Here is a 1,153,433-nt window from a genome sequence, read left to right on the forward strand (position 1 = left end):
ACCACTCTATCATAGGCCTTTTCTAGATCCACGAACACGCAATAGACCTTCTTGTTTTTAGCCAAAAACTTTTCGGCTATGCACCGCAAGGAAAAGACCTAATCCGTACATCCCATTCACTTTCTAAATCCCGCTTGTGCATCCCATACTTTTTGGTCTGTTTCATTTACAGCTCTTTCAATCACACTTTCGCATTCAATTTACTGATGACGCTGAGAAGGCTTATACCGCGGTAATTTCTGCAGTCCTGCCGTGACCTTTTTCCCTTATACAATGGCACGATTACAGCTTTGCACCAGTCTCCAGGTACTTGCCCTTTACGCCAGCACAAATTGAAGAGACGGTACAGCTGGCTAGCCACTATGCCCTGTCCAGCCCTCAGCATCTCGACGGTAATCCTGTCATACCCTGCAGCCTTACCTAATCTCATACTTTTCAATGCTTTCACTATTTCATACATGCTTATCTCACTTTCATCAACATTTATATTAGTTTCGATAGAAGTTGCCGGATGTTGTTCATGCACTTCCTCTATTTCAAACAAACTTTCAAAATACTCTTTCCATCTCTTTAGCACACTTCTTCTCCTCTTATAATGCTCCCTTCTTGACTCCTGATTATACTGAGCTCCGAGGTAGAAGTTTTGCCTCTGGCTGTTTTGATGGATTTCCAGAAGAACTTGATGTTTGACTGGAAATCTTCAGTGAGCTTCCTATCAAAATCATCCTTTCGTTCTACTTTCTTTCTAGACACAACTTCTTTCGCTGCTGATTTCAATCTTTTATACTTCGTTCTTGCTTCCTTTATGTCGCCATCCGTTGCCTTTTGAACTTTTTGGTTAGCATTTGTTTCTAACCAATCCAACCACGCTATCTTCTTTTCTTGCACCGAAATTTGTACCTCTTTATCCATCCACACATTATAGTTCTTTCTTCCTTTCCTTCTTTTAGATACCCCGCATACCTCAACAGCAACATTCACGACCCCTTTCTGCCACAAATCTTCAATCACACCTATCTCTTCTATGCCTTTAAAACTTTCTTTCAGTTTCTTTACATACTTGTCTTTCCTTTCTTTTTCTTGTTCATTGTTAATAGCGAAGAGAATTTAAACACTACGTTCGTTAATAGATATTTCATAAATTTGTGTATATGAAATACATTTTTAATGATATACACTTGTAATTGAATTTTTTAAAGTTTTTGATGTAATTTTGAAATTCATGTCATTTGGAAGTTTTTTCTTGATAATAGATTACAATGATAATGATATCATATCTGGAATATAAGAAATTGATGAAACTGACGATTTAGCGTGGTAGAAAAAATATATTTTTTTAATTAAAGTTAGTATGTAAATCTAATACAAAAATACGATATATATATAATATATTTATTTTTATTTTATTTCCACCCTAAAAGCCCTTTTCAATACTTGACTATGGTCTACCTTAAGAAATAGCTAAATTGTGGTGACACTTGCGCAAAAGCCACACTATAGAAAGAATATGCGTCAGCAGGCGTCAGCTGTGATCCTAGTCAATGAAATATTACAATGTCACATTGTACAAGTGTACAGCTGTCAGCTACAGTATGCTACATTTCAACGTCAAGTTCCAATTTAATAATTTAATATCGTGATTCTTCCTACGTTGGAACAACGTGTCTACTGTCTTGATTGTTTTGTGTGGATTAAACTATATTGGTCTATAAATAATAAATATATTTTAATATCTAACCATGAAGCTTATTTGTAATAAAAGTAATCCACCTCTAGGTAAATAATTTTTATACACGAATTTGTCATGTATTTTTAATACTTTGTGTATAAATAGCCTCACTCTTTCAGGTGGTCTACTTGCTGTTGAAATGTATAGGTCCTCTGCCGGAAAAGTTGAGTTTGAATGGGGTGGAGATTCATTTATTACACTGCCTCCATCCTCAAAGCCACAATCCTTTGGAACAAGCAATGACTTAATTAGGATTCTTGAAAATACATATAATAAATCAGTGGGGCCTCTTCAAAGAGTGACTATGAACCATTGGCTTTCTTTTAGTTTAATTCTTGAAGATGAAATACCTAAGTCATTAGAATACTTGGACAAAACACTTGCTCCATTAACATATTTAGTTGGAGAATCTCTATCAGTGTCAGATTTAGCAGTCTTCAGTATTCTACATGGTAATTATTTAATTAACTTAATTGGACATAGTTCCTGAAAAACATTCCAAGCCACAAACATCACATTTTATGGAATTCATGTTTAAAGTTTAATAAATATTAGTGTATTCCATACATTAGGGTTGGGCTATTAAGTCATTATGTCATTTAAAGAGTGACAGTAGGGCTTCTATATTTTGTCAGTCCGTTAATATTATACATAAGTATCCTGTGACCAGTTTTGTGTTCTTAACTCATTTTGGACATGATTGTGGTTTGGAACGTTTTTCTGTAATTACGTCCAATTATATGATTTAATAAGTAAGAAAACACTAAAAAATACATTATTTCAGTTTCAAATAAATTTAAAGAAGCATCAAAGACCAACACTTATAACAATATAAGTAGATGGATGAAATTAATACAGGCTCAAGAACCTGTAGTAAAAGCTTTAAAGGATCTGCCTTCAGATGTTCTGGAAAATCTATCTAAGATAACAACTAGGTTTGTATTCCGATGCTTAATTATCAGCTTATATATAGACTGTGTTTATTTATAACAACCTAATGTAATAAATATTGTTTGTATAAATTTTTATTGATAAAATTGCCAAGCTTTAACTTCTTTCACCTTATATTAGGTTGGTGAGTTAGTGTCTATTGTATTTTCTGAGGAAATCAAAAAAATTATAGGTCCATTAAAGAAATATTAACCTTATGTCTAAGAAACTAAAGTCCAGTTTGATATAACTTGCTGTTACATAAAATAAAACTTGTTTACTTCTCTTCTTTATTTTTAAAAATCCTTTAGGGGTATAAAATATGTAGGTGAGGCCAACCATATTATTTCGTTAGTGATTTATTATGATATAGTATTATTCTAGTTATTTTAACACTTCACTGTTTTGATATCAAACTTTATGATTATTAAAGATCATATTTAGTAACAAACTACTGTAATAATAGAATTTAAAACATTTTAATCGACCACCCCATACCAGTGCTACAACTTGAATGCTTGTATTAGTGGTCTCTATTTTACATTTTAATAGATTATTACAATTCAACAATAAGATATATAGATTATAAAATCATAAATCATGCTAATTAAATAAAATCAACCAAATATAGAAGTTTAAATGATTTAAAATTATAAATATGTCTATCCAAATTCATCTGGACATGTAGCTGTATGTTTGTCTGATCATCCATTATTACAGTATTTCAACAATAAGTAACTTGCTTTGTGCCTCGCTTAATGAAACAAATAATAATTATAACAATTATATTTTTTTTATTAAAAGGTAATGTTATAGAATTGGTATGTTTTCTTATATAACATTACTTGTAGGAAATCCCCACCAGCAAATAAAGATGCAACTACAGGCCGACAGCAGGAGGGTAAATTTATTGAGCTTCCACATGCAGAAATGGGCAAGGTTGTTGTTCGCTTTCCACCAGAAGCGTCAGGGTATGATTGTTATTTACTTGCTATAATATAAAACTTTGTGGCCAATAATTAATAATGATGTTTAAAAAATACAATTTGAGAGTTGACACTAACAAAGAAGATAAAGCCATTAATAAGAGGTGGGTTATATTATATTTAAAAACGCCAGCGACAGCCTACCATGCCTACGCAAGCATGGCTAAACTACGATGTCATATTGTGGGGTCACATTGTAGATTTGTTTTTTAATGAAAATTAAGGGACGAGACGAGCAGGACGTTCAGCTGATGGTAATTGATACGCCCTACCCATTACAATGCAGTGCCGTTTATGATTCTTGAAAAACCCAAAAATTCTGACTGGCACTACAATTGCGCTCGTCACCTTGAGACATACGATGTTAAGTCTCATTTGCCCAGTAATTTCACTAGCTACGGCACCCTTCAGACCGAAACACAGTAATGTTTACAATCTTTTTATTTTACAGAAAAAATGTATTTGTGTACTTGCAAATATTAAACAAAGAGTATGCTGCCAACCTCATTTTTAAAACCTGAACTTCCTAACATTACCTTGCTTATAAAATACCCCAATTACTATACCAAAAATATAGACGCACCCTGGCAGAACATATTTCACTATAAAAATATTTTTTGCAAACTCAATCTAAATTAACATTACACAGTTCAGGTCCTTACTCAATGTCATTCGAAATTGATAACAAGTTAGCTGTAGCTAATATTAAAATTTTAATCTCTTTGAAAAAGTTGCCTTTGGAAAAATAGTACATTACTATACAAGTGCGCGAAGTAGGTCGTTTCCGCACGAACGAAGCGAGTGCAGGATGACCTCCGTGCGCACGAGTATCGCATACTATTTTTCCTATTAAGTTGCGCAAAGTTCGACCACTATAATAATTATTTTCGAACATTCCCGAACGCTCACCACATTCCCGCACGCTCTTGTCAACGTGTGGGAAAGTGGTACTTTGCGAACGCAAATGCATACGCAAAATCGAACTTTGCGCACGATAATAGGCAAAAGTTACATAAAGTTATATTTAAAGGATGAAATTTTTTGAATGTCTCTCAATGCTATGTCTTACGAGGTGCATGTTATAATTTAGAACTTTAATTATTTGTTTAGTAACTAAGTCAAATGTTATACAAATTATGAATAAATAAATAAATATTTTGTTTGTATTTTATTAGATATTTGCACATTGGTCATGCTAAAGCAGCACTTCTCAATCAATACTACCAGCAAGCTTTTGATGGCAAACTCATCATGAGGTTTGATGACACCAATCCGGCCAAAGAGAATGCTGATTTTGAGAAGGTATTTGAAAACAATTATCTTGATATTAATGTCGCCAATCATTATGTAACTAATTAAATTTAAAAACGATGCGGGAATCAAACCCATGACCTCTCGCGTTCCGTGCGAGCGCTCTTCCGCTGAGCCAACCGTTCGAGTGACATCACCTTCATAAATCTTGTGTCTCGTTCAACTCTAAGGTGTTGGCTCAGGATCTACTTTACAACTTCCTTGATAACCTGCTGATAATTTGTGTAATAAATCCCAGAGGTGAGGGTTATCACTATAAAAAATGTAACTAATGCATTATTTTGGTTTTTTTTTTATGGAAAATAGACAAAGAGCATACATTATTTTTACCTGATGGAAAGTAATTTCAGCAGCCCTTACTCTCTTATAACGCCAGAGAAATCACAAGAGTGCTTCCAATCTTATGAAGCATTGAATAAATGCACATGAATTCGAAAACTAAAAACACATTGATATGGATAGGATTTTGGGATGCTGTGGTGAAAGTAAATGATTATACTTAGTACTTTTTCTGTGATTGTTTATAAAATTATTTATTTTAGGTAATTTTGGAAGATGTAGAGATGTTGGAAATAAAACCGGACATGTTCACACACACATCCCAGTACTTTGACCTCATGCTGCAGTACTGTGAGAAGCTCATCAAAGAAGGCAAGGCCTTTGTAGATGACACACCAGCCGAGCAGATGAAGACTGAGAGGGAACAGAAAGTAGACAGCAAAAATAGGAATAATTGTATGAATTTTCTTATAGAAGTAATGAGACTCTGAACTTGACTGATTTATAGATAAAGAAGAAAATGATAGCTTTTACCAGATCTTTGGTGGCTTAGTGGCTTATTGACTGCCCCAATGTCTATAATATGTCCTTCGAGACAGTTTTGCAAAAATCTGAGCTATTTCGGTAACTTTGGTTCTCCTACAGATCATTGCTGATGTGATTTCACAGAGATATTGCAAGATTTGCCCTTACCATTGCCCTTTGAGCAACCGTGACAGTTGTCATAAGACTCATAGTGATTTTACGTATGTATGTAATAAAGGAAGATGTTTTGAAAGTAGAGAAATGCTATTTTCCAGAATTGTTTTTTGTTCTAGCTGTAGAGAAGAACCTCAAACTTTGGGAAGAGATGAAGAAAGGCAGTAAGATTGGCATTCAGAATTGTGTTCGCGCCAAGATCGACATGCAGTCTATGAACGGCTGCATGAGAGACCCGACGATATATAGATGCAAGCCCGAAGAACATCCGCGCACTGGAACACAATACAAGTAGGGTTTTTATATTTATTTTATAACTGGGCAAGAAATAAAAATTCAACTGTTTTGTTCAAAAATTTATAATAATAAGCAATTTATTACATAAACTTTTTTTTTACATTCATATGTTGTTAGTAATATGATGTGCTTAAAATGTAGTGTTAGTTTAATTAAAGTGACCAAATTAATTATTTTTTCCTATTTAATTTTGGTAATTGATCCCTTTTTGGGAGCATAGGACTCCCCCAACTTTTTCCACTTTTCCCTATCCTTGCCCGGATTGATCCAGCTTCTCCCCACATCTAGCACAATTTCAACTGCCCATCGCTGCTTTGGTCTCTTATCAAACCAAGTGCTGTAACTTTCCTATCCTCTAATAAAACGCAATTGCTTTTATTACGAAGTTCCAACTACAAAAAATTGTCAGTGATATGAAATGTAATGCTGTGTCTAAGGCTTACATAGACTAAAAAACCTTGCTGAATTAATAATTATTATACTTAACAAAGTTTGTTTACCATGTAATGAACTTATTCTATATGTTTTTATTAGGCCTAAGTACCCACAAAACAATACCTAAAACCACGATACTGTACTACTAGGATCTACCTACACTGGTTTTTTACATAACTTAATTTACTTGATAATAAAGATATTTTGAAATTGAATTGAATTGATCCAGCTTCTCCCTACATCTAGCACAATTTCAACTGCCCATCGCTGCTTTGGTCTACGGGTGTGTCTATTGCCTGGGGGTCCATTCCATTTGTTGGTCCACCTTCTGTCTATGTCGTTAGCTGCGACTTAAAAGTGCAGGCATACTTTACTGGGAAAAATTTCTACCTGGGACCTATATAATTTATAATTTTTTTCAGAGTGTACCCAACGTACGACTTCGCGTGTCCGATCGTGGACTCAGTGGAGGGGGTGACGCACGTGTTGCGGACAATGGAATATCACGACCGAGACCCGCAGTTCTACTGGTTTATAGACGCGCTGGGCTTACGGAAGCCCTACATCTGGGAGTACAGCAGGTAACCCTGATAGTTATTTTTTCATGAAAGAGTAGTTACTTTTAATTATTTTTTTTTTATGAAAAATGTGACTTTAGAAGTGAAGTTAAAAGCAGTGTTATCCCTGATGGTGAAGTGATACAATAAATGCAGTGTCGCTCGGTATTCTTGCCTAATATACTGAGCAGCATCGTTCGTCACTTTAGAGTCATGATGAAGAAAACGGTACACTTCAAACCGAAACATAATAATGCTTCCGCATTATTTCTTGTCGGTGGAAAAGGGCCATTGCCACCTACATGTGCCCAAAAAAAAATTACGCGCAATCTTGTCAGTTTTAGCTAAGACTCTCATAATTATTATAATTTAGATAATAGTCTGACGGCCTTGTACAAATAAACTTGGAATAAAGTTATACTTACCTGAGAATAAACCAAGAACAACAACAAGATCCCAGAAAATGTTCAAAACAAAAGTATTACGTTATTCAAAAGAATTGTTAAAAAACGTTTGTGTGGTAAAGATTACTACAACATAAATGACTTTCTTAATGATACTACAAATTGGGAATGGAGTGACCGCCCTCAGGCTATTAAATAATAAGTTTATTTGTACAATGTTACTTTGTAAACATATTTTTTTGATGAAATAAAACCCGCTGAGTTTGTTGCGCCCGTTCTTCTCAGGCCTGAAGCATTCATTTTGGAATGGGTGGTAGTTTTTTTTGACTTTCAATAAGTGATGTCACATCCTATTTTGAATAAAAATATTTGAATTTGAAATGCAAAACGTTGTATATATAGCTGGCAACACTGGCAATATAATGATAATTCTAAATAAACGCGGGAAACGTTATACATCCGAATAAACCATTCATAAGCTAAATGTCTATTTGCAGACACTACATATGTATGAAGTAATTAAGTTATATGATTTTGCAGGCTAAGCATGACAAACACAGTGTTGTCCAAAAGAAAATTAACTTGGTTCGTTGAACAAGGTCACGTCGATGGTTGGTGAGTGGAATTCTTTATAATTATTATAGCTTGTATTCTTGATTTTAAAAAAATACATAGGTATGTATATACGACACTTCGATTTTTTTTTAAAATTAACTGCTAACGTGTGAAATCTATGCAAAATAGCAGTGTCTTTGTACTGTGTTCCTTTAAGGGCTCAGGTCGACGGGCGCAGATTGATGTTATTGGAGTGGGATCGATGTAGTGTCATTTTTACGAATATTGCCGCTCGATGAATCGATAGTGCCGCTGTTAGTCTGACACATCACATGTAACTAATCTTTCTTCTTTAGTTTTTTTTAATGAAAATAAAAGATGAGACGAGCAGGACGTTCAGCTGATGGTAATTGATACGCCCTACCCAGTACAATGCAGTGCCGCTCAGGATTCTTGAAAAACCCATAAATTCTGAGCAGCACTACAATTGCGCTAGTCACCTTGAGACATAAGATGTTACGTCTTATTTGCCCAGTAATTTCACTGGCTACGGCGCCCTTCAGACCGAAACACAATAATGTTTACACATTACTGCTTCAAGGCTGAAATAGGCGCCGTTGTGGTAGTGGCGTACAAAATGACATACTAGTTATAAAATCAGTCATAAAATATTTATTTATTTATAATATTCAACACTATAAGTAATTATGTATTCTTTGGTTCATTACCTACTTATAATTACGGAGATCAATCATCTGAGTACAAAAACAATATAATAAACATTCAGGTATCCTTAAGGATATGTCCGGGTGTCTACGTCGAAACCTAGCCAACCATTCTTTGCTTGCCATTCTTTTTTCGTTATTAAAATTATGAGGAATGTTATTAACTTCTGCAAATTGGTAGGCCAATTCTAAAACTTCCTTCCTCGTGAATCCAAATAATCTCGATTCTAGTAATTTAATATGCTCCACCAGTTCTCGTTCCATCTCTCTACAGGCCATTGCGCGAACTAATATTTGTTTCATTTAAGAAATATGTGCCATATTACCTGCCTATGCTATTTTGTACTCCTCTCCCTTACCCATAATCTAGCCGGCTTCCTGTGCAAAGGAGCCTCCCACTGGTAATATAGTTCCGATGAGGTGTTCGACCCCCAAATGAAGTTATCATACCGGTGTATGCTACCATCACACACCTCACAAACTAAAATATCTATCGATTTGGTAATCTCTCGATAGTACCTTCTAGTATTTCGATACTAGGTGAGGTATTATGAAAAGTATTGCGGAACAGCGGTGTCAAGACAAATGAGGTTTCTTTAACGCGCAACCTTCTTTTTATTGGGGGTTAAACTAAACATGCAATCTGGACTAGGGAGGCCTTGATGGAAGATACAACCATTCTTCAGGCACTAGGTAGATGATTTCCTGAGAGAGATCTGCTTGGACTGTGTATACTGCATCTCCTGTATTTTCATCTGGACGCATCAAACAAAATATCATTGATATGCAGTAGAAACTAGAAACACTATAGGTTCCTGCACGGTGTGGACTCAGTTCCCGTACAACTATGCATAGACTTCACGGTGCGATGCTTCCAGGACGAAACGAATTGGGTTTATTCGAAAAAACGCTTAATCTAAAGGGCCGCCAGTACCATTTGACTGATATTGTCACAGAACCAAGGCGGTGGTGATCATTTATCATCAGGTGCCCCATACATTCGTTTGACCTCTACCATAAAAATGTGATTTAATTGATTTTTTTTTTGTTTTAGTTGACTAAGGTTATTGAACGATTTGTTCATAAGGAGTTTTATTCTGTTTTCCATGTTTTAATATAAATAATTCCATATTTGAGGATTTTAACAATATTTTCTTCTCATATTTCCATAGGTACAAATAGAGTATCTGGTTTATATTTTTTTATTAGAGCGCTATTAATTATCTCGTTATCTTTAACTTGTAGTTGTTTGCAATTCCTAATAAAGGAAAAACAATATTACAATGTAAATATGTTGTAGGGATGACCCACGCATGCCGACAGTGCGTGGCGTGTTGCGCAGAGGAATGACAGTGGAAGGCTTGAGACAGTTCATCCAAGCCCAGGGTTCCAGCCGCTCTGTGGTCTTCATGGAGTGGGACAAAATATGGGCTATCAACAAGAAGGTAATATTACACTATATCTCTTACACGGATTGCTTTAAGTTCTTTTTTATTATTTATGACCCATTAAGTAGATAAAATAATTGTGAGAACTAATCTATAAGTCATACAATTTGGTATTTTTTTTTATGGAATATATATACAAATGAGCGTACGGGTCACCTGGTGTTAAGTGATCACCGCCGCCCACATTCTCTTGCAACACCAGAGGAATCACATGAGCGTTGCCGGCCTTTATGAAAATAAGGGACGAGACGAGTTGGACGTTCAGCTGCTGGTACTTGAAACGCCCTTCGCATGACAATGCAGTGCCGCTTAGGATTCTTAAAAAGCCCAAAAATTCAGAGTGGCACTACAATTGCGCTCGTCACCTAGACACATAAGATGTTAAGTCACATTTGCCCAGTAAATTAACTAGCTGCGGCGCCCTTCAGACCGAAACACAGTAATGTTTACACATTAATGCTTCACGGCCGAAATAGACGCCTAGAGCTATAATCTAGCCGGCTTCCTGTGCAAAGGAGCCTCCCACTAGTGAGAGATTCTTTTACGCTGGTGTACCGACTTTATAAAATCGTTATTTTTTCGTAATAAACAATCCCAATACCAAAGCTTTCTCAAAAAACTTACTGTAATGTTATTATTAACTTGTTCATATTTATTTTTAGGTTATAGATCCCGTAGCTCCCCGCTATACAGCATTAGAAAGTAATCCAGTGCCTGTGATACTCAAGGGAGTGACAACAGACAGTTCGTTCAATGTTCCCTTACATCCGAAGAATGCTGATGTTGGCACAAAGACAGTGTGGGTGTCGCCGCGACTGTTGGTCGATCAGGTTGATGCTCAAGCCCTGAAGGAGGGGGAGAATACTACGTTTATCAATTATGGCAATGTTATGATCGATAAAGTTCACAGGTAATTATATAAATCTAGTTGTGATTTAATATTTGTTCAATTTCTTTTTCGAATTGTTAGTTAGTTTAGGAGAGCAGGAAATTTCGAGGCGCATTTTCGAACCTTTACGGCTACTTACCAATATGATATTCCGAATGACTTTAATGGAAATCATCTGTAACATTCACACACTTGCGAAGAAATTTCATGTACGATGCAATAGCATCACAATCAGGCTCAAAAAGTGTACCAAATGAAAGTCTTGTCAGCAGGTCGTCGATAGAGCAGAGTTTTTATATAGTCAACATTGCTATGACGTAATGACCTGGAGTAGTTTAAACTTCGTATGACAAGTGCGTGCGTTCGATTTTGCACTTTAACTATGATGATATTACAGTCTAAAATAGAGTGGATCGTATACTTGAATGCAACAATAATTTGTATGCTTGATAATATTTATAAAGATTAAGTTTATTCGTGTGGAAACTAACCATTGCTCATTGAATAAAAACAGCATATTAGGTATACGAAAAATCTTGCAGAGGATTACGATTTTAACCTCATTTTGAGTTAGGTTAGGAAATATTTAAATTATTTGAGATATGAAGGGAAAATGTGTATTAAATAGGCTTGTTAGTGATAATTAATTTCTTTTTTTTTAATGTAAAGGAGGAAAAACCTGGTGTTAAGTGATCACCGCCACCCACATTCTCTTGCAACATCAGAGGAATCGCAGGAGGGTTGCCGGCCGTTAAGGAAGGTGTACGCGCCTTTTTTGAAGGTCCATGTCGTATCGTCCCGGAAACGCCGCACAAGGAAGCTCATTCCACAGCTTAGTAGTACGTGGAAGAAAGTTCCTTGAAAACCGCTTCTTTGATTCATATGAGTTTATTTTGAGTAAAAGCTGTTATGGGAGCTTTGATGGAACTAATTTTTCCCAGTTGTGTGTAGGTTTCCGATTAATGAGGTTCTACATATTGTAGATATCTTATCTAGTTTGAAAAGTTTACCAGTGGGAGGCCCCTTTGCACAGGAAGTCGTGAAGCAGTAATTTATACACATTACTGTATTTCCGTCTGAAGGGGGCCGTAGCTAGTGAAATTACTGGGCAAGTGAAGCGCAATTGTAGTGCCGCTCAGAATTTTTCCGATTTTTCTGAATCCTGAGCGGCTCTGCATTGTACTGGGTAGGGTGTATCAATTACCATAAACGTCCTACTGATCTCGTTCCTTATTTTCATAAAAAAGTGCCCTTTCCATCATACATAATTCGATAAATTACAGTAAAAAAATAATTTTAAATTAACAAATAAAATATTGGAAACTATTACCCTCACAGTATGTTTTAATAATTTAAAATTAATATAAAATTCTAATTCCTAAACCTTTGTTTACATATTATATTAATATAAATAAACTTTAAGTAATAAACTTAGCTTTTCTCAAGTTAAACAATTTCAATATCATACAGTTCAACTAATACAGGGTGGCGCAATAGAACGTGCATATTGCATCATCTTTTTTCGCGGGGTAGAAATTGCGCGGGCGGGGGGAGTCTGCATCGTTGGGTAGGCAGAGGATTACGATTTTAACCTCATTTTGAGTTAGGTTAGGAAATATTTAAATTATTTGAGATATGAAGGGAAAATGTGTATTAAATAGGCTTGTTAGTGATAATTAATTTCTTTTTTTTTAATGTAAAGGAGGAAAAACCTGGTGTTAAGTGATCACCGCCACCCACATTCTCTTGCAACATCAGAGGAATCGCAGGAGGGTTGCCGGCCGTTAAGGAAGGTGTACGCGCCTTTTTTGAAGGTCCATGTCGTATCGTCCCGGAAACGCCGCACAAGGAAGCTCATTCCACAGCTTAGTAGTACGTGGAAGAAAGTTCCTTGAAAACCGCTTCTTTGATTCATATGAGTTTATTTTGAGTAAAAGCTGTTATGGGAGCTTTGATGGAACTAATTTTTCCCAGTTGTGTGTAGGTTTCCGATTAATGAGGTTCTACATATTGTAGATATCTTATCTAGTTTGAAAAGTTTACCAGTGGGAGGCCCCTTTGCACAGGAAGTCGTGAAGCAGTAATTTATACACATTACTGTATTTCCGTCTGAAGGGGGCCGTAGCTAGTGAAATTACTGGGCAAGTGAAGCGCAATTGTAGTGCCGCTCAGAATTTTTCCGATTTTTCTGAATCCTGAGCGGCTCTGCATTGTACTGGGTAGGGTGTATCAATTACCATAAACGTCCTACTGATCTCGTTCCTTATTTTCATAAAAAAGTGCCCTTTCCATCATACATAATTCGATAAATTACAGTAAAAAAATAATTTTAAATTAACAAATAAAATATTGGAAACTATTACCCTCACAGTATGTTTTAATAATTTAAAATTAATATAAAATTCTAATTCCTAAACCTTTGTTTACATATTATATTAATATAAATAAACTTTAAGTAATAAACTTAGCTTTTCTCAAGTTAAACAATTTCAATATCATACAGTTCAACTAATACAGGGTGGCGCAATAGAACGTGCATATTGCATCATCTTTTTTCGCGGGGTAGAAATTGCGCGGGCGGGGGGAGTCTGCATCGTTGGGTAGGCGGGCTCATGGAGTTTTAGTCACTATGAGTCACTTTGACGGGAAGCGTCGCGCATTTTGCGTGCGCGCATTTTACGAGAACTCTCGTTCATACATCGTTACAAGGCGTTTATATTGTTCTGAATATGGACTACGGCAAATTAGTGAAGCTCCGAGTGCTAATTTAATTAAAATATGGGTACAGCGTTTTGAAGAGACTGGTTCAACGTTTAAACCACAAGCAAAAGGTCGTCTAAGAACATCTAGGACCGACGACAATATTGAGAGAGTTATGCAGTCTGTACGAGGAGATCCACAAATGTCTACTCGCAAGAGATCGTCTGTCTTACACTTATCGAGACGAAGTTTGCAACGAATTTTAAACTTGGATCTTAAACTGCATCCTTACAAGCTGCAGTTAACACAAGAATTGAAAGAGTCTGACTTCGGAGCAAGGCTTGCATTTGCTAATGAAATGCTTAATCGATTTTCCAATTTTGACAATATCCTTTTCTCAGATGAGGCCCACTTCCATATCAATGGGTTCGTAAACCGTCAAAATTGTCGTTACTGGAACAGTGAGAATCCCAAACTCAAGCACCAGAAACCACTGCATAATCCTAAAGTGACAGTATGGGCAGCAATTTCTGGTAGAGGAATATTTGGACCGTTTTTCTTTGAAAATGCGCGGGGGCAAAACGACACTGTTAATACCGAACGCTATGTTGCGATGTTGGAAGGTTTTTTGGCTCCAGAGCTTGAAAATTCAAGAATAGTGAATTCTAGGACTTGGTTTCAACAAGACGGAGCTACCTGTCACACATCAAATGACTCCATGGCGGTTGTGAAACAGATGTTCCCTGGCAGACTGATTTCGAAAAGAGGTGATATCCCATGGCCCCCACGTAGTCCAGACGTGACGCCTCCTGACTTTTTTTGTGGGGATACCTCAAGAACAAAGTCTACAGCAATAATCCGAAAAACATCGATCAGCTCAAGGAGAATATCCGTGGTGAAATGGCAGCAATTACACCAGCATTACTGAAGAAAGTTTTCAATAACTTCCGTTTGCGATTAGAGGAGTGTCGTCGTAGAGAGGGTCATCATTTAGACGATGTTATTCTTAAAAAATAAACTTCAGTTATTTTTTAATAATACCTCAGTTTTATTTTAACTATACCTTTTGTATTTATTTTTTAATAAATATTTTAAATATGCACGTTCTATTGCGCCACCCTGTATTAGTTTAAGTTATCACTTGTGTCGGGCCCTGAGACGCACACTCTTTTTTTACGAGCTTTAAGCTAAACTTTAAATTTGAATACAGATCCGCTGATGGTAAGGTGAGCAGCGTGGAAGGTACTCCAAACTTGGACAATAAGGACTACAAGAAGACGTTGAAGGTGACCTGGCTGGCGGACACGGCCAAGTCTCCTCAACAGAAAGTGTATTGCGTGTACTTCGACCATATCATATCGAAGCCCCTGCTTGGCAAGGATGAAGACTTCAAACAGTACATCGGACATCAAACTAGGGTACATATGCATTCTTTTAAACTTAGTACTTTTTTTAGGTATGTAAGGATAAATACCACCTCCTTTGCATAGGATGCCAACTAGATTATGGGTACCACAACGGCGCCTATTTCTGCCGTGAAGCAGTAATGTGTAAGCATTAGTGTGTTTCGGTCTGAAGGGCGCCGTAGCTAGTGATATTACTGGGCAAATGAGACATAACATCTTATGTCTCAAGGAGATTAGAATTTTTGTGTTTTTCAAGAATCCTGAGCAGCACTGCATTGTAATGGGCAGGGCGTATCAATTACCATCAACTGAACATCCTGCTCATCTTGTCCCTTATTTTCATAAAAAAAGAGTTTACTTACGTAAAACTCGGCTGCGTATAATAAAATGTGAACTTGACTTTTGCATTGGGCTGTCTTAGCTTAACCTTAGTATAACTACAGCTGTCAAATGACCAACACCCCAATAAAAACGATATCAAAGATTATGCTATGCTTACACACAGCAAAGTTTTACATAAGTGAAGTCTAAGCAAAGTCTAAGTACACTCTATAGATGTCAGCCTAAGTACTTGTATTTGGATAAATATAGGTAACTATAGCAATAACAAACATGTTAACGTACCGGTTAAGCAAAAAATGAGATAATATTTCTATGATGTCATAACTTTAACTATTAACCGTAACCGTCAAATTTTCGCCGGTTAAAGCTATTGTTAATGTTAAATAGCTAAATAGCGACCTGTGTATAGTTTCAAATAAATATTCGACATTGACTTGATTTTTCTCTTAAAATAGGCCAAGGAATACGATGTTGCAACACATTCGACAGTCTATGTTAAAGTTAGCGTTACTGTTAATGTTAAATTTGACTCCAACCTTAACTATAACAGCTAATATGATGCAATCTAGCCTTATACTATTAATTACCGCAAGATACAGTCAGCAATGTTTGTACACTAGTTAAGTGATCGTAAATATGTATTACTATCTTTTTTACTGGACAGTATATAGTAAGTAGTTTCTCAAATTCTGATCAAAATTATGGACATAATACCCACTAACAACATAATAAAAATGCTACGTGTCGGTTATATAAAGGAAAGCGGCTAGAAACACGATGTTTGAGTAGTTTTTTTTATGAAAATAAGGGGTGAGACGAGCAGAAAGTTCAGCTGATTGTAATTGATACGCCCTGCCCATTACAATGCAGTGCTGCTCAGCATTATTGAAAAACCCAAATATTCTGAGCGGCACTACAACTGCGCTCATCACCTTGAGACTTAAGATGTCAAGTGTCATTTGCCCAGTAATTTCACTAGCTACGGTGCCCTTCAGACTGAAACACAGTAATGCTTACACATTACTGCTTCACGGCAGAAATAAGCGCCGTTGCAAAGGAGCCTCCCCCTGGAGCGGTTAATGAATTACCATTTGAATTATGCATACTTTCGTTTTACATTAAAAAAAATATATTGAGCAACCGATAGTATATTTGATTACCATTTATTAAATACTGATAGTAAAATACAAAAATATCGTCACAGTGGGAAGTTGAGATGCTGGGCGAGCCAGAGTTGAGCAAAGCCCGCGTGGGGCAAATTATACAGCTGCAGCGACGAGGGTTCTTCCGAGTGGACGTGGCGGCGGCACCTGCCTCCCCTCACACCAGCCGCTCCACACCTCTCGTGCTGTTCCACGTGCCGGACGGACACACCAAGGAGATGCCGGGCCAGGTGAGTCCACAGTCACGTACTAGGCGCGCATGTTTTGACAGATGTGTGTAACAGGGTGGTTTGGAATGGAGGAATGAACTAGTTGTGCCTCTTAAAAGGCTATAGATGTTTCGAAAGAGTACACACTACATGGCAATAACTATGTACAGTAATACCTACTTATCTGTGAAGTGGCAATGATAGTATAGATCTTGTAACTAATTCTAGTAGGCTTCATAAGATACATAATGGCTTTAAGGGTAAATGTATACACTTCTACAATAAAGTCCCAGCCACTGTTCAGGCATTATCTATTAATAAATTTAAATGTTTTATAAAAAAATGGCTCTGTCGTAAATCCTATTACTCCACTGCTGAATATCTAAATGATCGGACAGCCTGGGACTAGATTGTGATTATTTTATAGCGATAGAAATGACTACAATATTGTATATTTTTATTGAAAAGAGCGCAAAAAAAAGAATGCTGGGAGAGTTTCTTGCGCCGCTTTTTATGCCTTTATAGGAACTACGGTCGCCATATTGAAATGTAATTCGACTGTCCACTACTACTTTCGAGTGTTCTGTGTGTTTTATTGCGATACTTCTGAATTTTAGGCGTTATATATATACTATACTAGCTGACCCAGCAAATGTTATATTGCCATCATAGTAGCATCTTCAACTGTAGTTAATCTATCAACTATAGGAAGCTAAAATTAAGTTTGTTTTTTTAACTCCTGAGAAAGTTAGACAGATACAAAGATTCTAATTAGATATTCATTTTAAATTATTCTTTCAATTTCATTTCTGAACGACGGGGGTCACATCAAAGGAAAAACAAAATTGTTTTTTTTTTTAAATTCCGAACATTTTCATATTTATTCACCTTTTAAACCTTCTCTGGACTTCCACAAATAATTCAAGACCAAAATTAGCCAAATCGGTCCAGCCGTTCTCGAGTTTTAGCGCGACTAACGAACAGCAATTCATTTTTATATATATAGATATATAACAAAATAATAATATAATTAGCAACACTATTCACAGAGAAGTTGGTGACACAGTGCAATAAAATTCCTGACGACTATAAAAGCAGTACTTTTAATCAGTTTAAAAGGAGAACTCACGAGTTGCTTATAAACAGATGCTATTATAATATTTCTGATTTATTTAGTGACAATCTTATCTTAAATTAAGTAATATTAAACTTATCCTAACCTAACGGTTAAGGATATTTTAAAGTTATTGACAGTAATTCGTTTTTGACTTTTATTATGTTGACATTTTAATCACTATTTTTATTTTATTTTATGCTTTGTTTGTATAATTTTTATATATAACTTAATTTTTTAATCCTATCTTGTATCTTTTTCTTTATTTAATTAAATTTAAAGTAATATTCAAATACACTGGTAAAATTATACATTTTCGGCTCGTTAGAAATTATTTTCAACTTACTGTACCTGCATTTTGTTGAATAAATAAATCATTCATTCATTGGATGAACGGTAGTGGATAGAATAACACAGTAGTCAATAGGGAAAAGAATCTAAAATGGCGGCATATATATGCTTGCAGTTAGAGCAGCACAGCTATAGAATAAAAATCTAGATCTCAAATAGCTCTTCAATGTACCCAAATTTTTTTTGTCATTAACTGCACGACGCCACAAACTGTGATATACATCCCATCTCCAAAGAGCGGTTTTCAAGGAACTTTCTTCCACGTACGTACCAACAGTTTTCAGGACTATAAGACACGTATACGCTCAAAAAATGCGTACACCTTCCTAAAAGCCCGGCTATCTCTCTCGGCTTCTGTGATTCCTCTGGTGTTGCAGGAGGTTGTGGAGGCACTTAAGGCGAAGAGTAAGCAGAAAATACGCAAACATGGTGTTTTTAGACAAGTTTTGTGGTGAAAGTTTAGCATTTCGAGCTATGAACACTTACTTAATCCTGTTACACATATCCTTAAGTCTTATTTGAAGGTTGCTAATGCTTGCTGTTGGTCATTGTTAACACTGCCGAGCCTTTTTGAACTACCACTTTTCTTTGAACTTAAACAAGTTTTTTGGCATGGCGTTACGCATTTTTTTTGGTACTTCTCTCAGAAAAGTTATTCTTATAGCTTGTACTTTTTTGTGTAGGTTCATTTATTCAGATTAGTAGTGAATAACGAGGATTGTAACCATATAAACTGTTTTCTACGCAAGAATTTTGAAAATATTGGCTTTGTTACATAGATGGCGAGCCGGTAGCCGTGAACTCATATCGCTCAAGGTCGCTGGCATTTAGTGTCGCCTTAAGATCAGGTGACGTAAGCTCGTTTGTCCTCTTCTTCTATAAAAGACGCAATTTAAGATTCTCTTCTCTATTAACTCAAATATACCTATCGGTTTAGCCTGATAATTATTAGAGATTTCATGTCAGTATAGCGAACTCCAAGCCAATCTGCTAATAATAATGATAATCGTATTTTTATACGATGATAGCATAGGTACAGATTTTCATCATTTATAGCGAGTAACCTAAATTACGATTTTTACGTCTCTAACTTCAAAAACATAGGACTTTTATACAACCTTCCAACCCCCATTTCCCCCCGTTTGGGGTGGGGGATTTTCATAGCATACTTTTTTCTTGCACTTGCCGTCTATAAAGAACCTGCTTCAAATTTCAAGTTGAAATAACTATAGTTTCAACTTTTCTATACAAATTTTACCCCCTATATTACTACCTACCCTTAAAAGGGGATTTCCCAAAATGACTTACACAGATTTATATTATTTTAACCTAATAACCTAGGACTTTAATACAACCTTCGATCCCCCCTTTAACCCCCTTAGAGGAGGAGTTTCTCAAATCCGTTTCTTAGCTGACTCCTCTTGACTGACTGACTCTTTCTTAGGACGTACCTAGAAAGAACCTACCTTCCAAATTCCAAGTTTGTAGGCTTTGTAGTTTCTGAGGTTTCGTGATAAGTCAATTACCGGTGGAAATCTCTTTTATATAATATATAGATTAGATTGTATAAAAATACGCAATAATTATTTTACTTTTTAGTGCATATTATATCTATTGTTTTGAAATAGTGCTTTTGAAGTCGTTTTTTTTGTTATATTTTTTTTTTACTTTTAGTGAACCTGAAGTACACTAACTAATAATTTGTCTAAATATGTGTAGATCTACTAAATTTTGCAATGCAGCAATGAACGTAATTCTGCCACAGATCGCACCCTTACTGTTTGTCGTTAAGGAGTTCCATTGATCATCATATTCGACTACGACAATTACTTGACCATAACGACGTTACGGTAGGTGACTCAAATATCCGGATAGAGTAAAAAAGATACGGCCGAGTATACATACATTGCTCATAAGAATTGAAGAGTTCTAGTACTTTGTCATAGATCCCATGATTAGAACCTCGCCAAACTACCTTTGAAATATATCCTTTAAAATAAAAAAAAGAATCATCGAAATCGGTTGGCGCGATATTGAGTAAATTTGTCGCGCACCTACTTATAGTAAATTTAAGACTTATGGTTTTCTTATGAATACCATTGTCAGATTTGGACCAAATTGGTTGTCTTTGTTGGTTGTGGCTTAGTTAGTTTTTGAAGTAAGAAGACAGGTCCCAAAATCGTAACTATTATCAATAGTAACAATTTCATTTCGGCGTATATATCTACTAAAATATATGGTACCTATATATTTAAGTAGACAAGTATTCGCTGCATAGTCTCGTCTCTGTCTGGAGTGCGGTATAGTTTTTATTCGGTATAAGTATTCTTAATTTGTAATAGATGCATATTCCGAATTTTGCTGACAGTGCTAGCTTAATGACTTATACTACAACATTAGCCGTACGTCTAAACATAATATCTCATTGCCTCGATATGCTAGGACAACATGAAACGGTAGTAGTCGAGGCATAGCTATGCCACAAGGTAAGCTACACACACACACACACACACACACACACACACACACACACACACACACACACACACACACACACTGAACCAGTCAGTCTTAAACACAAGCACCTTTTGGTAGTTAATAACCACAATAATGAGGAATATACTTAATTGCAGTCGAGTCATAGTTACGGCACGAGGTGTAGCTGTAGTCTATACCAGTCAGACTTAAACTCAAGTACCTTGTGGCAGTTAATAACCACGACAATGAGGTACATAATAAAATGTAGTCGAGTAATAGCTACGGCACGAGGTGTCACAGCAGACTAGACAAGTCAGACTTAAACTCAAGTACCTTGTGGCAGTTAATAACCACGACAATGAGGTACATAATAAAATGTAGTCGAGTAATAGCTACGGCACGAGGTGTCACAGCAGACTAGACCAGTCAGACTTAAACTCAAGTACATTGTGGCAGTTAATAACACGACAAGCAGGAACATAATAAAATGCAGTCGAGTCATAGCTACGGCACGAGGTGTCACAGCAGACTAGACCAGTCAGACTTAAACTCAAGTACCTCTTGGCAGTTAATAACCACGACAGTCAGGAACATTATAAAATGCAGTCGAGTCATAGCTACGGCACGAGGTGTCACAGCAGACTAGACCAGTCAGACTTAAGCACAAGCACCTTTTGGCAGTTAATAACCACAATTATCATTGCAGTCGGGTCATAGGTACAGCACAAGGTGTCACTGCTACACACACACTAGACTAGTCTTATATAACCACAAAAATCAAAACCATACATCCGTGACATCTGGTAAACTAGAAATACCCAGAGTTGCAAATGATTAAATAGTATATATCTATATTTAAAGGGAGTCAGAACAGTTTTGCAGGGTTTTTGTTATCCTGTGAATGTTTATTAAGTTTATAAATAAATGAAAAAGAGCTTGTCGATCGAGAAGAGGACGAATCATGAACACGCGGACATCTTTTATGATGATTGGAAGCTAGTTATTATCTTTCCTGAACTAGATTAAAAGGTTTTAAATGGTATGAGTAATAATAGCTTTCTTAGGATTGCGTTTATTTCTCGTCAATTGTGTCAAGTATTAGTGTGTCTTCGGAATGGAGCGATGTGTCCGAAATGGGGTCAAAGTATGGCTCAGTGCTGGGTTGTAGTACTGGAGTGGGCTGCTCGTGGAACAACCAGGCCTTCATTCGCTGCAATAAAAAAATATAGAATGTAGGTAAAGTGAAATCATATTCAATTATTATTATAAAAAATGGCTCTGTCGTAAATCCTATTACACCACTGCTGAATATCTAAATGATCGGACAGCCTGGGACTAGATTGTGATTATTTTATAGCGATGGAAATGATTGTACAATATTGTACATTTTTAGTGAAAAGGGCGCAAAAAAAGAATGCTGGGAGAGTTTCTTGCGCCACTTCTTCTCTCTCAGAGCGCCATGTGTTTCCGAAGCGGTAGAAGTATCTAGTAGTTATTAGAAATGACATCAAAAAGAATTCTAAAGGAATCAATTTTGAGAAAATAAATGCCTTTTATGCCTTTTAATTGTAAATTGTTAATATCCAATCGGTTATTGAAATGCCTAAAGCAGGGAATTTGGTAAGATATTAATGTTGGATCGCCGATTTACGATTATGATGAAGCAGTAATAAGCAAGCATTATTATGTTTTAGTTTGAAGTGCGCCGTACTTAGATTCTGGTCTAATGCTACGAGTAACATCTTAGGGGCTATCCATAAATTACGTCACTCGATTTTTTTGATTTTTTTACTTTTTTTTATATATTCCTTGATAGCTATGTAGGTAGTTTGGTAGTTTAGTGTTGTTTTACTTGGAATAAAATGTAATACGTTGAAAAAATGTGATGTCACAAAATTTGGGACCCCTCCCGGCCTCACTCCCTGTCACACAATCTCACGCTTAGTTGACTCGCTCCCTCCCCCTTAACGTGTGACGTTATGGATTGCCCCTTATGTCTCAAGTGACGAGCGCAGTTGTGATGCCACTCGGAAATTTGGGTTTATCAAGAATCCTGAGCGGCAATTGTAATTGACAGACCGTATCACTTACAATCAGGTGGATAATCTTGATTGTCTACTCATTTTTACCCATAAAAAATTTTTATAGTATAGAAATAATAAACGCGGCCGTAGCAGCTAGGCTCGTCAAAAATGAAGTGCGATGGAACTTATTCCGGGACCAAATGTACTTAAATGAAGATCATTCGTACTTTTATTAAGTCGCATTTATTATTCCTTACATAGTGGAACAAAGACGGATTTGAAATTTAAACGAAATTACGTTTTTGACGCAGGATAACAATATATAGTTTAATCTACTTTGCAAATTATTTAAATTATTCTATTTTATTTAAATAATTTCCGTCCGTTACAAATAGGATCCAAAACTAAAAAGTGCCTTGTTTGTCCAGGTCTTTATACTATATACCATTTTTCCAATTTCACTAAAATCTTTTCCCTCACATGAGTCACAAATGGAGGTATATAAACCACATTTGTGAAACACACCTAAAATATATTATATTTGTGCGGAATAAGCGAAGGTCAGATTGATTTATTTACCTTTCTAGTTGCATCTATAAGCCTATCCATTTCTTCTTCGTCTGTAGAACTTACATCCTGGCATTTAAGTGATGAATCGCTGTCACTTATTACAATCACCTGCGTCATTTTCTCTGGTACTTTAACCTGTCCATAAACAAAGTACATTTGCAGTATTTATAGACGTTGCTTACAATATCAGGGGAAATGTCTCTTACGTGGTACTTAATGGTACGAGAAGATATATTGTTAAGAACGTCGAATGATCACTTTAGCGCAGGGGTGCTCAAGCTTGAACTGCTGGCGATCTACCTCAAAATTGCTAGAATACAATCGATCGACTATAAGATACTTCAAGCCGGCCTACATTCTAGCGCTCTACAAAGCGCAGGTCCGGCCACACATGGAGTATTGCTGTCATCTCTGGTCTGGCGCACCCCAGTATCAGCTCGATCCATTTGACTGCGTCCAACACAGAGCAGCTCGAATTGTCGGGGACCCAGTACTCTATGAACGGCTGGATCACTTGGCGTTGCGTAGAGACGTCGCTTCATTGTGTGTCTTCTACCGCATTTATCACGGGTAGTGTTCCGAAGAGCTGTTTAACCTGATTCCTGCCGCCGAATTCCACCTTCGCACGACACGCCACAAGTTAGGATATCATCCCCACCATCTGGATGTGGTGATACTACAAAGCTGTGGAATGAACTTCCCTGTGCGGTGTTTCCGGGACGATACGACATGGGTACCTTCAAAAAAAGCGCGTACACCTTCCTTAAAGGCCGGCAACACTCCTGTGATTCCTCTGGTGCAAGAGAATGTGGGCGGCGGTGGTCACTTAACACCAGGTGACCCGTACGATCGTTTGTCCTCCTATTCCATAAAATAATGTGTAATGAAGGATTGTCGTCTAGATAGAGTGTCACATAGTTATTAGTTTTGCGCACAATAATAAAATTTTTTTTGGTCAAGGTAAGTGTAGGTCAGCTCTAAAATATCAATGAAAAAACTCATAATTATTCAAAATTGCGTGTTTATTGGTTTTTACAAAACAAACGCGTTCTAGTGTCTAAAGTTCTAAACTTAACTACAGAGTGACTTTGGATGTTGATTCTGAATGACACTGCATGTCCTGAGCATACTTTTCATAAGATGGTACGTAATTACTGATCTTAGTTACCTAAAACAAAATCTGTGAATAGTTCTATATCGGATTTTTTATTTCCGAGCTCGACTCAAAAAGCACTTGCGATCGACCGTTTGAGCACCCCTGCTACAACGTAATTGGCGTTAAAATAAATTATTGCATATTTTTTTTTAATCTCTCCTTAAATTAAGGACATAATACTCACAAACAAAATAAATATACTAACTACGTGCTGTTTATTAATGTAAGTGTAGGAATCAATTTAGCCAATATTTACAGTTTTTGGTTATTTAAATTCAATATAGTTTCATTGAATAACCGTTTTCGAATAAATTTTTCCATTGCTTGATAAAACTAAATGGCAGAATCATTGTGTGTCTTCTGGCGCAATTCCCTGACCTGATTCATATCAGCCGGAACACGTCCACAGCTGGACAAAGGCCTCCCACAAAAAATCTCCACGACGATCGGTCTTGCGCTGCTCTCATTCACGTAATAATTCGTTGCCATATCATCACTGCGTCTTCCGGTATGTGGTCGCCATTCGAGGACTTTGCTGCCCAAACGTACATCGAACGATGTGCCCTACCACTGCCACTTCAGTTATCCGGGCAATGTCGGAGACTTTCCTACTGATCTCTTCATTCTGATTCGATATCGCAGGGAAACTCCGAACATGGCCCTCTCTATTGCCCTCTGAGCGACCACGAGCTTTCTCATCAGGCTTGGCCTGATTTCTCCCACTTTCTTCAATCTACGCACGACGCGCTACAAACTCGGATATCATCCTCTACAGTATGGTTTTTAAGGAATTATCTTCTAGAAACTATGGAATGAGATTGCAGCTTTTCAAGGACGACATGACCTCAGCCTCGACCTTAAAAAAGGCAGATATACTATTCTAAAAGAGTACTGTGATTTCTCTAATGGTGTAGGTAGTCAAAAAAATCTTTTAATAAACTACACAACAATACCTTTAAAAGAATTTGATTAAAAAAAAACGATTAAAAGATGCTTTTATTACATTGTAAGGTTAATTAACAGTTTCCTTTAATACTGATATTAAAGGTAAGATAAAACTATTTTATAATAAGGAAACCAAAACTTAACGGTTACATCCTGTAGATATAACATGCCTTTCAACAAGATCTCAGAAAATGTTCAAAACAAAAGTATTACGTTATTCAAAAGAATTGTTAAAAAACGTTTGTTTGGTAAAGATTACTATAACATAAATGACTTTCTTAATGATACCACAAATTGGGAATGGAGCGACCGCCCTCAGGCTATTAAATAATAAGTTTAATTGTACAATGTTACTTTGTAAACATATTTTTTGATGAAAAAAAAAGCCCGTTGAGTTTGTTGCGCCCGTTCTTCTCAGGCCTGAGGCATTCATTTTGGAATGGGTGGTAGTTTTTTTTGACTTTCAATAAGTGATGTCACATCCTATCTATATATATAAAAATGAATTGCTGTTCGTTAGTCTCGCTAAAACTCGAGAACGGCTGGACCGATTCGGCTAATTTTGGTCTTGAATTATTTGTGGAAGTCCAGTGAAGGTTTAAAAGGTGAATAAATAGGAAAATGCTGCTAAATTAAATAAAAACAACAAATTTGTTTTTCCTTTGATGTGTCCATACAAAATTTCTATGAGAGAATTTACTGACGCACAGTTTGAGAGTTCTGCTGTGAAACAATTTCATTACGACAGCAGGGTGCATATATTACGAAGTAATTTTATATGTTATGATATATTATTGACAAATTCATATAATAACATTATTTTATTTATTATATACAGAACAATGTCTGTCGGGTTAGCTAGTTTTGAATAAAAATATTTGAATTTGAATAACTCATGTTACCATGTTAATGATTCAACACGGTGTTAGTAACGCGCCAATTTATACGCTTAAGAATGTTTACATAGCCGAGCCTGACAGGTCACTCTCATTCAATAACAATAGTTATACAAATCGCGAGTGTAAGACGTAGCTTGTCACGCACACTAATGTAATAAACCTGGTCTGTTTTCATCGGTTGTCTAGCAGCAAGAGACTCGTATGCATAAATTATCTAAGGCTATTAGGTATATTTGTTAGTGTTCCAATGCACCCACATGTGTATATATTATACAAAACATTTATGAAAAACGTACCAATTTAACATATCTCTAATATATAAAATTCTCGTGTCATGGTGTAAAGCATTGAACTTCTCCGAAACGGCTTGACCGATTCTCATGAATGTTTTGAGTGCATATTGGGTAGGTCTGAGAATCGGACAACATCTATTTTGCATCCCCCTAAATGTTAAGGGTGGTCCACACGAATTATTTTTAAATTTTTTTGATATTTTTTTATATTTGTTTGATTATGAGTCAGCATTAAAAAATACATACAACTTAAAATTTTCACCCATCTACGATCAACAGTTACTTTTGTATCGCGATTTTAATATCGGCAATACAACGTTTGCTGGGTCAGCTAGTATTATACCTATAACATAGTATTGAATAAGAGCTAGGTACTTGAGATCTAAAATGATAATTAGAATTATTAATTTATTTATGTTTTGACTTTCATTTATATTATTATTCTATTGGTAATATAATTATTATCGAAATTGGTTCATTAGATCCATAAATTACACCTAAACCTCACAAACTTTACCTCTTTATAATCTTAATATACGTTAGATGGTTTGTATAGAATATCATAACGTCACTTACTTTTCTCTTTCTTCGACACTTCCTTTTAACATCGTAATTATATCCACTCACAAAATAATTGTGTCTTCGAAAGCAGCACGGCACAATTCTTTCACTCGACGGCCTATCATTCATGAAACGCCTCCTATTCTTCTTATTTCGAACTGCATGAGTCGCCAGCGATTCGCCATTCATGTTCGATTCCAATTTCAAAAATAATTTAACTACAAACGTTGGTGCAGAACTAATTGTCTATTCCCTTGATGTTTTTAAACCGTTATTTTTAATCTAGTTCGTATTTGAATGCAGTTCATGAAGCATATTATAAAAGTATCAATTTTCGTTATCGTCAGCCTTTCGATTATACAGTGAAAGAATGAATGAATTTGTTTATGTCAGGTTCGTTGGAATCTCGCACTGATAATTTTGCGTGTACCCGCATTTTTTTATTTATTTTGTTTTACTTACCTGCTTTATTTATTCTTAACTATTTGACCCGACAGACGTTGTTCTGTAGGTATTAAAAAAACTGTTTTTATAGGAATTTGCCAATAATATTTGAAAACATCAAGAATTATTTCGTAAAAAATGCTCCCTGTTGTTATAATGAAATTATTGTTTCATAGTAGAAGTGTCAAACCGTACGTCAATAAATGCTCTCACAGAAAATATGTCCATACAAAACAAATATTGGAAATTAAAATAATTATAGGTCCCAAATCGAAATAAAAACTATGCTATCTCTCAAGTTGCACTGAACTGCACTCCTTGAAGTAATTCCCATTTAAATCCGTTCATTAGTTTAGAAGTCCATCGCGGACAAACAACGTGTCACGTAATTTATATATTTATTAAGATTTATCGACTTCGGTTTCGTATTTCTTATAGCTAATACCGTTTTCGCAAATTTTAGTAGTACTTGTATTTTGACAAAATTATAATTGCCACATTATGTTGGGTAAGTGCAGACTGCTAAATGCTAGTTAAGTCTGATGTTTTTACGAACAAATTTACAGACTTCGATATATATTTATGCTTACATCAATATTTATATATACTTAGTTTATTTACATTTGATACGTGTATACAAGATAAAGAAGTAAAATATAAAACATGCATATATATACGAATGAAGGATCATTGGTCTATTACGTGAACTTCATTGTATGTAATATGATTGTATCTATTTATGAAAATTGTACTCATTATCATTTGAACTATGTGTTTAAATCACATTATATACATCATTCTTTAAATAGGGTTATTAAGCAGTTATTCAAATAAAATTTGAGAACAAAATTTTATGAACAATGCGGGACTCGAACCCAAAACCTCTGGCGTTCCGAGCCAGTGCTGACCCAACTGAGCTAACCGTTCGAGTGACGCATCGTCATAAAATCTTGTACGCTTTGTTCAACTCTCAGGTTGTGGCTTCGTGGAACGCCAGAAGGTGGTTTATTTTGTTTTAAAGTTTTATTTGTGTATTCATCCTAGAAGTGAGGGTTATCACTTTAAAAAACCTAAGCAATTATTGTCCAAAACAAAATCTAACTGGAACATACGAATAATTTCAATATTATTGATTCGCATTTTAATAAAGTTTATCGTTGTTTTAAAACATTGTTAATGTTGCACACGCGAGAATCATGTTACATATTGATATGCTTCAAGAATTATAATTGCTCTACCAGCTGTGAGGGGATTTTATGTTTGAAATATTATGTGTATCATACATGTCGTGGTGATACAAATGTATTTGTTGGATAATCTATACATAAAAAATGAATTGCTGTTCGTTAGTCTCGCTAAAACTCCAGAACGGCTGGACCGATTTGGCTAATTTTGGTCTTGAAATATTTGTGGAGGTCCAGAGAAGGTTTAAAAGGTGAATAAATAGGAAAATGCTGCTAAATCAAATAAAAACAACAGATTTGTTTTTCCTTTGATGTGTCCATACATAATTTCTATTAGAGAATTTATTGACGCACGGTTTGACAGTTCTGCTGTGAAACAATTTCATTACGACAGCAGGGTGCATATTTTACGAAGTAATTTTTGATGTTATGATATATTATCGACAAATTCATATAAAAACATTATTTTATTTATTATATACAGTACAACGTCTGTCGGGTCAGCTAGTCTAATATATAAAATACTCGTGTCACGGTGTGCGGGACCGAACTCCTCCGAAACGGCTCGACCGATTCTCATGAAATTTTGAGTGCATATTGGGTAGGTCTGAGAATCGGACATCTATTTTTCATCCTCCTAATTGTTAAGGGTGGTCCACAAGATTTTTTTTTTAAATTTGTTTGATTATGAGTCAGCATTAGAAAATACATACAACTTCAAATTTTCGCCCATCTACGATCAACAGTTACTTTTGTATCGCGATTTTAATACCGGCAATACAACGTTTGCTGGGTCAGCTAGTGTGTATATAACAGTCAATGAATAGCACAGCTTTTTATTGTATCGTAGACACGAAGGAAGTGAAAGGAAGCCACGTGTTGATGCGTTGTGCTTACTGTTAGTAACAGCTGATGCTTTGGTGTGGTGTGATTTGTGAATAGTTCGTTTATATTAACGTTGTTGAAAGTGTAAGTAAAAATTGTTTTATTGTTAACAAGGTTTTAGATCAGACAGGTTTAAATTATTTTGGAACAGGCAGTAGTTCAAATGTTTGGACTAACTAAATAGGTTCGGCATTGTGTTTTGTAGTAAATAAGCCGATATTATAATATTGACAATAATATTAATATTGACACACTTTTTACACAAATTATCTTGCCCCAAATTAAGCATATATAGCTTGTGTTATGGGTTGCAAGACAATGATATATTTAATACAATATACTTACCTAAACATACATAAATACATTTAAACATCCATGACTCGGAAACAAACATCCATATTCATCATATAAATGCTTGCACCTACCGGGATTCGAACCCGGGACCTCTAGCTTAGTAGGTAGGATCGCTAACCACTCGGCTATACAGGTCGTCTATATATTATATTTAAATAACCTAACAAACTCCAAGCCTATAAGTTTTGGGTGGATTTATATACAATTATATTTATGCGGGCATTCGAGTATGTTAATAACGAAATATTTTATTTAAGTAATGTATAATATAATAATGTAGAAGAATTATTATTTTAATAATATCTTAAAACGCTTTTTGTACAATAAAATATATTCTTTTTACACTATTTTCAATTTAAATTTATTTTATATTTTTTAGTTGAATTATATGTAATTTAATATCAGCTGAACGTCCTGCTCGTCTCGTTCCTTATTGTCATTTAAAATAAAACACCTCAAAAGCCTGGGAATGAAAGGAAATGTGTCCTGAGCACACACAGCGAGGCACAAAGCCTCTAATACTTCGATTTAAGAGTGCTACAAACCCCAAACACACTGATTAATATACCAACCGGAAAAGTCTATAAGCTTTAAATTCCTTTCAGCCTAAGGCAACACAAGCTCAAGCCAAGAAAAGCGCAGTGGCCCCGGCGACTGACGCGTCAAAGCTAAACGAAGAGATCACAAAACAGGGAGACTTGGTGAGATCACTCAAGACTGCGAAAGCAGACAAAGCGAAAGTGGATGAGGCGGTCAAATCGCTGCTCGATTTGAAGGCTAGATACAAAGCTGCCACTGGACAGGTTAGTGATTGACCCATATTTATTAATACAAATCATAATTTGGTAAGGGAATATGATGCACATGTAGGGGTCACAATAGAACCTAGGATTTCAAACACATTACTATCACTGTTACCATATTTATGTTCTCCTGGTGCCTATGTAGTAAAACGTCGAGCGCATGACAACAGAATATATTAAGCTATACTCGCGGTGTATTTAAGACAACCTCTTCTTCTACTATGATCGCCTAGTACCATGCTACATGTCTCATTCGCTCACCAGCTGAATCCTATACATTACCTGTATGTGTCTTTATTGTCTCGCTTTTTCGTTTCATCGAGTTTCAAATCACAACTCAAGGCGAAAGTGGATGAGGCTGTCAAAAGGCTTAATACAAAGCTGCCACTGGACAGGTTATGATTGATTCATATTTTATTCGTATTTTAATCCACGTTACATTTAAATGTTTATAACAATATTATTTAAGGATTGGAAACCAGATGCAGCTCCTACTAAGCCCTCTCCTTCTGGTGACGCGGCGAGTATAGACCAGGAGATCAACAAACAGGGAGAGCTTGTGCGGTCGCTCAAGGCCGCCAAAGCGGATAAGGTTCAAATAGACGGTGCCGTCAAACTACTGCTAGAATTGAAGGCTAAATACAAGGCAGCTACAGGCCAGGTGGGTAGAATAATTCAAAAGGCAAGAAGTCGTATTAATTGTAAAAAAAATATTAACGATTCGAGCTCAATTACTATAAAAGTTTTGAACTCTGCTTTGTTTTTGTAATAAAAAATAAATCTATAATAGGTAATAATAATAGATATTGATTTTCAAATAGGTTTAATTAAATTTACCTTTGGTTTAGTATCTCAATAACTACAAATATCGTGGTCGACAAACTATCGTTTTGTTCTTAAACTCTAATAATATACATATTTTTAAATATCATAAATACACATTAAAATTAAACAATAATTTAAAATGTTATAAATATTATTTAAGGATTGGAAAGCAGGAGCAGCTCCTAGTAAACCCTCTCCGTCTGGTGACGCGGCGAGTATAGACCAGGAGATTAACAAGCAGGGAGATCTCGTGAGGTCGCTCAAAGCCGCCAAAGCTGATAAGGCTCAAATAGACGGCGCTGTCAAACTACTCCTGGAATTGAAGGCTAAATACAAGGCAGCTATAGGACAGGTAATATTATATTGTTTTTTTTTTTTTAATCTAATTTATAACGGAAAACAGACCAATCTGGATGTCCTAACCTCTTGATACACTGAAGTCTTTACTGTTTTTTTTTTCAAAAAAAAAAGCTTCAAGACACTTTCATAACACCATATCAGACGCAGGATGTTGACAACCTTGTACTTTGTACGTTCACTTTGTGATTTTCCTTGTTGTCTCTCTTCTTAGTCGTTCCCTCACTGCTTGATTGACTCACATTCAATTGGTCAACGAGCTGTCTCCATGGGTTTCGTTCCTTTCCCTGGTGAAGTGCTGCGCTTATAGGCATCTTCAGATTTTCGGAGATTTAATTTAACCACCGTTTAGGACTACGGGCTCTAGGTGTTTTACCCTCTACTTTCCCCGTCACCATCAAACGCTTAAGGTTGTCCGCTCCTCTGCGTGCAACATGGCCAAAGTGTCATACTTTGCGGTGTGAGCAGACTGTATAAGCTGAGCACCGTCTACCTTGAGCTGTTTTAAGATGCAGATGTCTGTGGGACGGCCGTCAATGGTATTCGGAGCATATCAAATCATTTTATGTCGTAGGTAAGTCACATTATATTTGAAATATGTCATACGACGCCAACACCACATTTCAAGGACACAAGTTGTAATAATATTATAGCTAGACTAGCTATAACTTTTTTTTTTCAATTCAGTGCCAAGTGTCATATCATTATCCTTCAAAATGTTTATTGACTGAATATTTATGGGTACATTATAATTTTTTTCCAAAGGATTGGAAACCAGGTGCAGCTCCTAGTAAATCATCTCCGTCTGGTGACGCGGCGAGTATAGACCAGGAGATCAGCAAACAGGGAGATCTCGTGCGGTCACTAAAGGCCTCCAAAGCTGATAAGGCTCAAATAGACGGCGCCGTCAAACAACTGCTGGAATTGAAAGCTAAATACAAGGCAGCTACAGGCCAGGTGGGTAGAATAATTTAAAGGGCAAGAAGTCGTATAGGGGTAGTAATTCAAATAGAATTCATTAAGTTTTTTAATAAATTTTTGGCTTTTTTAAGGTTTTTGACAAAAAAAAATGAATTTTTTTTTTTTAGTAAATTAAATAAAACTTGTTATTATTAAATTCAGTCAGTACATACCTAGTCTATAATGATATATTGAATTTTCCCAATTGATAATTTAAATTATTTGGCGAGAATATAACTTTGAGTTCTGTCATTTGATATTGTCACCGCAAATTAGGTTTACTTTAGGGCACTTACATGAGAACATAATATGATGTAATAATTTGTTCGCCGTTCTTTACATGTCTCAGTTCATACATATCTAGGTACTTAGTATATTCTTCTTCACAAAATTTATAATTATACAATTTAAATTAATGATATTAACCCATTTATAATACATAAAACTGATCTTCATAAAAACTTTAACTTTGTCAATTCTCTTGTTGGCAATATTCTTAAAAAAGTACTAATAGTTTAGTAGTGTTTCTGCAAGATTTGTTAGTTACTGAATAAGTAGATTTAATTGTGTTCTTGAGTTTACAAAAAAAAAAATTATGTAGGACTGGAAGCCGGGTTCCTCTCCTGCCGCACCAGCATCGAAGTGCGACGAAGCTGAACTGAGCATCATCCTATGCAAGATATCCGCTCAGGGTGAAAAGGTGCGGAATCTGAAGGCGCAGAAGGCAGACAAGGCGACTGTAGACGTTGAGGTGAGGTCAGACAAACATACCCAGAGAATAGCTTTGGAGACGACGTAAATATTTAACTTACAGACGCTTAAACAGATTTTACCTAATTGAGTTATAAAGGTGAAATGATTTTAAAACCCTCCAGTTATATACATACATACATAAAATCAGGCCTCTTTCCCGTAGGGGTAGGCAGAGACCACTTCTTTCCACTTGCTACGATCCTTACATACTTGTTTCGCTTCGTCCACTTTCATTATTCCTTTCATACATATTTATATATATTTGTCACAATATATATGATTGCATAGAACTAAACAATAAACTTAATTACGCAGTTCCACGCATAGCATATAGGCGGGCGGTGCGCACGCAGCGGCTATTTCACACGCCGCGCTAGCGCACGCACGCGGGCGGTAGCGCCACACTACACAGATTAGTCGACACACATGACAGACTTTTTAATGACCTTGACATTTTCTTTTCAACAAAACCAAAATTTAAAAAGCAAGTTAATGATATTTTAAGTGAACTGGATTAATATATATATAGTTTTTTTTATATATATAAAATCGCATTAGGTAACTCTTTTGTTTAAATATAAAGTAAATTTTGTAAATAACTTAGTTTTAAGACATCTAATTTTATATTTCTTTCCTCTTTATGTTTGTACATATTTCTTTAATTAATGTTAAACTTTGTTATTCATCATGTAAGATACCAGTAACTATAAAATTAACCTGTGGATAACGGTGTGGGTTCTCACTAAAATTAATTTAATATCTACTTTAATTTGAAATTGTAAAATGTATTGTGTGAACTGTTTGTTGTCTCTAAGAAATAAAATAAAATAAAAAATACATGCTCTCCGGTTTAGGGTACTCTTGACCTGGCCTTTTTTCAAGACGTCCCTGATTTGATCTTGAAACGTCCGCCTAGGTCTACCCCGTCCAACACTTTCATTCACACTGGCCTTATACACTTTCTTCGTCAATCGTTCTTCATTCATTCTCTCGACATGTCCAAACCATCTCAGATCATCCATCATCCATGCTGAGATGGTTTGGACATGTCCAGTTATATAGCGATTGTATAAAACTGACTTGTTAGAAATCACTGTGTTTCCTCGGGGGCAAAGAATAGTAGGGAAGTTCCAGGCCCAAGGGTGTCGTAAGTGGCGACTTAGGGCATTTACCAATGGGACGATTCATTGCACAGGATGCCGGCTAGATTATGGGTACCACAACGGCGCCTTTTTCTGCCGTAAAGCAGTAATGTGTAAGCATTACTGTGTGTTTCGGTGTGAAGGGCGCCGTAGCTAGTGAAACTACTGGGCAAATTAGAATTGACTTCTTATGTCTCAAGGTGACGAGTTATTGTGGTGCCCCTCAGAATTTTTGGGTTTTTCAAGAATCCTGAGCGGTATTGCATTGTATTGGTCAGGGTGTATCAATCACCATCTGCTGAACGTCCTGTTCGTCTCGTCAGTTACGTCTTGGACTTAAAGAGTTGTGAAGGTGTTATGGCATCGCGAGCAGGGAGCGGATACTATTTATTAAGATTTGGACATTTTCGACATATTAGAGTGCGACATAAAGAATTCGTTCGACTGTATTATCAAAACAAGCTTAGTTATTCGTGTATAATATTGTGTTTAGGTGAAGAATCTTCTCAACCTGAAAGCACAGTACAAGTCCATTACCGGTACAGACTGGTCTCCAAGCGCGGCAGCTGCGCCTGTCACGAGTAAACCGGCGGAACAAGTGAGTATTCTACGCTGTTGAAGTCCATTATTCTCAAAGTGAAGCACTTAGGCACAATACAGTAATGGAACAGTATTTTAACTTCATACTAGAGCGCTCCAATCGACGCACGCACACATACACACGCCCGCTAAGCAATCTTGGGAAGACAAAACTATTGAGTAGCAACTAGCTTGATTACTTACCATCAGATGACCCGTAGGCACATCCAAGTAAAAAAAAAACAATCAACATAGTTTGCATATTTTTTTTTATTTGTAAGCCTTGTTATACATATAAAAGCGTTACTTGTTTCAATTCAGCCTATTTCACAGAAGAGCACAATGAACGGCGCGAATGAGGACATTGCAGCCAGTATCACGGCGGAGATTACCAAACAAGGGGATGTTGTGAGGGAACTGAAAACGAAGAAAGCTGACAAGGTAAAGTATGCGCTATTGCATCGCATTTAGGCTCATAATCCAAGATATCAACAACGTTTGCGTTTTACTTTACTATTAACACTAGTGCGGTATTCGTGTTTTATGTTATTCCGATTCTGTTGCCTTGGTAACACGTAGCATGGAATACTTATTATGTAGATGAAATATTATTATTTAACACTAACAAAGTTTTCTATGTATGCACTCAGTGCAGTTTTACAGGATGTTAAAAAAATCCTGTACTATATCTTGAGGCGTATATTGGTATTAAGTAATGAGTACAAATAAATATTGACTTTCAGGAAAAAAGTACATTAAAAAAAAGTAAAATAGTATATTATCAACGTACACAATTATAAAAGTTTGTACACCTCTGCCTGCGGCCATTTTAATTTTTCCCTGCCCACACACCCATTTTATTCATGAACACTGCAAAGGTCGTGCGGGTGGTGGCAAGAACGAAAGTTTTGTTTTAATAATAAACATCGCTCGCCTTATTCATTTGAGCCGCCACGCCTAGCTATACGCCATTGGACCCAGGCCAGGGCGATGACCTTAGTTTACAGATTCAATAAATAAGTTTGGATTTCTCAAGGTTTTTGAAAACATTTAATTTGAAAATATATTCTATTGTAGCATTTAATCTAAGTGTTTTTTATTTTATTTTTAGGGGTGTCTCCACATTCTACTTCATATCCGTGTCAATTTCCGTACAGGGATTTTTTAACATCGTGTATATTAAAAGTATGCGTACCTACTTCTTAAACACATTTACTGGAAATAAAAATCCTTAAATATCATATCATACTGTGATAATATTTTCATTTAACGTTTTATATACGTAAACTATTCGTTATTCCATTCAAGTGTTTTTTTTTATGGAATAGCAGGACAAACGAGCTTACCTGTTGTTAAGTGATCACCGCCGCCCACAATCTCTTGCAACACCAGAGGAATCACAGGAGCGTTGCCGGCCTTTAAGGAAGGTGTACGCGCTTTTTTTGAAGGTACCCATGTCGTATCGTCCCGGAAACACCGCACAAGGAAGCTCATTCCACAGCTTTGTAGTACGTGGAAGAAAGCTCCTTGAAAACCGCACTGTGGAGGACCGCCACACATCCAGGTGGTGAGTATGATATCCTAACTTGTGGCGTGTCGTGCGATGGTGGAATTCGGCGGCAGGAATCAGGTTAAACAGCTCTTCGGAACACTCCCAGTGATAAATGCAGTAGAAGACACACACTGAAGCGACTTCTCTACGCAATGCCAAGTGATCCAGCCGTTCACAGAGCACTGGGTCCCCGACAATTCGAGCTGCTCTGCTTTACACGCGGTCAAATGGATCGAGCTGATACTGGGGTGCGCCAGACCAGAGATGACAGCAATACTCCATGTGTGGCCGGACCTGTGTTTTGAGAAATGTCGTATGAAATGCGTGTAATGACCATGACACTCTTGGTTTCTTATTGCATAATACCAATTCGAGCGTAATGATAGCACACTAGAGTCATTATGTATTTATATGTTTATGTCTACATCCACGCTATAAATACTCTATAAAAAATATAAAATCTGTTTAATCATCCGATATGAAAATGAAAAGAAATTTGCTATGAACAAAAATGTAATGCCAAGTTTGAATTTCTTACATTATTGAAGTCCAACAAAACTGGACGGAATCAACATTAAATATATTAATTAATTACATTAAATAATATATTGAATTAAATTTTATTTAAAAAAATTAAATAACTATAAATATTCGAGGTTTTTCATCGCCATAACAGACAATTTGATATTCAGGCAACAATCGATGCAGAAGTGAAGAAGCTTCTAGAACTGAAGGCGAAGTATCAAGAAGCGACGGGCACTGCATTCGTCGCGGCAGCGACTCCTCGAGACACCAAGTCGAAGGAGAAGAAACCGAAAGAAGCCAAGGAACAAAAGGCCAAAGAGGCCAAAGAACAAAAGGTCAAAGAAAGCAAGCCAAAAGAACAGGTGATTTTTATACAAATATTAATAATATCACCGTTCCGTGTGATGATAACCTTGTGAAAGCTGAAATAGACAAATTGTCGACAAATTGACAACAATCATTGTCTCAATAGTCGTTTCCGTAAACGGTTTTATAGAAAAGAGCCTCGACCATCATCTCAAGAGGCTCTCGCTTAATAATTGTATTAAGGGTTAGTTACAGAAAGCAGCTGTTTTGGGAACGGCACGCATCGTGCGGAAGTTCCTCAGTCTGTCAACCCTAACCACCGGCGAAATTATCGTGAACCAACGCCGGCGGGACTCTATTTTTTATATTTATATTTGTAATATTGTTTTTTATAAATATTTTATATATATAAATGTATAAATAAGATGAAATTGTAATAAAGAGAATAATAATAACAACTTTATTTCCCAAATATTACAATAAATAATAGTATTACAAGTTAAAAATATGTTTATAAATTATATTACTAATTATTTACATACAAAACAGGCACCAAAGACAGCTAAACTAGTATGAACTGTGTTTCAGCTGTCGGTGACTTCTCGGTACCAGACATAATTACCTACATAGTCAAATCAAATTATCAAAATCTGATAAAATTAAATAAAAATACAATCTAAATACAAAAGTGCAATTAAAATTAACATAAAGTATAACTTCTAAGAATGTGTGTGTATGTGTTTGTGTGGGTATGTATGTAAATGATCGGCAAGCGGGCTTCAGCAGTTCTATTCTAAACTATTTGGGCAAGTTATGGTCATTTGGGCTCAATATTCAATTTGAAATATCGTAATTTCGATTATTTCACTATACTCCAGGAACGGTTCAACTAATCTGTCTATAATGTGCCCTGTCAGTCTCTTATAACGTTATCTAGTCAACAGATATCGAAAATTCGGTAGTGGTCAAAAAATGTTTTTTTTTTTGCTTAATAACCGTTTTAACCGTAAGTTTTGTGTGTTACTAAGGCATATCTCCATATAACCAAATGCGGGCAATTATCTGCAAAGTTATAGAGCTGTTTTTGTAATAAAGTTTTCAAAGTGCAATGAACGCGTTGATCTTTTTATATTCGACGGAGTTAGAGGACATGCTTGATGAGGCATATAAATGGGTATAAACCTTCAGTGAAAAAAACTTTAAATAAACCAGTGGGAGGCTCCTTTGCACAGGATGCCGGCTAGATTATGGGTACCACAACGGTGCCTATTTCTGCCATGAAGCAGTAATTTGTAAACATTACTGTGTTTCGGCCTGGAGGGCGCCGAAGCTCATTAAATTGCAGGGCAAATGAGACTTAACATCTTATGACTCAAGGTGACGAGCGCAATTGTTGTGCCGCTCAGAATTTTTGGGCTTTTCAAGAATCCTGAACGGCACTGCATTGAAATGGGCAGGGCGTATCCAATAACTATCAGCTGAACGTCCTGCTCGTCTCATCCCTTATTTTCATTAAAAAAAAATCTACATGGATTTAAAATTTACATAAAAAGTGTTGTTTAAATAGTTCTTCACGTTATTCGCGTGATCATCGCGCCTGATCTCTCTGAATAATAAATGCATAGAGCAGACTACACGAAAAAAATTGAAGTCTTAATTTATCTAAGTATCACTTCGAAACGGCTTGACCGATTCTCATCAAATTTTGAGTGCATATTGGGTAGGTCTGAGAATCGGACAACATCTATTTTTCATCCCCCTAAATGTTAAGGGTGGTCCACACGATTTTTTTTTAATTTTTTTGACATTGTCTTAAATTTGTTTGATTGTGAGTCAGCATTAAAAAATACATACAATTTCAAATTTTCACCCATCTACGATCAACACTTACTTTTTGTATCGCGATTTTAATATTATTCTAATCCATGCACAGACACGCAATAGAGTTGCAATATGGCAATCGAATATAATGATTATTGTAGTACCATAAATTTTATGCACGATATTTTTGGTAGGTCTGAGAATCGGTCGTCATCTATTTTTATACCCTAAAAATATTAATTATTGAATTTTTTTATTACTTTATATGGCAATACAACGTTTGCTGGGCCAGCTAGTAATAATATATATTTTGTGATAGTCACCGAAGCCAGCGAAGGACGAATCTTCTGGCGGTTTGAAGAAAATCACTCGACTTGGCTTAGAAGCTAACAAGGAGACAGAACTATCCGACTGGTATACGCAAGTCATTACTAAAGGTATGTCGTAAATATTGATTCTTACAATAATTTGTTATGTTTTAAAGTGATAACCCTCACTTCTCGGATTAATTACACAAATAAAATTTGAAAACAAAATTTTATGATCGATGCGGGACTCGAACCCGCGACTGCAATCTGCCGTTCCGTGGGATTGCTCTTCCAACTGAGCCAACCGTTTGAGTGACGTATCGTTGATAAAATCTTGTATGCTTTGTTCAACTCTCAGGTTGTGGCTTCATCTACAGGATCTACTTTACAGTTGATAACCCGCTCAACCCCAATATTTGCATATTAGGAAATTCGCTCTTGTAAATCTAAACAATTTTTTTTTGTTTTAAAGTGATAACCCTTACTTCTGGGATTAATTACACAAATAAAATTTGAAATCAAAATTTTATGAACGACGCGGGACTCGGAACCCGCGACTGCAATCTGGCGTTCCGTGGGATTGCTCTTCCAACTGAGCCAACCGTTTGAGTGACGTATCGTTGATAAAATCTTGTTTGCTTTGTTCAATTCTCAGGTTGTGGCTTCATCTACAGGATCTACTTTACAGTTGATAACCTGCTCAATCCCAATATTTGCATATTAGGAAATTCGCTCTTGTAAATCTAAACAATTTGTTATGTTTTAAAGTGATAACCTTCACTTCGGGGATTAATTACAAAAAAAAATTTGAAAAGGAAAGGGTTGAGGGTTGAGAATTTTATGAACGATGCTCTCAGGTTGGCTCAGTTGGAAGAGCACTCGCACGGAACGCAGGTCGCGGGTTCGAGTACCGCATCTTTCATAAAATTTTGTTTTCAAATTTTATTTGTGTGATTCTCACAATATTATAACTAAAACATTTTTACAACGCACAACGGAGCAATTCGGCAATTTTTGTCGCTTTTCGTCTCGCCTTGCACGTTCTGTATCTGATGAAACGCGCATGAACCGCCATTTTGTTTGTAGAGGTCACTTGACCGCTGCACGGTTCAAGGTAAAAGCTTACCAGCCGAGTTTTTGTAGGTCTTGCTCCTTAAATATCTTTTATTATACATATCAGGAGTCTACTAAGTTATAAGGTTGATGACATCATTCTTTTTAATTTTGTTCAGGTGATGGAAATTGATACGCCCTGCCCACTGCAATGCAGTGCCACTCAGGATTCTTAAAAAAACCCAAAAAAATCTGAGCGGCACTATAATTGCATTCGTCACCTTGAGACATAAGATGTTTGTTTAAGTCTAATTAGCCCAGTAATTTCACTAGTGAACTAGTTACGGCGTCCTTCAGACCGAAACGCAGTAATGCTTACAGTCACTGTTACTGTTTCATGGCAGAAATAGGCGCCGTTGTGGTAACCATAATCTAGCCGGCATCCTGTGCAAAGGAGCCTCCCACTGGTTCTTCTAGTAAGGTGACTAGTGAGTCACAACTACCAGACACAGAGCGTTATTCTCATTCAAATATTTTTATTCAAAATAGGATTTAGAATCACTTATTGAACGTCAAAAACTACCACCCATTCAAAAGAGACTGCCTCAGACCTGAGAAGAATGGGCGCAAGAAACTCAGCGGGCTTTTTTTTAATATAAAATATGGATTACAATGTGATATCGTACAATAAACATTTATAATTATAGAGCCTGAGGGTGTTCGCTTTATTCCCAGTCCGTGGTGTCATTAAGAAAATCGTTTATGCTATAATAACCTTTCCCACACAAACGTTTTTTAACAATTCTTTTAAATTTCGTAACACATATTGACAATGTTTGTTCTCTCAGCCGAGATGATCGACTACTACGACATATCGGGGTGCTACATCCTACGACCCTGGTCCTTCTGCATCTGGGAGAATATACGGGAGTTCTTCAGCGCGGAGATCAAGAAGCTCGGCGTCAAAGACGTGTACTTCCCCATATTTGTGTCCAAGGTAACCAGCATATTTTTTGATAATATAGGGATTTGCTAGTTAAAAAATTACAAAGTGAATGTCTATCTACAAGTCAGCAGTTAAAATTGAGCAGCCAACGAAATATTTAAGTCATGAAAAATACTTAAATGAGAAAGACTAGAGAAAGGCCTCCCCCAAAGATCTCCGCAACGATCGGTCCTGCGCTGCCCTCATCCAACGTATTCCAGCGATCTTGACCAGCTCGTCGGTCCACCTTGTGGGGGGCCTACCAACACTACGTACGGTAAGTGGTGGACATTCGAGGACTTTTCTGCCCCAGCGGCCATCTGTCCGTCGAACTAAGTGCTCTGCCACTTTAGTTTCGCAATAATTTGGGCTATTTCCATGAATTTGATTTTTATACAGATCGCCTTATTTCTGATCACGCAGGGAGACTCCGAGCATAGCCCTCTCCATTGCCCTCTTAGCGACAACGAGCTTTCTCAAAAGGCCCATAGTTAGCGACCATGTCTGCGTTCCGTACGAAGACGAAGGATTTTAACCACTGGCAACAGACACTAGTTAAAAACCTTCGTCTTCAAATACTATGGAATTTTAGCGAGAAGATTTTACGGAGCTTCCCGAACGCTGCCCATCCGAGTTGGATTCCACGAGTGACCTCTTTCCCGAAATTGGACCTGCCCAATTGGATTATTTGTCCAAGGTAGACGAACTCATTAACAGTGTTGCTTTAGACATGATCTTCGTCTTGTCCATGTTCATTTTGAGACCTTTTCCTTGGGAGGCCACTAGTATTAGAATATATAAAGCAGTAAACCTTCCCGCAGACCGTACTAGAACGTGAAAAGACCCATATTGCGGACTTCGCGCCGGAGGTCGCTTGGGTGACACATTCAGGATCCAGTGAGCTGGCAGAACACATCGCGATCCGGCCCACCTCCGAGACAGTCATGTACCCCGCGTACAGCCGCTGGATACAGAGCCACCGGGACCTGCCGCTCAAGCTGAACCAGTGGAACAACGTCGTGGTAAGTTGTGCTGCCTGTTGGTACTAGAGGGCGTTTTCGATCACCAGCGTTCGTAAGTTCCATGTATGCAGAAGAAAAGCCACACGTTATTCTCCAATTTAAAGCATAATTCATTCTATTTGTGGGAAGATTCTTTGCCCAGGACGCCAGCTTACCATACCACAGCGGCGTCTTTTTCTGTCGTGAAGCAGTAATGTGCAACTATTTTTGTTTTTGGTTTTGAAGGGCTCGTGAATAACTGGGATAATGAGATAACATCGTAAGAATGTCTCAAAATGATGAGCGCGATTGCGATGCCGCTCAGAATTTTGGGTTCAATCAAGAATGCTTAGCTTAGTCTTTTTCTCATTAAAAAAACTGCCTGCCTGGGGAACATAAATTGACACGCTTTGGCACAAGGATTTTTGCGTGGAGATACTTAGCTCATCTAAATTACGTTCGTTCAATCAATCGTGGTTTGAAGAGAGTTCTGGTTTTGAACCGCAGAATAAATAAACACACACAAACCTAAGTGGCACTGCAAAGAAAGCTTCTTTGGAACTTAAATACGAATTATAGCGATTTTAGGTGAAATATTTCCTGAATACCTCCCGTTTAATCTGGTCGTTATCCATCATGTAGTGGATCACTGATCATCTGGTGCCCCGTTCACAAATACAAAAAGATGTGGAGCAGTTCATTTTTATCCCTAAAAATGCAAGACAATATGCTGGCGTATAGACAACCAAAGCATGTGTTATTAAAGAAGTGTTATTAAAGAAGTGTTATTTTTCTTGTTCAGATTTAATAAGTTTTCATTTGCTAGTCGATAAGAGATGGCGCTAGTTGTATTTTAAATCGCACAAACAATATTTGCATAGATTTCGTATATTATGATGAATTGTAACACTCCCTTTCTTCCCCTAACTTTTTGTGATCTCATTCTTAAATTACCTTAGTACCTAGTTTAAAATTACCTGCAAGTCCTTCAATTTTGTATGCCAATAGGCAGAATGTACTGAGATTGAAATTTGAATATATTTTAAACTATGACAGTATGTGTACCTGCATTGTATACAAATAAAGAAATTATTATTATTTTAGAGAAGAAGATCTCTAACGGAGATACAGCAAGATCGAATGGAAATTAAATCAATTGTAACAGGTTTCGATTGAAAGTTCGTTAATAGTCAGCCACGCTTGACTTACCCTCTTAATATTTTCAATATTAAACCACTATCCAAATGATTTGAGTTTTTTACTTTAGTGTTAATTCCGCCAATATTTGTCTTTAAACAATTCGACACGTGTTTTGCCTCTACACGAGGCATCCTCAGTACGTGTTGTCTCGCCAAAATCTGGCACTAGACTGACTGCAGTCTCGTGCCAGTATTGGTGGAATTAACACTAAAGCAAATCATTTGGATAATTATGGATTTCCGCAAAGTAACGCCTACTTCAATAAACTTTATTAAACCACTAGCAAAAGCACACATTGATAAATCGATCACGCATTATCTACCTGGCTGTGATGTTAAAACACATTTGAGATATTTTATTGCATCACTTTGAATATACAGGATTCTTGATAAACCTAATTATCTGAGCGGCACTACATTTGCGTTCGTCACCTTGAGACATAAGATTTTAAGTCTCATTTTCCTAGTAATTTCACTACCTACGACGCCCTTCAGACAGAAATACAATAATGCTTACACATTACTGCTTCACGGCAGAAATAGGCGCCGTTGTGGTACCCATTATATACCTAGACGGCATCTTGTGCAAAGAAGGCTCTCAATAGTAAATTCCCTCAGTTGCCTTTTACGATATCCTTGGGCTTGGGACTAACATATTATTTTAATGCCCAGGGGAAGCACCGGGCAAAAAAATATTTTTTATTTTATGAAAATAAGGGACGAGACGAGCAGGATGTTTAGCTGATGGTAATTGATACGCCCTGCCCATTACAATGCAGTGCCGTTCAGGTTTCTTGAAAAACCCAAAAATTCTGAGCGATACTGCATTTGCGTTCGTCACCTTGAGACATAGGATGTTAAGTCTCATTTGCCCAGTAATTTCACTAGCTACGGCGCCCTTCACACCGAAACACAGTAATGTTTACACATTACTGTTTCACGGCAGAAATAGGCGCCGATGTGGTACCCATAATCTAGCCGGCTTCCTGTGCCTCCCACTGGTAAAAAAGTACCTTGCTTCTTCTTATTAAATCTTCCTAAACTAAATAAAATGTCACTTGATTCCATTGGTACTGTTTTTTTACACTATTCTGGAGAGCAAAAGTAAAAAAAAATTTTTGTCTGGTGCAGCGCTGGGAGTTCAAACAACCCCAGCCATTCCTTAGAACGCGCGAGTTCCTCTGGCAAGAAGGACACACGGCGTACAGGTACAAAGAAGAGGCGGATGAAGAAGTTCTCGTTATTCTAGGTAACTGTTTAACTTATTGTGAAATTGCTTGGTATTTAACTTGAAAGTACTGGAGACACTTACTAAGACCGTAATTAGCACAGCGCACTTCAATGCTCATATAAGGGCAGTTGGGCTTATTCCGTTTCCGAATTCATTCACTATACATTCTTACAACCCAATAAAATATAATGCAGATTTAAACTCGATGTCCATAAAAATATTTATTTTCAATTAGGCCACATAGAGTGACTTCTAACGTATGTTTGCAATGTATCATTCGAGCTGTTGGCTCAAGTGTGCTCCATATCTTCTCATAATGTCAGACGTAGAGTTTCATTAATTTAACTAAGTTATTGATATTTGTAATTGTCGATAAATAAAAGGAATTTTTCGTTGTCCCATTGCATTTTACTTTATTTTATATTAATACGGCTTTACTCACGTTTTTGTCCGTGGCGATACCGACTAGTTTCGGATCATTCGGAGGTCCTTCATCAGGGTGAGTGTGGTGGGTTCGCGGTAACGTCCCACCTCTTACTGTGGACTTGATCTCGTAGTGCGCGACTGGACAGGGCGGGGGGTGCGGAGGGCCCCGGTGATTACGAGCAGTACGAAGTGGGACGTTTACGCAAACCCACCACACTCACCTTGATTAAGGACCTCCGAATGGTCCGAAACTAGTCGGTACCGACACCGACAAAAACGTGAGTAAAGCTGTATTAATAGATAATTTAATAATGACTCTCGAAAGTTTTAATAATTTAATTGCATTGTACTTATTGAAAGTAGTGAGTGAAAAATGAGTTTGATTTGCGCGTGCGACTAGCTCTCGCGAATCGTGATGACGCGACGTGCACTGACTGACTTTTAATGTAACACTCAAAGAGATTCGCTAAAATTGTGATGTAACACGCATTTATCACGGGGAGTGTTCCGAAGAGCTGTTTAACCTGATTCCTGCCGCCGAATTCCACCTTCGCACGACACGCCACAAGTTAGGATATCGTCCCCACCACCTGGATGTGTGGCGGTCCTCCACAGTGTGGTTTACAAGAAGCTTTCTCCCTCGTACTACAAAGCTGTGGAATGAGCTTCCTTGTGCGGTGTTTCCGGGACGATACGACATGAGTACCTTCAAAAAAAGCGCGTACACCTTCCTTAAAGGCCGTCAACGCTCCTGCGATTCCTCTGGTGTTACAAGAGAATGTGGGCGGCGATGATCACTTAACACCAGGTGACCCGTACGCTCGTTTGTCCTCCTATTCCATAAAAAAAAAAGGGTTTGGCTAAAAAACCGACAGTCGAGTGGAGCACGCGGTGCTCGCTGCGAAGGATATATTACAAACTAACATTACAATTCAGTCTTTGGTTTCTGTTACAAATACTCGATACAAATACACAAAATATTACAAGTATATCCCCACCTTAAAATGTACACCCTGTGTGATATATTGCCTTCTGTATTATGACTTCCATTCCTCAGAACTGTACAGGCGTGTGTACGAGGAGCTGCTAGCCGTTCCGGTCATAAAAGGCAGGAAGACTGAAAAGGAGAAATTCGCTGGTGGCGATTATACCACCACTGTGGAGGGATACATTGCCGCTAGCGGCCGGGGCATACAGGTGGTTTATCAAATAGACACAAATAAAATTTTAAAAACAAAATTTTATGAACGATGCGGGATTCGAACCCACGACCTCCAGCGTTTATTTGTGTATTAATCCTAGAAGTGAGTGTTATCACTTTAAAAACATAACATATTGTATCAAATAGATTTTTTTTTATATGAGAGGGGGGCAAGCGGGCAATAGGCTCACGGGATGATAAGAGGTGAGGCAACCGCCCATGGACATCCGCAACAATAGGTGTGTCAAGAAATGCGTTGCCGACCTTTAAGGTATGAGTATGCTTTTTTCTTGAAGGTCACTAAGTCGTATCTGTTCGGGAAGACCGCCGCCGGTGAAATTAGTTAGATAACTATTATAATGGACCGACGATTTTCCGGAATACGTTGGATGAGAACCGATCGTCGTGGAGATCTTTGGGGGAGGCAGTGTCCAGCAGTGGACGTCTTCCGGCTGATGTACAACTTATTCACATCAATAAATTAAACTAATAATTGTAATATTCATAATATGAATCCATTATATTTTCCACATTTGCCAATACCGCGGTCGCCTGGAAGGCAAATCTACTAACGGAAATCGAGACAATATTTTAAGGCTGCCCATTTTTTATTTCTTTCTTATTAAAAAATTAGGTAACAAAATTATTGTACATACATAAACTCATTCGAGTTTTACCGTGTACAATAAGGTCGTCAGAATACATGTAATATTATTTAAATTAAAAGTTTAATACTTAATATAATCATTTCAAAAGAAAAAGGAAACAACTTCAAACTACATACAAATATTAATTATACAGAAAAAAACAAAACAAAACCACAAACATTTAGGTGCTAAGAAATTTTATGAACAACATTACAAACTAAATAATTTACAAATACCCTCAATTGTGTTTGGGGCGATCTGCGCAGAGTCTTATTTATTTTAAATAAACGGGCGAAATTTTTTTTAAAAATTACAATAGTGAAAGTAATACAATATTTAAGTAACTAACTAATAATAATAATTAAGTAACTTATCATCACATATTAGTTTCTAACTATAAACAAACATGGTTTAGTGTGTGGAATGAAAAGTCACTCTCAAGTTTAATATTTCTTCTACCCGTCATGTAATTCTGTAGTGACAAAGGTAAGATAATGACAAAAAGTTTTAAATTTGAAATATATTTAATTCGGACTGATTAATAACATTTAACGTCTCGAAACGAACTGTGAAGTAGTTAGGAAAACTGCCAGAACCAACGGGACTAAAACAAGGCCCGGATTAGGTGTCGCCAGCAGTGTAGGCTTCATCACGTCAGTTCATAATTGCACCCTCTCATACAGTCCACTTTTTCGCAAGAAGTCCACTGACATACTTATTACTACGATTACTCGGCCGACAGTGGTCTTCAGAGGGTTAAAAATAAAGGAGAAAAGAATGTTTGTATGGAAAAATGGCCACTAATATCTAACATCATAGGATTTCTATTCTACTTCAATTTCTTACTGTGTTTCTTCCTACCAGGCAGCCACTAGTCACCACTTGGGACAGAACTTCTCCAAGATGTTCGAGATCGTATACGACGACCCTGACACACAGGAGAAGAAATTCGTCTTCCAGAACTCTTGGGGAATTACCACCAGGACTATCGGTATGTGTCGTCTTCATATTTTATTATACTATTGTGTATGTCAGTCTATCTTAGTATTTTTATCCCTTTATGCTGATCTAGAAACACGTCCAATATCAGCGGTCGATTGAGATTGTTGATGATTTCCTATATTTGGTCTTAACGGAGAACTGGCTACATAAGAGGAATGACTCTGTTACGAAATTTACCTTTTTACCAACAGAGCAAATTAAAAAAAGCGTCGTGAGTTACTCTCACATTGGAACCTCCGTATATGTATTTTCTTGTTTTTGCATTCATATGTGCGTTTACATTCAGCGATTACAGCGCGACGTGAATTATAATATCCTAACCACATATTCGGATTTGGATGGATACGACCGGCCCATTGGATCCGGTGGGCGTGGTTGGGCGCCTCGCACCAATTGGTCCGGCTTTGTTCTCGGTACAGTCCGGGCGGTAATAATAATAATTTTGTGCGATGGACAATGCAACATACCATCAAATATGGTCCGCTACCGGACCTTGTCCGATCGTTCGGCCGTACCTAATCCGATCATGCTTATAGGCTATTACGAAACGTCGAATGTTGCAGTAATAAAACCCTTTGATGCGCGCCCGTTTACCGACAGTGCCGTGATGTGCAATCGTCTGTAGTGAAGGCCGAGCATCAGGATGAGTGGACTGGGTTTGCGAAAACGTCCCATCTCATACTGCGTATTTGCGCTCGTAGTGCGCGGCTTGAATGGCAGGGGGTGCGCCGATGGTGTTAAAGTTAAATCAATTTGTTTTCACCAGGTGTAATGGTGCTGGTTCATGGCGACAACCGAGGGTTAGTCCTGCCGCCGCGAGTGGCCCAGATACAAGCGATCGTCGTGCCGTGCGGTATTACTGCGTCGTCCACCGACGACGAGCGCAAGGCTCTCGTTGACTCTTGCAGGCTGCTTGAAGACGAGCTGAGGCAGGCCGGCATCAGGACAGATGGTGACTACAGGGATAACTACTCGCCTGGGTGGAAGTTCAACCATTGGGAGCTCAAGGTAACTAGGACGTGTCTAACCATCAATTATCAACACCTGTAAAACGATGAAGTTTTTAGTAGTACCAAGTATTTATGCTTAAAGTTCTAAGGAAGCTTCTCAATTAGTCGACAGAGTGCAACGTGGGCTCTATCCGACTTCAGTGATGGTTTGGTGGGGTATTAGCTATGAAGGAGTGACTGAGTCATACTTTTGTGAAAGAGGTATCAAAACATCGGCACAAGTGTATCAAGATACCATTCTTAAGAAGGTAGTGAAGCCCCTCAACAACACCATGTTCAATAACCAAGAATGGTCCTTCCAGCAAGACTCGGCGTCGGGTCATAAAGCTCGGTCTACGCAGTCTTGGTTGGAAACGAACGTTTTGGACTTGCCGAAGACTGACCGTTTTCTAGTCCCGATCTTAATCCGCTAAATTATGATTTATGGTCATTTTTAGAGTGTACGGCGTGCTCTAAACACCATGATAATTTGGAGTCCCTTAAACAATCCGTACGATAGGTAGTGAAGATTTTTCCCATGGAAAGAGTGCGTGCTTCTATTGATAACTGGCCTCAACGTTTAAAGGACTATATTGCAAGCCAATGGAGACCTCTTCGAATGAGCTTTTTATATATTAAATTGTTTTTTTATTTATGTATTTAACTAACAGTAGTGAATGTTTTTTGCAATAGAAACATTTTTTGACTTAACATTTAACTTTTCTCTAAATCCATCCAATTTCACTTATAAGATATACGCAGCACTAATGTTGCACAATACGTCAGCTGTATAGCTACAGGTATACTGCTGTAAGCATTTCGGTGACTCGAACTCACGAGATTTCACCCGTTCAAAAAGTGTCTAACTACACATATATTTATATATTTTTTTAATTATTTATTTGTCGCGTGCGCCAGTCATGAGCATGTCGGTGACGTGAACCCGTAAGATTATCCCCTACCAAAAACTGCCCAACTCGGCTAAAGAAGTTTTTCTGACTACGCAGGGTGTACCAATACGAGTTGAGCTGGGACCAAAAGATATGTCTCGTGGTGAAATAGTGGCCGTCGTCCGGCTGACGGGAGACAAGATGACGCTCAGACGAGATGCCGCGCCAAAGGAGCTCTCCGCTTTACTCGAAACAATACATAATCAAATGCTAGTGAGGTAAGCAATTTTAGATTAAAGAATCTTTGTTTACAATCTATGCTATATACTTTTATATGCTATCGCTGATACCCTGCGACGTCGTTCGCGTATTTTTTTTTACATCTTGGGTTACATTATTGGACTTTTAATAGGGATCCCTTTTTTTTCTAAATGTAATTTACCCTATATCAGCCGGGTATAATGTAGCTTCCCAACAGTGAAAGAATTATTCAAATCGGTTCAATAGTTGCCTATTAGCCTAATTTAAAAAAAAACAAACAATCAAATCTTTCCTGTTTATAATATTAGTATAGATATAGTCCACATCACCAGAATACAAGTAATAGAACAGTGGCGTAACTCAGCGGTCTCCTGGTAATTTATACCTACGTCTGAGCGGAGCTCTTGGGTTCTTCTTCTTCTTCAACCTTGATCTACCTAATGCTGAGTAAAGGTCTCTTCCAGTTTAGACCATTTTGTGCGGTCCTGAGTTTTCCGCATCCAGTTCTTCCCAGCTGCTCGCATCAAATCGTCTGTCTTGCTGGCTGTCTCCCAACTTTCCTGAACCCCTTTCGTGGTCTCCACTCCAACAACTTTTTCCTCCATCTTCCATCGGACCTACGACAAATTTGGCCCGCCCACTTCCAGAGGCTATGGTTTTTGCTATGTCGGTTAGTCCCGTTCTCTTGCGGATTTCGGTGTTCCGAACGTGATCGCGCTGGGGTTGGTACATACAAATGATTGACGACGCCGACGGCGTGGCGCAGCTAATTTAACTCGGACAGCGACCGATCACGGCGGCGTACGGCGTGACACTCAATACTTTTGTCTCTCCAAGATTGCTTAGCGGCCATGTAAATCGTGTGTATGTGTGCGTGCGACGATTCGGGCGCTCATAGTATGAAGTTAAAGTACTGTTCTATTATTACTTTCATGGAAGTAATTGGCTTGGGGAGGTGCTGTGGCAGAGATAGGATATATTATGTACAATAAGGCATTATTGTACTTAGCTGAGACAAACAAATATCACATAATTTCCTCATCTATCGGCCGTTCCCAATATACTATCTACAGATAGAGATAAATTAGGTACTATCTACTACTGTCAGTAATCTGAAGCTGTGCCAATATACCCGATAAGTCATTCTTATCGCCTTATACTGGAACGCGTGAATTGTAATTTCCATGCGAACTTCTATCGCTGGTAAGCTATACGTCCTCCCATTGACAGACAGCGTGTACGGATAAGGTGAGTTACCATCGATAAGTTTATTGGGACGGAAAAGTCAACGATAGTTACGATTTTTATCTCAAGCAGGCCACAACCGGAGATAGACTAAATATTGGGAACAACCGTAAGTGAATAGCTTATCAGTCTAACAACAACCTTGTCATAGTAAGGGCTGCGTAACGTCAAAGGCAGTCTGTAAACCCCAGTTATGATTGGTTCTTTTTGAAATGCATTCATTCGTCTCAAAGCGCGTGGATTATATAATGTGTTTCATTTATAAATAGACTTTTCGACCTTAGTACTTAAAAGTAAGAACTCGGTTAACATTGCTAATGGAATATATATAATATAATCAATGGAAATGAACATAACAACTGATGGTAGGGCATTTAAACCCTACACATAAATGTTGGTAGGCTGTCGTGTAAATAGACAGTCTACCGCGGGGAACGTAAATCGAAAAAGATAGCGGATAATTATGGCGACAACTAATGTAAGAACCAATCCACTAACCTGTATTGAATCTAGAGTTTCCTAAGGAGGAATACTCGCAGATCAGTCTTGATTCGTGGCTTGTCGTTGTCGCAGCAGAGCGGATAAAAACAGCAATCAGGAAGCATCCACGGTATAGTCGGGAACTAGATTGATGTCATGAGCAAGTCTTCAAAATATATGCAGCGGAAACGTGGCACACAAAAACACTTAAAAAGTTATAGAATCAATCACGGCAGGCAGACAACTCGAAGACAACTTTGTTACTGGTTTTTTGGCGCGTGAGTCGATTATTCGCACGTATTCAGCGCGCATGCGCGACAACTAGCGCAAACTAGACCTTTCATGCGTAACTAAATACAATTTCAAGTTTGCAGAAGGCCCAATGCATCAGATGCCGTCATAATTTATCCACATAAATGAAACATTAGTATTTTAGTGAACTATACAATGAGCTGCTTCAACAACTGATTTTTACCAACAATTCTTTAACATTTATGGCGCCTAGAGAGAACCTTCTTATAATGGAGTTTGTTTTTAGAGCTACAAAGGAGAGAGATGAGAGATTAACGTTCGCTACTAAATGGGAGGATTTCACGGCTGCATTAGACAAGAGACACATGATCTTCTCCCCGTTCTGTGGTGAAATACCATGTGAAGACAGCATCAAGAATGACAGTGCAAGGTATGGTTATCAATTTGTCTTAAAAATAATTATATCAACTAATAAAAACATAATGTATTTTTTTTATGAAAATAAGAGACGAGATGAGCAGGACGTTCATCTGATGGTAATTGATATGCCCTGCCCATTACAATGCAGTGCCGCTCAGGATTCTTGAAAAACCCCAAAAATTCTCAACGGCACTACAACTGCGCTCGTCACCTTGAGACATAAGATGTTAAGTCTCATTTGCCCAGTAATTTCCCTAGCTACGGCGCCCTTCGGACCAAAACACAGTAATGCTTAGACATTACTGCTTCACGGCAGAAATAAACGCCTATTATAAATAAAACTATTATAAAAATCCTCACACTTTATAATAATTTCTCTATGGAGAGCTATTTCCCATTAATAAAGGTGATCCATAGGTGATGGCTGGTCCATGGGTCATGCAATAATGGCAATAAGTTTCTTTCCTCTTCTTCCACACTTTTCACTCACTTATATTTTATATTACCAGTATAAGTGGAGAACTTTTAACACAAATAAATTATCATTCACACACAAACAAATCACATATAAAAAATTCACTCATTAGATCTCAAATACAACTCAAACACACATCCCTTCACACCTTACCTATCACTCACACACAATATTTCTTGGTATACATACTTCTTAATAATTCGAATATGCTAAATATTGTCATAAGTAGATAATGTTTTGTAAAATTTAATATGCTATGGAAGAGCAGAGTTCCTTAACACAAGCGCTATAATAAAAGGGGAGTTCGGTCCAATCATATATATTGATATACATGTTTGGTAAAGAATTACATTATTTGTATTTTTACTTGATCCCATTAAAACTCAACTTAACAACTCGAAAATGTGTTATATTTTGAATTAATTAATATTGTTTTGGTAATTTGTGCCACACGAGAAACCTCCACATACAGACTCGCTCTTGCCACATCTGGATGTATGTTGATCCAGTGAATTTGAAACTACTGGAAACCACACCCATATACCACCAACCCTTGGAAATAACTTGCAGTGTCCATACATCAATATGGATTAATTAATATTATGTTGCAAGATATTGATCCCACAAAATTATAGCATACCTAATACAGGCACATTTTTAATAAAACTAACAACTAACTGCCGTTAATAACCTATCTATCCTAAGTTTAACTTACTAGAGGTAGACATTGGTTACTTACATTTCAATAACCTATCAACATAACTACAATATGACATAACTATATAACATGACATAACAATGGTTAGATAAGATCTTGCCATTAAACGGTGATAGCATATATCCGCAACTAGAGATACATTATTGAAAACGGCCGTAAGTCAAACACCTTAGACAGGTAGAAAGATTTTAATCAGATCACCGTAACTCACAAACCTTAACAATTAGTAGTAATGAGTTGTTCACGTTAACAATCAACTGCTATCGATATTTTTCATCCACATCTCAAAATATCTTATTTAAGCATTTAGCTTAAAACCCTGTGTAAAAATTAATAGTCTTTAGCACCCAATGGATATTACAGCTTTTAAACAATTTCTGATTTCAGTTGAGTAGTTTACAAGATAAAATTAATAACTTTAGCTGTCTATGTATAAAAAGCTATTTATAATAATTATACATTTTCATCTTGTTAGCACTTTTATATTGCTTGTTCACTTAATTTTTTAAATTCTAACTAAAGATATTGACAAACTCCTAAACCCAGTGTTTATAGTGACTTGGAATACCCCAGGGTCCCAGTTACAATTTTGATAACTGAAAATGTTTATATGGTGAATATTGAATGTTTTATTCCAAGTCATCATGTTTTCGAATATAATGCATCTAGAATTAACAGGCTAAGACTAGTTAACAGCTAGTAATTAGTGTGAGTGTCAATTACTATTATAATTTTTGTCTTGATAGAGACTTTTGCTGTAAGGCAACACATGACAACAGGCCAGCTTTATTACTTTAGTGTGACAAGCTACATCTTACACTTGTATATCACAAGTGTTTTTTTTATTTTTTATGACAATAAGGGTTGAGATGAGCAGGATGTTCACCTGATGGTAATTGATACACCCTGCCCATTACAATGCAGTGCTTGTGCCATTACATTGCAAGATTCTTGAATAACCCAATAATTCTGAGTGGCACTACAACTGCACTTGTTACCTTGAGACATGAGATGTTAAGTCTCATTTGCCCAGTAATTCCAGTAGCCAACACCACCCTTCAGACCGGAACAACCGAACCATTGTGGTATCCATCTAGCCAGCACCCAGTGCTAAGGAGTATTATATAGGTGTGTTGCTCAAAATAGAAATTTACAGTTTGCCACTATTTATTATTATTCATTTGATATATATTATTGATTTATTTATATATTAAATGATATCTTCTGCCACTTATCTATATATATAAAAATGAATTGCTGTTCGTTAGTCTCACTAAAACTCGGGAATGGCTGGACCGATTTTGCTAATGTTGGTCTTGAATTATTTGTGGAAGTCCAGAGAGGGTTTAAAAGGTGAATAATTATATGAAAATGCTCAGAATTAAATAAAAACAACAATTTTTTTTCTTTGATGTGTCCCCCGTCGTTCAGAAATCAAATTGAAAGAATAGTTTAAAATGCATAACTAATGAGAATCTTTATATCTGAGGTAAAACAAACTTAATTTTAGCTACCTATAGTTGGTAGATTTTATGTACGATTTAATATTTGTTAGGTCTGAGAATCGGTCATCATCTATTTTTTATACCCCAAAATTTTTAATTTTTGATTTTTTCGTTTTACTTTATATGACAATGTTTGCGGGGTCACCTAGTTAAATATATAATTGATTACAATTATGATAAATTAAGTATGTCTTTTGTTCACAGAGTGGAAGAGGACGAAACAAATGAAGGGAAAGGTCCATCAATGGGAGCAAAATCTTTGTGTATACCATTCCAACCTCCTAGAGAAGTCAATGACAGTGATCGCTGCATCCATCCAGCGTGTAAAAACAAAGCCAAATTTATAACACTGTTTGGCAGAAGTTATTAAAAGTTTTTTGCACTAGTGTACAATTAATACTAAGCAAAATTTTTATAAAATATAATTTATTAAATACAAGGTTGTTTCATTCCATATAATATATAAGAATTCAAGTCACCTCTTTTGCGCTATTTGTAACCTAGGCCCTAAGGAATCATTGAGAGCAAAATTCAAAGAAAATAACATCTTGACTGTTGCTTCTCAATATATTCTTGATAATGTAATGTATTCTCATAGGCACATAAGTGATTTTGCCAGAAACTGTCATAACCATAATGTTAACACCAGGAACAGACATAAGCTTATAATGCCTACTACTCGACTAAGTCCAGTTAATAAGTCTTTTGTGGGGCGATGTATTTGCCTTTACAACAGGATCTCAGAGAATGTTCAAAACAAAAGTATTACATTAATCAAAAGAATTGTTAAAAAACATTTGTGTGGTAAAGGTTACTATAACATAAATGACTTTCATAATGATACCACAGATCGGGAATGAAGCGACCACCCTCAGGCTATTAAATAATAAGTTTAATTGTACAATGTTACTATAATTGTAAAACATATTTTTGTTGAAAAAAAACGCCCGCTGAGTTTTGTTGCACCCATTCTTCTCAGGCCTGAGGCACTCATTTTGGAATGGGTGGTAGTTTTTTGACTTTCAATAAGTGATTTCACATCCCATTTTGAATAAAAATATTTGAATTTGATGATACAGTCTATAAGAACTAATCTGTATCACAGCCTTCAGTTTTATTTTTCAGTAACTCTTCTAATAATTGTATTCGTTTCTTCTTTGTATTCAAAAGATCTCTAAATTTGCTGTACAATGTAGCCTCCCATTCCACCTTCATACTTGTGAAATCCTCAAGGTCTTTCTTAGTTTTGTCCAAATATTGAGCTAATTTCTCACTATTGTGTTTTGTCTCTTCTATTTGATTCATTAATTGATCGTTTTTATGCAGCAAAAAGTCTATCAAATCATTTGATGATGCTTCAGTATCCAAATCTAACTCCACTATGCCATGAACTATTAATGCTGTGGAACCTTCGAATCTCTTCTTCCAGCAGAATTTTCTACTGTTGTTCTCATTGTTAACTGAAGAAAAATTATAGACATAATCGTTATTATCTTTCGTCAGGGCGGTAAATACATTGTTCCGGTAGTTAGTAATATTTTCGTCAACCAATTCTCTATATTTATCAGCAAAAGCTGTAGTGAATCTGCCAGACCAGCAACAACCATCACCAAAAATTTGTATCTGAAAAAACTCGTTCTCAGATTTATACCAGCTAGTTTTTAAATAGAATTCTTTTTCTTGTATATCAGTTTTGATTACGAAAACATTTTGTATATTATCCATAGCGTGTCCAAAGATTGTGTTTAGATTTGAGATTTTAACAATTATTATTTACATGTTATTTTAAAATAAATACATGTTAGTACATAATATTTATTATATATTTTTCGGTACCCGTTTAAATAGAATATATACAAATACTTTTTCAAAAAAAAATATAAATATTAGGTATTTTTCATGAATGTCTCAACCTTCTGTCATTTGTCATTTTTTTTTTATAACATGACCATGGATACAAGTCCTTCAGTCAATCATTTGTCAATATTTAATAAAAGGGTCTCCACTCTCCAGATTATACGCGTGGTGATTTTCCCCAAAAACAAACTATTTTGTTACTATTTTACCCAAATAAATTTTTATGTAATAAAATTGAATAAATCCCTTATTAATATATTTTAGAGATGTATATTTTACTAGTATATTAGTATTCGGGAAGAGATTAGTAATATTCAAGTATTAGTAATATGGCTAACTATAATATACCAATATTTCATATTCACCTAATCTCTGTAATGACCACGTAAGGATAATAACAGTCGGACCACTCGATTGTCGCGAATCAGATTCGTGAAGGGAATATCATTCTTCCAAAGTTTTATGTAGGTTGGAATAAGATGGATAATTTACATTCCACGTATTTCTCGCTGTCACTTTCTCGGTAGCTGAGACCACACTTTTAAGTGACACATGAAATCTTTCTATCATTGTACTAAAACACTCGATACCGATAAAAGTATGTGCCCTGTTCAAACAGAATACAATCAATGTATTTAAATATTAAGTTACTAAATGTTATTATTAAGACTGCGCTGATCCCACAGACAAACCACCGAGATGGTTTTGTGAGACCATATTTTTAGTTACTGTTAAGTCAAAGCTGAAATAAATAAATAAAATACATTTTTGTTAAAAATTTATTTATGACTACTGTTGCTGTAAAAAATAACTCCTAATAATACATGTATATAAATTTATGTATACATGTGTAAAAAATATCTTGTGATATTTGAAGTACGTAAATTCATCAAAATAAAAATAAATCATAATAATAATTCACTATAAGTAACAATCAAACAGCCATACGGATTCTATGTTTTTATTAACAATTAATTTCTCATTTTAGTTGACAAACTTGTGGAATTATTGTTTCTGTAACTCCTTCAGTGTTTCACTGAACGCATAACATTTATTATCACCTTCGTTGTCCGTATTATATTTTTTCATATTTAACAATTTAAGGAATTTGTTACACAGAGCTTTATCCATATCAATTTTAAGATTGAGAAAATCTTCGGTATCCTTTAAGCACTTATTATATTCTGTTTCAAGGCTTTTATATTTACATTTCCAATCCTTTGCTTTAATTATTAGATATTCATTTAAAGCCAGTAAAACTTCCACGAGATTTGGCAGGCTCTCTGTAGGTGCTGTTTCAATATCCATGGGCAAGAATCCTTCAATAATTATAGACGAGTCTGCAGCTTTTCGTTTCCAGTAGAAGAATCCACTTTTAAGCTCATAAATATGGTCTTCCCTATGGTGAGAAAGACAGTATCTTGTATTTTTGATGTATTCTTTTTCGGACATTTGCAGATTTCTGCTTAAGCCAGCCAGTCTATTTGGTGAAAAGAATCCTTTCCAAACCTTATCATTATCAAACAGGTACATTTCAAAAGACTTGGTTTGCCACCCCACCATCACGTAATACATCTTATTTTTCGTATAAATTTTCGTCACTGTAATTGCTTTATCAAAATCCATGTTTGTTGCTGGTATTTGTTTACTGAGATAAGTAATTTGTTTATTTAAATAAGCATTTTACTATTATATTCATAATTAAAAGTATTATTAGGTAATGAATTCATAGTGCAATTCAGAATTGTGTTTCAGATATAGCTCACATTTTTAAAAATATTTAATAAATAAACCTACAATTGTAAATATATTCATAGTGACGTACTTATCTGACATCATTACGAATAATACCATAGAAGATAATAATACAATATAGTTTAATTTGATAGACTATGATGATAATAATAGTAGAGAGGAGCAATTTAGAAAATTGATTATATATACCACTCAATGTATAAGCTACCAGAATAAATACAATCAACATAGAAACGAACTTCTTATTTAGCTTCAGGGACCTGGGATCCTTATATTCTATACGCAGAAAGGCCACAACATTCATAGAATAGTAGGAAGATTCGTCAAGAGTTAGTGAGAGACTACACACTAGAAAATCGTCTCAAATACAAGAACACAGCACAAACATATTCATTCAGCATATTATTCAATAATTCCTGAATTGCCAAGAATGGAAATATATAAATAAATAATACTACCTCAGGTGAGGCAAAGTTTTGATCTGCTTGTAATTACAACACAGCCTGAAGCCAATTTTTTAAAGAGTAAATCTGGTAAATATAAAACTTAAGGTCTCACTAATACAGGATTGTACTTATGGCATCTTTTCTGCAGAATTATGTGAAATGAAAATTGTATGAAGCTACAAGCACTCGCGGAAAATAATTCCCAAACCAAATTCGCCTCCGCCCAAAGAGCCAGAGTGCACCGAGTTTTCAATTCAATTTATTTTCGCGCTTTTTGCTAATTCTGCTTAAGTAGCTTTGCTTGTTATAAATTGACAAAAATCGGAGTTCTATTCACCGTACGTGTAAGTTAAGATTCGATTAAGCGAAATATAAACCAACCTCAAGGGACCAAGCATTTTCGCACTATATAGAGGAATGTGGAAGGAAGAATTTAAAAAATAAATAACACCAATAAAAAATAAACAAAGGTTATTAAATTAAAGCAGATAGCTTAAAGGTTTACTACTAATAATATAAAAAGGTACTTTTAGTAACTGAAACACAAAATTTCCCAGTAACAATGCGATGTAATCCATGAGTTATAAATCGGTACAGGTTTCCGAGACAATTAACAAAAGCAAAGATTCGGAACTCGGGTGTCTTTTTTACAAAATTTTGGTACCACAAAGATTCAGGTGGAAACTTTTGTAAAACTGATTATAAAAACAAATGACGTTCTATACATAAAAAACAATTACATAGTTATATACTTTAGTAAATTTTTACTAGCGTCTAAATATGTTCATAATTCTTCGTAGTATTATGTGACTGTTATGCATAGGTACCTAATATAAAATAATATTTAACATAAAAATTGTTGCACCAGTAAAATAAATACTCCATAAATATTACTTATTTTTTGCCTGATTGAGGACAGCAAAGTAGGAATATGATGAACGCAGTATCTAGAACAAAATGGAACAGATTAAGTACATTCGGGAAATATTATAATAACTAGGTAATCCTGCCACCACTTTTCTGTGGATCATTCTGATGTGAGATAAATGAAAACTAGCTAATAAAAACACTTTACCAAAAAAATAACCGACTTCAAAAACACTATTTCAAAACAATAGATATAATATGAACTAAAAGTATAAAAATAATTGCGTATTTTTATACAATCTAATTAATTAATCTAATTCTAGTTACGATTATTGTAATTTTTTGGAATCGGTGTCTTTCCGCCGCGACTCGCTCTCGCCTTTCGCTTCCTCACAACTCAAGCACATCTCACCTATAACTATGTATGTAGTTACAAACCTATCGTGGATGACACCGACTCCAAAAATTACAATAATCGTAACTAGAATTAGATTAATTAATTAGATTGTATAAAAATACGCAATTATTTTTATACTTTTTAGTGCATATTAGGTATATGCATATAGGTAGTAAGTATATCTATTGTTTTGAAATAGTGTTTTTGAGGTCGGATGTTTTTTTTGTTAATTTTTATTGACTTTGAAGTACAATTACTAACAATTTGGCTAAATATGTGTAGATATAGGTACTAAATTTTTCAATGCAGCAATGAACGTAAGCGCTTCGCAATTTGATTACAGACAGCAAGAATTTCTGCCACAGATCGCACCCTTACTGTAAGTCGTTAAGGAGTCCCATTGATCATCATATTCGAATACGACAATTACTTGCCCATAACTATGTTATGGTAGATGACTTAAATATCCGGAAACCATAAAAAAGATTCGGCCGAGTATCGTTAATTTGCTCCTAAGAATTGAAGAGTTCCGTTACTTTGTCATGGATTCCGTAATCAGAACCTAACCAAGCTCTCACCTCTCTCTCACTATCTTTGAAGTATACACTTTCCAATAAAAAAAAGATTCATCGAAGTCAGTTGGCGCGATATTGAGTTATTCGTAAATTTATCATCCACTTTGCTATACATATGTTTAGCAAATTTAGGACTTTTATGGTTTTCTCATGGATGCCACTGTCAGATTTGGAGCAAATTACAATGAGACCGCACGGGAAGCACCAGCTTTCAAATAAAAAAGATTCATCAAAATCGGACTAACACAATAAAAATAATGTAACTAGAATTGCGTGATAAAACAATAAGAACAAAGAAGACAATGTTTTCAATGTCCAACTTTGTGTAAAGATACGTTACTTATTATTCAATACTTCCCAGTTTGGATGCTCTTAAATGTTCTAAGCTTTTTTGGTAAGTATAGGTCAAGCAAGGCCGTACAGAACACCTGACAGCGTCGCAAATGCTCTTTTCTAACACCAAAGGAAGAACAGGAGCACTGCTGGTCATTTTCACCTTTATTTTTTTATTGTTGTTGTCCCCAAGATTTTAATTTAAATAAGTGTGGGGTCGAAGCACTGAAATCTGAGAATCTATTGTGCCCCCTGCTAGCGCTAAAATAGATCTCTCCAAGTCATACCGGAAGCCTTGAGGAGTGCAGGCAAGCCAAAGCAGCTTTACCTTGCACCGACTTGCGTTTTACCAGGGAAATCTTACAACTTAATCGGTTTCGACTAAGATTAATATTATGTGCGGCCACAGGTCACGGCAATTTTAACAGGCATCTTTATAATATAGGTGTCACGGACAGCCCTCAGAGGTTGCCTCGGGGCAGAGGAAACAGCCGCTCACGTTCTGCTGGAATGCAGTGAGATGGCAACTACAGGGCAAAGCACCTGGGATCACCAGGCGCTCTTCGGGAAGTCTTCCGAGACGTTAAGAAGTTGGGTGACTTCTTGGAGGAGCTTGGCTTGTTGGAGTAGCCTCTACCACCCTCGTACGCAAAATAGGCGCATATGACGTCGAATTGCGGAAAGCGCCCGTATGAAGAAGAAGAAGAAGTCATACCGGAATCAAGGAAGTATGCTGCAATTCGGCTTGCAGTACTGCAGAACCCCAATAAGGTTTAATTTTGGTCATTAATGCCGTGGTTTTTAACTTATTCCGTATCGCTAACTACTACACTAACACTACTTTTATTTTACGGAATGGTATAATCTTACAGACACAAAGGTGGGTCGTGACAGCGGTATATAGTGCCCAGCTTTGAATATAATTGGTCTCTTCATTCTCTCCATCGCAATTACCAGGGATCTACGAAATGATGCATCTTGTTCGTACCACGGACACAAGTACAGATGTGTTCGGAGGTCCTGGCTCTGTAATTTAAAAAAAATCTCTAATGGTGAAAGTTTTTTTGAAATTGGTCAGGTGGTTTTTGTGTGAAAATGTTACAAACATACATACAAAAACATTTCTTCATTATAATATTAGTTTAGATAACTTTTAAGATAAGTCACAATACATCTTAACCTAAATGAATATAGCGGTTTTTTATTTTGATTTCTGTCTATATTATGCAAATCTCACTTTAAATTCAACAATCTTGGCACACGGTTTAGCTTACACCTTTTGCTATTTCATTTATGGTAGAGGAGGACAAACGAGCGTACGGGTCACTTGATGTTAAGTGATCAACGCCACCCATATTCTCTTTTAACATCAGAGGAATCACAGGAGCGCTGCTGGCGTTATTATTAGTATATATAAGTATAATCAATATATATAGTATAATCAATAACGTAAAAAATATATCTGTAAGAATTAATAAACTTAATTTGTTACAAACAATCGTGAGGGTGAGAAGAACGTACTTACTGTAGATGTTAGTTCGTTTCCACACCAGCAGTACAGAAGCAGTTGGGAAAGCATGGTCACCATGTAGTTGAGCATCGAGTAGAACTGGACACTGTTTGGTTCCGTCTGTAGAGACAAATTTGTGAAATTCGAGAAACTGTGTGAAAGCATTTTGTACTGCCTCCTGAGAAGAAAACTTTTTATCACGTAGAAAATTGTAGTCCGTTGGAGCCAATGATATTATAGTATGTTGGAGCAAGGTCTGGCGAATTCGGATGGTGACGAATAGTTTCTAATTGCAGTTTCTGTTGAGTTTAAACGGTTTCTCGCGCTGTATGAGGTCTCGCGTTATCATGGAGCAATAATGGTGAAGATCGATTCATTGGCGGGGCTGTTTCACTGCTAGTTTTGCTATCATTGTTCGGAGTTCGGCACCTTAGACATCTGCCGTTATTGCTTGACCAGATCGGAGAAAGCTATAGTGAATAACACCATGCTGAGACCACCAAACATTTACCAATAGGTACCTTTTTGTTGGTAAGCTTTGCTTTAGGACACTATTGCGGCGTTTGACCTAGGTACAGCCATTGCAATTATTTCGCTAACTAAGTAACTAAGAATCCACTTTTCATCGAATTGAAAAATCAATTTTCTAAGTTATGCCGCAAAATATAATCGTTTATCCCGCAAAAATCGCATATTTCGACACTCAAAGGAAATCAAAATTAGGGTTTTTTCCGTAGACCTAGAACTATGAAAGTGGATAATAGAATGTTGCATATTTTTTAAAAGAAGAACTACATAGGGCCAATGTGAAAAAAGTTTCACTCAAAAATCTCAAACCATGAAGGTTCTATGTCAATTCGAAGAACCTATTACAATAAAACGGCAATTTCATACTTATTATCTTGTGTGAATCCCAGAAATTATAAAAAAACACCCTAACTTATTTTTTACACGATTAAGAGACTTGAATCATCGACAATTCAGTTCGCCACTGACCATCGTGTTAAAATGCAAAATATCACCTGTATTCCTCAGCAATTCGCAAGAAACTTTTTGCCTCCCACAGCCATTGTGACTTAGAGACCTTCAGGATTTGTGCATACCTACTCGTACTTCAAAAGCCAACCATGCTTCTATGTCTTCTATAAAATGCCGGAAATCGCATATCTTAATCCCTGGTATTGCAGTAGTGTGTAGGACGATTTAAAACTGTCAATTAGAGCCCCTTACCCGTTGGCCTTGTGCAAAATAATAATTTTATATACTTATAAACGTTAATTATGCCAAAACTTAACAAATCTGTGCGTGAAAAGTTGTTGCCTGCTTCAGGAGCTGAACTGTTTTGCCTTTTCCTACAATATTTAGTGGTAAAGGTCTTACATATAAGTTACCATGATACTTCACATATTCTTTCATCTGACATCAAACATTATCAACATAACTTTACTTAATTAGCTTCTTCTCTAGTTCGCACTATCAATATCTATCGAACAGGATATTGGACATTGGCCATTCCTTCGCAGCAGCCTTAATCGAATATCGTGCTGAGATACTTACTATCGTTATTCTAAGTCCGATAATACAGATAATTCCCACCGTTCCACTCAGTTGGAAAAATATATTGGCATGATATGTATTCTCCAGCATTTCGATAAATCTGAAATTATTTAATCTAAATTCAAAGGTACCTTTGCTAAAAACGGGAAAGCAATGCCCTTGTTACATCGCAATAATGATGCTGTATTTTGCTCTAACCATGGAAATCTAAATAAAAGGTTCTAGAAGTATACAGCCGCGTTAAACATGTCGTCTTACGACTTATAGACCAGTCAGTAAGGAGTGGTTTAGTATTTTTGAAGCTTGAAATATTATATCTCATCATCATATATCAAAATATTGCATTCCATACGTAAGAAAGTCTTTTTTAACTAAATTGCTGTTTTTTTTAAATAAATTGTATGGATTTTTTTATATATTGTCACCAATACTTGTTAATTACCCAAGAGATTTGATCCTGCATACAAACTGTTAAACCAGTTTTGCGGGGCTTTTTGTTAGCTTTAGATTCTTTATATCATTAATAGTATAATAATTCTTCATTATGACATTCTGCATTTATTTGCAATGCCGTCATTTGGCTCGTAATTGTTACACAACTCCCCTAATATGTGGAGGGTTGCAAGCGTACGAAGCATTGACGTACAATAAACAACTAGACTCACAATCACTCTCAAAAATTGTCAGAAGCAAAACTCTGTCTACGCGTCTATAAGCAGAGTTTTCGTTGAGTTGTGTTTCGATCGCGCTTTGAATGCAATGCCAAGCAATGACATGTATTCAGTGAAAACCGTCTAAATAACAGCATAGCCAAACTTAAAAGGGATGGAATATTGAGTGGGTATTTGAGGTAACCCCTTTAAATTAACAAAATTGTGTGATTCACTTAACATATTTAATCGTTTTGCTAAATAGTTAATTAGATTCATTTCAATTGCTAAAACAAAATTCCTTGACTGGTCTTCGCGCCCCTCTCTTTTGCACCATAATCAAACTCTCGAGAGCAAAATCTAATGAGTGTATACTTTGAACCTTAGCTTTGAACATTACTGCCACGAAATAAGGTGTTAATTCGAACGATTATTTTATAAGTTAATGAACACGTATATACAACGCCGCTCGGATATTTTTAGTCGACCTTATAATAGGCGATTGGGAGTGTAGTTATTAAAAATAATAATTAGTTATATTGAACAAAATATAGTATTTAATTAACTTACTTTATAACAGCCTGATGTTGTCGTACACATTCTATAAACAACGCGTTATTTTCATTTAATTTGTTCTGATTTTCTGTTGATTTAGATGTCTTTGATACATTTTGTAACTGTAATGATATTTTAGTTATTTCGGTTCCTTTATAGTTTCATTTTACTAATATAAATACAAAGCGTCATCCCTGTTTCATTGCGCAGGGGTAAAAATTATATCATTCAGTTTGATGACACTTACTGTAAGTAGACTTCGATAGACATTAATAACAATAAATAAATGATGAAGAATTCTCTAAGTTGATAATTTTAAGAACCCACCTTCTCCAACTTATTGATGATAATCTCAAGTTGGGCACAGCCGAACATGATCATTGAGAGCGTGGTGCTATCCACTGCGAAGAAAAGGAGCGCGCTGATGTAGATGCTGGTCATCTGGTACACGTAGCCTAGCTGGTACTGCAGCGATGATTTCGGGTCCAGCGGCATCCTGCGAGAATCTAATCTCATAACGATTTCTTTTTCTGGAGAGTCTTACTTGCTAGCGGCAATAATGTGGCGCTCTTTACAATATTTAGTTCAAGTATTTAAGTAAAGATGACGCTACGTTGTCTTTTCTCATCATCATTGTCAGCTGGAAGACGTCCACAGCTGGACAAAGGCCTCCCTCAAAGATCGCCATGATCGGTGCTGCGCTGCCCTCATCAAACTTATTCCGGCGATCTTGGCGGTGCATGTTGTGGGGGGCCTACCAACACTACGACTTCCGGTACGTTGTCGTCATTTGAGGACTTTACTGCCCCAACGGCCATCTCTCCGTCGAACTATGTCCTGCCCACTGCCACTTTAGTTTCGCAACCATCTGGGCTATGTCCTTTTGTGTGTGTGATTGACTGGACTGCGACTTTGGTAGTTTTCCAATAACAGAGCATAATGCGACTTAGTGCCGCACAATGCCGAATTGTGCTGATGCTTAATTGGATCATGAATTAGTTTTAAAATGCACCAGCAGAGTGCGTGTGTACTAAGTTCAGTGTTGAGAAAAATATTCATAGAGTTAGAGCAATCTAATAAGAAAATAAGGTGTTGTCTTCTTCATTTTGATAAATATGTTCATTTCCACGAAAACATTTATGATGTCTGCTTCATTAAATGATTCGATCAAGCCATTGCAATCTTGACAAAATAAATTTCTGTTCAATAAATTTGTGTATAATTTAGAATTCTAAAATGAAATTGTATTCACATTTTAAATGTGATATATAAAATTAAATAGTCAATGTTTGTACCTTCATTAGTATTAGTTTTATTTATTTAGATCTTTGTTAAGAAGACCATCAGCTCAAACCAAAATACAATAAACGAAGAATATTTAAATAATTTTTCGGTTAATTTGTACCTTTATCCATACTTACATTTTTTTAACACAGTCTGAATTAAGTTTTAATATTTCTAAAAAAATACGACGAAACGAAAGCTTTCAAATTTTTTTCAACAATAAACAATATTACTACCGATCGTAAATAAAATTTGGATCACTGCCAACTTATAGAAAAAACACACGTTAATATTCTGCCACTGAGTATCACGCGAAAGCAGTACTTTTGAGAGTGTTTGATTGTTCGAAGCGTTGCTGTAGTTGGAATACTCAACGTTGAGCATAATGCCGCCTAATGTGCTCTATTGCTGTAATTGGAAAACAATCTTTATTTCTCCTATGGATCTCCTCATTTCTTTCCCCTGTGTCTTCTATCACACTTCACTTAAGGCGAAGTGAAACTTTTTTTGCACGTAAGTTCACCAGAAGCTTTGCATTTGATGGAGTCCGCATGCTTATAGGGATACCAGCTAAGAGGACCTATACGATTTATAAGGCTTGATGAAGAGGTGGTGAATGCCATTCAAAATGCCGTTATAATTTATTTCACCCGACGTTACGCGGCCTTTGCACACACAATTTTTAAGGAAACTCATCAATCAATTATTACTAAACAAAAAAAACTTAAAACTATCGTATACGTTTTTATCCTATCCTAAAAGAATTTAATTTTGATGTGTAACAATCGTGTTAAGTCAAAGTAGAAACCCTAAGTAGTATTTTTTTTAAGCTTTCAAATCTTCTTCAACATGTTAATATTTGGCCGGAAGAAGAGTTACCCTGTTTAACGAAAGGAGAAGTCGTGGTTACGCTATAAGCCGTTTGAAATACGTGCAGCTGACTGTCAGTCTTCACTAGTTAACTAGCACCATAAGATGTTAGTAATTTATATTTATTTATGTGCCTTTAAAATGTTATCACGCACTGGCTAACCAATACGACTCAGAGACCTTCAAACATAGAGCTTATCCCACCTTAAAGTCCAGTAATTGATATCTTGATCCCTTGTTTTGTCCATGTCCATTGGTTGCCTTATCACTTCCCATCACTTGAGTCTCTTGCCCAATTGCCCTTCTTGCTCCCTCTTATATAAAAAAATGACCCGTAAGTCCTTTTTTTTACAACTCTATATATTGTGTATACACATTATTCTTGCTTACTTACCATATTTTAAACGGAAAGAATCTTGTTTCAGCCGAGTCCAAGAGAGGCATTATTGCCCACAATGTACACGTCGTCAAAGCACTAGTAAGAAACACTGCGCAGAGTTTCTTTATTCTTTGTGCTTGTTTTTCTAATATCCTGTATATTTATCTTTATAAATCAATTCTCTTTAACTAATGAAAACAATTACAAACTATATAACATGTCTATGGATGATGGTAGCATTAAAGAAAAGGACTAGGCGTCGGTGACACGTCTCTTCGTTGTGTTATAAGACATTTACCATGGGCAAAGTAAGTAAAAGATAAATAAGAAGAATATGATGAACTAAAGTGGGGAGAGGCTGTGCGGTGGGGGCAGGTAACTCACCAGTTATCACAGGGAGTGTAGTCGGGATTAGTACTTTTGAGTTATAAAATCATTATAATTTAATAATGAAATAATTTTGTTTCAATCTGTGTATTCTATAATTATACATATAATTATTTTCAAATATGTAATTTAAGAAGAAGGAAGACGTAGTGCTAGAAGGCCCCCCACAAGATGGACCGATGATCTGGTCAAGATCGCTCGAATACGTTGGATGGCAACGCAGGACCGATCGTCGTGGAAATCTTTGGGGGAGGCCTTTGTCCAGCAGTGGCCGTCTTCCGGCTGATGATGATGAAGTATTTTAATGAAGTAAATGATTGTAAAAGTAAAGTTTTTTATAACATCTTACTTTTATACACTAATATTGATACTGTTATTTTTGCGAACACGCAAATTTTCCCAAACATTTTATTCTCAATTTCGATGTTCCTGTTTTCAAAAGTCGGAATTTCATAATAACTAAGAATTATAATGCCCTTTAAGTACTTATTAAAAATCACGAAATTTATTTTACCAAAAGTCGTAAATGCTTTTTGTTTGTTTGCTGTTCAATGCTCGAAGAATCAAATCCGAGCGGTCTTACGCTGCCCTCATCCAACGTATTCCGGCGATATTGACCATCGGTTCATCTTGTGGGGGCCTACCAACACTGCGTCTTCCGGTACGTGGTCGCCATTCGAGGACTTTACTGCCCCAACGGCCTATGTATATCTGTCCGTCGAACTCTGCTCTGCCCACAGCCACTTCAGTTTCGCAATCATAATAATCAATACTTACTTAATATGAAGATTACTCTGCGGTTTAAAAGTTTCTGCCCCCATAAAAAATTGCAATTCCTTTAGATTACCTTTACTAAGCATAAATACAGTTGCCTTGTAACAGACCGAAGCTTGGGTGAAAAGTAAGTAGGACGCTTCTGAAACTTCATCCAAATCGCCCCAAACGTCCGCGATATAAATAAATTCGAACAATATAAATGAATACTGCGTCATCATAACGAAGGCTTTATAAATAGAATGGACAATCATATGATTTTCCTTTGGCCATATACCCAAATACCTCAGAATGTATCTGGGTCTACTCAGAAATATGTCGACACTGTTAGTCATACTTTATTGTTTGTAGATGTTAAGTTGTGTAAGCTTTTATAGTCGAAATGTAATTGTTATAGTAGACGTTCCTCAGTATCTACGGGGTGATTATCAAAATAATATTTTTAATTAAAAAGTGAAAAAAAGTTTTTTATCTCCAGAGTTATTCTGAACCATTAACCAATCATGATTTAAAGAATGTTGTAAAAGTCACGTGTATCTTTAAATAGGTAGATTATCGCTTAATATAGTTAGTAGGTAGGTAGTTATTTCATAATATCTAGGACTCACTGTAATAGTTTTACTATAGGTATATGGAGGAAATATAATTAGTATCTCAAATCGACGTAATTATTTAAAAACGTTTGTGTGGTAAAGGTTATTATAACATATTATATGATTTTCATAATGACTGATCACAGACTTGGAATGGGGCGGACACCCTCAGGCTCTTTAATTATAAATGTTTATTGTACGATATTACATAGTAATCCATATTTTTATAAAAAAAACTGAGTATCTTGCGCTCGTTCTTCTCAGGTCTAAGGTCTTCTCACTCTATTTTGTGTGGTAGTTTTTGACGTGGAATAAGTTTGAATCCTATTTCGAATAAAAATATTTGAAAATTTCTTTTCCATCTTGCTGTATCTCCGTTAGTATATACGCTAGTATACTGTAAGTCAACCTCATATCTCTTATAAAAACAGCACATATATATCTATATTTTAACATTTTTATTCTTAAAGGAATGTGTCTGATTTCAGTCTAGTAGAGACAAAATTGTAAGACTTATGGGTTTGAACAGATTTGATACATGTTTGGGCATGTTTGTAAATATACTTGCCCGCCCTGTATCTAAGGATGCCATAAGTCTGTTTGAATCCATAAGTCTTATTTGTTGGACACTATAGATATAACTTGCTTTTCCTTTTATTAACTTTTTTTTAGTTTGTTAAGTTAAGAATTTTGTTTTACTTTTGTCTTTTTAATGTACTTAGACTACACTGGCCTGCAAAAGTAAGTATCACACTTTTCAAATTAATTTTTTTTCTTAACTATAGAAGGTAGAGATTTAAGATTAAAAACGTTTTGTTGCAAATTTTATAGGCTTTAATTCTTAGAAACTAAAATTATACATTAGCAACATTTTTAACTTAAAAAAGATAAAACAATGAAAATAGACATTTTTAGTTTAGTGTAAAAAAATTCAACTAAAATGTATTACATGTTATTTAATTTTTAATAACTGGTATTGCCTCCTCGAGCTCTTGGCATACTGAACACTAGGTTTCGGAGCCGATGTTGGGGAATATTCTCCCACTCTTCTACCAGGGCCTGCTTTAGTGCCCTGAGGGTAGTAGGTGGTGGTCTGCGATTTCTGACAAGCCTCCCAAGCTCATCCCAGGCGTGTTCAATCGGGTTGAGATCAGGACTTCTTGATGGCCAAGCCATCACGCTGATACCGACCTCCTGAATATACTCTTGTACGATATGAGCCGTGTGTGGCCGGCCATTATCATGCATCAGCATCGATCCATCACCCATATTTGCTAAATACGGCCCTGCATACTCATTGAGAATCTCTTGAGCATATCTTTGCCGAGTGAGGGTGCCATTTTCTATGGCTACTAGCTCTGTGCGACCTTCTGAAGATATGCCAGCCCATACATGTACACTGCCTCCACCGTATTGGACTCTTTCTGAGATGCAGGCTTGAAGGTATCGCTCACCAGGTCGCCTGTAAACACTTCGCCTTCCATCAGAAGTGTAAACGGAGAATCGAGACTCATCTGCAAACAAAATTCTTGACCATTCTTCTTCATCCCACTGCATGTGTTCACGGGCGTATCGCAGTCTCGCTACTCGATGCTGTCTCTCGAGTTTTGAGCCACTCGCTGGTCTTCGGGGTTTCAAATTTGCTTCAGCAAGTCTTCTTCTCACTGTACTGTCACTAATATAGTCCCTCCGGGTCTGAAGTAGCTGTTGCTGGACTTCAACTGCATTTTGGTGGCGATTTCTTAAAACAGTGGAAATAATATAACGATCTTTCGGGCACTGGTACACCTGGGTCTGCCATTACAAGGTCTCCTCATATGGTGTCCAGTCTCTTCGTACCTTCGCTTTACCTTCTGGACCGTTCGTACCGTCACACCCACCATTCTTGCAGTGCGACGCATACTGATGCCTAGTTCCAGAAAAGCCATGATCCTAGCACATTCTTCAACTGAAAGAGGTATGATAAATAAATGTTATGTGCTTTTTAGCATAAATTTTTAAAACAAGACCCATCGAAAAAAATTCATCTTGAAAAAAATTTAAAACAGACAGAAAAATGTGAATGGTAAAATTGTAATTCGGAAACGTCCACTTTGAAAAAGGAATGGTTATGTTTTTGAAGTTTTTCGACTATAAAGTTTTTATGTACAAAATTAAATTCTCTTTGGAGTCCTTTTTATTTCGAAAGTATATCTTGTGAACTTAAAACGTTATCCCAATTTTAAAAGTGTGATACTTACTTTTGAAGGCCAGTGTATAATGGGGCTGACATGTACATACGTATAAAAGCCCATAAATCAATAAAGAAAATAAAAAAAAACCTTCTTATTCTATGTGTAGGTTATAATATCACGGTAAATAGGATACCTACTCAATTCTGACAGGCGGGTGGACCTTTCCCTTGTTGGTTACCCTGAAGTATTGAAACCCCAAAAAATATATAAGTATATGTAAAAGGGCTCCATATTAAATCAATATAAATTTACTGTATCTATGTAAGTTAGTAAAACCAAGTAAAATAATAATAATTTACCATTGATCATTTATATGTCTAGATAGACAGCTGTGCAAAAGTCCAAAAACCTTGAATTTTTTATTAATCTTTATTTTGAGCCATGCACGCACTCTACAGTCATACCAATCGCGAGTGTAACACGTAGCCTGTCACGCACCTTAATAATAGATTGTTAACCGAGGGTCGAAAGAATCAATTCCCGAGGTATTTAGACGCCCAGGCGCAGTGAGGGCGGCTATAGTCCGAGTAGGAATTGATTTTTTTACCCGTGTTAAACACTCTACTTTTCATTTCGAATATGAGGAAAATAAAACTATTTGTTTATCTAAACTATTCATAGATAATATGTAATAATATTAGTAGAACCTATTTAAAATTAATTGTCAAATTAGGACAATTTATGTCCACTTTTTGAATTTTAAATATGGAACTCACCGCGTAATTGTTGCGGCTTATTCCGCTCAAAGAAGTTTGCGCTAAGTTCACACTGGCTGTTTAGAAAGTCACATGGCCGCAGCATGTTTTTTATTAGTTTTTCTTTTACATAAAACTCTTCACAGCTGACAGCAGTTCTATTCTTAATGTTCATTCCGGCCCTTGGGTGGGAAGTAATTTGTATTAGTTTTTCCCTCTCTGTGAAGCAGCATTTTCTACCCAATAATCAGATCAAAACAACATTACTTTCCGAGTGTGAGATATGAAAAGTATTAAATTGGCCTGCTTTTATCGATTGTCTAACAGAAAGAAACTCTATCTACACAAAAAAAAAACGTTGTGACCCAAGCAAGTAGCGACGAACCCAATAATACCCAAAGATTCTCCCAATGCCTTGGGAGAAGAAGTGTCATGGTTTAGGGCTCAGCCCTGACACCCTCCTTCCGCCCTCACATAGGGGTTGAGAAGAAAACTCAATGATGGACTCTATCTAGACGTATAAATTATCTATGTAATTTAATTTAGAATTAATTGTTTTAATTTAGTTAAAGTTTTATTAATACTAAAACAAAATGTAAAAAAAATAAACTACGTTTAAAAAAACCGGCTACAAAAATTGAAAAGTATCAAATAATTAAAAATTTAATTTAATACATTTCTTATGCAAACCTTTACCTTTAATGTAATAAAATACTATTATTTATATGTTCTACCTATTGATAGGTTTTAAGTCAGTGCCAAGCCCTAAACAAAATAATACTTAATATTATAAACAACTTACTTAGGTTGTCTGGCCACGCGTGTCCGTCCGCTTGGTTCTAGACGAAGCTATCCCGCTCAAAGTCACGCGTGTCGAGTGTAGGTACCTTTATTACATTTGGCTTGGCACCGACTTCAAAGCTATCAATATGTAGCACATACAAATAATACTATTTTGTTATATTAAGGGTTAAAGGTTTGCATAAGAGGTGTATTAAATTAAATTTTTAGTTATTTGATACTTTTCAGTTTTTGGTGTCGGTTTTTTCTTTACGTAGTTCATTTTTTATTTTTTACGTTTTAGTATCAGTTAATAATAATATATAATCAACCTGAATGAAAAGTCCAAAAAAAAGCCGTACACAGAAAACAATTATGTCATCCAGGTAGACAAAAATGTTCATAAAGTGAAAACTGCTGGGCCGAACTATGTAAATTTTTTATGGAACCAAATGGCATCTACTTCGCATCGAACAAAGAAAGAATAACGTAAATCGGATGATAAATCTCCGAGTAATCGATGTATATACATAAAATAAATACCGATCGAATTGATAACCTCCTCCTTTTTGTAGTCGGTTAAAAACTGATTCTGAATAAGTAATTATATTATGAGCTTAGCTACTATCTGTATTAGCATTATAAATATCATCCTGTAGTTAATGAAAGCACAACAATTAGCACAAAACTCTTAATAGCTTTTATTTACAAACTTGTGAAGGGGTGAAACTTACAAAACAAATAATTATCAATAATAACGCAGTAGATACAAGAAGTATCAAATAAAATTACAAAGAACTTAGTTTGTTTGTAATACAGCTAATTATAATGTAAGGACTTAGATTTAGGATTGGTCTCCGCTGCGATCCACTAGATTCCGCACTACCTAAGAATAATAGATTTTTTATTACGTTAACTTTTAGATGCTTGTGTGCGTGGCATCTTGACACTCAATGGCATCTTTCAAATTTTATATGTTGCTTCGTGTGTTGATATTAATAAAATACAAAATACTTACTGATGATATGTGATCCTAGTGTCTTACTTATTTCTTGTAGTATTATTTTTACAAAGTTTTACTACGCAACCTTTAAAATTTAGTTTCAATTATTAACAAAGTTTAACAGAACATGTGGCACGTCAACGTCACACATTGTTCGAGACCGGCTCGAGTACATACGCACTTGGGCGTGGTATTAGCTGCCGGACTTTGCGACTACGCCTGCGGTATCTGGTTGGAGCACAGCGGAGTCCCATCCTCAATCTAAGTGTAAGGATAATGTTTAAATAATAAATCTATGCCTAGTTCATTAATGGTTTTTGCTTTTGGTGTACTAAAGAATGACGTGAATCATTGGTCCGCCATTACTATTGTTTCGTTTGATTTAAAACTGCGAGATACGAATATGACATCCTCAAGATCTGTAACAAATAAAGCATAAATAAATATGATAAACATAAAGTGAAAACTGCAAAATTGCATATATAAAGGTGTACGCGGTCTGTTTTAATATTCTTTGGATTAGATTCATATATGAGATACAGAACTAGTCTAGGAAATTTTGATTGTTTTTTCTGGAAAAGGAGAATAAACGAGTGTACTTGATAGACTTAGGCTGGGCTTAGGTAATTAGCACTGCACTATCTTGCAGTACCAAAGTAATCCAGCCTTTTAAGTGTACAAATATGGTTTTTTGAAGACAATGTTGCATTGACCTGAAAACACCGCACAATGAAGCTGATTCATGTTGTTTGTACGTGGAAGGAATTTCCTTTAAAAGCCACTATTTAAACCACCACATGTAGAATAACTATTCCGAGCTCTCCTTGTGGTAAATGCGGTTGAAGACACACAATGAAGTGACACCTCTACGCATCGCCAAGCGATTGAGCTTTCTCTGAATCTCTTACTGCAATCAAACTGATTTTTGTCGCAAAATAGCGGTTCAGACACGTAGGTACAGGAATGGGCTTGTGATTATACCTTGAAATGCTATTCATTTTAAAATTTCCAGCTACTCACCGAGACGAAGGTATTTCTCGAGAGGGTGATGTAATGTCCGGCTCGAAGGACCATTGGCTGGTTCATGCGCATCATTGTGAAGCACAGCATTCGCTTGAACTTCGCGTCTTGTTCGTGCCACGAGCACTGGTATAGCACTTGGTGTAGTTCCTCACTCTTCAAATAATATATATTACGAGTTTAGTACAGTTATTTATATGTTTTTACAAGTTTTCTAACAGTGCCTTTGTTAGAGGATCCATTCTTTCGCTTCAAATTCATTAACAAGACATTGAAATACAGGAATTTGAGTGACGTGAGGAGTATTGAGGATGTTTGGGAAGGAAAAGACGTTCAGATAGATAAATCTAAACGTTCGCTACGTTTAAAAATCAATTTAATTCGTTTGAGGCTTTTTGGATGGGTTATTCACGTAATATCCATCATTAATACCAATCTATAAGTACTGGGTGACTGGCGCTGGCCGTTATGAAAACTCGTCTAGACCGATCGCGTCATATAAACCTTATAGATCGCTTTTTAGTCACCAAAAGCCCTCGTGTACGAGGTAGTTAAGTTGTACTACAGTAAAGTTCATTCAAATTGTACAATTCTAACACAATCTCGGGTGGGCTGGTTCCTAAATGACCATAATGTTATGTGTATTGATTTATACTTAATATTTATTTTAAAATTATAATGAAACTAACATAACTTTAAATTGGTACAACTTACATTCTTTGAGTCTCTGTAACTTTCTTCGTATAACATTTTATAATTATTATATTACCTACAGCTAGACTCTAGAGCATAATTTCTTCATGCAAATTTTACATACAAAACAGTAAAAAAAATTTTTTCACTGAAGTTGGAATGTAATCTTGTAACACTAAAATACTCTAAAGACTAACGTAACGTCTCCAGCTTTTAAAGAATATATTTTTTGAAGAGATAAGAATACGATAATTTATTCTATTCTAGGTATATACTCTATTGTTGGTTAATGTGCTGTGCTTCCCCGGGGCGTAAAAAGAATAGGGGAGTCCCAGGCCCATGGGTGTCGTAAGAGGCGACTAAGGGCTTTTTAAATGTGGGATAGTCACGCTGCCGTCTTATGACGTCAGCAATCGGGCCAGACTCGTCCGGGTTAATTACCGCACTCGCACAGAATACCGGCGTGATGTAGCGGCCTAGTGCCGCTATGTTTTGCACGGGTTAGTGTCGAGGACCGGTGGCCAATCCCCCCTGAGCTTTCTTCCACGTACTACAAAGCTGTGGAATGAGCTTCCTTGTGTGGTGTTTCCGGGACGATACGACATGGGTACCTTCAAAAAAGCGCGTACTCCTTCCTTAAAGGCCAGCAACACTCCTGTAATTCCTCTGGTGTTGCAAGAGATTGTGGGCGGCGGTGATCACTTAACACCAAGTGACCCGTACACTCGTTTGTCCTCCTTTCCATAAAAAAAAATGGTTTGTTCAACCTCTTATAATTAAAAACTGTAAAATAATAATTATGTATGTATTTTAATCTAATTCAATATAATTGTAAGTCAACTTTTAAAGTATCATATAATTGTGATTAATTTTTTTTTAAAACATAAATTTTTCTATTTTTAATTTACTTATTTGCTTCTTACATATTAATGGTATTTGCGCCTAAAAATTAGGTAGCACTCAGCTTGTATTTGTGTCAATATTATTTTGTATGTATTAGTGTATATTTTGTTGGTGCAATAAATAAAGAAATACTAAGATATTTTGTTCATCATCAAATGTCCTTGTTCATTTGAATGTATAACTTCAACTTACAGTGGCTGTAAGCTCGTGTCCACACCAGCAACACAGAAACAGCTGGCTTATCATCACGAGAAGGTACGTCACTATCGAAACCATTTGCATGCTGCACCATTCGACCTGTTCCATTGAATAATACTACATTAAAATATCAAAAAGTCAAAATATAATTTTAAAATTATTTTTTCATGCCAATGACGTTCTATACACATATAATGTCATATCATTCGCAGTCTGATAGCGGAAAGGCAAAAGTGCTGCTTAAAGACAATGTAATCGGGCCCTAAACATACGTAGCCTAAACTGAATAAATGTTTTACACTGCTGCTTATTGACCAAGAATATTTAAACAACTGGAGTAAATGCAGCAATGTATAGATATAGCAGCCGCAGCTTATTATGGTATGGTGTAGTACAGTGTAATATGCGATAATGTTCCTTATTTCAGCTTTGTTTTCATATGACGCTGATTTATATATAAATGTGTGTGCGGATCCCGCATCGTCCTAAAATTTTGGTAGGTGGTTGCGCCAGGGAATTTAAAGTGGACTGTATTAATAGAAGGGGGTACTCAGGTGAACAGAACAGGAATCATTGAAGTAAAGGGAATAGCCGGTACTCACCTCTTCTGCAAGATCCTGGGTTCTCCTATATTCGCCTGGGTGTGCTGGCGAACCACAATATATATATATCGCGGGACACTTAACCAAGAAATCACTACGATCTCACGGCGGCAAATCAACAGGAATACGAAGATTTCCTGGATTTATGCTTAGATGTTGCGGGAGCTCAACCTTCGCGTGCGGTTACTTGACGGAAATGTGTGTTACGCCATACGACCATAGATGTCGCGGCTCGCGGTTATTCTTAACTTGTACCGGCTAAGGTGCTAGGATAAAAGTGTAAGGGGTTAAGGAAAAGGTTGTGTGTTATTTGGACAATTGGCGTTACCATTTTCACCCCCTTTTAATGGGTCACCATTAAAAACCCTTCATAAGATAAGAAAAAACTATGACTCTAGATACGCACGATGTAAGAGTACACATACGGATACAGAATCACGGCGGAACGGTACAATATTAATCATACAAAAAAAACAATATTACAATATTAATAAACAAACTAAAGCGGTTCGCGTAAATAAAGAAATATTAATAAACAAGACTTACTCTAAATATATATTAAAACAAGCGGTAGAATAATAGAAGCGCGGTAATATTTTATTGTTTAGGCAAAGGACACAAACGAGCGACCGGTCGTAGGTAAGTTCCCTTGACGGTTCTTATAGTGCAAACGCGCGTGGCGCCGTCCTTCGAGGGATGAACCTTCTCTATGAGCGCCAGGGGCCAAGATAGAGGAGGAAGACTATCATTGATTACAATTACTACTGTCCCTGGCTCTATGGATGCGGTTGGAGTATTCCACTTCTGCCGAACTTGTAAGCTGTGGAGGTATTCCATTCTCCAGCGGTTCCAGAACGACTCAACCAAATTATCTAATAACGAATGTCTATGAAATAAGCTGACTCGGTCAGACTCCACTTCAGGCTCGGGTATAGAGTTTAATGGAGCGGTATGTAAGAAATGAGCTGGCGTTAGAGCCGAGAGCTCAGCGGGGTCAGAGCTCAGTACTGTCAGCGGTCGCGAGTTGAGCAGACACTCTATCTGAGTGAGGACAGTACAGAGTTCTTCATATGATAAAAGTTGATGTCCGATTACTCGGAACAGATGCGTTTTCACTACTTTTACAACGCTTTCCCAGGCACCTCCGAAGTGCGGAGAATTTGGAGATATAAACTTCCACGTTATTCTACTCTCCGCGTACTCTATTTCTAATTTCGTACGGTACTATACATCGAGGAATTCATATAACTCGCGAAGATAGGCTCCCTCCCCCTCCTAGAAAGAAACCTCTTCAACGCTGCGAGACAGCTTGGAGTGCTGAGGTCTGTGGCTAACTCAACGTGTACAGCACGAGTAGTGAGGCATGTGAAAATGCAAAGATACGCCTTTTCACTGCGGACGCCACGGCGACGTATCGGTGTACAAGCGATAGGACCTGCGTAGTCGCAGCCTGTATGCGTGAATGCCTTAATAACTTGGCGTGTACGACAATCGGGTAAGTCTGCCATTAGCGGGTAATTGGGGCGCGGTTTTAAGCGAAAGCAAGGATTGCACATGTGGACGCGCTGTCTCACAATGCGGCGTGCGGACAAGATCTAGAACTCTTGGCGCAAGAGGGACATCAGTAGTTCTGGTCCGGCGTGTAAATTTTTTACGTGATAGTGGTCGATAATCATACTTACTATATGATCACTGCGCGGTAATATAACGGGATGCTTATGAGCATAATCTAAAGCGGAATTGGATAGTCGACCACCTACAAGAATTAAACCGTTGACAATGAAGGGCCTTAGTCGATTAAAAGCTTGTGAACAAGGTTTATTATTTTTTATGTCATTATATTCTACTGCAAAATATTTGCTTTGCAGAGCGCGGAGTATTTTATTTTGAGCGGAGTTCATTTCACTGGCAGATACTGAGTCAGTTCTGCGACGGTCTACAGACGCTGTAATAGCGCTGCGGCGTGGTTTTACATTTATAAATCTATAAACGTAAGAAACAATGCGAAGTAATTTAGGCCACGATGAAATACGAAGCGCTAAATCATATAGCACGCAATACTTTATTGGTGAAGACACCATATGCGTTAAAAGCTTTTGTTCAGGTACGTTACTAATAATTTATCCCTCTAAATCTTTAAGCGGCCATTCAGACGTATTTGACGAAGCCCATGATGGTCCATGCAGCCATAGAGGATGCGTTACTAACTTCTGCGGCAAAATACCACGCGAAAGGACATCAGCAGGATTCTCGGTACCTGAGACGTGATAAAAGTTGTCAGCCGGAATGTTTTCCGTAATCTGAACAATGCAGTTGGCGACAAATGTTTGCCACTTATGCGGTGAGCTTTTTGTCCAATATAACGCTACCTTAGAGTCAGTAAAGGCGTATACATCAATCGGACCATAATTGGAATAACTGTCGAGGACAGCGCGGAGTAACTTAGCCATTAAAACCATAGCACATAGTTCTAAACGTGCAATTGTGACGGGTTTTGTCGGGCTGACTTTAGATTTAGCACATACTAATCGAACAGTATTGCCTGATGACGCGTTAACATGAGCGTAAATAACTGACCCATAAGCCCATTCAATAGCGTCAGAAAATCCTAAGAGTGTAACTTTACAACCAATAAATACACAGTCATTAAGAGACGGCAACTCTAAACAGAACTGTTTCCACTGTTTTATAATATAAGAGGGCGGTTCATCATCCCATTGGAGCCCGAGCTGCCAAAGTTCTTTTATCAATAACTTGGCATATACAATGGTGGGAGCAACGAAACCCATTATATAGGCGGGCAGCTGACGACAAGATGGAGCGCTTAGTACACTTCTCATCTGCGGCGGGAGTGGTAACTTTAAAATAGAAAGCATCCTCAACGTTATGCCAATGCAAGCCTAATATTTTGTGTTGCATGGATTTGTCAAATTCAACATCACAGGGAATTTTATGAGAGTCAGGAATATGTTTTAAAACAGTTTGACTGTTACTATTCCATTTGACGAGATCCCACTGTGCGCCCTTGAACAAGTCAATAGGTTGACGTGCAGTAGCGACTGCTTCTCGTTCAGTGGGAACCGAGAATGCGTGATCATCCATATATTGAGATGAAAACGCGATAGCACTCGCGAGCGGGTATTTTTCTCCGTCGTCTTCTATGAGTTGCCTTACTGTACGCAACGCATGGTACGGGGACGACGCTAAGCCGAAACAAACTCTTTGAAAACAATATAACTGCAATGGTTCGTCAGGATGAAAGCGGTATAAAAAACATTGATAGCGGCGGTCACATTCGCGCATACCTAGCTGCAAGAACTGTTGGCGGCAGTCTGTCGTCATAGCAAGGGCATAAAAACGAAAATTCAAAATAATTATTATTAAGTCGCCTTGCAAGTTCGGCCCTGTATGTAATATATCATTGAGCGATATCTTACTTCCAGTAGTAGGGGTGGAGGCGTCCAAAGACAAAATATCCAATACGTAAACGAGTGGTTTTGTCTTCACGCACTACACCAAAATGCGGAATAACGTAAATCGGATCGTGAGCATCATAGCGCGACGCGGGTTCGATGTAATTTCTCGCGATATACTCTCGTATAACATCATCATAAGCCAATCTCAATTTCGGGGAAGCTTCTAATTTTCTTTCGAGACACAGAAAGCGCCTACGTGTGATATCGAAAGAGTCACCAAGTGTGTACACATCCCCTTCGAACGGAAGGGCAACTATGTATCTCCCACTACTGGGATCGCGGTTCGTGGTTTCTTTATAAAATATTTCGCATTCAACATCTTCTGGGTGTTGAGTGGGCGCCGTGGAGGGAGAATCTTCAAGCTCCCAGAATCGCTTGACTAAGGAGTCAATAGCAACGGGCTCTTGAGCAGCACAACAAGTCAGAACATGTTGTGAATGATATGTAGATATTGTAGGTACGGAACCCATTAACACGTACCCTAACAACGTGCGGAACGCGGAAGGTCCTGGTGAGCCACGGGGTGCGGATATTATTTCAGAGAGAAATAAATGCGGGTATATAGAAGCACCTATTAAGGCGTCAATTTTATTTGGTACTCCGAAGGACTCGTCAGCCAGCGGTAATTGCGATAAGCGTGATAACACGGATTGGTCTATCGAAGCGGTAGGTAAGAGATCGGTAATCTGATCAACAACGAGCGGTGAAAAATCAAAATAAATGTTGTTGTCAAAGCGGGAATAAAACCTTAAATTAATAAGCGAATTGTTAATTATTTTTTGTTCGCCACCGAACCCTTTCACAATAATACGTTCGGTGCTTAGCGGTTGATATCCTAGGCGATTGCAACATTCTTGCGTGATGAACTGACATTGCGATCCGGAGTCAAAAAGTATTCTAATGACTTGCGGTTTATTATTAATATCGTAAACAATAACTTGAGCGGTTGGTAATAATACAGCGGTGTTTGTATTCTGAGCGCGGGATGTATGATTTCTCGCACATAGTGCAACATTGTTACGCACGGCGATATGCTCGTCACCACGGGTGTCCGAATGTCGCGGTTATGGCTGTGATGGTGATATTTCTCTGGTAAAATGTAGCATTGTATGATGGTTTGATTTACAAACGCGACATGATGTACGAGAAGAACAATTACTAACGCGGTTTTCTTTTATGAATTTAAATCGCTCCTGAGGAGACATTTTATTGAACTCCTGACATTAAAATAAATGTTGATGAGTAATGTCTTACACAAACATTTGCGGGAAGCAGCGGCAGTATTGAGATACGTTTGATAAGTCGGGGCGGTGTTATTGGAACGGCGGTAATTATTATTACTTCGCGAAGTACTAACAATCGCACTAGTACCTTGCGAACGTTCCAACACTTTAACGCGGGACTGTATAAATTCGACCAACCTATCAAAGCTAAGCATCTCGGATCCACACTGGGTCTCGAATGCACGCACCGTCTCAAAATCTAGCCTTTCACATGCAATATGTACTAATATTAAATCACTGAGATTTTATAACTTTAAGTTTTGCAAGGCGCGCACTGCACTTACAAAATTATCATTAAATTAATTAAAGTTAAACGCGGAACCCGATTGTATTGATTTAAATCCTAACATTTGATTTAAATAAGCAGAGACGAGCAACCGCTTGTCGTCGTACTTGTCTGTTAGGATTTTCAAGATTAAGTTATAATTCTCAGCGCTCGGAGAAATACCTGAGATCACACTAAGAACCTTTGGTGACAGTTTTCCTAACAAATAATATAGCCTTTCAGTATCTCATAACGACGGATTGTCATGCACGGTAACCTTGAAACTATCATAAAACAAAGGAAAGTCACAAAATATTCTTACTGCCAGAATCCTAAAAGCGGACATGCAAATGAGACCAACACTTCCAGTTAGTTGAAATAACAGGTACGTATGGTAAGTGTTCTCCACTAAGTCCTTCATTCTGAAAAAATAATGAAAATTTAATATACTTGATTAAAATAATTTTACCCGGAAGACGTCCACTGCTGGACAAAGGCCTCCACCAAATATCGCCATGACGATCGGTCCTGCGCTGCCCTCATGACACACTTTTCACATAAATTATCTTGCCCCATGTTAAGCATATATAGCCTGTGTTATGGGTTACAAGACAATGATATATTTAATACAATATACTTACTTAAACATACATAAATTCATATAAACATACATAAATACATTTAAACATCCATGACTCGGAAACAAACATCTAACATCTATTCCGACGATGTTAACCAGACCGTCGGTCCATCTTGTGGGGGCCCTATCAGCACTAAGTCTTCCGGTACATGGTCACCATTCGAGGACTTTACTGCCCCAACGGCCACCTGTAAGTCGAGCTATGTGCCCTGCCCATTGCCACTTCAGTTTCGCAACCATACCGCTGGGCTATGATGATAACTTTGGTTCTCCTATGGATTTCTTCATTTATGTTTCGATCTCGCAGGAAAACTCCGAGCATAGCTCTCTCATAAGGCCCATAGTTAGCGACCACGTCTGCGTTCCATATGTCATCACTGGCAACACACAGCTTCGTCTTCAGAGACGTATTTTGGACGAGAAGATTTTACGGTGCTTTCCGAACCGGATGGGCAGCATCCGAGGTGGATTGGACCTACACAACTGATTTTAATTATTAATAGGAAATTCCTAATATTTCTAGTTAATAATGTATAAAGACAATTATTTAACTTACATTACCACAGCTTGGTGTTGTTTTACGCATTCTAATAACATCCTATTGTTTCTTAAATAAAATATTGATTTATCCTCACCATTTTCTCTATCGTTAGTTTTTATCTGTAAAAGTACCAACTGTATAATATTATTGTTTGTACGCAGTACTCACAGTTAAAAAAACTTAGTGATAAATTGTTACAATTTCATTTTTATTTATACGGGAAGCGTAATATATACCTAAGCGTATATATAGGGCGCATCAATTACCATCAGCTGACCGTCCTGCTCGTCTCGTCTCTTATTTTCATATAAAAAAAATTTATATACAGGAATGTAATAAGTACCTACTATATTTTATAACTAGCTGCCCCGACAGACGTTGTTCTGTAGATAATAAAAAAAATACTGTTTTATAGAAATTTGCCAATAATATTTCAAAACATCAAGAATTATTTCGTAAAAAATGCTCCCTGTTGTTATAATGAAATTGTTTCACAGCGGAACTGTCAAACCGTGCGTCACTAAATTCTCTCATAGAAAATATGTCCACACAAAACAAATACTAAAAATAAAAATAATTATGGGTCCCAAATCGAAATAAAAACTATCCTATCTCTCAAATTGGACCAAACTGCACTCCATGAAGTAATCCCCATTAAAATCCGTTCATTAGTTTAGGAGTCCATCGCAGAGAAACAACGTGTCACGTAATTTATAAATACTAGCTGACCCAGCAAACGTTGTATTGCCGATATTAAAATCGCGATACAAAAGTAAGGTTTGATAGTAGATGGGTGAAAATTTGATGTTGTATGTATTTTTTATGCTGACTCATAATCAAACAAATTGAAAAAAAAAATGTCAAAAAAAAAAAAAATCGTGTGGACCACCCTTAACATTTAGAGGTATGAAAAATAGATGTTGGCCGATTCTCAATATGCTTACAAAATTTCATGAAAATCGGTCAAGCCGTTTCGGAGGAGTACGGGAACGAACATTGTGACACGAGAATTTTATATATAAGATTAAGATGTATTTTGTAGTCATCTCATCAAGGTAACAGTGGCAATAGAAATTAATTGCACCAATTTGTAACTTTCTTGTCATCGATTTAATAATACATCTATAACAATATTAATATATCTCCGTTAGCCTGAACTGCTCTGTAATCCGTACATCTGACTAAAGTCCCACAGTGTGGGATTCTATAATATAACCCGAGGTTTCGTGACCTTTTCGGAGCACGTTTTCAGGGCACTGTCCCTTTTTAATCCTTTGATTATTTATAGTATTTTATTTAAATGTAACATTTCACCGGTGAGTATAGTTTCTGTGTATAATAATGCTAAAAATCATTATACAGTGCAGGGACACATTCGTCATACCGTTTTTGGCGAGAAGCAATGTGATTGGTCAATTCTGACCTCTTCATGGACGCCACGCCCGTACCCCCACATAAATTATTTGACGCGGACTCATAGTAAAAAGTGGTTATAGTTGTAATAAGGGTCAAATTTCTTTAAAATTTCCTCAGTTCATCCTTTTAACTCCTAGTCGCTATTTTTATTGTAAGAACAGTAAGACTCACACTCATAATTTTATTCATGATGATTTCCATCTGCGCACATACAAATATAACACTGGACAATGTAACGCTATCCACACCGAAGTACATGCATGCACTGATGCAGATCGTTGTCAGTTGGAATATGTAGCCCAGTTGGTACTGAGGGGATAAGCCTGGATCCACCGGCATCCTGGCAAATCATTGAATGTTATTTACATGAAAAATAAACAATTATAATAAATAAAGAAATACTGGGTCTCTTCATACTTTATTTATTTTTGTCTTCAACACACAAAACGATAATATTATTCAATTACTTAAGGACAAAGACAATTTACAGAACAATGCGCAAATTAAAAATTCAATAAATCTTCTACATATTAGTACAAAATTCGCTACAAAAATCTAAATTTGAATTAAAATTTTTCACTCAAAGTTAAATTGGCCGCTTTGAGCTGACCACTAACTTAACACGAGCAGTAGGTATGCATAACATTTTTATGTTTTTTCCTGGTGTTAACATTATGATTATCACAGTCTCTAGAAAATTCGCTAATGTTTAAGTAAGGAGGATTACTGTTGTGACCAAAATATAATTAGAGGCGATTGACGAACAATAAACGGCTAGACTCCCAATCGCGTAGTAAAAGATCGTCAAAAAATGTCCGAGCGGCGTTGTACATACGTATACATTAACTTATATAGATAACATTAAAACATTCATTCAAATTAACACTTTAATTCGTGGCAGTAATGTTCGAAGTCTATTGTATATGCTCATTAGAAGTAGGTAGTAACACTATGTCTCGCGCGAGACCGAGGCGAACACGAGGCAAGAACATTTTGCTTTAGCAATTGAAATGTAATTATTTAGCAAAATGATTAAAACGTCAAGTTAGTTACATTTTTTTTAATTATAAAGTGGCACTTACCTGATATACGACACTCCATCTTTTTTAAGTTTGGATATACTGCTTTTTGGGCAGTTTTTCACTGAACACATTGTTATTGCGTGGCGTTGTATTCTAAGCGCGGTCAAAACTGATAATGCCTAATAGACACGTAGGTAGAGTATTAAAATTTTTGACCGTGATTGTGAGTCTAGTTTTTTATTGTACGTGAATGATAGTTGGTACATCATTTAATTTATTAGTAATTACGTACCACATATCGAAAGGAAATTTACGGTGACCAATATCATCGAATAATGGCTTTAGTGCCCACAGACCGCAAGTCACTTCAGCACTTATCAGAAACGTTAGTAACAAGCGTTTTATTCTTCTTGCTTGAACCGTTAAAATACTGTAACGAGAATATAGCAACAATTATAAATTAATTAATTATCTAAATATTGTGTTGATGTTGTCACACCACTGTACAGAGTAAATGTTTTTTTTTAAATTAATTAGTGTTCCGTATAAAAAATTCAAATAACGGAACCCCTATAGGATCATTCGTGCGTCCATCTGTATGTTCGTCTGTGTGTCATAGCCAATTTGTTCCGAATCTATTGGACCAAATCAGGTGAAATTTGGTGGGATGGTGTTATCCTATAGATATACAGATGCGCGAAGTAAATAAATATATTATTTTAAATAAGGATCATTCGGGCAATAATTTCGAAAACTAAAAAAATTCGTTCGCTCGTTATGAGGATTTCAAATATATTTTTGTTATTATTGTTAAAAAAATACTTTTGATTTTATTCATGAAAGAAGACAAAAATTGACCATTCCCTCCGCCTGGTCTTCGAAACTACCGAGCCTAAAATTTGATAGTATGGATAGATTTGTAGATTACAGGAAAACCTAAAAGAATACCTTCAATTAGTTCCTCACAACGAAATAGTATATTCAAAATTCACATTCAGTAAGAGTACCTCTTGTAAAGCATACCACAATAGAATAAAAACATTTGACTTTGGCATTGTACGGAACCACGCGTGTTCAACTCGCACTTGGCCGGTTTTTTAAACATAAATTACCTACTACAGCGGAATGAAAACGTATGTATCCAAAAAGATACAGATCCATCAGTTCCATTTCGAACGAATTCGAAAATCTCGTAGTTTTGAAGCGAAACATTTTTTAGAATCGTTAGATTTGAATTTCGATGAAACGAAAAGCGAGACGATAGAGACTCAAACAGGTAAATGTATAGGATTCAGCCGGCGAGAGAATGAGATAGACACATCAATTCATAAGATAACGTGGAGGAAATTAGGAAGCATTATGTACAGTGTTCATAGTTGAAGAAGAGATTGTCTTCCGGTACATAACCACGTGGTATACATGGGAAAAGGCACTAGATACAAGAGTAACATCGGAAAACTTTATCGGTGTAATTCTTTGTTCTGAATTGGCCAGGGATGCAACGAGCGCATACGCTGCAGAGGAACCAAAAGATTTTCGTAGGACAGAATGCATGAGAAAAGCCACGACAGAATGTTTATTTTAACTGGAGATAGCAAAAGCTAGATTCTTCTCCCGTGGGATTGATAGGGATTACAAAACTCCTTGTCTTGACAGACTTCCCTGAGCTTATCCTATCGCATTAGACTTTAATCCAACATTTCTTATTCTTACAACCGATACGGGGCGAATACTTATAAAGCTTATTAAGATTAAACTTATTGTTAATAACCTTACCGCTCATGAATTTTCGACTGCGGCCTGAAAACTTCACTGTTCATTTGCAATAGAATAGCTTCTAACATATCGCTATTGGTATGGAGTACTGTAATTTTAAAACACAGACAAGCCTGCGTGAACAGTACGTAAGACGCTTGCGAAACAGCGTCTAAATCACCCCATACGATGACAATATACATCAATTGAAACAATAAAAATAAATACTGCAATGTAATCATAAATATTCTGTAGAATTTTGCAGTCATTGTTTCATTTTCACATGGTATCCAAACTCCTAAGAATTTCATTAGAGTTTTAGCTCGAAACAAAAATATATTTACTGGATCAAACGTCATTCTTGTTACCTGTTCTACATGCCACTAAGGATTAGATTTACAAATAATAGTATTATTTTCGATTGTTTTCGTTAAGACAAGCTATTTATTTATGTTATTACACGCTATTTTATCATTCGTAATGATCCAATTTGTATACTTAGTAAGCCATTGAAATACTTAGTTGATGATAGTGTAATTACCTACCTAATAGTAGATAATATGTGCAACTTATCTACTTATTTTATTTAGAGCTTTATTTCCTTAGATATTACCTTCTAAATAAATTATTATTAGTTTTTTTATTTATTTGAATACTCATATTTAATATTACAATTTGTACCTATATAAACACATTTTGTTAGTCTCTATTATCGATTTAGGGAAAAATTCAAAAGACACTGTAAAAGCCTCCTCGATTCATTTCCATTTATTCAAATGTCATGCAATTGTTATCCACAATTTTCCTGCTATTTCTACGATTTCGTCGCCTAATCTCTTATCTGCCTCGATTATGTTTCCTATTAATGGTGTGCCAGTTCAATTGTACTTTAGACCTTTAGTCCTTGTATATGTGCAGATGTGATTCGGTCTGAAGGGCGCTGTAGCCAGTGAAATTACTGAGCTAATGAGACATTACCCGCTCAGCATTATTATTACGGCATTAGCCGCTCAGAATTTTTGGGTTCTTCAATCAATTACCATCAGCTGAATTATTGTCATAAAAAAAATTTTGAACGCAGAACGGATTAGTAATAATTTTTTTAGTGCTCAATGTCTCTGCTATCATACACGGTGTAAAAAAAGTATACTAGTGATATACGAGTATTAGTCAGAAACTCCTTGGAGTTTTATAATGTTTTAAACTAAATTGTCAATTTTCAATCAGTGTTTTTCTTCTTTTATATTATTATAATATTGTAAATCTTTTATATTATTATAATTATAATTTCTTCTTTTATAAATTTTTTATTGTCTTCATTGTATCGACAAGACATTATTGCAATGGGCTTGCAATCAAGAGAGACATTTGAAAATTTCTTTTGACATTTGAAGCTTCGGCGACGCTGCATATTTTGATAGGATCCTTTGATCCACCAAATGATAGCTCAAGTGAAGAATGTTCGTTAAGAATATCATGTCCAATAATAAGATCAGCACATAGATTTTCACAATGAGCACTTGGATGTTATCCTAGTTAACTATGTTCTCCAATTTTGGCAGAGACATAAGATTGACTTTCTACTTGAGATGTAAGTGACGTGGACGGCATTGAAATAGTCTGACTACAGCGCATTTTCTTTAAACGACACATATTGAAGAAATCTTCATCAATAAAACTAATGGAGCTGCCAGTATCAATCAGTGCTTGAGCACGTATTCCTTTAATAAAGGCTGTTACAGTCGCTTTCTTTAAAGAACTTGAAAATGCTGCTATAATATATGCTATACTACTGTCGCTTCTGTCTGCAACCTCTAAAACAGCAGAAGAAGACGTGCTATATTTCTTGCTACGGAATACTTTAGCGAAGTGACCCTTTTTGGCACAAATTTGGCAGATAGCGTTGAAAGCTGGGCATATCTTCCTTAAATGAATAGGTCCTCCACAGAAAAAGCATTTATTTTTAAAGAAACTGCTGCTGTTGAAGCCTGATTTTCTGTTAAGTCTTAAACAGCACACTTGTAACATTGTACTTCTGTGAACTCACTTCGGCCATTTCTAATAATAATGCTAAATTGTAAGCTTGGTCTAGTGTTAGTGTGAAATTCTCAAGTAGTCTTAGGTGAATCTTATTTGACTTTATACCAGCAATAAATGCATCTCTAATGCTGTCTTCCTTGTTGGTCTCGGCACTTACTTTTGTAAATTCGCAGTCTTTGGCTAATAGTTTTAAACCTTGTATGTATGCGTCGACATCTTCTTCGTTGTGCTGATTTCTAGTGGCAAGCATGTTCATTATATTTCGTGGCTTAACATATATTTTATGAAGTGTGGTCATGGTGTGATGTCATGTGTGGCTTCATATGTAGTACATTGACTTATAAATGAATAGATCGTGGAAGATGAATGATTAGTTAAAATTCGAAGTTTTATCTCTTCATTTTCTTCCTTACCTCCAAGCGCCAAAAAATTTTCGAAATTCCGTTTCCAATGATCCTATTCTTTTGTAGCACATCTTGAGGATGGGTCAGCATCAAACCTTTCTGGGCGTAGGAATCTTTCCATTTTAGTTCCTGATTCTTAGGAACTTACAGGGACATGCGCGTATTTGGATGATATCACTGTATGTGGAAAAACTCAGGAAGAACATGATGAAAATCTGCATAAATTTATGGCATTAGCTAAAAATACAGTCTGACGTTAAATAAAAAAAGAGTTAATTCTCTCAGAACTCAATAAACATATTGGAATAAATATTAATCTGAAAGATCACAAAATAAAGCCAGACAGTGATCGTGTACGTCCACTATTGAACCTACACCACCAACAGATTTACTGTCTCTTAAAAGAGCAGTAGGCATGTTTGCACACTACAGCAAATGGATACCAAAATTTTCAGAGAGGATCTATGACCTCGCACATACACAGGTATTTCCACTAAAAAAGGAGTTGATTACAGCTTTTGAAAAACTTAAAGCTGACATTGCATAGGCAGCCGTTTATGCCACCGAGAACAACTCCCCATTCACTGTAGAAACTGACGCATGAAATCATTCTATTGCAGCAACTTTGTCTCAAGCCAAGTCTGCCAGACCTGTTGCATTTTCGCGAGAATGCTAAAACAGTAGTGAACTCAACCACTCGGCTATGGAGAATGAAACTTACGCCATAGTGACTGAGAAAATGGCGCCATTGTCTCATTGGCAAACCATTTCGTCATATTACTGATCAGGGGTCAGTATCATTCATATTCGATAATAAAATTACAAGCAAATTAAGAACGAAAAAATACAACATTGGCGTTTGGATTAAGCACTATTTAAATATGATATTGTGTATCAACTAGGAAAACAAAATGATGTTGCCGACGCTCTATCACCAATTTGTGCATCCATACCAACGCGAGCAGTCATCCTGGAATTATAAGAATGATATATAATCATAAATTGCCTTATTCTACCGAAGAAATCAAAAATACGATTAATTCATGTGGCATAAGCTGTGAAATTAAACCAAGATTGTACAAGGCACAAGAAGACCCAACAATTATCACAGCTACGTCGCCCATGGAAAGACTTAGTATCGACTTTAAAGGTCCAGTTCCTTCCACTACAAGAAATAAATATATTCTTACTGTAATCGATGAGTACTCTCGCTTTCCATTTGCATTCCCTTGCGCTGATATAAGCTTTGCAACGATCATGCATTTAAATTAAATATTTGTGCTATTCGGTCTACCATCTTACCTCCACTGAGACCGCGGAACCTCTTTTATGTCAAGTGAAGTTAAAAAAAATTGAACTCAAGCGGGATCGCTTCTAGTAGGACAACGCCATATAATCCTAGAGGAAATGGCCAAGTAGAACGATTTAACAGCACTCTTTCAAAAAAAGGGTGTTTACTCACACCAGAAGATCGACGAATGGAGTATCCATACCAACTTGGCTGACAGATCAGAACATGCGTAAATTTAATCGCGTCAATTCCAATCGTTGAGGAAGTGACAGTACTGCACGTGAATCCGGACGACTCCTATGCTCGCCTTGCTGATTTACGAGAATCAACGGTCTCGAATCGCAATTTACCTCCATTAGGGCAAGACAGTCAAGTTATTCAAAAAACACCTGATGTATTGAATAAATCGACGCAATCAAGTAATGATAACTATCACGATACTATCGATACAGAAGAGGTTGACCGTGAGACTGAACCACTCAATAGCCAGGAGAACGAGTCAAACCTATATCGGCCGACTCAAATTCGACAATCATCAAGAGTAACGTACGTATCAAGAGTACGTAAATGACTAATTATTAGATTGACAAGAATTCTCCAGCCCTGAAGAATGATACATTAGTCAGAAACTCCTTGGAGTTTCATAATGTTTTAAGCAACATTGTCAATTGTATATCGAAAGCAAAAATCTTTATCATGCATATTTTGTTGATTAAAACCATTTTTCTTAAGGTTTTATCTTATTCATCAACAAGCTTAAAAAACATTAGGTACTTACTTAGGTAGTTTAGTTATCGTTCTTTCTTCGGTCCTTAGACTCAGGATATGAAATAGCCCACAATTATATATATGTTGCCCAAGGTTACCAAAATTGCTATAGTACGTGAATAAATAACTTTCTCAACTTTCCTAGCAGTGCAGACTGTAGACAAAGACAAGAGCAAGGGTAAATTTATTTAATAAATCAGATTTCTGAACGAATATATGATTCATGATGGGTGATGTGTCAAACGATAAGCTTACGTCATTGAGCTGGCTTTCATCTGTCAAAATAAAATGGTTACAATTACAAAGCAGGGATTTTGTTGTAAAAGATTAATAATAATGCCATAAATGTATAAATAAATTCTTAAAGTATGGAGGGTGATACAAAAGAGTTCACTCTGCCACCAGCCCCCCGAGGCCTATGTTTCGATCGGAATGATTTCGTTAAGGTATTTGTGCAATGAATTCGTATAAATAGCGATTAATAAAGTAATATATTGGTACATTGAAATAAAATTCAATATTTATTTTACAGACAAACTTTTCTGTGGACAATTTTTTACAAGAGCACCAGAATGTGGCATCACTGGAAACTATGCGTGATGACCTGGGTGTTTATCTCAAAGTTCTCCGACTAGCTATGATAGAACTCATAAACAAGGATTATGCCAATTTTGTGAACCTTTGTGCTACTCTTATTGGGTTTGATAAGGCAGTAATTAAAATACAAGTGCCTTTAGAGCAATTAAATGGTGAAGTTAAGGTAAACATGAGAACTAACAAGAAGATTATATAGCTAAGGACTAATTTTGAATGATTATAATATTTTTTACTTTTTCAGGAAGTAAAAAAATGTTTAGAAGATGCTATGGAGGAATTGTCTCATTGGCTTAAACAAAGGCACACATTATTAAAAAAAAGGCAACAACTTCAATATTACAGCCAAACTATTAATTGCTTAGAATCTTTAGAATGTATTTTGAATAATATATGTGAAAAACAAAGAAAGGAACAGTTAATACTATCAGACAGGGCAGCACTACAATACAACCAACTTAAATTTTCTATAGTTAAATGTGATGATGTTATCAAACTGGAACATAAAAGAAAATATAATGAAGTTAGTGGAAAACTTATCCACATCCTAAATGATCTTGTGTTTCAGTTTTGGAATGATAACAATGAAGAAAATCTACTTAAATCTTTAATAACATTGACATCTTTAGGTCGTATAACAGAGACCGAGATGCTTTTGCGAAAACAAGCTGTTGCACCTTTACTCCAAGACATTGTTAATGAATCAGCATTACAGAGGAGTAAGGGGGATCTCCAAAGAATATATGACAGTATTTTATCACTACTAAATACAAAACTTAAGTTGTTTTTTCATGTGACTAAACATTCCAAATTAACATTTCAAGACCAGAAGTATAGGTTCTTAGTAAATTGTTTTTGGTGTGAGGTTGAGCATAGAATAGAGGTAAATTTATCATCAATTTTTGCACCGGGCAATCCTCAACTATTCTACAGAAGGTATAATGAGAGTATGCATTTTATAAAACAATTGGAGCAGTTCTGTGAGTCCCCCGATGAAGTAAAGTTATTACATAAAACACAAGAATATAAAAGCTTTCAAAAACGGTGGAATCTTCCTGTCTACTTCCAGATAAGGTTTCAGGAAATTGCAGGTAAATTAAATGAATTTTCATTTATAGTTTACTCATGCTGCTAGAAGTGATATGAAAGCTACCTCAAACATTGCTTCATGATATCAGATGTTTGTTAGATCCTCACCAAATGCATATTTTTTTAATATGTTCATTAAATGATTGTTCAATAAATAAATGCTAAGGAATTGCAAATCTAATTATTCATTTGAATACAGCCTTGTTGCCATATTGTAGTAGTTGATTTCAAATTTGTGGGTTATTTCTGAGAAAAGTGGTATTACAGGGAATTAAATGTAAGAAGTTTGAGGAGGCCTTAGGGAAATTAGGACAAATAACACAAGAAGTGGAATGAGCTTCCTTGTGCGGTGTTTCCGGGACAATATGACATGGGTACCTTCAAAAAAGCGCGTACACCTTCCTTAAAGGCCAGCAACTCTCTTGTGATTCCTCTGGTGTTGCAAGAGAATGTAGGCGGCGGTGATCACTTAACACCAGGTGACCCGTACGCCCGTTTGTCCTCCTATTCCATAAAAAAGAAAAGTATCAAATCATTTATGGATATAGTATAAGCCAATATATTGAGTATATTTAGAATAAGACTTATAATATTATTATTATAGAAGGTGATTTGAGCTTTAGTTCCAAAGTTCCTGTGTTCAAAGTTAATATAAAACTGATGAGTGACTTAATATGTATTCAATTGTTGTGATCACCTCCCATTAAGTGAACTCTATGCTTGTCATCAATGCCTGATATAAACAGTATAATCTAATTCGAATTCTAATCGACCGATTATCTACAAAGGAAATGTAAATCAGATAAGAACCAGAAAATTACTGTACGGAAGAGCAAAGATTGTTAAACTACATTTCTGTATATTATATAAGTACACAGTTATTGATAGTTCTTGTAACCTTGAAAATTATATTAACATAATACTGAAAGCATAATAATAAGATATAAAATTGATTCCTATTCATAGATATAAAACTAAAAGATAACTAAAATTACTTATTTTTTTTAAATAGAAATAAGTCTGCATAACTATTATTTATTTATTGTTTATTTAGGTGCATTTGAGCAATCATTAAAGAATGAGCCAACATCGCAGAGTAACGATGGCTTTATTTTGGCTGAGACAGAGAGGCTTTGGAAGGCTTTACATGAATGTTGGTCTAGTGGAATTTACATCAAAGCACTTTCACACAAGTTTTGGAAACTGTCATTGCAATTGCTTTCAAGATATGCAACATGGTCACAAAGTTATTGCTCTCAGGTATATAAACTATTTAGCAACTAGGATACACTATGTATGTACTTATGTAAATAATTTATATTACCCTTGAGTATTTTGTTTCAGCGAACAATATTGTCAAAGACCGAAGCAACAAGCATTAATAAAGAAATTATTACAAACAGCTTTAATTTGTATCTAGATACAGTTACGATTCTGGAAAGATTACCAAGTTTCTTAAAACTTGTCGAAGAGAATGTGCCCAAACAGAAGAGCAAAGACTTGTTAAAACAGAGTTTGACATATTCACAAGAACTGCTGAATAGTAACAAAGTGAAAATAAAAGATTGTATTGTCACTGAACTGTTCAATTTTTATAATATACAGCTTAAGCAAGTTAGTGATATACCAAGACTGTATAGGAAAACAAATAGAAGTGTTCCGACGAAACCATGCAATTATATAGAAACAATTAGTAAGTCATTGAAAGAATTTCAAAGTGAGGCTGAAAAAAAATTGGATAATGCATTCTTAGTACAGCTATATGAGTCATTATTTAATATTATGACAAAATCGTAAGTATTAATAATATGTGAGAGATACTTTATTGAGACATAATATTATTTTTGACACACTTGCTCGTAAAGTGAACCATATAACATTATTGTTAGGAGCATAAACCAAACTATAACTCATAAATGCATAATATGTAATGAAGAATTATTCCAACATAGTTAAGTTAGTAAATGCCTATGAGAGTAACCATAGCATTTTCAACTTAACCGGGTAATATAGTTTTTTTGCAACAAAAATGAGGTTTTATGCTGCTGAAAATCCAGTTAGATTATTGGAATAAATGTGTCCCTTATTAAGACGAAAAAATTACAAACGAAGTGAAGCAGTAATGTGTACGCATTATTGTATTTCGGTCTGAAGGATGGCACAGCTAATGAAATTACTGGGCAAATGAGACGAACCATCTTATACCTCAAAGTGACGAGTGCAATTGTAGTGCCACTCAAAATTTTTGGGTTTCTTCAGAATCCTGTTCGGCACTATATTGTAATGGGCAGGGTGTATCAATTACCATCAGCTGAAAATCCTGCTGGTCTTGTGCCTTATTGTTATAAAAAAAAGTACTTTATAAATGTATATATATATTATATTTTCTCTTTCAGTTATTGTAAATATGTAGAGGATGTCTTAACTTCAGTTCAGAGAACAGAAGAATCCTTGAGAAGACTGAAACAAATTCGTGAAAAATCATCACAACAAAATAATGATATGATCGGAGTTACAGACGGAGACAAGATCCGGCTCCAATTAAATGTAGATGTTGTAAATTATACTAATTTGGTGCAATTTCTAAGTGTAAATATGAAAAGTGTGCACAATATTAATGAGTTAACTTCTATGGTTACAAATGCTGTAAAAAATATAAATATTAAATGATATGTCCAATTGTTTATTGTCATTTTATTGGCCACCTGTATTAAAAATTTAATTTATTTGCGGAAGCGTCGTGTGACGGGTCGAAATATGTGCGAAGGGAATGATGGCATGTGTCAATTCGAGAACGGGTGCTGCTCTTGGTGCCAGGTCGACCTGTTAATAAATCATTGTATTTGTTTGATGAGAATACTAATTATGACAGTAATCACGACCATCATGTTCACGAAGCATCCTTACACAATCTTTGATTTCAAGCTCTAAAGGTTGATGCATCCAATATACGATAATTTATATTCATACTGTTTTTTCTTTAATGATTTTATAAAATATTTGATATTTAAATCACTTGGTTTTGAACACGATTCATATATTGAATGCAGCACCTTACGACCTACTTTGTTATGCCTATATTACTACAGCCATTGTAAAATACTCTTTCTCTATTTCGGGAAAGTTACAACATGGGTACCTTAAAAAAAGGGCGTATAACTTCCTTAAACACTCCTGTGATTCCTCTGATGTTGCAAGAGAATGTGGGCGGCGGTGATCACTTAACACCAGATGACCCGTACGCTCGTTTATCCTCCATTTCCATAAAAAAAACTATTTGATTTGAAAGTTAAAAAAACCGTTCAGTGTCCTGTTTGCTCTTCTCACGAGTTCTACTTTTTCCGAACATATGGTGGATTCAATAATTTAAATCAAATATATTTTATAGTGACGATTCAAAAGCGCTTAGTTTAAAACTAATTGATTAAAGTTTATTTGTCTTTGACTGTGAAAACTCCCTGGTCTTAACCACTCCTTTGGTTATTCCCTCTGTAGTTCTGATTCTGGTTTTTTGTCTGGACTAGTCAAACGAGTATACGGCTTACCTGATGTAAAGAGGTCAACACTGCCCACATTCTTTTCATTCAATGTCATAAAAGTAGGCAAAAGCGTTTTTTTGTTGAAATAAAAAAGTTATTATTTGAGTTTCCGCATATTTTATTGATGATATAACATTTTCTTTGAAAATAAGTAGACGTGTACGGACGTTAGGTCCGGAATCCACCAAAGCGGAGAGGAGATATATTTTGATAACCAATCAGATTTCGTTATTTCCAAATCTCCTCTCCGCTTAGCTTCGGTGGAAATGGATCAACCGGAGAGGAGAGGAGATGTCTCATTTGTCTATAGATTTTTTGCGGCGGCCCGCGCCCTCCGTTTTAGTGGAAACCCGACCATAGACGAATAGATTAGCCGCGAAACGATCAAGTTATTTCCATCAAAGCGGAGAGGAGATACGTAGCCGGGAGGAGCTGACAACTTCACGGCTTATCTCCTCCCGTCTCCAATTTGGTGGATAAAGACCCTTGCAGAAGCGAAATCCAAAATCATCATGCCCTTAGGTATGTAGCGCATAATTCCTGCTGCGGACTTCAAACAACTCATAACAAGCTACAAACTCACTCTATAGGTTCGTATTCCAGAAGGCCCTTTACGTAATCCGTGAGATGGTCAAACAAGCGTACTACGGTTCACCTAATGTTAAATAATCACCGCCGCCCACACGAAGAGTTTCCGGCCATTTAGAAAAGTGTACGCGTTTTTTAAAGTAACTAATGTAGTAGGTAACGTCCTGAAAACAATGTTGCACGATCTTCTTATATACTAAGAACACCATGTGGCTTTGTATTTGTGTGACAACTTGGCAGAAAATAAGTTCGTTTCCCTTATATACATAGTTGAATATAAAAGTTGTATAGTTCAGCTCAGGTAATGAAGTCGGTTAAAAACATTTTTGCAAATCCGTTTCTAACGCAGAACATCTTCATTTGTTTTTTGTGTGAATTGAGTTGAATACCACTCGGCATTAACACACTTTTGATCTTCAAGTGGAATTGTGCAGATGGTACCCGTAGCTGAGAAAAAAAAATGTGATCATTTTTTTACCGAGGTATCTCGCCTGTCTCACTTTTGTTGGCCTGTTCTCATTTTCAAACACCCATTCACAAGATTGTTGTTTTTTTTTCGGGTTCAAAACAATAAATCCACGTTTCGTCTACGGTGAAAATGTCATAACTCATAAGCATTAGAATATCCGTGGTCGTACTTCATTAGCATATGTGAACATACCACGCGAGTCCGCTTCTGTTCCGCTGTCAGTTCATGAGGGATCTAACGACAACAAAGTTTCCGAACTTTCAATTCTTCGTGTAAAATTTTCTGAATTTGGCACATAGGTACCAATCCCCAATAGTCCTCGAATTGTCTTATAGGTAATCCGCGGGTTTTCTTCAATTAGCCGCTTAAGAGTAGCCACATTATTTTCGTTGACGGCAGTTGAAGGCCGCCCTTCACGAAATTCGTCATGTAAAGAAACCCGACCTCTCTCAAATTAAGCAAACCATCGCCTCACGGTGCTCAAACAAGGTGCTTCTCTCCCAAAAGCATTTTAAAGGCGAGCGACAAAGTCTTGCGGAGAGAGAGAACTTTTAAAATCATAAAAAATCATCGCTCTAAAGGGTGAAAAGTTAGCTGTGAGAGCGATTCGAAAATGTTACTACAGATTCCATTTATAGGTTCATACCACCAAATTTATCAAAAATCATACACATGTAGAGTAAGGGTAGGAAGAAATGGCGTTCACTTAAGGAAATCATGGTGTATTTTTCTAATTAATTATTATAAATCAAAATTAAGCAAAGTAACAATATCTTTAACTATTGAGTAATCACCTATTTAACAACAAAAGCATATATCTTTAACCTACTACTTATTAGTAGAAAAAAATAAAAAAAAAACATGTTTGAGCGGCATTGCCCCTGACTGTAGGTAATGCCACTAAGGGTACGGGGTAATGACGCTCAAATTTGTGTTATCGAATTTAAAAAGAAATATACATTTTAGTTTTAAATATTTATGAGATCAACCTTTTACAATAAAAAAGTCACTATCACCAAAGTCTTCGATATCAAATCAACTTCAATTATTATAATATAAAATAATAATAATAATTATTAGAGGTAGTTCAAATTAGAAATATAAATATTTTATTTTTGGACACATCAATCACAGATATATCCCTCTGGCGAATCCCACTCTGAACATACAGCATGAACCCACAGCTCGTAGATGGTGGTACAGCAATACTCGTTATTTTTTTTCCAAATTCTTCGATTCCGAAGAACTTTCTTGTAAAATTTTAGATTCTTCTCTTGTAAGATTTTTGTTAAATAATATGTTTGTTCTCATTGCTTTGATAACTTTTTTTATCATCTTTTCCGGTCTTATTGAGTTTCGCTCGTTATTTTTCTTTTTGTTATCCTCAGCATATAGCATGTTGTTTTGTCTTTCCTTGACCTGGCTTAGAAGATGGTGCAACAGTTGGTATTCCTGCTATAGCAGAAAACGATACTGGAGTTCTTTGCTAATCATCAAGTTCTTGAGCACAACCAACTGTCTAAACAGATTCAGAGCATTGATCATTTGATGGTCCAGAAATTATGGCCATACCATCAGACAGCGCATCTTCAAAATTTTGGACATTTGAGTCTTGGGCTATCAGCGACGCTGCCATAAAATTCAATGAGTAAATTCTCGTGGGTCTAAATCCAAATTCTACTTTACTTATATTCGCAACGAGTACGTATCCTTTACTGAAAAGACCTGCAACATCGTATCATATCTACAACGATAAAAAAATAAAATACTAAGTACAATATATAACTACAAATTGAAAATAAATTTAAATTGCGAAATTAAAAATAAAAAAAGCGTGGGTGCTTTTTAAGATATAATTTATAATATTTATTATAATTCTTCTACATCCCACGCTTTTTTTATAATGAAATGTATAATAATTTTTTACACTATTTTCAATTAAATCTATTTTCTATTTTTTAGTTGAATTTTATATAAAGCGTGTTCTTTATTTTTTAAACTATTATTTATTTTTCATTTTTTAGTTAATTTTTTTAGATTGAATGAAGGGATTTTAATATTTGCGAATAAAAATATTTTAGTTATATTGAAAGATCACTTCATTCAGCGAGCCCGAGATCCCCGAACTAGCTCTTATAATAATTAGCTCAGTTAAATCACGCATTAATATTTTATAATGGAAATATAAATTCACGCCATCTATTCGCTTCTAAACGAATTAGATACTTTAATTTTGTGGAACTGTCTTGACATGTCGCGCGTTTCCTTTGTAGTTTACAATAAATTACTAGATGGCGCTTATTAGTGATTTATTTATTTAAAAATTATATAAATTAACAAAAATCATATTTTGTAAATTGAAAAATTGAATAATTTTATCAAATTAGCTCTTATGTCATTGGTCCTCGATAAATCTACAAAGTTTGAACGAAATCTAGCCGTTTAAAGTGGCTCAAAATCGCGCCCAATGAAGTAGGTTACAAACATACAAACATACAGGTGAAGCTAATAAAAAGCGTGTAAAAAGTTGTTTTCCCGATGGATACCGCATTTGCTCTGTGAAGAGCAAAAAGCGGCTCGCGTTACTTGGTGAGTCAGAACTCTCGCACTCACTTCCTTGATTCCCGAAATTTTCAGTGCCGCCCTCGTAGCTCGAGAACCGTTAGCCCAATTGAAATGAAACTTTGCATACATAATTATAAAAATGAACTTAACCACTCCGAAGAACGTAGCTAGCTACGTTAGTGTCGGATAGGTGGCACTGGTGTACTGTTGGAATTACGTAGGTCAGAATCCCTACTCTGTTGTGTAGTATATAAATAGTAACTGTCCAGTACAGTTTTCCGTCCTCCAGACTGACACACAAAGCAACTAACAACGACACAACGCATAAAAAAACATAAAAACAGATGTTGTGATTCAAGCGAGTAGCAACGAATCCCAAATTAAGACTCACAATGTCTTGGGAGAAGAAGTGCCAGTATAGGTATAGGCCTCCGCTCCGACACCCTCCACACCCCACAGGAGGTGTGAAGAGATCTCGTCGTCATCGTAGTTTTCCTTCAAAATATTTTAATATGGTAGTGTCATCCTCTACAATAGGTATATTTTTTAATTGACACCAGCTGTTTATGCATTCACGAGACTGTAGCATTGTCATTTTATTAGTCTGCATTTAATTTGTTTTTTTTTATAGTATAGTTTTAAATTTAAAACTATTACTATACTAATTTAACGTAAATTTGTAATTGTAGTTTAGTCTGTTAATAATTATTATTCATAGAACAATTTGTTCAAACTGTGACATTTTTCTTTTTTTTTTGGGATTTTTTTGAATCCGTCATAAACTAAACGAAGTGAAATTTCCAATATATAGTTACTTAATTAACCATTTAAATGGATAAGGATTGATAACATGGTGAAATAATTTATCAGAGTTACTCCTATTATATGAACTTCGGAAAGTGCTGTTAAAACCAGTCCAGCTATTTTGGATATTTTATTATGAAACTTGTGCACACATAAAGAGACCAATTTCAGTTTCCACTGCATGAATTAGTATAACATAAGCTTACCAGGTGATCATTTTGATTTGATTGCTTGCCCCTGCTAGGTGTGAAAAATAAACTCATTATTTTATAACATAAACATGTATTTGATCCATTGAATATAAATTGTATGATTGAAAAAATAGAAACCATTCACTTATCACTTAGAATAATTAACAAGACAAATAATACTATTTTTGTGGTACAAAGTATTTAAGGAGAGTGTTTGGTTTTGATTTGTTCATGTTTCGAGTGCTGGCTCGTGGCATTTCTGAGTTGGAGGAATTCTTCCACATAGCTTTCAGTTCATTTTTCATCTCTTCAGGCAGTGCATTAAAAACATCTTTATCAACATAGCTCGGACAGTCATCACAAACCCCACCCTCTGCTATATCCCTTAGGTTATCTGATGTCTCTGACATATCTCTTGCTGGACTTGCTCTAGGAGTTAAGGATTTATCTCTTGAGTTCAACCTTAGCTCTGAAACTTTTTCTAATTCCCTTGAATTTAACCGTAACTCACCAACTTTCAACTTACTTGGTGAAGCTACATCTTCTCTTGATAAACATCTTCGTTTTGCAATCCATGTTACTTTTTTTGGCTTTTTCGGAGATGGCTCTACCTCAGCATCAGAGAGATCTGTAGTTGTGCTACTGCTTGGTGAAGCTGCTGAGTAATCCATGGATGAAGCAGATGTATCACAGTCATTTGTGATGTTGAGAACAGACTGTACTGATAAATCATTCATCAGGTAATTTACAATAGAACCTCGACCAGTCATTCTTTCTTGGAACTTAGTAAAAGCAAGTCCTACTAATGTTAAATGGAATGGCTTTGTTAAATCTATAAGTTTATTAAATAATCTCATAATTATGCTCATTAGTTTCTGTTGCCCTCCTTCAGTGACAGAGACACTTCCACTGTTGATTGTGAATAATGATGATGAGATCTGACATTGTCTTGATTCTCTATGACTACTGAGGCGCTTCACATCTTTTTTCCGTAATGTTACTCTTAATGAAACAGGAATGCGGCCATCCTCTCCCACTAATATAAGCAACCTTTGTAAAAGTGCTGTGAACTTCTCTTCTACCTCACTCTTAACACTGACAGTCTTAAAACTGTCTTCCAACCCTATGCTCTGTGGTCGTCCTGATTGCCTTACTGGTGTATTATCTTCACCCATACTCAAATTTTTCAGTCTTACCGCCATATCACTACTAAAGTACTCTTTAATAACATCAAGTGGGACTTCCTGTAAGTCTCGGACTGATATAATTTTGTGTGAGATCAGAGCTTCTGTTGTCTTAGTACCAATACTTGGTATGGTTCTCACACTGGGAAGAGTAGACATGAAGCTAGAGCCATGCTCAGGGTAAATAGTTGTTTGATCATTTGGCTTGTGCAAGGGGCAGATAAGTTTAGCTAGTAATTTATTGTGAGATATACCTGCACATGTAGTCAAACCTAAATCATCATAAATTCTTTTCCTCATTTCATTAGCTATTTGTGATGCTATTTTCAGTCTTTTATGACATCCACATGGGCAGTCTATACTCGGCTCACTGTATAAATGACCAGGAATAGTTATGTTATCCATATTTGTTTTCAGTTTTTCTTGTACTAAGTTTGTGACATCAATGAAATTTTCGTCCATTCCTAATTTTTCAACTGGACATTTCCAGCTTTGTAAAAGAAGGAATATCTTGTTTGATGCTGCTCTGTAATCATGTAGGTCTTCACCATTCACCAACTTTAAATTTGGGCAAACTTTGAGAGCATCAGTAACTAGCATACATTTGGTGACACCAAATTTTCTGGCCTCGTAATTACTTGTTACAACAATATTCTTCTGCTGAATTCCTAGTGGTTGTGATCTCAATTCGGGATTCTTCAACATCTCTACTTGGGCGTAAAAACAATCAATGTCGATGTGTATAATGCTTTTGGGGTGGTTATGCGAAACATCAAAACTAGGAGAGCTGCTCGTATCCATGTTCCTGCGGATAATTCACAGAGTTTCGTCATAATTTGCTTTGTTCTGACTAAACTTTTACCTGTTGCCATTCAAAAGTGTTTTCGGGTCAGAGCCTTACCTGTCATCCATTACTATCAAAAACAATGTCTGAATGAATGTAATAGTGTATTAGAATGAATTTTTAGATAAAGTTTACAGTTTTTCTTTCATAAAATCCAAAATATTGATATTTTTGATCAGACAATCGCGACACATCAACAGAGACGATATTGCCAGATTAATTAAATTTGACGTCACGAATTTTAGATGGTTGTCACGGACATCACAGATAAAATAGTTGTCAAAGATTTTAGGAGCACAGATAATTATTATGATATAAATCCACATATAAATCTAGTAACGTTCGCGAGAGTTGAGGTAAAAGTGTGGTAAGTGGTTGAGTCTCAATTTAATGCTGCCAATGTTATTAGGAAATGTCTATATAAAAAAGATAAATCGTAATACAAGAAATAATAATTGTAAACTTAAAAGACTTTGGCAGCCGTCGTTAGCAAAATTGTAAAAATGGGACCCTTATTGTTAATACATTTCGGTTCTGTTTAGATATGTCTGTATGTTTTTTATTATTTTATGTCATCTTTTCATCTCATTTTTTTTATAATTTATATCATCAATAGGGCTATATATTATAATCAATATTAAATAAAAAAAAAAATCAATAACACCTAATTTACCTAATTAAAATGTAGTTTTACTACTTTATAACTTTTATTACATGAACTCATGAATCGTATTTCAGGCATAAATCACGGTGCACGGTAAAAAATCATATCTGATGAATGATTCTGTGTTTTTGCTATGCGAATACGAAGCAATTGGCAAATTAGACTTATCTCTTTTTCACTTGCGATTATTGCATTTACTATCCTTCTTTAACGTATAATCGTAATATAGTGTGCTATTGCAGTGTTAAATTATTCATGTGTGCGTTTGGGTATCATTTACAAACACCAAATGTTGTCTAGGTAACCTATCTATACTTTTAAATATCATTGCCACACAATAATAATAAGTAGATATTAGTCACATAATGTCAAATGTCAAAACCACATTAATGCGATAAGCGATGTTTTTTTAATGATAATAAGGGACGATACATACGCCCTGCCCATTACAATGCAGTGTCGCTCAAGATTCTTGAAAAATCCAAAAGTTCTGAGTGGTACACCGGTCACCTTGAGACAGATGTTAAGTCTTATTTGCCCAGTAATTTATCTTCACACCGAAAATCAATAATGCCTACTTATTACTTGTTTATGCCACGGCAGAAACAGGCGCCCTTGTGGTACCGATAATCTAGTCGGCATCCTGTGCAAAGGAGCCTCCCATTGGTAATGTGTTGTATGATGGCCTACTAATCTGTATCATCATTATTATTAGGCTATGTTGTATCATTAAATTGACACTCGATAATGACATCTCATAATTTTTTATTTGACAATTGACATTTGACATGATTTTGAAAACCGATGATACAGGCCAGTGGGTGTTAATTATTAGCGTATTTACTATTTATATTAGGTATTAAATTTATTAGTTCCAAAATTGTAAATATATGTTATGCTTAAGATTGATAAAGTTTAATTGCTTAAACTTAATATGGAGGGGATTCCCACGGGTGATATACATGCTAAGTATCAGAAATTAGCAGCTGAATATTCAAAGGTCCCAACTTGTACATATGTTTTTATTTATTGCTGGTATATCGATAATTTATATTAAAGTGATGTTTCCTCTTATAGTTAAGAGTTCATGTTAAAGTATTGAAAAAAGGCGTATTAGACGAACAAGCAAAATCAAATGAATTAAGGGAATCGTTAAAAGACAAAGAGAAGGCACTGAGAAATGGAGAATTAGAAATAGACTCTCTTACATTTCGGAATCAACAACTAACTAGAAGAGTATCTGTTCTACAAGATGAACTTGAAATGGTAATTCTTGAATGAAATGACGTCTTTCGTTTTTATTAAATTCACATTTTAAAGATTAGTAGACAGAATTTTAAGATAGTGAACATTAGTGTCGTTTGTTATTCATAACAAAAAAGACGTTTATTTTTTAATTGTGTATGTACAATTAGATTTATATTTAAACATCCAGTGCTATGTTGTCACTGTTTGCATAATCAACAGTAATAGATTTCTCTTAGATTAAATATATTATGTTTTATATCAATCTATTATAAAATAGCATTTCTTTTTAGGCCAAGTTGGCAAAGAAGTCCAAAAGTAAAGATGATAAGACTTCAACAAGTAGCAATCACACTACACTAGATACTTCCTTACTACAGGATGAACTTCAGAAGAAGATTATTGAAAATGCTAATTATGCATCGCAGGTACCTATTTCACTACATTTGTATTGCTTTTTTCATGTAGCAGTTAATATATTATGAACTGCTATCTCCAGGTGGTATATAGCGGTGTGGTATAAATAATGCTACTTGAATTGTGGGGAATCCAGTTCTGTAAACGGATTGATCACTTGGTTTTATGTAGTCTTTACCACATAAACACCTTACACTACATAATATGTGAGCTACTCAAACACTATAAATAGCAGATATCAATAAAATTTTAGTAAATTAGTTTATTATTTTTGCCTAATAATAATTGACCAAATTTACAACCTCTTTGTCTACTCCCCTATCTTCAGAATTCACCTAACAATAATTAATAAATAAAATATGTGGTATAAATGATATTAATAAATTGAAATCGCTTTACTAAAAGTAAATATTAAAATTAGTACTTCTAATTGTGCATGGAGCCAAAGAATACTTTGAGCAAGATGGGTTAAGTTAAGAGGTTGAACTCAAACTCACAGTGGGCACAAACTGGAGAAGACCTGACCCACAACCGACTTGAGACCTGGTGGAGGCTTCTGCCAAGCGGCACACTCAGTTAAGAGACATAATCTAACTCAGAATAAAAGGGCTTAATAGAATACAATAGAACTTGTAATTACATTGAAGTCATTATTTTAAGCTTCATTCATTTAGGCATTTATTGTAAAGAAACTGTTCCTTGCGAGATGGATAAAAAGGACTATGTTAAATTAAACAGTATAATCACGGATAGAGTTACAAATAATATGCGTGCCAAATCCAATAGGTTATCACTTAATAAATGTGTGTTCAACTATTGACTATCCTAGTGACACTGAGCTGTGAGCAAGAGGAGCACTCTTTTTCCCTCTCCTTGTCGAAGGCACTAGTGATGTGACACAACAGAGCATTAAGGTCTTATAAATATTTCAACACTGGTCTTAATTGTTTGAAGATACCACACTGATATATTCAGGAACATGATTAGCTTCTTTTTTTACATTTTATTTCAATATTTTACAGTTCCAAATGACAGCTTTTAGCCTCCCCCCGCTTAGAGGTTAGAATTTTTGTTCGTTATTTTCTTGAAATCTGTGCATTATCTTCTAAAAAGAGTAGTAGTCCTATAATCGTAGAACAAAGATCTATCAACTTCATTTTTTTTTACCTCCAAATTCGTGCTAGAGATGCTAAGTCCAAACCAAATAATTTATTATAATTTATGAAATTAATTTTATATATTTTTTTTATTCAAATATGATTGTTGTTTTCAGCTTTCTGACAAAACTTTTGAAATATCGCAACTAAAAGCATCCATAGAAGACTGCAATCGTCATATGACAGAGATTGAAAGTAGATTCAAATGTGAAATTGCAAAACTTAAGAATAAGAACCAAGAGTTGCAGTTTGCTTTGGAGGAAGCCCAAAAAGAAAGGCTCAGTGGAACTCCGAAGGCTCAAGTCGGCAGCAACATCAGCTACAATGGTGATTTTCTGTCTGAAGGGGGCAGCTTGGTAACTATTTATTTAGTATTACATTTTATTTATTTTACTAGTGCATATCAAAATAATAATTAACTTTTACCTTAAATTTTACATACCTACCAAATGCTTTAATTAATTTAATATCATAGTATGATTAGTACCTTATACTTATCTAAAAACACATTATCTTATATTAGTGATTTTGGATAGATGTGAAAAAATCTCATCTTACCCGAAAATTTATAGTGTAAAAATTTTAAGTAGATGAAAAGAAGGCATGTCTGATCTCTCTTTGTAGTCTTCTACTAGTAACTTTTTTATACTGGACTTCTGTCCGTAAATATTATTATATTACAACACTAGCAGACCCGACAGATACTGTTCTCTCATAACTCATAAGAAACACAATTCCACCATGCATTATTTTGTTATATATCTCTGACCTGTATAAATAAATACCACTGGACAGGCTGTTCCATATGTTTGACAGCAAATTTTTTGTTCCTATTTGAAGCGCCACTTGCGAGTGTCTTGAGAACTAATTTTGACGTATAATACAAATGGCTGTGAAGGAACGTACAATACTCTGAAGTATTTTTGCACTTTGAATTAATTTCGTTCGTTTTACGTCTTATTTATACTTCAAGAACCAACGTTATAAACCAAAAATTTTTTTTGTAACTATTCTATTCTATTCTTTCTAGTGGCTTCTGTGAAAGGGGCACCACAACTCGCCAATGTCACGTTTCAGTAGACCAACAAGCTTAGAGTGTGTCATTTGATCGGTGTAAACGAATTTATAAGTGATTATAGAAATGACCGGTGCCCAGAATCAAAACAGATTTATTTTCTTATTATACCTGAAACAAATATACATGCTGTTATAACTAATTCTATCGATGTTTGCTGAGGTTGTCATCACTAGTTTTAGTACCGCAGACTTTCACTACGCGGCCAGCTTTGACAGCCGCCAGTCCAGTGGTATATAGTATTAGTCTAAGATCCGACTGCGGGATTAGTGCGCTCATCGGTTATTTGCTAAAAACCAAATTTTTATGTATATTTATAATTAGGAGAATATATATCTACCAAGTTGTCTATTAAAATTTGGCCGCTAGTATTTTTAATTAAATTATTTTAACTGATTTTTGGGAAAAAAAATCGTTCACTTGTTTTTTAAATAAAATATCGTCTACATCACGGCAATTTACATAATGATTTTAAAAAATCACGGTTGCCATTGCGCACCTGGCCGCACCTCTTCGTAGCCAGGTGTAAACAGGTATGATTTCGATACATTTATACGTTCATAACGTATATTTATTAATTATATATCAAATTGAAGCTAATTTTTTTCTATTAGTTATATTTAGTCATATATGGTTACCTAATTAAATCTGGCCTTAAATCTTAAAGATGATAAATATTTTAGGTGGAGTGAAAGAGAGTTAGCGCGTGACATCATTTGTCAAACGAGAATAGCGATTGCCGGCTGTGCGACGGTTTGAAGCCATTGCGCATGCGTCGAATGTTATATGCAACTGAATAGTTTGCATTTGCAGTCTCATTCATATTTACAACTGCTAACTGTTTTTTTTTATGAAAATAAGGGACATGACGAGCAGGACGTTCAGCTGTTGGTAATTGATACGCCCTGCCCATTACATACCAGTACCGCTCTGGATTCTTGGAAAACCCAAAAATTCTGAGCGGCACTACAATTGCACTCGTCACCTTGAGACATAAGATGTAAAGTCTCATTTGCCCAGTAATTTCGCTAGCTACGGCGCTTCAGACCGAAACACAGTAATGTCTACACATTACTGCTTCACGGTAGAAATAGGTGCCGTCTGGTACCTACCCATAATCTAGCCGGCATCCTGTGCAAAGGAGCCTCCCACTGCTAGATATGGAACGTGTTACCTGATCATTTTATATTCTTCTAGGTTGGAAGTGAAGATGCACTGAGTTCTGTTGATGATTTGCACATAGGCGAGCAGCTTAGTAATAAACTACACAGCTTAGAATTGGTAAATATTATTATTACATTAACCTTATCTTTTTTGTCAATAACTGAGTACCTACACTCTCGCTATCTCTCTAGTCCAGGGGTGCTCAAACGGTTGATCGGGATCGACAGGTCGATCGCGAGTGCTTTTTGAGTCGATCTCCAGAAAAAAATCCGGTATAACAAACTAAAATCGGTAATTACGTACCATCTTATGAAAAGTATGCTCAGGACATGCAGTGTCACGCTTCAACATCCATAGTCACTATTTAGTTAAGCTTAGAACTTTAGAACGCGTTTGTTTTTTAAGAATCAATAAACTCGCAATTTTGAATAGTAATTATGAGTTTTTTCATTGACATTTAAGAGCAGACCTACACTTACCTTGACTAAAAAATGCATATTGTACGCAAAACTAATATCTATGTCATCGTGACACTCTACCTAAACGACAAACCTTCATCACACATACTTGAAGCTCTGAGAGGAGCCGATCGATCGTAGTCTAACAATTTTGAGGTAGATCGCCAGCAGTTCAAGCTTGAGCAACCCTGCTCTAGTCGTTCCCTCATGACTGAGGATTGTGGTCATCAACAAGTGGTTTCACAAGGAGTGAAATATTTCTTTCCATCGCGGCCCTGACGGCCGACGGAGCTAAACCTCGGGGACCTGGAGTCTTTTATTTTTTCGGTCCGTCTGGTAGGAGATCGGCCTCGGGCCCGCTTGGCATTTGCGACCACCTACGATCTATTTCTCCAGGCTTTCGTTACCCCTTCGCATTATGTGGCCAAAATACGAAAGGATTCGGTGGTGGAATATCTGTCCACGATATACCTACATACTATAATACGACCTGTATAGCAGAGTGGTTAGCGATCCTACCTACTAAGCTAGAGGTCCCGGGTTCGATGCCCGGTAGGTGCAATCATTTATGATATGTATGTTTGTTTCCGAGTCATGGATGTTTAAATGTATTTATGTATATCGTTGTCTTGGAACCCATAACACAGGCTATATGCCTTATTTGGGATAAGATAATTTGTGTAAAAAGTGTGTATTATTATAAAAAAATGGCTCTGTCGTAAATCCTATTACTCTACTATTCTTACTATTGTTTTTTATAAAAAAAATGGTTCTGTCGTAAATCCTATTACTCCACTGCTGAATATCTAAATGATCGGACAGCCTGGGACTAGATTGTGATTATTTTATAGCGATAGAAATGACGGTACAATACTGTACTTATATTTTTATTGAAAAGAGCGCAAAAAAAGAATGCTGGGAGAGTTTCTTGCGCTGCTTCTTCTCTCTCAGAGCGCCATTTGTTTCCGAAGCGGTAGTAGTATCTAGTAGTTATTAGAAATGACATCAAAAAGAATTCTAAAGGAATCAATTTTGAGAACATAAATGCCTTTTATGCCTTTATTATAATATGTGAAAAGTTTAAAAAAATCTTTTGTTTTATGAATTACTTCAAATTATAAGTTATCACAGACAACAAGTGTGAATCCTAAAATAATAATATAGCCCCTAATTTTTGGATGCGAATCTTTTATACGGACGTTCGGGCTCTCTTTCCGTCCTAAGCGTCAGTGGTTGCGCCAATTAGCTTCATTGCGTATAATGAAAGGGCTAACTTGGATTGCGACGTTATTAACGACGTTGCCCAACACTCTTTTTACAAGGACATCTGAGCTTTGATTCACTGCAGTTACGTAGGTACGTAGCTCTTACTAAGTTTGTTCTCAAAATAATTCGGGGCAGAGTGGACTACATATACTTATTACAACGTTTGTTGCGTTTCTTTGTACCGACCTCGTACGTACGCGCGCGGCGACACGCACTATTAGCGCAGTCACCTGCACGCACTCAAGCGCACACGCCTGTAATACGAGCCATCTGTCTTCTAAACTCTGTACTTGAGGTAGCACCACAGTGTGATCTATTTGCCAGCTCGATGGAATGTTTGGTCAAAGAGTGTAAGAAAAGATTTGAGAGTTTGATGCCTGAAAGTTCTATAAAATAAGATAACTAGTTTATAATTTTCATTGTTCGTTTTTTCTTTAGTATAATATCTTTGTAACGCTTTAGATTTAATCTGTAATGTTACATTGTATCTTTGAATAAATAAATTTGCGAAGGGACCGTGAAGAGTGTACGTCGACCCCTGCATTTCAAATCGTGCGTTCGAAGCGCGTACCTCATATTAAAAACTTTTTATTTAAGATGTTGAGGTCTTCATAATTTATTCTAATTTGAAAAGAAGATGTCTTTGTGATGTAATAAAGTAAAGGACGTTCTGGCGGGGCCTGCAGAAGATATCAAGGTTCGTCCCTGGATTTTTACAATGAGACGAACCCTGCGACCTTTTGTCCATACAGTCCACTAAAATAATCTTGAAGATTACCCATCGCGACCGACTGGTCGTGATCTGACTAGATCTTAGCGTTACACAAGAGCGTCAGATTTAGGACTATAACCTTAAGGCCTACGCCTAAGTCTCTACAGACTTGAAAATTGGTAGGAATATTCCTTTCGCCGAGTAGAGGTCAGCTAAGAAGGGATTTTACGAAATTCCACTCGCAAGAGTTTCTTTTTAATCGACTTCAAAAAAGGAGGAGATTCTCAATTCGTCGGTTTTATTTTATGTTTGCTACCTCAAAACTTTTGACTGGGTGAACCGATTTTGATAATTCTTTAAGCTGGTGCTTCCCGTGTGCTTGTAATTTGGTCTAGATCAGCTGACAATGGCATCAATGAGAAAATCATAAAAGTATTAAATTTGCTATACATACGTATAGCAAAGTGGAATATTTAAAAAATATCAATAATCGTAACTAGAATTAGATAAATTAATTAGACTGTATAAAAATACGCAATTATTTTTGTACTTTTTAGCGCATATTATATCTATTGTTTTGTAATAGTGTTTTTGAAGTCGGTTGTTTTTTGTTTAATTTTTTTTATTATCAACACAATAACGTCGGGTCAGCTAGTAATATATACTAATGTTATTAATAGGAGCATCAAAAGTTGAGGATGGAATATGAAATGCTGCAGATGGAAAAGGAAAGTCTGAAATTAGAAATAAGCAAGCACGTGTCGGCGTCGCAGCGGAGGAAAGGCGAGAGTCACGACTCGGGAGATTTCAATGTTTTTAGTGAAACTTCTATTGGTGAGCACATTTCTCAAATTTCTTGTTTCATAAACAATTTGTTATATTTTTTTGAAAGTGATAACCCTCACTTATGGGATTAATACACAAATAAATTTTGAAACGTCACTCGAACGGTTAGCTCAGTTGGGTCGAGTGTTCTACTCGCACGGAACGCGAGAGGTCGTGGGTTCGAGTCCCGCATCGTTAAAAAAAATTGTTTTAAATTTTATTTGTTCTTTCATGGCTTCAATCTTAAATTTGTACGTAATATTATCATTGCGTGCACATTCAAGCCTCCGAAAGTACGCCATATTTAACAACTTTAATGCAAAACTATTTAAACGGTGTGTAATATGTTGTACAATGGTCAAGACCGAATGTGACTCGCACTTGACAGGGTGCGTGTTGCGATTGGGTCGAACAAGCATGCTAAGATTTACGAATGATGACCATCCGTCGAGAGCGCCAGGCGTTAAGCGCTCATTACACTTCACTGAATTTAGACGTCTAAATTCAGAAGCAACTTACAAATTAGTAGCATCTGATCACACTGTCCTAAATTTAGTTACTGAAACACTTACCACTTAGAGCGCGACGAAGTCGGACGTGTCGTATACGAGGATGGTATTATTCCAGTATTGTTCGGACACCGAAAAATTGGCATTTGTTTAGCCCTAGCAGTTGGCTCAATTAAAATAGATAAAAAATATGAAAGTTAGCAAATATTACAAAGAGAACAGGAGTTTTAGAATCAGCAGACTTCCGAAATGATCTACGAATGGATTCGAGATCGTTTGACATAATATAATTAAATCTGGTGACACCGTTTATTTAAAAGCAAGATACTATCTATACTAGATATCTACTACTACTACTATCTACTACTACTCCTACGACACAATATTAGTACAAATGAAAAATTGGTCGTCACACTAAGATTTCTTGCAACAGGAAATTCATATCAAAATTTAAATTTCGTTACTTTAATATCCCAAGCCCTCTTGACAAAAGCTACCTCTGAAACTTGTTTAGGCTATTACTATACGGGAACATAAAACTTAGATACGTCCTCCACGCATGAAGAGCCACGAGCGACTTAAATCAGTAACTAAATGCGATTACACTTTCCAAGATTCTAATTAGGCTTCTAAATGATTTAGTCATTCAGAAATCATCCTTACTTCTTAATTTAGGAAGCTAGGTTGCTGAATGCGATTATACGTGTCTAAATTCAGTAACGACTAAATTTAGACGACTTAATTCAGTTAAATATAATAAGCGCTTTATATCTGGAAGCACAAGTTTCAATATTGTATCATACATTTTTGTTTTTCCATTTAATTTTTATTACCTGGGACAGTATGAGTAAATTCTAAATCAGAAAATATGCAGAAAAACATAAATAAAAGTAAATATAAGCGCGAGTTGTCCATAGAAATGAGTAATTTCCTCGCCAAAAGTGAAAGTTTTTTCAGCGAGTGTGGTGAAAAAAATTCACTCAGCTTACTCCATTGTATTGTCAAAACGTAAAAAATAAAAAAATGATTAAATTAGAAATAGCTTTAAATATATAAACTTTGCAGATGGAGAGGGTAAAGTGACTGGCTTGTTAGGAAGCTTAGAGGTACCCTTCATCCTAAGTGAAGAGATCAAGCAACGTGAGGAAAACATGCAGACTTACTTCAGGAAGAAATTGTCTGAGATCCGGGCGGAGAGGCAGGAGATTGTGAGCAAGACTGAGCATTATATGAAAGAGGTATGCCGTTGTGGGTTTTTTTTTATGGAATAGGAGGACAAACGAGCGTACGGGTCACCTGGTGTTAAGTGATCACCGCCGCCCATAATCTCTTGCAACACCAGAAGAATCACAGGAGCGTTGATGGCCTTTAAGGAAGGTGTACGCGCTTTTTTTGAAAGTACCCATGTCGTATCGTCCCGGAAACACCGCACAAGGAAGCTCATTCCACAGCTTTGTAGTACGTGAAAGAAAGCTCCTTGAAAACCGCTTTGTGGAGGACCGCCATACATCCAGATGTTGGAGATGATATCCTAACTTGTGGCGTGTCGTGCGAAGGTGGAATCCGGCGGCAAGAATCAGGTAAAACAGCTCTTCGGAATACTCCGCGTGATAAATGCGGTAGACGACAAACAAAGAAGCGACATCTCTACGCAAGGCCAAGTGATCCAGCCGTACACAGAGCACTGGGTCCCCGACCTTTCGAGCTGCTCTACGTTGCACGCGGTCAAATGGTCGATATAGGTCGATACTGGGGTGCGCCAGACCAGAGATGACAGCAATACTCCATGTGTGGCCGGACCTGCGGTTTGTAGAGCGCTAGAATGTGGGCCGGCTTGAAGTGTTGCCGTGCTCTATTAATGACGCCCAGCTTCTTCGAAGCCAATTTGGCTTCGCTCTCCAGATTGCAACGGAATTGGCAATCGCTCGAGATTTCAAGACTCAGTGTTCCGATACTAGGCGAGGCTTTAAGGGAAGTGTTGTCGAAGAGCGGTGATACGTCAAACGGGGTTTTTTTTTTTGGTAAACGCGCAAACTTGAGTCTTCTGGGGGTTAAATTGGACAAGGTTCAAATTACCCCATTCCGCGACCTCAAGAGAGGACTCGATAGAAGACACAAGTTTCTCCCGGCACTGGTCAACGATTTCCCGAGAGAGACCTGCATGGCCCGTGTATACGGCATCACCAGTGCTGTCGTCTGCATAGCAATGTATGTTGGAGGTGTCCAACATTTCATTGATACGCAGAAGAAACAGTGTGGGAGATAGCACTTGGGACACTACAGCGTTCACGGGCTTCAGGTTCGAGCAATAACAGTCGACCTGTATGCTGCGTGTGCGACCCAGTGAGGGAAGCCCAAACGATGGAATTTTTTAGAGGAGCGCAGTGTGCCATACACGATCAAAATCAAAGGCCTTCGCTATATCCAGGCTAACTGCCAGGCCTTCCCTCTTGCTTTCAATAGCCGCTGCCCATCTATGTGTTAGGTATACCAGAAGATCACCTGCCGACCGACCATAGCGAAAGCCGTACTGTCAGTCATTGTTCAACTGGTGACCGTCTAGGTATACCAAGAGCTGGCGGCTAATTATGCTCTCCATGTGTATATATGAAGTAATAGCAATAGGCCTGTAGTTTGCCGGATCCGAACTGTCTCCTTTTTTTTTGGATCTGATGGACAAGGACTGACTTCCATGAGTCAGGGACTTTGCCGCTTAAAAAATCTGGAGGCACGGTTATATTTCCTCTTTAGAACTTTGCAGTTCGGATCGCCGCAACTCAAGTTCGATACGCCTGTTTTTTGCAGTCAGATGCTGATTTAACTGACGCATCGAACCAGGGCTGTGATCTGCAACCGATCGCAACTACAGAGCTTGGTATAAAAATATCCATGCCCTGCAGTATCACATCGGCTACTACAACGGCGCAGGCATTAGGATCATCCGAAGGGAAACAAATCTTGCCCCAATGGTAAGATGCAAAAAAGAAACGCATCCTATCCCAATCTGCTGACTTGTAGTCTGACGATTTCAGCGGAGGGGATCTGTGCAAGCACGTCGTCAATTGCCGCTTGAACGCAGCCTATGAGATGATCCGTTTCTGCGTTACCACTATGGGGATCTGTAGACACATGCATAGGAATGGCCACCGGACCTCGACACTAACCTAGCGCTATGCGAAACATAGCGGCACTAGGCCGCTTCTTAACGCTGGTATTCTGTGCGAGTGTGGTAAGTAACCCGGACGGGTCTGGCCCGATTGTGCTGACGTCATAAGACGGCAGCGTGACTCTCCCATATTTAAAAAGCCCATCGTCGCCTCTTACGACATCCTTGGGCCTGGGACTCCCCTATTATTTTTACGCCCCAGGGAAGCACAGGGCATATAGGATATTTTGTTAGGTGCTGTATATCGACGATAAGCACAACTGCACTGCTACGCTAGTTGATGTATTCCACTACTCTTCTTCTTCTGTTGGAAAATATTGTTCTAGTCTGAAAATACGTCTGTCAATGTAAAAATAAAAAAAAATAGAAAACAAATAAAAAATAAAGTGCTGAGCAATATTTTCCATGCCTTAACTCCAAGATCTTTCCTTATTGTTCAATTATATCTATAAACCATCGACTTTGCTATTTACCCATAGACGTCCAATAAAGGGCGACACACATTTATATTTTTGTTCAATTTCTTTCAGTGTGAACTTCTAAGTTTGAGGTTCGAGGAGCTGGAACGTGAGAAAGAGAGAGACAACCACACCATAGAACAGAAACACAGTACTATAGAACGGCTGGTGAGTTTTTTGATTCAATGCTTATAGTGTTTTCTATTTTCTTAAAATTTATTGCTTTAGAATTATTTTTGATGTCGGATCAAACATTCAATTCAATTCAATTTCAAAATATCTTTATTAACCAGTAAATCAAACAAGTTGTTCAACTTTCAGGTTGTGGCTACATCTACAGAATCTACTGTACAGTTGATAACCTGCTCAACCTCAATATTTGTATACGAGTATTAGGAAATTGACATGAGATTTCGCTTTTACATATCTAAACGATTTGTTATTTTTTGCAATTATTGGGTTTGGGCAGGCTATCAACTGTAAAGTAGATCCTGTAGATGGAGCCACAATCTGAGAATAGAACAAAGCATACAAGATTATATGACGATATTTCCGCACCGTTCATAAATTTTGGTCACAAATTGATTCTGTAGTCCCAGAAGTGATATCGCTTTAAAAAAATAACAATTTGTTTATGTACTTGTTTTATTTAAATGTTATATGCAGGAGGAGGAGTTGGTGTCGACTTCGCGGAACTACGAGCAGCAGCTGAGCATAGTGAGCGAACACGTGGCCGCTCTCACCGAGAAGCTGGCCGCTCAGCACGAACAGATCTCGCAGATCAAGCGAGGATCGTCCAAGAGGAAATAGACCGGAGCTTCCACGATCCAGGAGAGCCACGTACCTACCAGGGTATTATAATATACTAAGCCTGGTATTCTCTTCCCACGATGGTCTAACACTACGTCATGATAAGTGATACCATTGAGTGTCCTTTCTTCCTTCGTTTACCAGTGGAGGGCTCCTTTGCACAGGATGCCGGCAAGATTATGTGTACCACAACGGCGCCTATTTCTGCGGTGAAGCAGTAATGTGTAAGGATTACTGTTTCGGTCTGAAAGGTGCCGTAGCTAGCGAAATTACTAGGCCAAAGAGAATTAACCATCTTATGTCTCAAGCGAGTGCAATTGTTATGCCGCTCAGAATTTTTGGGTGTTCGGCAGGGCCTGTCAATTACCATCAGCTGAACGTCCTGCTCGTCTCGACCCTTGGTGTCATAATAAAAAAAACCTCACCGAGTTGATGAAAATAAAATAAATTACTAACTAGCTTAACTAATTATTAACTCGTGTGATTCGTATATTTAGATTAAAACACATTTTGCTCGGGTAATTCAATCACATACTGGCAAGACATCGCACTGATAAGTGTCATACTGACAGCTTGCCATTTCAAAGAGAATGTCGTGTCGCTCACATCTATAGTGTTGTTTCGCTCGAAAATAGTTTGAGAACAGTCATCGCAGCTGATGACGTATTCTTAGGACAATCACGTGACCCAGCTGCCACGTGAAGAGAATACCAGGCGGAGTATATTATTATGCCATGGTACCTACACAGTTTATGGCCCGTATTCCAGAACCAGTTGGAGGCTCCTTTGCACAGGATGCCGGCTGGATTATGGGTACCACAACGGCGCCTATTTCTGCTGTGAAACAGTAATGTGTAAGCATTACTGTTTCGGTCTGAAAGGTGCCGTAGCTAGTGAAATTACTGGGGAAATGAGACTTAACGTCTTATGTCCAAGGTGACGAGCGCAATTGTAGTGCCGCTCAGAATTTATGGGTTTTTTGAGAATCCTGAGCGGCATTGCATTGCAATGGCCAGGGCGTATCAATGTCTCAAGGTGACGAGCGCAGTTGTAGTGCCGCTCATAATTTTTGGGGTTTTTCAAGAATCCTGAGCGGCACTGCATTACAATAATGGGCAGGGCGTATCAATTACCATCAGCTGAACGTCCTGCCTCTGTCTCGTCCCTTATTTTCATAAACCTGTCTCAGTACGTAGTCCATAATCAAGTATGTTTTGTCTCTGGGCATAGAAGAGACAAAATACACGTGTATCTGAAATACGGGTCTTATATAGTTTGAGTAGACCACGATTGTATAATCTGTGCGCGAATGAGATTCGACCTTTTCGAATTCTGAGACGTTCGATTGACCGTCCAGAGCGTCGGCAATGCAAGCTCGCTTGCGCGGCACGAATTTGGACGTATTGTCAGTATGTTTCTTTCAGTAAATTAATTGAATTAGTCGTTATTTGTCGGAAATCCATAATTATCCAAATATTGTTTAAGCTTTCTTGAGTCTACATTCCGCTAAGATTTGTCTTTAATCGATTCGACACATGTTTCGTCTCTACACGAGGCATCCCCAGGAGATGTTGACTCGCCAAATTCTGGCATGAGATTTATTAGTGATCGTGAAGTCTTGAGATAGCTCACAATATTTTGTGATTTTTTTTATTAGATCTTTTTTTTTTTTGATGGAACTGTCACTTTTAAACTTCTGTGACAATGGCTTTGAATGTGCAAGGATTATAGTTTTAATAATTTTTTTTAAAGTAAGATGTTTTTAATATAATTTTTTTATGCATGATAAATATATCTCCAAGTCAAACATATTTATGTCATCTAGGTTTCTCTCGCTGTGAAGTATCTTTAACAGATTGGTGCAAGTTCTATATAGTCAATGAGTCAGTAAGAAAAATAGCTTAGTATTTAAATTATTAAGTTTTTTTTTATTTGGTGATAATTTCTATTGGCAACCAGGCGGAATCGTGTTATTAATTATTATCCGTCAAAGTTGCAATTTTAATATTCAAATTCAAATATTTTTATTCAAAACAGGATGTGACATCACGTACCGAAAGTCAAAAACTACCACCCATTCCAAAAAGTATGCCTCAAATACAGAATGACAGCACGCAGTAATATCTCGTAAAGAATTTATGATTGGTTTTGTTATATGGACTCAGTTCTATTGACTGTAGTTGAGATTTTGGTGAGGTAAATATTCCAATTAAAGATCTCTCCTTCTTGGTACTAGTAGTTGAGAAAAAGAACCTGTGGGGACAGAGTATTTCTACATATATATTTTCAATCAGTTAACAATTTTTTCTAAGTAGTTGAAAAGAAATTTGTTTGGAACTTAAAAGTGCAGCTTCGAATGTTTTCATGCGATGTGTTAGTGTAAAACTCAAATTTTGATTTTCGAATTCCTTTTTTTTTTTTGGGTAATCTAGAAGAATGAATATGTTTGTACCGAATAGATTTTTAAATATTTTGTCAGTCCTATTTATTTCTGGAAATATAGGATAATGGAAGTGATCTCATAACAGTTTATAAATTTCGATGTCGTAGAGAGTGTAACTAAATTTTACCAGTTGGAGGCTCCTTTGCACATGAAGCCGGCTAGATTATGCGTATTACAACGGCGCCTATTTCTGCCGTGAAGCAATGATGGGTAAGTATTATTGTGTTTCGGCTTGAAGGGCGCCGTAGCTAGTGAAATTAATGGGCAAATGAGCCTTAACGTCTAATGTCTCAAGGTGACGAGCACAATTGTAGTGCCGCTCAGAATTTATGGGTTTTTTGAGAATCCTGAGCGGCATTGCATTGGCCAGTGCGTATCAATAACCATCAACTGAACGCCCTGATCGCCTCGTCCCTTACTATCACAAAAAAAAAGGTTAACCATACACTTCTACGTGTAGTGATTGAAACGAAATTTATACTTAGTCAAAATTTTTAATGATAATAAGGGACGAGACGAGCAGGAAGTTCAGCTGATGGTAATTGATAATAATATAACAATGCAGTGCCGCTCAGGACTCTTGAAAAGCCCAAAAATTCTGAGCGGCACTACAATTGCGCTCGTCACCTTGAGACATAAGATGTTAAGTCTCATTTGTCCTGTAATTTCACTAGCTGCGGCGCCCTTCAGACCGAAACACAGTAATGCTTACACATAACTGCTTCACGGCGATAATAAGCGCCGTTGTGGTACCCATAATCTAGCCGGCTTCCTGTGCAAAGGAGCCTCCCACTGGTAAATGAAATTCTGTCAGCCCCTCACATTTAGCACCCGGCAAATTCGAGATTGGTACTTCAGTTTGAGTATATTTTGTTCTAGTGGTTAATTTTATCAGGTCTCTTGAAGTACTATAAACAACTTGACTCACGATCACCTATTAAAAGGTCGTCAAAAATGTCCGAGTGGCGTTATGTATTTACATTAACTTATACAATTAACGTTAGGACATTCATTCAAATAAATACCTTATTTCGTGGTTATAATATTCAAAGTCCATTGTATAATTGATGGTAGTGCGAGATTTGATTTTAGCGATTGAAATGTTATTACTTAGTAAAAGGATTAAAAAAGCCAAGTTGTATGCTTTTGTTAATTTAAGCGGTCGAAATACAACTGAACGAAAACTCTGCTCAATAGACGCGTAGGCAGATTTTGATTCAGACAATTTTTGAGCGTGATTGTGAGTCTAGTTATTTATTGTACGTCAATGGGTCTTTGCGCATATTCAGAATTTGTCATTTTGAGATATTTTAAAATCTTTGGCCCTCGGTGTTTTCCCAATAATTTTTGCCTAGATTCCAGGTACAGTTATATAATTGATTCTTTATAGTTTGGCAACCCATACCGCTCCTATGAGAGGTATTTTTGCACTCGTATTTGCTCGTAAGCACCTGCTTCATTACCTTGATCATCGTAGTACAATCTTAGTCTGATATCTATAAGTCGTACTTAGACTGCACGATTTTACTTACTCAGAACTTAGCTGAGTGTAAGCTTAGCATCACACTGAGCTAAGTTTTACGTTAGTAAAGTCTGAGCAGTCTAAGTACGGTCTATAGATCTCTACCTAACGTGTGGACCTTATTGAACTTATCAAGATAAAGTTCATACGCATTCCACAACGAATATGGAACTAAAAATACTGGATGCTTACGGCTTAAAAAGCCGCTTGGCTGTTATTTAATTCTCTAGGTTGTGGTAGACACAACACAACCAGCCAGGATATCAGGTGATATCCTGGCTGGTTGATATACGTATTCTAGAATGTCTCAGTATTCTGACGTTTAATCAGAAGTTGTCAGTAATGTATTTGACAGATGACATCTGACACTTGACAGATTTCAAAGATAAATCGTGTAGAACTCTAAAGTCAATGTTGTTCGAACGTTAGTCTTTAGGTGTGCTGTGATAATTATATTTTTTTATATTTTCCTTCTTATTGCTTCGTTTTGATCCGTACACTAGACATTCCCTAATAAAGGCCTAATTCTAGCGGGTTTAGATATATGATAGCATTGCGATCTTGAACACAACTAACCTGAATATAATTCTTTACATACCTACCTTTCGATGAACGAAGGGTACGATCATACAACAGACATTGTAACATGAACGTGCCCTAAGTCTGCCGTATAACGTGGTAATATAGAATAATAATATATTATAAGAAGTTCATGTTAAAGTATTAACAATAATATGCAAGAAAAAGTATTTTCCATTTGAAACCAAAGTACCTACTTATATTTTTTTTTATCAAATCATTTGGTCTCTATTTTGTTGTAATTTTACAGAGCCCTTTTTTGGGAAAATATTAATTTACAATTATCATTTTACTTTTTTATACCTAATTTGCAATATTATTGTTATCAATTATGATTTTATTATTTTTTACTAAGATTCCATTCTTTCTCAATAATTTGAGCTTGAATTATTTGATTAGAAATATGAATCCGTATTCTTAGGCATGAAACTGTAAAATAAATTGGTAGGCCAATTTCTACTACTATTAATAATAATGATATTTATGTATTTAATTGTTGTAAAAATGTATATACTATCAAATTTGTGAACATAATTATTAAATTATATTATCAATGTTAAGCATGAATTAAAGTTTGTGTATTTATGTATATTATAAAAAAAATATTTCATTGTATGAATATCAATAAATGATTGAATCAGAAATTTCTATATTATTGCAGTTTGCTATCCTTTAATAATACTCCATAACAGACGGGAGAAAAGTATTTACCAATATAAAATAGTTCGAAAAATGGACAGCTATAGGTCAAAGAAATTTTAGGTAAGTACAGTCAGTGTCATAAAGATAATGTCACCTTATTGAGTTAATTGTTGGCAATCGTTTAATCATTGTGTTAGAGTACTGAGTGACCCGTAACATTTCCACATTAATAATTATAGGTACTTTAAGATTGTGATGAATGAAGGTTAAATATAAAAAAAAATCAATTAAATATAGATTGCATTATAACACCATAAAAATAAGCTACTAAACCAGAGTAATGGTACAGAGCTCCGTCTGTGCATGTTTATAGTCAATGTTGATATTAATATGTCAACTGAAGATAAAGTTTGTCGACAATCTAATTTGAATCCTATACCGCAAGTTATGTTTATGACGTTTATGGTGTCCCGATATATTTGACTACTTTGGATGACGCTGTCTATTTGGTCACATTCGGTAAATCGTGTGTATGGTAATCGGTGTTTGTTGCCATGTTTTTGAATACAATGGGTGACGCTATCTTTTTGACCCTTACTATATCACACTTAGTGACAATTGTTAAATGAAAAACGCCACAAACCTATAAATGTAGTATATGGTCGGCAGTGATCACTCAAACAACATCCTGTGACCTGTACGTTCGTTTGCCCTCCTTTTCCATAAAAAAGGGACAGTGGAACGTGCTGCACTGCGCTTAGTACGCGTGACGAGATGTTCCTTTCTACGACAGAATCAATTACGTGAGATCACATTAGTTTCCTCTTCGAATGAAAAGTCCATCCATATCATGTCTTTCTGAGCGTTGCTTTCAGATTTTCAATTTGTATTGTATGTGAAATATTGGTAGGTATGTCAAAAATGAAAGCGAATAATGCGATAGCTCCTGTTATTATGAAGCAGACACTATGTTTTCTGTTATTGTATCATCATCATCAGCCGGAAAACGTCCACGGCTGGAGAAAGGCCTCCCCCAAAGATCTCCACGAAAATCGGACCTGCGCTGCCCTCATCCAACGTAATTCGGCGATCTGGACCAGATCATCGGTCCATTTTGGCCTACCAACACCGCGTCTTCCGGTACGTTCTCACCTTTCGAGGACTTGTATACTGTCAGCTAATTTTGAAATAGAATATAATCATATAGATCATCATTGGCGCGCTTGCCTAGAAAAACATGAAGATAAAACTTTTAAAGACAGCCTTTGAGGAAATATCTCAAAAGTGATTTCACTTTGCATATATTGTAATTGAAATTATTGATAAATTGCATTAAAACTAAGAACTTGAAATACCTTATCTGTTTTGAAAAGAGCAACCTTAGAGTTTGTAAGAGTGTTATATTCACCTTTTGATTTGATTTGATTGAAAGACAACAATATATGCACAACTTTGTATTATAACAATAATCATAAGCACCTTACAATATGTCATTTGTTACAATATTTGTTTTCAACAGTTACAATTACCGTTATAAATATTTATACAAAATTTTCCCAATTTGAACAGTTCCGCAAATTATTCTAGTGATTTCAGTCCAGTTCACATTCACGCGAGATCTGTACACACTCCGCGCGACTGTACCGACACCGTCGCGTACAAAATACTCATACAAAACCTCCACTCATACGCTTTCCTGAAGCGGCTGGGAAATATTAATGCGTTATTACTAGCTTAAATTTAATCATGTGTCGGTACAGTCGCGGGATAATTTAATACAATATTTAGACACATTTGGGTCGCGGTATGTTATTCATAGATAGGCAAATTCATCCGTGACACTGTCTTGTTCGGCGAAATGGTTTGGAGACTGCGGTGGGGGCCGTAAGAAATATCGCATCGTAATACATATTAACAGTGCCCAACGGCTAATGATCCTCCAATGACGTTCTATACATATAGACAAATCACGTCGTACAAAAACAAAGCCGAAATATGGAACATGCCATAAATAACACCATAATAAGCTTGGACTGCTATATTTATACATTGCCGCATTTACTCAAGTTGTTTAAAATATTCTTAGTCAAAAAGCAGCAATGTAAATCATTTATTCAGTTTGGGTTACGTAAGTTCTATTAAGAACCCAATTCGGACGGTGACAGTTGACACACGACTAATGAGAAAAGTGTACTTATATTGTCTCTAAGCACACTTTTGCCGTTCCGCTGTCAGACTGCGAATGATATGTCCATATATGTGTATAGAACTTCATTGCGTGCCACAACGAAGTCTGATGATCTGAAACATGTGTACGAGAGTATAAAGTAAGTAGTTTTCGCTTTACGGTTGTTCCTTTATCTAAGGCTTAGTCCACATTATGGGGCGACAGTTAAAAACAGACATAGCAGGGTACTTAAATAGTTGTAAAACTGATCACAGCCAATGCAATGGTAAACATCTTTTCAGACTACGCTTTACTATTCTGATATATAGTATAGCAAATAAGGACCTAATGCTATACTATACAGCATGGCGTTCACATTACAAGACATAAGCGCAAGTATTTATAGTATACTAGCTGACCCAGCAAACGTTGTATTGCCGATATTAAAATCGCGATACAAAAGTAACTGTTGATAGTAGATGGGTGAAAATTTGAAGTTGTATGTATTTTTTAAGGCTGACTCATAATCCAACAAATTAAAAAAAAAATGTCAAAAAAATTAAAAAAAAAAAAATCGTGTGGACCACCCTTAACATTTAGGGGTATGAAAAGTAAATGCTGTCCGATTCTCAGGCCTACCCAATATGCACTCAAAATTTCATGAGAATCGGTCAAGCCGTTTCGGAGGAGTTCAAAGTTTAACACCATGACACGAGAATTTTATACATTGGATGTATTTATATTGATGGTAAGCTCAGTTAACCGCGATCTTTGAAGAGTGTGCACACGATCGACACAATGGATTTCATACTGTCTTGAAAGCTAATCGAGCGATGATGACAATGCGGAATCTTCATTAATGCTATAAAAGAAAAAATGCCAGAGCATTGATATCAAATGATATTATAAAGTTCAGAGGAGAACGTGGTGATTTGTAACGGTTTGAAGAAGGAGGAAGAGAGCGGCTAACGATATAGCACAGCTGAGCAGCACACACGCCTAATTTTATTGCGTATAGTAAGCCAATAATATATCACACAGTGAAGTGTGGTTATGGTGCGCGATATTGTTATTTTATTAACTATATGCTATTATATATTAGCGTAGTCTGAAAGGACCTTAATACAGGAATTGTGCCTATTGTGGTACCCATAATCTAGCCGGCATCCTGTGCAAAGGAGCCTTCCACTGTATACTCTCAAACACACAGATCGACTATAAATCTCGCGCCCATTTTATACTTCTAACAATAATTTACATTCAACATAATTTAACTTGTAACACTGCATTTACTATCAAAATTTGCGTACAATATTCAATGCACTTTTTTCCCAATACGAAAAACCTCCATACGTCGAAAAATAAAGATTCCTGAAGCTAACAATCGCCCCCATATACTTCCCATTTTTCCTTTTTCAGTGACATCTCATAAATATTTTTCAGCGCTGATTCGACAAATAAAATATTATAAATTCAATTATCTTTCATTTATCTAACTCTTTCACTAATACTGACAATTAAAAATATCTTCAAAACTCAACGAGATATTTTAATTAAATTTTGCATTATTTTGATAACAATTAAGAGCAACTTCTCTTTGTCAAATAAAGACACTACAAAACAAGTAAAATAATACATTTCAAGAGTGAAATGACATTTTTTTTAAATTTCAATCATTATAAATACAAAAACATTTTTTGCGGGAGCAACGGTTTCTATGCATTCAGCCAATACAACGAATAATAAATTTAATTTTGTTATTTATTTATTAATATTAAACGTATATGTTATTAAATAAATACGATTAATTCTATTTTAATCATTTTTACGCTGAAAAAAGGATAAATTAGGAGATAATATGCGGGTGGAGGAAGGAAAAGCAGAAGTTCCGGAAAATAATAACTTTCCGCACGCATTTAAGTCTACTTTTAGAGTAAATGTAATAAAAAGATGTTATTCTGCAAATCAACCCTGGATTTCACCAATTCTCTCAAATCTATCCCCGACAATATTAAGTGTTACAATTAAACATGTCTATTAAACATATAAATTGTACCGGACAATTTCATAATACTACCTAGAATACAAAAGCCCACCAAATACAAATCTTATAGAAAGCTAAAATTAACCGTTAGCAAATTGATTCTAAACAGTCACCTCTAACATATAAATATAAATCATTTTCATACACAAAATCAGACTGTAATGTATACAATTAGCTTGGAATTTGTTGAAAGGCGTCTGTCTGCAAATTGATTGGAAACTTATGTTTAGTTTACAGAGTGACGCAAAATGCGTGCAGAATGCTCAATCAACGAACCCTATAGTGCCACATTTACATGCTTGCCAAGCTTCTGCAAGTGTCCACGTGCTTGTGTTTGAAAGAGGTGTGTATAACTTTATGACAATAAGGGTCGAGACGAGCAGGACGTTCAGCTGATGGTAATTTAAACGCCCTGCCCATTACATTGCAGTGCCGCTAAGGATTCTTGAAAATCCCCAAAAACTCTGAGCGGCACTACAATTGCGCTCGTCACTTTGAGACATAAGATGTTAAGTCTCATTTGCCCAGTAATTTCACTAGCTACTAGCTACCTTCACACCGAAACACAGTAATGCTTACACATTACTGCTTCACGGCAGAAAAAGGCGGCATCCTGTGCAAAGGAGTCTCTGGTTGTGCTTAGATAATTTGTTGAATTTGTGGAAAGGCGTTACTGCAACATAAATTATATATTTTGATGTTTTTGAGGCCCTTGCCAATGCTAAACCAGAATGTAAATACATCACTTAAATATTAGAAGCAATAAACTATTGTACATTGTTTTGATAATAATTGATATTGGCGCTAAACCTTAGTGACATCGAAAAGTACTCTAAACAGAAAAGTTTTTATATATAAACAATATTTCACCGGGACAATAATATAGTAATAATTAAAAAAAAATAGTATATTTGTGCAAGACTGCAAAGCTGAAAGAACATAGTAGATATTTTACGTCTGGCGCAAGAAACATGTGTTTTTAATGAAATTATGAAACATGAAACTACAGAAGAAATATTAGACCGGTATAAAATTGTTTATTAGTAAGATAAATATTATATAATCTAAATAATTTAATATAATCTAGATAAAAATATATGTAGGTATGAAAGATCGCAAAAAAAACCACGAATACATAAAACAAATGAATTCTGAGAAAAAAAAACATTTAATCTGTTTTTTAATAATTACATTTTATTATAGAAATTTAAATAAAATGTTGGAATGAATATTTAATACAGTGATTTGTTTAATCGCTTTTATAAAAAGTGTAGGTAAATTGATACAAAGTTAAACGAGTCCCTGAGTGCTATTATTGTGTGAATATAAATATTTTTACTTTCAAAGTGGTGTATTGGTTGTAGAATATATTCTGAACTTAGTGTGTGTATAAATACAATATTTAACTGATTTATCTCAAGTTCAAAAAAATAACTTAAACAACATCTATAAGTTACATGATTTCAAAAGAAAAATTGACTTTCTAATACCATAACTCATAAAAATCACAAAATATAATTTTTCCATTCAATTCAGGCATAATTTTCAACCTGAAGACCTAGGCTAAGAGATCTATAGAGCGTACTTAGACTGTGCTCAGAATTTACCTACGTAAAACATAGCAAAGTGTAAACTTAGCATAATCTTATATTTCGTTTTTAGGGTTCCGTAGCCAAATGGCAAAAAACGGTACCCTTATAGATTCAACATGTCTGTCTGTCTGTCCGTCCGTCCGTATGTCACAATCATTTTTTTCCAAAACTATACTGTTGAAACTTGGTAAGTAGATGTATTCTGTGAACATAAACTGCGAACGAAAATAGAAAAAAAAGCAGTACCTTTTGGGGGTACATACATAAAACTGAAACTCATTTTCATCAAACCCATATGTCATACAGCCAACTTCGGATAAGTTGGCTGTATGACATATGGGTTCTATGGTATGGTATGGTATGGTATCTATGGATAAGTCTACAAAAATAATATTAAGGTTTCTAATATAATTTATTCTAAACTGAATAATTTTCGCGATAGACACTTCCAAAGTGGTGAAATGTGTTACCCCTCTGAAAAAATATATGATGTACGTCAGTACATTTTCACAATGCAAACTTCCACAGAAAATTGGTTTGAACGAGATAGATCTCGTTCTAGTAAGTTAGTACTTTTACGTAATACGTATAAAAGATGAGAGCTCATTTGCACTGTATGATTTTGAGCAGTTTTTTTCAATATCATTTTCCATTGTATATAACATACATTATGTTACGTGCTGCTACGGAACCCTTCATGGGCGAGTCCGACTCGCACTTGGCCGCTTTTTATAGTCATTTGACAGCTGAAATTGCTGACTTTAAGCTAAGACAGCCGAATGTAAAAGTCAAGTTTGCGTTTTATCATACTAAAGTTTTACATAAATAAAGTTTGAGTAAAATCTAAGTACTCTCTATAGATATTCAGACTTAGTAATATGCATGAATCCTCAAACAATAATTAAGACAGAAAGGTATTTTTTTAATATAAAAATAATAGAAGGAAAGCGCGGGCGATTCGGCGCGAATTAAAAACAGTATAAAATGTAACAACATATTATTATTTTATATAGAGTGCAGCCGGGCGGCGCCATCTGTCTGTCAACACACCACATTAATCTACAGTGCACACACCCCGCCCACTTCCGCACTAACTGTCACTTCATAGTCACTTGAATGTATCAATGTATCACCTCAGCCAGCGGAGGCGAAGCCCTGTCGGTCTCGTCGGGAGCGCCGTTCCCGCTAGCACTTGTCGGCGTCCGGCGGAGTGGTCAAGTACGGGTCGGCTCGCTTGTGCTCGCTGAGCGCTTTCACAGTGGACGTGTCCACTGGCAGGTCAGACTTCTTGCGAAGGAGCGGTTTGTTCGCGTTGTGGTGCCTTCTGACCTGAAATTGACGATAATAATTTATTTATTCATTCAAATATTTTTATGCAAAATAGACTTCTGTACTAACTATACTATACGTACTACAAAGCTGTGGAATGAGCTTCCTTGTGCGGTGTTTCCGAGACGATAAGACATACCTTACTAATTAGGGTACCTTCGAAAAAAGCGCGTACCTTCCTTAAAGGCCGGGCAACGCTCCTCTGGTGTTGCAAGAGAATGTGGGAGGCGGTGATCACGGAAGAAAAGCGTTAGCACAGGCGTCAACTCAGGGGCACACGTTCTAAGCACGATTGGAGAAATGCCATCCGGCTCGCTCGACTTCCTGACGTCCAACGAAAACAGAACTCGCCGAACAGTTTTCTGTCTGAACTGTACTTCAGGCATGGAGCTCTGACACCGCGGGATGTTCGGCGGTGTTTTTCCGTTATCGTCAGGAGTCGAGTTGGAAGCAAAAAGAGCGCACAGTAGATCGGCTGTCTCTTTTGCCGTATGGGCCAGGGTGTCATTCCTCATGTGCAACGGCGGCAGGGACGGCTGGATGAAGTTACCAAGAGCAGCTATCGACAATGACCAGAACTTGCGTATTCCAGTCGGTTGATTGGAAAGCTGCTCGCCGATTTTGACAACGTACTTCGATTTCACCCGGGCGAATCTAGAGGCACGGTTATATTTCCTCTTTAGAACTTTGCAGTTGGGATCATTTGAGCCCAGCGCCGCAACCCAGGTTTGATACGCCTGTTTTTTGCGGTCAGATGCTGCTTAGACTGACACATCAAACCAGGGCTGTGATCTGCCACCGATGGGTGCAGCTTGGTATAAAAATATCCATGCCCTGCAGTATCACATCGGCGCAGGCACTAGGATCATCCGAAGGGAAACAAACCTTTAAAACCTACAAGGGTAGAATGCAAAAAAGGAACGCATCCTATCCCAATCTGCTGACTTATAGTGCCAAATGCGGCGGGTCGCTGGTGGTCTGCGACGTTGGCGTCGGATAGGCACTACACTCCTGACCAGGCAATGGTCGGACGTTCCGAGAGGGTCGTCGACAAAGACCTGGTAGCTATCGGGATTTGGCTATCCACATCCGGCAGCCGCGTTGGCGACTCAACCAATTGGGACAGACCATACGCCAATGCAAAGTTATGCACAGATCGCCCTGCGTAGTCTTTGGTACGTGATCCAAGCCATTCGGCATTGTGCCCGTTGAAATTATCCAAGACTACGATTTTAGCGGAGGGGATCTGTCCAAGCACGTCTTCAATTGCCGCTTGAACGCAGCCTATGAGATTATCCGTTTCTGCGTTACCACTATGGGACCTGTAGACACACGCATAGATGCGGACGCGGTCCTCTAAATCTACGCGGAGCCAGAGTAGACAGGTCCCTACCCTCAAAATTGCCGAAACGGCGCCACGCCAATACGTCTACTACGCTACTTCACACCGGTATAATGTGCGAGTGTGGTAATTAACCCGGACGAGTCTGGACCGTTTGTGTTGACGTCATAAGACCGCAGTGTGACTCTCTCACTTATAAAAAGCCCTTAGTTGGGCCTGGGACTCCCCGATTCTTTTTAAGCTCCGGGGTAGCACAGGGTAAATTAGAGATGAAACGGATAGTAGTTTGGCCGGATATCCGATATTTGGCCCTTTATCTAGTCAGTTTAGTTTGAATATAGGCGCGGAGTCGCCTCTTACCAACAAATGCGAAAATTTTCGTATTAATTTACCACAATTTGCCTCTTGTTAATCTTAATAATTATAAAAGTAAATGGTGTCCATAACTTATTATGGTATGATTTGCCTTGTGTAAAATGATAAGATTTCTTTTAAATTTACTTTAATAACCAGATGTCCGTTTCATCTCTAGTTTCTAGTGCAGGCCACACGAACCCTACCTCAAGCGACTCCTTCTGCAGCGTGGAGGGTGACAGGTCCGGCAGCCCCTCGTCATCGTGGCTCTTGCAGGCGGGATTTGCCGCGGCGACCGCCTCGATACGTTGCCACAACTCCTCTCGATGTTGGACACGTTCTCTCTCCCTGCCCAAGTTTATTTATTAGTAATATCGGGGCAGATAGTGCAGATGACACACCGATGTTTATTTATATATGTATAACAGATTAGCCAGACCGGCTAGATTATGTTCACTACAACGGCGCCTATTTCTGCCGTAAAGCAGTAATGTATAAACATTACTGTGTTTCGGTCTGAAGGGCGCCGTAGTTAGTGAAATTACTGGGGAAATTAAAGTTAATATCTTATTTCTCAAGGTGACGAGCGCAATTGTAGTGCCGCTCAGAATTTTTGTTTTTTTTTTAAATCCTTAACCGCACTGCATTGTAATGGATAGGGCGTATCAATTACCATCAGCTGAACGTCCTGCTCGCCTTGTCCCTTATTTCCATATAAAAAATACACCATTATTTTAATATAGGTTAATGCTATATTAATTAACATTCCCAAGTGGATCGATCTTGCAAGTGGCAGCCTCATACCACTGTGAGGTCTATCATATTATCATCATTACAATATCAGACGGAAGACTGACCCCGTCCACTTCTGGACAAAGGCCGCCCCCAAAGATCTCCACGATGATCGGTCCCGCGCTGCCCTCATCCACCTACCAACACTGCGTCTTCTTCGGTACGTGGTCACCAATCGAGGACTTTACTGCCCCAACGACCATCTGTCCGTCGAACTATGTGCCCTGCCCACTGCTACTTCAGTTATCCGGGGTATGTCAGTGACTTTTGTTCTGATACGGATCTCCTCACATCTGATTCGATCTCGCAGGAAAACTCCAAGCATAGCCCTCTCTATTGCCCTCTGAACGACAATGAGCTTTCTCATTAGGCCCAAAGTTAGCGACCACGTCTGCATACCGTGAGTCATCACTGGCAACACACACTGGTTGAAAACCTTCGTCTTCAGACACTATGGTATTTGGAAAGATTTTACGGAGCTTCCTGTGCGCTGCCGAGTTGGATTCGACGAGTGACCTCTTTCCCGAAATTGGACCTGCCAAACTGGATTTTTCCATGATAGACGTACTCGTAAATATTTTACGGAGCTTCCGGAACTGGATGTTGGTGAAGTGATAATGAGCCGAATTGCTACTCACTTCTGCTTCTCCTGTTTGTACTGCTCCGTGCACTCGTTGAACAGCTTGTGGTTCATCTCCATGAAGAGCTTGAGGGCGTTGTACACCAGGCCGTGGATGGTCTTGTTCCAGTGGCTCTTGGTGTTCCGGTACAGCGAGGGGAACATGATGGGCAGGATGTGAGTCGCGTTGTCCGAGATCAGCGACATTATGTACTCGTTGTTCCAGTAGTAAAGCGCTCTTTCCGCCACCTGCAATTATACAAGCGAATGAGTGAAGAAAGAATTGCCTAGCCAAGTCGGTCGCGGTAAACCTCGTAGAACATTCGTCAACTAAATTGGGGACGTATTGAAAAAAGGAAATGTCCGAAGTACCCAGAACCGGCGAGCATGTATGAAAAGAGTAATGAATGTAGAGTTCGGTTTGTAAGGATAGAAGCAAGTGGCATTCTGTCGTCTCTGCCTACCCTCACGCTGTTAACGCCAACAACAATACAAGCTGTTAAGGGCCTAGGTTGATTTATTTATTTTTGGGTTTTTCAAGAACCCTGAGCGGCACTGCATTATAATGGGCAGGGCGTATCAATTACCATCAGATGAACATCCTGCTCGTCTCGTCCCTTATTTTCATAAAAAAAAGTTCGCTGTATAGATCTCAGCCATAGTTAAATATCATAAATGTCATTACTTTTATCAATATTAATTGTTTCACAATAATATATCGAGTGGCTGATTCATTATCACTGTTCGATATGAAATGTACTTCAAGTGGTCTAACAATAAGTATGTCTATTGTAGCCGACACGGTTTAACTCGAATTCATCGTTCAAATCTTAGATAATTTATACAAATAGATAGAGCCTCTTTGCTGCTAGACAACCGATGAAAACAGACCGGGAATATTATTATTAGTGTGCGTGACAAGCTACATCGTACACTCGCGGTTTGTATGTCACTTTGTATTAGTGTACGTGCATTGGTCAAAATGGAGGTTAACTGTAAACCTCATCATCATGTTTTTCGACGTTTTTACAGCTGCCATAATCTATCTAGACGTATAAAATATTATCTAAGCAATTTATTTATTAATAAAACCAGAGAAAAACAAAGAAATTACTTTCGTATATTTCTTTGTTTTTCTCTGGTTTTGGTTGATTCCTGTTTTTAATTCACTTCTAGTTTTACAAAGTAATAGAAGCGAAATTAGCATGTAGTGTTTACCTTTAAATGATTTTGCATACCCTGTGCATGTAATGATAATTGTAAATAGTTTCAGATATATTAATTATGTAAAAACGATGGTAGACCCAATAAATAAATAAATGATTCGTTACTGTAAAGGTTAGCCACTGTGGAGGAACGCCTCACATCCAGATAGAGGGGATGATATTTTAATTTAGTGTGTGTCCTGCGAAGGTGGAAAACGAATCAGGTGAAATAGCATTTCGTGAATTTGATTCGGCTCGAAGGACCATATGTAGGCGCCCATTGCCATAATCGCGAAGAAGGTGGAAAATCTTGGCGTTCAATTAAAAAAGTAGACTGAAGATAAGTTATTTAATTCGCGAAGTACAAATACAAAGTTAATATGATGGTTAAAATTAACACGACACTAGTCTTTTCGTATTTAATCGACGATCGCGCGGCCCTCTGCTACGCACCCGCATACCGTATGCAAAACCAGTCTGTCCGCGCGACCGTCTTAATTGTTTCTAATGAACTACGACCTTGTATTCAACCTAATGAAGACTGACCTGGAAGTGCGGGCTGGAGACACACTTGGCGAGCTGCCGGAACAGCGGGTCCATGACCTTCTGGAACTCGGCCGGCTCTATCACGTCCAGGATCTCCTCCATCTCGTTCAGGAACATCACCTCCTTCGGCGAGTGCGTCTTCGGCCAATATTTCAGCAGCGCTCTATAATTATACAAATAATAATATATTTTTTCGACTCCTGTACTTTTATCAGTCATTTATACAACCACGATCAGTAATATAAGTTACACACTATAATGAGTCTTTGAAAAAGTCTATACTCGATGTTCTAAAAAAAATTGTTTACCGTACTTTAATGTCGCCAGAGACAATTAAATCTAGGTTAGGTATGGTAGGTTCTTAGAAAAATTAGTTAATACTTAGTACACTATATTACATAATATATAATATTTATATGTTTATATTATTACCCCCTTATTCAAAGTAGTAGAATTAGCAATGCTAATTTAAAGCATTGCTAATTCTCACTCTGTCTTCTTCTATTGACCTAACCGGAATGAGAAATAGCACTCTTTAGCAGCTGTTTTAAGTTAGCGGACGATTATGAATAAGGGGGTTAGACTTAACATTTTAATGTCAACTTTAGGAAAAAACTTGTTAATATAATTTGCCAAGATGCTGCACTAATGTTCAGTGATCACCGCCGCCCACAATCATACCAGAAGAATCACAAGAGCCTTTAAGGAATTTCCGTTTTTAGGGTTCAGTACCTCAAAAGGGATAAACGGGACCTTTATAGTATCACTTTGCTGTCTATCCGTATGTCTCATCTATCATCTATATATCAAGACACTTTATCTCGGTAACGCGTGAAGAATCTAATCGAAAAATCAAACTGTCAACGTAGTAAAAGATACAGGCGTTAATTCTGCAAAAAACGTATATTTCAACACTCTCAAGGGGATAAAAATTTATATATAGACGAATCATGAAAATTGGCACGTAATACCGTCTTATACTACAAGTGTAGGTAAAAGTCTAAAAACTATACATTTGTAATTAGATCATAATAAAACAGGGTCTTAAAGCTATGATTGTTATTTTATAAATGCTTTTAATTTCGTTAACCGCTGAAGATCCGACCTAAGCTTGCACCAATATGTGTTGCTTACTTGATGACGGGCTGCGTGAGCGAAGGGTCCTTCTCCAGGAACTGCACCACGCAGTAGGCGAGCTGGGGATGGTATACCGACAGCGACTTCACCTTGTGTAGCGGCAACAGAACCTGCGGCAACAAATGTGTCTATCAATGATATCTATAGAGCGTACTTAGACTTCACTTACGTAAAACGACCTCAGCTTTAGATTGAATAACATTCTCCCTTATTATTTGTAATTATTAACATAAATGTGTTTTAATGTCTGTTTTCTTAACAATTTTATTTAATATAATTAAATTTCACTTCAGCATAATGCTGATTACTAGCATTATGCTGAAGTTAATTGAATTAGAATATATACATCACTTCAAATATTAGATAATTTATACACCAGTTCAAATCTCAGATAATTTTTACACCAGTTCAAATATTAGATAATTTATACACCAGTTCAAATGTTAGATAATTTATACACCAGTTCAAATATTAGATAATTTATACACCAGTTCAAATCTTAGATAATTTTTACACCAGTTTAAATATTAGATAATTTATACACCAGTTCAAATCTCAGATAATTTTTACACCAGTTCAAATATTAGATAATTTATACACCAGTTCAAATGTTAGATAATTTATACACCAGTTCAAATATTAGATAATTTATACACCAGTTCAAATCTTAGATAATTTTTACACCAGTTTAAATATTAGATAATTTATTCACCAGTTCAAATCTCAGATAATTTTTACACCAGTTCAAATATTAGATAATTTATACACCAGTTCAAATCTTAGATAATTTTTACACCAGTTTAAATATTAGATAATTTATACACCAGTTCAAATCTCAGATAATTTTTACACCAGTTCAAATATTAGATAATTTATACACCAGTTCAAATCTTAGATAATTTTTACACCAGTTCAAATATTAGATAATTTATACACCAGTTCAAATCTTAGATAATTTTTACACCAGTTCAAATGTTAGATATTTTTTACACCAGTTCAAATCTTAGATAATTTATACGTCTAGATAGTTTCTTGCTGCTAGACAACCGATAGAAACAGGCCAGGATTTGTGTGCGTGACAAGCCACGTCTTACACTCGCATATCATCGTGTTAGTGTGTGTGCATTGCTCAAAACAGATGTTAACTGTCAACCCCAGTTTTCGACGTTTTCACAGCTGTAACAGTCTATCTAGACGTATAAATGATCTAAGCATTGAAGTTTTAAAAATATAGTTTGCACCTTAAATTGTAATTGACAGTATAAAAACAACTGTTTAAATGGAGCTACCTTCAGTAAGAACTGCTTGTGCTCCTCCTTGAGCGGCAACGCAAACCCGTTGATGATGGAACCCAGGATCTCCAGCAACTCTGCTATGCCGTTGTGGTGTTCTGTCTCGTAGATAAACCTGACACATAATGAAATATTTAATTACCCTTTATAGACGTTTTTGATAGGGTGCAGGTAAGAATACAATAAAGACAATGTGAGGCTAGATTGTACAAAATTACGTTGCTTTATCAAATGATAGCTATGTTGAGCATGATGTTACCAGTCAGAGGCTTCTGAATATGCTCCCTACCTAGTTGGAGCGCAGCGGAGACCATATATACCTATATATGGTCTCCGCTGCGCTCCAACTAGATACCGCTGGCGTAGTCGTAAAGTGCGGCAACTAATACTACGCCCAAGTGGGCGTACTCGACTTCGGGTAGTCGCCAGTCTCGAACAATATGTGACGTTGACGTGCCACATGCTCTGTTACACTTTGCTAATAATTGAAACTAAAATGCCGGGTTACGAAGACACTCATCACATATCATTAGTAAGTATTTTGTATTTTATTAGTTTCAATGTAAAATAACACGAAGCGTATATAAGTTACAAAATTTGAAAGATGCCATTGAGTCTCAAAAGTTGGCGATTCGATTTTCATAAGCGACCCCGTGTAACCCCTATAAGACATAAGTTGTTAAATCTCATTTGCCCAGTAATTTCACTAATTACTGTTCGAATTAGTTGTACTACTGTTATTATTTGAATTAGTTGAATTAGTCTAAACTGTAGACGAAAACGTTGTATTATTAATTCTAGTGTTACAAAAGGTATCTTGTACTGTTTGAATTAGTTGTACTACTGTTATTATTTGAATTAGTCTAAACTGTAGACGAAAACGTTGTATTATTAATTCTAGTGTTACAAAAGGTATCTTGTACTGTTTGAATTAGTTGTACTACTGTTATTATTTGAATTAGTCTAAACTGTAGACGAAAACGTTGTATTATTAATTCTAGTGTTACAAAAGGTATCTTGTACTGTTTGAATTAGTTGTACTACTGTTATTATTTGAATTAGTCTAAACTGTAGACGAAAACGTTGTATTATTAATTCTAGTGTTACAAAAGGTATCTTGTACTGTTTGAATTAGTTGTACTACTGTTATTATTTGAATTAGTCTAAACTGTAGACGAAAACGTTGTATTATTAATTCTAGTGTTACAAAAGGTATCTTGTACTGTTTGAATTAGTTGTACTACTGTTATTATTTGAATTAGTCTAAACTGTAGACGAAAACGTTGTATTATTAATTCTAGTGTTACAAAAGGTATCTTGTACTGTTTGAATTAGTTGTACTACTGTTATTATTTGAATTAGTCTAAACTGTAGACGAAAACGTTGTATTATTAATTCTAGTGTTACAAAAGGTATCTTGTACTGTTTGAATTAGTTGTACTACTGTTATTATTTGAATTAGTCTAAACTGTAGACGAAAACGTTGTATTATTAATTCTAGTGTTACAAAAGGTATCTTGTACTGTTTGAATTAGTTGTACTACTGTTATTATTTGAATTAGTCTAAACTGTAGACGAAAACGTTGTATTATTAATTCTAGTGTTACAAAAGGTATCTTGTACTGTTTGAATTAGTTGTACTACTGTTATTATTTGAATTAGTCTAAACTGTAGACGAAAACGTTGTATTATTAATTCTAGTGTTACAAAAGGTATCTTGTACTGTTTGAATTAGTTGTACTACTGTTATTATTTGAATTAGTCTAAACTGTAGACGAAAACGTTGTATTATTAATTCTAGTGTTACAAAAGGTATCTTGTACTGTTTGAATTAGTTGTACTACTGTTATTATTTGAATTAGTCTAAACTGTAGACGAAAACGTTGTATTATTAAATCTAGTGTTACAAAAGGTATCTTGTACTGTTTGAATTAGTTGTACTACTGTTATTATTTGAATTAGTCTAAACTGTAGACGAAAACGTTGTATTATTAATTCTAGTGTTACAAAAGGTATCTTGTACTGTTTGAATTAGTTGTACTACTGTTATTATTTGAATTAGTCTAAACTGTAGACGAAAACGTTGTATTATTAATTCTAGTGTTACAAAAGGTATCTTGTACTGTTTGAATTAGTTGTACTACTGTTATTATTTGAATTAGTCTAAACTGTAGACGAAAACGTTGTATTATTAATTCTAGTGTTACAAAAGGTATCTTGTACTGTTTGAATTAGTTGTACTTCTGTTATTATTTGAATTAGTCTAAACTTTAGGCGAAAACGTTGTATTATTAATTCTAGTGTTCAATAGGTATCTTGTACTATTTGAATTAGTTGTGTGCCCGAGTCGCGCCTGACCATTTTTTGTAATCGTTCGCTATGAAGAGGCGCGTCACACTTTCTATGCAAGCGTTACACTTAATGTGTTCCGACTTAAGGACACTACAGTTGCGAACATAATTGCTGCACTAATGACACTTACTGCCCCGCCTCCATGTGACGACTTACGGTACACGTGAGCTAGCAAGCCACGCCTTGGATATCATTACTAATTTGTTTTTAGCCGACTTCATAAAGGAAGAGGTTCTCACTTCGATTGGTATTTTTTTTATGTAGGTACACCGATTACTTTGAGATTTATGATCCGATTTACGCAATTCTTCTTTAGTTCGTTGCGGAATAGATGCCATTTGGGCCCATCAAAATTTTACATTGTTTGGCCCAGTAGTTTTCATTTTATGAACATTTTTTTATGAAAATTTGTGTTTTCGTGTAATGTAATTGTTTTTTGTGTACGATTTTTAGGAGTTTTCATTCAGGTTGATTACATATTATTATTTTTAACTGACACTAAAAAGTAAAAAATAAAAACTACGTTTAAAAAACCTATAAAATAACTTCATAAAAATTAAATCGTATACACATCTTATGCAACCTTTAAAATTAATAAAATACTATTATTTGGATGTGCTACCTATTGATAGCTTTGAAGTCGGTGCAAAGCCAAAAAGAGTAAATTAAATTTTTATGAAGCTATTTTAAGCTTTAAAGTTTTTGAAGTCGGTTTTTATTGAATAAAATACTCTATTGATAGAATAGATTGGCTGTTGAGTTTCTTGTATGTTCTTCTCACGAGCTCTACTTATTCCGAACATTGGTAGATTCAGTAATTTTAAAAGAAATATTTATAGTGACGATTCAAAAGCGAGAGTATCCCCAGGATGATTCGACATGGGTGGTGGCTTCGAAAAAAAGATTGAGATCTCTCTGATCCCTCAAGAATCCTGGGCGACACTACATTGTAAGGAGCATTGTTCACGTCTTGCTTTTCTCCTCACTTGTTTTCATAAATAGGTGACCCTTGTATGTCCCAGATGAAATCCACCATATTATGTTAAATATATCGGATAGAGTAAATAACAGTGCCGCCTAGGGGCGCCCCAAAAAAGCGAAGCTTGAACTTCGTTCTGTATATCTATATAGGTATGTATGTCGTGTAATGGTCCTTAATCTGACGTTCTCGTGTAACATCTGACGATAAGCTCGAGTGGACGTCCGTATAAAGGCTTCGCTTCACAAACGACTCACCTATAAAATATATTGTTGATTTGTTTCCGTATATACGCACGTAGCACTAAGAATTTTCCGTATATCCTGTGTAATGTTGTCTTGAGGAAATCGCGCTCTCGCGGGTCCTCCGTGTCGAATAGTTCTAACAACTGTAACAAGGAAACATTATTTTGTGTAATAAATCAGCTGTACAAAGTTCTTTTTTATGAAAATAAGGGACGAGACTAGCAGAACGTTCAGCTGACGGTAATTGATACGCCCTGCCCATTACAATGCAGTGCTGCTTAGGATTCTTGAAAAACCTGAACGGCTCTACAATTGCGCTCGTCACCTTGAGACATAAGATGTCAAGTCTCATTTGCTCAGTAATTTCACTAGCTACGGCGCCCTCCCGACCGAAACAGTACTGGTTCACGGCAGAAAGGCACCGTTGTGGTACCCATAATCTAGCCGGCATAGGGCTACAATAGGGACATTAAATAAATACAGCAGTAGAGCTAATTAACCATTATAAACATAAAATATAACCAGTTTGTTATTTTAACCAAGACCATGCGGCATGCGGAGGGCGATTCCCGCATCGTCCATGAATTTAGGTACAAATGTATACTAAATCCCAGAAGTTAGAAGATAAAGCTTAAAAAAAAAACTGTTTAGATTTGAAAGAGCGACATCTCGAGTGAATTTCCTAATATGAAAATATATTCGGGTTGAGCTGGTTATCAAGTGTAAAGTAGATCCTGTAGATGGAGCCACAACCTGAGAGTTGAACTTGAACAAAACATACCAAGGTTTACGTATACGTACATGTATGATGATACTTCTCATTTGATCTTTAAAAAGCTATTGATGTCATTTTACTTTTTAGGTAACGTATTTTCAATATCAGTTTAAAGTTTTTTGATATATTATGTAATCGCTAGGTCACATGTATATATATATACTAGCTGACCCAGAAAACGTTGTATTGCCATATTATAAGTAATAAAAATTTTTTGGGGTATAAAAAGTAGATGCAACAGTTTCTCAGACCTACCAATTTTATCATACTACAATTATTGTATTCGATTGCCATCTTGCAACCCTATAGCAGATTTGTGGATGGAACAGAATAATATAAAAATCGCGATACAAAAAATTGTTGTAGATCGTAGAAGGGCGAAAATTTGAAGTTATGTCTCTTTTTTAATGCTCAATTATAATAAAATTAAATTAAAAAAAATTGTCATTAAATAGGGGTGGACTACCCTTAACATTTAGGGGGATAAAAATAGATGTTAATCGATTCTCAGACCTACCCAATATGCACACAAAATTTCATGAGAATCGGTCAAGCCGTTTCGGAGGAGTTTAACTACAAAAACACCGCGACATGAGAATTTTATATACTTATTAGATTTATTTAAAATACCTATTACAGCTTATGTGTATGTTTGTATAACATCCCGTACCTTTTTTAAACGTGCGATTAATCAAGATAGTTTAAGAATATTTTATTTACGTATAACGAAATATACACCACAGCGCACGCGGATGATGTACACTTTTGACCGCAGTATAATGACCGCACGTGGCGCAGAAAAAGCGATCTTGCGCGACGTGTTAATAAGACGATACCTGATTGTTTCAGCGCTGCAACTGAATTTTAGTTTTTTATCGTGTCATTGCTCTGAAAAGCTTCTCTATACTTGTCGGGGACCCGGTGCTCTGTGAATGACTGTATCACTTGGCGTTGCGTAGAGACATCGCTTCATTGTGTGTCCTCTACCGCATTTATCACGGGGAGTGTTCCGAAGAGCTGTTTCACCTGATTCCTGCCGCCGAATTCCATCTTCGCACGACACGCCACAAGTTAGGATATCATCCCCACCATCTGGATGTGTGGCGGTCCTCCACAGTGCAGTTTTCAAGGAGCTTTCTTCCACGTACTACAAAGCTGTGGAATGAACTTCCTTGTGCGGTGTTTCCGGGACGATACGACATTCGACCTTCAAAAAAAGCGCGTACATCTTCCTTCAAGGCCGGCAACGCTCCTGTGATTTGTTGTGTTGCAAGAGAATATGGGCGGCGGTGGTAACCTCGATGGTCCTCCTTTTCCATAAAAAAAAATCTTATAGTTTCGAGCTGCACCTTGAAATTAGTATAATGGAAAAACCAGGAGACCAGAGTTGTTTCTTGTTCGATATTTATTTATTGCAATAAAACCTTTTAACATTCATTCAGATGCATTATGTAAGTCAAGCTGACTCGTGTATGTATGTATAGGAGAGATTTACAATCGCCGTAATGCAAAGGGCGTGGTGCACAGAAAGTCGTAAAGACATAAATCATGCTCCTCCGGTCAAGGGTGCCACGTGTAGAATGTATGTCGGAAGAGTTGGGTATCGATTTAACACGAATACACTCGCCGTTAAAAATAGCATTTAGGAGCTAAATGTTCCGCTCTCGGAATTTGCAATTTTATTACCACATGACGGTTGTTATCATGTATTTACGGCCGTTCCCAATATACTATCTATAGATAGAGTTTATTACTACCTTCTACTGTCAATAATCTGAAGCTGTAGGGTATATAGGGATATACCGGATAAGTCTCGCTAAAACTCGAGAACGGCTGGACCAATTTGGCTAATTTTGGTCTTGAATTATTTGTGGAAGTCCAGAGAAGGTTTAAAAGGTGAATAAATATGAAAATGTTCGGAATAAAAGCAAACACACACATATTTTGTTTTTCCTTTGATGTGTCCTCCGCCATTCAGAAATCAAATTTAAAGAATAGTTTAAAATGAATAACTAATTAGAATCTTTGTATCTCTCTAAATTTCTCAGGAGGTAAAAAACAAACTTAATTTTAGCTACCAATAGTTGGTAGATTAACTTCAGTTGTTAACAATGATGGCAATACAACGTTTGCTGGGTCAGCTAGTATATAATAAAATGGAATTAAGTTGAAAATATTTTAGAGCGATGATTTTTTTATGATTTTAGAAGTTCTCTCTCTCCCCAAGACTGTGCCGCTCGTCTTCAAAATGCTTTTGGGAGAGAAGCAACTTGCTTGAGCACCGTAAGGTTATGGTTTGTTAAATTTGAGAGAGGTCGGGTTTCTTTACATGACGAATTTCGTGAAGGGCGGCCTTCAACTGCCGTTAACGAAAATAATATGGCTACTGTTAAGCGGCTAATTGAAGAAAACCCGCGGATTACCTATGAGACAATTCGAGGACTATTGGGGATTGGTGTGAGCCAAATTCAGAAAATCTTACACGAAGAATTGAAAGTTCGGAAACTTTCTTGTCGGTGGATCCCTCATGAACTGGCTCGCGTGGAATGGTGCTCACAGTTGCTAATGAAGTACGACCACGGACATTCTAATGCTGTTTATGACATTGTCATGTTGTTTTTTTAAGTTACGCAAAACTTTTAGTGTGACCTACGTATTACTAACAAGCACATTCGCCAATTCGTATCTGTAAATAAAAAGCATTTTATAATACATTTCAAACCAGCAATTCGCGCCTGCTTGGTACGGTAGTTATATTTGAGGAAAAAAAAAATGAGAATTTTTGTAATAACTTGTAAATTTTTTAAATTAAATTATATTTTGCAAAATGTAATACCATTGCATTTAAATGTGCAACACTCGCGATACAATGAAAATATTAATAGGCTTTTTTTGTTATGGAATAGGAGGACAAACCAGCGTACGGGTCACCTGGTGTTAAGTGATCACCGCCGCCCACATTCTCTTGCAATACCAGAGGAATCACAAGAGCGTTGCCTGCTTTTAAGGAAGGTGTACGCGCTTTTTTTTGAAGGTACCCATGTCGTATCGTCCCGGAAACACCGCACAAGGAAGCTCATTCCACAGCTTCGTGGTACGAGGAAGAAAGCTGCTTGAATACCGCACTGTGGAGGACCGCCACACATCCAGATGGTGGGGATGATATCGTAACTTGTGGCGTGTCGTAGGTGGCTATTGAGTAAAGTGTAACGAGTCCTTTTTACTTACTTGTGACACAAACTTCTGGTCAATATACTTCTTGGCAATGTTTGGCTGAAAATCTGGCGACTCGAGAAGACGCAGGAACAGTTCATAGACCAGCTGGAGGTGGGGCCATGCAGCTTCGAGAGTGGGCTCGTCCTCTTCGGGGTCGAACTCCGCACCGTTGGGGTTTGACGAGGGGGGCAGTGTTCTGAATAAGTTGATGGCGAACTGTGGGCAATACAAAATACTTATTTCATAAACAATTAGTACATCATTTATAAAATACAATGTTTTCTTTAGAATATATTTATAAATAGATTTATTATTTATTTATCTTATATGAAATAGAATATCGGAAGCTTTGATTAAGGATTGGAGTCCGCTGTGCTCCAACTAGCTACCGCACTACCTAAGAACAATAGCTTTTTTATTACAGCAACTATTAGATGCTTGTGTGCGTGGCATCTTGCCACTCAATGGCGTCTTTCAAATTTTGTAACTTAAATACGCTTTACATTTAAATTAATAATATACAAAATACATACTGTCCAAATTTTGCGACTACGCCTGCGGTATCTAGTTGGAACGCAGCGGAGACTAACCTTAATCAAGATCAGAAGCGACCATACTTTTATGTAAGGTATGAGCGACGCCTCCACTAAGGTTGTTTATGACAAAAAGGGACGAGACGAGCAGGACGTTAAGTTGATGGTAATTGACACGCCCTACCCATTACAATGCAGTGCAGCTCAGGATTCTTAAAAACCCAAAAACCCAAGAATAGGGAAGTCCCAGGACCTTGCGGGCCTGGGACTTCCCTATTCTTTCTATGCCCCGGGGAAGCACAGAGCCAAGGTACGTGTTAATATAAGTGTTACTATGCCATCCCTAGCATACGACTGATGGTGGTTTGAGGTGATCTCACCTCGCGCGGTTACTAGAATTGGAACGAACACTGCACAAAAATACGTATAATGGACTGGATGCTCTTGTTATGCGTATCTATCTGATTGAGATTCTTGGAGTATCGTTTGAAGAGCAGCAACTCTTGAAATTATTATGACGGGTACTCACGATATGTATTTTATTGATTTGATGCCCATATTTCGACCCAATTGCATGAATCGTGGTCACGACGGAACTTCGGAGGCGGCGAGAAACACTTGACACATTGACACTAATAGTACATCAATCTGTCCACTTGGCGCCTAGTTCGTTTTGGTCTTTGATTCCCTTATTCACGACACACACTACTGACGACGTCCATACTTTCGGATCTTTTTGTTTCATTTGTACTGCAGAGAGAGACCACGGGATTCCATGTTTGCGCTAGCCTAAAACCATCCTCCCTATTAAAATTGCTAGGAAGCTTTTTAATTTCTAAAACTTCTCTAACAAGGCGAGGGATGTATTGGCGTTCAGCAGAAATCACTCGTGGGTTATGCAGCTCGTTCCAATGGTTGGTACCGGCTTTAAGCAAGTGTTCGGCTATAACAGATTTTTTAGGATCGTGACCACGATTCATGCAATTGGATCGAAATATCGGCATCAAAGCTATAAAATACGTATCGTGAGTACCCGTCATAATGATTACATTGTTAAAGTTCTGCTATGATAAAAGTTTAAAAACATATAGTACCAAGTCTGTAACCATTTTTTCACCGCCGTTAAGTGAGGTAGGAATGGTGTATGATGCGTTGATACCTATATTGATATATGCCCTTTGTGAGTAACAGATATAAGCGAGATACAGACTAGGCATTTCTTTTCACAAATTAACATCCTATCTCAATCCTTTTATCTTGGGAAATTTCTTAGGTTCTTGACAGTACTAGGAATAGAAAAAATGCGGGAGGAAGGCAACGCCTTCCCTGCTTTTAAAAACTTACAGCTTTTTAATGATTTAGGAATGGGGCAAAAGTCAAACAAGACATAATTAAACAATGTCAGTATTTTTTTTATTATTCAGTTATTTACTCGTTCATTCGATGTCTTCAAATAAAGTCAATGGAGTATTGACTTTGTAGAGAGATGTAATACATTTTTTGTTATGAACAGAATGCCAAATTTCTTTAAATAAACATCTATTTCCGTCGAGTTCTTCGACATCTGTACGCCTATCAGTAGTCATACTTGACTTCTATTTACCAGTTCTGTAATACTAGAAACCTTCATAAACAGATGGATCTATTACAACGTATACACGTTAGTATTATCGTCGACAATACATTGATGAATAGCCAATCAAAGAAAGTATTGTATCGAACAATTACTATCTACCGGCTCCCGGAGGGGTACACAGACATTATCGACCGCTGTTTCTAAAACGGACTTAGCAACAGCCCTGGCTGCTACCAATTCGTTCCTTTCCTTTTATACAACGTCTCTAATGTCAATATATTTATTATATGCTCTTGCTGTATGATCACTTCGCATGGCATTTTTGACAGTTCAATTGATGTAACTTTCGTTTCCATTATTTTCGGATTTTTAACATTCATGCACATCGCGCACAGCTCAAAGTACTCTTAACGCATCACAAAACAATGCAATACAAAATACAAACGAGCGTCATCCAATTGTTTTCCAAGTTGACAGAATAAATAGATTTTGAAGTACTACTATACAAGGTGAAACTAAATGGGTATACTATGCTTTGAACCAGACATTCCTTAGGTCATCTCTAATAGTCATTAGATAATCCTAATTCATTTCTGACTTCACATGACTATGTGTATAATTTAATACAATATTTAAAGTGCTAAGTTTTCACAAAAACTATAATTCCCTCAACCCTAATCAGCTGTATTTTTGAACTCTCTTTGACCTTAAACAGATGAAAAACGTAGATGTGACATAATATCAGATAATAGTAAAATGCCTATGATTCATTGCAGCTGTGAAGCAAGTTGTGTTCTTATTTTGCCATGAAGACAAAGTAATTTTGTGTGTGCATTTGCTTTAGCTGACATTGAAAATACTTCTAAATTTGTATTTACTGTAGTTATGTATTACCCAATAAAGAATTTTTTTAATTTTAATCTTATTATGAAACTATGTTATGTTATTATTTACTCTGATTTCCGCGAGTGTTACAAATTTAAATAAAACACGTTTAAAAGATAAAAACTAGTGTAATTGTAACTGCGTCTTTACATTTTGTGTTTTTTTAAATATGTTAGGTTGAAAAGATCAGCCTGTCTGCGTTAATACTCTTTGAATTGTGCTTTGAAACACGATATTTATTGCTCTGTGTGTGTGTAAATGTCTATTCTAAAGGCATATACACATACTTCAATGTAGAATTATTTGAAGTTTTCTTCAAGTTACATTGAAAATAATTCCAAATTTGTAATTGTAGATTATGGGTACCACAACGGCACCTTTTTCTGCCGTGAAGCAAAAATGTGTAAGCATTATTATGGTTTGGTCTGAATGGCACTGTAGCTGTTCTTATTACTGGGCAAATGAGTCTTGACATTTTAATTCAAAAATGTTTTATCCAATAAAGATAATTCTAATAGACTCCTATTAAGAAATTGTTCTTCACGGATTTTTTTTTGTCAAATATGGATATCTTTGACCATCCTCGTATTATTAATATGTACTCCATTCCCGGACCGTGTTTTGTACCCGGCCTGGGTATGGAATGGGGCAGTTATTGAGTTTTTCGTAGGAAATTTCTCGCTAGCAGCCCATAGTTCAGAAATGTAGATGCTCGCCCCCTATTACGTGGGAATTAAACATAGTGAAACGTGGGTGGAAAAAATACACCTCTAACCCTTCAGGAATACAGACGTGAAACTGTGTAATGTTATGTAATTTCTTATTTTGTTTATTTGTTTCAATAACAGGAAGTAAAAAATGAATGAATAATAACATAGACACAAGCCACATTTCATGTAGTGTGCATACTCCTTAATCATAGATTATTGTTTATGTTTAAGTCCATAGGTAGGTGACCTCATTCTGTTTATAAACAAAGGCCCCGCCTAAAACTGGCAGTCTCTTTAAATTTAGGGTTGTCTAAGAAAATAAATTGAAAAATAATATTTTTATTTCGTAGGGAAGTCTTTTTCTTTTTTTTTATTTATTTATTAAAACTTAGACATCACCATACCAGACCCAAATAACGTACCATTGAAGGGATGTTATACCCTTTCTGGTTCACGTTGTATAATAAAACATGACATTTCGTAAGTCCTCAAGTATTTTTCAATGCTATATGTATATGCATAACTATGAGCGGCAGCGTGAGCACATAAGTAGCTTGGATTATTTCTAAAAGATTACAATAGCAGCTTAAAAATAATTATGCCCGGCATTAATTATTTTAAATGATTTTTATTATGGAATAGTCACTACCTTTGCCTAGAAAAACTGGGAGCCCAAAAAAGAAACATTGGTATTTTTCCAAAAAGTATAATTATTTGCACCATCATCATCATCAGCCGGAAGTCGTCCACTGCTGGACAAAGGCATCCCCTAAAGATTTCCACGACGATCGGTCCTGCGCTGCCCTCATCGAACGTATTCCGGCGAAAAAATGTTCGTTAAAGTAATACTAATACAGAAATAGGTAGACTAGATAAGTATATAATGTTCCAAAAACATGCTTGCACAATTTAACAACGATAATAAGCTTACACACTGCGCGTTTTTAAGTTCTCTCGTACGGCTGTGCCTACCTTGCTAGAAAACCAATGCACGCCTCTGCCAATAGGTGACTCCTATTCATAGCTATACAATAGCATGTAAAACAAGCAAAATGTAAAAGATTATTGGCGATTCCTATCGTAAAATAGTACATTTTTCTTTTAATTACTATAAAATGTATAAAGCAGACATTTTAACTACGCTCCGCGATGAGATCGATTATGTATCTCGACGAGCGGGCGCTGCAAGGTTAATGCATATTTAATCGCAATGCGACAATTTTTTGTTTTCAGAGAAGCAAATATTAATGTTATTAAAAATGGCGGATGCTCTGATTGAATGTAGAGTCATGACCATTTCTAGATGTCACTTGGCTTAATACATTAGTATGGCTTGTGAAGCGTCGTACTAACTCAGTAAACTTAATCAAAACGCAATGTATGGACACCACGCGGACGCATAGATTATCGCGGTGCGCCGAAGTCGGAAGCGGGGAGGCGGACTCATGGACCTGTCGGTGCTTGCGCTTAATTAAAAAAAGAGTTACGCAGTGCGGCGATGTAGCCACACTTCAATTATTTATAAAGAAATTCGTTCAGAAATCTAAGCTAAGTTTATTTATTAAATATAGCGAGAATGGAGTAGCGAGTGACTTCCTTAAGTATCAGTAGTGTCTCACAAATCATAATGTACAAATGCCTTTATTCTTCCTCCTCTAACCTATATATGAAAATCGTTTAAAGAATTAAAACGCAGTCGAAAATCAAAATGGCGACCTTGCGGTACCTAAGTAAATTACACCTTATAGTCATGGCAGCTAGTTTTAAAATCGTAAAGTAAATATTATACAAATACATTGTCAAACGCATTTGTTGGAAAAAGTACAATGAAACGTGACGTTGGCACATTACTTAGCATTTAAATGTTCTATTTAATTTGAATATATAATTGCTTTCAGACGTTATTCACCGTATCAACTGTAATATATGCTGATAAGTCTAAACTCCTAGGAGTGTGACGGATTGCCCAAACCAATTATAGCAACGACAATATATTATATTCTATGGTTACAGAAATAAATGTTATAGTTTAAGATGGCTTCGGTAGTAACGTAACCCTGACTTCTACCTGAGAGTTGTACAAAGCATACAAGATGTTATCACCGATACGTCACTCGAACGGTTGGCTCAGTTGGTAAGAGCGCTAATCCCAGAAGTGAGGGTTATCACTTAAAAAAAATAAATAACAAATTATTAAGATTTACATGAGCGACATGAGCAGGTTATGAACTGTAAAGTAGATCCTGTAGATGAAACCACAACCTGAGAGTTGAACATAGCGAACGGTTGGCTCAGTTGGTAAGAGCGCTCGCACGGAACCCGAGAGATCGCGGATTTGAGTCCCGCATCGTTTATAAAATTTTGTTTTGAAATTTTATTTGTCTAGCAGAAATTATTACCCATACAAAATACATCTTAACACGATGATGTTGTTTTTACTATATAGTCGGTTATCAACTTGGTGTATCAAATAGAACCAAGACAATGAACCTAATATAAAAATCGAAACCAACTATTAAATTGGAAAAATTAAGGAATTTCGGAGAGTCCACATAGCTTTAACAGAAAAAAAATTTGGCAGAATGCCAGGAAAAATGTTAGGATGAAGTTACACAAATAAACTAAGCGAAGGTTTTGAAAGAGAGAGTAACGAAGGAAGGCACCTAAAAAAACCGAAAGGAACCTTAACTAGTTCAGTGCAAAGTTATTAACAAAGTTAAAGCGGAATATGTAACTAACGGTTTCATAAATTACAAGCAACACTTATTTACAATAATTCTGTGTTTTCTATGATAACTTTTTCTTTTTCGCTAATGCCTTTCGTAGGTGGACTTGAAGCGTCTTACATGAGTCAAGCTGGCTTAGCTAAAGATTAGACTACATCATCATTGTAAGCAATCCTTCGATCAATAGTCGTAGGATAGACTCATACTATGAATACGAAGTTGTAACAAGTATAATCTTATTGGACTACATCCAAGAATCTTGGCAACTTTAGCAAACAATAAATACACAGATAATTTGTTATCTTTCGATATGTAATTGGAACCTGAACGAAAGGCTTACATATTCAAAGAATTACTTTTAAGTTTGACATACTGGTTTTCAATTGAGTCAACTGGATGTGACTATGCACGAATAAGTGGTACTATAACTAAAGCGCAACAAACACGCTTAATAAATATATGGATATGCTGTTATTTGGACAGTTTTTCACTGACCACTATGTAATTGCGTGACGTTGCATTCAAAGCGCGGTCAAAACACAACTGAGCGGATACTCTGCCTAATAGACGCGTAGGCAGAGTTTTGCTTCAGACAATTTTTGAGCATTATGTGAGTCTAGTTGTTTATTGTACGTCAATGCATTATAGTCATCAAAGTTTGTTTCATCATCATCATCCTCATGAGCCGGAATACGTCCACTGCTGGAAAAAGATCTTCCCCAAAGGTCTCCACGACGATCGGTCCTGCGCTGCCCTCATCCAACGTATTCCGGCGATCTTGACCAGATCGTCGGTCGATCTTGTGGGGGGGCCTACCAACACTGCGTCTTCCGGTACGTGGTCGCCATTCGAGAACTTTATTGCCCCAACTGCCATCTCTCCGTCGAGTTATGTGCCCTGCCCACTGCCACTTCATCTTTCGCAATCATTTGGGCTTTGTCCGTAACTTTGATTACAGAGTTTCAAAGTTTTAGATTTTTTTTTTGCAATTACAAAGTTTGTTTAGTAGGTGTTAATGTCATAGCGTTATCTCACCATGTTCACTGCCTCCGGGTATATCGGCTCGGTGATGACTCCCTGCTGCGTGGTGACGTACTCCACCATCTCCAGCAGGGCCGCTCGCTTCACCTCCTTCCACTTGAGGTCCGAGAGGGGCTCGTCCGCGAAGTCGAACAACAGGCAACATTGCCGCAACTTCTGAACGAATAATTGCTCACGTTCACCGACCGGCGCGTCTGTAGATAAACATAATATTTATTAAAATAAAAAGTTGTTGATAAACGTACGAAAACAAAAGACCGTGAAAAACCTAGTAGAATTTTCGCCGATGGATTTCAAATCCCTGGGTCCTATTGGCTACTGCATTCATATAAGTTAGAAGTATTGACTAATTAGCTTGTTATTTTTAAGTGATATCCCCCACTTCTTGGATTAAATATACAAATTTAATTCATGGAGAGATTCATTCAACCGGAGAATTTAACAAGAAAATTTCGACGTCGATGCGTCACTCGGTCGTTTGGTTCAGTTGGAAAGAGCGCTCGAACGGAATCCGAGAGGTGCGGGTTCGAGTCTCAAGAAATTAATTTGTACCAAAATTCATCTTCCATGAATTTTGGTTCAAATTAATTTTGTATATTGACTAATTGCCAGCGAATACAGCATCATGAAGTGTTTGTAACCAACCAAAAAAATATCATCTGTTACACTTAATTATTATTAGAAGTAATAATTTTCATGACCCAACTTCTAGCGTAATACTTCACATATTTAAACCTAATAATTTATTCAAAGAAAACATTATGAAGATAACAAAAGCAAAAAGCGTCCCCATTTAAGCTCGCTGCGGTATAATATGTTAGCATTACATATTAGATATTATTATCTATAACAAGTATATTATCTATCTGATTATTTATTATCCTTGTCAGTTGTTTGAAATTGTTTCAAAAGCTGTTACTATTTTTTTATGGAAACTACATCCACATATTACAACGTTGTCAAATGTTGGCTTACAATAAGCACCAACAAAGAAACTAAATAATTATTAAAGTTATACTTCTTTAGGCGCGTTATGAAAAAATGATGAGGGTGAAATTATAGATGCGCGCGCATCAATGTAACACAAAAGTAGCAGGGTGAACAAGTCCTAATTTTTTTTTTGGTTTATTCGTCCATTATTTGGATAGGCAAAGGGTTAAGTCCGTACAGCCGTATTCGTTATTTAACAATTTATTGTCATAGCCATCGTTGCAAGATTAACGTAGAATAGCACGAGGAATAAATAAATTTAACGATTTTTGCTTTGTAAGGCCAAAGAAGTATAACTTCTTGCGTGCATACATAAGAGCACACATATTTTTTTATTTACCTAGGACATAAACAGTCCATTGTAAGCTAAATGTGCACCTAGTCAGAATGGGTATCAGTAAACCAAATATGTGCAGATGCTGCTGTGAAGCCACTGAAGACCTGGAATGTGACGCCATTGCCAGAATCAGGTGGGGGTGTCTTAGAACACCCTCACTCAAAGCAGAGGACGTGCCCTACATTTGATGATCCTCCGTCTCATAAAAGTCTCTTGGGTCTTGAGGATATAAGATTCTGCTTAGTAAGGGCACACCTTCCCTAGCTTACTAGCTAGCCTACTATTCGTTTTTTTTTCGTCGAATTTTTTAGGAATAGGGAGTTGAGTATAGGCGATAGATCTTAGGATTTATGTGTATTTCAATCCCCAAATCTTAATAAAAACGGACATAAAATAACATTTAAGAATGTTAAAGACAAAGATTTCAGAAACGTTGATCTTTAATGAGTAGAAGTGGCAAGATCACTGAAAAATTTGCAGACCTTGGAAATGGAGCAGCTACAAGTTATTTTATACATACTTACAAAGTTTTAGATTTTGTTGTGATTTTAATTCAAAATATTTTGAATTTGAGTTCGACTTTCTATACGTGGTTTTTGGAGAAATATTACTATAATAGTACTATAAAAGAATGCGTGTTCTGATTCTCAAAAGCCGGTTCATTCCACTTCACATTCTTGCAATTCATCTTAATGTTTTTTTATAATTCACTCTTTTAATACAGTAGGAAAATATTATAAGGAAACACACACTAGCAAATAAGTTCAAAGAACATGTAATTAAGCTGACTAATTCACATTGGGCCAGCGTTTCATTAAAACTACAGCTTCAGAAAAGCTTGAGCCCAAAGCAATAAATCGAGTTAGTTAAAATAAAGTAATCTAGTATATAAACTTCTTAATACTATTTGAATCACAACCTAAATAAAAGAATTTGAATTAAACAGGCGAGTGAAATAAAAATAGACCGAGAATGAATGAATATTGTATTGGAAACTGGTACTGAAAAGAAAAACTATTAATTCTCTACGAAACTATATTCCAAGTTGGTGGAAGAGTCAAAGTTGAAGAAAGTCAAATTGAAGAAGCTTGTAAAAGTACATTTGAATAAAGAAAAGTTGAACTTGAGAACACGCTTAAGAATATTTAATAATGGGAAGTCTTTAATTCAACAGGATTGATATATTATGATCACTAGAAGCAAAAACTTACTTTATAATTCTTTCAGAGATGTTTGTCTTCTATAATTACTATTTAATTATATGCTATTTGGTTTAGAGCATAATGCCCTTTCTAAAACCGTTTCAGAATATTTATACTGAAATTCCAAATGTTATAAGTTTTTCTTGAGTGTTAATTCCGTTAAGTTTTGTCTTTCACCAATTCGACACGTGTTTCGCCGTACACGAGCCATCTTCAGGAAATTTTGCCTCGCTGAATTCTGAAACGAGACTAGAGAAGAGATTAGTGAAAGACATCATCATTTCAGCCAGAAGACGTCCACTGTTGGACAAAGGCTTCCCCGAAGATCGCCATGACGGTTGGTCCTGCGCTGCCCTCATCAAACTAACAATGACAAACAACCAACCTATGGTTGGTGAAAGACATAACTTACCGGAATTAACACTCAAGAAAAACTGATAACATTTGGATAATTTATGGATTTCAGCTAAATAATGAACGCCTAAACAAGTAAATATACTGAAACTGTATGATATTTTAATTCGACTATCAATTTATTTCGAACGGTGAGATTGCGTAAAAAACGGCAAGCACGAATCGCCGCCCTTTGGAAAGAAAAATTTTTTCTTTAATTTGCTTGGCGGCCACTTGAGAATTCGGCGTCTTAATTTTGTAATTATTTATTGTTGTGTAATTGTTTATGAAATGCAACAGCCCGTTGATAGACAAATGGATGAATGGAGAGTGGAGTCTTAGTAATAGAATATGCATTGGTTTACCCTATAGAGAACCGTAAAATAAATTGCGAAGTGGCAAACCACTGGAAATGTAAAGGGCGTGAGGCAAGGATTGCACTTGACCTAGATTTCAGAAGTATTAATGATGTAACAGGCGAGAGTAATTCAATACTATGAAACCTTAATTGCTCTTCTGTTTATGGCCAAAATAAAAAATGATTAAAAGAAGATTACTCAAAGGACTAGAACTCGTATAATTACGACATTATTTTAACACTAATTATTTCGAAAGCCGGTCAAGAGCCAGACTCGCATACGAAGGAGTGCGAAGATCAGCATACTAGATATAACGAGATGTACTTTTAAAATACTTTTGTAAGGGAATTGTAAAGTCCAGTTTCCAATACGTCATCTAGCTTTGAAATAAATTGGTGTTTATTGCGGCAAAAGTAATACACGCTCTGTCAAAAGTTCAGTTGCGTTTTTTTTCATGATGAGATGCAAGCGGGCTGACGAACGAACAAATTAACATTATTTATGTATCCCGACAACTCTTTAGGCTTGCAGTCAGCTTGGCCACAACAAAATGGAATAAAATGAAGTGGTGTGATAATGCTAACATCAAAGGATTTGAATACGCAAATCATTAATACTCATTATGTTCCCAAAGATTTTTCACCCCGATTATGATTGCAATAAATATTAGTAAGTCCTGCCACGAGAGGGATATTTTAACTTGAACATGAAAAACAGCGTTCATATACAACATAATTTTTTAACAAATACGAAAACAGTTCCGGCGGAGATAAGAATGAGAATGTGGTTAATTTTTATGGCAGATGATGTAAATCTAAACACAATGTAAATTAGAGCGCGGCCTCGCTTACATCAAACATATACGAAAATCTAAGCAGTCTTGGCATAGTACATGGTAAAGATACGCAAACAAGGTCGTATTTAGACAACTCTGTAAATGGCAAAGGCTTCATAAATATGAGCGTCGTTGTGTTTGTAAGTTTCTAGGTGTGTGGTAGCGGTCAGCGGTCGCCGGTGGGTCGATATATTTCCGCGGCGTCTTCGGCATTTACTGCGGAGTCAATACGGTGTATGTCCATAGGGTAGAGTCGAGGACACGGGTGACATCCAAGGTTGGGTGTGGGCGACGATTATTGTATTACGCAAATAATACGAGCGTTTTAGCTGTTAGCATATATTTAGTGCAGACTTGATATTTCTGGAGTTAAATTAATTACGAATCCTTGCTGTTCGTTTTAGACCAATTTCAGTGAAATCTTTTAGCAAAGGAAGCTATTTATCAAATTTCGTATTTTATGTGAAATGTGATGTCAGGAGTAGAGAACTGCGCATTTTGCTGGCGACGTAGTATTGTGAGTTGTAGCCGCGACGAACCTTTTAGCAAATGAAACTGTTTTATCAAGTTTTGTATTTTATGTCAAATATCAACATGTTAGGAGTAGAAAACTGCGCATTTTGCTGGCGACGTAGTATTGTGCGTTGTAGTCGCGACGAACCTTTTAGTGGAGGAAGCTGTTCCATCAAATTTTCCTTGTCACCGTTGAGGACGGGTCGGTCCGGAGAAGCAGAAGGCGCGGGTGCCGTGAGAGTGACTGCGGGCGGCGGAGAGCGCGCGTCTTGCGGCGACGGCGCCTTGGCCTGCTGCGGACTGGTCTCCATGCCGAAGAGAGCGAAACGGAACGCGCGCGCTACGTCCGACACGCTCTCGGAGCGCTTGGTCTGGCTCGCGACGAGGTCGAGCCCGGAGTGGAACGAGGGGGACTTGGGGATCCCGAGTGGCGAGACAGCACGACGTGGCTTGGTCTCAGCGGCGGCGAACATAGCGCGCGCGGGCGGCCCGGCGTGGACCATGGCAGACGAGGGCCGGCGGCATCCGAGCGGACCGGCGCGCCGGAACGGAGCGGGCTGCGAGCGGACTGCCGCGCTCGGGCCGCACCTCGCGACAACCGCCTGCGCGCGCAGCCGCACAGGACCGCATCGGTGCAATTTATTTAGATATCTACATTTTATATTTAACTAGCTGATACCTGTCCGCGTACACACATTGCTAAGCACGCAGTACTTTTAAAAATCTTTATTTCTTAAAACTTTATATTTAATGAATATATCGCCATTTTTTTTTCTAGATAAGGGCCAAGTGTCTAAGGAACAAAACTTAGAAGACTTAATAATTAAAATATATCCATCCATTTTTCCATGATGAAAACCTCTATCATTTTATTTTTGTTGATATATATTACTTGGTTGTTTTTTTCGAGTAGTAAAGAGTCATAGGACAGTTAGAGGTATGAACATGGCTCTCATCCATTTAATATCTCAATTATTCTATTCGATAATTCAAAACTCTTCGAAGGGCTGGTCGTGGGGTGGGTCATTTTGGTCCATGTGTGTCAAAGGTTGCTGCTTTGTGTGATGTGTCGATCCTCTCATAGCGCACTTTTTTTATTGATATTACAAAGCGTGATGTTAAGTATCTTTTTATTAATTCAAATGAAATAAATTACGTAATATATAACATAGCTTTTTTGATCCTTAAGTACTTAGGTCATTTAACTACCCATGTTTTAACTTCATTAATTCGAATCGTTCGAGTTCTGTCTGTCAAGACCCTTTATCTCACAAACACGTGGAGGACACGATACTCGTGGAGACTGCTACCTTTTTCTTTCCACACTATATTAGTATTTTCTTTTAGTTTAGCATTAGTAATCATTCAGAGAATTTTATATTGGACACGTAGCAGTGTTTTGATAATAGCGTTTGTGGATGCACTCCATCAGGCCATTATATCTGTTCAAGTGCGACCTTTCTTGCATAGCAGAAGCCTATTTTAAGGGTTCAATACCTCAAAAGGAAAACACACCTATAGTATACACCCTTATACCATTCGTCTGTCTGTCTGTCTTTTTTTTAAATAAAAATAAGGGATGAGCCGAGCAAGACGTTCAGATGATGGTAATTGATACGACCTGCCCATTAATATACAGTGCCGCTTACACATTACTGCTTCACGGCAGAAAAAGACGCCATTACCCATAACCTAGCCGGCATCCGGTGCAAAGAAGCCTCCCACTGGTAAATGCCCTAAGTCGCCTCTTACGACACGTTTGGGCCTGAGACTTCCCTATTCTTTTCATGCACCGGGGAAGCACAGGGCAAAAGTAAGTAAGTTTATCGTAAGTAGTAATAGAGCGCCAAATTTATATGACTTGCAATTATTGCAATTAGCTGTACCGGTCGAAATGTAACACTGAATCCGGCCCTGGCCTGCACCCTTCTCACGCAATCCATATGCTCTGTTATGACTGTTCTGTTCTCCAATAATCTATTATATCACGCAACTTATTCAAGACTTACGAGACGTTTTATTACAAATACTGAATTATCAATGACAATACGATAAAGAAGTTTACATTAGCGTTCATAGTTTTAAAGATAACATAAAAGAGTCAAACAAGAGCGAAATAGTGAAATTACTGGGCAAATGAGACTTTACATCTTATGTCTCAAGGTGACGAGCGCAATTGTAGTGCCGCTCAAAATTGTTGAGTTTTTGAATAATCTTGAGCGGCGCTTCATTGTAATGGGCAGGGCGTATCAATTACCATCAGCTGAACGTTCTGCTCGTCTCGTCCCTTATTTTCATAACAAAAGAGCCGATGCCCATTTTTAATCGAATAAGGGGTCAAAAAACCGTCCCACCACCAGCCATATTATCTTGCATTGTAATAATAATCGTTTTTTTAAATGAAAACTTCTTTAGCGGCGTTGAGCACTTTTCTTGGGATGGGTATAAAATGTTAAACTCGCGTCAGGACACGTGGCCTGATCGAAAATTCGTAAGACAGTCGTTGCAATTATGAATGAAGGTTGATTTTTCTGAGAGATAAACTTTTTAATGTGAAATAATTGTAATAGTTCTGATGTGTTAAATCTTTTATGTAATATGAATTGTCGTTGTCGCAATAAATGAATATTATACTTAAGCACACGCTAGTACTTTTATACTGACAATCAAAAGTAAATCGTGCGAAATTATTCCTTAACTTCGTTAATAATGTTCAAATTTTCAATTTTGCCGGGATTCCCGGAGTGCAACCTGTATTCTTTTTAAATAATAACAATAATAAAATACAAAAACATAAGACCCCTTTTAAGCACTAATTGTCTATATCTAATCACAATTCCACAAGGCTTCCCAACGGTATCTCCATGGTTATTTTATGGATACATCATGGGTCCGTGGTTATCCAAGTTTATGACATGATTAGCTCAGAGGTACCACTCTCCAGATATTCATGGTAATGTCATTATTATTATTCATTTGTGGGGAGGGGTGCCTCCAGTTATCTTAAAATTCCTGTTTGCCCGAATTGCCTTTTGATCCACTTAAATAAATAATCAAGAACATTTTATTTAAAAGGGATTATTACCTTAATAAATGATTAAATGAAAAACAAAAGCGCTTGGTCGCTTAGCGAAACACAAAAAAGCAATACTTATAGATATGAGTTGCACCATTAGACAATCTTTAGATGAAGTCATAACTTTAACTGTAAACCGTTCAATCTTCGCCGGTTAAAGTTATTGTTAATTTTAAATGGCGATCTGTCAAAAGTTTTAAATAAATATTCGATTTAGACTTGATATTTCACTTTTTAACTTTAACTATACCAAGGAATACGATGGTGCAACACATTTCGCGGTCTATGTTAAAGTCAGCGTTACTGATTACGTTAAATTTGACTTAACAGCTAATATGATTCAACCCAGCCTGTTTAAAAATGACTAATTTAATTGGCACAGATTTTTTTTATGGAAAAAGAGGACAAACGAGTGTATCGGTCACCTGGTGTTAAGTGATGGTGTACGCGCTTTTTTTGATTACATTCATTCAATGACGCCCGTCCAAGAGTAATGATGAAATAAGCGAGCTCAAGATGGCTGCCAGCATATTACAATATTAAAATATGAAGACTTTTCTTAATATATTTGTTAGGAATTCAGATTCGACTGATTTACTTAAGGCGACACTTAATGCCAGCGACCTTGAGTGATATGTGTTCACGGCTGCCGGCCCGCCATCTATGTAACAAAGCCAATATTTTCAAGATTCTTGCGTGGAAAACAGTTTATATGCTTACCATGCCAAAAAACTTGTTTAACTTCAAAGAAAAGTGGTAGTTCAAAAAGGCTCGGCAGTGTTAACTATAACCAACAGCAAGCATTTGCAACCTACAAATAAGACTTAAGGATATGTGTAACAGGATTAAATAGTGTTCATAGCTCGAAATGCTATACTTTCACCACAAAACTTGTCTAAAAACACCATGTTTGCGTGTTTTCTGCTTACTCTTCGCCTTAATATAATCAAACTCATCAATTAAATTAAACCATTAAAAGCTAGAATTATATCAAACAAAGTCCCCCGCTACTTGTGTCTGTATATCTGTTCGCTATAAATTCAAAAACTATTAAAGCCAGGGTAGAAAACAAAAGGGTATTAGTAACGTAACGTAGTATTAACAATAAAAATTGGTAGTTGTACAGACTGCCGATAGAAAAAAAAAACTTTAGATCTTTTAGCATTAAAATTTGAAATTTCGTAATGTTTAAAAGCAATGAATATTTTTAATTACAATTAATCAATTTTTTTAAATCTTTTTTTCAATTATATTTGTAACAAAAAACTATTTCAAACAATGCACAGTATATACACACTTGAACTTTTCACTAAATCTACTAATGTTGCACAATACGTCAGTTGTATAGCTACAGATATACTGCTATCACGCACAAGTAAAAAAATAAGGACTCCGTGTCACCTTACATAACAGTGAGGCACCAAAACAAGCCGGTAAACGTGTAAATACATAGCCCCACGCATACACTTACACTAATACAAGCCGATCGGCGGCCATTATGAGATTTGCCATTGTCTGTGACAGATCAGTTTGCGTCGCAATAAAATATTTTAAAAATACCGGCGTGCGTTGTGAAAAAGTGTAAAAACAATAATATAAAAGTATTTGTGGATATATGATTATTAAAGGGAGAAAAAATTGTGTAACTGGTATACCCCGTAACCGCACACACACTAGCATAAAGGTGCTTCACTTGCTAATATCACGGCGCGGAATCCATTCTTTTTTTACTAGTCCGTGACTGCTATAAGCATTTCGGTCACGCGAACTCACGAGATTCTAACCATCCAAAAAGTCTCTAACTATTTATATTTATACTTATTTATTCTTTAAATTATTTCTTTATTTCGTACGCCATTCAACAGCATGACGGTGACGGAGGCCACAAATTTTCCCCTATCAAAAAGTGCCCATCGCGGCTAAGGAAGTATTCACTTCAATAATATTTTTAGTTCTAGGCTTAACGATGGCATGTCGTTTACGTCCCTACAATCTATTTTATGTTCATTTCATTCATCCTGTATACAGTTGATAAGGAAACCGTCATCAAACACAAGGGGGTGAAAGGTTGTTAGGGAGTGAGGGTTGGTTGTAAGTCGCTAAGATATGGGGGCGCTGTGTACGAGGAGATATGCAGTAGAACCTTGTCGAGAATACGCATTGATTATAACTCATCGAGTCACGAAACTAGGAAGAAATTGCGATGTTTGAAATATTTGATTGTACATTCGGTATAGTCAGTGGCAAAAAGTGGGCAAACTACCAGTGGGGAGGTTTTTCCACAGGATGCCGGTTAGATTATAGGTACCACAACGGCGCCTATTTCTGCCGTGAAGCAGTAATGTGTAAGCATTACTGTGTTTCGGTCTGAAGGGCGGAAAAATTACTGGGCAAATGAGGCTTGACTTATGTCTCAAGGTGGCGAGCGCAGATGTAGTTCGACCTCAGGATTTTTGGGTTTTTCAATAATCCTGAGCGGCACTGCATTGTAATGGGCAGAGCGTATCAATTACCATCAGCTGAACGTCCTGCTCGTCTCATCCCTTATTTTCATTAAAAAAAATATTACATAAACAAGTTAGAATATTAATGATAATTCAGGCTCATATCTACAAAACATAATTAATGGGCTTGGTGACAATATTAAAGAATAGCTGTGTTATTACAAAAAAAATTAACATGTGTTGAACACTTGTTTAAAAAAAGTTATATTACAAATGTGTGTGTTTCTGTTATTTAGCGTTCAACATTCTTTAGACATTCCTTATATTTAAACACGATTCGAAGCTTGTCTAAGGTGTGTCTAACGGATATATCATATTCTTAAACAAGATTGAGATTATTTGATGACTGCTAGATGACAGATGTTAAAAATTGCATTCCGTTCCTTTATTTGTTCATGTACAATTCAGGTTGTTGTGCTTAGCGACGTTTTAGTTAGACACAAGCTAAACACTGTTTTGCAATGGAAAAAGTTAAACTACATTTTAGATGTAGTTATTATTAGGTCACTGACGTTGTTATAGTTACGTCACTGCTTAACAAAACACGTGTCTAAGCTATGTTTAAATTAAGTTGTTATGTAATGACACCGTAACAATTTTAAAGAAAAAACATATCTATAAATACGCTTCCCCGTAATGATAGTTCTAACTTTATGTGATATTAATAATAATTATAATTTTGAAGTCCCGGATTACAAGTATACTCCGGAGCCAGTTCTGGAAAACAGCCGTGCGAAGCTTTACTGGGATCTATCATCACGGACAGAACTATCATTGCTAATAAGCCTGATATTGTGTTAGTAGATCTGTTAGACCGACGGTCATTTATTTTTGATATCACCGTTCCATGTGATGTTCCTCGTGAAAGCTGAAATAGACAAATTGTCGAAGTACCTCGACTTAGTAGACGAGGTTCCTGACATGTGGGATGTTGATTCAACAATAATTGTCCCAATAGTGGATTCCGTAAAAGGTCTTACAGCAAAGAGCCTCGACCATCATCTCAAGAGGCTCTCGCTAAATAACTGGATTAAGGGTCGGATACAAAAAGTAGCTATTTTGGTAACGGCACGCATCGTACGGAAGTTCCACAGTCTGTCGCCCTTACCACCGGCGGAATTATCATGAAATAGAGACCTAATGTAGTTGTTAAGACTCAAGTTAAAATTCAACTAAGTCTGTTCGCCAATCCTTCAACATGGTGGCCCCATTGTAATTTAGAATCTAGAGTTATGCCAAGAAATGTAGCTGTTTCTACAAGTTTTATCACCTCTCCGTTTAACAAAACACTTGCATCTACATTTTTTACCTTTGGTACGGTAAATTTAATATATTTAGTTTTCTTGCTATTTAACAATATGTTATTACCGCTAAACCAGTACACGATGTCAGATAGAATATCGTTCACTTCGTCATACATACCTTGGTTTCTTTTTACTTTGAAAATCGTGTCGACCGCAAACAATACTACTTTTTAGATCTTAATACTTCAGTAAAAATATTTTTACTCTCAAAGATTTATCTGTCCGCCAACATATACTGCAAAATATTGTTTACGTTCAGTATAAACGTATAACTGCGCTCACAATGAAATCGGCCGGTTCGTTCGTTAAACCGAATACAGATAATAACAGAATGTGCTAAATAATATTTTTATCGTCATTTAGTGCATACTCGTATACTATATTAAGTTAAAGTAATACTAACTTCAAATTTCTCCTTTCTAGTAACCATTTTAAAAAGTGTGGGTACTTCTAATTTTATTAAAAAAATTTTAGTAAAAAACTTTTTTGCAATATTGTTTGATTGATTGCGATGGAGTTTGATGAAACGAAAAAAAAACGATAAGAAAATTGTTAGCTTATTATGGATATGACAAGGGTTCATATAACTTTTGTTGCTAGCAGGTCGAGCAAAGACGCGAGAGGTCATGCCATATAATTGAGACATAGGTGGTAATTAGTGAGCTGCTTATTTAATTAACGCGACCAAATTTGACCTGTCTAGTTATATTACGTAATCAGTTTTGATGGGTTCCGTACAAAGATAACAAATATTAAGGACACACCGAGAATCACTTCTTCGAGCAATCGGATGTCAGTCTTCCTGTCAAAATCATTTATTTTTTCAAGAACGCGCGACATATTTATGGCACTCCGATGTTTTATGGCACAACAGGCAACAAGACATTTTTGGCATTCGTTAAGAGGTAATTGTAATAAAAAAAAAAGTGTGTGTGTACTTATGTATGCACGCAAGAAGTTATACTTCTTTGGCCTAACAAAGCAAAAATCCTTCAAATTATTTATTCCTCGTGCTATTCTCCGTTTGTAGAAAAAAGAATATTAATTATAATTATTAATATTAAAATTTCATTGTATCATTTTTAAATAACGCGCCTAAAGAAGTATAACTTCAAAAACTAAGATCGAGATAAAATTGGAACTATAGGGTCGGGCACCAAAGCCTACGAAATACTTTTTACATATGTAGAATTACAAGAGTTTCTCAGTGTCGCTTCACTGTTATGAGATGGTTACCTATGATTGAATTATGATTGTAAGAAACAATAGCTCATCGTTTTTTTTTTTGGAGAAGACTCAAATACTTTTTCGTATTTAGACCCCGAAATGGGGCCCATTGTGTCAGGCTTGGGTGTACCCCTACCTCTTTAGAAACCACTTTTGTGCTGGTAGCCTTAAAAGCTTTTCCAGCGATATAGGACGTGGGCAGTGGAGGCCGAAAATACTCCGTAACAACAGTCACGGGGCGTCTTTTAAGGAGACTCGAACCTCGGATCAACTGTGTGCTTGTGGTTGGGAGAGAAGATCGCTAACGATCAAATATGATCTGATATTGCACACCGTTATTTGAATATCAACAATTGCGCATCCAGCAAATAGTGTTTCGAGTGCAGTTAGGAAAGAAATTCCTTTTACGACACAGTTAGTAGCGCCCCAGGCGGAGGAAACGGAACTATTAGCCGAGGGGATGCGAGCATTAAACGGAACATTCCACACTTTGTTCGCCGGAGACAATATTGCGAGTGTTCAGACATTACTATTAAGATAAAGATATTATATATTGAATTGAAATTTGGTAAGGAATACCTTTATAATGACGACCCATATAGCCGAATGGTTAGTGACCCTGACTACTAAGCTGAAGGTCCCGGGTTCGAATCCCGGTAGGTACAATCGTTTATATGATGAATAAAGATGTTTGTTTCCTAGTCATGGATGTTTATATGTATTTATGTTTGTTTATGTAAGTATATTGTATTAAATATATCGTTGTCTTGTATCCATAGTACAGGCTATGTCTAGTTTGGGGCAAGATAATTTGTGTAAAAGTGTGTCAATATTGTATATTATAGTAGGTTAATATATAAATCCGTTAATTAATTAATAATTGAAATGATTGCGAAACTGAAGTGGCAGTGGGCAGGGCACGTAGCTCGACGGACAGATGGCCGTTGGGGCAGTGAAGTCCTCGAATGGCGATCAAGTACCGGAAGACGTAGTGTTAGTAGGCTCCCCATAAGATGGTCGGATGATCTGGTCAAGATCGCCGGAATACGTTGGATGAGGGCAGCGCAGGACAGATCGTCGTGGAGATCTTTGGGGAGGCCTTTGTCCAGCAGTGGACGTCTTCCGGCTGATGATGATTAATTAACATTTTGATCATTGTTGTTTTAACTACTTATTGTCAAATAGTTTTTGAAATGTTTTTAACTTTCTATATATGAGAAATTAGATTCTTGATTCAGTCAAGCGCTTATCGAAATGGATTCATTTAAAAAATAGAACAGTTCGTATAGGCATTTTGCTTTATAAGACTTAACAATTTCAAGAACACACGGAAAGATTTCAGTTCAATAGTACTTTTTTAGCAAAATAAGAAATGTTAAATCGTGGAAGCGTACGAAATCAAGTTACAGCATATGTGACTAGATGAGTCCGGAACTGATTTTAAAAAGTAAACAGATGAACAAATAAATAATAATAAAATTCGACGATCGCGCTCGGTCTTTTCTGCTCAGTAAGAATGAGATTTTACTAAAAAGGGATAGCAGATTTTTTTTTATGGAATAGGAGGACAAACGAGCGTACGGGTCACCTGGTGTTAAGTGATCACCGCCGCCCACATTCTCTTGCAACACCAGAGGAATCACAAGAGCGTTGCCGGCATTTAAGGAAGGTGTACGCGCTTTTTTTGAAGGTACCCATGTCGTATCATAAATAAAAAATATTTCTTAAACAATTAACAATTTTAAATTACATGCACAAGTATGGGTATGCAAAATCATTTAAAGGTAAACACTACATGCTAATTTCGCTTATCATTTCTTTGTAAATCTAAAAGTGAGATAAAAAATAAAACTAGTAAAAAAAAATGCGACCGGAGTACGGCAGTACGGGGATATCTGCGTGGTACTCGGAAATTAATTTTACGCAGTAAATTGGGTTGGTCTAAATTGCATTTTAGCAATTTATATAAAAACGTTAAGTCCGAAATTCTCTTGTTCGTTCATGAGTCATCATGTTTAAGTGTTTTAATCATTTTTTATATGACACCACCGTTTTGTAAATATTCGCTGAGTATGATAGATGCCACATGAACCTTTTCTGCACACGCGCCAGTCTTAAGTAGTGTGTAGAATAATGTGGGCGCCAAACAACGCTACAGTACTCTAAGGGCCGTTCCCAATATACTATCTACAGATGGAGATAAATTACTACCTTCTACTGTCAGTAATTAGCTGTCAATAATCTGAAGCTGTCCCAATATACCCGAAATGTCATTCTTATCGCCTTATATTTGGACGCGTGAATTGCAATTTCCATTCGAATTTCCATCGCTGGTAAGCTGTACGTCCTCCCATTGACAGACAGCGTGTACGGATGAGGTACGTTACCGTCGATAAGTCGGTAGTTACGATTTTTATCTCAAGTAGGCCACAGCCGGAGATAGACTGAATATTTGGAACGGCCGTAAATGACTGCGGACAAGGCTGTTGTAGCGACAGATTTTTGTTTTTGCATCTTTAAAATTTCGACCTTGTCGCATAATAAAACCTAATAATTTAGACGCTTTGCTTATTACACTTTCTATGTGTAAAGATAAGTCAATTTCATCAACATTGAACAAGAACTAAAAACAGGTTCTATATTCAAATTCAAATATTTTAAAATTGGATATGAAATCAGTTATTCAAAAACAAAAACTACTACCCATTCGAAAAAGAATGTTTCAGACGGTCTGAGTCAGACCTGAGAAGAACGGGCGCAACAGACTCAGTGGCCTTCTTCTTTGTTTTAATCTTTAATAACATTTCGAAACGATCAAATATATAATTTAAATAGCCTCACGGCGGTCGCTCCATTCCCAATCTGATATGGGTATAAAATCTAACAAAGATTACGGACAGGAAGCCTAAGTGCGGAATCATTTTCTGCACGCTAAACAAACATGGAAATTGCTCATTTTTGGGAAAACGTATTAAAAATATGTTTCCATATACTTATAACTTAAATTTGCAACCAAAATTTGTGAACGATGCGGGACTCGAACCCGAGACCTCTCGGGTTCCGTCCGAGACAAATTGCTTAGTCTTATAACTATAAGGTGTGTGACAGTTCGTACGGGGTATATAGAAAATATGTCAACTTTTATGGAACAGGAAGACAAACGAGCGTACGGGCCGAACGAGCCCACATTATCTTGAAAGACCAGAAGAATTATTACAGGATCGCTGCTGCCGGCCTTTTAGAAAGGTACGGGCACTTTTTAGGATGGCAGGTATGGCCGGACAAGTAAGCTCATGCCACAGCTTTTTTCGTGAAGAAATTCCTTGAAAACCGCACTGGGGATGAACGCCTCACATCCAGATTTTGGGGATGATATCCTTATTGGTGGCGTATCGTGGGAAGGCGGAATTGTGCGACAGGAATCAGGTAAAACAGCTCTTCGGAACAATGAGTAACCCGTGATAATGAGGTAGAACAAAAAATTATTCAAAAATAAATTTTTCAATCCATTACAGTGATACATTTTGTATTTGTATTGTACAAACCTTGAATAGGCGGGAGTTTGACGAGCTCTTGGTTGTTATGCTGGCCGTTAAATCTGCTGGAGCCGCTTCTGCGGGGCTGACCGTTCCACCCGGGGGGCCGCGGACTGTCTCCCGAGCGGTGGACAATCAGGGATGGTGGCGGAGGACGAGCGGCAAGAGCTGGCTTCTCTTCTCGATTCTATAACAAAAATTAACATTAACGTCTTTCTCTCATTATCTCTATCGAAAGAAACCTAAGGAATTGTCAATGAATAAAATTATTTTTAACTTATTTAACATTTAAAATACACTAAATTTATTAGCTTATCAATTTATTATCTACCTAACTGAGACAAAAAGTAATCAAAGAAATGAGTGAAATCATAGTTTACGCACTAGATCCGGTTTCCCTCACCCGATTTCTTTCCGTTAACCGTTAAAAAAAGTTCTACGACTACACCGGACCACACGTGTTTTCACGGACACGGATCGGATTCGGATCGCACGTAGTGCGAAAGCGCTCTAACGCCTAAACCAATTGCACAAATTAGTCTTAAATTTTTTTTTAATGATAATATTCTAATAAATGAAAATATTTCTTTAAAGTTTAAATAAACTACAGCAAAAAAAAACTAAATTCATACATCAAATGTAACGTTTTTTGACGTAAAACAGTAAAAAACATCGGCTCTCCGTGGGAAAACAATTTTTTATCGTGTTTCTTGGTCGTATATTTTGCTTGAGCCTATTTGCGGCTGATGTGTACCTACCCAGTTTTATTTTATTACGTATGGCATGTTTCATTGTCATCAATTTAAGTATTGTTCTTTTTTGTACTAAGTAGTGTTCAGCTGCAAGTAAAGTATTTATTTTTTGTTATTATATGTAAAATAATATAGTTATAAATAACATATCAAAACAACAAACCAAACAATGAGAAATGGACGAAAACAGCATTGCTTTGATGGTGGGCTCTTAATAATAATAGGATAGCAACTTTAAACTTATAGCAATGTATGTTGGAGGTGTCCAACATATCATTGATATGCAGAAGAAACAGAGTGGGAGATAGCACACAGCCTTGGGGCACTCCAGCATTCACGGGCTTCGGGTTCGATCAATGTCCGTCGACAACGACCTGTATGCTGCGCCCACTGAGGAAGCTGGAGGTCCACTTGCACAGGGTCTCGGGAAGCCCAAATGATGGAAGTTTTGAGAGGAGCGCCTTATGCCATACATGATCAAAGGCCTTCGCTGTATCCAGGCCCTCCCCTTGCCTTCGGTCCTCGACACTAACCTATGCGAAACATAGCGGCACTAGGCCGATATTTCACGCCGGTATTATGTAATTAACCCGGACGAGTCTGGCCCGATTGTGCCGACGTCATAAGACGGCAGTGCGACTCTCCCACTCTAAAAAGCCCTTAGTCGCCTCTTACAACACCCATGGGCCTGGGACTCCCTATTCTTTTTACGCCCCGGGGAAAGTACAGGGCGAACAATGCTCCAAAATACCTCCCAATGCTTCTCAGCGTGACATAGTCTCTAGTATGACGTACAGTTGATGGTAATTGATTCGCCCTGCGCATTACAACGCAATGCCGCTCAGGATTATTAAAAAACCCAACAATTCTGAGCGGCACTACAACTGCGCTGGTCACCTTGAGACATAAGATGTTAAGTCTCATTTGCCCAGTAATTTCACTAGCTACGGCGCTCTTCAGACCGAAACAATAATGCATACACATGACTGCTTCACAGCAGAAATACGCACCGTTGTGGTATCCATAATCTAATCGGCATCTTGTACAAAGGAGCCTCCCACTGGTGAGGAATAAGTTTAAGAATAATAACTTATGGAATAAGTTCGTTACTTCATGAGAACACCTCGGTTCGCCACTGTTTTGTATAAACAAACAGCATCCGACAGGCGATCAAGGCGTGATGACATCCTCATAACTGTACCCATCAGCTCATTAGATTTGGGATCGTTGCCAACATCATAACAAGATCTAGGTCGCCATGTCGTCAATGGTTGGGTGGGTGTGGTGTGGTGCACTTGAATGTCAATGCCAAACAACAAATAGCATTCGCTTCGAGCAAACATACTGATACAGCGAACACAGCGATATTGTCCAACTGCCACAAATTAACAAACACTTTAGAAGGTTACAGTGGCAATATTAATCCCAAAAGATACGAAACGTATCTCTTTTTTTTGACGGTAAGGAACGAGATGAGCAGGATGTTTAGCTGATGGTAATTGATACTTCCTTCCCATTACAATGTAGTGCCGCTCAGGATTCTTGAAAAACCCTAAAATTCAGAGCGGCACTACAATTATTGCGCTCGTTACCTTGAGACATAAGATGTCAAGTCTCATTTGCCCAGAAATTTCACTAGCTACGGCGCACTTCAGGCTGATACACAACGCCGTTGGCTGGTACGCATAATCTAGCCGGCATCCTGTGCAAAGGAGCCTCCCATTGGTTTAGTTGTATTAATCAAATTACGTTATAAGAAGAAGCACAAAAATAAGAATAGGTATAATAAGATCTGTTGGTTTATCAGCCCATGAGAATTTAGGAAAATAAAGGTATAAAATGAATTACCGAAAGGTCTTTGTATCTGTCCACTTAAAATAATATTATTAATATGTTGGTTGGCAATGGCCAATTCATGTCGAGCGGCAGTACCGGATTAAGCAAATGCGGGGCCCCGTAGCAAATTATATTGAGGAGGCCATGGTCCGCTATGAGATTAAATTGTTAAAAATTTAATACTCAATACTTCTTGTATTTGCCATTTTTCGGTATTTACTAATAGACAAGTGTAGATAAGTATTTGAATAAGTAGGCAATTATTATTAAATTACCACAATCTATGTTTAAAAATTAAACATTTCATCGAATTTAAAAGTTCTCTTCACTATATGCTGCATGTTTTTTTTTGCAAACTAATAATTTTTGTAAAGTTGCTAGGTCATTCACGAATATCCTTGGAGTACAATTTAGTTTTTTACTTGATATTGAATTTCGAAGTAATACGACTTTTGGTCGAGATGGCTTTATGATATTTTTTCAACTTCTCTTAAGCAAAAACCCGATATGGCAGAATTGGGACTTGGTCGTCTTTTGTACCGCTATTACCTATTAGTAGGATACGTATCATTATTAAGGCGACACTAAATGCCGGCGACCTTGAGCGATATGAGTTCACGGCTCCTAAAAAACAAAGCCAATATTTTCAAAATTCTTACATCAAAAATTTAACATTTTAACAGGCGCAAACCGTTTAATTACTTACAATCCTCAATATTGATTACTAATCTGAATAAATGTACCTACATAAAAAAGTAAAATCTATAATAATAATAATAATAATAAATCGATGCCGAGAAAAAACTTGTTTAGCTGCAAAGAAAACATTCATAATAGCTCTGGAGTGCTAACTTTAACCAACAATAAGCATTAGCAACCTACAAGTAAGACTTAAGGGTATGTGTAACAGGATTAAGTAGTGTTCATAGCTCCAAATGCTATATTTTCAACACAAAACTTGTCTAAAAACACCTTGTTTGCGTGTTTTCTGTTTACCCTTCGCCTTAAATTTCACTCAAAGAATAGCGCTCAGGCGGAAGTGATTATCGGGGCCTCTAGCAATTGCTACTTTAGCTACGTGGTTAATTCGGCACTGTCGGGCGGTTGTCTAACCGCCGTTATGAATTACCTATCTATCCTTAGTTTAACTTACTAGAGGTAGACAAATCTATACTTTTACGTTTACTTATTGAACTATATTGGACATAACTATGGATAGATACGATCTTGTCATTAAACGTTGACAGCAATATATATTTGTAACTAGAGATACGTTAATTTAAACGGCCGTAAGTCTGTCATAATAAAATTGTATACTAACGGTAGTTCCAAACAATACCATATATTAAAACAAATCATTTTCAGATCTAAAGTCAGCCAGCTCATGTGACATAATTTATTCAAATCCAACTAATAATCTAGTCATAAAATTGTTAGTTAATGGAAAAATTTCGGCATTAAGGACCAGTTTAATCAGTTCATTTAGATACTAACGTTAAACTATACTCATTAATCGTTCGGCGGAGCACGAGATCTTTGCAACTTAGAAACAAGTGCTATTAGAAATCAGATTGTAGAATATGCACACGCAATACTCTTGTTTGGTGACAAGTACTTTTACGGCCGTTCCCAATATACTATCTACCGATAGAGATAAATTACTACCTTCTACTTTCAGTAATTAGCTGTCAATAATCTGAAGCTGTCCCAATATAATATTGAAACAATTTTTACACGAATTATCTTGCCCCAAATTAGGCATATATAGCCTGTGTTATGGGTTGCAAGACAACGATATCTATATATATAAAAGAGAATGTATGTTGGTATGTTCCCTAATAACTCCTAAACTATTCGACCGATCTCAATGAAATCTTTTGTAATAGATTCGTTGAAGCTCAAGGAAGGTTTACATATATAATTTATATGGCAAAACAACGTTTGCCAGGTCAGCAAGTATTTAATACAATATACTTACTTAAACATACATAAATACATATACACATACATAAATACATATAACAACCATGACTCGGAAACAAACAATATACCCAATAAGTCATTCTTATCGCCTTACGCGTTATTTGCAATTTCCATACAAACTTCTTGACTCCTAATTGACAGGCAGCGTGTACGGATAAGATGAGTTACTGTCGAAAAGTTCATTGGGACTGAAAAGTCAACGATAGTTACGATTTTTCATCTCAAGTAGACCACAACCGGAGATGGACTGAATATTGGGAATGGCCGTACGAGACTCAATAGGGTTTCGCATGGTAAGAAAGTCTAATGTGGGGTAATTTATACGTTTAGATAGGGTCTCCTGCTGCTAGACAACCGATGAAAACAGGCCAGGTTTATTACTTTAGTGTGCGTGACAAGCCACGTCTTATACTTGCGATTTTTGTGTAGCTTTGGGTTAGTGTGCGTGCATTGTTAATAATAGAGGTTAATTTTCGTACTCAATTCGACGTTTTTACCGTCTATCTAGATGTATAAAAAATGATCTTAGGTTAAATATACGCCTACAGCAAAATATTTAGCTGGCAACGTTTTATGGCTACCAGCACAGAGGAGGTATTTTAGGTTTTTCAACTTTAATTTGTGAATTAATCCTAGAAGTGAGGGTACTTTAAAAAAACATAACAAATTGTTTAGATTTACAAGAGCGACATCTCAAGTCAATTTCCTAATATGCAAATATTGGGGTTGAGCAGGTTATCATCAACTGTAAAGTAGATCCTGTAAATAAAGCCACAACCCGAGAGTTGAACAAAGCATACAAGATTTTATGACGATACGTCACTCGAACGGTTAGCTCAGTTGGTTAGAGCACTGGCACGGAACGCCAGAGGTCGTGGGTTCGAGTCCCGAATCGTTCATAAATCTTGGTTTTTCAAATTTTATTTGTGTCTTTAATACCTATCAACATGAACACACTTACCTTACTTATGCAACAAAAAACAATGACATTTAAAAATAAACAAGACATTTGACTATCCTATTTGAAAATAAATTTAAATTAATTAATGAGCAGTATGACACAGTTTTTTTTTAGTATGATTTAATAAGTCAGAATCGCAAGCCCCGACTGTTCTGCCGGCAATCACTCGAACGGTTGGCTTAGTAAGGAAGAGCTTTCGGACGGAACCCGAGAGGTGGTGGCTCCGAGTCCCGCATCGTTCATAAATTTTAGTTACAAATTAAATTTGTTGACATCACTTCAGAAAATAACAAACTGTTTAGTTACAAACTATCGTGTTTTTTTGGTAAATTCAAAAACACTTTATTCATGTAGGTCACGGAAATGACACTTATGAAAATAAAAAAAAATTGTTTCTTATTGAATTTACCGCTACTTCGTAAAGGGTTGAGCTAATGAGAAGAAGGAGCAAGAAACTCATTGCCACTCTTTTAAGTCAAGATGTACATTTTAATTCTTTTACAAATCATTTCAATTACAATATATGCAAAGTGACGCAACAAAAATACTCAAATGTCAAAAACTTGATGTAAAATTTTTAAATTTTTCAAAAGTTGACAATTGTAAAACACTTGATGTATGTTTTGTTCATAAATTTTAGTTACAAATTTATTTATTTTTTTAAATTTCGTAACACATAAATTTTAGACACCAGCCTCCGGAATGGACCTTGGAAAACAATCACCTATTACCGGATCGCCGGGTCAGTATTGTAATATAAAATTCTCAATCATAGCGTGCATAGAATTCGCTTGTGTCTACATAATATCTGCTATAGCGGAAACATAGTGAATCCTTGAATACGTACGACTGATGAGTTTTCTAAAAATACACAGTAATTTATTCCGTTCTGTTCACATCGTATTATACGGACTGTATCGTGTTTATTTAGTGGCAGTACCACATAACAGACACTTTTACATTGGTATTATTACTACCTTGCTTGCACCTACCGGGTTCGAATCCCGGTAGGTGCAAGCAAGTATTAAAAGTGACGCATTGAACAAGACATACCAGGATTTACGGTCGATGCGTCACTCGTATGCTTAGCTCAGTTGGTAAGAGCGCTCAGACGGTGCCCGAGAGGCGCGGATTCGAGTGCCGCATCGTCTACATTTTTTGGTACAAATTAAATTTGTAAATTGAATCCTAGAAGTGAGGGACATCACTTCAAAAAATAACAAACTGTTTAGTTACAAAGTATCGTGTTTTTTGGTAACACCACTTTGTATTTGGTTACTGATTCATTTATAATAATAATATCTATTCATTTTCTCCTCACAAAGCTCTTAAGGCTAGTAGTACAGTAGGTACAGTAGTGTTACATTTTTTAACAGATAGTATTTTGTGAGGAGCTGGTGTCTGAAGTGGGTTGACCCTGTATTACAGATCACCAGGACCTCACCCCCAGATATAAGGATCACAATGATTAAAATAGTACACATCTGTACTAGTAGCTAGAAGAGCAACAATAGAAAATAACAATAGATGACTTTAAATATGTAAATTACTAGTAATATAATGTGTGTGTGTTTGTGTGTGTGTGTGTGTGTGTGTGTGTGTGTGTGTTTGTGTGTGTGTGTGTGTGTGTGTGTGTACTATTAGTGTAGAAGGTTTTCAGTAGAGGTATAGTCCAATTTCTGTAACCACTCTTTCAAGATACGCTTGCATTTAGTTCTGTTGAGGTGGTAAATTTACAGCACTTTGTTTACCTTATTGTAAAGGTTATTTACCTTGAACACAGAAGAATCTTTGGGAGAATCCAGTATTAAACAAATTTTTTTATTTTATTTTTACGGTAATTGTAATTTTTGTATAGCTTTGGTTACATTATTGGAGTCTTAATAAAGATCCCATATTTTTGGAAATTTAACATAACCTTTGTCACCTGGGGATAGTGTAGCTTCCCAACAGTGAAAAAAATTTTCAAATCAGTTCAGTAGTTTCGGAGCCTGTTCAATGCAAACTAACAATTCTTTCCACTTTATAATATTAGTACAGATGAGTGAATTTCCTCTAGTGTAATATTAATATAGTTATGTAAACCTTAGATCATTTATACGCCTAGATAGACTATGACAGCTGTGAAACCGTCGAAAAAAAATAGACTTTAGAACTAACCTCTATTTTGAGCAATTCACGCACACTAACACAAAGTGTCATACAAAATACATATTGCAAGTGTAAGACGTAGCTTGTCACGCACACTAAATTAATATGGCAAGTTTTTATTGGTTGTCTAACAGCAAGAGACTCCCCTCCCCTTATTTATAATGGTCCGCTAACTTAAAACAGCCGCTAAGGAGTATTTTTTCTCATTCTGACTTAGGTCAATAGAAGAAGACAGAGTGAGAATTAGCAATGCTTTAAGTTAGCAGACTATTATGAATAAGGGGGTCCATCTAGACGTATAAATTATTTTATTATATCTTAGATCTAAACACGTGGTGTGTAAGTCGAACCAAGTCTGCTGATTCTGTCATATGAACCGTATATTGGTTAGATTCAGTGTACCTGTGTAATTAACCACAACATGACAACTATATAATATAAACCGCAAGTAAAACATTCGCATGTACCCGCGAAGGTTGTTATAAGTTGTCCATTGTTTATGTTTAACATAAGCCGCTTATTTAACGCGGACGGTTGAAAAGTGATATGATATTATGATCTGATGACCGATTCTAATGATATTTATTGCTTGATAGAATAACCGAAGAAATAAGAGTTGTGTATCTACATAGATAATACAAACGTGACACAGAGAAGCATCTAATATATAAAATTCTCGTGTCATGGTCTTAAACATTGAACTCCTCCGAAACGGCTTCACCGATTATCATGAAATTTTGAGTGCATATTGGGTAGGTCTGAGAATCGGACAACATCTATTTTTCATCCCCCTAAATGTTAAGGGTGGTCCACACGTTTTTTTTTTAATTTTTTTATAAATTTGTTTAATTATGAGTAGAAAAAATACGTACAACTTCAAATTTTCACCCATCTACGATCAACAGTTACTTTTGTATCGCAATTTTAATATCGGCAATACAACGTTTGCTGGGTCAGCTAGTAATTAAATAAAAATATATCAGACGTTATTTCGCGGATATCCATAATTATCAAAAGGCCGGAACGCACTACAGCGGCGCTGCGCAGCATTGCACAGCGCGGCGAAATATTATTAACAGTTACTTTTGTATCGCGATTTTAATATCGGCAATACGTTTGCTGGGTCAGCTAGTAATTAAATGAAAATATATCAGACGTTATTTCGCGGATATCCATAATTATCAAAAGGCCGGAACGCACTACAGCGGCGCTGCGCAGCATTGCACAGCGCGGCGAAATATTATTAACAGTTACTTTTGTATCGCGATTTTAATATCGGCAATACGTTTGCTGGGTCAGCTAGTAATTAAATAAAAATATATCAGACGTTATTTCGCGGATATCCATAATTATCAAAAGGCCGGAACGCACTACAGCGGCGCTGCGCAGCATTGCACAGCGCGGCGAAATATTATTAACAGTTACTTTTGTATCGCGATTTTAATATCGGCAATACGTTTGCTGGGTCAGCTAGTAATTAAATAAAAATATATCAGACGTTATTTCGCGGATATCCATAATTATCAAAAGGCCGGAACGCACTACAGCGGCGCTGCGCAGCATTGCACAGCGCGGCACGAAGCGTCGAAATATTATTTCAATAATTTCGTATGGTGCATATCACACTAGAGCGGCACGCACTGCGTCTTGCCGCAGAGTTGCCTTCGAGAGAATATTTTGACGAAAATTTATTGAAGTAGGCGTTACTTTGCGGAAATCCATAATTATACAAATGATTTGAGTTTTCTTTAGTGTTAATTCTGCTAACATTTGTCTTTAAACAATTCGACACGTGTTTCGCCTCTACACGAGGCATCCTCAGGACGCGTTGTCTCGCCAAAATCTGGCACGAGACTAAAATCATTTGTATAATATTTTGACACACAGCGCGTCGATCGCAGTGCAGCGACGCTCAGTGTCTGCGCCGTCGCAACGCTTCAATATGCGTACTGTTGATTGTTAATTTATAGAATTGAAGTAAGTGTGAAACTGTGCAGAGTCATTAAGAAGGCGAAGAAACAAATAGTGATACTCGCCTTCTTCATAGCGTGACCATGGTATGTCAGCAGTCTATTTCTTCTTACTTTTTTTTTCTTCCATAACACGTTTTTCTTCTGCGTACAACAAAGAAATAATGACCAAATCCTCGGCACTATCCGTCATCTTGTAAAGTTGCTCGCAGGCAAACTCCTAATGACACCAGCCGATGCGTATGCATAAATACTGTCGAGCGACGTGAAGAGACGCGCCGCGCACCTTCGCTCTAATGCGGTCAAAATGCGTTAAATGTTTTTAGCGTGTAACTAGAGAATTTCGTTGCAGAGTTCGGCGGGTCAACCATATGAGGATGCCTCGTGTTAAGACTAAACACGTGTCGGTTTGTTTTAAGACAAATACACTAGCAAATAGACAAACAAAGCGTGCGAGGGAGAAGATAATTTTCTAAGTAGTAAACTCTAAGTAGAATTTTCCAAGGGGTAAGGCCAACGAGACAACCGAAAAAGAAGTTCAACCGCCCACAGGCTATTAAATAGCAACTTTAATTGTATGATACGAGGGCGGCACTGAAAATTTCGAGAATCAAGGCAGTGACACAACATTACTATTTAAAAATGTATTTATTGCTTTTCGAAGTATTCTCCGCGAAAATTGACACATTTTTCCATACGATGGAACCAATCATTGAAGCAACCATTCCACTCGGAAGTTGGGGTCTCAAAAATGGCCGTTTTATAGGCGTCAACAGCTTCTTCAGGTGATGAAAATCTCCGTTCTTTCGTAGGTCTGAGGCAAACTTTTTGGAATAGGTTTTTGACTTTCAATAAGTGATATTACATCCTATTTTGAATAAAAATATTTGAATTTGAATTGAACCATTCTGTAGTTGTGTTAAGAAAATAAAGTATTATTCTTATTAGGGAAAATATTCTACTCTCCAAGTAGGTACATTGACTGCATCGTCATTCCAGTTTACATAATTTAAAAAATTATCTTCGGTATTCACCAGTTTTATTATCTCGCGTTTTGTTTAATTTAGACAAACAATACTGTTTATCATGACAATACGAACTGCGGAATTCATTTTGAGCGATTCACAGCGTCGAAGAAAATGTAAAGTTTTACAAAGACAATCTCTACAGAGCCGAGGCGTGACAGGAACAAAACGACAAGCGGTATAAGATAACATAAAACTTTCAACGAAAAACTTCTTAAGAGAGAAACAAGAAAACTTTAAGGTCAGAATGGCTAGTAGTGATTTAGTATTAGCCGGAACGGCGGACGTGAAACAACTCGAAAATATGGAATATTTCAGTACATCTAACTCCACCAAAACCAGAAACAATACCAACTTAGATCATTTATACGTCTAGATAGACTATGAAAACGGCGAAAAAAAGGGCGAGGTAGAAGGTTAACCTCTATTTCGAGAGATACACGCAGACTAACACAGAGTGAAATTTGATCATGGTGTTGTTAAGGGGCTGCACTACTTTCTCAAGAATGGTATCATGATGACACTTGTGCCGATTTTTTGATACCTTTTTCACAAAACTATGGCTCAGTCACTCCTTCATAAGCTTATAACTTACCAAACCTTTTCTGAACTCGGATAGTGCCCACGTTGCACTCTGTCGACTAATTTGAAAGCTACCTTAGAGCTTTGAGCATAAATACGGTCATTTTGTTTATTAAAATGGTGCTCAATTGTAAAAAAAATCTCATCCGTACACAATTAATTTCTGTGACCTTCCTTTGCGTACCGCTTCAGTAGTTGTTTCGATTTTACCACCCTATTCTTTAATTATCAGTTAAGAAATGACCAGTACGTCTCTTATAGTATGCAAGCCCTAAGTTATAATCATAAGAAACAAATATTATAATAATATAAATTTCCATAGTTAAAATTTTTGGGGTATAAAAAATAGATGACCACCAATTCTCCTCGACCTACTAAATATATTATATTCGATTGCCATCTTGCAACTCTATTGCGTATCTGTGGATGGAATAGAATAACATTAAAATCGCGATAGAAAAATATGTGTTGATCGTAGAGAAGTGTAAATTTTAAGTTGTGTGTATTTTTCAATGCTAAATCATAATATTTAGGGATGGGGTCACCCCTATCATTTAGGGGTCTGAAAAATAGATGTTAAATAATATCCGATACGCACACAAAATTTCATACAAATTAATTTTAAACAAAAGAATTTTATATATCATAATAATAGCTTTTGGCTATTAGCTTTGCATATTATCTATTTATGTTTCTCACGAATATATGAACAGCACAATAATATCTTAATAGCGGATATTGGGTGACGCGTTTACTGTTAGGATCAATGCGTTATTATCTACATCTCATACTCTATACGAGTTTAGATATTCGCGTGAGTTCGACACGCGTTTTACGAGCTACATGTGGTGATTATAAATATATTTTTCTAAAACACACTTGAGCATTATTTTGACGAACTTCTTTGAGATAAATCGAAATTGCTGTACTGATCAAATACATGCGAGCAGCGGCCGGCAATTTTTTTTTTAATGAAAAAAAAACGAGACGAGCAGGACGTTTAACTGATGGTAATTGATACGCCCTGCCCATTTCAATGCAGTGCCGCTTATGATTCTTGAAAAACCCAAAAATTATGAGCGGCCCGACAACTGCACTCGTCACCTTGAGACAAGATGTTAAGTCTCATTTGCCCAGTAATTTACTTCCGACCGAAACACAATAATGCTTACACATTACTGCTTCACGGCAGAAATAGGCGCCGTTGTGGTACCCATAAGCTAACCGGCATGCTGTGTAAAGGAGCCTGTATGTAAGCATATTTCTCAGTCGGAGTCGAACCCGGTATCTCGATATGCAGACACTTGGATGAACCAACGAGCCCTTCCGACTCGATCAAATATTTAAAAGTACATCAAGCAAACAGCGCATGTTTACCAAGCTACGGAACTGACAAGTCACTCGGAATCCGGGTCGCTGCAATGAAATCTCATAAGCAGCTCAATACTTTTAAACTTTGAGCAAAAACAGATTGAAGTCTGTCTTTTTTTAACCGACTTTAAAAAGGAGGAGGTTCTCAATTCGACCGGTAGTTTTTTTATGTATGTACACCGATTACTCTGAGATTTATGATCCGATTCGTTCTTTAGTTCAATGCGGAATAGATGCCCCATTTGGTCCCATAAAAAAATTACATAGCTTGGCCCAGTAGTTTACATTTTATGGACATTTAATATAAAAAAAAATATCTACTCATACTACTATGATATAATTGTTTTTGTTTTCATTTGTTTGTTTATATATTATTATTATTAACTGACACTAAAAAGTTATAAGTAGCACATATAAATAATAGTATTTTATTCATATTAAAGGTAAAGGTTTGCATAAGAGGTGTAGGTATTAAATTAAATTTTTAGTTACTTTATAATTTTCAGTTTTTGAAGTCGTTTTTTTTTGGCTAGAATCTTTGAAGCCCTAGAAAGACAGTAAAAAGATATAATTCTTTTATTATGAATAATGATATATGAATAAACTGAAAAACTAGTTTCCTGTAACTGTTGTTCTACCTACAACTTTCTTCGATCATAATAAACCCACTTAATTTAAAACAAGACATTTCTTTATAGTCCATAGGGACCAATCTGGATATATATAGTATATTATTTAAACACTTTAAAATGAAAAATCGTTCCATAAACGCAGCAGTAGCAAAGTTAAAAAAAATAATGACCTCCTCCTTTTTTAAGTCGGTTAGTTAAAAAAAAATACAGTGCTCTTATTTCAATTTTATTTTTTATTTTTTAGTTAAGCGAAACAGAGAGACATACATAATGATGATATTGATTTTATTTTTTAGTTTTAATCTAAAGTTAATAATTAAGGAGAAAAGAGTCAAGAACCTTTCAAAAGTTTTTTCTAAATCAGTACATTTTATTGTAACGATATTTTATGAATAAAAAAAGAGGCTCTCTAAGATTCTTGCGCCGTTCTTTTCGGATCTTATTTTTGAACTGTCATTCAATAGGTGATTTTAAACTCCTATTTTAAATAAAAAACATATAAGTACGAGTATATCGTAATCATTTTGCCAAGTGAACATTTATAAAAAGACCGGCAACGCTTCTGTGATGCCTCTGGTGTTTCGTACACTCATGTGTTCCTATTCGACGTAAACAGCATCTTTTTATGACGATAAGGGACGAGACGAGCAGGACGTTCAGATGATGGTAATTGATATGCCCTGCCCATTACATTGCAGTGCCGCTCAGGATTCTTGAGAAAACCCAAAAATTCTGAGTGGCACTACAATTGCGCTCGTCACCTTGAGACATAAGATGTTAAGTCTCATTTGCCCAGTAATTTCAACACAATAAAGCTTACACATTTCTGCTTCACGGCAGTACCGTTGTGGTACCCATAATCTAGCCGGCATCCTGTACAAACGAGCACCCAACTGCGCCTCCGTAAGTATATTACTCTAAGACTCTTTCAAAGACTGACCATAACAAGCGGCCGGTCTATCGAGCGTCGTATCTGGAACGCCGTCGACAAAGAATGCCTCGTCAGGTGGGCCGTAGCTGCGGACGCTAACATTTTCAGCACGACAACCGCTCTCATACAAACAGTAGCCTCCTCGAACGACAATCGGCACTCACCCATCAAACACCCTTATTCACTTCACAAATAAAAAAAAATCAATAGAAAACAACGGTTCAATCGTGTCTACGCTATATTAGTCATGACACAGGTATTATTTGAACAACGCAAGAGCCTTTATTGAATGCATGTAAACATGTAGACCGACACAACAACACTGGCACACTGTAAATACAACAGAGCTGGCAGCAGTTACCGTGTGTATCGAATCTAGCGCTGCGATTTCAGCGGTTATCTAAAGATACGCCCGTACGCGTGAATTATAGTGGCTTTACCTGACGATGATAATATAATATTAGACAATTTTTTAAATGAAAGCTTCTTCTGAAGCGCTGAGCATTTTATTTTTGTATTGGCTGTGCAACGCTAGTTTGGATAAAGTCGGCGAAAGTAGCGCGATCTGTGATAGCAATATTGAGCAAACACAGACAATTATATACCTATAAAAGTTGTGTTTCTGCAACTATATGCCAATCAAAATATTACATTTAATTGTGAAGTTTATTTTTATTAAACTTCTTTCTTTTTAAATAAAAATGTATTATATTAATTGCATCCCATTGCCGACATTTTGCATATTCTCACAATATCAGCGTCGCAAGGGCGGGTAATGTAATATGGTACATAGCTGCGACAGTCATCCCGTAAGGACTCATAACATATTTAATACACATATTCTTTCTTTCTATGGAATACACATAATTACAGAAAAAAAACATTAATCGACAGCAGGTTTACTTATAAGGTACTAATGTGCTTAATACTTTAAAACTTAGTGACTATACTCATGAGACTCACTCATATCTAATTTTACCTCGGGCATAGGAAAGGAACCTTCCCCAAAGATCTCCACGATAATCGGTCCTGCGCTGCCCTCATCCAACGTATTCCGGCGATCTTGAACAGATCGTCGGTCGATCTTGTGGGGGGCCTAACAACACTGCGTCTTACGGTACATGTTCGCCATTCGTAGACTTTTCTGCCCTAACGGCCATCGAACCATGTGCCTTCTGCCCACTGCCATTTCAGTTTCGCAATTCGGGCAATTTTGATGACTTTAGTTCTTAATTTTTAATTCAACCTCGCAGGTAAAAATAAATAATCACAACAAAAAACCGAGAATCACCAATGACATATCCACACAACAAAAGCTTTCGGTTGTAAAATATTTACGATGCTTAAAAACCGTCGCTGACATCATGTCCACATAAAACTATTAAACTATAATTATATAAGTAATGCATTGTCTGTGTCAGAACATGCATTTTATGATAGATATTTCCGATACCTTTTCGTCATCGCATTAATCGCTACAAATTCAAATGTTTTTATTCAAATAGAATCTTAATGAGCGTCAAAATTGATTCGAAAATGATATTCCTTAAACATAATAACGGGCGATGAAATAAAATTCGTCCATTAAATAGCCTGTGGGCGGTCGCTCCATTCCCAGCCGTAGCAAATTACTTCATCAATATCTGCATTTGGTTTTCATCTACAGAGAAAAAACACAAGCACAAGAAAATGTAATCCGAAATATTTACGACGTACAAAAACTTTACTTGACGTCATCATCCCGTGTATCGCTAATCTATAATTAGGCATAAAACAATATCGGAGCATGTCCAGATCTGTTTATTTTTTATGGAATAGGAGGACACACGAGCGTACGGGTCACCTGTTGTTAAGTGATCACCGCCGCCCACAATCTCTTGCAACACCAGAGGATCAGATCACAGGAGCGTTGCCGGCCTTAAAGGAAGGACTACGCGCTTTTTTTGAAGGTACCCATGTCGTGTCGTGTCGTCGTAGGAAGTTCATTCCACAGCTTTGTAGTACGTGGAAGAAAGCTCCTTGAAAACCGCACTGTGGAGGACCGCCACACATCCAGATGGTGGGGATGATATCCTAACTTGTGGCGTGTCGTGCGAAGGTGGAATTCGGCGGCAGGAATCAGGTTAAACAGCTCATCGGAACACTCCCCGTGATAAATGCGGTAGAAGACACATAATGAAGCGACATCTCTACGCAACGCCTAGTGATCCAGCCGTTCACAGAGCACTGGGTTTTGTTAGTCTTTGTCTTCTTTGAATAATACATCGGTATTTGACACGGCTTACACGTAAACAAATCGTTCACGTGATAGCGTGGATCTAGTCTAATTATATTCGTGATATTTTTGTGAGCATTTCTTCGCTTCACTGTGGGAGTCATTCACTTTACTCGGATAAGTGTTGATACGGACGGCCCTCACTCGATGGTTAGTGATCATCTTTGTATATTTATTACGTCATGTCTAAAGTAATGAAAGAAAGAAGAAAGATAGATAAAATGTTTATTTGTGACGATATAGTAAAATAAAACAAAATTGAGGAATATTATTTTCTATACGTCACAAAGTGGTCCCAGCTCAGCATATTTGCTGATTTGAAAATGGTCTTCCGTTGGGCCATTTGGTGACGTCGCTTGAAAGATGTTAAAAAAAAATAACTAATCATAATTTAGGTATTAGCTTGTCAATTTGGTTATATGGCAGAAATATCTGACTGACAAGTTGACAACTCTGTCAAATGTCAATCTGAATTCGGACAAGTATAATCTATTATTATGTGATATTATGTTTATGATAACAGTTCAGTTTATATTATTTATTGTTTGTTTTTCAATGAAACAATAAAAATATATATAATACTAGCTGACCCAACAGACGTTGTTCTGTAGATAATAAAAAAATACTGCTTTATATGAATTTGCCAATAATATTTCAAGCATCAAGAATTATTTCGTAATTAATGCTCCCTGTTGTTATTATGAAATTGTTTCACAGCAGAACTGTCTAACCGTGCGTCACTAAACTCTCTAATAGAAAATATGTCTATACAAAAGAAATATTGAAAATAATAATAATTATGGGTCCCAAATCGAAATAAGAACTATCCTATCTCTCAAGTTGGACCAAACAGCACTCCATGAAGTAATCAACATTAAAATCCATTCATTAGTTTAGGAATCAATCGCGGACAAACAACATGTCACGTAATTTATATATATTTAGATGTATATAAATTTTCCTACTATTATATTCTTCTTCTTATGGCATGTTTGAAAAAATATGAGAGTGAATTTTCACGTTGCATGCGCAACCTATATGATTTTTCCGGCAACATGAGGCTACTAGATAAATCTTACACTAGTATAGTGAAGTGATATCTTTGTTCAAGATAATTATTTAGCAAGTGACACTGACAATGCATAGAATAGGATAGAAATATATTTATTAACCATAGGGAGTGACAACAACATTGCAACATGTCATGAAGCTACATCAGTTAGCAAAGGGACAAAAACTGGTAAGTACCTAGACAAGAAGTGAGTACCTACTACAGAGGTTTGACGTCAAATAGTTTTAACTTTTGCTGTGGCCATATTGTAGCGATAAGGCGTTTGTCCCGATTATAGGTGAGTTCTAGCATCAGAGATATACAAACGTCTACTGTCTTACCACCCCGGTGATATAGCAACAAACTTTGTGCACATCAGCTACAGAAAAGTTTGCACAGAAAGCCGGCTAGATTATGGGTACTACAACGGCGCCTTTTTCTGCCGTAAAGCAGTAATGTATAGACATTACTGTGTTTTGGTCTGAAGGGCGCCGTAGCTAGTGAAATTACTGGGCAAATGAGACTTAACATCTTATGTCTCGTGGTGACGAGCGCAATTCTAGTGCTGCTCAGACTTTTTAGATTTTTCAAAAATCCTGAGCGGCATTGCATTGGAATAGGTAGGGTGTATCAATTACAATCAGCTGAACGTCCTGCTCGTCTAGTTTTTTATTTTCATAAAAAAAGACAAGGCTTGAAATGCTATAATGTGAAAACTCTTAGACAAAAATTGTATATAGGTACGTAAAGTCAGTATTCCAGCCTTAGTTGCATTCAAATAGACTAGGAGTTTTTAATTTTGCTTTATTTTATTATTTGTAATGAATATGATTTTGTTCTAATTTGTAATTACTTTTATGGTCTGTATGTTTTGTTCTAGTTTTTAAGTTTAGTAGTAACTGTTTTTCATGTTAATTAGTAAAGTCAATTTCGTTCAGGCGAGGTGTCCCCCTTGAAGTCATTCGTCACGCGGGGGCCACAGAAGATCAGCGTTGCATCACATGCTGAGTGGCTCCTTTTTTAAACACCACACGTTTTTTATATATATATATTTTAAATTGTTTCTTTTTTGTTATTTGTGTGTATGTGTTTATAAATAATTATTTTTCTTTCTTTCTAAATATATTCTAAGATGAGATGTCAAAGGTTCCAAAACAGCCTATGCAAGTCATTATAGGTAGTTATGTTAGTTGTGGAACAAGGACTTAATAATTTATAATATTGAAAATATATTGAAAAGCAAAAAAAACTGGTCAAAAGTAATTCACAGAAGCGCCCCATAATATTTTAGTTTTTCAATTTGGGACGATTTTTAATCAATTGAGTTAAAATATTTTCTCGTAAAATTTTAGTAAAATCGGTATTTTAATGAAACTGTATAGATTAGTTATAGTATAGTCATAAGTCATAAATTATTTAAAACTAGTCGATCTGTCAGCAGACAGCATGATGAGAAAAAGACCTGGTATGACCTGTGATAGATATAGGCGTCCCCATGGCGGAAAAATCACCTATTTTCAATGTAAGAAGTTAAAGTGGTAAACTGTTAATAAAGCTTTCATTCATACACATCTTAGATAATTTATACGTCTAGATAGGCTGTGACAGCTGTGATAAAGTCGAAAAAAATAGCGTCGAACTGTTAACCTCAATTTCCAGCAACGCAAGCACACTGAAACATAGTCCCCAACAAATCGCGAGTGTAAGCCGTAGCTGGCATGACCTCTAAAGTACTAATAAACCTGGCCGAATCTCTTATCTGACGAATAACTAAGTAATTAAGGTATAAATTATCGGACATCCATTTGATTTGAACAATGAAGCACTTTTATCGATAGAGTATCGATCAGAATGAAGTGCCTTAGCTAAAAAATGAGGTGAAATTAAATGGCTAATCAATTTGTTATGAGACAAAGTGATAACCCTCACTTCTGGGATTAATTACACAAATAAAAAAGTCAATTTCCTAATATGCAAATATTGGGGTTGAGGTTATCAACTGTAAAGTAGATCTTGTAGATGAAGCCACAACCCGAGAGTTGAACAACACATACAAGATTTATCAACGATTTGTCACTCGAACAGTTGGCTCAGTTGGAAGAACGCGAAAAGTCGCGGTTTCGAGTCCCGCATCGTTCATGAATTTTGTTTGTGTAAATGGCTAATATTTATTCACACAGAAAAAAACAAAACTGTATAACACATATTTAGTAGATTCAAGATCACTCTTAAAACAAGCATTTCGCATATTTATTTTTTAACCGACTTCAAAAACGAGGAGGTTATCAATTCGATCGGTATTTTTTTTTATGTATGTACACCGATAACTCTGAGATTTACGCAATTCTTATTTTGTTTGATGCGAAATAGATACCATTTTGTCCCATAAAAATTTAACATAGTTTGGCCCAGTAGTTTTCATTTTATGAACATTTATGTCTACCTGGATGACGTAATTGTTTTCTGTGTACGACTTTTTTTTGGAGTTTTCATTCAGGTTGATTATTAACTGACACTAAAACGTAAAAATTAAAAATAAAAACCACGTTTAAAAAAACCGACTTCAAAAACTGAAAAGTATCAAGTACCTAAAAATTATTTAATACACCTTTTATGCAAACCTTACCTTTAATATTAATAAAATACTATTATCTATATGTGTTACCTATTGATAGGTTTTAAGTCAGTGCCAAGCCCTAAACAAAATAATATAAATAAAGGTGTATTAAATAAAATTTTAGTTACTTTTCAGTTTTTTGAAGTCCGTTTTTTAAACGTAGTTTTTTTTGTTAAAAATTTTTTGTATTCCCTTTAATAAGTTAATCAATTCCCAAGCATTTTACTGAATGGTGATGAAAATAACGTGCAATCGTCTCAGTTCATGCAGAAGTATGCTGAATTGATTTCTATGTACCTTGGCGTGTGGAAAATCGCTAAATTACGCCATGACATACTTCACATACCTACATAGTACTTGTATTATTATTGTCCAATATTATTGGTTAATAATTTAGGTCAAAATAATCAAGAACGGTTTGGTCATCGGAGAGAGTATATCTACATCCGCTGTTCGAGCTTCTTGCAAAAAGTACTGGATATATATAAATAATTAGGTTAATCTTAGATTGCCTGTTCGTTCAGTCTTATCTCTGAAACAGCTGGACCTATCTACTCTACGAACGAGGAGATACGTAGGAGATCAAGTCACTGACATAGCCCGGATGATTGCGAAACTGAAGTGGCAGTGGGCAGGGCACATAGCTCGAAGGACGATGGCCGTTGGAGACACCGCACCTCATAAGGAAGCGCATTCCACAGCATGGTAAGGTTCCTTGAAAACCGCACTGTGGAAGAACGCAACAGCAGATGGTGGGGGTATCACCCCTAATTTGTGGCGTGTCCTGCCACGCCTGCCCGCGAAGGTGAACGTCACATACACTTATGTGGCGAGTGTGAATGAAACTGTTTACATTCGGCGGCCATGTTGAGATTTCGCACAGTATTACATCACACGACCCGGTCACTCTAAAAGTGAAAGCTGAAGAAGACTTTTACAAGCTGGGACTTTTTCACCTGGGAGTTCGCATGTGGTGAAAAAAAAAACGAACTAATGATTTATTACGATAAATAGTATTAATGATAATAATACTATTATTGAAATAAAATTTCTATTAAGTACAAAAAATATATAAACTTAATTATACAAAATATTTTAGTATTGGTACTGTTTTAACATAATGAAATCCTAGTAGTTTAATTATAAGCTATTTGGTACAAAATACAATGCCCTATGCTTCCCCGGGGCATAAAAAAATAGTCCCAAACCCATGGGTGTCCTTAGAGGCGGTTTAAGAGCATTTACCAGTGAGAGGCTCCTTTGCACAGTATGATAGATAATGGATACCACAACGGCGCCTTTTTCTGCCGTGGAACAGTAATATGTAAGGATTATAGTGTTTCAGTCTCAAGAGCGTAGCGTCTTAGCTAGCTTGGTCGTCTCAAGGTGAGGAGTGCAATAGTAGTGCTGCTCAGAATTTTTGGGTTATTCAAGAATCCTGAGCGTCACTGTATTGTAATGGGCAGCGCGTATCAATTACCATCAGCTGAACGTCCTGCTCGTCTCATCCCTCCCATGATAATAATCATGATAATCATCCCATGATAATAATCATACAAAAAAAATAACGGGTTGCACTCCAGGAGTGCCGCCAGAACTGAAAACTTGAACATTAACGTTGTGCATTTTTGAATAGTTTGTAATGGTTAGGGAATAATTTCACACGAATTGCTTTATTTATCAGTATAAAAGTACTAGCATTTATGTGGTTAAATACAATATTCATTCATGACGCTATCGTAGACAAAAATACAATTTATATTACATAAAAAATTAACACTTCATAACTATTACGAATATACTGTATTACGAATTTTCGATCAGGCCACGTGGCCTGACGCGAGTTTACATTTTATACCTATCTCAAGAAGAGTGCGGCTAAAGAAGTTTTTACTTCAAAAACCCCGAACACGATACAGTATAAACGCCGGTTTATGCTTGACGAGTCGGAAAAGTATATTCTCAGAAAACGGCGCCTATTTTGCCGTGAAGCATTACTGTGTTTCGGTCTGAAGAGCGCCGTAGCTAAAGAAATTACTGGACAAATGAGGTTTAACATCTTATTTCTCAAGGTGACGAGCACAATTGTAATGCCGCTCAGAATTTTTGAGTTTTTCAAGAATCCTGAGCGGCACTGCTTTTTAATGGGCAGTGCGTATCAATTACCACACTGAACGTCTCGTTCCTTATAGTCATAGAAAAAAAACCAAACACGACAAAATTTGCAAAATATATTCTCAGAGAACGTCCTATCGGTTCCTCACCCCACCCAATACTTTTAAAAAAACGAAGGTAATACTGACTAAAAAGTAAGAACTATAACTGATATGTATATTTGGTTATATTATTAACAGGAACAAATAATAAAATTTGAAAAACAAAATTTTATGAACGATGCGGGACTCGAACCCACGACCTCCGAACCACGCGTTCCGTACCGGTGCTAACCAACCAACCGTTCGAGTAACTCAGGTTAGCTCAGTTAGGTTCGAGTCCCGCATCGTTCATAAAATTTTGTTTTTCAAATTTTATTTATGTATTAATCCTAGAAGTGAGGGTTATCACTTTAAAAACATAACATATTGTTTAGGAACAAATAACTTCACTACAGAACACTCGCAAATATGATAACGGCCTTAGCACACTGTATGATTTACACAGGGTTTTAGTATAATATACGAGAGGGGCTTACGGAGTTTTCTGCAAGGTGAACGAAATTATAAGTGCACAATGAGATAATATCTACAAAGCAAAGATTCTGTGAGTGAGTACAATGGGAGTTTCAAATTAATTTAGTCTTTTGGCGGTTTATTTAAGATAATTTTATTATTTAATTAAAATTTTGTTTTCTGGCAACGCAATTAAGGTAATAATAAATAGATAATAGAATCTAACCAGGATTTTGAAGGAGAAAATAATTATACTATTCTTTGGTACGGTGTGCAAAACAAGCATCACTAGGATATTATTATTATTAATAAATAAGCAACGATTTATATTTTCAGTATTATAGATTGATGTTAATCTGTTGTGTTATGTTGCTAATAATTATTATGAAAATTATTTTTCTGGCAGTACCATTATAGCGACACAGACCAGCAGAAACTATAGAAGTAGTCAAAATGTAACAATGAAAACATCAAAAACAATGCAGTTATAGCATGAAAATATCACGACATGTACCTAACGGTAATGAAACTGCAAACCGTACTAACACAACAGGACAAGCATGAGAGGGTAAAAGGGAAACGGGAGGCTTTATGTTCCAGGGAGGTCCAGAGATAAAATGGCTGTGTAGTAATAATGTAGTAATGCACTAAACAAAAGTGAACTTTAAATAATTATTGGCAATAACAGACAATAATTTAATAGCAATTATGATGACTGATCTAGGCTGTTCTAGGCTGTTCTGGAAATAAAAAATGAATGATAGTAGTACCATATTATATACTATACTAGTAGTTGCCCGTTGCATTCGCAACTAAAGGTTTTATGTCAATAAAATGTTTAAGTATGGAAAACAGAGAGAGTTGTCATACTGAAACATGCAGGGTAAGCCTGTCAGCCATTAAGTTGGGTTGACATCCCATTCTGCACGGACGCACGCCAAGAAAGGGAAGTTATTAGTAGAAATATATATGTTTGTGTTTCAATGCAACCATGTGTGTATATATAAATTTTTATATCTATTCCACCTATGCATGGTTCAAAAGACAAAAATTAATGCCACCAGCGCCACCTATCCGGCTCTAACATACTTATGTTCTTTGGAGTGGTCATGTCACCCTTTATGTATGCAAAGTTTTTCAATTGGGCTAACAGTTCTCGAGTTTTAGGTTAACATACATATACACATACATTCTTTTTTATATAATACATAGGCTCAGTATTGTTGCAGAAAATATCTATTTGCAAATACATTGTTTAACTTTCATTTCATTTTTCACTTAACATAACTTTCTTCTATTTACAACCAAGCTGTTGAATGAGCTTCCTTGTGCGGTGTTTCTTGTACATGTCAGTGTACCTTCAAAAAAAAAACGCGTGCACCATCCTTAAAGACCTTAAAGTGTTGCAAGAGAATGTGGGTGGCGATGATCACTTAACAACAGGTCATAAGGCTGATTAGTCCTCCTTTTCTATAAAAAAAATAATTTTATACCAAATAAATCCACAAACACTTGGTAACTAATTGCTTACACTCTAATTGATGACTAGGTTCTGTGTAAAATTATTACTTTCTGTTTGAATTTCTAACACTATGGGAACTCGCAAAAAGTTCAGACTAAAATGTAACGTAAATAGTTGATCTAATCCATAGTTGTTGCAGCAAACTTGGGTCAATGCAAATCAAAAACTTGGACCTACTTTCCCAGTGCCAATGGGGAAAATAGATCTCCTTATCATTTGACACACAGGAATATTGGGCATAAAATCAATTGTCTTTCAAATCCTAAAAAACAGGGATCTATCCCGAGGAGATGGATGCAGACAAGTAAAAAGTTTCAGTGAAATGCTTACATTACTAGACAATCCACTGTTAATATTTATTGATTACACTCATAATATATAATTATCGTCAACTTAATATAATGCCTAGACAGGTCTACAGAAAGTATGAAATCATAAACTGGCTCAGTGACAGTGGGGACAAGTGCCTACTAAAATTCGAGCAACTAAAAATATCAAAAGCGAAAAGCAGAGAAATATACATAATCAAAGAAATGGCAGAAGAACATGTCAAATTGTCCTTAGAATTCTTCCAATCCACTGTCAATACAATGTCATTAAGACTTCCATTGACCCAATATAACTCCTACCGAAAAACAATATCATCAAACGATCAAAAGAGGTGATTAACAGTCTCATTGGGATTGTGAAATTACATTTGACAATTTGTATACTGTAAAAATAATAATCTAAAAACAGATATACACAGTATACATATATATAAATTTAACATTAGTAAATGCTTCTACATTTTAAACGTAACACACAAACTTAAAGGAAGGTGATTAGGATATACAATATTATGTAAGTAATGATGGCTAATGACAACTGGTTTAACTTGTTACAAAGAAGACAAATGTGCACACTTTAAACAAAGTACTGGTGGCAAAAAAGTTAATAATGTGCGCTAAATGTGTATGTTCATGTAAAAGTGAACCATGTCTTAATTATTTTTTTTTATAACAAAAGTGATGAGTCATTGTGTTAGTTCCAATTTTAAAAAATCTACAATGGAACTTGACCTGATGATGTGATCCTAATAATAATAAAGTATCTGATAGTTGAGAAAATGAAGTGGCAGTGGGCGGGGGAAAAGTTCAGCAGACTGATTGCTGGTGGGGCAGTAAAGGCCTTGAAAGGCAACCATGTACCGGAAGATGCAGTGTATCATAGGCCCCCCACAAGATGGGCCTATAATCTGGTCAAGATTGCTGGAATACATTGGATGAGGGCAGCGCATCTGTGGGGGAGCCTTTGTGCAGCAGCAGACATCTTCCAGCTGATGATGATGATGATAATAGTCTCTGTGATTGCGCCAGTCACCCCCAAGACATAGGATGTTAAGTTTTAGTAGCCCGTTAATTTATTAATCCATACTAACTAAGAATATTGGGGTGACAACCTGCTTCTGTATTTTTCTGAAGGGTTGTTTGTCAGGTGTCACTTTTGAATAAAGTATTTGTTTATAAGAAAAAGTGATGTACAAGCTTGACATTAATTTGATGATAAGTGGTACCCAAATAACAATGCAGTGCCTACTCAGGATTCTATTCAGGAACAAAATTCTGAGTGTGATCACAATTGCGCTAGTTAGTCTCTTTGAGACATACAATATTAAGTATCATTAGCCCAGTAATTTCACTAGTTAAGGCATCCATCTAAAATGAAACACAATAATCCTTGTTCACAGTAGTAAAAAGTAAATAATAAAAACTTTGAATTCCTTTCAAATTACAAATGTAGATACATAATATTGTAAGTATTAAAAGTATTTTGTATAGTACCAATTTTGGAATTTGAATGAAAACTCTCGGGGCAATCAAAAAGATATTATTATGAATGTAACATAGCGATATACAGTAAAGACCTTTCATTTATTTAAAAGTTTAAAAGTAGTAAAAACAACAACAAAAAAGATGCTATGCACATATGTTTGGCATTCATATGAAATAAATTATTATATTAAGATAATTACAAATCGGTGTGTAGGAAAAAAAAGTGATTGAGATTGTGATGATAAGATTTTAAAATTTTGAATCCTTTCTTTTGCATGGTATGGTAAGGTATAATCATTTGTTTTCATTATTTCATGTGTGGGTTTTATTTTCTCAAATGTTGTTATAGTTTTTCCTGATATAGGTAAGGGTTTTTTTAGGCATCTTATATGTATGATGTATATGTATAAATTGTAGCCAAAAACATGTTTTTCTGCCAATTAAAGTTGAAAAACTTAGTTTTAGGCATTTTTTGGTCATCATATATTTTCTAAAAAATTCAATGTTTTTGATTATTTCTTTAACAAAAATTGCTTATCCCTATGTACACACTGCCTTTATTGAGAGGCAATACACATATAAATATGATTAATTATAAGTAGAATTACAAAAATCATTTTACAAGTTAAAAACCATCCACTTCTTTAGCAACAAATGGACATGTGAAAAAAAATCAATGGTGCAAGAAAAACTCTTATAAAAATCTCTGAAAAATTCTTAGTTTACTTCAAAACTTTAATCAAAAATAATATAGATTACACTAAACCTCCAGATATAGAAAATATAGAAATGGGGCTTAAAGTTATGTTACCTTGTTCTGTAACAACTGACTGAGTGAAAAGAGTTACAGGAAAAGCAAGCAAATTAAATACAATTGTAGAATTATTATTGTTATTTTGTCTGAGTAAACATATAGTTTAACATTATAAGTATTATGCTTGATATGAATGCTTATTATGAAAATATCACAAAACCACCCAAGTAATTTAAAAATAAACATTATAATAACAACATTTGTATGTGAAGCTACGAAAATAACATATTTAAGGTTTTTTAATTCCTCATATTGAATTTAAATATGCAACCGAAGCAAGACGCGTTAAGATAACATAAAAAATTGGAGTAGGTACCTACTTCTTTAATTACACATGCTTAAAACATTTCCAATTCTCATTTATGATAATTTTATTTAGACATTCACGTTACGGCGAATTTTAAACATGATTACCTATTTCTATAACAGACTGTTATATTTATACTTAAAGTATAAATAGGTAATATTATACATTTAAAATATTGAAAACATACCTCGGTTTCACCGTCGTCATTCTTATTTTTGTCTGTTTTAGTCTTCATCTCTTTCTTCGGTTAATTACTGTATCTACACATAAAGTTTGGCACTATATTAATATTTTAGTTAACTTAGCTTTGGTACAATAAGAGTTTTTATATTTCAAGTTTCAACACGGAAATTAATAATTTGCAAATTGCATTAAAGTTAAACGGCGTAGCTTCAAATCCAAATACGTATTGACTATTGACAATAGTGACATTGACTTTGACAATTAATTGATTTGAAATTATGTCAACTATAGAACGATGAGAAATATCGTAGCGTAGACTGATTTCTAAAGATAGTACATTTTTATTGGAGCACTGCAGTTATAGTTAAAATTATTTAATATAATTATAATAGTAGTTGTAACTTTACCTGGCATAACTTTAATTAATTTAGTAGCTATAGGAGTATTATATTATCTTATCTTAAGCTAATAAAGCTAAATTATATAAAATGTATACTTTTAATTGCTATAAGGGAGACCATGCACGATCCGTGGATTCGGTAAGATACAAATACTTTAAACAAGTGGTAGTCGGCACGTCGGTGCCTTACTAAATACCTTACCTTACCTTTACATATGCACATGAACAAAACTTTTATGTACACACTAAACTTTGTTTACCTATTGCATTTATTTGATTGTAATTAGAATGACTACTTTTTGTGGAATATTATTTATTTAATAATTAATTTCATATGTAAATTATTATTATTATCTAGAAATCAACCTTAAATTTATGTCTCTGATTTCCACAAGCAATAAATAAAACATAACCAATATTGTTGTTCTAATAAAAATTAAACTACGTTTAAAAAAACCGACTTCAAAAACTGAAAAGTATCAAAAAAGTAAAAATTTTATTAAATACACCTCTTATCCAAACCTTTAACTTTTGTATGTGCTGATAGGTTTTCAGTCAGTGCCATCTATGTCATCCAGGTAGACTATAATTTTCATATATATGTTCATAAAGTGAAAACTACTAGGCCTGGGCCAAACTATGTAAAATTTTTATGGGACCAAATGGCATCTATTTCGCATCGAAGAAAAGAAGAATTACGTAAATCGGATCATCGGATTGAAGTCGGTTAAAAATAGAATCATGATTTTTAAACAAAATAATTTAATCGACTTTTACTTAAATTGTCTTAGGTACTGTTTGTAAGTGCTTAATAAATTCTGGCTCCATTATTTTTATAGCGAAGAGATAATATTAACAACAGCTGGCGTTTTGATTTCTTTAATGTTTGATCTTCTTCCCTTAAATGGAAAAGGGAAAGGCAGGGCCGTGCAGCCATCGTCCTGGCATCTAATATATTGTTATGTGACGTACAATAGACAAAATGGTCGTCGAGTTTAGGTTGTTTGAGTAAACAGATAACAAAATCACAAATTATTAAAATAAATACAATTTGCTTAATAGATATTTTAAAAGTATTGTCTAGTTATAAGATAACTATATTTATGTATTTCATATGTTATTCTTGAAACTGTCACGTAGCTAATTGTAACAGTTTTCGAAAACAACACAGTTCTATTGTGGCATGGCAAACTTGATCCCTGTATCGATTTAGATTTAATAAAAACAAGATTAAATTTTCTATCATTCAGCATATAAATATAAACGCCAGATTATCAACATCTATTCGTAAAATGGTTATGAATGTACGTGGGTATCCTTCTGCAAGAATATAACTATAAAAACTAAAAGTTTAGTTTAGGACATAGGTATAAAGCTGATTATAAAACAAAAACTAATAAATACTTACTGACACGTTATTTTCATTGAAAATACAATTTTTTTAGCTATAACTATTTGTTAATTTTTTGAGTAAGGAAGGTAGGAGTAAAATAAACCAAAAACAGAATACGAATAATTTGTACTCAGTCTTAAATAGTTTCAATAACTTCCAGATACATTTACTGAATTCAACATAGAGAATTTCTTTGCGTATATATATATATATATATATATATATATATATATATATATATATATATATATATATATATATATATATATATATATTGTAGCGCTCTACAACGCGCCGGTTTGGCCAATAATATGTAATATGGAGTATCTGTCATCTCTGGTCTGGCGCGTATCAGATTGAACTATTTGACTGCGTGCAATGAAGAGCTGCTTGAATTGTTCGGGATCCAGTGCTCTGTGAACGGCTAGATTACTTGGCGATACGTAGAGACATCACTTCATTGTGTGTACAACCAAGCTGTGGAATGAGCTTCCTTGTGCGGTGTTCCTAGGACGATACGACATGGCCTAACGTCAAAAAAGCGCGTACAAAACACCAACACTAGTAATTTCCTGAGATAAGATTTAGAAAGACATTCTGAAATTGTTTAATGATAATTAAAACATAGCCAATTGAAGTAACCATAATTGTATTTCAAAAAATATCATTCTAAAATTAATACTATTATGAACGCTTATTTTTTCTTTGCTGCATCACCTTTCTTCTTTTTAACTTTGTATGGTCCAAGCTGACGCCGTACTAACAGGCCTCGCCACCAAGCTTGTATGATGATAGCCGAGTTCATCATCTTCTCCCGGTAAAGTCGAGCTTTCTCACGTTCCTCTTTGAAGTGTATCCAGTCCTTCATCATTTGATCGTGTTTCTCGAGCTGTGATATTAAATATATTAGCATGAATTAGTATGAATTCTAAAAAATGGGTTTTAAGATGGCGTGACTATTCAAGTAAATTGTTTTTTTTACGACATACCTACTTTCATCTACTAAGGCAATACAAATCAAGATATTACAATCTGACAATCATGTTAAGTTATTATTTGAGTTTTACGTAGGTATTTCAGCCTTCGGGATGTACGAATGAAGGCTGTGCACGGAAAACGCACCGCAGTGGAAAGGTCAATAAGCCAAATTAATATATATTATATAAATATATATTTTTTTATGAAAATACATTTTTGTTTTCGAGTCATGGACGTATAAATATATTTGTGTTTTTTTTAATGAAAATAAGGGTGGAGACGAGCAGGAAGGTCAGCTGATGGTAATTGATACGCCATGCCCATTACAAATGCAGTGCTGCTCAGGATTTTTGATAAATCCAAAAATTCTGAGCGGCACTACAGTTGCGCTCGTCACCTTGAGACATAAGATGTTAAGTCTCAATTGCACAGTAATTTCACTAGCTACGACACCCTTCACACCGAAACACAGTTATGTTTACACATTACTGCTTCACGGTAGAAATAGGCGCCGTTGTGGTACCCATAATCTAGCCACCACCCTGTGCAAAGGAGCATTTCACTGGTAAAAAGTATATTGCATTAAATATCGTTGTCTTGTACCCATAGTACAGGCTACACCTTGTTTGGAGCAAGATAATTTGTGTGTGTCAATATCACAAAAAAGGTCGGTTGTTTTAGTGATAAATTTAAATAACCGTCTGTTCCAGATTGACTCTACGGTCGAACATGTCTTGGTACTCGTTCTTCTTCAATTGTATCTTTAAGTCAATGGCTTCCATGTCAGTGTCGTACTTATTCATCCAAGATTCCACTTTTTCCAATGTTTCCTGAAACAAATTTAATTTAATTTATCTCTCCAGAACTACTTTAACAAACCATTAGTCCTGTAGAGTAATTATATGTAACACGTAAATCTAATGTCTGAATCTAGAGGGAGCTTGCTTTAATCAAGAGCCCCTTGACGTAATTTCAACATCGTTGACAATAGATTCGTATTCTCCTATCATTTCCCTAAACCGTTAACTGAATCTGAAACATTTTAACAACAAGCTTGCATGACATTAGATTATTGTTGTACCAAATCTAAAATATATTTACCATTATTAAATGAGTTATCTATGCTCTATTATAAACCCAACTTGACGTCAGAATTTTACAGAATTGTTACGAGAATATGCATCATACGATTTCTCTAAATCGTAACGTAACTTCATTACAATCGGTGGTGTCTGACTTCGGCATGTAGTTACCAGTCCCTCTCAAAACTGTGTGCTTAGATAATTTATACGTCTAGATAGTCTCCTGCTGTTAGACAACCGATAAAAACAGGCCACGAATATTAGTTTAGTGTGCGTGACGAGCTACGCCTTACACTCGCGATTTGTATGACACTTTGTGTTTGTGTGCTTAAATTGATCAAAATAGAGGTTAGTTCTAAAACAATTTTTTTCGACGTATTTTCCGATTTTTATCTAGAGTTTAGACGTATAAATGATCTAACACTGTATATCACGAAACCAAAATAATGTGGTGTGTACAACAGTAGCTACAAAAACAAGACAATACCACTAAAGCTGCAAAACTTTATTGCAACCTTGTTTTATTAGAACGAAGTAAATAATAGGGGCATATATTTATTTCAAGTCGTTCGTCCTAACCTCATTCAGGCTGATTAAGGGTCAAACGGGCAGGCAGCTCACGACATGGGATATGAAAAGGTAATCGCCCATGGACATCCCCAATACCAGTGGCCAAGAGATGCGTTACCGGCCTTTTAGGTTGGGAGTATGCATTAGACTTGAAGGTCCTTTAGTCTTATTGGTTTGGGACTACGGCTGTTGATAATGAATTCCACAGAGGAAAAAGTTGTATTGCAAAACGCACGGAATATCAGACATCAACATGATGGGGTGGAATTTCAAATTTTTTCGAAATTCGGGTGTTGGTAACAACCTGAAGAATTCCTCTGAGCACTCTTCATATAGTCAGTCTTAACATCTTGCTGTATTTGATAGCAAATAGGGTTATTGTCCGTCCGAATTAATCTGTCATGACTTTTAGACTCTAGTGCGAAGTTTGTCCGGCTCTCTAATTTGACCGGATTTTATTTTTTATTATTTATTTTTATTATTTCTGGTACCTTCAGAACCTTAAAGGCCGGCAACGCTCCTGCGATTCCTCTGGTGTTGTAAGATAATGTGGGCGGTGCTGATCACTTAACACCAGGTGACCCGTACGTTCGTTTGTCCTCCTTTTCCATAACAAAAAAGTTTTAAGTCCGGACTTATCGGTCAGGCTTTTTGTCAGGACTATTCAAATTACTTGGTTACCCTAACTGCAAACCAACATTTGCTATAACGCCTATATTTTAATAATTTTAATTTATGTAGAGATCACCTTCAGGCCATGTTACTGTGTGATAATCAGTCCCTTCTACTAGTGAAATAAATATAAAATTGGTTAACTGATTTTTCAGGTCATCAATCAATCAACATCTTCCTAGTCTCATTACTTTGTTCCATAAAAAAAGTCAGCGCGTCAAAATGACAATTTTATACATTGAACCCTAGTATGAGTATCGAATGACATATTTTTCTGTCTAGCTTCTGCTTGGTACCAAGTACAACAAAATGTTATACCGAATATAATTTTTTTACTTTTTAGATGTAAGTACTCTGTTATATCTAAAGAATATCCTTCGGTGTCTCCTTACCTGTGACACAATATAGTAAGAGAACAGTAGCGTAACTCAGCGGTCTCCTTGAAATTTATACCTTAGCATCGTCTGGACGGAGCGCTAGGGTTGGTACATACAAAAATATTGACGACGCGGACGGTGTGATGCAGCTAATTTAACTTGGACAGCGATCAGTCTCGGCGGCGTACGGCGGGGTACTCATTAGTTTTGTCTTCCCAAGATTGCTTAGCTGTTGTGTAAATCATATGTATGTGTGCGTGCGTCAATTTGGGCGCTCTATTATAAAGTTAAAGTTCTTTTACTGTATTGCGCCTGTGATCACCTATTATCCGGTGCCATTGCTCCCCGTACTATTAAGTGTTTAAAAATAATAAATTAATTTTTCACGTTACATTGATGCGTATGTTAGTGAGAAGCTCCACTTCTGCGTGCACACGCTGCTCATAGTCCGCTCGCTGCTTGAAATATTCGATGACTCGGGAGGGCACGATCTCCTTGTCGTAAATGGTCTGCAGGTGCTGTTCAGTTCGCGCCCGCTGCCAGTTCTCTACGTACCGGCTCCGAGTCTCAGAATATAGACCTGTGTCCTGGTAATTGATTGTAAAATATAGTTTTTTTAGGCGCGTCAGACCAAAGGCAGGCTCCTTTGCACGGGATGTAGGCTAGATTGTGGGTCGCACAACCTGCATGCAATCGTTCGCACACCTATAACATAAAACACCAGGTCTTTCCGTAGACAATGAAAAGAAAAGATACGGATTGGCATTAAGCTTAGTGCGTACTCGATGATAGCCCGTTATAGTACATTGCACTGAGGGACGGCAAAAAGCCTAATTAACGTAGGCCTAATAAACGAGTCCGTACTTTTTGCGTTTAGATAGATACTGAGCTTCCTTGTGCGGTGTTTCCAGGACGACATGACAAGATTATCTTAAAAACCAACACCTTTGTAAAAAGCCCACAACGCTCCTGTGATTCCTCTAGTATTGCAAGAGAGTGTGAGCAGCGGTAATAGTAGTCCATTTCCATAAAAAAATATTATGTTTAGCAGCAACGCTGGAAAGCTCTTATAATTCTTCTAGTGCAAAATAAGAAAGGGGGGCTTTGAGAACACGCTGGTTTTCCTCCGACGCGTGGAATAGGAGTTCCATAAAAAATCAGCACTTAACTTTTTCGTCGGTTTGTAAAAAGACTGCAAGACCTTTAAAAATCTCAATGAAAACAGGTCAAAACTTGCAATTATTTCCATAGCCATTCAAATAGTAGTATCTAGTACATAGAGAGAAAGATATCGAGAAAATAAATGCTTTTAATGCCTTATACTCAATAACGGATTAAGCTTACGCGGGGCCGGTAGCAAATTCTTTCAACGAGCCCTTGATATATATACTGGAAGTAGTCAGTTACCGAGTCTGACGTGGGTTGTCTCAGTAGGAAAAGTTGTAACGTTTCACGTTCTTGCCACATCAAGAAATTCAATATCTTAATGAGTCAAAAAATTATGCTCCAACAGAAATGAGTGGGACATGCGGGACCCCCTTTTGCGCGGGGCCCGTAGCAATTGCTACACTTGCTATATGGCTAATCCGGCACTGCTTATATTACACAATTAAACAAGACCATACCTCAACAGTTGTTCTGAGCTCGTCAATAGTGACGTCGGTTTCATAAATCTTCGTCTTTATATAATTACGTTGTTGACGCAATTGTTTATTCAAATCGTGGCGTATTCTGAAATCAAGATACTTTTTATGGACAAACGAGCTGCTTGTAGCAGAGTGCCAGAGTAGGCCAGAGTCCAAACTTGGTCGGAAGGTGCTAAAAAACTTTCACATCAAAGTTTTGTGAGATTGCACGCAATATTATTTCGTTCACCGTTGTTTGTGGTATTGTGAACAAGCCCTAAAACAGCGTAAGGGATGCTCATCAGAATATCTGGGGCGTCTTCCGCTTAAGGTTATGATCGTAAGATCTTCTTAATTCGCAAAATATGATTTAGAGACCGCTCCACCTCCTTTTCCTTTCTCCTTCTCCGGGTTCCCTCTTCATTTTAGGTTGGTCCAAACATTTTGCCGAGAGTTTTTATCTCACCAAGATTTAGCCACCCTATTTTCTTCCATTACACATAAGTTTATTTTATAGAAGAGAAGGACAAACGAGCATACATTCGGGTAACCTAATGGTACATGATCATCGCGGCCCACAATCTCTTGTATCCCAGAGACCAGAGGAACAACAACAGCGTTTCCGACCTTATAATAAAAGTGTGGAATAAATTTACATTTAAATTTGAAAATTGCGAGAATAATTCATGGCAGGCGAGGATCGAACCGGAGGCACTATGTTGAGAGTCTAAGCTTCTACCAAGACACCGACGCTTATAATATCATCATCATTTCAGCCGGAAGTCGTCCACTGCTGGTCAAAGGCCTCTCCCATAGAACACCTTGACGATCGGTCTGGCGCTGCCCTCATCCAACCTATTCCGGCGATCTTGACCAGATCGTCGGTCCATCTTGTGCGGGGCCTATCAACACTACGTCTTCCGGTACGTGGTCGCCATTCGAGGACTTTACTACTTTACTTTACTACTTTACTTTACGAGCTACGTGCCCTGCCCACTATCAAGTGAAACTGAAGTCAGTTTCGCAACCATCTGCGCTATGTCGGTATCTTTAGTTCTCCTACGGACCTCCTCATTTCTGATTCAATCCCGCAGGAATCATTTATAATATAGTAGCTGATTATATTAATTGTACACTAGCTTTTAGGATTATGTTTACTTGGCCCTGGCTTTACGCTATTCGGGTGCGAAATTGCTAAATTTTTGATAAATAAAATATGTGCAATGTTTTTCCTAGTGAGTCTTTGCAGGTAATGTTTATGTGATTTATTAGTCTATGTAAATGTAACTAAATAAATCAATATTATTCCACATAGTATTTAAATTTACCAACCCTCTATTTCTAATCTCATCTTCAGCTAAAGTCGCTCTATAGGTTTTTTCGTCCAACCATTTCTTTACATATTCCTTCAAAGGTTCAAAGGAGCGATTGACAGATAATCCGACGTAAGTAGAAGATAAAACATCAGACAAATACTTCCTAAAAGAAAATGTTGCCAATTAATTTTATTATATATTTTATTTTATTTTATTTACTATTACTATTTTACTATCATAATATATTAAACTTAATTTTAGTTTTGATTTTGCAATTGTAATTAAAACTTACGCGTCATAAAATTGTTTGCAGTGATAATCTTTGAATTAAAACATATAATAACCTACTAATTGTTAAGTATCCTAATTAATAAATAAATATATTTTGTCATATATTTATGCGATAAATATAGCTTAAAATACTTTTCCAAGTCAATTAAGTACAAATAGCACTACCGCCAAACAAATGGGGCTGTGAGAGAGAAGAAACTCTTTTCATATGTATAATATACACTTGGTGCAAAAATGAGAAGTGGCCTGTTTTAAAAGTTCAAGTGAGGTTCCGAGGCAAACAAATCAAATCAAAAAGACATATCAGTACTTATTAAAATGGAGATATTCACCGCAATAATATCAGGACTACCTACCATTTTAGTGACGTCAGGTTTTATGCGAAAAACTTCCTTATGACGATGTGAATTGGTTTTTAATCAAATTCAAATATTTATATTTAAAAAAGTATATAAAATCACTTATTGTGAGTCAAAAACTACCACCCATTCCAAAAGGTATCCTCAGACCTGAGAAAAACGGGCGCAACAAACTCAGCGGGCTTCTTTTTTTAATATAAAATGCAAACCTGTCCGCTGCCAACTTATCCAGTTTATATTTATTGCAATTTAAGTTATGAGGATCTATAGACTCCAGCTCGTCTGTCACTGGTAGCTGTCTGACGCCGTACTTCAGGGCTATCAATAACTTCATGTCGGAAATTGTTTTCGCAATACGCAGCTCATTGTTACATTCACCTTTAAAATAAATTATTGTATCAGCCTTTTGTATTCTCGACTACAAAGTCGAATCTATAAAACACTAACTACTTATAAATTAATACGTACCATGACTTAATACAGTTAAAGATTTGTAGAATTATTGATAATGAATATCACGCTAAGGAGCGTCGGCACCCAAATCGTTAAACCATCATAGATGACATGTTTTTTTATGGAAGAGAGGACACATGAGCGTACGTGTCACCTGATGTTAAGTGATCACCGCCGCCCACATTTTCCTACAATACCAGAGGAATCACAATAGCGTTGCCAGCCTTAAAAGTGTACGCGCTTTTTTTGAAGGTTTTTTCATCCTGGAAACACCATATAAAGAAGCTCATTCCACAGCTTCGTTGTACGCGGAAGAAAGTTCCTTGAAAACCGCATTCACATAGGTTTGAATTCCAGTAGGTTCTATTTACGTATTCGATGATCAATATTTTTTTTTATTGAGGACGAATGAGCGTACGGTACCCCTTATGTTAAGTGAGATCACGACCGCTCACATTCTCGTGCAACACCAGAAGAATCACAGGAGCGTTGCTGTCCTTTAAGGGTGTATGCGCTTTTAAGAAGATACCAATGTCGTATTATTCTGGAAACATCGCACAAGAAAGCACATTCCACAGCTTGGTCGTACGTGGAAGAAAGTTCCTTGAAAACCACACTGTGAAGTAACGCCACACATCCAGATGGTGGGGGTGATATTAATTATATAATTAGTCATGCGAATATGGTATTCAGCGGCAGGTATCAGGTGAAACAGCTCTTCATAATACTCCCCGTGATAGAAGCGCTAAAGACAAGTGTAATAACTAATGATGACACTGTCACTGTCATTATTTAATAAAGACATACGGACGAGTAAAAAATGAAGGACTCCGCGCCGTGATATTAACATGTGAAGCACCTTTATACTAGTGTGTGTGCGGTTACGGGGGATACCAGTTACACAATTTTTTCTCCCTTAAATAATCATATATGGCCACAAATACTTTTATAGAATTATTTTTACACATTTTCACAACGCACGACGGCATTTTTAAAATATTTTATTGCGACGCAAACTGATCTGTCACAGACGATGGCAAATCTTATAATGGCGGCCGATCGGCTTGTGTGTGTGCGTGGGGCTATGTATTTACACGTTTACCGGCTTGTTTTTGTGCTTCACTGTTATGTAAGGTGACACGGAGTCCTTCTTTTTTTTACTCGTCCGTGACACATTTATATAAACTACATTAATTGCTCTACATTTGAATAATTATAATAATGAGAATACGAGTTCTTGAACGAAAATACGGTTGTTAATATTATAAATCTTTTCTAGGGTTCCGTAACCAAATGGCAAAAACGGAACCCTTATAGATTCTATATGTCTGTCCGTCCGTATGTCACAGCCACTTTTTCCGAAACTTTAAGAACTATAAGATTGTTGAAACTTGGTAAGTAGATGTGTACTGTGAACCGCATTAAGATTTTCACACAGAATAAAAAAAAAACAATAAATTTTGGGGGTTCCCCATACCTAGAACTGAAACTAATTTTTTTTCTAAACTGAATAGTTTGCGCGAGAGGCACTTCCAAAGTGGTAAAATGAGTCCCCCCCTGTAAATATATGATGTACATTACCTTGCAAATTTCCACCGACAATTGGTTTGAACGAGATCTAGTAAGTAGTTTTTTTAATACGTCATAAATCGTAAACCGCAATGTACCTTACATTCAATCAACTCAAACATTATTGTTATTATTAAAGAACTTTTATATTATGTTAATTGCTGCAACGGAACTCTTCATGGGCGAGTCCGACTCGCACTTGGCCGCTTTTTTTATTTTGAGTGCAACGATTTATGTACAGTATGTGTGGATTGTATTTGCTTTATTAAATAAGTCATTTTTAATTTAATTTCGATATATTTCACCAATTCTTGTAAGTCATGAAGTTTCGAGTATTCTTGTTACATCGTTTCACGTAGATTGTAATTAAAATACTTAATTTGTTTAATGAATAAGCTGTTAATATTGATATAAAAGGGTGCCAATGAGTCACCACGAAGGATCATTGAGTTTTGAGACGTTACATCAAACATGTTATAACTCAAGTGGACGAGCGCAATAGCAGTGCTGGGCTTTTAATTATAAATTAAAAAAATTTAATCAGATGTTTTGGTTTTTCAGAGACTGAATGAATAATGTTAGACAATAATAATTATGTATAATTTGCAACATACTAAGTACTCGCAGCTCAGTTATTGTGTCTTCCAAAATAGATGCAAATGTAGATCCTTGCAAATATGGTAAACTGAAAAACAAAGATGAGATAGGTAAGTAGTAAGAAGCGACGATCTGAAACCGGTACAGTCAATTTAATCATATTATTAATAAAAATAGCTTTACATGATAAGTATAAATAAGCATATCTACATATAGTACGTAACTCTTTGTAATTGGAAAATACAAAACGCACTTTCGGTGATTTTAAATTATAGCTTAAAATAGAGTTATTCAAAAATATTCGATAGCAAAATGTATATTGGTATCTTTCCTACATAAAAGGAAAGCATGCACAGGTATTGACTATTACGCATAAATAACAAACCAAACAACAATTCAGTTACTTTTATATATTTATAAATTATAATTGACCGTTTGACTTAAACGCCTTAGCTTCCAAGTCATAAAATTAAAAAAAATATATAAAAAAGATGCTGTGGCATATCAAAGAGAATGTAAATACTATGTATTATGAGGCGGGACTGCCTAATTACAAATTGAAACTTAGTTTAGTATGAAACGTGCAGTCATTTGGTATAAGTTGGAAATAGTAGTAATTACAGTAGGGCGATTGGCGACTAAGTATAATCCGGTTCAGTTTGAAAGCAAACAGTTTCTTAAAATTTTGTGGATTTCGGCTATCTTTGATTTTACAAGATTGTAGCCGTCATCTGTCAATCTATCAAAGACTGCACGTTTCATACAATCGAGTGAATGATTTTTTTAACTTTACCTACAGATTACATTTCCATTATTACTAATGAATGTTGTATTTTTTTATGACTAAAACATATTTAAAAGTTACTAATTAGTAATAGAATAGTTACTAAAACACCATAGATAATACGAAAAAGATTTTTTAGGTCGACATACTACAGACAATTTTTACGGCTGACCGCATTTTGTCGGCTTGTCGTATTTTACCCACACATTTATAAAGTTTTACATAAAAATATTTATACTTTTAGTATCTGTAAAATTTGGTATATTGTTTAGCTTGTTTTATCCAGTGTATTTTTAACGAAAAAATATCCACCGGCCCCCCGCGCAAACATAATATGTCTACTTGCTACCTCGCCTGTTATGCCATATTATCTACGATCGGCTTCAAAAAATATATAGAATGATTGAATACTAAATGAATATATTATGATCAAACAAAACACCTGGAAGGGTGATGATCCTTAACAATCTCCTCTTCGTCAGATTCTTTAAACGATTCTTCTTGTAGCATTGCTCTTTTTGTTTTCAAATTCAGTTAAATTATTTCTGTAGCTTATTATTTCCTTTCATAAACGCATAATAAACTCGCACCCAAAAATATGCTCTAAAAGATTCATTGTAATTAAAATGTATCGCGTCAACTTCATGTCAATTCTTGTCAACAATCAGCAATTCAATTGATTGCCTTCTTAATTTAAAAACTAGTCAATAATTGGTACGTTTTTATGAGGTCAGTTAGGTCAGGTAAGGATAATAAAAGTACAATACATATTCTTTGTTCTGTTCATAATAAAAAAAAACTGTTTTATTCTTAGCTTAGAATATTAACGCAATATTCGAAGATTCTTAGAATATTAACACCTTAGATTAAGGATTGGTCTCCGCTGCGCTCCAAATAGATACCGCAGGCGAAGTCGTTAAATGCGGAAACTAATACATAATAAGCCTAAATGGGCATAGTATAGAAATAGTTATATCTGGATACTAATACCTAACACCACCTAATAACACAAACTATAGAACTACCATATTAACAGAATGTTCAAAATGTTTACCTCGTCTCTTAATAGTTTTGTGCGTATTTTAGTACTTAAATAAACCTAAATCAATTTGATTTCTTATTACATCTCTCGAATTATAGTACTGCTGGTGGTGCCAGGTCGACCTGATATATTTAATAAAACACTGTATTCATATCATTGGATGCAATTACTAATTGTGACAGTAATCATCATGTTCACGAAGCATCCTTACATAAACAATGAGTTCAAGCTCTAAAGGTTGAGGCATCCAATATACGATTGTTTATATTTATACAGTTAATTATTTATGACTTTTTTTTTTCTTTCAATTAGGGAACATAATAATATAGTTATTATAATGTTGCCCCACTTGCATTACAATCTAGCCCTAATTTAGACTAATAAATAATTCTACTTTAACTTAAACTGATACATAGATTATACTAAGAATGTGTCCATTAACACATTTCTTAATGTCTATTAAGGGGAAGTAACTTTGTACATGTGACTTTTATAATATCACTATTTTTATATTGTATTACACTAACTGCCTTATTCATAATAAAACGCTTTTCGAAGGTATAAAGCTATATTAGTTAAAACGTGTTTTAGGCCTATCGAACGTTCGATAAAATTCCTTATTCATATTCGTTAGATAGATTTCTCATAACTAATACGTCTCTATAGTACGCAATGTTGCCATTTCGTACAAAAAACCATGATTTTAACTAATTTAATGAGGAACTGTCAATGGAAACGAACATCTTTCAATGTCAATGGATTGTCAGTTGTCAAAAGTCGATGTCAAAATAATAAAATTTTGATATGGCGTGTGGCTGCACCAGTCGGGCGCAAATTATTTCGCCAATGTCGAGTGAAATTGAAGAGACACGTTATGGAAATTTTGTATGAATTTAATTTGGATAATTTATAAGTGGCAGGTTTTTTTTAATTATAGTGTTATTTTATATGGTTAGTTTCTAGCCTGGAACAACACAATATTATACAAAATACACTCTACATTACATATTTACAGCTTAATATTATTATATTTCACATATTTACATAAAAAATTACAATAAGGACTAAACACAGACGTTAACAAACATTCAACGTTTAGTGGACGGGGAAATTTCGGTGGAAGAACGTCATAAAGGGGATGAAGAAGTTTAGGACAGGAAAATACTATATGAGATATGCCGTCGTCCAAGCCACATTCACACAAGGAGTGATCTCTAACTCTGATCTTGTGCAGGTGGACAGGTGTGCTGGAATGAACAAGACGTAGGCGACATATTGTGGAGGTAACCCATCTGTTTGCATATCTGTGAGAAAAAAACCATGGACGCCTTGGTATATCTGGTTGGACTGAGGCATAGAATTTACCTTTAACCAATTTTGATTCCAGTATGTATTCCAGGACTTGTCGAGATAAGTTTTAGAAAGTGCACTCAGATCTTGGGAACTATTTTTATAATGTTCATAAGAACCCATTTGTATAGCAGATTTAGCACAAGAGTCTGCTGTTTCATTGCCTGCAATGCCAGAATGACCTGGAATCCAGACAAGTGTTAAATTTAATAAATTAATAAATTTAATTTATTTTGATGACAGGAAAATAGAGCCAGGAAAGGAAAATAATAATCTGAAGAATAATTGGATGTCTTGACTTACTCCGGAATGGGTTTTCCTTGATGGATGATAGACAACTAAGGGAGTCAGTAAAAATAACAGTATGATTTAGGTTATGGGAGCGGGTAAACAGGATTGCTTCTAATAAGGCAACGGCCTCTCCTGTAAACACCGAAGACTCAGGAGGACATTTTAATTGTAAAATGACTTTAAAGCTGGGAACCCAGCAGGCTGCGCCAACACAACTTTGCTGAGACATCTTTTCTTGGCGTAAAAACTCTGGACAGTTTTTATCCGATGCAAAATGACTGCCTGAGCAATGTAAGCAGGAAGCTTTTTCTTTTGGAACATCGCAGGACTCACCTGTGTGCAGCTGGGCACATCTGTAATATCTAATAGGCTTAGACCTACACTGTGCTTTAACGTGGCCAAAACGACAGCAATTCAGGCACTGAATAGTCGGGAATTTATAGATTTCTACGGGAAGGGACGTATAAAAGTAAAAATTTTTGGAGGGAAGCATCTGGCCTCTAAAAGTCAAAACAACCGATTGAGTGGGCACCCACTCGACAATACCTTCAATGATGTTCTTGCGGTTTAAGCGGCGGGCTTCAAAACCGCGCCACAGCCAATCGGTAGTTCGGATTCGACAAAGTCCTCCATAGACCAGTCTACAGGGACACCTCGGACTAGGCCCATCCGAGTAATATTAAAAGTCGGAATTACTGCTTTATATTTTGTCATAGTCAAAATTTGGTTACTTAGAAAGTCATTAGCTTCTTGAACGTTCGAAAAATTTAAAACTTACTCTGTTGCGGCCAACACTTTTAACACCGTCCTTAACAATGTGCGTGAATTTATTTTGGTGTAGGAACAGTAGAAACTTCAATGCACGGATAGATGGGTCCGAGACCTCCCTGGAAACGTGAACTATAAACGGACCTTTGTCATCCCCACTGTAACCTTTAGGGCCTACAGCGAACGAAGGATGCGTGTACATAGTTTGTATGGACGCTTGGAGGGGATTTAAACCTGATTTTTTCCCGCTTTCTGTAGCGGGCTCATCGGATTCGACATGCCGATTCCGAGAGGAGGCAGCCTGTCGAGACGTATTTCTAGACCCATCGGGGTCTGGTGGAACCGGAGGGAGTTCTACCTCCATTCCCAATACACTAAACTACACAAAAACCGGCCACTTTTCAACAAAAAAAAAACACTCTGAAAAACACCACACGTGTGTCAACCAAAGCCAACACGACGGTACTCCGTCAAAATAATATCAAACTTCAAAAATCAAAGTTTTGAAGTCTGTCGGTTGTCAATCTATGACGGATATCCAACAACTTTGAGCGGGAAGCTATTTTTGACATTATTTAACGAACAGCTTAAAGTGTATAAAATAGGTTTATAGAAGGGATTCTTCATATACAACTACTGTAAAGATATCAATAAAATTTTAGTGAACAAGAGAGAGTGTGATGATGATACGGATTTGCATAAAATAAAGGCGAAGAAAAATATTTAATAAATATTTCAAAAAAATAAAATAAACATTGATATCCAAAATTAACATTATTTCATTTATTACTTTTCGGTGAACACTACAAATTAAAGCAAAATAATAAGTAGCTATAGCTAGCTAGGTTGTGTTACCTGTGGGTCCTAGCTACTATAAGTCACGTCAGCTTTATCGAAGAGATAATGAGCGTTTTAGCTCTAATATGCGATTATGAAAACCATTTTTTAACAAGCGTATATTAGCAATGTCTTAAATCTCCGCGAAGTCATTATGAATAAGACAGTAATTCACTAGCACTGCACTAACTCAAAAGGTTTTGTTCGTTTTAGTCATCTTACTATATCAGTGTTGTCAAGGAGCTGGATTGCCTCGACATTCACGTGATGGTGAAGTCTATGTTGAAGAGCTTCAGCATATTTTTGGATAACTTTGTCAACAAACATGGTGCGTTGAATGTTAAGGTCTCGATGGAGTTCGCTTTTTCAAATGTACCAAGGTGCGTTCACAATTTCCTTCAATAATTTATTCTGTAAGCGTTATATGATTTGAATATTTGTTTATTTAGTGCAGCCCACAGCTATTTCCCATAAGTCCATACAGGCAGAAGGACTTAACTTGTACAATAAAACTTTATTTTATACTGCCATCTTAGAGTGTCTTCCTAGAAGCCAGTACATATTTTTAAAACGAAGTTCTAATTGTTCTTTTTTTTTATAGACGTGAGCCCTCCCTGTTTAGCTGTATTTTCGTATGGTACTTATGGTTCTTATTAATGTAAACTGGCTAGTAATCTGGTTTATTATTAATAAAGTTTACATGTACAGATTTACTTTCATTAAGTTTAATTTTCCATTTTTTAGTCCACTTAACTACGGTGTTTACTGCTATTTGAGCTATATCTGCTGCCTCTTTATGGTTACTACCCACGCCCATTAGAGCAGTATCATCAGCAAAGGTCGCAACAGTGTTATTTTCTATTTCAGGAATGTCATTTGTGTATAGTAGTACAGGAACGGACCTAATACACTTTCTTGAGGCACTCCGGCTTTTATCTCCATAATTTCTGAACAGACATCCTCTTGTCCTTGAATCCTTAAATATCTATTGGTAATATAAGATTCAAGAATATCTGCAAATGATTTTGGTAAAGCCATTCTTAGCTTGTTAATAAAACCTTCATGCCAAACTTTATCGAAAGCCTGTGCCACATCCAGAAATATTGTGGAGCAGACTTCTTTGATTTCTAAGGCTTTTTCTATAATATTGCAGATTCTATGCACTTGATCTATGGTTGAGTATTTTTCGCGGAAACCAAACTGGTGCTTTGGAAATGGATATGATTTTTTATGATATAATTTATATTATTTAAACACGACTCGTATATTGGATGCAGCATCTTACAAACTAATTTGTTATGTATATTAGAGCCATTGTAAAATACTCTTTTGATTGAAAAGAGTAGCCATTGAGTTTCTTTTATTATGTTATTCTCACGAGCTCAACTTTTTACGAATATATGCTTAATTCAGTACTTTAAAAGAAGTATTTTTAGTGACGACTCAAAGCGCTTCGTTTTAGACTAAATGAATAAAGTTTATTTGAATTTGACTTTAATTGATGGCATTTTTATAATATTGTAATAAAAACAAAAGTATTTTCTTATAGGCGGGTAAATAACGTTTGGTACACAGAAAATATAACTTTATTGTATAAAATACAAATAATTATAGACATAAAACTCATTTATAATATAATATATAATAAATAGAGGTAACCAAAATGATGTGTATTCGGAAATTTACAATCCAGCGGCCACCGGAAAGATCGTCCAATCTGATGTAAGCAGTAAAAGAAATTTAAGCTTTAGTCTTAGGATTTTTGGATTTCTTGGCTTTGTATGGACCAAGCCGACGCCTCACGAGTAAGCCGCGCCACCAAGCTTGAATAACTATTGCACAATTTGTCATCTTCTCTCGGTACAGCCTTGCTTCCTCGCGATCTCTCTTGAACTGCACCCAAATTCGCATTTCCTCTTCATGCTTGGCAAACTGAAATTAAATCATGCAGATCTGTATCTTCTTGTCTGATCTACAGATAAGACTTGTCCTTATAATCTGTAGATCAATCTGATATCAATCATTATATTAATAGAATAAAAAATCATTTGAGTGCATCAAACGGATTACATATATTGTAATTGAAATGATTTGTCAAGCATGAAGGTGTAAATGTTGATGTTGATTAAAGTTGAACCTATTAACCAACGATGTGGCGGTAAATTTAATAAGAAAAGTAAACTTTTGATATTCATGAGTGTCATTTCCGTGACCTACATGAATAAAGTGATTTTGATTTGATTAAAGTCGTGCTCGTAACGCCACTACTTAATTATGTGTTTATAAAAACTGATTGGTAGATCTAGATAGACTGTGACAGCTATGAAAACGTCGAAAGAATTAGGTTGACAGTTATCCTCTAGTTTGAGCAATGCACGCACACTATAACAAAGTGACATACAAATCGCGAGTGTAAGACGTAGCTTGTCACGCACACTAAAGTAATGAACCTGCCCTGTTTTCATCGGTTGTCTAACAGCAATATGCTCTATCTAGACGATTTTTATGTGGTTTATTACATGGTGGCTATTTAATAATATGTTATTTGGTTAATAATTTTTTTTAGTTACAAACTCAATTGTTATACACACTGTTATAATTTCGACTGTCGTACTATTACGTTCTATGAGGTACACCCCGTTGACAGACAGACGGACAGATGTACTGACTTAGAAATAGAGTTCCCGTCTTTTGTACAAAGAGGGGGCAATGGACACGAGGCTCGCGAGATGGGGAGTGGTGAGGCAACCGCCCATGGACATCCGCAAGTCAGATGTCAAGAGATGCGTTGCCGACCTTTGAGTTGGGAGTATGCTCTAGGGTTGCCATCCGTTCTCTAAAATAGACTATTGTACTCTGTCCAAATGTTTTAAGTTTTCTTAAGTGTTAATTCCGCTAATATTTGTCTTTAAACAATTTGACACGTGTTTCGCCTCTGCACGAGGCATCCTCAGGACTGTTGACTCGCTAAAATCTGGCACGAGACTCCAACTCCGTGATTTTGGCGAGTTATATTTAGTAATTATTACTTAAGAAAACTTAAAACATTTGTATAATTATGGATGTCCGCAAAGAAACGCCTACTTTAATAAATTTAATTGTACTCCGTATACTCGTATCTAATCTATATCACTAATAGAGTATGCTAAAATACTCTTTTACGCTATTCTTTTTTAAAACCATGAAAATTTATTATGTTCTGCAAAAAATATAAAAAATTCCTTTCTAAAAATACAAAATAATTACTCTTTTTGGAAAGCTAAGGTACTCTTTATTTCCCTCCTTTGAAATCAGATATACTCTATTTCTTCTAATAAGATTTGGCAACCCTAGCTATACTTTAATCTTGAAGGTTCCTTAGCCTTATAGGCTCTGGAAAACTGCAGCCGGTAACTGATTCCACAGAGTGGCTGTGCGTGGCAAGAAGTTTCTAGCAAAACAGGTGGTTTTATAACGCCAGACATTAACATTAATCAAACGAAACTCATCCAAACCTGTTCTTCCATGTCGATCCTTTGTTTCTGGATACTAAGCCATTTGTTCCTCGCGATTTGAATCTTTAAGTCTATTTGCTCCATGTCAACATCGTATTTATTTACCCAAACCTCTATCTTTTCCAAGGTTTCCTATAAATACGTATATTGGTGAAAACTATTAAATGCTCTGGTTTTATTCTATTATAATTTTTTACGTTTTTCAAAGAACCTGGGCTATGGTGACCCTTACCCATTAGGTGACAAGTTACCAACAAGTTTATACTTTTCTTCCCTATTTCTTAAAAAAACGTATCTATTTTTACCAGTGGGAGGCTCCTTTGCACAGGATGCCGGCTAGATTATGGATACCTCAACGGCGCCTATTTCTGCCCTAAAGTAGTAATGTGTAAACATTATTGTGTTTCGGTCTGTAGGGCGCCGTAGCTAGTAAAAATACTGAGCAAATGAGACTCAACATCTTTTGTCTCAATGTGACGAGCGCAATTGTAGTGCCGCTCAGATTTTTGGATTTTTTAAGAATCCTGAGCAGCACTGCATGGTAATTGGCATAGCGTATCAATTGCCATCAGCTGAACCAAACCAAAGATACTTTGCGCTAATCGATGGGCTGGAAAGTACTTCATATCCTGTCGAAAAAAATATATCTGTAGAAAAGTCCTGAATCTTAGAGAGTATTTAACCAATTACATTCTATATTCTGTATAGAAATATTTCGATACCTAAGTTCCAAAGTGTTATAAGTCTGAAATACAGTAAGTTTAAGATGAGTATGAGAAATTGTTCTTAAAACAAGTTGATAAGTGAATACAGTTTAGTTGTTACTTCCAATATTTCTTCAAGTCTAGAATAATTTCGTCTCAAACAGTAAAAACTCGACTTGTTTTCGATTTAAACCCTTTTCTGAATTGTTACTCTTTGTAATTGAGGTATTGACTTGAATTATAAATTTCAACAAGATGACCTCAACTTCGGGCCTCAAATCAACAGATGCCATCAGGTAAGTTAACTCCCAAATGAGTTAATCATCATCATCATCAGCCGGAAGACGTCCACTACTGGACAAAGGCCTCCTGGGGCCTTACCAACTGAGGGGTGCTTACCAACACTGCGTCTTCCAGTACGTGATCGCCATTCGAGGACTTTTCTAACCCATAGTCCATCTGTCCGTCCAACTATATGCCCTGCCCAGTGCTACTTCAGTTTCGCAATCATTTGGGCAATGTTGATGACATTGGTTCTCCTATGGATCTCCTCATTTCTGATGCGATTTCGCAGGTAACTCCGAGCATAACCCTCTCCATTGCCCTTTGAGCGACCATGAGCTTTCTCATTAGAACCATAGTTAGCGATCACGTCTGCGTACCGTAAGTCATCACTGGCAACACACACTGGTTGAAAACCTTCGTCTTCAGACACTGTGGTATTTGGGACGAGAATATTTTACGGAGCTTCCCAAATGCTGCCCATCCGAGTTGGATTCGACGAGAGACATCTTTCACGAAATTGGACCTGCCTAACTGGTTTGTTTGTCTAAGTACAGTTTCCAATTGTTACGGGAGTAGGTGTGACTGGGTTAATAGGTTGCAGCAAACATACATTGATAATAATATTAGTGAGTAGTTCTACTTCTGTGTGAACTTGTTGTTCCTGCTGACTTTTTCTCTTGTGAAGCTCGATATTCTGCGAGGGAGCATACTCCTTATCTTTGAGTGCAAATTCGAGTTGCTCATGCCTTGCTCGTTGCCAGCCATCGACGTACCTGCCACGTATATTTGCATAAATAGATGCATCCTGTATAATAAATATAAATTAAAATACAAATACCGGCACAAGTCTTACATAGGTAGGTAGTACACATCTTACAAGGGCATATCATTTGCAGTCTGATAGTGGAACGGCAAAAGTGTACTTAGATATAATGTAAGCACATTTTTCTCCGTAGTCGTGTGTCAACTGTCACTGACCGAATCAAATCTGAACTGAATATATGATTTACATTACTGGTTATTAACCAAGAATATTTTAAACAACTGGAGAAAATGAGGCCATCTATAGATATAGCAGTCGAAGCTTAATTTGTGGCATGTTCCATATTTTGGCATTGTTTTTATACGACGTGATTAGTCTATATGTATAGAAGGTCATTGCTATAATATTGAGCCACATTGAAGATTGACAGTGACAGTTGCTGTATGAATAATGGTCGTAATATTTTTTTAGAATATTTATCGTAGTTCTATAATAGTTAAGTAACAACACTAATATCTTAAGTTAATCTTATATCGACGTAACTCATGAAGGGGTGTCTTAAATAACAAAGTAAGTAAATTCATTTAAATCTCAATAAATAAATTTTATATTTAATACAATCTTTAATTCAACATTTCAAAAATTGCTTGAAACGCGACAGAATTTTATTAAGTTTTAAAATCCCCTTTCTTCCTTTATACCTGAGCTAAAAGGTTTGAAAAAATTTAGTACTTATTACATTAAAGCTTTTTTCATATTTATATTCTACCAGAAATCTTTTCATGAGATATCCTATCGTGGGGGTCGATTAAAATATTTCAATCGACATAGCGGTGGCAATCACGCTTGAAGATTTTAATGTACATACACAATATTTCGTTCACATACACATAGATGTGCCTCTTTGTTGAGTTAATTCTGAATACAGACCAAGGTATGAACATGACACAGAAATGTATTGTCATGCAAATCAAAGACGCGTGTAAATTTCAGCTTACTCATCGGTGAGGTTAACAGAAAGATCTGACCCAAGACAAATTAGATACTAGCTTGTATAATCTTGTTGTGGAGTTTGCATAATCTCTGACTGTAAGATTCTATAACAAAACAATTCCAAAACAACTGTACCCGATAATTTTAGGGCTGAGGTCGCGAGGATTCAGTGCAAAGAGCAAACGTTAGTGTAGCTAGCAATCATGGGCCTTATGAGGAAGCTCATTGTCGCTCAGAGGGTAATGGAGAGGGCCGTGCTTGGAGTTTCCCTGCGAGATCGAAGCAGAAATGAGGAGATCCGTAGGAGAACCAAAGTCACTAACATAGCTCAAAAGGTTGCAAAACTCAAGTGGCAGTGGGCAGGCCACATAGTTCGACGGATAGATGGCCATTGGGGCAGTAAAGTCCTCGAATGGCGACCACATACCGGAAGACGTAGTGCTGGTAGGTTCCCCACAAGATGGACCGACGATCTGGTCAAGATCGCTGGAGTAGGTTGGATGAGGGCAGCGCAGGACCGGTCGTCATGGCGATCTTTGGAGGAGACCTTTGTCCAGCAGTGGACGTCTTCCGGCTGAAAACTGTCATAAAAGCGACAGTGACATTAACCACTATATTATTATAAAGAATGCACAGCATCTAGTTCCAATTAGTCATTGGTTGAGGGCGGACGAGCATTAATTGAAATTAAAATGCCGGGTTGCATAGAAAAATTTGTAAAAAAATACACCAAGAAATAAGAAAGACACTCGGATAACATATCATCAGTAAGTATTTTGTATTTAATTAATTTCAATGTAAAATAACACGAAGCGTATGTTACAAAATTTGAGAGATGCCACACACACAAGCATCTAATAGTTGCCATAATAAAAAAAAATATTGTTCTTAATCTAAGACACTAGCAATATGATAAACAAGAATATAAAAAAAAGAAAACAGAAAGACACAGATATCGATTATATTTATTTACCTATATGAAAATAATCATGCTCTAAGGTAAAAACCAAGCAAAAAAGAGTCGAGAACGGTTGTATGGATACACCAACAATAATTAATGCTGTGACCGCAGTGATTTGTGTAAATTGCCATTGCAGAGATGCAATAAATTATTCATACACAGACTACAAACTTCATCAAAATTATATAAATTGTGCATTCATCTGAGCTGATTGTGACCGCTTTTTTATTTTAGAAAATTGCAGTGGCTTACTCACCTCGAAGCGACTGCAGAGATCCTTAATGTTACATTCCGTTTGGTACAAAACAGACTTTATATGATTTCTTTGTTGTCGTAGTTGTTTGTTCAGATCACGCTTTACCCTAAAACAACTTTTGGTTAATCACTCTTTTTGCCTAATTTAATATTATTGAAATATTACACTGATCTGAAGCGTGTTTTTAAATTTTTAATAACTATAATTTACTTTTGCTTTTATATTCTTAAATTTTAGATAAAATTTTAATTACCAATGAAACTGTCACAACGAATAGAAAAAACTGCCACGAGTACTGCCACAGAAGAACAGTGCTCTTACAATTAGTTCTGCTGTTTTAACATTTAGTTCTACTGTTCTAACATTTCGTTATACTGCTCTAATATTTAGTTCTTCTGTTCTAACATTTAGTTCTACTGATCTAACGTTTAGTTCTACTACTCTAACATTTAGTTCTACTACTCTAACATTTCGTTCTACTACTCTAACATTTAGTTCTACTGCTCCAACATTTAGTTCTACTCTTCTAACGTTTAGTTCTACTGTTTTAAAATTTAGTTCTACTGCTCTAACACTTAGTGCTACTGCTCTAAAATTTAGTTTTACTATTCTAACATTTAGTTCTACTGCTCTAACATTAAGATCTACTGCTCTTACAATTAATTCTACTGTTATTGTATTGCTGCCTAGTCTCTTACTTACTGCCTGTTTCTTCCTTCTACTAAGATCAATATTTCTCTATCGTTATATGTTTTAGATATTTCGCTTATATATTCCTTAAGAACCAAAATATTTCCATGTTCCGACATGTCTATGTAGGCACCTTTCAATACCTTAATGATCAATTCCCTGTTAACATATTTTTTTTCCATTAATTGAGGTAAATCAAATGCTTTTGTGTTCAAAGCATATCGTTCATCACAAGCAGCTATTCTTAAGGAACCATCTTTCAAGAATATAGTCAAAGTGTGGAATGAACTTCCCTCCAATATGTGTCCAGGTCATATTATGACAAAGACGGCGACAGCCCTAGGGCAATAAGCGTGGACGCCCTAGGCGCCAGGAAACACGTTTCACGAAAACTTTAATCGGAAGTTTTTTTTTAATAATTATTAAAAAATTATATTATATGAAAATTAACATTGAAATAAAAAAGGGCAGCGGCGGTCCCAGCGTAGGGCAATAGGGTTGGTCGCTCTTGGCGCCTGGTAAAAAGTAAAGCGGTAACTAAAATGACAAATACGGAAAACATTTTCAGAAGAAAAAATTAAAGATATTATAACACACTTGGGGTGAAAGCTTCGGTCAAAGAGTGCCGAAAGACAATCTCTCTACGCCTTGACTAAGGGTTAGGACCGGCGCTGGACATTAGTATCTTAAAAGATTCCAAAATCTGCATATTTTACGCAGCTATTTTTCATTCGTCTAAGCTCAACCTTTATTCTCACAAGGGGGTTAGACGTAGATACACAGTGAGGTTGGTAATAACTAAGAATATTTAGCCAAAGAATACCGAACTATGGAAGTTGGAACGAAATTCCACAGTGTTTCTAGGCCGATACGGCAAGGAAAAGTTTTTTGCTTTGACTGTCGCGAGTAACCCACAACATAATAAAATGCCTTTAAAACGCGCATGACTCTGAATGAGTTGACGATACTACAGTGTGAGAAACACTACGGGAAATTTCTAGAACTTACCCATTACTGGACTCTATTAGACACTAAACAACCCTAAGAAAATTTCCTAACCAATTTTTTTCGAAAAATTCAAAAATTCTGAGCGCCACTACAATTGCGCTCGTCACCTTGAGACATAAGATTTTAAGTCTCATTTGACCAGTATTTCACTTGCTACGGCGCCCTTCAGACCGAAACACAATAATACGTACACATTACTGCTTCTCGGCAGAAATAGGTTCCGTTGTGGTAGGTACCCATAATCTAGCCAGCATCCTGGCAAAACAGCCAATTTCTGGGAAGAAACTTTAAATAAAAATTATACCAAATACGAAAAAACAAACACAGACCTATCCTTTAGCAACTTTTTAAGTTTGTACTCGTTACAGTGGAGTTTATTGGGTTTAATACTATCCACCTCATCTAGGACTTCTCTTTTTATTCCATATTTATCGTTAAGGTGCAGGTTCATGTCCATTAAAGTTGATTGCAAGCGAAGGCCTGGATTGCACTCATCTAGAATTTATGCAAATTTTGATTTATTAATTTTGTTTAGCTACTAGTCGAGGCAAATTCATTCCAATGGCTACTCAGCAAAAATAACTGAATCCGTAAGTGCCGATAATGCTATTTTTTCCTAAGCATTATCACTACAGATTTTATAATCTATCGGCTATAAATTTATTTGTACACCCACAGTATGGAATGAGTTTCCTTGCGCTGTGTTTGCAAGACAATACAACTTCCTCTTATATTGCAGGAATTGTGGCGGGTGTGGGGTGGCATCAGGAGCGCTATTTTGTCCATTAATCTAAATGAACGGGCGGTTATCTATATTGTGCGTGAGAATCAACTTGTCAAATTATATTAGATTTAGATATTTCATTTATATCACAATCATTTTCTATACGAAAGAATTTAACTCGTTTTTTTAATGTTTTGTAATAATTATGTGTTATTTGTCACTTACTCAGAATTTTGAGTTGCGCAAGTGCATCCTCTAAAATAGTACAGAAAAGACATGCGGTCGAATGTGGTAGCCTGAAAATATTTAAAATTAGAAAAAAACTATTGTTTTCTCCTCCTTTTTTATTCCTTTAAGAAAAATCAAGATCTATCTTACAAAATTTTTTTCTGGGTATATTTTATATTATAGCTTTATTCGTACGTTTAGATGAAGGTTGAAAATGGTTGGTATTGCACAATCCACAAAGTAAATCAGAAAATTTTTAAGGTTTTTTTTTTTATGGAATAGGAGGACAAACGAGCGTACGGGTCACCTGTTGTTAAGTGATCACCGCCGCCCACAATCTCTTGCAACACCGGAGGAATCACAGGAGCGTTGCCGGCCTTTAAGGAAGGTGTACGCGCTTTTTTTGAAGGTACCCATGTCGTATCGTCCCTGAAACACCGCACAAGGAAGCTCATTCCACAGCTTTGTAGTACGTGGAAGAAAGCTCCTTGAAAACCGCACTGTGGAGGTCCGCCACACATCCAGATGGTGAGGATGATATCCTAACTTGTGGCGTGACGTACGAAGGTGGATTTCGGCGGCAGGAATTAGGTAAAACAGCTCTTCAGAACACTCCCCGTGATAAATGCGGTAGAAGACACACAATGAAGCGACGTCTCTACGCAACGCCAAGTGATCCAGCCGTTCACAGAGCACTGGGTCCCCGACAATTCGAGCTGCTCTGCGTTGCACGCGGTCAAATGGATCGAGCTGATACTGGGGTGCGCCAGACCAGAGATGACAGCAATACTCCATGTGTGGCCGGACCTGCGCTTTGTAGAGCGCTAGTATGTGGGCCGGCTTGAAGTATTGCCGTGGTCTATTAATGACGCCCAGTTTCTTTGAAGCCAATTTGGCTTTGCCTTCCAGATGACCACGAAATTGGCAATCGCTCGAGATTTCGAGACCCAGTATTCCGATACTAGGCGCGGCTTTAAGAGAAGTGTTCTCTAAGAGCGGTGATACGACAAATGGGGTTTTTTTAGTGGTAAACGCGCAAACTTGAGTCTTCTGGGGGTTAAATTGGACAAGGTTCAATTTACCCCATTCCGCGACCTTCTCAAGAGAGGACTCGATAGAAGACACAAGTTTCTCCCGGCACTGGTCGACGATTTCCCGAGAGAGACCTGCATGGCCAGTGTATACGGCATCACCAGTGCTATCGTCTGCACAGCAATGAATGTTGGAGGTGTCCAACATATCATTGATATGCAGAAGAAACAGCGTGGGAGACAGCACACAGCCTTGGGGCACTCCAGCATTTACGGGCTTCGGGTTCGAGCAATATCCGTCGACAACGACCTGTATGCTGCGCCCAGTGAGGAAGCTGGAGGTCCACTTGCACAAGCTCTCGGGAAGCCCAAATGATGGAAGTTTGGAGAGGAGCGCCTTGTGCCATACACGATCAAAGGCCTTCGCTATATCCAGGCTAACTGCCAGGCCTTCCCCCTTGCTTTCAATAGCCGCTGCCCATCAATGTGTTAGGTATACCAGAAGATCACCTGCCGACCGACCATGGCGAAACCCGTATTGTCGGTCGTTGATCAACTGGTGATCCTTTAGATATACCAAGAGCTGACGGCTAATTATGCTCTCCATGATTTTGGCGAGCAGGGAGGTAATAGCAATAGGCCTGTAGTTTGCCGGATCCGAACTGTCTCCTTTTTTTGGATCGAATGGACAAGGGCTGACTTCCATGAGTCAGGGACTACGCCTTTAGAATAAGAGTGCCGGAATAAACGCGTTAGCACCGGCGTCAACTCAGGGGCACACGTTCTAAGCACGATTGGAGAAATGCCATCCGGCCCGCTCGACTTTCTGACGCCCAACGAAAACAGAGCTCGCCTAACAGTTTTCTGTCTGAACTGTACTTCAGGCATAGAGCTCTGACACAACGGCATGGTCGGCGGTGTTTTTCCGTTGTCGTCAAGAGTCGAGTTGGAGGCGAAAAGAGTGCACAAGAGATCGGCTTTCTCTATTGCCGTATGGGCCAGGGTGTCATTTCTCATGTGCAACGGCGGCATGGCCGGCTGGCTGAAGTTACCAAGAGCAGCTTTCGACAACGACCAGAACTTGCGTGTTCCGGTCGGGTAACTGGAAAGCTGCTCGCCGATTTTGACGACGTGTTTTGACTTTGCACGGGCGATTTGCCGCTTAAAAAATCTGGAGGCACGGTTGTATTTCCTCTTAAGAACTGTGCAGTTCGGATCCTTTGTGCCCAGCGCCGCAACCCAAGTTCGATACGCCTGTTTTTTGCAGTCAGATGCTGCTTTAACAGACGCATCGAACCAGGGCTGTGATCTGCCACCGATGGGTACTACATAGTTTGGTATAAAAATATCCATACCCTGTAGTATCACATCGGCTACTGCAACGGCGCAGGCACTAGGATCATCCGAAGGGAAACAAACCCTGCCCCAAGGGTAGGATGCAAAAAAGGAACGCATCCTATCTCAATCTGCTGACTTGTAGTGCCAAACGCGGCGGGTCGCTGGTGGTCTGCGACGTTGGCGTCGGATAGGCACTACACTCCTGACCAGGCAATGGTCGGACGTTCCGAGAGGGGCGTCGACAAAGACCTGGTAACCATCGGGATGTGTAGTCAGCAGAAGATCCAATAAGGACGGCATGTGGCTATCCACATCCGGGAGCCGCGTTGGCGACTCAACCAATTGGGACAGACCATACGCAAATGCAAAGTTATGCACAGATCGCCCTGCGTAGTCTTTGGTACGTGATCCAAGCCATTCGGCATTGTGCCCGTTGAAATTATCCAAGACTACGATTTTCGCTAAAATCTGTCTAAAAAAGGGGATCTGTCCAAGCACGTCGTCAATTGCCGCTTGAACGCAGCCTATGAGATTATCCGTTTCTGCGTTACCACTATGGGACCTGTAGACACACGCATAGATGTGGACGCGGTCCTCTAAATCTACGCGGAGCCAGAGAGTGGACAGGTCCCTCAAAATTGCCGAGACGGCGACAGCAGATATCCTCCCTAACGTACACACATACCCCGGCATGAGGTAAAAAATTGTGCTCAATTTTGTACCCGGGGTACGTTAAATATGACGTATCGCTAGGTCGAGATATCTGCGTCTCAGTAAAGAAACACAAGGCCGGCTGCGCCGTCTCAAGGTGGTGGTGGACGGCGTTTAAATTGGAGTGAATTCCCCTGATATTGCAAAAGTCCACGTTGAGTGTGGAGCGGGGTGCCGTGGTGATACTGCCTCGTTTGTCCTTGGTCATGCGCGGTTCTGTGCCCTCTCCAGAATACGAAGGGCAGCCCGAGCTAGAGTGCCCGGGGAGGGATTCTCCAACTCTGGTAGAGCCGGTACCCTCCTGGGGTAAAATCTTTTTGAGTACCGCTGTCATATTCGGGTGGAGGGGTGGGGGGGGGGAATGGCCACCGGTCCTCGACACTAACCTATGCGAAACATAGCGGCACTAGGCCGCTACTTCACGCCGGTATTCTGTGCGAATGTGTTAATTAACCCGGACGAGTCTGGCCCGATTGTGCTGACGTCAAAAGACGGCAGCATGACTCTCCCACTTCTAAAAAGCCCTTAGTCGCCTCTTACAACACCCATGGGCCTGGGACTTCCCTATTCTTTTTACGCCCCGGGAAAAGTGCAGGGCAAAAAGGTTCTCATTGTACAAGTTTTTGTGTTTTTTTAATGATAGTTAAATTTTATTTTTATTCATTACAAATAAATCAGTTTATTCAGTTAATTAAAACAGTTACCTACCTAATTCCAAAACGTAGAATTTGCTGGAAAGAGCTTTGCCACATAATAGTAATTCATCATCAGCCGGAAGTCGTCCACCGACATGGATATTTGACATGATCTTCGTCTTGTCTATGTTCATTTTGAGACCAGTTCAGGAGTACCTTGGGAAGCTGTATTGAGGCCATCGAGCATATGGCTTAAGTCTTCCATGGTGTGTGTGGTGTTGCACCAGAATAGCACTACCTCATCTCCTCTCGTGGTTGTTGTAAAAGGCGACTAAGGGATACAAACAATGGAGGATGGGCAGCAGCATCTTTCGTTGAGAGTGCACTATCTACTGCGATCGCCAACCCGTCTGCCAAGCGTGGCGAATATGGCTAAAACTCCCCAAACATAATAGTAATGGTATTTAGCAAATTTATTCCTGATTTTATTGAAATTTCGCGGAGACAAGATATTAATAGTTGTTAGAAGCGTTTTACCTCTACAGAAGGTTTCTGCAGCGCCATCTTTTCAGTAAGTTTAAAAATCAGAACCCAAAGCTATTCGGGATTGAAAGACCTAAGGTTGAGAATATTTGAATAATAAGTAATTGATTGTATCAATCCGGACGTTACGGGGAATACTTTTAAGGACTGTTTGCCTCGTAAATATATACTGATATTTATATTTATATATATAGAAAAACTTTAACCTACATTATATACAGATCGCCACTCCATTCTTTGTCTATTTCATTGGATCCCTGGACATAGAAAGAGATTCAATTAGTAGGTACAGCAACTTTATGTGTTATGGGCACAAAGTTCCAAGTTTAATTAATATTTTTTATTGTTTATCTTCAATAATAGGCAATAGCATACATGTGCCTGATAATCAATAGTATTTTTTTTTAAATATATATACATCTATGTATCGCGTTGCACAAGTATTCGATTGAATAATTTAAATTTCTGTTTCATTACTCTTTGTATCCCATTATCACTAGTTTTCTAAAGGAAAGTTTATACATGGCAAGTATGTTGACGCCTAACCGAGGTTTTCTTCTACCTAGAAATCTAGCAGGAATAGCCCAAGGGTCGATCCTGGGACGAGTCTTGTACAGTATATTTCACGTACACTGTTGTTCTGATATGATGCTATACTCAAGACTGATCAAGATTATGTTGCTTGTAAGAAAAATGCTCATTTTACATTATCTTATTTAGAGAAGCAGTTTGGTAAACGGATATAGATAGTGACAGACGAAATTATCACTTGTATTCTTTTAGTTTAGTTGTGTTGCATTGAACTTTCGTAAAGCCAATCAATTGTATACTTTGACCCAAGCCAACAAGAGTCGTTCGATAAAATGAATGTAACATTACAAAAATGCATTATAAGAGGCTGTGATTGAACAGCTCTGGTCTTTATTTATCAAGCTGTCAATACAGAGACCAAGTAATATATATTTAATCTACTGTGATAAATATACTAGTTTTATATCTAATTAGGTTAAAACTTATGCCGTCGCACGAATTATGAGGTAAAAAATATTGTAATTGATAGAGCTTTAGTCCACGATTATAATGCTACCACAGCTATTACAAGGTAATGCACCGTTTCAGAGAAAAAAGCATTATAACCGAACCTTAAATTATGACATTGTTAAGGGTTGGGACATTTTTATGGGGAGAAAGGTAAGGTAAACGCCTACATTCGTTTCTGGCACAAGTCGGCCGCTGCCGCGGCACGCTACGCTCGGCTCGTGCGTTGTTTTAACTGTTCTAACATAACCTAACCTAACTAATTTTTATAAATTGTAGTTGATAGAGCTTTGGTACACGATTATAGTGCTACAATCTTATTACAAGGTAATGCACAGTTTTCAAAGAAATAAAGAAAAAAATTCTAACCTCTAAACGAGTAAAACACGTAAGTTACATTGTAATAAGAGTGGTATCATTATAATCGTGGACTAAAGCTCTATCAACTACAATATTTTTTACATCCTAATTCGTGCTACGGGATAACTACTAAGTCGAACCATCATTTGAATGCATCCGTTGTGCCACGTAAGAATAGCTAGATTAAAGACAAACTTAAAAAATGTACCATGTCTCCTACAGTAAGGGTAGTATTACTAGCTGGGTCCGATGCCTCATGTACTACAAAAGTTGAGGTCACTCTTGATAACATGTTTAAATAAATAATATAAAAATGTAAAATTAAATAAGAAATATAAAAACATAAAATAATACTTCTAAAGCACGATGTCAAAAGTGACAAATGATGACAATATTATGTACATTGAGTAGGTACATAACTACATACATAAATTAAAGATTAAATATAATATAGAGATTATTTATTACTTACTAGCAATATGATACACTGTGACAGCTGTGAATTAGTCGAAACAAAAGAGCCGAAATTTCGGGAACCCTTTCACTAAAACAAAGTGACTAACGTATCGCGAGTGTAAGACGTGCACACTAAAGTAGTAAGCCTGGCCTGTTGTTATGCGTTGCCTAACAGCAAAGGCTTTATTAAGACGTATTTAAAGTTATCTAAGAATCAAACTCATGCGGGGCTACCAGCAGAAGAACAGACTGTTACTACAGACTAAAATTCACTTGATAAAACTTCATTAGAAACAAGATTCTGAATGGTTTTTATGGTCCCAAAAAGGCGTTCGACTGGGATATTCTGTTCCCAAAACTGAAATATTGTCGGGCATAACGGTATAACTGACATCTGTAACGCAGTGTATCTATCTTCAAGAGTGCTCAGACCCTTTAAGAACAAGTAAAACATTTGAGGTCAGACTAAATGTTAATCAAGGTACTCAGTGAGCTCTTCTGTCTGGTAAAATAAATGGCTTTTTATGACAATAAGGGACGAGACGAACAGGACGTTCAGCTGATGGTAATTACCCTGCCCATTACAATACAGTGCCGCTCAGGATCCTTGATAAACCGAACAATTCTGAGCGGCACTGCAATTGCGCTCGTCACCTTGAGACATAAGATGTTAAGTCTCATTTGCCCAGTAATTTCAATAGCTACCGCACCCTTCAAGCCGAAACACATTAAAACTTACATGTTACTACTTCATTGCTGAAGAAGGCACCGTCGCGGTACCCATAATCTAGCCGGGATCTAGGAAGGCTAAACTACTTGTGACATTTATGCTCTGACAGTTGACAGCCTTATTTCTCCAAAGTATCAAGTTTAATTGACGTTTTCATCCCTAACATATGTTCGTGTCTTCATTTCACATTTATAATTTGTAATATAATGCGAGAATTATACCTTTATTTATTTACAGTGTGTGTGGATTAATACATCGACCGTACCCAATAACTTGTTGTTTTTTTAAATTAATTAATTGGTGTCGAGACACTTGGCCCGTGGGTGGCAGAGGCGCGGATAATGTACAGAGTACTATCTACGCTAGCTACTAAAAACCCATGTGCTGGCAGCTACTTCTGTCAGCAGATCAGCCTATGTATATACTCAGTAATAAAAGCGGGACTGCTTAAGTAAAAATTTAAATTTAGTTTGGTATGAAACGTGCAGTCATTTGACATAAGTTTGAAATACATAGTTGTAATTATCGTATGGTGATTTGCGACGAAGTATAATCTGCTTACTTAAAACGTAGTGGATTTCAGCTATCTTCTATCACTGCGTACTTCTGTACGTTTCATACAATCGAATGAATTGCTTTTTTCTTATAGATTTAATTTAATGTAATCATAGTATTGCAAATGTAGTAATGGGACGACGTATAGCTTACCAGCGATAGAAGTTTGTATGGACATTGCTATTCACGCGTCCCAATATAAGGCGATAAGATTGACTTATCGGCTATATCGGGACAGCTTCAGATTATTGACAGCTAAGTACTGACAGTCGAAGGTAGTAATTTATCTCTATCTGTAGATAGTATATTGGGAACGGCCGTAAGTCGTTCAGTATTTGACATTTGAGTTTATCGTTTGATAACGAGCTATAGTATGAGTGGCGAACGCAATAGTACATTCTTGGCCGCGGTGTTATGGGACAGCTAGCCTTTCCAAATAATAATAATTATAATTTTTTTTTATGTCATACCAGTCTACCAATAGGCATCTTCTCTCCCTGTGTATATCAAAATAAAACTACAAAATAAATAATTAAAATGTAATATCAGTTATTCACAAAAAACATCGTTAGAATTTGACAGAAAAATAAACCTCGTTTCTCAAACAAAGACATCCAACAATTTTATACAATGCTGATAAATATTATCACTTATAACACTACCTAGCTACTGTATAAAATATAATTTACATAATTTATAATATAACCTGTATATACATATCTGTAACTAATGTTATAATACAAATTCAACGAAACAGCACATTATTTGGGTATAACGAATGATAAGTATTTAAATAGTAAAAACAGAAAATGTGGACATTCAATTTTGATTTTGAAAATTTGATCTGATGGGCTATGACTTTTATTTTATTTATCTCGATCATCTTCTAAGATTTGGCTAACTATTTCAGCAAATTTTGTTAAATCACTTTTTAATGAAAGGAGTACAAACGTATCGTAATTTAAATGGTATTGTACATTGCGCCATGTTCATACTTTTTTTTATGGAATAGGAGGGCAAACGAGCATACATAAGGGTCACCTGATGGTAGGTGATCACCGCGTCTCATATTCTTATAACAGAGGAATCACAAGAGCGTTGCCGACCTTATAAATCGTTGAATTAACGTACATATTAATTTGAAAACCGAAAATAAATTGGTACGTGGCGGGAATCGAACCAGGAGCCTCGTGGTGCCGGTCAACGATTCTAATATTGCGCCATCAAAGCTTTTATAAATTTCTTTACACTTTAAGAATAGTATCTCAATTAATAGCTTCAATATGGAATAAAGCTTAGATCATTTATTTGCCTAGATAGACTATGACAGCTATGAAAATGTCGAAAAAAAAAATGAGTTTAGATTTAGCCTCTATGTTGAGCAATGCACGCACACTAACACAAAGTGACATACAAATCGCAAGTGCAAGTGCTTGTAACGCACACTAAAGTAATATTCCCAGCCTGTTTTTATCAGTTGTCTAACAGCAAGAGACTACACAGACGTATAAATTATCTAAGGAATGAACGTTAGAATATTAATAATTAGAATTTTCTTTAAAACGCGTACTCTGTGGATAATTAAAATAATACTTTATCCTGGAATATGTAAAGGACGATGACCAGCTACCATTATTAGGTGATCCCTCAAATATTCAATTAAATTAATATTTTTAACATTTAATAAATCACACTTATACAGGGTGGCTTTTTGGGAAGGGCCAAGTCGGAAACTACGCGACTTAGAGAAAAGTCGTTAAAGGAGTCATGCCCTCGATACATATCTTTCCAAAGTTTAACTCTCATCAGCAACAGAGTCCATTGGTTGAATAATTCAGGGTATATTTTTTTTGACAAAAATCATTCGGGTCGAGTTTCGACAAAATTCAAGAAATTTAAAAAAACTAAATATACAGTTATATTCTTATAAATCGAGGGCATGACTCTTTTTACGACTTTCCTCTAAGTCTCGTAATTTCCGACACGGCCATCACCACCCTTATCAAAAAACCACCTGTATAGTATCATTACAATAAAAACTGTACATATTTCGCAACTCATACAACTATTAAAACTGTATCAAAATTGATATAGGAGAGAGAGAGAGAGAGAGAGAGAGAGAGAGAGAAAAAAGACAATAGATGGAAAGAGAAGTACATGTACAATACTATTCAATATAGTATTTACAACAATTAGTATTATTTAAGCATATTTACAATAATAGAATTAAACGATCAAAGTACACTTTCGGTCAGCCGGTTCAATAAAACATCCTTAGGGCCATCTATAAATTGCGTTGCTCGACTTCATGATTTTTAAAGTGAAAACTTCTTTAGCGGCGTTGAGCACTTTTCTTGGGATGTGTAGAAAATGTTAAACTCGCGTCAGGACACGTGACCTGATCGAAAATTCGTAAGACAGTCGTTAAAATTATGGATGAAAGTTGATTTTTCTGAGGGATCAACTTGTTAATGTAAATTAATTGTAAAAGTTCTGAAGTGTTAAATTTTTTACGTAATATAAAGTGTCATTTTTGTGTACGATAGCGCAATAAATGAATATTGTATTTAACCACATAAATGCTAGTACTTTCATACTGATAAATAAAGCAATTCGTGCGGAATTATACCCTAACCATTCCAAAATATTCAAAAATGAACAAGGTTAGTGTTTAAGTGCAACCCGTTATTTGACTTCTCTCACCTGTCCGTGTCATAACTGGTCACAGTTGTGAGGCCCTGCCTTACCTAGTGTGATATCACATATTTTACAATTTTACATTCAGAAATTTATGAAGATAAAACAGCAGTGTGTTTAGACTCCACTTCACTTTGTGGAGTGGAAACTTCTATAGCATCGTTGTGATTCGAGTCGATGAAACAAGACAGTAAAAAGGGACATAAATTCATAAGATTTAGTTGGAGAAAATGAGATAGGAAGCATTATACAGTGTTTTGGTACCAGGCGATCATAGTTAAGAAGAGATTGTCTTATATATGACGCAAGTATACCTCAATATACTCTAACTCATAGACACCAGGAGAACATAAAAATGTTAGCGGTGATAGTAATGTCTTTCATAGCGGTTGAAATCATGTGTCATCCTAGCAACATATACCAGGACTTCATATGCAGTTTAGAGGTTCATGAACAATGCAGGTTTCACTTCTGACATGTGTACTTTGTACGCACGCAATTTTTTTTATCAGCATAAGCTGCACTGTTATTCTTTAGTAGGGATGTAGTTCAAATTTAGTGCTGTAATATGTCACAAATTTGGTGGCTGCCCACAATGTCAACGCGTCATCGACCCCCTCCCTCCCTCAATATATGGATGGCCCCTTTGGAAGCAATGAGGGTAGTCAAAAATTTTTATCTGGAACATATTACTAATATGGACGTCATTTAACCGACTCTACTTTTTACGCTTTTTGCTACATTAAACAATAGATATTGCTTGATCAATACAAACATACAAAAGTTGTTAATTTGAAATAACCGAACTGAACCCAATAAATAACCTTTAAGTTTTAAATACTTGTGATAAAAGAAGAACAGCACTCAAAGTAGCTTTAGAAGAAATATACAATAACACCGAAGAGGATGTAAATACTACGTAATAAGAGGCGGGAAAAAGAAAAAGTAAAAATTGAAGTTTAGTATGAAACGTGCAGTGATTTGACATTAGTTTGTAATAGTAGTAATTACAGTATGGCGTATAATCCGGCTGAGTTTGAAAGCGAACAGTTACTTAAAACATAGTGGATTTCGGCTATCTCCGTGTTTTACAAGATTATAGCCGTCATCTGTCAAGCTATCAATGACTGCACGTTTCATACAATCGAGTGAATCGCTTTTTTCTTAGAGTTTCGCTAGGCTGGTTAACAATATGATAATATGATGATAGTTTATCGATGTAATACCTTAATATGATAAATATGAATTTAATAACAACAATGTTATTAATATTAAATAAGTTAATGGCTTACATAAAAACTGGCCTTTAAATAATTGATTAATAAATTCTAATTACGCATATCTATGGTGTCTCAGTATAAACGGAGAAAATAGGTCAAGTTCAACTATCAAAATTAAATTATGAAAGTATGTTGAAAACATGAGAATTCATTATATTTTTATAAAAAATCATACTATTTTGTCACGTGACCGAAAACGCCGACCACCATTTTGTGACGTCACAGTAGCAGAAACAATTTGTTGTTTAGCAACACACCAACGATACGGACTATGAAAGGTCATTTTTATTATTAGTAAAATCTATAAGAAACGTCAAAATCTGTGCAGCAATTGTGCTGCACAGATTTTGACGGTTCTTTGTATGTTATTAAGACAATTTTTTTTTGTGTGGAATTATTTTGAGGAATTAAAAATACCACTTGGCTATCGAATCTTTACGATAATTTTAGAACATATTAAAAAAAATCGAAGAATAACCTATTTAAAACCATTGCCAGTTATGTAGTTACAATATCAAAGATCTGACAACTATCAACCAAAGAGCGAGTGGATAATATAGGTGAGCTGTTAAGTCAATGTATGTGACGTCACTAAAATGGTGGCCCGACCCCATCTCAACGTGCGGGGACTGTCCGCATCTTGAAGTCGGATATTTATGCGATCCAACTTTATAATACGACTCCTAACAAGCATACAAATTACTACTTTGACCTATTTCTATCCCAGTCTTAGACGTTCAGTTTGTAACTAAATTTCTGAAATGTAATTTAAAACGGGATGTAAAGAAACACCAAATAAAATTTAACTGCACGATGACTAATTCGTTGATGCAGGTATATACAAATTATCTTAGTTTAAATAGATTTATATTTAATTTTAGGATCATATATTACAATAAGGCCACCGAGAGAAGATAAAAAATGTAAACAATGACATTTACCAGTAACGTCAAGGCAAGGTGAGCGACAGTCACATTTGGTTATGGTACAGGGGAGCTGTCATTAGAAGAGTTGACATTCAGAATGCATTCGGAGTAATACATTCATGCTTGTTTTGTTGTTTTATGTTTTAATCTGATTTTTTAATAGAATTTTAGTGTATTTATATTGAATTATAATGATTGTACCAATGGAAGTCAGATTTGCACAGGATGCCTTGGTAAGGTTACAATACAGTTAATAGAACAGTACTCTAACTTCATACTAAAAGTGCCCGCACGCACACATACACACGATATACACGGCCGCTAAGCAATCTTGGAGAGACAAAACTATTATTTTTTGCCGCGACTTTCGTTATCCAATTTAAATTAACTACACCGCGCCGTCCGCATCGTCAATCTTATTGTATGTACCAACCCTAGCGATCTGCCCAGACGTAGTTATAAATGTCAAAGAGACCGCTGAGTTACGCTACTGTTCCATTACTTGTACTGTGGTTTTTCTACCGCCGAGCAGTAATATGCAAACATTTTTGAATTTCGATTTAAAGGACGCCGTAGCTAGTGAAATTACTGGGCTAATGATGCTTAACATCTTATGTCTTGAAGTGACGAGCACAGTTGCGATAGCACTCACCATTTTGATATTTCTAGAATCCTGAACGGCACTGCATTCTAATGGGCAGACGATATCATCACAAGAATACTTGAATTGGTTTTATTAATTTTTTTTTAAATGTATGTATGTATATGTGGCAGTGGGCAGGGCACATAATTCGATGGACAGATGGTCGTTGTGGCAAGTCCTCGAATGGCGACCACGTACCGGAAGAATAGTGTTAGTAGGCCTCCCACAAGAAGGCCCGATGATCTGGTCAAGATCGCCAGAATACTTTGCGTCGTCGTGGATATCTTTGGGGGAGGCTTTTGTCCACCAGTGAACATCTTCTGGCTGATATGATAATAATGAAATTTTATTAAAAATGTTCCGAATCCCTATTTGTTTTATAGTCTTTATCTTGTCTCGATGACCTCAATACATTACTTTCTATTACAGTTTACATTAATCTCTGTCTTATACAAATCGTTGTCACGTCCCATACATTCACTGCACTAATATTTACACAAGTGATATAGTTTATTATTTCACTGTTCTCAACTAGAACGGAACCAACACAACCTACGTAGTTCGTGGACACTGCTAAGTATGCGTCAGGCGTGGGCTACAGACCCTCATAGCAACCATCACTTGCTTGAAGACGGCTGAACACGTTCTGAAAATTGAAGAACATTTCAATGAATAAATTAATCATCAATAAAAAATTTAAAATGTAGTTAAATTACGCATTATTTCATAAATATTTAGGTACATGCTTCGAAAAATAACCAGTTAATTTTGAGAAGTTAAAATGAAGATTAGAATTTACCAATGGGAGGCTCCTTTGCACAGGAAGCCGGCTAGATTATGGGTACCACAACGGCGCCTATTTCTGCCGTGAAGCAGTAATGTGTTTCGGTCTGAAGGGCGCCGTAGCTAGTGAAATTACTGGGCAAATGAGACTTAATATCTTGTGTCTCAAGTTGACCAACACATTTGTAGTGCCGCTCAGAATTTTTAGATTTTTTAAGAATCCTGAGCGGCACTGCATTGTAATGGGCAAGGCGTATCAATTACCATCAATCTGAACGTCCTGCTAGTCTCGCGCCTTATTATCATAAAAAAGAAGATGTATGAACTAATTCCTGTCGCCGAATTCCACAATCCTACACACATCACCATCTGGATGTGTCCACCTTCTTCTACAGTGAGATTTTTTAGGAACTTGTTGTTGTTTGTTGTGCAGTTTTCCCGAACCGATTGGCTTATGGACGTTAGGGAATACTCTTAACTTTAAGGCCGGCGAAGCACATCTTGGGTGTCCATGGGTGGTGGCCTCACCCGTACCCACCACGTGAGTCCTTGTCCATCGGCCCCCTCTTATATAAAAAAAACTCTTCCACGTAGCTGGATCCACATATCTTGACGGCGACCACGGCTGGATCACTTGGCGTTGCGTAGAGACGTCTCTTGATTGAGTGTCTTCGACCGCATTTATCACGGGGAGTGTTTCGAAGAGCTGATTCACCTGATTTCTACGCCTAAATTTCACCTTCGCACGACACGTCACAAGTTAGGATATCATCCCCATAATCCGGATGTGTGGCGGTCCTCCACAGTGCGGTTTTCAAGGAGCTTTCTTCCACGTTCTACAAAGCTGTGGAATGAACTTACTTGTGCGGTGTTTCAAAAAAAGCGCGTACACCTTCCGCCGCGTACCCACCTTAAAAGGCGGGCAACGCTCCTGTGATTGCTCTGATGTTGCAAGAGAATATGGGCGGTGATCACTTAACACCAGGTGACCCGTACGCACGCTTTTCCTCCTTTTCCATAAAAAAAAATCAAACTGTGGCAAGTAATTGTCTTGTGCTGTGTTGAAGGACGGTACGACATGGGCACCATTGAAAAAACCATTCACAACCACTTAAGAGGTCGTATAGAACGTATAGGAGGTAACGACGAATTATTTAGTTTTTCAGCCACACGTCAACTTATACATAACATGATAACAAACTTACTGTAATTACGTAGAGCCTCTTCTCTCTCCTGAGCATCGAAGTACCAGAGGGTGATCGCGTATCTGAATAATAATAAATTTGTTATGTTTTTAAAGTGATTAATACACAAATAAAATTTGAAAACAAAATTCTATGAACGATGCGGGACTCGAACCCAAATTTTATTTGTGTATTAATCCTAACAGTGAGGGTTATCACTTTAAAAACATAAGGCGACATCTCAAGTCAATTTCCTAATATGCAAATATTGGGGTTGAGCGGGTTATCAACTGTAAAGTAGATCCTTTAGATGAACCCACAACCTGAGAGTTGAACAAAGCATACAAGATTATATGACGATACGTCACTCGAACGGTTGGCTCAGTTGAAGAGCGCTCGCACGGAACGCGAGAGTTGGTTGGTTCGAGTCCCGCATTGTTCATAAATGTTGTTTTCAAATTAATTCGTGGTAAACCTCAAGAAGAAAATCTGATATACCTCTGAGAGACAGGCGTAAGATTATTACTATATTATTAAATTTAAAATATTATATTACCTGGTATCGTGAGCTGGTTGCACCTCGTGCGGGTTCCGTCTGTCTGACCAGAAGAACAACATTCGGTCAAATATAGGAGCTATGTCCGCCACCTGGTTCGTGCCTTCTGGGAACACCCTGTAACACCAATTGGTATCATTGAGCTGAGATTGACATTAAATACAATACACGACACCTAGCATCAGATACGAATAAATAACAGAACGCGTACACCCTTTAACGCGGTTTCTGAAGTTCCTCTGATCATAATCATCATCATCAGCTGGTAGACGTCCACTGATGGACAAAGGCCTCACCAAAGATCCCCACGACGATCAGTCCTGCTAAACTATGACATTCATAATGTTAGCACGAGGAACAAACATAAACTTGTTATGCCTACTACTCGGCTAAGTCGAGTTAGTAAGTCTTTTATTGGGCGATGTACATACTTCCACAAAACGATTCCAGAAAATGTACAAAAGAAATGTGTTACGAAATTTAAAAGAATTGTTAAAAAACGGTTGTGTGGGAAAGTTTAGTATAGCATAAACGATTTTCTTAATGACACCACAGACTGGGAATGCGAACACCCTCAGGCTCTTTAATTATAAATGTTTATTGTGCGATATTACATTGTAATCCATATTTTTATAAAAGAAAGCCTATTTTGTCTATTTTGAATGGGTGGTAGTTTTTGACGTTCATTAAATTATTTTGAGTCCAATTTTCAATAAAAAATTAAAATATTTGAATTTGAATTTATCGCCAACATCCTCCCCTCCGTGAACTATGTAGTAATGTATATTTGTCAAGTTTTACGTACCTGAGCAATCCCCCGCACCGCTTGACGTCCCAGTCGAGATTCAGATAATAGATGGCGGTGATACAGCGGCCATCCTTGTTAGGGTTGTCCACGTGCTTCACGTAGTGGCTGCCGGAGCCGGGATAGCACGCCACCATCGCCTTCAAAAAGACCAAACAATAAAGCACATTTTCGGTACAAATTTGTTATGTTTTAAAGTGACAACCCTCACTTCTGGGATTAATTACACAAATAAAATTTGAAAACAAAATTTTATGAACGATGCGGGACTCGAACCCGCGGCCTCTCGCGTTCCTTGCGAGTGCTGTACCAACTGAGCCAACCGTTCGAGTGACTCAGGTTGTGGCTTGTGTTTGAGTTGAAAACAAAGCATACAAGATTTAACTAACGATACGTCACTCGATCGTTCATAAAAGATTTTGTTTTCAAATTTTATTTGTGTAGGTAATGAAAGAAAGAGATAAGATGTGTGTGACGATGCGAATGAAATAGAAGATAAACCTTTCATTCACCATTGATACACAGTGTAACAACTATACTATTTCCTATAGTGAGTCTACTCAATATACAATGGGGAGCGGTATCGGGTGGTGCGGCGTCACCCTCCTACCCGCGCGGCGACGCGGACGGTCGTACCGATTCGCTCTATTGCGTACCGGTACTCGTATATAAGCATGTCACGCACACGAAATCAATTGCCAGTGTTTTTGTGTTTACAGGACCAAACATTTTGCTACATATTTATTTTATTTATCGAATTAGTATATTTTTATCTAGTATGTGTTTGTGACAATCATCGCATATTTTAGCGATTAGAGTTCAAGTATAAGCCGCAGAACAAAGAAGGCCAATTATTAGTATTTATAAAACATATTCAAATTCCGCGTTAATATCAAATATTTACTAAATACAATTAGTATTAATGTAATACAGAACGATAGCCATCGGTCGGTGGACATGTACCATTTTCAAAAACAACTTTATTTCAGCACGAAATTATGCTGTAACATAAATAGCTGCCTTTTAAACAATCTACTTTCGATTACCTGCGAAAATGCTCGTAAGTGTCATGGCGGCCGATGGCACACTTCAGAAGTGAGTGTAACTTCAGAAGAAGCAGTGATAGTTAATGAGGTGTGACGTCATTATGTTTTAACTAACATGTTATCGTTTAATATTATTTAAAACTCAATATTTATATCAAATACGAGTATTTCTTTAGAATCCTTTCGTTTTATGTTCATTATTTGATTCTGTCATCATGCATATTCTAAAAAAAACAAAATTTTACGATATTTTCAATGGACTCGCTCACTCGAGTCATTTTATACAATTTTCCTGTTTGCTATTATTACTTTTCAACATCGACAAACGTGCCAACACGCACTAATGCTTACGTGCTAACTATGTATACATAAATTGTTATTTGTTATCAAGGAAAATGAACTGGAATAAGAAAGACGCAGTTTGTACGGCACATGAAGATAGTAAATACAAAGGGCCGTGTACAGATTGAAACCGGTTCACGCCGATTCGCCGGCATAACTTAAGGCCTAAATTTACTTTGAATACCGAAAATTCACTCTAGTTGTAACCGTTTTTCTCTTAATAAATATAACTAGCAGTTCTCAAAATAAATTAATATTACAGTGTATGATAGAATACGTCGGATGATTGTTATTTTTTCAAATCACTTTAAATCTAACCGTTCGGTTAATATTACTTCAAGTAACATAATTATTGTTTCCAAAAATGCAGAAAAGAAAATTACATACGTAATTTTTAAGTGGTCAGTTATTATTAACACAGTAGAACCCGCTTAATACGTCATTGTACGCAAATCCAGAGGCAAATTAAGAGATGTTTTCATACATTTCTTAACGCTTAATACGATTCGTCATCCCGTTAAATACGCCTAATACGCCAACAACAGAAGAACAAGAAGTAATTTCAGACGCTTTGCAGCTTCTTTGCAGCAAAGACGCGCTGCAAAAGTTAAATTATGTTGCAAATCTTGTAATGTCCTAATGCATCAAACTCTTTCTGTCAAACCGAAACAATAATTAACGTCATTTAAGTTGTACAATGTATTTAATTTATAAATGTACTAGCTGACCCAGCAAACGTTGTATTGCCGATATTAATATCGATATGAAAATTTGAAGTTGTATGTATTTTTTAATGCTGACTCATAATCAAACAAATTAAAAAAAAATCTCAAAAAATTAAAAAAAAATTGTGTGGACCACCCTTAACATTTAGGGGGATGAAAAATAGAAGTTGTCCGATTCTCAGACCTACCCAATATGCACTCAAAATTTCATGAGAATCGGTCAAGCCGTTTCGGAGGAGTTCAAAGTTTAACACCATCACACGAGAATTTTATATATTAGATAATTTAAAAATGTAATTTAACCTTTTAAGTTTTAATACGACTCGTACGCCCAGATCACTTGCCCTCGCCGCATGATCAAGGTCACTGGCATGTATCATCGCCTTAACAAGAGAATACAAGCGATGATCTCATATCAAGGTTAATGCGAGTGTTTATTTATCTGAATCAATAAGTGGGAGACATTTTTAGGCAAGATGCCCGCTAGGTAGTTACCACAGCAGCGCTTTTTTCTGAAGCAATACATACTATCATACTATGCAACTTTTTCTGCAGTGATGCCAACTTATCAACTTTATAGCTAGATCTAGCTATTATTTGGTGACATACAGCCACAATTTAATAAAACTTGTAGCTAAACTTTTTAGCTACATTTCTAGCATCTTTTCATTTCATCATGAGACATCCACTGCATTAGAGACGTCCTCAGAAAAAGTGGTAATAATTGTGTTTTGCCTAAAGATGTTCTGCATAAAATAGGAACGGGTTAAAAATACTCAAAATCAAGGATATACTGAACCCCAGCCATCGACAACTTCCTCTTTAATTGATTAATTTATTTTTTATTCAATGATACGTCATTGTACGCCGGTGTACGCACCGGTACACTAGACATTTTTAACTTTAACAATGTTGGAATTGATGAAAATAAAAATGAATTGTGCAACATTTAGCTAGTCTAGCAACTTTTTGGCGTAAAAAAACTGGCAATCTAGCAACATTTTGAAAAATGTCTAGCAACTGGGTAATGCTAGCAGATGGCAACACTGCTGTGAAGCAGTGCGCGTCCGATGTTTCCGGGGTACCAAATCCAATCATGTGTGTAGGACTAAGACTAATATAAATCGCTAATCTGTGCGCCGTATCAATAATATCACAATCTGGAGATCCGTAGGAGAATCGAAGTTACCGACATAGCCCAGATGGTTGCGAAACTAAAGTGAGAGTGAGAAACTCGACGAACAGATGGCTGTTGGGCAGTAAAGTCCTCGAATGGCGACCACGTACCGACAGACGTAGTTTTGGAAGGCCCCCCACACGATGGACCGATGATCGGCTCAAGATCGTCGGAATACGTTGCGTAAGGGCAGCGCAGGACCGATCGTCATGGCGGTATTTGGGGGAGGCCTTTGTTTAGCAGTGATGCAGTCCAACAGACATATCATTCGCAGTCTGATAGCGGAACGGAGAAAGTGTGCTTAAAGACACTGCAAGCCCACTTTTTTCCTTAGTCGTGTGTCAACTGTCATTGTCACAATCAAACCTGAACTGAATAATTAATGGTTTATCTGTGTGCCGCGCGCCGACGTGAAATAGTAGTAGAGTAATAGTAATATTAAACCCTACTAGCCAGCTTGTCATTTACTAACACGGACTTATAATAACCCAAAGGCCACAAAACTACTTATAACAGAGAAATATTTATCATACACTGTTCTTCTACTTCAACTCGATGGGAAAAATTGAATAGTTATTCTCGATAGCTATATTTATAAAGTCGATATTTTTTCTATTCACAATTCGATGTTTATTTATAGAACGGCTCTACGAATTATGCCGCGTAACAATACGAAATTAATGATAAGCCACAAGGCGAGGTGGCCTCGTATACAGGGTGTTACATTATTCGAGATTGTATTTATGATATTCTTACTGTTTTTATTACAGAACAACAGTGCCATATTGCCTTAAAGATTATTAATTTATACATTAATAATAATGACACCTTTTATTTGACAGACACATAAAACATGCGTACAAAAATGTTAAGAAAAAAACAGAACGATAAAACTATAAATTAAACTAGAACATATCTTAAAGAAATATATAAATAAGTTTTCCAAATTATAGTATAGCAGCTGTGTGGCAGTGTTTGTCAAAAGGGATGCTACCACTGACCTGTATAAATGCCACTGGACAGGCTGTTCCATGTTTGACAGCAATTTTATTGTGCCAATTTGAACTACGACTCACGAGCGTACAGAGAACAAATTTTGACGTATAATACAAATGGCTGCAAAGGAACGTACAGTACTCTGAAGTATGTTTGCATTTTGAATTAATCTCGTTAATGTAATAAAGTACTTACATAATTTTTTTGTAAATAGTTTCCCATCGATGTTTGCTGGGGTTGTCTTCACTAGTTTCAGTACCGCAGACTCTCGCTACATGGCCAAGAGCGCCAAAATGGTGAATATCAAACAGGCACAAAAGCACCTTTTCAAGTCAGTGGATGGTACTCGGGTTACCTGTGACAATTGGTCGCAGCACTGACGTTCCATTTGACGCTTGACGTCGCGGTGTTGAGTAATAAATTATCAGGCAATTATTAATATTTATCCAGACATAATATTATGTTGAATAATAAAACAAAGAAAAAGTCAAACCTAAGTACTGTTGAGGTGTGTTATTTTAGCGCAATGGCCAGCTGGCCAATCTGACTCATCATTACATTATTGAAAGTTTGAAATTGTACTGAGGTCACGCAATGGTGGGGTGGAGGCAAGTTGATCCAACATTGAGTCGCGCTATAACGAAAGATACATCTGAAGGCAGATGTATAATGTTTAGGGACAACTAGCATCCTGTGTGATGATGCCCTAGTAATACTATTTAACGTTACTTATTCAACATACGAGTGTTTCTCTCTGTATGTCATTTAAACACTCACTTTTCAAGCTTTTTTACACGCTTCTTATTAGCTTCACCTGTATGTTTGTTTGTAACCGACTCATTTGGGCGCGATTTTGACCCACTCTAAACGGCCAGATTTCGTTCAAACTTCGTAGATTTATCGAGGACCGATGACAATACATTAATTTGCTAATATTATTCAATTTTTCAATTTTCATAATAAGATATTTGTTACTAAATAATATCTATCGTCAGATTTCAAGCATTATCTTTTCAACCAAAGCGTATTTATTAGTTTTTTTTAATTACTTTTATTATTTTAGCTTATTTGATGTAAATGAGTCAATATTGTGAGTACTTATAATAACATCTTCTTCAAATTTCATTCAACTTTGTTTTGAACACAAATCAAAGTTTGTTCAACAGTAAACGTGCGGTGCGATCATTAACCAAAGGTATATAAACCTTGGTTATTAATAATTTTGAAATGTTATGTGTTAACGTGGTTATCATTAACCAAAGGTATATAACCAATTGGTTAGTTCAACAATTAATATTGCGAGTTGTTTCTGCTGCTTAAGTTCTAAGCCGGAATCCTCAATTGAAAATGTAATACCCTAAACACATGATAGGATTTTGTACGGCCGAAACATCGGACGCGGTCTGGAGGCCTACGCCTAAAATCGATATTCGATATATCGTGGCATTAGTCGTGTCGAATCCTACTCTTAGTTACATCATATTCAATGTCGAAACGATGATTGAACGAACGAAACATGATTCGATATTATCGGTCCTAACCCTACTCTTAGTTGAAAATGTCAGAGACCAATATTCGAATTTGACAAATAATCAACGTCACTTTTAAGACTATCTCAACGACACCTTCTAGACTGTCGTTGCTATTATCGTTTTATGTTGTAGTAATGCTTTTAATTTGATTGTGGAGTTAATTTCTTGAGCCCTTTGGTGTATATTAAATAAATAAACATACACCAAATATTTAAACTTTAATCACATACCTATTCAACATATTTTTTTTCACTACCAAGTAATTTAAGTGGTTTTAGTGATCGTTAAAAGTAATGCAAATGGCCGCCTGAAACATAGGAAGTCGACGAGAAGAGTTGAGTTACTTTTTTTACATTTTATTTATTCGCAAGTTTTGTATTATTTATTCAATTTAGAATGGTCATATTCAATTCATTACATAATTCTTGAATACAAACATTTAATACATTTTGTACAAATGATGTAAATTGGTGGGGTAGAGTCTGGCATGGTCCTTTGTGTCTAAACTATGTTTTGACTTTTGACACTTAACAGCGACATAGCACAGGTTTGCACATTCACACTAACATCGTAAAAAAATCAAAATATTAGTTACGGTTCAAGCCAGCCCACATTCTAGCGATCTACAAAGCGCAGGTCCGGCCACACATGGAGTATTGCTGTCATCTCTGGTCTAGCGCACCCCAGTATCAGCTCGATCTATTTGACCGAGTGCAACGTAGAGCAGCTCGAATTGTGGAGGACCCAGTGCTCTGTGAACGGCTGGATCACTTGGCGTTGCGTAGAGAAGTCGCTTCATTGTGTGTCTTCTACCGCATTTATCACGGGGAGTGTTCCGAAGAGCTGTTTAACCTGATTCCTGCCGCCGAATTCCACCTACGCACGACACGCCACATGTTAGGATATCCCCACCATCTGGATGTGTGGTTGTCCTCCACAGTGCGGTCTTCAAGGAGCTTTTTTCCACGTACTACAAAGCTGTGGAATTAACTTCCTTGTGCGGTGTTTCCGGGACGATACGACATGGGTACCTTCAAAAAAAGCGCGTACACCTTCCTTAAAGGCCTGTGATTCCTCTGGTGTTGCAAGAGATTGTGGGCGGCGGTTATCACTTAACAACAGGTGACCCGTACGCTCGTTTGTCCTCCTATTCCATAAAAAAAAATGGTTACGATAAACGATAAGGAATTCGAACATTTGATAGAGTAGGATAGTTGCGATATATTCGGGGTATTATCGTATCGTTCCGAATGCATCATTGTCGATTTTGCGAGTAGACCTCCTGGTAGCGGACTATATATGATGGTATGTCGCATTGTCTATCGCACAATATTATTACTATCGATAATAATCGATAATACGACGGCGGACCGATTGTGTGAGGCGTTTACCCACACTCGCCGGTGACCGGACTGTCCGATGGTCCGGCCGTACCAAATTCGACCATGTGTTTAAGCTATTACCTCACATTGTGTAGGTACATTTTTAATGTAGTTTTTTCTAGATGTCATGTGAAAAAGTTTCTCTCTGTAGTCTTTTTCCAATAAGATTCTATTTTCAATCCAAAGTAGCCAGTAGGCCAGAACGGCAATTTCATAAATTTTAAATGAGTACCTACTTAAACGCTTATTATAAATCATAAATCTACAATTTGGCACCCCTAGTACAAATCGATTTTTGTTAAATCAATTCTCGACTCAGCTCACAATAAAGAGACAGTTAGAGGTCAAATTTTTTTTTTAGAGTTTTCAATGAACTGTCTGAAGCTACAGGCTAATAACGTAAAATTGAATAATTTTGACGAAGCCGCGGACATTATATTTGTGTACGACAAGTCTGTCGTTCCGTCGGGTTCTGACCTTAGTTCTGATCATTTATTCTCTAAATACATCTGAATACGTCGAAAAAGTTGGGTTTAAAGCTAACCTCTATTTTGAGCAATGCACGCACACTAACACAAAGTGTCATACAAATCGCGAGTGTAAGACGTAGCTTGTCACGCACACTATAGTACAGAACCTGGCCAGTTTTTATCGGTTGTCTTATGTCTAACAGCAAGACACTCTATCTAGACGTATAAATTTTCTAAGGTTCTGACATTGGCCTAGGTAGTGGAACGGTTTGTAACAGTTTGCAGCGAGTTTGTAAACACGGAGAGCGTGGGTTCCGAGCACTGTTGCAATGTTTACACTGCCCTCCCCTCCCCCGGCCCGCCCCCTCCCGCCGCCATGCCGTTTGTCACGTACGCCGTTCTACGTAATGCGCATGCGCGAGCTTCTACTCAGCGGGGATGCCCGACGTATAGTTAAAATAACTGTACAACGTATAGTGTAGTATTTTATCTCAGTCGATACGGCGCTCGTATTTCAAGGATAGCGATACGATAATACCACAATACTTTATGTTTTGTATTACTCTATACTTGAAATTCTTTGTTAGTTTGCATTTTTGTACTATTTGTAACAACAATAATCACAGCTGTCTGCTTTCCCACAGCAGGTATAGTTTACATATTCTATTTCAACTCCCCATTTTATGCATGCTCACTTAATGTCTTATTAATAAAAGCGGTTTAAAGTTACTCCAAGTTTAAAATTACTCCTCCCTGTCAGTTAATTCTGCATTTAATTAATAAGAACATATTTTTTTATTTGCTTTGAAAACTTGATAGGGTAATTTGCAGTTTTACCCAGTCATTTGGCAACACTGCGGCAAACTATCGACGTTCTAAACAGCCCTACACAACAAACATTGGCACCGATAACAGCGTGCGAATATAGAAATAGATGTAGGATTGTGTCCAAATTAAACATACACATTAGATGGCGCCAAATGACCTCATATTAATTTTACTATGATATTTGCTGCATCATAAAATAATAATCTCAATATATTTTTAATGCAAAGTTTTTTTCAAATAATCAGATTAGGCAATAATCATACTCACTACATATTGCTCACTCATATTTATAATAATAGTTATTATTGGCGTAATGGTAAATTTATTTTTAGGGTGACTCTTTGAATAAATAATGAATACTTAACACAGCAATAATTGTTGCTTTATAAAATAATATGAAAGTAAATACAAAACCTATGAATTTTTTTTAAATAATGCTTGCTCGATATGATGCGAACAGTTCGCCATTTGATTCTAGTGACATCAGTTCCAGGAATACAATTCAAAATTAACATTAGCAAACTGTTGACTACTCGCTGACAAGGTTCCATCCCTGTTCCCGCGCGCGCGCAGCGAAGTCTATTGTAAAAAAATGTGAGCAGGAAAAAAACTTACTATACCATCTTTTCATCACAAAATTGCGTGCGTACAAAGTACACATGTCAGAAGTGAAAACTGCATTGTGCATGAACCTCTAAACTGCATATGAAGTCGTGGTACATTTTGCTAGGATGACACATGATTTCAACCGCTATGAAAGACATTACTATCACCGCTACCATATTTATGTTCTCTATCACAAAAAATTGTGAGCAGAAAATAAACATACATTACCATCTTTGTCACAAGGCGTTGGTAGGTACTAAATTTCTAATTATTTGGTGGACAAATATAACTAAGGACGGTATTTGGTCCAATCACATTAGAAAAGTGTCATCTCGCGACTATAGTCAGGCACTCTCTAGTCATATATCGAACTGTTTAGAAGTTGTATACCTCTTTTGCCAAAAATAACTCGATAACTATTATATATATGATATGACGAATTGCTTGATGAGACGTAACGCGATAACCCAAATATTCACCTTATCTCGCAGCATAAAACTATTTTGAAGACAAAACTCCGTCGTACTCTGACGTCATAGTTACCATGGTTACGTATGTGTAGTGACAGTGACATAACATGTTTGAATATAGAAATAAAAACTAGAGCGAGATTTATCGACTGTCGTGTAGGAAAATAGGGAAACTACAGTGTGCGCGTAAATTTATCCAGCGGATACTCCCAAGGAAGTGCCACATGCACCTCTCTCTCCCCAAGAGAAGGTCGCCTTCGATGAAGGCTTATGCGCTTGCCCAAAGCCAATCTTAAGTGGTGTTTAGTGAGGAGGCACTTGGGTTTCATGTGAGTCTCACATAACCAACACAGGCGGCTGCATTGGTATGCATGAGCATTCACCACATCCCTCCCATCGTTATCCCGGAAGGTAGCCTTTTCCCTTTATCTCGGCGCAAAAAATACAATCCCATAATTTTTCCAAAACACGCCTAAAGAACTATTACTTGAAAATTTAGTAATAGTATCTCGAACTAAAAATTTTCAGGTTGAATCTAGAACTATTTTCTAATCTAATTAAACTGATGTACACATTTCTTATCATTCCTAAATAATAATTGTGATTTTAAATCCAATATAGGTAAGGGAAATAAAAAATAATTAAGTAAATGCTCTGTATAATATTAAAATTTAACTGTTTTTTTTATATTGCACGGCTAAGTGTGTAAGGGTGTGAGAATTTGTGCAAAATCTGCTTTAGAATCAACGCTAGAAAGGTAGGTGTTCTTCTTTCTCGGAACCGCGCGCAGACAAGTATCTTGCCTGCAGATTTTTCCATCGTTTTCGTCCTTGTTTATTATAAATGATGCCAACTGTATAGAGTTTACCTTAAAACCATAAAATATTAAATTACCTTCGTTCGACCATTGATGATGTAGTTTCCCATTTTCCCGTTGTTCGCCATTTTGTTCGCCTTCAGTATTATATTGTCGACCTGGAAATTTTGAATATATTATATATTTTCTTAAATAAATAAATTAATTAATCCTTTATTTTGCTAGAAAACATGTAACAATGGATGTAAATAGTTTTAATGTATCAATGTTATCGGCCATTTCTGGCATGCAAAATTATTATTAACATAATTCTAGTTATTATTATAATTGATTTAACATTAACAAACTCTTTATTTTAAGCACTTAGGTCAATTTAAATTATAATTATTATTTTTAAATGTCATTATTTAAAGACTAGAATTAATATATATTTTAAAGTCAATTTAATTTAACCTTATGTGTCAACATTTCATTTATGGAATAAAAACATTTATCTATAAGCAAAGTAAAAAACTCTTACACGATGCATTTTTACTATATTACTATATACGGAAGGGTTCCGTAGAGCTATAACTGAATCATGGCTATTGTAATTTTAGCAAGAAAGTTCTGTAGTTGCAGAAAAATGTTTTATGGCCAGCATTGTAATGCAACGTAAAGTACCTACGCAGTAGGGGTCAATGGCAATGTACTACGTTTCTAATGCTTTCAGCCGTTGTAGCGAAATACATTTCTGATGATCTTTGATTTTTTGTAAGTTTAGGGACTATTAATAAAGATCATTAGATGATAAAAATGGATTGCTTTTTTTACACATATCAGAAGTGAAACCTGCATTGTGCATGAACCTCTAAACTACATATAAAGTCCTGGTACATGTTGCTAGGATAACACATGATTTCAATCTCTATGAAAGACACTACGCCTGGTACCAAAACACTATCTCATTTTCTCCCACGTTAAATCTTATGAGTTTATGTATCTGTCTTTTTACTGTCTCGCTTTTTCAGTGCCAATATATATTCAGAACCATGGTCCAATTACAACCCTCCACTTTAAGGCTGCAGTTGTTTTACATCCGGTATAGATAATAATGTTAACTTTGTTCAACCTATTTTAAATAGCCTTTGCGTAGTAGGTAAGCGTAAATTTTGGGAAATGTGACAATGATTCTTTTATAACGCTTTATCTTTATTTAAAAAGCCAACTTATGATTAAATTTTGGCTGTTCAAATATCATAACATAGGCGTATTGCGTACTCCGAGTTGGATATCATCAAGTTTAGCAAAATGAAGGTAGAATTAAAAATGTCATTCAAAACTATTGTTGCGTACTGCGAGATAGATATCATCAAGTTTAGCTAAATGAAGGTAAAATTAAAAATGTCATTCAAAACTATTGTTGCGTACTCCGAGTTAGATATCATCAAGTTTAGCAAAGTGAGGGTAGAATTAAAGATGTCATTCAAAACTATTGTTGCGTACTCCGAGTTAGATATCATCAAGTTTAGCAAAGTGAGGGTAGAATTAAAGATGTCATTCAAAACTATTGTTGCGTACTCCGAGTTAGATATCATCAAGTTTAGCAAAGTGAGGGTAGAATTAAAGATGTCATTCAAAACTATTGTTGCGTACTCCGAGTTAGATATCATCAAGTTTAGCAAAGTGAGGGTAGAATTAAAGATGTCATTCAAAACTATTGTTGCGTACTCCGAGTTAGATATCATCAAGTTTAGCAAAGTGAGGGTAGAATTAAAGATGTCATTCAAAATTATTGTTGCGTACTCCGAGTTAGATATCATCAAGTTTAGCAAAGTGAGGGTAGAATTAAAGATGTCAGTCAAAACTATTGTTGCGTACTCCGAGTTAGATATCATCAAGTTTAGCAAAGTGAGGGTAGAATTAAAGATGTCATTCAAAACTATTGTTGCGTACTCCGAGTTAGATATCATCAAGTTTAGCAAAGTGAGGGTAGAATTAAAGATGTCATTCAAAACTATTGTTGCGTACTCCGAGTTAGATATCATCAAGTTTAGCAAAGTGAGGGTAGAATTAAAGATGTCATTCAAAACTATTGTTGCGTACTCCGAGTTAGATATCATCAAGTTCAGCAAAGTGAGGGTAGAATTAAAGATGTCATTCAAAACTATTGTTGCGTACTCCGAGTTAGATATCATCAAGTTTAGCAAAGTGAGGGTAGAATTAAAGATGTCATTCAAAACTATTGTTGCGTACTCCGAGTTAGATATCATCAAGTTTAGCAAAGTGAGGGTAGAATTAAAGATGTCATTCAAAACTATTGTTGCGTACTCCGAGTTAGATATCATCAAGTTTAGCAAAGTGAGGGTAGAATTAAAGATGTCATTCAAAACTATTGTTGCGTACTCCGAGTTAGATATCATCAAGTTTAGCAAAGTGAGGGTAGAATTAAAGATGTCATTCAAAACTATTGTTGCGTACTCCGAGTTAGATATCATCAAGTTCAGCAAAGTGAGGGTAGAATTAAAGATGTCATTCAAAACTATTGTTGCGTACTCCGAGTTAGATATCATCAAGTTTAGTGAGGGTAGAATTAAATATGTCATATTTATTTGACAAAAAGGGACGAGACGAGCGGGACGTTCAGCTGATGGTAATTGATACGGCCTGCACATTGAAGAGATACTCGATATAAGGGAGGGTTATTGCAGCCTTGGCAATACGTTGAATTAATCCCGTTTTAATTAAATCAATTTGAGTTTCGCATATATCAGGTGCTGCAAATACCAGAGGACTGATATCGAGGTAATTGATGATAAACGCCATTGTTACCATTGATAAGGATAACGTCTGATAACGCGGCGCCGCAGCTTGCGTGTCCCATCAACTGATGTCTATTTTTAATTTGTACTTCTACTACTGATTTACTTCTTACACATATTAATATTCTTATTACCAGTGGGACTCCTTTGCACAGGATACTGGCTAGATTATGGGTACCACAACGGCGCCTATTTCTGCCGTGAAGCAGCAATGTGTGAACATAACTGTGTTTCGGTGTGAAGGGCGCCGTAGCTAGTGAAATTACTGGTCAAATGAGATTTAACATCTTATGTCTCAAGGTGACGAGTGCAATTGTAGTGCCGTTTACAATTTTTGGGTTTTTCAAGAATACTGAACGGCACTGCATTGTAATGGGCAGGGTTTATCAATTACCATCAGCTGAACGTCCTGCTCGTATCGTCCCTTATTTCCATAAAAAATAAAATCTTTACGGTCAGATTATCTCAGGACCTCGCTGGAACGTGTAGCCTCCTCCCGTTTCCCTTGCACCCTCTCGCGCTCGTCCTGTTGCATCAGTACGGTTTGCAGTTTCATTACCGTTAGCTTATAAAATCTTGTATACTTTGATTTTTATGACGATACGTCACCCGAACGGTTAGCTCAGTTGACAGAGCACTCGCACGTAACGCGAGAGGTCGTGGGTTCGAGTCCCGCAACGTTCATAATATTTTGTTTGTGTATTGTATCCTAGAAGTGAGGGTTATCACTTTAAAAACATAACAAATTGATCAAATATCACGTCCTAGACTATCGTAGATATTACCAGTCATACTGTATAATACTCATGCAAACTCATTGCCAATGCAAAAATGTTACACTTTCTCTTTCCAAGCGGCCTACAATAGACGATGAATGTTCGAAACTGGCACAAAGATTTGACCGAAACTCGCAAAACGTAACAAATGCCGTGTTATCTATCGACCACAAAACGAGGAATATTAGGTCACGACCAAGGCCCTTCCTAGCGAGTGGCAGACGTGACCGAACTCACAGTTCCGAGCTAAGCCGTGTCACGGATTCTTAACTTAATGGAGACGGCATTAAGTATTGAAGTGAAAACTTATTTAGCCGCGTTGGCCACTTTTTGGTTGGGTACTTATGGGTTCGCGTCACCGACATGCTCAAATCGAATCAAAACAGTTTATTCACATAGGTCACGGAAATGACACTTATGAATGTCAAAAATAAATAAAATATTTTTCTTATTGAATCTACCGCCACTTCGTAAAGGGTTGAGCTAATGAGAAGAAGTAGCAAGAAACTCATTGCCACTCTTTTATATCAAGATTTATATTTAAGTACATCGATTTACAAATCATTTCAAATTACAATATAATATGTAAATTGTAAACTGATGCAACAGGCACACTCAAACGTCAAATAGTCAATGTCTTACACGAGTAAGTCAAAAAGTAAATGTAAATTAATACTAAAGTTATTGAGTACAGCAGCTGCATCATCCACACACACCATACATAAATAAAGGTATACTGTGAGCATTTAATAAGCGGTTATAAATAAATAAATATGAATATATCCATACATATACAACTGACGCACGTTATAATTAAATAATTAAAAATAAATATACTGGGTGGCCGAGTAGTTGACGTCCAAAGCTAGAATTTGTATTTGGCTCATTTTATTGGCTAATGTTCTGGGAAGTTTTTAAAAATAGTTAAGTAGAAGCCATAGGCTCCCCATTTTTTTTTGATACCTTGAACATTTTCATGAATCTAGCTGGAGCAGATATCTTGAACTTACGACTCAATTCTAAACTAGTTCCGCATTGTCTAAAGTATTCATAGTTACTTATGTGGTTAATAATTATCAACAATAAAATTAACTAAAAGTGTTCAAAAAAATTATAAAAAAGTCCGAAACTACAATTAGGTGAAAAAACCGGATAAAAGGGGAAAAAAATTATTATCTCCTAAACTACGCAAAATCGTAGAACATACATAGGGATGATTCGGATACTCATCACCTTGAGGCTTTCAAATTTTAGCTTTTGACGTCAACTTCTCGCCCACCCTGTATAGTTAGATATTTTTTGGATGGGTGAAATCTCGTGAGTTCGCGTCACCGCTGAAATGCTTATAGCAGTATATCTGTACCTATACAGCTGACGTATTGTGCAACATTTGTGCTGTGTATATCTTATAAGTTAAATTGGATGGATTTAGTGAAAAGTTTCAATGTGTATAATTTACTGTGCATCGTTGAAACAGCGTTTTTTGCTTAATTAATATATTATTGAAAATAAGTTTTCAAAATAATTGAAAATGAATAATTTAATTGTCTTTAAACATTATGAAATTTCAAATTTTAATACTAAAAGTTCTATGTTTTCACTTCTATCAGCAGTCTCTACAACTGACAATTTTCAGATTTTTGAGCTCAATTTGGATTTCGATCAAGAATGCTGATCGGCACTACATTGTAATGGGCAGGACGTATCACTAACCACCAGATTTACGTCTTGTTTGACGTCACATCTCATACAGATTCAATCAATTTCTTTCATAAAAATAACAATAATAATTACATGCAATGTTAAATAACTTTAAAAGCTGTAAGATTTTATATTTTTCTATTAAGACATTACTCCATTATTTCACTTTCTCCCTTTTTATTTGCGCCACGGGAGCAAAATTATTATTTTATTTCTGGATAAAGGATTGTGTTTACTCTTCCCCGCAAACCATTACAATAATTTAAGTTATATGTTTTCACGCTGCATATTGAGCAGTCTTCATGTTAAATACTCCTACAAGTTTACTTAGATTACTCAAGTTGTATTTATGGTTATTTACATCCATTATTACTTTATACGACGATATAAGCAATGTGGTATTATTGTGTAATTATTCATTCATTATAAGTAATAATATTAATTCAGTGTTAGCATTCATTACACGCTTCTTATTAGCTTCACCTGTATGTATGTTTGTTTGTAACCGACTCATTTGGGCGCGATTTTGACCCACTTTAAACGGCCAGATTTCGTTCAAACTTCGTAGATTTGTCGAGGACCGATGACAATTCATTCTATATATAATTTTTTCATCTATCGTCGATGGGGCAGAAGTTGATGTTCATTTTAAATTTCAACCATTATCTTTTCAACCGAAGCGTGTTTTTAAACTGCTTTTATTATTTATTGTTAAGCTGGGTGTTTTAGAGACATCATTAATTACACGCCAACAGATACTTTTTTTTGGAAAAGGAGGGCAAACGAGCATACGTGTCACCTGATGTTAAGTGATCACCGCCGCCCACATTCCCTTCCCACACCAGAGGAATTACAGGAGCTTTGTCGGCCTTTTATAAAGGTGTACACGTGCGTATAAAGGTATACTGTAGGTATCCATGACTTATGGTATGCAGACGTGGTCGGTGATTTTGGGCTTTATGAGAAAGCTCATGGTCGTTCATAGGGCAATGGTGAGGACTTTGCTCGGAGTTTCCCTGCGAGATCGAATCAGAAATGAGGAGTAGGAGAAGTAGTCACTGACATAGCCTGGATGATTACGAAACTGGTAGTAAAAAAGTGGCAGTGGGCAAGGCATATAGCTTGAAGGACATATGGCTGTTGGAGCATTCGAGGACTCGAATGGCAATATTGGAAGACGCTGTGTTGGTAGGCCCCCAAAAATCTGAATAATCTTTTCGCCGTAATAGTTTTTTTTATGATAATAAGGGACGAGACGAGCAGGACGTTCAGCTGATGGTAATTGATACGCCATGCCCATTACAATGCAGTGCCGCTGAGGATTCTCATAAAACCCAAAAATTCAGAGCGGCACTACAATTGCGCTCGTCACCTTGAGACAAGATGTTAAGCCTCATTTGCCCAGTAATTTCACTAGCTACGGCGCCCTTCAGACCGAAACACAGTAATGCTTACACATTACTGCTTCACGGCAAAAATAGGCGCCGTTGTGGTACCAGCTATCTAGCATTCAACGTCGCAAATCGGCATTCCGATACCCCCGAATCCACTTTCGGCCCCGGCGAGAACAATTTAGTTCAAATTTTTTTGACGTTCAATAAGTGATTTTGAATTTTATTTTGAATAAAAATATTTGAATTCAAATTTTTGCATCGCTTTGACGGACTACGGCACTAGTCTCGTCTGTTTGTATTGTCATCTTTTGAAATACGCGACATGGTTCTAGGTGCTATCTTCATCTCCCGAGATAAAATCTCGTTTTCGGACAGAGTTTCTTCGAATCCTTTACAGCTTTGTCCACCCTTTCGAACTAACAGAACGTGGACGGCCAGATCTTTTTGTTACAAACAGAGAAGGTTACATTGTATCTAATAACCGTGCCCGGTACACAAACATTTCACTAATACGAAGCGTATGGAGAGTTTTTAAAATTGCATTTGGCTCCATACCTACTACTATGTGTAATGCAATCACAGCGATTCGGTTCTCTTTATCACCCCACTACACTACACTATATCGCAAAATGTTGTCAGTGTATTGGCGCCAAATGAGAAAACTCAATGAATAATTATATAATAATTGACAACCTGTATAGCCGAGTGGTTAGCGATCCTACCTACTAAGCTAGAGGTCCCGGGTTGGAATCCCGGTAGGTGCAAGCATTATATAGATGTTTGTTTCCGAGTCATGGATGTTTAAATGTATTTATGTATGTTTAAGTAAGTATATTGTATTAAATATATCATTGTCTTGTAACCCATAACACAGGCTATATATGCTTAACTTGGCAAGATAATTTGTGTAAAGTGTGTCAATATTGTGGTGCATATAAATTATTATTATTATATAAAAATGACAGATTCCAAATTCAAATGTAATATTTTGTTTATTTTTAATTTTAACAGTATTTATGGCCAGAATAAGTAATTGCGCTCGTCACCTTGAGACTTATGATGTATTAGTCCCATTTGGTCAGTAATTTCACTAGCTACGTCGCCCTTTGACATAGGCGCCTTTGTGGTACCCATAATATAGCCGTCATCCCGTGCAAATACGCCTCCCACTGGTAAGTTGTCTACTGTCCTGTGGTCTTAAGCGCCATTTCGTTTAAACATACGCATCGTCATTATCTGCCTTGTCAGAAAAAAGGGAGTATTGTTCAACCTGATTCCTGCCGCCGAATTTCACCTTCGCACGACACGCCACAAGTTAGGATATCATCTCCACCATCTGGATGTGTGGCGGTCCTCCACAGTGCGGTTTTCAAGGAGCTTTCACCCACGTACTACAAAGCTGTGGAATGAGCTTCCTTGTGCGGTGTTTCCGGGACGATACGACATGGGTACCTTCAAAAAAAGCGCGTACACCTTCCTTAAAGGCCGGCAACGCTCTTGTGATTCCTCTGGTGTTGCAAGAGAATGTGGGCGGTGATCACTTAACACCAGGTGACCCGTACGCTCGTTTGTCCTCCTATTCCATAAAAAAAAAAACGATTGCACGCTTGTCTGACACATACCTGGCTAATTAATTGTCCTATATGGTAGCAATGTGGCTCCTTTCCGTCGATCCACGTGATCCTGTCGCTGCGTATCGTCTGCGCCTCAGTACTCCCAGGGTTTGACACCAGCTGCCCTGCCTGATAACAGAGCTGTTTAACCTATTGTTTCATAAATACTAATTTCTTAAATACTAAGTATTCAACGAGTTCTTCTATATGGAATACATAATACATGAAATACAATATATATTACAAATCTGTGGAAAGAGCTTCCTTGTGTGGTGTTTTCGGGACGACACGACATGGTCCCTTCAAAAAAAGCGCATACACCTTTTTTTTTAATATAAGAGGGGGCAAACGGGCAAGAGGCTCACGGGATGGGGAGAGGCGAGGCAACCGCCCATGGACATCCGCAACAACAGGTGTGTCAAGAAATGCGTTGCCAGCCGTTAAGGTGGGAGTATGCTTTTCATTATGCCTTCCTTAAAGGCCTGCAACGCTCCTGTGATCCCTCTACTGTTGCAAGATAATGTGGGCGGCGGTGATCACTTTACACCAGGTAACACCTATACACTTGTTCGTCCCCCTTTTCCATAAACAAAAAACATATTTTGCACATAAATTTTTGTTTTATAATACCTACCTTATAACTTAATAAATTGTTGTGTTAATAAGTATATTTACTTGTATAATAGTTCTCTAAAGAAGAAAAAGGAATAGATTCTAGGTCCGACCATACCATCGAAAAAATTATGGGTTAATTTCCCTCCCCACATTCGAATACGGGAAGATGTTATCCATTTCTCGCCTTAAACTGTTAAGCCACACTCCTAATCTGTTTATAAAACAGTTTTTGTGTTAACAAACACGAAAACAACGCGCAGCGGATGCGGCTTCAGGTTGTGGCTTCATCTACAGGATCTACTTTACAGTTGATAGCCTGCTCAACCCCAATAATTGCATATTAGGAAATTGACTTGAGATGTCGCTCTTGCAAATCTAAACAATATGTTATTTTAAAAGCGATATTCCTCACTTTTGGGATAAATTAAATTTATGAATGATGTTGGACTTGAATTCACGACCTCTGGGGTTCGATCAAACTTTCCACTGAGCCAACTGTTCAACTCTTAGGTTGTGGCTTCATCTACATTAAATTTAATCAATCCCAGAAGTGAGGGGTATCACTTTAAAAATAACAAATTGTTTATTACAAACTATTATTATCAAAATTGTTGAATCACAACTCTCTCCAGACAACATTGCAAGCTACACTGGTAGGTATAACCCAATTGAATACATCAACAGCTGGTAAATTAGACCAGACAGATGTTGTTCTGTACATAATAAATAAAATTACTGTTTTTGATAAATTTGTCAATAATTTTTCATAATATCAAGAATTATTTCGTAACATAATATGCTCCTTGTTGTTATAATAAAATTGTTTCACAGCAGAACTGTCAAACCGTGTGTCAATAAATTTTCTCACAGGAAATATGTCCATACAAAACAAATATTGACAATAAAAATAATTATGGTTAACAAATCGAAATAAAAACTATCCTATCTCTCAAGTTGGACTAAACTCCACTCCATGGAGTAATCCCCATTAAAATTCGGTCATTAGTTTAGGAGTCCATCGCTGACAAACAATGTGATGTGTAATTTATATATATTAAGATATCATGTATCAACATATCACTTGATATATGCTCAGACATAGTATTATTAATCAATTAGATAAAGGTAATTGCCATATATGTACAACAAGTATTTGTAATAAAAAATTAACAGCTATTAATTTTTTATGATGGGATTGTGATATAAATATCAACAAAACTTATATGCACTTACATATTATGAGTCTATAGATTGATAATAATATATTGATAAGCACTTTTACATTTTCTGTGTTGATACATGAAATTCCTAGTGTAATCTTCATTTCTCACCATAAAACTTTTTAGATTTCAGGCAGATTTATAGAATTGTGTATGTCCTTGGAAGACTGAAGGCTTCTAATAAGTTATCTTTAATGGTGTACCATGGATATGTCGCGTCAGTACTCATATATGGTCTTCTCGTCTGAGCAAATGGTACAGGAGTACATCAAGCATTTGTTGTATATGTGGGAGTTGGTGGGACCTATTCATGTAGAGACTTTTTTAAAAAGTTAAATATTTTGACATTGCAAAACATGTACACATTTGAAGTGTGTAAATTTGTAAAACAAAATAATCATTTAAAAGGGCCCATGAATTGAATCCTCATTCCACCCGATTACCAGATAGACTGGTTTATGGCCACTATCCCAGAACAACATTATATCTAAATAGTAGCAACACAATGTGTACCTCTAGAATTTCAGTAAATTCTGGCTTTTATAGTATTATCAGCCTTTTTGTACCAACAGCAAGCAGCCACTTCAATATTTTATGGTTTTATGACAGAGCATGTGTTAAAATATATATAACAAAACACACAACTGATACCAGGCTTTTGAAGTGTCTTCAAAATGACTGCTCCACACCAAATATGGTGGAGTAGTTATTTGCAAAGTTTCAAACATAATAACCATATTTATTTATTTAATTATGAATTCATAAAAACAATCAATTAGAAGTTTTTAAGCTTTATCAATACATGCGAATATATTTAAAAAGACACTGAAAAATAATTTAAATCAAATATTTTTTTTGAAATGTTGGACAGGTTGAACTTCATATATATTGAACTTCATAATCTCATTTGGGATGTAAGGAAATATTTTCTCACAATTGATTTCTTTGGAATTAATTTTGATTTCTACTAAACCACTATCACCTGATGGAAATTAATGTTGTTCTGAGCGAGATGAAATAAACTCTCAGCATAGCCTTTTTGCCTTTTTCTCTGTCAAGTGTGAGTACATGAAAGGAAGAAGTCAAGGATCAATTTCTGCTAGCTTCTCTGTACTCATTACTTTCACTACACAGACAGCACAACTTACTTAGCAGACAGTACTGTTATTTAAATAAAGCAACAGTTAATGTAAAACAAAGTTACAACTACACATGTTTTAATCCTTTGAAAAGTGTTTTATTTAAATGTGTAACACTTGTGTTAATCAATGAAAATACTTAGTACTGTTATCAATGGAATGCTTCTTTTAACAAGATGCTGTAACCAAATAACTAATTCATATATAAGCATAACTTTATTTGAGTTTGACTAGTGCTACTAAAATTTTGGCCTAATAAGAATTACCATATTATGTGTCAGGGTTAGACTCAATCAAGAATATAAAGTGGTGCTGCATTGTAATTGGTATGATATCACCTACCATCAGGTAAACAACAGGCTCGTCTCATCGCTTCTTTTCTTAAAAAAGTAAGTACTTACTGTAAATATTCCTGATCGGTGCATATCTAATACCTCATTTAACACTAATAGTCCTCGTTCTTTACCTAGAAAATTGTTCAATACACAAACACCATACTGAGTCATGTCCCTAATTACTCTATGACAAATCTCATAATTGGGATCACTCGGGTCCATATAATAATTGTTCACCATATTGCTGAAAGGTGCGCTACTACCCTTCAAAGACGCTTCTGGATACTCTTTGATTTTAGTTCGATGTTCACTGTTATACCTTGGAAGAGCTGGCATCTTCACATCACATTTGTTTACATCAGAAACATTAGCAGAAAACTCCACAGTGTTCAACTGTTGAGCCTTTTCACTGAGTATTTCTTGTTCAGAAGATCCTTCGTATGTTATGGCACTAGTTTTGGACAAATCCTTGTTTGTATACACAACACTTGATATAACACTTCTGCTTTTTAAGGCACTTTCTATATTGTTTACAGGACTGGAGTTAGGCGATTTGTTTGCAAGACTCGATACGGTTTTGTTGTCAATACAAGTTTTGCTACCCTCTTTTTGCAAACTTTTTCTTTTTGACTTACAATTCGTACTTTCACTTTCTACAGATTTGAAGTTCAATTCCTTATCATCTTTATGAAGATTATAAGATTGTGATATTCCAATGGATTTCTGTATTTCTTTTGCGTTATATGAGGTACTTTGAGATACTTTATCGTTGCGTGAAACTTGTTTTTCTATCTTGGGTACACATTCACTTTTATGTCTCCGCCAATCCACTCTTTGATGTTCTGTGTTACAGTAATAAATATTTAGGCAACGCGCACATCTACGATGTGTTTTTTCATTACAGACGGCGCAACAAGCAAGTACGCCTTCTGGATTCATTCTGAATTTATTAGTATCACTTTTATTTACGGACCGACCCCTCCGTTTGTCAAATGAAATAAACGTCAGCTATAATTTGAAACGACAGCTGTGAACTGTCATCATTTCTTTTAATTTTGTATTCAACTACGTAGGTTTTTGGATATTTTAAAAAGTAAAGATTCAAGTATTATTACGTCTTAAAATATAATAAAATCACAAATTAAAAAGTGTTCATTTTTTTAAAGCATAAATGTACTGTGTTCTGTAAATAATACTGTTCCAAATATTAAAACCATAAGTCTACTCTACTTTAATTCCATAGACAGTGTTGGTTCTCTCTAATCTGCCAACCTCCTCTTTGTTCAGTAAGCTGTCAATCGGTTACTAACGTTTTTAACAGAAACGATCAGCAAGCCAGTCCAGCTTCAACAGTCGCCTGGCATTGTTGCCTTCTAATACCATGTTCGTACATTAAGTGAAGTAATATAAGAAGATAATGTAAATTCTAATAAACCGCTTATTGTAAAGACGACGTTTTACTGGATCGACCTAAAAGACCTTCAGAAGAGGGATTGCGATAACAAGGTAATGTAATTTTTTTCTTGACTCCACGGAAAGGAATCCCGGTGAACGATATTCTAGGCTGAGTATTGAACGACGTAGCAACGGCCAAGTCATCTATTTTGTCGAGACAGCTCTAATCAGAGACACCGCAAATGTGATAAAAGTAACATAACTAAGAGTTGATTTAATCGCATACCTACAGAAAGGACAATGTCGATTATTGTATGGAACCCTATACAATGTTGCATCAAACATTACTTTTTTTGAAAGTACACATGTTATATTAACACGTGCGGAAATTCTTTTTGTAAGAAAATATAATAAAAAACCCGGGTTTGTGAGTTATTTTAGGTACATAGTGAGGGTATCTAATATTGGGCGCTAAGTAGATAATATTACCACACCAACACCTATAAAACATTAACATAAGGCTAGTGATCAGTTAGGCTAAAATAAGTACTCATTTAGTCTGGCTAGAGCATCTTGAACAAAAAAATAACTTTAGTGCCTATTCTTATAATACAATTATTAACACTATTGCTCATGCTATTGTTGTTAAATGGCTAGGTACCTAGATAAGTAAAGGATAGACACAATCAAACAAACAAATCTGTTTCAGTCTTAATAGCGATTCAAGGAACAATAAAAAAAATATATTAAATAGTAGGAGCTAAATTTATTGTCCAATGACCAGCACAGTAGTGCCATAGTACCTATATTACCACAATACCTTTGAAACATTAGGATAAGTATGACCAACATCCTTATTACTATAATTCTGGACAGACACTTATTGTTCATGTTGTTAATCATCTAGGTAGGTAAGGGATGGAAAGAAATAAATAAAACAAATACAGAAGACATAATTGTTGTTGGATTTAACCTAAGGTGAGCGATATAATTTTGTTGAGGAAAAGGTGACTCAAGAATATTGAGATCACCACCTGCTCCAGCATCTGGCAAAATAGATTCTGACAGACCAGGACAATTTTAGTTGTGCTGATCATGACATTGCACTCCTGGTAGCTGACAAAAGTCTGTCCAACAAGCAGCATACTCTTTCCAATCTTGGGATCTAAAAAAAATATATATATGAATATAGCATTGATAAAAGTATATAAATATACAGTAAACAATTAGAATACATGATAATGATCAGACAGGAATTAGTTCAATAAAAAAAAAATCTAATGACATTATTTGTGAAACCTTTTGATAAAATTATTAATACAATGAACTAAAGAGAACTTATGAATAGAAGAACATAAGACTATGAATCAATTTTTTTTTGAATCGAGACAAAAAAAAATGATTACCAGGTGTAGCAGGACATGTCTAACTATGTTTCTCTTGTCGATCTTGTATTTCAGAATATTATGTTATAGTTGCATGTAGAATAGAATCAGAAGAAAAACACTCTTTTGTGACCAAAAGCAGGGAAAGATGAACTTCCTCTTCATTGATTGTGTTTGCTCTGATCTTGAAGCAGTGATAAGCACTGTGTACTAAAATTAAAACATCAATTAAATAACACGAAGGAAAGATAGGTAACATATTACTTTAGGCCCCAATGTATGTATCTAATATAAATATTTTCTTTTCTTTGTTCCTATATAAATGGTTTGTTTGTAAAATTATAGACGAACCGTCAGAAGATGGGTGAGCCTGACATTCTTATATATTCATAAAAAAAAGAAAAAAATATTTTACCAGACTAAGAGTTATCCAGGACTGTAACATGTTGGTCAGTTTTGCCTAGTGAATGTGTATGTAGAATAGGGGTCAATAATGTTTGAAATTTTATATTAGTTAAATATTATTCATTATTAATTATTGTAAGTAAATATTATCATATTGTAGCATAAAATAGAGATGTTAATGGATAAAACTAAATGAACTCTTCTTCGTACTTGAACACTTTATAAGATACATTTGCTTTACGATTACATTTCATTTATTACTTACATTTATTGGATAATAGGTTGAAATGGTTGAAGTTGATATGATAATTTTATTGAATGATGTTAAATATATTGGTTGACTGGTATATTTATCATCTCTAGACTACGTGTAGGTTTGTACTTTGTGGTCATTATGTATTAGCAAGTCGGTCTTGCCGCCGGGTGACTGACGGCGTCAGTCGGGACAGTCGGTCTACCCCAAGCCCACGACATGTCATATTTGCACAATGATATACACAGAAATCAGTCTACATTCCACAACATAAGTAGGTAGTAATAACACTTAGCACCTGCATTCTGCATTAAGTAACCTTAGCACCTGCATTCTGCATTAAGTAATCTCAAGTCTCAATTCGCATAAAGCTAATATGTCAATTGACATTTGACAATTTGACAAAAAAATCAAGTATCTGCAATGAGAAATGAGAATGAACCTGCTCCTGCCTCTATTTAGGGGTGAGATCGATAAATCAAAGCAAGAAAATCGATTTAATGTTAATGAGCAATACTGAATCGTTTTCGTATACTAGTTTTACTTAAGTTACTGTTATTCCAAGAAAGCAAGCCGTAATACACATAATTCGTGGAATATATAAAAAGGCATAAAAGGCATTTATTTTCTCAAAATTGATTCCTTCAGAATTCTTTTTGATGTCATTTCTAATAACTAATAGATACTAAAGGGATCCTATCAGCAGGCTCCACTTTCACTGCACGTTGCTAGATAGCGGAGCAAGCCTATCAGAAGGCTCCAGCTTCACTGCACGTTGCGAGACAGCGGAGGGAGCCTATCAGCAGCTCCAGCTTCATTCACTGCACGTTGCGAGACAGCGGAGGGAGCCTATCAGCAGGCTCCAGCTTCACTGCACGTTGCGAGACAGCAGAGGGAGCCTATCAGCAGGCTCCAGCTTCACTGCACGTTGCGAGACAGCGGAGGGAGCCTGTCAGCAGTCTCCAGCTTCACTGCATGTTGCGAGATAGCGGAGGGAGCCTATCAGCAGGCTCCAGCTTAACTACAAGTTCCCAGGGCCAGTGTTTCTTATGATTATTAATAAAATGTTGAAAATAAATAATAAGAGACCGTTGACCGCCCAAGAGTTCCAACGCACACAAGCGGCGTGCAAATTCTCGCATTCTAGTTTCGTTTGGGTCTTTGCACATGCAACATGTCACTAGAAAGTTCGTCATCCGATGAAGAATTATTGATCTTGTGGAGCTCAGCAGCTTCTAAGAAGAAAAGGAAGTATTGGGTGCACCCAATTAACACAACGCGAGAAGAACAAGGCGAATTCAGTAAAATTTTTCAGGATTTACTTAAAGATGAACAACGATTCTATATTTATTTTCGAATGTCGATTAATAAACTCGTTTACCTAACCAATTCAATTAACTTTTCCGTTATTCCAAACTCAGACATCGCGGCGTTCCGGCGTTTTCTGTCTTGGCGGGAAAAGAACTCTTGGAACGCGACATTCCGCTTTGACCGCCGCGGTCAGACTGCCCGCTGTGTGCGTTGTGTCTCTGCTGCGCGGGCTTTTATTCATACGCGTGGTGCTTGTTTTACCTAGGTGGTAGACATCTTATAGTTAATAAATCTTAATGTATTTGTTGAATGCGATTGCTAATTGTGACAGTGGTCACGACCATCATGTTCAAAAAGTATACAAGCTCTAAAGAATGATGCATCCAGTATACGATGATTTATATTTAAGTATACAGTTTATTCTTCATTGTTTTTTTATGAAATGATTTATATTATCAAACACTATTCATATATTCGGTGCGGCACCTAACAAACTGATTTGTTATATGTACCTATACTACAGCCATTATAAAATACCTTATTTAATTTAACGAGTGACCGTTGAGTTTCCTGTTTTTCTCATGAGCTTTTCCGAACATATTATGGTAAATTCAGTAATAAAGAGAAAAGATAATAAAATAAATATTTGTAGTGATTATTCAAAAGAGCTTAGTTTAAGCCTAATTGAATAAAGCTTATTTGACTTTCACATACTTAAATGTTAATCTTCAATGTTACTTAGACTTGGTGAGCGAAATGTACTTCGGTTGACGGACACCTTAAAGCTAGTAGTTTATTTGAACTACAAATGATTTACCCCTATATCACGAAAAAGCTGTGGGTATGAAGCTATTGCAGCAGACAAAATGCAACCTTGTATAAGTAATTTTTAAATCAATCTGAGAGCGATAATGACAGTGATTGTAGTAGTTGTTCTGATGCCATTGAGAATAAAATAATTAAATGTAGTATATTTGCATAATATTATAATACATTAAAATTCTTTACTTATGATTTCATTCGCATCCTTAATTATTGTAACTTTTAATTTAAAATAATGAATTAGTGACGGGTCCGGATGCTTGGTATGAGCGTTGAATGATCGGCGCTTATGACAAGCATGTGGCATCTGAAATAGCCTGCATGTTGTGGGCATGACTGGCACGATGACGTCTCGCCCAATGAGAAGCAACATGCAGTCTATAGTGAGTAAGCATTATGTATGTTGTGGGCATGACTGGCACGATGACGTGTCGCCCAATGAGAAACAACATGCAGTCTAGAGTGAGTAAGGATTCTGCGTGTTGTGGGCATGACTGGCACGATGACGTGTCGCCCAATGAGAAGCAACATGCAGTCTATAGTGAGTAAGGATTGAGTGATTTTTCGCCCAAAGAAAAGCAACAAGTAGTGAAAAAACAACATTAACGAATAGTGAGAAGTGAGTTTTGTAGTGAGTGATTTTTGAACATTAAAATATGTTTTGCTTAATTACATTATTATTAGTAGCTAGAGAATTGTAAAATTATTTCTAGTGTGTAAGTAGCAATGGTATTATGGCATATGGCACTTTATCACTTTATTACTCGCAAGCAAGCCACTCGTATGCCTACAATTTTTGCAATACCGCACTGTTACAACGATGTCGCATAATATAATAATCCATTTCATCGTATGTGCCAATTATATAACGAGTTAAGTAGTAATAAAAATTGTGAAATCGACATATTTAGTCAAAGTTTATATAATTTTAAAATAGCAATTAAGAAGCACTGTAACATAGAACTCAAATATTAGCTGTTGTACTTACATATTTTCAATGTGAATGTAAATAATATAACGCTGTGTACAATACTTAGATTTACAATTTTATAGTGTTAAGATTTTTATTTTTATATTTCATGTATTACTTTGTAATCGTTTTTGTACCTTAAATAAATAAGTATACAATTGTGAAAATCAGACTGTTTGTAAAGGTTAGAAGGAAATAGTCGTAGTTTTTGTATATGCAATAGCATTATATATAAATAGCATATAGAAAAAAAAAATGATATGTTTTGTAATGCTAACATATTAAGAGTATTTGTATGTTTTCTTAGAACGTTAACTTTAATTGACTGCAACGAAGGCACTCGTTGAAGATCGGATGGCCGAGCTGTTACAAATATTTAAACCATAAGTCTACTCTACTTTAATTCCATAGACAGATTTGGTTCTGTCTAATCTGCCAACCTCCTCTTTGTTCAGTAAGCTGTCAATCGGCTACTAACGTTTTTAACACAAACGATCAGCAAACCAGTCCAGCTTCAACAGTCGCCTGGCATGATTGCCTTATCATACCATGTTCGTACATTAAGTGAAGTAATATAAGAAGTTAATGTAAATTCTAATAAACCGCTTATTGTAAAGACGACGTTTTACTGGATCGACCTAAAAATACAGAATCAGGAATAAGGTTGGCAACCATATGTATGGACGGGAAATACGCAGGTATCAGTTAACTTTCGTTTAACCCTTAATCAAATACGGACAAATAATTTCTCACTTCGTCAGAATGTAGATATTCAATAATTTTTATTGAATGAAAACACTTAGCAATTCTAACCATAGAAAAAAATAATCTTGGAAATATTTTTAAATTGATAAATTCCAACATTTGTCGAGAAGTTGTGTATAGATATGTGACATAGTAAGTAAAAGTCGAATTCACAATAATTCAAAGAGAATTTAACAAATACGTTCACAATAATTATCCACATTTTTGTGTTATCTTGCATGTAAATTCAGCTATTATTTGTCTCGAGTCAACATCTCATGAAGATGCCTCGTGTAGAGGCGAAACACGTGTCGAATTTTATTGAAAACAAATATAAGCAAATATATATTTATTTTTTATTGTTATGGATTTCCGCAAAATAACGCCTAATTCAATAAACTTTAAAATTCATAAAATGTGATTTTTTTTTTCCAAAAATATTCATTATCGTCGGTCTTTTAAAAAAAAATCTAGTGAGTTAATACTTGGATCGAAATATCGGCATCAAATATATAAAATATATATTGTGAGTACCCGTCATAATAATTACAAAGTTATGCTTATTTTTAATTGAGCATAATTTTTGCCGCATGTCGGGGGATGTTACACACATCCCCCCATGCCCCCCCTACGTTAGGGAGGATATCGGCTGTCGCCATCTCGGCCAATTTGAAGGTTTATTCTCTGGCTGCGTGTAGATTTTGAGGACCGCGTCCGCATCTATGCGTGTGTACAGGTACCATAATGGTACGCAGAAACGGATCATCTCATGGGCTACGTTCAAGCGACAATTGACGATGTCCTTGCAGAGATCCCCTCCACTGAAATCATAGTCTTGGGTGATTTCAACGGGTACAATGCCGAATGGTTTGGGTCACGTACCACAGACTACAACATAAGGCGGTCTGTGCATAATTTTGCATTGGCGTATGGTCTGTCCCAATTGGTTGAGTCGCAAACGCGGCTTCCAGATGTGGATAGCTACATGCCATCCTTATTAGATCTTCTGCTGACTACACAGTACACATCCCGATAGTTACCAGGTCTTTGTCGACGCGGCCATTGCCTGGTCAGAAGTGTAGTGCCTATGCAACGCCCACCACGCGACCCGCCACGTTGGGCAATACAACTTAGCAGATTGGGATAGGATGCGTGCCTTTTTTGCATCCTACCTAAGGGTAAGCCCTAAGGGGCAAGATTTGTTTCCCTTCGGATGATCCCAGTGCCTGCGCCGTTGTAGTAGCCAATGTGATACTGCAGGGCATGAATATTTTTAATCCAAGTTCTGTAGTACCGATCGGTGGCAGATCACAGCCCTGGTTCGATTTATCAGTTAAAACAGCATCTGACTGCAAAAAACAGGCGTATCGAACTTGGTTTGCGGCGCTGGGCTCACCGGATCTGAACTGCATAGTTCTAAAGAGGAAATACAACCGTGCCTCCAGATTCAGTGCGGGAAATCGACCGTGCGAAAACGAAGCACGTTGTCAAAATCGGCGAGCAGCTTTTGTCGAAAGCTGCTCTTGGTAACTTCATCCAGCCGTCCCTGCCGCCGTTGCACATGAGAAATGACACCCTGGCCCATACGGCAAAGGAAAAAGCCAATCTTCTGTGCGCTCTCGACTCCCGACAACAGTGGAAATACACCGCCGACCATCCCGCGGTGTCAGAGCTCTAAGCCTGAAGTACAGTTCTGTCTGGACTGTTCGGCGAGCTCTGTTTTCGTTGGACGTCAGGAAGTCGAGCGGGCCGGATGGCATTTCTCCAATCCTGCTTAGAACGTGTGCCCCTGAGTTGAAGCCGGTGCTAACGCGTTTATTCCTGCACTCTTCTTCAAAAGGCATAGTCCCTGACTCATGGAAGTCAGCTCTTGTCCATCCGATCCAAAAGAAAGGAGACAGTTCGGATTCAGCAAACTATAGGCCTATTGCTATTACCTCCCAGCTCTCCAAAATCATGGGGAGCATAATTAACCGCCAGCTCTTGGTATACCTAGAAGGAAACCAGTTGATCAACGACCGACAGTACGGCTTTCGCCATGGTCGGTTAGCAGGCGATTTCTGGTATACCTAACACGATGGGCGGTGGCAATCGAAAGCAAGGGGGAAGGCCTGGCAGTTAGCCTAGATATAGCGAAGGCCTTTGATCGTGTATGGCACAACGTGCTTCTCTCAAAACTTCTATCATTTTGGCTTCCCGACAGCTTATGCAAGTACTTATGCAAGACCTCCAGCTTCCTCACTGGGCGCAGCATACAAGTCGTTATCGAAGGTTTTTGCTCGTATCCCAAGCCCGTGACCGCTGGAGTGCCCCAAGGCTGTGTGCTATCTCCCACGCTGTTTCTTCTGCATATCAATGATATGTTGGACACCTCCAACATACATTGCCATGCAGCTATCAGCACTGGTGATACCGTATACACGGGCCATGCAGGCCTCTCTCGGGAAATCGTCGACCAGTGCCGGGAGAAACTTGTCTTCTATCGAGTCCTCTCTCGAGAAGGTCGCGGAATGGGGTAAATTGAACCTTGTCCAATTTAATCCCCAGAAGATCCCATTTGTCGTATCGCCGCTCTTCGACAACACTTTCCTTAAAGGCTAACCTAGTATCGTAATACTGGGTCTCGAAATCTCGAATCATTACAAGTTCCGTGGTCACCTGGAGGACAAAGCCAAATTGGCTTCGAAGAAGCTGGGCGTCATAAATAGAGCACGGCAATACTTCAAGCCGGCCCTCATTTTAGCACTCTAAAAAGCGCAGGTCTGGCCACATATGGAGTATTGCTGTCATCTCTGGCCTGGCGTACCCAAGTATCAGCTCGATTCATTTGACTTCGTCTGCAACGCAGAGCAATTGTCGGGCTAATGTGCTCTGTGAACGGCTGGACTTACCGCATTTATCACAGGGAGTGTTCCGAAGATCTGTATCATCTGATTCCTGCCGCCGAATTCCACCTTCGCACGACACGCCACAAATTAGGATGTGTGGCGGTCCTTCACAGTGCGGTTTTCAAGGAGCTTTTTTCCATGAACTACAAAGCTGTGCAATGAGCTTCCTTGTGCAGTGTTTCCGGGACGATACGATAAGGGTACCGTCCAAAAAAGCGTACACCTTCCTTAAAGGCCGGCAATGCTCCTGTGATTCCTCTGATGTTACAAGAGAATGTTCTGGTTAAAAGGTTCCGGTGTTAAGTGATCCGTGCGCTTGTTTGTCCTCCTTTTCCATAAAAATAGAATATACGTATGTACATTTACGATTTTTTTTCGCCATTTCGAGTGTTCGGACCGTCTTTCGGAAATTTCGGAACTTCTATGTTAGCTCTATAGTTCGCAACTCAGACTGTATGTACGTCGTTGGTCAGAGAAAACGAACGTAGGTAGCTTGCATACAGCATGAAATGTCCTACTCTTATTTCTTTTGCGAGTTGCAAAGTGTTAACTTTTATTTTCAGTATATATTGGCGTTCACCTAGCTTTTTTAACTGACTAAACTCAAGTAAATTACAAAATAAATAAATTTATACGAAAATTTTCAATTTTTCTTTCAAATATACCAATAATATATATATAAGTGCCCATATTTAAGGTAGGATTAAAAATTAACTATGCCTTATTAGGGATAAAGAGCTAATGTAAGGTTGAAATATTTGCAAGCGGTTAGATTTAAATAAAACAAATGTCAAAATAATTTTAAACTAGTAAATATTTAATATAAATAAAACTATTTAACATAGGTAAAACAATTATTTTATTCTAAAGTACACTTAAGAATAGGTAATAATATTTTTTACAATTCAACAAGAATGACAAAAATAGAGTGCTAGCTAATAAATAAGTATTTACAGTCAATCTTAGCAGTATGTATAATCACCGCGTGATGAAATGGGGACAGGCGGCCATCTTTGTGACGCCAGGCAGGCTTCAACAATCACCAATCAAAAGTACCTTCCGTTTGTATACTGACAACTGCCTGATTACGTCATACACACCGTAATGCGACAAGGTTCCGTGCCTTTTTCAACACGCGGGGTTATTATATTATCTTGGTCGAAAATTGAGTATCGGGGAGGACTGCAATCAAGTCTTTTTTTAATAGTTATAAAATATGCGAAATCAGATTAAAGAAAATATACCAGGGAATGGACTCTTTAACTACTAAAATGAATTTGTTGCACGCTTCAAAAATTATGAGAAATAAATAAGAAGATCGCTGTGCACTGGTTGGAGGATGGGTGTGATCTGGGCATCATGCCTGTGTGCTCTTCCCTATGCTTCCCATTTGAATGACGCCGCTCCAGATCCGTACAAAGCCTATAGATTGGTTCTGAATTTCGATCGAACATAATATAATAAGGACTTTATATCATTAAATTTCGGGCGCGGCTGAAGGTGCCTGCGGTTAGTCATTACCGCAGAAAAAAAAACTTCAACAATCAGCCTAGCGAAACTCGAACAAAAAGCGATTCACTCGATTATATGAAACGTGCAGTCATTAATAGATTGACAGGTGACTGCTATGATTTCGTTTTAAGCAACTGTTCGCTTTCAAACTTAGCTAGATTATACTTCAAACATTTGTCAAATCTCACTGCACGTTTCATACTAAACTCAATTTTGAATTTTTACTTAGACAGTACCGCCTCTTATTACTTAGTATTCAGATCCCCTTTATCTTCAATAGTCAATTTTATGTTTTGAATTTAAGCCTACATTCGTCTGAAAAAAGACATACATAAGTTGCTACATTTAGACTTATAAATAAAGATAAAGTTACATAATTGATATAGAATAAAGAAGAAATTATTAGACTAGATTAGCTACAGATCGAGTCTCATGCGTAAAACAACTCTAATGAATCTCTTGCAGTAATAACCTACTTCATTCATATAAGTTTAATTTAGATTAAGTCACGGACTAGTAAGAAAAGAAGGACTCCGCGCCGTGATATTAGCAAGTGAAGCACATTTATGCTAGTGTGTGTGCGGTTACGGGGTATACCAGTTACACAATTTTTTCTCCCGTAAATAATCATATATCCGCAAATACTTTTATATTATTGTTTTTACACTTTACCACAACGCACGACGGCATTTTTAAAATATTTTATTGCGACACAACTGATCTGTCACAGACGATGGCAAATCGCATAATGGCGGCCGATCGGCTTGTATTAGTGTAAGTGTATGCGTGGGGCTATGTATTTACACGTTTACCGGCTTGTTTTGGTGCCTCACTGTTATGTAAGGTGACACGGAGTCCTTATTTTTTTACTCGTCCGTGGATTAAGTATACAATTTACAATGCCAATTATGGTTAATATATGGAAGTTAAGATTTTCATTATAATGCAACTGACAGTGAATAAAACATATCTAAACTGGTATAAAAAGGACATATATTTTATTAAAATCATAGTAATATAATAACACTAAGAAAAAATTTTTAGTATCTACCAGATAACTGTCAGACATACAGCAAAATATAAATGAAAAATATACTTTCAAATCTCATTTAAGAATATTAACTGTTAGTACTGGGGTATCATACGCAATCAATACAAGCAAGCAGGATGTGATAACAAGCAATTGCCTGAACAAATTACCTACAGAATTGCAGAATAATATGGGTATTATTATTGTAATGAGAAGAGGTTTAGGTATAACACAATATTTGAGACTCGACGAACTAAGGGCGCGTACAGACGTGCGTCGGTTGAAGTTCTACGAACGTCTCCTCGCTATTTCATCAAACTTAGCCTATCATATACTTCTAATACCTGAAGACTATACGTAAATATCGTTTTATTGCAGCCTTTTCAGTAATATTCCAACTATAGTTTCTACGATATTAAAACGTTTTACATTTTAATGGAAGAATGAATAAAACTAGCCCCATTTTGTAGCAATGAAAAATGGAAAAAAATCGACTTATTTTTTCAACATAAGTAATAATATACTTAGTCTTGATTTAATTAATCTTATAAGTAGAATGTTTGATAATTTAATAATGAAATTGTATCTATTATACAATTAAATAAGCCAATATTTGGACCCTACGGTAGACTTTAAAAAGTGTAGTAAATTGTATTTGCAACTCACTTTGTTGCATCAATCATTCATAGTTTGGAAAACAACATACCTACTTTTTTATAGAAATATATACGAAAAATATTGCTTCTAGTCGTCCGAAATCGGCAAGTGCCGCACGGCACTGGATTTTTCAGATACAACAAAATCGAAAATACCGTACGGCACACTACGCCCTGACCAACTTCTGACCCTTATTTTGTTTATAAGATGGTTTATTTTGCATGGTATTATAGTTTGTTTCAATAGTTTTCCGATACGTTTACTCAAATCATCCTAATTATAAGCGATAAGACTTTTTCTTCAGATCTTTTCTTAAAACAAATGTTTTTTGCACACCATGATTTTTTATTTTTAATGTAAGTCTGAATACTTACGTAAACTCAAGGTGATCTTTTACAGGGTTAAGTTATAATACATTCAGTAATTATTGCATACATATTCAAACTCTTGAATGTTCGTCGTTAGTTTGGTTGTGGAGGACCCTTGCAAGTTCCGCCTTCTCATCAGCTGAGAGGACATACACTGGCGGCGTGGGGGGGAGGAACCGCTCAGCTTTTTGCGGCTCTCGTTGCAGTCGTGCTCGGTACAGCATCAAGAGGACGCATAGAATACTGATGATAAATGCTGACGTGGCTGCTAAAACTATGAGAGCGGTATGGTATGATGTGGCAGGTGATACCTGGAATAAAAAAAATATTAAAACTGAAGCTACGTCAAAACAAATTGTAAATACGCAAATAATATTATATCTTCAAAGTCATTATCTTTATATAAACGTTATTTATTAGGCTGAGAACTATAAAGGGTATATATCTATTAATTTTATATTTTTTTTTATTTTCTCAGACTGTCGGCTAGTCGAAGATGTATTTATAAAAATCCCTTTGAGTGTGCATCCACCATAGCGACGACTTAGGAAAAACTCCGACTATAAGCCGAACAAAAAGAAGATCAACAATTCCATGCGTCATCACAACAGCTATTGTTAGACGTTTTAAAAATCCCGGATAATACACTATCAGCTGTCACTCATAGCTGTCACGCATCTAAAAATGCGTTCCGTTTCTCATACCAAAATAAGTTATCAGGTGCGCATTTCGCATAGATCATACAACGATTTCCACTTACTTCAATAAAACTATTAATCAAACAAGTTTTGTATCCTGATCCCATAATTTAGTATATCCTCTATTGTAAAAGTTTATTTAGTAATAATTGACAAGTGACACGCGCGCCTGACTTTTCTATTGGGCTGTCTTAGCATAAGCTCAGCATAATTTCAGCTCTCAAATTACTATAAAAACTATAAAAACCAAATCAAAGATTATACTAAGCTTACACTGAGCTAAGTTTTACGTAAGTAAAGTCTGAGTACGGTCTATAGCTTGAGAGCTGAGGCCTAAGACTACAGCGAAAAAATAGTCATTTTTTGTATAAATGGATAGATTCCTGTTTCCTATTCTTTGTATGAGCTGGCGATACGCAAATGTTACCATAAGATGATTGTTTAATAAATAGGTAGTAGTTAAAAAAAAACTAAAAAATTGAAAATTTATTTTGAAATTTAAAATTAACATCAATTCCTGCCTTATAGACGATAGATGAAAATTATATAAATTAACAATAATCTTATATTGCAAATGGAATAATTTTTAGAATTAATGTATTGTCATCGGTCCTCGATAAATCTACGAAGTTTGAACGAAATCTGGCCGTATAAAGAGGGTCAAAATCGCGCCCAAATGTAAATAAAAAGCGTGTAAAAGGGATAAGAAAATTGAAGGGTAAAACTGCATTTGTTAAACAAATAAGAAGAAAATAGCTACATACGGTAGACTCGCTAACAATTTCTCTCTGTACGGCAGGTAGCACTGGCGCCGCTACCAGACGATATTCACTTCTGATCACGTCGGCACCAAGAGAACCATCGCTGTTCTTGTCTGCACCTTCCATTTTTTCTTTCTTCACCTGTTATAAATCATCAATGTAGAGAAGGAAAAGTTTTCTGACCGTTTTATTTATTTTTCAAAAGGGTTTAATGGACTTATCATTTTTATTGGAATAATATTGAAAGATATTCTGATCAAGATTTTTTTATATTAGGGAATGCAAAGGAAGGTCTCCTTAGTAAATAAAGTCTGCTTCTAATGAATACTTTGTCATCTTTTGAGGTGGTCCAACGTTAATCTAGATCCCTAAGTCGCATATGTTTGGTAAATCAGCAATAGGCTGGTGGTTATTGCATAAAACATAAGGCAAAAGCTTTCAAGTGAACGGCGCTGTTGTGAATGAATACTTTTTTTTTTAGTTTCACAAAACGGGATACACTCTTAATACTGTATAAAACAGAAAAATACGTTAACATGTTGGGGCGAGTGCCTCCTTCTGTTCTAGATTTTATATAAAACTAAAAACATTAACTTAAGCTAGATGAACACAATTCAACCCCACAGTCCCCAAGACAATAATCCGCTTTTTCCAGCAGAAGTCTTCTGAACCTAGGGACTGACGGATTGAATATGTCTACGTTCTGACAGACTTCATTATATAAAGAACAAATGCGATATAAACTAGAATGTTGACCATAATTTGTGCGTGTTTAGGGTAGACTGAACGTTTTCCTATTAATAATACGGCTGCAATGCCGTGGGACAGCCAAGGTAATTTTACTTAATAATAGAGGACTGTCTATGTGGCCATGAATCAGTTTGTGTAAAAAGACAAGGTCTGAAACTTTTCTACGCTGTACAAGAGACGTCATGCCAAAATGCACAAGTAGATTCGTAGCAGTCTAATCAACGACAAAGATTACTTGACTTAAACGTGATGCAGATGGAACTTTGCATTTTGACGTATAAGATGCATTTAACTTAGTTTGTTTATGTTTATAAACATTCATAAGACTAGGCAGTATCACATTTATTATACGAAGATTTTAGTTTTTGCTGGTAGTTTGCACATTTGATGGTAACGATAAGTTGGACAACATAAAGATCGAAAAAGTAGAATTTTCGATACATCTGACAATAATTACCACTTGCTTTATAGTGAACTTCAACGTTAGCAACAAAGTAAAGAATATCCCACAAAACTAGTGAAAACATCCGGTGGGACTTTTAATACATTTTTATGATATAATATTTCTACCATATTTTAGGTACATAATATTTTTATATATTAATCATAGTTACCAATGTCTCGAGATAATAGACGAGATCTGCTGCTCGAGGACCGGGCAGTATTGCCCTCAGCTTCACAACGTTCCGGTCTGTCATCATCGACACCGGTACTTTTGCTCCGAGCGCAGCAAGTCGCGACGCAAGCGAGGACCGAGCCTTATCTCCCACGGCGCTGTCTACGCCAAAAAATTCTAACTCTAGAAGCGCCGACTCAATTTGCGTAATTTCTGAAAATTTAACACAATATTAATAATATATTTTAATTGATTAATGAGAGTGCTACTTGATATTTATAAAAAAAAAACACTTTTTTAAGGATAAAAATGCATGTAATCAATAGTAAATGTGTTTACATTAGATTTTAGTAAACGTAATATTTTTGTTATTATTTTAGCTAACTCGACGTTTCGTGACCTTTCCAGAGCACGTTTCCATGGAGACTGTCCCCCGTGATTTAATGACAATTTCAATTCATAGGTATGACGAATATTAATTTTTCACAACAAAACTTGTCTAAAAACACCTTGTTTGCGTGTTTTCTGCTAACCCTTCGCCTTAAGATAAGTAGTGCAGTTATGATGTTCAACAAGTGATATTAAATAAAAATATTAGAATTAGAATTTACGTACCGCAAGCGTCCGGCGACCGTGCCGTGTCCGTAGCGGGCACGGGACGGCGTTGTCCCGCAGCGTCGACGCACCAGCAACGACCGCGGGCACACTGCCTCGGTGAGAACGACCCGTCTGACATACATCTTGGTAACCAAGCTTCGTTACCAGCTGAAACATACAAGAATGTCATATCAATGTGATACCTGAATATAACTATCAGTTTGTTGATCAGTTGACGAATCTTTCCGAGTGACTAAACAGAAGGTTTTGTACCTGTTTAGGTTAAAGTATGTGTTAATTAGGTCAGAATAATTGTGGTAGGCGTAGAACAATCCCGGTAAATCACTTGAAACTCCACACAAATCATTTCATCAGCGCACAGCTTATATATATCCTAAGAGCACTACTTTTCATTTCAATAAAATCAAGCGAATGGTTTTAAAGATACAATAATTCTCGTTTCCGCATTATTTAAATATTTCATGTGGCGCTCCTCAAAGTCCACGCGACGATTAATATTATGAGTGTAGTGTATTGGCGTCACAGCGATCAACAGATACATAATAGCTTTAAGGGTAAATTAATATACTTTAAACAAATAAAGTCCCAGCCACTGTAAGGGCATTATCTGTGAATAAATTTATATTTCTATGTGTTTTATTAAAAATAGCTCTGTCGTTAATCCTACTACTCTACAGCTGAACATCCACGTGATCGGACAGCCTAGGACTAGATTATGATTCTTTTAAAGCAATAACAACGCTGGGAGAGTGTCTTGCGCCGCTCCGTCTCTCTCAGAGCGCCATCTGTTTCCGAAGCGGTGGTAGTGTTTATTTATTTATTTATTTTATTTTATTTTCTAATAATCCAACAGCTTTATATACCATTACAATAGACTTACAAATAATTTTACAAATATGCCAATTTAGGATTAAGAATAATAGTTACAAAACTTTAATAGGTATACATCTGTTATTTTATGCTAATATTATTAAAGAGGTGTGTGTATATATATAGTGTATGTGAGGGAGGGTGTGGGTGATTGTTTTCTTGTTTATGTTAAACAATTTTATTTTCGTGTGTTTTAAGTATTGAGATTTCGTGTAAAAAGCGTTGCTTAGACGTCGCAAAAATGTCAGTACCTGCGTACTCGGTGTTATATAAGTGTGTTATACGTTTTAAAATATTGTTCTGGGCATAATTTGTAGTTACTGTACATGACTTTGAACTTTTTTTTATGGAATAGGAGGACAAACGAGCGTACGGGTCACCTGGTGGTAAGTGATCACCGCCGCCCTAAATTTCTTGCAACACCAAAGGAATCACAGGAGCGTTGCCGGCCTTTAAGGAAGGAGTACGCGCTTTTTTTAAAGGTCGTATCGTCCCGGAAACACCGCACAAGGAAGCTCATTCCACAGCTTTGTAGTACGTGGAAGAAAGCTCCTTGAAAACCGCACTGTGGAGGACCGCCACACATCCAGGTGGTGGGGATGATATTCTAACTTGTGGCGTGTCGTGCGAAGGTGGAATTCGGCGGGAGGAATCAGGTTAAACAGCTCTTCGGACCACTCCCCGTGATAAATGCGGTAGAAGACACACAATGAAGCGACATCTCTACGCAACGCCAAGTGATCCAGACGTTCACAGAGCACTGGGTCCCCGACGATTCGAGCTGTTCTATTGTTGTGTAATGTGAGTATACTTATGTGTGTATATTACTTTTAAAAACAGCTGCTCATATTATGACAGTACGCCACTGATAGTAATTAATGTTTGTTGTTGTTCCAGAGTTGGGTGAGTTAACATCTCCTCAGGATGCTTATTGTAGGGAAACACGTGTAGAATTGGTTGAAGGAGAGTTTTACTTTGATTAACTCGATCATTGGGTCGTGGACTAACCTTAAAAGACCTCATAGCATTTCGGTAATTAACCAGTGGTAGGCTTCGCATAGGATTCCGACTAGGTTATCGGTACCACAACGGCGCCTTTTTCTGCCGTGACCGTGGAGCAGTAATGTGTAAGCATTATTGTGTTTCGGTCTGAAGGGCGCCGTATCTAGTAAAATAACTGGGCAAATGAGACTTAATATCTTATGTCTCAAGGTGACGAGCGCAATTGTAATGCCGCTCAGAATTTTTGGGTTTTACAAGAATCCTGAGCGGCACAGCATTGTAATGGGAAGAGCGTATCATTTACCATCAACTGAACGTCCTTCTCGTCTGTCATAAAAAAAATAAGTTAAAAATATTTCAAAGAAAGTCTATTTACCATTCTGAATCTCATCTCGCATCATCTGGCATTTAGTCCTAAAAACTAACTTCTCCGTGAGCTCGATGGGTTCCTTCTTCGTCACCTCGAGCACCTTGGGCTCCACAACCTCAGTCAGCACAGCGTCCGTTACTTCAGTTGATTGTGGTTCGTCTTCTACACTGTCGTAGTCATCATCCAGTTCGTCTACTTTATACGCTGTCATTTGTCGTATTAGTTCTTCTAAAACTGTTGGCAAAGACAAAATAGTCGCTTCATATTTGCTAATTTTAGTACAATTATCGACGTATTTATATTAATTAACGGCCGTTCCCAATATTCAGTCTATCTCTTACTTGAGATAAAAATCGTTACTATCGTTGACTTTTCTGTCCCAATATACTTATCGACGTAACTCACCTTATCCGTGCACGCTGTCTGTCAATGGGACGACGTATAGCTTACCAGCAATATAAGTTCGTATGGAAATTGCAATTCACGCGTCAATATAAGGCGATAAAGTGACTTATCGGGTATATTGGGAAAGCTTCAGATTATTGATAGCTAATGACTGACAGTAGAAGATAGTAGTTTATCTCTATCTGTAGATAGTATATTGGGAACGGCTGTAAGCCAACCGTCCGCATTTGTTCAACTCTCGCGTTGTGGCTCCATTTACAAGGTCTACTTTACAGTTGATAACCTGCTAAACTCCAACAATTTCATTTTAGTTGTTTCAAACAAACAGTTGAGTGTTGAAAGAGCGACATCTCAAGTCAATTTCCTAATATGTGGTCGCGGGTTACTCAACGCTCATTGGTCAGGTAATAATATCTACCAACATAACGTAAGCAATTGCTACTGACTATTGTGAATATATATCTGTGGATCTGTATTCCTGATGTATTGCAAATTGTTGGCCTTTTATTAGGAGTAATAAAAATCATCACACACACACACACACTCACGCCGTTCCCGTCGGCGTATGCAGAGACAACAGAATGCCACTTGCTTCTATCCTTACAAACCTCATCCGCTTCCTCTACATTCATAACTCTTTTCATAGATGCTCGCCCGTCCCGGGTGCTTCGGACCTTTCATTTTCTTAAAACGTCCCTAATTTGGTTGGACGAATGTTCTACGAGGTTTCCCACGACCGACTTGCCCACACACACTTGCCTTATATATTTGATAAGTCATTCCTTCTTCACTCATTCGCTATTAAAAATCATCATGACAAACAATTTTACCTTCATCAGCTCTAGCTCTCTCATCCAGTGGGTCTCTCCTCACCCATTTCCTGGCCTGCCGGAAGTTGCACGTGGGCTTAGCACCACGGACCAGCGATCCCTTCTGAGGTTCACCTCGTCCATTGACACACCAGCACACATCTAAAATTAAAGAAGCAATATCAATAATGTAGTATATAATTAAGTGAAGCGTGTTTATAATCTAAACACCTAGTAGGTATAAAAGTGAGGTCGAGTATTGAAGCGAAGCTTTTATAAACGTAGCGGCCACACTGTCCAAGCGTCAGCTTTTAACGTTACACTAGAGTGTCAGATTTAGTATCGTTACACGATATACATAGGTATACAGAGTGGCAGCTTCCGCGGACTCCCCGCCTCAGTGGGCGTGGCTTTCTATTTCTTTCTTTTCTCTATGCATTATACGTCACTTTTGAAATTTGAATATCCGTTTCAATCAGCTGTTTCGTTTATCCTTTTTCCGATTATAAATAAACCGTGTAAAATATTTTCCCTTTGATCTTTTTTTGGTGCGTAGTTTACGCTTTATACTTTTAACACTATATTAAGCTTCGTCTCTTTCGGGCGTCTCTAGACGGCAGAGTTATTATTTCAGTGTAAGCTTTTTTAGATTAAGTTCTTTATTTTGTGAGTATTTAACAAGTCTAAATCGCAAAGGGCGCCGTAGCTAGTGAAATTACTGGGCAAATGAGACATAACATCTTATGTGTCAAGGTATAGGTTATAGTAATATAATAATAAAAAATATGGAAGTTTTGAATCAGATAATTAAATTAGTTAAATTAAATGTTTTAATAATAGGAAAAATAAAAGCAATTTCAACATCAAAAATAAGAAAAATAACTGTAATTCAGAAAAAATGTAATGAAAATGGAATTCGATGGAATGGATGCGCAGTTGTAGTGCCGCTCAGAATTTTTGGGGTTTTTCAAGAATCCTGAGCGGCACTGCATTGTAATGGGCAGGGCGTATCAATAACAATCAGCTGGACGTCCGGCTCGACTCGGCCCTTGCTAGTTTCATAAAAAAAATATATGGGCAACAATTAACATTTCACATACCAATATGTGACATGCATTGCACCGGTTCCCATATTCCTGATGAGTCGCATTTCGGTATGAAGGTTCCCTTGCCATACTTCTCCGCAACTGCTTCGTTCTTCTCTCGCAGTCTTTCGCATGGACTCAAAACTGTAAACAGCATTATTACTAAAACTATATGTCTCGCATAAAACAATTTGCAAACAAATTACAGATTTTAATGTAAAAAAAAATATATTGATAAATGAAGTGAGGATTAAAGTGTAAAATAATATAGCATGGAAAAGCAAGATTAAGGAAAATATTAGTTGTTTTAATGAAATCATAGCGCATTGACGCAAACTCGAGTGTTTTATTGAGAAAGTTAAAGTGAGACATCAGAAATAGGAAAAAAACTATATGATTTAGATAGATTTCTAGAATTTTTATTAATTTTAAAACTTCAGAATTATATTAACATCAACACTTTTAATTATTATTTGTTTTAGAGCAGATTTTTTTTCAGTACATACAGTCAACTTTATGCATTGTAAATAATTCAAATATTTGAAAAACGAAGCCATCGCTCAAAGCGGACGTGACGTAAAAGTACGCTAAGAACATCAATATTCAATCCAAGCGCATCTTGTTTGCTTTCCAAGTACGCCTAAAATCTATCTGTGTTATAAATACATTATACAGTCGAAGTAAAGTTATTCCAAATTTAAAACTTTCTGTCTTTATCTTACCTTTGTCACTGCAGAATTACATGACACAGACACGGACGAGTAAAAAAGAAGGATTCCACGCCGTAATATTAGCAAGTGAAGCACCGTTATGCTAGTGTGTGTGCGGTTACGGGGGATACTAGTTACACACTTTTGTCTCCCTTAAATAATCATGTATGGCCACAAATACTTACATAGTATCGTTTTTACACTGTTTCCCAACGCACGACAGCATTTTTAAAATATTTTATTGAGACGCAAACTGATCTGTCACAGACGATGACAATTATTCTCATAATGGCCGCCTATCGGCCTGTAGTAGTGTTAAGTGTGTGCGTAGGGCTATGTTTATACACGTTAATCGGCTTGGTTTGGTGCTAGACTGTTATGTAAGGTGACACGGAGTCCTTATTTTTTTACTAGTCCGTGGACAAAGAGAAGTAATTTTAAACTTGGAGTAATTTTACATTGTGTTTATTAATAAGACATGGTTAGCGTATAGTACTCGCGACGGTTATCTATCCTTAATGTAAATTGTCCAAAAAATATATACAAAAAATCTATCAACCGTTTTGGACAATTAAGGCATATTATATGGTGGGAGTCATCGATACGTCAAGCACCATCACCAGCATCCATTCTTCAAAAGTTCCAAATTAAAACACAGAGGCAAAGCTTGGATCTATGTACAAGGAGTAGCAAATTAATATACTTAATAATATTATGATGTCCGAATTAATATGCCACCGTTAAAATCTGTTATAGTTAGCCTGTTTAATTCTATGTAAGCCTATGACAAATCCGTAAATACTTATTCTGCGTATTTAGATTGGTGTACGCTTAGAATAATGTAGCGTTAATATTCTAATGGTGTAAGACATAAACAGTACAAAAGTTACAATCGACGTCATAATACTTATTTGAAGACTTGGTCATTATTTGTAATGACACAGAATATACAATAATAAGACACTATTAATAAAAAATATTTTAAAAGCATTAAAGATCGTATAATTGTAACTGTATTTTTTACATTTTTTTTTATGGAATAGGAGAACAAACGGATGTACGGGTCGGGTCACCTTTTGTTAAGTGATCACCGCCGCCCACAATCTCTTGCGAATCCCACCAGAGGAATCAAAGGAGCGCTGCCGGCCTTTAAGGAAGGTGTACACGCTTTTTTTGAAGTTACCCATGTCGTATCGTCCCGGAAACACCGCACAAGGAAGATCATTCCACAGCTTTGTGGTACGTGGAAGAAAGCTCCTTGAAAAGCGCACTGTGGAGGACCGCCACACATCCAGATGGTGGGGATGGTATCCTAACTTGTGGCGTGTCGTGCGAAGGTGGAATTCGGCGGCAGGAATTAGGTTAAAGAGCTCTTCGGAACACTCCCCGTGATCAATACGGTAGAAGACACACAATGAAGCGACATCTCTACGCCACGCCAAGTGATCCAGCCGTTCACAGAGCACTGGGTCCCCGACACTTCGAGCTGCTCTACGTTGCACGCTGTCAAATGGATCAAGTTGACACTGGGGTGCGCCAGACTGGAACAGAGAGGAAACTGGAGGTCCACTTGCACAAGCTCTCGGGAAGCCCAAATGATGGAAGTTTTGAGAGGAGCGCCTTGTGCCATACACGATCGAAGTCTTGCTATATCCAGGCTAACTGCCAGGCCTTCCCCCTTTCTTTCAATAGCTGCCGCCCATCTATGTGTTAGGTATACCAGAAGATCAACTGCCGACCAACCATGGCGAAAGCCGTACTGTCGGTCTTTGATCAACTGGTGACCCTCTAGGTATACCAAGAGCTGGCGGTTAATCAGGTTTTTACGTAAAATACATTTAATATATTATTTATTTAACCCGATGTTTCGTGAAAGTTTCAGTTTTTCTGACTTGAGCCTGCAATTGAACGCATTTTAATCCTTTAAAAAGTATTTTATTAAAAAAAATGTGTAACACTCGCGTTAATCAAATAAAATAAATACTAAAACACTATTCCGAATACACATTTGGTAGGGTTTGTTTGGTCCGAAAGGTGTGTAGAATAAAATAGGGACAGATCCAGTAACTATAGGTAGTTATTCTGTGCTTTAGGATGGCAACGCTCGACACGTCATATTCAAAGATTTTATAACCTATCTATCTATTTATACATTGAGAGCAGTTCTTTCCTTCGGTTATACTGCGAAAACTACTGAACCGATCTGAATAATACTTAGGAGAGAAGGACAAGGTTTTTAGTCACGGACTGGTAAAAAAATAAGGACTCCGTGTCACCTTACATAACATAGTAGCACCAAAACAAGATAATTAACGTGTAAATACATAGCCCCACGCACACACTTACACTACTACAGGCCGAAAGGCGGCCATTATGAGAATTGTCATCGTCTGTGACAGATCAGTTTTTTCGTCTCAATAAAATATTTTAAAAATGCCGTCGTGCGTTGTGAAAAGTGTAAAAACGATACTATACAAGTATTTGTGGCCGTATATGATTAAGGGAGAAAAAGTTGTATAACTATTATCCCCCGTAACCGCACACACACTAGCATAACGGTGCTTGACTTGCTGATATCAAGGCGCGGAGTCCTTCTTTTTTACTCGTCCGTGGGTTTTAGTATATAATTTTTGGTTGATGCTTATACGGAACCTATAATATTCGTAATTCAAATAATTCAGTCAGTGACATTTCAATAACGTTTGCCGGTTCAGCACTTAGGTATAGCAAATTAATTAAATACGTGTTTTGGAATGAATGTCTTACATCTTAATAAATCTTATTTACTCGTATATCTTGTGCACACGAATGCGTCGATGCGCTAGATGTGTCATTTGTTAGTCTTAACTTAGTAAAGTTTATTATTCACATGTTTTAAAGCAATTAAAAGAACCATGCCTTGGATCGATTGGGATTCCATCTTCGGTTTGGTCAATTTTGCTGTTGCACCTTCCACTGTTATAAAGCAAATAATATTAGGATTTAGGATAGAATAGTATAGAAGAAATAATAGAATAATAATTAAATAATATTAAGAACTAAGATCTTACGGAACAATAAAGTTAACAGGGTAGATTTAGAAGAGAAGTATAGAGCTTATATTCATTATTTACATATTTTATAATGATGTTGTAATATAATATAAGTAATAAGAATATCTTGAGAGTTAGTATGTACATTACACTTATTAAATAAATAATCTTAAATTATATTATCCTTAACCAGAATATCAGAACAAATAAAATTGCAGGGGCGATAAAAAATATAAAAAAAAGCTGTGTTTTCGACTGTAGCTGGTGTTCTTAGATGGTTCAACCTGTTCGATATGCAGAGGTAGATCAATTTCTTTAATTTTAAGTTAGGGAGATGAAATAATATTGAAAATTGTCGGGTTGTGGAGAAAAATATGTATAAGAATGTCTTATCTAGGAATTATTGGTTGTTTCGACTTTTCGGGTTGCTGATATTTTCTTTCGAATGTTTTTGTAACAATCCTTGAAATCGTTTATGATAAACAAAGCATGCAAGAAAGAAAAACATCTGTACTGAGGGTACAAAAAGATAGAAAAGGAATGTGAATCTATTGTTACTGTAACTGATTTTGAATGAGAAGTCGTAAACAGTCAGCCACCCTTGGCATTAGCTCCTTAGTATGTTGAATATTAAACACTAGCTAACGCACACTAACATTGACAAATCAAAATTGCACGCATAACCGAGCTCGAAGATCGCCTATACCACAGTAGACTAGGTATTCTAGTATGTTGTGTTAAGATAGGTTACAAATATTATGTATTGTTAGATGTCACTGACGAAGACAGCGACATCTGTTGGCTGGCATTTTTAAAGGATTTATACTTTTGTGTGTGAATGCTCATCCCCACCATTAAATCAAATGAAAATCACTTAATTCATTAAGTTCAAGGAAATTACGCTTATGAATGCCAAAGTTTTCTTTTTACCACTAACACTACTACGGAAATGGTTTTCTAAATTAATTACTCTTCTAAATACACTTTTTCAGTTTCATGTCGTTTTACAAATTATTTTAATTTCTTATAATTAAGTATTTAGTTTAAGTTATGCAACAAAAATACTAAATGCCTTACAAGTAAGTTAAGAAAATATAATATATAAATTGATAAATAAGGCTAAAGTTAAGAAGGCTACTGGCAACCCAAGCGCTGGCAGCTATTTCGGTCAACGGATCAGTCTAGGTATCCAACGCGGAAATGCTGCCAGTATTCTTGGTATGCTTATACGTAATAATAGTTTTAATTTTATGTAGTCATAGTATTATAAATATAGTTATAAGATGTGTTTTGTTAGAAGAGGTTTTAGGAACAGTATTGTAAATGAATTAATAATAAATAAGTTTTATTTGTATGTCGGTTTATGAGATTATTTGCGATACGATAAATATTCGGTGTTCAACATGCTTAAAACACAACCCGATATCCTATAGTTGTAATATAATATATTTTGGTATATAATGTTTCAGAGTTCAGCAAAGCATATTGGTACGTATTTTAGTTCGCAGTCATACCTGGACACACGGAGTTACATTCCTCTTTGGTGATGAAGTTATTGTGGTTGCCGGAACATCCGTTGTATCTGAATCTCTCGCAGCGGTTCCTGTCGCGGTTGAAGAACCAGCGAGTCACGTTAAGACCACCGGTGCCAGAACAATCGCCTTCGTTCTTGCTTTCGAAGCAAACCGTTCCTAGCAAGACATTACATACTCTTAAGATGAATTTCCATTACTTGAAATTATTTTACGAAATTTACTGAACATACGTACGTATATATATTTGCCCTGCGCTTCCCGGGGAAGAGAATAGGGATGTCCCAGACCCAAGTTATACACCAGTGTAAATCTCCTTTGCACAGGATGCCTGCTAGATTATGGGTACCACAATGGCGCCTTTTTCTGCCGTGAAGCAGAACTAAGCATTCCTTTGTTTCGGTTTAAACGGCGCCGCAGCTAGTGAAATTACTGGGCAAATGAGATTTAACATCCTATGTCTCAAGGTGACGAGCGCAATTGTAGTGCCGCTCAGAATATTTGGGTTTTTCAAGAATCCTGAGTGGCACTGCATTGTAAAGGGCATATCAATTAACATTAGCTGAATGTCCTACTCTTATTATCATAATAAAAAATACCATAAAACCAGAATCTAAGTGCAAATAATCATTATTACCCTACAAAAAGAAATGGGTATGTTGTAGCGAGCTACAACATACCATCAAGCGCATCTGGTGACTGCACGCTCGCGTACACACTTCGCGTAGGGTAAGGTGCAGCTCGTCAGGGCGTTTTCAGCCATATAAAGGCATCTTGGTCTAGGCAGGGAGAGCAACACGAGAAGTGAAGGTTACTGTTAATTCAGCAGTCCTAGGATCATATGTTAATAATGAGATTTACTTACGTGGTTTCGGACAGCACAGAGCGGGCGCTGAGTCGTGCGGGGCGAAGCGACACGCGTGTGTGGAGGGACAGGCCGCGGCGCGGGGCCCGCATCGTAGCGCCCCCGACCCGTCCGGGGCTTGCAGTGGCACCCCTGTCGGACACTGCGGCTTAGGAGTGCAACGAGCCAGCGGGGGACATGTCTCTCCCTACAATCCAATCATTTTCAATGTGAATAATCTAATGCTGCAATTCAAAGCAGATATCACTGAATTTTTATTGAATGATAAAAAAAGACCGCTGAGTTTCTTGCGCCCGTTCTTCTCAGACATATGGCTCTGGCATAACCTGTTCTATATGAGCTGTGCAGTACAACATTATAATTAACTGAAATATACATAAAATATATTACTATACAAACAAATATGACTGTGGGAGGCTTTTACCCAGTGGGAACCCGCAAGATTGCACAAGATTCCGGCTAGATTATGGGTACCACAATTGCGCCTTTTTCTGCCGTTAAGCGTTACTGTGTTTCGGTCTAATGGGCGCCGTAGCTAGTATAATTACTGGGCAAATGAGACTTAACATTCAAGAGATATAAGTGTGTCAAGGTGACGAGTGCAGTTGTAGTACCGCTCAGAATTTTTGGGGTTTTTCAAGAATCCTTAGCAGCACTGCATTGCAATGAGCAGGGCGTATCGATTACCATCAGCTGAAAGTCCTGCTCGTCGCGTCCCTTATTTTCATAAAAAAAGATTGATGATCTTCATATGATAATTAAATTACAGGTTTCAGTCATCCAGAACCGATATTATGACTTAGGGACGTTTCAAGCTTAAGGTATACTCCCAAAAAGCCGGCAACTCATCTCTTGACCACTACCGGATGTCCATTGGCGGTTACCTCACCACCGAGTACCATGTGAGTCTCTTGTCCGTTTGCCTCCTGTTATATATAAAACTATAAATCCGGATTCAAACCGGGACCTTTAGATCAGAGATCAGGGTTAGGTGTTATCCGATATGCTATGAAGTCGACTTCTAATCGTATTAATAATAATTGGCACACGAGGTTACTGACATGTGGGATGTTGATTCAACAATAATTGTCTCGAAGAGCCTCGACCATCATCTCAAGAGGCTCTCGCTTAATAACTGTATTAAGGGTTAGTTACAGAAAGCAGCTGTCTTGGGAACGGCACGCATCGTGCGGAAGTTCCTCAGTCTGTCGCCCTAACCACCGGCGGAATTGTCGAGAACCAACGCCGGCGGGACTCTTTTTTATATTTATATTTGTAATATTGTTTTTTTTTTATAAATATGGTATATATATATATGAATGTATAAAATAAGGTGAAATTATAATAAAAAGAATAATAATAATAAATTTTATTACCATAAGTAAGATACATCCAAAGTAATTAAAGTGAAGAGGATACACTTAATGTTGATTGTGAATATTTGAGTACATTGTAGTCTATTTGTACAGAGTGGTGGCTCTGCAATAAGCAAGGTGCTTGTAACACAGACACCGGGAAACACAGTTACTAAAAAATATGTCACTTCTATTTGACTCACGGAACATAACATGGAGATAGTAAAAAAATAATAGTAAATTAGTTAAATAGAGGACATAAATAAAAACTTCTTAACAAATAATAATGTTTATGTGTGTGTGTCAATGATGGTTGTGTGTATGTAGTGCTTGTGTGTGAGAGTTTCAATCCGTTTTATAAAGTTGTCTGAATGATGTTTTCAGTTTTTTGATAAGTATATTTCTTTTGACTAGTCTTATTAAGTATATTTCAATTTTTCAACATACTGTACTGTGTGCTACTCTAGATACCCAAACAGTGGACAGAATTAATATGTTTAATGTTATTTAGACAATGTGGTTCATAGTAAATTTAAAAAAATAAATATTATGATTAGTCAGTACATTTATGAAAATTTAATATACTTTCACAAAAATCGTCACGTTTTTGCTCTTAATAGTTATTTATATTATTATAACACTAGATATAAGGGACTGCTTGTAACTAATTCTAGTAGGCTTCATAAGATACATAATAGCTTTAAGGGTAAATGTATACACTTTTATAATAAAGTCCCAGCCACTGTTCAGGCATTATCTATAAATAAATTTAAATGTTTTATAAAAAAATGGCTCCGTCGTAAATCCTGTTACTCCACTGCTGAATATGTAAGTGATCGGACAGCCTGGGACTAGATTATGATTATTTTATAGCGATAGAAATGACTGTACAATTGTATATTTTTATTGAAAAGAGCGCAAAAAAAGAATGCTGGGAGAGATTCTTGCGCCGCTTCTTCTCTCTCAGAGCACCATTTGTTTCCGAAGCGTTAGTAGTATTTAGTATATTAGAAATGACATCAAAAAGAATTCTAAAGGAATCAATTTTGAGAAAATAAATGCCTTTTAGGCCTTTTATAGCTTCTGCTAGGATAAAAGTGATAATTACCTCACAATCAACAGGCACAAGCTCGCATGTCTCATCGTCTCTGCACTTGGCTTCGGCGCAAGGATCTCTGCAGGTGCATGTTGGACACCCTGAGGCGTCCATCTGCCTTCCGTGAGTACACGCGTCATCATGTTCGCAATGGGCTGGTGGGCATTCTATAGGAGCATCGCAGGGTGGTGTCGAGTTGGTTACGCGTGTGCCGGGAATCTGAGACGATAAAACATGAGGTCATCATACCAGCGGGAGTCTCCTTTGCACGGGATGCCAGCTAGATTATGGGTACCAGAACGGCGCCTGTTTCTGCCGTGAAGCAGTTATGTCTAAACATTACTGTCTTAACATTAATGTGTTAACATTACGGTCTGAAGGGCGCCGTAGCTAGTGAAATTACTGGGCAAATGAGACTCTACATCTTATGCCTCAAGGTGACGAGCGCAATTGTAGTGCCGCTCATAATTTATGGGCTTTTCAATACTCCGGTGCGGCACTGCGTTGTAATGGGCAGGGCGTATAAATTACCATCAGCTGAACGTCAGGCTCGTCTCGTACCGTATTTTCATAAAAAAATAAAATAAAAATAAAATATGTATACGGAAACCGAAGATCGATCATGGATCAAATTTCAATGTTTAATCTGTGCTATAAGTATGATACATGTCTAGTAGGCTTTCAATGTTAAATCTGGGCCTCGCGTCGAAAATTTCTACCGAACAGCTTATTTACCTTGCCTTTTTTAATTGAAAACAACTCATTATGTAATGCTAAATTGTCGTTTCAAATTAATTTGATAAAGCAGAACAAAGAGCGTAGCCGTAGAAATACTTTTCCAAATACATAACTATGCAATTAAAATATGAATGCAGAAAAGAAATATGATTTAAATTTTGATTGCAGGTATTGTAATAACGATCTATTACAAGCAATCTATTCTCCTGCAATCTTCAGGTAAGTGTGGTTCTAGCGCTTATTTTAAATTATATTAATAACCTTTTTAATAAGGGTGCGCCAAGGTTCAATGTTAGGTCCCAATAACAATAATTTTACCTCATTTCCAGCCTTGTCCACACACCAGCAAGTTTTGTCTGATCCTTTACACTGGACTGTCTCATATGAACCATCCTCGTGACATTTTGGCACCCAACTCCAAACAGGAGGACTGCCATTCTCAGCAGCAGTGTGTAGCGCTAGTGCTCTGAAAAAGAAATGATTTTTGCAATAATATATTATATATCGTTTATCTTATATAAGCGGACGACCACCTAGCCGCTGGTCAGACCAGGTTAAGACACTTATATGTCCACGTAACGTTACTACGTTCGTGATGCAACAAGGAAGGCCGAGGACCGAAAGAGTGGAAGCCTTAGTGACCTACGTTACTCAAACCTTGAATTACGAACACGACCTTCAGAAATGAAGAATGCGACCAACAAGAAGATCTTTATAAAGTTTTTATAGATCTGTCAAAGTAAGCTATTTATATCAGTAATCGACGCATGAGTCTCTCTCCGAGAGATGATAATGATGGCGTCCATCTAGCATAAGAGCATCATACATCCGAGTTACGCACTGGAAAATATGTTTGGCCATACCTGCGATGTTCGCATGCGGTGTGGTGCAGTGGCGTGACGCAGGCCGTTCCACAGCCAGTGGCACAGCAGCGCTGATCAGCGCCGCACTCCGTGTCAGAGCGGCAAGACCATTCGCACGAACCTGTCCACGGCACCAAGTACGGACACTGTCCTCCTTTACGCGGTAAACCTAGAAAAACAGTTGTTATATATCATAGTATCTAGCTTCATCCAGGTCGTAGAAGTCTGTTGGACACAGAACTCTTAAGACCGGTGGTTGTAAAAAAAACTTTGGGAGAGACCGTTGTCCAGCGGTGCATATCTTTTGGATGATACTATGATAGTGATGTGTCAACGCAAATCTTTGAAGATCTTTACAAAGCCAGACATGAGCGAGCGCCAATTTTAACGCGTTTTACTGATAAATTTATCGGTCTCCTAATGGAATCTCGTTAAGTTATCCTAGTACTATCTATAAGTAGTATCTTCTGAACATTTACGGCCATTTTCAATAACCTATCTATCCTTAGTTTAACTTAGGAGAGGTAGACAAATCTATCCTTTTACGCTTACTTACATTTCAATAATCTATCGACATAAAGCATTGGATTATAACTATATTGGACATAACTATGGATAGATAAGATCTTGTCATCAAACAGTGATAGGCGATAGCAGTGTATCCGTAACTAGAGATACGTTATTGAAAACGGCCGTTAAGCGAGTTACTCTTTTTTGTTCTTGCTACTTCTCAAAACTTCTGGGTCGGTTTTGACGGGAATTTCACTAGCAGATAGCTTATACTATAGGGCGCACTAAGTCCAATCTATTAAGATTAATAAGAATTATCTGTAAAAACTAAAACCTAAAATAAATTGTGAGCATAATCAGATTTAATGTTCAGCTTGCTACCAAAAAGCATTGGCAAAGTGGCAGGCGGCCACTCGTTTCAGGTAATTTAAAAGTAGAACTGTTTTCAAATTACGAGCATCGAAGCTCCGAGTTGTAGCAAATTATAATAATTTCTTACAAGCAGGTACAGGTGGACAGTAATCCGAGTCGCAGGCGACATCGACGAGTGCGCAGGCGCGTCCGGCAGGGCAGGTGACTCCGGCGCACGGATCACGGCATCGGCAGGTAGGACACCGGTCCGACCCAATCTCGAACCCGTAGTCACAGCCCATGCGGCAGGTCAGGTCTAGGCAGGTGAGATCCGAGCGGATTCTAGAATCAAATGGATATTTGTCAGGATAAGATTCAGAAATAATACAATAGGCTATATTACTGTATTGAATTCAGGACAATTTCAACTTATTACTCAGACTCATTTGATAATAGAGTAAATGAATTTTTGTTTATGGAACAGAGGGGTAAAAGAGCTTACGGATCACCCGATGTTAAGTGATCACCGCCACCCAAATTCTGCGGTGTTACTGAAGGAATTACAATAGCGTTGCCGGTCTGAAGATGTACGGATTTTTGTGAATATCGTACATATCTGAATTCCGAATTCCGCTTGGAAGCTCATTCGGCAGTTTGGTATTACTTAGTAGGAATCAGGTTAAGCAGTTCTTCAGAACACTCCCCAAGACAAATGTGGTAAACGATCAAAGCGTCTACAGAAAATTGGCTCTCCAACTAAAGTTTTAAATCGATGACAGGAAGAAGACGAGTTGCGACTTTCAATAAAATTTAGATAATACTTCTGTCTGTTAGAATCTGTGTAGTCTGTTACAATCCTGGAGGCACGTTCTAAAAATAATATGTGAAAGAGTTTTCCTTGGATATTTTGTTGATGATGATGTTTTGAATCATGTAGATTGATAATAATAATATTGACGCACTTTTTAGACAAATTATATTGCCCCAAGTTAAGCATATATAGCCTGTGTTATGGGTTACAAGACAATGATATATTTAATACAATATACTTACTTAAACATAGATAAATTCATATAAACATACATAAATACATTTAAATATCCATGACTCGGAAACAAACATCCATATTCATCATATAAATGCTTGCACCTACCGGGATTCGAATCCGGGACCTCTAGCATAGTAGGTAGGATCGCTAACCACTAGGCTATACAGGTTGGATCGATGGATGAGGGCAACGTTAGATCGATCGTTATGGCGATCTTTTGGGGAGGCCTTTGTCCAGAATTGGACGTCTTCTGGCTGAGGTGATGATGATGAAGCATTCAGGAAAGTTGGATAATTTCTTACTTTTCACAATCAATGTTAGAACTGTTGGTTCTGGTGTCAGGTATCTCAGCGCCAAAGGAGTCCACACACCAGCATCGGCCGGCCCCACACTGACGGGCTGTGAAGGAGCCGTCACTCTTGCAGGTTGGTGCTGGAAGCGCCAGCTTCATGCCATCCACAGTACCTTCCATCTTCTCGTCGAAATCGCGAAGATATTCACACACTGTAATTAATCATTTTCGTCAAAGAATAGGAAGACAACTGACTGAATTCTTTACACATGATACCGGCTAGATCATGAGTACTAAAACAACGCCATTTTCTGCCGCGAAGTAGTAATGTGTAAGCACTACTGTGTTTCGGTCTGAAGGGCGCCGTAGCTAGTGAAATTACTGGGCAAATGAGACTTCTTATGTCTCAAGGTGACGAGAGCAATTATTGTAGTTTCTCATTCAGTCAACACCTAATTTCGTGACAGTAATGTTCAAAGTCTTTGAACGAAAACTCTGCCTAACCGACGCGTAGGCAGAGTTTTGCTTCGGCCAATTTTCTAGCGTGATTGTGTCTAGCGTCTAGTTATTTATTGTATAGTTCTTAAAAAAGAAACAAGATAAGTCTCTTACTGGTGGGTGTGTCGTCAACCCTGTCTCCTTGGAGCCTCAACTTGTCTGAGTCCACGCAGATGGGTCCGCAGTTGGATGTAGAGCAGCATAGCCAGCCATCCTCACAATTCCCGTCCAAACAGCTCATTGTTGAATTTAGTGCACACATTGCTTCCGCTTCCGTGCCACATGTCTCGAAATTGATCTGCAAAAGAATTGTTCATGTGGAATTCGCAATAGTTATAATTAGAAATTCCTGATTGAACTCACATTAAATTTTAGTTAGACGAAGTTGTCTGTATCTGTGCGGTTTGTGACGATGATGACGTTTAAATAATCTATACTCCATCTTACCCAATTTGTTACCCGGTCTTGCCCTATAGGTGGGGTAAGATGGGGAGATTTAGAAATTGTATTTGAATGTATTTATTTTGCCTTGAATGATTATAATTAAAGGAAGAAAGATTTTACTTATCATTTTCTTATTTAAAGTTACTACATTGTGTATTTAAAATATGAGTTCGTTCATATTTCTCTGTTCTGTGATGAAATACCTTAAAGTCCCCGTCTAGCCCCACCACCCCTTACAAGTTGCAGTATTCGTCTGATTTAAAATTTTTGTATTTAGTTTATATTTTGGATATTTCCTTGATATTGCAAAATATTAGCACAATTTCACGGACTATAAAAGTTTGAGGTTTATAAAATAAGATATTTAGTGGTTTAAGGAAAAAATTTTGTCATTAATTATGTATTATTATTTATTTGAATACCAGATACATAAATAATAGTCTGGTATTAGAAAAATAATAACCATAATTTTTCGATTTAAATTCTGTTTTTCCCCTATTTATTATCTAGATGTGTTTCTGTTGGAATGAGTAAGTAAATTAATAAAAGCTTCTTATCTACCAAGTGTCTGAAATATACATTAAGATATAACTAAGAAATTTGTTGAAATTATACTAAAAACCTCTTTTACTTCAATAACTTCACTGTCAGTTGAATTCTCAGCTAGAACATCTGGACAACACACGGAACCGCCACTTCGTCTGGTAAGGGAGCAGATGTGATTTGCCGGACAGTCCTGTTCTGAACCGCAAGCGACCACAGAACCTTCATCATCTGTCGCTGGTACTCCGACTTCACAAGGGTTCTCGTATGAAACACGGGGACGGCCTATTTGAAAAAAAAAATTGGTTGTCAGTAAATCGATTTGTTACGCAGACGTGGTCGCTAACTATGGGTCTTATTAGAAAGCTCATGGTCGCTCAATGGAGAGGGTTATGCTCGGAGTTTTCCTGCGAGATCGAATCAGAAATGATTAGATCCGTACGAGAACCAAAGTCACCGAAATAGCCCAAATGATTGCGAAACTGAAGTGGCAGTGGGTAGGGCACATAGTTCGACGGACAGATGGCCGTTGGGGCAGTAAAGTCCTCAAATGGCGACCATGTACCGGAAGGCGCAGTGTTGGTCCACGGCCCATAAGATGCACCGACGATCTGGTCAAGATCGCCGGAATACGTTGGACGAGCGCAGCGCAGGAGCGAACGTCGTGGAAATATTTGCGGGAGGCCTTTGTCCAGCAGTGGACGTCTTTCGGCTGATGATAATGATGATGATGAAATTCGGTTTACGGACGATAATTTTACGTGATATGAAAACATCTTTTATATTACTCATAATATTTTTAGTCTAAATTGTAAGATTATATATATATATTAGTATAACTGCACTCGCCCACCAATCCAACCACTAACGCTTAGCCGATCATACCTCTCTGTCACTTGTATCGCGCTCTCGCTTGCACACTCGGCTCAGGCGGAACGTGACAATTTTTCATGCGAGCAACTGGCGTTCATCAATTTATAAGATGTTATCACGTCGAAAAGTAAATACCCGAAATGAAGATCAACTTTTCATACAAGACAAACGAACATTATATACATCTGGTTGTATTCTCAATACTCATTTGTTTGTAAGTGCTCTCAACTCTTTAGAAACAACTGTCAAATATTAATCATCATTATTATGAAAATGATATCTAATAAATTGCTTTTGTATCAAAACAAAACTTATAATTATATTTACATATATAAATATGTTATCTTAAGAAATTCTTAAGATACAGATGTAATGGACAGACGAATGGCAGTAGTACGCAAAATACTCCCAAGTATATCATGATACTTACACACAGGATATCCAGTACACAGCTCCCCAGTACAATCAGCTTCTCTAACCCTCACGCACTCCTCGTCTTCATCGCACGGAAAACCTTCACAAGGGTCGTCACATTCGCAGCTTGGGCACCCATCCGTGCCACTCTTGTATCCGTACTCGCAGACTCCAGCGCACAGAGCTCTGGCACATGACGCCATGCTTCTTCCCCCTGTCCTGACTGGCCGAGGAGTCTCCTGGCATTCTACATTTGCAGCTGGCCCCATTGAACCACGCAGTTTATTACCGTCAGTATCTACACACCTGAAATAATAATTAAATACATTTGCATGAATCGTAGTCGCCACACATCATCATCAACTTCGACACTCCCCTATCTAGTGGATACTATCTATCTATCTATACTATTGCCCTGTGCTTCCCCGGGGCATGAAAGGAGCAGAGAATCCCTAGGCCCAAGTATGAAGCGACTAAGTGCATTTACCAGTGGGAGGCTTTGCACAGGATGCCGGCGAGATTGTGGCTACCACAACGGCGCCTTTTTCTGCCATAAAACTGTAATGTGTAAGCATTAATGTGTTTCGGTCTGAAAGGCGCCGTAACTAGTGAAATTACTGGGCAAATGAAACTTAACAGCATATGTAATAAGGTGACGAGCGACATTGTAGCGCCACTTACATTTTTTGGATTGTAATGCGCAGGCAAGGCGTATCAATTACCATCAGCTGAACGTCCTACTCGTCTCGTCGCTTATGGTCATAAAAAAACTATCGTAACCTGAGCATTAATTGGAATAATTTGTTGGCAGAAGTATTTCTAACTTGAATCTATTGATTTTATGGCTGTCAGAGAGATGAAATCCCAATGATTTTCGCTTGATACCAGCAACACTTACCAACAAACCAATCCGTTTCTAGAGCACTGCTTAGCCACAAACTCCCCATTCCTGGTACACTGCGGCACGTATCCTCTTCCTTCCCTTTCGCTGATCACAAGCAGTTCCGCCAGCATCTTTTGCTGGGTACACATCGTAACGTTGTGGGGCAGGATGCAATGCCGGCCGCATTCTCCGCCGTCGCAGCATTTCTGCATAGAAGGGCACTCCAGGTCGTGAGCGCATGGTGTCCCGCAGTCAGTTTCCGTTGGAACAGGGCATGTTCCAGCTTTCTGCAGTTCTAATGAAGCTGGGCAGCACACGCCGTAGTCATTTCCTGCATAAATAAGGTTAAATGAATAGTAGGACTAGTTTTGCTAGATGTGCTGAAAAGGTGGAACAGTAAGCAAATGGAGATTTATTGTGTAAATATTCACGCCTGTCTCCGAGAGGAATCTTCCGGAGACAGTTGTGATGATAGGTCGAATATGATTCTACACTTAACATGGCGCATGTCTATGTGTAATCTACAGGGTCTTCTGTCCCGATGACACACCCATTCATAATCAGAGTACGTATTCACTCTAGACCAAAGGAGGCAGCATGTAAATAATTCCGACTGTGCCTTTAATAAAACATTCTCCTGGGGACATATTGCAGGGATGGGGTCCAAGCAATGAATGCACTATAGATCCTGTCTCTTAATAATAGCAGAAAAACACTATAAATCTAGGTAGTTACATTTTTTAAAGAGTAATAGAAAAATATCAGAGCCTACCATAAGAGATTGATTAGTGATACGTAAACTAAGAAACTATGTTCTACAATAATAAAAATATTAATATTTCCACTATATATTTTTACTACGCACTGTAGAGCGTGATATAAAAAGATAAAGACAAGTAAAACCGCGTTTCAATATTCTTAATATAATTAATTAGTATATAAAATAAAATAGAAGTAAAACTAATAGTCGTGTGAATGCCTGACAATATTAATTTAATAATTTTGTGTGGGAAGTACTTGAAATGGTCCGCGTTGAAAATATTAACTCAACTTGCGTTCTCTCAACCACTGCAGAGTCGTAATGTGGAGTTAAGGGCCTACCTTCAACAAAAATTCTTTATATTATTTCTCGGTTCCTGTGAACATAACTTAAGATCAGCCGACTGAAATTAGGTTTATCTTCGAGAGCCAACTATAAGTTCAATAGCATAAATAATTATTAAATAAGTTAGGTTAGGTTAGTTTACCTTTAATCTGATCTAGTCTGTACTGTTTTAAATATTACTGTATTACCTTTGTTTGATTTATCCTAACCTACTTTTTGATTTTGGCAAAGATTTTGTTTTTTGTTTAATTAATTATGTTAGTTTTTATATATAATCTATTTTTTTAATATTGATAGGAGAAAGGTTGATACCTCCACTCACAGATAAGTTAAGAATCTAATCTTAAGTGTATCTTCTTTACACCTACCTACAATTTTATCTGTAACATGTTCATTAATTAAAAAGAAGAAAAAATATTTGAAAGAAGAATGCAACCCAACGATGTGTTGAATTCTCTTCTATCTGTCTGTGTTTATGCTTGTTTGTTAGCAGCAAGTCCAACACTACTGATGAATGATGAGGAATGATGACAGAAATTCATTAATAATGGATATGAAAAAACTTTATCGTCTGTTGTTGATATTTTATTTAACTTTGCTTAGAATTATGTTGTTTTGATTTCAATTATAGGCGATAACTCGGTATAGTAGTAGTAGGTAGTAATTAGTAAGTTTGCGTAATTTTACTACGAGGGTTTTTAATACACAAATTTAATAAATTAATTTAATTTTGTAATAACACACTTATTGACAAACGTACGAAGGTACGCAAAGCTAATTATGAACTGTACAAATCCTTATCAATTTCACAGTACAGAAATATTTATGTGGGAAATCCCGTGTTAGATAGGTGCCGCGTTATACGGGAGATTTGTATTAATTTTTTTTTCTGTAGCCGTAGCAGTATTCCAAGCAGACAAAGTCTCAGGCATAAGCATATTATGACAAGACAATTAGTTACACAAGCAATATTAGTTTAGCCCGCGTGAACCGGCCATGACACTATAAATACCCGCCTTAATATCCCATTGTGTTCATATTTGGTGGGTGATGAAACAATACCTGACTCGACCAGACATCTATACAGGGGTGGGCAGTTGGGTTTGCCTGGGTCTGTGCCGCACAGGAAAGGCCGGCTCGTCTCCGATATGAGGAGTGGCTCTCCCACTGGGCACACATTTTGAAGACTGCGACCTCTTTTACCTGCCGAACAAAACATACAAACTTGTAGCCTTTAAAGTTTAAGATTTTTTTTATCCAAAGAATTCGACATTGATCTCTTTAATAAAATGAAAAATACAAATCTAATTTGTACCAAATTTTATGGATATTGCGGGTTTAAAAGACTCGCCTCTCGGTCTACGTCCCAGCGCTCTTACCAACCAAACCAACCGTCCGCATGACCCGTAAATCTTGGTATGGTACAACTAATAAAGTAGATTGTCCTGTGTCCAGATCTCTTATCGAAAATATCTATTTACACACCTTCAATTTTAGATCGTAAATATGCCTATATCTTTATATCCCCTGTCAGCACTAACTATCGTCAAAATTCATTCATCGTAAGTGTCAGCAATAACTTTAACAAATTATCAAAACAAATCGATCTTTACTTATTCTGTAGCAGCTCTGATTCCATTAAGCGTCAGTTAGGAAATGAGTTCTTTGGTCAATTTGGTGGTCGAGCTGATAATATGTAATAGATAAGTAATACAATAGTGTTAAGAATTTGATTCGTGTACGTAACTACTCACATTGTTCTTAATTTATATTTCTACCTAGCTACTCGTGAGGATCTGTAAATATCTATTGTAAAGTGTTGCTGTAGATTAGATTATAAATGTATGTTCAACTCTCATTAGGCGGTTTGGTTATCCTTCTGTACACATATGAGTTACAAGAGGCGTATGGTAGCTAAAAATAATATAAATGGTCTAGTTGATCAACTAACTTCAAGGTTCGAATTTGGGGTAGCAGTGTGCGCGGACATCGTAAAATTATAAGATAATTTTACACAAACTAAGAAATACTTTAAACATATTTTGGATACAAGTTTCCGAAATATCCGGAAATATTAAAAAGTCAAATGGACTTATTAGTAAGGCGCGGGGTCGCTGACCACTGTTGTTACATCACAATACTCTAATCAGAGCGGGCCTCTGAGCATCGTGCAATGTTATGACGTCACATGGGTATTCCGCGTCGAACTTCAAAACTACTCCATAGATTTCATTGAAACAAAAACTTGCATATTTTTAGGCATATAAGCTATATGCTCATGAAATTATTCGTCGGGCTAAGTGCTTTCCTGCATTTTTGTTGAGGCGAATGCTCAGCAATAGCTTTTCCTAATTCCAGTGGTAGGTTTTGCTTAATTCATAATATGTTTGTTTTACTGCAACTCCCTAATTATACTTTGTGAGCACTTAGTTTTCAATAAATTTTTATTATCACTGTGAAGTGCAACTCTTCTTCTTTCTCCTCGTTCTATCCCATTTTAGTTGGGGTCGGCTCTCCTAATCAGTCTTCGCCAGGACGTTCGGTCCTGGGTCGTCTGCGGATTTATTTGGGCTTTTTGTAGATCTTTTTCTAGATTGCCATGTTAAACGAGGTCTTCCGCGTTCTCTTGGTCCGGTGTTAATATAAAGCACTCTCTTGGTCATATGATCTTTTGGAAGCCTCATGACATGACTGTGAAGTGCAACTAGGTATCATAAACCGGTTTTGAAGTGCTGGCATTTAAAAAGAACAGATAATGCCTTGTACTGTCACGTATTTTCTTAGAAATAAGGACCTTAGCGAAAAAAGAAGAAGCTTAGGGAGAGTTTTGCCAATCGAGAGCTCTTCTACATACGGTACAGCAATTTTTCACCATAATTATTACTGTCTTTATGCGTAAATTATTGTGTTTCAAACAATCGCAATCAGATCGCAGGTTAAAATGGCCTTCCAGTTCCTGATACCCTGGTTATATATAGATTCTAGATATTGAAAAGGTGTGGCTACTAACAAGTGGGAACCGGTGGACACGGCGGTCTCAGACACGGAGTCTCCTCCAGCTGACAGGAGAGTTGGCCAGGACACGTGACACTCGAGCAAGGATCTCTACACTTGCACAGTGGACATCCTTTATCGTCCAGCTCGAATCCAAGAGGGCAGAGCATTCGGCACGTGTGCGCCGCGCAGGGGTCTGTTCTGGTGCAGTTGACGAGGGACGCTGCTGGTGCGCGAGTACCAGGAACCTGAAGATATTAATGACGAGGTTAATGGAATGTTTTCAATATTATGATAAAAACATGACGTTCAGCTGATGGTAATTGATACGACCTGCCCATTACAATGTAGTGCCGCTCAGGATTCTTGAAAAACCCAAAAATTCTGAGCGGCACAACAATTGCGCTCGTCACCTCGAGACATAAGATGTTAAGTTTCAATTGCCCAGGCCGAAACGCAGTTATGTTTCCACATTACTGCTTCACGGCAAAAATAAGCCGCTGTGGTACCCATAACCTAGCCGGGATCCTATGCAAAGGAGCCTCCCACTGGTAAGAGCCTGCAAGCATGGATTGCTATGAACTATTTAGATCACCGATTCATGGTATGATGGTCAGTCAACAAAAATTACGAGGTTATGGGATTTAGGCCGACAAACTTCATAGGTAGGTATAAAATATCAAATTTTCATATGATACTTCGTTCGTAAATTCCTCCTCCCACATCTGTCTTAAGTAAATATCAAAACTTTTCTTAACGAAAACTTCGCAAGACCTAAGCATTTTATCTTGTGAGCATTGAATCAGATTGGCCTGTCACGCATGGCTATGAACGCCCGTTCCAGTCAAGTAAAGAAGCGCAATCATTGGAAAATGCTATTAATTCTTCTTATTCTTCATATCTCTTGCTATACCAGAGGAATCATAGGAGAGTGGCTTTTCTACGGAGGTGTACGCGCTTTTTGAAGGCAACCAAAGATAATATTATAGTGGTGGGAAGACTTTACGATCTTTTTTGAAAACAGAACTGTGAGGAGCGCGTCATAATTCTGAAGATGATGTCTCAGTTTGTGGCGTATGGCGTGAAGATGGTTTTCGGTGGCAGGAATCAGATCCGCTTCTTAATATATCTCATAATCATCAGCCGGAAGACGTCCACTGCTGGACAAAGGCCTACCTCAAGGATCTCCACGACGATCGGTCCTGCGCTGCCCTCATCCAACGTATTCCGGCAATCTTAACCAGATCGTCGGTTCATTTTGTGGGTGGCCAACTAACACTGCGTCTTCCGGCACGTCGTTACCATTCGAGGACTTAACTGTGCCACCGGCCATCTGTCCGTCGAGCTATATGCCCTGCTCACTCCCACTTCAGTTTCAATCGGTAACTTTGATTTTCCTACGGATCTCCTCATTTCTGATTCAATCTCGCAGGGAAACTCCGAGCATAGCCCTCTCCACTGCCCTCTGAGCGACCATGAGCTTTTATCAGGCCTTAATATATCTACCATCCTCTAATCAAGCAGTGACAAATAAAGTAGAAAAGGAAACAGTACTCACCTCGAAGCCCGCGGGGTCGACGCACCAACATGAGCTGACTATCTCGTTGTCACACTGTATCTCCTCGAATTCTCCGTCTGATACCCTGCATCTTGGCGACCTCAGTGACTTCACTCCTCGACCAGACCGGCTGTTCTCCGCTGCCAACGCTCGAGAAATCCGTTCAGATGACAGTTTTATGTTTTCACAACCTGCAGAAGAGTATACTATATATAATGTCTGTCCCAGTGAGTCATACATCTTTGTGCCGTTTGGTATCGAGACACTTTGCCCGTGGGGCCCAGAACAGCGGAGAATATTCAAAGTACTATCTTCGCGCCTCAATAAGGCTACTGGAAATCAAAGCGCTGGCAGCTATTTCGATCGACGGATACGCCTAACTATCCAACGCGGAAATGCTGCCAGTATTCTTGGTACGCGTCTCCGTTATGATAGTTTTAATTTTATGTAATCATAGTATTGTAAATTTAGTAATTAGATTTGTTTTGCTTGAATAAATTGTATTTTAATATACTCTTATAAATCCTTGTTGAAAAAGAAATTGTAAAAATTCGGAACGTCTGACTGTCTATTCGCGATAAACTCAAAAACTACTGCTCGGATTTTAATGCTGTTTCACCAATAGGTAGCGTGGTTCTCGAGGAAAGTTTTAGTATATAATTTATTAAGTTTTTGTATACATTTTCGATATTTATTGGAGGTGTCGGAAAAAATAAGCTGCCTGGGAGCTTTCAATGAAAACGCTGTATAACCCCTTTGAGATATAACAAAATAATGTGTGGTAGCATTGTGTAAATTATAAAGGTCTACAGAAAAGCCTGTGATGGCATATTATGTCTATCCCTTAAGGATAACATACTATATCCATTTTAATACTTAAAAAATTGGCAATTATAAAGCAAATGTAAAAGTTGTTTACACATTATACGATATAACGTTTTTGTTTAATTTTTAACTGATTAACCTTGATTACACATTTTCGATGGAATACATAATTATTATTGTATTGACAGAACAACGTCTTTCGGGTCAGCTAGTTTTGAATAAAAGTATTTGAATTGGAATAGATAGAATAATAACTACACCTACCAATACACTTCAACAATGTTTACATTTAAATGAAATGAAAATGAATTTATTTTGGAAGAAAAACTGACACAGTCACACAAAAAAGTAAATGAGAACAAAATATATGCTTAATATATGCATAAAAGCAAAACTTCACGTGGCAGTGGTCTTCCAAAACTGGAGTCCACTCAGTTATAGTTGTGTCCATACATTATGAGCACAACACTGATTTTCAGTGACCCCATTGTGTGAAGTTTGGAGCTGAACTGACATATTTTAAAAGCAAAATATAATTAAAATTTTAATTAAAATTATTATTTTAAAATTTAAAGAGTTATCATTGAATTACTATCACTGTATGAATGATTGTTCTTAGTCAAAGTCAAATAAACTTTATTAAATTAGGCTTAAACTAAGCGCTTTTGAATCGTCACTATAAATATTTCTTTTTAATTACTGAATTTACCATATGTTCGTAAAAAGTTAAGCTCGTGAGAAGAACATATTAAAAGAAACTCAACGGCCACTCTTTTCGATCAAATAGAATTATACAATGGCTGTAATATACATAACTAATTAGTTTGTAAGGTGCTACATAAAATATATGAGTCGTGTTTAAATAATATAAATTATTTCATAAAAAGTTATAAAGACTTGTATAAATTGTAGTATATTGGATGTATGTTAAGAGCTTCCTTCCGGTAAATTAAGAGGCATTTTTTGAAGAGGGCTCAAATTACCCTTCTGCAAGGCCGCAACCCTTAGCCCAGGATCACTAATAAATTCCTTATTATTTATTATGCCCGCTCTGTTACTGTTTAATTTTGGAAGATGAGATAACGACCTTAATTAAATCCCAAAATAGAATGCGGAAGGGTAACTTATTAGCTAAACTGAATTTTAAGTATTCTAATTATTTCTGTATTGTTTTATGTTACCCACAGCTTTGTACATATACCCCCTTATTCATAATAGTCTGCTAACTTTGCTAGCATTGCTAATTCGCGCTCTATCTTCTTCTATTGACCTGAGTCAGAATGAGAAAAACACTCCTTAGCGGCTGTCTATGTTAGCGGACCATTATGAATAAAGGGGGTTAATGTATACAAAGTATGGGTATATATTTCGTACCTTTGAAGAGCTTTGAGGTTTGGCTAACAGATTTGAAATGTGACCCGAGATCTGGCACGAACTTCTGGCAATTTTTTTTTTCTATATAAGAGGAGGAAACGGGTAAAAGATTAATTACCAGTGGGAGGCTTCTTTGTACAGGATACCCACTACATTATGGTTACAGGACATACGGTAGCTACGGCGCCGTTCTGACCGAAACACAATAATGCTTACACGTTACTGCTTCACGGCAGAAATAAGCGCCTAATTTGCCATATTGGCATCAATGTGGAGGAATGTCTCTCGTCACTCGTGCTTATCTATTTTTTTTATGGAAAAGCAGGAAAAGACAAACGAGCATATGGGTGTTAAGTGATCACCGCCGCCCACATTCTCTTGGAATACCAGAGGAATCACAGGAGCGTTGCCGGCCTTTAAGGAAGGTGTACGCGCTTTTTTTGAAGGTACCCATGTCGTATCATCCCGGAAATACCGCACAAGGAAGCTCATTCCACAGCTTTGTAGTACGTGGAAGAAAGCTCCTTGAAAAGTGCACTGTGGAGGACCGCCACACATCCAGATGGTGGATATTATTAACAATTTGTTATGTTTTTAATAGATGACCCTCACTTATAGGATTCATCACAAATTAAATTTGAAAACAAAATTTTATGAACGATGCGGGACTCAAACCCACGATCTCTGGCGAGGGTTGAGCAGGTTATCAACTGTAAAGTAGATCCAGTAGATGAAGCCACAACCCGAGAGTTGAAAAAGCATACAAGATTTTACTCAAACGGTTAGCTCAGTTGGCAGAGCACTGGCACGGAACGCCAGAGGTCCTGGGTTTGAGTCCCGCATCGTTCATAAAATTTTATTTGTCTACGTATTATTATTGTGTTGTAGTAACTTCAACCACGTAACTATTTGTTATGCAACTTTACCGCTCGTTGTACCAACCGTGAAGCAATAGCATGGACAGTGTTTGTAAATAGTGAACACTTATATAGTTCCTATTATTAGAGTTATTTGGAATTTCTGATATCGTAATCGGGTGGGTAATTTAAGAAAGTGATTTCTTTTCGTTTTTATTGCTAAAACAACTATCTTAACAAAGTGCACCAGTGGGAGGCTCCCTTGCACCGGATGCCGGCTTGATTATGGGTACCAAAATTACTGGGCAAATGTGACTTAACATCTTATGTCTCAAGGAGACGAACGGAATTGTAGTGCCACTCAGAATATTTCGATTTTTCAGGAATCCTGACCGCCACTGCATTGTTATGGTCGGGGCGTATCAATTACCATCAGCGGAAAGTCCTGCTAGTCTGGACCCTTATTTTCATGATTTTTTTTTTTTATAACAATCGTTACGGGGAAGTGTACCAAGAATACTGGCAGCATTTCCACGTTGGATGGGTGTGGTTTCCAATAGCCAGTATTGAGGCGCGTTTAGAGTACTCAGTAATTCTAATTAACGTAGGTACTGCTACAGTTGCCATATTTATTTTTATGGAATAGGAGGACAAACGAGCGTACGGGTTACCTGGTGTTAAGTGATCACCGCCGCCCACATTCTCTTGTAACACCAGAGGAATCAAAGTATCGTTGCGGGCCTTTAAGGAAGGTGTACCCATGTCGTATCGTCCGAAAACCACCGCACATGGAAGCTCATACCACAGCTTTGTAGTACGTGAAAGAAAGATGCTTGAAAACATCATAATTTGAATCTCATCGAAAAATTTAAATATTTACATGTTTAAAATATGGAAGCTAATTAAGCCACGTGTAAGAGTAGGGATGGATACTTACCTAACTCATATTATAATTTCAAGTTTACAGTTTGTCACTTGTTTACTCAAACACAGAAAAGCAGTAATATCATAAGGGTTTTCTTTGGTGTCGTCATAGTCCCTACAGCTTAGATCAGGGGTGCTCAAGCTTGAACTGCTGGCGACCTACCTCAAAAGCTAAGACTACGATCGACTTTGAGAGGCTTAAAGTGTTCATGTGTGATAAAGGATTGTGGTTTAGGTAGGGTGTCATGATGACATAGATATTAGTTTTGCGTACAATAATATGCATTTTTTTATTGATTTGGTAAGTCAAGTTAGGTCTGCTCTAAAGTGTCAATGAAAAAACTGATAATTATTCAAAATTGCGAGTTTATTGGTTCTTACAAAACAAACGCGTTCTAGTGTCTAAAGTTCTAAACTTAACTAAAGAGTGACTTTGGATGTTGAATCTCTTGAAGAGGTTCTATTTTGAGTAATGTACGCATAATAACACAAAGTGTCATAAAAATCGCAAGTGTAAGACGTAGCTTGTCACGCACACTAAAGTAATAAGACTGGCCTGTTTTCATAAGTCTAGCAGCAAGAGGCTTTATCTAGTCGTACAAATTATCTAAGGTAATAAATAATAATGTAATTATAATAATAATAATATTGACACACTCTTACACAAATTATCTTGCTCTAAACTAGGCATAGCCTGTACTATGTGAGCAAGACAACGATATATTTAATAAAATATACTTACTTAAACATATATAAATACATATTAACTACCACCCATTCCAAAACGAATGCCTCAGACCTGAGAAGAACGAGCGCAACAAACCCAGCAAGCTTTTGAAAAAATATGTTTACAAAGTAATATTGTACAATTAAACTTATTATTTAGTAGCCTGACGGCGGTCGATCCACTCCCAATATGTGGTATCATTAAAAAGGTCATTTATATTATAGTAACCTTTACCACACAAACGTTTTTTTAACAATTCTTTTGAAAAAAGTAATAGTTTTGTTTTGAACATTTTCTGGGATCTTGTTGTAAAAGCATATACATCGCCCCATAAATGACTTACTAACTCGACTTAGCCAAGTAGTAGGCATTATATTAAGTTTATGTCTATTCCTGGTGTTAACATTATGGTTATGACAGTTTCTAGCAAATCATTACATTATCAAGAATTTATTGAGAAGCAACAGTCAAGTTGTTAATTTCTTTGAATTTTGCTCTCAATGATTCTTTAGGACCTAGGTTATTAATAGCGCGAATAGCGCTCTTCTGCAGCACAAATATTGTATTAATATCAGGGTCACTAACCACTGGGCTATAGATGCCTCCTTAAGAATACTAACCTGTGTACAAGGGATCCACGCAGGTTTGTCCACAGGACGTCTGGCAGCACACCTGTTCCCCGCACTCATCATCAGTGCTGCACGGCGTCGCCCGGGATGGGCACGGATTTTCTTGGGCCGGACATCTTCCGTGAAGCTCGGCGCTTGCTGAAGACATAGAAATATATTTATTTAGTACTAGCCGTTACCGCCCGATTCGCTGGGCGAATTTTAAAAGGAAGGAACGTTTGAATTCGAAAATTTGAAAAATAAGTAGCCATGAACCATCTAGGATAAATTTAGCATCGAATGGCGGTAGTTTAATGTCGATACGATCAGATAGATATATATATAAAGATTTACCATACTGATATAACATAACATACAACACGGTCACATTATTTCTGGACCTCGCTGGAACGCGAAAGCTCCTCCCGTACCCTTTCACCCCCTCGCGCTTGTCCTGTTGCGTCAATACGGTTTGCAGTTTCGTTACCGTTACATGTTGTGATATTTTTGTGCTATCACTACTGCCAAGTTTACATTGTTACTTTTTGACTTTTGTTGCTAAGAGATCTGTACTTTCTGTTGTTCTGTGTCGCTATAATAATACTGCCAGAAAATTAAATACTTTTTTTTACTTAACCCAGATTCTTTTATTTATTTCTCATCATTATAAGTAGTTATAATACATAATAATAAACAGCATCACAACACAACATCTTTACATCAATTTATAATACGGACAAATTAAATCGTTGTTTATTTTTTCTTAATAATAATGTCCTATTGATGTTTATTTTGCACACCGTAACACAGCGACGATAAGACGTCATCGACGTCAGGTCGAGAAATAATGTAACAAATTGGTGTTTACCAATCATCAAGTCATGAAGAAACATCAGTTCGGAAGGGGGCACTGACATGGGGAAATGAACTGATAAGAAACTCCTACTCCGTCTTTGAAATCATTTTACCAAAATTGCTTAGTCTTCTTATGATACCATAAGAACCATGCATCGTTATCCGTAAGTCTTGTTTGTCAAAGAAGTATTAATATTTCAAATATGCGCTTATTTGGCGATTTCTTGGGATAGCAGATAACAATGTGATTACAGTTTTTGAATGCATTTGTAGGTACGAGAACGGTATTTAGAGGACAAATGTGCGTACGGGTCATCTGATGTTAAGTGATCACCGCCGCCCACATTCTCTTTCAACACTAGAGGAATCACAGGAGCGTTAGCGTTTTAGAAAGACGTACGCGCTTTTTTGAAAGTCCCCGTGTCGTATTGTCCCGGAAACACCGGACAAGGAAACTCATTCCACAGGTTTGGTGTACGAAAGAAGATGACGAAAGTTCCTTTAAAAACACATTGTGGAGGAACTCCTCACATTAAGATGGTCGGAATGAAATTCTAATTTGTGGCGTGTCGCTTTGTGATCCAACCGTTCTCAGAGCACCGCGACCGCGTCCCCGACAATTCGATTCCTATGTTAGAAAAGAGTATGGGCCATGATTAACATGGTTCTGAATAGGGTAGGCCTGCCTAATTGCCTATATGGTATGAATACGATTATCGTGGTCAACTTGTTGAAAATAACCTTTCGATATGAACGAGAACTTCATCCTGTTTTATTAAAACATCATACAAACCTTGCTGCAGCAACAGCAAGACAGCGCAGAGCAGCGCCGTCTTCACAGTGATCGTCATCGTTGCATTCCACACGCAAGATCTGCACACAACAACAAACAAACCTTAATCTTAAATACAAAAGCAATAAAGAATAAAATCATACTAAATGATCGGTATGGCACTGGTCTTCCAAAACTGGAATCGACTCAGATACAGTTGTGTCCATACTTTAATAAGCACAACACTGATTTTCATTAGCCCCATTGTGTGACGTTTGGAGCCATATTTCGGCGAATATCTTGTGAACCGCTTGATACAACATGTTAACCCTTTCAGAAGGTTTCAGGAATGTGTGCTATCAAAAGAAAAACAAAACAAACGGACAAACAAAAAAAAATCTAAATTCAACTCTTCTTTTACCATATTATTCTATTGTCAACTGTCTGTGCGATCGTCAACCGGCTTCGTCGCGTACGTAATAAAAACAAGCGGCCAGTGGACACACATACACCAATTGTAGAATTGCAACCGTTTCGCGCGGTCGTATGAAGCTTAGTCTCTGTACCGTTTTTTACTCATGTGGCGATATAGTCGGTAAAATAATATTTTCAGTTTATTCGTAAGCATTCTGCATGTTTTTGGTTTCTTCTCAGGTATAACTTAATACCATTTTTATTTGTAAGTCCGTAAGAGTATATCAGTAAGTAATGCATTGGAATATGTTTTTGACACTTAATGTGCCGCTGGAAAACTGTTTAGGATCTCAGTCATAATAGTACCAGAGTTTTTAAGGAAAAGCTTTTAGCTTTTGTTATATAACGAAAAACAAAAGCTTTGTTTTTTAGTGTATTAAGTTTCATTAAGTTAATTTTATCACTTATTCAATTTTGGATGGTTGTTGTCTTAAAGTATATTATTGTTTGAATTAAGTTTATAAAGCGTTGAAGTTTTTTTGCTCAGGAGTATCTAAAGAGAGTCTTCCGACACGTTGATCACAAAACGCTTATCATCACCAACAGACTTATCAACAAACCAGACGTCGGATTCTTATACGACAAACACGCGCATCAGTATTCATAACTAATTGCAGCCATGCAGTTGCAAAACTTTTCGTAATATAAAACTAAGCGCGGCTTATGAGTGTAAGTATTCTCGTAATTTTGCAGCATAATATAATACTTAATAGTTTGTTGCAACCTTAATGTTAAAGTTTGTATTTATGCATTAAGTTGTCAACTACACTATACACATTTATTATTAGATGGTAAGTTTATTTTTCATTACATATATGAAATATTTGATATTTAAAGCGCTTTTTAACTTTGAACCTTACAGTCCGGTCAATTTAGACATTCGAAGTTACATAAGGTCCCAACAAGCTAAAAATCAGTGAAATTGTTCAAAACATAATTATAAACAATGTTTAAAAGTTCCCCATCATTCCCGTGTATGGAAATTCTTTTATTCAAGGTCAAAGGTCAAAAAAAATAGTTTTTCGCGAATTTCAGCAAAACGGCAAGTTTTATCATAAAAGTACTTTAGACAAAAATTGTATATCATAAAATTATCTATAAAAAATGTATCGATACTTTTTTTGTTACGAGCCACCGTTTCTGAGATATAACGATTCAAAGTTATAAAAGTTGTTATCGTCATAATATGCACACGTTTCCACGCCACCTATGAGGTAGTGTACTTAGCTCGTTTTTTATAAATTCCACTGATTTTCAGCTTGTTGGGACTTTATGTAACTTCACTCTCATTTTTTGGTCTAAATTGACCGGATTAGAAAGTTTATACGTATATTAAAAAACAGGCGAGCTACGTCTTGCACTCGCGATTTGTATGACACTTTGTGTAAGTGTGTGTCAATGGGTCAAAATACAGGGTAGTTCTAAAAACTATTTGTTTCGACGTTTTCACAGCTGTCATAGTCTATCTAGACCACAGAACAATTTAATTACCTATTCTGTGATCTAGACGTATAAATGATCTAAGCTTTAAGTACGAATCGAATTTGACTATCTATACTCTATTGGAAGGGTCAACGGCAGTAGGTCAAGAGGACGCTCCCCTATGCGCTGGACAGACCAGATCAAAGCCTTAACCAATACTCCCCTCAACACATGTGCCAGAGAAGCAATAGCCAGGGATAACTGGCGTAGAATCGTTCGTCGTTCGACGTGACCACGACTGCTCTGTCAAGAGTAATCCGACGAAGAAGAATCTATACTCTATGTATCTTATTAATAAACGCAATGTAAAGTTACTCCAACTTTAAAATGACTTCTCAGTGTCATGTAATTCTGTAGTGACATAGTTAAGATAAAGACATTTTTTTTTAATTTTAGAATAACTTTACTTCGCGTTATAACACAGTCAAGCTACAAAAGTATTCTAAATAAAATCTTAGGACTATCCTTGTCTATAAATAATCGGCAAAAAAAAATGCTAGTTAAAATCATACGTACTATTCTATGAACGCGCTTCGGTCGATTCCGATTCTTTCGGACCGAATTTGACTGGCAGATAACTTATATTACAAAGAGTACCTAGTATTTTTTTTATGTTTTTAAAGTGATCACTTCTGAGATAAATTACACAAATAAACGGAAAATTTATTGAGGTAGGCGTTACTTTGCGGAAATCCATAATTATACAAATGATTTAAGTTTTCTTTAGTGTTAATTCCGCTAATATTTGTTTTTAAACAATTCTACACGAGGCATCCTCAGGACGTGTTGTCTCGCCAAAATCTGGCACGAGACTCAAAGTCTCATTTAATTTGTTATACATAATTGCTTAAAAACAAATATTGGCGGAATTAACACTAAAGAAAACTTAAATCATTTGTATAAATAAACGGACAAGAAAATTTTATGAACGATGACGAACGACTCTGAAGCCACAACCTGAGAATTGAACAAAGCATACAAGATTTTATGACGATACGTAACTCGAACTGTTAGCTCAGTTGGAAAAAGCGCTCGCACGGAACGCGAGAGGTCGCGGGTTCGAGCCCCGCATCGTTCATAAGATTTTGTTTTCAGTTTTATTTGTGTAAGAGTAGTACACATATCGACAAGTAGAAAAAGAAGAAGGGTTCTGTGCAAAAAATGCGGGATGTCCGTGGCAATGAAATCAAAGAGTAAAAAAAAAAATCAAGGAGTTCTTGAATAAACCAACAATGATAAGATACATAATAGCTTTAAGGGTAAATGTTGTACACTTTTATAATAAAGTCCCAGCTACTGTTCAGGCATTATGTATAAATAAATTTAAATGTTTTATTAAAAAATGGCTCTGTCGTAAATCCTATTACTCCACAGCTGAATATCTAAGTTATCGGTCAGCCTGGGACTAGATTATGATTATTTTATAGCAATAACAATGACAATACAATATTGTATATTGTATTAATAAGAGCGCAAAAAAAGAATGCTGTGACAGTTTCTTGCGCCGCTTCTGAGAGAGAATCTCAGAGCGCCATTTGCTTCCGAAGCGGTGGTAGTATTAGAAATGACATAAAAAGAATTCTAAAGGAATCAATTTTGAGAAAATGAATGCCTTTTATGCCTTTTTAATCTAGCAATTACAAAACAAAAGTATTACGTTATTCAAAAGAATTGTTAAAAAACGTTTGTGTGGTAACGGTTACTATATAACATATATGACTTTCTTAATGATACCACAGTTTGGGAGTGAAGCGACCGCCCTCAGGCTATTAAATAATAAATTTAATTGTACAATATTTACTTTGTAAACGTATTTTTTCGATGAAAAAAAAAGCCCGCTGAGTTTGTGGCGCCCGTTCTACAGGTATTCGTTTAAGAATGGGTGGTAGTTTTTGACTTTCAATAAGTGATGTCACATCCTATTCTTTGCAACAAAAATATTTGAATTTGAATAGGTCCAGATTGGCAGGCTTTGAGCTAAGTGTAAGTTAAGTTAAAGTGATATTAAAATAAAAGATAAAACAAAAGGGATCACGTCATGATAATTATCAATATTCAGAACGTGCGAAACGCCGGCCTTGTGCCACTAACCATTTTATGTCGAGCGTTCACGCGCAATGCAAATGCGTTCGGAATTTTAAAAAGCGACCAAGTGCGAGTCGGACTTGCCCATGAAGGGCTCCGTAGCAGCAAGTAATCTTAATATAATTTTTGTTGGCTTTAACTCATTTCGAACACCCAAACTCGTAACTGTTTCGGGTTCATACGCGTAAATCCAGGATTCGTCACCTGATACGATGTTGTATACAGCATTTGAGGATCCTGCGTGGAATCTTTCGAGAGTTCTGACGTACCAAGTAACGCGAGCCGCTTTTTGCTCTTCACAGAGCAAATGCAGTATCCATCGGGAAAACAACTTTTTACACCTAATTGTTCATGCAAGATTATTTGTATTTGACTCATGCCAATGTCTAAAGTTGCCTGAATTTCGCGGTATGTCACATGGCGATCTTCCTCAATCAGCTTACGCACAGCATCAACGTTTTCTTTGGTGACTGCAGGTTTTGGACGACCTTGTCGGGGATCATCACTGAGCTTGACACGTCGACGTTGAAATTCAGCAAACCAGCGATAAATTGTGGTATTGGATGGGGCTTCATCACCAAATGCAAAAATCAACTGGTCAACACACTGTATTTGTGTTAAACCACTTCGAAAGTCATAATAAATCATCGCTCTAGAATTTTCTCGAGTCAATTCCATTTTCCACGACTAAACTAGTTTGACTTTTTAATTTGACGTTTAAATATGACAGTAACAGTGACAATATGACAGAAATATTCCATTCCCGATACTTTTAGTGCAGCCTGTATAATATAAAAGTTCTTGTAGTTCGTTGTCACTTTGATCGATGTTTTAATAATAAAGTATTTAAAAAAATTTTTTGTGTATAAATTGATGTTTCTATGATGCCTAGTAGTTATTATTGTGAAACATTTTTTTACATTTTGCGTCCATCTATTGCATGTCGCATAACATAAGGCCGCGGTGTAGGAGTCTTCACTCATGAATCATCAGTCTAAGGCGCCAGGGTTTGGTTATGGAAAAGGAGGATAAACGAGCGTAGCCCGTGGTGGTGTTAAGTGCTCATCGCCGAACACAATCTCTTGCAACACCAGAGGATTCACAGGAGCGTTGCCAGCCTTTAAGTGAGATTTACGCGCTTTTTTTTAAGGTAACCTTGATGTCGTACCGTCCCGGAAACACCGCACAAGAATGCTCATTCCACAGCTTTGTTGTAGGTACGTGGAAGATCCGCACTGTGGAGGACCGCCACACATCCAGATGGTGGGGATGATATCCTAATTTGTGGCGTGTCGTGCGAAGGTGGAATTCGGCGGCAGGAATCAGCTGAAACAGCTCTTCGGAACACTCCCCGTGATAAATGCGGTAGAAGACACACAAGCGACGTCTCTACGCAACGCCAAGTGATCCAGCCGCAATGTTTGGAGAGAGGGAGGTTGGTTCGAACACCACACACGTCAAAGGCTTTATTATTAAAATATATATAATAAAAAAATATTTATGAAAAAGCAAAGCATAATATAAATTTTAAATAATTTTTTCTTTCGATTATTATGTTTATATAATTAGCTTCATAGAACCACACATATGTCTATTTTTAGTTTAATTTTTTTATAGATATAGGAATGTTCGCTGTATAATCCTGCATCACCTTGTTTATATCAGATACATTGCTGTACTCCGTATAGTGAATTTTGTTCACAAATACCGACTTTTATTTATGTATTAGATTTAATAATATGACTTATGGAATTCTGGGCTTTATTTCGACGTAATAAGGACCACAACTTTAGTAGAATATTATATTTATGCCAGAACACGCTTATAAACAGTTTTTATATGACACTGAGCTGTTACACTCGGAAATGTAACAGAGTAAATTTTCCCACAATGTACACAATTTTATATAATATAGATGTTATTTTTTTCATAATAATAAAGCACAAAAATTGTGTATTTCATATTATCACTCTCGCTTTGATCATGTTTTCAGATGTTTCGTGTGGTCTTAGCATATGACGTCTTTCTTCAGACTTACATGGATATGGATGATATAAGGAACAATGGATATTTAAGGCTAACTGAAAGGCACTAAAGCCTACATAGTAAAGCCTATTATATACAAAAATAATTATTCAAATCCAACTGATGTTGAGATAAAGAGTGTTAAAAAAAAATGCTAATGAATGTATTTTTTTATGAATATAAGGGACGAGACCAGCAGGAAGTTCAGCTGATGGTAATAGATACGCCCTGCCCATTAAAATGCAGTGCCGCTCAGGATTCTTGAAAAACCAAAAAATTCTGAGGGGCAATACAATTGCGCTCCTGAACTTGAGACGTAAGATGTTAGTAAGTCTCATTTGCCCAGTAATTTCACTAGCTACAACGCCCTTCAGACCAAAACACTGTAATGTAATATTACTGCTTCACGTCAGAAATAGGCACCGTTGTGGTACCCATAATCTATCAGGCATCCTGTGCAAAGGAGCCTCCCGCTCGTATTGAACTGATGATCATAAAATTTGTTAAACAAATATTTTCAAATTACATCACCTTTCATACAAAAGCCCATTAATTTTAAAGTGCTTATGTAGACACTTTGTAAACTTCATCACCCGTCACACAAAACACTGAGTGCCTTCTGTACAAACAGTTCTAAAAATAATAGTGAAGCACCACAGCTCAGTGACTCGTCATAATATGAAGTGAGTGAACTCTTGAATCTTGGCGCAAAGCTCAGTTGACGCAATATGAAATGTGACTGTACAATGTAGACTTTAAACACGTCATGGTATTTAGATGGTATCTTTGAAAACTCAAGCTCAAATCTCTGAGCTTGATCTTCCATCTGGCCGCACCCTCTAATTAAAGGGGATTAAGGCACAACCGAAAAATTATACCGATTAATTAAATTAAACTATAATATTAATTTATTAAATTATACAATACCACCCATTCCAAAAAGAATGCCTCATATCTGAGAAGAATGAGCGCTACAAACATACATAGTTCGACGGACATGTGGCCGTTGGGGCAGTAAAGTCCTTGAATGGCGATCACGTACCGGAAGACGCAGTGTTGGTATAATATGGTGGTTGACGCATCTTTGGGGGAGGCCTTTGTCCAGCAATGGACGTCTTCCGGCTGATGATGAAGCCACAATTAGTACACATCAGTACTTTTACTTCATACTAGAGCACCCGAATCGACACACGCACATAAACACGATTTACACGCCCGCTAAGCAATCTTGGGGAGACTATACTATTGAGTACCACGCCGTACGCCGCCGAGACTGGTGCCTGTCCGAGTTAATTAAGATTTTAGTAAAATTCAAACATTTTTATTCAAAATAGGATGTGACATCTCTTATTGAGAGTCAAAACTTCCACCCCCACCCATTCCAAATACAATACCTGAGAAGAATGGGCGCAACAAACTCAGCGGGCTTTTTTTTTTAATCTTTTTTTATGTACGAACCCTAGCGCTCCGCCCAGAGTAAAGTATAAATTTCAAGGAGACCGCTGATGTACGCTACTATACTATTGTGATTAAGAGAGCTGAGAAATGGAGTAAATCTGTAATAAATTATACCTACCTAATCTACAAGATCGCAAACGTTTGTAACTGGCTTGCAGGCAACTTATGATCGAAATTAGCTAAGGAAAGAGATACTGGAAAAAGTTGAATGAGACCTTTTGTTTGTTCACGAAATATAGGTACTTGCAAGGCGCTACATTTTTACTTTTTTTGTTGTTAAATTCAGCCTGAACCAATTCGGGTTAAGCGACTAGGATAGCATGATAGTTAAAGATTACAGACTTACAATACAAGCGTATACACAAACAAGGCGTGCGAGAGAGAAGATCATCATTACACCGAAGCTAAGTGGAGAGGAGATACACAAATAACATTTGAAAAATAAAATTTTATGAACGATGCGGGATTCGAACCCACGACCTCCAGCGGAATCCTAAAAGTGAGGGTTATCACTTTAAAAACATAACATATTGTTTCTAAACAAATTGTAAATCTATTTACAAGAGCGACATCTCAGGTCAATTTCCTATTATGCAAATATTGGGGTTGAGCAGGCTATCAACTGTAAAGTAGATCCTGTAGATGAAGCCACAACCTGAGAGTTGAACAAAGCAAACGGAATTTTATAACGAGGCGGTACTCGAACGGTTAGCTCAGTTGGTTAGAGCACCGGCACGGAACGCTGGAGGTCGTGGGTTCGAATCCCGCATCGTTTATAAAATTTTGTTTGTGTATTAATCGTAGAAGTGAGGGTTATCACTTTAAAAACATAACATATTGTGGAGAGGAGATATGGAATTAACGAAATCTGACTGGTTATCAAAATACATCTCCCCTCATCTCCGCTTTGCGTAACCATAACCAAGTAAGATGGAAAAGGAAAGCGAAAATATTAATCTAGCTAACGCACACAATGACAAATTAATATCACACATTATTGTTCTGTCAGGCCGCCTAGATACGCTAGTAAATCGCTTCTTTTCTCACAGAGAGCCATTTGTTTCCGAAGCGATAGTAGTATCTAGTAGTTATTAGAAATGACATCAAAAAGAATTCTAAAGGAATCAATTTTGAGAAAATAAATGCCTTTATGCCTTTAAATGTATCTTTTTATTCTATGGTCGTTACCCTCTATATTGTTAAGATATTATGTACGGAGGCCTGTCGTTTAGAAAGTGAATTAGTTTGTCAAAGCGGACACGAGTCGAATACAAAGCTACTTTAGTGGCGATGGTAGACTTGAGTCGTGGATCGTGATAAATTTCACTTAGCCATCTTTGCAGAGGTCAATCACTTTAAGGCGTGTGGTATCGTGAAACGATCATCTTAGAAACTAATACTTTGTAACGAGTTAATTGACAGAATAAGTAAGTAAAGTATATGATTTTTTATATCTTTATTAATACTAATAGAGGGTTTGATCACAGATCACATGCCTCAACATCATAAAAGTACAATCAACAACAAAAAAACACATTTTATATAATCGCCTACCAAAACCTAACTTAAACATACTTTATGTTAATTTTTTTAAAGTGATAACCCTCACTTCTAGGATTAATACACAAATAAAATTTGTAAAACAAAATTTTATGAACGATGCGGGACTCGAACCCACGACCTCCAGCGTTCCGTGCCGGTGCTTTAACCAACTGAGCTAACAGTTCAAGTAACGTATCGTTATAAAATCTTGTATGCTTTGTTCAACTCTCATGTTGTGGCTTCATCTACAGGAACGCCGATTACCTTAAATAAATTAATAATTAACTATTAAATATTAATTCTTAAATCTTAGCTTCCTCTGAAAGGGGGAGAGCCAATGTAAGATTACATTCTCCTATCTCATACAAGTTCATTTGGAATTTCGGAGAAAATTTTATTCTTTCAGCCTCGATTCGGAGACATTCTATCAACCATAATATGGTATGCATCCTCAATTCTATCGTATTCTACACATAAAGGTGAAGTAACTTTACCCATGAGATACGCAAAGTTATTCAGTGGAATATGTCCAGATCGAAGTCTCAAAGCTGTAGCAATGTACAACCTGGGTCATATTAACATTTACGAACCAAATATGAGTATATGTCATCGTAGGGACTGATATGTCATCGGCCATCTGAGCGTTTAAAAATATTGTAAAACGTAAAATGATATGTGATTTAAATTGATGATATGAAGTAGTTTTTAAATATTAATTTGCTAAACTACTGGTGATATTTTCATGTTTCTTACAAGAAATATAATATTTTAAGCTTTATTGACACAACATAGTATGTACCTAGTTAATGTGTCAATACGATTTAAGAACTTTATATCTCAGAAGAATAAAGCTATGAATTATTATGAATTTGTTAAAGAAAGGCTAAATAAATGTACATGTATAATTAGTCCGGGCAATTTAGACCAAAAAATGAGAGTGAAGTTACATAAAGTCCCAACAAGCTAAAAATCAGTGAAATTGTTCAAAACATAATTATAAACAACGTTAAAAGTTACATAAAGCCCCAACAAGCTGAAAATCAGTGAAATTATTCAAAACATAATTATAAACAATGTTTAAAAGTTCCCCATCATTTCCGTGTAAGGAATTTTTTTTATTCAAGGTCAAAGGTCATAAAAATGAGTTTTTCGCGATTTTCAGCAAAACGGTAAGTTTTATCATAAAAGTACCTCAGACAAAAATTGTAGATCATAAAATTATCTATAAAAAAATTATCAATACTTTTTTTCTTACGAGCCTCCGTTTCTGAGATATAACCATTCAAAATGTTATAAAAACGCGCTAAGTACACTACCTCATAGGTGGCGTGGAAACGTGTGCATATTATGACGATAACAACTTTTATACCCCTTTAAATACCCCTTATTATTACAGTTGGAGCCATGCTAATCATTCAATCTAATACTATTTAACAAGACATAGTTTTGTAAAGAAAATTGTATTATGTTTGTAACAAATTAAAAATGCTTCTAATTATGAATTGTAACAATGGCAATGAGAGGTAACCTAGCTCCGCTCAATTCCTCAAGGCCGTTGACTCGGTCCCCAGCCTTAAATAGGCGTAACTCACCTACGAATCCTGAACGACTACGGCGCGGCATGGGTCAAGTAGGCGTCACTGCCTACGCTAGCGCGCGGCTTCTAGATTACTTACGGGTTATTCCGATATTAAAGAAAATTAATTAATAATTAAGGTGAATTATGTATTTTTTTAAATTATATTTTAATGATTAAGTATAAGTAGGTAGATACGTACGCTCATGTTAATATCCACCCGCACGTTAATATCACCATTGTAACTACTACTCAGGGGCGTGCATTGGTTTTTTAGCAAGGTAGGCACTGCACACTCGTACTACGAAGCTGTGGAATGAGCTTCCTTGTGCGGTGTTTCCGGGACGATACGACATGGGTACCTTCAAGAAAAGCGCCTACACCTTCCTTAAAGGCCGGCAACGCTCTTGTGATTCCTCTGGTGTTGCAAGAGAGTGTGGGCGGCGGTGATCATCTAACACCAGGTGACCCGTACGCTCGTTTGTCCTCCTATTCCATAAAAAAAGGCGAATTACACTTAACCAGAGTATTTTTTGGGAAAGAAATTGTCCAATTGAACCCCCTCAACTCAACTCAAATTTGCGCGTTTACCTCGCCTAGTATCGGAATACTGGGTCTCGAAATTTCGAGCGATTGCCAATTCCGTGGCCATCTGGAGGGCAAAGCCAAATTGGCTTCAAAGAACAAGGCGTCATAAATAGAGCACGGCAATACGTCAAGCCGGCCCACATTCTAGCGCTCTATAAAGCGCAGGTGGAGTATTGCTGTCATCTCTGGTCTGGCGCACCCCAGTATCAGCTCGATCCATTTGACCGCGTGCAACGCAGAGGAGCTCGAATTGTCGGGGACCTAGCGCTCTGTGAATGGCTGGATCACTTGGCGTTGCGTATAGACGTCGCTTCATTGTGTCTTCTACCGCATTTATCACGGGGAGTGTTCCGAAGAGCTGTTTAACCCGATTCCTGCCGCCGAATTCCACCTTCGCACGACACGCCACTCCACAGTGCGGTTTTCAAGGAGCTTTCTTCCTCGTACTACGCAGCTTTGGAATGAGCTTCCTTGTGCGGTGTTTCCGGGACGATACGACATGGGTACCTTCAAAAAAAGCGCGTACACCTTCCTTTAAGGCCGGCAACGCTCTTGTGATTCCTCTGGTGTTGCAAGAGAATGTGGGCGGCAGTGATCACTTAACACCAGGTGATCCGTACGCTCGTTTGTCCTCCTACTCCATAAAAAAAAAGATTCAATTCTACTCTTCAACTGTTTATTAAGCTGCGCAAATTTTCTTCATAATATCCGAACCTATTAATCACGAAGTTGCTACATTTGACGATAAATCACTGTAAAATACGTCTGGAACACCGACAATTTATAATTACAGTGTCAGCAATTGAAATGAGTTATAATGTACTAGAACCATACAACGTTGTGTTTCCCAGAACCATTCCCGGCTTGTACGTGACTGTGGCGCGGATATTGTAAACAATGAAGTTTATGAAACCGTGCTAAAGTGTCAGAGTTCAAACTGGTTTGTTCAAGGTAAAACTTTCGTTTTTACTGCGTCGCTTAGTGCGAACATAATGGCCCTTTCACACACGTATGTACAGTCGTTTATCGTTAATGCGTTACAACTTTGTTCTTTTATTTAAATATTTACTTAGTAAAAAATTTTTAACAAAAAATCAACCGACTTCAAAAACACTATTTCAAAACAATAGATATAATATCCACTAAAAAGTATAAAAATAATTGCGTATTTTTATACAATCTAATTAATTAATCTTATTCTAGTTACGATTATTGGCATTTTTGGAATCGGTGTCCTTCCGCCGCGAATCACTCTCGCCTCCTCACAACTCAAGCACATCTCACCTATAACTATGTATGTAGTTACAAACCTATCTTGGATGACACCGACTTCAAGAATTAAAATAATCGTAACAGGAGTAAGATCAATTAATTAGATAGTATAAAAATACGCAATTATTTTTATAGTTATTAGTGCATATTATATCTGACGAGGAAAGAACCTCTGTATTGTTTTTAAAAGGTGTGACGTCATTACTGTCGACATCACAATTGCTATCTTGCTTAAGATCACTCAATGGTTCTTCCAAAGAAAACTACACGCGTAAGTATTTTATTACTTTCGTTTATTCAACGGGCAGCGTTACGACGTCCCAAAGAGGTCCGTACCGTACGACAGCCCGAGCACGACTGACTCAAGTGTCGACCGTGCGGCTGTATTTATAGGACCCGGCGCACGTGCTAATCCACGTGTTTTGAAATGCGGTCGTATTTATGGGGCTCAGTGCACGTACACGTGTTTTACATTCATGTTGTTTTTACAATAATTTCACATCACAATGTAATTAAACTTAATTATTCTCTTTTTTATAATAAGTGTGTTGTAGTATTTGCGCCGATATATGTATTGTTTTGAAATAGTGTTTTTGAAGTCAGTTGATTTTTTTTTATTTTATGACTTTTAGTAAATTTGAAGTACACTAACTAACAATTTGGCTAAATATGTGTAGATATACTAAATTTTATAATGCAGCAATGAACGTAAGCGCTTTGCAATTAGATTACAGACAGTTAGAAATTCTGCCACAGATCGCACCCTTACTGTAAGTCGTTAAGGAGTTCCATTGATCATCATATTCGACTACGACAATTACTTGACCATAACTATGTTATGGTAAATGACTTAAATATCCGGATAGCATAAAAAAGATTTTGCCGAGTATCGGTAATTTGCTCCTAAGAATTGAAGCGTTCCGTTACTTGGTCATGGATTCCGTAATCAGAACCTAACCAAACTCTCACCAAACTATCTTTCAGTATATCCTTTCCAATAAAAAAAGAATCATCAAAATCGGTTGGCGTGATATTGTGTTATTCGTAAATTTATCATCCACTTTGCTATACGTATGTATAGCAAATTTAAGACTTTTATGGTTTTCTCATGGGTGCCATTGTCAGATCTGGACCAAATGGGACCACACGGGAGGCACCAGCTTTAAAATAAAAAAAGAATTATCAAAATCGGTTCACCCAGTCGAAAGTTTTGAGGTAACAAACATAAAAAAATACCGACGAATTGAGAACCTCCTCCTTTTTTGAAGTCGGATAAAAAGTAAGAGTTTAATTACTAACTGTGACAGTAACCACAACCATCATGTTCACGAAGCCTTCTTACACAAACAATGAATTCAAGCTCTAAAGTTTGATGCATCAAATATACGATAATTTATTACATTTAATTCTTTATTACTTTTCATGAAATATTTTATATAATTTATACACGACTCATTAATTGGATGCAGCTTACAAACTAATTTTTTATGTATATTACAGCCATTGTAAAATACCATATTTGATTGTAAAGAGTGGCCGTTGAGTTTCTTATATATTCTTCTCACGAGCTCAACTTTCTACGAACATATGGTTAATTCAGTAATTTAAAAGAAATATTTGTAGTAACGATTCAGAAGCGCTTATTTTCTTTAACTTTGAGGATTTAGAATGAAGTTATATAGCTTACCATGCCATCTTATCATAACGCCTTAGAAAAAAATCAGCTCAACGGGTTAGGAATAATTATGTTAAAATTTCCATAAAAAAATATAACTTATTTTATACGTCTAGATAGAGGCTCTTGCTGCTAGACAACCGATGAAAACAGGCCAGGTTTATTCCTTTAGTGTACGTAACAGGCTACGTCTTACACTCGCGATTTGTATGTCAGTTTGTGTACGTACATACGTAGTTTGTTTCGTCGTTTTCACAGCAGTCACAGTCTATTTAGACGCATAAATGATCTAAGAAAAAAATAAAGATTGAATTTTATGTCATGCGATATAAGTTTGTGTGAAGGGGTCTTTAGATGACTTGCGGCTTCAAGCCGGACGTGACGCTACGTTTTGTAAAGTCCTACTTGATGGTATTGTGGTTTTTGGAACAGGATTTTATATACATTACTTAGTCAATATTATTGTGGTTGCTTATCTATGGTTCTATTTAAGCTGGGTAGTCTTAGGTTAAGGATTGGTCTGCGCTACGCTCCAATAGATACCGATTACAAAATTTGAGAGATGCCATTGAGTGTCAAGATGCTACGCACTATTTTAGCTATTGTTCTATGTTAGTGCAGTATCTAGTTGAAGCGCAGCGGAGACCAATCCTTAATCTAAGATTAGAGTATTATTTGATCGGTGTTAACGAATTTACCAGTGTTTACTGTAATGATCGGTGCCCAGCTTGAACACAGGTTTGTTTTCTTATTATACCTGAAACAAATACACATAATGTTAGATTATAATGGACAATCACAGATAATATAACTTAAGGGCTTCACACACGGCAACTATAATGTATATTAATGTACATTACATTCCAGATTTATAGCTTTAAATTAATGTATGACACACACAAAAAGTAGTATAATGAATCTTTCCGTTCATTCCATTGGTATACGACCCGACTTTGTATTGAGATTTTTAAAAATGTAACGAAATATAAATGTATATTTTCGTATCGCTCTGTATCTTAGCATAATATGAAGATGTGAAAATGTACATTATAACTATCGTGTGTGGTATTCTGTTGATATCTATAGAAAGATGTAGTGAGATGTATCGTGCTACATTGTGTCTGTCTAATTCATAATGACTTAACGGAGATTTAAAACATTGCTAATATACCTACGCTTGTTAAAAAATGGTATTCATAATCGCATATTAGAGCTAAAACGCTCATTATCTCTTCGATAAAGCTGACATGACTTATAGTAGCTAGGACCCTTTTATAAACATATTTTAAACACTCGAACGCAAAAAACATTATAAGTCTGTTTCCATTGACAGTTCCTCATTAAATTAGTTAAAATCATGTTTTTTTTTGTAAGAAATGGCAACATTGCGTACTATAGAGACGTATTAGTTATGGGAGATTTATTTAACGAATATGAATAAGGAATTTTAATGAACGTTCGATAGGCTTAAAACACGTTTTATCTCATATAGCTTTATACCTTCGAAAAGCGTTTTATTATGATTTATGAATAAGGCAGTATATCTTTATGTAATAGCTACCGTGTGGGAAGAGCCTTATATAAATCATATATTGTGTTAGTTATAACTTAATAAAAAATCTTTGATTTAGGGCGAACACCACATAAGTGGCATAATAAGGTGTCATATAACGTCGAAATTAATTAAAACACGTAAGAGAAGAACAAATCTTCAAGCAACACGGTTGATTACTGAGCCGTGACGTCACTCGATCTAAATTGTATTTCAGTTTTTATTGCATTAAGTGATCCCAATATTTATATCAAAACTAGGCGATTTTGTAGAATCCGTTGATTATAATATATTTGTTTTTTTTATTAAATCGTTTATTCTTTGATTTTTATTTTCAAAATGCCTATCCGTTTATTTTATCTAGGTCTACAAAAATGATACCCGAGTAATATTATTTGATTGAAAACTTCTTTAGCGGCGTTGAGCACTTTTCTTGGGATGGATATAAAATGTTAAACTCGCGTCAGGACACGTGGCCTGATCGAAAATTTGTAAGACAGTCGTTGAAAATGGAAGTTTTATACTTCTAACTGATTATAAGTTCGACTATTTCAACTTAATGATCATACGATCATTGGACCAGTGGTTGAATCATTATGATTGCATAGCGAGGTCGAGGGATCGAATCTCAGTCGTGAAATATTTCTTCAGTTTATTTGTTTTTTAAGCCTTGTCATTAGCGAAGACTCTCCAAGGCTTAAGGCGATAGTTAAACTTGTATTTCTTTGTTGAAGTTTTCACTTCTGCTGGCATTCCCGGAGTGCAACCAGTATTTTTACACGCTTTTTATTAGCTTCACCTGTATGTATGTTTGTTTGTAACGGACTAATTTGGACGCGATTTTCACCCAATTTAAATAGCCAGATTTCGTTCAAAGTTCGTAGATTTATCGAGGACCAATGACAATACATTAATTTGATAAAATAATTCCATTTTTCAATTTGCAAAATAGGATTTTTCTTCATTTATATAATTTTCATCTATCGTCTATAAGGTAGGAATCGATGTTAATTTTAAATTTCACACATTATCTTTAACAGATTTATGTAGTATTAGAAAATTTTCGAATACCAAAGAGATTTTTTCTATAAAAAGCGTGTTTTTTAGTTTTCTTTTTAACTACTATTTATTTATTCTATATTTGTTGAACCCTATTGATTTGTAAGTGGGATTACTGGATTCGATGTCTATGCATGCGCGACCAATAAAATTCGAGAGAATATATACAAGCAATGATTGATGCAATTTCACTGTTAAGTTATATTTTACGTATACAGCGGCACCTACATGCTTCACGGTGAAAGTATGAGTGTCCACTAGCGTGGAACGCGCTGCAGATTATTTTTAAATTGTCCGACGTTTTAAACGAGAGTTGATATTTGAAATGACATACGTCTACGGACGAGCCACACATTTTTTATTGCTCTATTTTCAGCAATCGCACGCAGACTTAACCGAAGTGACTGACGTATCGCGAGTTTAAGTGACGTAGCTGTCATGCACACTACAGTAATAAACCTGGCCTGTTGCCATGCGTTGCCTAATAACAAGAGTCTCTAAACGTATAAATTATGTAAGCAAGAAATGTATATGTCGCAGGGAAATGATAATAACAGAGATTTGGTCAATTCCCTAAGTAATTTGATCACATCACGGAGTATGTTTAAAGACCAACACGATTTTATCATTTCTCTAAACAAATCTAGTGATTTCATCAAATGCCAGGGTTAGTTCCGTGAAATGACAATAAGTGACGCGACTAGAAGAACTTAGGATGTAAAAGCGAGTGAAGCGAGCTTCAGACTTGAGTCATACCCCTACACGGTCAGGTTAGGTAGAAGTTGTGGTTTTTTTTTAATAATATGGGCCTGGGCTACTATTTGGCCTTAGATAAACATTTATCTGTTTTGGGGTTAGGTTACATTTATTAGATTTTTAAGAGAATGGTGCGTTAACTTGTAATGGGAGTGGGGGAGTAAGCCAAGGGACAGAGGACAACTCCCTCCCTCCCCCTACCCTCTCACCCCCTCCACCTGCGACACGATACTAAATTCTAACCAAATTATGTCTTAGTCTGACCAAATAAACCTTTTAGATACCAGAATAAAGACTTTTTGCCATTTCACTCTCAACTCTGGAATTTGGTCAGATTACGAGATATGTTTCGAGAAATAATAAAACCGTGTTGTTATTTTTACATCCTCCGAGATATGACCAAATCACTGTTTTTATCATATTCCTGCGACATATACATACTTTGGATTGAAGATTTGCTAAACGTCTAAAAAAATAACTTAATCATTGCCTGTTGATCTGTCTTTTGCATAATTCGGCATATTGGAAACTTATATCGATTTTCAATACCGAGCCAGTTTCCCTTAGTCGGTATGAGCGGACATTACCCGAAGGAACGATATGACTCAATCTCATTTTTTTTATGGAATAGGAGGACAAACGAGCGTACGGGTCACCTGTTCTTAAGTGATCACCGCCGCCCACAATCTCTTGCAATACCAGAGGAATCACAGGAGCGTTGCCGGCCTTTAAGGAAGGTGTACGCGATTTTTTTGAAGGTACCCATGTCGTATCGTCCCGTAAACACCGCACAAGGAAGTTCATTCCACAGCTTTGTAGTACGTGGAAGAAAGCCCTTTGAAAACCGCACTGTGGAGGACCGCCACACATCCAGATGGTGAGGATGATATCCTAACTTGTGACGTGTCGAGCTAAGGTGGAATTCGGCGGCAGGAATCAGTTAATCATTTCCTAAAGAAGTTACAGCTCACCGCTTAGGATTGTGCTAAATACCTTCATGTAAAGTTAATTCTTTAGCTAAGATTATTTGTGTAAAGAACGATTATGTAATTTTCTAAGCATATATTAGTCTTAATATCATATAACCGTGTGTTGTTTGCATGTTTCATGCACTTTCATACGCTAATTATAAAGATTGTATGTTGAAATTTGCAAAAGTTACCACTTATGATTACGGAAACGTTACATGACGGGGAAAGTTGTCTTAGAAGGTATAGTTAGCAAGACAGTCCGGATATTCTCTTATATTTTAATCATAGTTTAATTAACTAACTCGATTTTGCTAATATATTTCAGCATATTTTTTCAATTAACCTTTTCGAACTGAAAACTTCTTTAGCATCGTTGTGATTTGAAAGTCGATGGAACGAAAAAGCGAGACGATAAAGAGACAGACCCATAAATTCATAAGATTTAACGTGGGAGAAAATGTGATAGGAAGCATTATATAGTGCCTTGGTACCAGGCGATCATAGTCGAAGAAGAGATTGTTTTATGTAAGACGCGAGTATACTACTAGTAAATTGATTATACGTTTTTCAGATAAGTGTGCGCCAACAAGCATACAAACCGCCAAAAATTAAAAAAATCTTCTTCTTTCTTGTCTGTGTACACTTCGGAATTGAGTACAGAAGCTAGCCTAACGTCAATCGTAAGAGAGTCAAAAAGACGGTCAGAGCACAGCCTCATAAACTAACGACCAGTAAATTTGTTAAAATATCATTGTCCATCGGCCGTTCCCAATATATTATCTACAGATAGAGATAAATTACTACTTTCTACTGTCAGTAATGAGCTGTCAATAATCTGAAGCTGTCCCAATATACCTACCCGATAAGTCATTCATATCGCCTTATATTGGGACGCGTGAATTGCAATTTCCATACAAACTTCTATCACTGGTAAGCGTCCCATTGACAGTCAGCGTGTACGGATGTATCGACGGTAACTCAAGGTGAGTTTATTGGGACAGAAAAGTCAACGATAGTTACGATTTTTAACTCAAGTAAGAGATAGACTGAATTTTGGGAACGGCCGTTACAATATCACTAAAGTGAACCCGTGAAATTACAATGTCACTAAAACCAGGAAGTCGATTGACAATATACCGGTTAATAATAATATCACTGGTGAAATTATAATATTACGGCTTTGCCAATATACCTACGACATATTATATGACTATAATAAGGATTAAAAACGATTCGGTGTATCGCGGCCACAACGAAATCGAATAAAATATGAAACAACCAGACGTCAGGATACTTGAAATATTTTCCGCGCGCGTCGATGGTTTTGCCTCAGCGACACTTGAATGCCAGTCAACCATGAACAATAATAATAATAAGTCTTTATTTGTTGCAAAAAAAAATACAATTTTGCATAAAATTACCCTCGACCCCCAAACTAGGACAGCCCGTGACATGGGGATCAGTCTCTTCCCAGTTGTGCATTGTAAAATGTCAAATAACAAACATCAACATATTTTAAGGTCTAACAATGGAAGTTATGCAACAAATTATGAATACAAAAACTATTTTATATATAACTTAGGGCGTGTGTTGTGTGTTTGTGTGTGTATGTGTATGTGTGTGTGTGTATGAGTATGTGTTTAGCTTTTTATTTATCAAATGCTATACCTAATATAAGTAGTTGACATTGACATGCAATAAACAACTAGACTCAAAATCACGCTCAAAAAATGTCTGAAGCAAAACTCTACCTACGCGTCTATTAGGCAGAGTTTTCATTCAGCTGTGCTTCGACCGCGCTTTGAATGCAACTCCACGCAATAAGTTTTAAGTAAAAAGCCGTCCAAATAACAGTAATACAAACTTTAAAAGGATGGAGTATCGTATATCAGGTACTATTTCGTCATATTTCATTTTTAATCATTTTGCTAAATAATTACATTTCAATTGCTAAAACAAAGTGTTCTTGCCTCGTGTTCGCGTCTGTCTCGCACGTGACATAGTGTTACTACTTCTAATGAGCGTATACAATAGACTTGGGACATTACTGCCACGAAATAAGGTGTTAATTTGATTGAATGTTTTAATGTTTTCTGTATAAGTTAATGTTTACGTATATACAACGCCGCTCGGAACTTTTAATAGCCGATTGGGGGTCAAGGTGTGTATTATAGTTTAATATTTCGTCAATGGAGTCAGTCACTGGATTCGAAAAACGTTAACAATTAAAACGATTAAGTCTATTGTACGTCAATGCAGTCAGCCAACAGATTCGACAAACATAACAATAAAAAAAAACATTTTAAGCTTTTAAGTACTGCTTGCACAAATTGTAGTTTATAATTTTTTTAACCCAGAGTTTAATAAATGTATAATAGAAACGACTCGCGGTTCTCGGAAAAGTTTAAGTAAACCTGAGTTCATTTTTAAATTAATTTTAAAACTTCATAAACGTTCTTTTCTATGCCGCTCTCATAAAATAATGCCAATTTAAAAGTACGAGGATTTTTTCAAAAGATTTCTACACCGCTTAGTTTGCTTGTGGTGGCGTCGTGTTGTGGGTCGATTCCTTCCATAAAATATGGTTGAGGGAGGCGATGTCTGGTCCATGCGTCATGCAGAGGCTATGCCTAATTTTGGGCTAGAAACTATGTGTGCAGTGTGTCAACTATTATTGTTGTTAATTCTCCATTTGATCATCTAGTCACCAAAAGTATTTCCTGTTCACGACCACCACTGCGGTCGCTTCATTTTACACTCGACCACATTTAAGATTAGGTAAGGAACGACCCGCCCCATGTCACCACCACAAGCAATGATATCAAGCGAGCACCGAGAGAACTTAGTCAAATAACTACAAATAATTTAATATTATATATATATGCGCAAAACTCACCAAATACCTATAGCATAAATCATTTATACGTCTAGATAAATTGTGACAGCTGTAAAAGCGCCTAAAAAATTGAGGTTAACAGTTAACCTCTACTTTGAGTAATTTACACACACTTACATAAAGAGACACACAAATCGCACACTAAAGTAAAAACCTGGCTTGTTTTCAGGAAGAAGATCTATCTAAACGTATATATTATCTAATACCTATTATAGCACGGTATTAGTATCAAAGAGGATGTAAATACTACGTAAGAGATGGGACTGTTTAAGTAAAAATTGATTATAGTTTAGTATGAAACGTGCAGTGATTTGACATAAGTTTGGAATAGTAATAATTACAGTATGGCGATTGACGACGAAGTATAATCCGGATAAATTTGAAAGCGAACAGTTGCTTAAAACGTAGTGGATTTCGTGCATCTTCGTTTTTTTAAGGATTATAGCCGTCATCTGTCAATCTATCAATGACGGCACGTCTCATACAATCGAGTGAATCGCGTTTTTCTTAGAGAGTTTCGCTAGGCTGTTAGTATCAGCCTAGCCTTATTACGTAGTATTTGCATCCACAACGCTCCTGTGATTCCCTGGTGTTCCAAGAGAATGTGGGCGGCGGTGATTGCTTAACACCAGGTGACCCGTAAAAAGTTCTAGTCTTTTTTATTCGACGTTTTCACAGCTGTGATAGTCTATAGTCGGAAATGTTATTCAAGATCAAAAATGTAAACAAAGAAATGTCACTGTCAAAATGACAATTCAGAGATAACCAACATTTTTCTAGGTAATTTAATTATAAACTTATTTTGATTCATAGTATACATATAAAACATAAATAAGTATATAAAAAATAATTTGATTTACAAATGTCTTTATTTGATAATGGTTACCAAACATAAAATAGATAATTTAATAAGACTAGTCATACCTGTCACTACGGCCAAGATTTTTTGTAACATTATTTACGTTTCTCTTGTATAGACCAGCCAAATGTTTAGAGCTTCTATGTTATTGGCAGTGTCAAAGCAATGTTTGCACGAAAAATTAACAATTTAATTTTCGGATGTATTTTATGCTGTATTACAAAGAGAAAACAATGTACAGAATTTATTTTTATGTATTTAGACTAAACTTATAATTTTAAAACGATATTTTAGTATATTTCGACACGCACAATGGAAAAGGTTATTATTTTTAAGTTGGCAATATTTACATTTTTCATCTCGAATTAAAATATTTACGTATAAATGATCTAAGATTTAAAAGATGCCGCGGTACTGTACATCTTTTAAAATATCTACAGGATTTAATTAAAAGAGTTCTACCAACAAAGGTTTTATTGTGATGTTTGTATACTGCACTCCAGTGTTTTCTACGATGTTGACATTTTTTCCTCTATTCTTCTCGTTTGAAAGACAATGTCTTATGATGTTTACATTCCGCGTCTTATTATTTGAAGTTTCTTGCTTTTCATAACACTATTGTTTTAACCCTTGGGGATTAGATAGAAGAATTTTTTAGTGTGATGTGCTCAATTAAAACTAAAAGCAAAAAGATGTTATTCAAATTCAAATATTTTTATTCAAAATAGGATGTGACATCACTTATTGAAAGTCAAAAAACTACCACCCATTCCAAAATGAATGCCTCAGACCTGAGAAGAATGGGCGCAACAAACTCAGCGGGCTTTTTTTATTCATCGAATAAATATGTTTACAAAGTAATATTGTACAATTAAATTTATTATTTAATAGCCGGAGGGCGGTCAAGTCTCATTAGCTCAGTAATTTCACTAGCTTCTGCGCTCTTTGAACCGAAACACAATAATGGTAGTACAATACCACGGCAATAAAAAGCACCACTGTTGTACCCATCTGGCAAAAGGCGCCACCCGCTACCCGCTAACATCTTAAGTCCCCCGTCCCCGCCATCGTCTGTCACCCCGTGGGACGGTCGCGCACGAAGTTACCGGACTATAGTTAGTTTACCAGTTGGATTCTCCTTTACAAAGGAAAGTTAGTAAAATTACTCGGCAAATGAGACTTGACATCTTACGTCTCAAGGTGACAAGCGCAATTATTGTAATGCCGCTCAGAATTTTTGGGTTTTTCCAGAATCCTGAGCGGCACTGCATTGTAATAGGCAAGGCGTATCAATTACCATCAGCTTGACCGTCCTGGTCGTCTCGTCCCTTTTTGTCTTATAAAAATATATAAAAAAATACATTATGGCGTATAAAATTAAAAATACTAATAACCCGTGCCAATAAAGAAACGAATCAAAAATGGCAGCCATTAATGATTGGCTCTCACTCGCACATATAACATCACCGATCTGCCATCTCTATTTCGCTGTCAGACAGATCTGTATCGCTGCCATTTTATCATTTTTGGCGTGGCTGATACGATTAATTTGCCCCAAGAGTGAAACTCCGTTCGTGAAATTAATTATCTCTTTCATGTAATGAAAATTGCTTGCTTACGAGATTATATAGGTTCCTGTGAGCATTAAAACTTTACGAAATAAATTTGAAAAGGATAAATTTATAATTAGTAAATAGGCAATTAAAAATAATTGCGCAGCCCTCGGGACTGTGCTTGGGTCATTACTCGTTTTACATCAAAGCTAAAAGGTGATTAGCTGATTTGGAGATATTTTGTGCACAGAAACGTTTCGTGTATTTTTAACCGACTTCAAAAAGGTTCTCAATTCGATCGCTATTTATACCGATTACGCTGAGATTTATGATCCGATGTACGCGATGCAGAATAGATGCCATTTGGTCCCATAAAATTTTTACATAGTTTGGCCCAGTACTTTTCATTTTATGAACATTTTTTATGAAAATGTTTGCTGACATGGATGATGTAATTGTAGTTTGTGTACGGTTTTTTAGGAATTCTCATTGGTGTTTTTTTTTTACATTTAAGTCGGTTCGAGTCCCAGACGAGGCAAGTAATTTTTAGAAAATCTTTGAACGCAGAATTACTAACTTTTAAAAATAACATAAAGTCTTCTTTCAGTAAAACACCATATTTAAGGTACTTTCCCTTCATGTCCCATAACTTTGCGATACCTGTATATTATTATTATTAGCTCCGACTTCAAACCTATCAATATGTAGTGCATAATACATTCTATTAATATTAAAGGTAAAGGTTTGCATAAGATGTGTATTAGATTATATTTTAATTAAGTTATTTAAATACATTTTTAGTTATTGAAGTCAGTTTTTTTAAACGCAGTTTATTTTTAATTTGTAATTCTGATTAGGTAAAGACTAAGTAGAAATCAAAATAGGAAGTATATGTACATAGACATATGTCTATGTGTATTCTGTTCTGCTCCTCTCTAGTCGGTGGCAATATTCCATAAAATGTAATATTCCCTTAGCATTTCATGACTTTTCTTTATTTACATCTACAGCAACTTAGTAAGAAGTAGACTTTGAAGAAGAAAAACAAAATTTCAAAACACCTTCCAATAATTTTATAGTTTTCTGGTCCTATGATACATAGACCCTCATTCAGACGACCCATATAGCCCGGTGGTTCCTGACACAGGGTCAGGCAGTAGACAGTGTCTCCCTACTGAGCTAGAGGTCCCGGGTTTGGATCCCGTTAGGTTTTTATAATATATTTTATACGGAAATATTCATTTATTTAATCTGAACAAATCTTATAAGTATGTTATTTACAATACTATCATCACATTAAATCAAAACTATCATTAAGGGGAAGCGTACCAAAAATACTGGCAGAATTTCCACGTTGGATGGCTATTGCTGATCCGTTGACCGAAATAGCTGCCCGAGCTTGGGTTTCCAACAGCTTTATTGAGGCGCGTAGATATTACTTTGCACATTCTCCACACTTATCTCAGTTTCGACACAAAACGGCACAAAGTTTTAAGCCTCACTGAGACCCACATATATTTGCGACGCTTGCTGTCTTCGACAGTCGAAGCAGCAGCCCCAGCATCAATTGACGTAATAAACACATGAGCTAGTTGTGTGCATCTCACATGTATTAAATAAATTATTATTGTCGCGCAACTTATCGCACAGGCTACGCCTAGTTTACGGCAAGACAATTTGTGTAAAATAAGTCGATATTTTACAATAGTCTCAGAAAGGACTCCTCAATTGGTGTATGATTGCTGTGACATCAATCACGTTTACAGATCTGGTTTTCAGTCTGAGTCGATCTGAGTTTAAGTTCAAAATAAATTGGCTGACCTAACTAAATACAACAAAATAGTGTTAGCGCGTTTTAGAATATCAAGCCTCATAGTCAGCGCCATCTCTTGAGAGTTTTATGAACTAAACTCTAAACAATATCAAAGGATTTTGAGTAACGCCCACCATGGCAATATCATTACGACGCGAAGCTGTTAAATCGAAAATTATTCTCGGAAGAACTCATAATATCGTTTCAATTGCTGTCTTTAATTACTAAAGGCAGTAAACCTGATTCATTTGTCTGAATTCCCTTTGGCTTTTGATAACTTAAGTCGTTAATTTTAATTACTATTTCGTACATCAAATAAATTCACGTTGGTAGGATTGCTTATATGAAGAGATATGATTTGATTTCACTATGATACCAACAGCATATTAATTGATATAAAATATCAATTGCGTATACTTGTATGAAACTTGTGCTAATGAGTTTCTTGCCATTTCTTCTCATGAAAGCTCAGTACTGCGAAATGGTTGTTAATGCACCTATATATTTGACATTAACTATAAGTGTTGCGAAATGGTTTAATCTTATTTTCTCACCTATAAAATATATATATACTAGAGGAATCACAGGAGCTTTGCTTGCCTTAAAGGATGGTGTACGCGCATACATAGAAACAAGTCGATAAGTGAATGTAGTTTAGTTGTTACTTCCAATATCTCTTCGTAAGTCTAGCATATATTCGTTTGAAACAGTAAAAACACGAGTTGTTTTATTTTGGATCAGTATTCTGAATTGTTACTCTTTTTATCAAAGGTATATCGATAAATATGAACTAAAAATATCGATTTTTAGTTCACCTTTTACATTTCTGTAGTGCTAGGAATGCTGTGTAACTTTTTTAATTAAATACGGACACAGGTCTTTAAGTTCTGCAAATTATTTCGTTTATATGTTTCATAAGTAAATATTCGTCGTTGAATTACTTTTCCATGTAAGAGAGCCTTTGCTAAGCGAACCGAATATTATGCCTGGCTTCCCGCGTTTCAACCGCAATTTTCGCCTTTAAACTGAAGTTTAATAAGGTAATTAATTATTTTTTGTACTAGGAATTCATAAAAAGTAACGCTTCTAGTTTTATTGCATCTTTAAGACATTTAAATAAAACACTTTTAAAGGATTAAAACGCGTGTAATTGTAACAATTTTTTACATTAGGTATAAAAAAACAGGTCTATTTGGTGCCAAATCTGAAGATTGTCTAAAAATTCTATAACAATAGGTCCAGCTGTTTTGCAGTCGATAAGTGACATATAGGTTTATATTTATATATTATTATAGATGTAGGGGCAAATGCTTTAACCTTCCATACATTTGGTACAAAATGATAATTAATGATAAAGTGGATCGATGAGTTATGACACAGTAAACATATGTACGTTATGCTAAATAAAACCGTTCCTATTGAGTGATCAATTAAAACCAACTTTATTTCATTAGGAAAATTAAATTCACGCGTTTATGAATCGCGGCAAATGACAATGAAAATACAACATTATTATGTACGGTTTAGAAATCGTGCAATATACATACCTACATATGGACATATTTATTTGTTCCAATAATAGATTAGCGGCCTTACAAATAAAATTAGCATAAAGTTATACCTGAGAATAAACCATGACCTGAGAGTATGAAAAATGTTTACAAATAGAATTTTGCTTAAGATTGGTTTTTTCGGACGTATAGCGTTTCCAAGGCTGTCTGACATTTGGATAATTTTCAGATTGTATTGACAGTGTTGTCAGAATTTTGTCAACATTTTGCATTTTTTTGGTTTATTCTCAGTTACAAAATAAGTTACAATTTTACTTGTAAGACCGTTAATGTTTGTTAACAATTACGAGTTGAGTGAAAGTTATACGTCGTAAGCATTTGTCATAGTTAATCTTGTTTCCGGTTAGAAAGAGGAGCGGAACCAGTTCTATGGCACAGAAGAATCTGATTTAAATCATAATTGACTGTGAATTATAATAACGATTAGAGAATCAGTTTTTATGCTGCTCAGACAATCGAGAGAAGCGTCTAGTAGTGTTAACAATGGCAATATTGGAATAGTTCCTATATGTCTGTGACAGTGTGGCCACGACTATGTTGCAACGAGCGGGAATAGTTGTATGACTTATTTATTTAGTTATTTCGGTTTACCAATTAAGTACATAATTATATTATTTATAAAAATAGGTACTATTATATGAGAAACATTAAGAAATGCAATTATATAACAACATTTATACAGTCAATTTACTTCTACTAATAAAGGCCACTTTAAGTAATCTATATATTATCAAAATGATTTAATAATACAGACACCTGTTTTTCTAATAAAGCCCATAATTTGAAAAGAATATGTCAATATTATCTACTTAACTATTTAATTATATATTGCACACAAGACTTGAATGGGAAAGTTTACGTAAGTAAAGCGTAGTTTGCCGCACACCGTGAAACAACGCGGCCCGACGGAGCAAATAGCGACGGAAAATTGGCGATTATAAGATATTAAAAACATTTAAATTATTTGGCAATCACACCAGACCACATTATCTTAACGGATATGAAACGTATGTGAATATTATGTCCACCATTAAAACAAAATACTGTTCCGTCGAATGATCGCGGGAATTCGATAGGTACTTATCGGCGTAAAGGAACCTTGACTTTGATAAACCTGCTGTTTTTGTAAACAAAAACGTGGTTTTAGAATGATGCTTACTCAGTCGACCGAGCCAACTTTACTCGGACGAGTGTTATGGCTGTGCCGACCGTAACGGCTCGGTCTTATTGAATAACCACAAAATAAACGGGCAACTCGCCTCAAGAAGTCAATTCAAAATCACTTTCTAAAGATGACTATATTGTGAATTTCATTTGATGTTCGTGCCATCGTGACATGAACAGGGAACGCACCGCTTAATTTGTCGCGCTAAGCTTATAGTCGTGGCCACATCCTTAGATAGCGGAGTAGAACATTCACACGCATGGCGGTCGATGACTTTTATCATTGTAACAATATTATAAGTGTTACTATATTTTAATAACCAAACCAAATAAATTAAAAAAACCCATATAGAAAATTTGTGCATGAAGCTAAATAGATTTTCATTTGCATTGCACATGCTGTCTAAAGTAGTAAACCAGTCCGCAGTGTTAGTAGCTTTTAACGCATATGTCACATCAAATATTCGGTACGGGATCATATTTTGGGGAAATTTCACAGATAAGGATACAGTCTTTAAATGTCAGAAAAAATGTATAAGAGCTATATTTCATTTAAGCACCAGTGATTCCTGTAAACCATATTTTGATAAATTTAAAATACTTACCGTGCCTATATCTATACTAATATTATAAAGCTGCAGTGTTTGTTTGTTTGTTTGTTTGTTTGAACGCGCTAATCTCTGTTACTACTGGTCCGATTTGAATGATTCTTTCAGTGTTGGGTAGTCCATTTATCGAGGAAGGTTATAGGCTATGTTTTTTTTTTTCAAAATTAGGGATCCGTAATAAAATTGCTATTTTGTAACACAAGGTGTAAAATCGAAAACCTATTTTCGCGTGCGCTGCAAAAACTATTGACAATAGAACAAAATGATGTACAGGCTATAATATAGGCAATATTTTATTACTTATAAAACTATCGCGTGAATTATACTTTATATGGCAAAACAACGTTTGTCGGGTCAGCTAGTATATATATATATAAAGTGCTAGTATTCATTAGAGCAACTATTTAGTTACTCTGATAGTAAATGCAGAAAAAATAAAATATGTTTCACGCAGCATACAACGGCAATTTTTGGTAATAGTATATTTAATATAGCTCCCTCAACTATATAATAAACTACCAGCATCATTAGCAGACCAAAACTTAAATATTAACTCTTTTATAAATAAAATTAAGGAATTTTTAATGGCGAAGAAATATTATTCAGTTAAAGAGTATTTAACAGACATGAATCTATAGTCATTAAAATATGTTAATTTAGATATTTCAAATTAACATTTTTAGAAAGCAATTTTTATTTTTCACATTTTTTATAATATTATGGTGGCTAGACTTTTATGAATAATTTGGTTTTATGTTGTATGTTTTTCACTGTAAACTTAGAGTAAGAATTGTAAAATATTATTTTTTGCACGCCTACCCGGCAGATTGTTACCACCTATGATTATAATGTAACACCAATGTACCCACTCAATCTATGCAAATAAATGACTTGATTTGATTTGATTAATCACCTTATCTCTATTATGAGCCAATGTCAAAGATAGTTCATTTATTTCATGTTTTTTATGAGTGGCTTTTACGTCAGATATTGTTTCATCAAAACAACAACTTCAGAATGGAGCATTCACCTCCAAGATTATTTATCAAAAAAAAAATGAATAATGAAAACATGCCCGTTCTTCTCAGCTTTGGAATATATCTTAAAATCTTGTAGATTCTGACTTTAAACAAGTGAAGAAACATTGAATGTCAAATTGAATGAACAATGAAGTACTTAAAAGGAGTAAAGAAATTCATTGATAAGGAGATTGTAATTTTAACTGAGGTAGTCTAATAAATTAAAAAAATAAATAGCTAACCGTGGCCGGGGGCCAAACTGGAACAGTCATAAATATAGATTAATTAATGTGTTTTTATTGGTCTTCTATAGAAATAAAAATCAATTGGTTCAACAGCCGATTAGCCAATCGCAAACTGATCTAGTATTAAAATTACAGAGTATAACTTCGAATTTTTGCACCGTGTACTTTGTACCAGTGAGAGGCTCCTTTGCACAGGATGCCGGCTAGATTATGGATACCACAACGGCGGCTATTTCTGCCTTGAAGCAGTAATATGTAAGCATTACTGTGCTTCGGTCTGAAGGGCGCCGTAGCTAGTGAAATCACTGGGCAAATAAGACTTAATACCTTATGTCTCAAGGTGACGAGCGCAATTGTAGTGCCGCTCAGAATTTTTGGGGTTTTTCAAGAATCATGAGCGGCACTGCATTGTAATGGACAGGGAGTATCAATTACCATCAGCTGAACGTTCTGCTCGTCTCGTCCCTTATTTTCATAAAAAAAAACGTTTCCAGCCCCAAAAACCCACAGCAGGAAGACCAAAACTCACTGGCGTGAAGATGAGGGATCGGATCTGTAAAGACAAATCACTTTCGGGTTTAAAAGGTTTATTAAATGCCTTATCACATGTCTGAGAACAATAAATAAGGTTCGTTACAAAGAAGACATGGATCTTAACAAATGACTCAACGAGTGAACTTCGTAGATAAGGCATTGCGTGATAAACAGACATTAAAGTACCGAAGGCCGTGTTGCTTATTATTTTCGGATCAAGAAAGTTAATGAGAAAAGTTTTAACAAATTTAATCCATTATAGTGAATTATGATTTTATAGTTATATGATTATCTAACTTATTTTTTATAATCCAACCTACTTTCACAATTTTTTACCACATATAAATGGAGAGCCGGTATTTTGTTCGAAATTATTCTGATATTTTTTTTATTAAAATAAGAGACAAGACGAGCAGGACGTTCAGCTGTTGGTAATGGATACGCATTGCACATTACAATGCAGTGCCGCTCAGGATTAATGAAGAACCCAAAAATTCTCGCACGTCACCTTGAGACATAAGTTGTCAAGTATCATTTGCCCAGTAATTTCTATAGCTATGGCGCCCTTCAGACCGAAACACTAATGCTTACACATTAGGTACTGCTTCACTGCAGAAATAGGCGCCGTTGTAGTACCCATAATCTAGCATTCGGTGCAAAGGAGCCTCCCACTGTTACAATTTTACCAATTGAACGGTACATCATTGTGGACTTATAGCGTCTTTACGACTTCTTACAGTACTTTTATACTTCACATGATTGTATAATCATACAATCCCATCTCAAAAAGCCATCCAATTGAGCACAACGCAGATAAAAACAAACAAAACAGCAATATATAATAGTCTAGGACAATAAAAATTCATTAGTCTACGACTCTACGCAGTCCTTTGTTACGGCGCGGCCATTTGCAAAAGCTTGTTCTCTGCTTAAATGTACGTATTAATCAACATAAACATTTTGTTTTGCAATTTGTCGTCTAATGGACGCGGAGTATTTATTATCCGTAACGACAAAAGAAGTATTTATCATCGAACAGAATAATATAACACAGATGTAGAAAATATATCAAGGTGGGATTATTAATAGGACATACTAATACTATGCTCTTATAGCTTAGATAGGGTAAAGGTTTAGATATATATATTATGTCTAGTTAGAGTCTTTTACTTTTAGACAAGCGATAAAAACAGGCCAGGAATATTAGATTAGTGTGCGTGACAAGCTACGTATTAAACTCGCGACTCGTGTTACTGTGCTTGCTTGGCTCACAATAGAGGTTAATTCTAAACTTAATTTTTTCGACGTTTTCACAGCTGTCATAGTCTATGTAGATTGTAGACGTATAAACGATCTAAGGGTGAAGTGCTCCTTCATAGGTCATGATATTAAATTTTACAATAAAATACCAGACGGTAGGTATATTTGTAGGTAGGTGTATTTAGGACTCAGTGAGCACAGATTTAGAAAATATATTAAAGCTTCTTTGACAAAGAAAGCTTACTATAGTATAGTACATTATATAGAAGATAATGCATGGTTCTTCACTGGTTCTGCGCACGTCACCTAAAATTGAATAGTTTTGTTATTTTATGATATAAAAGATGGGCTGGGAGTTTCTTATCAGTTCTTTTCCCCATGTCAAAAACTCTGTGCGACTTGATGTAGCTTCATGATTTTTACTTACTGTTATTTTATTATCACTACATATTATGGTAAATAAATATATTTCTATTCAAGACACTCATTTCGTCTTACCGCGGGTTTGAAACCAATACTTTCTTCAAACCAACATTTTAAAAAACCAAGTATTGAAAAACCAAATGAGCACATCGTTTTATGTTTGCCAAATAATTCAAATGTACTTACGAAGGTATGATATGCTAAAAATGTTAGGATAAGTATATTGAAAATGGTAGGCTATGTTGAAAATGGTAGGGCATGTTGAAAATGGTAAGATGTGTTGAAAGTACGCGCATTAAAGCTCAGTCCACAGTTTGGAATTTACGTGGATGAAATTTATTGTATATTCCTTTCATACTGTGAAAGAATCTCACACCACAACCAACAATTCAATCCTGACTTTATAAAGCATACCTACATATCTCCGAGATATAGGTTCCATCACAATGAAGTTTAATTCATATACATATCTTGCCAGACAAAGTTCAATGATCCCAACCGGGATTTACATGACAAAATGTCCCCAGAATTGATATAAAATATTTAAATCCCGGTCCGTATTCATATGTAAATCATCCAAGTACCATTACTCCAATGTTATCCACACAAAGGAAGCCTTGGACAGCGGCCAGTACATTATGCCATTTTACTTCCAAACCGAAATTATGCGTATTTACATTTAGGACATTTATTGTTAAAAGGCTTAGATAATTTATACGTCTAGATAGAGCCTCTTGCTGTTGGCAAGGCATGAAAACATTCCAGATTTATTACATTAGTGTGCATGACAAGCTACGTCTTAAACTGGCGATTTGTTGAATGATTTGCACTATAAATATTGAAGAATGACAGGTTCTAAATTTAAACCTAATGTTTTTTTTGAAGTTATACTTCTTTAGGCGCGTTATGAAAAAATTACGAGAGTGAAATTTTAAGATGCGCGCGCATCACTTTTACACAATAGGAACAGGGTGAAGTTGTTTCCTAAAATTTTCTAACGTTTGCGATATTCGTTTTTTTTTGGTTTCTTCGTCCATTATTAGGATAGGCAAAGGGTTCAAGCCCGTACAGCCGTATTCGTTATTTAATAAATAATTGTCAAAGGCATCTTTGCAAGATTTTTACAATATTTTTCTTTCTACAAACAAATACAAATTTTTGCTTTGTTAGGCCAAAGAAATATAACTGCTTGGAGAAACTGAAATCTATAAAGCGTACATAGACTTTGCTCAGACTTAACTTACGTAAAACCAAAGAGTATAATAATATATAGGGAAAAGAGAGCCCTCTCTACGCATTATGAGAGCGTCTATTTGAAAACTAGTGCCATCTGGAGATTGGCCCCGTAAATAACTATATATAAGCTCCGAATCATAAAATTCATTTATAATGTTGTGACACAATTAAATAACTAACTCTACTTTTGAATGTAGGTATTGCAATTTATTACCATGTTGAAATTGTGCGTAGAAAGTCAAATTAGCGTTATAGCACTCTCAGCTAAGTTTTAAGTTATTAAAATTTAAGTACATAAATACATAATGTCAATACTCGAAACAAACATAAACTTGCAATTCCATCTACTGGGCTCTGTAAAATTGCTAAATCTTTTAAAGTGGATCGTGTTACATTTTATAATAAACTCCCAAATGATATTAAAATATTGCCATTTAAAACTTTTTTTAATGTATCGTAAAAAATAAATTAACATCTAAGGCGTATTATAATGTGAAAGATTATTTGAATAATAAGGATAGTTGGAATTAATGTTTCTAAATTTATTGTTAAGGAATATTGTTTTAAATGGCTGGACCGATTTTAATGAAACTTTCTGTGTGTCTTCAGGTGGATTCGAGAATGGTTTAGATTCACAATTGAACTACCTCGTAAGTGGCTCGACCGATTTTGATGATTTTTGTTTGTTCCAGTGAATTTGAGATTGGTTTAGATTCTCAATTCCGTCCATATTATATAATTCTCCTGCTCATGTGTATGTTAGTGAACGACTTCTAACGGCTGGGCCTATTTTTCAAATTTAAGACGTGTGTACAGGACATCGTCTGTCGGGTCCACTAGTAACTTTTAAAGTTTTACAGTGAATAAAGATTTTTTGAATTTGAATTGAATTTGTACGCTCTATAGGCCTCAGCGTAAGTTTATGACACGAAGAACGAGAGCAAAATGTCGTATTTACACGTTTACAAGCTCGTAATAAAAATGCAGCGACCCAGTTTCCCGAATGCCACGCCGCGTATGATGCAGTTTACAGCTTCGTTTCATATTAAACCCCATTTGTATTCCTCACTTAATGGCCAGTATTCGCGAGTTAGATACGTTTATGTGCAATTCACGTAAATTACTGCGGAATATTAAATTTATGGAGAGGTCGAAGGCTCGAGATGTAAGCTAAGGGGTCTCCATGGAGCGGTTATTAAGAAAAAGCTGCCATCAAAACAATGCTGTTTATTTTTCTCTGTTTTTTATGTGATAACAGACCTTGTTTTTTTAATATATACTGTCATCATCATCAGCCGGAATACGTCCACTGCTGGACAAAGCCTCCCCCAAAGATCTCCAACACGATCGGTTCTGCGCTGCCACCAACGTATTCCAGCGATCTTGACCAGCTCGTCGGTCCATCTAGTGAGGCGCCTACCAACACTGCGTCTTCCGTTACGTGGTCGCCATCCAAGAATTTTACTGCCCCACCGGCCATCTGTCCGTCGAACTGTTTTTTTTTTTAATAATTACTACGCCCTACCCATTACAATGCAGTGCCGCTCAAGATTGTTGTTTATTTGATATTTTTTTTTATTTTTAGTGAATTTGGAATACCCTAACTAACAATTTGTCTAAATATGTGTAGATATACTAAATTTTCCAATGCAGCAATGAACGTAAGCGCTTTGCAATTTGATTATAGAGAGTTAGAAATTCTGCCACAGATCGCACCATTACTGTAAGTCGTTAAGGAGTCCGTTTGATCATCATATTCGACTACGATAATTACTTGACCATAATTATGTTATGGTAGATGACTTAAATATCCGGATAGCATAAAAAAGATTCGGTCGAGTATAGTTAATTTGCTCCTAAGAATTGAAGAGTTCCGTTACTTTGTCATGGATTCCGTAATCAGAACCTAACCAAACTCTCACCACACTATCTTTGAAGTATTTTCTTTCCAATAAAAAAAAATCATCGAAATTGGTTGGCGCGATATTTAGTTATTCGTAAATTTATCATCCACTTTGCTATACGTACGTATAGCAAATTTAAGACTTTTATGGTTTTCTCATGGATGCCATTGTCAGATCTGGACCAAATTACAATAGAACGACACGAGAAGCACCAAGCACAAGCTTTTAAATAAAAAAAGAATTATCAAAATCGGTTCACCCAGTCGGAAGTTTTGAGGTAGAAAAACATAAAAAAATACTGACGAATTGAGAACCTCCTCCTTTTTTTAAGTCGGTTAAAAAACAGTTTAAGCTGAATAGGACAGAAGTGACACACGACACAGGTGAAAGCTGAACACGACGAGGTTAATAATACGAAATAAAACTTATTTTCTTTTTTGTTCCATATTTATTATAATCATCTATATTTATATCGTAAAAACATCTTTCTATACTTACTAACGCCCGTTCCCAATATTCAGTCTATCTCCAGTTGTGGCCTACTTTAGATAAAAATCGTAACTATCGTTGACTTTTCTGTCTCAATAAACTTATCGACGCGGACGGTTACTCACCTTATCCGGTCACACTGTCTGTCTGTCTTTAGTATCATATTGATATGGTGATTACTTTTTAGATTTGGGCAGTGTACGAATATGAAACATACGTTTATTTCTTATACTACACGGCTAACCGCCATTTTCTATAACTCGAAGAAAGAAGAAGCCTAATTATTAACTTCGCACAACACAGATTAACAATCGCGTTATAATTTTCAAAGATCATATCAAGGCGACAGCTGTAACCATAGTTTAAACAAAAACAACAAAATATCATAGAGTAAATAATTAGGTCTTTTTTAGCATACAGATTTAAAACTACTTATTTAAATTAATTAGTAATAATAATTAATTAGACAACAGAATGCCACGCTTCCTCTACATTCATAACTCTTTTCATAGATGCTCGCCCGTCCCGGGTGCTTCGGACCTTTCATTTTCTTAAAACGTCCCCAATTTGGTTGGACGAATGTTCTACGAGGTTTCCCGCGACCGACTTGCCCACACACACTTGCCTTATATATTTGATGCGTCCTTCTTTCTTCACTCATTCGCTTAAATTAATAGTTACTTATCTGGAATCAATTTTTTTTTTACTAAGAAATACCTATTTATTCGCAATAGGAATTAATCTGTTATTGTAATTTCATCACATATTGTTCATACAATGAGCGGGCGCGAAGTATATAATATATATGGCAAAACAAAGCATGCCGGGTAAAAATGCAATGAAATTACAATGGCAAACAAAGCATGCTTGTATACCATACTTGTATATGTATGAGGCCTTTGTCAAGCAGTGGACGTCTTCCGGCTGATGATGATGATACAATATAGCTCTGGTTTCTCGGACGAGTCGAACTCCCTAAGTCGACTCGAGCCGACTACCCGAATGAGCGTTACATAGGTCAGCTTGACGATTGAATCTTATTCAATACCCGCAAGAGAAAATGAAGAATGAAGTCATATAAAATTTGAAATAAAAAACCTATTGACTTAGATAACTTATTCGTCTTGATAGATTGTAGCAGCTGCAAACAATAACGTCAATAACGTCGAAAAAAATAGTGGCAAACTGTTGACCTCTATTTTCAGCAACGCACGTATACCATAGTAGTTGCATAAATACAAACGTATCGAGGGTGAAAGTCGTATCTGTGTCATGCACGCTAAAGTAATAAACCTGGCCTGTTGTCATCCGTTGCCTAACAGCAAGAGTATAAATTATCAAAGCTTATTGCATATAATTATACCTACGTTAGTTATAGAAAATTGTGAAAGCAATAAGAAAAAGGAAATAAGAAAAGCAATACCACCGAATTGCAATCCTTGGAGAAAATTAGGAAAGCAATATGAAAGTATTAGAACATTTATGAGTAACACAAGGTCACTCTATAATATTATTACGTCTATGCAAATTGCTATACTTCAGTTTGCAACACGGCCATATTGTTAATTTGCCAATGATGGGGACTTTTAATTAATTTATGACAAGCAGTTTGCTCCGATTTTGTACAATTTAAAAAAAAATAGCTTCGATAATTTATAGGTCTAGATAAAGGCTCTGGCTTATCGGCAACGCATAATAACAGATAAGGTTTATTGCATTAGTGTGCGTGACAAGCTACGTCTAAGGGTGATACTATACCAGTGGGAGGCTCCTTTGCACTGGAAGCCGGCTAGATCATGGGTAACACAACGGCGCCTATTTCTGCCGTGAAGCAGTAATGTGTAAACATTAATGTGTTTCGGTCTGAAGGGCGCCGTAGCTATGGAAATTACTGGGCAAATAAGACTTAACATCTTTTGCCTCCAGGTGACGAGCGCAATTGAAGTGCTGCTCAGAATTTTTGGGTTTCTCAAGAATCTTGAGCGGCACTGCATTGTACCGGGTGGGGCGTATCAATTACCCTCAGCTGAGCCTCCTGCTCGTCTCGTCTCTTATTTTCATAAAAAATATAATATTTGATTTCGTTTTTAAAATAATTTAGCAGTTGACATTATACTGAGCTTAAACTAAGACAGTCCAATGCACAAATAGTGTTCCCGTTTTACTTATATAGAAAAGTATTACATAAGAAAAGTCTAAGTACGCTCTATATAATTCAGACTTACTCACGATAGGTTTGCGGTTAGTCACTTTGTTTTAGTGTGCGTGCGTTGCTGAATATAGAGGCTAACAGTTCGCCTGCTAATCAACAACTGCCTGACCGATGCTACACTTATGCACCTACTCGCTTATTAATTGAAATATATCACTACATGGTATAAAGCAAAACCGTCGTGTCTGTCTATCTGTCTGTTCGCGATAACCCCATAAACTACAGCACCGATTTTCATGCTATTTTCACCGTGATAGCGTGTTTGTCGAAGAAGGTTTTAGTATATAGTTTTTATGTACAATTTTGTATACATTAACGATATTTGTTGGAGGTGTCGGAAAAAGATTAGCCATCTGTCAACGAAAGCGCTGACTATAAATCCTTTAAGATACAACAAAATAATGTATGATGGAATTGTGTATCTCATACAGGTATATAAAAAGTCCGCGAGGGTATATGTCTATTACTTAATATATCTATTTTAATACCTTAAAAAATTGGACTACATTATTCTTGGATACTTACATCATAATTATTTTATTAACAGAACAGCGTCTGTCGGGTCAGCTAGTATACAATAAATAGTTATACTAATAATCTATATTACAATCAATATTAGCTACTAAAAACAGCGTCATGCAATTCTCTACACTTTTTACTTGCAATAGCAAAAAGTTTATCAATTTAACAGCAGTTAGTTATTCAATAGTGCGGTTGGTTATAGTCTAAACACATGGTCGTATTTGGTACGGCCGGATTATCGGACGATTCGGTGAGCGCTTCGCACCGATTGGTCCGGCGTCGTACACTATACGGTCCGGACGGTAATAATAATAGTTTTGTGCGATGGACAATGCGGCATTCCATCCATCATATGGCACACTAACAGGCCGCGTCCATTTGTTATTTGATTGAGTTCTCGTGAAAGGCTTCGATATGCTCGCGTAAATGTTCCTGCTTGTGGCGATGACGTGGGACGGGTCGTTCCCGTCCCTACATTTTGGGCGAGGGAGGCGATGGCTGGCACATAAGTCATTCTGAGCGGGCGCTACTTGTGGTGGCAGGATAATTCTGTAACTAGAAACTTTTTTCATGTTTTTAATTTAAGTAATTTTATATCTTACAATTAATTTACAATAATTAGGATTGATGCATCTACCGTACTCATTAACTTTAATTTTTACGCATTAATTTACACATATTTTTTTTGACTTACTCGTGTACGGCATTCCTTTTAAGTATTTGATGTTTGAGTATTTTTGTTTCGCCACTTTACATATATTATAATGATTTGTAAAACGATGAAGCTGTAAATGTTGGTTTAAAAGAGCGGAATTACTAGCCACTTCTTCTAACTGAAGCTCAAACTTTTTCAGAAGTGGTGGTAAACGTAAAAAGAAATCTTTTAACATTCATAAGTGTTATTTCCATGAGCTACATGAATGAAGTTATTTTGATTTGACTCATGGGAGTTTGATTACCGGCTAGTTTATGGGTATCACAACAAGCATATTTCTACCATGAAGCAGTAACGTTTACACGTTACTGTGTTTTGGTCTGAAGGGCTCCGTAGCTAGTGAAATTACTGGACAAATGAGACTTCACATCTTATGTCTCAAGGTGACGAGCGCAATAGTAGTGCCTCTCAGAAGTTTTGGGTTTGTCAATAATCCTGAGTGGCACTGCATTGTAATGAGCAGGGCGTATCAATTTCCATCAGCTGAATGTCCTGCTCGTCTCGTTCCTTATTTTCCTAAAAAAAAAACTCGGCCGTACGTAAGTCCGATCATGTGTTCATTCTATTAGCATGCGCAGACGCAGCGAGGCGTGGACTCTCGTAACCCGGTGCGCGGATACAGTTCGTAACGGATCGCTCCACTGCCTCGATCCTGTATCGCCTGTTATGTTGTAATCTAATCCGGATACATTCCGCTAGGTATATTATATCTATACATAAAATGATTACTATAGTACATCTAAGTACATTTTAGGAGCCCCAGTGGCTACTTCATTATGATCCGGGCATTGTATCACAAATAAAGGAGAAAGATATGCTCATATTTTCAAGTTTAAATAAATAAAAAAAACGTGTGCGTCTCGATTAAACTGAGTTAAACTATTTAATATTGAAATTGTTTAACTTCAGAAAAGTTTAGGAAATTACTTAAATTATTTTAATAATGATATATGTAAGGAAAGATGATGTGTGTTTCAATTAGATTTTTGACATTTTGATTTTGTTGAAAGTCTTCTAATAATCGCTCCGAGTGTGTTCTCTTGGTGATAGTAAATCTTGACTACTTGTCTTTAAATTCGAGCGCTTGAATCTTAAAATTCACACTCATTTATTATTATTATTTATATTTCATTTACATTATTGTATTTCGGTCTGAAGGGCGCCGTAGCTAGTGAAATTACTGGGCAAATGAGACTTAACATCTTGTCTCAAGGTGACGAGCGCAATTGTAGTGCCGCTCAGAATGCTCTGTTTGGGCTTTTTCAAGCCTCCTGAGCGGTACTGCATTGTACTTGGCAGGGCGTATAAATTACCACCAGCTAAAAATATAGTTTTACAGTAACGTTAACCCTTATGACTATTTAGCAATAAGCCATTTTCGATTTAGAATATTATGTTTCATAATATCTACATTTACAACGCAGTTACCCAGCAATGGGGTAACCGTAGATAATAATTAACATTTTAATATGTCCACCGCAGATAACGGTTTGGCGAATGATTCACTAACAATTCTAGAGTATTTACCCAAACAAAGATCGCATTAACAAACGTGACGAACACGAGCATGTCTTATATTTCTGGCATTATAAAACGAAGGATTTCCTGCTTTCACAGTTTATATATTACGTGCTCGATAATTATGTCCACGCATTGAAATCATTTGAAGTCTGTAAATACATGGATTCTCTCAAACACACAATATTTTAAAATTTATTGAAGTAGGCTCTACTTTGCGGAAATCCATAATTATCCGAATGTTTTGTTCTACACGAAGCGTCCTCAGGTCAGGACGTGTAGAGGAGAAGCACCTGTCGAATTGTTTAAAGACAAATATTGACGGAATTAACACTCACTCACAACTCAAAACATTTGGACACAATATTTTATCACAATACATTTTGCAATTAAAAAGTTCTGTAACAAATAGAACACAGAAGAATTGAACGGATGACGATTATACAAAACAGATAACTACACATATCCCTGAAAGAGTGTATGCTTTTGATTGAAACTAAAACGATAGCTGTTTCAGTACTACAACCGTTCCTGGTACCTACTGTAAACCTATAACAGGTATCAGGCGTTATTAATTACTTCTAAAAACTCTCAAACGTTATTCATTATTTTTATTTAATTATGCACTACTACATAATTATAACAATATTTATATATTACACTATTTTAGGCCAATATCGGCCGTTAAATTCATGATCTATCTATCGTCTCCTGATTGTTTCTTATTACATCTCAGTTCCAAATTAAAATTCTTTTTAAACAGTAATGTTTAAGCATTACTGTGTTTCGGTCTGAAGAGCGCCGTAGCTAGTGAAATCACTGGGCAAATAAGACTTAATACCTTATGTCTCAAGGTGACGAGCGCAATTGTAGTGCCGCTCAGAGTTTTTGGGTCTTTCAAGAATCATGAGCGGCATTGCATTGTTATGGGCAGGGCGTATCAATTGCCATCAGCTGAATGTACTGCTCGTCAAAGCATTCAAAGTGATCTTATATGAATGTGATCTCCTCGCTAAAGTACCGTCTCCTGCTGGTTTAATATTCTAAGATTGGGCAACATGAAATTGTGTTAGCCACAATATAGCCACGGTAAACCGCCGGTTGTGAACCCGTTACGATGCTATAAACCATGTACTTTCTCCTGTACTCTGATTATTGACCATAAAATATATTCTGAAAATAACCCAAGCCTTCGTGGTATATTTACATCGTATTAAATATCGTTCAATTGGAATATAAAAATATCTGAATTCTGAATGTGAAAACAGAACTTGCCACTAGAATTAATTTCTATTATAAGAAAGAAAAACCATAGAGGCAAACAAAGCAAGATTTAATGCGCAGCAGTAATACATATTAAAATTTTTCTTCTTTACCTAAATAATAAGAAGATTCACTCCTTATCTCTTGGCTAAAATAACTCTTCATTTTAAGGGCAGTAAAGTACTCGCATAGCGACCACGTACAGGAAGATCCAGTGTTGGTAGGTGCCCCATAAGATGGACCATGATCTGGTCAAGATCGCCGGAGTAGGTTGGATGACGAATGCGATCGTCGTGGAGATCTTTGGGGGAGGCCTTTGTCCAGCAGTGGACGTTTTCCAGCTGATGATGATTGTTAGTAGTTAGCAAGTATTCATTGAAAGAAATCAATGTACAGTTTTTACTTTGTTACCATTTTGTTATGTGTATTTATCAAGGCATTAATTTTCTCAAAATTGATGCCTTTAGAATTCTTTTTGATGTAATTTCTAATATACTAGATACTACTACCGTTTCGGAAACAAATGGCGCTCTGAGATATAGATATACAAAACAATTGCTGTTCATAAGTCTCGCTTAAACCCAGAAATGGTTTGAGCAGTTTGCTTTAATCTGGGGTTGGGTTTTAGAATGGAAAATTAGAAAATTTATATGGAAATGGCAATAACGTTTTAAATACATATAAGGACATATCATTCGCAGTCTGATAACGGAACTGAAAAAGTGTGCTTAAAGACAATGTAAGCATACTTTTCTACTAAGTCGTGTGTCAACTGTCACTGTCCTACCGAGAATATTTTAAACGACTGGAGCAAATGCGGCAATGTATAGATTTAGCAGTCGAATTAGTTATTATGGTGTAATTTATGACATGTTCTGTATTTTGGCTTTGCTTTTAAACGACGCGATATGTCTGTATGTATTGAACGTCGTTGGAAAATAAGATTCGAGAGTTTGACCCACGGACAAGTAAAAAAAGAAGGACTCCGCGCCGTGATATTAGCAAGTGAAGCACCGTTATGCTAGCGTGCGGTTACGGGGGATACTAGTCACACAATTTTTTCTCCCTTAAATAATCATGTATGGCCACAAATACTTATATAGTATCGTTTTTACACTGTTTCCCAACGCACGACAGCATTTTTAAAATATTTTATTGAGACGCAAACTGATCTGTCATAGACGATGACAATTCTCATAATGGCCGCCTAACGGCCTGTACTAGTGAAAGTGTGTGCGTGGGGCTATGTATTTACACATTAATCGGCTTGTTTTGGTGCTACACTGTTATGTAAGGTGACATGGAGTCCTTATTTTTTTACTAGTCTGTGAGTTTGACCTTAGATTATTTATACATAGATCTCCAGATAGACTATGACAGCTGTGAAAACGTCGAAAAAAATTGAGTTTAGAACTAACCTCTATTTCGAGCAATATACGCACACTAACACAAAATGTCATACAAATCGCAAGTGTAAGATTTAGCTTGTCACGCACACTAAACTAATATTAGTGGCCTGTTTTTATCAGTTATCTAACAGTATGAGACTCTATCTAGACGTATATATTATCTAAGATTTTTACAATCTGTTATACATTTCTGCAGTCACTTCAAGTTTCCTACAATTTCGTACACATCGATAATAATGAAATTTGGTGTATTCAAAGTTATATTTTTAAAACAATTTAAAGTTAAGTATGCTCCAACTCAAAATAGTTTAAGCAAACACTTAATTGATTTAAGTTGTATATAAATTACCTACTCTGGTAAATTATTCTGACTGATCGCGCTTCCATGCTGGACTGAATTTGCCTGAACGAGAGTTATTCAATACCCAGTATATACAAAATAAAGTGCTCAACGCACCATAATAAGTTTTCTTTAACTTTAAAAATCCTTCAAAAGAACGTCCATAAAGTTAGAATATAATAGCGTACATCCGACCTGACAGCTCGATAATTCGTAACCAATTTGGATTTACACAAATAAAACTGAAAACAAAATTTTATAGACTCGAACCCGCGACCTCTCGCGTTCCGTGCGAGCGCTCTTTCCATCTGAACTAACCGTTCGTTCGACGACGAGTATCAACGATAGATAAAATCTTGTATGCTTTGTTCAACTCTCAGGTTGTGGCTTCATCTACAGGATCTACTTCACAGTTACCAGCTCAACCCCAATATTTGTATATTAGGAAATTGACTTGAGATTTCGCTCTTGCTAATCTAAACAATTTGTTATATTTTTAAAGTAATAACCCTCAAGCGTGGCTAACTGTTTACGACTTATCAATCAAAATCGGTTACAGGAACAACAGATTCGCTTATCTTTTCTCTCTTGCTCTTCCTCCGTTGGAGACATTCTTCTCTCTCGCACACTCTGTTTGTCTATTACGCTAGTATATTGTAACTGCCTTACAAATAAACTTGGTATAAAGTATACCTCAGTATAAACCAAGAATATGCAAAATGTTGACTATATCGTTGACAACACTGTCAATACAATGATAATTCTGAAGTTTTTTGTATGTCAAACAGCCTTGCAAATAAACGTTGGAAACGTTATACATCGGAATAAACCAATCATAACCTTAATTGTTTGCATATTCTTGGTTTATTCTCAGGTATAACTGGACGTAATTCCAGAAAAAAGGTTCCAAACCACAATCATGTCGAAATTGAGTTGAGATTTAAGAACACAATGCTGCTCACGTGATTCATCTAATCGAACTGACAAAAAATGGCAGCCCTACTGTCACTCTTTAAATGACATCATGACTTAGTAGCCCAACCCACATGTATGTAATACACATATATTTATTAAAACTTTAAACACGAATTCCTTTCAATGTGATTGTGTGGCATGGAACGTTTTTCATCAACCACGTCCAACTGTATACCAAGTTTATTTGTAAGGTCAACACTACCCTTAAAGCCTCGCTAAGTATCGGAATACTGGGTCTCGAAATCTGGAGCGATTGCCAATTCCGTGGTCATCTGGAGGGCAAAGCCAAAATGGCTTTGAAGTAGGTAGGCGTCCTTAATAGAGCACGGCAATACTTCAAGCCGGCCCACATACTAGCGCTCTACAAAGCGCAGGTCCGGCCACACATGGAGTATTACTGTCATCTCTGGTCTGGCGCACCCCAGTATCAGCTCGATCCATTTGACCGCGTCCAACGTAGAGAAGCTTGAATTGTCGGGGACCCAGTGAACGGCTGGATCACTTGGCGTTGCGCAGAGATGTCGCTTCATTGTGTGTCTTCTACCGCATTCATCCCGGGGAGTGTTCCGAAGAGCTGTTTAACCTGATTCCTGCCAAATTCCACCTTCGTACGACACGCCACAAACTAGGATATCATCCCCACCATCTGGATGTGTGGCGGTCCTCCACAGTGCGGTTTTCAAGGTGCTTTCTTCCACGTACTACAAAGCTGTGGAATGAGCTTCCTTGTGCAGTGTTTCCGGGACGATACAACATGGGTACCTTCAAAATAAGCGCGTACACCTTCCTTAAACGCCGGCAACACTCCTGTAATTCCTCTGGTGTTGCAAGAGATTGTGGGCAGCCGTGATCATTTAACACCAGGTGACCCGTACGCTCGTTTGTCCTCCTATTCCATAAAAAAAGGCCGTATGTCTATAGAGCATCAGTCATCCGAATGAAAATGATGTACAAATCAAACCTTTATTTTGTACATTAATAACAGAAGGTATAAACGGACGTACGGCATTGATTATAGATTACATTTGACCCGAATTCAGCTGTGGCTTTGGCGAGACTGTTCTGGTTTTCAGCGTCGTTACATTTTGATTGATATGACAAGGAAACAACACAGGAACCTACAGGAAGCACAACCTAAGTAGGTACTGATACAAGATTCTATATAAAGTTTACTAGCTGATCCCCGCGACTTTGTAAATAAAGGGTTTTTTAAAAATAATAAGCAAGTTTGGAATTCAAGATTATAAACAATTTGTTATGTTTTTGGAGTTATAACTCTCACTTCTGGGATTAATACACAAAAAAAATTGAAAACAACATTTTATGAATGATGTGGGACTCGAAGCCAAGACCTCTCGCATTCCGTGCGAGTGCTCTCCCAACTGAGCTAACTGTTCGAGTGACGTATCGTCATAAAACGTTTTAACATAAACGCTTTGTTCAACTTTTTATTTCGAGGAAGATTGCTATGGCAAACTAAACATACTATTGGTATAGTTATAATACCTAATCGACGTATGTTTCAGTTTTTCACAAAACCAGCGGGAACCATGGATTTTTCCGGGATAAAATATAGACTACGTCCATTCCTAAGCTCCAGTCTATCGCCTTACCAAATGTCATCAAAATAATTTCAGTAGCTTCGGCGTAATAGAGTAACAAACAAACTTACATTCACATTTATAATATTAATAATATGAATAGAGAACACTGACTATTGTCGTTTTCATACATAAATGACGAAAACTTTATAAATTAATTTTCATACATTACGTAATTCAATTTCTGAGGACGAAGGCCAGTGTTGACTTACGGTACGCAGACGTGGTCACTAACTATGGGCCTGATGAGAGAGCTCATGGTCGCTCAGAGGGCAGTGGAGAGGGCTATACTCGGAGTTTCCCTGAGAGATCGAATCAGAAATGAGGAAATCCGTAGGAAAAACCAAAGTCACCTAGCTCAAATGATTGCGAAACTGATGTGGCAGTGGGCTGGGCACATAGTTTGACGGACAGATGGCCGTTGGGCAGATAATTCATAGAATGGCGACAACCGGAAGATGTAGTGTTGGTAGGCCCCCCACAAGATGGACCTTCGATCTGGTTAAGATCGCGGGAATACGTTGGATGAGGGCAGCGCAGAACCGATCGTCGTGGAGATATTTGGGGGAGACCTTTGTCCAGCAGTGGACGTCTTCCGGCTGATGATGATGTAATTTCATATACTTTCCGTCCGTATATTTGTAGGAAATAAATGAAGCTATTTCGGCCTATTTGTCACATGTATAAATGATAATAAGTGTAATAAAAAAAATAACAAAGTAAAAATTGTCACAAACCTGAGAGTTGAACAAGACTGAAGACATACAAGATTTATCAACGATACGTCACTCCAACAAATTGTTTAAGTATGTATTTTTTCCCGTGACATTTGAATATTGTTACTATACAACATGTTATGTTGTTAAAGTTCTACACTTCTAGGGGATTAATACACAAATAAAATTTTGTTTTTCAAATTTTATTCCTAACATAAAATATTGTTTAGATTTACAGAAGCCACATCTCAAGTCAATTTCCTAATATGCAAATAGTGGGGTTGAGCAGGTTATCAACTGTAAAGTAGATCCTGTAGATGAAGACACAACCTGAGAGTTGAACAAAGCAAACAAGATTTTATAACGAGGCGTTACTCGAACGGTTGGCTCAGTTGCTTAGAGCACCGGCACGGAACGCCTGAGGTCGTCGGATTCGAGTCCCGCATCGTTCATAAAATTTTGTTTTTCAGATTTTATTTGTGTATTGTTACTATAATTAATATCAATAAAGAACCGGTATGGTATTTTAGTGTTCGTAATGTATTAAATGTGAATGACACCGTAAACTGGGTTTAAGTGCAATTCGTACGTCAAATAAAATTCAATGCAATTAAAATCAGATCATAAAACACGCCATTTTAAAAATCCTGCGATTATAATTAACTTTAAATTACTAAGCTTAGGTTTTTTTTTATTTCCATTGAAACTTCAATAGTCTGTATATATATTTTTTTTTATGAAAATAAGGGACCAGACGAGCAGGACGTTCAGCTGATGGTAATTAATACGCCCTGCCTATTACAATGCAGTGCCGCTCGGGATTCTTGAAAAACCCCAAAAATTCTGAGCGGCACTACAACTGCGCTCGTCATCTTGAGACATGAGATGTTGAGTCTCATTTTCCCAGTTTTTTCACTAGCGCTCTTCAGACTGAAACACAATAATGCTTACACATTACTGCTCCACGGCACAAGAAGGCTCCGTTTTGGTACCTCAATGTACGGACGTTTAGAATTTTTGCAGGCTTTTCAATAATCTTAGCGGCACTGCATTGTAATGGGCAGGGCGTCTCAATTACCATCAGCTGAACGTCCTGCTCGTCTCGTCCCTATTGTCATAAAAAATCACTTTAAAATAACAAATTGTTTATTATTAAATAACCTACTAAGATAGGATAACTTTTAATTAAAAGTTAAACTTTACTCCCATTGATAACCAATAACTTGTGATAAGTCCTGAGCTATAATGTTCATTTCACTTAACTCCTCCTAAATCTACAAATTAACCAAAATTTCGGGACTCGAATTCGTACCCCTCGGGGTCGTGCGAGCGTTCTTCCCAACTGAGCCAACCGTCCGAGCGACGCATCGACCATAAATTCTGGTAAGTCTTGTTCAACTCTCAAGTTGTGGTAAAATATGGATACAAATAAAATTCGTATATTGAATCCCAAGAGGTGAGGGATAACACTTAAACATAACTTCCTGCTAAATCATTTTGTATTCCGAACGCGATGCTGCCAACCGCATTCAACAAACTTTCGAGAAAACACTTTCATGTTACGAGCAAGCAAGAAACTGTAACAGAGTGTAAGTTAGACGTTGACTTATTCTACTGCATTTTCAACTTGGTAAGGTAGAGTAAGCTATTGTTTGATTTACTTTACCGTTTTCAAGTAAGTTTAGCCAAAGAATATAGTATAGGTATAGCTATGGCATTGTTGAAGTCAGTGTTAATTAACCGTCTTCAAAAAACGAAGGGATTCTTAATAGGTCGGTATGTTTTTTTATGTTTGTTACCTCAGAACTTTCGACTTTCCAGATCTGACATTGGCATCCATGAGAAAACCATTAAAGTCTTAAATTTGCTATAAGTATGTGCACGACAAATATACGAAAATTCAATATCGCGCCAACAGATTTCGATGATTATTTTTTTATTATAAAGGATATACTTCAAAGGTAGTTTGGTGTCAGCCAAGGTAGGTTTGTAACTACATACATACGAGGGCGGCACAGAAAATTTCGGGAATCGAGGAAGTGACACAATATTACTATTTAAAAGTGTATTTGTTGCTTTTCGTAGTATTCTTCGCAAAATTTGACATATTTTTCCATACGATGGAACCAATCATTGAAGCAACCATTCCATTCGGAAGTTGGGGTCTCCAAAATGGCCGTTTTGTAGGCGTCCACAGCTTCTGCAGGTGATGAAAATCTCTGACCACGCAATTTATTCTTTATTTTAGGGAAATTATAGAAATCATTATGGCTTAGGTCGGGGCTGTACGGCGGATGGTCTAATAATTCTATGTTTTCTTGCTCTAAAAACTCTTTAGTTCTGTGCGCGGTGTTAGAACTCGCATTGTCGTGATGGAGGATGATGCGGCGGTTGCAGTTCTCTTTACGGAGTTCAGAAACGACCTATGGCAAAAAATTGCTAGCATACCATTCTGCATTAACCGTCCCGTCCATCTTTGTCCCTCAAGAGGAATAGTCGCAACATGGCCGGTTTTGAAGACAAACGTGGCCACCATTTTTTTTGCAACACTCCGTGAACGAACGATTTTTGTTGGCTTTAACTCATTTTTGAACATCCAAACTTGTGACTGGTTTTTTGTTTCGGGTTCGTACGCGTATATCCAGGATTCGTCACTTGATACGATGTTGTATACAGCATTTGAGGATCCTGCGTGGAATCTTTCGAGAGTTCTGATGCACCAAGTAACGCGAGCTGCTTTTTGCTCTTCACAGAGCAAATGCGGTATCCATCGGGAAAACAACTTTTTTACACCTAATTGTTCATGTAAGATTATTTGTATTTGACTCATGCCAATGTCTAAAGTTGCCTGAATTTCGTGGTATGTCACATGTCGATCTTCCTTAATCAGCTTACGCACAGCATCAACGTTTTCTTTGGTGACTGCAGTTTTTGGACGACCTTTATGGGGATCATCACTGAGCTTGACACCTCCACGTTGACAGGCAAACCAGCGATAAATTGTGGTTTTGGATGGGGCTTCACCACCAATTGCAAAATCATCCGGCCATCACACTGTTTTTGTGTTAAACCACTTCGAAAGTCATAATAAATCATCGCTCTAGAATTTTCTCGAGTCAATTCCATTTTCTCAAGTTTGAAAAGACCTTGTGACAAGACCGAGAATCTTTTTTAAATAAATAAATGGTATTCGATTTTTAAAACCAAGGAGTTTACAATTAAAAATATTTTAATATGACAGGAACAGTGGAAATATTCCATTCCCGATACTTTTAGTGCAGCCCTCGTAGTTATAAGTTAGATGTGCTTGAGTCGCACGCACGACGTGAGGAGGCGAGGAGGCTTCACGGCAGAAATTATTTGGAGTAATATTAACCGAATATAGGTAACTATACAAAATATTCCGATTTCAATTAATGGTTTTTTAGTTACAACATCCGACGTAGTATAAATCATACACTTTAATTTTTGTTTTTAAAAGTTTATATTAATTTAGTTAACGGTTATAACTACCAAAAGTGAATTTTCGGTATTCAAAGAGACAAATCTTACCGGAATTAACACTCAATAAAACTAATATCATTTGGATAATTATGGATTTCTGTAAAATAACGCCTAATTTAATTAATTTTCTAATATCACAATATATATTAATAAAGCTAAGGCTTACATAGACTAAACCTTGCTGAATCAACAATTATAATTATTATACTTAACAACGCTTATATTTACCCTGTACTGAATTTATTCTGTTTTATATGTTTTTATTAGGCCTAAGTACCCACAAAACAATACCTAAAATCACAATACTGTACTACTAGGATCTGTCTACTGGTTTTGTATATAAATTAATTTACTTGTTAACCTCCTGTCAGGGGCGTGCATATCATATAGGCAATTAAGCAGTGACTACCTCGTCAACCTAAATAAATATAGCGTTAAAGTTAATTTAGTTTAATTTTATAAGCAAACATTAAACAACTTATAAGATTTTTCCTTATACTAGATACTAAATACCTACGATAACCAATTACTAGGTCACATATTCCAAAGATCAACTACGACTACTTAAATATACAGTGCCTTCCTTGCTAGAAAACGAATGCACGCCCATGCCTTGATAACACATTAATAAAGATATTTTGAAATTGAATTGAAATATATATTAAAAATTATCGATTAAAATACTACGCCATCTGAAATTATCTTTCGTACACGACAATAATGTATGTATTTAAGAGTCCTGGGGCGTGGTTCTATAGTGTCTCGTAAGATGACAAATTACTCTCTCAGCGTTCCAGCAAACAGTTAGTTTCAACAACAAATGCGGGGAATTCCATGACTTTGTAAAGCTGGATATAAGTTAGTAATAAGTAATAGTTTCTGCCATAGACTTTGAATACTTGCACTAGTTTGTAAACGATCTGACAGCCCGATATTTTTATTTGCCAATGTTGTCTATACACCACTATTTTGTAAATCTATGGTAATAATAGCTTTTGCTGACAGAATTATGTTATAACAGTGTTTAACGTTCGATGAATGGAGAGTGGCAGGTTGCAGAATCGTGTGGGTAAAGTATGATTGTCACTTAAATATTGAATGTAAAATACTGTACTTTTAACAATTAACTCAACACCCTTACAATTTAAGCTATACTTTTTCTTCATGTGTCAGGAAGTGACATACGGCCGTTCCCAATATACTTACTATCTACAGATAGAGATAAATTACTACTTTCTACTGTCAGTAATTAGCTGTCAATAATCTGAAGCTGTACCAATTTACCTGATAAGTCATTCTTATCGCCTTATATTGGGACGCGTGAATTGCAATTTCCATACAAACTTCTATCGCTGGTAAGCTATACGTCCTCCCATTGACAGACAGCGTGTACGGATAAGGTGAGTTACTGTCGATAAGTTTATTGGGACAGAAAAGTCAACGATAGTTACGATTTTTATCTCAAGTAGGCCACAACCGGAGATAGACTGAATATTGGGAACGGCCGTTAGAGTATAACATAATACTTTTATGTTGTGATTACAACAAACAGAGAGATTACAAGAGAAATTGAACGGCGGTTATCACTTACTTACCTACTGGGCCCTATTTCACCTCTCCTACTGAAGCGTAGATACAGATACGATACACAAAACATGAACGTAATCGGTGCACTAATTAGGTCAAAATGTACACTTTTAATTTTGAGCAAACATGAACGTGCTGTAGATTTGGGTAACTAGGTCAATAATTAACATCTAACCTTAATATTAATCATCTAACTTCAATATTTGAACATCAAAAAGCGCTGTTGCCGTCCCGCGCGCTTCAAGTTCAAAGTCGCTGGCAGGGGACAGACGCCTTCAAGTGACGTTTTCAGAAGACTGTAGTGCCATCTGTTAGTTGGCCCGAAAATGAAAGCTTTGTCAGCTGTCACTCGCTTTGAAACCTTTCAACTTTTCTTTATTTGTGTCAATGCCCACGCGGACGACGTCACGGGTAACAGTGAGTCGGTAAGATTTACTAATGAATAAGTATTATGATAGATATGTATATTCTGATGGAACTGTAAGTATAATTATTCCTTTTAAAAGATTTTGTTATGAAACTCAACTTGCAAGACCGTATATAGATTAAAACTTAAATTTCAATGAAAAAGACAATTAGAGGAAAAACAGATGCTGTAAGTAATATAGAAAAGACCTTCAATAAAATTAGGTTCAGAATTGAAAACAGGCGCGTACAGTTCTTAAATTAAAAGCTATTAAGGCGGACATTATAATTAATCAAATTTCGTAAAGAACTAATAACAGACTGTAATATTAATTAACGGCCGTTTTCAATAACGTATCTCTAGTTACATTGCTGTCACCGTTTAATGACAAAATCTTATCTATCCATATTTATGTCCAATACAGTTATAGTCCAATGCTTTATGTCGGTAGGTTATTGAAATATAAGTAAGCGTGAAAGGATAGATTTGTCTACCTCTAGGAAGTTAAACTAAGGATAGATAGGTTATTGAAAACTACCATAAGAGAATGGTAGCTTAGCTAACGGTAGAAGCATTTTATTTTCAAATGTTTTAATAATAATAATAATAATAAATTTATTACCAGAATTAAGATACATACAAAGTAATTAAAGTTAACACAATACACTTTAACAATTGTGAATATTTGAGTACCTTGTACGTTATATGTACTGAGTGTTGGCTCTGCACTAAGCAAGGTGCTTGTGAAACAGAGGCCGGGAAACACAGTTACTAAAGAAAGTTACTTCTATTTGACTCGCGGAACATAGCATGGAGATGGTAGAAATATAATAGTAAATTTGTAAAATTAATGAATATAAAAATAAAAACTTTTAAACAAGAACAGTAACTATCTTATTAATAAACGGAATGTTAAATTACTCCAAGTTTAAAATCACTTCTCCCTGTCATGTTAGTCTGTAGTGACAAAGGTAAGATATAAGGTTTAACACAAAATTTACAAGTGGGAGGCTCCGTTGCACAGGATGCCGGGTACCACAACGACGCCTATTTCTGCCGTGAAGCAGTAATGTGTAAACATTACTGTGTTTCGATCTGAAGGGCGCCGTAGCTAGTGAACTTACTGGGCATCTGAGACTTAACATGTTATGTCTCAAGGTGACGAGCGCAATTGTAGTGCCGCTCAAAATTTTTGGGTTTTTCAATAATCTTGAGCGGCGCCGCATTCTAATGGGCAGGGCGTATCAATTAACATCAGCTAAACGTTCTACTCGCTCGACCCTTATTTTTATTTAAAAAAGTAGGCAAGTATTGTGAACACTTCCCGAATCATTCTGAAGTGTACCTATGCTAAATCTCTTGGTATGTAGGCCTGTCTTTTTGAATTAAAATTTTCACTGCTTTATTATTCAGTAAGAGCCGTTGAAGGACGACCACTTCTTTCTTTTTAACTACCAGTTCCACGACCACACTTGAATCCTCTTTTTTTCATAAAAAAAGACGTGTGGCACTCGGGGACTGCCGCGGTATTGCATAGCATTTTTATCAACTTATGCAATTATATTTATTTATTTTATTTATGCAATTTTTTTCTTTTTATAAAATTAATTTAAAAAAAAGAAAGGTAGTGAGTAAAATTTAACTTGCAAGATTTGATTACAGACAGACAATGGGATAGGTGAAACTACATAAAAATGCTTGTCATAATAATAAAAATTAAAAAAACGTGATATAAAAATAAAGAAATTAAAAAAAATCAAGACGTACCCCAGGCTCGAACCTGGGACCTTCTGCACAAGAAGCATACGTAATAACCGCTATTCTATGGCAACTGTAATAGCCGTTGCGAAATACCTATATAATGTATCTAAGTGTTAGGTTATTTTCGTTACGGAATTTCTGGATTCGGTCTCCACGCTCAAGGCCCGCGATAGAAGCTATGCAAAAGCTTAAAAGAAAACTTTGAACTTCGTATAACTTTACTTCGCGTTTATTAATAATAATACAGTAAAAGTTTAAAAGGAAAGTTTAATTATATATATATACATCCAAATCAAGGTTATTCAACAATCTAAACATTGTTGAATAACCTTGTTTGAACAAATTCGGAAACAAGGAATCAACAAACAAAAGCAGAACTCCGCGATATTCACTAAGTACATTTTATTGTGAAGTAAGTATTTAGCGAAATAATACCAACAATTTATTGAAGTATGCGTTACTTTGCGGAAATCCATAATTATCCAAATGTTTTAAGTTTTCTTGTGTTAATTCCGCCAATATTTTACTACTAATACAAGACTGAAATGTCTCGTGTCAGATTTTGGCGATTCAACGTGTCCTGAGGATACCTCGTGCAGAGGCGAAAACGTGTGGAATTGTTTAAAGACAAATATTGGCCGAAGTAACACCTAAGAAAACTTAAAACATTTGAAATAATACCACATTACATTCGAGAATTATTGTATACGATACGTTTGCGAGCTAACATGCAAATAACAAATTAAGTAAATAGAGCTGGTTTTAATTGGTTTTCTTTATTTAAACTTGACCTTAACCGCAAACACGAGATGTTGTAATAAATTAAAAATGAAAAAAACATTACGATATTCGATGATATAATGTTTTCAACATTCAACCCTCATTTTGTGTAACTCGACGAAGAGCTTATCTTCTAACCTGTTTATAGTTTGTTCACAATTTTGAAAAATACGATTAATTATTCATACTTAAAGAAAAAGTTACATAAAATATTTTAAATAAAAAGAATATAGGAAAATACGAAGTTTCACCCGCACCAGGTTTTTGACTGGCATTCTAGAAGCTTCATAAGAAGCAAGATAAGCTCATAACTTTTTTTTTCATTTCCGTCGGAAGACGTCCACTGCTGGACAAAGGCCCTCCCCAAAGATCTCCATGACGATGTGTCCCGCACTACCGTCATCTAACGTATTCCGGCGACCTTAACCAGATCATCGGTCCATCTTGTGGGGGGAGAAGATCAAGATAAGCCGGCTGCAACAGTACCGTTCCGATATTGCTGTCGACGTTCTCACTTCAAAGACCGGTAGTCAATCTCTTGTTATCTGGTATTTCAGATATGCATGGCAGCAGTTTTACACTTACCATAATGTGACCCACTTGTCCGTTTTCCCTTTCAATATGAATAAACAACAAAAAATTCGACATTTTAGGACTGGAGCCTCAAAACACAGTCTAATATTCTTTTCATTGTGAAGTGTAGATATAGCAACATTGTTATAGCTACACGTGTAGCGACAGTGGCGCGTCGTGTCGAGGCAATTTCGAAAGTGACACCAAATGCTTTTCTACCGGATCCCCGGCTATGTTACTGTGAAACAATCTTACTGGTTGAAATGATATTTGCCTGGCATAATAATTATGATTTAGTAAAGTTTTTATTTTTCTCCATCTGATAATAGGCTAGTCATGTTTCGAATTTCTTATCAGTGTGAATGAAACTTTGTTTGTTAGGCTTTTACGCTGGAGCTACTGAACCGATATTCATGAAAATTGGTACAGCGATAGACTAGAGCTTGGAAAAAGACATAGGCTACATTTTATCCCGGAAAAAGAAATTTTAAAAAACTAAATATGCAGTTGTTGGTTTCTTATAAATCGAGGGCATGACACCTTTCACGACTTTTCTCTAAGTATCGTAGTTTCCGACTTGGCCATCACCGCCCTTCTCAAAAAACCGTACCTATGTGATGCACCCTGAACATTTTAAGGTTTCGCACCCAAAAGCTTTGATAGGGCGTGCGTCATAATGACATCATTTTCTACCAGTCAAGTAAAAATATAGGTCAAAAAGACTGTAGGCAAATCTTATGAGCGTTTACCATTTTTCTCATCAATTAGATGTTGCTATTAGATATAAGCAAAGCAGCAGCAGAGATTAATACTTTATTATTAATTCTTCTTTATTCGATTTAACAAAACGTACTATTCTCTCATGTTTATGTTTTCCTTTCATTCCCATTATGCCCATTTACAGTCACATCAAGCAATGTCTAATAAATACTCCAGCCTGCAACATACAGGATAAACGTACATTGAAATCGTTGAACCTCACTCATGCAATTACAATCTATCTCGATTCTGAATTCTCAACGAATTCACATTTGAGTGAATACTTACATCAAAAAAATCTTAATAAATCTTGATTTATTACTTTTTGTTGAGTTTATGTAGGAATTAATTGTATTAATAATAAATTCAATGTTGCAAAATAGACCATCGAACAACTTTTAAAGTTTCTGCAACACAACACTACCCCTTAATAATTTGATAACATATCAAAGACCATTCATAACATCCGTTTCGTGCAAAAATAATATATGTAATTCAAAAGTAAAATCAATTCATATTTTATTTTGTCAAAATTATAGAATCATTAGAACTATAATAGTCTCAATTATATATTGTGTGGTTGTTTTCACAACAATATCAGTATTTTAGTAGACTAAATAATAATTATAGTTAAATACATTGCAGCGATATCCAAACACATTACTCAAGATGCGTGACCATTCGCAACAAGACTTGTAATCTTACTTTCACATTCTGCAGGCGAAATCTACTAATAAGCGAATATAAATAATAAAACAAACACACCTCACAGAAACGTATCGCTCCAGATTGATAAGTATCCGAAATAAAAACACAACACTTCACTCGCGAATTCCGCGCCGAAATTACCCAATTTCACGTACACGGCGTACGAAAGTCGATGTACAACTGCGGTATAGGTTAGGCTACAGCGATAGTCGGCACTCGGCGGTCGGTACTCGGTTGAATGACGCTCGGAAACAAGGCCACGCAAACCAATGCTCCCATTTTCCAGTTGAAAGTCGCATATATCCGTGATCAGGTGAGAAAGCATCCAAAAATTGAACCCTGACTCATCCGAATGCGAAAGTGATCAGACCGGTTTCCAAAATGTTTCGTTTAAGCTGATTTAGCTCGATTTTATTGAAAGCTTCGAAGGCTTATCTTCGGGACTTACTTTCACAATGCGGAGATTTAAAAAGGATAAAGCTATTTGTTAAAAGTGAATTGTTATTTCTGTGCTGTTTATTTTTCTCAATATCTGCAAAGAACTTAAAACTATCCTGTTTATTCGATAGTTTTATCATTCATGTCATTATCGAATTTAAATATAATTATTATTATTAGCTTTACGGCCAACCCTATAACAATGAGTTCTTATGCGCGGATAAGAACTTCTTGGTTACAATCTCGTTTAGATTTAGTTTCTCGTAAAGATTAAAGACTTTTGATATTAGTTAATAGGTATGTAGTTTTGTTACTATGTATCATCTAATAAAAAATAAATTCCTGACAATTTAGCCGTATGAAATTCGGACTAGAGTCTAAAAGTCTGGAAATGTCCGGATTAAGGCTAAGCGCTTATTAAATCCTCGGCGATAAACTCTTCCTTCCAGTATTTATTTCAAGTTTAAGCACTTTAGAGATTAAAAAAAATATCTTTACATCAACCAACCATCATCAACCAAACAAAAAATAATTTAAGAAAGAAAAAACACTTCTAACGTAGCTTTTTAATTCAATTTTGTTCGTGTTACAGATAGAATAGGTACTACTTAATACACAATGTGTCAAAATTTCAGTTGTCTAGCTCTAGGATGATGTATCAACTAAATTCGCAATCCGCTTACACCCAGGACAAAAGGGACAAACAATTCAGTAATACGCATAAATAGTAGAACATGGTGGACAAGTAAATGATAATTTGAACTTATTACTGTTTATGGTGTTTTCAATTAACATTATTACACACTATTTTTGATATTGTGAAATATCAATAACAAAGCAAGAAATATATTAACCAACATAGAACTTACCTATGAAAACTTTGTTTTCTGATTTCCAGTTAAGGCGAAGGGTTAGCAGAAAACACGCAAACAAGGTGTTTTTAGATATGTTTTGTTGTGAAAAAGTAGCATTTGGAGCTATGAACACTACTTAATCCTGTTACACATATCCTTAAGTCTTATTTGTAGGTTGCTAATGCTTGCTGTTGGTTATAGTTAACACTTCACTACCACTTTTCTTTGCAGTTAAACAAGTTTTTTGGCATGGCATGACGCATTTTTTTAGTACTACTCTCAGAAAAGTTATTCTAATAGCTTGTATTTTTTTTGTGTAGGTGCATTTATTCAAATTAGTAATGAACAATGAGGATTTTAAGCATAAAAACTGTTAGAACCTGTTAAAATATAACGTTTTCCACGCATGAATTTTGAAAATATTGGCTTTTTTACATAGATGGCGGGCCGGCAGCCGTGAGATCATATTGCTCAAGGTGACTGGCATTTAATGTCGCTTTTTTGTATATAACTTATCACCATATTTCATAATATGACTTAGGTATTTGTAACACTCAATTACCACTTAACATCATAACTTAAATTATAGTGAATCATGCAGAATGTAGAAATAAACTAAGAGCCAAACCAACGGCGGCGACGTGGGGCGGGTTCTTCCTAAAATATGGTCGAGGGAGGCGATGGCTGGTCCATGCGTCATGCTCGTGAACGGGTGTTACTCGTGGTGGCTGGATGATCTTGTTACCGGGAGGTCTGCTTGATGTGTTTTTTATTATAATTATTTCCTTTAAAGTTATTGTATATTTTATTTTATGAAATGCTCACATAATGCCTCTATTTATTTTCGGTATGTGTGGATTCATGCATCTACTATACTCAATAACTCTTGCGTTTATAAGTATTAATTTACTTTTTTTTCCTTTTTTGACTTACTCGTGTAAGCCTTTCAGTTTTTGACAATTGAGTATTTTGTTGCGTCACTTTGCATATATTGTAATTGAAATGATTTGTAAAACAATTAAAATGTAAATCTTGACTTAAAAGAGTGGCAATGAGTTTCTTGCTACTTCTTCTCATTAGCTCAACCCTTTACGAAGTAGCGGTAAATTCAATAAGAAACTTATTTTTTTTTGACATTCATAAGTGTCATTTCCGTGACCTACATGAATAAAGAGTTTTTGAATTTGAATTTGAATTTGAACGGGTTGGTTTCCAAAAAATAAAACAGAAACTTTGAGAGTCACAGAATACCTATATTCATTTCATCCTTATTATTCGTAATAGTTTATGTAGGTATTTTGTGGCCTCGTTCAAGCACGGTATTACTATTTGCTTGTCACATTCAGGTATACTTATACTTCATCTTAGGTCTGGCTACCTATTGGGGTCTATGAATACAGGTTTTTTTTTTGATACGCCCTGCCCATTACAATCCAGTGCCCCTCAGGATGCTTGAAAAACCCAAATATTCTGAGTGACACTACAATTATTGCGCTCGTCGTCTTGAGAAATAAGATGTTAAGTCTCACCCCCTTATTCATAATGGTCCGCTAACTTTAAACAGCCGCTAAGGAGTGTTTTTTCTCATTCTAACTTAGGTCAATAGAAGAAGACAGAGTGAGAATTCAAATTCTCAACAATTCGAAACAATGTTTTAAGTTAGCAGACTATTATGAATAAGGGTTAGTAATTTCACTCCTATTCATATTTCATAGCTACGGCGCCCTTCAGACCGAAACACAATAATGCTTGCACATTACTGCTTCACGGCAGAAAGAGGCGCCGTTGTGGGACCCATAGTCTAGCCGGCATCCTATGCAAAGGAGCCTCCCACTGGTAAAAGCAATACAGACATATTACGTATTGACAATCAGACAGCGGCATTTAAGTAGGTAATTGAATATTGCAATACAATTTTGATTAGAACCATTTATTTTAATTTGGTTGGTTCCGCTTCCCATTGTGTAAAATTCCCACCTAATCAGTTTCACTTCACTAAACGATACTTTCTGTTTACAAATGCTTATTTTAAAAAATACTTACAATATTTGAGGAGTAAACCCTAATTTAATTCGCAAGCAAGCTATCTGAAGCTATGAGGAATATATTTTCGAATGGATGGTAGTTTTTGACTTTCAATAAATGAAATCATATCCTACTTTCAATAAAAATATTTCAATTTGAATTTGAAAGCTAATGAAACATAATATGATAAATCCAAGTCCGTATTGAAGGATGAAATCATTATATTATCTTGAGTAGGTGTCAGTTATCCCTCTTACATTTCATTATCAGTGGCCATAATACGCTTGAACTTTGAAAACCTTCTAGAATTTTTATTCCAGAAGGATCCAAATGCTTTGCCCGTAATCAAATGTCTTTTGTCTCTTTTATGCACAGATATAAAGAAAGTGACAAAACACACTTGAAGACGCTGTACTCATATGAACAGCTTTTGGAATAAACCTTTTAAAATATCATGATTAATTTCAAATAGGTAGTTACGGATTTTTACAATAAATATATAAAGAACATTTATACTGTAGGTTACTTCTGTTCGGAGTTGAAGAAACATATATTTTCAACCGTATTTTACTGTATATTATATCCTTATAGCTTTATTACTTTAACTAGCTGACCCGGCAAACGTTGTTTTGCTATATAAATTATTTTTAGAGTTAGACCGTTTCTTGGACATTGCTTTATTTTTCTAAAATAAACGTTGCCTAAGTTACTCCTTATTACATCAGCTACCTGCCAATTAAAGTCGCCGGATTAGACGGAACAAACAGACAGACAAAAAATGTACAAAATGTTATTTTGGTGTATGTACCGTATATGTATTCATAATATACATTTAGTATAAAACGGTTATTTCAATATTACAAACAGACACTCCAATTTTATTTCAATGTGTCGATAATTCACACAATATTTTTATAAATTATAGCCTATATGTTATTCTGGTGTGTAAGCTATATTATTGCAAAGTTTCATCAAAATCCATCCGTTAAAGAAGTTCAAACATACATCCAGACATACAAACTTTCAAATTTATAATATTAATAGGATTGCAAAAAGTAAGAAGTAGGTTTCCATTAAACTTTGCTAGTTATTATTGTGTGTATTAGTGTTATACAGACTTCTTTGATTAGGTAAAAGGTTTTTTCAAAGAACTTTATTTCTGTCTCTGTTGTTTGCCACCCATATCGAGAATCGAGCTTATGTTTAAATCTTTACAAAGTTTAGCTTTTCTAGTGGTACGTGCCATCTTGAAATTGTCCATGGTCTCAGAATGGTAGATGTAACACTCATTGAGACCGACATTGGCATTGTTGTGGTTAAAGTATAAGTCAGTTTGAATATACTACTATAACACTAGGCACGAACTACCCAAGCTTGGTTGGAAGTAAACGATCCAGATTTTTATAAAAGCTGTAGACTGGCCCTCGTCTAGCCCTGATATGAACTCAAATTGTGGTCAGGTTTAAATGGCATGACATAGATATACTGTGTGTAAAAATTGTGACTATGTAGAAATAACCATCTATAAATACCATCAATATAACTAACCTAATTACGTTTATAATAATAAAATATCAATACTAAATCGCAGTCGAGCTTAAGGAGAAAATATATATTTAAGATGCTACAACATAGATACGAAGCCTCATTAAGTCGTTAGCATCAGTTACGAGTCGATCCAGTGGGTGTAAAGACTAACTTGGAGTATTCACTCAAATGGAAAGGCCATGCAAATTAAATTTGATTTTTTTTTTTCTATTAGCTTTATATATTTTATCTATTTTGTAGTAATAATATATATTGTTGTTAATCTTTGTAATTAATTATTACTGTAGTAGGCAGGTAATTTTGTTAAGTCATAAGAATTAATGAGACTACTGGGCAAAGGCCTCCCCAAAAGAAAGCCATGACGATCGGTCCTGTGCTGCCCTCATCCAACCTACTCCGGCGATCTTGACCAGTCCATCTTGTGGTCCATCTACCAACACAGCGTCTTCCGGTATGTGGTCGCCATTCTAGGACTTTATTGCCCCAACGGCCATCTGTCCGTAAAGCATTATCCATTTGTATTTTCACTTTGGTGTTTATCTGATCTGACGTGGCAACGAAGCGCATTTCCATTGTTTGGTTGTACGAGAAAGAAAGTTCTTGGGTTGAGTTTAAGTTGAAAACTGTACAGTGGATATAAGCTATACCTCTACGAGCAAACGCCTCTGCAAGCCGTTTCCACTATGTTATATGCTACAAGGTCATTGTTACATGGGAATTTCACCACGTGGGCGTTGAGATGCCTCTTAAAATGGCTTAATATATAATTCAAGTGTACTGAATACAAAGCGGTATGAAAAGGTATTAACTCCGAAACACTACGGTATGTTATTCAAGGATTTAGCTAAGCCTTTCCCAACATCACTACATTAAATCTTAATTCCTTTCTGATGTGATAACTCATGATTCTATTTTATCCACCTTTTCTCTTTTATTAACCGACTTCAAAAAGGAGGAGGTTATCAATTCGATCGGTATTTTTATGTATATACACCGATTACTCCGAGATCTATGGTCCGATTTACGTAGTTGTTCACAAAAAATTTACAAAGTTTGGCCTAGTAGTTTTCATTTTATGAACATTTATAATGAAAATTCTGTTTACCTCAATGATATAGTTGTTTTTTTGTGAACGGCTTTTTTCGGAGTTTTCATTCAGGTTGATTATATATATTATAATTATTAACTGACACTAAAAAGTAAAAAAAAACTACGTTTAAAAAAACCGACTTCAAAAACTGAAAAGTATCAAATAACTATAAATTCAATTTAATACACCAAGTCGGTGCCAAGCCAAATAGTAAGTACCTACACTCGCCACGCGTGACCTAGAGCGGGATAGCTTCGTCTAGAACAAAACAACCCAAGCGGATAGACACGCGTGGCCAAACAACCTTAATAATTACAGTAAGTAAGCTGTTTATATTATTAAGTTTTATTTTGTTTAGGGATTGGCATCGAATTAAAAACTATCAATAGGTAGCACATATAAATTTTATTAATATTAAAAGTAAAGGTATATTAAATTAAATTTTTAGTTATTTGATACTTTTCAGTTTTTGAAGTGGGTTTTTTTAAACGTAGTTTTTTTTATTAAGATAATTTAGATATAATACAATCACCACGCATGTCCTTCGTAAGGATGCGTGTAAGGCATATGGATTTCCCAGGCGCATGGATGTCGTAAGGGCTTGTACACAAAACTGCGATGCGACGTCGCGATCGCAAAAATCTGCGAGCTCCCTCTACGCATCGCAAGAACTTGCGAATTGATTCGCATCGCGCATTCCTGCGATGTTGCGTCACAATTGTTGACGCCATTTTCCATTTTTTCGAAAAAATTTTTTTCGTCGGTTTTCAAAGCTTTATATTTTTGAAGAAAAAAGTTTCCATAGGGATTGATAATAGTAATAAATGGATGAACCCAAAATCTTCTTTGTTTCTTTTTCCTGTATCGCCTAAGCAATAATAAAAGTGCACACTTCTTTTTACGATACATGTCACGACCTAGTTTTCAATTCAAAATACGTTTAGTACGGTTAACGGTCGTCGAAGGAATGGTCACCCTTGCCGCACGAAATCGCATCGCAGCAATTCGTGTCGTAATTTTCTGCGTTGCGAATTCGCATCGCGTCGCATCGCAGTTTTGTGTACAAACCCTAAGGGCGACTAAGGTCTTTTTGATGTGGGTGAGTCATGCCGATGACGATAGACTCGGCCAGATTAGTACCTATCTCGGACATAAAACCGGCGCGAAAAAGTGGCTTGAAGTCAAGGGGTTATAAGTTCAATGCCAATCTTATCTTTTACCCATTACTATTGGCAATCCAATTTATTTTTATCAAATACTTCAACAAACGCATTAGTACAACTACGGTATTTATACCGTATTTCTACATTATTATGTTAAAAAATTTTTATGTATGTATTTTGTATAAATATATATAATATTTTTTTTTTTTAAATCTAAACAGATTTGTTTAGATATTAAATAACTTAATTAGATAGAATTAATAACGATTGTTATGTTTTAAAGTAATAGTCCTCATTTCTGGGATTAATTACACAAATATAATTTGAAAAAAAAAAATATGAACGATGCGGGACTTGCTCGAAGCTCTTGCAAATCTAAACAATTTGGTGTCATAAAAAAAAGTTTTACAGCGACATCTGAAGTCAATTCCTTAAATATGCAAATACTGTGGTTGAGCAGGTTATCAACTGTAAGATACTGTAGATGAAGCCACAACCTGAGAGTTGAACAAAGCATACAAGATTTTATCAACGATACTTCACACGAACGGTTGGCTCAGTTGGAAGAACTCTCGCATGGAACGCGGTAGTTCGCAGGTTCAATCCTCGCATCGTTCTTAAAATTTCACTTATGTAATAAAATATCTAGAAAAGCAACATATAAAATGCATAAAGCAATATCTCTGCTATAAATAATTAAAAAATATCGTTACTGGCGTTGCTAAAATATCATGCAATTTTGAGTTTCTCATAACGTTGCCCTCGGGAAATTCGGATGCGTCTGAACCATGTCTGACCGCTATAAATTTATGTTCAAAGTACCATACTGTTGCCTGAGTAATTTATTTAAATTTCGCATTATAATTATTAACAACTCACTCCTGGGATTAATTGAATTATATTTCTAGCCAAAATTTATGAACGATGCGACTCGAACCCGCGACCTGTCGGGTTCCGTCTGAGCGAGCCGCTTGAGTGACGTATGGTTCTAAAATCTTGGGACGTCTTGTTCAACTCTGAGGTTGCCGCTTTAAATATTTTGTTGTCATCTATACATATAAATAAAATTGGAGTGTCTGTTTGTTATACTGAAATAACCGTTTTTAATCAATGTATACATATACGAAAATAATATTTTTTACAATTTTTGTCTGTCTGTCTGTTTGTTCTAGCTAATCTCTGAAATGACTGGACCGACTTTGACAGGACTTTTATTGGCAGGTAGCTGATGTAATAAGGAGTAACTAAGGCTACGTTTATTTTAGAAAAATAAAGTAATGTTGTAATGTCCAAGAAACGGTCTAGATCTTAAATTAATTGATATGGCAAAACAACGTTTGTTTTTAATAATTATTAAATATTTATAGGGTTTTGTTAACTTCAATTTACTAAATATGGTATGGAAAAGCATCTTCCAATCATGAATGTTAATTGTAATGAGATTTTAAGCGACACGTAGCTTATGTTTTAATTTACGCAAAGAAGACTGAGCAGAAAATGAAGTAGAGATTAAAATAATTTTAAACAAAATCAAATTTATCGGTCAAATTGCAATATAAACCGAATCTTCACGATGTGGCGGGAGTCAGCCCGTGAATTAATATGTTCAAACTAAGGATTGATCTTCTTATATATTTAAACACATGGAAAGACGTTTGCGAAGCCACAGAGAGTTAGAGATCAATAGATGAGCCGATCTATTTGTCAATGTCTATGAACCATTGACTAGAGATGGCCAACCGGGATTTTTCACAATGAATAAGATTAATTGTTGCATTGTTATGGACAGTGACCTAATTGACCGAGCGATTTAGGTCGCTAATAAAGCTTTGGAAGAATATTGAGTTTTGGGGTGTTGTGCTGGTTCATGGAACAGATATGTTCATGGATAGAATAGGGCACCACTGTGAGATATCAGCTAGGTGGCATCCTGAACGAAGAAGCATCCCACTGGTAAAGTGTATTGTGCAAGCATTATTGTTCGGTGTTTTTTTTTATGGAATAGGAGGAAAAACAAGCGTTCGGTTCACCTGGTGTTAAGTTATCACCGCTGCCCACAATCTCTTGCAAAACCAGAGAAATCACAGGAGTGTTGAAGGACTTTAAGTTTTTGCGCTTATTTTGAAGGTACCCATGTCGTATCGTCCCGGAAACACCGCACAAGGAAGCTCATTCCACAGCTTTGTAGTACGTGGAAGAAAGCTCCTTGAAAACCGCACTGTGGAGGACCGCCACACATCCACATGGTGGGGATGATATCCTAACTTGTGGCGTGTCGTGCGATGTTGGAATTCGGCGGCAGGAATCAGGTTAAACAGCTCTTCAGAACACTCCCCCTGATAAATGCGGTAGAAGACACACAATGAAGCGACGGGCGTGTGAAAGTTTGTGGTGTGAAGTGCGTCAATACAATAATCGTGCTAATACAATTTCTTTATCCATTTAGGTACAATTTTAACCACATCAATGTAGATGAGGCGTTCACGTTGATGTTCTTGGCCGTCACGGGCTATCCTCCCTAAAATCGGCAGACAGTATCAGTCGTCAGGCCAGCATTAATGAAGTCATCCGCAGGTCATTTGGCGCTCTTAATATACCAGCTGTTTTTGAGCCAAATGGTATTACCCGCCGTGATGGCAAGCGTCCTGATGGAATGACGCTGGTGGCTTGGGCACGGGGAAGGGCGCTGGTGTGGGACGCAACTTGCGTCGACACTCTGGCTCCTTCTCATGTATAAGTTACTTCAGTTGGTGCTGCGGCTGCTGCTTCGACTGCCGAAGACAGCAAACGTCGCAAAGGTGAACGGCAGGTTTCAGTGGAAGTCTCGTACACCAAAAAAAAAGTCGTGTTGAAACATGAAATATTTACATTCAATAGATCATTGTATAAGAATATGTGGTATTAATTTTCTTTTTTTTTATAAAGTTGGGAGTCATAAGTTAAGTTTGTTTTTTAAGAAGTTTTGGGGTTATGTTACGACCCCGTTTGCTTAACTGTTAGAGATCAATACCTACACAAATAATTGAAACAAAATCATTCTAATATACACACGTACATACATATGTATAAATAAGCGGTCAGATAAAAAAGCAAGAAACATAATTGAACCAAAGTATATATATATACGCGTCGAATTGAGAAGCTTCCTTGTGCGGTGTTTCCGGGACGATACGACATGGGTACTGTACCGTCCAGCGGCTAATACGCCAAAATGGCGGCAGCGTGCCGGTAAGCGGCTTTACTTGGTTACAGGTAAATAAGACCAGATTCGCTTACCGAGCAATTTATTGGTAAATTTTTTTTCGCGGCTGGCTTGTGGCACACAAATTTTTATGGTCGTGAGTAGGGCCTTAATATCTGCTTTTACTCTTGCTTATGAGTACTCCCCTGTTCGTATGGCCGAAAATGTTGAGATGGCCCGGGTCGGAGAAAGGGGTCACGCAGTGGACGCCACACGTGGTCAGCTACCGAAGCCGCGTTCCAGCTGCTTCTATCGGGATGAAGTTGCCGTAACTTGAGCGCTTGAGCTTTACTTCATATATTACTGCATATTTTGCTCCCTAATACGGGAGAAAACACACACTAATTTAAAAAAGAAAGAATTAGTTTAGTATAGCAATGCCGTGACTCTCATCTAGAACGGTTTTCGAATCGTCATCACCACTGCCGGCTCAAGGTGACCCGGGCGGGTCCGTTCGGATAACTTCAGTTACACGCTCGTTTTGATTAAATATAATCTGTGGCGTCTCCGTCGCTGCACCTATCGCTTGCGCCTACACTTAAGGTGTGTTGCTATTTGAGATAGGAAGGATGTATAATATTTTTCAAATCACAACTCATAAGCTAATAAAATATAACTAATTAATAAAAAACGATAATTTATATAATATTTTAAAATAGACAATGTATAGCGCATCGTTACAGTACCTTCAAAAAACGTGCGTACACCTTCCTTAAAGGCCGTCAACGCTCTTGTGATTCCTCTGGTGTTGCAAGAGAATGTGGGCGGCGGTGATCATTTAACACCAGGTGACCCGTACGCTTGTTTGTCCTCCTATTCCATAAAAAAACTTCTTTTTTGAAGTCTGTTAAATGCTACCTACTTCTCAACTAGCAACAGAGGTATTCTTCGTGTAAAACCACAATTTTCTCATGTTCTAGGATATTCTAGAACTCCCTCCAGGCAGTCTACTACTACTACATAATATACTACTTGCATATTTTGATAACAAAACCATTTTTTCATTAAATGGTCTTTATTGAGACATATCTTATCTACATGTAGTATAGAAACGTATGGATAGTGGCGCCTTTTCAATCAACTACACTCTTAAAATAACGTCATCCAAGAAGTTAGCTGGTCGGGTCACTCCCTCATGGCGAGCATAGCCCAGGTACCAGATGATACTCATCACATGGCAGCAACACCACACAGTTCCCAGCCCTACAATGCAGTTGCAATAATAACTTATTATTGCTTCTCTGCCACGATTACCTCGTTCAGTTACAATAAAAACAAAGTATGTTTTTCCTGAAGAGTGCCGAGACTTTATTTTTGCCCGAAGCAGCATTGGATTTATTCCCTGCAATCCTGGTATTTGGTCACGGCTCACTTCTAATGTGTAAATACCGTTAAACCTGAAATGTTCACCGACATATGAACGCGCCTGCTTTATTTGATAGGTGCCACAAGCAAAAAGAATCAAGTCGGCCATAGTTTGAAGCAAATAATTGGAACTCTTCTGAGTTTATAAGTATCAGGCATCCCCGAAAAAGGTTGTAAAATAATTTAAATAATGGCGTTCCGTTTCTGTTTGTAAATTGAGTTTTATTTAATAATTTTCTTCCCCCTACTTTAAAAAAATATTTGAAAAACTGAAAAAAGAGCCAGTTGCGAAATACTAAAGTTGGGCAAATATAAACCCAAAACATTCTTTTAATAGGGCGGTACACCAGATGCCGTTCTCATATGTCGGCCTCAGTGAGTCATACATCTTTGTGACGTTTGGTGTCGAGACACTTTGCCCACGAGGCGCGGAGAATATTCAAAGTACTACCTTCGCGCCTCAATAAGGCTACTGGAAACTCAAGCGCTGGAAGCTATTTCGGTACGCTTCCACGTAATGATAGTTTTAATTTTATGTAGTCATAGTATTGTAAATAAAGTTATAAGATTTGTTTTGTTTGAATAAATTTATGATTTGCACACTTACGAAAGTTATTTTTGGTGCCATTGGTTTAAGAGACTACCAGCCCAGGAGGGCTTGTTCTGAGGGGAGCCGGCAAGAAAATCAGCAAGTTTTATCTTCCCTTTACAGTTTTCATATTATCGTCCATTTTTTCTTCTATATTATATTTCTGAACTTTATAATACGTTTTCTTCTCGCTTACTTAATACGAAGCTTATATTTCCGTAACGGAATTTAGGTTACCGGTTACATGATGCATGAGATTATTATAATATTATATTTGTTATACTATTTTTTCCTCATGAATGAGTCACCAGTTTTGAAAAACGATGGAAAAGCAAGTCGATTGGATGTGGTATTTTTAAAAATGAAAATAATTGTAACTGCCTTATTTACACTATACGAAGGTAGATAGTAGGTATATATAATTTATTTCATGTATTAATAATATTTACGCTGTCTATAAAAATACAACGCTGGAAAACTTTATTTCACAACAAATAGTTACTTGATATGTTGTATACAACTTTCCCGCCAAATGGAAAGCTTAAATAGCTTTACGTTCACAATGAAATTGGTCTCTTTTGTAGTGGCTAATCTTGATGAAGCGTTAATTCAAGTTCTTAGCTGTCATACAGTAGGTACTGGTATTCTTAGAAGTAATCTCATTTGTATATTATAATATATTAGTACTATAAATCACTATTTCTTTACTATGACGTCACATATCTTAAGAACTATCTTGGCGCATATCATCTCGTGTATATCTCACTAAGCGCCCCCGCCGCCCGCACCTGTCTCAGTCCCCTTTGTCGTCATACCCCCGCACCCCTGTACCCCGCAGGCGAGGACTCAGATAAACGGTCGGCCTATAGCTGTCAATACTCGCTTCGCTGGGTCGTTTTTGATTTTAGTTATTTGTTAATATTAATAATCTATTGCAACTCACTTTTACTTATTCTAAAATTTTATTAGAATATGGGCTTACATTTATATAGATATATAGATAAATTATATACATAAATTCTCTGTCCCCTGGCACCAATCCCATGAAAAGGTAACGCAACATTTTCTTAAAAAAAATATTTAACAAAAAAACAACCGACTTCAAAATCACTTTTCCAAAACAATATATATAATGTAAAGTATAAAAATAATTGCGTATTTTTATGCAATCTAATTAATTAATCTAATTCTAGTAAAACTAAAATAATCGTAACTAGAATTAGATTTATTAATTGGATTGTATAAAATACGCAATTATTTTTATACTTTGTAGTGCACCTTATATCTATTGTTTTTGAAGTCGGTTGTTTTTTTGCAAATTTTTTTTTATTTTATGATTTTTAGTGAATTTTAAGTACACTGACTAACAATATGTCTAAAAATGTGTATACTAAATTTTTCAATGCAGCAATGAACGTAAGGGCTTTGCAATTTGATTACAGACAGTTAGAAATTCTGCCACAGATCGCACCCTTACAGTAAGTCGTTGAGGAGTCCCATTGATCATCATATTCGACTACGACAATTACTTGACCATAATTATGTTATGGTAGATGACTTAAATATCCGGATAGCATAAAAAGGATTCGGCCGAGTATCGTTAATTTGCTCCTAAGAATTGAAGAGTTCCGTTACTTTGTCATGGATTCCGTATCAGAACCTAACCAAACTATCTTTGAAGTATATGCTTTCCTATAAAAAATAATCATCTCAATCGGTTGGCGCGATATTTAGTTATTCGTAAATGTATCATCCACTCTTATAGATGCCATTATCAGATCCGGACCAAATTACAATGGAACCACACTGAAAGCACCAGCTTTCAAATAAATAAAAAAATATCAAAATCGGTTCACCCAGTCGAAAGTTTTGAGGTAACAAACATAAAAAAAAGAACATACCAACGAATTGAGAACCTCCTCCTTTTTTGAAGTCGGTTAAAAATCAAATTAATGTAATCTGACCTCAAAACAGACAAGAGTTGCTTAAAAGGCCAAGTAGAAGCCCACATTATTTAAAAAAAACCACGAAGGGGAACAACCCCTTATTTGTGTAATAATTTAGCTTCGTGCTCTAATTGTTCTCAGTTTTACTTAAATAGAGAAACAATCACAACTTAAATAAAAATGCATATCTATTATTTAAGACAAGGTTAATTAAGTTAAAGAAAAAATTTTCTCCTCAAGAAGTTCTATAAATTTTCTTAGAAGTATGCTTTGTTATACTCACATAAAAAATACAATTTTCTACACTTACGTTACCTACTACAACTCTTATTATCTACGTTGTAATACTGTAATTGAAAATTGTTCATCTTTTTAAATATTAATTAATGTAAGTAATTTTATTTTATTTTCGCTAATTATTGGCCTGATGAGAAAGCTCATGGTTGCTCAGGGGGCAATAGAGAGGGCTATGCTCGCAGTTTCTCTGCGAGATCGAATCAGAAATGAGGACTTCATTAGGAGAACCAAAGTCACTGACAAAGCCCAAATGATAGCGAAACTGAAGTGGTAGTGGGCAGTGCACATAGTTGGGGCACACATGGGGCAGTAAAGTCCGTGGAAAAAGTGGGGAAGTACCGGAAGACGTAGTGTTGGTAGGCACACCCCCACGAGATTGAGCGACGATCTGGTCAGGATCGCCGGAGTAGGTACATTGGATAAGGGCAGCGCAGGACCGATCGTCGTAGAGATCTTTGGGGGAGGCCTTTGACCAACAGTGGACGTCTTGCGGCTGATGATGAAGATGATGAATTTAATTATAAGCGGCTAACATACACAGTAAAGCTTCTTAAAGTTTGAGTGTATGTTATTGTATTTAAAGCTATTATACTACATTGTATTTTAAATAAATAATAAGTACTGTGTGATTCGATATGCAAGCACAGCGAAATATTATAAAAACGAATCCAAAGTCGCTACAAGTGTTAATATAATTCAAGACACACATACGTATAAGAATACCAATCCGTTTATGCATCTAACAATAGAAAAGCAGCATGAAGTTAGAAAGAGTTGCTTGTGAATATCATTATTGTACTTAACGATACGGGCAAATACGCGGACTTCGAATTGGTGTCATGTCGGTACGATGAAATAGTCCAAGAGACGGGTACACAAATTGCTATTGTGTTATCTTACATGTAACAAGTATTATAATTAATGGGTTTTAATAAGTATTATTAACATAAAGATTTAAATGTACGTAGCAATAATGAATTTGATCTATAGCAATAGTTTTAACGCAGATGCCCGTGTAACAGGTGTAACTAGGCATCTTTGACCTGGAACATTATGTAAAAAAGAAAACTGCTTTGTTTGAGATTAGGTAGAATCATTAATGTTATCTATGCTCTCAATCACAGAAGATTGCAGTTTGTATTTGATTTCGTTTTTCGATATTTATTATTTTTTACGATAACGACATTTCCCTTGATATACTGACTTGATTTCGTCTCGCTATCGTCTACTCGTCGCCTTTCGACTTCTTTCTCATGGATTCCGTTTATTGTGATTTGTATTATATATCATTTAGATGTTGAGTTTCATAAATTGTCACTTGTGACATAATGCTAGGACACCTCGTAACTTTTATACTTAAATTAAGGATTGGTCTCCGCTGTGCTACACCTAGATATCGCACTATCTAAGAACAATAGCTTTTTATTGCGGCTACTATTAGATACTTGTGTGCTTGATACTCAATGGCATCTTTCAAATTTTGTAAGAAACAGTTCATGTTATTTTACATTGAAATTAATTAAAAGTGTGACAGAACATGACATTGTGACACGACAACGTCACATATTTTTCGCCACGAGACCACACGAGACTTATTACGTAGAATTAGTTGCCGGACTTTACGACTATGCCTGTGGTATCTAGTTGGAGCGCAGAGACCAATTATTAATATAAGTTTTCATGCAACCACCATTGTTAACTCTTATCGTAACAGAGAAATCGTTGAGTTTATATTTTTAACATAATAAATAAGCTAAATAAAATATTCAGCAACTCTTAGTACAAAAAACCTTGTACACCGATGAATGAACGACATTGGGCATTCCCTGCGTATTGAGTCAGTAATTGTTACGTTATCTACGAATTATTATTCTAGGTCACAGGATATTAGCAAACGATAGCGGTATTGGATAGATCTACTCATAAAATCTTACATCATAAACAACATTATTTTGATATCAAGATTACCTCACTTACTCACGATTACCAAGATGACGCATTTAGGCAAAAAAAAAACAGTTAGTGATCACCCGCCATTATCGATACTCATGTTTAATTGAACTTTGATTACTGAGGATAGTGTGAAGCACCTTTGCACAGTATGCCGGCTAGATTATAAGAACCACATCGGCGCCTGTTTCTGCCGGGAAGCAGTAATGTGTAAGCATTATTGTGTTTCGGTCTGAAGGGCGCCATAGCTAGTGAAATTACTGCACAAATGAGACTTAACATCTTATGTCTAGAACTCATGGGTTTTTCAAGAATCCTAAGCGGCAGTGCATTGTAATGGGCAGGGCGTATAAATTACCATCAGCTGAACATCCTGCTCGTCTTGTCCCTTATTGTCATAAAAAACTGAGGATATTAAAACTAGGACTATGTATCATGTACAGCGTGATCTGTTTAACTTGGACGGGCAAATAAGTCGAATGGCATTCCGTCATCCCAGAATTGAATGTGTACCTATGTGTTGACGTCGATGCTTATTTTTTAATTAATTGAAAGTCATTCCTATGGAGTTTCAGTACAACTCTTTAATAGCTTTGACACAAAACACACAATGATAGGTAACAATCATGTTAATAATATTGACGACACACTTTTACACAAACGCATAATCTGTTAAAAAGAAGGATAACTTAAACTTACATAAATAGAATTAAATATCCATGAATCGGAAAAAACATCTATTTATCATATAAATGTGTGCACCTATCGGGATTTGAACCCAGTACCTCCAGCTCAGTGGAGAGAAACTTTCTCTAGTTTGCGCGTTTGTTTGTAATGTTTACTTTACTTGTAATGTTCACTTTACTTTTCTTTTAAAAAAAGGATCCTTCGCTTCTAAGTTAACTCGTAGCTGGGCCGGCTAAGTCAGTAGTTGGTAGTGCGTAGCTATACGTTCCAGTATCCCCATGGTGGTTAAGTATAACCTGTACATTCCCACCATTGTTTATTACTACTTACGAAAATGTATTTCAAACGACGCTTATTAAAATATATTGCAACCTTACAGAAATCGATCTTACATTAAATTTTGTGAAATGTAAAGAAGGTATTATGTTTCAGCGTTCAAGCCAAGTTGCTGAAAGCACTACGCCTGATCGGCGCCATAGTTTTTACGCTCATCGTAAGTATTGCTGAAGTATTATTGCAGGCGTTATATATTATTAAATTTAAAATTTGAACTAATTGTTTGTTCGGGTTGAATGTAAAGATGTATGTATAAAAAATACTAATTATTTTATTTAATCTATATCAATTCTTTTTCCGAGATTCTATTTGTACCTCGTTTTGGTTTTACACATCATTACCTTATTTTCATTTAATTTTTTGTACAAATTTTATCATTATTATTTTTTTTGTGCAATAAAGTGTTTTCATTCATTTTCATACATTCCTATTCATATAATATGTGAGTACACAACAAGCAGAATAAATAGCTTTTGTAACGTGGTACATTAAAATTTTAATAATATATTTATATTAAGATTAAACAGTACGTCTTACGATAATTAGGTTTGCAATAAGTTTTAAGTTTTTTATTTATCTATAAGTACTAATATTATAAAGGGGATAGATTTGATTGTTTGTTTGTTTGTATTGAATAGGCTCCGGAACTACAGAACCGATTTGAATAATTCTTTCACTGTTGGGAAGCTACATTATCCCCGGCTGATATAGGGTACATTGCATTTTCAAAAAAATTGGGGATCCCTACTTTACTTTTAGTAAAAAGTCCAATAATGTAACCCAAGATGTAAAAATATGTACGCGAACGACGACGCGGGGTATCAGCTAGTTAGAGATATTACTGAAAATTTACAACTAAAATATCGAATGAATGCTCAAATATGAGTCAATCAAATTTTTCATATATTGACACACTTTTTACACAAACTATCTTGCCCCAAGTTAAAGCATATATAGCCTGTGTTATGGGTTACAAGACAATGATATATTTAATACAACTGGTTGCGCCAATTAGCTTCATTGCGTACAATGAAAGGGATAACTTGGATCGCGACATTATTTACGAAGCGACCGTGAAGAGTATACGTCGACCCCCGCATCTCAAAACGTGCGTTCATTACGCGCGCGCGCCTCTACCTCATATTATAAACTTTTTATTTAATATTTTGAGCTCTTCATAATTTACATTAATTTGAAAATAAGCTGTGTCTGTGGTGTAATAAAGTGAAGGACGTCCTGGCGAGGCCTGCAGAAGATATCAAGGTTAGTCCCTGGAATTTTACTGCATTGAGCTAATTGGTATTACTAGGAGACGAACCCCGCTACCTTTTTTTCCATACAGTCCACTCAAAATAATCTTTTAGAATACCCGCGCGACCATTTTTGGTCCGGATCCTAAATCCTTTTAATATCCTTAACGCCACGTGCCATTCGTATAAAATATTGCATCACTAGATACCATTTTCATTTAATTTATGTTTTATATTGACCAAGCATTCGAAACTAATTAGTTAATATTAATATACGCATTTCTTAATTGTACATAGTACATACCGCATCACATTTTACCTATTTATTTTAATAAAGAGCATCATTTTATGTACGTTTACTCGTAACATTTTTATTGATAGTATTGCATAGAACATAATCAAATGTTATGTTTTTACCACGTCGCATTTATTTAAATTAACTAAATAACTTATGCTCTTTACTTGGTCACCGCATTTTTATTTAATATTCATTCCGCAACCGTTTTTATTTAGAATAGACATACCTAATATACCTACCTTTACTATTCATCAGTCTTATTATCATACGAACCGCGCCCTATTACGATAATTTGAATCTACCTTCATAGTCTTATTAACCGTACGTTCATATTCGTTCCACAAATTTATAGTATGTACTTGTAAATTTTGTTTGTTTACATTTATTTTAATACATTGTATAAGAATGTCGAAGTCACAATTGATGCAAGTAGCTATATTGGAAACCAAACTTGCGGCTTATTTTGAAAGGATCCAATGCATTTATGATTCGATTAAACTTCGAAAAGGTTTTAGACGATTTAAATCGCATCCAAATGGAAATTGACCCTGCATGCGTGCCCGGGTATAAAAAACTTATCGCATTTGAAGAGATCCTGTGTAATATACAACTTTAAGTTTCAGAAAATGGCAGTGAACATTCAAGGCGCTGATAATTCATTATTACCTCGGAAAGCTAAACTCCCCCCTATCGAATTAAAGGGATTTGACGGAGACGTACGCAACTGGCCAATCTTTTTTTCTAGTTTCAAGGATACAATACACAATAACCCCTCACTTTCCAAGTCGGATAAATTATACTATTTAATTGGTAAGTTAAATGGCAAAGCGTTGTCAGTGTTTTCAGACATAACTCCGTCACCTGATAATTATGACATTATTTTTCAAGCTCTCGTCGATAGGTATGAGGATAAGAGGCTTTTGGCGACCGCGTAATTAGACACTATTTTTGATTACAAACCGCACGCCACTGCTAACGCAAACCAGCTGGAACATTTCGTCGATAAATTTGCATCGTCTGTGTCGGCCTTAAGAAATTTAAAATTAGATGATACAAGCGACTTTATTTTACTGTATATTGCTCTTAAAAAGGTCGACAGCGAAACTACTCGAGCATTTGAAATGAATAAGCAAAATTGCGATATTCCAAAACTCGAAGATTTTATTGTTTTTATTCGCGATCAAATAAAAATATTACAGCGTCACAGTTCATTAAATACGAAGTCCAGATCACAATTAAACCCGTCAACTTCATCTAAAACTATTTTGAAATCATTTTTAACTAATAATAATAATAACAGTTATTCCTGTATTGTTTGTTTTTCGAAAACCCACAATCATTATTACGATTGTGCGAGGTTTCAGAGTATGACGCCACACGAACGGTTTAGTATTATTAAAAATAATAAATCGTGCATTAATTGTTTAAGTTTACGACACACTGTTTCGGCGTGTAAGTCGACAAATGTATGTAAACATTGTCGATATAGGCATCATACTATGTTGCACTGGATCGATAATAAAAATCCAGTAAATCGAGCGACAGTCACTGCTACACATGAGCAGGCGGCTCCGGGCGCGGGCGGTGAGGCTGTATCTTCCCCACCCGCGAGTACTTCAGCTCGGGCGAACCTGTTTACGCTCGGCGCGAAGAACGTTGTGCATCGACGCTCTGAAGTTGGCCCGTCCGATTCAGCTGATATCATTGATAACACTACGAGTGATGTTGTGTGCGCTATGTCAAGCGCTGTACAGACCTCCGCTCGTAGCGGGAACGTTTTGTTAGGTACGGCCTGCATGAAAGTACTTTGTAAAGATGGTACGCAAAAACAAATTCGCGTTTTAATTGATATGGGTTCACAAAATCATTTTATAACGAAACAATGTTGCAAACGATTACGACTTCGTACGAAACATATAGATTACACACTTTCTGTTAAAGGTATTGGCGACAAAGCATACCCAATAGGGAGATATACTAATTTAACTTTAATTTCAAGTTATGAGTCGGGCTACTCGCTACATATTAATCCATTTGTATTGAATAAAATATCAAACAATTTGCCTTCGGCAAAAATAAATACATCATGCCTTAGTTATTTACAAAATGTTACGCTTGCAGACCCGGAGTACAATGTACCCGGTCATATCGATTTATTACTTGGATCCGAAGTTTTTACGGAAATCTTGCGACCGGGTAAGGTAGTTGACCCGCCCGGATATCCGGACGCATTAGAGACGTCGTTTGGTTTTATTATAATTATAGCCCGTAGTAGTAAATAGGAACCCGTAGATTATATTCAAATTAATAATTCTATACAAAAACAAAATTCTATTTGTAGTTTTTTCACATCGACTGAGGATTCTCTCGAACATTTAGTTAATCGATTTTGGTCTTTACAAGAGGTGCCTTCTGCTAAGTACTTGTCACCTAACGAACTTCAATGTGAAAACTTTTTTAAAAATAATACGATACGTGACAGCACCGGCCGATTTATTACGGCATTGCCTTTCAACCGCGGCCCCTCGTGCTTAGGGGATTCTTTAATTTCTGCACAACGTCGTTACGAGCATTTAAATCGAAAGTTAAATTTGAGTCCTCTTTTACGTAAAGAGTACGACAGTTTTCTTCGCGAATATTTAGCTAGTGGTATTATTGAACCCGCGCCTCCAGTGAAAGAGGGGGATTTATTTTATGTCATTCCGCATCATGGTGTTTGTCGCTCAGACAAACTTACCACCAAGCTCCGTTTAGTGTTGGACGCGAGTCACAAGACTACGACAGGCATTTCATTAAATGACTGCTTGCATTCAGGTCCTAATTTGCAACCCGATCTTACAACAATTATTTTAAATTTTCGTCTTTATAAAATAGCATTCACGGCAGATATCAAACAAATGTTTTTAAATCTTATTTTAAGAGATTCAGATAGGCGTTTTTTAAATATCTTACATCGTTTTGAAAATGAACTTGATACAAAAATGTATTATTTTACTCGCGTTTGCTTCGGCCTGCGTTGCAGCCCTTATCTTGCCATGCGCGCCCTGAGGCAGCTCGCAACTGACGAACAGAGTCAGTACCCCCGCGCCGCGGACGTTGCATCTAATAACATATATATGGACGATTTGTGCGTATCTACACGTACACCCTCTAGTGGTGCCAGCTTAGCGCAGGACTTAATTAAAATGTTTAAATTGGGCGGATTTAATTTAGTTAAATTTGTCAGTAATTCAGCAGAGGTTCTAATGCCATACCGCAAGAGAATCGATTGTCAAGCAGCGTGAATTTTGACAATGATGATTCATTAAAAATTTTGGAGCTAAGTTGGTGTCCACGCGAAGATGTTTTTCGCATTGCTATTAATTTTACTCAGCGGCCTGAATATACTAAGCGTCTTATGTTATCAACAGTAGCTAAGCTGTGGGATATTAATGGCTTTTGTGCGCCTGTTATTTTATATGCAAAGTTATTAATTCAGGCATTGTGGATTTCGTAAGAAATAAAAATACCAGAAAATATTCGTATAGCGTGGGCAACCTTTAGAAAGGAGTTGCCGCTTTTACATAATTTTGAAATTCCGCGTTTCTTTGGTATCGATAGCGCCACACATCGCGTTATACTTTTAGGTTTTTCGGACGCTAGCGAACGAGGCTACGGTGCCGTTGTATATTTTTGTGTTGTTATTCCAGCTGAACCTAACCGCATTACGTTGGCGATGGCTAAGAGTCGCGTTGCGCCTACACGTACGGTGTCGTTAGCTAGACTAGAGCTTTGCTCTGTGCTACTTATGGCACAACTTCTTAATTTTACCCGTGATTCTGTAAAGTCGCGTTGTAAAATACATGACGTGTTCGCTTTTACAGATTCGTCGGTCGCATTATATTGGACGCATTCGTCCCCGCATCGGTTTGATACTTTTATCGCTAACCGCATTTCAAAGATACAAGAGTATCTCGCGCCTAAACATTTTTATCACGTCGAGGGTAAGCAAAACCCTAGCGATTGTATTTCTAGGGGTTTAACTCCTGCTCAATTATTAGTTCATCCACTTTGGATGCATGGCCCACCGTGGGCACGAAACGATCCATCGTCATGGCCGTTGGATAATTTTACATTCAATGAAGAAGATGATTCTAAACTTTTAGAGTATAGACCAATCAAAGCTCTGGTAGTTAAAACTGCTTCATCAAACGAAAACTTTCTTCTTCAACTTTCTTCGCGGATCTCGTCGTGGGGAAAATTATTACGCATTATCGTGTATGTTTTTCGTTTTGTTCATAAACTTCCACGCGCTGAATTTATTATGGTTGATCATTTGAAGCATGCGGAGATCGCTGTGCAACGCGCCTTGCAATTTTTGTTTTTTGAAAATGTCATTACAGCGATCCAAAAGCAGTGCAAGGTCCTAAAATATTTATTACTTTATTCGCTGTTCATTGATAAGGATGGTTTACTCCGCGTTGGAGGACGACTAAATACATCTTCCTTATCGTTTGACGCTAAGCATCCCATTTTGTTGCCTAAAAATCATCATATTACGGTAATGATCATAGATTTTTATCACCGCAAATATATGCATGCCGGACCTCACCTACTTTTATCCTTATTACGACAAAAGTTTTGGATTATGGCTGGGCGTGATATTTTACGAAAACGCTTTCGAGCTTGTAACAAGTGCTTCAGAGCTAATCCATGTGCACAGAATCTGTACATGTCAGTGTTACCGGCACCCCGCGTGAACGTAGCGAAGCCATTTTTAAATACTGGTGTTGACTATTGCGGTCCCTTCTTTATTTTGATAAGTAGGTACAGAGGTGCTCGTAAAGAAAAGGCATACATTTGTCTTTTTACATGTTTTTTTACTAGAGCAGTTTACTTAGAGCAGTCGATCTTAGTACGGAGTCGTTTTTACGTGCGTTCAAGCGTTTTATTTCACGACGCGGTGAGTGTCTTAATTTATTTTCCGATAACGGAACGAATTTTGTAGGTGCAAAAACGTATTTTGATGAGTTACATAAATTCTTAAAGTCAAAGTCATATTGAGCATCGTTTAACGATGAAGTTGTAAGCCGAGGCATTAATTGGAAAATGAACCCACCCAGCTGCGCACACTTCGGTGGCGTCTGGGAAACACACATACGTAGTGTCAAACTCCACCTTAAACGCGTCATAGGTGAAACTTTACTTACCTATGAAGAAATGTATACTTTACTCACGCAAATCGAGTGCGTGCTTAATTCACGTCCTCTTACTGTTTTAAGTTCCGATCCCGCTGAACCAGTCGCTCTAACCCCTGCTCATTTTTTAACGTTAGGGCCATTAGGTACGTTTCATTCTGCACCAGACATTAAAACTAATATTAATTTGTCACAGCGTAAACAGTTATTAGACAACTTGCTCCAAAGTTATTGGAATCGGTGGCGGAATGAGTATCTCCATGAGCTACAAATGCGATCAAAATGGAACACTGTTACGAACCCGGTGAATAAGGGTAGAATTGTTATAATTAAAGTGGATAATTGTCCACCACTTAGTTGGCCGCTCGCCATAGTTGAAGACGTCCACCCAGGTTCGGATGGAGTCATTAGAGTTGCGAGTGTGCGTACAAAAAATGGTTCTTACCAACCACCAGTAGCAAAGCTTTGTCCTTTGCCCACTCAATAAACTTACTGTTCTTTTTACATTCGTCACTTGGACGAATCCGCATTGTAGGTTAAGTTATATCTTGTTTTATTTTTAATTTTATTCATTTCTTCAATATAAGCGCGCGTGATGCATCTTTTTATTTTTTTGTTTTGTTCAATTTTTGTATCGTTATTTGTTTTTTTTTTCTCTTTTTCGCGTTTCACATTTCCTTTCCTTTTACATCCTTTCCTTTAGGGTACACCCTAAGGCTGGGGGGATGGTTGCGCCAATTAGCTTCATTGCGTAGAATGAAAGGGATAACTTGGATCGCGACATTATTCACGAAGCGACCGTGAAGAGTATACGTCGACCCCCGCATCTCAAAACGTGCGTTCGATACGCGCGCGCGCCTCTACCTCATATTATAAACTTTTTATTAAATATTTTGAGCTCTTCATAATTTACATTAATTTGAAAATAAGCTGTGTCTGTGATGTAATAAAGTGAAGGACGTCCTGGCGAGGCCTTCAGAAGATATCAAGGTTAGTCCCTGGAATTTTACTGCATTGAGCTAATTGGTATTACTAGGAGACGACCCCGCTACCTTTTTTTCCATACAGTCCACTCAAAATAATCTTTTAGATTACCCGCGCGACCAACAACATTTACTTAAACATACATATATTCATATAAACATACATAAATACATTTAAACATGCATGACTCGGAAACAAACCTCTATATTCATCATATAAATGCTTACACCTACCGGGATTCGAACCCGGGACCTTAGTAGGTAGGATCGCTAACCACTCGGCTATACAACCTGCATCAAAAAAAAAAAAAAATATATCAGGTACTACTCAATGTCACTGCTATCAATTACGTTTTATAGCCAGTGATGGTATCTTTGAATACAGTGCAAGTTATATTAAAGAAAACGTATAATTCACTTTTTACAGTATTTGAGACGATTTCTTTCGTCTGTCCAATACATTTCCCATGGGAATACTACACACATACTGCACGATTTTGAATATATTTGGTACTTCTTCATTGTTAAAAAATTTTCACCACTGTATTTGAATAGAGTTTCCTTCAAGTGAAGAGAAAACACTTTGAGGTGCAGCCTTCTAATAAGCCTAATAATTGACAATTATAATTTTAGAGGAGACATTTTTCCAGTGCCTTCCGCCCATTTGCCCACGTTTCGATGGTGTTATTTCCATTCCCTTGAGTTGGTTGCTTGCATATTATTATTATTAATAATATTAATATATTTCTTTGCATAAAACATGGTATACAATGGTGTTTTATTCAATTACGAGCTTACATGTTTCTTCTTCCTCTTAGTCGGACACTCTTGTCAGTGTGGTAGTGGTTGCGCTGACGAGGTACACGGTGGGGTATTCGGTGGGTCGATATCCTTTCTGAGGGCAGCTCTCCTGGCGATGTGCTTCCAATTCTGATGGTTAGCGTTGCGAGTACACTGGACCATGGTGGACTCAGTAGCCTTGTTGATGGCGTCTATCCAGCGGGTTGGCGATCGACCGCGGGCTCTCTTGCCTTCCACCTGGCCCTGAACTATCAGTCTCTTCATCGAGTACACATTTCTAGAGACGTAACTGTACCTAGTATGCAAATATTTAAGTTACCTAGTATTATTAGTAGTAATATAAGAATTTTCGTCCATAAATTCCTTGAGGCTATAGAATTTATAAGTATTAATTATATAGCTTATTCCTTAAATAATGCTACTCGGTAACTTATAAACACGAACACAATTACATAAACAACTTTTATTATATTTAGTAAATTTGGGAGGGTCGTGTAGAACGAGTATATTTTGTTGAACAGGCTGATTTTTTATTTGTGTTTATTATGGAACATGATTCCGCGGTTTTAAATCATTAACTGATTTAAACAAGGCTTTGTTTTTATTAACAAATATATTTGAAAATATCAAGCGACAGCAAGGGTAACAATCCTAGTATTTTAACTATGGGTTGGCTCGATTGCTCCGGATGCATCCCGTACACATTTATACACTTTTTTTGATCAATAAATGCTCAGTTTATATTTGTGCTATTTCCCCTTAATTTAAACGATCGCAGTAGAATTTCTACATCCGCGTCATGCTAGCAGTTTTTAGGCTTTCGACGTTTTTACTTGATATACCTACGAACATATTTATCCTGTTTTACTATTTAAATGCAGAAAAACGCGAAAGGATCACCAACAAACACTTGAAATATAAAATCATGTTTTTTTTTGTTTTTATGAAAATTAGGACGAGACGTGCAGGACGTTCAGCTGATGGTGATTAATACGCCCTGCCCATTACAGTGCAGCGCCGCTCAGGATTCTTGAAAGACCCAAAAATTCTGAGCGGCACTACAACTGCGCTCGGCACCTTGAGACATAAGATGTCAAGTGTCATTTGTCAAGTAATTTCACTAGCTACGGCGCCCTTCAGACCGAAACACAGTAGTGCTTACATATTACTGATTCACGGCAAAAATAGGCGCCGTTGTAGTACCAATAATCTAGCGGTCATCCTGTGCAAAGAAGCCTCCCACTGGTGTCATACCGTACATAGCCCTTATACACTTTGATGCGTTAGCGTTGTGTGTTAATAATTTAATACAGAAACGTGTAAAATTGTATGTATAGCTGTATAGAGCAAGTTGATATACACCCAGGTCGTGTTCATTAATAATCAATGAGGGTCCACTACTCAATAAGAACAGACGTCTCATTTAAATATTAAATAATGAAGTTGTTCCTTATTGTATTGGCCACTGTGTCACTCTCAAGCGGTATGTATGATTTTTTTTAATACTACTTATAATAAAAATTTATATTGATTGTCTTTTAAAGGCAATCGACGTCGGGTTTGAAATGATAGTATTTATTTATTCGGAAAATGTGACTAAATTTTTTTTTCAAAGTGAATGTCGAATAAACTTTATTTAATTAGGGTTAAACTAACCGCTTTTGAATCGTCACTATAAATATTTCTCTTAAATTACCGAATCACATCAATTTGATCAACATATGGTAATGTTCGGAAAAAGTTGAGCTCGTTAGAAGAACATACAAGAAACTCAACGGCCACTCATTTCAATCAAATACAGTATTTTACAATATCTGTAATATACTATTTGAATCATGTTTAAATAATATTAAATATCTCATAAAGAGTAATAAAGAATTAATTGTATAAATATAAATTATCGTATATTGGATGCATTATTCTTTAGAGCTTGAATTCATTGTTCGTGTAAGGATGCTTCGTGAACATGATGGTCGTGATTACTGTCATAATAAGTAATCGGATCCAACAAACACAATAATGTGTTAACTATAATAGTCTAGGCCCTATTTGTTCTAATTTTTTTTTTATCAAAATAAAGGACGAGACGAGCAGGACGTTCAGCTCATGGTTATTGATACGGCCTTCCCATTACAATACAGCGTTTGTCACCTTGAAACATAAGATGTCAAGTCTCATTTGCCCAGTAATTTCACTAGATACGGCGCTATCTAGACCAAATTACAGTAGTGTTTACACATTACTGCTTCACGGCAGAAATAGGCGCCGTTTTGGTACCCATAATCTAGCCGGTTCCTGTGCATAGGAGCCTCCCCTGGTGCATTATCGAAAATATATTTATTTCAATTTATTTAACACCACAAACAATCATACAGTGTTATTTATAACTAGTTGTTCAAATAAGTAATTATTTGTAGTCGGCTAGTTTATGGGTGCCACACCCATAAACTAGACAGCATCCTGTGCAAAGGAGCCTCCCACTGGTTTATGGGTGTCTCTTTGTGATGATAAAGTGTTCACCAATATGTATTTGTAACTTCATTTGAGATTTATATTAATATTATGTTCTTTTCAGGAGTCAATTACAATGGACTTCGGGGTAAGTTATTAAAATTATAATATGTATATTATTTTTAAAAACTCGGCATAATAATTAACATAACTAAAAGTCTAAACAATATGTTATGTATTTTTTTAAAGTGATAACCCTCACTTCTAGTATTAATAAAAATATAACATATTGTTTAGATTTACAAGAGCGATATCTCAAGTCAATTTCTTAATACGCAAATGGTTGAGCACGTTATCAACTGTAAAGTGGATCCTGTATATGAAGCCACAACCTGAGAGTTGAACAAACCAAACAGAATTTTATAACGAGGCGGTACTCGAACGGTTAGCTCAGTTGGTTAGAGCACTGGCACGGAACGCCGGAGGTCGTGGGTTCGAATCACTCGGGCGTTCTTAAAATTTTGTTTTTGAAATTTTATTTGTGTATAACTAAAAGTCTATCACACCAACAAATAAACATGATATATTAATATATTTAATTCGCTTAAAAAATAACAGTTATGAATATCAAACAAACGATTTTTATCAATTAGCACCACTTCGGAAATGTTGCGATTTAAAGAGAAGAAGTAGCATAAAACTTATTGCTACTCTCTTAAATCTAGAGCTACATCGTCACTATTTTAAATAATATTTATACGACGTATGTAAATTGCAGAGTACTGCAACGATAATATTCTAAATACTCAAAGGATTAATTGCTTTTAATTAACTGTAATGTATGTTATTATTTTTTTTACGACAATGTGGGACGAGACGAGCAGAACGTTCAGTTAATGGTAATTGATACGCCCTACCCATTACAATGCCTCTCTGGATTCTTGAAAAACCCAAAAATTCTGAGCGGCATCAATTGCGCTTGTCACCTTGAGACATAAGATGTTAAGTCTCATTTGCGAAGTAATTTCACGAGCTACGGCACCCTTCAGACCCAAACTCAGTAATGTTCACACATTACTGCTTCACGGCAGAAATAGTTCCCATAATCTAGCCGGCTTCCTGTGCAAAAGCAGCCTCCCACGTACAGTTAGTACATGATATTATTGTGGTAAAGATTCTTTTTGTTTATTTATTTTATTAGAAAATTACAAACAGAAATACAAATACATGAAAATATTCATACAGTAAAATATAAATAACATAATCAAAGATATGTACGTATATATATTAATATATATATATTCAAATTCAAATATTTTTATTCAAAATAGGATTCAAAATCACTTATTGAACGTCAAAAACTACCACCTATTCAAAAGAGACTGCCTCAGGCCTGAGAAGAATGGGCGCAAGAAACTCAGAAGGCTTTTTTTTATATAAAAAAGATGTGGTTTCGTGGGACACCAGGTAGGAACGAAGTTCCTTCGGCTAATGTAGAATCGACACAATTTGTAAAAAAAAAACGTGTTCAACTTTATATAGGATTTCCTGATTTTTCTCTTAAATTTTGCAGATTAGTTTTTTATTTAACTGCACGAAAGTATTTAGGAAATTCAGTATTTTAGGAAATAATAAATAACGTAAAATAAAAAAAACGTAATCCAAATATATAAATTAAAATAACAAAATATGTCTCTTTATTTTTGTTTGACAACATAAAATTACATAGAAATAGAAACGACTGTCGCGCCTGCGCACGTCTCATTTAACGGTTTTATTCCACGGACTTTTTCTTACGGTTTTACTATCACAGTTTTTTCAGTTCGGTCCCGCAGCAAAATCCCTATCTCCTCCAAGCCTGCCGTAAGGAACTTCGTTCCAAAATATGGATTACAATGTGATATCGTACAATAAACATTTATAATTAAAGAGCCTGAGGGTGCTTTATTCCCAGTCCGTGGTGTCATTAAGAAAATTGTTTATGCTATAGGAACCTTTCCCATACAAACGTTTTTAACAATTCTTTTAAATTTCGTAAAACATTTGTTTTGTACATTTTCTGGGATCATATTGTAGAAGCATATACATCGCCCAACAAAAGACTTACCAACTCGACCCAACCGAGTAGTAGGCTTAACAAGGTTATGTTTGTTCCTCATGTTAACATTATGAATGTCACAGTTTCTATAAAATTCCTCAATGTGCGTATGAACATACAGAATTATAATATTATACTTACTGTCTATATTATACACATTTACCTATATATAGCAAGGAAGTTGTACACATCTTAGGAAACTGTATTCTATCTATACTCGAAGTGAATATTTAAATTTTGTATTCATCTTCTGTTTTATTCTTAATATACTTATGAAATATAATAATATATATTTAATATTTATATTATTTGTCCCCTTGCAGTAAGATTTGGATGGGCAGACGCCATGGTCGACAAAGAGGCCTTTTTCAGTATACCTCGGACTATGAGTGAAGCTGAGAGCACTGGCTGGCAAAGGATTGAGGGACCCCCCGGACCTCTGCCGGAGCTGATGCTGTACTGCACAGCGGGGAGATATGTCTGTCCACTGTTTCATAAGACTGGCTTCGTTGCTGGGCTGCAGATTGGGGTAAGTGGCATACCAGGATGGATGTATTATTTGACTACAAGGCCATATTATCTGTGGAGCTCGCTGCCACGTGAAGCTCCCCTCGCGTTCCTCTTTCACCCCCTTGCGCTCGTCCTGTTGCGTCAGAACGGTTTGCAGTTTCATTACCGTTAGGTACAATATGTCGTGATATTCTCGTTTTATCACTGTATTGTTTTTGAAGTTGTCATTGTTACGTTTTGACTTTTGTTGTTAATAGTTCTGCAATTTCTGTTACTCTGTGTCGCTACAATAGTAGGTACTGACAGAAAAATAAATACCTTTTTTAATTAACCCTGATTCTTTCATTGATTTATCATAATAATAATAATCAGTAATAGAACACCTTTACATCAATCTATAATACTGAAAAAATAAATCGTTGTTTCTGTATTATTAATAATAAGATCCTAGTGATGCTTGTTTTGCACACCGTAACAAAGCGATGATGTGACGTCATCGACGTCAGGTCCAGTGGTTATGTAACCGGGCAGTATCTTGCCAAAATTGGATGTCAATAAACTACTTTTATTGGTAGAAAAATTGGAGTTAATTTACAAACTACTCCCTCGTAATTAAACCTTCTCGATAGTTCTATTTATCCACCATCCTATTTTTTCCAAAATATTTCAATAATAATATAAACAAACATATTATATGACAATGAGCCGATGCACAAGTACGCTATCCGTGAAATTAATAATTGATTTATACATTCGTATAATAAAGTCTTAAGAAGGTAAAATATAGTTACGTATATTGAATATTTTTATAATGAATACTTGCTGTGTGTTCCACAGACCGAAGCCAAAAGAGTAGTTTATAGAATTGCTCTTTGTTTGTCTGAGGGCATGCAAAAGTACTGAATTGAGTATTTACAAGAGGCTGGGACAACATACAGCCTATAGATTATACATGCAAGGTATTTTTGCTGCTTTCTAGCATCCACGCAGACGACGTCGCGGGCAGGTTTAACATATAATGACTGTTGTCTGTTTTTCATAATGTAATAATGTATCTAGTGAAACTTCTAACAGCTGTGAAAATCATAGTGCTATTTATAGAGCAAAAAAAAAACTACGTTTAAAAAACCGACTTTAAAAACTGAAAAGTATCAAATAGTTAAAAATTTAATTTAATTCACCTCTTATGCAAACCTTCACCTTTAATATTAATAAAATACTATTATTTTTAAAAGCTACCTATTGATAGGTTTTAAGTCAGTGCCAAGCCCTAAACAAAATAAAACTTAATTTTATAAACAGCTTACTTACTGTATTTATTTAGGTTGTCTGGTCACGCGTGTGTCCGGGTGGGTTGTTTTGTTTTAGACAAAGCTATCCCGCTCAAAGCCACGCGTGGCGAGTGTAGGTACCTTTATAACATTTGGCTTGGCACCGACTTCAAATCTATCAATATGTAGCACATACAAATAGTATTTTATTAATAAAGGCAAGGGTTTGCATAAGAGGTGTATTAAATTATTTTTTTTGTTATTTGATGCTTTTCAGTTTTTGAAGTCGGTTTTTTAAACGTATTTTATTTTTATTTTTGACGTTATAGTGCCAGTTAACATAATATATAATCAACCTGAATGAAAACTCCAAAAAAAAGCCGTACACAGAAAACAATTACGTCATCCAGGTAGACGAAAATTTTCATATAAATGTTCATAAAATTAAAATTACTGGGCCAAATTATGTAAAATTTTTATGGAATATAAATGGCATCTATTTTGCATCAAACAAAAAAAGAATTACGTAGATCGGATCATAAATCTCAGAGTAATCGGTGTATATACATAAAAAAAATACCGATCGATTTGATAACCTCCTCCTTTTTGAAGTCGGTTAAAAAGACAAGCGTTGGAAATTTTATTTCTCAGCAACCAGACTAAGTACAAACTCCCATAATATATCATTGGAAGAGTCTTAATGAGACAAGCTTAAGATAGTTGGGTCTCTATGTGGTCGGGATCAAAAGCTATTCATGTTCAAACATTTCCCACAGCGTCAGTTTTAACTACCATTTCATATGCTTAACAAGGCATACATACACGGGCAGGAGACATGCTTTTGTCGAAAGTATCTATTTCTTTATTTTACTTATACGATACTTACCTACTTACATCTTAATTCTTTTAAGATCTCTTTTAAGACATCTTGTTTCTTTCTTAATGCTTAACAAGGCATACATACACGGGCAGGAGACATGCTTTTGTCGAAAGTATCTATTTCTTTATTTTACTTATACGATACTTACCTACTTACATCTTAATTCTTTTAAGATCTCTTTTAAGACATCTTATTTCTTTCTTAATTTTTTTAATTGATACTTACATCCGACCATTTTGTGCTTAGTTTTATTACAATGCAGTGCCAATCAAAATTCTTTGCAAAACTCTGAGCGGCATGACTTTTGTGCTCGTCATTTAGAAACTTAGACCATTAGTCCATAATTTACTACATAATAAAATTTTAAGCAAAAATAAGGATAAAATAAGTTGAAGGACAGCTTGAGGAAAACATCGTAATAAATTATCAATTCTAAATTCTAATATTATCATACATTCTTCTTTTTGCACAGAGCGATACCTGTTTTATTCAAGGAGGGTCTCAATATTTGATATTGTCGCTAATTTAAAACTGCTTATATTTTGAAGGACTTGTTATTCAAGAATACTAAACTGGAACTGAACTGTCAAAAGCATTTGATAAGTTGCATATTATTTTCCGTAAGATTTTCCTTATAGTTAAATTGTCGCCTTTGTTTTTGATTATGCTTGTATTTTAATAGAGGATTTAAGATTTTTTTGTTGGTTTTTTGGACGTTGGTAAAGATTCTATAATGAATTAATAATGAGTATACAATATCCTAATATTTTTATTTTTATTACTCGGTTTGAAATTAAAATTCAAGCATTTGATGTATTCGTCCTTTACTTAATAAATATACATAAGATTTTTTTATTTATTTAATCTGAATAGTTTTTTAAGATAAAACTCAGATGTTGTCATTTTTATTACATTCTAGCCTTATGCTATTGGCTATTAAATTTTAACTTAATTTAGTAGATAAAATTAATTTGGTATCTATTAAAGGGAAGATACGGAGAAAGTATTTTTTGGACTCTTTTCTAGGACTTCATACGCCTAATCTTTGTGTCGTAGAAGTCTGTTTGCTTTCCATGCCATGATTTCATGATTGACGCTGTTTTTATACAGGATGTCCCAAAACTCAACGATAACCTGGTACCGGGCGAGAGGCCAAGGTATACCAGTTATGAAAAAAATAAGAAAAAAAATCTATGTCACTTAGTCAAGCGATGATAGACATTTTTCGAAAATGTAAAAAATTTGACACCCTTTGTCGCATTTTTAGGTACTGTGATCGCAATTTTCACAATTTTACAGTGATTTTTTTAATAATGTTATCTCAAATAACAGTGCTATTAATGGTAACCACAAATGAAAGTAATAATCATTGTTAACTAAGTAAAATAAAAAAAATTTTGGTTGCCCAGCACATTATGCCCGGCCTGTAAGAGAATATTTAAACGAATTATATCCTGGTAAATGGATCGGACGCCTTGGACCAATTTCATGGCCCCCTCGGTCCCCAGACCTGAATCCAGTAGATTTTTTTTACTGGGGATGCATAAAAAAAAAGGTCTACTCAAAACCAATTCAAAATGTAACAGAATTGCGCTTAAAAATTGATGCAGCATCAGAAGAAATCAATGCGAGGAGATTTGCAAGACTGGTGAACAGGTCATTTCTGAGGCGATGCAGAGCTTGTATTCGTGCTGGAGGGAAACAATTTGAGCATCTGCTTTAATTTTAGGAGGATAATAAAGTGTTACGATAATTTACCATTTTATTTTGATTAAATTTTCCATGAGTTCCTTTCGCAAAAAATACGAAATAGCAGTTTTATTGGCAAGAAAAGTGGCAAGTGTTGTACTATTTTGAAACCTAGACTAAATGGACCATCTTTTAAAAAAACTTGCCATAGGTAGTGTAGTACATTTTTTTTCCAACGTAGAGTGTCAAAGTTGACTGACATAAATTTTATAAACCATAACTCGTCAAAATTTAATTTATTTTACTTAGTTAACAATGATTATTACTTTCATTTGTGGTTACCATTAATAGCACTGTTAATTGAGATAACATTATTAAAAAAATCACTGTAAAATTGTGAAAATTGCGAACACAGTACCTAAAAATGCGACAAAGGGTGTCAAATTTTTAACATTTTCGAAAAATGTCTATCATCGCTTGACTAAGTGTCATAGATTTTTTTCTTATTTTTTTCATATCTGGTATACCTTGGCCTCTCGCCCGGTACCAGGTTATCGTTGAGTTTTGGGACACCCTGTATAGCTTTCTTATAGCTTCTTTTTAGCTTTTTCAACCTTATGTCAAAGGGGAATAAAAGCTCTAGAATTTTTTGAAGTTTTCATCAAGAACTGTTCGGCGTTGGTTGAAGTTTATCAACATAAACTGTGTTTGTGATTTCGGCAAAACTTAAATTTTTAGTGACATACTTTTGCATTTGTTTATTTATTTATATTTTGTGAGGCAGGAGTTGAAGATTTCTTATTTTGTTAGTATCTTTTGTAGCTCTTTAGGGAGGTACAGTACCGCAAGAATCATCCTGCCAGGTGGCAGGATGATTATTGCGGCAGGCGATTTTTGGATGCATTTTAGGTTCCGCTTGTAGTTATGGGTAATCCTTCGTTAGATGTTCTTCCATGGACTTAAAAAATATATGTCCTTTTCAACAATATTTTTGCGTGTGACCGTAAGCTTGACACTATGATACTATGGAATCACCCTGGACTTGTAGAGGAAGTATTTCTACTTTGCAGCCCAATATGATTGTTATATTAGAGATTTGGGTTACATCTTCCGCGTCTTCGAAAAAAATATGAACATATTAAACGGTTTCTTATTCCTCAAACTATATTTATTTACTGCCTCTAATTTTAAAGCCTTTAGCAGTTATGTCACCCACATGGTCCACAATTCAGTCTGGCAAGCAAGTGGAGTGGAGTTTTTTGGCATTTCTGTTTAAGTAAGTAGGTAGATTTATAAATGGCGTTTATTTTAAAACTGTCTCCACTCATTATTTTCATTGTTAATTTTACGGTTTGATTTGTGGAGGGAAAATTGTATTACTCATTTTTCCACTTTAGTTTTCTTTTCGTGAATATTTTCTTTTTGTTTTATGACATGATATTCAAATTTAATTTTTTTATGTGATTATAAAATAGCCTTTGTTTTCCAATTCTAATAATGTAAAGAGTTTGCATATTCGACACTTAAATACTTATGAATGTTATATTGTACTCTGCTTCAGTTTTAGTGTGCGCTAGAGTCGTTGGTCGACTCAGGAAAAAAGTGCAAAATATATCAAATTAGATTTGGCAGACATAATACAAGCGAATATAGCGAATAAATTGAATATGATTATGTTAGTAAGGCTTTAATCATAAATTTGCAACTTGAAAAACAAGCTATTTTTTATACTGTGCACCCAGACAGGTGTACACTTCTTGTAGTCATAACATATTATTTTGATTAATTAGGGGTGAGAGTTGTCCATGCTAGAACAAGCAACTAAGAACTGACCTCTAATATATACCACTGGCCTGGTGTCTGTCAAAGTGCCTGTTTGATATTCATTTTTTTTGGCGCTGTTGGCCATGTAGCGAGACTCTGCGGTACTAAAACTATTGAAGACAAGGGGGAAATTATTTTCAAATAAAAAATGTGTATATTATTATCTTTCATTCTTGAAGTAGGTATAAATAGCACGGACAACCAACGAAATTAATTCAAAATGCGTATTGTACGTTCCTTCGCAGCCATTTGTATTACTTATCTCTGCTGTATACGTCAAAATTAGTTCTCTGGACACTCGCGAGTGGCGCTTCAAATATGCACAAAAAAATGCTGTCAAACATATTATGGAACAGTACGACCAGAGGTATTCTTAAGCTATTGATCATAAAATCTTCGAAAAGGTTGCTTATTGCGATAATCCAAATAGCTTGACTAGTTTATCAAAGGGTTGATTTGTCTAAAACCGCTTTACTTAGGGATTGTCGGAGTAGGTATCGACTAGTTTCGGACCATTCGGAGGTTCGTCATCAGGGTGAGTGTATTGAAATTGTAGTGAAATCCCGTCTCAGACTTTCAAAGAGAGAAAAGCTATTTTAGGCAAATAAAGTTTTAATTATTTAATTTATCATAGTGTATTTGAGGACGGAGCTTGCTTGGGGGCCCTTATGAAGGGTAAAGATTTCTCACAAAAGAAAAAAATATTTGCATAAAATTAATAGAAATAATAACGGCCGTTTTCAATAACCTATCTTTTCTTCGTTTAACTTACTAGAGAGAGAGAAATCTATCCTTTTACGCTTACTTACATTTCAATAGCCTATCGACATAAAGCATTGAATTATAACTATATTGGACATAACTATGGATAGATAAGATCTTGTCACTAAACGGTGACAGTAATGTATCCGTAACTAGAGATACGTTATTGAAAACGGCCGTTAGTCATCATAGTTATCTATCCGTCAGTTTAAAAAAAAATGACAATTCAAATTAAATATACCATCTCCTTTTTTTGGCAAGTACCAAAATTTTTTATTAGTTTTTGCTTACGCATGTCGGGGGCCCCTGTAGGCTAGGGGCCCCGTTTAATTGATACAGCAGATACGGCGGTTGCTACGCCCCTGCGACGGAGACTGTTAAATGAATGGGACTGTTACAGTTTCCTGTGGACGATTTTAAATCACCAACGATAAGTCCTGAGAAGAGGTTGGTGAGGTGGCACGCACCGGCCACGGACACCGAACCCGCGCGAGACTACTGGACAGCTACACAATATTATGTGTCTGAAGGTGAGTAACGTTACTCATCTGCCCCTTCACTCACCTGTTAACCTTTTGAAGATATTAAGTGCCAGCAATGATCTAGATCATCAAGTAAGATAACTTAACTTAATATACAGAAAGAATAAAAGTAAAAAAAAAAAACTGAAAAACACGTTGTGGTTGAAAAGATGAAATTGAAATTAAAAAATGAAATAGAAAAAAATTTGAAATGAACATCGATTATTGACGATAAATAAAAAAAATATATAAGTTAAAAAAAATCTCATTTTGCAAATTGAAAAATGGAATAAAAATCGGTCTTCGATAAATCTACGAAGTTTGAACGAAATCTGGCCGTTTAAAATGGGTCAAAATCGCGCCCAAATGAGTCGGTTACAAACAAACATACATACAGATGGAGCTAATAAAAAGAGTGTAAAATAGTTTTTTTTTATTTATGCATAAATACTTTATGGTGGGTCCGTCTGATAAGTCCTTTTCCACAATAACGCGTATATGTAATCTTATGCTAATTTATTTTTGTATCTTTATATATATTATAATTCTTCTGTACGTGTCTTCATAGTGAACGCCTGCTTAACGGCTTTACCGATTTGAATGAATTTTTCTGTGTGTGTTCATGTGGATTCAAGGATGCTTTAGATTCAAACTTGAACTATAGAACTATACTGTCAATACAGTCGACATATAATTCCTCTACGTGTGTTAGTGATCTCTTAATGTCTGGACCGATTTATCAAATTTAACACGTGTGTACAGGCCAACGTCTGTCGGGTCCGCTAGTCTAATATATAAAATTCTCATGTAGCGGTGTTTGTAGTTGTAGTCTGTAACTCCTTCGAAACAGCTTGACCGATTCTCATAAAATTTTGAGTGCATATTGGATAGGTCTGAGAATCGGACATTATCTATTTTTCATCGCCCTAAATGTTAAGGGTTGTCCACACCAAATTTTTTCTTTTAATTTTTTTGACATTTTTTTTAATTTGTTTGATTATGAGTCAGCATTAAAAAATACATACAACTTCAAATTTTCACCCATCTACGATCAACAGTTTGTATCGCGATTTTAATATCGGCAATACAACGTTTGCTGGGTCAGCTAGTATAATAAATATATATATATATATTACTATAAATATTACTATTGAATTGATACGAGAATATGAATCTAGAGCAAATGGTTCATACGATCAGACGACTTTGAAATTGATGTTTTTTTTCATTTCAAACACGACTAAGGACTTGTTTTATGTTTTATCTATTTGCCTAACATTTCATTGCATTGTATACCTACCAAAATCATTTCAAGCTACCTTAATTGTTAAAATGTTAATTTCTCAGGTAATAATAATAATAATAATCTTTATTTGCATTTGAATAAGGTCAGTTTTACAATCGGTCTTATTTTATTTAGATTATGTTTCTCTTATTCTACCTACAAGGCATGCAAATATATGGAGTATAAACTTTAGTAAGTGAAGTCTTGATGAGAAAAAAAGTTATTTAAACCGAAGGACAAAACTGTAGGAAACCTTCCCTATGCTATTTCGAATCGAACTTGCCTGGTTATTATTATTATTATTTATCGGTTAATTAAAGCCTAGTTTTTGTTATTTATACAGTTATTTCCATTTATACTTATAATTTCAGCATCTTTAAAAGCTGGCGCAGGACCCCAAGTAGAGAATGGAGACACGCTGCAAGATGGCGGGGTATGGGTTAAGGATCTTGAAGGACAACTCATCAGGATCCCCAGCACTGAAGCTGAATTGAGCAAGACGTTGTTCAAAAAACAGAATTGCTATCCTAAAATGGGTAAGAACTATGGGTGTACGAATAAGTACGATTTGTTTTAAAAAACTATAATGCATCATCTTCATCATCATCATCAGCCGGAAGACGTCCACTGCTGGACAAAGGCCTCCCCCAAAGATTTCCACGACGATCGGTCCTGCGCTGCCCTCATCCAACGTATTCCAGCGATCTTGACCAGATCGTCGGTCCATCTTGTCGGGGGCCTACCAACACTGCTCCTTCCGGTACGTGGTCGCCATTCGAGGACTACATATAATACATATAGAAAACTTATTGAGAAACTGACTGAGTGCCAGAGTTTGGCGAGTGAACATGTACTGAGGATGCCTCGTGTAGAGGCGAAACACGTGTAGAATTGTTTTAAGACAAATATGTGCGGAATTATCGCTAAATAAAACTCAAAACATTTGGATAATTATGGATTTCCGCAAAGTAACGCCTACTTCAATAAAGGTTAATATGCGGTACTCCCACGTTAAAGGCCGGCAACACGTCTCTTGACATTGTAGCTGATGTCAATGGGCGGTTTTTTTAATGGAATAGGAGGACAAACGAGCGTACGGGTCACCTGGTGTTAAGTCATCACCGCCGCCCACAATCTCTTGCAACACCAGAGGAATCACAGGAGCGTTGCACGACGGGCAGCCCGAGCGAGAATGCTCGGGGAGGGATTCTCCGACTCTGGTAGAGTCATATTAAGGAGGAGGGGGGGGGGGATATGGCCTTCGGTCCTCGATACTAACCTATGCGAAACGTAGCGGCACTAGGCCGCTTCTTCACGCCGGTATTATGTGCGAGTGTGGTAATTAACCCGGACGAGTCTGGCCCGATTGTGCTGACGTCATACGACATCGGTTGCCTCACCACTCTTCATTCAGTAAGCTCCTTGCCCGTTTGCCCCTCTCTTATAAAACAAATTTGGTCTTCGAGTCTTTATCTTAGTTTGTGAATAAGTATAGCTTCGAGTTAAAATATGTTCTATATGTACGATGAATGACATCATTAGCCCGAAGAATAGTGATATTCCTCGTCTGGCCCTAAAATAATTTTTATTTATGGCTCCATGGGCTTGATTGTCAGACGTAAGTTTAAGATAAAAAAAGTAACAGAATAAAAAAAAAGTGTAATCTTTACGCGCGATGAAAGTTAAACTTAATAATAATTAACTTTACGAATAATTTACAGATAAATTAATATATTACATTAAATAAAGCCTTGTTACCAAATAAGCACTCACGTATAAACCAGGAGGTTTGTTAGATTTTTTGCTTTTTTTTTCTCGGAAACGATAACGATATAACTTCATCTTTTGAGCAAAGTTAGCATTTTCTTTACCTAAAATATATTTGATTGAGAGATTTTATATATTTTACAAAGAATAATATACTTAATTTTATATTTTGATATTATTATTCATCAGAAAATGAACACGTAAACTTTTTACAGGTGAGGTCATTATCAGGTTCTTAAAAAAGGCATAAAAAGGCATTTATTTTCTCAAAATTGATTCCTTTAGAATTCTTTTTGATGTCATTTCTTATACTACTAGATACTACTACCGCTTCGGAAACAAATGGCGCTCTGAGAGAGAAGAAGCGGCGCAAGAAACTCTCCTAGCATTCTTTTTTTTGCGCTCTTTTCAATAAAAATATACAATATTGTACAGTCGCTATAAAATAATCACAATCTAGTCCCAGGCTGTCCGATCATTTAGATATTCAGCAGTGGAGTAATAGGATTTACGACAGAGCCATTTTTTTATAAAACATTTAAATTTATTTATAGATAATGCCTGAACAGTGGCTGGCACTTTATTGTAGAAGTGTATACATTTACCCTTAAAGCTATTATGTATCTTATGAAGCCTACTAGAATTAGTTACAAGCAATCCCTTATTTCTAGTGTTATAATAATGATAATCACTATTAAGAGCAAAAAGATGACGATTTTTGTGAACATATATTAAATTTTCATAAATGTACTGACAATAAACAGTCATAATATTTATTTCTTTAAATTTTTCTTTGAGAGACTGTCTATAACCAAGCTGATATATAGCACGAACAGCTCTCTTTTGCAGTGCAAACACTATATCAATGTCAGCAGCATGACCCCATAGTAATATACCGTACGTCATGATGCTGTGAAAATAACTAAAGTACACTAATCTAGCGGTCGCAACATTCGTGTACTCTCTAATCTTTCTAACTACATATGCCGCAGAGCTGAGTCTATCTGCTAGATGGGTAATATGTGGACCCCACTGAAGCTTTTTATCTAACGTGATACCCAAGAAGACCGTAGTGTCCACAAGTTCCAATCTCTGGTCATTTATAAGTACGTTGGTTTGTATCTCCGCTGTGTTTGGTGTAATGAACCGTAAACACTTTGTTTTTTTACTGTTTAAGTGCAGATTATTCGTCTCAAACCAACGCACTATCTTTGAGAGTGCATTGCTTACCGCGTCATCAATATCCGCACGTCGCTTCACTTTAAAAATAAGTGAAGTATCATCAGCAAACAATACAATCTCATGGCTATCATCTACCACAATCGGTAGATCGTTAATATATATAAGAAACAAGAAAGGACCGAGAATAGAACCCTGTGGAACACCTATTCCCACAGGTTTACCCGAAGACCGTTTGCCATTTACATCGACTATCTGAACTCTTTCGCTTAAATATGATTTTAACAGATTTAGGGCTCTATTTTTCACTCCATAATACTTTAGTTTTAGGAGTAAAGTTTCATGGTGGACGCAGTCAAATGCTTTTGACAAATCACAAAAAATGCCCAATGCATCCTGTGACTCTTCCCAGGCGTCAAAGATGTGCTCAATGAGTCTAGTACCCGCATTAATTGTTGATAAGCCCCTAGTGAAACCAAACTGATTTTTGTTCATTAATTTACAAAAATGCATTTGTAGCTGTTGAAGCAAAAGTTTTTCAAAAATTTACTAAAAACAGGCAGCACTGAAATAGGTCTGAAATTAGCAGGGTCAAAAGAACTGCCCGATTTAAACAAAGGTATAACTTTGCTGTATTTCATGAGGTCAGTGAACACACCCTCATCTATGCATTCATTAAATATTATTGCTAATTCAGGTGCTATAATGTCAAGTATGTATTTAACAATATTAGTTGAATGGCCCCATAGGTCTTTTGTATTAAGGTTAATTAATTTGAAGATTTTTATTATATCGCTACCTGTAACATACTTAAATTTCAAGTCAGTAGAAGATACTGGTACGTGTAATTTAAGCATATCATATGCTGCTTTTGGCGAAGAGTTAAGGTATTTGGTCGTGACAATCGGGATTTCGGAGAAGTATTTATCAAATTCATTTGCAATTTCTATTTCCGAATTTATAACGCGATTATTAATATTTAAACAGATAGAGGTGTTACGGCAATTCGATCTACCAGTTTCATTGTTAATTACACTCCAAGTCGCTTTTACTTTATTATTACTGTTTTTAATTTTATCTGCAATGAAACGTGTTCTCGCTTCATGACAAACTATTTTAAGGAGCTTTGAGTATTTTTTTACATATATTTTAAATTCTTCACTATTATTGTAATGTTTCTCATAATAAAGGTCATATAAGCGTTTACGACTTTTGTGGATACCCATTGTTGCCCACTCATTAAAACTATGTTTGTTGTTCACTGTCACCATTACTGGAGTAAAAATCCTGTCAAATTCCTCACAGAAGGAATGGAAGACTAAGTTGTAGTGAAAATTAGCAGTGTAAAAATGGTATTGTATTTACCAAATTATTTCTAAACCTCTCAAGACGGCTACCCGTAACTGGTATAATCGTCACCTTTTTTGGTCTGACATTGTCCAATCTTGTATTTACTTTTATAAGTTGCCCACTATGGTCGGACTGAAGATTATTAATTATGAGTTTACTAGTAATAGTAACATCTGCAAAAATATTATCTAAACAGGTTGCTGTTGTAGAAGTGATTCTAGTAGGTTCCCAAAATACATTGAACAAATTAAAACTTTGAAATAAATGTTTAAGGCTAGTACAATTGGCCGAAGGTTCAAGCAAGTTTATATTAAAATCTCCACACACTATAATTGACTTGCTAGTTTTGCTAAATTTTAATAGTACCTCCTCCATTCTATGTTGGAATTGTTCATATGATTCAGTGGGGGGGCGGTATACACTTACAATAATAAATTGCTCTAGTTCTATACAAGCTATCTCAATTAGTTGTTCTATAGAGAGATTAACAATATCTCTTCTATTTTTACATTTTAATCTATTATTAATAATAATTAGGGAACCTCCATGTATTGCCCTACTTCTACAAAACGAACTGACTACTTTATGTTCTCTAAAACTAAACTGGAGCTGATGACTCTTACGCCAATGTTCTGTAATACATAATATATCTATATTACAGCAGCTCAAAAACAGTTCAATTTCTAATTCCTTACTTGAGATACCTTGTATATTCTGGTGAACAATATTTATGAGCTTTATATTATGATTATCTATAGCAGTAACATTTATATTTGGTGAATGTTGCCTATTTTGTATGATATTGCAAGAGTTGTCCTCCCTTGTCAAATAACTTAATTTAAATTAATTGAAGAAAAATCTTCATTGTTATATTTTTCTACATTAGTACTAATACATTCCCCAATAGGGGCTTGTATGTCGATTATTTTACAATTTTGCCCAATAGAGGCATGTTTATTAAATAATACTACAAAGGAAGTAGTTTGTTGACTAAGACTATAAGCTACTAATGTAGCCAGCTGTCGCTTAACTCTAAATGGTAGGTATAGGTTACCATTGGTTATTTTCAGTTTATAATTAATGAATTTATTTGTGTCAAATAAAATAATTTTTCATTGTTATGGAATATCGCATTATACAAAGTTGTATTTAATTTAAATATTTTTCTATTTTGCTCCTGTGTCAAATCCGAGGAGTATGGGAATGTACACATCATCACTTTAGATGTTGTGTTATTGGAAATATTAATTAATTTTTCTATATTTTTAATTAGGTCCTTATTTCTAAAATTATGAGAGTTATTACCAAACATTATACCTATGATCGTTTTTTCTTTTAGATTTATTTTTGGTATGGAATTTATGAGGTTATTGAAAGTTATATTGGGTTTACATATATTTATCAACTCACAATTCTTTGCAACTGCATTATTTAATAAAGGTCCAAACCCTTGGCCAATTTTGTCTGAAAATAATATAAACCTACTTGATGCACTTGTATCCATACTTTGACTTGTTTTTAATGGGGATACACTTAGGTCTTGATAATTTTCTAATGAATGTTTATTAGTTGTGCTGGAGCAGTAGCACATATTATTATTATTATTATTGTTTATAAAGGATTCAAAGCGTTCCATGTTTTCATTGAATAATTTAATTAAGCAATCAGCCTGCTTTATATGTTCTGATATTCTTGATTTTCTCTTTTATGCTTATTTATTGATGAAAGAGTAAAATGTTCCTGGGATTCCGCCATTTTATTTGACTGATTAATATTTTCATTTTATATTCTCTTTATAATTCATTAACAATTCCACATTTTAAAATAATCACTTATTAAATAAAATAATTGATAATATGAAATTGAAGATTATATTAGCATATATTAATATGACGTTGTTATTGAATATGGCTGTATGGGCTCGAACCATTTGCCTATCCTAATAATGGACGAAGAAACCAAAAACAAATTCTGATAACTTATATATTATTTATTACAAAAGTAGTAATAAATAAGCAAATTATACACTTGGAGATTTTCAAAAAATATTACTGAGCATATTGAAATTTTTTTTAAAACCATAAACTCATAACGAAAAAATTTCAAGTAACCCCTAAGTCGTGCCTAAAGAAGTTTAGCTTCAACAATGCGCAGGCACTCACTACCACTGGAATATGACGCGCGAGAAGAGCTGTGACGAGCTGTTGCCCTGGTTCCCGCTGGTGACCAACCATGATCTGATTGGAGTCGGATTCCAGATCTTCGGCAGTCTTCCCGAAGTACCCAAAAATCAACGCGATTGGTTTGAAAAATATGTCGGAGGCAGACGATCTGTTGAGGTTTGTGATTAAGAGTAAAGAAAGATTTATGAATTGCAGAGTAGCTGTCATAGTCTATCTAGACCTATCCAGACGTATAACGGCCGTTCCCAATATACTATCTACATATAGAGATAAATTACTACCTTCTACTGTCAATAATTAGCTGTCAATAATCTGAAGCTGACCCAATATACCCGATAAGTCATTCTTATCGCCTTATATTGGGACGCGTGAATTACAATTTCCATACAAACTTCTATCGCTGGTAAGCTATACGTCGTCCCATTGACAGACAGCGTGTACCGTTAAGGTGAGTTACCGTGGATAAGTTTATTGGGACAGAAAAGTCAACGATAGTCACGATTTTTTATCTCACGTAAGAGATAGACTGAATATTGGGAACGGCCGTTAGAGCCTATCTCGGGTACTAATCTATCTTCTAACAAGTCTTGTCTATTTCTTATCTTCGTGAGCTTTTGTTAGAATATGAGAATTGTAGATTTTTTGACGTGAAACTTCTATAGAATCTTTGTGATTTGAAACTCGATGAAACGAAAAAGCGAGACGATAGAGACATTAAGGCGACGAAGTATAATCCGGCCAAGTTTGAAAGCGAAGAGTTGCATAAAACGTAGTGGACTGCGGCTATCCGCCGGCCGTTTTTTATCAGATTATAGCTTTGTCTGTCAATCTATCAATCACTGCACGTTTCATACAATCGCTTTCATCAAGTTTTTTCTTAGAGAGTTTCGCTAGGTTGGTGTACTTCACCGAATTCCATTATATGTTTCAGGCGGTGATTCCAGATGCACCGGAATGTTATCTTGACCTTATAGAGCAGTACCCAATGGTTTCTTTACACGTTTATTATATAAATGAACCGTGGACCATTAAATGCACGTAAGTATATCCATGTTCTCTTTCTGACTCTTGTTTTAATTTAATCTCCGCTGCTCTGTCGTGCGAAGTTGGAATACGGCGGCAGGAATCAGCTGCAACAGCTCTTCGGAACACTCCCCATGATAAATGCGGTAGAGCACACACAATGAAGCGATGTCTCTACGCAACGCCAAGTGATCCAGCCGTCAGCAGCATTAGGTCCCCGACAATTCGAGCTGCTCTGCGTTGCACGCGCTCAAATGGATCGAGCTGATACTGGGGTGCGCCAGACCAGAGATGACAGCAATACTCCATGTGTGGCCGGACCTGCGCTTTGTGCAGCGCTTGAATGTGGGCCGGCTTGAAGTATTGCCGTGCTCTATTAATGACGCCCAGTTTCTTCGAAGCCAATTTGGCTTTTCTCTCCAGATGGCCGTGAAATTGGCAATCGCTCGAGATATCGAGACCCAGAATTCCCATACTAGGGAAGGCTGTAAGGGAAGTGGTCTCATGCCCTATTCCAGTTCCGGTTCCCGTTTTCGCTCCAGTTCAGAACATTTTATATTATGCATTTTATTTCGAGGAAGATTGCTATGGCAAACTAAACATACTATTGGTGTAGTTATACTCCATCGACGTGAATTTCAGTTTTTCAAAAATCGGGCTGCTCTGCGTTGCACGCGGTCAAATGGATTGGTTACGATTATTATTATCGTTGGATTTTTACGTATTTAACTAACACAAATGCATCTTTCAGAGCGGCTGATTCGGTCCTGCCGAGTGCCATTGACAAGCTTTAGTAACAAGAGGACTAAGAGATACACGAGCCAGGAACGCCAGAAAATGATTAACGAAATGACAAAAAACTTTTCTCTCTTCATACGATAATTTGATACGAATGATAGAACTTATATCTTTTGTTGTACTTATTTGAAATTAAATTTTTGAAATATTTGTGTAAGCTACATTTTTTATTTTTAGCTCAGTAAATTGGCCGTTTGTCGTAATATTTATTTATTTATTTATTTAGGTTCACCAACAGTTTATACACTATTACTAGCTTATAAAAATAACAAAATAAGTATAAATTATGGTGTAAATCCAATTACAGGCAAACCAGCATGCATTTTTGAGTTGCACAAGTGCGGGGTTGCAAGTTTACAATGAAAAAATATTGTATTGTACTATTATAATGTAGAAGTGAACAAGTGAAAAGAAAAAAAAACCTAAAAATTAAATTTTGGATATAAATCAAAACAAAGCATAAGTTATGTGGTTTCTGCACTGATAAATTGCTGCAATAATTTTTTGTAATGCTGAGGCGAGGAGGAGTGGATGTCAACACGAGTAGTTTTGAAAAGATTATTATGCTCCCGGCAGATCCTTTCTAAAACACACTATTAGCATCGAGTTCAGTTCTATATAAATTTCCAATAAATGGTTTGAAATTTGTGAAAAGTGCACTTTCGCGTGGCACTGAAAAATTTATTTTGGCTAGGATATTATATTACTATTATTAATGCACTATTATAAATAGGCAGGTAACTGCATTTCAATAAAGCGGTCATTTTGCATATAGGTTCATATTAACGGCATTCCCAAAGGGTTTTTGGAAATTTCAACTTTATAAGGGGTAACTTTGTATAAAGTCTTTTACAAAGATAAAATGTAATAAAATTGTTATGAAAATCTCTTTGATTAAAACTGAAGAGCGTACTTAGACTTTGCTCAGACTTACCAGTGGGAGGCTCCTTTGCACAGGATCCCGGCTAGATTATGGGTACTGCAACGGCGCCTATTTCTGCTGTGAAGCAGTAATGTGTAAGCATTACTGTGTTTCGGTGTGATGGGCGCCGTAGCTAGTTAAATTACTGGGCAAATGAGACTCAACACCTTATGTCTCAAGGTGACGAGCGCAGTTGTAGTATCGCTCAGAATTTTTGCGGCTTTCAAGAATCCTGAGCGGTACTGCATTGTAATGGCGTATCAATTACCATCAGCTGAACGTCCTGCTCGTCTCGTCCCTTATTTGCATTTAAAAAAAACTTTACTTACGTACAATTTAGCTTAGCATAATTGTAGATTTCGTTCTTATAGTCATTTCACAGCTGAATATCTAAATGATCGGACAGCCTGGGACTAGATTGTGATTATTTTATAGCGATAGAAATGACTGTACAATATTGTATAATTTATTGAAGAGAGCGCAAAAAAATAGAATGCTGGGAGAGTTTCTTGCGCCGCTTCTTCTCTCTCATAGCGCCATTTGTTTCCGAAGCGGTAGTAGTATCTAGTAGCATAAGAAATGACATCAAAAAGAATTCTAAAGGAATCAATTTTGAGAAAATAAATGCCTTTTATGCCTTTATGCTGAGCTTAAGCTAAGACAGCCCAATGCCAAAGTCAAGTTCGCGTTTTATTACATTCATTCATTCATGTTGACGGGGTCCCTGAGCGACGACCTTGACATAGAACGAGAGCGAAGGTCACTGGCAATAAGGTGCAACATGATCGCTCGCCGATTTTCTCGGTGCACTGAGGATGTTAAAGTTACGTTGTTTAAAGCGTATTGTATGAGTTTTTATTCTTCACAGTTATGGATCAACTACACCAAAAGATCCTATAACATCATCAGTGTTCAATATAATGATGCCCTTCGCATTTTATTAAAAATGCCGAGGTATTGTAGCGCGTCGGGCATGTTCACCGACGCTGGAGTCTCGGACTACTACGCTGTTATACGGAATAGAATAGCGGGTTTCTGGGAAACCGTCCGTAGTTCTAATAATAAGATAATTAAAGTCGTCGCTGAGGCATCCCTTGACAATGTGTTTTACAAACACTGGTTACACGTTAAGGGTACACCAGATCCCTAACGTAAAATGCCTATTTTTTTTGAAGTGACTTTAATTTTATATTCATTAACTATCTTTATACATATTCTTTTTATAATTTTAAAATATTTTGACTACCTACTTATATGTAAACATGTTTTATATAGGTCCCTGACCTGCAATAAAATGATTTATTTATTATTATTATTACACTCAGCTAAGTTTTGCGTAGGTAAAGTCTAAGTACGCTCTAATGATCTCAGCCTTAGAAGTATCAGAAGAAACGCTAACAATATAATATGATCGTCATCTTCATCATCATCATCAGCCAGAAGACGTCCACTGCTGGACTTCTTCTGGCTGATGATGATGATGAAGATGACGATCTGACTGGCCTTCACCAAAGATTTCCACGATGATCGGTCCTGCGCTACCCTCATCCAACGTATTCCGGCGATCTTGACCACATCATCGGACCATCTTGTGAGTGTGCCTACCAACACTGCGTCTTCCGTACGTCTTAATATAATATAATCTGCTATTATTAATGCAGTGTTGCTGTGGATAGCGGGAGGGTTAAATTTTAATATAATATCTAGTCAGATACATAATTTTATAAAGATTGTTGAAAGTTTTAAAAGGTAATATTCGTACGAGGAAAATATTCTTGAAGATTTTGGTTGAAATTAATAGAATTATATTTCACGACTTATAGAAACAATTTTTTTATATTGGAAGAGGAAAGTTTTATATTAAAACTCTTTGATCTTTGAATGTAGGCACGCTTAATGAAATAGAATTTTTTTATGATGAAATTTACTAAAACTCCTTTAAAAACATTATGGAAATATGTATGCAGTAGTGGTGAAGCTATCCAGAAATCGCATTGTGCAATTTGATGAGAGCGGGGCAAGCACTTAGACTTTTACTTTGGTCATCAGTTAAATCGACAAAATTTAATTAAATTAAGTGTGTTTTAAAAATAATATGTTGCACTTAGTAGTAAAACAATATCTCAGTTCACACGAAGGTATTTAGTAATTCTTAAATAAAACTCAGCACTCAAATACGTGTTATTGCTACAAACCCTAAGGCTGGCATCATATTAGATGTTATAGTTAAGGTTTAAGTCAAATTTAACGTTAACAGTCAGAGACAGGCCGTATATCAAGGGCAAGTAACGAAATATGAAGCAGTAGACACAAACTGGTACCCATTAGATGCCAACAGAAGAAGAGGAAGACTAGATGGAGAGACGAGCTAGTAAATTACGAAGGAGTGGTATGGTCCCGCACAGCAAACAATAAGGACGAATGGGCGAAGAAAGGGGAGGCCTTTGCCCAGCAGTGGGTTCTACATATATAAAATATTGTAAATAAATTAGTTATAGGCTTTAATAAATAAATTAAAAAATGTTCAATACAGTTCCATTTGTCGCGTCAATCTGGTAATGATGACCATAGAGAATTTAAACACTACGTTCAAGAGACGGGAGTGCCATACAAAATAATGAGAAATGTCGCTTGTATTGTATTGTACTAAATCTTGATACCAACATAATCAACTAATGACGTAATATCAGAGCTGCCAATATAATAAATATATAGGGTTGGAATCAATACATAATTTGTATCGATAATTAACTAATATATATATTATATATTTAAATTAATATAAATAATATCTTATTTTAAGGTTCTCTTTCTCTCTCTTCTAAAAACAATTAACATAATTAATATTTTATTAATAGTTTTGTTTTGCGTTGTAGTTTCGGTTTAGACAGTCGTTTTTCAGATGTTGCAATAAAGTCGTAGGCGAGGGTCCTGAATCTGAAATTATAACAGAATACATATTAGCAGAAGATAGTTAACCCTATTTTTTAGGCTTTAAATATTTTTTGCACATCATAACCACAATATAATATAATAAAAAGGATTTAAAAGGTAATAAACTTATTAATCAAAAATATAGATACCATAAAAATTAAATAAATGAAAATAAATTTAATAATAATTTAAAATAAAATATCGACAATCGATAAAAAAGTGTCAAACACTACAGATAGATTATAATATTATAATTTTTATTCTATATGAATTAAATCAAAACTTTATCACTTTAAATCACTTTAAGCATTCTTTATTAGCTTATTATTATTAGTTCATAAGTGCTTACCTTTCTATATCCAAAAATAATTTAGCCATGTAAATTCTCTTACTTCCATCTGACCAGCCAGATTTGAAACCACATAATTTACACATTTTTTATTACATGGTATAGCTTAGAAAGTCTTTCGCATTTATTATATAAATAATTAAGCACATTACCCTGAATAATACACGAATAAAGTAAAAGAAAACGAAAATTCGTAACAAAAATTGTTAACAGTCACTTTTATTTTGAATGAATGACATGTCACATGACACTCAAACTAAAACAAACAAAAGAGTCGAATATATGTTAGAGCGAGACAGCGTTTGCCGCCATTATTTTTAGCACAATGCCATACATATTCGAGTTTAGTAGAGAGTTGCGCCAGGCTGATGATGACTTGGATGTTGAAAGTCGGGACTTCATAACAGCGTTATAAAAAGGCTGATGATTTATTTGCTTTTGAAATAATCTAATTCTTTGTATTAAACATATCAAAGGGCCATGAAAATACTAAAATGTTGCCAAATTTCGTATGTGCCGCGTTACTAATTATTGTATTTATTTATTTTTTTATTAAAGGTATCACAGATACACATCACGCACTTAAAAACACTTACGGCCTTACAAATAAACTTACCATAAAGTTATACTTCAGAATAAACCAAGAATATGCTAAATGTTGACTGAAAATCAATCGCCTTAATTGAGTCAATTGGTTCCTTTGGTCGTAGTCGCTCTCTCGATACGAAAACGGTACACACGCGTTTGTTGTTGACAGAATTGCTTACAATTTGATATAGGTAAAACATTAAAATGCTGTCTTGTGTTATGGGTAGATGCACTTATTATGAAAGTAAAAAAAAAACATAGAAATACATACCACAGTTAAGAAATCATGATTTTTAACATTTTATTTGATTTCATTATTTATCTAACAAAATAAATACGTCGCCATGACAACGCTGATCGCCACCAAGCCGATCATAGATTAACGTACAGAAGTGACGAAATATTGATGCTGTCTGTTGCGGGATGATCGAGGTAGAATATTTTAGGAAATGATCTAAAAAAGTCGTTGTTGCTGTGAATGTAATACGAAATGTAATATTTTTTAATAAACAAGTGCGTATATAGGTAGCTGAACTATCAAACAACTAAAACAAGTTTTAGGGTAGGTAGCGGACGTAGACAGTGAGTACTATTTGTTTACGTAGGAGTTTTTTCAGTAACACTGTCCCTTTCTGTATATCCCTTGCTAACTGCAGAAGAATCAATGGATCATTTTCTTCTTCTCCCATTACCTTATTGTAATAAGCCCTCAACAAAGAGACTTCCAAACAAATAAATTCATAAATTATATAAGATACAAAAAATGATACTTAATTGTAATCTTAAAACTTTTTGGGAGCCGTCGTTAGTAAAATTGTAAAAAGGTTACTGTAGATACCTTTCCGATTTGTTTTGGTGTCTGTATGTTTCTTATTATTTTATGTATAAATAATTGATATCATCAATGTGGCCATATATTATAATCAATATTATTTTTTTTATTAAATCAATGACACATTATCTACCTAATTTCAATGCAGTTTTACTACTTTATAGCTTTTACTACATGAACTCATGAATGAATCGTAATTTAGGCATAAATCACGGTGTACGGTAAAAAATCATATCTGATGAATTAACTGTATTTTTCCTATACAAATACGACGCAATTAGCAAAATAGATTCAACTCTTTTTCGCTTGCGATAATTGTATTAACTATCCTTCTTTGACGTGTAATCGTAATGGTGTGTGCTATTGCAATGTTAAATTATTCATGTGTGCGTTAGTGTATCATTTTCAAACACCGAATGTTGTCTACGTAACATATCTGTACTTTTAAATATCATTGATAAAAGTATTTAAATGGAGATGGGCAGGACATATTATGAGAAGCAATATAGGAAAATGGACAATCAATATTATAGATTGGTATCCATGACGAGGGAAAAGGAATCAAGGAAGACAACCCATCAGATGGGAAGATAATTTCAAAAGTGACTGGACAGATCACAATGGAAAATTCTGTAGGAGGTCTATGTCGAAAGACAAGATAATGAAGAATAATAATATCACTTAGGTTAGGTTATATTATTTAGATTAGAATAATACTTAGATTATATCATATAATGTACTCATCTTTACATTGTTTGCTATAAAGGCCTATTCATTCATTAATTCACAATGTCACTTCAAAATATTTACTAAAATACAATATAGAATTTATATTGGCAACGCATTCTTTACTAAAAATTGGATCATTACATTTTATAAAATCGAGTGACAGTAATTTGTTCTTACTGGATTGTTAAAGTAGTGACGAGACTATATTTCATACGACGCATAATTCAAAAAGAGTATAGCAACTTTACAATAGATTATTTTACTTGACTTGCTGAAAATAAAAATGGTTATTATATTTCTGGGTTCAAGCCAAGATGTTGAAAACTACGCCTGATCGGCGCCACGGTACCCGAGTTCACCATACGCTTTACTAAATTACTTTTGCAGATGCTTAGCTTTATCGAAATTTATTATTGTCATACGAGTTATAAATATGAAAACTGTAGTAAGATACCAACCGCACGCTATTCAATGTTACCCATTTTTGACAACACGCTCCGACATCATCATCAGCCGGAAGACGTCCACTGCTGGACAAAGGCCTCCCCCAAAGATCTCCACGACGATCGGTTCTGCGCTGCGCTCATCCAAACTATTCCGGCGATCTTGATCAGATCGTTGGTCCATCTTGTGGGGGACCACTGGGAACACTGCGTCTTCCGGTACGTTATTCGAGGACTTTACTGCCCCAACGGTCATCTGTACTTCATAAAAAGGCATAAAAGGCATTTATTTTCTCAAAATTGATTCCTTTAGAATTCTTTTTGATGTCATTTCTTATACTACTAGATACTACTAACGCTTTGGAAACAAATGGCGCTCTGAGAGTTAAGAAGCGGCGCAAGAAACTCTCCCAGCATTCTTTTTTTTGCGCTCTTTTCAATAAAAATATACAATATTGTACAGTCATTTCTATCGCTATAAAATAATCACAATCTAGTCCCAGGCTGTCCGATCATTTAGATATTCACCAATGGAGTAAAAGGATTTACGACAGAGCCATTTTTTTAATAAAACATTTAAATTTATTTATAGATAATGTCTGAACAGTGGCTGGGACACTATTGTAGAAGTGTATACATTTACTCTTAAAGCTATTATGTATCTTATGAAGCCTACTAGAATTAGTTATAAGCAATCCCTTATTTCTAGTGTTATAATAATGAAAATCACTATTAAGAGCAAAAAGATGACGATTTTTGTGAACATAATTATATTAAATTTTCATAAATGTACTGAGAATGAACAGTCATAATATTTATTTCTTAAATTTTTCTTTGAGAGACTGTCTATAACCAAGCTGATATATAGCACGAACAGCTCTCTTTTGCAGTGCAAACACTATATCAATGTCAGTAGCATGACCCCATAGTAATATACCGTACGTCATGATGCTGTGAAAATAACTGAAGTACACTAATCTAGCGGTCGCAAAATTCGTGTACTCTCTAATCTTTCTGCCGTATGCCGCAGAGCTGAGTCTATCTGCTAGATGGGTAATATGTGGACCCCACTGAAGCTTTTTATCTAACGTGATACCCAAGAAGACCGTAGTGTCCACAAGTTCCAATCTCAGGTCATTTATAAGTACGTTGGTTTGTACCTCCGCTGTGTTTGGTGTAATGAACCTTAAACACTTTGTTTTTTTACTGTTTAAGTGCAGATTATTCGTCTCAAACCAACGCACTATCTTTGAGAGTGCATTGTTTACCTCGTCATCAATATCCGCACGTCGCTTCACTTTAAAAATAAGTGAAGTATCATCAGCAAACAATACAATCTCATGGCTATCATCTACCACAAACGGTAGATCGTTAATATATATAAGAAACAAGAAAGGACCGAGAATAGAAGCCTGTGGAACACCTATCCCTACAGGTTTACCCGAAGACCGTTTGCCATTTACATCGACTATCTGAACTCTTTCGCTTAAATATGATTTTAACAGATTTAGGGCTCTATTTTTCACTCCATAATGTTTTAGTTTTAGGAGTAAAGTTTCATGGTGGACGCAGTCAAATGCTTTGGACAAATCACAAATAAATCATGCCCAATGCATCCTGTGACTCTTCCCAGGCGTCAAAGATGTGCTCAATGAGTCTAGTACCCGCATTAATTGTTGATAAGCCTCTAGTGAAACCAAATTGATTTTTGTTCATTAATTTACAAAAATGCATTTGTAACTGTTGAAGCAAAAATTTTTCAAAAATTTTACTAAAAACTGAAATAGGTCTGAAATTAGCAGGGTCAAAAGAACTGCCCGATTTAAACAAAAGTATAACTTTGCTGTGTTTCATGAGGTCAGGGAACACACCCTCATCTATGCATTCATTAAATATTATTGCTAATTCAACTATGTGCCCTGCCCACTGCCTCTCTGAAAATCTGAAAACAAAAGAATACCATTTCTATAACACAAAAGATACTAAAATTATATATTTTTTACCAGCCATATTTACCTACTTTTTTGGACGAAAAGATCTGAGTCACTATTTATTGAACGCCCCTCATATTTATGGATAAAAATAGGGTTTTTTTTTTTAGTTTTTCCAAAGCAAATGTACACATATGAGAAGGGCACATTTGGCGCTTCAATGATAATTATTGTAGGCGAGTAGCGACAGGATAATAAAACAGTTATTTTTCTATTGATTCATTTTGGAGTGATACTAAAAATCTTAAATCAGACTTAAAATCAGAAAATTTGTTCTTGATTTGCGATCACTGATTTTGGACTCCGCAGCAGTTTATTATTGGAAGTCATTCATAATTGCATAATGCACATTCTTTGTGTTTCTAGGACCGTACCTTTACAATAAGCCCCATAAGCTTTTATGTCTGTATGGTCTAACTCGACACTTGTACATGTCAAGTGTCGAACAACTGCACACGAATCGCTCCTTTTGCAAGACTACTGTCACACAGAGGGACTTCGGGAGGTCTTGGATGGTTAGCTCACCTATGAACCGAAAACACGGATATCGCACGTACTCGTATGTTTGCACATACAACCTCTCTCTCTCTCTCACACACACACCCTCTCTTCCTCTCATGCATACACACACACCTTTACCTCTATCCTTAGATTTTTTGAGCTTTTTACTCCCTGTGTAAAAGTGGAATCCTGGTGACCAGTAATACAGTATTTTATTACCTACCACAGGCATCAGCGATCCACGATCAAAACTTTGGTATCCCCTGTATTTTTTAGGCTTCTGTTGTATTGTAATTTTGGTTGTTGGTGAGAAAATAAAGTTATTATTATTATAAAACTTTTGTACTGACTGGGAACCAATACAATAATTTCAGTTAATTAACTTGAAGAATCTGAACAAATTGATGCTACCATCACCGAAATACACCGTAGACGTAAATTTGAGTTCCGTCCAAACGTGCAGATCGTTATCTTAATGCTTTTTGTCGATGATAATATTTTAAATCTTGCTAATTATTATTCATATATTTACTAGTCAACACGACAGAGTTTGTTCTATCCAAATAAAAATATATTTATTAAGATTTTATTGTATACCATTATTATTATTATTATTTGAAGAGGGTGACTATTTCCTAGTCCTAAAGATTACTAGAAAGTTGAACTCCAAAGTTGAACTATTGTGTTCGCCACTCATACTAAAGCTCGTCGTCAAGCCCTGCCGCCTTTATGAACCGCAGTAACTCCTTGACGCGAGTGTTGCAAACACCATCTGGTGGCAAGGTGTAGTCGCCAAAGATTGTGTTACGCTTATGCATTAGTGGGCGGCAATCGCAGAGTAGATGTATAGGCGTTTCATCAGCCTCAAGGCAAAATCTGCAAATTTTGTCATTTTTGATGCCGACCACACTGAGGTGCTTGTTTAGGCGACAGAGCCTAGTTAGCATCCTGGTGAGAATGCATAAATTTTTCCTGTTCAAGAATAGCGCTTCATTCGCATATCTACTGTTGAATGCCCTTATCAGTGCTTTAGAGTGGTTTAAACCTAAAGAGTTGTTCCAGCGTTATAGTGCTTTTTGTTTACATTGGTTTCTAAGGGTGCGTCGGATGGCGCTCTTAGGCACTCCACAAATAGGTTCTCGACCATATTGGACTGCTTTAGCTCCAGCTCTTGCGAGCTCATCGGCCATTTAATTGCCTATGATTCCGGCATGCCCTGGGACCCATCTGAGAATCACTCTGTTCTTCATGCCTAATGAATTCAGGCATTCAATGCAATTATTGACTAACTTTGATGCCGTCAAGTCAGCGTCTAAAGCCAACAATGCTGCCTGACTATCAGAGTGAATGTATATGTTATGAATGAAGTAGCCTTTTTGGATATTGGTTTCCGCGCATTCTAAGATGGCGTACACCTCTGCTTGAAATATCGAGGCAAAGCTCCCCAGGTTTGTGCTGGATTTGAGCCTGGGGCGTTCTCCATAGACCCCACAGCCAACTTCATTTTCCATTTCGGACCCATCGGTGAACCTTATGAGGGTCCCGTCCTTCCACGAGACTTTGTTGTTCATCCAGTCGTCCCTGGAAGGTAGTTCCACGATATAATGTTTAACAGTGTTGTATACCATAGTTTTTACTAATCATGTAATATAATTATATAAGGGATTGCTAATATATGCATTAATTTGTTATGAATAAATATAATCTGGTTTGAGGTATGTATGAATTTATCAAAGCCAAGTAATTTAAGTAGGTACTGAGAAGAAACAATAGTTCAACAAAGCTCCTATATTTTTTATGTAAATAAGGAACGAGACGAGCAGGACATTCAATTGATGGTAATTGATACGCCCTGCGCATTACAATATAGTGCCAGGATTCTTGAACAACACAATAATTCTGAGCGGCAATACAATTGCGCTCGTCACCTTGAGATATAAGATATCAAGTCTAATTTGCCCAGTTATTCCACTAGCCACGGCGCCTTTCAGACCGAAACACAGTAATGCTTCCACGTTACTGCTTTACGGCAGAAATGCGCACCGTTGTGGTTCCCATACTCTAGCCGGCATCCTGTGCAAAGAAGCCTCTCACTGGAAACTGATTGTATAGTTCGAAAGAAATTCATACACATACAGTTAATCTATACATACACCCAATCGTCCTTCATGATTAGTTAGTTACGACAACTCCCTTTTCGTTCAACTATTCGTTTCGTTTTTGGCGAAACGCCACACGCTGTAAGCGCTTTTAACATAGGTTGATGGAAAATTTATAATTCAGCTAACAATAAGGTTTTATCAACATTGTAAATCACGAATTGATATCAATTAAGAAACAAACAAGATAGTCTCGTTAAACAACTACCTACAAATTTGAAGACACCAAATTAAGTAGTTTAAATGAACCAAAGAAAATATCGCAATATATTCCCAAAATATCAATCGATTTTGTAGTTGTTAATAAAAAATGAAGAACACAAATGAGTGAAAGCAGTACTGTTTGCATAGGATGCTGACTAGGCACAGCAACGACGCCCATTTCTGCGAAGCAGTTATGGCATAAAAGGTATTTATTTTCTCAAAATTGATTCCTTTAGAATTTATTGGATGTCATTTCTAATATACTAGATTTTGGAAACAAAATGGCACTCTGAGAGAGAAGAAGGGGCGCAAGAAACTCTCCCAGCATTCATTTTTTGCGCTCTTTTCAATAAAAATATACAATATTGTACCTACAGTCATTTCGATCGCTATAAAATAATGTGTAAGCATTATTGTGCCTCGGTCAGAAGGGCGCCGTAGCTAAAGAAATTACTGGGCAAATGAGACTTAACATCTTATGTCTCAAGGTGACGAGCGCGGTTGTAGTAGCGCTCAAAATTTTTGAGTTTTTTAAAAATCCTGAGCAGCACTGCATTGTAATGGGCACGGCTTATCAATTACCATAAGCTGAACGTCCTGCTCGTCTAGTCCCTTATTGTCGATTACGAGTAAAAAAAGAAGGACTCCGTGTTAACTTACATAACAGTGAAGAACCAAAACAAGCCGGTAAACGAGTATATACATAGCCCAACGCAACATTAATACAAGCCGATCCGTCGTAATAATATATTTTAAAAATGCCGTCGTGCGTTGTGAAAAAGTGTAAAAACGATAGGTACTATAAAAGTATTTGTGGCTGGCTATATATGATTATTTATGGGAGAAAAAATTGTGGAACTAGTATGCCCCGTACTAGTATGCTCAATAATAAAAGAAATATATCTGGCCAGCATTTTCTAGCATTTAGCGAGACAAACGAACAGCAATTGATTTTTATATATAGCTAAAGCATTTGTTGATATATAACCCATTGCGTTCATCTCATGACCATTGTGGTTTAAGACGCTTCAACTTAATATTATACCATAATGAAGTTGTTACTTATTGTGTTAGCCGCCGTGTCATTCTCAAGCGGTAAGTGTGTACATGTTTTTTTACTACTACTAAGGGCTCTTTGCACAGTATGCCGACTAGATAATGGGTCCCACAACGGCGCCTTTTTCTGCCGTGAAGCAGTAATTATTAAGTATTATTTATTGTTTCGGTCTGAAGTGCGCCGTAGCTAGTGAAATTACTGGGCAAATGAGACTTAACACCTTATGTCTCAAGGAAGCGAGTGCAATTGTAGCGCCGATCAGAATTTTTGGGTTTTTCAAGAATCCTGAGCGGCACGGCATTGTAATGGGCAGGGCGAATCAGTTACCCTCAGCTTAATGTTATGCTCGTCTTGTTCCATATTGTCACTAAAATGTGATAAGGAGGACAAATGAGCGTATGGGTCTCCTGTGTTAAATGATCAACATCGCCTATATGTTCCGATTCCTCCGGTATTGCAAGAGTTTTGCCGTTCTTTTAGGCACCTTTTACACCGTTTGTTTTAATGGCACCCAAGTCGTATTGTCCTGTAAATACAAAACAAGCAATAACTACCTTTTTGAATAATTTTGAAGTTTGTAACGATTAAAGGAACGATTTGTATCCAGGTGGTAACCAGTAAGGTAAGGTACAGGTAAGGTCTTATAGCTCCTCGTTACACTTCATCTATCGCACTCTTCTTACATTCTGGCTAAACAAATAGCGCTTTCAGATACTACTTTAGGAACATAGCTCGTACTGCTAAATATTTTCGCCCTAACTTAAGATTAGGAGCTCAAACGAGTAATAACATTTTATCTTTAACCTAAACATAAAAATTAAAAACAGTAATGTGCAGCGCCCAATGCACACGTCTTGTCACCCGCCTGACAATTCTTTCTTAATACCCTGATTAAATTTTTTTTTTAATTGATTCCTTTTAATGTCATTTAAAGCACTAGTGTAGCTGTTACACTGTGGTAGAGATTGCGTAGACGTATTAAGTTTTATTTTAGCTACCCGCACAGACTGCGTTCTGTCAAAAGTGATTAGTAAAAATAAAATAAATATTATGTTATTTATTATTTATATCTCAACAATAAACGACGATAACATACAAAAATAAGGTTTCTATTTCGTAGACTGCAATAGTTTATAAACTTGATGTTACTAATTCTAAGGCTTTCCCGACCGGTACCGCCGCAACCGCCAACCCTGCATTTTAAATCTATTATCTTAGATCATTTATACCTACGTCTAGATAGACTATGACAGCTGTGAAAACGTCGAAAAAAATTGAGTTTAGAACTTACCTCTATTTTGAGCAATTCACATACATTAAGACACAAAGTGTCATACAAATCACGAGAGTGACGAAGCTTGTCACACACACTAAACTAATATTCCTGGCCTGTTTTAATCGGCTATCTAACAGCTCTAAAATCTTCGAAATGATCCATTTAAATTACCTACATTAGATAAGGATTAATTAATGCTGTATTGCTTAAAATCTCTTCGTAAATAACCCATTATTTCCCGTAAAAAGTAAAGGATGAAAATGGTTATTGCGGTTATCCCTAAGAGATAGACATATACCATAGCGAAATTTTTAGTAGACCATTTTAAGATGTACAATAGTGTAGTACATTGTTTTCATCTAATTACGTCGTAGGGTTCAGCCAGTGTTTTCAATGTAAGCGCAAAAAAAGTGTTATTGCCGACATAACATTAGAAACATCTATAATTATCAGTGTTTCTCTACTGTATTATGCATGTAAACCTTCCTCTTGAATCACTCTATGTATTAAAATAAACCGCATCAAAATTAATTGCGTAGTTTTAAAGATGTAACCATACATAGGGACAGACACCGGGAAGAACTTTCTCTTATACTATGCAGTGATATGGGAGAGGTAGATAAACGGGTCAAGATGGATCTTAAGTGGTCACCACAGCACCCACTTTTTTTTATGAAAATAAGGGACGAGACGAGCAGGACGTTCAGCTAATACGCCCTGCCCAATGCAGTGCCGCTCAAGATTATTCAAAACCCAAAAGTTCTGAGCGACACTACAACTGCGCTCGTCACCTTTAGACGTAAGATGTCAAGTCTCTTTTGCCCAGTAATTTCACTAGCTACGGCACCCTTCAGACAGAAACATAGAAATGCTTACACATTACTGCTTCACGGCAGAAATAGGCGCCGTTGGGGTGCCCATAATCTAGCCGGCATCCGGTGCGAAGGAGCCTCCCACTGGTGAATTATAATTAATGTATATTTAATCACAGAACCCGTTTAGGAAGGTGATCGTGCTTTTTTGAAGGTACTCATATCGTATTGTCCTGAAAACACTGCGGAAGTTAGCTCATTCTATAGGAATACATACGAAACTAAGTCATAAGTAAAAATCAGGCATGGTTAATATTTTCATACTTCAACTGGATTATAGTATTATTCTTGAATTATGTATTTAAATAAGATACGAGTATTTAGATTATAAGCGCTGTTAATTTGATTTTATATTAATTTGTGAATTTCGAGATTTTTGCCTGCTTCAAGGTAACCTTTACAGCAGACTGAATTAATGCGATTTTCTATTTATAGCTAGGTTATATTTAGTTACTTTTTGTTTTTGTAAATTGCTTTTGGTGAAGTATTAATGTTTTCCACAACATTATCTTTTGATAATTTAATTCAGATTTATGTTTAAATTATTTCGTTTTCAGGTGTCAAGTACAATGGACTAAGGGGTAAGCTACTATTTTCATTTTTTTTTATAGAAGAGGAAGATACATAAGCGTATAGTTCTACTGATGTTAAGTGATCACCTCTCATTCTCGTGCAATACCAAAGGAATCACAGAAGAAGACCTTTTAAGTGGTTGTACGCGCTTTGTAACGGACTTAACAAAAAGGAGGAGGTTCTCAATTCGTTTTATGTTTGTTACCTTAGATCCTTGGATTGGGTGAACCGATTTTGATAAATTTTTTTTTATTTGAAAGCTTGTATTTTGTTGTCTCATTCGGTAGCAGCCAAGGTAGGATTGTAACTACAGACATAGTTATAGGTGAGACGTGCTTTAGTCGCACGCGCGAGTTATAATTTGATATGAAATATTGTAAAAATTTGACCAAGAAAGGCTCCTTTGCACAGGATGCCGGCTAGATTATGGAAACCACAACGGCGCCTATTCACTAGTGAAGCAGTAATGTGTTTCGGTGTGAAGGGCGCCGATCTAGTGAGATTACTGGGAAAATTAGACTTAACATGAATCAAGGTGACGAGCGCAATTGTAGTGTCACTCAGAACTTATGGGGTTTTCAATAATCCTGAGCGGCACTGCATTGTATTGGGCAGGGCGGAGCAAATACCATGAACGTCGTGCTCGTGTCGTTCCTTATTGTCACAAAAAAACATCATACTATCTAATCAAAATAATGACATGTATATAATTTTATTTCCCTCGCAGTGAAATTTGGGGAGTCAGACGCAATGATCAACAAGGAAGTATTTCTCAATATACCCCGGACAATAAGAGAAGCTGAGAGCAGTGGTTGGCTGAGAACCGACAGACCCCCTGGGCCAATGAGAGAGTTGAAGATGTACTGTACAGCGGGGAGATATGTCTGTCCACTGTTTGCGATGACGGGTTTTGTTGCTGGGCTGCAGATTGGGGTGAGAAATAGAGGTTTAAGACCAACCAAAACCAGATTCAGGTCATCATGACACTGCAGTAATAGATCAGTACTCATACTAGAGAGCCCGAACAGACGCACGCACACATACACATAATTAACACGGCCGCTAAGCAATCTTGGGAAGACAAAACTATTGAGTGCCACGCCGTACGCCGCCGAGACCGTCGCTGTTCTGGTTTAATTAGCTGCTTAACGCTGTCCACGTCGTCAATCTTACTACTACTACTAATTCTACTGATCTGCACATTGGCAGAAATGGCGAGACTTGCACGCCTTCCCTCGGGAGATCGTGCATCCTGGTCACTCGCCAAGGCTGTCCAAAGAAATATCAGCCAGCCAGCCATTCCGCCACTGCACAGGGAGGATGAGTCGCTGACGCATCGGCACTTTGTGGAATCAATTACCAGCTGCCGTTTTCCTGAACCGATACGACTTAGGGACCTTCAAGAAAAGAGCATACGCCCACCTTAAAGGCCAGCAACGCATCTCTTGACAACTTTTGTTGCAGGCCACAGGCGGTTGCCTCACCACTCTCATCCCGTGAGCCTCTTGCCCGTTTGCCTCTGTATAAAAAATGTATGTTGCAGTTTCCCGTGGACGATTTCAAATCAGCAACGATAGAGCCAGACAAGAGATTAGTGAGGTGGCACGCTCCGGCCACGGACTCTGAACCCGCGCGGGACTATTGGACAGCTACACAATATTATGTGTCTGAAGGTGATCTAATATTAATAAATATTAAGGCGCGGACTGACTAGGATTGTAGACGCTACAACCAATCCTACAATATTTGTGTTGATTATGTGGCTAAGCTGCAAATGGGCATTTATTTTACTGATTTTCTTTTGTTTTTTTCAAAATTTACCTATTAAACTGAAAAATTGTTCGGTTTAAGTTTTAGAAATGTACTAATTCTATTAAATTATTTAAAAAAAAAGAATGTTGTTATAGCTGCAAATTCGGAGATTTTTAATTCCAAAGTTTATATTTGGGAAGCAACTTCCAAATTTTTTATTGGATATTTAAAATTTTTCATAAATACTTTATTCGGTTCAAAATTTTCTTTAAGTCCTTCTTTGTGTACTGTATTTTTTGCGTTGGAATATTTTCATTGCGTTATCTTGTAATTGACTCTCTTAGAAATCAGTTCAGTGTCTGTGTACCTTGCTAAAATATTACAAAGAGTAGTTGTTATGGTACGAACCTCAAAAAGGAAACACGTCAAAAAGCCTTATAGTAAAAAACAAATAAACTTTTTATTCAATTAGGCTTAAACTAAGCTCTTTTGAAACGTTACTACAAATATTTCTTTTAAATTACTGAATTTACCATAATTTTATTTACCATTCGTAAAAAGTAGAGCTCGAAAAGAACATACAAAAAACTCAACGGCCACTCTTTTCAATCAAATAGAGCATTTTACAATGGCTTAATATACATAGCACATTAATTTGTAAGGTGCTGCATTCATTATATGAAAGCGTTTTTTGTTTGACTTTTACCTCGATCAAGAAAGGCAAATTTGTAGCTATAACTGGAATGAAAGAGCCACATTCGTCACACTAAGCACACGGACTAGTAAAATAAGAAGGACTCCACGCCGTGATATTAAGGCGACACTAAATGCCAGCGACCTTGAGCGATATGAGTTCACGGCTGCCGGCCCGCCATCTATGTAACAAAGCCAATATTTTCAAAATTCTTTCGTAGAAAACAGTTTATATGCTTACAATCCTCGTTATTCACTACTAATCTGAATAAATGAACCTACACAAAAAAGTACAAGCTATAAGAATAACTTTTCTGAGAGAAGTACCAAAAAAAATGCGTCACGCCATGCCAAAAAACTTGTTTAACTTCAAAGAAAAGTGGTAGTTCAAAAAGGCTCGACAGTGTTAACTATAACCAACAGCAAGCATTAGCATCCTACAAATAAGACTTAAGGATATGTGTAACAGGATTAAGTAAGTGTTCATAGTTCGAAATGCTAAACTTTCACCACAAAACTTGTCTAAAAACACCATATTTGCGTGTTTTCTGCTTACTCTTCGCCTTAACAAGTGCGGTTACGGGGTATACCATTTACACATTTTTTCTCCCTTAAATAATCATATATCCACAAATACTTGATACTATCGTTTTTACACTTTTTCACAACGCACGACGGCATTTTTAAAATATTTTTTGCGACGCAAACTGATCTGTCACAGACGATGGCAAATCTGATAATGGCGGCCGATTGGCTTGTATTAGTGTAAGTGTATGCGTGGGGCTATGTATTTACACGTTTAACGGCTTATTTTGGAGCCTCACTGTTATGAAAGGTGACACGGAGTCCTTATTTTTTTACTCGTCCGTGACTTAGCAATGAACAATCAACTTATCTACTCGTTCAACTATCTCGACAACGAGGAATCCCTAGTTAGTGCGACATCCTCGGCTCGCGAGTAGACTATTTACCTCATTTTTTAAATCAATTTACATTACATTCATCATTCAGATTATCTAGTACATTTAAAACCTTATTATCTTTTTTTCAGAAATAGCTAAATATAATTTTTCCATAACATCCAGCTTATAATTCGCCCGTAGCTTAGTTGTAATAATTGTTGGGTTATTTCAGCATCGTTACAAGCCAATGCTGGTCCCAGGGTAGAGAATGGAGACACGCTGCAAGATGGCGGGGTGTGGGTTAATGATCTTGAAGGTCAACTCATCAGGATCCCCAGCACTGAAGCTGAATTGAGCATGACATTGTTCAAGAAACAGAACTGCCATCCAAAAATGGGTAACAGGCTTAATGAGCTTACTGTTGCATTATGGAAATTTATTATCCAAAATGGATTTAAAATCACTTATTGAACGCCAAAAAAGTAGCAATAACAAGCTAATGTTACGTAATATGATTATTTTCAGATGGAAAAACTCACAGAACAGTTTAAAGATATCTCTTTTGACTGTTCTGTGGAACAACTGCTAAAAACATTATCTAAAGTTTCTACTTTTTAAAGTTAATTTTGTTGTATTCGGAGGCTACTTGCCCACCCAGTTTCATACCTGATGAAAAGTGGAAATCTGCTGCTCATGGACTACCAGTATACTACTATAATGCAATATCCTTGAAATGAGAATATAATTTCAGCTCTATGTCATATCAAGAAAGTCGTAGATGATTCCAAAAATTTTTGAGCTTCTTGGTATGCCTTTTTTTTATGGAATAGGAGGACAAACGAGCGTACGGGTGCGGTACGGTTACACCTGGTGTTAAGTGATCACCGCCACCCACATTCTCTTGCAACACCAGAGGAATCACAAGAGCGTGGCCGGCCTCTAAGGAGGGTGTACGCGCTTTTTTTGAAGGTAACCATGTCGTATCGTCCCGGAAACACCGCACAAGGAAGCTCATTCCACAGCTTAGTAGTACGAGGAAGAAAGCTCCTTGAAAACCGCACTGTGGAGGACCGCCACACATCCAGATGGTGGGGATGATATCCTAATTTGTGGCGTGTCGTGCGAAGGTGGAATTTTTCTGGCGGTCGGAGCTTTTAAATAATAAAGTACAACAGGGCTGCGAAGTGCGCTGCAGTAATTTTTGTGTCCAGCTTGCAGCTAATATAAATTACAGTATAAATGATATGATATAAATGATAATGTATATTATGATACCAAGAAGAATGGTATATTAATATACTCCGCCTGGTATTCTCTTCCCCGATGGCCTAAGACTACGGCACGATAAGTATTACCATTGATTGTCCTTTTCAGAACATTTTGGTACCTTCTCATTGAGTTAATGAAAATAAAATAAATTACTAACTTAACTAATAAGTAGCTCATGTTATTCATCTATTAAGTTTTAAATTAATTACCTTATTAAATGATTAGTTCGGAATTACTTTATTGATTTAAAAACACATTTTGCTCTGGTAATTCAATCACACACAGTGGCAAGACATCGCATTGACAAGTGTCATACAGACAGCTCGCCATCTCATCGCTATTGTCTGACCTGTTTTAAATACCACTGGACAAGCTGTTCTGTTGACAGCAATTTTTTTATGCCTATTTGAAGCGCCACTTGCGAGCGTCCAAAGAACTAAATCTGAAGTATAATACAAATGGCTGCGACAGAAGCGTATAGTACTCTGAAGTATTTTTGCATTTTGAATTAAGTTCGTTCGTTTTCCGTGTCATTTATACTTCAGGAATCGACGTAATAACGTATACATTTTGTTTTATAAATAGTTTCCCACCATCTATGTTATTTAGCTGAGGTCGTCGTCATCACTAGTTTTAGTACCGCAGACCCTCGCTATGGCCAACAGCGCAAAAATGGCGAATATCAAACAGGCACAAAAGCACTTTGACAGCCGCCAGTCCAGTAGTAAATAGTAGAGGTCCGTGCGTGACGCCCACGTCTATTTTCAGTTTCGGTCTGAAGGGCGCCGTAGTTAGTGAAATTACTGAGCAAATGAGACTTAACATCACATGTCTCACTGTGACGAGCGCAGTTGTAGTGCCGCTCAGAAATTTTGGAATTTTTCAAGAAACCTGAGCGGCACTGCATTGTAATGGGTAGGGCGTATCAATTACCATCATCTGAACGTTCTGCTCGTCTAGTCCCTTATTTTCATAAAAAAATCAAATTACACTTTATAGATCTCAGCCTTAGACATAAGTAAATATGTATCTATCTATACATATATGAAAAAACAATGTGCAGGCACTCACTACTTCTGGAATATGACGCACAAACTGACCTGTGACAAGCTGTTGCCCTGGTTCCCGCTGGTGTCCAACCATGATCTGATTGGAGTCGGATTCCAGTTCTTCGGCAGTCTTCCCGAAGTATCCAAGGATAGACGCGATTGGTTTGATTTATTTAACGGCGGCGGACGAATGATTGCAGAGGTTTGTTAGTTAGATATTTATAAAATAATAGTTGATCCAGCAAACGTTGTATTGCCGTAATAAGAAGAAAATCAATAATTAAAATTTTTGGGGTATTAAAATAGATAAACGATTCTCAAACCTACGAAATATTAACTCTTGATAAAGTTGGAAAGATTCTAATTAGTTATCCATTTTAAACTATTCTTTCAATTTGATTTCTGAACGACGGGGGACATATGAAAGGAAAAACAAAATTGTTGTTTTTATTTAATTCCGAGCATTTTGATATTTATTCAGCTTTTAAACCTTCCCAGGTTTTCTACAAATAATTCAAGACCAAAATTAGCTAAATCGGTCCAGTCGTTGTCGAGTTTTAGCGAGACTAACGAACAGCAATTCATTTTTAAATATATAGATAAAAACCTGATAGTGTAGTAGTTAAGTTCTAATATATAACAACTAAACGAATACATCTCCCTTTCTCTCTCCCTACTCTCGCTCCAAGGCTATGTGCCTCATGCATTTACTCTTGAGTTTATGTCCAAGAAGAGGGATCGTCATGGAAAAAAACGTCCCACATTTACATGTCCCTAATATTGCGTTTCGTCCGTAAAAAATGCGCGCAAAGAAGTTTGACTTCAAAATACACACATCAAAAAAGTCTAAGCAACATGTTCTTATTTTAATTTTAGGATGGTGTTTCACATTATAACGTTGTATTTTATTTTTAAAATAATATTTTTAGGGTCCTATGATGTAAAAATAACAGAAATTATTAATATTAGAATATACTGCAGAAACTAAGTTACATAAGTAAGTAAATTAGTAATATCATGCATGTTGCTTAGACGCTTTTGATGTGTGTATTAACGAAACAAAAAAATAAATAATTGAAATAAAAACTATCCTATCTCTCAAGTTGTATCAAACTGAACACAGTACCTATGCAAAATTAAAATCGGTTCATTACTAGGTAGTACCGACCATCGATAGTGGGGAGGAGGCTTTACAGATATCAAAAAATTTTAACTGATATCAAAAGTGCGTTAGTAAAATGACATCAAAAACTTTTTAAAAATTCAACGAAATTAATTCAAATTAAAAGAAGTATATATAAGATTAATATTAATATCCAACTCCATACTTAAAGATTACATTATTCATACCTGTTAGGATTATTCGTTCCTGTAAGGATATTTTAGAATGTTGTTGAACGCTGTAGTAGTTAGTAACAATAAAAACATGTTTTTGTAAACAAGTCAAGGTTCCTTTACGGTGAGTAACATCGACAAAATTAATTCATGACCCACTACGATGTTATAATTCTTTTAAAATCATAAATATAGGTTTAAATTTGAACGAAAAAGATTGTATGACAATCGGTGGACTGTCTATGTCAAATAAAATGACAACAGTCACTTAGGAAATGTGACAAGTGACAGGTGGCAGATAAGGTGGGACACGATTCAATTTTGTCGATAGTACCTATCGTATTATCGCTAACATTCGATGTAACAATATCAAAATGGGGCAGAAAAGGACGTCCTTAATCATTTCATGACCGGCTGTTTACTGAGTTCCATTTTATGTTTCAGATGGTGGTTCCATATGCCCCGGAATGTTACTATGAATTGACGCAGAAATACACTGTCATCTCTTTGCATACATACTTCATAAATGATCCGTGGAATATTAAATGCTAATTTGTATATTGTATACTATTATTGTATTTCACTGTTTCCAAATAAAATTAATTGCTGGTGTAATATATATTTTACTAGCTGACCCGGCAAACATTGTTTTGCCATATAAATTAAATACCCCGCGCCCGCTCATTGTATAGATTATTTAGATAATATATAATGAAATTTCATTGACTGAATTATTTGTATTGCGAATATATAGCTATTTCTATGTCAAAAAAATAAAGGTTCCGGACACTGACCTCTACTATACACCCCTGGACTGGTAGCTGTCAAAATGCTTTTGTGCCTGTTTGATAGCGAGAGTCTGTGGTACTAGAACTAGTGATGACAACCTCAGTTAAACAAACATCGATAGGGAAACTATTTACAAAACAAATTGTGTACCTTATTACGTTGATTCCTGAAGTATAAATTACACGAAAACGACGAAATTAATTCAAAATGCAATAATACTTCAGAGTACCTACTATACGCTTTTCTCGCGGCCATTTGTATTATACGTCAAAATTAGTTCTCTGGACGCTCGCGAATGGCGCTTCAAATAGGCACAAAAATTTGCTGTCAAACATATCGAACAGCCTATCCAGTGGTTTTATACAGGTCAGTGATTCCGGAAAGGCAATCACGAACATATAATATACTATTATAACCTTCTTCGAAATACGCTGCATCTTATGTTATTATTTCGCTAATATCTGAGTGTACAGATAACTTACAGGGTTACACATCATTCATAAGCATCATAACCTTTCTTACTACCAATATACTTAACTTTAAATATTACTAACTTGCATAACATTAGTTAATAATGTTAGTAAAATTAAAATTAAGTACAATACAATACGAAAATATTTACGTCTAATGAATTTTACAACATTTATTTTATGAATATTTCAAGCTCATTTGCACCAATGTCCAAGTCTGGTACTCATTATATTCTCTTTAAGTTTGCTTGATCGGAGAATTTTAGATGTTGGACTTCTAAAAACAACGTTGCTGGAAAATAATGACAGGGGTAAAATTGTAGCGTATTCAGAGTGCAATGGAGAGATCGGAGTGTCCCTGCGGGATCCAATCAAAAATGAGGAGATCCGTAGGGGAACCAAAGTCATCGACATAGCGTGGTAGATGGAACTGAAGTGGCAGTGTGCAGGGCATATATAACAAAGGACAGATGGCCATTGGGGCAGTAAAGTCCTCGAATGGCGACCAGGGACTGGAAGAACAACTGTTGATAGACAAGATGGACCCATGATCTGGTCAAGATCGCCGGAATAGGTTGCATGAGGGCAGCGCAGGACCGATAGTCGTGGAGATCTTTGGGGGAGAACTTTGTCCAGCAGTGGACGTCTTTCTGCTGAAATTATGATGATGTTAGATAGTAATTAGATATATCTTTAATTACAAAGACTTCTAAATACAATGTTACTGGGCAAAATGACTGGAGTTATTTTGTATGAAAGCTGAAAATATAACTTAAAATTAAAATAGAAACTGTTTATTTTAGTGTAATTTGCAAACATCTTTTTAACTCGTAATTTACATTGATTCCTCGCGACCGAACCTTTTCAAAATAAATAAGCGGATGCGGATACTTTATTTATAAGGGAACACAACTTTTGCCGTTTCAGCTAGTTGTGAATAGATTACTCTGGTACATTTTGCACTGAGAAATCGTTATCTAGCGGAGCCGACGACCGAGCGAGATGGCTCAAACTTTTAATAATATTGATACAGTTTTACACAAATTATCTTGCAGCAAACTAGACACAGCCTGTATGTACTATGGGTACAAGACAACGATATATTTAATACAACATACTTACTTAAACATTATGTATGTTAACACTTATAAATTCATCATATTATAATAAATGTTTGCACATATGTATTCAAATCTGGAACCTATAAGCTCAGTAGGCAGGGTCACTAAACATTGGGCTATACAGGATGTAATGTGTGACCAGGCGATTGTTCAGTAACTATTTCAAATATCAAAACACTTTAAACTGATTTCAAAAGTACGTTACCCAATTAGTACAAATGTCATTATATCGCACATCAAGGACGTCATTGTGAACATTTTCTTTGAATAAATTTTTTTATACTTACTAAAATAAATATTATTCAATTAAACTATAGTTTTTTTACTTTGTTAGGTTTATAAACAGTTTCCTTTCATACGTGGGTAATACTGAAAATGTTTAGAACTGGCCAGTTAGAAACATTGCTAATGAAAACTTTTTTTCTATTTCAATTTAAGAACTGTTTGGTAACTTAATGTAGAATATTGCGTTCATTTGTTTTTGGGAATTGGCGGCAAATTTAAAACTCTTGTTACACGTGAAAACAAACATAACGCGAGAAAACTTTCGGTCAATGATTTATTATGACTTTCGTTGTGAGTTTACTCAACAACAAAGCTATGATAGGCTGCGATTAACATTTCTTAATAAAGCCCCATCTCGTGCCACTATTTACAATTGGTTTAACGAGTTTAACCTTGGACGTAGCAATCTCAATGATGATCCGCGTGAGGGACGTCCTTTAACAGCGACTACTGAAGATAACATCATTGCTGTGCGACGCATGATAGAGGAAGATAAGAGAGTGTCCCATCAGCAGATACGGGCATTGGTATGAGTCAAGTTCAAAAAATATTACACGAACATTTAGGCGTCAGGAAGCTTTGTACCAGATGGATTCCCCATACTTTAAGCGACGACCAGAAACACCTTCGCATGGACTGGTGTCGCCAAATTTTAGATAAGTTCAAATGCTGTATTTGACACCGTCACAGGTGATGAAAGCTTGATATATTGCTACGAACCCGAAACCAAAAGACAATCAGCTCAGTGGTTGTTTCCTTTCGAGGATCGGCCAACTAAGGTAAAGAAAGGAAGAAGTCAAGGAAAAAAGATGAATGTCTCATTTTTTGGTCGGAAAGGTCATTTCGCGACAGTTGTGCTAGAAGATGGAAGGACAGTTGTGCTAGAAGACGGAAAAAAAATCGACAGAAGCCCCTTCGAAGCAGGATCCTCCTTCACCACAACAATGCTTCAGCGCACTCCGCAAAACGGGCTGTTGAATATTTGACTATGGCAGATAATGAGTCATTCGCCATACAGTCCTGACCTGGCGCCCCTGCGACTTTTATTTATTCCCAATAACTAAAGAAAAAATTCGAGGTATTTCGCTTTACGAGCTCTGAAGATGCGATGAAAGCGTAAGAAAATGCCATAGAAGAGACCCCTAAGGAACAATGGGCCCACTGCTTTCTCAGTGGTTCCATCGAATGCGACGATGTGTAGAGAGGAATGGAGATTACTTCGAAAAACAAGAAAAGTATTGGCAACTTTCTACATTAAGCCGTTTTACATTTTCTAAACATTTTCAGTGTTACCTAACCGAGGTATCAGCACCAAGCTAAAATAAACTTTTAAAATAAGGAAACTAAAACCTTTCTACAGCTAATCTCACACTTTACATCCTCTTTGCTACTGTCTATACATATTACTAATCATACACTAACTATATGATAATATCATATTCATTTTAATTGGTGTAGCATTTAGAGTTTGATGCCTTGGATGTGGTGCTGGAGGCGTGTGTTCAGGATACCTTGGACGGCCAATAGAACAAACGTGTCGATCCTCTCAGCTCAAGATAAAAAGCCGTCTGTCCACGATATGCCACCAACGAATTCTTTCGTATTTTGGCCACATAATGCGGACGGGTAATGAGAGCCTGGAGAAATTGATCGTAGTTGGGAACACAAATGGCAAGCGAGCCCGAGGCCGATCTCCTATCAGATGGACCGACCAAATAAAAGACTCCAGGTCTCCGAGGTTTAGCTCCGTCGTCAGGGCCGCGGTGGACAGAAGCCGATGGAAACAAATAGTTCACTCCAAGTGTGTTTGTTGATGACCACGATTCTCAGTCATGAAGGAACGACTAGAGAGAGCATTTAGAGTGCGCATCTACTCCTGATTATTTATTTAATAAGATTAGATCATTTAAGCGTCTACATAGAGCTTCTTGCTGTCAGGCAACACATGACAACAGGCCAGGTTTATTACTTTATTGTGCATGAAAGGCTAAGTCTTAACACTCGCGATACGTATGTCTCTTTGTTTTTGTGTGCATGCGTTGCTGAAAATAGAGGTAAACAGTTAACCGTTATTTATTTCGACGTGGTCACAGCTGTCACAGTCTATGTACACGCATAAATTATCTAAGTTAATTAGCATAATATGGATTATTTATTCTAAAATATATTTTTAATGTTCGTGTTACACATTTTAGTGAAATAAAAATGCATGCATCATACTTGATGAAAGTAAAACTAGTTAACTATTATATTTCTGGGTTCAAGCCAAGACGCTGAAAATATAACGCCTGATCGGCGCCATAGTTCTTACGCTTGCCGTTTTCTTTGCTAAAGTATTTTCGCAGGCGCTTAAAATTTGGAAAATTATAATTAGCTTCTTTGCAGAGGATACAAAGACTAGATGGGTAACACAGCTGCGCGTTCTTCTATCAATCAGTAATTTGCATTATTTTAGACGTGTCAATGGAGCAATAGGTTGACTCTCACCACGGAGACCCGGTTCGATCCTCGGCCGCCACGTACCAATGTGTATTCGGTGTTATAATTCTTAATTTTCGTCCCTAACGTCATGGTCTGACATTTCTAAAACTACTCTAATTAAGACTCTAATTGATTTGTGTTTCATTCATGTCAAATTAATACTTGAGAGTTTTTGTTTGAATTCTTTAAAGGATTTCTCAAATTATGGTACTAATAAATTATCTTTTAATGTGATATTTAACACACCCCGCAATCGCAATTTAAACAATTTTAATTGGAACTTAAATGGCAGAGCGAATATAATATATTACATTTGATTATGATTACGATTGAATAAAATTATTCAAATACATTTTTTTTTAAACTATTGTTTCTTTGATAACATAAAGAAGCATCGAAAGTACTGTGCGTAAGTAAAACATTCGTCTTCCGAGACTACTGGAAAGATACCATTTATATCATCAGCATTTCATACGTTCACTGCTGGAAGAAGGCCTCCCCCAAATATCACCATGACCATCGGTCCTGAGCTGCCCTCATCCAACTTATTTCGGCAATCCACCTTCCTTCAAGGCCGGCAACGCTCTTGTGATTCCTCTGGTGTTCCAAGAGAATGTGGGCGGCGGTGATCACATAACAACAGGTGACCCGTACGCTCGTTTGTCCTTCTTTTCCATAAAAAAAAAATCTTGACCAGATCATCTTGAGATCTTGTGGGGGGGCTACCAACACCTACGTTTTAGGTAGGTGGTTGCCATTGGAGGACTTTACTGCCCCACCAACCATCTGTCCATCGAGCTATGTAGCCTGCCCACTGCCACCTCAATTTCGCAACCATCTTCTTTTTAATTTTTTTTCATTAATATATAGCTAAAAAATTGTGCAAATAATCGAACTGGAATTATGAGTGTCGCGAACAGCCAAATGGACGTAATTTGACTTTTTTTTTTATGAAAGTAAGGGACGAGACGAGCAGGACGTTCAGTTGATGGTAATTGATACGCCCTGCGCATTATAATATAGTGCCAGGACTCTTGAAAAATCCCATGCCTATTGGCAGTGCGCATCAATTGCCTGAGCGGCACTGCATTGTAATGACAATCAGGATTCTTGTAAAACCCCAAAAATCCCGAGCGGCACTACAACTGCGCTCGTCACCTTGAGATATAAGATGTCAAGTCTCATTTGCCCAGTAATTTCACTAGCTACGGCGCCCTTCAGATCGAAACACAGTAATACTTACACATTACTGCTTCACGACAGAAATAGGCGCCGTTGACGTTCCCATAATCTAGCTGGCATCCTGTGCAGAGGAGCCTCCCACTGGTAGGCTCGACTGGAAGCGAAAACGTATTTATTGATCGTGATATGGCTTTATGTTATGGTCGATAATATAATATTGGTCCGAATGAACTGGCATTCATAAAGGATTCATTGATCTATCAATTACCCAGTGTGCGTTCATTAATGGCCATTGTGACTCCAGACCTCAATAAGAACGGACGTTTCATTTTAATATTGAATTATGAAGTTGTTACTTATTGTGTTGGCTGCCGTGTCCTTCTCAAGTGGTATGTACTATGTTATAAGGTATTGTTGGTGATTTTTTTTGGATTCCAATCTGATAGGGTAACTATTAGTCCATAAATTAGGAAGGCGTTTAGAGGAGAGAGGACTCTCAGCAAACATTGCGCAAGAATATAAAATAGAAAACTGGGATTATTTAAGTTAATAAAATAGTGGCTTTTATGAATTCTTTATTTGAAAAAAATTCTTTATTTGAATTAGTCTTTGATTAAATTACATTAAAGAAACGCATTATGAAAAATCTCAGCTGTATTTTTTGGGGCTACAGGCTTAAAGGAGGTATGACATGGGGAGAAGAACTGATAAGAAAGTCCCGATTCATCTTTTAAATCATATAACAACTTAGCCTATTTAATATAATATTAATTATTATACAATTTTAGATCGCCTGCGCAGAACCACACAAGAACAATGCATCATTATCCTCTATATAATCTCCTACACCTTCTTTGTCAAAGAAGATTTAATATTATATTTATGGAATTGAAATGGATATCATACCCTTATTAGACATTGTATGTCATTGGGCTGTATCTCACAAGCAGCAATTGTCAATCATTTAAAAAAATATAATGTTGTCCAGGTTTTGAAATAATGAAGTATAAATTTAATAAAACATGTATTCAATGTAATTACTTGTATTTTCTAGAATAAAAAAAATACACTGGAAAATACAATTGCAAATTTATGTTTATCAGGATTATTATTTTAAATCATATAAAAAAATATTATTTTGCTGAAATTTTGATAGTGTGTTTTAGCACTTTTTTACCGTAGAAGAGGAAGATGAGCATATATAGGGGTCACCTGATAGTAAATGATCACCGTGACACATGACACCAGAGGAATCACAAGAGCGTTGGCATTTTGTAAGCTTAATGTCTATATCATAGGTTCTCAACGTGGGCGATAACGCCCCCTTGTGGGCGTTTGAGACTTTTGGGGGGGGCAGTAGAAGAGAGAAAATTAGGGGGCATTGAGATGGCGCAGATGGGGCGTGGGTAGATTTAAAAATATAGTCTAAAAAGGCAAAAAAATACACGAAAATACTCTAGAAAAAAACATATTCTCAAAGTGGGGGTGAGCAAAACAAGGTTGAGAAACTATGGTAATGCCAATATGTGTGTCTCTTTTCTTATGATCTTTCTTAGGATCTATATCTGTTGTCTCTAATATATAACATTCTCATGTCGCGGTGTTTGTAGTTAAACTCCTTCGAAACTGCTCGATTCTCATGAAATTTTGAGTGCATATTGGGTAGTCTGAGAATCGTAAACATCTATTTTTCATCCCCCTAAATGTTAAGGGTGGTCCACGCCAAATTTTTTTTTTGACATTATTTTTTTAAATTTGTTTGATTATGAGTCAGCATTAAAAAATACATACAACTTCAAGTTTTCACCCATCTACGATCAACTGTTACTTTTGTATCGCGATTTTAATATCGGCGATACAACGTTTGCTGGGTCAGCTAGTTATAATTTATATATAAAGCAGGCTTCGTCAACCAACAAGATGACGGTCAGAAAATAAGCAATTTGTTATATAAGCTAAGATCATTCACCGCAAAGAACACTGTTGATGTATCTAAAACAAAAAAAAACACATACAATATATATGTCACAAATCCCATAATTTGGCGTTTTATCCATGGCGTCGTCAATTTACAAACGCTCGCTTTTATGTAATATGTCTTGGGCAAATTGGCAACTCGTTCAATTGCCATATTTTCGACATATAAATAATTAAAATATAAAATAGATATTATTTCAGAAATCAGATACCATGAAATCTTAAAACAAGAATATAATAGCATTATAGCACTTCCAATGAACAAACAAAGGTACTTTATTATAAGAAATATTCAATTTGAATTCAAAAAATTTTTAATTCTTTGAAGTCTAACACTGTCGTAATACCTAGGTAAAAAAATTACTTCTTATTCATTAGTAGGTCTCAAAAATAAAAGACTGTTAATCGCATCGAACAAAGCAAGCGTAACGTGCCGCGGAAGCGGCCGGTGAGTGCTGAACCGAATTGGCTCTTGTATTAAGCCCAAAAAACAAATATAGACCCGTTAGACACTTTTTTAAATATACCGTATTTTTCTGGAAAGACCTTTGTACACGTAGATTTCGGACTATTTCCAGTATTTTTTTTTTGTGTCACATACTACTCGACCCCTTTTTTTCTTGTTTTGATCATCAGAGCCGCCCGTGTTAAGTAATAGAACTAAATACTTCATTTTGCCGGGGCAGTTTGTAAACGTCGTTTGAATTGTCTTCAAAATATTGCGTCATGTTATATAATGACAAGGCAATTTACATTTTGCCGCAGGCATATGTTAATTTTAACAACGAGCCTTTTTAAACGGACGGCGCCGTTTGTGAATCACATACAATGTGCCAGCGACATAATATACAAAGGGTTAGTTGATTAAAAGACAAACAAAAGGGGAATTAACAAAGGAGAGTAAGGATTTGAAATGAGTCGGGCGAGGGATATCAGGAAGAAGGAGATAGAGAGAGCAAGACAGTCGAGGACAACTGAAAAAGATGTGATTGGAAATTCCTTCGTCAAGTCCACCAGTGGGAGGCTGCTTTGCACAGGAAGCGCCTATTTCTGCCGTGAAGCAGTAATGTGTAAACATTACTGTGTCTCGGTCTGAAGGGCGCCGTAGCTAGTGAAATTACATGCCAAATGAGACTTAACATCTTATGTCTCAAGGTGACGAGCGCAATTGTAGTGCCGCTCAGAATTATTGGGTTTTTCAAGAATACTGAGTGGCACTGCATTGTAATGGGTAGGGCGTATTAAGTACCATCAGCTGAACGTCCTGCTCGTCTGGAAAATTATTATTTCCATAAAAAAAAGTCCACATCACTGAAGTAATATTTAAAAAGACCAGCTAGAATTGACTCTGGACTCCTGTTGGAAAGTTTGACTTTGGTCTAAAATAGTTTTTTAAGCATTTTCTAAATTAGACCAATCACAATGATATTCACCGTGATGAATGCTTTCGGTAATATTTAGGCACTATTGCAAGTATCACGAATGCAGGTTGACTGAATTTTATAAATTGCGTTCAGATATTATATTTTGTAGTAAATTTTCAATTTTCATATCTTATAATAAAAGATTTCAATTTTTTTCAGGTGTTCAATACAATGGATTACGCGGTAAGTTATTAAGTATATAAAAAACAATTACTTTATTATACTATTTCCCGCGACGTCACTCATCTGGATAGAGTTTAGAATTAGGTCTAGGGAATAAAATATGGGTTGGGTTTTAACTTTCATAGATTAGCAACACTAGTAGTGTTTAAACTTTAACTTAAAGAAAAATTTAATTAAATATATATAATGGCTGTTGTAAAAACTACTGGACCGATTTCAAAAATTCACCATTAGAAAGCTGCATATTCACTGATTGAAATAGGCTCTATAACATTGAAAATAAAAATAGGGATCCCTAATAAAAATGCAATAACCAAACCAAGGTGTGAAAAGAATCTGTCATCGCGTGCGATGCGGAAACATTGATGATAGAACAAAAAATGTTTTACAATATTATAGAACGTATCAATATCTTCAAAAAAAACCGCAATACTATATGTCGAACTACATTAGTTATGCCACTATAACTACTTTTTTACATATTTTTGGAAGTTGATGAAAGTGCCGACAATAATCAAACCATATTATTCATACACATCGAATTTTAAGAAGTCAATCTAAAGGAAATAATGCAATAATAATATAATAAGTTACGGCCGTTCCCAATATAATATCTACAGATAGAGAGAAATTACTACCTTCTACTATCAGTAATTAGCTGTCAGTAATCTGAAACTGTCCCAATATACCCGATAAGTCATTCTTATCGCCTTATATTGGGACGCGTGAATTGCAATTTCCATACAAACATCTATCGCTGGTAAGCTATACGTCGTCCCATTCACAGACAGCGTGTACAGATGAGGTGAGTTACCGTCGATAAGCTTATTGGGACAGAAAAGTCAACGATAATTACGATTTTTATCTCAAGTAAGAGATAGACTGAATATTGGAAACGGCCGTTAGTGAAATAAATCTTTCCACTTTCAACAAAAAAGAATAAATACAGGCGCTTATTCGTAAATACATTGAAATTGTTAAATAATGTTTAAAACTATTTGCTTCAGGAAACATCTCGAAAACTTACTTTACTGTTAAGTACTTTGTTTATAAATAGCTTACTTTATAAATAATACCTATAAATAGTGATAAGATCGGTCATGACCCCACTATCATTAGTGAGTCGTGGATAACGGGGTTGATTGTACAAATAATTAATTATTTAAACAACTAGTTATAAATAACACTGTTTGTATGATTTTTTGTTGTAGTAAATAAAATAAATATAAAATAACCTTTTCACTTCTCATGCTCTGAAATCGCTCATTTGTGCGCGATATAGGATGCACAAAATTGATTTTTGTGCCCAGTGCATTAACGTATTTACTCATAAATGTATTTATATTAAGGCAAAGAAAATGAGCCATACAGCCAAACACAATAAAAAGTTCAGAGATAGAATTTGTTATTTTATAATAATTACTTTAATTTATTTGCCTCATGTGTTTTAGACATAAAAGATATTAAAATTTTAATTAAAATACGGTAGGGAATTTAATTATTTAAAAAAATATATTTATTACAAAATTAATTTAAAAGCAGGCTGTATTAGTCTGGAGCCCAAGCAATCCATGTCGTAAGATTTAAAAAAAAGGGGCGAGAAACAGGTCTTGTTTTTTCGTGCGTTTATTAATTTCTTCATATTTGCTAAAATTGTTCAAAATGTCCATGTCATACTGCTGTTTTATTTACTCGCAATTGAAATGAAAAGCTGAGTTTATAACTCGTCCACAAAACCATTGCATCCTCAACATTACTATCAGCTAAAAGTCTCGGATAAAAATGTGTACACTCGTTGTAAAATCTACTATTTCCTGTTATTGTGCGCAAAGTTTGATTTTGCGCATGCATTTGCGTTCGCGAAGTACCACTTTCCAACACGTTGACAAGAGCGTGCGGGAATGGAGCTGAGCGTGCGAGAATGTTTGAAAATAATTATAGTGGTCGAACTTTGCGCAACTAAATAGGAAATAGTATACGATTACGTAATGTACTATTTCTATAATGCAGTATTTATAATGTTAAATACATGGACTAGTAAAAAAAAATGTGTTTATTTCTATGTATTTACACGTTTACCGGCTTGTTTTGGTGCTTCACTGTTATGTAAGGTGACACGGAGTCCTTCTTTTTTTACTCGTCCGTGGCTAAATAACGTTTATTTAACTTCAAACTAAGCTATTAATTGTAGACGTATGATATCTAACAAAAAAAAATTAGGTATCCGTAAATTTTTAACATCTTTCATTCATTCCTTATTACTTAGATAATTTATACGTCTAGATAGTCTCTTGCTGTAAGACAACCGATGAAAACAGGCCAGGAATATTAGTTTAGTGTGCATGACTAGCTACGTCTTACACTCGCGATTTGTATGACACTTTTTGTAAGTGTGCGTGAATTGCTCAAAATAGAGGTTAGTTCTAAAGTCTATTTTTTTCGACGTTTTCACAGCTGTTATAGTCTATCTAGACTAACTGATCTAAGACTTATTACATATACTAATGAAATCCACACTATTAAACTAGTAATCGTAGTTCTAGATGATGGATAAAGGTGATTATCTGGAATTTGATGGATTTGGTGATTTTCATGAACATTTACGTTTCAGTAAACTATCCATTCTCTTAAGTTGCACCAACAAATATTTAAAGAAACTAAACTCTGTCACCTCAATACTGGGTAAAAGATATAGAAAGGGCGCGAAACGGTCCAATAGCAAATGACGTAAGTGCCATATCACATTTCATCAATTTGTGATAATATTAAATCAAATTACTAAAAAAAGTTTTACTATAATACAGAACATACTACCAAACTTAGTTTTAATTTTAAAATATTCAATTTCAGGTTTTGGTGCTTCATTTTCTATCGAGAATTTTAATGTTATAGTCTAAAATTAATGACTGTTTAAAACCAAACCTGGCAGTAGACCATAAAGATGAATACAGAATATATATCTATATATTATACTAACTGATGCCCGCGACTTCGTTCGCGTAGATAAAGGGTTTTCAAAAATAAGCAAGTTTGGAATTGAAGATTATAATGTCCTATTCCAATTCCGGTTCCTGTTTTCACTAACGTTCCCAACATATTATGTGAATGGAGATTTCTGGGATAAATTTTAGCCAATGTACAGCACATAGCTGCTGCCCAAGCTGTAGTCTATCGCTGTACCAACTTTCATCAAAATCGGTTCAGTAACTCCGGTTCAGTAAAAGCGTAACATACAACCTTACATTCACGTTTGTAATAATAATAGGGATACAATCTACATCACTTTTAATAGATTTTAATTAATCATTTCCCCCGCAGTGAAATTCGGATGGTCAGATGCTTTGGCCGACAAAGAGTACTTCTTCAGTTTACCCCGGACCATGAGTGAAGCAGAGAGCAGTGGCTGGCGAAGAATCGCGAGACCTCCCGGACCTCTGCCGGAGCTCAGGTTGTACTGCACGGCGGGGAGATATGTCTGTCCACTGTTTGATACGGCTGGCTTTGTTGCTGGGCTGCAGATTGGGGTGAGAAAATTTGCTGCAACCTGACCCATTTACTACGTCACAGTCATCTAAATTTTGTTATTACTTATAAGTAGGAAGTCGACATGAATTAGCCTGTTCAGCGATTCACTTTTTGATTTAACACGAGCATTAAATAATTTATATCACGGATTGATTCCTGCCGCCGAAGTCCATCTTCGCTCGACATGCCACAAATTAGGATATTATCCCCAATATCTGGATGTGTGGCGTACCTCCATAGTGTGCGATTTTCAAGGACCTTTTTCTGCGTACAATCAAACTGTGGAATGAGCTTCCTTATGCGGTGTTTCCAGGACGTTACGAAATGGGATACACTCCAGATCGGAGGACCATCCTTTAGATGGGTAGACGCTTACATCAGTTCAGCAATGGGTTTATCAAGTTAGGAATATTATGTTAATTTGTTAGAAATGGGCTAAGATATAAAGAATAATAATATACCCATAGAGTTGCAATTTGTTAAGAAAGGAAACGAACTCACGATGCAATAACTTTAACTTTTTTTTAAACTGGTAACACAGGATTTTAAGCTATATGGTTTTTTTACATAATCATCATTTCTAACAGAGAGAAATAGAGGCAGCAATTACTGAGCGTATCCATTCTCTTTCCTTAAAATGCTGCTCCCTTTAAAACCATATTTGCATATAGAACAAATTCACGATTTAGGTTTTTTTGTTTTACCAAATGTTTAATTGATAATAGTTCCGAAATATAAGTACTTGTTTACTACGAAGGATGATTGTTACAATATATTGGCAGTTCGGATTAAAAAATTATTTAAAATGGAGAAGCGAACTTTGAGAAAACTTCACTTTACAAAATTACATAAGATAATGTTTTCCTTTTACGAGGTTAACATAAAGATGAAACCTTAGATAATTTATACGTCTAGATAGAGCCTCTTGCTGCTAGACAACGCATTAAAACAGACCAGGTTTATTACTTTAGTGTGCATGACAAGCTATGTTATACACTACGCGATACATATATCACTTTTTTTTAGTGTGCATGAGGTGTTGAAAATAGAGGCTAATCGTTCACCGCTATTTTTTTCGACGCTGTCATAGTCTATCTAGACGTAAATCTAAATTATCTAAGGATGAAATAAGTATCATTTGAATATTTCAAGTTGTAAATCAATTGCAATTGTTTCACGTATAAAATAAATATAATACTATACACATACGTCTTCGTTATATAAGAATTAATTGTCAAAACCATATTTATTTATAAGATTTTTACAATATTGTTCTTATTACAAACATAGAATAACAGGAGGAATAAATAATTTTATTTAATTATTTTTTAAAGCTTTGTTAGGCCAAAGAACTATCTATATCTTCTTGCGTGCATAGATAAGTACACATTTTCTATAATCGTGCTATAAGCGCTATCGAAAATATGAAAACTATACAATATTGAAACTATTGAGTCGGCAGATATTACATCATATTAAAATTAACAGGTAAGTTAATACTAGTGATTTGATTTCATCTTTTTAGTAAATAAACGTTAACGTTAAAAGACTCATAATCAAACAAATTTAAAAAAAATGTCTAAAAAATAAAAAAAAATAAAACATTTAGGGGGATGAAAAATAGATATTGTCCGATTCTCAGACCTACCCAATATACACTCAAAGTTTCATGAGAATCGGTCAAGTCGTTTCGGAGGAGTTCAATGTTTAACACCATGACACGAGAATTTTATATATTAGAAAGAAAATTATTGTTTATTCCACCAAAGTCGTGAAGTTTTCATCAGATCCCAAACCGGATCCCGATCACAAAAGGATCGCTGAATTATTAGTGACTTTCTTTTGATTAATTATTTTCAATATGAGTCTGTCAGCGTGGATACTATGGTAGTACAGCTTTTTAGCACTATGTGAGTAAGGCCGGATCCAAATATGAGAAACGACGTCGAAAGAAAGCTAAGAAACGAAAGAGAGAGTGTAGCAAAGCGACTGAAAGAGAAGATGAACACCTTAAGCGGACAAGCTGGAAAAACATACAAAACTCTCGTTCATTCTTTCATTTATTGTTCGGTCATTTGTCTCAACCAACGGTCTCGTTATTGAATGATGACTTTCTACTGTTCCAGTTCCCCGTGGAGGAGTTCGATTCACCAACGATAAAGCCGGAGAAAAGGTTAGTGAGGTGGCACGCACCGGCCACGGACTCCGAACCCGCGCGGGACTATTGGACTGCTACACAATATTATGTGTCTGAAGGTGAGCTAACATTTACCAATCTTCGGTCCGTATTACACGTTGTGACCAAAATGTAGGAAGCTTGGCTGTACACCAAGCGAAAATGTTTTTAAGCCTTCCTTTGACAGCCTTAGTGCGAAAAAGACGCAGGTATAAACAAATTTGTAGTTGCCTGCTCTCAGGGCTATAATTCACTGGGACGCCACCACCAAAATATATACCTGCAGCTCCTAAGTTACTCACGTGGTGTCCTTATTTTTTTTTATGGAAAAGGAGGACAAACTACCCTACGGGTCACCTGGTGTTAAGTGATCACCGCCGCCCACATTCCCTTGCAACACCAGATGAGCGTTGCCGGCCTTTATGGAAGGTGTACGCGCTTTTTTTGAGGGTACCCATGTCGTATCGTCTCGGAAACACCGCACAAGGAAGCTCATTCCACAGCTTTGTTGTACGTGGAAGAAAGCTCTTTGAAAGCCGCACTGTGGAGGACCGCCACACAACTAGATGGTGGGGATGATATCTAAATTTATGGCGTGTCGTGCGAGGGTGGAATTCGGCCTGACATGACCGGAGACCTGCATGGCCCGTGTATATGGCATCACCAGTGCTGTCGTCTGCATAGCAATGTATGTTGGAGGTGTCCAATATTTCGTTGATATGCAGAAGAAACAATGTGGGAGATAGCACACAGCCTTGGGGCACTCCAGCGTTCACGGGCTTGGGATTCGAGCAATAACCGTCGATAACGACCTGTATGCTGAGCCCAGTGAGGAAGCTGGAGGTCCACTTGCATAAGCTCTCGGGAAGCCCAAATGATGGAATGACACTGCTAATGCATTATTACAGGTAACTTAAACCAAGACATAATAACAAATAACATTATTACAATAAAAACTTCAGAGGTATATTCATAATAACAGAAGGCAAAGGTTTTTGTTTGCGCGACGATTAATTTACGTATATGGAGTTTAATTTGTTTTAGGTGTAACTTCTTATGTGCGTACAAGTACACACGCACGTTTATTTAATAATATTTCCTAATTTCAGAATCTTTAAAAGCTGGCGCAGGACCCCAAGTAGAGAATGGAGCGACGCTGCAAGATGGCGGGGTGTGGGTTAAGGATCTTGAAGGACAACTCATCAGGATCCCCAGCACTGAGGCTGAATTGAACACAACTCTGTTTAAAAAACAAAACTGCATTCCTAACATGGGTAAGCTAAGAATCTTTTGCCCTGTAGAAAAATATACATTGTTTGATGTCATTTGCGGATACAGGATTTTTTTTATTGAAAAGGAGGACAAAGGAGCGTATCAAGGTCACCTGGTGTTAAGTGATGACTTTTTCAACGCCAAAAGAATCACAGGAGCGTTGCCAGCTTTGAAGGAAGTTGTACGCGCTTTTTTTGTCGTGTCATGTCGTATCGTCCCTCAAGCACCGCACAAGGAAGTTCATTCCACAGATGTGTTGTTCGTGGAAGAAAGCTCCTTGTAAACCGCATTATGGAGGACACACATCCGCCACACATCCAGATGGTCGGGATATTTGATCGTTGTTTTGTTATGCAAGAGGAGGACAAACGAGCGTAAGTTGATTATTGAATATGACAAGTGATTACAATAAAATGTAATAAAAAATAACGGGTTGTACTCCGGGAGTGCGGGCAGAAGTGAAAACTTGAACATTAAAGTTGTTCATTTTTGAACATTTTGATTAGGGAATAATTTTACACTAATTGTTTTATTTAAAAGTACTAGAATTTATGTGGTTCAATACAATATTCATTTATTGCGTTACCGTACACATAAAGGACAATTTATATTACATAAAAAAATTTACACTTCAGAATTATTACAATCATTTTACATTAAAAAGTTTATCTCTCAAAAAATAATTTCAACGACTGTCTTACGAATTTTCGATCAGACAACGTGTCCTAACGCGAGTTAAACATTTTATACCCATCCCAAGAAAAGTGCTCAACGTCGCTAAGGAAGTTTTCACTTCAAAAAGTATACCAATTACTCTTAATTTAGATCTATGTCATGTTCCTCCTTAGTTTTAAGCCCTAGTCATTAATCTTAAGTTAGGTTAAGTGATAGCAAATAGCCAGGTTTTCCCAGTTTCCTGGATTTTCCCCCACAAACCTTATGTATAGTTTTTTAAGCATAATAAAGTTTTATCCCTCAACACGTAGATAGGGTTGTAGAAATAAGTTTTCTGATACCTACATATGGCTTAATTGTAAATTGCTTTTATAAGTAGATTATATGTAATTTTGTATTTATATTTTACTATCAAATAGAGAAATTTGGAATTTTAAATTTAATTTTTTTTACAGTAACACTGCTGCACTAATATTACTTAATATATATATATATTTTTTTTTTTTTTCTTTTTTTATAACTTTTCTTATTGTTTCTGATATATTTATGTCTATACATATGATAATCCAAATAAAAGTAATAATAATTAAGTTTAGTTGGGTACATAATTCATAAGATTAAAATTTTAGATTAAATTAGAAAACTTTAATATTTTTTTTGTACAAATAGGCCGAGGATATTTGGACAGCCCTAGCACAGGCTGAGGTCTAATTGGGCTGCCAGTTGCAATCACCAGCCTTAAGTTTTCGTCTAAGCTTTGGTCTATAAATTATGGTGTAAATGGTGTTCACTTTTTTAAGTCTCTAAATAAATAAATAAAATAAATGTATCGAATATTTATTTTTGCGTCTTTTTTATAAATAAATACTTATTTTTCAATATAACAATCATGCTTAATAAGCAACCACTTATCTATGACTTTAATACATCCATTAATAAATTGTCATATCATAAATTGTCCACAAACAGGTGTTTGATTAATAGTTTATATCATATTTAGGAGGCGCATCTAATTAATTAGTTTAGGTGAGTTTTCGTAATAAATTTCATCGGGAATATAACACAAATACATTATTAAAAATGTTATAGAATACAGATAGAATAAATGATTGTGAAACTGAAGTGGCAGTGGGCAGGGCACATGGCTCGGCGGACAGATGGCCGTTAGGGCAGTAGGGTCTGCGAACGGCTGGATCACTTGGCGTTGCGTAGAGACGTCGCTTCATTGTGTGTCTTCTACCGCATTTATCAAGGGGAGTGTTCTGAAGAGCTGTTTAACCTGATTCCTGCCGCCGAATTCCACCTTCGCACGACACGCCACAAGTTAGGATATCATCCCCACCATCTGGATGTGCTGCGGTCCTCCACAGTGCGGTTTTCAAGGAGCTTTCTTCCGCTTACTACAACGCTGTGGAGCTTATTTGTGCGGTGTTTCCGGGACGATACGACATGGGTACCTTCAAAAAAAGCGCGTACACCTTCCTTAAAGGCCGGCAACGCTCTTGTGATTCCTCTGGTGTTGCAAGAGAATGTGGGCGGCGGTGATCACTTAACACCAGGTGACCCGTACGCACGTTTGTCCTCCTATGCCATAAAAAAAAGGTCCTCGAATGGCGACCACGTACCGGAAGGCATAGTGTTGGTAGGCGCCCCACAAGATGGACCGACGATCTGGTCAAGATCGCCGGAGTAGGATGGATGAGGGCAGCGTAGGACCAATCATCATGGCGATATTTGGTGGAGGCCTTTCTCCAGCCGTGGACGTCTTCCGGCTGAAATGATGAAGATGAATAGAATACAAAAATGATTGTTCAATAGACCTCGCACATGACTGTCATAAGAAAAGATATAAATGATGTGGTAGTGTGTAAATGTGTGTTCTTCAATTTCAAATTGTCTTGATTTAATAATAGCCTAAACACATGGTTGGATTTGGTACGGCCAGTCCATCCGACGGTCCGGTAGGCGTCAATTGGTCCGGCGTCGTACTCCGTCCGGACGGTAATAATAATAATTTTGTGCGATGGACAATGCGACATAGCTTCGAATACGGTCCGCTACCATGAGGTCTACTCGCAAAATCGACAACGATATATTCGGAACGATACGATAATATTCCGAATATATCGCACTTAAGCTACTCTAACAAATGTTCGTATACCATATCGTTTATCGTAACAACATCGTAACCATAGACTAATATTTTGATTTTTTTACGATATTTGAGTGGATGAATTGTGCTGAAACCTTTAAAAACTAAATATGATCTGTGCTATGTCGCTGTTAAGTGTCAAAAGTCAAAACATAGCTTAGGTGCTAAGGATGGTCCTCTCCCAGACTCTGCACCACCAATTTAGTACCATTTATACAAAATGTAAATATTAAAAAATTATGCAATGAATATAATATGACCATTTAAAATTGAGTGAATAATACAAAACTTGCGGATAATAAAATGTAAAAAAAAGTAGCTCAACCCTTCTAGTCGACATCCTTTTTCTCAGACGGCTATTTGCATTACTTTCTACGCATAAGCGATCAACAAAATGACTTAAATTACTTGGTAGTAAATAAATCCTGTTGAATAGTAAATAACATATAATTATTTAAATTTTGGTTATTAAGTATGTATATTGTATGGCAAATATATCTATACAACTTGAAACGATAATAGCAACGACAGGCTAGAAGGTGTCGTTGAGATTATCGTAAAAGTGACGTTTGATTGTTTATCGAATTCGAATATTCATCTCTGACATTTTCAACTAAGAGTAGGTTCATTCAATCATTGTTTCGTCATTGAATACGATGTAACTAAGAGTAGGATTCGACACGATATATCGAATATCGATTTTAGGAGTAGGCCCCCAGACCCCTTCCGATGGTTCGGCAGTATCAAATCCGATTATGTATTTATAGCTTAATAATCAGTGAATGATAGTGTAAGATTATTGATGAGAAACTCACCTTAGCATATCTCTTTGATAAACTTAGGCGTTTAAATTATATTTTTTATCTAATCGATATATGTCTAGATTATTATGGTTACGATCAGTTAGTTCAGGAGGGTCAAGCTATAAAAATATTGTTTTGTCATCGGTCCTCGATACGTGTGGTAATTGTCAAGTACGTTTTGGATTTGATATCCTTATCAACACAAACATATGCTTACAGAGGAACGGGTTGTAAGGGCCGTCGTGAAAACCTGCCAATGCGAGACTCAACCTTGGGCTAGCTGTCCGCTGATAGAAAATGGAAAACAGACATTAAAATCTAATTGATGGAGCCTTTTCCCCCTTGGTTACGATTGCTAGTGGTGGGAAATGTGGGGCTTCACCTATTGGATTGTTCAGCGTGCCTATGTACTTGTGTCGGTGTCGCATCCGCGGTGTGATATCTGTATTAATGAAAGATTGAATGGATGATATTATTATTATTAACATAATAAATACAATAGACCAGTGAACTGTGTTCTCAGACACATTGACATGATAGCAGTACTGAGGTGGCATTTATTATAAAGGTGCGTACAAATTTACGCGCGGTAAGCCATCGAACATAGGCGCCATGTAGACGGGGTCGCGCTAGCATTGCCGCGCTGTAACGTGCCGCGATGCGAACCGCTCGCTGTCGGTTTATGAGACTGCACCAAAAGAGCATCTGTCAGTCGCACGCGCGCACTTGGGACGGTTGTAGTTTTGGTGAATTGGCTCGCGAGGCGAATACGTAAAAATGGACAATTGACAATGAAATTGACTGTTTTGATACTCGAAAAACGTATTGCAGGCTAGTAGTAGTAGTGTAGGTGTCTCCAGAGTGGAGGTGCCAGAAATCTTAAAATAATTGATAATTTAGTTTACAAGCTGGATCAGCTACCGCGCGCGGTAAATGATCTTAATTTGTACGCACCCTAACAATATCACCATTGGAATCATCAATGGGACAACGACGTGTTGAGGTCGTCTGTTTCACAGCTGCATGCGGTAACTCGTAGTCGCATGACTTCCTTATCAACTATCGAATCTCGTCACGTTATCGAACTAGTGTCGCAAAAGTTCATTGTAATATTAAAGGAAGATGAAGGTCACCTAAAAACATTCACATAAAGATATTCGGAATCAAAAACGAGAAAAAAATGACTTGCAGATTTTGCTTTGAGGCCGATGAAACGCGTATTCATCTCATCTGCGATTGCGGCCCACTAATGCATTAACGTAACGTCATCCTTGGTGACTACAACCTGCTCCCAGATGCTGTTTGTAATACTCGCGTTAAGAAGATACTGGGGTTCGTAAATACGGCGGGGCTTGACGACGAGCTATAAGTATGAGTGGCGAACACAATAGTTCAATTCTGGATGCAGTGTTACAAGGTCTGGGACTGATTATGCCTAGACAAATAGCCACTCTCTCTAAATAAGTAGATAAATAAATATATTCGACACAACCTGCAAACGGTTCAGATGAGGAAAAAGCGGGCTTTGTCAATAATACACCTGCTGAGCGTCACTTCTCATTCACATTCAAGCAACGTCAAATACTGATGTCGCTAATACAAGGAATGCGTAATGCGTAATGCTGTATCTATCCATACGTTACTTTGACCAAACGGAGTCCTATTTATCGGCTCGGTGTAAATAATATACCCTCTGCATATACGCCAGCATTTTTAATAATTATAAACTAGTGGTGTATTTTTGTCATGGCAGGTACTCACTACTACTGGAATATGACGCGCGAGAAGAGCTGTGACGAACTGTTGCCCTGGTTCCCGCTGGTGACCAACCATGATCTGGTTGGAGTCGGATTCCAGATCTTCGGCAGTCTTCCCGACGTACCCAAAAATCAACGCGATTGGTTTGAGAAGTATAATGGAGGCAGATTAACTACTGAGGTTTATTTTGATTTCTTTTTATGACAGAAAGGGACGAGACCAGCAGGACGTTCAGTTGATCTTAACATGATAAACATATGTCTTGTTCAACTCCCAGGTTGTAGCTCCATCTACTCCATCATTCTTTACTTGCTCAAGACATACCAAGATTTACGGTTGATGCGTCACTCGGATGGTTGGCTCAGTTGGTAAGAGCGCTCGGACCGAGAGATGCGGGTTGGAGCCCCGCATCGTCCATAACTTTTGGTACAACTTAAATTTGTATATTTAATCCCAGAAATGAAGAATATCACATAAAATAAGAGACTGTTTCTAACATAATAAGGTAGTTTCTGACGACTATGCGACGAAAATATTCAACTTTAGCCAAATTAGTATAATTAATAATATACACTCAATCAAATATTAGGTTCGGGGAGAAGTTTCTTCGCATTTTATATATGCAAAGAAACGTAAAGAAAATAATTTTATTTGATCACACAGTTTACAAAGAATAAAATAAAATTTACAAAAACAACACAATAATTGTTGTATGTGATTGAATACAGGTCTCTCACTCAGCACTGTGCTGCAACAAGCTGGAGCGCTGGTTTTCAGTGGGAGCTTTATTTGGGTGTCATCACGGATACAGCCTGTCCAAGTTATCAATCAATTACTAATTAAAATTAAATGACGTACTGTCGAACCGCAAGGGCGTACTGTCGAAGAACATTCTAAATATTATTTATTTATTATTTAAGTTATGGAAGATGCGGGACTCGACCCGGGCCTCTTAGGTTCCGTCCGAACGCTCTTAGCAACTGAGCCAACCGTCCGAGTATTCAACTTCAACCGTAAATCTTGGTATGTCTTGAGCAGGTTATCAACTGTAAAGAATTTCCTGTAGATGGAGCTACATCCTGAGAGTTGAACAACACATACGTTTATAATGTTAAGTCTCTCTGTAAATAAATAATTATTATCTACTAGCTGACCCGACACACGTTGTTCTGCATATAATAAATAAAATAATGTTTTTATATGAATTTGTCAATAACACCAAAAATTTCTTCGTAAAATATGCACCCTGCTGTCGTAATGAAATTGTTTCACAGCAGAACTGTCAAACCGTGCGTCAATAAATTCTCTCATAGAAATTTTGTATGGACATTTCAAAGGAAAAACAAATACGTTGTTTTTATTTAATTTAGCAGCATTTTCCTATTTATTCACCTTTCAAACCTTCTCTGGACTTCCACAAATAATTCAAGACCAAAATTAGCCAAATCGGTCCCGCCGTTCTCGAGTTTTAGCGAGACTAACGAACAGCAATTCATTTTTATATATATAGATTTACATTCAATTACAGTAAATATGGAACATATTTAGTTCTATAACTTTTTGCCATCTTGTAGGTACATTGCTGTAGAAAATGGAACGTGAAAAGTAGTTTTGCAGTCCTTTCTTGATGTTAACGTGCCTAAATAATTCTATGAATCCTATATGGCGGATGCATTAACACCTCCCAACCAAACTCTTGCTCCAAACTCCCAACAAAAACTTATGGCATAAGGAGCGCATAGGCCTATGCGTATTTTGCGAAAAGCCAAAGACAATTTACTTCGTTTATAAGTCAAACTAATCAGTCTTTTTGAATAAATATACCAAGGTAATTTCCAGATTATGATAATATATCGATGAAAAAATTCCATGGCAGAATTGAAGTCTAAACTAATCGCAAATTGTGATCATAAATTCGGTAGAGAAGCACTGATCCTGATAAGACAATGCTGTTACGAGAACACTGAGTGTGAGGGTCCTTTGCACAGGATGCCAGCTAGATTATGGGTATCACAACGGCGCCTTTTCTGCCGTGAAGTAGTAATGTGTAAGCATTATTGTATTTCGGTCCGAAGGGCACCGTAGCTAGTGAAATTACAGGGCAAATGAGACCTAACAACTTAAGTGTCAAGAATTAGAATTTATGATTTTTTAAGAGTCCTGAGCGACAATGCATTGTAATGGGCACGGCGTATCAATTACCACCAGCTGAACGTCCTGCTCGTCTCGTCCCTTAATAAAGTTAACATAAAAAAGAAGAATAATTAATAAAAGGGCAGTATGTACGTTAGACGTTCTGATAATTTCCTCAAAGTCAGAATAACTTATTTTCCGTGAAGTTTTTAAAGTATTTATGGCGCTCAATTGACTGAATTCCACTCTATTTTTCAGTTGGTGATGCCATATGCACCGGAGTGTCTCCTTCAACTTTCGGAACATTACAGCATAATTTCTCTTCATGTTTACTTTATAAATGACCCATGGAATATTAAATGCACGTAAGTATAACTATCTTTTCTCTTTGTCGCTTATGAATGATTCTATTAACTAAAACAACATGGACCCTTATTGATTGCCTTTCCAACAACAAACTAAAATCATGTTGTGCTCCCTCCAAACTTGTGATTGATTCAAGGGAAATTACTGACGTCCATGAAATTTGCAATACGTTTAACAATTATTTTGCTACTATAGGGTCAATATTAGCTAACCAAATCCCGGCCCAGTTCCATAATATTCATACCACCACACACCCAAACGATACCCGAAGTAACTCAAAAAAACTTTCAGATATAAGCCCCTCCACTGTAGATGAAATTACAAGGACAATTGACAAATTGGACCCAAATTGCAGCACTGATAATGATGGTATTAGTATTAAGGCTATTTTCGAGGAAAGATAATTCCTAGACTTTCTTAAGGTAGCTAAAGTCAGTCCCATTCACAAATCTGGCTCCAAAACAGATTCTGGCAATTATAGACCAATCTCTGTGCTCCCAGTACTATCTAAAGTAGGAGAAAAAATATTGCACAACCGTCTTGAATCTTATATGGAATCAATAAAATACGTTACCGAGCGCCAATTCGGTTTCATACCTAAAAGTAATACTGTAGCTGCGACCGTTGACTTAGTAACAAAAGTGAGGCAAAATATTGACAGTAAAAACATTGTGTTGGGCATATTTGTTGATTTAACCTCCTGTTTGCTGCCGTTACCATATGGCAACGGCATAAGAGCACCGTTTAGTACTCTGTTATTTGTTTAGCACACATGACATTAAGAAGGCGTTTGACACAGTAAGTCATTCAATCCTTGAAACTAAACTTCAAAACATAAGAATAACCGAAAACGCATTTAAAGTCTTCCAACGTACCTCAGTCATCGACAACAGATTGTAAAAATTGGCGACCACAAAAGTGAACCCGTTCCAGTAAGATTCGGTGTACCACAGGGATCCATCTTGTGGCCCTTACTCTTCTCAATTTATATAAATGATATCGTTAATTTAGGATTACATGGTACAACTTTGTAGACAGATGACACCTGTCTTTTCTATTTCGGGGCTTCCATCAATGACATTACCCTACGTGCGCAAAAGGATATCAATGTTCTTTCCAATTGGTTACAATCAAATCTACTTACAATTAATGGTAGAAAGACTTCTTATATTATCTTCAGTGCGAAGAACAAACCAATACCTCCCTATAAACCCTTAAAAGTAAGTAATGTTCCTGTAACAGAAAAGCACGTTGAGAAATATTTGGGATTACTATTGGACAGTAAACTGACATGGGGTGCCCATATTGACTATGTTAAAAAGAAGCTCTCTTTTCTGATTGGTCCCTTTCGTGGCATAGTTCGTTCGATACCCCGGAAAGTTCGAATGCTAATCTATAATTCATTAGTTAAATCACATCGCTCAAAAAACCAAGTTAGCTGAATTGCAAACAATACAAAACAGACTCATAAAATTTTTATTTCATTATGCTTATTTAACACCTACTTCTAAAATATACAAACAAACTAACCTCATGAATATAAAACAACTTTACACCTACCATACATGTATGCTGATCGAAAAAATTCCACACAATTCCATCCATACATCAATCTTACACACCCAATCTAAACATGTGTCTAAACGCAGCACGAGAAGGGCCAGCTACTTCATACTACCTAAGACTAGAACAAATTATGGTAAGCGTATGTTTATTTACCAGAGCGCACAACTTTTTAATAGTCTAACTTCATCTCTCAAAAAGATTAGTCGTGTAATACATTAAAATGTGAGCTATCAGACTCCATACATTACTTCAAAGTTTTTATAAAAAAACATGTGTGAAATAGTTTGTTATACGACAGTGACCTGTAAATGAAAGTTGATAACCTGCCCAATCCCAATATTTGTATATTAGGAAATTGACTAGAGATGTCACTGTTGCTAATCGAAACAATTTGTTATGTTTTTAAAGTGATGATCCACTTCTGGGATTAATTACACAAATAAAACTGAAAAAAAAAATATGAACGATGCGGGACTATGCTTATTCCCCCTATTATGTCTACATTGTCATCAAATGGACGCAATAGTATTCTGTGTGCTTTATGTATAGTTCTAGATTATATTCAGTTTACTCCACAGAATTCCTTTATTCTTTATTACATCCGATCAATTCGACACGTTTTTTGCCTATACACGATCCATCCGAGGAGATGTTAACTCGCCATAGTCCTAAATTTACACTTAAGGCGCTATAGTCCTAAAAAGTAACATTTTTAAAAATCTACTTAAAATACTTCTACAAATACTACGGTTCCAATTTATTGACATGTTTATCTTCATTTCTTTATCTAAAGTATCGCTGTTTCGAAAACACGATGACGAAAAAAAATCTCGATAGATTTATTTTTTGAAAAATAGTCTTTTTTGTTTGAATTGTTTATATTATCATAAAACTATGATAGCTATAAACACAAAACTTATTTTATTCGATAGTTTATTAGTTTTCACCGTGGGATTTATCAATACGCTTTGTGAATTATTTTATATTAATTTTTTTCGTAATAAACCAAACGCGACGCCTTGGTTGCATGCTCGCTCAAGCCAGCAGTACGCCCGTGACCACTGTCAAAGAAGGTACTGTGTTCGTGTCTCTCGGGCTCACATTACGTAAGATTTTAGCAAAAAAGTACAAAGCGGGAATCATAGTAAAAAAATAACGATGATGCGACAGCGTATTTGTTGAAATATATAGGTAAATGTAAGTCGGAAAGTACTAAAATAAAATTTACGTAATATTATTATGAATATTATGCCACGCGGGATTTTTGTATATATGTATGTACTTTAGGGAAGTTAGATAAATCCAAGATGGCCGCCGCACAAAACGCACAACATAATTTTGAGCGGTGGCCATCTTGGATTTCAAAAATGATTCCAAATTCGTTCTCTGCTCCCTCAAGAACCTCGGACTCGATATCCATATTGCTGATATCATAATTTTGTACGGCGGCCATCTTGGATTTCAAAAATGATTCCAAATTCGTTCTCTGCACCCTCGAGAACCTCGGATACGATACCCATATTGTTGAAATCATAATTTTGCGCGGCAGCCATCTTGGATTTCAAAAATGATCCCAAATTCATTCTCTGCACCCTCGAGAACCTCGGATACGATACCCATATTGTTGAAATCATAATTTTGCGTGGCGGCCATCTTGGATTTCAAAAATGATCCCAAATTAGTTCTCTGCACCTTCGAGAATCTCGGATACGATATCCATAATGTTGAAATCATAATTTTGCGCGTAATATAACATTTCTCTCATACGTCGATAAAAAAGATTTACTTCAAAAATGCATAAAAAATATTATCACAGTAATTCCGTACTCTAGCACAACTGTAAGTTTTAAAAAATATTAGGCGGTCCTTCTGGGTTGGCGGTCGTTGACCCGCATCGCTCGGTTCGTTCTCAGCCATGCCCGACGCCCGTGTCCATGCGTACCTATCGAATCTAACGTTCGCGCAATTTTTACCTAAAGTGTTGGGAAAACCTCGCCTTAAGATAATTCAAAAATTCTGGATATTTATGGATTTCCGCAAAATACCTCATGAATCAATATTTTTTTTACTTACTTCTTGGACTAAAACTGTACTATCTTCCAGAACGGGAGATTCAATTAAACCTGCGTCAGTTATCAACAGAGCAAAGCTGACAGGAGTCAGGTACGCCAGTAAAGTGATGGACGAGGTGAAAAAACTGTTCTCATAATCCATACCCCATATTCTACCATACCCTACGTGTTACGAGGAGCTTCAAGAACAATTTATCTTTTAATGTATTTGAAATTAAATTTTGAATGCAACAAATTTTATTTTTACTTACGTATAAGATTTACCAGTGGGAGGGTCCCTTGCACTTTATGGGTAACACAACGGCGCCTTTTCCTGCCGTGAAGCGGTAATGTGTAAGAATTATTGTGTTTCGGTCTGAAGGGCGCCGTACCTAGTGAAATTACTGGGCAAATGAGACTTGACATCTTATGTCTCAAGGTGACGAGCGCAATTGAGGTGCCGCTCAGAATTTTTGGGTGTTTCAAGAATCCTGAGTGGCACGCCATGTGCTGTAGCGTATCACCAGTACCAGCAGCTGAACGTCCTGCTCGTCTCATCCCTTATTGTCATAAAAAATTACCAAAACCAAAAACTTACCTAAATGTATTTCATGTGCAAAAATACTTCGAAAAGTGCACCACATAAAGTATTTTTCCTAGTTCCAAGAGATTCAACTATCCGAGCATAGTGGTGTAAAACAGTAACCATTTGACCGCGTGCAACGGAGAGCTGCTCAAATTGTCGGGGACGCAGTGCTCTGTGAACGGCTAGATCATTTGCAGTTTCGTAGGGACGTCGCTTCATTGTTTGTTTTCTACCGCATTTATCACGGGGAGTGTTCCGAAGTTTTGTATGACAGAAATTTAAAATCGATTTTCTTTGTAAAATAATATATTTAATCAATCAAAGTATGTAGTACATAGTACAGATATAATAATGCCACATAATATGTACCTTTTTCGAACACGGGGAAGAATATAATATACACTTTCTGAAGGTCGTTTGGACTGCCACATCGGAGTAAAATTTCTTCCCTTGTAAGAAGGTATCCGAATTCCGGAAAAATAGTAATATGTTGGAGCAACATCCGGAGAGTACGGAAGATATCGCAGACATTCCAATCGCAGCTAGTAACTACCAGTAGTAGTTCACCAGTGGGAGGCTCCTTTGTACAGGAACCCGGCTAGATTAAACATTACTGTGTTTCGGTCTGCAGGGTGCCGTAGCTAGTGAAATTACTGGGCAAATGAGACTTGACATCTTATGTCTCAAGATGACGAGCGCAATTGAAGTGCCACTCAGAATTTTTGGGTTTTTCAAGAATCCTGAGCGGCACTATATTGTAATGGGCGGGGCGTATCAATTACCATCAGCTGAACGTCCTGCTCATCGCATCCCTTATTTTCATTAGAAAAGATAGTAAATTAATTCCGTTAGTTAGCTAGGCGCAGTGTGTGGTCTAGCGTTATCTTGAAGCAACGATACCACGCGCCTTAGGTGCTAATTTTTGCAGACTCATCCTCCCTATCGGAAACCAGAGCTTAAATCTTAACTCTTCTCTCTTATCTTTTTAAGCTTACTTGAAATCAGTAGATGATGACTAATGATTCAACTTACCCCCTACTCCGCGGCCATCTGTGACATGCATAAGATGGACGGGGACGTGACGGACAAATCTTACACTTTTTTGCCCAGGCCCCGTCTGCCAAAACCCGTATCGTGCGACATGGAACTTCATTCCAAAAAAAAATATGTGTGCAATTCATACGTGGTACAATCCTTCAAAAATTTTTCATAAAAGTATGACTCAATCACTCCTTCATAGCTACTACCCAACCAAACCATCGCTGAAGTCGGATAGTGCCCACGTTGCACTCTGTCGACTAATTGGGAAGCTTCCTTTGAGCAGAAATACGGTCATTTTGTTTGTTAAAATGTTGCACAATTGTAAAAAAAATTTTCATCTGTAAACAAAATTTTTGCGTGACCTTACTCTGCGTGTTGCTTTAGTAGTTGATTCGATTTTACCACCCTATACTTTTTTTTAATTATCAGTTAAGAAATGATCAGTACGTCTCTTATAGGCTGCAAGTCCTGAGTCATCTTTTTAAATACGCGACATGGTTCTTGGTGCTATCTTCATCTCCCGTGATAAAATCTTTTGCTTTCGAACAGGATTTCTTCGAATTCTTTCCCTTACTGCTTTGACCACCTTTTTTGTAAGAACACTACGTGGACAGACAGGTCTTTTTCTGTCACAAACAGAGGAGGTCTATTTATACCCTGGTAAACAAACAGTTTACTAATACTAAGCGTATGGAGAGTTTTAAAAATTGCATTTGGCTCAATGCCTACTTTGTGTAAAGCAATCACAGCAATTCAGTTGTATTTATTACCCCATTCCATTTAATATTGCAAAATATTGTACAACGTATTGGCGCCAAAAGGAGAAAACTCAATGAACAATCATATAAAAACGACAGATTCCAAATTCACATGTAATATTTTGTTTATTTTTAATTGTAACAGTATTTATGGCCAGAGTAAGTAGATCACATAGATTTATTCAGACTCAGAGCTTACATTTCCAAAAATGATACAAGAGGCTAATGGTAACTAAAGTATGAAATAAATAATTTGGATTTAATATGGTCCATATATTTTAAAATACTGCGTCAATTACTGTTTTTGGCATTCACACATTTTCAAATTTAATTCATTCATTCGTCCAAAAATTCAAGGAAGGGAATCGCTGTACTTCTAATGAAAAATTTACATTAAACCTCTCAACTGCATAATCAACCTGGTACATGTTGCTAGGATGACAAATGATTTCGCTATGAAAGATATTACTATCACCGATAGCATATTAATATTCTCATGGTGTCTATGTAGTAATACGTCGAGCTCATGACGTTCTAATATTAAGGTATACTCGCGTAAGAATAAGAAGAAGTCTCTATCAACTCACTTTTTCGTTTCATCGGGTTTCAAATCACAACAATTCTAAAGAAGTTTCACTTCAAGAAAAACAAAAATTGGATTCTTTTAATCGCATGGATAAAAATCGTCTTATCATTCGTAATTACTTATTTGCTACCTACTAGATTTATCAGGATTTAGATATACAAATAAGGTACAACATGATATTGTTACTTAGTATCCTCGTTAAACTATATTTTTTTTATATATATAAGAGTGGGTAAACTGGCAAGAGTATCACGTAATGGGAAATGGTGAGGCAGCGGTTCATCGATATCCGCAATACCAGGGCTCAAGAGATGATGATGAGAGATGCTTGATGAGAGTATGCTTTAAGCTTATTATAAGTAGTATCGTTTAGAGGTTAAAGGCTGTGTGAGGCTAAAAAAGTCCTGTCCTTCAAAGATACTCAGACGTCGAGAACAGACATCCTTCCTGACGTAAACGCAAACACCAACCCGTGGTATGAAGGAAAGTTCCAGTTTATACCCCGGGTAGGAAAGGTAAGATGTACAACCAGAGAGGATATATTCTGTGTCTGGCTCAAAATGAGCAAGGCCAGCCAGATGGAAGTGGGCGGTATTAGATCGAAGACCCTGTAATTTCAGTCCACAGCGAGAGTGGTTTGAGCCTCATGCTCTGTTTGCTCCAAGTCACAGTTTTGCCCCTCCAGAGTATGCGAGGCAGCCTGGCCATCCCCCGTAAGGTACGACCTCTCCCACTTTATATGTTTATTTACTTTATATATATTAATGAAAAACATTCACAAATTGAGATAGTAATTTGGACATAAATCTTAATTGTTGATACTGATCTTACTGATACAAAACAAGCAAATTATTTAAATCCTTTGGATTTAGCAGGCATTAAGCCTAAATGATTAGCGACTAGATATAACGTATGTGCATAGAGCAAAGTCTATCTGGCTATCAAATTATCAATTAGGTACCTCTTAGAATAATTAATACTCTTTAGGTAACAATATCGAAATTGTGCCAGATTTTTTTTTATGGAATAGGAGGACAAACGAGCATACGGGTCACCTGTTGTTAAGTGATCACTGCCGCCCACAATCTCTTGCAACACCAGAGGAATCACAGGAGCGTTGCCGGCCTTTAAGGAAGGTGTACGTGCTTTTTTTGAAGGTACCCATGTCGTATCGTCCCGGAAACACCGCTCAAGGAAGTTCATTCCACAGCTTTGTGGTACGTGGAAAATGCTCCTTGAAAACCGCACTGTGGAGGACCGCCACACATCCAGATGGTGAGGATGATATCCTAACTTGTGGCGTGTCGTGCGAAGTTGGAATTCAGCGGCAGGAATCAGGTTAAACAGCTCTTCGGAACACTCCCAGTGATAAATGCAGTAGAAGACACACAATGAAGCGACTTCTCTACGCAACGCCAAGTATTCCAGCCGTTCACAGAGCACTGGGTCCCCCACAATTCAAGCTGCTCTACGTTGCACGCGATCAAATGGATCGAGCTGATACTGGGGTGCGCCAGACCAGAGATGACAGCAACACTCCATGTGTGGCCGGACCTGCGCTTTGTAGAGCGCTAGAATGTGGGCCGGCTTGAAGTATTGCAGTGCTCTATTAATGACGCCCAGTTTCTTTGAAGCCAATTTGGCTTTGCCGTCCAGATGACCACGAAATTGGCAATCGCTCGAGATTTCGAGACCCAGTATTCCGATACTAGGCGAGGCTTTAAGGTAAGTGTTGTCGAAGAGCGGTAATACGACAAATGGGGTTTTTTAGTGGTTAACGCGCAAACTTGAGTTTTCTGGGGGTTAAATTGGATAAGGTTCAATTTTCCCCATTCCGCGACCTACTCAATGAAACTGTAATGTAATTCGTTTCGAGAGCTTAAGGAATAGTAGAGGGTTCGGTTCTTACCGTTCAAAAATGTTTAGGTTATCATGAAGATTTTTTATTAATGTTTGAACGCGTGTCGTTTGTAATGTGTATAACTATAGCCACTATGAAAACATACATTTTTTAAGCGGCAAATCGCCTGTCGAAATCGAAGTATGTCGTCAAAATTGGCGAACAGATTTCCAGTTACCTCACCGGAACACGCAAGTTCTGGCCGTTATCGAAAGCTGCTCTTGATAACTTCAACCAGCCGTCGATGCCGCTGTTGCACATGAGGAATGACACCCTGGCCCATACGGCAAAAGAGAAAGCCGATCTCCTGTGCACTCTTTTTGCCTCCAACTCGACTCTTGACGACAACGGAAAAACACCGGTGTCAGAGCTCCATGCCTGAAGTACAGTTCAGACAGAAAACTGTTCGGCGAGCTGTTTTCGTTGGACGTCGGGAAGTCGAGCGGGCCGGATGGCATTTCTCCAATCGTGCTTAGATTTGACACCGGTGCTAACGCGTTTATTCCGGCACTCGTATTCAAAAGGCGTAGTCCCTGACTCATGGAAGTCAGCCCTTGTCCATCCGATCCAAAAAAAAGAAGACAATTCGGATCCGGCAAACTACAGGTCTATTGCTATTACCTCCCTGCTCTCCAAAATCATGGAGAGCATAATTAACCACCAGCTCTTGGTATACCTTGAGGGTCACCAGTTGATCAACGACCGGCAGTACGGCTTTTGCCATGGTCGGTCGACTGGCGATCTTCTGGTATACCTAACACATAGATGGGTGGCGGCTATTGACAGTAAGGGAGAAGGCCTGGCAGTTAGCCTGGATATAGCGAAGGCCTTTGATCGTGTAAGGCACAAGGCACTCCTCTCAAAACTTCCATCATTTGGGCTTCCCGAGAGCTTATGCAAGTGAACCTCCAGCTTCCTCACTGGGCGTAGAATACAGGTCGTTGTTGACGGTTATTGGTCGAATCCCAAGCCCGTGAACGCTGGAGTGCCCCATATCAATGATATGTTGGACACGTCCAACATACATTGCTATGCAGACGACAGCACTGGTGATGCCGTATTCACGGGCCATGCAGGTCTGTCTCGTGAGATCGTCTACCAGTGCCGGGAGAAACTTGTGTCTTCTATCGAGTCCTCTCTCGAGAAGGTCGCGGAATGGGAGTAAATCAAACCTTATCCAATTTAACCCCCAGAAGACTCAAATTTGCGCGTTTACCACCAAAAAACCCCATTTGCCGTATCACCGCTCTTCGACAACACTTACCTTAAAGCCTCGCCTAGTATCGGAATACTGGGTCTCGAAATCTCGTGCGATTGCCAATTCCGTGGCTATCTGGAGGGCAAAGCCAAATGGGCTTCGTAGAAGCTGGCCGTCATTAATAGAGCACGTCAATACTTCAAGCCGGCCCACATTCTAGCGCTCTACAAAGCGCAGGTCCGGCCACATATGGAGTATTGCTGTCATCTCTGGTCTACCGCACCCCAGTATCAGCTCGATCCATTTGACCACGTGCAACGCAGAGCAGCTCGAATAGTCGGGGACCCAGTGCTCTGTGAACGGCTGGATCACTTGGCGTTGCATAGAGACGCTTCAATGGGTATCTTCAAAAAAAGCGCGTACTCCTTCCTTAAAGGCCGGCAACGCTCTTGTGATTCCTCTGGTGTTGCAAGAAATTCTGGGCGGCGGTGATCACTTAACACCAGGTGACCCGTACGCTCGTTTGTCCTCCTATTCCATAAAAAAAAATGAAAAACAAGAAGGCGAATAAAATTATAAATAAGATTTTGTATGTTAACAGTCATTTTGAAAAGTTATCTTTTGTATAAGTAAATGCTGCGAAAACGTTAATAATTGATTAGAATAGAATATTAGTTATTTATGCAACTGTTGTGTAATAAGGGCTATTAAAACACGAATGTGGATTTATCTCATGAGGCGAAGCCGAGTGTGATAATAGTATCACATGAGTGTTTTAATACCTAATTATCATACAAGACTTTATCTACACCCAAAATATGAATCCTCTAAAAGATTCTGAAACATATAGCTTACTGCTAACATTAAAACAGCCATTAAAATATACAAATAAACTAAGTATTAATGAAATAATTATTTGTTTTAGTAGTAAATTACATTTTGTATAGTGCTATAATTAAAATTCACTTGAATATTATGTTGTTTTGGAAATTAATCGCTCATTTTTTGTAAACAAAACAATAAAAATATCGAAGAAAAATGGCGGGGATTCGAATAACCTACTTTTTTTACGGCGCGCGACGTTCTGGTGGTGTGGAACGCGCGTAAACCAAAATGTTCTTTTTTTGAAATTCATACAGATGCCACGCATCAAGCAATAAGAATGTGGCTGTCTGTTAAAACTCTTTGAGCATGAAGGGAATGAAAAAAAAAGGAGTGTTGTTATGAAATTTAGTACAACATTACAACACTCTTTTGGATGATGTAATGGTTATTAGAACATTGGGTGTTTTAATGTTGGCAATAAGCTAAAGGTTTGAGAATCTTTAATAGAGGATTTAAAGCATGGGTGTAGATAAAATTATTTACCAAATGGTGTGACAATAACCATATTATTGCAACAACACTTGGTAAACCAAAATAAACCTTATTTAACACTAGGAATTAAAAAATCATGTCAAAATAAAAGATTATTAAAACTCCTTGTATCACAAACCAAAAATAAAGTATTAAAAATTTTTTATAAGAGATATTGCAAAGTTTTAAAAAGTTGTATAAATAAATCTAAGAAAATTATAAATATCCGTAAATTCAGCTCAGCTGATAATAAAACACGATCCATGTGGAAAATAATAAAAAATGAAACAAATAAAAGTACTATAAGAATAAAGCAAAACATAAGTCTTAAATCTTCAGAGAATAATATTATAGTAGATCCGAAAATTATTGCTAATACATTTAATAGTTTCTATTTATCCATCTCATCAAGCCCTAAAGTAAAAAACGACAATATAGCTATAAATTCTAATAAATTAATTAATTCGTTATTTCTAAATTCGTTTGAACCCAAAGACATCTTTAACATAATAAAAAATCTTAAGAATAAAAACTCTTTCGGAATAGATGAAATCCCCCCTTTTTTAATAAAAAAATGTGCTGATATTTTAACCTACCCGTACACTAAGCTTATTAATCAATCATTCTGTGAAGGATTATTTCCGGACGATCTAAAGATATCCATAATAAAACCGGTATATAAGAAAGGAAACACATCTGATGTAAATAATTACCGACCTATTGCCCTTCTACCTACATCAGCGAAGATATTTGAAACTGCAATGGCTATACGCCTAAGTAGTTTTCTGGAAAAATATTATATCCTAAATGAAAGCCAACATGGTTTCAGGAAAAACCATTCCACAACTTTAGCGATATACAAATACATACAATAAATATTTGATTCACTTAATAATAAAAAATATTCAGTTGGCCTACTGCTTGACATGAGCAAAGCATACGATAGAGTCTCTTATGATATCTTACTAGAAAAATTATTTCTCTCAGGAATTCGAGGAATTGCCCATAAATGGTTCAAATCTTACCTTAATAATCGTTTTCAATATGTGGAAATCGAAAATACTAACTTCGAGACTGGAAAGATAGACCACATAAGATCTAATAAAGCTCACTTATCAGGATCGATTCCACAGGGCAGTGTGTTGGGTTGTATATTGTTTCTCATATACATAAATGATCTTCCTAACTTAATAGATGATGATTGTACTCTTTTTGCTGATGACATTTCTATTTTGATCCCATGCTCTAATTTAAAACAACTAGAAGAAAAATTAAATATTACAATGGACAAAATCTTTTATTGGCTAAATAATAATAATCTTGAACTTAATATTAATAAAACTAAAATTATACCTTTTAAACCTTATCAAAAATCCCCCTTAAATATATCTTATTCTTACAAAAATTCACAACTTGAAACAGTTGACACAGCTACACTACTGGGAATTGATTTAGACTCACACTTGACATGGAAGCCATATCTACAGAAATTAAAAAGCAAAATGTCATCTTTTACTTATGCTCTTTACCAACTAAAACGCGTAACAGATTTTAAATCTGCCCTTGCTGCTTATTATGCATATGCACATTCTAGATTATCATATGGAATATTAATATGGGGAAACTGTAGTGAAATAAAAGATATATTTATTCAACAGAAAAAATGTATCAGAATTTTAGAAAATATTCAGCAGATGGATTCATGTAGACCATATTTTACTAAACACAAAATTTTAACCCTTACTTCAATTTACATCCTAGAAGCATGTAAATTTGTTAAAAAACATTCGGACTTATACTCAACACTACCAAATAACAAGCGAAATAATAGATATTTAAACAAATTAAAAATTCCCCAAACAAGTATGTCATTAGTGTCATCGAGCCCTCACCACATGGCAATAAAAATTTATAATCACATCCCAAACGAAATTAAAAATAAAGAGAAGCCTTCTCTATTTAAAAGACATCTTAAAAATTTTTTAGTTTCAAAATGCTTCTACCATTTACCCGAATTTTTTAATTACAAGTGTGAGAATTAGTTACAATATAGTATAAGAATGTAAAAAATGTATAACACTTATTTATTTCATGTATAACGTTGCTGTGCCCTTGCAGGGCGTCACATATTGTCTACCCATTAATGTACCAACCATCCTACTGTAAAATGTGACTTGCAATAAAATATTTTGATTTGATTTGATTTGAACGTCATGAAGCTACAACAGTTCGTAAAGGGGCTATGACGTGGGGAGAAGAACTAATTAGAAACTCCCAGATCATCTTTTAATTCATATAACAACTTAGCCTATATAATATTATAAAATTTTAAGTGGCCTGCGTAGAACCAGATAAGAACCATAAATCATTATCTTCATATAATCTACTATATTATAGTAAGCCTTCTTTGATTAATAATAAGTAACCAGTGCACCAGTGGGAGGCCTCTTTGCACAGGATGCCGGCTAGATTATGGGGTCCTATTTCTGCCGTGAAGCAGTAATGTCTTACACATTACTGTGTTTCGGTCTGAAGGGCGCCGTAGCTAAAATTACTGGGCAAATGAGACTTAACATTGTATGTCTCAAAGTGCCGAACGCAGTTCTAGTGCCGCTCAGAATATTTGCGTTTTTTCAGGAATCCTAAGCGGCACTGCATTGTAATGGGCAGGGAGTATTTAGCTGATTGAACGTCATGCCCGTCTCGACCCTTATTTTCATTAAAAAAATAATTGGTAATTTGTCCAAGTGGAAATTGGTATGTACGGTGCCGTGCACAAGAAGGGTTTCTTGAGCGACTAACGCGGCTGAAACTGCCGGTTACATTATCAAATTGTACATTTCAGCCTTATCTTTAATTTGGCTCAAGTGAATCTTGATCCAAAATATTCAGCCACGCATTATTATCATGCTAGATACATAATCAGGTATTAATTGAACAGAAGTCAATTAAAGCGGGCTTATCGCTAATAAATGATGGAAGATCTGCAAAAGATAATCCGTTCTGCACCAGTAAGATAATTATAAATAAAAATAAGATTGTGACTCTGTATAAATATATGCCACACCCTCGGTATTAATTCATTGTGATATTTTGTTGCGTATGCAACATTATTATAATGAAAGCCTTTCTCATCATTTTGCTGGCGTTCGTCGCTGCTTCGGGTAAGTGATGAAGACACATAATAAATCTATATTTACACAAATAAAATTTGAAAAACAAAATTTTATGAACGATGCGGGATTCGAACCCACGACCTCCAGCGTTCCGTGCCAGTGCTCTAAACCACTGAGCTAACCTTTGTTAAACTCTCAGGTTGTGGCTTCATCTACAGGATTTACTTTACAGTTGATAACCTGCTCAACCCCAATATTTGCATATTAGGAAATTGACTTGAGATGTGGCTCTTGTAAATCTAAACAATTTGTTGTTTTTTTTTTTAAAGTGATAACCCTCACTTCTAGGATTAATACAAAAATAAAATTTGAATAACAAAATTTTATGATCGATGCGGGGGATTCGAACCCACGACCTCCGGCGTTCCGTGCCGGTGCTCTAAACCACTGAGCTAACCGTTCGAGTACCGCCTCGTTATAAAACTCTGTTTGCTTTGTTCAACTCTCAGGTTGTGGCTTTTCACTTTTAAAAAAAACATAACAAATTGTTTAAATCTATATATATAAAAGAGAATGTATGTTTGTATGTTCCCTAATAACTCCTAAACTATTCGACCGATCTCAATGAAATCTTTTGTAATAGATTCGTTGAAGCTCAAGGAAGGTATAGTCTGTCGTGTACTAATTTGCTTCTTAATAATAATTGTGAATGTTATTTGCGCCTTTAATTGAAGTAGCACTTATTCAATTCAATTCAATTCAAATATTTTTATTGAAAATAGGATGTGAAATCACTTATTGAAAGTCAAAAAAACTCAGTTTGTATGTTCAGTGTACACTTTGTTGGTGCAATAAATAAATAATATTTGAGACGAGGTGATACCCGAGATTTCTTTCGTGTACACATGTGACTGAGCAGGATTGCTTAAAATACTGTTGTTTCTTAAAACTTTATGAAACTTTAATATTTATTAAATGAAGATATCGCAATTTATTTTCGATAAGGGCCCAGTATCTTAGGAATAAAACATAGAAGAATTAATTGATGTCCAGTAGTTTTTCCGTGATGAAAACCTATATTATTTTATTTATATACATTTACAAAATAGGTAGAGAGTGACGAAAGATGTGATAACCATAGCCGTTATATCTAAAGAATAAGGTTTCTGTGTAAAATAAAAGGCGTAAAGGCATTATTTTTATTCAAATTAGATTTAAAAAATCACTTCTTTTTTAAAAATTACACCCATTTGACAATTTATGTCTCAGACCTGAGAAAAACGGGTGCAAGGAAATCAGCGCACTTCTTCTTTTTTTTAATAAAAATTAGCCACAGTGAAATTTATTAGTAAATAGCATATAGAGGTCGGTCGCTCCATTTTATCTTTGGTATCATAATTCTTAATAATAATAACTTTCTAGTCATTTGCGTTATGAGTAACCTTTACCAGATAAACGTGTTTTATAAATTATTTTAATACTAGCTGACCTGGCAAACGTTGTTTTGCATATATAAATTATATAGGTAAACCTTCCTTAAGCTTCAACGAATCTATTACAAAGATTTCATTGAGATCGGTCGAATAGTTTAGGAGTAATTAGGGAACATACAAACATACATTCTCTTTTATATATATAGATTGAACTTATTACTTAATTACACGAAAAAGTTGTGTGATAAGTTCATGTGAATTCTTGCACTTCGCCTTAACGTAGAATACGAATGGTTCATCTTAATTTAATTAATTTTTATCTTTTCAGAATGTCGCAACTATGGACTTAGAGGTAAGGATATACGAATTCATATTTTTAACTCATTTTTTGGGAAGCAGACAACAATATACATCCCACGCCGTCTGTTTTACAATTATTTAAAACTCACTAAGTAAAGCACATTTATTATATCTCATAGAGATATGGGGTTGTACTTAATTTAAATCGAAATTAGAACTACAAACAACACAAAATAAACTATTAAAGCTACTGTTTCAGTTCTTTTTAACACTAACTTCAAGTAATGAAATCTACACAGAAACAAATTATACACACATGCTTAATCATTTATAAGCTATTAAAAAAAATAACACTAACACTAAACCCTTCCTTAAAAAAAAGGATTTAACCAGAATTATTTGACTAGAAGAGCCTGTTGCCTACATTGAGCTGCCAATAGTTAGAACTGGTCATGGAAAACAAACAGTAATTACGTTTGAGGGAGTTCTTATAACAACCTTTCCTCGGAAATAAGAAATGCCAAAACATTGACTTCATCTTAGATGATTCTTCAAAGGCATAATATACTCAACATATGTAGGTACACAAGTGGGTTGTTTCATATAATTGCCCAACATTGTAGGTACTGCAATGTACACCTACCAAAATCATTGTTAGTAACTACTTTAATTCTTAAATTGTAATTTCTTATGTAAGCGAGAATACGTCTTAATGATAAATGACTAAATAAGTATCATTCGATGAATGGTGAACACCACATAAACACGACAACAATCGTACTCTGTTCGTTCAGCTTGGGTGCAAATATTGCGAGGTTTTCAAAAGGTAAAAATGCTTAAGTACCAATTACTTCAAGAGACGTACGATTTACGTTTCATAGTCGAGAGGATGTCTCAAAACGTTATTAATGATCAAGAGTGTTTTGTTCCTGTTTTCATTCTTTCTCTTCGTCATTTCATCAAAAGTCGCAGTTATACTGAAATGCCAGCTTTACCGACAAACTGCCTCTACAAAACTCAATCCTTCACTTGTCATAGATATTGAATCCCATTTGACCCAATAGTCTTGTTTTCCCTCGATTTCTCCCACTATAGTTAAGGTTATACCAGTTTGTCCAGATTGTCTGGTTGTCCCGGGCAATGTGACAAATATAGCTTCGGACTCGTTGGTAACAGATGGATAATTTAGTCGTTATTTTCAGTTGATTGAGAATATAATTGTTGGTTATTTTTCACTTATTACATCCAGACTATGCGCAACATTCTTATTCTAAACCAAATTTCAAAGGTTCTTCGGTCAGCTGTTCAAATTGACTTGATTTCGAACCACACCAAACCAAACCTTGAGAATACCAATATTCCCACGAATCTGGCCATGATATACGACACTTCTATTTTCCAGTTTCTGGAGGTCTACTCGCAAAATGCCAGCTTTACCGACAAACTGCCTCTACAAAACTCAATCCTTCACTTGTCATAGATATTGAATCCCATTTGACCCAATAGTCTTGTTTTCCCTCGATTTCTCCCACTATAGTTAAGGTTATACCAGTTTGTCCAGATTGTCTGGTTGTCCCGGGCAATGTGACAAATATAGCTTCGGACTCGTTGGTAACAGATGGATAATTTAGTCGTTATTTTCAGTTGATTGAGAATATAATTGTTGGTTATTTTTCACTTATTACATCCAGACTATGCGCAACATTCTTATTCTAAACCAAATTTCAAAGGTTCTTCGGTCAGCTGTTCAAATTGACTTGATTTCGAACCACACCAAACCAAACCTTGAGAATACCAATGTTCCCACGAATCTGGCCATGATATACGACACTTCTATTTTCCAGTTTCTGGAGGTCTACTCGCAAAATCGACAACGATATCCTACTCTAACAAATGTTCGAATTCCTTATCGTTTATCGTTACCATAGACTAATATTTTGATATTTTTTTACGATGGTAGTGTGAATGAAATATGTTCAAACCTAAACATTATCTGTGCTATGTCGCGGTTAAGTGTCAAAAGTCAAAACTTAGTTAAGGCGCTAAGGACTATGCCAGACTCTGCACCACCAATTTGGTATCATTAACACATGGAGATTATCGTAAATGTGACGTTTGATTATTTGTGAAATTCGAATATTCGTCTCTGACATTTTCAACTAAGAGTAGGGTTAGGACCGATAATATCGAATAATGTTTCGTTCGTTCAATCATCGTTTCGACATTGATTACGATGTAACTAAGAGTAGGATTCGACACGACTAATGCCACGATTTGTCGAATATCGATTTTAAGAGAAGGCCCCCTGACTAACTTGCTCACCGCTGCAGCTTTCGCCATACATTTTAGTGTCCCAATTTCTCGATCATAGCCATCATTACATTGCTTGTCAGTACACAAACTCATTTATATACTCCGAGAATTACAAGTCCGAGAATTCACTTATTTGTGTAAGATGGCCAGCCATGTCCTTTGTGTTGTTTGAATAGGTGCTAATAGCATGTCATTAACCCTGACCATTGACTCCCTATTTTTATATAGGGTTGCAATTACTGACGTCACATTCCCACCGACCAGATGTTTAATTACTGTTTCTTGTCTCTGAGATATTTTAAACTTAATATTAATTATAATTAATAAATTCTCATACGAAGAATATAGTGTCTCTTTCCTGATGAACGGCTGATTTGATATTAATTTCATTTCAGTATTCAAGGTTCTAAGTTACCTCTCAGTTTCTATATATATATATATATATATTAGAGGCCACCTTCGTCCCAAATTTTTGTAATTTCATGGGCCAGGGTCTGCACAAGAAATACACTTGACTTGTTTTGTCTCTTTCCGTGTTAGTGTTGAGACGCCTTTGGAATACGGAACTAAGGATAGCACTGGAAATGAAATGAAATTAATTTATTTGTATGAATCGTAGTAACATAGTTCTTAACAATTGGTGGATGAACAGCACAATTTGCCCATATATCGGCATACGAATAATATTAGAAACAAAATAAAACGTAGAAAATCTGCATATTGCTTCAGACCTCATTTAAGATCGAAAACGGGTTTAGCGTTGCTTGATAGGCAGACCCGTAACGATTGTCCATCGACCTCGTGAAATAACAAATTAAAATCGCAAATATAATAAAATAATCATATTTTTCGTTACTTTATTTTTTATTCTTTCACAGCGAAGTTCGATGTCGGCTTACTTCCAGCATTAGGCTTAAGCTATTTTTTCAACATCCCTCAAACAGTTGATGAAGCTACAACTGATGAATGGACAGAAACTGAGAGGCCTAATGGTCCTTACACCAGCTTGACTATGTACTGTCCCACTGAAAGAAAGCTATGTGGACTGTATGACTCAAGGGGAGACATCATGGGCCTACAAATTGCTGTAAGTACAAGAGGAGTTCTATTTGCAAATCCTAAATGAGTCAATCAAGATTAATATTGAACTATCTGTGTTACGTACCTAAGTATTTTTTAACATCAATCTATTCCCTTGGGGGGAATGACGAAATTATTAATGTGAATGGATAATCTTTTTTTTTTTTACGGAAGAGAGGACAAACGGAGGAGGTTCCCTAATTATTATTAATAACAGATTAATATGTAAAAATAGAAGAAATATTGTTAATTTCTGTATAGAACAACTAATTGAGATAGCTTGTATCGAACTAGAGTAATTTATTATTGTAAGTGTCCTAATTGTAATCAATTTTGAGAAAAAATGCTTTTTAACGAGCGTACGGGGGTCACCTGATGTTTAGTGATGCCGCGCCGCCCACATTCTCTTGCAACACTTTTTTAAGCTGATACTGGGATGCGTCAGACCAGAGATGACAGCAATACTCTATATGTGGCCAAACCTGCACTTTGTAGAGTGCTAGAATGTGGGCCGGCTTGAAGTATTGCCGTGCTCTATTTATGTCGCCTTGTTTGTAGAAGCTGTTCTTCGAAGCCAGCTTGGCTTTAAAGTAATCAATTTAAATTATGAATCAATTAATCGCCTTCTATATTACATGTCTATGAATATGGTTCGATTGAAGGTTGACATAAAAGCTGAATTCTAGAGTATCTTATTTAGAGATCGGATAACTTTGAGGGTATTTATTTACGGTATGTGTGGATTGAAGCATCTACTATACTCAATAGCTCTTGTGTTTATAAGTATTAATTTACTTTTTTTTTTCTTTTTTTGACTTACTCATGTAAGCCTTTCAGTTTTTGACTTTTGAGTATTTTTGTTGCGTCACTTTGCATATATTGTAATTGAAATGATTTGTAAAACAACTAAAATGTAAATCTTGACTTAAAAGAGTGGCAATGAGTTTCTTGCTACTTCTTCTCATTAGCTCAACCCTATACGAAGTAGCGGTAAATTCAATAAGAAACAATATTTATATATTTTTTTTGACATTCATAAGTGTCATTTTTGTGACCTACATGAATAAAGTGTTTTTGAATTTACTATTATATAATGTTAACATATACATATTATCGAGCTTGTTCCAAAAAGTAAAAATAGGACCTATAAATTACAGAATCAATAACAAATATAATGAATTTACTTTAACTTAAATACTTTATTCGATATGCTTACTTTCTGAAACAATTTATTTCTAGCTTCCCCAAGACGAATTTACTGGCAGTGCAAGCAACTGGACAACTCTGGGCTTCACAGAATGGCACCCTCCATCGCTTGATGGTGCAACCTTTAAGTCGTACTATACCATCCAAACATATTTTATTTCTGAAGGTACGACTGTCATTCCTCGTTGGCATTGAATTTCGACCAATCATTTAGTACTTACACAAATATTCTATTTGTGACATCGAAAATAAGGGGAAAATTAATAAGAGAGAATAAAAAAGTCGCAATTTTTATTATTAATGCATTTTTCAGCTCATTTTAACTCGCTAAATCGTTACAAACCCAAAGATAAGTATGTGAAATATTGGTATAAGAGCAAAGCACGTATTTCTTTGTACTAATTTATACATACAATATCACTGATGTATATTACATATTAAAATAGGTTTTTTGCTGTGTTAATAATTTGCAATGTAGAACTTAAAAACAGCCACACAGCGCTGTTAACGGAGATATTCACCAGCTGTAGGACAGATAAGGACATTCAAATTGTAAACGGGAGTAGCCCAGTAGAGTAGGGAAATGGGGTCATTGACAGAAGTTTCTTACCATAAGATCACACTTCTAATGAACAAGAAAAGCATATCTCGACAATTTTCAAAACAAATCGAATAAAATGTGAAATAGAAAAATTTAAAACAGTTTTTTACTTGCCAATATCTTAATTAAGACAACGATATTACATAATCAAAATCTTTGATATAATATATATATATATATCATTGATATAATAAAAGTGTGCTATTTAACATTAACATATGATTTAACATCTAAATTAGAAAAACAATTGAACTAAAAGGGATTTATTTAAATTATAGAGACTCTTGCAAAGCTGGATGCTGGAGAGACAGTAGACGGACTGAGTGAAACCAATGTGCTGAAAGAGAACGCGCTGTATTTAACCGGGTTCGACACCGAAATTGTTGAGGTATCCACCAATGGTACCGATATTGCAAACAGCGCCTTCACAAGACAGGCATGCATTATATGGATGAGTAAGTTATCAAAATATTTGTACAACTTTTATTTTTTACCCCACCAAAAGTTCTTTTAACTAAAATTCTCGGTTAAATAAGTGTTAATTTTTTTAATATTCGTGGTGACACTGGTTCTTTATTATACTGCCATCTGTTGGCCAACTGCCACTGTTCTTGATACGTCAGCAAATTATCAAATAAATCAAACTTGATTTGATGGCTAGTTAGGTAAAACTCACGTTTCATGTATCCTATGCTATATACCCTGTATCTCACAGATGATGTATTTCTGTTGCCGCTATAGAAAAAGTGCTAAAAACAGAATAAAATAGATATTTAAGGGGGCTCCCATACAATAAATTGCTTGGTTCCCCCTTCGTGCGCGAGTCCGACTCGTATTTGGTCGATTTTTATTTATATTTAAGTTAACTTCCAGGTCGCCACTACTATTACAACATGTCATCAGATTTAGTCTGTGCCGAGAACACCATATTCCCTTGGTTCCCACTCGTCAATCAAAACGAACTTATTGGTGTTGGATTTTTGGCAATCGGAACGATGCCAGCCCTGGATGATGAACGTGACTGGTTCGAAAGACCTGGAGAAATTGTTGTCAGAGTAAGTAATAATTAGATCGCATGACATAGCATCCACTTGCAACCACCGTGCGCCGAACTAATATGGGGGACTTCAAGGGTGGATCCTTTTTGTGAGCTTAAAGTTATGACCGTAACACATTGAAACGGCCTGTATTTTGAAGACTAATTCGGCTCTGATCTAAAGTACTTCCAATCCAAACACCTTAGATTTATACGAAAAGTGAAACAATTAGCACGCACGCACGCTATTTGATGGTGGTCCTAGGCGTACTCCCTACTAACTATAACAATCAATGTACAAAATTAATATGTTGAAATATCACAGAAGAATTTGGGGACAAATTTTCCCTGGTATGATATGATATTATGATTTCTATTTAAATAGTACTGCTAATTCAATTAGTAACAGTGGGAGGCTCCTTTGCACAGGATGCCGGCTAGATTATCGGTACCACAACGGCGCCTTTTTCTGCCGTGAAGCAGTACTCTGTTTCTGAAGAGCGCCGTTCTAGTGCCGAGCTAGTGAAATTACTGGGCAAATGAGTCTTAACATCTTATTTCTCAAGGTGACAAGCGCAGTTGTAGTGCCGCTCAGAATTTTTTTAGTTTTTCAAGAATCCTGAGCGGCACTGCATTGTAATGGGCAGGGCGCATCAATTACCATCAGCTGAATGTCCTCCTCATCTCGTCCCTTATTTTCATTAAAAAAACCTTCATTGGCCTGGGCAGGGTTTCCCATTTGCCGGGTCGCGACCTGGTACCGGGTCACTACAACCCCGCCTTGTTTTAAAAAATAGGTCGATCTTTCGTAAAATCCGCAAACTTGGATTCGGTATTAAAAATAAGCAGCCGCTCCATACCTCGCACTAAAATTGTGTGACTAAATAGACCATAAAAAATATGTGTATTATTTTAGCTTGGGTTTAAAAGTAAGGTGGGTCACGAAGGGGCAGTATAAAATTTACCGGGTCACGCCAGAACTATGTTTGGGAAACACTGGTCCAGGGTATTTGTTACAAACCGAAATGTAAATATAATGATTTCAATCAAAATCAATGACACGGGGCACAGGATCTTTGCGTAATCTACTCATTACATACTAAGTCCTAAGTTACTTTAAGTCGAGGCCCGCAATCAGATGTTATCTCAATTCGTAATCCAATATCAATTGTCTCGTTCATGCACAGAAACGACAAAACTTCATGGGTTCGTAATTGGGACACTTTCTGTAGTAATTCGGACCCTAAAGATGCTATGCGTTATTACTTATGTAATATGTTTTTTAATGAAACAAAAACTATTTAATTGTGGCTCTGTAAAGAGAAATTTATTTTGTTATAAAACTTTCTAACTTTTACACTTTCAAACATTACATTATTTACAAACCTATAAAGAGAAACAACATTAAAAGTTATTGCTCCAATTTATATTTTAATAATCTAAAATGATTAATAGTGTGTATTTACTTTACAAATAATCCTTGTTAATTTTTAATAACATAAAACCAGAGTGAATACCGTTAAAGAAGGAACATAGTGCAAAGTCCTGTCACCATAGAATAAATAGACATGTAAAACTTTGACATTTAAAGTCAAAGTTAATAATTAGTGTGGGAAATTTAAATTAAATGGAGAGCCAAAAGAGCTTCATTTACACTTATAAGATGTTATGGTTATGACATAATAAACCTATTATTCTCAAAACCAATAAACACGAGAAAGTCCCACTGAATTTCCTTTCCTGAAATATATTAAGTATTTCAATTCTAATAATATTTTTTAAAGTTAATCTCAACAACAAAACGTGGTACCCACATGGAAGAAATTATTCTCACACACATTCTATTTTTATTCCATTATTCATATTACCAGCATATAGTATCACGATTAATTGACTACCGTAAACATACTTAGTCTAAAACAATTCCAAGGTAGGGCCGCCCGAAAAGCAATTTCCAACTTATTTTTGTCTAAATTTTTGCTGCAACACGTGAATACTTAACGTTTATACATAAATGTATTGCATCACAGAATCATCGAGCGAATTTGAGAAGCTAAATCATACTTACCACAGATTACCAGGGGGATGTTGCCGCCTAGAATATGGGTGCCATTTATCGCTTATTTGTGCCGTTAAGCAGTAACGTGTAAGCATTATTGTTTCAGTCAAAAGGGCGCTGTAGCTACTGAAATTACTGGGAAAATCAGACTTGACATCTCATGTCTCAAGGTGACAAGTGCAATTGTAGTGCCGCTCAGCATTTTCGAGTTTTTCAAGAATCCTGAGCGGCGTTGCATTGTAATGGGCAGGGCGTATCATTAGCTGAACGTTCTGTTTGTCTCGTCCGTTACTGTCATAAAAAATTAAAAAAAAAAATAATGAACAAAGTCGCTCCAGTTGCATGGACGTTAGCATGGTTAATGAAAAACTGATAAGTTCTCTTTACTTTATTTACAGTCGATCATAACAGACGGACCTGAATGTTTGTACAGCCTGGCTTCAACCCCAGGTATCCTCACAATGCACATCTACTTCGTCGACGACCCATGGTACCTTGGCTGCCTGGAGAGTTAGATTAATAAATCATTTTATGTTTATCTGATTATAATTGTTTTGTTATTTCTTAAAATGAATTAAATAAAAAAATAAATAAAATAAAATAGTTTATTTCAAATACTTGAGTCATCCATAGTTTGTCAGCAGAAATAGAGTACTTATAACTATTTTAGCAGATCCTAGTTTATAGAGACAAGTTCGTTGCCAGAAGGTAATGCATCATTGAATTATTCATAATTAAAGAATCCTATCTCCATGCTAAAGCCTTCAGGATGGAGTTAAAGCTGGTTTGCACTCTGCAGAGCAACAATGCAGATATATTATTTCGGATGATGGCATGGAAACCATCGTGTTGCGCCTGCATGAGCACACCAGAATCACTGTTGAAGCGGGGCAAATGTATATTATGTTCAAAACTAATATCTATGTCACAATGCACCTAGACAACAATACTTCATCACACATACTTGCAGCCTCTCAGAGTTGACCAAGTTTGAGGTAGATCACCAGCAGTTCAAGCTTGACCACCCCTGCTCTATATCAATAGGTATAGAGTTGAGGGCAAATGAATAAGACTTATGTTGAATCAATTACCAATTGGGTGCTATGTTGCCTGTATAAACAATAAACATGGAGTTGAGAGCCAATAAATGTGACTCATGTTTAATCAATTACCAATCGGATGCTATATTGTCTGTTAAAACAGGGAGTTGAGAGCCAATAAATGAGACTCATGTGCTACATTGATTACCACAGCCCACTAACCAAGATATTTAATGAGGAGTACTACTAGCTTTCCTTTGTTAAATAAATTTAATAAAAGTTAAAAGTTTAACAACAATTTATTACAATACTTTTTTTAATCAATTCCAACTGCTGGTGTCCTAGTAGATTTCTTCTTTATCTTCTGTTGTCGTCTCTTCAGATGTCTTTGTACCCTGCCGGTTCCTTTCCTCTTCAGATCTTCATACTGCTTCACTAGGGACTCAACTCGCATTTCAGCTGAAAAGAGGAAAATATGTGCTAAATACAATTTGATACCTTTTTAATGTCAGCCACATATAGAAAATAATTTCTTATCAACATTATTAAAACTTGTAAATCTAACTTCATAATTTTAACTTCAAGCATTCTTAATGCTTCATAACATTGTATAGGCTATATAGGTAGTATATTCACTAAAAAGATTTACTAAAAGATAATTTTTCGTACACACAGTCATTGTACATTTGAATTAACTACTTACTACTTCTACAACTTACATTTGTTTTTAAAGTGTGGTTGCCTTCCTTGCTTAAATTCGTCTTCAACAGTTTCAATTTCCTTCTGTTTTCTCTCTCTTTCTGTCTTATCTTTCTTACTAGCTCTATCCTGATCTTTAAGCCTTTGAAGCAGCCTTCTCAGTTTTAATTCTTTCTCTAGATCTTTTGTTTGCCTTAATTCTGTTTTTATTGCCTTTATATCATTTATTCGGACATCAGATAAGAAACCATAGTCTTGTGAAAATTGCTTTTTGTTAAATTCTCCACAAAGTGGGTCAAATCTGAAGACAAACATATAAATCTATTTGTATTCAGCAGTATCATTGTGTGTCTTCTACCGCATTTATGTGGAGTGTTACGGGGAGTGTCCCGAAGAGCTGTTTAACCTAATTCCTGCCGCCGAATTCGTTAGGATATCATCCTCACCATCTGGATGTGTGGCGGTCCTCCACAGTGCGGTTTACAAGGAGCTTTCTTCCACGTACTACAAAGCTCTGGAATGAACTTCCTTGTGCGGTGTTTCCGAGACGATATGACATGGGTACCTTCAAAAAAGCGCGTACACCTTCCTTAAAGGCCGGCAACGCTCCTGTGATTCCTCTGGTGTCGCAAGAGAGTGTGGGCGGCGGTGATCACTTAACAACATGTGACCCGTACACTAGTTTGTCCTCCTATTCCATAAAAAAAAAAGAAAAAAAAATATTGAATTCTAAAAAGAACTTTATATATATTTTTTTTCTTTGTTTGGGTGTATATTCTGACAAACAGCAAAACTACTGTATAGGTTTATGAATATTAAGAAGAGGTCAGTACAACATATACGATACATCAGTTGTCTTGTATGTAGGTAACATTTAGTTTGTATACAAGATGTTGTTTAAGATTTACGTTTTCATTAACTAAGTAGTATTAATCATGTTTTAATACAAAACATGTAATGAGTTCAGTGATTGAGTGTGGTGCTCATCATGTTGACTTTGCTTGTGCATGGTTCACTGAAACAGGATATATATATAGAGATGCACATTCTGTGCACAAGAAATAAACACTGTTCAGCAATGCACACACATCAAAAGAGACTATTATGATTTCATCTACATCCTTGGATATGGATTCTGTTGCATTTGAACTAAACCAGCCATGCAGCAAGAGCTATTTCTATCTGAGTTGGTGAAAAGTTTAATAAGAATTTAATTAAAACTGCTTTCTTAGAGTTCAAGGTTATCAAGAAGGTATTATCATAAATAAAACAGTCATTAGATTTTGTTTGCAGTAGAATTGGTGCCCTCTCTCGAGAACTATATTTTATCACTTTGCAAAACTAAAAGTATTGAGTCCTTACATCAGAAATTTGTATTTTTGGAAGAAGGAAATAGATTTCATTGGGGGCAGCATCTATTTCATAAATAATAAAGTTGATTAATTTATTCAATCATCATTTACATTATTAAATCTGATTGGTGGTATGAAATTAAATCCCACTAGTCACACACATACACAGCTGATGATACAGTGAACAAAATAACAGGTACCTTAGTGAGATAAAGTCTTCAAAAAAGTGATAACCTATCTGTGTACCATATTATGGGAAATGAGCATTTAACAATCAACAATTATGTCAAGTATTCAGCTTTGCACATAGATAGGCGGCTGATGAGTGAACCATATTAAAATGCAATGAATCTGATATAAAATTTAAGCCATTGTATTGTTTATATCAATCAGATGTACAGAGGAGGTACTCCTTTCACAAGCTTCTTATCTGGAGGACTTGTAAGACCTAGCTGATGCTCGGAATTAAATTTGGGTTTTAGAACATCACATTGTTCATAATCTTGGGTTACAAACACAGGAGTATCTGGAAATGCTTATCAGTAACAACACTAGGAAATATAAAAGTTACTATAACAAATATTTTAAAAGACGATAAATATTTGAATTACACAAAAGAAACTTAATGTTTCTTTAGTACAACCATTATTGGGGAAGGAAAAACAATTCCAACGGGAAAAAGGATAAAAATGTATCACATGCTGGGCACCCAAAATACACAAAATCAAATGAGACTCCACATTTCCCAAGCTTGTTTGAAACTCTTATACAATACTGAAAATGTCTTTGTTCAACTCATAACAATGGATGAAATGTGGCTGCACCATTATGATTAAGAACAAACCTCTGTCTGTCTACCTTGGATCAGACAATGATCTCCCCAATAATTTTGAGGCAAGTCTTTTGGCCAGAAATTGTGGGCACTCTTTTCTATGATAGTAAAGGGATGAACATGAGTAATTGCACACCCATAAAAAAGGTGTGTAAAATAGTAATAATGAGAAATGGCAAAAAAAGCAAAAATATTTTGTTCCATCAATTATCCCAACACAGGTTTGCCTTTACTATGGCTGTAATTTGAGATACTGCCTTTGAAATACTTGAGGTTCCTCCATATTGACGAGACCTATAGATCCTAATGATTTATCTATCTATTTCCAAGGTTGAAGGATTATTTGGAAGGACATCTGAATATTGTTAGTTAGAACATTTGTTGCTGTTACATCACTAAACAAATACAAATCCTTATCTTATCCTAAAAAGTGTACCTTGGATCTCGTGCTTCTTTTTTCTTCACAGGTGCAATGTCTAATTGCATTCGTACAGGCTTTTTGGCACTTACTTCACGTGGTCTGTTTTTATTTTCCCTTTTAAAAATTTTTTGTTTATTTTCCACATTACTATTACCAAATACAACTTCCTTGTATACTTTAGCTCCAATTTTTTCCTTCAGCTTTTGTAGATCTTCAAATGACATTGAGGATAATTCTTTTCTAATGGAATCCTGGAATAACAAACAAGTTGGAGATAGTCTAACCTATAAGTTTCTGTGTAATGAAATTGTATTAGCAGAAGGAACAACATCATTTTTTCACACGGTAGATTTTCCCTTAGTATATTAATTAACCTTGATTTAATTAAACCCGTAATTATGCAAACTGACGACTGTATATATACTTACCCTTTCAATACTATCCTCATCAAAACTTTCGTTATCTTCTTCAGAACTCATATTTTTTATATTAATCGGTAAATTTTATACAGTCTTGCCATTAATTTAAATTTTTTAAATAGGGGATTGAAGATAAGGGTTCGGATTGTGGAAATAAATTAAGTTACAATCATATAATGTAAAATTTATTTTTCAATACAGAAATTAGAAAAATACCTACAAGAGTAGAGCTGTAAACAACTACATGTCAATGTCAACTGCCAATTGTGAGTTAATATTTAATTCGCGCATCATGGGCAGGCTGTGCTGATCTTACTGCCTAGCGCTAGGATAAAGTGGATTTACCTTGGGTGTTGAAAGGAACATACAATTCTGTATCTCGAAAGTGGATGAAGATTAGAAATTAAAACGATATTTGAACTTATCTTTTGTTGAATAATGTATTGATAATGGTGTCACCATTATTAATTAAAATGCTTACACATTATATTTTCTAATGTTGTGGAATACTTTATCACGTATTAATAATATTATAATTCGATACTTTAATAAGTTTAGTTTCTCTCTTATTTTTACAAAGCAGGTAATATTACACTAGTCGGCTTTTACAGAATAATAATACACTTAAGCCTACTCTTGTTTATAGCAGCATGATATAGGATTTTATAAAAGGTTTTGTGTTGGTTCGGAGGACCCGCATACCCGCCACCGGTGAAGCCTTGTCTCTCATTTTCTCACTCGCACACACAATATACTATTTCACTTTCATTTAATAGTTTTCTTTCGCCTTCGTTCGTATTAATTCGGACCGTTCTAGGATATTCTCATAGTCGCTTGTATGTCCAATACCGCATACTACGTTACGACCGCCAGATCGTACATTACATTTATTATATTCACCTTCCCAGTTGATTTGAGAAATTTAATCTAATCAGTCTCGATCCGAACTCGATGTGACAAAGACGTGTTCGTCAAACAATATTTTACTTTTGTATATAATAATAGTATTAGTAGGTTTTTATTAAGTCTTAACGTTATAGTTTTTTAAGTAGTGCTGATATTTCTTTGATATAATAATAGTATAGAAATCTGATTGAGTGTTATAGTTTTCTGTGTTGTGGTGACTTCTATTTCTACGCATACCGCTGCCTACTGCAGTACAAAGTGACGCGATTAATAACCAGTTCCGTATCAATACATTCCTGAGCACCGGCGTTGACAACCTTCGGCATGGAAGATTTATGCAAGCGTTGCAATGAAAAAGTTCTGGATGGGGCCTCGTGTTCGGGGTGCCGATTAACCTATCACTTCCACTGTGTTAGCTTATCGGAAGTTGGGTGGCGGAGACTGGGATTTGAAAGACAGGGCTCGTGGATTTGTCCTGAATGTAGAAAGAGTCCTATCCAAACGAGCTCTGCTTCCAAGAATCTAATTCCGGAGGACGCTTCATACCAGGTGCAACTAACCAGAATTGAGAATATGCTGTCCCCTCTCACTTCACTCCCAGAACATGTCGAAAAATTACGCAATGAAATGTACGAACTAACCTCAAAGATAAATACGAGTGTAATTGAAGATATTAACACGAGGCTGGCAGATATTGATACAAAACTCTCTGTTGTTGAATCTCTAAGTCAAGAACTCGACCGGGTTAAGTCACAGATTCTCAACGTCGAGAATAGATTAAAAAGTTATGATACTGAACTTGCGAAGAAAGATGCTGCTATCTCTAATCTTCAAAAAAATATTGCTGCATTTGATTTAGAAAACAAACGCGAGCAGCAAAAATCCCGCTTCTTAAATATTGAGTTAGTTGGCATACCGGAGAAATCGAAAGAAAATTTGGTTGAATTACTTCTTCTCTTAGCTACGGCTATTGGTTCCGACCTTAGAAAAGACGACATTGAATTTATAACAAGAGTTCACTCAATTCGTCAGAAACAAGGACACCCAAGGAAAATTGTGGCTAAACTTAAGGATAAGAGAGGTAAAGATGAACTCCTAGCTAACTTCAAAAAGTATAATAAACAAAAAGGGATAACCTCACGTGATCTTGGCTTTGATGACAATTCCATGAAAATCTTCATCAACGAACACCTCACAGTTGCTAATAAGATGCTCCTTAATAAGTGCAAACTAAGAGCTAAGGAACGTAATATCAAATTTGTTTGGGTGAAGAACTGCGTAATTTATTTACGTCGCAATGAAAAATGTCCACCCAAGGCGATCAGGTCAGAAGAGGAATTGAACTATTTTTTAGACACTTCGCAGGTTTAATGCTCAGTTACCATTTTTTATTATTAGAGTTCATTGTACCAGAAATACGTATATTCATCACACACACACATATTCATCACACACACTTTTACCACTCAAAAAAAATCAAACTAATTATATTCATTCACACTTACACATTATTATTGATCTTAAGAAACAAAAACTTAAATTGTTTAAAACCTCTGACACTCAGTACTCACATCACTGCCGTACAATTTTTAGTAAATGATTTTATATCTACCCTCTTATCTGTTATTGTTTTTAGCCATGTTATGCATTTAATAAGTTATCAATTGCTTTTTATTGTAACAAATTTTTATATTAGAAATTATGTAATTGTATTTACATTATATTGCGTAACCGTGTTCTTTTTGACATTTCCTTATATTTTAAATATTTTTACTTCTTAATAATTAGGTTTCTTTATGATGGATTTAAATAATCTCAAAATTTATTATCAAAATACTCGCGGGTTACGCACGAAATTACACTCACTTTATAATAATATAGAAACAAGCAATTATGATATAATAATTTTAACAGAAAGTTGGCTATGTGATGGAATTTTAAACACGGAAATATGTGACAGTCGTTATGATGTATTCAAATTTGACAGGAAACACAAGAGAAGGGGCGGGGGCGTTTTGATATGTATTAAGAAATTACTTGCTGCGTTTATTTCACAGGACTCAAACTGCGAGCAAGTAGAATGTATATGGCTAACTATTCCGAAGGGTATATATTTAAGCAATCGCTCGCTACGTAGTGACAAGGATTTACATATTATAGCGGCATACATCCCCCCTAACTCGGATGCGAATAATTTATTACGTAACTTTAATAAGACCCTAATATCATTTTACGATAAACATTCGAATGATAATTTTCTCATAATAGGAGATTTTAATTTTTCTTTCATTTCATGGTATGGTAATGATAATAGTTACAGCATTACAAAATACTGTAACTCAGAATTATTAGAATCGGCATTGAGTTTACTAAATACTTACAATCTGATGGGATTAAAACAATATAATTTCAACAAGAATAGCTGTGGTAACATTCTTGATCTTGTCTTATCAAATATTTACTTACAGTGTAACATATGTAGCGATTCACTTGTAAATATTGACCACTTTCATAGTCCCCTGGTTATCGTCGTAAAAGACCTTTTTATGAAAGCCCTACAACCACATTTTTGCGTGATAAAGAAATTTTTTAAGGGTGACTATGAGACGATAAATTTAAAATTAAAAAATACAAACTGGTCCGACATCCTAAATGGCTCCGTTGAAGAGGCCGTGGATAGTTTTTACAGAATTATTCATTCGCTCATAGAATCTCATATACCTGTTATAAAAATCTCCTCACGTCATCAATACCCGAAATGGTATACTCCAGCTCTAATTAATTCAATAAAAGAGAAGTACAAAGTTCACACTAGGTGGAAAAAGTTTAAAAATCCAGGAGACTATGCCATGTTCTCCTTGTTGAGAGCCCGAGTAAAGAGGTTGCAAATCGAATCATATACAAAATATATGAATCGTTGTCAGAGTAATATCAAAACGTCGCCTAAAGAATTCTGGAAATTTATTAAAAATAAACGCACTGATTTTGGTATTCCTCACAACATGTACTACGGAAGTAGTTTACTTACGAATGGACATGATATCTGCAATGCATTTAATGAATACTTTCAAAGTGTATTCCAACCTAGTGACCTAAATGATGAGACCCTGAACGAGGAATCAAATATTTCCGAAAATCTTCACACAATTGAGATCGATGAAAGAATACTTAGGAGGTTGTTTAGTAAATTGGATATCCGAAAGGGCGCCGGTACTGACGGTATACCAGCTATTTTTATAAAGAAATGTGAATCGGGCCTATTACCTCCGCTACTAACACTCTTTAAGCGCTCCATTAATGAAGGGACCTTCCCTAGATGTTGGAAGGAAGCCCGAATAGTACCAATACATAAAAAGGAATCAAAAACAAATATTAGTAACTATAGAGGTATCTCCATTTTGAATATATTTGGTAAAATGTTAGAAAAAATTGTATATGATCATATTTATAGAAATTGCCTACAATGCATCCCTATCAACCAACACGGTTTTATTAAATCTCGTAGTGTCCTTACTAACTTGCTTGAGTTCACTCATACCGTTAAGTGCGACATGAATGATAGATCACAAATAGATGTAATATACACAGATTTTGAAAAGGCTTTTGATAGAGTCAACCACAGTATACTATTAAAGAAGCTTTACGCAGTTGGAATCAGAGGGAACCTTCTTAGATGGACAGAATCGTATATAAGAAATCGCTGTCAGGCCGTCGTCCTCGGTGGTTTTAGATCAGACTTTGTTGAGGTGACTTCTGGTGTACCTCAGGGATCGCACCTGGGTCCTTTGTTATACAATATATATTTATATGACATCAGTAATTGTTTTGCTAGTTCAAACTTCTTGCTGTATGCTGACGACAAAAAGATTTATAAAAAGATTTCACAAATAGACGATTGCTTTATGTTACAAGATGACTTAAATAGACTGTCACAATATTATAAAATAAATAAAATAACAGTTAATATTGCTAAATGTCAAATTATTACATTTTCACGAAAGCATAATAACATAAAATTTGATTATACTTTAAATAACGAAATTATTCCAAAAATTACTCAAATAAGGGATTTAGGTGTGATCCATGATAGCAAACTAACCCATAATAACCACATCGAAATAATAACACAGAAGGCTTATAAAAATCTAGGGTTTATTCTTCGCACTTGCGAACCTTTCAATGACATCTTGTGCCTAAAAGTGCTATATTATGCTTACGTGCGAAGCATCCTTGAATTCGCAAGTCCTATCTGGAGGCCTACATATCAATGTTATATTGACCGCCTTGAAAAAATACAAAAGATATTTATAAAAAAATTGAATTTTAAATCTCAATTCATTCCTATAGACTACAAAGAAGCCTGTAATTATCATAAAATCGATACCTTGGAAGATAGAAGAGATGTAATTGATATGTTACTCCTTTATGATATATTACATAATAAATTTGACTGTCCAGATATCTTAAATAAAATATCATTCCAGGTACCAACATTACGTACTAGGCATACTAATTTATTTAACATTCCCTTTGCCTCTACTAAGTATCTTAAATATTCACCTCTATTTCGAATTCCTGACATATATAATAAGAAATTTTCTTCCGTCGACATTTTCAACTTATCACGTCTGAGGTTCAAAAAACTGATATTAAACTGTTTAAATTGCAGGAGTTAATCATCAGTATATTCAGGATAAATTATTAGTCTCACATCGTAATTTAAACATTATATTCGAACACTCACATTCACTCACACCACTCACATTCACTCACACCAATCACATTCACTCACACCAATCACATTCACTCACACTACTCAGATTCACTCACACTACTCACACCACACAACCTACTCACCGTTTCAGTTACTCAATATGGATACGATTTCTTCTTTTCTTTCTATGTAATTTTTTCTTGTAAGTTTTTCTAGTATTTTTCGTTTTTGTCTTAAACTACTTTGTCACATACTTATTGTACTGTTAATAGTATTCCTTTTAATTGGCGTATCTATTCTGTATAATTTTTAATATACTCTTTTCATTTTGTTAGCTGTAAGGAATCATAAATAAATAAATAAATAAATAAATAAATAAATAAATGATATACCTACGGCGTTACAAATAAAACTGACATAAAGTTAGACCTAAAAATAAACCAAGAATATGCAAAATGTTTACTTATATACATTTTGCTTCCGATTGATTCGAACGTTTCCCGCGCTTCTTTGCAAGGCTGTTTGACATTCTGAAAACTATAGAATTATCATAGCATTGACGTATTGTTAGCGATATAGTATTTTTCATATTGGTTTCAGGTATATCTTTATGCCAAGTATATTTGTAAGGCCATAAAACTTAAACTATTAGGTAGTTAGGCCACAAAATAAATAAAAAGCAGTACCACAATTGATTTCGTTTATTAAATGATAAACAGTGTTATCACATACGCGCAGTGTGTACATTTACGATATTTTAGGCAAGAGTGCTTATTTTACGAAATATTATGAAAATATACACATTCTTCTCAACAATATTCAACGGCTTAAAATACGGATAAGTCAAATTGTAAATTCGTGCGTTTAAATTAAAACTTCAGCTCAATGCAAGCGTTATTACATTTACAACCATTTTAGAACGCAAGGCTTTATATGAATGAAAATATCACTTTTAGAACAACCTAATATTTTTCTAAAACAAATTAATAAATTTTACATTTTCCGATGTTGTTTTTTTAATTTAATCGTATCTTCATAAAAATACACCATCAAAATTTCGTTTGTTTTCGACCGAAATCTTAATATATACTTCCTAAAAATTATAATAGATAAAGGACGCAGCAGGCAGCTTATTTCACAAAACGAGTGACAAGGTTCAGTTAATCACATTATCGTACAATAAACAACTAGACTCACAATCACGCTTAAAACTCTGCCTACACGTCTAGTAGGCAGAATATTCGTGCTTGGACTGCGCTTTGAATACAACGCCACGCAATGATTAAGTTTTCAATAAAAACTGTCCAAAAATCGGAATATCCAAACTTAATAAGGATGGAATGTCGGATTTCAGGTAAATGCCCCTTTAAATTATTAAAATTTTGTAACTAACTTGATCTTTTTAATCATTTTGATAGTTAATTACATTTCAATTGCTAAAACAAAATGTTCTTGCCTCGTGTTCTCGCCTGTCTCGCGCTGTTACTACTTCTAATGAGCGTATACAATAAATAGACTTTGAACATTACTGCCACGAAATAAGGTGTTAATTTGAATGAATGTTTTGAATGCATTCTGTGTTTATGTATACGTATATATACAACGAATCTTGGACATTTTTGGACGACCTTTTAATAGGCGATTGACAGTCTAGTTGTTTATCGTACTGTTGGTTAATCATTATAACTTGAGCATTGTTCAGGAGCCCATGTCCATGTTTTTTTAATTTCCACTTTACTGTGCTATTAGGACACCGCTACACTCAGGTGAAGTTAAAAACCCAATATTAATTATTTAAAAATATGACCAGAAGTGACCCTTCGGGTCATCTGGTGTTTAATATTCATCGTGCACATGCACTTTTTGTTATACAAAATAATGCGATAAAATTACGTGTCATTACGGAGAGACTAAGTTATTGTTTATGTGAACACAATTCTTATGGCAATAACCGAAGCACTATTGAATAATTCTAGGGCCCGTTGTGCAGGTGTGTTAATAAGTAACCAGTGATAACTCTGTTTTGTCAGTCTGAAGAACTAACTGTGTATAGTTGACAACATATACCTACTTGATAAATGATAACCGTGTATGACGTAGACGCTGATGTAATGAGGGCCCTAAAAATTAATAATGGACCACGTATGTCGAATACACTTACTGTGTGCTGTACAAAATTAAATAGTAAAATTATTATTTTTTCCAGTGGTGAAAGGCTGTCAAAGTGACGTTTAACAAAATATGACGTTTCTTGTACTCATTACGTTTATTCTTGTCGCACTTTACCATGACTACTTAATAATAAGTTAATAACTACTTTAGCTAATAATACGAAAACGAACAAGATAGATGTTTTAGAACAAATTCATATCATAAATCACATAATGCATGCATGTTGATTATTAATCTAAAATTTATCAAAGTACAAGATTTTCTAGATAAATTATTAAGTTTTATCAAGAAGTAAGTAATTAATACACTATAAAGAGCTGAAATTATTTTAAACATAGTATATTATGTAAATACAAAGTTTGTGCAGATTTCTGCGCCACAGAAAAGAAAAATCCCTATTGAACGATAGTACCACTAACATAACTGTTGCATACCTTATGTATAAATATTTACGCTACACTCAGTTACCTAATGAAGCGCAACTGAACATTTCAATTTTTATGTCAAGCCTGCAAAATCCTTAATCTAATATCTGTGTATAACATTAATTCGTAACAATTAATAATGACCAATTTAAGGAGCTTATTATAAATGTCACAAGTATTCGCGTTATTCAGTCAAGTCACCAGTAAATTTACTGTTAAATTACTAGTGGATACGTTGCCATGTAAGTAATGAATATATAATATAAAGATTACTATGCCATGTTATAAGGCGATAATTGATTTTATCGATATGATAGAAGTCGCCATGTTATCAAAAACTGGCGTGTACTCTCAAAACAATTTATTATATTCATCTATTTATTATACGAGCAAAAGTGACACATTAGGTTAAGTAGTTACGTTAAGAAGTGTTACATTTTTATAGTTATTTTTTTAAGAGAGCACGAGCAAACATTTCTGTTATGTTATCACCGCGCACACTCTTTTAACACCAGAGGAAACAAATGAGCGAGCCAACCTTATAAAGCATCGAAAAATAGCAAATGTATTCTGAAACTTAAAAAATATTGGCACATGGCGGGCAAAGATTAAACCCCGGTTTGTTCGCACCTTTGTAAGATTGAACGGTACTCGCTTTTTCGCCACCGACGCTTGTTTTAATTGAAGTTAGTTTTCAACAAACATTTTGAGAAAAGTGACGCATTAAGAAACTGTTTTTACACGCCCTTACTACAAAAAAGTTCATTCTTATTTTTAAGTAGTATTAGGAGAAAGCTAGTTCGTTTGAATGATAATGCTATATACATTATTATTCATCACTCACATGTTATCCACTTTATAAAAAAGTTTTTATAAAACACACAAAGCTCTTATGAGGCACAGACAGCATTTACTTTAGAATAACATTACAAATAAGCAAGGCAACGTTTAACAGCAAAGTTATAATTAAGAGTACTCGACATTATTATATCAATAAAACAACCATCGTTCAAACGACTCTATTTATAACTCGACACTCAAAGATTCGATCATATATGTCCATACGACGGCTAATTTTATTGGTAGAGAATTGTATTTCAGCATACTTACTTCCAGGGGCGTGCATTGGTTTTCTAGGGAGGTAGGGACTGTATATCTAAATAGTCGCAGTTGCGCTTTAGTCCGACACTACTAGGTTTCGAGGTCTAAATATTGAAGTTGCTTACCGAATATTCAAGACTGCCTACCGTAGGTATTTAGTATCTAGCGTAAGGAAAAAAATTATTAGTGGGTGTTGATATAAGTTTGGTTTAAGAATAACGGAACCAAATCTTTTATTATCTTGATTCTTCGCAAGGTAGGCACTGCCTAATTACCTATATGGTATGCACGCCCCTGCTTACTACACGTCAATGTTAACTAGCCTTCGTGATGTGGCTTTGTTTGTTGCAGTTAAGTTGCAATGCCGAGATACAAGGCGTTACTCGATGAACGGGAGGGGTGCTTTGTCCACGAGTATCAAATTGACTCTGGCCTTGCAACAAGTGACAGGATAAGTGATCACCGCGTCCAAGCTCAAAGGAGCTTAATAACACTAGTAGAATTTATTGGCCCTCCAAAAAGAGAAGGCGTTTTGTTGACGGAAAACCGTCTCAAGACAACACATATACCATAAACAGCGTATTATTATTGGTCTTCGGTAATACTAAAAAGCATATGAATAATAATTATAACACACTTATTTATGAATAAGTTTAAATACAAAAACATTTAATTTGTACATTCCTCACAGCTTTATAAATTGTTATTGAAATTTCATCCACTTAACAAAATAATTTTATGACACAATATTAATATAATCAAAAGCAAATAATACTTACATACATATAAAAACTTACAATCAAATTATTCACATTAACAAATTTCCAAAAAAATTCACAACATTCAGGAATAATAAGTAAAAAACATTCGAGTTTGAGCCACAACCAAATTATCAAAAATGTAACGCTTAATTTTTTATTGCAACAAATCATTAATATTAAGACATTATATTTTTCTTTTTGTTGAAAAATCGTACACTTTTTTAAGTAGGAAGGATTTCGTTCGTTTAGCTCCGAAGTTTAAGACACATTAGCGTTGTTTTAAAAAAAAATTACAAATACATCTTGTAATGCCAGTTCGATCAAGTATATTTATTGTCTTAGTTAACATTATTAGTACGATATTCACCAGTGGGAGTCTTCCTTGCAATAGGTATCGGCTAGTTTGTTACCAACAGCGGTGACGAGCTGGTGAAATTACTGGGAGTCTACTATTGAGACTCAACATCTTGTCTCAAAGTGAGAGCAATAATTGCGATGCCGCACAGAATTTTGTGTTCAATCAATAATCCTAAGCGGCACTGCATTGTATTGGTAGCGCGTATCAAGTAGACCATAAATGTTTTGTTCTGTTGGTCAAACATCAAATAAATATTTTAAATCCATTTAAATTTTTTCTTCATCTTGGATTAAGCTATTCGAGATCGAACTGTCATGCACACTAAAGCAATAAGCCTGGCCTGTTGTCATGCGTTGCCTAACAGCAAGACGCTCTTTTATTTAAGCCTTAAAGCTTACCTATTTGTAGCCAAAGCGTAGAAGCCATTTTGTATCGAGTTTTTGCACACATCTAATTATGACGGACATAATGACATAAAACAAAATATCTTTGAGCTGTCGCTATAAAAAGTACCTACTTGAGCTCTATTTTGATATATTTTCTCCCTTTAACAATAAATACAATAAAATACGGTTTATTACTGAGTATGTTTGACTTATTCAAGCAATAACATTATCTACTTTGAATAATATAATAAATTGACTAAAATTATCAAATAATGTAAGGCGTCATACATTCTAAGATACATTATGGAATCAACGAAAGCTGACTTCCTATGAGTATTAATTGTGATTCTAACAATATCTACTTGATCTACACATTAGGGTACTATCTACTTTTGTTTACGTTTATATTTTGGCTGAATAATTGGCTAGCGATGCAATATTCTACACTGATAACACTATTTACAAATTGAATGGAATCTTAGTACGATTCGATAACTATATAACGAGTTTTATGTTATTCGAGGTGATTTAAAATCTGGATTTATTCATTATTTGATTTGATTGACATGTTTATGCGGAGTAATTTGTTAGTTTGCAGTCTTTTCTATAGTATTGGGACAATATCAAACAGCGATAGTGAGTGGATTGAGCTAAACTTGCACAAAAATTTTCCAAAGAGAAAAAGCAACTGTACCTATTGCCTTCAGGTACAAATATATAGGTCTGTAGAAAAGTATGAAATAAATTTCTTTATTGACAATTTCCAACACATAACTAAGGATTGTCAATTGGACGTAATTCCAGCAAAAACGTTCCACAAACCACAATCATGTCGAAATTGAGTTAAGAACAAAACTGGTCACGTGATTCATACTAACGGACTGACAAAAAATGACACTCTTTAAATTACATCATGACTTAGTAGCCAAACCCACATGTATGGAATACACTAATATTTATTAAACCTTAAACACAAATTCCTTAAAATGTGGTGTTTGTGGATTGGAACGTTTTTCAGGAAATACGTTTAATTGTTTTTTTAGTCTAGAAGCATTACGAGACGGTCACTATGAGACTTCCACTTCAAAACAACACGAAATTACTTGACAAAGCTCGCTTAATAAGCGCATTACTAGGTGGTAATTTTATTAGCTTTTGATTGTATACGATTATAATTATTAGTATAATATATTTAGAGAAATCAACAAAAAAATCTTGACAATAACATTGAACACCTAAATAGTAATAATCAACCATTATTTTATTCTACCTTTGATTAACTTAATAAGCTACAAATATTGAGCTTCGAAGAAATGTATCATCGAAAAAAGTTACTAATTCTCCAAATAATGAAATTAATACCCGTTATATTGATGTCTTTTTCATAACACTACATGAAAATAGTTTCAACACTTACCTACACTATGAAGATGAGGCTAACAACTTCTAGATAGATTAAAAATAATACTAATATTAGTAAGTTTCAAGGCTTTATAACAAAACATTAAAAACCATAAATAACAATTAAAACTGACAGACTAAACGAACATTAGTATTAAATTTTACAAATCTAAATTTATTGCCAACCAAAAAACTTACATACATGATAATATTTTTTTTAAATAGCAATAATGAATTACATACCAACTACCTATTAAAATCATAATCAAAACTTAATTTCATTAAACAAAATTATATAATAACAAAATTTGTTTTAATACAGGTATACTAATATTATAATCACGATAATCCGATCTTCAATTACAAAAACGGCGAATAAAAACAAAATAGCATTCCATTTTTAAAAATAAAATGGGCGGGATTTATGGCGTCAGTATAGCAGCAATGCTACGCCAATCGCTTGTCTGTATTCCCCATAGACTAACGGCCTTACAAATTAAATTGGCATAAAGTTATAACTAAGCATTAACAAGAATATGTAAAATGTTTACAAATAGACATTTTGCTTACGAATGGTTTGTTCTGACATCGGGAAAACTTAAGAATTATCATTGTATTGACAGTGTTGTCAACGATAGTGTAAACATTTTGCATTTTCTTTGTTTATCATCAGTTATAACTTTATACCAAGTTTATTTCTAAGGCCGTTAGAGTATAAACGTGTAAGAGTGCAGAACATCTCTTACGAGAAAAATTCTTAAAGAAAGCGAATTTAGTTACTTTAATTTGATTGACAAGTCGTAGACAGTCAGCCACACTTGGCATTTGCTCATTAGTATTTTAAATATTAAATCAATATCAGTCACGTATTATTGGGCTATCAAATAGTCTAGTGAATGTTTCGACGTAAAAAGAACACGACTGAAACATCTCTTCGTTTCTTTTTATTCAACCAATCGACAAACGAGTGATGGTGTCATTTCTCATCCAGAAAAAAAAACCAATGAGACGCTAGCAATAAACAAATAATTTGAGTATTTTTGTATCCATTTAAATATTTTTTATTCAAACCTGCTCATCAACAGATAGCAACTTTACTACGTTTGCCAATAAATTTCATTTCATTCTTAAAATGGTATGAATTTAATAAAAAATAAAAGTAAATATGGAATTGCGAAAATAAGCAACAGAATGGAAAGCCCTTAGATCATTTATATGTCTAGATAGGCAGTGACAGCTGTCAAAACAGCGAAAAATTGAGATTGACAGATATCAACTATTGTGAGCAATGCACGCACACTAACACGTGACATACAAATCGCGAGTATAAGACGTGGCTTCTCACGCACACTAAAGTAATAAACCTGGCCTGTTTTCATCGGTTGCCTAGTAGCAAGAGGCTCTTTTTTATGAAAATAAGGGACAAGACGAGCCGGACGTTCAGCTGATGGTAAGCTGATGCCGCTCAGGATTCTTTGAAAACACCAAGAATACTGAGCGGCACTACAACTGCGCTAGTCACCTTGAGACATAAGATATTAAGTCTCATTTGCCCAGTATTTTCACTTGCTACGGCGCCCTTCAGACCGAAACACAGTTATGCTTACACATTACTGCTTCACGGCAGAAATAGGCGCCGTTGTGGTACCCACAATCTAGCCGGCATCCTGTGCAAATTAGCCTCCCACTGGTAAGGCTCTATCTAGACATATAAATTATGTAAGGGAGAGCCAAGTGTTAAAATGGCAAGAAAGATTAGATTCATTTGAACATTGGACGGTAATACATAAATATAACCGGACTCAATGAAGAAATTATGTTTTAAGGCGTTTTAACATTTGCAACACAGAAAGCGATCTCCGCATTGAGCCGAGTTATATTATATTTTAACACTAGTGTACAGGTATGGCCATATAATTGCTGGCTAAAATACAACGATCAAATCTGAGCGCTTGACTAGAGAAGTTCCAAAAAACTTTTTAAAACTAAATACATATTAAATTAAATCAATGTCAAAATTATGGAATCGATAAGATTGATGCATTATATAATTATTAATTGTAATGGCTTGGAATAATAATATATATTAATGTGCAAGAATTCGCATAATTAAAATTGTTCTTTATAACATTAACAAAATCGAACCTCTTCGTATTCATGACGACCCAATACATTACGATTTAGACTCACCGTAATATTATTCTAGTCAGTACCTGTAAAATAAAATAAAAACAATGAAATACCTTTAGTAATGGAACATGGATGATTTCGATATAAAATTGATTATACACTCTAGGAAATAAGATTAAAAGGGGTTTTTTTATAACAAATTTTAATACCATCACAAATAATTAACTAAATTTAACATCTAAATTACTTTAAAATTAAACAGAAAACCGTTACAATACTTTAAAATAAACAAACTCTAAGCTTCTAATAACTAATTACGAATATTGACACAATGACTAATGATCAAACAATAATCGGGCAGAATAACGCCCTAACTTGTCAACGGTTGCAGCGGAAGTAAATACAACGTAAGCCTAAGTAAAAATTGATATTTAGTTTAGTATAACGTGCAGTCTGCAGCACAAAGTATAATCCGACTAAGTTTGAATGCTAACAGTTTTTACGTTTTGCGCACGTTTCACACAATCGAGTGAATCGCTTTTTTCTTAGACTTTCGCTAGTCTGGAAGGAATTGTGTCGACGACAAAGAGACATCGCCTTTTATAGATGTGTTCATCCTGTCCATCTGTCACTATCAACAATATGTTATCAATGTTAAGTAAGAACTTAACCATTATATCCGCACCATATCCACATCAATGGCGGCGACGTGGGGCGGGTCGTTCCCTTCCCTAAAATATGGTCGAGGGAGGCGATGGCTGGTCCATGCGTCATGCTCGTGAACGGGTGCTACTCGTGGTGGCTGGATGATCTTGTTACCGGGAGGTCTGCTTGATGTGTTTTTTATTATTATTATTTCCTTAAAGTTAAAGTTATTATATATTTTATTTTATGAAATACTAACATAATGCCTCTATTTATTTACGGTATGTGTGGATTGATGCATCTACTATACACAATAACTCTTGTGTTTATAAAAATTTACTTTTTTTCTTTTTTTTTTGACTTAAGTGTAAGCCTTTCAGTTTTTGAGATTGAGTATTTTTGTTGCGTCACTTTGCACATATTGTAATTGAAATGATTTGTAAAACAATTAAAATGTAAACCTTGACTTAAAAGAGTGGCAATGAGTTTCTTGCTACTTCTTCCCATTAGCTCAACCCTTTACGAAGTAGCGGTAAATACAATAAGAAACAATATTTTTTTTGACATTCATAAATGTCATTTTCGTGACCTACATGAGTAAAGTGTTTTTGAATTTGAATTTGAATCAATAGATACCTCGGTAACATGCAACGAAATATGTACATAGCTACACTACAATGATGGCTTAAAGAGTCTTCAAAAAAAAACTTAGAAATATGTTTTCTGCAACTACACAACTATCTCGCTTAAATGCCTTTAATTTAGTTACAGAGTGATGCATGCCACCATTTACGGATTCCGAGGTTCTCTGCTTACACTCTATGTATATATTAAAAAACAAAGTACTAAGCCGCGTCTATCTGTCTGTCTGTACGCGATAAACTCAAAAACTACTGCACTCACTGTCATACTGTTTTCACCAATGGATAGCTTGATTCTCGAGCAAGGTTTAAGTATATAATTTGTTTAGTTTTTTTTATATATATTTTTGTATACATTAACGACATTTGTTGGAGTCGGAAAAAAATAAGCCGTCTGAAAGCTTTCAACGAAAACGCTGCCTAAGCCCATTGAGATATAACATATATTAATATGTAAGTACATACATTAGTATGGTAGAATTGTGTGTCTTATATAGTCCTACAGAAAAGTCCGCGATGGCATATGTCTATCTCTTAAGACTAACTACTATATAAATACTATATCCATGTTAATACTTTAAAAATTGGCAATTATAAAGAAGTAATGTAAAAACTGTTTACACATTATACGATATTAATCCTTATCAGTTTATTACTACATATTATAAAATCATTAATTTCCGATGGCTTCATTTTTTTTCTATTGACAGAACAGCGTCTGTCGGGCCAGCTTGTATTTTATAATAAATATAGTTACACTTGAAAATAATATACAACTGTCTTACCGAATTTCCTTCGACACTGAATCTCAGACCCCGAGCTCTCCGTACTGTACAGACCACTTCTCGTAAGCAACGAGACTGTGCGGCGACACCGACGGCCTGATTCGCTTCAACGCGTCTATGAAGTCCTGGTACGTGATGCTTCGCACCAAAGACAGGTCGAGGCATTTCACCTCCTCAGGATCTAGTTCTAAAACAAAAATGGATATATTTCGATATTTTCATAGAAATTGCTCGTAAATTTAATTATTATAATTAAAAGTAAAGAGAATAGGTCCCAAGCTGAAGGGTGTTGTATGAGGCAACAAGGCATTACCAGTGTGACGCTTCTTTTCATAGGATGCCGACAAGATTATAGGTACCACAACTTTAACTTAGTGTAAGCATTATTGTGTTTCGGGCTTCATGACGCCGTAGCTAGTGAAATTACTGGGCAAATGAGACTTAACTAACATCTTATGTCTCAAGATCAATTACCATCAGCTGAACGTCTTGCTCGTCTCGTCCTTTATTCTCATTAAAAAAATTAACTAAAATTTTTTTCGTCTTGGGTTAATGTTGGCGGCAGATGTATGGCAAGCAATATATATAGCAACATATATATAGCAAGGTAGGAATAGTCGTAGTTACACTTTATTCCGACAGTACGACATAAGTTGTATGAAACGCTGCTTGCTTCCTATATGCAATCTGTAGACTGCCTACCGTAGGTAGTTAATTAACTTTAACACTAGTGCTATATTTATTTAGGTTCATAACGAGGTAGGCACTGCCTAATTGCCTATATGATATTCACGCCCCTGGTACCTCGGATGGGCCCGAGCGCGGCGTCTCGACACAGCGCGGTGAGGTCACTGCCCGAGTAGCCGTCCGTGAGCGCGGCCAGTCGCGCCAGCTCGTGGTCGCTGAGGGTGGACGCGGCGGCTCCTCGCGTCAGTACGCGCCGCAGCAGGGCGTCGCGAGTACGCACGTCCGGCAGCGTCACGTACACGCGCTTCGGGAAACGTCTGGAATATTTATTTGAAGTAGGCGTTACTTTGCGGAAATCCATAATTGGACGTTGTTCCTGAAAAACGGTCCAAGCCACAAACATCACATTTTAAGGAATTCGTGTTTAAAGTTTATTAAAAAATTGTGTATTCCATACATGTGGGTTGGGCTACTAACTCATGATGTCATTTGACGAGTGACAGTAGGGCTGCAATTTTTTGTCAGACCGTTAATATGAATCACATGACCAGTTTTGTGTTCTTAACTCAATTTCGACATGATTGTGGTTTGGAACGTTTTTCTGGAATTACGTCCAATTATCCAAATGTTTTAAGTGTTAATTCCGCTAATATTTGTCTTTAAACAATTCGACACGTGTTTCCTCTCTACACGAGTAGTAATACCTTCACGCCCTGTCTAAGCTTCAACAGACGGTGGGGCAATGCAATTCTCAATTCTTGAGGCATTAATACCCGTGGGAGGCACCTTTGCAAAGGATGCCGGCTAGATTGGGTACCACAACGGCGCCTATTTCTGCCGTGAAGCAGTAATGTCTAAGCATTACTGTGTTTCGGTCTGAATGGCGCTGTAGCTAGTGAAATTACTGGGCAAATGAGACTTAACACCTTATGTCTCAAGGTGACGAGCGCAATTATAATGCTGCTCAGAATTTTTGGGCTTTTCAACAATCCTGAGCGGCACTGCATTGTAGTAGTAGGGCAGTGCTTACTTATGATGTCAAATAATTGTGTTGATAGACGATGAAGCATGCGTACCTCAGCGCCGCCTCGTCCAGCTCCTGCGGCCGGTTGGTGGCGGCCATGACCACGAGCCGGTCGGCGCCGGCGGCCGGCAGTCCGTCAAACTCCACCAGGAACTCCGTCTTGAGCCGGCGCGACGCCTCGTGCTCGCTGCTCGACCTCTCGCACAGCAGCGAGTCCACCTCGTCCACGAATATTATTGACGGCTGAACAAATAAGACCGCTTCAATGTTGTGCAACACTACTGTCACACAGAGGAACTTCTGGAGGTCTTGGATGGTTAGCACACCTATGAACCGAGAACACCCTATCGCATGCATGTTTGCACATACACACTCCCTCTCTCTCTCACACAAACACATTCACACTCACTCTCTTCCTGTCATGCATACACACACACATTTACCTCGATCCTTTGAATTTTAGACATCAGAGTTAAGTACTTATAATTATTATTCATTATATTATTCTATTTTCTGTTCTGATATATCCCTTTTAGTACCTATTAATAATCTAATAGCGTTGCCCCATGTGAATATTAAATGAGGCTAGTAAGTGTTAATTCCTCAACTTGTTGGATGTATGTTGTACATTATATTTCTTCTCCTTTACGAACCGATGTAACTTCATGGCTTAATAAATATATTTATGAAGGTAATGTTAGTTTACTTGAATATAAAGGTTATTAGATTTTCATATTCGCTTTACTTGTAATTTCTATACCTTATACTCTATTTCTCGTAGCCTTTTTACTCCCTGTGTAAAAGTGGAGGCCTGGTGACCAGTAATACAGGTATTTTATTACCTACCACAGGCACCAGCGTTCCACGACCAAAACTTTTGCATCCCCTGTATTTTATAAGCTTTCGTTGTATTGTAATCTTGGTTGTTGGTGAGAAAATAAAGTTATTATTATCATAATAATGTAACTAATTATATTATAAAGAAATTGCATATTGTAGTATCGTTGCCAGAATGAGGCTTGGGTGTCCTAAAGTACGTTTACTCCATAGCAGAGGACGTTCCCTGCCTAAACCTTGTGAGGATCCTACGGCTCTTAAAAGTTAATAATAGGTCTTGAGGATAGAATTTAAACTCGGCACAGTAAGGGCACACGTTTCTTAACTAGTAGACTCGATTTCCACATCTCATTTTTTTTATATAGGGAGTTGAAGGTAGGCGCTTGCGCAAGCAGGCAGCACAATAGATCCTAGGATTTAAGTTTATTTTAATCACCAAAACTTAAGAAAAATTGTAGTATGTATATGAAGTCCGATTGAATTATTAAAGTATAATTAATAAACATCATAAACGATACAATATATAAAGTAAAATTGAAATATTTGCCAATTTACTACAGTTGCATTAAATTGTATATCGTACTTTGAACTGATTATATTCTTCAAAGATGTCTAAGAATCTATAACTTTCATTTTAAAATCGAATGAATAAAAAGTTTTCTTTGTTCCAATTAAACAGTGTGTTGGCCTTTTTACATTAATTAATTATTACGATGTATCTAAAATATGTAATGAGTTATACTTAATATAATTCTAAAATTTTTTGTTAGAGGTAATGCGTCCTCCACCACAAAAATATCGATAAATTTTCAATTATTAAGGTTGCCTCTCACTGGTAAAGCCTCTCCAAATACAACACCAAAATACAATCATATTCAGTCAGCTAATTAGATCATTGTTGAAAGACAGATTATCAAGACGCAGTATACAGGTTGCCTGGAATTTCACTACTGATAGCGGTAAATTGCCTTTGTTCTAAAAAATAATAAAGTGTGTGTACTTATGTATGCCCGCAAGAAGTTATAGGTACTTCTTTGGCCTGACGAAGCAAAATTCATTAAAATGATTTATTCCTCATTTTATTCTACGTTTTTAGAAAGATCTATTTTGTAAAAATCTTGCAAAAATGGCTTTGACAATTATTTATTAAATAATGAACATGGGCTTGAACATATTCATTATTTAATAAATAATTGGCTTCACACTTTTGTGTTACAGTGATGCGCGCGCATCGTAAAATTTCACTCTCATAATTTTTTCATAACGCTCCTAAAGAAGTATAACTTTAAAATTATTTCAATATTCACCTGAAGTTCTCTGGCCACTTGGAACAGCGCCCTCACCATCTTCTCCCCGTCGCCCACGTACTTGCTGGTGAGCGTGGCCGCCGATATGGAGAAGAACGTCGCCGAACATTCGGCAGCCACGCACCGTGCCAGCAGGGTCTTACCTGGACAACACAATTTTTTTTATGACAATAACGGACCAGACGAGCAGGACGTTCAGCTGATAGTAATTGATACGCCCTGCCCATTAGAATGGCACTCAGGATTCTTGAAAAACTCAAAAATTCTGAGCGGCACTATAATTGCGCTCGTCATCTTGAGACATAACATGTTAAGTCTCATTTGCTCAGTAATTTGACTAGCTACGGCATCCTTCAGGCTAATACGATTTAGTTAGTTCAATCAATATGACTTTATTATATTTTGTTGATAATATTTATTGACACCTGAAGTGAAATTGAAATAGAAAAATACAATTAACGACTACATATTTATACTTTTCGTAGTAATTGTAAAACAATCGGTTACAAAGATAAAAGGGGCTAACGTATTAATAATTTAAAGAGCTACCAATCTAAATTACAATAATGGATTCACTTTCCTAACGGACAGGGCTTCCCCTTACGAGGGGCACACTGAAATGATCGGGAATAGAATATTTTGAGTTACAATAAAACCATTTTTAGAATTTGAATACTGGAATCTAAGATCTATCTATCTTAATGACATTCATAAAATTAAAAAAAGTTCACAAACAAAAACTATGTTGGTTTAAAGTTGACACGTCGTTAACAGAAATGGAGCTTACGCGTGAACATTTCCGTGCCATAGATATCACAATTTTCGTCGCGGCTTATCACAAGATAAATCTCTCAGCGAACTTGTTTCGATTTATGATATTGAAGCACCGAGTCAAACGACAATATACCGCTAGTATGCAGAGTTCCAACGCGGTCATGTGTCGCTCAGCACATCAGTGTTGAAGAATCGTCTTCTGCAGGTCGACCAAGGACAGCGGTCATGCCTGAAAACATCGCAGCTGTGCCAACTATTATATTAGATGACCGTCATGTGACATACGAGCAGATTCAGTCTGTTATCAGTATCGGAATGACTGCAATTCAGTCGATATTACATAAGGAGCTGTGTCTAAGAAAGCTAGTTTCCCGCTGGGTTCCCCACAATTTTCCCGAAAAGCAAAAGGCTGCTCGTGTAGATTGGTGCCGGAATACTCTGCAATGGTCAAAATGGTCGCTACGTTTGTCTCGAAAAAGGGGCATGTTGCTACAATTCCTTTATAGGAATGCAAAACGGTTACCGCTGAGTGGTACATCACGGTTTGTTTGTCAGAAATGAATAGCCGAACTGTGAAAAAATAACCCGTAACGGCGCATCATCGCACATCACGATAATACGGCTCGGAAGACAAATGATTTTTTGCAGCAGGAAAACGTTGAGCTGATGGGCCATCCTCCGCACAGTCCTGACCTGAGACCAAACGATTTCTTTACATTCCCTTGTCGACGCCTGCAGCTTTAAACCAGCAAAGTTTATATTTACATGTTTAATGTATTTTTGTAAGGGTTTACTGTTATGTCCTTCTTGTTCAATTACACGTGCGTCAGCAAGCAATAAATTTGTTTCATTTCTTTAATTACAATTAAAATACTACCTGTTGAGTGCTTCTACATGGTCCTAGATCAAGCCGGATATATAAGTTTTACCAATTACTTGGAGTACATTGGAAATTCAGCGATAATTAAAAGAAATTAAGAAGAATTAAAATCACAAGGTCATTGAGGTTACCGGTGTGAATTATTATAAAGAAAGTTCATTTGGATTGGACATAATGCATCAGGATTAAGTTGTGTTAAGCCTCAATTATTCTTTTTATACACCCAGTGTTCGATAACAGGTAGTATTAAGCTTAATTAAAAGGTCAGTACCTATAAATATTACCTACTAATGTTAATTGTGAACTAAATACCTACATTGTCATTGTTAGTTAATAGCAGGTAGCACACGTGCATTATAACTTGGTTTGTGTTAATTAAATATTTTATATTTGAAATTAAGTTAATTTGTGCTTACAAATAGTACTGTTGGTTTAAACCACATCAATTAACTATCTTAATAATTAACACAAACTGTATTGATACCTCATTAACAGTGATTATTATTATAAGCAATAAGTATCTACAGTGCAGATATTATTGTAAGTCTTAATGGAAGGTTGTAACTTAATTTTCTTGCAACTAAAATTGTAACATATAGGTACCGAATGTAAGAAATTAGTATCAACATATAATATTATATAGAGAGATATAAATATATCTCAATTACATAGGTATACTGTTAATTTAATAAAATTTTATTACAGATTGCGTTCTAGATTCCTCAAATCTTATTATTTGTATATGTAATTAATTTTAAATAAACTGTAGCAATCAAGGATAGGTACATAGGCACCTTGTACATTGCAATTAAGTTAATTAGAGATAAGACTTTATATCGAGAGCTAATATTTGTGTAGGTTCTTAAATTGTTAGTTATTACCTATCTTTATTTAATTTGCATTGTATAACGTTCCAGGTTGACAAAGCACTAGTTCTTCCATAATGTCCGAAGAAAAAGAACTCATTAAGAAACGCGGTAGTTTCAAGGGTCGTCTCACGACATTCACCAGCTATTTGAGCACCCTGACTGCTAGTTCAATGACTGCTGCCGATGCAGGCGAGTTACAGTTGCGTATAGGTAAATTGGAATCCCTCTACGAGCAATTTGACGAGGTACAGTTGCGATTAGAGTGTAGTAGTGATCCTGATGGACAGATGATAGAAAGGAATGCATTCGAGTCGCAGTATTATAAAATGCTCGCTACAGCACACGAAATGTTAACGTCATTTAGCAAAGTTAATGAGGATGGTCAGAGTTCAAAACATACTCGGGCAAACCGCAACAACATTGTTAAATTGCCTACAATTCAATTGCCTAAATTTAGTGGTTCTTACGACAATTGGCTCGAATTTAGAGATACTTTTACAAGTCTGATACATAGCAATGACGACATTGATGAAATAAATAAATTTCATTATTTACGATCGTCTTTGGAGGGAACTGCTGCAGTGGTCATTCAGTCTATTGAATTTTCAACTAGTAATTACAATGTTGCGTGGACGTTGCTGTGTGAAAGGTTCAATAACAAACGGTTACTAGTACAAAATCATGTAACATCTTTATTTAATATTGAACATATAACAAAGGAGTCGTCATTTGCGTTGAAGCGTATTATCGACCAAATAAATAAAAATTTGCGTGCATTAGAATCGTTAGGAGAACCAGTCAAACATTGGGACACTCTTCTTATTCACATTATCACACATAAATTAGATACTAAAACATATGGTGAATGGGAGGAGTTTAAGGGCCGATTAGACAAGGATGCACCTATATCCTTTAACTCCTTCATGAATTTCATACGTAGTCGCGCAGATTTAATTGAAACTTTAGAATTATCTCGAAATAGTGCTTATAATAGTCCCAAAGAGTGCAATAAATCTAATACTAAAATTAAATCTATGATTTCCGTTCAAAATAATCACAACAGATCTAACTCTTCGCTCTCGCTATCTCAAGTATGTCCTAAGTGTCACGGGCAACACACTTTAAATAATTGTCCTCAATTTTTAGCGCTTAGTAATAGTGCAAGGTTACAGCTGTTGCCTAATTATAAAATTTGTTTTAATTGTTTTCGCAGTGGCCACTTTTCGAATCGGTGCAAGAAACCAGGCTGTAAGATTTGCAGGCGTAAACATAACACACTAGTTCACGTAGCAGAATTGAAACCGAACCCCATCGCGAACTCGGCGCCGCTGGCCGCTGTACCAACGGCTACCGATGATAACAAACCGGTTTCGTCACGTCCTGCCTCTAGTGCTGTTTGTACTGATGACTCAAGCGCTAAGTTGACTCTTTCAGTACATGTCCCGGGTTCGATTCCCTGTGAAGTTTTATTGTCTACGGCGTTAGTCAAATTATTTGATAGTGAGAATCGTGAGTACATAGCACGTGCTGTACTAGACAGTGGCAGTACGTCATGCCTGATGACGGAAAATTTATGCAAACAGCTTAACTTGCCTTTACATCGTATAGATACACCTATACTAGGCATTAATAATTCTTTGTCGCATACAAGTAATGTATGCAGCGCACCTTTGAGCTCGTTATGTGAGGATTATACAGTTGATGTTAAATGGTTTATTTTGCCATCCATCACTGATAAGGTGCCTTCAAATAAAATAAGTTTAGTGAATCTGAGTATTCCGTCAAATATTTGCTTAGCCGATCCTAATTTTAATCAGCCTGCAACTGTTGACCTTTTGATAGGAGCTGATCTGTTTTGGGACCTGTTAGGTACTCAACGCGTTAAATTAGGTCATGGAAAACCGGTTCTTTACGAGACTAGACTTGGGTGGTTAGTCTCTGGCCCGATTAACAGCGGCTATTTACCAGGTTTTTCTCGGCATATCAAATGCAATTATCTTCAATTAGATATGATGAACGAAAGCTGTGAGGACATTCAAAGCCAACTTACGCGCTTTTGGCAGCTTGAAGAAGTAAGCCCTCAGTCACATAGCTTTTCAGTAGAAGAACGGTTATGTGAAGAATATTTTCAAAAAACAACTTCACGTTTAGAAGACGGCCGTTTCTGTGTTAGAATACCTATTAAACAAGATCCAAATTTATTAGGAAATTCAATAAATCGTGCTAGGCAGTGTTTATTTTCATTGGAGCGCAGAAATAGTAAAAATCATGTATTCAACCAAATGTACCATGATTTTATGTCAGAATATGAATCTTTAGGTCATATGTCTAAGTGCGCGGTTACTGATTCAATATTTCATACATATTATATACCTCACCATGGCATTCTGAGAGAAAGCAGTACGACAACCAAATTGAGAGTAGTTTTTAACGCTAGCAGTCCATCTACCTCAGGCTTTTCTCTCAATGATCTTCAGATGGTCGGCCCTACCGTTCAAGATGACCTCTTATCGATTCTTCTACGTTTCAGGCAACATAGGTACGTATTGTCTGCCGACGTAGAAAAAATGTATAGGCAGGTGGCGGTACATGTTCATGACAGACATTTACAGCGAATCGTGTGGCGTGACGATCCTTCTCAGCCTCTCGATGTTTATCAGCTGAACACGGTCACCTATGGTACGGCTAGTGCTCCATATCTCGCCACGAGATGCCTCAAGCAGATAGGGTTAGAGTGTAAAGACAAGCGGATTGCAAATATTATCATTCATGACTTCTACGTTGATGATTTGCTCACAGGGGGCGCCACAGTCGATGAACTCAAATTTATACAGCAGGTCATCACCACGGAACTTGCATCCGCCTGTTTGCCTTTACGGAAATGGAGGTCGAATGAGTTATCATTAGTTGGTGAAGGAAATCAATCTTCCGTAAATTTAAATATTGGCTCTCCCGAGCCAAGTAAAACTTTAGGCCTTGGATAGTTGACAGACACTGACAAACTGTGCTTTTATAGTCCAAAAAATATTTCTAACGAAAATACGAAACGCAACTTATTATCAGTTATTGCTCAGATTTTTGATCCGTTAGGACTCCTAGCACCGTTTGTGATAACCTTAAAAATGGTTTTACAAAAACTCTGGCTATTAAAGATAGAGTGGGATGAACCACTACCACCAGAATTCTCAGATCTATGGTCTAAGATAATTGTAACATTACCTACTCTGAATAACATTCGCATTCCACGTTGTGTTATATGTAATTCACATCAATCTGTAGAACTTCACATATTTACCGACGCTTCGGAGCGTGCTTATGGTTCCTGTGTGTATGTTTGTAGTGTAAATAGTGTAGGTGACGTCTTAGTACGACTATTGTTCTCAAAGGGTCGAGTGGCGCCAATTAAAACATTGACAATTCCGAGACTTGAATTGTGCGGTGCTGTGATGGGAGCTCGTCTTTATGAAAAGGCTATTGGTTCGTTAAGACTTCAAATTAGGCAAGTGACATTTTGGACGGATTCAACAATTGTTCTTGGATGGCTCAATATGTTACCAAGCAAACTAAATACATTTGTTCGCAATCGCGTCGCCGAAATAGTAGAAAAAACCAATCCATTTCCATGGAGACACGTTCCATCCGGCCAGAATCCCGCAGATTTCATAACTCGTGGAGTTGGTACTAATTTGATCAAGTCTTTAGACCCTTGGTGGTGTGGTCCTGAGTTTCTTCAATTAGAAAAATCTGGCTGGCCTAACGTTACCGCGGTCGCAAGCGACTTACCAGAGACTCGCCCAGAAATAACTCTCCATACAATGAAAAGCTAGAGCTCTCAAAATTCAATTATTGAATTTCATCGTTTTTCCAACTTTACTAGATTACAGCGTTCCGTTGCATACATGTTACGTTTCATCAATCGTTGCAAAAGGCAAATCATGCCAACGTCTTATTTAGGTGAAGATGAATTACGGAATTCGTTGTATTTAATCATTCAAATGGTACAGAAAGAGTCCTTTCCTGAATATGAGTTATGAGTATGACTATTAAACAAACAGAAACTTCCTCCGAAGAGCTCTTTAAATAAATTTAATATTTTCTTAGACAAAAACAATATAATTCGCGTTGGAGGTCGCCTTAATAATTCACAGTTTTTATATGATAAAAAATATCCTATTTTAATACAGTCCACACATCGTTTTACTAAATTATTATTTCAACATGAACATAAACGTCTTATGCATGCAGGCCCCCAGCTTCTTTTGGCCACAATTAGAGAAATGTATTGGCCCATAGGTGGTCGCAACCTAGCAAGGATATGCTACCATCAATGCGTGCTATGTCGCCGCATGAAGGGTCAAACCGTCAACCCTATAATGGGGAACTATCCACAGCAGCGTCTCGTTGTAGGAGAACACCCATTCACTAGCGTAGGGGTGGATTATGCTGGTCCTATCACCGCAGCAAGTCGTCAAGGTCGTGGTTGCAGATTTGTAAAGGTTTACATTGCCATTTTCATTTGCTTTACGACTAAGGCTATTCATTTGGAGTTAGTTGGTGATTTAACGAGCAATAACTACTTGTCGGCATTGCGTAGATTTATAGCGCGAAGAGGAAAACCCTCTAATATGTACTCCGACAATGGTACCACCTTTGTAGGTGCTTATAATGAGCTCTCTAAATTTCTAAAAAGCAACTGTGATTCGATTGCTGAAGGTGCAGTCAATGAAGGCATTAATATTCATTATATACCGGCGTACAGTCCTCATTTTGGGGGATTATGGGAGGCTGGTGTTAAGTCGACCAAGTATCACTTAGTGCGCGTGCTGGGAAATTGTCATTTAACGTACGAGGAGCTTAACACAACTTTGGTTCAAATTGAATCCCTGTTAAATTCACGGCCTCTGACCCCGCTGTCATCGGAGCCTGACGACCTGATGCCACTAACACCAGGACATTTTCTGATTGGGAGACCATTCACATCGTTACCAACAAGTGACCTCACAGATCAGTGTACAAGCCACCTAAGTCGTTATCAACGGATTGAGCAGTTACGTCAACACTTTTGGAACAGATGGTCCAAAGAGTATATATCTGAGTTACAGACAAGGTCTAAATGGCAGTTGACGAAAAGTGAGGTGACAATGGGATCATTAGTAGTGGTAAAGGATGATCATCTACCACCATTGAAATGGCGCTTTGGTCGCGTTGTGGGAGTTCACCCAGGATCTGATGGAGTGACAAGGGTCGCAGATGTTAAATGTTCCAACGGGATACTCCGACGTGCTGTCACCAAGATCTGTCCACTGCCAATCTGCACTGAGGATGCTGAAGGTGGTGGGAAATAGGTTTTCCCACGGGTGGGGATATGTCGACGCCTGCAGCTTTAAACCAGCAAAGTTTATATTTACATGTTTAATGTATTTTTGTAAGGGTTTACTGTTATGTCCTTCTTGTTCAATTACACGTGCGTCAGCAAGCAATAAATTTGTTTCATTTCTTTAATTAAAATTAAAATACTACCTGTTGAGTGCTTCTACATCCCTAGAATGAAAGATTTACTACGCGGTCAATGGTTTGAAGACCCCAAAGCAGCTGTGGAAGCGTACAAATCAGCCATTTTGTCAACATGAACTTCAGACTGGAATTACTGTTTTAATGATTGGTTTGCACGAATGGAAAAGTGCATTAAGTTGAACGGAGAATACCTACTTCGAAAAACAATAAAATGCAATTTAGCGATACCGTGCATGTAGTTTTTCTTATTCCCGATCAATTCAGTGTGAAAAATAATATTTTTACTTTTTAATTCGGCTCGCTATAAAAACATTTTTTTAACTATGCTTTTTAACTATACTTCATTATTATAAGTACCATTCCCTGGTGGGCCAAAGAGCAGCAATCCCTTCGCGGGTGACCTGAGTCCCGTAAACAGCTCCGGTCGCAGCGAAGGTAGCACCACCATCTCTTGAAGAGCCTGCTTCGCTGACTGGAAAATGAATATTAAAACTGCAATAATATAAACTAAACATGCTTTATGGGGCAACATTAGAGAAATGCCAAGCCTAGCTTCCGAATTAAGGGAACACATGCCCTATATGGACCTGGAAAAATTGCACAAGGAATGTTCCATGTTCCGGTTTTATGTGGAAGAAAGCATATTGAATCGTGTAAAAGTTGTACTACAGCTTCTACGGTCTGCCAATTATTATTATAAATGACAGTGGCGCTTAGGATTTTTGACTGAACCCAAAAAGTTGCACCACTCACTTTGAGACATTTTTTTATGAAAATAAAGGATAAGACGATCAGGACGTTCAGCTGATGGTAATTGATACGCTCTACCCATAACAATGCAGTGCCGCTCAGGATTCTTGAAAAACCCAAAACTTCTGAGCGGCACTACAATTGCGCTCCGAAACCAATAATTATTAAGGTATTCTTTGCTATAATCATCATCTCGACTATACATCGCGCTCGACAGACAAACAAACACACACTTTATAATATAAGTATATGTATGTCTTGATGCTCCAATTTTACCCGCTCTAAAATAGAATGATTAATATCTAGGAGAATCTTCATAGAATTAGACCGCGGAGTTAAAATAGCAATGTTATCGGTACCTACATCTTGATTCGGTTCCAAATTTCATTAACTGTTATCAGAACTCTCACTCTATGTGTAATATGATGATAATCAACCCCAATTTTTTTTTAAGCTGTACCCTAAAACTGAGAGTACCACGTACCGGAAGACGCAGTGTTGGTAGGCCCCCCACAAGATGGACCGACGATCTAGTCAAGATCGAAGGAATACATTGGATGAGGGCAGCGCAGAACCGATCGCCGTGGAAATACTTTTGTCCAGCAGTGGACGTCTTCGGGCTGATGATGTGATGTGAAACAAATTTAATTTGTACCAAAATTCATGAACAATGCGGGACTCGAAACCGCGACTCTCGGGTTCCGTCCGAGTGCTATTACTAACTAAGCCAACAGTAGGGACGCAAGAAGCGAAATTTTGGTACCTATTTTGTTCTACTCTCAGGTTGTGGCTCCAACTACAGGATCTACTTTACAGTTGATAATCTGCTCAACTCCAATAATTGTATATTAGGAAATTGACTTGAGATGTCGCTCTTGCAAATCTAAACAGTTCGTTTTTTCTAAATAAATTAAATTTGATTAAATTTGTATATTTAATCCCAGAACTGAGGGAAATCACTTTGAGTATTTAATAGTATGAGATTAGAACAGGGACTGAACCTTGGCATTCAACATCGGCGTGCGGTCAGCAGTCGTCAGTTAAGGCCTGATTACACGAACCGAGTACAGTGGCGGGAGAGTGCCCTTGGCCGAGTGCTAACTGCGCGGTTCATGCACTGCCATATTTGACTGTCGGCCGATTTCCCAACTCTTTTGCAGCATACCTAACCGTATTAGATATAAACATTAAAATGCCCAGGGTCTGCTCGCAATTAGCAAGCGCTCAGAACTTGTCGTGTTGTTTATTATTAAAAAAATAATAATTATGAAGCAAATATGACTAAGTGGGACCACGAAACAATAGTAATTCATTGGACAGCTTTTCACTGAATACTTTGTAATTGCGTGGCATTGTAATCAAAGCGCGGTCGGAACACAACTGTACGAAAACTGCCTAATAGACGCGTAGGCGGAATTTTGCTTCTGGCAATTTTTGAGCGTGATTGTGAGTCTAGTTGTTTATTGCACGTCAATGGTGTGAAAAGTACTACTCTCTCCGCTGAGTATCAATTTGCTGTCTCGCCACTTTACTTACTTTAAGCAGGCCTATAGCAAAATTTTAAATGAAATCAAGTAACTTGTGAGGCATTTCATTTGATTTAAAAACAATTGCAGCTAGGAATTATAAAACACTAGATGACAAAATTTAATACGCGTTGATTATCGAGGTTTTTTTGATGATGCTCATGTCGTATCGACCTGGAAATACCACCCCATTAAAGTCATTCCACAGATTTTTGATACCTTACTTATACGGTTAGGTAGGGTTCATACCAGCAGCCGAATTCCATCACCAGAGATCACGTGAAAATGCGAAATTCCACCCACATGATGATAACGTCTGACACTGTGAAACCACGCGTTTTGCGAGGAACTTCTTGCCTCGCACAGCAACTTTATGGAATCAATTACCGGCAGCAGATTTCCCGACTCAGAGACCTCAAAAGCATAGAGTACACTCCCACCTTAAAGGCCGGCAAAGCATCTCTTGTCCCCTGGTTTTGCGAATGTCCATGGGCGGTTGCCTCACCACTTCCCATCACATGCACCTCTTAGCCTTATTTTTGCCTTCCTTGTATTAAAAAAGAAATGTTCAGTATACTTAATATTTATCGAGTTGGCGGATGACGTCAGATCTTCTGCAAGTTTTCATAATAACCAGTCGTCTAAGCGATCATGGCGAAATAAGGTTATGTTTTATGCCCTTTGTCTCTGAAGGGCGTGATAGTCCTGTAGAATGCTCTTTTGGAAGGGAGGACTTAGTTTGCTTGCATATAATTTAAACGTCCAAATTTGAAAGTGGATGCGAAGATGACGCTACGGCAACTGGACCCCACCAAAGGGAGTTGTCACCTTCCTTTTAATAATCCTCCAACATTCGACGGTTGCAATTCGAGGGGCCAACAAAACTCTAATTTTTTTGAGGAATTAATTTTGAGAAGACAAATGCCTTTTAAGCCATTATATTGCAGACATTTTAATACATATATTGTAAGGTTAAAGTGGTTAAGGTTAAGGTTCTAAGGATATCTTTAGCCCTAATTACTTGAACTCATATTAAAAAATAAAGCAGGACAAAACTCACCTCCTGACCAGCTATATCATCCCAGTGAACCTTGGGTCCTCCTTCGACGATCTCATCCAGTATAAGTTGAACCAGCTTGGGATCGACCCCTCGTACCGCCAGGGCTGGCTGCGGGGTTCTGCTTCTGGTGGGAGTGCCTTTCTGGGAGCCACCACCCACCACTCTTCGTACCGGCGACCCGTTTACCGGTACCTGATAGGCGCCCTGATCGTGAGTAATATTTGCGATGGTTAGTGTTAATGGCGGATGAGAGAAAGCATGATAAGCAAAGAAAATTATATTTTTAGGTTTACAACTTAAGTTGTTATACAGGTGGTGCTATTATTGCGACATTAAATGTACACACGGTCAGAGCTATCTAACCTTAATTGGAAAAAAAATATTGTAAAATTTTGAATTTTAGTAGTTGTAGTAAACAATTGAAATTTTCAAATGTTCAAACAAACAACTTACATATATAATTAGGCAAAATTTATATAAGTCTTACGTGGTCGAATAAAACTGTACGAAGTAGGTGTCACTGCCTACGATAGCGCGTGGCTACTAGATTTCTTACAGGATGTTGCAAAGTGATATTATGGAAAATTTATGCATTTAGGTGAATTACGTATTATATTTTTTTAAGATTATGTTTATTTAATGTCGCCATTGTAGCGTCACGCTGTATAAGTCAGTTAAACTAAAGCAGGCTATTAAAACACATTCACACAGCAGCAGTGAGACGACATGGTTACGTACGTTTTATTAAAACAATAACCAGAAAACTGACTGGTCACTGGACGATAGATTGCGAGTGTCTCAGCACCACAAAAGATGGATTTATATTATAATTTAATAACGAGTGACTCCGGAGACTACTACATCCATATTCTACATAAAGAAAAAGCATTAATGGAAAATATGCTTCAAAAAATTACTTACAGAGAGTTGTCGCTTGACAGCGGGTGGTGTGGACGCAGGCTTCACGGGATACCTGCTGTAGCCACCATTCGAGCTGTTGGGTTGCGATGAAGAGCGTCCCATGGACCTGGGCAGAGTCTGGGATTTCATGAGAGGCCCGCCCATGCTACTCTGCGTTCTACGACCTGATGTTATTAGCTTCCGGCCGGCAACTGAAACGGAATATTAAACATATTGAACTCTTAACGGATTCTGATTACCAGGTACATTTAGTTTACAAATAAAATATTAAATGTCTTTATGTTAAATGGAACTTGGTAGTACTCTTAAAAGATCCCAATCAAAATGGGGAATAGTGCAATGAAAATGGTGCTGTTATCATCATCAGAACTCAAAAACGTGGCTTTAAGTTTTATACTTGAAGCCAAATGATGCTTTAAAATGTTATCTTTTAAAAATCCAATTGAGAAAAAATTACGCGGTCGAAACTTTGTTCAATTTATGATACTGGGAACCCCTAAAGTCGTTGAAAAAATTGCACGTTTCAATCCTAAAATAGTTAATGATAATAAAGTTAGTGAGCGAGTTCATGAGGTTCGTAATCTAGGAATAATATTTGTTATGGGCAAATGAGGGCAGGGTGTTGAATTTCATAACAAGGAACATTGTAAAGGCTAAGCTTTGTTCTCCCAAGCATCACACAGCGGAAGGGGAAGTTTCAAGTACAATGCCACTAAGTGCTGAAATAATTTACCACCGCCACTACGGGGTTTATATACAATCTCGACTTTTAGAAAAAAATACATATTAATGACCAATACGTCCCTACATCTCCTGCCTTGGTGAACATGTATTATTATTATTCGTATTTTTTTTCTTATATATTAACACACATACGTTTTTTATTATTTTTGTTATTGTCATTGTTTATTTTTAGTAACATTTTTTGGAAATCTGTTTTTGTATAATATTTATTTTAGTGCCACATTATAGACACAGACATTTTATTATATTTTGCTTTTAAAATATGTCAGTTCAGCTCCAAACTTCACACAATGGGGTCACTGAAAATCATTGTTGTGCTCATAATGTATGGACACAACTATGACTGAGTGGGACCCCAGTTTTGGAAGATCATTGCCACGTTAAGTTTTGCTTCTGATTCTTTTGTATTAAGTAAGTTATATATTTTGTTCTCATTAACTTTTTTGTGTGAATGTGTCAATTTTTCTTCCAAAATAAATTCATTTTCATTTCATTTCAATAGTCAATTTTATTTTTTCAGACGGCCATCAAGATATCTGAAATATTATAAACGAAAGGCATTTACAATAAAAAAAAGATTATCTTATTTATTCTCATATTTCATAACCCTTAAGGCTCCTTTAACAACAATTAATCGTATGAATACAGTAATTATCATTTGGTCATCAACAAACATCACATCACATTAGTGAAGTGCATATGATAAAGAAAGCCACAAATGGCCACCAGAACTTTTTAAAGGTAATTATTCCACGTGTGGTGATAAGATAGTGAAGCAACTATAACCAACCTATTTTTAACTGGAATTACAATAGTGACATCGAACTGATCAATTAATAACGAAGGTAGGAATTGGAGCTCTTTAATGGAACCACGCATCCAGCCATTTTTGATTTTTTTAGGGGGCGTCCATTAATAACTTGAGGCATTTTTGATAATTAAGAAAATATTTATTCTAATTCAGCCCATGGAGACTTGTGGATATTACACACCGTTTTCTGATAAAACAATAATTACGTGATACTTGCCAAGACAACCTAAGTGAGTTTTGCAAAGATTTAGCTTGATCCCTTCCCCCCTAGAACACCTTACGTAATTAATGGACGCCTCCTTACTATAATTGTCTAGACGTACTCTTTCTAAAAAATATAGTCTCTTTAACTCTTATAGTGGTATTATATACTACTGCGTTACAATTTCTACTTGTCGCGCTACTTGTAAATGTATGCATATGCATACATTTATATTTTGCATATGCAAATGTTTATAATTTGTACGGGCTTTATCATTCTTAACCTATTTCCGTATTAGGTAACTTAAATAAAAATTAAAAAAGCAACACCGTTGTCACACATGCAAAATCTTATATCTTTAAACGAGCAATTCTTGTATATATGATATTATCTGAATCTCGGAAACGGCTCCAACGATTATAATGAAATTTATAATACAGGGGATTTCGGGGGCGATAAATCGATCTAGCTAGGTTTCAATTAATAAAAAAATAGTTTTATCCGTGTTTTAATAAGAAACTGCTACAATCACATTAGAATACAAAGGTAAATTTCGCCACTATATACAAGACTATAATAGCTCAGATGGGACATTGGGTGATCCGGAAAGCAAAAGACCCCGGTACGAATCCAGATGTCCTATTAGTTTTTTTTTGTTCAAGTATTGTACCTTCTTAAAAATCCGAGCAAGGCTCGGTCGTCCAGGTACAACATTTTTTTAAACGAAGTAACTTCAAAATATTGTAGAGAAAATATATTTATTATAAGTTCGTATTTTTTGTATAATTGTTTTAGTCTATAACTCAATAGTATTTTGCGCAATATTCGCTTTGTGCAACTCACTTGAAAAATCTCAAATTAATTAGCTATCTACATGGAGTGCACATAACCACTTGTGACATAAGAAACGATTATCAATAACTTTCCAAAGATGACGATCCAAAAGTGAACGCGAAGAGATTTATTACCATTAGACTATAATGAGTCGCGATTTCTAAACATCAAACATTTGACCATCGTCGCACCTACACGCGTACTGTGTAGGTGCTTCCATCAATGTTATTGCAACTAAGGGGCTGCACACACGGTGGGGAAAAAGCGCAGCAGTTTTTTCACTCAATTAATCTTTCAAGAGATTTTGTGTTGTCATGATATAAAACTGTATCTCTTCCATGTCTGTACATGGAAGATATTTAAGAATAACTATAACTCTTTTAAAAGGTCGCGAATAAACGTTGTAAACATAACATCTCATGTTGTTTTACGGAATAATACAAACAGAAGTAGTCTTTTTTATCCAACAAATAATTTTGAGAAACTATGTATTATTTTAAATGCAAATGATCCCAAAATAATTACTTATAAAATTTTTCGTGTTGAGTTCAACGAGAGCACTGAACTGAATTAGAATAAGTTTTATTGATGTCGGTATTGTAGAGTTTGTTTAATTTAGATTTGTTCACGAATATGTTTCTTTAAATTGCGAATTGTATTTTTTTTTAAATTTAGATAGTTGCCACGGATATTGTAATTTCTTAAGAAGCTTCTGGCGATGGACGCTATCAAAAGCTAATATATAAGTCACAAAAACACCACAAGCGTCTTTTTAATTTTAAGGCAAAAAAGTCAACAAATATCATGTTTCCGGGTTTTGTGTCAAATTTCACTCACTAGGTAAATCTAATCATCCAACCCAATCCAAGTTTTTTAATCAGTCAGCGAATATCGGTCTACGCATTAGATTATTAACAGCAATCATCAATTCGAAATTCCTACTGCCCGATCAAGAATATATGCTAATGCCCTATATTTGTTACCCCAATCGCTCTACGGCTCTGACGGTAATGTTGACACCGTGTGGACACCGCCTTATCGTACACCAAACCAGTTCCTTTGTACGATTACGAAACTGGAACGCACGTACAATGACACATTTATATTATCTATTACAATAAGATGATAAATACATCATCATAATATGTAAAAAATCGATTACGCAAAGAAAACCCAATAACTTTAAGACAGCCCAAATTTCTATTCAATTTGGTCCTCCACAGTGCGGTTTTCAAGGAAGTTTCTTCCACGCACTACAAAGCTGTGGAACGAGCTTCCTTGTGCGCTGTTATGTTTCCAGGACGATACGAAATGGGTACCTGCAAAAAAAGCGCGTACACCTTCCTTAAAGGCCAGCGGCGCTCCTGTGATTCCTCTGGTGCTGCAAGATAATGTGGGCGGCGGTGATCACTTGACACCAGGTGACTCGTACGCTCGTTTGTTTTCCATAAAAAAAAATCAAAGATTAAGTTTTACTTGGACAAATATGAACCTTTTCACCAGAAGATAAGATTTTACGTTTAAAAATCATAGTAATTTCAATAGCTTCAAACAAGCTTGATGATAGAAAAAGACATCGCCATGACACCCATCTAGTCGGCATCTTATACGAGGGAACCCCAAGATTAATGAATATTAATCCTGGGGTTCCCTCGTATAAGATGAATGATTTATATATATATTTATATATAATTTATATATAACGCACACAATGAATGATTTATTGAATAAACCGGCCACGTCTGTGTTTACGTTATTGAATTGTTTATTCAAGGCGCTCCAAAAGCTTCAGTGATATATTTTGAGGCAACGAATGAATAAAATTAGTTACAGTAAATTTATATCGGTCGCATATTTGATAGACTAATTATTATTAAATAATAAGACTTTATTTAATAAATTATGATGAAAGGTTGAAGTATTTATAAAATATAGGCTTATCGGTGATGATATGATGATCGATTTTAAAAATCTTTTCTCCGATAGAGACCCACTTTAACAGAATAATACAATGATATAGTTATAAGCTTAGATTAAGGATTGGTCTCTAACTAGATACCGCACTACCTAGCTTTTTTATTACGGCAACTATTAGATACTTGTGTGCGCAACGTCTTGACACTCGATAGGATCTTTCAAATTTTGTAACATACGCTTCGTGTTATTTTACATTTTTTTTTGTATGAAGATAATAATATTGACACACTTTTTACACAAATTATCGTGCCCCAAGTTAAGCATATATAGCCTGTGTTATGGGTTACAAGACAATGATATATTTAATACAATATACTTACTTAAACATACATAAATGTTTATAAACATAAATAACTACATTTAAACATCCATGACTCGGAAACAAACATCCATATTCATCATATAAATGCTTGCACCTACCGGGATTCGAACCCGGGACCTCTAGCTTAGTAGGTAGGATCGCTAACCACTCGGCTATACAGGTCGTCAAATTAATTGAAATACATAAATACATTGAAATTAATAAAATACATAAGACTGGTGATATGTGATCCCCTCTCTTATTTCCTGTAGTATTATTTTTACAAAGTTTAACTACGCAACCCGGCATTATAGTTTCAATTAATAGATCATCTGGCACGTCCAAACTACAACGTCACACATTGTTCGAGACTGGCTCGCTTTCAAGCCTTAGACTAGAGTTTAGAATAGGTTAGAGTAGGGTTGAAATAGGGGATGGAAGTTCGAAATTTGAAAATGACACCATAAAACTTATTTTGGCACTTGATAAGAATTGAATAAATATAGCTAGCGTTCTTAAGGTTTCGACCTGTGTAGGGATAAAATAGAGGGCGAAAATTTGAATGAAAGTGCAAACAACGGCACGCTTTCACGCTAATACGATTTGATTATCTATCTATATATATAAAAATGAATTGCTGTTCGTTAGTCTCGCTAAAACTCGAGAACGGCTGGACCGATTTGGCTAATTTTGGTCTTAAATTATTTGTGGAATTCCAGGCAAGGTTTAAAAGGTGAATAAATATGAAAGTGTTCAGAATTAAATAAAAATAACAATTTTGTTTTCCTATGATGTGTCGTCCGATATTTGTTTTGTATGGACATATTTTCTATGAGAGAATTTATTGACGCACGGTTTGACAGTTCTGCTGTGAAACAATTTCACTATAACAACAACAGGGAGCATATTTTACGAAATAATTCTTGATGTTATGAAATATTATTATATTATTGACAAATTAATAAAAAACATTATTTTATTTATTATGTACAGAACAACGTCTGTCAGGTGAACTAGTATTTGATACAAAATAGACTAGACCTTGGGAAAGGACAAAAACTACTATTTTTTGTAAAAAAAAATGGCATGAACGGGTTGAAAATTTGTGTGGGCATTCGTGATTTTCGGAGATAAAACCACGAACCTTTCTATTTACGGCCATTCCCAATATACTATCTGGAGATAGAGATAAATTACTACCTTCTACTGTCAGTAATTAGCTATCAAAAATCTGAAGCTGTCCCAATATACCCGATAAGTCATTCTTATCACCTTATTGGGATGCGTGAATTGCAATTCCCATACAAACTTCTATCGCTGGTAAGCTATTCGTCGTCCCATTGACAGACTGCGTGTACGGATTAGGTGAGTTACCTTCGATAAGTTTATATATATATATATATAGTTACGATTTTTATCTCAAGTAAGAGAAAGACTGAATATTGGGAACGGCCGTTAGACACTTGATAAGAAGCCATTTATAAACACTTGATCAAGCATTTTTGAAACTTAGACCAACATGGGGATAAAATAGGAGCTGATTAATGTTCGCAGGGAAATACTATTAAAGAGACTGTCCACAATGACAAGGGATATCTGCTGTACAGAAGATCGCCGCCTGCAGCAGAAAGAGAAGCTTGTATGTGTTCTTGCAAAGTATTCTAAAAAAAACATGCCCAAAGTAATTTTTCCACGCGGACGAAGTCGCGGGTAAGACCTAGTAATAAAATAAATAAATAAGTAAGCTGTGGCCACGTTTCGTCGCAACATGAACGATTAAGAAAATAACATTAATAATAACTTTAAGGTACTTAAAAGATTTAAGTCAGCTTTAAATAACTCCGAACTAATTTTGTTGATGTATTTTAGTTAAGGACAAGTCGAAACAAGTTCGCCTCGCTAATAAAGCTCTTTCAAACTTTTTTATCTTAACAAGATTCGTCGTTAAAACTAGTCACATGACCTAACACACACAAATTTTTATCAAGAGTATGGCAGCCGGTTTTGTGTGCATACATACAGACAGATAAAAGTTTCAAAAATCGTATAATTGGTGTTGAAGTCAAAAAAACGTTTATTTATCAAAAAATCCAGATTCTACAGATTTATATAAAATAATAGAATTAAGTAATCCAGCTGTCAAAACGGTAGTAATAATTTGCTAATTTGGGTATTACAAGGTAAACATTAAAAAAAATAAAAGGGAAAGACATCAGCAGTGAGAATTTATATGGTTAGTTCAAATCAAAAAATACTCAACTTAAAATGCACTCAGCTTTCATATTAGTTAGGGGGAGCTAACACTGAAAAATTTCTCATGGTATAATATTTCCAAAAACTCACGACAGAATTTAAAAGAAAATTTCTGTTGTAAATTGGAAATGTCTGATTAAATGCATCATAATAAAATAAAGATGTTAAAAAAATTATATAATTAATACTAATTTTCTATCACTGCAATATAGGAAATACAATGGATAAACAACTAATTCTGTTGATTCAAAAACGCACTAGATACGCTTAAAAACCGCTGGCAGTGATCATTTACCATCAAGTCATTCGTACGCTCATTTTCCCTCCTCTTCCATAAAAAAACGGTTCACATATAATTTACTTGTGAAAGATACTCTCTAAGACGTAATAGACGACGTACTAATACTAAATGTATAAAATGTGTAAGCATAAGGATAAAATAATATAAGTACTAAAATTATTTTTAAATAGGCTGGGTTGCATTATTTGAGCTGTTATAGTTAAAATTTAAGTCAAATTTAACGTTAACAGAAACGCTGACTCTAACATAGACTGCGGAATGTTGCACCATCGTATTCCTTGGCATAGTTAAGGTTAAAAAGTGAAATATCGAGTCAATATCGAATAATTATGTGAAACTTTCGACATTTCGCTATTTACTATTTAACATAACAAAAGCTTTAACATGTCATATAAAAATTCTCGTGCCTTGTGCCAGTTTGGCGAGTCCTCCTGAGGATGCCTCGTGTAGAGGCAAAACACGTGTCGAATCGCTTGAAAACGGCGGAATTAACACTCAAGAAAACTCAAAACATTTGGATAATTATGGATTTCAAAATAAGGCCTACTTCAATAAATTTCCTTTCATCCAAAAATTGTCAAATGATGCAACTTATTATTTTTAATTGTTTTTAATTTTATTGTTTTTTTAATCAACTTTTAACATGCTTGTTATTGCGAAAGTTAGTTGATGCAACCCTGTCCTAAAATGTGCTGGAGACGCGGACGGTCACGTATTCCGGAGAATGACGTTTTAACGTCTTTTGGTGTACGTCTGGTGTGCGATCTCCTTTAGGATGATTCAATTAGCAAGAGCAGATGCTTGTTCATTAATATATGCTGTCGTTCGGACGGTCTGAAGTGATAATATATTTAATAGCAGGCAATGAGTTCACACGTGAGCTGTCATTGTATTCACTTAAATTATTCAAATAAAAATGGAACAATAACTGTTAAACCTCGCATAAAGTAATAAATTTAATTTAATTATGTTTCATTTCCGCCGGTGGGAAGCTACTTTCCAACTACTTTTAAATCCTAGATTAACTATTTTAAGCTTAATGATGATGATTTTTTAGTGTATAGTACTTTTTCATTAAAGTACTAATTAGAATGAAGAGTCAAAATGGTTTATATTTCTTAAATTTTGTGAGTTAGTCTATAAGCTGTTATGAAGAGTTCTTGATTCTTAAACAAATATATTACCTACTTACATAATACATTATATTATTTTCATAGGGAGGCTATTTATACAGCCATAAATACAAATACACATATATGTTTACATATGGGCCAATTAAAAGCCTCAACATACAGCTAGCTAGTTTTTAAACGTTTTTACCATTAAAGGCATTACTAAGTACTAGGTAGGTATCTTATGCATTTTTGCAATTTAAATTACTTATTGATATTACTTACGTAAATATCACAAAATAAATAATTTTTCTGACAAATGACACGGCAATGGAAAAGCCGTTCTTAAACAGTTCATACAAGAAAACATTCAAGAAGACCTTAATAACCAAAACGACAAAAATATTAATTAAACGTTGAGCAAAACCGAATAAAAAGATCTGTTTATTTACGATCTCTTAGCATCACGCAGAACTTATAATTACAATCCCACAAACTAAAACTAGGCAACTAGAAACACAATTTATTTCAGAACTAGGTCGAGACCTAAAATATCTACGTAGAAATTCTGTAGCAACTATAAAGAAACGTCATTTTGTGTTGGTTAAAAGCTTTTAAGCCTAACAATTTGTCCGACCGTAAAAACCGGCATTCCGGACAACTTGAAGGTGCTTTAGTGAACTTTAAAACGTCTACATAAAAATGATACCAATGCAAGCTACATTCGAATCACTTTTACTTCAAATATAATATCTGTGGTGTGGTGCTAAAAAAGCCAATTTTTCCAAATATCAATTTTTGCTATTAATAGTTACTTTAACGGTTATAACACTAGAAAATAAGGAATTGTTTGTTACTGGCTTCATTAGACACAAAATAACTCTCAATGGTAAATACAAACACTTCTATAATAAAGTCGCATTTGCAATTCGGTTGTTATCTATACATAAAATTATTTACTTAAAGTCATTAAGACATCATTAAGAGCAAAAATTTATTTGGGCCTTTTAGCACCAGACCACAGATATGTATTTATACCGTGGTAGGTGAAATAATATGCTTCTATGTAAAACACGTGCCGTTTGATTGGGATTATTACAGAAAAATATCTAAAATAATACGATGCAAGATTATACACGTAAAAGCCTGTTAAGAAACTTCCATTCCCACAAGGTTTTATACTGCTAAACTTTTAAAAGGCCCGTCAATTTCCGTGTCTAATGTAAATAGTTTCGCTCACCAATTTCGCGAACAATAGGATCAGTATCCTCGTCGGTTGACATTTTTTTTTAAATTATTTAGTTACTTTTTCGGCATTTGCTTTTTATAATCATATAGGGATGCAAACTATTGAATGAAAAAATAAAAAACAATATGCATATTCCCTACAGACTGACTTTATTCCGACGCAGACCACATTTAGTAAAAAACTACTATTACAATATATAACATAAACTTCAATTTTATTGTTTGCCCACAACTTTCCACTGCAAGTGGAGTGTATCCCGTTTTTGCTACTAATAAGGCGCGCAAGCTGCACTGCAGCTGTTACGACCAGTTTTGTATATTATTGTTTTACTAATTACTTACATAGTATCGATTCTCGACTGGAGTGATAGGTACAGAACACATGTTTTCTAATGCTTTCACGAGAACGCATTGATGGACGCAATCCGTGCTGAACCAATATTTAGGTATGATGATTCAAGCGAACAAGAACAAAAGTGAAGCACAATCATAATCTATTTGTGGTGAATTGAAAGACAATGTGTCACACAAGTACTGGCTCCGTAGCGCCGGACTCTTTGTTCATTCTGTATCCCTGGTAGTTTCTTATTTTTAGTCAAATATATTAGCATATAAATAATGAGCCTTTTTAGGGTTCCGTAGCCAAATGGCAAAAAACGGAACCCTTATGGATTCGTCGTGTCTGTCTGTCCGTCCGTTCGTATGTCACAGCCACTTTTTGCCGAAACTATAACAACTATACTGTTGAAACTTGGTAAATAGATGTATTCTGCGAACCGTATTAAGATTTTCACACAAAAATAGAAAAAAAAACAAATTTTGGGTGTTCCCCATAATGCTGAAACTCAAAAAGCAAAGTAAGTAAGCTAATCACTGAGTAAAGTCAATAGTAACATAACATGCGAATTTCACGACCTTAAAGTAACACTAATCTTCAGATTAACTGTCCCGTAACTAACTTGCCACATCCTCTGCCAATTAGCACGGTTACTTGACAGTTGCATGATATTATGTGCCTACTATTATTATCATTTGTTGTTTTGTGCATCTTTTCAGAGGTAGCATAAAAATAAATTATTAGATATGGATTTATTCGATTTGATTGATCATCAATTGGACGAGTTAAGATTATTCTTCCATGGAACAAATACCAAGTATGCGTATATTTAAATTCCAAGATATCACCATATTTATATTTAATAATACCAAAATATCCCTCTCGTGTAAATTATGCACTTCTCTCTCTTTTAATTTTATCCATAATAATGATATTCACACAAGTAACCACTAAATGACAAAAACTGTATTATACTATTTCCAGATGCTTTCTAGTTTCAAAAGTAAACAAACATCTGGCGCTAAACAGTGAAATGAACGCTCAACATTTAACAAAATCATAAATCATAATCTGCAATGACGTTTGACAAGTGATATTTGACGTAAAATTTAACGAATATGACGTGTGATAGATTCATTACTCACTTAACCAATCTGTAGTTACTCAAGACATAATTTTCGCTTGTGAAATTGGCAAAAGATACTCACAACATGTAGCTTCCAATTAACGTTAATTGAGAAGTTACTAATCACAGTTTTACTTGGACATGGTGAACGAGGCCCTTAGTCCGCCGTCGTATGGTCCGGTAATAATAATAATAATTTAGTGCGATGGACATCGCGACATAGTTTCGAGATATATATATGTTTCTAAAAAAAATAAAGCATTGTTTAAATCAGCTAATGATCCACAAAGATTCGTTCGAATAAAAGTTGTGTATGTAATTGTGTTCGTGTTTAAAATAAGTTACCGAGTAGCATTAAAAATTTAAATTGTAGATTATTTAAGAATAGTTGGCTAAATGCTTATAGTGCTTGCAAAACATATAAGATCATTTTTATAATATTTATACACCATTGTATATTTTTAATTGAGAAAGAGCGCAAAAAAAGAATTCTGGGAGTTTCTTGCGCCGCTCTTCTCTCTCAGAGCGCCATTTGTTTCCGAAGCGGTAGTAGTATCTAGTAGTTATTAGAAATGACATCAAAAAGAATTCTAAAGGAATAAATTTTGAGAAAATAAATGCCTTTTATAGTATACTGTTTTTTGCAAATAAATAATTATTACTATAGGTGTCAATCTTTTGTTGACTCGTTCATGGCTTCGATTACATTGAAAGTCAAATCGCATCCGATCTAACAGTTCATAAAAAAAAACACTGCGAGACATTGTCACTGTTACCGAGTGTTACTTTCGAGCATTCAACATGTATAGAACCTCTTATTCATCAAGCAATGTAAGGCACATTAAAGAAGACTGAAAAGTATCTAGAATTTGTATTACAAAATATATAATACTATGATTTTTTTACGTTACCTACGTACTACTACTACTGTTATAAAAAATAATATTGATTAAGATAATAAAATTCTCATATAGAAAGATACCTAAATATGTTTCGATAAATAGATAGAGCCTTACTTTACGTTCACAAAAACTTATCAATTTATTGAATAAGGGTTATTTTTATCCCAAGCATTAATAATTCAGCTACTGGCTTTTACATGCAATCTACAGTCGTATAATATGTAGTAAAAAGCCAGCATTATCAATAAGAAATACAGCGTGTTTACGATCGCCTTCAAAGTTTAAGAGTTGGCAGTCCGCACAAAACCTCCCAATACTACACAAATTAAATTTGAAAACAAATATTATTAACGCTCTTCCGTGCGAGCGCTCTTCCACTGAGCCAACCGTTCAAATACCCGTTCAAGTTCGCTCTTTCAAAGCTAAACGACATCTCAAGTCAATTTCATTATTGGGGTTGAACAGGTTATCAACTCTAAAGTAGATCTTGTAGGTGGAGCCACAACCTGAGAATTGAACAAGATTTACGACCCATGCGTACTCCACCTACTACCATTGGGGAGGCTCCGTTGCACAGGATGCCGGCTAGATTATGGGTACCACAACGGCGCCTATTTCTGCCGTGAAGCAGTAATGTGTTAGCATTACTGTGTCTCAGTCTGAAGGGCGCCGTAGCTAGTGAAATTACTGGGCAAATGAGACTTGACAACTTATGTCTCAATGTGACGAGCACAATACAATCAATGTGACGAGGACATAACTATAGATAGATAAGATCTTGTCATCAAACGGTGATAGCAATATATCCGTAACTGGAGATACATTATTGAAAACAGCCGATAATTATAGTCCAATGCTATTTGTAAATAGGTTATTGAAATGAAGGTAAGCGTAAAAGGATAGATTTGTCTACCTCTAGTAAGTTAAACTAAGGATAGAAAGGTTTTGAAAACGGCCGTAAGTGATTTTTCGATTGTTCAAGAATGTTACAAAAATAGTTCACGTCTCTTCACACTTCTGTGTCATCGCCTAACATCAACGTGGTTCTTCGGTACAAAACACTGTTAGAGAGGAAATGCAATAATTTGATGTTATATTGTGTTTTAAACGAAAGAAACGGTTTAAATGGACCATGAATTATTAAAGCGATGAACCAAACTAACTAATTAAAAAAATTTACATTTATACGACCATCAAAAATAAACATATTTTAGTAATTGTTTTGATAGGTTATAAGGATGAAGAATGATAAGTGCTCACCTCCCCCTATGCTCTCTTGGATCGACAAAGGTATAAGTAAAACATTTAAGATATCTACGTATTTAGGGTATATACCGTATATACTAGGATTAATACCTACACAAATAAAATTTGAAAAACAAAATTTTATGAACGATGCGGGATTCAAACCCGTTTGAGTACCGCCTCGTTACAAAATTCTGTTTGCTTTGTTCAACTCTCAGGTTGTGGCTTCATCTACAGGATCACCGGCACGGAACGCCGGAGGTCGTGTGTTCGAATCCTGCATCGTTCATAAAATTTTGTTTTTCAAATTATATTTGTGTAAATGGTATAAAGTTATACCTGATAATAAATGAAGAATATGTAAAATGTTATACATATGTTACACATAGACATTTTGCTTAAGATTGGTTTATTCACGCGTATAACGTTTCCCGCGTTTATTTGCAAGGCTGCTTGACATTCGGAAAACTTCAGAATTATCATTGTATTGACAGTGTTGTCAACGATATAGTCAACAATTTTCATATTCTTGGTTTATTCGCAGTATAACTTGATACCATTATTATTTGTAAGGCCGAAAAGTATTAAATTTTGAATTACTGTACTTCGCGTTTATTAATAACACAGTAAGGGAATATTTTAATTAGTAAACATTCTGCATATTCTTGGTTTATTCCCAGGTATAACTTTATACCAAGTTTATTGGAGTAACTTTACATTGCGTTTATTAAAAAGACATTATTGCAAGATTGTCATTTTGTAAACAACATTGTCGTGTCGAGACCTTCACACACATTAAGCAGGGTGCACTGTTAATAATGACCCTCGGATTACGAAAGTTCACAGATATCAAGTCAAAACGAAATTGCAAATCTGTGCAGGCTCAATGTGGGTCACATTATTCATGGTTTGGAAAGCGAAAAAAATACTAACCGGTGTGTTATTCTTTTTTTTATGGAAAAGGAGGACAAACGAGCGTACGGGTCACCTGGTGTTAAGTGATCATTATTTTGCCCACATTATTTTGCAACACCAGAGGAATCACAGGAGCGTTGCCGGCCTTTAAGGAAGGTGTACGCGCTTTTTTTTTGAGGTACTCATGTACAATCGTCCCGGGAACATCCTACAACGAAGCTCATTCCACGGCTTTGTAGTAGGTGGAAGAAAGCCTTTAAATCCTTGAAAAACTTAATTAGGCTTAAACTAAGCGCTTATGAATCGTAACTACAAATATTTCTTTTAAATTACTAAATTTACCATAATTTGTTAGTAAAAAAGTTTAGCACGTGAGATGAACATAGAAAAAACTCAACGGCCACTCTTTTCAATCAAATAGAGTATTTTACAATGGCTGTAATATACATAACAAATTAGTTTGTAAGCTGCTGCATCCAATATATGAGTCGTGTTTAAATAATATAAATCTATATATATAAAAATGAATTGCTGTTCGTTAGTCTCGCTAAAACTCGAGAACGGCTGGACCGATTAGGCTAATTTTGGTCTTGAATTATTTGTGGAAGTACAGGGAAGGTTATTAAGGTGAATAAACAGGAAAATGCTCGGAATTAAATAAAAACAACATATTTGTTTTTCCATTGATGCGTACCCCGTCGAATTTATTGACGCAACGGTTTGACAGTTATGCTGTGAAACAATTTCATTACAACAACAGGGTGCATTTTTATGGTGCTCCCACATTGCCGTTAGAAAATGTTTAATAACGTTAGTAAACATTTGTTAGCAAACATTTAATCACAAATAAATTTTCATGTTAGAAAATGTTTAGTAATGTTAGTAAAATGTGTTATCTTTTGTTTGTAAACATTTTATAAGGGTGATGGCGGGATAGGCGGTGCGGTGCGGTGGGGGTTAGAGTACGCAGGTCGCTGCGTACAACGTTGTGTCAGCGAAACCAAACTGCGAGCCAATACTAGATGTTATAAAATGTTTAAACATTTTCCATCAATGTAGGAGCACTTATAACATGTAACAGTTTCTAACAAAGTGCAACAATTGTTAACATTTGTTAGTAAATGTTTTGGTGTTATAAAATGTTTACAAACATTTTATAACGGCAATGTGGGAGCACCATTACGAAGCAATTCTTGATGTTATGATATATTATTGACAAATTAAAAAAAAAACATTATTTTATTTATTATATACAGAACAACGTCTGTCGGGTCAGCTTGTTATTTAATAAAAATAAATAAAGAATTAACTGTATAAATATATAGTATTATCGTATATTGTATGCATCAACCTTTAGAGCTTTAATTCATTATTTGTGTAAGGATGCTTCGTGAACAAGATGGTCGTGATAACTGTGACAATTAGTAATTGCATCCAACAAATATGTGTTTTAGTTAACCCTGTACACACAAATAAAATTTGAAAAGCAAAATTTTATGAACGATGCGGGACTCGAACCCACGACCTCCGGCGTTCCGTGCCGGTGCTCTAATCAACTAAGCCAACCGTTCGAGTAACGCATCTCTATAAAATCTGGGTTCGACTACAGCATCGATCAAATTTTATTTGTGTATTTATACTAGAAGTGAGGGTTATCTCTTTAAAAACAGTTTAACCCTGTATAGGTATATCAATCTACAGGTCTCATAGAAGTGTATCTATGCACGTCATATGCGACAGACAAAGTAATAGCACAATAGACATGCCAGACTATTCTGCAGACGGGTCGACGTCCCACATGAAGCCAACAACAAAGAGAACAACTGAACACAGCCTTTGTCTCTCCTTCATTGCAGTCCCGGCACAATGTTTTATTAAAAAGTCTCGGGTAGGTACTTCATCTGAGATGGAAAATAAGAAACTCAACATATTAGACGAATGTCGATAATTTTTGAAACCAAAAAACAATAATAGTAGGATGAATGTTGAAAGAAATGAAAATTTTGTAAGAATTCTTTTTTTGTAAACGATAAAATTAAAAACTTGGTATTTTGAACTTTTCAAATAAATTTTAAGGTATAAAGGTGAATATTAAGGGGAAAAAGTGTGAAAAGAAACGTTTTAGATCTATTTATTACGTACAACTTTGCCATTTGACTTATATCCATAGGACTTGCAGTTTTGCCGGAAATCGAGATAAATCGATTTTTACCACCCTTTTTCCGCTTCCCAACCTCAGATCGCCCGTAAATTATTTTTCCTTTCATTTTTGTTATATTCTCTTCCTTTTCCAATAGGTTTCATCTTACTATTACTTTTTTTCACTTTTTAAAGGCTTCAGCACTGGTCTATAGTATCTATACTAATAAAAGGATAACGAGTGTTTTCCTTTTCCGTTATACTGCGAAAACTACTCGACCGATCAGAATAATACTTGTATAGTACTTCGGAGAAGGTTTTAGTATATGATATGTTGGTGATTGCTTATCAGAAACATATATTTTTTGACTTGTATTCGCAATAACAATAATTCAGTCTAGCAACTAAGATGAGCTGGCGCGGGGTACTTAATTTCCGTAATAATTAGTTGCAATCAAGTCTTTCGTTTATCCTCTCTGTCGATTATAAATAAACCGTGTTAATTGTTCCTTACGTCTTTTTTTCATTATTTTTTTTTACACTTATACATCGGCGCCAGCGAAGCCGCGGTAAGGTATAAAAAAAGTTACTTATGTACAAGATGAAAATTTTAATTAAACGTTAAATACTTTTATAATTGTTATCAGGAACGTAAAAAATAAATAATAGTTTAAAAAAAAACAGATTTTTATAGAAAACCGAAGTAAAAAATAGAAAATAAATTGTAATAATGTTAAATTAAGAATAGCGTTATAAATTTTGATGAATATAAATTAATAATAGTGTAAATGAGAAAAAAAAATATTTCCTAGGACGTCGATAAATCTACAAAGTTTGAACGAAATTTGGTCGTTTTAAATGGGTCTAATCGCGCCCAAATGAGTCGGTTACAAACAAACACACAAACATTCAACCAAACAAACACACAAACATTCAACCAAACAAACACACAGTTGAAGCTAATAAAAATCGTATAAGAAAAAAAGAATTATAGAGCTAGAATCTAGATATACATAAAGTAAATCGGTTACAAGGCAATTGTTTAATATTGATTACTCTTACTGTTAGGGTAATACAACTAATTCAATATAGGATAACAAGAGGTAAACAAACACACTGGTGTCGTGGACAAGGCGAGCGATGTTTTGCTCTATTTGGTATTTAGCCGTGTGTCAGATTACCAAGAAGCAGCCGGCCTCGTCTAACATCGATATGAACCCTCGCTCGTGCGCGGCTACAGTGACTCAGCAGACTTTTTGTCGAATAAACAGTTTGGCGACGAGTACGTTAACCGTTATCGAGGTAACTGCATCGGCAAATTTAAAATCAATATCGGCTATGGTTGATGCGAGAAATTTATCAATTTTTTTTTTTTGTGTAATTAGGTCAACCAGCGGCTTGACTTAAACTGAAATTTTGGGTTTTGAAAGAAATTATGTAGAGCAAGGAACTAGGCATTAAGATAAAAAAAGACATTCGATACATTTATACGAGTACTCCCCTGTATCACATATAGCTGTGAAACCTGGGGTTTGACAAAAAGTCATAGAGAAAAACTGGCAAAATATCAGAGAGCTATGGAAAGAAGAATTCTAGGGCTAAAGCTAAAAGACAAAGTCTGAAATATAGACGTCAGGCATAAAACCAAACCTACAGACATCAAAAGGCATAAAAGGCATTTATTTTCTCAAAATGATTCCTTTAGAATTCTTTTTGATGTCATTTCTAATATACTAGATACTACTACCGCTTCGGAAAGAAATGGCGCTCTGAGAGAGAAGAATTGGCGCAAGAAACTCTTCCATCTTATCACACATCGACCAACTAAAATGGAGATGGAATAGAAATTTGCTCCGTTGTCAGCAAGAAAAATGAAGCAAACAGGTGACTGTCTGGTACCCAATAGATAGGCATAGGAGCCGAGGTCGACAAGTGAAAAGATGGGAAGTCGAGCTGATAATGATAATTAGGTACCCTTTGGCTAAGAGTGGCGGCAGATAGAAAACAGTGGTAATTGTTGGAGGAGGCCTACGTCGCAAGGCACACCAAGCTAAGAGACATAGTATAAATATAGTAACCTAAGTATCATATTAACAGGTAAGAAAGTTCAGAATAAAAGGCTTTATTACTATTACAAAGTGTGTAGAAGATAGTTTTGAAGGTTTAGACAAAGCTAAAGTTAATTGCAGTTATTCATAAGGCTACGGCATTGTTCGGCCGACCACGCTCTTCGCCAGAACTAATCACGGCCCTGCTGAATATTATCGATCTTAGGTGACCGCTGGCGAACACTCTGTATCATCAAACATAATAGTAATTAAAGATGTATGTTCGTGCATATAATGAAATTTTTAAACACACTCTGCAACAATTATCGATTTAAAGGTGTACCTACTTATGTGCAGGGGCGTGCATATCATGTAGGCAATTAGGCAGTGCCTGCCTCGTTATGAACCTAAATAAATATAGCACCAGTGTTAAAGTTAATTTAGTTATTTGGTTCCCTTATTTTATAACCTAACTTCTATTTAACACCCACTCATATACGGTAAGCAATCTTTTCATGTTCCAAAGCTCAACTACGACTAATTAGATCCACAGTTAACGTATACCTTACTAGAAAACCAACGCCCGCCCCTGCCTATGTGCTTTTACTCCGCGTGTATGCACCAATAAAAATATGATAGAAGTAGATTTTTTCTTTGTATTAGGTCTATAGAAAAATACGTGATGGTATATTATATATTTTAAAAATAAATTACTAAAGCAAAGAAAAGCAACAGTTTCTAGACTGAACCAGTCATCGTAATTTTTTTCGGTTAATAATGGAGGTATATTTAGGCACAAACAAGAACAATTTTTCTGGTGGAGAATTTCGTGGAGCAGCGTTGACAAACTTTGCAAATTATCAAACGATTAAAAGCGCAAAGCCTACAGTGTGTTCCACATGAAACTTGCAGGTTGCAACAAACGAAATAAACTCTTACCCCCTTATTCATAATGGTCCGCTAACTTTAAACAGCCGCTAAGGAGTGTTTTTTCTCATTCTGACTTAGGTCAAAAGAAGAAGACAGAGTGAGAATTAGCAATGCTTTAAGTTAGCAGACTATTATGAATGAGGGGATTAATATCTTACCAAAGAGCTCAATATTAAACATTATAATAAAAATAAAATTTTTTTTGGTGTTAACAAACACGATTGCACCGTCAAACTGTTATGCATGCCATTTGGTGATATTTTTTATAGATAGATAGCAAAAATATTAATAAATGGCAAAATACCCAATTAAATTCATATTTTTCTTTAACTCATAACAAAATCCGTAGGCCTTTCCCATTACAACCTTAGCGGAGGTCTCGTAAGCATAACAGCAGTGAAATATGAGGACCCATGGTAAATGGATATTGACCCTGACTATTAAGCTAGAGGTCCCGGGTTCGAATCCCGGTAGGTGCAATCATTTATATTATGACGAATATGGATGTGTGTTTCCGAGTCATGGATGTTTATATGTATGTTTAAGTATATTATATTAAATATATCGTTGTCTTGTATATATACTAGTCAAAACAAAATAAGGGCCACTTGATTATTTTGGCCTCGCTAGCGATAATTTATTTTTTATGCATTATAGTGGTGATACCTTATTTGTTTAGACACATTTTTTGAGCATTCCACCTGCATAATTGTTTAAAGTGGGTAGTTTTAGATAATTTATTGTAACCACTGGATTCTACCCGATTTTAAGACGGATTTCAACTCAGTCAAATTGACGATTCTCATATGGACTTGCCAACCGTAACTAGGGCCGTAACATTGCTTCAAGAAGGCCATTCGCAGCGTTCTGTGGCGTTGCAGCTGGGTTTTTCCCGGCGAGCGATCCAGAATGTTTGGAATCGTTTTCAAGAGACTGGGAGACTAACCAGGAGACGGGGATCTGGCAGAGTTCGAGCAACGACAGCATAGGAGGACCGCTACGTGCGCTTGACTGCGCGTAGAAAACGCTGTATAACAGCCCGTTCTTTACAAAACCGTTTGGGGCAGGCGACCGGTACACGTGTTAGTCATCAAACTATTAGAAATCGTTTACACGAGGACCAGCAGTTCTCCAGGAGACGCGTAGTGCGGATACCATTAACAAGTGCTCACCGTGCAAACCGATTATCATTCGCAAGGGAGCATCTGGCGTGGGATATGAATGATTGGAGGACAGTATTGTTTAGGGATGATTGCAAAGTTAAATTTTTTAGTGATGACCGTCGCATTAGGGTCTGGAGGCGTAAGGTGAGCGATTTTCCGATGCTTGCATCCATGAAAGTGACAGATTTGGGGGCCCCATTCTTATGGTATGGGGAGGAATCTCTATGTCAGGCAGAACCGAGCTGGTAATTCTAAACGAAGGCACAATAACAGCTCAACGTTACATCGAGGAGGTCATAAGACCCCATGTGGTCTCATATGCACAGAGAATCGGCGCAAGATTCCATCTGATGCACGATAATGCTCGCGCTCATACAGCTAGGGCCACTGAGAAGCCCTAGAGGAGGCTGGTATACAGATGTTGGCCTGGCCTGCAAACAGTCCGGATCTAAATCCTATTGAACACATGTGGGATTTACTGAAACGCAGTGTTCGAAGCACAAACCAACCCGTGCACAATGAAAGACAGCTAATAAACGTTCTGAAATCAAGCTGGGAACAAATTCCTCAAGAGACAGTGGTACACCTGGTGGAGAGTGTACCTTCTAGGCTTCAAGAGTGCATTAGTAATCGAGGACGGCATACTAGATATTGAGGAAAGTCATAAATCAACCAACATTTTGTTTTTTTTTTTCAGATTTTTTTTCCTGACTAATTATTTTTGCAAAAATGTTAATTTTTTGGAAAAAGTGGAGAAAATTTCTTTTTTTAATGGAATGCATCATTATTTTATGCTGTCTACAATAAAAATCAATCAATTTGTCCAATTGAATCATTGATCAACCTTTAAACCTCAAAAATTCATGAGAATACTGTAAAAACGTGGTGGCCCTTATTTTGTTTTGACTAGTATATATAGTACAGGCTATGCTTAGTTTGGGGCAAGATAATTTGTGTTAGTGTCTCAATATTATTATTTTTATATAAGAGTAATATCAATCACAAAACTGAACAAAAGGGGATTTTCTTGTATGAGGTACCCGCGCTCCCCACTATCGGAATTGTTTCCAGTCACGACCTGTGAAGTATGTAATTTATCTACATGGTACCTTTCTCGTGGTACCTTTTATCAATCTTAGTTTCTTGTATATATAGCTAACTATATAGAATTCAACAAAATTTTGTGTGAACAGAATTAACCGATTCAGGGCGTAATTTTTTAAACTAATCTTGACTAATTCAAGCAGTTAATTATAGAAATAAACATTAGATGCAATTTTTTGCATATATAGACATATAACACGAGAAGTTTCGGTGAAATTGTTCAAATAATACCAGCAGACAAATATTACTATAGGACATCGCACGACTCAATTTTTTATATTTGTGGAGGTAAATGGGCAAATACCTCGCCGATGAAAAGTCAGACACCCATGGACATACGCAATACCGTAGATTATCTTACGTGAAGTGAGTCCCATGGCAATGTTTAAATAAACTAAAACTCAGACATAAAGGTAGATTTTTTAGTCTTGAGTTACTATTTTGAAGGAAAAAATACTTATCTTTTCAAAGTACCAAGCAGCAGCCATATTGTGCAGTATTAAATATAAAATATTAAGAGAGACCGGAGAACCTTTTATCATTATTGAGTACGTTACTCTCATAAATTAGTTTTGAAGTTTATGATCACGAACGTGCTACGATTTTTTTGTTGTCTATGAGTTTTTTACGACTAAAACTTACCAGACGATCAAGAGTTTCACCTGATGGTCCCTGTCAAGGATTCTTGAAAATCCCAAAAATTTTGTGCGGTGCCCATTGACGTACAGTAAACAACTAGAATCACAATCACGCTCAAAACTTGTCTGAAGCAAAACTCTACGTACGCGAATGTTAGGCAGAGTTTACGTTGTGTTTCGACCGCGCTTTGAATACAACGCCACGCAGTGAGTGTTCAGTGAAACTGTCCAAATAACAGCAAATCCAAACTTAAAAAGGATGGAATGTCGCGTTTCAGGTAAATATCCCTTTAAATTGACAAATTTGTGTAACTTACTTGAATTTTAAAATCCTTTTGATAAATAATTACATTTCAATTGCTTAAACATAGTGTTCTTGCCCGGTGTTCGCTTCCATCTAGCGCGTGACGTAGTTGTAGTAGTACAATGAGCGTATACAATAGACTTTGAACATTACTGCCACGAAATAACGTGCTATTTTGAATAAATGTATACGTATTATAAACAACGCCGCTCGTGCGTTTTTGAAGACTTTTTAATACGTGATTGAGAGTCTAGTCAATTTGAGAAATAAGACTTTAAGTCTTATTAGCCCAGTACTTTCACTAGCTGCAGCGTTCTTGAAACCAAGCACAATAAGTAATGCTTGCGGACTTCTGCTTGCAAGGCCGCTGTGCTAAATCTCCCAATGGTTGAAATGACTCTGATCTTTTGTTGAAGCTTTACATTAAAGCTGATTTTAATTAACAATCCTTTTTTTAATCACAGGCTTACAAAACATTGCATTATCTTGTCGCCAAGTGTCGGGCACACTGTGATGTGATCGGTGTCATAACGCTGTTGAGAACAGTAGCGTGAAGTCAACCTTGAACAATTGTCTCCTTCCGTTACTGTTTCCGTTACCGGTTTTTGTGGTAGCACCACAAAAAATACACTACTAAGCTATAGACGACACTGTTGACGATCCTTTGCACAGGATGCCAGCTAGATTATGGGTACCACAACGGCGCCCATTTCTGCCCTGAAGCAGTAATGTGTAAGCATTATTGTGTTTCGATCTAAAGGGCGCCGTAGCTAGTGATATTACTGGGCAAATGTGACTCAACATCTTGTCTCAAGGTGACGAGCGCAAATGTTTTGCCGCTCAGAATTTTTGGGCTTTTCCAGAATCCTGAGCGGCACTGCATTGTAATGAGCATGGCGTATCAATTACCATCAGGTGAACGACGTGCTCGTCTTATACAGACATCTACGTATCGTGGTCACGGACATAAGGCTTAATTCTAATCAGCACACCTCCACATAAAAGGGAAGACGAGCGCATTCTCGTAACAACTACAAATGAGCACATAGCGTTACAGTTTTAAACTGGTTAGGGAAAACGCGACCGTAAGTGATTCATTTATACACATATGGAAAAGCATTTTTCTGTAAAATAGTAAGTTCACACGTCTGTGTAAGTAATCCAGTAAGCCCACACTATCTCGTTTTAGGTTTTTAAGGTTCCGCACCCTTAGGGTAACCAACGGAAACCCTATTTCTAAGATTCCCTATTTCAGCATTCCCTATCTCAACAGTGGACAGCTAAAATGTTGATATAGTATGTAAGAACGTTTAAGTAAGAAATCCATAAGTATCCCAAATTTTATGAGATTTCCTTGAATGTTAATTCCTAAAAGATTTGTCTTTAACCAATTCGACACGTGTTTCGTCTACACGAGGCATCCACAGGAGATGTTGGCTCACCGAATTCTGGCACGAGACTAAAGGTTAAGGCAACTCTTAGACGATTTATCACTCAAGAAAAACTCATAATTTCGACGGAGTATATAATAAAATTCAAATTTCATACAATTCATTCATAAATGTTGCATTTTTACAATGGTGCGGATAACGGAACCGGCTGTTTTGCAACATATTAGCTGTTTCAGTTAAGGTTTAAGTCAAATTTAACGTTATCAGTAACGCTGACTTTAACATAGACTGCGGAATGTGTTGCACCATCGTATTCCTTGGCGTAGTTAAAGTTAAAAAGTGAAACATCAAGTCAATATCGAATATTAATCCGAAAATTTTCACAGGTAGCTATTTAACATTAACAATAGCTTTAACTGGCGAAGATTGAACGGTTACAGTTATCGGATAAGTTTTTACTTCATCTAAAAATATTCAGATGGTGCAACTCGTTTTGGCTTAGCCGGTACTTTAAAATGTTTATTATGCTAAAGAGAGTCGGTGCAACCCAGCCTAAGTGTTCTCACTAATTGTCCCTTTTTTATGCTTTTATTTTAAATAAAGATTAATTTTTTTAAGGCCAAAAGCACTTGCACTCACTGCCGATACAAATCCAGAGCATTGTGAACAGAATATCAAATCCCCGAAAAATCTCTAACTACCCTCATTCGTAACATCGCATCAAGGTATGTGGGTATTATAAAAAGAAGTAACAATTAGGACAACGGCATCGTTCAATTATAAATAAGCGTGACATTTCCGTGGCTCGTTGTAATCTATTTTTATTCGCATCACGATCAAAACACCACGACTAGAGCGTCGGTTAAGTGGCCACAATTATTTATATATTCAATGTATCAGTCAGCCGTACACGCTGTTAATTGTACCTTTATAATATTATGTTTATTGTATATTGCTTTACATTCCTAGTAAGAACAAGATTTTTTTTCACGCGTATGTCAAGCCTTTGCTAGTACTCGAATTTAAAGACGTGGTCGACAGTAATTATATAACTTCAATGAATTTTATTGCACGGAAACTTAATGACGTTAAAAAAAGGAATCCTAAATAAATAAACTAATTGGATCTTGGATCTTCTGCTTTCCGGATCACCCAATGTCCCATCTGAGCTCTTATAGTCTTCTATATAGTGGCTAAATTTCCTTTGTATTCTAATGTAATTGTAGCTGTTTTTCATTAAAACACGGATAAAACTACATTTTTTAGAATTAAAATCTAGCTAGATAGATTTATCGCCCCCGAATTCCCTGTATACTAAATTCTATGAAAATCGTTGGAGCCGCATCCGAGAATCAGATTATATTATACATACAAGAATTGCTCGTTTAAAGATATAAGATAATGATTACGGCTGTATGGGCTTGAACCCTTTGCCTGTCCTAATAATGGACGAAGAAACCAAAAAAAATAACGAATGACACAAACGTCAGAAAATTTTAAGAACCAACTTTAATGTGTTACTTTTATGAGAGATGCGCGCGCATATTAATATTCCACTCTCATTATTTTTTCATAACGCGCCTAAAGAAGTATAACTTCAAAAATAATAAACATACCAAGAATAATAACAATGGAATAAGTGAGAAGTTAACATTTGATATGGAAAGGTGTAAAACAGCACGAGGCAGCTAATTAACTTTCTGTGTAGCTTACTGCAACTCGACACCTCTACTACATTGTCTCTTCATATGTAGAAAGGCGGTAACTCGATACACTTATAATATCCTCGCGATGCACAAGCCCACGTCTGACGACCCGTGACGTGACCCCTTTGTGGAAATCCAAACCCACTGGAATTAACGGAAACAGACCGCGCAACGCATCATTAAATCCCCTTTCGAAATTATATTCATGACTAGATGATAGATGATTTCATTCCATCAATCGTATGACCATAATATATCTATATATACACGTACACAATCTATATAACTTAATAGTATATATAAATCCAGTGTCCTGATGTTTGTTTGTGAACTCGCTAAACTAATGAACGGATTTTAATGGAGATTACTTCATGGCGTGCAGTTAGTCCAACTTGAGAGATAGAATAGTTATTATTTCGATTGTGGACATATTTTCTATGAGAGAATTTATTGACGCACGGTTTGACAGTTCTGCTGTAAAAATTTAATCATAACAACAGTGAGCATATTTTACGAAATAATTGTTGATGTTATGAAATATTTTTGACGTTGACTTTGACTATTATTCACAAATACATAAAAAACCGTATTTTATTTACTATGTACAGAACAACGTCTGTCTGGTCAGTTAGTATATATATTATATAAAAATGATCCCCTATTTCTCCTGGTCACGCTTTAACTTGAAAGGCTTTACCGATTTCATTCGACTTTTCTAAAGTGAAAACTTCTTTAGCGGCGTTGCGCACTTTTATTGGGATGGGTATAAATGTCAGGACACGTGGCCTGATCGAAAATTCGTAAGACAGTTGATGAAATTACGGATGAAAATAGATTTTTCTGAAAGATAAACTTTTAAATGTATGTACATAAACACATTGAGGAATTTTCTAGAAACTGTGACATTCACAATGTTAACACGAGGAACAAACATAAACTTGTTATCCTACTACTCGGTTGGGTCGAGTTAGTAAGTCTATTGTAATTTATTTATCTAAAAATATTTTTTTGTCCTTTTATTAATAATATTCTGTTTAAACATTGACTGGTACAAGAAAATATAGTAGTACCTATACAGAAATAGTTTTTCTCGCTGAGTGAGTAGAAATAGTTTTTCTCACTGAGTGAGCAAAAATAGCTTTTGCTCACTGATCTTCTGCAGCAAAGGCACCATTTTTAATCTAGAGATCTAGGTGATAGAACTATTTATTGTTATATAATATATAACAGATTTCCACATATGTATTGACTCATCACAATACCATACAACCATAAAGCCCAGAGACTTTTTAATAATATTATTATACCTAGATTATATTTGTATAATATTCCTTTCGAGGAGTAGGCTAAGAACAGAATTTAGGGAAATTTATTAGTTTTTTTACTATGAACAGAATAATGTCTGTTGAGTCAGAGCTTAACTGAGTACAATTGTTTATGAATTTTTATAAGTTTGTCTCTTCGTTGTCTGTTGAGTCAGAGCTTAACTGAGTACAATTGCTTATGAATTTTTATAAGTTAGTCTCTTCGTTTGTGTAAGCTAATCTAAGTAATGCCTGGTGTAACTATTTAACACAACTAGACAACAAAGCTTGCTAAATCTTTTGTAAAATATAACATTATTCGTTGAATATTATTGAAAACAAATGATATTGTGTTATTGAATGATGGTTAAAAAAAGTTATCTAAAGAGTGATAAAAACTACAGTGCTATTAAAATGTTACAATTACTAGAAATTCTTTTTAAATCTTCTTTAATGGCCATGATCTACACTATTTATAAATATGCAATACATGTAACAGAATGTACCCACATAAAATCTAAAATTTGACCTATAAATGTGGAAATTGCAAACAATATTAATAATAATGTGTTACATTGAAAGCTAATTTAAAAAAAGCATGCAAATGTTAGTCAACAACCCAAGTTGATTACTATCTGACAAGTGTTAGATGAATTTGTTTTTAATTTTGCAGTCGGTCAAACGAAGCTAAGCAATTGAGATGTTCTACCTTCAGTTGGAGGCTTTGTTTGACAACTGTGACTATCTGTATGGGCTAGCAGTGTCGTCTTGGACTTCTCTATGGGCCTTCTAGCCTTAAGTGGCGACTCGGTGGGTTTTTTTTCACATCTCTCCTGCTCACTCTCAACCCCCAACTTACTGAGGGCCACAAGGTTTGCTACATTGGAACAAGTGTCTTCAGTTAAACTTTAGCTTAATACATCATACTATGTGTGTGATTGTATAAAAAAAATTAAGAAGCCATCATGCAATACACAGCCAATTCTTGTTGAAATTTACACATAATTTTGAGCAGAAATAAAACATAGCTGTGAATAATAGGAATAAGTAATTTAGACATTTTCATACCAAGGAAGTGTAAGCGGTCCTTTGCCATGCCCAGGTTTGTTTTCATTTTGTCATGGAGCCTCTGAGCCCTTTGCCAGGCATCCCCGCGACCACCCCAGCAGTCCACAGCAATGCCTCGCTCCAACTCATAAATTCCTTTCTTATAGAGCTCTATTGCTAGCTCTTTCTGACCTGTGTTTTTATTCAGTGTTTGACTTCTTATTTAAGTTTAATAAATTAATAGTTTTCCAAAACAAACCAATAACTAGACTATTCTATTGAGTATTCTTAGAAAACACTAAAATATCTATGGCAAAGACTATAAGAATAATCAATTAAATAATACAATTTTCTAATACTACTACCTCAAACTATAACTGGTAACTTAAGAATTCATACCTTCATTCTCTTCATCAATCTTCAAAGCTTTCGATATGTATTCAAAAGCTTTGCGATGATGATGTTTTTGCTTTGCAAGTAGGGGATCCCCTGGGCCCACATTATTGGTATACGGCATCTCTTCACCTTGTACTATTTCAGTTGACACAACACCGTTCTTAACAACAACTTCAAAGTTACACTCTCCACTCTTACGAGGCCTATGAATTAATTTATGTGATGCTGAATAAAGATATTTGAAAATAATAAACAACTGATACAGAACGGAGCGCATCAAATTAAAAAGAATAATAATCGGAAACGAAACCACGTAAAGGTTTCTTTTATGAACAGAGGGTTGCGAAGCATTTCGCAAAGATGATTCTTTTGCTACATCTGCATCTGTTTTCTTGCATTTACGGTTAGGGGATCTAGTAGTTTTCCGCGATAAACGACCACCATTAAATTCATCACCGGCAACCATTAAGAACACTTAAGTTCGCACTGGTCCTGGTGTAGCACCAGAAAACTGTGTATATTATTCAAAGACGCGGGTGTATTTAATATAAATTCAAAAACAATAAATGACGCGACGAGCGACACACAATCGGCTAGCTCCATTTACCATTGACAATTGACATTAAATTTTAAATTTGTCATGTGACTATTCGTATGACAGTCGACAGCTCCTTCCACAGAACATTAAACTCTAGCTCGGTCGAAAGTCAGGTATTACCAAGTACAAAGATTTTCACTACTGTTGACAACTGAAACTTGAGAGTAGACACTTGTGTCTTACGAATGATCAAACTATGGATTGTATTATTTTAGTAACGATATAGGGCTTCCTTGTTTTCGACTCTCAAATTGTATCTTATTGAAGCAGTACCTGTGACAAACAACTTCAAGCAATTTTATTATTTATGTCTAATATAACACCTTGTGTACTTCGTAGTATTACATGGCAGTAATACAACTCCAGCATGTTAGCTGTAATAGTCTCATGCAAACTATTTCGCTGATAAGAGTGATTTATATAACGATTATAATAATATTACCCTAAAAAGAACTGTTTGAAAATGGTGTACCACAGGCTATGGGATCGCACAGATCACCAGCAGCCATCTCGTTGAAGAACAATCATTGTCTCGTTTTCCCAAAGACAGAAGTATACTTACAAGAGACGTGAATTCTTAGTATGCGTGACTTAAGATCATAATCGGTTAAATGAATTTTAAGAATTTGTATATATGTATAGTCATGTACGAGGTGTATGAGGCACCACTAATTTCGGTGTATAAAGAATCGGACAGCCGCCAGTTCGAAAAGCTCCAGTTCCATAAACCCTTTCTAGGATGCCGCTGTGGCAATGCATGTCTGTAGCTGCAGGTACTTGTTTCATACAACAAGTGAAAGTAGATTTACTTTTCAGATGGTCCAGATGCTGCTGCTGTATCTATTCCTGATGTGCAGAGTGTGGAACTTTGAAAAACTCTATTGAAAAATATTTGTAAATAACCTCTCAAAATATTTAGGTTAAAAAGATTGAGCCCCTGTCACTTTACCTTAAATTAGGAAATTCTGTTCATTTTAACTGTATTAGTAACAGCATTGCCCAAGCATCATAAAAGGTTTATGATTGTTAATGAATTAAAGTTACTTAACAATGCAGCGGCTATTTAATTTTACAAATTATTCTAACATTACCCAGTCTTGGGTAGACCGAGATGTATACGAGTAAACTAAGAATACTAAATTAATTTGATTAAATTTTCAGACTTTACTCATAAGGCTTGGGTAATACTACTTAAACCTGGGTAAACCAATACGTGTAACATTACGACATCAATACAATAACAAACCGATAATCAATAAGAATCTGTTTACGGGCACAGAGACGTAATTCTAAATAACTTTATTTTTTATTAATAATTATTGAAGCCTTGGTGGATTGGACCAAAATTTTAGTTAATTTTACCAGTGGGAGGCTCCTTTGCATAGGATACCGACTAGATTATGGGTACCAATGGCAAGGCGCAATGGAGCCTTTTTGTATCGTGAAGCAGTGCCTACTGCTTAAGCATTATTGTGTTTCGGTCTGAAGGGAGCCGAAGCTAGTGGGCTACATTACTGGGCAAATGAGACTTAACATCTTATGTCTCAGGGTGACGAGTGCAATATGCATGTAACTTATGTTTAGTTTAAATATTTTTTTTAACCTTTATTATTATTTAATGGGTCACCTGGTGTTAAGTGATCACCGCCGCCCACATTCTCTTACAATACCAGAGGTATCACAGGTGCGTTGCCGGCCTTTAAGGAAGGTGTACGTGCTTTTGATTGCCATTTAACAAATCCACTTTCAGTCATTGTAAATAATAATTATACAGATCATTCAATAATAAAAAAAGAGGTGTGGCACTCGGGGACTGCCGCGGTAAAGCTATTGCATAGTATTTTTTATCAACTTATGCAATTATAATTATTTATTTAGTCTTCTTTGATAATAATTCAAGTTTTTTCTTTGATACTAATACAAGTTACACTTTTTAAGCGTGATGACCGATAAGAAAACATTTTTTTTTCTTTTATTGAATAAACGAGAAGTTACTTAATATCGTTTAAATCATTTTTATTATCATACAATACATGTAGGTTATTCGGGAATTTTTATCATTGAAACTATAGGTTTATGGTAACTGCAATAAGAAATATAAGTTTGAGACTTGATATCCTCTAAATATCTAGAAAATACCGCGTCAATGGTGGTCCCATATTTTGTTGTGGATTCTTGTAGCAGTTAGTTATTATTAATTACATCAATAAACATTCTACCTACATAGGTTTTTCGTATTTATGAATCCGTTACTGGGTGATCTGGTCACTAGGCTTGGCTAGAGGTCCTAGGCCTATGTGTTGAGTTTAAATAGACATCTATTAGTGAATTTTACTTCATATATAAACAGGCTTAGGACTGTCTACAGTGTCTTCGCTTAACATAGTCCCATTTAGCAGCAAAACGTCGTCGTTCGGCCATAATTATAAATAAAAGCTTTTTCTACAGTTATTTGAATATTTTGAAGTTTTTTTACACTGTGATCACTAATTACTAACACTAATCAACTAGAAATAAGAATTAAGTTTAATAACCAAAATGTACCTAACTACCAAAAATCAAAAATATTTCCGAACCAATAATGTTCGCTCGACTTGTCACGCACCGCTATGCAAAAATTATGAAAATTTAGACTAGGTTATTGAGATTTGAGGAATACTGAACACAGAAAAAAAACATTCGATTTAATTTCAGAATGTATCTACTAGCAGGTAAGAGCGATGGTCCATTATGGAGTTTGGGTTGCAGTGGCATTGTCAGGAAAACGGTCCTAAAGGTGTGCAAAATACCGATCTAAAAACATCAAAGAATAAAGTGCGATTTTTCGGTATTACCTTCATAATATTATTAAAAATCACGTTATTCCTTGTCAGAACCCTTAATGGTCACAAAATTATAATTTTACTCCAAGTTGAATTTAAAAATAAATAGTGTTAGCTTATGCGGCATCTAGTGTCACTTTCATAAACTATTTCGTATGTCCAAATCGAACGTTGAATCGAGTGTAATACAACATCAAAGTTTCCGATAGATGGCGCTGATCAGGGAACACTGGGGGGTGTTAGGTTTTATTTTCGTTACGGAACTTCTTGATTCGGTCGCCACGCTCAAAGCCCGCGATAAAAGCTATGCAATAGCCAAAAAATCAACATAAAATGTAATACATCGCTTACCACCGAAAATGAAAATTCTAAAAAGATCGGTCGGTGCAGTAGGTGACAAACAAAGTTCGCGCGTGTGCCGGGCACTCGTGAGTCCCTACAGGATAGCAACGCCTGCGCCACCGGCCACCGCGCGTACTTACGATTCTACATGGATTTCCTATATTGGTTGTCGTTTACTCAGGCGGTTTTTTTATTGGTTGTTTTCGTTTCGTATATTTAATTATTATTTATTATGTAGTTTTTTTTTTCACTAAATCTGGATCAGACATCAAAATTATGATGGAGGAGAAAAAATCTTAAAGTAATGCGTTTGATAAATTCCTTTTCAAGCAGGTTTAAAGTTCGATATCAATAACGTGGTATCGTGCAACTTTATTGGAGCGAACTAGCAAACTAGGAGAGTAAGTAGGTTTAGTGTTCTGTGGAACTGGGCTGTCCAGTGTCAACTGTCAATGACTGAAATTGTATTTTCTTCGTACTCGGAGCCGTAGGTATCGTACTAGTTAGCTTTTATCTATTTGACCTCTAGTTGTACCCGAATAACTTGATACTACGCTGTTGACGCTTTTATTCATCCAGTTCTTTTTTAACAATTAATGGTAATTAATTAATTAGCTGTACACGAAGTGTAAAAAAGTAAGTATTTATTCTTCTTCAGGCTTGAGATTTTTCAATTGTTATAAGTACCTCTGTTATACTCATTAAATTATTCCTATTTTGGGAGAGTAAAGATTTTTTATATTCGTATATGTTTAGATTTACATAGTCTTAGCAGGTATGTAAATAAAAGCTAAGTATACTTCTCCTGGTAGAGGGAATTTTATTAAGTGTGGCAGCGGATAACGTTTTTTAGGTGCAGTTTTTAGGTGACATTTCAATGAATAGTGATGTGCTTTAACGAATTATCTAAGCAACTCTCAGAAAAAGGGAGATTTATTTTTTTGTTAATACTATTGTTCACAAAATAAAATATGACCCCTGGTGACCTTGATAGATGGACAACTCATCAACCATATTACACTCTTTTATAGATAATCTTAGATTGCCGTGTCTAGAATTACATTAAAATTCATGCTTTTTGCAAAAATTAACTTATGTATAACTGTTTGAAAACAGTTTAGTATAATATTTTATGATCTAAGTGTAAGCTTCCACCGATGTCATGACCAATTATTGAACACTTGTAAACTGCGTTAAGCTGTTCCAGTATATGAGGGATTTTATTCGAAATTTTAAGGTTAAGGTTTTAAAATGAGGGTGAACAAGCTTTCAAGTCCTCTGATGGTATAACTTGTATCAATAACTGTTCACTTCTCAACAATAAGACCCTATTTCCACAATCCTAGTTGTTTTTTTTTTGTGTTAGGTTGGTTGCAAGATTTACCTTTCTTGACCAGCCCATTTGTGTCAACATTGTTATGACAAGTGTATAAGACAAATAAAAGACTATTCATAGTGAAACTATTGTAATGAAGGGTTCTTCTTCAATAGTGAGAAAGAAAATATAAACATGATGCTGGGGATTGATAATTATAGTAGATAATATAGCACAAATTTCTTTTTTATATTGATTTAACTACTACATGTGCAGTCTGTAAAATAAACTTAATATGTTACACTATATATTCATAGCTTGTACTGTTTGATCAAACATCAAATGCCCACATTCGACCTGTATATGTTTTTATAAATTTCAATGTTTCTTTCAGGACATTACAATCATGGGTCGTAAATTTGTTGTTGGTGGTAACTGGAAGATGAATGGTGACAAAAATCAAATAAATGAGATTATTAATAATCTAAAGAAAGGTCCATTGGATCCAAATGTAGAGGTAAGTTTTTCGCTTTATCCTTATCAAGGTAAAGAGAAACTATATAATTATTTATTTCTAGGGTTCAGACTCTTCAGTTAAGAGTAACCAACCTTTTTTTTAAAGTGTTTTATGGTAAAATGTATAACTTTTCATTGTAAGTGTAATTTTTGATCTGATTGAAGAAATATTAATAGATAAAGATTTGAAAAAAAAAATTGATCCTATGGTTCAAACTCTGCTGTCTGCTCAACTCACTGTATCTCATAAAGGTACTAATTACAACTATATTAGTATTGCAACAAATAGTACAAAACCAAGATGGCAAACTTCAAAATTGAAAATAATGTATTTAAACAGTACATAGTACTTTATTTTGCATAATCCCCAAAAAAAATATTAATAGATCTTTAAAATGAATTAATCTTAGTATTTCTTTGTTTAACGCGAGTGTTACACATTTAAATAAAACACTTTTAAAGGATTAAAATCTGTGTAGTTGTAACGGTTTTACATTAGATTTTTGCGTAATAGTTACTTTTTTATTTTAGTTAACCCGACATTTCAAGACCTTTCCAGATCTCGTTTTCAGGGGGACTGCAGATGAAATGCATTTGCATCAAAAATCTAATGTAAAGCTGTTACAATTACATGTGTTTTAATCCTTTAAAAGTGTTTTATTTAATTGAATTAATCTTAATTTTAGGTAATTATTGGAGTTCCAGCAATATATTTAAGTTATGTACAAAGCATTGTACCAGATAATATTAATGTGGCTGCTCAGAACTGTTGGAAAGTCGCCAAAGGGGCATTTACAGGTTACATAATATAATTTTACCAGTATTCTTTACATGTTTGCCATTTCAAATCACTTGCCACTCACACACACACATATTATTATTATAAAAGTGCAACCCTTCAAACTGTTGTGTATTTTAGGGAACCCAATAGTAACAAACAGTTCATCATTAAAATGAATACATAATAATATACTCAAATAAATATTTCTTCAAAACACAATCACTCATATAGTTGGTACTTGTGGACACAAGGCCAAAAATTGTGTTTAGAATAAATTGAAACAACCATATTGTTGGTGTACCAAATAGAATATCGTCTTTACTGATTGGGTTAAAAACACTGATATTTACACAGACTATACACAGATAATAATTATTATCAACAACTTCTATAAACTAAAAAGTGATATTAAACTTGTAGTGTTTCGTGTTACAGGTGAGATTTCTCCAGCAATGATCAAAGATGTTGGCGCTTCCTGGGTGATCCTAGGACATTCTGAAAGAAGGACAATATTTGGAGAAAAGGATGATCTCATTGCTGAAAAGGTATGTCTTTGAAATGAAATACATGCATGCCCCAGGTCCGATTTTTGTCCTCCAGATAACAATGTGGCTTCAAATTCATATGTATGTTAATTTGATGCTATGTAAGGTTATATTTTAAAATAAGTATGGCTATGACAACATAGTTTAAAATTTTACACTGTGGTATCTGTAAATGTCAATTTTTTCGCCTTCTGTTCCGGCAAGCTAAATCAATGTATCATGATGTCATAGAATTTATGTTTTTCTCTTAAATACACTATGGTCCTATTTACAAATGCATTTCTATAAGACATAAAAGCTAGTGGTCCTTCGAGCCGGAAGTGTACAGTGAAATTAATATTAAAAATAAACAGCATTATTGGAATATTTTTCTGGCGTCGAGACATTAGTGCTTCGACCAGTCGGCAACACTATGATTAGTTATACAAGATGGTATGGGCCATGCTACCACCTACCGCGTGCCGACATACCATTATGTGACCTCACAGAAATAAATTGAGATTCAACGCTTCAATTTTGGCTAAATTTTTTCGTTTGTGCCACTATTCGAGTAAGTCTCATATTCAGCGCCCTACTACAGAGTCGCTCTAGCGAATAAACTAGGGAGGAGATACAGTTATTTAAAGTTATGGAGACTGTCAATAATTTCGTTATGCCTGACAATATTATTGAATTATTATTAAATAATTTAATATGTAAGTTTATTTTTATAGTCAATTAAAATAACATGTAGTTGGGCCAAATGCAATAATATTACTAAGTAAGAATAATAAATCTAAATGAGCTCTGCAGACTAATAATTAATTTGTCGATAAATCGATATCATGTGGTGTTAATCTCTAGCACATCCAACTCAAGAACCAATCACAGAAAAGTCGTGGTAATTTGATGATAATGTAATTTTTTGAGTGTTTCAGTTTGTGTGACAATGATAAAACAGATAAATGGAATTAATTTTTGACAAACATAGCAAAGATAGAATGTTCATTAATATATGTGTTAATACATTTTTATTAAAAATAAAATTTCTACTTACCAATGATTCTTTGCCTCATACTTACCTCAACATTTTTGATTTTACAGTCTGCAACCGATCAACATTATGGCATAATAACTACTTTTCTACTATTTTTGTACGTTACGAACGTTAGAGCGAGTCATCTTGCGTAATGAAAGTACGTTTCGAACAGTATGCAATATATTGCACGCGTGCTGCGGCCAGTTGGCTTTTTTATCTCGATTTAGTCCTGTGGGTGGGTGACCCATATGTATGCTTGTTATTGTATAAATAAAACTTAGAAATCATCAAATTACGCAAGCGAAGGAAACAATTTGAAAGTTATTTGTATTTTTTTTATTAAACATAAATTTGAGCCTTTTTTAAACATTAATTTTAAATAATATTGGCATTTTAATGCTTGCTTACTTGCTTTTTCTTTAAAGTTTATTGTTAACTTGCTAAAATGCTCAGTGTCACACTTGGACTTTTCCATGAAAAAATTTACAAATAACATTATTTTTGTTTTTCTATATTGCCAGTGTAAATTATACAATTATAGTTATTAATCAGTTTCAAATCATTGTAATTGGGAAATATAAAATAGTGAAATTAAAAAAGCAATAGTCATAGCTTAGATAAATCTATACGTCTAGATAGAGTCTCTTTCTATTAGACAATCGATAAAAACTGGCTAGGAATATTAGTTAGTGTGCCTGACAAGCTACGTCTTACACTCGTGATTTGTATGATACTTTGTGTAAGTGTGCGTGAATTCAAAATAGAGGTTCTATTCTATTCTTCCTACTGTGGCTTCTGTGGAAGACACACCACAGGTTTGCCAGTATCACGTTAAAGTAGATTACCAAGCTATGAGTATGTGTCTCCAAGTTTAACGGTAATGATCGGTGTTAAGATTACATAAAGTTTTATTTTCTTAAAATATCTGAAACAAATAATATACATGCTATTACACTATAAAGAACAATACACAGATAGAATTACTTAAATTATTAATTAATATAAGTACTTAATGATATTTACAACTTAATCTTATTTTTTTTAATATATTTACAAAAGGAGAATTTTTTTCGATGTTTTGACAGCTGTCATTGTCTATCTATACGTATAAATGATCTAAGAGTCATAGTTTAAATTTCATAATTAAGAATTTTTATATGAGGTAACTTTCAGGTAGCTCATGCACTCGAGTCTGGCCTGAAGGTTATTGCCTGTATTGGAGAAACTCTGGAAGAAAGAGAATCAGGAAAAACTGAAGAAGTTGTGTTCAGGCAAACCAAGGCTCTTTTGCCAGCTATCGGTAACAATTGGGATAAAGTTGTACTAGCCTATGAGCCAGTTTGGGCAATTGGCACTGGAAAAACTGCATCTCCAGCACAGGTATGTACTAACAATATAGGTGGTTATAAAATATACTTAATAAGTGATAATGAATTAGCTGTATGATCCTCAGTATCTTCAATTATGTTAATATGTACTAGTTTCACTGTACTAGCTAAACCTTTTGCCATTGCAAAGTGATGTATGGTGGCTCTTCATTTTGTACCGCATATCAAGAAATTGGACGCGATTGAAGGAATTATTCTTGTATAACCAGCAGGTTCACAACCAGAAGTCACGTCAAAGTGCGATATTTCATCACGTTGACGCCTGGTATCCAACAACTGCGCGATTTACAAATACTTGCCTTGCGCAGACTCTGTAAAATCGTCTCCATAAGGAAATTCTTAACTGCCAATTATACGGATTTGTAGGGTTCCGTAGCCAAATGGCAAAAAACGGAATCCTTATAGATTCGTTATGTCTGTCTGTCGTTCCGTATATTACAGCCACTTTTTTTCCGAAACCGTATACTATACTATACTGTGAACCGCATTAAGATTTTCACATAAAAATAGAAAAAAAAAACAATTAATTTTGGCGGCTCCTAGAATAGAATTACAATTTATTATCGCCTACAATAAATATTAATATTAACTTATAAATACACAATTTAATAATATAGGTACTATAAAAACGACAAAGTTATGTAGGTACAACAACAACAGTACTTATTGTAGCACGGGTGAGTCGCATCACGCATGGCCTGCCACCGCAATGTATTGAAGTTTTGAGTGACCGTCTGTTTGGAAATATTAATTAGTAAACAATACTCAACTTTATAAAGAATAGTTAAGTTACTTAAATTACCAGTGGGAGGCCTCTTTGCACAGGATACCAGTTAGATTAGAGAGACCACAACGGCGCCTTATTCTGCCGTGAAGTAGTAATGTGTAAGCATTATTGTGTTTGGGTCTGAAGTAGCTAGAGAAATTACGGGGCCAATGAGACTTAACATCTTATGTCTCTAGGTGACGTGTGCAATTGTATCAGAATTTTTGTGTTTTTCAAGAATCCTCAGCGGCACTGTATTGTAATGGGCAGGGCGTGTATTACCATCAGCTGAACGACCTGCTCGTCTCGTCTCTTTGTCATAAAAAAGTCATTATTACTTTGCTATTATACATATTTTTATACATTACTAACAGGCTCAAGAGGTGCACGCATCTCTGCGCAACTGGCTGGCAAAGAATGCTTCCCAAGAAGTGGCTGATTCTGTCCGCATTCAGTATGGTGGATCAGTAACAGGCTCCAGCTGTAAGGAACTTGGAGCTTGTCCAGATATCGACGGGTTCTTAGTTGGTGGGGCGAGCTTAAAGCCAGAGTTTGTTGAAATAATCAATGCTACCAGTTAAGTTAGTAAAAAAAGTACAAAATAGTCGTTACAATATTAAATTAAAGATGTATGTTTTAAATTATTTATTATGATTGTATTTACGGTTGTATTCTTTCACTGCTAGCCCTAGAAAGAAGCGGAGTCAATTATGCTTTACACCTATTGGCTCTTTTAAACAAATAATCTGTGTACAATCCTCAGGACGTGTTGTCTCGCCAAAATCTGGCACGAGACTGACAAACGCGAGACAACACGTCGTGAGGATGCCCCGTCTAGAGGCGAAAGACGTGTCGAATTGTTTTAAAAACAAATATTGGCGGAATTAACACTAAAGAAAACTTAAACCATTTGTATAATTATGGATTTCCGCAAAGTAACGCCTAATTCAATAAAATAATCTGTGTTTAACAGCTCAGTCGTATTTTAGCAATTAATGTGTTTGTTATGCGATAGGTTTTAGTTTTCTTTGTTTAAAAACATTACCACTGCCGCTTGAGAGTATACCGGATTGTATATTACGTAACATTTAAAATAAATACAATATACTCAAGTTTAGTTGAATAGTGAAAATATTATGTTTTAAATTTACAAGCTTTTTTCTAAATAAACGTATAAATTGATTTTTTATTTTTACTCTACCTGCTTACAAATATTGCATGTGCCAACCATAACGGATGAAATAGGTAGTGTCCTTTTAAACCAGTGGTAGACTGGCTGCAGCATCAAATATTGCATGTGCCAACCATAACGGATGAAATAGGTTGTGTCCTTTCAAACCAGTGGTAGACTGGCTGCAGCGTCGGCAAAACAAGCAGAAGTAGGGCCAACTCAAGAGATCACATTTGTCACTTCTGATAAGTATAATGTTTATAATATTCTTATGTCCTTCATGTTACTCTTAAAAGACACAAAACTTTAATCCCTGATCCTTCTTACCTTTTGAAAAGGAGAAAACATGCTATTATTAAGCTAACTAGTGTAAAGACCACTTTTGCAAAGCAACAGTTTATGAAACGATCAGAACATGTTTATAACCTTATTAATGAAAAACTCAAGATCTATACGCGTAACAAAATGGAATGTAGACGAAGTTTAATTACTTGGTTGAAATCCATGAATTATGTGGAAATGGAAGAGCTATAGTACGGAGTAAATTTTAGGTATACCTACTTGATAGTACAATAAGTAGTGTTTTACGAAAAGTAACAATGACGCACACACGCACAGCTAAACATACACACACATACTCACACACAGACATCCTGTTTGTATAATATTTTTCTTTTGTTACATTATATTTTTTACTTAATTTGTGATCCCTAGTTTTTGGTACTGTTAATTTTAATTGATATGGAAGAGCGTGGCCTTCTGGCACAGGTGTTTCTCACTTATTAGAAGGTCACATCCACTATTATGTTTGTACCATTTTTGTTACTGAAATAAATATTTTTCATTTTCAATATGATTTAAAATTATTAAGATACTAGTGGAACCGACAGACGTTATCCTGTACACACGTTTTAAATTTGAAAAATAGGTCCAGCCGTTAGGAGGAGTTCACTAACATACACATGAGCAGGAGAATTATATTATATGGACGGAATTGAGAAACTAAACCAATCTCAAATTCACTGGAACAACCAAAAACTTTATCAAAATCGGTCCAGCCGTTTAGGAGGTAGTTCAATTGTGAATCTAAACAATCCTCGAATCCCCTTGAACTCATACAAAAAAATTCAAGAAAGAAAAGATACAAGTTTCTCCCGGCACTGGTCGACGATTTCCCTGAGACCTGCATAGCCCGTGTATATATACCGCCCGTCTGCATAGCAATATATGTTGGAGGTGTCCAACATATCATTGATATGCAGAAGAAACAGCGTGGGAGATGGCACACAGCCTTGGAACACTCGAGCGTTCACGGGCTTAGGATTCGAGCAATAACCGTCGATAACGACCTGTATGCTGCGCCCAGTGAGGACGCTGGAGGTCCACTTGCATAAGCTCTCGGGAAGCCCAAATGATGGAAGTTTTGCGAGAAGCGCCTTGTGCCATACACGATCAAAGGCCTTCGCTATATCCAGGCTAACTGCTAGGCCTTCCCCCTTGCTTTTGATAGCCGGCGCCTATCTATGTGTTAGGTATACCAGAAGATCAACTGCCAATCGACCATGGCGAAAGCCGTACTGTCGGTCGTTGATCAACTGGTGACCCTCTAGGTATACCAAGAGCTGGCGGTCATTTATGCTCTGTTACAGTTACCTTAAGTTTTCTTTTAGAGTTTGTATGATTAGAAAGGGCCAGTAAACATAAAATTTTATATGATATTAATTAAAACAGATCAAAGGCTGACCTTCGTGTACCAAAGATTGTTATATTGCGATGTTGTTTATAAGTATTTAATTATTTGAACATAATAATTTATATGTTATAACAAAACTAATAACGTAAAAAAACAATTAAAAATCCTATTAGAACCTTTTTCACCTTCTACGCGGATTAAATATTTACAGAAAATATCATTTACAGTTCTCTGTGATTGAAACACAACTTGACTGATTGTTTAATTTAGAGGTCCGTGCCGGAAGGGAACCAAGCGGGTACCTATTTCTAAAACTCCACGGTCTGTCAATAAGCCCGTAAGACAGCTGATATTTTGCGTGTGTATTACCCACAGAACAGGTAAAAGGTCTTTTTAAACTGTTCTGTGGTATTTACTAGTGGAAGGCTATTTTGCTAGATGGGTCAAACAGGGGCGCTTTTCGTACCGTGAAGCAGCAATGTGCAAGCATTCTTGTGTTTCGGTTCGAATTGTATGAAACGTGCAGTAGTTGATGGACAGATGTTGAAATTGTAACAACGTCCACAAAATTGCATTATGTTAGATTTATTAATTATTTTCTATAATTTTGTGAACTGGTTGTTTGCCACTAAGTGTAATTTAAGTGCGAATTTAAATATTAACTGCACTTAGTGAAACTGTTTAAGGAGACATCCTTGTGTCCATATTTCTATTTTTACTATTTCTACTTAATGTATAAGGATGTATCTGTATTTGTTAACCGACTTGAAAAAAGACTGAGGTACTCAATTCGTCGGTATTTCTTTTATGTTTGTTACCTAAAAACTTTCGACTGGGTGAACTGCTTTTGATAATTCTTTTTTTTATTTGAAAGCTGGTGCTCCCCGTGTGGTCCCATTGTAATTTGGTCTGGATTGATGTGACAGTGGCATCCATGAGAAAACCATAAAAGTGGATAATAAAACGAATAACTCAATATCGCGCAAACCGATTTCGATGATTCTTTTTTTATTGGAAAGGATATACTTCAAAGATAGTTTGGTTAAGTTCTCATTACGGAATCAATGACAAAGTAACGGAACTCTTCAATTCTTAGGAGCAAATTAACGATACTCGGCCGAATCTTTTTTATGCTATCCGGATATTAAAGTCATCTTCCATAACATAGTTATGGTAAAGTAATTGTCGTAGTCGAATATGATGATCAATGGGACACCTTAACGACTTACAGTGAGGGTGCGATCTGTGGCAGAATTTCTAACTGTCTGTAATCAAAATGCAAAGCGCTTAGGTTTATTCCTGCATTGAAAAAATTAGTATATCTACACATATTTAGACAAATTGTTAGTTAGTGTACTTCAAATTCACTAAAAATCATAAAATAAAAAAAAAAATACAAAAAAACAACCGACTTCAAAAACACTATTCCAACACAATAGCTATATAATATGCACTAAAAAGTATAAAAATAATTGCGTATTTTTATGCAAACTAAATTAATTAATCTAATTCTAGTTACTATTAGGTAATTTAAAAAAAAACAATTCTAGTTACTATTATTGTAATTTTTCGAGTCGGTGTCATCCAAGATAGGTTTGTTACTACATACATAGTTTTAGGTGAGATGTGCTTGAGTTGGGAGAAGGCGTGAGCGGGTCGCGGCGGAAGGACGCCGATTCCAAAAATAACAATAATCATAACTAGAATTACAATAATTAATTAAGGAAGAATGTATTCAAAGGTAAGTCTTAGGCCAAGATCTATAGAAAGTACTTAGTCTTTGCTCAGCCTTTGTTTACGCAAAACTTACCTGAGTGTAAACTTAGTATAATCTTAGATTTCATTACTATAGTCATTTGACAGCTGAAGTTATGCTGAGCTTAAACTAAGACAGTCCGATGCAAAAGTCAAGTTCGTGGTTTATCACACTCGGCTAAGTTTAACTTATGTAAAGTCTGAGCAAGGTCTAAGTACGCTCTATAGATATCAGCCGAAGTCCAAATAAAGAATATTACACCAAAAAGACTTTTATTTTATATAACGAAAAAGGAGTGTATGTTATGAACGCGCTTAGGCTTGCCAAATTTACAGCAAATGAAAAAAAAAAAATAGAAGGATAAAACCCATTGGAAATGGAGGAGAATATAACAAAAAAGAAAAGGAAAAATAAATTACGGGCGATCTGAGGTCGGGAAGTGGAAAAGGGAGGTTATAACTTACAACTTTGCCATTTAACTTTTTTCCATATGATTTGTTGTTTTGCTGGAAATCGAGATAAACCGTTTTTACCCTATAACACCCCCCCTTCATTCTACTACTTATTATTATTTTTTCACTTTTTATTATTTTCAAAAGCTTTCAAACTGGTCTATATATATGATCCGACTGTACGAGACTGTACACGAATATTCTTTTAATTGTATCTCCCGCTCGCTAAAGGTTTCATATATTTTTCAAAAAACCTTCTTAATATGGGTGGCAGATTAAAATATGGATTGCTCGGATTCTCCATCGCAGAGCAACTTCCATAACCCAATGGACGCCAAAATCCTGAAATGTTAAATATAAACATCAGTATTTATGCAGGACGTATAAAAATCTATCTTTTAATCTATTCCGGGCCATGTTGATACGGCCGGTGTAGGCAGCGTACCATGTGCAATTAATACTGCTGATTTGCAGCATAAAATCATTGATATGCAAAAAAAACAGGTTCTAGATCATGGCATCGTGCGACGTGATATGGTATTGTCTATGGTGCTTAATAGGGAAAATTATCGATAACGCAACCACAAACTGAATAATAATATCATGGCTTGGCTTGTACGCAAAACCTCGGAAACACGAAATATTATTCAAACCCCTCTTATAACTAGGACATTAAAAACACAGTATCTGATTATCTTTTAGACTACTTTCTCATATCTACATATCATAAAAGTAGGGGTGTCTTTTTTATATTTAAGTCGGTTGGATTCCCAGACGAGACAAGTAATTTTGAGAAAATCTATGAATGCAGAATTACTAACTTTTAAAAATAACATAAAGTCTTCTTTCAGTAAAATAGCCTATCTACGATATTTAAGGTACTTTCCCTTCATGTCCCATAACTTTGGGACACCCTGTATATCTAGAAAGAAAAAACTTCAAAGTAACGCTAAAAAATACTATATAGAAGCTAATAACCAGGAATACCTATGAAGTATATTTTGATATTACCTCTAATTGTTATTCAGCCTTAAGTAATGAAAATAATTATTCCAATGCAAACTTACTGCTCGCACATAAACCTTAGAGGTTTTGCGAGTATGTCTTTATTAATGGATATATTATGATAATTTTATTGATTAAATAAAAAAAAAACATTTAATTTCATGTTGTTTCAATTTAAGGCAAGGCAAAATAAAATCTCACAGAACCGAAAAATATTTGGAATTTAGGAAAAAAAAAGTTTATGAAAACAAAAGGTTTTAGGTATACTATAAACACCAGTTTTACCAGTGGGAGGCTCCTTTGCACCGGATGCCGGCTAGATTATGGGTACCACAACGGCGCCTATTTCTGCCGTGAAGCAGTAATGTGTAAGCATTACTGTGTTTCGGTCTGAAGGGCGCCGTAGCTAGTGAAATTACTGGGCAAATGAGACTTAACATCTTAGTCTCAAGGTGACGAGCGCAATTGTGGTGCCGCTCAGAATTTTTGAGTTTTTCAAGAATCCTAAGCGGCAATGCATTGTAATGGGCAGGGCGTATCAATTACCATCAGCTGAAAGTCCTGCTCGTCTCGTCCCTTATTATCATAAAAAAAAAACACATGATTAGTTTCAGAATGACGCATCCCTTCCTAGACTTTATTTATGTGATTATGTTTAGCAATATCCAAAGCTGACTTAGCTTGCTGACACAACAACACTGCAAATGAAAAGAGCTTCTATTTTACAATAGTTACGTATAAGAGATACTCACTGTGTTTTCGTCGGCAGTTGTCATAATAAAAGTCACAATAGTTATTAAATACTCGGAATCCCTGCGGCTTATCTTCATGATCGTTCATAGCACAGAGGGGAGAATGGTTGCTCCTGAAAATTTATGTCAATAAAATGTATTTAAGAGTAGCGTGTTCAGAGATCTTGATTAACGGCCGTTTTCAATAACCTATCTATGCTTAGTTTAACTTACTAGAGGTAGACAAATCTATCCTTTTTCGCTTACTTACATTTCAATAACCTATCGAGTGATAGCATTGGACTATAACCAATAATATAACTATGGATAGATAAGATCTTGAAATTAAACGGTGATAGCAATATATCCGTAACGAATAATTTATTAATCTTGAATATTAACAATTAAATTATAAATGACCCGTACGTGGGGAGGGCACAGTACCGCGCATGACCAAGGACAAACGATGCAGTAACACCACGGCACCCCGCTCCACACTCAACGTGGACTTTTGCAATATCAGGGGAATTCACTCCAACTTAAACGCCGTCCACCACCACCTTGAGACGGCGAAGCCGGCCTTGTGTTTCCTTACGGAGACGCAGATATCTCGACCTAGCGATACGTCATATTTAACGTACCCCGGGTACAAAATTGAGCACAATTTGTTGCCTCATGCCGGGGTATGTGTTACGTTACTATACGTTAGGGAGGATATCTGCTGTCGCCGTCTCGGCAATTTTGAGGGTAGGGACCTGTCCACTCTCTGGCTCCGCGTAGATTTAGAGGACCGCGTCCGCATCTATGCGTGTGTCTACAGGTCCCATAGTGGTAACGCAGAAACCGAATGGCTTGGATCACGTACCACAGACTACGCAGGGCGATCTGTGCATAATTTTGCATTGGCGTACGATCTGTCCCAATTGGTTGAGTCGCTAACGCGGCTCCCGGATGTGGATAGCCACATGCCGTCTTTATTAGATCTTCTGCTGACTACACATCCCGATGGTTACCAGGTCATTGTCGACGCCCCTCTCGGAACGTCCGACCATTGCCTGGTCAGGAGTGTAGTGCCTATACGACGCCCACGTCGCAGACCACCAGCGACCCGCCGCGTTTGGCACTACAAGTCAGCAGATTGGGATAGGATGCGTTCCTTTTTTGCATCCTAGCCGATGTGATACTACAGGGCATGGATATTTTTATACCAAGCTCTGTAGTACCGATCGGTGGCAGATCACAGCCCTGGTTCGATGCGTCAGTTAAAGCAGCATCTGACTGCAAAAAACAGGCGTATCGAACTTGGGTTGCGGCGCTGGGCACAAAGGATCCGAACTGCATAGTTCTAAAGAGGAAATACAACAGTGCTTCCAGATTTTTTAAGCGGCAAATCGCCCGTGCAAAGTCAAAACACGTCGTCAAAATCGGCGAGCAGCTTTCCAGTTACCCGACCGGAACACGCAAGTTCTGGTCGTTGTCGAAAGCTGCTCTTGGTAACTTCAGCCAGCCGTCCATGCCGCCGTTGCACATGAGGAATGACACCCTGGCCCATACGGCAAAAGAGAAAGCCGATCTCCTGTGCGCTCTTTTCGCCTCCAACTCGACTCTTGACGACAACGGAAAAACACCGCCGACCAACCCGCGGTGTCAGAGCTCTATGCCTGAAGTACAGTTCAGACAGAAAACTGTTAGGCGAGCTCTGTTTTCGTTGACGTCAGGAAGTCGAGCGGGCCGGATGGCATTTCTCCAATCGTGCTTAGAACGTGTGCCCCTGAGTTGACGCCGGTGCTAACGCGTTTATTCCGGCACCCTTATTCCAAAGGCGTAGTCCCTGACTCATGGAAGTCAGCCCTTGTCCATCCGATCCAAAAAAAAGGAGACAGTTCGGATCCGGCAAACTACAGGCCTATTGCTATTACCTCCCTGCTCTCCAAAATCATGGAGAGCATAATTAGCCGTCAGCTCTTGGTATACCTAGAGGGTCACCAGTTGATCAACGACCGACAATACGGGTTCGCCATGGTCGGTCGGCAGGGTGAGGGAGTGTTCCGAAGAGCTGTTTTACCTAATTCCTGCCGCCGAATTCCACCTTCGCACGACACGCCACAAGTTAGGATATCATCCTCACCATCTGGATTTGTGGCGGTCCCCCACAGTGCGGTTTACAAGGAGCTTTCTTCCACGTACTACAAAGCTGTGGAATGAACTTCCTTGTGCGGTGTTTCCGGGACGATACGACATGGGTACCTTCAAAAAAAGCGCATACACCTTCCTTAAAGGCCGGCAACGCTCCTGTGATTCCTCTGGTGTTGCAAGAGAGTATGGGCGGCGGTGATCACTTAACAACAGGTGACCCGTACACTCGTTTGTCCTCCTATTCCATAAAAAAAAAAAACGCTCGTTTGTCCTCCTTTTCCATAAAAAAAAAACTAGAGATACGTTATTGAAAACGGCCGTTATAAGTATTAATCGCGGCAGATTGACAGTAGCTATTAATGATTTCGCGTGGTTGATTGATTATAGAAGATTTTAGTTACATTTATTGCTCACCACTGGCGCGATTAACGAATAAACTGCACTGACTTACAGCTTACAAATAATAGATATACTATTTACTGGGTATATTATACTGTGTTTTATTTATTGAAGGATGTGATAAAATTGTGATATAATAATAATATCTTGGATGTACCATGTAATATCCAAAATATTATGATGTTTAGGTACGCGCTGCGGAACGGAGTCGCTGACCGTTGTGACGTGACTACACTACACTCACTCATTACTCTCCTATTCTCTCATCGTGGTCAGAACGTGTGCTCATAGATAGTATTGGATTTAGAACTCTGGACGCCTCAGGGCAACAAAAGAGTGGAAGACCCTATTATTTTCCAAATATAATGCACACTTTTTAAATCTGAATTTGAATTTTTATCTCCGAAGTCCCTATAGTTGGAGCCCCTCTTGTTTTGGAGGCCCCGGGGTTGCAGCCTTGGTTGCCCTCCCCTAAATCCGCCCCTGAAATAGGCTCCAGTGTAAATGTTCATTCCGGAAATCATGAACCAAAATCGTAGATCTATACTCAATAAATGCAGTTCTTGTTTATCCAATCCCTAAAAAGGTAAGGAAAAACTCAATCAGCTAACTACAGGCCTATAATTGAATAATTGGCTCGATGTACTGAGCCGGGCTGTTTAAATCAATTATTATATTTTAAGTTCTCTGCTCTATCAAATCATGGAGAACAAAATAAACTAGCAGCTCTTGGCATACTAGAGGGTAACCTCTTGATCAACGACCGACAGTACACCTTTCGCCTTGGTCGGCGATCCACTTGGCTATCTTCTGGTCTATACCATATTCTATGTGTGAGATACCTATGTACCTCATAAATTGATGAACGGTGGCAATCAGAAGCAAGTTAAAGGTGTCAAACCCTTTAACTTGTTATTGCGAAGCTTTTGTCTGGTTATAGCGAAGCACTTTGATCGTCTACGGTCTATGCCACAAGGCTTCTTCTCTCTGCGATCAGCATACAGGTCGATGCCATACCATACGAACCCAAAGCTGTGTGCTTTATTACTTTTTTTTGTTAAGCTCGTTAAGTAGGTCGAAACGTTCGAGTATTTTTGTTGCGTCACTTAGCATCGCTTTATTATTAATTTAAGATAAAAGATACATTTACAAGTAAATGAGTTTCTTGCCACATCTTCTCATTGAAATAACAATCCAATTTTGCAAAATGCTGGCAAATGGTAAAATATAATACAATTTTAATATTGATAAATGATTATTGATTAACAACTCACAAGGAAATCAAGCATTTGCTGTAATCATCATCACATCTCTCATCCTTATTCAATCCACTGTACTGGCCATTGATATATTCAAATATAGTTGTTGTATATTTTCCATAATCTAGGAACATGGCTGCATCCTGATCTTCTTCCGGTATGTCTGTTATTAGGACATCTTCTACGATCGGCGCCTCTAATAATCATTAACATTCAATGGTATAATTTATAATGACACAAATTATACAATAACAGAACAAGCAGGGGGCTAACATTTAATTAAGGTGTAAAGTTGTTTCCCTTAATATTTTTCTCTTTGCTTTAGTGTACGGTGGAAGACTTCTTTGCACAGGATTCCGGCTAAATGGGCACAGTTTGGTACACAGTGGGCATGTGTTTCGGTTTGAAGGGCGCTGTAGTTAGTAAAATTACTGGGCAAAGCAGATTGAACATGTCTCTACGGCTGAGGTCTTAGAGCATACTTAGTTCGCTCTGTAGATCTCAGCCCAAGCTCAATCGCAGCGCCACAGAACTATTGGGGTTTTTAAAACATTCTAAGTGGCATTGTATCATAATGGTTAGTGTGTATCACCCATCATCGTCTTTATTATCCTAACGTCTTACTTCGTCTCGAACATCAGTTTATTTCTTCTGTAAAATATCTTATATATATATATTTCAATAATTTTTCATAACATTAAAAATTATTTCGTACCGTATGCTCCTTGTTGTTATAATGAAATTGTTTCACAGCAGAACTGTCAAACCGTACGTGGGTGTCGTAAGAGGAGACTAAGGGCTTTTTAGAAGTGGGAGAGTCACGCTGCCATCTTATGACGTCAGCACAATCGGGCTAGCCTCGTCCGGGTTAATTACCACACTCGCACAGAATACCGGCGTGAAGTAGCGGCCTAGTGCCACTCAAGGGTACCTGCTCGGCTGGAGAATCCCTCCCCGAGCACTATCCCTCGGGCTGCCCTTCGTATTCTGGGGTGGGCATAGAACCGCGCATGACCGAGGACAAACGAGGCAGTTACACCACGGCACCCCGCTCCACGCTCAACGTGGACTTTTGCAATTTCAGGGGAATTCAATCCAATTTAAACGCCGTCCACCACCACCTTGAGACGGCGCAGCCGGCCTTGTGTTTCCTTACGGAGACGCAGATATCTCGACCTAGCGATACGACATATTTAACGTACCCCGGGTACAAAATTGAGCACAATTTGTTGCCTCATGCCGGGGTATGTGTTACGTTACTATACGTTAGGGACGATATCTGCTGTCACCGTCTCGGCAATTTTGAGGGTAGGGACCTGTCTACTCTCTGGCTCCGCGTAGATTAAGAGGACCGTGTCCGCATCTATGCGTGTGTCTACAGGTCCCATAGTGGTAACCCAGAAACCGATCATCTCATGGGCTGCGTTCAAGCGGCAATTGACGACGTGCTTGCATAGATCCCCTCCGCCGAAATCGTAGTCTTGGGTGATTTCAACGGGCACAATGCCAAATGGCTTGGATCACGACTACGCAGGGCGACCTGTGCATAATTTTGCATTGGCGTATGGTTTGTTCCAATTGGTTGAGTCGCCAACGCGGCTCCCGGGTGTGGAGAGCCACATGCCGTCCTTATTAGATCTTCTGCTGACTACACATCCCGATGGATACCAGGTCTTTGTCGACGCCCCTCTCGGAACCTCCGACCATTGCCTGGTCAGGAGTGTAGTGCCTATCCGACGCCAACGTCGCAGACCACCAGCGACCCACGGCGTTTGGCACTACAAGTCAGCAGATTGGGATAGGTTGCGTTCCTTTTTCGCATCCTACCCTTGGGGCATGGTTTGTTTCCCTTCGGATAATCCTAGTGCCTGCGCCGTTGTGATACTACAGGGCATGGATATTTTTATACCAAGCTCTGTAGTACCGATCGGTGGCAGAACACAGCCCTGGTTCGATGCGTCAGTTAAAGCAGCATCTGACTGCAAAAAACAGGCGTATCAAACTTGGGTTGCGGCGCTGGGCACAATGTATCCGAACTGCAAAGTTCTTAAGAGGAAATATATCCGTGCCTCCAGATTTTTTAAGCGGCAAATCGCCCGTGCGCAATCGAAGCACGTCGTCAAGATCGGCGAACAGCTTTCCAGTTACCCGACCGTAACACGAAAGTTCTGGTCGTTGTCGAAAGCTGCTCTTGATAACTCCAACCAGCCGTTCCCTGCCGCCGTTGCACATGAGGAATGACACCCTGGCCCATACGGAAAAAGAGAAGGCCGATCTCCTGTGCGCTCTTTTTGCCTCCAACTCGACTCTTGACGACACCGCCGACCATCCCGCGGTGTGAGACCACTATGCCTGAAGTACAGTTCAGACAGAAAACTGTTAGGCGAGCTCTGTTTTCGTTAGACGTCAATAAGTCGAGCGGGCCGGATGGCATTTCTCCAATCGTGCCTAGAATCTGTGCCCCTTAGTTGACACCGGTGCTAACGCGTTTCTTCCGGCACAGATCCAACAAAAAGGAGACAGTTCGGATACGGCAAACTACAGGCCTACTGCTATAACCTCCCTGCTCTCCATGATTATGGAGAGCATAATCAACCGCCAGCTCTTGGTATACCTAGAAGGTCATCAGTTGATCAACGACCGACAGTACGGCTTTTGCCATGGTCGGTCGGCAGGTGATCTTCTGGTATACCAGAACCTAACGTAAAGAATAACCTAACCTAACACATAAATGGGCGGCGGCTATTGAAAGCAAGGGGGAAGGCCTGGCAGTTAGCCTGGATATAGCGGAGGCCTTTGATCGTGTACGGCACAAGGCGCTCCTCTCAAAACTTCCATCATTTGGGCTTCCCGAGAGCTTGTGCAAGTGGACCTCCAGCTTCCTCACTGGGCGTAGCATACAGGTCGTTTTCGACGGATGTTGCTCGAACCCGAAGCCCGTGAATGCTGGAGTGCCCCAAGGCTGTGTGCTTCTCCTACGCTGTGTCTTCTGCATACCAATGATATGTTGGACGTGTCCAACATATCTTTGCTATGCAGACGACAGCACTGGTGATTCCGTATACACAGGCCATGCAGGTCTCTCTTGGGAAAGCGTCGACCAGTGCCGGGAGAAACTTGTGTCTTCTATCGAGTCTTCTCTCGAGAAGGTCGCGGAATAGGGTAAATTGAACTTTGTCCAATTTAAACCCCAGAAGACTCAAGTTTGCGCGTTTGCCACTAAAAAAAACCCATTTGTCGTATCACCGCTCTTCGACAACACTTCCCTTAAAGCCTCGCCTAGTATCGTAATACTGGGTCTCGAAATCTCGAGCGATTGCCAATTCCGTGGCCATCTGGAGGGCAAAGCCAAATTGGCTTCGAAGAAGCTGGGCGTCATCAATAGAGCACGGCAATACCTCAAGCCGGCCCACATTCTAGCGCTCTACAAAGCGCAGGTCCGGCCACACGTGGAGTATTGCTGTCATCTCTGGTCTGGCGCACCCCAGTATCAGTTCGATCCATTTGACCGCGTGCAACGCAGAGCAGCTCGAATTGTCAGGGATCCAGTGCTCTGTGAACGGCTGGATCACTTGGCGTTGCGTAGAGACGTCGCTTCATTGTGTCTATTCTACAGCATTTATCACGGGGAGTGTTCCGAAAAGCTGTTTAACCTGATTCCTGCCGCCGAATTCCACCTTCACACGCCACAAGTTAGGATATAATCCCCACCATCTGGATGTGTGGCGGTCCTCTACAGTGCGGTATTCAAGGAGCTTTCTTCCTCGTACTACAAAGCTGTGTAATGAGCTTCCTTTTGCGGTCTTTCCGCGTAACAAGTAAACAAGGCACACCAAATTCACAGAGTAGGGATGACTTTCTAAGTCTAAGAGTTATAAACGATTGATATACAGTTCCTGAGGGGTGCTATATACAGTTTACGTGGGCGAAGCCAAGCTTAGTAAAATAACGTACCAAAAATGAGAGATACCATTGTTGTTTCGCCTTGGGCGACACATGTTGATAAGCTTTGTAAAATAATAGCACAAACTAGAAATATAAAAATTCCCATGTTAATCAGTCAAAATGTTATATTAAAATGATTTGAAGTAGTTATTAACTACCATTATCAATTAATAGAGTTAGTTAATGTGAATTTGAAAGAGATTATTATGAAACAGAACTGCTTTGCTTGATACTTTATTTGTAATTTTTGATGATACATAAATATAATTATATAATCACGCTTTTCTCTCAGGGGGGTTGGCAGAGGGTACTACGGTCTTCCGTTTACCATGGTCCAGACATACACGTTCCTGGATTCTTCCACTATCACATCAGAACCTTTTAATACATCATCGGCCTGATTGGAAAATTACGCCTAAGACGACCTGATCTGTAAATTTGTGTACCGAATCTACTTTGATCCATCTTCTTGATATCTCCTCCCTGGGCGCAGCATACAGGTCGTTGTCAACGGCTATTGCTCGAATCCGAAGTCCAAGGTTTCCCAAGGCTGTGTGCTATCTCCTACATTGATTCTTCTGCATATCAATGGTGTGTTGGAAGCCTGCAATATGTATTGCTATGCCTACCACAGTACTCTAGATGCCGTATACACGGTCCATGCAGGTCTCTTTCAGGAAATGGTCGACCATTGCCGGAAGAAAATTGTGCACAATCAAATACTCTCTTATTCCTGCCGCGAATTCCACCATCGCATGACATGCCACAAGTTAGAATATCATCCCCACCATCTGCATGTGTGACGTTCCTACACAGTGCGGTTTCCTAGGAACTTTCTCCCACGTTGTACTTCTCAAAGCTGTAGATTGTGCTTCTTTGTGCGTTGTTTCCGACAAGACGACATGGGTACCATGAGAAAAGACGCGTACACTCTTCATAAAGGCCGGTAACGCTTTTGTAATTCCTCTGGTGTTGCAAGAGAATGTGGGCGGCGGTGCTCATGCACATTTGTCCTCTTTTTCCATAGAAAAAGGATTATTATTATGAGTATGTTTTGTTTATTATATATTGGTTTGTTAACCTTTTTTTTCTCAATTTCGCGCTAGTGGATTCTAAGTTCACCCAATTTCTTTTAAAGCTATTTGTAGTGACAACCATTATTTTAGAAGTTAATTATATTAATTTTAAGCTTAGTATATTACAGTCGAAATTATTTTTGATAGTTCATTCATTCATTTTAAAGCTAAACATATTATTAAAGTTGAAAAGTGCGTTTATACGGGTATCTCATTGGAAATACCTAGTCACGTTAATTAAAGAAGTTAATTAGTACTAAGAACATTAATTAGTAAATGTAGACGATTTCTTCTAATATTTCATCTTCCTAGTTACTTACGTTGTATATTTTGTTTATAAATTGATTGCTTTAAATCTTCCTATTTCTATAATAATTAACTACATAGGTGTTTGTTTGAAATACAATGGCAAATAATTTCATTGGGCTTATTAAAATATTATAATATTTATTTAAAGTATCACATATAACAGGACACTTTTACTCGATACTTGGAGTATGTTTTATCGTCCTCAAAAAAAAACCGTACAAGGAAGCTTGTTCAATACTTTGGTTGTACGTGGCAGAAAGTTACAAACGCCACTGTCGAGGATCATTCCCGAACATTCAGATGGTGAGGATATTTTCCAAGTTTGTGGCGGGTTGTGTGAAAGCGGAATACAGTGGCAGGAATCAGGGCAAAAACCTCTTCATTATACTCCCGTTGATATACTGTGTCTGCTACGAAGCGGTAGAAGACACAAGTGGTTCATAGGTGGATTACTGACAATTCATACAACTGTGAGTTGCACGCCGTCAAATGATCCGAGTTGATAATTAGTTAATATTTGATTTAATTAGGTGGTCGTGAAACGAGGTTTAATACATACATGATACAACGTAAACCTGCCGTCGTTTTTGTTTATTCTCCTCCTCTTTATATTTTTACTGTTTTTTTTTATTAATTGCTTTAAGAATAAACAATTGATTGAGAGCTAGTATATTATCTTGATATAAGTGATTTATCAAATTATTAAAACTTTCGTGAGTCATTATCAAATTATCTGTTAATACGGCTTTACTCACGTTTTTGTCGGTGTCAGTAGCGACTAGTTTCGGACCATTCGGAGCTCCTTCATCAGGGTGAGTGTGGTAGGTTCTCGGTAACGTCCCACCTCTTACTGCGGACTTGAGCTCGTACAGCGCGGCTGGACAGGGCGGGAGGTGCGGGTGGCGCTGGGTGCGCCGGTGATGACGAGCAGAGTATCACTGACACTGTATCACTGTTGGTGTCCACGGGTGCACAGAATGTACTCACAATGTCCACTACGTGATCATCGGCACTATGTGTCTTATTGCGAGACGCATTTTGTAACACAGGTTTCCAAGTTGGTGGCAGCGCCCAACCCTTGTCTTGAAGAAAGAAAGCGATTGCTTCCCATGAACCCAAGATCCCCAAAAATATATGGTGTGCCGAAATCCATAAACGGAACTGGCCTTTACGTCCCATTGTGAGTCAAATTGACGCGCCTACATATAAAAGTTCACGTCACATGGCAAGTATTTTGCAAACGGTGACCGGAAAAACACTAAGCTTTGTAAGAGACTCCACACATTTCATCTATCTATTAGAGGATATTAAAATCCGTAACGAGGAGATAATGGTCAGTTTCGACGTGGCGTCTCTTTTCACTAATGTACCAGTAGCAGAATCTATAGATATAATTAAAAAACATTTAATTGCCAATAACATACCTACTGAGTACATGGGCGTAATAGAGTTCTGCCTTACTAGTGGCTATTTTGTCTGGCGAGGGGATTTTTATCTGAAAATAGATGGAGTTGCAATGGACTCACCTATAGCACCAGTCGTGGCCAACATATTTATGGAACATTTCGAGGAGGAAGCGTTGAAGAGTACGCCAATAAAACCAAGATACTCGTGGAGATATGTAGACGATGTGTTTGCCATTGTTCCCAGGAAAGGAGTAAGGACACTACTGGACCACCTGAACATAATGCATCCGAAGATAGGTTTTACTTTAGAGGAAGAAAAAGATGGAACCCTCCCATTTTTGGATGTACTGGTGGCCAGGTAGCCAGGTGCATTCGGTTTTTAGAAAACCCACACATACCGATCAGTACCTAAAAGCGGATTCACATCACCATCCGTCGCCCTTGTCGTGTGTACCACGCACTCTCATTTATCGCGCCCTAAGTTTGTGCGATTCGCAATTCATTGAGTCAGAATTGAGACACGTGCGGCAAGTGTTGGAGAGCAATGGTTACAACTGGCGACAGTGTTATCGACTGGCAAACCCGACCATCAAACAGCGGCCTGAACATGTGGAGCGGGTCCCGGCATATCTATCATACATGAGAGGGGTAACGGATCAAATTGGACAGCTATTACGCCGTAGATATAGCAATACGACGATTTTCAGCCCCCTGACGCAGATTGGTAGTCTTCTACGATCTCCTAAGCGTTGGGACCCTCTGGAGAGCCCCGGCGTCTAGGAAATTATATATATACTGGCCTGCAAAAGTAAGTATCACATATATATAAGTATTTCAAATTATTATTTTTTTCTTAACTATAGAAGGTAGAGATTTAAGATGAAAAACGTTTTGTTGCAAATTTTATAGGCTTTAATTCTTAGAAACTAAAATTATACATTAGTAACATTTTTAACATAGAAGTCTTACTCATAGAAGAAGAAATTGGTGACTTTTGGTTACTATGACTACAAAGCAGTTATTACGTTGTCATGTTTATAAAAAGTTGTAATTAATTTATAAAGTTGTTTTATTATATTAAATAATGGTGAATGCACTGATTTGCTCATAGTCTACTGCTGATACTCTGCTCTATCTCATATAACACATCTTTGCCCAGTGAGGGTGCCATTTTCTATGGCTACTAGCTCCGTGCGACCTTCTGAAGATATGCCAGCCCATACATGTACACTGCCTCCACCGTATTGGACTCTTTCTGAGATACAGGCTTGAAGGTATCGCTCACCAGGTCACCTGTAAACACTTCGCCTTCCATCAGAAGTGTAAAGGGAGAATCGAGACTCATCTGCAAACAAAATTCTTGACCATTCTTCTTCATCCCACTGTATGTGTTCACGGGCGTATCGCAGTCTCGCTACTCGATGCTGTCTCTCGAGTTTTGGGCCACTCGCTGGTCTTCGGGGTTTCAAATTTGCTTCAGCGAGTCTTCTTCTCACTGTTCTGTCACTAATGTAGTCCCTCCAGGTCTGAAGTAGCTGTTGCTGGACTTCAACTGCATTTTGGTGGCGATTTCTTAACACAGTGGAAATAATATAACGATCTTCTCGGGCATTGGTACACCTGGGTCTGCCATTACAAGGTCTCCTCAGATGGTGTCCAGTCTCTTCGTACCTTCGCTTTACCTTCTAGACCGTTCGTACCGTAACACCCACCATTCTTGCAGTTCGACGCATACTGATGCCTAGTTCCAGAAAAGCCATGATCCTAGCACATTCCTCAACTGAAAGAGGCATGATAAATAAATGGTATGTGCTTTTTAGCATAAATTTTTAAAACAAGACCCATCGATCTTGAAAAAAATTTTAAACAGAAAGAAAAATGTGAATGGTAAAATTGTAATTCGGAAACGTCCACTTTGAAAAAAAAATGGTTTTGTTTTTGAAGTTTTTTTTCAGCCAATTCTTAAAAGAATGTTACCGAATATAAAGTTTTTATGTACAAAATTAAATTCTCTTTGGAGTCCTTTTTATTTCGAAAGTATATCTTGTGAACTTAAAACGTTATCCCAATTTTAAAAGTGTGATACTTACTTTTGAAGGCTAGTGTATATTATATGTATATTACTTAGATGGTTTTTTATTAATTTTAATAAGACTAACCAACGGTGAAATCAAAATGGGTGGACCCCTGACTGCGAAAGTCGTGAAAACTGTATCTTTAGTTCGTTTCTAAATCATTATACTTAAACCTAAATTTTGCAATTCATTAAATCAATAAACATATTATGTGTCTTTCGGATGATGATGATGATTACATATCATCATCATCCGAAAGGTAGGTAAATATATTAAATTATCATGTGTCATCCTAGTATCAATTCTCGTGGCAAAATTTATAAGTTTCGTTTTTTGATAAATTTCGTGTTACTTAATGAGTTTCTGCCTAAAAATAGACACTGAAAGAAATATTTCTGAACCTCCATAAAATGTGAGGGTCATTACTTATATTACCTGCATAGGATAAAATGATACTGGGTTTTATCGCGAGCGAGTGTGGCATAATTGTGGTATTTTTAGCGAAACTACCATCCTACGAGGTTCCCGAGAAGTTGTGCAAATGGTTCCCTAGCTTTTTAGCTGAACAGAGCATCAATGATGTTGTCAACGGTGCATGCTCCGACTTTATACCCATAAGCGCGGGAGTTCCACAAGACTGTGTGCTATCCCTCACACTGGTTCTTCTGCATAGATATTCACAGGGTTTGCCATTTACACCAGTCGGTTTTATATCTTTCAGGATAGCGTCGATAAGGACCGGAACACACTTGAGTCTATCGAGACTATGCTATGCAGTCTCGGAATGTGTCCGACAAAAATTAATCTAGTTTAACCTTCAGACGACATAAGTTTGTGCGTCTGCCGCTAAAAAGTCCTCCTTTCTCGTATCCCCTCGTTTCGAGATCATTTTTCTAGCTAGCAAAGCTAGCTAGAAAATAGCATTGACACGCTCGATGTCGATAATTGTATCGAATGACGTTCAGTTTCGTGGTCACTTGGAAGAAAAGGCGAAATATGCCATTTATTCACAATATTTTTGTGTGGCTGTATCGTACCAGGCTGACTGATTTCTTACATATTCCACAGTTGAGTAGTAAGATTTACAGCAAGGCCATTTGTAAATGAAACATTTAATATAGACAACAAATTGTACAATGTATGAAATCTTGAGTTGGTTAAAATTGGCTAAAAAACTAGTTACATTCGTCCAAAGCCGATAATTATAAAAAAAAAATTGAGGAGTAAAAATTAAAATGTAAATATTTCAGTAATTTTTTGAATTTAGTTAGATTAAATTCAATTTATGATATTGTGATATTATTAATTAATAACTTATTTAGGTAATATTCATAAGCATGCTCTTTTGCTTAGGCATAATAAGAATAAATCCCTAATTTTATAAACTATTACTGAAATTTTGATAATCCTGTGATCTGCAGTTAAAACATTACTTATTTTGATATTGTTGACTAAAATCAGGCATGTAGTATTTTTAAATTAAATCGTTACAATGTGTGTAAAATAAAAATTTGTATTTATTTTGTACATTAAAATCTATGTGTTGACGTGCCAATAAACTTTGAGGTTATGGTCTCATTATTGTAATAATGTTCTATCTCTGTGGATTAGGTCAAAAAATAATTAGCAATCAAAATGTTTTTAAATTTTTATCCTTTTCTTTCCTAGTAGATTCACATTGCAATTCTTGTAGTCTAATATATCCGTATCTATAGGTTCTATCTAATTACTGTGTTCATTAGTGATTTAGGCTAATATTTATTTTCTTCCTCCAGTAAGAATAAAAATGTACTGTGGCTCATATTCCCTCCTGTGTATTTCATCCATAATTTAAACAACTGTCTTACAAGTTTTCAATTAGGTCATGTGTCCTGATGCAAGTATTAAATTTTATACCCATCCCAAGAAAAGTGTTCAATGCTGCTAAAGTAGTTTTCACTGCAAAAATTATAAATTAGGTCTAGTAAAATATAATAATAAATATTAATATAAACACAAATTTAAGAAATATATTAAAGCTTTGGTTATAAGGCTTAGTATAGTAGTTTATATTTAAGATAATATAGATAGTGTATATTTCTTATCTGGATCTGCAAGGATCACATAAAAATGTATAAAATACTAGCTGACCCAGCAAATGTTGTATTGGTGATATTAAAATCGCGATACAGAAGTAACTGGTAGATGAGTGAAAATTTAAAGTTGTATGTATTTTTTAATGCCGACTCATAATCAAAAAAATGTCAAAAAAATAAAAAATAAAATTTCGTGTGGACCACCCTTAACATTTAGGTCGATGAAAAATAGATATTGGCCGATTCTCAGACCTACTCAATATGCTCACAAAATTTCATGAGAATCGGTCAAGCCGTTTCGGAGGAGTACGGGAACGAACATTGTGACATGAGAATTTTATTATATTATATAGGCTTAGTTGTCATATGATTTAAAAGATGGGCTGGGTTTTGTTTTTTATCAGTTCTTCTGAGTATGTCGCTTTGACATACTCTTTATGAACTGATGTAGCTTCATGATGCTAACCAAGTGTTATGTTATTGTCACTCAATATGGTAAATAAATATATTTCTATTTGCAATATATCATGTGTATATTACACATATAGAAATATATTTATTCTGCTATCTCATGATTTTTTATTTATTTGTACTTAAAAACTCAATTAAATATAAAGGGAAATACAACATTAATTATTAATATAATCATATGAATATCAGAGATTTCAACCCCAGAATTTGTGGTAAATCAATATTGTTATGAAAGATTCTGACTGTATCAAGATATTATAATCACAAACATATTTATTTCAGAACAATGACAGAGTTGGAAGATCAAGTAAATAATCTAGAAGTTAAAGATGATGATGATGTTATTGATCCATGGACTGTTGTTGGTAAATCTGCAACTGGAATTGACTATGATAAGGTTATAAGTAAGTATTTTATATCCCTTTGAATATTTAATCACTAGCAGACCCGGCAGATGCTGTTCTGTCAATAGAAATAATTATTATGTAAGTATTTGGGATTAATCAAAGTTAATAAGTTAAAAATGAAAAACTAGTGTAATTCTGGATGGTTCTATAATATTTTGTAGTTGTAAAATGATAAGGATTAATATAGTATTTGTGTAAACAGCTTTTGCATTACCCCTTTATAAATAAAATGGATAGAGTAAGTTATACTAAAGAGATAGACATATGCCAACCAAGATTTGTCTGTAGACCTACATAAGTTACACTATTCAACCATACATTATTTTGTTAAATCTCAAATGGCTTAGACAGTGTTTTCGTCTCTTAGAAGCTCTCAGATAGGTTTTTTTACTGTATACAAATATATATTAACAAATCATACTAAAATCTTCCTCAAGAACCACACTATCCATTGGTGAAAACAGCATGAAAATTGGTGCAGTAGTTTTTGAGTTTATTGTGAACGACAGACAGACAGACATGGTGGAACGTGGAAAGACAGGACTTTGTTTTATAATAAGTAGTGATGATATGTACTACCAACGAGACACTCAAAACAGGTGTGCCATATTTCATTTATGAACACTGTTTGACACTTTGAATCACAAATGATCCCATTTTTTAAGATAACAATTTAGTGAAAAGTGAACCTATTACTGGTTCCTTGACTTAAATATCTACTCAACATTTCTTTTTAGTCAGAATTAAAAAAAAAAACTCTAAATGTACAAGATAAAAATGTATTAAAATTATATTATATAGCAGATATTACTAAAGTAATAATTATTTTAATAATATCTTGTTAATATTCAAAATATATCAATGATCTATACTTAAATGAATGTACAATTTCAGAAAAATTTGGCAGTCAAAAAATAGATAGTGAACTAATTGCTCGCTTTGAAGAAGTAACTGGTAAAAAAGGTAAGTTTACTTTTTAACAGTGACTACCACAGGTTTGGTAAAATCAATGAACCACATAAGACTAAATATACATAAAATTAATAGTATATCTGTGTTTTGAATAGAACTCAGATGGATAGGGCAACATATTATTAAGTGGCTGTATATAAATGTTTGATTAAAGCTATTTTTTTGGGGATTGTTGCTAACTGCTGATATATCTAGCATAAAAATATTTGTAAATTTGTAATATGACATACGATATGCAGATGTGGTTGCTGGGTCTGATGAGAAGGTCGCTCAGAGGGCAATGGAGAGGGCTATGCTCGGAGCTTCCCTGAGAGATCGAATCAGAAATGAGCAGATCCGTAGTAGAACCAAAGTCACCGACATGATTACCCATATGATTGTGAACCTAAAGTGGCAATGGGCAGGGCACATAGTTCGATGGACTGTGGGGCTGTAAAATCCTTGAATGGCGACCATGTAACGGAAGCCCCCACACAAGATGAACCCATGATCTTGTCAAGATTGCTGGCATATGTTAGATGAGGGCACAAATATTGTGGAGATCTTTGGAGCAGGCCTTTGTCCAGATGTGGACGTCATCCGGCTGATGATGATGATAGTAAAATGAATATTGTACATATATTCATGTAATTAAATCCATATTATCTTACAAATATAGTACTGTTTTAGCACATCATTACTTGAAGAGGGGTATATTTTTCTCACACAGGGACCTTCATAACATTCTGAACTTGTATGAATCCGGGAAAAAGTTCTATCTGTACACTGGGAGAGGTCCATCATCAGAGACAATGCACATTGGTCATTTAGTACCATTTCTTTTTACAAAGTGAGTAAAAATGGTTTATTAATTAAACAAAACAAATTTATTGTATAGCTTCAGTTAGGTAGATATGGCATATATAAACCTTGATCAACTCAAATTTTTATATTTTTCATTTAGTAATTTAGTTCATAAATCTGGATCTATCAAACTTTAGAGCTTGAATTCATTGTTTGTGTGAGGATACTTTGTGAACATGATGGTCGTGATTACCATCACAATTAGTAATTGCATCCAAATAATACAATATACTAAATTACTTGAACATTAATTTATTATTCTTTCAGATGGTTGCAAGATGTGTTTGATGTCCCATTAATCATTCAACTGACTGATGATGAGAAGGTGTTGTGGAGAGACTTGAAGGTTGAAGATGCAAGGCAAATGGCATTTAACAACGCTAAGGATATCATAGCAATGGGTTTTGACCCTGCTAATACCTTTATGTTTAACGACCTAGATTTTATTGGGTATGGAAATATGTTTATTACTTTATGTAAATGCAGTAGATAGACAAAATGACTGCGAAACTGACGTGGCAGTGGACAGGGCACATAGTTTGACGGACAGATGGCTGGTGGGGCAGAAAAGTCTTCGAATGGCGACCACATACCGGAAGACGCAGTGTATATAGGCCCCCCTTAATATGGACCCACGATCTGGTCAAGATCACCGGAATGCATTGGACGAGGGCGGCGCAGGACTGATCGTCGTGGATATCTTTGGGGGAGGCCTTTGTCCAGCAGTGGACGTCTTCCGGCTGATGATGATGATGATGAAATGCAGTAGAATCCGGTCATAATATTTTTTGTTGTGATAAATGATGGTTAAACTTAGTTGCAAGGCAACTTCTTGACATAATACCAATAAATTATGTCGTTTTAGCCACTCCACAGATTAGCTCTTTACATGATAAATTAAAGAAACCGCACAGATACATTGTCTCTAGTTGCGAGTTTCAATGTCAATAGTTTTCAATTGTAATTGAAAATAAAATCAGGTGTTGCATAAAGATGTGAGTTCTCTCAGCATCTTCTATCACAAAGAGTGCTCAGAGGAGTTGTTCGGGTTGATTCTGGCATTCTACAACGATGCGTTTTGGGAGGAACTTCTTGTCTCGCACAGCCACTTTGTGGGAACAATTTCCGGCTGCAGTTTAGAGAACTGATACGACTTAGGTACCTTCCAGCGTAGAGAAGCCTCCCACGAGATGTCAAAGGGTAGCTGCCTCAACACCCTTCATCGCCTCATCTTTTGCCTGTTGTTTGCCTCTAATATACATATAAACTCTTTAATACTTAACATTATAAGTAGCAAATTGCGGGAGTCCGCTCGTTGACAATAACTTGTAAATCGATTGTTACATATATAACATATAGCCCAATAGCCCTGTGGTTAGTGACTCTGCGTACTGAGTTAGAAGAATTAGATAGTAGAAGTCCCGGGCTGGAATCCCGGTAGATGCAAATATTTATATGATGATTGTTTCCGAGTCATGAATGTTTATAAGTATTTATATATGTTAAGTAAGTATGTTGTATTAAATATACCATTATCTTGCATGCCTAGTTTGGGGCAATATAATTTGTGTGTAAGAGTCAATATTATTATTATTATTCTCTTTATTACAATTTAATCTTATTTTCTACATTTATATATATATAACATATTTATAAAAAACAATATTACAAATATAAATATAAAAGATAGAGTCCCGCCGGCGTTGGTTCACGACAATTCCGCCGGTGGTTAGGGTTGACAGACTGAGGAACTTCCGCACGATGCGTGCCGTTCCCAAAACAGCTGCTTTCTGTAACTGACCCTTTATCCAGTTATTAAGTGAGAGATTATTATTATTGTTACAGAAAGTGTCCAGAGTTCTATCAGAATATGTTGCGGGTACAGAAATGTGTAACATTTAACCAGGTGAAAGGCATTTTTGGATTCGGGGATTCTGATATCATCGGGAAAATTACATTCCCCTCCATAGAGGCGACGCCCGCCTTCTCCACCAGCTTTCCATTCATATTTGATGGTAAAATTGTAAGTATTACAACTATACATTTAGATAACACTAAAATGAAAGTGTGTTCAGTTTATTCCTTTAAAAAAATGTTTGCACAGTTTACTAAAATAAGCTGGTGTCAATAACATTTTTTTATGAAAATAAGGCATGAGACGAGCTGGATGTTCAAATGATTTTAATTAATATGCCCTGCCCATTATAATGCAGTGCCGTTCAGGTTTTAAGTCTCATCTGACCAGTAATTTAACTAGCTACGGCGCCCTTCAGACCGAAACAATAATGTTTAAACATTACTACTTCACGGCAGAAATAGGCGCCGTTGTGGTACCTATAATCTAGCCGGCATCCTGTGCAAAGGAGCCTCCACTGGACATAGACTGCGGAATGTGTTGCACCATCGTTTTCTTTGGCATAGAGTTAAATTAAAAAGTTAGATATAAGGTCAATATCGAATATTTATTTGTAACTTTTGACAAGTCGTTATTTAGAACTTATCAATAGTTTTAACTGGTGAAGATTGGATGGTTACGATTAACAGTTAAAGTTATGATGTCATTTAAAAATTATTGTCAAATGGTTCAACTCATTTGTTGCCTAACCGTTACTTTCAAAATGTTTGTTATTGCTAAAGATAGTTGGTACAACCCAGTCTGCTAATTAACAAATTTTATCTGTGTATTAATCCTAGAAGTGAGGGTTAACACTTTAAAAAACATAAAAAATTGTTTAGATTTACAAGAGCTACATTTTAAGTCAATTTCCTAATATGCAAATATTGGGGTTGAGCAGGTTATCAACTGTAAAGTAGATCCTGTAGATGAAGCCACAACCTGAGAGTTGAACAAAGCATACAAGATTTTGTAACAAAACGACACTCGAACGGTTAGCTCAGTTGGTTAGAGCACCGGCACGGAACGCCGGAGGTCGTGGGTTCGAGTCCAGGGTCGTTCATAAAATTTTGTTGTTTTTTCAAATTTTATTTGTGTATTAATCCTAGAAGTGGGGGTTATCACTTTAAAAAACATAAACTCAGTCTAAGTAATAAGTTTTATTACAAAACATTCGTCTTTTTTGTGATTATTATTAGCAAATTATGTTAATAGTTTTTTGACTTTTGTAATATTTTAAATAAAATCACATCTTACTACTAACTTCGGCAGTACATATACTAAAATTGGAACGATATAGAGAAAATTAGCATGGCCCCTGCGCAAAGACGACACGCAAAATCGTGAAGCGTTCCACATTTTTGGCGCGCTATAATCAGAATGTATACTAACGTCAATAAACTTTTTTTTTCTTCCTTTTTGTCTTTTCTTATGATGTTTTAGGGATTAAATTAGGTCTCAACAAACTTATCATATATTAGGAAAAAATAGATTAAGTTTTAAGTAACATTCTTCATACATTTATATATTGTAATATGTCATTTTCTAATTATACTAACAGCTGGTGTATTTGTTTCAGATTTAACATAAAATAATAAAACTGTTGTATAAAACACATCATCACCATTGGTGGAATGCTCTTAAACACCGTACATTTACTTTTTTTTTTAACGAGGAGGAAATACATTTACGTACTACCCCTGTGCACTATGTGGCACAGGGAGTGTGGGACTCAATCACTTAGACCATCTTCTACGTAGATAAAAGTTGGCCAAGTTTGGTAATACCCACTAAAACCTCCTCGAAATCAGAGATTTCCTCTTTTTGAGAGGTTCTCCGGGATCTTTGCAGTGCATTTCACCGGAGAACATTACTTGGTAGCCTAACTCAACCTGACATTGACTCAGATGTGGTGACCTTTCCACGAAAGCCACAATATAAAGAATAGAACAAACTTATCTGCAGAACTAAATTAATATTATAGGTTCCATGTCTGGTGCCGTGCGCCATCGACCAGGACCCGTACTTCCGGATGACCCGGGACGTGGCCGCTCGCCTCAAGCTGCCAAAACCTGCCCTGGTGCACGCCTCCTTCCTGCCGGCACTCCAGGGCGCGCAGCACAAGATGTCTGCCAGTGACCCTAACGCCTCCATATTCCTGAGTGATACTCCCAAACAAATCAAGAGCAAGGTACCTACATCTATACTCAATCTGCCTTTTTCAGCCTTTTTTTTATTTGGTCAAAATATCAGGTATGCTTATAACATACCCTCTCATTTTGCTTATTGTAATCGTGTTAAAATGTGTAAAATCATCATTGGAAATAATTTTTCTGTACTTTTCACCCGCTTATCGGGACAGCAAGAATTTTTATCTTTAATTTTTTTAGTTGTATTATACATTAGGGCTTATGCGTTAAAATTACAAACATCTCATTTTTATTTCTTTAACCCGACATTTTTCACGTAAATTTTTTAAATTTAACCCAAAATCTAAATAGTCAGTTCTATGGTAGGTATATGTCAACATAATAATCTTTATATAAAGATATATAATTGTTTTGTACGTGTGTTGACAGTGAACACCTCCTAAACGGCTGGAATGATTTGAATGAAATTTTCTGTGTGTGTTCAAGTGGATTCGAGGATTGCTTAGACTCACAATTATTGAACTACCTCCTAAATGACTGGACCCATTTTGATGATTTTTTTAGTGTTCCAGTGAATTTGACATTGGTTTAGACTCTCAATACAGTCGAAATATAATTCTTCTACGTATGTTAGTGATCTCCTCCTAACGTCTGGACCGATTTTTCAAATTTGACACGTGTGTACAGGACAACGTGTGTCGGGTCCGCTTGTATATATAGATATATATACGAGGGCGGCACTGAAAATTACGGGAATCAAGGAAGTGACACAACATTACTATTTAAAAATGTATTTATTGCTTTTCGAAGTATTCTCCGCGAAATTTGACACATTTTTCCATACGATGGAACCAATCATTGAAGCAACCATTCCATGCGGTATGCATCGGGAAAACAACTTCTTTACGCCTAATTGTTCATACAAGATTATTTGTATTTGACTCATGCCAATGTCTAAAGTTGCCTGAATTTCGCGGTATGTCACATGTCGATCTTCCTCAATCAGCTTACGCACAGCATCAACGTTTTCTTTGGTGACTGCAGTTTTTGGGCGACCTTGATGGGGATATCACTGAGCTTGACACGTCCACGTTGAAATTCAGCAAACCAGCGATAAATTGTGGTTTTGGATGGGGCTTCATCACCAAATTCAGAAATCATCCGGTCAACACACTGTTTTTGTGTTAAACCACTTCGAAAGTCATAATAAACATCGCTCTAAAATTTTCTCCAGTCAATTCCATTTTCTCAACGACTAAACAAGTTTGACAAGACCTTGTGACAAGACCGAGAATCTTTTTTTAACTAAATAAATGGTATTCGATTTTTAAAACCAAGGAGTTTTCAATTAAAAATATTTTAATATGACAGGAACAGTGGAAATATTCCATTCCCGATACTTTTAGTGCAGCCTATGTAAAGCATATAATGCTTACGATACGTGCTGCATCCTAAATCTGTGAGCGCGTGACTATAACTCTATTTTGTGTTTCAGATCAACAAATACGCATTCTCTGGAGGTCGGGCCACTGTGGAGGAGCACAGAGAGAAGGGCGGCGACGCCGACGTGGACATCTCTTTCAAATACCTCACATTCTTCCTGGAAGACTGCGATCGACTAGCTGAAGTACTTATTTACTTTTTAGTTTGTCATTAAAACTATGAGAAGTCTTATTCTACTTTATATTCTACTAGGCTTATTTCAATGACAAAACACGCCTTACCACCTCATGGTGATAGCCGTTGAATTGACACAAATTTAAAATATTTTCAACAATCTATATATATAAAAATGAATTGCTGTTCGTTAGTCTTGCTAAAATTCAAGAACGGCTGGGCTGATTTGGCTTATTTTGGTCTTGAATAATTTGTGGAAGTCTAGGGAAGGTTTAAAAGGTGAACAAATATGAAAATTCTCGAAAAAAAATATGAACATATAAATTTTTCCTTTGATGCGTCGTTCAGAAAACAAATTTAAAGAATATTTTCAAACGATTTTACGACATAAATCTTGATGTTATCGTATTAACAAATTCATAAAAAAACATCATTTTATTTATTACATTATACAGAACAACGTCTGTTGGGTCAGCTAGTCTGATATATAAGCGTCGATGGCGCAATAGGTTGAACTGTTAACTCTCACCACAGAGCCCACGGTTCGATACTCGCCCGCCACGTACCAATGTGTATGCGGTTATTGAATTCATATGTCCGTGTATTCGACGCTTCGATAGGTCTAAAGTACTCTAAACGGAAATCAGAACGAACCCTTATTTATGTAATATAATGGGAATAATATATAATGTCGTGTATTATACACGTCGTTTGATATTATTCCCATTTGTCCATGTAAAAAAAATCATTGTGGTGGCATAATATATACGCCGATACACCAAATAAATTTCTCTTGCCAGATCACTTTGAATCGTACTACGTTTTACTAGGTTATAAGAGGGAAGGAGGTCTTAATTTATATTATATTCCAACGGATCTCATATTATATTATATTCCCACCTTGGATCATTTATACGTCCTAGATAGACTGTGAAAACGTCGAAAAAAATTAAGCTCTGTTAGTTAACCTCTATTTTGAGCAATGCACGTACACTAACACAAAGTGACATACAAATCGCGAGTGTAAGACGTAGCTTGTCACCCTTACTAAAGTAATAAACCTGGCCTGTTTTCTTCGATTTTCTAGCAGCAGCAGGCTATCTGGACGTATAAATTATATCAGATTCCCACATAGGTACATAATATTATATATATTAAATATCGCCGACTATCAGACTGTTTTTTATACACAAACGATAAAAATGCAAAATAGAGCACAAAATATTTAATATAATATATATGATTAGGTAAATGAGCTTGTTTGTTATGCTGTCACACCTTAACTACATAGCCAATCATCATCAATGAATTATATTAACACTATGGGTAGGAAAGGACGTACCCAGAGCACAGACTAGTAAAAAAATAAGGACTGCGTGTCACCTTACATAACAGTGTAGCACCAAAACAAGCCGATTAACGTGTAAATACATACCCCACGCACACACTTACACTACAAGCCGATAGGCGGAAAAAGCGAAAGTTGTGTATTAATAATAAACAACGCCCGCCTTACTCGTTTGAGCCGCCACGCCGCGCAGCTAATGCTAGCTATACGCCCTTTGGGCCGAGTTCAAGGTGATGACCTGAGTTTACTGGTAGAATAAATAAGTCAAGGATTCTCAAGATTCTTGAAAACATTTAATATGAAATGTTCTTTTTATCATAGCTTTAATCTAAGTGGTTTTGATTTTATTTTTAGTGGTCTCTCCAAAACTTCATATCCTTGTCAATTATCCTACAGGTTTTATTACATTATGAGAATTGTCATCGTCTGTGACAAATCAGTTTGCGTCTCAATAAAATATTTTAAAAATGCCGGCGTGCGTTGTGAAAATGTGTAAAAACGATACTATATAAGTATTTGTGGCCATATATGATTATTTAAGGGAATAAAAAAATTGTGTAGCTAGTATTCCCCGTAGTTGCACACACAATAGCATAACGGTGCTTCACTTGCGGAGTCCTTCTTTTTTTACTCGGCCGTGACACAGAGTTACAAATTTAATGCGGACAATCTATTAGCTTATCTTTTCACTTGATCTAACTAGACACCAACTTGCAACAAGCCATTCTCGAGTTAAGGACAGACAGACAGGCAAAAATTTAAAAAGATGTTACAATTGGTGTCAATGAGTCATTAAACGTTTATTTATCACAAAATTATTTAATAAAAACTAAAAACAGACAGACGCTATACATTTAGATTGTATAGTTAGAACGAAATCTCTAAATTTAAAAGTATTTTAAACAACATCAAAATTATGTGTGTCGGTTGCACGGACCTCTACTATATACCACTGGACTGGCGGCTGTCAAAGTGCTTTTGTGCCTGTCATGATATTCGCCATTTTGGCGCTGTTGGCCATGTAGCGAGAGTCTGCGGTACTAAAACTAGTGATGACAACCTTAGTAAATATGGATAGATGGTGGGTAACTATTTAGAAAAAAATGTGTACTTTATTACGTTGATTCTTGAAGTCATTTGTCATACGTCAAAATTAGTTCTCTGAACACTCGCGAGTGGCGTTTCAAATAGGCACAAAAATTGCTGTCAAACATATGGAACAGCCTGTCCAATGGTATTTGTACAGGAAAATAATGTAATTTTATCAGTTCCTGAAACTTCTGTTAATTTCAATTAAAACGGCTGTTTTTAAGTGATATTTATGTCGATACCTCTGTTGCAAAGTGTATCAAGTCTTTTCTTGTCCTTTCTGTCTGTCTTCACGTCTACCATTCAGTAACCAACTCACCATTACCATAAAGAAACAAGTCGATAAGTGAATCCAGTTTAGTTATTACTTCCAATATTTCTTCATAAATCTCGAATGCTTTTGTTTCAAACATTAAGAACTCTTTTCTTTTGGATCCATTTTGTAAATGGTTAGTTACTCTTAGAACTGAGGTATCGATATATGTGATAGATAGTATCTATTGATTGTATGTAACGATGGCTGGTCCATGCGTCACCTTGTGAACGGGTGCTGCTTGTGGTGCCAGGTCGACCTCTTAGTTATTAAATCATTGTATTTGTTGGATGCAATTACTAATTATTGGACGTTGTTCCTAAAAAACGTTCCAAGCCACAAACATCACATTTTAAGGAATTCGTGTTTAAAGTTTAATAAATATTAGTGTATTCCATACGTGTGGGTTGGGCTCCTAAGTCATAATGTCATTTAAAGAGTGACATTTTTGTCATTTTTTGCCAGTCCGTTAATTATGAATCACGTGACCAGTTTTGTGTTCTTAACGTGTGCTTGTGGTTTGGAACGTTTTTCTGGAATTACGTCCAATTGTGACCGTAATCACGACCATCATGTTCACGAAGCATCCTTACACAAACAATGAATTCAAGCTCTAAAGGTTGATGCATACAATATACGATAAATTATATTAATTTTTTATAACTTCTTATGAAATAGTTTATATCATTTAAAGAGGACTCATATGTTGGATGCAGCAACTTACAAACTAATTTATTATGTATATTACAGCCATTGTAAAATACTCTAATTGATTGAAATGAGTGGCTGTTGAGTTTCTTATATTACGTTCTTCTCACGATCTCAACTCTTTACGAACATATGGTAAATTCAGTAATTTAAAAGAAATATTTTTAGTGACGATACTAAAGGGCTTGGTTTAAGCCTAATTGAATAAAGTTTATTTGACTGTGACTATGAAGTATGCACAGAGAGACGGCTTGCATAATGAAACTAACAGTTCATCCACGGCTTCTCATATGTTTTTTTATAACTTAATAATCTCTTTCGCTCTTATAATAAGCAGATGTTTCACTTGTTGCGTTCACACTTCCCAGTCGACTAGAACGAAGAGTTTGTGCCACCCGGAGTATTTCCTCGCAATCGGTCCCTGCGTCTACTTTTCATTTCTGAAAATATTTATTATTAAATTTCACTATTGTATCAATAATTACAATATTGTTATTTCGACAAAAATACAATAGCACGAGGAACAAATTTATTTAAGGATTTTTCTTTTGTGACGTTAAGTTTCAGTATGATACAAATATACGAATGGTCTAGTTGACAAGCTAACGTCTATCGTTTTATCGGAATACTGGGTCTCGAAATCTCGAGCGATTGCCAATTCCGTGGCCATCTGGAGGGCAAATCCAAATTGGCTTCGAAGAAGCTGGGCGTCATCAATAGAGCACGGCAATACTTCAAGCCGGCCCACATTCTAGCGCTCTACAAAGCGCAGGTCCGGCCACACATGGAGTATTGCTGTCATCTCTGGTCTGGTGCACCCCAGTATCTGCTCGATCCATTTGACCGCGTGCAACGTAGAGCAGCTCGAATTGTCGGGGACTCAGTGCTCTGTCAACGGCTGGCTCACTTGGCGTTGCGTAGAGACGTCGCTTCATTGTGTGTCTTCTACCGCATTTATCACGGGGAGTGTTCCGAAGAGCTGTTTAACCTGATTCCTGCCGCCGAATTTCACCATCGCACGACACGCCACAAGTTAGGATATCATCCCCACCATCTGGATGTGTGGCGGTCCTCCACAGTGCGGTTTTCAAGAAGCTTTCTCCCTCGTACTACAAAGCTGTGGAATGAGCTTCCTTGTGCGGTGTTTCGGGGACGATACGACATGGGTACCTTCAAAAAAAGCGCGTACACCTTCCTTAAAGGCCGGCTACGCTCTTGTGATTCCTCTGGTGTTGCAAGAGAATGTGGGCGGCGGTGATCACTTAACACCAGGTACCCGTACGCTCGTTTGTCCTCCTATTCCATAAAAAAAAAAAAAAGTCAGGGTGTCGAATTTGCGTGACGGTGTGCGCGCGCATCGTAAAAGTTCACTCTGATAATTATTTACCAACGCGCCAAAACAAGTATAAATTCACAAATTAAGATTTGTAAAAGGCATTTATTTTCTCAAAATTGATTCCTTTAGATTTCTTTTTGATGTCATTTCTAATATACTAGACACTACTACCGCTTCGGAAACAAATGGCGCTCTGAGAGAGAAGAGGCGGCGCAAGAAACTCTCCCAGCATTTTGTTTGCGCTCTTTTTAATCGAATATACAATGTTGTATTGTCATTGCTATTGCTATAAAATAATCATAATCTAGTCCCAGGCTGTCGGATCACTTAGATATTCAGCTGTGGAGTAGTAGGATTTACGACAGTGTAATTTTTTAATATATATTATATGAATTGTCCACAGATCCGGGCTGCGTATGAGTCGGGACAGCTTCTGACTGGCGAGCTGAAGCAGATAGCTATAGAGACTATAACTCCCATCATCAGAGACTATCAGGCCAGAAGGAGTAAAGTCACCGACGAAATTCTCCAACAGTTCTTTGCCTTGCGGAAACTCAATTTTTAAACTAAATCTATTAAAATAAATTATTTAATTAATTTAATAACCTTGCTTGCTGTTTAAATTATGAAGAAATGTAAGACAATTTGTTATTTTTAAAGTGATATCCAACACTCAAATTATACAAATATAAATTTGTAACCAAAATTTATAAACGATGCGTGACTCAAATTCACGACTTCTTGGGTTCCCTCCGAGCGCTCTTACCAACTGAGCCAATCGTTCCGGTACGCGTGGGTTGTAAATTTTAGTATATCTTGTTCAACTCTCAGTTGGAGAGAGCGCTCCAACGGAACCCGAGAGGTCGCGGGTTCGAGTCCCGCATCGTTCATAAATTTTTTCTCATGTAGCAGTTCAAACTTGGTTACATAAGTGAGAGTGATTTATTTTTTATGCTTAAATATAATATGCTCTATTTATTTTTTCAATAAAGAACGTTGAAATGTCGTGTGGTTTTTCTTAAAAGTTTCAAAACACTGGAACCCTTTCTATGAACATTGTACGATCGCGGAACTGTGAATATTGGCCCTGAGAAGAGGAGGACAAACGAGCCAACAGTTCACCTGATGTTAATATTTATACAGTTAATTCTCTATTGCTTTTTATCAAATAATTTGTATTATTTATTGGATTACACGACTCATATATTGGATGCAGCACCTTACAAACTGTTTTCTTTTTATAATATTGACACACTTTTTACACAAATTATCTTGCTCCAAATTAGGCATATATAGCCTGTGTTATGGGTTGCAAGACGACGATATATTTAATACAATATACTTACTGAAACACACATAAATACATATAAACATCCATGACTCGGAAATAAACATCCATATTCATCATATAAATGCTTGCACCTACCGCGATTCGAACCCGGGACCTCTAGCTTAGTAGGTAGAATCGCTAACCACTCGGCTATACAGGTCATCAATTTGTTATGTATATTACAGTTTATAAAATACTCCATTTGATTGAAAAGAGTGGACGTTGAGTTTCTTGTAAGTTCTTTTTGTGACCTCTACTTTTTCCGAACATATGGTAAATTCAATAATTTAAAAGAAATATTTGTATTGACGATTCAAAAGCGCTTAATTTAAGCCTAATTGAATAAAATTTAATTGACTTTGACGTTAAGTGATCGCCGCCGCCCACATTCTTCTGCAACACAAGAGGAATCACAGGAGCGACGCCGCCCTTTTACCAAAAAGTACGAGCTTCCTTTTTAAAGGGTACCCACGTTGGATCGTGCTAGATATACCGCATAAAAAAGCTCATGGCGCAGTTTGGTCGTATTTCGCTGAAAGTTCCTTGAAAATCTTACTGGAGCGATACACTATATATCCAAATGATGAGGATGAAATTCAAGATTGAAGATTGTCGTGCGAAGGTGGACCTTTTTCCCAACGTCAAGTGACCTACCCATTCACAGACCTTTGGATCACGGTCAAATGATTCAAGCTGGTACTGGAGTGCACCAGATCAGAGATGAGAGCAGTAGGTACTCGCATGTGTGCCATAATCTGATTTCTGTAGAATTTAGGCCGGTGAGAGACCTGCATGATCGCTGCTTACGGCATCTACAGAACTGTCATCTGCTAATGCATCAAATAAACAGTGATGGAGATAGCACCCAGCCTTGGGCCCCACAAGCGTTCACGGGCTTAGAGTCTGATCAGGGATCGTCGACAGCAACCTGCTGCGCCCCGTGAGGAAGCTGGTAATCCACTTGCATAGGCTCTCGAGAAGTAAATAAAATGGGCGTCCCAGTGCCTTATTGCCTACACAAGCGACGCCTTCGCTGTATGCAAACAAACTGCCAACACTTGACGCTGCCTATCTATATGTGCAAGATATATAAGATGTTCGCCAGCTGGAATGGAGAAACCATGTAAACATGATACCGTTGTGGAATCTGGCTGCGTGTATATTTTTAAATAAACATAATGACTGTTGCCTCTCAATTTATTCTTGATAATGTTATGTATGTACATAGGCACATAAGTGAATTTGCTAGAAACTGTCATAACCATAATATTAACACCATGAACAGACATAAACTTATAATGCCTACTACTCGGCTAAGTCGAGTTAGTAAGTCTTTTGTGGGGCGTTGAATATGCTTTTACAACAAGATCCCAATGTTCAAAACAAATGTGTTACGAAATTCAAGAGAATTGTTAAACAACGTTTGTGTGGTAAAGGTTACAATAACATAAAGGACTTTCTTAATGACACCACAGGTTGGGAATGGAGCAACGGCTTCAGGCTATTAATTAATAAATTTTATTGTACGATTTTACATTGTAACCATGTTTTTATATAGAATAAAAAGAAGCCCGCTGAGTTTGTTGCGCTCGTTCTTATCAGGTCACAGGCATACCTTTTGGAATGGGTGGTAGTTTTTGACTTTCAATATTTAAGTAATTTTATATCCTATTTTGAATAAAAAAATTTGAATTTGAAAAAAAATTTGTACTATCGTTCATGGATCAACTGATGTTCCTCTAGAATCTATTTTTTATGTAGAAGGAGTATAAACGAGCGTACAGGTCACCTGGTGGTAAGTGATCACTGTCGCCCACATTCTCTTGCAACACCAGAGGAATCAGAGGAGCGTTGCCGGCTTTTAAAGAAAGATATTCCAAGGTTCATGATGATCGCCATGATTTTCGAGAACAGATAATTTGTGGCAAGTAGGAAGGATGGGACTAGAGCTGACGAAGTCGAGGCAAAAATAGTGTCCAGAAGATCGGCTTTTTCTTTTGTTGTATGATCCATTGTGGCATTTCCTATGGTCCCCAGCAGCAGGGACGGCTGGTTGAAGCTACCAAAGAGCAGCTTATAACAATGCCCACAACTTGCGTGTTCCGGACAGTTTACTTGAAAGGTACTCGTCGATTTTGACGACGTGCTAAGATTTCGCTCGGAACATTTGCCGCTAGAACACTCTGGAAGCACGGTTGTACTCTTTATAGAACGACATATTTTTAATTATATCCTGATGATCATGATCCAGATAATGAGTTTTTTTTTTATGAAAATAAGGGACGAGATGAGCAGGACGTTCAGCTGTTGGTAATGGATACGCCCTGCCCATTACAATGCAGTGCAGCTGAGGATTATTGAAAAACCCAAAAATTCTTAGCAGCATTACAACTGCGCTCATCACCTTGAGACATAAGTTGTCAAGTCTCATTTGCCCAGTAAATTCACGAGCTACGACGCCAAAACACAGTACCTAATGCTTAGGGGAGAGTGGGGGAAATGAGAACGGCGGGTAATTGGCAACAGTTAGATAACTAATACATCCACGATCACAAGACGGTCCGGGTTTCGTTAGCGGACGGATCCAGCGCCCTTCTGTGCATGCGCAGTAGTGAGACAAAGACAGCACGCACGCTGTCACTGTGAGTCGAACAAGATTTTTTGCGTTTCTGTTATAATTTTTGACGTGTGTTATATTCGATATAAATATTACATTTTATAAATGAAAAGCACCATATTCTGTTACTACCATGCACGTAATATCTTTTTTCAAAATTTACGTGATTTGAAGTTCACTATAAATAAAATTCAATATGGTGTTCATTTACATTTATATAACCTACTTCGGGCAATTGGGAATGGTGTAAGGCGGGTAATTGGGAATGAGCCCAATTACCCCTAGCGTTCTTATTTACTTACCCCTACTGCTGTTTGTTGACTTTGTGTAAATGTTTCAACAACTATGGGCAGTAGTAAGACACATTCTCAGGTTTTTTCCAGTATACCAATAAAAAATCAACTCGAGAAAAAAAGGCAAAGTGAGAGAAATTCTTAATGTACAAAAGAAAAATTTCCGAATAATGAACCAAAAAAAAAGCAATACAAATTACGTTACAAGTCAATGCAAAAGCAGCATAATATTTGAAGAAGGCTTTACAATAAAATGAAAACGATGAAGATTTTTATTGTGTAGCAAAACGATAAGTATGAATCCCCACCGATACAGGATTGGATCCTATGCGCGATCTATAAACTCTGGGCACATGAAATATGCACTGCTGGCGATACTAGTAAAGCTTGTGTGTGATATGTATCAGCTAAAACAACTGTAGTGCATTCATAAAGATTTTAGTATGCGTTCGTAATTACCCCATACCATTCCCATTTACCCCGCATGTTGATCTCAATTACCCACAAAGGGTATCGGGTAAAAAGGAATGACAATACCATAAAAAGTATTGAAGAGAAATCTCATTTGTAACAAATATCTTTATTTATTTATTAAACTATTAAATGTATGTATTGTACTATTAAATCTGTAAATCTGTGTATCTATCATGTTTTTCTCTTATTTATATTCATTTTTCAGACATATACATATAATCCATTATGCAACCAACGCAGGCACTTTTAAATACTTTTTTTTTTTCTCCGATCGTGTGTTATTCATTGTTCATTTTTTTCTTTATTATTGTAAACACTGCTGTTCCTTCCATTAGGTAAACTGTGGTAGACTATAATGGGCTATGGTTTTGTATTTAATTATAAGTGATTATTTTGTATTAAGCTGTTGTCAACCCCAATATAATATAAAATAAAGACAATATTTTTTGTATTCATTCATATTTCTTACACGTTGATTTTTTTATATTTTTTGTCACTTTTATGTAGTTAAATAACCAAAGCTTAGGTTATAATAAAAGTTGATTTTCTTATTGACATTTTTCTATTATTTTTGAACGTTGGAAGTTAAGTGTTCCCAATTCCCCCACTTTCCCCTACACATTAGGTACCGTTGTGGTACCCATAATCTAGCTGGCATCCGGTGCAAAGGAGCCTCCCACTGGTATATAGATTTTCTAAGGAAAAATAAAAAGTTTGAGAGATTGTTTTGACTTTGAAAAGTATTGTTTCAAGGACAGAGAATTTTATTCAAATTCAAATCATTTGATTTAATATTGGATACTAAGAGTAAGGATTGATCTGCGCTACGCTCCAACTAGATACCACAATACCTAAGAACAATAGCTTTTTTATTACGACAACTATTAGATGTTTGTGTGCATACATACGCATATATTGAAATTAATAAAATATTTGGGGTACTGATGATATGTGATCCCAGTGTCTTTCTTATTTCTTGTAGTATTTAGTAGTAGTTTAGAAAGTTTTACGCAATGGCATATTAGTTTAAGTTATTAGCAAAGTTTAACAGGACATTTGGCACGTCAACGTCACACATTGGCTCGAATACGCCCACTTAGGCGTAGTATTAGTTGCCACACTTTGCGACTACTGCGGTATCAAGTTGGAGCGCAGCGGAGACCAATCCTTAATCCAAGATTAGATATGATATCTCTTAATCAAAGACGAAATCTATAAACCATTCATAAATTACGCCTCGGACCTGACAAGAATGGGCGCAGGAACCGTGGCGGTTATGTTTAAATAAAATAGGTATTTATTTATTCCAAGAAATATCCTAGTGGCAAACACATCTTTCTCAAGCTGTTGAATATTTTAATGTAGCTTTTGTTGCAGTAGGAAACCTTTACTACAAAAAATATCGATATTCGCCACATAATTTTCTTTTTTTTTTGTAAGTAGGTCCATTTTCTGGGATCCTTTTGATACCTAAACTTTGAACAAGTCGAATAATAATAGCAATAAGTGCCTAGGTATGGTTCTCACAATTAGGTACCTACTGGGAAATGTCCCAACTCAAACAAATAATGAGTATTTGTAGAAGATTATAAAATAACCAGCTCTAGTAGATATGGTGTTGTTTACTTGGTGGCTACTTAGGTGGCAAGACTGAATAAACGTCACCAAAAAATTCTTATAGGAATACTAACGGAGCGAAACCGCGGGTGGCCATTAGTATTCCATTAACAGAACGAAAACATACACTTTATTAACAATAGACATAAAATACTAAAAACCGAACAACACTTGTGTACACAATACAATTTTGATCCAATATGCATGACAAAGGAGACGGCAATGAGTGACACAGTTACTTACACCACCCACTAGGCGCTGGTTGCTTCTGTCTTCTATTAACAAGACATGTATCAAAGTTATGAGAGCCCAGTACCGTTGGTGGCGAGCCCCGCTCTGAAAGAAGATGATAGAAGAGAAGACAGAGTGATTTTGGAGATAGGGCGCCAAGAGGACCGCTGGGAGGAGCATACGTTCTTGCACAAGAAGTACGACAGAAGCATTTCGCATCGCTCCTACGTTCTAGAAGGATATGCAGAACCACGGCGAGTGCAGTACTTTAAGTCACAAAATCTTGAACCATTAAATGATGGTAAGTAGTTTCTTTAGTACGGACTTACTTCAGTCTTTATAAAATCCATTTAATTTAAATTACTCGTAGATATAATATTATCGTATTTACATGTAAGTACTAGTATTTTAAAAGCAAAAAATTGTATCTATTTATGTCGGTGTATTGTTACATAACTAATTTTTAATATTATTATTAGCTCGAACCTTAAACCTGAATCTCTCATTAAGGTGAATTAATAATGTATTTTATTTATAATATATTTTAACAAAGAACCTGTCAATCGTAGCGGTGCATACAATCTTACAAGTTATGATAAAACACACTACATATATACTTTTTTTTTATTTCTGGAACATACATTTATTTGCATGGCGGTCATTTCGAACTTGTCAATTGACTTTAGCGGCACACATGTCACTATTGCCAAGATGGCAATGTCAGCTTCATGAGACTATGGATATTGAAGTTTTACTACCTTTATACCCTTCGGGAGTGGAACCCTGAAACTATCCGATACATAGGTACACTACAAGGAAGAGTGACTCTCGAGTAATATGTTGTGGGTTCAATCCCCGTTGGAAACATAAGCATATTTTCCCGCGTCTGAGTGTAGCTGTTTTACTGTTTTATTGGAGTATATTATTCAAGACTGTCGAATACGAGAGAACGATCATCCGTACAGAAATGGAAGGTTCGCCAATTATAAGCCAGTGCTGAAGCCATTGAAAACGATAAAAAGTGAAAAAACATAATGACTGGATGAAAATTATAGGAAACGAAAGAGAATGTAACAAAAATGAAAGGAAAAATAAATCACCGGCTATCTGAGGTCGGGAAGTGGAAAATGAGGGGTATTTTAGGGTAAAAAACGGTTTATCTCGATTTCCGGCAAAACCACAACTTCTATGGAAAAAAGTTAAATAGCAAAGTTGTAGGTAATAAAATGATATACAACTTATGTTCTCACACTTTTTTCACATAACCTCAAAATTTATATGACAAATTCAAATAGCCAAGTATTTGTTTTTTTTTATCTTCTAGAAAATAATTTAATAATATGCCAAATACAGTTTAATTATTTTTGATTTGAAATATTTCTTTTTACATCTTATTTTGACTCAAATATCGAAAAAGAACCCTAATATTCAGTGAAAAATCTCACGTCAAAATATCAGCTTTTTCAAAAAAATAAATAATTTACGTTAGTCTTTATGTTTGTTTAATAAATTGTACTTCATTTCAAAGGAATTTATTTAAAGAATTGAAAAAAATGTGACTGTCACCCGCTACATAAACGTTGATAATTGGTGTTAACAGGTACATTTTTGTTAAATATTTACAAAATTGAAGTTTTATATTGACTACTAGCTGACCCAGCAAACGTTGTCGTATTGCCATCATGCAACCCTATATCGGTTTGGTGGATGGAACAGAATAAAATAAAAATCGTGATAGAAAAATAGTTGTAGATCGTAGAAGGGCGAAAATTTAAATTTGTGTGTATTTGTTAATGCTGAATCATAACAAAATAAAAATAAAAAAAATTAAAAAAAAAAATTGGGGTGGACTACCCTTAACATTTAGGGGGATGAAAAATAGATAGTAGCCGATTCTCAAACCTACTGAATATGCATATAAAATTTGGCAAAAATTAGTAAAGCCGTTTCGGAGGAGTAAAGTAAATAACATTGTAACACGAGAATTTTATATATAAGACTAGCTGACCGAGCAAACGTTGTATTGCCGATATTAAAATCGCGATACAAAAGTAACTGTTGATCGTAGATGGGTGAAAATTTGAAGTTGTATACTTATATTTAATGCTGACTCATAATCAAACAAATAAAAAAAAATGTCAAAAAAATTAAAAAAAAATGTTGCGTGGACCACCCTTAACATTTAGGGGGATGAAAAATAGATGTTGTCCGATTCTCAGACCTACACAATATGCACTCAAAATTTCATGAGAATCGGTCAAGCCGTTTCGAAGGAGTTTACTACAAACACCGCGATTGAGAATTTCATATATTAGATATACGATAAACCATGGCTCCCAGTTAAAAGATGGCCGCAGGTACAGGGTGCCCTGCTTTCTGAGAGTTGATTTCTCGATACTGAGAGAAGATGAGAGATTTCAAAATAGCTTATGCTACTTTTGTTTATAGAGACAGTAGTAAATAATATACACTGTCAGTTAACTATAATTGTAGCCATCCTAAACATGCACACTTTTTTATTCTAAATTTTAATTTGTTCTGGCTTTGTGATGGACTAACCAAAACAGAAACCCTGCGCGGACCCCTATACCAACTAAGCCGTTTATTTAATAGATTCAAATTCCCTTCGAATAAGATATTTTAGTGATGTTTTCGTAAAGCATGCATGTAGTACCTATTCAAATAATCGAATGAATTTTACGTAACTTCAATGTAAATATGGCCAAGACAGTATGATGCTTTTCAGCTTTTTTTTTTATTATTTCAAACTATATTGATATGGCGAATCGCCTCTTTCCAAGCAGTATTGACATAACAATATAATGTCAAAACTTGGTCAAAAACAAAGGCAAAGTTGAAATACCGCAAATTCTGTAACAATTACTCAGATGTTGTAGAGCAGAAGAAAATAATAATATTTGGTTTTATTTATATTAATTTATAGAGTTTGTAAACAAAGCATAAATATGTAGAGTTACAACTAACAATGGCGGGCATGAAGGCAAAGTTAAAAAAAAAACGAATTTAGTAAGTATAAGTAAAAAGTAAGTAATGAAAAGAATAAACGAAATTAAACAAAAATTCCAATCCACAGACACAAGATATTTCGAGCACGACGAGTACCAGGATCTCAGAACAATGCAGGAGTCCAACAATTCTAGGTCGCCGATAGAATACCTGCAAGAGCGAGATGCAAACAAGTTTGGCGACGAAGAGGACGGAGCATCAGATTGGAAAGAGAGGGCATTACAACTTGAAAAAGGTTGTTATCGCATAGTATTTAAAACTTTTAAAAAGCCCGTATATCTTATGTATAAAATAAATTGTTTCTAATGATTTACAAAGAAATATTTTTGTTTTTATTTAATTCAATTGCTTCATGAACACCCAAATATTAAGCAACTTTAATAATGCTTTAGGTTTATCTTGTAAACAAGTCTTTGAATTACTATCTCGTTCTTACAGAATATAAAAGATCTGCGTGCGACAGAGAGAGGACTCGGATGCGAGACATGAATAGAGCGTTCGACTTGCTTCGATCTAAGCTCCCAGTAACAAAACCGACTAAAAAGAAATATTCCAAAATTGAGTGTTTGAGGTACATAATACAACATAGGTATATTCTATTCTAATATTGTTTGCATCACTAGTGCCAATACATATTATTAGATATAGATTAGCAAAATATGTTAACAGTTGAAATGTGTGTGATATGTTGACGATCGAAATTAATGTATCTGTAATTCATTGATCGCAGATATTTGCCTATCTGTGAATCGACCTCCAATCCGGGTCCCAATAACGAAAAGAGTCAAACCATCATTGGGATATCCGCAATACATCTTTTATTTGTAACTAATATCTTAAAAAATAGTCTTAGACGAGTGTAATTATCAGTTTTATTTATTTACTTACTTGTAGGTAATTATAATAATAATATTATATTCCTTGCTTTTATGTAAATTTGAGCGAATGAAATCCGCACAAAATTCGGCGACAACTTCCCGTTGCTGCCGTGGCGCACGGGACACGGCCGCGCCAGATACACCAGGATATCATCAATACGTAGCAATATAAATTTACACACAGACTATGCTACATGATTTACAGTAACTTATAATATATTAATATTATTATGTAGTCGGAATTGCGAGTCATGATAACCCATACTCAAAAGAAGGATAAATCTTACCTCATTCAATGAGTAACAAGATAAAATTAAATACACAATATGGCAATTGCGGGACGAAACGCAAAGCCGCGCGCGTGAGGCTTTGCATCAATGGACAACGCTTAGCGGGAAGGAAGTAATAATATGCCAGAAATACACCAGGACATCATGACTACGTGGCAATATAAATTTACATACAGACAAAATGTTACATGATTTGTTAACAATCAGATTAACAATGACTACTGCAGTAATGTGTAAGTAAGTATTGCTGAGCTTGGGTCTGAAGGGCGCCGTAGCTAGTGAAATTACTGGGCAAATGACACTTGACATCTTATGTCTCAAGGTGACGAGCGCATTATTGTAGTGCCGCTCAGAAATTTTGTGTTTTCCAAGAATTCTGAGCGGCACTGCACTGCAGTAATGGGCAGGGAGTATCTATTACCATCAGCTAATCGTCCTGCTCGTCTCGTCCGTTATTGTCATAGAAAAAACTAATAATAATAATATTATGTAGTGAGAATTGCGAGTTATGATTACCCATATTGAAAAGATGAATAACTCTTCTTGCTTATTCAATCAAAAACAAGATAAAATTACATACAAAATATTATATCGATTAAATTAACGAAAGTTAAAAGTTAAAATTAAAAAAGTTAAAAGTTTTAAAAGTAAGATTGAAATGTTAGAAATGTTTAAACTTGCCGTTTCGCACGGGACCGCGCCAGATAAACCTACCAGGATATCATCACTACGTTGCAATATAAATTTACATAATGACCATGGTTACATGATTTTTTAACAATCAGATTAACAGTAACACACTAATATTATAAAGTTGGAATTGCGAGTTAAGGCGAAGAGTACATAATAGTACGTTATGGTAAACAAAAGTGTCAAACAAAAAAATTGCCAAATCTCGGGCCAACATGTCCCCTGAATCTATTATATGTACCTACTCACCTTTATAAAACTAATTATATTTAAACAAAATAAAAAGCACATCGTCGAGATAAAATGAAAAACAAGTTCTCTGTAATTTACGATAGGATAATAATTAAATACTTAGATAATTTATACGTCTAGGTAGAGCCTCTTGCTTTTAGGCAACCGATAAAAACAGGCCAGGAATATTAGTTCAGTGTGCGTTACAAGCTAATACGTTTTACATGACACGTCTTAGGACACTGTGTTAGTGTGCGTGAATTGTTCAAAATAGAGGTTACTTCTAAACTCAATTTTTTTTTCGACGTTTTTCAGCTGTCATAGTCTATATAGACGTATAAATGATCTAAGATTCAGTATTTCAATAAACTATCTTTTTATTATTTTCCAGAATAGCGATATGCTACATAAGACATCTGGAGTACATGCTGGCCAGCGGGAGTGATGAGGAACCCGTATTCCAGGAGCTACACTCGCCTGACACCAGGAGACGGTCACCCAGATACTAGTCAATATTTCTACTAAACTGGACATTGTTTTAAATTCTGATAACTGATTATTCTAATTAGGGTTGCATAATTTATGCGGTATATTGAATATAGAAATATCTAAGTGACATGGGGTAATTTAGATATATAATATTTTCGTGCATTCTATATATTATATAGATTTATTTATTAATATAAATTACTAGCCGTTCCCGCCCGCTTTCGCTGGGCGAATTTTAGAAGAGATAAATTAAATTTTATTCATAATTTTTATATATATTTTTATATAAACATTCATAGAAGTAAAAAAGCAATAAAAAATAAAGGAAATCGAAAAAAAAAGATAAATTTCGCATCGAATGGTGGTAGTTTCATGTCGATACGATCAGTGGTTTAGGCGTGATTGAGCCTCAAACAAAGACCATTTTCATTAAATATATATGTATAAATAGATATCAAGTGGCTTCCAAATATTTGTATTGGCTATTTGTAAAACTTCCTTCAAAGCCTATGAAACCAACATGTAGCAGAAAAATGTACAGAAATTCTTTGTCTCTTTGACCTATATTAAACATAACTCTGATTAGACTCTGTTCTAACTCTGGTTAGACTCTGTTCTGTCAATACAAAAAAAAATATAAATGATGAGGATTAACATCGTATCATAGTTGCTTATAAATGCAATTTTTTTTAAGTATTAACATGGATATAGTATGTTATCCTTAAGAGAGATATATATGCCATTGCGGATTTTTCTGTAGACCTATATAAGATACACAATTCCACCATACATTATTTTGCTATAGCTCAAAGGGCTTAGACGGCGTTTTCGTTGAATGCTCCCAGACGGCTTATTTTTTTCCTGACACCTCCAACAAATATCGTTAATGTATATAGATGTGTATACAAAAATTTAACAAATTATATTATAAAACCTTCCTCGGAAACCATGCTATCTATTGGTGAAAACAGCATGAAAATCGGTGCAGTAGTTTTTGAGTTTATCGCGAATATGTAGCGATTACTATTAAAAAGGGCCTTTCGGATGTAACAATAAGTATTTAGAAATCTAGGCTGAAATCACGAAAAATAAATGCACAAATTTTATCTGTCGGAAAATTCCTAGCCTTAAATATTATCTTGAATCCAAACCAACATTACATAAACAGGTACTATTTAAGTAGGATGGCACGTTAAAATTTAAATTTATTTTATTTATTCGTAGATTCTAAATATTATGCTTCCGCTAAAAGGGTTATGCCATGTTAAAGTAACTAAGATTTTTGTTTTTTAAGTTTATACTAGCAGCGAAACCCGGCGTTGCTCGGGTTAAAGTACATCGCATGTTTAATGGTATAAGAAATATTTAAGGATCCATTTTCTAAAGTAGATAGATATCATAGATTTCTATCTTAGACAATAACATCCTAGATCATTGAAACCTTTTAGAACTTTCTAGATCATTTTAGAAATTTTTAGAATTTTCTAGACCATTTCGGATCAATTTTATCAGTTGCACGCATTTTGGAACTTCCCAGATCATTTCAGAAGTTTTAAAATTTTCTAGACCGTTTCGCATCAATTTCATCAATTGTACATATTTTGGAACTTTCTATATCACTCCAGAAAGTCTTAGAACTTTCTAGATCATTCCAGAAAGTCTTAGAACTCTCTAGATTGATTACAACAGTTTGGCACACATTCGGGAACTTTCTAGATCATTCCCGAGATTTTCAGAATTTTACATAATTTTACATTAGTTAGAGAAGGACAGATGTATATAATTTCACATTTTTGCCACCCACGACCACCCACTTCCACCCATCCCGACCAAACTCCCTTATGCACACCAGGGGACCGAGGTTTATTTGCCATTCCAACGGGAATTTGATCGAAGTTGTGGATGATAGAGAAAACCGTGGACATACGTACGAATATTAGCATTTTATATAATATATTAAGATATTTTTATATTTTATTTTACAAAATTTCGGCCACATTATCTCTGGACGGTTTGCAATTACATTACCGTTACATTTCGTGATATTTTCTTACTATTACTGCATTGTTTTTGAAGTTTTCATTTTTACGTTTCGACTTTTGTTGTTGATACTTCAGTCGTTTCTATTATTCTACATCGCAATAATAGTTCTAATAATATAATATATAACAGAAAAATAAATACTTTTTGTACTTAACCCAGATGATTGATGTTTCATCATTATAATAATAATAATACAGAAAAATAAATCGTACTTTATTTATTGGTAGAAATATCCGAACTTGTTTTGCGCACCGTACCAAAGCGACGATGTGACGTCATCGATGTTAGGTCCAAAGATAATGTAACCGGGCAGTATATTTAAATACATTGTACAAAGAGTGAACTTCACAAAGTGACGCCTGAACTAATCGTTGCTTACTTTATAGTTTGTGACGTCATCTAGGCAACGCTCTTCTTCCTAATTTTCCTCTCCCGGTCGTCGTGCTCCTGTTTCTTCTTAAGAGCTTTCAAATAATCAACATAAGCACACTTCATAAGCACTGGCACCTTCACGACACCTGAATTTTAATGATTTAGGTTAACAACATTGACTTAGGCTTAGATTAAGGATTGGTCTCCGCTCTGCGCTCCAACTAGATACCGCACAACCTAAGAGCAATAACTTTTTTACGGCAACTTTATATTGAAATTAATAAAATACAAAATACTTACTGACGATATGTGATCCCGGTGTCTTTCTTATTTCTTGTAGTATTACTTTTACAAAGTTTTACTACGCAACCCGGCATTTTAGTTTCAATTATTAGCCAAGTTAAATAGAACATATTATGGCACGTCAACGTCACATTAACCGAGATTGGCTTGAGAACGCCCACTTGGGCGTAGTGTTAGTTGCTGCATTTTGCGACTACGCCTGCGGTATCTAGTTGGAGCGCAGCTCGCAACCTGAGACTAGTCAATGAATGAATGACTTACCGGCAAAGCAGGTAGTAACAATCGTCTTATAGATGGAGTACGCTGGAGCAAGTATACTCTCCGTAGCCTCTTTTCTCTGAAATAGTAATTTTACTAATTAGTTTGTGGTAGAACCAATGGGAGGCTCCTTTGCACAGGATGCCGACTAGATTATGGGTACTACAACGGCGCCTATTTCTGCCGAGAATCAGTAATGTGTAAGCATTATTGTGTTTCGGTCTGAAAGGCGCCGTAGCTTATAATTGCCAATTTTTTAAGTACTATAATGGATATAGAATGTTATCCTTATGAGATAGACAATTAATGCCATCGCGGACTTTTATGTAGTTCAATATAAGATACACAATTCCACCATACATTATTTCGTTATGGGGTTTAGACAGCGTTTTCGTTGAAACCTCCCAAACGGCTTATCATTTTCCGACTCCTCCAACAAATATCGTTAATGTATACAAAAACCTAACAAATTATATACTAAAACCCTCCTCGAGAACCACGCTGTCCATTGCTGAAAATAGAATGAAAATCGGTTCAGTATTTTTTGAGTTTATCGCGAACAGACAGACAGACAGACAGACAGACGGACGCGGCAGATGATTACTATATTCTAATTCTGCATAAAATATAATATGTTAGTTCAGAACTCGACTAGTAGGTAAATAAAATATATAAAAACATAATAAATTTAATTTATGTACTAATTTAAATGAAATGAGAACGAACAGTGTCAATGATATGACCCATTTACACCAGGGAGTTATCAACGACAAGGAAGCTACTTCCGCTATACTCATTCATTGAACAAGGATAACATTATACTCACTGTCGGTTACATGGAACTATTACAATAGACGTAGTACTATTTATGTATAATATTATTTGTAAGATTTTTTTTGTAACTAACGAATATTCTCATATATTAATTATCAATATATTAAAACTTTTTATACTGTAATATTGTTTTAGTACCAAGAAGGTTCTCAAATTTCATTAATAATATAATGGAATCTATGAGGCAATATAAATTTATAATAAGTAGCACTCAAAAGCCAATTTGGTATTTAAACAGCAATTTTTATTCAAGTGATTCACTATTACTTTTTCACAAGTCCATGATAGGCATAGCACAAAATCCAAATGGTAATTAGACAGAAAAAGAAATTTTATTTGACTATTACTATATTTATTATTTACATACATTAGTTATGATGGTTTACTTAAAAGTAGGTATATAAAAATATAATTGTTTACTTTTTATATTTTATCAATCAACACAATTCACAACTTGACGCTCTGTCGGGGTAAACAACTAAACATTTCAAAGATAGAGTGAGATAGATACAATAATCCATCGAAACGAAAGAATGAAATGAATGTAGAAGGAATGAATGGTCAAGCGACGTGAATCTCCCGCGTATGCAATGTACGTACTGCTACTAGGGTATCATAACGGCGGATAGGTGTATAGAGACAGGTACGTATAGACTCATTGTGGTTCTAGTGGGTGTGAGTAGTACAGCTATAGACGATGCCATACGCCGTACGCGGGTCACTTACACTTACTCAAGTGATTTCACATTCACACTGCACACTTGTACAGTGTACTATACAATTTATAAATTAACAAAATACAAAATACAAATATTCTTTGACTGCACACAAATTTCAATTCGCCGTGAGCACGCAATGAAAGTGGACGCTGTGCAAAACTTTGACACCTTTCGACACAATCGGGGTGTTTTGTGACATGTAGCATCGTGATGAACTAGGGCATCAAGTGTTGTAAGGAGTTTGATGTAACTGCGTCAGCAGCTCCTTGTTAATTCTAATATTATGTTTGTCAAACCGTGATACCTAATATAATAATATTGTTCCAAGTGAAAATCGGGTTTATTTCATTTTTTATTATAACATGTAATTTAATAATTTTTTTAAAGATTATTATGAAATGTATGTACATAGTTAATAAATTATAATTATTAAAATTCTCAAGTAATTTAAGTTAACTATTGCAAAAAACAGATTCATAATGTACAAACCAACATGTCTGTCGATCAAGCAAATGATGACGCAACCAAAGTACTAGGAATACAGAAATGTGTAAGAGCACCGCGTAATCGCGTTTGAATCAAAAGCTTTTTGAGGCGGCTGATCATGAATGTTTATGTAACAAATTAAGTGTTATATTAGTATGTAATATATTAAGTGGGCACATTATTATTTACGGTAATTGACAGAAAAATTTCTTATACCTATTGATATCCTTAATATAAATCCATCATTCATAATAATGCCATTCCGTTTCTCTAAAAGTTAAACTGAACTAAACTGAGAATTGAGGGGCAACAGTTTCATATTTAAAATAGGTTTAAAAGGCAGGCGTCTTTATCGCGTTAATATGAATTTGATAGAAAATCGCAGATCTCGTAGAAAGTCTTTAAAAATCCATTATCTTAAATTTTAATACAGAAAACAAAATAATATTATATATCTGCTATATGTACTCACAATAACATTACCAAATTCGTCGAATACGGGCGGCCTTCTAGTGTTAATGCTACGTATGTATTCTTGCCAACGGCAAAGACACTCCGTGACATCTTGCTGGTCACCCCATATTCCTTGCGAGTATGTAAAATAGACAGCTCCTAACAGGATACCAGCCTAAGGAATAAAAATTGATGCATTAGTACATAAAATTATTACTAACGCTAAGGAGGTGTGAAATTACGAACTTGTACGATTAATTACCACAGCCAATCAAATGTCTACGTGTACTAGGTTAGTATGAGCAGTCAAGCAGTTAACTTACTTTGACGCCATACATAAGCTTTCCGTGGGGATACGTCAAAGGAACTTTTTTCGGTCCATACAGGCCTGGGCAAGTCTTAGCTCGGTATTCTTCTTTTGTGCATACTTTGATACAAGTAGGTTGTAAGGGAAGTTCTATAAAATTATAAATCTTAATATAATCATATCTATAATATTTATTCTTAATATATTATGTATATAAATGACAACATGAATGTAGATTATGTGAAATTATGAATATAAATGTGAGCTAAGGTAATAATTGAAAAGATGCATGATATTTTGTTTGCCCAAACTAGCATAGAAGACGATTTTTGTAGATAGCCTAACATCACATTATTTTTTTTAATCTAGGCTGATACATCGGGCAGTCCAATGTATTTTAAGCTATTACATCGTTTGTAGCATCAACTAAGGGAACATAAATGTAAGAAGCAGTTCGTATTACTCTTTACATTGTGGGTTGTCCGTTTACAAAGTTTTCACGTCGCCAATATTTAAATTAAACAATTCTTTAGAAATTTCGAGTAAACATTGTAACGCACATTGACAAGAGTATTATTACAAATAAAAATGAGAAATAAAATCTTTATACTATGCGCCAATATCTTAGATGTCACTTCGTGATGACCACGACCGCTCGGCCAAGAGTGACACGAAGAAGAATATATAAATCGGAATGATTATGAATTGAAAGATTATGTTATTGTAACCTCTACATATACATACATCACCCTAACGATCTTCTAATATGTTTAGCGTACGAGCACAGAACAATTTTTAAGGATCTATCTACCACCCCACATTTCCATGGTGGCATGATCGTTAAGGCCTATTTGCCTTTAAAATAATCGTGTGCTTCATACTAAAACCCCAAGTGAAAACTCGTTTTATCATTTTAAAATTAATTAATTAAGAAGCACAAAAAAATAAGTGGATTACAAATTATGTAATTTGTAATATATACTAAGGAATCATAAATGTAAGAAGTTCGTTCTTACAACGCACTTCACACACTACTGTGTAGATCTACATTCTACAAAATAATTGCTACGCTTTTTTATAGGATTAATTAAATGAAGAATGAACTCTATTGCTATCTTTTATCACTATTCATTTTATACCTGGAACTTGGGGACAGGCGACCCTTTGTGTCGGACTACACTTGTCATAGACCTGCATGTTTGGTTTTGGTTGGTTCAGATGCTTAGCCAGGTTGATGGTACGGCATGCTTCACACCTGATGCGGCTTGGGCTCAAATTTTCACACATTATAAAAAATTTAATAAAATTCCTACTTAAAATTTGGATGATTGAACAAAATTGTGTAACAACAGAAATTAATTTGACGTGTGTCTTATACCTCTGCTTTGACGGAATTTATAAAGAGTTTTTAGTGTTATTAAAAATATTATTATTTTTTATTAGTTTTTTGTGTTTCAAAAGTCTTGCAAATTCAAATCAAACATCGAAACAGATAAAACATTACTGTTATTAAAACATACAAACTTACTATTATTAAAACATTACATATTGGCCTAACAAATAAACTTGGTATAATAACTAAGAACAAAAGAAGAATATGCAAAATTTTGATTAAATCGCTGACAACACTGTAAACAAAGAGATAGTATTACTGTATGACTTATTCTCAAGAGCCACAGTCGAGTAATAATTAATAAATAAATATTGACACACTTTTACACAAATTATCTTGCCCCAAAATAGGCATAGCTTGTACTAGCGGTACAAGGCGACGATATATTTAATACAATATACTTACTTAAACATATATAGGTATACATACTTATAAACATCCATGACTCGGAAACAAACATCCATATTCATTATATAAATGTTTTCACCCACCGGGATTCGAACCCAGGACCTCTAGCTCAGTAGGCAGAGTCACTAACCACTGGGCTATTAGGGGACGTCATAATTATTAAATCAATTAATTATAACTCAATTAGTGATATAAAAACACAAGCTCGTACAGCAGTCCCAGTCGGTGGCCGGAAGAGATAGCGTCACCCACGCGTCCTAACGTCCGCCATTACGCAAACTACGCTCCATGGAACCGGCAGATAGGATACTAATGTTGCGAAATTTTGCCAAAATTTTGTAACCGTCCGGTTAACAGGATAAATTATTAGGTAAAGGGGGAGAACGAGAACAACATCTAGTCGGCCCTAAGTATCAACCTCACCTGCATGCGGTACCTCCTTCTCGACAACGGATGAGGCTCTGGCGACTGACTTGTGGCGGGATAACCACTCACACCTGGCGGGGCAACCAAACAGAAGAGGCTTCAGCAGCCTGGGGATCCAAATAATCCTTAAAAGGACTGGTGCAGAAGGCAAGGGGAAACCACTGCAACTAACTCTCCTAAGAAAGTCATCATGGAAGTGCAATAAGAGAGATCATGAGCTACTTTAAGTGTTAAAAATTACGCTAAGATTTGTTAGGAGGGTTACTATCCGTCCGAATTAATCCGGACATGTCCGGAATCTTAGACTCTAGTCCGGATTTTGTCCGGCTCTCTAACTTGTCAGAATTTTATTTTTAATCATATGACCAATATCAAATAAGTCTGTACGAGGAACGGAATCTAAACGAGATCAACTAAAAGTCCGGATTTTTATCGAAATGTGAACCAGTGGGAGGCTTCTTTGCACCGGATGCCGGCTAGATTATGGGTACCACAACGGCGTCTATTTCTGCCGTGAAGCAGTAATGTGTAAGCATTACTGTGTTTTGCGCCGTAGCTAGTTAAATTACTGGGCAAATGAGACTTGACAGCTTATGTCTCAAGTTGACGAGCGCAGTTGTAGTTTGTGTGACCGGAAGAACCCGGTTTGAATCCATATTATGTCATATGAGTTTTTTTTGTTCAAGTTTTGTACATTATTAAAAATCCGAGAAAGGGTCGGTCGTCCGGATATTACACCAAATGTAATTTCAATATGATATAATATTATTGGTCTCAGATAGTAATTAGTAATTATCATTGTGACGAGTAGTGCGTATTTCGGCGGTAGAAATCAGAATATTTTTATAAAAGCTATATTAAATATTCTCTTCATTCAAAAGATTTCAGCTAGGAAAGTTCCAAAACTGACCACTCACACATTCTAAGCACAGAAATGGTAGAAGACATAACTGTGCTGTGTAAATAACCATGTTCAATATTTTTTTTTCGGATTTACACAGATAGTTTACAATGTGTAATTATAGAATATTTGTTCATTACTTTTGAAACCCATTGTGGAGTCCACAAACAAGTTGAAAACCGATATGCAAAAACGAATAAAAAAACAACTATATCTATGGCCTAAATATATTACGGTACACTTATTATGTACAGAGGAAATATAAGCTCATTACCAGTTAATGAGGCGAAGCAACTTTGTCAAAACTGTTTATTTCAGGACGTAAGAAACAATTTGGTAATGCCACATAAACGCGTCACATATGTAGAATGGTATTACATTAAAAACCTAATCTCCGGCAAGAATCATATCTATTCGGAAGGTGTTTTACATGTCACATAAATATATCCTGAAAAATGCAAACGCATCTTGCTTCATTTAGTGAATTTTTCCAAAGAATGTTCAGAGTAAAACTGAACCTCATGACGGACTGCCATTATGGGAAAAATCCTTTTTTGTAAGCACACAATTTATAGGCACGATGCGTAGTTGCGCGTCTCAATAACACCTACATCTACGTGGAAAATAATTTATCAAATGAAATAGAACGCTGAATAAATCATAATTCTGTTACTAATACCCACATACTTTGACATGTTTCACTCCCTAAGCCTAGCAAGCTTTTATATTAAAAATATAAATAAAATTAAGGTTAAATATATATTGACACAGCTAATAATAAAACAATAAGTAACAGCATAGAATAGCCTATCATTGTAAATGAAAATAAAAGTGTGATCAAATATGTGAGTAACTATATCTCTCTTGGCAAACTATCTAATATATAATAATAATAAAAATATTGACACACTTTTTACACAAATTATCTTGCCCCAAGTTAAGCATATATAGCCTGTGTTATGGGTTACAAGACAATGATATATTTAATACAATACTTACTTAAACATACATAATTTCATATAAACATACATAAATACATTTAAACATCCATGACTCGGAAACAAACATCTATATTCATCACATAAATGCCTGCACCTACTGACAATTCCTGTATCTGACTTTAAATTTGTGATATTGTTTGTAATGTTGTGTTTAACTTTGACTACCTATTGTATATTTTGCGTAGATGACAATGAAATATTATGTGCTTACTGCTTGTATATAGTGACGTGGAGCCGATGTAATTTGCACGCCCTTTTTGGCTTATGTGTTGATTCGTATTGTATTTTTTGTTAACTTTTATACACGTTTTTCAAATAAAGAATTATTATTATTATTTGACGGCCCAAAAATTTCTTCCAACTTATGTAGGTTATAGTTTATAGGTTATCACGGGCTAATATCCGCAACGCGCCTATTTTGCGTGGTGAGGTGGGTGGCTAATCCTGCCAACCCAGCTCCTCACGGTATTGTATCAAACCTCTGATGTCACCCATGACCTCGGGGAGAGTCCTCGGTGACCCCAGGTGTCTCTTCTTCCAACTTTTTTGTCCTCATTTCTATTACTTCTTCGCTGTTCAATTATTGAATGATAGGTTAGTTTATATAGCCTGACAACCTGCATAGCCGAGTGGTTAGCGATCCTAATGAGCTAGAGGTCCCAGGTTCGAATCCCGGTAGGTGCAATAATTTATATGATGAACATGAATGTTTGTTCCGAAGCATGGATGTTTATTTGTATTTATGTTTGTTTAAGTAAGTATATCCTATTAAATATACCGTTGTCTTGTAGCCCATAGTACAGGCTATGCTTAATTTGCGGCAAGATAATTTTTGTAAGAGTGTGTCAATATTATTATCTATCTTATATATATATATCTGCACATATAAAAATCAATTGCTGTTCGTTAGTCTCGCTTAAACTCGGGAACGGCTGGACCGATTTGGCAAATTTAGGTCTTGAATTATTTGTGGAGGTCCAGGGAAGGTTTAAAAGGTGAATAAATTGTGAAAAATGCTGCTAAATTAAATAAAAACAACAAATTTATTTTTCACTTGATGTGTCGATACATAATTTCTATTAGAGAATTTATTGACGCACGGTTTGACAGTTCTGCTGTGAAACAATTTCATTACGATAGCAGGGTGCATATTTTACGGAGTAATTTTTGATGTTATGATATATTATTGACAAATTCATATAAAAACATTATTTTATTTATTATGTAGACAGAACAAGGTCTGTCGGGCTAGCTAGTATATATATAAAAATGAATTGCTGTTCGTTAGTCTCGCTAAAACTCGAGAACGGCTGGACCGATTTGGCAAATTTAGGTCTTGAATAATTTGTGGAAGTCCAGAGAAGGTTTAAAAGTTGAATAAATAGGAAAATACTGCTAAATTAAATAAAAACAACAAATTTGTTTTCCTTTGATGTGTCCATACATAATTTCTATGAGAGAATTTATTGACGCACGGTTTGACAGTTCTGCTGTGAAACAATTTCATTACGACATTAGGGTGCATATTTTACGAAGTTATTTTTGATGTTTATATATTATTGGCAAATTCATATAAAAACATTATTCTATTTATTATATACAGAGCAACGTCTGTCGGGTCAACTAGTCTTGTATAAAAACGATTTTCAACAATTATACTAGGTCAGCAGAAGCTGCAGAATTTCTCTTTAAATTTCTATACGTTAACTGCTTTGTAGATAGCAACATATTGCTATCCCCACAGTAGAAACTACGTAGAGATGACCTTTGCTCTAAATTGAAAGCTAACAACACTGCACGAAGCACGAATAGGAACTTTATACTCTCGATATATATAATTACTAGCTTTTACCCATGACCGCGTTGATCAGTTACTTTGGTCAGTTCTTTTTCATCTTTTAGGATACTTTTCATATAATGCATATACAACGGCTGTTTTATGATACAGCGTATATCCCTTGTCAATGTGGACAGTCTCTAATAGTACACACATCAAAAAAGTCTAAGCAACATGCATGGTATTACAAATTTACCATTTATATTAATTAATTTCTAAGTCTTTATTCACTCAAACTGCATAGGTATATAAACTTTTTTGTTATTGATGACATACTGCCTGGATGTAAAAAAAAAATGAAAGGGAATATGTTTGAATTTAAGTGCGTTTTTATTGCTACGTTAAGTCTAGATTTTATAATTTTACCAACCATTTAAATAAAGTTAGCGACATAATTGAATTGTTAGATATTCTTTATGGAGCGACGTCATTTGACGGCAAATGAAATGCAAAGAGCTGTACGGATGTTGCGAGCGGGAAGTAATCAATCTCAGGTATCTCAGCATTTTGGCATTCATAGAAGTGTTATTTCTCGTCTTTGGCAGCGCTACAATAATACAAGGGAACCCGCTGAACAGCATTCAGACCGTAAAAGGAGTACAACCACTCGGCAAGACCGGTACATACAACTGACTGCAAGACGCCAGCCGATGTTAACCGCTCGAGAGATAAGTTTGAGGCTACAAAATTCAAGTGGTGTTTATGTAAGTCCCCAAACTGTGCGAAATCGACTGCATGAGTATGGCCTACGAGCTCGAAGCCCAATTAGGTGCCCACCAATACGTCACGGGAATCACGCTCGTCGATATGAATGGTGTAGAGAACGCAGAACATGGACCCAGGAACAATGGGATAAAATTATGTTTTCCGATGAGTCGCGATTCGGGTTTAGGCAAGCAAGAAGGGTGCAAGTGTACCGTCGGCCCGATACTGAAAGGCTCAGGTGCATCCAGGAAGTTCATCCATACAGCGGCTCAACACTTATGGTATGGGCGAGTATTATGAACAACAGCCGAATTGAGCTCGTTTTTGTAAATGGAAACATGAACGCTGAAAATTACGTTGAGGATAGTCTCAGACCTTATGTCCATCCATTTACACAAAACCTTTGGCTCCGATTTTACGTTAATTCATGACAATGCGCGTTCCCATACAGCTCGGCGAACCAGTCAATACTTGGCAACGGAGAACGTCCGGGTATTGCCCTGGCCTGCATAATCGCCAGACCACAACCCCATCGAGCAATCATGCTCCAGAGACGTGTTTTGAAGGACTTGGACGGAGTGACAACAACCCAACAGCTGAAGGATTTGCTGCAATTCTATTGGGAGCGAATACCGCAAGATGATATAAACAGTTTCATTAATTCAATGAATAATCGTTGCCGACAAGTTCTGAATAGCAGAGGAGGCCATACTTTGTATTAAATTATCCTATTCTTTCACCATAAAATCATTTTCTTTAGAATTTCATTTTGTTATAAAAATGTTTAGTTGCGTATGTACCTACCTTAGTTTCTGCAGTATATTCTAATATTGTTAATTTCTGTTATTAAAAGAATTAATAAAGACAACAGCTGTTATTTTTACATCATAGGACCCTAAAAATATTATTTTAAAAATAAAATACAACGTTATGTGAAAAACCATCCAAAAATTTAAATTAGTACATGTTGCTTAGACTTTTTTGATGTGTGTATTTCCCTGTCAACTTTGATCTCCTATGTCATCCCCATGTACGTCGAAGTTTCAAAAATGCTCGATCAAATGTAAATAAATTATTTCTTATCAAGTGCCTAAATACAAAGTTTCATGGTTTTATCTTCGATAGTGATGAATTTGCATACAAACTGCCGCATAACAATTAAACTTACATTCACATTTATAGTATTATTATTGTTACTTTTTTAGGAAAATATGGGACGAGACGAGTAGGACGTTCAGCTGATGGTAATTGATACGCTCTGCCATTGCCCATTGGCATCGTGGTACCACCATTACCACCATACCACCACCATTACCACCACCATTACCACCACCATACGTGGCATTGGCTACATTGCAGTGCCGCTCAAGATTATTGAAAAACCCAAAAATTTTGAGCGGCTCCACAACTCGCTCGCGCTCGTCGTCTTGAGACATATAGTCAAGTCTCATTTGCCCAGTAATTTCACTAGCTACAGCGCCCTTTAGACCGAAAAACAGTAATGCTTACACATTACTGCTTCACGGCAGAAATAGCCGCCGTTGTGGTACCCATACTCTAGCCGGCACCCGGCAAAGGAGTCTCCCACTGGTAGGGATTATTTGAAACATAGATCAGTTAGCGGCATATTATATTATATACTTACAGACAATTTTAATGAATAGTGAATTTTTTTTAGTATGTATTAACGTAAGGCCGGGACAATACTTAGGCTACATATTAATATAAACAGTTTGTTATTTTTAAGTGATATCCCTTACTTCTGGGATTAAATATACAGACTTAACTATAACGTTTAAAACATATTTAGAAAAAATACATAACTTACAAATAAGATTACTTAAAACCATTGTGCCTAATCTTGTTAAATATAAATTTACTAATAACCACCAAGAAATATTTTCCTATTGTAATGTCATGTCGATACACTCTAAAATAACACATATTGTAATCTTAAGAAATATGAAAGTAAACAAAATATGAGGAAACTAGCCTACCTTAATAAGTTTTGTCTACCTAAATATAACAATGTATATGGTAAAAGAACCTGTAACTATGTATTACCTAGGATATTAAATACTACCTACTATTACCTGATGATCTAATAGATATATATCTGCAAAAGAAAAATTTCAAATTAAAGCTAACAAAATACTATCTAGAAGCTAATATAATAACCAGGAATACCTATGATGTATATTTTAATATTATTACTATTTGTTATATTAAGTCTTAAGTAATTAAAATAATTATTGTAATGCGAACTTACCGCTCGCACATAAACCTTATAATTTTGTTCATGAAATATACAGACTTAACTTATACCAAAATTCATGTACTATGCGGGACTCGTTTCTCGGTTTCCATCCGGAGCGGTCTTACGAACTGAGCCAACCGTCCGAGTGACGCATCGACCGAAATTTTATTATGTTCAACTCTCAGGTTGTGGCTGCTTTATAGAGTCCACACAGACCACGTCGGGGCCAGCAGCTAGTTTATCTAATAATTATAACTGATTATTTAATATAAACTAAATCAAAGAAGCTCTACAGACTCCAGGACTGCCAGGTTACGACACGCAGACTGGTTCTACCTCTGTACCTCCCTGTGCTCTGCTCTGCACTAATTTTAGGGGATATGATTTTGACAAACTTTGACACAAATTATCTTGCCCCAAACTAGGCATAATAATAATAATAACAAAACTTTATTTCAAAGTAACTAAAGACTCAAAATAATAGGCATAGCCTTACAGTACTATGGGTGCAAGAAAATGAAATATTTATTAAAATATTCTTATTTAAGCATATATAACAACACATGAACATCCATGACTCGGAAACAAACATCCATATTCATCATATAAACGTTTGCACCTACCGAGATTCGAACCCGGGACATCTAGCTCATTATGCGATATCCCTGACCACTGGACTACATAGAAAAGCTGCTACATTATGCACAGAAGCCTTCCATCCTTGATAAATGACGTAAATTAATTGTAATTAGGTCACACATATATAAAAACTTCGGATTATAATACGTACTAAAATAAATATTATCTCACTGCTTCCGGCTGATACTAATTGTTATCTGGAGTGCCGTGTACTCGTGTTTCTGTTACAATCATGCTGGGAAAACAATAATTATTACACTATTAGATAAACTGTTAAAGTCAGGATGTCCTTTACGAAATCCTATGATGTAGAGTTAGGGCTTCCAATCCTGCAGTCTATCTCCAATCTCGGTATTTGCGGGAGCGAAAATTGTCGATCCCGCGGGATCTGAATTCGCGGAATCCCGCACTTAGTAACCAGTATATTCTAATTTAAGGCATTTTTAGGTGAGATAAGTGGTCTCTGCCTACTTCTCTAATGATTTTGATATTCGAGCATAAATATGTATAACAAAAAATAATTAAGTATCTAATAAAAACTTTTATATAAATTGTATTATTAGTGTAAATCATATTAATGTAAGACAACACTCAACACTGGAATTAAAAAACTCAGTTTCATCACCAACATGTGACTGAAAATGTTTATGTCTAGGGTTTCATCCGCCAAACTAGTTCTTCTGTTTGTCTGTAATCCCGCAAATCCCGTGGAATCCCGCACTCGTAATACCGCATTACGCGGGACTTAAAAATGACGCGGAATCTCGGTATTCGAGATCTCGCAATACCAAGATTGGAAGCCCTATGTAGAGTATAAAATTGAAATATCCGGACGACCGAGCCCTGCTCGGATTTTTAAGAATGTACAAAACTTGAACAAAAAAAAACTTAAAGGACATCTGGATTGGATCCGAGTTCTTCTGCTTTCCGGATCACCCAATGTCCCATCTGAGCTATTATAGTCTTGTATATAGTGGCGAAATTTACCTTTGTATTCTAATGTTATTGTAGCTGTTTCTCATTCAAACATGGATAAAAACCATTTTTTTTTAATTGAAACCTAGCTAGATCGATTTATCACCCCCGAAATCCCCTGCATACTAAATTTTATGAAAATCGTTGGAGCCGTTTTCGAAATTCAGATTATATATATATATATATATATATATATACATATACATATATACAAGAATTGCTCGTTTAAAGATATAAGATAATGTAGTGGCAAGTGACTTTCTTGAATGATTTGCTCTATGGTTTTATGTTGCCCGTGTTGAGCCCACGCAATTCCCAGCCGCGAATAGCCACAAATATTGCTACATCCTTATTGGACTATTTGCTTTGTCTATACGCCATAAAAATGATATTATCCTCACAATCCGGATGTGTGGCATTCCTGTACATTGCAGTTTTCATTGTGCGGTGTTTCCAGGACGATACGGGAGTACCTTCAAAAAAAGCGCGTACATAATTCTAAAAAGCCCGCAACGCTCCTGTGATTCCTCTGATGATGCAACAGAATGTCAGCGGCGGTGATCACTTAGCATCAGATGACCCGTACGCGAGTTTATCCTCCTCTGCCATAAAATCATCTGCTACCATTCTGAAAAGTCTCAGGATTCCATTGACGCCTTTCCTGGAATATCTGACTATTATTGGTCAGTAATGTGGACCAAATATATCGCCCACGTCACTGCAAGCCAGCAGGTTGATATATGTAATTAATCTGGATATACCGAGCGTTCTATCAAGTATTCTCTAGGCGCTTCTTTTTAAATTTCCTTCATATTTCCGATAGTTTCTACACTTAGATACTGCAACGTTAAGCCCTTGAACACTGGTATTCACAAGGCTGTGTTATATTTCTATCACTGCTTCATTTGAATATCAACGATATATTAGATGGCTCCAACATATGGAATGGTGTAAAACTTAACCTTGCTCTGTTAGACCCCAGAAGGCTTAACTTTGTTAACCACAAAAAAAACTCGATGTTTTCGCGTAAACACTAAAAAACCCCGCTCTTGAACAACACTCCAAGGCAAAGCCAAATTGACTTCGAAGAAACTGGGCGTAATCACTATATGGTGAGAGAGAGTACTTCAAGTCATCCTCCGAATTCCACCATTGCACCATAATATGATTGAAACAAAGATATCATTAGGTTGTGTGGCGTTTTTCCAAAGTGCAGTATTCAACAAATTTTCTCTCATATCCAGACTGTGGAATGAGCTTACTTACTCCGTGTTTCCAGGTTGATACGATATATGTTAAGCAAGCATTGCAAGTGGGTTATGGGTCGCGTGGTCACTTTACCAGCTCCATGGTGACGTCACATAATGAAGGACGGAGGAACTATTAACCATTTTTTGAGTACTGTGCTTATTTGTTAACAAAAGGTATTAACTTTAATTTAAAACGCATCATTGTGTTTAAGTACTAACGTAACGTAAAGTAGCAGGAGTGACGAATACTGGATACTTTTACGACTATCATGGACGATAAATCTACAACTTACACCAAACTAGGACAATTATAATAAATAAAAAAAATAACTGGTTTCTTTCACACAAAATAAAATCTACCAAAAAATACTTTGCGAATAATTGAAAAAAAAAAACAGTCATCACTGGTAAATACCTGGATGGGTATTATGCTTAATAAAAATAAAGAGTTTAATATTTTAAATACAAAAACTTTTATATACTATGGCACTTTAATTCAAATTATTAATATTATATTCAAATAGGCAATGTATATATTTTTATGTAGTCATAGTATTGTAAATATATTTATAATATTAATTAGATTCTATAAAATACGCAATTATTTTCATACTTTTTAGTGCATATTATATCTATTGTAATAGGCAATGCATATAGGATTTAAGATTAATATTGAACGTCAAAAACTATAACTAACTTAGCAATAACATAATTCATTTCCAGAATAAACTAACTAAATAAAAAATAATCACATTGAAGTTATATTAAAATTTTAATGTTAACACATTAGGAAAAAAATATGTGCAATAACTGATACAGGAAAAAATCACTATTCATGTTTTCGTCTATGAAATTTTAGGTTTTATAGTACAGAGTTAAGATCATAGAACACATTTACATTACACATCTAATTAAACTAAAGTTCGCCAATTTAATCTATTAATTTATAATACATGCTATTCGTTCCAGCTTTCTGTGTAAACTTTCTCCATGCTAAATCTCACACTCTTTCGTACGCGCTGTGTCCTACGAGTACAAAAGGAGTAAAAAGATTTATTATCACGTATGTATATTTTATTAAGTAGATAATCGTCAAATGATTAACACGTTAATAACTTCTTGACAGCAAACTGAAAAAGCTCTTACGTCAAAAGCACATTGTTCACGTGTCGTTCATTAAATTTTCATGAATGGTGGTGGGGACTGGGCGAACACAATATTCTGTGTGGGACTTCAGCCAGTTCACAGTTCATTGAATGTCGGTGCGCCTGCGCGGACTGAGCGCCTCGATAGCGCAGTAGCGGGAAATTCAAATATTCAAATAAAGAACGATCTTTATTTTTTAAATTTGTGCCTTGTCTATTGTGTTTTGTGATTGTTAAAGGAACATTACACGAGGTTTTCGGGTATGCTGTAAGATGACAGCTAGCTTCAGGTATGCCTAGAAAAAAAATCGAGTATTTTATTGTGTCTGTGAAACTCTGGATTAAGGGGATAGAAAACTAAGAGATATAAAATAAAATTAGAACACGGTGATTATATTAGTTAGAATAAGTATGTAGTTGTTTCCATATTTTATGTGTATTTCTTTTAAAAAATTACCCTTAGAAATGGGTAATTTTAGTTTTTAAATCTCTTTGAAATATTTTTTTCGTAATTGTTGTGATTTTTTTATTGTGTACCTATTATTTCATTTATCTTTAATTGTTGTAATTCATACATATTTTTAATCTCAATTTTTGGATTGATATATTTTTAATTAATATTTATTTAAATTATGATAAAAAAAATTGCATACAACATAGTATCTAGTATCTACCCACTTGAACGGTCTGTTTTCGGATATTTTTTAAATGAATTTTACTACTTACATTTACCTATTTCGTTAACAAGCTTTTGTAAGCTTCAAATGTATATTTGTATGTAATGGAATCTTTGAACGTGATTTGCGAGCCCTTCAAAACCTCGGATTAATTTGAAACTTTGCACACTGGTCAAGGATTGGTGTCAATCTAATGATTTATATAGTCTGTCCTAGTATTCTTATTGGGATCTTCGGAATAAGTGTTTTTTTTTGTCCGATACCTGGTAGTCTACTACTACTTGACTATGTCGCGTGCTAATTCGATGTTACTACGAGATTATCATAGTTTCAAGACGAAAAAGACGAAAAAGCAAAATTTAAAATATATATAATAATTTTTTATATTGTATTTTTATAATATGTATTTATTTTATATTGTATTTTATCGTAAAAAAGCGAGGGGTGCTATTTAAGATATCTTTAAAATGTCTCTACTTTTACCAATATTTGTGAAATATTTTATAGCAAAGTGACATGGGGCATTCTTTTTTGCAATAATTTTTTTTGTTACGTAATCACACTATTCGTAGTTTACGCTTATTAAAAAAATATTTTCATTTTAGTTTGGTTTTCTTTCAAAGCGTGTTTTTTTTTTAATTTTTTCTAACTTTTTTTTATATACTTCTGAGACTAACAGCTTTCGATGCGTACACATGCGGGCGGCGGTAATTACATTTGTAATTTGTAACAATAAAGAGTAAGCTATTAAAGTTTTAATTTATTAAAATAATGTCTTAAAGCATCCTTACCTATACTTATGATAATTTTGAAATACCAACTATATTGGATATAAAACTTATAAAATAACGAATTTCACTCAACTTAAACTAGTTTTTTTACTGTCATTATTTGTATAAATAAATATATTTGTTCGGAATCAGTTCAGACTAACTTCACAAACATCAATGTTTGAGGCTTCCTGAGAGGTTTAGCCTATTCCTAAATAGTCTATAATATTGTTTATAAATCAATAAATATAAAACCAAAGAGACGTATAGTTTGACATATTGTTACAATAATACGCCCTTACAAATAAACTTCGCATAAAGTTATAACTGAGAATAAACCTATAAAAAATAAAAAAAATAATATGCAATATGTTGACTATATCGCTGACTATATCGCTGACAACAGTGTCAATACAACGATAATTCTGGCCTATCGACTGACATCCCGTGCCACTAAATTAATTAAAAAATATGATAATTCTGAAGTTTTCCGAATTTCAAGCAGCCTTGCAAATAAACGCGGGAAACGTTATTCGCCCGAGTAAACCAATCGTAAGCGAAATGTCTATTTTAATCAAATGTTGTGAGCCTTCTTGAGTGTTTCAAATAAAATTGGCATAACGTTATACCTGCGAATAAACCAAGAATATGCAAAATGTTTACAAATAGACATTTAATTTATTGAATTTGGCGCAATTTTTCGGAAATCCATAATTATTCAAATGTTGTGAGCCTTCTTGAGTGTAAATTCTGCCAATATTCGTCTTCAAACAATTCGACACGTGTTTCGCCTCTACACGAGGATACCTCAGGAAATGTTGACTCACCGAACTCTGGCATGAGACTCAAAGATGAAAGTTAAAGTAAGTTTGAAGACGAATATAGGCCCAAATCAACACTCAAGAAAACTCAAAACATTTGGATAATTATGGATTTCAGCAATACAACGCCTACTTCAATTAATTTTCAACTGTCTGTCGCGGTTTATGAGATACAGCCTTCTGACAGACGGACAGACAGCAGCTTGAATTGTCGGGGACCCAGTTCTCTGTGAACGGCTGGATCACTTGGCGTTGCGTAGAGACGTGTGTCTTCTACCGCATTTATCACGGGGAGTGTTCCGAAGAGTTGTTTCACCTGATTCCTGCCGCCGAATTCCACCTACGCACGACACGCCACAAGTTAGTATATCATCCTCACCACCTGGATGTGTGGCGATCCTCCACAGTGCGATTTTCAAGGAGCTTTCTTCCACGTACTACAAATCTTTTGAATAAGCTTCCTTGTGCGGTGTTTCCGGGACGATACGACATGGGTGCCTTCCAAAAAAGCGCGTACACCTTCCTAAAAGGCTGGCAACGCTCTTGTGATTCCTCTGGTGTTGCAAGAGAATGTGGGTGGCGGTGATCACTCGTTTGTGCTCCTTTAAAAAAAAGACTGACCTGTTTTTTAATAAAATTGGTCCCCTAATACACATTTTTAGTATAACACAACATCAGTAATAAGTATTTCGGGAATATGAAATAGATATTCTTAAGAATCCAGAATGTATATTTTGTTTCCCACAGGATGCGAAACAAGGTTGGGCTATCGTAAATAATGTTTGCAATAATAAACAATAAGTGACGTCATAACTCATTCTTTACGTTATCGCGTTATTAATCCTCGCTTTTACAGTAAATAGTTCCAAGATAATATTAAGACAAAATAATAATTTTGCTTCCTTAAATATAGGCTTTTCCTTATTAACAACAGTAATTAACAACGGTGACATTGCATTTGATGAAAATATTCTTCGTGTTAATCATCCATTTTGTTTATTTATAGCGCCTCTTGCACATCGGAGTGTTACACAAAACCAGCCGAGTGCGATTTGGACTCGCGTAAGAATAGTCCCGTACGCATCATCAAAAAATATCACGTTTGTGGTATGGAAGCCCCCTTTAATGTTTATTTTATTCCGTTTTTTAGTATTTGTTGTTATAGCGGGCAGCAGGAATACATCATCTCAGAAAACTTCAACTGTTTATCGCGTCATGAGATACAGCGCGGTGACAGCGGACGGATAGACAGCGGAGTCTTATCTTGATATCTATAGAGCTTACTTAGACTTTGCTCAGACTTTACTTAAGTTAAACTTAACTGAGTGTGATAAAACGCGAACTTTACTTTTGAATTGTCTGTCTTAGTTTAAGCTCAGTATATTTTCAGCTGTCAATAAAAACTAAATCAATGAAAGAGGGTGGGAGTTTATGAGGAACAAACATAAACTTGTTATGCCTACTACTCGGTTAAGCCGAGTTAGTAAGTCTTTTATTGGGCGATGTATATGCTTCTACAATATGATCCCAGAAAATGTACAAATCAAATGTGTTACGAAATTTAAAAGAATTGTTAACAACGGTTGTGTAGGAAAGGTTAGTATAGCATAAACGATTGTCTTAATGATACCATAGACTGGGAATAAAGCGAACACCCTCAGGCTCTTTAACTATTAATGCTTATTATACGATATTTCATTGTAATCCATATTTTTATTAAAAAAAAAACCCATTGCGGGCGCAAGAATTTTCTTGCGCCCGTTCTTCTCAGGTCTGAGGCAGTCTATTTTGAATGGGTGGTAGTTTTTGACGTTCAATAAGTGATTTTGAATCCTATTTTGAATAAAAATATTTGAATTTGGATTTGATAAACTCCCACTCAGCAAATTTTTACGTAGGTAAAGTCTGAGCAAAGTATAAGTGTACGCTTTATGGATCTAAGCCTTAGTAATTAATATGATTCTGTTTTTACCCTTTGGACGTACGGCACCCTAAAAACTACTAGAACATAATTCTGAACTACTGAATTCTGCAGTGAGATTGTATTGCTGTCTCGTCTCAAAGTTCATGGTGAACTCACCCTGATGAAAGACTTGCGAATGGTCCAAAACTAGTCGGTACCAACACTGATAAACCGGTGCGAATAAATATAGAAATCTCGTTCTTTTTTTTTTTTGCCGAAAGAAATACTAATTGATTTTAAATTATATTTAGACTACCAGGCGATTAGCAACTTGTAGTTTTGTTGCTCCATCCCATAAAAAAGATTTTCAAGGAGCTTTTTCCACGTACTACAAAGCTGTGGAATGAGCTTTCTTGTGGGGTGTTACCGGGATGATACGACATGGGTACCTAAATCAAATAAAATCAAAACAATTTATTGAAAGTAGGTGTATACAATACACTTTTCCATCTTACCTTCAAAATAAGCTCGTCCACCTTCCTTAAAGGCCGACAACGCTCCTGTGATTCCTCTGGTGTTGCAAGAGAATGTGGGCGGCGGTGATAACTTAACACCAGACGACCCGTATGCTCGATTGTCCTCCTTTACCAATAAAAAAAAGCTAAAAATAAAATAGTTAGATTGTTGTCTTCCGCGTATTTAAATTTTCGCGTTAATTAACGTCTAAATTAATAATTATAGGAAGTTGATTCATTTAAAAAAGTATTTTATGTAAATTTCTCTGCATCATCAAAATTTTACACATCAGCGGATTTACTTTCGTAAATTCCGAACCAGTATCGACTTACGTCTCGCCAAACAAACAAAAAACATATTGGATCGCATGTCAGTCACCGACGGGGATAGAACTGGATTCTGACGGGAAAAAACTTGGAGATTAACTATTGTTCCTTTATCCCGATGCTCAAAACATACTTTTGGCACTCATGCATTTATTCATTGCAGTATTTCGGCAAGAATAAGGGGCTTAGAGAAGAAAGAAAGTAAAGAGTTTTAATGTTTGCCGCGCCCGCCACTTAGCTCCCATAGATTTCAATGTATTAATTATTTCATTTGATTGATAATTTGAGGACCGATGATGGGGATGAAATATACACAAATTAATAGTACATTTCTACAATACAAAAGCGAAATACGTATTCAAATCTGCTAAGCCGAGACTGAGATTAACGTGCACAAACAAACCGCCAAACAGACAAAATATTTGTAAATTTTTTTTTGACTTAGTAATAATATTATCATGCTTATTTCTTTTTTTGTACAAACAGGGCAAGGTTATGATTGTATTAGAATGAATAGGTAGTTTGGAAAAAGATTTTTTGATGTTTGCAAAACCTTTTCAATCAATCTGTTGATGGCCGTTGAGTTTCTTGTATGTTCTTCTCACGTGCTTTACTTTATCCGAACATATGGTAGATTCAGTACTACTAATATTTATAGTGACGATTTAAAAGCGATTATTTCAAGCCTAATTGAATAAAGATTATTTGACTTTCACTTTGAATTATGACGTGGCTTTACTGGAGGTTGTTTCTTGTCAAGACCCAAGCCCAGTAGACTTCAGCACCACCATAGTAGAAGTAGTAGATTAAACAAACACCTCTCAATCTTCCTCAGAGGCCTCACAGATTGCAGAGCGTGAGAGAGGATCTCTGAATGTGCTCCTAATGCGAAAACGTAGGATCCCATTGGGAAGTCCAATTCTTAAACCACTTGAGATATGTCAGCTCACTGCAAAGGTTATAATACGATTTATGAAAAGAATCAAAAAAAATGTTATTTCTTAAATTAATAAACGATACGGGACTCGAACCTGCGACCTCTCGCGTTCCATGCGAGTGCTCTTCCACCGAGCCAACCCTTCGAGTGACGTAGAGTTCATAAATCTTGACGTGTCTTTGTCAACTCTTAGGTTGATTTTTTAAATTTAATTCATGATAAGAATCAATCTTAGAAGTGAGCTTTAGTTAACATCATGGCTATCACAATAGATGACATTGGTCGCAGTGAAACAGAGCTGCACTGAACTGAACTGTAAAACTTAAGTACATCTTAGCTCACTTTACCATACTGCTCTCTGATATTCGGTTCTAGTCGTTGGGTGGTGATTCCCCATGCTCATTTGCTAATAGCAGAAAAAAAATGAGATGGCTAATCAGCGACCCAGCTTTGCTCGCTAAGCGTAAACCGGCGCCATTGTCAAAATAAAAAAAAACCTTTATGGTGCCGCGTCTTCATAGGTTCTTCAAACTTTATGATTAATTAAAGTTAAAAATATTTAAAAATGGTTTCGGAGCTAAGTCTGATATTGCTGACAAAATTATAGTAAAATCTTATTAATAAATCACTTAGCAAAGACTTAAGTAATCAACCAGTCATGTATATAACTATTAAAACATTACGAATATAGCATAGGACTTAATAGACATATTTATTGCTATTTTTAAATATAACGTATTCAGTTAAATTTAAATATCATTATTTAAGTTTACTTCATAGTTTATTAACCGTTTATTCACGTGGAACCGATTTGTTAAATAAAAGTAGACGTTTAAAAATGTTTAACATCAAGAGATAAATAAATTCCATGTACCGCTTTACTAATAATATATAAACGAATCGATTCCATAATATGTTTACAACAGCTCCAAAATAGTTTATCGTAATTTACAAATGCAGTTTTCTGCTTTACATCAAATGCCAGACCCAATTCTTTGAATCTGGGTCACTACAACTATCAAACAATGGTTAACTTCTTGACAGCTCTTACGACACGGTCTAAATTGTCGCTAATTTAAGCAGAGCTTATACACAAAATGGATCGGTTAAATTATAAAGAAAATATAAAATAGACAATATTTATCAAAGTTTTGCTTTGGAGTTATTAATTATTTATTAAAATTCGTTATTTTTAGTTTAACAATCTACCAGGGCACTATAACATACAATTTTCTATCGAACTAATCTAAAACATCCCACCTGTCTTGAATATATACAAAATACTATTAATGGTAATATATTACGCCTTATGGTATCTAAGTTACACCGTACGGAAAGATAAAAACGATGCTCTGACATGACTTAAAATTACTTACAAGGCTGGCATTTTAAGTGTATGGCACTGACGAATATGAATGTCCTACGTTAGTGCTTATAGAGCGTTTGCTATTTATGTTGCCTTGGTACTTATAGGTACAACTTAAACTCAGTCTAGACTTAATTTTAAGTGAATGTGGTTTTTATGAACTTGCAAGACCTATGTTAGTAAACTAGGTCTTTATTATAATTTTTTTTATAAATAATTATTACGGTATGGCAATTATTACCGAACTTTTTATTGAAGATAACGGTGAAAACAACATCAAGGCGAATCAAATAATTCTAATAAAAAAAGTCTAATCCGAAATACAAGAGTACAGTGAATAGCCACAAAAAAGTGCTCACCTTGCCTCAGGAAGTTTTCACTTCAAAAACTTAACAACAGCATAGATTGGTTAGCGGATGGGAATCATGTATTTTCTTTCAACGACTGAATAAAAAATATACATTATTAGGAAAACATGATTCTCGAAATCAACGCTTTCATTCTGTCATCTTCTTAGAATTGGCTTGCAGATGAAACATCCGTTCATATTTGTTAGGTCCTTTATTGAATATCATGAAATCAAATTACAGTTTTCCTGTTAGATTCCCAGTAAAGCGTATTCAAGTTCTGGTGAAATATTTGGAGAATTTGAATGCGTTATAATTTATGTTTATATCATAGTAAGATGGCTCAAGCTATAATATTATGTAGAATTATACCTTACTATTGATATGACGGTAGTCTAAAATTCGATGATCAGACAATTAATATTTCTTATTAGATAGAACTAAAATACGAGCTACTATGCTAGTACGTACTTTTTAACATAACAATTTTGTTTATTCTGTTCAAAAAAATATAAAAGGGTTATTAAATATTTTCAATTCCCACTTCTAACAATAAAAGTAATAAAAGTAGTAAAAAAGAACAATAAAAATGAAAATTGAAGCCACTTTTTAGCCAGTTCAGGAAAACAAAGAAAATCTCGTATTTTAGCCTACTTTATTTATTGAGGTTTGCTCCTAATGTCAAATAATTATTCAAATTCAAATATTTTTATTCAAAATACGATATAAAATCACTTATTGACTGTCAAAAACTACCACGCATTCCAAAAGGTATGCCACAGACCTGAGAAGGACGGGCGCAACAAACTCAGCGGGCTTCTTTTTTTTTTATAAAGGTATGGTTACAATGTAAAATCGTACAATAAAATTTATTATTTAATAGCCTGTAGGCGGTCGCTCTATATCAGTAATATATATAATCAGTGGTATAATTAAGAAAGTCATTTATGTTATAGTAACCTTTACCACGCAAACGTTTTTAACATTTCGTTATAAATTTTGTTTTAAACATTATCTGGGATCTTGTTGCAAAAGCATATATATACAACAGCCCAAAAAGACATACTAACTCGTCTTAGCCGAATAGTAGGCATTATAAGTTTATGTTTGTTCCTGGTGTTAACGTAATGATTATGACAGTTTCTAGCCAATTCAGTATTCCATAGTATGCAAAAGAATAAATATAAAAATATATAATAATACAGCATACAGAACTTATAATAAATATTACTATTATTTGAATGACTTAAAAGTATAGTATATTTGACAAAGCAGCCTAAGAGTAATTTTATTGTTTTATAATAAAACTAGCTGACCCAGCAAACGTTGTATTGCCGATATTAAAATCGCGATACAAAAGTAACTGTTGATCGTAGATGGGTGAAAATTTGAAGTTGTATGTATTTTTAATGCTGACTCATAATCAAACAAATTTAAAAAAAAAAAAACACCCTTAACATTTAGGGGGATGAAAAATAGATGTTGTCCGATTCTCAGACCTACACAATATGCACTCAAAATTTCATGAGAATCGGTCATTTCGGGCCGTTTCGGAGGAGTTCAATGTTTAACACCATGACACGAGAATTTTATATATAAGATATATGGGCTAGGTTGAAAACTTGCCACGCGATTATGTGATAAGTACTTACCAGTTCTCGTTAATGAAGTTAGTTATCTTATCATAGACAATGTCCTTGTACTTAAACCATTTTGTTTTTATATTTTGACTGTAACGTTTAGTTACTAAACCGACAAAATCGATAATCCACACTCAATATATATCACACTACTTGGGTATTTAAAACTGTCATTTGGAATATAGGTATCATTTTAAGATTATTATGAAAGTCTGTTAATTGAAGTAAGGTATGAAATAAGTTTATAAATAAATAAGGGATTACTCAAGGGTTCTTGAATAATTATATTTATAGGAAGGTGGTAAAATTTTGATATTGCATCGGTTTTTTTTGTGCCCCGTGTTACTATGGAGGTTAAGATCAGCTAGCATTAATGAAATTATTGTACTTTATTGCAGATAGAGTAACATCAAATTTGAAGACTAGGAAACAATGTAATCATTACCCAATTATATGATAAATATGTTAAATATGAAGTACGTAGAGTTAAGAATAATTACGGAGATATGACATTAAAAAAGAGAATCCCATATATCTATCTATCTATCTATATATATAAAAATGAATTGCTGTTCGTTAGTCTCGCTAAAACTCGAGAACGGCTGGACCGATTTGGCTAATTTTGGTCTTGGATTATTTGTGGAAGTCTAGGGAAGGTTTAAAAGGTTGAATAAATATGAAAATATTCGGAATTAAATAAAAACAACAATTGTGATTTTCTTTAATGTGTGCCCCGTGCGTCGTTCAGATAATAATATATATATATGAGAGTTTAAAATGAATAACTAATTAGAATTTTTATATCTTTCTTAGGAGGTAAAAAATAAGATTCCTTAAAACACGGGTAATCACTTAAAAAATATTCCTTTGTTTGTTTATTTTATACAAAAATTTAGGTCTTTTATTGAGGCATTCAGGCAGTACGAAGTCTGCCGGGTCAGCTAGTATTAAATAGTTATAAGACACGAACCTCATAAAATAAAGTAAAAAATATGTTAAAAAATATTATATTGACAATCTAGACACATATATTCAGATTTTAATAATAATAGTCCTTAGTAATGTTGTACAATATTAAATTATAATTTTCACCCACACATTTACAAAAAAACAATCTCCATAACTTTACATCCATTTACATAATATTAAGTTACTAAATGTTTTTTTTTAATTATTGCAATGTCAAAGCTGTTATAAAATAATTAAAAAAAATGTAATTAAAATAGCTTTACTGACGTCGTTACTCGACTAGCTTCAGATCATTCGTAGGTTCTGAAGGCATCAGAGTGAGTATAGTGAGTTCCTGGTCACGCCCATGCATGCTTGCATTGCGTGCTTCAACTCGAAAAGTGCGGCTTGATAAAGAGGGGGCGCGTGGTTTTTTTATAAGAGACGAGACGAGGAGGGCGGTCAGCTGATGGTATTTGATAAGCCCTGCTCATTTCAATACGGTGCCGTTCAGGATTCTATAAAAAACCAATAAAATCTGAGCGGCACTACGATTGCGCTCGTCACCTTGATGTTAAGCATCTTTTGTTTAGTACTTTCACTAGCTACGGCGCCCTTCAGACCGAAAAGAGTAATATTTACACATTATTGATTCATGGCAGAAATAGGCGCCGTTTTTGTACCCATAATCTAGCCGGTATCCTGTTCAAAGAAGCCTCACTGGTGCGCCACGCTTTGATAAATTCGGGATTCCAGGAAGTGTGGATGCGCAGGCATTGTTTTGATTTTGTGTCCCGTTTTCCAATGTAGTATTTTGCTTAGATGCCAGGCCTACGTACATTGAAAGATCTCCAATCTGTTGCATGTGGAAAAGAGTTACACGGGATTCTTCCTTATCATTGCTGGGAGATAATTCATGCGCCGCTTCTTCTCTCTCAGAGCGCCATTTGTTTCCGACGCAGTAGTAGTATCTAGCATGTTAGAAATTATATCAATAAGAATTGTAAACGAATCAATTTTGAGAAAATAAATACCACTTTATGCCTTTACTTATGATTTATTATTTGACGAACATTTAGCCCAGTGCTTAGTGACCCTGCCTGTTGAGCTATAGGTCCCGGGTTTGAATGTTTGTTTCCAAGTCATGGATGTTTATTTGTATTTATGTATGTTTAAGCAAGTATATCGTATTCAATATAATATAGTTGTCACGCAATCCATTCCACAGGCTATGCCTAGTTTGGGGCAAGATAATTTGTTTAAAAGTGTGTAAATATTATATATTATATTTTTTAACTATGCACATAATTGTGTTCAGCTGAAGATCATTTTAGCTAAAAAGCTCAGGTTTTCCATTCGTTTATGTAATACAAGTCGAATATTTTGGTTGTCGAGGAAGCATTGCAAAGTTTAACGATCTCTGCCGGATACTGATTGCATCCGCGTTCATGTGTGTTAGTAATTGTGCAACATAAACTGGAGACTAAAAACTAAATGCGGTTACACACTAGATCGGCATAAAGAAATTTATTTTGATAAGATTGATCTTAAAAAAGATTTATTTGATAATTTTACAGAAAGAGTTACAATATTATATATATTTAGGTAATTAAAAGGCAGAAAAGGCATTTATTTTCTCAAAATTGAATGCCTTTTATGCCTTATTATAATTACGACAAAATATACACATATGAGTATGACAATTATTTGTGTATTGGGTAAAATATCGCTGTAGTGAAATTACTAGGCAACTATGACTAAATAAAATACGGATTGTGACTAGATGTAGCCAACACTCTGAGAATAATTTAGTTTTCAAATAAATGACAAAGAATATGAAGGTGTCAATCAAATTATCAATTTAAAAATGGGCAATATTTTTTCTGGTCACGCCGTTGAAAATTTCAAAATGGCGATCATAGAATTCCAAAAATATAGTGTATCCTATACCTTATCGAATGAGAATGAATGACCAGAACGTGTAAATAGTTCACAGAATTCCTAATGGACTGACAAGAAAATACGCAGATGCTATATACAAAAAGATGTTTTTTATCTTAAAAATCTACTTAATGTTCGCTCTGCTATTTAATAAAAAATAAAAATATTAATATATCTAACAATTTGCGTACAAAATAATGGTATTTAAATATAGTTACACTAATTTATGAAATTCGTTGGGGGTAAATTTTCTTATTATCCAGAATGGTGAGAAATATTTGTAGTAGTTACGAGGGAAACATGAGATCGAGGAACGGGGTTAGCCGCACAGCCGGCCCGCACATGTGCCGTCTTGGGGGTTGACACTTATGCACTTGTTAGGGCTGCCCTGCAACTCTTAATGGATTTTTTATTGAAAATTATTTATATTACTTGAAGCCTCTTTGATGTTGATTTAGTTATTAGTTATATATTTTTACAATAAAAATCTGGTTCGTATACCATAAGGTGTCTCTATACGTAACCCGTGATCTTTATTTTGTAAATGTACTATTTATTCGCACATAAAAATTGAATTCTGATAGAATTTCCACACAAGATTTTACCAACTTAATTTAGTTAGTTTAAATTATTTATTTAGCGGCATTAGAAACGAGGAGATCAGCTGGAACTTATGGATCAACTGGAATATTTTATATTTAAAACGTTTTACAATTGCGATTTGCTTGTAAGCAAACTCTCACTTTAGTTTTTGGGAAAAACATGTGTTAACCTTCCTTTTTTTCTATCAAATTATTTTTAACTATTTTACCAGTTTTACCAGTGCTGATTCCGGCTAGATTATGGGTACCACAACGGCGTCTGTTTCTGCCGTGAAGCAGTAATGTGTATTGTGTTTGGGTGTGTGTGGGTCTGAAGGGCACCGTAGCTAGTGAAATTACTGGGCACATGAGACTTAACATCTTGTCTCAAGGTGACAAGCGCACGAGTAGTGTCCACTTAATTTTTTTTTGTTCTTTTTAGAATCCTGAGCGGCATTGCATTGTAATGGGCAGGGCCCATTAACTACCATCAGCTGAACGTCCTGCTCGTCTCGTTCGTTACTGTCATAAAAAAAATGTGTTAAAATTTACATTATAGACAAGATTTTCAAAGAACGAGGGTTTAAAGGCAGTTTAACGTAATTACAAGCAAACTATCTGCCACTTAAAACTCTGTTGTTTCTTTGACTTGAAACATTAATAGAAATCAAACGATAGGTAGCCCTGAAGTAACAATGCGCGCTAAATCACCCGCAGAGATGCGCAGGCGCATCACAACCAACAGTTTATGACAGCCCATTGATGGCTTCCTTGATCTATTCTTTATTCCATACACAATCCCATACGATACTGTAAAATGAGGAGACTGCTTTCACCTCTGCGCGTTTATGATAGCCTGGTATTATTTTGCTTATAAATAGCCTTATTAAGGCTTTGCCTTTGTTGTGCCTATTCTGGGAATAACGTAATTTAATAATGGTTCAGTTGGCCGCTTAGTATTAGCACAGTTTGTCTGTCTTGCAAACAAAAGTCAACTTAATTTCTTTAGATAAACTTAAAAAAAAGTTTAGTTTCATACTTAAAAAAAATTCGTTTATAGACTTTATTTTGAGCAAGACTGATATGACAATTTGTGTGTAGAAAGGAAAGTTCTCTGTTATTAATGCCGTCCACTGAAACTGATTTTTTAATGAAGAACAGTTCGCACAGTAGACATAATATGTACTGTCTACTGTGCAGTTGGGCACTAACTTTCAAGAGCTGCCGTTTCAATGTTCTGCCACCGCCACTTAGACCAACAGCTAAACTTACTAATAATAATTTTAACTATCTTTTCTTTTCTGCTGACATGTTATTTAATAATAATTCTCTTTAAATTATATCGTATTTTAATCCTTTCAAATGTTTTTATTTAAGTTAACCGCTTTGGAAACAAATGGTACTCTGAGAGAGAAGAAGAGGCACAAGAAACTATCACAGTTTTATTTTTTTGCGCTCTTTTAAAAATAATACAGTATTGAATATAAGTTATCGCTACAGACTATCATATTTTAAAGTTATTCGTGATCCTTTCAAATAAACTCCACTCCGTGTAAGACATAAAACATCGATTAAGATTCAAGCTCAAGGAATGCCGCTATAGCGTCTTAAACTTGGAGATTATACAGCTTTGTCTAAAAAACAATTTAAGGACTCTCAAGTGATCATGCAATCTGCGTATACACATTGTAAGGCCGACGACACGTTACGCGATTTAGCGTTTCACGTTTTCAGCGTGTGACATTGATAAAGACAAACTTATATTTAAGTTTTTTTTAAAGTGGAATAGTGGCCCACCGAATGTTCTGCACTCATACAAAAATAAGACCAAATATTTTAAACTACACTGTTTATTTATCAAAAATGTACATGTCAATTATTTACTCGCTCGTCCATCCTTTAAAAGCGTTTTTGTCAGTGTTCGAAGTAAATCCATCGAACAGCATTATATTACAAATATTGCTTAGTAGATAAAATTAATTGTAATAAAACCATGTGTTGCCTTTAGTAAGGCAGTACGCGGGTGACCATTGATCGGGCCGGTCGTAGTTACCATTAACCATTACAGGACCGGTCCGAGTAACTCATTTTAACCAATTAATAGTAGAGATCCGCGTACTCACCAGTAGAACCATTAATTATAGTTATTTAGCAAGTGTCATAGATAAGTTTAGTACCTTAAGTAAATAAATACTTTTACCATAAAACCAATAAATATATCTACCCCTAAGTGCACCCCTTTTCAGTCAGTAAGGCGTGAAATTATGAATTACTCATTTAGTCGACGCTGTAAAATCTAACGACCGACAGTCTAAAATAAGGTACGCAGGTAAATTAAAACCTATAGAATACCTCCCGTTGATCAAGGATCATGCAATTTAGCGAGAATAATTAAGTGTTGTTACATCGGTAAACAGTAATTGTAGAGACTCCTTTGTATTTATAAAACATCGCTTATGTAAAGTGTACTCTACTTTATTATAAAAACCTGGCCCTTGTTGTAACCGAGCTTAATTGCATTAATTTTTATCTCCGTATTTTATGCATGCACCTACAATATAAATTTTCTTTAAGGGTAAGTCAATTATATGAGTACAATGTGCTGTGTGAGTCGAGCGATGTATCTAAAGTACAAGGTCGTGTAAGCGCTCAAGTGTGCTCCACCGGGGTTATGGAGTCTTGGTAGGTTTTACAAGTACTTTTACATATCCCGCGGGACTTTGCCTTACAGGGTTAGGATTATTCGGGATTCAATCGAGTAGATTAGAACCTATATGATGTGTGTTTTATTTTCTTTTTTTCTGGAATAAATCTTTATTTTCAACTTGGCTATTCATTTAATTAGGGCAGAATAGAAAGTGTTGCACTGTTTTTTTTTTGATAAAGGAATCGATTAGGAATTGTTATGTAATATCATATGAAAGTAATGAATGAGTTCTATCTAAGAAGAACTTGAATTTTAAAAATAATTATACTCTATATTTTTCCATTTTTGTGCCTGGGTTTTGTCAAAGAATATGTAATATGTTTTGTATAACTCAAGAAGTAATTTTCGCGCTCTTGAAGTTATTTACTATAGAGTTATCATTGCTGTAGTAACAGATTATCGGCCTTACAAATAAACTTGGTATAAAGTTATAACTGATGATAAACAAATAAAATGCAAAATGTGTACATTATCGTTGACGACACTGTCAATACAATGATATTCTGAAGTTTTCCTAGTGACAAGCTGCCTTGCAAATAAACGCGGGAAACGTTATACTCGTACGTCCGAACAAACAATTTTATTTGTAAGGCCGTGAATGTTTAAAGATCAATAAAAATTAAAAGAGTATTAGATAGGTTTCAAGTTAGACTGGACGAATGTCTCTTAAACACAAGAATCGGATATGTAACACGCCTGGTACCAACCCTGGTAACTATCAACTGTGTTTTGTCTCTTTTGTGCATAGTTATGCAGACAGTTATAAAGTAGAAAACAGTCTAGAGTAACATGGATGATAACTAATTTGCTTTATTATTTATAACGTGATTGAATTTTGTGATAGCAATATAGGTTATATTACTACTTAGAACATACATTATATTTGATCGTTCTTAATAAACTAAATATTCCATTAAATCAATAAATCATATTAATGAAATAATAATTATGCTTGTATATTTCTCAGCACAATTTCCTCGAGTAGTGTTATGAAGTGTTCCGTAATGTGTATGTAGTCATTGGGGTCTGGTTGTGACTTGTGAATGTGAATTGTGAACTTGCAGGGGTGACATTGCTGTCACGCTATCTCGCTCGATCTTATAGCATTGCATATAGCTTTCTTGTTTACTCTTACATGTAATCTCTTTATTGGAACTGATCGCCTGGTAGTTGCAGGGCGATCGAGCGCTCGACGCCCTCACCTTCCTCATTGCTCACATGTGTGAGTTGCATTGCTTGCATGTATTTTGATTAGTCAATGTGATTGATATAAATATTTTTATTATTAAAATATTTACATTCACTTTAATTTCTGTTGTATTTTCTCTATATGAAATGCAACGCAAACATGGGATTAATTATTGGCGGATGGATATATAAATAAATAATATTGAAAATTGTATTGTATGTGATGTGGTGTACTTTAATAAATAAATAAATAAGACTTTGATGTAATAGTCTTTTAGATATATTTAGCCAGCAATCTGATTTGATTTATTCACATATATAATTTCTCTCTATTATGAATCAATTTATTGTAAGTACTCGAAAATGTCTATAAAAATGTATCAACATTTTGAGTTTTTATCATTTGGTATTCCATTGATTGGAAGAAAGCAATTTCCGAGTTTTCACATCGAGCAGAGCTCCACCAAAGTACCACCTCTTATTATCTACTAACGTATATTTTAATCAAATAAAGAAGTATAAAGTAAGTAAAAAAATAAATACTTTGTTAAAAACTTTAAGTTAATTCATGTGATTTAAATAATCTTTATTTATCAGATTTACTATTGAATTGTTCGGTGGCCCTTTGCAATGATATATTCCTATTTTTAAGTCTTTATTATCCACTAATCATATGTTAAACAAGTTCAAAAAAGGTTTCGTCATCCCGTTAAGGCGCGGACGTTGTCCCGTTTTTGTGGTTACACATACGGAATACCAGAGAAAACCACAGCCTGACTAAATAAAGCTCTAACAGTAATTAGACCGCGATTTAAATCATAATATTTTAATATGTTTGATTAAATGCAATTAAAGTTAACCACAGACAAACTGAGCTTAATTAAAAAGTTTTACTTAAATTAGTTCAAACATCACACGTTTACGAGAACATTTTGAATGGATTTACAAAAACCGTGTTTATGTCGCAAGATTTACCAGTGAGAGGCTCCTTTGCACAAGATTGCTAGATAAGGGTGGTACCCAACGGACGGCCACAACAGAAATAGGCGTTCTGCCGGGAAGCAGTATCGCTTACATTATTGTATTTCGGGTGCGGTAGCTAGTGAAATTACTGGGCAAATGAGACTAAACATCTTATTTCTCAAGGACGAGCACAATTTTAGTGCCGATCAAAGTTTTTCGGATTTTCAAGAATCCTGTGCGGCATTGCATGATAATGGTCAGGGCGTATTAATTACAATCAGCTGAACGTCCAAATGCACTTCTCGTCTCTTACTGTCACTAATACAAATCTGACAACAATAAGCGGAAAAATTAAAACAGTCAGATCGAATATTTCCTTCTCATTCAGTTTCATAAGTTTTTCAAAATGTTTCGATTGATTTACAAGTAGATAATAAATCGTGATTTAGATAGAGAAATAAAAAAAATCATAATATTTATAAATAACATAAATTCGTTATGCAACATGGGTTACTAGGCTGGTAGCATTAGGAAGAAGGCATCGTTAATGTCTTCACTTGTTTCGTTTAACTTTATAGTAAACTATAACTCAAACGGGCGATCATTTCGGCAATTTATGTGCATCTGTCAAAACAGACGGGGCCCGAACCGGACAGTAGTTGCGTAAATGTACGTAAATGGGCTACCGGTATTCGGTGTTCACCTAAATTCCGGGAGAACTGTTCTAAAAGCTTTAATTGTTTGGGAACACAGACGGTTGGGTGCTTTGAAATTAGCAAGCGGCTAGTCATAATTGAAGGAATTTTTCATTTTGTAAACTTTAAACTTTATAGCTACAGATATGGGTTCATTGAACTTAGAAATGTAAATACTTCTTAGTGCAGTAGTTATAGTGTATCTGTCTATCGCTGGATTGCAAAGCCTTTTTGTATTTTTTGATATCAGGCCCGTCTTTTACACCTTACTAAATATACATACGCTTCTGAACTACTTTTTATTTTTAATTTGAACTGTGTGCAATTCAAATTTCAGCTGTTGACGGTGGTTCGTTGCCGGTTCTCCGGAATTTGTTTATTAAGCATGTGATACACACACAAGTTATTTATGCCTATCATCCAGAAGTAGCAATTATACTTGTAATATTTATACCAAACTGTTCCCCACGGATCAAAATACCACTATTTTACTATTTATAAATATACAGGCTGTCCCAAAGTTATGGGACATGAAGGGAAAGTACCTTAAATATCGAAGATAGGCTATTTTACTGAAAGAAGACTTTATGTTATTTTTAAAAGTTAGTAATTCGGCATTCAAAGATTTATCTAAAAATTACTTGCCTCGTCTAGGAATCGAACCGACTTAAATGTAAAAAAAATACACCCCTACTCTTATGATGCCAATCGAAAGAATGGCCAAAAACTAATAACTCTTCTTAAGTAACATAGTATTTTAAAAGAAAGGAACAACGTAAAATGAATGTGTAACGTGAATGAATGAAAGCTCTAACACCTTCCATATAGTCCGGCAATGCTCCTGTGATTCTGGTGTCTGAGAGAATGTGGGTAGCGGTGAAAAAAAGTTGATATCTTCAATACACTAGAATATCAATATATAACCCATATTCTGGTATCGTCCTCAGTATTAAAATGTAATTAAAAATTCTTGTTTTCAAGATGCTTATTAGAGACATCGTTGGAATACGGGCAATACGGGTGTAATCAATGTTTGGCGGGAAATTAAACAAGAACTTAGCAATACAGTTTACAAATAAGCTAAAGTCTATTACCGATCGAACATGTCCAAAGCATTATAATTAATTTCATAATAACCAATAACAAATATGTTTATATAACCACAAACTAAGTTCACATACAAGTTTTAGTGATGTCACTCTATTTAAATCATAATAATATAGTTATAATGATATAAAATTCATCATCTTCCTGTATTTCGTCAGTTACGAAAATATTTTTCTCTCGCGAGGTCTTTTTTAAATTTTCATATTTTTATTTGAACTGTTATGCGTATATGTTAATTGTTATGTTTTCTTAGTACACATGTAAAGCTACGATAGCAATCTATTTTTTAAAGATTTTTTTTAAGAAACAAAATACTGTTAGTCGTAGATCTGAACGCTAGAAGCGAAAACTTAGAAGATTTACTTACGTAAATACTTTACTTAAATCAATTTTACTATTTTATTTTATTATTAATTATTTTATGTATACAAATGTATTAATTAATTGGATTTTCAACATGATTGACATATTTATTATTCAACAACTGATACGGATAAAAATAGATGATGTATAAATGGATAGAAAATATTGGTGGTTATTGGTAACGTTAGGGCATCTCGATGTCAACCGTGGTCTGTGACGCGAACCCATAAGTTTTCCCCTACCATAACCTTTCAACGCGCCGAAAGAAGTTTTAACTTCTGTGATTCCTCTGGTGTTTTGCAAGAGAATGTGGACGGCGGTGATCACTTCCATAAAAAATGATTATAATCAGTATTTGGCTGTATTGTATGGGCTGTGGAAATAAATTTTAACTGAATCTTTAAGAACCATTTGAATTAAATATACTCAATATGAATTAACAACTGTGGCAAATACTACCAAGTTTATCAATCAACACGAATGCACATAAGCACACAGAACTCATCAAACGGAAAAACAAAATATGCAAAACTGAGTTTTTATGAAGCGTTCGATATTAGTGTAAACAATGATACCAGGATCGCAGCAATCGTACAGAGGTCTTTTGTGAGCGTGAATTGAGTATTCAGTATTGCCTCAACTCAGATTATATTTTATCATTCGGATATGACGTTTGAGAGTCTGTTGACGCATATTCTGTTTGTTAATATCCTGAACATACTGTGAGTATATTATGTGATACTTAAAGTACCTACTAAGTACCTACATTTTTGAACAAAAGTATATTGATATGAGCTGACTTAACGTTCGATGCTTTTTTAATTTTCTTTTGATATAATAGCGAGGGAAAATTATTTTAAAAGTGAGTAAATTTATCTTTACTTTTTAGTGAGTAAATAAAATAAGACAGCTATCGGTCAGAAGCTTTCCCAGTATTTTTTTAAACATATTCAAATTTAAATTCAAATATTTCTATTCACAATTCCCCCATTCCAAAACGAATGCCACAGACCTGAGAAAAATAGGCGCAACAAACTCAGCGGGCTTTTTTTTCCATCAAAAAAATATGTTTACAGAGTAATATTGTACAATTAAACTTATTATTTAATAGCTTGAGGGCGGTCGCTCCATTGCCAATCTGTGGTATCATTAAGAAAGTTATTTATGTTATAAGTAATCTTTTACCACACAAACGTTTTTTAACAATTCTTTTGAATAACGTCATACATCTGTTTTGAACATTTTCTGGGATCTTGTTGTAAAAGCATATACATCGCCCCATAAAAGACTTACTAACTCGAGTTACGGCCGTTCCCAACATACTATCTACAGATAGAGATAAGTTACTACCTTCTACTGTCAGTAATTAGCTGTCCATAATCTGAAGCTGTCCCAATATATCCGATATGTCATTCTTATCGCCTTATATTGGGACACGTGAATTGTAATTTCCATACAAACTTCTATTGCTGGTAAGCTATACGTCGTCCCATTGACAGACAGCGTGTACGGATAAGGTGAATTACCATCGATAAGTTTACTGGGACAGAAAAGTCAACGAAAATTACGATTTTTATCTCAAGTAAGAGATAGACTGAATATTGGGAACGGCCGTTACTAACTCGACTTAGCCGAGTAGTAGGCATTAAAATAACATATCACTCTCTACCTAAAATAAAACTACTTCAAAACATTCACACTAATATAATGTAACCATATAAACGCAAAATAAGATCAGTCCGAATCAATTTTGAGAATAACTTATCCCATTTTATATTTATCTTAATGTATTGTAGCACTTAGATTAATGTGTGGGTTCAATTCCCAGCACTTTCACTGACCCGTGTACTTTACGATGTTGCTTGTAACAAACCTAGTGTATTTAAAGCCGCGGGTTGTGTAATATCCATGTGCAATGTAAGCTTATAGTAAGTACAAGAGCTGACCCGGCAAACATTGTTTTGCCATATTAATTAGGTACCCCGAACCCGCTTATTGTATGAATTGTCATAATATACAGGATGGTTTTTTGATAAGGGCGGTGATGGCCAAGTCGGAAACTACGAGTATTAGAGAAAAGTAGTGAAATGAGTCATGCCTTCGATTTATAAGAAAACAATAACTGCATATTTTGTTTTTTTTTTTACAATTTCTTGAACCTTTGACGGAAATCGACCCGAATGATTTTGTTGACAAACATCGGGACACGGAGAATTTTATATATTAGATAATAATTGCATTTTTTTACAATCTAAAGTCCTCCCGCTGCGGCCCGCTCTCGGCTCTCGCCTCCTCACATCGCGCGTGACACAACCACATCACCTATAACTATGTATGTAGTTACAAACCTAATTTGGCTGACACCGACTCCTCCTTTTTTGAAGTCGGTTAAAAATGAACTAGGACTCCGCATAAGTATTAAAAACTTGGAAAATACAATTCGATCATCGGTTATTTCTAGCGGGTATGATCTACCATTATGAATAATCCACTAACCATAATATTTAAAGCAGATGTTAGACACATTTATTGTGTTACTGGTGTTAGGCAGATTCAATTAGTAATAAATTTGCACCAAATTGTTTTTATAATAATTTACAATGCCCGACATTTAGCGATGATGATCATTTTTGGTTAAATGCCTGGTAAAAATAAATTTACATAATTATCTTAAGTAAATGATACTACTCAGTTTGACGAGGTACAATATAATTGACATTTTTGTAAGTTAAATTAAAAAAAATAAAATTCATTATTGTTGACTGTACGGTTATAAAAACACTTTTGAATCTTTCATTACATTTTGTACCCATCAATATAATATTACACCCCAACATACAAAATACTTCCAAACAAAAGTTACGCTTAAAATTGTCCTCCATTGTTTATATATTATGTAAGTAGATATAATTACCTTTTTTTAATTAAAATAAGGGACGAGACGAGCAGGGCGATCAGCTGATGGTAATTGATACGCCCTGCCGATCACAATGCAGTGCCGCTGAAGATGATTGAAAAACCCAAAAATTCTCAAGTCATGTATCATTTGCCCAGTCTTTTTACTAGCTACGGTGCCCTTAAGACCGAAACAGAATAATGCTTACACATTACTGCTTCACGGCAGAAATAGGAGCCGTTGTGGTCCCCATAATCTAGCCGGCACCCTGTGCAAAGGAGTCATCCACTGGTTCACGAGGTTCCTATCCGGCCATTGCAAGCTGAATGGGTATTTAGCCAGAATGGTGCGAAGCCACTGAAGACCGTATACACATTCTTCTGGAATGCGAAGCCATTGCCAGAATCAGGCTGGGGTGTCTTAAAACACCTTCACTTGAAGCAGAGGACGTGCCCTGCCTGGACCCACTGAGGATCCTACGCCTTTTAAAAGCAAGAGGTCTCGAGGATATAATTTAAATCTCGGCACAGTAACACGTATCCTAATTAGCCTCGATTCTCCTTCTTAACTTATAAGTTGAGAGCAGGCGCGCTAGCGCAAGAAGGGGGCACAATAGATCCTAGGATTTAATTGCATTGAAATCTCCAAATCAATTTATCTACGAAATGTTAGTACCTACTAAGCATAATTCACCGTATCCCTTAATTAAAATCAATCGCAACTATGTGGAAGGAAGGAAGTCAGAAAGACTTCCTCGGCAAAATCATCTTGATAGACAACGCTATATTCCAAATGTTTTGAGTTTCTTTGAGTGTTCGTTCCGCCAATATTCGTCTTCAAACAATTCGACATGTGTTTCGCCTCTACACGAGACATCCTCAGGAGATGTTGACTCGCCAAACTCTAGCAAGAGACTGAGTCTCAAAACATTTCTTTCTTCAATAAAAATTAACGCAATATTCCTATATAATACCTTTTTTTTCCAAGGAATACGGAATCATAAATATATGAAATAAATTCAATACATTTTATTCATCACTGAACTCTACACTCAAATAATATTGACTTAATTACCATAGTTCGTTTAAAGGCAGCATGCATGCATCTGTTGGAGAACGTGAGGATATTGTTTGTTTTGCCCGAGAATTAAACCCGAACCGGCCCTGTCTAGCAACGGAGCTTGAGAAATAAAAAGTATTGACTCTGCTCCAAATTAGGTATAGGCGCCGCCTTTGAAATAGTCGAGCTGCAGGGCTGTCGCTTATAAGTTATATTAATTGGCTAATTAAGGAATTATTAATAAATTATATAATTTATTATTACTGTATATTTAATTTCTATCATAGATTTTTCCTATTGCTTTCCCTAATTCTAACATCAATTTCCTAACAAATAAGATAGTACTTTTATGTACTCCCGAGCGACAACACCATATCAGTGGTCGGTGTAAGTAACAAATTCTGTAAAAACGCGTAAAGTTGACCTCCGCATCTCATCTTTATACATAAGTATTTCGTATCACGTTGTTTGTCCGCGATTAACTCCTAAACTACTCAACCGATTTTAATCAAATTTTGTACACTCATGATGAGAAGGAATAAGACAATTAACGCGGTTGAAATAATAGACACAATTGAAATAATAACAGCTGTTATAAATGTGAAAGGTGTAGAGATGCATGTAAGTAGGATGACCACTACATATTTTTACTATTGTGTATAGAAGTGGCGCGAAAAGACATGAGTTGATACCAATAGAAGGGGCCAAGCATTTATGAGAACTTGGTGCAAGAGATCCGAGATCTCTGCCATTGCATTACATCTAGCATCATGCAGGACGTCAAAATCCAATGTAATACGACTAAACTACGATTTAAGAACAGGATAAAAGTAAGAGATGTGTTATGAGTATGATTCTTATAACAATCTTCGAAGTACATTTTTAAACAAAACAAATTTAATTTTTAAAAATTTAAAAAAATAAATATAAGTTAGTGATTTTTTTAAATAATTATGATGGAAAATTAATATTACTTGTTCATCCCGCTAGTTAATTTTGCTATCACTTTTCCAGACTTTAAATATACTAGGTAGTATAATAATTATATGAAGTGCAGTGGCATCCCTATCGATGTCTATAAAAGTATAATATTAACCTTAAGCCCTATGTTTGTTCACGGTCCTTTATCATGGACACATATTGAAAGCTGTGAGGGCTCTTTAATATCCAAATAACATTTAATAAACCAAAATAAACATACCACACATATTACACGTTCGTCTAAGCAGGGGCGTGCATTGGTTTTCTAGCAAGGTTAGGCACTGTGGAACTAACTAGTCGTAAAGTAGGTTATTCGAATCCCCGCCGATATTTTTATTGTTTTGTTTACAGGAAATTAGCGATTCAAGTTTTGACAGCACATCGCCAGATATTTTAAACACTGCAATGTTAATTACTACTAAAATAAATAATTCTTTCATTAATACTTACTTTATTTATATATAATCAGTAATGGATGATTGTAGGTTACTACTAGGACTGGCTGTTTTAATGTTTAATGCAGTAAGTAATTAACTAACTGTTCCAAAATCATTTAGAGGATTCATATTATAGGTGTAGATAAAGTCTTGTATGCAACTGTTGATAATTAGGTATTAAAACACTCATGTGATACTATTATCACATCCGGCTTTGCCTCGTTTGATAAATCCACATTCGTGATTTAATACCCCTCATTAAAGAACATAATTTTGCACAAATAACTATTCACTTCAAAAAGTTACATGTAATAACTTAAGAATTTATACTTATGTATAGACTATTATAGACTATTATAGACTTTAAGACATTTATTATTATTATTTGAAGAGGGTGGCTATTTCCTGGTCCTAAAAGGTTCCTAGTAACACCGCGTCCAGAATTGGACTATTGTGTTCGCCACTCATTCTAAAGCTCATCGTCAAGCCCTACCGCCTTTACGAACCGCAGTAGTTCCTTGACGCGAGTGTTGCAAACACTATCTGGTGGTACGAAGTAGTTGCCAAAGATTGTGTTACGCTTATGCATTAGTGGGCCGCAGTCGCAGAGTAGATGAATAGGTGTTTCATCATCCTCAAGGCAGAACCTGCAAGCCTTGTCGCTTCTGATGCCGACCACACTGAGGTGCTTGTTTAGGCGACAGTGCCCGGTTAGCATCCTAGTGAGTATGCATAGATTTTTCCTGTTCAATGATAGGGCTTCATTCGCATAGCTACTGTTGAATGCCCTTATCAGTGCTTTAGAGTGGTTTAAACCTGAAGAGTTGTTCCAGCGTTTAAGTGCTTCTTGTTTACATTGGTTACTCAGGGTGTGTCGGATGGCGCTCTTTGGCAGTCCACAAATGGGTTCCGGACCATATCGGACTGCTTTAGCCCCAGCTCTTGCGAGCTCATCGGCCATTTCATTGCCTATGATTCCGGCGTGCCCTGGGACCCATCTGAGAATCACTCTGTTTTTCATGCCTAATGAATTTAAGACATGACGTCATCTAAATAACAAAAACTCGATTATGAATAACTTCTAGGTCACTGTTGCATCTTGTAACAATAAAATATTTTTATTTTATTAGTATCATTATTGTGGCACAGATACTGGGAACTTTATGCTCTGATCAGACATGTGCGATTTTAATTCGATTATAATTAATTACATCTAATAATTGCTTTACACCCAATGGAATTCATGCTTAGAAGTTTTATAGCTATCTTTTTAAGCGGTCGTACGTTAACGTGATTACTTTAAAGTTTAAACACAACAGTAATTCCATTTTTAGGCATCTTATACAAACACTTTGTATATACGAGATACAGTCGACTAATAAATAGATTGTTAGTGGGCTGTATCTCATAAATCACAGTAGTGACATGACTGAAAACTGAATGTATATTAGCATAGTAATATGTGTAATAAATAATGAAATAATAGAAATAGTTATGTAAGTCGGCCACTAGACAGAGCAACTATAGAGTTCAGATTAAAAATTTTATTCGCAAACTGTTCGTTGATATCTGAAATTATATAAATAGACTGTATAATACATTGATATTAGATATGATATCAGTGGCGTTGCGTGTCTTGGCGGGGCCCCATATAAAAACTTGTTGCCTCATGGGGGGTAAAGATTTCTCACAAAAGAAAAAAATACAATTTAAAGAAATATTCATTCATCATCATTTTCTATCTGTCACTTTTTCCAATTTTTATAAACAATTTAAATTAAAAATAATCCTTGCCTTTTTTTCGACAAACAGGAAAAGTTTTTATAATTTTTTTCTTGCGTACGTAGCCCGTAGCCCGGGGCCCCCGTATAATTGATACGGCATATACGGCGGTAGCTACGCCCCTGTATGATATAGACAATACGATAGCTTTTTACTAAATATGAAAAAAATAAAATAAAAATGTTGTACTACTGTCAAATTGCGTTCTTATTCCCGTGAAACTTTTACGCGCTCATATTAATAATTATAAAAATACAACTGCTGCCTTTTTATATTTTATATACAATTTCATAAAAAAAAAATATTCCTAGCTTCTGCCCGCGAAGTTGTCCACATGGATGCTATAGCGAAAATACTACGCATGTGTTTATAGCATGATATCATGGAACTCCATATTATCAATTTTTTTACGTATAAGCAAAAATAACGTAAACATAAATATATACGGCTTGCTAAGTTTTATCCGTATAATTATTTGTAGCAACTTAAAACTTAAGCCGCGTTATAAAAATATGATGAGAGTGAAATTTTAAGATGCGCGCGAATCACTGTAACACAAAGGTTGAAGTTGGTTCCTAAAATTTTCTGACGTTTGCGTCATTCGTTATTTTTTTTTGTTTCTTCGTCCATTATTAGGACAGGCAAAGGTTTCAAGCCCGTACAGCCGTATTCATTATTTAATAATTAATTATCAAAGCCATCTTTGCAAGATTTTTACAGAATTGTTCTTTCTAAAAACTTAGAATAGCACGAGGAATAAATAATTATAATGATTTTTGTCTTTGTTAGGCCAAAGAAGTATAACTTCTTGCGTGCATACATAAGTACGCACAAACTTTTTTTGTAATCACCCTCACACCCCCCTTGCTTGGTGAAATTTCGTAAAATCCGACGAAAGGAATAATCCTACCAAATTACAAGAGATATCGTGATGAGGACATAGGTGGAAATCTCTCATATATCTAGATTTGTAAAAAAATATCCCAAGTAAGCCAGTCTTTCAATGGTTCATGTGAAAAAATCAATTAGGTAAGTCTGTTCACAAAAATGCCGCCGCCATGTTGGAAGGCTGTGTAATGATGCAGCACTAATGATCGTTTCATCACTCACACGTGTCTCTCGCAGAATACAATTATTTTTTTGGGCTTTTCGACTGTCACACGTTCCATATTCTAATTAGTCTGTTCTAAGTCACTTCAAATGTTCAATTGTTTTATTTGAGGTTAGATTTTAGCCGTTACTTAAAAATCCTTTTTTTACTTTTTAAAAAATAAAATATCTAGACTGGTGTAGGGCTCTAACCCTTGTTCGTTTTTCAAAGAACTTTCATGTACAACACTTGGAAAATATGCTGTGGAATGAGTTCCATTGTGTCGAGTTTCCAGGACGATACGACATGGGTACCTTCAAACACCTTTCTACAAGACCGGTAGCGCTCATGTGATCCCTCATGTATTGCATGAGAATGTGGATCTTTTCTTCCAATAAAATAAAAAAATACTTAAAGTTAAAATAAAATCAGTCGATAGTACTTAAACATACAAGAAACAAGCGAAACCATTCATCACTCGATGTCTAACATAAAACATATCTAAAGCTATTTAGCATCAACATAAAAATCTCACCGGAACCCCTGTTTGTATGAGCTTTTCTTAGAGGATTTAACTTTGCAGAGATGGCAAAGTTGACAAGAGATTTTATTCCGATTTCGTCGTCATGTATAACTTGTAGTACAAAGGTGATACTCGATGGTGGCAGCGGAAAGCAGGATTAAGTATTCTTAAGTCTCAATGCTTAGATAAAATTAAAGCGGTAAACACACGCACAGCATAGAATTCAAAGCCCGGCATTCAATAAAAGTAACGCTCAGTTGCAAATTTAATGGTCTAAAATATAATTTCAAATAGCACAGAAATTTTTTTTTTTAAAACTCCAAGTATATATTTATACTTAGTAGTCGTTTTCATTTCATCACTGATAAAGGATAATTATTCGTTAATTTTATAAACGATTCTCAAAATCGTTGTTGCTTCTAGATTTCTCTAATATGCTGTGAGTATATTGTTTCGTATATGGATCGTAGGATGAAACATCTTACAAACTAATTCGAAAGTTCCGATGTTGAACATATTTTTCTGGAGCCCGTAACTTTTTAGTATATCAACTATTTCCAAACAAATTGCAGATTCAGGCCTACTGAAATAAAATATATGATTTTAGTATGAATGTAATCGTTTTAACTGTCAAATATTTAATTAGTCTTTATAGAGTCTCCTCTTGGTTACATGCTCTAAGGGGCACAGTGACTTTTATACCGTCTCTAATTTATCTTCCTCACAGTGACTGTATTGTGCAGTAAGATGTACAATCAAAGCTTGTTGGTCATCCGTTACAACAGCTTCTCCCACGGTACGGGGCTCATTAACAAGAATTACTGCACTAATGTTGATGCGCACTGCTGTTATATCTCATAAGAAATGTTATCGATTAAGTACATATTATCTACTTCCGTTACCTTTTCATCAAAAAACAATTTCCAAAAAACAAAGTCATTTGGATGGCAATTAACAATGATCCTACTGACTACTTCAGAATAACTACACCAAGATCTAGGAAAGGTTACGTCATAATTCCGGCCATATAACGAGTATTGCTCGATAAGTCTAATGCAGTGCTCTTCGGATTGTCAGTAATAGTGTGAACTGTTCACCAATACGTCGCTTCATTGTGTTTTCTATTGCATTTCAAGTGTTCAAAAGAGCTTAAGCCTGATCCTAGCCACGGACTTCCTCCATAGGAGCACGTGCGGAGTGCGGCTAACTTTCTTCCATGTCCAACCGAATTGTGAAACGGACTTGCTTTTGCGTTGTTCCCAGGGCAATACGACTTGGGAATGTTAAATAAACCGTGTGTAATTAAAAGACCGACAACGATCCTATGATCCCCTGGTATTGCAAGACGGTTTGGGAAGTGTTGATCATTTACCATGAGGTGACTTGTTAGTTCTTCAAATTAGTTTGGATGGAATACAATGGATTAATCTCATCAAAAACAACACAGATCCCAAAATAGTTAAATATAATGCCACCAGTAAACTATACCATCAACAAAGTTCTGAATGATGGTATTCACCGTAGCTTAATCTCGCGCATAGAATAAAATGACGTTGCATTTCATTTGAATCCAAATGCATTTCCAAATTCCAAAAAGGGCATAACCTTATTTAGCTACGTTGGCCCCAACCTAAATGTTACGTAACCCATTTCAAGAATACATCTCAGTAAGTAATGGTTATAATCCATTACTAAAATAGACAGTTAAAAATTGATTGGATTGGTTTATCATTCATTTGTAATTCAAAAAGCTCAAGTCGGAAGACCGTACAGAGTGGATTGCGCGTTTTAGTCCTAGTTTGTGAGTCTCAAGCTCAATGTTATGCTAGTATATTATAATATTATTATCTATAATCTTAGATTAAGAAGTGGTCTTCGCTGCGCTCCAACTAGATACCGCACTACTTAAGAGCAATAGCTTTTTTATTACGGCAACTATTAGATGCCTGTGTGCGTGGCATCTTGACACTCAATGGCATCTGTCAAATTTTTGTAAAATACGCTTCGTGTTATTTTACGTTGAAATTAATAAAATACAAAATACTTACTGATGATATGTGATCCCAGTGTCTTTCTTATTAACTAAACCCGGCATTTAGTTTCAATTATTAGCAAAGTTTAACAGAACATGTGGCATGTCAACGTCACACATTATTCGAGAATTGAATACGCCCACTTGGGCGTAGTTACAGTTGTCGCACTTTGCCTTTGATTACCTTTGCGGTATCTAGTTGGATTGCAACAGAGACCAATCCTTAATCTAAGGTTGTAATGTTTTCACAACTCCTGCTTAAGAATGTTCAAATATGTGTAACGAAACGTCAAAGTAAAAAAAACATTATTTCCTTTCGAAACGAAGAGGTAAATAATATGGTAATAATCCCGAGCGAGTAAAATGATTTGAATTTTATTCGCGTGGGTTTCTTTCTAATCCACAATTCAATCACCCTGACTTTAATTAAACGAAGTAAATAAATAAATAAGTAATAAACAAATATAATAAAAATAAGTATAATTCGTTAACTTCGGATTACTTTGTCTTTACGCGCGTACACCTTCCTTAAAGGCCGGCAACGCTCCTGTAATTCCTCTATTGTTGCAAGAGAATGTGGGCGGCGGTTATCACTTAACACCAGGTCCCGTACGCTCGTTTGTTCTCCTTTTCCATTAAAAATAAATTTACTAGAACTATATACGAGTCAAGCTTATCTTAAAACTAAGCGAACTGTTTGAGCTTTAGATAAGAATATTTAATGGAGCCTATCAAAGGTTAGTTCTGTGAAAAGACTTATTACTTAATCAAATGTTTTGTCTTCCCATTAACAACAACTTAACACAAATCAAGATTTCTGATATAGCAGCACCGTTAAAAGAAAGATGAGGTATCTGGTATCTGTATCTGAGGGTCGCAGATTCAATATAATAAATAAAAAAATAATGAGTTTGTTGCGCCCATTCTTCTCAGGTCTGAGGCAGTCTCTTTTGAATGGGTGGTAGATTTTGACGTTCAATAAGTGATTATAAATCCTATTTTGAATAAAAATATTTGAATTTGAATAACCACGAGGATAACTGCGTTTTTTCGTTTAGGTATTTCTGTTTTTTTTTGGTTTTATGTTCATTTGATAGGAATCATTTATAAAAAATTTAACTAAGGCATACGCACTGTATACTGTATAAGTCAAGTACTAATGGTATATTGCTTCTTCTATAAATATTCCATCAACTCGAGGGTAAAATGAGTTGCGGCATATCGCTTATGTGTTTGATCCCCGCCACTGGCTAATAAAACCACTGGCACTATCTTGGCTTATGGGTATGGTCGGTAAAGCAGCTTTAGGATAGCCCTGTTTTACTGCGACCAATGTGATCTATTCTGATAACGATGGCTTAACCATCACACATCCTTTCTTAATGTCCTTTAATGCGTAAACGTAGCATCTCTTAACGTAGGAAAACTAATTCTTCAACCACTTGAGATAAGTCAAGTCACTGAAAATTATATAATTAGATTCTATCTTCAAAGAATCAATCTTAGCAGTGAGTTATAGTTAATTATTTATTTATTTACCACACATAGCAACTATCATTACAGGTATCACTAATGCGACAGTTACAAACAAACACAGCAAACAGCAAACAAATCAATCTAGAACTAATCATACAATCAAACATTATAAATAATACATAACACCAGAAAATCCAAAAAAACTTAAACATACAACTATTTACCATAACGTACTACATATAACAAAACCCTTGCGAGTTCACTCCACGTACACTCAAAAATGTCCACTTTGTTGTGGAGTTCATTTATTTGGCAGAGGGCTCTAGTTACAGGTGACTTTGCTGACACATTTGTTCTCGCCATCGGAATGGATAGTAGTGGCGGATGGGGTTAATAGTGGCTATCAGTTGGTCGCAGTGATACAGGCTCACCCTGAACGATACTATACTATACGATACTTACCCATGTTTATAGGTGACGAGCGTAATAGCAGTAGGTTCCGCTCAGCTTTAGAATCATTAGCAGCATTGTTTTGGGCATGGGCAGGAAGTATGATTTACCATTAACATCACGTGAACATATAGCTCGTCCTCTCATACTATAAAAAAAAATAACTAAAATCGTATAAAAATCGTTAGAAAACAGCGAACAATTGGCGCCAATCTTGTTTTACGATCGGTAACAATGGCGGAGAGAGTTAGACACATCAAAGCTCGCGCTGTAAACTTTATCCGTGGCGGTCTTAAACGCTTTTCTCGCAATTGCTGTTAAACGGGGGAATAAAAACGAGCACATGGTCCCTTAAGTGAGTAATAAAATATATTGAAAGAAATTGCAAGTCTTAAGTTGTTATTATTTTTATTAAGCCCTTCATACAATTATAATGAAAAAATGTTTGGATTGCCAGAATTCCCTTAATAATTATCTAAATCCATTTGGAGGAAAGAACTTCCTCTGTGCTGCTGTGCAATAACAGAATAATTACAGTATTACCCAGCAAAATATTATCAACGCTTACAAAATATAAAAATAAAGTAATAAAGAATTATATGCTAGGAAATGCTTATTTTATTAATAATGTTATTCGTAAGCATACATCACTGTGGGTATATAAATATAAAAACAAAAAACGAATGGACACAATTTTAGCACGCTAATTACTTCCTCAAATGAATTAATACTCTGTGGTTCTGAAGTAAGAAAGTTCACTAATTGGCTTAAAGGACTTGTGTCCAAAGCCGTCAATAAATTAAAAAAAAGTTCACTAAAAATATTTAACACTTTTTTAAATCATTATAATATTGCAAAAATATACCCTATTAATTAGCTTCAATTCTGCAAAATTGCAGACCTAAAAACTACGTTAAAAGTTTAATGTTCTGTTTACTTCACACGTTAACAAACTAGGTACTTACGTTGTATATTCAAACATAAACTAACTTTTGTCTGTACCACCCACGGTACAAAGCTGTATATCGTGCGTGAAGACAGATGCTTATGAACTGAATTTGCAAGATAATTTTGTAACAAAATTAGATTCTTGAAATTATTATTTTGGTAGAAAGGCATGGAATGTTTTATGGCAATCATGAAATTTCTTGCTGCCGTTACAGAAGTTTGTTTATCTTTACGGTCGAAACTCGAAATGGTCTCCATTTTGAAATTGATACCATTTGACCAAGCCAAGTTAAAGTCGTCTTATAGCTAATCTCTATTATTGGTAGCGTGTTACTTACTTCTTGCCTACGCCTTGACAATACGATTTTTTTTTAATTTATTAAGTACTCTTTTAATTTATTGATATATCTTGGCAAACTTTAACAGTTTGTTGGCAAGTCATTGTGCTTAAAAAACATTTAATTAAGTGTATATACTTAACTACTACTGACTTCAAACTAAAATAATAGAACTAAACATTATTAGAATTATTACTATTAGAAAAAAGAAACGATTTACATATGCTATCCTAAATTAGCATGCAGCATTGTTGAGTACCATTGAAAAACATTAAGTCAGAGTTATTTAATGCTATTCAATAGCGCGTTTTAATTTTTAATTTTTACTGTATTTTTTTTAGTTTGGGTACACTCCTCAGCCACGCTATCTCGTTGTATATGACCGGCACCACATATTCATTTAATCTTTTCATTTTTACCAAATGACAACATATTATAGGTTCGTCGCTTGTACATCGTAATCATCGTCTGTAGGTCCTCCGACACCATTTAAGCAAATAACGTATAACTTTTCTTATAAAAGAGGTAAGATAAAAGACTTGGCTGTATGGACTTTGGTCTTTGCCTCCTAAAAATATTTTTGTATAGTATATTTTGTCTGTTATATTTTTTTTGGTCAAGCTATAAATTATGATTTCCCTTTATTAAAAAAATGTCATAAATAAATAGATATAGCATATACGTAAACTACGAAAGTAAACGAAAATACGAAAGTACCACGTATGCACATGAAACTTTCAAATACAAAATTATTTTTATTTCTTTTTAATTGTGCGAGGGCTTATTATGGCTTGTATGTAAAAAGCAAACCAAGCAAGTTGTCGCGTCTGACGTAACCACATTTCAAGCCGAGTACCAGGCGAGCATAAGCTGGAACTGGTTTACTTTCAATTTGCCGAATGATTGATTGGCACGTGGATAAGCTTAAAAGCTGTTATTTTAGCAAAGATGTACAATATTTATATGCAGTACTGTTTGCATTTAGAATCTCATTGGTCAAATAAAACCTGTTTCAAAAGGTTATCATTTGATTTTTATAATCCTTTAAAGAAAGGGACAGTAGTACATTCCTCAGGGGTTTACGCGCGCGGCGTTCCGTAGAAAGGAAACTTGTTTTTTTTTAAAGAATCCTTATTAATATTGTTGAATAGTGGTTGGTTATCTTACAGACGTTTTTTATCTTGATATATTTCGTAGGTGTGAGCATTTGTTATGTTAATAATGCTATTTATAAATAGTTTTTGCTTTGCATTTTTGTTTTGTTTCCATACAATATATTGATTGGTATTATAAGAATCTATTAAGAATGTAGACGTAACGAGTTGTAAAAGCATTTAAAAAAAATCCATGAATATTGTAATTTTTCTAAAAAGTATATTTTTATATAAATATAATATTATCCATATTATCATCAGCGACATAATAATATGATCTTGTTAAGTATATGTATAAGAAGAGCTCCACGAAGTCCAAAAATTAAACTTTCATGTTGCAAATTAAGTATTAAGGTAACAGGGATTGGTTAAAATGTTAATAAACAATAATATAACTTTTTGAAAACTTGAACCCAAAAATTTTTGCGGCGGAGATTTATTCTTTCAAATGTCCGGATGACACCATTATATATACAGCTATTTAAATTAATATTTTTTACTATGAACAAATTATTGAACGTGTTACACCGTTTTTTAGCGGCAGTGCGCCTATAGCGTCGCGACCGTTGGGAGATCTATTCAGCGTTCAAAAATAATAGAGTTCTGGGAGTTGCAAAATTCCTTAAACATTAATTAATTATTAATAGTTTTTGAGTTATTAAACAAAAACTTAGTGCTACTATTTTTAGGAGCTTTATTAGGCTAAGAATTAACACATTTAAACAGTTACTAACTTCAGATAATAGTTCCTACCTTTATTTGTCAATACCAATACAATTATATTTTCCGATAGAGCATCCATAATCGCACATTTATGGATAAGTTTTGTATTTGACTCGTCATCTCATTAAATTAAAAAATATTTAATAGTTTAAAAAAAAAGATCTATTATATATAGTTATAGCCAGTTAAAATTATTAATGGTAAAATATAACATGAAGAGTGCAATAGATCGAAGCGCGGCGCGCATTCGCAGCGCGCCATGTTTGATTAACTGTCAACTTCATTTACACAACTTGACATAAATTGCGACCACAACACTCGTGCACCTGGTACAACGTAATGCTTGCTTTTTGTATAAAACACAACAGGTTCATAATAGGTGTGTTGAGTGTTGTCCATTAAAGCAACACCTACCTACTGCGCGCCCATGTTGTCTTGGTACTCTTTAAAATTAAACACGTTCATATACACAAATTGCTACTTATAAATTAATTAGTATTGATTATTATTTTTTAAATCCATCTTGTGCTTTGTGTTTCAAAATTCGACTATGGAATTTTTACGAGATTCCATATTCCTTCTTAGCAGTTGAATATAAACCTGTGTGATGACATGAATTTACCTGCAGTAATTATACATGTTTTAAATTTTGGATCGCTCTTGACAAGTCGGCGTGCGTTCATTGCTTTTGAGGCCAGAAAAAAAACAACTTGGACATTAATTTAAATTACTAAAGTTCCGCCGGCATAGGTTCACGAAAATTCTGCCGGTGCAGTGGTTAGGGCGACAGACTGAGTAACTTCCGCAAGATGCGTTCCGTTGGCAAACAGCTGCTTTCTGTATCCGACCCTTAATACAGTTATTTAGCGAGAGCCTCTTGAGATGACGGTCGAAACTCAGACCGTTTATGAACACGACTATCGGGACATGTCAGTAACCTTATGTGCTAAGTGTCGGTACTTCGACAATTTGTCTATGACCTCTTCCGCGTAGAATATATACTTTGGGCAGCGTTTTTTATTTTTTTAAATACTTACTACTTAATAATGCACATACAAAATTCTGCTCCCTATTTTATTTTGTTTTTCCATCCTTTGCTAAAACATTTTGCATGTTTAATATTCGTAAGCACGACATATAAAATAGTTTCATATGGGAAAAACATTTCTTAAAGTATTCGTGAAACTTTTAAGCGTTCAATTTTTGTACCAAAAATAATCAAAATCTAATTCCAAGCTTGGCGTGAAAGCGTGACTTTGTTTGGACTTCAATACGAACTTTCATCCCCTATTTCAACCCCACACAGGTAGAAATTTTAAAAACGATAGAATAAATATTTATTTATTTCTTAGCAATTGCCTTAATAAAAAGTTTTATAGTGTCATATTTGATAATGACGATCTTCCATACAAACTTCCACCCCTATATCAACCCATCCAAACCGCAATAAAAGGTAGCTTATGTCCTTTTCCAAGTTCAAGTCTATCTCTGTACTGTATTTCATCAAAATCTTTTCAGTGGTTTAGGCGTGAAAGCGTACCAAAAAAACTTACATTCATATTTATAATATTAGTAAGTAAAGTAGTAAGTGGACATTTATATGCTGGATTTGCTAGTAGATCAATATTTAAAGCTGACGGTTTCTAAGTTTATTTGTGCCAATCGTTTTATGTGACCAATTACCGATTGCTAGTGCCTCATTATTTTGCATACAGTTGCCAATAATGAATAATGAAGCCATCGGTATAAACCTCGATTACCGGAATAATGGACACATTTCGCGGTCCGGCAACTCTCGTCCCCATTCTGACAATAGACTCCAATGAGGTGTGTCTAAAAGTTTATGTATCGATCTCCTATGAAGTAACCATAACGAGTATAACGGTGTTGTTATGGTAACAGAACTCACTCAGATGGTCATTGCATAAGTGTCAAGTATGTATCTACCTACTTATGGTACAAGATAGCTTCTTGACGCATATTTCCTTAGGCACGAACAGGGAATCGGAAGATATTATGTAAGAATAAATCTAAGGAAATGTTGCTTAGTCATATTAATAAAAGGCGTTTTGTTGCTCAAAAATTATTCAGAATACTTTGTGATGTATCAACCGTAATAAATAATTATTATAATTTAGTTTTTGTCTAATAATAATTGGTTACTAAACAGCAATAAACCTTTCTTAAACAAAAGGTCAAATCTACGCCTGTGTACCTATTGAAAATCAGTCATGTTGATTTTAGTATAATTTTTGACAAGCGGGTTTTATATCTTATCTTTTATATAAAGTTCTCGTGTCACAATGTTCGTTCCCGTACTCCTCCGAAACGGCTTGACCGATTCTCATGAAATTTTGTGAGCATATTGAGTAGGTCTGAGAATCGGCCAACATCTATTTTTCATACCCCTAAATGTCTTAACATCTGTGGACCACCCTTAGGTGGTCCACACGATTTTTATTTTTTATTTTTTTGACATTTTTGTTTAAATTTGTTGGATTATGAGTCAGCATTATAAAATACATACAACTTCAAATTTTCACCCATCTACGATCAACAGTTACTTTTGTATCGCGATTTTAATATCTGCAATACAAGGTTTGCTGGGTCACCTAGTCTTATATATAAAATTCTCGTGTCACAATGTTCGTTCCCGTACTCCTCCGAAACGGCTTGACCGATTCTCATGAAATCTTGTGAGCATATTGAGTAGGTCTGAGAATCGGCCAACACCTATTTTTCATACCCCTAAATGTTAAGGGTGGTCCACACGAATTTATTTATTTTAATTTTTTTTAAATTTGTTTGATTATGAGTCAGCATTAAAAAATACATACAACTTCAAATTTTCACCCATCTACGATCAACAGTTACTTTTGTATCGCTATTTTAATATCGGCAATACAACGTTTGCTGGGTGAGCTAGTAACGTATAAAAAACTCAAAATAACTTAATCGCAACACGCTATTTTCTATTGGGAATAGTCAAAGTTTTTATTAAAAGTAATAGGTAAATCAATTAAAAAAAGTAAAATAAAAATTAAAGGTGCGTCAGAAGTGGAAATATTCTTAGCTTCACAGTTTTGCAAACATGGTGGTTTTTGGATTGTTAGAAAAATGTATTTGAGGAAGTAAATATCAAATATAAATAATTTTTACAAACGAATTGATATAGTATTTTAAAATTACTCTTTCATAGTTACAACATTTCTCAAATTGAACGGATAGTAGGCTTATAGTAGTTACTAAAATTAGAATAACGAACAATTGATTTAACTTTTAAATTTCTGTCAAATGTCACATTTGACATGACGTGACGGCCATTAGAAATCTAAATAAACAATACAGGTGACGCCAAAGAACTGTATGAATAATTTGCCAATTGACTCCTCTATGTACTTGTAATGGTCACGTTTTATAAGTTCAGTACTTCCCCATCCTAAAATGCCCAACTTGCCAAAAGAAGTTTCCATTACAATACGTAAATACGGATCCTCAACGCACACAGTAATATTATGATAGTTGTTGTTTACGCACTTCTAATATCCGTCGTCCTAAACAAGTAACATCTAACATGGCCCTACTCATGAAGTATGTGTGGAGTGGGTAGGTAATAAAGTCCCTTTTGCTTTCGGTAGGACACCCCCCTCCTACCGCGCACCCATGCAAAATCGCCCTTTTTTATCGAGTTTTGTCCTAAAATGGAAAGCAAGTACTGGGCAGCCAGATTTCCCAAGGAGTTAGACACAATCTACCCTTAGAACGACCTCAAGATGCGCAGACTCGAACTTCGTTAAGTCGAACGTTTTTTCTATTTTACTCCTTCTCACTAAGTGTTGTCGCCATAACTCTGTCCTACTCTCTCCCGCGCTTAGATACACAGTGTCCACACACTCTTCGCTTATGTGTGTGGATATAGGTTAGGGGCACACACGGGGCACAACCCCTTCATGGGACTCTCCTATACGATATGTTTCGCACGTAAGCATACGTGGGGAACACTTCCTTACAATTCCTGCTACTCTGGTGTACGAGTATGTGAAGAGATTAGAATTTGCTAAGGCAACACACATCCTATTTTTTTCTAATAATCCATCGCCACATATGAGATTAGTATAATTTCTAATCTTGTGTGGGACTGTAATAGTGACCGCATAATATTTATTATCCTAATAAAATTATACTCTACTCTTAGAAAGGGATAAAAATATAATTCTATCTCTTTCGCGCAACCCGATTCCTTACTCATACGTGGGAGTTACTTGTTTTATTAACGGGTTGATTTGTTGTAGTAACTAGGTGGCGAGTTAATTTATAAGTATTGATTTTTTGCTGTTTGTGTTTTGAACTAATTGTACATGTAATTTTTACGTACTAGTAAATCATAAATATACTAGTTTTATGCTACTTCTTTTTAACCTACTTTTGCGAAGTGTTGTTAAATAGAACTTATGCAGTTTGACATATTATAATTTTTGGGACTTAAGTGGATAAGTGAATGATTTCAACTTTTACTATGCTTAATATGAAATTATAATATGATTTTAACAACTTATATTTTATAGAATGGGCGATGATAAGCAGTACAAGAGTATTGTTTCTTGTGTAGAAATATCTGGTACACATAATAATATTATAATAAATCGTTTGACATTATTTAAATTGGCCTGTCACTTTTCATATTTCTCAGCACCGCTTAAACGACCTGTATTTTTATACATTTCTGGTATTATTTATACAAAAATGTATGAATTTTCGTAATTCTTTTATATCGAATGATCAAAATAAAGGGAAAAAACCAATTGACGGGGCAAATTTCATCCTATCGAACAACGGGTTGTGGATTTGAAATCCGCAGATAATATAAAAATAAAGCAATACTTATTTTTAATATCAAGGTATTTGGGGCTATCTGAATATACGATTAGTTTTGATATAATATACCTTGTAGTGCGGAATGCACGTTTCGGCTTTAGTTTATTTTATTTTCGATCATCGACGTATCATTAACAATGTTAGGACGGGGCTGATCGACTACCATCATCCGACCCAATGTGATAACAATTTCCTATTCCATATGTTTAGCACCTAAGCATACGTTGGGAGCACTTCCTTATAATTCCTGTTACCCTGGTATACGGGTATGTGAAGAGATTAGAATTGACTTTTCTAACATCCACCTTATTCAGGCCGCACACCAGGTATACAGTGGCATGTAAACTGTTGCGTCACATTTTTATAACATCACATTTAAAGTTGCTTAATATCAATGTTTAATACACATAAAATTGTACTTAACACTTTATCCATACCATGTTCTTCAATTGCTGATTGAAAATAAAAACATAGTATTTTTTATGATAATAAGAGACGAGACGAGCAGAACGTTCTGCTGATGGTAATGGATACGCCCTGCCCAATACAATGCAGTGCCACCCAGGATTCTTAAGAAACCCAAAATTCTGAGCGGCATTACAATTGCTCTCGTCACCTTGAGACATGAGCTGTTAAGTCTCATTTGCCCAATAATTTCACTAGCTACGGCGCTCTTCAGACCGAAACACAGTTAAGCTTACACATTACTTCATGGCAGAAATAGTAATACCTATAATCTAACCAGCATCCTGTGCAAAGGAGCCTCCCACTGGTATTATAATAAACTAGCTAAATCTAAATTGGACCTTTCTGTTTCAGGTAAAAATCATCATAGCTCTGCGTCATCACAACAGACCGCTCAGGGAGTGAATAAATCAAATTTAATTCGACCACACGTGAGGCAGTCGGCTTGGCTTCTTATTAGTTCCCTTAAATTCCATCAACGCTTTATAGCCAACAGGCTACTAATCATATTAGAGAAATCGCCTTTAAATTAAATAAACACAGTAAATATATGTTTAATAAACGATAACAATATCTGAAATAGGTTCTTTATTGGAAATGACTTTGTTCTTGAACTAATAATGTAAAATTATTTTAAGTTATGGTATTATTGTTCTAGCCTCGTTCTAACAGCTAATAATAAATTAGTATTAACATTTCATTGCTTTTAATCATTTTTCGTATTGGTACAAGGCTACTCAGAAAGTTTTCTTACATGACGCCTTCGCTGATAATAGTTATTTATTTATACAAAAAAATCGTTCTACATTTTGATAAAAGCTTAATTGAGCGATCGCCTCTCTTAAAAAAACCATACTGATGAATTAAGAACCTCCTCCTTTTTTGAATACTACTAAAACTTTCGTGTGATGATTTTTTACCAACCGCACTTATTGATGATTAAAGACCGTCTAAACTCTAAAACTATGTTTAGCATTTCGGATTCAAGCGCGGTCGTGTAGCTTTGGTTGATGTTGAAAGAAGTGGTCGTCTTTCAACGGCTCTTACTGAAGAATAATGTGGTAGCAGTGAAAATTTTAATTCAAAAGACAGGCCGTAACAACAGATTTAGCATACACTTCAGAATCATACGGGAAGTGTTTACAATACTTACTTATTATAAATATAAGTAATCACCATAAATTATAAACTAAAAACTTTTCCGAAATACGCTGCATCTTATGGTACAAGTATTATTCCGATCGTTTCAGTAGTTTTGGCAGTATAACCGAACGAAAACACAGCATTTATTAGTTACTAGCTGACCCGACAGACGTTGTTCTGTTCATAATAAAAAAAACTCTTACGGGTGGAATTTTGAAAAATCCGTCCTTAGCTGACCTCTACTCGGTGAAAAGAATATTCCTATGAAATTTCAAGACTTTAGCTCTAATGGTTCCAGAGATATCTTGATGAGTGACTTTATACGTGGAAATCTCTTTATATATATATAGATTGCCACTGAACAATTATTTTTGTGTAAATTTATAGTTTTTTGATTCAGAACCCTCGAAGACTTTAATCTAAATATTTGACGAAACTAATAATACAAGGAGAAACTTATCGTCAGTAAATCACAACGCGGCAACGTTAAATATAATCCCTATTAATAGCAGTATCAATGTTTTTAATATCCTGTGGGCACAGAACACGCTGCATCAAAGTACTTCCTTCTCAGAAACCCTTCAAGATCGGAATGATAACCGGATTTAGACACATGTATAGGGGTAGAGTTTCATTTCATAAGATCGGGACGCTTCAAAACTCAGACTGTCTTTTCACTTCATCATGTGTTTTATATTAAAGTATTTAACGAATGGAGATGGAATACACATCAGGGATCTTACGGATGTAAAAATAAAATAAGAAGATATAATGTAAACGAGACTATATTGAATTGTTATATTAATTTAAACATTTAATTAATACGGCTAAATGCATTGTAGTAAAACAACAGTATCTGATGTGTATGTTCAGTGAAAGAAAAGAAATAAAAAAGAAAGATTATAATAAGAAAGAAGGGTCATAAGATTCGGATCATCTATTTTTGAAATTTTTCTAACTATTTTTTTGTTTAGCGAATTCAAGTGTCCAATTTCTTAGCTCTATTTCTGAGTTTTTCAGAGAATGTCAGAATATAGGCTAAGTTTCGTTAAAATGGATAAATTAAAAAAAAAACTATTTTCATAAATCTTGAGTATAATATTATTTGTAAGCAATCTAATTGAAAGTACCTCTATATATACTGTATACTCTATAAGTATTAGGCAAACACAAAAACGATATCTAATTAATAAATAAAAGCCTGTTCGTAATTAACAAAAGTAAATCGGGTAGCTATTAGAAGTTTTTATTTGTAAATAAAATTACTATATTACATGACAATGGCATCTCCTGTGTGTTAAGTATTCAAAGGCTTGAGTGATTTATTAGTCGTTTTTATGATATTCGGTAGCTCAAAGACGCTTAGGAATCCTGAACCTTTAACAGAATGAAGTTTCAATAATCAAATACGAGTGAGCATAGAGCTTGGTTGATGGATTAAGTGGGTATTTTATTGTATATCAGAAAAGGCTATAATAATATGAAAAATAAAAATAGGCCTTTATCCCTTCTTAAATCTAAGAAGTATTAATAGTTTCAGTTTATAGGATCTCTCCTACTTCGATGATACGACATGGGTACCTTCAAAAAAAGCGCGTACTCCTTCCGTAAAGGCCGGCAACGCTCTTGTGATTCCTCTGGTGTTGCAAGAGAATGTGGGCGGCGGTGATCACTTAACACCAGGTGACCCGTACGCTCGTTTGTCCTCCTATTCCATAAAAAAAAACGAATGTTTTAAAATATATCAGATGCCTTATTTAACTAAAACTCAGTTCATGGTATCTCTAATCGTGTGATTCGTAACTTTAAATATTGACTTGAACACGACTTTGTAATGGCATTTCGTTGTTTTCGTTAAACCGCGTTAAGTAACCATTGACTCATTAAATGATTTTGGCAAATGTGTTGAGAACTATTATGAGGTTTACGGCTGTTTTCAATTACCTATCTATCTTTAGGTTTACTTACTAGAGGTAGACAAATCTTTCCTTTTACGCATAATTACATTGGACTCTCGGCCGTTTTCAATAACGTATCTCTAGTTACGGATATATTGCTGTCACCGTTCAATGACAAGATCTTATCTATCCATAGTTATGTCCAATATAGTAATTATAGTCCAATGCTATCTGTTGATAGGTTATTGAAAATGGCCGTATATTGGTCATAACTGTGGATAGATAAGAACTTGTCATTAAACGGTGATAGCAATACGTATCCTTAAGTAGAGATACGTTATTGAAAACGGCCGTTAGTAGATTGAGAAATTTCAATGTATGAATCGTAGTAACATTTATATTTTAACCACAGTGACATACATGAACTTGTCTATAAATTGGCATAAAATCTATCCAATTCCATACACTTCTAAATTAAATTACCTATACACATAATAAAATGGCGCTTCTAACATATTCATAAAAATATGTACACGTTCTACATAAACAAGCCAGTTCTTGGATGTTTTCAATGTGTCGGTTTTAACCTTTTGTTTGTTTTTCAATGAATATATAATATAATTAAATATGTTGCGGGCTCGTATACTAATGTAGAAATTAGTAAATATGAAGCAGTGAGAACTGAATAATATTTTACCTTTTTCTTTTTGAACAAAACTCAAGATGTCCGATTTTTACACTCACAGTGAGTACTTATCTCTTAACAAAAATAGTTATGTAGATAAATTTTATCGTGAATATTATATTGTTTTCAACAAATCTTATAATCATCGTTTTTGTTAATCCTTTGATAATCAAGTCTTATTGAGAACATATCTCACAGAAGACTAGCCTTCAATTAACAACCTCTTAACAATGGAATTTATCCTATATATACCTTTTGAATTTGAATATAAATTTACTAACCGTTCCCGCGCGCTTCGCTGGGCGCATTTTAAAAGGAAATAAATTAATGAAGGAACGTTGGAATTCGAAAAATAAGTATGTAGTACCATCTAGGATAAATTTCGCAAATGACCATTTTTATTATATATATATAAGATTGCGTATTAATTATAATAGATGTATTGTTTATTTGTCCTTTCATAGACAATAGCTTAACTTCATCATACCAATAGCTTGGTCTGATTTGTGATTCCAATGGTTCATTTAGAATTTCTCGATATTTGTTTTCCTTTGATGAAAAACATCTGAATTTAAACGTAAAGTAATTACCAATCGTTATAGATTAATAAAATCTTTATAATTCAATAAGAAGAATAGATTTAAAAATTCTTCAACGATAAATAATAATGCCATAAATTCTCACCTCAATACGACACGCGCCAAATTTACCCCCATCGACAATCACACATGCGCACGCAACAGGTGGTGGCTGTTGACCAGCGAAGCTTGAACCACCCTGCCAGTACACTCCAACCTTTAATCTCTGTACGCTATAGATCATTATTCAACGGTTGCAACAGATATTCAAGGTAGAGCAGGTGGGACGCATGCGCCAGGTAAATACACCTCCGCGTACATCATATGCCCCTGGTACTAGGCTGGCATTGTGCCACAGGTACGCTCTCAACAGGTGATTAGGGGGTCACCTCAGGTGGACCCTCTCCTTACCTTCTCCACAGGAAACGCATTTACTATCCCATAGCAGTATGTAAAATATTAAAATAATTCACACTTTCCTACGAGTTAGTAATATTCTGTACGCTGAAGTCTTGGAATCAATAAACTTTAATATACTTTAAATATTTATGTATAATATATAACACTAGATTATCTTTAATTAAACATTGAGGTGATTCCAATGTGGGCCTGTTTGACTCCTATGTGACAATTAAAACTTTTTTACTCGTAATATTTTAGCTGATTTAGTATTAATAAACTCAAGCCATCTAAAACAATTAGTACATTTATTTGTAGGGGATATCAAATAATACGAACAGTGAAAGTGTTTATAAGTGAGAGTTTATTCCTAAACAATAATCTTGTTATCAAAATGCACGTTGTAGATTTTCGTGCTTATTAACTCTTAATGAACTTAAGTAAGCTATAAATCTTTTAAACGGTGCAAGTTGTACGTAATAAACTGAAGCAATAAAAATCTTATCAGATAGGATGCATTTATGGAATTCGATATAAAATTCTTGTAATATTAAATTTCATAGGGTATGAAAATTTACTGAATGTTTTTTTGGATGTAAATTGAACACAATAATATTTTATAATAATAATCATCTCTGGCTATAGTTTCAACTTCAGAAAAACTACAAAATATTTGCCATATAAAAAGTTGGGCGCTGAGTTTCTTGTATGTTCTTCTTACGAAATCTCCGAACATTTTACCGTAGATTCAGTTATTTAAATAATTCGTAACTAGCAAATAAGATTTCAAATTTTGATGCGCAAAAAAGGAATGCTGGGAATTCTTGCGCCGATTTTTCCCTCTCAGAGCACCATTTGTTTCCGAAGCGGTAGTAGTATCTAGTATATTAGAAATAACATCGAAAATAATTCTAAAGGAATCAATTGTGAGAAAATAAATGCCTTTTATGCCTTTATGTGGAATTTTATATAATACCTAAATGGGATAGATAAACAGGATGACATAAGTTTCGAAGCAGTTTTGCGTAGTTCAATAACCCTCAATTCGTAAGCGCGGGTTCGCTGTCCCGAGCAGTCAACTAAGACGATTCGGTACTAATTGATTAGGACAGACGGCGACATCTAGACCACACCCGCGACCTAACTCGCTACTAATTAGACATAGTTTTTGTGTCGCGCTCAAATTAGTCAAATAGTCATTCGTTCACACGCCATTTTAGTTTTAGTGGTATGGGAATTGTCATTTCTTAAAATATTCAATTGTATCTTATAACATCGTAGTAACTATGTTTGTTTAAATATGTTCGAAGCACTGCAAATCTATACTAATAAATGGAGGGCCGTTTTTTATGGAAAAAGACAAACGAGGGTATGTTTTACCTGGTGTTAAGTGATCACTGCCGCCCATATTGAGGAATCACAGGAGCGTTGTCGGCCTTGCCGGTTATAATGCGGAAACTACTGAATCGATTGGAATTATACTTATACCATGAGATGCAGGGTGTTTTGTAGAAGGTTTTTGTAAATGATATGTTGGTGATCACCTATCCGGAACCCTTATTTTTTTGACTTAGAAATACCTATTTATTTGCAATACTAATTCTGTCAACTATATTTCATTACATACTATGACACTTCATACAATGAGTTACTTATATGACAAAACAACGTTTGCCGAGTCAGCACTTGTAGAAATATAAATTACTAGCTGAGTCGACAGACGTTGTTCTGTACATAATAAATAAAATACTGCTTTTTTTAATTCGTCGATAACATTTGATAATATCAAGAATTATTTCGTAAAATATGCTCCCTGTTGTTTTAGTGAAATTGTTTCACAGCAGAATTGTCAAACCGTGGGTCACTAAATTTTCTCATAGAAAATATGTCCATACAAAACAAAAATTGGAAATAAAAATAATTATGGGTCCCAAATCGAAATAAAAACTATCCTATCTCTCAAGTTGGACTAAACTGCACTCCATGAAGTAATCCCCATTAAAATCCATTCATTAGTTTAGGAGTCCATCGCGGACAAACAACGTGTCACGTAAATTATATATATTAAATTAATTTATTGTACAATATAGAGGAACACGGGCCACCTGCAGACCCATAGACTAACAATTCACTAGCGCACAGAAAAACAAAACATGCGAGAAAGAAGAACATAATTATGTCACGGAGATACAGGAAGATAGAAAAGGAAAGAGAAACTGTTGTTACTATTGAAACCGATTTTAATTGAGAAGTCGTAAACAGACAGCCACACTGAAGATATTTTGAAATATTTTGTAGTTCGGATTGATATTTAAGCGATTTTAAAATAGGTCATAGAAAATTAGGGTTTGTTTAATTATATCATTGAAAACTATACCATTGGAAACAAAGGACTTATAATTTATGATTTTGTGTGATAACAAAATAATAATCAATTAAATACCTCCATATATATCCTGAAGAATGTGTTGTGACTGGACAGACAGTTGAGAATTATGACAATTATAAGACAATCAAGACTATTTTCAACCAGGACATCATAACAATGAAGAGAATATGAAATACAATTGCGAACATTAAACAATTCAAAAAGGTTTCAACAATGGCGTACCCCAAAACGATGACCTATTTCATAATGTGGCCATTGATAGAATTTTAATGAGTTTATTAATCCTATGCTATCATCGCTCAATGTTGCCTGCTTTCGAAGCTATAAAACTGTTTGCGTGAGCGGGAATGTTGCAGTAAGAGTTCCGTATCCAAGTTTATGGTTATATCTATGTGTTTTAGTACCTATACTAGCACTGGCTCGCTATTTCACTACTGCCTAGATTTTATTTACGTAGCAACTAATCCTTACATCTGGCTATTTTTTTATGATAATAAGGGACGAGAGAGCAGTATGTCAGATGATGATAACTGATACGCCTTGACCATTAAAATTTTGTACCGCTCAGGATTCTTAAAAAACCCAAAAAATCTGAGCGGCACTACAATTGCGCTCGTCACCTTGAGCCATAAGATGTTAAGTCTCATTTGGACAGTAATTTCACTAGCTACGGCGCCCTCCAGACCGACACCACAACGGCGCCTATTTCTGCCGTGAAGCAGTAATAGGCGCCACTGTGTAAACATTACTGCTTCACGGCAGAAATAGGCGCCGTTGTGGTACACATAATCTAGACGGCATCCTGTGCAAAGGAGCCTCCCACTGGTAAATCTTGTAAATGGCCTCGTTTTCGATTGTTTAATACTTAGATCATTTATACGTCCAGATAGACTGTGACAGTTGCGAAAACGTCGAAAAAAATTTAGGTTAACAATTAATCTCCATTTTGAGCAATACACGCACACCAACACAAAGTGACATACAAATCGCGAATGTAAGACGTAGCTTGTCACGCACACTAAAGTAATAAAACTGGCATGTTTTCATCAATTGTCTAGCAGCAAGAGACTAGACTTATAAATTATCTAAGTATTAATCAATTAACCGCGCGTTTTTAATAAGCCTAGCAGTTTTCCCGAAAAGACAAGATTCAGGGACCTTCAAGGTACCCCTGGTGATGTGGATGTCCATGGGCGGTCCAATCCCCATCACGTGAGCCTCATGCCCGACTGTGTATTTGTTGAATTCCGCAGCGATATCGTAGTAAATATCACAACATTTCAAAAATACTATACTGTTACGATAGAATGACGTCGTGATGTATTTTTTATTAAACAAAAATCAGAACTGCCAGTACGCTGATCAGTGAATCGAATTTCGTTAATATTTTTTGTTTAGTTTTTAGATTTAGTATTTAATGCGATTTAAGCGTAGCGTGGTAAAGTAGCTAGGAGATCATATTCGTATAGGAGGTTTTTTTTCGTAATGCTGTTGGCTGCTGGCAATTTAAATTTGGAACGTAGATGACCCAAAGAATTGGTTATTGGGTTATTTAATATATTAATATAAAACGTATTTAATAATGAAAATAATTCAACAGGTTTACATTTTCACATAATAAATTGATTCCACAGTGATTTTGTCAGTCTAGCAAAACTATCTAACGGCCGTTCCAAATATACTATGTACAGATAGAGATAAATTACTACCTTCTACTGTCAGTAAATAGCTGTCAATAATCTGAAGCTGTCCCAATATACCCGATAAGTCATTCTTATCGCCAGTTCACTGTTGCAATTTCCATACAAACTTCTATCCCTGGTAAGCTATACGTGGTTCCATTGACAGACGGACGAGTACGAGTACGGATAAGACGAGTTACCGTCGATAAGTTTATTGGGACAGAAAAGTCAACGATAGTTACGATTTTTTATCTCAAGTAGGCCACAACCGGTGATAGACTAAATATTGGGAATGCCCGTAAGAAAAAATCGAATCTGTCTATTGTACGAAACGTGCAGTCATCATTGATATTATATTATTAAAATATCATTAGCAGTCATTGATAGATTGACAGACGACGGCTATAATCTTGTAAAAAACGGAGATAGCTGAAATCCACTACGTTTTTAGCAACTGTTTACTTTCAAACTTAGCCGGATTGTACTTCGTCGCCATATTGTAATTAATGCTATTTCAAACCTAAGTCATTTGACAGCACGTTCCATACTAAACTAAATTTAAATTTTTGCTTAGGCAGTCCTGCCTCTTACTACGTTGTATTAACATCCTCTTTGCGCACTCTATCTAACTAGTAGGTATTCCAAAATATGAATTTCGAGAAAATAAATGCCTTATTGATTACCAAAACTCTGTTTTATTTGGTTTTAACTGGACATAGCAACAACATAACTGCTTTTAGTCAAGTATTGTATAAATAAAACATCTTATTTGAAGAGTAGGCGTGCGTAGGAACACTTTGATACTAACATTCACGACCCAGCTCCAAAAATATTCGCTATTTTAATGAAAGATTGATCGGCAGATGGATTTGTTTGGTTAACACATTTTAAAGCAGGGCTTCGATGATAAATATACATTTATGTACTAGTGATGAGATGTTTATAATGTCAGACAAATTTGAATCCATTTTCGTACTTACTCCTTTGATATTTTATGTGGAAGTGAAAGAAATATACCGGTAAAAGATATTTCAATGCGATTATGAGAAGAGCACTCTAAATTCTTTTGTATGCAATGTTATTAAATTTTACATTACATTAGTATCAGCTCGATCCATTTGACCGCGTGCAACGCAGAGCAACACGAATTGTCGGGGACCCAGTGCTCTGTGAACTTCTGGATCACTTGGCGTTGCGTAGAGACATCGCTTCATTGTGTGTCTTCTACCGCATTTATCAGGGGAGTGTTCCGAAAAGCTGTTCAACCAGATTCCTGCCTCCGAATTCCACCTTCGCACGACACGCCACAAGTTAGGATATCATCCCCACCATCTGGATGTGTGGCGGTCCTCCACAAAGCGGTTTTCAAGGAGTTTTCTTCCACGTACTACACAGCTGTGGAATGAGCTTCCTTGTACCGTGTCCGGGACGATAAGACATGGGTACCTTCAAAAAAAGAGCCTACACCCTTAAAGGCCGACAATTCTCCTGTTGCAAGAGAATGTGGGCAGCGTGATCAATTAATACCAGGTGACCCGTACGCTTGTTTGTCCTCCTATTCCATAAAAAAAAAACAAAAGTGTATCTTATTATTATCTATAAATAAATTTAAGGCTTATTACAATATTAATGATTACAAAAACGATATTACAATATGGAAGTTAATAGTATTATAGTTGTTACTTTTTTTTTTAATTTTTATGGTTCATCCTTGTGTTATTTTACTAGATTGCATTATTTTTAAAATGTATATGTATAAAGTTTTGGGAAATTAGCATGTATTTATATTTTACTAGCTGACCCAGCAAACGGTGTATTGCCATATAAAGTAATAAAAAAAAAACAATAATTAAAATTTTTGGGGTATAAAAATAGATGACGACCGATTATCAGTACTACCAAATATATCGTAACGCCACAATAATTATTAAATTCGATTACCATCTTGCAACTCTATTGCGTATCTGTGGATGGAATAGAATAATATAAAAATCGCGATACTAAAATAGGTGTTCATCGTAAACGGGTGAAAATTTTAAGTTGTATGTATTTTTGATGCTGAATCATAATAAAATAAAAATAAAAAAAATTTTCAAAAAAAATAACAAGAATATTAAGGGGTAGGTTAACCCTTATCATTTATATACACACAAATTGGTTAAGCCGTTTCGGAGGAGTTTGGTAACAAACACCGAGACAAGAGAATTTTATATATAAGATTTTAAGTGATTGACGTTGACGAGCAATCTGTTGATTGTATGTCAATAAAGTATTTTATGATTTAGACCTTAATCTAAATGGCATGGAATCATTTCCCATAGAATAAAATATACCCTTTGGAGTCATCCCTATACAGTACCGCGAGTACGATAAAGAAGAGATTTCATCATACCACTATATTACACATTGTCGTTCGATTCTGATCGTGTAGAATTGTGGCTTTATCAAAATTAAAAAATGGTACCCAAGAATCGGAGAAACGAATAGAAAACTTCAAAATAAAAGATGGAGAAACGACATTGAAAAGACTGGTGGAAAGTTACGGGCTAGGACAGCAAATGATAGATGGAGTACTATGAAAGCAGTTAGAGACCTATACCGTTTATTTACTCATGTGCCTTTCAAAATCAAGGTTTTATTTTTGGACACAATTTTAATTGTTTAGGAAATAGGCTGGATAATTAAAGTTTTGATTTTTGTTTCAAAGAAGTATTTAGCATTTATTTTTCTTCAAAAAATAGTACTTTTACGGTTCGGTGGTGAAATTGTTAGAACCGTTGAAAGCGCCTCCGATTCAATACTCGCCCGTTATGTGTAAATGTTGTTAAAGTTTTCGAATTTACATGTACGCTCCTGTGATTCCTCTGGTGTTACAAGAGAGTATGGGACGCGGTGATCACCTACCATCAGGTGACCCGTATGCTCGTTTTTCCTCAATTTCCATTAAAATGTACTTTTTAGGATTCCGTAGCCCAATGGCAAAAAACGGAACCGTTATAGATTCGTCATGACTGTCTGTCTCTTCGTCCGTACGTCACAGCCACTTTTTCCCGAAACTAAGAATTATAGGTACTGTTGAAACTTGGTTAGTAGATGTATTCTCTGAACCGCGTTAAGTTTTTATACAAAAATAGAAAAAAAAAAAACATAAATTTTGAGGGTTCCCCATACTTAGAACTGAAACTCAAAAATTTTTTTCATCAACCCCATACTTGTGTGTATCTATGGATAGGTCTTCTTAAATGATATGAAGGTTTCTAATTAATCTTTTTCTAAACAGAATAGTTTGCGCGAGAGACACTTCCAAAGTGGTAAAATGTGTTTCTACCCCCCCCCCCCCCCCCTGTAACTTCTAAAATAAGATAATGATAAAACTGAAAAAAATATATGATGTACATTAGCATGCAAACTTCCACCGAAAATTGGTTTGAACGAGATCTAGTGAGTAGTTTTTTTTATTACGTCATAAATCGTAATATGAATAACTTAATAAAAAAAATACACTATTAATAAATTAAAAACTGTTATAACGAACTACAAGAAATTTTTATATTATATTACTTGCTGCTACGGAACCCTTCATGGGTGAATCCGACTCGCGCTTGGCCGCTGTTATTTGATGTATTGTAACTGTAATAACATATACAATTATACCAGGACAACATAAGCGGAGAGGATGCGTCGCGTATAGATTTCAATATTATAATTATTATTTACATCGAGTGAATTGTCGTCTGTCACCCGATACGGAATGTCGCATCGAGCATCATACGAGCGAGTGACGTCATCCTCTAACTGTTACTATATCATTTTTATTCTTTTATCACACAAACTGACTACTAAAAAACACGTAAGGCACAATATAATAGCCATTGGAAAATTTTTCATAGAAATATTTCCTGATGTTCAATCTGTTTCATTTCATATGTCACTAGCGACCCGCACCGGCTTCGCACGGACAGTAGAACATCAGCCAGCTGCTTAGAGCTTTTTTTTTTATGAAAAATTGGGACGAGACGAGCACGACGTTCAGCTGGTTATTGATACGCCTTGCCCATAACAATGCAGTGCCGCTCAGGATTCTTGAAAAATTCAAAAATATGGAGCGGCACTATGATTGCGCTCGTCACCTTGAGACATAACATGTCAAGTCTCATTTCCTTGCGCCCTTCAGACCAAAGCACAGTAATGTTTACACATTACTGCTTCACGGCAGAAATAGGCGCCGTTGTGGCACCCATAAACTAGCCGTCATCCTGTGCAAAGGAGCCTCCCACTCGTAAAATAGATTTTAAAAAAGCTATATTTTTTAATGGAAAAGGAGGACAAACGAGCGTACGGGTCACCTGGTGTTAAGTGATCACCGCCGCCCACATTCTCGTGTTCTTAATCTTCACACCAGAGGAATCACAGGAGCATTGCCGGCCTTTAAGGTAGGTGTTCGCGCTTTTTTTGTAGGGTACCTACATGTCGTATCGTCCCGGAAGCACCGCTCAAGGAAGCACATTCCACAGCTTTGTAGTACGTGGAAGAAAATAAGTTTATATATAATTGTGTGTAAATTACTCTAGTAATTTGCTCTGAGTGTTGGCGCCATAGAGTAGCGTATATATACGACCTGACAGCCCGAGAATGCATGAACAATTTTTCATTTGTCAATGTATGCGTTAGTTAGTGGTTTAATATTTAAAAATACTAAGGAATCGTGGCCGACTGTTTGCGACCTGTCAATCAAAATCGGTTACAGTATCTATCTTGCTGTATCTCCGTTAATGTTCTATGGCGCTCACTCATCCAATAGCCATAAAATAATTTCTAAGTTTTTATTTTAAATTTCTTTATGATACAACTGATTGGGAATAGAGCGACCGACCACAGGCTATTAAATAATAAATTTTATTGTACGATTTTATATAAAAACATACTTTTATAAAAAAAACTAGCTGACCCAGCAAACGTTGTATTGAAACAGTTAACTTAACCGATATTAAAATCGCGATACAAAAGTAACTGTTGATCGTAGATGGGTGAAAATTTGAAGTTGTATGTTATTTTTAATGCTGACTCATAATCAAACAAATTTAAAAAAAAATGTCAAAAAATAAAAAATAAAATTTCGTGTGGACCACCCTTAACATTTAGGGGGATGAAAAATAGATGTTGTCCGATTCTCAGACCTACCCAATATGCACTCAAAATTTCATGAGAATCGGTCAAGCCGTTTCGGAGGAGTTCGGTCCCGCACACCGTGACACGAGAATTTTATATATTAGACTAGAAGAAGCCCTCTGAGTTTTTTTGCGCCCGTTCTTCTAAGGTCTGTGGCATACCTTTTGGAATGGGTGGTAGTTTTTGACTCTCAATAAGTGATTTTATATCGTATTTTGAATAAAAATATTTGAATTTAAAGTAACGTGCAAACATTACGTCATACAAAATATAGACAGAGACCATTCTGAAACACGCAGACAATGTTTTAAACAGACATATTGTCGTCATCATCGGAAGTAGCGGACACTCACACACAACACCAGTTCGCATGCATAATCTACATTATGAGTGTCCATTTATAGAAATATGGGCGTGTTTCATGTCTGCCTAGTACTTTAGCAGAATTTTTAATTACGTTGCTATGTAAGAATGACAATTATGAATAGCTAGACTAGCTGTTTTAGAGCCAAATGGTACTCACCGCGATGACAAGCGTCCTAATAGCTTGGGCACGGGGAAGGGCGCTGGTGTAGGACACGACTTGCGTCGACACTCTGGCTTCTTCTGATGTCCAAGTTACGCCAGTTGGTGCTGGGGCTACTGCTTCGACTCCCGCAGACAGCAAGTGTTGCAAATATGTCGGTCCCACTGAGTCATACATCTTTGTGCCGTTTGGTGTCGAGACAATCGGCCCGTGGGGCGGAGAATTTATATATAACTACTTTCTCGCTTAATAGGGCTACTGGAAACCCAAGCGCTGGCTGGCAGCTATTTCGGACAACGGATCAGACTAGTTATCCATCGCGGAAAAGTGGCAGTATTCTTGGTACGCTTCCCCGTAATGATAGTTTTAATTTTATATACCTAATTATAGTATTGTAAATATAGTTATTAGATTTGTATTGTTTGAATAAATGCTTAAGTATATTCCTACTTAAACATACATAAATACTTAATAATCACCCATGACTCGGAAACAAACATCTATATTCATCATATAAATGTTTGCACTTACCGGGATTCGAACCCGGGACCTCTAGCTTAGTAGACAGGGTCACGTCTATAGTTACAATATCTAATATCTATTGTAACAAATCCCATTCGCTCACTCCCGTCATTTAATGACAAAAATTGGCTTCGAAGAAGCTGGGCCTCATCAATAGAGCACGGCAATACTTCAAGCCGGCCCACATTCTAGCGCTCTACAAAGCGCAGGTCCGGCCATACATGGAGTATTGCTGTCATCTCTGGTCTGGCGCACCCAAGTATCAGCTCGATCCATTTGACCGCGTGCAACGCAGAGCAGCTCGAATTGTCGGGGACCCAGTGTTCTGTGAACGGCTGGATCACTTGGCCTTGCGTAGAGACGTCGCTTCATTGTGTGTTTTTTACCAAATTTATCACGGGGAGTGTTCCGAAGAGCTGTTTAACCGGATTCCTGGCGCCGAATTCCACCATCGCATGACACGCCACAAGTTAGGATATCATCCCCACCATCTGGATGTGTGTCCTCCACAGTGCGGTTCTCAAGGGGCTTTCTTCCACGCACTACAAAGCTGTGGAATGAGCTTCCTTGTGCGGTGTTTCGGGGACGATACGACATGGGTAAATTGAAAAAAAGCTTAAAGGTCGGCAACGCTCTTGTGATTCCTCTAGTGTTGCAAGAGAATGTGGGCGGCGGTGATCACTTAACACCAGGTGACCCGTACGCTCGTTTGTCCTCCTATTCCATAAAAAAAAACAGTTTCAAACGATAAACATTTTAGAAAATTATTTAATCTGTAAGTATATTTAAACCGCATGAGAATATTTTTGCTATTAACATTTTGTAGGCGCTTAAAATGCATTTAGTTGACTTCAGCAAACTATTTTGATATTATTATGTTAATGGAAATTATGAGATGTTTCCATAAGGCTTTTATTGATCGCATACTGTTAAAATATAAGGTTTAAATAGCCTTAATGGAATCATGATAGCTTGAAACTTTCAACAGCAAATAGAATAATGGTTAATAAGTGTTGCTCATTGTATGAAGTGTCATATTTAGTAGAGATAAATATAAGCTTCGTATAAGTAACAACCAAACAAACATACACTTAAACATTTTCAGAAACACGTTGCATCTTATAGTATCAGTATTTTTCCGATCGGTACAGAAGTTTTCGCAGTATTATAACCGAAGGAAATAATGGCAATACATTTTTGAGTAGATTTGATGCTACTTTTTTAGTAAACGTTCCTGAGAAAAATAGTATTGACATACGTACAAACGGACAATGAATTAATACAACACTTTCAAAGCTATCGAACGAAAATAACATTCTTCCACTTTCAGCAAATTGCGGACTGAACTTCAATTCCCGTTAGTCAGAACAATATATATCTAATAATAATATATTGACACACTCTTACAAAAATTAACTTGCCCCAAACTAGGCATAGCCTGTACTATGGGTGCAAGACAACGATATATTTAATACAATATACTTACTCAAACATACATAAATACATATAAACATCCATGACTCGGAAACAAACATCCATATTCATCGTATAAATGTTTGCACCTACCGAAGTATTGGCAGGATTCGAGCCCAATAGGCAGGGTCACTAACCACTGAGGTATAGGGGTCGTTGTTTTTTTTAATATTGTGGCACTAGCTCACGGACATTTAAACAAATCAAATTGGTGACGAATTCTCGGGCTGTCAGGTGGTCCATACGCTAGTATATTCAGTCTATGATAAAGAAACTACCTACTCTTAGGGCATTTTAAGGGCAAACTCCTGTCGTAATACGCTTATAATAGCGTTCTGTTCAATTATTTCTTACAGGCTCCTCGTTTAGCACATCGCGTCAAAGCGAATCTGTAATAATAGCTTCACGCCTGGAAATATTATCCTTAGAGCAACGGTCCCATAAAATATAATGTGCTCATTTTCCAGGCTATCCTACTAGCCTTTATGTGTTTATAAGTGGGATATTTATCGGGATCGTTTGAGAAACATAAGAAGATAATTTGCTCGTGTCAGCGATATAAAACAATATTTTCTGGATAACACTCGGTTTTTAAGTACTTTTGGTATTGCGAATTGTTTGCGGAAATCCATAATAATTATACAAATGATTTAAGTTTTCTTCAGTGTTAATTCCGTCAATATTTGTCTCAAGACGCTTGAGTCTCGTGCCAGATTTTGGCGAGACGACACGCCCTGGGGATGCCTCGTGTAGAGGCGAAACGCGTCTCGAATTGTTTTGAGGACAAATATTGGCGGAATTAACACTAAAGAAAACTTAAATCATTTGTATAATACATTAAAGATATTTATTTTTAGGAGGTCTCGGAAAAAAATAGGCCGTCTGGGAACTTTCAACGAAAATGCTGTCTAAGCCCATTTAGATATAACAAAATAATCTAAGGTGGCATTGTGTATCTTATATAGGTCTACAGAAAAGTCCACGATGGCATATATATATCTCTTAAGGATAATATGCATTTTAATACTTAAGAATTTCATTTATAAAAAGGTAATGTATAAGCTGTTTACACAAATACGATATTAATCCTTATAAATTTATTGTTTCATTTGTAACTCATTTCCTTTGATTTTTGTTTTATGAAAATAATGGACGAGATGAGCAGGACGTTTACCTTATGGTAATTGATACGCCCTACCCATTACAACGCGGTGCCGCTCAGGATTCTTGAAAAACTCAATAATTCTGAGCGGCACTACAATTGCGCTCGTCACCTTGAGACGTAAGATGCTAAGTCTCATTTGCCTACTAAGCTACGGCGTTCTTCGGACCGAAACATAGTAATGCTTACACATTACTGCTTGACGGCAGAAATAGGCGCCGTTGTGGTGCCCATAATCTAGCCGGAATCCTGTGCAAAGGAGCTTCCCCCTGGTTAAACTGATTACAGATTTCCGATGTCTTTAGACTACATTATTCCCGAATACTTACATTATTTTGTTTTCTATTGAAAGAACAGCGTCTGTCGGTTCAGATAGCGTTATATAATATGACAATTTGTAAAGTATTACAAACAATACAACATACGTCGCACAAAATAAACAGTACACACGAGAGGTCTGAGCAAATCTTTACCGAACGGACAAATTTCAACGTTTGCATATGCTAATATTGACTTGCAAGTCGCTGAGCCGTGGCTGTTGAAAACAATTCAGATTTAGCATAAAATGAGGCTTTCTACTGTGAATTTGAATTGTCTATTTCTGAGGTGAAAACTTCGTATGCACTTTTGGTCACGGACTAGTAAAAAAATAAGGACTCCTACCTTTCATAACAGTGTAGCACCAAAACAAGCCGATTAACGTGTAAATACATAGCCCCACGCACACACATACACTACTACAGGCCGATAGGCGGCCATTATGAGAATTGTCATCGTCTGTGACAGATCAGTTTGCGTCTCAATAAAATATTTTAAAAATGCCGTCGTGCGTTGTGAAAAAGTGTAAAAACGATACTATATAAGTATTTGTGGCCTTATATGATAATTTACGGGAGAAAAAATTGTGTAACTAGTATCCACACACTAGCATAATGGTGCTTCACTTGCTAATATCACGGCGCGGAGTCCTTCTTTTTTTACTCGTCCGTGCTTTTGGTATTTACCCTAGTCCAAAACCAATTTTAAATGAATATTGAGAGAGTATGCAATGTATTAGAGATAGTTTACATGTAAAATATTTAACGCAATGATCTGTAATTCAATGTAGTATAATGAATTCGCTGATATGTACTGAAAGTAAATGTTTTTTTCTAATCAATTTTACGTTTACGAGCCATTTTGTAATGTTTTATTAAAAACGGCTCTGTCGTAAATCTAACTAGCTGTCAGCTGAACATCTAAGCGATCGGACAAACTGGGACTAGATTATGATTATTTTATAGCAATAACAATGACAGTACAATATTGTATATTTTATTAAAAAGAGTGCACTAAAGATTGCTGGGAGAGTTTCTGGCGCCGCTTGTCTCTCAGAACGCCATTTGTTTCACAAGCCGTAGTAGTATTTAAAGTGACATCAAAAATAATGACGTCATTACGTCCCATCCCATTGGATTAGGCAGTTGGTATCCAACCGAACAACAATTTTATGAAGATGAAGCTGCTAGCAAGTGAAAATGTATCAAACAATGGAACATAAAGTTACTAAATTATATATTATACTAGCTGACCCGACAGACGTTGTTCTGTAGATAGTAAAAAGAAAATACTGTTTTAAAGCAATTTGCCAATAATATTTCAAAACATCAAGAATCATTTCGTAAAGAATGCTCCATGTTGTTATAATGATATTGTTTCACAGCAGAACTGTCAAAGCGTGCGTCACTAAATTCTCTCATAGAAAATATGTCCATACAAAAGAAATATTGAAAATAAAAATATTTATGGGTCCCAAGTCGAAATAAAATCTATCCTATCTCTCAAGTTGGACCAAATTGCACTGCATGAAGTGATGCCCATTAAAATCCGTTCATTAGTTTAGGAGTCCATCGCGGACAAACAACGTGTCACGTAATTTATATATGTATATTAAGATTAAACATACAAATTATAATATACGCACAGAGTAGGGATTAATAGGTACTTACGTTTTAAGCACAAGTCTTAGGTAATTTATGCGTTAAGATAGAGCCAGAAATAGATAAATAGAGAGATGAAAACAGACCAGGTTTATTAGTGTGCGTGACAAGCTACGTCTTACACTTGCGCTTTGTATGTCACTTTGTGTTAGTGTGCGTGCATTGCTAAGAATAGTCTATAAGTATTAAAACTACTACATTTTAATTTACTTTTATAAAGTTATCTCCACGCTCGTCCCTTTGAGGTGATATAAAAATACCTTGAAAGTATTTAACTGATGAGCGGATACTCGTCACGATATGGATCAGCTTACTGCAGGATACCATTGCTGCCGTCAAGTTCAACTATCAATGTCAAATTTGTTGTACAACAATAATTATTATTAATCACGTTGACATTTCAATACGACAAGCTTAAAACTAGAACTCATGGTATAATAAGAAGAGCATAACAGAAGAGAATTACAGAAGAGCTGTTTCACCTGATTCCTGCCGCCGAATTCCTAGTGTGATTCCTCTGCTGTTACAAGAGAATGTGGGCGGCGGTGATCTCTAAGCACCAGGTGATCCCAGGGTACACTCGTTTGTCCTCCTTTTCACGTGTCAGCTGGGTCACGTGATTGTCCTAAGAATACGTCATCACTTACGATGACTGTCTTCAAACTATTTTTGAGTGAAACTATAGTTGTGAGTCACACGACAACAGCGATGAAATGGCGATGACAAGCGAATTACATAAAGTTCATGCAACAATATGAATATGTATTGAGATCCTTACACAAATTAAATTTATGAACGATGCGGGACTTGAACCCGCGACCCCTCGGATTTCCGTCCGAGCGCTCTGGAACCAACCGTTCGAGTGACGTATCGTTCATAAATCTTGGTATGTCTTGTACATCTCTCAGGTTGTTGCTCCAGTGACTTTAAAAAAATTGCAAATTATTAAGATCGTTAAGATTACTTTTAGAAGTCGCTTAAAAAGTCTTAAGAAAAGCATACATACAGTTAGCTTGAAAATTTAAGTCTGTTATTAAACTTTATACTATAAATTCTCAACATAATAACCAATTAAGCTGGTTGAAGATGGGCGTGAGTCTTCATGATCAGTCATGCTCAGTAATTAACTATCCTTTCTTATTCCTCAAGGAACCCCCGCTTGCGCCCGTGGGATATTGTATGAGTTAGGGACCTTTTACACTCACCGGGCCATAAGATACTGAAATTATCACTAGCAATTTCTATAAATAATTTCTCACTTTACTTTGTCTTCTCTATCTTTGGCGTAGTATAAATGTAACTTAAAAACCCTACCCTGCGGTTTCACCCTCTTAACACAAACTTTGTAAAACACCTATTGTGGGTAACTTATAAAAAATGGCATACCGTATCGCCGCCTTTTCTAAGTGCAATAAGGATCAATAAATAGGAAAAAAATCGAATAAAAGAATATATAGAATCTAAAAAGAATACATAATAAAATAATACTATATTTTAATAAACAAAGTTTGTGACTGCTTTTCATTTCGACTTAAATCTAAAAAAAAATATTTAAGGCTAGTTCAGAGTTGTTGCTATTGTTCGTAGGATCTGCTACTGCAACGTCTCTCAATACCAATTCTTTTAAAAAAATATTTTTGATTAAATATTTCACTAGGATCTAGCACGTACTGGGGGCGAGACAGTCCTGAGTAGGTAGGTACCCAATAATGTATTATGAATCCAACGCAGCTACGATTCAAGCACAATCTAAAATAAATCATATTAGCGGGCAGCTAAAGTAGCTATTTATTTAATAAGTCTTTAAAAGGTTTAACTAAGGCTGTGATCTATAGAGCGTTCTTAGACTTTGCTCAGACTTTACTCACGTAAAACTTAGTTGAATATGATAAAATACAAATTTGACTGTTGCATTAGGCTGTCTGCTTACGCTCAGCATAATTTCAGCTGTCAAAATGAAATCAAAGATTATGCAAAGCTCACACTAAGCTAAGTTTTACTTGAGTAAAATCTGAGCAAAGTCTATGTATGCCGTGTAGATATCGGCCTAAGTAAAACAAGTGTATTATTACTCTTTAATCTGTGGTCTCATCTCGGCCTGTCTGTGGAAAAGGACCTTTAAAAACGAGGCTGAGAATGATGCGTAATTGGACGTCTACACAATACTAAACGATAGTTACAAGCTTTCGGTCGATGATTGGTGTTGAGCGCTTGATTTATCTGTTGTGAACTCGGATCATCCTTTGAGTAAACAATTAACTGATTTTTTTACATTTTTTTAACTTTTTAAGATGTACAATACTGTAGTACATTATTTTGATTTATCTCGTAGGATTCAGGTCAACCACAATATGTCTAGGTATATATAGGTCAATAGAAGAAGACAGAGTGAGAATTAGCAATGCTTTAAGTTAGCAGACTATTATGAATAAGGGGGTAAATATTAAGGTAAGCTTATCATAACACAACAGTGAAATTATATTTTAGAACGCATTTATCCGTTCCGTCCGTCGAACGCATTTATCCGTCTCTGAGATTAGCATGCACAAACAAATGCTTGATACGGAAATAATTGCCTTGATTAGGTACATTATTATGTGTTTAAATTATTTTTCTTTTGAAGAAATATTTTATGAATGACTTTAACTAAATAATTACCATTTTATTATTAACTAGCCGACCAGAGACATATGTTTTTAAACTTTTATCATCGCGGAACTTCAACATTGTAATTATTATGACGGATACTCACGATATATATTGTATATATTTGATGCCGATATTTCGATCCAATTGCACGAATCGTGGTCAAGGCGGAACTACACTGGCGGCGAGAAACACTTGACACATTGACACTTGACACTAATAGTACATCAATCTGTCCATTTTTCGCCTAGTTCGTTTTGGTCTTTGGTTCCCTAATTCACGACACACACTACTGACGACGCGTCCGGATCTTTTTATTGCATTCGTACTGCAGAGAGTGACCACGGGATTCCATGTTTGCGCTAGCCTAAAACCATCCTCCCTATTAAAATTATTCGGATGCTTTTTAATTTCTATAGCTTCTTTAACAAGCTGTGGGATGTATTGGCGTTCAGCAGATCACTCGTGGGTTGTACAGCTCGATCCAATGGTTGGTACCGGCTTTAAGCAGGTGTTCGGCTATTGCAGATTTGTTTTAGGATCGTTATTTTTGATTGCGCTGATCTGTTCCTTAACGCGTTGAGAAATAGCTCGTTTTGTCTGTCCGATATAACAGCTTTCGCAGCTGCAGTCAACTTTATAGACCCCGGGGCACTGGTATGCGATACTGTCTTTTGGTGAACGTAGGTAGGCGACCAATTTTTTGAGGGGTTGAAAAATTGTTTTTATATCATACTTCCTCCTCAGTATCCTGCCTATTTTATCAGTGACCCCTTTCATATATGGTAGATATGCCACTTGCCGTTCCATCGTTGTGGTGCGCCTATGTGAAACACTAGCCGTTTTGTGCCCGTTTTGACGAATTTCACCAATTTGATCAATCTATAATTCAATGAAACACACAAAAAATTATCACAATTGGTCCAGCCGTTTTGGAGGTAGTTCAATTGTGAATCTAAACCATCCTCGAATCCACTTGAACACACACAGAAAAATTCATTCAAATCGGTCCAGCCGTTTAGGAGGAGTTCGCTGTCAACACACGTATTGAAGAATTATGTATATAAAGATTTGATTTGTTGAGATTTTAATTAAAATCATAAAGTTTAAAAGTTAACTTGAAGCTAATTATGCAATGTAGTGTTAAATAGGCAGGGATTGGCGTGATGATAAATTATTGTCACCACAGTAATACGATCCCACTTAAGAAAACCCACGGGTTGCTTAACATGTTTCCATTCACTAAACATTAGCTCTAATTATTTTAATGTAAAATAACAAAACAACTACAGACTTAACTTGTTAATTGTTGCTTAACTCTTCTTGAAGTTATATTGAACTTGAATTAAGTCGACAATAATTCGTGCTTTTGGCAGTAGACTAAATAAATAATCTAGGCTCCTTTGTACAGGATCCCGGCTACCACAACGACGTCTTTTACTGCCGTGAAGCAGTAATGTGTAAGCATTACTGTGTTTCGGTCTGAAGGGTGCCGTAGCTAGTGAAATTACTGGGCAAATGAGACTTAACATCTTATGTCTCAAGGTGACGTGCGCAACTGTAGCGCCACTCAGAATTTTTAGGTTTTGCAAGAATCCTGAGCGGCACTGCAGTGTAATGGGTAGGGCGTTTCAATAACCATCAGCTGAACGTCCTGCTCGTCTCGTCAAATAATGTCATAAAAAAGGTATAATAATTATATAAACTTAAAGGGAATAACTGATGAAATAAATGTAATTTACTCGTAACACAGCAATCATAAACTGCGTAATGCTTTCATACTTAATAGTTCCGAAACACAAAATTTTGATTGTTTCTTATGTTACGTGTTTATGCCTTTGTATATTTCATCTGTGGCTAATTTAGTTTGTTTCACAATTAATTAAGTTTTATATTTATAAGTTTTCTTATAATAAAATGTTGTGTTAGTGTTTATTGGTCCTAATAAAGAACATAAATAAATAAACATCAAAGATACACGGCGGAGTAAAATAAGAAGGACTCCGTGTCACCCTACATAACAGTGAGGCACCAAAACAAGTCGGTAAACGTGTAAATACATAGTCCCACGCATACACTTACACTAATACAAGCCGATCGGCCGCCATTATAAGATTTGCCATCGTCTGTGACAGATCAGTTTGCGTCGCAATAAAATATTTTAAAAATGCCGTCGTGCGTTGTGAAAAAGTATAAAAGAAAGGGATGAGAGGGAGAAAAAATTGTGTAACTAGTATCCGCCGTAACCGCACACACACTAGCATAATAGTGCATCACTTGCTAATATCACGGCGCGGAGTCCTTATAATCTAATCCTATAATCTTCAAAGACTTTTCTGGGGATACCCAAGGTTGCTGAAGCCTTTTTTGATTAGTCGCCCGCCCGTTTATTAGCTAAGGGTTTCGAGCCCTTATCAAATAAGCTATCAATTTATGCGATTATTTTGAGAAAGTTATACAATTTAATTTTGCCTTAGAGTGTTACTAAATAATAATAAAATCTCAATCAATATCTTACAAGATTTTCTGGTGGAAAATCTTAAAAGCATCCTAGATACACTTGAAGATGAACAGTAACTTTGTACTTATACAGCATCCAATTTAAATTATTACTTTCCCTTGAATAGAAGCACCAGGGAATTTAACATACATCATTATGAAATTGACATATTTGATCGCAATTTACTTCTTTGACAACCCCTATAGTCCAGTGGTTAGTGACCCTGACTACTGAGCTGGAAGTCCCGGGTTCCTATCTAGGTGCAAACATTTATATGATGATTATGGATGTTTCTTTCCGAGTCATGGATATTTATTTGTATTTAAGTATGTTTAAGTAAGTATATCGTATATTAAATATATCGTTATCTTGAAACACATAGTACGTACAGGCTATTCCTAGTTTGGGGCAAGATAATTTGTGTAAAAGTATGTCAAAATTTATTTATTTTTATTGTGTGTCAATAAAAATAAATAAATAAGGGTTCTTTCAAGGGTTTCAAGTGATGACCTCAATCTATTTTTGTATTTAGATTAATTTCGCATTTAATGTCGCTATTGTACCGCGCTGTATATAGCTAGATTGTGATAATTTTATAGCGATAGAAATGCTGTACAATATTGTATATTTTTATTGAAAAGAGCGCAAAAAATAATGCTGGGAGAGTTTCTTGCGCCGCTTCTTCTCCCTCAGAGCGCCATTTGTTTCCGAAACGGTAGCAGTATCTAGTATATTAGAAGTTACATCAAAAAGAATTCTAAAGGAATCAATTTTGAGAAGATAAATGCCTTTTATACAAAGTCCTTATTTTCTTTTGTGGCTTATTAAGTTAAATAACATGTAATTTTCGCCTATAAGTGAGGCATCACTTACCATATGAATGTTTATGTATAATACTGTGTTTCTTGTAGTATGTACCTTAGTAACAAAATTAATTAATTAATAGCTATGCATTCAGAAAAATAGTAATTATTATCAAGGAGTGGTAAATCGTCGGGAGATATTTCCAAGTTGATAAAGTGAAGCCTTATCTCCTCTCATGAATCTACGCGGTACGTGTTCCTGTGAACGCCTCTGTCATCTTGTTAACATTCTGTGAAGTATGGTTGTTATCTTGCTTGTTTTTTTTTAACTCGAAGATTCCTTTCTTTCGGTATTATTGATGTTTTGGACTAGGAACCCCGTGGAGAAATAGTGAAAAGTAAAATTGGAGATTAAAACACAAGCTAATAGATTTCGTAGAAAATTTATAATAATATATCTATTTATTTACTCCTCATTCAAAAATCTTAAGGCTAAAACAGTACAGAAGTGTTACAAACAATTTTGATATAAGATGATATTTATACAAGATAATTTGTGATAAAGTGTGTCAATATTAAAAAAAAAATATCGACACGTGTTTCGCCTCTACATGAGGCATTCTCAGGACATGTTGACTCGCCAAACTCTAGCACGAGACTCGTGTGAAATTAACACTAAGGAAAACTCAAAACATTTGGAGAAATGTTACATTTTTAACAGCTGGCATTTTGTGAGGTATCTGAAGTAGGTTGTCTGAAGTAGGTTGACCCTGTATTACAGATCACCAGGACCTCACCCCTAGATATAAGGATCAGAAATTACTAGAACATTACACATCTGTAGTAGTAGCTAGAGAAGCATTAAAAATAACAATAGATTATTTTAAATTTATATATTAGTAACTAGCTGACCCAGCAAACGTTGTATTGCCGATATTAAAATCGCGATACAAAAGTAACTGTTGATCGTAGACGGGTGAAAATTGGAAGTTGTATGTATTTTTTAATGCTGACTATATATATATATATATATATATATATAATAATCAAAGAATTTATAAAAAATGTCAATAAAATTTAAAAAAAAATTGGCGTGGACCACCCTTAACATTTAGGGGGATGAAAAATAGATGTTGTCCGATTCTCAGACCTACCCAATATGCACACGAAATTTCATGAGAATCGGTCTAGCCGTTTCGAAGGAGTTTAACTACAAACACCGCGACATAAGAATTTTATATATTAGATATATAATATAAAACATTTAGTAAAAATAGTACAAACTACTCAAAAACAAATGTAAAGCACTTTATATGTATTGTATGGTTCACGAAATTATGAACATTATGAGTTTTTTTTTATTTTCAATTACAGTTCTGAGAATTACCATTTTAATATGTAACATAATTTTTCTTTCTTCTTTTCAAATCTAGAATCTATACAATTTATGATAAAGTTTTGTCTATCGTGATATCAACACTAAAATAAATTACACTTAAATACAATTCGTATTTTAGTGATTATATTGAAGTGACTGTATTGTAGTCTGTAATGAGTTGTGGAATTAATTTATCTTTATATATTGTCTTGACATGTTAGCGTTATAGGAATTCAATAAATTTTATAATGGGCCTTCCAATATGTACTTGACAAATTTGTTTCAAAATAAAATGAAAACCATTTGAGATATTTCAAAAACTTTACTATCGGGTTGAAGTACATTCAAAACGTATATGAATGGAATTCGACTTCGCTCATATGGCCACCGCGGGCACGTTTGCAGCGATCGATTCGTTGGACCCAATTTTCCATGACTCAGCCACACATTTCGGCCGAAACGGCTGCTATTTCGCGTTCAATGTTGGGTTTGAGCTCTTGCTCAAGGAGCAAGATTGAGGTTTGGAAAGCTTTCCAAGCAGATCGCATTAAGGTGTTGAATTTTTGTAACACAGTACCTTTCAATTGTTTTAGTTCTTTATGCAAAGCGTGATGCTTTACAGCCAATCTCTGTGTGTCGAATAGCATATCCTAGTTTTTTTGTGATAATAAGGGACGAGACGAGCAGGACGTTCAGCTGATGGTAATTGATACGCCGTGCCCATTAAAAAGCACGGCACTGCTCAGTATTCTTGAAAAAACCTTAGAACTCTGTATTTTCACTAGCTACAGCACCCTTCAGACCAAAACACAATAATTTTTACAGATTTGTGTTTCCAGGCATCCTGTGCAAAGGAGCCTCCCACTGGTAAAAGATGTTATTTAAAAGAAATTGTTTTATTTCCAGTTCCCTGCTGGTGGCAGTCATCGTATTCAGCAACTGTATATCGTGGACACACTCCAGACATCACTTCACTCACAACGTAAGTTGATCTTCAACAAACACTTTCGGTGGTTTCACCTGTGAGTTGAACAAGACAATACCAAAATTTCTTTGTTCTAGTTGGCTTAGTTGGTAAGAGCGCTCGGACGAAACCCGAGAGGTGCGGGTTCGAGTCCCGCATCGTCAATGAATTTTTAGTACAAATTAATTTGTATAGATAATCCCAGATGTGAGGAATATGAATTAAAAATAACAAATTGTTTAGATTCGCAAGAGCGACATCTCAAGTCAATTTCTTAATATGCAATTACTGGCGTTGAGCAGGTTATCAAATGTAAAGTAGATCCTGTAGATGAAGCCACAACCTGAGAGTTGGACAAGACATACCAAAATTTCGGCCGATGCGTCACTCGGACGGTTGGCTCAGTTAGTTAGAGCGCACGGACGGAACCGGAATTGGTATTTTTAACGGAATTTTTAAGCACTTTCGGTGTTATGTAACGCATAATGATTTAAATCTTGTGTTACAAATATTTAACTACATGATTTTAGGATGCCATATCTTCTCATTATAATACCATTCATCACGGTCTTTATAACTGTAGCAATAGAAAATTTATTATTGAAGTGAAAACGTCAGTATAAATTTTTTCGAGTTCGCGTCACCGACATGCTCATGACTAGCGAACGCGATGAATAATTAATTAAAAAATAAATATATATACTTAAACACTTTTTGGAAAAAAAACTTTGTAAAAATATTGATTTAGCGTGAAAAACCATTGGGAAAAAAGTCGAGAATGTTTGTATACAATAATAGCCACAATGTCTCCTTTTAATAAATAGTAGTTAATTTGCAAGAATGCGAAGAGCTAGTCATCGAACAAGGCCTTGACAGTGACCATAAGTCATCATCAAAATACCAGTGTCGGACACTCTAGTTGACTCTCTGTCTATTAGTTTAATTATCTATGGTAAAAATGAATATCAATAAATTAATTAAACTGACTGACACTCGGTTACATATTTGATACAAAGAACTTCATAATTAGGAATATCAGTGGGAGGTTCCTTTGCACAGGATGCCGGGTAGGTTATGGGCGGTGCCTATTTCTGCCGTGAAGCAGTAATGTGTTAGCAATATTGTGTTTCGGTCTGAAGTGCGCCGTAGCTAGTGAAATTACTGGGAAAATGAGACTTAACATCTGATGTCTCAAGGTGACGAGCGCAATTGTAGTGCCGCTCAGAATTATTGAGTTTTTCCAAGAATCCTGAGCGGCACTGCCTTGTAATGAAATATCCACGTTATCCGTTTACTTCAGCTTGTATGGTGTATACATGTTCTAGTAGTTTATAAGATAAGCCGGCTCTCATAAACATATCAAATTTGTATCAAAATTAATGGATGCGGGACTCGAACCCGCGGCTCTCAAGTTCCATTCATCTCGTCGATTTAGATTTGCAATTAGCGACATCTTGAGTCAATTTCCTAATACGCAATTTGAATATATAATTCTAGAATTGAGGGATATCACTTCAAGATGACATATTTAATTTATACCAAAATTTATGGACGAAGCATTACTGTGTTTCGGTCTGAAGGGCGCCGTAGCTAGTGAAATTACTGGGCAAATGAGATTTAACATCTTATGTCTCAAGGTGACGAGCGAATTGTAGTGCCGCTCAGAATTATTGAGTTTTTCCAAGAATCCTGAGCGGCACTGCATTGTAATGGGCAGGGCGTGTATATTACCGTCAGCTGAATGTCTTGATCGTCTCGTCCCTTAATTTCATAAAAAAAAACTCGGACCGTTAGCTCAGTTTGTAAGAGCGCTCGGACGGAACCCCAGAGGCGCGGCTTCGAGTCCCGCATCGACAATAAATATTGGTGAAAATCAAATTAGTATATTAGAGGTGCGTTAAACACAACTTACACGATTATGTTCGTAAACCAGGAGAAGCATTAAAGTAGAATATTTTCATCAGGTAAACGAAACCATTAAATTGTCAATATACGGCCATCAAGTTTCGTTAAAACTTCAAATTGTCGAACACACGAGTATTTATGATCGAATCTTTAAATACGTTTCTATATCCGGTATATTACTCCATTCTTGACAGAAACATGATCATCTATGGTTCCCACGGGACGCTCGAACGGGAAAGTCACGGGTTAAAGTTAAAAATGCTATAAATAATGCCAACGCGTACAACGGCTTACGACACAAATTGCTTTCAATTTCGTTAGGCTTGAGACTCGGGTAAAATATAATTTGGAGACGCTTAATTTTATAACATACATAGCAAAGGTACATAATTTCGCTTCGGTTATCGAAACAAAATATAACTTTTTTTATGACAATAAGGGATAAGCAGGACGTTCAGTTGATTGTAGTTGATACGCCCTGCCCATTACAATGCAGTGCCAATCAGGATTCGTGAAAGACCCAAAAATTCACCTTAGTCACCTTAGACATGAGATGTTAAGTCTCATTTGTCCAGTAATTTCACTAGCTACGGCGCCCTTTAGATCGAAACAGAGCAATGCTTACACATTACAGCTTCACGGCAGAAATAGGTGCCGTTGTGGTACTCAAAATCTAGCCGATATCCTGTGCAAAGGGGCCTCCCACTCATTTAATTTATTTCCTAGTTAGTTTTTACCCGCGACTTCGTCTGTATTTACCAGTGCAACCATATTAGTTGCCACATACATTTTGCATAAGTATAAATAAAACAGTCGTACATCTCGTAAGAAACGTTTTAGTTCGACTGTTTTTTCTCTGACTTACCTTCTTTACAAATCCGACTACAACAAAAAATTTACATTTTCTGGGTTAATAATATATTATTAACTATTAGAGCTTCTGACGATCACAAATAATGTGGCTATCTATTGGTATCAGAATTTCCAAAATTGGTTCAGTGGATCCAGATATTACAGCATACATACAACCTCACAAACTTAACTTATTAAATAGTATAACAGATTTTAGCTACCTACTTTGGCGCAGTAGCTATAAATGAGACTTAACATCTTATGTCTCAATGTGACGGGCGCTATTGTAGTGCCGCACAAAATGTTTGGGTTTTTCAAGAATCCTGAGCGGCACTGCAGTTTAATGGGCAAGGTGTATCAATTATTATCAGCTGAAAGTCCTCCTCGTCATGTCCGTTATTGTCATAAAAAACTTTTGCATGTAAAAATATCAATAAAGACAGTCCCAGTGGGAGGTTTGGAATTGTGAGGCAATCAATCACCAGTGGGAGGCTCCTTTGCACAGGATGCTGGCTAGATTATGGGTAACACAACGGCGCCTAGTTCAGCCGTGAAGCAGTAATGTGTACACATTATCAAAACCTTCAGCGCCGTAGCTAGTCAAATTACTGGGCAAATGAGACTTAACATGTTATGTCTCAAGGTGACGAGCGCAATTATTGTAGTGTCGCTCGGAATCATGTCCCTTATTATTTTAAAAAAACTTTTGCGCATCAAGATTTGAAAAGATAATTAAAATGCATACAAAAATATCAATAAAGACAGTTTTTATATTATTATTATGTTCCTAAAGTAAGCATTTGTCATTCAAATCACAATTACTGTCGTATCTATTATATCATATCACAGTATGTAGATTGATGAGTAATGAGGAACGCCCACTTTATATTATATCTTTAACATTTTCTACGGTGTAATTTACTGGAAGTTGACGAATATAATATCGTTTCATTTAATAATATCGAAATCAAAACTGACAATTTCGGAGATGTACGAATTACGTATTCGTTCATCCTTTACACCACTTTATCCTCCACTTCGTCGAACCATCCTAGGTACCAATTCCCCAGTCCCTCGATTATGTAAAATTTTAAATTCTTATAGCCTAGCTGATATTGACATATTTGCTGATTCCTTAGCCAAATTCCGCAAGACCATTTGCAGCATCATTGGTAATCTTTAATAATGTTATAATTGGAAAATTGATGTAACTGTGTATAACTCATTTATTAATTAAAAAAAATGATTAATTTGTAACTTATTGTATTTAATACCTAAAATTAATTACTTCTGTGCATGCTGTGTTTATTTGTAAGTAATCACTACATTTAGTTCCTAGTTTTTAGTTCTACTTTTTATATTTGTGTGTATTATTGTAAGTGATTGTAAATTAACCTTATAAATAAATAAATCCTCCTATTTTCTATTATAGAATTCATTTACTATGTTTCTGTACATAGAATGGGCATGTTCTTTACATATATCTTCACATACTATCCTTAATTAAACATCTGTTACTGTCTGTTTGTCTATTGACAAAAGCCTCTTCCAACTTCTTCCACTCTTTTCTATCTTAAGCTATCCTAGACCATGTCATGCCTGCTATCGTCCTTAGTTCATATGACCATCTCCGGTAGTGTCCTCCCCAATTTCTAGATTTCTGGGGTACGAGTAATATTGTTATACGAGTATCCAACTATGTATAGATTCGATATTTTTATTGTTTTGTGTACAAATTATGAGCGATTCAAGTTTTGACAGCACACCGCCAGATATTTTAAGCGCTGCAATAAAGGATTTTGAGCATGGGTGTAGATAAAATAAATAATTATTTTATTAATACTTAGTTTATTTGTATATAATCAGTAATGGATGATATTAGGTTACTACTAGGACTGGCTGTTTTAATGTTAGCGGTAAGCTGTTTCAGAATCTTTTAGAGGATTCATATTATGGGTGTAGACAAAGTCTTGTATGCAACTGTTGATAATTAGGTATTAAACACTCATGTGATACTATTATAACTATATAATTATATATTATACCCACATTCGTGTTCTAATACCCCTTATTGTATTGCATGTACATGTGTTCTATAACACTTGAGATTTTATTGTGTACCGCGAACTATTATTCGAGTTAATTTTAATTGATATAAGAACAGGCGCCTAAATTTGATGAGGACAATACACCACAGCCCACAATCAGCTCGATGAAGTCATCAACATAAGCTAAATGAAGCACAGCTAAATATAATAAGCTCATTGCTATTTATAACTTTGTCTCCAACTTTATGTTTTCAAAGCGAAGGGTAAACGATCATATCACCTGATGTTAAGTGATCCCTGCCACCCACATTCTCATATATACAAATTCAAATTAGGATATGATATTACTTATTGAGAGTCAAAAACTACCACCCATTCGAAAAAGTATGCCTCAGACCTGAATAGAACGGGCGCTACAAACTCAGCGAGCTTCTTTCTTTTTTAATAAAAATATGGTTACAATGTAATATCGTACAATAAAATTTATTATTATTTAATAGCCTGACATCACTTATTGAAAGTCAAAAAAACTACCACCCATTCCAAAATTCTCAGGGTCGGGAAGAATAGGCGCAACAAACTCAGCGGGCTCTTTATCATTAAAAATATGTTTACTAAGTAATATAGTACAATAAAACTAATTATTTAATAGCCTGAGGGCGGTCGCTCTATTCCCAATCTGTGGTATCATTAGGAAAGTCATTTATGTTATAGTAAACTTTACCTCACAAACGTTTTTTAACAATTCTTTTCAATAACGTCATACTTTTGTTTTGAACATTTTCTGCACCCCACAAAAGACTTACTAACTCGACTTAGCCGAGCAGTAGGCATTATAAGCTTATGTCTGTTCCTGTTGTTAACATTATGGTTATGACAGTTTCTAGCAAATTTACTTATGTGACTATGAACATATATTACATTATCAAGAATATATTGAGAAGCAACAGTCAAGATGTTAATGTCTTTGAATTTTGCTCTCAATGATTCTTTAGGACCTAGGTTATAAATAGCGTGAATAGCCCTCTTCTGCAGCACAAATATTGTATTAATATCGGCAGCGTTGCCCCATAATATCTAGTAATAACAAAACTTGATTTGAAAGTTCCAATTATTATATTTCAGGTGGAAGCGTTGCCATTGAAATCTTATTTGCTCAGTGCACTCAGGTGGGCACAGGAAACTCAACATAAATACTTAAGTGATTGCAAGTGCATATGCAACGCTATGCACACACTTATGTCATTACTTAACTGCCAAGTATAGAGCGGTACTTAAGTTTGTGAATGTGTAAACGAATGTATTGGTTCTTACTTATATCTTCTAATACATAAAATTCTCGTGTCATGGTGTTAAACATTGAGCTCCTCCGAAACGGCTTGATCGATTCTCATGAAATTTTGAGTGCATATTGGGTATGTCTGAGAATCGGACAGCATCTAGTTTTCATCCCCCTAAAAGTTAAGGGTGGTCCACACGATTTTTTTTTTTTTATTTTTTTTTTGACATTTTTTTTTAAATTTGTTTGATTATGAGTCAGCATTAAAAAATACATACAACTTCAAATTTTCACCCATTTACGATCAACAGTTACTTTTGTATCGCGATTTTAATATCGGCAATACAACGTTTGCTGGGTCAGCTAGTAATTTATACGTTTAGATAGAGTCTCTTGCTGTTAGACAACCGGTGAAATCAGGCCAGGAATATTAGTTTAGTGTGCGTGACAAGCTACGTCTTACAGTCGCGATTTGTATGACACTTTGTGTTAGTGTGCGTGCATTTCTCAAAGTAGAGGTTAGGATTTTTTCGACGTTTTCACAACTTTCATAGTCTATCTAGACGTATAAATGATATAAGAGTTCTTATTATTTTAATTACTTTAAAAAGTTTGGGAGATCCAACTATGCATTGCATGCCTTAAGTGCTCATACGTAATTTTTTGAAAGTTGTTTTAATATAGACACGTTTTCACGTAAATCACAGAGTGGGGATGAATGCTTAACTATACTCCGAAATGTAATTCGAGATCAAAAATGTAAACAAAGAAATGTCATTGTAAAAATGACAATTCAGAGTTTATCAAATATTAGCTAGTGGTGTTCAACATCATCATCAGCTGGAAGACATCCACTGCTGGACAAATGCCTCCCCCAAAGATCTTTTTTTTATGATAATAAGGGACGAGACGAGCAGGACGTTCAGCTGATGGTATTGATACGCCCTGCCCATTACAATGCAGTGCCGCTCAGGATTCTTGAAAAACTCAAAAATTCTGAGCGGCACCACAATTGCGCTCGTCACCTTGAGACTAAGATGTTAAGTTTCATTTGCCCAGTAATTTCACTAGATACGGCGCCCTTCAGACCGAAACACAGTAATGCTTACACATTACTGCTTCACGGCAGAAATAGGCGCCGTTGTGGTACCGATAATCTAGCCGGCATCCGGTGCAAAGGAGCCTCCCACTGGTATATCTCCACGACGATCGGTCCTGTGCTACCTTCATCCAGTGTATTCCGGCGATCTTGACCAGATCGTCGGTCCATCTTGTGGGGGGCCTACCAACACTGCGTCTTCCGGTACGTGGTCACCATTCGAGGACTTTAATGCCCTAATGGTCATCTGTCCGTAGAGCTATGTGCCCTGCCCACTGCCATTTCAGTTTCGCAATCATTTGTGCTATGCCAGTCACTTTGGTTCTCTTACGGATCTCCTCATTTCTGAATCGATCTCTCAGGGAACCTCCAGAACCCTCAAATGTGTTCAACATAATAAACATAAAATTTATGATGATTTCAGGTAAACGGTCATCGCATAAGGCACAGACGCAATGGTGCAGGTCTCTTTCTGTCATCATCGTACGTGATTCCGGGGGGAGAGGGCACAGGGCCGTGGGGGGAGTGGGGGAAAGTGTCGCCGTGCTCAAGGACATGTGGCGGCGGAGTAGCCAGCCAGAAGAGAATATGTCTAGACATAGGGTAAGAACTTAGATAATTAATACGTCTAAATACTCTTGCTGCTAGACAACCGATGAAAACAGTCCAGGTTTATTACTTAAGTGTGCGTGACAGGCGACGTCTTATACTCGCGATTTGTATGTCACTTTGTGTGAGTGTGCGTTCATTGCTCAAAATAGAGGCTAACTGTCAACCTCAACTTTTCACCGGCCATCTGTCCGTCGAGCTATGTGCTCTGCCCACTGCCACTTCAGTTTCGTAATCATTTGGGCTATAGTATATATTGTTAAAATTCATTATTTTAAAATATAAAGGTTTAAAACTTATGACTATTTATTACCAACTGAAAATAATTCAAATATTTAATATATGAATTTTTTTTTGTTTGTCTGTCAACTCCAATCCTGAAATATTACATACACATTTGGTAGCAAAAGAAATAGGATCGTATTCGAGGTATCTCGAAAATTTAAAGAGTTTCAGTAAATGAACTATTGTAAATTTTATGCGGACGAAGTCACGGGCAGCATATAGTCTATCCATTAGAGAGTCCCACGATCTAACTACTCACCAATTTTCATCACAATCGTGCAAGCCGTTTTGAAGTTTTATAAGCCAATACCGACATACACAGACATAGTAATATCGTAAGTCGTAGATTTGGTACGAGTCAGTCATAAAACGTATATTGTCACATGGAAGTGTGTGCGTGTAATCTTTACACGCGATTGAAGTTTTACTTAATTATAATTAACTTTAGGAATAATTAACAGATTACATATATATACTTTTTTTGCTTATCTGAAAGCTCATAGACAAAATATGTTATATTCGTTTGCCATTGTTTGTCCCACCTATTATAGGACATCTAGTATATAACAAATATTCTTAAAAAGACAAGAAGATTTAATTTATACCATTAAATATATACTTACATTAATTAAAGCCATGTTATAAATAAATAATTGAATAATAATTATTAAATTATTAATATCACACATATTAATATAACGGTGTTATTAAATATTAACGAATATGGCTCTATGGGCTCGGACCTTTTGCCTGTCCGATGGACGAAGAAAAATTAACGAATGTCGCAAACGTCAGACAGAACTTTTATTTATTATTTATTACAAAGTAGACTTAGATGAACAAATACATTTGGAGATTTCCAATAAATATTACTGAGCAATTCGAAACAATTTTTTAAACCATTAAATTATAACGGTTTAAAAATTGTTTCAATTGACTTTTTTCTGCCGGAAGTACTAACGTTACTTCCGTCAGAAAAATATTCTTAGTTACCCCCAAGTCACGCCTAAAGAAGTTTTACTTGGGGCACTTGGAGATTAATTGTAGTACAATTTTTTAATTTTATTTTTTTAAAGTGATAACCTGCTCAATATATGTATATGATAATTATTCGCGACATCTCAAGTAAATTTCCTGATAAGCAAATATGGAAGTTATAAAGGCATAAAAGGTATTTATTTCCTCAAATTGATTCCTTTAGAATTCTTTTTGATGTCATTTCTAATATACTAGATACTAACTACCGCTTTGGAAACAAATGGCACTCTGAGAGAGAAGAAGCGGCACATGAAACTCTCCAGCATTCTTTTTTTGCGCTCTTTTCAATAAAAATATACAATATTGTACAGTCATTTCTATCGCTATAAAACAATCATAATCTAGTCCCAGGCTGTCTGATCACTTAGATATTCAGCTGTGGAATAGTAGGATTTACGACAGAGCCATTTTTTAATAAAACATTTAAATTTATTTATAGATAATGCCTGAACAGTGGCTGGGACTTTATTATAGAAGTGTATATTTACCCTTAAAGCTATTATGTATCTTATAAAAAAACAATGAAAGTTGAGTAGGTTATTAAGTGTAAAGTAGATCCTGTAGATGAAGCCACAACCTGAGAGTTGAACAAAGACACGATACGTCACTCGAATGGGTGGCTCAGTGGAAGAGCGCTCGCACGGAACGCGAGAGGTCGCTCGCTGGTCCAAGTCCCGCATTGTTCATAAAATTTGTTTACAAATTAATTTGTGTCCTACATATTAGTATGCATAGATGTTAAGTTAACCAATAATTAATGCAAAAATTAAGTTATCATAATTTTCCGAATATTTCAGACCAGATGGTAGAGCTCGCTGTACTGGCGGTAATACTAAGTTCTTCTCGTGTCAAACTCAAGATTGTCCAGAAGATTCTGGGGACTTCAGAGCACAACAGTGCGCCGAATATAACAATGTTCCACTTAGAGGCTCTTTGTATACGTAAGTATTTTTTAAAGTGAAACTTTTATTACATCGTCTCAAACTTTTTCGTCTGTGTGTTGCATGTCGGGTGACGGTCGGGCGGCGCCTATAGTTCGCAGCACCTGACCGTGTAGTGTATAGACTATTACTCATTTAGTTGGAGACATAGTCTGCTTTTATTATTTCCCATTATCATTCCAATTTTCCAAGTATAAAATTAAGATTGATAAAGCGATTTTTATACCCTTAATGAACTATTATTCCAAAAATTTTTAGTTCAATGTCTATAATGTGAAAAAAAGTTTCAGTTTTACCGTGGTTTCATGGAACCACACAATCCTTTTTTATATAATGATCCATATAATTCCTCTAGCAGGTGAAAAATGTCCCTACAATCAAGAAACCGAAGTACATTTCGACATGCTTGAAGTTGCGTAGAGATGTTACGTTACGTCGCTCGCTTCATTCTACCGCATTTATCACGGGGCGTGTTGCAAAGAGCTATTTCAACGCAACAAATATCGACGATATCGACGTAATCATCATCAAATAGCAACGATATCATCTTCACAATCTGGATCTGTGGTGGTCCTCCACAGTGCGGTTTTCAAGGAACTTTCTTCCACGTACTACAAACCTGTGGACGGAGCCACCTTGTGCGGTGTTTCCGGGACGATACGACATGGGTAGTTTCAAAAAAAACGAGTACACCTTCCTTAAAAGCCGGCAACGGTCCTGTGATTCCTCTGGTGTTGCAAGAGAAGGTGGGCGGCGGTGATCACTTAACACCAGGTGACCCGTACGCTCGTTTGTCCTCCTTTGCCATAAAATAAAAAAAAATGCTAGATAGATAGATGTCATGGGCAACCATGACATGAGCTTTATTTTCAAAGTAGTGTCAAACTAAAATTTTTTAAAGAGAAACTTTTACTGTAAATTTTTTTTCTATCGTTTGTTGCCTTACAGCCAGCCACGTAGTACTGGTGAAGTTGAATCAGTTTAAACAGTTTGTTATTTATATTTGAAATAAAATAACAAACTCAATTTACTTATATGAAATTATTAGGGTTGAGGAGACTATCAACTGTAACCAAGATCCTGTAGATGTTGAAAACCCGAGCGTTGAACAAACATACCAAGATTTACGCATCATGCGTCATGCGGACGGTTGGCTTAGTTGATAAGATCTATGAGACGTAGCTCGAGAGGGTTCTAATTCAGCATCGTCCATACATTTTTGTCCAAATGAAATTTGTATACAAACCCCCTTATTCATAATGGTCCGCTAACTTTAAGCAGCCGCTAAGGAGTGTTTTTTCTCATTCTGACTTAGGTCGATAGAAGAAGACAGAGTGAGAATTAGCAATGCTTTAAGTTAGCAGACTATTATGAATAAGGGGGTATATTTATGGTAATAAAATGAATTGTAAAGCAATGTGAAGGAAAGTTGAGCATAAAAAAATGAAGAAATGGTATTATCACTCTCTCATTGCCACTTTTACATCAACATTTACATTACCCGAGTCAAAATTATAAGGCAATAAAGATTAAGTTTGAATTTCATTGTTTTTCAGTTGGGTGCCATACACAAAAACATCGAACCCTTGTGAGCTGACGTGCATGCCTCAGCAGGATCGGTTTTACTACAGATTTAAAGACAGGGTCATTGATGGGACTCGTTGTAATGACGAATCGTTCGATGTCTGTGTGGAGGGCGTTTGTCAGGTAACCTTAAAAAACTATTTTAAATATACCCAGCTCGGCTTTAGACCATGGGATTAATAAAAAAGCGTATAAAATAATTGCTTAGAACATAAATTAAGCGATAAACATAATAAGACTAAGAGTATAATTAGATTGTAAATATATTATATATGTCACATCATATGAATTCGTATTTCACTTATGGCGTCGTCATTTACAAATGCTCGTTGCTACAATTATGCTACATTATTTTATGGGCAATTCAAACACCGTTTAGAATATGCCGCGGCAAATTTAAGTATTTAGTTCTATCTCTTACCACGCGCGTCGCTCGTGATCAAAACAAGATAAAATGGCGTCGAGTTGTGGGTATGTGACACCAAAAAATATTGAAAACAGTCCAAATTCTGCGTGTACAAAGGACTGTCCAGAAAAATACGGTAATTTTAAAGATGTGTTTAACAATCTAAATTTGTTTTTGGGACTTTCTAGTGAACAAGGGACAATTTCGTTTTGGCACCGGTCGGCCGCTGCCGCGGCACGCTACACTCGGCTCTGCGTTGTGATTAACAGTCTTAATTTGTTTCTGGGACCTACTACTGAATAAGTAGTAATTTATCTTTACCTAGATATGATGAAAATGTCAATGTCCGTTCACTTCGAAGAATTGATTTTTCTTATTATAATGTACCTTTACTTTGTCTTTTCATAGAAAGTGCCATATTGATATGTAGGATACTGATTACTAAATTAAGTCTACTTCGTCTAACCTGTTTTTTTATGATGGTCACCCTTACATTTACAATAATTATAAATGTCGAAAATACAGCAATTGAACAAGTTGCCAATTTGCCCAAGACATATTTGACGGACATTGACGACCGATATAGCCGAATGGTTAGTGACCCTGACTACTAAGCTAGAGGTCCTGGGGTCGAATCCCGGTAGGTGTAATCATTTATATGATGAATAATGAATGTTTGTTTCCGAGTCATGGATGTTTATTTGTATTTATGTATGTTTAAGTAAGTAAATTATATTAAATATATCATTGACTTGCGCACATAGTACAGGCTATGCCAGTTTGGGGCAAGATAATTTGTGTAAGAGTGTGTCAATATTATTATTATTATTGTAAACTCACGACGCCGTATGTAAAACGCATAATAATGCGATTTAGCGAAGCTAGAATAATCATTGTATTTTTGGTATATTGTAAAAATATCTTGTACCTTTTGCTTGATATTATTTTAGTATTTTTAGTAAATAGTGATCAAGTTTGGATTTTGGTAACAAACAAAACGTAACATAAATAAATATTTTGATATAAAAATGTTTTCACTTTTCAGCCGGTTGGCTGTGACATGATGATTGGATCAAACGCTAAAGAAGATAAATGCAGACAATGCAGAGGTAACGGCACCCATTGTCACACCAGCACAGGAATCATCGACTCAAATGATCTCAGGAAAGGTAAATAGAAGATTGTCTTCCGGCTTCGGTATTCGCTTATAATTATCTATAGAGAAGTCGTTTTCTTTATTCGATCGCAGATATTATATACGATTCATGTTTTAAAGTTTTTATCCAGAGCAATGTCCGAAAGATGTGAGCAAATAATTCGTTGATAATGATTTTAGAAAGTTTAAGCCTTGATTTAGGGAACTACAATAAAGAATAGAAAGAAATTAATAAACTAACATCGTTAATAAGGCAAATTATTTTAACTAACATAACAGAATAGAAATCATATTTGTATACTTATCTAAGTAACATAGTAACATAAAAATGTAAAAAATTAAATGGAAAATTAAAATAAGGTTTATTATTATTTTTATTATTATTAAGACACATGATATTAATTCAATATTTCCTTTTTATAAACCACAGGATATAACGACGTGCTTCTAATACCTGAAGGTGCCACAAGCATTGTGATTTATGAAGTAAGGGAGTCAAACAACTACCTCGGTAAGAGTTTATATTTTTATTTTAATAATAACTTCCAGTGGGAGGATTCTTACACAGCATGTTGGCTAGGTGTATCTTATAGCCACAATAGAGTAATGTATATTACATACTAGAGCGCCCGATTTACACGACCGCTAAGCAATTTTACCAGTGGGAGGCTCCTTTGCAGCGGATGCCGGCTAGATTATGGGTACCACAACGGCGCCTATTTCTGCCGTCAAGCAGTAATGTGTAAGCATTACTGTATTTCAGTCTGAAGGGCGTCGTAGCGAGTAAAATTACTGGGCAAATGAGACTTGACAACTTATGTCTCAAGGTGACGAGCGCAGTTGTAGTGCCACTCAGTTTTTTTTTTGTTTTTCAATAATCCTGAGCTGCACTGCATTGTAATGGGCAGTGCTTATCAATTACCGTCAGCTGAACGTCCTGCTCGTCTCGTCCCTTACTGTCATAAAAAATCTTGGACAGACAAAATTATACAGTGCCACGCCGCGCGCCGCTGACACTAGTCACTACCCGATTTCGTATCGTCAATCCGTAATTTTACTTTTTGTATGTACCAACCCTAACGCTCCGCCCAGACTTAGTATAAATTTCAAGGAGACTGCTGAGTTACACTACTGTTCCATTACAGTATTATGCTAAAGGGGCTGTGTTTCGGTTTGAAATGCGCCGTAACTATTGAAACTATTGGTCTAATAAGACTTTATTTTATTTTTATTTGGGACACAAAACAATTACACACTAGATGATTAGAGGAAGAAATAACTTAAGTAATACTTAGTACATAACCTACGACAATGTCCACGGGTTACTATATAAGTGTTACATTACAAGAAAGAAAAGAAGACTGTAATAACGCAGTAATCAAAAGATTATTACAAACAGGTGTTGCTTACAATATTATTATGAGGTTAGATATAATATGTAAGTCTCCAATGAGAATACTTAATTTAATAACAATGAGATTTAAGTTTAAATTTAATTTTATAACATTTATCAAATTGATGCTATTAGTAGTAGTTTAGTAAATAGAGTTTCTTGCGCCGCTTCTTCTCTCTCAGAGCACCATTTGTTTCCGAAGCCGTAGTAGTATCTAGTATATTAGAAATGACATCAAAAAGAATTGTAAAGGAATCAATTTTGAGAAAATAAATGACTTTTATGCCTTTTTATGCCTTTTAAGACTTAATATTTTATGTCTCAAACATAGATAATTTATACGTCTAGTAGAGCCTTTTGCTGCTATACAAAGTATGTTAATATGCCAGGTTTATTACTTTAGTGTGCATGACAGATGCGCGTCATACACTCGCGATACGTATGTCACTTCGTTTTAGTGTGCGTGTGTTGCAGAAAATAGAGACAAACAGTTCACCGCTATTTTTTCGTCGTGTTCACACTGTCACAGTCTATCTAGACGTAAAAATAAGTAATTATCTAAAGACTCAAAGTGACTAGTGCAAATGCCGCCCAGAATTTTATTTTTGGTCTAAGAACGCTGAGCAGCCATGAAGTATAATGCACAGGGCGTATCATTTACATTCAGTTGAACGTCTTGCTGCATAATATACTGGTCTGACGGCGAAATAGGCATGGCAGATTGGCGATGCTATATGTGCGAACGAGAGCGAATCACTACTGGCCGACATTTTACATTCCTTTATTTATTGGCAACGTATTTTCTCTCAAATATAATGATATATTTATGTAAATACCTTCTAAAACTTCATTCTATGCCAATTTAGAGTTGAGTTAGCGAAATAATTCAAACTAAAATTCAAAGCTTCCGAGAAACAAGATGGTATATTATAATCTCTTTGAATACTTCCAGCTATCAGAAGCAAGATCAAGGACAAATATTATTTAAACGGCGGATACCGCATCGACTTTCCGAGGAGTATTGTGATAGCTGGTACCCTGTGGCACTACGAGCGTTCGCCCCAAGGGTTTGCTGCGCCAGATAAGCTGACTACTCTCGGTCCCACCACAGAACCCTTGTATTTATCAGTAAGTGTAAATCTTTTATAGTGTAGGATAATATGGATACACATTACGAGACTTTTATCTGTAAATAAATTTTCTGATATAGAAAAATGTTACTATTTTTGGTCCAAAGCCATCTAATACAGGAATAGGAGGACCAACTACGATGGTCACTTGATGGCAAAGTAAGTATAAATTCTATAAGTAGTACATCAAGAGGGGCGGTGCAGTGAGGGCTTTATTGTAAATTAATTTTGCATTGGTAAGTCAAAAATGAATTTTATTTTTAAATGGCGTTGTTTTTTGTTGTTTAGGTAGGTTCATATTAAAGTTTTATACGTTTGTGACTTTTTAATAAGAATGTATTAAAAAGGTCATAGAAGTTAATAGATTTGATATTAACAAAGCCACACACAAAAATATTGATGGAATATTTGTTCATAGATGTTATATAGATACTAGAAAAGAAGATGTTCTACTTGGTACCGCTCGCTCCAAGTATGGATGATGAGAAATCACTTTCGCCCACGATATTTATTGGTCATTTAGGTCAATTAAGCAGAGTGAAATTTGAAGATCTTATAATGTTTACCAAGATTACTTTGAACTACATTGGGTTAGGTTAAATGAAGTTAAAAACTACACAAAATAATTGAAAATTATACGCTACTAGCGCTCCATCCAGTAGAGAGAAGATTATTGAAGATTATTTTAAAAAAAGTTGATCGGTCATTTCTTCGGATAACGATCAAAACAAACTATCAAACTTGCAAAAAGCCTTGTCAATAAAACAAATCTAAAGCTTCAGTTTGTACTTGCAATTACAGCAGTATAGTAAGCAAAACAAGTAATACCGCCTATTATTATAAGCACGATGTTTTTGTAAACAGAATTGCCGCGACATGCCTATTCACAAAAGCTTTGCTGACGAATCAAAACGCCTTTTAAAAACGCCCCCAGGCAATATCATCCAGGAAACATCGTACAAGAAAGCTCATTCCAGTTTGGTTGAAAGTAGAAAGTTCTTTGAAAACCATAGAGCCATTGAGCCTTAAGATAAGGTTTTTGCTAATGCTGCAGAATCTGGTAATGATCCAACCTTAAATTGGTGCCAAAATTTCCAACAGTCGAATGATGCATCCTACTTAAGTTTCGGTATGTTTGTCAGACTCTTTAGCCGAAACTGCGAGGCTTTTTTTCGTCAGGCTATCTGATGGAATAGAATTAAGTTATAATTTGTTTCTGTAGGAGAACCAAAGTTACCGACATAGCCCAAATTATTGCGAAACTAAAGTGGCAGTGGGCAGGGCACATAGTTCGACGGACACATTTGAGGCACATAGATGGCCGTAAGGGTAGTAAAGTCCTCGAATGGCGACCACGTACCAGAAGACACAGTGTGGGTACGCCCCCTATAAAATGGTCCGACGATCAGGTCAAAATCGCCGGAATATGTTGGATGAGGACAGCGCAGGACCGATCGTCGTGGAAATCTTTGGGGGAGGCCTTTGTCCAGCAGTGGACGCCTTCCGGCTGATGATGAATGATGTTTCTTTAGTCAAATATATTTAGCATGGTTATAGCGGGCGTGATATTGAACAGGCTTGTAAACTTGTATCTAAATGGGAAGAAGAAGAGATCATTTTATGATTCTATGTCAACTTTTATTTTTAGCTGCTCCTCGTTGATGACAATGTGGGTGTCCAGTATGAGTACAGCTTGCCGACCGCCTTGGCTCCCCGTCCGCATCAGCAATACAACTGGGTTCATGGTGAATTCACACCCTGCAGTGCTTCGTGTGGTGGAGGTATCACTAACACTGAAATAAAGAATATTTTTTATATACTCAAGTATCATAAGCCCTCCATGATGTGTTCAAGAAGCTAACATTATGACCACATTTAAAATAGACTGTTTTGTTGGTAGAAATTTCTTATCTGTAAAAATGTTATGCTAAATAATAACATCGATTTCGATAGTTATTATTTCATTCAAAGGAAGATGGCGGGGATGGACCCAATAATTTAAAAATTAAGGAAGCATCTTACAAGTACAAGTTTATATTAATTATAAACATAAGTTTATACGATGTTTATATAAAAATATTGAAGCGCTAAGATATGGGAGTCAAAAGAAAGAAATTATTATAATTTATTAAAAATAAGTCATCTTTTACTAACAGAACGTTTTGAGCAATTGACATCTTCATATTTTGACATGACAGCCCTTGTCGTTATTTATTTATGGATTATTATGGATGTTCCGACTTCCGACACCATCGAACTATTGATACCTACTCAAATCAGTAGTAATTCACAATAAGATTCATTATGATTATTATTGTTTTTTGGTATTAAAATGAGTAGGTAACTTCTATGAAAGTATCGATACCTGCTTGAAAAAAGAATGAATTATTAATACTCAATTATTAGCACTTTCTACTAATATCTTTAAATTTCCACTGCTGGCCAACCTGCCACATATCTTTTAGCAGACAGTAGTTAGGCATAGACATAAGATACAAATTATCGTTAAATAATTTTAGGGTTATATTTTACTTTTAGGTATATCTTTTTTCTCCCACTTTTTTAGGCTTAATTACGATTTGCGTTTTCTTAGTTTTGTTACATTCTACAATTATTAATAAGGTTCCATGATGTGCGCCACTTCTTTCAGTCAATCCCAAAATACATGCATACTCGCTTCCTCCCTTCGAAGATCTCTGATAAACAAAGAAATTAATTGAAATGACTCCTATTCTAATATCAGTTAAGATGACGTTTAGTTGGAAATGAAATGTCAATTTGCAAACAAAGTTGACAAATGTTGCACGTAAGTAAGATATCGAACGATATGATAGTTGGGGCTGACTCTAGTTAGTCTCTGAAAAAAAAAAACTATGATAGCTGCCAGAAAACTTTTCATTACCATTATGACCGGTTAAAATGTATGGTGCTCAGCAGCCTAGCGAAACTCTCTCTGAAAAAAGCCATTCACTCGAGTATGAAACGTGCAGTCATATTTTATAGATTGACAGATGACAGCTATAATCTTGTAAAAAACAAACATAGCCGAAATCCACTTTGTTTTAAATCAAATTTTCGGTTTCTAACTTAGCCGGATTGTACATCGTCGCCATTCGCCATACTGTAATTACTACTATTTCAAACTTACGTCAAATGCCTGCACATTTCATAATAAACTAAATTTCAATTTTTAAATCATAATATGCGGCTCCTGAATGCATCGTGGAGGCTTATGATATGTGGGTAGATAAAGTAGTGTATGTAACTGTAAATAATTAGGCATTAAAATACACGTGTGATGTTATTATAATAATAATACTGACACACTCTTACACAAATTATCTTGCCCCAAACAAGGCACAGCCTGTACTATGGGTGCAAGACAACGATATATTTAATACAACATACATACATAAATGCATGTAAACATCCATGACTCTGAAACTACCATTCATATTCATCATATAAATTATTGCACTTACCGGCATTTGAACCCGGGACCTCTAGCTCAGTAGGCAGGGTCACCAACCACTATAAACCCACACTCATATTTAATGCTTTTCATTATGTATAGTAACATAAATTATTGTAATATAACAGCATGTTTGATTAAATGTCAATTTCTAATATTATCGATATCCATACTGTTCACATCACTAGTGCACTAGCAAAGTAAGTAATACATCTAGAAGCAAATCAGAGCAGAGGTAGCTTGCCGGCAATCACAACGCGAGAGCCGGCTGAGCAGTTAGGGTTGCCACTTCTAAGTTATTCAATCATAATATTTATAATCTAAATGCTTAGTAGGTATTAAGAGTTCGCGTTTAAATTTAATAGGCATAATAAATAAAAAGTTACTAAACAGTCAAAGAAGCTTATGTGTGTTGTATAATAGAGAGGTAGGTGAACGAAGCTACGAATAAATAAGTTCGATCAAAGATTCAATTCGTTCGTAGATTCGACGTCGACTAGTAAGGAAGGTGTTCTACTAACACGAAGTCGCTCGCCTCGAGGTTTTTGTCATACATCTTGATAATTTTTCAATATTATTTATTTCAATTTTTGTAATTGCTAATCAGTTGGCAAACTTTATTTCTCATAATTCGATGTATACGAATAACTTAATCAAATTATATTATGCTTAGTACCTACCAATAAAATTGTGCGATACCAAAATATTGGATACAAAATAGAAGCAGAGTTGACTAATTTAAAACAAATTTTAGATACAGATGCATTTAGTAAAGTTTTCACTAACGAGTGACTATTTTAGCCAATGCAATGGACAGCAACAATAAATTTTGTAAGACTGTGTATATGTGCTATAGCCAATTCCAATAAAAAAAAAATAACAAATACCAACCGACTTTAAAAAAACCTATTCCAAAACATTATATTAAGCACTAAAAAGTAAAAAAATAATTGTGTACTACAACTTAATAATGGACTTATTTCTAAAGTTCTCCTAAGTTAAATGAAATGAAAAGACTTCCTAAAAGTCAATCCAATAATTACGACAAAATAATGTAGTTACAATAATTATTATATTATTATTATTGTTATTATTGTTACAATACAGTACAATTGAAAACCTTTTTAAAAGTCGATTAAAAATGATCGCCGTGCAATAAATGTTTCTTTTACAAAATTATGTAAAAATACATGTGTTATACTTGTACGTATTATAAGGTAGGTATTGTGATAAGTGATGGCATTGTAAGATACTCACGGGAGGCTTTGGTGTTTGTTCTTATGCTAAGCAAATACATGAATGGTGACGTCAAATGGTGTATTAGCACAGAATAGGTAATACTTACGTATGTATTAGTAACAGATGTTCCAGCTTAACAAATATTGTAGGTTCTAGTATTTACCGCTTTTATCTCGTTCAATCAGGTTTTCAAACACGCAATGTGAGCTGTCGGTCGCGTGATGAACTAGATGAAGTAAAAGATAACCTGTGTGATGAAGGTCTTAAGCCACCTACTAACCAGAGTTGCAACACGGAGGTGTGCCCAGCGCACTGGGTGGAGGGACCTTGGAGTAACTGCTCGAAGCCTTGTGGAGAAGATGGAACCAGATCGCGGCAGGTTCGCTGTGAGCAGGTTATCAGTAATGGGTAAGCTCGCATTTATCACATTAAAAATAAAGTGGCGTTATTATAAGTGTGAATGTTAGTTTGTTACGCTTTCACGCATAAACTACTGAAACGATTTCGATTAAATTTAGTACAGAGATGGACTAGAAATTGGAAAAGGACATAGGCTACCTTTTATCATGACTAAGAGGTTTGGAGGGGTTGAAATAGGGGGTGTAGGTTTGAATAGAATTTTGTCACAATCAAAGATGACACAATGAAACTTTGTATTTATGCACTTGATAAGAAATAAATAAATATTTGTTCTAGCGTTTTTGAAATTTCGATGTGTGTGGGGATGAAAAAGGGGGCGAAAGAATCCAAGCTTTCACACCTAAAAAAATGCTCCCCAAAGTAACTATTCTACGCGGACGAGGTTGCGGGTGAAAGCTAGAATTTATATATTTTTATGGAAATGCGAGAATAGACGAGCAGGACGTTCAGATGATGGTGATTAATACGCCCTGCCCATTACAATGCAGTGCCGCTCAGGATTCTTGGAAAGCCCAAAAATTTTAAGCAGCACTACAATTGCGCTCTTCACCTTGAGACATAAGATGTTAAGTCTCATTTGCACAGTAATTTCACTAGCTACTGAAGGGCGCCCTTCAGACCGAAACACAGTAATGTTTATACATTACTGTGTTTAGTAATATATAAATTCAATTTCGAACAATATATTTTATGGACGATGTGGGATGGAGCCACAACACCATTCGGACGATTGGCTTAGTTAGAAGAGCGACGGGACGTAACCGGGAAGGCGGGTTCGAATCCCGCATCGTTCATAACTTTTCTTATAAATTATAAAAGAGATTAAACTTAATGAAGTGTGGCTTGAGATTATGCGAAATCAGACCATTTACGGAAATGACGAACAGAACTATTATTGTGGAGCCAACTAGAACTATTTCTGGTTGAAATATCTCCAAGTACTTTTTATATCCTGGTATTTAGGTGTTTGCTGTATCTCAGGCTTATTGGCAACAACAGTTCTGTTCGTGATGTTTAATCTTTCCCAATACTTTGTAGCGTATATGCACAACACATATATAAAAGGCACATGCCATTAGAAAGATGAGAATATCTAGAATTACTATGTCTAATGAACTCACCTGAACGACAACTTCAAGCCTCGTTAATCAAGGACAAGAAAAGGTTCTATTGAGATTAATCTCAAATCAGCTTTTGAGATTACTATTTGCTTTTCAGATAAGCTTGGAATAACCAACTATTAAAGTACACTTACGCAAGGCTACCTATTGTTCCATAAGTGCATCATGTATTTTTTGAGGATGTGACTTCTAGCTTAGATTATTTTTACGTCTAGAATCTAGATAGAGCCTCTGCAATTAGGTATCGCATAACATTAGACTAGGTTTATTGCTCAAGCCTTTTTTTATGAAAATAAGGGACGAGACGAGCTGTAATTGATACGCCCCACCCATTACAATGCAGTGCCGCTCAGGAGTCTTGAAAAACCCAAAAATTCTGAGCGGCAATACAACTGCGCTCGTCATCTTGAGACACAAGATGTTAAGTCTCATTTGCCCAGTAATTTCACTAGCTACGGCACCCTTCAGACTGAAACACAGTAATGTTTACACATTACTGTGTTTCAGTCTGAAGGTCACACTTTGTGCATGACAAGCTACGTCTTACACTGGCGATAAGTAAGTCACTTTGTTTAAGTGTGGGTGCGTTGCTTAAAATAGAGGCTAACAGCTCACCGCTATTTTTTTCGACGTGTTCACAGCTGTCACAGTCTATCTAGAGTCTAGACGTATAAATTATTGTATAAGACTTCTAAATTCTTTGATATCTTTCAGACATTCGTCAATAGTCGATGATAAGGAATGCATCGAGCTCCACGGACGAAAACCGGCTCGATTCGAGGAATGTAACAAGAACGCAACCTGTCCAACTTGGTTCAAGGGACCATGGAAAGCTGTAAGAAAATTTACTCATAATTTCAAATAATATTTGCAATAATAATTATATTTAAGACTATCATAAAAACAGTGTATTTTCTATCTTTCTCGTTGTTTTGAGAACTACGAGACGTACGAGCAGTATGTTCAACTGGTGGTAATTAATACGCCCTGCCCGTTACAATGAAGTGCCGCTCAGGATTTTTGCCTATGTATTGTCCTGGTAGCATCGCGTATCTTTCTATAGTTTGGTTGTATTTGGTAGAAGAACGCCACTCATCTTCATCCTTACTAATATTATAAATGTGAATGTAAGTTTGTTTGTTACGCTTTTACGCCGGAGCAACTGCACCAATTTTAATGAAATTGCACAAGTACAGCGATAGATTAGAGCTTCGGAAAACACAAAGGTTACATTTTATCCTAGAAAAATCAATGGTTCCCGCGGGATTTGTGAAAATATAATTATAATTATACCAATAGTAGGTTTAGTTTGCCATAGCAATCTTCCTCGAAATAAGATTCATATAATATGTTGGGAACGGGAGCGAAAACGGGAACCGGAACTGGAATAGGACATGAGATAAACTTCAATTCCAAACCTGCTTATTATTTTTAAAAACCCTTTCGGCCTTACAAATAAACTTGGTATAAAGTTATAACTGATGATAAACAAAGAAAATGCAAAATGTTTACAATATCGTTGACAACACTGTCAATACAATGATATTCTGAAGTTTTCCTAATGACAAGCTGCCTTGCAAATAAACGCGGGAAACGTTATACTCGTACGTCCGAACAAACCATTCGTAAGCAAAATGTCTATTTGTAAACATTTTACAAATTCTTGGTTTATGCTTAGTTATAACTTTATGCCAATTTTATTTGTAAGGCCGTTAATCTACGCGGACGAAGTTGTGGGCATCAGCTAGTTGGCTTGTAATTCTTAGTTTATTCATGATACCTGCTAAATGATTTACGTTTTCATAATTGTTCATAAGCACCTTGAGGAATTTTCTAGAAACTGTGACAATCACAATGTTTACACGAGGAATAAACATAAACTTGTTATGACTACTACTCGGCTAGGTCAAGTTAGCGAGTCTTTTGTGGGGCGATGTATATGCTTTTACAACAAGATCCCAGAAAAATCTTTAAAACAAAATTATAACGATATTCAAAAGAATTGTTAAAAAACGTTTGTGTGGTTATAACATAAATGACTGTCTTAATGATACCACAGATTGGGAATAGAGCGACCGCCCTCAGGCTATTAAAAATAATAAGTTTAATTGTACAATATTACTTTGTAAACATATTTTTTGATGTAAATAAGCCTGCTAAGTTTGTTACGCCCATTCTACTCAGGCCTGAAGCGTTCTTTTTGGAATGGGTGGTAGTTTTTGACTTTCAATAAGTGATGTCACATCCTATTTTGAATAAAATATTTGAATTTGTTCAATAGTGTGACAAGCTTTGTGGTGGGGGTAAGCAAACCCGGCAAGTGGTCTGTCATCGGCGAGTCAACGGTCGAGTGGAGGTGTTTGGAGACGAGGAGTGTCCTGAGGAGAAGCCACCTGCAGAACAGCCCTGTATCCTGCATCTTTGTGTTGCAGTGGATTGGGTGCTCAGTAATTGGACGGGGGTAAGATATGAGTTACTATTAAACGTAATAGATATCAATTATTATAATAATTGTATAATTAAAATTAAAAAATCCTTACTTTTTTTATTATTTGCCTTAGATTAAGGATTGGCCTCCCCTGCACTCCAGATAGATACCGCAGTACCTAAGAACAATAGCTATTTTATTACAGCAACTATTACATGCTTGTGTGCGTGGCATCTTGACACACAATGGCATCTTTAAAATGTTTGTAACATACGCTTCGTGTTATTTTACATTGAAATTAATAAAACACAAAATACTTACTCATGATATGTGATCTCCGTGTCTCTCTTATTTCTTTTTTTTTTTTACTACGTAAACCGGCATTTTAGTTTGAGGGTCTGTAGTCTGAGCCGGTAGTATTAGTTGCCGCATTTTGCGACTACGCCTGTGGTATCTAGCTGGAGCGCAGCAGAGACCAATCCTTAATCGAAGTTATTTACTAATCTATCGTTAGTACTTATTGTACGTAGGTACCTATTTTTTACTCACGAACGCAGCGAAAGAAATGGGATTGCTTATTGTTTCAAATGTATGTTTATAGTCGGTGTTGTTTGTAAAAAATATTTTATTGTTATTTTTTTTTTGTTTAATGACAATTAACAAATATCAATTTCAATCAAAATTTTTATTCCATTTTGATTCTCGATAGATCGAAGATTCTCAATAATGTATTTTACCACACTTTCATGTAATGATATTATTTATAGATATAATAGCTGACCCGGCAGACGCTGTTCTGTCAATAGAAAAAAAAGATGTATTCGGGAATAATATAGTCTAAAGCCATCGGAAATGTGTAATCTAATTTAATGAGTTAAAAATGAAACAAAAACGTATATCTGAATGATCATACCCTTCAACTACCGTTTTTTTAAAGTATTAAGGTGCCATAAGGTTATACACATGCCATACAGTCTATTCTGTAGACTTATATAAGATACACAATTCCACCTTACATTAATTTGTTATAATATCTCAAAACGTTCAGACAGCGGTTTCGTTGAAACCTCCCAGACGGCTTACTTTTTTTAAACACCTCTAACAAACATCATTGAATACAATTTTTTTTTAATTTTTTTATTAATGTATACAAAAATCTGCACAAAAACTTTACAAATTATAATCTAAAACCTTCCTCGACCACGCTATCATCCAATCCATTGGTGTAAAGAGCATGAAAATCAGTGCAATCGTTTTTGAGTTTATTGCGAACAGACAGACAGACAGACGCGGCAGAGGACTTTGTTTTATAATATATTGTGACTATATAAAACAATTGCTAACACTATAAAACGACCCGTAGATTTTTTCACAAACAATATCTGATCTGAGTCATCATTTGTTCTTTGGTATTGAAAACAAACTAAACACTGACTAATTCTTAAAAACTATACATGGCTAATTTTCCTGAATAAAAATTCAGGTTAAAAATTAGGTGTGATGGCTCTTAACTAAGAAGTTCAATAACCTTGTGTAAGAAATAATGAATTAATTATTTAACGTGTATTTCATCAATAAAATAACTCTGACCGAAGATTCTGTTATAAACGAAATTCAGTTTTTTTACACCCTCTTTAAGAATGTTTGTAGCACGCATTCTGTCAATTCTATGTCAAAGGTTACATTAATAAAGTTTATATTGTCCAAAGCGCTAAGGTTAGATTAGAAATAATTTTATATGGTGGTGAAGTATTCTTAACTTTTACCCCCAATTATTTTTCTTCACCTTCAATTTCCATAAGTACCTTCTCCTGACAATAACGAACACATCAAAAAAAGAATTAGCGAAATCGGTTCAGCCGTTCACGCGTGATGCCGTGACCAAGTGAAATAGGGATTCATGTAAATATAGATATATCTGTAAGCATTTTTTTTTGTTTGAATAAATTACTTTGAAAATAAATATCAAATGTTTGTGTTCCAGTGTGATACATGTTCATCTAAAAACAGAACTAGGGTAGCCCAATGCGTGACTGAAAACCGCCAAGTGGTTGATCCAAGCATGTGCAGTTATCATCAAATGCCTGTTTTGGAAGAGCCGTGCGATAAAGACAAATTACCTGATTGCGAAGTACAATGGTACGCGACCCAGTGGAGCAAAGTACGTATTATACTATTACTGATGACCCGTGGCTCATGCCTGCCAGACTAACTTTTTCGCTTATTTTTTACATGACTTCATGGGACGAGACAAGCAAGACGTTCAGCTAATGGTAATTGATACGCCCTGCTCATTACAATGCAGTCCTGGCCAGGATTCTTGAAAAAAAAAAACAAAATTCAAAGCGGCACTACAATTCGCTCGTCGCCTTGAGACAAAAAAATGTTAAGTCTCAGTTGCCCAGTAATTTCACTAGCTACCGCCCTTCAGACTTAAACAAAATAATGCTTACACATTACTGTTTCACAGCAGAAAAAGGCACCGTTGTGGTACCACCACCACCCATAATCTAGCCGGCAAAAATTAATATTGATATTTGTTCGTATGTCGATGTTCACTATTCATCAGCTTTTTTTAAGAGAAAAAGTGGCAAGATAAGCAAGATCTGACCAGGTAGTAAATGATACGCCTTTCCCATTTCAATGTAGTGCTACTCCGCGATATTTGATTGAACCCAAATTTGTGAGTGGCTTTAATTTGAGATATGAGATGTAAAGTATCATTTGCCCAGTAGTTTTACTAGCTATGGCGCCCTACAATCTGAAATATTGGGCGTATGCTGAGACGTAGACGAAGCTCGCAGCGCAAGGCAGAGCAGATTTTGTGACATATGTACCTACGTACATATGTAGCTACGTAGGCTGCGGTGCAAACATGTACGGCGCAGACATGCTTCTGTCCTGCTCTGCGTCTCGTGGTAGCGCCGGTCGCGGGCACAGATTTCTGCGTGATGCATGCATGGTTTTTACCGCTAATTCAACTTTGCACACATGTTTTTTCCAGGTAATTCTTGGATCAGATTATTTAATTGAATTAGTGTGTTGTGGACATTGTTTGTGTTAAATTTATCATCCAGACTATAAAAAAAAAACAAAAGACGCTCATGGCCTATGTCTGCCTCGCCTTCCCTGCCCTGCTAATTCTGTACTGTGCTGTAAAAAAAGTATTATTAAAAAAATACTGCTTCAGGGCTGATACACGGCGCCGCTGTGGTGTCCACCTATACGGAATACTGTAGAACTACTAGCATAAAGAATAAAGTTATAAAAAAACAATGTTTTATGATGTTTTTAATAATAATTAACTAGTTGACTTTACATCGCTTCAGAACGGTTGAACATTAAAAATATTTTCTTCGTTTTGGTTCGGCTAGGCAATTAATGATTTTATATTGTTAAGGTTTATTTTTTCCTCTTTTTTTGTCTCAAAACGAAATAAATATAACAATATTATTATTCTTTTTATTGAATATTCGTCTACTGTCTTGGTCTTTCTGTTCAGGTAATAAAGATAATGGTCGATATAGAGATACAGATGGGAAAGTAAAGTTTATAAAAAATCTGTAAATTGTTCCCTTACTTTAATTTCTATAAATAATTTCAGTGTTCAGCGTTGTGTGGTAAAGGTAACAAAACACGTCTTGTATTCTGTGGACGATACGACGGGGTATCGGTGGAGAAGGTTGATGACAAGGAATGCAGCAAACTAGAACGATACAGCGATACCAAGGAATGCGAAGTCCCGAATGAAAAATGTCCAGCACAGTGGTTCGCGGCACCGTGGACTAATGTATGTTGAAACATTATATCGATTTATCGATTAAAATAGGAATAGGACAGGCTCTCAAATAAAAATTTAAAGAAATAAATATTATGACTGTTCATTGTCAGTACACTTATGAAAATTTAATATACGTTCACAAAAATTACATCACCTTTTTGCTCATAATGGTGATTTTCATTATTATAACACTACAAATAAGGTATTGCTTGTAACTAATTCTAGCAGGCTTCATAAAATGTATACACTTTTATAATAAAGTCCCAGGCATTATCTATAAATAAATTTAAATATTTTAATAAAAATAGCTCTGTCGTAGTGGAGTAGTAGACTCCACAGCTGAATATCTAAGTGATCCGACAGCCTGGGACTAGATTATGATTATTTTATAGCAATAGCAATGACAGTACAATAGTGTATATTTGATTAAAACGAGCGCAAAAATAAGAATGTTGGGAGAATTTCTTGCACCGCTTCTTCTCTTTCAGAGCGCCATTTCTTTCCGAAGCGATAGTAGTGTCGTATATTAGAAATGACATCAAAAAGAATTCTAAAGTAATTAATTTTGAGAAAATAAATGAATTTTATGCCTTTTAATAAAACTAAGTGAACCACATCAATGCTGCTGTGGCGAGTAGGTACGTAGATGCTTTAGAACGTCAGGAGATGTCCAGCCTAAAATTGGCAGACCGTTCCAGTTGTCACGTCAGCATTAGTGAAGCCATCCGCAGGACATTTGCCGCTCCAAATATACCGTCTTGATGACAGGCGTCCTGATGGCTTGACCTCCCATAAGCTCGGGGAATGCTGGTGGCCTAGGACGCGACTTGCGTCGACATTATGGTTCCTCTTAATGTCCAGGCTATTTCATTTAGTGCTGGAGCTGTTGCTTTGACTGCCAAAGATAGAAAACTTAACACATATATCGGTCTCAGTTAACGCTATATCTTCGTCCTGTTTGTGTCGAGTCACTTGGTTCGAGTGGTCCAGCGGTGCGGATAATTCACAAAGTACTAACTAAGCGTCTAAACAGAGGCACAGGAAACCCAAGCGCTGGCAGCTATTTCGGTCAACGGATCAGCAGAATTCTGCCAGTATTCTTGGTACATTTTTCGTAGTTTTTACTTCATGATTACAAAAGCATCGATTCCTTGTGGATGAATAAATTTAAAATGTAGTATAGGTACTATTGCAATTTACAAAAGTTACTGATATGACGTCATTCAATTATTGATGTACGCCAAACCGACTCTTCGTCATTTGGCTGTAACTCGTCGTATCACAATCTGGATATATTATAGTAAAGGAGAAGAGGGTAGTAGAATATTTCTATGCGGAAAAAAAATATTATGAATAATATTTTTGTAAATTTACATTTCAGTGTACAAAGGTATGCGGCGGCGGTGAACAGAAACGAGCAATTATGTGTCTTCGCGGTAACAAGGAGTCTAAAGACTGTGCTGAAGATTCCATTCCTGAGAACTGGCGATCATGTAATGAACAGCCCTGTGATGAAGGTAACTGTCGTATTTTATCTTAGCTGAAGAAAGGTAAAATAATAAGGAACCTCGGGTTCCGGATAATCCCAATCAATATCAGTTGTTCCTTTGTACATTTGTATTGTATAACTCACGTTTCGTCTACTAACTTGGAGTATCTATACTTATTGTTAGCTACGAGATGGGCAGATAGGTACATTTATATAACACTAATGATTTATCTTATACCTACCTACATATTTTAAACAAAAGTTCATAATGTTAATAAATTAATTTAGTTTTGACTTTTTATTTACCTTGTTTTAAAATAATTATTTTTTTCTAAATCAATACCCATAATGAATTGTTATACTATGATGCATCACAAGAACAAAACGATATTAGCGGTACTAACGGTACTACCATTAGCTGTCAGCTTAGCCGCCCATACTGTCAGACGCTGGTAATTTATTGATTAAGCCATCCGATCATGATGTGGGCAACTAACTTCATTTACCTTGGAAGATATATAGATATATAGACGACCACCAAATATTATATTTATATATATAAGAATGAATCGGTGTTCGTTAGTCACGCTAAAACTCGAGAACGGCTGGACCGATTTGGCTAATTTTGGTCTTGATTTATTTGTGGAAGTACAGGGAAGGTTTAAAAGGTAAATAAATAGGAAAATGCTTGGAATTAAATAAAAACAACAAATTTGTTTTTCCTTAGATGCGTACCCCGTCGAATTTATTGACGCAACGGTTTGACAGTTATGCTGTGAAACAATTTCATTACAACAACAGGGTGCACTTTTACGAAGCAATTCTTGATGTTATGAAATATTATTGACAAATTCATAAAAAACATTATCTTATTTATTATATACAGAACAACGTCTGTCGGGTCAGCTAGTATTATATATAATATTTGGTAGTCATCTGTTATCATATAATGCAAAACGATAGTTAGATATGAATCTTCATTACTAGTTCAAAATACAGTGTCCTAGAAATAGGTTTTTGAAGACACATAGTTCTTTGTCTACACTATTATTTAGTGATAATACTTATAGTAAATGTTATACTTACAGACCAAATGCTACCATTGAATACTAAGTCTACACCCATTATGGATGATGATTACATTCTCGGGGAATGTATTGAGTACGAAAAGGACTACGAAGAAGAAGGAGCCGAAGTTATTGGTGACACTCTTCCCAGTAATGAGGCAAGCTAACATATTCCTTTTCTGTTTGTTTTATGAAACTATTTAAGTTGAGTGAGTTGAGAGAGAAAAATTGTTGCTGCTGGTAAATTATTTGAGCACAGAACCTGTACGGTGATTCCCGGGCTTAGATTTCAATATCGTTTTTGCAAGCTCTTTTTGTTTTTCGTAATCTATTTTTGGTACTCTCCGTTCAGTTAATTCTAAATATAGGCTGACATTATTATTTTATTATTTTTGTTTCAGCTCGACGTCATGTTTAGTGATAGCCCAGGTAACTATTGATTCTCGTAACACTAATATCCAAAAAAGTAAATAAAAAAAAAAGCGTGGAAAATCTTAAAAAATCCCAAATACATTAGTTATTTATTATCCGTATTGACGATGGGTATCCTTACGCTTTGTATCTTTAAACGCAAAGCCCAACACCGATTTTGCGAATTTTCTGGTGGTGCACAAGAACTGCCAGTATACAAAAGACAAATAATTACACATACATTACACAATAACGACCGTTCCCAATATACTATCTACAGATAGAGATAAATTACTACCTTCTACTGTCAGTAACTAGCTGTCAATAATGTGAAGCTGTCCCAATATACCCGATAAGTCAGTCTTATCGCCAGTTCACTGTTGCAATTTCCATAAAAACTTATTTTTTTTTTAATTTTCATAAAAGCTATACGTCGTCCCATTGACAGACAGCGTGTACGGATAAGATGAGTTACCATCGATAAGTTTATTGAGACAGAAAAGTCACCAGTAGTTCTGATTTTAATCTCAAGAACGCCACAACCGGAGATAGGCTGAATATTTGGAATGGCCGTTAGGCAACCACTGCCTGTAATATTTGTAAAGTAGTTTGCAGCAAGAGTCACCATGAAAAATTATAAAAGATTCTAGAATTTTTGGTAAAACATGCATTAAAAGTCCTCAACTCCTTAATAATTTAATAACTTCATAAGACGAGGCACACGTAATCCGAAACTTTAGATAGAGAATTGTTGTGAAATGATACTATAAAAACTGCCACAGGTAACTGCATATCTCTTTTTTCAGTTCTAGAAGGCTCTGGTGGCTGGACCGCTTTCACTGAAATTGAATCAGAATTTACTACTGAAGAAGGCTCTGGTGCAGGTATTTTTTTTGTTAATCTATATATATATATAAGAGATTTCGGATTTTTCGAAATTCCACCCGCAAGAGTTTTTTTTTATTATGAACAGAACAACGTCTGTCGGGTCAGCTAGTTACATATAAATTATAGGATAATTTTCCACAGTTATAGGATACCAATGTTATAAAGCTTGTGTGTTGAATAGGATAGGATCAAAGGGTCCACTAGAAACGAGACCATAAATTTCATTAGCCAAACAAATGTTTGACATCTTTAAAAGAATTGTTTTCAAGTTTCGCAAATACGTAATTGACATAAAAACTGTAATTATATTCTCTCTTATTTTAAAAATTGTTGGATATATAGTTTTTTTGTTCTTACATTATGTGATCCGTTTTCAGATATAAGTGTAACGGAGGTAACGGTAACTCTTAGCGAATTCCCAACAGATACTAACACAGATGAATCTACTGATATCACTATAGCATCGACAACTTTAACAAATACCAATAAACCTTCTGAACACACTACAGAAACCGAAACAAACACCGACGAAACTACCGAAAGTACTGAAGAATCCACAACTGTAACAAACACAAACAATAATGCTGAAAGCACTATTTATTCATCAACTACTGACATTGCAACTGAGAGTACGATTGATTCCACCACTGGAACAAATATTGTAGAATATAGTGAAAGTACGACCGTAACAAATACAGATAATGTAACAGAAATTAATTTAGATTCAACAACTGAAACAATTACTGATGAATCTACTGAAAGTAGTGTAGAACCCACAACTGGAACAAATATTGAAAGTACTATAGTTTCAACAACTGAAACAAATACTGATGAATCTTCTGATAGTACTGTAGAAACAACTACAGATACTGCTACTGGTACTACTTTAGAATCTACGACTACAACAAATAATGACAATGGAACTGAAAGTACTACAGATTCAACAACTGAAACTAATACTGATGAAACAACTGAAAGTACTGTAGAAACAACAACAGATAATACTACTGAAATAAGTATAGAATCTACCACCGGAACTAACAATGACAATGAAACTGAAAGTACTATAGATTCGACTACAGCAACAAATACTGGCGAATCCTTCGAAAGTACCATAGAATCTACAACTGGTACAAATACTGACGAATCTTATGAAAGTACTATAGAATCTACAACAGGAACAAATGGAGAAAATGCTTCTGAAAGTACTTTCGAATCGACGACAGGAACAAATACTGACAATGGAACTGAAAGTACAATAGAATCCACTACTGAAACGAGTACAGATAGTACTATTGATAGTACTATTAAATCCACAACTGGAGCAAATACCGACGATGAAACTGAAAGCAGTTTAGACAGCACAACTGGAACAAATACTGACAAATCATCTCAAAGTACTGTAGAATCTACAGCAGACAGCTCTACTGAAACAACTATAGAATCTACAACGGGAATGAATACGGATGAATCTACAAGTGGCACAACTGATGTAGGTCTTCAGACTGGTAGCACAGAAATAGGTGTGTATTTTATAGTAGGTAATTAGTACATAAGTTATTCTTCCATAATATATTTATTCCTATACACTTAAGAGTTCTTTAGCTTGGGTATTCATCCACCTGATTTCTGTAGACGAAGTATTGATTGACTATTGAGAAGCTCTACATAAATATTTCTTTAGATTATTGACCAACGAACTTGTGGGTAACCTGATGGCCACAATAATAACCCATAATACCAATATATTTGGATGACTTTCTAAAGTACACGTATTTCACCTTTCAAGAGGAAAAGTCTCCAAGTACCATTGACTCACCATATCAATGTTTGATTAAGATTATGCAAAAGCATAGCAAAATGACCTTCCGCAAACAAACGCGATACAATTCCACTTTTATAAAATTTTAGTAGTTATGATGAGTCAAGCAAGGCATGTTTCAAGTGATTAATGAAAATCCATAACTTTATTGCACTGTGAATGAGGTCGTCGCCAAATACGTGATATACGATGTTATGTCTAAGTAAACAAGTAATTTTGTTAGCCATGGCGCTCTTCAAGCCGAAAGATAACTAATAGTGCTCGGGAGAAAAGGGGTTGCCCCCTTGCAAATTAATACGAATAACAAGTCGTATATATTCAGCACCATAATTTATTCATGCAATGAGACTCACTTTGTTGGACCGATAATATTGAATTGAAATTCTATATTGTTATACCTTATTAATCGTGTGTTGTAGTCTGTCTGTATCTTTTTGTTATAACCTCCTTTTACCACTCACATTATTTTACTAAAATTATTTACGATAACAGGAACAGAAATAGTCTCGACAACAGATGCTGGGTTCAGTTCGACTGAAAGCTCTACTATAACAGAAGCTGGAACAACACAGACTGGAACCAGTGAATATGCCGAAACATCTTCCACCGAATCTAACGAACCAACATCATTAACGCAAGAAAGTACTACTGAAGGTAAATAAATCAAATAAATGCTATAATTCTTTCTAAAATTCATAAATCAAAGGATTATATGGCGGCCAAAACTTGATTGTGTTTGCCTAGTCTGACGGCCAATCAGCATGTCCTAAATTTTTAGATCCATAGAAGCAATTTTTAAGAAGACACGCGTAGCATCGAATATTGGGATTATATTTAATAGGTAATATTTTGAAGAGAACGGGTTTGATTTTCTGTGTGTTTTATAGATTACTCAAAACTACTTAACCGATTTTATGAATATTATCTGCAGTGATTAATATAGGCTACATTTTTTTCTAAAATTTGACACTTTCTATTTGTTCTTCGAAAGTTTCTTCAATTGGGCAGTCATTATTGGACGTGCACTGCAAAAGCTGTATGGGGCTTGGCTATATAATATTAAAGAGATTCTTTGAAGTTCAAAATAGTTCAGGTTGCTCAAAAAATATTATATGCCAATCCAATTGACACTTTGTTACATTTATTACATTTAAAACATATTTACTTTTATATACTTCAACAGAATATACGTAATATTAATTAAATAGAGACAAATAAGGTTTTCGATGTAATTTAAGTCGCTAATAAGGTTGAGATATAAGTAAGCTGACATTTGAACAAACGTATTGCACAATAAAATTAAGTGGTACTTAGATTTACTTTTTCTAATAGTATCTAAATATATCTATAATATCTGTAATAATGTTCGGAGATATTCATTTTTATTTTAATTATTTCTGATGTTAAATAAAAAAAAATACAAAAAAAAAACAACGGACTTCAAAAAACACTTTTCTAAAACAATAAATGTAATATGCACTAAAAACAAAAAAAAAAATTGCGTATTTTTATAGAATCTAATTAATTAATCTAATTCTAGTCACAATTATTGTTATTCTTGAAATCGGTGTCCTCCCGCCGCCTTGTCACGTTGTGCGTGCCACACAAGCATATCTCACCTACAGCTATGTATATATGTAGTTACAAACCTACCTTGGCTGACATCCACTCCAACATATCAAACGACAACAATTTAAATTATTGTTATTTTTTGACTTTTAGTGTACACACTAATAATTTGTCTAAATATATTGTGTAGACCTACTAAACTTTGCAATGCAGTAATGAACGTAAGCTAATGATTACAGACATTAGAAATTCGTTAATTTGCCTCTTAGAATTGAAGAGTTGAACTGATTCCATTCCAAACTCTCACCAAACGACCTTTGAAGTATGTATATCCTTTCCAATAAATAATAATCATCAAAATCGGTTCGCGCGATATTGAATTATTCGTCCATTTGTCGCGCACATACTTTTAGCAAATGGTATTCTAATGGATGCCATTGTCAGATCTAGACCAAATTACAATTGGACCACACGGGAAGCACCAGCTTTCAAAAAAAGAATAATAAAAATCGGTACACACAGTCGAAAGATCTCAGGTAACAAACATAAAAAAACATACTGACGAATTGAGAACCTCCTCCTTTTTGAAGTTGGTTAAAAAGCCACCAATAGTCATCATAATATGGATAATTAATATCTAATAGAAAATCGTGTTTTAATGGTAATTTTATGTTTTAGCTCAATTGGACTGGAAATCAACTGTGGAAGTATACACTCAACGGCAGAAATGTAAGATTAGGCGTAAGATCGCTAAATGCACGGATATTCGGATATATCCGTACGGATGCTGTCCTGACAAACGAACACCTGCGAAGGGGCCTTTCGATCTAGGTATTGGTCTTTATTTAAATATTACTTTTTCACTTCTTTTTGTTCTTTCTTAACTAATAAATAGAGAATTGAATCATGGATGTTCCATTAACTGAATTATAATCAGCAACCGATTGCTGACAAACGGACTCAGTATCTACTATCTTAAAATTTCCTACTATGCAAGACGAAACTGAAATATGAATATGATTTATCTCCAAATAGAAATAAATTAAAAGGTGTACTTTATAGGCACTTCGCAACAAACTATCTACAGATAGAGATAAGTTACTATCTTATACTGTAAGTAATTAGCTGCCAGTAATCTGAAGCTGTCCCAATATAGCCGATAAGTCATTCTTATTGCCAATTCACTATAGCAATTTCCATACAAACTTCTATCCCTGGTAAGCTATACGTCGTCCCATTGACAGACAGCGTGTACGGATAAGATGAGTTAACGTCGATAAGTTTATTGGGACAGAAAAGTCAACGATAGTTACGATTTTTTATCTCAAGGAGATATTGGAATATTGGAAAAGGCCGTAAGTCAACGATCTGGGCACGCAATAAAAAAAATGAATGCAACAGCTACAAAAAATAAAAGTTTACTTTTGTTGTAAGGTTGTAAGAACATTACGACGTGCGCTGACACAAAGTACGGTTGCTGTCCCGACGGTGTATCACCAGCTCTGGATGATAAAGGAGCGGGCTGTCCTGTCACACCCTGTAACGAGACGCTCTACGGCTGCTGCAAGTCTGACAACATTACTGCTGCTACTGGAAATGATGATGAAGGATGTCCCGTAATACCAGCCTGCAAGACTACAGAGTAATTTAACTAAATAGTAACAAATATTTAATGGAGTTTCAACAATTTCAAAATATTCGTTTAATTTTGTGTAAATGTGTATTTTCGAAATCTTAGGGTATCCCATGTGCTGGCCATCTCTGCTTGGTCACGTTCTTCGGTTTTGAAGGTCCTGTCCGTAATTCAAGGATTTCGTTAGGTTACTTCTTTATTGCGGTCGTAAGTGGTAGGCTAATAATTGTTAGATTGAAGATCTGGTCCGACATGCGGCTAGGTGATCGTCGGCGTGGTCTTCTGCTTTCCACCTTGCCTATTACTATCAACTTGTCTTAATTACTCGAAAGGCGTCGGTCTAAGTGGTAAAAATACCCCAAGAACTTTTGATAGCAAATTGTGAACAATCTAGTGCCCATGCGAAGTTACTCCTCCGAGGCATCCTTCTCCAACACCACATCTCAAACGCCTCAGGGTTTTTCTTTTCTGCCGCTTGGTGCTGCTCATATGAAAATAGAAGTTCTTTCTCAGCTTTAGTCACGGATCATCGCTGTTGGTATCGACTAGTCGACGAAACTGATTTAAATAAAAAAAAATCATAATGTCTCACGAAAGCGAATCCTTACACAAATAATAAGGTCAAGCTCTAAAGGTTGATGCATCCAATATACGATATTTTATATTTATGCATTTAATTCTTTATTATTTTTCATGAAATAATTTATATTATTCAAACACGACTCATATATTTGATGCAGCACCTTACAACCAAATTAGTTATTTATATTACAGCGATTGTAAAATACTCTATTTGATTGAAAGAAGTGGCCGTTGAGTTTCTTATTATGTTGTTCTCACGAGCGCAACTTTTTACGAACATATAGCAAATTCAGTAATTTAGAAGAAATATTTATAGTGACGATTCAGAAGCGCTTAGTTTAAGCCTGAAGGTTATTTGACTTTGACTTGACTTTAAAGAAAGATTTAATAATTTAATTCTCGGATTAGTTACCCTAAATTTAATAAATTTGAATATTGCTTATAATGTCATCACCAAAATTCTTTTTTCAGATTTGGCTGTTGCGAAAATGAGACCATTTCCGCTTCAGGACCTAACAAGCAAGGATGTCCTGAAACAGGTATGTAAACGTCTATTACTTAAACAAGAACATAATATTATATTCAACAACGATTGAATCTGTACAGACAATATGTACACAAAAACCCAACTAATTATAACCAAGCTATCCATTGGTGAAAACGACATGAAAATTGGTGTAATAGTTTTTGAATTTATCGCTAACAGTTTTATAATAAAATGTAGTGATAAATAATACTTTATTTTGTTCTAGAAGTAACAACGACAGAAGGTACTACAGAGTATTCAGAGAGTTCCACCACATCGACAGGTATTTATTATCTTTATGAGTTAATACCTACAGATAAAAGATTACTGGTAGCTTTTATGAGAAAATATGACGAGACGAGTTTAGCGCCTCTTAGAATTCTTGATTGAACTCGATATTCTGACTACGCAATATACCTCTTCACTTTGACACATAAATAACGGTACAAGAATTTTATGATTGTTTTGACCCCTCCCCCGTCATAGCTGGTCATATTTGTAAGACCCTCCCTTACTTAGTGTGATGTTAGATATTTCGCAATTATACATTTAATTTAAATAATACTATGATTTATAAACGTTATTGTTATGTAACATACTCATAACATATAATTTTTTTCAGAAACCCTTACAACAGACAGTTCGACAAGCTTCACAGGTATGTTAATATTTGAATTTTGTAACAAACTCCAACGCTGTTCTGTCAATAGAAAAAAACCGGTTGGTATGTATTCTATGTAGGTATTCGGGAATAATGTAGTCTAAAGGCATCAGGCAAGGAGTAAAATGAAATAACGGCATATGACATATTATAAAATCATTCAGAAAAACAACGTATTTCTGAATGATTTTATAATATGTCGTAATAAAATGCTAAGGATTAATGTCGTATTTGTGTAAAGAGCTATTATATTATTCTACCTACTAAGCTAGAGGTCCCGGGTTCGAATCCCGGTAGGTGCAAGCATTTATATGATGAATATAGATGTTTGTTTCCGAGTCATGGATGTTTAAATGTATTTATGTATGTTTAAGTAAGTATATTGTATTAAATATATCATTGTCTTGTAACCCATAACATAGGCTATATATGCTTAACTTGGTGCAAGATAATTTGTGTAAAAAGTGTGTCAATATTATTATATTATCGCTTTATAAATGCAAATTTTTTAAAGTTTTAAAATGGATATAGTATGTTATCCTTAAGAGATATGTATATGCCATGGCAGACTTTTGTGTAGACGCACTTATATATAAGATACACAGTTTCACCAAAAATTATTTTGTTATATCTCAAAGGGTTTACACAGCGTTTTCGTTGAAAGCCCCTAAGCGGTTTATTTTTTCCGACAGCTCCAACTAGTATCGTTAATGATTGTAAAAATGTATGCAACAACTTAACATATTTCACCACCAAGAAAATCGGTGCAGTAGTTATGAGTTTATCGCGAACAGACAGACAGACAGATGCGGCGAAGGACATTGTTTCATAATATGTAGTAATAAAATACTAATTAGTAATTAAAGTGAAACTTTTATTATTTCGCCTAATATTTTTCGTCCATCTGTCGCATGTCGTATAACAGCCGCGAAGTAAGAGTGAATTTCAATTTCATATACTGTTTTCAAGTCACGTTGCCTGAGTGGCTTACGGCGCCGCTGGTTCCCGAGAGGGAGAGTAGGTTCGAACCCTACTCTCCCTCTCGGGAACTGACAATTGTTTTTTTTTTACATCATCATTTTTAAGGATAAGTAAAACATATTATATATAATTTGTTGGTGTCATTTCTAATATACTAGAAACTATCAAAATCTAAACTTCGGAAATATATTATGGTGCTCTGAGAAGAAGCGGCGCAAGAAACTCTCCCAGCATTCTTCTTTTTTGCGCTCTTTTTAATAAAATATGTAACAGTACTGTAATTGTTATTGCTATAAAATAAATAAAACATTTAATTTTTTTATAGATAGTGCCTGAACACTGGCAGGTACTTTATTATAAAAGTGTATACATTTACCCTTAGAATTATGAATCTTATGAAGCCTACTAGAATTAGTTACAAGCAATCCCTTATTTCTAGTGTTATTATATGTTATTTTGTGAAAAATGTTTCACTTGCATTATGGTTTCCTCCTCCTCCTCGCGTCGGTTTCCTCAGTGCTGAGGGTCGTGATCATCTCGACAGAGTACTTTGTTGCGTATTATTTGCCGCCATCTGCCCAAAAAAGTTTAACTTTAAAGTTTATTCTATATCACCTTCAATTATTTTTTATATTATTTCCTTAGACCTAGAAGCCGAGACTACAACAGTGGTCTACACCGAAAGTACAACAGGTATTTAAAAATATTTTTATGTATAATACAGTTTTATAAGATTTCACAGAACTTATATTCTTGAAACTAACATAATATATAAAAATACGAAAGAAATAAAGTTAATTACCACAAAAATTTACTATAAGAATTAAGTCATCGTCAAAACACGCATTCAACTCTCAAAAATGCATTTTATTTGTATAATAATTTTAAAATGTTAATTAAATTTTAAAATTATTTTTCTACCTAGCGTATCAGTTATAGGCTCCTTTGTACTGGATGCAGGTTAGATTATGGGTACCACAACGGCGCGTATTCCTGCCGTGAAGCAGTAATGTGTAAAAATTACTGTTTCGGTCTGTTGGGTGCCGTAACTAGTGAAATTACTGGGTAAATGAGTCTTCACATCTTATGTCTCAAGGTGACTAGCGAAATTATAGTGCCGCTCAGATTTTTTGCGTTTCTCAAGAATCCTGAGCGGCTCTGCATTGTAATGGACAGGGCGTATCAATTACTATCAGCTGAACGAATAAGACTAAGGCTAAAACGGGACGTTACATAGCCAAGCGTGACAAGTCAGTCTAATTAAATATCCATAAATAATATGATCAGCGCGCCTAAAGAAGTTTCACTACAAGAAAAGACTTAAATATTTTTTATAGAAGTTTGTCCTCCACAAACGAGCATTCCTAATGTTAAGTAATCACCGCCGCCCACATTCTCTTGCAACACCAGAGGAATAACAGGAGCGTTTCTGGCCTTTAAGGAAGGTGAACGCGCTATTTTGAAGGTACCCATTCCACAGCTTTGTTGTACGTGGATGAAAGTTCCTTAAAACCGCACTGTGGAGGAACGCCACATATCCAGATAGTAGGGATGATATTATAATTTGTGGCGTGTCGTGCGAAACTGGAATTTGGCGGTAGGAATCAGATGAAACAGCCCTCCGGAACAGTCTCCGTGATAAATGCGGTAAAAGCGAGGTCGCAACGCAACGATAAGGGATTTAAATCTACAAAACACAGAATTATAATTCTTCAATCTTCATATTATATTCGCTTACAATCTCATATTAACATACGTGAATGTATTAAAATTATAATTAAATCAAAGTCTCATCAATCCGCTATTTCATTCTAATGATTTTTAATTTCTCCCTCAGATGTTACGACAGACGACTGTACCGCTTCTGAATATGGATGTTGCCTTGATAACATCACTGAAGCTTCAGGACCTAACGGCCAAGGATGTCCATGCAGTATATCTGAATTTGGCTGTTGTCCTGATAATGTCACAGCAGGTAATACATCACTTCATAATCATTATTTTTTGTTTTAATGGAAAAGGAGAACAAACGAGCGTACGGGCCACCTGGTGTTAAGTGATTACCGCCGCCCACATTCTCTTGCAACACCAGAGGAATCACAGGAGCGTTGCCCGCCTTTAAGGAAGGTGTACGCGCTTTTTTTGAAGGATTTTTCGTCCCGGAAACACCGCATAGGGAAGTTCATTCCATAGCTTTGTAGAACGTGGAAGAAAGATCCTTGAAAACCGCACTGTGGAGGACAGCCACACAACCAGATGGTGGGGATGATATCCTAACTTGTGCCGTGTCGTGGGAAGGTGAAATTCGGCGGCAGGAATAAGGTGAAATAGCTCTTCGGAACACTCCCCACGATAAATACGGTAGATGACACACAATGAAACGATGTCTCTACGCAACGCCAAGTGATCCAGCAGTTCACAGAGCACTGGGTCCCCGACAATTCGAGCTGCTCTGCGTTACATGCGGTCAAATGGATCGAGCTGATACTGGGGGTGCGCCAGACCCGTGATGACAGCAATAATGATTTCAGCCGGAAGACGTCCACTGATCGATCCTATCCATATCTCATCCAACCTTTTCCGGTGATCTTGACCAGATCGTCGATTACATAACTCTATTCGGTTCATTATTGACCGCTTTTGCAGATATATTTAAGATTTTGTACCGAAATAGTTCTAATGAGAAACCCTGCTCCACTGTCAAACTGTCTGCTAACAGTAGTAATTTTTCACAGTGTGTATTGCTGTGACGATACCATAATGATAGACTCACCAAAACAATAAGTATATTGTTAACTCCATAAAGAATAGATCAAAACACAACTATGTAATTTTCGCCTGTCCCTTGCAAACCGACCATTTGTGACACCGTAGACTTAAAAGTGGTAACCGTAGTATTGCAAATATAACAATCCAAGGAAGCCAGATAGACTGGCGCCGTAACGCGTTACGTTACAGCGAAAGTTATCACTTCAACAATGATGATAGTAGTTATTTCAAATTTAATATTAATTTTAGCTATAGGTCCAAATCTAAAAGGCTGTGGATGCATCACGTCTAAGTTTGGATGTTGTTTGGACGGTGACACTCCTGCGCATGGACCGGACCTGGAGGGCTGTTGTGCGCAGTCTCCGTTTGGATGTTGCCCCGACAACTACAAGGCAGCTGAAGGACCACATCTTGAAGGTTTGAACTTGGCATAAAGGCATAATAGGCATTTATTTTCTCAAATTTTATTCCTTTAGAATTCTTTTGTTATCTTCTCTTATTTGAGAGAAAAGAAGCGGCGCAAGAATTATCCCAGCATTCTTTTTTGTGCTCTCTTATTAAAATATGCAATATTTGATGAATACATCGTACAGATGTTATACAGCGTAAAGATCTCGGTTGGCAGGTAAGGTGCATATGAAGTTGGCAACGTTACCTCTCTGTATGGTCAATCTTATCCTGTGACAGAGGTACGTACCAGACCTTGGGTTACCTGTCAAATCGGTTAAACGCTTGAATACCTCTGCTATGAGTTTTTGTACCGATGAAGCCCAAGGACCCATCGTCTCCACCCCAAAGGTAACAAATATGTATCCATCACCGAGTGATGCATATTTCCTCCGCCTTTGATTTTCGGAATAGATAAATAACAGAATAACTTATTTTTGAACTTGATATTTCGTTAAAGATTCAGGGAACTGTTGGATGATATGTACATGACACTTTTTTCAAGGCCGTCAAAGGTTTTACTTAATATTTTTATATGGAACTTATTGAAAGAACTATCAGATACTACCAACATCAGAAAGATGTAGAGGACATTTTTATTTTACATTTTGGTTCCCTTATTTCAAATTATATGTATGTATAAAGTCTTTTCTTTTTTATTCAAAAAGTTTTTTTTCTAAAATGATACTTATACGTGACGCCTCAAGGGTTCAGAAAACACCAGTATAGTCCGCGAATAATTTATTACCATCCAATTGTCAGTAAAACTACTTGGGAGACATTTATACACATCACCAATAATTAAATTATTATCACACTCAATTTTCTACAATAATGTTCAATCACTGAATGTATAAATAAAGTACGACTCAATATTACACCCCTAAGTAGCAAATAATGTTAAACAATGTTGTTTCAACAAACAAAAAATAATAAACAAGGAAATTAGGTTGTTTATGTAAGAGCAAATTAAGTTATACTCGACCTTAATGTGCAAGACATAAGGTCGAGATTGTCTCACGCCGGCAAGTAATAGGTACGAAGGAATTTTCTGACTGTTTCGTAACATAAAACTAAATTTCAGGATGCAGTTGCCAGACCGCCCACTTTGGCTGCTGTCCGGACAACGTCACCATCGCACGAGGTCCCAATAACGAGGGTTGTGGATGTCATTACACCGAGTATGGATGCTGTCCTGATAGGTAATTTGTTTCTAAAATAAATTTCTTAAGGACTCTATAGGAGATCAAATGAAATACGTTATAATTTTTAAAACTTTAAACAAAAATGTGGTTGTATGATGTAGCTCTCTCTTTGTCTAGTATTTAGAATAGTATGAAATAATATTATTTTTACTAATTTATTAATACCAATGAAGCAGGATTTTTATATTTACAGTATTTTATCATGCTAAAAAAATTCTTAATGTGTCTCTATTTTAATTTATTCTGGCGAGCTAGATCAATAGTGGATAATTATTTTGAATTAAAATTTACTTCATTGTATAGTCTAATAAATTTTTCAGACTCTAAAGATGATTGACAAAATTATTGGGGATTTGTTTATTTTTCAAATAAACAAATCCCAAATAATTTTTAAACAAATAACTAAATAAAATAAAAGGTCGCTCGATGTTCAGTGAAGTCAGTCTCATTTATATAAAATGAAATTGTGTTTTTTTTAATGAAAATAAGGGACGAGAAGAGCAGGACGTTCAGCTGATGGTAATACGCCCTGCCAATTACAATGCAGTGCCGCTGAGGATTCTTGAAAAACCACAAAAAATCTGAGCGGCAATACAACTGCGCTCGTCATCTTGAGACATAAGATGTTAAGTCTCATTTGCCCAGTAATTTCACTAGCTACGGCACCCTTCAGACCGCAACACAGTAATGTTTACACATTACTACTTCACGGCAGAAATAGGCGCCGTTGTGGTACTCATTATCTAGCCGGAATCCTGTGTAAAGGAGCCTCCCACTGTTAGATTAGACTAGTAATTATTTTTGTCCTATGTATCCTCTCAAATGCTTGGAAGTGGGCCTTTTACTGTATTTTAAAATGCTTTTATGTTATTTTCTAACTTACAGTATGCCATACATCTGCATTAAAACGTACACAAAAGTTAGCATACCTACGTCATACTTTGTAATTGTACTTTGTGAGAATAATCTATTTTCCTACCCCCTTATTCATAATGGTCCGCTAACTTTAAACAGCCGCTAAGGAGTGTTTTTTCTTATTCTGACTTAGGTCAAAAGAAGAAGACAGAGTGAGAATTAGCAATGCTTGAAGTTAGCAGACTATTATGAATAAGGGGGCTAATCTATATCTAAGCTATTACGTAAATTTTTTCGTGATACATACCTATAATTGTATAGGTATGTGTCATCGGAGACCTTTCCGCTCAATAACCCTATCTTAATTTGAATACAAAAAATATATTGGTACTTTCAATTTGTATTATTATGAGTTATGACGTTTGGTTCTTTTATTTTTAGCCATCTTTGCGAGATTTTTACAAAATTGTTCCTTCAGAAAAGTAGAATAGCACGAGGAATAAATCATTTTAATGATTTTTGCTTCGTTAGGCCAAAGAAGTATAACTTCTTCCGTGCATACATAAGTACACACACCCTTTTTTTTTCGTTTACCAGACATACAGCAGCGACTGGATATAACTATGAAGGCTGTGGCTGCCACACGTATCAATTCGGGTGCTGTCCTGACGGTGTGACGATATCCAGTGGCCCCGGTCTCGCGGGCTGTCTCTGCCAGCATTCTCCATTCAAATGTTGTGGTGACGAAGTCACAGCGGCTACTGGACCGGATGGAGCAGGATGTAACTGCGCGAACAGTAAATATGGCTGTTGTCCTGATGGAACTACTGCTGCAGCAGGGCCGAAATTCCTGAACTGTACAAATATACCGATAAATAGACAAGGTAATGCTACAAATGTAAGAAGGGTGTTGAGTAGAGAGTTCGCTTTATTGTGTGTCTTCTACCGCATTTATATATAAGCACAATAGTATAGTCAGGCCATAAGGCTTGGTACAATAAAATAATTCAACCAACTTATATACACATTCAATTCACACAAAATATTACCTTAATCTTAAATACAAAAATAAAAGAAAAAACATAAGTTTTTTCTATGGGAGAGGAGGACAAGTGCGTCACTTGTTGTTTTTTTATCACCGCGAGCCATTCCTGTTGTAACAAGAGAGAGAGAGAATCACAGGAGCGTTGCCAGCCCTCTACTTAACTTTACACGCTTTTTCTTAAGGTACCCATGTCGTATCGTTTCGAAAACAGCGCACAAGGAAGGTCAATCCACAGATCTTACAAAACCGCACTGCGGAAGAACGCTTTACGCTACACATCAAGATAGTGGGGATGATATCTTAATATTCTTTTTCTATCTCGCTGTATATCCGTTAGAGATTTTCTTCTCTCTTGCATTACATAGATTTTTCTATGAATTAAATTTGATAAAATAACCAACGCAAGAGAAAAATAGTTGTTTTGTTTATAATATTACTTGTATAATATAAGGAGACTTATTTTTTCAAATTATTACAGAGGCTTGTAGTCTGCCGAAGGACAGCGGCGAGTATAACACTAACGTCATAGACCGTGCAGTCGTCACAACTAAGAAGTGGTACTACGACATGACGTACGGTGGATGCGCACCTTTCTGGTACTTGGGCTTCAAGGGCAATGCCAACAGGTTCTCAACACAAGAAGAGTGTCAAGATGTCTGCGTTCATCCAGCGCCTAGAGGTAAAAGGAAAAGGGTATATTATGCATAGCTCTTAAATAAGAGTCAATTTTATTTGTCCTTTGAAGTAGTGCAAAAAGAAAGTTGGAAAATTTTAATATTTATTAATATTTGTCGTCTCCAATCCGGGGTATAAACAGGAACACCCCTTTGTTGCATTGGTTCATCATCAGCCGGAAGACGTCCACTGCTGGACAAAGGCCTCCACCAAATACTCATCCAACGTATTCCGGCGATCTTAATCAGATCGTCGGTCCATCTTGTATGGGGATCCATCCATGGGTTGGTGTGTGCTTTGACGGCAAGTGAGATTTCTTCATTTTAGTTCTCCAGACTTCTTCCTTATACTTTGGTAGGGGCCTCTCCGCACTACTACTACGAATCTACTACCACTAACCGGCTCCTTGAGCAAATCGAATTGACTACAGATTCCTCGTTGCAGCTGATCTCCATGATAAGGATTCTTGGTGATCTCAACGCACACCACATTGGATTGTACGGCTCATCATCACACGATCAAATTTGAATGTCATTGAAACCGATATATATTTTGTTCATAGACGCGTGTAAATTGCCGTCATCAAAAGGCTCGTGCACAGGATATAATGTGAAATGGTACTACGATTCTAACCAAGAACGATGCGCCAAGTTTATCTACGGCGGCTGCCTCGGCAATGATAACAGATTCGACTCCGAGGAACTATGTCAAGCCAGTTGTAGGCCTGAGAAGACTGAAGGTTTGTGTCGATATTAATTATTTTACTAGTCACGCGTCCGTTCTGAGAGTTCTTACAGAGCGTCGTGGTATTTCCGACAAATATAATATTTCAATTAATAAAATTAAATATTATATTGATACCAGTGGGAGGCTCCTTTTGCACAGGATGCCGGCTAGATTATGGGTACCAAAACGGTGCCTATTTCTGCCGTGAAGCAGTAATGTGTAATCATTACTGTGTTTCGGTCAGAAGGGCGCCGTAGCTAGTGAAATTACTGGGCAAATAAGATTTAACATCTAATGTGTCAAGGTGACTTGTGAATGTTTCTGGCAAATAAAGAACTTTGACTTCGAATTAAATATTTAAGGCATGTAAATAGTTTAAGAAGTTCATTAATATTTCTAGAGCAATGCAAACAGCCAATTGAACAAGGAAGCTGCGCTGGCTCCTATCTCCGTTGGGGCTTCAACCCGGAGACGCGAAAATGCAGTCAGTTCATCTGGGGCGGGTGCGAGGGTAACGCAAACAGGTTTAATTCTGAAGCTGCCTGTATGAGACAATGCAATGCGCCTGGAGTACCTCAAGGTATGTATCAATGAAATCAGTATAATATAGTTTTAATCTTATTTGTCATAGGGAAATGGGCGTTCAATAAAATGCATCCTCCCTCAAGTTTGTACGATTTGTGAGACATTCATTTACCAGTGGGAGGCTCCTTTGCACAGGATGCCGGCTAGATTATGGGTACCACAACGGCGCCTATTTCTGCCGTAAAGCAGTAATGTGAAAGCATCACTGCGTTTCGGTCTGAAGGGCGCCGTAGCTAGTGAAATTACTGGGCAAATGAGACTTAACATCTTATGTCTCAATGTGACGAGCGCAATTGTAGTGCCGCTCAGAATTTTTGAGTTTTCAAGAATCCTGGGCGGCACTGCATTGTAATGGGCAGGACGTATCAATAACCATCAGCTGTACGTCCTGCTCGTCCCTTATATTATTTAAAAAAAATGTAAGAAAACGCATGATTTGATAGCAATTCCGAAAGCTTTATGAGAGGACGAAGCTGTGGAATGAGCTTCCGTGTGCGGTGTTTCCGGGACGATACGACATGGGTACCTTCAAGAAAAGCGCGTACACCTTCCTTAAAGGCCGGCAACGCTCTTGTGATTCCTCTGGTGTTGCAGGAGAGTGTGGGCGGCGGTGATCACTTAACACCAGGTGACCCGTACGCTCGTTTGTCCTCCTATTCCATAAAAAAAAAAAAAAAAAAAAGAGGAATTCGCATGTATGAATGAAGGCATAGAAAGTTAACACCTAGAAAGTAGAACCTCGTTAAGTCGAACCTCGATTAGTTGAAAATTTCCAAATCTCGAAAAAATGTTTTTTTCCCTTCCCTTCAAACACCAAAACTTCCGTTACTCAAAATCTCAACCCTTTCTCTATTAGTAGAATAATCAGTGAGTCCCTCCAAGCCATTTTAGTACATATCTTATCTCCATAAATTGAAAAATTTTTTTTTACCTCTGTATCTCGAGCATAGCAATGTTTTATTTTACAACCTTTTCAACTCTATTATTTGAGAACTCTATTATTTATTACCTCTGTAGTTCGAAGAAAAATATGTTACCGACCTTAAGAATTTGCCGATAGTATACAATTTAGAATTACCACGAATTAATATACTTTAACATGCGTTTGCTTTCTTGGTGTCAGGTGTTTGATTTTATTATTTTTGTTTAATATTATAATTTCTGGGAAGAGGTGAGACAGTTGCTCATGGGCATCCGCAACACCAGGGATCAAGAAATGCGTTGCCGGCCTTTAAGTTGGGAGTATGTTCCGAGTTTGAAAGTTCTTAAGTCATATCGGTTCGGGAAAACAGCAAGTAACTGATTCCAAGTTGTCATGCGAGGTAAGATGTTTCTCGCAAAATCATCTGAACAACTCATTTGACTACTACCCGTGAAATATGCGGTCAAAAGTTGAAGAGAGAGCCCACATCTCTACGAAACGGCAAAAATCAAGCTGATCGGAGATTACTTTATCGATTAATTGATATTTAACTAATTTCTTTACAACTTTCTTGACTTGGATTTTCATTGTTGTTTTTTTTATCATATTATGCACTTTATTAACATCGTAGTTATGAAGTAGTTTAGAATTTAGACAATCATATAATATACTATTTTCTTTTTTTTTAATCTTCTCGCATGTTGTGTTTTCTACTTCTTATCTTTATTATCTAACATTTTTCTTTCTTGTTCCTTCAGGTGATGGTTTTATTTTTATTAATATTTACTTTATGCACTTGTGATTGGGTAGTGACTATCTCAAAATTTTAATGCCAGTTTTTATTACGATTGGTAACAAAAAATATAAATTTTCCACAAGATATACAATTAAAGATGTAAATGTAAAAATCTTATTCGGTTTGTTTCGGTACAGTTCTTTGATCTTATTATTAACTTAGTCAAATGTTTTGAGTTTTCTTTTGTGTTAATTCCGCCAATATTTGTCTTTAAACTATTCGACACGTATTTCGCCTCTACACGAGGCATCCTTAGGAGATGTTAACTCGCCAAACTCTGGCACGAGACGAGGCGAATATTGGCGGAATTTACACTAAAGAAAACTCAAATCATTTGGATAATTATGGATTTCAACAAAGTAACGCCTACTTCAATAAATTTTATTAACTTTATTTTATGAAATCTGATATAGTATGACTTTAACAAGACTTTGTTGTAATATTAATGACAAAAGCCTCAAGTATTCGTGATGATATTTTCATAGACACTCGTAGAACCTGAACAAATCTTTTATTTTTATATTGGTATTGTCACTTATCAATCACTGCATCTCTTCACTAACTGCACAGCACGATGCAAGTTGCCAGGACCAGTTGTCGGGACCAGCACGGGGAAGTATCCCATGTGGTCGTTCAAGCAAACAGAGAACAGATGTGTACCGTTCTATTACACTGGTGATGGTGGGAATGACAACATGTTTGAAAGTGAACAGGACTGCGTAGAAGCATGTCCTAGTGCCTATGGTAATTGCTTTCTATATAATCATTTTGTATTATAAAGTCAATCGAAATGCTTTATAATGTAATCAGGAATCTTCGAAACTGCTTTTTATTTCTTCGCATATATTTTAGACTAATTCTTATTCATCAAAGCATCTATAATTTATATTAACTCTCTATTCTACTTTTCATGTGATTATTTTATTATATTTTGCATGTCGTGCCTCTTGATTAAAGATTATAGGGGCCTCCTATAGCTGGGAATCCAAGAGTTGGATTCTTGTAAGTTATTGGGAGAATTTTCACACGCATCCGATCCGTACCCGTAAAAATACGGTCCGGTGTAGTCTTAGAACTATTTCTAATATTTGAGGGAAAGAAATCGGATGATGAAGCCGGATCTAGTGCGTATAATAGAAATAGTTCTACGAATACTTCTGACCGTTTCACGGATACGGAACGTATTCGGATCGGACGTAGTGCGAAAGCGCTCTAACTCAAAACCCGGCACCAATTATCATCATAATCTCACAACATTACAAACAATATAATCTACTACAAGGATTGCGCTTTAGCGATTCTTAGGAAAATTTTCCCTCAGCTGAAGAAAATTGCAGATCACTCGAATGTTGTAAGAATTTTGGGTATTTACTTCAAACTTTCATATTCATTCATATATATATAAGCAGGAAACGGTATTATAATTTAGATGGTGTTATAATAAATCTTTATAACTACATTTTGTACGTATTTGTTTGTTTTTATACAGTTCCAGATGTATGCACCTTGCCAGCCCACCCAGGTGACTGCGACCGCTATGAAACACGATGGTTCTTCGATACGAAGCTGACAAGGTAAATATATTTATTCTTCGTGTTCAAAAGACACAACCATTGAGGTAATGTATGTATATCGGGCTAAGTACTTTGCCACATCATCTCTGGACATTGCTGGAACGTGAAGTCCCCTCCCGTTCCCCTTTCACCCCCTCGCGATCGTCCTGTTTCGTTCACGACTGCAACACTCTGAATTCTTGGGTTTTACAAGAAACCTGCGCGGCATTTCATTGTTATGGGCAGGGTGCATCAATTGCCATCAGCTGAACGTCCAGCTCGTCTCATCTGGCACGAGACCTGTGCCAGATTGTGGCGAGACTGAGGATGCCTCGAGTGTCGAATTGTTTAAAAACAAATATTGGCGGAATTAACACTAAAGAAAACTTAAATCATTTGTATAATTATGGATTTCCGCAAAGTAACGCCTACTTCAATAAATTTTCACCCCTAATTGTCTTAAAAAGGGGCCTGAACTTTACCCAACGTGTGGGGAATATACTAGCGCATTCATTTCACCATACGATTCTTCATTGTCTTAGGTGTCGTCAATTCTACTACGGTGGGTGTGGAGGAAACGAGAACAACTTCGCAACAGAGGCCGAGTGTGAGAACAGATGCTCGGAGGAGGCAGCTGTCACCACCACAGTGCAGCCCACCAATCGCTATTGGAACGGTATGTTAAAATATGGCACTCAATATAAATAATAGCTGTGTTTGAAACTTATAAATCAAATTCAAATATTTTTATTCAAAATAGGGTATGATATCTCTTATTGACAGTCAAAAACCACCACCCATTCAAAAAAGAAGAATGGGCGCAAGAAACTCAGCGGGCTTCTTTTTTATACATAAAAAATTGGTTAGAATATAATATCGTACAATAAAATTTATTATTTACTAGCCTGAGGGTGCTTGCTCATGGCCAATATGTGGATTCATGTAGAAAGTCATTTATTTTATAGTAACCTTTACCACACAAACGTTTTTTAACATTTCGTAATACATTTGTTTTGAACATTATCTGGGATCTTGTTGTAAAAGCATAGATGTACAATGACCCATAAAAGACTTACTAACGAGCCGAGTAGTAGGCATATTAATTTGCGAGGAGATTGAATATATAAGTACTTACTGACCTTAGTTTCTATGGTCTGTAGAAACATGATGAAACGGAAGAAGTTAGTAAAGATTACGAACTTAATTTTACGGAATTATCTAAATGATGAAACTGCAAACAAAATTTACTGTTTTTAGTTTTATTAGTGACAAAAAGTTACGATCTACATTAATTATAATATCTATATCGCACCTTTAATAATATATCATTTATATAAATATGATATTCATCATTAAAAATATCATTGTTATTTTTCTCTTCTTTTTAGTCTTTTTGCTCCATAATGGTGTAGACCTCTTGCTACTCTTCTCTTGAGCCACGAGCATTCAGTTCATTTCTGTTACACTTTTAATGCTATCTTTCCAACGCATTTGCTGTTGGTCGCTTCTCATCCCAAGTCTACATGCCACTCTAGAAGACTATCTAATATCTGAATATGATGTATTCAGAACACTAATTAATTAAAATTAACACTTTTTATAAGGTACGTGCTCTTACTTGTAACGTGTACTTACTCATAGAAGAAGAAATTAGTGACTTTTGGTTACTATGACTACAAAAAAAGTTATTACGTTGTCATGAGTATAATGCGCAGTGGAAGCGTGCTGGGCCCATAACCTGTTATATGAGATAGAGCAGAGTATCAGCAGTAGGCTATGAGCAAATCAGTGCATTCACCATTATTTAATATAAGAAAACAATTTTATAAATTAATTACAACTTTTTATTCTCATGACAACAATGATATTATATACAATAAAGAGGTAGATATCGCACTAGCGCGCGCAAAATGTTGTAGACAAATTCAGACAATTGTTGTAATTTCATTTAGTCGGCTAATAGCAGCGAGCTAAGCCGAACGTTTTCGTGGCGTGACAATTATAATCTAAAATGCCAACCTGTGTGTTAAGAAAATGTAAAAACTATGTTTGCAAGATATATAAGAGTGAGGGTATTTCATACCATACGAAATTATATAAAAGAACATCGTATTTGTATTTTATCACGATTTTATTTCTTAATAGCTGACCCAGCAAACGTTGTATTGCCGATATTAAAATCGCGATACAAAAGTAACTGTTGATCGTAGATGGGTGAAAATTTGAAGTTGTATGTATTTTTTAATGTTGACTCATAATCAAACAAATTTAAAAAAAAATGTCACAAAAATTAAAAAAAAAATCGTGTGGACCACCCTTAACATTTAGGGGTATGAAAAATAGATGTTGGCCGATTCTCAGACCTACTCAATATACTCACAAAATTTCATGAGAATCAGTAAAGCCGTTTCGGAGAAGTACGGGAACGAACATTGTGACACGAGAATTTTATATATAAGATTTACAAATAAATCTCGAATTATTAACGTGGTGGTTCGAGCAAGATAGAGAATATGATCTCAACTGCAGCGCGACAAGGACAAATAGTATGTGTCATAGATTAATCAACCAGAAGTGAAATCGTAGGCAGAATACATAGTGGTTGTAACCGCTTTATTGCGGAACTTGAGTTTTCTTGTTAGTTAGTGAGCGTCTTTCTTAAATAATATTATGATGATTATAATAAGTTCTGGCTTTCAAGGTCTTATAATAACGGTGGTATAGAATGAGATTAGTAATAGCAGGCTATTTGATATTTTATTAGTACTTAATCTTGGAATGTATGTAACGTACTTAGAGGTCTACTCGCAAAATCGACAACGACATATTTGGAACGATACGATAATACTCCGAATATACCGCAACTACCCTGTCTGCTGCGGGATGATCAAGGTATTATATTTTAGGACAATTTAGGAAATTATGTTGTAGGGTAAGTAGCGGACGTAGACAGTAAGTGCTATCTGTTTGCGTAGGAGTTTTTTCAGTAAAACTGCCCTTTCGGTATATCCCATGCTAACTGCAGAAGAATCAATGGATCATTTTCTGTTTCTCCCATTATCTTATTGTAATAAAATCTCAACAAAAATACATTCATAAATAATATAATATACAAGAAATTATAATTGTAAACTTAAAACTTTTTGGGAGCCGTCGTTAGTAAAATTGTAAAAATGGAACCCTTACTGTTAATACATTTCGGTTTTGTTTTGATATGTCTGTATGTTTTTTATTATTTTATGTACAAATAATTTATATCATCAATATGGCTTTATATTTTAATCAACATTATTATTTTTTTAAATCAATAGCACCTAATTTACCTAATTTAAATGTAGTTTTACTACTTTATAACTTTTATTACATGAACTCACGAATTAGACATGACTCAGTAAAAAATCATATCTGGTGAATGATTCTGTGTTTTTATTATGCAAATACGGAGCAATTAGCAAATTAGACTTATCTCTTTTTCACTTGAGATAATTGCATTTACTATCCTTCTTTGACGTGTAATCGTAATGTAGTGTGCTATTGCAATGTTAAATTATTCATGTGTGCGTTTGTGTATCATTTACAAACACCGAATGTTGTCTAGGTAACCTATCTATACTTTTAAATATCATTGCATGACAACGTAATTACTTTTTTTGTAGTCATAGTAACCAAAAGTCACTAATTTCTTCTTCTACGAGAATGTGTCAGTCCCAAAAGAAGATCCAGTCGGCCACTAGCCAACATATCAGATTCATGACTTTACATTCTTCCAGATTATTGCGTGCCCGAAGCGGATCCAGGACCATGCACCCAGTTTGAGGAGATGTGGGCTTTCAGCGTGACGAGCGGCACTTGTAAAAGATTCCGCTTTGGAGGCTGTGGTGGTAACAACAACAGATTCCCCGACCTGAAAAGGTGTTTGAGCATCTGCGCGCCAGACCAAGGTAAAAACCACCGAGTAGCAATATACTTCATATTCTAAACTAAATTTTATATTAATTTTCTCTGAGCACCGAGCAGAACTTAGCCAAGGACCCTTTCACTTGATCGCATCTGATAGGGAACAGTCCACGGACTGCTTTGTCTTTAGTCTTCCCAACTACGATCAGCCTTTCAAAGCTTTCATCTCTCTTCCTCAAGGGCAAGGACAAGTTTAGATATAGTAGCTTTAGCAAAATTTATGAACGATGTGGGACTCAACGGAACAACAGTGGGACTCGAGAGGTCGCTGGTTCCAGTCCCGCGTAATTCATTAAGTTTGGTTATAAATTTATTTGTTTCGTTTGTATTGTGTTGTAGAAGTGTGCCAACAGCCCATGCAAGCGGGCCCGTGTCAAGGATCCTTCATGAAATGGTTCTTCGACGCAGCTACCGGATCCTGCTCTCAGTTCACATACGGAGGATGCCAAGGAAATGACAATCGGTAACATTTTTTTGAAGTGTACTTGTTTAGGCGCGTTATGAAAAAATGATGAGAGTGAAATTTTAAGATGCGCGCGCATCACTGTAACACAAAAGTAACAGGTTGAAGTTGGTTCTTGAAATTTTGTGACATTTGCGTCATTCGCTATTATTTTTTTGGTGTCTTCGTCTTATTATTAAGACAGACAAAGGGTTCAAGCCCATACAGCCGTATTCATTATTTATTAATTAATTGTCACAGCCATCTTTGCAAGATTTTTACAGAATTATTCTTTCTAAAAACGTAGAATAGCACGAGGAATAAATTACTTTAATGATATTTGCTTCGTTAGGCCAAAGAAGTAAAATACACACTTTATTAAAGGTCCATCATCACAGGGTACACATGTTCGTAAAATTATAAACAATGTCCAAAAATCGTATTCCTGCAATTTTAATGCACATAAACATTCAAACAATTTAATTCCATTCCCGACTCGTGGTCACACCTGTTTGTCACACCAGTGTGACTACGAGTAAGTTTTTTTCCTCGTTGTCATACCAAGGGTTTTCCTACAACCTGTTGGTAATTGATATAAGTGATATTTCTATTCTCATGATCTCGACTTTCTCGAAAGTTTAGATAACGACTGATGATGAACGGAAAATGTATTTTCCTCGTCTTCACACCACGGGTTTTATTACACCTTTTATATCTTAACGTTAGTGGTGTGATAAGTACAATCTGTCAAAATAGGCAAAGATGTATAACTTTTGTACATAGGTATATTACTTAACGTAGTATTTCCATAAAATGGCCTAAACATATATTATTAATCATTAATTAGTTTCTTTTGCGAACAATAACCAATTTATCTTTTTAACTTAACTCAATTTCAATTTTGTCTTTTTCCTTGGCCTTTTTTCAATGTCAATTTCCATGTCCTCCTTTAAGACAGTGAATAGTTTATAAACTGTCACATAATTTTTGTGAATTATTTTGTTAAGTCTGGAGTGCCAACTTTCACAAATATTATTTTGTTCTGTGTCTTTTCTGTTAAGGTTCCATTCTGTAATGAAACTTTCATGTTTGAGCCAGTACTTCTTCATGTACGTCAAAAAATCTTTTACTTTGCCAACCGAGGCACTCATATCTGCAATAGTTATAAATATACGCAATATGTTGTATTCAAATCTATATACAAGTCATAAAAGCTAGTTTTACAATAAACTAGACAATATCATGATCATAACTATCAGTTGGCTGTTCTCTCTGCTTTTGATGTCATCAATTGACATTCGAGTAAAAAGTTTATCGATCATCTCTGCAGGTTTGACTCTCGCGAGGACTGTGAGCGGCGTTGCAGATCTCAAGAACCCGAGCCTGTTAGAACTACCACCATATCGCCGGTAATTGTATTACGGATTAAACAAACCCTGTTCAATTTAACCCCCAAAAGTTTTTAAAACCGGTTAGAAACTTCTTTAATAAGGTATCAACCTACCACCGGTTAAATTATGAATGTAGTGGTAACATTCAACTATGAGTCCTCTTCATATTATTACTATTTTTATGAGTGTTCATGTAAAATGTGTTATTTGTTAGGTGCCTTGATAAATAAATACTGGGTCTCGAAATTTCGAGCAATTATCATTTCCGACGTCACTTGGTAGGCAAAGCCGAATTGAGTTCTGGGTTGTAGATATGCCATCCCAAATTCTAGCGCTCTACAACGCGCAGGTCCGACGACACATGAAGCATTTTCTTTATCTCTGAGCATCCCGATATCAGCTCGAATTATCTATCTGAACGCGTGAATTGTAAACTACTTCAATTATTGGGTTTCCAGGGGATACTGTAGAATAGAGAAATTTCTTCATTGTATCTTAGCTTAGTTGTGTTTTAGCTGCTTAACCTGATTCCAGCCACCGAATTTATCTTTCGCATGACACGCCACAAACTTAGATATCATCCCCGCCATCAGGATGTGTGTCGCTGTTTCACAGTACGGTTTTCAGGGACATTACGATATGGGCACCTTCATAAAACACGCGTTACCCTTCCAAAAGTATCCTGTTTCTGTGATTCCTCTGGTGTTATGAGAGAGAAATGTTTACGGTGATGACTAAGCATCAGATGACCTTATATCATCTTCTTCCGGATTTCCTTAACGTGTTTTTTCGCTAACAGGTACCAAAGATAATTTACGAAGAATGTCAGATCTCGCCTGAGCTCGAGGAGTGTCAGGGTTCAGCAACTACGGTGTGGTACTTGGATCCCTCACGGCGTGCCTGTGTTCCCCACGACAACGCAGACAACGGCAAACTCTGCAGACTCACAGGAGTCTACTTATCAGAGGAGGAATGCGAGCGGTTTTGTGGAGCTTTCGAGGGCATTGGTAAGTCACCAGATCATAATATATCCATATATTTAAGAGATTTATGACTCTGATCGCATCACGATATATTGGACCACTGAATCTTTAGTAAGAGCATCTTTCGTCGAGCTGTGATCAGCTGAGGACAGATTGTTTTTTTCTGTTTGTCCGTTGGTCGGTTTGTTCGTATGTATGTCCCGGAAAATCACAAAAACTACAGAAGACATTTAATTCAAATTTTTATGAATATTAACAATAAGCCGGGAGATTTTAGAACAACGAACAAATATTTTACCAGTAGGAGGCTCCTTTGTACATGATGCCGGATAGATTATGGGTACCACAACGGCTGGGCAAATGACACTTAACATCTTATGTCTCAAGGTGACGAGCGCAGTTGTAATGCCGCTCAGAATTTTTTGGTTTTCCAAGAATCCTGAGCGGCACTGCATTGTAATGGTCAGGGTGTATCAATTACCGTCAGCTGAACCTCCTGCTTGTCTCGTCCCTTATTGTCATAAAAAAAACGCCATTTAGCGCATTCACATCCAGGGGTGTATTCTCCCAAAGTTGATACTCGAATAATTCTGTGAACATTGTCATAATAATGTTATTATTAGTACGTAGGTTCCTGTAAGATTTGAATGATTGAATGAAAGTTTGATACATGCAATATACGATCATTTAAATTAATACAGTTTATTCTTTATTACTTTCTATTAAATATTTAATATTATTTAAACATGATTCATATATTGCATGCACTTTACAAGTAATTTGTTATATATATTACCGTAATAGTGGCCGTTGAGTTTCTTGTAAGTTCTTCTCACGAGCTCTACTTTTTCCGAACTTATGGTAGATTCAGTAATTTAAAAGATATATTTATAGTGACGATTCAAAAGTGCTTAGTTTAAGTCTAATTGAATATAGTTTATTTGACTTTGACTTTGAATTAATTCCAGATGTGTGTCACGCCGCCGTGGACCCCGGCACCTGCGGGGAGTCCATCACCAAGGTGTTCTACAACGTCACCAGCGATCGGTGCGAGTGGTTCACCTACAGCGGTTGTCTGGGCGGCGCCAATCGCTTCTCTTCGATGCAGGAGTGTGAGATTGAATGCAGAGCGCACGCAGGTATACCAAAGCCGCCTTATTTTGTTACTGACTGACCTTACTTATAGTTGAACTTATTGTCATAAATATACCTAGTAGCGACACATTACAACACTCATTATCGTGTCCCAAATCAGGCCTATCCTGTGCTATAGGTGCATGACAACGATATACATACTTTCCCCCTTATTCAAAATAGTCTGCTAACTTAAAGCATTGCTAGTTCTCACTCTGTCTTCTTCTATTGACCTAAGTCAGAATGAGAAAAAACACTCCTTAGCGGCTGTTTAAAGTTAGCGGACCATTATGAATAAGGGGGTTTACCTTCACCCATGCTTTAAATGCTCAGTAAGCTTATTGCCAACATTAAAACACCCAACGTCCTAATAACCATTACATCATCCAAACGAGTGAATGAAATTCAGTACAACATATCATCCGTATTTATAATAACACTCCTTTGGATGATATTTTGGTTACTAATTGTGGCTTTTTTAATGTTAGTAGTAAGCTAACTGTTTCAGAATCATTTAGAGGATTAATATTATGGTTGTAGATAAAGTCTTGTATGAAACTGTTGATAATTATATATTAAAACACTCAAGTGATACAATTACCACATTCGTGTTTTAATACCCCTTATTACACAACAGTTGCATAAATAACTATAAATACATATAAACTCGGAAACGAACAACCGTATTCATCATTATTTGCACCTACCGGCACTCAAACCCGGGACCTCCAGCTTAATAGACAGGGTTACTAACCTTAATACTTTATAATAAACTGTGTATGTGCCCATAAACTTAGTACACTAGCGTAATAGACAAACACTCTCCTCATTACGTCGAGACTAAATTTAAAATGTGCATGTGTGCTTTTAGACCAGGGTCGATAATTTTTGAAACCAAAAAAAAATACAGTAGGATGAAACCCATTGGTAAAGGACGAGAAAAATAAATATTTTAAATCAAATAAATTACAGTGTATTTGGGACATAATAAGGTAAGTTTTCACCAAATTAAGTAGAAAAAAAATATTTTTGAAAAAGATATAAATAAAAATCCAAAAACTTGGTTTTTTTAATTTTTCACCTAAATTTTGAGGTTATGTGAAAAAAGTGTAATTCCAAAATTTATTTATTAATATTTTTAATAATAATTTATTTCTCTTAAAATCATAGTTTACAGCAGCTAGTGGCCGGAGTCACTTTTTAAGCAAATAATGCCTGTACCAGGTGTCTCCGCTCTTCCAATTCAGCAATGTGTTATATTTAACAAAAGTTTTATTGACATGATGGTGAAATAATAATAAAGTTATGAAATGAATATAAATTTAAAAAGGTTATGAAATGAATATAAATTAACAATTTAAATATTTGGAAAGTTACTTTTGAACACCTTAACAATTACAGCGACCAAGATTTACAATTACGATTTTTAATTCTTATCGAACATGTAAGTCACTTTTTATTATTATAAACATAAATGATAAATATGTGTAAGTATGTGTGAGTGTGTGTGTGCGTGCGATACTGTGTGTTTTTGTGAGTGTTGTGTGCGTGTATATATGTTAAGTGCGTGTGGAATATTTTCTGTCTGATCTATGTAAACATTGGATAAGTTATTTTACTCTGTACATTATTTAAGTTGTTTAAGTAAAATCTCCGTTGCCTCATAGTCGAGAGACTTTAACCACTTCTCTACGATTTTTTTACAATCGTTATATTGTTTTGAGTGGATATGTAGTTTTTTATTTATTTTATTGTAAATTTGAGCTGAGAGACTATTGTATTGTGCGCTAGCAAACTTTGTTTTTGTTCGAGGGACTTTAGTTACGTTAGGTTGCCTCCTACTTTGTTTATTATTTACGAGATATGGTACTTCTTTATGTTTTTTGATTAAAACATATTTCAGAAACAGTTTCCTCACAGAGAGTAAACCGCACTCAAGGTAAAGTTGTTCTGTAGAATATCTGTAACGTTTGAAATACATGGCCTTAATCAATGCTCGTTGCGAGCGCTCAATGTCTAAAAACTTTATTTTTGCAGCACCTCCCCACACTGGAATGCAGTAGGTTAGGATGGATTCAACTAGTGCAGTATATATTCTCTTTAGCAGAGTGTTAGAGGAATCACTATCGTTCTCAGATTTGTCATTCTTTGGGACCACGTACCTCAGCGAGCGAAAAACCCATATTAATTTTCTGACTCTTTCAGCCAGTTGCTCAAGGTGAGGGTACCAGGAGAGCCTCTGATCAAGTATGACTCCTAGATATTTGAAATTATCTACTTTATTGATTTGGGGACAGTTACAGTTATTATGTTTGCTAAGTTTACAGTTATGAACTTTCAGATTAAAGTTGCCATCGGGCTGATTATTATTATAAATACTGAAGCATATATAATTTGTTTTAGAAGTATTTAATGATAGTAAATTAGACTTCAGCCAAGCAGATATTTGAGCCATTCCTTTTTCAGCGCTATTTTTTACATCTGCCCAGGTACTTCCAGAAAAGACAACGGCTGTATCATCAGCGTACGAAAAAATTTTAGCATTATCGATTGTAAGATTGCACAGTTCGTTTATAGATCACAAAGTTGTAGATCTCTTTATTACCTACAACTTTGTCGATTAACATTTTGCCATAGGACTTGTAGTTTTGCCGGAAATCGAGATAAACCGTTTTTTACCCTAAAACACCCCCCACTTTTCCACTTCCCGACCTCAGATCGTCCGTAATTTATTTTTCCCTTAATTTTTGTTATATTATCGTCCTTTTCCAATGGGTTTCATCCTACTATTATTTTGTTTCACTTTTTATCATTTTCAAAGGCTTCGGCACTGGTCTATTGTTTTATAGATGTGTTAGTGAGTTAGTGAAGCGTGTAGTATTTTGCTTTTGGTGAATCCCTATGACAAATATTAATAAACGGCGTCATATTGACGTACTCAGTATATTTATTTTCTAACACGTATTTTTTTTTTATCTTTAGAAAATTTTGACAGGAGAATAATGGACACTAAATGTTTCGAAATGGTTTCATGATCTATTCATCTATTCCGTCTCTTTCTAGGTTTTTATGTAAGGATAGTTATCTCACTTTCACACAAGGTTGGTCCATTGCGATAGTTTTTTTTTTATGGAATAGGAGGACAAATTAGCGTACGGGTCACCTGTTGTTAAGTGATCACCGCCGCCCACATTCTCTTGCAACACCAGAGGAATCACAGGAGCGTTGCCGGCCTTTAAGGAAGGTGTACGTACGCGCTTTTTTTGAAAGTACCCATGTCGTGTCGACCCGGAAACAAATGTAAGTTAATGGTATGTACATACAAATATTATGTGTATACGAACTCAACCATATACATAACACACTAAGTGATACTCTCTTGTGTAAAGACAAATAATCTTTATATAAGTAGGTAGGTATATAAAAACAATTTTGATGCGTATGTCAGGTTACTACACTATACCAAGTAGTTTGTTATTTTTCGTGATATCCCTCTCTTCTGGAAGTTCTGGAGTAATTATACAAATTTAATTTGTGCCATAATTCATGATCGATGCAGGACTCCAAACTGTGACTCTCGGGTTCCGTCCGGGCGCTCTGTCTGAAGTTAAGTTAGGACTGACAGAAACACACTGTTACAATGAGTGCAGTACAGCAAGAAAAGCAAAAAAGTATATTTTAATTGCCTATCTGCGGCTGAATAGCTTGCCTAGCTGCGATAGCAGGACGTAGTTAAGCACAAAGGACTCAAACCACACAAAGGAATTTTGTTTCAAATTCAAATATTTTTATTCAAAATAGGATGTGAAATCACTTATTGAAAGTCAAAAAATTACCACCCATTCCAAAATGAATGCCTCAGGCCTGAGAGGAATGGGCGCAACAAACTCAGCGGGCTTTTATTTTTCCCATCAAACATATGTTTTACAATTAAAGTAACATTAACAAAGTAACAAAGTAACATTGTACAATTAAACTTATTATTTAATAGCCTAAGGGCGGTCGCTCTATTCCCAATCTGTGGTATCATTAAGAAAGTCATTTATGTTATAGTAACCTTTACCACACAAACGTTTTTTAACAATTCTTTTGAATAACGTAATACTTTTGTTTTGGACATTTTCTGGGATCCTGTTGTAAAAGCATATACATCGCCCCACAAAGGACTTGCACTCTTGAGTTATACGCATTTGAAGTTTTAGGTCTAAATAATCTTCAATATAAATTTCCTATATAAATATCCAAAAAAAAAACAGTTTCCGTGTACATTTTAAAAATAGGGGTTTAACTACATGACAGACACGACCTTCAGGAGTGCGATGGCATACATAACTCTATTTTGACCAGAGTGTGGTTTGAGTACGTTCAACACAGAAAATAAATTTGAGTTCGTTACTTTGTTTCAGATCCTTGTCGGCAGGAGCCAGAACCTGGCAATTGTTTGGAGAGCTACGACTCGTGGTACTTTAACGCAAGAACTAAAGAGTGCGAAGAGTTTACCTACACCGGCTGTCATGGGAATGATAATAGGTGCAGCCATTATAATATAAATGAATTTCTTAATTATACCACGGACTGGGAATGGAGCAAACATCCTCAGGAGAAATAGCCTAAATAACCGAATCAAAATATTTTAGTTATATTGAAAGATCACTTAATTCAACTAGCCGGAGATCACCGAACTAGCTCTTATAATAATTAGCTCAGTTTAATCACGCATTAATAATTTATAATGGAAACAGATTACTTATACAGCGCCATCTTTTCGTAAATGAAAACATTACTTCATCATAACAGAATTATTTGTATACGCGTACGTTCCATGATATCATTTCATAATTGCCTTAAGAGTTTGATAAAATGCTCCTAGATGGCGTGAAATACAAATTCACCGCCGCGGAAATGATGCCTGATACACTTAAGAATAGTTTTAATTTAATGTAATCTTATATTGTATATATATAGTTATAAGATTTGTTTCATTTAAGGATGATTAAAGAGGAAAGATTCAAGAAGCGTGTACAGTAATAATAACCGTAAAATATATGTATGTATAATAATATCGATGGCTTGTCGTTTACGTGGTGATCTAATATCTGGTAATAATAACCGACCATCACGTTGAGCTTGTCTGCAAAAAAGTAAGTCCACAGCTTTTCATGTTTAATTGTTTAATTTCAGATTTGCTACAAAAGATGAATGCGAGATTCAGTGTTCTGCCAGTGCGGTTACAACTAGAAGGCCTGTCCCAACAACCAGAGCTCCTGTTGTAGACACAACTCTTTCTACTGCATATGTCCCAGATAGCCGGAGGGTAAGAAGAATCATTTCAATAGTTTTGAAATTGTACTTTAGGCGCGTTAGGCACTGACCTGTATAAATACCACTGGACAGGCTGTTAAATATGATTGACAGCAAATTTTTTGTGCCTATTTCAAACGCTACTCGCGAGCGTCCAGAGAACAAATTTTGACGTATATTACAAATTGCTGTGAGAGAAGCTTATAGTACTCTGAAGTATTAATGCATTTTGAATTAATTTCCGCCGTTTTCCATGGTATTTATACTTCGCTAATAAAGTACACAATTTTTTTGTAAATAATTTTCGTATCGATGTTTGTTGCTGAGGTTGTCATCACTAGTTTTAGTAACGCAGACTCTCGCTATATGCCCAACGGCGTCAAGATGGCGAATTACAAACAGGCACAAAAAAACTTTGACAGCCGCCAGTCCAGCGGTAAATACTAGAGGTCAGTGCGCGTTAGGGAAATAATATTATCAGGATGATTTTTAAGATGCGCGCGCACATCGTCACGCAAATTCGACACCGTGACGTTAGCTTGTCAAATAGACCATTTGTACCATACTTCAGCTACCAAGGCTTTTGTAACTCATATGTTGACTGAACAACAACGACGAATTATAATATATAATTTCAATTTATATACAAATTATAAAATAAAAATAATTTTATGATTTTAACTAAGTGTTATTTTTAACTAAATTATACGGTATAATAATATTTTCATTGGTTGTATTAAATACCTTCTTTATTACAAGCTATTTAAATTATAAATTTTATTGTAAAAAATTAAAAAAATGTAGTTTTTGATGTTTCTTTTTTAATTTATGATGTGATGTATTGTTAAATAATCTCTTGATAACCGCAATTCATGTACGAATTTTATTTTATTTATTACATGATCTGAACACGCAATCCTGAAAAGCATCATAAAAGCACCATGGTTCATAACCAACCATGAGGTCGAAAAGTACGCAAAGATTCCTCTTTTTTATGGAAAAAGAGGACAAACGATCGTACGGGTCACCGCTCCCATTCTCTTGCAACACCAGAGGAATCACAGGAGCGTTGCCGGCCTGTAAGAAATGTGTACCCATGTCGTATCGTCCCGGAAACACCGCACAAGGCAGTTGATTCCACCGTTCTGTAGTACGTGGAAGAAAGTTCCTTGAAAACCGCACTGTGGAGGACCGCCACACATCCAGAAGGCGGAGATGATATCCTAACTAATGACGTATCGTGCGAAGGTGGAATTCGGCGGCAGAAATCACGTGAAAAAGCTCTTCGGAACACTACCCGTGATAAAAGTAAATGATGTCTCTACGCAATTGATAAAAGTAAATGATGTCTCTACGCAACGCCAAGTAATCCAGCCGTTCACAGAGCAGTGGGTCCCCGACAATTCCTGCTGCTTTACATTACACGCGGTCAAATGGATCGAGCTGATACTGGGGTGCGCCAGACCAGAGATGACAGCAATACTCCATATGTGGCCGGACCGGCGCACCTGCGCTTTGTACAATGTACAATTCCTCTCGTCAAAAGAGAAATCGCGGCAACTCGAGAAAAATATAAATCTCGTTTAGAAGTCCACCCAAAGAAGCTTGTCTTTGCCTTTATGCCTTTGAGACGAGGAGCTCATGATCCTCATTCCAAAGACATAAAAGGTATAAAGGCAAAACCAGCTAAAACGACTTAAAAGATCCCAAATTTTTGACCGAGACAAATAGTAATAGAAAATGGAAAAACAGGTCCCAGAAAGGATTTTGGGATCTCTTTGTCCCTTTTATTTTTCTCACATTGACTCTCGCATTTTCCTCACAGGAAATAGGGCCTCTGCACATCTCCCTTCCATTCTCCTGCTTATAGTATAAGCTATCGATAGCAGATTACGTTATAACAAAAAAAAAAATATTACAAAATTAAATACGTTCATAGGATTCTGAGTGCCAAACACCATCATTTCTTGAAGCGTGCGGTGTAAACGTCACAGCATTCTACTACGACTCCAGCGTTCAGCGGTGTGTGGAGGGAATCATTGGCAACTGTCCCAATATTAACGCGTATAACACCGAAGAGGAGTGTGAGAGACAGTGTGGAGCATTCAGAGGACTGGGTAAGGAACGAATCATGTTGTTTCCAAGTTTGAGCTGACTATGATACTTTAAGAATTTATAAGAATCCCTATTTATATTTTCAAATCAAATCAAATCATCTTTATTTGCAAGATAAGAAATAATCCCCATTTTAGTTATAGTGTCCCCATTTTATGTTTTAGAATCCCTATTTCTTTATAAGAATCCCCATTTTAGTTTTAGAGTCCCCATTTTATATTTTAGAATCCCTATTTCTTTATAAGAACCCCCATTTTAGTTTTAGAGTCCCCATTTTATATTTTAGAATCCCTATTTCTTTACAAGAATCCCCATTTTAATTTTAGGGTCCCCATTTTATATTTTAGAATCCCTATTTCTTTATAAGAATCCCCATTATATATTTTAGAATCCCTATTTCTTTACAAGAATCCCCATTTTAGTTTTAGAGTCCCCATTTTATTTTTAGACACTCCATTTTATTTAATGCTACTCGCTAATCGAACTTGCATTTCAATATGTCTGGAGCAGCCTGTCAATGCGTATTATTTTACGTGTATTAATAGATTGCTTATAAATAATGATGATATGAGAGAATGTATAAGAATTCTATTGAAACAACTATAAGACCATGCAAAATAAACTATCTTATAAACAAAATGATGGTCAGAACTTATTCAGGGCGTGGTGTGCCGTACGCCACTTTCGATATTGGTGTATATGAAAGAGCTAGTACCCAAGGGCACTTCATGTGTTCATTTAAAATCGCCAATTTAGCACCACGCTGTATAATCCTAGTAGTGAGGAAAATGGACAATTTTTTCATTTATATACGCTAATTATTTTTGTCTGAGATTTATTTTGGTTTTGTTTACGACATCTAGATGTTTGCAGCCATGAGATGGACCCAGGCCCCTGCCTCTACATTATCCCCAAGTTCTACTGGGATATCATATCTCGCCGCTGCCTACCTTTCACGTACGGAGGCTGTAAAGGTGGACCCAATCGCTTCTCCACTGAATCTGAATGTGAAGAAGTTTGTGGTTTTAATAATCCCAGTAAGTTTTTATTTACATAAACAAAGTAATCCTCACTCACTAACTTTCATTTTTGCGTAACATATTTAGAACGAATTTTTTGGCAGTGAGAAAAGATAAATTATTATTAAATTAAGTAATAGTATGGTTCGCTGCATACTCAAATTTACACTTATACATATCATAAATCAAATCACATCAAAATTTACTATTAATTTAGACCAAGAAGTGGCACTATCATCTCAAAAGTAAATGCATAAGCAAAGTAATATGTTTCCATAAAAGCATCAACGAATATATTTGGTACATAAATGTATTTCCGAAATTTAATAGATCTACTATTATAAAAATAACGTTGTATATATAAAAATACCTAGTAGATTAGCATAAACTTGGTACTTTCATAAGCCTCCGCATAGTAGCATTGAAATTAATTTTATTTTACTGTAACAATGATGCTTACGTAAGAATACAAAAACTACATTCAATCCAGCTAAAATATTGTAAGTTAGATTTTGTAGCACGATCAAGGAGTTAGATCCAACTCCACGCTACAATCTACACCCACCCAGTTAATGTAACAAATTTGGTGACGGGGGTAGAAATGGAGTGCCTGCTTCCTGTGTCGATCGGCGAAGAGTGCGCTTCCGGCACTGGATCTAGGCGTTGGCACTACAGCGAGAGTCACGGCGAGTGCCTGCCCTTCGTGTTCTTGGGCTGCGGGGGCAATGACAACAACTTCCACTCGTACCAGGAGTGTAGCGGGCGCTGCAAGTTGCCGGCGCCACTCGGTATTACATTGCTGAGCCAACTGACAGCTCTTGTGTTCTACATGGCATAGGCAGCGCTGGTCTATTGATTTAGTAACGAGGAAATATTAGTGACCAACCTGAAAAAAGAGATTGTATGAAACGTGTAGTCCTTGAGAGATTGACAGATGACGGCTTTAATCATGAAAAAATGGAGATAACCGAAGTCCACTTCGGTTTAGGCGACTGTTACTGTACTTTAAAACTTAGCAGCTTAAAATTTACTATTTCAAACTTATGTCAAATAACTGCACGTTTCATACTAAAATAAACTTTAAACGTTTTTATTTAGGCAGTCCCGCCGCTTATTACGTAGTATTTACATTCTCTTTATTAGTGGCCATTTTTTAAAACAAATGGACACTATGCTCCTCGGTTTTTAACCCTAGATAAAAATTATTTCAAATAAGATCAATAATATGTGCTATCATTTTATGTGACTCTCTATTTTGCTTTTTTTTTTATACATATATATATTTTTTTTTTATATATTTTATTTTTTTTGATATTTTTCTTTTTGTTAGTTCTTGAGTACTCCAAAAAAAGCTCCAATCAAAAACGCAAATACAAATCCGAAAAAAAATGAACAGAATGACACAGAATATTTACTTCCCATTTAGTTTCCGAAATTTCTTTTCGATTCATTAATTTTTGGGGCGAGGAAATGGCCGAGAACGGAACCCTGAACTGTGAGGTTTTTACTCACGATTTTTAGTCGGAGCTGCAGATGTCCTTTTGGCACTGATGATTCTCTAAATAAATAAAATGAAATTTAATACATCTGTTGTTTTATAGACATAGATGGATTCACTTCAATTTTGTATTCTCGGTATAATTTTACTATCTGGTAGGTACATGTAGATAAATTTTTTTATTGGACCGAAATTTAATCAGACACTGTACATAATGTGAAAAGAAGACCAAAAATCTTTACACATAAAAAAACAGTTATGAAGTGTGAGCAGAGTAGTAAAGTTTGTCCCGTACAAACATCTAATCTTTAGGCACTATCTATGACCGGCGCTCCCACGAAACGCCATTCGGATTACTTAATTGGCCAGCATTAGTGTGTGTGCGTAAAATAGCACTGTTGTAAAATTTTGTCCATGTTATGTTTGAGGAATGTAGAGCTGACAGTACGATGATAAGCTTGCGCTATCGATCGCACCGCTCGCACGCTTTGCTTGGTCTTCTCTTTCACACTAAGGGCTTACCCACACTGCATGAGCCAACTTGCGGCACGACGCGACTTTATTATGGTACCGAGAAATAATGAAAACGAACGTATAAAAATACGCCTGGTTTGATTAAAAACTTGATGGATAACACCATAAATTATATGTTGTAATAAATTAATTCGTAATATGTAAGTATCTATCCCTATGTGGTAATACAAAGCACAAATTGTTGCAATTTTAATTATTTTGGTTAAGTAGATTCATGTTGTTAATTTCAAAAATCGTGTACAAATTTGAGGAATATTTGTCATCAATAAGAAATTATTGGTTTACATATAATGCCAATGACTAAAATATCGAGTTGTTGTATTACAAATACTATACCGATACAGTGCGAGTAGAAACTACTAAAACGACTCTCTATATCTTGGAATAATCGTTCATTTATTTTATTACTATTTTTACGTTATATTTATTTTATTACTATTTATATTATTATTTTTACGTTACATTTATATTTATTTAATATACATATATATTTGTTTGATTTGGTAAATCGTATTTTTTGGAAATTATATTTAGTTATGACATTCATACTGATGAATAAACAATATTGATGAACAATATTTTTGGTTATTTAAATAAAAAATTACGAGTACATTTAGGTTAACATTTTATTAGTAATTAGTATTTAGCTTGATGTCAGAAAGAGCCATATTTTTCAATTTATGTATCGATACTGTGTTATTGATTTGACTTTTATCTTTGTTCCGAAACACCTCCAATACAATAAAAATATTTGCACAAAGTTGGTTTCATTACTAAGGCAGTGTAGAAAATATACTTATACTAGGGCTCCCAATAATAGTTTCCATAAAATAAGGAACTTGAAAAAGAAAAGGGAAAAAATAATTGGACTGTAGACATCTTGACTCGAACCGTGGATCGCCAGCGAAATTTACCTTTGTATTCTAATATTTTTATTAAAACACGGATAAAACTAAATTTTTTAAAATTGAAATCTTGCTAGATAGATTTATCGCCCCTGAAGCCCCCTGTATACTAAACTTCATTAAAATCGTTGGAGCCGTTTCGAGATTCAAATAATGTATACAAGAACTGCTCGTTTAAAGGTAATAAGATAAGCTATAACTGCACTTTGTAAATTAATTGTTGGCATTTTTTTCTAAATTTGAATCTGTTAGTGTTGTTATGTCTGTGGTTAAAAAAACTTGCACACTTATTAATGATGACGTACTTGATTACGTAACAGATGCCAATGAAGTGGCGCCAGATGATGTAGACGATTGTTCCGAGTACGTGGAGGAGTGCGCAACGATCGCGTGCGAGAACGGCGTCCAGCGCACGCGCACCCTGGGCGGCTGTGAGCAGTGCAGCTGTGTGGAGGTGGACCAGGACTGCAGCACGTACCAGGAGGAGTGCGCGGCGCTGCACTGCGAGTACAGCGTGCAGCGGACACGCACGCCGAGCGGCTGCGAACGCTGCACCTGCGTGCAAGTAGAAGTAGACTGCGCGACGCTACAGAAAGAGTGTGACACTACCAAGTGCCAGTACGGCATCTCCAAGTACGTCAGCGATGACGGCTGCACCAGGTGAGATTGCCACAGAGTGTCTTCACGGAAGTTTGGACTTCTAACCATGCGTCTTCTAAGTACGGAAAATAATTGTTATCTTTAGTCCCATTATTCGCCTTTTGTTTTTGCAAGAGTTCGTTCAGTCACAGTCATACACAAAAGCGATCATGGCTGATGCGATCTGACTTATTTATCAGAATATAATAGATAGGTCGTCAATTAATTGAGTAGCTGTACAGTGTCTATCTGGTTCTAACGTGAAAGAAAATATGAATGAATGTAATGTTTTCTGAGAGCATTCCACTACTAATATCATTCCAGAATGCTAACGGGCTTCATATAAAATAGAAAATATCAATATGAATTATCGGCTTTTTTTGTATCAAGCCTAACTGACTCGAATCCTTGCTTATTTTCTGGAGAGGCTGTAGAACCTATTTCTCCTCAAGGCAAAAAGCATACAAATTTACACAGCTCAGGAATTATTACCTGGGCTAATTTTTGGACTCTGTGTAAAACCATTTTACTAAAATGATAATGGTTGAAGCTTTTGAGTTTAAAAATAGTAAATTTGATGTTATTTGATAACAATATGATATATATTGTAAACAGGTGTACCTGCTTGAAGCACCCTTGCGCTAACAAGAACTGTGCACCCGGGGAACGTTGTGTAGCCACAAGGTACAAGGTATCGGTGACAGATGAGATGCAGTACACGGCTGACTGTAGAACCGGTAAGTTTAATACCCCATTATTGTTTTATATGATGGTGATAATATATGGCCACCGCTGCTCGTCTTCACTTGCAATACAAAACGGTCATGAATTCATAACCAGCCAATATAATTTGGATATATTCCCAAAAAAGAACAATATTGTGAAATGAATTGGAGCACGGCAATCTTCTTCACTTCAAGCCACATTCTAGCGCTCCACAAAGTGCAGGTCCGGCCACGTACGGAAGATAGCTGTCGTCTCTAGTATGGCGCACCCCTGTAGCAGCTCGAACCATTTGAGCTGCTCAAATTGTTGATCCAGATTGGTCTATGAACAGCTACTTGCTTTGAGTAAAGTTTGCAGAAAAACACGAAGCACACGATTTAGATGACGACCTCCACTTCTTGAATTGAAAATATGTGTTTCTAACTTTAATTTCAGTGAACAAGCCAGGCGAATGTCCACCCCTGAATCTACTGCGAGCTTTAACGGAGAGAAACTGTCGACGCGAGTGCAATGACGATGCGGACTGTCTCGGTGTCGGAAAATGTTGCGTGCGAGGCTGTAGTCAGCTCTGTATGGAGCCAACTCCTGCTACAACATCAGCACCCACAAACATTTACAATCCAGGTACTCTCGATATGAGTGAAGTGATATCATCCCCACATTTTCATATAAAAAAGGACGTTCAGCTGATGGTAATTGATATGCCCTGCCCATTACAATGCAGTACCACTCCAAATTTAAAAAGAAACCTCAAAAATTGTGTGCGGCACTAAAATTGCGCTCGTCCCCCTTGAGACGTTAAGATGTTAAGTCTCATTTGTCCAGCAAATTTACTAGCTACGGTGAACTTTAGACCGAAACACAATAATGTTTACACATTACTGCTTCACGGCAGAAATAGGTGCCGTTATGGTACCCATAATCTAGCCGTCATCCTGTGCATAGGAGCCCCCTACTGTTAAACTTTCGATCCGAAATAAGTAATAAGTCTACTACCGCTACTTCTTAAAGGGTTGAGCTAATGAGAAGAAGTAGCAAAAAACTCAAATTATATAGTTGAGCTAATGAGAAGAAGTAGCAAGAAACTCAAACTATATATTTTTGTTAACGTTGCGTGTTTGCAGGTGTACCGCAAGCTCCTCAACCTAGTGAGGAAAGAGAACCGGAAGTACGCGCAAGTGAAGGAGGAGTTGCGACCCTCAGATGTCTATTCCACGGGAACCCTCCGCCTTTGATCACCTGGCGACGAAACGAAATAACGGTTAGTATTTAAACTTATAGTTTTTTGTCCATAGCTTTAAATCTATACGATTCAAAGATATTTGCATAATAATAATGATAATGTTGTTTGCCTTTTGTTGTATCTTTTTTTTTGAATCTGAGCCTCTGGTATGTTTGTTTATACGTTTTATTTTAGAAGATGCATTGCTCTATTTATTTCAATTAAAAAAAATACAGTTGCAGAATAAAATGATTCGTGAAAGATGGAGAATAGTGAAAAATCAAACAAAAAAAACCTAAGATGTGTTTTTCTTTAAGGGATACTTAAAAAAAATCTATGGAAGTCTATTTGCAGATGAGCTTACAAACATCTCCATTTTATCAGCTATCCAAAAAGGTATAACAAATAGTAGTTTTCATTACAAAAAACTTAGATGATAGCCTCCCCGGGCATTGTAATAAAATTATTAGTTAGTTCTAAAGAATGAAACAAAACCACGTAAATAGTAGGTAAATATTTATTGATTGTTTTTACAGTTCATGTTCGACATGTCCGCTTCTGTTTTGGACACAAATTCTCATTCTTTTTCTTATCATAAAGGATCTAGGTCCTTACGAGGTAACCCTTTATAATTACAGTTACATTTCTTATCTTATATCTTCTGTTTTAATTTGTTTAATAAATATCATTAGTTTATTATATATTAGTATTAGACACTGGTTTCTAGATTGTCTTGCTTTCCAGCATAGGCCTCCCCAAGAGTTCTCCACAAAGAAAATCTCTTGCTTTCCTCATCCAAGTCGGACCTGCCACCTTTTGAATATCATATTTGGTTCATAACAATTTATTATTTCATTTGATAGATAGACACTGTATTGCATATTGCTTATTCATAATAGTCTGCTAACTTAAAGCATTGCTAATTCTCACTCTGTCTTCTTCTATTGACTTAAGTCAGAATGAGAAAAAACACTCCTTAGCGGCTGTTTACAGTTAGCGGACCATTATGAATGAGGGGGTAAGTCTTTAAAATAAAAGTTATAAAATGATCTTAAGATAATTTATAGTCAGTCATAGATACTCAATGAGCGGTCTGATCTCTTCCACACAACCTAAAAGAATACTGGATACAATACCTAAGTAATTAAAAAAAGGTATCTTGAAATTAGCCTAAATATGGTTTTTTAAATTTAATTTTAACAATAATAATATATAAATACTTATTTTTAATGTAATAAATAAAATTATTTTTAATAATCTGATATATTGGAGTTCAAATAGGTAAATAAATAGTTATTTGATTAGCTCATGAAAAATGCTCATAAAATTTATTTAATACATACATAAATTTTAAAAGAGAAGATTTAAGCGGGAATTTATTATCTTTATAATCTCGCTTAGTATTAGTTATTATCTCGTTTTATGAATATTATATTTTTCTTATAGATCAACGGTGACGTCGGAAGATATCGTCTGTTATCAGATGGAGCGTTAGAAATAGTATCTCTGTATCGTAACGACTCTGGAGTCTATATTTGTATCGCGAATAACGAATTGGGGAGTGCCACGCAGGAAGTAACGTTGCATGTTGATGGTAAGTGTACGAGAACGCATGGAAATGAACAGGGAATTAGATAAAATAACCGCAGATATGATTTACCCAAATGCCATTTTATTATCACTTGTTACTTGTAGTATTAGTTCTTTATCTAATTTTCTTTAAGCACTCCTTAATTTCCGAAGCATTTTTCCAATTTCATCAAAACAATACTACATTTACCAACGAATTAAACTGTTTATCTAATTTATAACTTATTGACAATTTTTTTGCAGACCATACGTCATTTTAATGATAAAGATATTAGCAGTTAACACACCGTCTCTAAAAAAGTGATTCTAAAGCGGCTAGAAACATATTTCGTCCGATTAATTTGAAATGTATTGTTTTATGAAAGTATCAGTGATTTAACTCCAGTATCACCGTGAATCACAAGCATGTGTTTAAATTATCTAGGGAACAGTTCATTATTGATGGTAGCAAATATTATGTTGTATCGCAGAGTTCAGTACTCCTAATGGGCGTGATATCGACATTTACTAGTGTAATTTAGATAACGTTCTTCAGATTTCAAAGAACGTTTAAATATATTTACCCAATACCCTTTGCTCCTAACGGTATTATTCCAAAATAATAATAAAAAAACTTATTTTAAAATCATACTTTTAAAGTTTTCATATATCTATTTTGTTTTGTACTTTCAGCTGATTCATTGATTCATTTATTTCGATTGCACAGTAAGATTTTAATGTACTTTTAAGTTTTATTAAAATTAAGTGGGACCCTTTAGTCTCAATGGTATGATATGGAAATAATAACAATTATACTTATTTTAAAATCATACTTTTGAGGTTAGCATATAGATATCTATCTTGTTTTGTACTTTCAGCTGATTAATTGATTCATTTATTTCGATAGCAAAGTAAGATTTTAATGTCCTTTTACCTATTTTTATATTAAAATTAAGTGGGGACCCTTTTGTCTCAACTGTATAATTTGGAAATAATAATACTTATTTTAATTTTTGGTTTTGTACTTTCAACTGATTCATTTATTTCATAGAATCATGTAAATAATACATAAAATATATTATTATTTATTTCGTTTATTGTTTGAATATAGATTATGCAGAAAATTTCTAAGATCTAGTTTGGAAATTCCCTTACTCTAAAATTTCTCTTTACTTCAATGTAAAGATATTATGCAAAAGTTGATATTTATGTTTACTTCATAGATAATCTCTTGTCAAAGCTCTTAATAAGCACTAATGGAATGACTAGTTTTATTCTTCTACATAAAAATTGTATTAATATCTCCTGCATTGCCTGTAGCAGTATCTACATCAATGAATTATGTTGCCTTTTTAATCGTGTTTGCTGCAGAGTTGAGTCTATTAGCCAATACTTTAATGTGTTTGTTTTTGTCTCTTATTATAACAATTGTGACATTAATGAAACTATCAATAGTCGGTCACGTTATCTCGTGGAGTCTATCGGCCTCGGCAGTATTGTACATTACTTCAGTCCTCACGCGCGTACCGTCATGATATTCACGGTGATACTCGTAGTTACTTTTCTACTAACCTGCGCGGGAGTTTCTCAAGGTTCTAACCATTTCCCTAGTTCCGGACATCCCTGATGATTAAAGCTAAGTAAATTGAAAACGTAATCTTTTAGTTATTTACTGTAATCAGGGGTGTCCGTAGCTTAACTTTTTTAGTGTTGGTTTTGATTTTGTAGTTTATTAATAGTTTATTAACCTTTGAGTTTGAGGATTGCTGCTCATGGTTTATTGGATGGTGGCGTTGGATCTGCTGTATACGATTTAAAAAAGATATGTCTGAGATATATCTTATTTAAATCTGTCTAGTTTTATTTTGAAATTTGATAGCTGAAGTACCACCTCAGTGTAGCAGCACTACCTCGATCTCATTCAGTAGTTAAATTATTCGCATGGCTAGATCCTGTGGAAGGACCGGCTGGTGTCGCTAACATACCCAACGAGGAGATCTTCGGAGACCTTGGCCAACCCCTCAGAATCCGATGTCTTGTGTACGGTTACCCAACACCGACTATCTACTGGTACCGGGGTCTGAACGGGCCTATGGTGCCCTACAGCAGCTCACTGTATGAAGCTAGAGACAACGTCTTACTAATCAGGAAACTGAACGAAGAGACTATCGGAGAGTATGCTTGTCACGCATATAACGGAATAGGCTCGTCGGCGATATGGCCTTTTGTGGTTCAAGCGAGCCGACCCGACGGATCTGTGGAGATACCTAAACATGTAACCCAACTTGAAGTCCCGGTTACGACCCCACAGATACAAACCCAGGCATCTACCACACCAGCACCAGAAAACCAGGTTCCACTCTACGCCGGTAAGGACCAGCCTATTGCTTATGCATGATGCACCTTGCATGAATAATTCTTCTGCATGTGACTCTAAGCGGTTAGTGGTATTTATACATATATATGTGTATCTAAACAAATAAAGTTCCTTATTATAAATAAGACATTACTACGTACCAATAATATAATCATCGAATAAAACAACAAAAGTACATTTACACTATTGGGACAGGTACGTATCTGAACAGCTTGGTACATTTTGTCATTTTTAAATGTTTTTTGTCACCTGCAATATGTGTAATCCGGTATTATACGCAATGCCTAGAATGCCAACAGTTTTTCAAACGAATTAAAAAAGGTACTTAATTAAAATACTAGTGCTATTAAAATGGTTTAAGAAAGGAAAGGAGTTAGGAAAACATTTCGGGATGTAGAAATAATGTTTTGATAGTTTTGTTCCCAATATTCTACCATAGTCAGCGGTTTTACTAAATAATAATTATTATTGATGAGTCATTAAGATCCTCTCAGTCTCCGGAATTTGTACCTTTTGTATTACTTTTTACAATGCAGGCGTAGAAAAACACTTTCGGCAAAATAGCTCTAGCTAAGTTATATTCCCGAGCTGTTGCTCAATTCATTCAAAATTGATCCCAGGCTATTGCCTAGGAGGAGTAAACTTAATTTTTTTGCGTCGGGTTTTCCGGCCTGCATTTTTCCAAACATATGTAGGTACCTGCCCACTTTCCAACGTTTAGCTTTGCATATGTTTAACGTATGTGCATATATTGTGTATTTATAAGTTAACATTGAGTATACCAGGAAATTAAACAGATGTAAAATTCCGCAGTGCCCGTGACAACCCGTATCAACGCAGAGCGAACTCAAGTGGTGGCCGGCTCGGAGATCAGATTAGCATGTGACGTAGATGGCTACCCTGAGCCGCGTGTGCAATGGACCAAAGACAGGATGCAGCTCACAGCCACAGACAGGATACAAATCACAGGTCTGTTGGATTAACTCCGATACACAATTCCATACTAAAGTCTTAGATAATTTATACCTCTAGAAAGAGTCTCTTGCTGTTAGACAACCGACATAAACAGGCCAGGAATATATGTTTAGTGTGCTTGACAAGCGACGTGTTACACTCGCGATTTGTTTGACACTTTGTGTTAGTGTGCGTGCATTGCTCAAAATGGAGGTTAATTTTAAACACAATTTTTTCGACGTTTTCACAGCTGCCAAAGTATGATCTAAGACTAAAGTTATGCTGACAACCTTCTTGTAAAACGTTCCAAGCCACAAACATCACATTTTAAGAATTTGTATTTAAAGTTTTGTAAATGTTAAGTGTAACCATACATGTGGGTTGGGCTACTAAGTCATTATGTCATGTTAGAGAGACAGTAGGGCTGCTATTTTTTGTCAGCCCGTTAATATGAATCTCATGACCAGTTTTGTGTTCTTAACTAAATATCGACATGATTGTGGTTTGGTAAGTTTTTCTGGACATACGTCCAATTATGCAGTTGTAATTACTTTCTTTAAAAATCTAGAAATGCAAATTAAAGCTGACCATCTTAATGCAAGATCGAACTGAAATATCTTAAAAAACAACGAGCGTGTTTGTTCAACGTGACGTGTTATATAATATAAGAAGTCTCATTGAATTCGTTCTCTTCATTACGAATTAATATGTACATAATCACAACTACAAAATAGTGATAGATTAATTAGTTTATTTAGGCGTACGGACCTTCAATCAAATCAAATCAAAATCAGTTTATTCACGTAGGTCACAGAAATGACACTTATGAATGTTAAAAAAAAATATTTTTCTTATTGCATCTACCGCTACTTCGTAAAGGGTTGAGCGAATTGAGAAGAGGTAGCAAGAAACTCATTGCCACTCTTTTATATCAAGATATACATTTACATCGATTTACAAATCATTTCAATTACAATAGAATATGTAAAATGATGCAACAAACACACTCAAACGTCAAATAGTCAATGTCTTACACGAGTAAGTCAAAAAGTAAATGTAAATTAATACATTGAGTACAGTAGCTGCATCATCCACATACACCATAAATAAAGGTATTCTGTGAGCATTTTATAAGCGCTTATAAATAAATAAATATGTATATATCCATGCATTTATATACACACATAACTTGTAAGAATCTGAAACCGAGTCTCCGGCAACTGGTTCATCCTGCCACCACAAGCAGCGCCCGTTCACGAGCATGACGCATGAGCCAGCCATCGCCTCCTTCAACCATTTTTAAGGGGGACGACCCGTCCCATGTCGCCGCCACAAGCAGTGACATTTAAGCGAGCATGACGAAACCTGTTACGAGAACTCAGCAAACAATAATAAAATAATCCTAATCTACATATCATGCAATACTCACCAAATACAAATAAATCTAAAAGCATGCTCCCAACTTAAAGGCTGGCGACGCATCTCTTGGTCACCCATGGTGTTGTGGATGTCCGTGGGTGGTTGACTCACCACTTCCCATTAAATGATAACAATCACACTAAGGACACAAAAATGTCAAAGTTTCCCATGGTCTTTGGGTATGACTGTGTAATAATATAGTTTAAGATTTTGATATCGGGATATTGATATCAATAGAGTGAGTCATTTTCATATCATTTGCCACTACGCGTTGTATAATCACCGTATTTTGGAAAATTCATTGAATTTTCATAAACTTTATTTTACTGAAAATGTTTTCACCATAATATTCAGATTCAAAAGTGCTTAGTATAAAATATAAAAATAGTAATCTGAGATGGTAATACTGAATTACAGAGACACGTTTGACAATATTCCGGGCACAGTCGAATGACAGCGGCGAGTACAGCTGCGAGGCGGCAAACGAATACACGTCACATTCATCTGTCATCAACGTCGCTGTCAAAGGTAATTATGACATTGAGCGGGGCTACGGTAGTGGTATACCGAGAGTACTAGGGTATGGTATTTTTTTAAATTAAGATTGTGTATTTAAGTATTATTCACCCATTTTGTTTTATGAGACGTTGTATTCAAAAACTAGTAATACGATTGTAATAAAACTTGGCTTAAGAAGGGCACGGATTAGGTTACAGTTAGCAATTTACGCCAAAATATTAAAATAATGTAACAATTACCTGTAATCGTGCGCTGTGCAAAGTACTTATGCGTAATTGAGTTTGATATAATGGAAACATTGATGTTCTATAAACATATGACTCCCAATCACCTGCTAAAAGTTCGTCAAAAACGTATACATTAACTAATACAGATAGCAATCAAACATTCATTCAAGTTAACACCTTACTTTGTGGTGGGAATGTGGTGTTAATTAAAGGGGCACGTACCTGAAATACGACAACGCGTGGCGATGTATTCAAAGCGCGGTCGACAACTCTGTCTAATAGACGCGTAGGCAGAGTTTTGAGCGTGATTGTTAGTCTAATTTGTTTATTGTCATCAATGACTGGTAATCATATATTTGAAACGTATTATTAATCATAGACATAATGTTTCGCTAGTAAGAACATACCGATAACCCTTTCTTGTGACAAAACTAACTCGATGTTAATGTTTCAGGTATCTACATACCACCAACGTGTGTGGATAGCCCGTACTTCGCGGATTGTCACCTCATCATCCGCAGCAATTTCTGTCGTCACAAATATTATTCTAAGTGAGTATTAATTAATAATATTGAAGAGATTGCGGTCAATGTTGATGAAACCTTTTTTAATGGACGCGACACGGAGGAAATTATTAACTACTCACGTTAATAATTTCCTCCGTGTACTAGTTAAATAGCATCCATTTCAACATAATTCATAGATTTCACCCAAGTGATTATACTTCGTCTACATTTTCATTTAAAATGAATCTATGAATAAAACAATACAGACAGAAAAAAAATTATACTGCTCGCCTACAATGGCCTATTCCCATTGGTCTCAATAATGATTTTGTGTTATTTAGTATCTACTGTTCGTTGTGCACGTCGTGTGAGTGAGAAAGTATGATGTGTGACGCCATAGACGCGACCTAAACGCGCGTGTTCGGTCTTCTTGCTTTTTTGTAACTGCGATTCCTCTGGTTTTGCAAGAAAACATTGTAGGTGATCACTTGCCATCAGGTGACCCAAACGTTCGTTTGTCCTACTCTATAAAAGATTGGCATTGTTTGAATTTCAGAATGCAAGGATATTGATGAGCCTATTGATGTTGGAATTAGAACTAGAACTTCACCAGTGGGAGGCTCCTTTGCACAGGATGCCGGCTAGATTATGGGTACCACAACGGCGCCTATTTCTGCCGTGAAGCAGTAATGCGTAATCATTACTGTGTTTACATTACTGGGCAAATGAGACTTTACATCTTGTCTCAAGGTGACGAACGCAGTTGTAGTGCCAGTCAGAATTTATGGGTTTTTCAATAATTTTCATAAAAAAAGAACTAGATAGTTTTCAACCGGTTGTGGGTTGATGTGTAGAATTTCATAAAACAAAATATGTCCGTTGATATTTAAATACCTAATTTGTGGATGATTAGAAAGTGTATCAATAAATTTAGCGCTGTAGAGTGGTGATCGCAAATATCGCTCTTTGGTTCTTATTCCAATCAATGTTCGTCCCTATAGCCCAGTGGTTAGTGACCCTGCATACTGAGCTAGAGGTCCCGGGTTCGAATCCCGGCAGGTGCGAATATTTTAACTCCGTTAATGTTTGTTTCCAAGTCATGGATGTTTCTAAGTATTTATGTATGTTTAAGTAAGTATATTGTATTAAATATATCGTTGTCTTGTACCCATAGTACAGGCTGCGCCTAGTTTGGGCCAAGATAATTTGTGTAAAAGTGTGTCATTATTATATTTTTATTATATTATGTAACACAATAACACCTAGAGACTTAGAAGATAGGATACAGACACTTGACCAACAAAGTATAAAAATCGGTTTAGAAATGAATGCAAATAAGACTAAGATAATGACCAACAGTCAGAAGAAGCCAATAAATGTAAGAGACAATATTATAAACTATGTCGATAACTACATTTACTTAGGAAAACGAGTATCTTTCCATCACTCTAACAACGAAGATGAAGTAGCAAGAAGAGTATTAAAATCGTGGAATAGATTCTGGTCATTAAAAGAAATCTTAAAAGGCAACTTCAATCTTCACATGAAAAAAGTAGTAATGGATACTAGTGTCCTACCATGCTTATTGTACAGCTGTCAAACGTGGACCTTTACAGAAAAAGTCAAGCAGATGATTACGAGTAATCAAAGAGCAATGGAAAGAAGCTTATTAAAAATAAGGAAGATAAACAAAGTAAGAAGCGCCAGGATAAGACAGAAAACCAAGATCACCGATGCACTCACACATGCCCTGGCACTTAAATGGAAATGGGCTGGACATATTGCACGGTATACCGACAGGAGGTGGACTAGAGAAATTACACGTTGGAAGGGGCCAACATCAGGAAAACGAAATGTAGGAAGACCAATAAAACGGTGGGCTGATGACATAGCACAATCAGCAGGAAAAGATTGGATGCAGAAAGCACTTGACAGAAAGTTGTGGATGAAGTTGGAGGAGGCCTTTACCCAATCTGGGATCCATATCTAAAAATTTAACTAAATAACAATTATACTAAAAAACCTAGATTAAGCAAATAATACTAACAAAAACAAAAACTAACAATATTGTATATGTACACTTTTTTTTTAGAGATATGGAATAAATGGCTTTATTATTATTATTATTATTATGTAACACAATAAGTGTATTGCTGTCTCTTTCATTCACAGTTATAGACGCTAAGACTATAGCACATACATACACACATACACATACACATAGAATATCATGCATAATGCAAATATGCGAAATAAGAGGACTCTTCCCGGTCCTGTCTATCGAACATGTTCTAAAATCATGTTGTTTCATACAACGCATACCGCCTGTTGACGACAAGCAAGAGAATGCGATAACATTGAACAAGAAATAGTGTGCAGAAATTACATAAAACTACTGGAAGAAAATACGTATTTTTTTATGGAAATGGAGGACAAACGAGTGTGCGGGTCCTGGTGTTAAGTGATCAGCACAACCAACATTCTCTTGCAACACCAGAGGAATCACAGAAGCGTTGCCGGCCTTTAAGATTTTTTGAAGGTACCCAAGGATGTCGTATCGTCCCGGAAGCACCGCACAAGGAAGCTCATTTAACAGCTTTGTAGTACGTGGAAGAAATCTCCTTGAGTATCTAATAACCGAGAGTATCTAATACTTACAAATTTGTGAAATAAATGTTTATCTTTGTAGAATTTCCATTACATGCGCGAGGTTTCCATCGCAATATTTTATTTACTTTTACAATTTATGAGTGCATTATGAACGGACAAAGCTCAAGTAGATTATATTTCTTAAAATTTATATTTTCTGTTTCGATTGAAACATAGATGAATGCACAAGATACCTATCAGTATTTTTTAAGAAAGGTGCGTTTTGTATGAAAAATATGACGTGTCGACTGCTTTTAAATTAAAATTTTTATTTGTTGTGACCACCGTAACAACTAGAGGGATAATCATTAATTTGCACCTAAGTACACGTTGTTAGAGATGCAGTAAAGGTACCAGGGAGGATGGTATCCCGAAATTAGATTTCCCGAGAGAGTGCAATACGCAAAGTCAAAGTCAAATAATTTTTATTCATTTTGGCTCAAACTTACTGAAAAATTACTGAATCTACCATATGCTCGGAAAAAGTTGAGCTCGTGAGAGGAACATACAAGAAACTCAACGACCACTGTACATAAATATAACAAATCTTAATATATATAAATTACGTGTCGCGTTGTTTGTCCGCGATGAACTCTTAAACAAATGAACGGATTTTAATGGGGATTACTTCATGGAGTGCAGTTTAGTCCAACTTGAGAGATAGGATGGTCCCAAAGCGAAATAAAATTTTTACTTAGCATTTACCCATAATTTTTTTTTCAATATTTGTTTTGTATGGACATATTTTCTATGAGAGAATTTAGTGACGCACGGTTTGACAGTTCCACTGTGAAACAATTTCATTAAAACAACAGGGAGCATTTTTACGAAATAATTCTTGATGTTTTGAAATATTATTAGCAAATTCCTATGAATCAATATTTTTTTTATTATATGTACCTAGAAAAACGTCTGTCGAGTCAGCTTGTTAGTTTATAAAGGGCTACATCCTATATTATATGAATCGTGTTTGAATAATATCAAATATGTGAGAAGTCATCAATTTAACTTTTGTTCTGTAGATTCTGCTGCAAGTCCTGCGTGGAAGCCGGACAGCTGGAAGCTGAAGAAGCGGAGCTGATGCAGGCCGATATGTCATTTAGAAGGAAGAAGTAACGAGAAAATAACGGCTTATTAGGGAGTTCTAACGCCAGTTAATGTATTATAGATAAAATTTGATATCGAAATTTACTTAAATTAAAAAAATAGAAATAAATTTCGTGAAATATGAATTTTAATACCGTTATAAGCATAATAATATATATTAGGTTTAGATTTTACTGTCAAATAAATTTGCATGAAAACAAATTTTATTATTTTAAGTAGGTAATGATATTTTAATAAATTTAAAGATTTTGAAATATCCAGAATGTAAAATGAAACAAAAGTGCCTTAATAATCTAAAAAGTGTGTACAAATTAATTATTATAAGAAATTTGTAACATAACATAAATGTAATACAAACTCTTACGGTGTTATTACAAACAAAAATTTAAACATGGCTTAGACACGTGTTTTGTTAAACACATAAAGACACGGATTCGTAATAGGGCTTTTTAAAACGCTTTATATTAGCTTCACCTGTATGTTTGTATGTTTGTAACCGACTTCTTTGAGCGCGATTTTGACTCACTTTAAACGGCTAGATTCAAACTTTGTAGATTTATCAAGCACCGATGACATTACACTAATTTGATAAAATTATACTAAAAAATGAAAAACAAATAATAGTTAAAAAAAACTAAAAAGCACGCTTTATATAAAATTCAACTAAAAAATAGAAAATAAATTTAAATTGAAAATAGTGTAAAAAACTATATATGAAGTGTAGAAGAATTATTATATTAATAATATCTTAAAAAGCACCCCACGCTTTTTTTACAATAAAATATATTTTTTTACACTATTTTCAATTTAAATTTGTTTTCTATTTTTTAGTTGAATTTAATATAAAGTGTGCTTTTTAGTTTTTTTTAACTATTATTTATTAATACAAGTGTTTTGTAATAACACCGTTAATATTTATACAAGATAGTATTTAAATTTTATATATAGAATATTTACTATACTATTGTGATCTCTCATACTCACTCGCAATAAGTTTACAAGAATCTCTTTTTATATAATCAAATCTCAACTTTTTCTATTCTAAGATTAAACGAAATATTATACGAAAGATAGTAAAAATATTAAGTTAATTAAGTTTTCGAGATACTTCACTAACGCCCTATTCCTGAAACAACTTCATTCCAGTTTTTATAATTAATAACAACTTCCAATGAATGCATTTATAAACACAATAATTATCTGAGCGATCCAAATAAATATATAAAAGAGAAATGAACTTATCACTAACGTGCTATTTTCTAAATAATTAAATCGACTGTCACCAAACTGGAATGGAATCACTGGCCAGTAGTGATTTTATGGGTGGCCTAAAAATTTTATCAAAATCGCTGAGTATATATCTTATATTTATATTTGACTGTTCTAATTGCACGCCTCGGCGAGTTTGTGGTTTATAACCGCCCTGTCGAGCTCACACGATTTCCACACTTTAAATTGCATATTTTTTTCTATTACTCTTACACATTATAAAAAGCACATCAATATAAAGCTGAGACACAAATGAATAATCCTGATACTTTTTTTAAGTTGTCGAATACGTACATTAAAAAAAAAATATCGTGAAAGTCCAGTAGTGTGTGGTTCAAAAAAACGGCGTGGTACGGATATCTCGAAAAGACTTATACTATTTTCACTATTTTCACAATTAAGCAGAGAAGGTTCCTTTCGAAAATCATTACTGTAAGCCTTCTCGTTTTTTTTTAAACGCAGATGATTAAATTTTATTCGAAATTTAACTTAAAAAAAATAAAGCATGAGCGTTCGAGGCGTGCACTTTTAGATTTTCCAATTTTTTATTTTATATATGTTTATAGTACGCTTTATAAGTTTCTTGTGATCCCTCTGATGTTATAAGAGTAAAGATCGCGGTGGTAACATACCAATTACTCTCCAGTGACCCGTATGCTCTCTTCTTCCATAAAAAAAATATATTATATCTTAGTATGGGTACTGTAACAAATCAATTCCGGGGAAAATAACGCACCAGCTACATAAACAGATACCACTAACAAAACAACGAAAACTAATCTCAGATAGAAACAATACCTATTTAAATATATCGTGTCCAAGAATATGTAAATAAAAATGTGAAATAGCTCTTCACACAACTAATAACACTTTTATTTCTTGCTTTTCCTCTCAATGGTATTTTCTTATTATTTAACAGCCAAGGATATGTAACAACTAATTTCGACATGGCCGAAGATATTGAAAGTACCTGTGTGTTTATTTTAGATACATATTTAAATATATATATATCGTACTTCCATATAGCTTCTTCTTTGTGATGTAAGTCTCCGCTTTCTATTTATTTGGATCGTATATTATTACAGTAATTATCAAACAGCATTACCAATAGATTTAGGAACTAAATCATGTAGTTAAGTTAATTATTATTATTATGTAAATAAGCAACAACACGCAAACTAGACATATTGTAAAAGGTTTTACCGTCAGACTTTTAAAGAAGAAAAAATATTTCTTCATAATCGCATTATCTAAACATCATCATCATAGTAATGAATAACGGCAGATCAGTGGCTTATTTTTAGTTGGAATGTATTTAAGACTTATTCAATTTCTGTGTCAAATCCTTGTTAGCCTAGGGCAGCAAAGCGGTTGCGATTTCCGACGAAGTAGAAAGAGAGAGCATTAGGGACTCGAGTAGTGAAATCGCACGAGTGATACGAATATGAAGTCTTTTTGACTCTCGCACAATAAATCTAAGGCTAGCTGACTCTTAATTGGTAGATAATATAGAGAGTGGTGCCATAATGGCGACATTAAATGAACACACTGTGAGCTATCTAACCTTAATCGTAAAAAAAAAAATCCTAAAATATGAAGTATATAATTGAAATTTTCAAATAAACCAATTATATATTGACCTTGATCCTGCAGACACTCTGTCCAAACAGTTTTTCGGGACTATGTTAGTTTAAGATTGTTTCTGCAAATAAATAATACTACTTATAAATTTAGTAAACAAAATTTTATCACACTTGCGTGGTCGCGTAAGACTGCTCGAAGTAGGTGTCAGTGGCTAGGATAGCACGCGGATACTAGATTTCTTACAGGTTGTTCCGAATTGATATGGCATATTTATTTATTTAGGTGAATTATGTATTTGTTTTTGAATATTTTTTTAATGATTACGGTTAATTAGTTCTTCCCGTGTGCTTATTTAATGTCTCAATTATAGCGCTACGCTATATAAACTGTAACTGGCCAGTATCTTACGACCATTCCCAATATACTATCTACAGATAGAGATAAATTACTACCTTCTACTCGGCCGTTAGTCTTCTCCACCCTCAAAGCCAATAATTTACGGCCGTTCCCAATATTCAGTCTATCTCTTACTTGAGATAAAAATCGTAACTACCGTTGACTTTCTGTCCCAATAAACTTATCGACGGTAACTCACCTTATGCGTATACGCTGTCTGTCAAGGGAGGACATATAGCTTACCATCGATAGAAGTTTTAATGGAAATTTCAATTCATGCGTCCCAATATAAGGCGATAAGAATGACTTATCAGGTATATTGGGACAGCTTCATATTATTGACAGCTAATTACTGAGAGTAGAAGGTAGTATTTTATCTCGATCTGTAGATAGTATATTGGGAACGGCCGTATGTGATAGATTTTCATACATCCTTTATGCCCGCATTTACGTAATAAATGTCGAACTTTCGGCCCATTTGTCGCATCACAACCAATACACATTTCGAGAAGGTATAGTAGAAATATTTTTTCATCAATCACGTACCTGCCTTCAGTTGAATTGCTAGATTGTCATTACTTTCATGTTCGTGTAAGCTGGCAGTGACAAAAGTTTACGAAGGTAGACAGTAGATAAATATTATTGTGCAATACAGAATAAATATGGATACCACGACAATTCCGTACGATTTATGTAGTTATTTGTGTTACAAGGGGGCAACGTGATATACTCCTCGAGAGCCTTATTTCGAATTCAGAACCTAGCGAGAATGCAATATACGCCACTCGATACCAAAATATTTTGGCCAAGAATGACACTACTTTTCATCACTACTCGAAGTTCGTGCGTTACTTTATAGTGAAAGTTTTAATAATCACAAATAAATCAAGAACGCAAACCAATCAGAAAAGAGAAAGCTTAAACTCATATTAGAACAAAATTGTAGTTTGTTCCCGCTATCCTGTAAGGCCAATTTTCTTAATTCGACTATCCAAATACCTACGCATGTTGAAAAGTAATTTATTTCATTAGGAATGCATATTATTATATTTATCTTAGTCATAATATTGTATGTCGTAATAAATTGTGTATGTATAGTACTCTTCAAAGTAAAAATGTAAATATTACAAATACACCTAATATTTGAAATAAACTTTACAATAAATAAGATTTTTTTCATTTCTGAAGCCCTTTGATTTGTTATCTTTTTAGTTAAGATTTGAGAAGCATATAAATAAAGTGATTTCCAACAGTTTTTAAAGATTAAAAGTTTTGTACCAAATTAGACCATTTATAACCACTGATATGCGCATACGTCTTTGTGAGGCTCTTGTTCTATCCAAGCTTCACTATACCGATACAGTGTATGGTTCGAGGTTGCTTGGCAGAACAAGAAATTTAATACAAAGAGTACAAAACGCCTGTGCTCGTTTTTGCTGGGATATACCGGCCTGACAATACATTTCTCCATACCTCAAAGAAGATAATGGATGCTCGTAGACGACTTTATTTAGCCACGCTTCTCTTTGGTATTATTATCACAAAAACGCCAAAATATTTATATCATACATTATTAAATATCTTATATTATTACGTATTATGTCTATATAGATAACAACTGGGATTGGACTTTTTGTTTGTTTCTTGTTTGTTGCTAATATTTCTAAAATTGCTATACCAGGTTGATTGCGGCAGAGTGTCAGAGCCTAGATTGACTGGTGGACAAGTTTTCAGTCTTAGGGTAAATGTGATGTGGTGAGACTTCAGGGCGCTTGCTTTTATGCGCCACTTGGTCAAACACGCATAAGTGGCATCGAGCTGAGTTTGAAAATGTCTGGTCGCCTCATTGGGGTCACTGTTACAACTGAGGAACGCCACATCATCGGCACAGCTGCTTCTGGTGATTGGGGTAGGTCACTTGTAAATATGTTATAGACTCCATCAGTAGGTAGTAGGAGTGAGGAAGGTACATTTTAATTTTGCACATTAGTCCTTTATGCCAAACCCGATTGAAAGCTTGTTGTACGTCGAGAAAAGCAGCCGAACAGTATCCCTTCTTTTCCAGACATTGTCTAACTGTACAATACACTCTGTGAACTTGTTCTATGATGGAGTAGTGTTTCCGGAAGCCAAATTGATGGTCAGGTATTACATGGCCCATATCTAGGCAAGAGGATAGTCGTGCTAGGATGATCCTTTCCCACAATTTTGGTGCGTACACAGTACAGGCGTCAGGCTAATAGGGCGATAAGACGTGACTTCAGTAGGCGGTTTACCAGGCTTATGGATCGCAACAATTTGTGATGTTTTCCAGAGTGCAGGAACAAGCGAGGTTCTCAATGTGGCATTGACAAGGATGGTCAAAAACGTAATGCACTTCTTAGGAAGCTCTTTCAATGGCCTGCGGGTGATTAGATCAAATCCAGGTGCATTTTGGCTATTTCTCTACCCACCTCTCTTGGTGTAGTAGGTCTCAAAGGCAGGCATAGTTGCAGGTCTTGTCCTAGGATTTGGTCTATTTCTGGATCTTCTAGACTATCCATATTGTTGGGTTGGAATACGTTGGCCAGGTATGTAGCAAAGGCCTGAGATTATTCTTGGTAAGATTCGTTGAAATGAGGTTAGTTGAGGATATTTTTTGCTACTATGACTAACGATTCGGTTGAATGGAGTCAAGAAAACGTTTATAATACAGGTGTAAGCACAACGAGACACACGCCCGCGCAATGTTCCGGTCTGCATCGGGGTAGTCAGAGACAAAAGGATTCCACTTGCTTCTATCCTTACAAACCTAACGCGCTTCCTCTACATTCATTACTCTTTTCATACATGCTCGCCGCTTGCGGGTGCTTCGAACCTTTCAAAATGTCCCCAGTTTGGTCGATGAATGTTCTACGAGGTCTGCCGCGACCGACATGGTCACACACACTTGCCTTATATATTACTGAATGAATACTCTACTTTCAAACCATCTGGGAGGCAGTGGGAGGCTCCTTTGCACCGGATGTCGGCTAGATTATGGGTACGACCACGGTGGCTATTTCTGCCGTGAAGCAGTAATGTGTAAGCATTACTTTGTTTCGGTCTGAAGGGCGCCTTAGCTAGTGAAATTACTGAGACTAATGAGATTAATGAGACTTAACATCTTATGTCTCAAGGTGATGAGCGCAGTTGTAGTGCCGCTCAGAATTTTTGGGTTTCTCAATAATTCTGAGCGGCACTGCATTGTAATGGACAGGGCGTATCAATTACCATCAACTGAACGTCCTGCTCATCTCTTCCCTCATTTAAAAAAAAAGGGAAATGAGAAGGACGACTTCTACAAAAATGAGCATTTATTTAGTTATTAATTAATACGTAACTATTAATAGCGACATTCGCTCAATGACTTACAATTTTCTCTTAAAAATCCAACAAAAGCATATTGTTCATCTGAGCATTCCATGAATGCTCCTTAAGCTGCTTGCTTTTATTTATTTAATTACTAGCTGACCCGGCAAACGTTGTTTTGCCATATAAAGTATTTTTAGTGTACGACCGTTTTTTCATCATTCGTGTTAATATTGACACTCACAAAATGTGGCTTTCTATTGGTAATAGTCAAAGTCAAATAAACTTAATTCAGATAGGCTTAAACAAAACGGTTCAGCGGTCACTATAAATATTTCTTTTAAATTGCTGAAATCACCAAATTATGTTCGGTAAAAGTTGAGCTCGTGAGAAGAACAAAAGAAACTCAACTGTCCCTATTTTCAATCAATAGAGTATTTAAAATTGGCTTTCTCCATCGCTGGAGCCTCGCTGTACTATGCGAATACTGGCAAAGCATCACGTGACATCACACGCTGTTCTGCACTACGCATTGCAGCGCACTCGTTCCAGTATGTAAGCAAATAAGTGCTCAATACATGAGTAGAAAAGATACCGTATCATGAGATACGGTATCTTTTCTTTACTAACACAAATGTTAAGTATCAAATATTGACGGTAGAGTGAACTTAGTTTCACAAAAATGAATTTCTTAAAAATTTGAACACTTAATTCAATTTTACGTAATGAGGGTGGCGAAAAATAGTTTTTCGCTACACACGGCTTTGTACACAGTAAGTAGTGAAATTCTTTTTAAGTTTTAAAACTACCTTCAAAAATAACATCCAATAATCGGTAAATTTAAGACTTACCAAATTAAGTGAATTTGAATCCTTAATCTAATTTCGGTTAAAACTTAGTATCCCTTAGCACGAATTTGCATGTAAAAAATATTGTAGTTGATAGAGCTTTGGTCCACGATGATAGTGTTTCAAGTTTTCAAGAAAAACCAAAATAAAAGTCTACCCTCCCCAGCCTATCTGTCACAGACTATTTGTTACATTTTATTTCACAGTTTTTCATACAATTTAAGCCGTTTTACCTGTCACCAACTTCTTTTACATTTCATTTCACTGTTTTTCATGCATTTATGGCTGTATTAGCTGGAACCCTTTGCCTGTACTTATATTTTACTAAGAAACCAAAATCATTTTATGACAGTTTTAGCCTCCCACCGCGATGGCGCACATGTAGTGTTTATTTACGTGATTTACCTGTTTTAGGTTAGAATTTTTTTTGTGATTTTCTTGAAAACGTTGCATTACCTTGTAATAGGAGTGGTATCATTATAATCGTGGACTAAAGCTTTATCAACTACAATATTTTTTACCTCCTAATTCATGCTAAGAGATACTAAGTCCCACCCGTAATTTCTGATGACGAAGAAAGAGAATCCTTTTTTTTAAAGGTGTGACGTCACCACTTTTGACATCACAAAAGTTGACTGGCTGGTAATCACTCATCATGGATCATCGAAAGAAAACTGCACGTGATCACCTTCGTTTATTCCACAGTGTAACAACGTCCCAGACATATCCGTATCGTACGACAGCCTGAGCTCGAATACCTCGAGTGTCTTTTTTTTTTTTGAGAGGAGGAAATACTGTTACGTATTGTATGTAATATATCGGACCCGAGTGTCCGCGTAAGCGGACGCCCCATACCGACTAAAACCTCCTCTGTGCTGTTAGCAGCCCTGGCTTTCACACTACGCAACAATAGTCGCGGGGCGTCTCCTAAGGAGACTCGAACCTCAGACCGGCTGTGTGCTTGTGAGAAGGAGAGAGAATGAAAATGAAGATGAAAGATGAAAAGGTGAGAAGAACACACTCGCCGGCGAGTGTGGTGATGTTTTGTGTAATGTATATGTTTGTATGTATGTAAGTAGTGTAAATGTTTGTGTGCATGTATGTTTGTGTTTTGTGTCTGTTTGTGGAGTGTGTTTGTGTTTGTGTAAGTGGTGTATGTCAGTCCGTCAGTCAGTCCGTGTGTGAGTGAGTGTAGTGAAGCGATTACAGGACGAGGACTAACGTCTCGTCGGGTATCAAAACAATGTGTGGTGTATCTGAGGTGTTTGTGTGGGTGTCGCGTTCGCGATATTGATGTCGTCATCCGGGTCTACCGTGACGTGTCTGGGACGTCTTATTGGGTTGAGACTATGGTGAAGGGGGGAGTACCCGCATGCCTTCCTAACCAAGATGTTGGGATGGTTAGGCGCCTTGTCAAAGAAGCGTCGCGAGATCTCTTTAAAATGTTGTCCCCAAGTGTCAACAGTGTGGCAATATTTATAGGGCTCGGCTCACATGCATGCGTTTTCGAATAATGCTTTTTAACAATATTTTGATGTTACAATGTAATCAAATAATGACTTATGATTTAATTCTAGAATAAAACTACAAATCTTTTTCTTCTCGTTTTTATAGGTGTTTATTAATTGTGATGTTATATAGTATTTATATATTATGTATTTTTTAATTCTTGCGGGTTTTGCGTAGCAAACATGAATAGCTCGCAGTATAATAATTGCAGCTATTTTTCCTACTTCTTCGCACTTATCATTATATTTTGGATAAGCCATGGTGACCAAGGCTGTCTACATTGCCTCCGCAGCGGCACATATGGGGAACTGTTCTAGGGATACCCAGGCGAACCAACTGCGATTGAGAAGCTGGAATTATCGAGAAGTGTCCCTATGTTACTCGAAGGAGTGGCCTGAAGCCAGTACCCTGAATCTCGTTCACTAACAGCAATAAAACGAGCCTGATCCGAAATATTGTGACTTGATAATAATATCCTTTTGTGAATGATTTTGCACTGTGGCTTTAAAGGGTAATTTTCATTTGGACAGGCAACTTTCCAAGCATTTTAAGCAGTTTCCGCATACACCAGTGGCTGAGACCCATTAGGGGAGATTATTTTATCATATAAAGTGCTGACACTGTGAACAGAAGATAAGAATGCTGGTAAGGGTATACTAGATATATTTTTCTGATGCCAATTCCACCAAAACGAATGGGCAGAAAAGCCTGGCACCAAGAAATATCAGACAATGAACAATTTAATATTTTTGATACTAAATTTCGTAGAGAATCGTCCAAACTTGAAATTTATCTAATTTCTCATCCATTGATTGGTTCAGTAGACATATGAGTTACAAGAGGCTTGGTAGCTGAAGTTTGATACAAATGGTCTCGTTGACCAGCTAACGTCAGGGTGTCGAGTTTGCGTGACGGTGTGCGCGTGCTTTGTTGAATATTATCACTGATAATTAAATAGATAAATCCCTGACGCGCTAAAAGTATAACTTCTTAGACCTATTTAGAACCTAACGTAATTTTAGTTATTTACTGTCGGCACACGAATATTGTCTACACTTCATAGCAAGTGCATCAAAAAAGGCTATATATCATCGATATCATAGTTGTATATAATACTTAATCAGGTCAGGCCCTTTAATCAAGGTAGAAACAAAGAGCGAAATCAAATTTCACCGCCCTTTGGTCGACGCTTTCACGCCACAAACCGTATCGGTGCCAGAATAAGAGCTGCGATATTCTTTATGATTTGTACATCATGCAAATTCGAAGTCAAAACTTTTTATTGCATGTCACTTGTCAATGGTAAGACGCCCCCGATGTCACGGCCTTATTCATAAGTTACATTTCTCTTGAACTGTATTCCTCTTGAACACATTCGTGTCTTCAATTTCAGTAACTACTCTTTAAGGCGAATTAACGAGACAACTCCAGGCTTTTTGTTTTAAAATACTCGACGAATAGAAAAAAACTGTCAATTAGCAGACACAGATTGATTAAATAATTAGGTACAGGTCCAGATTTATAACAAGGAAACTAAATACTAAATTGAATTATACAGTCAGCGTCAAAAAGATAGCGTCACCCATTGTATTATAAAACATGGCAACACCAATCGTTACCATATACATCTATTTACCAAAATCACACACTAATAAATATGCTACTAAAACCCTAGTAGAGATACAGAGCTCAGTCTAATGTAGGGCTTCCAATCCCGCGGCCTGTATTCAATCTCGGCATTTGGGGGACTACGAATTTTCAATCCCGCGGGATCTCGGTATTTGCGGGATCCCGCATATTGAAAATATGCACATTTTAAAACAATGAATTTATCAACTCCACTGTTATTTACGTACATATTACTATTAAAATGAGATCAATCAAATTATACTGTTTTTTTTTTTTTAAAAAAAAAAACAAAACAAATTGTTTTCAAAAAATACACAACGCAAAATTACAAAATCCACCAAAAAAAAATAACATTTTAAACATATAAATTATTACTTAATTATTAAGTTTTTCAGCTTTTAATATTAACTGAAAATGTTTGCGAAGAAAATACAACATTTCCAAACTGTCGTCTGCCAAACTACTGCGTATTTTACTCTATTGCCTGGCCAGAAAATGCCCTTTCTGCTTCCACACTTGTGGGCGGTATTCCTTTTAAGGGCTTGTACGTGAATGAATCTTTCATTCACGTACATACCCTTAAATTTTTATTCTATTCTAAAAGTATGTATCAATAAACATCACGAAAATACGAAACAGTTAATAACTTGAGTTATTAAGAATAATAATTCACGCAGATTATCTTATATTGCATCGCATGCACGCTTTTTTTCAGTCCCGCAAATCCCGCGCCCGTAATCCCGCATCTCGCGGGATTGGAAAATGGTGCGGGATCCCGCAATACCGAGATTTTGGTATTGGAAGCCCTAGTCTCATGTTTATAGTCAATGTTAATATTAATATGTCAACTGATATAAAGTTTTTCAACAATCTAATTTGAATCCTATTATCTTGGGGCGAAAGTTCATTTTCCTATATTTTGGCAATTTATGTGTAGCTATATATTTGGCTACTTTGGATGACGCTATCTATTTGGTCATTTTCGGTGAATCGATGTATATGGTAACGATGGGTGCTGCAATTTTTTTTAATGCTATGACGCTATATATTTGACGCTGACTGTGCAGATTGCACAGAGTCTTTGTTCGCAACGGAAAAACTATATTTTCACAAATTTGTTGATCTCCATAAAAGATTTCAACAATGTGAGATGTCAACCAATGTGTTAAGAATTTGTTATCGATCCGAGTGATTACGTAAAACTATGAAAGTTCAAAGTGGAAAATCTTTAACAAACGAACATAACATGACAATAATATCAAGCAATCCAATTATATATATTTTTTAATAGAATGTTCGAGCTGTCAATATAAAAAGTTTCACCCATAAATTTACTTATTTTAATGCAAAGTAAACAGAAGGCCAAACCGGCAATTTCATATTTAAGCCCGTATTACATTTGATAGGATGTTATTATTATAATTGAAAGAGTGTTGTTGTCTTCTTTCTGAGTATCGTAACATAGTTTTCATATTCCATGAAATAAAACAATAATATCAGAGCAGTTGACAGTCGCAGAGCTTATCATCACAAACAAGCTAATTTCACTAACACTATCTGAGGCTAGAGGTCACAATTAAGTGCGTTTTGGTTAAAACATCAGCTGCTATGTTTCCGCGATTATCGACTATAAAATTCCATCCAAGATACATGAAGTTATCACGTTTGTTCTCCACAAGAGTGACAAAGAGGAACAACGATTTTGCTTTTTTTTAAATGCAAATAAGGGACGAGACGAGCGGGACGTTCAGCTGATGGTAATTGGTACGCCCTGCCGATTACAATGCAGTGCCATTCAGGACTTTTTATGGAATAGGAGGACAAACGAGCGTACGGGTCAGCTGTTGTAAAGTGATCACCGCCACCCACAATCTCTTGCAACAACAGAGGAATTACAGGAGCGTTGCCGGCCTTTAAGGAAGGTGCAGCTTTTTTTGAAGGTACCCATATCGTATCATCCAGGAAACACCGCACAAGGAAGTTCATTCCTCAGCTTTGTAGTACGTGGAAGAAAGCTCCTTGAAAACCGCTCTGTGGAGGGCCGCCACACATCCAGATGGTGGGGATGATATCCTAACTTCATGTGTGGCCGGACCTGCGCTTGTAGAGCGCTAGAATGTGGGCCGGCTTGAAGTATTGCTGTGCTCTATTAATGACGCCCAGTTTTTTCGAAGCCAAATTGGCTTTGCCCTCCAGATGGCCACGAAATTGGGAATCGCTCGCAATTTCGAAACCTAGTATTCCGATACTAGGCGAGGCTTTAAAGGAAGTGTTGTCGAAGAGTGTTGATACGAGAAATGGATTTTTTTTAGTGGTAAACGCGCAAACTTGAGTCTTCTGGGGGTTAAATTGGACAAGGTTCAATTTAGCCCATTCCGCGACCTTCTCAAGAGAGGACTCGATAGAAGACACAAGTTTTGCGGCATTGGTCGACGATTTCCCTAGAGAGACCTGCATGGCCCGTGTATATGGCATCACCAGTGCTGTCGTCTGCATAGCAATGTATGTTGGAGGTGCCCAACATATCATTGATATGCAGAAGAAACAGCGTGGGAGATAGCACACAGCCTTGGGGCACTCCAGCATTCACGGGCTTCGGGTTCGAGCAATATCCGTCGACAACGACCTGTATGCTGCGCACAGTGAGGAAGCTGGAGGTCCACTTGCACAATCTCTCGGGAAGCCCAAATGATGGAAGTTTTGAGAGGAGCGCCTTGTGCCATACACGATAAAAGGCCTTCACTATATCCAGGCCAACTGCCAGGCCTTCCCCCTTGCTTTCAATAGCCGCCGCCCATCTATGTGTTAGGTATATCAGAAGATCACCTGCCGACCGACCATGGCGAAAGCCGTATTGACGGTCGTTGATCACCTGGTGACCCTGAAGGTATACCAAGAGCTGGCGGCTAATTATGCTCTCCATGATTTGGGAGAGCAGGGAGGTAATAGCAATAGGCCTGTAGTTTGCCAGATGCGAACTGTCTCCTTTTTTTGGATCGGATGGACAAGGGCTGACTTCCATGAGTAAGGGACTATGCCTTTGGAATAAGAGTGCCGGAATAAACGATTTAGCACCGGCGTCAACTCAGGGGCACACGTTCCAAGCACGATTGGAGAAATGTCATCCGGCCCGCTCGACTTCCTGACGTCCAACGAAAACAGAGCTCACCTAACAGTTTTCTGTCTGAACTGTACTTCAGGCATAGAGATCTGACACCGCGGATGGTAGGCGGTGTTTTTCCGCTGTCGTCAAGAGTCGAGTTGAAGGCGAAAAGAGCGCAAAGCACCGCAACTCAAGTTCGATATGCCTGTTTTTTGCAGTCAGTTGCTGCTTTAACTGACGCATCGAACGAGGGCTGTGATCTGCAACCGATCGGTACCACAGAGCTTGGTATCCATTCCCTGTAGTATCACATCGGCTCCTGCAACGGCGCAGGCACTAGGATCATCCGAAGGGAAACAAACCCTGTCCCAAGAGTAGGATGCAAAAAAGGAACGCATCCTATCCCAATCTGCTGACTTGTAGTGCCAAACGCGGTAGGTGGTCTGCGATATCCTCCCTAACGTACACACATACCCCGGTATGAGGTAAAAATTGTGCTCAATTTTGTACCCGGGGTACGTTAAATATGACATATCGCTAGGTCGAGATATCTGCGTCTCCGTTTTTACCTTAATCGTAAAAAAAAAATCCTAAAATATGAAGTATATAATTGAAATTTTCAAATAAACCAATTATATATTGACCTTGATCCTGCAGACACTCTGTCCAAACAGTTTTTCGGGACTATGTTAGTTTAAGATTGTTTCTGCAAATAAATAATACTACTTATAAATTTAGTAAACAAAATTTTATCACACTTGCGTGGTCGCGTAAGACTGCTCGAAGTAGGTGTCAGTGGCTAGGATAGCACGCGGATACTAGATTTCTTACAGGTTGTTCCGAATTGATATGGCATATTTATTTATTTAGGTGAATTATGTATTTGTTTTTGAATATTTTTTTAATGATTACGGTTAATTAGTTCTTCCCGTGTGCTTATTTAATGTCTCAATTATAGCGCTACGCTATATAAACTGTAACTGGCCAGTATCTTACGACCATTCCCAATATACTATCTACAGATAGAGATAAATTACTACCTTCTACTCGGCCGTTAGTCTTCTCCACCCTCAAAGCCAATAATTTACGGCCGTTCCCAATATTCAGTCTATCTCTTACTTGAGATAAAAATCGTAACTACCGTTGACTTTCTGTCCCAATAAACTTATCGACGGTAACTCACCTTATCCGTATACGCTGTCTGTCAAGGGAGGACATATAGCTTACCATCGATAGAAGTTTTAATGGAAATTTCAATTCATGCGTCCCAATATAAGGCGATAAGAATGACTTATCAGGTATATTGGGACAGCTTCATATTATTGACAGCTAATTACTGAGAGTAGAAGGTAGTATTTTATCTCGATCTGTAGATAGTATATTGGGAACGGCCGTATGTGATAGATTTTCATACATCCTTTATGCCCGCATTTACGTAATAAATGTCGAACTTTCGGCCCATTTGTCGCATCACAACCAATACACATTTCGAGAAGGTATAGTAGAAATATTTTTTCATCAATCACGTACCTGCCTTCAGTTGAATTGCTAGATTGTCTTTACTTTCATATTCATATTTTTTTAACTATTATTTATTAATACAAGTGTTTTGTAATAACACCGTTAATATTTATACAAGATAGTATTTAAATTTTATATATAGAATATTTACTATACTATTGTGATCTCTCATACTCACTCGCAATAAGTTTACAAGAATCTCTTTTTATATAATCAAATCTCAACTTTTTCTATCCTAAGATTAAACGAAATATTATACGAAAGATAGTAAAAATATTAAGTTAATTAAGTTTTCGAGATACTTCACTAACGCCCTATTCCTGAAACAACTTCATTCCAGTTTTTATAATTAATAACAACTTCCAATGAATGCATTTATAAACACAATAATTATCTGAGCGATCCAAATAAATATATAAAAGAGAAATGAACTTATCACTAACGTGCTATTTTCTAAATAATTAAATCGACTGTCACCAAACTGGAATGGAATCACTGGCCAGTAGTGATTTTATGGGTGGCCTAAAAATTTTATCAAAATCGCTGAGTATATATCTTATATTTATATTTGACTGTTCTAATTGCACGCCTCGGCGAGTTTGTGGTTTATAACCGCCCTGTCGAGCTCACACGATTTCCACACTTTAAATTGCATATTTTTTTCTATTACTCTTACACATTATAAAAAGCACATCAATATAAAGCTGAGACACAAATGAATAATCCTGATACTTTTTTTAAGTTGTCGAATACGTACATTAAAAAAAAAATATCGTGAAAGTCCAGTAGTGTGTGGTTCAAAAAAACGGCGTGGTACGGATATCTCGAAAAGACTTATACTATTTTCACTATTTTCACAATTAAGCAGAGAAGGTTCCTTTCGAAAATCATTACTGTAAGCCTTCTCGTTTTTTTTTTTAAACGCAGATGATTAAATTTTATTCGAAATTTAACTTAAAAAAAATAAAGCATGAGCGTTCGAGGCGTGCACTTTTAGATTTTCCAATTTTTTATTTTATATATGTTTATAGTACGCTTTATAAGTTTCTTGTGATCCCTCTGATGTTATAAGAGTAAAGATCGCGGTGGTAACATACCAATTACTCTCCAGTGACCCGTATGCTCTCTTCTTCCATAAAAAAAATATATTATATCTTAGTATGGGTACTGTAACAAATCAATTCCGGGGAAAATAACGCACCAGCTACATAAACAGATACCACTAACAAAACAACGAAAACTAATCTCAGATAGAAACAATACCTATTTAAATATATCGTGTCCAAGAATATGTAAATAAAAATGTGAAATAGCTCTTCACACAACTAATAACACTTTTATTTCTTGCTTTTCCTCTCAATGGTATTTTCTTATTATTTAACAGCCAAGGATATGTAACAACTAATTTCGACATGGCCGAAGATATTGAAAGTACCTGTGTGTTTATTTTAGATACATATTTAAATATATATATATCGTACTTCCATATAGCTTCTTCTTTGTGATGTAAGTCTCCGCTTTCTATTTATTTGGATCGTATATTATTACAGTAATTATCAAACAGCATTACCAATAGATTTAGGAACTAAATCATGTAGTTAAGTTAATTATTATTATTATGTAAATAAGCAACAACACGCAAACTAGACATATTGTAAAAGGTTTTACCGTCAGACTTTTAAAGAAGAGAAAATATTTCTTCATAATCGCATTATCTAAACATCATCATCATAGTAATGAATAACGGCAGATCAGTGGCTTATTTTTAGTTGGAATGTATTTAAGACTTATTCAATTTCTGTGTCAAATCCTTGTTAGCCTAGGGCAGCAAAGCGGTTGCGATTTCCGACGAAGTAGAAAGAGAGAGCATTAGGGACTCGAGTAGTGAAATCGCACGAGTGATACGAATATGAAGTCTTTTTGACTCTCGCACAATAAATCTAAGGCTAGCTGACTCTTAATTGGTAGATAATATAGAGAGTGGTGCCATAATGGCGACATTAAATGAACACACTGTGAGCTATCTAACCTTAATCGTAAAAAAAAAAATCCTAAAATATGAAGTATATAATTGAAATTTTCAAATAAACCAATTATATATTGACCTTGATCCTGCAGACACTCTGTCCAAACAGTTTTTCGGGACTATGTTAGTTTAAGATTGTTTCTGCAAATAAATAATACTACTTATAAATTTAGTAAACAAAATTTTATCACACTTGCGTGGTCGCGTAAGACTGCTCGAAGTAGGTGTCAGTGGCTAGGATAGCACGCGGATACTAGATTTCTTACAGGTTGTTCCGAATTGATATGGCATATTTATTTATTTAGGTGAATTATGTATTTGTTTTTGAATATTTTTTTAATGATTACGGTTAATTAGTTCTTCCCGTGTGCTTATTTAATGTCTCAATTATAGCGCTACGCTATATAAACTGTAACTGGCCAGTATCTTACGACCATTCCCAATATACTATCTACAGATAGAGATAAATTACTACCTTCTACTCGGCCGTTAGTCTTCTCCACCCTCAAAGCCAATAATTTACGGCCGTTCCCAATATTCAGTCTATCTCTTACTTGAGATAAAAATCGTAACTACCGTTGACTTTCTGTCCCAATAAACTTATCGACGGTAACTCACCTTATCCGTATACGCTGTCTGTCAAGGGAGGACATATAGCTTACCATCGATAGAAGTTTTAATGGAAATTTCAATTCATGCGTCCCAATATAAGGCGATAAGAATGACTTATCAGGTATATTGGGACAGCTTCATATTATTGACAGCTAATTACTGAGAGTAGAAGGTAGTATTTTATCTCGATCTGTAGATAGTATATTGGGAACGGCCGTATGTGATAGATTTTCATACATCCTTTATGCCCGCATTTACGTAATAAATGTCGAACTTTCGGCCCATTTGTCGCATCACAACCAATACACATTTCGAGAAGGTATAGTAGAAATATTTTTTCATCAATCACGTACCTGCCTTCAGTTGAATTGCTAGATTGTCATTACTTTCATGTTCGTGTAAGCTGGCAGTGACAAAAGTTTACGAAGGTAGACAGTAGATAAATATTATTGTGCAATACAGAATAAATATGGATACCACGACAATTCCGTACGATTTATGTAGTTATTTGTGTTACAAGGGGGCAACGTGATATACTCCTCGAGAGCCTTATTTCGAATTCAGAACCTAGCGAGAATGCAATATACGCCACTCGATACCAAAATATTTTGGCCAAGAATGACACTACTTTTCATCACTACTCGAAGTTCGTGCGTTACTTTATAGTGAAAGTTTTAATAATCACAAATAAATCAAGAACGCAAACCAATCAGAAAAGAGAAAGCTTAAACTCATATTAGAACAAAATTGTAGTTTGTTCCCGCTATCCTGTAAGGCCAATTTTCTTAATTCGACTATCCAAATACCTACGCATGTTGAAAAGTAATTTATTTCATTAGGAATGCATATTATTATATTTATCTTAGTCATAATATTGTATGTCGTAATAAATTGTGTATGTATAGTACTCTTCAAAGTAAAAATGTAAATATTACAAATACACCTAATATTTGAAATAAACTTTACAATAAATAAGATTTTTTTCATTTCTGAAGCCCTTTGATTTGTTATCTTTTTAGTTAAGATTTGAGAAGCATATAAATAAAGTGATTTCCAACAGTTTTTAAAGATTAAAAGTTTTGTACCAAATTAGACCATTTATAACCACTGATATGCGCATACGTCTTTGTGAGGCTCTTGTTCTATCCAAGCTTCACTATACCGATACAGTGTATGGTTCGAGGTTGCTTGGCAGAACAAGAAATTTAATACAAAGAGTACAAAACGCCTGTGCTCGTTTTTGCTGGGATATACCGGCCTGACAATACATTTCTCCATACCTCAAAGAAGATAATGGATGCTCGTAGACGACTTTATTTAGCCACGCTTCTCTTTGGTATTATTATCACAAAAACGCCAAAATATTTATATCATACATTATTAAATATCTTATATTATTACGTATTATGTCTATATAGATAACAACTGGGATTGGACTTTTTGTTTGTTTCTTGTTTGTTGCTAATATTTCTAAAATTGCTATACCAGGTTGATTGCGGCAGAGTGTCAGAGCCTAGATTGACTGGTGGACAAGTTTTCAGTCTTAGGGTAAATGTGATGTGGTGAGACTTCAGGGCGCTTGCTTTTATGCGCCACTTGGTCAAACACGCATAAGTGGCATCGAGCTGAGTTTGAAAATGTCTGGTCGCCTCATTGGGGTCACTGTTACAACTGAGGAACGCCGCATCATCGGCACAGCTGCTTCTGGTGATTGGGGTAGGTCACTTGTAAATATGTTATAGACTCCATCAGTAGGTAGTAGGAGTGAGGAAGGTACATTTTAATTTTGCACATTAGTCCTTTATGCCAAACCCGATTGAAAGCTTGTTGTACGTCGAGAAAAGCAGCCGAACAGTATCCCTTCTTTTCCAGACATTGTCTAACTGTACAATACACTCTGTGAACTTGTTCTATGATGGAGTAGTGTTTCCGGAAGCCAAATTGATGGTCAGGTATTACATGGCCCATATCTAGGCAAGAGGATAGTCGTGCTAGGATGATCCTTTCCCACAATTTTGGTGCGTACACAGTACAGGCGTCAGGCTAATAGGGCGATAAGACGTGACTTCAGTAGGCGGTTTACCAGGCTTATGGATCGCAACAATTTGTGATGTTTTCCAGAGTGCAGGAACAAGCGAGGTTCTCAATGTGGCATTGACAAGGATGGTCAAAAACGTAATGCACTTCTTAGGAAGCTCTTTCAATGGCCTGCGGGTGATTAGATCAAATCCAGGTGCATTTTGGCTATTTCTCTACCCACCTCTCTTGGTGTAGTAGGTCTCAAAGGCAGGCATAGTTGCAGGTCTTGTCCTAGGATTTGGTCTATTTCTGGATCTTCTAGACTATCCATATTGTTGGGTTGGAATACGTTGGCCAGGTATGTAGCAAAGGCCTGAGATTATTCTTGGTAAGATTCGTTGAAATGAGGTTAGTTGAGGATATTTTTTGCTACTATGACTAACGATTCGGTTGAATGGAGTCAAGAAAACGTTTATAATACAGGTGTAAGCACAACGAGACACACGCCCGCGCAATGTTCCGGTCTGCATCGGGGTAGTCAGAGACAAAAGGATTCCACTTGCTTCTATCCTTACAAACCTAACGCGCTTCCTCTACATTCATTACTCTTTTCATACATGCTCGCCGCTTGCGGGTGCTTCGAACCTTTCAAAATGTCCCCAGTTTGGTCGATGAATGTTCTACGAGGTCTGCCGCGACCGACATGGTCACACACACTTGCCTTATATATTACTGAATGAATACTCTACTTTCAAACCATCTGGGAGGCAGTGGGAGGCTCCTTTGCACCGGATGTCGGCTAGATTATGGGTACGACCACGGTGGCTATTTCTGCCGTGAAGCAGTAATGTGTAAGCATTACTTTGTTTCGGTCTGAAGGGCGCCTTAGCTAGTGAAATTACTGAGACTAATGAGATTAATGAGACTTAACATCTTATGTCTCAAGGTGATGAGCGCAGTTGTAGTGCCGCTCAGAATTTTTGGGTTTCTCAATAATTCTGAGCGGCACTGCATTGTAATGGACAGGGCGTATCAATTACCATCAACTGAACGTCCTGCTCATCTCTTCCCTCATTTAAAAAAAAAGGGAAATGAGAAGGACGACTTCTACAAAAATGAGCATTTATTTAGTTATTAATTAATACGTAACTATTAATAGCGACATTCGCTCAATGACTTACAATTTTCTCTTAAAAATCCAACAAAAGCATATTGTTCATCTGAGCATTCCATGAATGCTCCTTAAGCTGCTTGCTTTTATTTATTTAATTACTAGCTGACCCGGCAAACGTTGTTTTGCCATATAAAGTATTTTTAGTGTACGACCGTTTTTTCATCATTCGTGTTAATATTGACACTCACAAAATGTGGCTTTCTATTGGTAATAGTCAAAGTCAAATAAACTTAATTCAGATAGGCTTAAACAAAACGGTTCAGCGGTCACTATAAATATTTCTTTTAAATTGCTGAAATCACCAAATTATGTTCGGTAAAAGTTGAGCTCGTGAGAAGAACAAAAGAAACTCAACTGTCCCTATTTTCAATCAATAGAGTATTTAAAATTGGCTTTCTCCATCGCTGGAGCCTCGCTGTACTATGCGAATACTGGCAAAGCATCACGTGACATCACACGCTGTTCTGCACTACGCATTGCAGCGCACTCGTTCCAGTATGTAAGCAAATAAGTGCTCAATACATGAGTAGAAAAGATACCGTATCATGAGATACGGTATCTTTTCTTTACTAACACAAATGTTAAGTATCAAATATTGACGGTAGAGTGAACTTAGTTTCACAAAAATGAATTTCTTAAAAATTTGAACACTTAATTCAATTTTACGTAATGAGGGTGGCGAAAAATAGTTTTTCGCTACACACGGCTTTGTACACAGTAAGTAGTGAAATTCTTTTTAAGTTTTAAAACTACCTTCAAAAATAACATCCAATAATCGGTAAATTTAAGACTTACCAAATTAAGTGAATTTGAATCCTTAATCTAATTTCGGTTAAAACTTAGTATCCCTTAGCACGAATTTGCATGTAAAAAATATTGTAGTTGATAGAGCTTTGGTCCACGATGATAGTGTTTCAAGTTTTCAAGAAAAACCAAAATAAAAGTCTACCCTCCCCAGCCTATCTGTCACAGACTATTTGTTACATTTTATTTCACAGTTTTTCATACAATTTAAGCCGTTTTACCTGTCACCAACTTCTTTTACATTTCATTTCACTGTTTTTCATGCATTTATGGCTGTATTAGCTGGAACCCTTTGCCTGTACTTATATTTTACTAAGAAACCAAAATCATTTTATGACAGTTTTAGCCTCCCACCGCGATGGCGCACATGTAGTGTTTATTTACGTGATTTACCTGTTTTAGGTTAGAATTTTTTTTGTGATTTTCTTGAAAACGTTGCATTACCTTGTAATAGGAGTGGTATCATTATAATCGTGGACTAAAGCTTTATCAACTACAATATTTTTTACCTCCTAATTCATGCTAAGAGATACTAAGTCCCACCCGTAATTTCTGATGACGAAGAAAGAGAATCCTTTTTTTTAAAGGTGTGACGTCACCACTTTTGACATCACAAAAGTTGACTGGCTGGTAATCACTCATCATGGATCATCGAAAGAAAACTGCACGTGATCACCTTCGTTTATTCCACAGTGTAACAACGTCCCAGACATATCCGTATCGTACGACAGCCTGAGCTCGAATACCTCGAGTGTCTTTTTTTTTTTTGAGAGGAGGAAATACTGTTACGTATTGTATGTAATATATCGGACCCGAGTGTCCGCGTAAGCGGACGCCCCATACCGACTAAAACCTCCTCTGTGCTGTTAGCAGCCCTGGCTTTCACACTACGCAACAATAGTCGCGGGGCGTCTCCTAAGGAGACTCGAACCTCAGACCGGCTGTGTGCTTGTGAGAAGGAGAGAGAATGAAAATGAAGATGAAAGATGAAAAGGTGAGAAGAACACACTCGCCGGCGAGTGTGGTGATGTTTTGTGTAATGTATATGTTTGTATGTATGTAAGTAGTGTAAATGTTTGTGTGCATGTATGTTTGTGTTTTGTGTCTGTTTGTGGAGTGTGTTTGTGTTTGTGTAAGTGGTGTATGTCAGTCCGTCAGTCAGTCCGTGTGTGAGTGAGTGTAGTGAAGCGATTACAGGACGAGGACTAACGTCTCGTCGGGTATCAAAACAATGTGTGGTGTATCTGAGGTGTTTGTGTGGGTGTCGCGTTCGCGATATTGATGTCGTCATCCGGGTCTACCGTGACGTGTCTGGGACGTCTTATTGGGTTGAGACTATGGTGAAGGGGGGAGTACCCGCATGCCTTCCTAACCAAGATGTTGGGATGGTTAGGCGCCTTGTCAAAGAAGCGTCGCGAGATCTCTTTAAAATGTTGTCCCCAAGTGTCAACAGTGTGGCAATATTTATAGGGCTCGGCTCACATGCATGCGTTTTCGAATAATGCTTTTTAACAATATTTTGATGTTACAATGTAATCAAATAATGACTTATGATTTAATTCTAGAATAAAACTACAAATCTTTTTCTTCTCGTTTTTATAGGTGTTTATTAATTGTGATGTTATATAGTATTTATATATTATGTATTTTTTAATTCTTGCGGGTTTTGCGTAGCAAACATGAATAGCTCGCAGTATAATAATTGCAGCTATTTTTCCTACTTCTTCGCACTTATCATTATATTTTGGATAAGCCATGGTGACCAAGGCTGTCTACATTGCCTCCGCAGCGGCACATATGGGGAACTGTTCTAGGGATACCCAGGCGAACCAACTGCGATTGAGAAGCTGGAATTATCGAGAAGTGTCCCTATGTTACTCGAAGGAGTGGCCTGAAGCCAGTACCCTGAATCTCGTTCACTAACAGCAATAAAACGAGCCTGATCCGAAATATTGTGACTTGATAATAATATCCTTTTGTGAATGATTTTGCACTGTGGCTTTAAAGGGTAATTTTCATTTGGACAGGCAACTTTCCAAGCATTTTAAGCAGTTTCCGCATACACCAGTGGCTGAGACCCATTAGGGGAGATTATTTTATCATATAAAGTGCTGACACTGTGAACAGAAGATAAGAATGCTGGTAAGGGTATACTAGATATATTTTTCTGATGCCAATTCCACCAAAACGAATGGGCAGAAAAGCCTGGCACCAAGAAATATCAGACAATGAACAATTTAATATTTTTGATACTAAATTTCGTAGAGAATCGTCCAAACTTGAAATTTATCTAATTTCTCATCCATTGATTGGTTCAGTAGACATATGAGTTACAAGAGGCTTGGTAGCTGAAGTTTGATACAAATGGTCTCGTTGACCAGCTAACGTCAGGGTGTCGAGTTTGCGTGACGGTGTGCGCGTGCTTTGTTGAATATTATCACTGATAATTAAATAGATAAATCCCTGACGCGCTAAAAGTATAACTTCTTAGACCTATTTAGAACCTAACGTAATTTTAGTTATTTACTGTCGGCACACGAATATTGTCTACACTTCATAGCAAGTGCATCAAAAAAGGCTATATATCATCGATATCATAGTTGTATATAATACTTAATCAGGTCAGGCCCTTTAATCAAGGTAGAAACAAAGAGCGAAATCAAATTTCACCGCCCTTTGGTCGACGCTTTCACGCCACAAACCGTATCGGTGCCAGAATAAGAGCTGCGATATTCTTTATGATTTGTACATCATGCAAATTCGAAGTCAAAACTTTTTATTGCATGTCACTTGTCAATGGTAAGACGCCCCCGATGTCACGGCCTTATTCATAAGTTACATTTCTCTTGAACTGTATTCCTCTTGAACACATTCGTGTCTTCAATTTCAGTAACTACTCTTTAAGGCGAATTAACGAGACAACTCCAGGCTTTTTGTTTTAAAATACTCGACGAATAGAAAAAAACTGTCAATTAGCAGACACAGATTGATTAAATAATTAGGTACAGGTCCAGATTTATAACAAGGAAACTAAATACTAAATTGAATTATACAGTCAGCGTCAAAAAGATAGCGTCACCCATTGTATTATAAAACATGGCAACACCAATCGTTACCATATACATCTATTTACCAAAATCACACACTAATAAATATGCTACTAAAACCCTAGTAGAGATACAGAGCTCAGTCTAATGTAGGGCTTCCAATCCCGCGGCCTGTATTCAATCTCGGCATTTGGGGGACTACGAATTTTCAATCCCGCGGGATCTCGGTATTTGCGGGATCCCGCATATTGAAAATATGCACATTTTAAAACAATGAATTTATCAACTCCACTGTTATTTACGTACATATTACTATTAAAATGAGATCAATCAAATTATACTGTTTTTTTTTTTTTAAAAAAAAAAACAAAACAAATTGTTTTCAAAAAATACACAACGCAAAATTACAAAATCCACCAAAAAAAAATAACATTTTAAACATATAAATTATTACTTAATTATTAAGTTTTTCAGCTTTTAATATTAACTGAAAATGTTTGCGAAGAAAATACAACATTTCCAAACTGTCGTCTGCCAAACTACTGCGTATTTTACTCTATTGCCTGGCCAGAAAATGCCCTTTCTGCTTCCACACTTGTGGGCGGTATTCCTTTTAAGGGCTTGTACGTGAATGAATCTTTCATTCACGTACATACCCTTAAATTTTTATTCTATTCTAAAAGTATGTATCAATAAACATCACGAAAATACGAAACAGTTAATAACTTGAGTTATTAAGAATAATAATTCACGCAGATTATCTTATATTGCATCGCATGCACGCTTTTTTTCAGTCCCGCAAATCCCGCGCCCGTAATCCCGCATCTCGCGGGATTGGAAAATGGTGCGGGATCCCGCAATACCGAGATTTTGGTATTGGAAGCCCTAGTCTCATGTTTATAGTCAATGTTAATATTAATATGTCAACTGATATAAAGTTTTTCAACAATCTAATTTGAATCCTATTATCTTGGGGCGAAAGTTCATTTTCCTATATTTTGGCAATTTATGTGTAGCTATATATTTGGCTACTTTGGATGACGCTATCTATTTGGTCATTTTCGGTGAATCGATGTATATGGTAACGATGGGTGCTGCAATTTTTTTTAATGCTATGACGCTATATATTTGACGCTGACTGTGCAGATTGCACAGAGTCTTTGTTCGCAACGGAAAAACTATATTTTCACAAATTTGTTGATCTCCATAAAAGATTTCAACAATGTGAGATGTCAACCAATGTGTTAAGAATTTGTTATCGATCCGAGTGATTACGTAAAACTATGAAAGTTCAAAGTGGAAAATCTTTAACAAACGAACATAACATGACAATAATATCAAGCAATCCAATTATATATATTTTTTAATAGAATGTTCGAGCTGTCAATATAAAAAGTTTCACCCATAAATTTACTTATTTTAATGCAAAGTAAACAGAAGGCCAAACCGGCAATTTCATATTTAAGCCCGTATTACATTTGATAGGATGTTATTATTATAATTGAAAGAGTGTTGTTGTCTTCTTTCTGAGTATCGTAACATAGTTTTCATATTCCATGAAATAAAACAATAATATCAGAGCAGTTGACAGTCGCAGAGCTTATCATCACAAACAAGCTAATTTCACTAACACTATCTGAGGCTAGAGGTCACAATTAAGTGCGTTTTGGTTAAAACATCAGCTGCTATGTTTCCGCGATTATCGACTATAAAATTCCATCCAAGATACATGAAGTTATCACGTTTGTTCTCCACAAGAGTGACAAAGAGGAACAACGATTTTGCTTTTTTTTAAATGCAAATAAGGGACGAGACGAGCGGGACGTTCAGCTGATGGTAATTGGTACGCCCTGCCGATTACAATGCAGTGCCATTCAGGACTTTTTATGGAATAGGAGGACAAACGAGCGTACGGGTCAGCTGTTGTAAAGTGATCACCGCCACCCACAATCTCTTGCAACAACAGAGGAATTACAGGAGCGTTGCCGGCCTTTAAGGAAGGTGCAGCTTTTTTTGAAGGTACCCATATCGTATCATCCAGGAAACACCGCACAAGGAAGTTCATTCCTCAGCTTTGTAGTACGTGGAAGAAAGCTCCTTGAAAACCGCTCTGTGGAGGGCCGCCACACATCCAGATGGTGGGGATGATATCCTAACTTCATGTGTGGCCGGACCTGCGCTTGTAGAGCGCTAGAATGTGGGCCGGCTTGAAGTATTGCTGTGCTCTATTAATGACGCCCAGTTTTTTCGAAGCCAAATTGGCTTTGCCCTCCAGATGGCCACGAAATTGGGAATCGCTCGCAATTTCGAAACCTAGTATTCCGATACTAGGCGAGGCTTTAAAGGAAGTGTTGTCGAAGAGTGTTGATACGAGAAATGGATTTTTTTTAGTGGTAAACGCGCAAACTTGAGTCTTCTGGGGGTTAAATTGGACAAGGTTCAATTTAGCCCATTCCGCGACCTTCTCAAGAGAGGACTCGATAGAAGACACAAGTTTTGCGGCATTGGTCGACGATTTCCCTAGAGAGACCTGCATGGCCCGTGTATATGGCATCACCAGTGCTGTCGTCTGCATAGCAATGTATGTTGGAGGTGCCCAACATATCATTGATATGCAGAAGAAACAGCGTGGGAGATAGCACACAGCCTTGGGGCACTCCAGCATTCACGGGCTTCGGGTTCGAGCAATATCCGTCGACAACGACCTGTATGCTGCGCACAGTGAGGAAGCTGGAGGTCCACTTGCACAATCTCTCGGGAAGCCCAAATGATGGAAGTTTTGAGAGGAGCGCCTTGTGCCATACACGATAAAAGGCCTTCACTATATCCAGGCCAACTGCCAGGCCTTCCCCCTTGCTTTCAATAGCCGCCGCCCATCTATGTGTTAGGTATATCAGAAGATCACCTGCCGACCGACCATGGCGAAAGCCGTATTGACGGTCGTTGATCACCTGGTGACCCTGAAGGTATACCAAGAGCTGGCGGCTAATTATGCTCTCCATGATTTGGGAGAGCAGGGAGGTAATAGCAATAGGCCTGTAGTTTGCCAGATGCGAACTGTCTCCTTTTTTTGGATCGGATGGACAAGGGCTGACTTCCATGAGTAAGGGACTATGCCTTTGGAATAAGAGTGCCGGAATAAACGATTTAGCACCGGCGTCAACTCAGGGGCACACGTTCCAAGCACGATTGGAGAAATGTCATCCGGCCCGCTCGACTTCCTGACGTCCAACGAAAACAGAGCTCACCTAACAGTTTTCTGTCTGAACTGTACTTCAGGCATAGAGATCTGACACCGCGGATGGTAGGCGGTGTTTTTCCGCTGTCGTCAAGAGTCGAGTTGAAGGCGAAAAGAGCGCAAAGCACCGCAACTCAAGTTCGATATGCCTGTTTTTTGCAGTCAGTTGCTGCTTTAACTGACGCATCGAACGAGGGCTGTGATCTGCAACCGATCGGTACCACAGAGCTTGGTATCCATTCCCTGTAGTATCACATCGGCTCCTGCAACGGCGCAGGCACTAGGATCATCCGAAGGGAAACAAACCCTGTCCCAAGAGTAGGATGCAAAAAAGGAACGCATCCTATCCCAATCTGCTGACTTGTAGTGCCAAACGCGGTAGGTGGTCTGCGATATCCTCCCTAACGTACACACATACCCCGGTATGAGGTAAAAATTGTGCTCAATTTTGTACCCGGGGTACGTTAAATATGACATATCGCTAGGTCGAGATATCTGCGTCTCCGTAAGGAAACATAAGGCCGGCTGCGCCGTCTCAAGGTGGTGGTGGACGGTGTTTTAACTGGATTGAATTATACTGTAAAAGTTATTGCAAAAGTCCACGTTAGGGGGCAAATACTACATTATTTGGACAAATATTTGAATAGTTATGCCGATATTATGTTGTAGTCCGGGTCTCTGTTCTAAAGGCACGGGCGCGCGAGCGGTCGGGCGATTGCGGGCGGGGTGTGGGGAAAGTTTAATGAAACTTCATAATAATATATAGCTAAATAATTTTACCCTAAAATCCTACTAATATGATAAATAGGAATTGAGAAACCAAAAATTCTGAGCGGACAACAATTTGCATTCGTCACCTTGAGACATATGATGTTAAGTCTCATTTGCCCAGTAATTTCACCAGCTGCGGCGTCTTTCAGGCCGAAACACAGTCATGTTTACACATTCCTGCTTTACGGCAGAAATAGGCGCCATTATGGTACCGTTGCTTTTGGATTTTCGACTATTGGTTTCTTACATGTGTCTATTTAAAGAATGAAAATACTTGATTAATTTACAGGAATATATGACATGCGTACCTATTTTAAAGAGACGTAGGTACATCTTACTGAAAGGAAAACTGTGCAGTACTCAATAACATGTGTTGTTATATAAAAAGCTTGAATAAGGCAACTTGTGGCTCATGTAGGATATAGAGATAAGCAAGAAATAATTCCAGTTTACAAGTGGAAACATACAAAACCGACACATAATATATTTGATCCCTGCTTTCTTAAAGTGGCGTGATATTATAAAAAGCCGCGTTATCACCCGAAGATAAGTGATTTTCATAACAAAGTTATAAGGTCATATGCTGGTAGTGTCTCTGAATACAGTGATTATATGACTCAATATAAAACATAATATCATATTATATATATGTTATCGTACTGCCAACAATCAAGTTTATTTCTAACTGGAACTCCGCAGATACACTATCGTTTCAATCAGAGCTCAAACTGTTTATTCAACGGTACAATAGTATTTTTCTTAAAATAAAACTTGTTTAAAAATGCACAGATTAATAATAGCTCTAGTATTTCTTGTAAGTTTTTCCTTCGTAGCAGCAGTGCCTTTAAATGGTAAGTGATTTTATCTCATCAGGATTCCCAGTATCTTTTATGGTAACAAAGAGAATACGTGGCAAGCAATAAGTACATTAACTAATTAATATTTACTCCATCGGAATCATTTATTACATCTCCATTTTTGAGTCCCAAAAATATTTTAGACGCAGACGAAGACATAAAGCAAGTCGTATCAGACTCGAACACGAATCGAACCCGCGACCCTTTGCAAACTTTAAATATGAAGTACATAAGTAGGTGGGTAGTTAGGTGTCTTTTATATTATATCACTTTCTTTTAAATAAAGCCATTCTCATTCTTTTTTATGAGCCTAACTCCAGTAGAACTGAAGCGAAACCTTGAACTTGAGAGATGGGTTGTCTATTGGAATTAATATATTTAATAATCATAGAAATGCTCGAATAATCTTTAATTGTAATGTGTAATTGTAATAATACATATTTTATTGTGTGTTTAATAATATAGGTACGTCAAAATATGTATTAGGTAAACTTGCAATTTTATAATACATAAAGTTATTTATGTATGAAAGAACAGGGGTACCTTGATGCGATTGCCTCTAAGTGTCTTCCATGCCTTGTAAAAGAATTGTATATAATTCTATTACATGGATATGTCCTTTTTTTTAGCTAAACATTAGTACAGGTTGCTATATTTTATAAAATAATAAAATCATTTTTAAAGTCGACTTTAAACCTTTTACATATTATTAGATATAATCTACCATATAAAATATAATCGGGAGTTTATTAGGTACTTACATGAATGTTCTACTAATAATAAACTTTTTGAAGATTACATATCTATTAATTATTAACTTAATAACAAAATTATGGTTAACATACTAAAAGAAGATACCTAATAAAGCTGTTAGTTCTGCCTACTGCTCATCAGAACAAAAATATTTTATCTTATGATAACATAATAATTATGCGTAGGTATGATTACTTAAGCGTAAGATACTTGTAATAAAATTGCTACTAATATTGAGAAAATTCCAGCTATATAAATGTAAATAATATACATAGCTCTACTGAATTTCTTCTTTGGGCAATATAGTCGAGCGATTCATTCAATTTACCATCAAACCTAATCACACAATATGTCAATAACAACAATCATACTTGAAGATACTTTTACTACCTTTCGTGTTTCAGGACTGAACATCCCGTCAGAGTGCAATGACAACGCTTCCTTCGCCGACTGTGAACTCATAGTGCGCAGCAAGTTCTGCCAACACCGTAACTATTCTACGTAAGTTTATCTTTTAAAGCCAGGTTCATATAATATAACAACGACAGGGAAGGAAAGTTATCGAACGAAAGACAGGGTAGGTCTTTAACTAGCATTTGTTCGCCGTCTTCTTTCTTTGTAGGCTAACGTAGCGCTCGATGTCGTGTCTCACTCAATCTCAACTCATATGACTTAGGGCACGCGATCTCGATTCATAAGACAACGCTACAATGCAAATCAGACTTTAGGAACTAAATGGTGTTCTATGTAGTATATGTATACAGTCTCAAGTCATTGAATGGTGTTCTATGTAGTATATGCATGCAGTCTCAAGTCATTGAATGGTGTTCTATGTACTATATGCATGCAGTCTCAAGTCATTGAATGGTGTTCTATGTAGTATATGCATACAGTCTCAAGTCATTGAATGGTGTTCTATGTACTATATGCATGCAGTCTCAAGTCATTGAATGGTGTTCTATGTAGTATATGCATACAGTCTCAAGTCATTGAATGGTGTTCTATGTAGTATATGTATACAGTCTCAAGTCATTGAATGGTGTTCTATGTAGTATATGCATACAGTCTCAAGTCATTGAATGGTGTTCTATGTACTATATGCATGCAGTCTCAAGTCATTGAATGGTGTTCTATGTAGTATATGCATACAGTCTCAAGTCATTGAATGGTGTTCTATGTAGTATATGTATACAGTCTCAAGTCATTGAATGGTGTTCTATGTAGTATATGCATACAGTCTCAAGTCATTGAATGGTGTTCTATGTAGTATATGTATACAGTCTCAAGTCATAGAATGGTGTTCTATGTAGTATATGCATATAGTCTCAAGTCATTGAATGGTGTTCTATGTAGTATATGTATACAGTCTCAAGTCATTGAATGGTGTTCTATGTAGTATATGTATACAGTCTCAAGTCATTGAATGGTGTTCTATGTAGTATATGCATACAGTCTCATTTCACTGAATGGCGTTCTATGAAGTATATTTTGGCAGTTTTCATTCAGCTGTGTTTCGAGCGCGCTTTGAATACAACGCCAAGCAATGCCAATTCCGTAGTCATCTGGACGGCAAAGCCAAATTAGCTTCGAAAGAAGCTGGGCGTCATAAATAGAGCTCGGCAATAATTCAAGCCGGCCAAAATTCTAGCACTCTGCAAAGCGCAGGTCCGATCACAAATGGATTATTGCTGTCATCTCTGGCCTGGCGCACTACAGTATCAGCTCGAACCATTTGACCGAATTGTCAAGGACCCAGTGCTCTGTGAACGTCTCGATCACGTGGCGTGGCGAGGAGATGTCGCTTCATTGTGTGTCTTCTACCGCATTTATCACGGGGAGTGTTCCGAAGAGCTTTTTCACCTGATTCCTGCCGCCAAATTCTACCTTCGCACGACACACCACAAATAAGGATATCATCCCCACCATCAGGATGTGTGGAGGGTTCCTCCACAGTGCGATTTTCAAGGAACTTTCTTCCACGTACAACAAAAGCTTCCTTCTTCGGTTTTTCCGCAACGATACGACGTGGGTACCTTCAAACAAAGCACGTGCACCTTCCTTAAAGGCCGGCAACGCTCCTGTGATTCCTGTGGTGTTGCAAGAGAATGTAGGCGGCGGTGTAACACCTAGTGTTAGGCAATCTTAACACGGTGACCCGTACGCTCGTTTCTCCTCCTATTCCTATTTGACATCTCTCAAAATTTTATCATGTAGTAGCTTAGCTGTAAGTTTTCCAAAAATAATACATAGTATATGTATTTAATTCTTTAATTTTTCCATCTAACCAGATTTTGTTGTAAGTCATGCATGAACGCTGGCCGAAATTTGAAGAAAGGGACAGAGATCACTGGAAGTAACTTAGTTCCTGCGAATGACACTACACTAATATAAATTAAACCTTATATTAATTAACTTATGAGAAACAACTTAATACAGCATAAGAATGTACTTTGATTCACTTTTTGATCTTTTTAGATTATCTTTATTAGATATATTATCAATTTGATCTATGTCATGTTATTCACTAAATTATAATAATGTTAAATAACAATATGTATAATAATAATATTTAAGACTCACTACTACACGGTCACATTATCTCTGGACCTCGCTGGAACGTGAAGCTCCATCCCGTACCTCTTTCACCCCTGTTGCGTCAGTACGGTTTGCAGTTTCATGACCGTTAGGTGTACCTATGTCGTGATATGTTCGTGCTATAACTGCTTTGCTTTTGTTGTTAATAGTTCTGTAGTCTGTTAATTTATGTAAAAAAATATTTTTATACTTAATCCAGATTCATTCATTGATTTCCCATAATAATAATTATCAGCACACAACACACATTAACATCAATCTATAATACTGACAAAATAAATATTTTTTTAATAATTCGTAATAACAATATCCTAGTGATGCTTGTTTTGCACACCGCGACCGTAACAAACCAACGATGTGACGTCATGCAACAGGTACAGAGATATCCGGTAACCGGGTGGCAATCCATTGTCATTCTGTCAATTATATTATTCTCATAATTATATTTTACTGAAATAAAACAAAATAATGCTGTAACATAAATTTTATTTACATCCCAAATTTCACAGTTAGTATATAAAACAAAAAACGAAATTGAGTCGGGCCGATATAACCGCCCACGAAGTACAGTCAGCAACAAAAGCGAGGCAACACGCTCCACGTTACTGCACACAATTGTAGACCCAAAACCGTTCATTTGTAGCTTATAACTGAACTCTTGTTTATAAAATTTGTTTTAATATAACTTTAAAAAAATACTCGTCAGATTTAAATAACAACTCTGGGTTCATGCAATATCAATCGTCAATACAATATAAACTTGTCATAGAATATAAGTAGGCAAATTAGATCTGTCGACTACAATGACGTTCTATACATATAGACAAATCACGTCGCATAAAAACAAAGCCAAATATGGAACATGCCACAAATTACATCATAATAAGCTAAGATACTATACATTGCTGCCTTTACTCCAGTTGATTGAAATATCATTTGTCAATAAGCAGCAATGTAAAACATTTATTCAGTTCAGGTTTGATTCGGACAGTGACAGTTGACATACGACTAAGAAGAAAAGTGTGCTTACATTATCTTTAAGCACACTTTTGCCGTTCCGCTATCAGACTGCGAATGATACTTCCTTATGTGTGTATAGAACGTCATAGGTTGATGATGTATCACATTATTTGCTCTTGTAACCAAGCAATCAATTCATTTGTTTATCAACTGTCAACCACTGATGTTTGAACAACCAGTATGGTAATTAATGTTTCACTCTTTCGTAGTCTGAGAATTAACCGTTCAAATCTACTCGGTGGTAAGCCAAATATAACATTAGAAGCTTTCTTAATCAAGGAATGTGTTAATGATGCAATGATAACGAAGAACGGTTGGGAACATTTACTTAAAATAATCCGCAAGCAATGTGCGGAGGGGTATCGAATCATAAATAATTTAGGAACATAGATATTATACTCATTAGATATATAGAAATATAAAACATGACTAATATGCAATTGCTTAACAGACAGATCTGACACAGATATATTTTGTGTACTGAATAGGTTAAAAGATGAACTTATATTCATTTCATTTTGACATCATTCTGTTTTTATGAAAATGCTCATGGCAATAATCATTTTTTTAAATGTCGATAAAAAAGGAAAGTGCTTATAACCATTTTAAAGTTATAGCTTTATATTGGCACAAAACCAAATGCAAAACAGTAAGGAATACAACCCAATAAAACTTTTTTCTAATTCCACCACAATGATAAAATTGCACTACATGGAAAATACTACAGAGACAAAAATAAATATTTTCCGATGCCGATAAATCACGAGAGGTCGAGTTGTTCTTCGACAATAACAATAGTGATGCGTTGCGCAAAGTTAATTTCCCCAAATGGTCTTACACATTTCAATGAGAATTTCTTGCAAGTTTTAATATTTGAAAACATTACAATATTTCATCGGGACAACATGCTGGTCCCGCCACCAAATTGGTTACGTAACCAAACGGACACCAGATGAGCAGCTCTTAATAGAGCGGTTTACATTAAATGTAACCAACTAAGTTGGTAGCGGCGACTGGTTGAGCTACCATGGTGTCACAATGAAATAATATAGCCCTTACTGTCATTCCTACATCAAATAAAACATAATCATTGATTTGGTAGCAAACAGTGATTGACACATCGGAACCACAGATCTGGACTCGAACTGATCGACACCAAGCCGAGGTATCACGATTAAGATGATTGCGGACTACGTCTGTACATAGTTCACAAAATGTAATTATAAATTTTAAAACAACATCATACAGCGTCTACTGTACACCGCTAAATACATCTTAAATACAAAATTTAAACTCGATACACAATATATGTACAGTAAATTATAATTTAAAACGTTTATAATATATTACATTATGTATAATTAATATGAAACCAGTGATTGAGTAAAACATCTGCTGGACACTGATACTGGTTACGTATATGTACACTCGGCTTTATGTAATAGACTCTTAATGTATGTGGGGGATACAGTACAGAGTCGTTTTAAGGTCGTCGTACACTTATACCATAGCGCTCTCGCATAATAGCAAAAGGAGCATTTGAATGATGATATTATAATATCAATAGCAAATAAAATTTAGCTCGATGGTTCACCTCTTGCTATCCGTGTGGTACGCTCGCATGTAATGCGGTATAATGTGCAAAAACCCTAAACAAACACGGGGTAGCCAATCTCCGGCTACTTCCCTACCTCGAGCGAATGCTTGTGTACGCCATAAAATAACTTATCGGGTCTGTGAGCCCGTTATAATATCACAATACATGTTAACTAAAAGACACGCTAAACGCTCGCTTAACTCACCTATGAAACAATCAAAACAGAAATACAAATAATTACAAGCGCATGGATCGCGACGGCTATATTGTTGTTGTCTCAACTCAGCAAGGATAATAATAATAATATACATAAATTACGATAAACTACGTGTCACTAACATCTTTACATATATAAAGGGCGCCCTACACACTGGTCGGAATACACATATTGGAGAAACACGAACTATTAAGGACAAGCCAGCTTTATCATTCCAACACCAGCAGTAATCACGTCCACGTCAAACCTTAGTTACATTTTTTATTAACAACAGTTTGTGCTGAAACTGGATCGTATGCGCCCAAGAACTAATCTAAATGCAACTTCCACGTACTCGTAGTGTTCAAACTAAATATTTGCACCAATTATTTAGTCCCTCATCTCCAATGTTTCCCACGATAAGATAAAATGGGAATCATTGGAGATTAATTAACATATTTTTTATCTGTTTTTACAAGTACGAAAAGATCTTTATTCTGGACAGGCACAATCAACTCGCGAACTAACTTAGGATTATGGAAACGTTCATCTACTTTAACGGGTTATAAAAAAGTTAACAAATTTTTTTTAAGTGACAAATTGAAGAATGTCCATACAAACATGTATTAAACTGTGGGTGTCGCGAGTGGGAGTCGCGAGTAGGTGTCGCGAGTGGGTGTCGCGAGTGGGTGTCGCGAGTGGGTGTCGCGAGTTGGTGTCGCCAGTTACCGTCCACCCGCTCACCGTGAGTGGTATCAGCTGTCGTCCGCAGTCCGCTCAGTCCACCACCTCGGACACGATCTTCTCCATGTCCTGGTCCACCACGTCGTCGTCGTGCGGCGGCGGCGAGGCGGGCGGGCTCGGCGCCAGCAGCGCGGCGGCGGCGGGCAGGCGGGGCAGCGGCGCGGGGCCGGGCGCGGCCGGTAACTTGAACGGCTCGTCCAGATCTTCGAGGCCGGCGGGCACCGGCAACTTGGCCAGCTCCTCTTTTAGCTTCACATAGTGCCGCTGCAATCAAATTGTTTACTTGAAAACTAAGCAAATAAAACAAAACGAATAGTGTGCTAACTAATAGTATGCTAGCTACCAGTGTACTAACTAAGAGTGTGCTAACTAATAGTGTGCTAACTAATTTGTTAGCTAACAGTGGACTAACTAATAGTGTGCTAACTAAGAGTGTGCTAACTAATAGTGTGCTAGCTAACAGTGTACTAACTAAGAGTGTGCTAACTAATAGTGTGCTAGCTAACAGTGTACTAACTAATAGTGTACTAACTAAGAGTGTGCTAACTAACAGTGTGCTAGCTAACAGTGTACTTACTAATAGTGTACTAACTAAGAGTGTGCTAACTAATAGTGTGCTAGCTAACAGTGTACTAACTAATAGTGTACTTACTAAGAGTGTGCTAACTAATAGTGTGCTAGCTAACAGTGTACTAACTAATAGTGTGCTAACTAATTTGTTAGCTAACAGTGGACTAACTAATAGTGTACTAACTAATAGTGTGCTAGCTAACAGTGTGCTAGCTAACAGTGTACTAACTAATAGTGTGCTAACTAATAGTGTACTAACTTATTGTGTACTTACTAATTGTGTTATTGGAATGGTTACTAGTTATTGTTTTAATATTCCTCATTTATTTTCATTACATGCAGAAATAATCGTGTTTGTGCTAATTATAATCGAACAACCGAATTTTAATTCGAACTCTGGAAACTCAACGAGAAAATTTTATTGATATACAAGTTCTCAAAACTAAAAAATAATGAGTTGTGATAAACCAGAAACGAGTTATGACTTGACCGTTTTGAATAAGTCTGAAGGATGTACTGGTAAAATGGCAGGTTGAGTGCTCACCTTGAGTGCGCACAGGTTGTGATTGATGGTTCGGTGTGTCCGCTCGTCCCCGCTCTGCCCCTCGAGATCAGTGATCCAGTTCGCAACGGTTTGCATTATCTCGTTCCGTTTTATCCAAAAGTGAGTCTGTATAACCTGCAGGAACAAACAACTTCGATTAAGCAAATTACTTCATAATTTATCTCGAGTAAACTGAACAAGGTCTTAACAAAGTGCAACTACACAATATGAGACTTCAGAATCTAAAAATTACATCATAATCATATTTTGTCATCCCGCAGTGTCTATAAATTTTGATTCAAATAAATTTTGGCATATTTCTGTTTATAATTTGTTACTCCATAATAAAGACTCATATGGTAAAAAGCTTTTAGTTTCCTTATTTGAAAAGATATGCTGATATTGAAGAACACGGTTTATTAGTTTTTAGTTAGTTACGGAACAATCACCTGGTCACACTTTACATCCTGTATAACTGAATAAAGTCCTCGAATGGCTACCACGGAAAACGCAGTGTTGGCAGCCCCAGAGAGATGGACTGGCGATCTAGTCAAGATTGCATACATTGCTGGAATGCATTGGATGAGGGCATCGCAGGACCGATCGGCGTGGAGATCTTTGGGGCAGGCCTTTGTCCAATAGTGGACGTCTTCCGGCTGATGATCATTATGATGAAATGAATAGAATATAGTAATGAATAATAAATAACTAGAGAGGAAGTACCTCCCGGAAGCAGGGCTCGGGCGAGCGCAGCTGGTCGAGCATGGCCCAGCGCACGCACGCCTGGTAGATGTTGGAGTTGTACTCGAGCGAGGCCAAGGTGCCCACGCACGTGCCGCGGCTGCGCTCGTACCCCGGCTCGTTGAAGTACGGCTCGGGCACCAGGATCAGCGACTGGATCGACACCAGCACCTGGACATACAAACATCATATCAAAATCACTTTATGGTACATTTAGTGCTCGACCGACGGTCAGAGCTGATATCGGTCGAGCCTAACGCGTATCATACGCGCTGACCATGTTGCGTAGTGCTCAGCTGACAGCAAACATGATTGCGGGCCCGTGATCAGGACCTGCCAATGGAAACCAGTGAACAGCCTGCTAAAAATCACACCACCTATATACATATATACAGGATGTAATCGTTAATTGTGACCAGGCGATTATTCTGTAACTATGACAGAATAAAAAAAAATAACTGATTGCCTAATCAGTAAAATGACATCAATAACTTTTTTTTAAATCAAACGGGAAATATCCAAAACACTTACACACATTTGGTATGGGATAAGTAGAAAGGTTTTAGTTTCCTTTTTTTAAGGTTAACGATAATACCCTGTATTTTCAACTCCTAGGAGCTATAAAGTCGACTCCAATTCGGATTAACACACATACGAGTCCAGAGGGCATACCATCAACTTTTAATAAGCGATGCGATTCCGATGCAGTTCAGTTTAGGTACCTAAACTGAATCACTAAAATTCGTACCATGAACTGCCTTTTACTGAATGGCGCTTAGATCGCTTATGAAGAATGAACGAAATAAATTTGTCTGTGGTCCGCGGTGAGAGAAAGAGATGACGCTCTACAGTCGTTGCATAAGTTTGTTTCTCTTACTCGAACCATATGCGTTGCGTTTCGAAACCTAAAATGATATGATTTTATAGGTTTTTTTTGCGTAGAAAATACTACAAATACATTTTAAAATTGCGCTTTATAACGTCAAATTATAAACCATTAAGCCCTTTTTTGTAGTTATTAAATATCAGTAATATAAATAAATATTGTTCTTTGAATTACTAATTAAATATTTGCTTAGCTGTTTTCGTAAAAATAACGAGTTATGAACGCACCTCCATTGATATTTGATTTGACAGCACGATAGAGTTCATTTTTTTTAATTCGTTCTTGCGAATAGCCCGGGCCCTTACTGCATCGTCTGTAACCAAAAATGAAAATACAAAATTTTCATTTTTGGTCATCGCATCTTTCATCAATAAATTTTTCCATTTCTATATGTTTTCCCTATTTTTCAAAGTTATTAACAACACGATGATTCACTTTCCTCTAAGTAGTAACTTTTTTCGAATCGCTCACTTTGACACATAAGCTATCCAGTTTATGTTGAAATATTACCTCATGTACGAATGAATGAACGAACTAAATCAGTTTGCGATTCACTTGATATATTTTTTGACATCCAATTGACATCACTGCTATTTAATCAGTTGATTTGGCGTCAGCCTAAATTAGATAGCTCTAATCAGGTCGTGGTACGAAATAGCAAAGCAGGTCATTTTAGGTTGTCAATTGAATCGCAATAAGAGTTCATTGCAGGCCCGCAGAGTCCGAATAGTGTTTGTCTCCTCACACAATCACTGAAGCAACAATGAAATATTTGTTTCGGGTTGCACTACTGATTGGTAGATTGTCGGTCGCACATGTTCAGATAGTGAGGATGATATTTTAGTTTGTCGCCTATGGGTTCTAGTGCAGAAATCGCATCAAACATCTCTTCAGACGTCACCAGACGGTGACCAGAGAGGCGAGAGTACCTTCATGATGTCCAGGCGGTCGGTGTCGGTGCGCACGAACACGGAGGAGGAGTACGAGAGCGGCAGGCTGGTGGCCAGGGTGGCCGCCTCCTGCGCCAGGCGCTTCATGCGCGCCGGGTGCGAGCGCTGGCCCGCCGCGCGCACCGTGCCCTCGAAGTGGTACGGCACCGTGAACTTGAACCCGCCCTCCCCGTCCTCCGATATCATCTCGAATGTTTCTGCGGCACCCGACAATATCAATAACAAGACACATCACACACGATAACGCATTTCTTTTATGAAAATAAGGGACGGGACGAGGAAGACGTTCAGCTGATGGTAATTGATACGCCCTGCCCGTTACAATGCAGTGCCGCTCAGGATTCTTGAAAAACCCAAAATCTCCGAGCGGCACTACAATTGCGCTCGTCACCTTGAAACGTAAGATGTTAAGTCTCATTCCCCCAGGTATTTCACTGGCTAAGGCACCCTTCAGACCGAATCACAATAATGCTTACTCATTACTGCTTCACAGCAGAAAAAGGCGCCGTTGTGGTTCCCATAATCTAGCCGGCATCCTGTGCAAAGGAGCCTCCCACTATGTATGAGAATGTAGTGTTATAGTACTCACCAAACTGCATGGTGCGCATCAGTTCGATATACCTCGCCTCCCGACTCGCCCCGTATATGGACCGCGCTAGTCCCACATTGTCAGATTCGTTTTCTGAACGACACATTAACGCAGATGTTGCCTGAAATCAGTATTCATATAATGCAATCTCCAACAGAATGCTAAGTTCACTCCAAAAGCCATGCCCTCTACAGGGTATCATCCCGAGACCATGCTTGATTTATAAATAATATATAGGGTGTATGATACGAGTTATATATACGTACTTATATATTAACTTATACATAACATCAAAATAAACATTCAAATTAACATCTTATTTAATGGCAGTAATGTTCGAAGTCACGAGCGAGTCGGACGCGAACTCGAGGCAAGAACATTTTGTATCAGCAGTTTAGTCATTATTTAGCAAAATGATATAAAACGTCGAGTTGGTTACACAATTTTATTAATTTAAATAAGTACTTATCTCAAATACGACAGTCCATCAACATCTCATTTTAAGTTTGGATAATATGCTGTTATTTACAGTTTTCCACTGACCCCTATCATTGTGTGGCGTTGTATTCAAAGCGCGGTCGAAACACAACTGTATGAAAACTCTGCCTAATAGACGCGTTTATTGTAAGTCAATGTTGTAGCTGTATGATTTATAAATAGAGACGGGTTATCACAAAAGGATTAGATACCTGAATGTCAGCTATGAGCGAAGCGAGTCCCTCATCCTCTTCCGATAAGTCAGAGTTACTCGATGTACTGAATCTTTGGCTATACGTCATCTTTCCAAATATGTTCTTTTTGCTCATTCTGTAACATGCAATCAAATGATGGTTGGTTGGAATGGTGGCACGACAAATCGATGTGATAGGCCTGATAGGTTATGTGGTAGCCTGTCAAATCAAATCAAAATCACTATTCATATAGGTCAAAAGTTTTCTTTTCTTTTTATATCAACCGCCACTTCTAAAAGGGTTGAGCTTTAATGAAAAGTCACAAGAAGCTCATTCCCACTCTTTTAAATCAACATTTACAGCTTCATCTTTTTACAAATCATTTACAGCAACAAATATACTCAAACGTCAAATACTCAACGCCTAACACAAGTCAAAAAAAGAAAATGTAAAGGATTACAGAAAATCAAGAGTTATTGAGTACAGTAGATGCATCAATCCACACACATCGTAAATAGATAAAGGTATTTTGCGAGCATTTTATTATGACAAAAGATATTATGGAGTTTGTTTATGTGAATTAGTGACAATTTTTGTTCACTTCAAATAATACAGTATCATGACTGCTCCGGAAATAAGTGGCACTCTGAGGGAGAAAAGAGCTTTAACAGTATTCCTTTTTTAGTTTTTTTTATTTCTTGTATATTTATATTAAGCGATAATTTTTTAATATCTTATCAATATATAAAATGGCAACATAAAAATCGTACCGTGATCAACCACGATCAGAAAGTGATGTTCCTGTCACACTGCGACTTATTATAAGTTAGTATGTCTCACTAGTGTGTAATAACGCCAGCGCTCATACTCTAACACAGCAGTATAAAAGCTTTTTGATCATGGAATAGAAATACGTACAAAAGCAGTAGAACCCCAGAGAAACACAAACATTTACTGCAACTAATGCTTTTCATTGTTTGTGTATTTAAAGTGCCGGCCCCACTGGCGGTCAGAGTTCCGATTTCTGCGTTCACTGTCACGCACACGTACAGCGCGATGTGGCGCGACATGTCCAGCACTACACACACACACACACTGGCCACTGGGGCCTACCTGAGCTTGGCCGCGTACGAGTTGGTGGTGCGGCTCATGCTGGCGAGCAGCGCGGGCAGCTTGCGCACGGCGGGCGCCAGGCGGCGGCAGCGGGCCGCGTGCAGCGCCCGCGCCGCGCGGAGCACGCACACGTACAGCGCGATGTGGCGCGACATGTCCAGCACTACACACACACACACACTGGCCACTGGGGCCTACCTGAGCTTGGCCGCGTACGAGTTGGTGGTGCGGCTCATGCTGGCGAGCAGCGCGGGCAGCTTGCGCACGGCGGGCGCCAGGCGGCGGCAGCGGGCCGCGTGCAGCGCCCGCGCCGCGCGGAGCACGCACACGTACAGCGCGATGTGGCGCGACATGTCCAGCACTACACACACACACACACTGGCCACTGGGGCCTACCTGAGCTTGGCCGCGTACGAGTTGGTGGTGCGGCTCATGCTGGCGAGCAGCGCGGGCAGCTTGCGCACGGCGGGCGCCAGGCGGCGGCAAAGGGCCGCGTGCAGCGCCCGCGCCGCGCGGAGCACGCACACGTACAGCGCGATGTGGCGCGACATGTCCAGCACTACACACACACACACACTGGCCACTGGGGCCTACCTGAGCTTGGCCGCGTACGAGTTGGTGGTGCGGCTCATGCTGGCGAGCAGCGCGGGCAGCTTGCGCACGGCGGGCGCCAGGCGGCGGCAGCGGGCCGCGTGCAGCGCCCGCGCCGCGCGGAGCACGCACACGTACAGCGCGATGTGGCGCGACATGTCCAGCACTACACACACACACACACTGGCCACTGGGGCCTACCTGAGCTTGGCCGCGTACGAGTTGGTGGTGCGGCTCATGCTGGCGAGCAGCGCGGGCAGCTTGCGCACGGCGGGCGCCAGGCGGCGGCAAAGGGCCGCGTGCAGCGCCCGCGCCGCGCGGAGCACGCACACGTACAGCGCGATGTGGCGCGACATGTCCAGCACTACACACACACACACACTGGCCACTGGGGCCTACCTGAGCTTGGCCGCGTACGAGTTGGTGGTGCGGCTCATGCTGGCGAGCAGCGCGGGCAGCTTGCGCACGGCGGGCGCCAGGCGGCGGCAGCGGGCCGCGTGCAGCGCCCGCGCCGCGCGGAGCACGCACACGTACAGCGCGATGTGGCGCGACATGTCCAGCACTACACACACACACACACTGGCCACTGGGGCCTACCTGAGCTTGGCCGCGTACGAGTTGGTGGTGCGGCTCATGCTGGCGAGCAGCGCGGGCAGCTTGCGCACGGCGGGCGCCAGGCGGCGGCAGCGGGCCGCGTGCAGCGCTCGCGCCGCGCGGAGCACGCACACGTACAGCGCGATGTGGCGCGACATGTCCAGCACTACACACACACACACACTGGCCACTGGGGCCTACCTGAGCTTGGCCGCGTACGAGTTGGTGGTGCGGCTCATGCTGGCGAGCAGCGCGGGCAGCTTGCGCACGGCGGGCGCCAGGCGGCGGCAGCGGGCCGCGTGCAGCGCCCGCGCCGCGCGGAGCACGCACACGTACAGCGCGATGTGGCGCGACATGTCCAGCACTACACACACACACACACACACTGGCCACTGGGGCCTACCTGAGCTTGGCCGCGTACGAGTTGGTGGTGCGGCTCATGCTGGCGAGCAGCGCGGGCAGCTTGCGCACGGCGGGCGCCAGGCGGCGGCAGCGGGCCGCGTGCAGCGCCCGCGCCGCGCGGAGCACGCACACGTACAGCGCGATGTGGCGCGACATGTCCAGCACTACACACACACACACACACACTGGCCACTGGGGCCTACCTGAGCTTGGCCGCGTACGAGTTGGTGGTGCGGCTCATGCTGGCGAGCAGCGCGGGCAGCTTGCGCACGGCGGGCGCCAGGCGGCGGCAAAGGGCCGCGTGCAGCGCCCGCGCCGCGCGGAGCACGCACACGTACAGCGCGATGTGGCGCGACATGTCCAGCACTACACACACACACACACTGGCCACTGGGGCCTACCTGAGCTTGGCCGCGTACGAGTTGGTGGTGCGGCTCATGCTGGCGAGCAGCGCGGGCAGCTTGCGCACGGCGGGCGCCAGGCGGCGGCAGCGGGCCGCGTGCAGCGCCCGCGCCGCGCGGAGCACGCACACGTACAGCGCGATGTGGCGCGACATGTCCAGCACTACACACACACACACACTGGCCACTGGGGCCTACCTGAGCTTGGCCGCGTACGAGTTGGTGGTGCGGCTCATGCTGGCGAGCAGCGCGGGCAGCTTGCGCACGGCGGGCGCCAGGCGGCGGCAGCGGGCCGCGTGCAGCGCTCGCGCCGCGCGGAGCACGCACACGTACAGCGCGATGTGGCGCGACATGTCCAGCACTACACACACACACACACTGGCCACTGGGGCCTACCTGAGCTTGGCCGCGTACGAGTTGGTGGTGCGGCTCATGCTGGCGAGCAGCGCGGGCAGCTTGCGCACGGCGGGCGCCAGGCGGCGGCAGCGGGCCGCGTGCAGCGCCCGCGCCGCGCGGAGCACGCACACGTACAGCGCGATGTGGCGCGACATGTCCAGCACTACACACACACACACACTGGCCACTGGGGCCTACCTGAGCTTGGCCGCGTACGAGTTGGTGGTGCGGCTCATGCTGGCGAGCAGCGCGGGCAGCTTGCGCACGGCGGGCGCCAGGCGGCGGCAGCGGGCCGCGTGCAGCGCCCGCGCCGCGCGGAGCACGCACACGTACAGCGCGATGTGGCGCGACATGTCCAGCACTACACACACACACACACACACTGGCCACTGGGGCCTACCTGAGCTTGGCCGCGTACGAGTTGGTGGTGCGGCTCATGCTGGCGAGCAGCGCGGGCAGCTTGCACACGGCGGGCGCCAGGCGGCGGCAGCGGGCCGCGTGCAGCGCCCGCGCCGCGCGGAGCACGCACACGTACAGCGCGATGTGGCGCGACATGTCCAGCACTACACACACACACACACTGGCCACTGGGGCCTACCTGAGCTTGGCCGCGTACGAGTTGGTGGTGCGGCTCATGCTGGCGAGCAGCGCGGGCAGCTTGCGCACGGCGGGCGCCAGGCGGCGGCAGCGGGCCGCGTGCAGCGCCCGCGCCGCGCGGAGCACGCACACGTACAGCGCGATGTGGCGCGACATGTCCAGCACTACACACACACACACACTGGCCACTGGGGCCTACCTGAGCTTGGCCGCGTACGAGTTGGTGGTGCGGCTCATGCTGGCGAGCAGCGCGGGCAGCTTGCGCACGGCGGGCGCCAGGCGGCGGCAAAGGGCCGCGTGCAGCGCCCGCGCCGCGCGGAGCACGCACACGTACAGCGCGATGTGGCGCGACATGTCCAGCACTACACACACACACACACTGGCCACTGGGGCCTACCTGAGCTTGGCCGCGTACGAGTTGGTGGTGCGGCTCATGCTGGCGAGCAGCGCGGGCAGCTTGCGCACGGCGGGCGCCAGGCGGCGGCAGCGGGCCGCGTGCAGCGCCCGCGCCGCGCGGAGCACGCACACGTACAGCGCGATGTGGCGCGACATGTCCAGCACTACACACACACACACACTGGCCACTGGGGCCTACCTGAGCTTGGCCGCGTACGAGTTGGTGGTGCGGCTCATGCTGGCGAGCAGCGCGGGCAGCTTGCGCACGGCGGGCGCCAGGCGGCGGCAGCGGGCCGCGTGCAGCGCCCGCGCCGCGCGGAGCACGCACACGTACAGCGCGATGTGGCGCGACATGTCCAGCACTACACACACACACACACACACTGGCCACTGGGGCCTACCTGAGCTTGGCCGCGTACGAGTTGGTGGTGCGGCTCATGCTGGCGAGCAGCGCGGGCAGCTTGCGCACGGCGGGCGCCAGGCGGCGGCAGCGGGCCGCGTGCAGCGCCCGCGCCGCGCGGAGCACGCACACGTACAGCGCGATGTGGCGCGACATGTCCAGCACTACACACACACACACACACACTGGCCACTGGGGCCTACCTGAGCTTGGCCGCGTACGAGTTGGTGGTGCGGCTCATGCTGGCGAGCAGCGCGGGCAGCTTGCGCACGGCGGGCGCCAGGCGGCGGCAGCGGGCCGCGTGCAGCGCCCGCGCCGCGCGGAGCACGCACACGTACAGCGCGATGTGGCGCGACATGTCCAGCACTACACACACACACACACACACTGGCCACTGGGGCCTACCTGAGCTTGGCCGCGTACGAGTTGGTGGTGCGGCTCATGCTGGCGAGCAGCGCGGGCAGCTTGCGCACGGCGGGCGCCAGGCGGCGGCAGCGGGCCGCGTGCAGCGCCCGCGCCGCGCGGAGCACGCACACGTACAGCGCGATGTGGCGCGACATGTCCAGCACTACACACACACACACACTGGCCACTGGGGCCTACCTGAGCTTGGCCGCGTACGAGTTGGTGGTGCGGCTCATGCTGGCGAGCAGCGCGGGCAGCTTGCGCACGGCGGGCGCCAGGCGGCGGCAGCGGGCCGCGTGCAGCGCCCGCGCCGCGCGGAGCACGCACACGTACAGCGCGATGTGGCGCGACATGTCCAGCACTACACACACACACACACTGGCCACTGGGGCCTACCTGAGCTTGGCCGCGTACGAGTTGGTGGTGCGGCTCATGCTGGCGAGCAGCGCGGGCAGCTTGCGCACGGCGGGCGCCAGGCGGCGGCAGCGGGCCGCGTGCAGCGCCCGCGCCGCGCGGAGCACGCACACGTACAGCGCGATGTGGCGCGACATGTCCAGCACTACACACACACACACACTGGCCACTGGGGCCTACCTGAGCTTGGCCGCGTACGAGTTGGTGGTGCGGCTGCGTTGTGATTAACAGTCTTAATTTGTTTTTGGGACCTACTACTGAATAAGTAGTAATTTATCTTTACCTAGATATGATGAAAATGTCAATGTCCGTTCACTTCGAAGAATTGATTTTTCTTATTATAATGTACCTTTACTTTGTCTTTTCATAGAAAGTGCCATATTGATATGTAGGATACTGTTCTTTTAAGACTTCATGGTACCTGATTACTAAATTAAGTCTACTTCGTCTAACCTGTTTTTTTATGATGGTCACCCTTACATTTACAATAATTATAAATGTCGAAAATACAGCAATTGAACAAGTTGCCAATTTGCCCAAGACATATTTCATAACAGCGAGTATTGACGGACATTGACGACCGATATAGCCGAATGGCTAGTGACCCTGACTACTAAGCTAGAGGTCCTGGGTTCGAATCCCGGTAGGTGCAATCATTTATATGATGAATAATGAATGTTTGTTTCCGAGTCATGGATGTTTATTTGTATTTATGTATGTTTAAGTAAGTATATTATATTAAATATATCATTGACTTGCGCACATAGTACAGGCTATGCCAGTTTGGGGCAAGATAATTTGTGTAAGAGTGTGTCAATATTATTATTATTATTGTAAACTAATGACGCCGTATGTAAAACGAAAAATAATGCGTTTTTGCCAAGGTATAATAATCATTGTATTTTTGATATATTGTAAAAATATCTTGTACCTTTTGCATCATATTATTTTTAGTATTTTTAGTAAATAGTGATCAAGTTTGGATTTTGGTAACAAACAAAACGTAACATAAATAAATATTTTGATATAAAAATGTTTTCACTTTTCAGCCAGTTGGCTGTGACATGATGATTGGATCAAACGCTAAAGAAGACAAATGCAGGCAATGCAGAGGTAACGGCACCCATTGTCACACCAGCACAGGAATCATCGACTCAAATGATCTCAGGAAAGGTAAATTAAAATATTTTCTTCCGGCTACGGTATTCGCTGTTATTATCTACAGAGAAATTGTTCTCTTTATTCGTGCAGACATTATCTACAATTTAGTCACTAAGAGCGCGTATTCGATCTGCGATGATAATTCCATGTTTTTGAGAGTCTTTCCAGAGCCTAAGTTAGAGTTTAAGTTTTAATTTAGGGAACTACAGAGTAAAATTATAATTTTTAATAACAGTTTTCTTAAACAGAAGGCAATTTCTTCGAAGCATTTCAATTTGCTATATTGATTTATTTTCAGCCTTTAATCCAGTGACACATAATTACATTACACACAATAACAGAAAAATGGCATTTATATATTAACAAAGCAATATTAAAAAAATACAAAATCGATTCACTTTAACTTTTTTTTACCAGAATTTGAATAGAAATATAACAAGAATATTTGTTGATGACACCAAATTATAGCTTCTATAATCTCTAGAATATCCGTAAACAACAACCCAATGAAAAGATGCAGCCATTTCACCTTCTGTAAAAAACAACCTATAGGGTTACCACGTTAACCAAGACTCGTGAATGAGAGTCACGGCTTGATCACTTGGCATTGTGTAGAGACGTCGCTTCATTGTCTTTATCACGGGGAGCGTTCCGAAGAGCTGTTTCACCAGAAAACTGCTGCCGAATTCCACTTCGCACGACATGCCACAAATTACGATACCATCCCATCCATCTGGATGTGTTGCGTTCCTTCACAGTGTCATTTTCAAAGAACTGTCTTTCACGTAAAAATTGAAATTTAGTTTAATCTGAAACGGAGTGTTCCGAAGAGCCGTTTCACCTGATTCCTGCCGTCAAATTCCACCTTCGCATGATACGCCACAAGTTAGGATATCATCCCCATCATTAGGATGTGTGGCGGTCCTCCACAGTGGGGTTTTCAAGAAGCTTTCTTCCACGTACAACAAAGCTGTAGAATGAGCTCCCTTGTGCGGTGTTACCGGGACCATACGACATGGGTACCTTCAAAAAAGTTCGTACACCTCTCTTATACTAAAGTGGCAATGGGCTGGACACATTTCTCAACTAACAGCTAGGTCATAGGTTCTCAATGTGCGCGATAATGCCCCCTTGTGGGCGTTTGATACTTTCGAGGGGGCAGTAGAAGACCCAGAGAATATTAGGGGGCACTGAGATGGCGCAGATGGGGCGTGGGTAGATTAAAAAATATAGTCTAAAAAGGCAAAAAAATACACGAAAATACTCTAGAAAAAAACATATTCTAAAAGTGGGCGGTGAGCAAAATAAGGTTGAGAAACTATGAGCTAGGTGGACTATTTATACAGCACGTTAGGGACCTGTAAGAATGAGAAACGTGGGTAGACCTATAACGCATATAAGGTGCACCGCTAAAATTATACAAATTGGCGGAACAAACTAGCTAGAAACAGTAAAAAATGGAAAGAAATTAATAAACGTACATAGTTTATAAGGCAAATTATTTTAACTAACATAACAGAAAACAAATCATATTTGTATACTTATCTAAGTAACATACATACTCACTTAAAAATGTAAAAAATTAAATGTAAAATTAAAATAAGGGTTATTGTTATTTTTATTACTATTAATTCAATATTTCCTTTTTATAAACCACAGGATATAACGACGTGCTTCTAATACCTGAAGGTGCCACAAGCATTGTGATTTATGAAGTAAGGGAGTCAAACAACTACCTCGGTAAGAGTTTATATTTTTATTTTAATAATAAGTTCCAGTGGGAGGATTCTTGCACAGCATGTTGGTTAGGTGTATGTGTTACAGTCACAATACGGTAATAAAATAGTATTTAATGTTCAGACTAGAGCGCCTGAATCAATGCACTCACACATACACACGATGTACACGACCGCTAAGCAATCTTTTACCAGTGGGAGGCTCCTTTGCACCGGATGCCGGCTAGATTATGGGTACCACAACGGCGCATATTTCTACTGTGAAGCAGTAATGTGTAAGCATTACTGTGTTTAGGTCTGAAGGGCGCCGCCCGTAGCAAATAAAATAATTGTGCAAATGAGACTTGACAACTTATGTCTTAAGCGAATCACTACTGGCCTACATTTTACATTCGTTTATTTATTGGCAACGTATTTTCTCTCAAATATAATGATATATTTATGTACAACTACAAATACCTTGTACAACTTCATTCTACGCCGATTTAGACTTGAGTTAGCGAAATAATTCATACTAAAATTCGTGAAAAAAATAGTATATAATCCCATTGAATACTTCCAGCTATCAGAAGCAAGATCAAGGACAAATATTATTTAAACGGCGGATACCGCATCGACTTTCCGAGGAGTATTGTGATAGCTGGTACCCTGTGGCACTACGAGCGTTCGCCCCAAGGGTTTGCTGCGCCAGATAAGCTGACTACTCTCGGTCCCACCACAGAACCCTTGTATTTATCAGTAAGTTTAAATCTTTTATAGTGTAGGATAATATGGATAAACATTACGAGACTTTTATCTGTAAATAAATTTTCTGATATAGAAAAATGTTATTATTTTTGGTCCAAAGTCATCTAATACAGGAATAGGAGTACCAACTAGGATGGTCACTTGATGGCAAAGTAAGTAAAAATTCTGTAGTACATCTTCGTAATAAACAGGCGACGTGGGTAGAGAGGGGCGCTGCGGTGTGGGCTTTATTATAAATTAACTAGCTGACCCAGTAAACATTGTATTGCCATATAAAGTAACAAAAAATTCAATATTTTAAATTTTTGTGGTATAAAAAAATAGATGACGACCGATATTCAGACCTAACAAATATATCGTACTACAATAATTAATAAAATCAATTGCCATCTTATAACCCCATTGCGGATCTGTGGATGGAACAGAATAATATAAAAAAAGTGATTAAAAAACAGGGGTTGATTATAGAAGGGTGAAAATATGAAGTTGTATGTATTTTTAACGCTGATAAGATAAAAATATAAATATTTGTCAGAAAAATAAAAAAATTATATTTAGGGGTCACCCTTATCATTTAGGGATATGAAAAAAAAAATGATGTTGGCCGATTTTCAGACCTACCCGATATACACACAAAACCAGTCGAGAGAAGATTATTGAAGATTATTTTGAATAGCTTGTTCGGTCATTTCTAACAGGCTAGCTTCGGATAACGATCAAAACAAACTATCGAACTTGCAAAAAGCCTTGTCAATAAAACAAATCTAAAGATTTAGTTTGTACTTGCAATTACAGTAGTATAGTAAGCAAAACGAGTAATACTGCCTATTCTTATAAACACAATATTTTTTTAAACAGAACTAGCCGAATCACAAAAGCTTTGCTGACTAATCAAAACGCCTTTTAAAAACGCCCCCATGTCATATAGTCCAGGAAACATCATACAGGAAAGCTCATTCCTGTTTGGTTGAAAGTGGGAGAACGTATCTTGAAAACCATAAAGCCATTGAGTCTTAAGATAAGGGTTTTACTAGTGCCGAAGAATCTGGTAACAATACAACCTTAAATTCGTGCCAAAATTTATAAGCTATGCTACTTAACGTACTTACCGCTCAGCCAACCGTCCAATGATGCATCCTACTTAAATTTCGGTATGTTTGCCAGACTCTTTAGCCGAAACTGCGAGGTTTTTTTCGGTTGAAATTAGAATTTGGATTTGTCAGGTTATCTGATGGAATATAATTAAATTATAATATTTTTCTGTATGTTTTTGTGGGAGGCCTTTATCCAGCAGTGGACGTCTTCGGGCTGATGATGTATGATGTTTCTTTAGTCAAATATATTTAACATTGTTATGGCGTGCGTGATATTGAACAGGCTTGTAAACTTGTATCTAAATGGGAAGAAGAAGAGATCATTTTATGATTCTATGTCAACTTTTATTTTTAGCTGCTCCTCGTTGATGACAATGTGGGTGTTCAGTATGAGTACAGCTTGCCGACCGCCTTGGCTCCCCGTCCGCATCAGCAATACAACTGGGTTCATGGTGAATTCACACCCTGCAGTGCTTCGTGTGGTGGAGGTATCACTAACACTGAAATAAAGAATATTTTTTATATACTCAAGTATCTTAAGCCCTCCATGATGTGTTCAAGAAGCGAACATTATGACCACATTTAAAATAGACTGTTTTGTTGGTAGAAATTTCTTATCTGTAAAAATGTTATGCTAAATAATAACATCGATTTCGATAGTTATTTCATTCAAAGGAAGATGGCGGGAATGGACCCAATAATTTAAAAATTAAGGAAGAATCGTACAAGTACAAGTTTATATTAATTATAAACATAAGTTTATACGATGTTTATATAAAAAATATTGAAGCGCTAAGATATGGGAGTCAAAAGAAAAAAATTATTATAATTTATTAAAAATAAGTCATCTTTTACTAACAGAACTGGAAAATGAGTAGGTAACTTCTATGAAAGTATCGATACCTGCTTGAAAAAAGAATGAATTGTTAATACTCAACTATTAGCAGTTTTTACTAATAACTTTAAATTTCCACTGCTGGCTAACCTGCCACAGATCTTTTAGCAGACAGTAGTTAGGCATAGACATAAGATACAAATTATCGTTTAATAATTTTAGGGTTATATTTTACTTTTAGGTATATCTTTTTTCTCCCACTTTTTTAGGCTTAATTACGATTTGCGTTTTCTTAGTTTTGTTACGTTCTACTATTATTAATAAGGTTCCATGATGTGCGCCACTTCTTTCAGTCAATCCCAAAATACATGCATACCCGCTTCCCTCCTTCCAAGATCTCTGATAAACAAAGAAATTAATTGAAATGACTCCTATTCTAATATCAGTTAAGATGACGTTTAGTTGGAAATGAAATGTCAATTTGCAAACAAAGTTGACAAATGTTGCACGTAAGTAAGATATCGAACGATATGATAGTTGGGGCTGACTCTAGTTAGTCTCTGAAAAAAAACTATGATAGCTGCCAGAAAACTTTTCATTACCATTATAACCGGTTAAAATGTATGGTGCTCAGCAGCCTAGCGAAACTCTATCTGAAAAAAGCCATTCACTAGAGTATGAAACGTGCAGTCATATTTTATAGATTGACAGATGACAGCTATAATCTTGTACAAAACAAAGATAGCCGAAATCCACTTTGTTTTAAATCAAATTTTCGGTTTCAAACTTAGCCGGATTGTACATCGTCGCCATTCGCAATACTGTAATTACTACTATTTCAAACTTACGTCAAATGCCTGCACATTTCATAATAAACTAAATTTCAACTTTTTAAATCATAATATGCGGCTCCTGAATGCATCGTGGAGGCTTATGATATGTGGGTAGATAAAGTAGTGTATGTAACTGTAAATAATTAGGCATTATATTTATAAGCCAAATGCCAATTTTATTTTTAAATATAATTTCACCTCCAGGTATTACGAGTTCACGTTAAAATTTAATAGGCATAATAAATAAAAAGTTACTAAACAGTCAAAGAAGCTTATGTGTATTGTATAGAGAGGTAGGTGAGCGAAGCTACGAATAAATAAGTTCGATCAAAGATTCAATTCGTTCGTAGATTTGACGTCGACTAGTAAGGAAGGTGTTCTACTTACACGAAGCCGCTCGCCTCGAGTTATTTGTCATACATTTTGATAATTTTTCAATATTATTTATTTCAATTTTTGTAATTGCTAATCAGTTGGCAAACTTTATTTCTCATAATTCGATGTATACGAATAACTTAATCAAATTATATTATGCTTAGTACCTACCAATAAAATTGTGCGATACCAAAATATTGGATACAAAATAGAAGCAGAGTTGACTAATTTAAAACAAATTTTAGATAAAGATGCATTTAGTAAAGTGTTCACTAACGAGTGACTATTTTAGCCAATGCAATGGACAGCAACAACAAATTTTGTAAGACTGTGTATATGTGCTATAGCTATGCCAATTCCAATTAAAAAAAAATTAACAAATACCAACCGACTTTAAAAAAACCTATTCCAAAACATTATATTAAGCACTAAAAAGTAAAAAAAAAAAAGTGTATTTACTACAACTTAATAATGGACTTATTTCTAAGATGATATTGATATTTAGATGTTCCAGCTTAACAAATATTGTAGGTACTAGTATTTACCGCTTTTATCACGTTCAATCAGGTTTTCAAACACGCAATGTGAGCTGTCGGTCGCGTGATGAACTAGATGAAGTAAAAGATAACCTGTGTGATGAAGGTCTTAAGCCACCTACCAACCAGAGTTGCAACACGGAGGTGTGCCCAGCGCACTGGGTGGAGGGACCTTGGAGTAACTGCTCGAAGCCTTGTGGAGAAGATGGAACCAGATCGCGGCAGGTTCGCTGTGAGCAGATCATCAGTAATGGGTAAGCACGCATTTATCACATTAAAAATAAAGTGGCGTTATTATAAGTGTGAATGTTAGTTTGTTACGCTTTCACGCATAAACTACTGAAACGATTTCGATTAAATTTAGTACAGAGATGGACTAGAAATTGGAAAAGGCTACCTTTTATCATGACTAAGAGGTTTGGAGGGGTTGAAATAGGGGGTGTAGGTTTGAATAGAATTTTGTCACAATCAAAGATGACACAATGAAACTTTGCATTTATGCACTTGATAAGAAATAAATAAATATTTGTTCTAGCGTTTTTGAAATTTCGATGTGTGTGGGGATGAAAAAGGGGGCGAAAGAATCCAAGCTTTCACACCTAAAAAAATGCTCCCCAAAGTAACCTTTCTACGCGGACGAGGTTGCGGGTGAAAGCTAGAATTTATATATTTTTATGGAAATGCGAGAATAGACGAGCAGGACGTTCAGATGATGGTGATTAATACGCCCTGCCCATTACAATGCAGTGCCGCTCAGGATTCTTGGAAAGCCCAAAAATTTTGAGCGGCACTACAATTGCGCTCTTCACCTTGAGACATAAGATGTTAAGTCTCATTTGCACAGTAATTTCACTAGCTACTGAAGGGCGCCCTTCAGACCGAAACACAGTAATGTTTATACATTACTGTGTTTAGTAATATATAAATTCAATTTCGACCAATATTTATGGACGATGTGGGATGGAGCCACAACCCGAGAGTCGCACAAACATACCAAGATTTGTAGATTATGCTGCATTCGGACGATTGGCTTAGTTAGAAGAGCGACGGGACGTAACCGCGAAGGCGGGTTCGAATCCCGCATCGTTCATAACTTTTCTTATAAATTATAAAAGAGATTAAACTTAATGAAGTGTGGCTTGAGATTATGCGAAATCAGACCATTTACGGAAATGACGAACAGAACTATTATTGTGGACTCAACTAGAACTAATTCTGCTTGAAATATCTCCAAGTACTTTTTTATATCCTGGTATTTAGGTGTTTGCTGTATCTCAGGCTTATTGGCAACAACAGTTCTGTTCGTGATGATTAATCTTTCCCAATACTTTGTAGCGTCTATGCACAATACATATATAAAAGGCACATGCCATTAGAAAGATGAGAATATCTAGAATTACTATGTCTGATGAACTCACCTGAACGACAACTTCAAGCCTCGTTAATCAAGAACAAGAAAAGGTTCTATGGACATTAACCTCATAGTGCATCATGTATTTTTTGAGGATATTACTTCTAGCTTAGACTATTTTTACGTCTAGAATCTAGATAGAGCCTCTGCAATTAGGTATCGCATAACATTAGACTAGGTTTATTGCTCAAGCCTTTTTTTATGAAAATAAGGGACGAGACGAGCTGTAATTGATACGCCCCACCCATTACAATGCAGTGCCGCTCAGGAGTCTTGAAAAACCCAAAAAATCTGAGCGGCAATACAACTGCGCTCGTCATCTTGAGACACAAGATGTTAAGTCTCATTTGCCCAGTAATTTCACTAGCTACGGCACCCTTCAGACTGAAACACAGTAAAGTGTGCATGACAAGCTACGTCTTACACTGGCGATAAGTAAGTCACTTTGTTTAAGTGTGGGTGCGTTGCTTAAATAGAGGCTAACAGCTCACCGCTATTTTTTTCGACGTGTTCACAGCTGTCACAGTCTATCTAGAGTCTAGACGTATAAATTATTGTATAAGACTTCTAAATTCTTTGATATCTTTCAGACATTCCTCAATAGTCGATGATAAGGAATGCATCGAGCTCCACGGACGAAAACCGGCTCGATTCGAGGAATGTAACAAGAACGCAACCTGTCCAACTTGGTTCAAGGGACCATGGAAAGCTGTAAGAAAATTTACTCATAATTTCAAATAATATTTGCAATAATAATTATATTTAAGACTATCATAAAAACAGTGTATTTTCTATCTTTCTCGTTGTTTTGAGAACTACGAGACGTACGAGCAGTATGTTCAACTGGTGGTAATTAATACGCCCTGTCCATTACAATGAAGTGCCGCTCAGGATTTTTGCCTATGTATTGTCCTGGTAGCATCGCGTATCTTTCTATAGTTTGGTTGTATTTGGTAGAAGAACGCCACTCATCTTCATCCTTACTAATATTATAAATGTGAATGTAAGTTTGTTTGTTACGCTTTTACGCCGGAGCAACTGCACCGATTTTAATGAATTTACACAAGTACAGCGATAGATTAGAGCTTCGGAAAACACAAAGGTTACATTTTATCCTAGAAAAATCAATGATTCCCGCGGGATTTGTGAAAATATAATTATAATTATACCAATAGTAGGTTTAGTTTGCCATAGCAATCTTCCTCGAAATAAGATTCATATAATATGTTGGGAACGGGAGCGAAAACGGGAACCGGAACTGGAATAGGACATGAGATAAACTTCAATTCCAAACCTGCTTATTATTTTTAAAAACCCTTTCGGCCTTACAAATAAACTTGGTATAAAGTTATAACTGATGATAAACAAAGAAAATGCAAAATGTTTACAATATCGTTGACAACACTGTCAATACAATGATATTCTGAAGTTTTCCTAATGACAAGCTGCCTTGCAAATAAACGCGGGAAACGTTATACTCGTACGTCCGAACAAACCAATCGTAAGCAAAATGTCTATTTGTAAACATTTTACAAATTCTTGGTTTATGCTTAGTTATAACTTTATGCCAATTTAATTTGTAAGGCCGTTAATCTACGCGGACGAAGTTGCGGGCATCAGCTAGTTGGCTTGTAATTCTTAGTTTATTCATAATACCTGCTAAATGTTTTACGTTTTCATAATTGTTCATAACCACATTGAGGAATTTTCTAGAAACTGTGACAATCATAATGTTTACACGAGGAAACATAAACTTGTTATGACTACTACTCGGCTAGGTCAAGTTAGTGAGTCTTTTGTGGGGCGATGTATATTCTTTTACAACAAGATCCCAGAAAAATCTTTAAAACAAAATTATAACGATATTCAAAAGAATTGTTAAAAAACGTTTGTGTGGTTATAACATAAATGACTGTCTTAATGATACCACAGATTGGGAATAGAGCGACCGCCCTCAGGCTATTAAAAATAATAAGTTTAATTGTACAATATTACTTTGTAAACATATTTTTTGATGAAAATAAGCCTGCTAAGTTTGTTACGCCCATTCTACTCAGGCCTGAAGCGTTCTTTTTGGAATGGGTGGTAGTTTTTGACTTTCAATAAGTGATGTCACATCCTATTTATAAATAAAAATATTTGAATTTGTTCAATAGTGTGACAAGCTTTGTGGTGAGGGTAAGCAAACCCGGCAAGTGGTCTGTCATCGGCGAGTCAACGGTCGAGTGGAGGTGTTTGGAGACGAGGAGTGTCCTGAAGAGAAGCCACCTGCAGAACAGCCCTGTATCCTGCATCTTTGTGTTGCAGTGGATTGGGTGCTCAGTAATTGGACGGGGGTAAGATATGAGTTACTATTAAACGTAATAGATATCAATTATTATAATAATTGTATAATTAAAATTAAAAAATCCTTACTTTTTTTATTATTTGCCTTAGATTAAGGATTGGCCTCCCCTGCACTCCAGATAGATACCGCAGTACCTAAGAACAATAGCTATTTTATTACAGCAACTATTAGATGCTTGTGTGCGTGGCATCAAGACACTCAATGGCATCTTTAAAATGTTTGTAACATACGCTTCGTGTTATTTTACATTGAAATTAATAAAACAGAAAATACTTACTAATGATATGTGATCTCCGTGTCTCTCTTATTTCTTATAGTATTTATTTTATTACAAAGTTTTACTACGTAACCCAGCATTTTAGTTTGAGAGTCTGTAGTCTAACCGGTTGCGACTACGCCTGTGGTATCTAGCTGGAGCGCAGCAGAGACCAATCCTTAATCGAAGTTATTTACTATTCTATTGTTAGTACTTATTGTACGTAGGTACCTATTTTTTACTCACGAACGCAGCGAAACAAATGGGATTGCTTATTGTTTCAAATGTATGTTTATAGTCGGTGTTTTTTGTAAAATATATTTTATTGTTATTTTTTTTTGTTTAATGACGATTCTCGATAGATCGAAGATTCTCAATAATGTACTTTACCACACTTTCATGTAATGATATTATTTATAGATATACTAGCTGACCCGGCAGACGCTGTTCTGTCAATAGAAAAAAAAGATGTATTGGGGAATAATGTAGTCTAAAGCCATCGGAAATGTGTAAAACGTATATCTGAATGATCATACCCTGCAACTACCGTTTTTTTAAAGTATTAAGGTGCCATAAGGATATACACATGCCATACAGTCTATTCTGTAGACTTATATAAGATACACAATTCCACCTTACATTAATTTGTTATAATATCTCAAAACGTTCAGACAGCTGTTTCGTTGAAACCTCCCAGACGGCTTACTTTTTTCCGGCACCTCTAACAAACATCATTGAATACAATTTTTTTTTAATTTTTTTATTAATGTATACAAAAATCTGTACAAAAACTTTACAAATTATAATCTAAAACCTTCCTCGACCACGCTATCATCCAATCCATTGGTGTAAAGAGCATGAAAATCAGTGCAATCGTTTTTGAGTTTATTGCGAACAGACAGACAGACAGACGCGGCAGAGGACTTTGTTTTATAATATGTTGTGACTATATAAAACAATTGCTAACACTATAAAACGACCCGTAGATTTTTTCACAAACAATATCTGATCTGAGTCATCATTTGTTCTTTGGTATTAAAAACAAACTAAACACTGACTAATTCTTAAAAACTGGCTAATTTTCCTGAATAAAAATTCAGGTTAAAAATTAGGTGTGATGGCTCTTAACTAAGAAGTTCAATAACCTTGTGTAAGAAATAATAAATTAATTATTTAACGTGTATTTCATCAATAAAATAACTCTGACCGAAGATTCTGTTATAAACGAAATTCAGTTTTTTTACACCCTCTTTAAGAATGTTTGTAGCACGCATTCTGTCAATTCTATGTCAAAGGTTACATTAATAAAGTTTATATTGTCCAAAGCGCTAAGGTTAGATTAGAAATAATTTTATACGGTGGTGAAGTATTCTTAACTTTTACCCCCAATTATTTTTCTTCACCTTCAATTTCCATAAGTACCTTCTCCTGACAATAACGAACACATCAAAAAAAGAATTAGCGAAATCGGTTCAGCCGTTCACGCGTGATGCCGTCAAGGGAAATAGGGATTCATGTAAATATAGATATAGCTGTAAGCATTTTTTTTTTGTTTGAATAAATTACTTTGAAAATAAATATCAAATGTTTGTGTTCCAGTGTGATACATGTTCATCTAAAAACAGAACTAGGGTAGCCCAATGCGTGACTGAAAACCGCCAAGTGGTTGATCCAAGCATGTGCAGTTATCATCAAATGCCAGTTTTGGAAGAGCCGTGCGATAAAGACAAATTACCTGATTGCGAAGTACAATGGTACGCGACCCAGTGGAGCAAAGTACGTATTATACTATTACTGATGACCCGTGGCTCATGCCTGCCAGACTAACTTTTTCGCTTATTTTTTATATGACTTCATGGGACGAGACAAGCAAGAGGTTCAGCTAATGGTAATTGATACGCCCTGCTTATTACAATGCAGTGCCGGCCAGGATTCTTGAAAAAAAAAACAAAATTCAAACCGGCACTACAATTCGCTCGTCGCCTTGAGACAAAAAGATGTTAAGTCTCAGTTGCCCAGTAATTTCACTAGCTACCGCCCTTCAGACTAAAACAAAATAATGCTTACACATTACTGTTTCACAGCAGAAAAAGGCACCGTTGTGGTGCTACTCCGCGATATTTGATTGAACCCAAATTTGTGAGTGGCTTCAATTTGAGATATGAGATGTAAAGTATCATTTGCCCAGTAGTTTTACTAGCTATGGCGCCCTACAATCTGAAATATTGGGCGTATGCTGAGACGTAGACGAAGCTCGCAGAGCAAGGCAGAGCAGATTTTGTGACATATGTACCTACGTACTAAGAGCTACGTAGGCTGCGGTGCAAACATGTACGGCGCAGACATGCTTCTGTCCTGCTCTGCGTCTCGTGGTAGCGCCGGTCGCGGGCACAGATTTCTGTGTGATGCATGCATGGTTTTTACCGCTAATTCAACTTTGCACACATGTTTTTTCCAGGTAATTCTTGGATCAGATTATTTAATTGAATTAGTGTGTTGTGGACATTGTTTGTGTTAAATTTATCATTCAGACTATAAAAAAAAAACAAAAGACGCTCGTGGCCTATGTCTGCCTCGCCTTCCCTGCCCTGCTAATTCTGTACTGTGCTGTAAAAAAAGTATTATTAAAAAAATACTGTTTCAGGGCTGATACACGGCGCCGCTGTGGTGTCCACCTATACGGAATACTGTAGAACTACTAGCATAAAGAATAAAGTTATAAAAAAAACAATGTTTTATGATGTTTTTAATAATAATTAACTTGTTGACTTTACATCACTTTAGAACGGTTGAACATTAAAAATATTTTCTTCGTTTTAGTTCGGCTAGGCAATTAATGATTTTAAATCGTTAAGGTTTATTTTTTCCTCTTTTTTTGTCTCAAAACGAAATAAATATAACAATATTATTATTCTTTTTATTGAATATTCGTCTACTGTCTTGGTCTTTCTGTTCAGGTAATAAAGATAATGGTCGATATAGAGATACAGATGGGAAAGTAAAGTTTATAAAAAATCTGTAAATTGTTCCCTTACTTTAATTTCTATAAATAATTTCAGTGTTCAGCGTTGTGTGGTAAAGGTAACAAAACACGTCTTGTATTCTGTGGACGATACGACGGGGTATCGGTGGAGAAGGTTGATGACAAGGAATGCAGCAAACTAGAACGATACAGCGATACCAAGGAATGCGAAGTCCCGAATGAAAAATGTCCAGCACAGTGGTTCGCGGCACCGTGGACTAATGTTTGTTGAAACATTATATCGATTTATCGATTAAAATAGGAATAGGACAGGCTCTCAAAGAAAAATTTAAAGAAATAAATATTATGACTGTTCATTGTCAGTACACTTATGAAAATTTAATATACGTTCACAAAAATTACATCACCTTATTGCTCATAATGGTGATTTTCATTATTATAACACTACAAATAAGGTATTGTTTGTAACTAATTCTAGCAGGCTTCATAAAATGTATACACTTTTATAATAAAGTCCCAGCCACTGTTCAGGCATTATCTATAAATAAATTTAAATATTTTATTAAAAATAGCTCTGTCGTAGTGGAGTAGTAGACTCCACAGCTGAATATCTAAGTGATCCGACAGCCTGGGACTAGATTATGATTATTTTATAGCAATAGCAATGACAGTACAATAGTGTATATTTGATTAAAACGAGCGCAAAAATAAGAATGTTGGGAGAATTTCTTGCACCGCTTCTTCTCTTTCAGAGCGCCATTTCTTTCCGAAGCGATAGTAGTGTCGTATATTAGAAATGACATCAAAAAGAATTCTAAAGTAATTAATTTTGAGAAAATAAATGAGTTTTATGCCTTTTAATAAAACTAAGTGAACCACATCAATGCTGCTGTGGCGAGTAGGTACGTAGATGCTTAAGAACGTCAGGAGATGTCCAGCCTAAAATTGGCAGACCGTTCCAGTTGTCACGTCAGCATTAGTGAAGCCATCCGCAGGACATTTGCCGCTCCGAATATACCGTCTTGATGACAGGCGTCCTGATGGCTTGACCTCCCATAAGCTCGGGGAATGCTGGTGGCCTAGGACGCGACTTGCGTCGACATTATGGTTCCTCTTAATGTCCAGGCTATTTCATTTAGTGCTGGAACTGTTGCTTTGACTGCCAAAGATAGAAAACTTAACACATATATCGGTCTCAGTTAACGCTATATCTTCGTGCTGTTTTGTGTCGAGTCACTTGGTTCGAGTGGTCCAGCGGTGCGGATAATTCACAAAGTACTAACTAAGCGTCTAAACAGAGGCACAGGAAACCCAAGCGCTGGCAGCTATTTCGGTCAACGGATCAGCAGAATTCTGCCAGTATTCTTGGTACATTTTTCGTAGTTTTTACTTCATGATTACAAAAGCATCGATTCCTTGTGGATGAATAAATTTAAAATCTAGTATAGGTACTATTGCAATTTACAAAAGTTACTGATATGACGTCATTCAATTATTGATGTACGCCAAACCGACTCTTCGTCATTTGGCTGTAACTCGTCGTATCACAATCTGGATATATTGTAGTAAAGGAGAAGAGGGTAGTAGAATATTTCTATGCGGAAAAAAAATATTATGAATAATATTTTTGTAAATTTACATTTCAGTGTACAAAGGTATGCGGCGGCGGTGAACAGAAACGAGCAATTATGTGTCTTCGCGGTAACAAGGAGTCTAAAGACTGTGCTGAAGATTCCATTCCTGAGAACTGGCGATCATGTAATGAACAGCCCTGTGATGAAGGTAACTGTCGTATTTTATCTTAGCTGAAGAAAGGTAAAATAATAAGGAACCTCGGGTTCCCGATAATCCCAATCAATATCAGTTGTTCCTTTGTACATTTGTATTGTATAACTCACGTTTCGTCTACTAACTTGGAGTATCTATACTTATTGTTAGCTACGAGACGGGCAGATAGGTACATTTATATAACACTAATGATTTATCTTATACCTACCTACATATTTTAAACAAAAGTTCATAATGTTAATGAATTAATTTAGTTTTGACTATTTATTTACCTTGTGTTAAAATAATAGATTTTTTAAATCAATATCCATAATCAATTGTTATACTATGATGCATCACAATAACAAAACGATATTAGCGGTACTAACGGTACTACCATTACAGTCTGACAGTATGGGCGGCTAAGCTGTCAGCTTAGACGCTGGTAATTTATTGATGAAGCCATCCGATCATGATGTGGGCAACTAACTTCATTTACCTTGGAAGATATATATATATATATATAGACGACCACCAAATATTATATTTATATATATAAGAATGAATTGGTGTTCGTTAGTCTCGCTAAAACTCGAGAACGGCTGGACCGATTTGGCTAATTTTGGCCTTGAATTATTTGTGGAAGTACAGGGAAGGTTTAAAAGGTAAATAAATAGGAAAATGCTCGGAATTAAATAAAAACAACAAATTTGTTTTTGCTTAGATGCGTACGCCGTCGAATTTATTGACGCAACGGTTTGACAGTTATGCTGTGAAACAATTTCATTACAACAACAGGGTGCATTTTTACGAAGCAATTCTTGATGTTATGAAATATTATTGACAAATTCATAAAAAACATTATCTTATTTATTATATACAGAACAACGTTTGTCGGGTCAGCTAGTATTATATATAATATTTGGTAGTCGTCTGTTATCATATAATGCAAAACGATAGTTAGATATGAATCTTCATTACTAGTTCAAAATACAGTGTCCTAGAAATAGGTTTTTGAAGACACATAGTTCTTTGTCTACACTATTATTTAGTGATAATACTTATAGTAAATGTTATACTTACAGACCAAATGCTACCATTGAATACTAAGTCTACACCCATTATGGATGATGATTACATTCTCGGGGAATGTATTGAGTACGAAAAGGACTACGAAGAAGAAGGAGCCGAAGTTATTGATGACACTCTTCCCAGTAATGAGGCAAGCTAACATATTCCTTTTCTGTTTGTTTTATGAAACTATTTAAGTTGAGTGAGTTGAGAGAGAAAAATTGTTGCTGCTGATAAATTATTTGAGCACAGAACCTGTACGGTGATTCCCGGGCTTAGATTTCAATATCGTTTTTGCAAGCTCTTTTTGTTTTTCGTAATCTATTTTTGGTACTCTCCGTTCAGTTAATTCTAAATATAGGCTGACATTATTATTTTATTATTTTTGTTTCAGCTCGACGTCATGTTTAGTGATAGCCCAGGTAACTATTGATTCTCGTAACACTAATATCCAAAAAAGTAAATAAAAAAAAAGCGTGGAAAATCTTAAAAAATCCCAAATACATTAGTAATTTATTATCCGTATTGACGATGGGTATCCTTACGCTATGTATCTTTAAACGCAAAGCCCAACACCGATTTTGCGAATTTTCTGGTGGTGCATAAGAACTGCCAGTATACAAAAGACAAATAATTACAAATACATTACACAATAACGACCGTTCCCAATATACTATCTACAGATAGAGATAAATTACTACCTTCTACTGTCAGTAACTAGCTGTCAATAATGTGAAGCTGTCCCAATATACCCGATAAGTCAGTCTTATCGCCAGTTCACTGTTGCAATTTCCATAAAAACTTATTTTTTTTTTAATTTTCATAAAAGCTATACGTCGTCCCATTGACAGACAGCGTGTACGGATAAGATGAGTTACCATCGATAAGTTTATTGAGACAGAAAAGTCACCAGTAGTTCTGATTTTAATCTCAAGAACGCCACAACCGGAGATAGGCTGAATATTTGGAATGGCCGTTAGGCAACCACTGCCTGTAATATTTGTAAAGTAGTTTGCAGCAAGAGTCACCATGAAAAATTATAAAAGATTCTAGAATTTTTGGTAAAACATGCATTAAAAGTCCTCAACTCCTTAATAATTTAATAACTTCATAAGACGAGGCATACGTAATCCGAAACTTTAGATAAAGAATTGTTGTGAAATGATACTATAAAAACTGCCACAGGTAACTGCATATCTCTTTTTTCAGTTCTAGAAGGCTCTGGTGGCTGGACCGCTTTCACTGAAATTGAATCAGAATTTACTACTGAAGAAGGCTCTGGTGCAGGTATTTTTTTTGTTAATCTATATATATAAGAGATTTCCACGTATATAGTCACTCATCACAATATTTCTGGAACCATAAGCCGTAGAGACTTCAAATTTGGTAGGAATATTCCATTCGCCGAGTAGAGGTCAGCTAAGATTTCGGAATTTCGGATTTTTCGAAATTCCACCCGCAAGAGTTTTTTTTATTATGAACAGAACAACGTCTGTCGGGTCAGCTAGTTACATATAAATTATAGGATAATTTTCCACAGTTATAGGAAACCAATGTTATAAAGCTTGTGTGTTGAATAGGATAGGATCAAAGGGTCCACTAAAACGAGACCATAAATTTCATTAGCCAAACAAATGTTAGACATCTTTAAAAGAATTGTTTTTAAGTTTCGCAAATACGTAATTGACATAAAAACTGTAATTATATTCTCTCTTATTTTAAAAATTGTTGGATATAGTTTTTTTGTTCTTACATTATATGATCCGTTTTCAGATATAAGTGTTACGGAGGTAACGGTAACTCTTAGCGAATTCACAACAGATACTAACACAGATGAATCTACTGATATCACTATAGCATCGACAACTTTAACAAATACCAATAAACCTTCTGAACACACTACAGAAACCGAAACAAACACCGACGAAACTACCGAAAGTACTGAAGAATCCACAACTGTAACAAACACAAACAATGATGCTGAAAGCACTATTTATTCATCAACTACTGACATTGCAACTGAGAGTACGATTGATTCCACCACTGGAACAAATATTGTAGAATATACTGAAAGTACGACCGGAACAAATACAGATAATGTAACAGAAATTAATTTAGATTCAACAACTGAAACAATTACTGATGAATCTACTGAAAGTAGTGTAGAACCCACAACTGGAACAAATATTGAAATTACTATAGTTTCAACAACTGAAACAAATACTGATGAATCTTCTGATAGTACTGTAGAAACAACTACAGATACTGCTACTGATACTACTTTAGAATCTACGACTACAACAAATAATGACAATGGAACTGAGAGTACTATAGATTCAACAACTGAAACTAATACTGATGAAACAACTGAAAGTACTGTAGAAACAACAACTGATAATACTACTGAAATAAGTATAGAATCTACCACCGGAACTAACAATGACAATGAAACTGAAAGTACTATAGATTCGACTACAGCAACAAATACTGGCGAATCTTTCGAAATTACCATAGAATCTACAACTGGTACAAATACTGACGAATCTTATGAAAGTACTATAGAATCTACAACAGGAACAAATGGAGAAAATGCTTCTGAAAGTACTTTCGAATCAACGACAGGAACAAATACTGACAATGGAACTGAAAGTACAATAGAATCCACTACTGAAACGAGTACAGATAGTACTATTGATAGTACTATTAAATTCACAACTGGAGCAAATACCGACGATGAAACTGAAAGCAGTTTAGACAGCACAACTGGAACAAATACTGACAAATCATCTCAAAGTACTGTAGAATCTACAACAGACAGCTCTACTGAAACAACTATAGAATCTACAACGGGAATGAATACGGATGAATCTACAAGTGGCACAACTGATATAGGTCTTCAGACTGGTAGCACAGAAATAGGTGTGTATTTTATAGTAGGTAATTAGTACATAAGTTATTCTTCCATAATATATTTATTCCTACACACTTAAGAGTTCTTTAGCTTGGGTATTCATCCACCTGATTTCTGTAGACGAAGTATTGATTGACTATTGAGAAGCTCTACATAAATATTTCTTTAGATTATTGACCAACGAACTTGTGGGTAACCTGATGGCCACAATATAACCCATAATACCAATATATTTGGATGACTTTCTAAAGTACACGTATTTCACCTTTCAAGAGGAAAAGTCTCCTAGTAACATTGACTCACCATATCAATGTTTGATTAAGATTATGCAAAAGCATAGCAAAATGACCTTCCGCAAACAAACGCGATCCAATTCCACTTTTATGAAATTTTAGTAGTTATGATGAGTCAAGCAAGGCATGTTTCAAGTGATTAATGAAAATCCATAACTTTATTGCACTGTGAATGAGGTCGTCGCCAAATACGTGACATACGATGTTATGTCTAAGTAAACAAGTAATTTTGTTAGCCATGGCGCTCTTCAAGCCGAAAGATAACTAATAGTGCTCGGGAGAAAAGGGGGCAAGTACTATTGCAAATTAATACGAATTACAAGTCGTATATATTCAGCACCATAATTTATTCGTGCAATGAGACTCACTTTGTTGGACCGATAATATTGAATTGAAATTCTATATTGTTATACCTTATTAATCGTGTGTTGTAGTCTGTCTGTATCTTTTTGTTATAACCTCCTTTTACCACTCACATTATTTTACTAAAATTATTTACGATAACAGGAACAGAAATAGTCTCGACAACAGATGGTGGGTTCAGTTCGACTGAAAGCTCTACTATAACAGAAGCTGGAACAACACAGACTGGAACCAGTGAATATGCCGAAACATCTTCCACCGAATCTAACGAACCAACATCATTAACGCAAGAAAGTACTACTGAAGGTAAATAAATCAAATAAATACTATAATTCTTTCTAAAATTCATAAATCAAAGGATTATATGGCGGCCAAAACTTGGTTGTGTTTGCCTAGTCTGACGGCCAATCAGCATGTCCTAAATTTTTAGATCCATAGAAGCAATTTTTAAGAAGACACGCGTAGCATCGAATATTGGGATTATATTTAATAGGTAATATTTTGAAGAGAACGGGTTTGATTTTCTGTGTGTTTTATAGATTACTCAAAACTACTTAACCGATTTTATGAATATTATCTGCAGTGATTAATATAGGCTACATTTTTTTCTAAAATTTGACACTTTCTATTTGTTCTTCGAAAGTTTCTTCAATTGGGCAGTCATTATTGGACGTGCACTGCAAAAGCTGTATGGGGCTTGGCTATATAATATTAAAGAGATTCTTTGAAGTTCAAAATAGTTCAGGTTGCTCAAAAAATATTATATGCCAATCCAATTGACACTTTGTTACATTTATTACAATAAAACGTATTTACTTTTATATACTTCAACAGAATATACGTAATATTAATTAAATAGAGACAAATAAGGTTTTCGATGTAATTTAAGTCGCTAATAAGGTTGTGATATAAGTAAGCTGACATTTGAACAAACGTATTGCACAACAAAATTAAGTGGTACTTAGATTTACTTTTTCTAATAGTATCTAAATATATCTATAATATCTGTAATAATGTTCGAGATATTCATTTTTATTTTAATTATTTCTGATGTTAAATAAAAAAAAATACAAAAAAAACAACGGACTTCAAAAAACACTTTTCCAAAACAATAAATGTAATATGCACTAAAAACAAAAAAAATATTGCGTATTTTTATAGAATCTAATTAATTAATCTAATTCTAGTCACAATTATTGTTATTCTTGAAATCGGTGTCCTCCCGCCGCCTTGTCACGTTGTGCGTGCCACACAAGCATATCTCACCTACAGCTATGTATATATGTAGTTACAAACCTACCTTGGCTGACATCCACTCCAACATATCAAACGACAACAATTTAAATTATTGTTATTTTTTTACTTTTAGTGTACACACTAATAATTTGTCTAAATATATTGTGTAGACCTACTAAACTTTGCAATGCAGTAATGAACGTAAGCTAATGATTACAGACATTAGAAATTCGTTAATTTGCATCTTAGAATTGAAGAGTTTCGTTACTTTGTCATGGATTCCATGACAAAGTAACGAAACTGATTCCATTCCAAACTCTCACCAAACGACCTTTGAAGTATGTATATCCTTTCCAATAAATAATAATCATCAAAATCGGTTCGCGCGATATTGAATTATTCGTCCATTTGTCGCGCACATACTTTTAGCAAATGGTATTCTAATGGATGCCATTGTCAGATCTAGACCAAATTACAATTGGATCACACGGGAAGCACCAGCTTTCAAAAAAAGAATAATAAAAATCGGTACACACAGTCGAAAGATCTCAGGTAACAAACATAAAAAAACATACTGACGAATTGAGAACCTCCTCCTTTTTGAAGTTGGTTAAAAAGCCACCAATAGTCATCATAATATGGATAGTTAATATCTAATAGAAAATCGTGTTTTAATGGTAATTTTATGTTTTAGCTCAATTGGACTGGAAATCAACTGTGGAAGTATACACTCAACGGCAGAAATGTAAGATTAGGCGTAAGATCGCTAAATGCACGGATATTCGGATATATCCGTACGGATGCTGTCCTGACAAACGAACACCTGCGAAGGGGCCTTTCGATTTAGGTATTGGTCTTTATTTAAATATTACTTTTTCACTTCAATGTTCTTTCTTAACTAATAAATAGAGAATTGAATCATGGATGTTCCATTAACTGAATTATAATCAGCAACCGATTGCTGACAAACGGACTCAGTATCTACTATCTTAAAATTTCCTACTATGCAAGACGAAACCTAAATATGAATATGATTTATCTCCAAATAGAAATAAATTAAAAGGTGTACTTTATAGGCACTTCGCAACAAACTATCTACAGATAGAGATAAGTTACTATCTTATACTGTAAGTAATTAGCTGCCAGTAATCTGAAGCTGTCCCAATATACCCGATAAGTCATTCTTATTGCCAATTCACTATTGCAATTTCCATACAAACTTCTATCCCTGGTAAGCTATACGTCGTCCCATTGACAGACAGCGTGTACGGATAAGATGAGTTAACGTCGATAAGTTTATTGGGACAGAAAAGTCAACGATAGTTACGATTTTTTATCTCAAGGAGATATTGGAATATTGGGAAAGGCCGTAAGTCAACGATCTGGGCACGCAATAAAAAAAATGAATGCAACAGCTACAAAAAATAAAAGTTTACTTTTGTTGTAAGGTTGTAAGAACATTACGACGTGCGCTGACACAAAGTACGGTTGCTGTCCCGACGGTGTATCACCAGCTCTGGATGATAAAGGAGCGGGCTGTCCTGTCACACCCTGTAACGAGACGCTCTACGGCTGCTGCAAGTCTGACAACATTACTGTTGCTACTGGAAATGATGATGAAGGATGTCCCGTAATACCAGCCTGCAAGACTACAGAGTAATTTAACTAAATAGTAACAAATATTTAATGGAGTTTCAACAATTTCAAAATATTCGTTTAATTTTGTGTAAATGTGTATTTTCGAAATCTTAGGGTATCCCATGTGCTGGCCATCTCTGCTTGGTCACGTTCTTCGGTTTTGAAGGTCCTGTCCGTAATTCAAGGATTTCGTTAGGTTACTTCTTTATTGCGGTCGTAAGTGGTAGGCTAATAATTGTCAGATTGAAGATCTGGTCCGACAGTCGGCTAGGTGATCGTCTGCGTGGTCTTCTGCTTTCCACCTTGCCTATTACTATCAACTTGTCTAAATTACTCGAAAGGCGTCGGTCTAAGTGGTAAAAATACCCCAAGAACTTTTGATAGCAAATTGTGAACAATCTAGTGCCCATGCGAAGTTACTCCTCCGAGGCATCCTTCTCCAACACCACATCTCAAACGCCTCAGGGTTTTTCTTTTCTGCCGCTCGGTGCTGCTCATATGAAAATAGAAGTTCTTTCTCAGCTTTAGTCACGGATCATCGCTGTTGGTATCGACTAGTCGACGAAACTGATTTAAATAAAAAAAATCATAATGTCTCACAAAAGCGAATCTTACACAAATAATGAGGTCAAGCTCTAAAGGTTGATGCATCCAATATACGATATTTTATATTTATGCATTTAATTCTTTATTATTTTTCATGAAATAATTTATATTATTCAAACACGACTCATATATTTGATTGCACCTTACAACCAAATTTGTTATGTATATTACAGCGATTGTAAAATACTCTATTTGATTGAAAGAAGTGGCCGTTGAGTTTCTTATTATGTTGTTCTCACGAGCGCAACTTTTTACGAACATATAGCAAATTCAGTAATTTAGAAGAAATATTTATAGTGACGATTCAGAAGCGCTTAGTTTAAGCCTGAAGGTTATTTGACTTTGACTTGACTTTAAAAAAAGATTTAATAATTTAATTCTCGGATTAGTTACCCTAAATTTAATAAATTTGAATATTACTTATAATGTCATCACCAAAATTCTTTTTTCAGATTTGGCTGTTGCGAAAATGAGACCATTTCCGCTTCAGGACCTAACAAGCAAGGATGTCCTGAAACAGGTATGTAAACGTCTATTACTTAAACAAGAACATAATATTATATTCAACAACGATTGAATCTGTACAGACAATATGTACACAAAAACCCAACTAATTATATACTCTATAACCAAGCTATCCATTGGTGAAAACGACATGAAAATTGGTGTAATAGTTTTTGAATTTATCGCTAACAGTTTTATAATAAAATGTAGTGATAAATAATACTTTATTTTGTTCTAGAAGTAACAACGACAGAAGGTACTACAGAGTATTCAGAGAGTTCCACCACATCGACAGGTATTTATTATCTTTATAAGTTAATACCTACAGATAAAAGATTACTGGTAGCTTTTATGAGCAAAAAGTGACGAGACGAGTTTAGCGCCTCTTAGAATTCTTGATTGAACTCGATATTCTGACTACGCAATATACCTCTTCACTTTGACACATAAATAACGGTACAAGAATTTTATGATTGTTTTGACCCCTCCCCCGTCATAGCTGCTCATATTTGTAAGACCCTCCCTTACTTAGTGTGATGTTAGATATTTCGCAATTATACATTTAATTTAAATAATACTATGATTTATAAACGTTATTGTTATGTAACATACTCATAACATATAATTTTTTTCAGAAACCCTTACAACAGACAGTTCGACAAGCTTCACAGGTATGTTAATATTTGAATTTTGTAACAAACTCCAACGCTGTTCTGTCAATAGAAAAAAACCGGTTGGTATGTATTCTATGTAGGTATTCGGGAATAATGTAGTCTAAAGGCATCAGGCAAGGAGTAAAATGAAATAACGACATATGACATATTATAAAATCATTCAGAAAAAAACGTATTTCTGAATGATTTTATAATATGTCGTAATAAAATGCTAAGGATTAATGTCGTATTTGTGTATAGAGCTATTATATTATTCTACCTACTAAGCTAGAGGTCCCGGGTTCGAATCCCGGTAGGTGCAAGCATTTATATGATGAATATAGATGTTTGTTTCCGAGTCATGGATGTTTAAATGTATTTATGTATGTTTAAGTAAGTATATTGTATTAAATATATCGTTGTCTTGTAACCCATAACACAGGCTATATATGCTTAACTTGGTGCAAGATAATTTGTGTAAAAAGTGTGTCAATATTATTATATTATCGCTTTATAAATGCAAATTTTTTAAAGTTCTAAAATGGATATAGTATGTTATCCTTAAGAGATATGTATATGCCATGGCAGACTTTTGTGTAGACGCACTTATATATAAGATACACAGTTTCACCAAAAAATATTTTGTTATATCTCAAAGGGTTTACACAGCGTTTTCGTTGAAAGCCCCTAAACGGTTTATTTTTTCCGACAGCTCCACAAAGTATCGTTAATGATTGTAAAAATGTATGCAACAACTTAACATACTTCACCACCAAGAAAATCGGTGCAGTAGTTATGAGTTTATCGCGAACAGACAGACAGACAGATGCGGCGAAGGACTTTGTTTCATAATATGTAATAATAAAATACTAATTAGTAATTAAAGTGAAACTTTTATTATTTCGCCTAATATTTTTCGTCCATCTGTCGCATGTCGTATAACAGCCGCGAAGTAAGAGTTAATTTCAATTTCATATACTGTTTTCAAGTCACGTTGCCTGAGTGGCTTACGGCGGCGCTGGTTCCCTAGAGGGAGAGTAGGTTCGAACCCTCCCTCTCGGGAACTGACAATTGTTTTTTTTTTTTTTTTACTTTATAATTTTTAAGGATAAGTAAAACATATTATATATAATTTGTTGGTGTCATTTCTAATATACTAGAAACTATCAAAATCTAAACTTCGGAAATATATTATGGTGCTCTGAGAAGAAGTGGCGCAAGAAACTCTCCCAGCATTCTTCTTTTTTGCGCTCTTTTTAATAAAATATGTAACAATATTGTACTGTAATTGTTATTGCTATAAAATAAATAAAACATTTAATTTTTTTATAGATAATGCCTGAACACTGGCAGGTACTTTATTATAAAAGTGTATTCATTTACCCTTATATATGTATTTTATACATATGTATTTCTAATGTTATTATATGTTATTTTGTGAAAAATGTTTCACTTGCATTATGGTTTCCTCCTCCTCCTCCTCGCGTCGGTTTCCTCAGTGCTGAGGGTCGTGATCATCTCGACAGAGTACTTTGTTGCGTATTATTTGCCGCCATCTGCCCAAAAAAGTTTAACTTTAAAGTTTATTCTATATCACCTTCAATTATTTTTTATATTATTTCCTTAGACCTAGAAGCCGAGACTACAACAGTGGTCTACACCGAAAGTACAACAGGTATTTAAAAATATTTTTATGTATAATACAGTTTTATAAGATTTCACAGAACTTATATTCTTGAAACTAATATAATATATAAAAATACGAAAGAAATAAAGTTAATTACCACAAAAATTTACTATAAGAATTAAGTCATCGTCAAAACACGCATTCAACTCTCAAAAATGCATTTTATTTGTATAATAATTTTAAAATGTTAATTAAATTTTAAAATTATTTTTCTACCTAGCCTACCAGTTATAGGCTCCTTTGTACTGGATGCAGGTTAGATTATGGGTACCACAACGGCAAGTATTCCTGCCGTGAAGCAGTAATGTGTAAAAATTACTGTTTCGGTCTGAAGGGTGCCGTAACTAGTGAAATTACTGGGTAAATGAGTCTTCACATCTTATGTCTCAAGGTGACTAGCGAAATTATAGTGCCGCTCAGATTTTTTGTGTTTCTCAAGAATCCTGAGCGGCTCTGCATTGTAATGGACAGGGCGTATCAATTACTATCAGCTGAACGAATAAGACTAAGGCTAAAACGGGACGTTACATAGCCAAGCGTGACAAGTCAGTCTAATTAAATATCCATAAATAATATGATCAGCGCGCCTAAAGAAGTTTCACTACAAGAAAAGACTTAAATATTTTTTATAGAAGTTTGTCCTCCACAAACGAGCATTCCTAATGTTAAGTAATCACCGCCGCCCACATTCTCTTGCAACACCAGAGGAATAACAGGAGCGTTTCTGGCCTTTAAGGAAGGTGAACGCGCTATTTTGAAGGTACCCATTCCACAGCTTTGTTGTACGTGGATGAAAGTTCCTTAAAACCGCACTGTGGAGGAACGCCACATATCCAGATAGTAGGGATGATATTATAATTTGTGGCGTGTCGTGCGAAACTGGAATTTGGCGGTAGGAATCAGATGAAACAGCCCTCCAGAACAGTCTCCGTGATAAATGCGGTAAAAGCGAGGTCGCAACGCAACGATAAGGGATTTAAATCAACAAAACACAGAATTATAATTCTTCAATCTTCATATTATATTCGCTTACAATCTCATATTAACATACGTGAATGTATTAAAATTATAATTAAATCAAAGTCTCATCAATCCGCTATTTCATTCTAATGATTTTTAATTTCTCCCTCAGATGTTACGACAGACGACTGTACCGCTTCTGAATATGGATGTTGCCTTGATAACATCACTGAAGCTTCAGGACCTAACGGCCAGGGATGTCCATGCAGTATATCTGAATTTGGCTGTTGTCCTGATAATGTCACAGCAGGTAATACATCACTTCATCATCATTATTTTTTGTTTTAATGGAAAAGGAGAACAAACGAGCGTACGGGCCACCTGGTGTTAAGTGATCACCGCCGCCCACATTCTCTTGCAACACCAGAGGAATCACAGGAGCGTTGCCCGCCTTTAAGGAAGGTGTACGCGCTTTTTTTGAAGGATTTTTCATCCCGGAAACACCGCATAGGGAAGTTCATTCCATATCTTTGTAGAACGTGGAAGAAAGATCCTTGAAAACCGCACTGTGGAGGACAGCCACACAACCAGATGGTGGGGATGATATCCTAACTTGTGCCGTGTCGTGGGAAGGTGAAATTCGGCGGCAGGAATAAGGTGAAATAGCTCTTCGGAACACTCCCCACGATAAATACGGTAGATGACACACAATGAAACGATGTCTCTACGCAACGCCAAGTGATCCAGCAGTTCACAGAGCACTGGGTCCCCTATTATATAGTCTATACCATAATGATAGACTCACCAAAACAATAAGTATATTGTTAACTCCATAAAGAATAGATCAAAACACAACTATGTAATTTTCGCCTGTCCCTTGCAAACCGACCATTTGTGACACCGTAGACTTAAAAGTGGTAACCGTAGTATTGCAAATATAACAATCCAAGGAAGCCAGATAGACTGGCGCCGTAACGCGTTACGTTACAGCGAAAGTTATCACTTCAACAATGATGATAGTAGTTATTTCAAATTTAATATTAATTTTAGCTATAGGTCCAAATCTAAAAGGCTGTGGATGCATCACGTCTAAGTTTGGATGTTGTTTGGACGGTGACACTCCTGCGCATGGACCGGACCTGGAGGGCTGTTGTGCGCAGTCTCCGTTTGGATGTTGCCCCGACAACTACAAGGCAGCTGAAGGACCACATCTTGAAGGTTTGAACTTGGCATAAAGGCATAATAGGCATTTATTTTCTCAAATTTTATTCCTTTAGAATTCTTTTTGTTATCTTCTCTTATTTGAGAGAAAAGAAGCGGCGCAAGAATTATCCCAGCATTCTTTTTTGTGCTCTCTTATTAAAATATGCAATTTTTGATGAATACATCGTACAGATGTTATACAGCGTAAAGATCTCGGTTGGCAGGTAAGGTGCATATGAAGTTGGCAACGTTACCTCTCTGTATGGTCAATCTTATCCTGTGACAGAGGTACGTACCAGACCTTGGGTCACCTGTCAAATCGGTTAAACGCTTGAATACCTCTGCTATGAGTTTTTGTACCGATGAAGCCCAAGGACCCATCGTCTCCACCCCAAAGGTAACAAATATGTATCCATCACCGTGTGATGCATATTTCCTCCGCCTTTGATTTTCGGAATAGATAAATAACAGAATAACTTATTTTTGAACTTGATATTTCGTTAAAGATTCAGGGAACTGTTGGATGATATGTACATTACACTTTTTTCAAGGCCGTCAAAGGTTTTTCTTAATATATTTATATGGAACTTATTGAAAGAACTATCAGATACTACCAACATCAGAAAGATGTAGAGGACATTTTTATTTTACATTTTGGTTCCCTTATTTCAAATTATATGTATATATAAAGTCTTGTTTTTTATTCAAAAAGTTTTTTTTCTAAAATGATACTTATACGTGACGCCTCAAGGGTTCAGAAAACACCAGTATAGTCCGCGAATAATTTATTACCATCCAATTGTCAGTAAAACTACTTGGGAGACATTTATACACATCACCAATAATTAAATTATTATCACACTCAATTTTCTACAATAATGTTCAATCACTGAATGTATAAATAAAGTACGACTCAATATTACACCCCTAAGTAGCAAATAATGTTAAACAATGTTGTTTCAACAAACAAAAAATAATAAACAAGGAAATTAGGTTGTTTATGTAAGAGCAAATTAAGTTATACTCGACCTTAATGTGCAAGACATAAGGTCGAGATTGTCTCACGCCGGTAAGTAATAGGTACGAAGGAATTTTCTGACTCTTTCGTAACATAAAACTAAATTTCAGGATGCAGTTGCCAGACCGCCCACTTTGGCTGCTGTCCGGACAACGTCACCATCGCACGAGGTCCCAATAACGAGGGTTGTGGATGTCATTACACCGAGTATGGATGCTGTCCTGATAGGTAATTTGTTTCTAAAATAAATTTCTTAAGGACTCTATAGGAGATCAAATGAAATACGTTATAATTTTTAAAACTTTAAACAAAAATGTGGTTGTATGATGTAGCTCTCTCTTTGTCTAGTATTTAGAATAGTATGAAATAATATTATTTTTACTAATTTATTAATACCAATGAAGCAGGATTTTTATATTTACAGTATTTTATCATGCTAAAAAAATTCTTAATGTGTCTCTATTTTAATTTATTCTGGCGAGCTAGATCCATAGTGGATAATTATTTTGAATTAAAATTTACTTCATTGTATAGTCTAATAAATTTTTCAGACTCTAAAGATGATTGACAAAATTATTGGTGATTTGTTTATTTTTCAAATAAACAAATCCCAAATAATTTTTAAACAAAAAACTAAATAAAATAAAAGGTCGCTCGATGTTCAGTGAAGTCAGTCTCATTTATATAAAATGAAATTGTGTTTTTTTTTAATGAAAATAAGGGACGAGTACGTTCAGCTGATGGTAATACGCCCTGCCAATTACAATGCAGTGCCGCTGAGGATTCTTGAAAAACCACAAAAAATCTGAGCGGCAATACAACTGCGCTCGTCATCTTGAGACATAAGATGTTAAGTCTCATTTGCCCAGTAATTTCACTAGCTACGGCACCCTTCAGACCGCAACACAGTAATGTTTACACATTACTACTTCACGGCAGAAATAGGCGCCGTTGTGGTACTCATTATCTAGCCGGAATCCTGTGTAAAGGAGCCTCCCACTGGTAGATTAGACTAGTAATTATTTTTGTCCTATGTATCCTCTCAAATGCTTGGAAGTGGGCCTTTTACTGTATTTTAAAATGCTTTCATGTTATTTTCTAACTTACAGTATGCCATACATCTGCATTAAAACGTACACAAAAGTTAGCATACCTACGTCATACTTTGTAATTGTACTTTGTGAGAATAATCTATTTTCCTACCCCCTTATTCATAATGGTCCGCTAACTTTAAACAGCCGCTAAGGAGTGTTTTTTCTTATTCTGACTTAGGTCAAAAGAAGAAGACAGAGTGAGAATTAGCAATGCTTGAAGTTAGCAGACTATTATGAATAAGGGGGCTAATCTATATCTAAGCTATTACGTAAATTTTTTCGTGATACATACCTATAATTGTATAGGTATGTGTCATCGGAGACCTTTCCGCTCAATAACCCTATCTTAATTTGAATACAAAAAATATATTGGTACTTTCAATTTGTATCATTATGAGTTATGACGTTTGGTTCTTTTATTTTTAGCCATCTTTGCGAGATTTTTACAAAATTGTTCCTTCAGAAAAGTAGAATAGCACGAGGAATAAATCATTTTAATGATTTTTGCTTCGTTAGGCCAAAGAAGTATAACTTCTTGCGTGCATACATAAGTACACACACCCTTTTTTTTTCGTTTACCAGACATACAGCAGCGACTGGATATAACTATGAAGGCTGTGGCTGCCACACGTATCAATTCGGGTGCTGTCCTGACGGTGTGACGATATCCAGTGGCCCCGGTCTCGCGGGCTGTCTCTGCCAGCATTCTCCATTCAAATGTTGTGGTGATGAAGTCACAGCGGCTACTGGACCGGATGGAGCAGGATGTAACTGCGCGAACAGTAAATATGGCTGTTGTCCTGATGGAACTACTGCTGCAGCAGGGCCGAAATTCCTGAACTGTACAAATATACCGATAAATAGACAAGGTAATGCTACAAATGTAAGAAGGGTGTTGAGTAGAGAGTTTGCTTTATTTTGTGTCTTCTACCGCATTTATATATAAGCACAATAGTATAGTCAGGCCATAAGGCTTGGTACAATAAAATAATTCAACCAACTTATATACACATTCAATTCACACAAAATATTACCTTAATCTTAAATACAAAAATAAAAGAAAAAACATAAGTTTTTTCTATGGGAGAGGAGGACAAGTGCGTCACTTGTTGTTTTTTTATCACCGCGAGCCATTCCTGTTGTAACAAGAGAAGAATCACAGGAGCGTTGCCAGCCCTTTACTTAACTTTACACGCTTTTTCTTAAGGTACCCATGTCGTATCGTTTCGAAAACAGCGCACAAGGAAGGTCAATCCACAGATCTTACAAAACCGCACTGCGGAAGAACGCTTTACGCTACACATCCAGATAGTGGGGATGATATCTTAATATTCTTTTTCTATCTCGCTGTATATCCGTTAGAGATTTTCTTCTCTCTTGCATTACATAGATTTTTCTATGAATTAAATTTGATAAAATAACCAACGCAAGAGAAAAATAGTTGTTTTGTTTATAATATTACTTGTATAATATAAGGAGACTTATTTTTTCAAATTATTACAGAGGCTTGTAGTCTGCCGAAGGACAGCGGCGAGTATAACACTAACGTCATAGACCGTGCAGTCGTCACAACTAAGAAGTGGTACTACGACATGACGTACGGTGGATGCGCACCTTTCTGGTACTTGGGCTTCAAGGGCAATGCTAACAGGTTCTCAACACAAGAAGAGTGTCAAGATGTCTGCGTTCATCCAGCGCCTAGAGGTAAAAGGAAAAGGGTATATTATGCATAGTTCTTAAATAAGAGTCAATTTTATTTGTCCTTTGAAGTAGTGCAAAAAGAAAGTTGGAAAATTTTAATATTTATTAATATTTGTCGTCTCCAATCCGGGGTATAAACAGGAACACCCCTTTGTTGCATTGGTTCATCATCAGCCGGAAGACGTCCACTGCTGGACAAAGGCCTCCACCAAATACTCATCCAACGTATTCCGGCGATCTTAATCAGATCGTCGGTCCATCTTGTATGGGGATCCATCCATGGGTTGGTGTGTGCTTTGACGGCAAGTGAGATTTCTTCTTTTTAGTTCTCCAGACTTCTTCCTTATACTTTGGTAGGGGCCTCTCCGCACTACTACTACGAATCTACTACCACTAACCGGCTCCTTGAGCAAATCGAATTGACTACAGATTCCTCGTTGCAGCTGATCTCCATGATAAGGATTCTTGGTGATCTCAACGCACACCACATTGGATTGTACGGCTCATCATCACACGATCAAATTTGAATGTCATTGAAACCGATATATATTTTGTTCATAGACGCGTGTAAATTGCCGTCATCAAAAGGCTCGTGCACAGGATATAATGTGAAATGGTACTACGATTCTAACCAAGAACGATGCGCCAAGTTTATCTACGGCGGCTGCCTCGGCAATGATAACAGATTCGACTCCGAGGAACTATGTCAAGCCAGTTGTAGGCCTGAGAAGACTGAAGGTTTGTGTCGATATTAATTATTTTACTAGTCACGCGTCCGTTCTGAGAGTTCTTACAGAGCGTCGTGGTATTTCCGACAAATATAATATTTCAATTAATAAAATTAAATATTATATTGATACCAGTGGGAGGCTCCTTTTGCACAGGATGCCGGCTAGATTATGGGTACCAAAACGGTGCCTATTTCTGCCGGGAAGCAGTAATGTGTAATCATTACTGTGTTTCGGTCAGAAGGGCGCCGTAGCTAGTGAAATTACTGGGCAAATAAGATTTAACATCTTATGTGTCAAGGTGACTTGTAAATGTTTCTGGCAAATAAAGAACTTTGACTTCGAATTAAATATTTAAGGCATGTAAATAGTTTAAGAAGTTCATTAATATTTCTAGAGCAATGCAAACAGCCAATTGAACAAGGAAGCTGCGCTGGCTCCTATCTCCGTTGGGGCTTCAACCCGGAGACGCGAAAATGCAGTCAGTTCATCTGGGGCGGGTGCGAGGGTAACGCAAACAGGTTTAATTCTGAAGCTGCCTGTATGATGCAATGCAATGCGCCTGGAGTACCTCAAGGTATGTATCAATGAAATCAGTATAATATAGTTTTAATCTTATTTGTCATAGGGAAATGGGCGTTCAATAAAATGCATCCTCCCTCAAGTTTGTACGATTTGTGAGACATTCATTTACCAGTGGGAGGCTCCTTTGCATAGGATGCCGGCTAGATTATGGGTACCACAACGGCGCCTATTTCTGCCGTAAAGCAGTAATGTGAAAGCATCACTGCGTTTCGGTCTGAAGGGCGCCGTAGCTAGTGAAATTACTGGGCAAATGAGACTTAACATCTTATGTCTCAATGTGACGAGCGCAATTGTAGTGCCGCTCAGAATTTTTGAGTTTTCAAGAATCCTGGGCGGCACTGCATTGTAATGGGCAGGACGTATCAATAACCATCAGCTGTACGTCCTGCTCGTCCCTTATATTATTTAAAAAAAATGTAAGAAAACGCATGATTTGATAGCAATTCCGAAAGCTTTATGAGAGGAATTCGCATGTATGAATGAACAGGGCATAGAAAGTTAACACCTAGAAAGTAGAACCTCGTTAAGTCGAACCTCGATTAGTTGAAAATTTCCAAATCTCGAAAAAATGTTTTTTTCCCTTCCCTTCAAACACCAAAACTTCCGTTACTCAAAATCTCAACCCTTTCTCTATTAGTAGAATAATCAGTGAGTCCCTCCAAGCCATTTTAGTACAAATCTTATCTCCATAAATTGAAAAAGTTTATTTTACCTCTGTATCTCGAGCATAGCAATGTTTTATTTTACAACCTTTTCAACTCTATTATTTGAGAATTCTATTATTTATTACCTCTGTAGTTCGAAGAAAAATATGTTACCGACCTTAAGAATTTGCCGATAGTATACAATTTAGAATTACCACGAATTAATATACTTTAACATGCGTTTGCTTTCTTGGTGTCAGGTGTTTGATTTTATTATTTTTGTTTAATATTATAATTTCTGGGAAGAGGTGAGACAGTTGCTCATGGGCATCCGCAACACCAGGGATCAAGAAATGCGTTGCCGGCCTTTAAGTTGGGAGTATGTTCCGAGTTTGAAAGTTCTTAAGTCATATCGGTTCGGGAAAACAGCAAGTAACTGATTCCAAGTTGTCATGCGAGGTAAGATGTTTCTCGCAAAATCATCTGAACAACTCATTTGACTACTACCCGTGAAATATGCGGTCAAAAGTTGAAGAGAGAGCCCACATCTCTACGAAACGGCAAAAATCAAGCTGATCGGAGATTACTTTATCGATTAATTGATATTTAACTAATTTCTTTACAACTTTCTTGACTTGGATTTTCATTGTTGTTTTTTATCATATTATGCACTTTATTAACATCGTAGTTATGAAGTAGTTTAGAATTTAGACAATCATATAATATACTATTTTCTTTTTTTTTAATCTTCTCGCATGTTGTGTTTTCTACTTCTTATCTTTATTATCTAACATTTTTCTTTCTTGTTCCTTCAGGTGATGGTTTTATTTTTATTAATATTTACTTTATGCACTTGTGATTGGGTAGTGACTATCTCAATATTTTAATGCCAGTTTTTATTACGATTGGTAACAAAAAATATAAATTTTCTACAAGATATACAATTAAAGATGTAAATGTAAAAATCTTATTCGGTTTGTTTCGGTACAGTTCTTTGATCTTATTATTAACTTAGTCAAATGTTTTGAGTTTTCTTTTGTGTTAATTCCGCCAATATTTGTCTTTAAACTATTCGACACGTATTTCGCCTCTACACGAGGCATCCTTAGGAGATGTTAACTCGCCAAACTCTGGCACGAGACGAGGCGAATATTGGCGGAATTTACACTAAAGAAAACTCAAATCATTTGGATAATTATGGATTTCAACAAAGTAACGCCTTCTTCAATAAATTTTATTAACTTTATTTTATGAAATCTGATATAGTATGACTTTAACAAGACTTTGTTGTAATATTAATGACAAAAGCCTCAAGTATTCGTGATGATATTTTCATAGACACTCGTAGAACCTGAACAAATCTTTTTTTTTATATTGGTATTGTCACTTATCAATCACTGCATCTCTTCACTAACTGCACAGCACGATGCAAGTTGCCAGGACCAGTTGTCGGGACCAGCACGGGGAAGTATCCCATGTGGTTGTTCAAGCAAACAGAGAACAGATGTGTACCGTTCTATTACACTGGTGATGGTGGGAATGACAACATGTTTGAAAGTGAACAGGACTGCGTAGAAGCATGTCCTAGTGCCTATGGTAATTGCTTTCCTTATAATCATTTTGTATTATAAAGTCAATCGAAATGCTTTATAATGTAATCAGGAATCTTCGAAACTGCTTTTTATTTCTTCGCATATATTTTAGACTAATTCTTATTCATCAAAGGATCTATAATTTATATTAACTCTCTATTCTACTTTTCATGTGATTATTTTATTATATTTTGCATGTCGTGCCTCTTGATTAAAGATTATAGGGGCCTCCTATAGCTGGGAATCCAAGAGTTGGATTCTTGTAAGTTATTGGGAGAATTTTCACACGCATCCGATCCGTACCCGTAAAAATACGGTCCGGTGTAGTCTTAGAACTATTTCTAATATTTGAGGGAAAGAAATCGGATGATGAAGCCGGATCTAGTGCGTATAATAGTTCTACGAATACTTCTGACCGTTTCACGGATACGGAACGTATTCGGATCGGACGTAGTGCGAAAGCGCTCTAACTCAAAACCCGGCACCAATTATCATCATAATCTCACAACATTACAAACAATATAATCTACTACAAGGATTGCGCTTTAGCGATTCTTAGGAAAATTTTCCCTCAGCTGAAGAAAATTGCAGATCACTCGAATGTTGTAAGAATTTTAGGTATTTACTTCAAACTTTCATATTCATTCATATATATAAGCAGGAAACGGTATTATAATTTAGATGGTGTTATAATAAATCTTTATAACTACATTTTGTACGTATTTGTTTGTTTTTATACAGTTCCAGATGTATGCACCTTGCCAGCCCACCCAGGTGACTGCGACCGCTATGAAACACGATGGTTCTTCGATACGAAGCTGACAAGGTAAATATATTTATCCTTCGTGTTCAAAAGACACAACCATTGAGGTAATGTTTGTATATCGGGCTACGTACTGTGCCACATCATCTCTGGACATTGCTGGAACGTGAAGTCCCCTCCCGTTCCCCTTTCACCCCCTCGCGATCGCCCTGTTTCGTTCACGACTGCAACACTCTGAATTCTTGGGTTTTACAAGAAACCTGCGCGGCATTTCATTGTTATGGGCAGGGTGCATCAATTGCCATCAGCTGAACGTCCAGCTCGTCTCATCTGGCACGAGACCTGTGCCAGATTGTGGCGAGACTGAGGATGCCTCGTGTAGAGGCGAAACACGTGTCGAATTGTTTAAAAACAAATATTGGCGGAATTAACACTAAAGAAAACTTTAATCATTTGTATAATTATGGATTTCCGCAAAGTAACGCCTACTTCAATAAATTTTCACCCCTAATTGTCATAAAAAGGGGCCTGAACTTTACCCAACGTGTGGGGAATATACTAGCGCATTCATTTCACCATACGATTCTTCATTGTCTTAGGTGTCGTCAATTCTACTACGGTGGGTGTGGAGGAAACGAGAACAACTTCGCAACAGAGGCCGAGTGTGAGAACAGATGCTCGGAGGAGGCAGCTGTCACCACCACAGTGCAGCCCACCAATCGCTATTGGAACGGTATGTTAAAATATGGCACTCAATATAAATAATAGCTGTGTTTGAAACTTATAAATCAAATTCAAATATTTTTATTCAAAATAGGGTATGATATCTCTTATTGACAGTCAAAAACCACCACCCATTCAAAAAAGAAGAATGGGCGCAAGAAACTCAGCGGGCTTCTTTTTTATACATAAAAAATTGGTTAGAATATAATATCGTACAATAAAATTTATTATTTACTAGCCTGGGGGTGCTTGCTCATTGCCAATATGTGTATTCATGTAGAAAGTCATTTATTTTATAGTAACCTTTACCACATAAACGTTTTTTAACATTTCGTAATACATTTGTTTTGAACATTATCTGGGATCTTGTTGTAAAAGCATAGATGTACAATGACCCATAAAAGACTTACTAACGAGCCGAGTAGTAGGCATATTAATTTGCGACGAGATTGAATATATAAGTACTTACTGACCTTAGTTTCTATGGTCTGTAGAAACATGATGAAACGGAAGAAGTTAGTAAAGATTACGAACCTAATTTTACGGAATTATCTAAATGATGAAACTGCAAACAAAATTTACTGTTTTTAGTTTTATTAGTGACAAAAAGTTACGATCTACATTAATTATAATATCTATATCGCACCTTTAATAATATATCATTTATATAAATATGATATTCATCATTAAAAATATCATTGTTATTGTTCTCTTCTTTTTAGTCTTTTTGCTCCATAATGGTGTAGACCTCTTGCTACTCTTCTCTTGAGCCACGAGCATTCAGTTCATTTCTGTTACACTTTTAATGTTATCTTTCCAACGCATTTGCTGTTGGTCGCTTCTCATCCCAAGTCTACATGCCACTCTAGAAGACTATCTAATATCTGAATATGATGTATTCAGAACACTAATTAATTAAAATTAACACTTTTTATAAGGTACGTGTCAGGTAAGGAATGTATCATAGAGGTCTTACTCATAGAAGAAGAAATTAGTGACTTTTGGTTACTATGACTACAAAAAAAGTTATTACGTTGTCATGAGTATAATGCGCAGTGGAAGCGTGCTGGGCCCATAACCTGTTATATGAGATAGAGCAGAGTATCAGCAGTAGACTATGAGCAAATCAGTGCATTCACCATTATTTAATATAAGAAAACAATTTTATAAATTAATTACAACTTTTTATTCTCATGACAACAATGATATTATATACAATAAAGAGGTAGATATCGCACTAGCGCGCGCAAAATGTTGTAGACAAATTCAGACAATTGTTGTAATTTCATTTAGTCGGTTAATAGCAGCGAGCTAAGCCGAACGTTTTCGTGGCGTGACAATTATAATCTAAAATGCCAACCTGTGTGTTAAGAAAATGTAAAAACTATGTTTGCAAGATATATAAGAGTGAGGGTATTTCATACCATACGAAATTATATAAAAGAACATCGTATTTGTATTTTATCACGATTTTATTTCTTAATAGCTGACCCAGCAAACGTTGTATTGCCGATATTAAAATCGCGATACAAAAGTAACTGTTGATCGTAGATGGGTGAAAATTTGAAGTTGTATGTATTTTTTAATGTTGACTCATAATCAAACAAATTTAAAAAAAAATGTCACAAAAATTAAAAAAAAAAATTCGTGTGGACCACCCTTAACATTTAGGGGTATGAAAAATAGATGTTGGCCGATTCTCAGACCTACTCAATATACTCACAAAATTTCATGAGAATCGGTAAAGCCGTTTCGGAGAAGTACGGGAACGAACATTGTGACACGAGAATTTTATATATAAGATTTACAAATAAATCTCGAATTATTAACGTGGTGGTTCGAGCAGGATAGAGAATATGATCTCAACTGCAGCGCGACAAGGACAAATAGTATGTGTCATAGATTAATCAACCAGAAGTGAAATCGTAGGCAGAATACATAGTGGTTGTAACCGCTTTATTGCGGAACTTGAGTTTTCTTGTTAGTTCGTGAGCGTCTTTCTTAAATAATATTATGATGATTATAATAAGTTCTGGCTTTCAAAGTCTTATAATAACGGTGGTATAGAATGAGATTAGTAATAGCAGGCTATTTGATATTTTATTAGTACTTAATCTTGGAATGTATGTAACGTACTTAGAGGTCTCCTCGCAAAATCGACAACGACATATTTGGAACGATACGATAATACTCCGAATATACCGCAACTACCCTGTCTGCTGCGGGATGATCAAGGTATTATATTTTAGGACAATTTAGGAAATTATGTTGTAGGGTAAGTAGCGGACGTAGACAGTAAGTGCTATCTGTTTGCGTAGGAGTTTTTTCAGTAAAACTGCCCTTTCGGTATATCCCATGCTAACTGCAGAAGAATCAATGGATCATTTTCTGCTTCTCCCATTATCTTATTGTAATAAAATCTCAACAAAAATACATTCATAAATAATATAATATACAAGAAATAATAATTGTAAACTTAAAACTTTTTGGGAGCCGTCGTTAGTAAAATTGTAAAAATGGAACCCTTACTGTTAATACATTTCGGTTTTGTTTTGATATGTCTGTATGTTTTTTATTATTTTATGTACAAATAATTTATATCATCAATATGGCTTTATATTTTAATCAACATTATTATTTTTTTAAATCAATAGCACCTAATTTACCTAATTTAAATGTAGTTTTACTACTTTATAACTTTTATTACATGAACTCATGAATTAGACATGACTCAGTAAAAAATCATATCTGGTGAATGCTTCTGTGTTTTTATTATGCAAATACGGAGCAATTAGCAAATTAGACTTATCTCTTTTTCTTTGACGTGTAATCGTAATGTAGTGTGCTATTGCAATGTTAAATTATTCATGTGTGCGTTTGTGTATCATTTACAAACACCGAATGTTGTCTAGGTAACCTATCTATACTTTTAAATATCATTGCATGACAACGTTATTACTTTTTTTGTAGTCATAGTAACCAAAAGTCACTAATTTCTTCTTCTATGAGAATGTGTCAGTCCCAAAAGAAGATCCAGTCGGCCACTAGCCAACATATCAGATTCATGACTTTACATTCTTCCAGATTATTGCGTGCCCGAAGCGGATCCAGGACCATGCACCCAGTTTGAGGAGATGTGGGCTTTCAGCGTGACGAGCGGCACTTGTAAAAGATTCCGCTTTGGAGGCTGTGGTGGTAACAACAACAGATTCCCCGACCTGAAAACGTGTTTGAGCATCTGCGCGCCAGACCAAGGTAAAAACCACCGAGTAGCAATATACTTCATATTCTAAACTAAATTTTATATTAATTTTCTCTGAGCACCGAGCAGAACTTAGTCAAGGACCCTTTCACTTGATCGCATCTGATAGGGAACAGTCCACGGACTGCTTTGTCTTTAGTGTTCCCAACTACGATCAGCCTTTCAAAGCTTTCATCTCTCTTCCTCAAGGGCAAGGACAAGTTTAGATATAGTAGCTTTAGCAAAATTTATGAACGATGTGGGACTCAACGAAACAACAGTGGGACACGAGTGGTCGCTGGTTCCAGTCCCGCATAATTCATTAAGTTTGGTTATAAATTTATTTGTTTCGTTTGTATTGTGTTGTAGAAGTGTGCCAACAGCCCATGCAAGCGGGCCCGTGTCAAGGATCCTTCATGAAATGGTTCTTCGACGCAGCTACCGGATCCTGCTCTCAGTTCACATACGGAGGATGCCAAGGAAATGACAATCGGTAACATTTTTTTACTTGTTTAGGCGCGTTATGAAAAAATGATAAGAGTGAAATTTTAAGATGCGCGCGCATCACTGTAACACAAAAGTAACAGGTAGAAGTTGGTTCCTGAAATTTTGTGACATTTGCGTCATTCGCTATTTTTTTTTGTGTCTTCGTATTATTATTAAGACAGACAAAGGGTTCAAGCCCATACAGCCGTATTCATTATTTATTAATTAATTGTCACAGCCATCTTTGCAAGATTTTTACAGAATTATTCTTTCTAAAAACGTAGAATAGCACGAGGAATAAATTACTTTAATGATTTTTGCTTCGTTAGGCCAAAGAAGTAAAATACACACTTTATTAAAGGTCCACCATCACAGGGTACACATGTTCGTAAAATTATAAACAATGTCCAAAAATCGTATTCCTGCAATTTTAATGCACATAAACATTCAAACAATTTAATTCCATTCCCGACTCGTGGTCACACCTCTTTGTCACACCAGTGTGACTACGAGTAAGTTTTTTTCCTCGTTGTCATACCAAGGGTTTTCCTACAACCTGTTGGTAATTGATATAAGTGATATTTCTATTCTCATGATCTCGACTTTCTCGAAAGTTTAGATAACGACTGATGATGAACGGAAAATGTTTTTTCCTCGTCTTCACACCACGGGTTTTATTACACCTTTTATATCTTAACGTTAGTGGTGTGATAAGTACAATCTGTCAAAATAGGCAAAGATGTATAACTTTTGTACATAGGTATATTACTTAACGTAGTATTTCCATAAAATGGCCTAAACAAATATTATTAATCATTAATTAGTTTCTTTTGCGAATAATAACCAATTTATCTTTTTAACTTAACTCAATTTCAATTTTGTCTTTTTCCTTGGCCTTTTTTCAATGTCAATTTCCATGTCCTCCTTTAAGACAGTGAATAGTTTATAAACTGTCACATAATTTTTGTGAATTATTTTGTTAAGTCTGGAGTGCCAACTTTCACAAATATTATTTTGTTCTGTGTCTTTTCTGTTAAGGTTCCATTCTGTAATGAAACTTTCATGTTTGAGCCAGTACTTCTTCATGTACGTCAAAAAATCTTTTACTTTGCCAACCGAGGCACTCATATCTGCAATAGTTATAAATATACGCAATATGTTGTATTCAAATCTATATACAAGTCATAAAAGCTAGTTTTACAATAAACTAGACAATATCATGATCATAACTATCAGTTGGCTGTTCTCTCTGCTTTTGATGTCATCAATTGACATTCGAGTAAAAAGTTTATCGATCATCTCTGCAGGTTTGACTCTCGCGAGGACTGTGAGCGGCGTTGCAGATCTCAAGAACCCGAGCCTGTTAGAACTACCACCATATCGCCGGTAATTATATTACGGATTAAACAAACCCTGTTCAATTTAACCCCCAAAAGTTTTTAAAACCGGTTAAAAACTTCTTTAATAAGGTATCAACCTACCACCGGTTAAATTATGAATGTAGTGGTAACATTCAACTATGAGTCCTATTCATATTATTACTATTTTTATGAGTGTTCATGTAAAATGTGTTATTTGTTAGGTGCCTTGATAAATAAATACTGGGTCTCGAAATTTCGAGCAATTATCATTTCCGACGTCACTTGGTAGGCAAAGCCGAATTGAGTTCTGGGTTGTAGATATGCCATCCCAAATTCTAGCGCTCTACAACGCGCAGGTCCGACGACACATGAAGCATTTTCTTTATCTCTGAGCATCCCGGTATCAGCTCGAATTATCTATCTGAACGCGTGAATTGTAAACTACTTCAATTATTGGGTTTCCAGGGGATACTGTAGAATAGAGAAATTTCTTCATTGTATCTTAGCTTAGTTGTGTTTTAGCTGCTTAACCTGATTCCAGCCACCGAATTTATCTTTCGCATGACGCGCCACAAACTTAGATATCATCCCAGCCATCAGGATGTGTGTCGCTGTTTCACAGTACGGTTTTCAGGGACACTACGATATGGGCACCTTCATAAAACACGCGTTACCCTTCCAAAAGTATCCTGTTTCTGTGATTCCTCTGGTGTTATGAGAGAGAAATGTTTACGGTGATGACTAAGCATCAGATGACCTTATATCATCTTCTTACGGATTTCCTTAACGTGTTTTTTCGCTAACAGGTACCAAAGATAATTTACGAAGAATGTCAAATCTCGCCTGAGCTCGAGGAGTGTCAGGGTTCAGCAACTACGGTGTGGTACTTGGATCCCTCACGGCGTGCCTGTGTTCCCCACGACAACGCAGACAACGGCAAACTCTGCAGACTCACAGGAGTCTACTTATCAGAGGAGGAATGCGAGCGGTTTTGTGGAGCTTTCGAGGGCATTGGTAAGTCACCAGATCATAATATATCTATATATTTAAGAGATTTATGACTCTGATCGCATCACGATATATTGGACCACTGAATCTTTAGTAAGAGCATCTTTCGTCGAGCTGTGATCAGCTGAGGACAGATTGTTTTTTTCTGTTTGTCCGTTGGTCGGTTTGTTCGTATGTATGTCCCGGAAAATCACAAAAACTACAGAAGACATTTAATTCAAATTTTTATGAATATTAACAATAAGCCGGGAGATTTTAGAACAACGAACAAATATTTTACCAGTGGGAGGCTCCTTTGCACATGATGCCGGATAGATTATGGGTACCACAACGGCTGGGCAAATGACACTTAACATCTTATGTCTCAAGGTGACGAGCGCAGTTGTAATGCCGCTCAGAATTTTTTGGTTTTCTAAGAATCCTGAGCGGCACTGCATTGTAATGGGCAGGGTGTATCAATTACCGTCAGCTGAACCTCCTGCTTGTCTCGTCCCTTATTGTCATAAAAAAAACGCCATTTAGCGCATTCACATCCAGGGGTGTATTCTCCCAAAGTTGATACTCGAATAATTCTGTGAACATTGTCATAATAATGTTATTATTAGTACGTAGGTTCCTGTAAGATTTGAATGATTGAATGAAAGTTTGATGCATGCAATATACGATCATTTAAATTAATACAGTTTATTCTTTATTACTTTCTATTAAATATTTAATATTATTTAAACATGATTCATATATTGCATGCACTTTACAAGTAATTTGTTATATATATTACAGCCCTTGCAAATTACTCTATTTATTGAAAATAGTGGCCGTTGAGTTTCTTGTAAGTTCTTCTCACGAGCTCTACTTTTTTCGAACTTATGGTAGATTCAGTAACTTAAAAGATATATTTATAGTGACGATTCAAAAGTGCTTAGTTTAAGTCTAATTGAATATAGTTTATTTGACTTTGACTTTGAATTAATTCCAGATGTGTGTCACGCCGCCGTGGACCCCGGCACCTGCGGGGAGTCCATCACCAAGGTGTTCTACAACGTCACCAGCGATCGGTGCGAGTGGTTCACCTACAGCGGTTGTCTGGGCGGCGCCAATCGCTTCTCTTCGATGCAGGAGTGTGAGATTGAATGCAGAGCGCACGCAGGTATACCAAAGCCGCCTTATTTTGTTACTGACTGACCTTACTTATAGTTGAACTTATTGTTATAAATATACCTAGTAGCGACAACATTAAAACACTCATTATCGTGTCCCAAATCAGGCCTATCCTGTGCTATAGGTGCATGACAACGATATACATACTTTCCTCCTTATTCAAAATAGTCTGCTAACTTAAAGCATTGCTAGTTCTCACTCTGTCTTCTTCTATTGACCTAAGTCAGAATGAGAAAAAGCACTCCTTAGCGGCTGTTTAAAGTTAGCGGACCATTATGAATAAGGGGGTTTACCTTCACCCATGCTTTAAATGCTCAGTAAGCTTATTGCCAACATTAAAACACCCAACGTCCTAATAACCATTACATCATCCAAACGAGTGAATGAAATTCAGTACAACATATCATCCGTATTTATAATAACACTCCTTTGGATGATATTTTGGTTACTAATTGTGGCTTTTTTAATGTTAGTAGTAAGCTAACTGTTTCAGAATCATTTAGAGGATTAATATTATGGTTGTAGATAAAGTCTTGTATGAAACTGTTGATAATTATATATTAAAACACTCAAGTGATACAATTACCACATTCGTGTTTTAATACCCCTTATTACACAACAGTTGCATAAATAACTATAAATACATATAAACTCGGAAACGAACAACCGTATTCATCATTATTTGCACCTACCGGCACTCAAACCCGGGACCTCCAGCTTAATAGACAGGGTTACTAACCTTAATATTTTATAATAAACTGTGTATGTGCCCATAAACTTAGTACACTAGCGTAATAGACAAACACTCTCCTCATTACGTCGAGACTAAATTTAAAATGTGCATGTGTGCTTTTAGACCAGCGTCGATAATTTTTGAAACCAAAAAAAATTACAGTAGGATGAAACCCATTGGTAAAGGACGAGAAAAATAAATATTTTAAATCAAATAAATTACAGTGTATTTGGGACATAATAAGGTAAGTTTTCACCAAATTAAGTAGAAAAAAAATATTTTTGAAAAAGATATAAATAAAAATCCAAAAACTTGGTTTTTTTAATTTTTCACCTAAATTTTGAGGTTATGTGAAAAAAGTTTAATTCCAAAATTTATTTATTAATTTTTTTAATAATAATTTATTTCTCTTAAAATCATAGTTTACAGCAGCTAGTGGCCGGAGTCACCTTTTAAGCAAATAATGCCTGTACCAGGTGTCTCCGCTCTTCCAATTCAGCAATGTGTTATATTTAACAAAAGTTTTATTGACATGATGGTGAAATAATAATAAAGTTATGAAATGAATATAAATTTAAAAAGGTTATGAAATGAATATAAATTAACAATTTAATTATTTGGAAAGTTACTTTTGAACACCTTAACAATTACAGCGACAAAGATTTACAATTACGATTTTTAATTCTTATCACTTTTTATTATTATAAACATAAATGATAAATATGTGTAACTATGTGTGAGTGTGTGTGTGCGTGCGATACTGTGTGTTTTTGTGAGTGTTGTGTGCGTGTATATATGTTAAGTGCGTGTGGAATATTTTCTGTCTGATCTATGTAAACATTGGATAAGTTATTTTACTCTGTACATTATTTAAGTTGTTTAAGTAAAATCTCCGTTGCCTCATAGTCGAGAGACTTTAACCACTTCTCTACGATTTTTTTACAATCGTTATATTGTTTTGAGTGGATATGTAGTTTTTTATTTATTTTATTGTAAATTTGAGCTGAGAGACTATTGTATTGTGCGCTAGCAAACTTTGTTTTTGTTCGAGGGACTTTAGTTACGTTAGGTTGCCTCCTACTTTGTTTATTATTTACGAGATATGGTACTTCTTTATGTTTTTTGATTAAAACATATTTCAGAAACAGTTTCCTCACAGAGAGTAAACCGCACTCAAGGTAAAGTTGTTCTGTAGAATATCTGTAACGTTTGAAATACATGGCCTTAATCAATGCTCGTTGCGAGCGCTCAATGTCTAAAAACTTTATTTTTGCAGCACCTCCCCACACTGGAATGCAGTAGGTTAGGATGGATTCAACTAGTGCAGTATATATTCTCTTTAGCAGAGTGTTAGAGGAATCACTATCGTTCTCAGATTTGTCATTCTTTGGGACCACGTACCTCAGCGAGCGAAAAACCCATATTAATTTTCTGACTCTTTCAGCCAGTTGCTCAAGGTGAGGGTACCAGGAGAGCCTCTGATCAAGTATGACTCCTAGATATTTGAAATTATCTACTTTATTGATTTGGGGACAGTTACAGTTATTATGTTTGCTAAGTTTACAGTTATGAACTTTCAGATTAAAGTTGCCATCGGGCTGATTATTATTATAAATACTGAAGCATATATAATTTGTTTTAGAAGTATTTAATGATAGTAAATTAGACTTCAGCCAAGCAGATATTTGAGCCATTCCTTTTTCAGCGCTATTTTTACATCTGCCCAGGTACTTCCAGAAAAGACAACGGCTGTATCATCAGCGTACGAAAAAATTTTAGCATTATCGATTGTAAGATTGCACAGTTCGTTTATAGATCACAAAGTTGTAGATCTCTTTATTACCTACAACTTTGTCGATTAACATTTTGCCATAGGACTTGTAGTTTTGCCGGAAATCGAGATAAACCGTTTTTTACCCTAAAACACCCCTCACTTTTCCACTTCCCGACCTCAGATCGTCCGTTATTTATTTTTCCCTTAATTTTTGTTATATTATCGTCCTTTTCCAATGGGTTTCATCCTACTATTATTTTGTTTCACTTTTTATCATTTTCAAAGGCTTCGGCACTGGTCTATTGTTTTATAGATGTGTTAGTGAGTTAGTGAAGCCTGTAGTATTTTGCTTTTGGTGAATCCCTATGACAAATATTAATAAACGGCGTCATATTGACGTATTCAGTATATTTATTTTCTAACACGTATTTTTTTTTATCTTTAGAAAATTTTGACAGGAGAATAATGGACACTAAATGTTTCGAAATGGTTTCATGATCTATTCATCTATTCCGTCTCTTTCTAGGTTTTTATGTAAGGATAGTTATCTCACTTTCACACAAGGTTGGTCCATTGCGATAGTTTTTTTTTTATGGAATAGGAGGACAAATGAGCGTACGGGTCACCTGTTGTTAAGTGATCACCGCCGCCCACATTCTCTTCCAACACCAGAGGAATCACAGCAGCGTTGCCGGCCTTTAAGGAAGGTGTACGCGCTTTTTTTGAAGGTACCCATGTCGTGTCGACCCGGAAACAAATGTAAGTTAATGGTATGTACATACAAATATTATGTGTATACGAACTCAACCATATACATAACACACTAAGTGATACTCTCTTGTGTAAAGACAAATAATCTTTATATAAGTAGGTAGGTATATAAAAACAATTTTGATGCGTATGTCAGGTTACTACACTATACCAAGTAGTTTGTTATTTTTCGTGATATCCCTCTCTTCTGGAAGTTCTGGAGTAATTATACAAATTTAATTTGTGCGATAATTCATGATCGATGCAGGACTCGAAACTGTGACTCTCGGGTTCCGTCCGGGCGCTCTGTCTGAAGTTAAGTTAGGACTGACAGAAACACACTGTTACAATGAGTGCAGTACAGCAAGAAAAGCAAAAAAGTATATTTTAATTGCCTATCTGCGGCTGAATAGCTTGCCTAGCTGCGATAGCAGGACGTAGTTAAGCACAAAGGACTCAAACCACACAAAGGAATTTTGTTTCAAATTCAAATATTTTTATTCAAAATAGGATGTGAAATCACTTATTGAAAGTCAAAAAATTACCACCCATTCCAAAATGAATGCCTCAGGCCTGAGAGGAATGGGCGCAACAAACTCAGCGGGCTTTTATTTTTCCCATCAAACATATGTTTTACAATTAAAGTAACATTAACAAAGTAACATTGTACAATTAAACTTATTATTTAATAGCCTGAGGGCGGTCGCTCTATTCCCAATCTGTGGTATCATTAAGAAAGTCATTTATGTTAAATTAACCTTTACCACACAAACGTTTTTTAACAATTCTTTTGAATAACGTAATTCTTTTGTTTTGGACATTTTCTGGGATCCTGTTGTAAAAGCATATACATCGCCCCACAAAAGACTTGCACTTTTGAGTTATACGCATTTGAAGTTTCAGGTCTAAATAATCTTCCATATAAATTTCCTATATAAATATGCAAAAAAAAACAGTTTCCGTGTACATTTTAAAAATAGGGGTTTAACTACATGACAGACACGACCTTCAGGAGTGCGATGGCATACATAACTCTATTTTGACCAGAGTGTGGTTTGAGTACTTAACTACGTTCAATACAGAAAATAAATTTGACTTCGTTACTTTGTTTCAGATCCTTGTCGGCAGGAGCCAGAACCTGGCAATTGTTTGGAGAGCTACGACTCCTGGTACTTTAACGCAAGAACTAAAGAGTGCGAAGAGTTTACCTACACCGGCTGTCATGGGAATGATAATAGGTGCAGCCATTATAATATAAATGAATTTCTTAATTATACCACGGACTGGGAATGGAGCAAACATCCTCAGGAGAAATAGCCTAAATAACCGAATCAAAATATTTTAGTTATATTGAAAGATCACTTAATTCAGCTAGCCGGAGATCACCGAACTAGCTCTTATAATAATTAGCTCAGTTTAATCACGCATTAATAATTTATAATGGAAACAGATTACTTATACAGCGCCATCTTTTCGTAAATGAAAACATTACTTCATCATTACAGAATTATTTGTATACGCGTACGTTCCATGATATCATTTCATAATTGCCTTAAGAGTTTGATAAAATGCTCCTAGATGGCGTGAAATACAAATTCACCGCCGCGGAAATGATGCCTGATACACTTAAGAATAGTTTTAATTTAATGTAATCATACTATTGTATATATATAGTTATAAGATTTGTTTCATTTAAGGATGATTAAAGAGGAAAGATTCAAGAAGCGTGTACAGTAATAATAACCTAAGTATGTATAATAAGATCGATGGCTTGTCGTTTACGTGGTGATCTAATATCTGGTAATAATAACCGACCATCACGTTGAGCTTGTCTGCAAAAAAGTAAGTCCACAGCTTTTCATGTTTAATTGTTTAATTTCAGATTTGCTACAAAAGATGAATGCGAGATTCAGTGTTCTGCCAGTGCGGTTACAACTAGAAGGCCTGTCCCAACAACCAGAGCTCCTGTTGTAGACACAACTCTTTCTACTGCATATGTCCCAGATAGCCGGAGGGTAAGAAGAATCATTTCAATAGTTTTGAAATTGTACTTTAGGCGCGTTAGGCACTGACCTGTATAAATACCACTGGACAGGCTGTTAAATATGATTGACAGCAAATTTTTTGTGCCTATTTCAAACGCTACTCGCGAGCGTCCAGAGAACAAATTTTGACGTATATTACAAATTGCTGTGAGAGAAGCTTATAGTACTCTGAAGTATTAATGCATTTTGAATTAATTTCCGTCGTTTTTCATGGTATTTATACTTCACTAATAAAGTACACAATTTTAATGTAAATAATTTTCGTATCGATGTTTGTTGCTGAGGTTGTCATCACTAGTTTTAGTAACGCAGACTCTCGCTATATGCCCAACGGCGTCAAGATGGCGAATTACAAACAGGCACAAAAAAACTTTGACAGCCGCCAGTCCAGCGGTAAATACTAGAGGTCAGTGCGCGTTAGGGAAATAATATTATCAGGATGATTTTTAAGATGCGCGCGCACATCGTCACGCAAATTCGACACCGTGACGTTAGCTTGTCAAATAGACCATTTGTACCATACTTCAGCTACCAAGGCTTTTGTAACTCATATGTCGACTGAACAACAACGACGAATTATAATATATAATTTCAATTTATATACAAATTATAAAATAAAAATAATTTTATGATTTTAACTAAGTGTTATTTTTAACTAAATTATACGGTATAATAATATTTTCATTGGTTGTATTAAATACCTTCTTTATTACAAGCTATTTAAATTATAAATTTTATTGTAAAAAATTAAAAAAATGTAGTTTTTGATGTTTTTTTTTTTAATTTATGATGTGATGTAATGTTAAATAATCTCTAATAACCGCAATTCATGTACGAATTTTATTTTATTTATTACATGATGTGAACACGCAATCCTGAAAAGCATCATAAAAGCACCATGGTTCATAACCAACCATGAGGTCGAAAAGTACGCAAAGATTCCTCTTTTTTATGGAAAAGGAGGACAAACGATCGTACGGGCACCGCTCCCATTCTCTTGCAACACCAGAGGAATCACAGGAGCATTGCCGGCCTGTAAGAAATGTGTACCCATGTCGTATCGTCCCGGAAACACCGCACAAGGAAGTTGATTCCACCGTTCTGTAGTACGTGGAAGAAAGTTCCTTGAAAACCGCACTGTGGAGGACCGCCACACATCCAGAAGGCGGAGATGATATCCTAACTAATGACGTATCGTGCGAAGGTGGAATTCGGCGGCAGAAATCACGTGAAAAAGCTCTTCGGAACACTACCCGTGATAAAAGTAAATGATGTCTCTACGCAATTGATAAAAGTAAATGATGTCTCTACGCAACGCCAAGTAATCCAGCCGTTCACAGAGCAGTGGGTCCCCGACAATTCCTGCTGCTTTACATTACACGCGGTCAAATGGATCGAACTGATACTGGGGTGCGCCAGACCAGAGATGACAACAATACTCCATATGTGGCCGGACCGGCGCACCTGCGCTTTGTACAATGTACAATTCCTCTCGTCAAAAGAGAAATCGCGGCAACTCGAGAAAAATATAAATCTCGTTTAGAAGTCCACCCAAAGAAGCTTTGAGACGAGGAGCTCATGATCCTCATTCCAAAGGCATAAAAGGTATAAAGGCAAAACCAGCTAAAACGACTTAAAAGATCCCAAATTTTTGACCTAGACAAATAGTAATAGAAAATGGAAAAACAGGTCCCAGAAAGGATTTTGGGATCTCTTTGTCCCTTTTTTTTTCTCACATTGACTCTCGCATTTTCCTCACAGGAAATAGGGCCTCTGCAGATCTCCCTTCCATTCTCCTGCTTATAGTATAAGCTATCGATAGCAGATTACATTATAACAAAAAAAAAATATTACAAAATTAAATACGTTCATAGGATTCTGAGTGCCAAACACCATCATCTCTCGAAGCGTGCGGTGTAAACGTCACAGCATTCTACTACGACTCCAGCGTTCAGCGGTGTGTGGAGGGAATCATTGGCAACTGTCCTAATATTAACGCGTATAACACTGAAGAGGAGTGTGAGAGACAGTGTGGAGCATTCAGAGGACTGGGTAAGGAACGAAATGTTGTTTCCAAGTTTGAGCTGACTATGATACTTTAAGAATTTATAAGAATCCCTATTTATATTTTCAAATCAAATCAAATCATCTTTATTTGCAAGATAAGAAATAATCCCCATTTTAGTTATAGTGTCCCCATTTTATATTTTAGAATCCCTATTTCTTTATAAGAATCCCCATTTTAGTTTTAGAGTCCCCATTTTATATTTTAGAATCCCTATTTCTTTATAAGAACCCCCATTTTAGTTTTAGAGTCCCCATTTTATATTTTAGAATCCCTATTTCTTTACAAGAATCCCCATTTTAATTTTAGGGTCCCCATTTTATATTTTAGAATCCCTATTTCTTTATAAGAATCCCCATTTTATATTTTAGAATCCCTATTTCATTACAAGAATCCCCATTTTAGTTTTAGAGTCCCCATTTTATATTTTAGAATCCCTATTTCCTTACAAGAATCCCCATTTTAGTTTTAGAGTCCCCATTTTATATTTTAGAATCCCTATTTCTTTATAAGAATCCCAATTTTAGTTTTAGAGTCCCCATTTTATATTTTAGAATCCCTATTTCTTTATAAGAATCCCCATTTTAGTTTTAGAGTCCCCATTTTATTTTTAGACACTCCATTTTATTTAATGCTACTCGCTAATCGAACTTGCATTTCAATATGTCTGGAGCAGCCTGTCAATGCGTATTATTTTACGTGTATTAATAGATTGCTTATAAATAATGATGATATGAGAGAATGTATAAGAATTCTATTGAAACAACTATAAGACCATGCAAAATAAACTATCTTATAAACAAAATGATGGTCAGAACTTATTCAGGGCGTGGTGTGCCGTACGCCACTTTCGATATTGGTGTATATGAAAGAGCTAGTACCCAAGGGCACTTCATGTGTTCATTTAAAATCGCCAATTTAGCACCACGCTGCATAATCCTAGTAGTGAGGAAAATGGACAATTTTTTCATTTATATACGCTAATTATTTTTGTCTGAGATTTATTTTGGTTTTGTTTACGACATCTAGATGTTTGCAGCCATGAGATGGACCCAGGCCCCTGCCTCTACATTATCCCCAAGTTCTACTGGGATATCATATCTCGCCGCTGCCTACCTTTCACGTACGGAGGCTGTAAAGGTGGACCCAATCGCTTCTCCACTGAATCTGAATGTGAAGAAGTTTGTGGTTTTAATAATCCCAGTAAGTTTTTATTTACATAAACAAAGTAATCCTCACTCACTTTCTTTTTTCAAAACTTTCATTTTTGCGTAACATATTTAGAACGAATTTTTTGGCATTGAGAAAAGATAAATTATTATTAAATTAAGTAATAGTATGGTTCGCTGCATACTCAAATTTACACTTATACATATCATAAATCAAATCACATCAAAATTTACTATTAATTTAGACCAAGAAGTGGCACTATCATCTCAAAAGTAAATGCATAAGCAAAGTAATATGTTTCCATAAAAGCATCAACGAATATATTTGGTACATAAATGTATTTCCGAAATTTAATAGATCTACTATTATAAAAATAACGTTGTATATATAAAAATACCTAGTAGATTAGCATAAACTTGGTACTTTCATAAGCCTCCGCATAGTAGCATTGAAATTAATTTTATTTTACTGTAACAATGATGCTTACGTAAGAATACAAAAACTACATTCAATCCAGCTAAAATATTGTAAGTTAGATTTTGTAGCACGATCAAGGAGTTAGATCCAACTCCACGCTACAATCTACACCCACCCAGTTAATGTAACAAATTTGGTGACGGGGGTAGAAATGGAGTGCCTGCTTCCTGTGTCGATCGGCGAAGAGTGCGCTTCCGGCACTGGATCTAGGCGTTGGCACTACAGCGAGAGTCACGGCGAGTGCCTGCCCTTCGTGTTCTTGGGCTGCGGGGGCAATGACAACAACTTCCACTCGTACCAGGAGTGTAGCGGGCGCTGCAAGTTGCCGGCGCCACTCGGTATTACATTGCTGAGCCAACTGACAGCTTTTGTGTTCTACATGGCATAGGCAGCGCTGGTCTATTGATTTAGTAACGAGGAAATATTAGTGACCAATCTGAAAAAAGAGATTGTATGAAACGTGTAGTCCTTGAGAGATTGACAGATGACGGCTTTAATCATGAAAAAATGGAGATAACCGAAGTCCACTTCGGTTTAGGCGACTGTTACTGTACTTTAAAACTTAGCAGGATTATACTTCGTCGCCATAATATTGTAATTTACTATTTCAAACTTATGTCAAATAACTGCACGTTTCACACTAAAATAAACTTTAAACGTTTTTATTTAGGCAGTCCCGCCGCTTATTACGTAGTATTTACATCCTTTTAGTGGCCATTTTTTAATACAAATGGACACTATGCTCCTCGGTTTTTAACCCTAGATAAAAATTATTTCAAATAAGATCAATAATATGTGCTATCATTTTATGTGACTCTCTATTTTGCTTTTTTTTTGATATTTTTCTTTTTGTTAGTTCTTGAGTACTCCAAAAAAAGCTCCAATCAAAAACGCAAATACAAATCCGAAAAAAAAATGAACAGAATGACACAGAATATTTACTTCCCATTTAGTTTCCGAAATTTCTTTTCGATTCTTTAATTTTTCGGCGAGGAAATGGCCGAGAACGGAACCCTGATCTGTGAGGTTTTTACTCACGATTTTTAGTCGGAGCTGCAGATGTCCTTTTGGCACTGATGATTCTCTAAATAAATAAAATGAAATTTAATACATCTGTTATTTTATAGACATAGATGGATTCACTTCAATTTTGTATTCTCGGTATAATTTTACTATCTGGTAGGTACATGTAGATAAATTTTTTTATTGGACCGAAATTTAATCAGACACTGTACATAATGTGAAAAGATGACCAAAAATCTTTACACATAAAAAACAGTTATGAAGTGTGAGCAGAGTAGTAAAGTTTGTCCCGTACAAACATCTAATCTTTAGGCACTTTCTATGACCGGCGCTCCCACGAAACGCCATTCGGATTACTTAATTGGCCAGCATTAGTGTGTGTGCGTAAAATAGCACTGTTGTAAAATTTTGTCCATGTTATGTTTGAGGAATGTAGAGCTGACAGTACGATGATAAGCTTGCGCTATCGATCGCACCGCTCGCACGCTTTGCTTGGTCTTCTCTTTCACACTAAGGGCTTACCCACACTGCATGAGCCAACTTGCGGCACGACGCGACTTTATTATGGTACCGAGAAATAATGAAAACGAACGTATAAAAATACGCCTGGTTTGATTAAAAACTTGATGGATGACACCATAAATTATATGTTGTAATAAATTAATTCGTAATATGTAAGTATCTATCCCTATGTGGTAATACAAAGCACAAATTGTTGCAATTTTAATTATTTTGGTTAAGTAGATTCATGTTGTTAATTTCAAAAATCGTGTACAAATTTGAGGAATATTTGTCATCAATAAGAAATTATTGGTTTACATATAATGCCAATGACTAAAATATCGAGTTGTTGTATTACAAATACTATACCGATACAGTGCGAGTAGAAACTACTAAAACGACTCTCTATATCTTGGAATAATCGTTCATTTATTTTATTACTATTTTTACGTTATATTTATTTTATTACTATTTATATTATTATTTTTACGTTACATTTATATTTATTTAATATACATATATATTTGTTTGATTTGGTAAATCGTATTTTTTGGAAATTATATTTAGTTATGACATTCATACTGATGACATATGAACAATATTTTTGGTTATTTAAATAAAAAATTAAGAGTACATTTAGGTTAACATTTTATTAGTAATAAGTATTTAGCTTGATGTCAGAAAGAGCCATATTTTTCAATTTATGTATCGATACTGTGTTATTGATTTGACTTTTATCTTTGTTCCGAAACACCTCCAATACAATAAAAATATTTGCACAAAGTTGGTTTCATTACTAAGGCAGTGTAGAAAATATACTTATACTAGGGCTCCCAATAATAGTTTCCATAAAATAAGGAACTTGAAAAAGAAAAGGGAAAAAATAATTGGACTGGAGACATCTTGACTCAAACCGTGGATCGCCAGCGAAATTTACCTTTGTATTCTAATATTTTTATTAAAACACGGATAAAACTAAATTTTTTAAAATTGAAATCTTGCTAGATAGATTTATCGCCCCTGAAGCCCCCTGTATACTAAACTTCATTAAAATCGTTGGAGCCGTTTCGAGATTCAAATAATGTATACAAGAATTGCTCGTTTAAAGGTAATAAGATAAGCTATAACTGCACTTTGTAAATTAATTGTTGGCATTTTTTTCTAAATTTGAATCTGTTAGTGTTGTTATGTCTGTGGTTAAAAAAACTTGCACACTTATTAATGATGACGTACTTGATTACGTAACAGATACCAATGAAGTGGCGCCAGATGATGTAGACGATTGTTCCGAGTACGTGGAGGAGTGCGCGACGATCGCGTGCGAGAACGGCGTCCAGCGCACGCGCACCCTGGGCGGCTGTGAGCAGTGCAGCTGTGTGGAGGTGGACCAGGACTGCAGCACGTACCAGGAGGAGTGCGCGGCGCTGCACTGCGAGTACAGCGTGCAGCGGACACGCACGCCGAGCGGCTGCGAACGCTGCACCTGCGTGCAAGTAGAAGTAGACTGCGCGACGCTACAGAAAGAGTGTGACACTACCAAGTGCCAGTACGGCATCTCCAAGTACGTCAGCGAAGACGGCTGCACCAGGTGAGATTGCCACAGAGTGTCTTCACGGAAGTTTGGACTTCTAACCATGCGTCTTCTAAGTACGGAAAATAATTGTTATCTTTAGTCCCATTATTCGCCTTTTGTTTTTGCAAGAGTTCGTTGAGTCACAGTCATACACAAAAGCGATCATGGCTGATGCGATCTGACTTATTTATCAGAATATAATAGATAGGTCGTCAATTAATTGAGTAGCTGTACAGGGTCTATCTGGTTCTAACGTGAAAGAAAATATGAATGAATGTAATGTTTTCTGAGAGCATTCCACTACTAATATCATTCCAGAATGCTAACGGGCTTCATATAAAATAGAAAATATCAATATGAATTATCGGCTTTTTTTGTATCAAGCCTAACTGACTCGAATCCTTGCTTATTTTCTGGAGAGGCTGTAGAACCTATTTCTCCTCAAGGCAAAAAGCATACAAATTTACACAGCTCAGGAATTATTACCTGGGCTAATTTTTGGACTCTGTGTAAAACCATTTTACTAAAATCATAATGGTTGAAGCTTTTGAGTTTAAAAATAGTAAATTTGATGTTATTTGATAACAATATGATATATATTGTAAACAGGTGTACCTGCTTGAAGCACCCTTGCGCTAACAAGAACTGTGCACCCGGGAAACGTGTAGCCACAAGGTACAAGGTATCGGTGACAGATGAGATGCAGTACACGGCTGACTGTAGAACCGGTAAGTTTATTACCCCATTATTGTTTTATATGATGGTGATAATATATGGCCACCGCTGCTCGTCTTCACTTGCAATACAAAAAGGTCATGAATTCATAACCAGCCAATATAATTTGGATATATTCCCAAAAAAGAACAATATTGTGAAATGAATTGGAGCACGGCAATCTTCTTCACTTCAAGCCACATTCTAGCGCTCCACAAAGTGCAGGTCCGGCCACGTACGGAAGATAGCTGTCGTCTCTAGTATGGCGCACCCCTGTAGCAGCTCGAACCATTTGAGCTGCTCAAATTGTTGATCCAGATTGGTCTATGAACAGCTACTTGCTTTGAGTAAAGTTTGCAGAAAAACACGAAGCACACGATTTAGATGACGACCTCCACTTCTTGAATTGAAAATATGTGTTTCTAACTTTAATTTCAGTGAACAAGCCAGGCGAATGTCCACCCCTGAATCTACTGCGAGCTTTAACGGAGAGAAACTGTCGACGCGAGTGCAATGACGATGCGGACTGTCTCGGTGTCGGAAAATGTTGCGTGCGAGGCTGTAGTCAGCTCTGTATGGAGCCAACTCCTGCTACAACATCAGCACCCACAAACATTTACAATCCAGGTACTCTCGATATGAGTGAAGTGATATCATCCCCACATTTTCATATAAAAAAGGACGTTCAGCTGATGGTAATTGATATGCCCTGCCCATTACAATGCAGTACCACTCCAAATTTAAAAAGAAACCTCAAAAATTGTGTGCGGCACTAAAATTGCGCTCGTCCCCCTTGAGACGTTAAGATGTTAAGTCTCATTTGTCCAGCAAATTTACTAGCTACGGTGAACTTTAGACCGAAACACAATAATGTTTACACATTACTGCTTCACGGCAGAAATAGGTGCCGTTATGGTACCCATAATCTAGCCGTCATCCTGTGCATAGGAGCCCCCTACTGTTAAACTTTCGATCCGAAATAAGTAATAAGTCTACTACCGCTACTTCTTAAAGGGTTGAGCTAATGAGAAGAAGTAGCAAAAAACTCAAATTATATAGTTGAGCTAATGAGAAGAAGTAGCAAGAAACTCAAACTATATATTTTTGTTAACGTTGCGTGTTTGCAGGTGTACCGCAAGCTCCTCAACCTAGTGAGGAAAGAGAACCGGAAGTACGCGCAAGTGAAGGAGGAGTTGCGACCCTCAGATGTCTATTCCACGGGAACCCTCCGCCTTTGATCACCTGGCGACGAAACGAAATAACGGTTAGTATTTAAACTTATAGTTTTTTGTCCATAGCTTTAAATCTATACGATTCAAAGATATTTGCATAATAATAATGATAATGTTTTTTGCCTTTTGTTGTATCTTTTTTTTTGAATCTGAGCCTCTGGTATGTTTGTTTATACGTTTTATTTTAGAAGATGCATTGCTCTATTTATTTCAATTAAAAAAAATACAGTTGCAGAATAAAATGATTCGTGAAAGATGGAGAATAGTGAAAAATCAAACAAAAAAAACCTAAGATGTGTTTTTCTTTAAGGGATACTTAAAAAAAATCTATGGAAGTCTATTTGCAGATGAGCTTACAAACATCTCCATTTTATCAGCTATCCAAAAAGGTATAACAAATAGTAGTTTTCATTACAAAAAACTTAGATGATAGCCTCCCCGGGCATTGTAATAAAATTATTAGTTAGTTCTAAAGAATGAAACAAAACCACGTAAATAGTAGGTAAATATTTATTGATTGTTTTTACAGTTCATGTTCGACATGTCCGCTTCTGTTTTGGACACAAATTCTCATTCTTTTTCTTATCATAAAGGATCTAGGTCCTTACGAGGTAACCCTTTATAATTACAGTTACATTTCTTATCTTATATCTTCTGTTTTAATTTGTTTAATAAATATCATTAGTTTATTATATATTAGTATTAGACACTGGTTTCTAGATTGTCTTGCTTTCCAGCATAGGCCTCCCCAAGAGTTCTCCACAAAGAAAATCTCTTGGTTTCCTCATCCAAGTCGGACCTGCCACCTTTTGAATATCATATTTGGTTCATAACAATTTATTATTTCATTTGATAGATAGACACTGTATTGCATATTGCTTATTCATAATAGTCTGCTAACTTAAAGCATTGCTAATTCTCACTCTGTCTTCTTCTATTGACCTAAGTCAGAATGAGAAAAAACACTCCTTAGCAGTTACAGTTAGCGGACCATTATGAATGAGGGGGTAAGTCTTTAAAATAAAAGTTATAAAATGATCTTAAGATAATTTATAGTCAGTCATAGATGCTCAATGAGCGGTCTGATCTCTTCCACACAACCTAAAAGAATACTGGATACAATACCTAAGTAATTAAAAAAAGGTATCTTGAAATTTAATTTTAACAATAATAATATATAAATACTTATTTTTAATGTAATAAATAAAATTATTTTTAATAATCTGATATATTGGAGTTCAAATAGGTAAATAAATAGTTATTTGATTAGCTCATGAAAAATGCTCATAAAATTTATTTAATACATACATAAATTTTAAAAGAGAAGATTTAAGCGGGAATTTATTATCTTTATAATCTCGCTTAGTATTAGTTATTATCTCGTTTTATGAATATTATATTTTTCTTATAGATCAACGGTGACGTCGGAAGATATCGTCTGTTATCAGATGGAGCGTTAGAAATAGTATCTCTGTATCGTAACGACTCTGGAGTCTATATTTGTATCGCGAATAACGAATTGGGGAGTGCCACGCAGGAAGTAACGTTGCATGTTGATGGTAAGTGTACGAGAACGCATGGAAATGAACAGGGAATTAGATAAAATAACCGCAGATATGATTTACCCAAATGCCATTTTATTATCACTTGTTACTTGTAGTATTAGTTCGTTATCTAATTTTCTTTAAGCACTCATTAATTTCCCAAGCATTTTTCCAATTTCATCAAAACAATACTACATTTACCAACGAATTAAACTGTTTATCTAATTTATAACTTATTGACAATTTTTTTGCAGACCATACGTCATTTTAATGATAAAGATATTAGCAGTTAACACACCGTCTCTAAAAAAGTGATTCTAAAGCGGCTAGAGACATATTTCGTCCGATTAATTTAAAATGTATTGTTTTATGAAAGTATCAGTGATTTAACTCCAGTATCACCGTGAATCACAAGCATGTGTTTAAATTATCTAGGGAACAGTTCATTATTGATGATAGCAAATATTATGTTGTATCGCAGAGTTCAGTACTCCTAATGGGCGTGATATCGACATTTACTAGTGTAATTTAGATAACGTTCTTCAGATTTCAAAGAACGTTTAAATATATTTACTCAATACCCTTTGCTCCTAACGGTATTATTCCAAAATAATAATAAAAAACTTATTTTAAAATCATACTTTTAAAGTTTTCATATATCTATTTTGTTTTGTACTTTCAGCTGATTCATTGATTCATTTATTTCGATTACACAGTAAGATTTTAATGTACTTTTAAGTTTTATTAAAATTAAGTGGGACCCTTTAGTCTCAATGGTATGATATGGAAATAATAATAATTATACTTATTTTAAAATCATACTTTTGAGGTTAGCATATAGATATCTATCTTGTTTTGTACTTTCAGCTGATTAATTGATTCATTTATTTCGATAGCAAAGTAAGATTTTAATGTCCTTTTACGTATTTTTATATTAAAATTAAGTGGGGACCCTTTTGTCTCAACTGTATAATTTGGAAATAATAATACTTATTTTAATTTTTGGTTTTGTACTTTCAACTGATTCATTTATTTCATAGAATCATGTAAATAATACATAAAATATATTATTATTTATTTCGTTTATTGTTTGAATATAGATTATGCAGAAAATTTCTAAGATCTAGTTTGGAAATTCCCTTACTCTAAAATTTCTCTTTACTTCAATGTAAAGATATTATGCAAAAGTTGATATTTATGTTTACTTCATAGATAATCTCTTGTCAAAGCTCTTAATAAGCACTAATGGAATGACTAGTTTTATTCTTCTACATAAAAATTGTATTAATATCTCCTGCATTGCCTGTAGCAGTATCTACATCAATGAATTATGTTGCCTTTTTAATCGTGTTTGCTGCAGAGTTGAGTCTATTAGCCAATACTTTAATGTGTTTGTTTTTGTCTCTTATTATAACAATTGTGACATTAATGAAACTATCAATAGTCGGTCACGTTATCTCGTGGAGTCTATCGGCCTCGGCAGTATTGTACATTACTTCAGTCCTCACGCGCGTACCGTCATGATATTCACGGTGATACTCGTAGTTACTTTTCTACTAACCTGCGCGGGAGTTTCTCAAGGTTCTAACCATTTCCCTAGTTCCGGACATCCCTGATGATTAAAGCTAAGTAAATTGAAAACGTAATCTTTTAGTTATTTACTGTAATCAGGTATGTCCGAAGCTTAACTTTTTTAGTGTTGGTTTTGATTTTGTAGTTTATTAATAGTTTATTAACCTTTGAGTTTGAGGATTGCTGCTCATGGTTTATTGGATGGTGGCGTTGGATCTGCTGTATACGATTTAAAAAAGATATGTCTGAGATATATCTTATTTAAATCTGTCTAGTTTTATTTTGAAATTTGATAGCTGAAGTACCACCTCAGTGTAGCAGCACTACCTCGATCTCATTCAGTAGTTAAATTATTCGCATGGCTAGATCCTGTGGAAGGACCGGCTGGTGTCGCTAACATACCCAACGAGGAGATCTTCGGAGACCTTGGCCAACCCCTCAGAATCCGATGTCTCGTGTACGGTTACCCAACACCGACTATCTACTGGTACCGGGGTCTGAACGGGCCTATGGTGCCCTACAGCAGCTCACTGTATGAAGCTAGAGACAACGTCTTACTAATCAGGAAACTGAACGAAGAGACTATCGGAGAGTATGCTTGTCACGCATATAACGGAATAGGCTCGTCGGCGATATGGCCTTTTGTGGTTCAAGCGAGCCGACCCGACGGATCTGTGGAGATACCTAAACATGTAACCCAACTTGAAGTCCCGGTTACGACCCCACAGATACAAACCCAGGCATCTACCACACCAGCACCAGAAAACCAGGTTCCACTCTACGCCGGTAAGGACCAGCCTTATGCATGTTGCACTTTGCATGAATAATTCTTCTGCATGTGACTCTAAGCGGTTAGTGGTATTTATACATATATATGTGTATCTAAACAAATAAAGTTCCTTATTATAAATAAGACATTACTACGTACCAATAATATAATCATCGAATAAAACAACAAAAGTACATTTACACTATTGGGACAGGTACGTATCTGAACAGCTTGGTACATTTTGTCATTTTTAAATGTTTTTTGTCACCTGCAATATGTGTAATCCGGTATTATACGCAATGCCTAGAATGCCAACAGTTTTTCAAACGAATTAAAAAAGGTACTTAATTAAAATACTAGTGCTATTAAAATGGTTTAAGAAAGGAAAGGAGTTAGGAAAACATTTCGGGATGTAGAAATAATGTTTTGATAGTTTTGTTCCCAATATTCTACCATAGTCAGCGGTTTTACTAAATAATAATTATTATTGATGAGACATTAAGATCCTCTCAGTCTCCGGAATTTGTAACTTTTGTATTACTTTTTACAATGCAGGCGTAGAAAAACACTTTCGGCAAAATAGCTCTAGCTAAGTTATATTCCCGAGCTGTTGCTCAATTCATTCAAAATTGATCCTAGGCTATTGCCTAGGAGGAGTAAACTTAATTTTTTTGCGTCGGGTTTTCCGGCCTGCATTTTTCCAAACATTTGTAGGTACCTGCCCACTTTCCAACGTTTAGCTTTGCATTTGTTTAACGTATGTGCATATATTGTGTATTTATAAGTTAACATTGAGTATACCAGGAAATTAAACAGATGTAAAATTCCGCAGTGCCCGTGACAACCCGTATCAACGCAGAGCGAACTCAAGTGGTGGCCGGCTCGGAGATCAGATTAGCATGTGACGTAGATGGCTACCCTGAGCCGCGTGTGCAATGGACCAAAGACAGGATGCAGCTCACAGCCACAGACAGGATACAAATCACAGGTCTGTTGGATTAACTCCGATACACAATTCCATACTAAAGTCTTAGATAATTTATACCCCTAGAAAGAGTCTCTTGCTGTTAGACAACCGACATAAACAGGCCAGGAATATATGTTTAGTGTGCTTGACAAGCGACGTGTTACACTCGCGATTTGTTTGACACTTTGTGTTAGTGTGCGTGCATTGCTCAAAATGGAGGTTAATTTTAAACACAATTTTTTCGACGTTTTCACAGCTGCCAAAGTATGATCTAAGACTAAAGTTATGCTGATAACCTTCTTGTATTGTTAAATTGGACGTAGTTCCTGAAAAACGTTCCAAGCCACAAACATCACATTTTAAGAATTTGTATTTAAAGTTTTGTAAATGTTAAGTGTAACCATACATGTGGGTTGGGCTACTAAGTCATTATGTCATGTTAGAGAGACAGTAGGGCTGCTATTTTTTGTCAGCCCGTTAATATGAATCTCATAACCAGTTTTGTGTTCTTAACTTAATATCGACATGATTGTGGTTTGGTAAGTTTTTCTGGACATACGTCCAATTATGCAGTTGAAATTACTTTCTTTAAAAATCTAGAAATGCAAATTAAAGCTGACCATCTTAATGCAAGATCGAACTGAAATATCTTAAAAAACAACGAGCAGTGTTTGTTCAACGTGACGTGTTATATAATATAAGAAGTCTCATTGAATTCGTTCTCTTCATTACGAATTAATATGTACATAATCACAACTACAAAATAGTGATAGATTAATTAGTTTATTTAGGCGTACGGACCTTCAATCAAATCAAATCAAAATCAGTTTATTCACGTAGGTCACAGAAATGACACTTATGAATGTTAAAAAAAAAATATTTTTCTTATTGAATCTACCGCTACTTCGTAAAGGGTTGAGCTAATTGAGAAGAGGTAGCAAGAAACTCATTGCCACTCTTTTATATCAAGATTTACATTTACATCGATTTACAAATCATTTCAATTACAATAGAATATGTAAAATGTAAAATGATGCAACAAACACACTCAAACGTCAAATAGTCAATGTCTTACACGAGTAAGTCAAAAAGTAAATGTAAATTAATACATTGAGTACAGTAGCTGCATCATCCACATACACCATAAATAAAGGTATTCTGTGAGCATTTTATAAGCGCTTATAAATAAATAAATATGTATATATCCATGCATTTATATACACACATAACTTGTAAGAATCTGAAACCGAGTCTCCGGCAACTGGTTCATCCTGCCACCACAAGCAGCGCCCGTTCACGAGCATGACGCATGAGCCAGCCATCGCCTCCTTCAACCATTTTTAAGGGGACGACCCGTCCCATGTCGCCGCCACAAGCAGTGACATTTAAGCGAGCATGACGAAACCTGTTACGAGAACTCAGCAAACAATAATAAAATAATTCTAATCTACATATCATGCAATACTCACCAAATACAAATAAATCTAAAAGCATGCTCCCAACTTAAAGGCTGGCGACGCATCTCTTGGTCACCCATGGTGTTGTGGATGTCCATGGGTGGTTGACTCACCACTTCCCATTAAATGATAACAATCACACTAAGGACACAAAAATGTCAAAGTTTCCCATGGTCTTTGGGTATGACTGTGTGATAATATAGTTTAAGATTTTGATATCGGGATATTGATATCAATAGAGTGAGTCATTTTCATATCATTTGCCACTACGCGTTGTATAATCACCGTATTTTGGAAAATTCATTGAATTTTCATAAACTTTATTTTACTGAAAATGTTTTCACCATAATATTCAGATTCAAAAGTGCTTAGTATAAAATATAAAAATAGTAATCTGAGATGGTAATACTGAATTACAGAGACACGTTTAACAATATTCCGGGCACAGTCGAATGACAGCGGCGAGTACAGCTGCGAGGCGGCAAACGAATACACGTCACATTCATCTGTCATCAACGTCACTGTCAAAGGTAATTATGACATTGAGCGGGGCTACGGTAGTGGTATACCGAGAGTACTAGGGTATGGTATTTTTTTAAATTAAGATTGTGTATTTAAGTATTATTCACCCATTTTGTTTTATGAGACGTTGTATTCAAAAACTAGTAATACGATTGTAATTAAACTTGGCTTAAGAAGGGCACGGATTAGGTTACAGTTAGCAATTTACGCCAAAAAATTAAAATAATGTAACAATTACCTGTAATCGTGCGCTGTGCAAAGTACTTATGCGTAATTGAGTTTGATATAATGGAAACATTGATGTTCTATAAACATATGACTCCCAATCACCTGCTAAAAGTTCGTCAAAAACGTATACATTAACTAATACAGATAGCAATCAAACATTCATTCAAGTTAACACCTTACTTTGTGGTGGGAATGTGGTGTTAATTAAAGGGGCACGTACCTGAAATACGACAACGCGTGGCGATGTATTCAAAGCGCGGTCGACAACTCTGTCTAATAGACGCGTAGGCAGAGTTTTGAGCGTGATTGTTAGTCTAATTTGTTTATTGTCATCAATGACTGGTAATCATATATTTGAAACGTATTATTAATCATAGACATAATGTTTCGCTAGTAAGAACATACCGATAACCCTTTCTTGTGACAAAACTAACTCGATGTTAATGTTTCAGGTATCTACATACCACCAACGTGTGTGGATAGCCCGTACTTCGCGGATTGTCACCTCATCATACGCAGCAATTACTGTCGTCACAAATATTATTCTAAGTGAGTATTAATTAGTAATATTGAAGAGATTGCGGTCAATGTTGATGAAACCTTTTTTAATGGACGCGAGTGAGTAGTTAATAATTTCCTCCGTGTACTAGTTAAATAGCATCCATTTCAACATAATTCATAGATTTCACCCAAGTGATTATACTTCGTCTACATTTTCATTTAAAATGAATCTATGAATAAAACAATACAGACAGAAAAAAAAATAATACTGCTCGCCTACAATGGCCTATTCCCATTGGTCTCAATAATGATTTTGTGTTATTTAGTATCTACTGTTCGTTGTGCACGTCGTGTGAGTGAGAAAGTATGATGTGTGACGCCATAGACGCGACCTAAACGCGCGTGTTCGGTCTTCTTGCTTTTTTGTAACTGCGATTCCTCTGGTTTTGCAAGAAAACATTGTAGGTGATCACTTGCCATCAGGTGACCCAAACGTTCGTTTGTCCTACTCTATAAAAGATTGGCATTGTTTGAATTTCAGAATGCAAGGATATTGATGAGCCTATTGATGTTGGAATTAGAACTAGAACTTCACCAGTGGGAGGCTCCTTTGCACAGGATGCCGGCTAGATTATGGGTACCACAACGGCGCCTATTTCTGCCGTGAAGCAGTAATGCGTAATCATTACTGTGTTTACATTACTGGGCAAATGAGACTTTACATCTTGTCTCAAGGTGACGAACGCAGTTGTAGTGCCAGTCAGAATTTATGGGTTTTTCAATAATTTTCATAAAAAAAGAACTAGATAGTTTTCAACCGGTTGTGAGTTGATGTGTAGAATTTCATAAAACAAAATATGTCCGTTGATATTTAAATACCTAATTTGTGGATGATTAGAAAGTGTATCAATAAATTTAGCGCTGTAGAGTGGTGATCGCAAATATCGCTCTTTGGTTCTTATTCCAATCAATGTTCGTCCCTATAGCCCAGTGGTTAGTGACCCTGCATACTGAGCTAGAGGTCCCGGGTTCGAATCCCGGCAGGTGCGAATATTTAAACTCCGTTAATGTTTGTTTCCAAGTCATGGATGTTTCTAAGTATTTATGTATGCTTAAGTAAGTATATTGTGTTAAATATATCGTTGTCTTATACCCATAGTACAGGCTGCGCCTAGTTTGGGCCAAGATAATTTGTGTAAAAGTGTGTCATTATTATATTTTTATTATATTATGTAACACAATAAGTGTATTGCTGTCTCTTTCATTCACAGTTATAGACGCTAAGACAATAGCACATACATACACACATACACATACACATAGAATATCATGCATAATGCAAATATGCGAAATAAGAGGACTCTTCCCGGTCCTGTCTATCGAACATGTTCTAAAATCATGTTGTTTCATACAACGCATACCTCCTGTTGACGACAAGCAAGAGAATGCGATAACATTGAACAAGAAATAGTGTGCAGAAATTACATAAAACTTCTGGAAGAAAATACGTATTTTTTTATGAAAATGGAGGACAAACGAGTGTGCTGGTGTTAAGTGATCAGCACCACCAACATTCTCTTGCAACACCAGTGGAATCACAGGAGCGTTGACGGCCTTTGACAGAAAGGTGTACGCGCTTTTTTTTTAAAGTAACCAAGGTTGTCGTATTGTCCCGGAAACACCGCACAAGGAAGCTCTTTTTACAGCTTTGTGGTACGTGGAAGAAAGCTCCTTGAAAACCGAGAGTAATAATTACAAATTTGTGAAATAAATGTTTATCGTTGTAGAATTTCCATTACATGCGCGAGGTTTCCATCGCAATATTTTATTTAATTTTACAATCTATGAGTAAATTATGAACGGACAAAGATCAAGTAGAATTTATTTCTTAAAATTTATATTTTCTGTTTCGATTGAAACATAGATGAATGCACAAGATACCTATCAGTATTTTTTAAGAAAGGTGCGTTTTGTATGAAAAATATGACGTGTCGACTGCTTTTAAATTAAAATTTTTATTTGTTGTGACCACCGTAACAACTAGAGGGATAATCATTAATTTGCACCTAAGTACACGTTGTTAGAGATGCAGTAAAGGTACCAGGGAGGATGGTATCCCGAAATTAGATTTCCCGAGAGAGTGCAATACGCAAAGTCAAAGTCAAATAATTTTTATTCATTTTGGCTCAAACTTACTGAAAAATTACTGAATCTACCATATGCTCGGAAAAAGTTGAGCTCGTGAGAGGAACATACAAGAAACTCAACGACCACTGTACATAAATATAACAAATCTTAATATATATAAATTACGTGTCGCGTTGTTTGTCCGCGATGAACTCTTAAACAAATGAACGGATTTTAATGGGGATTACTTCATGGAGTGCAGTTTAGTCCAACTTGAGAGATAGGATGGTCCCAAAGCGAAATAAAATTTTTACTTAGCATTTACCCATAATTTTTTTTTCAATATTTGTTTTGTATGGACATATTTTCTATGAGAGAATTTAGTGACGCACGGTTTGACAGTTCCACTGTGAAACAATTTCATTAAAACAACAGGGAGCATTTTTTACGAAATAATTCTTGATGTTTTGAAATATTATTAGCAAATTCCTATGAATCAATATTTTTTTTATTATATGTACCTAGAAAAACGTCTGTCGAGTCAGCTTGTTAGTTTATAAAGGGCTACATCCTATATTATATGAATCGTGTTTGAATAATATCAAATATGTGAGAAGTCATCAATTTAACTTTTGTTCTGTAGATTCTGCTGCAAGTCCTGCGTGGAAGCCGGACAGCTGGAAGCTGAAGAAGCGGAGCTGATGCAGGCCGATATGTCATTTAGAAGGAAGAAGTAACGAGAAAATAACGGCTTATTAGGGAGTTCTAACGCCAGTTAATGTATTATAGATAAAATTTGATATCGAAATTTACTTAAATTAAAAAAATAGAAATAAATTTCGTGAAATATGAATTTTAAAACCGTTATAAGCATAATAATATATATTAGGTTTAGATTTTACTGTCAAATAAATTTGCATGAAAACAAATTTTATTATTTTAAGTAGGTAATGATATTTTAATAAATTTAAAGATTTCGAAATATCCAGAATGTAAAATGAAACAAAAGTGCCTTAATAATCTAAAAAGTGTGTACAAATTAATTATTATAAGAAATTTGTAACATAACATAAATGTAATACAAACTCTTACGGTGTTATTACAAACAAAAATTTAAACATGGCTTAGACACGTGTTTTGTTAAACAGTGTCTAACTATTTAAACGACGTCTAAAGACACTAAACCACATAAAGACACGGATTCGTAATAGGGCTTTTTTATACGCTTTATATTAGCTTCACCTGTATGTTTGTATGTTTGTAACCGACTTCTTTGGGCGCGATTTTGACCCACTTTAAACGGCTAGATTCAAACTTTGTAGATTTATCGAGCACCGATGACATTACACTAATTTGATAAAATTATACTAAAAAAGGAAAAACAAATAATAGTTAAAAAAAACTAAAAAGCACGCTTTATATAAAATTCAACTAAAAAATAGAAAATAAATTTAAATTGAAAATAGTGTAAAAAACTATATATGAAGTGTAGAAGAATTATTATTTTAATAATATCTTAAAAAGCACCCCACGCTTTTTTTACAATAAAATATATTTTTTTTACACTATTTTCAATTTAAATTTGTTTTCTACTTTTTAGTTGAATTTAATATAAAGTGTGCTTTTTAGTTTTTTTTAACTATTATTTATTAATACAAGTGTTTTGTAATAACACCGTTAATATTTATACAAGATAGTATTTAAATTTTATATATAGAATATTTACTATACTATTGTGATCTCTCATACTCACTCGCAATAAGTTTACAAGAATCTCTTTTTATATAATCAAATCTCAACTTTTTCTAACCTAAGATTAAACGAAATATTATACGAAAGATAGTAAAAATATTAAGTTAATTAAGTTTTCGAGATACTTCACTAACGCCCTATTCCTGAAACAACTTCATTCCAGTTTTTATAATTAATAACAACTTCCAATGAATGCATTTATAAACACAATAATTATCTGAGCGATCCAAATAAATATATAAAAGAGAAATGAACTTATCACTAACGTGCTATTTTCTAAATAATTAAATCGACTGTCACCAAACTGGAATGGAATCACTGGCCAGTAGTGATTTTATGGGTGGCCTAAAAATTTTATCAAAATCGCTGAGTATATATATCTTATATTTGACTGTTCTAATTGCACGCCTCGGCGAGTTTGTGGTTTATAACCGACCTGTCGAGCTCACACGATTTCCACACTTTAAATTGCATATTTTTTTTCTATTACTCTTACACATTATAAAAAGCACATCAATATAAAGCTGAGACACAAATGAATAATCCTGATACTTTTTTTAAGTTGTCGAATACGTACATTAAAAAAAATTATCGTGGAAGTCCAGTAGTGTGTGGTTCAAAAAAACGGCGTGGTACGGATATCTCGAAAAGACTTATACTATTTTCACTATTTTCACAATTAAGCAGAGAAGGTTCCTTTCGAAAATCATTACTGTAAGCCTTCTCGTTTTTTTTTTAAACGCAGATGATTAAATTTTATTCGAAATTTAACTTAAAAAAAATAAAGCATGAGCGTTCGAGGCGTGCACTTTTAGATTTTCCAATTTTTTATTTTATATATGTTTATAGGACGGTTTATAAGTTTCTTGTGACCCCTCTGATGTTATAAGAGTAAAGATCGCGGTGGTAACATACCAATTACTCTCCAGTGACCCGTATGCTCTCTTCTTCCATAAAAAAAATATATTATATCTTAGTATGGGTACTGTAACAAATCAATTCCGGGGAAAATAACGCACCAGCTACATAAACAGATACCACTAACAAAACAACGAAAACTAATCGCAGATAGAAACAATACCTATTTAAATATATCGTGTCCAAGAATATGTAAATAAAAATGTGAAATAGCTCTTCACACAACTAATAACACTTTTATTTCTTGCTTTTCCTCTCAATGGTATTTTCTTATTATTTAACAGCCAAGGATATGTAACAACTAATTTCGACATGGCCGAAGATATTGAAAGTACCTGTGTGTTTATTTTAGATACATATTTAAATATATATATATCGTACTTCCATATAGCTTCTTCTTTGTGATGTAAGTCTCCGCTTTCTATTTATTTGGATCGTATATTATTATAGTAATTATCAAACAGCATTACCAATAGATTTAGGAACTAAATCATGTAGTTAAGTTAATTATTATTATTATGTAAATAAGCAACAACACGCAAACTAGACATATTGTAAAAGGTTTTACCGTCAGACTTTTAAAGAAGAGAAAATATTTCTTCATAATCGCATTATCTAAACATCATCATCATAGTAATGAATAACGGCAGATCAGTGGCTTATTTTTAGTTGGAATGTATTTAAGACTTATTCAATTTCTGTGTCAAATCCTTGTTAGCCTAGGGCAGCAAAGCGGTTGCGATTTCCGACGAAGTAGAAAGAGAGAGCATTAGGGACTCGAGTAGTGAAATCGCACGAGTGATACGAATATGAAGTCTTTTTGACTCTCGCACAATAAATCTAAGGCTAGCTGACTCTTAATTGGTAGATAATATAGAGAGTGGTGCCATAATGGCGACATTAAATGAACACAATGTGAGCTATCTAACCTTAATCGTAAAAAAAAAAATCCTAAAATATGAAGTATATAATTGAAATTTTCAAATAAACCAATTATATATTGACCTTGATCCTGCAGACACTCTGTCCAAACAGTTTTTCGGGACTATGTTAGTTTAAGATTCTATCTGCAAATAAATAATACTACTTATAAATTTAGTAAACAAAATTTTATCACACTTGCGTGGTCGCGTAAGACTGCTCGAAGTAGGTGTCAGTGGCTAGGATAGCACGCGGATACTAGATTTCTTACAGGTTGTTCCGAATTGATATGGCATATTTATTTATTTAGGTGAATTATGTATTTGTTTTTGAATATTTTTTTAATGATTACGGTTAATTAGTTCTTCCCGTGTGCTTATTTAATGTCTCAATTATAGCGCTACGCTATATAAACTGTAACTGGCCAGTATCTTACGGCCATTCCCAATATACTATCTACAGATAGAGATAAATTACTACCTTCTACTCGGCCGTTAGTCTTCTCCACCCTCAAAGCCAATAATTTACGGCCGTTCCCAATATTCAGTCTATCTCTTACTTGAGATAAAAATCGTAACTACCGTTGACTTTCTGTCCCAATAAACTTATCGACGGTAACTCACCTTATCCGTACACGCTGTCTGTCAATGGGAGGACATATAGCTTACCAACGATAGAAGTTTTAATGGAAATTTCAATTCATGCGTCCCAATATAAGGCGATAAGAATGACTTATCAGGTATATTGGGACAGCTTCATATTATTGACAGCTAATTACTGAGAGTAGAAGGTAGTATTTTATCTCGATCTGTAGATAGTATATTGGGAACGGCCGTATGTGATAGATTTTCATACATCCTTTATGCCCGCATTTACGTAATAAATGTCGAACTTTCGGCCCATTTGTCACATCACAACCAATACACATTTCGAGAAGGTATAGTAGAAATATTTTTTCATCAATCACGTACCTGCCTTCAGTTGAATTGCTAGATTGTCATTACTTTCATGTTCGTGTAAGCTGGCAGTGACAAAAGTTTACGAAGGTAGACAGTAGATAAATATTATTGTGCAATACAGAATAAATATGGATACCACGACAATTCCATACGATTTATGTAGTTATTTGTGTTACAAGGGGGCAACGTGATATACTCCTCGAGAGCCTTATTTCGAATTCAGAACCTAGCGAGAATGCAATATACGCCACTCGATACCAAAATATTTTGGCCAAGAATGACACTACTTTTCATCACTACTCGAAGTTCGTGCGTTACTTTATAGTGAAAGTTTTAATAATCACAAATAAATCAAGAACGCAAACCAATCAGAAAAGAGAAAGCTTAAACTCATATTAGAACAAAATTGTAGTTTGTTCCCGCTATCCTGTAAGGCCAATTTTCTTAATTCGACTATCCAAATACCTACGCATGTTGAAAAGTAATTTATTTCATTAGGAATGCATATTATTATATTTATCTTAGTCATAATATTGTATGTCGTAATAAATTGTGTATGTATAGTACTCTTCAAAGTAAAAATGTAAATATTACAAATACACCTAATATTTGAAATAAACTTTACAATAAATAAGATTTTTTTCATTTCTGAAGCCCTTTGATTTGTTATCTTTTTAGTTAAGATTTGAGAAGCATATAAATAAAGTGATTTCCAACAGTTTTTAAAGATTAAAAGTTTTGTACCAAATTAGACCATTTATAACCACTGATATGCGCATACGTCTTTGTGAGGCTCTTGTTCTATCCAAGCTTCACTATACCGATACAGTGTATGGTTCGAGGTTGCTTGGCAGAACAAGAAATTTAATACAAAGAGTACAAAACGCCTGTGCTCGTTTTTGCTGGGATATACCGGCATGACAACACATTTCTCCATACCTCAAAGAAGATAATGGATGCTCGTAGACGACTTTATTTAGCCACGCTTCTCTTTGGTATTATTATCACAAAAACGCCAAAATATTTATATCATACATTGGAATGGCTACGTCAGCGCAGTCAGTTAAATTTTGAAACAAGGTTCGCACTCAATGTCCTGTCAGCCCCACTCCATCATTCCGCCTCTTAGAGGAAGATTTAGGTACAGTGCCACCAAGTGCTGGAATGATATATCCGTTTCGGAGCTTGAAGACTGTTGAAACTTTCTGGAAAAAAAAGTTAAAAACCTTATATTTGGATTATTAAATATCTTATATTATTACGTATTATGTCTATAAAGATAACAACTGGGATTGGACTTTTTGTTTGTTTCTTGTTTGTTGCTAATATTTCTAAAATTGCTATACCAGGTTGATTGCGGCAGAGTGTCAGAGCCTAGATTGACTGGTGGACAAGTTTTCAGTCTTAGGGTAAATGTGATGTGGTGAGACTTCAGGGCGCTTGCTTTTATGCGCCACTTGGTCAAACACGCATAAGTGGCATCGAGCTGAGTTTGAAAATGTCTGGTCGCCTCATTGGGGTCACTGTTACAACTGAGGAACGCCGCATCATCGGCACAGCTGCTTCTGGTGATTGGGGTAGGTCACTTGTAAATATGTTATAGACTCCATCAGTAGGTAGTAGGAGTGAGGAAGGTACATTTTAATTTTGCACATTAGTCCTTTATGCCAAACCCGATTGAAAGCTTGTTGTACGTCGAGAAAAGCAGCCGAACAGTATCCCTTCTTTTCCAGACATTGTCTAACTGTACAATACACTCTGTGAACTTGTTCTATGATGGAGTAGTGTTTCCGGAAGCCAAATTGATGGTCAGGTATTACATGGCCCATATCTAGGCAAGAGGATAGTCGTGCTAGGATGATCCTTTCCCACAATTTTGGTGCGTACACAGTACAGGCGTCAGGCTAATAGGGCGATAAGACGTGACTTCAGTAGGCGGTTTACCAGGCTTATGGATCGCAACAATTTGTGATGTTTTCCAGAGTGCAGGAACAAGCGAGGTTCTCAATGTGGCATTGACAAGGATGGTCAAAAACGTAATGCACTTCTTAGGAAGCTCTTTCAATGGCCTGCGGGTGATTAGATCAAATCCAGGTGCATTTTGGCTATTTCTATACCCACCTCTCTTGGTGTAGTAGGTCTCAAAGGCAGGCATAGTTGCAGGTCTTGTCCTAGGATTTGGTCTATTTCTGGATCTTCTAGACTATCCATATTGTTGGGTTGGAATACGTTGGCCAGGTATGTAGCAAAGGCCTGAGATTATTCTTGGTAAGATTCGTTGAAATGAGGTTAGTTGAGGATATTTTTTGCTACTATGACTAACGATTCGGTTGAATGGAGTCAAGAAAACGTTTATAATACAGGTGTAAGCACAACGAGACACACGCCCGCGCAATGTTCCGGTCTGCATCGGGGTAGTCAGAGACAAAAGGATTCCACTTGCTTCTATCCTTACAAACCTAACGCGCTTCCTCTACATTCATTACTCTTTTCATACATGCTCGCCGCTTGCGGGTGCTTCGAACCTTTCAAAATGTCCCCAGTTTGGTCGATGAATGTTCTACGAGGTCTGCCGCGACCGACATGGTCACACACACTTGCCTTATATATTACTGAATGAATACTCTACTTTCAAACCATCTGGGAGGCAGTGGGAGGCTCCTTTGCACCGGATGTCGGCTAGATTATGGGTACGACCACGGTGGCTATTTCTGCCGTGAAGCAGTAATGTGTAAGCATTACTTTGTTTCGGTCTGAAGGGCGCCTTAGCTAGTGAAATTACTGAGACTAATGAGATTAATGAGACTTAACATCTTATGTCTCAAGGTGATGAGCGCAGTTGTAGTGCCGCTCAGAATTTTTGGGTTTCTCAATAATTCTGAGCGGCACTGCATTGTAATGGACAGGGCGTATCAATTACCATCAACTGAACGTTGTCAATCATCTCATCACTGAACTGAATCACTGAATCATTGAACATCATCTCTTCCCTCATTTAAAAAAAAAGGGAAATGAGAAGGACGACATCTACAAAAATGAGCATTTATTTAGTTATTAATTAATACGTAACTATTAATAGCGACATTCGCTCAATGACTTACAATTTTCTCTTAAAAATCCAACAAAAGCATATTGTTCATCTGAGCATTCCATGAATGCTCCTTAAGCTGCTTGCTTTTATTTATTTAATTACTAGCTGACCCGGCAAACGTTGTTTTGCCATATAAAGTATTTTTAGTGTACGACCGTTTTTTCATCATTCGTGTTAATATTGACACTCACAAAATGTGGCTTCCTATTGGTAATAGTCAAAGTCAAATAAACTTAATTCAGATAGGCTTAAACAAAACGGTTCAGCGGTCACTATAAATATTTCTTTTAAATTGCTGAAATCACCAAATTATGTTCGGTAAAAGTTGAGCTCATGAGAAGAACAAAAGAAACTCAACTGTCCCTATTTTCAATCAATAGAGTATTTAAAAATGGCTTTCTCTATCGCTGGAGCCTCGCTGTACTATGCGAATACTGGCAAAGCATCACGTGACATCACACGCTGTTCTGCACTACGCATTGCAGCGCACTCGTTCCAGTATGTAAGCAAATAAGTGCTCAATACATGAGTAGAAAAGATACCGTATCATGAGATACGGTATCTTTTCTTTACTAACACAAATGTTAAGTATCAAATATTGACGGTAGAGTGAACTTAGTTTCACAAAAATGAATTTCTTAAAAATTCGAACACTTAATTCAATTTTACGTAATGAGGGTGGCGAAAAATAGTTTTTCGCTACACACGGCTTTATACACAGTAAGTAGTGAAATTCTTTTTAAGTTTTAAAACTACCTTCAAAAATAACATCCAATAATCGGTAAATTTAAGACTTACCAAATTAAGTGAATTTGAATCCTTAATCTAATTTCGGTTAAAACTTAGTATCCCTTAGCACGAATTTGCATGTAAAAAATATTGTAGTTGATAGAGCTTTGGTCCACGATGATAGTGTTTCAAGTTTTCAAGAAAAACCAAAATAAAAGTCTACCCTCCCCAGCCTATCTGTCACAGACTATTTGTTACATTTTATTTCACAGTTTTTCATACAATTTAAGCCGTTTTACCTGTCACCAACTTCTTTTACATTTCATTTCACTGTTTTTCATGCATTTATGGCTGTATTAGCTGGAACCCTTTGCCTGTACTTATTTTTTACTAAGAAACCAAAATCATTTTATGACAGTTTTAGCCTCCCACCGCGATGGCGCACATGTAGTGTTTATTTACGTGATTTACCTGTTTTAGGTTAGAATTTTTTTTGTGATTTTCTTGAAAACGTTGCATTACCTTGTAATAGGAGTGGTATCATTATAATCGTGGACTAAAGCTTTATCAACTACAATATTTTTTACCTCCTAATTCATGCTAAGAGATACTAAGTCCCACCCGTAATTTCTGATGACGAAGAAAGAGAATCCTTTTTTTTAAAGGTGTGACGTCACCACTTTTGACATCACAAAAGTTGACTGGCTGGTAATCACTCATCATGGATCATCGAAAGAAAACTGCACGTGATCACCTTCGTTTATTCCACAGTGTAACAACGTCCCAGACATATCCGTATCGTACGACAGCCTGAGCTCGAATACCTCGAGTGTCTTTTTTTTTTTTTTGAGAGGAGGAAATACTGTTACGTATTGTATGTAATATATCGGACCCGAGTGTCCGCGTAAGCGGACGCCCCATACCGACTAAAACCTCCTCTGTGCTGTTAGCAGCCCTGGCTTTCACACTACGCAACAATAGTCGCGGGGCGTCTCCTAAGGAGACTCGAACCTCAGACCGGCTGTGTGCTTGTGAGAAGGAGAGAGAATGAAAATGAAGATGAAAGATGAAAAGGTGAGAAGAACACACTCGCCGGCGAGTGTGGTGATGTTTTGTGTAATGTATATGTTTGTATGTATGTAAGTAGTGTAAATGTTTGTGTGCATGTATGTTTGTGTTTTGTGTCTGTTTGTGGAGTGTGTTTGTGTTTGTGTAAGTGGTGTATGTCAGTCCGTCAGTCAGTCCGTGTGTGAGTGAGTGTAGTGAAGCGATTACAGGACGAGGACTAACGTCTCGTCGGGTATCAAAACAATGTGTGGTGTATCTAGGGTGCGGGCCGCTGGCCATCGTCAGAGTGACGAGTGCCAGTGGATTGCGGTGGTTGACCGCGCCTACGCCTGCGAAGGCGGTGTGTGCGTGTCTGTGTCGGTGTTTGTGTGGGTGTCGCGTTCGCGATATTGATGTCGTCATCCGGGTCTACCGTGACGTGTCTGGGACGTCTTATTGGGTTGAGACTATGGTGAAGGGGGGAGTACCCGCATGCCTTCCTAACCAAGATGTTGGGATGGTTAGGCGCCTTGTCAAAGAAGCGTCGCGAGATCTCTTTAAAATGTTGTCCCCAAGTGTCAACAGTGTGGCAATATTTATAGGGCTCGGCTCACATGCACGCGTTTTCGAATAATGCTTTTTAACAATATTTTGATGTTACAATGTAATCAAATAATGACTTATGATTTAATTCTAGAATAAAACTACAAATCTTTTTCTTCTCGTTTTTATAGGTGTTTATTAATTGTGATGTTATATAGTATTTATATATTATGTATTTTTTAATTCTTGCGGGTTTTGCGTAGCAAACATGAATAGCTCGCAGTATAATAATTGCAGCTATTTTTCCTACTTCTTCGCACTTATCATTATATTTTGGATAAGCCATGGTGACCAAGGCTGTCTACATTGCTTCCGCAGCGGCACATATGGGGAACTGTTCTAGGGATACCCAGGCGAACCAACTGCGATTGAGAAGCTGGAATTATCGAGAAGTGTCCCTATGTTACTCGAAGGAGTGGCCTGAAGCCAGTACCCTGAATCTCGTTCACTAACAGCAATAAAACGAGCCTGATCCGAAATATTGTGACTTGATAATAATATCCTTTTGTGAATGATTTTGCACTGTGGCTTTAAAGGGTAATTTTCATTTGGACAGGCAACTTTCCAAGCATTTTAAGCAGTTTCCGCATACACTAGTGGCTGAGACCCATTAGGGGAGATTATTTTATCATATAAAGTGCTGACACTGTGAACAGAAGATAAGAATGCTGGTAAGGATATACTAGATATATTTTTCTGATGCCAATTCCACCAAAACGAATGGGCAGAGAAGCCTGGCACCAAGAAATATCAGACAATGAACAATTAAATATTTTTGATACTAAATTTCGTAGAGAATCGTCCAAACTTGAAATTTATCTAATTTCTCATCCATTGATTGGTTCAGTAGACATATGAGTTACAAGAGGCTTGGTAGCTGAAGTTTGATACAAATGGTCTCGTTGACCAGCTAACGTCAGGGTGTCGAGTTTGCGTGACGGTGTGCGCGTGCTTTGTTGAATATTATCACTGATAATTAAATAGATAAATCCCTGACGCGCTAAAAGTATAACTTCTTAGACCTATTTAGAACCTAACGTAATTTTAGTTATTTACTGTCGGCACACGAATATTGTCTACACTTCATAGCAAGTGCATCAAAAAAGGCTATATATCATCGATATCATAGTTGTATATAATACTTAATCAGGTCAGGCCCTTTAATCAAGGTAGAAACAAAGAGCGAAATCAAATTTCACCGCCCTTTGGTCGACGCTTTCACGCCACAAACCGTATCGGTGCCAGAATAAGAGCTGCGATATTCTTTATGATTTGTACATCATGCAAATTCGAAGTCAAAACTTTTTATTGCATGTCACTTGTCAATGGTAAGACGCCCCCGATGTCACGGCCTTATGCATAAGTTACATTTCTCTTGAACTGTATTCCTCTTGAACACATTCGTGTCTTCAATTTCAGTAACTACTCTTTAAGGCGAATTAACGAGACAACTCCAGGCTTTTTGTTTTAAAATACTCGACGAATAGAAAAAAACTGTCAATTAGCAGACACAGATTGATCAAATAATTAGGTACAGGTCCAGATTTATAACAAGGAAACTAAATACTAAATTGAATTATACAGTCAGCGTCAAAAAGATAGCGTCACCCATTGTATTATAAAACATGGCAACACCAATCGTTACCATATACATCTATTTACCAAAATCACACACTAATAAATATGCTACTAAAACCCTAGTAGAGATACAGAGCTCAGTCTAATGTAGGGCTTCCAATCCCGCGGCCTGTATTCAATCTCGGCATTTGGGGGACTACGAATTTTCAATCCCGCGGGATCTCGGTATTTGCGGGATCCCGCATATTGAAAATATGCACATTTTAAAACAATGAATTTATCAACTCCACTGTTATTTACGTACATATTACTATTAAAATGAGATCAATCAAATTATACTGTTTTTTTTTTTTAAAAAAAAAAACAAAACAAATTGTTTTCAAAAAATACACAACGCAAAATTACAAAATCCACCAAAAAAAAATAACATTTTAAACATATAAATTATTACTTAATTATTAAGTTTTTCAGCTTTTAATATTAACTGAAAATGTTTGCGAAGAAAATACAACATTTCCAAACTGTCGTCTGCCAAACTACTGCGTATTTTACTCTATTGCCTGGCCAGAAAATGCCCTTTCTGCTTCCACACTTGTGGGCGGTATTCCTTTTAAGGGCTTGTACGTGAATGAATCTTTCATTCACGTACATACCCTTAAATTTTTATTCTATTCTAAAAGTATGTATCAATAAACATCACGAAAATACGAAACAGTTAATAACTTGAGTTATTAAGAATAATAATTCACGCAGATTATCTTATATTGCATCGCATGCACGCTTTTTTTCAGTCCCGCAAATCCCGCGCCCGTAATCCCGCATCTCGCGGGATTGGAAAATGGTGCGGGATCCCGCAATACCGAGATTTCGGTATTGGAAGCCCTAGTCTCATGTTTATAGTCAATGTTAATATTAATATGTCAACTGATATAAAGTTTTTCAACAATCTAATTTGAATCCTATTATCTTGGGGCGAAAGTTCATTTTCCTATATTTTGGCAATTTATGTGTAGCTATATATTTGGCTACTTTGGATGACGCTATCTATTTGGTCATTTTCGGTGAATCGATGTATATGGTAACGATGGGTGCTGCCATTTTTTTTAATGCTATGACGCTATATATTTGACGCTGACTGTACAGATTGCACAGAGTCTTTGTTCGCAACGGAAAAACTATATTTTCACAAATTTGTTGATCTCCATAAAATATTTCAACAATGTGAGATGTCAACCAATGTGTTAAGAATTTGTTATCGATCCGAGTGATTACGTAAAACTATGAAAGTTCAAAGTGGAAAATCTTTAACAAACGAACATAACATGACAATAATATCAAGCAATCCAATTATATATATTTTTTAATAGAATGTTCGAGCTGTCAATATAAAAAGTTTCACCCATAAATTTACTTATTTTAATGCAAAGTAAACAGAAGGCCAAACCGGCAATTTCATATTTAAGCCCGTATTACATTTGATAGGATGTTATTATTATAATTGAAAGAGTGTTGTTGTCTTCTTTCTGAGTATCGTAACATAGTCTTCATATTCCATGAAATAAAACAATAATATCAGAGCAGTTGACAGTCGCAGAGCTTATCATCACAAACAAGCTAATTTCACTAACACTATCTGAGGCTAGAGGTCACAATTAAGTGCGTTTTGGTTAAAACATCAGCTGCTATGTTTCCGCGATTATCGACTATAAAATTCCATCCAAGATACATGAAGTTATCACGTTTGTTCTCCACAAGAGTGACAAAGAGGAACAACGATTTTGCTTTTTTTTAAATGCAAATAAGGGACGAGACGAGCGGGACGTTCAGCTGATGGTAATTGGTACGCCCTGCCGATTACAATGCAGTGCCGTTCAGGACTTTTTATGGAATAGGAGGACAAACGAGCGTACGGGTCACCTGTTGTAAAGTGATCACCGCCACCCACAATCTCTTGCAACAACAGAGGAATTACAGGAGCGTTGCCGGCCTTAAAGGAAGGTGCAGCTTTTTTTGAAGGTACCCATATCGTATCATCCAGGAAACACCGCACAAGGAAGTTCATTCCTCAGCTTTGTAGTACGTGGAAGAAAGCTCCTTGAAAACCGCTCTGTGGAGGGCCGCCACACATCCAGATGGTGGGGATGATATCCTAACTTCATGTGTGGCCGGACCAGCGCTTGTAGAGCGCTAGAATGTGGGCCGGCTTGAAGTATTGCTGTGCTCTATTAATGACGCCCAGTTTTTTCGAAGCCAAATTGGCTTTGCCCTCCAGATGGCCACGAAATTGGGAATCGCTCGCAATTTCGAAACCTAGTATTCCGATACTAGGCGAGGCTTTCAAGGAAGTGTTGTCGAAGAGTGTTGATACGAGAAATGGATTTTTTTTAGTGGTAAACGCGCAAACTTGAGTCTTCTGGGGGTTAAATTGGACAAGGTTCAATTTACCCCATTCCGCGACCTTCTCAAGAGAGGACTCGATACTTCTATTCTTCTTCTACACAAGTTTCTCTCGGCATTGGTCGACGATTTCCCGAGAGAGACCTGAATGGCCCGAGTATACGGCATCACCAGTGCTGTCGTCTGCATAGTAATGTATGTTGGAGGTGCCCAACATATCATTGATATGCAGAAGAAACAGCGTGGGAGATAGCACACAGCCTTGGGGCACTCCAGCATTCACGGGCTTCGGGTTCGAGCAATATCCGTCGACAACGACCTGTATGCTGCGCCCAGTGAGGAAGCTGGAGGTCCACTTGCACAATCTCTCGGGAAGCCCAAATGATGGAAGTTTTGAGAGGAGCGCCTTGTGCCATACACGATAAAAGGCCTTCACTATATCCAGGCCAACTGCCAGGCCTTCCCGCTTGCTTTCAATAGCCGCCGCCCATCTATGTGTTAGGTATACCAGAAGATCACCTGCCGACCGACCATGACGAAAGCCGTATTGACGGTCGTTGATCACCTGGTGACCCTGAAGGTATACCAAGAGCTGGCGGCTAATTATGCTCTCCATGATTTGGGAGAGCAGGGAGGTAATAGCAATAGGCCTGTAGTTTGCCAGATGTGAACTGTCTCCTTTTTTTGGATCGGATGGACAAGGGCTGACTTCCATGAGTAAGGGACTATGCCTTTGGAATAAGAGTGCCGGAATAAACGATTTAGCACCGGCGTCAACTCAGGGGCACACGTTCCAAGCACGATTGGAGAAATGTCATCCGGCCCGCTCGACTTCCTGACGTCCAACGAAAACAGAGCTCACCTAACAGTTTTCTGTCTGAACTGTACTTCAGGCATAGAGATCTGACACCGCGGATGGTAGGCGGTGTTTTTCCGCTGTCGTCAAGAGTCGAGTTGGAGGCGAAAAGAGCGCACAGGATATCGGCTTTCTCTTTTGCCGTATGGGCCAGGCTGTCATTCCTCATGTGCAACGGCGGCATGGACGGCTGATTGAAGTTACCAAGAGCAGCTTTTGACAACGACCAGAACTTGCATGTTCCGGTCGGGTAACTGGAAAGCTGCTCGCCGATTTTGACGACGTGCTTTGACGTCGCAGGGGCGATTTGCCGTTTAAAAAATCTGGATGCACGGTTATATTTCCTCTTAAGAACTTTGCAGTTCAGATCCTTTGTGCAAAGCGCCGCAACCCAAGTTCGATATGCCTGTTTTTTGCAGTCAGTTGCTGCTTTAACTGACGCATCGAACGAGGGCTGTGATCTGCAACCGATCGGTACCACAGAGCTTGGTATCCATTCCCTGTAGTATCACATCGGCTCCTGCAACGGCGCAGGCACTAGGATCATCCGAAGGGAAACAAACCCTGTCCCAAGAGTAGGATGCAAAAAAGGAACGCATCCTATCCCAATCTGCTGACTTGTAGTGCCAAACACGGTAGGTGGTCTGCGACGTTGGCGTCGGATAGGCACTACACTGCTGATCAGGCAATGGTCGGACGTTCCGAGAGGGGCGTCGACAAAGACCTGGTAAACATTGGGATGTGTAGTCAGCAGAAGGTCCTTATTGGACGGCATGTGGCTATCCACATCCGGGAGCCGCGTTGGCAACTCAACCAATTGAGACAGACCATACGAAAAATGCAAAATTAAGCACAGATCGCCCTGTGTAGTCTGTGGTACGTGATCGAGCCATTCGGCATTGTGCCCTTTGAAATCACCCAAGACTACAATTTCAGCGGAGGGGATCTGTGCAGTCGTCAATGCCGCTTGAACACAGCCCATGAGATGATCGGTTTCTGCGTTACCACTATGGGACCTGTAGACACACGCATGCGGACGCGGTCCTCTAAATCTACGCGGAGCCAGAGAGTAGACAGGTCCCTACCCTCAAAATTGCCGAGACGGCGACAGTAGATATCCTCCCTAACGTACACACATACCCCGGTATGAGGTAAAAAATTGTGCTCAATTTTGTACCCGGGGTACGTTAAATATGACATATCGCTAGGTCGAGATATCTGCGTCTCCGTAAGGAAACATAAGGCCGGCTGCGCCGTCTCAAGGTGGTGGTGGACGGCGTTTTAACTGGATTGAATTATACTGTAAAAGTTATTGCAAAAGTCCTCGTTAGGGGGCAAATACTACATTATTTGGACAAATATTTGAATAGTTATGCCGATATTATGTTGTAGTCCGGGTCTCTGTTCTAAAGGCACGGGCGCGCGAGCGGTCGGGCGATTGCGGGCGGGGTGTGGGGAAAGTTTAATGAAACTTCATATATATAGCTAAATAATTTTACCCTAAAATCCTACTAATATGATAAATAGGAATTGAGAAACCAAAAATTCCATGCGGCACAACAATTTGCATTCGTCACCTTGAGACATATGATGTTAAGTCTCATTTGCCCAGTAATTTCACCAGCTGCGGCGTCTTTCAGGCCGAAACACAGTCATGTTTACACATTCCTGCTTCACGGCAGAAATAGGCGCCATTATGGTACCGTTGCTTTTGGATTTTCGACTATTGGTTTCTTACATGTGTCTATTTAAAGAATGAAAATACTTGATTAATTTACAGGAATATATGACATGCGTACCTATTTTAAAGAGACGTAGGTACATCTTACTGAAAGGAAAACTGTGCAGTACTCAATAACATGTGTTGTTATATAAAAAGCTTGAATAAGGCAACTTGTGGCTCATGTAGGATATAGAGATAAGCAAGAAATAATTCCAGTTTACAAGTGGAAACATACAAAACCGACACATAATATATTTGATCCCTGCTTTCTTAAAGTGGCGTGATATTATAAAAAGCCGCGTTATCACCCGAAGATAAGTGATTTTCATAACAAAGTTATAAGGTCATATGCTGGTAGTGTCTCTGAATACAGTGATTATAATATATATGTTATCGTACTGCCAACAATCAAGTTTATTTCTAACTGGAACTCCGCAGATACACTATCGTTTCAATCAGAGCTCAAACTGTTTATTCAACGGTACAATAGTATTTTTCTTAAAATAAAACTTGTTTAAAAATGCACAGATTAATAATAGCTCTAGTATTTCTTGTAAGTTTTTCCTTCGTAGCAGCAGTGCCTTTAAATGGTAAGTGATTTTATCTCATCAGGATTCCCAGTATCTTTTATGGTAACAAAGAGAATACGTGGCAAGCAATAAGTACATTAACTAATTAATATTTACTCCATCGGAATCATTTATTACATCTCCATTTTTGAGTCCCAAAAATATTTTAGACGCAGACGAAGACATAAAGCAAGTCGTATCAGACTTGAACACGAATCGAACCCGCGACCCTTTGCAAACTTTAAATATGAAGTACATAAGTAGGTGGGTAGTTAGGTGTCTTTTATATTATATCACTTTCCTTTAAATAAAGCCATTCTCATTCTTTTTTATGAGCCTAACTCCAGTAGAACTGAAGCGAAACCTTGAACTTGAGAGATGGGTTATCTATTGGAATTAATATATTAAATAATCATAGAAATTCTCGAATAATCTTTAATTGTAATGTGTAATTGTAATAATACATATTTTATTGTGTGTTTAATAATATAGGTACGTCAAAATATGTATTAGGTAAACTTGCAATTTTATAATACATAAAGTTATTTATGTATGAAAGAACAGGGGTACCTTGATGCGATTGCCTCTAAGTGTCTTCCATGCCTTGTAAAAGAATTGTATATAATTCTATTACATGGATATGTCCTTTTTTTTAGCTAAACATTAGTACAGGTTGCTATATTTTATAAAATAATAAAATCATTTTTAAAGTCGACTTTAAACCTTTTACATATTATTAGATATAATCTACCATATAAAATATAATCGGGAGTTTATTAGGTACTTACATGAATGTTCTACTAATAATAAACTTTTTGAAGATTACATATCTATTAATTATTAACTTAATAACAAAATTATGGTTAACATACTAAAAGAAGATACCTAATAAAGCTGTTAGTTCTGCCTACTGCTCATCAAAACAAAAATATTTTATCTTATGATAACATAATAATTATGCGTAGGTATGATTACCTAAGCGTAAGATACTTGTAATAAAATTGCTACTAATATTGAGAAAATTCCAGCTATATAAATGTAAATAATATACATAGCTCTACTGAATTTCTTCTTTGGGCAATATAGTCGAGCGATTCATTCAATTTACCATCAAACCTAATCACACAATATGTCAATAACAACAATCATACTTGAAGATACTTTTACTACCTTTCGTGTTTCAGGACTGAACATCCCGTCAGAGTGCAATGACAACGCTTCCTTCGCCGACTGTGAACTCATAGTGCGCAGCAAGTTCTGCCAACACCGTTACTATTCTACGTAAGTTTATCTTTTAAAGCCAGGTTCATATAATATAACAACGACAGGGAAGGAAAGTTATGAAACGAAAGACAGGGTAGGTCTTTAACTAGCATTTGTTCGCCGTCTTCTTTCTTTGTAGGCTAACATAGCGCTCGATGTCGTGTCTCACTCAATCTCAACTCATATGACTTAGGGCACGCGATCTCGATTCATAAGACAACGCTACAATGCAAATCAGACTTTAGTAACTAAATGGTGTTCTATGTAGTATATGTATACAGTCTCAAGTCATTGAATGGTGTTCTATGTAGTATATGTATACAGTCTCAAGTCATTGAATGGTGTTCTATGTAGTATATGCATGCAGTCTCAAGTCATTGAATGGTGTTCTATGTACTATATGCATGCAGTCTCAAGTCATTGAATGGTGTTCTATGTACTATATGCATGCAGTCTCAAGTCATTGAATGGTGTTCTATGTACTATATGCATACAGTCTCAAGTCATTGAATGGTGTTCTATGTAGTATATGGATACAGTCTCAAGTCATTGAATGGTGTTCTATGTAGTATATGCATACAGTCTCAAGTCATTGAATGGTGTTCTATGTACTATATGCATGCAGTCTCAAGTCATTGAATGGTGTTCTATGTAGTATATGCATACAGTCTCAAGTCATTGAATGGTGTTCTATGTACTATATGCATGCAGTCTCAAGTCATTTAATGGTGTTCTATGTAGTGTATGCATACAGTCTCAAGTCATTGAATGGTGTTCTATGTAGTATATGTATACAGTCTCAAGTCATAGAATGGTGTTCTATGTAGTATATGCATATAGTCTCAAGTCATTGAATGGTGTTCTATGAACTATATGCATGCAGTCTCAAGTCATTGAATGGTGTTCTATGTAGTATATGCATACAGTCTCAAGTCATTGAATGGTGTTCTATGTACTATATGCATGCAGTCTCAAGTCATTGAATGGTGTTCTATGTAGTATATGCATACAGTCTCAAGTCATTGAATGGTGTTCTATGTAGTATATGTATACAGTCTCAAGTCATAGAATGGTGTTCTATGTAGTATATGCATATAGTCTCAAGTCATTGAATGGTGTTCTATGTAGTATATGTATACAGTCTCAAGTCATTGAATGGTGTTCTATGGAGTATATGCATGCAGTCTCAAGTCATTGAATGGTGTTCTATGTAGTATATGCATGCAGTCTCAAGTCATTGAATGGTGTTCTATGTAGTATATGCATACAGTCTCAAGTCATTGAATGGTGTTCTATGTACTATATGCATGCAGTCTCAAGTCATTGAATGGTGTTCTATGTAGTATATGCATACAGTCTCAAGTCATTGAATGGTGTTCTATGTAGTATATGTATACAGTCTCAAGTCATAGAATGGTGTTCTATGTAGTATATGCATATAGTCTCAAGTCATTGAATGGTGTTCTATGTAGTATATGTATACAGTCTCAAGTCATTGAATGGTGTTCTATGGAGTATATGCATACAGTCTCAAGTCATTGAATGGTGTTCTATGTAGTATATGCATACAGTCTCATTTCACTGAATGGCGTTCTATGAAGTATATTTTAGGCAGTTTTCATTCAGCTGTGTTTCGAGCGCGCTTTGAATACAACGCCAAGCAATGCCAATTCCGTAGTCATCTGGACGGCAAAGCCAAATTAGCTTCGAAAGAAGCTGGGCGTCATAAATAGAGCTCGGCAATAATTCAAGCCGGCCCAAATTCTAGCACTCTGCAAAGCGCAGGTCCGATCACAAATGGATTATTGCTGTCATCTCTGGCCTGGCGCACTACAGTATCAGCTCGAACCATTTGACCGAATTGTCAAGGACCCAGTGCTCTGTGAACGTCTCGATCACGTGGCGTGGCGAGGAGATGTCGCTTCATTGTGTGTCTTCTACCGCATTTATCACGGAGAGTGTTCCGAAGAGCTTTTTCACCTGATTCCTGCCGCCAAATTCTACCTTCGCACGACACACCACAAATAAGGATATCATGCCCACCATCAGGATGTGTGGAGGGTTCCTCCACAGTGCGATTTTCAAGGAACTTTCTTCCACGTACAACAAAAGCTTCCTTCTGCGGTTTTTCTGCAACGATACGACGTGGGTACCTTCAAACAAAGCACGTGCACCTTCCTTAAAGGCCGCAACGCTCCTGTGATTCCTGTGGTGTTGCAAGAGAATGTAGGCGGCGGTGTAACACCTAGTGTTAGGCAATCTTAACACGGTGACCCGTACGCTCGTTTCTCCTCCTATTCCTATTTGACATCTCTCAAAATTTTATCATGTAGTAGCTTAGCTGTAAGTTTTCCAAAAATAATACATAGTATATGTATTTAATTCTTTAATTTTTCCATCTAACCAGGTTTTGTTGTAAGTCATGCATGAACGCTGGCCATATTGATCCGACATCAATATTTGAAGAAAGGGTGGAGGACAGAGATGTTTCAGGACTGAACATCCCGTCAGAGTGCAATGACAACGCTTCCTTCGCCGACTGTGAACTCATAGTGCGCAGCAATTTCTGCCAACACCGTTTCTATTCTACGTAAGTTTATCTTTTAAAGCCAGGTTCATATAATATAACAACGACAGGGAAGGAAAGTTATGGAACGAAAGACAGGGTAGGTCTTTAACTAGCATTTGTTCGCCGTCTTCTTTCTTTTCTTTGTAGGCTAACATAGCGCTCGATGTCGTGTCTCACTCAATCTCAACTCATATGACTTAGGGCACGCGATCTCGATTCATAAGACAACGTTACAATGCAAATCAGACTTTAGTAACTAAATGGTGTTCTATGTAGTATATGTATACAGTCTCAAGTCATTGAATGGTGTTCTATGTAGTATATGTATACAGTCTCAAGTCATTGAATGGTGTTCTATGTAGTATATGCATGCAGTCTCAAGTCATTGAATGGTGTTCTATGTACTATATGCATGCAGTCTCAAGTCATTGAATGGTGTTCTATGTACTTTATGCATGCAGTCTCAAGTCATTGAATGGTGTTCTATGTACTATATGCATGCAGTCTCAAGTCATTGAATGGTGTTCTATGTAGTATATGCATACAGTCTCAAGTCATTGAATGGTGTTCTATGTAGTATATGCATACAGTCTCAAGTCATTGAATGGTGTTCTATGTACTATATGCATGCAGTCTCAAGTCATTGAATGGTGTTCTATGTAGTATATGCATACAGTCTCAAGTCATTGAATGGTGTTCTATGTAGTATATGTATACAGTCTCAAGTCATTGAATGGTGTTCTATGTAGTATATGCATACAGTCTCAAGTCATTGAATGGTGTTCTATGTAGTATATGCATACAGTCTCATTTCACTGAATGGCGTTCTATGTAGTATATGCATACAGTCTCATTTCACTGAATGGCGTTCTATGAAGTATATTTTAGGCAGTTTTCATTCAGCTGTGTTTCGAGCGCGCTTTGAATACAACGCCAAGTAATGCCATTTCCGTAGTCATCTGGACGGCAAAGCCAAATTAGCTTCGAAAGAAGCTGGGCGTCATAAATAGAGCTCGGCAATAATTCAAGCCGGCCCAAATTCTAGCACTCTGCAAAGCGCAGGTCCGATCACAAATGGATTATTGCTGTCATCTCTGGCCTGGCGCACTACAGTATCAGCTCGTACCATTTGACCGAATTGTCAAGGACCCAGTGCTCTGTGAACGTCTCGATCACGTGGCGTGGCGAGGAGATGTCGCTTCATTGTGTGTCTTCTACCGCATTTATCACGGGGAGTGTTCCGAAGAGCTTTTTCACCTGATTCCTGCCGCAAAATTCTACCTTCGCACGACACACCACAAATAAGGATATCATCCCCACCATCAGGATGTATGGAGGGTTCCTCCACAGTGCGATTTTCAAGGAACTTTCTTCCACGTACAACAAAAGCTTCCTTCTGCGGTTTTTCCGCAACGATACGACGTGGGTACCTTCAAACAAAGCACGTGCACCTTCCTTAAAGGCCGGCAACGCTCCTGTGATTCCTGTGGTGTTGCAAGAGAATGTAGGCGGCGGTGTAACACCTAGTGTTAGGCAATCTTAACACGGTGACCCGTACGCTCGTTTCTCCTCCTATTCCTATTTGACATCTCTCAAAATTTTATCATGTAGTAGCTTAGCTGTAAGTTTTCCAAAAATAATACATAGTATATGTATTTAATTCTTTAATTTTTCCATCTAACCAGATTTTGTTGTAAGTCATGCATGAACGCTGGCCGAAATTTGAAGAAAGGGACAGAGATCACTGGAAGTAACTTAGTTCCTGCGAATGACACTACACTAATATAAATTAAACCTTATATTAATTAACTTATGAGAAACAACTTAATACAGAATAAGAATGTACTTTGATTCACTTTTTGATCTTTTTAGATTATCTTTATTAGATATATTATCAATTTGATCTATGTCATGTTATTCACTAAATTATAATAATGTTAAATAACAATATGTATAATAATAATATTTAAGACTCACTACTACACGGTCACATTATCTCTGGACCTCGCTGGAACGTGAAGCTCCATCCCGTACCTCTTTCACCCCTGTTGCGTCAGTACGGTTTGCAGTTTCATGACCGTTAGGTGTACCTATGTCGTGATATGTTCGTGCTATAACTGCTTTGCTTTTGTTGTTAATAGTTCTGTAGTCTGTTAATTTATGTAAAAAAATATTTTTATACTTAATCCAGATTCATTCATTGATTTCCCATAATAATAATTATCAGCACACAACACACATTAACATCAATCTATAATACTGACAAAATAAATATTTTTTTAATAATTCGTAATAACAATATCCTAGTGATGCTTGTTTTGCACACCGCGACCGTAACAAACCAACGATGTGACGTCATGCAACAGGTACAGAGATATCCGGTAACCGGGTAGCAATCCATTGTCATTCTGTCAATTATATTATTCTCATAATTATATTTTACTGAAATAAAACAAAATAATGCTGTAACATAAATTTTATTTACATCCCAAATTTCACAGTTAGTATATAAAACAAAAAACGAAATTGAGTCGGGCCGATATAACCGCCCACGAAGTACAGTCAGCAACAAAAGCGAGGCAACACGCTCCACGTTACTGCACACAATTGTAGACCCAAAACCGTTCATTTGTAGCTTATAACTGAACTCTTGTTTATAAAATTTGTTTTAATATAACTTTAAAAAAATACTCGTCAGATTTAAATAACAACTCTGGGTTCATGCAATATCAATCGTCAATACAATATAAACTTGTCATAGAATATAAGTAGGCAAATTAGATCTGTCGACTACAATGACGTTCTATACATATAGACAAATCACGTCGCATAAAAACAAAGCCAAATATGGAACATGCCACAAATTACATCATAATAAGCTAAGATACTATACATTGCTGCCTTTACTCCAGTTGATTGAAATATCATTTGTCAATAAGCAGCAATGTAAAACATTTATTCAGTTCAGGTTTGATTCGGACAGTGACAGTTGACATACGACTAAGAAGAAAAGTGTGCTTACATTATCTTTAAGCACACTTTTGCCGTTCCGCTATCAGACTGCGAATGATACTTCCTTATGTGTGTATAGAACGTCATAGGTTGATGATGTATCACATTATTTGCTCTTGTAACCAAGCAATCAATTCATTTGTTTATCAACTGTCAACCACTGATGTTTGAACAACCAGTATGGTAATTAATGTTTCACTCTTTCGTAGTCTGAGAATTAACCGTTCAAATCTACTCGGTGGTAAGCCAAATATAACATTAGAAGCTTTCTTAATCAAGGAATGTGTTAATGATGCAATGATAACGAAGAACGGTTGGGAACATTTACTTAAAATAATCCGCAAGCAATGTGCGGAGGGGTATCGAATCATAAATAATTTAGGAACATAGATATTATACTCATTAGATATATAGAAATATAAAACATGACTAATATGCAATTGCTTAACAGACAGATCTGACACAGATATATTTTGTGTACTGAATAGGTTAAAAGATGAACTTATATTCATTTCATTTTGACATCATTCTGTTTTTATGAAAATGCTCATGGCAATAATCATTTTTTTAAATGTCGATAAAAAAGGAAAGTGCTTATAACCATTTTAAAGTTATAGCTTTATATTGGCACAAAACCAAATGCAAAACAGTAAGGAATACAACCCAATAAAACTTTTTTCTAATTCCACCACAATGATAAAATTGCACTACATGGAAAATACTACAGAGACAAAAATAAATATTTTCCCATGCCGATAAATCACGAGAGGTCGAGTTGTTCTTCGACAATAACAATAGTGATGCGTTGCGCAAAGTTAAGTTCCCCAAATGGTCTTACACATTTCAATGAGAATTTCTTGCAAGTTTTAATATTTGAAAACATTACAATATTTCATCGGGACAACACCGTACCATACCAGAGACATGACGCGTCCGAGCTGGTCCCGCCACCAAATTGGTTACGTAACCAAACGGACACCAGATGAGCAGCTCTTAATAGAGCGGTTTACATTAAATGTAACCAACTAAGTTGGTAGCGGCGACTGGTTGAGCTACCATGGTGTCACAATGAAATAATATAGCCCTTACTGTCATTCCTACATCAAATAAAACATAATCATTGATTTGGTAGCAAACAGTGATTGACACATCGGAACCACAGATCTGGACTCGAACTGATCGACACCAAGCCGAGGTATCACGATTAAGATGATTGCGGACTACGTCTGTACATAGTTCACAATGGTTAAATTTTAAAACAACATCATACAGCGTCTTCTGTACACCGCTAAATACATCTTAAATACAAAATTTAAACTCGATACACAATATATGTACAGTAAATTATAATTTAAAACGTTTATAATATATTACATACTGTATAATTAATATGAAACCAGTGATTGAGTAAAACATCTGCTGGACACTGATACTGGTTACGTATATGTACACTCGGCTTTATGTAATAGACTCTTAATGTATGTGGGGGATACAGTACAGAGTCGTTTTAAGGTCGTCGTACACTTATACCATAGCGCTCTCGCATAATAGCAAAAGGAGCATTTGAATGATGATATTATAATATCAATAGCAAATAAAATATAGCTCGATGGTTCACCTCTTGCTATCCGTGTGGTACGCTCGCATGTAATGCGGTATAATGTGCAAAAACCCTAAACAAACACGGGGTAGCCAATCTCCGGCTACTTCCCTACCTCGAGCGAATGCTTGTGTACGCCATAAAATAACTTATCGGGTCTGTGAGCCCGTTATAATATCACAATACATGTTAACTAAAAGACACGCTAAACGCTCGCTTAACTCACCTATGAAACAATCAAAACAGAAATACAAATAATTACAAGCGCATGGATCGCGACGGCTATATTGTTGTTGTCTCAACTCAGCAAGGATAATAATAATAATATACATAAATTACGATTAACTACGTGTCACTAACATCTTTACATATATAAAGGGCGCCCTACACACTGGTCGGAATACACATATTGGAGAAACACGAACTATTAAGGACAAGCCAGCTTTATCATTCCAACACGAGCAGTAATTACGTCCACGTCAAACCTTAGTTACATTTTTTATTAACAACAGTTTGTGCTGAAACTGGATCGTATGCGCCCAAGAACTAATCTAAATGCAACATCCACGTACTCGTAGTGTTCAAACTAAATATTTGCACCAATTATTTAGTCCTTCATCTCCAATGTTTCCCACGATAAGATAAAACGGGAATCATTGGAGATTAATTAACATATTTTTTATCTGTTTTTACAAGTACGAAAAGATCTTTATTCTGGACAGGCACAATCAACTCGCGAACTAACTTAGGATTATGGAAACGTTCATCTACTTTAACGGGTTATAAAAAAGTTAACAAAATTTTTTTAAGTGACAAATTGAATAATGTCCATACAAACATGTATTAAACTGTGGGTGTCGCGAGTGGGTGTCGCGAGTAGGTGTCGCGAGTGGGTGTCGCGAGTTGGTGTCGCCAGTTTCCGTCCACCCGCTCGTGAGTGGTATCAGCTGTCGTCCGCAGTCCGCTCAGTCCACCACCTCGGACACGATCTTCTCCATGTCCTGGTCCACCACGTCGTCGTCGTGCGGCGGCGGCGAGGCGGGCGGGCTCGGCGCCAGCAGCGCGGCGGCGGCGGGCAGGCGGGGCAGCGGCGCGGGGCCGGGCGCGGCCGGCAACTTGAACGGCTCGTCCAGATCTTCGAGGCCGGCGGGCACCGGCAACTTGGCCAGCTCCTCTTGTAGCTTCACATAGTGCCGCTGCAATCAAATTGTTTACTTGAAAACTAAGCAAATAAAACAAAACTAATAGTGTGCTAACTAATAGTATGCTAGCTACCAGTGTACTAACTAAGAGTGTGCTAACTAATAGTGTGCTAACTAATTTGTTAGCTAACAGTGGACTAACTAATAGTGTGCTAACTAAGAGTGTGCTAACTAATAGTGTGCTAGCTAACAGTGTACTAACTAAGAATGTGCTAACTAATAGTGTGCTAGCTAACAGTGTACTAACTAATAGTGTACTAACTAAGAGTGTGCTAACTAATAGTGTGCTAGCTAACAGTGTACTTACTAATAGTGTACTAACTAAGAGTGTGCTAACTAATAGTGTGGTAGCTAACAGTGTACTAACTAATAGTGTACTTACTAAGAGTGTGCTAACTAATAGTGTGCTAGCTAACAGTGTACTAACTAATAGTGTGCTAACTAATTTGTTAGCTAACAGTGGACTAACTAATAGTGTACTAACTAATAGTGTACTAACTAATAGTGTGCTAGCTAACAGTGTGCTAGCTAACAGTGTACTAACTAATAGTGTGCTAACTAATAGTGTACTAACTTATTGTGTACTTACTAATTGTGTGATTGGAATGGTTACTAGTTATTGTTTTAATATTCCTCATTTATTTTCATTACATGCAGAAATAATCGTGTTTGTGCTAATTATAATCGAACAACCGAATTTTAATTCGAACTCTGGAAACTCAACGAGAAAATTTTATTGATATACATGTTCTCAAAACTAAAAAATAATGAGTTGTGATAAACCAGAAACGAGTTATCACTTGACCGTTTTGAATAAGTCTGAAGGATGTACTGGTAAAATGGCAGGTTGAGTGCTCACCTTGAGTGCGCACAGGTTGTGATTGATGGTTCGGTGTGTCCGCTCGTCCCCGCTCTGCCCCTCGAGATCAGTGATCCAGTTCGCAACGGTTTGCATTATCTCGTTCCGTTTTATCCAAAAGTGAGTCTGTATGACCTGCAGGAACAAACAACTTCGATTAAGCAAATTACTTCATAATTTATCTCGAGTAAACTGAACAAGGTCTTAACAAAGTGCAACTACACAATATGAGACTTCAGAATCTAAAAATTACATCATAATCATATTTTGTCATCCCGCAGTGTCTATAAATTTTGATTCAAATAAATTTTGGCATATTTCTGTTTATAATTTGTTACTCCATAATAAAGACTCATATGGTAAAAAGCTTTTAGTTTCCTTATTTGAAAAGATATGCTGATATTGAAGAACACGGTTTATTAGTTTTTAGTTAGTTACGGAACAATCACCTGGTCACACTTTACATCCTGTATAACTGAATAAAGTCCTCGAATGGCTACCACGGAAAACGCAGTGTTGGCAGCCCCAGAGAGATGGACTGACGATCTAGTCAAGATTGCATACATTGCTGGAATACATTGGATGAGGGCATCGCAGGACCGATCGGCGTGGAGATCTTTGGGGCAGGCCTTTGTCCAATAGTGGACGTCTTCCGGCTGATGATCATGATGATGAAATGAATAGAATATAGTAATGAATAATAAATAACTAGAGAGGAAGTACCTCCCGGAAGCAGGGCTCGGGCGAGCGCAGCTGGTCGAGCATGGCCCAGCGCACGCACGCCTGGTAGATGTTGGAGTTGTACTCGAGCGAGGCCAAGGTGCCCACGCACGTGCCGCGGCTGCGCTCGTACCCCGGCTCGTTGAAGTACGGCTCAGGCACCAGGATCAGCGACTGGATCGACACCAGCACCTGGACATACAAACATCATATCAAAATCACTTTATGGTACATTTAGTGCTCGACCGACGGTCAGAGCTGATATCGGTCGAGCCTAACGCGTATCATACGCGCTGACCATGTTGCGTAGTGCTCAGCTGACAGCAAACTTGATTGCGGGCCCGTGATCAGGACCTGCCAATGGAAACCAGTGAACAGTCTGCTGACAATCACACCACCTATATACATATATACAGGATGTAATCGTTAATTGTGACCAGGCGATTATTCTGTAACTATGACAGAATAAAAAAAAATAACTGATTGCCTAATCAGTAAAATGACATCAATAACTTTTTTTTAAATCAAACGGGAAATATCCAAAACACTTACACACATTTGGTATGGGATAAGTAGAAAGGTTTTAGTTTCCTTTTTTTAAGGTTAACGATAATACCCTGTATTTTCAACTCCTAGGAGCTATAAAGTCGACTCCAATTCGGATTAACACACATACGAGTCCAGAGGGCATACCATCAACTTTTAATAAGCGATGCGATTCCGATGCAGTTCAGTTTAGGTACCTAAACTGAATCACTAAAATTCGTACCATGAACTGCCTTTTACTGAATGGCGCTTAGATCGCTTATGAAGAATGAACGAAATAAATTTGTCTGTGGTCCGCGGTGAGAGAAAGAGATGACGCTCTACAGTCGTTGCATAAGTTTGTTTCTCTTACTCGAACCATATGCGTTGCGTTTCGAAACCTAAAATGATATGATTTTAGAGGTTTTTTTTGCGTAGAAAATACTACAAATACATTTTAAAATTGCGCTTTATAACGTCAAATTATAAACCATTAAGCCCTTTTTTGTAGTTATTAAATATCAGTAATATAAATAAATATTGTTCTTTGAATTACTAATTAAATATTTGCTTAGCTGTTTTCGTAAAAATAACGAGTTATGAACGCACCTCCATTGATGTTTGATTTGACAGCACGATAGAGTTCATTTTTTTTAATTCGTTCTTGCGAACAGGCTATAGCCCGGGCCCTTACTGCATCGTCTGTAACCAAAAATGAAAATACAAAATTTTCATTTTTGGTCATCGCATCTTTCATCAATAAAATTTTCCATTTCTATATGTTTTCCCTATTTTTCAAAGTTATTAACAACACGATGATTCACTTTCCTCTAAGTAGTAACTTTTTTCGAATCGCTCACTTTGACACATAAGCTATCCAGTTTATATTGAAATATTACCTCATGTACGAATGAATGAACGAACTAAATCAGTTTGCGATTCACTTGATATATTTTTTGACATCCAATTGACATCACTGCGATTTAATCAGTTGATTTGGCGTCAGCCTAAATTAGATAGCTCTAATCAGGTCGTGGTACGAAATAGCAAAGCAGGTTATTTTAGGTTGTCAATTGAATCGCAATAAGAGTTCATTGCAGGCCCGCAGAGTCCGAATAGTGTTTGTCTCCTCACACAATCACTGAAGCAACAATGAAATATTTGTTTCGGGTTGCACTAGTGATTGGTAGATTGTCGGTCGCACATGTTCAGATAGTGAGGATGATATTTTAGTTTGTCGCCTATGGGTTCTAGTGCAGAAATCGCATCAAACATCTCTTCAGACGTCACCACACGGTGACCAGAGAGGCGAGAGTACCTTCATGATGTCCAGGCGGTCGGTGTCGGTGCGCACGAACACGGAGGAGGAGTACGAGAGCGGCAGGCTGGTGGCCAGGGTGGCCGCCTCCTGCGCCAGGCGCTTCATGCGCGCCGGGTGCGAGCGCTGGCCCGCCGCGCGCACCGTGCCCTCGAAGTGGTACGGCACCGTGAACTTGAACCCGCCCTCCCCGTCCTCCGATATCATCTCGAATGTTTCTGCGGCACCCGACAATATCAATAACAAGACACATCACACACGATAACGCATTTCTTTTATGAAAATAAGGGACGGGACGAGGAAGACGTTCAGCTGATGGTAATTGATACGCCCTGCCCGTTACAATGCAGTGCCGCTCAGGATTCTTGAAAAACCCAAAATCTCCGAGCGGCACTACAATTGCGCTCGTCACCTTGAAACGTAAGATGTTAAGTCTCATTCCCCCAGGTATTTCACTGGCTAAGGCACCCTTCAGACCGAATCACAATAATGCTTACTCATTACTGCTTCACAGCAGAAAAAGGCGCCGCTGTGGTTCCCATAATCTAGCCGGCATCCTGTGCAAAGGAGCCTCCCACTATGTATGAGAATGTAGTGTTATAGTACTCACCAAACTGCATGGTGCGCATCAGTTCGATATACCTCGCCTCCCGACTCGCCCCGTATATGGACCGCGCTAGTCCCACATTGTCGGATTCGTTTTCTGAACGACACATTAACGCAGATGTTGCCTGAAATCAGTATTCATATAATGCAATCTCCAACAGAATGCTAAATTCACTCCAAAAGCCATGCCCTCTACAGGGTATCATCCCGAGACCATGCTTGATTTATAAATAATATATAGGGTGTATGATACGAGTTATATATACGTACTTATATATTAACTTATACATAACATCAAAATAAACATTCAAATTAACATCTTATTTAATGGCAGTAATGTTCGAAGTCACGAGCGAGTCGGACGCGAACTCGAGGCAAGAACATTTTGTATCAGCAGTTTAGTCATTATTTAGCAAAATGATATAAAACGTCGAGTTGGTTACACAATTTTATTAATTTAAATAAGTACTTATCTCAAATACGACAGTCCATCAACATCTCATTTTAAGTTTGGATAATATGCTGTTATTTACAGTTTTCCACTGACCCCTATCATTGCGTGGCGTTGTATTCAAAGCGCGGTCGAAACACAACTGTATGAAAACTCTGCCTAATAGACGCGTTTATTGTAAGTCAATGTTGTAGCTGTATGATTTATAAATAGAGACGGGTTATCACAAAAGGATTAGATACCTGAATGTCAGCTATGAGCGAAGCGAGTCCCTCATCCTCTTCCGATAAGTCAGAGTTACTCGATGTACTGAATCTTTGGCTATACGTCATCTTTCCAAATATGTTCTTTTTGCTCATTCTGTAACATGCAATCAAATGATGGTTGGTTGGAATGGTGGCACGACAAATCGATGTGATAGGCCTGATAGGTTATGTGGTAGCCTGTCAAATCAAATCAAAATCACTATTCATATAGGTCAAAAGTTTTCTTTTCTTTTTATATCAACCGCCACTTCGAAAAGGGTTGAGCTTTAATGAAAAGTCGTAAGAAGCTCATTGCCACTCTTTTAAATCAACATTTACAGCTTCATCTTTTTACAAATCATTTACAGCAACAAATATACTCAAACGTCAAATATTCAACGCCTAACACAAGTCAAAAAAAGAAAATGTAAAGGATTACAGAAAATCAAGAGTTATTGAGTACAGTAGATGCATCAATCCACACACATCGTAAATAGATAAAGGTATTTTGCGAGCATTTTATTATGACAAAAGATATTATGGAGTTTGTTTATGTGAATTAGTGACAATTTTTGTTCACTTCAAATAATACAGTATCATGACTGCTCCGGAAATAAATGGCACTCTGAGGGAGAAAAGAGCTTTAACAGTATTCCTTTTTTAGTTCTTTTTATTTCTTGTATATTTATATTAAGCGATAATTTTTTAATATCTTATCAATATATAAAATGGCAACATAAAAATCGTACCGTGATCAACCACGATCAGAAAGTGATGTTCCTGTCACACTGCGACTTATTATAAGTTAGTATGTCTCACTAGTGTGTAATAACGCCAGCGCTCATACTCTAACACAGCAGTATAAAAGCTTTTTGATCATGGAATAGAAATACGTACAAAAGCAGTAGAACCCCAGAGAAACACAAACATTTACTGCAACTAATGCTTTTCATTGTTTGTGTATTTAAAGTGCCGGCCCCACTGGGGGTCAGAGTTCCGATTTCTGCGTTCACTGTCACGCACACGTACAGCGCGATGTGGCGCGACATGTCCAGCACTACACACACACACACACTGGCCACTGGGGCCTACCTGAGCTTGGCCGCGTACGAGTTGGTGGTGCGGCTCATGCTGGCGAGCAGCGCGGGCAGCTTGCGCACGGTGGGCGCCAGGCGGCGGCAGCGGGCCGCGTGCAGCGCCCGCGCCGCGCGGAGCACGCACACGTACAGCGCGATGTGGCGCGACATGTCCAGCACTACACACACACACACACTGGCCACTGGGGCCTACCTGAGCTTGGCCGCGTACGAGTTGGTGGTGCGGCTCATGCTGGCGAGCAGCGCGGGCAGCTTGCGCACGGCGGGCGCCAGGCGGCGGCAGCGGGCCGCGTGCAGCGCCCGCGCCGCGCGGAGCACGCACACGTACAGCGCGATGTGGCGCGACATGTCCAGCACTACACACACACACACACTGGCCACTGGGGCCTACCTGAGCTTGGCCGCGTACGAGTTGGTGGTGCGGCTCATGCTGGCGAGCAGCGCGGGCAGCTTGCGCACGGCGGGCGCCAGGCGGCGGCAGCGGGCCGCGTGCAGCGCCCGCGCCGCGCGGAGCACGCACACGTACAGCGCGATGTGGCGCGACATGTCCAGCACTACACACACACACACACACACTGGCCACTGGGGCCTACCTGAGCTTGGCCGCGTACGAGTTGGTGGTGCGGCTCATGCTGGCGAGCAGCGCGGGCAGCTTGCGCACGGCGGGCGCCAGGCGGCGGCAGCGGGCCGCGTGCAGCGCCCGCGCCGCGCGGAGCACGCACACGTACAGCGCGATGTGGCGCGACATGTCCAGCACTACACACACACACACACACACTGGCCACTGGGGCCTACCTGAGCTTGGCCGCGTACGAGTTGGTGGTGCGGCTCATGCTGGCGAGCAGCGCGGGCAGCTTGCGCACGGCGGGCGCCAGGCGGCGGCAGCGGGCCGCGTGCAGCGCCCGCGCCGCGCGGAGCACGCACACGTACAGCGCGATGTGGCGCGACATGTCCAGCACTACACACACACACACACTGGCCACTGGGGCCTACCTGAGCTTGGCCGCGTACGAGTTGGTGGTGCGGCTCATGCTGGCGAGCAGCGCGGGCAGCTTGCGCACGGCGGGCGCCAGGCGGCGGCAGCGGGCCGCGTGCAGCGCCCGCGCCGCGCGGAGCACGCACACGTACAGCGCGATGTGGCGCGACATGTCCAGCACTACACACACACACACACTGGCCACTGGGGCCTACCTGAGCTTGGCCGCGTACGAGTTGGTGGTGCGGCTCATGCTGGCGAGCAGCGCGGGCAGCTTGCGCACGGCGGGCGCCAGGCGGCGGCAGCGGGCCGCGTGCAGCGCCCGCGCCGCGCGGAGCACGCACACGTACAGCGCGATGTGGCGCGACATGTCCAGCACTACACACACACACACACTGGCCACTGGGGCCTACCTGAGCTTGGCCGCGTACGAGTTGGTGGTGCGGCTCATGCTGGCGAGCAGCGCGGGCAGCTTGCGCACGGCGGGCGCCAGGCGGCGGCAGCGGGCCGCGTGCAGCGCCCGCGCCGCGCGGAGCACGCACACGTACAGCGCGATGTGGCGCGACATGTCCAGCACTACACACACACACACACTGGCCACTGGGGCCTACCTGAGCTTGGCCGCGTACGAGTTGGTGGTGCGGCTCATGCTGGCGAGCAGCGCGGGCAGCTTGCGCACGGCGGGCGCCAGGCGGCGGCAGCGGGCCGCGTGCAGCGCCCGCGCCGCGCGGAGCACGCACACGTACAGCGCGATGTGGCGCGACATGTCCAGCACTACACACACACACACACTGGCCACTGGGGCCTACCTGAGCTTGGCCGCGTACGAGTTGGTGGTGCGGCTCATGCTGGCGAGCAGCGCGGGCAGCTTGCGCACGGCGGGCGCCAGGCGGCGGCAGCGGGCCGCGTGCAGCGCCCGCGCCGCGCGGAGCACGCACACGTACAGCGCGATGTGGCGCGACATGTCCAGCACTACACACACACACACACTGGCCACTGGGGCCTACCTGAGCTTGGCCGCGTACGAGTTGGTGGTGCGGCTGCGTTGTGATTAACAGTCTTAATTTGTTTTTGGGACCTACTACTGAATAAGTAGTAATTTATCTTTACCTAGATATGATGAAAATGTCAATGTCCGTTCACTTCGAAGAATTGATTTTTCTTATTATAATGTACCTTTACTTTGTCTTTTCATAGAAAGTGCCATATTGATATGTAGGATACTGTTCTTTTAAGACTTCATGGTACCTGATTACTAAATTAAGTCTACTTCGTCTAACCTGTTTTTTTATGATGGTCACCCTTACATTTACAATAATTATAAATGTCGAAAATACAGCAATTGAACAAGTTGCCAATTTGCCCAAGACATATTTCATAACAGCGAGTATTGACGGACATTGACGACCGATATAGCCGAATGGCTAGTGACCCTGACTACTAAGCTAGAGGTCCTGGGTTCGAATCCCGGTAGGTGCAATCATTTATATGATGAATAATGAATGTTTGTTTCCGAGTCATGGATGTTTATTTGTATTTATGTATGTTTAAGTAAGTATATTATATTAAATATATCATTGACTTGCGCACATAGTACAGGCTATGCCAGTTTGGGGCAAGATAATTTGTGTAAGAGTGTGTCAATATTATTATTATTATTGTAAACTAATGACGCCGTATGTAAAACGAAAAATAATGCGTTTTTGCCAAGGTATAATAATCATTGTATTTTTGATATATTGTAAAAATATCTTGTACCTTTTGCATCATATTATTTTTAGTATTTTTAGTAAATAGTGATCAAGTTTGGATTTTGGTAACAAACAAAACGTAACATAAATAAATATTTTGATATAAAAATGTTTTCACTTTTCAGCCAGTTGGCTGTGACATGATGATTGGATCAAACGCTAAAGAAGACAAATGCAGGCAATGCAGAGGTAACGGCACCCATTGTCACACCAGCACAGGAATCATCGACTCAAATGATCTCAGGAAAGGTAAATTAAAATATTTTCTTCCGGCTACGGTATTCGCTGTTATTATCTACAGAGAAATTGTTCTCTTTATTCGTGCAGACATTATCTACAATTTAGTCACTAAGAGCGCGTATTCGATCTGCGATGATAATTCCATGTTTTTGAGAGTCTTTCCAGAGCCTAAGTTAGAGTTTAAGTTTTAATTTAGGGAACTACAGAGTAAAATTATAATTTTTAATAACAGTTTTCTTAAACAGAAGGCAATTTCTTCGAAGCATTTCAATTTGCTATATTGATTTATTTTCAGCCTTTAATCCAGTGACACATAATTACATTACACACAATAACAGAAAAATGGCATTTATATATTAACAAAGCAATATTAAAAAAATACAAAATCGATTCACTTTAACTTTTTTTTACCAGAATTTGAATAGAAATATAACAAGAATATTTGTTGATGACACCAAATTATAGCTTCTATAATCTCTAGAATATCCGTAAACAACAACCCAATGAAAAGATGCAGCCATTTCACCTTCTGTAAAAAACAACCTATAGGGTTACCACGTTAACCAAGACTCGTGAATGAGAGTCACGGCTTGATCACTTGGCATTGTGTAGAGACGTCGCTTCATTGTCTTTATCACGGGGAGCGTTCCGAAGAGCTGTTTCACCAGAAAACTGCTGCCGAATTCCACTTCGCACGACATGCCACAAATTACGATACCATCCCATCCATCTGGATGTGTTGCGTTCCTTCACAGTGTCATTTTCAAGGAACTGTCTTTCACGTAAAAATTGAAATTTAGTTTAATCTGAAACGGAGTGTTCCGAAGAGCCGTTTCACCTGATTCCTGCCGTCAAATTCCACCTTCGCATGATACGCCACAAGTTAGGATATCATCCCCATCATCAGGATGTGTGGCGGTCCTCCACAGTGGGGTTTTCAAGAAGCTTTCTTCCACGTACAACAAAGCTGTAGAATGAGCTCCCTTGTGCGGTGTTACCGGGACCATACGACATGGGTACCTTCAAAAAAGTTCGTACACCTCTCTTATACTAAAGTGGCAATGGGCTGGACACATTTCTCAACTAACAGCTAGGTCATAGGTTCTCAACGTGCGCGATAATGCCCCCTTGTGGGCGTTTGATACTTTCGAGGGGGCAGTAGAAGACCCAGAGAATATTAGGGGGCACTGAGATGGCGCAGATGGGGCGTGGGTAGATTAAAAAATATAGTCTAAAAAGGCAAAAAAATACACGAAAATACTCTAGAAAAAAACATATACTAAAAGTGGGCGGTGAGCAAAATAAGGTTGAGAAACTATGAGCTAGGTGGACTATTTATACAGCACGTTAGGGACCTGTAAGAATGAGAAACGTGGGTAGACCTATAACGCATATAAGGTGCACCGCTGAAATTATACAAATTGGCGGAACTAACTAGCTGGAAACAGTAAAAAATGGAAAGAAATTAATAAACGTACATAGTTTATAAGGCAAATTATTTTAACTAACATAACAGAAAACAAATCATATTTGTATACTTATCTAAGTAACATACATACTCACTTAAAAAATGTAAAAAATTAAATGTAAAATTAAAATAAGGGTTATTGTTATTTTTATTACTATTAATTCAATATTTCCTTTTTATAAACCACAGGATATAACGACGTGCTTCTAATACCTGAAGGTGCCACAAGCATTGTGATTTATGAAGTAAGGGAGTCAAACAACTACCTCGGTAAGAGTTTATATTTTTATTTTAATAATAAGTTCCAGTGGGAGGATTCTTGCACTGCATGTTGGTTAGGTGTATATTACAGTCACAATACGGTAATAAAATAGTATTTAATGTTCATACTAGAGCGCCTGAATCAATGCACTCACACATACACACGATGTACACGACCGCTAAGCAATCTTTTACCAGTGGGAGGCTCCTTTGCACCGGATGCCGGCTAGATTATGGGTACCACAACGGCGCATATTTCTACTGTGAAGCAGTAATGTGTAAGCATTACTGTGTTTAGGGATGAAGGGCGCCGCCCGTAGCAAATAAAATAATTGTGCAAATGAGACTTGACAACTTATGTCTTAAGCGAATCACTACTGGCCTTCATTTTACATTCGTTTATTTATTGGCAACGTATTTTCTCTCAAATATAATGATATATTTATGTACAACTACAAATACCTTGTACAACTTCATTCTACGCCGATTTAGACTTGAGTTAGCGAAATAATTCATACTAAAATTCAAAGCTTCCGTGAAAAAAATAGTATATAATCTCATTGAATACTTCCAGCTATCAGAAGCAAGATCAAGGACAAATATTATTTAAACGGCGGATACCGCATCGACTTTCCGAGGAGTATTGTGATAGCTGGTACCCTGTGGCACTACGAGCGTTCGCCCCAAGGGTTTGCTGCGCCAGATAAGCTGACTACTCTCGGTCCCACCACAGAACCCTTGTATTTATCAGTAAGTTTAAATCTTTTATAGTGTAGGATAATATGGATAAACATTACGAGACTTTTATCTGTAAATAAATTTTCTGATATAGAAAAATGTTATTATTTTTGGTCCAAAGTCATCTAATACAGGAATAGGAGTACCAACTAGGATGGTCACTTGATGGCAAAGTAAGTAAAAATTCTGTAGTACATCTTCGTAATAAACAGGCGACGTGGGTAGAGAGGGGCGCTGCGGTGTGGGCTTTATTATAAATTAACTAGCTGACCCAGTAAACATTGTATTGCCATATAAAGTAACAAAAAATTCAATATTTTAAATTTTTGTGGTATAAAAAAATAGATGACGACCGATATTCAGACCTAACAAATATATCGTACTACAATAATTAATAAAATCAATTGCCATCTTATAACCCCATTGCGGATCTGTGGATGGAACAGAATAATATAAAAAAAGTGATTAAAAAACAGGGGTTGATTATAGAAGGGTGAAAATATGAAGTTGTATGTATTTTTAACGCTGATAAGATAAAAATATAAATATTTGTCAGAAAAATAAAAAAATTATATTTAGGGGTCACCCTTATCATTTAGGGATATGAAAAAAAAATTGATGTTGGCCGATTTTCAGACCTACCCGATATACACACAAAACCAGTCGAGAGAAGATTATTGAAGATTATTTTGAATAGCTTGTTCGGTCATTTCTAACAGGCTAGCTTCGGATAACGATCAAAACAAACTATCGAACTTGCAAAAAGCCTTGTCAATAAAACAAATCTAAAGATTTAGTTTGTACTTGCAATTACAGTAGTATAGTAAGCAAAACGAGTAATACTGCCTATTCTTATAAGCACAATATTTTTTTAAACAGAACTAGCCGAATCACAAAAGCTTTGCTGACTAATCAAAACGCCTTTTAAAAACGCCCCCATGTCATATCGTCCAGGAAACATCATACAGGAAAGCTCATTCCTGTTTGGTTGAAAGTGGGAGAACGTATCTTGAAAACCATACAGCCATTGAGTCTTAAGATAAGGGTTTTACTAGTGCCGAAGAATCTGGTAACAATACAACCTTAAATTCGTGCCAAAATTTATAAGCTATGCTACTTAACGTACTTACCGCTCAGCCAACCGTCCAATGATGCATCCTACTTAAATTTCGGTATGTTTGTCAGACTCTTTAGTCGAAACTGCGAGGTATTTTTCGGTTGAAATTAGAATTTGGATTTGTCAGGTTATCTGATGGAATATAATTAAATTATAATATTTTTCTGTATGTTTTTGTGGGAGGCCTTTATCCAGCAGTGGACGTCTTCGGGCTGATGATGTATGATGTTTCTTTAGTCAAATATATACATTGTTATGGCGTGCGTGATATTGAACAGGCTTGTAAACTTGTATCTAAATGGGAAGAAGAAGAGATCATTTTATGATTCTATGTCAACTTTTATTTTTAGCTGCTCCTCGTTGATGACAATGTGGGTGTTCAGTATGAGTACAGCTTGCCGACCGCCTTGGCTCCCCGTCCGCATCAGCAATACAACTGGGTTCATGGTGAATTCACACCCTGCAGTGCTTCGTGTGGTGGAGGTATCACTAACACTGAAATAAAGATTATTTTTTATATACTCAAGTATCTTAAGCCCTCCATGATGTGTTCAAGAAGCGAACATTATGACCACATTTAAAATAGACTGTTTTGTTGGTAGAAATTTCTTATCTGTAAAAATGTTATGCTAAATAATAACATCGATTTCGATAGTTATTATTTCATTCAAAGGAAGATGGCGGGAATGGACCCAATAATTTAAAAATTAAGGAAGCATCTTACAAGTACAAGTTTATATTAATTATAAACATAAGTTTATACGATGTTTATATAAAAATATTGAAGCGCTAAGATATGGGAGTCAAAAGAAAGAAATTATTATAATTTATTAAAAATAAGTCATCTTTTACTAACAGAACGTTTTGAGCAATTGACATCTTCATATTTTGACATGACAGCCCTTGTCGTTATTTATTTATGGATTATTATGGATGTTCCGACTTCCGACACCATCGAACTATTGATACCTACTCAAATCAGTAGTAATTCACAATAAGATTCAATATGATTATTATTGTTTTTTGGTATTAAAATGAGTAGGTAACTTCTATGAAAGTATCGATACCTGCTTGAAAAAAGAATGAATTGTTAATACTCAATTATTAGCACTTTTTACTAATATCTTTAAATTTCCACTGCTGGCCGACCTGCCACATATCTTTTAGCAGACAGTAGGTAGGCATAGACATAAGATACAAATTATCGTTTAATAATTTTAGGGTTATATTTTACTTTTAGGTATATCTTTTTTCTCCCACTTTTTTAGGCTTAATTACGATTTGCGTTTTCTTAGTTTTGTTACATTCTACAATTATTAATAAGGTTCCATGAAGTGCGCCACTTCTTTCAGTCAATCCCAAAATACATGCATACTCGCTTCCTCCCTTCGAAGATCTCTGATAAACAAAGAAATTAATTGAAATGACTCCTATTCTAATATCAGTTAAGATGACGTTTAGTTGGAAATGAAATGTCAATTTGCAAACAAAGTTGACAAATGTTGCACGTAAGTAAGATATCGAACGATATGATAGTTGGGGCTGACTCTAGTTAGTCTCTGAAAAAAAAAACTATGATAGCTGCCAGAAAACTTTTCATTACCATTATAACCGGTTAAAATGTATGGTGCTCAGCAGCCTAGCGAAATTCTCTCTGACAAAAGCCATTCACTCTTGTATGAAACGTGCAGTCATATTTTATAGATTGACAGATGACAGCTATAATCTTGTAAAAAACAAACATAGCCGAAATCCACTTTGTTTTAAATCAAATTTTCGGTTTCAAACTTAGTCGGATTGTATATGCCATACTGTAATTACTACTATTTCAAACTTACGTTAAATGCCTGCACATTTCATAATAAACTAAATTTCAATTTTTAAATCATAATATGCGGCTCCTGAATGCATCGTGGAGGCTTATGATATGTGGGTAGGTAAAGTAGTGTATGTAACTGCAAATAATTAGGCATTAAAATACACGTGTGATGTTATTATAATAAAAATACTGACACACTCTTACACAAATTATCTTGCCCCAAACAAGGCACAGCCTGTACTATGGGTGCCAGACAACGATATATTTAATACAACATACATACATAAATGCATGTAAACATCCATGACTCTGAAACTACCATTCATATTCATCATATAAATTATTGCACTTACCGGCATTTGAACCCGGGACCTCTAGCTCAGTAGGCAGGGTCACTAACCACTATAAACCCACACTCATATTTAATGCTTTTCATTATGTATAGTAACATAAATTACTGTAATATAACAGCATGTTTGATTAAATGTCAATTTCTAATATTATCGATATCCATACTGTTCACATCACTAGTGCACTAGCAAAGTAAGTAATACATCTAGAAGCAGATCAGAGCAGAGGTAGCTTGCCGGCAATCACAACGCGAGAGCCGGCAGAGCAGTTAGGGTTGCCACTTCTAAGTTATTCAATCATAATATTTATAATCCAAATGCTTAGTAGGTATTAAGAGTTCACGTTTAAATTTAATAGGCATAATAAATAAAAAGTTACTAAACAGTCAAAGAAGCTTATGTGTGTTGTATAGAGAGGTAGGTGAACGAAGCTACGAATAAATAAGTTCGATCAAAGATTCAATTCGTTCGTAGATTCGACGTCGACTAGTAAGGAAGTTGTTCTACTTACACGAAACCGCTCGCCTCGTGTTTTTTGTCATACATTTTGATAATTTTCAATATTATTTATTTCAATTTTTGTAATTGCTAATCAGTTGGCAAACTTTATTTCTCATAATTCGATGTATACGAATAACTTAATCAAATTATATTATGCTTAGTACCTACCAATAAAATTGTGCGATACCAAAATATTGGATACAAAATAGAAGCAGAGTTGACTAATTTAAAACAAATTTTAGATAAAGATGCATTTAGTAAAGTTTTCACTAACGAGTGACTATTTTAGCCAATGCAATGGACAGCAGCAATAAATTTTGTAAGACTGTGTATATGTGCTATAGCCAATTCCAATAAAAAAAAATTAAGAAATACCAACCGACTTTAAAAAAAACCTATTCCAAAACATTATATTAAGCACTAAAAAGTAAAAAAATAATTGTGTATTTACTACAACTTAATAATGGACTTATTTCTAAAGTTCTCCTAAGTTAAATGAAATGAAAAGACTTCCTAAAAGTCAATCCAATAATTACGACAAAATAATGTAGTTACAATAATTATTATATTATTATTATTATTATTATTGTTACAATACAGTACAATTGAGAACCTTTTTTGAAGTCGATTAAAAATGATCGCCGTGCAATAAATGTTTCTTTTACAAAATTACGTAAAAATACATGTGTTATACTTGTACGTATTATAAGGTAGGTATTGTGATAAGTGATGGCATTGTAAGATACTCACGGGAGGCTTTGGTGTTTGTTCTTATGCTAAGCAAATACATGAATGGTGACGTCAAATGGTGTATTAGCACAGAATAGGTAATACTTACGTATGTATTAGTAACAGATGTTCCAGCTTAACAAATATTGTAGGTACTAGTATTTACCGCTTTTATCTCGTTCAATCAGGTTTTCAAACACGCAATGTGAGCTGTCGGTCGCGTGATGAACTAGATGAAGTAAAAGATAACCTGTGTGATGAAGGTCTTAAGCCACCTACCAACCAGAGTTGCAACACGGAGGTGTGCCCAGCGCACTGGGTGGAGGGACCTTGGAGTAACTGCTCGAAGCCTTGTGGAGAAGATGGAACCAGATCGCGGCAGGTTCGCTGTGAGCAGGTCATCAGTAATGGGTAAGCACGCATTTATCACATCAAATGGCGTTATTATAAGTGTAAATGTTAGTTTGTTACGCTTTCACGCATAAACTACTGTAACGATTTCGATTAAATTTAGTACAGAGATGGACTAGAAATTGGAAAAGGACATAGGCTACCTTTTATGGGTGGAGGTTTGAATAGAATTTTATCACAATCAAAGATGATACAATGAAACTTTGTATGCACTTGATAAGAAATAAATAAATATTAGTTCTAGCGTTTTTGAAATTTCGATGTGTGTGGGGATGAAAAAGGGGGCGAAAGAATCCAAGTTTTCACACCTAAAAAAATGCTCCCCAAAGTAACTATTCTACGCGGACGATGTTGCGGGTGAAAGCTAGAATTTATATATTTTTATGAAAATGCGAGAATAGACGAACAGGACGTTCAGATGATGGTGATTAATACGCCCTGCCCATTACAATGCAGTGCCGCTCAGGATTCTTGGAAAGCCCAAAAATTTTGAGCGGCAATACAATTGCGCTCTTCACCTTGAGACATAAGATGTTAAGTCTCATTTGCACAGTAATTTCACTAGCTACTGAAGGGCGCCCTTCAGACCGAAACACAGTAATGTTTATACATTACTGTGTTTAGTAATATATAAATTCAATTTCGACCAATATTTATGGACGATGTGGGATGGAGCCACAACCCGAGAGTCGCACAAACATACCAAGATTTGTAGATTATGCTGCATTCGGACGATTGGCTTAGTTAGAAGAGCGACGGGACGTAACCGCGAAGGCGGGTTCGAATCCCGCATCGTTCATAACTTTTCTTATAAATTATAAAAGAGATTAAACTTAATGAAGTGTGGCTTGAGATTATGCGAAATCAGACCATTTACGGAAATGACGAACAGAACTATTATTGTGGAGCCAACTAGAACTATTTCTGGTTGAAATATCTCCAAGTACTTTTTATATCCTGGTATTTAGGTGTTTGCTGTATCTCAGGCTTATTGGCAACAACAGTTCTGTTCGTGATGTTTAATCTTTCCCAATACTTTGTAGCGTGTATGCACAATACATATATAAAAGGCACATGCCATTAGAAAGATGAGAATATCTAGAATTACTATGTCTAATGAACTCACCTGAACGACAACTTCAAGCCTCGTTAATCAAGGACAAGAAAAGGTTCTATTGAGATTAATCTCAAATCAGCTTTTGAGATTACTATTTGCTTTTCAGATAAGCTTGGAATAACCAACTATTAAAGTACACTTACGCAAGGCTACCTATTGTTCCATAAGTGCATCATGTATTTTTTGAGGATGTGACTTCTAGCTTAGATTATTTTTACGTCTAGAATCTAGATAGAGCCTCTGCAATTAGGCATCGCATAACATTAGACCAGGTTTATTGCTCAAGCCTTTTTTTATGAAAATAAGGGACGAGACGAGCTGTAATTGATACGCCCCACCCATTACAATGCGGTGCCGCTCAGGAGTCTTGAAAAACCCAAAAATTCTGAGCGGCAATACAACTGCGCTCGTCATCTTGAGACACAAGATGTTAAGTCACATTTCCCAGTAATTTCACTAGCTACGGCACCCTTCAGACTGAAACACAGTAAAGTGTGCATGACAAGCTACGTCTTACACTGGCGATAATTAAGTCACTTTGTTTAAGTGTGGGTGCGTTGTTTAAAATAGAGGTTAACAGCTTACCGCTATTTTTTTCGACGTGTTCACAGCTGTCACAGTCTATCTAGAGTCTAGACGTATAAATTATTGTAAAAGACTTCTAAATTCTTTGATATCTTTCAGACATTCGTCAATAGTCGATGATAAGGAATGCATCGAGCTCCACGGACGAAAACCGGCTCGATTCGAGGAATGTAACAAGAACGCAACCTGTCCAACTTGGTTCAAGGGACCATGGAAAGCTGTAAGAAATATTACTCATAATTTCAAATAATATTTGCAATAATAATTATATTTAAGACTATCATAAAAACTTTTCTCGCTGTTTTGAGAAGTAGGAGACGTACGAGCAGTATGTTCAACTGGTGGTAATTGATACGCCCTGCCCATTACAATGAAGTGCCGCTCAGGATTTTTGCCTATGTATTGTCCTGGTAGCATCGCGTATCTTTCTATAGTTTGGTTGTATTTGGTAGAAGAACGCCACTCATCTTCATCCTTACTAATATTATAAATGTGAATGTAAGTTTGTTTGTTACGCTTTTACGCCGGAGCAACTGCACCGATTTTAATGAAATTACACAAGTACAGCGATAGATTAGAGCTTCGGAAAACACAAAGGTTACATTTTATCCTAGAAAAATCAATGATTCCCGCGGGATTTGTGAAAATATAATTATAATTATACCAATAGTAGGTTTAGTTTGCCATAGCAATCTTCCTCGAAATAAGATTCATATAATATGTTGGGAACGGGAGCGAAAACGGGAACCGGAACTGGAATAGGACATGAGATAAACTTCAATTCCAAACCTGCTTATTATTTTTAAAAACCCTTTCGGCCTTACAAATAAACTTGGTATAAAGTTATAACTGATGATAAACAAAGAAAATGCAAAATGTTTACAACATCGTTGACAACACTGTCAATACAATGATATTCTGAAGTTTTCCTAATGACAAGCTGCCTTGCAAATAAACGCGGGAAACGTTATACTCGTACGTCCGAACAAACCAATCGTAAGCAAAATGTCTATTTGTAAACATTTTACAAATTCTTGGTTTATGCTTAGTTATAACTTTATGCCAATTTTATTTGTAAGGCCGTTAATCTACGCGGACGAAGTTGCGGGCATCAGCTAGTTGGCTTGTAATTCTTAGTTTATTCATAATACCTGCTAAATGATTTACGTTTTCATAATTGTTCATAAGCACATTGAGGAATTTTCTAGAAACTGTGACAATCACAATGTTTACACGAGGAATAAACATAAACTTGTTATGACTACTACTCGGCTAGGTCAAGTTAGCGAGTCTTTTGTGGGGCGATGTACGAGTATATGCTTTTACAACAAGATCCCAGAAAAATCTTTAAAACAAAATTATAACGATATTCAAAAGAATTGTTAAAAAACGTTTGTGTGGTTATAACATAAATGACTGTCTTAATGATACCACAGATTGGGAATAGAGCGACCGCCCTCAGGCTATTAAAAATAATAAGTTTAATTGTACAATATTACTTTGTAAACATATTTTTTGATGAAAATAAGCCTGCTTAGTTTGTTACGCCCATTCTACTCAGGCCTGAAGCGTTCTTTTTGGAATGGGTGGTAGTTTTTGACTTTCAATAAGTGATGTCACATCCTATTTTGAATAAAATATTTGAATTTGTTCAATAGTGTGACAAGCTTTGTGGTGAGGGTAAGCAAACCCGGCAAGTGGTCTGTCATCGGCGAGTCAACGGTCGAGTGGAGGTGTTTGGAGACGAGGAGTGTCCTGAAGAGAAGCCACCTGCAGAACAGCCCTGTATCCTGCATCTTTGTGTTGCAGTGGATTGGGTGCTCAGTAATTGGACGGGGGTAAGATATGAGTTACTATTAAACGTAATAGATATCAATTATTATAATAATTGTATAATTAAAATTAAAAAATCCTTACTTTTTTTATTATTTGCCTTAGATTAAGGATTGGCCTCCACTGCACTCCAGATAGATACCGCACTACCTAAGAACAATAGCAATTTTATTACAGCAACTATTAGATGCCTGTGTGCGTGGCATCAAGACACTCAATGGCATCTTTAAAATGTTTGTAACATACGCTTCGTGTTATTTTACATTGAAATTAATAAAACAGAAAATACTTACTAATGATATGTGATCTCCGTGTCTCTCTTATTTCTTATAGTATTTATTTTATTACAAAGTTTTACTACGTAACCCAGCATTTTAGTTTGAGAGTCTGTAGTCTAACCGGATGCGACTACGCCTGTGGTATCTAGCTGGAGCGCAGCAGAGACCAATCCTTAATCGAAGTTATTTACTAATCTATTGTTAGTACTTATTGTACGTAGGTACCTATTTTTTACTCACGAACGCAGCGAAAGAAATGGGATTGCTTATTGTTTCAAATGTATGTTTATAGTCGGTGTTTTTTGTAAAATATATTTTATTGTTATTTTTTTTTGTTTAATGACGATTCTCGATAGATCGAAGATTCTCAATAATGTACTTTACCACACTTTCATGTAATGATATTATTTATAGATATACTAGCTGACCCGGCAGACGCTGTTCTGTCAATAGAAAAAAAAGATGTATTCGGGAATAATGTAGTCTAAAGCCATCGGAAATGTGTAAAACGTATATCTGAATGATCATACCCTGCAACTACCGTTTTTTTAAAGTATTAAGGTGCCATAAGGATATACACATGCCATACAGTCTATTCTGTAGACTTATATAAGATACACAATTCCACCTTACATTAATTTGTTATAATATCTCAAAACGTTCAGACAGCTGTTTCGTTGAAACCTCCCAGACGGCTTAATTTTTTCCGGCACCTCTTACAAACATCATTGAATACAATTTTTTTTAATTTTTTTATTAATGTATACAAAAATCTGTACAAAAACTTTACAAATTATAATCTAAAACCTTCCTCGACCACGCTATCATCCAATCCATTGGTGTAAAGAGCATGAAAATCAGTGCAATCGTTTTTGAGTTTATTGCGAACAGACAGACAGACAGACGCGGCAGAGGACTTTGTTTTATAATATGTTGTGACTATATAAAACAATTGCTAACACTATAAAACGACCCGTAGATTTTTTCACAAACAATATCTGATCTGAGTCATCATTTGTTCTTTGGTATTAAAAACAAACTAAACACTGACTAATTCTTAAAAACTTGGCAAATGGCTAATTTTCCTGAATAAAAATTCAGGTTAAAAAATAGGTGTGATGGCTCTTAACTAAGAAGTTCAATAACCTTGTGTAAGAAATAATAAATTAATTATTTAACGTGTATTTCATCAATAAAATAACTCTGACCGAAGATTCTGTTATAAACGAAATTCAGTTTTTTTACACCCTCTTTAAGAATGTTTGTAGCACGCATTCTGTCAATTCTATGTCAAAGGTTACATTAATAAAGTTTATATTGTCCAAAGCGCTAAGGTTAGATTAGAAATAATTTTATACGGTGGTGAAGTATTCTTAACTTTTACCCCCAATTATTTTTCTTCACCTTCAATTTCCATAAGTACCTTCTCCTGACAATAACGAACACATCAAAAAAAGAATTAGCGAAATCGGTTCAGCCGTTCACGCGTGATGCCGTCAAGGGAAATAGGGATTCATGTAAATATAGATATATCTGTAAGCATTTTTTTTTGTTTGAATAAATTACTTTGAAAATAAATATCAAATGTTTGTGTTCCAGTGTGATACATGTTCATCTAAAAACAGAACTAGGGTAGCCCAATGCGTGACTGAAAACCGCCAAGTGGTTGATCCAAGCATGTGCAGTTATCATCAAATGCCAGTTTTGGAAGAGCCGTGCGATAAAGACAAATTACCTGATTGCGAAGTACAATGGTACGCGACCCAGTGGAGCAAAGTACGTATTATACTATTACTGATGACCCGTGGCTCATGCCTGCCAGACTAACTTTTTCGCTTATTTTTTATATGACTTCATGGGACGAGACAAGCAAGAGGTTCAGCTAATGGTAATTGATACGCCCTGCTTATTACAATGCAGTGCCGGCCAGGATTCTTGAAAAAAAAAACAAAATTCAAACCGGCACTACAATTCGCTCGTCGCCTTGAGACAAAAAGATGTTAAGTCTCAGTTGCCCAGTAATTTCACTAGTTTTTATTAGTTCACACATTACTGTTTCACAGCAGAAAAAGGCACCGTTGTGGTGCTACTCCGCGCTATTTGATTGAACCCAAATTTGTGAGTGGCTTCAATTTGAGATATGAGATGTAAAGTATCATTTGCCCAGTAGTTTTACTAGCTATGGCGCCCTACAATCTGAAATATTGGGCGTATGCTGAGACGTAGACGAAGCTCGCAGAGCAAGGCAGAGCAGATTTTGTGACATATGTACCTACGTACTAAGAGCTACGTAGGCTGCGGTGCAAACATGTACGGCGCAGACATGCTTCTGTCCTGCTCTGCGTCTCGTGGTAGCGCCGGTCGCGGGCACAGATTTCTGTGTGATGCATGCATGGTTTTTACCGCTAATTCAACTTTGCACACATGTTTTTTCCAGGTTATTCTTGGATCAGATTATTTAATTGAATTAGTGTGTTGTGGACATTGTTTGTGTTAAATTTATCATTCAGACTATAAAAAAAAAACAAAAGACGCTCGTGGCCTATGTCTGCCTCGCCTTCCCTGCCCTGCTAATTCTGTACTGTGCTGTAAAAAAAGTATTATTAAAAAATACTGCTTCAGGGCTGATACACGGCGCCGCTGTGGTGTCCACCTATACGGAATACTGTAGAACTACTAGCATAAAGAATAAAGTTATAAAAAAAACAATGTTTTATGATGTTTTTAATAATAATTAACTTGTTGACTTTACATCACTTTAGAACGGTTGAACATTAAAAATATTTTCTTCGTTTTAGTTCGGCTAGGCAATTAATGATTTTAAATCGTTAAGGTTTATTTTTTCCTCTTTTTTTGTCTCAAAACGAAATAAATATAACAATATTATTATTCTTTTTATTGAATATTCGTCTACTGTCTTGGTCTTTCTGTTCAGGTAATAAAGATAATGGTCGATATAGAGATACAGATGGGAAAGTAAAGTTTATAAAAAATCTGTAAATTGTTCCCTTACTTTAATTTCTATAAATAATTTCAGTGTTCAGCGTTGTGTGGTAAAGGTAACAAAACACGTCTTGTATTCTGTGGACGATACGACGGGGTATCGGTGGAGAAGGTTGATGACAAGGAATGCAGCAAACTAGAACGATACAGCGATACCAAGGAATGCGAAGTCCCGAATGAAAAATGTCCAGCACAGTGGTTCGCGGCACCGTGGACTAATGTTTGTTGAAACATTATATCGATTTAACGATTAAAATAGGAATAGGACAGGCTCTCAAAGAAAAATTTTAAGAAATAAATATTATGACTGTTCATTGTCAGTACACTTATGAAAATTTAATATACGTTCACAAAAATTACATCACCATATTGCTCATAATGGTGATTTTCATTATTATAACACTACAAATAAGGTATTGTTTGTAACTAATTCTAGCAGGCTTCATAAAATGTATACACTTTTATAATAAAGTCCCAGCCACTGTTCAGGCATTATCTATAAATAAATTTAAATATTTTATTAAAAATAGCTCTGTCGTAGTGGAGTAGTAGACTCCACAGCTGAATATCTAAGTGATCCGACAGCCTGGGACTAGATTATGATTATTTTATAGCAATAGCAATGACAGTACAATAGTGTATATTTGATTAAAACGAGCGCAAAAATAAGAATGTTGGGAGAATTTCTTGCACCGCTTCTTCTCTTTCAGAGCGCCATTTCTTTCCGAAGCGATAGTAGTGTCGTATATTAGAAATGACATCAAAAAGAATTCTAAAGTAATTAATTTTGAGAAAATAAATGAGTTTTATGCCTTTTAATAAAACTAAGTGAACCACATCAATGCTGCTGTGGCGAGTAGGTACGTAGATGCTTTAGAACGTCAGGAGATGTCCAGCCTAAAATTGGCAGACCGTTCCAGTTGTCACGTCAGCATTAGTGAAGCCATCCGCAGGACATTTGCCGCTCCGAATATACCGTCTTGATGACAGGCGTCCTGATGGCTTGACCTCCCATAAGCTCGGGGAATGCTGGTGGCCTAGGACGCGACTTGCGTCGACATTATGGTTCCTCTTAATGTCCAGGCTATTTCATTTAGTGCTGGAACTGTTGCTTTGACTGCCAAAGATAGAAAACTTAACACATATATCGGTCTCAGTTAACGCTATATCTTCGTGCTGTTTTGTGTCGAGTCACTTGGTTCGAGTGGTCCAGCGGTGCGGATAATTCACAAAGTACTAACTAAGCGTCTAAACAGAGGCACAGGAAACCCAAGCGCTGGCAGCTATTTCGGTCAACGGATCAGCAGAATTCTGCCAGTATTCTTGGTACATTTTTCGTAGTTTTTACTTCATGATTACAAAAGCATCGATTCCTTGTGGATGAATAAATTTAAAATCTAGTATAGGTACTATTGCAATTTACAAAAGTTACTGATATGACGTCATTCAATTATTGATGTACGCCAAACCGACTCTTCGTCATTTGGCTGTAACTCGTCGTATCACAATCTGGATATATTATAGTAAAGGAGAAGAGGGTAGTAGAATATTTCTATGCGGAAAAAAAATATTATGAATAATATTTTTGTAAATTTACATTTCAGTGTACAAAGGTATGCGGCGGCGGTGAACAGAAACGAGCAATTATGTGTCTTCGCGGTAACAAGGAGTCTAAAGACTGTGCTGAAGATTCCATTCCTGAGAACTGGCGATCATGTAATGAACAGCCCTGTGATGAAGGTAACTGTCGTATTTTATCTTAGCTGAAGAAAGGTAAAATAATAAGGAACCTCGGGTTCCCGATAATCCCAATCAATATCAGTTGTTCCTTTGTACATTTGTATTGTATAACTCACGTTTCGTCTACTAACTTGGAGTATCTATACTTATTGTTAGCTACGAGACGGGCAGATAGGTACATTTATATAACACTAATGATTTATCTTATACCTACCTACATATTTTAAACAAAAGTTCATAATGTTAATGAATTAATTTAGTTTTGACTATTTATTTACCTTGTGTTAAAATAATAGATTTTTTAAATCAATATCCATAATCAATTGTTATACTATGATGCATCACAATAACAAAACGATATTAGCGGTACTAACGGTACTACCATTAGCTGTCAGCTTAGCCGCCCATACTGTCAGACGCTGGTAATTTATTGATTTAGCCATCCGATCTCGATGTGGGCAACTAACTTCATTTACCTTGGAAGATATATATATAGACGACCACCAAATATTATATTTATATATATAAGAATGAATTGGTGTTCGTTAGTCTCGCTAAAACTCGAGAACGGCTGGACCGATTTGGCTAATTTTGGCCTTGAATTATTTGTGGAAGTACAGGGAAGGTTTAAAAGGTAAATAAATAGGAAAATGCTCGGAATTAAATAAAAACAACAAATTTTTTTTTTGCTTAGATGCGTACCCCGTCGAATTTATTGACGCAACGGTTTGACAGTTATGCTGTGAAACAATTTCATTACAACAACAGGGTGCATTTTTACGAAGCAATTCTTGATGTTATGAAATATTATTGCCAAATTCATAAAAAACATTATCTTATTTATTATATACAGAACAACGTCTGTCGGGTCAGCTAGTATTATATATAATATTTGGTAGTCGTCTGTTATCATATAATGCAAAACGATAGTTAGATATGAATCTTCATTACTAGTTCAAAATACAGTGTCCTAGAAATAGGTTTTTGAAGACACATAGTTCTTTGTCTACACTATTATTTAGTGATAATACTTATAGTAAATGTTATACTTACAGACCAAATGCTACCATTGAATACTAAGTCTACACCCATTATGGATGATGATTACATTCTCGGGGAATGTATTGAGTACGAAAAGGACTACGAAGAAGAAGGAGCCGAAGTTATTGATGACACTCTTCCCAGTAATGAGGCAAGCTAACATATTCCTTTTCTGTTTGTTTTATGAAACTATTTAAGTTGAGTGAGTTGAGAGAGAAAAATTGTTGCTGCTGATAAATTATTTGAGCACAGAACCTGTACGGTGATTCCCGGGCTTAGATTTCAATATCGTTTTTGCAAGCCCTTTTTGTTTTTCGTAATCTATTTTTGGTACTCTCCGTTCAGTTAATTCTAAATATAGGCTGACATTATTATTTTATTATTTTTGTTTCAGCTCGACGTCATGTTTAGTGATAGCCCAGGTAACTATTGATTCTCGTAACACTAATATCCAAAAAAGTAAATAAAAAAAAAGCGTGGAAAATCTTAAAAAATCCCAAATACATTAGTAATTTATTATCCGTATTGACGATGGGTATCCTTACGCTTTGTATCTTTAAACGCAAAGCCCAACACCGATTTTGCGAATTTTCTGGTGGTGCACAAGAACTGCCAGTATACAAAAGACAAATAATTACACATACATTACACAATAACGACCGTTCCCAATATACTATCTACAGATAGAGATAAATTACTACCTTCTACTGTCAGTAACTAGCTGTCAATAATGTGAAGCTGTCCCAATATACCCGATAAGTCAGTCTTATCGCCAGTTCACTGTTGCAATTTCCATAAAAACTTATTTTTTTTTTTAATTTTCATAAAAGCTATACGTCGTCCCATTGACAGACAGCGTGTACGGATAAGATGAGTTACCATCGATAAGTTTATTGAGACAGAAAAGTCACCAGTAGTTCTGATTTTAATCTCAAGAACGCCACAACCGGAGATAGGCTGAATATTTGGAATGGCCGTTAGGCAACCACTGCCTGTAATATTTGTAAAGTAGTTTGCAGCAAGAGTCACCATGAAAAATTATAAAAGATTCTAGAATTTTTGGTAAAACATGCATTAAAAGTCCTCAACTCCTTAATAATTTAATAACTTCATAAGACGAGGCACACGTAATCCGAAACTTTAGATAGAGAATTGTTGTGAAATGATACTATAAAAACTGCCACAGGTAACTGCATATCTCTTTTTTCAGTTCTAGAAGGCTCTGGTGGCTGGACCGCTTTCACTGAAATTGAATCAGAATTTACTACTGAAGAAGGCTCTGGTGCAGGTATTTTTTTGTTAATCTATATATATAAGAGATTTCCACGTATATAGTCACTCATCACGATATTTCTGGAACCATAAGCCGTAGAGACTTCAAATTTGGTAGGAATATTCCATTCGCCGAGTAGAGGTCAGCTAAGATTTCGGAATTTCAGATTTTTCGAAATTCCACCCGCAAGAGTTTTTTTTTATTATGAACAGAACAACGTCTGTCGGGTCAGCTAGTTACATATAAATTATAGGATAATTTTCCACAGTTATAGGATACCAATGTTATTAAGCTTGTGTGTTGAATAGGATAGGATCAAAGGGTCCACTAAAACGAGACCATAAATTTCATTAGCCAAACAAATGTTAGACATCTTTAAAAGAATTGTTTTTAAGTTTCGCAAATACGTAATTGACATAAAAACTGTAATTATATTCTCTCTTATTTTAAAAATTGTTGGATATAGTTTTTTTGTTCTTACATTATATGTTCCGTTTTCAGATATAAGTGTAACGGAGGTAACGGTAACTCTTAGCGAATTCACAACAGATACTAACACAGATGAATCTACTGATATCACTATAGCATCGACAACTTTAACAAATACCAATAAACCTTCTGAACACACTACAGAAACCGAAACAAACACCGACGAAACTACGGAAAGTACTGAAGAATCCACAACTGTAACAAACACAAACAATAATGCTGAAAGCACTATTTATTCATCAACTACTGACATTGCAACTAAGAGTACGATTGATTCCACCACTGGAACAAATATTGTACAATATAGTGAAAGTACGACCGGAACAAATACAGATAATGTAACAGAAATTAATTTAGATTCAACAACTGAAACAATTACTGATGAATCTACTGAAAGTAGTGTAGAACCCACAACTGGAACAAATATTGAAATTACTATAGTTTCAACAACTGAAACAAATACTGATGAATTTTCTGATAGTACTGTAGAAACAACTACAGATACTGCTACTGATACTACTTTAGAATCTACGACTACAACAAATAATGACAATGGAACTGAGAGTACTATAGATTCAACAACTGAAACTAATACTGATGAAACAACTGAAAGTACTGTAGAAACAACAACTGATAATACTACTGAAATAAGTATAGAATCTACCACCGGAACTAACAATGACAATGAAACTGAAAGTACTATAGATTCGACTACAGCAACAAATACTGGCGAATCTTTCGAAATTACCATAGAATCTACAACTGGTACAAATACTGACGAATCTTATGAAAGTACTATAGAATCTACAACAGGAACAAATGGAGAAAATGCTTCTGAAAGTACTTTCGAATCGACGAAAGGAACAAATACTGACAATGGAACTGAAAGTACAATAGAATCCACTACTGAAACGAGTACAGATAGTACTATTGATAGTACTATTAAATTCACAACTGGAGCAAATACCGACGATGAAACTGAAAGCAGTTTAGACAGCACAACTGGAACAAATACTGACAAATCATCTCAAAGTACTGTAGAATCTACAACAGACAGCTCTACTGAAACAACTATAGAATCTACAACGGGAATGAATACGGATGAATCTACAAGTGGCACAACTGATGTAGGTCTTCAGACTGGTAGCACAGAAATAGGTGTGTATTTTATAGTAGGTAATTAGTACATAAGTTATTCTTCCATAATATATTTATTCCTACACACTTAAGAGTTCTTTAGCTTGGGTATTCATCCACCTGATTTCTGTAGACGAAGTATTGATTGACTATTGAGAAGCTCTACATAAATATTTCTTTAGATTATTGACCAACGAACTTGTGGGTAACCTGATGGCCACAATAATAACCCATAATACCAATATATTTGGATGACTTTCTAAAGTACACGTATTTCACCTTTCAAGAGGAAAAGTCTCCAAGTAACATTGACTCACCATATCAATGTTTGATTAAGATTATGCAAAAGCATAGCAAAATGACCTTCCGCAAACAAACGCGATCCAATTCCACTTTTATGAAATTTTAGTAGTTATGGTGAGTCAAGCAAGGCATGTTTCAAGTGATTGATGAAAATCCATAACTTTATTGCACTGTGAATGAGCTCGTCGCCAAATACGTGACATACGATGTTATGTCTAAGTAAACAAGTAATTTTGTTAGCCATGGCGCTCTTCAAGCCGAAAGATAACTAATAGTGCTCGGGAGAAAAGGGGGCAAGTACTATTGCAAATTAATACGAATTACAAGTCGTATATATTCAGCACCATAATTTATTCGTGCAATGAGACTCACTTTGTTGGACCGATAATATTGAATTGAAATTCTATATTGTTATACCTTATTAATCGTGTGTTGTATTCTGTCTGTATCTTTTTGTTATAACCTCCTTTTACCACTCACATTATTTTACTAAAATTATTTACGATAACAGGAACAGAAATAGTCTCGACAACAGATGCTGGGTTCAGTTCGACTGAAAGCTCTACTATAACAGAAGCTGAAACAACACAGACTGGAACCAGTGAATATGCTGAAACATCTTCCACCGAATCTAACGAACCAACATCATTAACGCAAGAAAGTACTACTGAAGGTAAATAAATCAAATAAATACTATAATTCTTTCTAAAATTCATAAATCAAAGGATTATATGGCGGCCAAAACTTGGTTGTGTTTGCCTAGTCTGACGGCCAATCAGCATGTCCTAAATTTTTAGATCCATAGAAGCAATTTTTAAGAAGACACGCGTAGCATCGAATATTGGGATTATATTTAATAGGTAATATTTTGAAGAGAACGGGTTTGATTTTCTGTGTGTTTTATAGATTACTCAAAACTACTTAACCGATTTTATGAATATTATCTGCAGTGATTAATATAGGCTACATTTATTTCTAAAATTTGACACTTTCTATTTGTTCTTCGAAAGTTTCTTCAATTGGGCAGTCATTATTGGACGTGCACTGCAAAAGCTATATGGGGCTTGGCTATATAATATTAAAGAGATTCTTTGAAGTTCAAAATAGTTCAGGTTGCTCAAAAAATATTATATGCCAATCCAATTGACACTTTGTTACATTTATTACATTTAAAACATATTTACTTTTATATACTTCAACAGAATATACGTAATATTAATTAAATAGAGACAAATAAGGTTTTCGATGTAATTTAAGTCGCTAATAAGGTTGAGATATAAGTAAGCTGACATTTGAACAAACGTATTACACAACAAAATTAAGTGGTACTTAGATTTACTTTTTCTAATAGTATCTAAATATATCTATAATATCTGTAATAATGTTTGGAGATATTCATTTTTATTTTAATTATTTCTGATGTTAAATAAAAAAAAATACAAAAAAAAAACAACGGACTTCAAAAAACACTTTTCTAAAACAATAAATGTAATATGCACTAAAAACAAAAAAAAATATTGCGTATTTTTATAGAATCTAATTAATTAATCTAATTCTAGTCACAATTATTGTTATTCTTGAAATCGGTGTCCTCCCGCCGCCTTGTCACGTTGTGCGTGCCACACAAGCATATCTCACCTACAGCTATGTATATATGTAGTTACAAACCTACCTTGGCTGACATCCACTCCAACATATCAAACGACAACAATTTAAATTATTGTTATTTTTTGACTTTTAGTGTACACACTAATAATTTGTCTAAATATATTGTGTAGACCTACTAAACTTTGCAATGCAGTAATGAACGTAAGCTAATGATTACAGACAATAGAAATTCGTTAATTTGCATCTTAGAATTGAAGAGTTTCGTTACTTTGTCATGGATTCCATGACAAAGTAACGAAACTGATTCCATTCCAAACTCTCACCAAACGACCTTTGAAGTATGTATATCCTTTCCAATAAATAATAATCATCAAAATCGGTTCGCGCGATATTGAATTATTCGTCCATTTATCGCGCACATACTTTTAGCAAATGGTATTCTAATGGATGCCATTGTCAGATCTAGACCAAATTACAATTGGACCACACGGGAAGCACCAGCTTTCAAAAAAAGAATAATAAAAATCGGTACACACAGTCGAAAGATCTCAGGTAACAGACATAAAAAAACATACTGACGAATTGAGAACCTCCTCCTTTTTGAAGTTGGTTAAAAAGCCACCAATAGTCATCATAATATGGATAGTTAATATCTAATAGAAAATCGTGTTTAAATGGTAATTTTATGTTTTAGCTCAATTGGACTGGAAATCAACTGTGGAAGTATACACTCAACGGCAGAAATGTAAGATTAGGCGTAAGATCGCTAAATGCACGGATATTCGGATATATCCGTACGGATGCTGTCCTGACAAACGAACACCTGCGAAGGGGCCTTTCGATCTAGGTATTGGTCTTTATTTAAATATTACTTTTTCACTTCTTTTTGTTCTTTCTTAACTAATAAATAGAGAATTGAATCATGGATGTTCCATTAACTGAATTATAATCAGCAACCGATTGCTGACAAACGGACTCAGTATCTACTATCTTAAAATTTCCTACTATGCAAGACGAAACTGAAATATGAATATGATTTATCTCCAAATAGAAATAAATTAAAAGGTGTACTTTATAGGCACTTCCCAATAAACTATCTACAGATAGAGATAAGTTACTATCTTATACTGTAAGTAATTAGCTGCCAGTAATCTGAAGCTGTCCCAATATATCCGATAAGTCATTCTTATTGCCAATTCACTATTGCAATTTCCATACAAACTTCTATCCCTGGTAAGCTATACGTCGTCCCATTGACAGACAGCGTACGGTATGTACGGATAAGATGAGTTAACGTCGATAAGTTTATTGGGACAGAAAAGTCAACGATAGTTACGATTTTTTATCTCAAGGAGATATTGGAATATTGGAAAAGGCCGTAAGTCAACGATCTGGGCACGCAATAAAAAAAATGAATGCAACAGCTACAAAAAATAAAAGTTTACTTTTGTTGTAAGGTTGTAAGAACATTACGACGTGCGCTGACACAAAGTACGGTTGCTGTCCCGACGGTGTATCACCAGCTCTGGATGATAAAGGAGCGGGCTGTCCTGTCACACCCTGTAACGAGACGCTCTACGGCTGCTGCAAGTCTGACAACATTACTGCTGCTACTGGAAATGATGATGAAGGATGGCCCGTAATACCAGCCTGCAAGACTACAGAGTAATTTAACTAAATAGTAACAAATATTTAATGGAGTTTCAACAATTTCAAAATATTCGTTTAATTTTGTGTAAATGTGTATTTTCGAAATCTTAGGGTATCCCATGTGCTGGCCATCTCTGCTTGGTCACGTTCTTCGGTTTTGAAGGTCCTGTCCGTAATTCAAGGATTTCGTTAGGTTACTTCTTTATTGCGGTCGTAAGTGGTAGGCTAATAATTGTCAGATTGAAGATCTGGTCCGACATGCGGCTAGGTGATCGTCGGCGTGGTCTTCTGCTTTCCACCTTGCCTATTACTATCAACTTGTCTAAATTACTCGAAAGGCGTCGGTCTAAGTGGTAAAAATACCCCAAGAACTTTTGATAGCAAATTGTGAACAATCTAGTGCCCATGCGAAGTTACTCCTCCGAGGTATCCTTCTCCAACACCACATCTCAAACGCCTCAGGGTTTTTCTTTTCTGCCGCTCGGTGCTGCTCATATGAAAATAGAAGTTCTTTCTCAGCTTTAGTCACGGATCATCGCTGTTGGTATCGACTAGTCGACGAAACTGATTTAAATAAAAAAAATCATAATGTCTCACGAAAGCGAATCTTACACAAATAATGTATAATTAAAATATAAATAAGCTCTAAGCTTGACCTCATTATTTAAATTATATATTATTTTATTGAGATTAATGCATCCAATATACGATATTTTATATTTATGCATTTAATTCTTTATTATTTTTCATGAAATAATTTATATTATTCAAACACGACTCATATATTTGATGCAGCACCTTACAACCAAATTTGTTATGTATATTACAGCGATTGTAAAATACTCTATTTGATTGAAAGAAGTGGCCGTTGAGTTTCTTATTATGTTGTTCTCACGAGCGCAACTTTTTACGAACATATAGCAAATTCAGTAATTTAGAAGAAATATTTATAGTGACGATTCAGAAGCGCTTAGTTTAAGCCTGAAGGTTATTTGACTTTGACTTGACTTTAAAAAAAGATTTAATAATTTAATTCTCGGATTAGTTACCCTAAATTTAATAAATTTGAATATTACTTATAATGTCATCACCAAAATTCTTTTTTCAGATTTGGCTGTTGCGAAAATGAGCCCATTTCCGCTTCAGGACCTAACAAGCAAGGATGTCCTGAAACAGGTATGTAAACGTCTATTACTTAAACAAGAACATATATCAACAACGATTGAATCTGTACAGACAATATGTACACAAAAACCCAACTAATTATATACTCTATAACCAAGCTATCAATTGGTGAAAACGACATGAAAATTGGTGTAATAGTTGTTGAATTTATCGCTAACAGTTTTATAATAAAATGTAGTGATAAATAATACTTTATTTTGTTCTAGAAGTAACAACGACAGAAGGTACTACAGAGTATTCAGAGATTTCCACCACATCGACAGGTATTTATTATCTTTATGAGTTAATACCTACAGATAAAAGATTACTGGTAGCTTTTATGAGCAAAAAGTGACGAGACGAGTTTAGCGCCTCTTAGAATTCTTGATGGAACTCGATATTCTGACTACGCAATAAACCTCTTCACTTTGACACATAAATAACGGTACAAGAATTTTATGATTGTTTTGACCCCTCCCCCGTCATAGCTGGTCATATTTGTAAGACCCTCCCTTACTTAGTGTGATGTTAGATATTTCGCAATTATACATTTAATTTAAATAATACTATGATTTATAAACGTTATTGTTATGTAACATACTCATAACATATTATTTTTTTCAGAAACCCTTACAACAGACAGTTCGACAAGCTTCACAGGTATGTTAATATTTGAATTTTGTAACAAACTCCAACGCTGTTCTGTCAATAGAAAAAAACCGGTTGGTATGTATTCTATGTAGGTATTCGGGAATAATGTAGTCTAAAGGCATCAGGCAAGGAGTAAAATGAAATAACGACATATGACATATTATAAAATCATTCAGAAAAACAACGTATTTCTGAATGATTTTATAATATGTCGTAATAAAATGATAAGGATTAATGTCGTATTTGTGTAAAAAGCTATTATATTATTCTACCTACTAAGCTAGAGGTCCCGGGTTCGAATCCCGGTAGGTGCAAGCATTTATATGATGAATATAGATGTTTGTTTCCGAGTCATGGATGTTTAAATGTATTTATGTATGTTTAAGTAAGTATATTGTATTAAATATATCATTGTCTTGTAACCCATAGTACAGGCTATATATGCTTAACTTGGTGCAAGATAATTTGTGTAAAAAGTGTGTCAATATTATTATATTATCGCTTTATAAATGCAAATTTTTTAAAGTTCTAAAATGGATATAGTATGTTATCCTTAAGAGATATGTATATGCCATGGCAGACTTTTGTGTAGACGCACTTATATATAAGATACACAGTTTCACCAAAAATTATTTTGTTATATCTCAAAGGGTTTACACAGCGTTTTCGTTGAAAGCCCCTAAACGGTTTATTTTTTCCGACAGCTCCACAAAGTATCGTTAATGATTGTAAAAATGTATGCAACAACTTAACATATTTCACCACCAAGAAAATCGGTGCAGTAGTTATGAGTTTATCGCGAACAGACAGACAGACAGATGCGGCGAAGGACTTTGTTTCATAATATGTAATAATAAAATACTAATTAGTAATTAAAGTGAAACTTTTATTATTTCGCCTAATATTTTTCGTCCATCTGTCGCATGTCGTATAACAGCCGCGAAGTAAGAGTGAATTTCAATTTCATATACTGTTTTCAAGTCACGTTGCCTGAGTGGCTTACGGCGCCGCTGGTTCCCGAGAGGGAGAGTAGGTTCGAACCCTCCCTCTCGGGAACTGACAATTGTTTTTTTTTTTTTTTACATTATAATTTTTAAGGATAAGTAAAACATATTATATATAATTTGTTGGTGTCATTTCTAATATACTAGAAACTATCAAAATCTAAACTTCGGAAATATATTATGGTGCTCTGAGAAGAAGCGGCGCAAGAAACTCTCCCAGCATTCTTCTTTTTTGCGCTCTTTTTAATAAAATATGTAACAATATTGTACTGTAATTGTTATTGCTATAAAATAAATAAAACATTTAATTTTTTTATAGATAATGCCTGAACACTGGCAGGTACTTTATTATAAAAGTGTATTCATTTACCCTTATATATGTATTTTATACATATGTATTTCTAATGTTATTATATGTTATTTTGTGAAAAATGTTTCACTTGCATTATGGTTTCCTCCTCCTCCTCGCGTCGGTTTCCTCAGTGCTGAGGGTCGTGATCATCTCGACAGAGTACTTTGTTGCGTATTATTTGCCGCCATCTGCCCAAAAAAGTTTAACTTTAAAGTTTATTCTATATCACCTTCAATTATTTTTTATATTATTTCCTTAGACCTAGAAGCCGAGACTACAACAGTGGTCTACACCGAAAGTACAACAGGTATTTAAAAATATTTTTATGTATAATACAGTTTTATAAGATTTCACAGAACTTATATTCTTGAAACTAATATAATATATAAAAATACGAAAGAAATAAAGTTAATTACCACAAAAATTTACTATAAGAATTAAGTCATCGTCAAAACACGCATTCAACTCTCAAAAATGCATTTTATTTGTATAATAATTTTAAAATGTTAATTAAATTTTAAAATTATTTTTCTACCTAGCCTACCAGTTATAGGCTCCTTTGTACTGGATGCAGGTTAGATTATGGGTACCACAAGGGCGCGTATTCCTGCCGTGAAGCAGTAATGTGTAAAAATTACTGTTTCGGTCTGAAGGGTGCCGTAACTAGTGAAATTACTGGGTAAATGAGTCTTCACATCTTATGTCTCAAGGTGACTAGCGAAATTATAGTGCCGCTCAGATTTTTTGCGTTTCTCAAGAATCCTGAGCGGCTCTGCATTGTAATGGACAGGGCGTATCAATTACTATCAGCTGAACGAATAAGACTAAGGCTAAAACGGGACGTTACATAGCCAAGCGTGACAAGTCAGTCTAATTAAATATCCATAAAATAATATGATCAGCGCGCCTAAAGAAGTTTCACTACAAGAAAAGACTTAAATATTTTTTATAGAAGTTTGTCCTCCACAAACGAGCATTCCTAATGTTAAGTAATCACCGCCGCCCACATTCTCTTGCAACACCAGAGGAATAACAGGAGCGTTTCTGGCCTTTAAGGAAGGTGAACGCGCTATTTTGAAGGTACCCATTCCACAGCTTTGTTGTACGTGGATGAAAGTTCCTTAAAACCGCACTGTGGAGGAACGCCACATATCCAGATAGTAGGGATGATATTATAATTTGTGGCGTGTCGTGCGAAACTGGAATTTGGCGGTAGGAATCAGATGAAACAGCCCTCCGGAACAGTCTCCGTGATAAATGCGGTAAAAGCGAGGTCGCAACGCAACAATAAGGGATTTAAATCTACAAAACACAGAATTATAATTCTTCAATCTTCATATTGTTTTCGCTTACAATCTCATATTAACATACGTGAATGTATTAAAATTATAATTAAATCAAAGTCTCATCAATCCGCTATTTCATTCTAATGATTTTTAATTTCTCCCTCAGATGTTACGACAGACGACTGTACCGCTTCTGAATATGGATGTTGCCTTGATAACATCACTGAAGCTTCAGGACCTAACGGCCAGGGATGTCCATGCAGTATATCTGAATTTGGCTGTTGTCCTGATAATGTCACAGCAGGTAATACATCACTTCATCATCATTATTTTTTGTTTTAATGGAAAAGGAGAACAAACGAGCGTACGGGCCACCTGGTGTTAAGTGATCACCGCCGCCCACATTCTCTTGCTACACCAGAGGAATCACAGGAGCGTTGCCCGCCTTTAAGGAAGGTGTACGCGCTTTTTTTGAAGGTACCCATTTCGTATCGTTCCGGAAACACCGCATAGGGAAGTTCATTCCATAGCTTTGTAGAACGTGGAAGAAAGATCCTTGAAAACCACACTGTGGAGGACAGCCACACAACCAGATGGTGGGGATGATATCCTAACTTGTGCCGTGTCGTGGGAAGGTGAAATTCGGCGGCAGGAATAAGGTGAAATAGCTCTTCGGAACACTCCCCACGATAAATACGGTAGATGACACACAATGAAACGATATCTCTACGCAACGCCAAGTGATCCAGCAGTTCACAGAGCACTGGGTCCCCGACAATTCGAGCTGCTCTGCGTTACATGCGGTCAAATGGATCGAGCTGATACTGGGGGTGCGCCAGACCCGTGATGACAGCAATAATGATTTCAGCCGGAAGACGTCCACTGATCGATCCTATCCATATCTCATCCAACCTTTTCCGGTGATCTTGACCAGATCGTCGATTACATAACTCTATTCGGTTCATTATTGACCACAAATTATTTTTCCGCTTTTGCAGATATATTTAAGATTTTGTACCGAAATAGTTCTAATGAGAAGCCCTGCTCCACTGTCAAACTGTCTGCTAACAGTAGTAATTTTTCACAGTGTGTATTGCTGTGACGATACCATAATGATAGACTCACCAAAACAATAAGTATATTGTTAACTCCATAAAGAATAGATCAAAACACAACTATGTAATTTTCGCCTGTCCCTTGCAAACCGACCATTTGTGACACCGTAGACTTAAAAGTGGTAACCGTAGTATTGCAAATATAACAATCCAAGGAAGCCAGAGAGACTGGTGCCGTAACGCGTTACGTTACAGCGAAAGTTATCACTTCAACAATGATGATAGTAGTTATTTCAAATTTAATATTAATTTTAGCTATAGGTCCAAATCTAAAAGGCTGTGGATGCATCACGTCTAAGTTTGGATGTTGTTTGGACGGTGACACTCCTGCGCATGGACCGGACCTGGAGGGCTGTTGTGCGCAGTCTCCGTTTGGATGTTGCCCCGACAACTACAAGGCAGCTGAAGGACCACATCTTGAAGGTTTGAACTTGGCATAAAGGCATAATAGGCATTTATTTTCTCAAATTTTATTCCTTTAGAATTCTTTTTGTTATCTTCTCTTATTTGAGAGAAAAGAAGCGGCGCAAGAATTATCCCAGCATTCTTTTTTGAGCTCTCTTATTAAAATATGCAATATTTGATGAATACATCGTACAGATGTTATACAGCGTAAAGATCTCGGTTGGCAGGTAAGGTGCATATGAAGTTGGCAACGTTACCTCTCTGTATGGTCAATCTTATCCTGTGACAGAGGTACGTACCAGACCTTGGGTCACCTGTCAAATCAGTTAAACGCTTGAATACCTCTGCTATGAGTTTTTGTACCGATGAAGCCCAAGGACCCATCGTCTCCACTCCAAAGGTAACAAATATGTATCCATCACCGAGTGATGCATATTTCCTCCGCCTTTGATTTTCGGAATAGATAAATAACAGAATAACTTATTTTTGAACTTGATATTTCGTTAAAGATTCAGGGAACTGTTGGATGATATGTACATGACACTTTTTTCAAGGCCGTCAAAGGTTTTACTTAATATATTTATATGGAACTTATTGAAAGAACTATCAGATACTACCAACATCAGAAAGATGTAGAGGACATTTTTATTTTACATTTTGGTTCCCTTATTTCAAATTATATGTATGTATAAAGTCTTGTTTTTTATTCAAAAAGTTTTTTTTCTAAAATGATACTTATACGTGACGCCTCAAGGGTTCAGAAAACACCAGTATAGTCCGCGAATAATTTATTACCATCCAATTGTCAGTAAAACTGCTTGGGAGAAATTTATACACATCACCAATAATTAAATTATTATCACACTCAATTTTCTACAATAATGTTCAATCACTGAATGTATAAATAAAGTACGACTCAATATCACACCCCTAAGTAGCAAATAATGTTAAACAATGTTGTTTCAACAAACAAAAAATAATAAACAAGGAAATTAGGTTGTTTATGTAAGAGAAAATTAAGTTATACTCGACCTTAATGTGCAAGACATAAGGTCGAGATTGTCTCACGCCGGTAAGCAACTCTTTCGTAACATTAAACTAAATTTCAGGATGCAGTTGCCAGACCGCCCACTTTGGCTGCTGTCCGGACAACGTCACCATCGCACGAGGTCCCAATAACGAGGGTTGTGGATGTCATTACACCGAGTATGGATGCTGTCCTGATAGGTAATTTGTTTCTAAAATAAATTTCTTAAGGACTCTATAGGAGATCAAATGAAATACGTTATAATTTTTAAAACTTTAAACAAAAATTTGGTAGTATGATGTAGCTCTCTCTTTGTCTAGTATTTAGAATAGTATGAAATAATATTATTTTTACTAACCCAATGAAGCAGGATTTTTATATTTACAGTATTTTATCATGCTAAAAAAAATCTTAATGTGTCTCTATTTTAATTTATTCTGGCGAGCTAGATCCATAGTGGATAATTATTTTGAATTAAAATTTACGTCATTGTATAGTCTAATAAATTTTTCAGACTCTAAAGATGATTGACAAAATTATTGGGGATTTGTTTATTTTTCAAATAAACAAATCCCAAATAATTTTAAAACAAATAACTAAATAAAATAAAAGGTCGCTCGATGTTCAGTGAAGTCAGTCTCATTTATATAAAATGAAATTGTGTTTTTTTTAATGAAAATAAGGGACGAGTACGTTCAGCTGATGGTAATACGCCCTGCCAATTACAATGCAGTGCCGCTGAGGATTCTTGAAAAACCACAAAAAATCTGAGCGGCAATACAACTGCGCTCGTCATCTTGAGACATAAGATGTTAAGTCTCATTTGCCCAGTAATTTCACTAGCTACGGCACCCTTCAGACCGCAACACAGTAATGTTTACACATTACTACTTCACGGCAGAAATAGGCGCCGTTGTGGTACTCATTATCTAGCCGGAATCCTGTGTAAAGGAGCCTCCCACTGGTAGATTAGACTAGTAATTATTTTTGTCCTATGTATCCTCTCAAATGCTTGGAAGTGGGCCTTTTACTGTATTTTAAAATGCTTTCATGTTATTTTCTAACTTACAGTATGCCATAAATCTGCATTAAAACGTACACAAAAGTTAGCATACCTACGTCATACTTTGTAATTGTACTTTGTGAGAATAATCTATTTTCCTACCCCCTTATTCATAATGGTCCGCTAACTTTAAACAGCCGCTAAGGAGTGTTTTTCTTATTCTGACTTAGGTCAAAAGAAGAAGACAGAGTGAGAATTAGCAATGCTTGAAGTTAGCAGACTATTATGAATAAGGGGGCTAATCTATATCTAAGCTATTACGTAAATTTTTTCGTGATACATACCTATAATTGTATAGGTATGTGTCATCGGAGACCTTTCCGCTCAATAACCCTATCTTAATTTGAATACAAAAAATATATTGGTACTTTCAATTTGTATCATTATGAGTTATGACGTTTGGTTCTTTTATTTTTAGCCATCTTTGCGAGATTTTTACAAAATTGTTCCTTCAGAAAAGTAGAATAGCACGAGGAATAAATCATTTTAATGATTTTTGCTTCGTTAGGCCAAAGAAGTATAACTACTTGCGTGCATACATAAGTACACACACCCTTTTTTTTTCGTTTACCAGACATACAGCAGCGACTGGATATAACTATGAAGGCTGTGGCTGCCACACGTATCAATTCGGGTGCTGTCCTGACGGTGTGACGATATCCAGTGGCCCCGGTCTCGCGGGCTGTCTCTGCCAGCATTCTCCATTCAAATGTTGTGGTGATGAAGTCACAGCGGCTACTGGACCGGATGGAGCAGGATGTAACTGCGCGAACAGTAAATATGGCTGTTGTCCTGATGGAACTACTGCTGCAGCAGGGCCGAAATTCCTGAACTGTACAAATATACCGATAAATAGACAAGGTAATGCTACAAATGTAAGAAGGGTGTTGAGTAGAGAGTTCGCTTTATTGTGTGTCTTCTACCGCATTTATATATAAGCACAATAGTATAGTCAGGCCATAAGGCTTGGTACAATAAAATAATTCAACCAACTTATATACACATTCAATTCACACAAAATATTACCTTAATCTTAAATACAAAAATAAAAGAAAAAACATAAGTTTTTTCTATGGGAGAGGAGGACAAGTGCGTCACTTGTTGTTTTTTTATCACCGCGAGCCATTCCTGTTGTAACAAGAGAAGAATCACAGGAGCGTTGCCAGCCCTTTACTTAACTTTACACGCTTTTTCTTAAGGTACCCATGTCGTATCGTTTCGAAAACAGCGCACAAGGAAGGTCAATCCACAGATCTTACAAAACCGCACTGCGGAAGAACGCTTTACGCTACACATCCAGATAGTGGGGATGATATCTTAATATTCTTTTTCTATCTCGCTGTATATCCGTTAGAGATTTTCTTCTCTCTTGCATTACATAGATTTTTCTATGAATTAAATTTGATAAAATAACCAACGCAAGAGAAAAATAGTTGTTTTGTTTATAATATTACTTGTATAATATAAGGAGACTTATTTTTTCAAATTATTACAGAGGCTTGTAGTCTGCCGAAGGACAGCGGCGAGTATAACACTAACGTCATAGACCGTGCAGTCGTCACAACTAAGAAGTGGTACTACGACATGACGTACGGTGGATGCGCACCTTTCTGGTACTTGGGCTTCAAGGGCAATGCTAACAGGTTCTCAACACAAGAAGAGTGTCAAGATGTCTGCGTTCATCCAGCGCCTAGAGGTAAAAGGAAAAGGGTATATTATGCATAGTTCTTAAATAAGAGTCAATTTTATTTGTCCTTTGAAGTAGTGCAAAAAGAAAGTTGGAAAATTTTAATATTTATTAATATTTGTCGTCTCCAATCCGGGGTATAAACAGGAACACCCCTTTGTTGCATTGGTTCATCATCAGCCGGAAGACGTCCACTGCTGGACAAAGGCCTCCACCAAATACTCATCCAACGTATTCCGGCGATCTTAATCAGATCGTCGGTCCATCTTGTATGGGGATCCATCCATGGGTTGGTGTGTGCTTTGACGGCAAGTGAGATTTCTTCTTTTTAGTTCTCCAGACTTCTTCCTTATACTTTGGTAGGGGCCTCTCCGCACTACTACTACGAATCTACTACCACTAACCGGCTCCTTGAGCAAATCGAATTGACTACAGATTCCTCGTTGCAGCTGATCTCCATGATAAGGATTCTTGGTGATCTCAACGCACACCACATTGGATTGTACGGCTCATCATCACACGATCAAATTTGAATGTCATTGAAACCGATATATATTTTGTTCATAGACGCGTGTAAATTGCCGTCATCAAAAGGCTCGTGCACAGGATATAATGTGAAATGGTACTACGATTCTAACCAAGAACGATGCGCCAAGTTTATCTACGGCGGCTGCCTCGGCAATGATAACAGATTCGACTCCGAGGAACTATGTCAAACCAGTTGTAGGCCTGAGAAGACTGAAGGTTTGTGTCGATATTAATTATTTTACTAGTCACGCGTCCGTTCTGAGAGTTCTTACAGAGCGTCGTGGTATTTCCGACAAATATAATATTTCAATTAATAAAATTAAATATTATATTGATACCAGTGGGAGGCTCCTTTTGCACAGGATGCCGGCTAGATTATGGGTACCAAAACGGTGCCTATTTCTGCCGTGAAGCAGTAATGTGTAATCATTACTGTGTTTCGGTCAGAAGGGCGCCGTAGCTAGTGAAATTACTGGGCAAATAAGATTTAACATCTTATGTGTCAAGGTGACTTGTGAATGTTTCTGGCAAATAAAGAACTTTGACTTCGAATTAAATATTTAAGGCATGTAAATAGTTTAAGAAGTTCATTAATATTTCTAGAGCAATGCAAACAGCCAATTGAACAAGGAAGCTGCGCTGGCTCCTATCTCCGTTGGGGCTTCAACCCGGAGACGCGAAAATGCAGTCAGTTCATCTGGGGCGGGTGCGAGGGTAACGCAAACAGGTTTAATTCTGAAGCTGCCTGTATGATGCAATGCAATGCGCCTGGAGTACCTCAAGGTATGTATCAATGAAATCAGTATAATATAGTTTTAATCTTATTTGTCATAGGGAAATGGGCGTTCAATAAAATGCATCCTCCCTCAAGTTTGTACGATTTGTGAGACATTCATTTACCAGTGGGAGGCTCCTTTGCACAGGATGCCGGCTAGATTATGGGTACCACAACGGCGCCTATTTCTGCCGTAAAGCAGTAATGTGAAAGCATCACTGCGTTTCGGTCTGAAGGGCGCCGTAGCTAGTGAAATTACTGGGCAAATGAGACTTAACATCTTATGTCTCAATGTGACGAGCGCAATTGTAGTGCCGCTCAGAATTTTTGAGTTTTCAAGAATCCTGGGCGGCACTGCATTGTAATGGGCAGGACGTATCAATAACCATCAGCTGTACGTCCTGCTCGTCCCTTATATTATTTAAAAAAAATGTAAGAAAACGCATGATTTGATAGCAATTCCGAAAGCTTTATGAGAGGAATTCGCATGTATGAATGAACAGGGCATAGAAAGTTAACACCTAGAAAGTAGAACCTCGTTAAGTCGAACCTCGATTAGTTGAAAATTTCCAAATCTCGAAAAAATGTTTTTTTCCCTTCCCTTCAAACACCAAAACTTCCGTTACTCAAAATCTCAACCCTTTCTCTATTAGTAGAATAATCAGTGAGTCCCTCCAAGCCATTTTAGTACATATCTTATCTCCATAAATTGAAAAATTTTTTTTTACCTCTGTATCTCGAGCATAGCAATGTTTTATTTTACAACCTTTTCAACTCTATTATTTGAGAACTCTATTATTTATTACCTCTGTAGTTCGAAGAAAAATATGTTACCGACCTTAAGAATTTGCCGATAGTATACAATTTAGAATTACCACGAATTAATATACTTTAACATGCGTTTGCTTTCTTGGTGTGAGGTGTTTGATTTTATTATTTTTGTTTAATATTATAATTTCTGGGAAGAGGTGAGACAGTTGCTCATGGGCATCCGCAACACCAGGGATCAAGAAATGCGTTGCCGGCCTTTAAGTTGGGAGTATGTTCCGAGTTTGAAAGTTCTTAAGTCATATCGGTTCGGGAAAACAGCAAGTAACTGATTCCAAGTTGTCATGCGAGGTAAGATGTTTCTCGCAAAATCATCTGAACAACTCATTTGACTACTACCCGTGAAATATGCGGTCAAAAGTTGAAGAGAGAGCCCACATCTCTACGAAACGGCAAAAATCAAGCTGATCGGAGATTACTTTATCGATTAATTGATATTTAACTAATTTCTTTACAACTTTCTTGACTTGGATTTTCATTGTTGTTTTTTTATCATATTATGCACTTTATTAACATCGTAGTTATGATGTAGTTTAGAATTTAAACAATCATATAATATACTATTTTCTTTTTTTTTAATCTTCTCGCATGTTGTGTTTTCTACTTCTTATCTTTATTATCTAACATTTTTCTTTCTTGTTCCTTCAGGTGATGGTTTTATTTTTATTAATATTTACTTTATGCACTTGTGATTGGGTAGTGACTATCTCAATATTTTAATGCCAGTTTTTATTACGATTGGTAAGAAAAAATATAAATTTTCTACAAGATATACAATTAAAGATGTAAATGTAAAAATCTTATTCGGTTTGTTTCGGTACAGTTCTTTGATCTTATTATTAACTTAGTCAAATGTTTTGAGTTTTCTTTTGTGTTAATTCCGCCAATATTTGTCTTAAAACTATTCGACACGTATTTCGCCTCTACACGAGGCATCCTTAGGAGATGTTAACTCGCCAAACTCTGGCACGAGACGAGGCGAATATTGGCGGAATTTACACTAAAGAAAACTCAAATCATTTGGATAATTATGGATTTCAACAAAGTAACGCCTACTTCAATAAATTTTATTAACTTTATTTTATGAAATCTGATATAGTATGACTTTAACAAGACTTTGTTGTAATATTAATGACAAAAGCCTCAAGTATTCGTGATGATATTTTCATAGACACTCGTAGAACCTGAACAAATCTTTTTTTTTATATTGGTATTGTCACTTATCAATCACTGCATCTCTTCACTAACTGCACAGCACGATGCAAGTTGCCAGGACCAGTTGTCGGGACCAGCACGGGGAAGTATCCCATGTGGTCGTTCAAGCAAACAGAGAACAGATGTGTACCGTTCTATTACACTGGTGATGGTGGGAATGACAACATGTTTGAAAGTGAACAGGACTGCGTAGAAGCATGTCCTAGTGCCTATGGTAATTGCTTTCCTTATAATCATTTTGTATTATAAAGTCAATCGAAATGCTTTATTATGTAATCAGGAATCTTCGAAACTGCTTTTTATTTCTTCGCATATATTTTAGACTAATTCTTATTCATCAAAGGATCTATAATTTATATTAACTCTATTCTATATTTCATATGATTGTTTTATTATATGTTGCATGTCGTGCCTCATAATTAAAGATTATAGGGGCCTCCTATAGCTGGGAATCCAAGAGTTGGATTCTTGTAAGTTATTGGGAGAATTTTCACACGCATCCGATCCGTACCCGTAAAAATACGGTCCGGTGTAGTCTTAGAACTATTTCTAATATTTGAGGGAAAGAAATCGGATGATGAAGCCGGATCTAGTGCGTATAATAGAAATAGTTCTACGAATACTTCTGACCGTTTCACGGATACGGAACGTATTCGGATCGGACGTAGTGCGAAAGCGCTCTAACTCAAAACCCGGCACCAATTATCATCATAATCTCACAACATTACAAACAATATAATCTACTACAAGGATTGCGCTTTGGCGATTCTTAGGAAAATTTTCCCTCAGCTGAAGAAAATTGCAGATCACTCGAATGTTGTAAGAATTTTAGGTATTTACTTCAAACTTTCATATTCATTCATATATATAAGCAGGAAACGGTATTATAATTTAGATGGTGTTATAATAAATCTTTATAACTACATTTTGTACGTATTTGTTTGTTTTTATACAGTTCCAGATGTATGCACCTTGCCAGCCCACCCAGGTGACTGCGACCGCTATGAAACACGATGGTTCTTCGATACGAAGCTGACAAGGTAAATATATTTATCCTTCGTGTTCAAAAGACACAACCATTGAGGTAATGTTTGTATATCGGGCTACGTACTTTGCCACATCATCTCTGGACATTGCTGGAACGTGAAGTCCCCTCCCGTTCCCCTTTCACCCCCTCGCGATCGCCCTGTTTCGTTCACGACTGCAACACTCTGAATTCTTGGGTTTTACAAGAAACCTGCGCGGCATTTCATTGTTATGGGCAGGGTGCATCAATTGCCATCAGCTGAACGTCCAGCTCGTCTCATCTGGCACGAGACCTGTGCCAGATTGTGGCGAGACTGAGGATGCCTCGTGTAGAGGCGAAACACGTGTCGAATTGTTTAAAAACAAATATTGGCGGAATTAACACTAAAGAAAACTTAAATCATTTGTATAATTATGGATTTCCGCAAAGTAACGCCTACTTCAATAAATTTTCACCCCTAATTGTCATAAAAAGGGGCCTGAACTTTACCCAACGTGTGGGGAATATACTAGCGCATTCATTTCACCATACGATTCTTCATTGTCTTAGGTGTCGTCAATTCTACTACGGTGGGTGTGGAGGAAACGAGAACAACTTCGCAACAGAGGCCGAGTGTGAGAACAGATGCTCGGAGGAGGCAGCTGTCACCACCACAGTGCAGCCCACCAATCGCTATTGGAACGGTATGTTAAAATATGGCACTCAATATAAATAATAGCTGTGTTTGAAACTTATAAATCAAATTCAAATATTTTTATTCAAAATAGGGTATGATATCTCTTTTTGACAGTCAAAAACCACCACCCATTCAAAAAAGAAGAATGGGCGCAAGAAACTCAGCGGGCTTCTTTTTTATACATAAAAAATTGGTTAGAATATAATATCGTACAATAAAATTTATTATTTACTAGCCTGGGGGTGCTTGCTCATTGCCAATATGTGGATTCATGTAGAAAGTCATTTATTTTATAGTAACCTTTACCACACAAACGTTTTTTAACATTTCGTAATACATTTGTTTTGAACATTATCTGGGATCTTGTTGTAAAAGCATAGATGTACAATGACCCATAAAAGACTTACTAACGAGCCGAGTAGTAGGCATATTAATTTGCGACGAGATTGAATATATAAGTACTTACTGACCTTAGTTTCTATGGTCTGTAGAAACATGATGAAACGGAAGAAGTTAGTAAAGATTACGAACCTAATTTTACGGAATTATCTAAATGATGAAACTGCAAACAAAATTTACTGTTTTTAGTTTTATTAGTGACAAAAAGTTACGATCTACATTAATTATAATATCTATATCGCACCTTTAATAATATATCATTTATATAAATATGATATTCATCATTAAAAATATCATTGTTATTGTTCTCTTCTTTTTAGTCTTTTTGCTCCATAATGGTGTAGACCTCTTGCTACTCTTCTCTTGAGCCACGAGCATTCAGTTCATTTCTGTTACACTTTTAATGTTATCTTTCCAACGCATTTGCTGGTCGCTTCTCATCCCAAGTCTACATGCCACTCTAGAAGACTATCTAATATCTGAATATGATGTATTCAGAACACTAATTAATTAAAATTAACACTTTTTATAAGGTACGTGTCAGGTAAGGAATGTATCATAGAGGTCTTACTCATAGAAGAAGAAATTAGTGACTTTTGGTTACTATGACTACAAAAAAAGTTATTACGTTGTCATGAGTATAATGCGCAGTGGAAGCGTGCTGGGCCCATAACCTGTTATATGAGATAGAGCAGAGTATCAGCAGTAGACTATGAGCAAATCAGTGCATTCACCATTATTTAATATAAGAAAACAATTTTATAAATTAATTACAACTTTTTATTCTCATGACAACAATGATATTATATACAATAAAGAGGTAGATATCGCACTAGCGCGCGCAAAATGTTGTAGACAAATTCAGACAATTGTTGTAATTTCATTTAGTCGGTTAATAGCAGCGAGCTAAGCCGAACGTTTTCGTGGCGTGACAATTATAATCTAAAATGCCAACCTGTGTGTTAAGAAAATGTAAAAACTATGTTTGCAAGATATATAAGAGTGAGGGTATTTCATACCATACGAAATTATATAAAAGAACATCGTATTTGTATTTTATCACGATTTTATTTCTTAATAGCTGACCCAGCAAACGTTGTATTGCCGATATTAAAATCGCGATACAAAAGTAACTGTTGATCGTAGATGGGTGAAAATTTGAAGTTGTATGTATTTTTTAATGTTGACTCATAATCAAACAAATTTAAAAAAAAATGTCACAATAATTAAAAAAAAAATTCGTGTGGACCACCCTTAACATTTAGGGGTATGAAAAATAGATGTTGGCCGATTCTCAGACCTACTCAATATACTCACAAAATTTCATGAGAATCGGTAAAGCCGTTTCGGAGAAGTACGGGAACGAACATTGTGACACGAGAATTTTATATATAAGATTTACAAATAAATCTCGAATTATTAACGTGGTGGTTCGAGCAGGATAGAGAATATGATCTCAACTGCAGCGCGACAAGGACAAATAGTATGTGTCATAGATTAATCAACCAGAAGTGAAATCGTAGGCAGAATACATAGTGGTTGTAACCGCTTTATTGCGGAACTTGAGTTTTCTTGTTAGTTCGTGAGCGTCTTTCTTAAATAATATTATGATGATTATAATAAGTTCTGGCTTTCAAAGTCTTATAATAACGGTGGTATAGAATGAGATTAGTAATAGCAGGCTATTTGATATTTTATTAGTACTTAATCTTGGAATGTATGTAACGTACTTAGAGGTCTCCTCGCAAAATCGACAACGACATATTTGGAACGATACGATAATACTCCGAATATACCGCAACTACCCTGTCTGCTGCGGGATGATCAAGGTATTATATTTTAGGACAATTTAGGAAATTATGTTGTAGGGTAAGTAGCGGACGTAGACAGTAAGTGCTATCTGTTTGCGTAGGAGTTTTTTCAGTAAAACTGCCCTTTCGGTATATCCCATGCTAACTGCAGAAGAATCAATGGATCATTTTCTGCTTCTCCCATTATCTTATTGTAATAAAATCTCAACAAAAATACATTCATAAATAATATAATATACAAGAAATAATAATTGTAAACTTAAAACTTTTTGGGAGCCGTCGTTAGTAAAATTGTAAAAATGGAACCCTTACTGTTAATACATTTCGGTTTTGTTTTGATATGTCTGTATGTTTTTTATTATTTTATGTACAAATAATTTATATCATCAATATGGCTTTATATTTTAATCAACATTATTATTTTTTTAAATCAATAGCACCTAATTTACCTAATTTAAATGTAGTTTTACTACTTTATAACTTTTATTACATGAACTCATGAATTAGACATGACTCAGTAAAAAATCATATCTGGTGAATGCTTCTGTGTTTTTATTATGCAAATACGGAGCAATTAGCAAATTAGACTTATCTCTTTTTCTTTGACGTGTAATCGTAATGTAGTGTGCTATTGCAATGTTAAATTATTCATGTGTGCGTTTGTGTATCATTTACAAACACCGAATGTTGTCTAGGTAACCTATCTATACTTTTAAATATCATTGCATGACAACGTTATTACTTTTTTTGTAGTCATAGTAACCAAAAGTCACTAATTTCTTCTTCTATGAGAATGTGTCAGTCCCAAAAGAAGATCCAGTCGGCCACTAACCAACATATCAGATTCATGACTTTACATTCTTCCAGATTATTGCGTGCCCGAAGCGGATCCAGGACCATGCACCCAGTTTGAGGAGATGTGGGCTTTCAGCGTGACGAGCGGCACTTGTAAAAGATTCCGCTTTGGAGGCTGTGGTGGTAACAACAACAGATTCCCCGACCTGAAAACGTGTTTGAGCATCTGCGCGCCAGACCAAGGTAAAAACCACCGAGTAGCAATATACTTCATATTCTAAACTAAATTTTATATTAATTTTCTCTGAGCACCGAGCAGAACTTAGTCAAGGACCCTTTCACTTGATCGCATCTGATAGGGAACAGTCCACGGACTGCTTTGTCTTTAGTGTTCCCAACTACGATCAGCCTTTCAAAGCTTTCATCTCTCTTCCTCAAGGGCAAGGACAAGTTTAGATATAGTAGCTTTAGCAAAATTTATGAACGATGTGGGACTCAACGAAACAACAGTGGGACACGAGTGGTCGCTGGTTCCAGTCCCGCATAATTCATTAAGTTTGGTTATAAATTTATTTGTTTCGTTTGTATTGTGTTGTAGAAGTGTGCCAACAGCCCATGCAAGCGGGCCCGTGTCAAGGATCCTTCATGAAATGGTTCTTCGACGCAGCTACCGGATCCTGCTCTCAGTTCACATACGGAGGATGCCAAGGAAATGACAATCGGTAACATTTTTTTACTTGTTTAGGCGCGTTATGAAAAAATGATAAGAGTGAAATTTTAAGATGCGCGCGCATCACTGTAACACAAAAGTAACAGGTAGAAGTTGGTTCCTGAAATTTTGTGACATTTGCGTCATTCGCTATTTTTTTTTGTGTCTTCGTATTATTATTAAGACAGACAAAGGGTTCAAGCCCATACAGCCGTATTCATTATTTATTAATTAATTGTCACAGCCATCTTTGCAAGATTTTTACAGAATTATTCTTTCTAAAAACGTAGAATAGCACGAGGAATAAATTACTTTAATGATTTTTGCTTCGTTAGGCCAAAGAAGTAAAATACACACTTTATTAAAGGTCCACCATCACAGGGTACACATGTTCGTAAAATTATAAACAATGTCCAAAAATCGTATTCCTGCAATTTTAATGCACATAAACATTCAAACAATTTAATTCCATTCCCGACTCGTGGTCACACCTCTTTGTCACACCAGTGTGACTACGAGTAAGTTTTTTTCCTCGTTGTCATACCAAGGGTTTTCCTACAACCTGTTGGTAATTGATATAAGTGATATTTCTATTCTCATGATCTCGACTTTCTCGAAAGTTTAGATAACGACTGATGATGAACGGAAAATGTTTTTTCCTCGTCTTCACACCACGGGTTTTATTACACCTTTAATATCTTAACGTTAGTGGTGTGATAAGTACAATCTGTCAAAATAGGCAAAGATGTATAACTTTTGTACATAGGTATATTACTTAACGTAGTATTTCCATAAAATGGCCTAAACAAATATTATTAATCATTAATTAGTTTCTTTTGCGAATAATAACCAATTTATCTTTTTAACTTAACTCAATTTCAATTTTGTCTTTTTCCTTGGCCTTTTTTCAATGTCAATTTCCATGTCCTCCTTTAAGACAGTGAATAGTTTATAAACTGTCACATAATTTTTGTGAATTATTTTGTTAAGTCTGGAGTGCCAACTTTCACAAATATTATTTTGTTCTGTGTCTTTTCTGTTAAGGTTCCATTCTGTAATGAAACTTTCATGTTTGAGCCAGTACTTCTTCATGTACGTCAAAAAATCTTTTACTTTGCCAACCGAGGCACTCATATCTGCAATAGTTATAAATATACGCAATATGTTGTATTCAAATCTATATACAAGTCATAAAAGCTAGTTTTACAATAAACTAGACAATATCATGATCATAACTATCAGTTGGCTGTTCTCTCTGCTTTTGATGTCATCAATTGACATTCGAGTAAAAAGTTTATCGATCATCTCTGCAGGTTTGACTCTCGCGAGGACTGTGAGCGGCGTTGCAGATCTCAAGAACCCGAGCCTGTTAGAACTACCACCATATCGCCGGTAATTATATTACGGATTAAACAAACCCTGTTCAATTTAACCCCCAAAAGTTTTTAAAACCGGTTAAAAACTTCTTTAATAAGGTATCAACCTACCACCGGTTAAATTATGAATGTAGTGGTAACATTCAACTATGAGTCCTATTCATATTATTACTATTTTTATGAGTGTTCATGTAAAATGTGTTATTTGTTAGGTGCCTTGATAAATAAATACTGGGTCTCGAAATTTCGAGCAATTATCATTTCCGACGTCACTTGGTAGGCAAAGCCGAATTGAGTTCTGGGTTGTAGATATGCCATCCCAAATTCTAGCGCTCTACAACGCGCAGGTCCGACGACACATGAAGCATTTTCTTTATCTCTGAGCATCCCGGTATCAGCTCGAATTATCTATCTGAACGCGTGAATTGTAAACTACTTCAATTATTGGGTTTCCAGGGGATACTGTAGAATAGAGAAATTTCTTCATTGTATCTTAGCTTAGTTGTGTTTTAGCTGCTTAACCTGATTCCAGCCACCGAATTTATCTTTCGCATGACGCGCCACAAACTTAGATATCATCCCAGCCATCAGGATGTGTGTCGCTGTTTCACAGTACGGTTTTCAGGGACATTACGATATGGGCACCTTCATAAAACACGCGTTACCCTTCCAAAAGTATCCTGTTTCTGTGATTCCTCTGGTGTTATGAGAGAGAAATGTTTACGGTGATGACTAAGCATCAGATGACCTTATATCATCTTCTTACGGATTTCCTTAACGTGTTTTTTCGCTAACAGGTACCAAAGATAATTTACGAAGAATGTCAGATCTCGCCTGAGCTCGAGGAGTGTCAGGGTTCAGCAACTACGGTGTGGTACTTGGATCCCTCACGGCGTGCCTGTGTTCCCCACGACAACGCAGACAACGGCAAACTCTGCAGACTCACAGGAGTCTACTTATCAGAGGAGGAATGCGAGCGGTTTTGTGGAGCTTTCGAGGGCATTGGTAAGTCACCAAATCATAATATATCTATATATTTAAGAGATTTATGACTCTGATCGCATCACGATATATTGGACCACTGAATCTTTAGTAAGAGCATCTTTCGTCGAGCTGTGATCAGCTGAGGACAGATTGTTTTTTTCTGTTTGTCCGTTGGTCGGTTTGTTCGTATGTATGTCCCGGAAAATCACAAAAACTACAGAAGACATTTAATTCAAATTTTTATGAATATTAACAATAAGCCGGGAGATTTTAGAACAACGAACAAATATTTTACCAGTGGGAGGCTCCTTTGCACATGATGCCGGATAGATTATGGGTACCACAACGGCTGGGCAAATGACACTTAACATCTTATGTCTCAAGGTGACGAGCGCAGTTGTAATGCCGCTCAGAATTTTTTGGTTTTCTAAGAATCCTGAGCGGCACTGCATTGTAATGGGCAGGGTGTATCAATTACCGTCAGCTGAACCTCCTGCTTGTCTCGTCCCTTATTGTCATAAAAAAAACGCCATTTAGCGCATTCACATCCAGGGGTGTATTCTCCCAAAGTTGATACTCGAATAATTCTGTGAACATTGTCATAATAATGTTATTATTAGTACGTAGGTTCCTGTAAGATTTGAATGATTGAATGAAAGTTTGATGCATGCAATATACGATCATTTAAATTAATACAGTTTATTCTTTATTACTTTCTATTAAATATTTAATATTATTTAAACATGATTCATATATTGCATGCACTTTACAAGTAATTTGTTATATATATTACAGCCCTTGCAAATTACTCTATTTATTGAAAATAGTGGCCGTTGAGTTTCTTGTAAGTTCTTCTCACGAGCTCTACTTTTTTCGAACTTATGGTAGATTCAGTAACTTAAAAGATATATTTATAGTGACGATTCAAAAGTGCTTAGTTTAAGTCTAATTGAATATAGTTTATTTGACTTTGACTTTGAATTAATTCCAGATGTGTGTCACGCCGCCGTGGACCCCGGCACCTGCGGGGAGTCCATCACCAAGGTGTTCTACAACGTCACCAGCGATCGGTGCGAGTGGTTCACCTACATCGGTTGTCTGGGCGGCGCCAATCGCTTCTCTTCGATGCAGGAGTGTGAGATTGAATGCAGAGCGCACGCAGGTATACCAAAGCCGCCTTATTTTGTTACTGACTGACCTTACTTATAGTTGAACTTATTGTTATAAATATACCTAGTAGCGACAACATTACAACACTCATTATCGTGTCCCAAATCAGGCCTATCCTGTGCTATAGGTGCATGACAACGATATACATACTTTCCTCCTTATTCAAAATAGTCTGCTAACTTAAAGCATTGCTAGTTCTCACTCTGTCTTCTTCTATTGACCTAAGTCAGAATGAGAAAAAGCACTCCTTAGCGGCTGTTTAAAGTTAGCGGACCATTATGAATAAGGGGCTTTACCTTCACCCATGCTTTAAATGCTCAGTAAGCTTATTGCCAACATTAAAACACCCAACGTCCTAATAACCATTACATCATCCAAACGAGTGAATGAAATTCAGTACAACATATCATCCGTATTTATAATAACACTCCTTTGGATGATATTTTGGTTACTAATTGTGGCTTTTTTAATGTTAGTAGTAAGCTAACTGTTTCAGAATCATTTAGAGGATTAATATTATGGTTGTAGATAAAGTCTTGTATGAAACTGTTGATAATTATATATTAAAACACTCAAGTGATACAATTACCACATTCGTGTTTTAATACCCCTTATTACACAACAGTTGCATAAATAACTATAAATACATATAAACTCGGAAACGAACAACCGTATTCATCATTATTTGCACCTACCGGCACTCAAACCCGGGACCTCCAGCTTAATAGACAGGGTTACTAACCTTAATATTTTATAATAAACTGTGTATGTGCCCATAAACTTAGTACACTAGCGTAATAGACAAACACTCTCCTCATTACGTCGAGACTAAATTTAAAATGTGCATGTGTGCTTTTAGACCAGCGTCGATAATTTTTGAAACCAAAAAAAATTACAGTAGGATGAAACCCATTGGTAAAGGACGAGAAAAATAAATATTTTAAATCAAATAAATTACAGTGTATTTGGGACATAATAAGGTAAGTTTTCACCAAATTAAGTAGAAAAAAAATATTTTTGAAAAAGATATAAATAAAAATCCAAAAACTTGGTTTTTTTAATTTTTCACCTAAATTTTGAGGTTATGTGAAAAAAGTGTAATTCCAAAATTTATTTATTAATTTTTTTAATAATAATTTATTTCTCTTAAAATCATAGTTTACAGCAGCTAGTGGCCGGAGTCACCTTTTAAGCAAATAATGCCTGTACCAGGTGTCTCCGCTCTTCCAATTCAGCAATGTGTTATATTTAACAAAAGTTTTATTGACATGATGGTGAAATAATAATAAAGTTATGAAATGAATATAAATTTAAAAAGGTTATGAAATGAATATAAATTAACAATTTAATTATTTGGAAAGTTACTTTTGAACACCTTAACAATTACAGCGACAAAGATTTACAATTACGATTTTTAATTCTTATCACTTTTTATTATTATAAACATAAATGATAAATATGTGTAACTATGTGTGAGTGTGTGTGTGCGTGCGATACTGTGTGTTTTTGTGAGTGTTGTGTGCGTGTATATATGTTAAGTGCGTGTGGAATATTTTCTGTCTGATCTATGTAAACATTGGATAAGTTATTTTACTCTGTACATTATTTAAGTTGTTTAAGTAAAATCTCCGTTGCCTCATAGTCGAGAGACTTTAACCACTTCTCTACGATTTTTTTACAATCGTTATATTGTTTTGAGTGGATATGTAGTTTTTTATTTATTTTATTGTAAATTTGAGCTGAGAGACTATTGTATTGTGCGCTAGCAAACTTTGTTTTTGTTCGAGGGACTTTAGTTACGTTAGGTTGCCTCCTACTTTGTTTATTATTTACGAGATATGGTACTTCTTTATGTTTTTTGATTAAAACATATTTCAGAAACAGTTTCCTCACAGAGAGTAAACCGCACTCAAGGTAAAGTTGTTCTGTAGAATATCTGTAACGTTTGAAATACATGGCCTTAATCAATGCTCGTTGCGAGCGCTCAATGTCTAAAAACTTTATTTTTGCAGCACCTCCCCACACTGGAATGCAGTAGGTTAGGATGGATTCAACTAGTGCAGTATATATTCTCTTTAGCAGAGTGTTAGAGGAATCACTATCGTTCTCAGATTTGTCATTCTTTGGGACCACGTACCTCAGCGAGCGAAAAACCCATATTAATTTTCTGACTCTTTCAGCCAGTTGCTCAAGGTGAGGGTACCAGGAGAGCCTCTGATCAAGTATGACTCCTAGATATTTGAAATTATCTACTTTATTGATTTGGGGACAGTTACAGTTATTATGTTTGCTAAGTTTACAGTTATGAACTTTCAGATTAAAGTTGCCATCGGGCTGATTATTATTATAAATACTGAAGCATATATAATTTGTTTTAGAAGTATTTAATGATAGTAAATTAGACTTCAGCCAAGCAGATATTTGAGCCATTCCTTTTTCAGCGCTATTTTTACATCTGCCCAGGTACTTCCAGAAAAGACAACGGCTGTATCATCAGCGTACGAAAAAATTTTAGCATTATCGATTGTAAGATTGCACAGTTCGTTTATAGATCACAAAGTTGTAGATCTCTTTATTACCTACAACTTTGTCGATTAACATTTTGCCATAGGACTTGTAGTTTTGCCGGAAATCGAGATAAACCGTTTTTTACCCTAAAACACCCCTCACTTTTCCACTTCCCGATCTCAGATCGTCCGTTATTTATTTTTCCCTTAATTTTTGTTATATTATCGTCCTTTTCCAATGGGTTTCATCCTACTATTATTTTGTTTCACTTTTTATCATTTTCAAAGGCTTCGGCACTGGTCTATTGTTTTATAGATGTGTTAGTGAGTTAGTGAAGCCTGTAGTATTTTGCTTTTGGTGAATCCCTATGACAAATATTAATAAACGGCGTCATATTGACGTATTCAGTATATTTATTTTCTAACACGTATTTTTTTTTATCTTTAGAAAATTTTGACAGGAGAATAATGGACACTAAATGTTTCGAAATGGTTTCATGATCTATTCATCTATTCCGTCTCTTTCTAGGTTTTTATGTAAGGATAGTTATCTCACTTTCACACAAGGTTGGTCCATTGCGATAGTTTTTTTTTTATGGAATAGGAGGACAAATGAGCGTACGGGTCACCTGTTGTTAAGTGATCACCGCCGCCCACATTCTCTTCCAACACCAGAGGAATCACAGCAGCGTTGCCGGCCTTTAAGGAAGGTGTACGCGCTTTTTTTGAAGGTACCCATGTCGTGTCGACCCGGAAACAAATGTAAGTTAATGGTATGTACATACAAATATTATGTGTATACGAACTCAACCATATACATAACACACTAAGTGATACTCTCTTGTGTAAAGACAAATAATCTTTATATAAGTAGGTAGGTATATAAAAACAATTTTGATGCGTATGTCAGGTTACTACACTATACCAAGTAGTTTGTTATTTTTCGTGATATCCCTCTCTTCTGGAAGTTCTGGAGTAATTATACAAATTTAATTTGTGCCATAATTCATGATCGATGCAGGACTCGAAACTGTGACTCTCGGGTTCCGTCCGGGCGCTCTGTCTGAAGTTAAGTTAGGACTGACAGAAACACACTGTTACAATGAGTGCAGTACAGCAAGAAAAGCAAAAAAGTATATTTTAATTGCCTATCTGCGGCTGAATAGCTTGCCTAGCTGCGATAGCAGGACGTAGTTAAGCACAAAGGACTCAAACCACACAAAGGAATTTTGTTTCAAATTCAAATATTTTTATTCAAAATAGGATGTGAAATCACTTATTGAAAGTCAAAAAATTACCACCCATTCCAAAATGAATGCCTCAGGCCTGAGAGGAATGGGCGCAACAAACTCAGCGGGCTTTTATTTTTCCCATCAAACATATGTTTTACAATTAAAGTAACATTAACAAAGTAACATTGTACAATTAAACTTATTATTTAATAGCCTGAGGGCGGTCGCTCTATTCCCAATCTGTGGTATCATTAAGAAAGTCATTTATGTTAAATTAACCTTTACCACACAAACGTTTTTTAACAATTCTTTTGAATAACGTAATTCTTTTGTTTTGGACATTTTCTGGGATCCTGTTGTAAAAGCATATACATCGCCCCACAAAAGACTTGCACTTTTGAGTTATACGCATTTGAAGTTTCAGGTCTAAATAATCTTCCATATAAATTTCCTATATAAATATGCAAAAAAAAACAGTTTCCGTGTACATTTTAAAAATAGGGGTTTAACTACATGACAGACACGACCTTCAGGAGTGCGATGGCATACATAACTCTATTTTGACCAGAGTGTGGTTTGAGTACTTAACTACGTTCAATACAGAAAATAAATTTGACTTCGTTACTTTGTTTCAGATCCTTGTCGGCAGGAGCCAGAACCTGGCAATTGTTTGGAGAGCTACGACTCCTGGTACTTTAACGCAAGAACTAAAGAGTGCGAAGAGTTTACCTACACCGGCTGTCATGGGAATGATAATAGGTGCAGCCATTATAATATAAATGAATTTCTTAATTATACCACGGACTGGGAATGGAGCAAACATCCTCAGGATAAATAGCCTAAATAACCGATTCAAAATGTTTTAGTTATATTGAAAGATCACTTAATTCAGCTAGCCGGAGATCACCGAACTAGCTCTTATAATAATTAGCTCAGTTTAATCACGCATTAATAATTTATAATGGAAACAGATTACGTATACAGCGCCATCTTTTCGTAAATGAAAACATTACTTCATCATTACAGAATTATTTGTATACGCGTACGTTCCATGATATCATTTCATAATTGCCTTAAGAGTTTGATAAAATGCTCCTAGATGGCGTGAAATACAAATTCACCGCCGCGGAAATGATGCCTGATACACTTAAGGATAGTTTTAATTTAATGTAATCATACTATTGTATATATATAGTTATAAGATTTGTTTCATTTAAGGATGATTAAAGAGGAAAGATTCAAGAAGCGTGTACAGTAATAATAACCGTAAAATATATGTATGTATAATAATATCGATGGCTTGTCGTTTACGTGGTGATCTAATATCTGGTAATAATAACCGACCATCACGTTGAGCTTGTCTGCAAAAAAGTAAGTCCACAGCTTTTCATGTTTAATTGTTTAATTTCAGATTTGCTACAAAAGATGAATGCGAGATTCAGTGTTCTGCCAGTGCGGTTACAACTAGAAGGCCTGTCCCAACAACCAGAGCTCCTGTTGTAGACACAACTCTTTCTACTGCATATGTCCCAGATAGCCGGAGGGTAAGAAGAATCATTTCAATAGTTTTGAAATTGTACTTTAGGCGCGTTAGGCACTGACCTGTATAAATACCACTGGACAGGCTGTTAAATATGATTGACAGCAAATTTTTTGTGCCTATTTCAAACGCTACTCGCGAGCGTCCAGAGAACAAATTTTGACGTATATTACAAATTGCTGTGAGAGAAGCTTATAGTACTCTGAAGTATTAATGCATTTTGAATTAATTTCCGTCGTTTTTCATGGTATTTATACTTCACTAATAAAGTACACAATTTTAATGTAAATAATTTTCGTATCGATGTTTGTTGCTGAGGTTGTCATCACTAGTTTTAGTAACGCAGACTCTCGCTATATGCCCAACGGCGTCAAGATGGCGAATTACAAACAGGCACAAAAAAACTTTGACAGCCGCCAGTCCAGCGGTAAATACTAGAGGTCAGTGCGCGTTAGGGAAATAATATTATCAGGATGATTTTTAAGATGCGCGCGCACATCGTCACGCAAATTCGACACCGTGACGTTAGCTTGTCAAATAGACCATTTGTACCATACTTCAGCTACCAAGGCTTTTGTAACTCATATGTCGACTGAACAACAACGACGAATTATAATATATAATTTCAATTTATATACAAATTATAAAATAAAAATAATTTTATGATTTTAACTAAGTGTTATTTTTAACTAAATTATACGGTATAATAATATTTTCATTGGTTGTATTAAATACCTTCTTTATTACAAGCTATTTAAATTATAAATTTTATTGTAAAAAATTAAAAAAATGTAGTTTTTGATGTTTTTTTTTTTAATTTATGATGTGATGTAATGTTAAATAATCTCTAATAACCGCAATTCATGTACGAATTTTATTTTATTTATTACATGATGTGAACACGCAATCCTGAAAAGCATCATAAAAGCACCATGGTTCATAACCAACCATGAGGTCGAAAAGTACGCAAAGATTCCTCTTTTTTATGGAAAAGGAGGACAAACGATCGTACGGGCACCGCTCCCATTCTCTTGCAACACCAGAGGAATCACAGGAGCATTGCCGGCCTGTAAGAAATGTGTACCCATGTCGTATCGTCCCGGAAACACCGCACAAGGCAGTTGATTCCACCGTTCTGTAGTACGTGGAAGAAAGTTCCTTGAAAACCGCACTGTGGAGGACCGCCACACATCCAGAAGGCGGAGATGATATCCTAACTAATGACGTATCGTGCGAAGGTGGAATTCGGCGGCAGAAATCACGTGAAAAAGCTCTTCGGAACACTACCCGTGATAAAAGTAAATGATGTCTCTACGCAATTGATAAAAGTAAATGATGTCTCTACGCAACGCCAAGTAATCCAGCCGTTCACAGAGCAGTGGGTCCCCGACAATTCCTGCTGCTTTACATTACACGCGGTCAAATGGATCGAACTGATACTGGGGTGCGCCAGACCAGAGATGACAGCAATACTCCATATGTGGCCGGACCGGCGCACCTGCGCTTTGTACAATGTACAATTCCTCTCGTCAAAAGAGAAATCGCGGCAACTCGAGAAAAATATAAATCTCGTTTAGAAGTCCACCCAAAGAAGCTTTGAGACGAGGAGCTCATGATCCTCATTCCAAAGGCATAAAAGGTATAAAGGCAAAACCAGCTAAAACGACTTAAAAGATCCCAAATTTTTGACCTAGACAAATAGTAATAGAAAATGGAAAAACAGGTCCCAGAAAGGATTTTGGGATCTCTTTGTCCCTTTTTTTTTCTCACATTGACTCTCGCATTTTCCTCACAGGAAATAGGGCCTATGCAGATCTCCTTTCCATTCTCCTGCTTATAGTATAAGCTATCGATAGCAGATTACATTATAACAAAAAAAAAATATTACAAAATTAAATACGTTCATAGGATTCTGAGTGCCAAACACCATCATCTCTTGAAGCGTGCGGTGTAAACGTCACAGCATTCTACTACGACTCCAGCGTTCAGCGGTGTGTGGAGGGAATCATTGGCAACTGTCCTAATATTAACGCGTATAACACTGAAGAGGAGTGTGAGAGACAGTGTGGAGCATTCAGAGGACTGGGTAAGGAACGAAATGTTGTTTCCAAGTTTGAGCTGACTATGATACTTTAAGAATTTATAAGAATCCCTATTTATATTTTCAAATCAAATCAAATCATCTTTATTTGCAAGATAAGAAATAATCCCCATTTTAGTTATAGTGTCCCCATTTTATATTTTAGAATCCCTATTTCTTTATAAGAATCCCCATTTTAGTTTTAGAGTCCCCATTTTATATTTTAGAATCCCTATTTCTTTATAAGAACCCCCATTTTAGTTTTAGAGTCCCCATTTTATATTTTAGAATCCCTATTTCTTTACAAGAATCCCCATTTTAATTTTAGGGTCCCCATTTTATATTTTAGAATCCCTATTTCTTTATAAGAATCCCCATTTTATATTTTAGAATCCCTATTTCATTACAAGAATCCCCATTTTAGTTTTAGAGTCCCCATTTTATATTTTAGAATCCCTATTTCCTTACAAGAATCCCCATTTTAGTTTTAGAGTCCCCATTTTATATTTTAGAATCCCTATTTCTTTATAAGAACCCCCATTTTAGTTTTAGAGTCCCCATTTTATATTTTAGAATCCCTATTTCTTTATAAGAATCCCCATTTTAGTTTTAGAGTCCCCATTTTATTTTTAGACACTCCATTTTATTTAATGCTACTCGCTAATCGAACTTGCATTTCAATATGTCTGGAGCAGCCTGTCAATGCGTATTATTTTACGTGTATTAATAGATTGCTTATAAATAATGATGATATGAGAGAATGTATAAGAATTCTATTGAAACAACTATAAGACCATGCAAAATAAACTATCTTATAAACAAAATGATGGTCAGAACTTATTCAGGGCGTGGTGTGCCGTACGCCACTTTCGATATTGGTGTATATGAAAGAGCTAGTACCCAAGGGCACTTCATGTGTTCATTTAAAATCGCCAATTTAGCACCACGCTGCATAATCCTAGTAGTGAGGAAAATGGACAATTTTTTCATTTATATACGCTAATTATTTTTGTCTGAGATTTATTTTGGTTTTGTTTACGACATCTAGATGTTTGCAGCCATGAGATGGACCCAGGCCCCTGCCTCTACATTATCCCCAAGTTCTACTGGGATATCATATCTCGCCGCTGCCTACCTTTCACGTACGGAGGCTGTAAAGGTGGACCCAATCGCTTCTCCACTGAATCTGAATGTGAAGAAGTTTGTGGTTTTAATAATCCCAGTAAGTTTTTATTTACATAAACAAAGTAATCCTCACTCACTTTCTTTTTTCAAAACTTTCATTTTTGCGTAACATATTTAGAACGAATTTTTTGGCATTGAGAAAAGATAAATTATTATTAAATTAAGTAATAGTATGGTTCACTGCATACTCAAATTTACACTTATACATATCATAAATCAAATCACATCAAAATTTACTATTAATTTAGACCAAGAAGTGGCACTATCATCTCAAAAGTAAATGCATAAGCAAAGTAATATGTTTCCATAAAAGCATCAACGAATATATTTGGTACATAAATGTATTTCCGAAATTTAATAGATCTACTATTATAAAAATAACGTTGTATATATAAAAATACCTAGTAGATTAGCATAAACTTGGTACTTTCATAAGCCTCCGCATAGTAGCATTGAAATTAATTTTATTTTACTGTAACAATGATGCTTACGTAAGAATACAAAAACTACATTCAATCCAGCTAAAATATTGTAAGTTAGATTTTGTAGCACGATCAAGGAGTTAGATCCAACTCCACGCTACAATCTACACCCACCCAGTTAATGTAACAAATTTGGTGACGGGGGTAGAAATGGAGTGCCTGCTTCCTGTGTCGATCGGCGAAGAGTGCGCTTCCGGCACTGGATCTAGGCGTTGGCACTACAGCGAGAGTCACGGCGAGTGCCTGCCCTTCGTGTTCTTGGGCTGCGGGGGCAATGACAACAACTTCCACTCGTACCAGGAGTGTAGCGGGCGCTGCAAGTTGCCGGCGCCACTCGGTATTACATTGCTGAGCCAACTGACAGCTTTTGTGTTCTACATGGCATAGGCAGCGCTGGTCTATTGATTTAGTAACGAGGAAATATTAGTGACCAATCTGAAAAAAGAGATTGTATGAAACGTGTAGTCCTTGAGAGATTGACAGATGACGGCTTTAATCATGAAAAAATGGAGATAACCGAAGTCCACTTCGGTTTAGGCGACTGTTACTGTACTTTAAAACTTAGCAGGATTATACTTCGTCGCCATAATATTGTAATTTACTATTTCAAACTTATGTCAAATAACTGCACGTTTCACACTAAAATAAACTTTAAACGTTTTTATTTAGGCAGTCCCGCCGCTTATTACGTAGTATTTACATCCTTTTAGTGGCCATTTTTTAATACAAATGGACACTATGCTCCTCGGTTTTTAACCCTAGATAAAAATTATTTCAAATAAGATCAATAATATGTGCTATCATTTTATGTGACTCTCTATTTTGCTTTTTTTTTGATATTTTTCTTTTTGTTAGTTCTTGAGTACTCCAAAAAAAGCTCCAATCAAAAACGCAAATACAAATCCGAAAAAAAAATGAACAGAATGACACAGAATATTTACTTCCCATTTAGTTTCCGAAATTTCTTTTCGATTCTTTAATTTTTCGGCGAGGAAATGGCCGAGAACGGAACCCTGATCTGTGAGGTTTTTACTCACGATTTTTAGTCGGAGCTGCAGATGTCCTTTTGGCACTGATGATTCTCTAAATAAATAAAATGAAATTTAATACATCTGTTATTTTATAGACATAGATGGATTCACTTCAATTTTGTATTCTCGGTATAATTTTACTATCTGGTAGGTACATGTAGATAAATTTTTTTATTGGACCGAAATTTAATCAGACACTGTACATAATGTGAAAAGATGACCAAAAATCTTTACACATAAAAAACAGTTATGAAGTGTGAGCAGAGTAGTAAAGTTTGTCCCGTACAAACATCTAATCTTTAGGCACTTTCTATGACCGGCGCTCCCACGAAACGCCATTCGGATTACTTAATTGGCCAGCATTAGTGTGTGTGCGTAAAATAGCACTGTTGTAAAATTTTGTCCATGTTATGTTTGAGGAATGTAGAGCTGACAGTACGATGATAAGCTTGCGCTATCGATCGCACCGCTCGCACGCTTTGCTTGGTCTTCTCTTTCACACTAAGGGCTTACCCACACTGCATGAGCCAACTTGCGGCACGACGCGACTTTATTATGGTACCGAGAAATAATGAAAACGAACGTATAAAAATACGCCTGGTTTGATTAAAAACTTGATGGATGACACCATAAATTATATGTTGTAATAAATTAATTCGTAATATGTAAGTATCTATCCCTATGTGGTAATACAAAGCACAAATTGTTGCAATTTTAATTATTTTGGTTAAGTAGATTCATGTTGTTAATTTCAAAAATCGTGTACAAATTTGAGGAATATTTGTCATCAATAAGAAATTATTGGTTTACATATAATGCCAATGACTAAAATATCGAGTTGTTGTATTACAAATACTATACCGATACAGTGCGAGTAGAAACTACTAAAACGACTCTCTATATCTTGGAATAATCGTTCATTTATTTTATTACTATTTTTACGTTATATTTATTTTATTACTATTTATATTATTATTTTTACGTTACATTTATATTTATTTAATATACATATATATTTGTTTGATTTGGTAAATCGTATTTTTTGGAAATTATATTTAGTTATGACATTCATACTGATGACATATGAACAATATTTTTGGTTATTTAAATAAAAAATTAAGAGTACATTTAGGTTAACATTTTATTAGTAATAAGTATTTAGCTTGATGTCAGAAAGAGCCATATTTTTCAATTTATGTATCGATACTGTGTTATTGATTTGACTTTTATCTTTGTTCCGAAACACCTCCAATACAATAAAAATATTTGCACAAAGTTGGTTTCATTACTAAGGCAGTGTAGAAAATATACTTATACTAGGGCTCCCAATAATAGTTTCCATAAAATAAGGAACTTGAAAAAGAAAAGGGAAAAAATAATTGGACTGGAGACATCTTGACTCAAACCGTGGATCGCCAGCGAAATTTACCTTTGTATTCTAATATTTTTATTAAAACACGGATAAAACTAAATTTTTTAAAATTGAAATCTTGCTAGATAGATTTATCGCCCCTGAAGCCCCCTGTATACTAAACTTCATTAAAATCGTTGGAGCCGTTTCGAGATTCAAATAATGTATACAAGAATTGCTCGTTTAAAGGTAATAAGATAAGCTATAACTGCACTTTGTAAATTAATTGTTGGCATTTTTTTCTAAATTTGAATCTGTTAGTGTTGTTATGTCTGTGGTTAAAAAAACTTGCACACTTATTAATGATGACGTACTTGATTACGTAACAGATACCAATGAAGTGGCGCCAGATGATGTAGACGATTGTTCCGAGTACGTGGAGGAGTGCGCGACGATCGCGTGCGAGAACGGCGTCCAGCGCACGCGCACCCTGGGCGGCTGTGAGCAGTGCAGCTGTGTGGAGGTGGACCAGGACTGCAGCACGTACCAGGAGGAGTGCGCGGCGCTGCACTGCGAGTACAGCGTGCAGCGGACACGCACGCCGAGCGGCTGCGAACGCTGCACCTGCGTGCAAGTAGAAGTAGACTGCGCGACGCTACAGAAAGAGTGTGACACTACCAAGTGCCAGTACGGCATCTCCAAGTACGTCAGCGAAGACGGCTGCACCAGGTGAGATTGCCACAGAGTGTCTTCACGGAAGTTTGGACTTCTAACCATGCGTCTTCTAAGTACGGAAAATAATTGTTATCTTTAGTCCCATTATTCGCCTTTTGTTTTTGCAAGAGTTCGTTGAGTCACAGTCATACACAAAAGCGATCATGGCTGATGCGATCTGACTTATTTATCAGAATATAATAGATAGGTCGTCAATTAATTGAGTAGCTGTACAGGGTCTATCTGGTTCTAACGTGAAAGAAAATATGAATGAATGTAATGTTTTCTGAGAGCATTCCACTACTAATATCATTCCAGAATGCTAACGGGCTTCATATAAAATAGAAAATATCAATATGAATTATCGGCTTTTTTTGTATCAAGCCTAACTGACTCGAATCCTTGCTTATTTTCTGGAGAGGCTGTAGAACCTATTTCTCCTCAAGGCAAAAAGCATACAAATTTACACAGCTCAGGAATTATTACCTGGGCTAATTTTTGGACTCTGTGTAAAACCATTTTACTAAAATCATAATGGTTGAAGCTTTTGAGTTTAAAAATAGTAAATTTGATGTTATTTGATAACAATATGATATATATTGTAAACAGGTGTACCTGCTTGAAGCACCCTTGCGCTAACAAGAACTGTGCACCCGGGAAACGTTGTGTAGCCACAAGGTACAAGGTATCGGTGACAGATGAGATGCAGTACACGGCTGACTGTAGAACCGGTAAGTTTATTACCCCATTATTGTTTTATATGATGGTGATAATATATGGCCACCGCTGCTCGTCTTCACTTGCAATACAAAAAGGTCATGAATTCATAACCAGCCAATATAATTTGGATATATTCCCAAAAAAGAACAATATTGTGAAATGAATTGGAGCACGGCAATCTTCTTCACTTCAAGCCACATTCTAGCGCTCCACAAAGTGCAGGTCCGGCCACGTACGGAAGATAGCTGTCGTCTCTAGTATGGCGCACCCCTGTAGCAGCTCGAACCATTTGAGCTGCTCAAATTGTTGATCCAGATTGGTCTATGAACAGCTACTTGCTTTGAGTAAAGTTTGCAGAAAAACACGAAGCACACGATTTAGATGACGACCTCCACTTCTTGAATTGAAAATATGTGTTTCTAACTTTAATTTCAGTGAACAAGCCAGGCGAATGTCCACCCCTGAATCTACTGCGAGCTTTAACGGAGAGAAACTGTCGACGCGAGTGCAATGACGATGCGGACTGTCTCGGTGTCGGAAAATGTTGCGTGCGAGGCTGTAGTCAGCTCTGTATGGAGCCAACTCCTGCTACAACATCAGCACCCACAAACATTTACAATCCAGGTACTCTCGATATGAGTGAAGTGATATCATCCCCACATTTTCATATAAAAAAGGACGTTCAGCTGATGGTAATTGATATGCCCTGCCCATTACAATGCAGTACCACTCCAAATTTAAAAAGAAACCTCAAAAATTGTGTGCGGCACTAAAATTGCGCTCGTCCCCCTTGAGACGTTAAGATGTTAAGTCTCATTTGTCCAGCAAATTTACTAGCTACGGTGAACTTTAGACCGAAACACAATAATGTTTACACATTACTGCTTCACGGCAGAAATAGGTGCCGTTATGGTACCCATAATCTAGCCGTCATCCTGTGCATAGGAGCCCCCTACTGTTAAACTTTCGATCCGAAATAAGTAATAAGTCTACTACCGCTACTTCTTAAAGGGTTGAGCTAATGAGAAGAAGTAGCAAAAAACTCAAATTATATAGTTGAGCTAATGAGAAGAAGTAGCAAGAAACTCAAACTATATATTTTTGTTAACGTTGCGTGTTTGCAGGTGTACCGCAAGCTCCTCAACCTAGTGAGGAAAGAGAACCGGAAGTACGCGCAAGTGAAGGAGGAGTTGCGACCCTCAGATGTCTATTCCACGGGAACCCTCCGCCTTTGATCACCTGGCGACGAAACGAAATAACGGTTAGTATTTAAACTTATAGTTTTTTGTCCATAGCTTTAAATCTATACGATTCAAAGATATTTGCATAATAATAATGATAATGTTTTTTGCCTTTTGTTGTATCTTTTTTTTTGAATCTGAGCCTCTGGTATGTTTGTTTATACGTTTTATTTTAGAAGATGCATTGCTCTATTTATTTCAATTAAAAAAAATACAGTTGCAGAATAAAATGATTCGTGAAAGATGGAGAATAGTGAAAAATCAAACAAAAAAAACCTAAGATGTGTTTTTCTTTAAGGGATACTTAAAAAAAATCTATGGAAGTCTATTTGCAGATGAGCTTACAAACATCTTCATTTTATCAGCTATCCAAAAAGGTATAACAAATAGTAGTTTTCATTACAAAAAACTTAGATGATAGCCTCCCCGGGCATTGTAATAAAATTATTAGTTAGTTCTAAAGAATGAAACAAAACCACGTAAATAGTAGGTAAATATTTATTGATTGTTTTTACAGTTCATGTTCGACATGTCCGCTTCTGTTTTGGACACAAATTCTCATTCTTTTTCTTATCATAAAGGATCTAGGTCCTTACGAGGTAACCCTTTATAATTACAGTTACATTTCTTATCTTATATCTTCTGTTTTAATTTGTTTAATAAATATCATTAGTTTATTATATATTAGTATTAGACACTGGTTTCTAGATTGTCTTGCTTTCCAGCATAGGCCTCCCCAAGAGTTCTCCACAAAGAAAATCTCTTGGTTTCCTCATCCAAGTCGGACCTGCCACCTTTTGAATATCATATTTGGTTCATAACAATTTATTATTTCATTTGATAGATAGACACTGTATTGCATATTGCTTATTCATAATAGTCTGCTAACTTAAAGCATTGCTAATTCTCACTCTGTCTTCTTCTATTGACCTAAGTCAGAATGAGAAAAAACACTCCTTAGCGGCTGTTTACAGTTAGCGGACCATTATGAATAAGGGGGTAAGTCTTTAAAATAAAAGTTATAAAATGATCTTAAGATAATTTATAGTCAGTCATAGATGCTCAATGAGCGGTCTGATCTCTTCCACACAACCTAAAAGAATACTGGATACAATACCTAAGTAATTAAAAAAAGGTATCTTGAAATTTAATTTTAACAATAATAATATATAAATACTTATTTTTAATGTAATAAATAAAATTATTTTTAATAATCTGATATATTGGAGTTCAAATAGGTAAATAAATAGTTATTTGATTAGCTCATGAAAAATGCTCATAAAATTTATTTAATACATACATAAATTTTAAAAGAGAAGATTTAAGCGGGAATTTATTATCTTTATAATCTCGCTTAGTATTAGTTATTATCTCGTTTTATGAATATTATATTTTTCTTATAGATCAACGGTGACGTCGGAAGATATCGTCTGTTATCAGATGGAGCGTTAGAAATAGTATCTCTGTATCGTAACGACTCTGGAGTCTATATTTGTATCGCGAATAACGAATTGGGGAGTGCCACGCAGGAAGTAACGTTGCATGTTGATGGTAAGTGTACGAGAACGCATGGAAATGAACAGGGAATTAGATAAAATAACCGCAGATATGATTTACCCAAATGCCATTTTATTATCACTTGTTACTTGTAGTATTAGTTCGTTATCTAATTTTCTTTAAGCACTCATTAATTTCCCAAGCATTTTTCCAATTTCATCAAAACAATACTACATTTACCAACGAATTAAACTGTTTATCTAATTTATAACTTATTGACAATTTTTTTGCAGACCATACGTCATTTTAATGATAAAGATATTAGCAGTTAACACACCGTCTCTAAAAAAGTGATTCTAAAGCGGCTAGAGACATATTTCGTCCGATTAATTTAAAATGTATTGTTTTATGAAAGTATCAGTGATTTAACTCCAGTATCACCGTGAATCACAAGCATGTGTTTAAATTATCTAGGGAACAGTTCATTATTGATGATAGCAAATATTATGTTGTATCGCAGAGTTCAGTACTCCTAATGGGCGTGATATCGACATTTACTAGTGTAATTTAGATAACGTTCTTCAGATTTCAAAGAACGTTTAAATATATTTACTCAATACCCTTTGCTCCTAACGGTATTATTCCAAAATAATAATAAAAAACTTATTTTAAAATCATACTTTTAAAGTTTTCATATATCTATTTTGTTTTGTACTTTCAGCTGATTCATTGATTCATTTATTTCGATTACACAGTAAGATTTTAATGTACTTTTAAGTTTTATTAAAATTAAGTGGGACCCTTTAGTCTCAATGGTATGATATGGAAATAATAATAATTATACTTATTTTAAAATCATACTTTTGAGGTTAGCATATAGATATCTATCTTGTTTTGTACTTTCAGCTGATTAATTGATTCATTTATTTCGATAGCAAAGTAAGATTTTAATGTCCTTTTACCTATTTTTATATTAAAATTAAGTGGGGACCCTTTTGTCTCAACTGTATAATTTGGAAATAATAATACTTATTTTAATTTTTGGTTTTGTACTTTCAACTGATTCATTTATTTCATAGAATCATGTAAATAATACATAAAATATATTATTATTTATTTCGTTTATTGTTTGAATATAGATTATGCAGAAAATTTCTAAGATCTAGTTTGGAAATTCCCTTACTCTAAAATTTCTCTTTACTTCAATGTAAAGATATTATGCAAAAGTTGATATTTATGTTTACTTCATAGATAATCTCTTGTCAAAGCTCTTAATAAGCACTAATGGAATGACTAGTTTTATTCTTCTACATAAAAATTGTATTAATATCTCCTGCATTGCCTGTAGCAGTATCTACATCAATGAATTATGTTGCCTTTTTAATCGTGTTTGCTGCAGAGTTGAGTCTATTAGCCAATACTTTAATGTGTTTGTTTTTGTCTCTTATTATAACAATTGTGACATTAATGAAACTATCAATAGTCGGTCACGTTATCTCGTGGAGTCTATCGGCCTCGGCAGTATTGTACATTACTTCAGTCCTCACGCGCGTACCGTCTTGATATTCACGGTGATACTCGTAGTTACTTTTCTACTAACCTGCGCGGGAGTTTCTCAAGGTTCTAACCATTTCCCTAGTTCCGGACATCCCTGATGATTAAAGCTAAGTAAATTGAAAACGTAATCTTTTAGTTATTTACTGTAATCAGGTATGTCCGAAGCTTAACTTTTTTAGTGTTGGTTTTGATTTTGTAGTTTATTAATAGTTTATTAACCTTTGAGTTTGAGGATTGCTGCTCATGGTTTATTGGATGGTGGCGTTGGATCTGCTGTATACGATTTAAAAAAGATATGTCTGAGATATATCTTATTTAAATCTGTCTAGTTTTATTTTGAAATTTGATAGCTGAAGTACCACCTCAGTGTAGCAGCACTACCTCGATCTCATTCAGTAGTTAAATTATTCGCATGGCTAGATCCTGTGGAAGGACCGGCTGGTGTCGCTAACATACCCAACGAGGAGATCTTCGGAGACCTTGGCCAACCCCTCAGAATCCGATGTCTCGTGTACGGTTACCCAACACCGACTATCTACTGGTACCGGGGTCTGAACGGGCCTATGGTGCCCTACAGCAGCTCACTGTATGAAGCTAGAGACAACGTCTTACTAATCAGGAAACTGAACGAAGAGACTATCGGAGAGTATGCTTGTCACGCATATAACGGAATAGGCTCGTCGGCGATATGGCCTTTTGTGGTTCAAGCGAGCCGACCCGACGGATCTGTGGAGATACCTAAACATGTAACCCAACTTGAAGTCCCGGTTACGACCCCACAGATACAAACCCAGGCATCTACCACACCAGCACCAGAAAACCAGGTTCCACTCTACGCCGGTAAGGACCAGCCTTATGCATGTTGCACTTTGCATGAATAATTCTTCTGCATGTGACTCTAAGCGGTTAGTGGTATTTATACATATATATGTGTATCTAAACAAATAAAGTTCCTTATTATAAATAAGACATTACTACGTACCAATAATATAATCATCGAATAAAACAACAAAAGTACATTTACACTATTGGGACAGGTACGTATCTGAACAGCTTGGTACATTTTGTCATTTTTAAATGTTTTTTGTCACCTGCAATATGTGTAATCCGGTATTATACGCAATGCCTAGAATGCCAACAGTTTTTCAAACGAATTAAAAAAGGTACTTAATTAAAATACTAGTGCTATTAAAATGGTTTAAGAAAGGAAAGGAGTTAGGAAAACATTTCGGGATGTAGAAATAATGTTTTGATAGTTTTGTTCCCAATATTCTACCATAGTCAGCGGTTTTACTAAATAATAATTATTATTGATGAGACATTAAGATCCTCTCAGTCTCCGGAATTTGTAACTTTTGTATTACTTTTTACAATGCAGGCGTAGAAAAACACTTTCGGCAAAATAGCTCTAGCTAAGTTATATTCCCGAGCTGTTGCTCAATTCATTCAAAATTGATCCTAGGCTATTGCCTAGGAGGAGTAAACTTAATTTTTTTGCGTCGGGTTTTCCGGCCTGCATTTTTCCAAACATTTGTAGGTACCTGCCCACTTTCCAACGTTTAGCTTTGCATTTGTTTAACGTATGTGCATATATTGTGTATTTATAAGTTAACATTGAGTATACCAGGAAATTAAACAGATGTAAAATTCCGCAGTGCCCGTGACAACCCGTATCAACGCAGAGCGAACTCAAGTGGTGGCCGGCTCGGAGATCAGATTAGCATGTGACGTAGATGGCTACCCTGAGCCGCGTGTGCAATGGACCAAAGACAGGATGCAGCTCACAGCCACAGACAGGATACAAATCACAGGTCTGTTGGATTAACTCCGATACACAATTCCATACTAAAGTCTTAGATAATTTATACCTCTAGAAAGAGTCTCTTGCTGTTAGACAACCGACATAAACAGGCCAGGAATATATGTTTAGTGTGCTTGACAAGCGACGTGTTACACTCGCGATTTGTTTGACACTTTGTGTTAGTGTGCGTGCATTGCTCAAAATGGAGGTTAATTTTAAACACAATTTTTTCGACGTTTTCACAGCTGCCAAAGTATGATCTAAGACTAAAGTTATGCTGATAACCTTCTTGTATTGTTAAATTGGACGTAGTTCCTGAAAAACGTTCCAAGCCACAAACATCACATTTTAAGAATTTGTATTTAAAGTTTTGTAAATGTTAAGTGTAACCATACATGTGGGTTGGGCTACTAAGTCATTATGTCATGTTAGAGAGACAGTAGGGCTGCTATTTTTTGTCAGCCCGTTAATATGAATCTCATAACCAGTTTTGTGTTCTTAACTTAATATCGACATGATTGTGGTTTGGTAAGTTTTTCTGGACATACGTCCAATTATGCAGTTGAAATTACTTTCTTTAAAAATCTAGAAATGCAAATTAAAGCTGACCATCTTAATGCAAGATCGAACTGAAATATCTTAAAAAACAACGAGCAGTGTTTGTTCAACGTGACGTGTTATATAATATAAGAAGTCTCATTGAATTCGTTCTCTTCATTACGAATTAATATGTACATAATCACAACTACAAAATAGTGATAGATTAATTAGTTTATTTAGGCGTACGGACCTTCAATCAAATCAAATCAAAATCAGTTTATTCACGTAGGTCACAGAAATGACACTTATGAATGTTAAAAAAAAATATTTTTCTTATTGAATCTACCGCTACTTCGTAAAGGGTTGAGCTAATTGAGAAGAGGTAGCAAGAAACTCATTGCCACTCTTTTATATCAAGATTTACATTTACATCGATTTACAAATCATTTCAATTACAATAGAATATGTAAAATGTAAAATGATGCAACAAACACACTCAAACGTCAAATAGTCAATGTCTTACACGAGTAAGTCAAAAAGTAAATGTAAATTAATACATTGAGTACAGTAGCTGCATCATCCACATACACCATAAATAAAGGTATTCTGTGAGCATTTTATAAGCGCTTATAAATAAATAAATATGTATATATCCATGCATTTATATACACACAATAACTTGTAAGAATCTGAAACCGAGTCTCCGGCAACTGGTTCATCCTGCCACCACAAGCAGCGCCCGTTCACGAGCATGACGCATGAGCCAGCCATCGCCTCCTTCAACCATTTTTAAGGGGACGACCCGTCCCATGTCGCCGCCACAAGCAGTGACATTTAAGCGAGCATGACGAAACCTGTTACGAGAACTCAGCAAACAATAATAAAATAATTCTAATCTACATATCATGCAATACTCACCAAATACAAATAAATCTAAAAGCATGCTCCCAACTTAAAGGCTGGCGACGCATCTCTTGGTCACCCATGGTGTTGTGGATGTCCATGGGTGGTTGACTCACCACTTCCCATTAAATGATAACAATCACACTAAGGACACAAAAATGTCAAAGTTTCCCATGGTCTTTGGGTATGACTGTGTGATAATATAGTTTAAGATTTTGATATCGGGATATTGATATCAATAGAGTGAGTCATTTTCATATCATTTGCCACTACGCGTTGTATAATCACCGTATTTTGGAAAATTCATTGAATTTTCATAAACTTTATTTTACTGAAAATGTTTTCACCATAATATTCAGATTCAAAAGTGCTTAGTATAAAATATAAAAATAGTAATCTGAGATGGTAATACTGAATTACAGAGACACGTTTAACAATATTCCGGGCACAGTCGAATGACAGCGGCGAGTACAGCTGCGAGGCGGCAAACGAATACACGTCACATTCATCTGTCATCAACGTCACTGTCAAAGGTAATTATGACATTGAGCGGGGCTACGGTAGTGGTATACCGAGAGTACTAGGGTATGGTATTTTTTTAAATTAAGATTGTGTATTTAAGTATTATTCACCCATTTTGTTTTATGAGACGTTGTATTCAAAAACTAGTAATACGATTGTAATTAAACTTGGCTTAAGAAGGGCACGGATTAGGTTACAGTTAGCAATTTACGCCAAAAAATTAAAATAATGTAACAATTACCTGTAATCGTGCGCTGTGCAAAGTACTTATGCGTAATTGAGTTTGATATAATGGAAACATTGATGTTCTATAAACATATGACTCCCAATCACCTGCTAAAAGTTCGTCAAAAACGTATACATTAACTAATACAGATAGCAATCAAACATTCATTCAAGTTAACACCTTACTTTGTGGTGGGAATGTGGTGTTAATTAAAGGGGCACGTACCTGAAATACGACAACGCGTGGCGATGTATTCAAAGCGCGGTCGACAACTCTGTCTAATAGACGCGTAGGCAGAGTTTTGAGCGTGATTGTTAGTCTAATTTGTTTATTGTCATCAATGACTGGTAATCATATTTGAAACGTATTATTAATCATAGACATAATGTTTCGCTAGTAAGAACATACCGATAACCCTTTCTTGTGACAAAACTAACTCGATGTTAATGTTTCAGGTATCTACATACCACCAACGTGTGTGGATAACCCGTACTTCGCGGATTGTCACCTCATCATACGCAGCAATTACTGTCGTCACAAATATTATTCTAAGTGAGTATTAATTAGTAATATTGAAGAGATTGCGGTCAATGTTGATGAAACCTTTTTTAATGGACGCGAGTGAGTAGTTAATAATTTCCTCCGTGTACTAGTTAAATAGCATCCATTTCAACATAATTCATAGATTTCACCCAAGTGATTATACTTCGTCTACATTTTCATTTAAAATGAATCTATGAATAAAACAATACAGACAGAAAAAAAATAATACTGCTCGCCTACAATGGCCTATTCCCATTGGTCTCATAATGATTTTGTGTTATTTAGTATCTACTGTTCGTTGTGCACGTCGTGTGAGTGAGAAAGTATGATGTGTGACGCCATAGACGCGACCTAAACGCGCGTGTTCGGTCTTCTTGCTTTTTTGTAACTGCGATTCCTCTGGTTTTGCAAGAAAACATTGTAGGTGATCACTTGCCATCAGGTGACCCAAACGTTCGTTTGTCCTACTCTATAAAAGATTGGCATTGTTTGAATTTCAGAATGCAAGGATATTGATGAGCCTATTGATGTTGGAATTAGAACTAGAACTTCACCAGTGGGAGGCTCCTTTGCACAGGATGCCGGCTAGATTATGGGTACCACAACGGCGCCTATTTCTGCCGTGAAGCAGTAATGCGTAATCATTACTGTGTTTACATTACTGGGCAAATGAGACTTTACATCTTGTCTCAAGGTGACGAACGCAGTTGTAGTGCCAGTCAGAATTTATGGGTTTTTCAATAATTTTCATAAAAAAAGAACTAGATAGTTTTCAACCGGTTGTGAGTTGATGTGTAGAATTTCATAAAACAAAATATGTCCGTTGATATTTAAATACCTAATTTGTGGATGATTAGAAAGTGTATCAATAAATTTAGCGCTGTAGAGTGGTGATCGCAAATATCGCTCTTTGGTTCTTATTCCAATCAATGTTCGTCCCTATAGCCCAGTGGTTAGTGACCCTGCATACTGAGCTAGAGGTCCCGGGTTCGAATCCCGGCAGGTGCGAATATTTAAACTCCGTTAATGTTTGTTTCCAAGTCATGGATGTTTCTAAGTATTTATGTATGCTTAAGTAAGTATATTGTGTTAAATATATCGTTGTCTTATACCCATAGTACAGGCTGCGCCTAGTTTGGGCCAAGATAATTTGTGTAAAAGTGTGTCATTATTATATTTTTATTATATTATGTAACACAATAAGTGTATTGCTGTCGAACGAGTGTGCTGGTGTTAAGTGATCAGCACCACCAACATTCTCTTGCAACACCAGTGGAATCACAGGAGCGTTGACGGCCTTTAAGAAAGGTGTACGCGCTTTTTTTTTAAAGTAACCAAGGTTGTCGTATTGTCCCGGAAACACCGCACAAGGAAGCTCTTTTTACAGCTTTGTGGTACGTGGAAGAAAGCTCCTTGAAAACCGAGAGTAATAATTACAAATTTGTGAAATAAATGTTTATCGTTGTAGAATTTCCATTACATGCGCGAGGTTTCCATCGCAATATTTTATTTAATTTTACAATCTATGAGTAAATTATGAACGGACAAAGATCAAGTAGAATTTATTTCTTAAAATTTATATTTTCTGTTTCGATTGAAACATAGATGAATGCACAAGATACCTATCAGTATTTTTTAAGAAAGGTGCGTTTTGTATGAAAAATATGACGTGTCGACTGCTTTTAAATTAAAATTTTTATTTGTTGTGACCACCGTAACAACTAGAGGGATAATCATTAATTTGCACCTAAGTACACGTTGTTAGAGATGCAGTAAAGGTACCAGGGAGGATGGTATCCCGAAATTAGATTTCCCGAGAGAGTGCAATACGCAAAGTCAAAGTCAAATAATTTTTATTCATTTTGGCTCAAACTTACTGAAAAATTACTGAATCTACCATATGCTCGGAAAAAGTTGAGCTCGTGAGAGGAACATACAAGAAACTCAACGACCACTGTACATAAATATAACAAATCTTAATATATATAAATTACGTGTCGCGTTGTTTGTCCGCGATGAACTCTTAAACAAATGAACGGATTTTAATGGGGATTACTTCATGGAGTGCAGTTTAGTCCAACTTGAGAGATAGGATGGTCCCAAAGCGAAATAAAATTTTTACTTAGCATTTACCCATAATTTTTTTTTCAATATTTGTTTTGTATGGACATATTTTCTATGAGAGAATTTAGTGACGCACGGTTTGACAGTTCCACTGTGAAACAATTTCATTAAAACAACAGGGAGCATTTTTTACGAAATAATTCTTGATGTTTTGAAATATTATTAGCAAATTCCTATGAATCAATATTTTTTTTATTATATGTACCTAGAAAAACGTCTGTCGAGTCAGCTTGTTAGTTTATAAAGGGCTACATCCTATATTATATGAATCGTGTTTGAATAATATCAAATATGTGAGAAGTCATCAATTTAACTTTTGTTCTGTAGATTCTGCTGCAAGTCCTGCGTGGAAGCCGGACAGCTGGAAGCTGAAGAAGCGGAGCTGATGCAGGCCGATATGTCATTTAGAAGGAAGAAGTAACGAGAAAATAACGGCTTATTAGGGAGTTCTAACGCCAGTTAATGTATTATAGATAAAATTTGATATCGAAATTTACTTAAATTAAAAAAATAGAAATAAATTTCGTGAAATATGAATTTTAAAACCGTTATAAGCATAATAATATATATTAGGTTTAGATTTTACTGTCAAATAAATTTGCATGAAAACAAATTTTATTATTTTAAGTAGGTAATGATATTTTAATAAATTTAAAGATTTCGAAATATCCAGAATGTAAAATGAAACAAAAGTGCCTTAATAATCTAAAAAGTGTGTACAAATTAATTATTATAAGAAATTTGTAACATAACATAAATGTAATACAAACTCTTACGGTGTTATTACAAACAAAAATTTAAACATGGCTTAGACACGTGTTTTGTTAAACAGTGTCTAACTATTTAAACGACGTCTAAAGACACTAAACCACATAAAGACACGGATTCGTAATAGGGCTTTTTTATACGCTTTATATTAGCTTCACCTGTATGTTTGTATGTTTGTAACCGACTTCTTTGGGCGCGATTTTGACCCACTTTAAACGGCTAGATTCAAACTTTGTAGATTTATCGAGCACCGATGACATTACACTAATTTGATAAAATTATACTAAAAAAGGAAAAACAAATAATAGTTAAAAAAAACTAAAAAGCACGCTTTATATAAAATTCAACTAAAAAATAGAAAATAAATTTAAATTGAAAATAGTGTAAAAAACTATATATGAAGTGTAGAAGAATTATTATTTTAATAATATCTTAAAAAGCACCCCACGCTTTTTTTACAATAAAATATATTTTTTTTACACTATTTTCAATTTAAATTTGTTTTCTACTTTTTAGTTGAATTTAATATAAAGTGTGCTTTTTAGTTTTTTTTAACTATTATTTATTAATACAAGTGTTTTGTAATAACACCGTTAATATTTATACAAGATAGTATTTAAATTTTATATATAGAATATTTACTATACTATTGTGATCTCTCATACTCACTCGCAATAAGTTTACAAGAATCTCTTTTTATATAATCAAATCTCAACTTTTTCTAACCTAAGATTAAACGAAATATTATACGAAAGATAGTAAAAATATTAAGTTAATTAAGTTTTCGAGATACTTCACTAACGCCCTATTCCTGAAACAACTTCATTCCAGTTTTTATAATTAATAACAACTTCCAATGAATGCATTTATAAACACAATAATTATCTGAGCGATCCAAATAAATATATAAAAGAGAAATGAACTTATCACTAACGTGCTATTTTCTAAATAATTAAATCGACTGTCACCAAACTGGAATGGAATCACTGGCCAGTAGTGATTTTATGGGTGGCCTAAAAATTTTATCAAAATCGCTGAGTATATATATCTTATATTTGACTGTTCTAATTGCACGCCTCGGCGAGTTTGTGGTTTATAACCGACCTGTCGAGCTCACACGATTTCCACACTTTAAATTGCATATTTTTTTTCTATTACTCTTACACATTATAAAAAGCACATCAATATAAAGCTGAGACACAAATGAATAATCCTGATACTTTTTTTAAGTTGTCGAATACGTACATTAAAAAAAATTATCGTGGAAGTCCAGTAGTGTGTGGTTCAAAAAAACGGCGTGGTACGGATATCTCGAAAAGACTTATACTATTTTCACTATTTTCACAATTAAGCAGAGAAGGTTCCTTTCGAAAATCATTACTGTAAGCCTTCTCGTTTTTTTTTTAAACGCAGATGATTAAATTTTATTCGAAATTTAACTTAAAAAAAATAAAGCATGAGCGTTCGAGGCGTGCACTTTTAGATTTTCCAATTTTTTATTTTATATATGTTTATAGGACGGTTTATAAGTTTCTTGTGACCCCTCTGATGTTATAAGAGTAAAGATCGCGGTGGTAACATACCAATTACTCTCCAGTGACCCGTATGCTCTCTTCTTCCATAAAAAAAATATATTATATCTTAGTATGGGTACTGTAACAAATCAATTCCGGGGAAAATAACGCACCAGCTACATAAACAGATACCACTAACAAAACAACGAAAACTAATCGCAGATAGAAACAATACCTATTTAAATATATCGTGTCCAAGAATATGTAAATAAAAATGTGAAATAGCTCTTCACACAACTAATAACACTTTTATTTCTTGCTTTTCCTCTCAATGGTATTTTCTTATTATTTAACAGCCAAGGATATGTAACAACTAATTTCGACATGGCCGAAGATATTGAAAGTACCTGTGTGTTTATTTTAGATACATATTTAAATATATATATATCGTACTTCCATATAGCTTCTTCTTTGTGATGTAAGTCTCCGCTTTCTATTTATTTGGATCGTATATTATTATAGTAATTATCAAACAGCATTACCAATAGATTTAGGAACTAAATCATGTAGTTAAGTTAATTATTATTATTATGTAAATAAGCAACAACACGCAAACTAGACATATTGTAAAAGGTTTTACCGTCAGACTTTTAAAGAAGAGAAAATATTTCTTCATAATCGCATTATCTAAACATCATCATCATAGTAATGAATAACGGCAGATCAGTGGCTTATTTTTAGTTGGAATGTATTTAAGACTTATTCAATTTCTGTGTCAAATCCTTGTTAGCCTAGGGCAGCAAAGCGGTTGCGATTTCCGACGAAGTAGAAAGAGAGAGCATTAGGGACTCGAGTAGTGAAATCGCACGAGTGATACGAATATGAAGTCTTTTTGACTCTCGCACAATAAATCTAAGGCTAGCTGACTCTTAATTGGTAGATAATATAGAGAGTGGTGCCATAATGGCGACATTAAATGCACACAATGTGAGCTATCTAACCTTAATCGTAAAAAAAAAAATCCTAAAATATGAAGTATATAATTGAAATTTTCAAATAAACCAATTATATATTGACCTTGATCCTGCAGACACTCTGTCCAAACAGTTTTTCGGGACTATGTTAGTTTAAGATTCTATCTGCAAATAAATAATACTACTTATAAATTTAGTAAACAAAATTTTATCACACTTGCGTGGTCGCGTAAGACTGCTCGAAGTAGGTGTCAGTGGCTAGGATAGCACGCGGATACTAGATTTCTTACAGGTTGTTCCGAATTGATATGGCATATTTATTTATTTAGGTGAATTATGTATTTGTTTTTGAATATTTTTTTAATGATTACGGTTAATTAGTTCTTCCCGTGTGCTTATTTAATGTCTCAATTATAGCGCTACGCTATATAAACTGTAACTGGCCAGTATCTTACGGCCATTCCCAATATACTATCTACAGATAGAGATAAATTACTACCTTCTACTCGGCCGTTAGTCTTCTCCACCCTCAAAGCCAATAATTTACGGCCGTTCCCAATATTCAGTCTATCTCTTACTTGAGATAAAAATCGTAACTACCGTTGACTTTCTGTCCCAATAAACTTATCGACGGTAACTCACCTTATCCGTACACGCTGTCTGTCAATGGGAGGACATATAGCTTACCAACGATAGAAGTTTTAATGGAAATTTCAATTCATGCGTCCCAATATAAGGCGATAAGAATGACTTATCAGGTATATTGGGACAGCTTCATATTATTGACAGCTAATTACTGAGAGTAGAAGGTAGTATTTTATCTCGATCTGTAGATAGTATATTGGGAACGGCCGTATGTGATAGATTTTCATACATCCTTTATGCCCGCATTTACGTAATAAATGTCGAACTTTCGGCCCATTTGTCACATCACAACCAATACACATTTCGAGAAGGTATAGTAGAAATATTTTTTCATCAATCACGTACCTGCCTTCAGTTGAATTGCTAGATTGTCATTACTTTCATGTTCGTGTAAGCTGGCAGTGACAAAAGTTTACGAAGGTAGACAGTAGATAAATATTATTGTGCAATACAGAATAAATATGGATACCACGACAATTCCATACGATTTATGTAGTTATTTGTGTTACAAGGGGGCAACGTGATATACTCCTCGAGAGCCTTATTTCGAATTCAGAACCTAGCGAGAATGCAATATACGCCACTCGATACCAAAATATTTTGGCCAAGAATGACACTACTTTTCATCACTACTCGAAGTTCGTGCGTTACTTTATAGTGAAAGTTTTAATAATCACAAATAAATCAAGAACGCAAACCAATCAGAAAAGAGAAAGCTTAAACTCATATTAGAACAAAATTGTAGTTTGTTCCCGCTATCCTGTAAGGCCAATTTTCTTAATTCGACTATCCAAATACCTACGCATGTTGAAAAGTAATTTATTTCATTAGGAATGCATATTATTATATTTATCTTAGTCATAATATTGTATGTCGTAATAAATTGTGTATGTATAGTACTCTTCAAAGTAAAAATGTAAATATTACAAATACACCTAATATTTGAAATAAACTTTACAATAAATAAGATTTTTTTCATTTCTGAAGCCCTTTGATTTGTTATCTTTTTAGTTAAGATTTGAGAAGCATATAAATAAAGTGATTTCCAACAGTTTTTAAAGATTAAAAGTTTTGTACCAAATTAGACCATTTATAACCACTGATATGCGCATACGTCTTTGTGAGGCTCTTGTTCTATCCAAGCTTCACTATACCGATACAGTGTATGGTTCGAGGTTGCTTGGCAGAACAAGAAATTTAATACAAAGAGTACAAAACGCCTGTGCTCGTTTTTGCTGGGATATACCGGCATGACAACACATTTCTCCATACCTCAAAGAAGATAATGGATGCTCGTAGACGACTTTATTTAGCCACGCTTCTCTTTGGTATTATTATCACAAAAACGCCAAAATATTTATATCATACATTGGAATGGCTACGTCAGCGCAGTCAGTTAAATTTTGAAACAAGGTTCGCACTCAATGTCCTGTCAGCCCCACTCCATCATTCCGCCTCTTAGAGGAAGATTTAGGTACAGTGCCACCAAGTGCTGGAATGATATATCCGTTTCGGAGCTTGAAGACTGTTGAAACTTTCTGGAAAAAAAAGTTAAAAACCTTATATTTGGATTATTAAATATCTTATATTATTACGTATTATGTCTATAAAGATAACAACTGGGATTGGACTTTTTGTTTGTTTCTTGTTTGTTGCTAATATTTCTAAAATTGCTATACCAGGTTGATTGCGGCAGAGTGTCAGAGCCTAGATTGACTGGTGGACAAGTTTTCAGTCTTAGGGTAAATGTGATGTGGTGAGACTTCAGGGCGCTTGCTTTTATGCGCCACTTGGTCAAACACGCATAAGTGGCATCGAGCTGAGTTTGAAAATGTCTGGTCGCCTCATTGGGGTCACTGTTACAACTGAGGAACGCCGCATCATCGGCACAGCTGCTTCTGGTGATTGGGGTAGGTCACTTGTAAATATGTTATAGACTCCATCAGTAGGTAGTAGGAGTGAGGAAGGTACATTTTAATTTTGCACATTAGTCCTTTATGCCAAACCCGATTGAAAGCTTGTTGTACGTCGAGAAAAGCAGCCGAACAGTATCCCTTCTTTTCCAGACATTGTCTAACTGTACAATACACTCTGTGAACTTGTTCTATGATGGAGTAGTGTTTCCGGAAGCCAAATTGATGGTCAGGTATTACATGGCCCATATCTAGGCAAGAGGATAGTCGTGCTAGGATGATCCTTTCCCACAATTTTGGTGCGTACACAGTACAGGCGTCAGGCTAATAGGGCGATAAGACGTGACTTCAGTAGGCGGTTTACCAGGCTTATGGATCGCAACAATTTGTGATGTTTTCCAGAGTGCAGGAACAAGCGAGGTTCTCAATGTGGCATTGACAAGGATGGTCAAAAACGTAATGCACTTCTTAGGAAGCTCTTTCAATGGCCTGCGGGTGATTAGATCAAATCCAGGTGCATTTTGGCTATTTCTATACCCACCTCTCTTGGTGTAGTAGGTCTCAAAGGCAGGCATAGTTGCAGGTCTTGTCCTAGGATTTGGTCTATTTCTGGATCTTCTAGACTATCCATATTGTTGGGTTGGAATACGTTGGCCAGGTATGTAGCAAAGGCCTGAGATTATTCTTGGTAAGATTCGTTGAAATGAGGTTAGTTGAGGATATTTTTTGCTACTATGACTAACGATTCGGTTGAATGGAGTCAAGAAAACGTTTATAATACAGGTGTAAGCACAACGAGACACACGCCCGCGCAATGTTCCGGTCTGCATCGGGGTAGTCAGAGACAAAAGGATTCCACTTGCTTCTATCCTTACAAACCTAACGCGCTTCCTCTACATTCATTACTCTTTTCATACATGCTCGCCGCTTGCGGGTGCTTCGAACCTTTCAAAATGTCCCCAGTTTGGTCGATGAATGTTCTACGAGGTCTGCCGCGACCGACATGGTCACACACACTTGCCTTATATATTACTGAATGAATACTCTACTTTCAAACCATCTGGGAGGCAGTGGGAGGCTCCTTTGCACCGGATGTCGGCTAGATTATGGGTACGACCACGGTGGCTATTTCTGCCGTGAAGCAGTAATGTGTAAGCATTACTTTGTTTCGGTCTGAAGGGCGCCTTAGCTAGTGAAATTACTGAGACTAATGAGATTAATGAGACTTAACATCTTATGTCTCAAGGTGATGAGCGCAGTTGTAGTGCCGCTCAGAATTTTTGGGTTTCTCAATAATTCTGAGCGGCACTGCATTGTAATGGACAGGGCGTATCAATTACCATCAACTGAACGTTGTCAATCATCTCATCACTGAACTGAATCACTGAATCATTGAACATCATCTCTTCCCTCATTTAAAAAAAAAGGGAAATGAGAAGGACGACATCTACAAAAATGAGCATTTATTTAGTTATAAATTAATACGTAACTATTAATAGCGACATTCGCTCAATGACTTACAATTTTCTCTTAAAAATCCAACAAAAGCATATTGTTCATCTGAGCATTCCATGAATGCTCCTTAAGCTGCTTGCTTTTATTTATTTAATTACTAGCTGACCCGGCAAACGTTGTTTTGCCATATAAAGTATTTTTAGTGTACGACCGTTTTTTCATCATTCGTGTTAATATTGACACTCACAAAATGTGGCTTCCTATTGGTAATAGTCAAAGTCAAATAAACTTAATTCAGATAGGCTTAAACAAAACGGTTCAGCGGTCACTATAAATATTTCTTTTAAATTGCTGAAATCACCAAATTATGTTCGGTAAAAGTTGAGCTCATGAGAAGAACAAAAGAAACTCAACTGTCCCTATTTTCAATCAATAGAGTATTTAAAAATGGCTTTCTCTATCGCTGGAGCCTCGCTGTACTATGCGAATACTGGCAAAGCATCACGTGACATCACACGCTGTTCTGCACTACGCATTGCAGCGCACTCGTTCCAGTATGTAAGCAAATAAGTGCTCAATACATGAGTAGAAAAGATACCGTATCATGAGATACGGTATCTTTTCTTTACTAACACAAATGTTAAGTATCAAATATTGACGGTAGAGTGAACTTAGTTTCACAAAAATGAATTTCTTAAAAATTCGAACACTTAATTCAATTTTACGTAATGAGGGTGGCGAAAAATAGTTTTTCGCTACACACGGCTTTATACACAGTAAGTAGTGAAATTCTTTTTAAGTTTTAAAACTACCTTCAAAAATAACATCCAATAATCGGTAAATTTAAGACTTACCAAATTAAGTGAATTTGAATCCTTAATCTAATTTCGGTTAAAACTTAGTATCCCTTAGCACGAATTTGCATGTAAAAAATATTGTAGTTGATAGAGCTTTGGTCCACGATGATAGTGTTTCAAGTTTTCAAGAAAAACCAAAATAAAAGTCTACCCTCCCCAGCCTATCTGTCACAGACTATTTGTTACATTTTATTTCACAGTTTTTCATACAATTTAAGCCGTTTTACCTGTCACCAACTTCTTTTACATTTCATTTCACTGTTTTTCATGCATTTATGGCTGTATTAGCTGGAACCCTTTGCCTGTACTTATATTTTACTAAGAAACCAAAATCATTTTATGACAGTTTTAGCCTCCCACCGCGATGGCGCACATGTAGTGTTTATTTACGTGATTTACCTGTTTTAGGTTAGAATTTTTTTTGTGATTTTCTTGAAAACGTTGCATTACCTTGTAATAGGAGTGGTATCATTATAATCGTGGACTAAAGCTTTATCAACTACAATATTTTTTACCTCCTAATTCATGCTAAGAGATACTAAGTCCCACCCGTAATTTCTGATGACGAAGAAAGAGAATCCTTTTTTTTAAAGGTGTGACGTCACCACTTTTGACATCACAAAAGTTGACTGGCTGGTAATCACTCATCATGGATCATCGAAAGAAAACTGCACGTGATCACCTTCGTTTATTCCACAGTGTAACAACGTCCCAGACATATCCGTATCGTACGACAGCCTGAGCTCGAATACCTCGAGTGTCTTTTTTTTTTTTTTGAGAGGAGGAAATACTGTTACGTATTGTATGTAATATATCGGACCCGAGTGTCCGCGTAAGCGGACGCCCCATACCGACTAAAACCTCCTCTGTGCTGTTAGCAGCCCTGGCTTTCACACTACGCAACAATAGTCGCGGGGCGTCTCCTAAGGAGACTCGAACCTCAGACCGGCTGTGTGCTTGTGAGAAGGAGAGAGAATGAAAATGAAGATGAAAGATGAAAAGGTGAGAAGAACACACTCGCCGGCGAGTGTGGTGATGTTTTGTGTAATGTATATGTTTGTATGTATGTAAGTAGTGTAAATGTTTGTGTGCATGTATGTTTGTGTTTTGTGTCTGTTTGTGGAGTGTGTTTGTGTTTGTGTAAGTGGTGTATGTCAGTCCGTCAGTCAGTCCGTGTGTGAGTGAGTGTAGTGAAGCGATTACAGGACGAGGACTAACGTCTCGTCGGGTATCAAAACAATGTGTGGTGTATCTAGGGTGCGGGCCGCTGGCCATCGTCAGAGTGACGAGTGCCAGTGGATTGCGGTGGTTGACCGCGCCTACGCCTGCGAAGGCGGTGTGTGCGTGTCTGTGTCGGTGTTTGTGTGGGTGTCGCGTTCGCGATATTGATGTCGTCATCCGGGTCTACCGTGACGTGTCTGGGACGTCTTATTGGGTTGAGACTATGGTGAAGGGGGGAGTACCCGCATGCCTTCCTAACCAAGATGTTGGGATGGTTAGGCGCCTTGTCAAAGAAGCGTCGCGAGATCTCTTTAAAATGTTGTCCCCAAGTGTCAACAGTGTGGCAATATTTATAGGGCTCGGCTCACATGCACGCGTTTTCGAATAATGCTTTTTAACAATATTTTGATGTTACAATGTAATCAAATAATGACTTATGATTTAATTCTAGAATAAAACTACAAATCTTTTTCTTCTCGTTTTTATAGGTGTTTATTAATTGTGATGTTATATAGTATTTATATATTATGTATTTTTTAATTCTTGCGGGTTTTGCGTAGCAAACATGAATAGCTCGCAGTATAATAATTGCAGCTATTTTTCCTACTTCTTCGCACTTATCATTATATTTTGGATAAGCCATGGTGACCAAGGCTGTCTACATTGCTTCCGCAGCGGCACATATGGGGAACTGTTCTAGGGATACCCAGGCGAACCAACTGCGATTGAGAAGCTGGAATTATCGAGAAGTGTCCCTATGTTACTCGAAGGAGTGGCCTGAAGCCAGTACCCTGAATCTCGTTCACTAACAGCAATAAAACGAGCCTGATCCGAAATATTGTGACTTGATAATAATATCCTTTTGTGAATGATTTTGCACTGTGGCTTTAAAGGGTAATTTTCATTTGGACAGGCAACTTTCCAAGCATTTTAAGCAGTTTCCGCATACACCAGTGGCTGAGACCCATTAGGGGAGATTATTTTATCATATAAAGTGCTGACACTGTGAACAGAAGATAAGAATGCTGGTAAGGATATACTAGATATATTTTTCTGATGCCAATTCCACCAAAACGAATGGGCAGAGAAGCCTGGCACCAAGAAATATCAGACAATGAACAATTAAATATTTTTGATACTAAATTTCGTAGAGAATCGTCCAAACTTGAAATTTATCTAATTTCTCATCCATTGATTGGTTCAGTAGACATATGAGTTACAAGAGGCTTGGTAGCTGAAGTTTGATACAAATGGTCTCGTTGACCAGCTAACGTCAGGGTGTCGAGTTTGCGTGACGGTGTGCGCGTGCTTTGTTGAATATTATCACTGATAATTAAATAGATAAATCCCTGACGCGCTAAAAGTATAACTTCTTAGACCTATTTAGAACCTAACGTAATTTTAGTTATTTACTGTCGGCACACGAATATTGTCTACACTTCATAGCAAGTGCATCAAAAAAGGCTATATATCATCGATATCATAGTTGTATATAATACTTAATCAGGTCAGGCCCTTTAATCAAGGTAGAAACAAAGAGCGAAATCAAATTTCACCGCCCTTTGGTCGACGCTTTCACGCCACAAACCGTATCGGTGCCAGAATAAGAGCTGCGATATTCTTTATGATTTGTACATCATGCAAATTCGAAGTCAAAACTTTTTATTGCATGTCACTTGTCAATGGTAAGACGCCCCCGATGTCACGGCCTTATGCATAAGTTACATTTCTCTTGAACTGTATTCCTCTTGAACACATTCGTGTCTTCAATTTCAGTAACTACTCTTTAAGGCGAATTAACGAGACAACTCCAGGCTTTTTGTTTTAAAATACTCGACGAATAGAAAAAAACTGTCAATTAGCAGACACAGATTGATCAAATAATTAGGTACAGGTCCAGATTTATAACAAGGAAACTAAATACTAAATTGAATTATACAGTCAGCGTCAAAAAGATAGCGTCACCCATTGTATTATAAAACATGGCAACACCAATCGTTACCATATACATCTATTTACCAAAATCACACACTAATAAATATGCTACTAAAACCCTAGTAGAGATACAGAGCTCAGTCTAATGTAGGGCTTCCAATCCCGCGGCCTGTATTCAATCTCGGCATTTGGGGGACTACGAATTTTCAATCCCGCGGGATCTCGGTATTTGCGGGATCCCGCATATTGAAAATATGCACATTTTAAAACAATGAATTTATCAACTCCACTGTTATTTACGTACATATTACTATTAAAATGAGATCAATCAAATTATACTGTTTTTTTTTTTAAAAAAAAAAAAAAACAAAACAAATTGTTTTCAAAAAATACACAACGCAAAATTACAAAATCCACCAAAAAAAAATAACATTTTAAACATATAAATTATTACTTAATTATTAAGTTTTTCAGCTTTTAATATTAACTGAAAATGTTTGCGAAGAAAATACAACATTTCCAAACTGTCGTCTGCCAAACTACTGCGTATTTTACTCTATTGCCTGGCCAGAAAATGCCCTTTCTGCTTCCACACTTGTGGGCGGTATTCCTTTTAAGGGCTTGTACGTGAATGAATCTTTCATTCACGTACATACCCTTAAATTTTTATTCTATTCTAAAAGTATGTATCAATAAACATCACGAAAATACGAAACAGTTAATAACTTGAGTTATTAAGAATAATAATTCACGCAGATTATCTTATATTGCATCGCATGCACGCTTTTTTTCAGTCCCGCAAATCCCGCGCCCGTAATCCCGCATCTCGCGGGATTGGAAAATGGTGCGGGATCCCGCAATACCGAGATTTCGGTATTGGAAGCCCTAGTCTCATGTTTATAGTCAATGTTAATATTAATATGTCAACTGATATAAAGTTTTTCAACAATCTAATTTGAATCCTATTATCTTGGGGCGAAAGTTCATTTTCCTATATTTTGGCAATTTATGTGTAGCTATATATTTGGCTACTTTGGATGACGCTATCTATTTGGTCATTTTCGGTGAATCGATGTATATGGTAACGATGGGTGCTGCCATTTTTTTTAATGCTATGACGCTATATATTTGACGCTGACTGTACAGATTGCACAGAGTCTTTGTTCGCAACGGAAAAACTATATTTTCACAAATTTGTTGATCTCCATAAAAGATTTCAACAATGTGAGATGTCAACCAATGTGTTAAGAATTTGTTATCGATCCGAGTGATTACGTAAAACTATGAAAGTTCAAAGTGGAAAATCTTTAACAAACGAACATAACATGACAATAATATCAAGCAATCCAATTATATATATTTTTTAATAGAATGTTCGAGCTGTCAATATAAAAAGTTTCACCCATAAATTTACTTATTTTAATGCAAAGTAAACAGAAGGCCAAACCGGCAATTTCATATTTAAGCCCGTATTACATTTGATAGGATGTTATTATTATAATTGAAAGAGTGTTGTTGTCTTCTTTCTGAGTATCGTAACATAGTCTTCATATTCCATGAAATAAAACAATAATATCAGAGCAGTTGACAGTCGCAGAGCTTATCATCACAAACAAGCTAATTTCACTAACACTATCTGAGGCTAGAGGTCACAATTAAGTGCGTTTTGGTTAAAACATCAGCTGCTATGTTTCCGCGATTATCGACTATAAAATTCCATCCAAGATACATGAAGTTATCACGTTTGTTCTCCACAAGAGTGACAAAGAGGAACAACGATTTTGCTTTTTTTTTAATGCAAATAAGGGACGAGACGAGCGGGACGTTCAGCTGATGGTAATTGGTACGCCCTGCCGATTACAATGCAGTGCCGTTCAGGACTTTTTATGGAATAGGAGGACAAACGAGCGTACGGGTCACCTGTTGTAAAGTGATCACCGCCACCCACAATCTCTTGCAACAACAGAGGAATTACAGGAGCGTTGCCGGCCTTAAAGGAAGGTGCAGCTTTTTTTGAAGGTACCCATATCGTATCATCCAGGAAACACCGCACAAGGAAGTTCATTCCTCAGCTTTGTAGTACGTGGAAGAAAGCTCCTTGAAAACCGCTCTGTGGAGGGCCGCCACACATCCAGATGGTGGGGATGATATCCTAACTTCATGTGTGGCCGGACCAGCGCTTGTAGAGCGCTAGAATATGGGCCGGCTTGAAGTATTGCTGTGCTCTATTAATGACGCCCAGTTTTTTCGAAGCCAAATTGGCTTTGCCCTCCAGATGGCCACGAAATTGGGAATCGCTCGCAATTTCGAAACCTAGTATTCCGATACTAGGCGAGGCTTTAAAGGAAGTGTTGTCGAAGAGTGTTGATACGAGAAATGGATTTTTTTTAGTGGTAAACGCGCAAACTTGAGTCTTCTGGGGGTTAAATTGGACAAGGTTCAATTTACCCCATTCCGCGACCTTCTCAAGAGAGGACTCGATACTTCTATTCTTCTTCTACACAAGTTTCTCTCGGCATTGGTCGACGATTTCCCGAGAGAGACCTGCATGGCCCGAGTATACGGCATCACCAGTGCTGTCGTCTGCATAGTAATGTATGTTGGAGGTGCCCAACATATCATTGATATGCAGAAGAAACAGCGTGGGAGATAGCACACAGCCTTGGGGCACTCCAGCATTCACGGGCTTCGGGTTCGAGCAATATCCGTCGACAACGACCTGTATGCTGCGCCCAGTGAGGAAGCTGGAGGTCCACTTGCACAATCTCTCGGGAAGCCCAAATGATGGAAGTTTTGAGAGGAGCGCCTTGTGCCATACACGATAAAAGGCCTTCACTATATCCAGGCCAACTGCCAGGCCTTCCCGCTTGCTTTCAATAGCCGCCGCCCATCTATGTGTTAGGTATACCAGAAGATCACCTGCCGACCGACCATGACGAAAGCCGTATTGACGGTCGTTGATCACCTGGTGACCCTGAAGGTATACCAAGAGCTGGCGGCTAATTATGCTCTCCATGATTTGGGAGAGCAGGGAGGTAATAGCAATAGGCCTGTAGTTTGCCAGATGTGAACTGTCTCCTTTTTTTGGATCGGATGGACAAGGGCTGACTTCCATGAGTAAGGGACTATGCCTTTGGAATAAGAGTGCCGGAATAAACGATTTAGCACCGGCGTCAACTCAGGGGCACACGTTCCAAGCACGATTGGAGAAATGTCATCCGGCCCGCTCGACTTCCTGACGTCCAACGAAAACAGAGCTCACCTAACAGTTTTCTGTCTGAACTGTACTTCAGGCATAGAGATCTGACACCGCGGATGGTAGGCGGTGTTTTTCCGCTGTCGTCAAGAGTCGAGTTGGAGGCGAAAAGAGCGCACAGGATATCGGCTTTCTCTTTTGCCGTATGGGCCAGGCTGTCATTCCTCATGTGCAACGGCGGCATGGACGGCTGATTGAAGTTACCAAGAGCAGCTTTTGACAACGACCAGAACTTGCATGTTCCGGTCGGGTAACTGGAAAGCTGCTCGCCGATTTTGACGACGTGCTTTGACGTCGCAGGGGCGATTTGCCGTTTAAAAAATCTGGATGCACGGTTATATTTCCTCTTAAGAACTTTGCAGTTCAGATCCTTTGTGCAAAGCGCCGCAACCCAAGTTCGATATGCCTGTTTTTTGCAGTCAGTTGCTGCTTTAACTGACGCATCGAACGAGGGCTGTGATCTGCAACCGATCGGTACCACAGAGCTTGGTATCCATTCCCTGTAGTATCACATCGGCTCCTGCAACGGCGCAGGCACTAGGATCATCCGAAGGGAAACAAACCCTGTCCCAAGAGTAGGATGCAAAAAAGGAACGCATCCTATCCCAATCTGCTGACTTGTAGTGCCAAACACGGTAGGTGGTCTGCGACGTTGGCGTCGGATAGGCACTACACTGCTGATCAGGCAATGGTCGGACGTTCCGAGAGGGGCGTCGACAAAGACCTGGTAAACATTGGGATGTGTAGTCAGCAGAAGGTCCTTATTGGACGGCATGTGGCTATCCACATCCGGGAGCCGCGTTGGCAACTCAACCAATTGAGACAGACCATACGAAAAATGCAAAATTAAGCACAGATCGCCCTGTGTAGTCTGTGGTACGTGATCGAGCCATTCGGCATTGTGCCCTTTGAAATCACCCAAGACTACAATTTCAGCGGAGGGGATCTGTGCAGTCGTCAATGCCGCTTGAACACAGCCCATGAGATGATCGGTTTCTGCGTTACCACTATGGGACCTGTAGACACACGCATGCGGACGCGGTCCTCTAAATCTACGCGGAGCCAGAGAGTAGACAGGTCCCTACCCTCAAAATTGCCGAGACGGCGACAGTAGATATCCTCCCTAACGTACACACATACCCCGGTATGAGGTAAAAAATTGTGCTCAATTTTGTACCCGGGGTACGTTAAATATGACATATCGCTAGGTCGAGATATCTGCGTCTCCGTAAGGAAACATAAGGCCGGCTGCGCCGTCTCAAGGTGGTGGTGGACGGCGTTTTAACTGGATTGAATTATACTGTAAAAGTTATTGCAAAAGTCCTCGTTAGGGGGCAAATACTACATTATTTGGACAAATATTTGAATAGTTATGCCGATATTATGTTGTAGTCCGGGTCTCTGTTCTAAAGGCACGGGCGCGCGAGCGGTCGGGCGATTGCGGGCGGGGTGTGGGGAAAGTTTAATGAAACTTCATATATATAGCTAAATAATTTTACCCTAAAATCCTACTAATATGATAAATAGGAATTGAGAAACCAAAAATTCCATGCGGCACAACAATTTGCATTCGTCACCTTGAGACATATGATGTTAAGTCTCATTTGCCCAGTAATTTCACCAGCTGCGGCGTCTTTCAGGCCGAAACACAGTCATGTTTACACATTCCTGCTTCACGGCAGAAATAGGCGCCATTATGGTACCGTTGCTTTTGGATTTTCGACTATTGGTTTCTTACATGTGTCTATTTAAAGAATGAAAATACTTGATTAATTTACAGGAATATATGACATGCGTACCTATTTTAAAGAGACGTAGGTACATCTTACTGAAAGGAAAACTGTGCAGTACTCAATAACATGTGTTGTTATATAAAAAGCTTGAATAAGGCAACTTGTGGCTCATGTAGGATATAGAGATAAGCAAGAAATAATTCCAGTTTACAAGTGGAAACATACAAAACCGACACATAATATATTTGATCCCTGCTTTCTTAAAGTGGCGTGATATTATAAAAAGCCGCGTTATCACCCGAAGATAAGTGATTTTCATAACAAAGTTATAAGGTCATATGCTGGTAGTGTCTCTGAATACAGTGATTATAATATATATGTTATCGTACTGCCAACAATCAAGTTTATTTCTAACTGGAACTCCGCAGATACACTATCGTTTCAATCAGAGCTCAAACTGTTTATTCAACGGTACAATAGTATTTTTCTTAAAATAAAACTTGTTTAAAAATGCACAGATTAATAATAGCTCTAGTATTTCTTGTAAGTTTTTCCTTCGTAGCAGCAGTGCCTTTAAATGGTAAGTGATTTTATCTCATCAGGATTCCCAGTATCTTTTATGGTAACAAAGAGAATACGTGGCAAGCAATAAGTACATTAACTAATTAATATTTACTCCATCGGAATCATTTATTACATCTCCATTTTTGAGTCCCAAAAATATTTTAGACGCAGACGAAGACATAAAGCAAGTCGTATCAGACTTGAACACGAATCGAACCCGCGACCCTTTGCAAACTTTAAATATGAAGTACATAAGTAGGTGGGTAGTTAGGTGTCTTTTATATTATATCACTTTCCTTTAAATAAAGCCATTCTCATTCTTTTTTATGAGCCTAACTCCAGTAGAACTGAAGCGAAACCTTGAACTTGAGAGATGGGTTATCTATTGGAATTAATATATTTAATAATCATAGAAATTCTCGAATAATCTTTAATTGTAATGTGTAATTGTAATAATACATATTTTATTGTGTGTTTAATAATATAGGTACGTCAAAATATGTATTAGGTAAACTTGCAATTTTATAATACATAAAGTTATTTATGTATGAAAGAACAGGGGTACCTTGATGCGATTGCCTCTAAGTGTCTTCCATGCCTTGTAAAAGAATTGTATATAATTCTATTACATGGATATGTCCTTTTTTTTAGCTAAACATTAGTACAGGTTGCTATATTTTATAAAATAATAAAATCATTTTTAAAGTCGACTTTAAACCTTTTACATATTATTAGATATAATCTACCATATAAAATATAATCGGGAGTTTATTAGGTACTTACATGAATGTTCTACTAATAATAAACTTTTTGAAGATTACATATCTATTAATTATTAACTTAATAACAAAATTATGGTTAACATACTAATTGAAGATACCTAATAAAGCTGTTAGTTCTGCCTACTGCTCATCAAAACAAAAATATTTTATCTTATGATAACATAATAATTATGCGTAGGTATGATTACTTAAGCGTAAGATACTTGTAATAAAATTGCTACTAATATTGAGAAAATTCCAGCTATATAAATGTAAATAATATACATAGCTCTACTGAATTTCTTCTTTGGGCAATATAGTCGAGCGATTCATTCAATTTACCATCAAACCTAATCACACAATATGTCAATAACAACAATCATACTTGAAGATACTTTTACTACCTTTCGTGTTTCAGGACTGAACATCCCGTCAGAGTGCAATGACAACGCTTCCTTCGCCGACTGTGAACTCATAGTGCGCAGCAAGTTCTGCCAACACCGTTACTATTCTACGTAAGTTTATCTTTTAAAGCCAGGTTCATATAATATAACAACGACAGGGAAGGAAAGTTATGAAACGAAAGACAGGGTAGGTCTTTAACTAGCATTTGTTCGCCGTCTTCTTTCTTTGTAGGCTAACATAGCGCTCGATGTCGTGTCTCACTCAATCTCAACTCATATGACTTAGGGCACGCGATCTCGATTCATAAGACAACGCTACAATGCAAATCAGACTTTAGTAACTAAATGGTGTTCTATGTAGTATATGTATACAGTCTCAAGTCATTGAATGGTGTTCTATGTAGTATATGTATACAGTCTCAAGTCATTGAATGGTGTTCTATGTAGTATATGCATGCAGTCTCAAGTCATTGAATGGTGTTCTATGTACTATATGCATGCAGTCTCAAGTCATTGAATGGTGTTCTATGTACTATATGCATGCAGTCTCAAGTCATTGAATGGTGTTCTATGTACTATATGCATGCAGTCTCAAGTCATTGAATGGTGTTCTATGTAGTATATGCATACAGTCTCAAGTCATTGAATGGTGTTCTATGTAGTATATGCATACAGTCTCAAGTCATTGAATGGTGTTCTATGTACTATATGCATGCAGTCTCAAGTCATTGAATGGTGTTCTATGTAGTATATGCATACAGTCTCAAGTCATTGAATGGTGTTCTATGTACTATATGCATGCAGTCTCAAGTCATTTAATGGTGTTCTATGTAGTGTATGCATACAGTCTCAAGTCATTGAATGGTGTTCTATGTAGTATATGTATACAGTCTCAAGTCATAGAATGGTGTTCTATGTAGTATATGCATATAGTCTCAAGTCATTGAATGGTGTTCTATGTACTATATGCATGCAGTCTCAAGTCATTGAATGGTGTTCTATGTAGTATATGCATACAGTCTCAAGTCATTGAATGGTGTTCTATGTACTATATGCATGCAGTCTCAAGTCATTGAATGGTGTTCTATGTAGTATATGCATACAGTCTCAAGTCATTGAATGGTGTTCTATGTAGTATATGTATACAGTCTCAAGTCATAGAATGGTGTTCTATGTAGTATATGCATATAGTCTCAAGTCATTGAATGGTGTTCTATGTAGTATATGTATACAGTCTCAAGTCATTGAATGGTGTTCTATGGAGTATATGCATGCAGTCTCAAGTCATTGAATGGTGTTCTATGTAGTATATGCATGCAGTCTCAAGTCATTGAATGGTGTTCTATGTAGTATATGCATACAGTCTCAAGTCATTGAATGGTGTTCTATGTACTATATGCATGCAGTCTCAAGTCATTGAATGGTGTTCTATGTAGTATATGCATACAGTCTCAAGTCATTGAATGGTGTTCTATGTAGTATATGTATACAGTCTCAAGTCATAGAATGGTGTTCTATGTAGTATATGCATATAGTCTCAAGTCATTGAATGGTGTTCTATGTAGTATATGTATACAGTCTCAAGTCATTGAATGGTGTTCTATGGAGTATATGCATACAGTCTCAAGTCATTGAATGGTGTTCTATGTAGTATATGCATACAGTCTCATTTCACTGAATGGCGTTCTATGAAGTATATTTTAGGCAGTTTTCATTCAGCTGTGTTTCGAGCGCGCTTTGAATACAACGCCAAGCAATGCCAATTCCGTAGTCATCTGGACGGCAAAGCCAAATTAGCTTCGAAAGAAGCTGGGCGTCATAAATAGAGCTCGGCAATAATTCAAGCCGGCCCAAATTCTAGCACTCTGCAAAGCGCAGGTCCGATCACAAATGGATTATTGCTGTCATCTCTGGCCTGGCGCACTACAGTATCAGCTCGAACCATTTGACCGAATTGTCAAGGACCCAGTGCTCTGTGAACGTCTCGATCACGTGGCGTGGCGAGGAGATGTCGCTTCATTGTGTGTCTTCTACCGCATTTATCACGGAGAGTGTTCCGAAGAGCTTTTTCACCTGATTCCTGCCGCCAAATTCTACCTTCGCACGACACACCACAAATAAGGATATCATGCCCACCATCAGGATGTGTGGAGGGTTCCTCCACAGTGCGATTTTCAAGGAACTTTCTTCCACGTACAACAAAAGCTTCCTTCTGCGGTTTTTCTGCAACGATACGACGTGGGTACCTTCAAACAAAGCACGTGCACCTTCCTTAAAGGCCGCAACGCTCCTGTGATTCCTGTGGTGTTGCAAGAGAATGTAGGCGGCGGTGTAACACCTAGTGTTAGGCAATCTTAACACGGTGACCCGTACGCTCGTTTCTCCTCCTATTCCTATTTGACATCTCTCAAAATTTTATCATGTAGTAGCTTAGCTGTAAGTTTTCCAAAAATAATACATAGTATATGTATTTAATTCTTTAATTTTTCCATCTAACCAGGTTTTGTTGTAAGTCATGCATGAACGCTGGCCATATTGATCCGACATCAATATTTGAAGAAAGGGTGGAGGACAGAGATGTTTCAGGACTGAACATCCCGTCAGAGTGCAATGACAACGCTTCCTTCGCCGACTGTGAACTCATAGTGCGCAGCAATTTCTGCCAACACCGTTTCTATTCTACGTAAGTTTATCTTTTAAAGCCAGGTTCATATAATATAACAACGACAGGGAAGGAAAGTTATGGAACGAAAGACAGGGTAGGTCTTTAACTAGCATTTGTTCGCCGTCTTCTTTCTTTTCTTTGTAGGCTAACATAGCGCTCGATGTCGTGTCTCACTCAATCTCAACTCATATGACTTAGGGCACGCGATCTCGATTCATAAGACAATGTTACAATGCAAATCAGACTTTAGTAACTAAATGGTGTTCTATGTAGTATATGTATACAGTCTCAAGTCATTGAATGGTGTTCTATGTAGTATATGTATACAGTCTCAAGTCATTGAATGGTGTTCTATGTAGTATATGCATGCAGTCTCAAGTCATTGAATGGTGTTCTATGTACTATATGCATGCAGTCTCAAGTCATTGAATGGTGTTCTATGTACTTTATGCATGCAGTCTCAAGTCATTGAATGGTGTTCTATGTACTATATGCATGCAGTCTCAAGTCATTGAATGGTGTTCTATGTAGTATATGCATACAGTCTCAAGTCATTGAATGGTGTTCTATGTAGTATATGCATACAGTCTCAAGTCATTGAATGGTGTTCTATGTACTATATGCATGCAGTCTCAAGTCATTGAATGGTGTTCTATGTAGTATATGCATACAGTCTCAAGTCATTGAATGGTGTTCTATGTAGTATATGTATACAGTCTCAAGTCATTGAATGGTGTTCTATGTAGTATATGCATACAGTCTCAAGTCATTGAATGGTGTTCTATGTAGTATATGCATACAGTCTCATTTCACTGAATGGCGTTCTATGTAGTATATGCATACAGTCTCATTTCACTGAATGGCGTTCTATGAAGTATATTTTAGGCAGTTTTCATTCAGCTGTGTTTCGAGCGCGCTTTGAATACAACGCCAAGTAATGCCATTTCCGTAGTCATCTGGACGGCAAAGCCAAATTAGCTTCGAAAGAAGCTGGGCGTCATAAATAGAGCTCGGCAATAATTCAAGCCGGCCCAAATTCTAGCACTCTGCAAAGCGCAGGTCCGATCACAAATGGATTATTGCTGTCATCTCTGGCCTGGCGCACTACAGTATCAGCTCGAACCATTTGACCGAATTGTCAAGGACCCAGTGCTCTGTGAACGTCTCGATCACGTGGCGTGGCGAGGAGATGTCGCTTCATTGTGTGTCTTCTACCGCATTTATCACGGGGAGTGTTCCGAAGAGCTTTTTCACCTGATTCCTGCCGCCAAATTCTACCTTCGTACGACACACCACAAATAAGGATATCATCCCCACCATCAGGATGTATGGAGGGTTCCTCCACAGTGCGATTTTCAAGGAACTTTCTTCCACGTACAACAAAAGCTTCCTTCTGCGGTTTTTCCGCAACGATACGACGTGGGTACCTTCAAACAAAGCACGTGCACCTTCCTTAAAGGCCGGCAACGCTCCTGTGATTCCTGTGGTGTTGCAAGAGAATGTAGGCGGCGGTGTAACACCTAGTGTTAGGCAATCTTAACACGGTGACCCGTACGCTCGTTTCTCCTCCTATTCCTATTTGACATCTCTCAAAATTTTATCATGTAGTAGCTTAGCTGTAAGTTTTCCAAAAATAATACATAGTATATGTATTTAATTCTTTAATTTTTCCATCTAACCAGATTTTGTTGTAAGTCATGCATGAACGCTGGCCGAAATTTGAAGAAAGGGACAGAGATCACTGGAAGTAACTTAGTTCCTGCGAATGACACTACACTAATATAAATTAAACCTTATATTAATTAACTTATGAGAAACAACTTAATACAGCATAAGAATGTACTTTGATTCACTTTTTGATCTTTTTAGATTATCTTTATTAGATATATTATCAATTTGATCTATGTCATGTTATTCACTAAATTATAATAATGTTAAATAACAATATGTATAATAATAATATTTAAGACTCACTACTACACGGTCACATTATCTCTGGACCTCGCTGGAACGTGAAGCTCCATCCCGTACCTCTTTCACCCCTGTTGCGTCAGTACGGTTTGCAGTTTCATGACCGTTAGGTGTACCTATGTCGTGATATGTTCGTGCTATAACTGCTTTGCTTTTGTTGTTAATAGTTCTGTAGTCTATTAATTTATGTAAAAAAATATTTTTATACTTAATCCAGATTCATTCATTGATTTCCCATAATAATAATTATCAGCACACAACACACATTAACATCAATCTATAATACTGACAAAATAAATATTTTTTTAATAATTCGTAATAACAATATCCTAGTGATGCTTGTTTTGCACACCGCGACCGTAACAAACCAACGATGTGACGTCATGCAACAGGTACAGAGATATCCGGTAACCGGGTAGCAATCCATTGTCATTCTGTCAATTATATTATTCTCATAATTATATTTTACTGAAATAAAACAAAATAATGCTGTAACATAAATTTTATTTACATCCCAAATTTCACAGTTAGTATATAAAACAAAAAACGAAATTGAGTCGGGCCGATATAACCGCCCACGAAGTACAGTCAGCAACAAAAGCGAGGCAACACGCTCCACGTTACTGCACACAATTGTAGACCCAAAACCGTTCATTTGTAGCTTATAACTGAACTCTTGTTTATAAAATTTGTTTTAATATAACTTTAAAAAAATACTCGTCAGATTTAAATAACAACTCTGGGTTCATGCAATATCAATCGTCAATACAATATAAACTTGTCATAGAATATAAGTAGGCAAATTAGATCTGTCGACTACAATGACGTTCTATACATATAGACAAATCACGTCGCATAAAAACAAAGCCAAATATGGAACATGCCACAAATTACATCATAATAAGCTAAGATACTATACATTGCTGCCTTTACTCCAGTTGATTGAAATATCATTTGTCAATAAGCAGCAATGTAAAACATTTATTCAGTTCAGGTTTGATTCGGACAGTGACAGTTGACATACGACTAAGAAGAAAAGTGTGCTTACATTATCTTTAAGCACACTTTTGCCGTTCCGCTATCAGACTGCGAATGATACTTCCTTATGTGTGTATAGAACGTCATAGGTTGATGATGTATCACATTATTTGCTCTTGTAACCAAGCAATCAATTCATTTGTTTATCAACTGTCAACCACTGATGTTTGAACAACCAGTATGGTAATTAATGTTTCACTCTTTCGTAGTCTGAGAATTAACCGTTCAAATCTACTCGGTGGTAAGCCAAATATAACATTAGAAGCTTTCTTAATCAAGGAATGTGTTAATGATGCAATGATAACGAAGAACGGTTGGGAACATTTACTTAAAATAATCCGCAAGCAATGTGCGGAGGGGTATCGAATCATAAATAATTTAGGAACATAGATATTATACTCATTAGATATATAGAAATATAAAACATGACTAATATGCAATTGCTTAACAGACAGATCTGACACAGATATTGTTTGTGTACTGAATAGGTTAAAAGATGAACTTATATTCATTTCATTTTGACATCATTCTGTTTTTATGAAAATGCTCATGGCAATAATCTTTTTTTTTAAATGTCGATAAAAAAGGAAAGTGCTAATAACCATTTTAAAGTTATAGCTTTATATTGGCACAAAACCAAATGCAAAACAGTAAGGAATACAACCCAATAAAACTTTTTTCTAATTCCACCACAATGATAAAATTGCACTACATGGAAAATACTACAGAGACAAAAATAAATATTTTCCCATGCCGATAAATCACGAGAGGTCGAGTTGTTCTTCGACAATAACAATAGTGATGCGTTGCGCAAAGTTAAGTTCCCCAAATGGTCTTACACATTTCAATGAGAATTTCTTGCAAGTTTTAATATTTGAAAACATTACAATATTTCATCGGGACAACATGCTGGTCCCGCCACCAAATTGGTTACGTAACCAAACGGACACCAGATGAGCAGCTCTTAATAGAGCGGTTTACATTAAATGTAACCAACTAAGTTGGTAGCGGCGACTGGTTGAGCTACCATGGTGTCACAATGAAATAATATAGCCCTTACTGTCATTCCTACATCAAATAAAACATAATCATTGATTTGGTAGCAAACAGTGATTGACACATCGGAACCACAGATCTGGACTCGAACTGATCGACACCAAGCCGAGGTATCACGATTAAGATGATTGCGGACTACGTCTGTACATAGTTCACAAAATGTAATTATAAATTTTAAAACAACATCATACAGCGTCTACTGTACACCGCTAAATACATCTTAAATACAAAATTTAAACTCGATACACAATATATGTACAGTAAATTATAATTTAAAACGTTTATAATATATTACATACTGTATAATTAATATGAAACCAGTGATTGAGTAAAACATCTGCTGGACACTGATACTGGTTACGTATATGTACACTCGGCTTTATGTAATAGACTCTTAATGTATGTGGGGGATACAGTACAGAGTCGTTTTAAGGTCGTCGTACACTTATACCATAGCGCTCTCGCATAATAGCAAAAGGAGCATTTGAATGATGATATTATAATATCAATAGCAAATAAAATATAGCTCGATGGTTCACCTCTTGCTATCCGTGTGGTACGCTCGCATGTAATGCGGTATAATGTGCAAAAACCCTAAACAAACACGGGGTAGCCAATCTCCGGCTACTTCCCTACCTCGAGCGAATGCTTGTGTACGCCATAAAATAACTTATCGGGTCTGTGAGCTCGTTATAATATCACAATACATGTTAACTAAAAGACACGCTAAACGCTCGCTTAACTCACCTATGAAACAATCAAAACAGAAATACAAATAATTACAAGCGCATGGATCGCGACGGCTATATTGTTGTTGTCTCAACTCAGCAAGGATAATAATAATAATATACATAAATTACGATTAACTACGTGTCACTAACATCTTTACATATATAAAGGGCGCCCTACACACTGGTCGGAATACACATATTGGAGAAACACGAACTATTAAGGACAAGCCAGCTTTATCATTCCAACACGAGCAGTAATTACGTCCACGTCAAACCTTAGTTACATTTTTTATTAACAACAGTTTGTGCTGAAACTGGATCGTATGCGCCCAAGAACTAATCTAAATGCAACATCCACGTACTCGTAGTGTTCAAACTAAATATTTGCACCAATTATTTAGTCCTTCATCTCCAATGTTTCCCACGATAAGATAAAACGGGAATCATTGGAGATTAATTAACATATTTTTTATCTGTTTTTACAAGTACGAAAAGATCTTTATTCTGGACAGGCACAATCAACTCGCGAACTAACTTAGGATTATGGAAACGTTCATCTACTTTAACGGGTTATAAAAAAGTTAACAAAATTTTTTTAAGTGACAAATTGAATAATGTCCATACAAACATGTATTAAACTGTGGGTGTCGCGAGTGGGTGTCGCGAGTAGGTGTCGCGAGTGGGTGTCGCGAGTTGGTGTCGCCAGTTACCGTCCACCCGCTCGTGAGTGGTATCAGCTGTCGTCCGCAGTCCGCTCAGTCCACCACCTCGGACACGATCTTCTCCATGTCCTGGTCCACCACGTCGTCGTCGTGCGGCGGCGGCGAGGCGGGCGGGCTCGGCGCCAGCAGCGCGGCGGCGGCGGGCAGGCGGGGCAGCGGCGCGGGGCCGGGCGCGGCCGGCAACTTGAACGGCTCGTCCAGATCTTCGAGGCCGGCGGGCACCGGCAACTTGGCCAGCTCCTCTTGTAGCTTCACATAGTGCCGCTGCAATCAAATTGTTTACTTGAAAACTAAGCAAATAAAACAAAACGAATAGTGTGCTAACTAATAGTATGCTAGCTACCAGTGTACTAACTAAGAGTGTGCTAACTAATAGTGTGCTAACTAATTTGTTAGCTAACAGTGGACTAACTAATAGTGTGCTAACTAAGAGTGTGCTAACTAATAGTGTGCTAGCTAACAGTGTACTAACTAAGAATGTGCTAACTAATAGTGTGCTAGCTAACAGTGTACTAACTAATAGTGTACTAACTAAGAGTGTGCTAACTAATAGTGTGCTAGCTAACAGTGTACTTACTAATAGTGTACTAACTAAGAGTGTGCTAACTAATAGTGTGGTAGCTAACAGTGTACTAACTAATAGTGTACTTACTAAGAGTGTGCTAACTAATAGTGTGCTAGCTAACAGTGTACTAACTAATAGTGTGCTAACTAATTTGTTAGCTAACAGTGGACTAACTAATAGTGTACTAACTAATAGTGTACTAACTAATAGTGTGCTAGCTAACAGTGTGCTAGCTAACAGTGTACTAACTAATAGTGTGCTAACTAATAGTGTACTAACTTATTGTGTACTTACTAATTGTGTGATTGGAATGGTTACTAGTTATTGTTTTAATATTCCTCATTTATTTTCATTACATGCAGAAATAATCGTGTTTGTGCTAATTATAATCGAACAACCGAATTTTAATTCGAACTCTGGAAACTCAACGAGAAAATTTTATTGATATACATGTTCTCAAAACTAAAAAATAATGAGTTGTGATAAACCAGAAACGAGTTATCACTTGACCGTTTTGAATAAGTCTGAAGGATGTACTGGTAAAATGGCAGGTTGAGTGCTCACCTTGAGTGCGCACAGGTTGTGATTGATGGTTCGGTGTGTCCGCTCGTCCCCGCTCTGCCCCTCGAGATCAGTGATCCAGTTCGCAACGGTTTGCATTATCTCGTTCCGTTTTATCCAAAAGTGAGTCTGTATGACCTGCAGGAACAAACAACTTCGATTAAGCAAATTACTTCATAATTTATCTCGAGTAAACTGAACAAGGTCTTAACAAAGTGCAACTACACAATATGAGACTTCAGAATCTAAAAATTACATCATAATCATATTTTGTCATCCCGCAGTGTCTATAAATTTTGATTCAAATAAATTTTGGCATATTTCTGTTTATAATTTGTTACTCCATAATAAAGACTCATATGGTAAAAAGCTTTTAGTTTCCTTATTTGAAAAGATATGCTGATATTGAAGAACACGGTTTATTAGTTTTTAGTTAGTTACGGAACAATCACCTGGTCACACTTTACATCCTGTATAACTGAATAAAGTCCTCGAATGGCTACCACGGAAAACGCAGTGTTGGCAGCCCCAGAGAGATGGACTGACGATCTAGTCAAGATTGCATACATTGCTGGAATACATTGGATGAGGGCATCGCAGGACCGATCGGCGTGGAGATCTTTGGGGCAGGCCTTTGTCCAATAGTGGACGTCTTCCGGCTGATGATCATGATGATGAAATGAATAGAATATAGTAATGAATAATAAATAACTAGAGAGGAAGTACCTCCCAGAAGCAGGGCTCGGGCGAGCGCAGCTGGTCGAGCATGGCCCAGCGCACGCACGCCTGGTAGATGTTGGAGTTGTACTCGAGCGAGGCCAAGGTGCCCACGCACGTGCCGCGGCTGCGCTCGTACCCCGGCTCGTTGAAGTACGGCTCAGGCACCAGGATCAGCGACTGGATCGACACCAGCACCTGGACATACAAACATCATATCAAAATCACTTTATGGTACATTTAGTGCTCGACCGACGGTCAGAGCTGATATCGGTCGAGCCTAACGCGTATCATACGCGCTGACCATGTTGCGTAGTGCTCAGCTGACAGCAAACTTGATTGCGGGCCCGTGATCAGGACCTGCCAATGGAAACCAGTGAACAGCCTGCTGACAATCACACCACCTATATACATATATACAGGATGTAATCGTTAATTGTGACCAGGCGATTATTCTGTAACTATGACAGAATAAAAAAAAATAACTGATTGCCTAATCAGTAAAATGACATCAATAACTTTTTTTTAAATCAAACGGGAAATATCCAAAACACTTACACACATTTGGTATGGGATAAGTAGAAAGGTTTTAGTTTCCTTTTTTTAAGGTTAACGATAATACCCTGTATTTTCAACTCCTAGGAGCTATAAAGTCGACTCCAATTCGGATTAACACACATACGAGTCCAGAGGGCATACCATCAACTTTTAATAAGCGATGCGATTCCGATGCAGTTCAGTTTAGGTACCTAAACTGAATCACTAAAATTCGTACCATGAACTGCCTTTTACTGAATGGCGCTTAGATCGCTTATGAAGAATGAACGAAATAAATTTGTCTGTGGTCCGCGGTGAGAGAAAGAGATGACGCTCTACAGTCGTTGCATAAGTTTGTTTCTCTTACTCGAACCATATGCGTTGCGTTTCGAAACCTAAAATGATATGATTTTAGAGGTTTTTTTTGCGTAGAAAATACTACAAATACATTTTAAAATTGCGCTTTATAACGTCAAATTATAAACCATTAAGCCCTTTTTTGTAGTTATTAAATATCAGTAATATAAATAAATATTGTTCTTTGAATTACTAATTAAATATTTGCTTAGCTGTTTTCGTAAAAATAACGAGTTATGAACGCACCTCCATTGATGTTTGATTTGACAGCACGATAGAGTTCATTTTTTTTAATTCGTTCTTGCGAACAGGCTATAGCCCGGGCCCTTACTGCATCGTCTGTAACCAAAAATGAAAATACAAAATTTTCATTTTTGGTCATCGCATCTTTCATCAATAAAATTTTCCATTTCTATATGTTTTCCCTATTTTTCAAAGTTATTAACAACACGATGATTCACTTTCCTCTAAGTAGTAACTTTTTTCGAATCGCTCACTTTGACACATAAGCTATCCAGTTTATATTGAAATATTACCTCATGTACGAATGAATGAACGAACTAAATCAGTTTGCGATTCACTTGATATATTTTTTGACATCCAATTGACATCACTGCGATTTAATCAGTTGATTTGGCGTCAGCCTAAATTAGATAGCTCTAATCAGGTCGTGGTACGAAATAGCAAAGCAGGTTATTTTAGGTTGTCAATTGAATCGCAATAAGAGTTCATTGCAGGCCCGCAGAGTCCGAATAGTGTTTGTCTCCTCACACAATCACTGAAGCAACAATGAAATATTTGTTTCGGGTTGCACTAGTGATTGGTAGATTGTCGGTCGCACATGTTCAGATAGTGAGGATGATATTTTAGTTTGTCGCCTATGGGTTCTAGTGCAGAAATCGCATCAAACATCTCTTCAGACGTCACCACACGGTGACCAGAGAGGCGAGAGTACCTTCATGATGTCCAGGCGGTCGGTGTCGGTGCGCACGAACACGGAGGAGGAGTACGAGAGCGGCAGGCTGGTGGCCAGGGTGGCCGCCTCCTGCGCCAGGCGCTTCATGCGCGCCGGGTGCGAGCGCTGGCCCGCCGCGCGCACCGTGCCCTCGAAGTGGTACGGCACCGTGAACTTGAACCCGCCCTCCCCGTCCTCCGATATCATCTCGAATGTTTCTGCGGCACCCGACAATATCAATAACAAGACACATCACACACGATAACGCATTTCTTTTATGAAAATAAGGGACGGGACGAGGAAGACGTTCAGCTGATGGTAATTGATACGCCCTGCCCGTTACAATGCAGTGCCGCTCAGGATTCTTGAAAAACCCAAAATCTCCGAGCGGCACTACAATTGCGCTCGTCACCTTGAAACGTAAGATGTTAAGTCTCATTCCCCCAGGTATTTCACTGGCTAAGGCACCCTTCAGACCGAATCACAATAATGCTTACTCATTACTGCTTCACAGCAGAAAAAGGCGCCGCTGTGGTTCCCATAATCTAGCCGGCATCCTGTGCAAAGGAGCCTCCCACTATGTATGAGAATGTAGTGTTATAGTACTCACCAAACTGCATGGTGCGCATCAGTTCGATATACCTCGCCTCCCGACTCGCCCCGTATATGGACCGCGCTAGTCCCACATTGTCGGATTCGTTTTCTGAACGACACATTAACGCAGATGTTGCCTGAAATCAGTATTCATATAATGCAATCTCCAACAGAATGCTAAATTCACTCCAAAAGCCATGCCCTCTACAGGGTATCATCCCGAGACCATGCTTGATTTATAAATAATATATAGGGTGTATGATACGAGTTATATATACGTACTTATATATTAACTTATACATAACATCAAAATAAACATTCAAATTAACATCTTATTTAATGGCAGTAATGTTCGAAGTCACGAGCGAGTCGGACGCGAACTCGAGGCAAGAACATTTTGTATCAGCAGTTTAGTCATTATTTAGCAAAATGATATAAAACGTCGAGTTGGTTACACAATTTTATTAATTTAAATAAGTACTTATCTCAAATACGACAGTCCATCAACATCTCATTTTAAGTTTGGATAATATGCTGTTATTTACAGTTTTCCACTGACCCCTATCATTGCGTGGCGTTGTATTCAAAGCGCGGTCGAAACACAACTGTATGAAAACTCTGCCTAATAGACGCGTTTATTGTAAGTCAATGTTGTAGCTGTATGATTTATAAATAGAGACGGGTTATCACAAAAGGATTAGATACCTGAATGTCAGCTATGAGCGAAGCGAGTCCCTCATCCTCTTCCGATAAGTCAGAGTTACTCGATGTACTGAATCTTTGGCTATACGTCATCTTTCCAAATATGTTCTTTTTGCTCATTCTGTAACATGCAATCAAATGATGGTTGGTTGGAATGGTGGCACGACAAATCGATGTGATAGGCCTGATAGGTTATGTGGTAGCCTGTCAAATCAAATCAAAATCACTATTCATATAGGTCAAAAGTTTTCTTTTCTTTTTATATCAACCGCCACTTCGAAAAGGGTTGAGCTTTAATGAAAAGTCGTAAGAAGCTCATTGCCACTCTTTTAAATCAACATTTACAGCTTCATCTTTTTACAAATCATTTACAGCAACAAATATACTCAAACGTCAAATATTCAACGCCTAACACAAGTCAAAAAAAGAAAATGTAAAGGATTACAGAAAATCAAGAGTTATTGAGTACAGTAGATGCATCAATCCACACACATCGTAAATAGATAAAGGTATTTTGCGAGCATTTTATTATGACAAAAGATATTATGGAGTTTGTTTATGTGAATTAGTGACAATTTTTGTTCACTTCAAATAATACAGTATCATGACTGCTCCGGAAATAAATGGCACTCTGAGGGAGAAAAGAGCTTTAACAGTATTCCTTTTTTAGTTCTTTTTATTTCTTGTATATTTATATTAAGCGATAATTTTTTAATATCTTATCAATATATAAAATGGCAACATAAAAATCGTACCGTGATCAACCACGATCAGAAAGTGATGTTCCTGTCACACTGCGACTTATTATAAGTTAGTATGTCTCACTAGTGTGTAATAACGCCAGCGCTCATACTCTAACACAGCAGTATAAAAGCTTTTTGATCATGGAATAGAAATACGTACAAAAGCAGTAGAACCCCAGAGAAACACAAACATTTACTGCAACTAATGCTTTTCATTGTTTGTGTATTTAAAGTGCCGGCCCCACTGGGGGTCAGAGTTCCGATTTCTGCGTTCACTGTCACGCACACGTACAGCGCGATGTGGCGCGACATGTCCAGCACTACACACACACACACACTGGCCACTGGGGCCTACCTGAGCTTGGCCGCGTACGAGTTGGTGGTGCGGCTCATGCTGGCGAGCAGCGCGGGCAGCTTGCGCACGGCGGGCGCCAGGCGGCGGCAGCGGGCCGCGTGCAGCGCCCGCGCCGCGCGGAGCACGCACACGTACAGCGCGATGTGGCGCGACATGTCCAGCACTACACACACACACACACTGGCCACTGGGGCCTACCTGAGCTTGGCCGCGTACGAGTTGGTGGTGCGGCTCATGCTGGCGAGCAGCGCGGGCAGCTTGCGCACGGCGGGCGCCAGGCGGCGGCAGCGGGCCGCGTGCAGCGCCCGCGCCGCGCGGAGCACGCACACGTACAGCGCGATGTGGCGCGACATGTCCAGCACTACACACACACACACACTGGCCACTGGGGCCTACCTGAGCTTGGCCGCGTACGAGTTGGTGGTGCGGCTCATGCTGGCGAGCAGCGCGGGCAGCTTGCGCACGGCGGGCGCCAGGCGGCGGCAGCGGGCCGCGTGCAGCGCCCGCGCCGCGCGGAGCACGCACACGTACAGCGCGATGTGGCGCGACATGTCCAGCACTACACACACACACACACTGGCCACTGGGGCCTACCTGAGCTTGGCCGCGTACGAGTTGGTGGTGCGGCTCATGCTGGCGAGCAGCGCGGGCAGCTTGCGCACGGCGGGCGCCAGGCGGCGGCAGCGGGCCGCGTGCAGCGCCCGCGCCGCGCGGAGCACGCACACGTACAGCGCGATGTGGCGCGACATGTCCAGCACTACACACACACACACACTGGCCACTGGGGCCTACCTGAGCTTGGCCGCGTACGAGTTGGTGGTGCGGCTCATGCTGGCGAGCAGCGCGGGCAGCTTGCGCACGGCGGGCGCCAGGCGGCGGCAGCGGGCCGCGTGCAGCGCCCGCGCCGCGCGGAGCACGCACACGTACAGCGCGATGTGGCGCGACATGTCCAGCACTACACACACACACACACTGGCCACTGGGGCCTACCTGAGCTTGGCCGCGTACGAGTTGGTGGTGCGGCTGCGTTGTGATTAACAGTCTTAATTTGTTTTTGGGACCTACTACTGAATAAGTAGTAATTTATCTTTACCTAGATATGATGAAAATGTCAATGTCCGTTCACTTCGAAGAATTGATTTTTCTTATTATAATGTACCTTTACTTTGTCTTTTCATAGAAAGTGCCATATTGATATGTAGGATACTGTTCTTTTAAGACTTCATGGTACCTGATTACTAAATTAAGTCTACTTCGTCTAACCTGTTTTTTTATGATGGTCACCCTTACATTTACAATAATTATAAATGTCGAAAATACAGCAATTGAACAAGTTGCCAATTTGCCCAAGACATATTTCATAACAGCGAGTATTGACGGACATTGACGACCGATATAGCCGAATGGCTAGTGACCCTGACTACTAAGCTAGAGGTCCTGGGTTCGAATCCCGGTAGGTGCAATCATTTATATGATGAATAATGAATGTTTGTTTCCGAGTCATGGATGTTTATTTGTATTTATGTATGTTTAAGTAAGTATATTATATTAAATATATCATTGACTTGCGCACATAGTACAGGCTATGCCAGTTTGGGGCAAGATAATTTGTGTAAGAGTGTGTCAATATTATTATTATTATTGTAAACTAATGACGCCGTATGTAAAACGAAAAATAATGCGTTTTTGCCAAGGTATAATAATCATTGTATTTTTGATATATTGTAAAAATATCTTGTACCTTTTGCATCATATTATTTTTAGTATTTTTAGTAAATAGTGATCAAGTTTGGATTTTGGTAACAAACAAAACGTAACATAAATAAATATTTTGATATAAAAATGTTTTCACTTTTCAGCCAGTTGGCTGTGACATGATGATTGGATCAAACGCTAAAGAAGACAAATGCAGGCAATGCAGAGGTAACGGCACCCATTGTCACACCAGCACAGGAATCATCGACTCAAATGATCTCAGGAAAGGTAAATTAAAATATTTTCTTCCGGCTACGGTATTCGCTGTTATTATCTACAGAGAAATTGTTCTCTTTATTCGTGCAGACATTATCTACAATTTAGTCACTAAGAGCGCGTATTCGATCTGCGATGATAATTCCATGTTTTTGAGAGTCTTTCCAGAGCCTAAGTTAGAGTTTAAGTTTTAATTTAGGGAACTACAGAGTAAAATTATAATTTTTAATAACAGTTTTCTTAAACAGAAGGCAATTTCTTCGAAGCATTTCAATTTGCTATATTGATTTATTTTCAGCCTTTAATCCAGTGACACATAATTACATTACACACAATAACAGAAAAATGGCATTTATATATTAACAAAGCAATATTAAAAAAATACAAAATCGATTCACTTTAACTTTTTTTTACCAGAATTTGAATAGAAATATAACAAGAATATTTGTTGATGACACCAAATTATAGCTTCTATAATCTCTAGAATATCCGTAAACAACAACCCAATGAAAAGATGCAGCCATTTCACCTTCTGTAAAAAACAACCTATAGGGTTACCACGTTAACCAAGACTCGTGAATGAGAGTCACGGCTTGATCACTTGGCATTGTGTAGAGACGTCGCTTCATTGTCTTTATCACGGGGAGCGTTCCGAAGAGCTGTTTCACCAGAAAACTGCTGCCGAATTCCACTTCGCACGACATGCCACAAATTACGATACCATCCCATCCATCTGGATGTGTTGCGTTCCTTCACAGTGTCATTTTCAAGGAACTGTCTTTCACGTAAAAATTGAAATTTAGTTTAATCTGAAACGGAGTGTTCCGAAGAGCCGTTTCACCTGATTCCTGCCGTCAAATTCCACCTTCGCATGATACGCCACAAGTTAGGATATCATCCCCATCATCAGGATGTGTGGCGGTCCTCCACAGTGGGGTTTTCAAGAAGCTTTCTTCCACGTACAACAAAGCTGTAGAATGAGCTCCCTTGTGCGGTGTTACCGGGACCATACGACATGGGTACCTTCAAAAAAGTTCGTACACCTCTCTTATACTAAAGTGGCAATGGGCTGGACACATTTCTCAACTAACAGCTAGGTCATAGGTTCTCAACGTGCGCGATAATGCCCCCTTGTGGGCGTTTGATACTTTCGAGGGGGCAGTAGAAGACCCAGAGAATATTAGGGGGCACTGAGATGGCGCAGATGGGGCGTGGGTAGATTAAAAAATATAGTCTAAAAAGGCAAAAAAATACACGAAAATACTCTAGAAAAAAACATATACTAAAAGTGGGCGGTGAGCAAAATAAGGTTGAGAAACTATGAGCTAGGTGGACTATTTATACAGCACGTTAGGGACCTGTAAGAATGAGAAACGTGGGTAGACCTATAACGCATATAAGGTGCACCGCTGAAATTATACAAATTGGCGGAACTAACTAGCTGGAAACAGTAAAAAATGGAAAGAAATTAATAAACGTACATAGTTTATAAGGCAAATTATTTTAACTAACATAACAGAAAACAAATCATATTTGTATACTTATCTAAGTAACATACATACTCACTTAAAAAATGTAAAAAATTAAATGTAAAATTAAAATAAGGGTTATTGTTATTTTTATTACTATTAATTCAATATTTCCTTTTTATAAACCACAGGATATAACGACGTGCTTCTAATACCTGAAGGTGCCACAAGCATTGTGATTTATGAAGTAAGGGAGTCAAACAACTACCTCGGTAAGAGTTTATATTTTTATTTTAATAATAAGTTCCAGTGGGAGGATTCTTGCACTGCATGTTGGTTAGGTGTATATTACAGTCACAATACGGTAATAAAATAGTATTTAATGTTCATACTAGAGCGCCTGAATCAATGCACTCACACATACACACGATGTACACGACCGCTAAGCAATCTTTTACCAGTGGGAGGCTCCTTTGCACCGGATGCCGGCTAGATTATGGGTACCACAACGGCGCATATTTCTACTGTGAAGCAGTAATGTGTAAGCATTACTGTGTTTAGGGATGAAGGGCGCCGCCCGTAGCAAATAAAATAATTGTGCAAATGAGACTTGACAACTTATGTCTTAAGCGAATCACTACTGGCCTTCATTTTACATTCGTTTATTTATTGGCAACGTATTTTCTCTCAAATATAATGATATATTTATGTACAACTACAAATACCTTGTACAACTTCATTCTACGCCGATTTAGACTTGAGTTAGCGAAATAATTCATACTAAAATTCAAAGCTTCCGTGAAAAAAATAGTATATAATCTCATTGAATACTTCCAGCTATCAGAAGCAAGATCAAGGACAAATATTATTTAAACGGCGGATACCGCATCGACTTTCCGAGGAGTATTGTGATAGCTGGTACCCTGTGGCACTACGAGCGTTCGCCCCAAGGGTTTGCTGCGCCAGATAAGCTGACTACTCTCGGTCCCACCACAGAACCCTTGTATTTATCAGTAAGTTTAAATCTTTTATAGTGTAGGATAATATGGATAAACATTACGAGACTTTTATCTGTAAATAAATTTTCTGATATAGAAAAATGTTATTATTTTTGGTCCAAAGTCATCTAATACAGGAATAGGAGTACCAACTAGGATGGTCACTTGATGGCAAAGTAAGTAAAAATTCTGTAGTACATCTTCGTAATAAACAGGCGACGTGGGTAGAGAGGGGCGCTGCGGTGTGGGCTTTATTATAAATTAACTAGCTGACCCAGTAAACATTGTATTGCCATATAAAGTAACAAAAAATTCAATATTTTAAATTTTTGTGGTATAAAAAAATAGATGACGACCGATATTCAGACCTAACAAATATATCGTACTACAATAATTAATAAAATCAATTGCCATCTTATAACCCCATTGCGGATCTGTGGATGGAACAGAATAATATAAAAAAAGTGATTAAAAAACAGGGGTTGATTATAGAAGGGTGAAAATATGAAGTTGTATGTATTTTTAACGCTGATAAGATAAAAATATAAATATTTGTCAGAAAAATAAAAAAATTATATTTAGGGGTCACCCTTATCATTTAGGGATATGAAAAAAAAATTGATGTTGGCCGATTTTCAGACCTACCCGATATACACACAAAACCAGTCGAGAGAAGATTATTGAAGATTATTTTGAATAGCTTGTTCGGTCATTTCTAACAGGCTAGCTTCGGATAACGATCAAAACAAACTATCGAACTTGCAAAAAGCCTTGTCAATAAAACAAATCTAAAGATTTAGTTTGTACTTGCAATTACAGTAGTATAGTAAGCAAAACGAGTAATACTGCCTATTCTTATAAGCACAATATTTTTTTAAACAGAACTAGCCGAATCACAAAAGCTTTGCTGACTAATCAAAACGCCTTTTAAAAACGCCCCCATGTCATATCGTCCAGGAAACATCATACAGGAAAGCTCATTCCTGTTTGGTTGAAAGTGGGAGAACGTATCTTGAAAACCATACAGCCATTGAGTCTTAAGATAAGGGTTTTACTAGTGCCGAAGAATCTGGTAACAATACAACCTTAAATTCGTGCCAAAATTTATAAGCTATGCTACTTAACGTACTTACCGCTCAGCCAACCGTCCAATGATGCATCCTACTTAAATTTCGGTATGTTTGTCAGACTCTTTAGTCGAAACTGCGAGGTATTTTTCGGTTGAAATTAGAATTTGGATTTGTCAGGTTATCTGATGGAATATAATTAAATTATAATATTTTTCTGTATGTTTTTGTGGGAGGCCTTTATCCAGCAGTGGACGTCTTCGGGCTGATGGTGTATGATGTTTCTTTAGTCAAATATATACATTGTTATGGCGTGCGTGATATTGAACAGGCTTGTAAACTTGTATCTAAATGGGAAGAAGAAGAGATCATTTTATGATTCTATGTCAACTTTTATTTTTAGCTGCTCCTCGTTGATGACAATGTGGGTGTTCAGTATGAGTACAGCTTGCCGACCGCCTTGGCTCCCCGTCCGCATCAGCAATACAACTGGGTTCATGGTGAATTCACACCCTGCAGTGCTTCGTGTGGTGGAGGTATCACTAACACTGAAATAAAGATTATTTTTTATATACTCAAGTATCTTAAGCCCTCCATGATGTGTTCAAGAAGCGAACATTATGACCACATTTAAAATAGACTGTTTTGTTGGTAGAAATTTCTTATCTGTAAAAATGTTATGCTAAATAATAACATCGATTTCGATAGTTATTATTTCATTCAAAGGAAGATGGCGGGAATGGACCCAATAATTTAAAAATTAAGGAAGCATCTTACAAGTACAAGTTTATATTAATTATAAACATAAGTTTATACGATGTTTATATAAAAATATTGAAGCGCTAAGATATGGGAGTCAAAAGAAAGAAATTATTATAATTTATTAAAAATAAGTCATCTTTTACTAACAGAACGTTTTGAGCAATTGACATCTTCATATTTTGACATGACAGCCCTTGTCGTTATTTATTTATGGATTATTATGGATGTTCCGACTTCCGACACCATCGAACTATTGATACCTACTCAAACCAGTAGTAATTCACAATAAGATTCAATATGATTATTATTGTTTTTTGGTATTAAAATGAGTAGGTAACTTCTATGAAAGTATCGATACCTGCTTGAAAAAAGAATGAATTGTTAATACTCAATTATTAGCACTTTTTACTAATATCTTTAAATTTCCACTGCTGGCCGACCTGCCACATATCTTTTAGCAGACAGTAGGTAGGCATAGACATAAGATACAAATTATCGTTTAATAATTTTAGGGTTATATTTTACTTTTAGGTATATCTTTTTTCTCCCACTTTTTTAGGCTTAATTACGATTTGCGTTTTCTTAGTTTTGTTACATTCTACAATTATTAATAAGGTTCCATGAAGTGCGCCACTTCTTTCAGTCAATCCCAAAATACATGCATACTCGCTTCCTCCCTTCGAAGATCTCTGATAAACAAAGAAATTAATTGAAATGACTCCTATTCTAATATCAGTTAAGATGACGTTTAGTTGGAAATGAAATGTCAATTTGCAAACAAAGTTGACAAATGTTGCACGTAAGTAAGATATCGAACGATATGATAGTTGGGGCTGACTCTAGTTAGTCTCTGAAAAAAAAAACTATGATAGCTGCCAGAAAACTTTTCATTACCATTATAACCGGTTAAAATGTATGGTGCTCAGCAGCCTAGCGAAATTCTCTCTGACAAAAGCCATTCACTCTTGTATGAAACGTGCAGTCATATTTTATAGATTGACAGATGACAGCTATAATCTTGTAAAAAACAAACATAGCCGAAATCCACTTTGTTTTAAATCAAATTTTCGGTTTCAAACTTAGTCGGATTGTATATGCCATACTGTAATTACTACTATTTCAAACTTACGTTAAATGCCTGCACATTTCATAATAAACTAAATTTCAATTTTTAAATCATAATATGCGGCTCCTGAATGCATCGTGGAGGCTTATGATATGTGGGTAGGTAAAGTAGTGTATGTAACTGCAAATAATTAGGCATTAAAATACACGTGTGATGTTATTATAATAAAAATACTGACACACTCTTACACAAATTATCTTGCCCCAAACAAGGCACAGCCTGTACTATGGGTGCAAGACAACGATATATTTAATACAACATACATACATAAATGCATGTAAACATCCATGACTCTGAAACTACCATTCATATTCATCATATAAATTATTGCACTTACCGGCATTTGAACCCGGGACCTCTAGCTCAGTAGGCAGGGTCACTAACCACTATAAACCCACACTCATATTTAATGCTTTTCATTATGTATAGTAACATAAATTACTGTAATATAACAGCATGTTTGATTAAATGTCAATTTCTAATATTATCGATATCCATACTGTTCACATCACTAGTGCACTAGCAAAGTAAGTAATACATCTAGAAGCAGATCAGAGCAGAGGTAGCTTGCCGGCAATCACAACGCGAGAGCCGGCAGAGCAGTTAGGGTTGCCACTTCTAAGTTATTCAATCATAATATTTATAATCCAAATGCTTAGTAGGTATTAAGAGTTCACGTTTAAATTTAATAGGCATAATAAATAAAAAGTTACTAAACAGTCAAAGAAGCTTATGTGTGTTGTATAGAGAGGTAGGTGAACGAAGCTGCGAATAAATAAGTTCGATCAAAGATTCAATTCGTTCGTAGATTCGACGTCGACTAGTAAGGAAGTTGTTCTACTTACACGAAACCGCTCGCCTCGTGTTTTTTGTCATACATTTTGATAATTTTTCAATATTATTTATTTCAATTTTTGTAATTGCTAATCAGTTGGCAAACTTTATTTCTCATAATTCGATGTATACGAATAACTTAATCAAATTATATTATGCTTAGTACCTACCAATAAAATTGTGCGATACCAAAATATTGGATACAAAATAGAAGCAGAGTTGACTAATTTAAAACAAATTTTAGATAAAGATGCATTTAGTAAAGTTTTCACTAACGAGTGACTATTTTAGCCAATGCAATGGACAGCAGCAATAAATTTTGTAAGACTGTGTATATGTGCTATAGCCAATTCCAATAAAAAAAAATTAAGAAATACCAACCGACTTTAAAAAAAACCTATTCCAAAACATTATATTAAGCACTAAAAAGTAAAAAAATAATTGTGTATTTACTACAACTTAATAATGGACTTATTTCTAAAGTTCTCCTAAGTTAAATGAAATGAAAAGACTTCCTAAAAGTCAATCCAATAATTACGACAAAATAATGTAGTTACAATAATTATTATATTATTATTATTATTATTATTGTTACAATACAGTACAATTGAGAACCTTTTTTGAAGTCGATTAAAAATGATCGCCGTGCAATAAATGTTTCTTTTACAAAATTACGTAAAAATACATGTGTTATACTTGTACGTATTATAAGGTAGGTATTGTGATAAGTGATGGCATTGTAAGATACTCACGGGAGGCTTTGGTGTTTGTTCTTATGCTAAGCAAATACATGAATGGTGACGTCAAATGGTGTATTAGCACAGAATAGGTAATACTTACGTATGTATTAGTAACAGATGTTCCAGCTTAACAAATATTGTAGGTACTAGTATTTACCGCTTTTATCTCGTTCAATCAGGTTTTCAAACACGCAATGTGAGCTGTCGGTCGCGTGATGAACTAGATGAAGTAAAAGATAACCTGTGTGATGAAGGTCTTAAGCCACCTACCAACCAGAGTTGCAACACGGAGGTGTGCCCAGCGCACTGGGTGGAGGGACCTTGGAGTAACTGCTCGAAGCCTTGTGGAGAAGATGGAACCAGATCGCGGCAGGTTCGCTGTGAGCAGGTCATCAGTAATGGGTAAGCACGCATTTATCACATCAAATGGCGTTATTATAAGTGTAAATGTTAGTTTGTTACGCTTTCACGCATAAACTACTGTAACGATTTCGATTAAATTTAGTACAGAGATGGACTAGAAATTGGAAAAGGACATAGGCTACCTTTTATGGGTGGAGGTTTGAATAGAATTTTATCACAATCAAAGATGATACAATGAAACTTTGTATGCACTTGATAAGAAATAAATAAATATTAGTTCTAGCGTTTTTGAAATTTCGATGTGTGTGGGGATGAAAAAGGGGGCGAAAGAATCCAAGTTTTCACACCTAAAAAAATGCTCCCCAAAGTAACTATTCTACGCGGACGATGTTGCGGGTGAAAGCTAGAATTTATATATTTTTATGAAAATGCGAGAATAGACGAACAGGACGTTCAGATGATGGTGATTAATACGCCCTGCCCATTACAATGCAGTGCCGCTCAGGATTCTTGGAAAGCCCAAAAATTTTGAGCGGCAATACAATTGCGCTCTTCACCTTGAGACATAAGATGTTAAGTCTCATTTGCACAGTAATTTCACTAGCTACTGAAGGGCGCCCTTCAGACCGAAACACAGTAATGTTTATACATTACTGTGTTTAGTAATATATAAATTCAATTTCGACCAATATTTATGGACGATGTGGGATGGAGCCACAACCCGAGAGTCGCACAAACATACCAAGATTTGTAGATTATGCTGCATTCGGACGATTGGCTTAGTTAGAAGAGCGACGGGACGTAACCGCGAAGGCGGGTTCGAATCCCGCATCGTTCATAACTTTTCTTATAAATTATAAAAGAGATTAAACTTAATGAAGTGTGGCTTGAGATTATGCGAAATCAGACCATTTACGGAAATGACGAACAGAACTATTATTGTGGAGCCAACTAGAACTATTTCTGGTTGAAATATCTCCAAGTACTTTTTATATCCTGGTATTTAGGTGTTTGCTGTATCTCAGGCTTATTGGCAACAACAGTTCTGTTCGTGATGTTTAATCTTTCCCAATACTTTGTAGCGTGTATGCACAATACATATATAAAAGGCACATGCCATTAGAAAGATGAGAATATCTAGAATTACTATGTCTAATGAACTCACCTGAACGACAACTTCAAGCCTCGTTAATCAAGGACAAGAAAAGGTTCTATTGAGATTAATCTCAAATCAGCTTTTGAGATTACTATTTGCTTTTCAGATAAGCTTGGAATAACCAACTATTAAAGTACACTTACGCAAGGCTACCTATTGTTCCATAAGTGCATCATGTATTTTTTGAGGATGTGACTTCTAGCTTAGATTATTTTTACGTCTAGAATCTAGATAGAGCCTCTGCAATTAGGCATCGCATAACATTAGACCAGGTTTATTGCTCAAGCCTTTTTTTATGAAAATAAGGGACGAGACGAGCTGTAATTGATACGCCCCACCCATTACAATGCGGTGCCGCTCAGGAGTCTTGAAAAACCCAAAAATTCTGAGCGGCAATACAACTGCGCTCGTCATCTTGAGACACAAGATGTTAAGTCACATTTCCCAGTAATTTCACTAGCTACGGCACCCTTCAGACTGAAACACAGTAAAGTGTGCATGACAAGCTACGTCTTACACTGGCGATAATTAAGTCACTTTGTTTAAGTGTGGGTGCGTTGCTTAAAATAGAGGTTAACAGCTTACCGCTATTTTTTTCGACGTGTTCACAGCTGTCACAGTCTATCTAGAGTCTAGACGTATAAATTATTGTATAAGACTTCTAAATTCTTTGATATCTTTCAGACATTCGTCAATAGTCGATGATAAGGAATGCATCGAGCTCCACGGACGAAAACCGGCTCGATTCGAGGAATGTAACAAGAACGCAACCTGTCCAACTTGGTTCAAGGGACCATGGAAAGCTGTAAGAAATATTACTCATAATTTCAAATAATATTTGCAATAATAATTATATTTAAGACTATCATAAAAACTTTTCTCGCTGTTTTGAGAAGTAGGAGACGTACGAGCAGTATGTTCAACTGGTGGTAATTGATACGCCCTGCCCATTACAATGAAGTGCCGCTCAGGATTTTTGCCTATGTATTGTCCTGGTAGCATCGCGTATCTTTCTATAGTTTGGTTGTATTTGGTAGAAGAACGCCACTCATCTTCATCCTTACTAATATTATAAATGTGAATGTAAGTTTGTTTGTTACGCTTTTACGCCGGAGCAACTGCACCGATTTTAATGAAATTACACAAGTACAGCGATAGATTAGAGCTTCGGAAAACACAAAGGTTACATTTTATCCTAGAAAAATCAATGATTCCCGCGGGATTTGTGAAAATATAATTATAATTATACCAATAGTAGGTTTAGTTTGCCATAGCAATCTTCCTCGAAATAAGATTCATATAATATGTTGGGAACGGGAGCGAAAACGGGAACCGGAACTGGAATAGGACATGAGATAAACTTCAATTCCAAACCTGCTTATTATTTTTAAAAACCCTTTCGGCCTTACAAATAAACTTGGTATAAAGTTATAACTGATGATAAACAAAGAAAATGCAAAATGTTTACAATATCGTTGACAACACTGTCAATACAATGATATTCTGAAGTTTTCCTAATGACAAGCTGCCTTGCAAATAAACGCGGGAAACGTTATACTCGTACGTCCGAACAAACCAATCGTAAGCAAAATGTCTATTTGTAAACATTTTACAAATTCTTGGTTTATGCTTAGTTATAACTTTATGCCAATTTTATTTGTAAGGCCGTTAATCTACGCGGACGAAGTTGCGGGCATCAGCTAGTTGGCTTGTAATTCTTAGTTTATTCATAATACCTGCTAAATGATTTACGTTTTCATAATTGTTCATAAGCACATTGAGGAATTTTCTAGAAACTGTGACAATCACAATGTTTACACGAGGAATAAACATAAACTTGTTATGACTACTACTCGGCTAGGTCAAGTTAGCGAGTCTTTTGTGGGGCGATGTACGAGTATATGCTTTTACAACAAGATCCCAGAAAAATCTTTAAAACAAAATTATAACGATATTCAAAAGAATTGTTAAAAAACTGTCTAAAAGACTGTCTTAATGATACCACAGATTGGGAATAGAGCGACCGCCCTCAGGCTATTAAAAATAATAAGTTTAATTGTACAATATTACTTTGTAAACATATTTTTTGATGAAAATAAGCCTGCTTAGTTTGTTACGCCCATTCTACTCAGGCCTGAAGCGTTCTTTTTGGAATGGGTGGTAGTTTTTGACTTTCAATAAGTGATGTCACATCCTATTTTGAATAAAATATTTGAATTTGTTCAATAGTGTGACAAGCTTTGTGGTGAGGGTAAGCAAACCCGGCAAGTGGTCTGTCATCGGCGAGTCAACGGTCGAGTGGAGGTGTTTGGAGACGAGGAGTGTCCTGAAGAGAAGCCACCTGCAGAACAGCCCTGTATCCTGCATCTTTGTGTTGCAGTGGATTGGGTGCTCAGTAATTGGACGGGGGTAAGATATGAGTTACTATTAAACGTAATAGATATCAATTATTATAATAATTGTATAATTAAAATTAAAAAATCCTTACTTTTTTTATTATTTGCCTTAGATTAAGGATTGGCCTCCACTGCACTCCAGATAGATACCGCACTACCTAAGAACAATAGCTATTTTATTACAGCAACTATTAGATGCTTGTGTGCGTGGCATCTTGACACTCAATGGCATCTTTAAAATGTTTGTAACATACGCTTCGTGTTATTTTACATTGAAATTAATAAAACAGAAAATACTTACTAATGATATGTGATCTCCGTGTCTCTCTTATTTCTTATAGTATTTATTTTATTACAAAGTTTTACTACGTAACCCAGCATTTTAGTTTGAGAGTCTGTAGTCTAACCGGATGCGACTACGCCTGTGGTATCTAGCTGGAGCGCAGCAGAGACCAATCCTTAATCGAAGTTATTTACTAATCTATTGTTAGTACTTATTGTACGTAGGTACCTATTTTTTACTCACGAACGCAGCGAAAGAAATGGGATTGCTTATTGTTTCAAATGTATGTTTATAGTCGGTGTTTTTTGTAAAATATATTTTATTGTTATTTTTTTTTGTTTAATGACGATTCTCGATAGATCGAAGATTCTCAATAATGTACTTTACCACACTTTCATGTAATGATATTATTTATAGATATACTAGCTGACCCGGCAGACGCTGTTCTGTCAATAGAAAAAAAAGATGTATTCGGGAATAATGTAGTCTAAAGCCATCGGAAATGTGTAAAACGTATATCTGAATGATCATACCCTGCAACTACCGTTTTTTTAAAGTATTAAGGTGCCATAAGGATATACACATGCCATACAGTCTATTCTGTAGACTTATATAAGATACACAATTCCACCTTACATTAATTTGTTATAATATCTCAAAACGTTCAGACAGCTGTTTCGTTGAAACCTCCCAGACGGCTTAATTTTTTCCGGCACCTCTTACAAACATCATTGAATACAATTTTTTTTAATTTTTTTATTAATGTATACAAAAATCTGTACAAAAACTTTACAAATTATAATCTAAAACCTTCCTCGACCACGCTATCATCCAATCCATTGGTGTAAAGAGCATGAAAATCAGTGCAATCGTTTTTGAGTTTATTGCGAACAGACAGACAGACAGACGCGGCAGAGGACTTTGTTTTATAATATGTTGTGACTATATAAAACAATTGCTAACACTATAAAACGACCCGTAGATTTTTTCACAAACAATATCTGATCTGAGTCATCATTTGTTCTTTGGTATTAAAAACAAACTAAACACTGACTAATTCTTAAAAACTTGGCAAATGGCTAATTTTCCTGAATAAAAATTCAGGTTAAAAAATAGGTGTGATGGCTCTTAACTAAGAAGTTCAATAACCTTGTGTAAGAAATAATAAATTAATTATTTAACGTGTATTTCATCAATAAAATAACTCTGACCGAAGATTCTGTTATAAACGAAATTCAGTTTTTTTACACCCTCTTTAAGAATGTTTGTAGCACGCATTCTGTCAATTCTATGTCAAAGGTTACATTAATAAAGTTTATATTGTCCAAAGCGCTAAGGTTAGATTAGAAATAATTTTATACGGTGGTGAAGTATTCTTAACTTTTACCCCCAATTATTTTTCTTCACCTTCAATTTCCATAAGTACCTTCTCCTAACAATAACGAACACATCAAAAAAAGAATTAGCGAAATCGGTTCAGCCGTTCACGCGTGATGCCGTGACCAAGTGAAATAGGGATTCATGTAAATATAGATATATCTGTAAGCATTTTTTTTTGTTTGAATAAATTACTTTGAAAATAAATATCAAATGTTTGTGTTCCAGTGTGATACATGTTCATCTAAAAACAGAACTAGGGTAGCCCAATGCGTGACTGAAAACCGCCAAGTGGTTGATCCAAGCATGTGCAGTTATCATCAAATGCCAGTTTTGGAAGAGCCGTGCGATAAAGACAAATTACCTGATTGCGAAGTACAATGGTACGCGACCCAGTGGAGCAAAGTACGTATTATACTATTACTGATGACCCGTGGCTCATGCCTGCCAGACTAACTTTTTCGCTTATTTTTTATATGACTTCATGGGACGAGACAAGCAAGAGGTTCAGCTAATGGTAATTGATACGCCCTGCTTATTACAATGCAGTGCCGGCCAGGATTCTTGAAAAAAAAAACAAAATTCAAACCGGCACTACAATTCGCTCGTCGCCTTGAGACAAAAAGATGTTAAGTCTCAGTTGCCCAGTAATTTCACTAGCTACCGCCCTTCAGACTAAAACAAAATAATGCTTACACATTACTGTTTCACAGCAGAAAAAGGCACCGTTGTATTTGATTGAACCCAAATTTGTGAGTGGCTTCAATTTGAGATATGAGATGTAAAGTATCATTTGCCCAGTAGTTTTACTAGCTATGGCGCCCTACAATCTGAAATATTGGGCGTATGCTGAGACGTAGACGAAGCTCGCAGCGCAAGGCAGAGCAGATTTTGTGACATATGTACCTACGTACTAAGAGCTGTAACGTAGGCTGCGGTGCAAACATGTACGGCGCAGACATGCTTCTGTCCTGCTCTGCGTCTCGTGGTAGCGCCGGTCGCGGGCACAGATTTCTGCGTGATGCATGCATGGTTTTTACCGCTAATTCAACTTTGCACACATGTTTTTTCCAGGTAATTCTTGGATCAGATTATTTAATTGAATTAGTGTGTTGTGGACATTGTTTGTGTTAAATTTATCATTCAGACTATAAAAAAAAAACAAAAGACGCTCGTGGCCTATGTCTGCCTCGCCTTCCCTGCCCTGCTAATTCTGTACTGTGCTGTAAAAAAAGTATTATTAAAAAAATACTGCTTCAGGGCTGATACACGGCGCCGCTGTGGTGTCCACCTATACGGAATACTGTAGAACTACTAGCATAAAGAATAAAGTTATAAAAAAAACAATGTTTTATGATGTTTTTAATAATAATTAACTAGTTGACTTTACATCGCTTTAGAACGGTTGAACATTAAAAATATTTTCTTCGTTTTAGTTCGGCTAGGCAATTAATGATTTTAAATCGTTAAGGTTTGTTTTATCCTCTTTTTTTGTCTCAAAACGAAATAAATATAACAATATTATTATTCTTTTTATTGAATATTCGTCTACTGTCTTGGTCTTTCTGTTTAGGTAATAAAGATAATGGTCGATATAGAGATACAGATGGGAAAGTAAAGTTTATAAAAAATCTGTAAATTGTTCCCTTACTTTAATTTCTATAAATAATTTCAGTGTTCAGCATTGTGTGGTAAAGGTAACAAAACACGTCTTGTATTCTGTGGACGATACGACGGGGTATCGGTGGAGAAGGTTGATGACAAGGAATGCAGCAAACTAGAACGATACAGCGATACCAAGGAATGCGAAGTCCCGAATGAAAAATGTCCAGCACAGTGGTTCGCGGCACCGTGGACTAATGTATGTTGAAACATTATATCGATTTATCGATTAAAATAGGAATAGGACAGGCTCTCAAAGAAAAATTTAAAGAAATAAATATTATGACTGTTCATTGTCAGTACACTTATGAAAATTTAATATACGTTCACAAAAATTACATCACCTTATTGCTCATAATGGTGATTTTCATTATTATAACACTACAAATAAGGTATTGTTTGTAACTAATTCTAGCAGGCTTCATAAAATGTATACACTTTTATAATAAAGTCCCAGCCACTGTTCAGGCATTATCTATAAATAAATTTAAATATTTTATTAAAAATAGCTCTGTCGAAGTGGAGTAGTAGACTCCACAGCTGAATATCTAAGTGATCCGACAGCCTGGGACTAGATTATGATTATTTTATAGCAATAGCAATGACAGTACAATAGTGTATATTTGATTAAAACGAGCGCAAAAATAAGAATGTTGGGAGAATTTCTTGCACCGCTTCTTCTCTTTCAGAGCGCCATTTCTTTCCGAAGCGATAGTAGTGTCGTATATTAGAAATGACATCAAAAAGAATTCTAAAGTAATTAATTTTGAGAAAATAAATGAGTTTTATGCCTTTTAATAAAACTAAGTGAACCACATCAATGCTGCTGTGGCGAGTAGGTACGTAGATGCTTTAGAACGTCAGGAGATGTCCAGCCTAAAATTGGCAGACCGTTCCAGTTGTCACGTCAGCATTAGTGAAGCCATCCGCAGGACATTTGCCGCTCCGAATATACCGTCTTGATGACAGGCGTCCTGATGGCTTGACCTCCCATAAGCTCGGGGAATGCTGGTGGCCTAGGACGCGACTTGCGTCGACATTATGGTTCCTCTTAATGTCCAGGCTATTTCATTTAGTGCTGGAACTGTTGCTTTGACTGCCAAAGATAGAAAACTTAACACATATATCGGTCTCAGTTAACGCTATATCTTCGTGCTGTTTTGTGTCGAGTCACTTGGTTCGAGTGGTCCAGCGGTGCGGATAATTCACAAAGTACTAACTAAGCGTCTAAACAGAGGCACAGGAAACCCAAGCGCTGGCAGCTATTTCGGTCAACGGATCAGCAGAATTCTGCCAGTATTCTTGGTACATTTTTCGTAGTTTTTACTTCATGATTACAAAAGCATCGATTCCTTGTGGATGAATAAATTTAAAATCTAGTATAGGTACTATTGCAATTTACAAAAGTTACTGATATGACGTCATTCAATTATTGATGTACGCCAAACCGACTCTTCGTCATTTGGCTGTAACTCGTCGTATCACAATCTGGATATATTATAGTAAAGGAGAAGAGGGTAGTAGAATATTTCTATGCGGAAAAAAAATATTATGAATAATATTTTTGTAAATTTACATTTCAGTGTACAAAGGTATGCGGCGGCGGTGAACAGAAACGAGCAATTATGTGTCTTCGCGGTAACAAGGAGTCTAAAGACTGTGCTGAAGATTCCATTCCTGAGAACTGGCGATCATGTAATGAACAGCCCTGTGATGAAGGTAACTGTCGTATTTTATCTTAGCTGAAGAAAGGTAAAATAATAAGGAACCTCGGGTTCCCGATAATCCCAATCAATATCAGTTGTTCCTTTGTACATTTGTATTGTATAACTCACGTTTCGTCTACTAACTTGGAGTATCTATACTTATTGTTAGCTACGAGACGGGTAGATAGGTACATTTATATAACACTAATGATTTATCTTATACCTACCTACATATTTTAAACAAAAGTTCATAATGTTAATGAATTAATTTAGTTTTGACTATTTATTTACCTTGTGTTAAAATAATAGATTTTTTAAATCAATATCCATAATCAATTGTTATACTATGATGCATCACAATAACAAAACGATATTAGCGGTACTAACGGTACTACCATTACAGTCTGACAGTATGGGCGGCTAAGCTGACAGCTTAGCCGCCCATACTGTCAGACGCTGGTAATTTATTGATTAAGCCATCCGATCATGATGTGGGCAACTAACTTCATTTACCTTGGAAGATATATATATATATATAGACGACCACCAAATATTATATTTATATATATAAGAATGAATTGGTGTTCGTTAGTCTCGCTAAAACTCGAGAACGGCTGGACCGATTTGGCTAATTTGGCCTTGAATTATTTGTGGAAGTACAGGGAAGGTTTAAAAGGTAAATAAATAGGAAAATGCTCGGAATTAAATAAAAACAACAAATTTGTTTTTGCTTAGATGCGTACGCCGTCGAATTTATTGACGCAACGGTTTGACAGTTATGCTGTGAAACAATTTCATTACAACAACAGGGTGCATTTTTACGAAGCAATTCTTGATGTTATGAAATATTATTGACAAATATTATTTATTATATACAGAACAACGTCTGTCGGGTCAGCTAGTATTATATATAATATTTGGTAGTCGTCTGTTATCATATAATGCAAAACGATAGTTAGATATGAATCTTCATTACTAGTTCAAAATACAGTGTCCTAGAAATAGGTTTTTGAAGACACATAGTTCTTCGTCTACACTATTATTTAGTGATAATACTTATAGTTATACTTACAGACCAAATGCTACCATTGAATACTAAGTCTACACCCATTATGGATGATGATTACATTCTCGGGGAATGTATTGAGTACGAAAAGGACTACGAAGAAGAAGGAGCCGAAGTTATTGATGACACTCTTCCCAGTAATGAGGCAAGCTAACATATTCCTTTTCTGTTTGTTTTATGAAACTATTTAAGTTGAGTGAGTTGAGAGAGAAAAATTGTTGCTGCTGGTAAATTATTTGAGCACAGAACCTGTACGGTGATTCCCGGGCTTAGATTTCAATATCGTTTTTGCAAGCTCTTTTTGTTTTTCGTAATCTATTTTTGGTACTCTCCGTTCAGTTAATTCTAAATATAGGCTGACTTTATTATTTTATTATTTTTGTTTCAGCTCGACGTCATGTTTAGTGATAGCCCAGGTAACTATTGACTCTCGTAACACTAATATCCAAAAAAGTAAATAAAAAAAAAGCATGGAAAGTCTTAAAAATCCCAAATACATTAGTAATTTATTATCCGTATTGACGATGGGTATCCTTACGCTATGTATCTTTAAACCCAAAGCCCAACACCGATTTTGCGATTGCGTGATTTTCTGGTGGTGCATAAGAACTGCCAGTATCCAAAAGACAAATAATTACACAATAACGACCGTTCCCAATATACTATCTACACTATCTACAGATAGAGATAAATTACTACCTTCTACTGTCAGTAACTAGCTGTCAATAATCTGAAGCTGTCCCAATATACCCGATAAGTCAGTCTTATCGCCAGTTCACTGCTGCAATTTCCATAAAAACTTTTTGTTTTTTTAATTTTCATAAAAGCTATACATCGTCCCATTGACAGACAGCGTGTACGGATAATATGAGTTACCATCGATAAGTTTATTGAGACAGAAAAGTCACCAGTAGTTCTGATTTTTATCTCAAAAACGCCACAACCGGAGATAGGCTGAATATTTGGAATGGCCGTTAGGCAACCACTGCCTGTAATATTTGTAAAGTAGTTTGCAGCAAGAGTCACCTTGAAAAATTATAAAAGATTCTAGAATTTTTGGTAAAACATGCATTAAAAGTCCTCAACTCCTTAATAATTTAATAACTTCATAAGACGAGGCACACGTAATCCGAAACTTTAGATAGAGAGAATTGTTGTGAAATGATACTATAAAAACTGCCACAGGTAACTGCATATCTCTTTTTCAGTTCTAGAAGGCTCTGGTGGCTGGACCGCTTTCACTGAAATTGAATCAGAATTTACTACTGAAGAAGGCTCTGGTGCAGGTATTTTTTTTTGTTAATCTATATATATATATATATATATATATATATATATATATAAGAGATTTCGGATTTTTCGAAATTCCACCCGCAAGAGTTTTTTTTTATTATGAACAGAACAACGTCTGTCGGGTCAGCTAGTTACATATAAATTATAGGATAATTTTCCACAGTTATAGGATACCAATGTTATAAAGCTTGTGTGTTGAATAGGATAGGATCAAAGGGTCCACTAGAAACGAGACCATAAATTTCATTAGCCAAACAAATGTTTGACATCTTTAAAAGAATTGTTTTCAAGTTTCGCAAATACGTAATTGACATAAAAACTGTAATTATTCTCTCTTATTTTAAAAATTGTTGGATATATAGTTTTTTTGTTCTTACATTATGTGATCCGTTTTCAGATATAAGTGTAACGGAGGTAACGGTAACTCTTAGCGAATTCACAACAGATACTAACACAGATGAATCTACTGATATCACTATAGCATCGACAACTTTAACAAATACCAATAAACCTTCTGAACACACTACAGAAACCGAAACAAACACCAACGAAACTACCGAAAGTACTGAAGAATCCACAACTGTAACAAACACAAACAATAATGCTGAAAGCACTATTTATTCATCAACTACTGACATTGCAACTGAGAGTACGATTGATTCCAACACTGGAACAAATATTGTAGAATATAGTGAAAGTACGACCGTAACAAATACAGATAATGTAACAGAAATTAATTTAGATTCAACAACTGAAACAATTACCGATGAATCTACTGAAAGTAGTTTAGAACCCACAACTGGAACAAATATTGAAAGTACTATAGTTTCAACAACTGAAACAAATACTGATGAATCTTCTGATAGTACTGTAGAAACAACTACAGATAATACTACTGAAATAAGTATAGAATCTACCACCGGAACTAACAATGACAATGAAACTGAAAGTACTATAGATTCGACTACAGCAACAAATACTGGCGAATCCTTCGAAAGTACCATAGAATCTACAACTGGTACAAATACTGACGAATCTTATGAAAGTACTATAGAATCTACAACAGGAACAAATAGAGAAAATGCTTCTGAAAGTACTTTCGAATCGACGACAGGAACAAATACTGACAATGGAACTGAAAGTACAGTAGAATCCACTACTGAAACGAGTACAGATAGTACTATTGATAGTACTATTAAATCCACAACTGGAGCAAATACCGACGATGAAACTGAAAGCAGTTTAGACAGCACAACTGGAACAAATACTGACAAATCATCTCAAAGTACTGTAGAATCTACAACAGACAGCTCTACTAAAACAACTATAGAATCTACAACGGGAATGAATACGGATGAATCTACAAGTGGCACAACTGATGTAGGTCTTCAGACTGGTAGCACAGAAATAGGTGTGTATTTTATAGTAGGTAATTAGTACATAAGTTATTCTTCCATAATATATTTATTCCTACACACTTAAGAGTTCTTTAGCTTGGGTATTCATCCACCTGATTTCTGTAGACGAAGTATTGATTGACTATTGAGAAGCTCTACATAAATATTTCTTTAGATTATTGACCAACGAACTTGTGGGTAACCTGATGGCCACAATAATAACCCATAATACCAATATATTTGGATGACTTTCTAAAGTACACGTATTTCACCTTTCAAGAGGAAAAGTCTCCAAGTAACATTGACTCACCATATCAATGTTTGATTAAGATTATGCAAAAGCATAGCAAAATGACCTTCCGCAAACAAACGCGATACAATTCCACTTTAATGAAATTTTAGTAGTTATGATGAGTCAAGCAAGGCATGTTTCAAGTGATTAATGAAAATCCATAACTTTATTGCACTGTGAATGAGGTCGTCGCCAAATACGTGACATACGATGTTATGTCTAAGTAAACAAGTAATTTTGTTAGCCATGGCGCTCTTCAAGCTGAAAGATAACTAATAGTGCTCGGGAGAAAAGGGGGCAAGTACTATTGCAAATTAATACGAATTACAAATCGTATATATTCAGCACCATAATTTATTCATGCAATGAGACTCACTTTGTTGGACCGATAATATTGAATTGAAATTCTATATTGTTATACCTTATTAATCGTGTGTTGTAGTCTGTCTGTATCTCTTTGTTATAACCTCCTTTTACCACTCACATTATTTTACTAAAATTATTTACGATAACAGGAACAGAAATAGTCTCGACAACAGATGCTGGGTTCAGTTCGACTGAAAGCTCTACTATAACAGAAGCTGGAACAACACAGACTGGAACCAGTGAATATGCCGAAACATCTTCCACCGAATCTAACGAACCAACATCATTAACGCAAGAAAGTACTACTGAAGGTAAATAAATCAAATAAATACTATAATTCTTTCTAAAATTCATAAATCAAAGGATTATATGGCGGCCAAAACTTGATTGTGTTTGCCTAGTCTGACGGCCAATCAGCATGTCCTAAATTTTTAGATCCATAGAAGCAATATTTAAATTTAAAAAGGTAATATTTTGAAGAGAACGGGTTTGATTTTCTGTGTGTTTATAGATTACTCAAAACTACTTAACCGATTTTATGAATATTATCTGCAGTGATTAATATAGGCTACATTTTTTTCTAAAATTTGACACTTTCTATTTGTTCTTCGAAAGTTTCTTCAATTGGGCAGTCATTATTGGACGTGCACTGCAAAAGCTATATGGGGCTTGGCTATATAATATTAAAGAGATTCTTTGAAGTTCAAAATAGTTCAGGTTGCTCAAAAAATATTATATGCCAATCCAATTGACACTTTGTTACATTTATTACATTTAAAACATATTTACTTTTATATACTTCAACAGAATATACGTAATATTAATTAAATAGAGACAAATAAGGTTTTCGATGTAATTTAAGTCGCTAATAAGGTTGAGATATAAGTAAGCTGACATTTGAACAAACGTATTGCACAACAAAATTAAGTGGTACTTAGATTTACTTATTCTAATAGTATCTAAATATATCTATAATATCTGTAATAATGTTCGGAGATATTCATTTTTATTTTAATTATTTCTGATGTTAAATAAAAAAAAATACAAAAAAAAACAACGGACTTCAAAAAACACTTTTCAACACAACAAAAACAATAAATGTAATATGCACTAAAAACAAAAAAAAATATTGCGTATTTTTATAGAATCTAATTAATTAATCTAATTCTAGTCACAATTATTGTTATTCTTGAAATCGGTGTCCTCCCGCCGCCTTGTCACGTTGTGCGTGCCACACAAGCATATCTCACCTACAGCTATGTATATATGTAGTTACAAACCTACCTTGGCTGACATCCACTCCAACATATCAAACGACAACAATTTAAATTATTGTTATTTTTTGACTTTTAGTGTACACACTAATAATTTGTCTAAATATATTGTGTAGACCTACTAAACTTTGCAATGCAGTAATGAACGTAAGCTAATGATTACAGACATTAGAAATTCGTTAATTTGCATCTTAGAATTGAAGAGTTTCGTTACTTTGTCATGGATTCCATGACAAAGTAACGAAACTGATTCCATTCCAAACTCTCACCAAACGACCTTTGAAGTATGTATATCCTTTCCAATAAATAATAATCATCAAAATCGGTTCGCGCGATATTGAATTATTCGTCCATTTGTCGCGCACATACTTTTAGCAAATGGTATTCTAATGGATGCCATTGTCAGATCTAGACCAAATTACAATTGGACCACACGGGAAGCACCAGCTTTCAAAAAAAGAATAATAAAAATCAGTACACACAGTCGAAAGATCTCAGGTAACAAACATAAAAAAACATACTGACGAATTGAGAACCTCCTCCTTTTTGAAGTTGGTTAAAAAGCCACCAATAGTCATCATAATATGGATAGTTAATATCTAATAGAAAATCGTGTTTAAATGGTAATTTTATGTTTTAGCTCAATTGGACTGGAAATCAACTGTGGAAGTATACACTCAACGGCAGAAATGTAAGATTAGGCGTAAGATCGCTAAATGCACGGATATTCGGATATATCCGTACGGATGCTGTCCTGACAAACGAACACCTGCGAAGGGGCCTTTCGATCTAGGTATTGGTCTTTATTTAAATATTACTTTTTCACTTCAATGTTCTTTCTTAACTAATAAATAGAGAATTGAATCATGGATGTTCCATTAACTGAATTATAATCAGCAACCGATTGCTGACAAACGGACTCAGTATCTACTATCTTAAAATTTCCTACTATGCAAGACGAAACTGAAATATGAATATGATTTATCTCCAAATAGAAATAAATTAAAAGGTGTACTTTATAGGCACTTCCCAATAAACTATCTACAGATAGAGATAAGTTACTATCTTATACTGTAAGTAATTAGCTGCCAGTAATCTGAAGCTGTCCCAATATACCCGATAAGTCATTCTTATTGCCAATTCACTATTGCAATTTCCATACAAACTTCTATCCCTGGTAAGCTATACGTCGTCCCATTGACAGACAGCGTGTACGGATAAGATGAGTTAACGTCGATAAGTTTATTGGGACAGAAAAGTCAACGATAGTTACGATTTTTTATCTCAAGGAGATATTGGAATATTGGGAAAGGCCGTAAGTCAACGATCTGGGCACGCAATAAAAAAAATGAATGCAACAGCTACAAAAAATAAAAGTTTACTTTTGTTGTAAGGTTGTAAGAACATTACGACGTGCGCTGACACAAAGTACGGTTGCTGTCCCGACGGTGTATCACCAGCTCTGGATGATAAAGGAGCGGGCTGTCCTGTCACACCCTGTAACGAGACGCTCTACGGCTGCTGCAAGTCTGACAACATTACTGCTGCTACTGGAAATGATGATGAAGGATGTCCCGTAATACCAGCCTGCAAGACTACAGAGTAATTTAACTAAATAGTAACAAATATTTAATGGAGTTTCAACAATTTCAAAATATTCGTTTAATTTTGTGTAAATGTGTATTTTCGAAATCTTAGGGTATCCCATGTGCTGGCCATCTCTGCTTGGTCACGTTCTTCGGTTTTGAAGGTCCTGTCCGTAATTCAAGGATTTCGTTAGGTTACTTCTTTATTGCGGTCGTAAGTGGTAGGCTAATAATTGTCAGATTGAAGATCTGGTCCGACAGTCGGCTAGGTGATCGTCTGCGTGGTCTTCTGCTTTCCACCTTGCCTATTACTATCAACTTGTCTAAATTACTCGAAAGGCGTCGGTCTAAGTGGTAAAAATACCCCAAGAACTTTTGATAGCAAATTGTGAACAATCTAGTGCCCATGCGAAGTTACTCCTCCGAGGCATCCTTCTCCAACACCACATCTCAAACGCCTCAGGGTTTTTCTTTTCTGCCGCTCGGTGCTGCTCATATGAAAATAGAAGTTCTTTCTCAGCTTTAGTCACGGATCATCGCTGTTGGTATCGACTAGTCGACGAAACTGATTTAAATAAAAAAAATCATAATGTCTCACAAAAGCGAATCTTACACAAATAATGAGGTCAAGCTCTAAAGGTTGATGCATCCAATATACGATATTTTATATTTATGCATTTAATTCTTTATTATTTTTCATGAAATAATTTATATTATTCAAACACGACTCATATATTTGATTGCACCTTACAACCAAATTTGTTATGTATATTACAGCGATTGTAAAATACTCTATTTGATTGAAAGAAGTGGCCGTTGAGTTTCTTATTATGTTGTTCTCACGAGCGCAACTTTTTACGAACATATAGCAAATTCAGTAATTTAGAAGAAATATTTATAGTGACGATTCAGAAGCGCTTAGTTTAAGCCTGAAGGTTATTTGACTTTGACTTGACTTTAAAAAAAGATTTAATAATTTAATTCTCGGATTAGTTACCCTAAATTTAATAAATTTGAATATTACTTATAATGTCATCACCAAAATTCTTTTTTCAGATTTGGCTGTTGCGAAAATGAGCCCATTTCCGCTTCAGGACCTAACAAGCAAGGATGTCCTGAAACAGGTATGTAAACGTCTATTACTTAAACAAGAACATATATCAACAACGATTGAATCTGTACAGACAATATGTACACAAAAACCCAACTAATTATATACTCTATAACCAAGCTATCCATTGGTGAAAACGACATGAAAATTGGTGTAATAGTTGTTGAATTTATCGCTAACAGTTTTATAATAAAATGTAGTGATAAATAATACTTTATTTTGTTCTAGAAGTAACAACGACAGAAGGTACTACAGAGTATTCAGAGATTTCCACCACATCGACAGGTATTTATTATCTTTATGAGTTAATACCTACAGATAAAAGATTACTGGTAGCTTTTATGAGCAAAAAGTGACGAGACGAGTTTAGCGCCTCTTAGAATTCTTGATGGAACTCGATATTCTGACTACGCAATAAACCTCTTCACTTTGACACATAAATAACGGTACAAGAATTTTATGATTGTTTTGACCCCTCCCCCGTCATAGCTGGTCATATTTGTAAGACCCTCCCTTACTTAGTGTGATGTTAGATATTTCGCAATTATACATTTAATTTAAATAATACTATGATTTATAAACGTTATTGTTATGTAACATACTCATAACATATTATTTTTTTCAGAAACCCTTACAACAGACAGTTCGACAAGCTTCACAGGTATGTTAATATTTGAATTTTGTAACAAACTCCAACGCTGTTCTGTCAATAGAAAAAAACCGGTTGGTATGTATTCTATGTAGGTATTCGGGAATAATGTAGTCTAAAGGCATCAGGCAAGGAGTAAAATGAAATAACGACATATGACATATTATAAATTTTATAATATGTCGTAATAAAATGCTAAGGATTAATGTCGTATTTGTGTATAGAGCTATTATATTATTCTACCTACTAAGCTAGAGGTCCCGGGTTCGAATCCCGGTAGGTGCAAGCATTTATATGATGAATATAGATGTTTGTTTCCGAGTCATGGATGTTTAAATGTATTTATGTATGTTTAAGTAAGTATATTGTATTAAATATATCATTGTCTTGTAACCCATAGTACAGGCTATATATGCTTAACTTGGTGCAAGATAATTTGTGTAAAAAGTGTGTCAATATTATTATATTATCGCTTTATAAATGCAAATTTTTTAAAGTTCTAAAATGGATATAGTATGTTATCCTTAAGAGATATGTATATGCCATGGCAGACTTTTGTGTAGACGCACTTATATATAAGATACACAGTTTCACCAAAAATTATTTTGTTATATCTCAAAGGGTTTACACAGCGTTTTCGTTGAAAGCCCCTAAACGGTTTATTTTTTCCGACAGCTCCACAAAGTATCGTTAATGATTGTAAAAATGTATGCAACAACTTAACATATTTCACCACCAAGAAAATCGGTGCAGTAGTTATGAGTTTATCGCGAACAGACAGACAGACAGATGCGGCGAAGGACTTTGTTTCATAATATGTAATAATAAAATACTAATTAGTAATTAAAGTGAAACTTTTATTATTTCGCCTAATATTTTTCGTCCATCTGTCGCATGTCGTATAACAGCCGCGAAGTAAGAGTGAATTTCAATTTCATATACTGTTTTCAAGTCACGTTGCCTGAGTGGCTTACGGCGCCGCTGGTTCCCGAGAGGGAGAGTAGGTTCGAACCCTCCCTCTCGGGAACTGACAATTGTTTTTTTTTTTTTTACATTATAATTTTTAAGGATAAGTAAAACATATTATATATAATTTGTTGGTGTCATTTCTAATATACTAGAAACTATCAAAATCTAAACTTCGGAAATATATTATGGTGCTCTGAGAAGAAGCGGCGCAAGAAACTCTCCCAGCATTCTTCTTTTTTGCGCTCTTTTTAATAAAATATGTAACAATATTGTACTGTAATTGTTATTGCTATAAAATAAATAAAACATTTAATTTTTTTATAGATAATGCCTGAACACTGGCAGGTACTTTATTATAAAAGTGTATTCATTTACCCTTATATATGTATTTTATACATATGTATTTCTAATGTTATTATATGTTATTTTGTGAAAAATGTTTCACTTGCATTATGGTTTCCTCCTCCTCCTCCTCGCGTCGGTTTCCTCAGTGCTGAGGGTCGTGATCATCTCGACAGAGTACTTTGTTGCGTATTATTTGCCGCCATCTGCCCAAAAAAGTTTAACTTTAAAGTTTATTCTATATCACCTTCAATTATTTTTTATATTATTTCCTTAGACCTAGAAGCCGAGACTACAACAGTGGTCTACACCGAAAGTACAACAGGTATTTAAAAATATTTTTATGTATAATACAGTTTTATAAGATTTCACAGAACTTATATTCTTGAAACTAATATAATATATAAAAATACGAAAGAAATAAAGTTAATTACCACAAAAATTTACTATAAGAATTAAGTCATCGTCAAAACACGCATTCAACTCTCAAAAATGCATTTTATTTGTATAATAATTTTAAAATGTTAATTAAATTTTAAAATTATTTTTCTACCTAGCCTACCAGTTATAGGCTCCTTTGTACTGGATGCAGGTTAGATTATGGGTACCACAACGGCGCGTATTCCTGCCGTGAAGCAGTAATGTGTAAAAATTACTGTTTCGGTCTGAAGGGTGCCGTAACTAGTGAAATTACTGGGTAAATGAGTCCAGGACCTAACGGCCAGGGATGTCCATGCAGTATATCTGAATTTGGCTGTTGTCCTGATAATGTCACAGCAGGTAATACATCACTTCATCATCATTATTTTTTGTTTTAATGGAAAAGGAGAACAAACGAGCGTACGGGCCACCTGGTGTTAAGTGATCACCGCCGCCCACATTCTCTTGCAACACCAGAGGAATCACAGGAGCGTTGCCCGCCTTTAAGGAAGGTGTACGCGCTTTTTTTGAAGGTACCCATTTCGTATCGTTCCGGAAACACCGCATAGGGAAGTTCATTCCATAGCTTTGTAGAACGTGGAAGAAAGATCCTTGAAAACCACACTGTGGAGGACAGCCACACAACCAGATGGTGGGGATGATATCCTAACTTGTGCCGTGTCGTGGGAAGGTGAAATTCGGCGGCAGGAATAAGGTGAAATAGCTCTTCGGAACACTCCCCACGATAAATACGGTAGATGACACACAATGAAACGATATCTCTACGCAACGCCAAGTGATCCAGCAGTTCACAGAGCACTGGGTCCCCGACAATTCGAGCTGCTCTGCGTTACATGCGGTCAAATGGATCGAGCTGATACTGGGGGTGCGCCAGACCCGTGATGACAGCAATAATTATTTCAGCCGGAAGACGTCCACTGATCGATCCTATCCATATCTCATCCAACCTTTTCCGGTGATCTTGACCAGATCGTCGATTACATAACTCTATTCGGTTCATTATTGACCACAAATTATTTTTCCGCTTTTGCAGATATATTTAAGATTTTGTACCGAAATAGTTCTAATGAGAAGCCCTGCTCCACTGTCAAACTGTCTGCTAACAGTAGTAATTTTTCACAGTGTGTATTGCTGTGACGATACCATAATGATAGACTCACCAAAACAATAAGTATATTGTTAACTCCATAAAGAATAGATCAAAACACAACTATGTAATTTTCGCCTGTCCCTTGCAAACCGACCATTTGTGACACCGTAGACTTAAAAGTGGTAACCGTAGTATTGCAAATATAACAATCCAAGGAAGCCAGATAGACTGGCGCCATAACGCGTTACGTTACAGCGAAAGTTATCACTTCAACAATGATGATAGTAGTTATTTCAAATTTAATATTAATTTTAGCTATAGGTCCAAATCTAAAAGGCTGTGGATGCATCACGTCTAAGTTTGGATGTTGTTTGGACGGTGACACTCCTGCGCATGGACCGGACCTGGAGGGCTGTTGTGCGCAGTCTCCGTTTGGATGTTGCCCCGACAACTACAAGGCAGCTGAAGGACCACATCTTGAAGGTTTGAACTTGGCATAAAGGCATAATAGGCATTTATTTTCTCAAATTTTATTCCTTTAGAATTCTTTTTGTTATCTTCTCTTATTTGAGAGAAAAGAAGCGGCGCAAGAATTATCCCAGCATTCTTTTTTGTGCTCTCTTATTAAAATATGCAATATTTGATGAATACATCGTACAGATGTTATACAGCGTAAAGATCTCGGTTGGCAGGTAAGGTGCATATGAAGTTGGCAACGTTACCTCTCTGTATGGTCAATCTTATCCTGTGACAGAGGTACGTACCAGACCTTGGGTCACCTGTCAAATCGGTTAAACGCTTGAATACCTCTGCTATGAGTTTTTGTACCGATGAAGCCCAAGGACCCATCGTCTCCACCCCAAAGGTAACAAATATGTATCCATCACCGAGTGATGCATATTTCCTCCGCCTTTGATTTTCGGAATAGATAAAAAACAGAATAACTTATTTTTGAACTTGATATTTCGTTAAAGATTCAGGGAACTGTTGGATGATATGTACATGACACTTTTTTCAAGGCCGTCAAAGGTTTTACTTAATATATTTATATGGAACTTATTGAAAGAACTATCAGATACTACCAACATCAGAAAGATGTAGAGGACATTTTTATTTTACATTTTGGTTCCCTTATTTCAAATTATATGTATGTATAAAGTCTTGTTTTTTATTCAAAAAGTTTTTTTTCTAAAATGATACTCATACGTGACGCCTCAAGGGTTCAGAAAACACCAGTATAGTCCGCGAATAATTTATTACCATCCAATTGTCAGTAAAACTACTTGGGAGACATTTATACACATCACCGATAATTAAATTATTATCACACTCAATTTTCTACAATAATGTTCAATCACTGAATGTAGAAATAAAGTACGACTCAATATTACACCCCTAAGTAGCAAATAATGTTAAACAATGTTGTTTCAACAAACAAAAAATAATAAACAAGGAAATTAGGTTGTTTATGTAAGAGCAAATTAAGTTATACTCGACCTTAATGTGCAAGACATAAGGTCGAGATTGTCTCACGCCGGTAAGTAATAGGTACGAAGGAATTTTCTGACTCTTTCGTAACATAAAACTAAATTTCAGGATGCAGTTGCCAGACAGCCCACTTTGGCTGCTGTCCGGACAACGTCACCATCGCACGAGGTCCCAATAACGAGGGTTGTGGATGTCATTACACCGAGTATGGATGCTGTCCTGATAGGTAATTTGTTTCTAAAATAAATTTCTTAAGGACTCTATAGGAGATCAAATGAAATACGTTATAATTTTTAAAACTTTAAACAAAAATTTGGTTGTATGATGTAGCTCTCTCTTTGTCTAGTATTTAGAATAGTATGAAATAATATTATTTTTACTAACCCAATGAAGCAGGATTTTTATATTTACAGTATTTTATCATGCTAAAAAAAATCTTAATGTGTCTCTATTTTAATTTATTCTGGCGAGCTAGATCCATAGTGGATAATTATTTTGAATTAAAATTTACGTTATTGTATAGTCTAATAAATTTTTCAGACTCTAAAGATGATTGACAAAATTATTGGGGATTTGTTTATTTTTCAAATAAACAAATCCCAAATAATTTTTAAACAAATAACTAAATTAAATAAAAGGTCGCTCGATGTTCAGTGAAGTCAGTCTCATTTATATAAAATGAAATTGTGTTTTTTTTAATGAAAATAAGGGACGAGAAGAGCAGGACGTTCAGCTGATGGTAATACGCCCTGCCAATTACAATGCAGTGCCGCTGAGGATTCTTGAAAAACCACAAAAAATCTGAGCGGCAACACAACTGCGCTCGTCATCTTGAGACATAAGATGTTAAGTCTCATTTGCCCAGTAATTTCACTAGCTACGGCACCCTTCAGACCGCAACACAGTAATGTTTACACATTACTACTTCACGGCAGAAATAGGCGCCGTTGTGGTACTCATTATCTAGCCGGAATCCTGTGTAAAGGAGCCTCCCACTGGTAGATTAGACTAGTAATTATTTTTGTCCTATGTATCCTCTCAAATGCTTGGAAGTGGGCCTTTTACTGTATTTTAAAATGCTTTCATGTTATTTTCTAACTTACAGTATGCCATAAATCTGCATTAAAACGTACACAAAAGTTAGCATACCTACGTCATACTTTGTAATTGTACTTTGTGAGAATAATCTATTTTCCTACCCCCTTATTCATAATGGTCCGCTAACTTTAAACAGCCGCTAAGGAGTGTTTTTCTTATTCTGACTTAGGTCAAAAGAAGAAGACAGAGTGAGAATTAGCAATGCTTGAAGTTAGCAGACTATTATGAATAAGGGGGCTAATCTATATCTAAGCTATTACGTAAATTTTTTCGTGATACATACCTATAATTGTATAGGTATGTGTCATCGGAGACCTTTCCGCTCAATAACCCTATCTTAATTTGAATACAAAAAATATATTGGTACTTTCAATTTGTATCATTATGAGTTATGACGTTTGGTTCTTTTATTTTTAGCCATCTTTGCGAGATTTTTACAAAATTGTTCCTTCAGAAAAGTAGAATAGCACGAGGAATAAATCATTTTAATGATTTTTGCTTCGTTAGGCCAAAGAAGTATAACTACTTGCGTGCATACATAAGTACACACACCCTTTTTTTTTCGTTTACCAGACATACAGCAGCGACTGGATATAACTATGAAGGCTGTGGCTGCCACACGTATCAATTCGGGTGCTGTCCTGACGGTGTGACGATATCCAGTGGCCCCGGTCTCGCGGGCTGTCTCTGCCAGCATTCTCCATTCAAATGTTGTGGTGATGAAGTCACAGCGGCTACTGGACCGGATGGAGCAGGATGTAACTGCGCGAACAGTAAATATGGCTGTTGTCCTGATGGAACTACTGCTGCAGCAGGGCCGAAATTCCTGAACTGTACAAATATACCGATAAATAGACAAGGTAATGCTACAAATGTAAGAAGGGTGTTGAGTAGAGAGTTCGCTTTATTGTGTGTCTTCTACCGCATTTATATATAAGCACAATAGTATAGTCAGGCCATAAGGCTTGGTACAATAAAATAATTCAACCAACTTATATACACATTCAATTCACACAAAATATTACCTTAATCTTAAATACAAAAATAAAAGAAAAAACATAAGTTTTTTCTATGGGAGAGGAGGACAAGTGCGTCACTTGTTGTTTTTTTATCACCGCGAGCCATTCCTGTTGTAACAAGAGAAGAATCACAGGAGCGTTGCCAGCCCTTTACTTAACTTTACACGCTTTTTCTTAAGGTACGCTTTACGCTACACATCCAGATAGTGGGGATGATATCTTAATATTCTTTTTCTATCTCGCTGTATATCCGTTAGAGATTTTCTTCTCTCTTGCATTACATAGATTTTTCTATGAATTAAATTTGATAAAATAACCAACGCAAGAGAAAAATAGTTGTTTTGTTTATAATATTACTTGTATAATATAAGGAGACTTATTTTTTCAAATTATTACAGAGGCTTGTAGTCTGCCGAAGGACAGCGGCGAGTATAACACTAACGTCATAGACCGTGCAGTCGTCACAACTAAGAAGTGGTACTACGACATGACGTACGGTGGATGCGCACCTTTCTGGTACTTGGGCTTCAAGGGCAATGCCAACAGGTTCTCAACACAAGAAGAGTGTCAAGATGTCTGCGTTCATCCAGCGCCTAGAGGTAAAAGGAAAAGGGTATATTATGCATAGTTCTTAAATAAGAGTCAATTTTATTTGTCCTTTGAAGTAGTGCAAAAAGAAAGTTGGAAAATTTTAATATTTATTAATATTTGTCGTCTCCAATCCGGGGTATAAACAGGAACACCCCTTTGTTGCATTGGTTCATCATCAGCCGGAAGACGTCCACTGCTGGACAAAGGCCTCCACCAAATACTCATCCAACGTATTCCGGCGATCTTAATCAGATCGTCGGTCCATCTTGTATGGGGATCCATCCATGGGTTGGTGTGTGCTTTGACGGCAAGTGAGATTTCTTCTTTTTAGTTCTCCAGACTTCTTCCTTATACTTTGGTAGGGGCCTCTCCGCACTACTACTACGAATCTACGCACGCATGTAGAAGTCCCAAAAAGGGTTGTTGAGGTACCACTAACCGGCTCCTTGAGCAAATCGAATTGACTACAGATTCCTCGTTGCAGCTGATCTCCATGATAAGGATTCTTGGTGATCTCAACGCACACCACATTGGATTGTACGGCTCATCATCACACGATCAAATTTGAATGTCATTGAAACCGATATATATTTTGTTCATAGACGCGTGTAAATTGCCGTCATCAAAAGGCTCGTGCACAGGATATAATGTGAAATGGTACTACGATTCTAACCAAGAACGATGCGCCAAGTTTATCTACGGCGGCTGCCTCGGCAATGATAACAGATTCGACTCCGAGGAACTATGTCAAGCCAGTTGTAGGCCTGAGAAGACTGAAGGTTTGTGTCGATATTAATTATTTTACTAGTCACGCGTCCGTTCTGAGAGTTCTTACAGAGCGTCGTGGTATTTCCGACAAATATAATATTTCAATTAATAAAATTAAATATTATATTGATTCCAGTGGGAGGCTCCTTTTGCACAGGATGCCGGCTAGATTATGGGTACCAAAACGGTGCCTATTTCTGCCGTGAAGCAGTAATGTGTAATCATTACTGTGTTTCGGTCAAAAGGGCGCCGTAGCTAGTGAAATTACTGGGCAAATAAGATTTAACATCTTATGTGTCAAGGTGACTTGTGAATGTTTCTGGCAAATAAAGAACTTTGACTTCGAATTAAATATTTAAGGCATGTAAATAGTTTAAGAAGTTCATTAATATTTCTAGAGCAATGCAAACAGCCAATTGAACAAGGAAGCTGCGCTGGCTCCTATCTCCGTTGGGGCTTCAACCCGGAGACGCGAAAATGCAGTCAGTTCATCTGGGGCGGGTGCGAGGGTAACGCAAACAGGTTTAATTCTGAAGAATTCTTCTAATGCGCCTGGAGTACCTCAAGGTATGTATCAATGAAATCAGTATAATATAGTTTTAATCTTATTTGTCATAGGGAAATGGGCGTTCAATAAAATGCATCCTCCCTCAAGTTTGTACGATTTGTGAGACATTCATTTACCAGTGGGAGGCTCCTTTGCACAGGATGCCGGCTAGATTATGGGTACCACAACGGCGCCTATTTCTGCCGTAAAGCAGTAATGTGAAAGCATCACTGCGTTTCGGTCTGAAGGGCGCCGTAGCTAGTGAAATTACTGGGCAAATGAGACTTAACATCTTATGTCTCAATGTGACGAGCGCAATTGTAGTGCCGCTCAGAATTTTTGAGTTTTCAAGAATCCTGGGCGGCACTGCATTGTAATGGGCAGGACGTATCAATAACCATCAGCTGTACGTCCTGCTCGTCCCTTATATTATTTAAAAAAAATGTAAGAAAACGCATGATTTGATAGCAATTCCGAAAGCTTTATGAGAGGAATTCGCATGTATGAATGAACAGGGCATAGAAAGTTAACACCTAGAAAGTAGAACCTCGTTAAGTCGAACCTCGATTAGTTGAAAATTTCCAAATCTCGAAAAAATGTTTTTTTCCCTTCCCTTCAAACACCAAAACTTCCGTTACTCAAAATCTCAACCCTTTCTCTATTAGTAGAATAATCAGTGAGTCCCTCCAAGCCATTTTAGTACATATCTTATCTCCATAAATTGAAAAATTTTTTTTTACCTCTGTATCTCGAGCATAGCAATGTTTTATTTTACAACCTTTTCAACTCTATTATTTGAGAACTCTATTATTTATTACCTCTGTAGTTCGAAGAAAAATATGTTACCGACCTTAAGAATTTGCCGATAGTATACAATTTAGAATTACCACGAATTAATATACTTTAACATGCGTTTGCTTTCTTGGTGTCAGGTGTTTGATTTTATTATTTTTGTTTAATATTATAATGTCTGGGAAGAGGTGAGACAGTTGCTCATGGGCATCCGCAACACCAGGGATCAAGAAATGCGTTGCCGGCCTTTAAGTTGGGAGTATGTTCCGAGTTTGAAAGTTCTTAAGTCATATCGGTTCGGGTAAACAGCAAGTAACTGATTCCAAGTTGTCATGCGAGGTAAGATGTTTCTCGCAAAATCATCTGAACAACTCATTTGACTACTACCCGTGAAATATGCGGTCAAAAGTTGAAGAGAGAGCCCACATCTCTACGAAACGGCAAAAATCAAGCTGATCGGAGATTACTTTATCGATTAATTGATATTTAACTAATTTCTTTACAACTTTCTTGACTTGGATTTTCATTGTTGTTTTTTATCATATTATGCACTTTATTAACATCGTAGTTATGAAGTAGTTTAGAATTTAGACAATCATATAATATACTATTTTCTTTTTTTTTAATCTTCTCGCATGTTGTGTTTTCTACTTCTTATCTTTATTATCTAACATTTTTCTTTCTTGTTCCTTCAGGTGATGGTTTTATTTTTATTAATATTTACTTTATGCACTTGTGATTGGGTAGTGACTATCTCAATATTTTAATGCCAGTTTTTATTACGATTGGTAACAAAAAATATAAATTTTCTACAAGATATACAATTAAAGATGTAAATGTAAAAATCTTATTCGGTTTGTTTCGGTACAGTTCTTTGATCTTATTATTAACTTAGTCAAATGTTTTGAGTTTTCTTTTGTGTTAATTCCGCCAATATTTGTCTTTAAACTATTCGACACGTATTTCGCCTCTACACGAGGCATCCTTAGGAGATGTTAACTCGCCAAACTCTGGCACGAGACGAGGCGAATTTTACACTAAAGAAAACTCGAATCATTTGGATAATTATGGATTTCAACAAAGTAACGCCTACTTCAATAAATTTTATTAACTTTATTTTATGAAATCTGATATAGTATGACTTTAACAAGACTTTGTTGTAATATTAATGACAAAAGCCTCAAGTATTCGTGATGATATTTTCATAGACACTCGTAGAACCTGAATAAATCTTTTATTTTTATATTGGTATTGTCACTTATCAATCTCTGCATCTCTTCACTAACTGCACAGCACGATGCAAGTTGCCAGGACCAGTTGTTGGGACCAGCACGGGGAAGTATCCCATGTGGTCGTTCAAGCAAACAGAGAACAGATGTGTACCGTTCTATTACACTGGTGATGGTGGGAATGACAACATGTTTGAAAGTGAACAGGACTGCGTAGAAGCATGTCCTAGTGCCTATGGTAATTGCTTTCCTTATAATCATTTTGTATTATAAAGTCAATCGAAATGCTTTATTATGTAATCAGGAATCTTCGAAAGTGCTTTTCATTTCTTCGCATATATTTTGGACTAATTCTTACTTATCAAATCATCTGTTATTCATATTAACTCTATTCTATATTTCATATGATTGTTTTATTATATTTTCCATGTCGTGCCTCATAATTAAAGATTATAGGGGCCTCCTATAGCTGGGAATCCATGAGTTGGATTCTTGTAAGTTATTAATAGAATTCTCTTAGCTGTTATAACGTAAGAGCGCTCTCGCACTACGAATCCGATCCGTACCCGTAAAAATACGGTCCGGTGTAGTCGGATGATGACGGAAGCCGGATCTAGTGCGTACAAAAGAAAGTTGTACGACTATTACTGACCGTGTTTTGACGGATACGGACCGGATTTGGATCGGACGTAAAGCGAAACCGCTCTAACTGAAAACCCGGCACCAATTATCATCATAATCTCACAACATTACAAACAATATATATATCTACTACAAGGATTGCGCTTTAGCAATTCTTAGGAAAATTTTCCCTCAGCTGAAGAAAATTGCAGATTTTCGAATGTTGTAAGAATTTTAGGTATTTACTTCAAACTTTCATATTCATTCATATATATATAAGCAGGAAACGGTATTATAATTTAGATGGTGTTATAATAAATCTTTATAACTACATTTTGTACGTATTTGTTTGTTTTTATACAGTTCCAGATGTATGCACCTTGCCAGCCCATCCAGGTGACTGCGACCGCTATGAAACACGACGGTTCTTCGATACGAAGCTGACAAGGTAAATATATTTATCCTTCGTGTTCAAAAGACACAACCGTTGAGGTAATGTATGTATATCGGGCTACGTACTTTGCCACATCATCTCTGGACATTGCTGGAACGTGAAGCCCCCTCCCGTTCCCCTTTCACCCCCTCGCGATCGTCCTGTTTCGTTCACGACTGAAACACTCTGAATTCTTGGGTTTTACAAGAAACCTGCGCGGCATTTCATTGTTATGGGCAGGGTGCATCAATTACCATCAGCTGAACGTCCAGCTCGTCTCATCTGGCACGAGACCTGTGCCAGATTGTGGCGAGACTGAGGATGCCTCGAGTGTCGAATTGTTTAAAAACAAATATTGGCGGAATTAACACTAAAGAAAACTTAAATCATTTGTATAATTATGGATTTCCGCAAAGTAACGCCTACTTCAATAAATTTTCACCCCTAATTGTCATAAAAAGGGGCCTGAACTTTACCCAACGTGTGGGGAATATACTAGCGCATTCATTTCACCATACGATTCTTCATTGTCTTAGGTGTCGTCAATTCTACTACGGTGGGTGTGGAGGAAACGAGAACAACTTCGCAACAGAGGCCGAGTGTGAGAACAGATGCTCGGAGGAGGCAGCTGTCACCACCACAGTGCAGCCCACCAATCGCTATTGGAACGGTATGTTAAAATATGGCACTCAATATAAATAATAGCTGTGTTTGAAACTTATAAATCAAATTCAAAAATTTTTATTCAAAATAGGGTATGATATCTCTTATTGACAGTCAAAAACCACCACCCATTCAAAAAAGAAGAATGGGCGCAAGAAACTCAGCGGGCTTCTTTTTTATACATAAAAAATTGGTTAGAATATAATATCGTACAATAAAATTTATTATTTACTAGCCTGAGGGTGCTTGCTCATTGCCAATATGTGGATTCATGTAGAAAGTCATTTATTTTATAGTAACCTTTACCACATAAACGTTTTTTAACATTTCGTAATACATTTGTTTTGAACATTATCTGGGATCTTGTTGTAAAAGCATAGATGTACAATGACCCATAAAAGACTTACTAACGAGCCGAGTAGTAGGCATATTAATTTGCGACGAGATTGAATATATAAGTACTTACTGACCTTAGTTTCTATGGTCTGTAGAAACATGATGAAACGGAAGAAGTTAGTAAAGATTACGAACCTAATTTTACGGAATTATCTAAATGATGAAACTGCAAACAAAATTTACTGTTTTTAGTTTTATTAGTGACAAAAAGTTACGATCTACATTAATTATAATATCTATATCGCACCTTTAATAATATATCATTTATATAAATATGATATTCATCATTAAAAATATCATTGTTATTTTTCTCTTCTTTTTAGTCTTTTTGCTCCATAATGGTGTAGACCTCTTGCTACTCTTCTCTTGAGCCACGAGCATTCAGTTCATTTCTGTTACACTTTTAATGTTATCTTTCCAACGCATTTGCTGTTGGTCGCTTCTCATCCCAAGTCTACATGCCACTCTAGAAGACTATCTAATATCTGAATATGATGTATTCAGAACACTAATTAATTAAAATTAACACTTTTTATAAGGTACGTGCTCTTACTTGTAACGTGTACTCACTCATAGAAGAAGAAATTAGTGACTTTTTATTACTATGACTACAAAAAAAGTTATTACGTTGTCATGAGTATAATGCGCAGTGGAAGCGTGCTGGGCCCATAACCTGTTATATGAGATAGAGCAGAGTATCAGCAGTAGGCTATGAGCAAATCAGTGCATTCACCATTATTTAATATAAGAAAACAATTTTATAAATTAATTACAACTTTTTATTCTCATGACAACAATGATATTATATACAATAAAGAGGTAGATATCGCACTAGCGCGCGCAAAATGTTGTAGACAAATTCAGACAATTGTTGTAATTTCATTTAGTCGGCTAATAGCAGCGAGCTAAGCCGAACGTTTTCGTGGCGTGACAATTATAATCTAAAATGCCAACCTGTGTGTTAAGAAAATGTAAAAACTATGTTTGCAAGATATATAAGTGTGAGGGTATTTCATACCATACGAAATTATATAAAAGAACATCGTATTTGTATTTTATCACGATTTTATTTCTTAATAGCTGACCCAGCAAACGTTGTATTGCCGATATTAAAATCGCGATACAAAAGTAACTGTTGATCGTAGATGGGTGAAAATTTGAAGTTGTATGTATTTTTTAATGTTGACTCATAATCAAACAAATTTAAAAAAAAATGTCACAAAAATTTAAAAAAAAATTCGTGTGGACCACCCTTAACATTTAGGGGTATGAAAAATAGATGTTGGCCGATTCTCAGACCTACTCAATATACTCACAAAATTTCATGAGAATCGGTAAAGCCGTTTCGGAGAAGTACGGGAACGAACATTGTGACACGAGAATTTTATATATAAGATTTACAAATAAATCTCGAATTATTAACGTGGTGGATCGAGCAAGATAGAGAATATGATCTCAACTGCAGCGCGACAAGGACAAATAGTATGTGTCATAGATTAATCAACCAGAAGTGAAATCGTAGGCAGAATACATAGTGGTTGTAACCGCTTTATTGCGGAACTTGAGTTTTCTTGTCAGTTCGTGAGCGTCTTTCTTAAATAATATTATGATGATTATAATAAGTTCTGGCTTTCAAAGTCTTATAATAACGGTGGTATAGAATGAGATTAGTAATAGCAGGCTATTTGATATTTTATTAGTACATAATCTTGGAATGTATGTAACGTACTTAGAGGTCTCCTCGCAAAATCGACAACGACATATTTGGAACGATACGATAATACTCCGAATATACCGCAACTACCCTGTCTGCTGCAGGATGATCAAGGTATTATATTTTAGGACAATTTAGGAAATTATGTTGTAGGGTAAGTAGCGGACGTAGACAGTAAGTGCTATCTGTTTGCGTAGGAGTTTTTTCAGTAAAACTGCCCTTTCGGTATATCCCATGCTAACTGCAGAAGAATCAATGGATCATTTTCTGTTTCTCCCATTATCTTATTGTAATAAAATCTCAACAAAAATACATTCATAAATAATATAATATACAAGAAATTATAATTGTAAACTTAAAACTTTTTGGGAGCCGTCGTTAGTAAAATTGTAAAAATGGAACCCTTACTGTTAATACATTTCGGTTTTGTTTTGATATGTCTGTATGCTTTTTATTATTTTATGTAAAAATAATTTATATCATCAATATGGCTTTATATTTAAATCAACATTATTATTTTTTTAAATCAATAGCACCTAATTTACCTAATTTAAATGTAGTTTTACTACTTTATAACTTTTAGTACATGAACTCATGAATTAGACATGACTCAGTAAAAAATCATATCTGGTGAATGATTCTGTGTTTTTATTATGCAAATACGGAGCAATTAGCAAATTAGACTTATCTCTTTTTCACTTGAGATAATTGCATTTACTATCCTTCTTTGACGTGTAATCGTAATGTAGTGTGCTATTGCAATGTTAAATTATTCATGTGTGCGTTTGTGTATCATTTACAAACACCGAATGTTGTCTAGGTAACCTATCTATACTTTTAAATATCATTGCATGACAACGTAATTACTTTTTTTGTAGTCATAGTAACCAAAAGTCACTAATTTCTTCTTCTATGAGAATGTGTCAGTCCCAAAAGAAGATCCAGTCGGCCACTAGCCAACATATCAGATTCATGACTTTACATTCTTCCAGATTATTGCGTGCCCGAAGCGGATCCAGGACCATGCACCCAGTTTGAGGAGATGTGGGCTTTCAGCGTGACGAGCGGCACTTGTAAAAGATTCCGCTTTGGAGGCTGTGGTGGTAACAACAACAGATTCCCCGACCTGAAAACGTGTTTGAGCATCTGCGCGCCAGACCAAGGTAAAAACCACCGAGTAGCAATATACTTCATATTCTAAACTAAATTTTATATTAATTTTCTCTGAGCACCGAGCAGAACTTAGTCAAGGACCCTTTCACTTGATCGCATCTGATAGGGAACAGTCCACGGACTGCTTTGTCTTTAGTGTTCCCAACTACGATCAGCCTTTCAAAGCTTTCATCTCTCTTCCTCAAGGGCAAGGACAAGTTTAGATATAGTAGCTTTAGCAAAATTTATGAACGATGTGGGACTCAACGAAACAACAGTGGGACACGAGTGGTCGCTGGTTCCAGTCCCGCATAATTCATTAAGTTTGGTTATAAATTTATTTGTTTCGTTTGTATTGTGTTGTAGAAGTGTGCCAACAGCCCATGCAAGCGGGCCCGTGTCAAGGATCCTTCATGAAATGGTTCTTCGACGCAGCTACCGGATCCTGCTCTCAGTTCACATACGGAGGATGCCAAGGAAATGACAATCGGTAACATTTTTTTGAAGTGTACTTGTTTAGGCGCGTTATGAAAAAATGATGAGAGTGAAATTTTAAGATGCGCGCGCATCACTGTAACACAAAAGTAACAGGTTGAAGTTGGTTCCTGAAATTTTGTGACATTTGCGTCATTCGCTATTTTTTTTTTTTGGTGTCTTCGTCTTATTATTAGGACAGACAAAGGGTTCAAGCCCATACAGCCGTATTCATTATTTATTAATTAATTGTCACAGCCATCTTTGCAAGATTTTTACAGAATTATTCTTTCTAAAAACGTAGAATAGCACGAGGAATAAATTACTTTAATGATTTTTGCTTCGTTAGGCCAAAGAAATAAAATACACACTATATTAAAGGTCCACCATCACAGGGTACACATGTTCGTAAAATTATAAACAATGTCCAAAAATCGTATTCCTGCAATTTTAATGCACATAAACATTCAAACAATTTAATTCCATTCCCGACTCGTGGTCACACCTATTTGTCACACCAGTGTGACTACGAGTAAGTTTTTTTCCTCGTCTTCACACCACGGGTTTTATTACACCTTTTATATCTTAACGTTAGTGGTGTGATAAGTACAATCTGTCAAAATAGGCAAAGATGTATAACTTTTGTACATAGGTATATTACTTAACGTAGTATTTCCATAAAATGGCCTAAACATATATTATTAATCATTAATTAGTTTCTTTTGCGAACAATAACCAATTTATCTTTTTAACTTAACTCAATTTCAATTTTGTCTTTTTCCTTGGCCTTTTTTCAATGTCAATTTCCATGTCCTCCTTTAAGACAGTGAATAGTTTATAAACTGTCACATAATTTTTGTGAATTATTTTGTTAAGTCTGGAGTGCCAACTTTCACAAATATTATTTTGTTCTGTGTCTTTTCTGTTAAGGTTCCATTCTGTAATGAAACTTTCATGTTTGAGCCAGTACTTCTTCATGTACGTCAAAAAATCTTTTACTTTGCCAACCGAGGCACTCATATCTGCAATAGTTATAAATATACGCAATATGTTGTATTCAAATCTATATACAAGTCATAAAAGCTAGTTTTACAATAAACTAGACAATATCATGATCATAACTATCAGTTGGCTGTTCTCTCTGCTTTTGATGTCATCAATTGACATTCGAGTAAAAAGTTTATCGATCATCTCTGCAGGTTTGACTCTCGCGAGGACTGTGAGCGGCGTTGCAGATCTCAAGAACCCGAGCCTGTTAGAACTACCACCATATCGCCGGTAATTGTATTACGGATTAAACAAACCCTGTTCAATTTAACCCCCAAAAGTTTTTAAAACCGGTTAAAAACTTCTTTAATAAGGTATCAACCTACCACCGGTTAAATTATGAATGTAGTGGTAACATTCAACTATGAGTCCTATTCATATTATTACTATTTTTATGAGTGTTCATGTAAAATGTGTTATTTGTTAGGTGCCTTGATAAATAAATACTGGGTCTCGAAATTTCGAGCAATTATCATTTCCGACGTCACTTGGTAGGCAAAGCCGAATTGAGTTCTGGGTTGTAGATATGCCATCCCAAATTCTAGCGCTCTACAACGCGCAGGTCCGACGACACATGAAGCATTTTCTTTATCTCTGAGCATCCCGGTATCAGCTCGAATTATCTATCTGAACGCGTGAATTGTAAACTACTTCAATTATTGGGTTTCCAGGGGATACTGTAGAATAGAGAAATTTCTTCATTGTATCTTAGCTTAGTTGTGTTTTAGCTGCTTAACCTGATTCCAGCCACCGAATTTATCTTTCGCATGACGCGCCACAAACTTAGATATCATCCCAGCCATCAGGATGTGTGTCGCTGTTTCTTAGTACGGTTTTCAGGGACATTACGATATGGGCACCTTCATAAAACACGCGTTACCCTTCCAAAAGTATCCTGTTTCTGTGATTCCTCTGGTGTTATGAGAGAGAAATGTTTACGGTGATGACTAAGCATCAGATGACCTTATATCATCTTCTTACGGATTTCCTTAACGTGTTTTTTCGCTAACAGGTACCAAAGATAATTTACGAAGAATGTCAGATCTCGCCTGAGCTCGAGGAGTGTCAGGGTTCAGCAACTACGGTGTGGTACTTGGATCCCTCACGGCGTGCCTGTGTTCCCCACGACAACGCAGACAACGGCAAACTCTGCAGACTCACAGGAGTCTACTTATCAGAGGAGGAGTGCGAGCGGTTTTGTGGAGCTTTCGAGGGCATTGGTAAGTCACCAGATCATAATATATCTATATATTTAAGAGATTTATGACTCTGATCGCATCACGATATATTGGACCACTGAATCTTTAGTAAGAGCATCTTTCGTCGAGCTGTGATCAGCTGAGGACAGATTGTTTTTTTCTGTTTGTCCGTTGGTCGGTTTGTTCGTATGTTCGTATGTTCCCGGAAAATCACAAAAACTACAGAAGACATTTAATTCAAATTTTTATGAATATTAACAATAAGCCGGGAGATTTTAGCACAACGAACAAATATTTTACCAGTGGGAGGCTCCTTTGCACATGATGCCGGATAGATTATGGGTACCACAACGGCTGGGCAAATGACACTTAACATCTTATGTCTCAAGGTGACGAGCGCAGTTGTAATGCCGCTCAGAATTTTTTGGTTTTCCAAGAATCCTGAGCGGCACTGCATTGTAATGGGCAGGGTGTATCAATTACCGTCAGCTGAACCTCCTGCTTGTCTCGTCCCTTATTGTCATAAAAAAAACGCCATTTAGCGCATTCACATCCAGGGGTGTATTCTCCCAAAGTTGATACTCGAATAATTCTGTGAACATTGTCATAATAATGTTATTATTAGTACGTAGGTTCCTGTAAGAATTGAATGATTGAATGAAAGTTTGATGCATGCAATATACGATCATTTAAATTAATACAGTTTATTCTTTATTACTTTCTATTAAATATTTAATATTATTAAAACATGATTCATATATTGCATGCACTTTACAAGTAATTTGTTATATATATTACAGCCCTTGCAAATTACTCTATTTATTGAAAATAGTGGCCGTTGAGTTTCTTGTAAGTTCTTCTCACGAGCTCTACTTTTTTCGAACTTATGGTAGATTCAGTAATTTAAAAGATATATTTATAGTGACGATTCAAAAGTGCTTAGTTTAAGTCTAATTGAATATAGTTTATTTGACTTTGACTTTGAATTAATTCCAGATGTGTGTCACACCGCCGTGGACCCCGGCACCTGCGGGGAGTCCATCACCAAGGTGTTCTACAACGTCACCAGCGATCGGTGCGAGTGGTTCACCTACAGCGGTTGTCTGGGCGGCGCCAATCGCTTCTCTTCTATGCAAGAGTGTGAGATTGAATGCAGAGCGCACGCAGGTATACCAAAGCCGCCTTATTTTGTTACTGACTGACCTTACTTATAGTTGAACTTATTGTTATAAATATACCTAGTAGCGACACACTACAACACTCATTATCGTGTCCCAAATCAGGCCTATCCTGTGTTATTATTCAAAATAGTCTGCTAACTTAAAGCATTGCTAGTTCTCACTCTGTCTTCTTCTATTGACCTAAGTCAGAATGAGAAAAAGCACTCCTTAGCGGCTGTTTAAAGTTAGCGGACCATTATTAATAAGGGGGCTTACCTTCACCCATGCTTTAAATGCTCAGTAAGCTTATTGCCAACATTAAAACACCCAACGTCCTAATAACCATTACATCATCCAAACGAGTGAATGAAATTCAGTACAACATATCATCCGTATTTATAATAACACTCCTTTGGATGATATTTTGGTTACTAATTGTGGCTTTTTTAATGTTAGTAGTAAGCTAACTGTTTCAGAATCATTTAGAGGATTAATATTATGGTTGTAGATAAAGTCTTGTATGAAACTGTTGAACTGTTATATATTAAAACACTCAAGTGATACAATTACCACATTCGTGTTTTAATACCCCTTATTACACAACAGTTGCATAAATAACTATAAATACATATAAACTCGGAAACGAACAACCGTATTCATCATTATTTGCACCTACCGGCACTCAAACCCGGGACCTCCAGCTTAATAGACAGGGTTACTAACCTTAATACTTTATAATAAACTGTGTATGTGCCCATAAACTTAGTACACTAGCGTAATAGACAAACACTCTCCTCATTACGTCGAGACTAAATTTAAAATGTGCATGTGTGCTTTTAGACCAGGGTCGATAATTTTTGAAACCAAAAAAAATTACAGTAGGATGAAACCCATTGGTAAAGGACGAGAAAAATAAATATTTTAAATGAAATAAATTACAGTGTATTTGGGACATAATAAGGTAAGTTTTCACCAAATTAGGTAGAAAAAAAAATATTTTTGAAAAAGATATAAATAAAAATCCAAAAACTTGGTTTTTTTAATTTTTCACCTAAATTTTGAGGTTATGTGAAAAAAGTGTAATTCCAAAATTTATTTATTAATTTTTTTAATAATAATTAATTTCTCTTAAAATCATAGTTTACAGCAGCTAGTGGCCGGAGTCACCTTTTAAGCAAATAATGCCTGTACCAGGTGTCTCCGCTCTTCCAATTCAGCAATGTGTTATATTTAACAAAAGTTTTATTGACATGGTGGTGAAATAATAATAAAGTTATGAAATGAATATAAATTTAAAAAGGTTATGAAATGAATATAAATTAACAATTTAAATATTTGGAAAGTTACTTTTGAACACCTTAACAATTACAGCGACAAAGATTTACAATTACGATTTTTAATTCTTATCGAACATTACATGTTCGATAACGTCACTTTTTATTATTATAAACATAAATGATAAATATGTGTAACTATGTGTGAGTGTGTGTGTGCGTGCGATACTGTGTGTTTTTGTGAGTGTTGTGTGCGTGTATATATGTTAAGTGCGTGTGGAATATTTTCTGTCTGATCTATGTAAACATTGGATAAGTTATTTTACTCTGTACATTATTTAAGTTGTTTAAGTAAAATCTCCGTTGCCTCATAGTCGAGAGACTTTAACCACTTCTCTACGATTTTTTTACAATCGTTATATTGTTTTGAGTGGATATGTAGTTTTTTATTTATTTTATTGTAAATTTGAGCTGAGAGACTATTGTATTGTGCGCTAGCAAACTTTGTTTTTGTTCGAGGGACTTTAGTTACGTTAGGTTGCCTCCTACTTTGTTTATTATTTACGAGATATGGTACTTCTTTATGTTTTTTGATTAAAACATATTTCAGAAACAGTTTCCTCACAGAGAGTAAACCGCACTGAAGGTAAAGTTGTTCTGTAGAATATCTGTAACGTTTGAAATACATGGCCTTAATCAATGCTCGTTGCGAGCGCTCAATGTCTAAAAACTTTATTTTTGCAGCACCTCCCCACACTGGAATGCAGTAGGTTAGGATGGATTCAACTAGTGCAGTATATATTCTCTTTAGCAGAGTGTTAGAGGAATCACTATCGTTCTCAGATTTGTCATTCTTTGGGACCACGTACCTCAGCGAGCGAAAAACCCATATTAATTTTCTGACTCTTTCAGCTAGTTGCTCAAGGTGAGGGTACCAGGAGAGCCTCTGATCAAGTATGACTCCTAGATATTTGAAATTATCTACTTTATTGATTTGGGGACAGTTACAGTTATTATGTTTGCTAAGTTTACAGTTATGAACTTTCAGATTAAAGTTGCCATCGGGCTGATTATTATTATAAATACTGAAGCATATATAATTTGTTTTAGAAGTATTTAATGATAGTAAATTAGACTTCAGCCAAGCAGATATTTGAGCCATTCCTTTTTCAGCGCTATTTTTACATCTGCCCAGGTACTTCCAGAAAAGACAACGGCTGTATCATCAGCGTACGAAAAAATTTTAGCATTATCGATTGTAAGATTGCACAGTTCGTTTATAGATCACAAAGTTGTAGATCTCTTTATTACCTACAACTTTGTCGATTAACATTTTGCCATAGGACTTGTAGTTTTGCCGGAAATCGAGATAAACCGTTTTTTACCCTAAAACACACCCCACTTTTCCACTTCCCGACCTCAGATCGTCCGTAATTTATTTTTCCCTTAATTTTTGTTATATTATCGTCCTTTTCCAATGGGTTTCATCCTACTATTATTTTGTTTCACTTTTTATCATTTTCAAAGGCTTCGGCACTGGTCTATTGTTTTATAGATGTGTTAGTGAGTTAGTGAAGCGTGTAGTATTTTGCTTTTGGTGAATCCCTGTGACAAATATTAATAAACGGCGTCATATTGACGTACTCAGTATATTTATTTTCTAACACGTATTTTTTTTTATCTTTAGAAAATTTTGACAGGAGAATAATGGACACTAAATGTTTCGAAATGGTTTCATGATCTATTCATCTATTCCGTCTCTTTCTAGGTTTTTATGTAAGGATAGTTATCTCACTTTCACACAAGGTTGGTCCATTGCGATAGTTTTTTTTTATGGAATAGGAGGACAAATGAGCGTACGGTTCACCTGTTGTTAAGTGATCACCGCCGCCCACATTCTCTTGCAACACCAGAGGAATCACAGGAGCGTTGCCGGCCTTTAAGGAAGGTGTACGTACGCGCTTTTTTTGAAGGTACCCATGTCGTGTCGACCCGGAAACAAATGTAAGTTAATGGTATGTACATACAAATATTATGTGTATACGAACTCAACCATATACATAACACACTAAGTGATACTCTCTTGTGTAAAGACAAATAATCTTTATATAAGTAGGTAGGTATATAAAAACAATTTTGATGCGTATGTCAGGTTACTACACTATACCAAGTAGTTTGTTATTTTTCGTGATATCCCTCTCTTCTGGAAGTTCTGGAGTAATTATACAAATTTAATTTGTGCCATAATTCATGATCGATGCAGGACTCCAAACTGTGACTCTCGGGTTCCGTCCGGGCGCTCTGTCTGAAGTTAAGTTAGGACTGACAGAAACACACTGTTACAATGAGTGCAGTACAGCAAGAAAAGCAAAAAAGTATATTTTAATTGCCTATCTGCGGCTGAATATTCATGACGATAGCAGGACGTAGTTAAGCACAAAGGACTCAAACCTCACAAAGGAATTTTGTTTCAAATTCAAATATTTTTATTCAAAATAGGATGTGAAATCACTTATTGAAAGTCAAAAAATTACCACCCATTCCAAAATGAATGCCTCAGGCCTGAGAGGAATGGGCGCAACAAACTCAGCGGGCTTTTATTTTTCCCATCAAACATATGTTTTACAATTAAAGTAACATTAACAAAGTAACAATGTACAATTAAACTTATTATTTAATAGCCTGAGGGCGGTCGCTCTATTCCCAATCTGTGGTATCATTAAGAAAGTCATTTATGTTATAGTAACCTTTACCACACAAACGTTTTTTAACAATTCTTTTGAATAACGTAATACTTTTGTTTTGGACATTTTCTGGGATCCTGTTGTAAAAGCATATACATCGCCCCACAAAGGACTTGCACTCTTGAGTTATACGCATTTGAAGTTTTAGGTCTAAATAATCTTCAATATAAATTTCCTATATGAATATCCAAAAAAAAAAACAGTTTTTCGTGTACATTTTAAAAATAGGGGTTTAACTACATGACAGACACGACCTTCAGGAGTGCGATGGCATACATAACTCTATTTTGACCAGAGTGTGGTTTGAGTACTTAACTACGTTCAACACAGAAAATAAATTTGAGTTCGTTACTTTGTTTCAGATCCTTGTCGGCAGGAGCCAGAACCTGGCAATTGTTTGGAGAGCTACGACTCCTGGTACTTTAACGCAAGAACTAAAGAGTGCGAAGAGTTTACCTACACCGGCTGTCATGGGAATGATAATAGGTGCAGCCATTATAATATAAATGAATTTCTTAATTATACCACGGACTGGGAATGGAGCAAACATCCTCAGGATAAATAGCCTAAATAACCGAATCAAAATATTTTAGTTACATTGAAAGATCACTTAATTCAGCTAGCCGGAGATCACCGAACTAGCTCTTATAATAATTAGCTCAGTTTAATCAAGCATTAATAATTTATAATGGAAACAGATTACTTAAACAGCGCCATCTTTTCGTAAATGAAAACATTACTTCATCATTACAGAATTATTTGTATACGCGTACGTTCCATGATATCATTTCATAATTGCCTAAGAGTTTGATAAAATGCTCCTAGATGGCGTGAAATACAAATTCACCGCCGCGGAAATGATGCCTGATACACTTAAGAATAGTTTTAATTTAATGTAATCATACTATTGTATATATATAGTTATAAGATTTGTTTCATTTAAGGATGATTAAAGAGGAAAGATTCAAGAAGCGTGTACAGTAATAATAACCTAAGTATGTATAATAAGATCGATGGCTTGTCGTTTACGTGGTGATCTAATATCTGGTAATAATAACCGACCATCACGTTGAGCTTGTCTGCAAAAAAGTAAGTCCACAGCTTTTCATGTTTAATTGTTTAATTTCAGATTTGCTACAAAAGATGAATGCGAGATTCAGTGTTCTGCCAGTGCGGTTACAACTAGAAGGCCTGTCCCAACAACCAGAGCTCCTGTTGTAGACACAACTCTTTCTACTGCATATGTCCCAGATAGCCGGAGGGTAAGAAGAATCATTTCAATAGTTTTGAAATTGTACTTTAGGCGCGTTAGGCACTGACCTGTATAAATACCACTGGACAGGCTGTTAAATATGATTGACAGCAAATTTTTTGTGCCTATTTCAAACGCTACTCGCGAGCGTCCAGAGAACAAATTTTGACGTATATTACAAATTGCTGTGAGAGAAGCTTATAGTACTCTGAAGTATTAATGCATTTTGAATTAATTTCCGCCGTTTTCCATGGTATTTATACTTCACTAATAAAGTACACAATTTTTTTGTAAATAATTTTCGTATCGATGTTTGTTGCTGAGGTTGTCATCACTAGTTTTAGTAACGCAGACTCTCGCTATATGCCCAACGGCGTCAAGATGGCGAATTACAAACAGGCACAAAAAAACTTTGACAGCCGCCAGTCCAGCGGTAAATACTAGAGGTCAGTGCGCGTTAGGGAAATAATATTATCAGGATGATTTTTAAGATGCGCGCGCACATCGTCACGCAAATTCGACACCGTGACGTTAGCTTGTCAAATAGACCATTTGTACCATACTTCAGCTACCAAGGCTTTTGTAACTCATATGTCGACTGAACAACAACGACGAATTATAATATATAATTTCAATTTATATACAAATTATAAAATAAAAATAATTTTATGATTTTAACTAAGTGTTATTTTTAACTAAATTATACGGTATAATAATATTTTCATTGGTTGTATTAAATACCTTCTTTATTACAAGCTATTTAAATTATAAATTTTATTGTAAAAAATTAAAAAAAATTAGTTTTTGATGTTTTTTTTTTTTAATTTATGATGTGATGTATTGTTAAATAATCTCTTGATAACCGAAATTCATGTACGAATTTTATTTTATTTATTACATGATCTGAACACGCAATCCTGAAAAGCATCATAAAAGCACCATGGTTCATAACCAACCATGAGGTCGAAAAGTACGCAAAGATTCCTCTTTTTTATGGAAAAGGAGGACAAACGATCGTACGGGTCACCGCTCCGATTCTCTTGCAACACCAGAGGAATCACAGGAGCGTTGCCGGCCTGTAAGAAATGTGTACCCATGTCGTATCGTCCCGGAAACACCGCACAAGGCAGTTGATTCCACCGTTCTGTAGTACGTGGAAGAAAGTTCCTTGAAAACCGCACTGTGGAGGACCGCCACACATCCAGAAGGCGGAGATGATATCCTAACTAATGACGCAAAGGTGGATATTCGGCGGCAGAAATCACGTGAAAAAGCTCTTCGGAACACTACCCGTGATAAAAGTAAATGATGTCTCTACGCAATTGATAAAAGTAAATGATGTCTCTACGCAACGCCAAGTAATCCAGCCGTTCACAGAGCAGTGGGTCCCCGACAATTCCTGCTGCTTTACATTACACGCGGTCAAATGGATCGAGCTGATACTGGGGTGCGCCAGACCAGAGAGATGACAGCAATACTCCATATGTGGCCGGACCGGCGCACCTGCGCTTTGTACAATGTACAATTCCTCTCGTCAAAAGAGAAATCGCGGCAACTCGAGAAAAATATAAATCTCGTTTAGAAGTCCACCCAAAGAAGCTTTGAGACGAGGAGCTCATGATCCTCATTCCAAAGGCATAAAAGGTATAAAGGCAAAACCAGCTAAAACGACTTAAAAGATCCCAAATTTTTGACCTAGACAAATAGTAATAGAAAATGGAAAAACAGGTCCCAGAAAGGATTTTGAGATCTCTTTGTCCCTTTTATTTTTCTCACATTGACTCTCGCATTTTCCTCACAGGAAATAGGGCCTCTGCACATCTCCCTCCCATTCACCTGCTTATAGTATAAGCTATCGATAGCAGATTACGTTATAACAAAAAAAAAAAATTACAAAATTAAATACGTTCATAGGACTCTGAGTGCCAAACACCATCATCTCTTGAAGCGTGCGGTGTAAACGTCACAGCATTCTACTACGACTCCAGCGAGCAGCGGTGTGTGGAGGGAATCATTGGCAACTGTCCCAATATTAACGCGTATAACACCGAAGAGGAGTGTGAGAGACAGTGTGGAGCATTCAGAGGACTGGGTAAGGAACGAATCATGTTGTTTCCAAGTTTGAGCTGACTATGATACTTTATGAATCCCTATTTATATTTTCAAATCAAATCAAATCATCTTTATTTGCAAGATAAGAAATCATCCCCATTTTAGTTATAGTGTCCCCATTTTATATTTTAGAATCCCTATTTTATATTTTAGAATCCCTATTTCTTTATAAGAACCCCCATTTTAGTTTTAGAGTCCCCATTTTATATTTTAGAATCCCTATTTCTTTACAAGAATCCCCATTTTAATTTTAGGGTCCCCATTTTATATTTTAGAATCCCTATTTCTTTATAAGAATCCCCATTTTAGTTTTAGAGTCCCCATTTTATATTTTAGAATCCCTATTTCTATATAAGAATCCCCATTTTAGTTTTAGAGTCCCCATTTTATATTTTAAAATCCCTATTTCTTTATAAGAATCCCCATTTTAGTTTTAGAGTCCCCATTTTATATTTTAGAATCCCTATTTCTTTACAAGAATCCCCATTTTAGTTTTAGAGTCCCCATTTTATATTTTAGAATCCCTATTTCTTTACAAGAATCCCCATTTTAGTTTTAGAGTCCCCATTTTATATTTTAGAATCCCTATTTCTTTATAAGAATCCCCATTTTAGTTTTAGAGTCCCCATTTTATATTTTAGAATCCCTATTTCTTTATAAGAATCCCCATTTTAGTTTTAGAGTCCCCATTTTATTTTTAGACACTCCATTTTATTTAATGCTACTCGCTAATCGAACTTGCATTTCAATATGTCTGGAGCAGCCTCTCAATGCGTATTATTTTACGTGTATTAATAGATTGCTTATAAATAATGATGATATGAGAGAATGTATAAGAATTCTATTGAAACAACTATAAGACCATGCAAAATAAACTATCTTATAAACAAAATGATGGTCAGAACTTATTCAGGGCGTGGTGTGCCGTACGCCACTTTCGATATTGGTGTATATGAAAGAGCTAGTACCCAAGGGCACTTCCCGATTTGGATAGTTTTACCCATGTGTTCATTTAAAATCACCAATTTAGCACCACGCTGTATAATCCTAGTAGTGAGGAAAATGGACAATTTTTTCATTTATATACGCTAATTATTTTGTCTGAGATTTATTTTGGTTTTGTTTACGACATCTAGATGTTTGCAGCCATGAGATGGAGGCCCAGGCCCCTGCCTCTACATTATCCCCAAGTTCTACTGGGATATCATATCTCGCCGCTGCCTACTTTTCACGTACGGAGGCTAGGACCAAGGTGGACCCAATCGCTTCTCCACTGAATCTGAATGTGAAGAAGTTTGTGGTTTTAATAATCCCAGTAAGTTTTTATTTACATAAACAAAGTAATCCTCACTCACTAACTTTCATTTTTGCGTAACATATTTAGAACGAATTTTTTGGCATTGAGAAAAGATAAATTATTATTAAATTAAGTAATAGTATGGTTCGCTGCATACTCAAATTTACACTTATACATATCATAAATCAAATCACATCAAAATTTACTATTAATTTAGACCAAGAAGTGGCACTATCATCTCAAAAGTAAATGCATAAGCAAAGTAATATGTTTCCATAAAAGCATCAACGAATATATTTGGTACATAAATGTATTTCCGAAATTTAATAGATCTACTATTATAAAAATAACGTTGTATATATAAAAATACCTAGTAGATTAGCATAAACTTGGTACTTTCATAAGCCTCCGCATAGTAGCATTGAAATTAATTTTATTTTACTGTAACAATGATGCTTACGTAAGAATACAAAAACTACATTCAATCCAGCTAAAATATTGTAAGTTAGATTTTGTAGCACGATCAAGGAGTTAGATCCAACTCCACGCTACAATCTACACCCACCCAGTTAATGTAACAAATTTGGTGACGGGGGTAGAAATGGAGTGCCTGCTTCCTGTGTCGATCGGCGAAGAGTGCGCTTCCGGCACTGGATCTAGGCGTTGGCACTACAGCGAGAGTCACGGCGAGTGCCTGCCCTTCGTGTTCTTGGGCTGCGGGGGCAATGACAACAACTTCCACTCGTACCAGGAGTGTAGCGGGCGCTGCAAGTTGCCGGCGCCACTCGGTATTACATTGCTGAGCCAACTGACAGCTCTTGTGTTCTACATGGCATAGGCAGCGCTGGTCTATTGAATTAGTAACGAGGAAATATTAGTGACCAACCTGAAAAAAGAGATTGTATGAAACGTGTAGTCCTTGAGAGATTGACAGATGACGGCTTTATTCATGAAAAAATGGAGATAACCGAAGTCCACTTCGGTTTAGGCGACTGTTACTGTACTTTAAAACTTAGCAGGATTATACTTCGTCGCCATAATATTGTAATTTACTATTTCAAACTTATGTCAAATAACTGCACGTTTCACACTAAAATAAACTTTAAACGTTTTTATTTAGGCAGTCCCGCCGCTTATTACGTAGTATTTACATTCTCTTTATTAGTGGCCATTTTTTAATACAAATGGACACTATGCTCCTCGGTTTTTAACCCTAGATAAAAATTATTTCAAATAAGATCAATAATATGTGCTATCATTTTATGTGACTCTCTATTTTGCTTTTTTTTTTATACATATATATATTTTTTTTTTATATATTTTATTTTTTTTGATATTTTTCTTTTTGTTAGTTCTTGAGTACTCCAAAAAAAGCTCCAATCAAAAACGCAAATACAAATCCGAAAAAAAAATGAACAGAATGACACAGAATATTTACTTCCCATTTAGTTTCCGAAATTTCTTTTCGATTCTTTAATTTTTCGGCGAGGAAATGGCCGAGAACGGAACCCTGATCTGTGTGGTTTTTACTCACGATTTTTAGTCGGAGCTGCAGATGTCCTTTTGGCACTGATGATTCTCTAAATAAATAAAATGAAATTTAATACATCTGTTATTTTATAGACATAGATGGATTCACTTCAATTTTGTATTCTCGGTATAATTTTACTATCTGGTAGGTACATGTAGATAAATTTTTTTATTGGACCGAAATTTAATCAGACACTGTACATAATGTGAAAAGATGACCAAAAATCTTTACACATAAAAAACAGTTATGAAGTGTGAGCAGAGTAGTAAAGTTTGTCCCGTACAAACATCTAATCTTTAGGCACTTTCTATGACCGGCGCTCCCACGAAACGCCATTCGGATTACTTAATTGGCCAGCATTAGTGTGTGTGCGTAAAATAGCACTGTTGTAAAATTTTGTCCATGTTATGTTTGAGGAATGTAGAGCTGACAGTACGATGATAAGCTTGCGCTATCGATCGCACCGCTCGCACGCTTTGCTTGGTCTTCTCTTTCACACTAAGGGCTTACCCACACTGCATGAGCCAACTTGCGGCACGACGCGACTTTATTATGGTACCGAGAAATAATGAAAACGAACGTATAAAAATACGCCTGGTTTGATTAAAAACTTGATGGATGACACCATAAATTATATGTTGTAATAAATTAATTCGTAATATGTAAGTATCTATCCCTATGTGGTAATACAAAGCACAAATTGTTGCAATTTTAATTATTTTGGTTAAGTAGATTCATGTTGTTAATTTCAAAAATCGTGTACAAATTTGAGGAATATTTGTCATCAATAAGAAATTATTGGTTTACATATAATGCCAATGACTAAAATATCGAGTTGTTGTATTACAAATACTATACCGATACAGTGCGAGTAGAAACTACTAAAACGACTCTCTATATCTTGGAATAATCGTTCATTTATTTTATTACTATTTTTACGTTATATTTATTTTATTACTATTTATATTATTATTTTTACGTTACATTTATATTTATTTAATATACATATATATTTGTTTGATTTGGTAAATCGTATTTTTTGGAAATTATATTTAGTTATGACATTCATACTGATGACATATGAACAATATTTTTGGTTATTTAAATAAAAAATTAAGAGTACCTTTAGGTTAACATTTTATTAGTAATAAGTATTTAGCTTGATGTCAGAAAGAGCCATATTTTTCAATTTATGTATCGATACTGTGTTATTGATTTGACTTTTATCTTTGTTCCGAAACACCTCCAATACAATAAAAATATTTGCACAAAGTTGGTTTCATTACTAAGGCAGTGTAGAAAATATACTTATACTAGTATAATGGCTCCCAATAATAGTTTCCATAAAATAAGGAACTTGAAAAAGAAAAGGGAAAAAATAATTGGACTGGAGACATCTTGACTCAAACCGTGGATCGCCAGCGAAATTTACCTTTGTATTCTAATATTTTTATTAAAACACGGATAAAACTAAATTTTTTAAAATTGAAATCTTGCTAGATAGATTTATCGCCCCTGAAGCCCCCTGTATACTAAACTTCATTAAAATCGTTGGAGCCGTTTCGAGATTCAAATAATGTATACAAGAATTGCTCGTTTAAAGGTAATAAGATAAGCTATAACTGCACTTTGTAAATTAATTGTTGGCATTTTTTTCTAAATTTGAATCTGTTAGTGTTGTTATGTCTGTGGTTAAAAAAACTTGCACACTTATTAATGATGACGTACTTGATTACGTAACAGATACCAATGAAGTGGCGCCAGATGATGTAGACGATTGTTCCGAGTACGTGGAGGAGTGCGCGACGATCGCGTGCGAGAACGGCGTCCAGCGCACGCGCACCCTGGGCGGCTGTGAGCAGTGCAGCTGTGTGGAGGTGGACCAGGACTGCAGCACGTACCAGGAGGAGTGCGCGGCGCTGCACTGCGAGTACAGCGTGCAGCGGACACGCACGCCGAGCGGCTGCGAACGCTGCACCTGCGTGCAAGTAGAAGTAGACTGCGCGACGCTACAGAAAGAGTGTGACACTACCAAGTGCCAGTACGGCATCTCCAAGTACGTCAGCGATGACGGCTGCACCAGGTGAGATTGCCACAGAGTGTCTTCACGGAAGTTTGGACTTCTAACCATGCGTCTTCTAAGTACGGAAAATAATTGTTATCTTTAGTCCCATTATTCGCCTTTTGTTTTTGCAAGAGTTCGTTCAGTCACAGTCATACACAAAAGCGATCATGGCTGATGCGATCTGACTTATTTATCAGAATATAATAGATAGGTCGTCAATTAATTGAGTAGCTGTACAGTGTCTATCTGGTTCTAACGTGAAAGAAAATATGAATGAATGTAATGTTTTCTGAGAGCATTCCACTACTAATATCATTCCAGAATGCTAACGGGCTTCATATAAAATAGAAAATATCAATATGAATTATCGGCTTTTTTTGTATCAAGCCTAACTGACTCGAATCCTTGCTTATTTTCTGGAGAGGCCTATTTCTCCTCAAGGCAAAAAGCATACAAATTTACACAGCTCAGGAATTATTACCTGGGCTAATTTTTGGACTCTGTGTAAAACCATTTTACTAAAATGATAATGGTTGAAGCTTTTGAGTTTAAAAATAGTAAATTTGATGTTATTTGATAACAATATGATATATATTGTAAACAGGTGTACCTGCTTGAAGCACCCTTGCGCTAACAAGAACTGTGCACCCGGGGAACGTTGTGTAGCCACAAGGTACAAGGTATCGGTGACAGATGAGATGCAGTACACGGCTGACTGTAGAACCGGTAAGTTTATTACCCCATTATTGTTTTATATGATGGTGATAATATATGGCCACCGCTGCTCGTCTTCACTTGCAATACAAAAAGGTCATGAATTCATAACCAGCCAATATAATTTGGATATATTCCCAAAAAAGAACCATATTGTGAAATGAATTGGAGCACGGCAATCTTCTTCACTTCAAGCCACATTCTAGCGCTCCACAAAGTGCAGGTCCGGCCACGTACGGAAGATAGCTGTCGTCTCTAGTATGGCGCACCCCTGTAGCAGCTCGAACCATTTGAGCTGCTCAAATTGTTGATCCAGATTGGTCTATGAACAGCTACTTGCTTTGAGTAAAGTTTGCAGAAAAACACGAAGCACACGATTTAGATGACGACCTCCACTTCTTGAATTGAAAATATGTGTTTCTAACTTTAATTTCAGTGAACAAGCCAGGCGAATGTCCACCCCTGAATCTACTGCGAGCTTTAACGGAGAGAAACTGTCGACGCGAGTGCAATGACGATGCGGACTGTCTCGGTGTCGGAAAATGTTGCGTGCGAGGCTGTAGTCAGCTCTGTATGGAGCCAACTCCTGCTACAACATCAGCACCCACAAACATTTACAATCCAGGTACTCTCGATATGAGTGAAGTGATATCATCCCCACATTTTCATATAAAAAAGGACGTTCAGCTGATGGTAATTGATATGCCCTGCCCATTACAATGCAGTACCACTCCAAATTTAAAAAGAAACCTCAAAAATTGTGTGCGGCACTAAAATTGCGCTCGTCCCCCTTGAGACGTTAAGATGTTAAGTCTCATTTGTCCAGCAAATTTACTAGCTACGGTGAACTTTAGACCGAAACACAATAATGTTTACACATTACTGCTTCACGGCAGAAATAGGTGCCGTTATGGTACCCATAATCTAGCCGTCATCCTGTGCAAAGGAGCCCCCTACTGTTAAACTTTCGATCCGAAATAAGTAATAAGTCTACTACCGCTACTTCTTAAAGGGTTGAGCTAATGAGAAGAAGTAGCAAAAAACTCAAATTATATAGTTGAGCTAATGAGAAGAAGTAGCAAGAAACTCAAACTATATATTTTTGTTAACGTTGCGTGTTTGCAGGTGTACCGCAAGCTCCTCAACCTAGTGAGGAAAGAGAACCGGAAGTACGCGCAAGTGAAGGAGGAGTTGCGACCCTCAGATGTCTATTCCACGGGAACCCTCCGCCTTTGATCACCTGGCGACGAAACGAAATAACGGTTAGTATTTAAACTTATAGTTTTTTGTCCATAGCTTTAAATCTATACGATTCAAAGATATTTGCATAATAATAATGATAATGTTTTTTGCCTTTTGTTGTATCTTTTTTTTGGAATCTGAGCCTCTGGTATGTTTGTTTATACGTTTTATTTTAGAAGATGCATTGCTCTATTTATTTCAATTAAAAAAAATACAGTTGCAGAATAAAATGATTCGTGAAAGATAGAGATAGAGAATAGTGAAAAATCAAACAAAAAAAACCTAAGATGTGTTTTTCTTTAAGGGATACTTAAAAAAAATCTATGGAAGTCTATTTGCAGATGAGCTTACAAACATCTCCATTTTATCAGCTATCCAAAAAGGTATAACAAATAGTAGTTTTCATTACAAAAAACTTAGATGATAGCCTCCCCGGGCATTGTAATAAAATTATTAGTTAGTTCTAAAGAATGAAACAAAACCACGTAAATAGTAGGTAAATATTTATTGATTGTTTTTACAGTTCATGTTCGACATGTCCGCTTCTGTTTTGGACACAAATTCTCATTCTTTTTCTTATCATAAAGGATCTAGGTCCTTACGAGGTAACCCTTTATAATTACAGTTACATTTCTTATCTTATATCTTCTGTTTTAATTTGTTTAATAAATATCATTAGTTTATTATATATTAGTATTAGACACTGGTTTCTAGATTGTCTTGCTTTCCAGCATAGGCCTCCCCAAGAGTTCTCCACAAAGAAAATCTCTTGCTTTCCTCATCCAAGTCGGACCTGCCACCTTTTGAATATCATATTTGGTTCATAACAATTTATTATTTCATTTGATAGATAGACACTGTATTGCATATTGCTTATTCATAATAGTCTGCTAACTTAAAGCATTGCTAATTCTCACTCTGTCTTCTTCTATTGACCTAAGTCAGAATGAGAAAAAACACTCCTTAGCAGTTACAGTTAGCGGACCATTATGAATGAGGGGGTAAGTCTTTAAAATAAAAGTTATAAAATGATCTTAAGATAATTTATAGTCAGTCATAGATACTCAATGAGCGGTCTGATCTCTTCCACACAACCTAAAAGAATACTGGATACAATACCTAAGTAATTAAAAAAAGGTATCTTGAAATTAGCCTAAATATGGTTTTTTAAATTTAATTTTAACAATAATAATATATAAATACTTATTTTTAATGTAATAAATAAAATTATTTTTAATAATCTGATATATTGGAGTTCAAATAGGTAAATAAATAGTTATTTGATTAGCTCATGAAAAATGCTCATAAAATTTATTTAATACATACATAAATTTTAAAAGAGAAGATTTAAGCGGGAATTTATTATCTTTATAATCTCGCTTAGTATTAGTTATTATCTAGTTTTATGAATATTATATTTTTCTTATAGATCAACGGTGACGTCCGAAGATATCGTCTGTTATCAGATGGAGCGTTAGAAATAGTATCTCTGTATCGTAACGACTCTGGAGTCTATATTTGTATCGCGAATAACGAATTGGGGAGTGCCACGCAGGAAGTAACGTTGCATGTTGATGGTAAGTGTACGAGAACGCATGGAAATGAACAGGGAATTAGATAAAATAACCGCAGATATGATTTACCCAAATGCCATTTTATTATCACTTGTTACTTGTAGTATTAGTTCTTTATCTAATTTTCTTTAAGCACTCCTTAATTTCCGAAGCATTTTTCCAATTTCATCAAAACAATACTACATTTACCAACGAATTAAACTGTTTATCTAATTTATAACTTATTGACAATTTTTTTGCAGACCATACGTCATTTTAATGATAAAGATATTAGCAGTTAACACACCGTCTCTAAAAAAGTGATTCTAAAGCGGCTAGAGACATATTTCGTCCGATTAATTTAAAATGTATTGTTTTATGAAAGTATCAGTGATTTAACTCCAGTATCACCGTGAATCACAAGCATGTGTTTAAATTATCTAGGGAACAGTTCATTATTGATGATAGCAAATATTATGTTGTATCGCAGAGTTCAGTACTCCTAATGGGCGTGATATCGACATTTACTAGTGTAATTTAGATAACGTTCTTCAGATTTCAAAGAACGTTTAAATATATTTACTCAATACCCTTTGCTCCTAACGGTATTATTCCAAAATAATAATAAAAAACTTATTTTAAAATCATACTTTTAAAGTTTTCATATATCTATTTTGTTTTGTACTTTCAGCTGATTCATTGATTCATTTATTTCGATTACACAGTAAGATTTTAATGTACTTTTAAGTTTTATTAAAATTAAGTGGGACCCTTTAGTCTCAATGGTATGATATGGAAATAATAATAATTATACTTATTTTAAAATCATACTTTTGAGGTTAGCATATAGATATCTATCTTGTTTTGTACTTTCAGCTGATTAATTGATTCATTTATTTCGATAGCAAAGTAAGATTTTAATGTCCTTTTACGTATTTTTATATTAAAATTAAGTGGGGACCCTTTTGTCTCAACTGTATAATTTGGAAATAATAATACTTATTTTAATTTTTGGTTTTGTACTTTCAACTGATTCATTTATTTCATAGAATCATGTAAATAATACATAAAATATATTATTATTTATTTCGTTTATTGTTTGAATATAGATTATGCAGAAAATTTCTAAGATCTAGTTTGGAAATTCCCTTACTCTAAAATTTCTCTTTACTTCAATGTAAAGATATTATGCAAAAGTTGATATTTATGTTTACTTCATAGATAATCTCTTGTCAAAGCTCTTAATAAGCACTAATGGAATGACTAATATGATTAATAGTTTATTAACCTTTGAGTTTGAGGATTGCTGCTCATGGTTTATTGGATGGTGGCGTTGGATCTGCTGTATACGATTTAAAAAAGATATGTCTGAGATATATCTTATTTAAATCTGTCTAGTTTTATTTTGAAATTTGATAGCTGAAGTACCACCTCAGTGTAGCAGCACTACCTCGATCTCATTCAGTAGTTAAATTATTCGCATGGCTAGATCCTGTGGAAGGACCGGCTGGTGTCGCTAACATACCCAACGAGGAGATCTTCGGAGACCTTGGCCAACCCCTCAGAATCCGATGTCTCGTGTACGGTTACCCAACACCGACTATCTACTGGTACCGGGGTCTGAACGGGCCTATGGTGCCCTACAGCAGCTCACTGTATGAAGCTAGAGACAACGTCTTACTAATCAGGAAACTGAACGAAGAGACTATCGGAGAGTATGCTTGTCACGCATATAACGGAATAGGCTCGTCGGCGATATGGCCTTTTGTGGTTCAAGCGAGCCGACCCGACGGATCTGTGGAGATACCTAAACATGTAACCCAACTTGAAGTCCCGGTTACGACCCCACAGATACAAACCCAGGCATCTACCACACCAGCACCAGAAAACCAGGTTCCACTCTACGCCGGTAAGGACCAGCCTATTGCTTATGCATGATGCACCTTGCATGAATAATTCTTCTGCATGTGACTCTAAGCGGTTAGTGGTATTTATACATATATATGTGTATCTAAACAAATAAAGTTCCTTATTATAAATAAGACATTACTACGTACCAATAATATAATCATCGAATAAAACAACAAAAGTACATTAACACTATTGGGACAGGTACGTATCTGAACAGCTTGGTACATTTTGTCATTTTTAAATGTTTTTTGTCACCTGCAATATGTGTAATCCGGTATTATACGCAATGCCTAGAATGCCAACAGTTTTTCAAACGAATTAAAAAAGGTACTTAATTAAAATACTAGTGCTATTAAAATGGTTTAAGAAAGGAAAGGAGTTAGGAAAACATTTCGGGATGTAGAAATAATGTTTTGATAGTTTTGTTCCCAATATTCTACCATAGTCAGCGGTTTTACTAAATAATAATTATTATTGATGAGTCATTAAGATCCTCTCAGTCTCCGGAATTTGTACCTTTTGTATTACTTTTTACAATGCAGGCGTAGAAAAACACTTTCGGCAAAATAGCTCTAGCTAAGTTATATTCCCGAGCTGTTGCTCAATTCATTCAAAATTGATCCTAGGCTATTGCCTAGGAGGAGTAAACTTAATTTTTTTGCGTCGGGTTTTCCGGCCTGCATTTTTCCAAACATATGTAGGTACCTGCCACTTTCCAACGTTTAGCTTTGCATTTGTTTAACGTATGTGCATATATTGTGTATTTATAAGTTAACATTGAGTATACCAGGAAATTAAACAGATGTAAAATTCCGCAGTGCCCGTGACAACCCGTATCAACGCAGAGCGAACTCAAGTGGTGGCCGGCTCGGAGATCAGATTAGCATGTGACGTAGATGGCTACCCTGAGCCGCGTGTGCAATGGACCAAAGACAGGATGCAGCTCACAGCCACAGACAGGATACAAATCACAGGTCTGTTGGATTAACTCCGATACACAATTCCATACTAAAGTCTTAGATAATTTATACCTCTAGAAAGAGTCTCTTGCTGTTAGACAACCGACATAAACAGGCCAGGAATATATGTTTAGTGTGCTTGACAAGCGACGTGTTACACTCGCGATTTGTTTGACACTTTGTGTTAGTGTGCGTGCATTGCTCAAAATGGAGGTTAATTTTAAACACAATTTTTTCGACGTTTTCACAGCTGCCAAAGTATGATCTAAGACTAAAGTTATGCTGATAACCTTCTTGTATTGTTAAATTGGACGTAGTTCCTGAAAAACGTTCCAAGCCACAAACATCACATTTTAAGAATTTGTATTTAAAGTTTTGTAAATGTTAAGTGTAACCATACATGTGGGTTGGGCTACTAAGTCATTATGTCATGTTAGAGAGACAGTAGGGCTGCTATTTTTTGTCAGCCCGTTAATATGAATCTCATAACCAGTTTTGTGTTCTTAACTTAATATCGACATGATTGTGGTTTGGTAAGTTTTTCTGGACATACGTCCAATTATGCAGTTGAAATTACTTTCTTTAAAAATCTAGAAATGCAAATTAAAGCTGACCATCTTAATGCAAGATCGAACTGAAATATCTTAAAAAACAACGAGCAGTGTTTGTTCAACGTGACGTGTTATATAATATAAGAAGTCTCATTGAATTCGTTCTCTTCATTACGAATTAATATGTACATAATCACAACTACAAAATAGTGATAGATTAATTAGTTTATTTAGGCGTACGGACCTTCAATCAAATCAAATCAAAATCAGTTTATTCACGTAGGTCACAGAAATGACACTTATGAATGTTAAAAAAAATATTTTTCTTATTGCATCTACCGCTACTTCGTAAAGGGTTGAGCGAATTGAGAAGAGGTAGCAAGAAACTCATTGCCACTCTTTTATATCAAGATATACATTTACATCGATTTACAAATCATTTCAATTACAATAGAATATGTAAAATGATGCAACAAACACACTCAAACGTCAAATAGTCAATGTCTTACACGAGTAAGTCAAAAAGTAAATGTAAATTAATACATTGAGTACAGTAGCTGCATCATCCACATACACCATAAATAAAGGTATTCTGTGAGCATTTTATAAGCGCTTATAAATAAATAAATATGTATATATCCATGCATTTATATACACACATAACTTGTAAGAATCTGAAACCGAGTCTCCGGCAACTGGTTCATCCTGCCACCACAAGCAGCGCCCGTTCACGAGCATGACGCATGAGCCAGCCATCGCCTCCTTCAACCATTTTGAAGGGGGACGACCCGTCCCATGTCGCCGCCACAAGCAGTGACATTTAAGCGAGCATGACGAAACCTGTTACGAGAACTCAGCAAACAATAATAAAATAATCCTAATCTACATATCATGCAATACTCACCAAATACAAATAAATCTAAAAGCATGCTCCCAACTTAAAGGCTGGCGACGCATCTCTTGGTCACCCATGGTGTTGTGGATGTCCATGGGTGGTTGACTCACCACTTCCCATTAAATGATAACAATCACACTAAGGACACAAAAATGTCAAAGTTTCCCATGGTCTTTGGGTATGACTGTGTAATAATATAGTTTAAGATTTTGATATCGGGATATTGATATCAATAGAGTGAGTCATTTTCATATCATTTGCCACTACGCGTTGTATAATCACCGTATTTTGGAAAATTCATTGAATTTTCATAAACTTTATTTTACTGAAAATGTTTTCACCATAATATTCAGATTCAAAAGTGCTTAGTATAAAATATAAAAATAGTAATCTGAGATGGTAATACTGAATTACAGAGACACGTTTGACAATATTCCGGGCACAGTCGAATGACAGCGGCGAGTACAGCTGCGAGGCGGCAAACGAATACACGTCACATTCATCTGTCATCAACGTCACTGTCAAAGGTAATTATGACATTGAGCGGGGCTACGGTAGTGGTATACCGAGAGTACTAGGGTATGGTATTTTTTTAAATTAAGATTGTGTATTTAAGTATTATTCACCCATTTTGTTTTATGAGACGTTGTATTCAAAAACTAGTAATACGATTGTAATTAAACTTGGCTTAAGAAGGGCACGGATTAGGTTACAGTTAGCAATTTACGCCAAAAAATTAAAATAATGTAACAATTACCTGTAATCGTGCGCTGTGCAAAGTACTTATGCGTAATTGAGTTTGATATAATGGAAACATTGATGTTCTATAAACATATGACTCCCAATCACCTGCTAAAAGTTCGTCAAAAACGTATACATTAACTAATACAGATAGCAATCAAACATTCATTCAAGTTAACACCTTACTTTGTGGTGGGAATGTGGTGTTAATTAAAGGGGCACGTACCTGAAATACGACAACGCGTGGCGATGTATTCAAAGCGCGGTCGACAACTCTGTCTAATAGACGCGTAGGCAGAGTTTTGAGCGTGATTGTTAGTCTAATTTGTTTATTGTCATCAATGACTGGTAATCATATATTTGAAACGTATTTTTAATCATAGACATAATGTTTCGCTAGTAAGAACATACCGATAACCCTTTCTTGTGACAAAACTAACTCGATGTTAATGTTTCAGGTATCTACATACCACCAACGTGTGTGGATAACCCGTACTTCGCGGATTGTCACCTCATCATCCGCAGCAATTACTGTCGTCACAAATATTATTCTAAGTGAGTATTAATTAGTAATATTGAAGAGATTGCGGTCAATGTTGATGAAACCTTTTTTAATGGACGCGAGTGAGTAGTTAATAATTTCCTCCGTGTACTAGTTAAATAGCATCCATTTCAACATAATTCATAGATTTCACCCAAGTGATTATACTTCGTCTACATTTTCATTTAAAATGAATCTATGAATAAAACAATACAGACAGAAAAAAAAATAATACTGCTCGCCTACAATGGCCTATTCCCATTGGTCTCAATAATGATTTTGTGTTATTTAGTATCTACTGTTCGTTGTGCACGTCGTGTGAGTGAGAAAGTATGATGTGTGACGCCATAGACGATTCTCGTCTCGGCCCCCGCGCCGAGCAGACTACTTCACGCGCCTGTGCTCACGCTCCGCTACGCCGCCACGCTACGCCCAGTGCTACGCTACGCAGCTCCGCTACGTGTGGTACGAGTACGTATACTACGCCAAGTTCGACTGGTTACGTCGAATTCGTTCCGGCCCGCAGCTTGCTTACAGCAATTTTTGTTGTAGTAAGTGAGTTGCGTGCCATCGCGGTTGAGCTGAAGGATACCTAACGGTGATAACTAACTCGGCTAACGTTGACCCGGTGCGTTTCTCAGGCCTCCTGACCTGAGAGAAACCGGACGACCCGATCCCATTGCACTTGGGCTTTCCCAAGGGTGACGGTTCGCGGCTATATCCAGTAGGGATAGCCGCGCCTCTTCCAACCCCCGTTGCTCCCTGCCCCCGGCGGGGAGGCTTCGTCAGTATGGCTCCATCAGCGGACCATCTCAACGCCCTCGCAGTCCAGATTGCGGCTTTGGTTAAAGCCGCAAATGCCAAATTCGACCAGTCGCTAGTCGATACCGTCACCTCCGTCTTCAACACTCCAAGTCAGCCCCTTGCTGACTCTCCCGCGTCTCCCGATGAGCCCTCCGCTCACAAACCCGCGTCCGAGGACATGGAGTTCTCCGACTCCGCCTCCTGCGGCCGAAAACGGCCAGTCCAGTCCTCCTCTGAGGACTCTGACAACGGAACCGTCACTGGCTCCGTTGTCAACACCTCCCGTTGTCCCTCTGGAGAACCTTTCAAACTGGTTCAATCCAGGAAGAAGCGCCAGTCCAAGCGCTCAGCCACCACGTCGGACAACGTACTCTCCGCGCTAACCCCTGTCCCTCTAATGTCTCTCGATATTAGCTTGCCCGAGGTCTCTGTCACCTCTTCCATGAAGCCAGCCACGCGCTGCACGCCTGTCCTCCCTGCTAATAAGCCCCCACCGCCTATCTTCATACGAGACAAGGCAAAGTGGACTTATGTTGCTCAGCTCTGCGCCGACAAAAAGGTGCAATACACCCGTGCCACAAACACGGGTGAAGCCATCCGCGTAGTCGTCCCGACTACGGAGTACTTCCGAGTCCTCACTCGCCTCCTCACTCATAAGAGTGTCGCTTATCACACATATGCGCTCCCGGAAGAGCGCAAAGTGAAAGCAATCCTACGTGGCGTCCCATATGAACTCCCCAGTGAGATCATCCTTGAGGACCTGACCAAACAAGGGTTCAAGGCCGAGGCTGTACACAAAATGTACAGCCGATCCGGCAGGAAATACCCACTAGCTCTGGTCATCCTCACCAATGTCCCCGAGTCGAGGGAAATTTTCAAGAGAGAGCTCATCGTATGTGGGCTCTCAAACATCCGTGTTGAAGCTCCACACAGAAGGGGCTTCCCAGGGCAGTGCCATCGCTGCCAGCTTTATGGCCACGCAGCTGCAAACTGCTCAGCCCCACCTAGGTGCGTCAAGTGCCTAGAGCCACACACAACCAAGGAGTGCAAACGCACCCGCGATGCGGAGACTCCTCCAGCTTGCGTCCTTTGTGGGCAGGAAGGACATCCCGCGAACTACCGCGGATGTCCCCGCGCCCCTCGTCCCTCAACATCGAAGCCTGCTAAGAAGCAGGCTTCTAAACCAGGGCCACCTCCGGCCACTGGCACGAACTTCCCTCAACTGAGGAAGAGGACAACCGGGCCTTTACTCTCCACTTCTTGGAGACAAGCAGCCCCGATCTCCCAGACATCCAATGTCAATTCCCGCCCTGTGCAAGTCACCCCGAGTGGCCGCAGATGGGCAACACCTACCAAACCAGACTCAGGAGTGCAAAACCCCCTGAGTTTCTTGAAGAATGGAGAATTCGATATTAAAGAATTCAACATTCTCGCCAACAAATTTAAATCAGCCAGGTCTCCCGCTGAGCGCCTGGTTGCAATGATAGAGCACCAAGACCTGGTGAATTCTTTGTACTAATGTCCCAATCGCGTAACGCTTCATCATCGAACATGGGGCGATAGAAGCCTCAGGGCTTATCACTTGTCTCATTCAATACGCGCGGCCTGCGCACCAACCTCCCAGAGATTAAGGAATTTGTTCGCAATAAGGACACCGACCTATTGCTTATCCAAGAAACATTCCTTAAACCTGACGCTTCAAAGGGATTATCGATCCCTTCCTACTCTCTTGTACACAATGGCAGAGCCGACGACCGTCGTGGCGGAGGCACAGCCATTTACTACAAGAAATCCCTTCATTGCTCGCAAATCGCTACTCCAGTGCTTACCAACATGGAAGCAACCGTCTGTCAGTTGGGCATGTCAGGTCATCCGTCTCTGATCATAGCCTCAATCTACCTCCCTACTCTCAAGATCCCTCTCCAGAGCGACCTTGAGACTCTCCTCTCTCTAGGTGACTCAGTCATCTTGTTTGGGGATTTCAACTCCAAACACACTGACTGGAAGTGCCTAACCACAAACGGGAATGGCATCAAGCTCCGCCGTCTAGTTAGTTCTATGGACTTAGACGTCCTAAGTCCCACCTCTCCAACGCACTACCCGGATAACGTAGCACACTCCCCCGATATTTTAGACATCGCCTTGGTCAAGGGTGTCGCTCTTAATTTAAGGGCGATTGAACCACTCGATGACCTGGGCTCCGACCATCGTCCAGTCTCCCTCAAGCTCGGGCCCCATGCCCCCACTCCTACCACCATACACCCTAAAACCCTCACCAACTGGGAGGGTTATAGGGAGTCTCTTGCATCAACTTTTGATGCCCACAATTCACCGTATGCAATCTCGTCCAACTATTTCGATAGTACGGATAAGATTGACATCACGGTGAAAGCACTTACTCAAACAGTGCAGTCCGCTCTCCATGACAACGAGCGGGTGGTTAAGGTTAACAGCCATAAGCTCCCGCTTGATGTCATGAACCTCATTAGAGCCAAGAATGCGGCTCTCAGAAGAGCCGCCAAGTACCCAACGCCCAACTATAGGTCACGCGCTAACTTCCTCCAGAGCCAAGTTAGGTTACGTCTCTCCGAATTGAGGAATTCCAATTGGGATTCACTCATGGAGAACATATCCCCTTCACACCAGGCGTATTACAAAGTGGCGAAAGCCCTTCGTACTGACGCAATACTCCACACTCCGCCTTTGATACGCCCCGACGGCAGTACAGCTTTCGAGGACAGGGATAAAGCGGAGTGTTTTGCTGAAAGCATTGCTTCACAATGCTCACCCAGCACTTCTTCTTTCGAACCCCTCCACGTAGCGTCGGTGGAGAATGAGGTCAGCCGTCTGAACTCAATGCCTCTCACCGACGATCCCATTTCAACTTCTGTAGAGGAGGTTAAATCCATCATCCGTGGATTAAAACCTCGCAAAGCTCCAGGAGCCGACGGTATTTCCAACCTGGCGCTCAAACACTTCCCCGAGCAGGTGATCTTCTTTCTTGTCCTCCTCTTCAACGCCTGCCTCGACCACTGCTTCTTTCCAACCGCTTGGAAAGAGGCCATAGTTATAGGGATCCCTAAACCAGGAAAACCCCTCAATATCCCCTCCAACCATCGCCCCATCAGCCTCCTCAAGGCAATGGGGAAAGTCTTCGAACGGGTTATTCTGTTCCGTATGAGAAAGCATCTCTTTCCAACGGACGGCCCTCCCTTAATAATAAACCAACAATTCGGCTTTCGTGCTAAACACTCTTGTCCTCAGCAAGTCCACCGCATTGTAGAGTACATCTACAGCGGGTTCTATCCCAAACGTAAGAAGACAATCGCTGTCTTCTTCGACGTCGCCAAGGCTTTTGACAAAGTCTGGCACGAAGGCCTAATATATAAACTCCACGCTCTAGGCCTCCCATCCCGATTAGTCCGCATAGTAGCTTCTTATCTTCACAAACGTACCTTTCGTTTCAGACACGAAGGTGTCCTCTCCTCCCCTCGCCTGCTCACGGCTGGGGTACCACAGGGCTCAGTGCTCTCACCACTTCTATACATATCGTATACCAACGATATTCCCATCCCTAGAAATGGAGTCCAACTCTCTCTTTTCGCTGACGATACCGCTCTCTACGTCCAGTCCCAGCAGATTTCTTCAGTCCTCTCCAGGCTCCAACGCTCAGTTAATGAGCTAGGTGACTGGTTTAGGAAATGGCGTATTGAGGTCAACCCGGATAAAAGCTCCGCAGTCCGTTTTGATTTTAAGCGCAGACGCTTCTGCCGGGATCGACCCATTCATCTATTAGGCTCCCCTATCCCCTTCAGGTCCACAACCAAGTACTTGGGTGTGACCCTAGACTCCCAACTCACCTTCAGGCCTCACGTCAAGAAGGTGACCGGAACCGCCCGCTTCTATCTGTACCGCCTAAACAGTATGTTAGGTAGGCACAGTAAAATGTCTTTTAGGAACAAGCGAACACTCTTCAAGGTTTGCATTCGACCGGTTTTGACTTACGCCGCTCCAGTTTTCGCTCATGCGAAACCCAATATTATAGACAAATTACAAACAGTTCAATCCATTTTCTGCCGTAAGGCTGTCAATGCCCACTGGTGTGTTAGAAACGCAGACCTTCACCGGGACTTAGAGCTCCCCACCATCCAACAACACCTTAAGTGCTTGTCTGAAACTTTCTTTAAGTCCTCAGACAATCACCCAAATCCCTTGATTAAGGAGGCAGCGGATTATACCGCCTCCCCTCCTTCACGTCATCAAGTCAGGAGGCCCAGACACGCCCTCTCCGATCCCCCTAACAAACTCTCGTCTGACCTGGAACGCCTCTTGGCATCCGGGGACAATCAGACGCACTCACCTCTATTTTGTGATCATCCTTCTGATGTGACTAGTCCCAATTAGATAGCACCCTCTGTGCAATATCCCAGCGGATACTCCATAGGGAGTGCCGCTTGCGCCTCTCTCTCCCCATGAGAAGGTCGCCTTCGATGTAGGCTTAGAGGGCACCTGCCCAAAGCCAACTGCAGGTGGTGTTTAGTGGGTAGGCACCTAGGTTTCACGTGAGTCCCACATAACCAACGCAGACTTAGGCTGCGTTGGTATGCATGAGCATTCACCACCTCCCTCCCGTCGTTATCCCGGAGGGTAGCCCATTCCCTTGCTTGGGCGCAACAAAAAAAAAAAAAAAAAAAAAAGACGCCATAGACGCGACCGCGCTTTTTTGTAACTGCGATTCCTCTGGTTTTGCAAGAAAACATTGTAGGTGATCACTTGCCATCAGGTGACCCAAACGTTCGTTTGTCCTACTCTATAAAAGATTGGCATTGTTTGAATTTCAGAATGCAAGGATATTGATGAGCCTATTGATGTTGGAATTAGAACTAGAACTTCACCAGTGGGAGGCTCCTTTGCACAGGATGCCGGCTAGATTATGGGTACCACAACGGCGCCTATTTCTGCCGTGAAGCAGTAATGCGTAATCATTACTGTGTTTACATTACTGGGCAAATGAGACTTTACATCTTGTCTCAAGGTGACGAACGCAGTTGTAGTGCCAGTCAGAATTTATGGGTTTTTCAATAATTTTCATAAAAAAAGAACTAGATAGTTTTCAACCCCGGTTGTGGGTTGATGTGTAGAATTTCATAAAACAAAATATGTCCGTTGATATTTAAATACCTAATTTGTGGATGATTAGAAAGTGTATCAATAAATTTAGCGCTGTAGAGTGGTGATCGCAAATATCGCTCTTTGGTTCTTATTCCAATCAATGTTCGTCCCTATAGCCCAGTGGTTAGTGACCCTGCATACTGAGCTAGAGGTCCCGGGTTCGAATCCCGGCAGGTGCGAATATTTAAACTCCGTTAATGTTTGTTTCCAAGTCATGGATGTTTCTAAGTATTTATGTATGTTTAAGTAAGTATATTGTATTAAATATATCGTTGTCTTGTACCCATAGTACAGGCTGCGCCTAGTTTGGGCCAAGATAATTTGTGTAAAAGTGTGTCATTATTATATTTTTATTATATTATGTAACACAATAACACCTAGAGACTTAGAAGATAGGATACAGACACTTGACCAACAAAGTATAAAAATCGGTTTAGAAATGAATGCAAATAAGACTAAGATAATGACCAACAGTCAGAAGAAGCCAATAAATGTAAGAGACAATATTATAAACTATGTCGATAACTACATTTACTTAGGAAAACGAGTATCTTTCCATCACTCTAACAACGAAGATGAAGTAGCAAGAAGAGTATTAAAATCGTGGAATAGATTCTGGTCATTAAAAGAAATCTTAAAAGGCAACTTCAATCTTCACATGAAAAAAGTAGTAATGGATACTAGTGTCCTACCATGCTTATTGTACAGCTGTCAAACGTGGACCTTTACAGAAAAAGTCAAGCAGATGATTACGAGTAATCAAAGAGCAATGGAAAGAAGCTTATTAAAAATAAGGAAGATAAACAAAGTAAGAAGCGCCAGGATAAGACAGAAAACCAAGATCACCGATGCACTCACACATGCCCTGGCACTTAAATGGAAATGGGCTGGACATATTGCACGGTATACCGACAGGAGGTGGACTAGAGAAATTACACGTTGGAAGGGGCCAACATCAGGAAAACGAAATGTAGGAAGACCAATAAAACGGTGGGCTGATGACATAGCACAATCAGCAGGAAAAGATTGGATGCAGAAAGCACTTGACAGAAAGTTGTGGATGAAGTTGGAGGAGGCCTTTACCCAATCTGGGATCCATATCTAAAAATTTAACTAAATAACAATTATACTAAAAAACCTAGATTAAGCAAATAATACTAACAAAAAAAAAACTAACAATATTGTATATGTACACTTTTTTTTTAGAGATATGGAATAAATGGCTTTATTATTATTATTATTATTATGTAACACAATAAGTGTATTGCTGTCTCTTTCATTCACAGTTATAGACGCTAAGACAATAGCACATACATACACACATACACATACACATAGAATATCATGCATAATGCAAATATGCGAAATAAGAGGACTCTTCCCGGTCCTGTCTATCGAACATGTTCTAAAATCATGTTGTTTCATACAACGCATACCGCCTGTTGACGACAAGCAAGAGAATGCGATAACATTGAACAAGAAATAGTGTGCAGAAATTACATAAAACTACTGGAAGAAAACACGTATTTTTTTATGGAAATGGAGGACAAACGAGTGTGCGGTCCTGGTGTTAAGTGATCAGCACAACCAACATTCTCTTGCAACACCAGAGGAATCACAGAAGCGTTGCCGGCCTTTAAGATTTTTTGAAGGTACCCAAGGATGTCGTATCGTCCCGGAAGCACCGCACAAGGAAGCTCATTTAACAGCTTTGTAGTACGTGGAAGAAATCTCCTTGAGTATCTAATAACCGAGAGTATCTAATACTTACAAATTTGTGAAATAAATGTTTATCTTTGTAGAATTTCCATTACATGCGCGAGGTTTCCATCGCAATATTTTATTTACTTTTACAATTTATGAGTGCATTATGAACGGACAAAGCCCAAGTAGATTATATTTCTTAAAATTTATATTTTCTGTTTCGATTGAAACATAGATGAATGCACAAGATACCTATCAGTATTTTTTAAGAAAGCTGCGTTTTGTATGAAAAATATGACGTGTCGACTGCTTTTAAATTAAAATTTTTATTTGTTGTGACCACCGTAACAACTAGAGGGATAATCATTAATTTGCACCTAAGTACACGTTGTTAGAGATGCAGTAAAGGTACCAGGGAGGATGGTATCCCGAAATTAGATTTCCCGAGAGAGTGCAATACGCAAAGTCAAAGTCAAATAATTTTTATTCATTTTGGCTCAAACTTACTGAAAAATTACTGAATCTACCATATATTCTGAAAAAGTTGAGCTCGTGAGAGGAACATACAAGAAACTCAACGACCACTGTACATAAATAACAAATCTTAATATATATAAATTACGTGTCGCGTTGTTTGTCCACGATGGACTCTTAAACAAATGAACGGATTTTAATGGGGATTACTTCATGGAGTGCAGTTTAGTCCAACTTGAGAGATAGGATGGTCCCAAAGCGAAATAAAATTTTTACTTAACATTTACCCATAATTTTTTTTTTCAATATTTGTTTTGTATGGACATATTTTCTATGAGAGAATTTAGTGACGCACGGTTTGACAGTTCCACTGTGAAACAATTTCATTAAAACAACAGGGAGCATTTTTACGAAATAATTCTTGATGTTTTGAAATATTATTAGCAAATTCCTATGAATCAATATTTTTTTTATTATATGTACCTAGAAAAACGTCTGTCGAGTCAGCTTGTTAGTTTATAAAGGGCTACATCCTATATTATATGAATCGTGTTTGAATAATATCAAATATGTGAGAAGTCATCAATTTAACTTTTGTTCTGTAGATTCTGCTGCAAGTCCTGCGTGGAAGCCGGACAGCTGGAAGCTGAAGAAGCGGAGCTGATGCAGGCCGATATGTCATTTAGAAGGAAGAAGTAACGAGAAAATAACGGCTTATTAGGGAGTTCTAACGCCAGTTAATGTATTATAGATAAAATTTGATATCGAAATTTACTTAAATTAAAAAAATAGAAATAAATTTCGTGAAATATGAATTTTAAAACCGTTATAAGCATAATAATATATATTAGGTTTAGATTTTACTGTCAAATAAATTTGCATGAAAACAAATTTTATTATTTTAAGTAGGTAATGATATTTTAATAAATTTAAAGATTTCGAAATATCCAGAATGTAAAATGAAACAAAAGTGCCTTAATAATCTAAAAAGTGTGTACAAATTAATTATTATAAGAAATTTGTAACATAACATAAATGTAATACAAACTCTTACGGTGTTATTACAAACAAAAATTTAAACATGGCTTAGACACGTGTTTTGTTAAACAGTGTCTAACTATTTCAACGACGTCTAAAGACACTAAACCACATAAAGACACGGATTCGTAATAGGGCTTTTTTATACGCTTTATATTAGCTTCACCTGTATGTTTGTATGTTTGTAACCGACTTCTTTGGGCGCGATTTTGACCCACTTTAAACGGCTAGATTCAAACTTTGTAGATTTATCGAGCACCGATGACATTACACTAATTTGATAAAATTATACTAAAAAATGAAAAAAAATAATAGTTAAAAAAAACTAAAAAGCACGCTTTATATAAAATTCAACTAAAAAATAGAAAATAAATTTAAATTGAAAATAGTGTAAAAAACTATATATGAAGTGTAGAAGAATTATTATATTAATAATATCTTAAAAAGCACCCCACGCTTTTTTTACAATAAAATATATTTTTTTTACACTATTTTCAATTTAAATTTGTTTTCTACTTTTTAGTTGAATTTAATATAAAGTGTGCTTTTTAGTTTTTTTTAACTATTATTTATTAATACAAGTGTTTTGTAATAACACCGTTAATATTTATACAAGATAGTATTTAAATTTTATATATAGAATATTTACTATACTATTGTGATCTCTCATACTCACTCTCAATAAGTTTACAAGAATCTCTTTTTATATAATCAAATCTCAACTTTTTCTAACCTAAGATTAAACGAAATATTATACGAAAGATAGTAAAAATATTAAGTTAATTAAGTTTTCGAGATATTTCACTAACGCCCTATTCCTGAAACAACTTCATTCCAGTTTTTATAATTAATAACAACTTCCAATGAATGCATTTATAAACACAATAATTATCTGAGCGATCCAAATAAATATATAAAAGAGAAATGAACTTATCACTAACGTGCTATTTTCTAAATAATTAAATCGACTGTCACCAAACTGGAATGGAATCACTGGCCAGTAGTGATTTTATGGGTGGCCTAAAAATTTTATCAAAATCGCTGAGTATATATCTTATATTTATATTTGACTGTTCTAATTGCACGCCTCGGCTAGTTTGTGGTTTATAACCGACCTGTCGAGCTCACACGATTTCCACACTTTAAATTGCATATTTTTTTCTATTACTCTTACACATTATAAAAAGCACATCAATATAAAGCTGAGACACAAATGAATAATCCTGATACTTTTTTTAAGTTGTCGAATACGTGCATTAAAAAAAATTATCGTGGAAGTCCAGTAGTGTGTGGTTCAAAAAAACGGCGTGGTACGGATATCTCGAAAAGACTTATACTATTTTCACTATTTTCACAATTAAGCAGAGAAGGTTCCTTTCGAAAATCATTACTGTAAGCCTTCTCGTTTTTTTTTTAAACGCAGATGATTAAATTTTATTCGAAATTTAACTTAAAAAAATAAGGCATGAGCGTTCGAGGCGTGCACTTTTAGATTTTCCAATTTTTTATTTTATATATGTTTATAGGACGCTTTATAAGTTTCTTGTGATCCCTCTGATGTTATAAGAGTAAAGATCGCGGTGGTAACATACCAATTACTCTCCAGTGACCCGTATGCTCTCTTCTTCCATAAAAAAAATATATTATATCTTAGTATGGGTACTGTAACAAATCAATTCCGGGGAAAATAACGCACCAGCTACATAAACAGATACCACTAACAAAACAACGAAAACTAATCGCAGATAGAAACAATACCTATTTAAATATATCGTGTCCAAGAATATGTAAATAAAAATGTGAAATAGCTCTTCACACAACTAATAACACTTTTATTTCTTGCTTTTCCTCTCAATGGTATTTTCTTATTATTTAACAGCCAAGGATATGTAACAACTAATTTCGACATGGCCGAAGATATTGAAAGTACCTGTGTGTTTATTTTAGATACATATTTAAATATATATATATCGTACTTCCATATAGCTTCTTCTTTGTGATGTAAGTCTCCGCTTTCTATTTATTTGGATCGTATATTATTATAGTAATTATCAAACAGCATTACCAATAGATTTAGGAACTAAATCATGTAGTTAAGTTAATTATTATTATTATGTAAATAAGCAACAACACGCAAACTAGACATATTGTAAAAGGTTTTACCGTCAGACTTTTAAAGAAGAGAAAATATTTCTTCATAATCGCATTATCTAAACATCATCATCATAGTAATGAATAACGGCAGATCAGTGGCTTATTTTTAGTTGGAATGTATTTAAGACTTATTCAATTTCTGTGTCAAATCCTTGTTAGCCTAGGGCAGCAAAGCGGTTGCGATTTCCGACGAAGTAGAAAGAGAGAGCATTAGGGACTCGAGTAGTGAAATCGCACGAGTGATACGAATATGAAGTCTTTTTGACTCTCGCACAATGAATCTAAGGCTAGCTGACTCTTAATTGGTAGATAATATAGAGAGTGGTGCCATAATGGCGACATTAAATGAACACACTGTGAGCTATCTAACCTTAATCGTAAAAAAAAAAATCCTAAAATATGAAGTATATAATTGAAATTTTCAAATAAACCAATTATATATTGACCTTGATCCTGCAGACAATCTGTCCAAACAGTTTTTCGGGACTATGTTAGTTTAAGATTGTTTCTGCAAATAAATAATACTACTTATAAATTTAGTAAACAAAATTTTATCACACTTGCGTGGTCGCGTAAGACTGCTCGAAGTAGGTGTCAGTGGCTAGGATAGCACGCGGATACTAGATTTCTTACAGGTTGTTCCGAATTGATATGGCATATTTATTTATTTGGGTGAATTATGTATTTGTTTTTGAATATTTTTTTAATGATTACGGTTAATTAGTTCTTCCCGTGTGCTTATTTAATGTCTCAATTATAGCGCTACGCTATATAAACTGTAACTGGCCAGTATCTTACGGCCATTCCCAATATACTATCTACAGATAGAGATAAATTACTACCTTCTACTCGGCCGTTAGTCTTCTCCACCCTCAAAGCCAATAATTTACGGCCGTTCCCAATATTCAGTCTATCTCTTACTTGAGATAAAAATCGTAACTACCGTTGACTTTCTGTCCCAATAAACTTATCGACGGTAACTCACCTTATCCGTACACGCTGTCTGTCAATGGGAGGACATATAGCTTACCAACGATAGAAGTTTTAATGGAAATTTCAATTCATGCGTCCCAATATAAGGCGATAAGAATGACTTATCAGGTATATTGGGACAGCTTCATATTATTGACAGCTAATTACTGAGAGTAGAAGGTAGTATTTTATCTCGATCTGTAGATAGTATATTGGGAACGGCCGTATGTGATAGATTTTGATACATCCTTTATGCCCGCATTTACGTAATAAATGTCGAACTTTCGGCCCATTTGTCACATCACAACCAATACACATTTCGAGAAGGTATAGTAGAAATATTTTTTCATCAATCACGTACCTGCCTTCAGTTGAATTGCTAGATTGTCATTACTTTCATGTTCGTGTAAGCTGGCAGTGACAAAAGTTTACGAAGGTAGACAGTAGATAAATATTATTGTGCAATACAGAATAAATATGGATACCACGACAATTCCGTACGATTTATGTAGTTATTTGTGTTACAAGGGGGCAACGTGATATACTCCTCGAGAGCCTTATTTCGAATTCAGAACCTAGCGAGAATGCAATATACGCCACTCGATACCAAAATATTTTGGCCAAGAATGACACTACTTTTCATCACTACTCGAAGTTCGTGCGTTACTTTATAGTGAAAGTTTTAATAATCACAAATAAATCAAGAACGCAAACCAATCAGAAAAGAGAAAGCTTAAACTCATATTAGAACAAAATTGTAGTTTGTTCCCGCTATCCTGTAAGGCCAATTTTCTTAATTCGACTATCCAAATACCTACGCATGTTGAAAAGTAATTTATTTCATTAGGAATGCATATTATTATATTTATCTTAGTCATAATATTGTATGTCGTAATAAATTGTGTATGTATAGTACTCTTCAAAGTAAAAATGTAAATATTACAAATACACCTAATATTTGAAATAAACTTTACAATAAATAAGATTTTTTTCATTTCTGAAGCCCTTTGATTTGTTATCTTTTTAGTTAAGATTTGAGAAGCATATAAATAAAGTGATTTCCAACAGTTTTTAAAGATTAAAAGTTTTGTACCAAATTAGACCATTTATAACCACTGATATGCGCATACGTCTTTGTGAGGCTCTTGTTCTATCCAAGCTTCACTATACCGATACAGTGTATGGTTCGAGGTTGCTTGGCAGAACAAGAAATTTAATACAAAGAGTACAAAACGCCTGTGCTCGTTTTTGCTGGGATATACCGGCCTGACAACACATTTCTCCATACCTCAAAGAAGATAATGGATGCTCGTAGACGACTTTATTTAGCCACGCTTCTCGTTGGTATTATTATCACAAAAACGCCAAAATATTTATATCATACATTGGAATGGCTACGTCAGCGCAGTCAGTTAAATTTTGAAACAAGGTTCGCACTCAATGTCCTGTCAGCCCCACTCCATCATTCCGCCTCTTAGAGGAAGATTTAGGTACAGTGCCACCAAGTGCTGGAATGATATATCCGTTTCGGAGCTTGAAGACTGTTGAAACTTTCTGGAAAAAAAAGTTAAAAACCTTATATTTGGATTATTAAATATCTTATATTATTACGTATTATGTCTATATAGATAACAACTGGGATTGGACTTTTTGTTTGTTTCTTGTTTGTTGCTAATATTTCTAAAATTGCTATACCAGGTTGATTGCGGCAGAGTGTCAGAGCCTAGATTGACTGGTGGACAAGTTTTCAGTCTTAGGGTAAATGTGATGTGGTGAGACTTCAGGGCGCTTGCTTTTATGCGCCACTTGGTCAAACACGCATAAGTGGCATCGAGCTGAGTTTGAAAATGTCTGGTCGCCTCATTGGGGTCACTGTTACAACTGAGGAACGCCGCATCATCGGCACAGCTGCTTCTGGTGATTGGGGTAGGTCACTTGTAAATATGTTATAGACTCCATCAGTAGGTAGTAGGAGTGAGGAAGGTACATTTTAATTTTGCACATTAGTCCTTTATGCCAAACCCGATTGAAAGCTTGTTGTACGTCGAGAAAAGCAGCCGAACAGTATCCCTTCTTTTCCAGACATTGTCTAACTGTACAATACACTCTGTGAACTTGTTCTATGATGGAGTAGTGTTTCCGGAAGCCAAATTGATGGTCAGGTATTACATGGCCCATATCTAGGCAAGAGGATAGTCGTGCTAGGATGATCCTTTCCCACAATTTTGGTGCGTACACAGTACAGGCGTCAGGCTAATAGGGCGATAAGACGTGACTTCAGTAGGCGGTTTACCAGGCTTATGGATCGCAACAATTTGTGATGTTTTCCAGAGTGCAGGAACAAGCGAGGTTCTCAATGTGGCATTGACAAGGATGGTCAAAAACGTAATGCACTTCTTAGGAAGCTCTTTCAATGGCCTGCGGGTGATTAGATCAAATCCAGGTGCATTTTGGCTATTTCTCTACCCACCTCTCTTGGTGTAGTAGGTCTCAAAGGCAGGCATAGTTGCAGGTCTTGTCCTAGGATTTGGTCTATTTCTGGATCTTCTAGACTATCCATATTGTTGGGTTGGAATACGTTGGCCAGGTATGTAGCAAAGGCCTGAGATTATTCTTGGTAAGATTCGTTGAAATGAGGTTAGTTGAGGATATTTTTTGCTACTATGACTAACGATTCGGTTGAATGGAGTCAAGAAAACGTTTATAATACAGGTGTAAGCACAACGAGACACACGCCCGCGCAATGTTCCGGTCTGCATCGGGGTAGTCAGAGACAAAAGGATTCCACTTGCTTCTATCCTTACAAACCTAACGCGCTTCCTCTACATTCATTACTCTTTTCATACATGCTCGCCGCTTGCGGGTGCTTCGAACCTTTCAAAATGTCCCCAGTTTGGTCGATGAATGTTCTACGAGGTCTGCCGCGACCGACATGGTCACACACACTTGCCTTATATATTACTGAATGAATACTCTACTTTCAAACCATCTGGGAGGCAGTGGGAGGCTCCTTTGCACCGGATGTCGGCTAGATTATGGGTACGACCACGGTGGCTATTTCTGCCGTGAAGCAGTAATGTATAAGCATTACTTTGTTTCGGTCTGAAGGGCGCCTTAGCTAGTGAAATTACTGAGACTAATGAGATTAATGAGACTTAACATCTTATGTCTCAAGGTGATGAGCGCAGTTGTAGTGCCGCTCAGAATTTTCGGGTTTCTCAATAATTCTGAGCGGCACTGCATTGTAATGGACAGGGCGTATCAATTACCATCAACTGAACGTTGTCAATCATCTCATCACTGAACTGAATCACTGAATCATTGAACATCATCTCTTCCCTCATTTAAAAAAAAAGGGAAATGAGAAGGACGACATCTACAAAAATGAGCATTTATTTAGTTATTAATTAATACGTAACTATTAATAGCGACATTCGCTCAATGACTTACAATTTTCTCTTAAAAATCCAACAAAAGCATATTGTTCATCTGAGCATTCCATGAATGCTCCTTAAGCTGCTTGCTTTTATTTATTTAATTACTAGCTGACCCGGCAAACGTTGTTTTGCCATATAAAGTATTTTTAGTGTACGACCGTTTTTTCATCATTCGTGTTAATATTGACACTCACAAAATGTGGCTTCCTATTGGTAATAGTCAAAGTCAAATAAACTTAATTCAGATAGGCTTAAACAAAACGGTTCAGCGGTCACTATAAATATTTCTTTTAAATTGCTGAAATCACCAAATTATGTTCGGTAAAAGTTGAGCTCGTGAGAAGAACAAAAGAAACTCAACTGTCCCTATTTTCAATCAATAGAGTATTTAAAAATGGCTTTCTCTATCGCTGGAGCCTCGCTGTACTATGCGAATACTGGCAAAGCATCACGTGACATCACACGCTGTTCTGCACTACGCATTGCAGCGCACTCGTTCCAGTATGTAAGCAAATAAGTGCTCAATACATGAGTAGAAAAGATACCGTATCATGAGATACGGTATCTTTTCTTTACTAACACAAATGTTAAGTATCAAATATTGACGGTAGAGTGAACTTAGTTTCACAAAAATGAATTTCTTAAAAATTCGAACACTTAATTCAATTTTACGTAATGAGGGTGGCGAAAAATAGTTTTTCGCTACACACGGCTTTGTACACAGTAAGTAGTGAAATTCTTTTTAAGTTTTAAAACTACCTTCAAAAATAACATCCAATAATCGGTAAATTTAAGACTTACCAAATTAAGTGAATTTGAATCCTTAATCTAATTTCGGTTAAAACTTAGTATCCCTTAGCACGAATTTGCATGTAAAAAATATTGTAGTTGATAGAGCTTTGGTCCACGATGATAGTGTTTCAAGTTTTCAAGAAAAACCAAAATAAAAGTCTACCCTCCCCAGCCTATCTGTCACAGACTATTTGTTACATTTTATTTCACAGTTTTTCATACAATTTAAGCCGTTTTACCTGTCACCAACTTCTTTTACATTTCATTTCACTGTTTTTCATGCATTTATGGCTGTATTAGCTGGAACCCTTTGCCTGTACTTATATTTTACTAAGAAACCAAAATCATTTTATGACAGTTTTAGCCTCCCACCGCGATGGCGCACATGTAGTGTTTATTTACGTGATTTACCTGTTTTAGGTTAGAATTTTTTTCGTTATTTTCTTGGAAACGGTGCATTACCTTGTAATAAGATTGGTATCATTATAATCGTGGACTAAAGCTCTATCAACTACAGTATTTTTTACAACCAAATTCGTGCTATGGGATATTTATTTACATGATTTACCTGTTTTAGGTAAGTTTTTTTTTGTGATTTTCTTGAAAACGTTGCATTACCTTGTAATAGGAGTGGTATCATTATAATCGTGGACTAAAGCTTTATCAACTACAATATTTTTTACCTCCTAATTCATGCTAAGAGATACTAGTCCCACCCGTAATTTCTGATGACGAAGAAAGAGAATCCTTTTTTTTAAAGGTGTGACGTCACCACTTTTGACATCACAAAAGTTGACTGGCTGGTAATCACTCATCATGGATCATCGAAAGAAAACTGCACGTGATCACCTTCGTTTATTCCACAGTGTAACAACGTCCCAGACATATCCGTATCGTACGACAGCCTGAGCTCGAATACCTCGAGTGTCTTTTTTTTTTTTTTGAGAGGAGGAAATACTGTTACGTATTGTATGTAATATATCGGACCCGAGTGTCCGCGTAAGCGGACGCCCCATACCGACTAAAACCTCCTCTGTGCTGTTAGCAGCCCTGGCTTTCACACTACGCAACAATAGTCGCGGGGCGTCTCCTAAGGAGACTCGAACCTCAGACCGGCTGTGTGCTTGTGGGAAGGAGAGAGAATGAAAATGAAGATGAAAGATGAAAAGGTGAGAAGAACACACTCGCCGGCGAGTGTGGTGATGTTTTGTGTAATGTATATGTTTGTATGTATGTAAGTAGTGTAAATGTTTGTGTGCATGTATGTTTGTGTTTTGTGTCTGTTTGTGGAGTGTGTTTGTGATTGTGTAAGTGGTGTATGTCAGTCCGTCAGTCAGTCCGAGTGTGAGTGAGTGTAGTGAAGCGATTACAGGACGAGGACTAACGTCTCGTCGGGTATCAAAACAATGTGTGGTGTATCTAGGGTGCGGGCCGCTGGCCATCGTCAGAGTGACGAGTGCCAGTGGATTGCGGTGGTTGACAGCGCCTACGCCTGCGAAGGCGGTGTGTGCGTGTCTGTGTCGGTGTTTGTGTGGGTGTCGCGTTCGCGATATTGATGTCGTCATCCGAGTCTACCGTGACGTGTCTGGGACGTCTTATTGGGTTGAGACTATGGTGAAGGGGGGAGTACCCGCATGCCTTCCTAACCAAGATGTTGGGATGGTTAGGCGCCTTGTCAAAGAAGCGTCGCGAGATCTCTTTAAAATGTTGTCCCCAAGTGTCAACAGTGTGGCAATATTTATAGGGCTCGGCGCACATGCACGCGTTTTCGAATAATGCTTTTTAACAATATTTTGATGTTACAATGTAATCAAATAATGACTTATGATTTAATTCTAGAATAAAACTACAAATCTTTTTCTTCTCGTTTTTATAGGAGTTTATTAATTGTGATGTTATATAGTATTTATATATTATGTATTTTTTTATTCTTGCGGGTTTTGCGTAGCAAACATGAATAGCTCGCAGTATAATAATTGCAGCTATTTTTCCTACTTCTTCGCACTTATCATTATATTTTGGATAAGCCATGGTGACCAAGGCTGTCTACATTGCCTCCGCAGCGGCACATATGGGGAACTGTTCTAGGGATACCCAGGCGAACCAACTGCGATTGAGAAGCTGGAATTATCGAGAAGTGTCCCTATGTTACTCGAAGGAGTGGCCTGAAGCCAGTACCCTGAATCTCGTTCACTAACAGCAATAAAACGAGCCTGATCCGAAATATTGTGACTTGATAATAATATCCTTTTGTGAATGATTTTGCACTGTGGCTTTAAAGGGTAATTTTCATTTGGACAGGCAACTTTCCAAGCATTTTAAGCAGTTTCCGCATACACCAGTGGCTGAGACCCATTAGGGGAGATTATTTTATCATATAAAGTGCTGACACTGTGAACAGAAGATAAGAATGCTGGTAAGGATATACTAGATATATTTTTCTGATGCCAATTCCACCAAAACGAATGGGCAGAGAAGCCTGGCACCAAGAAATATCAGACAATGAACAATTAAATATTTTTGATACTAAATTTCGTAGAGAATCGTCCAAACTTGAAATTTATCTAATTTCTCATCCATTGATTGGTTCAGTAGACATATGAGTTACAAGAGGCTTGGTAGCTGAAGTTTGATACAAATGGTCTCGTTGACCAGCTAACGTCAGGGTGTCGAGTTTGCGTGACGGTGTGCGCGTGCTTTGTTGAATATTATCACTGATAATTAAATAGATAAATCCCTGACGCGCTAAAAGTATAACTTCTTAGACCTATTTAGAACCTAACGTAATTTTAGTTATTTACTGTCGGCACACGAATATTGTCTACACTTCATAGCAAGTGCATCAAAAAAGGCTATATATCATCGATATCATAGTTGTATATAATACTTAATCAGGTCAGGCCCTTTAATCAAGGTAGAAACAAAGAGCGACATCAAATTTCACCGCCCTTTGGTCGACGCTTTCACGCCACAAACCGTATCGGTGCCAGAATAAGAGCTGCGATATTCTTTATGATTTGTACATCATGCAAATTCGAAGTCAAAACTTTTTATTGCATGTCACTTGTCAATGGTAAGACGCCCCCGATGTCACGGCCTTATTCATAAGTTACATTTCTCTTGAACTGTATTCCTCTTGAACACATTCGTGTCTTCAATTTCAGTAACTACTCTTTAAGGCGAATTAACGAGACAACTCCAGGCTTTTTGTTTTAAAATACTCGACGAATAGAAAAATACTGTCAATTAGCAGACACAGATTGATCAAATAATTAGGTACAGGTCCAGATTTATAACAAGGAAACTAAATACTAAATTGAATTATACAGTCAGCGTCAAAAAGATAGCGTCACCCATTGTATTATAAAACATGGCAACACCAATCGTTACCATATACATCTATTTACCAAAATCACACACTAATAAATATGCTACTAAAACCCTAGTAGAGATACAGAGCTCAGTCTAATGTAGGGCTTCCAATCCCGCGGCCTGTATTCAATCTCGGCATTTGGGGGACTACGAATTTTCAATCCCGCGGGATCTCGGTATTTGCGGGATCCCGCATATTGAAAATATGCACATTTTAAAACAATGAATTTATCAACTCCACTGTTATTTACGTACATATTACTATTAAAATGAGATCAATCAAATTATACTGTTTTTTTTTTTTAAAAAAAAAAAAACAAAACAAATTGTTTTCAAAAAATACACAACGCAAAATTACAAAATCCACCAAAAAAAAATAACATTTTAAACATATAAATTATTACTTAATTATTAAGTTTTTCAGCTTTTAATATTAACTGAAAATGTTTGCGAAGAAAATACAACATTTCCAAACTATCGTCTGCCAAACTACTGCGTATTTTACTCTATTGCCTGGCCAGAAAATGCCCTTTCTGCTTCCACACTTGTGGGCGGTATTCCTTTTAAGGGCTTGTACGTGAATGAATCTTTCATTCACGTACATACCCTTAAATTTTTATTCTATTCTAAAAGTATGTATCAATAAACATCACGAAAATACGAAACAGTTAATAACTTGAGTTATTAAGAATAATAATTCACGCAGATTATCTTATATTGCATCGCATGCACGCTTTTTTTCAGTCCCGCAAATCCCGCGCTCGTAATCCCGCATCTCGGAAAATGGTGCGGGATCCCGCAATACCGAGATTTCGGTATTGGAAGCCCTAGTCTCATGTTTATAGTCAATGTTAATATTAATGATATCAACTGATATAAAGATTTTCAACAATCTAATTTGAATCCTATTATCTTGGGGCGAAAGTTCATTTTCCTATATTTTGGCAATTTATGTGTAGCTATATATTTGGCTACTTTGGATGACGCTATCTATTTGGTCATTTTCGGTGAATCGATGTATATGGTAACGATGGGTGCTGCAATTTTTTTTAATGCTATGACGCTATATATTTGACGCTGACTGTACAGATTGCACAGAGTCTTTGTTCGCAACGGAAAAACTATATTTTCACAAATTTGTTGATCTCCATAAAAGATTTCAACAATGTGAGATGTCAACCAATGTGTTAAGAATTTGTTATCGATCCGAGTGATTACGTAAAACTATGAAAGTTCAAAGTGGAAAATCTTTAACAAACGAACATAACATGACAATAATATCAAGCAATCCAATTATATATATTTTTTAATAGAATGTTCGAGCTGTCAATATAAAAAGTTTCACCCATAAATTTACTTATTTTAATGCAAAGTAAACAGAAGGCCAAACCGGCAATTTCATATTTAAGCCCGTATTACATTTGATAGGATGTTATTATTATAATTGAAAGAGTGTTGTTGTCTTCTTTCTGAGTATCGTAACATAGTTTTCATATTCCATGAAATAAAACAATAATATCAGAGCAGTTGACAGTCGCAGAGCTTATCATCACAAACAAGCTAATTTCACTAACACTATCTGAGGCTAGAGGTCACAATTAAGTGCGTTTTGGTTAAAACATCAGCTGCTATGTTTCCGCGATTATCGACTATAAAATTCCATCCAAGATACATGAAGTTATCACGTTTGTTCTCCACAAGAGTGACAAAGAGGAACAACGATTTTGCTTTTTTTAAATGCAAATAAGGGACGAGACGAGCGGGACGTTCAGCTGATGGTAATTGGTACGCCCTGCCGATTACAATGCAGTGCCATTCAGGACTTTTTATGGAATAGGAGGACAAACGAGCGTACGGGTCACCTGTTGTAAAGTGATCACCGCCACCCACAATCTCTTGCAACAACAGAGGAATTACAGGAGCGTTGCCGGCCTTTAAGGAAGGTGCAGCTTTTTTTGAAGGTACCCATATCGTATCATCCAGGAAACACCGCACAAGGAAGTTCATTCCTCAGCTTTGTAGTACGTGGAAGAAAGCTCCTTGAAAACCGCTCTGTGGAGGGCCGCCACACATCCAGATGGTGGGGATGATATCCTAACTTCATGTGTGGCCGGACCTGCTCTTGTAGAGCGCTAGAATGTGGGCCGGCTTGAAGTATTGCTGTGCTCTATTAATGACGCCCAGTTTTTTCGAAGCCAAATTGGCTTTGCCCTCCAGATGGCCACGAAATTGGGAATCGCTCGCAATTTCGAAACCTAGTATTCCGATACTAGGCGAGGCTTTAAAGGAAGTGTTGTCGAAGAGTGTTGATACGAGAAATGGATTTTTTTTAGTGGTAAACGCGCAAACTTGAGTCTTCTGGGGGTTAAATTGGACAAGGTTCAATTTAGCCCATTCCGCGACCTTCTCAAGAGAGGACTCGATAGAAGACACAAGTTTTGCGGCATTGGTCGACGATTTCCCTAGAGAGACCTGCATGGCCCGTGTATATGGCATCACCAGTGCTGTCGTCTGCATAGCAATGTATGTTGGAGGTGCCCAACATATCATTGATATGCAGAAGAAACAGCGTGGGAGATAGCACACAGCCTTGGGGCACTCCAGCATTCACGGGCTTCGGGTTCGAGCAATATCCGTCGACAACGACCTGTATGCTGCGCACAGTGAGGAAGCTGGAGGTCCACTTGCACAATCTCTCGGGAAGCCCAAATGATGGAAGTTTTGAGAGGAGCGCCTTGTGCCATACACGATAAAAGGCCTTCACTATATCCAGGCCAACTGCCAGGCCTTCCCAGTTGCTTTCAATAGCCGCCGCCCATCTATGTGTTAGGTATATCAGAAGATCACCTGCCGACCGACCATGGCGAAAGCCGTATTGACGGTCGTTGATCACCTGGTGACCCTGAAGGTATACCAAGAGCTGGCGGCTAATTATGCTCTCCATGATTTGGGAGAGCAGGGAGGTAATAGCAATAGGCCTGTAGTTTGCCAGATGCGAACTGTCTCCTTTTTTTGGATCGGATGGACAAGGGCTGACTTCCATGAGTAAGGGACTATGCCTTTGGAATAAGAGTGCCGGAATAAACGATTTAGCACCGGCGTCAACTCAGGGGCACACGTTCCAAGCACGATTGGAGAAATGTCATCCGGCCCGCTCGACTTCCTGACGTCCAACGAAAACAGAGCTCACCTAACAGTTTTCTGTCTGAACTGTACTTCAGGCATAGAGATCTGACACCGCGGATGGTAGGCGGTGTTTTTCCGCTGTCGTCAAGAGTCGAGTTGGAGGCGAAAAGAGCGCAAAGCACCGCAACTCAAGTTCGATATGCCTGTTTTTTGCAGTCAGTTGCTGCTTTAACTGACGCATCGAACGAGGGCTGTGATCTGCAACCGATCGGTACCACAGAGCTTGGTATCCATTCCCTGTAGTATCACATCGGCTCCTGCAACGGCGCAGGCACTAGGATCATCCGAAGGGAAACAAACCCTGTCCCAAGAGTAGGATGCAAAAAAGGAACGCATCCTATCCCAATCTGCTGACTTGTAGTGCCAAACGCGGTAGGTGGTCTGCGATATCCTCCCTAACGTACACACATACCCCGGTATGAGGTAAAAAATTGTGCTCAATTTTGTACCCGGGGTACGTTAAATATGACATATCGCTAGGTCGAGATATCTGCGTCTCCGTAAGGAAACATAAGGCCGGCTGCGCCGTCTCAAGGTGGTGGTGGACGGTGTTTTAACTGGATTGAATTATACTGTAAAAGTTATTGCAAAAGTCCACGTTAGGGGGCAAATACTACATTATTTGGACAAATATTTGAATAGTTAGGTTATAGGTTATCACGGGCTATTATCCGCAACTCGACGACTACAGCGCGCCTATTTTGCGTGGTGAGGAGGGCGGCTAATCCTGCCACCCTAGTTCCTCAAGGTAATGTATCAAACCTCTGATGTCACCCATGACCTCGGGGAGAGTCCTCGGTGACCCCAGGTGTTTGGCCCGGTATGAGGCCACACTCCTACACTCCAAAATGACGTGTGCGGCCGTTTCGTCCGCCTCCGTGCAGGCTCTGCACAGTGGGCTGTCGGTGACACCTATATTGAACAGATGCTTGTTAAAAGGGCCGTGACCCGTTAGTACATGAGTTATTTTCCGTAACCTAGGTCGTGGAAGTTTTACTAGCTTGCGAGAGAGCTTGGGGTCTATTTGTGGTAGAGCTTCTTTTGCTTGTCTACACCCACTTACGTTCATCCAGTACTTATTATGTAATTCCTTGGTGTGTTGGCGTATTACCTTCGTAGGCCAGCTAGGCGGGAGAGGGATAGTTGGTTCTGGTCCTTTTGCTGTCATCGCTGAGCCTCTCCTGGCCAATTCATCAGCGGCATCATTCCCTCGTGAGTTACTGTGTCCCTTTATCCATTGAAGAGTTACTTGGTTGTTATTTTCGCATAACTCCCTCAGACATTGGTGACAGTTGTATATTAGCTTAGAGGTGATAGTGTGGCTTTGTAGGGCTTGTAGTACTGATTTGCTATCTGAAAGGATGCGGATGGAGTAGTCTTTTACCTTTCGAGTCAAAGTAGCAGTGACTGCTTCTATGATACCCATACATTCTGCTTGGAAGACAGTGTTATGAGCTCCTAGTGATGCAGCTATTCTTATATTTAGGTCATCCGAGAACCCTCCGTATCCCGTGCCCGACCTTGTCTTTGAGCCATCTGTGAAAATCCTGAGGTTTTTTGTACTGAGGTCCTCTTTCAGTTCTTCATGCAGCTGTATTTTGTATCTCTTATCGAATATGTATTCCTTTGGAGATCTATCACTTACTGCCAACAGCATAGGCTCCTTTTCAATCACCTCATTTAGAACCTCTGGGTGTGGGGATTGAGTGGTTTTCCAAAGATTTAATGTCTTCAACCTTACTGCGGCGCAGGCCGCCTCTTGTTTTATATAGAGGTGTAGTGCCGGAAGATTCAGCATAGCTTCTACAGCCGCGGTAGGTGTAGTTCGCATACATCCTGTGATAGCCATACACGCTAGTCTTTGGAATCGTTGCAGTTTATTACAAGTAGTGATCAGCTTGGTGCGTGGCCACCATACAACTGCGCCGTAACATATCATAGGTCGTATCACAGCTGTGTAGAGCCATAGTACGATGTTCGGGGCAAGTCCCCATGTCTTTCCCAACATTCTACGGCATTGCCAGAAGGTTACGGTAGCTGTATTTATTTTTGTTTCCAAGTGGGCCGCCCAGTTTAACTTGCTGTCAAGTATAACTCCTAAGTATTTCACTTCGCTGTTTAGTTGGAGTTCGGTGTTAAACAGTTTTGGCAGTTTATAGTTACCCAGGACTCTTTTGTTTGTGAACATTACCAATTCTGTTTTATGTGGGTTGACTGATAGGTCGTTATCTATGCACCATCTTTCCACGATTTTCAATGCTGCATTTGTTACTTCACATATAGTACTGGCAAACTTTCCGCTTATTAATATAGTTAGGTCGTCTGCGTAGCCTACCGTAAAGTAGTGATTTTCGTTTAGAGTGGTAATTAGATCATTTACTACCAAGTTCCATAAAAGAGGTGAGATAACTCCTCCTTGGGGGCAGCCTTTAGCTACAAATGCTTTCTGTGTCTCACTTTCATTTAGTAAAATCACTCTGTGTTTGAGCATGTTTTCAATCCATGATGACAGAGTTGTACATACTCCATGGCGGTGTAATGCTTCTTTTATTTTTGTAAATTTTGTCTTATCGAAGGCTCCTTCAATGTCCACGAAAGTTCCTAGACAAAAGGTTTTTTCCGAAAGTGCGCCCTCTATAACGTTCACTACAGCGTGGAGTGCAGATTCGGTGCTTTTACCCTGACTGTATGCGTGTTGGTTGGGGTGTAGGGGTATGTTCTTAAGGTAATTCTCCCTCAGTTCTCTTTCACACAACCTTTCTAGGGTCTTTAGGGTAAAAGAGGTAAGGCTTATGGGTCTGTAAGATTTAGCGTTTGAATAGTCACTTTTACCTGGTTTAGGTATGAAGATCACTTTAACTTCCCTCCATATCCTAGGGATGTATCTATGCGCTAGACACGCCCTGAAAATGTTGATCAGCCGGTTGTGGAGACCTTCTCCTCCCCATTGCAACAAGGCGGGAAAGATCCCATCAGGTCCTGCTGACTTAAAGGGGTGAAAGGAATTTATAGCCCACTTTATTTTATCGGTTGTCACCAACTTGTGTGCTTGTTGCCAGTCAGCTTCCTCAGCGGTTATGTTTTCATTTACCCACTCGATATGCTGCATTATTTTGCATCCTGGAAAGTGAGTTTCCGTCAGGACTCGCTCTGTTTCCTCTGGTGAGTTGGTAAATGTACCGTCAGGTTTCAGCAGGGATCCAAGGATTTGCCTGGGTTGGTTAGAGATTAATTTCCTTGCCCTGTTGGCCTGGTTATGGCATTGGATGCTGCTGCAAAATTTACGCCAGCCTTCTGATCTTCTGTATCTGATGCGTTTCTTGTATTCAGACTTACACTCTTTGTAGATGTCCCAGTCGTATTGATCGCCTGTGTTCATTGCGCGGTTCAGATGTCTCCTCACTTTTTTCCTGAGCCTTTCTAATTCAGGTCCCCACCAGGTCTGGGGTCTTGGTCTGTCTGATTGAGGGCTGGTGAGGGGACATGTAGCATGATAACTGGCAGTCATGAATTCGTATATTTTTTCTATTTGGTTTTCGATGTTGTCTACTCCGATTATTCTGGCTGGGAGTGTTTCGTCCTTTAGACGCGATTCCATCAGCGACTTGTACTGAGTAAGATTCGTTCTGCGGGGTTTCCTCTTGGGAGGCGGTGTAGTGATGTTTACCTCCATGTTAAAAAGTATCCATTTGTGGTCTGAGCAGGATGCTTCTTTCGACACATGCCAATTGGATATATAATCAGACACTCCCTCTGTTGCTAAGGTGATGTCTATAATTGTTTTGCTCCTTCTATTTACAAAGGTGGGTTCTGAACCTACATTCAAGATATTAAGGTTAGTAGAAAAAAGGTATTCAGTGAGTTGCTCACCCCTTTCGTTGGTTGTTTGCATGCCCCAGAGCGGGTGATGTGCATTGCAGTCTGCAGCCACAATAAGCTCGCTCTTGGTTGTCTCGCAGTAGTTCACCAGTTTGACAAGTTCTTCCGGCGGTGGGTCTTCCCCGTCCGGCATATAGACGGAGGCGACCACTATCGCTCTCTGGTGAGTTGGAAGGATGTGTCTGTCCAGTATTTTTATTGCGCATAAGTCTCTGTAACAAAAATCTGTTAGGGGTTGCACATGTAGATTATTAGAAATGTAGATACAGGCTCTAGGGTGTTCTGGTCCTGAGTAATGTATAAGCTTACCTCCGATATTGGAGAGATGGCATATCCGGCCCCGCCTAACCCACGGCTCCTGGATTAGGGCGAGAGCTGTAGGGTTAACCTCCAACCATTTCCGAAGTTGGGCCGTTGCGGTTTCGCTATGGTGGAGGTTTATTTGGATGGTGCTGCACTTAGAAGGGGATGCCATCTTTGGATAGCACACCCTCCTCGCCATCACCGATGCAGAGCTCTTCAATGCCCTTGGTGCAGTCGGCATCGCCTTTGGTGCCCGTCGCCAGAAGCTCTTCGAGCTCCTTTAGGCTGTCGAGCACTTCCTCCGATGGAGAGCTAGTGGCGCAGTTGCCGTCTGCTGGGTCAATTGCTTGAGCGTCCATGGGTTCCGGCAGTGCATCACTGTCGTCTATATTATTCCCAGTTGTTGTCGATGCCTCACCGTTTGTATCCTTAGAGGGGGGGGTCTCGGTGTATTTACCTCCTGGCCCCTGGAACTTCAGATATACTGAGCCCAGCATGAATGATAGCCGGCGCTCATGCTCCAAGATTGTGGGGATTTGGTCCTCCGGGATGCTTACCACGATGAAGCTGTGGTCGTTGTGGTGATAAAGGGCGTGTAACAACCAGCTGTCTACTTTGGCCCAAGAGTTCTGGAACCGTAGCATCCCGCCGATTGCTTTGGTGTCCTTCCATTCACCTGGTAGTAGAATGCCACACCTGACGCGGTTGGGAATTTCCCAGATGTTTTTTACTGCCAGGGTGTCACCGTTAGGGAGTTGGATTTCCGGGACAGCTATTTTCAGCCACTCCAATGTTTTAAGATTAGAGCACCACAGTTTTAGGATGCCCCCATCATAGACGGGTTTGCCCAGAAACGCAGGCCCTTCTCTGTCTTCATTCATAGCGGCCATCATGGCTGTCATGAGCTTATCTTCAAGCTTGCTTTGTATAAGCTGTGCCATATTCGCGTCAATATGCCCTGTAGTGGTAGATGTTATGGCCACAACAGGGTCGGTTTTCGCAGCGTTGGCGTATGTTGTCGGTTTGGGCCTATTTAGCAATTTGGCCCTCTTGTGGTCACCCCTCGGAGAGTTGGTGTCGTCCAAGCGAGTGCGTTTGGTGGATGTCGAGGGTTGGGCTACTCCACCTGCTTTGTTGGAAGGAGGCCTTCGGTTGTCTGGGGCCTTCCTAGGATCATACCGGGCTTGCCTGACCGGCATATCCGAACCTCGTGAGGTGCTGGGTTGCGGTTCGGGTTCAGAGGAGGGCATTGAGGCGCTAGCTTTCTGAGCGTTGGCCTTGCGAAGGCGAGCTGCTATGCGCCTTTGCCTCCTGTTGGGTCGATGGCGATCTGTGTTGTCATGTGCCGAGTGACTTTCCCCTATTCGGGGTTTGTTTTGGTTTCGGCCCTTGTAAGATACGAGGGTCCAACCTGCCTCCAGTCTGCTGACTGATTGGGCAGACACTGCTGATGCGGCGTCTGTGCCCATAGACGGTTCCCTATTAGGCTCCTTGGTCTGTAATTTCTGGGTGCCAGCAGTTGCTGAACACGCTCCAGAGGTTTGTGTGGTCCCGGTGGATTTCTCCGCCGGGGAATTATTTTGTTTAGGGGTTTTTTTGGATCTTGTATTTGAATAGTTATGCCGATATTATGTTGTAGTCCGGGTCTCTGTTCTAAAGGCACGGGCGCGCGAGCGGTCGGGCGATTGCGGGCGGGGTGTGGGGAAAGTTTAATGAAACTTCATAATAATATATAGCTAAATAATTTTACCCTAAAATCCTACTAATATGATAAATAGGAATTGAGAAACCAAAAATTCTGAGCGGACAACAATTTGCATTCGTCACCTTGAGACATATGATGTTAAGTCTCATTTGCCCAGTAATTTCACCAGCTGCGGCGTCTTTCAGGCCGAAACACAGTCATGTTTACACATTCCTGCTTCACGGCAGAAATAGGCGCCATTATGGTACCGTTGCTTTTGGATTTTCGACTATTGGTTTCTTACATGTGTCTATTTAAAGAATGAAAATACTTGATTAATTTACAGGAATATATGACATGCGTACCTATTTTAAAGAGACGTAGGTACATCTTACTGAAAGGAAAACTGTGCAGTACTCAATAACATGTGTTGTAATATAAAAAGCTTGAATAAGGCAACTTGTGGCTCATGTAGGATATAGAGATAAGCAAGAAATAATTCCAGTTTACAAGTGGAAACATACAAAACCGACACATAATATATTTGATCCCTGATTTCTTAAAGTGGCGTGATATTATAAAAAGCCGCGTTATCACCCGAAGATAAGTGATTTTCATAACAAAGTTATAAGGTCATATGCTGGTAGTGTCTCTGAATACAGTGATTATATGACTCAATATAAAACATAATATCATATTATATATATGTTATCGTACTGCCAACAATCAAGTTTATTTCTAACTGGAACTCCGCAGATACACTATCGTTTCAATCAGAGCTCAAACTGTTTATTCAACGGTACAGTAGTATTTTTCTTAAAATAAAACTTGTTTAAAAATGCACAGATTAATAATAGCTCTAGTATTTCTTGTAAGTTTTTCCTTCGTAGCAGCAGTGCCTTTAAATGGTAAGTGATTTTATCTCATCAGGATTCCCAGTATCTTTTATGGTAACAAAGAGAATACGTGGCAAGCAATAAGTACATTAACTAATTAATATTTACTCCATCGGAATCATTTATTACATCTCCATTTTTGAGTCCCAAAAATATTTTAAACGCAGACGAAGACATAAAGCAAGTCGTATCAGACTTGAACACGAATCGAACCCGCGACCCTTTGCAAACTTTAAATATGAAGTACATAAGTAGGTGGGTAGTTAGGTGTCTTTTATATTATATCACTTTCCTTTAAATAAAGCCATTCTCATTCTTTTTTATGAGCCTAACTCCAGTAGAACTGAAGCGAAACCTTGAACTTGAGAGATGGGTTATCTATTGGAATTAATATATTTAATAATCATAGAAATTCTCGAATAATCTTTAATTGTAATGTGTAATTGTAATAATACATATTTTATTGTGTGTTTAATAATATAGGTACGTCAAAATATGTATTAGGTAAACTTGCAATTTTATAATACATAAAGTTATTTATGTATGAAAGAACAGGGGTACCTTGATGCGATTGCCTCTAAGTGTCTTCCATGCCTTGTAAAAGAATTGTATATAATTCTATTACATGGATATGTCCTTTTTTTTAGCTAAACATTAGTACAGGTTGCTATATTTTATAAAATAATAAAATCATTTTTAAAGTCGACTTTAAACCTTTTACATATTATTAGATATAATCTACCATATAAAATATAATCGGGAGTTTATTAGGTACTTACATGAATGTTCTACTAATAATAAACTTTTTGAAGATTACATATCTATTAATTATTAACTTAATAACAAAATTATGGTTAACATACTAAAAGAAGATACCTAATAAAGCTGTTAGTTCTGCCTACTGCTCATCAGAACAAAAATATTTTATCTTATGATAACATAATAATTATGCGTAGGTATGATTACTTAAGCGTAAGATACTTGTAATAAAATTGCTACTAATATTGAGAAAATTCCAGCTATATAAATGTAAATAATATACATAGCTCTACTGAATTTCTTCTTTGGGCAATATAGTCGAGCGATTCATTCAATTTACCATCAAACCTAATCACACAATATGTCAATAACAACAATCATACTTGAAGATACTTTTACTACCTCTCGTGTTTCAGGACTGAACATCCCGTCAGAGTGCAATGACAACGCTTCCTTCGCCGACTGTGAACTCATAGTGCGCAGCAAGTTCTGCCAACACCGTAACTATTCTACGTAAGTTTATCTTTTAAAGCCAGGTTCATATAATATAACAACGACAGGGAAGGAAAGTTATCGAACGAAAGACAGGGTAGGTCTTTAACTAGCATTTGTTCGCCGTCTTCTTTCTTTGTAGGCTAACATAGCGCTCGATGTCGTGTCTCACTCAATCTCAACTCATATGACTTAGGGCACGCGATCTCGATTCATAAGACAACGCTACAATGCAAATCAGACTTTAGGAACTAAATGGTGTTCTATGTAGTATATGTATACAGTCTCAAGTCATTGAATGGTGTTCTATGTAGTATATGTATACAGTCTCAAGTCATTGAATGGTGTTCTATGTAGTATATGCATGCAGTCTCAAGTCATTGAATGGTGTTCTATGTACTATATGCATGCAGTCTCAAGTCATTGAATGGTGTTCTATGTAGTATATGCATACAGTCTCAAGTCATTGAATGGTGTTCTATGTACTATATGCATGCAGTCTCAAGTCATTGAATGGTGTTCTATGTAGTATATGCATACAGTCTCAAGTCATTGAATGGTGTTCTATGTAGTATATGTATACAGTCTCAAGTCATTGAATGGTGTTCTATGTAGTATATGCATACAGTCTCAAGTCATTGAATGGTGTTCTATGTAGTATATGCATGCAGTCTCAAGTTATTGAATGGTGTTCTATGTAGTATATGTATACAGTCTCAAGTCATTGAATGGTGTTCTATGTAGTATATGCATACAGTCTCAAGTCATTGAATGGTGTTCTATGTAGTATATGTATACAGTCTCAAGTCATAGAATGGTGTTCTATGTAGTATATGCATATAGTCTCAAGTCATTGAATGGTGTTCTATGTAGTATATGTATACAGTCTCAAGTCATTGAATGGTGTTCTATGGAGTATATGCATACAGTCTCAAGTCATTGAATGGTGTTCTATGTAGTATATGCATACAGTCTCATTTCACTGAATGGCGTTCTATGAAGTATATTTTAGGCAGTTTTCATTCAGCTGTGTTTCGAGCGCGCTTTGAATACAACGCCAAGCAATGCCAATTCCGTAGTCATCTGGACGGCACAGCCAAATTAGCTTCGAAAGAAGCTGGGCGTCATAAATAGAGCTCGGCAATAATTCAAGCCGGCCCAAATTCTAGCACTCTGCAAAGCGCAGGTCCGATCACAAATGGATTATTGCTGTCATCTCTGGCCTGGCGCACTACAGTATCAGCTCGAACCATTTGACCGAATTGTCAAGGACCCAGTGCTCTGTGAACGTCTCGATCACGTGGCGTGGCGAGGAGATGTCGCTTCATTGTGTGTCTTCTACCGCATTTATCACGGGGAGTGTTCCGAAGAGCTTTTTCACCTGATTCCTGCCGCCAAATTCTACCTTCGCACGACACACCACAAATAAGGATATCATCCCCACCATCAGGATGTGTGGAGGGTTCCTCCACAGTGCGATTTTCAAGGAACTTTCTTCCACGTACAACAAAAGCTTCCTTCTGCGGTTTTTCCGCAACGATACGACGTGGGTACCTTCAAACAAAGCACGTGCACCTTCCTTAAAGGCCGGCAACGCTCCTGTGATTCCTGTGGTGTTGCAAGAGAATGTAGGCGGCGGTGTAACACCTAGTGTTAGGCAATCTTAACACGGTGACCCGTACGCTCGTTTCTCCTCCTATTCCTATTTGACATCTCTCAAAATTTTATCATGTAGTAGCTTAGCTGTAAGTTTTCCAAAAATAATACATAGTATATGTATTTAATTCTTTAATTTTTCCATCTAACCAGATTTTGTTGTAAGTCATGCATGAACGCTGGCCGAAATTTGAAGAAAGGGACAGAGATCACTGGAAGTAACTTAGTTCCTGCGAATGACACTACACTAATATAAATTAAACCTTATATTAATTAACTTATGAGAAACAACTTAATACAGCATAAGAATGTACTTTGATTCACTTTTTGATCTTTTTAGATTATCTTTATTAGATATATTATCAATTTGATCTATGTCATGTTATTCACTAAATTATAATAATGTTAAATAACAATATGTATATATTAGGTTAGATTTAAGACTCACTACTACACGGTCACATTATCTCTGGACCTCGCTGGAACGTGAAGCTCCATCCCGTACCTCTTTCACCCCTGTTTGTCACTGACAGTACGGTTTGCAGTTTCATGACCGTTAGGTGTACCTATGTCGTGATATGTTCGTGCTATAACTGCTTTGCTTTTGTTGTTAATAGTTCTGTAGTCTGTTAATTTATGTAAAAAAATATTTTTATACTTAATCCAGATTCATTCATTGATTTCCCATAATAATAATTATCAGCACACAACACACATTAACATCAATCTATAATACTGACAAAATAAATATTTTTTTAATAATTCGTAATAACAATATCCTAGTGATGCTTGTTTTGCACACCGCGACCGTAACAAACCAACGATGTGACGTCATGCAACAGGTACAGAGATATCCGGTAACCGGGTAGCAATCCATTGTCATTCTGTCAATTATATTATTCTCATAATTATATTTTACTGAAATAAAACAAAATAATGCTGTAACATAAATTTTATTTACATCCCAAATTTCACAGTTAGTATATAAAACAAAAAACGAAATTGAGTCGGGCCGATATAACCGCCCACGAAGTACAGTCAGCAACAAAAGCGAGGCAACACGCTCCACGTTACTGCACACAATTGTAGACCCAAAACCGTTCATTTGTAGCTTATAACTGAACTCTTGTTTATAAAATTTGTTTTAATATAACTTTAAAAAAATACTCGTCAGATTTAAATAACAACTCTGGGTTCATGCAATATCAATCGTCAATACAATATAAACTTGTCATAGAATATAAGTAGGCAAATTAGATCTGTCGACTACAATGACGTTCTATACATATAGACAAATCACGTCGCATAAAAACAAAGCCAAATATGGAACATGCCACAAATTACATCATAATAAGCTAAGATACTATACATTGCTGCCTTTACTCCAGTTGATTGAAATATCATTTGTCAATAAGCAGCAATGTAAAACATTTATTCAGTTCAGGTTTGATTCGGACAGTGACAGTTGACATACGACTAAGAAGAAAAGTGTGCTTACATTATCTTTAAGCACACTTTTGCCGTTCCGCTATCAGACTGCGAATGATACTTCCTTATGTGTGTATAGAACGTCATAGGTTGATGATGTATCACATTATTTGCTCTTGTAACCAAGCAATCAATTCATTTGTTTATCAACTGTCAACCACTGATGTTTGAACAACCAGTATGGTAATTAATGTTTCACTCTTTCGTAGTCTGAGAATTAACCGTTCAAATCTACTCGGTGGTAAGCCAAATATAACATTAGAAGCTTTCTTAATCAAGGAATGTGTTAATGATGCAATGATAACGAAGAACGGTTGGGAACATTTACTTAAAATAATCCGCAAGCAATGTGCGGAGGGGTATCGAATCATAAATAATTTAGGAACATAGATATTATACTCATTAGATATATAGAAATATAAAACATGACTAATATGCAATTGCTTAACAGACAGATCTGACACAGATATATTTTGTGTACTGAATAGGTTAAAAGATGAACTTATATTCATTTCATTTTGACATCATTCTGTTTTTATGAAAATGCTCATGGCAATAATCATTTTCTTAAATGTCGATAAAAAAGGAAAGTGCTAATAACCATTTTAAAGTTATAGCTTTATATTGGCACAAAACCAAATGCAAAACAGTAAGGAATACAACCCAATAAAACTTTTTTCTAATTCCACCACAATGATAAAATTGCACTACATGGAAAATACTACAGAGACAAAAATAAATATTTTCCGATGCCGATAAATCTCGAGAGGTCGAGTTGTTCTTCGACAATAACAATAGTGATGCGTTGCGCAAAGTTAATTTCCCCAAATGGTCTTACACATTTCAATGAGAATTTCTTGCAAGTTTTAATATTTGAAAACATTACAATATTTCATCGGGACAACACCGTACCATACCAGAGACATGACGCGTCCGAGCTGGTCCCGCCACCAAATTGGTTACGTAACCAAACGGACACCAGATGAGCAGCTCTTAATAGAGCGGTTTACATTAAATGTAACCAACTAAGTTGGTAGCGGCGACTGGTTGAGCTACCATGGTGTCACAATGAAATAATATAGCCCTTACTGTCATTCCTACATCAAATAAAACATAATCATTGATTTGGTAGCAAACAGTGATTGACACATCGGAACCACAGATCTGGACTCGAACTGATCGACACCAAGCCGAGGTATCACGATTAAGATGATTGCGGACTACGTCTGTACATAGTTCACAAAATGTAATTATAAATTTTAAAACAACATCATACAGCGTCTACTGTACACCGCTAAATACATCTTAAATACAAAATTTAAACTCGATACACAATATATGTACAGTAAATTATAATTTAAAACGTTTATAATATATTACATACTGTATAATTAATATGAAACCAGTGATTGAGTAAAACATCTGCTGGACACTGATACTGGTTACGTATATGTACACTCGGCTTTATGTAATAGACTCTTAATGTATGTGGGGGATACAGTACAGAGTCGTTTTAAGGTCGTCGTACACTTATACCATAGCGCTCTCGCATAATAGCAAAAGGAGCATTTGAATGATGATATTATAATATCAATAGCAAATAAAATTTAGCTCGATGGTTCACCTCTTGCTATCCGTGTGGTACGCTCGCATGTAATGCGGTATAATGTGCAAAAACCCTAAACAAACACGGGGTAGCCAATCTCCGGCTACTTCCCTACCTCGAGCGAATGCTTGTGTACGCCATAAAATAACTTATCGGGTCTGTGAGCCCGTTATAATATCACAATACATGTTAACTAAAAGACACGCTAAACGCTCGCTTAACTCACCTATGAAACAATCAAAACAGAAATACAAATAATTACAAGCGCATGGATCGCGACGGCTATATTGTTGTTGTCTCAACTCAGCAAGGATAATAATAATAATATACATAAATTACGATAAACTACGTGTCACTAACATCTTTACATATATAAAGGGCGCCCTACACACTGGTCGGAATACACATATTGGAGAAACACGAACTATTAAGGACAAGCCAGCTTTATCATTCCAACACCAGCAGTAATCACGTCCACGTCAAACCTTAGTTACATTTTTTATTAACAACAGTTTGTGCTGAAACTGGATCGTATGCGCCCAAGAACTAATCTAAATGCAACATCCACGTACTCGTAGTGTTCAAACTAAATATTTGCACCAATTATTTAGTCCCTCATCTCCAATGTTTCCCACGATAAGATAAAATGGGAATCATTGGAGATTAATTAACATATTTTTTATCTGTTTTTACAAGTACGAAAAGATCTTTATTCTGGACAGGCACAATCAACTCGCGAACTAACTTAGGATTATGGAAACGTTCATCTACTTTAACGGGTTATAAAAAAGTTAACAAAATTTTTTTAAGTGACAAATTGAATAATGTCCATACAAACATGTATTAAACTGTGGGTGTCGCGAGTGGGAGTCGCGAGTATGTGTCGCGAGTGGGTGTCGCGAGTGGGTGTCGCGAGTGGGTGTCGCGAGTTGGTGTCGCCAGTTACCGTCCACCCGCTCACCGTGAGTGGTATCAGCTGTCGTCCGCAGTCCGCTCAGTCCACCACCTCGGACACGATCTTCTCCATGTCCTGGTCCACCACGTCGTCGTCGTGCGGCGGCGGCGGGCAGGCGGGGCAGCGGCGCGGGGCCGGGCGCGGCCGGCAACTTGAACGGCTCGTCCAGATCTTCGAGGCCGGCGGGCACCGGCAACTTGGCCAGCTCCTCTTTTAGCTTCACATAGTGCCGCTGCAATCAAATTGTTTACTTGAAAACTAAGCAAATAAAACAAAACGAATAGTGTGCTAACTAATAGTATGCTAGCTACCAGTGTACTAACTAAGAGTGTGCTAACTAATAGTGTGCTAACTAATTTGTTAGCTAACAGTGGACTAACTAATAGTGTGCTAACTAAGAGTGTGCTAACTAATAGTGTGCTAGCTAACAGTGTACTAACTAAGAGTGTGCTAACTAATAGTGTGCTAGCTAACAGTGTACTAACTAATAGTGTACTAACTAAAAGTGTGCTAACTAACAGTGTGCTAGCTAACAGTGTACTTACTAATAGTGTACTAACTAAGAGTGTGCTAACTAATAGTGTGCTAGCTAACAGTGTACTAACTAATAGTGTACTTACTAAGAGTGTGCTAACTAATAGTGTGCTAGCTAACAGTGTACTAACTAATAGTGTGCTTACTAATTTGTTAGCTAACAGTGGACTAACTAATAGTGTACTAACTAATAGTGTGCTAGCTAACAGTGTGCTAGCTAACAGTGTACTAACTAATAGTGTGCTAACTAATAGTGTACTAACTTATTGTGTACTTACTAATTGTGTGATTGGAATGGTTACTAGTTATTGTTTTAATATTCCTCATTTATTTTCATTACATGCAGAAATAATCGTGTTTGTGCTAATTATAATCGAACAACCGAATTTTAATTCGAACTCTGGAAACTCAACGAGAAAATTTTATTGATATACATGTTCTCAAAACTAAAAAATAATGAGTTGTGATAAACCAGAAACGAGTTATGACTTGACCGTTTTGAATAAGTCTGAAGGATGTACTGGTAAAATGGCAGGTTGAGTGCTCACCTTGAGTGCGCACAGGTTGTGATTGATGGTTCGGTGTGTCCGCTCGTCCCCGCTCTGCCCCTCGAGATCAGTGATCCAGTTCGCAACGGTTTGCATTATCTCGTTCCGTTTTATCCAAAAGTGAGTCTGTATAACCTGCAGGAACAAACAACTTCGATTAAGCAAATTACTTCATAATTTATCTCGAGTAAACTGAACAAGGTCTTAACAAAGTGCAACTACACAATATGAGACTTCAGAATCTAAAAATTACATCATAATCATATTTTGTCATCCCGCAGTGTCTATAAATTTTGATTCAAATAAATTTTGGCATATTTCTGTTTATAATTTGTTACTCCATAATAAAGACTCATATGGTAAAAAGCTTTTAGTTTCCTTATTTGAAAAGATATGCTGATATTGAAGAACACGGTTTATTAGTTTTTAGTTAGTTACGGAACAATCACCTGGTCACACTTTACATCCTGTATAACTGAATAAAGTCCTCGAATGGCTACCACGGAAAACGCAGTGTTGGCAGCCCCAGAGAGATGGACTGACGATCTAGTCAAGATTGCATACATTGCTGGAATGCATTGGATGAGGGCATCGCAGGACCGATCGGCGTGGAGATCTTTGGGGCAGGCCTTTGTCCAATAGTGGACGTCTTCCGGCTGATGATCATTATGATGAAATGAATAGAATATAGTAATGAATAATAAATAACTAGAGAGGAAGTACCTCCCGGAAGCAGGGCTCGGGCGAGCGCAGCTGGTCGAGCATGGCCCAGCGCACGCACGCCTGGTAGATGTTGGAGTTGTACTCGAGCGAGGCCAAGGTGCCCACGCACGTGCCGCGGCTGCGCTCGTACCCCGGCTCGTTGAAGTACGGCTCGGGCACCAGGATCAGCGACTGGATCGACACCAGCACCTGGACATACAAACATCATATCAAAATCACTTTATGGTACATTTAGTGCTCGACCGACGGTCAGAGCTGATATCGGTCGAGCCTAACGCGTATCATACGCGCTGACCATGTTGCGTAGTGCTCAGCTGACAGCAAACTTGATTGCGGGCCCGTGATCAGGACCTGCCAATGGAAACCAGTGAACAGCCTGCTAAAAATCACACCACCTATATACATATATACAGGATGTAATCGTTAATTGTGACCAGGCGATTATTCTGTAACTATGACAGAATAAAAAAAAATAACTGATTGCCTAATCAGTAAAATGACATCAATAACTTTTTTTTAAATCAAACGGGAAATATCCAAAACACTTACACACATTTGGTATGGGATAAGTAGAAAGGTTTTAGTTTCCTTTTTTTAAGGTTAACGATAATACCCTGTATTTTCAACTCCTAGGAGCTATAAAGTCGACTCCAATTCGGATTAACACACATACGAGTCCAGAGGGCATACCATCAACTTTTAATAAGCGATGCGATTCCGATGCAGTTCAGTTTAGGTACCTAAACTGAATCACTAAAATTCGTACCATGAACTGCCTTTTACTGAATGGCGCTTAGATCGCTTATGAAGAATGAACGAAATAAATTTGTCTGTGGTCCGCGGTGAGAGAAAGAGATGACGCTCTACAGTCGTTGCATAAGTTTGTTTCTCTTACTCGAACCATATGCGTTGCGTTTCGAAACCTAAAATGATATGATTTTAGAGGTTTTTTTTGCGTAGAAAATACTACAAATACATTTTAAAATTGCGCTTTATAACGTCAAATTATAAACCATTAAGCCCTTTTTTGTAGTTATTAAATATCAGTAATATAAATAAATATTGTTCTTTGAATTACTAATTAAATATTTGCTTAGCTGTTTTCGTAAAAATAACGAGTTATGAACGCACCTCCATTGATGTTTGATTTGACAGCACGATAGAGTTCATTTTTTTTAATTCGTTCTTGCGAACAGGCTATAGCCCGGGCCCTTACTGCACCGTCTGTAACCAAAAATGAAAATACAAAATTTTCATTTTTGGTCATCGCATCTTTCATCAATAAAATTTTCCATTTCTATATGTTTTCCCTATTTTTCAAAGTTATTAACAACACGATGATTCACTTTCCTCTAAGTAGTAACTTTTTTCGAATCGCTCACTTTGACACATAAGCTATCCAGTTTATGTTGAAATATTACCTCATGTACGAATGAATGAACGAACTAAATCAGTTTGCGATTCACTTGATATATTTTTTGACATCCAATTGACATCACTGCGATTTAATCAGTTGATTTGGCGTCAGCCGAAATTAGATAGCTCTAATCAGGTCGTGGTACGAAATAGCAAAGCAGGTTATTTTAGGTTGTCAATTGAATCGCAATAAGAGTTCATTGCAGGCCCGCAGAGTCCGAATAGTGTTTGTCTCCTCACACAATCACTGAAGCAACAATGAAATATTTGTTTCGGGTTGCACTACTGATTGGTAGATTGTCGGTCGCACATGTTCAGATAGTGAGGATGATATTTTAGTTTGTCGCCTATGGGTTCTAGTGCAGAAATCGCATCAAACATCTCTTCAGACGTCACCACACGGTGACCAGAGAGGCGAGAGTACCTTCATGATGTCCAGGCGGTCGGTGTCGGTGCGCACGAACACGGAGGAGGAGTACGAGAGCGGCAGGCTGGTGGCCAGGGTGGCCGCCTCCTGCGCCAGGCGCTTCATGCGCGCCGGGTGCGAGCGCTGGCCCGCCGCGCGCACCGTGCCCTCGAAGTTGTACGGCACCGTTAACTTGAACCCGCCCTCCCCGTCCTCCGATATCATCTCGAATGTTTCTGCGGCACCCGACAATATCAATAACAAGACACATCACACACGATAACGCATTTCTTTTATGAAAATAAGGAACGGGACGAGGAAGACGTTCAGCTGATGGTAATTGATACGCCCTGCCCGTTACAATGCAGTGCCGCTCAGGATTCTTGAAAAACCCAAAATCTCCGAGCGGCACTACAATTGCGCTCGTCACCTTGAAACGTAAGATGTTAAGTCTCATTCCCCCAGGTATTTCACTGGCTAAGGCACCCTTCAGACCGAATCACAATAATGCTTACTCATTACTGCTTCACAGCAGAGAAAGGCGCCGTTGTGGTTCCCATAATCTAGCCGGCATCCTGTGCAAAGGAGCCTCCCACTATGTATGAGAATGTAGTGTTATAGTACTCACCAAACTGCATGGTGCGCATCAGTTCGATATACCTCGCCTCCCGACTCGCCCCGTATATGGACCGCGCTAGTCCCGCATTGTCAGATTCGTTTTCTGAACGACACATTAACGCAGATGTTGCCTGAAATCAGTATTCATATAATGCAATCTCCAACAGAATGCTAAGTTCACTCCAAAAGCCATGCCCTCTACAGGGTATCATCCCGAGACCATGCTTGATTTATAAATAATATATAGGGTGTATGATACGAGTTATATATACGTACTTATATATTAACTTATACATAACATCAAAATAAACATTCAAATTAACATCTTATTTAATGGCAGTAATGTTCGAAGTCACGAGCGAGTCGGACGCGAACTCGAGGCAAGAACATTTTGTATCAGCAGTTTAGTCATTATTTAGCAAAATGATATAAAACGTCGAGTTGGTTACACAATTTTATTAATTTAAATAAGTACTTATCTCAAATACGACAGTCCATCAACATCTCATTTTAAGTTTGGATAATATGCTGTTATTTACAGTTTTCCACTGACCCCTATCATTGTGTGGCGTTGTATTCAAAGCGCGGTCGAAACACAACTGTATGAAAACTCTGCCTAATAGACGCGTTTATTGTAAGTCAATGTTGTAGCTGTATGATTTATAAATAGAGACGGGTTATCACAAAATGATTAGATACCTGAATGTCAGCTATTAGCGAAGCGAGTCCCTCATCCTCTTCCGATAAGTCAGAGTTACTCGATGTACTGAATCTTTGGCTATACGTCATCTTTCCAAATATGTTCTTTTTGCTCATTCTGTAACATGCAATCAAATGATGGTTGGTTGGAATGGTGGCACGACAAATCGATGTGATAGGCCTGATAGGTTATGTGGTAGCCTGTCAAATCAAATCAAAATCACTATTCATATAGGTCAAAAGTTTTCTTTTCTTTTTATATCAACCGCCACTTCGAAAAGGGTTGAGCTTTAATGAAAAGTCACAAGAAGCTCATTCCCACTCTTTTAAATCAACATTTACAGCTTCATCTTTTTACAAATCATTTACAGCAACAAATATACTCAAACGTCAAATACTCAACGCCTAACACAAGTCAAAAAAAGAAAATGTAAAGGATTACAGAAAATCAAGAGTTATTGAGTACAGTAGATGCATCAATCCACACACATCGTAAATAGATAAAGGTATTTTGCGAGCATTTTATTATGACAAAAGATATTATGGAGTTTGTTTATGTGAATTAGTGACAATTTTTGTTCACTTCAAATAATACAGTATCATGACTGCTCCGGAAATAAATGGCACTCTGAGGGAGAAAAGAGCTTTAACAGTATTCCTTTTTTAGTTTTTTTTATTTCTTGTATATTTATATTAAGCGATAATTTTTTAATATCTTATCAATATATAAAATGGCAACATAAAAATCGTACCGTGATCAACCACGATCAGAAAGTGATGTTCCTGTCACACTGCGACTTATTATAAGTTAGTATGTCTCACTAGTGTGTAATAACGCCAGCGCTCATACTCTAACACAGCAGTATAAAAGCTTTTTGATCATGGAATAGAAATACGTACAAAAGCAGTAGAACCCCAGAGAAACACAAACATTTACTGCAACTAATGCTTTTCATTGTTTGTGTATTTAAAGTGCCGGCCCCACTGGCGGTCAGAGTTCCGATTTCTGCGTTCACTGTCACGCACACGTACAGCGCGATGTGGCGCGACATGTCCAGCACTACACACACACACACACTGGCCACTGGGGCCTACCTGAGCTTGGCCGCGTACGAGTTGGTGGTGCGGCTCATGCTGGCGAGCAGCGCGGGCAGCTTGCGCACGGCGGGCGCCAGGCGGCGGCAGCGGGCCGCGTGCAGCGCCCGCGCCGCGCGGAGCACGCACACGTACAGCGCGATGTGGCGCGACATGTCCAGCACTACACACACACACACACTGGCCACTGGGGCCTACCTGAGCTTGGCCGCGTACGAGTTGGTGGTGCGGCTCATGCTGGCGAGCAGCGCGGGCAGCTTGCGCACGGCGGGCGCCAGGCGGCGGCAGCGGGCCGCGTGCAGCGCCCGCGCCGCGCGGAGCACGCACACGTACAGCGCGATGTGGCGCGACATGTCCAGCACTACACACACACACACACTGGCCACTGGGGCCTACCTGAGCTTGGCCGCGTACGAGTTGGTGGTGCGGCTCATGCTGGCGAGCAGCGCGGGCAGCTTGCGCACGGCGGGCGCCAGGCGGCGGCAGCGGGCCGCGTGCAGCGCCCGCGCCGCGCGGAGCACGCACACGTACAGCGCGATGTGGCGCGACATGTCCAGCACTACACACACACACACACTGGCCACTGGGGCCTACCTGAGCTTGGCCGCGTACGAGTTGGTGGTGCGGCTCATGCTGGCGAGCAGCGCGGGCAGCTTGCGCACGGCGGGCGCCAGGCGGCGGCAGCGGGCCGCGTGCAGCGCCCGCGCCGCGCGGAGCACGCACACGTACAGCGCGATGTGGCGCGACATGTCCAGCACTACACACACACACACACTGGCCACTGGGGCCTACCTGAGCTTGGCCGCGTACGAGTTGGTGGTGCGGCTGCGTTGTGATTAACAGTCTTAATTTGTTTTTGGGACCTACTACTGAATAAGTAGTAATTTATCTTTACCTAGATATGATGAAAATGTCAATGTCCGTTCACTTCGAAGAATTGATTTTTCTTATTATAATGTACCTTTACTTTGTCTTTTCATAGAAAGTGCCATATTGATATGTAGGATACTGTTCTTTTAAGACTTCATGGTACCTGATTACTAAATTAAGTCTACTTCGTCTAACCTGTTTTTTTATGATGGTCACCCTTACATTTACAATAATTATAAATGTCGAAAATACAGCAATTGAACAAGTTGCCAATTTGTCCAAGACATATTTCATAACAGCGAGTATTGACGGACATTGACGACCGATATAGCCGAATGGCTAGTGACCCTGACTACTAAGCTAGAGGTCCTGGGTTCGAATCCCGGTAGGTGCAATCATTTATATGATGAATAATGAATGTTTGTTTCCGAGTCATGGATGTTTATTTGTATTTATGTATGTTTAAGTAAGTATATTATATTAAATATATCATTGACTTGCGCACATAGTACAGGCTATGCCAGTTTGGGGCAAGATAATTTGTGTAAGAGTGTGTCAATATTATTATTATTATTGTAAACTAATGACGCCGTATGTAAAACGAAAAATAATGCGTTTTTGCCAAGGTATAATAATCATTGTATTTTTGATATATTGTAAAAATATCTTGTACCTTTTGCATCATATTATTTTTAGTATTTTTAGTAAATAGTGATCAAGTTTGGATTTTGGTAACAAACAAAACGTAACATAAATAAATATTTTGATATAAAAATGTTTTCACTTTTCAGCCAGTTGGCTGTGACATGATGATTGGATCAAACGCTAAAGAAGACAAATGCAGGCAATGCAGAGGTAACGGCACCCATTGTCACACCAGCACAGGAATCATCGACTCAAATGATCTCAGGAAAGGTAAATTAAAATATTTTCTTCCGGCTACGGTATTCGCTGTTATTATCTACAGAGAAATTGTTCTCTTTATTCGTGCAGACATTATCTACAATTTAGTCACTAAGAGCGCGTATTCGATCTGCGATGATAATTCCATGTTTTTGAGAGTCTTTCCAGAGCCTAAGTTAGAGTTTAAGTTTTAATTTAGGGAACTACAGAGTAAAATTATAATTTTTAATAACAGTTTTCTTAAACAGAAGGCAATTTCTTCGAAGCATTTCAATTTGCTATATTGATTTATTTTCAGCCTTTAATCCAGTGACACATAATTACATTACACACAATAACAGAAAAATGGCATTTATATATTAACAAAGCAATATTAAAAAAATACAAAATCGATTCACTTTAACTTTTTTTTACCAGAATTTGAATAGAAATATAACAAGAATATTTGTTGATGACACCAAATTATAGCTTCTATAATCTCTAGAATATCCGTAAACAACAACCCAATGAAAAGATGCAGCCATTTCACCTTCTGTAAAAAACAACCTATAGGGTTACCACGTTAACCAAGACTCGTGAATGAGAGTCACGGCTTGATCACTTGGCATTGTGAAGAGACGTCGCTTCATTGTCTTTATCACGGGGAGCGTTCCGAAGAGCTGTTTCACCAGAAAACTGCTGCCGAATTCCACTTCGCACGACATGCCACAAATTACGATACCATCCCATCCATCTGGATGTGTTGCGTTCCTTCACAGTGTCATTTTCAAGGAACTGTCTTTCACGTAAAAATTGAAATTTAGTTTAATCTGAAACGGAGTGTTCCGAAGAGCCGTTTCACCTGATTCCTGCCGTCAAATTCCACCTTCGCATGATACGCCACAAGTTAGGATATCATCCCCATCATCAGGATGTGTGGCGGTCCTCCACAGTGGGGTTTTCAAGAAGCTTTCTTCCACGTACAACAAAGCTGTAGAATGAGCTCCCTTGTGCGGTGTTACCGGGACCATACGACATGGGTACCTTCAAAAAAGTTCGTACACCTCTCTTATACTAAAGTGGCAATGGGCTGGACACATTTCTCAACTAACAGCTAGGTCATAGGTTCTCAACGTGCGCGATAATGCCCCCTTGTGGGCGTTTGATACTTTCGAGGGGGCAGTAGAAGACCCAGAGAATATTAGGGGGCACTGAGATGGCGCAGATGGGGCGTGGGTAGATTAAAAAATATAGTCTAAAAAGGCAAAAAAATACACGAAAATACTCTAGAAAAAAACATATACTAAAAGTGGGCGGTGAGCAAAATAAGGTTGAGAAACTATGAGCTAGGTGGACTATTTATACAGCACGTTAGGGACCTGTAAGAATGAGAAACGTGGGTAGACCTATAACGCATATAAGGTGCACCGCTGAAATTATACAAATTGGCGGAACTAACTAGCTGGAAACAGTAAAAAATGGAAAGAAATTAATAAACGTACATAGTTTATAAGGCAAATTATTTTAACTAACATAACAGAAAACAAATCATATTTGTATACTTATCTAAGTAACATACATACTCACTTAAAAAATGTAAAAAATTAAATGTAAAATTAAAATAAGGGTTATTGTTATTTTTATTACTATTAATTCAATATTTCCTTTTTATAAACCACAGGATATAACGACGTGCTTCTAATACCTGAAGGTGCCACAAGCATTGTGATTTATGAAGTAAGGGAGTCAAACAACTACCTCGGTAAGAGTTTATATTTTTATTTTAATAATAAGTTCCAGTGGGAGGATTCTTGCACTGCATGTTGGTTAGGTGTATATTACAGTCACAATACGGGAATAAAATAGTATTTAATGTTCATACTAGAGCGCCTGAATCAATGCACTCACACATACACACGATGTACACGACCGCTAAGCAATCTTTTACCAGTGGGAGGCTCCTTTGCACCGGATGCCGGCTAGATTATGGGTACCACAACGGCGCATATTTCTACTGTGAAGCAGTAATGTGTAAGCATTACTGTGTTTAGGGATGAAGGGCGCCGCCCGTAGCAAATAAAATAATTGTGCAAATGAGACTTGACAACTTATGTCTTAAGCGAATCACTACTGGCCTTCATTTTACATTCGTTTATTTATTGGCAACGTATTTTCTCTCAAATATAATTATATATTTATGTACAACTACAAATACCTTGTACAACTTCATTCTACGCCGATTTAGACTTGAGTTAGCGAAATAATTCATACTAAAATTCAAAGCTTCCGTGAAAAAAATAGTATATAATCTCATTGAATACTTCCAGCTATCAGAAGCAAGATCAAGGACAAATATTATTTAAACGGCGGATACCGCATCGACTTTTACTTACGAGCGTTCGCCCCAAGGGTTTGCTGCGCCAGATAAGCTGACTACTCTCGGTCCCACCACAGAACCCTTGTATTTATCAGTAAGTTTAAATCTTTTATAGTGTAGGATAATATGGATACACATTACGAGACTTTTATCTGTAAATAAATTTTCTGATATAGAAAAATGTTATTATTTTTGGTCCAAAGTCATCTAATACAGGAATAGGAGTACCAACTAGGATGGTCACTTGATGGCAAAGTAAGTAAAAATTCTGTAGTACATCTTCGTAATAAACAGGCGACGTGGGTAGAGAG

General features: G+C 36.5%; 34 protein-coding genes, 6 long non-coding RNA genes, 1 other non-coding gene and 1 pseudogene across 69 annotated transcripts in view; 23 read left to right on the forward strand and 19 right to left on the reverse strand.

The window, feature by feature from the left end:
- Positions 1 to 1,608: 1,608 nt before the first annotated feature.
- LOC126966126 (bifunctional glutamate/proline--tRNA ligase) lies at positions 1,609 to 56,672 on the forward strand. Of its 4 annotated transcripts, none has more exons than XM_050810050.1 (31): positions 1,609 to 1,776; positions 1,849 to 2,181; positions 2,514 to 2,664; positions 3,511 to 3,630; positions 4,821 to 4,947; positions 5,499 to 5,691; positions 6,054 to 6,225; positions 7,089 to 7,247; positions 8,168 to 8,242; positions 10,208 to 10,352; positions 11,018 to 11,265; positions 15,155 to 15,362; positions 16,897 to 17,085; positions 30,928 to 31,125; positions 31,595 to 31,786; positions 32,111 to 32,302; positions 33,073 to 33,264; positions 33,869 to 34,018; positions 35,656 to 35,760; positions 36,063 to 36,182; positions 37,986 to 38,180; positions 40,265 to 40,382; positions 42,155 to 42,303; positions 43,113 to 43,313; positions 45,623 to 45,740; positions 47,206 to 47,345; positions 48,861 to 48,987; positions 49,765 to 50,006; positions 50,995 to 51,155; positions 53,402 to 53,545; positions 56,438 to 56,672. In XM_050810050.1, exons 1-31 carry the CDS (start codon positions 1,740 to 1,742, stop codon positions 56,601 to 56,603), a joined length of 5,067 nt encoding a protein of 1,688 aa, XP_050666007.1. In that variant the 5' UTR covers positions 1,609 to 1,739; the 3' UTR covers positions 56,604 to 56,672. The 4 variants fall into 4 exon arrangements, with proteins under 4 accessions (XP_050666007.1, XP_050666008.1, XP_050666009.1 ...); XM_050810051.1 differs by having other exon boundaries at positions 36,075 to 36,182; XM_050810052.1 differs by lacking the exon at positions 32,111 to 32,302.
- A 435-nt stretch (positions 56,673 to 57,107) lies between these two features.
- Positions 57,108 to 58,131, reverse strand: LOC126966183 (uncharacterized). Its single transcript, XM_050810145.1, has one exon. It carries the CDS (start codon positions 57,956 to 57,958, stop codon positions 57,323 to 57,325), a length of 636 nt encoding a protein of 211 aa, XP_050666102.1. The 5' UTR covers positions 57,959 to 58,131; the 3' UTR covers positions 57,108 to 57,322.
- A 906-nt stretch (positions 58,132 to 59,037) lies between these two features.
- Positions 59,038 to 59,888, reverse strand: LOC126966186 (uncharacterized). The gene has a single exon (XM_050810148.1). It carries the CDS (start codon positions 59,714 to 59,716, stop codon positions 59,096 to 59,098), a length of 621 nt encoding a protein of 206 aa, XP_050666105.1. The 5' UTR covers positions 59,717 to 59,888; the 3' UTR covers positions 59,038 to 59,095.
- Positions 59,889 to 61,181: 1,293 nt separating this feature from the next.
- LOC126966171 (odorant receptor Or1-like) lies at positions 61,182 to 70,764 on the reverse strand. Its single transcript, XM_050810128.1, has 8 exons — positions 70,433 to 70,764; positions 69,284 to 69,421; positions 67,063 to 67,231; positions 66,751 to 66,857; positions 65,531 to 65,630; positions 63,989 to 64,093; positions 63,334 to 63,489; positions 61,182 to 61,238 (listed from the first exon to the last, which is right to left on the reverse strand). Exons 1-8 carry the CDS (start codon positions 70,762 to 70,764, stop codon positions 61,182 to 61,184), a joined length of 1,164 nt encoding a protein of 387 aa, XP_050666085.1.
- A 5,267-nt stretch (positions 70,765 to 76,031) lies between these two features.
- LOC126966088 (odorant receptor Or1-like) lies at positions 76,032 to 89,907 on the reverse strand. Its single transcript, XM_050809963.1, has 9 exons — positions 89,835 to 89,907; positions 89,570 to 89,750; positions 88,086 to 88,223; positions 86,943 to 87,111; positions 85,371 to 85,474; positions 84,497 to 84,596; positions 78,543 to 78,647; positions 76,755 to 76,910; positions 76,032 to 76,153 (listed from the first exon to the last, which is right to left on the reverse strand). Exons 1-9 carry the CDS (start codon positions 89,905 to 89,907, stop codon positions 76,100 to 76,102), a joined length of 1,080 nt encoding a protein of 359 aa, XP_050665920.1. The 3' UTR covers positions 76,032 to 76,099.
- Positions 89,908 to 90,854: 947 nt separating this feature from the next.
- LOC126966089 (uncharacterized) lies at positions 90,855 to 91,972 on the reverse strand (annotated as a pseudogene).
- Positions 91,973 to 94,309: 2,337 nt separating this feature from the next.
- On the forward strand, positions 94,310 to 98,418 carry LOC126966133 (conserved oligomeric Golgi complex subunit 2). The gene is made up of 6 exons (XM_050810064.1): positions 94,310 to 94,497; positions 94,584 to 94,811; positions 94,890 to 95,736; positions 96,789 to 96,994; positions 97,079 to 97,527; positions 98,131 to 98,418. Exons 1-6 carry the CDS (start codon positions 94,420 to 94,422, stop codon positions 98,402 to 98,404), a joined length of 2,082 nt encoding a protein of 693 aa, XP_050666021.1. The 5' UTR covers positions 94,310 to 94,419; the 3' UTR covers positions 98,405 to 98,418.
- Positions 98,419 to 103,961: 5,543 nt separating this feature from the next.
- Positions 103,962 to 106,126, reverse strand: LOC126966143 (DNA polymerase iota). The gene is made up of 2 exons (XM_050810085.1): positions 105,976 to 106,126; positions 103,962 to 105,879 (listed from the first exon to the last, which is right to left on the reverse strand). The coding sequence occupies exons 1-2, from the start codon at positions 105,984 to 105,986 to the stop codon at positions 104,070 to 104,072; spliced, it is 1,821 nt and encodes a 606-aa protein (XP_050666042.1). The 5' UTR covers positions 105,987 to 106,126; the 3' UTR covers positions 103,962 to 104,069.
- A 1,264-nt stretch (positions 106,127 to 107,390) lies between these two features.
- On the forward strand, positions 107,391 to 125,032 carry LOC126966155 (protein phosphatase 1 regulatory subunit 21). 2 transcript variants are annotated; one of them, XR_007729669.1, is made up of 10 exons: positions 107,391 to 107,582; positions 107,660 to 107,848; positions 108,121 to 108,255; positions 109,518 to 109,757; positions 111,674 to 111,757; positions 114,757 to 114,910; positions 116,476 to 116,648; positions 119,107 to 119,202; positions 119,701 to 120,095; positions 120,726 to 125,032. XR_007729669.1 is itself a non-coding variant. In XM_050810106.1 (9 exons), exons 1-9 carry the CDS (start codon positions 107,517 to 107,519, stop codon positions 119,842 to 119,844), a joined length of 1,281 nt encoding a protein of 426 aa, XP_050666063.1. In that variant the 5' UTR covers positions 107,391 to 107,516; the 3' UTR covers positions 119,845 to 125,032. The 2 variants fall into 2 exon arrangements, 1 of the variants encoding a protein (XP_050666063.1); XM_050810106.1 differs by having other exon boundaries at positions 119,701 to 125,032.
- A 1,437-nt stretch (positions 125,033 to 126,469) lies between these two features.
- On the reverse strand, positions 126,470 to 198,423 carry LOC126966144 (serine/threonine-protein phosphatase 2A 56 kDa regulatory subunit gamma isoform-like). 4 transcript variants are annotated; one of them, XR_007729668.1, is made up of 11 exons: positions 159,265 to 159,604; positions 154,482 to 154,681; positions 147,029 to 147,232; positions 143,038 to 143,168; positions 139,447 to 139,564; positions 138,155 to 138,267; positions 137,021 to 137,183; positions 135,289 to 135,518; positions 134,065 to 134,206; positions 131,967 to 132,162; positions 126,470 to 131,307 (listed from the first exon to the last, which is right to left on the reverse strand). XR_007729668.1 is itself a non-coding variant. In XM_050810087.1 (11 exons), the coding sequence occupies exons 1-11, from the start codon at positions 198,259 to 198,261 to the stop codon at positions 132,019 to 132,021; spliced, it is 1,671 nt and encodes a 556-aa protein (XP_050666044.1). In that variant the 5' UTR covers positions 198,262 to 198,423; the 3' UTR covers positions 126,470 to 132,018. The 4 variants fall into 4 exon arrangements, 3 of the variants coding, with proteins under 3 accessions (XP_050666044.1, XP_050666045.1, XP_050666043.1); XM_050810087.1 differs by lacking the exon at positions 159,265 to 159,604 and adding exons at positions 170,773 to 170,950; positions 198,214 to 198,423 and having other exon boundaries at positions 126,470 to 132,162; XM_050810088.1 differs by lacking the exon at positions 159,265 to 159,604 and adding exons at positions 170,773 to 170,950; positions 185,122 to 185,282 and having other exon boundaries at positions 126,470 to 132,162.
- Positions 198,424 to 200,634: 2,211 nt separating this feature from the next.
- LOC126966169 (dynein regulatory complex protein 9-like) lies at positions 200,635 to 211,314 on the reverse strand. The gene is made up of 8 exons (XM_050810126.1): positions 211,118 to 211,314; positions 209,909 to 209,979; positions 207,482 to 207,650; positions 206,639 to 206,785; positions 205,307 to 205,412; positions 204,074 to 204,268; positions 201,679 to 201,810; positions 200,635 to 200,891 (listed from the first exon to the last, which is right to left on the reverse strand). The coding sequence occupies exons 1-8, from the start codon at positions 211,183 to 211,185 to the stop codon at positions 200,697 to 200,699; spliced, it is 1,083 nt and encodes a 360-aa protein (XP_050666083.1). The 5' UTR covers positions 211,186 to 211,314; the 3' UTR covers positions 200,635 to 200,696.
- Positions 211,315 to 216,537: 5,223 nt separating this feature from the next.
- LOC126966164 (dynein regulatory complex protein 9-like) lies at positions 216,538 to 231,077 on the reverse strand. Of its 3 annotated transcripts, XM_050810120.1 has the most exons (9): positions 230,934 to 231,071; positions 229,538 to 229,584; positions 225,067 to 225,137; positions 224,447 to 224,612; positions 223,122 to 223,268; positions 222,420 to 222,525; positions 220,057 to 220,251; positions 218,458 to 218,589; positions 216,538 to 216,895 (listed from the first exon to the last, which is right to left on the reverse strand). In XM_050810120.1, the coding sequence occupies exons 1-9, from the start codon at positions 231,015 to 231,017 to the stop codon at positions 216,704 to 216,706; spliced, it is 1,140 nt and encodes a 379-aa protein (XP_050666077.1). In that variant the 5' UTR covers positions 231,018 to 231,071; the 3' UTR covers positions 216,538 to 216,703. The 3 variants fall into 3 exon arrangements, with proteins under 3 accessions (XP_050666077.1, XP_050666079.1, XP_050666078.1); XM_050810122.1 differs by lacking the exon at positions 225,067 to 225,137 and having other exon boundaries at positions 230,934 to 231,077; XM_050810121.1 differs by lacking the exons at positions 229,538 to 229,584; positions 230,934 to 231,071 and adding an exon at positions 228,858 to 229,321.
- Positions 228,459 to 601,697, forward strand: LOC126966158 (tryptophan--tRNA ligase, cytoplasmic). Of its 5 annotated transcripts, none has more exons than XM_050810112.1 (9): positions 228,459 to 228,462; positions 588,298 to 588,419; positions 589,317 to 589,385; positions 590,064 to 590,223; positions 590,505 to 590,687; positions 592,083 to 592,260; positions 594,116 to 594,322; positions 595,777 to 595,908; positions 601,096 to 601,697. In XM_050810112.1, the coding sequence occupies exons 2-9, from the start codon at positions 588,302 to 588,304 to the stop codon at positions 601,255 to 601,257; spliced, it is 1,209 nt and encodes a 402-aa protein (XP_050666069.1). In that variant the 5' UTR covers positions 228,459 to 228,462; positions 588,298 to 588,301; the 3' UTR covers positions 601,258 to 601,697. The 5 variants fall into 5 exon arrangements, with proteins under 5 accessions (XP_050666069.1, XP_050666070.1, XP_050666065.1 ...); XM_050810113.1 differs by lacking the exon at positions 228,459 to 228,462 and adding an exon at positions 442,766 to 442,769; XM_050810108.1 differs by lacking the exon at positions 228,459 to 228,462 and adding an exon at positions 586,686 to 586,791.
- On the reverse strand, positions 232,992 to 264,321 carry LOC126966148 (egl nine homolog 1). Its single transcript, XM_050810092.1, has 7 exons — positions 263,392 to 264,321; positions 260,026 to 260,145; positions 251,809 to 251,889; positions 241,341 to 241,480; positions 240,536 to 240,652; positions 240,001 to 240,062; positions 232,992 to 238,658 (listed from the first exon to the last, which is right to left on the reverse strand). The coding sequence occupies exons 1-7, from the start codon at positions 264,262 to 264,264 to the stop codon at positions 238,630 to 238,632; spliced, it is 1,422 nt and encodes a 473-aa protein (XP_050666049.1). The 5' UTR covers positions 264,265 to 264,321; the 3' UTR covers positions 232,992 to 238,629.
- LOC126966208 (uncharacterized) lies at positions 265,489 to 267,096 on the reverse strand. The gene is made up of 3 exons (XR_007729694.1): positions 266,776 to 267,096; positions 266,127 to 266,315; positions 265,489 to 265,885 (listed from the first exon to the last, which is right to left on the reverse strand). It is a non-coding gene; the product is annotated as an uncharacterized LOC126966208 (long non-coding RNA).
- Positions 282,749 to 371,687, reverse strand: LOC126966090 (zonadhesin). Its single transcript, XM_050809965.1, has 19 exons — positions 371,191 to 371,687; positions 313,717 to 313,796; positions 312,081 to 312,227; positions 306,754 to 306,944; positions 305,212 to 305,443; positions 303,264 to 303,404; positions 301,112 to 301,427; positions 300,230 to 300,519; positions 299,006 to 299,211; positions 298,054 to 298,237; positions 297,452 to 297,653; positions 296,250 to 296,443; positions 295,241 to 295,409; positions 294,696 to 294,843; positions 293,652 to 293,858; positions 291,189 to 291,375; positions 290,306 to 290,482; positions 288,658 to 288,714; positions 282,749 to 282,984 (listed from the first exon to the last, which is right to left on the reverse strand). Exons 2-19 carry the CDS (start codon positions 313,772 to 313,774, stop codon positions 282,749 to 282,751), a joined length of 3,342 nt encoding a protein of 1,113 aa, XP_050665922.1. The 5' UTR covers positions 313,775 to 313,796; positions 371,191 to 371,687.
- LOC126966175 (uncharacterized) lies at positions 398,515 to 418,919 on the forward strand. Its single transcript, XM_050810133.1, has 8 exons — positions 398,515 to 398,654; positions 399,747 to 399,770; positions 402,044 to 402,249; positions 409,057 to 409,186; positions 410,834 to 410,998; positions 416,913 to 417,097; positions 417,873 to 417,979; positions 418,716 to 418,919. The coding sequence occupies exons 1-8, from the start codon at positions 398,609 to 398,611 to the stop codon at positions 418,756 to 418,758; spliced, it is 906 nt and encodes a 301-aa protein (XP_050666090.1). The 5' UTR covers positions 398,515 to 398,608; the 3' UTR covers positions 418,759 to 418,919.
- On the forward strand, positions 431,427 to 441,807 carry LOC126966176 (uncharacterized). Its single transcript, XM_050810134.1, has 7 exons — positions 431,427 to 431,509; positions 434,177 to 434,200; positions 434,920 to 435,125; positions 435,736 to 435,865; positions 437,772 to 437,936; positions 439,872 to 440,059; positions 441,637 to 441,807. Exons 1-7 carry the CDS (start codon positions 431,464 to 431,466, stop codon positions 441,742 to 441,744), a joined length of 867 nt encoding a protein of 288 aa, XP_050666091.1. The 5' UTR covers positions 431,427 to 431,463; the 3' UTR covers positions 441,745 to 441,807.
- LOC126966174 (uncharacterized) lies at positions 447,773 to 469,837 on the forward strand. The gene is made up of 8 exons (XM_050810132.1): positions 447,773 to 447,909; positions 451,081 to 451,104; positions 454,423 to 454,628; positions 456,756 to 456,885; positions 457,915 to 458,079; positions 463,461 to 463,645; positions 465,857 to 465,963; positions 469,634 to 469,837. Exons 1-8 carry the CDS (start codon positions 447,864 to 447,866, stop codon positions 469,737 to 469,739), a joined length of 969 nt encoding a protein of 322 aa, XP_050666089.1. The 5' UTR covers positions 447,773 to 447,863; the 3' UTR covers positions 469,740 to 469,837.
- LOC126966091 (uncharacterized) lies at positions 480,069 to 490,751 on the forward strand. Its single transcript, XM_050809966.1, has 7 exons — positions 480,069 to 480,170; positions 481,884 to 481,907; positions 485,047 to 485,255; positions 486,488 to 486,620; positions 487,334 to 487,510; positions 487,929 to 488,110; positions 490,549 to 490,751. The coding sequence occupies exons 1-7, from the start codon at positions 480,125 to 480,127 to the stop codon at positions 490,663 to 490,665; spliced, it is 888 nt and encodes a 295-aa protein (XP_050665923.1). The 5' UTR covers positions 480,069 to 480,124; the 3' UTR covers positions 490,666 to 490,751.
- LOC126966181 (ribosomal RNA processing protein 36 homolog) lies at positions 491,442 to 495,154 on the reverse strand. Its single transcript, XM_050810143.1, has 4 exons — positions 494,923 to 495,154; positions 494,510 to 494,745; positions 491,910 to 492,190; positions 491,442 to 491,649 (listed from the first exon to the last, which is right to left on the reverse strand). Exons 1-4 carry the CDS (start codon positions 494,971 to 494,973, stop codon positions 491,507 to 491,509), a joined length of 711 nt encoding a protein of 236 aa, XP_050666100.1. The 5' UTR covers positions 494,974 to 495,154; the 3' UTR covers positions 491,442 to 491,506.
- LOC126966136 (spastin) lies at positions 501,220 to 556,567 on the reverse strand. 3 transcript variants are annotated; one of them, XM_050810068.1, is made up of 11 exons: positions 555,969 to 556,567; positions 555,591 to 555,761; positions 555,232 to 555,399; positions 527,488 to 527,678; positions 526,567 to 526,758; positions 523,588 to 523,702; positions 515,194 to 515,336; positions 513,102 to 513,292; positions 512,143 to 512,342; positions 511,339 to 511,525; positions 501,220 to 509,350 (listed from the first exon to the last, which is right to left on the reverse strand). In XM_050810068.1, the coding sequence occupies exons 1-10, from the start codon at positions 556,429 to 556,431 to the stop codon at positions 511,362 to 511,364; spliced, it is 1,998 nt and encodes a 665-aa protein (XP_050666025.1). In that variant the 5' UTR covers positions 556,432 to 556,567; the 3' UTR covers positions 501,220 to 509,350; positions 511,339 to 511,361. The 3 variants fall into 3 exon arrangements, with proteins under 3 accessions (XP_050666025.1, XP_050666024.1, XP_050666026.1); XM_050810067.1 differs by having other exon boundaries at positions 526,567 to 526,770; XM_050810069.1 differs by lacking the exon at positions 555,232 to 555,399 and having other exon boundaries at positions 526,567 to 526,770.
- Positions 521,774 to 523,200, forward strand: LOC126966167 (uncharacterized). Its single transcript, XM_050810125.1, has one exon. The coding sequence runs from the start codon at positions 521,952 to 521,954 to the stop codon at positions 523,059 to 523,061; it is 1,110 nt and encodes a 369-aa protein (XP_050666082.1). The 5' UTR covers positions 521,774 to 521,951; the 3' UTR covers positions 523,062 to 523,200.
- Positions 560,194 to 567,238, forward strand: LOC126966179 (triosephosphate isomerase). The gene is made up of 6 exons (XM_050810141.1): positions 560,194 to 560,363; positions 561,437 to 561,559; positions 562,245 to 562,356; positions 562,775 to 562,884; positions 565,076 to 565,282; positions 566,431 to 567,238. Exons 2-6 carry the CDS (start codon positions 561,449 to 561,451, stop codon positions 566,635 to 566,637), a joined length of 747 nt encoding a protein of 248 aa, XP_050666098.1. The 5' UTR covers positions 560,194 to 560,363; positions 561,437 to 561,448; the 3' UTR covers positions 566,638 to 567,238.
- Positions 571,023 to 580,725, reverse strand: LOC126966206 (uncharacterized). The gene is made up of 4 exons (XR_007729692.1): positions 580,613 to 580,725; positions 576,674 to 576,854; positions 572,886 to 572,998; positions 571,023 to 571,470 (listed from the first exon to the last, which is right to left on the reverse strand). It is a non-coding gene; the product is annotated as an uncharacterized LOC126966206 (long non-coding RNA).
- On the forward strand, positions 593,388 to 593,494 carry LOC126966290 (U6 spliceosomal RNA). Its single transcript, XR_007729709.1, has one exon. It is a non-coding gene; the product is annotated as a U6 spliceosomal RNA (small nuclear RNA).
- Positions 599,628 to 620,002, reverse strand: LOC126966185 (uncharacterized). Of its 2 annotated transcripts, XM_050810147.1 has the most exons (6): positions 619,774 to 620,002; positions 618,651 to 618,784; positions 618,347 to 618,502; positions 615,839 to 615,914; positions 615,282 to 615,420; positions 599,628 to 599,796 (listed from the first exon to the last, which is right to left on the reverse strand). In XM_050810147.1, the coding sequence occupies exons 1-5, from the start codon at positions 619,919 to 619,921 to the stop codon at positions 615,302 to 615,304; spliced, it is 633 nt and encodes a 210-aa protein (XP_050666104.1). In that variant the 5' UTR covers positions 619,922 to 620,002; the 3' UTR covers positions 599,628 to 599,796; positions 615,282 to 615,301. The 2 variants fall into 2 exon arrangements, with proteins under 2 accessions (XP_050666104.1, XP_050666103.1); XM_050810146.1 differs by lacking the exon at positions 599,628 to 599,796 and having other exon boundaries at positions 615,105 to 615,420.
- Positions 607,264 to 613,125, forward strand: LOC126966182 (fer3-like protein). Its single transcript, XM_050810144.1, has 4 exons — positions 607,264 to 607,555; positions 610,349 to 610,516; positions 610,720 to 610,852; positions 612,762 to 613,125. Exons 1-4 carry the CDS (start codon positions 607,312 to 607,314, stop codon positions 612,877 to 612,879), a joined length of 663 nt encoding a protein of 220 aa, XP_050666101.1. The 5' UTR covers positions 607,264 to 607,311; the 3' UTR covers positions 612,880 to 613,125.
- Positions 620,003 to 631,371: 11,369 nt separating the features above from the next.
- LOC126966092 (papilin-like) lies at positions 631,372 to 735,017 on the forward strand. Its single transcript, XM_050809967.1, has 20 exons — positions 631,372 to 631,861; positions 700,435 to 700,510; positions 708,100 to 708,278; positions 710,405 to 710,548; positions 712,105 to 712,255; positions 713,584 to 713,707; positions 714,125 to 714,205; positions 716,040 to 716,215; positions 717,866 to 717,998; positions 721,114 to 721,336; positions 723,184 to 723,304; positions 724,751 to 724,930; positions 726,882 to 727,058; positions 728,502 to 728,687; positions 730,060 to 730,195; positions 731,256 to 731,392; positions 731,636 to 731,663; positions 732,452 to 732,529; positions 732,911 to 734,074; positions 734,848 to 735,017. Exons 1-20 carry the CDS (start codon positions 631,845 to 631,847, stop codon positions 735,015 to 735,017), a joined length of 3,681 nt encoding a protein of 1,226 aa, XP_050665924.1. The 5' UTR covers positions 631,372 to 631,844.
- A 41,538-nt stretch (positions 735,018 to 776,555) lies between these two features.
- LOC126966161 (papilin-like) lies at positions 776,556 to 787,214 on the forward strand. Its single transcript, XM_050810116.1, has 6 exons — positions 776,556 to 776,912; positions 777,270 to 777,689; positions 778,511 to 778,666; positions 780,488 to 780,598; positions 781,271 to 781,367; positions 784,994 to 787,214. Exons 1-6 carry the CDS (start codon positions 776,582 to 776,584, stop codon positions 785,085 to 785,087), a joined length of 1,209 nt encoding a protein of 402 aa, XP_050666073.1. The 5' UTR covers positions 776,556 to 776,581; the 3' UTR covers positions 785,088 to 787,214.
- Positions 787,215 to 814,540: 27,326 nt separating this feature from the next.
- On the forward strand, positions 814,541 to 877,152 carry LOC126966094 (papilin-like). Its single transcript, XM_050809969.1, has 37 exons — positions 814,541 to 814,809; positions 815,973 to 816,069; positions 833,430 to 833,553; positions 835,201 to 835,281; positions 835,840 to 836,015; positions 837,474 to 837,606; positions 839,729 to 839,951; positions 841,699 to 841,819; positions 843,265 to 843,444; positions 845,311 to 845,487; positions 848,341 to 848,476; positions 849,547 to 849,683; positions 849,927 to 849,954; positions 850,742 to 850,819; positions 851,306 to 852,451; positions 853,244 to 853,405; positions 855,030 to 855,182; positions 855,784 to 855,991; positions 857,032 to 857,099; positions 857,322 to 857,378; positions 857,719 to 857,754; positions 859,364 to 859,411; positions 860,556 to 860,693; positions 861,434 to 861,601; positions 862,715 to 862,832; positions 864,281 to 864,567; positions 865,202 to 865,402; positions 865,961 to 866,137; positions 866,525 to 866,704; positions 868,779 to 868,952; positions 869,690 to 869,774; positions 870,311 to 870,444; positions 873,519 to 873,689; positions 874,045 to 874,168; positions 875,469 to 875,547; positions 876,329 to 876,353; positions 877,136 to 877,152. The coding sequence occupies exons 3-37, from the start codon at positions 833,445 to 833,447 to the stop codon at positions 877,150 to 877,152; spliced, it is 5,535 nt and encodes a 1,844-aa protein (XP_050665926.1). The 5' UTR covers positions 814,541 to 814,809; positions 815,973 to 816,069; positions 833,430 to 833,444.
- Positions 821,754 to 826,856, reverse strand: LOC126966093 (baculoviral IAP repeat-containing protein 6-like). The gene is made up of 6 exons (XM_050809968.1): positions 826,690 to 826,856; positions 826,001 to 826,121; positions 825,391 to 825,608; positions 823,558 to 823,746; positions 822,835 to 822,969; positions 821,754 to 821,984 (listed from the first exon to the last, which is right to left on the reverse strand). The coding sequence occupies exons 1-6, from the start codon at positions 826,804 to 826,806 to the stop codon at positions 821,754 to 821,756; spliced, it is 1,011 nt and encodes a 336-aa protein (XP_050665925.1). The 5' UTR covers positions 826,807 to 826,856.
- Positions 876,365 to 906,616, forward strand: LOC126966138 (papilin-like). 6 transcript variants are annotated; one of them, XM_050810071.1, is made up of 12 exons: positions 882,843 to 882,960; positions 886,085 to 886,258; positions 889,475 to 889,814; positions 890,409 to 890,527; positions 890,952 to 891,140; positions 891,641 to 891,777; positions 893,157 to 893,304; positions 895,228 to 895,647; positions 896,463 to 896,618; positions 898,474 to 898,584; positions 899,257 to 899,353; positions 902,076 to 906,616. In XM_050810071.1, the coding sequence occupies exons 2-12, from the start codon at positions 886,102 to 886,104 to the stop codon at positions 902,167 to 902,169; spliced, it is 1,968 nt and encodes a 655-aa protein (XP_050666028.1). In that variant the 5' UTR covers positions 882,843 to 882,960; positions 886,085 to 886,101; the 3' UTR covers positions 902,170 to 906,616. The 6 variants fall into 6 exon arrangements, with proteins under 6 accessions (XP_050666031.1, XP_050666033.1, XP_050666034.1 ...); XM_050810074.1 differs by lacking the exons at positions 889,475 to 889,814; positions 890,409 to 890,527; positions 890,952 to 891,140; positions 891,641 to 891,777 and adding exons at positions 876,365 to 876,536; positions 877,507 to 877,677; positions 882,060 to 882,183 and having other exon boundaries at positions 882,828 to 882,960; XM_050810073.1 differs by lacking the exon at positions 899,257 to 899,353.
- An 11,777-nt stretch (positions 906,617 to 918,393) lies between these two features.
- Positions 918,394 to 924,882, forward strand: LOC126966194 (uncharacterized). Its single transcript, XR_007729679.1, has 4 exons — positions 918,394 to 918,596; positions 919,760 to 919,856; positions 922,246 to 922,428; positions 924,093 to 924,882. It is a non-coding gene; the product is annotated as an uncharacterized LOC126966194 (long non-coding RNA).
- A 1,821-nt stretch (positions 924,883 to 926,703) lies between these two features.
- LOC126966200 (uncharacterized) lies at positions 926,704 to 929,972 on the reverse strand. Its single transcript, XR_007729686.1, has 3 exons — positions 929,804 to 929,972; positions 929,081 to 929,215; positions 926,704 to 928,215 (listed from the first exon to the last, which is right to left on the reverse strand). It is a non-coding gene; the product is annotated as an uncharacterized LOC126966200 (long non-coding RNA).
- A 2,249-nt stretch (positions 929,973 to 932,221) lies between these two features.
- LOC126966095 (papilin-like) lies at positions 932,222 to 960,479 on the forward strand. The gene is made up of 17 exons (XM_050809970.1): positions 932,222 to 933,448; positions 936,895 to 937,018; positions 938,667 to 938,747; positions 939,313 to 939,488; positions 940,944 to 941,076; positions 944,181 to 944,403; positions 946,205 to 946,325; positions 947,764 to 947,943; positions 949,816 to 949,992; positions 952,824 to 952,959; positions 954,015 to 954,151; positions 954,395 to 954,422; positions 955,211 to 955,288; positions 955,775 to 956,920; positions 957,714 to 957,875; positions 959,505 to 959,657; positions 960,268 to 960,479. Exons 2-17 carry the CDS (start codon positions 936,910 to 936,912, stop codon positions 960,477 to 960,479), a joined length of 3,252 nt encoding a protein of 1,083 aa, XP_050665927.1. The 5' UTR covers positions 932,222 to 933,448; positions 936,895 to 936,909.
- Positions 960,480 to 987,672: 27,193 nt separating this feature from the next.
- On the forward strand, positions 987,673 to 1,008,889 carry LOC126966137 (papilin-like). The gene is made up of 12 exons (XM_050810070.1): positions 987,673 to 987,790; positions 990,915 to 991,088; positions 994,305 to 994,644; positions 995,239 to 995,360; positions 995,785 to 995,973; positions 996,474 to 996,610; positions 997,994 to 998,141; positions 1,000,065 to 1,000,484; positions 1,001,300 to 1,001,455; positions 1,003,311 to 1,003,421; positions 1,004,092 to 1,004,188; positions 1,006,631 to 1,008,889. Exons 2-12 carry the CDS (start codon positions 990,932 to 990,934, stop codon positions 1,006,722 to 1,006,724), a joined length of 1,971 nt encoding a protein of 656 aa, XP_050666027.1. The 5' UTR covers positions 987,673 to 987,790; positions 990,915 to 990,931; the 3' UTR covers positions 1,006,725 to 1,008,889.
- A 14,035-nt stretch (positions 1,008,890 to 1,022,924) lies between these two features.
- LOC126966127 (papilin-like) lies at positions 1,022,925 to 1,096,878 on the forward strand. Of its 7 annotated transcripts, XM_050810054.1 has the most exons (15): positions 1,072,413 to 1,072,562; positions 1,073,157 to 1,073,333; positions 1,073,721 to 1,073,889; positions 1,076,875 to 1,076,959; positions 1,077,481 to 1,077,614; positions 1,080,710 to 1,080,880; positions 1,081,236 to 1,081,359; positions 1,082,543 to 1,082,621; positions 1,083,403 to 1,083,610; positions 1,084,586 to 1,084,756; positions 1,089,130 to 1,089,253; positions 1,089,897 to 1,090,029; positions 1,091,934 to 1,092,111; positions 1,093,268 to 1,093,446; positions 1,096,703 to 1,096,878. In XM_050810054.1, the coding sequence occupies exons 2-15, from the start codon at positions 1,073,271 to 1,073,273 to the stop codon at positions 1,096,730 to 1,096,732; spliced, it is 1,848 nt and encodes a 615-aa protein (XP_050666011.1). In that variant the 5' UTR covers positions 1,072,413 to 1,072,562; positions 1,073,157 to 1,073,270; the 3' UTR covers positions 1,096,733 to 1,096,878. The 7 variants fall into 7 exon arrangements, 2 of the variants coding, with proteins under 2 accessions (XP_050666011.1, XP_050666012.1); XM_050810055.1 differs by lacking the exons at positions 1,072,413 to 1,072,562; positions 1,073,157 to 1,073,333; positions 1,073,721 to 1,073,889 and adding an exon at positions 1,075,956 to 1,076,128; XR_007729663.1 differs by lacking the exons at positions 1,072,413 to 1,072,562; positions 1,073,157 to 1,073,333; positions 1,073,721 to 1,073,889; ... (10 more) ...; positions 1,093,268 to 1,093,446; positions 1,096,703 to 1,096,878 and adding exons at positions 1,022,925 to 1,023,154; positions 1,024,318 to 1,024,414; positions 1,042,204 to 1,042,284; positions 1,042,850 to 1,043,025; positions 1,047,719 to 1,047,860.
- Positions 1,096,879 to 1,096,898: 20 nt separating this feature from the next.
- On the forward strand, positions 1,096,899 to 1,106,611 carry LOC126966152 (papilin-like). The gene is made up of 10 exons (XM_050810102.1): positions 1,096,899 to 1,097,042; positions 1,097,629 to 1,097,750; positions 1,098,175 to 1,098,363; positions 1,098,864 to 1,099,000; positions 1,100,410 to 1,100,557; positions 1,102,023 to 1,102,442; positions 1,103,263 to 1,103,418; positions 1,105,266 to 1,105,376; positions 1,106,049 to 1,106,145; positions 1,106,424 to 1,106,611. The coding sequence occupies exons 2-10, from the start codon at positions 1,097,723 to 1,097,725 to the stop codon at positions 1,106,455 to 1,106,457; spliced, it is 1,320 nt and encodes a 439-aa protein (XP_050666059.1). The 5' UTR covers positions 1,096,899 to 1,097,042; positions 1,097,629 to 1,097,722; the 3' UTR covers positions 1,106,458 to 1,106,611.
- Positions 1,106,612 to 1,129,885: 23,274 nt separating this feature from the next.
- Positions 1,129,886 to 1,135,011, reverse strand: LOC126966154 (uncharacterized). 2 transcript variants are annotated; one of them, XM_050810105.1, is made up of 3 exons: positions 1,133,425 to 1,135,011; positions 1,133,107 to 1,133,327; positions 1,129,886 to 1,130,148 (listed from the first exon to the last, which is right to left on the reverse strand). In XM_050810105.1, exon 1 carries the CDS (start codon positions 1,134,885 to 1,134,887, stop codon positions 1,133,574 to 1,133,576), a length of 1,314 nt encoding a protein of 437 aa, XP_050666062.1. In that variant the 5' UTR covers positions 1,134,888 to 1,135,011; the 3' UTR covers positions 1,129,886 to 1,130,148; positions 1,133,107 to 1,133,327; positions 1,133,425 to 1,133,573. The 2 variants fall into 2 exon arrangements, with proteins under 2 accessions (XP_050666062.1, XP_050666061.1); XM_050810104.1 differs by having other exon boundaries at positions 1,133,107 to 1,135,011.
- Positions 1,135,012 to 1,135,853: 842 nt separating this feature from the next.
- Positions 1,135,854 to 1,139,224, forward strand: LOC126966198 (uncharacterized). The gene is made up of 3 exons (XR_007729684.1): positions 1,135,854 to 1,136,010; positions 1,137,174 to 1,137,270; positions 1,139,059 to 1,139,224. It is a non-coding gene; the product is annotated as an uncharacterized LOC126966198 (long non-coding RNA).
- A 9,026-nt stretch (positions 1,139,225 to 1,148,250) lies between these two features.
- Positions 1,148,251 to 1,153,433, forward strand: part of LOC126966212 (uncharacterized) — a 9,822-nt gene continuing 4,639 nt past the window's right edge. The window contains exons 1-3 of the long non-coding RNA XR_007729698.1: positions 1,148,251 to 1,148,404; positions 1,152,427 to 1,152,507; positions 1,153,073 to 1,153,216. This is a non-coding gene — a long non-coding RNA (uncharacterized LOC126966212). The remainder of the gene's footprint in view (positions 1,148,405 to 1,152,426; positions 1,152,508 to 1,153,072; positions 1,153,217 to 1,153,433) is intronic.

The sequence above is a fragment of the Leptidea sinapis genome, chromosome 9, assembly GCF_905404315.1.
Source record: "Leptidea sinapis chromosome 9, ilLepSina1.1, whole genome shotgun sequence".
In the NCBI taxonomy this organism is placed as follows: domain Eukaryota; kingdom Metazoa; phylum Arthropoda; class Insecta; order Lepidoptera; family Pieridae; genus Leptidea; species Leptidea sinapis.

Coding starts and splice junctions, on each gene's coding strand:
- LOC126966186 (XM_050810148.1), bottom strand. CDS start 59,716: ATGGATTTTGATAAAGCAATTACAGTGACGAAAATTTATACGAAAAAT.
- LOC126966185 (XM_050810147.1), bottom strand. CDS start 619,921: ATGTGTGAAAATTTGAGCCCAAGCCGCATCAGGTGTGAAGCATGCCGT. Junction 618,785..619,773: donor CGCCTGTCCCCAAGTTCCAG/GTATAAAATGAA, acceptor ATAATTTTATAG/AACTTCCCTTACAACCTACT. Junction 615,421..615,838: donor TGTTACTACCTGCTTTGCCG/GTAAGTCATTCA, acceptor ATTAAAATTCAG/GTGTCGTGAAGGTGCCAGTG.
- LOC126966090 (XM_050809965.1), bottom strand. CDS start 313,774: ATGACGATCACTGTGAAGACGGCGCTGCTCTGCGCTGTCTTGCTGTTG. Junction 295,410..296,249: donor CTGTCCACCTGTACCTGCTT/GTAAGAAATTAT, acceptor CTGTTTTTCTAG/GTTTACCGCGTAAAGGAGGA. Junction 294,844..295,240: donor ACCGCATGCGAACATCGCAG/GTATGGCCAAAC, acceptor TTTCTTTTTCAG/AGCACTAGCGCTACACACTG.
- LOC126966148 (XM_050810092.1), bottom strand. CDS start 264,264: ATGAATCCAGAAGGCGTACTTGCTTGTTGCGCCGTCTGTAATGAAAAA. Junction 251,890..260,025: donor TAGGACAATTAATTAGCCAG/GTATGTGTCAGA, acceptor CAAAATTTCCAG/GTCGACAATATAATACTGAA. Junction 240,653..241,340: donor CGGTGCGGGGGATTGCTCAG/GTACGTAAAACT, acceptor TTGGTGTTACAG/GGTGTTCCCAGAAGGCACGA.
- LOC126966093 (XM_050809968.1), bottom strand. CDS start 826,806: ATGAGCAAAAAGAACATATTTGGAAAGATGACGTATAGCCAAAGATTC. Junction 826,122..826,689: donor CGCTCATAGCTGACATTCAG/GTATCTAATCCT, acceptor TACTGATTTCAG/GCAACATCTGCGTTAATGTG. Junction 822,970..823,557: donor CCGAGCCCTGCTTCCGGGAG/GTACTTCCTCTC, acceptor TTGTTCCTGCAG/GTTATACAGACTCACTTTTG.
- LOC126966138 (XM_050810071.1), top strand. CDS start 886,102: ATGGACCCAGGCCCCTGCCTCTACATTATCCCCAAGTTCTACTGGGAT. Junction 890,528..890,951: donor CACGGCTGACTGTAGAACCG/GTAAGTTTATTA, acceptor CTTTAATTTCAG/TGAACAAGCCAGGCGAATGT. Junction 895,648..896,462: donor CCAGGTTCCACTCTACGCCG/GTAAGGACCAGC, acceptor AAAATTCCGCAG/TGCCCGTGACAACCCGTATC.
- LOC126966155 (XM_050810106.1), top strand. CDS start 107,517: ATGGAGGGGATTCCCACGGGTGATATACATGCTAAGTATCAGAAATTA. Junction 107,583..107,659: donor TAGCAGCTGAATATTCAAAG/GTCCCAACTTGT, acceptor TTCCTCTTATAG/TTAAGAGTTCATGTTAAAGT. Junction 116,649..119,106: donor CTGAGCATTATATGAAAGAG/GTATGCCGTTGT, acceptor AATTTCTTTCAG/TGTGAACTTCTAAGTTTGAG.
- LOC126966092 (XM_050809967.1), top strand. Junction 712,256..713,583: donor GTGTGGAGGGCGTTTGTCAG/GTAACCTTAAAA, acceptor TTCACTTTTCAG/CCGGTTGGCTGTGACATGAT. Junction 732,530..732,910: donor TGAAGAAGGCTCTGGTGCAG/GTATTTTTTTTG, acceptor ATCCGTTTTCAG/ATATAAGTGTAACGGAGGTA.
- LOC126966137 (XM_050810070.1), top strand. CDS start 990,932: ATGGACCCAGGCCCCTGCCTCTACATTATCCCCAAGTTCTACTGGGAT. Junction 1,001,456..1,003,310: donor AGACAGGATACAAATCACAG/GTCTGTTGGATT, acceptor ACTGAATTACAG/AGACACGTTTAACAATATTC. Junction 1,004,189..1,006,630: donor CGTCACAAATATTATTCTAA/GTGAGTATTAAT, acceptor TTTGTTCTGTAG/ATTCTGCTGCAAGTCCTGCG.
- LOC126966182 (XM_050810144.1), top strand. CDS start 607,312: ATGTATCAAAGTTATGAGAGCCCAGTACCGTTGGTGGCGAGCCCCGCT. Junction 607,556..610,348: donor TCTTGAACCATTAAATGATG/GTAAGTAGTTTC, acceptor TCCAATCCACAG/ACACAAGATATTTCGAGCAC. Junction 610,853..612,761: donor TCCAAAATTGAGTGTTTGAG/GTACATAATACA, acceptor ATTATTTTCCAG/AATAGCGATATGCTACATAA.
- LOC126966144 (XM_050810086.1), bottom strand. CDS start 185,083: ATGAGAGCGGTTGTCGTGCTGAAAATGTTAGCGTCCGCAGCTACGGCC. Junction 137,184..138,154: donor CTCACGCAGCCCGTCATCAA/GTAAGCAACACA, acceptor GTATAATTATAG/AGCGCTGCTGAAATATTGGC. Junction 134,207..135,288: donor TACAAACAGGAGAAGCAGAA/GTGAGTAGCAAT, acceptor AAACTTGGGCAG/GGAGAGAGAACGTGTCCAAC.
- LOC126966171 (XM_050810128.1), bottom strand. CDS start 70,764: ATGACTAACAGTGTCGACATATTTCTGAGTAGACCCAGATACATTCTG. Junction 64,094..65,530: donor TCGGACTTAGAATAACGATA/GTAAGTATCTCA, acceptor TTGTCTCTACAG/ACGGAACCAAACAGTGTCCA. Junction 61,239..63,333: donor CACGACCCACCTTTGTGTCT/GTAAGATTATAC, acceptor ATTTTGTTCTAG/ATACTGCGTTCATCATATTC.
- LOC126966088 (XM_050809963.1), bottom strand. CDS start 89,907: ATGACGTTTGATCCAGTAAATATATTTTTGTTTCGAGCTAAAACTCTA. Junction 84,597..85,370: donor CAACACCAAGCTGTGGTAAT/GTAAGTTAAATA, acceptor TTATTTTTTCAG/AATGAAGGACTTAGTGGAGA. Junction 76,154..76,754: donor CGAGAAATACCTTCGTCTCG/GTGAGTAGCTGG, acceptor TATTTGTTACAG/ATCTTGAGGATGTCATATTC.
- LOC126966158 (XM_050810112.1), top strand. CDS start 588,302: ATGACAGAGTTGGAAGATCAAGTAAATAATCTAGAAGTTAAAGATGAT. Junction 594,323..595,776: donor CCAAACAAATCAAGAGCAAG/GTACCTACATCT, acceptor TTTGTGTTTCAG/ATCAACAAATACGCATTCTC. Junction 595,909..601,095: donor ACTGCGATCGACTAGCTGAA/GTACTTATTTAC, acceptor AATTGTCCACAG/ATCCGGGCTGCGTATGAGTC.
- LOC126966183 (XM_050810145.1), bottom strand. CDS start 57,958: ATGGATAATATACAAAATGTTTTCGTAATCAAAACTGATATACAAGAA.
- LOC126966169 (XM_050810126.1), bottom strand. CDS start 211,185: ATGCTACAAGAAGAATCGTTTAAAGAATCTGACGAAGAGGAGATTGTT. Junction 209,980..211,117: donor AAGGATCATCACCCTTCCAG/GTGTTTTGTTTG, acceptor TTTGTTTTTCAG/TTTACCATATTTGCAAGGAT. Junction 200,892..201,678: donor GAGTCAATCTGGAACAGACG/GTTATTTAAATT, acceptor TTAATATCACAG/CTCGAGAAACACGATCAAAT.
- LOC126966136 (XM_050810067.1), bottom strand. CDS start 556,431: ATGGTTGCCGGTGATGAATTTAATGGTGGTCGTTTATCGCGGAAAACT. Junction 527,679..555,231: donor AACAAAGCCTCCAACTGAAG/GTAGAACATCTC, acceptor ATTCCGTTTCAG/TTGCCGGCCGGAAGCTAATA. Junction 512,343..513,101: donor CTGGACGAGGCGGCGCTGAG/GTACGCATGCTT, acceptor TAAATATTCCAG/ACGTTTCCCGAAGCGCGTGT.
- LOC126966095 (XM_050809970.1), top strand. CDS start 936,910: ATGATGATTGGATCAAACGCTAAAGAAGACAAATGCAGGCAATGCAGA. Junction 955,289..955,774: donor TGAAGAAGGCTCTGGTGCAG/GTATTTTTTTGT, acceptor TTCCGTTTTCAG/ATATAAGTGTAACGGAGGTA. Junction 956,921..957,713: donor GACTGGTAGCACAGAAATAG/GTGTGTATTTTA, acceptor TTACGATAACAG/GAACAGAAATAGTCTCGACA.
- LOC126966176 (XM_050810134.1), top strand. CDS start 431,464: ATGAAGTTGTTACTTATTGTGTTAGCCGCCGTGTCATTCTCAAGCG. Junction 431,510..434,176: donor CGCCGTGTCATTCTCAAGCG/GTAAGTGTGTAC, acceptor TTTCGTTTTCAG/GTGTCAAGTACAATGGACTA. Junction 437,937..439,871: donor GAACTGCCATCCAAAAATGG/GTAACAGGCTTA, acceptor AACAATGTGCAG/GCACTCACTACTTCTGGAAT.
- LOC126966126 (XM_050810050.1), top strand. CDS start 1,740: ATGAAGCTTATTTGTAATAAAAGTAATCCACCTCTAG. Junction 32,303..33,072: donor ACAAGGCAGCTATAGGACAG/GTAATATTATAT, acceptor TTTTTTCCAAAG/GATTGGAAACCAGGTGCAGC. Junction 33,265..33,868: donor ACAAGGCAGCTACAGGCCAG/GTGGGTAGAATA, acceptor AAAATTATGTAG/GACTGGAAGCCGGGTTCCTC.
- LOC126966094 (XM_050809969.1), top strand. CDS start 833,445: ATGATGATTGGATCAAACGCTAAAGAAGACAAATGCAGGCAATGCAGA. Junction 853,406..855,029: donor GCAAGAAAGTACTACTGAAG/GTAAATAAATCA, acceptor TTTATGTTTTAG/CTCAATTGGACTGGAAATCA. Junction 855,183..855,783: donor GAAGGGGCCTTTCGATTTAG/GTATTGGTCTTT, acceptor TTTTGTTGTAAG/GTTGTAAGAACATTACGACG.
- LOC126966154 (XM_050810105.1), bottom strand. CDS start 1,134,887: ATGGGCACAGACGCCGCATCAGCAGTGTCTGCCCAATCAGTCAGCAGA.
- LOC126966181 (XM_050810143.1), bottom strand. CDS start 494,973: ATGAGTTCTGAAGAAGATAACGAAAGTTTTGATGAGGATAGTATTGAA. Junction 494,746..494,922: donor ATGAGGATAGTATTGAAAGG/GTAAGTATATAT, acceptor TTGTTATTCCAG/GATTCCATTAGAAAAGAATT. Junction 492,191..494,509: donor AAAGAAGCACGAGATCCAAG/GTACACTTTTTA, acceptor GTTTGTCTTCAG/ATTTGACCCACTTTGTGGAG.
- LOC126966161 (XM_050810116.1), top strand. CDS start 776,582: ATGACTAGTTTTATTCTTCTACATAAAAATTGTATTAATATCTCCTGC. Junction 776,913..777,269: donor CTGCGCGGGAGTTTCTCAAG/GTTCTAACCATT, acceptor TCGCATGGCTAG/ATCCTGTGGAAGGACCGGCT. Junction 781,368..784,993: donor CGTCACAAATATTATTCTAA/GTGAGTATTAAT, acceptor TTTGTTCTGTAG/ATTCTGCTGCAAGTCCTGCG.
- LOC126966175 (XM_050810133.1), top strand. CDS start 398,609: ATGAAGTTGTTCCTTATTGTATTGGCCACTGTGTCACTCTCAAGCG. Junction 409,187..410,833: donor ACAATATTATGTGTCTGAAG/GTGAGTAACGTT, acceptor TTATAATTTCAG/CATCTTTAAAAGCTGGCGCA. Junction 417,980..418,715: donor CCGTGGACCATTAAATGCAC/GTAAGTATATCC, acceptor TGCATCTTTCAG/AGCGGCTGATTCGGTCCTGC.
- LOC126966152 (XM_050810102.1), top strand. CDS start 1,097,723: ATGCAGTACACGGCTGACTGTAGAACCG. Junction 1,098,364..1,098,863: donor CACAAACATTTACAATCCAG/GTACTCTCGATA, acceptor GCGTGTTTGCAG/GTGTACCGCAAGCTCCTCAA. Junction 1,103,419..1,105,265: donor AGACAGGATACAAATCACAG/GTCTGTTGGATT, acceptor ACTGAATTACAG/AGACACGTTTGACAATATTC.
- LOC126966179 (XM_050810141.1), top strand. CDS start 561,449: ATGGGTCGTAAATTTGTTGTTGGTGGTAACTGGAAGATGAATGGTGAC. Junction 561,560..562,244: donor CATTGGATCCAAATGTAGAG/GTAAGTTTTTCG, acceptor TCTTAATTTTAG/GTAATTATTGGAGTTCCAGC. Junction 562,885..565,075: donor ATGATCTCATTGCTGAAAAG/GTATGTCTTTGA, acceptor GGTAACTTTCAG/GTAGCTCATGCACTCGAGTC.
- LOC126966174 (XM_050810132.1), top strand. CDS start 447,864: ATGAAGTTGTTACTTATTGTGTTGGCTGCCGTGTCCTTCTCAAGTG. Junction 458,080..463,460: donor AAACTGCATTCCTAACATGG/GTAAGCTAAGAA, acceptor TTGTCATGGCAG/GTACTCACTACTACTGGAAT. Junction 465,964..469,633: donor CCATGGAATATTAAATGCAC/GTAAGTATAACT, acceptor ACTATCTTCCAG/AACGGGAGATTCAATTAAAC.
- LOC126966133 (XM_050810064.1), top strand. CDS start 94,420: ATGGAGGGTGATACAAAAGAGTTCACTCTGCCACCAGCCCCCCGAGGC. Junction 94,812..94,889: donor AATTAAATGGTGAAGTTAAG/GTAAACATGAGA, acceptor TTACTTTTTCAG/GAAGTAAAAAAATGTTTAGA. Junction 95,737..96,788: donor AAGGTTTCAGGAAATTGCAG/GTAAATTAAATG, acceptor TTGTTTATTTAG/GTGCATTTGAGCAATCATTA.
- LOC126966167 (XM_050810125.1), top strand. CDS start 521,952: ATGCATGCAGGCCCCCAGCTTCTTTTGGCCACAATTAGAGAAATGTAT.
- LOC126966127 (XM_050810054.1), top strand. CDS start 1,073,271: ATGATAACAGATTCGACTCCGAGGAACTATGTCAAGCCAGTTGTAGGC. Junction 1,082,622..1,083,402: donor GAACTACCACCATATCGCCG/GTAATTGTATTA, acceptor TTTCGCTAACAG/GTACCAAAGATAATTTACGA. Junction 1,089,254..1,089,896: donor TGTCATGGGAATGATAATAG/GTGCAGCCATTA, acceptor GTTTAATTTCAG/ATTTGCTACAAAAGATGAAT.
- LOC126966091 (XM_050809966.1), top strand. CDS start 480,125: ATGAAAGCCTTTCTCATCATTTTGCTGGCGTTCGTCGCTGCTTCGG. Junction 485,256..486,487: donor TCATGGGCCTACAAATTGCT/GTAAGTACAAGA, acceptor ATTTATTTCTAG/CTTCCCCAAGACGAATTTAC. Junction 488,111..490,548: donor CTGGAGAAATTGTTGTCAGA/GTAAGTAATAAT, acceptor CTTTATTTACAG/TCGATCATAACAGACGGACC.
- LOC126966164 (XM_050810120.1), bottom strand. CDS start 231,017: ATGTTATCAAGAGTGACCTCAACTTTTGTAGTACATGAGGCATCGGAC. Junction 225,138..229,537: donor AGTGGCGATCTGTATATAAT/GTAGGTTAAAGT, acceptor AAATATTTTCAG/GCTACCACATTCGACCGCAT. Junction 224,613..225,066: donor TGCGCAACTCAAAATTCTGA/GTAAGTGACAAA, acceptor CATAAATTCTAG/ATGAGTGCAATCCAGGCCTT.